Source organism: Mauremys reevesii, linkage group 7 (genome assembly GCF_016161935.1).
Source record: "Mauremys reevesii isolate NIE-2019 linkage group 7, ASM1616193v1, whole genome shotgun sequence".
Taxonomy (NCBI): domain Eukaryota; kingdom Metazoa; phylum Chordata; order Testudines; family Geoemydidae; genus Mauremys; species Mauremys reevesii.
Window position 1 is genome coordinate 85,906,482 of NC_052629.1, and position 1,041,034 is coordinate 86,947,515.

Here is a 1,041,034-nt window from a genome sequence, read left to right on the forward strand (position 1 = left end):
TTTATCTGCAAAGAAACCGCACGGGACTTCAGAAACAACAGCCGCTAAAGATCACCGAAACATAACTTTTTCTTTTCCTTCAGAAAGGATTGGTAATGCACTCCAAGAAGATTCAGCAGGGGTTTCCCTGTAATAGACTCCAAACAGTTAGAGAGAATGGTGATTTGATAAAATGAAAGATGTAGTTCTCTAAGTTTTACATCCTTTAACTGGTTTTGACTTTTCTGTGTCTTTAATGTGAGATTATAACTATTTTAATAGTGGTTGTTACAATGGGAGTGAGCCAGCAGTGACCTAACACAAAGCCCCAAACCACAGTAAACTAGTTCAGGGGCAGTGGAACCAGGAGGCTGTGGTTGTGCAACAGGGCTTTTAGCTACCTGTGTAGATGTACCTATAATGGCTCGCTCAGGATTTTACAAAAAGTGGATGGCAAAATTGGGAATAGAACCCAGGAGTCCCAATGCCCATGCCCCACTTCCTTAACCACAGATAATATTTTTTCCCCAGTGCATGGAATATTCTCACACTAACGAGTTAGATCTCTACCAACTTTTAGTTTCATAATTAAGTGAACTTTAATAATAAAATAATAATAATAATAATATAATATTCATTAAATATTTATACCATCTAACAAAAAGGAGGAAGACAGCTCAAAAGCTTGTTACTTAAGCAATTAGCTACATCGAAGGCATGTTACTTTGCCTCAATAATACATCCAAGTGCACTATTAGGCACAAGGCCTAAAGCAGAGTGCCAACAATAGTCTCACCAGCTATAATATAGTTTCAGAAAAATCAACCTGAAGCAATTCTCAGAAACCTATTTCCTAATTCAGCCTTTATAGGATTTTTTGTGTAACTGTAAAGGATCTGGGAATTGTTAATAGTTCTACCAAAGACTGAAAATTAACACTCCAGTAGGTTACCTAGTCATTTTAGTGTGTAATTTTATGAATAAATTCAATGAATTTTGAGTAAAAGGATTCAAGTGCACAAATTAAATATATTAAAATCATAATTTCATTTTCACTTCCATAATAAGGATTGGTATTAGGGGCCTGACTCTGATCTCATTTACAGTGGTGTAACTCCACTGCCTTTAACAGATTTACATTGGCATAGGTGAAATCATACATCAAGTCCTATGTATATTGGGTCAATTGATTTGCTTTGAAATGCTCTGCAGCAAAATTCGCTGGCAAACACCCTTACCTTTCATGATACATCAGTGCTGCAATCTGCAAGAAACACACCATTTGTTTGTTAACATCACATGAAGCTTTGTCAGCTTTAGAATGTACTGTTGTCACATTTTTAAGTCACAGACAAAGGGCAAAATGTCACAGTATCATTTAACCCTCCTGGAATAAAATTTAATTGACAGAATATTAGCAGGGAAAACCCTGTAGGGGTTTAGCTGTATCAGTATTAGGAATAGAATGGTTTTTTTAAAAAAAAATGTTTCCTTACTTAACACAAGAGTAATTAAATCCCTTTGTAAGATCTAAGGTGGAAAAACTCTTGGGTTTTACAGAGGCATTGGGTAATATGTTCCTAATGGGTTAGCAAAAAACTTGGTTTGTATTTTTGTAAGAAGATGCTTGCTTGTTTGCTTGCTTAATCATATCTTAAGGAGTAATTTATATTTTTCCTCATGGGTTATTTAAAGTCTCTCAGATTGAGGGCCTTCTTTCTGTTCTGCATCCTCTATATATATCAGATACTACTGCAGGCATTTCAATTGGGAGCTAAATGTAGAGCCCCCTTCACTGAATTACAGAGCAAGGAGTTTAAAAGTTACATTAAAAACCTGAAGTAGCTGCTGTGTTATCTTCAGACCAAAATGTAAAATCCTCTCCTGCTTGGTCTTCCTAGTAAGATATTATTATTAATAATGTTTAACTACTAAATATATGCCTCTGATAAGGGGAAGAGAAAGAAAGAGAAAAGCTTCACTTTGACAACTTTTTCATTTTGCTTGGTGTTCCAATATCATGGCTGAGTGCAGTTTAAATAATGAGATAGGGTAGAGTAGAAGCTTTATTGTAGATTTATGTATGCTTGTTTAAAGGTCACTTTGTTTAAGCACTAGGTAAGCACTACTGTAAAAAAGCTTTTGAGAAAGAGCAAAGAATGGTAAACAGGATAAAAAGCTTGTTTTGCAACTATGTATGTAATATAAAAATTGGGCTTTGTCAAAGTAACTGAATAATAGCAACTTTTATTACATTGCATACACTATTCATTGGTATTCATTAAATACTTAGGGACCATTAAGATTGCACAGTTAAGCACACAAGTCAAGAAATTACAAAATTAAAGTTACATATCCAGTCGTAAATCTGCTCTTTTGTGGATGCTTATAATTGTTTCATGTAGCACATGCCACGCTCCTAACAATGGAGGTGGTAAAGTTTTTATATTGGGCCTTTCTTGAACCAGCATGCACATTTAGGTCATTTTTAAGCTTGCAGCTAATTAGCTATGCATGCTTGTACAGAAGAGTCTTCTTTGCCTAAATACAAATTTAGGGCCTAGTGCAATGCATGCTGAAGTCAATGGGAGCCCTTCTATTCCATAGTGAAAACATCCTCCCCGGGGGGAAGATTAAAAATGGTATTACATATGCGCAAAAGGCAACAAATGGATCAAAACTACAACATCCAAATCAAGCTCCACCAGAACACATCATCTCTCCTCAGTGAGGGCTATTTCCCTACCAAATGTAAGTTTTCTGTTGGTGCTATATAGTGGCTTAAAAATACCTTGTGATTTTTTTCCAACAGGGAGAGTATTAATTTCACAAGCTGTCTAAACCGGGTTTTCTTAAACTTACAAAAGCATTTTCCTTTGGGCAGAGACTAATCCTGAAAGGTGAATATTTTTGTAAACTAATGTGACTGCAAACAGGTAATTAGAACTGAAACGCTTATGCAACCTTAACCTAATGGTCATTCCTGTCCTAACACATATTAATCAAGTTTATTTTACAAAGTTCTCATAGATTAATTTACCCTTCACTTATAATGTTAAGCTCATTAATGAAGAACCAGAAACATTTTTTGTTGTGACATTTAGATGGAAGCTGGTTGAATTAGTATAATGCCATACCCAACTGTAAAATTTAAGTTAGAGACTTTGTTATCCACAAAGAACTTTTGAATGGAACAATAATCTATTTGCTTCAGCTCCTTGATGGATTACCTTTAGATGTAAAGACACAATGCCCATATGATCTCTACCAGCACAGCATGGAGCAGAGTCACATAAACTTTCATATTACTGCCAATATTTCTTCCAGAAAATACTCTATCACTGGTGAGGAGTATGCAGTGAGCACCTACTCCACCCTGGAGTAGACTACTATGAATGACTACACAGATGCAGGATTCTAAAGTGAAACATAAGAGGCATATGTCTTTCTCCATATATGTACTGATTTGGGTGAAGACTCACAGATGAGATACACTATTAGAAATGTAACTCTGGCATGCAAGTTTACTTGACTGTGCGTGGATTTTTCAAGTGCTTAGGAGATGAAGTAGATATTTTCCTGAAGGGCTGGCTATTACAGATTGCATGGTTACTGGAAGAGCCATTAAAACAGCTCTTGGTGATGTAGCTGGTGGTGATCCTTTCTACAAAGCAACATACACTAAATCTCTCTAATCAGTGGATGTCAGTGGAAAAAAGGAGCCTAAACACCACTGAGAATCTGGGCCAGTTTCTTTTAACTGTTTGTGATGGTGTGGATAGAGCCTCTCCAGGGAATGGCAGAGGAAGGGTTAACACTCATACTCTCTCTGGGTTGGAACAGGACAGCTGTATGTATGGGCAGCTGTAGTGAATTAAGTAATTTCTCATTACCCTGGAAGTGGTCTGAGTAGTAGGGTACTTTGAAACAAACTCTTCTGGGGCACAGAGAGAAAGAAAGAGGAGGAAAATAGTACTTAGAAAAGTTCCTGCCAGTAACAGATTGTTTTTATTTATCCAGAGCCCTTTTTTTTTGTTTTGTTTTGTTATTAAAAGGCTTTATGGAAGCCTGTTTGAGTCTTGACTGTGAGAAGTTTGTTGTAACCAGACTCTGAGAAGTATAATCTTGCTGGTCCCTTTTACATTTGACTGCATCTCCCTGCCTTGTTGTATTCTTAATACTCTACTTACTTTTATTTATTTTAAGTCACAGACAAGCTGTTACACTTATCTCTTTCTAGATAGCCTAGGATCTGTGCATAATGTAAGAAGTGACAGAACTTTGTAGATCTCACAGAAGTGTTGCTTATGGTACAAGCATTCCCATATTAGCTATTTATGTATTTTTTATTTTCAGTATAACTGAACTGTCTTTTAAAAAGAAAAAGTTAGTTTCTCTCAGACTGCTTAGAACTGTAGAGGACATGCACCTGCACTTTCCTTTAATGCTTGAGCATGCTCAAGGAGGAATTCATGAAAGCTGTCCTCAGGGAGGAGCTGCTGTGGAAGGGACACCTGTTGCTGTCATCACTGTAACAAGAAAAACTCTGTTTCAGAGCGGAGTAACATCTTTTCCATATGCAACAGGTAAATTTTCCCTTTTCTACTGGTTTTGTGAAAATGTTGATTGGGTATTTTTACTGGTTTACGCTATGCCGGTGTATGGACTGGAAGTTAATACAGATGTGGCAGAAGAGCTTAGAGGGGAGAATAAAAGATGGAAAAACGACCACTAATTTTTTTTTTAAACTTGGGGGATAGGACAACTAGTAAATGTTTTATCCTTTTTTGCAAGGGAGAATCACTGGAGAGATAAGTTAGGGGAATGTGTGCAAGAGGATTGGATTTCTATTCCTATCTTTCCTGATTACTTTGTAATTCTCTGTATTTTACAGCCTTAGGCCCCAGTCCGAGAAAGACTTGTGCTTGTGTTCATGTGTCTTCAGTGTGTGGACTGTGCAGGGCTGGGACTAGGCATGGGTGAGGAGGGTGGTTGCTCAGGGTACCAACCAGCTTCTAGGGGGTGTCGCATGACTCTCCTACCTGGCATTGTTTGTGTTTGAGGGATTTTTTGGCAGTGTGTGCTGAAAATGTTCTCCATCCTGGGCACTAAAAAATGGCAAAACACGGACACAGAAGACTGCGTATTCTATGATTGAAACGTGGTTGTACATTTGGTGAGTTCACGTAATTAATGGTAAGGAAAGAAGTGCAGACACTGGGTAACAGCAATACTGACATTGCCATAAACAAAATCAGTGAGAAGACAATGTGCAGAATGTAGAAGAGAAAAGGTGAGAACTGGCTTGAGTAAATCTATCCCTCCCCAGCAATAGATTTCCTTTATGTTTAAGGTGCAGTGACAATAAATATACCAGTAGCTGCCACTGAGGGTGCATATTCTTTTCAGTAGAACAAATAGGGGCATTGGTTGACCTTGTTTTTTGAACATGGAGATATTCATCCTGTTTATGCACCAGTCTCCAGTGTGTGTGTCTGCATTCTAAAAGACACACACGTTACCTGTGGAAGTGTCTTGGAATTGCCTACTTTTGAGCAAATGGGAGAAATCACTGGTCAGCTCCTGTGAATATGAATGAGCTTTAGCTCCTTTTTTGTTTCATGCTTGCAGAGAGTGTTTGAAAACGCAGGCTGGCTAAACCTGGATTTCTAAGATCAAAGAAGCAAAGCCAAAAATGAGCATTGGTGCAGATGCGCCTTCTGCTGCATTGAAGAATGAATGAAATATATATAAATAAAGGTATCCACTGATAGTTGTCAGGTTGTTTGGTCTCTTTAGTAGAAGGTGCACTAGTGGAGAACCAAATCCTAGGCAATTAGCATGGAGTAATTGATGAAGGGAGATGTACTTGGTGGAAGATGATTTGCACTGTCCATTAGTTTTCTGTTTCTAAATTTCTGAATGTTTGAGGTTGTTAAACTAGCTCCTAGACACTGCCAGTGGCATTAAAGTGAGCATCTGAAGTTATTCTACTTTATAGTTTATCAAAGCTAGTATGTAAGAAAAAATTAGAAATAAGTACAGTGTTTGCTTTTAATACTAAGTTGAAACTAAGTTGCAAAATCATTCCATAATAGTCAGTGCACATGGAACAATTATTTTGATTTGGTGTGTTACCAGGAGGGATAGCTCAGTGGTTTGAGCATTGGCCTGCTAAACCCAGGGTTGTGAGTTCAATCCTTGAGGGGGGCCATTTGGGGATTTAGTTGGGGATTTGGTCTTGCTTTGAGCAGGGGGTTGGACTAGATGACCTCCTAAGGGAAGGCCCTTCCAACCCTGATAATCTATGACAGAGAACAGGTGTAAACTTTGGACTGAGACTCAGACTTTGATCGCTGCCTTCCTGTAAGTTGAGGGTAATGTGTAAACTGTCTTTTGTTTCATTTTTAATTTTTAATGGGGGCCCTTTGGCCATCATCATTTGGACAATATTTAAAATTATTGTTGCCAGTTCAAAAATAATCATTGGCTGCAGTCCTGCAATAAAACGCATAGGCTGTCCCCATTGACTTTATTGGGCAAACACAGAGATACGCTCATGTGCAGTTCACAGCTGTATCGGCCTTTCTCAACAAGGGTGAAGGATATGAATTTTAGTGCTGCCTTGTTACCTTGTGTCTGACTTTTCTAAATGTGCACTTAGATTTCTTGCCATGTTAGCAATATTTTGGAAGGCACCTTTTTTGTTTCTATAACCACATATAGGCCTGACTGATAGAAGTGCTGGTGCACACATATTAAGGGATGTACCCTATATGAGTGTTCAGAACCTTAGCTGCTAGTAGATGGCAGAGTAGCAAGTGAATGCTCCTGGGTGCCAGGGAAGAAACTATATGATTCTGCTACACTCATCATGTGACAGGGACAGAGAAGGCCCTCCCTCAATATCCCCACTGTGGTTCTCCTCCTTCAGCAAGAGGTAGCAATGGTAGTAGAGGCAGAAAAGTGGTTTGCTGCAAGTGGCCTGTAGGGTTGGAAAAGAGCTACCGGGTTTCTAGCTAGCATTAGTCTGCCAGAAATGGGAGAGTGTTGGAGTCCCCCTGCGGTATAACCAAGGGTGGTAAGAGCCAAGGTGGCTGGCTGGCTGGCTCCAGCACACTCTCAGACATAGCTGGGGGTGACTTGCATGCTGGAGGCTGTTTGTGAGCAGTCCATGGTGGAGGCTACAACAGCAATGCATTGTAAAGGGCACCCCTGATTAGAGGGCAGGGGTGACACAACTACTCATAGTCTGGATTGTACCCTAGTATGTCACGGGCACCTCACTGAGTGGCCAGTGTTTTTCTTCAAAAGAGTTTTTCTCCTGTTTGAGTGGCCAGCTTTTTAGTTTATCAAATTATCCAGCAACTCCCATTATTTTCAATGGGAACTTGGCTGCTTGGCCCTTTTGAAAATCTGAGCTCTTGACTTAGGTCCCTGAGTGAGTGCTGACCACTTCTGAAAATCTGGCCCCAATTATGGGTACAGAGCACATGTGAAAATCTGCCCTATATCTATAGTTTTGTTTCAGAATTTGCTTATGTCTTCCTGTGGAGGCATCTATGATTTTTGATGATTTTTTTTAACTTCTGTATTGTGTAACATATACAGCAACTACGTGACTTCAGTGAAGTAGTTCACATAACTCGAAACAGTGAGCAGCTGTATGAATCATTGCCAGCTTTGTCTTTAGCCGCTGCACTGAACTTTTTGATGTATTCCCCTGGTAGGCTAGCAGTGTTACAGGTACCTTTCTCCTAAATGCATGTCAAGTAAAGCCAGCCTACTCATTGTTTTACAGTCTGTATTACTGGAACAGTGTGCTATGCCCTTGATCAATTCCAGCTGGCCAGGAAATGCTTCACATGGATAAAATGCAGTAGTATTCAAATGGAACCATTTCACGCTCTATTCATCTATCTTGTCTCATATGCTAATTTGGGGTCAAAACACCTCTTGTCTATCGTCGTCTTGTGTTCAAGTTGATTAAATAATTTGAAGTGCAATATGTAGTTATGATAGATGCAAAATGATGTAGAGATGGATTTCTGGTCAATAGAGATTTATCTGTAGTACTTTCTTCATTATCCTTTGCAAAATACACAGGTGTTCACACCATATATCAGAACATGGTCAGTGAGAAACAGGAGAAAATCCCAAAGGCAACATCTATTTCCTTCATGGTATTCATTTACAATATGGGGCGTGACTCTTAATCCATTGTAACGAATGGGATTCTTTCCCATTTGACTTCAGTGGGCTTTGGATCAGGCTCTGAAAGCTTACGCTTAGCTAGTCCTCTCTCCCTTTAAGTAAATAACATGACCAAGGGACTGTGAAGATGAAGACCAAGACTTTAAAAAATGACTAGTGATTTTGGGTACCCAAATTGAGACTCATTAAAGGGTCCTCATTTCAGAAACTGCTGAGTTGTCTGTTTTCTGAAAATCGTAATGTCTCTCATGCTGCCCCTCAAAATCACTAGTCACTTTTGAAAGTCTTCATCTTTTGGGGCTAATCCTGGGGTCCTTATAATGACATTTCCACTAAAATAATTTAGAGTCTTGCTTGAGTAAGGACAGCAGAAATGAACCCCATCGTTTAAAAACTCCTTTAAAAAGGAGAGAGGGGTAACCATGTTACTCTGTATCCACAAAAACAACGAGGAGTCTGGTGACACCTTAAAGACTAATAGATGCATTTGGGCATAAACTTTCATGGGTAAAAAACCCCACTTCTTCAGATGCATGGAGTCTCCATGCATCTGAAGAAGTGGGTTTTTACTTAGTCTTTAAGGTGTCCCCGGACTCCTCATTGTTTTTCCTTCTTTTTAAAAAGGAGAAACTACCCAAATGCTTCACTTAAAAACCAAAGCTTAAAATTATTCAAAATAGCTTGCAATAAAAAGGAAAGTATCCACCACTAAGGTAGATACGGTGAAAGAATGGAATGTGCACGTGGCAGAGGAAAAATTTGGAGTAAAATAATTGGAACAGACACCTGAGCAGCCTCAATTTTGTACTGCTTCTGAGAATAAGGAGGAGTGATTAAATGCAGAGCTTCATAACTAGAAAACATTAAACTCCAATGGAAAACCCTTTCAATTGCCCTGGACAACTTTGAATTACTTAGATGCATATTTATGTGCTGCGTTTACTTTTTCTGAAGAGAAATTGTGGTTTGTATGTTTTGGGTGTCCAATGAATGACTTGGTGTATGGTATGTTGCATTCTGTGTCACATCAGCCATTATTCTCTTTGACTTTATAAAGTTTCACTATTGTTTTCTGATAAATGAACTATTAGTCCTTAGTAAGAAAGTAAACCAAGACTACACATCAAGTACCAATAAAGATATGAAGATTAAGGGGACCACAGGCAACCTGGACCCTGGTTGGAATGTAACAGGCTCAGCACATTGACTCAGTTAGCCACTCCTGGACTTTGGGTTTACTCTCCTGACTCTGTATCTATTATTTTCTTCTGGTCTGTCTGTGGAAGCAAAGTTCACCAAGCTCATGCTTCTCTGTGATCACTTTGAGCCTGCAAAACTGGTCATAGGTAAGTTCTATAAATGTATACGTTTCTCAGAGCTGGATAAATGTTAGAGAGAATCGGGGGACGGGGTGTAGAAAAGAGGTTGGCGGAGCAATATAGGGAAATTGGCAAGCTATAGAAGACAGCAGGAACCTTAGGTTTACCTCTCAAGAGCATCTTAGGACACTCCTGTGGAGTTGGCGATACCATCTGGTTCAGGTTAAGTTTCCGCAATGGGCTTGGTCAGACTCAGGAAAAGGAAGATCCAGCTGTGTCACGGTGAATCCTTATATCTTAGTGGGTGGTAATCGTGGTGCTAAGGTGAGGAAAGATATGTACCCTGAATCAAAATAAGTGTGTTTGGTTTTTTTGTGTGTTTTTTTTTTTTTAAGTCTCATCCTATGAGAAAATCTGGTCTGTTGCTTTAACAATTTTGTAGCTGTACTGCAAGCCTTGAAAGCTCCTAGTCGTCTATTTTACTTCAAACAAAGTCATTTCTCTGATTGTTTTTTCTGTTTCCTTTCACAAAGGTGAGAAGCCACCATATTAGTGTACGGAGTGTGCCACTTTTTGAAAGTGTCTGAGAAGAGCTACATATGTGTAGAACTATTTTGTGATTCAGAGCTCCATTAAGATAGAAGTATCACAAGTCAGAATTGTGGTGCTTATATATTTACATTTCTATTTTAAGGGAGTGTTTTATTTTCTGTGGGGTAAATTAGGAATGGTTACACCTAGATAGGCTCACTGACTTCATTCAGAGCTGCGAAGGAGCAACTGAGGGCATAATTTTGGCTGTGAATAATTTACCACTTGTGCTTGTAATTTGGATAGCTTTAATCTGATTTTTTTTTGTCAAGCTTTATAAGATTAGTGGTGACCTACTTACCACAATACACCTTTACTTCACTTTTCAGATAGTTTTGAAAAGAGGAAGCAAGAATAGTATAGCTTCTATACCTTTTGATGTTGCATGTTTAAAACATGCACCATAACTCCTAACACATCTCTTTATCCCAAAATATTTAAAACATAGGGTTTTTGGTTTTTTTTTTTCCGAACGAGCTTAATTTTCTACTGGGGGAAAAAAGCAGAATCATTCTGAGTAATAGTTCCTGACTGAGAGAAGTAAAAACAGAACAATCTGTTTGGAAGCTCTAGGAAATTATATAGCATTACACTCAGTGGTCTCTTCAGTTTTGCTCATAGCCAGTTGCCAGCAGTGAATACAGTAATGGAACAGAAGAAAAAAAATGTGTGATGGTCATATGTACTCCAAAAGAGGCTTAAAATTTAGTGATAGGAAAGCTTCAAAAGATTCAGATATTTATTTCATATCATCAAAGTCTAATGTTTTGATAGTCCACAACGAGAAACTTCTTTGGTCTTGGTGGGAAATCTCCTAAGAACAGACTTTCTTGTGAGATTTCAAGTGGTAACCGGTACTTAGAAGAAATTTTACTTACATTCTGAATATGATAGTTTTAGGTTGGGTTTGCTTCTGTTTTAGACAATGAGTTTCCCTTGCAATAATTTGATGATAGGATATTGTTAAACTGTGTGCTACATCCTACCTGCATTTTAAAAAAGAGATGCAAAGCATAACACTTAGGAAAACTGAAGTATTGCTAGTGACAGGTTGACTTAGTACAATGCTTAGATATGACTCATAACTTTAGTTGTTTCCGAGTTTCTGGCAGTCTGTGAAGGCAACTGCTGTTTGAATTGCTCTCAGTTGTAAAATGTCGATGCTGTTGATCTTTTACTGTATGAAATCATACCTGATCAAATCTTCAGTTGTGTAATTCTCTAGTGGAAGCTGAAAAAGAGGATATAGTGGTACTTTTATACATGGCTACTGATTTTTTTTTTAAGCTCAAGTAGTAGGAGCTTACCATTTTGGCAAAAGAGGGTTTACAGGTATTATTCCATCTGATGCACACTGGACGTTTTAACTGATGGTTATCTATGAAGAGTCCCCTAAAAATCTTTCATAGGGAAACCATCAGTAATAATTAGGCTATTGGCATTTATCCTGACACCCTTCACATGGGGGAGACTAATATCAATAGACAGTGTGCTTGTGCTACCTGCTATCAACTAGATCTACTTTTGGTATTATCTAGTCAGTAGCATGTTGGAAATCTGGCACATTTCTGCCTTTGCAAAATATCTGGTTTAACTGGAGAAAAAAGCTCTAATGTTTTGCCAAGATGCCTGGCTAACTTTTTTTCCAAGCTGAACGAAATATTAGTTAAGACTTGGAATATCTCCCAGCCTTGTTAGTCTGGAGTATGCTTGCTGTTCTGTAAAGACAAATGTTTGACATCTGTTAAAGTTTTAATAAACTTAGTTTGAGATATTGTCCTGTCATCGTTATTGTTTTGTATAATAAATCATCCACATTTTATATGCGGCAGAGACACTATAAAATGTATGCTGTAGTGTAGTGGAGCTTTAGTCATCATGAATCTGGGCTGGCTGACTTGTGTGGTGAAGCCACAAAGTTACGTTGGTCATCTCAAATGTGTGCCGTCAGCATCTTTACATGACATCTTCCCATATCCTGGATATGACACATTTTACAGACCGAATACCTGCGGACCATTTGGGAAGTAAAAAGTACTATTGACATTTATTTTTTATATACCTCTGCTATGTAGAGCAATTCCCATCAGTCTTGGCATTGACTTAATTAGGAACAATGAGGCCCTGTAATAACTTGACCCCAACTGTACGAGATTTAGAAAAACAGAGAACTACAACTAATACAGTTTAGATTCTACTTAGATTACCTATTTACTTTAATTATTTCTACATAGAAGAACATTGTATTGTTAAGGTCTGATACCTCAGGACCTTCTAGAGCAAAAGGTACACGCTGCATATCCTGTTGGGAACCCGGATAATTGGCTCCTCTTTTCAGCATATAAAGCTCTAATTTCTAGTCCTGATGGGACTTGAGAGATCTGATTTTATGTTGTTCAAATCTTTGCTCTGCTTGATTCATTGTTTTATCTCCAGATCGTTCCAAATCAAGCAAAGCATGGGCATGAACATGGAGAACCTGAAGCATTGTCATACCTCACCCCACCCATCCCTGCAATACCCCAGACTCAGGGGCGGCTCTAGAAACCAGCGCGCCAAGCAGGCGCTTGGGGCGGCCGTTTCCCGGGGGGGCGGCATTTGGCTCCGGTGGAGCTCCCGCCGGCATGCCTGCGGCAGCTCCACCGGAGCCCGGGACGAGCGGACCTGCCGCAGGCATGACTGCGGCGGGTCCCGTCTTCCCGCGGCTCCGGTTGAGCTCCCGCAGGCCGGCCGGCGGCCGGTCCGCTCGTCCCGGGCTCCGGTGGACCTGCCGCACGCATGCTGGCGGGAGCTCAACCGGAGCCGCGGGAAGACGGGACCCGCCGTGGGACCGGGGAAGGGCGGCGCAGCGCTCCCCGCTGCTTGGGGCAGCCTGATTTCTAGAGCCGCCCCTGCCCAGACTCAATTGTCCTGATAAAAGTTGTGTGGAAACTAATACACCTCTGCAATCCATTTCAGCTCTGACGAAACAGCACAGAAAAATGTTCTGACTGGCTCTATTAACCATTCCTGCTTTCCTCCCTAAATATGATCCCCTTCTGGTTTATTGATGACATGGCATAGGGAAGTTTGTACTTGCTGCATTTGCTTTCCTTTTTTCTAGATAAAGACTACATGAAAGATATTCTTTAATTTCAAGTGCTTTAATTACTAGGCAATAAGTGTGTGTGTGGGTGTGTGTATATACACACGCACACACACAAGCCCCCCCCCCCCCCGATAGTTATTAACAAATGTTAATTTCTGTAAGGTTCAGTATGACACATCTACCATTATCTTCAGCTGATGTACGCATTGTATAAGTATTTGTGCAAGAAGATCTAAAGTCTACTGCACCCATATGTGCACATCTCTCCATAGGTGGATTTTAGATCTTTATAATCAAATATATACCGTTTCAGCAAAGAGGAGGATAAATATAAGTGATATTGAAACTACATATATAAAGCTTACTTCATTTCTGTAACTTCCTCAAATATTTGTTCAGACTTATCAAATCATCATAAAAATGATGCTGATTTAACACTGTTTGCCTGTGCTTAAGATAGTGGCACCCTTGTCCTTAAGGCATTTCATTAATTCTAGAATGATTATATCAGAAAAGCAGGGTCACCACTGAAATATGCCCTAGTTACCTATGAATAATGCAATTAATCACTTATTGTACTTGTACAAAGTTAGGTTTTGTGTCTGGGAGTTGTATCTTGTGTATAAGCTGTTTTAGTATTTGCAAGTTGCTTTTATTTTTGTGTGCTATGCATTTCTGGATTACTAAATTTGTCTGAGACAAACTGAAATGAGTTCAGAGAATATCCTAGGGAAAACAATTACAGATACTAATCTTTGAAGCAAGGGAACTCAGTGAGTTGGGCAGATCCCTTGATGAGCATGTTAAGGTCTCAGCAGACTAGTATTCCAAATTGCCAAATATGCCAGCAGTGTGAAAACTGCATATAAGTAGACAATTGACTTTTTTAAACTTTAACCTTGGAACACCTCACGGTCTTTGCCCTCATTTGGTAAAGTGGATACTACCCTTTTTTTTTTTTAAATTGATCATTTGTATTTTGCATTGCAAATTTTTAGTTCTTTGGAGAAATTGGACTACTAAAATAGCACTTTGCAAATCTCTCTTCAGATTATGACCTTTAATAGTAAAATCATACATTTCATATTTTGGCAACATCTTTTATCAGGAAGGATCCCAAAATTCTTTATAAATTAGAGATGCACAGGCAAACCTTAACTCACTACTTAAGTGCAGCCACTTCCTGGGGCAGAAGGCATCAGTTGATGAATGGTGCCCAGTAGTACTATATACAGTCTGTTTATGGTTCATAAGTGCAGAAACCTGTATTCAGTGGGTGAATTTAGGCAGACAGAAGACAGTTCACTCAGTCTGGAATTTGGCCAGGACATAATGCTATTTTGTGTGCTTATCCAGTACCCTTTTGGCTGCCATGGGATTCTCAACCCTAATTCGCATAGGTTGAGCACACAGCAGTGGATGACTTCTTTCTCTTTGCAGAAATGAATTTCTTTGAGGGTTGGAATTCTTTTGGATTTCACTGCTTAATATATCATACAAATGTGAGGATCTAGTCTTGCAGATCATGCAAGTCAGTCCCACGGAAATCATGGGCCCTGGAACAATCTATATATCTCATTGATGTCATAAATGTCAAAGGAAAATCAGTACTGGGACGTCTATGGCTCTGGTTACCTGTCTTAAAATTTTTGATTGCATATGGTGAATGCAGTTAAGCAGCTTACAAAATGAAGGTGGTGGCAGTGGACAGAAAATGGGGGAAAAAATTGGAGCAGTTAATCAAAGTACCAGTTTCATTTTTTCCTGCATTTTTCAGGTTAGGAAGATGTTAACAAATCCTATTAAACTTGGAGTTTAAAAGGAAACTCATCATATCTTTTATAAACAGGCTTATGTCTAACAGGGTAGTGATGGCTGGATGAGCAGGGTACCAGTGTGGTGACTTAAATGTGTTTTAATAAAATGTATTATCCGGCCGTGTCAGAAAGCATTAACTGAATGAACAAAGTGATTCCATTTATTCATAACATAAAAAGCTTTGGTAGGAAATTTCTTTTTTTAAAAGTTTCGATTTTTCTGTATATTTAGTGAGAATGGACAGCCTGCTCCATCAGTTTAAGTACACGCTGTGCTGTTTTTCACGTACTATATAGCTGTGCATCTCCGAGTTCCATGTTCAGTATATGCATATAGCATGCTGCTGCTCCTCCCCTCCCTTCATTTTTTCTAAGCCAGCTAGATTGTTCTCCCTTTTTCTTCATTCCAAATCCATATTTAATATTCTATTAGAGATTGGTCTGGCACAATTTGCTGGGTTTGTGTACCATCTCTATTAGGATTGCCAACTCAAGCATTCAAAAATTGTAAATTAGACTCCCCCAAAATAATGAGGTTGGCTTAAAATGAGATTTTTAAGAAAGATACTTGTTTTTTATTCTTTTTATTTATATTCTGTTTAAGCCTTTAAGATTCATGTTTTCAAGTGTTACTCCACAAGCATGAGGGCTAGACATTTTTTATAAATGAAGGCTGAGATTCGTATATAGTCACATGACTTGAGCATCTGGGGTATTAAGAAAAGCATAAAATGTCTTGAAACTTGTGATAAAATTGCAGGAATACTTGAAAACTATATATTTTAGTGCTTCTCCAGGTCAGCGACATCTGAGACGATGTTGTTTCTGCTCTCAACTCCAGGAAAATGTGAGAATTTGCTAATTTCAAAGACTGTAAATGAGAGAGAGATTTTGGCAAAGACCGAAGAAAGAGAGATTCTTATTTAGCTGAATTTACTCAGCCAAAAAAGTTTTGGATTTTGTCGCATCATATTTTTTCCAAACTAGTTTGGTCATCATTAGTGGGAAGCAAATTTAATGTGGTCTGAGCAAAGTCCAAAATCATAAGCATCGGAATAGCATACTTTCACTTTAGAAAGCTTAATAACATTAAATAGGAATTTTGATTTTTCACCTTAAATAACTTTGACTTCAGAATCTGTATTTAAGCTAAACTTGATGGGCCTGTTTTTTTAAACTATCAGATAATAACCTCTAACAATAGAAGAAGAGTAAAATCAGTAAAACCAAGCCAGAGATTAGGTTTTAGTGCATGCAGGCAATTACCAGGTAACTCAGCCAACAGGATCACTGTATGTTACCAGTCTCTGGGATTGTTATTTTTTATGCCTTTATTTTATTATCCTATCACCAAAATAGCTACATTCATTGGATTGTTTCCTGGAGGTAGGGGTGGGTGTGTGCATGCATGTGTGCATATGCACATAGATCTCCCCATTTCTGCCCAGAAAGAGGGTCCTCTCCATGTACTGATCAGAAATCTGAGCAGGGGGCGGGAACAGCTATTTACCATGTTGTCTTGGCCTGAGTTGCCTTGAACAGTTAATGAGTCACCACAGGGAGACCCAGGAAAAGGCACTGTTGTTCCAGCAGAAGCTGTGTTGTCAGGAGAGACTGGGCCAGCACAACCAGATTTGTCCCTGCTCCTGGTTCCATTAAAAAAGGTGGCTTCCTCCTCTCTGGTGCTCTGAGATCTGGGTAGTTTTGAGAGGTTGCATCTGCTTCTGCTTCTTCACAAGAGTGGGTGGTGTAGGGAAGAATTTGCAAGGGGAATCTTGCAGGTTTTTTCTTTGCATCTTAGCCTCTTCTTTTATGTTTCCTGTGAAAGAAGACTGTTTGGTCTTTGATATTAAGAGAGAGCTTGTAACCTGTTTGACTTCAAGTACTTGGTGTCATAGTCCTCCAATTTCTTCTAAGAAACGGTGCTTGGGTGGCCTGGTGATAGACACCTTGAAAATACAGACAGAAATTCTGGATAGCATTCATCCAAAAGGTTTCCCCTTAAAAAAACAAAAACAAGAGGCTAGCTAAATCATCTGGCAACCATACAAAATTCTGACTGACATCTCATCAATATTTTTTATTGATAAACTGTCTAATCTGCTGCCATGTAATCATGTATATAATTAAAGGAATTCGTTTTAATGCACTTCTATATATGCCAAGAACATAATTTATGTATCACATTATTTTAGCAAATAAGTGGAAAATATAACTGATCCCTGCTTATGAGTCAGTATGCATTAATTAACAGACTGATTACAACATACCTTGCATAAAAAGCCAGCTGACTAGCTTACTGATGAATCTGTTACAGGATGCTTCTCTCTATGTAGTCATTCAAAATACATTAGCATGAAGACATGCTAGATCTTTGCAAGTCGTCATCATCGCTCCTTGGCATTCTTTAATCCCTACATTCCAAAGCTGTCATTTTAAAAAAAAAATGGAAGTGAGAGAGGAAAATTTAGGGTTGAACAAACAGCAAATGTTCAGATGTTGAGATAAGCAGTTAGAATTACAGAGCCTTATCTAACCTACTGAATCTTCCTGCAGTTGCAAAATTGAGACTGTCTTATTGAAAACATTAAATAATACCAGATGCAGGACTGACCCCGTGGGACCCCAATAGATATGCCCTCCCAGTAAGACAGCAAGCCATTGATAACTCCTCTTTTGAGTACAGTCTTTCAACCAATTTTGCACCTACCTTACAGTAATTTCATCTAGACCACATTTTCCTAGTTTGCTTATGAGAATGCCATGTGGGCCTGTGTCAAAATCCTTATTAAAATCAATATGTGTGACATCTACTGCTTCTTCGCATCAACTAGGCCAGTAACCCTGTCAAAGAAGGAAATTAGCTTGGTTTGGCATGATTTGTTCTTGACAAATCCATATAGACTATTCCTTATAATCCGATTATACTATAGGGTTTTAAAAATTGTTTAATTTGTTCCGATATCTTTCTAGATATCAAAGTTAGGTTGATTGATCTATAATTCCTAGATCCTCTTTGTTCCCCCTTTTAAAGATAGGTTCTATGTTTGCCCTACTCCAGTCCTCCTGGACCTCACTTGTTGTCAGAGTTCTCGAAGGCTGAAGCACCCACAGGGAAAAAATGGTGGGTGCAGAGCACCCACTGGCAGCCCCTCCATCAGTGCCTTCCCCTCCCTCCCTCCCCATGCCTCCCGCCCGCTACGATCAGCTGTTTTGCGGCATGCGGGAAATGATGGGGGGGAGAAGCGAGGACACGGTGTGCTCAGGGGAGGGGTGGAACTGGATGGGAAGAGGCAGGGTGGGGCAGGAAGGGGTGGAGCGGGGGTGGGAAGGGGTGCAGCAAGGCCTGGCGCGGAGCCGGGGTCAAGCACCCCCTGGCACTTTGAAAAGTTGGTGCCTGTGGTTGCTAATGGTTCTGAGATTTCTTCAGCTAGTTCCTTAAGTACCCTAAGAGGTATTTCATCTGTGAACTTGAGTACAGCTAATTTACCTAAATATTTGGTAACATGTTTTTTTTCTGCATTTGGCTTTTATTCCTTCCCTCTTGTTGTTAATGTGAACTGAGAATACCTGGCCACCATTAACGTTTTTAGTGAAGACATGCAAAATAGACATTCTACAGCTTAGCCTTTTTGACGTAATAAGCTCTCCTTCCCTAGTAAGTAGAGGATGTACATTTGCTTTGTCTTTCTCTTGCTCCTGATGCATTTAAAGAACCTCTTCTTACTGAACAGCAGCATTATGTATTGCAGTATGTTAAACATAAACTCTGCATTTAGAATAAGTTTTATACACATCTTGTTTTGTGTGGGGTGGATATCCATTTTGGCAAACCAATTTATGAACCTGTTGAAATAATTTAATTCTTCATGTAATCTTCCCTCCTAAATATTTATTTTATTATATGCTATAATATGCCTTATGCACTTTGAATGGTCCCTTGAAATGTGTTAATTTATGCTAAACAATCTTGTATTTAGGTGTGACACAAAACACATTTCCCAGTCCTGAAGAAGAGCTCTGTGTAAACTCAAAAGTTGCTCTATCACCAACAGAAGTTGGTCTAATAAAAGATATTCCCTTGCCCACTTTGTCTCTAATATTATCCCTTACTTTGTTTTTCTTCATCTGTAATAAACCAATTTATTTAATGATTTTTTTAAATGTTCACACTTATAATGAAAAACGCTTACAAATGCCTATACCAAGCCTATCAAAAATGTTCTCAATTATCCTCTTGCTCCTTTTAGTTGGGCGTCTTCTTACCTGGGCACACTTGAACATCACTGTGGCAGAGCATTTTAATAGGAAAAGATACTTGTCATCTGTCATGCTCTGTTTGAGTTATAGTTGTAATATAAAGTTTTCCTTAAATATTTGTTGAAGTCACTCTGAGAGAAGAAAATGGTGGTTGAAGCTGTTTATTCAGTTACATGTGATATCTCTATGTATAACTCTTTGAAACTGAAGTCAATTCAGATCTTGCCATAAATCTTTTTTTAAAATATACAATATTTTGGTTTTAAGTATAAACTTAAATATTTCCTCAACCAAAACATTTTACAGAACACGTGGAAAAGTATAGGCAGGGATATTCCAAGCTAAGGGATTCCTAAGGGAATTGGGTGTCCAATTTCCATTGATGGCTTTGCAAATTGCAACCATAGCATGTATTGAGTATATCAATAAGGTAAAATAGAAAGGGATAGAGTCCGAGGAGAATTGCGCTTGTCGTTATCCAGTAAAACACAGTTCTATTTGACAATAAATTGTACACAAATGAGTGTATGTGTGCAAACATACCCCAGATGTGGTAGAAAGGGACTCAGACCTTTAGTTACAGCATATTAGTCATTTCTGGTGGCCTGCACAAATTTTAGAGGTCACCAGAAACCAAAATAAACACCATCCTCTAATAATCAGGAATAATATAATTTTAATATTAAAAGCCTAAGAATTTTAGTAAATGTGAGGACCATGATGGGCTGTCCCAACACAGTATGTTTTGCCTTTCTAAAAAAAGTTTGAATACCTTATCATGGATCTGAACTGTTGTGTTCATTACATTTATAGTTTGTTGGGGTAACTTGTATTTTATACTCTGTTGGCTTGATTGCTTTGTTGTTTAGCTTATTCCCTGGTGCCATTTTCTGCTGTCACGCAGAAGGTTTAGAGGGATTGCTCTTGCGTAGCCCATAATGCATATCCTATGTGTATATTAGTATGCTTCGGGTGGGTTTCCTAAATGCCTGCTGCAATACAGTCTGTCTCATTTGCAGCCATGAAAGCCCATGGACATGTCACTCCCCCCACCAAACTGTTCATATTCTTTTTTTGGCACATAATTGATAACAGGTTTTGACTTAGTGTGAAGAGACATGTGGTGTGAATGTGTCCATGCTGTCACAGTGGAAGCACTCCTTATATTAGATAGATGGCACTAGGAAGCAGCATGCAAATTGCCCATCTAAATCCCTTTTTAGTTTTCATTTAGCCCAAGAAAAACTGACCTACCACACTGTTAACTGGCAGAATGCCAATTTAACACACAGGCATAAGTATAGGTAGCCAAGAAACCTTGTGCATGCATCAAAAGTTGAGGACTCGATTCCCAGCTTAGAATGTTTGAAGCAGCACTTTTTCAGCCCTGGATTTTCATTTTTAGGATTAAGAAAATGTGCTGTTTAGATGAAAAAGGGACTTGTTCTACAAATCCTAAACTAGCTTCTGAGAGTGCATAAGGGTGAGTCTCTGCTCTTTTGAATTAGCCCCTTGTGCTGTGTTTGGTATGCATCTTCCAATAGGGTAGGAATATTATGTAAGATAGTTGAACTGGTGGTCCACTGGAGGAAGAAACATTTATGTTGAATACAGCCTTAAAGATTTATGGAACCAGGTTGTAGTAGTTGTTGTTATCCTGAGAACTCTTTTTTACCAGATAATATTCTAGAGCTAAAGATATGCTTTTATAAAAGGAATTGCTAATAAATAACTCCTGATATTTGTGTTTGTATGGGAGCATTTTATGAAATGCTGGTAAAAATGAACAAAGAAGGAGTTTGTTTATGGACTGGATTATTTTTATATTCTTTTAAATAGTTGGAGTTGTGCTACAAATCTGGATCCAGTCAGTACAGTTGTTTGCAATTAAGTAAAGTATTTATAAAACACTAATACAATGTACATGCCAAAATTTGGTGGTGATGAAGATCGTGGCTGGCTTTCAAACTACCCATTGTTCTTGACACCAGAAATAATTTCAGAAAGATAGTGATTAGAACTTTTAGAATGCAAATAATCTCTAATAAAGATCAGACACTACTTTGAATTCTGTGATTTTAATTCCAGCAATCAAATGAAATCATGCATGTCTGTTTCACTTTTTAATGATTCCTTCCAGTATTGTAAAAGATGGTCCTTGCATGAGACAGATAATACAGAGACAATGTTTTAAGTCACTAACCCTGCTAATAACACTTCTTTATAAACCTGTGCAGAGATGCCTGGTTTTGGTTTATAAAGGTGTCAACATATTGAAATAATCTGCATTTGTTATACAATATGGATACTTTAAAATTCCATAACAGTTAACTTGCATTAAACATAAAACAGTGTATTGAATAAAGTGCTTACATAAACAAGTGTGTGTTTGACTGATATATGCTGTATGTGTGACCTAGGCAACAAATGCGTTGGGGTATCTTCAATGAAGAGAATAAGTGTACAAAATAATGGAATTGGTTTCCTAAAATTTGATACAATTCAGGAAATCAATAATCTTATTTGTCAGATATTTTCCAAACAAATGTGAACAAACCAAATTTAACTTTGTGTCCCATTGTTTATAAAGTTGATAGGGAATTTGCTGTAAGGACAGAGTTGTTACAGATGGATTAATTAACAGTCTGACTCATGATGAAGTTGATGCAGCATTTTAAAAAAAGTAAATTACAGCTTGTGATTGAACAGAGACACTCTTGCAGTCTGAATCAGTTATGAATACTGAGAAATTACTAAATGGATTTCTGACAATTTGATTAGCAGCACATGGAGTGAAGAGGCTTTATTAGAATTACCAATGAGCCTCGGAGGGAAGTGAGTTCAGAACTTGCATGATCAGGCCTCCAGACAGCTTATTTTTACCATTGTTTTCCTAATGTTATAATTTAACCTGTAAAGGAAGTTGTATCTGGTGGTTTATATCTTCACTACTAGTTTATTGTAACTACCCTGCCCTCTCCCCCACAAGTTTGTTTAATTTTCGGGTAATGCTACAGTTTGCAGTAGAAAGACAATGAAATAGTTAATCATTCCTTTGTCTCCACCATTTTGCTCATTGATACTCATAGCAATGCTTCTGCAAACAGTGAATAGCAGAAACTCAGCAAATTATGTATTTTTAAAAAACGTTGTAATACACAACTGCTTCAGGCATCTTCCTTTCAATGTCAGAACTCTAGTTCCCTTGTAACATCATCTGTTTGACAAGTATCCAGTTGCACCTACAGCACTCTTTAATCAATAAATATAGTAGTTATTTGACTTTACACTCTATTATATACTCCTTTACCTTGACCTTATTGGGAGGCAGAAAATGTGTCTGGTGCCTAATCATCTGGCAGTAGTGGTGGTGGTTCATACTGGGGGGTGGGGGTGGGTGAGAAGGGGTAGAATTATGATGGTAGAATAGGCATATGCTAACTCTTCATTTTTTCATAGGGTACTAATTTTCCCCAAGCTTCACCAGTTGGAAGGTTTGAATTACTGCTGTTTAGAACTAACTATGTAAGATGACCTTAGTTTCAAAATAGAGACCCTTTTGTGGCAAAAAATATTTTAAGGAACCCTTGGGAAAGGTAAAAGTGCATTTATCAAAGAGCTTTCAAGTGTTCACATTCTGGCTCCTTTTTTTTATCTGCTCTGGCTGCATTAGAAAGATTCATCTGGGCAGTGGAACAGATCAAAGAGATACTGAGCTCTGTATCTTCTTCTGTGTCCCTTGCTTCTTTCTACTGTATGGTTCTGGCAGCCACAGATGGAAGAGATGGAAGTATTGCTCTGTATTGTCTTCCTGTCTCTTCACATCCTCTGCTCATCCAGAGTAGGCATTTTGCACAGAAGGTGGTTAGTTGATTTGTAGCAGAGAAGGGTATGTCTACACCGCAATTAGATACCTGCGGCTGGCTTATGCCAGCTGACTCGGGCTTGAGGGGCTTGGGCTAAGGGGCTTTTTTAATTGCAGTGTAGGCATCTGGGCACGGGCTGGAGCCTGGACTCTGGGGCCCTGCAAGGTTGGAGGATCCTAAAGCTTGGGTTGTTGAGCCCAAACATCTACACTGCAATTAAACAGCCCCTTAGCTTGAACCCTGGGAGCCTGAATCAGCTAGGATGGGCTAGTCACGACTTTTATTTGCAGTGTGAACATACTCTAAAGGCGCCAACTAAGGATCAGAGCTGCGTTGAGTTAAACTTAGTACGCACATGTAATAAAGAAATAGTTACTGGCCCAAAGAGCTTAGCAATCTAAGACAAACTAGACTGGATCATCAACCTACTGGACTTCATATTGTACTGTTATCACCTGGCAACTTATGACAAACTTTGGCTTTGAACAGTTATCAGTGTGCACGCTCTGTAATTACTTCTTGTATCATCATAACAAGGCATCTGGAACAAATGTTTTGTAGTTTAAAAACAGGAATGTTGTCATTGATTAAATGAAAAACCAGGACATTTCAAATGTCCTAAAACTAGTTCTCAAGATACCATATAAACAAGTCAGGACTGTCCAGTAGGACTAGGAGTGCGGTTTCTATACACTTAATGATGATTCTTATTCTAAACAACGTGAAGTAACAGTTTTATGATTTACTATCATTCCAAAAGTTACCAATACAACTTACTTCCATATATACAGAGCACTAGTGATAGAAGGTAACTTCTAGGGCAGGAAGTAGTAGCTACCCACTGATCTTCAACATCTAAGTAGAGCAGCAGAACTTATATTTTTATTCTCTCATCTCTGCTTATCTTTGTTAAATAAAATGTCAAAACAAACCCACCAAATTAGTCACAATAGCAACAATACTTCCCAAACTAAACCATGGGCCCCCATTACGATGTCCAACTCCTCTGTTTTTTTCTCGGCCATTGCAAGCAACTGAATGATTGCACCAATAGTTCAAACTCAAGTTTCAGGTGAGTCATCCTATGTCTGAAAACAGGCTGACCAATGACTCTGCCATAGGTAATCTAAAACTGTTGCATTAACAACTGCCAGGGTCTCAAAGAAAACAAGTGGTTAATGTCTGTCCTTCTTTAGATGCACTAGTGTCTGAAAGAGTCCTAAAGCCAATTGTATGTATGTCTGCCCAGGCTACAGTGGAACTTGCAGTTTTGAGGCCAACAGATTCTGAAATACAGATTTTAAAGGAGCAGAATAATAAAGTCTTCCATAGTCTCCTCTGATACAGTGCAGTCTTCCTGGAGGCAGCCTTTATCTACTATGTGCTTCCCTGGTAGGTTATCTCTGACATACAATTTACCATGAAATACCCTCCACTGTATATTGAAGGGAACTCTGTTCTTTCAAAGGTACAACAATGCCCCACTGAGACAGTCTTCTGGACAATTCAGTACTGGGAAATGGCATTCTGAAAAATATTTCTGAAGGACCCTGTGATATAGCACAGTCCTAAACTCTGAGCCACCATGCTCTAACCCTCCTGATCCAGGGCTTGAGTATAATATAACCAGTGCAGTGCTTGCAACCCTTTTTGTCCTTAAGAACAAGATGAGAAGCCTGGAATTTGATCCTGGATCTCATCCTTGTCTCTAATGATGCCTAAACACTAAGGTTATAGGCATATGTTTTCCTTCTTGAAAGTTTAATAGTGGTTGGGGCATTTCAGACAGACTATGGTGTCATGTTCACCATTTCCCCCTCCCCCCGCAAGCATTTCTCAGCAGTGCCAGCTCCTATTTTGGGATATATCTCCTCTAAGACACAACTGTTCTTCAGAACAACCCCCTTGACTGATCTAATAGAACAAGGAAACTTGGCATTCACAGCTTTTCCAGTTTGTCACCTGATGAGAGATGACAGTAGATGTACCATAGCCACTGAGAGGCTGTGCAGGCTGTCTTTTTGACGTATTGAGCTAACAGAGAGGCATTCAATTTTATTTTGGAATAATATAATTACTAGTACTGAAATCCTGGTTTATCAGAAGGATGAGATGGAGTTCAAATTGCAGATAAACTATAACAATCTTTATGTAAAATATTTAAAAGAGCATTAAAGGTTTATACCCTTATAAAATATAAATAATAAAACCATCTCAAAAGTACGGTTCCTCTCTTTCTGGCCATCAGCCTCCAAGCATCAGTGTTGGTTGTGTTGCCTAATGCATTCCCTGGCCTCCAGCTGTCATAACTTCACCACCAGCTTGAATGGCAGAATGCATCGTTTCTGTGGGATTGCTACTTTTTGAAGTGGCTGGCAGCTCTGAGGCTGAATACAATGCAGGCTAGACAGTCTGCTTCAGAGACCTTTTGTTTTGCTCTGCTACTCACCTGGTGTCAAGTTTGTTCCATTCAGTGAGCAATAGTTGGGTCCAAACTTGGGTCTCTCACAGGACCATTCAAAGTACAGTAATTCAGCTACCAGCTTGAATTACTTGCTAGCCTATTCTAGTAAAGCTGTTTCTCCACCCATCATGTGTAAAATTTGCGGATGATAGTGCAACTTGTACAAGAATGGTGTCACAGTTACATGGTAGGACTGCACCTTAAGTCCCTTTCAAGTTACTCTTGGTGGAATTCTGCACTTAAAAATTCTGCACATAAAATTTGAAAATTCTGCGTATTTTTTTGTCAAAATAACATCATACCAGTTTCAATAACTTTGGTAATTTATTTCAAAATACGTGTCAACAAGTATGTCTGTAACAAAAAAGATTCAGGAAATGTTTTTTGACAAATAGATTCCTGACGAGGCCTATTAATACAAAACTTTTGGTCATAATTCATTTAAACTACAATATAGAAACCTATTTCTTGCACCCCTCAGAAGCCATGCAAAGGCTTAGAGGAGTTGGGTAACAGACAAGTTGAGGGAGAGAGAAGTAATTTCTGGGGAGAAGCCTGGGAGTGAACCTGCAGGGTTGTTGGGTGTAGGTGGGAGAAGTATGGAACAGGTGGTGGTGGTGGGGTGTTTTTTTTTTTTTGGGTGGGTGGGTGTGGAGGGATTGTTAGGGAGTTGGGGAATCTCCCTCATGCAGACCCTGGCTGACCGCAGCCTCTCTCATTCAGTCAGGCTGAGGCACATCTGCCTTTGTCTCCATGTGTCTCTACACCTCCATTCAGCCAAGCATATCTGCCCGTGTTCCCATGTAGCCCTGCACCCCCACTCCCATTCAGCCACTGGCTCAATGTTGTGACCCTCCCTTGCAGCCCTGTGCACCTTGCCCTATCTGTCGTGTCTCTTCCCCTCCCCCAACATATCCCATGCTGCCTCACCTGTCCCTGTGGGCAGGGCACTGTGAAGAAGGTAGCCTCTATTCCCTTCCTCTTTGGCTGCTTTGGCCCATGAGCCAGCTGCTCTCTCTTCCTGCACATCGGCCCTGGTGGGTGAAAGGTGTAATTGCAGCTTTCCTTTGCCTCCCTATCAGAATCAATTGTGTGTAGAAATCTGCGGGGGACATGAATTATGCACTTGTGCAGTGGTGCAGAATTCCCCCAAGAATATCAAGTTCACCCTCTTAGGTGACAGGCCTGGCTTCCTGTACCTCACTATGGATGGAAACAGGTGACATGACCATTCTGGGACAGGGTCTCTGGGTGTCAGCCCTTCTGTGTCCCCAGGGTCTTAATTAGACAGATCCAATTTTACTTGGCACTTTGCAAGCCTTTTCATTCTGGGGACCTGTGATCAGTGAGTTGTTTTTGAGCTGCTTTAAGTCATCTTCAAAGCCAAGTATTATTTAGTCCTTCTCCCAAGGAGCAAAAAAAGGTAGAACAATAAAAGAACTTTGTGCTGGATTCTGACATGCATCTTAATCTTTCCTTGCCAGTTTTTGGTAAATTGTTGTCAGCCCAGATAACCCTCATCTGTGGCTGGGAGGGAACAGACTGTCCTGCTCCTGTCTCTTTGTATTCCCTAGCCAGTGTGACTGTGACAGTGTGACTGATCACTCACTCAACTTTCACCTTTTCTAGGCTTGGGGGCCCCCTAGTGTTGCCTTTGATCTCTATATTCTCAACTTTGGCAAAACATCTCTGTTCCCAGGAGCGGCCTCTTCATGACTATCAATTTGGCTATTGTGTTTGTTAGGATGTTATTTATCTAGGCCATTGTTTTACCTTTCCTGCTTCATTCCCCTAGCAACCCCTCTTGATTTAATTCCGTAACCAGTAACCTTTCACAATAAACACTCAGAGGCATCCACCATATTCATACAAGTAATACAGGTATTTCCCAGTTTGTCTCAAGGGACAAATTCTAACCTTGGATGAAGTGACTATTTTCCATTAGCTAACTTAGGCCTCATGTCACTAAAGGTAGAAACTGGCTCACAGTGTGTCTCTTTCCTTGCAAAGTAAGCTTCTAATTGTTCTGACTGATCTCTCTCCTTGCTTCACCTCCTTCTGCTCCCTGTCCCACTTTGGCAACCTTTGATAATGAAAACGTTACATTTGATTCCAAATCTGCAGGATTTTACAAAAAGAACTTTCAACAAATTCGATTTGTTTTATTTAAAAAAAAAATTGGCTTTACTTATTATATAGCATCAAGAGTGTGCTAAGCAATTGACAGATAATATGAAGAGAAGGTCATATAATCGTCTCGAGAGAGTGACTGACTAGAATATCTTTATATGCTGAAAAATGGTAATTTCTTCTACTGTCTGGTATTTAAGGTCTGGCTAAGAGCTGATATCAAATTTTGACTGAACGTTCATGTTTAGCATGAAGGTTGAAAAATGTAGTCAGCATATTTTGATAATGATTCTTTTGTGAACTTCAGGCATGTTCATACTTGGACTAAAAGTTATGTAACTAGAACACAATAATGGGAAATCCTGGCTATTGGATGCCGGATTGTGCATATTGAGTAGTGGAAAATACTACAAGTGGAAAGAACTCTGTCTAGGTGTTGGAATAACACTGTTGCTTGAAGCACACAACTAGAACATTTTAAACAGTTATTAAAGAATATTACCAGCTCTTATCACTGAAGTCATGCAGATAAATCAGTGATTCTGGCACAGCATATGTGAATGAGGTATTGTTACTAAAAATACACCTACTTAGTGACATTAATAAAATGCAGTTGGTTAGTGGACAGAAGCATACAATTCTAGCAGTGGGAAGTGTTTTCTGAGATGCGATGCAAAAATATATCAATGTCTAACTGCAGTATTAACAGAAAGTTAATGATGTTTACTTAAAAGAGAGCATTTTCAAGCAAAGATTGTTAATACATAATATTTTAATGGCTTACTTTTTATTTTAGTTTAACATTCACAAATGTGGGAAAATACAGGCAGCATCCTAGTTACTGCCAGGCAGTCAAAATATTATGTTAGTTTAGTTGTGATCAGGGTTAGTGTGATGTGGTACAGTGGAAGAATATGCACAATGTAGTAGATATAGGAAAGCACTAATATATAATTTCAGCATGTGCAGAAATTACATGTTTCTGTTGGAACAAAATCACACTAAAGCTGGAGTAACCAACCCTGGAGGGTGCCTTGGATTAGTTCATGTGGCACACAACCCTCTTAGTGTCCCCTACATCATCCTGTCTCTCCCTGCAGACATTACAAAGGGGTGTCACAACATGCCAATGATGCCTGGTCACAGTACCTGCCCTTTTGGATCCATTGGCGGCTGGTGTAAATTATAAGCACTTGTGTCTGCCTTTACACTTTGGAACCAGCCTGCTGCCCAGACCGCTCAAGGTAAGCGGCAGAGAGGTGAATGCACAAGGCATGTGTACCTCTTCCCCTCCTAAACTGTTCTGGGCACTCCTTGGCCAAAGCTGAGCATCAGAGCGCAGGTGAAATAGGGGTATAGTATCAATGTCAGCCATCCTTTTAACTTAATCAGCTTTTCTTGTCTTCATGCTCCATTCAAAAATCTTCTCTCTCCTCCTGAAAGTAGGCAATTTGTATGCTGAAGCATCTGTCTACAGAATCTCCGCTTCATATTGCATGGCTCTGCCAGATTTTTAGGATCATGAATAGGTGGGGATTCAAACCAACAACTTTAGAGTTCAGTCTTCAATTCTTATATCAAACTTTGATTCAGGGAGATGTAAATCCCTTCCCTAATAAAAAACATTCTTAAAATCAATATCCTTTGTTCTCCATAGCAAGCTATTAGATCACCATTAGCTACATAATTATTCATGTTTTCTGCCAAATGGTGTTAGGCATTTACAGGCATTCTGAACTTCTGTTTCAATAAAGGTTTAAACAATTTAAGGGAACAACTGAAGCTTGAAGATTGTGATAGAAAAACTAGTTTCATAGAAAATTTGCTATCATGAGTGATTAGGTTTCTCAGATCAGTCCCTTTTATAGGGAATTTTATAGCAATATGTAATAATTCTAACAATTGTAATTTTCCAAAACACTAGAAATAGCAGATTGCAGCCTGAAGACTTACTGAACTGTTAGTCTTGGCTAAGCCTTTGAACCAAAGTAACATGTTTTAAAACTAACACTGATTATTTTGTGAGGTATAGCATTACAAGCATGGGCTGCGGTCTCATCAGATCTCTCAATTTTTAGTGGTATTGATTCTGAATAGAATCAAAGCAATTAGACGAAACTGTGTGTAGGTATTTATCCGGTCCTCATCACTAGTATTTGAGCACCTGTCCAGCATTTTTTGGACATATACTAGGTTTGTCAATTTAATTGCAGTTAACTCAAGAGATTAACTCAAAAATTAATCACTATTTAAAAATTAATCATGATTAATTGTAGTTTTAATCACACGGTTAAACAATAGAATAACAATTGAAATTTATTAAATCTTTTTGGATGTTTTTCTACATTTTCAAAAATATTTATTTCAATTACAACACAGAATTCAAAGTGTACAGGGCTCACTTTATATTTCATTACAAATATTTGCATTTTAAAAATGATAAAAGAAATAGTATTTTTCAATTCACCTCATACAAGTTCTCAGTTGAATCTCTTTATCGTGAAAGTGCCATTTACAAAGGTAGATTAAAAAAAAAAATTATTTTTGGCTACCGAACCCAAGCAAAATAATGTAAAACTTCAGAGCCTACAGCTCCACTCAGTCTTACTACTTGTTCAGCCAATCGCTAACACAAACAAGTTTGTTTACATTTACAGGAGATAATGCTTCCTTCTTATTTATGTTACCTGAAAGTGAGCACAGGCATTCACATGGCACAGTGGTAGCTGGCATTGCAAAGTATTTATGTGCCAGATATGCTAAACATTTGTATGCCCCTTCACGCTTTGGCCACCATTCCAGAAGACATGTTTCTATGCTGATGATGCTTGCTCAAAAAATAATGAGTTAATTAAATTTGTGACTTAACTCCTTGGGGGAGAATTGTGTGTCTCCTGCTCTGTTTTACCTGCATTCTGCTATATGTTTCATTTTATAGCAGTCTCGGAAGATGACCCAGCACGTGTTGTTCGTTTTAAGAACACTTTCACTGCAGATTTGACAAAATGGGAAGAAGGTACCAATGTGAAATTTCTAAAGATAGCTACAGCACTCGACCTGAGGTTTAAGAATCTGAAGTGCCTTCCAAAATCTGAGAGGGACGAGGTGTGGAGCATGCTTTCAGAAGTCTTAAAGAGCAACACTCTCTGATGTGGAAACTACAGAACCCGAACCACCAAAAATGAAAATCAACCTTCTGCTGGTGGCATCTGACTCAGATGATGAAAAAAAACATGCGTCAGTCCCACTGCTTTGGATTGTTATCAAGCAGAACCCATCATCAGCATGGATGCATGTTCTCTGGAATGGTGGTTGAAGCATGAAGGGACATTTGAATCTTTAGCGCATGTGGCACGTAAATATCTTGCCACACTGGCTACAACAGTGCCATGTGAATGCCTGTTTTCACTTTCAGGTGACATTCGAAACAAGAAGTGGGCAGCAAATGTAAACAAACATGTTTGTCTGAGCAATTGGCTGATCAAGAAGTAAGACTGAGTGGACTTGTTAACTCTAAAGTTTTACAATTTTATTTTTGAATTCAGTTATTTTTTGTACATAATTCTACATTTGTAAGTTCAACTTTCATGATAAAGAGATTGCCCTACAGTATGTGTATGAGGTGAATTGAAAAATACTATTTCTTTTGTTTTTTAAAGTGCAAATAGTTGTAATAAAAATAAATACAAAGTGAGCACTGTACACTTTGTATTCTGTGTTGTAATTGAAATCAATATATTTGAAAACGTAGAAAACATCAAAAATATTTAAATAATATTCTATTGTTTAACAGTGATATTAATTGCAATTAATTTTTTAATTGCTTGGCAACCCTAATTTATACACACAACCAGTGGCAGATTAGCCACTGAGCCAATGGGGCCCCTACCACAGGGCCCTGGAGAAATGAGCACCTCAACATCCCAACCTGGCTCCCTGGCAGGAGTGGCCAGGCAGGGATGAGGGGGTGGAGCAAGCCCCCTGTGCCCTGACCCCATTTCCCTGGAAGCACCACCAGGGGGCGGACTGCAGGGGGGAGGGGAGGGGAAGGGTACCCCACTTGCTCTGGCCCAGGGCCCCACAAATCCATAATCCACCTCTGCTTGATAAAGCATCCTTGTAAGATATGGGGGAGTATTTTACAGATCGAGAACTGACACGAAGATTAAGTGGTTTACACAAATCTGTGATAGCAAATACACCCATGTGTCCCTATCCTGTGGCTTGACCACAAGACAATCCTTCCTCTCTTAGATAAGGACAAGAACTTTATTTTCACATGCTGTAAAGTGGTAATCACAACTGTGGTTTTATACAATATAATCATGAGTCCATTTCCCTGAAGACTGAAGATTTTTCACTGTAGTATATTTTCTAGGATTTTGTCCAGTCACGTTTTAAGTCAAATATGATGATGGTTCCATTATTGCTTTTGGGAGTTCATTCCACAGAATAATACCTCTCAGTGTTTGAGAAGTTTTGATATTCAGTCAATTTTTCCTAGTTTCCTCCATCCATCACACTAAATTCCTTTCCTTCCTTGGTGTTAAGACCCTTCACATATTTGTAGGCCAATGTCATATCTGTGAGTTACTAATTGCTTAGCCATGGTATACATTTAAATTGTTAATCCTTCCTTGTAAATCAGTTCTCCCAGCACCATTATTGGTTTTGGTCTTCTCTGGATCTATCTGTAACTTGCCTATTTGTCTGTAATGTGTTGCCTAGAATAGAATGCAGTATTCCAGGTATTGGTTGCATTGCAATTATGTGGAGAATAATTGTCCTATCTCTGCTACTCTGAAACCTGTCCTATCTCTGGGCTGCATATAAATTACAAAGTTGCATAGCTCTTCCCTCCCCTCCCGCCCCCAGCCATACTTACATCCCTCTGGGACGGGAAACTTCTAAGGGATAGACAGGAGGTGGTGTTGAAGATTCAATGTTGGCATCTTTACTACTTAGTCATTGGTGAAACTATGCCCCAATGAGGCATTAGAAACTTGGAAAGCCTGTACTGCTGGAAATGCCATCTTTTGGATGGGATGTAAAAGAGATCCTGACCACTTGTGGTAATTAGATCCTATGCATTTTCAGGAAGCATGATAGCCTTGGTCTTGTAACCAAATCCTAATTTGGCTAATTACATACTGCCCTCCTAAATTAACCCTGATGTTTAAATTGGATATGTTGTTAGTTTTTAATTCCTGGGCTAAACAGATGCACAGGGTTCAAACAGTGAATAGTAAATAGTAGATTACACCCAAGAAGGGTTTGCATTTTGGTTGTGAATAAAGTAATTAATCAATTTTGTAAACCTGCTTTATATTTCTAAAGTGCTTTGGGAATGTAGGAGAGAAGTTGGTATTGAAGTTATTTTATTCATTATGCCAAGATTTCTGAGATTGTCAGATGGCTGTCATTGATATGTAGCAATGCATAAACTTGTACCAAAATATTCAGAATGGCTAATGTTTAGATTTTACGTTTAATAAGACCGTTTATGCCACTCAAATGTTATCTTGACAAATATTAATTTGAATTTTGTCCTCATTTATTTAAAATACTTAATCACTTCCAATAGGTGTTGAAATAGATACTACACATTTTGCGAATCCAAAGTGTCAAATCCTGAAACTGTTTATCTTCGTGATTTCTCTTGATAGCAATTGCTAGAAGAGCTCTTTTCTTCATCTTCTCCAAAAGCCATTGTGATCTATTACTCTGAATAATGTGCATATTTATTTTTGTCCTTTTTGATTCAATATATTTGTTTCTGAGCAAAACTGAGTGTCTGCTTATTTCTAGGCTCATTTTAATGCTTTTAGCTCTGCACTTTACCAGAGAACAATTATGAATTGCAACATATTATTGACAACATGGACCCACATTTCTAAATGTTTTGATTTTGGCAATTGTTATAACTACATAGTTTTTCATGCTACAGTTATACTGAAATTAGTGTTTTTTTCAGACTCACTTTCAGGTGTGTAGAGTAGGAAAATAATAATAAAAACATGCTTATTTCTAGTAGTTATGGAATAGAACAAATGAGAACAAATAAAGCTGGGCATTCTTAAATGGCTGGGCTGGATTTCCTTGGGTCTTAAATTCAATTTGCTCAGTCAATAATTTGCATCTCCAAAGATTAAGACTCGTTCAATTTTTTTTCCATTTAGTGCCTGCACGCTGTTGCATGAGACTGAAATCAGGCATATTCAAGGTAAGTCTTTCATTTCCTCTGTTTTAGTTATTTGTGATACAATCGTATGTGTGTGTTCTAGTTTGTGAGTGTATCATTTGAAACCACCCAGGAAACGTACTGGGAAAATGCTTTTCCAGATTAATCCACCCAATTAAAGCCATGTTTCTAGTTTAGTACAGTAAAACCTGAGAGTCTCTGGATTAAGTTTAGAAGTGTGAGCAACAAGGGTGATCTCGTGGTGGGAGTCTGCTGTAGACCACCAGACCAGGGGTGTGAGGTGGACGGGGCTTTCTTCCGGCAACTAACAGAAGTTACTAGATCACAGGCCCTGGTTCTCATGGGAGACTTCAATCACCCTGATATCTGCGGGGAGAGCAATACAGTGGTGCACAGACAATCCAGGAAGTTTTTGGAAAGTGTAGGGGACAATTTCCTGGTGCAAGTACTGGAGGAACCAACTAGGGGCAGAACTCTTCTAGACCTGCTGCTCACAAACAGGGAAGAACTAATAGGAGAAGCAAAAGTGGATGGGAACCTGGGAGGCAGTGACCATGAGATGGTTGAGTTCAGGATCCTGACACAAGGAAGAAAGGAGAGCAGCAGGATACAGACCCTGGACTTCAGAAAAGCAGACTTTGACTCCCTTAGGGAACTGATGGGCAGGATCCCCTGGGAGAATAACATGAGGGGGAATGGAGTCCAGGAGAGCTGGCTGTATTTTAAAGAATCCTTATTGAGGTTGCAGGAACAAACCATCTCGATGTGTAGAAAGAATAGTAAATATGGCAGGCGACTAGCTTGGCTTAACAGTGAAATCCTTGTTGATCCTAAACACAAAAAAGAAGCTTACAAGAAGTGGAACATTGGACAAATGACCAGGGAGGAGTATTACAAATATTGCTCAGGCATGCAGGAGTGAAATCAGGAAGGCCAAATCAAACTTGAAGTTGCAGCTAGCAAGAGAAGTTAAGAGTAATAAGAAGGGTTTCTTCAGGTATGTTAGCAACAAGAAGGTGGTCAAGGAAAGTGTGGGCTCCTTACTGAATGAGCCCACCTAGTGACAGAGGATGTGAAAAAAGCTAATGTACTCAATGCTTTTTTTTGCCTCTGTCTTCATGGACAAGGTCAGCTCCCAGACTACTGCACTGGGCAGCACAGCATGGGGAAGAGGTGAGCAGCCCTCTGGAGAAAGAAGTGGTTCAGGACTATTTAGAAAAGCTGGATGAGCACAAGTCCATGGGGCCGGATGCACTGCATCTGAGGGTGCTAAAGGAGTTGGCGAATGTGATTGCAGAGCCATTGGCCATTATCTTTGAAAACTCATGGTGATCAGGGGAGATCCCGGATGACTGGGAAAAGGCTAACATAGTGCCCATCTTTAAAAAAGGGAAGAAGGAGGGTGCGGGGATGAGCCTCACCTCAGTCCCTGGAAAAATCATAGAGCAGGTCCTCAAGGAATCAATTCTGAAGCATATAGAGGAGAGGAAAGTGTTCAAGAACAGTCAACATGGATTCACCAAGAGCAAGTCATGCCTGACTAACCTAATTGCCTTCTATGATGAGATAACTTGCTCTGTGGATGAGGGGAAAGCAGTGGATGTGTTATTCCTTGACTTTAGCAAAGCTTTTGATAGGTCTCCCACAGTATTCTTGCTGGCAAGTTGAAGTAGTATGGGCTGGATGAATGGGCTATAAGGTGGATAGAAAATATTGGAAAGAGTCCTGCAGAGGGCAACAGAAATGATTAGGGGGCTGGAGCACATGATTTATGAGGAGAGGGTGAGGGAACTGGGATTGTTTAGTCTGAAGAAGAGAAGACTGAGAGGGGGATTGGATAGCTGCTTTCAACTACCTGAAAGGGGGTTCCAAAGAGGACTGTTCTCAGTGATAGCAGATGACAGAACAAGGAGTAATGGTCTCAAGTTGCAGTGGGGGAAGTTTAGGGTGGATATTAGGAAAAACTTTTTCACTAGGAGGGTGGTGAAGCACTGGAATGAGTTACATAGGAAGGTGATGGAATCTCCTTCCTTAGAGGTTTTTAAAGTCAGGCTTGACAAAGGCCTGGCTGGGATGATTTAGTTGGGGATTGGTCCTTCTTTGAGCAGGGGGTTGGACTAGATGACCTCCTGAGGTCCCTTCCAACCCTGATATTCTATAATTCTGTGAAAACCACTACAATGTCCACTGTAGCATTACTTTTTGAATATCCTACTCAGAATGCATATCTGTTTGATACTGAGGTCAGAGGTGTTTTTACCTTTGGTCTCATTATTTTAATTTAATGTTTTTTATGAAATGTGTTGGATTACCAGCTCTGTAGACTGAAGCCTTTTTATTTAGGCAGCAAGCTTATGGGCAGTGACATGCATGCACTTACTTGTTGGGACAAGTACCATCTCTTTTTTTGGTTTTGTCCCCCCCCAACTCCCAGTGCCTATCAGAATAGGACCCTCACCCATGACTGGGGCCCCCACATGTGGTTACTTGTATTATCCATTAACAACAACAACAAAAGCACTGCAAGTTGCCCCACCAGTGTGTTTCTACCTTGTGCAGGGACCATCTATAGAAGTGAAGTGATACTGTAGGTCAGTCTCCATGGCTGTTGAGTCCTTGGATCTTCTGATCAGAAAACCAACAAGGTGTTTACTAAAGTAGAGTCTTGTCTAATAGAAATACTCAGAGACCACCAACTCATTTCTTACAGGCAACAACAACAAAATTAAACTGTAACTACTTTCTTTCATCATCAACCTGGGCTTCAGTGACAGTGAAAGGTTTTGTATCTTGGAAGGAATCCCTGTGGCTGATTGTAATATACTGACATAATGTTTATGCTGAATGGTTTCCAGGGTACGTCCTGTACATATATGCAAATTGTATATGATGGGTAAAGGCACTTACTTGTAAATCCACAGCTGTGGATTTCTCCCCTACTGTCTCTTACTTTCTATTATGAATAGATTAAATCCTTGCATTGTTCATGCAGGTTGGTTTCTCTCTCTCTTTTTTTTTTTTTTTTTAATCCCCTTTGTGATGAGTTCACTCTTGTCAGCCAAGGATAGTGACACAAGCTATGTTAGTCAAAGACCTCTATCTCTTAGGCTCAGGGTCAGTAAACAGCTTTCCCTGGCTGATGGGATTAGAGTTGTCAGGGAAGAATTTAAGTTTTTAGGACCATGATCTTTTAATCTTCTTTGGTTCACTTAAATTAACTCAGCCATTGAAAATCCAAGCCCTCATTAGGCTGTCTAGGTAATCAATGGGCATGTTCACTGAAGTTCCTTGATGTCATTTCCCAGTGCCACTTACTATTATTAAAGATAGTAGAAAGTTTCACGGGCAAACCAAATTTCTCAGTTTCCCAGGTTTGTCTTTTGTATTTTTTTTCTAATTCTAGAAATGGCAGTCCCGTTTCAGATTATCTGTGAGCTGTTCCATTGTCTGAACAACCTGTATTCAGATGATGTTGGGAGAGGGTGGAAGGGACTCTCTTTCTTCTAAAATTCTGGCAAGATGCACCTGGCTATTGGAAGGTGCATGAGCAATTTTGTAGTATTCTATAATAGATCTAATTTATCTGTGAGCCCAAGAAACACAATAAATGGATCTGTTCGTAATTTCAATTTTAAAATACTGAACATCCCCACCAAATATGACTAATGGTACTGTTCATTTCAGACTCTTTCCCAGCTGCTATCCAATGCAAGCTTTATAGATTTTATTTTAAAAGGAGTCACTGGAATAGCAGAGCCATAGAATTTTTGTCATCAACTGCTAAAGCTTGTCTGGATCAGGCCTCAAGCATGAAATTCCTTACTTGAAATAGTTTTGCACAGGACAGAATAAAATAGTAGCAATCGCCAAGTTTTCTTCACTTTATTAATACAGATTATTATTATGGGTTGAGGCAAGTGAGCTGATTGTACTGCTGCCAGCCTTATTCATGGTTTTCCTTTATGTGTCATTATATCAGGGTTGGAATACAAAACCAAATAAACTAGATTATTACTCACTCCGAAACTCAAGGGCTAATTCATTTATGCTGCCAATTTGTCTGCAGTGGGTTTGAAAGGGAGAAAAATTATAATTAAAACAATAAATATTAGGAAAAAATACTTTATTGCTCAAAGGCATTTCCAGTCTTGAGAACTGGATTTCTGCACAGTCAGATCACAGTGACTATAACTACTTGCTTCACATTTCATTTAATAAAATAAGAAAGATGACCCAATATCTAAGGCTTAGACCAGTTGAGCTACTGGTATTAAACAGTAGCACCTTTTAGTTGATTTCCTCCCCCCCCACCCCCCATCCCCGCCTTGTATCTGTCACAGTGCAATTTTTGTGTGTTCTACATTTACAGCACACTGCAACTTATTAGTGGATCCACAAACCTGAATGGGTTGTTACATCAAGTATAAGTCATTGGTGAATAAAAACCTATACCTGTAAATATATGGATATTTTTTCATATCTTTTAAAATACGTCCAATATGTCCTTTTAAAAAATAAATAACTTAATCTGTTGACATGGCTCTAAAGAATGAGAATATTAACTGCATTTTGAAATTCTAATTTATTTTCAGATATTCATTGTTCTGCAAGCTGAGCACAGCATCATTACTCACTTTTTGAAGTATGACTTATCTGATTAATGTGGTTTGGAGATTGCTATTATTTTGTGTCATTTGTCTCCTTTTTATCTTGTGTAATGCAATTTTCAATAAGAGATACCCTTGAAGAGTTGACTGCAATGTATGTTACTGAGTTAGAGATGCAATAAAACATAAGAGAGTTGAAAAGTGATACATTAGGTCTATCTACTGATATGATCCTGGGGATCATTATTGTCCTCATGACTTGCCTCTACACTAGAAATGCTTCATATGGCCCGATGTATTTTTATAATTAACTTTTTCTGAGGTATGTATGTGAATAAGCATTATATAGTTGTCTAGAAACAGGGGTTTTTATGCAGGTCCAATGAAGGCAGTTGACAGCATATAAAATCAGACACATAGGATAACTAATATGATGTACCTTGAGTTTTCAAATTCTCTTCTTTGTATCATATTCTTCAAAGGAACACAACTGTATGAGATCCATGTTTCTGCTTATAAGAGGCATTTCACAAACTCTCTCCACTCATGGTGGAAAAAACGAAAATGGAAGAGAGAGGTTGTGATCTCTCATTGAGGAACCAGGAGAAAGAGAATGGGGAAGATAAAAGAAATGTATCTGAGAGAAGTTGATTTGTCCTTAAGCAGACTCATCACCCAACAAAACAGACATTTGTGTGTAGAGCTGACTGAACTTTTTCATTTTTTTAAATGAAAAATGGCCTTTAAAAACCATTAATAGAATTTTTAAAAAGTCCAATATTTCAGTGACACCTCCCCCAACCCCTGAAATCAAAAGTTTTGGCTCTTGCTTCCTTCTTCTTTTCCCCTCTTACATTTCTCCTTTTCCACCCCACACCCCATTTTTGTGGAAAAAATGTGACACATTCTTCATCTAGCTCTATTTGTTTGAATACAGTGCCAGAAGCTGTGCATGGACTGTCCCTATAAATGGCATCATTATAATTTAGACTTCAGCAAGATGAAAAATCTTTTACGGATATCAAAACAAATTAAACTGGGAAGCTAGTGGGATACTTCTCCACAGATTTTTTTTGTGGGGGTAAAATTTCAGAACCTTTCCAAATAGTGATCTGTTTAGAGGAGAACAGGTGGATCTGGGCACTCCAAGCTGGCACCCCTCTTCTCCTATCAGGAACTGATGATTCACCCACCAGAAGAAAGTCTGGGGGCCCAAGAAACCTCATATTCAGGCACCAGTCCCTAACTGGTTTCACTTCAGATTTTCATGTTCTCATTTTACCAGCCAAAGAGGAAAATCTGAGAGAGCAGGGCTTCTCCCATTCCAGGAACAGGCAGCTTGTCCTTTGATTTTACAGCAGCAGAGGAGTTGAGCTTTCTCTTGGTTTAACTTCTGCAACCCACAACAAAACAAGGTAAAATTTTGATACATAGTTAATCACTCTCTTTTCTGGACCGCACAATAGAAAGTATAATTGACATAAGTGTTTGTTTACTTTCCTCCCTAAAAAAACCTCCATAGTGGCACATGACCTTGAAAATATACCTTAGCTCAGTGTAAAACTTGCATGTTTCAGGGTTACCCAGGGTCACATCAAAACTAATAGCAAAGTCTGCAGACCAGCAAAATTTAAATGTCCAGACTCTTCACACAGATTCTGGCGATGACTTGTTTCTTTTCCCACATATAATATGCATGTATTTGTTTGTTTGTTTTTGGAAGACTTACCAAATTCTCAGCTGGTGTTCACTGGCATAGTTCCATTGATTTTAATGGAGTAAGGCAGTTTATAGCAGCTGAGGATTTGGCCTGGTATTCATAGAAAATCTTTAAATCTAAAAAAAGGAACACCAAGTTTCTAAACTAGTGGCTCCTACTTACACCCAACAAAAATTAACCCTTCCCATTGCTATTCAAAAACTATTGTCTGATATGCCGTCTTATTATTGTATAAGGTCTTTGAAGAGAAACTGTTTGGTGATGAGCAGGTAACAGGAATTAAAGTAGAAATATAGAAAGTTTAATTGATCTTCACTGAGTCAATATTGGAGTGTATTCAGAATTTGTTTAGGACAAAACAAGGCTCTTGAAAGTGTTTTCTTTAATAATAATAATGACATAATAAAAGTTCATGTGGCTTGATTTTGGCTCCAAGATGACTGTCAACCACAATACAATGTTGCTGGTGTTAATATTTTGTAAAGACATTTGAATGCATGACAGAGGCAAAGACTCTGTTACTGGAGCTAGTGAAAGAAAAAGTCAACGAGCATAACAGAACATGAAATATTCAAACAGATTTTGATATAATTTCCAGTATTTTGTTATCCTATATTGCTGCAACAAATGAATGAGTTATTGGCCCATTGCAGAATTACTATACATTTTCATTGCAAAAATGGCTACCTGTAAAAGTATTATGTAAAATATACTGGACCATATGGTCCCGCGCCCCTCGCCTTGGCTAACAGAGTGCAGAGGGGACCTTAAAATCCCAAACAGTGTAGAATGAGGGTGAGGGAGATAAACAGATGGAGATCAGTGTATCCCAACAGCATAAATGTCATTTTCTCCTGTGGTTTCTACATACAGTGCAACTACACTCCACACAACTGAGAGGTACGGGCAGGCAGTGTCAAGGGAAGAGCTGTTCCATGCATCATGTTCCCTGTGATCTTCTGTTACATGGGAAATTGTATGGCTACATTCAGTTTAAAGACAGATTAACCTCTTTGTAAAAACAAAAGTATTTGGTTGTGTTCTGCTTTTTTAAAAGACTTGAGAGAACTCTACCTTGTGCTTCAGCAAGAAGGGGATTATAATAATAATCCGTATTTAATTAGACCCAAGATCCCAGTTAAATATTCATGAGATAGTCACTGTCTGCAAATGTTCTTGAGAAGTAAGTTGTGTGAATATGAACAAAGGAAGATTGTGAATACTGTGAAAATGAATTCCATTTCTATTCAAATGAATGTTCATAAATACATATTCAGTATTATTCACCTGGACCCTTAGCCTGTAAATGATCAGGGTGGGGGCAAGTGGGGCAATTTGCCCCAGGCCCCGGGCACTGCAGGGGCCCCCATGAGAGTTTTTCGGGGGCCCTGGAGCAGGGTCCTTCACTCGCTCCAGGGGCCCCAGAAAACTCTTGTGGGGCCTGGGCCCGCCGAGCTTCTTCCGCTCCGGGTCTTCGACTTACCGCTGAAGCGGGGGCCCCCCACTGCCAAAGACCCCAGGCCCCCTGAATCCTCTGGGTGGCCCTGTAAATGATTGCCAAATGGCCCAAGTGTCACATTTTTTGGCTTCCTACATGATAGACCTTGTCCACAGTGAGTCTATAATGTGTCAGAAGCCAAATCCCAGTGTGGCTGCACTGAGGTAAGCAGCTAGTACAGGCAGGCAGAACTGTCAGAATGCAGGATTTGCATCAGTGTTGTATAACTTTTCTTGAAACTAGGGTTGACTGCTTGGTACATGTCTTATAGCATATTTGCCTGTCTTCTCTAGAAGTTTGCGTCAACACAGCTATACTGATGGCTGTGAATAGGGCAAGTTCCAGAATACACAAGGCCTATTGGTGTATCTTTTCTGGTCTCCTATTCAATTTTTTTTCCTTGCTGAACTATGACACTGACTGATTTAACGCCCATAAAATCTTTGGTTATTGTTACTATTCGGGGCTGAGGATAAAACTGTCTTTTCAATGTACTGCTCTGTACTGTATACACAGTGGACTGGCTGAACATGCAGTGTAATTCAAACAATAACTTGACATTTATCAGTGTAAGTATTTAATAGGGAGCTGTTCAGAAATGTCCTATTAAGGTGTCATCACAATTAGTCATCGGGATGTTACAAAAATGACAGTTAAGTAGTTTATTGTTTACTGGCAGTAAAGAAGCTTATTTGGCTAAAACTGCTAAGACCCACCTTAGCTGAACAATAGGACTGTTCTGCAATTGGCTACCTTGCCATAAAATATGAAGATGGGTTTTAGTTATGAATAAAATACATATTTTTACCATGACAGTGTTTTATCAAACTGTAAAAAGCTTTCTAAACTTTGCATTCTGTAAGTAAGACTAACTGTGTGCACTGGATAACTCAAATTCAGATGTGATGGGTTTCTTGGATTTTATTGTATAGTGGTTTTTAGTTAGGACTAGATTTGGTAGTCTGCACCCGCCCAGAATAAGGGCAGCACGTTGTTGTGCTGACCCTTGAGCTGACTGGAGGGAAACAGTCTCTCTCCACTGCTACAAGGCACAAATAGACTATGCTGGGTCTACACTCAGCACAACATATGCTCCCTGATGTGCTGTTGTAGTTCTGTTGCCAGGCTCTCTGTGTTGGTGTTTGTGGGTGCTAGGGCTCCCAACCCCTTACAGGTACTGTGGAGTCTGCTGCCCATTTAGTGCTGAAAGTGATGCACAGGAGTATTGTGCTATTCTGCAGTGCAGGCCACAATCTGGCCCTTGGTATAAGGAAGCCACACAGGCACCAAAAAGGCAATCTGCCCAGTTAGCAAAAGGAATGTATCACTTCTGTTTGTATAGAGAGATTCTGCAATGATATAATCTGTTAAAACCTTCTCAGGCTCAAGGCCAGAGTTCTTACTTGTGACTAAGCTTCTCTTGACTGACTTAATTTTTTTCAAATAATGAAGATCTGTATGATGATAAATATTTGTTTATATATTTAAGAAAAACAGAAATTCTTCTGATTTTGCCATCAAGTTAACTTGCCTTTAACTTGTCTGTAGCAACTAGCAATGATTTTCTTAGTTATACGCAAAGTTCTCACCACTGAAGGAAAATCAGACTCTTGGTGTCATGATCACAGGTCTTGAACCCAGGTTCGCAGGAGTGGCCATGCTCCAACTCTCCAGCTGGCAGCCTGCTCATGCTTGCTTGCTTGCTTGGGACCCATGAAGCCCAGTGCCAGTTTGAGGCTCCACCCCTGAGGTCCTATTGGCAGACTCTTAGAGTAGCTGATTGTCCCACTGTCCCCACTTAAGCCAGATGTAGGAACAGGAAGCTGTCTGAACAACTGGGCTGCATCCTGGCATCTTGAGCTGGTATGACTCCCAGCATCTGATTTGTGGTTCTGATCTCCATTTTGTCTCCTGTGTCAGACTACCACTGGTATCTTGACCCAGGTGACTCCTGATTCTGGTCTTGTGACTGTGGGCTCTGGCTCTGTTTACTAGGTGTGTCCACCCACAACTCAGCTGAGATGTTTGGTTTCATAAAGTGAAGCTGGTTTGGCTTTCAGCTAGAAACTTCTGCCTTTCACCTGAGAAAGAGAGGATTCTTACTGTAAAATTGTGCTTTGTAGGCAACAAACTGCTTTTCCTCCTGTGCTAGAGTGGCATGTCACTATAAACGTCCAAACTTGCCAGCTAGGGTGACCAGATGTTAAGGGGAAAATATTGGGACCACCACAGGGGGAGCGTTTGATTTTTTTTTTTACACTCACCCTCTGGGATTTCGGCGGCAATTCGGCAGAGAGCCTTTTAGTCGCGGACAGTCTTCGGCGGTATTTCAGCGGCGGGTGCTTCAGCAGCAGGTTTATTACCTGCCGCCGAAATACTGCTGAAGACTGTCCGCGACTGAAGGACTTTATGCCGAATTGCTGCCGAAGACCAGGAAAAAAAATATCGGGACAAATGGCGTCCTGACCGTAATCTGGTCGGGACGCGGGACATTTTGATCGGGACATCTGGTCACCCTATTGCCAGCTATTGGTTATAAGACCAAATTACCATGATGTTGATTGTGGAATAGCTGCTGTATTGCTGAACATTGCCTATGAAGATCATGCACATCTATTGCTTGGTTATTGTTGTCAGTTTTGAGATAATTGCGCCTCCGACTCCTCCGTCATCTGCTGCCGGGATGGCCCCTTAGGTCTCAGGCTTCCAGCTGTCACCTCTCTACAGGAAGGTCCCTCTCCCTCCAGACTGGGGATTTAGGTTTCCACTTTCCAAGAAAATCACTGTGATTATCCCAGCAGGTCTGATCTTACCTCAGCAGCTGCAGCTTTGCCCTCTTTCTCCAGGGATAATGGCTGTGGATTTACCAGTGACTAAGCAGCCTGCACAAACCAAAGTACGTTTATTTCAGGAGAAAGAGCATTACAGCAAAAATGTTATAAAACAATGAAAGGTCTAAATGCATATTAAGCTTACCAGAAGTCCACCCATCTTCCACTTGGATGTCTGGTCACTTGTCAATGTCCTCCTTAACACTTCCAGCAGAGTTGGCCGTTTTGGTAAAAGCTTCATGTCAGTTTGCAGATGAAGAACCCCCTTATTTGATTTAAGCTGAGTCTTTATACTAAAAGCCAGTCTTTATCCCCTTGGCCACTGGTTCCAATTACTTGGTCTGACCTTGTATATGCAAAAATTCCAGGTGAGTGGTCCTTTTTTGGAATTGTTTATCTGTTCCAGAATTTGCAGTAATCATCTCCCACAGATTATAGCTCCCTGGGGGAAGTTTGATAAACTTTCCCTTTGGAGTTAGAATACAATTTCTGGCTCACAAAGATGGAGATAGCATTTATAAAGTTGTTAGAATGGTCTGATATGCCTGTGTTCATCATATCCACACCTTGTGTCCCTGAAAAATTGACTCTCCCTGTTTTCAGGAGCATCTCTGTCAGTCTTACAAAAAACATGAATTGTCCCAATTTTCATAATCATTGCAGATTCTGGTACTGCAAGATGCACCCCTCTACCCCCAGCCAAATGGGCTGGTGACGCTGACATATGACATATGGCTATGCATACCCATACTTCAGGGCCAGCCCTCTCAACAAGTCTGTCATGTGATGCCATCCTGTCCTACCTCCTCTCAAGACCTCTCACTGAACCCTTTGTGCTCTCATTTCCCCCTACCCTATAACCTTCTACAGTTAGGCTATGAGAAGGACATGAGTAACTGAGCTGAGGAGGCAGGGTGCAGGGAACAGTTTGTAAAGTGGGGGTGCTGGGAGCCATTGAACCAAACTGTGAACCCTGTGTATGATGGGAATCACTTCAAGCCAGGAGGTGCAGCAACCCCCTGAATATTCCTACATGAGCAGGGAGGGTTGAGAGCGGGCACTTTTTCTCCTCCCATTCTGCAAAAATCCTGTTGTGTAAAGTTACTTGACTGTTCTCTAAATCTCCTGCATGCCCAGACTGTGCAAACAGGTGTGTTCTGCTTTGACAATCTGATCCCATTACCTAACTAATAATAGAAATACTTACATTTAAAGTGGTTTCCCTTCTGCTGCTGCTGCTATATTAGAATGCTATCTGAGGTTTCTGCCTGTGAAATGAAAGCTTACTTTTTTGCACCATCGTTTTTTTTTAAATGACTTTCTGTGCTTGTCTATACTTGCACACATTGGATGTTCTGCTACTGTTTGAGTGTATCCAAGTACAATTCCAGATCACTGGTTGCATTAAGTACAACCATTTACTTCTTGACTGTTAAAATATTGAGGGGAATGGGTTAGTGCAGAAGCAGATTTGACAGACTCAAATGTGAGCAATGAGATAATGACTGCTTCAGCAACACTGTAGAAGTGACTGAAAGCCTATCTGGTATTGCATGTTTTTAAATATTTAAGTACATTATTTGATGAGAAAATACGGGTATTTCATATGGTATACTTTGATCTTGATGTTTGTTCGTTACTCATGCAGTAAGTCAGTACTCCAGTGATTTAAATGCTGGGGTCTATCCATTTGCTGTGCATTATGCTACATTTCTTTAGGATCCATGGAAAAGCATCTAGACATTGATCAATGGGCACTATATCTGAGAATTACCATTCATGAAGCTTTAGTTAAAACTGACATCACTTAATTATTAATCCTGTTTCTTAGCTGTTATGCAATTTTGGCCAGAAAAAAACACTCGGGAGTGAAACCTGGAACAAAAGTTCAGTTTTTGTGGAAGAAAATATTTTTTCACAAAATTCTGATGGTATTTTCATGTTAGTGATTTAAAAAAACCCCTTTATACATTTCAAATTTGTTTTAGTGAGTATGGAACTTTCATACAACTTAAGAATTAAGAGCAGAAATGTTGGCGATTGGTTATTCCATAATGTGTGTGGACTGGCATTGATGTATTTATTTTAAAAGACAAAGAGCAAGTTCAGAGACAAATCTAAGCTGGTGTAATTTACAGCTGCTTCTACACTTATCACTACCTACTCATATGTATCTTACACTGCCTTACACAGTTCCACAGAATTTGACCCACTGAGTCGAAGGTGAAACTTAGATTGAGGGACCTAATGAGTGGATATACTAATAAGAAAAGCAACTATTAGGAGTCTTTAAGTAGGTGTAAACTAAAGAAGAATTTCCCACCCTCCACACACATTTTATTTTCTGTCCTTGTTTAACATCACTGTCTAGATGAATGATAGTTTTTGTTCTAAAGGCACTCTTAAAAACATTTTGACTAACAAGATGCCTGACTCTGTACACAGGCAGCTGATTCATCTTTGCTTCTATCTTTTGTGAAGACCCTAGCCTTATGTTAGAAATTATTTAGATGTGATTTGTGGCTACCCTACTTACACATCAGTCCAAGGTCGAGGAATGATGAATGAGTTGTGGAGCCAAGAGTCACATCCGGAGAGCTAAGGTATAGGGCTTGACAGTGACATTTTGCTTTGGATCATTAGACTCTCATTACTTTGCTGCTCCTTTATCAGTTTATGGAATGTAAGCCAAGGTATATAAATACATAAACGAATGAGAAATATAGGGGATATCTTTATAACAGGAATAATTGATTTATGTTAATATATGTTCTAAAATAAGCTATTTATTCTACCTTTAAAGTGCTATTGTGCGTCTTCTCCATATACTAAGTAAAAAGCAGGACTTCAAATTAGAGTAATTTGAGTTATTCTAATACACAGTAGATTTTTGCTTTCAGTGAAAAATCCTTGTGTAATTTAGTGTGCATTATTTTCTCAGGATAGTGTATAAAGGTACCTTAATTACAGTAATTAACTTTGCATTTGGAATAGCAGGTACTAACCACTCAATGTGGGATCATATTTAAACCTCTGTTATTTGTCTTTGATGAAATGTCAGTGCAGGTAAAGCTGTTCTCAGGCAACTTCAGCTGAGTTGTACTTTTTTGTATGGAAACCTTCAGTTATGGGGAGAGAAGAAAACTCCTTTTGCTCTTTTTACAGTTGACATTTTTTTAAAGAGCTGTCACTTTTCTGTAATTCAGCATACACTGTGACCTATGAGTGACTAGCTTCTCTAGAAAGTCATCGTATCATGCACATTGGAACATGAACTTCATAGCGTTTAAATGAACATATATTTTCTTTTCTTTCAATATGCACTACAGTTCAAAGTGACTTAAAGAAGCACACACTCCACTGAAAAACTGTGCTGTGTAAGTCACCTAGGCTCAGGTTTTTAAAGGTATTTAGGTGACTAACTCCCAGTGATTTCAATGGGAGTTAGGTGCCTAAATACCTTAAAAAAAATCTGGGCTTTGAACTCTTAAGAAAATGTCACCCAATTTTAGCCTAATAATAAACAAGCCTTACAATTTTTCACATACCATTAAGAATTCCAATGGTAGCATTTAATGTATTAGATTCCCCCATCCATTTTTAATAACCCAGTTTTCTCCCCACTCCCCCACACACTAGTTTTCTACCACATGCAGCGACTATAGACAATGTTGTATAGAAGTTTGCCTTTCTCCTGCCTGTGCTGTACTTTGCTCTGTGGAAAGAGGACTTCAGTCACCAAAGCTGAAAGTGCGATACCTATAAAAACACTAAATCACTTAATAAAATTCTCGGTAACATTAACTTTCAAATACATTGGTCATTCACTGAGACTAAGACCTTATCAAGCATAACAGCCATTCATACACAGATATAGGAACCAACTTTTCATTTCCCATGAATAATCTGGTGCAGAGCTTTTTAAAAGGTTGAGATTTAGGAACTCTATAGGTCCTATAAGGTACAGTGTAAAACACTTTCTGAAATACCTGGACTCCATTTTAACCCTTTGCACCCTCAGATTTTTTTAAGTAGTTTGAAATAAACTTTTACTTGAAATGATCTCAGCACATAAATAAAAGTCAGTATCTCTGCTCTGTGATGAGCCTTCTCCATCTTGACTACAGGCCCTTTCTAGCCCTGACCTTGTGGTAAGTAGTATGAAAAATCCTGAGGCAGATTTCCAAAACCAGGAGGTTGGCATAAAAAGCATGAGGTTTTCAAAAAGCAAGTATCTTCATGTTTTTGTGTCCCATCTTCTGACTTGAGGACTCCTCCTAGAACTGAGGCTCTTCAAAGTTAACTCATACAGGGGCTAACAAACATTTGTAAGGTGAGAACAAGTTTTAAACCTGTTGGGCTGGATTCTGACTGGCGCCCTACAGGTGAACGGCTCCACAGAGCCTTAGCATTGTCCTGAGGTATCAAATCCCCTCTAAGTACTTCTTAAAAATCTTGCAGAATGAGACTTGCTTTCTGGAAACACGTGTTTACTAAATCACAGTCTGATCTTTTTGGAGGAGAGTCTTCTAGTCTCTTGATACACAGACATCGTGTTTCAGCCTGAAGCATATTGCAGAAGATTCCACACTGTTCATAAAGGGATAGAGTCTGTTCTCCAAACTACAAACACTAAAAATGCAACAGTAAACAAATATTAACACAACAGCCAACTTCACCGCTAAAATACAATGTTTTGCAATGTAAAATCATTCAAACAATTTTGCAAGGGTCCTTATATTAAAAAAAAATCATTAACAGTCTTCGAATCCACAGCAACAACTTCAATTTCAGCTGCAAGGTTGAGGGGGAAGTGTATGCAGTTATCTGCTGTGTAAACTAGCTTAGCCAGGGAGACAAAACTTAGTTTAAAGGTGGATTACAAAAGTATTTGTGGCACAGCAGTAGAGCTCTGGATATCAGGATTCTTGGTTTCTTTTCCTGGCTCTGGGGACAGATAGCACTGCCAAATGTAACAATACTCCTGTCTCGGTCATCTTAACTGGGGCCTTCTGGATGTAAAAGCATAAGCCACTACAACTAGAATCAAAGAACTAGATCTCTCAGCATGGAAGTAGCAGTAGAGTTGTGAACTTCTGTATGTGATCTAGCCACTAAAGCGTGACAGCCATACTCTGGTTGGTAGGGGTTTGAGAAACACCTCAGGTGCAGGCATGTTCCTTCTGAAAGATTGTGTGGCAAAGTGGATGAGACCTAGTTCTGTTATAGTAGAACCATTTGTTCTACTCCTAACTCTGCCCGGAGTGACATCATGCAAGCTCTTGGTTGTCTCAGCTATAAAATGAGTGAGTAATAGTTACGCCTGTAAGATAATGAGGAGAGGACTGGGCTCATAATAGTGGAGTGGAAGAGCTGGGACTAGGACTCGTGTGGTCTCGGTTCCAGTTTAGTGCCTCTTCCCTCGGGATACAGGCAGGGCTGGTTCCAGGTCGCAGTGCAGCAAGCTGGTGTTTGGGTGGCCCTTGGAAGGGGGCAGAACGTCCGGGTCTTTGGAGGCAATTTGGCAGCGGGTCCCTCAGTCCCTCTCGGAGGGAAGGATTGGCTGCCGAATTGCTGCTGAAGAATGAAGCGGTGCGGTAGAGCAGCTGCTGAAGTGCCGCCGATCGCGGCTTTTATTTATTTATATTTATCCCCCCCATCCCCTCCTCCCCCTGGCTGCTTGGGGCGGCAAAAAAGCTGGAGCCGGCCCTGGATACAGGGCATTGTGTGAGGTTGTAGCTCCTGTTTTGCATCCCCTAGATTGTGACACAACTGCAGCTTTTGAGATCTTGACAAGATTAGCTACAGCAGGGGCTGGACTCACAATACTTGGAATAAATTTGTGGGAGGGAGCAACACAGGAGTAGAGTATCTCAGGTCCATACACAATATGGAATACATTCTGAATCAGGATGCAACCTACTACACAAGGCTGGCGGTAGCTGCTAGGATTTCAGCATGAAAATGTGAGATCAAAAGTATCCAGCTAATAACTTGTTTGTGCTCTTTAACATCTGTACGTAAGTGTGGCTAGATCAGGGAGTCACCATAAGCCCTGAGTTGTGCTGTCCTAGGAGTAGACCAAGGCCAAAGCTTCGTCCCAGCTACCCATTGCTCCAGAGAGGGGAAGTAGGCTGTAGGAGTGTACAATGGTACAGCTAAGTAAGCTCCTCTCATCTCTTGATCAGCTGTGCTGGCTAGTGCACTGAGAGGATGGACCCCAGGCTCTTCCTGCTGCTTGCAAAACTATGCAGGCTGGGAGTAGCAGCCCTCCAGCCACAGCTATCCCTCTACTCCGATGCACAGACTGGTGATGCAGGTAGCCCAGGCAGGGGTTTGAGTATGTCTTATATCCTTGTGCTTATACCCCTGTGATTGTGAGCTGCCTCACAATCAATCCCCTAATAAAATAGAGACCATTTCCAGGATCAGAATTTGGGGAGTTAGATAGTTCTATCTTCAAGGTATGGTCTAGATTTCACGATCAATGTTAAGAAGGGACTTCCCTGAATACTAAATGTTGGAGACCACAGTGTGTGTAATAGTGATCTCCTCCTGTTCTGCTTTCTTAGTGATTTAGGGTACAGTAAATTTGGTATTTACATTCATTGTTTCAACAATTTGCAGGATTAAAAATCATGAAAACAAGTCTATCACATAGGAAAAATATTACTGGGGTGCCATAGACTGATTTCTCTCTCTACATCTATATACTAATAATAAATATTTATGTTGCACTTTTCATTGGTAGGTCTCAAAGTATTTTACAGTGGTAGTTAAATAGCTTCATTTTACTGGTGGGAAAGCTGAGGCACAGAGAAATGTCTTACCCAATGTCCTGCCCCTAGCCCTGAGCCAGCACCAGCCACTGCAAAAGTCATGGAGGTCATAGAACCCATGACCTCCATGACAGACTTGCAGCCTTACGTATAGCATGTGTTGTTGTGTTCACAATGCTTAGTCAAGGTAGTTGTTTTAGTCAGATGCTTTCCAACTATGATGTATATTATTTTCTTTGAGAATGCAGATGTTGATAAGAGCAGTGTTCTGTAACATCCACAATAGCAGAATAAAGTCAATTTTTCTATAATGGTGTGAAGTTTATAACGCAGATACCTCTATTTCAAACTTGATGATAAACCTCCTGAATAAGTGTCTTTGAGTAAGAGCTTTTTAACATTTGTTTAAACTAATCTTGAAGATAATTAATATTTTCAGTACAATACTTTTTTTCCTCAAATTTGGTTTTTAGTGTAACACAGCCACTTTGAACTCCATAGATTTCACCATCTGCTTCTCTACTTACACTCCATTAAATATTTGACATCTGTTTAATCACAAATTTTTACAATCATGGAGAATTTTAGTTCAGACTCAGTATCATAGTATTCTAACATGCCAGCTAAAAAATCTGAAAAGAACTAGAGGGAACTTCTGGGGGTGGAGGAGGAGAAGTTGGTGCTTGGTGCTGGTCTTAAAGCTGGAACTTTTGTCTTATAGAATTATCGAAATGAACATTTAAATAGTTGGCTGCAGCTTCAAAGCTTGTTGCAATGGAGAGGGGCTGGAAAGAAGCTCAACACCTATCTAAATTTGACCTCCAGTAACTCTGCTTTTAATTTCTGTGAACAGTTAGTAGTGCTCTGGAGTTTCAAACTCTACAGGTCAGCCTACGAAAATTTGAATGCACAACTTCATTCCTGCTAGCTGTCATCTTCATGCTTGCTTTCATTCCACGCCTACTACTCGAGACTCATCCCCAAAATGAGTCCATCTGCCCCTTCAAATTCTCCCCCTGTACCCACTTATGTCATGAGACTTGCAAGAAATTGACCAAGTAATAAGGAGCAGTTGTGAATAGTTTATGAATATATTTGTAAAGTTGATTGTATGTTTTAGCTTCGGCTTCCTTTCCACTTCAAATGTTGTATGCCTTCTAGGATTGCAAATACTTAGGCTTCGTTGTCTTCCTTTTATGTGGACAATACCTAGCAACATGAGTGCTACTGTAATACAGTAAATACTACTAATAGACCCTTTAAAATTTTTTTGAGTAGGTTGTTCAGTCCACACCCAGACATCTGCAATTCAATTCCATAAGTACAACATACATTCTTTCAAAGCAAACATACTGTACTGGTCAAAGATAAATTGGAAGTTTGCATCACTGCTGCCGTCATTGAGAGATTATGAATATCTGTAAAATGCCAGAAAATACATGCCATTCTAAAACTGGAATACCTGGGGAAATAATGTTTCAAGGGCAAAATTCAGCCTTGGATAGGTATCCATGTCTCATTGATTTAAATGAGATATGTTTGCATGCATCAGCGAACTGATGTTGGCCTTAGGTTAGTAGTGCCCAGTGAATATATTTGATACTATCCTCATTACAATTTAGTTGGATTTGTTAATATGGAAATTCCATTATACCTAGGGCCCTACCAAATTCATATCCATGAAAAATGCATCACAGACCATGAAATCTGGTCTTTTGTGTTTTTTTACCCTATACTATACAGACTTCACAGAGTAGACCAGAGTTTTGCATATTCGGGGTCCTGACCCAAAAGGGAGTTGCAGGGGGTCACAAGGTTATTTTAGGGGGTCATGGTATTGCCACCATTATGTCTGTACTGCCTTCAGAGCTGGGCAGCTGGAGATCACTGGCTGCTGACTAATGGCCCATCTCTGCAGGCAGCAGCGCAGAAGTAAGGGTGGCAATACCGTACCATGCCATCCTTCTGCACTGCTGCTGGCAGTGGCTCTGCCTACAGAGCTGGGCTCCTGGCCAGCAGCCACTGCTCTCCAGCTGCCCAGCTCTGAAGGCAGTGCCACTGCCAGCAGCAGAGCAGAAGTAAGGGTAGCAGTACTGCAACCCGCCCCCCAATAACCTTGTGACCACTCCACAACTCCTTTTTGAGTCAGGACCTCTATAATTACAACACAGTAAAATTTCAGATTTAAATAGCTGAAATAATGAAATTTATTATTTTTAAAATCCTCTGTGAAATTACCAAATTCCTGGTCCATTTTGGTCAGAGCCCTATTTATATCACAAGACAGTATTCATGAAAATTTAGCATACAGGCTTGTAAAATTCAGAATTCAATGTTTGTCTCTGGTAAGCTGGGAAAGTAATGCTAGCTTTCCAATTTAGCAATCGGAAGCCTTTCAGTTAGAAGCTGAACGTTTCTAATTAGAGACAGGTGAAATGGTTCAGATGGAATTAAAACAGGCTTGGAACTCAAACCAAACCTGAACCTCTCTGAAGGTTTAAGAAAATAGAGTTCCCACCTACTAGCTCATTCTAGAGTCTAGGATTTGGGACATGCAAACAGATGTATGTACAGTTAACGAGGCTAATTGAAAACAATCTGATACAAAGATTTAACAGAAGTAATTTTTTCATGCTGTGATACATCTTGACTGAAGGTGTTGTCTTCAATATGTACTTCGTACTGTAAAATAGTCATACAGCCTTAACATTTCTCCTTTTCAAGGAAGGATTTGCTCTCTTAGTTTGAAAGAGGACACCGTTGGCTTGGCTATTGAGACATTACATTGCTACTTCAAAGTATAGCTTAAGAGGCTTTGAGCTTCCACAGACTAGAAACAACCTAAGTGGCTTTTCTCTCCTGAATGCTTCCATGTAGTGTTCTAACAAGATTTGTAGAACTGCTTCTCCATTAAACTCTTTTGTTAGTTGAATCCATTCCTGCTACCATGGCAATAGTAGCATGTACAAGCATAAAGAAACATTGTTTAATGAATGTCTGTGGAATTAACTCCTTTTAATAAATTGCAAGATAAAATTAGGAGGACAATTAAGGTACATGTCCAAAAGGACTGCAGCCTCATACCAGGCTAATTTTTGAAATCAACACCTTATTTTCTTAATCCTTAATGTTAGAGACTGTAAAGGCATTGTTTTCTTTGGACACCATAAAATTTTCCCTCCAACACACAAACTCCATCAAGGAGGACATACCCAGATTTTGGTTTGATACACTTTGGTTCCATATGGTATGAAGAAGAATCCTAGCTGCTTTTCCTAAAACAAAATTGTCTTGAATTTTTTGACCAATATATTATTATTATGTTTAACATACGGTGCACTGAAATATTTTCCAGAATACTTGAGACATTTTGTCTTCACATAATGGTTTATGGTATGAGGAGATATTAAACCTTTTAATTGGACTATAAGTGCTAATCAGCCAGTTGAAAGCTATGCTGTTATTAATAAGTGATTTTGGGGGGGGGTGGGTGGGAGTCAGGACAGAAAATAGTACATCTTTGACAGTACTTTTTTATCCTGTGCAACACAAATTTGCACTTTAAGTTAGTGCTGTGTTAATATTCTGATCTGATACATTTTATGGAGATAGTTATTAGCACATATGTCACATCAGAGATTTCAAAGAAGCTCCAACCAGTGCTTTTAAAAAAAAAAAAACATTCTGTTGGTATTGAGGATTGGCATATGGATGGACTTTGCCTTTTACTAAGATTTGCTGCATGAAGCTAATTGATATTATTGGTAATTCTAAACTGAATTGAAATCAACTGAGATGAAGCTCATTTATTGCTTTTCAACTGAACCCTAAGGACAATATATAGAATCTTATTTCCTTTAATGATAAATGGACATAGAACTTTCATATTTTATTTTTCTGTGTTATAACTCCTCATGCATCTACCATTTCTATTTAGATAACGTTCCCCAAAATTATTCCTGGGACTGGAAAGTCAAGTTTTTAGGTATACAATTGTTTGATTTAAAATAACATCAATTTGAATCAAATTGTAAGCACAGGTCTACAACGCTTCTGGTATTTTTCCTTGAAGACTCACTTTATCCATTAAAAAATGGGTAGGCTGTTTAAGTTTTGTTCATAAATAGAAATTTGATAAGGTACATTTGGAAGAAGAATATGCTGATGAAACCAGTGTTTTTCTTTAATACTTGGTTTATTTAGAAATTGCTCAAGAATGTGTACTTTTTCTGGCCTTCTTTTATAAATAATGCTCAAGAATGAACAGATTAAAAACAAATGAGAAATGTAGTTTTTATTTACTTTTTAATAGGAACTTGCAGCTGTAGTATTTTTTTTTCCAGGACATTATTCAGGTCATTTATAGTAAACTGCAATGCTGTACAAGTTAAATGCCCAAATTATTTCCAGGTGAGAAGGCTTTTATAGAAAGTAGTTGAACTAAAACAGAACATACAATTTATTTGCCTTGCTGCTGTATCACAGCAGACAAAATTAAACTGTCATCTTCTTTTCTGATAACTAAATCAATATACTAAACAAAACAGCACATAGCTTAGGTATGGCTATGAACAATGTTTGCTATCATTTCCAAAAATCTGCCTTGAAAAAATTGCAGTGATTTTGTTTGTAATTACTTTCATGTGGGAGTTAGCAGAAGTGGGAGGGGAAAAAACACAAACCTTGAATGTTAAGGGTTCCTGCATAAAGCAACAGGTTTAACCTCTGTTCATAGTAGAGCTAGCTAGAAAACGATTTTTCCATCCATGAAAAAACTTGATATTTCAATTAAAAGTTCAGCCTGAATAGGGATGAAAAGCCAAATATTTAAATCTTTTTTTTTTCATTTAATGACTAAAAAAGGTGTGGGAGGGGGCAATTGAAGCATTTTTATTTTTATGTGAAGTTAAGTATATTTTGAAACAAAAAATTGAAACATCTCATTTTTGAAAATGTTGGAAACGGACTTTTTGACATTTTTTTATTTTTCCCCCTTTTTTTTCTAAACAGAATTTTGTCAAAGGTGATATGGTTTCATGAAAAAAATTGTTTCATCGTGTCATTTTCCAATGGAAAACTGTTCTCATTAAAATTTTTGGATAAGCTTTAGCTGAGCGTTTAATATTTGCATATCATATCAGGCTACAATTAATGCTGTGTGGGGGAAGAGATCTTGAAACTATCCCTACCACTGTATACCTTGCACTGACATTTAGAACAAAACTTTGTTAAGCTGAAGCATGACAGATAAACACACAGTGAAATTTACTGGGCACAGCTTCACTAATTCAGCTCAGATTTTTATTTGATGAGGAGCCATAGGAATAACATTTGATAATGTCCTGCTATTTCTTTCCAGCTCAAACGAGCAGGATGATACTGAAGTGCTTCAACATGGGCAGGATTGCCCGGCACAGCAGTATGTTTCCTAGAGCTGCATTTGCAGCATCACATAAACAATCATTCATAGTCAGCTGTATACTGTTGTCAGTGCCACAGGGAGAGAACTACTGTTGTGCAGAACCACAGGAGGAATTGCTTGTACAGAAAGCTTTTTCCTTCTTATGTGCTGGAGGCACCCCCCCCGCACTCTCGTGATATTCCAGAATAGTGAAACTTATACCTGCTGTAAGGAAAATTACTGCAGGAAGAATTACAGTTAAAATGCAGCTAGATAAAAACAGCAATTTTAATGTTTGGGAGAGATGCTGAATTGGAACTGAATGAGACTCAAGTTCTCTAGCTATCCACAGAGGTACAGCACACAAGCAATGTATGTTTCTCCATGCTCACCTACAGAGATACCCTTGCTGAAGTGAGGGGCTAGTTTAATCACTGTGCTTCGTTAAGTCTTTAGATTCTATGCCAAAACGACTAACAAAGGCGTTGGTTGTGGTGGGGATCTTTTGGTTTAATTAAAAGGCTTTGTGTGTCTAATTCAGAAATCATCACCAACTTAGACTCATGGCTCAGATGTGAAACACTCCTAGTCACAAGCCATCGAGTGCCCCATAAAGGATGATGATTAAAAAAAAAAAGACGACAAACCAGCATGCTCTTTTTAAAGTGTAAATCAAGACTCCTTTTGAATACATTAGAGACAGCTGCTAAACAAGCAGTAGAAAGAACCATCAGTGGATATAATTTTAGTGTTGTTTTTTTTAAGACTCTAACAAGAGGTTCTGAAGGAAACATAGTAACCACGGGATAAAAGGTTAGTCTGTCATGAATTAAAATGTAATTAGGAGATAGAAAGCAATGAGGGGAAATAAGTGGCTTTTACTTAATGTCAGAATAATAGTAGCAAGGTGCCCAGGGATCAGAACTATAGTTGTGGTGATTTCTTTGAATCATTCAAGTAAGAGATGGAGAAAAACTCTAAGGGTGTCCAGTGCACCCCCCTGACAATACAGGATCCCCTCCCCCCAAAAAACAAACAAACAAACAAACAAACAAAAAAACCAAAACACCCAAAGATCTTCAATTTTTAGTTTGTGTTTCAAATGATGACATTTCCTCCATTTCTCTTGGGACCCTATTCCACAGCCTACTGCATATTACTCAAAGGAAGTTTGCTTTAATTACTGCTTTCTTAACTTAATCTATGCTCCTACTGCTAATTTGCTTTGTACCACCTTAAAGCATCCTCTCCATATGTAGAGTTTATGCCTTTTGTTGCCATGTCTTACCACCATCAATCTTATTTTTTTAATCCACTTTCTCTAAATCTTTCCACACTTATGGGTTTTGAATTAGCTGTAACTTCTCAAGAAATGGTTTGTTTCACAGTGGAGTGCTCATGGAAGCTGTATGTTCATTGCAATGCATTGGTCAAAACAGAGGAAGGTACTGGGTTGTATGAAAGTGGAGACCAAACACTACGTCTTTTTCTGATAACAACGGGCTCTGCTTTATACAGCATATAATCACATTTCATTTTTAGATTGGAATTTTGGTGGTAATTTCATTTGTTTCATAGGGCAAAGTAAAATATAGTTTCATCATCTGCATACATATTGGCTTTACATTGTTACCAATACTAAAAATTGCCACCGGTCTGAACAGACATGACTCAAATAGGAAATATTTTCAAGTCTAGTATAACTTTTTCACTAGACTAGTACACCAATAACATACACACTTTTCAGAGTGGTAGCCGTGTTAGTCTGTATTCGCAAAATCAACAAGGGGTCCTTGTGGCACCTTAGAGACTAACAAATTTATTTGGGCATAAGCTTTCGTGGGCTAGAACCCACTTCATCAGATGCATGAAGTGACAAATAAAGGAGCAGGTATAAATACATGAAAGGATGGGGGCTGCTTTACCAAGTGTGAGGTCAGTCATTTTGTTAAGTGTGAATTTTGGCTGTATCTCTTTCAAAAGATAAAGTTGGTTAATTTCAGCATTTTCTGCACCCAGTCTCAGACAAAACCAGAAATCCCCAAATACCAAGGGAAGTAGTTGTTGTGGAACTCCTGATCTGACCCAAACCAAGAATTCCAGAAGTCTGGATAAACACTGGAAATGCTCCTGAACCTTCAGGTTGTGTCTGACCCATTTTCTTTTTCCCCTTAAACCCAATGTTCTAATTAGAGCCACATGTTGAAAGCTGAATTCTCTTCATTACATTAGCTTCCTTTACAGCCTCTCAGTTCAGTGCCACAGTGTTTTTCGTAACCCCCTTAGAAAAAAATGTCAAGAATGGAACTAATCTCTTTATTCTTTTACCACCTCTGTACAATGAGTTCAGCTGTGGGCATCCGCATTGGATGGTTTGTTTTGTTTATACCCCTGTAATTGATGCTCTTGGCTTTATCCCCAATTTCTGCTCACTATTGGATTGCTGCTTATAGGTAGATGTGCATCTACTTGTGTAGTGGGCCACATTTGGCTCACCATACATGGTTTAGTAAAGGCATTGTTCCGTGAAATGACTCAAGCAATGCTTCATGCTCAAGGACAGACTACAATTTTTTGAGTGTTAAGCAACTTGGAAAACAATGTCGTGAGTAAGAAAGTAGAGAAGCAGAATTAATTAGCCTTTAATCTTTGGCTACTACATATAGTCTAATAAGCAAATTGGGGCGGTGGTAGTTTTTCCTTTACAGTCCTGACCCACTTTCTTACGGAAATAAGGAAATCTAATAGATGTTTTCAAAAAACAGTTTACCTCTAATTTTCCATTTTTTAACTAGCAATATTACATGCCATCATTCCTCTGATGTATCTAAATGTAATTTGGTCTCTCAGCCTGCATTTGGTAGTGGGGAAAAAACCTGGGGGAAACAGGGGAGTCAGTAGAATGAAGAAGATGCGAAGGTAATAATGAGACTGAATTAAAGAAAATGATAGAGGAAAAGAGAAATGGAAGGAGAGATTTCATTACTCCAAGGGGTGAGGCTAATTTATTCATTGATTGCTCTCACTGAAAGGATGCCTGTATGTGTGTGTGTGTGTATATAGTGGGGAGAATTTTTGGGCTGACTGTTGCCCGAGGTAGAGAAGGAAGCACATAGTAAGATTTTTCCACTCCAATTTGAGTTCTGGACATTGGAAACCTCAAGGAACTTCATTGCTGTTTTTAAAGCTGAGTGATAAGTATAGTTTTAAAAATATATTTTAAAATACTAAGTGTAACTTTTTTGGCTAATTAATAGAATACACTTAGCATGTACAGAAAAGAATGGGAATTGTTTTATTTTTTTCTATAAGTAGTAACTTCTTGGGATTATAATGTCAGATTCCTTGATAATACATAAGTGCCTTCACTCCTACACAAACCTTCACAGGAATGTAAATTTATGAGTCATGTTAAAAGTACAAAAGGAATGGGAGTTGGAAAGATTTTCCCTTTCTGCAGCAGAAATTATTATTTGATTTGAAAGTTCTAAAACTTTAAAATAATTGTGAACATTGGAATTAAAGTTGTTATTGAAGTACTGCAATAATTATAGTAAACAATATGAGTAAGCCACTCCGTTATTTCTAAATTTAGTGTATGGAGAGAAACTAAAACAATTTTATTTTCTTTAGGGAGAATAATTTTAATTATAAGTAATTATATTAAATTGCTGTACTAGTATCTGTAATCCAAATTATAAAAAATCTTTTTCTAATTACAGTCTACTTTAAATTAGAGTAAGTATTTATTTCAGTTAAACCCTATGCACTTCTATTTTATAGATAAAGTTCAGAGATGGGTCATGAGAAAGATTAGAGGCATGGAAAAACTTCCATATGAAGAAAGATTGAAAAGATTAGGACTGTTTACTTTAGAAGTGGTTTAGCTGCATCCTAAAGTTGCATATAATAAAATATGATATAGAGAAGGTAGATTGTATCCTTCAGGTCATCATTTCTCATAAGAAGGAGCAATGGGGTCATTCAGTATTACTGAAAGAAAGCAAAGCATACCCCCCAAAATTAGTTTGTGGAACTCACTGCTATAAGGCATCATTGAAGCCAAGATTTGAGTAGGATTAAAAAAAAGGATTAGGTATGTCTCTGAATGAGAATGACCAATGTTACAAAAGTAACTATTTAACAATTTTGGAAGGGATATAAAACTCCTAGCTTCGGGGCATAAGTGAACTTTAGATTATAAGAACGGCCATACCGGGTCGGACCAAAGGTCCATCTAGCCCATTATCCTGTCTACCGACAGTGGCCAATGCCAGGTGCCCCAGAGGGAGTGAACCTAACAGGCAATGATCAAGTGATCTCTCTCCTGCCATCCATCTCCATCCACTGACAGACAGAGGCTAGGGGCACCATTCCTTACCCATCCTGGCTAATAGCCATTTATGGACTTAACCACCATGAATTTATCCAGTTCTCTTTTAAATGCTGTTATAGTCCTAGCCTTCACAACCTCCTTAGGCAAGGAGTTCCACAAGTTGACTGTGCACTGCATGAAGAACTTCCTTGTATTTGTTTTCAACCTACTGCTTATTAATTTCATTTGGTGACCCCTAGTTCTTGTATTATGGGAATAAGTAAATAACTTTTCCTTATCCACTTTCTCCACATCTCTCATGATTTTATATACCTCTATCATATCCCCCCTTAGTCTTCTCTTTTCCAAGCTGAAGAGTCCTAGCCTCTTTAATGTCTCCTCATATTGGACCCGTTCTAAACTCCTAATCATTTTAGTTGCCCTTTTCTGGGGGTTAGAAGGAACCTTGGCGGTGAATTACCTTATGTGACTGCATTCTGCAGCATTTCTTCCTCCAAAGCAGCTAGTACTAGCCACTGTTGGAGACAGGATACTGGACTGGAAGGACCACTGATGAGATCCATTCCTAATGTTTATCTGTAACAATCTCTATGGCAGAGGTAGGCAACCTATGGCACGCATGCCAAAGGTGGCATGCAAGCTGATTTTTAGTGGCACTCACACTGCCCAGGTCCTGGCCACCGGTCTGAGGGCCTCTGCATTTTAATTTAATTTTAAATGAAGCTTCTTAAACATCTTAAAAACCTTATTTACTTTGCATACAACAATAGTTAAGTTATATATTATAGACTTATAGAAAGAGACCTTCTAAAAACATTAAAATGTATTACTGGCATGCAAAACCTTAAAGTAGAGTGAATAAATGAAGACTCGGCACACCACTTCTGAAAGGTTGCCGACCCCTGGCCTATAGTATGGTAGTATCTTGGTGCTATTATATATTTGACCTGTCATTTAAAAGAATGCACATGGGTAAAAAGAAATGCTCATAAATTTATAGACAGCTCAAAAAAGATTATAAAAACCTAGATACAATTCTATCAATAACATTCAACATTTGATTTTATTTTCTTACACTAACATTTTAACATTGTCCTGGCAGAAACACTTGGTAGAAAAGATGGGCTGAGACTGTGTGTTGCCCTACAGCTCCTGCTTTTAAATTCCTTTTGAATCAATCCCATGCACATGTACCTTTCACACACTAATAAAAAATGGCACAAACAGCATGGTAGTTGGAATTCTGTCTTGGAATCGGCAAGCTGTGGTGGAATGGATTATCCAAAGGAGGTGCAAACAGATGGGTACAAACAAAGTTTCAAATGACAGAAGGCTCCTGCCTTCCAATAGCAATTGGAGGTATAAAGTGGGAATGGGTTAATTGTAGCGAGTCAAAGGTGGTGTGAAAGTCCAACAGGTCTGAAGAAGATATAACTGTCACTCTACTGGGGTGCAGGAGAGGTGGATAACGAATCCAGTAATGCTCTCTGCTTTGAAGTACATCCCCATTTCCTTATAAATGGGGATTAACAGATTGAGGAAGTGTCTGAAAGGAAAAAAATCAGTTGTTTCTTTCACTTTTCTGGTGGCATACAGTAATGTGGTTTACAACTAATTAGTGGTGCCCTGATCCTGCAATGCATTGCACGTAGGCAATCTTCTCTGCCCTTGTGGACACCAATGAAGTCCATGTGGATGCAGCATGCTGTCAATTTGCAATGCATTGCAGGTTCAGGTACTAACTGCTTTCCTATAAGTACTAACTTGACAAATAGGGGCCAATCTATCCCATTTTTACACAGCCCCAATATACAATACACATTTCTGCTAACTTTGTTAAATACATAGGTTATTCAATTACAGGAGAGTTAGTCATTAAAGCAGGCACTAATCCTTGGTCACTTTATGACTAAAAATTGACCGAGAGCTTTGCTTTGAGAAGCTTTGCCAATTTGTATGTGTATTTAAAATGAATATAGTTCTTGAAAGTTGCGTTTCATGTTATGATAATCAAATACAGTAAAAGCTTTGCTATCTGGCATGTTGGGGTAGTGGGGGGTGCCGGTAAGTCAAAAATTCCAGTTAACTAAGAGGGAGGGAGTTTGGGTGCAGGAGGGGGCTTGGGGCAGGTGTTTGGGGTGTGGGAGGGGTTTTGGGGTGCCAGATCCAGGTGGCGCTCACCTCGGGCGGCTCCCCACAAGCAGCAACATGTCCCTGCCACTCCTAGGCGGAGATGTTCTCTTTCACTGAAAGGAGAGTCTGGGAAATTTGTTTGCCTTTGTGTGGATTTCATGGTCTCTCTGGACATGGCAAAACCATCTCTGAACAGAAATGTTTCATCACAGGAGCTCATAAATATGTTTCTGGATGGGAAATTGTTTTTTGCCTTTTGGAATTTGTCAGATTGCATGGAGTACCAGAAATGTACAAATTAATTAACCAATCTATACCATGTTGTCCCTCATCCCAATTGCACAAGTTGAACTTTGTTAAAGCTTGTCTTCATTGTCAAGTTAACTCAGGCCCTTACTCAGGTGTTCCTCTCTACCCCCCCCCCCCCCAATCCAGATCCTGTCCACACATACAACCCTCTCTCACAAATATAGCTTAGATGCTTTACATTCAAGCTGGCTGGTTTATCTCAGGGTGTAGGCTAAAGCCAGAGTGCTGCTTATGCTAAAGCTGATAACCTGCCCACTTTGCGGTGTGGACACAGGCTAAACCACTTGAGTGCTGATAGTCCTCATCGTTGTCGTCTTTCCCTTTTCCTAGCTAGCTGAGGACAGTTCACCAGATCAGGTTTTTTGAGGCTTGCCAGTCCAATGCTCCCCCCTTTTCCATCCATCCTTCCATATGCAGTCTAGCCACCATTTTTTTGGTTGTCTTTTTTGTTCTTTGACTGCAAACTCTAGTCCCTTCATCCATCCTTTGTCCATGCCCATACCATCTCAGCCTCCTCTCTTGCAGCTTCTGTCTGATACCAATCTGACTCCTGATGATGTTCTGCATGTGGTCCAGGAATGTCACCCCTCTCACTTCCCTCAACATCTCATTTCAATGGCTTCAGGTCCTTTCAAGTGCCGCTCTGTCTCTGATCCATACAGAAGAGCTGGTCTTACAATGATTTTGTATAGTTGTTCCTTATGTAGCTTGGGCATTTGTTTATCATAAAGCAACCCCATTTTTATTGTGAACCAGTCTTCCCCTGCACTAAGCAGCCTTGACTGTTGATTTCTCTATTTGCTGCTAACCAGCCCTCAAAGTACTTAAATGAAGAAACTTGATTTAGGTGCTGGCTCTCAATATTGCTATTTATTTGGCTTGGTTATGTGTGAGTCACCTACATGACTCAATCTTTTCTTTAGTCATTTTGAGGCCATAGTTTTAGTTCCCTGTTCCAGGCATCAATCATCTGGACCAAATTTTCCTCACTGTCAGCCATTAGCACAAAATAGTCTGCATAAATCAACTTTGTACCACCTTCCATTTTGATTTGTTTTCTTATGAAGTCTATCACAATTATGAATAGTAATGGACTAAGTGCCGATCCTTGATAGACTCCAACCTTCATCTTGAAACCCTCTGTTACACAGAAGGCTGCTGCACGCTGGTCATGGAACTATCATACCAACCCATCATCATCATCAGGGCAAAGTCCACCAGTACCCCAGAGGATTAGAGCAGATTTACCAGTACCCACCTAAGTACATTCTTGATTTTTTCCGAAGGAAAAGCCCATCTGTGCTTGACATTTCCCCAACTTTTTTCCACTTGCTGTCCAGGGATGAATGTACAATCTGTTGTCCCTTTTCCTTTTCTAAAACCAAATTGATCCTTTTCCTAAAATGGGCTCCCCCGTTAGAATATAGATGGTGTATGGGTACCTTCTTTGCATTTTGTCAAATCTACTGTGAAAGTGTTCCTAAAATGAACAACATGTGCTGGGTCATCATCTGAGATTGCTATAGTATGAAATATATGGCAGAATGCAGGTAAAACAGCAGGAGACATACAATTCTCCCTCGAGGAGTTCAGTCACAAATTTAATTAATACATTTTTTTTAAACTAGCGTCATCAGCATGGAAGCATCTCCTCTGGAATGATGGCCGAAGCATGAAGGGGCATATGAATGTTTAGCATGTAAATACCGTGCAATGCCGGCCACAAAAGTGCTATGTGAATGCCTGTTCTCACTTTCAGGTGACATAAATAAGAAACTGGCAGCATTATCTCCCATAAATGTAAACAAACTTGTTTGTCTTAGCGATTGGCTGAACAAGAAGTAGGAATGAGTGGATTTGTAGGCTCTGGAGTTTTACATTGTTTGTTTTTGAGTGCAGTTATGTAACAAAGAAATCTACATTTGTAAGTTGCACTTTCACAATAAAGAGATTGCACTATAGTTCTTGTATGAGGTGAATTAAAAAATAACCATTCATCATTTTTAAAGTGCAAATATTTATAATAAATAATGTATGCTTTGATTTCAATTGCAACACAGAATACAACATATATGAAAATGTAGAAAAACATCCAAAATAATTAATACATGTCAATTGGTATTCTATTGTTTAACAGCGCAATTAAAACTGGGATTAATCATGGCCCAGTCATATCTGCTAGGTTCTGCAGACTCTGCTAAATCTCTTCCTGAGGGCAATTGTGTGTGTAGGGGGTATACTGATCACCCTCATTCCTTAACTTATACAGTGTACTCCCATTTATCAAAAACCTTATTATTTGAATCCCTTCCTTGTCTCCATCCCGAAAACAATTGCTTGGATGCAACCCCCCCAGTTAGCCACCCTGCCCAGCTGCCAACAGGTAACCTCCCAGTTAAATCCCTGGCCTCCATGCCCAGCTGCTGGCATGCACTTTCCCTCCTCCTGCATCCCTTGCTACTTCCCTGCACCGCTGCCGTGGAATTGCTCTTCACCTCTGGCCCTAGTTGATGCAACACTACAGTACCCAGCTCCCTCTTCAGTGTGGTCTCTATATTACCCTAGGTGGTTTGCAGGAGCCTGCATGTGAGTGTGTGTGCTCTGAGAAGGTGCAGCAGGAGCCTGGGTGCCAGGGAGTCTGCTGCCTTGCTGTTACTGTGCATACATAGTTAGAACGGTGAAATCTATACCCAGTCCAGCTCTTTTTGGCTGCAGGGGTAAGAGCTTCGGGGGAGGGGTTTGAAAAAGAGGCTGCTCTTTGATTATCCAAGCTCCTGATTATCTGAACAAAATCGGTGTTCCCCGTGGTCTTTGGATAAACAGGAGTATATTGTATTCAGACAGCCATTAAATGGGCATTCACCTGATATTCCTCCAATGCCTTCCTGCAATTCCCACAATTTACAGGGAAAGAGTCATAGAGCAGCTCTTCGTATTGTAGAGCTAAGAACCTTAGGATGTGTCTCCAGATTTCCTAGTGCCTCATATGAATGAGCTTGAGTTTAGCCTCAGTGTAGATGGAGTTGAGTGGATACATTCGAGTTTTGCAGTGTGGTGGCTCATACTTGAGTTAAGCCAACCAGCTGCTTATGCCTGAGGACTGATCACCCACACTAATTTCACAGTGAAGACATAGACCTTAGAATGTGTCTACAGAGCTGCTGGGAGGTGTAGTTCCCAGCTTAAGTAGACATTCACGTGTTAGATCTGGCTTGAGCTAGCATTTAAAAATAGCAGTGAGGCTGTGGCAGCATGGGCTTAGCTGCTTGAGTATGTACTGGAGGGTTGGATGGGATTGTACTCTTGTAGCTAGCCACACTGCTATTTTCAGGCGCTAGCACAAGTATGTTCACCTGAGCTGGGAATTACATTTCCCATCTGTGGTATAGATATATTGTTAGGGTGTAGAGTGGGAAGTCTCACAATAGAGGAGGTTTCCCCCTATACCCCTTTATTATGGAGACGGCAAACAGAGTACTTACCTTTTTAAAAGGGGAATGAAGAGTACTCGGGACTTAGACCAATCAGCTGAACTTCAATACCTGGAAAAATACGGGAACAAACTGTTAAACAATCAGTTTGTAACCACCTAAAGGATGATAGGTTTATAAGGAATAGTCAGTATGGATTTGTCAAGAACAAAGCATGTCAAACCAACCTAATTTCCTCATTTGACAGAGTTACTGGCCTGGTGGGTGGGAAAAAGCTATAGATATAATATATTTTGATTTTAGTAAGGCATTTGACACAGCCCCACGTGGTATTGTCATAAACAAGCTAGGGAACTGTGGTCTAGATTAAATTACTATAAAGTGGGTGCAAATCTGGTGAAAGACCATATTCAGAGTAGTTATCAATGTTTTGCTGTCAGACTGGGGAGGGGGATGTATCTAGTGGGGTCCAGTCCTGAGTCCAGTAAATGACTTGGATAATGAAGTGGAAAGTGTGCTTATAAAATTTGGGGATGAGACCAAGCTTGGGGTGGTTGAAAGCATTTTGGAGGACAGGTTTAGAATTCAAAATGACCTTGATAAACCTGAGAACTTGGCCTGAAATCAATAAGGTGAAATTCAGTAAAGGAAAGTGACAAGTACAGTACTTAGGAAGGAAAAAATCAAATGTGCCACTACAAAATGAAGAATAATGGGCTAGGTGGTAGTACTGCTGAAAAGAATCTGGAAGTTTTGTAGCAGATGCCAAACTGAATTTGAGTCAACAATGTGATGCAGTTGTGGAAAAGGGAATATCATTCTGCGGTGTATTAGTGTTGTATGTAAGACCTGGGAGGTGATTGTCCCACTCTACTCCACAGTGGAGAGGCCTCATCTGGAACATGCTTTAATGGAGATGTGGACAAACTGGGGAGAGCCCAGAGCAAATCAACAAAAATAATTTTAGAAAACCTGACTTCTCAGGACAGTTTTTTTAAAAAAGGGGCATGTTTAGGCTTGAGAAAAGACTGAGAGGGACCTGATAAGTCTTCACTCTGTTAAGGGCTGTTATAAAGAGGCCAGGGATCAATTGGTCTCTATGTCCACTGAAGGTAGGACAAGAAGTAATGGGCTTAATCTGCAACAAGGGAAATTTGGGTTAGATATTAGGAAAAGCTTTCTAACTATAAGGATAGTTAAGCACTGGCTTCCAGGCAAGGTTGTGGAATCCCTATTGTTGGAAGTTTTTAAGATTGTTGATGAACACCTGTCAGGGATGGTCTAGTTATACTTGGCCCTGCCTCAGCGCAGGGCCCTAGACTAGATGACTTCTTCAGGTCTCTTCAAACCCTATATTTCTATGATTTTATTATTTCTAGGGGTTCAGCTTCATGCCATCCTTTAAATATAAAAATATAAGTGCTCATGTTCTCAGATTTTCAAGGTCATATCTCCACAGACAATTATTGGAAACTTTCTGAGGAAAAAAGCTAAATGCTAAATGAAATATCAGCCTCTTGGATGATGATCATGGGAGACTTTGAAGGGAGCCTTTACCTACTTACTCTGAATTCCCACTCTACCTGCTCCATATAGACTCTTGGATTCCAAGGACAGAAGGGACCATTGTGGTCATCTAGTCTGCAATTCTCTATAATACAGGCCATAGATCTTCCCCAAAATAATTCCTTTTGAACTAGAGCATATCTTCTTTTAAAATCAAGATTGGATTTTTTTTAAAAGATATCAAGAGATGGAGAACCCACCTTTATAACCCTTGATAAATTGTTCCAATGGTTAATTTCCCTCACTGTTAGAATAGATTCTGACTGGAAAAAAGGTATACATCTAACTTCAAATTCCAGCTGTTGGAGCTCGTTATACCTTTGTCTTCTAGACAAATATTTGTTTCCTGTGAAAGTACTTATAGACCTTGCTAGTCATCCTTCAACCTTCTCTTTGTTAAGCTAAATATATGGACTCAAGGAGCTCAATCCCTATAAAGCATGTATGCATTTTCATTTAGCTATATTAGAATACACCTTGCTTGTGCCAGCTTTTCAAGTGCTCTTTATCAGTGACCTGTCTTGATTATTTACCACTGCCCCACTTTTTGTCATCTGCAAACATTACCACTGATGATTTCATGTTCTATTCTAGGTCCTTGATAAGAATGTTAAATAGTATAGGGCCAAGATCTGATCCCTTCAGGACCACACTAGGAACACACCTGCTTTATAATTACCATCTGTTTACAATTACACTTGGAGACCTATCGGTTAGCCAGCCAGTTTTTAATCTATCTATTTTGTACCGTGCTAATTTTGTATTTTAATTTTTCATCAAAACATGCCACGTCTAAATATATTACATCAGCAATACTAAATTTATCTAGCAAACATATAATATAAAAACAAATCAAGTTAGACGAGATCTATTTTCCATAAACCCATGTTGATTGGCATTAATTACATCACCCTCCTTTAATTCTTCGAGTCCTGTATTAGCTGCTCCATTATCTTGGCCAGGATTGATGTCAGGCTGACAGGCCGATAATTACCCAGGTCATCCCATTTACCATTTTCCCAATCCATTCATCCTAAATGTATTAACCCCAAATTTCAGGCTTCCTTCTTCATCAGAAGCCCACTCCAGCTGTTTATATCAACACTGAACAAATTATTATATATATACTTATTTCTGTTATAATGGCTCCCCGAACCCCCACTTGGGATTGGAACACCACATTGTATCAAAAGGCCTTTTAAGTATCTAATTTTTTTCAGTTTTATTATGGACAGTCACTCAGTAGTTGCTCTATAGTTCAGGTTGCATTTTGATCCCGTTTGTAACTCAAGAAATTCTCATGCTAAATAAATTGAAGTCTTTAAAGCGTTTTGGATGTGGGATCCTTGTAAAAATGGTTAAATTTCTAAAGTTTTGTGTCCTTATAAACATTGAAATCACATTACAACACAAAACTTGTAATATACATAGAATAATATTGATTTGTACAATAAGTCATTCTTGCCCTTGAAAACAACATAAATATTTTACTATTATTCCATAATGATACAATTCCTATCCTTAAAACAAAGACAGAGAAAGCATCCCGACAGGTATTCACTGACAGAGCCCATCTGTGAAATCTCTGTCTGAGGAGGGTTTTACTTCTGTATCCTTTTTCAGGGCAGTTGTGGGAGCAGGAAAAATATTCTCAGAATTGATAGAAACAAAGAATGGATTTCAGCACAAAGAATATTTGCAGTGAATTGTCACCATCCTCCCCTCTTTTTACACTGTCACTCCTTTCCCTAGGCAAAATCAAGTGTATGGTCTCATGACTAGATTTAAAATCATTAGATTTTTAAAATACATTTTGGGTTCTTTTTTAGTTGCCTTTTGGTATTTGAGTCCTTAAGTATTCACATTTTGAACTGGCTCTGCAGCCATGAGGCCTAGAAGCTTAGGGGTTTTTTTATTAGTTGAAAGTTGAGACTTTTCATATGATCACCTGATTCCAGTAGATAAAGCTTAAAAAACAAAAAAACATCCCCTCCCCCACCCAAAATCTTGACTCAATAAAATCATGAGTCAACAACTCTGCATTCTTAAAAGCAGTTTGATACTTCACTCATTGGACCTAGTTCATGCAGTACATCTAAACTTAGTGTCAGTATATGCTGAACTTTCAAAAACCATTGGATTACATCTTTGAGAGAGTGTGGACTGACCTCAATTTTCAGATAGGAAGACTTGTGCCTGGAAGGGAGAAGCAGACCCAATTCAGCTATGAAATGCACCTAGACTCTGACTCAAGAAAGCATTTATATAGTATTTTAAGCATATGCTTAACTGCTTTCCTGAACTGAGGCAATAAGACTCCATATGCTGAAAGTAACTCGCATATAGTTGGGTACATAACATCTTCTACAATTTAGTCTTCAGTGCATGAAGACTTGCATGCAGAGTTCTTAAATAAAATAGGTAAATGGTGCTCTACATACATCTTTCCTTGCCTGTCAATACTTCTCCAGCTGATACCAAGGTATGAGCTCACTTGAGACAACAAAAGGTGCTGATGAACTTTTATGTTTTTTCCCTGTGCACCATCAAAAAAAAAAACCAAAAACCTGGACTAACACTGCTGTAATATAGTCCTGATGAGAGGGATGACAGCTTGGAATCCATTTTTATTTTGACTTATTACTTTATATCACACAGTAATACCAGCCATAAGGACTTATATTTCTTATGTGAATGTTAACACACTGTAGTGTGATATAATATATAACTGGCTATTTTTTAGACCATAGTGAATACTGTTTCATTTTGTTTTTACTGTGGCATGTTAAATATTCAGTGTAAGCACATTATAGTCTAATTCAATATGAAAATCTGCTAGCAGTTTTACACAAATTATTGCTTTTTTTAGGCAGACTGTCTCCAGGGGCTGGAAGTTATTGTCTTTTTACATACTGTGGCAGATAGAGAGGAATTCTGAACTGAGAGAGCTGCTGCTATCTTCTGATATAATCACCAGCCAACCCATAAATAAAAGATTATATTTACTAGCTGAAAAGATGAAATGAAATTAGCTACTGTTATGTTTATTATATCATTGGATAAACATATCCACTGCAGTAAAGATTCTTTGAAGTTTCTAATTTAAATAAGTAAAAGCCAGGTATGTCATTTTGAGATGGTACAATCTACATTATGAAGCTAGGTTTCTATTAAAGTGTCAGGAGTTGCCGCTGTTTTGGAAGTTTTTATACAACATTTTATAAAATCTTTTTTATAGTATGCTGCAATAGGTACATAACTTAGAATGGGCGGAATCGTTCTGGATGAAACAGTCATAGTTAAGAACAGGTTTTCCTTTAATGGATCCTGTTGTTAGTAAGTTTTTGTTGGAAATATAGGGAGAAAAAGTTTTTTTTCTCTTATTTTCTTTTAGAAGTGAAACAGGATGACCAGTTCTATTTGTTTGCTCGTTAGGATGTGTGACAGTCCTAGGCCAGTGGGGTACAAGAGTCTGGTAGAGGGAAAATATACTGGTCACTGGATGAGTAGTTTTCTGTTCCCTGAGTGACCAGAGCAGGGGCTGCACTAGAGTAATCAGGAACCTGCTAGAACCAATTAAGGCAGCCAGGCTGATTAGAACACCTGCAGCCAATCAAGGCAGGCTAATCAGGGCACCTGGGTTTAAAAAGGAGTTCACTCCAGTCATGGAGGTGGGGAGCCAGAGGAGAGGAAGTGCATGTGAGGAGCTGGGAGCAAGAGGTGCAAGGAGCTGAGAGAGAGAGGGAGGGTGTGCTGCTGGAGGACTAAGGAGTACAGGCGTTATCAGACACCAGGAGGAAGGTCCTGTGGTGAGGATAAAGAAGGTGTTTGGAGGAGGCCATGAGGAAGTACCCCAGGGAGTTGTAGCTGTCATGCAGCTGTTACAGGAGGCACTATAGACAGCTGCAATCCACAGGGCCCTGGGCTGGAACCCGGAGTAGAGAGCGGGCCCGGGTTCCCCCCAAACCTCCCAACTCCTGATCAGACACAGGAGAAGTTGACCCAGACTGTGGGGAAGATCACTGAGGTGAGCAAATCTGCCAAATAAGTGCAGGACCTACCAAGGTAGAGGAGGAACTTTGTCACAACTGATGTCAGGGATTTGATGTGTACAGCGCGGCGGAAGAAGGAGGGTGATTTAAAAAAAAAAAAGGGGGTTATTTTTTTTTCACCACAATGGATGACTTAGTGCGGGCATTGATACAAGCTATGGCGTCCCAGCAAGAGGCTACCCGTGTCCAGGCAGCTGCCCAACAGGAGGCAGTGCAGCTGCAGCAAGAGACTAATCGGCTGCTGATGGATCAGGCTTCTCAAGACCGAGCTATGTTGCGGGAACTGGTAAACCAGGTAAAGACCCTTACAGAGCTTAACCGCGGCCATAATGGGATGCGGATCATACGGGCCAGCCATTGGCTTCAGAAAATGACGCGGGAGGATGATGTAGAGGCATACTTTCTGGCCTTTGAGAGGACAGCCCTACAGGAGGCCTGGCCTCGAGATCCTTTCCCCATTCCTGTGTGGGGAGGCCCGGAAGGCCTACTATGATCTGCCTGAAGAGGCTGCAGCAGACTACCCCCAGCTGAAAGCAGAGATCCTGGCCAGATCTAGGGTAACAACTGCAGTGCGAGCCCAGCAGTATCACGAGTGGAGGTACCAGGAAAACAAAACCCCACGGTCCCAATTGTATGACCTCATCCATCTCGCACGAAAGTAGTTGCGAATGGAATCCCGGAGTCCGGAAGAGATACTAGAGGTTCTGGTCATCGACCGATACATGAGGGGGCTACCGCCAGAACGAACCCTCCACCTATGATGAGGTTGTCGCACTGGTAGAGAGGCGAAGAACAGCGAGGGAGCTGACCCGACCAGTTAAGGAAGAGACACCCCAGGTTAAACTAGCAGCACCAAGCCCTAGAGCTCGGGTGACTGGGCAACCAGGAGTTCAAAGGTGGAAAAAGAGAGGGGTTAAAGGCCCACCAGAAGCCACAAAGAGTCGGAGCACTGAGGGAGAAGAGGATCGTGATGTTAGACTGCCCAAACCAAGAGACCGGGGAATGCCTAAGGCCCCATACAGATGTTATGCCTGCGGGGAGTGGGGACATATAGCTGCACAGTGTCCCAATGCTGAGGAGCCTATGCAGTGTAACCTGGGGAACTGGGCAGACCCATGTTCCCTAATCCACCTTGTGGGGGTCTCACTAACCCCACATATGTACACCATACCAGTAAAGCTAAATGGGGTAGAGACCACAGCACTGGTTGATTCGGGGAGTGCTATCACGCTTGTCTCGGGGAAGCTCGTCAAGTGTAGTCAACTGCTACAGGCTAAGCGTACAGGGATAACATGCATCCATGGGACAGTTGGTTATTACCCCACTATCCCAGTAAAAATCGAGATTCAGGGGAACACTACTGAGGTAGCAGCAGGTGTAGTCCCTAAACTCCCATACCCAGAGCTCATAGGGAGGGACTTCCCAGGGTTTGGAGATTTACTCCCAGTAGGAGGATTGGAGAAAGAGGGGAACCCTGAAGTTAGTGAGGCATCCACAGTAGACTGACAACCCCCAGTCTTCTCTGAAATATCCCCAGATTTATTTTCCATTCCCAGACAGGGTAGAAAGTCGAAAAGGGAAAGGAGGGCAACTAAGGCCTTGGGAACCCGCATACTGAATCAAAGCCAGAGGGTCGCTCTTGTAGGTACGCAGACCCGAGCAGCTGAAAAGGAGGCCACCCAGGAGGGAGACGCACCCGAGTCTGACCCCCACCCTAACGCTTCTGAACCAGTAGAGGCAACAGAGACTGGGCCCCTAGATCTTGGGCAGATTAGCCCCAGAAGAGGAAATTTTGGACGGGACCAGGCTGAAGACCCAAGATATGACAACATTAGAAAGGAAGTGATTGAAATAGATGGGGTCCCCGTGGAAGGGAAAACCCAGGGACCAGGACCCTACTTCATAATGAAGAAGAATCTCTTATACCGGGTTGCACCAGTACAGGGCCAGGAGGTACAGCAGATCATAGTACCTCAAAAACACCAGAACGCTGTATTAAGTCTTGCTAATAGTCATCTTTTTGGGGGGCACTTGGGGGTAGAGAAGACCTTGGCACGAGTCCTACGACGGTTCTTCTGGCCCGGAGTACATGAAGAAGTGCGGAGGTACTGTGCGTCCTGCCCCGAGTGTCAACTGCACAGTCCCCGTCCCCACTTAAGGGCACCTTTAGTACCCCCTCCCATCATAGAGATCCCCTTTGAGCGAATAGCCATGGACCTAGTGGGACCCCTGGAGAAGACGGTTCGGGGCCACCAATATATACTTGTTGTTTTGGACTATGCTACTCGCTACCCAGAAGCCGTCCCCCTGCGGAACACAGTCTCTAAAACGATAGCCAAAGAGCTGGTGGGGATATTTGCCCGAGTGGGGCTACCAAAGGAGATATTAACAGACCAAGGAACCCCATTTAAGTCAAAGCTAATGAAGGACCTCTGTACGCTGCTCCATATACATACCCTGAGAACTTCAGTCTACCATCCACAGACTGATGGGTTGGTAGAAAGGTTTAACTGAACCCTCAAGGCTATGATAAGGAAGGTGGTAAGTCGGGACGGGAAGGATTGGGACATCCTACTGCCCTACCTTATGTTCGCTATCCGGGAGGTACCTCAGGCCTCAACTGGGTTTTCCCCCTTTGAGTTATTATACGAGCATCATCCCCATGGCATACTAGATATCGCCAAAGAGATTTGGGAAGAGGAACCCAATGAGGGGAGAAATATAATAGAATATGTAATACAGATGCGAGACCGGATAGCCCGGGTCACCCCTATTGTACAGGAACATTTGGAAAAGGCCCAGGAGGACCAGAGAACCCATTATAATCGCCAGGCAAAAGTCCGACAGTTCCAACCAGGGGATTGAGTGATGGTGTTGGTACCCACAGCAGATAGCAAGCTTCTGGCCCAATGGCAGGGGCCCTATGAGGTGGTTGAACCCATGGGGGAAGTAACCTACAAGGTGCGGCAGCCAGGACACCGAAAACAAGAACAGATTTATCACATCAACCTTCTGAAACCCTGGCATGCACAAGAGACATGCATAACTGTCCAAAAAGACCTAACCCAGGAAAACACGCCTTCCAAACAGGTGAGAGTGTCTGCCGATTTAACACCAGACCAGAAGAATGAGGTGTCTGAGATGATCTTCTGGAACCAAGATGTGTTCTCGACAAAACTGGGTCGAACAACCAAGACATATCACCACATCGTCACGAACCCTGGGGCCAGAATAACAATGAGGCCCTATCGAGTGCCAGTGGCCAAAAGGGAGGAAATAAAAGCAGAAGTAAAAAAAATGCTGGAATTGGGGATCATTGAAGAATCCCACAGTCAGTGGTCCAACCCAATCGTGCTGGTGCCCAAACCTGATGGCACCACAAGGTTTTGCAACGACTTCTGGCGACTAAACGAAGTATCTCAGTTTGACGTGTACCCCATACCTCGCACAGATGAGCTAGTGGACCGTCTGGGTAATGCCCGATACTTGACTACCCTAGACTTGACAAAGGGGTACTGGCAGATTCCCCTTGCGGAAGACGCAAAGGAAAAGACTGCGTTCTCTACACAAGAGGGCCTTTTTCAATATACTGTCCTCCCTTTTGGACTACATGGGGCCCCAGCTACTTTCCAGCGCCTCATGGACAAGCTATTACGCCCGCATAACAATTATGCTGCTGCCTACTTGGATGATGTGGTCATTCATACCCCAGACTGGGAAACCCACCTAGAGAAGGTGGAGGCAGTCCTTGATACCTTCAGGCGAGCTGGCCTTACAGCAAACCCTGCCAAGTGCGCTGTAGGGTTTACAGAGGCCAAATATCTTGGCTACATTGTGGGAAAAGGTCTGGTAAAACCCCAAGTGAACAAGTTGGAGGCCATCCAAAATTGGCCCCGACCACGTCGCAAGAAACAAGTCTGGGCATTCCTAGGTGTAGTGGGGTATTACCGACGATTTATCCCCGACTTTGCCACAAGGGCAAGCCTCCTGACAGACCTAGTGAAAGCCCATGGACCTGATATGGTGAGATGGTCTGACATAGCAGAGGAAGCATTCACAGACCTAAGGATGCCCTCTGCAGTAACCCTGTACTGATAGCCCCTGATTTCACCAAGGAATTTATCCTGCAGACAGATGCTTCGGAAGTAGGGTTGGGGGCCGTTCTATCACAGATGGTCGAGGAGGAAGAACACCCAATTCTCTATCTCAGTAGGCAACTCCTTCCGAGGGAACAAAAATATGCAGTGGTGGAGAGAGAGTGCCTCGCTGTAAAATGGGCCATGGAAGCATTGCGCTACTACTTGCTCGGGCGCAGATTTGTCCTCGTGACCGACCATGCCCCTCTTCAATGGATGCAGCAGAACAAGGAGAAGAACATAAAGGTGACCAGGTGGTTCTTATCCCTCCAACCTTTTCAGTTCCTTGTGCAACACAGAGCAGGGAGCCGTCACGGTAATGCCGATGGCTTGTCACATGTGCACTGTCTGGCATACCAAGCTGCCCAACCCCTTGGTGTTGAGCAGGGGGGAGGGATATGTGACAGACCCAGGCCAGTGGGGTACAGGAGTCTGGTAGAGGGAAAATATACTGGTCACTGGATGAGTAGTTTTCTGTTCCCTGAGTGACCAGAGCAGGGGCTGCACTAGAGTAATCAGGAACCTGCTAGAACCAATTAAGGCAGCCAGGCTGATTAGAACACCTGCAGCCAATCAAGGCAGGCTAATCAGGGCACCTGGGTTTAAAAAGGAGTTCACTCCAGTCAGGGAGGGGGGAGCCAGAGGAGAGGAAGTGCATGTGAGGAGCTGGGAGCAAGAGGTGCAAGGAGCTGAGAGAGAGAGGGAGGGTGTGCTGCTGGAGGACTAAAGAGTACAGGCGTTATCAGACACCAGGAGGAAGGTCCTGTGGTGAGGATAAAGAAGGTGTTTGGAGGAGGCCCTGGGGAAGTAGCCCAGGGAGTTGTAGCTGTCATGCAGCTGTTACAGGAGGCACTATAGACAGCTGCAATCCACAGGGCTCTGGGCTGGAACCCGGAGTAGAGGGCGGGCCCGGGTTCCCCCTAAACCTCCCCAACTCCTGATCAGACACAGGAGAAGTTGACCCAGACTGTGGGGAAGATCACTGAGGTGAGCAAATCTGCCAAATAAGTGCAGGACCGACCATGGTAGAGGAGGAACTTTGTCACAGATGCCAAATGGAGCTAGAATATTCATGATATGACAACTTTTTTTTTTTTAAATGCTGTGAGCAGTGTACTTATTACTTTAAGGCTATGTCTACACTAGCATGCTTGTCGGTCGGGGAAGGACGTGAAAAAACACCCCTGACTGATGTAAATTACACTGACAGATGTGTTGGTGTGGCTAGCGCTATATCGCTCTGCTGCCGACACAGCTACTGTCGCTCGTTGGGGGTGGTTTAATTATGCTGACATTGAACTGTCTCCTGGCAGCATAAAGCAGCTATCAAGGGGACACAAATGGAATAAGTTTATCATTTTATGTCACAAAAAATCAGAAGTATAGTGTAACAGAGTAGTATAGTATACTACTCTGAAACCAGAAGTATAGTGTAACTTGCTCAACTAGGTGTGTAGTTGTATATTTAGTACTATGGCCCATGAGCCTGGACACAGAGGTTCAAACACACAAAAACACTCATTGTTACAAGGTGTGATTGATAATGTAAACTGACTTTTAAAAAGAGAGGTTTTAGGTGATGGTACATCTTTACTAACATCTACTCCTGGACTGACTTGTGGAGGATAGTTATAATTTAAAATACAAAAAATAAGATTATTAAATGAATAATTATAAACATCAGTAAAACAGAAGATAAGTGTTTACTACACTTCACTTCTCAACCCTTTATTTTCTCTTATTTTTCCACTTTGAAAAATATTATGTGGGAAATATGAGAGAAATAGTTTTAAATATTTAATTTTAAATAAAATCTATAAATAAAGCAATATCATACTGGTATTAATATAAACAATAATGCAAACAAGTATTCATATAAAACGAAATGTGTTTTACTGAACCAAGTGTTTGTAGATAGTCTGCCTTTGAGCCTCATGCCTCCAGTGTACCTCAGGTGCAATTTTATGTTCCAAAGAAAACATACTGTTCCATCCTATTGCAAAATTAAATTCTCATTTTTGTTACTTAATATTAAGTGTTACTGACATGTCTGACTCACTCAATCTTAGCAGAAAAATGTATTGCATGGCATCTGCTGTCTAATTTTTTGCACCACAGATTCATTTTAAAATAGAAATTGAACATTTCTAGGGGAGACGTAGACTTTCCATTTTACACCTTTAAGGGTTACAGCCAAAAGACACAATTTGAAAACTGATAATTATATTTATTATTGTATTTATACTCTGCCCCTTCCATTTTGCAAATTAAATCCATATTGTGTATGAAACGTCCAAGTGAAAATGAACAGCCAGAGAGATGTATGTTACATGTACCCACACTTTCCATTGCATTTGGTGCATATAACTTATGGATAATGAGACCTTCTGTATTCATTTGTATAGTATGAGGTTTTTCAGTTAAGAAAAGGATGGCTAACCAGCTATGCAAATCAGAATGTCAGAGGGTTTATTTACTGCAATTTAGTACTCAGTTAAATTATATGTATATTGTTAGGGTTTTAAAAGAGCACTGTAGTATCAGGGATGGCAGTCTAATTTAGTAATTTTTTGTTCTCTGTTTTTGGATAAAATTCACTTAAGTTTGATATGAAGTCTTCATATCATTGGGGTATAGCATGCTGATAATTTAAGTTAGTCTCACCATCTGTTCCCTACCTTGATTTGTTTGACATTGCATTTTCATTCAATCACAAGGGAAACATGATCTCATATCACACACCCTTTGTTTGGATCAAGTAAAAATACTTCAGGCTTTTTCATTTCTAAGTATTAAATATTGATGTAACTCTTACTATCAGACCATAGCTGGAAATTTGATCAGTTGAAGGTGTCAGTTCTGCATTCTAAGTAGCTCAGTGTTAGTATGAAATTAACGTATTTCAGAAGATTGAAAATCTATATCTACTTAGTCCATTGATTCTGAATATAACTTCTCCAAAAGTTTTAATTGCTGACCGCAGGTTAATTTGTTTTTGTTTTTTGCAGTACACCCAGGAAATAAAAAGGAGACACTTCAGTTTCCACTCTAAGCTGTTTGTCCTTCAATTCTGACTTTATGTATAGAGATTATGTATGTAATCTACACTAACATGCGTCGATCTGGACCAGGTCTCATGAGAGAAAGGGGCACATGGGCTGAAGAAGCTTTTTATTTGCATCGGTCACTTCCTGTGTTTTAGCTACATGCAGATTCCCAATCTCCTTCATGTACAGTGGCAGCCGGCAGCGGCACTTTTCTGGTAGGGGAACCTGGATGGGTGTAAGATTTTAATCTAGCCAGTGCTAGGAAAATTTCTAGTATTAGCAAAATTTGTTTCTTAAACACGGGCAGCTGTATGTATTTTGCCCCCCAAGCACAGCAGTCAGGTGGCTTTTGGCGGCACACCTGCAGGCGGTCCGCTAGTAATGCAGATTCAGCAGCATGCCTGCGGGAGGTCCACCGGTCCCACAGCACTGCCAAATTACCACCGAAACCGTGGGACCAGTGGACCTCCTGCAGGCATGCTGCTGAAGGCAGCCTGACAGCCGCCCTCACAGCAACCGGCACGTCACCCCCAGCGGCTTACCCCACCCCAGGCACACGCTTGCTGTGCTGGTGCCTAGAGCTGCCCCTGTTCTTAAATTATGATATAATTTGCATTGCATATGTCCCTAGGTGCCAGGCCCTCTTGAGCTAGGCATTGTACAAACATAACAAAGAAAGAGTCTCTGCCTTGAAGTGCTTATACTGTATCACTTTGCATCTGTCTGCTTAAGGGCAGCCTGGGGACCTTGCTGTAACTGCCTGAATTCCTCCCAGCACCCTCTTACCCAAAGTCTGCTTCATGGAGTGGATTCTGAATGGTCTGTATCTGAGAGAGTGGCTTTTCTGATACAAAATGTGCTCTTAAATTGTCTCAGATTCAGGGAGGTCAATCTTGGAAATTCTTTTTAGGTGCTAAAATAGATTAGTACCGATTTAACTATTTTGGTTTTAAAAAAAAAGTACACCCCTAATCAAAACAGCACAATAATGGTGTGTAGACCACTCCTTACTCACTAAGACATGGTTTTGTATCTGCAATTATTGTAGCCACCATGATGTGCTGTAATAACATAATGTGCCCTTTCTTTGCCATACTCAGTGGTTCACTCCAAGAGAAAAAAAATCCAATTCAGATTCCAATCTGCAAAGTTTATCCAAAGGTCCCCATCCTTAATCAGTGATTGATAGATTCTAAGTCTGGTTGGGACCATTGTAATCAAGTCTGACCTCTATAACATAGATCATAGAACTGGCTCAGTATAATTTCTAGTACAATTAGAGCATATCTTTTAAAGAAACCTGCAATCTTGATTTAAAAAAAATGCCAGTGGTGGTGATTTACCACAATCCTTGGCAAATTGTTCCAATGATTAACTACCCTCACTGTTAAAAATGTACATTATATATCCAGTCTGAATTTCTCTGGTTTAAACTTCCAACCATTGGAGCATATTATACCTTTGTCAGCTAGATTATAAAACTAGGAACTGATAGACTGGATCAAGTCACCCCTTTATCTTTTTTGTAAGGTTAAAGAGGTTGAGTGTCTTGAGTCAGTCACTATAAAACAGGTTTTTTAGTCCTTCCATCTTTCTCCTGGCTTTCCTCTGAACCCTCTGCAATTTATCAACATCTTTCTTGAATTGTGGACACAAGAACTAGAGTATTCTAATAGTGGTTGCACCAGTGCCAAAGAAAGAGGCAATATAACCTCCCTACTGCTACTTGAGTTTCCTCTGTTTATGTAGGAGGCCTATGAAACTTCTTAATTTTCTTTGAGATTACTGCTTTGTTGCACCCTTAGAATCAGTAGCTCAAAGACCTCGGTGTTGGTATCACCCATCAGACAAGATTTATCTAGCAGCAGTGCTGTTTCTTACATGTGTGGACCTGTTCATATCATGGAGCAACAAGAAAATCCAGGCCTGCATCTTTGGACATTGATAGTTGTATGGACATCCATTTGTTTCCTCTACTGGTACTGGGCCCCAAATGTCAGCCACAGAACCGGTGTTCTAAATTATTGCCAGTGGGTGAACTATGAAATACTCTTCCATCTTTCTGGAATACCAAAAATGTTAGCCATACATATGGTGGTTAGCGCCTCTTCTTGTAAATGACAGCTCCTGTTTATGAACACCCCCCCCCCAATTAAAGAGGCAAGATCTGGCCATTTCCTCTCATTTTACACTTGTAATCCTGTTTGTCTGGTAAGGCTGATAATGTACGGGTTCTCACAAATTAGTTTGAGAAGACTTTAGAGGAATGATGGCACATGCTCTTTAGAACACCTCTGTAATAATCCTATTGTATCTGATGATAACAGGATTAGGCAGCACCACGGAGGTGCTGGAAGAAGAACTCAATGGAAGAAGAACTGAATGCATTTAATCTCAGCAGAAGATGGGAACCTGGCACATGTCTATATGGTTATTAGCCTTTGCTATGTGTATAAGGCTTGCCTCCCACTCAGAGTTTTTCTTCTTATGTCATGTTTAAATTTATATTGTAGTCAGTGGGCAGGGACCTTGTGTTATGTCTTGTAAAGTGGCTAGCACACTTTTGGGTGCTATGAATAATTCACAAGTTTGGCAGCTTACCTAAAGTTTCCTTGTTACTGTGATACTTTTGGGGTTCACTCAGGCATATGTGCTGACTCCGTTGGTGCCCCAGGGCTGGAGCACCCATGGGGAAAAATAGTGGGTATGTGACATTGCACCCCATAAAACTTTATAGAAATATGCTTATGAGTGTAAATATGACATAACTGGAATATGTTTTATGCTAGATATGCCGTGTAACACATTTCTGAAAAGGTTATGGTGTACTGAATATATTCATCCGATTTGTATGCATGTATCATTTTTATATCTGAAGTTATGAGCGTTGGCTCTATGCTTGTATTTAAAGTGTTTGCTGTAGGAAGCACATAAGGCAGATTTGGTCAACGTAGTGTGATGGGGTTATTCAAGTAATTGAGAGTACTTAACTAACAATGGACTTTGGGAGATGCCAGTCCACATCTAAGCTTTCCTGGGAACTTCAAACTAACATGTAAACAATGACATCAGCCTGCAAAAAGCTGAATCATTCATGGACATGTGACTTGCCCAGGTGACTGCAAAACTCCATCTTGTTGAGGGGATTTTACACAGGAGAAGAGAGGGGTTTCCACCCACATGAGTGACTATATAAGCCCCTGGAAATCCCTCCATTTTGTCTTCAGCTGGCTCAGAAGATAGCCTCTCCACCCCAAAAGAACTGCCTGAAAGAAACTGGAACAAAGGACAGTAACTACAGGGGTGTGAATGATTGCTGGACCCAGACTAGGAAGGAGTTAGTCTGTGAAAGAAGCTCATTGGAACATTTCTGAGGGTGAGATTTACCTGCATTTAGTTTCCTAGTGTATTAGGCTTAGACTTGCATATTTTTATTTTATTTACTTTGTTCTGTCTGTTATTTCTTGGAACCACTTATAGTTAATAAAATCATAATTTGCTTATTAATTAACCCAGAGCAAGTAATTAATTCCTGGGGGAGCAAACAGCTGTGCATAGCTCTCTATCAGTGTTATAGAGGGTGAACAATTTGAGTTTACCCTGTATAAAGCTTATACAGGGTAAAACAGATTTATTTGGAGTTTGGACCCCATTGGGAGCTGAGTATCTGAGTGTTACGCCTGCAGCTTGTAGGGGACATGGTTCAGACTTGGATCTGTGTTTGCAGCAGGCAAGCATATCTGGCTCAAGCAGGCAGGGTACTGAAGTCTCAAGCTGCCAGGGAAAATGAACTCAGAGGTAGTCCCAGCACATCAAGTGGCAGTCCCAAAGGGGTCTCTGTGACCCAACCTGTCACAGGGTGATTAGCACCCACTGGCAGCCGGCACCTCCCATCTGCTGGCGGCTCTGCCGATCAACTCCTTCCCCTCCCTCCCAGCACCTCGTGCATGCCACGATCAGCTGTTTCACAGTGTGCAGGCGGTGCTGGTGGGGAGGAGTGAGGACAAGGCTTGCTCAGAGGAGGGGGTGGAAGTGGATGGGAAGGGGGGGGCTGGGGTGGAGCAGGGGGTTGTGCACCCCCCGGGGCCTGGAGGAAGCTGATGCCTGTGTACTCAGACCAGTAAGGGATTGTGTCACTGCTTGCCCTGTAACCTTGGGTGCTTCGGTGCTGTGCAGCTTTTGCTTAGACTCCTGACACTAGCAGCCCGTTCACAGTAAAGTGGTCTCACCCCGACTTCCACCAGCCAGATTATTCCTTGCAGGGTAACACCAACAGCATTTCAGTTCCAAGTCTCCCCTTCAGTGTCTGGTCCCTCTTGCTGGACCCTCACAGAAGTTATCAAGTTTGCTGCCTCCAAAGAGGCAGAGCACGTACCAGCCTGTTATTTTGGCTGAGGATTTTACCCGTCAGTTTGATACACAGTGCTGAGATGGATTTGTAATAAAACCAGTAAGTTTTTATTAACAAAGAATAGATTGAAGAGATAATAAGAATAGAAGACACAGGTATGGGTACAAATAAAACAAAACATAATTGTTAGTCACTAGAAATCAATTTCAGTAAGTTACAATTTTTGTCGAAGCAGTTTTCTCTCCTATAGTCAGATTCCAGCTACTTTTGCCTCCTGGGTTAAAAGGATCTACTTTTCATGAAGTCATAGGGTGTTGCCCCATTTGTCTTCTAGATCATGGCTACCCCAGAGTCTTTCAGCCGTTCCTTGTATCCTCAAAATTTGTCTTTGAAAACAATGTCAGGAAACCCCCCTTGGGGCTCATCTTTGTGTCTACTTGGGAACTGACATTATGCTAATTTTTGCAGTCCCCTGTGATTTTTACAAAGCAAATGATCTTCCTGGAATCCACAATGCAAATGAATAGCCCATTGTTCTTGGCCACAGCTAGCTTGATTTTCAATTGAGCCCAAGAAGTGTTGGCCAGGCTCTTTTGTCTGGGGGAAAAAAAACACACCCTGTTTTTCATCTTTGGTCTGCTTGGACTCCAAAACATAATATCAGAGCGTATCCATAATTCCACATACAGCATCACTGCATACATTTCACAGTGACGTTAATGACCAACGTGGTGCTAGTTTTCTAATGATACATTACAAGACACCTTTTAATTAAATATGACAGCAGTGTGTGAGGTATTTTGAGCTGGTCAGGCCTGCTAAATTTCCCTGTTCCATACCAGGGAGCCCCTTGGTATCTGGCACTGGGGTCATTTTAGGATCACAGTTACCAACTTTATACTGAAATCCAAGTGGATACATATGTGACTGCATTAATGTTCTCAGCATTTTTACTGCAATAGTTTTCTGAACACTTTTGGGTTTAATTACATTGTATATTTATGTATATTTTAACTTATTCTCAAAATTTAAACTACAGTATACTACAGGTTTCAGCCCTATTTAGTGTGCATCACAGTGCCAAACTTGCTGCTGCATAATCATATACAATTTTGCCATTGAAGTAGCTCTGAGCTAGCAAAATCCTGATCACCATGAGAAGAAACTAATCCATATAGGAATTCAGGCTTAAGGATAAATCTAAATCTTTTTTGTTCTAAGACACACACACATTTCTTAACTTAAAGGAACATGAGCCACCTGTTTTTAACTGAACTCTCTCTGCTTTATTACTCTCATTGTTGATGTTAGCTCTAGGATTGGCAGACAGTGGGGTAAATCACTAGGAGGGAGCAAGTACAGCAAATAGTCTGGGACTGATTCTGGCTGTGTATTGTCTGAGCATGCCAAATTACCTGGCAGTAGCAATCGGGAGATGGTGAGAGAAGCTGTCCACCCAATGATTCTACCTCATTGGGAAAGTAACAGACACATCATGGTACACAGAGGAGATGAACCTCTGTCCCTAATTCACAATATGTATTTAATAGCCAAGGAAGATGAGAGAAATTAGTATTTTTTCCCCTCAGCTTTAGGAAAAAAATTCACCCAGCCAGATGAAGCTACTTTCTTCAATGGACAATGAGTACGACCCATCAGACACCACTCTACTTGATGGTCTGACTAGTTTATGAAGTGCGGTATCTAAGATGAGCCTTTGAAAAACAAATTTAGAATGTTATTTCCACAATTGTCCATCTTATAGAGGAAGCAGAGACTCTAAATAGATTCCAGGGGTACTAACACATAATTAGTAATTCAACAAATGTTCCACCAGCTTTAAAATGATCATTCAGACAGGGACTATCAAGTCAGCCACCTACAACCACCTCCACCACCTTATTTCCACCCCTTTATTGTTCTGGGAAGCATACCCTCAGTTATCTCCAAAACCCCTATCATACAGATGTCTTTAAGGAGATCTGTTGTTGCTAGCGGGATTTTAGTCCGTCCATCTCAGCGGAGAAAAGCACTGTACAATCTTGAAAGAAAGGTTCAAAATGTCAAAGAGTTTTTGGAACCTGTGCTCCACTCTTGATCTCTGTCAAGGCATAATAGTGGTGTCATATTCTGGTAAATTGTGTTGCCATTAGGCTGTGGTCAGTGAACACTAGGGGAGAGACTGAAGGAGCAAGCAGGAAATGAGTTAGTGGTGGTTTTTAGTCTAGCAGCACTTAAGATATCTTCAGTAACTGATATCACTGAGGATGGTAACGGATGTGGCTTGTACTGTACCTATAGATGCATATTCATATGCAGTCAGCTTGATTTAGCCAAGATCTTTACATAGCACCCGTGGAAGTTTTCCCTATATCTAGCAGGAAGAGAATGCATGAGGAGCTGTGCAAGTTAGAAATAATAGAAATTATCAATGGGAAAAGATCATCGAAGTCCATAATCTGCCCAATGAAGAATGTTCTTGAGTATATATATTTTTTTCTAATGTATTTTCAAATTTCCCAAAGGATGGACCGTTCACTATTTTTTCTTGGGACACTTTTCTATGGTCATAGAAATTTCAGTGATAATTTTTTTTCTTGATACTCTGCTTAAATTATCTGTCTTTGTATCTTCAGTGGCCCATCTATTAGGAAGTCCTCAAAACTTCATTGCATGTTTTAAGTAACTGAAGACAACTGGTTTGGAAATCAGGAGTAACCACCATGGGTCTGAGATAGGGTGGGGCCTTGATAAGGGTGTGCCAGTTCTTGGGGTACCCAGGACCATGAGTCCCCTTGCCCATGGTGGCTGGGTGTTAACTTTTTAATACCACCAGTCTATTAGCCACTCATATGCTCTCCTCCAGCGTATGCCAGCCCTCCTTTCACCTCTCTTCCCCTTCTGTTTCTCCCCAACCCCCATATCGTCTTTTGTTTAGCTTATGGAAAGAGTATAGATAGGTTAAGGAAACCAATTCTATTCTTGTAATTCAATTTTCTCTGTTTTTAATAAATCTAGTTTAGGATGACTGTTGTGTATGGGTAATTTAATGTCCCCCAAAGAAAGAGCATGTTGCAGTCTCTGAGGAGAGGTGCTGTGAAGGGTAATTAGTTTCTGGAGCCTAGAAACCTGAAATACACTCAGTCTTTGTCAAGGGGCATGAACAGAGATGCCTGCTCCCAGTGAGTTGTGATGCTATCTGGCTATAGGAGGAAGAACACAAGGGGAAAAGATGAGACTAAGAAGAATGTGAGAGTTGGTGATGGTGTCAGTGACAGTAACCTTCTAATTATTTGTACGTTTCACCCACTGTAAGGGTATGTCTACACTGCAATTGGAGGTGTGATTGCAGCAGGAGTAGACATATCTGATCTAATAGCAGTGAAGCTGTGGCAGCACAGGCTTCAGCTCAGGCTTTCTGCTTGAGTAAGTACCCAGGGTCCTAGGTGAGCATGTGCTGTCTGTGTTGAAACTGCTATAGATACCTATGCTAGCTAATCAAAGCTAGCACAGGTAAGTCTATGTATGTACAATCACACCTCAGACTGCAGTGTAAACATATGCTTTGTGGCATGGTTGACGTATATCCATATTTAACTATTCCAATTTTTCCTCAAGAATCAGTCCCTCCAGCTTCCTCAACAATTTGTTGCTCGTCTCTGGACAACCTTTAACTTGTCAATGTCTTTTCAGTGAGGTACTGCTCAGAAAAAGAATACAGTATTCTAGGTCCTGTAGCACCAGGGCCATACACAAGGACTATTACCTCTCTCCTATAACATGATACTTCTGTACAGGTATGTAGCCCCAAAATGCACTGACCTCTTTCTGTTCTGTTGAAAACCTAGATGACATTTGGTCAGTCACTCCTAACTTTCTTTCACCATTGCTGCTATCCAATTTTCTTTATCCTCTTGAATATTTTCTTCCGATATTATAGTAGTTTGCATTATCAAAGTTGAATTTTAATTTGTGTCCATGTTTCTGTTCTCCCTAGTTCCCTTTTTTATTTCTGTCCTCTCTGTAACTGGCAACACTTCCCAATTAAGTAGTATCTACTTATTTCATTATGCTCTCTACTCTTATAGATTAATGAGTTAATGCAACAGATCTTTGTAACAAGCCACTAGACACCCTGGCATAAAAATGTGGACTCTTATTTCCCATTACTCTTTGATTACAGATCTTGAGTCATTTTTTAGCCCATGAATGCTTGTAACAAATCTAATTTAAATTAATTTTCAATTTGATTCCATGACCCCATTAAATTGCTTTTTTAAATCCAAATATTATTTTACCTGTTAATTTTGTAATTTTACTTAAAGCAAATAAGTATGTCTTGCCAGGCATATTCTTTATAATCCCTGAATGCCACACATGATTCAATTGTCTTTTTAGAAGTTTAATGTGTATTTCCTTCTCTGTATTTGTTCTATTGTTTTAGTAGGGACTGCATGGAAAATGCCTGCGTCCCTTTTCTTTGCATTTTTGAAAGTCAATTCTACTTTTTTGATGGATCCAGTATTTAGGTTCTCATTTCTCCATAGATTTGTGAAATTACTTGTAATAATATCTTGTTTATTAGCTATTCTTTAGAATGTAGAAGACCTCAACTGTCTGACTTCTTAAATTGAAAGACCAGGTGGGTGAGGTAATATCTTTTATTGGACCAACTTCTGTTGGTGAGAGGGAAAAGGTTCCATTTTACACAGAGCTCTTCTTCAGGTCAGCAGTTTTACATGAACTTCCAAACTTCCTCATTGTCCTCCCCCCCCCTTTTTTAAAGGATAGTTAGTGAATATGGAAGTTTACTTAAAGCTGATTTCTGTGCTTAATGCCCCTCAGCATAGTTAGTGGGGAGAGTCAACTGTAATTAACTCAACTTTCATTCTATGTAGCATTCACCTTTAAGCAATGATAAACTATTACAGTAATCTCAAGGAATCCTTGGTCATTTCATAAATACCTTTTTTTTTCAGTAGCCTACATACATTGTATTGTACTTACAACTTGCAAAATACACCAGGACTTTAGCTTATACACTGACACTGCAATATAACATGCAGAGTGCTGTACTTGAAATGTTAAACTGAGGTCCCTTTTGCTCATCTGTGGTGGCTGAAATTAAAGATCCTAGGGATCTTGAAAAAAGGGGACCGGGAAGGAGAGTAGAGTGATAACCGCAATGTCCTGGTCAATATTCCTGTGCCCCCATAAATAAAATAGATTCTGCTATCCAAAAGAGTGAGAGAGCTATTGTTGAGTGCATGATGACTGCCCATTTTGTGTACGTAGTCAGTACCTAATGAATTGCCTTGTAAATTATTTAGGGCAACCTGAGTATGAAAGGTGAAATACAAAATTCTAATCTGAAGTGGGTAATGGGTTTCTGAAACTTCTTTCAAAGGGGTTTCATGAAAATCCACAGGACACTTCTTGCTTCTTGCTTCTTGTTGATTTCATGGGAGTTAGGCAAGAAAACACTTTTTTGAAAATCCCACTAGGCACCTATCTGCATCTTTAGGAAGGCCCAATACCTTTAAAAATCTGGCCTTTGAAAACCTAAGTCTTATTGAAAGCCAGTGGAGCATAGACTCCTAAGTCAGTTTTGAAAATGGGATTTAGTATCCTAAACCACTTGGCTGCTTTTGAAAATTTTGTGCATAATCTGTACCGAGGGGGAGAATTGTGTGTGCAGGGGAGTATTTTGTTTTGGTGGTTTTGGAGTTTTATTTAAAATAAAATAAGTAGACACTGCTGTGTATTTATATTAAAGAAAGTAAGACTCATAGACTTTAAGGTCAGAAGGGACGATTATGATCATCTAGTCTGACCTCCTGCACAAAGCAGACCACAGAATTTTACCCATCCACTTCAATAACTCAGACATAGGTTAGGGGTTTGTTATAGAAGTCTTCAAATTGTGGTTTGAAGACCTCAAGCTGCAGAGAATCCTCCAGCAAGTGACCCATGCCCCATGCTGCAGAGGAAGGCGAAAAACCTCCAGGGCCCCTGCCAATCTGCCCCGGAGGAAAATTCCTTCCCGACCCCAAATATGGCGATCAGTTAAACCCTGAGCATGTGGGCAAGACTCACCCGTCAGCACCCAGGAAAGAATTCTCTGCAGTAACTCAGATCCCATCCCATCTAACATCCCATCACAGACCAAAATTAATTGCCAAAATTAGGCTATCCCATCATACCATCCCTTCCATAAACTTATCAAGCTTAGTCTTAAAGACAGATATGTCTTTTGCCCCCACTACTCCCCTTGGAAGGCTGTTCCAGAACTTCACTCCTCTAATGGTTAGAAACCTTTGTCTAATTTCAAGTCTAAACTTCCTAGTGTCCAGTTTATACCCATTTGTTCTTGTGTCCACATCGGTACTAAGCTTAAATAATTCCTCTCCCTCCCTAATATTAATCCCTCTGATATATTTATAAAGAGCAAGCATATCCCCCCTCAACCTTCTTTTGGTTAGGCTAAACAAGCCAAGCTCTTTGAGTCTCCTTTCATAAGACAGGTTTTCCATTCCTCGGATCATCCTAGTAGCCCGTCTCTGAACCTGTTCCAGTTTGAATTCATCCTTCTTAAACATGGGAGACCAGAACTGCACACAGGATTCCAGATGAGGTCTCACCAGTGCCTTATATAACGGTACTAACACCTCCTTATCTTTGCTGGAAATACCTTGCCTGATGCATCCTAAAACTGCATTAGCTTTTTTAACGGCCATATCACACCGGCTCATAGTCATCCTGTGATCAACCAATACTCCGAGGTCCTTCTCCTCCTCTGTTACTTCCAACTGATGTGTTCCCAATTTATAACTAAAATTCTTCTTATTAATCCCTAAATGCATGACCTTGCACTTTTCACTATTGAATTTCATCCTATTACTATTACTCCAGTTTACAAGGTCATCCAGATCTTCCTGTATGATATCCCGGTCCTTCTCTGTGTTAGCAATACCTCCCAGCTTTGTGTCATCTGCAAACTTTATTAGCACATTCCCGCTTTTTGTGCCAAGGTCAGTAATAAAAAGGTTAAATAAGATTGGTCCCAAAACTGATCCCTGAGGAACTCCACTAGTAACCTCCTTCCAGCCTGACAGTTCACCCTTCAGTACGACCCGTTATGGTCTCCCCTTTAACCAGTTCCTTATCGACCTTTCAATTTTCATATTGATCCCTATCTTTTCCAATTTAACTAATAATTCCCCATGTGGAACCGTGTCAAATGCCTTACTGAAATCGAGGTAAATTAGATCTACTGCATTTCCTTTGTCTAAATAATCTGTTACCTTCTCAAAGAAGGAGATCAGGTTGGTTTGGCACGATCTACCTTTTGTAAAACCATGTTGTAATTTGTCCCAATTACCATTGACCTCAATGTCCTTAACTACTTTCTCCTTCAAAAATTTTTCCAAGACCTTACATACTACAGATGTCAAAGGTTGGAGAAGTGCTCCTTACATTGGAGACCAGGCAAAATGAGGCCCTGTGCTCATTTGTGGGCCTTTAAACACTACCTTAAATAATAAAGAATAATGATTAGACATTGAAAAGCTATTTTAGGACAGTTTTGGAGGTGTTTTATGTTTTCTACTTTTCATTTGATTTCTCACTCTCGAGTCCTACTGTAGGATCATGATAACCAAGGCATCTTGTAGCAGGATACAAGAAATAGTCTCATTAAAAATCCCCAAATAACACCTTGAAACATTTGCTAAAATATTGTTATCTCTAAAAGGTAGCATGTACAGAATACATGCTGGGGTTAGGTGTGGGTTCTTACTGCCTCATATTTGTTGTGATTTTCATAAATCACTTGTAGCTTCATCACCATTGTAGTTTCAAGCTAATGCCAAAATGAAGTTTAAACTACTTCACACTTGATTACGTTTATATAAAATATATAGTTAGTAAAACATGGTTTCCTATATACAGATAAAACTGATGCACTGTTATCAGCCTAGACTTGTGTTATCTATCACTGTATAATAGTAGAAGCTAATAACAAAAATCACCAGTGACACTTTTCTTATTGAGCTGAGAAATCCAACAATTGGAATAGGCGTTGACTGTTAAGGCAGAAAATGTATTAAGGCTTTTTCTTTCCCCCCAAATAATGCTTGGATGTTAATAAGACAAAGTACTGATGGAGAATACTGTTTGTTGGCAAGATGCATTATGTTGCCTAAAGCAATCATAAGCTTTACTCATAAAAAGACTCCATCTAATTATGTTAGGGAGAGCCAGGCATGAGAATTAGTCCATAGGCTGGCCCAAAGTAATCTCTGTATCCATAACCTTCAGCAGTAATTAGTTTGCTTTTCCTTAAACCATTGTGAATGACTTTCTTATTTTGTAACTTCTTTTGAGCTATAAGGTTCTAGATTATAAGGAGTACAGGGTTTAAAAAAAAACCCATTCTCAGCTCCATGTTTCCCCCCCATTCATTTCAGGATCCCATTTATAATTGCGGTTGTTTTTCAAAGCATCCCAAGGACTAGTACTAGCCTTAACACACACATCCTTAACAGTATGGTTTAATACACTGGGCTTGCCTCTCCATCTGCTCACACAATTTCTTTTTTGGCCACATTTAGTGCTAGACCTTTTGCTTCTGTATTTTCTGCCATCTGGAACAGCCGCCCTCAACCTCTCACAGGCACTATCCCATTTCAAATGTCAGCTGGAATTTTTTTCTCCTCTGCCTTACTGCTCTTTAATTTTTCTTTTGGTTTTCCATTTATTATTTAACATGGTGACTGTATTGTTTAATTGTGTTGGACTATAGTTTATGAAAAATAAGTGTAGAATATAGAACCCTGTTGCAATGATCAGCATAGATAGCATCTGCACCAGTAGATGGCACTATATCTTTCCAATAGTGTTAAGTTGTTCTCTTGAAAGATACAACTTTGTATCTGATTGGCAGAGTTTAGTGAGAAGTTAAGTTTAGCCTATTGTGCTGGAGATGTCACTTGCAGTGTCTCATTAAATCCCATGATAGCTAAAGCGAGTGTTCTTTGCCCTCTCCACCCTACTATCATAATCCAGATCAGTTTGTCTATTGCTGATATGTCATCTCTCCTCTGATGCTTCTCTAGCATAATGTATGACCGTTATAGTTTGATTCAATCGGAGTGCAAAGCTAAGACTTGTAAAATGTCTTTAAAAACAAATGACACAGCTTTTTTAAAAAAGAATCCCAGATATATTACTTGAAAAAAATCTCATGAATTGTAAATTAATGATTTTGGAGGCCTGACTCATGATGTTTGAATGCTAGGGGTTGGCAATACTGGTAGCAATGAGTCTAGCTAAGAAAAGCGCAGGCAATGAAACATGTAAGCTTTCTCCACACAACTCTGCCAGTGCAACTCAGCCCTGACCTGCAACTCCTTTACTATGTCAGTCTTGAGTCAGCTATGAGCCCAGATTATCTGGGGTCCTAGATTGCAGAGTTGTCTCCTCTGAATCAAGAAAAAGTGTTTTTACTTGGTAACTTGTGTTTTTGAACCATTTATGTCCCTTAGTCCTTACAGCAAGTTTTCATCTTCCTGGAGGATCGGAAGTAGCAGAGCTCTGTCACTTAGCATTTGTGATCATCTGTCTCACTGAATTCTCTTCTTTTCAGTGGGGCTGTGGGCCTTCTCACATAATTATCGCACTCTTATTTCTTTGGGCTGAAGTCAAATCCTTCTTTTCAGTTGGAAGGAGACTAATAGGAACCATTTTTAGGCTGGGGCAAATGTCGTTCTATTTATGTAAAGGTTTTATACTGTACCATGAGTTTTCCATGTAAAATCAATAGCAATAGTGAAGTCCCTAGCAGATTTCATGAAGTCTTTGGCACTTCTCCCTTTTCCGGGTCAAAACTTTGCTTGGGGTTAGTAGGGGTGTGTCACTGCCAATGCAGGAACTTTCCTCAAAGAGGAAGGTTCTGAAATGTTCCTTAAGATGGACAGACTTTGGATTCACTTGATTTTTCTCTGGAAGATTGTTCCATAGCCAGACTCCCTTGACAGAGAATGCTTTGTCTCTAGCTCCCACATGTTTCAGGCTGGGCTTTGGGAGTTGCATAGTTCCAAAGAAGCACAACTGTTGCAGGGGTTCACAGACTGAAATTTGATCTTTGATGTAGCTGGGGGACAAGCCATTAATTGCTTTGAAAATGAGGATAAAGGCCTTAAAATGGCATTGAACGCTGAATGGAATCCAGGGGAGAGACTTCACTTGTGTTCACAGAGCCTGAGACATGGAGAAAGCAGACAGCCACATTCTGTACCAAATAGAGCAGTGGTCCCCAAGCTTTTCGTCTGGCGGGTGCCAGATGAAGGACCGTGGCGGCGGTCGAGCATCCACCGAAATGCCGCCGAAATTCAGCAGCATTTTGGCGGTGATGCCTCTGGATGATGTCGCTTGTCGGTGGCAAGCGGCGTCATCCAGAGGTGTCGCTGCTGACATGCTGCTGAATTTCGGCGGTGACACCTCTGGATGACGCCGCTTGTCGGTGGCAAGCGGCATCATCCAGAGGCATCGCTGCCGAAATGCCGCTGGCAGCATTTCGGTGGATGCTCGACCGCCGGCCAGGACACGGGAGCATTTAGATGCCTCTGCAGGCACCATGGCGCCCATGGGCACCGCATTGGGGACCCCTGAAATAGAGCGTGTGTATCATCTTTGCATTCTGCTTATGATACAGTGAATTACAGTAATCCAGCCTGGACGTGACACATGCTTTGACAACTATGGCTAGGTCCTCATCTGGGAGAAAGGGACAAAGTTTCTGAAGAAGCTGGAGGTGAAAGAAGGTATTGTAAAAAAAACAACAACAGAACCTGGTGTTATCAAGGAGTCAAACAGGACCCAGATGACTCTCACCACTTTGACTTGGCTTCTTATAATCTAGGTGGCAGTCATTACGGAACAGTGGAAAACAAGGGAGGGAAAAGAAACTTTGAATCCCCATATTCAGTTGGTAGTGGGCAGGGACCCCCATGAAGCAGAATCCTGCCTGCTGAATCAAAGATAGCACTTGCCTCTGTTAGGAAATTGAAAAATCATATAACTTTCCAGTGCTTGCTACAGTAACTGCTCTGGAGGCACAGTATGTGGGCCAGAGGCCTGCAGAAGCTGGGTTGCTCCTATGGCTCAATAGGTGACTTGACCACATGACAGCCTTTCCTTCTGACCTGCAGTGATAGCAGAGGGTGGAGTGCACCTTGCCTCACACTGGTTTGAGTGGATGTCTGGCGGGCCAGACTTGTCAACGGTGAAACTTGTTCAGAAAGGACGTATTTTCCCTCTTAGTAGAAGGCTTGGTTGTCTGTTTTTATTTCCCCTTCTGATGCAGAGACAGGAGGGGCATTTTCTCCCTTGATGTACCATTTAGACTTCTTCTCTTTGTCCTGCAGTGACTCAGAAGCTGTAGTTTTAATTCTAGGTGCTAATTAAGGGAAGAGTAAATATTTTGGCAAGTAATTCATTCACTATTAGTTCTATATAAATTCTACAAAGTTCTGTAAAGCTCTGGAAGTCTGGAACTGCTCTTTGCTGATTCAGAGGCAGAAAGAACTTAACTAATTTTCTCAGAGATAGGGCTAAATGCATTGCCTGTGAGTGACAGATCTAGTTCTGCCTCCCTGTTCTCCTTGGGGATGGAAACCCATTGTAAAGATTACTGGATATAATTTGCTTGAGACTCCCAAACATTTACCTGTGACCAAAACAATATTCAAATCCAGTTCTCCAGTGATGTGTAAGGCTGTTAGCCACCTGCCCTTAATGATTTACCATACATATTTTCACTGTAATGGTACCTTTGGACAATAGTCTCTGAAGGAAAGATCCTCAAATTGTCTCATGCAGAGCCAACAGCAACGGTTAGGAACAAGCGACAGAATAAGAAAGCTGACCTGAAACTTTGAGAGCTGAAGCTTTTCAGGGCAAGTCTTTTAAAATATTCCATGCACTACATTTATCCATATACATGTAATATAGTGTCCAGAAAGTAAGACTTCAGAGGATACAGCACAACAAGAAGCCTTTGGAATACATCACACTTGGATTAGCTTGCTAACTTACTTTGCGAAAAGAACTGACTTTAATTGACTTAACTCAGTCTTAAGGTGCTGCTCAGGCCTGTTAAAACACTGACCCTTTCAGGTGTATTAGTATAATAAAGATGCTTCCTAATACCTGGGCAAAAATTCAAATCAATCAGGGCATCTTACTGAAAGTGTCTTTTTCAATAATGTTGATTTTAAATTGGGAGCAAGTTAGTTGTTTTGAACTGTATCTACTTGTTCATATATGAGAGGAGAGAAGCATCACTAACTTAGTCAGTTACCCTTTCAAGTGTAGGAGTAGCAGGGAGTTACATCTGTAACTTCCAAAACAAGGAAGGAAAAATGTAAAAGTAGTGACATACAGTATTACAAACATTGGAGATCAGGAAAATACTTTTTTTCTTTTCAGAAAATGCAGGTGAAATAATTAAATGTTATCTACTGCCACAATGCAGCCATCTCAGGAGAAATGTAGTAAGTAATAATACTTTTCCAGATTTGGGTCCCAATCCCGCAAAGACTTGTGCTTAAATTTTGTACATGATGAAATGTCCTGTTGCTACAATGGGACTAGTCGCAGGGTGTAAAAGTAAGGATGTGCATAAATCTTTGCAAGATTGTGACCTTAGTGTTTTTGCTCCCCCCCCTTCCTGCATTTTGGCTTTTTTGGTAACTCAGAAACATTAACACAAGAAATACCTCAGTCTAAACTTCCTCTTTTAACATGGCTGTCATCTAGGGTTTTCCTCACGGATTTCCTCTGTGCTAGCTGTGTGTATGAAGCCTGTATATATCTGTTTCTTTCCTTCCAACTTTCATATGTCATTTGTATTCTGACTGTCTCTTTGCATGTGATTGTACAGCACCTAGGACAATGAGCCCCAAATCCTGGGGCTTACAGGCATTGGGGTAGTATGAATATTTAGTAGTATTGTTTACATTTTTTGATTTCTTTAGTCAGTGGAGAGCTACCATATACATTTGTTCAAGTGGCATACTTGTATTACTGTTACCGAAGAAGCTGCTTTTGTGCTATTTTCAGGCATTCATTTGAATAAGTTTATATTATCCTCTTAAAACTTCTAAAAGAATGTATGGCAGAACTCTCTTTAACAAAGAAAGCAGGTTACAATTCAGAATGGAAATGGAATAATGTGGTCTCTGAGTATAAGGCTGTAATTACATTTAAGGATTCTGCTGATGTTGTATGAATCACTAGAGCATTGCTCCAGTAGTTGATAAATGATCGGGCTCTTTGTTCTGTGTACATCAGTCCAGAGGGACCATTGTTGTGGAGCGTCTTCTGAAGAACTTTGTTTTAATCTCTGCTGGCTTCAACTCTTACTTTTGGGAAAGTTAGAATGTTCATTTGGACAATTTCCCAATTTTTATTATTGTAAACCACTCGTGTTATCTGAGCTTGGTTGTTTTTTGGTTTTGTTTTGTTTCTATTTTTACAGTTCAGAGTGAATGCTAACAGGTTTTGAGTACTATCCATTATCTCTCAACATCAAAGTGCCTTATCTTTACTGTGTAAAGTTCCTCTCAATAGTAGATCCATTCAGCCAGGATCAAGGGCTCAGAGTGCTCTTTTAGGGTATGTCAAAGCTCAGTTTATCATTTTAGAAAGACTTTAACCCTATTGGGTAGTCTCACTTGGATGATTGCTGAAGCTGTAACGTAGAGCGTTGCTACTTTCTGAATTACAGCAGAGCTTGTCTACATGAGAAGTTAGTGTGGAAAAAGCTAGAGCAGGGGTCAGCAACCTTTCAGAAGTGGTGTGCTGAGTCTTCATTTATTCACTCTAATTTAAGGTTTTGCGTGCCAGTCATACATTTTAACGTTTTTAGAAGGTCTCTTCCTATAAGTCTATAATATATAACTAAACTATTGTTGTATACAAAGTAAATAAGGTTTTAATAATATTTAAGAAGCTTCATTTAAAATTCAGTTAAAATGCAGAATCCTCCGGACCGGTTGCCAGGACCCGGGCAGTGTGAGTGCCACTGAAAATCAGCTTGCGTGCCGCCTCCGGCACATGTACCATAGGTTGCCAACCCCTGAGCTAGAGCGTGATTTTCAATCATAATACTATTTTTCACGAACACCCCGTATGCTAAAATGCCTTTATGCAGTTTAGTCCACTTGAAAGTAGCTGAAGCTAAACCACAAAAACCTTATTTATACTACACAAGGAAACCGTTGCAACACTGATTTCATTTCCTGAAATTACATCCCACTGGCTCAACTAATGCTTGTAAAATGCTTAGGATGGGTCTTGTTTAATGATACAGTATTGTACGTGTACTGCAAGGCATTTCATTGAGTGTACATAGGGCCATGTGATGAAAATTACTATAAGGGGTATGCAAAATTGGTTAAAGACCATACTCAGAGTAGTTATCAATAGATTACTGTCAAACTGACAGGGTGTATCTAGTGGGGTTCTGCAGGGGTCAGTCCTGGGTCCAGTAATATTCAGTATTTTTGTGAATAACTTGGATAATGGAGAGTAGGCTTATAACATTTGCAGATGACACCAAGCTGCATGGGGTGCAAGCATTTTGGAGGACAGGATTAGAAATCAAAACCACCTTGACAAATTGGAGAATTGGTCTGAAATCAACAAGATGAAATTCAATAAAGACAAGTGTGAAGTACTTCACTTAATAAGGAAAAATCAAATACACAGCTACAAAATGGGGGAATAAGTGGCTAGGTGGTGGTAGTACTTGAAAGTATCTGAGGGTAAAGTGGATCACAAATTGAATGAGTCACTGATTTGATGCAGTTGCAAAAAAGGTTAATGTTCAGGGGTGTATTAACAGGAGTGTTGTATGTAAGGGTACGTCTTCACTACCCGCTGTATTGGCGGGTAGCAATCGATTTCTCAGGGATCGATATATCGCGTGTTATCTAGATGCGATATATCGATCCCCGAATGAGCTCCTGTCGACTCCGGAACTCCACCAACCCGAACGGCGGTAGTGGAGTCGACATGGGGAGCCGCGGACATCGATCCCGCGCCGTGAGGACGGTAGGTAATTTGATCTAAGATACTTCAACTTCAGCTACGTTATTCACGTAGCTGAAGTTGCGTATCTTAGTCGATTTCCCCCCGTAGTGTAGACCAGCCCTAAGTGTAACTGTGCCTCAGTGGTCACAACTGAGGTTGTCCAGTTCAGGATTAACTGCTGAGAAATAGGGCAGATACACCCCAAAACTGGTGGCTATTCTTCCATAAGATATACCAAACCAGCAACAAAAGTAAACTTCTGTTTCACCACACTGGTTAATAAGAAGTCATAAAAGCCGTTTCCTTGGGCATTCCAGTTCTTATGTCCCCACCAAAAACACTGGATTTAGAGATGGGTGGTTCTTTACAACCAGTCTTATCAAATAAAAGGTTCTTTTGATCCCAAAGGACCCAGCCACACACCCAGGTCAATATATAACTTAGTGCTTACCCAAAAATCACGCTGGTGCCAATCCTCTAGTATCTAAAATCTAAATGTTTATTCATAAAAAAAATAAGGTGAGAGTTAAAATTGGTTAAAGGAATCAAATACATACAATAATTGCAAAGTTCTTGATTCAGACTTGTAGCAATGATGGAATAAACTGCTGGCTTAAGTCACATCTCTGGCTGCTTCCAAATAGAAGGCACTCAGTCCATTGGTTAGAGTGCTTCTATTAGTAAAAATTCATATTCCAGAGGCTGCAGCAGGATAAAGGCAAAATGGAGGTGTTTCCAGGGCCTATTATAGCTTCTGCCATGTGGAAGGAATCCCATTGTTCTTACTGTGGAAAATTACAGCAACAAGATGGAGTTTGGAGTCGCATTGGCAAGTCACATGTCCATGCATTTCGCCTAGTCACAGCAGGAAATTTCGTTGTGTTTTCCATGGTCCATTGTCAGTTAAATGTTCTTTCGATGGGCTACTCAATTTGAATAGTCCTTCCAAGATGTGCTGGCTAGCTACCTCGTGGGTGTTACCCCAGGAGCAAACATGAAATCCAGGTATAGAGCCAATACTTATAACCTCAAATATAAAAATGATACATGCATACAGATAGCATAATCAGAACCAGCAAATCATAACCTTTCCATAGATACCTCACTCGACAATCTTTGTACAATATTCGCTACAAATATATAATAGTGGTTGCAACAATGATCTATATCGTCATATTTTAATCAGATAACATCACACTAAGATATGGGAGGTAACAGTGCTGCTCTACCTGTCACTGGTGAAGCCTCAGTTGGAGTAGTGTCCAGTTGTGGGTGCCACACTTGAGGAAAAATGGGGACAGATTGGAGAGTCCAGAGGAGAGCAACAAGAATGATCGGTTTAGAAAACAGCAAGTATCAGAAGGGTAGCTGTGTTAGTCTGTATCTACAAAACCAGTGATGGCAGTTTAAAGACTAACAGATTTATTTGGGCATAAGCTTTCATGGATTAAAAACCCCACGTCTTCAGATGCATGGAGTAAAAATTACAGATACGGGCATAAATATATATTGGCACGCCCAAATAAATCTGTTAGTCTTTAAGGTGCAACCAGACTCCTTGTTTTTTCAAAAACAGCAAGAGGAGCAGGGAAGAGGCTAATGGCTCTGTACACACTTGATGTCATTAGATTGTGACTTAGCTAGTTTGCTTTTTGTTGTGACTGCCACATGCCCCTTTTCCTCACAGTCCCTCTGCTGCCATCCTTACTCTCCTGGACCCCCATGCTCCTTTCCATTCTGCCCTCCCCTTCCCCTTCCCCTCCTCTCAGCACCTCCTCCTCTTGTTTTTTCCTCCCACTCCCTTGCTCCTGTTTTAACTCTTCCCCTTTTACCTTTCTCCTTCACCCCATAATTTATTGACAAGAAACACCACAAACATGACACAAAACCAGAAGGAAATCAAGCCGCTGCCTTGATTGGTCTGCTTGTATATCCATTTCTCCTACCTTCGGTCTTCAGGGACCATTTCTTACTTTGCATATGCAATGCATATGCAATGGAACACAATGGAGTTCTGATCATGAGTAATCTCTCTAGATTCAACAGGAATGTAAATAAATAAATGTTGTGGCATGCTGTCCTTTCATTTAATGGACAATTTCTGGCTGAATTCTCACTTCTGAAGGCTGTTTCTTCTGTGTTTAGACTGTTACATTTGATAGGAGTTTATACAAACTAAGTTTTCAGCAGGTTTGGAATATCTGGTTCTCTTATAGCCTTGGTTTAGAATCCTTCTGAAAGGTTTGCTTAGCCTGTTTTAGTACTGATTTGCTTATTTGACTGATTGAAATATTGTGTACACTTTTTAAAATCCTAGCACTGAGTGTACTATTGGCCAGCCATTTGTTTGTGTTTACTCTGAACTGCAGATGTTTTTATGCTCCTTTTTTTACCCAAAAATCACACACATTTCATTTGTTTTAGATACATAGATTATTCTCATTCTCTGTATAAAAAGTTTCATCTTTGGTTTTGTAATATATGGGCTATTATTAATTCCCTCTTATTTTAAGGACTGCCAAACTGAGACTACAGCCTAAAGTTTGTTTTTATTTTTTTTTCAGATTGAAACTTTTTATTTACCATTAGCTGGACTGAGATCACATGCTGCTAAAATGTTTTAGGCAACCAACAACTGTTGTTTGTGCACAGTAATTTATTTTAGAGCACAGTTGTTAGTTGCATACCTCCTCCCCACCCTTGTATAAGGCAAAGCCATTAGCCTATGGTACAAATGAATAGGCTTAGACATCACATTTTTAAAAAGCCATTATTGAACAGTGGGACTGCAACAGCAAGTTTGAAAAATCCTGACTGTTTTGTTTAATCTCTTGGATCTCATGCTCTTGAGCCTTAATGGATTTTTCCAAATCCTCCTCCTCCCTCCTCTCCTTCTAGGACTTAAAAATAAAATGTCCCATTCTTTGTTTGCCAAGATCCTGCCATGAGGTGTTTTAATTGGCAGAGTTTTATTATGAAGTGTTTTTAACAGGAGGAGATCAGCCTATCGGAAGTGATGTTCATGGTCCTGGCTCTTGATAATGATTCTTTAAGCATTCCTTTTCCTGAAATAAATCAGGGTACCTACACCCTGCTACAGTTTCAAGTAACTGCACCTGTATCTCCCCAGCCTCTCTGCTGTGGTCCTCTCGAGACTTGCCAGCCAGACTACTGTCATCACCTGTCTCTGGTAGGGACTCTTGTACCACTCCTTTCTGACCCAGTGGTTTTAAGGCTGCACAGCTCCCTGCCTTAACCCCGTGACATTCCTAGTAAGCCAGTCTGCCTAAGGGCCAGCATATGTGCTTTGCTTTCTCTTCGAGGGCTATGCAGAATGTATTGCCAGAAGTTACAGGTAATCACACAGCTCTTTCTAAGCAAGCACATTTATTAAGGTAAAAGCATCACACAGAGAAAACAACATGCTAAAGCTTTCCAGAGGAGGCAATAGGAGGCCAAAGTCTTTCCAGCCCTTCTGCAAGGTTTGAGGGCCTCCTTGAAGAGAAGGCCCTGTCTGTACACTGGATCAGAAGGAAGGCCCTGATTAAGTTTAAATCTAGCCTGCCTATATCAAGAGCCCTTTCTTTCTTTTAGTCTCTGGAATATCCAGTTTAAACAGTATATTCAAGCCTCCCCAGAAGGTGGTTCCTCTCAGATGGTGTTTACAACCTAAATGATTCACCTTAATTTCACCTCACTGGTTGTCGTTCCTGGAGGAGCTGTGATAACCCTCCCCACTGGAACTGAATACAATCTCCGGCCCACAATGATGGATGGACTTAAGATATTGTGTGGCACTGCAATACCTGCCATGACCACCATGTTTCTTTCCTTACTGGGTAAGCATCTTAGTAAGAATTAATGTACATTAGTTGTTCTTTTTGTTTGGTTACAAACCTCTAATTTCTCATTTTTCTTAGTCTGGCACCACTTCAGAGTGAACTGCAGATGGATAAAGTACTTTCTTTTCAAAGCCTTTAAAAGTAAATATTCAGCTGGTTGACTTCAGTTAGTTCTCGGGGGAAAAAAGTATACTTTCTATTTTTACTCCTCGGTTTGTATGCTAGTTCAGCAGTTAGCGGAGAAAGCTAATGTTCTTCTCCTGTAAGTCCTACAATGACCTTTTAGTGACTACTATTAATACTCTTTGAATATTGTTCCTTCTTGCTTATAAGTTTGTATTAACAGCATAGAAGGAAGTAGTCATAGTAGTAAGGAAACTATTGAGTTGTTAAGGGGACATGGTTTGTTATCAAGTACTGAATGGTTGCTAGACCCTTCCATTTATTTTTTAATCCATGGTGGAAAATACTTGTTGACCTAATTTTATAAACTGATTGTAGAGTTGTAAAGTTTTGGTTTGAGATTTGTTAACTCAGATTCATGGGATATGAATTTTCTCCAAATATCTAAAGATTAGTAAATTTAGATGGTCTATTATTAGTCAAAAGATGAAAGAAATATGTGCTGATATGGTAATTACATTTTAATGGTTTCTGTAACACTTTATCAAATGGAATTTAAATAAGCTTTCTTATTTTCAACATCCCCCCTCATCTTGTTGACTGTACAGTCTTAAGTCTCTTGGTCACTGGCTTGAATCCAAACCACGTAGTACAGGTTTGGTTGATGCACAAGCTTGCTCCATAACACAAGCTGGCTGGCGGAATGGTGTAGCTTAAATTAAATGAATTTGTGGTCTCAATCCAATTTCTAGCAAAATTGTCTCTCTTATTGGCATTCTTGGTGGAGATACCCAGGATTGAATGTGTCTCATGAAACAAAACTGGGTCTTAATCAGAGGTGGTTATTGATGATCATAACACCATTTGCTTAATAGTGAGAGTGAAATTCCAGTATTGATTATTATTTATACTTCATGTTTAATACAGAATTAATTTTGATTACCTTATGCTTACCTACACTTTTTCAAGAGGTAATCATTTAGTTTTTTTGAAACCATTGTGCAGTGTGGCAGTCTGCTGTTGAGCAAGTGCCATGCTGCACTGAAATCTAAAACTTTGTAAAACATACCTATAATTTTTTTCCTGTGTAACATTTCTGCAAATGGACCATCCACTGCAGGCTGGAGAACTTGCTGCTTTATGCAACTTGCATCACGCAACAAACTTCTCCTAACAAAAGAGCTCTATTACCTAAGAGACTGGGTAACCCAACTAACCCCATGGTGATCACTTCATTACATGGCATATGTAGAATAATGTGGTTCAACTGGACTCATTCAGGATGACCTGTGTAACTTGTTCATATCTTTTCTAATCAGGAAAATAAAAACCTTTATTCATCATCAATATTTGTTCTCTCTTTCCATATATATTTATATGCAATAGTGAAGCACTTTGGGGTCCCCCTTAGGGGAAACACATTGAATTCCTATGAGACTTGAGTAGTTATTAAGCGCAGCTTTTTTATCCTACTTTTTGCTTGAATTGGGAGACATTAAGCAACATTAAAATGCATCTGTCTGTGCACTGTGATGGGGTGTGCACCCCACAGAAGGCCTGAACAGATTAAAAAGGACCAATTGTCCTTATAGGCTGCACCTGGAAGAGATCCAGGGATGAGTAAGGTTTAATTGATGATGAAACCCAGCTGGGGCAGGCTTAGCTTGTATAAAGGCAGGAAGTTGAGATCAAGAGGGAGTTGCAAGTCTGCTTTGACATTTAAAAAAAAAGAAAGAAAAAGGAAGAAAAGGGGGGGTTATAAGTAGGTCTGCAGTCACTCCCTAGAGAGAAAAAGGGAGTAAGCTGGGGACAAGGAGGCATTCTAGGGGGAAAGTAAGACCTGGGATCATGCCCTGGACTACAGAGTCCGGGAGCAGAGGAGACAGGGGCTGGTAAACCCAGAGGTGGGACAGGAAATGAAATGAGGTAGGAAGGAGCTTAGGGAAACAGTAACAGTGTCTGAGGTTGAGTAGACTAGGGCTGCAAGGCATAGGGTCTCTGGGCTGTAACTCAGAGTTGTGGGCAGGCCCAGGTTCCCCCTACCAGGCACCCGGAAAGTGGCACTGGACCTGGACTTGGAGTGGAAGAATGTCTGACATGGTTTGAGGACAGCTTGTCCAGTGGGCAGGGCCGGCTGCAGCGTTTTTGCCGCCCCAAGCGGCAGAGGAAAAAGAAAGTCGCAATCGGTGGCACTTCAGCGACAGCTCCTCAGCTCTACTGCACCGCTTCATTCTTTGGTGGCAATTCGGCAGTCGGTCCTTCCCTCCGAGAGGGACTGAGGGACCCGCTGCTGAAGAGTCATACGTGCTGCCCCTTACCGTTGGCTGCCCCAAGCACTTGCTTCCTGCGCTGGTGCCTGGAGCTGGCCCTGCCAGTGGGACTGTGACAAATTGGAAAGAGACAACTAACTAGTGACCTGAATGGAAGGTCAAGTCACAAAGAAGGAGCACCCTGAATCTCAAACAGAGAGTCTATGGTGTGAGCAACCAATAGAAAGGGGTACCAGGCTGGAGGAGAGTTGATCCCCAGTACCAGAGGTGCCCCCACTGGTAAGTGTACCCCATTACAGGCACACAGGCTCCTATGATCATAGATTTTGAGAAATGACTTTTGTGTCCTGGACTGTAATGAGTAGGAGCAGATTGTGATATATTTTAAAGGTATTTCCGTAATTCTGACTAGTCTGTGTTAGAATGTTCTTTCCTCAAACCAAATATCTTTACTATGATGGCCATCTTTGACTAATATGAAAAGCTAGCATCTCTTTGGCATGTAAAAATATGCAATGCTGTTAAGATTGCATTATGCTTTGTAAATTATAAAATCTTCACTGGAGTCAGAGGAAGCAGAAGGAAATAACAAAAATGAGGGGGGGTTGTGTGTTAAGTGCGGTCCAGCATTTAATTGTTTGATGTGCATGATCTCTCTCTGCTGTCATCTAAAGTGATTTTTGCATTCAATTTAACTAACATAATCATAAGTAACAGACTACATGAAATATGATAGAGAATCATAAGCAAGCAGATTATATGGTGTATAATAGAGAAGTGTTAAACATTTTCATTTTAAGGACACTGAATGTCATATATGAGAGTGATTTTTTTTTATCATCTTCATTTTGCAATTGTGCCACCTGGTGGTGTACTCTAGCAATAAAAGCTTGATAATCTTGAAATAATGTTGAAAAATAATGTTTTGCTTGGTAGGAGAGATTAACAATAGAATTCTGCATTGGATGATGATTAGATGCCTGCTTCTAGGAGTATGCAGTGTTGTAGCAGTGTCGGTCTCAGGATATTAGAGAAAAACGGTGGGTGATGTATCTTTTATTGGACCAACTTCTTTTGGTGAGAAAAGCGAGCTTTGTTGCTACACAGATCTCTTCCTCAGGTCTGGGAAAGATACTTGGTGTCACCAGGAACATTCTGAGTACCTTTCCCAGGCCTAAGAAAGTGATCGGTGTATCTGCAAAGCTTGTTCTACGAGTGTGATTTCAGTGTGTTCTGCTCCAATTCCAGCAGTAGGTATTTTTGTAATTCTAAAAGCAAAGCAGCAGTCAAAAGCTGCTAGCAAAAAAAATAGAGAGCTCTGAGAGTTTGGGAAAACTTGGCTGGTGTGCAAACTCCTAAAAAATTTTTTTCTGAGCTTTATAAAAAAAAATTATCAAATCTGGGGCATGGCTAGATTTCCTTTAAAAAATATAAAATAAAATAAAAAAAATAAAGCCATAATATATTTGAGTTCTACTTAGGTTGGAGTTCTGAATCAGACTTCTACTTCATTGTGTCTAGAGATAACATTTGTGTTAAAGGGATATTAGGCTAATGCCTTCCTTTTCCATAAATACTGTAGACCCTGCCTTTCTCTCTGTTCCCCTCGGTCTCATAAAAATGAGAGAAGCTAATGTTTAGAAAGGTAATATGGTCTTTATAAAGAAGATTTGATCTTCAAAACCTTAATCCTCAGATAAACTTGAGAGATAGGTAAGTACATATTATCCCCATGTTACAAATTGCCAAATTACAATGTTAAACTGGAGTTTAGGGTGAATACGTAAGTATGACTTATGGGTAAGGACATTAGACAATTGCAATATCCCCATAGCAAGCATTACTAACCTAGCAAATTCAGAGCTAAAGCTCAAGTTAAGAGATCCAGACATATTGAGGCATGTTTAAAAATTGTAAAGAGTTAAAAAAAGAATGACCAGAATTATTTGAGATCTGTGAAAGCTGCTTTACAGTTAGACTTAAGTAGCTCAATCTATTTGGTCTATCCAGGAGACGGGTAAGAGGTGATTTAATCATGGTCTACAAGTACCTGGAGGGGAAGAAGATTTCTGATAGCAGAGGTATGTTTCTGTGTACTAACACAAAGACATAACAAGATCCAATGGCTTGAATCTGACACTAGACAAATTCAAATTTAACAGTGAGGGCAACTAAACATTGCAACAATTTCCCAAGTGATGTGCTGGATTATTTCTCACTCAATATCTTTGAATTATGATTGGATGTCTTTCTGAAGGCTATCCTCTAGCTCATCCAGAAGTGATAGGCTTGATGCAGAAAGCACCGGCTGAAATTCTTTGGCCTGTACTGTGTAGAAATTACTTCTAGCCTCAAAATCTGAGTAGTTTGTTAGCTTTTTTTTTTATGGTCTGATGCTCAAACTGTAATGCATGTGCATGCAGAATGTTCACGTTTAGGAGGATCATGATCCCCTGCAGAAATGCCACCTTATGATGTCAACAAGTCTTCCTCCCAAGTTTCTGTTATGGAGCATCAAAATGTTATGGCAGTTATGGTTTATGACAGTCGTCACATCAAATCAAGACATCCCAATTGCTCAGGTCTGAGCTTCTGTGTTATGTGCAGCGAAGCCCACAAGAATTCTCTGCCCAAGTCTGAGGCGGTGATCTTCAGTTCTAGCAAGCTGCACACGTCTGTCAGGGCTTGTCTACACTTATAGCGCTGCAGCTGCTGTAGCACTTAGTGAAGACACTATCTACACTGACGGGAGAGCCTCTTCTGTTGGCGTAGGTATTCCGCCTGTCTGAGAGGCAATAGCTATTTAGACGGGAGAAGCCTTGTGTTGTTACAGCGCTGTCTATGCTGGGGGCTAGTTTGGTAAGACTATGTCACTCAGGGGTGTGGATTTTCCACACCTGAGTGATATAATTACATCAGTATAAGTTGGCAGTGTAGACCAGGGGTGAGAGAACTTTTTGGCCCGAGGGCCACGTCTGGGAATGGAAATTGTATGGCGGTCCATGAATGCTCATGGTTTCCGGCCAATGGGAGCTGTGGGGGCGGTGCTTGGGGCAGGAGCAGCGTGTGGAGCCCCCTGGCTGCCCCTACACGTAGGAGCCAGAGGGGGACATGCCGCTCCTTCTGGGACCTGGAGGGCCAGATTAAAACATCGGAAGGACTGGATGTGGGCCCCCGGTCCATAGTTTGCCCACCCCTGGTGTAGACTAAGCCTCAGCCACCCAGAGGATTCAGGGGGCCTGGGGTCTTCGGCGGCAGGTCCCTCTTCAGTGGTAATTTGGCGGTGGGGGGTCCTTCAGCCCCGGAGCAGAAGGACCCCCCCCGCCACCGAATTGCTGCTGAAGACCCGGAGCGGAAGAAGCTCCAGGGGCCCCGACAAACTCTCGTGGGGGCCCCGGCAGGGCCCGGGGCAAATTGCCCCACTTGCCCCCCCCGCCCCGAGCAGCCCTGCAGCCACCTCAGTAGGTGCAACCTGTGGTTCCTTATGGCAATGGGGCAGCACCTTTCTGCAGCTCCCTTTCAGTCTCCAGTGGGATCTAAGCAGCAAGTACAGAAGTTAACATGATTCCATGCACCATGACCATTGCGGTCTGCTTTGCTTGCTCTTTATCTTCTCTTTCCCACCCATTCCCTGGTTTCAGAGCCCATACCTCTTGTATTGCTAGCCTTCCTTCCTCAACTTCACAGTTAATATTCTGTATTTGTCCTGTGAGTACTGAATATGAATAATGTTGCATAGCTTCACAGTGTGGACCTGCTTCATGGTTTGAATTGTTAAAGGTATACACTTGTATTTTTCAATTAAAAAAAACCCAAAACAACAAATTGCAGTCACATTGGCCCCAAAAGAAATGTTTGTAGACGACGCATACTGTTTGTTAAAATATGATCGGTCTGGTGATATTAAGGCTGCAGTGTTCTAAGCCACTGGTATGAATCTTTATGGCCACAGGATTAGAAACTTTTCAGCCACATAACTAAATAATATGTAACAGTTTATGGCACTGGATATTTATTCTCAGCTCTACAGGAGTATCCAACAAATGGAAGTTTTTGTTTGCTTGCCCTATTACTTTGCTTAATCTTTTAGGGTTCGTCATCACTAATGTTGTTTCCTTCCCCTCCCCTCATTTCTCTCTTTCTTTACAGTTTTGAAGCCAAGATTGATTAACTAGACTAGAAAGAAGCAGCTGGTGGTGTGATTTGCATCCTTGTTTATGAAGCATTCATTCATTTTTATAAGGAGAAGCCAATACTGTGAGTTTTTGTTTGATGTTCACAATTTCAGTGTGGGATACTATAATGCTTTAACCAAAATCCCTGGGGAGTCCAATTAATCATGGTAAATCAAATCTTGATTGACAGTTTAGTGAAATCAGTCAAGCAAATGAGAGGTTTATTCTCTTTACCACGCTACAAATCAGCACATCCCTCCATTTAATAACACCACAGTGGTCCATGGTATTTAAGGAGAAACTTGCTGGTTCTAGAGAATTAATCTTCTTTCTTTTTATATTTTAAAAGGTAGACACAAAAAAGGAAGATTGAAAAGGAATTCTAAAACCAGTGTTGTTGTTGGGTTATAGAAAATATGAGATTAGCAACTATGGCAGATAGACTCCATTGGTAATTAATTACATAATGACCAATGCTGAAGAATTCAGGGTAGGAAATGTAAAGTGAAGTGAATGCATGAAGATATTGCAATACTACTAAATGTTACCTGCACAAATAACCAGTAGACCTCTAGCTTCCTGCCATTTTGTATTTCACCATCAGGATTTTAGACCATTTTCATTGCTTTCTCATGTGTGTCATCTAGTGGTTGGACAATGGTGCTATAGGTGCTCTTCTATCTTGAAGAAGTATTTCTTCAGACAGTGCACAGTCAACTTGTGGAACTCTTTGCCAGAGGATGTTGTGAAGGCCAAGACTATAACAGAGTTCAAAAAAGAACTAGATAAATTCATGGAGGATAGGTCCATCAGTGGCTATTAGCCAGGATGGACAGGGATGGTGTCCCTAGCCTCTGTTTGCCAGAAGCTGGGAATGTGCGATGGGGTAGATGAGTGGTGGTGATTACCTGTTCTGTTCATTCCCTCTGGGGCACCTGGCATTGGCTGCTGTTAAAAAACGGGATACTGGGCTAGATGGACCTTTGGTCTGACCCAGTATGGCTGTTCTTGTGTCCTTATGAGGCTCTCTTTTTGGGGTACATAAAGAGTCCAACAATAACTAGTTTTACTGCCCAGCAAGGGGCTTCAGCTTTTTCCCAGCCAAAGTCTGAGAGGTGAGACTTTCTGGGATATGGGGTCTTCCTAATCTTGAGTCCCTGATAGACTTTTTGCCTCCAGCCCCATTGGGGGTCGGTAGGGGAACTCAGCCCACCATCTCCAACAGGTTCTGATTCAGAGTCCAAAGGTAGGTGGCTGAGCCCTGCGCCTTGTTGTCCGATGTGGCTGGAAGGAAGTAATGCAGTGAGGCAGTCTTCCCAGGCAAACAGGTAAAGCAAAGACATGTCAACAAAATAAAACCAAAGGAGTCTCCGACCTTGCCAATGTTCAGAGTCCTTTTTCCTCAGCAGGTCAGGTTAGACCATCAATAGTCAGGGGCCCCAGCAGCTATAGGTCTGCTCACTTCCCTGGGCTGCCTCCAACAAGTGTGCTACTCAGTCTGTTCCTCTTTAACCACCCCTCCAGCTTGTGCGCACATTGCAGGTGTGAGGCCAATGCTGTTTGGGCCCAGAGCAGCTCCTTAACTCTTTCTTCAGTGTGGGGTTAGTACACCCCCATCACAATGTATTGCAACAGCATTAACTGGGCTGTTTTTAATGTGCCCTTGTTAGGTTTTTGTGTTTTATTATATATCTTTAACAGCATGGATAATAGTACATAAGATGAAAAAAATTAAGAAAAATATCAAATAGAAAATATTACATCCATGCAATGTGACCACATTAATGTTACTATGAATGCCTTAACTTTTGTCGTCTCTGTTTTTTTTTTTAAACTATGGAACCTTAAACATACATATAAACCTGGTAGCACTAAACCTTTGGTCCAGGGTAATCTTTTTCTGTTCCTAAAGTTGTCCATTATGAATTATTATGCAAAAGTAAACTTAGTGGTCACCATCAAAAAAAACCACACTTGATAATTTTGCCTTAGATAAATAGGTAAGTATACACAGTATTTTCACTATTACCTACATTTCTCTATAATAACTAAAGAGAATACCTAGAACATGCAAATACCAATTTAAAGTAATGTAGTTAGTATATGAAAAACTAATGGTAAACAGTATATTGTCAAACATATATTTTGTGTAATATGGGTATTCACCATTTAATATCGTTTACTTTCAATAGGAGGTACCACTGTGAATGTTTCCAGATGGATTCAAAATTATTTGTTGATGAATTTCTGGTCTTGCTGCTTTTCACAGATTCATGTAAAAGTTCATTTTAATCTAAACTTTACATATCTTAATCATTGTCTCTATTTTTATCAGTTTAAAACATGAGAAAAAATGTGGTCATGAAGAGCATGCTAGTAACTTTATTATTATTTAATAAGTGCAGTGTTTTAAACATTAGTACTAATTGACATAATCTCTCTTTCACAGCAGTAGTCTATCAGTATTGCTTTAATGAAGGGTTTTAATGGGTACTATAAAGGGTAAGGAGCAAAAATTGCCAGTTCACAATAATATTTAAGGAGTCAGCCATTTAAATGCCTGTCCATAGGAGATTAAAAGACTTAAATAAGAAATACTGTTACAACTGAAAGAGTTCTTTTTGTAATTCAGTTATGAAAATGGAGCCATAATTTTTAAAATAATTCAGCTCGTTCAACATTTTTTAAAAGGAACATGGATGAGTTTGAAATGTTATCACATAAACAAAGTTTTGTGTGTTTCTCATGATAATACACAATATTGAGGCTCTCGTTTTTAGGGAAGTTCATTAAGATGTAGTGGGCTAATGCTCCAACTACATCTGGATTCTATAGACTTCCACTCCGTGTCTCTCTCTCTTTCTCCCATATCTGGCTGCAGAACTGAAACTTGCATTTATATCAAGGTTACTTCTTCCTAATCAAGGTCACTGAGGGTAATGTACTGTAATTGTTATTCTTTTCCAAAGTGCCTCATCTATGAAATTCAAGGAATTTCACTTTGTCACTCTTCTTGCTCTTTGTGTAAGCCGCTAAGGGAGAGATGAGGAGACGCTTGGACTGGAGTCTCCCCTTTGTAGAATCTAGATTGCAGTGTCTAATTACACAAGCCTCTTGCTAAAAAGCTGTAACTCAGTCCAGAGAAACCAGAGGGACAACTCATTGGTATTGGGAAGCATTTGAAGAAATGGGTGGAGGTTGTATCTGCATAAACAACTGAGTGTTCACCTGCCTTTGACTGGACTGTTTTTTGGACTCAAGTCCTGGTGGACCCATTGGTGCTCTGAGCGCCTTCCGTTGTGTGCAGCTTTCAAAGAGGCAGTAGCCATTTTCCTCTAATTTGGATTTTGCAACAATCTTCCATGTCTTTTTCACCTCCAGGTCAAATTGCACTCTACATGGGGCCACTGAAGTTCACCTGAAAGCTCAGGCTGGTGCAGGATGCCTGCAGCTAATGCTGATTGCCCTTGACTCTGGAAGTTAATGCTTTATTTTTAGCTTTCACATATTTTCTTAGTTATTTTCTCTTGACACACAATGTATTGATGATACCCATTACAGTAGCACTTTGGGGCCCCAACCATGATCAGGAACCCGTTGTGCTAGGTGCTGTACATACATCTAGTAAGGCCAGATCTACACTAGGGGTGCTTATACTGTCCAGTACACTATTTTAGTAAAGCAGTCTTAGTGTGGATATAGCCTATACCAGGAAAACTGTCCTCCTTGTCAACATAGTTTATTCCAGCCGACGCAAGCAAAACAAGCTACATCAGCATAAATGTAGTTTTGCAAGTATAATTGTGTCTACAGTAGAGGCCTTTGCAGCACGATTATGTCAACTACAAATCATACCCTTGACATGCCTATGGTGACAGAAGTTTGTAGTGTAGACCTGGCTTAAGAGACAGCCCCTGCCTACTCTTCATCTACTTGTTTTGTGTTATCTTTTGTTGTTTTAAATTTCTGTGATGATTGGCACTCTAAAATATTTAAAAATGGACTCTCTCCAATGTTTGGCAGGGAAGAGGCAGATGTGCTAGCCAGCCAATTTTCATAGGTCAGGTGCAAATATGGGAACAATTATTCAGATGAGATATGGACAATGTAGCTGCCTCTGTGCATGCAGTTATTTGATTTGCCATCCTGGTGCTTGCATATGCAAATTAGGAATCCAAATGTACACACCTGCATTTTGAACAGCTGCATCTGAAAATCAGGTGTGTGGGTTTTCTCCTACTTCACTGATATCAAAGGTAACTTTTATTTTCAAATCATATAAAAATAATTATTTAAATAATCTTTCAAATCAGTTTTATTTGTAGCAGGTCAAGAGGTTTTTTAATACTATCCTATTGTTAGGTTTAAAGAGACGATAATGGTAGGTGTGATGATGTGTAATATTAGAGCGAGGTATTACTTGTTTAATCAGTAAATCTTAAATCACTTTAAAAAAGAGCTCAATATTGTTGTCCCCATTTTACAGATGGGAGGGGAGAGACTGAGGCATAGAGTGGCAAATGGAGTTGCCCAAGGTTACCTAGCCCACCACTGACAGAGTTGGTAATAGAACTCAAGTTTCCTGGGTCCAGTTCAATGCTCTATCCGCTATGTCACATAATGTGATGATTCTTTTTGGCTATATAACACAATGCTATTCACTGTAATGTTTCCTTAAAAATTGCTGTGTGATATTCTGGCTGTCTACATATTGCTTTTTAGACATGGTCTCTTTAGACAGGTTCTTCCATGCATTTAGTTATACCTCACCAATATGCTACCCTTCGAAGGGTAGCATATGAAACTGATGTGGTCTGTGACTAATTTTAAAAGGGCCTATTCCCCCCTGGTTCTGTCTGGTGCTGTGGTATAGGTTGGTATTCTTTTACTACCTAATAGATTTTAAAAATGACAAAAGTACATTCTTTTTTTTGAGAGCTGAAGATGGGGCAAGTTCCTGGGTTCCTTTTATAATAGATCAAAAGAGTGTTAATGTATCCCCTGCTGTATTTCTTACACAAATATATGTACAATATTTAGAATTACCCTTGTTCAGTCTGCTGTTCATGTCCCTCAACGCTGATTTTTTTGTGTGTGAATCAAGCGTGAAATTAATATATAAACTGATTATTTTCCAAAAAGTTACAAGATTTTGCCATGATGTTTTAATGTCTTTTCTCTGCCTTCTTAGCAGTCTTGTTTATTATTTAACATATACTAGCCATTGAAAATGACATTGAGATTATCATAAAGACAGATGTTTGTGTTTTGTTTTTTCCTTGTCAGACTATATAAGCATACTGTTTTTCCTCTGACTGGGGTGCCTGGGCTCAACATGGTACCTTGATGGTGCTCACAAGTGGAGCAAGGTTCAGAAGGTCTAGTAATTAGATGAGACACCAATGAAAATCCTGATTATGGTAGAAAGTGAGGCTGGTGATTGAGTGACTGGTGTTATTGTCTCTAACATACTAGATATTCAGTGATCACTGTTCTGATGAATGAGTTGTGAAACTTGGATCCTGGGACTTTAGGGTTGTTAAAGATTCTATAGGGTTTTTAATAGAACAGGGTGCAAGTTAAACTTTTCTTTTTTAAATCCATTTTAATAACTTATTACCAGTTTTAATTATTTTGAGTCTCTTCTCTCCTTTTATTAGATTTGCTGTAAAATGCTCTGATTATATGGAGATAATTGCAATTGTCATATAATGTCTTGTAACATTGTGCTTTTGAGCGAGGGGCGGTGACTTGAATTTTCGTTCCCTCCTTATGTTTGTATCTGAAGTACCATGGTTGTTACTAAAGAAAGCTGTTTGAAAATGACAAGAGGGGCAGTTACCCAAGTTGGAATTTGGCCCAAGATACAGAGATTAATTACAGTGGGACAGATGTCAAGAGGCTCTTACACAGGAACTCAGGGAGCACAAGATGTTTTTTCTCACCCCTCTCCCCACATAACCACGCAAGTTTCTCTCACAGTAGTAGTTGCTTCTGGGGGTGCAAGGCCTATTGACCTTTACTCCCCTGGGGAGCAAGACCTCAGAAAAATGGCTAGAATTCTGCCCCACCATCCCCTTTTGCACTGGCCCTCTGCCACACCAGGGCAGAGCAGTCTGGTGGTATACACACAGACCTGAGGTGGAATCTTGGTAGCGCTCCTCCTGTCATGTTTGTCTGTACGCAGCCCCCTCCGTAGAATTGTACTCTAAATACCACAATCTAGCTCTCTGTTTTCCTTTCCTAAGCTGGTCCCCTAGTGAGTATTCTGCACTACTTTCTCTTTAAACTGTAGAGTTTGCACTATTGATTGCTTGCTGTGTTCTACCTCCATGGGTGAAGGTGCTTCAGTGGTAAGCAAAGCGATGCTCAGCTTTGTACATCATGCAGCCAGTTACTTAAGCTCAAAGTGTTTTGGAGTTTTATTTGAATGGAAAGTGTTTATAAAAATGCAAATCTATGATTCTTGTTCATTTAATTTTCATGATAGAGTTCTAGTGACTTTTCTGAGCAACTTTTTTTTGGTGCTTCCACTTCTTTGGCTTAATCCTTAATCTTCATGTTAATTTCCCCTTCTTTCTCTAAAACCACCAACCATTTGTTATCCACACCTTCATTTCCTCCTACGGTAAAGTGTATTTTCTTGCCATTAGTTTGCTTTTCTTTTTCTCCTCAGTTGGCAGGTTGTTCCATATCAGATTAGTCTCCTGTATCTTGGCCTGCAGGACCCAGTTCAGCAGATATATCTGAAAGTGCCAGAGCTACTTATCCTAGCTGAGCACTATTTCCAAGGAGCGTCTCTGTGTGCAACTCAGCATGGCTTTGTTTAAATTGCACAGCACTGGTACCACGGTGTGATATCTTGAATCTCAGCTCACTAGGGCCTGGTTTAAATTGGGTCAGGCTTAAATGAAAGCTGGCTTTTTACTCTAGAATTTCTGGGCAGGTGTCAACAAAACCTACAGCATCCCAGATATTTCTAGGGGGAGCTGCTATCATTCCCAAGAGGCAACCTTCTTCAAACTGAAAGTCAATAGGGGATCTTTACTCATTTAAGACCTTAAAGAAATCTGTGGAGTCTGCTACTGACTTTACAAAATCTGAAAATCAGGCTTGCTGCTCTTCATGAAGGGGACTTTTCCATCTCTAGATAAAGGAAACTCTTATAAAAAAGATAGCTATCCAGTGCCTCATCTGGAGCAGAAAATACAGGAGCTGGTATAAATACTAATGGTGTCCAGTTTGCAAATTAATTCCAATTCTGCAGTTTCACATTGGAGTCTGTTTTTTGAATTTTTTTGTGGGTCATTACAAAACCTAAACCTAATTTCTCCCCTACTGTTACTCACACCTTCTTGTCAACTGTTTGAAATGGTTATTTTTCCTCCCATGGTATTCTGCTGTTAATTGAATTGTCTTGTTAGACTGACCTCACACTTGGTAAGGCAACTCCCATCTTTTCATATATTTATACCTGCTCCTGTATTTTCCACTCCATGCATCTGATGAAGTGGGTTCTAGCCCACGAAAGCTTATGCCCAAATAAATGTGTTAGTCTCTAAGGTACCACAAGGACTCGTCGTTGTTTTTGCTGATACAGACTAACATGGCTACCACTCTGAAACCTGTCATCTCTAGTAGATAGATTCTTCTCTTCACTGCCATTATCTAGAAAATTGATTAAAAGCACAGGAATATAAGACAGAGTGAAAGGAAAAACGGTGTGTGTGTGAGGTTTTTACATTGCAGTGAATTTTCGACATCATTAAGTGCATTGACTTTTAAAAAGTGAAGGAGGAAAAGAAGAAATATAGTTTTGTTCCTCTGTAATGATTTCTAGCCAAGCAACTGGCACAAGCTATGTACTGAAGATGAAGTGGTAGACTACATAGAACTGCTGATGTCTGGCACACAGGTACTTCATCTGGGATTTGCCACAGAGCCAGCCAGAAAACTGTTTGTTGGGAAGAGTTGCCTAAAAGTGTTAAATGGAAAAAGAAAAAAGGAGAGTATTCCACATACTCTGAATTAATGTACTTATTTTTGCTCTCTCTGGTCAGACCTATTCTCTGAGGTTAAATTAGAATGGTAGATGCATAATATGATAGGAAATAATTCCAAGTTGTTCTTTTAAACTGGTGGCAATAAACAAGATTTTCCTGCTTATAAAACCACATTCACCAGCAGCACTGGACATGTACATTAAGTATGAATTGGATGGCGGGCAAGTGAATGAAAACAGAAATAGGAAACTATAGCTCACAATTAATGCAAATCATCTTCCTTCTCCAGTTTACCAGCTTCTCTGATTTTATACACATTCCCCTTTATCTGCCTGACCATCATTCTTCACGTGTTCATTCCAGTTTTCTTATCTTGTGTGCCTGCCCACCTCCAGAGATGGGTGTGACTCGACTTGTTCTCTGTCAGTGGGGAATTCTTTACACTGCCACCATCCCTCTGGCCTCTGGGAAATAGCATTCTGTCATGCTGGAGACGTGTGATTCACCACTGTAAATACTTCTGCTGTCAATCCAGCTTGAGATATTGTACTGAAATGGAAATGAAATCTGTGCCCAGTGGGCCCAGACATAACTTCCAACAGCAAAACTATATTTCTTCTTGCTTCTCCTACGTTCTGTTAAGACTACATAAATTTCGACCTGTCAATGCACTTTATGATGTTATAAGGTGAAAATAAAACATACACTCTGATGTGACCAAAGTGAATGAGATTATAGCTGGTGGTAAATCTTGGGCAGATCTCTACATATGCAATCCCCCAAATCCTCAAAACATCCATCCCGAAAACTAACAAATGCAAATATAGGGACTGATCCAAAGGCCACTAAAGTCAGTGCAAAGATTCCTGTTGACTTCAGTGGGCTTTGGGTTAGGCACATAGAGTTTAAAATGTAGAGGGAGGAAGTGTTTTGTAGTGGAACTAAATGTCAGGATTTGGGGGTTTTCTTCTAACTTTTGCAAATCTTTCTTTTTCCATTTACAAATAACACAAATAGACTTTATCCCAGAACCAGCATTGCATGTAATTTACCTAGCCAAGGTTGAGTTTAGGTTTTTGTGTTTAGTGTGATTATACGTACCACAGCAGTGCCAAAGGACAACAACACACTTGCTGTGTAAATATATTGCCAAATGGTTTGTAGGCATTACGATACCAGGTGGGTTTGGGGGAGGACATAGTATTGCGTTTGTGGGTTGTTACAGGGAACCACTTCTATTGACATGGAGAAAGCATAATGGTGCTTGACCAAAAGTTTGACAAGTGGACAGTCCAGGGCAGCATAATTGGTAAAGCAGAGGCAGGAGGCTTCATCCCTGTATTAGAGATAATTGATGGAGTAGAAAGAGACCATGAAGAATGAAAACAATGAAAGGAGAAGGGTGGTGTAATCCAAGTGATGAGCCAGAAGATAATTTTTGGAGCAATGTTTTGATTACACTTAAGGGATGTGACTTTTTTTTTTTTTTTTTTGCTAAACAGGAGAAGATTGCAGTAGTTAGGACATGAGAATCTAAGGCCGCTATTAGGGTAAGAGAACTTTAACTCTGCCACACTTAGTTTTTCAAGAGTTTCGTGTTTCTATTTGCCACTTTTTAAATTTTTCAAAGTTGAAAAAGTTATGGGAAAAAATGACAGACCAACAAAAGGAAACATTTCAAAAAGAAAAAATGAAAGAAAGCACCACTGAACATACAGTAATTAATTTGATAGCAATTAGTGGTAAAAGAAAGAGGGAGAAAAACCCACACCCCAGAGTTCTGAACATTCAAAAAAAATAGTAATTTTTTTTAAAAAATCATTCCATGTTTGAAACCTGCATAATAGAAACAATTTTGAAAATTTCAAAAAAGTTGGAAAAAGTTTCAATTTTTTAGCAGTTTTAACATGTATTGACTTTTCAGATATCCAACATAAGGTATAAATAAAATGAGAGATTCCTTATTGAGCCACAGAGAAAGTAAATGGAGTGTTGTGCAATAAGCGCTTTTTATTCTAAGACTCAGCTGTAACCTTATGGAGAAAGTTAGCAAGTCCAAAAGTCTGTGATGCATAAGACCAATTCCAGTTGCTCACTAGCACCACTAGTGGGAAATATGATACCCTTCTTTTCAGAAAGACTCCAGCTATTTTACCCTTAAGCCTAATTTAATTCCTCTGATGTTGTTCCTGTGACTTTTGATTATTGTGGTGTTAAGCTTTGTTTTTCCTAAACTTTTGAACCAACAAGGTTTCCATTATTATCTCCACCCAGATTTGAATAAAAAGTTAGTTGGCAATATAAAATAATCAAGCAAGGAGATGGATATACAAAATTTATCCATCATTTAAATTGTCCTTGCCTCAGACACCTCCATTAGTGTGTTTATAGATTTTTATCAGTATCTCATTTTTGAACTTCTTGCGTTGACAGTCTCTGGAGTCTATAAGCAGTTGTTGGCTCCTCTGGAGTAATTGGTTCATAGTAAGGCATGTTATTTTAATCATACACATGTCCTCTCTAACTATGACTTTTGCATAATATGGATAGAAAAGTGTTGGTCTGTAGCGATCCCATCTAGCTTTTTAAAAGGAAACCCACAAGTCATTCATTAGCAGGAGCCTGACATTTGGATTTATTTGTAAAGAGCACCGTTTAAAAAATATTCTAAACATCCATGAGGGGAAAAAAAAGAAAGGAGGATAATAGTGCTGTGTGATGCTAGGCTACCTATGGAATGAAGGAAATTTCATTGTTTATATCAAGGCTGACTCTTTGTTTTAAGCCACAGATGTTTGCCATTCAGGAAGATAAAAATGATCATACTTAGCACCCAAAAAAAAAAGAGAGAAAGAAAGAAAGAAAGAAAAAAAAGCACAAGGGCAAGAAGTCAGATCCCCAATTACCCACATATGTGAAACATGAAACAGAAGTAACTGTTCTTGTGCTGATGTTTCTGTATTTGTTTGGCCAAACAACAACAACAAAAGGATAATTTCCCAATACAACTTTATTTTGGGGACAAAGGTGGGGAGGGCTGTTCTCGGTGGAGGTGGAGGGGAGAATATGTTACCAAAGAAGCATGCACAGAATAGCATTTTTTCCATGAAGCCTGGCTTTACGGTCTGGCTGTTACCTTTTTCTGTATCAGTAGGTAATGTTAGTATGTACTCTTGTGCCATGCCATTATTTTTTTTCTTATTATTGGTTTGCAATTACTACTAGCTTATTATGGAGTGTGCAGAATTGACCATCATTGGGAGAAAATATGCCCTTATGTTTTTAGCTATTATTTTTTCCCCACTAAAGATATAGAAATACAACACACACTCTGTATTTGGCTTCAAATGATCAAAATATGGAATTGACCATGTGCTGAATGAGCGCGTTATAACTTTTATGAAATCCTTAAAGATGAATAGGCCTCATGAAACATGTATTATATTCTGTTTGGTAGCTCAGAGGTGCCTGAGCATTAATTCAAATTTCCCAATGCAGGAGGAAGTGATGTATAAAAATACCCAGTTGAATCAGAGGATTTTTGTGTCTTTCATTCAAACAGTGGAGTAATACAATTCTGCAGCCTCTGTTCAATCTTTCTATCATCCCATTATTTTCTTCATGGACCTCAGCCTTTATTCAGGCAAAACTCTTGGTGAAGTGAATGGGGATTTTTCTTAGTTTAGAACTGCAAAATTTGGCCATAAATTAACATAGTAAGGAATGTTCACTATGTTGTATTTTGGAGAAAAGTTGTTGGGTCCAAGGCTAATACACAAATGTGCTCACAAGAAGCATCTATAGCATTTTCCCTTGTTTTAGTTCCTTCCAGCCTTTCTCTTCCTGTCCCAATCATGTTTATGACATTTCCTTAACTATACAATCTGCTTGAAGTATTCTCGGTGACCTGTTTTCTTAGACTGTGTGGTCATCAAGCCTGTTTGTTAAAGTAGCTTGTGGAGGCTCATCTTAAATTAGATTGCACACCCTTTGGGGTGGGGACCACATTGTACAGAGCCGAGCACAATAGGACTACAGTCCTGATTGTCATCTTAAAACTCTACCGCAATGCAAATAACAATAGAAGTATTTCCCATCATTAATAAAATCTCCGTATTCTGATTGCTTCTTTCCCTGGTCATAACATCCTTGTTCATGAAAACAAGGAAATGCTCCTAAAGCAAATATTTAATGTTTTGTAAACTGACTTACAGTGATCCCTGCACCTTTGCAGTGACCTATACCACTTATTAAGATTAAAGCATAAATTGGAGGGGCTGGGAGTTGGAAAATCTATAAACTTATTTCTGAAATCTACACATCATTACAACACATCTGTGAAGGGTCACTTGGCCACAATATGAAGGGTTGGTGGGTTTTTTTGTTTTTTTTTTACTCTTGAAAAGGACTTTTTGCATTTTATCACTCTGCAACGTATCTTTAGAATCAAAGGTGCTATATTAGAAAGAAATGGCATCCAGAGGGACAAGGTGAAGAAGAAGTACATAGTTTTTTGTGTGTGTGTGTGTGCATGTATGTGTGAATGAATAACTCAAACAACCAAAGTCTAGTACATTCTTTTCACTCCCCATGTCTACAATACCTCTCAATTTCTCAGTGAGATGTTATGCAGGAGGTTCCTTAGTGAAAAGAGATTTTTCATGGTATAGTTTTCAAAGGTTTCATCTGAGACAAGTAATTTCTTAAAGTAAACGATATTTAACAGTCTACTTATTTACTTGCCCACAGAAAGTGAAGAATAGCATGAGGTCACACATCACCTCCATATTGGTGCACATAACAAAATTCATTCCACATGTGCATGGGAAAAATTAGAGGGAACACTGGTCTTCAGCCTCCTCCATTGGTGAAGGACACATCTTTCTAAGTTTGCTATATCTTTGTTCCCTTCTTTTCTATCTAGTAATGGATGCCAAAGATGGCCTCTGTCTTTGCTTATCTTTCAAAGTTCAGTGACTTTGTTTCAACAGGCAGGGTGACCTCATGCTATTCTTCACTTCCTGTGGGCTTCCCTCCCCCTGTATGTAAACAAGGCTTTCATTGTTTTGATCCCACCATGCTTAATGTACATAGGAGACAGATAAATAGCTACCTTCTTTCCTGTCTAGTAGGGAACCTGTTTCTCCCTGTTTGGTCATAGATTTTAAAGCATAATATCATTAAGTATCCAGATAGTGTTAATACAGACATTTCACAATGATATTAATCGGGGTGTCATTAGCTTTCAGAAAAAAACCTCTGTATAATTTTATAATACAATAATCAGTTGATTCAATTTCTCGTCACTTGAGGTTCAGCCTCCCTGTCTTTATAGACCAGTAAACTTGTTCAATGTTTTCTTTGAAAAGTAAAACCTAGACCAAGCTTCTCTCTCCTGCTGGGTGTAGATGCTATACTGTAACCTCCCCTGAATATGTAAAAATGGACCTTCATTGTCTTTGCCTGAAAACTGGGCTGGTCAGAGAATCAAATACACATTCCTTTCTTTAAGGCAGTCTGTGCTTATGCATTGATTGCCAGACACACTTAATACAATTCTAGTGCACATCCGTAACTTATTGTACTCACCCTGTGCGTTCATTGTGCAAGAATATTAATGATTGGTAAGTTGTTAATTTTCTAATGATATCTTACATGAGGCCTGTTAGATACAGGCTATAACCATAATGAGATGGGGTATGCTGACTTGGTCAGGCCACCTGAAACTCATTACCTGAGACCAGTGAGCTGTTTGCCTTGTGGCACTAATGACCACTATGCAGTTAGATTTCAAACAATATATTACATGCCATTTTTTAAATATTGTTACACCAGTTTGTGAGGTGTAATGAGTATGTCAGGCCTGATGAGTTGCTGACATAGTAATGGACCACAAATGGGCCTCTGTTTCGTCCCTTCAATTTTTTTTTTTAAATTACCTCTGTAATAGACTGCCCCATTCTTTCCTGGACAAGCATAGTAAACTCAACATAAGATTACAAGCAACTATAGCATTGTTATAACCATATGAACATTTTCTGTTTAAAACTTTCTAATACATTTGGATGAAAAGGAATAACTTCAATTCTGTATAGCATCCTGTCTTCCTTCCCTTGCACACACATTTCTGTACCTGTCTCTGCACTGCAACAAGGGCTTACGCCACAAATACTGAAAAGAGGCTTTTAAATTATGCAGAAGTAGGAAATTATTGACATGAGACCCTTACAAGCCTGAAAGTTTGATTCACAAAAATATAACAAGGTTTAAATACTTGCTTATCTGTACATTTCTGGTTTAGAAATTTCGCTGGGGATGTCATCGGAACTGATTTCCATGTAATATTTTCTTTTAGCATTTGGTTGTTTGAGAGAATCTGTCAAGATATCTTCCAGTTGGATAGTAATAACTTGACAGTACAGAAATTAAGTCGTATAGAGGAGCACAATCAGAGACACAACTTGGGTTTAATTTTGATTTCTGGGTGAAATTCTTGTTGTATCCAATTAATTTACCTGTTCCTTATAAGAACCCAATTTACTTGAGTTGCGGGAGGAGAGAACCAAACCTCCTCCTCTCCTCCCTCCCTGAACATCCCACACTGGATTTTTATAGGGTGATTTGTTCTTGCACAATTGAGTGCATGACTCATAAAAATGTGAATGGTTAAAAAAAATGGATTTTAAGCTTATTCATCCATTCATAAGTGAGGAATTTGAGAGTATGGTGACTTCACTCACATTGTTTGGGAATATATAGTTTGTATGTATTGTTTTTATATGTTGCCTTTGTGATTCATGCTTGCTTGATTTAATCTGATATGATAAATTACCCTTTGGCTTCTCATCTGTTCAGGCCCAGTTGAATTTATAAAACCAGGTGATCATTTCCCATCTTGTCTCTTCTTCATGTGACAAACAGTACACTAATACAGTGACAACTTCTTATAAGTTCAAGATCTGGATAAAGAATGGATGCAACTGTCTTGAAGATATTATCAAAAATACTCTTTGAATAGTAAACTAGTTGAGATAAAGGGAAAAGTGTAAACCCAACAAGTCACATTTTTATTAGAGGGACCTGCATTACAAATTGGGTTTTATTAGTCCTTATCTGGGATTTACTAGGTGGAAATTTACTGTACTACATCTCATACATAAGATGAATTTTAAATAAATAGACACAGATTACAAGAGGAGAGGAGACAATTCAGCTAGTGTTGCCTTGTTGGTTTTTTAGGTAGGTTGTGGAACAACCCATATGGCCTTGGAAATAACCATACACTCAAGTTGGAGAGATGGATTTGGGGAGAGGAATTTTGATTTGGAAAAAAAAAATCATGTCAGTATTTCAGTTGGCCCTGATATAGACCTGGCAGTTATTTTCAAGTATGGTCTGTCAGCTTGTCAGGGTTATATTCAGCTTGGATCTGCAAAGTGCTTTGCTGGTATAGATGTAGTGTTATGGTTGAAGTGAAGCAGTGTCTGTAGAGCATGTTGCCTATGTATTATTTGACATTCGGAACATCTTTATGGACAGAAAAAAAATCCTTGGTTTCTGTCAAAAGGTGCATCTTTTACAACTGAGACTGTAAAAACACTTCATATTAATAGTAAAATGCTCTGGGGCTTTTGGTAAACATGCAAAAATAGATAGAATAGAGTAAATTCCTTTTTGTTTTTGACTTAGTACAGCTCCTTAGGATTCACACTGTACAGGTGAGCTGAGCTCAGGGAGTACAGACTGGGCCTTTGTTTTTGTTTGTTTGCTTTCGGGTAGAAGGGACGGGGTGGCATGAGTTACTCCATGTGAAGGTGGGAGTGTGTAGCAACTCCAAGGTGAAATGGAATGTGGTTCCTTTTAGGGATTGGGTGATATTCCCATCTGGAGAGGTCCTAACTGTGGTTTTCATTTTGCTGTAGTGCTCATAAATTGTTTTGTTTACTGTTACATAATTGTTTATATGTAAATAAAGCTACTGCCACCTTCTTTCCCTCTGTTATGATGGTGCTAGTTTAACTCTGTGGTACAAGGAGGAGGAATGTGCGGGGAGCAAGGGCATGTTCATATCATGATTAATTTTTAGTTTTTCAGTACGTTTGCTATTTGCCATGTTTAGTTTAATTTTCTCTTGCTGTATGGAATGTATTTCCATTTTATTAGTTAAATTAGCTGAAGATTTTAGTTATTAGATCTTGAGAACTGAAGAGTAGTGCAAGTGCATTACTTTGTATCAGTTACTACATATATAGAAAATATAATGTACTGTTTTCTTCCTGTGAATGTATGTAGAGTAGGATCACTTTATAGTGGGACTCTGCTTATAAAGAAGTAGAGTATAAGTTATGAATTACTTCAGTGCACTTTCACTCCTCCTATAGTCAAGTTTAATTTCACTGTAAATGAGTGGTTGTATGTCAGTTTATTGGAATGTAGCCATTATCACCCACTGGGTATGTGTCAGATGTTGCTTTCTGAAGGAGATTAACACCTCCCCCTCCTCCTCCTCTCCTCTAGCAGAGCTGAATAGAGGGGAGTACTCAGGAACTGTCAGAACCATGTGGAATGAAGGACAAGGAGGAGTAACGCCCCTGGTTTTGACCCAACTGCTTCCAGAATGGAATTAAGATAGAGGGCTTGATTCTCTCTCTCTCTCTCCATTTTTACACTGATGTAACTCTGACATCAGTGGATTTAGTCCAGTGTGTGAGATCAGCATTGGGCCAGAAGTCTTTGAGTTATTCCACTGACGCAGCCTGTCAAAGACCAAGTGTCTGGACAGGCTTATAAAGAAAATAGGTTCCGGTCAGGGAGGAGGGAAATGGAATTTGAGTTTTCCACATACCGGTAATAGGGAAAGGAACCAAAACCGTAGCAATGGTTACAATGAATAATAACATAAGGATCTAAGCCCAAAATAATGGGGCTCTGCGCTAGACAGCTCTGAACCATAAATAGCTCCTTTTCTCATAAGGATTTCAGTTTTTTTAGCCAGTTTTCTGTGCCTCCAGTTCCCATTTGCTAACCTGCTGCACCTGTGCCTCCAACAAGGTTTGGCTAATCTGTATCTGCCAGTAATTTATAGCCTGGCAACCACCGCCATTCACTTGTACACCTGAGTACAGATTTGTATATTTGTCCCTTTCCCCAGCCTTCTAGAAAGGGCAGAAAGAGAACAATGCAGCAATTAACAGAGAGAAGAAAGAAAACAAAAGAACAATTAACTACCTTTCACACTTTATATCACTTTTGTTCACACACTCCTGCTGTTCCAAACAGGAAAGAGAACTGAAACTCAAAGGAAAAAACAAAATAAGTTCCTGCAGCCTCCTTCAGAGACAGATCACCCAATCACACAGCCCGCACATGCAAGCAGGTGGGAGTAACTGCAGAAGTTTAGGCAAAGGAGATCATATTCCTGTTCTGTGGAGAAAAGAAGGGATTCGTTTTCCCAGGTAAAACCTGTCCTGTCGTGATTAAATTCTGTTTATAGTGGAATATTTTTAGCAGGGGAGAAAAATGTCTGAGCAAAGCACTAGGAAATAAAACTTGTAAGAAGTTTTGTACTGTCGCCGTAGAGAAGAGGGATGGTTTTCCTAACAAATCTGAGGGCCAGAAACTTTTTGAATTAAAATTAACTTCTCCAGAATCATATGATAGCACTAGCAAGGTGCATTTCAGTTCAGCCTGGCTGACTTTCAGTTCAAGATGTGCCAGTAGTTATGTTGCATTTATTTTTCTGACAGGAACGAGTGTTTTAGAGGGATTGAGGATGATGTCACTATTATTTATTGCATACTTAAAAATGTACCAAGTACCATACATTCGGATGAAGGAAAAACCCTTCCAAGCCTAGAGTTCCTTTTCCAAAGAGCTTGCAATCTAAAATTATAGAAAAGATGCAAAGAGTAGTAGCGGATAACAATGGGGTGGTGTGTATTAAGGGAGGGGAGGATAAGAGCTACAAATATACAACCATGTACATAAACATTATGTTCACACTGAGACTCCACTGGATGCTGCTATATGTATGTAAGCGCGGGCACACTATCTGAATAGACCAAAAGGATATATACATTCTGAAGGATTTTAAAGAAGCGTAATCAGTTAATACTAGAGCTCAGCAATTAATTGATTTTTTTTTTAACTTTGGTAACCATAATAAAATATCCCGGGGGAGGAGGGGAGGTGCTTAGTTTCAAACTAACTGTTTTTGTGTGAGTTTTTCTTATTTCACTGAAATGGAAAAAAAAATTCATTTGGGTTGAGTGAAATGATTTGAACATTGTTTTGTAATGAGATTTTGAAATGAAACAGTTTTGAAGCACAATATTAAAATGATTTGTTTTGAAATGTTGAAATGAACAGTTTTGGCTTTGAATTTATTTTCCTTATTTTTTATTTGGCCTGAGTTGACTAATAGTTTTGGTTGCCCCAAAACTGCATTTTTCAGCAAGTTTACTATTTTCAACAGAAAATTTTTGCCCAGTTCTAATTAATATTGATGAATGGGACTGGAAGTGAAACTGAGGTGAAAGGGTAAATTTGGTTCAAGGAACAGAAACATGGAGGAGAGGAAGCTGTGAGGATGGAAAGCAGGAAGGATATATGATAGGAGGAGAGAAGATGGCATGGTAAGGCAGAACAGATGGGAGAAGTTAACCGAGGCCACATCCACAGGGCAATGAAAAATCTGCAGTACCGAGTCTCTTAGTCCGGGTCAGCTGCCTCAGGCTCTGGGGCTAAAAACTTTAGGATAGACATTCGGGTTCAGGCTAGAGCCCTGACTCTGAAACCCAGATAGGGGTGAGTGTCTCTGAGTCTGGCCTTTTAGATGCTCTTTCCTGTCTGGGTTTCAGAGCCTGAGCCCAAATGTCTACACTGCAATTTTGTAGGTCTGAGCCCGACTTAGCTAACCTGGGCCAGCTGGAGCTGGGCCTTCAGTCCTGTATTGCACTGTTGACATGCCCAGAGAGTTCTGGGTCCACCATCAAGGGGGAAGGGATAGCTCAGTGGTTTGAGCATTGGCCTGCTAAACCCAGGGTTGTGAGTTCAATCCTTGAGGGGGCCATTTAGGGGTCTGGGACAAAAATCTGTCTGGGCACTGGTCCTGCTTTGAGCAGGTGGTTGGACTAGATGACCTTCTGAGGTCCCTTCCAACCCTGATATTCTGTGATCCCATAAAGACTTGTACTTTTGTTTAACTGTACACTCTGTGTGAGTAAAATTCAGTGGGAATAATCTGTGTGCATCATTAAGCATGTGCAGGATTGGGACCCAAATTCTCTTGTGGTGAAGTGAGTCATGCTAATGAAGAAAAGCAGAAACAACAATCAGCAATGTTAGAGCTTCTAGCGGGGAGTGTTTGGGGTGCATGATGCAACTAGATTTGAGTGAGGGGTGTGGCAGCAGGCAGCTCCACTGCATTTCCTTCTATCAGTTGTGGCTGAAAGTCATTACTATTAATTGGTTGTCCAGTGGGCCGGACAATGGGTTTGTCAGTTTTGTTCACACAATCTACATAAATAAACAAACAAAGCATCAGAGATAGTACCAACAGGCACCCTCATGGGTAGTCTCAGTGAGACCATTGACAGAATGAGCATAGAGAATTACCAGAGAATGAGCGACTTTTTATCACAGAGACCATTCCCTCCAGATCAAGTTTGAGGCATGTTGACATGGGCAGCATGAAGAAGCTTGCAGTACTTTTGTCCATACTTTGTCTGTTCTATATGTAAAGGAGTTGGGGTTCTGAGGCTTGTCAGCCTTTCACTTTTCACAAACATTCATAATTCACCGAACAAAGAAAACCTGTGTAAATGAGTAGTTCTGTGAATGTAATTGAAAATTTCATAGTGATTATCATCATGTATGTTAAATGTCCCTTTGATCTGTGGTGTGTTTTTTTAATAATGTAACTGTAACCTGTGCCAGCTTGGTGTGGTGCTCTGTCCCCCTCTAGTGGCACCAAGCCCAGCTTGAGATTGAGGAGTTTGCTACAGCTTTTAGCTCCTGCAGTAGAGGCTCATACACTAAGCTTCAGAGGTCCCAGGTTTGATCCCGCTCGCTGATGACTGGGATCTGTCGGCATTACATAATCACTTTTCAGGTTTTTAACTTGGTTGTTTAAAGAACTTTATAATGATTGTTACATCAGTTCCTATGACAGAGCATTATACAAGCTTATCAAACTTCATTTTATTATTGCCCACAGTGCTTTTCTTTACAACAACACTTGAGTTTGTTGGCCTTCTGGAAGGGAACTGAATTTGGCTTACTGAGTCTCAGGTTAGCACTCTTGCCACAGAGCCATCTTTCCACATAGAAGCCCCACCCGGGCTGGGGCCTGATTGTATTACAGGCATGGTACAAACGAATGACAATCCATGCTTCAATCTAAACAATAAGACACCAAAGGTTTTAAAAAAATTTAATAGCAAAAACACTTAGTTTTAAGTTGCTCCCATCAAAGAATGTTGAGGTTCAGATGTGGAAGCGCTGTTCCGTTTCAGACTAGTTTTATAAGTGTCCACCCCTCTCCCCCAAGACTACTGCATACTTTCATAGGTAGTGAGACTTCTGTTTCAAAACCATGAAAAAGCCTTTAAGTGGGATCAACTCCTGCTGCTTTTCCTGAGATCGGAAGCTAACGTTGGGATGCAAGGAAATCCTCTTGCCTTGACATCTTTTTTCCCCTCTTGCTGCCAAAATTATCTTGTCCTTGTCCTATATTTCTTAAAAAATCAATTATCTTAATTGTGTTGAAAATGTATTTTGTTATCAGGGAGAACTAGCAAGTGTTTACCGTATGGATTAGGTTGGATACCTTTGGCCATCTGAGAGGAAGGATGGTTAAACCACTGGACTAGGACTAAGCACATCTAGGCTCATTTCCTGGCTATCTCATAGACTTTGTTTAACTTTGGACAAGTCACTGCCTTGCCTCATGCCTCAGTTTCCCCATTTGTAAAATGGAGAAAACACCCATAATAAAATAATGTGAGTATAGTATTTTTCAACGATGGAAATAATGTGCCTCTCTCAGGCCTCAACACTATACAAATTTGTCAAATGTAGATGTATTTGTGGCTTATTACTGCATAGGGATTGCTACATTTAACGATTGCATAAGGTTTTAATCTCACCTGTAATGATGACATTTTCATATCTGTCTGACACCCTGCTGGTATGAGAGGGTATAGCTTCTGAAGGAGGAGCGTCTTTAAAGAAGACAGCACAGTAAAGCAGAGAAGATCACAGTGCTAGTATAAATCGAACAGGCTTGAAGGCTATTTTTGGTTTGTTTTGTTTTTTAAATAGCCATTGAGTACTTTAAATCTCTGAGTCAAAATATCTGGGGAATATAGGATGAAATGTTAATGGAAGCTGCAGCCAAGATGGAGAGAAACATAACACAGATAGCTATTGTGAAGCTATTCAGAATTTCAAATCAACCATGCTGACAAATGTCTGAATTTGAATGTTTTGGAAAAAACAAAAATAGAAATTATGTGGACCATAAATATTACTTGAGCCTTGTCTTTTTACTTGCTCTTAATCAGTGGGTGCTACTAAAAACATATTCACCAAGGGCAAGTCATGCCTGACCAATCTAATTGCCTTCTATGATGAGAACTGGCTCTGCAGATATGGGGAAAGCAATGGATGTTGTATATCTTTACTTTAGCACAGCTTTAGATATGGTCTCCCACAACATTCTTGCTGGCAAGTTAAAAAAATATGTATTGGATTGATAGAAAGCTGACTAGATCATTGGGCTCAACAGGTAGTGATCAATGGCTCGATGTCTAGTTGGCAGCTGGTATCAAGCAGAGTGCCCAGTCCTGGGGCCGATTTTTTTCAACATCTTCTTTAATGATTTGGATGTTGGGATGGATTTCACCCTCGGCAAGTTCGCAGATGACATTAAGTTGGGGGGAGAGATAGATACACTGGAGGGTAGGGATAGGGTCCAGAGTGATCTAGACAAATTGGCAGATTGGGCCAAAAGAAATCTGATGTGTTTCAACAAGGACAAGTGCAGAGTCCTGCACTTAGAACAGAAGAATCTTGTGCACTGATACAAGCTGGGGACTGACTGGCTAAGTGGCAGTTCTGCAGAAGAAGACCTGGGGATTACAGTGGATGAGAAGCTGGATATGAGTCAACAGTGTGGCCTTGTTGCCAAGAAGGCTAACGGTATATTGGGCTGCATTAGTAGGAGCATTGCCAGCAGATCGAGGGAAGTGATTATCTATTTGGCACTAGTGAGTCCACATCTGGAGTATTGTGTCCAGTTTTGAGACCCCTACTACAGAAAGGATGTGGACAAATTGGAGAGAACCCAGCTGAGGGCAACAAAAATGATCACGGGACTGGGGCTTATGACTTAGGAGCAAAGGCTGAGGGAACTGGGCTTATTTAGTCTGCAAAAGAGAAGAGTGAGGGGGGATTTGATAGCAGCCTTCAACTACCTGAAGGGGGGTTCCAAAGAGGTTGGAGCTTGGCTGTTTTCAGTGGTGGCAGTTGACAGAACAAGAAGCAATGGTCTCAAGTTGCAGTGGGGGAGGCCTAGGTTGGATATTAGGAAACACTATTCCACTAGGAGAGTGGTGAAGCACTGGAATAGGTTACCTAGGGAGGTGGTGGAATCTCCATCCTTAGAGGTTTTTAAGGCCCGGCTTGACAAAGCCCTGGCTGGGATGATTTAGGTGTGGATTGTCCTGTTTTGAGCAGGGAGTTGGACTAGATGACCTCCTGAGGTCTCTTCCAACCCTAATCTTCTATGATTCTATGATCATGAACAAGTTTATATAAATATAGGGCCCAATCCTGGAAGATGTTTTAATACCCTTGCAAGGTGCTGAGGGCATGTACTCAGTGGCAGTTGATGGCATCTTGTACTATCAAGCCTGTGGCCTGCTTTTCTCTGTATAAACTGACATTGGATCCATCTTGTGTTAAATTCATTCTAGAATAATCCTGACCATTAACTAATAGAAGACAATAATTCTGATTTCACTATAAGGTGAAGCTAAACAATCATGCTTGTTGTATTAGGTTGGAATTCCTGACAGACATTTATCAGAAGCATCAATGCATTGACATTTTACCATCTTGAAGTCTGAAACGTCTAAAAAGAAAAAAGCCAAAACAGAGCTAATTAAATGTATCACTTAATCTTTGTAGAATCTTATTAATTGAGCTTGTTGCTAATTTGATACCCTTTGTACATCCGTTGCCATGCCTTTCATATTAGCTCCTTGTTGTGTAATGGTGAGGGGAAGAGTACTGTATATATCATTAATCAGTTTAACAGAATTACATAGAACTGTGCTGTTAACATGTAAACACTTCACTGCCAGATTATAGGCTCATGTACTTGGGGTTTATGTCCTCATTAAAATTGAATAATAGAATACTTTTCTTTTGGACCAATATTGCAAACACTTAATCACATGTACCATTACTCACATGATTTAGTCCCATAGAGATCAATGAAACTGCTCACATTGCCAAAGTTAATCACGTGCTTAAGTGCTTTCCTGGAACAGAACGTTTATTCAGAAAAAAGCCAGATTTTGTTATGGCAAAGAATATTTTTTCTGGTGTGCAAAGCATTGATTTCAGAATGGCTCTGTTTTGTTTGAGTTAATTATTTCTCTTAGCTCCCCAAAACAAATAACGTGGGACTGAGACCTCTCTAAATTGATAGTGGGGAAATCATTTTCTTCCCAGTATCAGTCTTGAGTTGTCCTCCTTTATGTTCTTCCACTTGACTCCTTAAATACCATGTACCAGGAGGCTTGTAGGTAGCCTCCCAGATTGTCCTCCACAGACTGCAAGCATCTTTTCATAGCTCTTTTGCTAAGAAGTGAAGAGGTGGGTGCAGGCTGGCCTAGCTCCTAGCACAGAGCAGAACGAAAGGGTAATATAATGAACTGTAAGCAGAATAGCTTGTACTTTGTGTAGCTGCCATTCTTACTGCGTCCTTCTACTAGCTATGTGATGACCACCGTTTTCCCCCAAAAGTCTCTTCTGAACAAACTGTAGATCCTCTATGTGCTTTCACATAGAACAGTTGCTGTCCCATGGCACTTGACTGCCTGTGAAAACAAGTGTAAATTAATTATTGATTGAAGATGACTGATTATAGTAGTAGTATAGTCAATTTATTTAGCAAGAGTGTTCATTTTACGATTTTAAAATACAGTGTAAAAGATTTATGCATATATTACTCTAACCCTTCTGCCCATCTGAGTTGACAGCAACAAGGGCCGGGTTCAGTATCTAGGGGTTCCATTTCAATAACGCAATGCAAAACTGGCTTGAGCCCCCACCTAGTGACCTGGGACAATTACATACCACCCCCCGGGCACCCCTAAGAGGCAATACTTCGCCTCTCGCAAGCACGGAGTCTGAGTCTAGCAAAATCCTTTTAATAAAGGAGGGAAACAATGCAGCATCACGTTGGGAAAACACTACAAACAGGATTCATAACACAAACCATGAGCGAACCATGGCAGTATCCTTTTCCCCTCAGGGTCTTAAGTCCAACAACCCAAAAGATTACCCAAAAGTCCAACACCCCAAAAGTCTCTGTCCCTGGTCAGTGCAGCTCCAGAGTTCAAAAGTTTATCTGCAGAGTTTTGCCCCCCCACCCAGCCTGGGTGGAAATGGGGGGGGGGAAGGGGCGCGTGGGGTGTTAAGAAGCACCTTACATGGGCCGAGTGCTCCGCCTCTCTGTGGGGTTCTGCTGCAGCCTTCACCACGAGTGGCTTCACTCCACCAGCTGTCCCATGAGCCACTCCAGCCATCCCACAAACTGCTCCGCTTTGCCCCACGCCACTCCAACCATCTCACAAACTGCTCTGCTCCGCTTCATTCTACTCGTCGACCCACGGGCCGCTCCAACTGTCCCACAAACTGTTCCACTCTGCCAGCCGCTTAGCACTATATCTTCAGGCTCCCCCACTGGTTAACACAGCACTCAGCAATCTCAGCTCTTAGTAATTTTTATTTCTTTAGTGATTTCAGCTTGTAGTAGGGGAGCCCCAGTCCTAGTGCATCATTGGCCCAAAGTGAATTTCAGCACAGCAGCCTGTAACTAGACTATTAATGGAATCAAAATTAGCTCTGCTATTCAACAGTGGAGAGAGGAGTAGGTGCAATTGGTGTTTCAGGCCCTCAGAAGGGGTCCATACCATCAGGTACAAATACCTGTTCCCAGCCCCTCTCAATTCACTGGGTTTTGGAACCCATGTCCCTTGTCTAGCGAGTGCTACTTAGTTGATGGTGAGTCCCTCTGTCATAAAACAGTTCCACTGGCCTTGATTCACGTAATCAGGGTAACAACACTTTATTCTTCCTGCCCCAATAACAGAGAAACAGAGAAAGTGACCATTTGGACAGCTGTGGGCTCATGCTAGGCGGGGTGGGTGTGCCTATACAAACAAGATCAGCCCCTGAAGTTATTTTCCACACTCACCACAATTCACCACCAGATGTCAGGGTAGAGCTCATCCTGACTGCTTACATCACAGTCTGATGCTTACTGCAAATAGTTTATGATTTAGCGCCCGCTGGTTGTTTTACTGTAGAGTCAAGGCTGAAACCCTATGTAGAATAATACCTGGACAAAGGATTAGACCAAAGAAAGTGCTAAACGGCACAAATGCAAAACTGGCAAGGGTATACTTTTTTCTGCTTGTGAATAGCACACCCCATGTGTTTGTGAAACACCTTTTCATAAGGTACTTGAGGCTTACTCAAATTTCTCATTAAAATTGTTAAACTATGTTTTTGTAATTTTTTTTTAAAGTGGAATGAACTTATTCTGATACCCAATGAAGTAGTGGACATTATTTGAACTTCAGGGCAACAAAATGGCAGAGGAAATTGAATAATTATAAATGCAAAGTAATGCACATTGGAAAACATAGTCCCAACTATACATACAAAATGATGGGGTCTAAATTAGCTTTTACAACTCAAGAAAGAGATCTTGGAGTCATTGTGGATAGTTCTCTAAAAACATCCACTCAATGTGTAGTGGCAGTCAAAAAACCTAACAGACTGTTGGGTATCATCAGGAAAGGGATAAATAATAAGACAGAAAATATCATGCCTCTATATAAATCCATGGTACGCTCACATCTTAAATACTGTGTGCAGATGTGGTCGCCCAATCTCCAAAAAGACAAATTGAAGTTGGAAAAGTCACAGAAAAGGGCAAAAAAAATAAGGGGTATGGAACAGCTTCCAAATGAGATATTAATAAGACTGAGACTTTTTAGCTTGGAAAAGAGATGACTGAGGGGGGCATATGATAGAGGCCTATAAAATCGTGATTGGTGAGGAGAAAGTAAATGAACTGTTTACTCTTTTTCATAATAGAAGAACTAGGGGTCACCAAATGAAATTAATAGGCAGCAGGTTTAAAACAAAAGGAAGTATTTCTTCACACAACACACAGTTAACCTGTGGAACTCTTTGCCAGAAGAAGTTGGGAAGGCCAAGACTATAACAGGTTGAAAAAGGACTAGATAAGTTCATGGAGGATAGGTCCATCAATGGCTATTAGCCAGGATGGTCAGGGATATAACCCCATGCTCTGAGTGTCCTTAGGCTCTTATTGCCAGAAGAAGGGACTGGATGACTGGGGGTGGATCACTTGATTGCCTGTTCTGTTCGTTCCCTCTGAAGCATCTGGCATTGGCCACTGTTGGAAAACAGGATATTGGACTAGATCAGCAGTTCTCAATCCACGGCCCAGTTAGCACACAGCTACGGCCCAGCTCAGCTGTGATCTAAAGGCCATGGGCTGGTCCACTGGCTGCCTCCTGGCCCTGCATGGTGGGCTCAGGGTCCAGGCTCAGGGCTGCTGTCCACCCCTCACAGCACCACTGGCAGGGTCGGGTCTGGGGTCCTGCTGCTTCCCCCCACACCCACTGGCTCCATGCAGTGGAAGGGTGTGTGTCCGGCCTGTTGGCTGTCTCCCAGTCCCACACAGCCAGAGGGTTGGGGTCCCGGCTGCACCCGGCCCCGTGCAGCAGCAGGGTCAGGGTCCCAGCTGACCCCTGCCCCACGAGCAGGATCCGGGATCCCCGCACACCGGGGGTCGGGGTCCCTGCTGCCTGTCCTGCACACAGGTATCTGCTCCTGACCCCACTCTGTGGAGGGGTCTCTGGGCGGAGGGCGCTGGGGATAGGGGTTTGTGTGTGGGGAGGGGGTTAAGTGGGGGGCACTGTGGTTCTCAACCTGTGGCCCAGGTAACACTTTGTGGGCTGCATATGCAGCCTACGATGATAAACAGGTTGAGGACCACTGGACTAGATGGACCAATGGTCTGACCTAGTATGGCCATTCTTATGTTCTGATGTTGAAAATAAAAATAATTGAATATAACTCAACTGAGAAAAATAAGGAAGAAACACGAAGCAGTAAGTTGTATTGTGCACTGTATTGTGGGGTTCTTTCCTGCAGAATTGCCTGCCAAAACTAATTTAAAGAACAAAAATCTAGTTAGTCACAAATAGTTATTTCTACTTTCTGTGAATGAGTGACTGTTTTCTATGTGCCTAATCCAGCTTCCATTGAAGTCAGTGGAAAGATTCCAATGGACTTTATTGGGAGTATGATTGGCCCCTATAACTTTACATACAGAATAGGCAGTCCTGACTCTAACATATACAAGGGAAGCTTCTTGCCTTTCCATTGTTAGCATGAGCATTTCCCAATTTTCTCATTATCCTTCTGGCCAAGAGGATGGGGCTTTATGTTGAGCCAGTCAGTTCTACTTCTTTGCTAGTCAAATGGTCCTGCTGATTCAGGGGGACACTGTTTATTTCCAGGGTGATAGGAATTCCTTAGGCCAATTACAGATGGTAATAAATGATTTGTTAAAAATATAGACTGAATTCTATTTGTATGACTAACAGTTATCAGGAGTGAATCACAGCTCTGGTTTGTATCATGGTTTTGTGAAATTTTGTGTGTGGTGTGGTTGGGGTTTTTTGTCTGTAAACACACAATTGTTTTCCTCCTTTTAAATCAAATGAAATTGCCATTAGGAGTCGAAAGTGGTGGCATTTTTGCTGCTGAGTGTACAAAATGAAAGACTGATTAGATATCTTTAAAATTGTCAAAGGGGTTGCTCTCTAGCAATTTAGAGCTTTCTAGTAGACTGGATCAATGAAGTCAGCTAAAACATGACAACCAAATAAATTAGTAAAGTAATGCAAACATTTCAGGTGGCACTCTGGACAGAAGTTGGGTACAGAAAATATTGTACATGATCATTTAATCAGGAAGCATCCAGGTTCTCTTAGATTTTTCATAAAATTGTTGGGGAAAATTAAACTTTAATTAACCTTCAGTCTTTTAGAACATTTTTTAATTATTATCTGTCACAGATTGAAATGTCACTAGAGGAGGTTTTGGAATTAATTGATAAACTCAACATTAACAAGTCACTGGGACCAGATGGCATTCACCCAAGAGTTCTGAAAGAACTCAAATGTGAAGTTGCAGAACTATTAACTAAGGTTTGTAACCTGTCCTTTAAATCGGCTTCGGTACCCAATGACTGGAAGTTAGCTAATGTAACGCCAATATTTAAAAAGGGCTCTAGGGGTGATCCCGGCAGTTACAGACCGGTAAGTCTAACATCGGTACCGGGCAAATTAGTTGAAACAATAGTAAAGAATAAAATTCAGACACATAGAAAAACATAAACTCTTAAGCAATAGTCAACATGGTTTCTGTAAAGGGAAATCGTGTCTTACTAATCTATTAGAGTTCTTTGAAGGGGTCAACAAACATGTGGACAAGGGGGATCCAGTGGACATAGTGTACTTAGATTTCCAGAAAGCCTTTGACAAGGTCCCTCACCAAAGGCTCTTACGTAAATTAAGCTGTCATGGGATAAAAGGGAAGGTCCTTTCATGGATTGAGAACTGGTTAAAGGACAGGGAACAAAGGGTAGGAATTAATGGTAAATTCTCAGAATGGAGAGGGGTAACTAGTGGTGTTCCCCAAGGGTCAGTCCTCGGACCAATCCTATTCAATTTATTCATAAATGATCTGGAGAAAGGGGTAAACAGTGAGGTGGCAAAGTTGATGATGATGATACTAAACTACTCAAGATAGACCAAAGCAACTTGTGAAGAACTTCAAAAAGATCTCACAAAACTAAGTGATTGGGCAACAAAATGGCAAATGAAATTTAATGTGGATAAATGTAAAGTAATGCACGTTGGAAAAAATAACCCCAACTATACATACAACATGATGGGGGCTAATTTAGCTACAACAACTCAGGAAAAAGATCTTGGAGTCATCATGGATAGTTCTCTGAAGATGTCCATGCAGTGTGCAGAGGCGGTCAAAAAAGCAAACAGGATGTTAGGAATCATTAAAAAGGGGATAGAGAATAAGACTGAGAATATATTATTGCCCTTATATAAATCCATGGTACGCCCACATCTCGAATACTGTGTACAGATGTGGTCTCCTCACCTCAAAAAAGATATTCTAGCACTAGAAAAGGTTCAGAAAAGGGCAACTAAAATGATTAGGGGTTTAGAGAGGGTCCCATATGAGGAACGATTAAAGAGGCTAGGACTCTTCAGCTTGGAAAAGAGAAGACTAAGGGGGGACATGATAGAGTTATATAAAATCACGAGTGATGTTGAGAAAGTGGATAAGGAAAAGTTATTTACTTATTCCCATAATACAAGAACTAGGGGTCACCAAATGAAATTAATAGGCATCAGGTTTAAAACAAATAAAAGGAAGTTCTTCTTCACGCAGCACACAGTCAACTTGTGGAACTCCTTACCTGAGGAGGTTGTGAAGGCTAGGACTATAACAATGTTTAAAAGGGGACTGGATAAATTCATGGTGGCTAAGTCCATAAATGGCTATTAGCCAGGATGGGTAAGAATGGTGTCCCTAGCCTCTGTTCGTCAGAGGATGGAGATGGATGGCAGGAGAGAGATCACTTGATCATTGCCTGTTAGGTTCACTCCCTCTGGGGCACCTGGCATTGGCCACTGTCGGTAGACAGATACTGGGCTAGATGGACCTTTGGTCTGACCCGGTACGGCCTTTCTTATGTTCTTATTAATGAGGAATTGCTGTATATATTTTTAGAATATTAGAGTTGTGTGTTAGATGTTTCTGTAGTCAGTTGGATGATTGTAAGTCAGAACTAAGGTACATTGCCACAACTATTAGTGGAAGTGTGCATATATTTGTTTGCGTTCTCTCAAAACCGTTCTAGGTTCTTAGTGATTGAACCAGTAATAACTATTGAGAAATCTAATTTTCCTCTTCAAGTTGAAGTCAGAAGTATTAAATGAAGTTAGTATGGACTGTCTGTGTTTTAACTCTGCGTAGAGAATTCAAATATCTTCATTGAATGGAACTGAGCACATATTGGAGGATGTCAAATTTTATTCTTATCCTCAAGGTCAGCTAACATCTTTGAATGCAGAAAATCATTTTCTGCAAATTTGGGCCTCAGTCATAACACTTAGGCAGGGGTACAAATTTAAGCGCACAGGTAGTCACACTGAAATTTGTATGCATAAGTGTTTGCAGGATTGGGGCTTGAATTACCTCCTTTTCCTTTGAGCTTTTGGGAAAAAAGCCCACAGTTTTAGAAGCTACACATCTGCAGTATTTTCTAGCCTTGTGACAGTCAATTTATAACAATCTGATTGTATGCAAAATGTGAATAATTGCAAAGATAGCCCCGTTGTAAAAAAACTCACAAATTTTATTATTGAAGTTCTTATAAACCAGTGTTGTGGTAAAATAAATCATCACATACCTCTAGCAAAGATGAGGCATCCTACCAGAATATATTTTTAAGAAATGATGCTGTTGAAATTAGAATTTGAATAGCTGCTGCATACTTAAAATGGCTGCCAGCATGATATATTACCCTCTTCCATGTATGGTATTTTGTTCATTTTTAGTATTCTTATGGGACTTTAATATTATTCTATTTATATACAGATCAGTTATTCATCGTATCCCCAGGATTCTCCTCATCTAGATTTTTTTTAATTGACAGTGTTAGTAGTTTATTCCCTTAATGTCAGATCCACCAGGTGCTGAACCTTTTCAGCTCCATTAGCTGCAATGGAAGGTGAGACTACTCAGCAGCTTGCTATATCAGCCCCTTAATAGACAGTGCATGCTACACACTGCAACAGTTTAATAAGGAGATCGAAGAGTAATGTTTTTGTTTGCTAGCTCTGCAATTGCTTTACAATTCTCTTCCTAGTTTGCTATTGTAAATTAGTCTTTCCTCTCTAGGCTTTTCTATGAGACATCGGTATTTATTCACTTCCACTTTCTTAGGGTTTTTTGACAATTTTTTATGTGGTGTGGAGTCTCAGGTGTTAGAGCCCAGAGTGTTCTTTGCCTACGCAGTTGGCAAGGACACATGCCAGAAGAGAATTGTGGTAATATGTGCCAATCTAAGAGTAAGCAGGGACTGTGGGGATATAATCATGATGATTTATAGTTTTATTGCTGAACATCAAGTCATTCAAGAGATTTAATCACCGCACAAACCTTGATGCCAGAACATTTATTGGTATTAGCGCTGAAAAAGAGGGTGAGTACTGTAGGTGCTATGACAAGCTCTGCACCCCCTTGTAGCAATCGCACTTTTATCAGATTCTGAAGAGAAAGCAAGCACTCCCCCACCCCTCTGGGATGCTCCAAAATTGGATTTTCCTGTGTGGTAATGCAGTGAGTTGCCAGATGTCTCTCAATTAGATGTGTCAGAATTGTTTTTAGAGCAAAATCGTATTTTCTGAGATATTGTCATGCTTAACTCACAATTCTTGGTGCTCAAAAGCAGCGCTGTAAAACTTCTACTGTTTTTTTGCCCCATTACAAACATATTCTCAGCATGTGAATCTGGGTATTGTTGGGCCATGGGCAAGAGCTACAAATCTGTATCTGAGAAATACATAATTAAAATTTAACCAGTGACTGTCACATATTCAGTGTGTGTGTGGTCAGTGGTGGGTTAAGCCTTCATGTGATCTAGATTCTTTCCAGTCAAAGGCCCCACCCCACAACAAGCCAACATTCTCCTGGCTCCTTGCTGATGCAAACTTGTGCTTTTCCATTAGTCTCTAAGCATCTCTGGTGGCAAGGGCTCCACTGTGTACACTTGGATCCAAACTTTGATGTCTATGAATCCTACCTTAATCTGTCCTTCGCTACACTCAGGCACGGTGTTGTCACTCATTTGGGTTTATTAATGCAGAATGATTCTCCAGTATATGTTCCTAGGATAGTGTATAGCAGGGGTCGGCAACCTTTCAGAAGTGGTGTGCCGAGTCTTCATTTATTCACTTTAATTTAAGGTTTTGCATGCCGGTAATACATTTTAACGTTTTTTAGAAGGTCTCTCTCTATAAGTCTCTATATTATATAACTAAAACTAAACTACTGTTGTATGTAAAGTAAACAAGGTTTTCAAAATGTTTAAGAAGCTTCATTTAAAATTCAATTAAAATGCTGATCTTATGCTGCCGGCCTGCTCAGCCCGCTGCTGGCCTGGGGTTCCATTCACCTAGGCCAGCAGCAGGCTGAGCGGGGCCGGTGGCCGGGACCTCAGCTGGCAAGGGGCCGGCAGCCAGAACGGCAGCGGACTGAGCGGGGCTAGGGGCCGGGACCCCAGCTGGCAAGGGGCTGGCAGCCAGAACGGCAGCGGACTGAGCGGGGCTGGGGGCCGGGACCCCAGCTGGCAAGGGGCCGGCAGCCAGAACGGCAGCGGGCTGAGCGGGGCCGGCGGCCAGGACCCCAGCTGGCAAGGGGCCGGCAGCCAGAACGGCAGCGGACTGCTGGCCCCGCTCAGCCCGCTGCTAGTCTGGGGTCCCGGCCCTGCCCACATAGAGTGGGTACCTACCTTCTCCCTGGTTCTGGCCCATTTTCTTCCTCTCTCTCTCTCTCTGCACTGAGCTGAGGGTGGGGGTGCACTGAGCACAGGGCTGGGGGTGAAAGAGCAGGCTGGGGGTTGGTGTGCAGGGTCTGGCCAGGAGCTAGAATGAGAGAGGGGGGGTCAGGGTTGGGCCAGGAGGTTTGGGTGTGGAGTGCTTACCTGGGCAGCTCCCATTTCATGCAAGGGGTGGAGGTGGGAATGTGGGGTGTGTATGCAGGAGCTCCTGTTTGGTGCTCAGGGTGGGGATGTGGGGGGTGCAAGAATCAGGGCATGGGGTGTTGGGGGGCTAGGTATGTGTGGGGAGTGCAGGAGTCAGGGTAGAGGGCTGGGGGGTGGGCTGGGATCAGGGGATGCTCCCAGCCCCCTGTCCTGAGCGGCTCATGGCAGGGGAATGGAGGGATATGACCTGAGTCCACCCCCCTTCCCCAAGGCCCTGCTCCTGCTTCTTCGCCGCCTCCTTCCCGGTCTGAGCAGCGAGGGCGCTGGGGCTCCTCTTCTCCCCTCCCTCGCAAGGGCCGTTGGTGGCAGGGAGGGAGAGGAGGCGGGGCACGACACAGCATCCTGGGGGAAGAGGCGGGGGAGGGGGAAGCTTGGCTGCTGGCAGAGCCTGCCCTACAGCAGCCGTCAGCAGAACCAAGCTTGCTTCTGCCCCCTGCCCCCGCCAGAGAGAGCGGGAGGCAGGTGGCGGAGAAGAGCGGGCTGGGCCGGGCAGGATTTTTAATTGCATGCTGCTGCCTGCTGGGGTCCTGTCCGTTGGCCCTGCTCAGCCCGCTGCCACGGTTTAGCAGCGGGCTGAGTGGGACCAGCAGCGTGCCTTTAAAAATCGGCTCGTGTGCCATCTTTGGCATGCGTGACATAGGTTGCCGATCCCTGGTGTATAGGGTTTCTAAGAAAACATTGAAAGGATGCAGCATTTTTGTGGTGAGAGGCATGGTGCAGTTTGGGTGTTTGTCACACTTGAAAAGCAAGCATGTGAGGTATCTCAGGGCTTGTCTACATATGGAGTAACTCTGGAATTGTTCAAGAATAACTCAGTGTGTGGACGCTATTAGGAATCAGAGTTCCTTTTTCAAAATAGCTTAATCCACTTTACAAGAACAATATTTTCAGAGAAGAGAGGGCAGTAAACACACAGCAAAAGACACACAGAAAAGTTAAAATGGAAGACACATGAAAGAAATGGATTATTCCCAAGCATATTCAGTATATATCTAGGTGTCACATCTCCAAACTGGTCTCATCCTTGGAGGATTCTTCATAAAAGCTCTTTAGGTCAGGGGTGCTGGAACAATTTGTATAGTGTGGGTGCTGACAGCCATTGAACCTAACTATAAACCCTGTTTATGATGGAAACCACTTCAAGCCACCCGTAGTTCCAACACCTGTTTTTTAGGTCTTTATTTGTTGGTTAAGGCTTCTTCTAAGTGTTAAACTACAATATCTTTCTGAGCCTCAAGTGATGGAGAGGATTGCATCTTTAATTAAAAAGAGTGTCAGGTTAGTGGTGTTTCAAAATATCCAGGTGTACCCTAGGCCATTCAGATTACGAGGAACTAAATTTCAGTCATTGAAATTAGATTTTGTTAAATTAAGTGCTGAAGTTGCTGATTGTTATATGGCCAAAGTGGGAGTAGATTTGGGTAGTAGATTCACCTATTAGGATGATGCTTATTTGTATGGTCATCCCACCCTTTGAATTGTTACCCTTTATTGAATTAGGGTTAATACCTTTGTGGTACATTGTATTAAAAATGCACTTGTGTATGAGTAGATGTGGCACTATGTACCCTATTTAGTTGGAGGAGGGATGCTAATGAACTTGCTCCATTAGCAACCTTTGTAGCCATCCCTCTTGGAGAGAAACACCTACACTAGTTCAAAATGCATTCTCCAGATTTGGGGTGGTCTTCCTGATCCAGGACCTCTGGTCCACGGAGGGTCCCAATCCTTAGGGAAAGATTGGAAGGACTTGGCCAACTGAGGTCTCATAAGACTGGGCCTCATAACTCATTTTTCTGAGCTAAAGCTGGGAGGAACTTGTAGCTACAAGGAAACCCTGAGGATAGGGCATTGAAAGACTTTTCCTGTCAAAGCCCACTTTGGAGTTGGGATGAACTCTGGTAAATGTATTAGTATGTACAGGTTCTTTTATTGTTTTTAATGTGCTTTCTAATGCTCTTAATCTTAAGAATAAAGTACACTTGTGTAGAAAGAGCGGTGTGGTAACTTATACCTGGAGCAATCACTCCATTATCAGTCTCTGACAAGAAAGCAAGCAGGTCCATTTAGGCAGACTGTCTTTGCTGGGAAGTACACAGGGAAGACAGGGAACTGTGCAGTCTGACCCTATCCTGCTCAGAAGGGAGTGAAATGTAGGTCTTCACTCAAGAGAGGCAATGTGAGGGGAGGTGGAAGCTGAGAGTGAGTGCCCTTGCTGGGACACCAAAGGGAAATACAGGCACAGTGCTCTGAACTGTGACAGTATGTTCCTCCCACCCTGTCTTCTGGCCTCTCATTGGCAGAGATAAGCAGTTAACCAGGTTCACTGTGAATTTGCTTGGAGGTTCAGGCTCATTATGAACTCCAATTCCTCCTGTCATAGGCCCTGCTTTCCTTATCCTTTACTGTGTTCAAATGGGTCCGGGGGCCTGTCTCCTCTTCCATCCTTCTCAGACAAAGTGGCCCTGCATGTTCATAGAGAGGAGAATGCAGGGATCGGCTGCTTTCTCCGTGATCGCTAACAGTGTTCTGTGGAGACAGGCAGGGGGACGAAAGTGCCTGCATGTGCATACTGCAACACAAGCTGGAAAAGCAAGGCTGTAATTAGTCACTGCAGGGAGCAAAGAATTTGAGAATTGTACGGGTAGTTGGAGTTTGTGTTGGATATGGCAGGGGATGGGATGGGGATCAGGAGTGTTGTGGGAGAGGGATGAAATTACCTTTTGCTAGCAGTTCTGGAAAGAGGAATTGGGGTTTGTGCCAGGAGTGAGGAGTCAGTTCAATCTCTTACCGGGTTGTGACTAGAAGGTTAGGGAGGAATCAAGATTTGGGTGTGAAGGGATCTGGTGGCATGGGATAAGGAGTTGAGGCATTACGTGCCAGGTAGGATTGGCTTGGAGACACTCAAAGTTAGGGACTCCAGGAGGTAAACTGGCAAGAAATTGGGCTCAACTTCTGTTGTTCATGGGTTAGGAGGGTAAGTAATTATTAGTGGTAGTGGGATAGCAAAATAAATGCAATACATATAATAGAGCTGTAATTTAAACACACAGTCAATACACAGATTTAACTGCAACATTCACATTCCTGCAACATAACTGCAACATAATTAATATTAATTAACTTAACAATCACATCTCCAAAAAGCAGTTCAGCTTTCTCAAACACTGTTCCTTGAAAGGAAAGGGTAGTGTCCCATACAGTAATACTTCAAGCTTTGCACGTTGAAAGTGCTGTACAAATGTTACCCTCTTGATTTACTTAGCACTCCTATAATGTAACCTGGTCAGTACTATTCCGTTTTATAGATGGGAAAATGGAGGCACAGAGAGAGTGATTTACCCAGTGCCAAACAATCCATTCAGGCAGAGTCAGAATTAGAATTCAGGAGTTCCTGGGTCCTTGTTCCATGCCTCATCCATTAATTCTCATTGCTCTCTATTATAGTAACATGCTTGTGCAGGTTTGAAATACAAGCTGTTTCTATTAGCAGAAATATTACTATCAAATGTTGCACAACTGGAGAAATATTCCTTTTGAAAACAGATTTTGCTCTTGTTTTTAAAGTTTAGCAAATCAACCTAATAAATGAGGTTTAAAAATATGAAAGGCTGCCAGTTTGCTATTCTGCTTTAAGTGGCTGGACTGAGATTGGAAAAATATCAGGCGTCTGCTGTTGACTTCTGATGTTACTCCTTTTCTCACATAGCCTCATAGAAAATCATGTCTTAGTCCCAAGGTTCTGCAAGAGGTATTAAAATCATGCTCCAACATTTCTTATCTTAAATTGTTGTTCTCAAAGGGGTCCTAAATGAGAGTTGCTCGTGACGTCAACCTCCAGCACGCATGGAATAAAATTGTTCAAAGAAAGTAGACACAGGCCATGTTACACTAGGAACGCTTTATCAGAGTAGGCATACTGATATACTATATTGGCCAAGTGCTCCTAAGTTTGGATGTAGCTTATACTGGCAAAGCGGTGCTTTTAGTGGTATGGCTTATTTCTCTGTCTCTCCTCCCATCTCCCTCAACCCAAGTGAAACAAACTTTATGGCAAAAGCTCGGTTTTGCTAGAATAACTGCATCTATACTAGAGGCTTTTGCTGGCCCAGGTATGTTGGTCAGGGATCATATGTCTTCACACTCCTGACCAACAGTGCTATGCCAGAGGAAGTCTTGTTTTCTGGGTTCTCCAGTACCTGGATATGCTGGGTGCTTATTTTCAAAATAGTCAGTTGAAGTTTGACTCACCAGGGCTATGTCTATACTACGATCTTGGCTGGCATAGCAATGTTGATCAGGGGTGTCATCCCTGATTGTCAGAGCTGAGGCAGAAGAAACTCCTAAGGTAGACAGTTACACTGGCAAAAGTGTGCTTTTACTGATTTTTGTGTGTGTGTGTGTGTGTGTGTGGTCGGGGGGGGGGAATAGACAAAATTGCAACTCTGCCACTATAAGCTGTGTCCTCACTAGAAGTTCGATATCAGTATAGCTATATCTATAAAGCACCACTAGGGTAGTCATGACATGATTTTTGTCAGTGGTATTTTCTAGTTCAACAGCCCAATCCCACCATCCTTTTTATCTTTGCTTCCCCGAGCGTTCACGTGTCTATTTTAGCCAGTCGGCTTTTTGTAAGGTTAATTTAAAAGAATTTCCTTCCGCTTCATTCTCAAATGAGAAGTCTCTTTTCTGCTATTCTATGTAGGATAGCATTCAGGATTTCAACCATCTCATAGACAGATCTCCCTGTTCAGTGAGAATAAGGCAGAGGACAATAAGATTTGATGGTCTCTCTGATGGGTGACCAGTCTTACAGTAATTTAAACACTTAAATTTAGGCTTTCAAAAAATCCGTTCACTAACCATTTTTCATACAGAGACTCAAGTGGAGAAAGTTTCCAGAATATAGGAAAAGATGATGATACAATTTCTATAAGAAACTTCGCCCCTCAGTCCTATGACAAAGTGTTGCCTAAATACTGACGTTTAATTTGTAAAATAATACATTTGATTTCTAGGTAGTACATCAATACAACATATTTGTAAATAATGCCTCAATTCCCAAAGCCTGGACCTTGAAACATTTATTTCCATACAGTATGCACAAGCAGGGCTTGGCCTTTAAAATATTAATTGTGTTCTCATTTGCTACTGGTGTGGGACAGAAGTATCTGGATTCCATTGGTATAAATTGTTGCAGCACCCCTGCTTATATGTGCAGGTGCTGAGAGCCATTGAACCAAACTGTAAACCCTATATATAATGGAAACCACTTCAAGCCAGGGGTGCTCCCACATCCCCAGTGCCCCTAGTTCCAGCATCTATGAATACAGGACATTTTCAACACCTTAACTGGAATTTTAATCACAAAAGGTAGTACAAATAATGTTCTGTCTGGATATTTTTCTAGGTAACTACCATTTTAATACTTCTACATGCAGTGTGGTTTTAAGTGGTTGATCACATATATATAAAAGGATCATTAATTTCATTTTTCGCTTCAAAGAATTCAGTTGTTAAGTTGTTGCTGGTTGGTAGTAGTACTATGCAATGTGGATGCGGTATATTCTTGGGAACAAACATACGCTATTTTGGGCTGTAAATGTTAGACGCAAAAGTAATACCGATGGGTGTCTTTGTAAACCGCATGATGCTCCCCAAGTACTATAGTATCTGCACGATATGCATACCAGGTACAGTACTCCCTGTGCTAGGCAGTTTTGCAAGGAGTCTATCAGGAGGTTTGACTAGTGTAATAATGTACTAAGTCTTTCAGCAAGTAAAACTTCATTCTTCTTTGAGGATTCAGATTACTGCCTGGTGCAGATTTTGTAGTAGTGCTGGCTTTTTGCAGCAGCTTTGTTTTGTTTGATGAAAGGATCTGTGGCATCTCTGAAGATTTTGTACTTATGAACCCCAAAGAAAGTTAAACATAACTACACCAAACTATAGTGCACTCCCAATTGCAGTGCAGGGCGCAGTCTCTGAATCTAGCCGCTCCATTCTTATTCCAGGAGGCACATCTTGTGGGATTTCTGCTCAGTAATGTTAGCTGGCCCTTGTTGCCCAGGTGACAGCAAGATGACTCATAGCATTACGATGAAGGTAATACCAACACTGGCGGTAACATGCACACAGCACTGGGAGATAGGCCCCTAACTGATGAGACTAGCAACAAGGTTAATAGCTTGATCATCACGTTACCTGGTACAGCACTTTTGAGGCCCTATATTAAACGAGCATTGGGAATACTTATGTGCAAACTTGTTTTCCCGGAATGGTTCTTCAGTAATTCATTTACGTCATACAAAAATAGCTAGGATATTTCCTTCTTTAATATTTACTTATTTTTCTTCCTTCCTTCTTTTCCCCTGTTTAATCTGTACAACAAAAAGGATAAAAGCATTTTCTAAATGTTTGACTGAATGATTTCTTTATAGTTATGGTACATCAATGACACAGAATCTTTGGAATAAATATGCAAGTCGGCAACAGCTAGATGCTTTGAATAAGGGCTTAAATTTTGTTAGCGCTTTCTTTTCATTATCCCCCCCCCCAAAACAAACAAACAAAACCCTAAACCCAAAAACCCACCGAGAACAAATACTTTGCTGTTAAATCTTCCTTGTTTATTATCTTTTGGCTTTAGTTATATCATCAGTCGTCTAGGTTTTAAAAATAGATTTAGAACTTGTATTCAGATACATGGAAAAATTTGGCTTCTAATAACTGAAAATGTCCAGTATACAGAACTGGCACTCTAGCAGAGCGGCAGAGAGCACCAGCAGTTACAATTCTTAAACCTAAGTGGAACACATCTTAAACTGTAACATTTCCCCCCCTGTGGCTGCTTTGTTTAGTTTGATTTAAAATGTGAAACTGGGTTCAGAGTTCCTTAAAGACACAGTTAGAAACACACACTTGCTCAGTAAAACAGTGTGCAGAACTGTGTTGAATGCAACTCAATGTCACTGCATAGGATGTCATGACATGCTTGTATTGCTTGAAGCTTTCCAGTCATAATGGCAGCTTCATTTTAGAAAAATCTGTATTAGTTCCAATCCCATTTTAACTTTCACCTTTTTTTCCATTGATCAACAAAGATTAAAATTTTCTGATCAGTAATCTTAGCAGTTTTTTTTTAAATAGCTTCCATTTTGGTGCAGTGCAGACTTTTGGTTTAACTGACTGAATTGATATTCTGAGCAGCAAGTAAGCAAGGATGACAGAGCATCAGTACAGCTACTCCTATTAGTGCTCAGGGAGGTATGCTTAGTTGTAATTGCCCGCTCTTGTCTAAGAGGCAGCGCAGTCACGAATCACTGCTGTCCTTAGGATACTCTACAAAAGCTTTCAACTTTGAGGCATAATGTTTTATACATGCTTTAAGAAGCAGATGCATTTTCTCTGTATTTAGTCAGTTTCTCTATAGAATGTGTTGTTTCACATGCAGAATCTGAGCTTGTAGTTTGTAAAATACAGTGACTAGGACAATGTGAATATTTTGTATGTTTAAAAGACATTTGTAAATACGCTTACACCGTATATATGCTTTGGGGCAAATGTTGACAGTAATTAACTGTGCTATTATATGCAAAATTTAATGTTTTGAAAGGACAGGTGGCTCTCCTTTTGCCCTGTAGCAGTTGGATTATTTTTTTTTTCACAATAGGTGCTTTAAATTCTTATTGTACAGCTACGGCGTGGTATGTCCTCTAGTTTATACCCCCACATCTCCAGCCCAATACATTCATGTGTTAATTCCAGATATGAAGTTGTAACTTTCTAAAAATACTACATAGAAAGTAACTGCCTCAAAATAATATGCAATAATTCCTCAAAGTGAAAAGTTAACATTTTAGATGTTAGTTTGAAGAAAACTGTGCCCTTCCCTCTCCCTCCCCCCAAAAGGATGGCTCTCTCCAATAACAAAAACCTGATATTTTTAGCATGAAGCATTAAAAGGGTTCCTATGTCCTAATCGGTAAAAAATGCTGAACATTACTACCATATGTCTATTTGGTTTTATAATATATGCTAATGAGATCAATTTAAATTAAATTTAGTGCTGGCTATGTGCTTGTACTGTATTGGCTGTTAAATTTGTGTAAGAGCATAATACTGTGAAATAAAGACAAATATTGTACTAATACTGCAGACTGAGAAGCACAAAATATTTTTTCTGGAATAATAGGAATATACAGTATATATTTGTGTTGTGCTATTTTTGTTTTTTTTTACCTTTGCTTGCAAACATATTTATTATTGGCAAAATATAATTCTAGGTAACATAATTTGAAATACAGAAATTTTAATTCTGTTGACGATTGAATTTGTCACTAAATTAAAAAAAATAAATTGGAAAGCACTTGGCATTATAACCTGAAATTCAGAAAATAGCTCTGCAGCCTGTGTCTGATCACTGTAAAGATGAAGTGAATTTGTTGCTTTCCCTCACCTCCTCTAGTCCCCTCCATACAGAATCTTTTCCCCCTCCTTCTTCTCAAATGATAGTGATAGAACTTGACAGTCCTTGTCCTTGAAGGTTTCTCCCGTTTCGGAGTAAGTGGCATATTCCTGGTAGTTTGCCATCTTCCGTTTTTGTCATTATCCCAAGGGAAGTATTAAAACCACAAACAACAACATGGTGGTTCAGTCCATTTTCCTTACAGAGCAACATTTTCTTCCCTTACTGTAGCTGCTGTTCGCCTTCCTTCTTCAGCAATCTTAAACCGCAGGCAATAAATGTACCCTGTGCTTGCACTCTGCTAGCAAGATGCTCTGACAGAAATATCAGCTCTCTCCCCCACCTGCTTGGTCAGGAATGGTACAGTCTGCAGAGGGACTCCTGTAATGTAGCTCAGCTTATCAATCCCTTACAGATGCCGAACAGTGATTACTCCGCTGTGTAATTGAAATCATTTTGGATTTGTGATGATATCTTAGCCAAGTAAGTAGCGACATCCACAGCATGAAAATAAAAAGTAAGAGCGTTCCCCTGTCTGTTCTGTGCTTGTTTATTTGTCAATTCTTTTTTTTCTTGGAGGCAGAAGCTGATGAGAAAATGGTATGGAGACTTGGTTTGAGTGGTGCATTAGATTTTAGTTCATGTCCTATGAATCTCTGGAAAGGTAATTCAACTTCTATAGAATATTATATAAGAAAAACCAGAAACTGCTTGGCAGAAATAATCTAATGAGATTTTGGAGGTTGAAAATAGAGTATAGATTTTTTTTCTTTTTTTTAAAAGTCAAAGTGGTAAAGGTTTTGCTTAAACCAGTTATTTAATGATGAGAAAACATGTGGATGCTTTTATCATTATTGGTATTCAAATGTTAGTGATTTTTTTAAACAGAGTTCAAAGAATACATTCTAAAACATAAGAAGTACAGAGAGACTTTTTGGCTGATGATAATTTGGCCATAATATGTATGACCTTATGCTAGACAAAGGTGTATATATATTTTTATTTTAAAAGACTCAAATCTGAAATGAGTTTATTTTTCACAGTTTATCATAAATTTTCAAGGTGCGCTTTTGAAAGTAGAGAAATGTTGACATAAACATCATAGCTTCTTTACATTATGATGGATTAGAGTATACTGCTACATATAAAGGTAGTGAATTTCATGGTAATTTTTAGAGTATGGCATAGTGTTTCCCCAAAAAAGCCGTTCTGTGGCATATGATGTAATAGCTATTATTCTATAAACAGATCAGATTTTTAAAGAAAAAATTTAAAAAATCCTTAATGAATACTGCATGGAAAAGCTTTATACATATCATAAGGATAATGCTTTAACAAAAAAAACGTAAGATTACTGGAGTCTTTGTCCATTATGTAAGGGGAGATTCTGCCTGTTTGATCTCTGGTTGTGGAACTGACAGTTCATCTGTCTCACTTGGACTAGGCAGCAGTCAATCTGTTCTCCAGCCTTTGATTTTGTGACTTTAAGTTGTCCTATACAAGCTTAGCCAGTTGCTTTCAAAATGCACATTGCTACCTTTGACTAATGAGATGATTACTTTAGGCGGTCTTGGAAGCGTTGAACTGTCAGAAGCAGATGCTTAGCGCAGTATTTTCTTTACCTTCTGGAAGGTAAGTTATGAAGTTGCTAAAAAGGATTGTTCTTTCATAATGAAACTATTCATTTCACCATGCACACTTACACAAGAAGGACTGTGTATTTATCCTGACTTATGATTGTTCAACCTTTTGATTACATCCCTTTACTGATTATATTAAAGGATAAAGAAGGCATTATAATGATTAGGCTGTTTGTAAGATAGCAGATGTGCTCAGTGTGGGAAAATAGTACCTTCACTTCTAGAATATTTGGTTAATAGTGGATATATGAAGTAGGAGATTGATGAATGGTGCTTTAAAATAACGTTTTTTCTTTTTTACTTGGAAAGAGAGCTAACAGATCTGCTTCATAATACCTTATATTGCAAGATGTGTTTGACTAGAATTTAATTTTGTGAAAGGTTATTTGCATGACTAGCTCTCTTATCTTGCTCACGAGAACTGCTTGACTCAGGTATCTAGCAGGTCTTTGATCACATACAGCTTTTACTTCATGTTCTTTTCATTTTGGTGGAAATTGCTACCTGTGAAGAAAGTGTTCCATATTTTCACTGGAGTGCTGGTAAAACAAATAGGTTTGCAAAGTACGCATGCAAATATGGGTTCTGGAAAAGTTGTACATTGTAATGCTGCATGACTTATTTTTTTCCCCTAAATTCCTATAGAGAATTGATTTTGGCCCAGCACATCAGAGTTAAATATACTTACATTTCCACTGGAAAGGTCAATTTTTTTCCTATTGCACATGGACAGTGGCTGATATCTCCCATATTTTATGCACATATTAAAGGGGTTTATGGGTGCGTATTGATAGAGCTTTTGAGGACAGTTTCAAATTTTCATTAATTACAGGTTAGGGAAAACATGGTAATATTGAGCTGGACATCATATGGTTAAGTGCTTTCATAGTGACTTTTGTAAGTGCACTTCTCTTCGAATTTCTCACCATGTATCTTGGAAACAGTCTCAGAGAGTTAATTTTATTTCTCCCCCCATCCCACGTTTAAAATATTCTGCACACCTTTTCAGATGCTGTAGAATTTTGACTGATTTTTATGCTCCTGTATTTTGGTTTCTGAAAGTGTGATGACATGTTCTGCTGTTTATTTTTGAATAATTAGTAAAAGAAGTTTGTTAATATTTTATTCAGATCTCACTTTAAATTAATAATTCCAAATGCCTGTAGTTGCACTTTCTGTATGTGAAAGTGCACATGTGAATCATTTCAAATTCCACAAAAAATTATTAAAAAGACATGACCTTGTAACTACATTCCCTACTTCTTTTATGTATTTAAATTGCACCTGACTTCCTTAATACATTCAAATACATTTACCTAAGTGTAGCTTACAGCAATGCTTTGAGAGTGGATGACAGCTGATTTACCCTACAAGGGGACCTTGTACTGAAGTGTATCAACTCTGCCTTTAATATATTGCTATATCCAATAAGTTTTAAAGCAAATATTTTCATCATTTAAATTACTAGGTTTTGAATTAATTTAAAAAAGCGTCAATTGAATAAAAGAAAAATGAGTGAAATAATTATTTTTAAAACATCTCATTTTAGCTTGATTTGGTTAATTCATAGTTCAGAGTTTGGTGGTAAACTTAATGACAGAATCCTTTGTGCTTTCAATAGGATTCTTTTTTCCTTAAGCCAAAAAGGTAGCAATAAATCTACTTTGAATGGAGGCTTCATCATGGTCTGGCTGCTAATCAAGAAACAGAAATCTGTCTGTCTGATTAGTATACCTGTGCTGCCTTTGCAGCACCTCCTTGCCAGGCATTGTGCTAGCAATTAGCAAATCTTACTTTAGACTCCATTTGCTAAAGCCTTAAAATGTACAGCAGTTGCACTCTATACTGTAAATGGGATGCAGAGGTGTATACTGTGAGATTGTCTGTGTGTGTGTCTTGCTCATAGATAAAGTATTGCTCAACATAGCCATTTGAAATATTATGTTAGGCTCTGTTTTACTTATTTTACATTATTCTTACTTAAAAGTTATCTATTATACCTACTCATATATACATTTCACGTTGTATTTTTATACATATAGTAATAATTATGAACAATGGGTATTTTACTGTTATTTTTGTTATGTAAAGCAAGGTGGTGCAAAACATGCATAAGTACATATAATTTCTAATTTTGTTGTCTGGAAAATTAGACTGGTAACAGTCACATGGATGTAAGGGGGAAGTTCTTCAGCAATAGTCATATTTCAGTTTTTATATTAGGTTTTTTAAAATTAATAATAGATGAAAAAGAAATGGGGTATATAGTTGCAAAGATAGTCAATGAACAGCAGCAATATATCGTTTAAAATAGAAACAGAAGGCTAGTTACAAAAGTGTACCATCAGAAAAGATAAAATAAACTTCAGTATGAAACAGTGGGTCAATGAGCTAAGAACCCTAATTTATATGGCTTGGCCACCTGGGTATCCAAGACAGCATGATTGAGGAATGGTAGCCAAATTGCAAAATACTGTTCTGTTTTATCACACTTCAGGTAAGTAAGCTTCTCTCTAACCAGTATGTACCCTACTTCAAAGTGCCTATTACCCAGAAAAGGAGCAGAAGCATTGTACCATTGGGCTGCAACAGCAATCCTGGAAGCAGTCATGAGAAAGCAGGTTAAAGGATCAACTGGAGCGATTGTAATTTAACACTGGGAGCTAAGAATTTTCTCCATTTCATAGATGGGGACACTGAGGTATCCTTCATTTCTCTGTGTATGTCTACACTGAAAATGTTAGTGGCACAGCTGAAGCTGTGCTGCTCTAGTGCTTCAGTGTGGATTCTTCCTATGCCACTGGGAGTGGTTCTTCCATTAGCGTAGGTAATCCACCTCCCCGAGAGATGGTAGCTAGGTCAATGGAAGAATGCTTTCTACACCGGGGGTTAGGTTGGCATAGCTACATCACTTAGGGGTATGGATTTTTCACACCCCTGAGAGACGTAGCTGTGCTGATGTAAGTTTCCAATGTAGAACAGTCCTAAGTGACCTGCCCAAAGTATCACAGACACTCAGTGGCAATGTCAGGATTAGAACTCCCAGTTGTGTGCTCAATCTACTAGAGCATGTTACCTCTAATACCTCTCACTAGTAGTATCAATGAATTAAGACCAGTTACAATAGTTTTTGGAATATTGGCTGCTAAAATATATAGCAGTAGCAGATGTAAATCCACTTGGGGCCAAATGTTTATTTAGGCAAAACTCTCTTTGATTTCAGTCCTTGATTACAGACTGAGTTTAGACTATAGGACTTAGTCCACAGCAACCAACTTGCACCAAAATGATTCATCACATTTTCTTGTGTTTCTAAAGTGAAAAATCTATTCATTACCCTGGATGTGTGTTCCACTAATAGTGCACTCTTATTGTGCCCCACGGTGCAATTCAATTCCCAGCTTTGGGCTTAGGTTGGAATAAGCTTCAGGGCCACAATGCATCACAATGCTAAATGACTTCTGCTACTCCTGAGTTGACAAACCCATTAATATTCCCCAACTAAAGTTAGAAGCTGACGCAACAGCCATGTTGTTGGTGACAGCACTCAGTTATCTTGTTTAAAATAGTATTTAAAAACAACTATTCCCGCTTACTGAATATTCTAGGTGAAGACTAAATTCCTCCACATATCACCTTGGTACCACTGATCTACAGTGGGAGAAAAATTCATTGCTGATCTCCACATCTGAGGTCAAGCACAATCCATAGCATGCTGGGAAGCCTATAAGTAAAACAACCACATTATTATGTAGGTGTTCTCATTGCGCATATGCTAAGAAGAGAAGGAGACACTACGTGCCTCACATGGCATTGACCAGGATTCCTTACTGCATTTGGTCTGCTAATTGGATCATTAGCTTCCCTGGGCTGGGTACTGACAGAGTGCGACATAAACAGTGATCCATTCTTCCCCTCATACTGACTGGGAGTACCAATGTTCCCACCACCTGCCAACACAGCTAATACCTTCTGTGCAAAGGAGAAATGAGCCAATCTGAAAGCTGATTGCTTCAAACCCTCTTCCCAGTTGGCAGAGATTTAGGTCTCATAATCACCTTAATTCCTGCTCTCTTCCTCCTCCAGGGCCTGTGAAAGCTGGTTGAATGCAGGTATCCATATTTGTGATAGCCAAAGTTTTAGATACATCCACAGACCTTCAGTAAAAAAAAAAAAAGTTGCATTGTTCAGACATACAGAATCTGTTTGTTTTGGCATGTGTAGTACTTGGTGTATGGAGTTCATCTTACAGGATGGATGAATAGATTGTAATGGGTGTACTCAGTGATATAACCTTAGATGCTCATGTTAGTGTAATAATATGCTACCAACATCCTGTCATCTTTGCTGTTTAGAAACGTACCCTTCCTATACTGTACATAATTAGAAAATAATGGTGTTTCCAGTAAGCTATTCCAACTTGCTGGGGAAGAATGCAGTCCAAAAACGTCAGGAGAAAACATTGATTTGTAGCATTTGTAAGTCAGCTTTGGAAGAAATTGCTGTCCTGACTGAAGAGAGGCATTTAATTTTACACTGCGTGTTTACTACATTTCTTTTCGCTGCTTGAATTATAATGAATGATTCTGCACATTGTTCTAAAAATATCCCTATTGATGTTTGATGCTAAGGGACCAATAGCATACAGTTGCAATGAGACGATGATTCCATGTTGGCACTCATAATGAAATGGAATTGCCACTTTATTTTTCTCTAATGCTTAAAGGGACATTAGTTTATGAACAGCTCACAAGATACAGCCTATGAAATGCCGAAGAGAACTGTGTGCAGTTTCTTGCACTGTATGCAGAGTTGTTAGCCCTTGGTTAAGATTCTGGTTCTGACTTCATTCCAGAAAAACCAAATAGTGCATGTGCATTGTGCTATTACTAGTTGCTTCTGTAATACTGTAATGGTGAATTATTATTATGCAGACAGCTGCAGGTTGAGATGGTTGTGCTAAATCAGCATTATTTAATAAAAGCAGTGAGAATGCCAAGAGGATAAGATGCTGGAGCAGGAGAATTACAGAAATAAAAATTCAGCGTAGGCATCCCTTCCACACACACTTGCAGGACAGTGGCCAGCTGGGTTGGGTTTGCTGGGAGTTTTCCTGAATTGATACTGGAAGTTCCCTATCCTTAACTTTACTATATAAAATGAAAATAAATTAGGAGTCCTCTTGTTGCCTTTTAAAAACATATTGAAAATATTTAATCCAAAACACAATTACATGATATCAGAAAAGATGGTAGGAAAATGGGAAATAATTCAAATTATTTTTTCCAACAGTCTTTTGAAGCATGAGGTCTTGACATCTAATCCTCTTTTACTGTCCCTCATGGGTTAGGAGGGTATTATTACAGCTATTGCTAGAAATAAGAATTTTAAGGATAGGGTGAAGCATATTTGGTTTTATTTATTGTTTGGATGGGATGTAAAGAATGCAAATAAAATAAAATGTCACCCTTTCATGATGTGTAATTTCTCTTTAAGAACATTTTATTTCCTTCTTAGCTTTCATTTAGAGAAAGTGAAAGTTAAATATAAGAGGATAAATTCAACTTTTTCCATTTCTGGTCTTAATCTGAGTCATAGAAAAATAGAAGATTAGGGTTAGAAGAGACCTCAGGAAGTCATGTAGTCCAACCCCCTGCTCAAAGCAGAACAAACCCCAACTAAATCATCCCAGCCAGGGCTTTGTCAACCCAGGCCTTAAAAACCTATAAGGATGGAGATTCCACCATCTCCCTAGGTAACCCATTCCAGTGCTTCACCACTCTCCGAGTGGAATGTTTCCTAATATCCAACCTAGACCTCCCCCACTGCAACTTGAAACCATTGCTCCTTGTTCTGTCACCTGCCACCACTGAGAACAGTGTAGCTCTGTCCTCTTTGAACCTCCCACTTCAGATAATTGAAGGCTGCTATCGAATCCCCCCTCACTCTTCTCTTCTGCAGACTAAATTAGCCCAGTTCCCTCAGCCTTTCCTCCTAAGTCATGTGCTCCAGCCTTATAATTATTTTCATTGCCTTCCGCTGGACTGTCTCCAATTTGTCCACATCCTTTATGTAGTGGGGGGCCTCAGACTGAACACTGTACTCCAGATGTGGCCTCACCAGTGCCGAATAGAGGGGAATAATCACCCCTACTAATGCAGCTCAATACCATTAGCCTTCTTGGCAACAGGGACACACAGTTGACTCATATCCAGCTTCTCATCCACTGTAATCTCCAGGTCATTTTCTGTGAAACTGCTGCTTAACCAGTCAGTCCTCAGTCTGTAGCAGTGCATGGGCTTCTTCTGTCCTAAGTGCAGGACTCTTCAGTTATCCTTGTTGAACCTCATCAGATTTCTTTTAGCCCAATCCTCTGATTTGTCTAGGTCACTCTGGACCCAATCCCTACCCTCCAGCATATCTACCTCTCCCCCCAATTTAGTATCTTCTGCGAACTTGCTGAGGCTGCAATCCATCCCATCATCCAGATCATTAATGAAGATGTTGAACAAAACCAGCCCCAGGACAGACCTCTGGGGCACCCCCACTTGATACCGGCTGCCAACTAGACATGGAGCCATTGATCATTCCCCATTGAGCCCGACAATCTAGCCAGCTTTCTATCCACTTTATAGTGCATTCGTCCAATCCATACTCTTTTAAATTGCTGGCAAGAATACTGTGGGAGACTGTATCAAAAGCTGTGCTAAAGTCAAGATATATCATGTCCATCACTTTCTCATATCCACAGAGTCAGTTACTCATCATAGAAGGCAATCAGGTTGGTTAGGCATGACTTGCCCTTGGTGAATCCATGTTGACTGTTCCTGATCACCTTCCTCTCCTCCAAGTGCTTCAAAATGTATTAGTTGATTACCTGTTCCATGATTTTTCCAGGGACTGAGGTGTGGCTGACTGGTCTGTAGTTCCCTGGATTCTCCTTCTTCCCTTTTAATTTTTTTTATTTTTTTAAAGATGGGCACTATATTTGCCTTTTTCCAATTGTCTGGGACCTCCCCCCATCGCCACGAGTTTTCAAAGATAATGGCCAATGGCTCTGCAATCACATCAGCCAAGTCCCTCAGCACCCTCAGATGCATTAGTTCCAGACCAATGCACTTGTGCATGTCCAGCTTTTCTAAATAGTTCTTAAACCTGTTCTTTCACCACTGAGGGCTGCTCACCTCTTCCCCATACTGTGCTGCCCAGTGCAGCAGTCTGGGAGCTGACCTTGTCTGAAGACGGAGGCCAAAAAAGCATTGAGTACTTCAGCTTTTTCCACATCATCAGGTCAGCAGTATGCTTTCAGAATCTTAGTTGTCAGACCCTGGAAGGAGAGGATATCTAATACAAACTTAAAAAAAAATTAGCCAAAAAGGCTATCAATGAACTAATAAATAAATTTACCCAGAAATATAGCTCTATTTTCTCCTCTGGTAGGAGAGTTTGTGGTACTTTGAGTTTAAGGTGGGAGAAAATAGCATGCCTGCAAGGTTCTGAGAGTCTGCTCTGCAGTATAGAAACAGCTCCGTGGGAACCAAATGGGCTCAGCACTTTGTAGGAGGAATTAGGATCCATGAAGGTCAAGTCATAAATCATGAAGCCTGTGGGTCAAATAGAAAGTATTGCACTGTAAAATACAGCCCACAACCATCGCTTCCTTTAGTACCAAGGTACAGCCCACAAGCAACGATAGTGGCATTAGGATCAAGATTTATAATGTTCATAGACTGTACCACTGTGCTAAACATTTTATGCTAATCAGGGCATTTCCAGGCCCTTGGTTGAACAAACTTTTTGGCATTGCTGAACTAAGGGTAAGAGGAGGAAAAGGTCACTGGCAATGTGATAAATAAAGGAAGGAGAAGAAATGAATCAGTTGTGGGGAGGGGAATATCCTATAATGAGCTTGGGCCAAAAGGCAAGAGACAATAGAAATGGCTGCAAAACCATCTGTTACCATTCAAGCTACCTGTGAAAGCTAAAGCTGTTTCCTCATTTTTCATGGTACTCCTTTCATTGTTTTGGTCACCATGCACTAAAACCCAAAGAGCAATAGCAGCCATAGACATCCTGGACAGGTGAAGGCACTCATACTCTTCTTCTGTTCAAATTTCTGTTTAGTTTCTTTAATATTCAGCATTTGAAATGTTTGTTTATACACACCACAGACACAAGAGAACTGGCAGTTTAATATAAAATACTCGTTTTACTTTACTGTGTAGCTTAGCTCCAGTCAAAGTTACTCTTTCAATGGTTCATGTGTAAACAATAACAAACTCCCTGTCACACACGCCATATCCACTCCCTTCCTCGCTGGTTTTTTTTGAGCTTCATAACTAGCTCGCTAGAAACCTTAATGTCAGCTGCCAGATGATTTTTCTTTTTAGGTTAATCACACACTGAGGAGGGTTAGCAACACCTTTTCCTGTTCTGCTTGCTGCAGTGGCTTCCCTGTCAATATAGAATCCATTTCAAGGTCTCTGCCCTTATATTCAAAAGTCTACATAGGTTTGAGTGAGCTCTGAGATATCTCTTCTCTCCCTGTGACCATGACCTTCCATGACAGTTATGTTCCAATTGAACAATGGAACAGGGCCGCCCAGAGGATTCCGGGGGCCCGGGGTCTTCGGCGGTGGGGGGCCCTTCCGGGACCCGCCGCCGAAGTGCCCCGAAGACCCGCGGCGGGAGCCCCCCGCCGCCGAATTACCGCCGAAGTGGGACCCGCTGCCGAAGTGCAGCCCGGTCTTCGGTGGTAATTCGGCGGCGCGGGGGGTGTGTCCCCGCCCCGGGTCTTCGGGGCACTTCGGCGGCGGGTCCCGGAACGGAAGGGCCCCCTGCCGTCGAAGACCGGGCTGCGCTTCGGTGGCGGGTCCCGCTTCCCCCCAGCCCCAGCCTCTTACCCCCGGCTCCCTCCTTACCCGGAGTCTCAGCGCCTCGCCCGACAGCTGCAGCGTGTCCCCGGCGGGGCCTGAGCCCCGTCCCGCTCAGAGCCGCGTGGTGAGGGGGCGGGGCTGTGAGCTCCGGGCCGAGCGGAGGGAGGGGAGTTCAGCCCGGAGCTCGCAGCCCCGCCCCCTCCCCACGCAGCTCTGAGCGGGGCGGGGCTCAGGGGCTCCTCCGGAGACACGCCGCTTGATGCGCTGAGGCTCCAGGAGAGGGGCGGAGGCGGGAGCCTCCGCTGTTCTCTTGGGGGCTCCTGCGGAGCCCGGGGCCCGGGGCAAATTGCCCCCTTTACCCCTCCTCTGGGCAGCCCTGCAATGGAAAGGAGGAGGCTTGTGAGTACAAGAGATAGCTCCTAAGAAGTCTATGGAACTCATGTCTGCAAGATATAAGAATGAGCATGAAATTGGGGGGACAGACACATATCACATCACAACCTCTGTACATTAATTGAGCCACTTCTTTTCAAGTCTGAGAAGGAAGGAAGGAAGATGGAGTGTGTGCTATTGTGGTTTTTAAGTATTTGGGAGGCACGCCAGTAGTAAGGTGTTGAATACTACTACTGTGACTGAAAATTGCTGTCAAGCACAGCTCTGCTTAACATAAAAGAATCATCCTTGACAGCCATTTTCAAACAGAGTTTGTTACTCCCAAATAGGATTTAAGATTGCCAAAGAATTTGTGTGTTTTGGGTTCATAACAGTTTTTTTTAATGTAGCAAAGATTGCACATAGCTATTTCAAAATTCATACAATTCCTTACAACTTATTTAGGTGCTATGAAATACAGGAATAGTCATGCAACATCTTACTCTTATAACATTTCTTTTTAATCTTATTAAATTAGCACCATTAACAGTGCATGTAAAATTATATTTATATTCAAAAACATATTTAAACTCCTGCTACTTAGTGTTTTGATTGCCATATCTATAGCCTAATACACTTAACTTTTTCCATTACTTGAATTCAGACTTTGCTGTTTGGTGTAATTAATAATACAGTAGAACATTGCTAATTCACACTAATGACTTGGAGATATGAATTACTGAATTTTTGTGGATTAAAAAGGAGGAAAATAAATAGAATTAATGATTGAGATACACAGTAGTTTGTTCATTTAGGAAAGGTAGCTTAGTTTTAATTATTTAAGATATAACTCTTTAGAAAACTAGTAAGTGTTCTATAGCATACATCCATATTCATAAAGGCAATGAAGCCTTAGTAATATGGGGCCTTACTACAGCTCTTTGATCCCAATTATGCAAGGTACTCATACATGCCTAATTTTGAAGTGTTTAAATTTTGGCATGTGCTTAAGTACCTTGCTGAATTAGGGCCTCTATTAAATATTTGCAGAAAAATAGGCACGATTTTTCTGTGTAAGTTACTGAAGTGCACGTTGAAGAGATTCAACTGTACTATGTACTTGCATAGTACCTTTAAACTGAGGATTTATTATAAATATAGTGAACAAATATATTGAAGCCTGACAACAATCCTATTTTACTAGTGGTAATATACCTATTTTGTGGATGATTAAACTGAGGTATTTATCTGACAAGTCAATTCCTCTGTGCTACAGAAGAGGTTTGTGGTAGATTTAGGGGTAGAACCCCACAGACTTGCCTTTCAAGCCCCAATTCTTGACCTTCGACAGTTTTTCCAGGATATTATGCACATTGTGATATTCATCCATATTTTAAATAAAACCACAAAACCCCCTCCCCAAGCTATAAATAAGTCCATATAATTTTGTCAGATTGTTAGGTGTAAATAATTGCAATACAGAACATAATTGCGTTAATATAGTCCCCAAAATAATCAGTGCAATTATAATGCCTTGTTCCCTTCTTTAGCTTTTATTTCAACAGTAATGGAAATGACATTAATGATGAAGTCTAGGGTTTTTAGTGGGGCAAACCGCTTCTGTTATAATTTAAAAAGGCAAAGCCATTACTTTAAAAATGTTAAATATTAAGGAAAATGTGACCACTAAGTGTTGTTTCCTAATTTATTAGAGAGACAAGCTGAGTGAGGCAATATCTTTTATTGGACTTCCGTTGGTGATAGAGACAAGCTCGTCTACAGGTCTGGGAAATATACTCAGGGGGTATGTCTACACTACGGGATTATTCCGATTTTACAGAAATCTATTTTTGGAAACAGATTGTATAAAGTCAAGTGCATGCTGCCACACTAAGCACATTTATTCGGCGGTGTGCATCCATGTACCAAGGCTAGTGTCAACTTCCAGAGCGTTGCACTGTGGGTAGCTATCCCATAGTTTCTGCAGTCTCCCCCGCCCATTGGAATTCTGGGTTGTGATCCCAATGCCTGATGGGGCAAAAAACATTGTCGCGGGTGGTTATGGGTAAATGTCGTCAGTCAATCCTCCCTCTGTGAAAGCAACTGCAGACAATCATTTCTTGCCCTTTTCCCTGGATTGCCCCGGCAGACGCCATCGCACGGCAACCATGGAGCCCGTTCAGCCTTTTTTCACTGTCACCGTATGTCTACTGGATGCTGCTGACAGACGCAGTACTGCAGCGCTACACAGCAGCATCCCCTTGCCTTTGCAAGTTAGCAAAGACGGTTACCAGCCCTACTGTACCATCTGCTGCTTTGCAAGTTGGCAATGATGGTTACCAGTCACACTGTACCGTCTGCTGCTGTCATGGGTGCTCCTGGCTGGCCTCGGTGAGGTCGGTTGGGGGCGCCTGGACAAAAATGGGAATGACTCCCCAGGTCATTCTCTTCTTTAAGTTTTGTCTAATGGAGAGTCAGTCCTGCCTAGAATATCAGGCAAGCCTACTGAAGAACCAGAGAGGCAAACGGCTGCTCCGGGTCAGAGCCCCAGACATCCTGCAGAAATGATGAGCTGCGTGCCATTCTAGGGGGTGCCCCTGCAACAACCCCACCCGTTGCTTCCCTTCTCCCCCACCCCTCCTGGGCTACCATGGCAGTTATCCCCCCATTTGTGTGATGAAGTAATAAAGAATGCATGAATAAGAAACAACACTGACTTTATTGCCTCTGCAAGCAGAGATCAAAGCGGGGAGGGGAGGGCAGTTGGCTTACAGCGAAGCAGAGTGAACCACCATTCTGCACTTGCTCAGCCTATAGCTGAAAATGGGAATCTGTGACAAGCACTAGGATAGAAGCACAGGCAGGACTTAATCTCCATTTGTGTGTGGGCCTTTGGTTGACACTGGTAAAATACAAAATGTCCCAGGATATGTATGTTGGGGGACAGTTCTAAACGGCAGCTTAATTTTTTTTATTTGCAGCAAAATGTAGAGGTCTAAGTATCTGACTGTAAGCTCTGGTAGCAAGGAGTAGGCTGGAGTAGGTGCGACCATGTGGTGCTGCTGACTGGGAGAGCAGCCTGAAGCAGAAGCCTCCAGTTGCCATGATATTCCAGGCAGGACTGAATCTCCATTAGACAAAACTTAAAGAAGAGAATGACCTGGAGTCATTCCCATTTTTGCCAGGTGCCCCCGGACGACCTCACCGAGGCCAGCCAGGAGCACCCACGGGACGATGATGATGGATATCAGTCCTACTGTACCATCTGCCGTCCGCAAGGCAAGTCAAGTCAAGGGGATGCTGTTGTGTAGCGCCGCAGCACTGCGTCTGCCAGCAGCATCCAGTAGACATACGTGACATTGAAAAAAGGTGAGAAACTATTTTTTTCCCTTTGCTTTCATGGGGGGTGGGAGGGCTTACGACATATACCCTGAACCACCTGCGACAACGTTTTTGACCCTTCAGGCTTTGGGAGCTCAGCCCAGAATTCAAATGGTTTTTGGAGAGTGTGGGAACTGTGGGATAGCTACAGTCATCAGTCGCCCCTCCTTCCGTGCGTGTCCATTTGATTCTTTGGTTTTCTGGTACACTTGTCTCAGCTCCTTAAGTTTCAGTACTGTGTTGAGTCCCTGTTTTGACCTCTGTCCATCATGACCTTGGAGACTTTTTCAAATGTTTTGGCATTTCGTCTATTAGAACGGAGTTCTGATAGAACAGATTCATCTCCCCATACAGAGGCTCAGATTCAGTATCTCCTGTATGGTCCATTTCTGGGACTGCATGGTCACCTGTGCTGATCAGCTCTCCACGCTGGGCAAACAGGAAATAAAATGCAAAAGTTCACGGGGCTTTTCCTGTCTACCTGGCCAGTGCATCCGAGTTCAGATTGCTGTCCAGAGTGGTCACAATGGTGCACTGTGGGATAGCTCCCTGAGGCCAATACTGTTGAATTGTGGCCACACTAACCCTAATTCGAAATGTCAATGTCAATTTCAGCGCTACTCGCCTTGTCGGGGAGGAGTACAGAAATCAATTTTAAGAGCCCTTTATAGCGAAGTAAAGGGCTTCGTTGTGTGGACGGGTGCAGGGTTAGTTCGATTTAACGCTGCTACATTTGAGATAAACTCATATTGTAGACCAGGCCAGCGTTACAGCTAAATACAAGGTGGAACAGATTGTTTAGCATAAGTAGTTAACACACATTTCAAGGGGCCATTCAAGGTCAAGTGGCCCATTTACACCTCTTTAGTCATGAGAGTGGAAGAGAAATGCTGGGAGAGGAAGTTAGTGAGTTACAGAGTGTGGTAGTAACCCATAAATCCAGTGTCTCTATTCAGCCCATGATTTTTAGTGTCTAGTAAAGTTATGAATTTCCTTTGAGGATGAGAACTGAGAGATCAGATATGGAGTGATAGCCTTGTGAAAATGTTCACTCACACGTGATCATTTTTCTGTCTAAACTCATTTGAGAGCATAGTGATTGTCTGGTTTCACCCACATATTTGTTGGGACATTTCGTGCACTGGATGACGGACACCACATGTTGTGATAGACGTGTAGGACCCAGGGATCTTGAAAGGTGTATTGTGGGAAGTGTTGATCATTGTAACAGTGGAGATAGAGCTACAGGTTTTGCATTCGTTGTTCTGGCAGAGTCTGGTGCAGCTTTGAGTTGGTGTGTCCTGGTTACTGTTGGGAGCTTGCTTCTGATGATGAGCTTGGAGAGGTTGGGGGGTTGTTTAATGGCCAGAAGATGGGGTTCAGAAAAGATTATTTTTCAGGAAGGGGTCCCCATCAAGTATGGGTTGTAATGGTTTGATACCCCATTTGGGTTCCAGTGTGGAGTGAGAGGTGACAAAGGGTGTGCAGTCATAGGGGGGTTTATTTCTGTATTGAAGCAGGTTTCCTCAGTGGATATGGGTGGCCCGTTCCATGATGCGATCTACTTCTCTGGTGGAGTGTCATTGTTTTGTGAAGGTGGTTTTAAGTGTGTTAAAGTGTATATATCCCAGACTTTCTCCTCATTGCATATTTTGTGGTATCTGAGTGCTTGGCTGTAGATAACACATTTCTTGGTGTGTTTGGGGTGGTTACTGGATCTGTGAAGGTAGGTGTGGTGATCCATGGGTTTCTTGTGTATAGTTGTCTGTAGGGTTCCACAGTTGAAGCTGATTGTGGTACCTAGGAAGTTGATGCTAGTGTGGGAATGTTATGGAGAGAGTTCAATGGATGTGTGGTGGTTGTTGAAGTTGTGGTGGAAATCTGAGGGAGTTTAGATCATACGTCCAGGGGATGAAAATAAAATTGATGCATCTGAGGTAGATCGTTGGTTTTGTGGTGCACTTGTCCAGAAATTCATCTTCAAGTTACCCATGAAGATGTTGACATATTGAGGAGATATCCTAATATGTATGGCTGTTCCTGTGGTTGGGGCTAAGTGTTTCTTGTTGAAAGTAAAAATTGTTATGGGTGAGGGTGAAATGGATGAGTTTGGCGATGTCTGGAGTGAATATCTTGGTGGTGTCCATTATCTTGTAAACATTTGTGGCAGGCAATGATGCTATCATTGTAAGGGATGTTGGTGTATAAGGAAGTGACCATTTCCCAATTTGTTGTCATTTCCCAAAGTTACACGGGATTTAATCGTGGTAAAGTGAGATCAGATGATAGTTAGAAACCTGCAGTAGTGTTGTTTCCATTCTCTTTGTGCAAGGTGGACACAAACAGAATTCTTTTTCAAGTGTTACTGCAGATAGATGAACACTGCCAAAGGAAAGTAGGAACCTTGGACAGTGCTGTGGCATCAGCAACCTGTGTAGCTGAAGTCTGAAGAATGTGAGAGCTTGAAGCTAAGTTGCACGACCCATGCTATTCCACAAGAGGAGAAAGATGTCCCTAGTTCAAATGTGTTTTTTTTTTCCAGAAATGGGAGCTCTGGGAGGGGACCCTAGTCTGAGAAATGGGAGTCATAGGCCAACCATAGAATGTGATCTGGTAGCTACTGAGCATGTGCAATTCCCATTTAAGTCAATAGGAGTTAGTTGCCAGTGCTCAGCAGTGCTTGAATCAGGTGTACAGTCTGCATGTCTGTATTCACTGGCATGAAGAAAGGCTTTTTTGGAAAGAAAGGAGAGTTGCTGCGATTGGTGGGATGGATGCCATTGCCTTTGTTCTTTTTTCAAGATTCCTTTGGATTTGTTAGTAATGATAAGACAGGTGATACTGGAGATAATTTCATTCGTATAAGATGAGAACAGTTCAAGGGCTAGATGAAATGCATTTCTCAAAGGAAACCCTTTCATAGTCATGCATCTTAGACTAGAGTGTCACTAGTACTTGTCAGTGAAGGAGGCATTGTCAATAGGAGTATGCTGTTTAATGAGAGAACAATGGAAAGGTGGCAGAGGCATTTATGTATATTTTGAAAAATAAACCTGTTTGCTGGCATTAGGGGAAAATACTAGTACAGATTTATAGTAATAATCTTAACAGAAAGTTTATGATGCAGAAAATTTGGTGTTAAGTGTTTGACATTTTCTTGGCATTATATCTATCCTTAGAAAAGAAATATAAATGCTGAATTGAATGTGAATGTTCATACTTCACCTTCTGGCTTTTCTGCTCTGGACTGTAACAGAGCTCCAGGCACTGAACTCCTGGTAGGCAAAGTCAGAAAGACTTGAATTCCTATCTATAGGTAGAGCCCTACCAAATACATGGTCATGAAAAAGTGTCACGGACCATGAAATCTTGTCTTTTGTGTGCTTTTGCCCTATACTATACAGATTTCATGGGGGAGGCCAGCATTTCTAAAATTGGGAGTCTTGACCCAAAAGGGATTTTCAGGGAGGTCACAAGGTTATTTTAGAGGGTTACAGTATTGCCACCCTTACTTCTGCGCTGCCTGAAGAGCTGGGCAGTTTGAGAGGGGTGGCTGTTAACTGGGTGCCCAGATCTGAAGGCAGAGCCCCGCCAGCATCAGCACAGAAGTAAGGGTGGCAATACCATACAGCGGCTCTGTCTACAGAGCTGGGCTCGTGGCCAGCAGCCGCCACTCCCCAGCTCTGAAGGCAGTGCTACCATCACCCGCAGCAGTGCAGAAGTAAGGGTAGGAATAACGCACACCCTCCCCCCCTTACAATAACCTTGAGACCACTCCCCAACTCCTTTTTGCATCAGGACCCCTACAATTACAACATTGTGACGTTTCAGATTTAAATAGCTGACATCATGACATTAACAGTTTTTAAAATCCTATGACCATGAAATTAACCAAAATGGACTGTGAATTTGGTAGGGCCCTATGTATAGGGGAATTACCAGAATTGGCCTTTAATCTGGGGAAACGATGTAATAAAATAGGTACCATCTCCTATTTAATATTTGCCATTTTCCACTTGTATTTAGCTTAAGTTCATGTACTTACATTTTCTAAATCCACAGTTTAATATTGAGGAATATCTGGTGAACAGTAATATACATACTGAAAATCAAAAGCCCCTTGTCTCTGATTATATTAGCCATTGTTCATATTAAAATTGGCTGGATAGTATTCAATAAGCAAATATTCATTGACTTTAGTCAAAAAAATTGTAAATGTGTTTTTTTTCCAGTAGTCAACCACCGCCATAGTTGGCCAGCCTATGTAGCAAATGTAATATTTATTGCATTATGGTAATATTAAACTTTAGTTAGTTCAGTGAGGACTAATTTTGATATTTGACCAGATTTAGTTCAAAATGTTATGTTTCAGTTTTCCTCAAATCAGTCTTATGCAGTGCTAGGACTAAAGCAATGTTCTGGCTAGAGCATTATGACCCTCCTGTATAATTCACGAGACATACACGATCTTTGTTAAAAATCTTAACTTTAAGTTCTTGTATAATTTACAATAATGAGTCACACAAGGTACTGTGGTTGGATTCAACTCCAAAATATCTCCATTCTATTAAAGTTATTTCTAATAAAAAGCACAATAGTCTGGTCTCATGCTGGCAGCATGTTGTGCTGCTAATGTGCTGCAAAGAATATGTATAACTCTCTGTCTCTGTTGGCATGAGCTAGTGTGGCTCGTCTTCTAGTTAACTAGCAGAGCACCCACGGGGGAGTGCTTGGGCGCAGCTATTAGTCCCATCTCTGTTCTCTGTAAACTAACTGATACATTAGCATGCATGTTTTTGTTTTTTAAAGTGAGGCTTGCATGGTGGCCTTTACTGGGATATGTTTATGTGAAAAACTAAAAGACAGGTAATTCTAGGAGTCCTTTTGGGACTGCAAGAGATTGGGTACTGGTGGGAATGTGCTTAAAAAAATATCCTGTGACGACTTCTGATCCAGTGACTACAGAAACCCCTCCAGCTCCAGTGGATCTTCACAGGGAGAAATATTTAATTGTAGCCCTTAGGAGGATCTCTGATTTGCCTGTTTGCTCTCCAGAGAAAATGTTTCAAAAGTTGTCAAAAAAGATGCTAGAGAAAAAAATGTGAGAGTTGAAATACTCCAGGATAGAAGTAGATTCATAGTAACTAACTGCCAGACTTCATTAGGAACCCCTGCCAAATCCACCCCTCTTTGTATCCCTCCCTAAAATGGGGAATGGGAGGTAGTCGCTGGAAAGGTCTAATAGGAAACTGTTTGATTTTTAAAAAAACACTTAATATACCTTCTAGATTGTTTGTTTTATATGGTACATATAAGGCGGATTGGCAGATCAGTTAATGATGTCTTCCATGGTGATGAGGATCATGATTGAAAATGTATTTAGAACTTAAAATATATATCTGTATTAATTACCCACTGTTCACCATTAATTAATACATTTTTTGGAAGACTGTTCATATCTGTTTAAAGGGTTTGGGTCTTCCACTGGAGGACATTGATTTTTAGGACCATTATCTAGTTCTTAGCCATATCTTTTTTTTTGCAACTGATAGATAAATATGCTAGCCATTTATGTCGAGACCAGTCAAAACATTTTCCATATTTTATATAGAGACTTCACACTTCAACGTTTGGATGAAGACATGGACTTTGCACCAAATGCTAAAAAATAAACCACTTTTCAGTTACCTTTCAGGCACATCTCTGGCCTAAAAGAGGAAGGACGAGGTTTTTGCTTAAAGTGCAGAACAGGGTTATATTTCACACCGTTTTTCTCGAATGCGTTGCCTATTTTCTGTCTGTATCATCTGGAAATAATGGATTCAGTTGATATCCTGGCTTCCACTAGTGCTACCTAGGTTACATGGTCCCAGTAGAGGGAAGTCCACTTGGAGTGAGGAGGCAATGTGCTTGCACACAAACTTTGGTCCAACAGGAGGCCTAATTTATCACATCTCCTTGGCAGTCTGTGCTGGCCAGAATTTAATGATACTTCCGCTTGATGGAGTGCCCCCTAGCGAGGGGAGGGGGTAGTTCTGTTGTAAACTCTCCTTCGGGGGTAAATTCTCCATGAATTCAGGAATGAGAAGGGTACGAATGGCAGTTCCTGGTGCCCCTGGGCTCGAGGAGTCAAGCCCGGGACTACTCCATCTTGCCGGGCTGTTGTGAGGCTTAATTCATTAAACTATGTAAAGTGCTTTGAAGATTTCAAATGGAAGGTGCTATATACATGCAAAGTATTATTAGAGTCTCTACCAGGCAGTCTTTGAGATGTATAATATACATTCTGTAGTATAGCAAGTATGCTCTAGGCATGGGTGTGAAATGCAGTGTTTAAAGGGAATTTGAACAGATGGTTCTAATGTAAAACAAAGTAGAGATGCCAGCAGTAGATGATGTAGAGGAAGCTGTTAGGAATCAGAAATGCCAGTTTTTAGAGCATTGACATGGGGCACATACTAGGTTGAGAGAGTTCTACCTGCTGGAAAAAGTAGAGTTGATGTTTTAGGATTTATCTGGGCTTGTCTCACGCTAGATGGTTTGGCTTAATCCTGAACTAGTGAGATGCTGACTGAGGGGCTCCTCAGCCTACTCTTTCCTTTAGTGCAATTAGTGAACACTTTTTATCTATGACAATCAAAAGTGTACCCAGGGTAAGAGATTTAGGTCCATGGTAGGCCGGATAATCTTCCTAGATTGAAACAGATTCTAGGTTCTGAATGCCATTTCCAATAAATCCAAACATTTTCTTTGCACTAGTTTTGGATGCTGCCTTTCCGTCAAGTGAAGAATCATAATCTTCACGTCCATGTTTGAAATAGGCATTAAATTCATGATTGGACAAATCCTAGTTTACATTCATTTTTACATTAATAAATTCATTTTTAGTATTTTTTGGGCAAAATATGGAGTAGCCACTGTGCTTGTGATGCGAAAGATCTCTAGCGTTAGAAAAACACACACACAAATCATAATGGAACCCTTAGTCTGTTAACTCTCCAAATGAGACATGAATTTCATATAAAATCAGGATTCCGGTTGTTTTTAAATATGCAGCCAAAGTGCATATAATGTGTCATTCATTTGTCTGTTATGCGTAATACTATTGTGATGTAAAAGGCTCGTGCATATTTTTTAATGCTTTGAAATGCAGCTAGTGTTCTTCCACTTTTATCCTTTCACTTGAACATTCAGCAATAGTGCTTGCCTGCACAGGTGCATACTTTCAAAGCACCATTCTCATTTGTCTTTATCACTCGGTCCATGAAACACAGAGGCTGTTTGCAGGTTACAGTTAGCACTTTTGGTCCCTATTGGCTTCACACTGAGAACATAGTCTGCTATGAGAGCAGCAGATTAATCTTTTTTTATTTCTCAATGACCTTGAATTCATTTAAGCTTTGTGGAAAGCTGGTTTTCTCAGGTAAACCAGGCAAACTCAATTATGGATGAGAGTAGCTCAGTAAAATGTATCCTCCCAATTGTATAATAGTGTTTCCTTAAAAGTTCCCTTTCCTTTCCATTTTTTGTGGAAATTTTGGGCTAGGAGTTTACTTGTCACCAGTTGTAAAAAGGAGTAAATGTTAGAAAATGTGATATATTTTTAATATAGTGGCAGGTGGAGGAGTTACTTAGGAAAACCATCCTTGCAATGTCCCTCACTGGCCAGTAGAGGATAGAGGGTTGGAATGACCCAGAACATCTATTCAAGAATAAATGGATGTTGCACGGAGTTAAACAAGTTTCTATTGAAATTCTTGCCCAAGTAGAAAAAGAAGCTGAGAGGATTTCTGGTTAATGCAGGCTATAGTTTGTCAGCATATGCACAAGACATGAGGCAATTTTAATTTGTAAAATAAATAAATTAACATGTATTAACTACATTTCATGTCATGATAGCCAAGGCCTGATTATTTTTCCTAATTTATTTCCTCCAAATTCCTGCAGCAGATTATTAGTGCTTGTTGATGTGTTACATTAGCATCTCTCCCTCCGTCCCTTGGCCTAGGTATCTGTGCTCCAACACACTAATTGGGAATAATGTGTGTTGTCGCTAAATGTACTTTAGCTCAATTTGTGTAAATTGGGACTCGCTGTTCCAAGGTGAACTCCACAGGCCCATGAAATGAGGATTACAATGCAGTTTATGAATACAGAAATGTCAGACCAGCTAAGTTCGGTGCAACTGGAAATTTTATAATGCCTGCCACTGGTTGGTGGTGGGGGGGGAAAGGGGGAAACACTGAATTCAGAATACCGTTTGGCCTAAGGAAGGTGCATTGGGATGGGAGCTAGTAGACAGTGGGTTTTCTTCCATGGATAGGTGTTAATATTTTTGAGTAGTTCACCACTCTTTTATAGACCAAGGCCTTATTTTCCTGCCTTAGGACTTCTGTGGTAAGCACGGTTCCATTATTTTATAAATAGAGTAACTGAGATTTTACCCAAGTTTATTTCAGGCAGAGCAGGGAATAGAATCCAAGTCTTTGATTTGACAGACACGAGGCTCCTCCACTGAAGCATGTTGCCTTTCAGATTGACTGTGTGAAATGTATGTGCTGTTATGCTTTCTGTATTCCTCAACCAACACACTGCTCCCAGAGCTAGCAGAAGAACCCAGGAATCCTGATACCTAACATTCCACTTCTGTTTCACAAATAGTTGTGTAATCTCTGTGTCCTCCTGTAGATGTTACTGAGGTAAGTGGATCTCAAGGTCCTGAATTCAAACCCTCTGAATGACCCACGAAAGAAAAAAGTGGGTGATCATGTAATTAAAGTCATTATCGCAGAGCATACACACACAAGGAGCCAGCTATAAGCTTTCATGGGCAACCTTAATTCTGGCACTTCCTGACTTTTGAGTACTTGACATTGCAACCTTAATATTCTTGTAACATAATTTTGTGTACATAATGCAACATATCTATGGCATCCCCTCTCGAATGAGCTACACAGGCCATCAGTTTAAATTCTGCCCACCTCAGTGGGAATTAAAAGGTGTTCCGATGTAATAAATGTTGGCCCCTCTATGAGATTAATTTGGTGAGTTTCAGCTACTGCTCCCACATCATAAATTGAGCACCATGATATGCACTAAGTGGCAGACTGAGCAGAGGCCAAGTTTTGCATGGACAATGGAGAGTGAACTACCTTTGTTGTTGCTAGAGGAAGACTCCTCCTCCTCTCCAGATCAGGGTTGAGGCACGTTGGCAGGGAAATGTGTCTGTACATGTAAAACAAATGACACTAACCAAAATAAAATGGAAATGGTACAGTAAATCTAGACAATGAAGCTCTGCAACTCATTTTAAGCAGAATTTAATTTGAAACCATGCTGTATTAAATTACATTCTTTGTTTAAAATTTTGCACTTTGTCCCTTCCCCTGCCAAATATAATTTTCTCTGGCAACAGAATGGATATAGCCAAGAGGCTTCCAAGATTGGCTTTAATGCTACCCTTTCAATAAATTTTTCAGGATTACAAAGGGGAGCAGTTCAGGCACAGTGTACTAAGTTTTAGACCTGAAACTGGGTTCTGAATAGGTGCTGAGGGCTACCAGTGCATGGAAGATTGGCGAGTAAACTTGCAACTTATTTAGCATTTAACATTTAATATACTTGCATAAACAGATGTCAGTATGTTCTTCAAAATAGCCATGTGATTGCTTTTTCTGCAGTGGGGGAGAAGTCTTTCATCAAAACTTTTATACAAGCTGTCTAAGAAACAGAATAAACATCATAATAAAATAAGAGAGTGAGTCATAAAATTAGTCAGAATAATGTAAATATACCTAGAAAAGAGTCCTACTTTGAAAAGAATGATTTGGTTTGAATTTCATTTATCTGGACAAAAACATTTTAAAAATCATTGCCCTTTTTTTCCCTCTGGTTTCTATCTATGTCCTCCCACACTGTGACAGCTGCTGCTCAGCATTTTTCTTCTTCTTCGTATCCTTATGAGCAATGTTTTTGACAATTCATGTCGGGCTTCAGTTGAAAACAGTTGGTGCTCATGTATATCATTATAGTTTACAAGGGATGAAAACAGTAATGCAACTGATTTGTACTGGAGCTCTGACCATCTTACGTATTTCTCACAAATTTAGTCTTGTGTATGCAGCATAACCCATGTTACTCAGTACAGGAATAAGGTTACTTAGGCAAACATTTTGTTCATGAACACACCTCCCAATTTCAGCATCCTGCCCTTATAGTATAGGTAGATATGTGTAAAGTTAAGAATAACACATTACTAGGAAATGGTAAAATCTCATTTCTTTATCAAGGGGTTTGTTTCCTATGTGCTACATTTGAAGTCTAACATATAGCATGCTACTGTGCTTTTCTTTTTAAAGCAGGAGAAATCTTATAAAGATTGAAAGCTCTTTGGGAATACATCTTTTCTTTTTTCTTTCTTTTTTTTTTTTTTTAATTTTGCACTGCCTATCACAATGGGGGTGGGATCCTGGTCTCTGATTTGGGCCTCTAGGTTTTATCCTTATAAAAATAGTAATAAAAACAAGTGTCTTCTGGTAAATGTCATTGGTAAAACCACCATTCAGCAAGGTCCACATATATTGACATAAATACTATATATTTCATATATAACAATACCCTATATTGTATGATTTTATCAGTATGTATCTCTGAGATGAGACATTCCAACTGATGTTAGTGGTACCCAGGATAAAATGAGTTTTTTCTTTAATTGCAGAATTAGTATTACTGATGCAAGTTTTGTGTCTGAAATAATTGATTTTATAACATGCTTGCAGCAGGTGACTGGGATGTTTTATTGCACACTGCCAAACACTAAATAAGCAAAATTGGACAACATTTGTGAATACTGGGAGTGCTTAAAAGCACTGACAGTAGAGAATTAAAACGGAGTGGTCTGACTTCCGTCAGTATCTACTTGATTTCATTCATCTGCAACAGTTTAAGAAATAATTGGTCATGCAAGATTTGCGCTTTGCTAATATTTTATCTTAATATCCACTGTTCATATATACTATACATATGCTTGTAAGACATTTTCCCAATCTTACTCCTTTGTACAATTTGGGATAACTTAACAAATAAGCATGCTGACTATAAAAGGAAGGTTTAGGCTGTATGGAAGTGCTTTATCTGGACAGATTAAAAGTATGTCTAGGCTGGTGTTGACAGTGTCCTACATATCCAATGAAGAATGATCTTGAAGGAAAAAGGAAGGTTAAGTCTGTGTGTGTTGTAAGGGAAATTTCTACAATCTCAAAATAATAGCTTCAAAAAATGAAAGATTATGTATTTAAATTGGCAAGTTACTTTACATTGAATACAGTCACTCTCTGTTTTCAATACAGACAATGCCACTTTTTTTGCCTGTACTTTTATATCTGTCATTGGCAGTTTGACTCTCCAATTGGTATACAGGTGCCATTAGAAGCCTTTGAATTGTCTTGCTGGCAAGACATTGTAATGCTGCGTTATTTGTACATTAACCTATTAAGAGAGACGTGTAAAATTACTGAAGGTAAATCAAATTACTTCACTTTTACCTATGTTTAGCAAGAAGCTGTGAGTCATGGCTGGTACTTCTTTTTGTTAACCTTGTTTGAGACAGCAGTTCATTCTAAACTCTGAAATGACAAATTAGCACTCAAATATTGGTGCAACTGGTAAGTGTTTTTGTAGCCAAAAGTAGAAGAGTCAAGACAAATAGCATTGCATGGAGCAGGCTTTCATTTTGAAGGAACTTAGTGGAATATGCCTGATAGTAGGCTGCACATGGAAAAGACGGGTTTAACTGTGGTAAGATTTAATTAATTAGTCTGATGTTTATTATGTCCTCTAAGATTTCTGCTCAATGTGTTAACTAATAAAATGATTTTCCACACAGTCGAGCTTGTACCCACATTGGGAGGAGAGGGGGGAAGATAGCATGTAAATATATAGGGTAAATTTTCAGCATGGATGATATGGGCACCATCTGCATGTAGAAATTATCCAGCTAAATCAGTTCTGCTGAAAATGTTTCCTCATATGGTTACAAAGCCTGATTTAACTCTCTTTTCTTGTATGCTTGTAGAAATTGTTTTGAATGAGCTTTCTTTGGAAAAAGGTAGGGCCATGAATTAACCAGTTTGGAAAGACTAATCTTTATCACCCAGAGGTAGCTGCATGCATCTCAGTGGTCACTGAAATTATGCTTATATTTAGTAGTTAGCACAACACTTGGATATGAAATTGCTATGTCAGTGTGAGGCGGTGGTATTAACAGAGTTTGCTTTATGCTTGGTATTCAGTGTAGAGTAAAAGAATGAAACTACATGGAAGTGTAACTTCCTGAATATTGAAAGATTTTATTTTGATGGTGGAATGTGTAGCTGAGAAGTGAACTCTCAAGCAGTGAATTTTGCTAATAAGGGAGCCCACAAGAAGTAATGTGTATTTTCAATAGATACATAAACATAATAATTCAGAATTTCTGAAAATGTCCTGATTGTGATTAAAGTCAAGATTTACATATTCTTTAGGTCTACTAATCCAGACTGCTTAGTTGAAAATCCTCCTACATGAGTGATCTACAGTGAACACTAGATATAATAATGATGGACCAATTTTTGGTACCAAAGATCAATTTGCCCCATTCTCTGCCATCTCTTCCCAAGTCTTTGGTAGACTGCAAAGTGCAGCAGCAGCAGCATCATGCTCCTACTCTACAGTAGCTAACTTCAGGCTTCTGTAAAAATTTCACAAGGTAAGAAATACTGTACTTATTTATTGGAATTTTACTGAAGCTTCCTATAGTAGTGGTGCCTGTACTGGCACAAGGTCCTATTTCTTGGAACCAGAGTGCAATTCAATCTCTTTGACAACTCATTGGTCTGAGGAAAGTTTCCGCCAGCTAGAGAAAAACACTTCGATGCAAACCAGATGGTGGGTATTAGATTGTCTCCCACTGTGAGTGTTTCTGATGCCTTGGAGGGTGAGGTCATTTTACTCTAGTCATAATTTTTACTGGGTTTGGAGGTTGCAATTTCCCAGGTCCTCACAAAGGCCTACAGTCAGTCTTACTTCTGTAAAGCTATCATTGGCCAAATTTCAGTGGCACATTTTGGGGAGGGAGTCCTCATAGGTATATCATCATAGACCTAAAAAAGTTGAAATAATGTCATTTACTCAAATGGTTCAAAGTGGATTCCATGGGTCTGATCCTCAGCTGGTATAAATTGGTGTAGTTCCAGTAATTTCAGCTGTGACTAGTGATCCTGACATTCCATTGGATGCCAGATGCATTCTTAATGGATGATCTCTTCATCTTGGTCCAAAGGGGGATTATATGTTCTCCCTGTCAGTCACAGGTACATATATACTAGATGACTCTCAAAATCCAGAAACATAAGACCGGAGGCGCACACTTTTAACCAGAGCTTGGATTCAGAGAGTTTGGATCACAAACCTGCTCAAGTTGTCAATGGCAAAACTTGGCACAAATCTCTGATCTCTTGTTTCCAGGACCATCTTATCCTGACGGGTTGCTTTGTGAGTGGGTGTGGTCCCGAAAAACAAGTTATTAAAGTCTAAAAGAGCAAATATTTGCAATGGACAAACTGGATTAAAAAAAACAACCTTCTCTTCCCCTGCTTTTGCTTATTTCAGAAGAATCTTCAATACCTTTTGAAGGTTTTTAAAATATTTAGTTAACTATTTTCCATTATTTTTGCATATACCTGCATGTCTCCATACTAGTTGGGGTCAGAATTAGGAGTAGTTACATACTACGTGGGATTATGTTTCTGCTTTCGGTGGACTATTTCTGGACTTTAGCAAAGCTTTTGATACAGTCTCCCACAGTATTCTTGCCAGCAAGTTAAAGAAGTCTGGGCTGGATGAATGGACGGTAAGGTGGATAGAAAACTGGCTAGATGGTCGGGCTCAACAGGTAGTGATCAATGGTTCCATGTCTAGTTGGCAGCCGGTATCAAGTGGAGTGCCCCAAGGGTCGGTGCTGGGGCCGGTTTTGTTCAATATCTTCATTAATGATCTGGAGGATGGTGTGGACTGCACCCTTAGCAAGTTTGCAGATGACACTAAACTGGGAGGAGTGGTTGATACACTGGAGGGTAGGGTTAGGATACAGAGGGACCTAGACAAATTAGAGGATTGGGCCAAAAGAAATATGATGAGGTTCAACAAGGACAAGTGCAGAGTCCTGCATTTAGGATGGAAGAATCCCATGCACTGCTATAGACTAGGGACCGAATGGCTGGGCAGCAGTTCTGCAGAAAGGGACCTAGGGGTTACAGTGGACGAAGAGCTGAATATGAGTCAACAGTGTGCCCTTGTTGCCAAGAAGGCTAATGGCATTTTGGGTTGTATAAGTAGGGGCATTTCCAGCAGATCGAGGGATGTGATCATTCCCCTCTATTCAGCACTGGTGAGGCCTCATTTGGAGTACTGTGTCCAGTTTTGGGCCCCACACTACAGGAAGGATGTGGATAAATTGGAGAGAGTCCAGCGGAGGGCAACAAAAATGATTAGGGGGCTGGAGCACATGACTTACGAGGAGAGGCTGAGGGAACTGAGATGGTTTAGCCTGCAGAAGAGAAGAATGAGGGGGGATTTGATAGCTGCTTTCAACTACCTGAAAGGGGGTTCCAAAGAGGATGGATCTAGACTGTTCTCAGTGGTAGAAGATGACAGAACAAGGAGTATGGTCTCAAGTTGCAGAGGAGGAGGTTTAGGTTGGACATTAGGAAAAACTTTTTCACTAGTAGGGTGGTGAAGCACTGGAATGGGTTACCTAGGGAGGTGGTGGAATCTCCTTCCTTAGAGGTATTTAAGGTCAGGCTTGACAAAGCCCTGGCTGGGATGATTTAGTTGGGTTTGGTCCTGCTTTGAGCAGGGGGTTGGACTAGATGACCTCCTGAGGTCCCTTCCAACCCTGAGATTCTATGATTCTATGACTGAAAAGTCTCTTGAGATGTAGCCAGATTCAGATGTCTTGAAATTTGCCATTTTCTAGAAACTACTTCTGCCTGTATTGCCAGTTAGGCAGAAATTCTCCTTAGTGTAGTTGAGGGGTTTTAGTCACATGAGTCTGCAGGTGATGTGCTACTTTTCTTCAGTAAGCCTATTCAAACAAGATTGCCTGTTGATTTCAGTGCTTAGCATTCACAGTAGTGTAATAAGAACAAGATCAGATGGGTGACCACCTGTTAGTTATTGATTTCCTCCAAGTTGCCACCCTATTGTTTCCCTATTAGTTTTAGTGTTCCCTCTCGGAGTCTGTCTGAAAGGCTTTATCTCCTAACTAACAAGATGCTTCCTCCCACCCCAACCCCCCAGCTGTCTGGCTGCCCTCCTTGCCAAAGAGGGGAATCCCAAGAGATTCCTATTCGTACTTTTTTGCCCCACATTTTCTAATAATGGTGATGAAAATGATACCAGTACTTTGCACTTCTGTAAGAATCTCCAAGTGCATCACAAACATTTAATTAATGAACTACAATGGAAAGTAAGTTTTTTATTATACACACTCCACAGATACAGAAAGCTGACACACACAGCAGTTACGTGATTTCACCATGGTCACACACCAGTCAGCGGCAGAGAATGGAATAGAACTCAGCAACCTGACTCTCAGTTCTGTTCTCTAACCATTTGCCCACATGTTCTATGACTAGGAGTGTACTTGGCACTCTATATAGATTGTAAATGGTCTGTTCAAAATATAGCACAGGTAAGGACTATAGGGTTAAGTTTAAATTCTCTGAGAATTCTACTAAGCCTAGTGATATGGTTTAGAGGCAGCATTACTGATCTTTCTATTGAAGAGACATGGACCTCTTCACGAGCCCTTTGGTAGGAGATTTTTGCAAGGACTTGCCTTCTTTTACTAGGCGCTATAGGCAGGATACTTTCACCTCTACACATGAAGTGATTGCTGCATTTCAGAACTGCATCCCTCCCCCAAAAGTAACCCTTTTTCTCTTTGTAAGAGACTTATAGTCTGATCCCTTCAGCCCAAATTTCTTAACCTATAAACATTGTACTGCATCTGCAGCAGTGTGAAGTTATATAAATCCAGAATGTCCTTCCCTGATTAGATCTGTGGTATGACCCTATGTATTTTGTTTGATTTGGGGATTGAATTTCATATTCTAGTTTCAGAGATCATTTTACAAAGTTAGTTTATGATGTTTTTATTGTTAGGATCTTCTTTGTCTCTGAATGATATAGAAATCTCATCTGGGGACAGAGGTGTGAGACTGCGGGAGAAAAAGATTCTTGGCACTAAAAGTTGTGTCAGTTCTTTTGTGCTACAGCCTGTCATGTAGGTAACAAGAGCTGCAGCTTGGGTTGGTGTATCTGAGGAGCAGATACACGATTCACAGGTAAAACCTGTACACTCTTATTGTAAAAAGGGACTAGCTACTTTTCATCATGCATCACAGTAGTTTCTCTACTGTACCTATTAGAGGATATTGTAAATAATCAAAATATTGAGTGGAAAATACAAGCATGAAATCTGTTATTTGCTTGTTCTTTCCTTAGGTCTTCCTCTTCATTTTGGAAACTATTCCTTGAAGTCATGGGTTCCATGATTGTAACTTTTATAGATGCCTGCTTTCCATTTCTTCATAAAATGGTAACTCAATGCCTACCCCACCAAGAGGACAAGTGTACCAGATATATTATTTGGCATACCTTTTCTTGTTTAAGTTGTTACCCACATCCAAGCAGTTACTAAAGAGAAATGAGGAGACTCAAAACTTTAAGGTCACAAAAATTGAATGAAAAGATGTTTTATATTTTATATTTCTTCCTAAAAGGATTGTGCCCTTGTACTTGAAAAACAGAGTATCTATATCTTCACATATTTGTTTGAATATGCACATGGGTATGCACAGTTTAACTCTGAGAGGGGAATGAACTGAAATTGTATTGAAAATGTGAATCAAACTCAAAGGGGATATGATGAATTTTGGAATATGGGTTTCAAGTTTTTATGTACTCAGTGCATAAATCTTGTGTGGAGTACTACGCTGTTTGCATATATTAGAGGAGTTTAGTATAATTTAACTGGTTAAGCAGTCTATTGTAAACAGATTACAGCTGTTTTTCTGGTAACTTATTCTGAAACAGGAAGTAAAGAAATAGTGAGCTAGTGTGTCACAAGTCTGGTACAAACCTGAAAATTTCCATGGAGTGCTAAAGTCAAGAATAAGGCTCAGGTTACATGTGCAATAATTTAGTGGATTTCTACAATGAGAATTGAAAACACTGAACTAGTTATTTCTGCTTAAATAAGATTGGGGTACATATGCTTTCAGTTTGGAAAGTATGTTTTCAGCATGAAAGATTAGCTAGACTTGGCAGTTTCTCTTTGAGATTGACAGTGATATTATAATGATCTTAATTGGCTCATTCCTGGCCAACGCCCCCATGAGGTCAGCCGCTGGGTCCAAGAGAATGTCAGGTAGGCAGACTCCCTGAAATCCTCTAGGGATGTGTCCCCAGATGACATACATTCTCAGCAACTAGCCGGATCTCCATGACTGACCTGAATGGTTATCCTGGACCAACAGCTGAGGCCACTAACAGCTAGGAAGAATGCAAAGGTTGTTACCTAGCAACTGGTTAGACATCCCCATCATTCCCCATAGATGAGGCCCTTGTGTGGAAATACTGATAAGATAACTGAGCAGAGAGGTGGGGCAGAAGGGTATCCTAAGCAGGATATGTTTTCCTCATCGAAGACCCAAGACAGGCAACCAGGCCATTTGATCCTTACACTATACCGATAGGCTGCAATATAAATGTCTGTAGCTAGTGTTACAATTGTTGATCTTTCTCTTGTTTCTCTCTGCATCTTTTTCTTCCACAGCCCCAGTGAAGTTTGCTTTTTCTGCTGTGTGTATGTGGGTGGGGTGGCTTCTTTTTGGATGGGAAAGCCACCAGCTGCTTGAAATCCCTCCAGTGATTGCCACAGAGCTCATTGCTCACCTGGCACATTTAAAGGTGTTCATAAAGGGTTGTGTCACCGCAATGCTCAGAGCAGTCCAGCAAGGAGACATTTTATGCAAGTATAGCAAACCAAGTAGATTAAGTAAATGTAACACGGTTCCTTGTACCTAATTCACAACTTTGTCTTTCTTAAAACAGGCAGAGCACGAGAGACAGAAAAAAGAAAAGCCATTGTTAATCTTTCACATTGTTTCCACCTTTACTACTCTGTGAAAGATTTTTTTTTAATCTATTTGATAGCTCTGGGGTAGTCTCATGCCTAGGGCCCTACCAAATTCACGGTCCATTTTGGTAAATTTCATGGTCATAGGATTTTAAAAATAGCAAGTTTCATGATTTCAGCTATTTAAATCTGAAATTTCATGGTGTTGTAATTGTAGGAGTCCTGACACAAAAAAGGAGTTGTGGGGTGGTCGCAAGGTTATTGTAGGGAGAGGTTTGCAGTACTTCTACTCTTACTTCTGCCGCATGTGGTGGTGCTGCCTTCAGAGCTGGGCAGCTGGAGAGCAGCTTCTGCTCCCCAAGAACTCAGCTTTGTAGGCAGAGCTGCTGCCATCAGCAGTGCAGAAGTAAGGATGGCATGGTATGGTGTTTCTATCCTTACTTCTGCTCTGCTGCCTGCAGAGCTTGGCCCTCAGTCAGCAGCTGCCACTCTCTGGCCGCCCAGCTCTGAAGACAGCAGTGCAGAAGTAAAGGGTGCCATGGTATGGTATTGCTGCCCTTACTTCTGTGCTGCTGCTGGTGGGGCTCTACGTTCAGATCTGGGCACCCGGCCAACAGCCACTGCTCTCCAGCCACCCGGCTCTGAAGACAGTGCAGAAGTAAGGGTGGCAATACCGCAACCCCCCTAAAATAACCTTGTGACCCTCCTGCAAATCCCTTTTGGGTCAGGACCTCCAATTTGAGCAATGCTGGCCTCCCCCATGAAATCTGTATAGTATAGGGTAAAAGCACACAAAAGACCAGATTTCATGGTCCGTGACACTTTTTCATGACCATGTGTTTGGTAGGGCTCTACCTATAGATAGACTTGGATTCCTATCAGGAATTCAGTGCCTGGAGCTCTGTTACAGTCCAGAGCAGAAAAGCCAGAAGGTGAAGTATGAATATTCACATTCAATTCAGCATTTATATTTCTTTTCTGAGGATAGATATAATGCCAAGAAAATGTCAAACACAACACCAAATTTTCTGCATCATAAACTTTTTGTTAAGAATTACTATAAATCTGTACTAGTATTTTCCCCTAATGCTGGCCAACAGGTTTATTTTTCAAAACATACACAAATGCCTCTGCCACATTTCCATTGTTCTCTCAATGAACAGCATACTCCTATTGACAATGCCTCCTTCACTGACAAGTATTGGGCCTGGTCTACACTACGCGTTTAAACTGATTTTAGCAGCGTTAAACCAATTTAACGCTGCACCCATCCACACAATGAGGCCCTTTATATCGATATAAAGGGCTCTTTAAACCGGTTTCTGTACTCCTCCCCGACGAGAGGAGTAGCGCTGAAATCGGTATTACCATATCAGATTAGGGTTAGCGTGGCTGCAAATCGACGGTATTGGCCTCCGGGCGGTATCCCACAGTGCACCATTGTGACTGCTCTGGACAGCAATCTGAACTCGGACACACTGGCCAGGTAGACAGGAAAAGCCCTGCGAACTTTTGAATTTCATTTCCTGTTTGCCCAGCGTGGAGCTCTGATCAGCACGGGTGGCGATGCAGTCCCAAATCCAAAAAGAGCTCCAGCATGGACCGTACGGGAGATACTGGATCTGATTGCTGTATGGGGAGGCAAATCTGTTCTATCACAGCTCCGTTACAGAAGACGAAATGCCAAAGCATTTGAAAAAATCTCCAGACAGAGGCCACAGCAGGGACTCAGCACAGTGCTGCGTGAGAAGCGTAACAGAAAGCCAAAGAATCAAATGGACGCTCATGGAGGGAGGGAGAGGGTACTGAGGACTCCAGCTATCCCACAGTCCCCGCAGTCTCCGAAAAGCATTTGCATTCTTGGCTGAGCTCCCAGTGCCTGTAGGGTCAAACACATTGTCCGGGGTGGTTCAGGGTATAGCTTGTCAATTTACCCCCCCTCCCCCCCCGTGAAAGAAAAGGGAAAAAAATCATTTCTTGACTTTTTTCAATGTCACCCTATGTCTACTGAATGCTTCTGGTAGACGCGATGCTGCGGCAGTGAACAGCAGCATCCTCTCCCCTCCCCTCCCCGGTGGCAGATGGTACAATATGACTGCTATCCATCATCATCATCAGCCCGTGAGTGCTCCTGGCTGGCCTCAGGTGAGGTCGGCCGGGGGCGCCTGAGTAAAAATAGGAATGACTCCCGGTCATTCCCAGTAGATGGTACAGAATGGCTGGTAACAGTCGTCTTCATAGCAACTGGGGGGCTGAGCTCCATCAGCCCCCCCCTTCATGTCTAAAGAAAAGATTCTTTACTGCCTGGACTATCATAGCAGCGGGATGCTGGGCTCCTCTCCCCCCACCCTTTAATGTCCTGTCTGGACTATCATAGCAGCTGGAGGCTGCCTCCCCCTCATTTTATCTCACTAACAAGTCAGTGTTTCTTATTCCTGCATTCTTTATTACTTCATCACACAAATGGGGGGACATTGCAACGGTAGCCCAGGAGGGTTGGGGGAGCAGGGAAGCAACGGGTGGGGTTGTTGCAGGGGCACCCCCTAGAATGGCATGTAGCTCATCATTTCTGCGGGATCTGACACGGAGCGGCTGTGCTCTCTGGTACACTGGTTCTCTAGCACACTTGCCTCATATTCTAGGCAGGACTGACTCTATTTTTAGATACAACATAAAGGAGGGAATGACCCGGGGAGTCATTCCCTTTTTTATCTTTCCGCCCCCAGCCAACCTCAGCCAGGAGCACCCATGACAGCAGCAGACAGTACAGAACGACTGATAACCGTCAGAGGATGGAGATGGATGGAAGGAGAGAGATCCCTTGATCATTGCCTGTTAGGTTCACTCCCTCTGGGGCACCTGGCATTGGCCACTGTCAGTAGACAGATACTGGGCTAGATGGACCTTTGGTCTGACCCGGTAAGGCCGTTCTTATGTTCTAACCGTCATCTCATCACCAATTTACAATGGCATGGTAGACGGTACAATATGACTGGTAACCGTCTCTGCTATCTTGCAAAGGCAAATGAATGCTGCTCTGCAGCAGTGCAGTACCACCTCTGTCAGCGGCATCCAGTACACATACGGTGACAGTGACAAAAGGCAAAACAGGCTCCATGGTTGCCATGCTTTGGCGTCTGCCAGGGCAATCCAGGGAAAAAGGGCGCAAAATAATTGTCTGCCGTTGCTTTCATGGAGGAAGGAATGAGTGACGACGTTTACCCAGAATCACCCGTGACACTGTTTTTGCACCATCATGCATTGGGGTCTCAACCTAGAATTCCAATGGGCGGGGGAGACTGCGGGAACTATGGGATAGCTACGGGATAGCTACCCACAGTGCAACGCTCCAGAAATCGACGCTAGCCTCGGACCATGGACGCAAACCACCGAATTAATGTGCTTAGTGTGGCCGTGTGCACTTGACTTTATACAATCTGTTTTACAAAACCGGTTTATGTAAAATTGGAATAATCCCGTAGTGTAGATATACCTCTACTAGTGACACTCTAGTCCAAGATGCATGACTATGAAAGGGTTTCCTTTGAGAAATGCATTTCATCTAGCCCTTGAACTGTTCTCATCTTATACAAATGAAATGATCTCCTGTATCACCTGTCTTATCATTACTAACAAATCCAAAGGAATCTTGAAAAAAGAACAAAGGCAATGACACCCATCCCACTAATCACAGCAACTCTCCTTTCTTTCCAAAAAAGTCTTTCCTCATGCCAGTGAATACAGACATGCAGATTGTAAACCTAATTCAAGCACTGCTGAGCACTGGCATATACAGACTCCTTTATTGTTTCATAGTTTTCCATACATTAGTAGTGTTACACTACAGTGCAGAATAATGTTTCTCTCTCCTATTGCTTGCCTGGAAAAGTTTACAGTTGTCTATTACAGAAGGTGTTAACCAGAGGGCCATCAGTGCAAGAGAGTGGAAGAGAGAACAAGGGATGTCTTTATCTCTCAGTGTCCGTATTCCGTACCACCACGCCCTCTGTGTGCAGGGGAAGCATGTTCTGTCGAGCTGCTACATCCGCAACTTGAGCGTGTGGAGGGAGGAGGTGAGTGTGGGCAGTTCCCTAGTGCACTTGGCAGTGTAGTTACACTGGTGTGCTAGGGAGAGTATGCAGTGACAGGTATACACCTGGTTAATTTACTCCTTCCCTGAAGCAGCAAGGAGACTGGAAGGGTGATTTGTGTCTGCCTCCCTCCCACATTGCTCTAGGGGCAATGGAAGAACACAGTGCCCCTTCCTAGACTGCAAACTCAGAGTCTACGTCATAGTTTGTAGAGACTGTTTGTCACACTGTCTGGAGTGATTCACAACCATGAATTCCAACCTCAGTGCAGACTGTCAAAAGCAGGGCAGACACCCCAAAATGGTTGTATGTTCTATAATTACATTTCACCAATCCAGTAACAAGCGGGAACTCCTGAAGCACTATAGCCATCTTACTGTGGAGTCATGGACAGCCCTCTGGGGCATGCCAGTTTATCTTGCCACCCAGGCAAGCTGGACATAGTAATAGTTGGTTGCCATACACCAAAGATCACAAAAGATTCAGGTTGCTTCCCAAGAGACCAGTGTCTTACCCCAGGTCAATCTGTACCTCTGATCTTACACCAAAGACAAGGCTTCTAGCCAGTCCTATAGTAAACTAACTGAAGATTTATTATTTAGGAGAAAGAAAGGAGAGACTTATTGGCAGGTTAAAGCAGGGAAACATATATATACACACAAATGAGTTACGGGCTATGGTTTTCAAAAGTGACAGAGTTGTAGTTACCTGTCAGTACTGTAATGTCTTGTAGGACTAACCCAGGTTGACCCTGGGGATCTCTGTTTTTGTTTCGCAGCTCCAACCCTTTGAATCAAAACTGAAAAAGAGATAAAATGTCCTTCACTTCCTTCTTCCAGAATTCCAGCTGATGGGATGAGCCCTTTTGCATGTAGCCTTTTCCTGAGTATGAAGGGTCAATGTACTATGATGTCCAACAATTACCCATTTAGTTTTGATAGCCACCCTACTGAGCAGGAGACAATCCCTTTTGACAGTTTCAGGGCTAACATTTTTTACTGCTATAAAGCAGAAACTTAAATATTATTGTATGAAGTATGATAAAGTTATATAAGTGAGATTAATGCATGCAGCAATTTACAAGCATTTCATAAAGTCTAAACAACTTGTTATAAGTTCAATACCCATCTTAACCATACTAACACACACATATGAGTCAACAGTGTGATGCTGTTGCAAAAAAAGCAAACGTGATTCTGGGATGCATTAACAGGTGTGTGGTGAACAAGACACGAGAAGTCATTCTTCCGCTCTACTCTGCGCTGGTCAGGCCTCAGCTGGAGTATTGTGTCCAGTTCTGGGCACCGCATTTCAAGAAAGATGTGGAGAAATTGGAGAGGGTCCAGAGAAGAGCAACAAGAATGATTAAAGGTCTAGAGAACATGACCTATGAAGGAAGGCTGAAAGAATTGGGTTTGTTTAGTTTGGAAAAGAGAAGACTGAGAGGGGACATGATAGCAGTTTTCAGGTATCTAAAAGGGTGTCATCAGGAGGTGGGAGAAAACTTGTTCATCTTAGCCTCTAAAGATAGAACAAGAAGGAATGGGCTTAAACTGCAGCAAGGGAGGTTTAGGTTGGATATTAGGAAAAAGTTCCTAACTGTCAGGGTGGTTAAATACTGGAATAAATTGCCTAGGGAGGTTGTGGAATCTCCATCTCTGGAGATATTTAAGAGTAGGTTAGATAAATGTCTATCAGGGATGGTCTAGACAGTATTTGGTCCTGCTATGAGGGCAGGGGACTGGACTCAATGACCTCTCAAGGTCCCTTCCAGTCCTATAGTCTACGAATCTATGAATAAGTGAGCTGGACTGGTTTCTAGCAATGAATTTGTCAGAGCTTGGCTGAGGCCTAAAGCCTTGGCAAGAGTCAGCACCTGGTTTGCTAGCATCACACCGTTATTAAGCAAGTCAGTTTAAAAGGTTGGAGTGAAGGAACTTCAGACGTTTCAACTGTGCATGTCTTTAGAACAGCCTTGAAAAGATTGCCAATGGTCCATGATGTCAGCAAGCACCTTAGCTGTTTTCCATGTAAATAGCCTACAATAAAAGCAATATTTTTAATTCAGATACTATATAATTTCCAGTGAGCATAATATCATCCATAATGCAGCTATAAACCAACAGTTAATATAAGATGGTGGGCCAAAAAAAATGAGTTGCAGTGTTTAATAATAATTGTGACTGTGATGGAATATTTGAGATAGTTGCCAAAAGTTTGCACTGCAGTGTGCATGTAATAAGAGAGGTACAAGTGGAAGAAGAGCTGATCTTGATTTTTTTTAAATAACCTTGGTTTTGATAGTTCATGCTAGTTTTGATTTCTTTCTAAAATTATTTTTATCTTCCTAAAAATTGCAATTTTAATGACCCAAAGATCATTTTTAATGGTGAAGTAACACTTCAGCCTCCTTATCTATTGTCTCTCTGACGAGACTTCAACAGAAGTGCCAGTGGTGACAGCAATTTTTTTAAGCAAAGTGGATACCAGTCCAATCCTGCACAGTGAATTTGGCACATAACAAGACTGCAGTCTAGTGTATTAGACATGATTGAGACTGGTGAGGCCTGATTTCCACAGGCCTCCATTGAGACCTCTTGAGTTAATTAAGTCCCAATTTAGCACAAGGCAAAGGGCAGGTCTACACTAAGGGCGGGGGTCGAACTAGGGTACGCAAGTTCAGCTACGTGAATAGCGTAGCTGAATTCGAAGTACCCTAGTTCGAACTACTCACCCGTCCAGACGCCGCGGAATCGAAGTCCGCGGCTCCAAGGTCGACTCCGCCACCGCCGTTTGCAGTGGTGGAGTACCGGAGTCGACCGCGGCGCTTCCGGAGTTCGAACTATCGCGTCCAGATTAGACGCGATAGTTCGAACTCCGAGAAGTCGAACTCACCGCGTCGACCCGGCTGGTAAGTGTAGACTAGCCCAAAGGTGATTGCAAGATTGGGACCTAAGTAGGGAAAAATTCTGTATCCTATCACTAACATCTCAGACTTCCAAGTGATTTATTTGGTGTCACAACCTACCTGTATTTAAATAATCAGTTTGCACATATACTTCAATATGCTTGCAAAATAGTAGCTGACTTTCGTTTCAAGAAGTAAAATTAAAGACAGAATATACCCTTTTCACTACTGAGATGTTACAGTCTATGGAGAAAAATACAAAGCAACATCTTTTAGAACTGTGAAGGGAATTCTTTCCGGAAGCTATTACAGGAAAAGACATGTCAAGTATCCCTTTGGTCAATTGATACAGGCCTGTGAGAGTTCTCCTGCCTTTCATCGAATGTTGAATTTCTAGTTCCAAGGTGAGACTCTCATGAGGAATAGACTCTCGTAGCCAACACAGAGGTCTCCTCTCATTGTTCCCCATGCTATGCATAAGATTAGGGATAAGAAATGTTCACACAATGCTTCAGTGTTTGTCAAATCTTTCCTTATGTAAATCATTATTTTCATTCAGTGCTTATAACTAAATTACAGATATACTGTAAATGCTATGCTAAATTGTTCTTGGTAACAATACTATAGATACTACCTTATAGTGTTACTGTCCATTATATACAGTGTAGGCTAAGTTTATCACTTCCACTTTATATGCTCTTAAATTATAAGTAATTCTACAAATCATTACCACACATGTGCCAAAAATACAATATTCATTATAATAGTGAGCATAAGCACTTTGGAGAAACGTTACCCTTTATTTTTCAGATTGTTGTATCAATGGTCTTAAATTTTTTTATTGGGATTGAATTTTTGAAAAATTGTAATGCTATTTTTTGATATTTAGTCCCATATTCTTTTTCTGTTCATAAATTTTATTAAGAAGGGATAACACAACAATGAGGCAAATACAGAAGAAATTTTTAAGTCGGAATGGAAAACCAGGAGCAGAATAATATTCATGGAGTTTTTTAGGTCAGTTAATATAAAATGGCTGGATTAAAATCTGATCCAAAACTCAATAGGAAACTGTAGAAAGAGATAATGCAGTGGAAATTAATGTAATGAAAAGGAAATTAACTCAGGCATTCAGAGCACATTCACTGAAATATAATTGTATAATATGCACATACCTGGACTCTGGTTGGCAGCCATCAGCAAACTAAAGTGCAGGGATTTCCACAATCACAGCACGTTTACTATACCAGTAATCACACTGAGGGTGCAAGTTTCTGTACATACCTATTTAAATCTAAACAGTGAAAAAAATTTTTTTACTGGTCCTGTAAGAAGTAGAGAAACTACATTATATGACTGATACTCGTTTAAATAATACTAGGAGCAATGTGATCCCATCCTGCAAAAATGTCCTATTCCTTCAGAATGGTGAGAGGCCTCAATTTCCATTGATGCAAACTGGGTTGAGGGTTCTTTGCTCCTTGCAGGATTAGGCCAGTGGTGAGCAGTTAGGGTGTGTATTGATTGAAGACTGTATCTCTAACACTCAGTCCCACTAGTGCAATGGTTCTCATCCAGGGGTACGTGTACCCCTGGGGGTACTCAGAGGTCTTCTAGGCATACATCAGCTCATCTAGCTATTTGCCTAGTTTTACAACAGGCTATATAAAGCACTAGCGAAGTCAGTGCAAACTAAAATTGCATACAGACAATGACTTGTTTATACTGCTCGACATACTATACTGAAATGTAAGTACAATATTTATATTCAAATTGATGTATTTTATAATTATGTGGCAAAAATGATAAAGTAAGCACGAGTGTGCTCAATAAAGTGCTAGTGTCCTGCGATATTTCTGTATTTTTATGTCTGATTTTGTAAGCAACTAGTTTTTAAATGAGGTGAAACTTGGTGGTACGTAAGACAAATCAGACTCTTGAAAGGGGTATGGTAGTCTGGAAAGGTTGAGAACCACTGCACTAGTGGGAGTCAGGTGCATGTATTGATGGCAGAAGAGACCCCCTCCCTCCCTCCCTTTAGGTCATAGTGGTTGAATCACTTTTTTTGGTTCTGGAAGAATTAAGTCCTCCGAACAGTGACTCTTGACAACACACAAACTCAGTTCTTGTGGTCTGGGGTTTTGACACTTGAAGATTACTAACATATTTAAATTTGTATCTGGATGACTGGAGAATATTTTTCACTTAAATTTTTTTTAATAAATATGTATAATATGTAAAACAAACCCTGCCTCAATATATTTTATACCCAAGAGACTGCATCATTTGAATTAGGCTTTTATTTCTGTAGGGTAAATAGTGTGCATTTCTTTATTCTCCATGAGTGTATTTCTTTAAAAACAAAAAAACCCAAAAAAACCTAAGTTATTTCTTTCATTATTTTGTGCTGTTAAAAGTAAGCCAGTGCTTTAAAAATGTATCCCTTGACAGACTGAAAAATAAGGTCACAGTTATTATTTGACAAATAGGTAGCTTAGAAGGTGGTATTGTTATATCTTTGTGTTTTCCTGTCTGTTGCATCCACCTATTGGATTGACAGCCCCAAAGCTGACATTTAACCACAATATGAGCAGTGGCAATGCAGGCTTCTGCCAGCCTTGTTATCCTTCCACTGTGCCTCATACCTGAACTGGAATAATGGTGTGGGAGGCTAATCTGGTCTCCATGGTTTATCCAGCATATGGCCTCTCTGCTGAGGCAGCAAAAAAGGGTTCCTATTTTGATGATAGTTTGTTATATGAGTACAACCATGGGAATTATGCCAGCTTATTTTGAAGAGGTAACTGAAAAGCCAGAAGATGGTAAGGACCTTCGTAGGGTCATTACCCATCTTAGTTATAGCTGTATTGGCAACTTCTTGATAAATATGTAATATGCTCAGATCAGCAGCTGTTCTGACATTACTGCAAGGTAAACAAGGGTTGGACTTTGTAGCCAATTAAATGCTGCAAATATTTTTATTAGAATGGCTGCATCTCTCAAATTGGCTACAATACATACTCAGCCACTAGTTCAAAATGCTGAGATGTTTTTGTAATCACTTGAAAAAACCTCCTCTGAAAATTATTCGTTTAAAAAATTCCTTTGCTGCTTGTTTTATTTATTAGAGACTGACATTTGCTGTGATCTTCCGCAAATAGAAACCATCAGGATATTTTCTTGTATTGGGTCAGGCATTGTGCTTTGTGGCAAAAAATGTGAAGATGACAACAGATAAAATATACTTTACTGGATTCATTTAGCTGAAACCTAGATGCACAGGACCAATGACTATAAGAACATAAGAATGGCCATACTGGGTCAGACCAAAGGTCCATCCAGCCCAGTATCCTGTCTACCAACAGTGGCCAATGCCAGGTGCCCCAGAGGGAGTGAACCTAACAGGTAATGATCAAGTGATCTCTCTCCTGCTGTCCATCACCACCCTCTGACAAACAGAGGCTAGGGACACAATTCCTTACCCGTCCTGGCTAATTAGCTGATTAGCAAGCACCCTAAAGGCTACAGTTGATTGTAAAGAGCATTTTAAGGCTGTCAGAGTATTGGGGTTGGGTTCCTTCCATTAGCCTCTTAAATCTCATGAGGGAAACCAAAAGTTTTACTACTTCTCTGCCTCTAAGAAGTCTTATAAGGCTGGATGTGACAGGGCTGAGCGCATGCCCTGATGAGCCTCCAAGCTCTGTTGGAATGGGGTTGGAAGGTTTCCAAATTACCTTCCCAAATGTCCCTGTGTTCTTATGCATTTACCCTGGATGAGCCCTTCTGTTTTGGTTTCTTGTAAACTACTGTTAGCATGTAACTTTAGGGCTTTATAATGGCTGGGATTTGTTTGTAAGGATTTTTGCACTTAAATTGTTTATGTGAACTTGTAACCCTTTGAGTCAAGTTTATAAAATGGGACTGACGGTTCTTCTTTCTGTCCCATCTTAAAACAGACTAGCTGCTTTTTTTTTTTAAATTATCAAACTATTTTCATGTTTTGGTCAAAGGTTTGGGACAATTCTCTTTTCTTAGCTCATTCATCTCTAGATTATATTTGTCATTGCGATTATAGAAAAAACATGATGGGGAGTGAATTCTCCTAGTAACAACTGTGAGAACAGCATGGATGGAGCCAAAATTACATGACTGGGGTATTGAATTCCTGGATTCTCAGCTTAAAGGTGATCTAACAAAACAGCATATAATTAAGTATTAATTTTGCAAAGATTGAAAGGGATTTTGCAAACTATGTTTCCATTATTCTGTCTACCTAAATAAAGGAAAAGAAAAATGACTTAAATAAGGCTGCATGGCTCTTATAAAAATAATTTACAGAGCTTTAGATTTTAATATAGAAATGCTTTTAATTTTGGAACAAAATTCATTTCCTCCACCCCCCACTAGCAGAAAATCTATTCTGTTGTTATGGGGGAATCTTTCTCATGTGTAGATATATTTGTGTGAATTTAGACCAATAAAGTTGCTTGAGAGGATGTTTTGTTTTAATACTAACTAGTTCTTGTGTAAACATCAGATACACTTAAGAATAATAATAAAAAAAAATTTCAGGTTGGAGATCTCAGAAAAGATACGTTTCCTACCTAGTTTTTTTTCTTCTTAATGTTCATGTTTGAAAATGTTTACAGGTATATCATTTATTAAAATGTAACAAAGATATCCATGGATCATTTGTTTCAACTTTATGGGCCAGATGTTTGGCTGGTATGTCACAGATGATCTAGTCAAGCTTCACCTGCTGGATTCTCATCAGAGTCCTTTGAAGGGATCCCAATGCTGGATCCCTTGTGTTCTTTCCTTGGTGGGTCTGGAAGAGTTCAGGTGCTTTGGATCTTGGGGCACTTAAGTGCTTTAGGTGCGGACCTTGAGTTTGGAACCTCTCTTGGGAGTGGACACTCCCTTGATCAGTTTGCCCAGGCCTGGAAAATAATACAATTTTCTCAAACTTCCCCAGCAGCTCTTGTACATTCTCCAAATTCTCACCAACGGAGCAAACCTTTAATCCCTTAAAGGTCCCTTGGGATACCCAGAATCTTCTGTCTGCAGCTCATGAGTTCTATTCTAAACCATAGTGCTTTCCCTACCCCACTTAGCCTTCTCTGATCTTGGCTGATTTGCAATGGCACAGACTCCCCTGCTATGAAAGCATGCCCATCTCTTTCTCTCTCCTGCTCAAAACTTTCTCTGTGGCTCCTGTGAATCTTACCTGACTCATCTAAAAACTGAGGTTTTAGAGTTTAATGAGAATACCTTGGATTCCTAGTTCTATGTTTGAGTGTTTTCCAGTCTCCAAACATCATCCCCCTGCAGAGAGGTGGGAGAAAACTGATTCTCCTAGCTTCAGCTAACATGTTCTCCCAAGGTGCTTCCATCTGAATAGGCAGCCATTACATTCTAATGACCCACAATTCTATCTGGTATGGGGGGGGGGAGGAGGGGTGTTATGATGCAGCTTTTAGAAGCAAATGGTGGATTCCACATACACTGGCACAGTCCATGATTCACTTTTCATAATAACTTCATGCCATCAATCTGTACAGACAGATTCCCCAAATCATCACATGTATAAAATCACATATCTATTGAAATCACTGTAGCTAGGCTGTCAAGTATCAGAGGGGTAGCCGTGTTAGTCTGGTTCTGTAGAAGCAGCAAAGAATCCTGTGGCACCTTATAGACTAACAGACGTTTTGCAGCATGAGCTTTCGTGGGTGAATACCCACTTCTTCGGATGCAAGCAGTGGAAATTTCCAGGGGCAGGTGTGTATATAAGCAAGCAAGAAGCAAGCTAGAGATAATGAGGTTAGATCAATGGAACAGGGCCTCATCCTCCCTGATTGATCTAACCTCATTATTTCTAGCTTGCTTCTTGCTTGCTTATATATACACCTGCCCCTGGAAATTTCCACTGCTTGCATCCGAAGAAGTGGGTATTCACCCACGAAAGCTCATGCTGCAAAACATCTGTTAGTCTATAAGGTGCCACAGGATTCTTTGTAGCTAGGCTGTTTTACATCACCATAGAATCTAGCCCTGTGAGAACAAATGTTGCTTAGTTTCTGTATGCTGTTAATTTTAAAGCCTATTTTACAGTAAAATATATTGGATCAAAATCCTTAGTGGTGTAAATGGCACAGCTATAGAGAAAATTTGACCCATTATCTTTCTGATGTATGATCTATTCATAATACTGGCAAATGCTTGATTTCAAGGAAATCTATTGTAGTGGTACTCACTCTGTTATGAGCCTGTACTTTACTGATGGGATATAACCAGTGATGAGCTGCCAAAATATTAACAACAGATTCCCTCCTCCTCACCCCACGAGGGGGTCATGGCCGCACCCCCCCCCCGGGACTCCTGCCCCATCCAACCCCCCATGTTCTTTGACGCCCCCTCGGGGACAACTGACCCATCCACCCCCCTTCCCTGACCCCTGACTACCCCCTGCCGCCCCATCCAACCCCTCCTCTCATTCCTGATTGCTCCCCGGACCCCTGCCCCATCGAACCACCCCTTCTCCCTGTCCCTTGACGGCCCCTGGAATCCCTGCCCCTGGAGCCGTGGGGGCCGGGACCAGCACCGGCACTGCAACCACCGGGCCGGGCCCAGCACCGGCGCCGTGGGGGCTGGGACTGGCTGGGCTGGAGTCGCGGGGGCTGGGACCAGCACCGGAGCCGCGGGGTCGAAGCTGGGAGCGCTCGGCGGGGGCCGGGACAGGACAGGGCTTGGGGCGCATGGCCGGGACCAGGAGCCAGGCTGGAAGGAGCCATGGGCACTCGGCTGGGGCTGGGACTAGGCTGGGGGCGCTCGGCCAGGAGGTGCCAGGCTGGAGGGAACTGCTCTCTGGGACCAGAAGCTGTGCTGGAGGGAGCTGCTGAGCCAGCCGCACCTCCCCTCCCGCCCCCCCCCCCCCGTGCCCCAGCTTACCTGCCTGCCGCTGCTTGTTCAGGGTTTGCGTGTGCAAATATGTATTCTCCCAAGAACTCAGCCCTTGAAGCTTTGGAATGAGGAGGGGGGGCTTTGTCTTTGCTGATCACTTGTTACATGAGGACAGATCCAACACCCAAATGGGATAAAGAAGGAACTCTGAGATTCATGGGGGTGCTGGTTCTGAGGTAACAATTGTTAGGAACTTTTGACCACAGAGACAGAGCTCATGTTTAGAGTCTGTTGTTTTTTAAAATGTTTTCTCGGTAATGCTTTTACCTTAAGATTAAATGTACTTGCTTAGAAAGAATTGTGTGGTAACTTAAAACCCTGAGCGATTACACTGCTCTTAGCTTTCAAAGAGAAAGCAAAGCAGAGGCACTGGTCTGTTTAGGCAGTCTACTTTGCTGGGAAATTCAATGTAGGCAGGAAGCTGTGCAGCCTGGACCCCCACCCCCCCAATAAGCAGGGAGAAAGATACAAGTGTCCAGCCAATAGAGGTGATAGCTGGAGATCTGGAAGCCTAAGAATTGGTGCCCTTGCCCTGAACTATGACATATATAGTACCTTTCTTCACTGGAATTATTCATTCAGCATGAGTTTAAGGTATTAGAATATGGCACTGAGATGATGGGTTAACATGATTTTTTAAAATATTCCTCCCAAGCATATTTAACAAAGCCATTATAGGGTTCACATTCAAATAACAAGGTCACCTGTGTTTAGTAAAATGACCCATGCAGACAGTTAAAATGTAGACACAGAACGTAATAGTTGTCTTGCTGTTATGAGTTACTTCTGATGGGCTGTAAGCTGACACCTTAATGAAATATTACTGACGAGTAACTATGTAGATATCTAAAAACTGTGCTGCAGTATTATGTTTTAAATAATGCTGCAATAGCACCAAAAAACCTCTGGGGTTAAACATTTAAGGTTGGATTTCCTCTTAATGTATTTGTGCAGATTTTGCAACACACAGTTCAACAGAGGAGTAGGGTACAATGGGTTCTCTTTTTACTAGGTGCAGAGCTTGTAGGTAATCCTAACGCCAGTATGGTGTGGTGACATCCTAGTAACTCTTACTTTTCATAGTGCATGCGCTTGCACTCTCTCTCTCTGCAATATCAATGCTCAGGTTACTGGGAAATGGGTATAAGGGCTGGTCTCCACTACAGAGAGATTGCTGCTGCAATCGATGCAGCAGGGATTGATTTAGTGAGTTAGGGAAGCTCCACTAAATGGATGGGAGAGCACTCTCCAGTCGACCCTGGTACTCCAGCTCTCCAAGTAGAATAAGGGAAGTTGACGGGAGAGCATCTCCTGTTGACTCAGCGCTGTGAAGACACCGGGGTAAGTTGACCTAAGCTATGTCGACATCAGCTACGTTATTCATGAAGCTCGAATAGCGTAACTTAGGTCAACTTACCCCCATAGTGAAGACAAGCCTTAAGTAAAAAGGTCCCAGATGATGTGAAATTAAAGATCTCCTGTAAAGGTCACTTCTGAAACTCTGTAACAGATGCATTCATGCACAATTAAGTAGGTTTCAGAAAAACCTTTGAAGTATTGAAGACTCCTAGTGCATACTTAAAGAAAAACAATGACCAAATTTCTATTAAATATTTTAAATGAGGTGCTTTTCTTAAAGATGAAATTAAATTATTAAACTGTCTTTTCAAATACTATATTTATTAGAACACAGTTAAAGTTCTATTTTATCTCCATCTGCCCCCAAGTTCTTTATTTCTCTGGCTCCACCTCTGTGGTTTTTATTTGTTTTTGAAGCCGGGGTTTAATTTCTTCTGCTCCAGCCATTCTTTGATTGTTCCTATTTTATTCCCTCATTGTAGTTTTCAACATGCTTCTGAGATGTCACACAGAGAAAGTTCAAGAACAAAAGAATCTTTTGTTTGAGAACCAGCTTTGTTTGGGGGTAGGAGGCCATCCCTCATTATAGGTCAAGAATAATTGACTGTTATCCTCTGCTCCTGATGCTTATTCCTCACCTGAAATCATGGTCTTCATAGACAATTATTTTGTGTGTGTGAGTGAGAGAGAGAGAGAGAGATGAATACTTGTGATTTTAACACAAACTGTTTGATTGCAGATAGAATACTGTTGAGTATCTAATTATCTGGGCCAGGAAATTAAACTATTCCAAGAAACCTTCTATATAGGTATCTAAGGAAGATGATGGTTATAATCTTACAGGACAGTAATGATCCAATGGTGCTGAGCGACACACAAATATCAGAACAGTGCCAAATAATGTGCTGGCTCTTCAAAGGTAACAAATTTGAAATAAGAACAGGAGTACTTGTGGCATCTTAGAGACCAACACATTTATTTGAGCATAAGCTTTTGTGGGCTACAGCCCACTTCATCGGATGCATGCAGTGGAAAAGACAGACAGACAGACACACACACAACATGAAACAATGGGTGTTACCATACACACTCTAATGAGAGTGATCAGTTAAGTTGAGTTATTACCAGCAGGAGAGAAATAAACAGCAGCACTGCTCTGGGTACCCACATGGCCCCACAGTATGCCAACATTTTTATGTCTGACTTAGAACAACGCTTCCTCAGCTCTCTAGCCATCACCTTAAGCCCCCAATTAAAACCTCTCCAACCTATCCTGAAGGACGATCCATCACTCTCTCAGATCTTGGGAGACAGGCCAGTCCTTGCTTACAGACAGCCCCCCAACCTGAAGCAGATACTCACCAGCAACCACAGACCGCACAACAAAAACACTAACCCAGAAACCTATCCTTGCAACAAGGCCCATTGCCAACTCTTTCCGCATATCTATTCAGGGGACACCATCATAGGACCTAATCACATCAGCCACACTATCAGAGGCTTGTTCACCTGCACATCTACCAATGTGATATATGCCGTCATGTGCCAGCAATGTCCCTCTGCCATGTACATTGGCCAAACCGTACAGTCTCTACGTAAAAGAATAAATGGACACAAATCAGACGTCAAGAATTATAACATTAAAAAACCAGTCGGAGAATGCTTCAATCTCCCTGGTCACTCAATTACAGACCTAAAAGTTGCAATATTACAACAAACAAACTTCAAAAGCAGACTCCAATGAGAGACTGATGAATTGGAATTAATTTGCAAAATGGACACCATTAAATTAGGCTTGAAAAAAGACTGGGAGTGGATGGGTCATTACACAAAGTAAAACTATTTCCCCATGTTTATTTTCCCCCAAACACATACTGTTCCTCACAACTTCTAATCAACTGCTGCAAATGGACCATTCTGATTACCACTACAAAAAGTTTTTTTCTCTCCTGCTGGTAATAGCTCACCTTAACTGATCACTCTTGTTAGAGTGTGTATGGTAACACCCATTGTTTCATGTTCTCTGTGTCTATCTATCTATCTATCTATCTATCTATCTATCTATCTATCTATCTATCTATCTTCCTACTGTGTTTTCCACTGCATGCATCCGATGAAGTGGGCTGTAGCCCACGAAAGCTTATGCTCAAATAAATGTGTTAGTCTCTAAGGTGCCACAAGTACTCCTGTTCTTGTTGTGGATACAGACTAACACGGCTGCTACTCTGAAATTTGAAATAGATTCACAAAGTATGTGAAACAGAAAGACAAATACTTTCTTAACTCTAGGATTACTTGTTGTGGTTTTTTTTTAAAGCTTCAAATTTGTTAAATATTTCAAATTTATTTCAAATGTTTTTCTTTAAAGGAGACTCATCTGAAGAAAAAAAAGCATTTTGGGGGTCCTCCATGATACCAAGCACCAAAAAGGTCAAGAATCATCATTGCTACTACTGCTCCCTTTTAATTTTAAATACTAACTTTTTAGACCCCCAATTCAAGAAAGCATCTTGATTCAGTACAGCACTTTAATTGCATGGTTGTACGTAAGCATGTGCTTAAATGCTTTTCTCAGAGACTTAACCCCCCCCTTTTAAAATAATGGAGTAAACAATATTTTAGCTTTGAGTAAACATGAGATTGAGCTGGATTTGCGTTCAAGTGAAATTTGGCTTTTGCTTACCTCTTTCCTGGAGTAGCTTTTGATATTTTTCTCCCAAGTACTCATTGTTCATATGTACAGGACACAGTTGCATTTTGGCTGACTCTGTGCTTAGTGTACTAAGTACTTTTGAAGGTCACAGTGACATTTGGACTTTGAATAACTACGTAATATATTTATGGGTTACTTTAAGTCTTTTTCTAAGTTCCGTAGCATACTGTACAATCATGTACAGCTCCTTGCAAAGTGAAAATGAGCTGTTGTCTTTTTTGGAAAAATGACTGGCTGATACTGCACCATGCAAGTCAATGGGAGCTTTTCCATTGACTTTAGTGGGTGCTAGATCTGTTCTAAGAAAGGCTCTTAAGGGGCTCAATTCCCCAAGGTACTGAGCACTTGATTCCAGTTGATCAAAGCAGGAGCTTACCTTTAAGCTTGTGAGTTATCCATTGGGCTGTGAGTTCTCTGCATCTAAGTACATTTCAAAATACACTCCTGGTTTTTAAATGATTTTATATGTCCCATTTTGATTGCTTGAGACCAGTAAGAGATGAAATAAGCAATATCACTTTCATGTGCTTCCTTTAAAAATGGTTTTAAGTGTATGCTAAATTTTGTCATCACTCAAAAGCCTATACATGTTAGTTTAGGTAATCTGAATTTAAAGATACATGTGTATGAAAAGCAGAGCAATGAATACAGAAAAAATGTTCTTGCATAACTTTGTAGCTTAAACAAAATCCATCACCACTGGATGGACACTTTCCTTATCTTCTAGAAAGTAAATCCACTTGAGATGACTTTTATAACTTGAGTGCATGTTTAATGCACCAAACCCAAAGTATTGGCAATATTACTACTAATGGGAAAATATTGTGTATAATTTTATATATTTATTTTTCTTGTGCATCTTTATAATCTCCCTGTTGTTAAAATATCCTGAATTTGGTGTTTTTTGGGTTTAGTGCCATATTTTGTATTTATATTATTTTCAGAAGTGTAGGCATTTTTTAAGTCTACATATAAAATTGTAAACATTTATATTTAATAATTGAATGAAACTACCCATAACAATGTTGTCAGTTTTTAAACCCACAAAACTCAGAGCTTTGGACTCCATCTAGAATTCATATATACCTTTAAAGAATCTTAATGTGAAGTATGAATAATTGCTCTAAAATGTTAAAGGCTCAGAAATGTAAACTTATGCTGAGAGGAACCATTAACTTAGTTTATATGATGTATTCAGATACAATCTTAACCATAGTTGCTGGAACTACGGGTGCTGGGGGTGCTACCGCACCCCCGTCTTTAAGTATGCTAGTAATTACTCAAATACATGGTTTCTGCCTTAAGAAACCCCACTATAAAAGTTGTTCCAGCATCACTTACACTAACTGCTTATAGGCACAGCTATAACATTGAATGGATCTGTTGGAGAAAGTGTTAAACTGTACAGATGAGTGCTGTAATATAATGGAATTCAATGGTTCATTTCACTGATAGCTGCTGTTTTGTACAGTGACAGTGATAAACATTGAATGCATCCATTAAAGCATCATAACTTTTGTTAGGATAATTTCAGGATAATTAAAAATGCATCAATAAAAGCTTTTTTCTTTGCTACTTTATAATCCCTTTTTTTCCTGTTAAATTTTTTTCATTTTAAAGTGATGTTGAAAAATGTTTATCTGTGGAAAATTATTTTTTGAAAGCTTAATATTTTAATGTTAAAACAGTATTATCCAATCACACTATTACTGAATCCACTCTTGGCTTCTTAGGTAGCTGTACTTTTCAGTTTGATATTTATGACCTATAAAGCTAATGCATCCTAATGTAAGGAAAAACAACAGAGCCAAACAATGGAAGTTGTGAAGGAAAGTATAGCCAATAAAAGTAATATATAATATCTCTGGTCAGAAGGCATGGCTAATTTTATGCATGGATTAATTATACCAAAATACTTTGTTCATGGTATACAATGATTGCTGTGAAAGATATGTTGGAATGTGATCAAACAACTGTTTATTAATATTAGCTATAAAGAGCTGGGAAGAAATATCAGTGCTAAACTCAACAGGCAAGGTATTAAACACTGATCCAGTGGAAGCATAGAATTAGGAAGCATAGAAACTGTTTAATCTCCAAATATTCTTCCATCATAACCCCCTATAACTGATGAACCTCTTTGGGCATATGTATTTGATAAACATAGAGTGTAAGAAAAACTGAATCAGGAGAGCACTTAAGCATGACTTCAGTAGAATTTAGGAGCATGCTTAAGGTCTTGATTTTTCTTAGATTTACATGCATGCTTAACTATATGCCCAGTGAGTAATCCCACTGATTTCTGTCTATGTGACCATATAGCCAGAAGTATCCACGAAGTGTGGAGGCTACTTTCACTAGAATACACTAAGGGGTAAGAAACACAGGAACTGCCATAACAAATGCAAACAGTGGTCTGCATTGTTTGCTGCCCTGTCCCCAGAAGTAGTAAGAACTGGATGCTACAAATGAAGGTGTAAAATACCCAGAATGGAACATTGTGGAATTGTTATTCATTGAAAAGGTTTATTTTAAAAACAAACCAATGAACATCTCTCTTCCACCAAACTCCCTCACCCCAATCTCTCCATGTTGCCCCATTCCAAGTGTGTGTTACATTCAAGAAAGTCCTCTTTCTCTGTGAACAGCTGCCTCACTCGCTTTTGTTCTTCAGGGCAGCAGTGTACTTAAAAAAAAAATCCACAGGGGGTGGAGAAAAAGCACTCCCTTTACAAGTAAGCAAGGTGCGCCTCTTCCCCACACACATTCACAGCATTCAGGAGTTACAGACTAAGGTAAGTTCATCTTACTATGGCTATTTATGCAATCTAACTGTAATGTCTGTGTCTCACATACTTTTATAATTTCTCTCTCACTTCAGGAATACAAAGTGTTCTTCTGAGAATTTCAGGTACATGCAACTAATGCTTTAATGGTAACTAAGTATTGCTGTCCACCAGGGCAACTATATATGCAGGCTAAAGAACATTCCATGTCCATGTGGGTTACACCAGTAGTGCATATAATGGACAAGAACTTCAATGACTATAAACACTGAGCCAGAGGTGAGGGTCTGTAACAGTGAGAAGGTCCATTGTCTGTTCGCAGAGCTAGCAGTGCAGATGGGGGTTGCTATGAAAATGTTTTTAAGTGTCCTATATTATACATATTTTTAAAAGTGCAAATTTTAAATACTTTATTCTGCAATGACAATCAGTTAATTTAAAAGAAAAACTGAACTCACATTGCAGCAGAATTTATTTGCTAGTGATATTTTGTGATTTTTTTTGTATTAGAATATTACTTTTAATATACATTGTGATGTAACATGCATTACACCCTGATGAAAATGGAAATTGATTTAGCTGAATTTCATGGACAAAAATAACAGATTCACAGAGTTTAAAGACCAGAAGTGACCACCAGATTATCTAGTCTGACCTCCTGTATCTCACAGGCCACGAAACAACACCCAGCCACCCCCAGTCTAACCTCAACAACCAGAATTAGACCAAAAGTATTACAACCCTCAGGAGACTAAACAATATGTGCTACAGAAAGAAAACAGGAGGGACTAAGATGTGCCAGTGCCTGAGGCCCCTACAATGGCAGGGAATTGATTAAGTGAGATATACGCTATGATCCAAAAATTGTTGGAGGGGAAATTTGGAAGGGGGGTAGGAAATAGTAAGACAGCCTTATGAAACTTTAGGAAATAATAATTGTGTTTTGTGCAGATTTATACTGACAGTTCAAAATTATGCTTTTCAGAACTTCCTCACAAAAGTGCTTTGTGTTTCAAAGCAAAAGCTAAAGTTCCTTTAAGTGAGTGCTTTTGAAATGCATTCAGTGCCAAATTCTACCCTGGCGGGACTCCATAGGCTCCAGTGCTGTGAGATTTCCTTATTTTACTCTGGATCATAGAGGTTATGAATTTCAATTATTTATCTTGAAACTAGAGGTGGTAAACCACAAAAGTCAGAAGTTCATTTTTGAAGGCTATAATCATGCCTCCTGAATGAACCAAACCACTTGAATCAGTAAAATTGGACTGGATACATCATGAGACCAGGCTCTCTCCTGGTATGTGTCATGACTTCTGCTCCTTGTTGGATTACATCCTTCTGGATTAAATTCAGTAGCACTTTACAAGATTTTAGTATTTTCTATTTCATGTGGCCAGATTTCAATTATATCTGAATTCCAAATATATCCATGCTGTGTTTTTAATGGAGATATGAACAGATAGCTAGACTAATGAAATATATAGCTATGGGTTTGCAGATGCATATCTGAAATGTATATCAGTTCTGCTTTAAATCAGAAAATTTGGGGCTGGGGGGAAGGTTTAGGGGGTCTCAGATTGAGAGGAGAGGACATGTCAGTCTCCCATGCATGTTGGAAATGCATTTGAAAATGAAGCATTTTCTAGTATGGATCAGGAATTCCAACCCAGTAAGAGAGACACAAGTTCCCCTTTAGCAATATGGAATTCTGTCTGAAAAGACAAAATTGATAAAGCATATTTTTGTGCTGCAACTGATATGATATAATAAGATGTCTTCAGATACTCCAATATTAGTTCACTATTACCACCGATAGTTCAAGGAGAAAGGATTACAGGGCTGTGACTAATTACCCTCCTTCCTTAGGGTCACCAGATGTCCTAGTTTATACAGCATTGCGTATCTCCGAGGGTTTTATTGAAAATGGAGCTTTGTTCTAGTTTCAGTAAAATCTCATGGCATCTGGTTACCCCAGCACTGCCTGATGACAATGAAAGAGCTGTCTGAGCACTGTAGCACCTCCTCTGTGGTATTACCAGGCAGTTGCTCTCTTCATTGCTTTGGATTCCTCTTTGCTTATTAGCAAAGAGGTGTGAAATCTGGAGCTGCCATAACAATGATAGCCCCACTTTGGAGGAGGACCTTTAGTCCTTTTGCAGCAGGGACAGTGATCTTTATATACTCATGGAAAGGGAACAAAGGGGAAATGAAATTTGTTTTATTAGTTTAGAAATGCATTCAGCTTACTCCTTCTGTGATTTTCACATAACCACAAAGCCCAGATTCAACGAAGAGACTGAGAATGAGGAGCCATCCATGCAAAAAAGAGATTTCAGGTTAACTGTCACACTTAACAACTTGGGCAGACAGCCCAAGGCATAAAGCTTCCACTTAAATGAGAAATATGGGCAGGCAGTGCTGAGGTTTACAAAATAACTCTCCTAGGGGCACAAGCTGGTGTAAATGGAAGGAGAAGCAGCTGAGTGAGCTGTCTCTACTCAGAGAGCTGTTCAAAATGGAGTGCCCTTGGCAGGAGGAGAGTGGTCTTAGAAAGCTCTCAGATTTGTCCCACTACATGTGTTTTACTCCACTGACAGCTGAAAACATTTCACATACGTATTTTCTAATAAGAAAATCCTTTAAATGTCCAGCTGGATCATCTCAGTGGCTGTACACTATTACAGCCGAAGGCAATCGCTACTTTCTGGAGTATTTGGGCAAAGATTCTTAATCCGAGAAAGAAGCATAGAATTATGGCTCACATTTTCAGTGCACTCAGTTTCATGCTAAGCAGGTACATAGCTAAGGGTTTTCTGTAACACTGATCACTGTTGTATCTAAGAGCTGCCCAGATAAATTACAGCTTTATTACTAGGTCCATACTGGACTTAATAGAGGACCCTTCCCATGCACGAGGAAGCTCCATGAGGCTTCCAGTGTGGGTTTTATTTTACCTTCAATCAGAGCCTTCCAACTGTGGTGGGAAGGCTTTATCAAAAGTGGGGTACTGCAGTGTGTTCTGCAAGCAGTCAGGCTTTGGGTTGTTCTAATATCCTCTAATGGCTCATTTCACAGCTCACCCCCCTCAACTAGGATGGCTTAGAGTGAAATCCTGTCCTTGCTGGAATTCACTGACAAAACATCTGTTGACTTCAATAGAGCCAAAATTTCACCCTCTCTCTCCAACTCTAATGGTCGTAGTTTTCTCAGCTGCAATGGCCCAGAGGAGTGCCGTTACTTTGGCTGGTGATGTGCTTACTGATGTTGCTGTATCTTCATCCATGGATTACTCTGAAAATTTGGGACCAAGGCATTGAATTGGCATAAGAAATATATCAATAGGCAGTGGAGCTTTTTATGTACAAGGTAAGATGCTCACAGCAGTCTATCCTGCTGAAGCCTTCTGCAAAACTGGAGGCTCTGCTTTACTTTCACCTAGAGCTTGAGACACAGAGAGTTACAACACTATAGTCTGGAGGTTTTCTAAATATTTTGAACATTGATCTGGCTGTTCTATAGCATATCTAGAAATATAGTATCAGGTTTTTCTTTTTAGGAAATCAAGGAGATATTTTAATGCAAAAAGAAAAGTTTTATATATACAAATCGCACACAGAGTGACAGATTTACATAAATAAGCAACACAACATGCAAGAAAAGGATGAGTAAAGCACAAACTCTCTGTAAGCTGTGAGGCATTAAGTAAGCATTAATATCAGATACAAATTACAGAAAATAGAGTCAACACTGTAGGTTGGGCATACAATTACTTCACTAATTTCCAGATACACTAATCAAAATTGTGAGCCTGATTCTGAGGTCCAGCTGAGCTCTGTAAGATTCATGACTCAGCTGGGACTGCGGGGAGGTTAGGGAGATGTCACATTTGCTTTCCCTGAGGCATCTGGAGGCTGGTCCAACCAGAAGAAGAGCTCTGTGTAAGCTCAAAAACTTTTCTTTTATGAACTCACCCATCTTGTCGTTCTGCGTTTGGATTTTTACAGTGTCTCTTGGAGATACATTGCATGCATTATAGTGACTATATTGTAGATAACCTGTTTTTAGGGAAAAAGTACTTAATGTGATTAATAATATGAATTTTTGCTGTTGACCTTATCAGTGTTAGTGTGGGTTTCAAGAAATGTAATTTCTTGTACAACAGCTTATTTAATACTAGGCCCTCGTAAATGACAGAGCTAAGAGTTCATGCATCTGCCATGTCAATTTCTTTTCTTTATTGGAAAGGTTTCACATACGCCCACAAATTGTGATTAGAATAGCTATACGAAATTCTCTTGTAATTAAGGAAACTAGTGTAAACCACCCCCGCCCAAAAAATGAAGTATGAATATGCTGTCAGTGCCATGTTTACTAACTGGAGATGTAAAATCCCAAAAGAATGAAAAATCTTCCATAGAAAAGATACATTGCTATTATCAAGACAAATGTCAGCTCTTAACAGTGGTGTTGACAATTAGTGATTTTATAATTAAAGGCCAAGATTTAACCTAAGGTGAAGGAATTAAATCACTTACAGCATCTGAGGCTATGTGTAATGATAAAAGCATCTATGGAATAATTTGTAAGCAACTGAATGCTGTGAAAATCAAATGAAAAATGTTTGCTTTTTCTTTATTAGCTAAGTGGCATACGTTTTCAATGTTAATGCATCATGTGGATTAAGTCTTACTGCTACATTATTGCTAGTGGGATTTGTGCATATGGCAAGGTCCATAGGCATCATCAAAGACAATTTATTTCCATATGACATAGAAAATTATTCAGTTATCTCATTTTTGAAACTTCACTTGGGCAACTTCAAAGGTCTTGTTATCAGCCACAATTGGCTTTACGTCAGCTAATACAGTACTTCACGTCACTAAGTGCTGGGCATGTTCAGACAAATAGGTCATGTTCATCTTGTACAAATACTTGGACAGTATATACTGTCCATGGCAAGTGCTAATATTCGTCACAAGCATCTGAAAAGTACAAGATTATTACTGCCATGGAGAGTGGTTGTTGGTGACTTAAGCCATAGCAGTGGAAATCCAAACCAAACAACAGTACCAATAGCTGTTCTCTTCTCTGAGCCCCTGGACTTGTATCAGACTTTCTCCAGTCCCTCGCCCTGGATCACGGGCACTTTGTAGATTCTTTCTCTCTGGCTATATGGGAGGGAAGGGGGCATCTGCCAATCTTTATTCAGACTCTCCCATAGCCCCTGCCCTTGGAGTCCCTTGGAGGTGTAGAGAAGTTGTTGCTTTCCTTTTACATGAGCTCCAGCTCTGGAACTCTAAATAATGAAGAGGCCTCCTCAATGAAGAGACTTCTCCAACCCATCCTTGCTTCATTCCCCCTCTCCCACTGAAGGTACCTTCCTCTTGTCCTTCTCAGTGCATATTCCACAAAACCCTTACTAGCTGGCACCCAGCTCCCTGTTGCTGCTCTCTTGCTTCCTCCACTTTTAGGGAGAAACCTGAAGCTCTTGTCCTTTCTCAGTCTCCTCTTGCAGTAGAGGGGTCTATAGTCGACTCCTTTCTTGACTGTCTTCAGCAGAGACACCTGCCATAGGTCTTACTCCCTCCCCTGTTCTGTCTCACAGTGAGGAAAGGGAGGTTAGTTATATGCGTGCCCTCTTTCCCAGCATGCTTTCCCCTCTAGCTTATAGTTCTCATGTTCTTTTGGGAACTAGGGTAACAGGTATATGCTGGGCCTGGAACCTGTCTTAAAGGACCAGCATACCCTGTCACATACCTGTCCTCCCCTCCCCACCATAGGTTTTACATGCCAATACAAGTTTTAGTGTTACCCTTGGTGCACTGAGACTGTGAGAGACAGAATGTAACAGCACCTTTTTGAGGTCTAAATTAACACCCTGTCCCTTACAGAGGTGATAAAACATGGCATGTTGGACTCTAGTATAAGCCCTGCTGCCTGCCTGCGTGTTGGTTGTTTTTTTAAATATTTTAACAAAAGAAAATTCCAGTGATATTGCACTCCATATGCTTTATGAAAATATGCTTATGAATGTGAATATAATGTAACTGGAATATACTTTATGCAAAAGGTCTCTTCTAAGGTATCATTACAAAGCTTATAATCTACCGAGTGTGTTCATCCTATTTGTATGCATGTATCATTCTTGTATCTGAAGCTAGAAATATGAAATATAACTCCAAGGTCCTATTTTAATTATGCAAAGTGTGGGCCATTAATGGTGGTTTAGAATCTTGATAAACGAGGAGTCCAGTGGCACCTTAAAGACTAACAGATTTATTTGGGCATAAGCTTTCGTGGGTAAAAAACCCACTTCTTCAGATGCATGGACTCAGAGAGACAAAAGCTTCCCGTCTTGTGCCAAAGCTATAAAAGGGGGTGGAGCAGGACAAAGAGCCGGCCAGTTATGAGAGAACCCTGGCTTAACACCTAAGATGTCTGTTGGAACTAACAAGGACTGTACCAGGGGATAGGATTGGGCCCAGACTAGGAAGGAGTCTAATCTCTGAAAGAAGCTTATTAGAACATCTCTGAGGGTGAGAGATTACCTGTAATCAGTTTCTTAATGTATTAGGCTTAGACTTGGGTGTTTTTGCTTTATCTTACTTGATAACTTACTTTGTTCTCTCTGTTATTACTTGGAACCATTTAAATCCTACTTTTTATACTTAATAAAATTACTTTTTTTATTAATATACCCAGAGTAAGTGATTAATACCTGGGGGAGCAAACAGCTGTGCATATCTCTCTATCAGTGTTATAAAGGGAGGACAATTTATGAGTTTACTCTGTAAAAGTTTTATACAGAGTAAAATGGATTTATTTGGGGTTTGGATCCCATTGGGAGTTGAGTGTCTGGGTGCTGGAGTCAGGTAACCTGCAGAGCTGTTTTCACTTAAAGCCTGCAGCTTTGGGGACGTGGCCCAGACCCTGGGTCTGTGTTGCAGCAGGCTGGCATGTCTGGCTCAATAAGGCAGGGTTCCGGAAGTCCCAAGCTGGCAAGGAAAATGGTCTCAGAGGTAACTTCGGCACATCAGGTGACAGTCCCAAAGGGGTCTCTGAGACAGAACCCATCACCATGCTTCAATGTACTGATTTTCTTCATTATTATTGTAGATTTGCTGAAGTACTAATGGCTTGTTTTATTTATTTTTTTTGGCTGTCCTACGTGACCACCTCTCACTCCCTAATGAAAAATCACATCTCTTCCCCTGTTAGGATCAGTTCAGTTCACTTCAGTCTCTAGAGAATAGTAGGCTTATTGCCTCCACATCACTGAATGCTGCTTGTTTGTATGTATCTGTTTTTAGCATCTAATATAACTTGATTGCCCAATCTATATCCATATGATGAAGGCTCAAAAACACTGAGGCAAGCTTACATTGGTAACCGAGCTGCAGCTGGGTAAAATTTCCTACTTTTCTGTTCACAGGTCATTGGAATATTTTTTGATGTAATGTTTTGACTCTGATCTTGAGAACACTTGTGCATACCCATGCACTTACTTTTAAGCACACAAGTAGTTCGATTGTAGAAATGGTTTCATATTATTAAAATTAAGCATGTGGACAAGTGTAGATGGTAGCTTCCTTTTTAAACTGCCTGAAACATCTTTATGTTAGCAATGTAAATTCTCAAGGAATTTTCTTGTGTTGTATCTATCTAGTGTTAAGAAATACATCATGTACATTATTTTAGAATTCAAGTATTGCACTATTTTTTTGCACATTGTAAAAATGTAAAAGAGCTGAAATCAGTTCTATGCATTATTTTTAGAACTATACCATCTGTTGAAAGTAGTGTGATTTTATACCATTTTGTGGCATTAGAAAATATTAGTTTTAGAAAAACTGTCTTGATAGTTACAGTGAATAGGTATTACAGCTGTAATATGAACAAATCTTGCTTTAGTGGTATTCAAGTCACTTAAAAAATATATTTGATTGAAGTAAGACCACTTTTAAAGGACTGTTTCTTACATAGTAACAGCAATTCTACATTTATAAGATGGCCTAGTAATATCTTGAATCTAGTTAATCCTCATTTGCAACATCTGACCTTGAAGTTCACTTATGTTCTGAAAACTGATTCTAAAGCTGTCATTGAAATGACTCCCAAATTTGTGTTTCATTGGTTTCCTTATCCAATTTGCTTTGTTACAAGTAAAGGAGCTTTTTTTCTAATGATCAGTGGTGCAAACTTGCCCTTTACTCTGAAAGTCAAGTTGTGTTCTCCCTGGATTATGGAAAGTCCTGGTCCCATTTACAGTTCTGATTTCAATAAAATTGTACACGGGAAACAGGACTCAGTTTTGGCCCTGCAGTTGGAATTTAAATATTTTGTTGATATCTGATCCAAAATATGATGATTCAGCTCTTCAGTACCTGAGTTGGCTAAAGCCTGCAAGCCATTTGGGACTTCAGAAGCTGCCAGTAGTTAAGAAGCATTTAAATGGTGGGCCATACTGAAGAATGGTGGGCACAACCCTTTAATAAGGGAGTTGGGGAGTGGGCACCATCCACACTGTACTCTTCAGATTATCCTTCAAGCAACCTGTACCTGGATTAAGCGTTAGCTATCTTTATATGTATGTAAATGACGATCCTAACTGGTGCATTGCATTTCTCTGGAACAGTGTGGGCAATTGCCCATGTGGGATTGGGGAGTGTGGTGGGGTGTACCTGGCCTTTGTGGCTCCCTACAGGAGGCTCGGCAGTCTTACTACATCACACCCCAGAAAGCTGTGAAGTGACAGGAAAGGAGCAGCAAAATTGGTTTCTCCAGGCCTTCCTAGAGAGGCCTCATGTAGGCAGCCTAGCAGGCTCAGGTGTAAAAGGAGCTGCAAGGCCTTATCAGGTCAGATCCTGTCTGGAAACAGAAGGGCAAACAGGATGCTGCTGATTGGATAAAGAAGCTTGAGGTATAGCCAAAGGTTGTTTCTGGCTGTTTTTTGCTTAGTTGGGTTTGCAGCGAGAGAGGGGACCTAAGGACCTTAACCCTGAGATAGAGGTGAAGGTAAGAGGAGTCAGGAAGGAAGAGGCCTGGGGAAGAAGCAAGAACAAATTGAAATTGAGCAGTACATAGCTGCTGATTATAGGGTCCCTTGTTGCATCCTGGAGTAGTGAGTGGGCCTGCATTCTCCTACCAGCTACAGGTAAAGTGACATAAACCTCAAGAACAGAACAGGGCTTATTTGAGAGCCAGAACCCAGAGCCAAACACTCTAATGTTCGGTTATTGGACTCTTGACTAGCCTGGAAGGGGTTCATTTGGACTTTGTGACTTGGCTAGAGGGCCAGGCTCTGAAGACTCACCATGATTGGCTGTCAGCCTGTAGGGGTCACCTGAGGCAAGAAAAGGACTCGTATACAACTCTCAACTGCTAGGGAGGCGCTTAAGATGCCCCCTATTACAGGGAGAAGAGGACATTTTCCTAAAGGCGTCAGGTACTGCTGTAACTGAGAGTTTACAGGGATAAGGTAGTTTTCATCACCATAGGATGCTTCACAGGAACACTTCATTGGAGGTAGAATGTTAGGATTTGGGTACCTAACTCCCTTGGGTTCATTTGAAAATCCCAGGCTAAATGAGTAACATTGGTAATGCTAATAAAATTAATGGAAGTTTTATATTCTCAAATCTCAAAGAATATTACTAAATGAATGCGTTATAGAATTGTAATTACAGGGTTGAACAATCAGTTGTAACACAATTTAGTCGCGGTCTAGAACATCAAACAGGAATTGTCATCCACTCCAATTAAATTAAAATCCAATCAGTTTTCAAAAAGTGAAAAATAGTCTTCAGAACTTACATCTGTCTTCAAACTCTGTGGTTTCAGAATCTAATTTTTCAGGTTTGTATTGTTTTGAAAGATTTTTCTTTCCCTTGCTGCTTTGCGGAAAGGCCGCATGAACAAGAGAGGAAACTAGGCAGGGGAAGACAATGAAAGTGACAAAGTGCTGTCAAAAGTACAAAGTTCAGAAAAATAAAAAAGATTTATCTAATCTCTTCTGTTTAAAGCATATCGTAGGAGTTACTTTGTAACAATGGCAGATTAAAAAAAAACTTCATTCAGTTGGTTTTCATTTAATAGAGAGAGTGGTAGGTGGAAAATGTTTTACCATCATCTTGGATCTATTTCCATGTTATCCATGTTCTTGCTGTTATGTTTTACCAGGAGCTCTTAATTTGATGTTGTTAAAACATCCTGCTTGGAAGTTTTGCCTTCCATTAGATGAAAGATACAGTGGAATTAGTGAGGGATGTGCAATATACAGTAAAATATATGCCCTGCATTCTGGCTTTGAATGCATCATGTCTAAAAAAAAGTACCACAGAAAGGAGGTCAATTACCCATAGTAATATGCTTATGCTATTTATTAACAAAAAAGTTGCCTCTTTAAAAACAAAAACAAAACAAAAAAACCTCTTGGTGTCCAGTATCGGTCACAGAGACAATTAAAACTAGCTGCTAACTGCTAGTCCCCCCTACCCAACTAAAGTCAGTCACCACAATCTCTCTCAAATTCTGTGTCCTCACACCAGCATCAGCCCTCCTTCTCTAAAAGCCTTAGTTCACGTTTACTCGACAGGGACTACAGTGGCATCATGTTGCACCATAGCTACATCAGCAGAATCCTTAGCCTACTGTGACAAAGGGTATTTTCCATTGCTGTAGAAACATCACCTCCTCAAGTGATGGTAAGTAGGTCAACTAAAGTATTCTTCTATTGACCTAGCTGTGTCTATATCTGAGGTTAGGCTGGCATTGAGATGGTGCTCAGGGATGTCGGGTTTTTACACTTCTGAGCACTGTAGCTATGTCAAGCTAAATTTTAAGGGTAAATGCAATAGGTAATCTATGTCTGCTGACCTTCAGTGCACTCTGAGAGCCTGTTTCACACTGGGGATAGGGTGAGAGTAGGTTCCAAAACTGAGATCTATCACTACTTCAGCTTTCTTAAATCCAGAGGGGAAGAGCTCAAGTGTCACCACTGATTATAGCAGCAGCAATATGGAATGGTGAGGGAGGTGTTCCTTCAAGTTGCAAGGTCCTGGCTATATAATACGTAGCTGTTAAGCAGGCTGTTGTCACAGTGAAGTATAAAAGATTTGTCTTACATTAACATTAATTGTCAAACTAGCCTCTTTTTCAGTATCTGTGTTCATTTTGAGAATATTGCATTTGCAACTAACTTTCTATAGCATGGTACTTTTATACAAGGGTATCAATATTGCACCTCTTATCACCTTTATAGCGTTTGCAAGCATATGTTATGCTTCCCTTTTTCAATCTGAGGAGCTAGTGATAGTTTGGGGCACTGGGAAGGTTCTAATTGAAGTAGAAATGGATGGAGTCTGATATTGTCTCTGTGCTCTTGTTTATTTACAAGGAATATACTTCTCCAAAGGCAGAAGGAACCAAGAACAAAAAGAGAGGTTTCTTAACTTACAGTCCCAAGCCTCTTTAGCCAAAACCAAGCCCAAAACTCTCTCTAGCTTTTCCCCAGATCACACTGTGCTTAGAGGCTTGGCTTTCTTTCTTATTTTGCCTTTGTTCTGTGTTCTGCCTTCCCTCACATATGCACATTATGGGGAGGGATAGCTCAGTGGTTTGAGCATTGGCCTGCTAAACCCAGGGTTGTGAGTTCAATGCTTGAGGGGGCCACTTAAGGATCTGGGGCAAAAATTGGTCCTGCTAGTGAAGGCAGGGGGCTGGACTCAATGACCTTTCAAGGTCCCTTCCAGTTCTAGGAGATTGGTGTATCTCCAATTATTACCACATTTACCCAAAACAATACTTAGTTGAACCCTCTACCCACATGGTGCTAATTTCCAGACAGACTCCACTAGGCTGTATTTTAGGTGTGGACCATTAACTGTGTCTTATAACTTGTTAACTGAAGGGCATAATCACATATCCAATTTAACAAAGTTTCACCCTGCTCATAAATTACATAATGGATCTTTTGTAAAATATTAATAAATCAAATAGTCTTTAGTCTTGATCTGATTTGATTTTGAGCCTAATGCTGTGCATCACTTTTAATTTCAATGTATTTTATTAGATTAAACAATCACATTCTTTATTAAGTATAAACATCAGTTACATACTCTTGCTAAACAACTGATTCTTTAGTAGCTGATTGGATGGGATCCAAGTCTGATTCTATAAGAGGAAATGAACATCTATGTATAAGTATTCGTGTTAGAAGCCAATGCAAATTCTGCTAGTATATTAAAATTTGTTACCAGAAACTATATTGGATTCCAAGATAGCTCACAGTTTGACAGAGGCATGATGTCAGCTCACTGCTACTGTATGTACGTCAGGCATAAACTGTGACAGAGGTTAGAGTTAACTCAGTTATTTAAATTTAGGAGTTTAGTTAATGCAAAATAGCCAGTTACTGTTATTGCAAAATGGCCAGTCTCCCTTGGCTAAGCTTGTTCTGTTTGTTTAGTGAAAGGTTGCCTTTGACGGAGAACTTAAAACAATAAGAGGCTGGGTAACCCTGGTCCACTGGATAAACTGAAATGTTTGTTTTACCTAGTCAGGCAGTAAGCCCTTTGTTTTATGCTCTGTTATGTCCAAATCATCTGCTGAATAAGATCTCACTCTGACACAAGGTTAATTAACGGACTCTAGCTTTACTGTGGCTGTCAACAGCATGGCTTCTCTGGTAGTTCCCCAGGAGGTGTTCCTTCCAAATAGTTTTCCAACAGGAAACAGTATGTGCCTGAAAGCGTCTGCTAGCACTTTCATATTGTTACATCCATTCTCTTCTAAAGAAAACTAACACCTAACAGTAACCAATAACATAATTGAAAATATCCCTTCCAAATGCTGACTGTTGTTGCAGTTATTGCATTCACCACCTTATCTGTTTGTCTGGCTGTACACCTGTACAACTTGGAAATCCATCACATGAAATCCTTCAGATGAGCAGGTCTTTTAATGATCCACCCTCCTATAGAACAGTGAGGTTCACTGGTGCCTCTTCCTCCCCTTGGGTGAACCACAGTCTCTAGGCTTGGTGCTGCTGGAGTCTCTATCAAAACACTCTTCCTCCTGTCTTTCCTCTGGTATGCCCCTCATATTGTTTGTTTCTAATGACCCCAGCTCAGGTTTTTCCTGCTGTAGAACCCCAAAGTCTGAGTTACCCATACTGTCCTTAGAGATTTCTTTTTTTTTTCCCCTGAGGTGCCTATGGTTTCTTCTCACTGTCTGTCCCTTTGGTTTCCTGATTGCACACTGTAGATTTGTGCCAGAACTTATCTTGTTTGTCTATGGTTGTATATGCATTTTATCATCTGGCTCCAGATCTTGTACATCTCTTGTAGAACTGTTGAAATAAAAAGCCTTTTTGTTTTGTTTTGTTTCTCTGTAATTCACCAAGGAAAGCTCCCGAATACTCAGGCTATAACAATCTTCTTTTTGTCGGCAACGGTCTCTTCATTTTTGACTCATCAATCTTTGGGCAGGAATAGAATATAGGCCTTGTATTTAGGAATATTCCAATGATCTAGTACTGCTATGTATGGGTTGGCATCTGCAGTTTTCATTTTTTTCCCAACAGTTTCTTAGCAGTTTTAACTGCTGATTCCACTTTGCCGTTGCTTTGAGGATATCCAGGTGATGACGTTATGGGATCAAAATCCCAGTCCTTAGTGAACTTCTGGAACTCTCCTGAAACTGTGGTATGTTGTTGGAACACACAGTATCCAAGATCCTGTACCATTCAAAGTGTGGCTTTAACTTCCGTATGACTGTTCTGAATTTTGTGCCTGGTAAACAGTCATCCCCCAGAATTGGAAAATAGTTTGCAATGATCATGTATCCCTTGTCTGCAAATGTAAACAAATGCATACCCACCTTTGCCTCTGCTCTTTCTGTAACTTAGTCTTGCCACAGGGTCTCTCTTGGTTGATGGGCTTCCCAGGATCTGCTAACATCACACTTTTCCATGAATGTTTGTAATTGCTGGTTCATTCCTGGCCAGTATATAGGCTCTTTGCTTGCCTTAAATTACCTCCAGTTCCCAGATGTGATGAATGGACTTTGTGCATAATTTCATTCCTAAAAGCTGCTGGAATAACCACTGTTTTCTCCTAGCATTCCACATAATGACATTGGGGTCACATGGCTCATCTCTTTTCTGAAAGAATGGTGTTATCTTCTTCGGTACTTGGTCTTTTGTAGCTTGGCATCCTTGTAGGATCACGAGTTTCAGTGTCTACAGCATTCTATCTTGCTCTTTATTTCTCTGTATCTTTCTCTGCCTTTCTTCTGAGATAGGTAAGTACTGTACCATATTTATTGTCTCCACCTCGGCCTCTACAGATTCCTCCTTGTTGGGTTCTGGGAGGTGCGCATGGCTCAAGGTGTCTGCCAATACAAAGTCTCTTCCTGGGCAATACGTGAGCTGTACATCGTACCTCTGGAGTTGCATCATCATCCACTGTAAGTGCATTGGAGCTCTGAATAATGGCTTTATCAAATGCCTTTGAGGGGTTTATGCTCAGAATGTATATCCACAGTGTGATCATAAGTGGATTGGTGAAATTTTTCCATTCCAAAGTGTATTGCTAAACTCTTTTTCAATTTGAGCATAGCCCTTCTTTATCACAGGCAAAGTTTGGTTTTTTAACTCAACATGTCCCCATTTCAGTGTAGTAGCCCCTACACTCACCTCTCTGATACATCCCACTGCAGCATTAGGGTTCAATTTCAGATTATTTTCTCGGCAAAAAAATGTAGTAATTTGTAGTTGTGTTCTCACTGTGCTTGTTCTGGATTATCACCCTCTCCCACTATCATCATATTGTCTGGATTCATGTCAAGCCTTCAGTGCTTTGGTCATTCTGCTCTGAAATCTCTCTGGTGCTGGACTGATTCCCATTGGCATCCTTGGCTATCAGTATCTCCCAGATGGAGTTGTGAAGGTTGTCAAGTAACTGGATTCTTTATCTGGTTTGATGTGTCAGAATCCATTTTTTACATTATGTAGTGTAAAAAGTCTTGCTTTAGACCAGAGGTTCTCAAATTTCATTGCACTGTGACCCCCCCCCTCTGACAACAAAAATTAGTACGTGATCCCAGGGTGGGGGGCCAAAGCCTGAGCCTGCCCGAGTCCCACCACCCTGGTTATGGGCGGGGGGCGGGGGGGAAATAGTCCAGAGCTTCAGCCCAAGACAGGGGGCCTGTAACCTGAGCCCCAATGCCCATGGCTGAGGCTCTTGAGCTTCAGCTCTGGGTGGTGGGACTCGGGCTTCAGCCCCAGGCCCCAGCAAGTCTAAGTCAGCCCTGGCTCACTTTGGGGTCCCAACCCACATTTGAGAACTGCTGCTTTAGACAGATCTTGTAATAAGTTCTCAATTGTATGTAGAGGGAAATGGTTCAGTTTCAAGACTTTGTTTAAAGGCTTTGGGTTTGTGCATATTCTCAGTTTTCTGGATGCCTTTTTTTTGCCACCATAAAACTGTTTATTCAGTGTGTGCTCTTCTCTATGGGCTATATAACTCCACATTTCTGTAAGCTATGCAGTTTGCTTTTTAGTGGCCATAGTAATGCAATGGGTACTTTTCTTTTTAGATATTTAACTGTCTTCACATTGGTGTCAGTCTTTATTTTTAAACACTATTTTAGCCATCAGTTTCCCTGAAATACATCTCTATACTTCCTCTGTATCATCTCCTGGTCCTAGATAATACCATCAAACATATATTTAGTCACCCCACTATCCAGTTTCTTTATGTTCTGAAAATGTGGTTTTATCAGGTTCATGGTTTGGATGGTCCTACTGCCCAGAAGTGGTACAGTGCTGTCTCATCATCTGTGATTGGAAAATCCAGTCTGTATTTCTTATGCGTTTCTTTGATTTTACATTTCCCCATGGGCTATAATGCCTGATAGGGATAATGTTACAACTTTTGCCCAGATTTAATTGAAATTGTATCAATTTCTTTCCAAGTAACATGTCTGCTTGCAACAGTTTCTGACGCTTAATAGGGTTGTCTTGCAGTTTGTTTACTAGCTGTTCGTTCACTCACATAATGTCCTCATACTCACTGTTGTGCTTTTGACTTACTGTGTGTACCTTAGATTTGTTTTTCTTCTCTCTGGACAAACCCTTGACTGCAAAATGATTTAAATCTGTCACATTTTTTGCCCATAAGTCGGACACGTTTCTTTTTGTCTCACATGGTTGTTTTTTTCTCTTCTTTTCACACAGTACTTCCATGTGTTTGTACTGTTATCTGCTAATGTTGTATCTGAGTTTACTTTCTCTTTATTATGTAGTGTGTGGTAGTTTCTGCTGTCTGCCCTTTTCAGGGTTATAATCCCTTCTTTTTGGGTAGCTCTGCAACCCTGTGTATCTCCAAACTTTTTTCCAGAGTTAAGTCATCTTCCCTCCGCAACTTCTCTTGTACTTGAGTCTAATATCCCACACACTATCTGGTCTCCAGTATTTCCAAATCTGCAGCCGTGTGCTAGCATTTTAAAATCGGAGGTGTACTCATCTATACCCTCCCTAGCTACTCGATCCCAAATAAAGAAATTACAAGTTTCCATTGTTTCATTTTTCTTGGTGTTACAGTGAGTATCTGAACAGCCCATTATTGTTTCTGATGTGTGATGAGCTAAGGGAATTTCCACAGACAGTCTCACTTATTTATCCCCCCCCCTTCTACAATCAGCTAACGAAATAGTTCTGTTTTCACAGTATCCTCTTTATTTTCCATAGCAATATCCACATATTAAATTCCTCTTTTCCAGCCCTTCCATGCTTGAGCTAAATTCTTAGTTTACAGATTTAACATTCCTGGAAGCTTCAGCCCCTTCATTTTCTGTTATCAGCCTTGTATTCACATAGTATACTCACAGAAGTATTCTGATATCTGCAGTGCAGCTGTGAATGGTCTCTCCTGCTGTCTAGGACTCAATTATCACTGCCACCATGTTTTATGCTCTGTGTCTGGATCATCTGCCACATAAGATCTCATTCTGACACAAGGTTAATTAACAAACTCCAGCTTTATTGCAGTTGTCTACAATAGGCTTCCTCTGATGGTTCCCCAGGAAGTGTGCCTTCATAACAGTTCCTCCCAAGAAAATAGTATGCTGCCTGAAATTGTCTTGAATGCTTTTGTATTTTTACACCCTTAGCTAGGATTAGCCAATGGGTAAATTCAGGACTAGCATCTCTTGTTTACAGGGATGGCAGGTTGAGTCAATGAGCAAAGGCAAGTATACATTAGGAAAGACAATAGGAAGATGTTGGGATTGATTTATGAAGAAATATTAAAGGAACTATGTATAGCTTGCATAAGAAACCACTATGGATGAGACATGTATATGAGTGTTAACACTAGTGATGGGGGAAGGACCATTTAGGATGGTATCAGAGAATATCAGTAGATAGAGTATAGCTAGATGACTTACAGGATTACTTCCTAAAAGGAAGAGGTGTCAGGATGATCTTGCTTACAGTGGACTCTATGAGGATCTTTAATAATCCCCCTGGGGGAGCAGTAGAAGCCCATCACTTTTGAAAATTGTATCCTAAGCGCTTAGCATTGACTTAATGCTGTTTCCATTGAAGCAGAGGTGAAAGTAAGCCGGTATGGAGGACCGATAAGAAAAGGTGCAGTAGCGTACCAGCAAGAAAATGGAGCATTCTCTCCCTCTCTGACTCCTCCTCCTGGCTCCAGCAATATTGAGAGTCTGGGGGCCCGGCTCCACCAATATTTGGGGCTGGGTCTCCCCCCTGGCTCCACTGGCTGCCCCCCCGTGTCTCCCCTGAGTGTGCCCTGGCCCCCCTTTGCTGTCCTCGTGCACCTCTCTGGGTCCCGGACCATGTCTCTCCCCTGAAGCTCCATGCTGCCTGCATGCATTAAGAGCCACCGCAGGGTCCTAGTGCCCCCCCACTATTGCCAGGGCAGGCTGCCCTTCCCTATTAGACCCTTTCATTTTCTGGTGGGACCAGTACAGCCGCTCCCCCACCCGCAGTCACTGCTCTTTTCCCATGCTGGGCAAGGGGCAGCCCCATCCCCCACCTCCAGTGAGGCTACAGTGAGGGGCAGCAGCAGGGGAAGAGGCGCACATGTGATGGCAGCCCCCCCCCCCGGCATGGCACCCGCCACAAGGAAGTTGAGGGGGATTCCTGGACCTGAGAGGGGCCATAGGAGCACGTGCAGTGACAGTGGGGGAGTGTGAGTGTGCTGCTGGGGGGGAGAAGGGAATGCCTACCCCAGAGCTCGCTGCTGCCGGCAGGGAGAGGGCTGGGGAGAGTCCTCCTCTCTGGCTCCAGTCCCAGGGCAGCCTGTCTGTACTCCAAACTCATCCCCAGCCCTGCCCCACCCCAGAGCCCATACCCCCAGCCAGAGCCCTCATCCCCTCCACACCCCAACCCTCTGTCCTAGCTCTGAGCCTCTCCAACACCCCAAAACCCTCATCTCCAGCCCCAGCCAGAGCCCTCATCCCCATGCACCCTAACCCTCTGCCTCAGCCCTGAGTCCCCTCCCACACTCCAGACCCCAAATCCACCCCCAGCCTCACCCCACAGCCCTCATCCCTGCACCCCCGCCCTCTGCCCCTTCTTATCCCCAAACTCCCTCCCAGAACCTGCACCCCCTCCCTCCGCACCCCCTCCCATCCCCAAACTCCGTCCCAGAGCCTGCACCCTGCACCCCTCCTGCACCCCAGTCCCCTGCCCCAGCACAGAGCCTGCACCTCAGACCTCCTCCCCCACCCAAACTCTCTCCCAGAGCCTTGGGCAGGTGCGGGGTGGAGTTTAAGGGGGGCAGAGTTTAGGCAGGGGCAGGTTGTGGGCACCATTACAATTTCTACAAACCTGCCACCCCTGCCGGCAAGAGCTGGTGCGCCATACCAGGGTGGCAATTTAAAGGGCAGAGCCCTGGGGTAGCGGCGGCGGGGCTCGGGTGGCAATTTAAAGGGCCCAGGGCTCCTGCCACCGCTACTGCCCCGGGCCCTTTAAATCGCTGCTGGAGCCCCACTGTTGCTACTCCAGGACTCCACGGACAATTTAAAGGGCCTTGGACGGTAGAGGCAGTGGGAGCCCCGGGCCCTTTAAATAGTCCCTGGAGCCTGCCAGAGCCCTGGGTAGCTCCCTCTACCACCCCGGGCCCTTTAAATAGTCACTGGAGCCCTGCCGCTGCTTCCCCAGGGCTCCAGCAGCAGGGATCTGGATATGATTTAAAGGGCCCTGGAGGGTAGTGGCAGCCGGAGCCCTGGGTCCTGCTGCTGGAGCCCCAGGTCTCCGTCGGCAATTTAAAGGGCCCGGGGCTCCGCTGCAGTAGCAGCAGCTAGAGCCCCAGGCCCTTTAAATTGCCCCCAAACCCCAGGGCTCACAGCCACCTCTGCAGCTGGGAGCTCAGGGGGTGATTTAAAGGACTTGGGGCTCCTAGCTGCTGCTACCACAGTCCTAGCCCCGGGCCCTTTAAATCCTGATGTAAAGGGCCTGGGAATTTGAAGGCCCCGCCTCTTCCGGTGGAGGCCACGCCCCTCCTCAGGACTCTGGAGTATGGGCAAGTCCTTTAAGTTACTTTCACCCCTGCATTGAAGTAAATGGTAAAATTCCCACTGATGTGAATGAGAGTAGAGGTAGGCAAATGCTAGGCAATTTCTAGAATGGAGAAATTACTAGAAAATGGACTTTCGGGAACAATTCTGTAAGGTTACCTAATACTTCTTTTCTGCCTCTGTTTTCTGTGATTCCCTTGTGCTCTGTCTGGAACCTACTTCTAAGCCAAATGCAGCTTAAATCACCATGCTCAAGCGAATTAGTGCTGTCTGTTGGTGAGAAGCAATCACTATATAGCACTCCTATCTAGAACACAGCATTTCTGCCTCCAGCCATTTTGCATGCAGCCATTGTTAGACAGTGTGAAATATTTCAATAGGCCTTTTTCAACCATTTAAGCTATGCTATTTGAATTAATGCCCCTTTATAAAACATTCACCAACAACTTTACGTGTATTATGAATTGAGATGATTCAGTAAGGAACATTTTTAGTATTGAAATTGAAAATTTGCCATTTTGTTAGCAAAAAGAAAAGTGCATTGAAATGTGTCACATGAAGATGAGAAGTGGAAATTAATTCAGCAGCAATATTTCTTTACTGTGACATCAATAACAAGAGTGCTGAAAACTGTACATATATAATTCCTTCCACCTGCTAATGCATGTCCTTTTGCTTTTGTGAACATTTGTCTTTTAAAATCCATGTTAGTAAAAAACAAACTTATCTTTTGTGGGAATCAATTTATTTCCCAATTCTACAACTCCCATAGACTTCAAAAGCAATTGAAGTACACTCAGTACCTTGCTAGATCAAGCTCTATTTGCTCCTCCTTTTACCTGTACTTGAATGGCAGAAAGATATCTAGGTCACACATAATTTAAAGCACAGAAAAGTGGATTGTTTAAGGGTTTGGGGCTTCATTCTGGTCCAGTGCATGTGAAATGTCTTATGGACTGGAAATATTTATCTTCTAATAATGTCAGTGTGAAAAATATCACAGACAAGAAGCAATGACAAACCAATCTGCCTTGCTTATTTAATTAATTTAACATCTTGTCTTGATTCATGTTTCTTCCTTTAAACTGGTAAGCCATTCAGAAGAGCAAAGGCCCTTGTCTCTGAGTCCTGTGGCTTCTATGTATTTCAAATTTGGTTGCCTCTTTATACCAGTTTAACTGGGGGATGTTTTAATCACAGGAGGATAAATGTTTTGCTATTACAGCATGAATTCTGGTCTGCTCTGAACTGGGCAATTGATTATATTAATCTGACTGTTACCAATTTAAGCATAACACTATATCTTGAATGACAGTAGGGGTAAACAAATTCAGCAAATAAGCTGTCCTCCCAGTGTGTTCTCAAGTGACAGATCAGGTCAACTGGAGAAACAGATAAACAGGCACATACATACAGATTTTCTTGTGTCATTGCCTTTTGACTGTGATGTATGCAGACAGCCAGTGAGAAGAATGCTAGAAGATTTTTCAGCCTTTTTATTATGTAGGTAAAGTGGACATGTTTTGGGGGTGAGAGAGCACAGTGGAGAATTCATGCACAGGGGATGGTCTTTTTTTCCCTCCTGTGAAAGAGATGGGTCAATCTAGATGTACATACTACATATACAATATTGTTTGTATTCCTGTAATGCCTAGAGATTCCAGTTGAGACTGGGGCCCCAATGTGCTATGTACAGAACAGACACATAATAAGAGACAACCCCTTTTCTATTCTATAAAGACAAAGAAAGGGAAAATTGTGGTCTTTTCTCCATTTTACAAATGGGGAATGAGGGCAGAGAGAAAATGTTACTTGCCTATGGACACAGGGAAGCCTGTGGCAGAACTGAGATTTGAACTCAGCTCTCTTGAGTCTCAGTCTAGTGCTTTAACCCCCTCACGTACATGTGTGCTGAGCTTAACAGAAGTGCACTTTTTATAAGCTTAAATAGGTAAGAAAATAAATTTTATACAGCGACAGTGCGGACAGAGAAAGAAAAACAGTAATTTGAGTGGGTCTGATGCAGTCTTAGGGGTAAAGTTTTCAAAAGCACTTGAATGGCTTAGGAGACTAGATCCCATTTTCAAAAGGGGCTTAAGCTCCTAAATCCCATTGTCTTTCAATAAGATTTAGGCTCGTAAGTGCCTATGTCACTGTTTAAAAATGGGACTTAGATGCTTTTGAAAATTTTACCCTAGAACTGGGAAACTTCAGGTCCTATTAGAAATCACAGAAAATCCAAGTCCTTTTAAAGGAAACATTTTAAACAAAATGTTTTCAGTTAATTCACAGGTGATTTAATTAATACTTAAATGAACCACACTTTATTTTAAAATAATTTTAAGATGAAAAGAACTTAATAGCTAAGAGTTCATTTCCCAGTCAATGGCATTATTGCGGCATGAGAAATTACTGGAATTTCAAAAGCTGCCAGGGTTACCTGAACTTCTAATGAGCTCAGACAAATAGAGCATTGTCGAAAAATTCAACCTGCTAAAAGTAGAACTAGGATTTTCAGAGGTGACTGAGGGAGTTAGGCATCCAAATACCATTGAAATTCAGTGGCATTTGGGAGCCAAACTCACTGTCCATTAAAATTTGTTCATTTAATCACTTAAGCTAAAATCTTACAAAAATAAGTTGTGTTGGGCTGAATTTTTTCACTTTATTTTTGTGAAATGGGTTTAGAGGTTTGTCATGGTTGCAGGAATGGTGGCTGGATGGAATAGGAATATGGTTGCTGATTTTTGGTTTATACTTTCTACCTTTTTTTTTTAATCTTAGTGCATTAAGTGATTAAATAGAGATTCTTTTGATAAACACGGGCTGATTTTGGTGAGCTTTTGTGAGTGGGCTGTTCTGTGGTTTTGGGTGTAATAAGCCAGACCTAGATGGTTTTGCTGTGGTGTGGAATCTGGCAAATTGGTAGTAGCTGTTTCTCCTACTTGTTTGTTGGATGGTGCTAGAAAGAATTGTTCTTCTGGTACAATGAATTAGGTTAGTTTTGGCAGAACTCTTGCAATCAGAATTATACATCTATTTAATGTGTTTCACCCAGTTGGATGGATTCTACCAAACAAAACATGACTTGATCCTGAACAACTTATACCTGGAGCAGTAAAGGTGTACATATTGTACAACATTGGTACTAACCTCATAGGTCTTGCCTATACTAGGATTAAAAAAAAAACCCTAAAATGTTAGCTAACAAGTTTTGACCAGCCCTCCCCCCACCTTTTATCCTAGTCTTGATATATTCATAGATAACCATGACCATCACTGGCAGTGCTGGCTAGTGAGTCATGTTGTTCCCATCACTCATGATTTTGCAAGTATCTAATGTCTCATTCTTGGCTTTAAACTTCTTTCAAAGATAAATAAATTCCCACACTGGAAAATATGTATTTAACTAGTTTGTGATGTTGTATGAACTTTGGACTGAAAAGAAGTTTCCTTGTACACAGAGCCTGAAATCAGAAATTTCTAGTTTCCATTTTTTTATGCTGAGTGCTCTACTGTGTGTGTGTGGGGTGGGGGGTGGGGGTGAGGGGTGGAGACCATAGATACAAAATAGTAATATTTAAAAAGTGTAAAATGAGTTACAGGAGAATAAGTCACTTAACATGGAAACTATTATACAAGACAAACAACATAATGGGAAAGAAATGTATTGGAAAATGTTCTGTTTGTAACCCTTGTGTATAATTAATCAGGTTTTTCTATGAACATGTGTTTGTTAGAGCTGTCTGGAGACCAACAATTCCATTTCACAAAGACTTTTGGGGTTTTGAAATTTGTTTTGTTAGAACAAAAAACAAACTTTTGTTTCATGAAAACTTCTGAAGTTCATCAAAACATCTATTTTTGGATCAGAAAGGTCAGGTTTTCAATCTGGGTGTGTCTCTCTCTCCCCCCGTGGGAATTGACCAGAGTGTCCACCTTGGACCTGAGAAACCTTTCCATTGAAAATTTAATTGAAATGGATATATCTACATGAAACATTTCTGGCTTGACAAAATGGCATTGTCTGACCAAAAGAAAGTTTAATAAAAAGTATTGCAACCAGCTTTAGTGTTAAAGTCTTTATGCTTTCTGGTATTCTTTTGAATGGATGATGACTTCTTTAATTGTTAGAAGTTAGAGTATTTGTTTGCTATCAGAATATACCAGTGATTACAGGAGTGCAAGCATTGTGAACCTGAGGGCACCTCTAGCTTAATGACAAAGGTCCCAGTGCTGGAACACGTGCTTAACTTTAAGCATGTGAGTTTATTGCACCCAGTAGAATTGGCTTAAATATCTGAGCCTTTGCAGAATGAGGGCCTAACTGTGGAAAAGTATGGGTAATTCCACAATAACGTAACTGCAGAGAGAGAGGTTTTATTTTGTCAGTGGAGTTAAAATGTGTCTCTCCCTCCCCCTCCCCCCGCCCATCTGTTGGAATCCTTTTCCAGTCAAAAAATTTGAGTTGGTGTCAGCTTCAAAAGCTTAGGTTTGTAGCAAACATTTGATGAGCATTAGTAATGGGTGCACTTCAAAAGTTTAGTTTGGATGAGCATAAAAAATTCAGATGCTTATCCAAATCATTTTGATCTAGAAATGAGGATAGAATTCTTGTGGAAACTGACTGATTTTTTTTTTCAGTAGTAGTGGTATTTCCCTCCCCAGGAAAATACAGAATCCAACAAAACAATGTAAATATGCTATTTTGCATCCTCAACAATTATTGTTGATAGGACAAATTAAAACAAGAAACACTTTTGTGGCGGGATGTCTCACGCTTCTTTTTTCTGAAATAACCTTTCTACTGGTGGTCATTTTTTTTTAATTGAGATGGAAACTCACGGTTTTCTGATTTTACTTAATAGTAATTACTAATAGGAGACAACCCAGAACATTTTGTGTGTTCACATCTATAAAATAAAATGTTGACTACTTTTTATTCTTTCAGTATCTCCATATCATATGTGCTCATTTTACTTAAAAATAATTTTATTTAATTAATTTTTAAACTGGCAGCTCTGCAAACTGTACCTGGCATCTGAAAGTAAAGTGGTGGTATTTCTGACTCATTCATTATTCACAGAATTGATTAGTTAAATCCACTTTGTAGAGTTATTTTATGGAGGCGCTTTTCGTCAATAGAACTCAAAACAGCTTTCAGTAACATGTAGGAGCCTTCTTTTTGTGTCTATTTTTGCCATGCTTCAGCTTCCTTTGCAGCTGAGAGTGACATTGGATCCTTTGAAACTCATGTTCTGAAACTACCTGCGGTTTTTGTAATTGCTAAAGCTGCTAGAGACAGTGTTGTTTCTCCAGATAGGAATTGTTTTTTTTTAAAGTGTTAAGATTCAGTTTAAAAAAAATCAGAAAAATAAAATAGTGAGGAAACATAAAGTTTATTCTGTTTTCTTCTCTACTAATTGGGATAGATGTTAGATATAAGGAAATGGTTATGCGAGAATGTTGTGGAATGTCTTTAACTCTACTGCTGTGCATATATACATATATTTTTAATCTAGTTAAGTCCATATCTCCCCCACTACAAAATGTTCAGCCAAACATCAATTGGTTTTAGACTAAACATTAGGTTTCAGTAAATATTTTTCCTTGTTTTCTTTCTGATCTTCTCTTCTGTCCCATTCCCCTCCTTCTGAGTTTAGGCTAGGGTGACCAGATGTCCCGATTTTATAGGGACAGCCCCGATATTTAGCGCTTTGTCTTATATAGGCTCCTATTACCCTCCACCCCATCCCGATTTTTCACACTTGCTGTCTGGTCACCCTAGTCCAGGCTCTCTTTATTTTACAAGCAGGATAGCTTGTCAGCCATTTTGTCAAATCTTGTATAGTTGCTTGGACAAGAATATATATAAGAAATCCGTTTCTATTTTTACCAGCTGCTCTCTCTCCTGTATGTTGAAGACATATGCCTGGGCCATGAAATTATAAATTTAGGTTTATGAAAGATGCATCTATCTAGTGCTCTATGTGCATTCATAGTTTAAAAATATGTACTTGACCAAATGCAAACTGGCCCAATGTTAACACCACATTGAAGCCACAAATCAAATATTTTCATCCTCACATTACCTGCCACTTTGCAGAAAGCATAGATAAATAAGTGACTACACACCCAGAAGGTCAGCACACTTGGGCTCTGTTGCACCAAAATGGGAGGCCAATTCTAAAATGGAAGGTCCTACACTAAGGAAAACCCTCTGCCAGCCCCATAACAAATATAGCTAGGGAGTTTCAGCTCAGATGTCCCAGCTGACCTCAGATACCTTGGTAAGGCACGAGGAGAGAGGTGGTCTCTAAAATAAACAGGTTTCTAGTTGAAAAGAGATTTGTAGATCAACACCTTAAATTGCAACCAGAAATTAAAGGAAAACCAGTGCAATCTATGGAACAAAGGTGTATGCTCTTTGCAAGAAGCATGCTAAATTCAGCAAGTGTCTATTCTGCAATAGCTGAAACTTCTGCATGATCTTACGGTTTATCCTTAATTAGAGCACATAACAGCAATCCCATCTTTAGGTAAGATAGGCAAGGTCCACATCAAAAAGGAAAGGTAGTGATCATCTTATCAATTATGGAAGAAGAAAAAGCTGTTTTCTCCACTGCTACTCGAAGATCTAGAAGCAGCCAAGGATCCAGTTTGACCCCAGTTTCCATACTCAAATTTAAAAAGGTGGGCAAACCAGCCCAATCAGTAGGGCAGAATTACCTTCACCATCTCCTTTGGTTGTTGAATCTGGTATTACAGAAGCTTTTTTTTATTGAGGGATGCACTTCACTACCCATCTAACTGTCATAGCACGGTGTATGAAGGTCCAGAGGATATTAACTATTGAGATTCAGTAGGTATTTGCCTAATACAATACATACTATTATGCAATCAAAAACTAGGAAATTGGATTTCTGAGGCACTTATTTTATTCAGATACTTATAGGTGGGTTTTGATCCATGTGTCTACATAGTAAGCCTCTTTGACCTATTTTACCAAAATTAACTAGGAAAATATAGTCCCATGAATTTTTTGTTTTATAACAGTATGAGATCATGTATACCTTGTGCCCTTGAATTGACATGGTGCATACCAGTAATGCTGCCTCTCTTCTCTACCTCTGTAATCTCCACTTTCTAGTCTTGCTACTCCACATTCAGGTCCTTTCAATGCTACCTATAGATGGCTGCCTTGAACCCATCCTGCATCAGGACTAGAATCACTGGACAAGGGGAGATAAATCCAGCCTGCTGGTTGTAGTAAACAACCTCTGGCTTAGGTGTCTTTCTGCAAATTTCAGGGCTGTCCTAATCTTGTGCTAATTCATTGCTAGTCATGTTATAGAACAACTTTCTTTGAAGTGGGCCCATAGCCCTGGGGTGCTCATGGTAAGTACTGCAGCCATGAGACTTGTAACAATGCCACTATTGATTAGTGCTAGAACCAGAGACCAGCTGCATTTGGCTCTTTCTGAACTACTCGTGCTGTGACTCCCTCTCCTGCCCTTTGTCCAAGGGAGTTGTAGCCGTGTGACCTGTATTTCACATGTGCAGAGGGGTCATGGCACTCCCAACCATTCCTCATGGTTCAGCGCTGACATCCTCCTCCTTCCTCTTCCCCACAAACTCTCCTTTCATGGTGCAGGCCCACTCTCAGTGATAGGACATCAAAACTAGATTCCACTCCTAATTGCAAGGCGGTACAGAAACAATAGTAACTACAACTGAATTATGATCCAGAACTACCTAGCTACTTTATAAGGCTTCACTCTAGCAGAGTACTTCAGCATGTGCACAGTTTTCAGCACATGAGTAGTCCCATTGAACTTACTGAGACTACTCATGTACTGAAAATAGAGCACATGCTTTGTTGGATTGGGGGCTAAGTGTGCTACTACCGATTTAAACCATTAATTACATCAGTGTCCATTGATGAACTGGAAGAGGGTTGTTGAGATACCTTAGAGAGACTGCAGGACAGTTCAGAATAAAGAACAGAGTACTTGTGGCACCTTAGAGACTAACAAATTTATTTTAGCATAAGCTTTTGTGAGAAATCCAAAGAAGTGAGCTGTAGCTCACGAAAGCTTATGCTGAAATAAATTTGTTAGTCTCTAAGGTGCCACAAGTACTCCTGTTCTTTTTGCAGATACAGACTAACACGGATGCTACTCTGAAACCTGTCATTATGTTAGTTCAGAATAGTTTTTCTTCACAGTTTATCTTGTATTTCAGTGTGCCCCTGTTCTTGTTATGGCAGTATTGCTGGATGCTGATAAAGATAATATTCTGAGGAGTCTCAGGCATTGAATCTCCATTTCTTACCTGCTAGTTACTTATATTTGTGTCTGGGCTTTTTAAATCAAACATTTTACAATATTGTAATTCCAAAAGGAACAGATTTATTTTTAACCTAGCAAGGGCTATAAATACAAAAGAAAATTACAAACTCATGGTTTGAAGAAATCCCAACTGAACTAAACAAGGGAGAAGATATTAAATACAACTGCCAAGCATGGCTTTTAAATAAATCACAGTGTTAACATCTGAGTAATGATGGTGATGATCTGCTTGTCTGTTTAAAAGGGTTAGCCTCTGTTTGCAGTGAAATTTATCACGTGACCCAATTGGTGATGCATAGTTATTACTTTATCCTGTTTTATTGTATACATTTTTTGTCTAATTGTGTGATTTTAAGATGCTGTGCTGCAAGGTTCCACAGAGCTGAAATCACTTTTTATCCACCAATTGATCTGTGCTGCTGTTTTATCAGCTTATTTTTTTGAGCCTCCAGCTAGGATAATGTGCTTGAGGGAAAATTATACCCTACATCAGTGGGTTTGTTAGAGCACGTTGTACATTATTGGTAATTTGAATGCACCCGGATAAAAATAGAAAGGTTAAGTAGTTTTCCAAGTGTTGCTGATGTGAAACAGAAAAACGAGTGGTGTCTGAAACATACCAGTTTTGAAGGGGGAAAATTTTATTTTTGCATCCTGTTGTCCATGTTTTCTTTCAAGGATGGGACTTGCATATTAGCATGGATTATCATTTGCCTCTGGAATTCTCCCCCCATGCTTCCCCAATCCCTTTCCCTTTCTTCTGACACATTTTTAGGATTAATGAAGCTTTTCTAGATGTCAGCTTTGGTATATGTATGTATAGACAGAAAGTGTTTTTCCCTGAGGCAGGTGGTGGTGTTTCCTGTCAATTAGAATGAATTGCAATAAAATGGTGATCTGCTGTAATGTGGTGGTCCTCTAGATCTTTGTCCTTCGATTTTTCTTCCAGTAGTGTTTAAAAAAATCTGATTTTGCTCATATGTTTTCAGTAGACAGGAAGAATATAATTTCTGTGGTTGGTGCATTTACACTGTGCATGTGTATTATATTGTAAATCTATATTATTTCCACCTCTTTCCAAAACACCTTAAGGCTATGTAAGATGGAACAATTGGTGCAGAGCAGATTCTAGTGTTGTGAAAGTATCTAGCAAAAATATATAGTAGATTTAAAAAAAATCAATCTTCTATGAATGTCCTATTTAAAATCACTACTGAACATTTTTTGTCTTTCACAACTGAAGCCCATTGAAGATTAAAGCCTCCTCATCTGTAATTTTCTTGTCAGTGATCTTGACTGATGGTATCACATAACCAGTTGCCTGTTTTTTCTCCCTAATCCTTTCATGATGATTTACATGATGCTTATGTACCTCACTTGTAGCTCTGATTCTATCATTCCAGTAGAAAGTTCACAGGGACAAATGCGTGTTCAGAGCTTTGGGTCTCTTCATAGATTAAATGTACTTCAGAAATGTGTACCACGTCTTATTCTAACATTGTATTGGATAGTCCCTTAAATGCTAAAAGCTTTTCTATCAGAGTATAGAGAAAAAAAATCATGACTGTTTTTAATGGCTGGTGGTTAAAATAAGCAGATTGATGGTGTGACCTTTAAAATTGGAGGAGGGCTGCAGCCAAACCCTGGGCTCAGATCAAATCCTGCAGTTCTAACTTCTTCCAGTTACCAGCCAAATCAATGCACACCGAGGTGTGGGAAAGTTCACTGTCAGATCTGGAATTCAAAGCTGCAGAAGTTTGGGCCCACCACCATTTTAAAATATGAGCTGATACAACAGATTATAGGAATTTACCTCACAAGAGAACCTTAGAAAATCTGGTATTTTAATATTATCCTTTCTTTATTTGTAAAGTTTATCAAGTACAACTATGTGCTAGTTTTTTAATGTTAAAATAGCCTTTGTTTTTGAAAGAGAGTGTAGCTTTGTTTACTGTAAGTTTGCCTGCTTTGTCTTGTTTATTAATAAAATAAAGATACATTTAATTTATTGTCCTCTGATTACCTTATCATTCAGCATGGCTTTCTGAAGTTTGTGCTTAAGTTTAGTTCCATGCTTAAGTCTCATTGACAAAATGAGGCCAAAGCAGGTGCTAAACTATATTTGCATCTAATTCTTGTAAGGCCCTTTGATAAAACACATGGGAAATATCCTGAAATTACTGAGCAAAAATTGTTCACTCATTTTTGTTACACTTGTTGCTTTTTCTTTTCATCAGCGTCCTTGTATTATAAGGCAGAATATGCAAGTGCCTGTGGTTAGCACCCAATGCAGAACGTACACACACTTGGTGATAGGCCTGTTTTAAAGATAAATAATAATAAATATATCCCAGAAGTTTGGGTGGGTAACTTAGTCAGGGGTCCAGTTATTATTTATCATTCCAACTAAACCAATAGTTAGTATTGGTCTATTTCTATCACCAGACACTTGGAACAAATAAATAATGTGGAGAGAATAATATAGCAGCATTACTTAGCATCAGTAACGAATTTTCCCCAATTGCAGTACAAGTTTGGAGGTAACGGGGAGTGTAATATCTGAAATGCTCAGATATTAAAAGGGAGGAAGAAACATTCCTTAGAAAGCAGTAAGGTAAAGAAACAGGTATGGGTGATAGGGAACAGTAAATTAAAGATGAGCTTGCAATGTGATATGCTGGCACAAAAGGGTGGATGGGAGAATTTGGGCTGCTTACTTACAGCATCACATCATAGAAAATTATATATAGTACTAATAAGTCCTCACTTATAGTATAATACTGCTTCTAATTTTGGGCAATTCAATATTGGATGAAGCTGAAAAAAGGCAACTAAAGTAACTCAGTTATGGAAAGAAAGATCTCGCGCTCTCTCTCTGGAGAGCGAGAGAGAAAATATGATAAATAGAGGATGTTAACATCTATGATCTTTGTAGAGAATGGACAGCAGGAAGGAAGAGGCTTGACAAGGTTCATCTGAAGGAGTATATAACTAGGAGTAACAGGATGATATTAAGAAAAAAACAATGAAGAATGAGTATCTGATACTTTTGTCAGTAGTTTTGATGTTTACAAAATGTATTATATTAATATGAAATAATGGAAGGCCGTTGCTTCAGTCATGTAAAATTGGACCAGACAGTTGTGAACTGACAGGTGGATGGGCTAGACATAAATTACACAGGATGGGCCCAGTCCAGTTTACTGGGGAAAAGTTTGGATTTCCTCAGCTTTCAGTCTCTCTGCTTAGGTTAGTATCCTGCCATTCTCCCCAATACACAAGTCATGGCAATTTTAAAATTCTGAATATAAAAGAATGGTTCATCAGAATCAGATCATAATTCCCCTTGGCTCAGTCCCTTCCACTTTGCTTTCCAGCCCCAAAGCAAAGTTTCTTCTCTTTCATCCAACATAGAAAATGGTCTCAAATTCACTGATGCTTTTTATGTAAACTTAAAAATAAATGGAATGTCTTTAACCCTTTTGGTTTCACATAATGACAAAAGTATAACCAGTATAATAACCCTAAACTAGTGACATTTAAGTTACACTAAAAGCCTCTTTAGTGGTATTAACATATTGAAATATCTGCAAATATAAGTGTAGGAAGTGCAGATGCACATGGAAAGAGAAAAGTTATCCAAATTATTTCAAAACTTAAACACTTGGTTTGGATTCTGGGCAAAATTTGGCAATTTCTTATTAGATCATAACTAATGGATCATTATTTCATAACAAGATATATTTTTATAATTCTCATTTTAAAAAAATAAAAAATAGATGCCCTTAACCAAGGTTTCAATATCTGAAAAAAGGAAGGTAAAATGAGGCAAAGCTCTGCACTTAATTATCAGGAAAAAATGTTCATTTTTACTAAGTTATTAAAACTTGAGTTATGTTTAAAATATGAAGAGTAAATAGCAACTTTAACAGTCTTTCTGTAATAAAAACATTAGTAAGACACAAAAATTACATTAAGAAACAAGTTTAGTGGTGGTGAACTAACTGATGAACAGTGACTGAACAGAAGTTCAAACAATATTTAGAGTGTATTGGATAAAGGAAGACTGTGTCATATTTAATAACTCTGTCAAGTTGAAGACCCTTCTTGTTGCAAGTAACTAGATAAACCCTTCACTTTAAGAGGCTTTGAGGATTTGCTCGATTAAAACTAGATACAATCAGCTGTCAGGAACACAGAGTGTAAAATGTGCTGTACAACAGCACCTTGCCAAAATCCTCTGAAATAGCACACTTTAGGGTGATGGTTTCTTTATCACAAAGGTCACATGATGACTAAAATTTCAGTCTTGTGGGTTATAAATACACTGCAGTTTGAATCAGATCAGAAGAACCTAGTGAAATCTGACCAATGAAATGAAGATGCCAAATAATTTCCTCTGAAATGCTGAATTCATTAGGGTAATAGACATTTTATATTTTAATAACTTCTAACAAGGTGAAGGAAAATAACAAGGCATTAACCTGTTTTGTTTAGGTTTTTGCATGTAGTCAGGGCCAGCTCCAGCTTTTTTGCCGCCCCAAGCGGCGAAGCGAAAAAAAAAAAGAGATAAAGCCGATTGGCAGCACTTCGGTGGCAGCTGAGTCGCGCCGCTTCATTCTTCTGTGGCACTTCGGTGGCAGGTCCTTTGCTCCCTCTCTTCCTCTTCGGTGGCACTTTGGCAGCAGCTCAAAGAGGAAGAGAGGGACTGAGGGACACGCCGACGAATTGCCGTAGGCGACCCGGACGTGCTGCCCCTTTCCACTGGCCGCCCCTTCCTTCGCTGGTGTCTGGAGCCGGCCCTGCATGTAGTAAATCTAAACTTTCCATTGATATTGTTTTTGAATCATTGTCGTCCAAATTAATCCTGTAATGGACTGCAACATATTAAACTTTTTATTAGAAAACAGCAAATAAAAATGTTAAATATCATACTTGTTACTACAAGTACCTTTAATTATATGGTTCCTGTAACTTCAGGTAATTGATGAAAATAATAATATAACTTGACGCTGCCCCATTACAGTCAGGGAATTGTGTCATCGATCTCAGTGGGTGAAAAATCCACTAGAGGAAATATGTTCCTTAAATCCTTTTACATACTGGACATTTGGTCTTACTGATTTGCAGGTATAATTTTATATTTAATTTGGTAATGAATTAAATTATAAAATGGTGTTGGTGGTTAGGGTTTTTTGGTGCTGTAGAAATCTGTATGAAATCTGTTGAAACCAACTGGCAAACAACAAATCTGCAAAACATGTCCAGCACTACAATCAGAGGGATGAAGATTTTACAATGCCTTGTTTTATAGCCTTATCTTTCCTGATGCCACCCTATATGTAAAAATCTGAGATTTTGCCCCTTGAATTGTGTGACCAGGAGGGCTATTTTCACCCAAACTGGCACAGGGATGTGCAAATTACATTGTGTGTTCCAGCTAATCCCACACTTCTCTAGTGTTTCATCCTGAAGGAACTCAGTTGGAGTTTTCACTCTGATCCTCTCTCATGGCCCTTGCTTGGTTGAGGAGGGGCATGGGGAAGGGAGAATTAGTTTTAGTTTGTATCTGTGGTTCCAAAAAGCCACTCCTACAGATACTACTGATGGGGATACACTGACTCAGTGTGTCTCTTGACCACATCACCTTCTTAGCCAAGACTGCCCCCTGTGGGTCTCCCAGTGAAGGGTAGGTATGAAGGCTTTTGGGTGCCATTACCTCCAAAACTGCTGAAGTTTGTGCCAGTGAGCCCTGTACCTGGGTTTATTCAGGGATCTGGCTTTTGAGCTTAGCGTTATATTTTGTATAGAAACCATTTTTAGTGATTTTTTAAATTATTATTTTCATCCATTTATCTCTTATTTAATGAGTCTGGGAAGCTAACACCCTTTCTGCTGCACAGTATTATATAGACACACACTTCAAAAATGAGCTCTTATTGAGACATCTGCATTATATTGGTATTTGTGATATAGCTACAAACAATATGAATTATAAAAGGCTATATGGTGTGGAATTGGTCATTTTTCAGTGCATTACAGTTCTTTGATGGGTTGTAAAGTACAACTCCAAAAAGTATGGATCTGTGGAGGTGGTTACTGAATAAGAAAAATCCAGTTAATGCTATGTAATGCAGGTTTTTAGTCTCTGGAGAAGCTGATAGAAAATTGCCTCATTTATCGATGAAGGTCAAACAATTTGAGATAAGTTCTTGGTAGTAGTAAAGTGGTTACAAGAAATGAGAGAGGGAAAAGCAGCTTTCTAGAATGTATGGCCTCTTCAGATCCTACTAGGGAAAATGCTTTTGTATAAAAACAGTTTTTTTTTCCCTTTTGTTAAATCTTTCTTAAATATGTTTGGCTTTATACTGATTTAACACACATAAATTACCACCCAATACTGCAGTCACTTATAACAGTCACTGGAGTCAATGGAAACTGACTCCTGTCATATAACAAAGCTTCTAATGTTTTTTTAATTCTGACCAATGTCAGGTGACTGGCAACAGGAAAGAAAATTCAGTCTCTTACTAGTAATCTTGCATGTCTCACCTTTACAAACCTTATGTACATTGATTGAAATCCTGGCCCAATTGAAGTCAAAGATTTCACCTGTCTAGCCTAATCTGATCCTGTTGAAGTCAGTGAAAATGCTCCATTTATTTTAGTCTTTAATCATGTTAGTGCTTCAATTAACTTCACTGGGACCTCTCATGAAAGTAAGGGTTGCAGGATTAGACCTTGTATCCTATTTGGTTCAAAAGGGTACGTAGTGTAATCAGCTACTACAGATAATTTCATTTCCTAAATTATTAGTTCTCCCCAACTGTATTGTTACAGAAAGGGGAAGAGTCTCTGTTTATCTGTGACAGTTTTATTTTTGTGTGTATAATATTCATTCTAGCTAAGGAGGATGAGTACATCGGTTAATAGTCCCTAGGAAATTGTTTAGTAGGACTTATTAACTAAGGAAAATTTTCTTTGGGATCATAGTTCTAGTAAACAGCAATATCTGCCTGTAGAATAAAAGAAAAATGATTAACAAAACATGGGTAGAGGAGTATAACTGGTCCAAAAAATACCTATCAAAGACTGACAGAGTTTTATTTGTTAGGTAAGCAGCTTTATATTACTGAGCACACACACTGATTCATGGTGAATGGAACAGAGGAATTGTCACTTTGGGAATTACAACAATATTTGTCTGGTTGTCTGGGATTAATAGTATACTATTTCCCCCCTCTTACTTCTTGGATTTTTTTATTGTTGTTTTGAAGAACCTTTACTTAATGTTTTTTTAAGCAGTGATACTTATCAAACTTTACCACATCATACTATCAGAAGAAATGTAATATTTCCATGTTACTCTATGACTACACTAGAGAGCTTACAAGTGACACAGCTGTACCAATCAGCTGTGCTGCTGTAGGATCTCTCATATAGCCCCTCTATGCCTACAGGAGAGAGCTCTCCCATTGGCATAATTAAACCACCACAACAAGCAGCAGTAGCTATGTGGAAGAAGAAGCTCGTCCACTAATGGTGCTGTCCACACCGGTGCTTCTGTTGGTGAAACTTATGTTGCTTGGGGTGTGTGTGTGTGTAATATTCACACCCTAGCGACATAAGTTTTGCCGATTTAAGTGGTAGTGTAGACATAAGAATACCAGAATAAGATATAGATATATGTATACACACAGAATAAGAAATAGTTTCAGCATCTCAGATATAAAGGTATGTGAAGTTTTTTGCACTAGATTTTTGTTCGTAAAGCTTGCCACGAACTGTGTATTCAGTATGGATGAATTATTTACCAGTTTGTTTATGAATTTCAATTTGCAATAAATTATGTAGAACTGCCATTATGAAGAAATATTTTCCAGAGTATATGTAGCTGCAAAGACCTGTTTCTCTTTTGTGATCCACCCTTGGGTCCTCAGACAGGTATCAAACAGGAATATGCATTTGTGAACATGAAAAAGTAGTTCCATTCAACTAGTCTTATTCCTTAGTTTCCTGTGCATGTAGTTTGCTCCTGATAATTATGTTTCAAAGCCAATATCCTCTTAAGATGAGAGAGTGTTCTTGTACTTCTCAGAGTATTTTGTTAGTTCGGCTGGCTGTGGATTCTGTCAGACAACACATCCATCATTCTGAACTATCAAGGTTATATTCACCAGTAGAAGAACTGGGGCCGCCTTTTTTTTTTTTTTTTTTTTTTAGATGAAAGCTTAGATCTTATAGTGAATACAGCCAAATCTTTGATAAATCCCTAGTTCCGGGATTGATCAAGCTGTTCTTGCTTGCCCCAAACCTTCACTGAGTACAAGGATTTCATGATCCTTGTTCAGTGAAATGGCAAACCCAGGGCTGATTTACCACTATGTTACACTAGTTTAATTTCAGTGGAACTCCACTAAAATCAGGCTACCAAAATTCTTGGCAATGATATCTACATAGACATCATTCTAATCCATTATCAAAACATTTACAAGCTTCCAGGGATGATATTTTCCTGATTAGGAAATAGAAGGATAGTTTTCCCAGCAGGCCCGCAGTTAGTTCATCCAAATCATTTCTTATTTAATTGGTATGTTTTGCCTTCAAACAATTGGAAGCTGAAAAATATTTGACTGGGGTGCTGCAGGAATGAATGGCTGTTCCAAGGTAAAGCCTTTCCAAATAAGAAAAAAATCAGTGCATTAGAATTTTTAAAAAAATCATTTTTCAGTGCATTCACATAGCAAAAATCTATGTTACCTTTGAAAAACAAACAATCCAAGAGTTACATTGCCTTATGCAAAATGAAGGTATTTTCTTACATTTCTTTTATGAGTAAAATAATGATTATTTGCACTTAAATGTAAATTTTGTTAGTGGATATTGACAGTAGGAATGAAAAGTCTTTTTGCTACCTGTATCAAATCAATCTGCTACATTATATTGATTTGATACAACCAATGTTTTCAACCAGTGTGACTGCTTTTAATCTGCATTTTAAAAAATTTTGTTTTACATTTTTTAGAGATTATTCAATAAGAAAATCTCAAATGGACAAAAAGCAGTTGTCTTAGACTAGAGAGAGAATGTAACTTATAAAGGTGTGGCATTCATTTTTTAGTATAGATGTATCGGCTCTGATGAGCGTTTCTCTTCCTGTCTGCAGCACATGCTTTGCCTACCAAGTGCAGAGTAGTGCCTACAGGCCCTAACCCAAGCCTGGTCTACACTACGCGTTTAAACCGGTTTTAGGAGCATTAAACCGATTTAACGCCACACCCGTCCACACTAAGAGGCCCTTTATATCGGTATAAAGGGCTCTTTAAACCGGTTTCTGTACTCCTCCCTAATAAGAGGAGTAGCGCTAATATTGGTATTACCATATCGGATTAGGGTTAGTGTGGCCGCAGATCGACGGTATTGGCCTCCGGGCGGTATCCCACAGTGCACCACTGACCGCTCTGGACAGCAATCTGAACTCGGATGCAGTGGCCAGGTAGACAGGAAAAGCCCCGCAAACTTTTTAATATTTCCTGTTTGCCCAGCGTGGAGCTCTGATCAGCACGTGTGGCGATGCAGTTAAAAGTCAAAATAAAGAAAGAGCTCCCGCATGGACCATGCGGACGTGATCGCTGTAAGGGCAGGCAAATCTGTTCTATCAGCGCTCCGTTACAGAAGATGAATTAAAAAACATTTTTAAAAAATCTCCAGACAGACGCCATAGCAGGGACTCAGCGCACTGCTGCGTGACAAGCGTAACGGAAAGCCAAGGAATCAAATGGACGCTCATGGACTGGAGGACTCAAGCTATCCCACAGTTTGAAAAGCATTTGCATTCTTGGCTGAGCTCCAAATGCTTCTAGGGTCAAACACAGTGTCCGCGGTGGGTCAGGGCATAGCTCGGCAATTTACGCATCCCCCCACCCACCCCCAGAAGTGAAAGGGAAAACAATCCTCTCTTGACTCTTTTACGTCACCCTATCATTACTGAATGCTGCAGATAGACGCGATGCTGCAGCACTGAACACCAACATCCTTGCTCCCCCCCCGCCATGGGTGGCTGATGGTGCAAAATGACTGGTACCCGTCCTCATCATCAGCCTATTGGCACATGGGGCAGTGCAAAAGGGCTGGTAACCATGCTGACTAGCATCCGTCAGGTCGATCAAGGGCGCCTGGCCCTAATTTTTCCTGGTAGATGGTGCAGTATGGCTGATAACCATCGTTGTCATAGCAACAGGGGGCTGAGCTCTGTCAGCCCCCACCCTTCATGTGTAAAAAAAAGATTCAATTGCCCCTGGACTAGCAGAGGGATGCTGGGCTCCTCTCCTCCACACTCCTTACTGTCCTGTCTGGACTATCATAGCAGCTGGAGGCTGCCTTCCACTCATTTCTCACTAACAAGTCAGTGTGTCTTATTCCTGCATTCTTTATTACTTCATCACACAAGTGGGGGGACAATGCTACAGTAGCCCAAGAAGGCTGGGGGAAGAACGGAATCAACAGGTGGGGTTGTTGCAGGAGCACCCCCTGTGAATAGCATACAGATCATAATTTCTGCAGGATCTGACACAGAGCAGCTGTGCTCTCTGATACAGTGGTTCTCTAGTACACTTGTCCATATTCTAGGCAGGACTGATTCTATTTTTAGATACCAAAAAGGAGGGATTGACTCTGGGAGTCATTCCCAATTTTGGCTTTTGTGCCCCTGGCTAAGAGCAGCCAGGGGCACTTATGACAGCAGCAAATGGTGCAAAACGACTGGTAGCCATGATCATCTTTTTACCAATTTATGGATTGGTAGATGGTGCAGTATGGCTGGTAACCATCTCTGCTGTCATGCAAAAGCAAAAGCATGCTGCTGTGTAGCGCTGCTGAATCGCCTCTGTCAGCGGCATCTAGTACACATACGGTGACAGTCACAAAAGGCAAAACAGGCTCCATGATTGCCATGCTATGGCATCTGCCAGGGCAATCCAGGGAAAAAGGCACGAAATGCTTGTCTGCCGTTGCTTTCCCAGAGGAAGGAGTGACTGACGACATTTACCCAGAACCACCTGCAACAATGATTTTTGCCGCATCAGGCACTGGGATCTCAACCCGGAAATTCCAAGGGGCGGGGCAGGCTGCGGGAACTATGGGATAGCTACGGAATAGCTACCCACAGTGCAACGCTCCAGAAGTCGATGCTAGCCTCGGACCGTGGACGCACACCACCGATTTAATGTGTTTAGTGTGGCCGCGCGCACTCGATTTTATACAATCTGTTTTACAAAACCGGTTTATGCAAATTCGGAATAGTCCCGTAGTGTAGACGTACCCCCAGATAAGGGTTCCATTGTGCTCTATGTGGCACAGACACACACAGGCATCAGGCTCCCTGGCTGGACTACATTTCCCACAATGCAGTCATGTGATTCCTTGAGACACCACTGAGAGTAGTAAGTTGAGTCCGCATTGCGTTGTTGGAGATGATGTCCTGCAGGGAACCCAGCCCATAGTAGACAACAGGGGCCCAAATTACAACTCCCAAAAGGCAAAGGCAATATTGTTTACTCTTGACCTGACATGAAAAGTATCATTTTAGGACAATTCAACAAAACAAAAACATTTCAAGCAAAAATGGCAGAACAGAATGTTTTGACATTGCTGAATAAATTGTTTTTTCAGAATTTTGTTTTATGAAAAAAAATCAGATTTTCATCCTGTTTCAGGATGAAACCAAGATGGAAATAATGGAATTTCCTGTGGCATAGAAATTCTGAATTTTGCTCAGCTCTCATGAAGAGTTCCATTTTGAACCAACAAATCTTGGAGCTGCACTGGTCCTGGGAGTCATGCCACGTACCGATCTCATGTTTTAGGTTTCTCAGCTTTTGATAAAGAAGTATTAATCTCTCAGTAAGGATGAGGTGGCCCATCTATCAGTCACATTCAACTGGTATACGCTTGGCAAAGTTCCTAGAATTTTCATAAGATATTCAAGGATGAAATGAAGCCTTCATATCTTGTTCCACAGGATTAGAGATAATAATGTTAATCATGCTTTGTGCTTTTTATATTTTACCATCTGCCTTTGAAAAACACGAGGGATGTTATTTCCTTGGTGAATCCCAAAGATCACATGAACTTTGAAATACTTTTTGCTTGAGCACTAATGGACGTACACCTCTCAATTTAGTGGTTTACTGATTAATATTTAATTGAAAGTAAAATAAAAAATTAAACAGGCAGATGATTCAATCGTATGCAAAGGAACAACATCCCTGGCTAATGTTGGCTGACAAATGACCAAAGTGGCATTTCTAAGAGTAGGAAGAAATATTAATACATAGTGATGGTGCTATGATTAAAAAAAAGTGTGTTTGCTTGACAGTAGTATTCCTGTGAACATCCCACAGAGAAAAATCCTCTGTCAGACACATTTGACATCCAGCCTTAATACCCTTTGCATTACTAATGAAAACAGTAGGTGGTCTTCATCAAAGGGAACTAATAATTGATTTCCTTGCAGTTTCATGAACCACTTTTAAGGACTTTGTCAGAAAGAAAGAAAAACAAACAAAAAATAGCAACACGCTCTCTGCTATGTAAATGCTCCAAGTTCTTTACATTATGGCTGGTGCTGTGATACCCTGTGGTCAAATCCTTTAGACACATACATTCTATAAATAGCATTTCTGTGCCTGTCTGCAAGTAGCAATCTGTCTTTTTAATTATTCTTTTTCATTACTGAACCCAAATTGGTTCATGTCAATGTCTTTGGCTGATATTTCAGCTCAAACACTAACATGCTTTCTGGTGAGATTTCCTGGCTTTCATCCTTTCATAGATGAAGCCATAAATGGCCAGATCCTAAGATGTGCTGATGTCTGCTGTTTCCAGGCAGTGGGAGTTTTGGGGTTCATTGCTTTTTGGAATCAGGCATGTTGTGCAGGGATGCACAACTTTTCCTCTATATTTTACAAACTTTTTAGAATCAAACCCAAACAGTGTTTTGAGTTAGTTCCGATTTTATCCAAATCTGGCTACCAGTCCCTCAGAAAAAAATCTGTTAGATACACAGAGAGGTATTTTTGAACTTGCTATGTTTTGAGGTATCTGTATTTAAATTGATACTGCAATCACTGTTTTGCATTCAACCATAGCAGCCTGTGTGTGAGAGAAAGTAGAATACCTCCTGCCTTCTGAAGATCCAGTTATTACATTTTGAAGGTCTTTTTTTATTCCTTCCAATTTCTCTTTACCTTTGTATTTATTGTGCAACATATACCAGTTTCCCCATCAAATTTCTGTGCCCTGCAAGGGGCAAAAGAATACACGAAATGCTGTGTCGCAGAATTATCACCACCAGGAATTTCACAACGAGCATGGGGTGGGGAAGAACTACTCTCATCTAACATTTGACTGATACCTGGATTCTGTGCTGTGGTAATAAAATTCTGATGCTCTGATATTTTGTGGAATTCAAAGGAATGACATACTTTTTGCTGGAGGTCCATATTGCATGTTTTAGCTGGTGTGTTAAGCAGCCTCAAAACAGATAATTTAATTGTGAGCAATTAGGAAATATTAAACACTGAAAACATTATCCCCTTGAAATCAGTGGTAACACACCCATTTCAGTGGGCCCAGCAGCAATATTAGCTGTATGTGGGAATGGAATTAAGGTTGTCGTGACAATGTCAAGATGGGTTAAAAACATTTGGTTCATTCTTCTTCTCTTTGCATAAACTCTGCTGTAACAATCTTTTTCTTTGTGACTGGCACGCTGCTTAAAAAAAAAATCCACTCTGACAGTCAGAGGTCCATCATTCATTAGTCTGATACCATACTCAAACCTTTTCTCTCATGTGAGAAATATTCAGGGGTCTATAGATCAGGCAGTGAACAGGCACTATCCCACTTCAGGCAAAAAAGAAACCTTTAATCTCTGTTAAAACTCTGTGACAAAGTATAATAGCTCGTCTCAACAGCATTTCAACCAAGTTCATTAGACTATGTATAAGGAGAGCAGATTTTAAAGGCTGGCTTAGAAAGTAATCAGTTGGTCTCCCAGATGGTCCAAATGTGACTCTTCAGGAGTCTGCATGTTAAAAACCCTGTATCCGTTCAGCCTTTTCTTTATTTAAATGCTTTGTAGCTCTCAGGCCAAAGCTATCAAATGTGTTGGTGAGTCAGCAGTTAGTGCTGAAGGAAAGCAAACTGAAACCTTCCCATTCCTATGAGAGACAGTGCTCATTGTTTAGCCTGAAGCTCGCAGGTGCTTTATCTCCTTTCCTGTGTGTGTTTATTTTCCTAGCTGACAAAGCTGCAATGCTTAATTTATTTAAATGTATTCTGGATTGGCAATGAAAATGTTCCTATTCTTTCTCCTCCCTCCCCCATTTTACTTTTCTTGCACTGAAAAATGGTTTATGTAATAGATGAAGGCATAAGTAATAGTATTCAATTAATTTTTATTACTTTGTAGTCCTTCATGGGTTTTTTGTTCTTGTCAGATGAAAGATTGATATAGCAGTATGAACCAGAGCACATACCAGAGGCACATCTAGACTGTTGGACTAATGGCTTACTTATTAATATTCATGAGCCATCTCATTTAGCAGGCGCTCTTGGGACTTGATTAAAGTAAGGAACACTGCTATTGCTGCTGTAGCTGGAAAGAGCCTTATGTATGACACAGCTAGCAGTATCAGTCTTTGGTGTCAGCTGTGACTAACTGCAGCAACGTGCAGACTCTTGTATCTAGCTTTTTTAAATCAAGGACTACATTTGGGAGAATGAAGTTCAAAGGCTCTTTCTGAAGGTTTTAGGTTCACTCTTCTAACATGTGCTTTGTGTTTTGATCCCAAAGGTCCGGAGGAAGAGATGACCATGTAGATACTACAGCCTGAGTGCAGCATAATGGGAAATGGTGAATGGAATGGAGCTGGTCTGCAGCCTTGAAAGCAGCCATCCTGCGGACTATTACCTGGTCAGGGACACCTCAGTCATCAGAGGCATTCTCCACTGACTTCACTGAACACCCACTGGATTCTTCTTAATCCCTTAGGTTGGAATTTGAGTCCCCCGCTTTGCAATTTTGAAGCAATTTTAAAATTCCATCTAGTATACAGAGTGGAGCAATACAATCAGCAACAATGGGTGACATGACAAACAGCGATTTCTATACCAAGAACCAAAGAAACGAGGCCAACCATGCAGGAGAGTTTGGGTGCTCACTGGAGGAGCTGCGCTCCCTCATGGAACTCAGAGGAACAGAAGCAGTAGTGAAAATTAAGGAGACATATGGGGACACAGAGGGCCTCTGCAGGCATTTAAAGACATCACCAACAGAAGGTAAATGCGTTTCCCTTTCTTCATTTGAGTTGGGTTGTGCAGGGTGGTGAGATTCATATAAAGGACCTCCACCTAAAGTAAATGGTGGAGGGGATAATCTTGCCTCCCTTCTGAACTAGGATTCATACAAAAATGACAGTATACCACTACAAAGGAAAAACACCTCTGAAAAGGGATATGAAGAAAGACCTAGACAACCTGCTTGTAAAATATGGCTTCTTGTTAAAGCGTGTGTGTGTGTGTGTGTGTGTGTGTGTGTAAAAATAGGGCTGCATATTCAAGTTGTGAATGTGCTAATTACATTTTAAATAGCAGACAAATAACTAAATGAGAAATTCAGCTCCAATTTTATAGCAAAAGGAAATTGCATTCTGAGGATGCTCTAACTTGTATATGTTTTTTTTGGAAGTAAAAGGAGAATTACTTTGAAGGAATTGTTATGCTATATGGTTATCTAGTGGTATGAAGAGAACTTTTAGGTTATGGATATTAAATTGGTCAATAGAGCAATATACAGTATATATTTTCTTATAACTAACCTTGACTTCTGGTAATACCATAGATAATTTTGCTTAGGTTACTATTTGAATATGAGTATTTGCTTTTTCTATTGGTAATTACAACAGTGGGCCTTCCTCCATTTAATAAGCTGAGTCATAATTCAATAGTCTATTCTCGTAAATTGCTCATAGCATTTAACACTAACTGTATTTTCATATCTAAAAGAGACAAGAACACATTAGGTTAATAACACTGTCTTTGAATCTATAATATTCATTGTCTTTGTCTTCTCTTGTAATGCCACCAAGACCCACTCATTCATTTTAACGTTTTCCCCCCTTTTTCGGAGAGGTAGAACTGTTAGTTTAATGTTTGATTCTTTTTTTTTTAAATAACCTTTTAAAATTAGTCATTTAGACATATGAATAAGGAACTAATTACTGAAATTCCTGAAGTATTAGTTTAGTGATAAGCCTGTCAGTTTATTATAATATCATGTAATGTGATATTATAAGCTTACATAAGGAAAAGAGTCCTCAGAAAATAAATGTGTGTTTGTCTTAAATACATTCTTCATAGCCCTACACATACTGCCTTTCGGTTACCTATTATCAGAATTGGTCAAGTGTTGGCACTATGATAAAGATTTAGTCTGCTTAGTAATGATTTACTAGGCAAAACTACCAAAAAATGAGCAATAAGTTCTAGGAGTACCAGAACCTTCACATATCATGATGTACTGTAGGAGAAACAATGAAGCATGAATATTGTGGAGAAGATCTTGGTGTCAGTATGTGCTAATATACAAATATGGCAATACCTCTGAGATACATAACTCAGTACACCCATTAAATATTTGTGGAACTTTATAGACCAGATCCGCAGCTTGAGTAAGTCAGCAGAACATCATGGACTTCAAGGGAGCTTTGTCAATTTAACCAGATGAAAGCCTAGCCTAATGCGTACTTCGATGGAATTGTTAATTGCTTTTCCTGCACAGTCTGAAACTCAAAAGAAACATTATTCCTTATACTCAGACAGACTGCATGGATCCAAGTAATTTGGTATGCTGACTCCACTATTAATCTGTATGTGATACTTCATATAAAATAACTTTTCCCAAGCCCTCAACTTTGATCTTTATTTTTAAACTCATGGCTTGGAAACATGTCTTTTTAGGTGGGAATGCTACTGACTGATTGTATACTATATTGAAATATTTATTTAATACATGCAGAGAGGGCTTTGTATACTGGGAATCTATCTAGTTGGAGATAAAAGTCAAACTTCAAAGGGATAGTGATAGGTCAAACTTTAAATATATTTTTAAAAATAGAGCCTCATCCATTCTACTAAAACTTACTTGTATTCCTCTTCAGTGTCATTTGCATTCAACACTATTAATATGACATTCTATAGGATCTTCCTTTGCTATGGAATGAAGGAAACAATCAAAATGGAGTTTGTTCATATAGACATGAGTTTCACATGCATACACCTCTAATAGTAATAGGATTGAGAGCCCAGAATATTGCCAAGATGGTTGTATACATTTTCAGAGGGTAAAATCACCCCATCCCATGGAGTTTTCTTTCTTGCAATGAGTAACAAGTTACATCCTTGGATGCCACGGATCCCTTGAGGGCCATCTGTATTGAAGCAGCCCAAAGATTCAGCCAACCTACCTTCAGTGACACCATGCTGCATGAGCTTCCTCTACCAGTAGCCCCCTTCCCCTCCAGCCCCAAAATCCCCAAAGGACATTTTCACATTGCCTAAAGCTACAGATTCCCTGCAGGGCTTGTGAGGGAGGACACAGTATGCATGACCCCAGGCCACTTCCTCTCCATTAAAAGATCCATGAACTTTGGTTGGTGAGGATCCCGTGCATGGCTATGTGAGAGCTGTGGTGGTTACTCTCCATGCACAGATCTATGGAGCAAGTACCACCTCAATATTGCACCACTGAATTTATTTTCATGGCATATTGAGTAAGTGTAAGAGCTGGCAGAAAATTGTCATCTGAAAGCTGACACTTGACATTTCACCATATTAAAATGTATCTTACCTGAGTCCATTTGCCTGCATGATATCATATTAGGAAGGTTATAAGGTGTAGTTAGTGAATAATTTTGTCTGCTACACCTTTCCCATATTGATATTTGATTTAGTGCCTACACACTGCTAGGAAGAGCCACTTAAACTCAAAGTGGCTGTTTGAGGCTTGGTTTAAAGCCTTTGAAACGATGGCACCTAAGTTAGACAATGCAAATAAAACTCAACCCTTGTTGATACTGTTGTACATACCCTTTCTTGTGCTTTTTGAATTCTGATTATTAAATATCTAACCTCATCTATTAATGCTAAAATAGAGTTTGACAGAGCATACTGATAAATATAGTAAGGTTTGCCAAGTGAGCATATAATATATTTTGTCAGTTACATGTCTTCTTTAGACTCTTCTTTACGTTTTCATTGATCTTGTGTTTCCTAACTGTAGATGTGTTTGGTCCTTGTTCTCATTGTTCTTAAGGAATTTCTTGCAATAAAGTATGGTTTTGTTGTATTGGAAAGCTACTATTTAGGCTTTTTTGAAAAGCCTATGAAAACACTTTCTGTGGGGAAAATACAAATATGTCCCTGCTTGAGCTCAAATTAATTTTCATTAAAATATTTTAAATAGATTTTCATAACATGGTGTTTCAAAAATCAAGGAGCACCCAGCTATCTATCAGTGTACAAGACAACATTTGAACCAGTTGAACAGCTCTGTGTTGATAGTTGTATAACTTTCCATGGAATTTGAGTCTGTGAGGCCACCTCAAGCGTAATGATACCTTACGCAGGAGGAAAGACTGCTGTTACCATGTGCTGAGTTAGCTGGAAGAATATCAAATGCATTCCTTCTAGAAATTAATATGTAAATGCATTTAATTTATCATTTTAGGTAGTGTGCGCTAATATATGTTATGCAAGACATTTTTCTTCAGAGAACAGCAAAACTGTCCATTCCTTTTAAATAGTAATTACTATATTAATTATTTAAGTGAGAAATCATGTGAGACAGTTTTTCAGAGGTAAGATCCTGAAATGTAAAAGCAAATGTGTCTTTAATACTGATGCGTGTTACCTTGTTCACTTCTACATCCATCTAGAGAAGCAGCTGTTGCCTTGGTAATATCTGTGCTGTCATGTCTGAAGCAGCACCTCCAAGAGATGTTACATTTTAGTGATGGTGTTACAGCACCAGAGAATAAGCTTGTCGGGTGCTGTAAAGTAATTATCTGATGTATCAGTCTTTTAGAAATGGGGCTGGTGCAAACTGAACCCATTTAAGACCCAGACTTTAAAGACTGAGTCAATGGCACCTGGATTTTAATTCCCTCTGGATTTAATAATCAAAACTAAAATCACCCCATTTTCTAGCAGCGTCTCTTCTGTAAAAAGACTATGATAAACAAAGAATCAATGTGCATTTTAACCATATATTCATTTTCAGAAGCCAGCTTTCATGTTATGGTAACTATCCTCTTGCTAAGGTATAATGTAATGTTTATCTTGCACCTCCCTCCCCACTGTTTTTGTTTTCAAATGGGTCGTTGTTATACAGCAGATATAAATTGACAGTGGCTGCTGAACAAGTGTGGGTTCATTTCATTATTAGTTATGACAATCCAGTAAAGCCTTACATAATGTTATTAAAATATTCAAACAGAGTCACTAAGGAGCAAAAACCAACAGCGTAACAAAACGGGCCAATTATTTGGTGCCACAAAAGAGAGAGACCAACAAACAAAGCTAGCAAAGCCAGACCAGAGACTTACAGTATATAACCAGTGGAGACACTCCGGCCTGTTTCTGTTAAACTATGGTCACATGAGTTTTCCATCAGTTCTAAATCCTTTCAAAGGTTCTCTGAATGATTAGATGTTAGTACAGTAACGTAAGTTAAAGTATTTAAATAAAAATTATTTTAATGCAGAAGTTTAGTATTGAACCAGACTGATTTACGAAAATTTAAAAACTTCAAACTGAGAAATAAGTGGAAGCTAGACATTTGTACAGCAATTGAAATTGCCACAGAATGGGAAGGAATGCTCCTAGGAACACATTGATGCAAAATTTAGAAAAATATAAGGCAACAGTGGAAGAGAAGGAGATAACTGTAACAAGGTTAGCATAAAAAACCAGAAGATGGATTATACAACAGAAAGAGTCATGAACACAGTGAAGTATTTCAATGAACGCTGTATGTACCGTTCTGGTTTTTAGTGTCAGGGAAACAAATGTTGGCTGCTAAAAATTTTTTGTGGTGAAAGCTGACACACCACAAATGGTGACAAAAAAAGAGCAAATGGAAGATTATGAAAGGGAATAAATTAGTAATTCATAGGCTGAGTTTTAATTGTGCCTGTTTTTTGTTTGAATTTGCTGAAAGTTTGACAGTTTCTATGCAGGATTATAGGTTTTTTTAACATCAAGATTAATGTAAAAGTCTACTGGATACTTAAATTTTTGAGGACCATTTTACACAGCTGTTCTAGATTAATTTTAAGTACTGGGGTGACTTTCTGCAAATTGTGTGATATTTTAATTAAAATACTTGCTCCAGAACCCAAGAGTAGCATCTCAAAGACAGTGAAAGATATGCCCAAGCATGTTTTCCTTACGAATTGCTGTATTAATTAACTCATTCCTTTCCTTTGTGTTTTTAGAAAAACATTTTTATTTCATGTCTATTTGCCAACACACATGCAGGATTCAGACTTGATGTTCATATCCAACCCCTGATTTGTGTATGTACATACATGTATCTAAAAGAAAAGCAGGGTTTTAAACAATGAAATCCAGTTTCTTTTGCTGCCAAAGCCCTTCCCGGCTAGCATAGTTAGGTAAAGTCAGATCCTTCATGTGTCCTAGCCTTTTGACATACTAAACTTTTATTTTCTGGGACAAGTAGAGAAAGAAACTAACTTTTAAATACGTTTAACTTTGTTCACATTATCATATGCAGTATGTAGGAACTTTTTGTGCCTAAATAGAGCATATATTGCCTTCAGATTTTTCTGTGACTACTTTAATAGATAAATTGATTGATTGCCCCCCGCCTTCACCTCCAGTTATAACAAACCATCTTCTAACAGTCTCTTTAGGCCCCTACTTCTACCCCACCTAAGAAAGAAGTTGTACTTTGCATCATGTCCAGAAGGTTTTAAAAGTCTGAGCTCTAGTGTAGCAAGTGGGGGAAAGCACGTTCCCAAGTCAACTGGACCTCACGGAGGATGTCCTGCCAGCAGCGCTTCTAAACAGAGGGAACTCCAATTTGAGCATTTCTGCTCATCAGAACTGAAGTATCCTATGCCCATTTACTGCTCCTGCTTTTCCTTGTTCAGATGCCACACAGACCCAAGGGTGGGATTCACTGGGGCACATAGGCATTTAACTACCACTGGAGATGACTAACTGCAACATTTAGGCCCTGTTTGCATTCACAGAACCCCTGCTCATCTGCCATCTAATGTTGTAAGTGCCTAAAGTTCCTGAATTCCTAAGTTTCCTCTGTTAAAGTCCCCTAGGTGCCTAACTTTTGGCAGCTGAGCATGTGCACTGAGTCCTGAAACTGCCCAACAGTTTGGCACCTAAGTCACTCCTAAGCCCCAGTGAGATTCACAAACTAGGAGTCCCCCCCCCATGCTGCTTTTGGGGCCCAATTTGATAGGTGTGCTCAGAGCACATCTAAATCAACACAACACCATGATTATAATCTTTAGCTTAGTGGTTGGAGCATTCTTCCAGTATGTGCGAGACCAGGGTTCAGTTCCTCCCTCTGCCTGCTTCGTGGTGCAGGGAGTTGAACTTGGGTATCCCATCTCCCCAGACAGTGCCCAAACCACAGGGCAATAGGATTTTTGGGGCGGGGCAGGAGTGTCACTCAGTCTCTCCTGTTGAAACTGTTCCATGGTGTAAAATAGTTAAATATTCATTGGGCCAGACAGAGGGTTAGAATGACTTTATAGAGCTCTCACCTAGGAGGTGGGAGACTGAGGTTCCAGTCTTCCTGTGCCAATGAATGTTTAATTATCTATACACAGTGGAACAGCTGAGTGTTGGGTGCCGAAGCCCCCTTTGTGAAAACTACCACAAGTCTGTTGGAATTGTCTGGACATTTAGCAGTTATCCAAAACTAAATTAAGTTCCTTTGAAAATCCCTAACATCCTTCAGTGTGAAAATGGAGCTGAATTCATTGGGAACAAAGGGGCCAATGCTCTCCTATGTAGGTTACTGCTGCCTACAGACTATTTATGTCAGAGGGTTGAAAGTTTGACCCCAAAACCCACAGGTGCTGGAGGCAAGAGCCATCTGGTTGGGTGCCCTGTTTTTTTTTTCTGCAGCTGGACTTTTCCCAGCCACCTTTTGAACTCATGGCAATATAGGCCTGATCTCTGCTGATGGATTCTCCTGCCGGGTTCTACCCTGCAAAAGTTGAACCCCTGTAAGATGATAATGACCCAGGCAGCATTAATTTGTGCTAGGTTTCCCTATGGGATTGTGGGTGGAAACGATGCAGTGTATAGCATCCATTTTTCCAGCCCTGCTACCTCTAGAAGGAGGCAAGAGAAAAGGGTAGAGGGGTATACAGTGGAGTTGCCACTTATCCTGCTGTATCTTCCTAGCCTAGATCATTGGATTGTGCTTCCCTTCCATTCATCACACTGGAAAGGAGAAATCGGACTATTACTGTTCATCTGGCTCTTCCCACATGCATTCTGTGGAGAAACTCTGGATCCGACCCAAGGTGATATTGGGAAAGAAGTCAGAGTAGACATGACACTTGCATGACATCTGATAACAGTTAAAGAAATGCTCAGGAAGAAGACTATGCATAGGGAACTTGCATAGTGCATGCAGTTTAGAATACACAGATGGCACCCCTGGGATAGGAATATACAGCATTTGTGTGAGTAGTGCTCACAGTTGGTAATAATACATGTAGGAATTTGATGCTGCTCAGAATCCCAATGAGTCTGTGGGGCAAATTATACCCCGATATACATGCTTTCAACTTCCACTGACCATTAGCACTTGCTTAAATTTATGAATGGGGCTGAGTGGAACCTATGACATTTCCCTCAAGGACACTCCCTGCTTAGGGTATTGGCACCGTTAGTACCATCTGTAGGAGCTTTACAGTAACTGCGACTGCTTCACTGGAGATGTAAAACCCGTGTTTAAACACTCAGCACATCTCGAGTGTATTTTGTGAAATTAAAACTTCTCAAGCTGTGCAATACTTGCCACTTGCCCCAGTGACCCTTTCCTCAGGCAGTGTTAACACCTCTAGTGGGACAGAACATTTAAAAATTGCAGTATGAGAAATGTTACACCTAACACACACAAATAACAGCAGAAGAAAATTAACTTCTATAAAGCCCATGTAAACCATTTCAATATTGTTTCCAGAAGCTAAATCCATCTCTTAGCTCAGGATCAGCAGCAATCTGATACAAAAAGGCTGGCTTTTCCAGGAGTTCAAAGAATATAAGTACACCTTCACACAGAAATAGGGAACACAGCAGGAAACCAACAGGACATAGTTACGATTCATTGTTTACACTTGTCTCTACTTCCTAAACAGCCCAGTCTTAACTGATAATGATGTGTTGTCTAGGATGAGTCTCATGGGGTTGCTTTTATGTGTAATGTCTCAGGCCAGTCTGTCAGTACATAGTATCTTATTTCAGTCTCACATATTCTTGGGAGGCTAATGACTGGCAATTTTCTTGAGCTAGACTAGGGAGATTGCATCATATTGCAAAGGAGCTGATATATTGTGTGTATCCCACTGTTCTTAGCAAGCACCAGAACAGAGCCCTCCCAACTGGACATAAAAAAATTCTGAGAAACCCTCATGCCTGCTATTTTCTCACCCACTGTTTATTCTCCGATCAATCCCTTCTGGATTTCAGCATGGCATTTTCTTTGGTCAGACCTTTGGCTTTGGTATCTGAGAAGTTCAAAATTAGAGGCCACTCCACTGGTCACGATTTGTTGTGAGTCCAGTCACTCAAATGTATATTCTGTCCCAGAGCCCACTGCCTCATGGGACAGCAAATTTGATTAATAACTGAAATCAGTATCCCTCAACCTCATAGCCTGTTGAAGCTCTTGTATGTGTTAATGTTTGGAGGATGGATATCTGCTGATGCATTTTGGATAACCAACAGGGATTTGAACAAGAAAGTGTATTTCAACATTGAATTTCTATCCTTTGGCATTATTTAAAAGTGGGGTCACAAATATTCAACTGCAGCAGGCTGAATTAGTATTTGAAAATTCCCATAATGTGGAATTTAATTACAGATTGAACTGAAATCTATATACTCATTGTAAATACCTCACGATGCCAGTTAACTGAAGGTCTATGCTAGCAATCTAGTTCCTAATTTGGAGTTAGGAAGTGAGAGGGTATTTTTGGCTTCTGTCTCTAGCTCCAAGTACAAGCTTGTTTTCTCTCCCTGTTCCTCCAAAAAAGGCATCACAGTGATAAATTTAAAATTTGAGTTGTGTATAAAGTTGGCGAGATTAGCATTTGTAAAATTGTATTTGACATCCAGTGTTCTTTTGTTGATGTGATAAGTGGATTTCTCTGAGTCATGCAGCATGAATACATTTATGACCCATGTAAATTAGCTATTGTTCCCCGTATAAATGATTTTTTTACTTAAGTATTAAAGCATTGGATATTATAGGAACTGAGTTATCATGCTCCACTATTGCATCCAAAGCAGCAAAATTTCTACCAGTGAGGAATTAGTACCTATCCACAACACATTTCAAATTGTGACCACATTATTATGATTAATCATGTTTATTATGGTAGTTCCTAAGGACCAGCCAGCAGTGGGGCCTGATTGTGGTAGGTACTGTACAGAGAGCAATAGACAGTGCCTACTCTGAAGAGCTACTGTCTAAACAGACAAGACAGACACAAGGTAAGGGAAAGAGGAGGACATACAAGCAGGCTGAACAATGTGGTGGTGACAAACGCTGTGTTAGTTCTGTTCTTTTTGGTGGTGTGTGGAGAGGGGCCTGGATGTAGTTGGGAGGAGATCAGCTAGATGGAAAGAAAAGGGAAGGCAAGACGTAAAGGGGATGGGGCAGGGGAGGAGTGGGTACAAGGGGCAGGTGTGGAATGAAGCTGAGATGTTGAGGGTGGGGGAGGGTTGGAGCAAACATCCAGTCAGCACAGGGCAGAGTAAGTCCAGTCAAAACTAGATAGTTCTCTCCATGTCCGGAGGTCCTTGCTTTGGCAGCTTCTGCTCCTACTGGATACAAAGTTGCTGGTTACTCACTGTTATCCTCCAATGCCACATGGTGGAGGGGGAAGGGAAGGTGCCACCCAGGTTGTAGTTTGCTCAGAATAGGGGGGTGTCTTCCCTGCACAGCTTTGGGTTCAGGGGGTAAATCCAGGCCATGCACTCTTGTCTAGATGAGAGATTAGCACCTGGAATGTTCTAGGTTCATAGGGTAGGATTTATCCAACGGTCTTCCATTGACCCTCCTACGTCATTGGTCCATTGACCCTCCTACATCATTGGTCTACAATACCGATCATATATTGACAAAATGAGATCTGCATTTCTAATGATTTGGCAGGGTATCTGAATGCATTCTTGTCAGTTGTAGGTATTTTCTTTATCTTGATATGCTTGTATTATTTAGCTAGCAGAACGAAAATGTTCTTTCAGGTTACCCAAACATGCGCATCTCAGCTGAATGGCTTTTTTTTTTCAAAGTGATAAGATTTGATTGCTCATTTTGTGTCTGTTTTCAGCATGTCATGCCATTTGCTGACTGACTTTGGCTTTACTCACTTTGTTGTAGGAAACTAAACAAATAGTGCAAGGTGCACTTTCTCCACGGGGCTTTTAAAGTAAATATAAGCCAGCTCACCTGCTAGCTTGACATTTGAAATTATCTACTAAAAGGTTCTGTTTAGAATTGGGTATTACTTTAAATGAAATTTGGGTAAAGGAGAAAACTAGCAAGTGTCTCCTTGCTTGTTACATGAGACAATGTCAGAAGTTCTTTGAGGCTAGTGTTAATTTATTCATGTAATTATTCAGGCTGGTTTTTCCCACTCACTGATTATCTTACCTGCTCCTGGTCTGTCTTATGCATGGGCAGTGTGCTCTGAACTGAAGATGATATTAGGAAAACTGAATCACGGTTTCTTTTAGAGCAAATTATCTATGTTAGCTACTGCTTCTGTGCTTAAAAAATAAGGTAATTTCAAGCAACTTTAATTGGACATGTATGGTAGGTAGCATGAATGTGAGACAATATTTCAAAAATGTTTCTAAAGATTGTATTTGTTGTATTAATTGTTGAGCTTTGGCAGTGAGCTCAGCACTGTAATAAATGCCATAGTTCATCACTGCCCTGTTTTTTCACAGAAAGAATGCTGGTGGTATCTGATGACTTTCTCTTGTTTTATGCCTGTCTACTTTGATGAATCCATGTACGTTAAATATATGCAGACAATGCTGATTCTAGACCCATCAAATTCTCTGCTACTTTTCATCTTGTGTAGACTTGTAGATTTGTGATGATTATTAGGTAGATGTAGAATTTTACACCCATTTTGCACAGGTCTAAATGACTACTCAAGCTGTAAATCAGTAGATAATCAGGCCCAGCAAACTATGGTGGTGGTCTCCTTATGGTTTTTAGCTTACTGGTTAGGGGTTAAATTCCCCCATCTGATATGGAGCATGGATTTGAACTTGTTCTCACATATTGCAGGAGAGTACTCTAGTGACCAGGCTATGGGATATTCTGGTGAGGGTCTCTCTTAATCTGGCCTGCGGAATCTGTTCCACTTTGTATAAATAATTAATAATTAGAACAGGGACTTGAACTTGGGTCCCCCTTTCCCGAAGTGAGTGCCCTAATCATCGGTTTGATAGTATCATTCTCGTTTTATCTTTGGAGAAATGACTCTTCCTTGTCATTATAAATGGCTATGAATATATATAAATAATAAACCATAAATCCGGTGTCTTTATAAGACCATGATTTTTAGCATCTAGCAAAGTTATGAATTTAAACTCCCCGGCTCGTCTTCCGAAAGTGTTCTGCAGGTTTCCTTTGAAGATGAAGACTGATAGATCAGATATGAAGTGACTGCTTTGTTAAAAGTGTTCACCCACAGGTATTGCGGTGTTTTGTCTTTTATAATTTTCCTGTGTGAGTTCATTCAAGGGCATAGTGATTGTCTGGTTTCACCCACATAGTTGTTGTTGGGGCATTTAGTGCACACTGAAAATCATGGACTTAACAAGGAAACTGGAATGTATTACAGCAATATGTAACCCAGTAACCCCCATTTTTGTCCTATGACTGCAGGGGTTTTAATGGGCCACTTGACCTTGAATGGTCCTTTAGAAGACATAGTAACTGCTTATGCTAAACTATCTGTTCCATTTTGTATTTAGCCGCAAAGCTTGGACCTGGGGAAGAGCTCTGTGTAGCTCAAAAGCTTGTGTCTCTCACCAACAGCAGTTGGTCCACCAGAAGATCTGTTTGTAAGTACAGACCTAGAGAGGTGAGGCCAGGCAATTTCTATTTTACTACATCTTCGAGGGATGCTCTGCCTTCAGGGTTTCCACAAAGCCTCAAGCAGCTTCCCAGTGGCAGAACCCACGGGGAGTGAGGGAGGTAGAGCTTTCTCTAGTGCAACTCCCCACTGATAGGTGCAGCTTTACCTGTGGTATAAAATCTAGCCTATCTTGTGTAAGAGCTTATCTGTTTTCACTGATGCCATTGAAACAATCTGAAATAGTTTGTTAAACAGAAATTGCTAAGCTATCAGTGTGACTGAGGAAAAAAAAAAGAACCTCTCTCCAGAAACCCGTTGCCTTGTCCTTGCCTCAGGGCCAGCAAAATGGTATAGATTCTCCCATCCTTATTAGCAGCTCTAACTCAGAGGCCCATCCAAACTGTGGCTACATTAGCTGCATTGTGTGTCTCTGTTGTATCATAGGAATAGCTGGTTAGTTACAGCTGCTGCTGCTGCTGCTTCTCTAATAATAGAATTTTTAAATTTACCAGCTCTTACTTCCACTTCTCTCGTATGAAACTCTCTTAAAAAGTGCAGAGGCTTTTTTCCCCCCTATCGGTTGGGAGTCTGAGTCATTGGCTGTAGGTGCTGCTGTTACAAATCATAAGGTCCTGAGACCCAGAGGCAGTGCCACTCCTATGATTGTGCCTTTTGCACTGTAGTCTGATTCCTCCCTCTCCTAACCTCAGACAGGGCCACCCAGAGGATTCAGGGGGCCTGGGGCAAAGTGGGGCAGCTGCAGCACTTGTACTCACCTGGTGGCGGTCCGGGTCTTCGGCGGCAGGGGACCCTTCAGTCGTTCCACGTCTTCGGCAGCATTGAAGGCCCCCCCCGCTGCCGAAATGCCACTGAAGACCCGGACCGCTGCCGGGCCAGGGCTCACAGGGCCCCTGTGGGGCCCAGAGCTTGGGGCAAATTGCCGCACTTGCCCCCTCCTCTGGGCAGCCCTGACCTCAGAAGGTACAGTCTTTGCTAATCTCAGTGCAGTTAGGTGTAGTTCCTGTGCACAGCCAGCAAGAGAGGAGGAACACAAGAGCGCTAACCGAACTGAGCTAGCAGTATGAGAGCTGCCTCAATTCTTCACCCATCTAGTATGTGAGTGAACCCCAAATGCTGAGTAGAGGAGGAAAACAGGGCTATGTCCATTCCCTCACTGGAGAGCTGTCAAGCAACCAGGAAAGGGGGAGAAGAGCCTTCTCATCTCTTGCCACATTGCATCAGTGTCCAGCCTGCCTGCCTGCATCAAACTTCTTGGCTTGGACTCTCTCATATGAGAAATTGTCTCTCCAGCTACTAAAGACCAAACACCACTGGTCTGTGTTCTATGTGGCATTAATGTAGTGGAGACAGTTGTATGTCCACAATGTTGTAGATTGGAAAATTAAAGCTTAAATATCATATTTTGTTCTTAAGATTTAGGATGGACTCCCTTCTAGGCAATTCAGTTAGTTCTGCAGTTTAATCAAGTTTTTTTAAAATGTACTCTGTTTTTCTCCTAATTTAGAATCATTTCCACAAGTTAGCATTTGGGGTGGCAGATGGAGTGTCATGAATTTGCCTGTGGTTGCCCCATTTACTTCTTATCCAGTGCATAAGTTCTGAAATTTAAAGGAATGATGATGACTTTTAGAGCTGTTGTTTTATAATTGTATTGCACTCTGAAGTACTATTGCTGCAATGCTAGCTGCTAAAGAAACTGAAAGCAGCTGCAATGTATTCTGCTTTGTCAGGAGACTCACCACTGTGGCAGATCTCAGCATGGATGGTGAATGTTACCCATATTTGGCAACCTTCATCCTGTGATATTATACCCCTAACGAGGATAGCTTGAACACTGATCATCTGACTGATTTTCAGTGTACAAGAATATATTGCAGCAAATGAGGTTTTAACTTCTTGACTTTTAGCCATTGACACTTTTCTTTGCCTAACCAAAAATCACTTCTACTGGCAGGTGACTTATTTAGAAAGGTAAAAAGTAAAACTAGCACTGAAGAGGGGAAAGGTTTATTTGCCTTTTTTGCAAACCCAGAGAAGTCAGAATTCTTAACTTCCACTCTGAGACATTTCATGAGTAATTCCAATTACGGCATGTTTATATGTATTCCTTAACAACACAACAACAACAAAAAAGTCAAGCCACAAATATGGGATAAGGTTAGAAAATTATTCACGTGCTGAGGTGTGCTTACTGTGGGTGACCTGCTCTTTTTGTACACACCTTGTATGGTGACAATGAAGAACAGAGTCCTTTGTTCTATTGTTTTCTTAACCCAGTGAGTTTGAGCAGTTGCGTTCATCAGGTTCAAGGACGTTTTGACACAATTGACCTTTTCTCTTATTTCATCATGTACATGAACGTGACTAAGGAACAGTGTGCCTAGCTCTTGAGTTCCAAGCAAATAACTTTCAGGTTTAAGTTAAAAACGCATTGAAGGACAGCCAGAAGACAAGGTGCTAGTGGATTCTAGTTTTATCAGTACATCAAGTGGTCTAAATTTCTCCAAGAGCTTCAAAATAGAATTTAATCTGAATTCTACATTATGATTACCAGATTGATTTTGGAGAGGGATTAAGGAATCATCTGGTGTTTTGTTTCTACAATGAGGTTTTCCTAGATAAATGACAAATTAACTGGAATGCAAAACTTAATGCTAATGGGCTTCAAACCAAACTAACTAATGGGCTTCAAACAGAACATTTTATTTCCTTTAAGAAGGATATGTACGAAAAACCTACTTTTCTAATAAAATTAGGTTTACTGGGAAAAGGAACCACCACTAACATTTTAGTTCATTTTAACAATCTTAAAAATGTTATATAATGTCTGTTATACCTGAGGTCCTTAAAATTAGTGATCTTTAGGGTTCAAAGATATTAGTGCTTTATACATTTGTATGCAACTATTGTTATGGTCGCTGCAGATCCCCTTTGTTAGAGTCCACCTGTGTTGAGCTGTACTAACGGTTCTCGGTATTGTCTGTATTTTGTATGTTGTACCTATTCTAGATTTGTTGTATTGTTTGTTTTTAACTATGCATAAATCTGACTCAAAATATAAAACCATATACATCATTAAGGGAACTTCTCACAGATACTCCAAGCTGCATGTGAGGTCTGAGTCTCATTATGTTGCCTTCAACCTCAGGTATGTAAACCTTCAGCCTCAGGTACAAATGGATTACTTTTCTAGCTGGGGTTAATACCAAAAAGGTTTAATGCCATCCCAGCTCTCTTGAACCCCCTGAGGGCTATGAAACTGGGTTGAAAATCTCAGTCTGGATAGCAAGAATGGGATAAATTTCAAGTTGTTTATCTTGATCCATAAAGCCCTATGTATTTTAAGACCTGGGTATATTAGAAGCTACTCTCTTGTGTTGACCCAGCAGAAATCAGTTGCACTGGTCTCACTAACCATCCTCAGATTGAATTCGTCCCTATTTTACTGACCTTCAGAACAGACTGCAAGACTTGTCTATGTACTTTGTGGTGGCTTTCATGGGTTGAATTTCATTTGGTGTTGGCTATTAGTCAGTCACTGATATTTTAAAGGGATGTACCAAGAGGGGTGGTCAACAAATAAAAATGAATTTAAGCAACGTTTAGTATTTAGCAGTAAGAAAAAAATAAGTACAGGAAGAGTAAATTGTTCTTGTCTCCATGATCTTTAAATATGTCTCAATGTTACAGCTCCTTTACATTATCCATTATATCCCCTTTGCTGCTAGGCATATTTGTATCAGTTTTTGTGTGGACATAAATATACCAAAACATGAGTTAAGAACCCAGACCACAAACTATGGAAGTGAAATGTCATCCATGCCCTCAATGAAAGACTATTTTATCATTCATATAACATATTATACCCGAAGAGAAATACATAGTGTAACATTCAAGTTTTAGTGGGGTAACTATAATGACTTTGATATCTGTAGAGAGATCAGCTGGTTTTCTTTGAATGTTCTAGTCGCGCTTTTTTTAACCGTCACTGTGTAGCTGGAGTGGCCTTACCTTTGTAATATCAGATTGCAGAAGTCAATAAACTCAATTGTCTTATCCTCTTTTAAATGACCTACCTTAATGGAGTACAAAGAGTGAACATAATTCTTTAACTCACATGTATGCTCATATGTTTGCTATTAAATGCTGCATAAAAGCCAAGAGTAAGGTGGTATTAAAGCTCAAAGAAGATGAATGTTTAACAGCCATCTTAGGAGAGTGAAAGATTTAGCCTGGATTCCTTTATATATATATATATATATATATATATAATGTGTGTGTGTGTGTGTGTAGTGAAATGTCAGCAACTGTCTGAAATAATTAAAAACTGTTTTAGCACTAGCAACACACAAAGGCTCCTAAGGCCAAATCAGACTGCCCCCTTTCCCCCGCAACCATAGATGTTGTTTTAAATTCCCAATGTTAATCCTGTGTAACAATGATAGCAATGTGTGGCATGGGTTGCCGTGAGATGCTGGCAGTGCTTTCTACTATCCCAGTTCTCCCAAGGTACTGCTTCTGATACTAATGTTGATGCAACTAGCAGCTTAAAATCATTGGAGAGAAATCTATTTCCGCTTGCTGCACAGTGGTACCAACAATAATTTATTGTGGGCCTCAACCTTCCTGCAGTCTCTTGTTCTGCTGTTTTCTTCTTTGAATCCTCTGCTTTGCAGCTGCTACAAGGGACATCTCACCTTGCTGTGTGGGCACATTTAGTTGTTCCTTCAGGGATGATGCCAGCACTGCTCTCTTAGGCTTAGTGTACTGGACAAGAGTGATGTCTGGCAGCCTTCCCTGGAGAATAAATCAAGCAGTTTCACAAGGCCTCTTACAGTGGCAGCACAAATTGTTGCTAAATGGGAGATTTAAAATACACGGCCTGAACCTAGAACCCAACTCTGAATCCTAGGTTTCCTATGTGATGGATCATTGTGTTGTCACCATTTGATGAAACTGGCTTATTCATTACTTTTATCTCCAGCAACTTAACTAACATTCATCTGATCAGTCTCAGGCAGTTTATAATTTTGAATTTAAGGCACTCAGACAATACTTTCTTATATGAGCAGAATATTTTCCCATGAATAGATATTCAGATAGATATTAATACGTGTCACTGTGTCTCGCCTCTGCCAACTCTTTTGGAAGGGGCAGTCTTAATTTCTCTAAGGAGAATTCTCTGCAAGTTGCCCTTTATTTTGGTCATTTTCAGTTTTGAACAATTTTGTTTATGAAGATGTTCTCTGTGTCTTCAAATTCAATTTATTTTGTTTGAACTGATTGCAGGGTTTAGCTATCAAAGGTATCCTGTGTGAGTTTGTCACTTGGTTACATAAATCCTTAGCCAATGTTTCTTGTTGAATACAAATTTAAAAAAAATGCCTTTCAGTTTTTCTGCTGTAGCAGAAATTGGAACATGAACCTTTGGAATTTTGCTTCCTAAGCGGCTCCGACAATACCACAGTTGTGTGTACAAATTTATTTGTATGTACAGATGCTGGGTGAGATCTTTATCTCCACTCCAGCTCTTTACACCAGGTAAGAGGTCCATGTCAGCATAAAGGAGCCCTTTATCTGGCTGGATGAGGATTTCTCTAGTGCAGCAGCTCTGGAAGACTACTCCCTCCTGGGCCCCATTGTAGGGGACTTGCTTGTGATGGGGCTGCAGCAGACTGCACTGCAGATATTCCACGTAGCACTGCAACTCATAGGGCAGTTTGTGGAGGCTGCCATAACGAAGACATTCTCCCAGGTTCTAAGTTCCTGGAAAAGTTAAGGATCAGAAAAATGCAAAATTGCTTTAAGGCCACTATGGTTCCTGGTCCCCTTAGGCTTCAAGTTCTGTGCTGCCCCTCTTCGAGTGTTATATTGTGTTTAAAAAAATAATAATAATTTTCTACTAAATTTCCCCCCCAAAAGTTGTGTCATGCCACTTTATCTCCAGATTACATGGATATAGGAAATTTAAAATAATTGTTTTTGCTGCATGGTGCACTTCAGGATAGGATATTGCTGCACCCAAACTTCTTGCTAGTTACAGGTGTTCTCTTGAGAGGTGAGTTAAATTTTCACTATTGATCAGTGCTGTGGAAATTTGTCTGCATCTGAGGAGTAGGGGGAGTGCTACAATTTAATGTAGTGCTGTGAGAGGACTGTTCAAGTGCGTTATGAATAACAAGTATAATGTGTTTTCTCACCTATCTGTAATTCCTTGTGGATATTTGATCATAGCTTCTAAAACACCACACAATTTGGCATAGTGCTGATAAATTTTTTGTATTGATCAGCTGATAGTTAGTAAAAGATATTTCACATTTAGTATTAACAGTTGCCCAATAAATATACTTCAATAGCCAATTATTTAGATGTGATTCTATAACAACGTGGTATAGGGTTAAAATTTCAATGCAAAAATTCAGATAGATTAGGCATGTTTTTTTATAATGCAGAGTTTTTCTGCATCCTACAATGTATGCCTGATTAGGGGCAAAGCAATGTATTCATTTACAACATCTATGAAATGGGATTTTTCACTGGCATATTCTTGTGTCTGAGATATGAAACTGAAAAGGAGCTATAAGCTATTTTCCCTTTCCTGAGCACTTGATGTAGTTGTGAAAACATTTCCTGCTTTTATTGTTTTGGGTATTTGAACATTTCTATTCCAGATGCAGAATTCAGCACACTGCTTTTGCTCCCTGATTTTCCTGCATCTTGGCTTATTCCTACACTCAATCCAAAATAGTCAATGCTAACTTCCAAGGCCTTATCCTCCCACAATTCCCTATTCAGATCCCTTCATTGGCTTCCGTCATCTTTTGAATCAGCTTCATGCATCTTGCCATCAGCTATGTCTACTCAACTGCAGCTGCCTGGATGTCTGTCCTTTCTTCCTACTCCACATCTTTTCTCTGCTCCCTGCAGGTCTTCCTAACATCTCTCCTCCTCTGTGGGGCTCCATGCTGGCCTTAGGTTTGGAGCATGGTTCCCGTTGTACTGAATCACCACCTCTTTTCATTCAAAGGTCACCTTAAAAAGACATGTCTGTACATCGCTATCACTGAAGGTTTTTAATAACGGGTTAGACAAACACCAGTCAGGGATGGTCTACGTACCCTTGTCAGCCCTACGTTTGTGGGATTCTATAATTACTCTGGGACAGGTTTTTATTTGGTCAACTCACATTGAGTTGGATGTGTTTTGAGTTGTCTTAGTTCTGCCCCAAATCTCTCTCTCTGTCTTCCTTGATATAACCGTATTGCCATGCAGACTGATGGCACTGAATTTAACAGTATTTGCACAGCTGGTTGATTATGATTTCATTAAATACAAAATCCTGGGATCAGATTAAATCTTGATGATTAAAGATAAATACTCCAGCATCACTATGGGTAGGTTTACACTTACCTTCCCCGTCGACGCGGTGAGTTCGACTTCACGGAGTTCGAACTATCGCGTCTGATCTAGACGCGATAGTTCGAACTCCGGTAGTGCCGCGGTTGACTCTGGTACTCCACCACTGCAAACGGTGGTGGTGGAGTCGACGGGGGAGCCGCGGAGTTCGACCCCGCCGCGTCTGGATGGGTGAGTAGGTCGAACTAGGGTACTTCGAATTCAGCTATGTTATTCACGTAGCTGAATTTGCGTACCCTAGTTCGACCCCCCTTCTTAGTGTGGACCAGCCCTATGAGTAAAGCTTACATTAGACACTAAACAAAAACAATGTAATTAATCCATTCATCTAGACTGTCTCCTATCTCTGTTTGTTGCCAATTTCCAATTGATACTATTAAAAGGCTAGCATTTATTTTCCAACTTTTGCCTTTGTAGCTTACTAAAGGACTTTATATATAGCATTTACAATAAAACATCAGCTTTTAGCAAAAGTTTTCACACTGTTACGTGAGATCATTATGTAGTTTCTTTAAGTATAAGGAATAGACTCTGGATTCATGAATCTTTGAAAGACAATACTAAGTCCACCTGGTCTGGTAACTACCACCACTGACCTACTGGTTTGCCCTTATCCTATGCATGTCTGTTGTTGTGCACGTTATTAGCCATCTGTTCAAAACCTTTTCTATTGTTCTCACCTATACCCCCAAAAGTCATTTACCTTTCAGTGTCAGTGATTCCTACTCAAGACTTCAGAGAAGGGGATAGGGCAAGGTTTTCAAATGATATCGCTGTCTTCCTTTGAGAGGGAGAGAGGTTCCGTCATTTTAAAAAGTGTGTGATCCAGGGGCTTAGGGTGTAGGATTAGGGGGTCAAACTCTGCTATTATTCTCAGCTCTGCCAATAGCTCATTGTGTGACCTTAGACTCACCCAGTCTGGAAAAATGTGATTAGTGCTCATCTAGCTTTGTAAAACACTTTGAGGTCTATGGATGAGTCTATATGAGTGACTTAGTAGCGTCTATGATGCAGATAGGTATATTACTCCTGTGTTAAACCACCTTCTTAATATTTTACCAAAGGGGTTGTGTGCGTGTCTGCCAAAAGCTAAGAACTAGCTAGTTGTTATGGTTATTGTGAGATGTTTGTACAGTAAATGATTTTAGAATTATGTAACACGTGAGAGATTGGATTTCAAAACTGTTGAAGTAAAACTTGTCACCTGAGATGAGAAGGGCCTCAGAGCTATCTCAATCAACACTGAGAACAATGGACATCCATGGAGACAGCCTATGTTTATTGTCTGAACTAGATGCAGGCTGGAGACTGTTACAAAAGACAAATGAACTCCAGGAGAGCTGTTGGAGGGGGGAGGGGGCAGGGCCTGGGAAAAGAGACAATAGCCTGTGACTATATAAGAGCAGGAAAAAATAGCCCAAATGATTATCCATTACAGGATGAGACTCTGTGTCAGTGAGGTGTGAGAGTTTCATGAAACGTGGATCCCAGCTTTCTGGACTATATTAGCACTGTAAGAAATAACCTTTGGATGAGAAATAACTTATTAGACAGGAAAGCAACTTGTTAATAAGTATGGGCTACAGATTGTGTCTTGTATTTTTCTTTTACCTGTAACCATATGTTTCCAAATCATTTACTTGCTTTTCTTTGAATCTTTATCTCAAGCTCTGTTAAATAACTTCAGTCTGGATTTACTGTAAACCAAATGTGCCTTGAGCCATGGTGAAACCAGTGGTCTGGGGTGCACTGCTTCCATGTAGGATCAGTGTACATTTATGTCACAGAGATTCATTGTTCAACTAACGTTATGGATTCTACATTAATAGACTTTGTTAAAAGAAAATATAGATTACTGAGTAAAGAAAACATGAAGGTGGATAAATGTGGAGCAGGTAGCATAATGAAGTAGTGTAGTCATCATTTTTATTTTAAAACTTACCATACTTCTCACTAGCTGAAGTCTGTCTTCTCCCATTTTAGCCATTAGGAAACATGATTAAGTCTTCTCTAGATGAATCTCTTTTTTTAAGAGCTACACACAATAAATATCTGGAATAGCAATTTGTAGAAAGAGAATTCACTGAACCAGAAGTCACTACAGCAGAAGCAAGTTACACCAAAATGGAGTGTGTGGGGCCATCATACAACCACCTTTTGCCGTGTTCTTTACACAGTAATATTTACACTGAGAAACTCAGTACTCCCATTACAATATGTGCTCCAAGACAAAATAATGGACCTCCTGTATATTATCTCAAAAAAGTTTACAAGGGTAGAATTGCAACCAAAAGAGAGGTTGATTTTAAGAAAGGTGAGCTTAATAACTCCTATCCATAGTACTAGGAACAGACTGAAAAACTTTATGTATATCAGGGGTCGGCAACCTTTCAGAAGAGGTGTGCCGAGTCTTCATTTAGTCACTCTGGTTTAAGGTTTTGCGTACCAGAAATACTTTTTAACGTTTTTAGACAGTCTCTTTCTATAAGTCTATAATATATAACTAAACTATTGTTGTATATAAAGTAAATATGGTTTTTTAAAATGTTTAAGAAGCTTCATTTAAAATTAAATTAAAATGCAGAGCCCCCGGGACTGGTGGCCAGGACCTGGGCAGTGTGAGTGCCACTGAAAATCAGCTCAGGTGCCGCTTTTGGCATGTATGCCATAGGTTGTCTACCCTTGATGTATATATACCCAGAAACTGCAATAAGAACATTTTATATGGACATCTGTTATCAGGATGCAGTGAGAAGAATATAACAAGTGCTGGAATGTCTGTAGTCAGTGAATTAAAAAACAAACGCAATATGAATCCTGTGTGAAATTTTATGGCCTATATTATGCAGGAGGTTGTTTTAGTCTTAAAATCTATGAATCTATTATGGTCAGCATAAAGTGATCTCAGCTATTTTTCTCCAAAGGCAAACACTTTATATTTTATTTAATATTTCAGCAACTAACTAAGGTGACTTGGCCAGCAGAGTTAATTAATGAACATGTCCCAGTCCTTTGAGAGGCAAATGCCTGACATTATATTTAATATTAAGCCAGTATGTGTAAGTAAGGTGAGCTGGCAAGCAAAGTTAATTAATATATTCATTCAGTTTATCAAAGGTTACAGCCTTACTATACAGCTCATACTGAGCTGGGAATGTTTACCAGGAGAAGACAGCAGCAACTTTAGCTGTTGGCAAATAATAATAATAGTAGTAATGATGATGATGATGATGACCAGCTTCTATTTTGCTGAAGAGGAAAGGGACTCAGCTACATAAAGGTTCAAGTTGATAGCTCATCTTGCAGTACAATGAATTTAGTTCCTCCGTAGAAGGAACTTGCATTAGCTTGATGTTAAGAGAAAATTGTATCACCACAGGGAATGCTGTACATTCACAACTACTGACACAGCTTTTGGTGATGAGCCCGACAGCAACTAACAGTACAAGTTTATAAGACAAAGCATGAATCCCTTTAAATGTTTGATTTGAAATGGGTAGTAGCATTGATAACTTCTTATGTATTGTAGTAACTGCTTCTTCCCCACCAAGCCTTTATCTGTGGAGTTTCTCATGGGAGGAGATGATCTAGACCCATATTTTTAGATCTAGTGGTTGTTGCCATTAAAAAGGCCAGCTGTTACTACACAATAGTACCTGAGATAGCAAATAGTCTATTGACATCCCTTTTTGGTAAGTAGGTAATTTCTCTTCAACTATGCAATCAAAATTTGTCACCCAAGTGTCTACACATATTCCTTCTTCCACATAATCTATTCTTTTTTGGAGGAGGGTGTGAAGAAGCATCATGCCAGAGAAATGCGTATTCTGAGGTTTGGCCCTTGCATAGAATGGAATTGGCTTTTTGAAGTCATAAATGCCACCCTGACATCATTTGGAGTGTTGACACCTTTATTTATTTTAATCATAAGAAAAAAGAATCGTAATGCCCCATTTGCCTTTTTAAAGTATGAAACCTTTGCTAGGCCAACAGAGTCTCTGGGTGAACTTTCTGGAACTCTGCAATGCTCCATTCAAAGGCATGAGTCTCACTAGTGTGTGGTGAAATGGCTTTTGCTCAATTTCCGATGATTTCAGTCTGGAGGAGATCTTCTAAGTCTAATTGTGTTTTTGACCAATAAGACTGCTTTTGTGAGATTTATTCACTGGCATTTTATGGTTTGTGTTCCACATGTATTAAAATACATGTACAATTTTACATTAATTTCATCTCAAGTGTAAAATGTACACGAGTTAAATTTTTTACTTCACCCAATGAAACGTTAACTTTCAAATTCTTCAGATACTTGTGATAAATCGAATAATTTTAGAAACTTTACCATAATATATTTGTTGGCTCAGCAAATTAGTACTTATATAATTTTGATCAAAGCTACTAAGATTTTTCTGTGTTTGATCTTCTGACAGTAAACATCAGAGTCTTTACTGGCTGCAATAATAGTCTTGAAAATAAAATTATCGGATCACTTAATAACCGTGGAAGTTATTGAGGGCCAAAATTGGTAACAGAATTGAAGAGAAACTCTTTGAAGTCAGATAAACAGTGAAATCTTCTCAAAAGAAAATAGACTACTTCACACTCTTCAGCTGACTGAAAACCTGGAAATAGCCCACAATGGTTGATTTCATAGCTGGCCCAGTGATAAGGACGAAAGCCAATTTTGAGTAACTAAAATGTTGCACTGGGATGAGAAACATGAGCCAGTCCTCTTGAAGGACATGGGATATTCAGGAATGCATATCAGCAAGTTATTGGTCCTGAAATGAGCATAATAGGTAGGAACATCAGGTTTTAGGGAGAGAAAGGTCTTTGAAAATGAGGGCATGACAGCAAAGGAAGATCTAGTTTTAAAAGCATACCATGACCTTATGTTTAGATATAGGAAGTTATATTATTTTTGTTATCTCAGGAAGTACTTTCCTAGTACGATGTCAGAGGGTTATTTGTTAAAACCAAAGATCATGTACTGCACATATATCCAGCTGCTGTGGGACTCTGAATGGGGGGAATGCCTCTAACACCAGTAGTTCCCAAACTTGTTCTGCCGCTTGTTCAGGGAAAGGCCCTGGCGGGCCGGGCTGGTTTGTGTACCTGCCATGTCCGGCCGATTGCGGCTCCCAGTGGCCACGGTTCGCTGCTCCAGGCCAATGGGAGCTGCTGGAAGCGGCGCCGGCCGAGGGACATACTGGCCACCGCTTCCAGCAGCTCCCATTGACCTGGAGCAGCGAACTGCGGCCACTGGGAGCCATGATCGGCCGAACCTGCGGATGTGGCAGGTACACAAACCAACCCGGCCTGCCAGGGGCTTTCCCCGCACAAGTGGCGGAACAAGTTTGGGAACCAGTGCTCTAACACAGTCCAAATATATATTTAATGCAATAGTCATGTTGGTCCTGTTGTATGGTGTGACATTTGCCACTAAATTGAAACACTATTCCATGACTTAACTCTAAATATCTTTTTTTATTCAGCTCCCCAGTAGGTGAAATATTTTAGTGCAGCTGTAGTTCTCTCCTTTTCACCCAGAGGATAGAGTGTCTACCCCTGAGATGAACTAATTGCTGTTAACAAGGTGCTGAATGCCTTGTAGTCCCATTGAAGTTGCTAGCAGTTGAAGGCACTCATTACTTTGCAGGATTGGACCCCGAGGAAATACAAAAATATGTTCAACTTCACACAGCTTAACATGTTTTTCCTTTAAGCTTGCTATAAATTTGCACATTTTGTGTTCACCTGAACAGTGTAAGATTTCAGAAAAGCTTTTAAAAGATTACATATTTAGCTCCATTTAGTGCAGTTGTGTTCCATAGTCATATTGGCTTTTAGCTATATTTACCTGACTTTAGGCCCTTGAGTAATGTGCCAGGTAGTTGCATTTTTAAGAAACCTGTGTTGTGGCATGTCCAATCACAGGGATGTTTAATTTAGGCCCACAATTCAGCAGAACACTGAAACACATGTTATAAGTCTCATAGACTTTAGTGCAATCCAAACATTGCATTTTTATGGTGAAGAGGAATTCAGTATCGGTGTTAGGATTTAGATTGTATTTCACAGATGATTCCTGTTCCACTGATGGGTCAAACCAATTCTGGATCTGAACATCCCTGAACTTTCGAGCTGTGCATTTTCCAAATCCTGAATAATGCTGCTCCTCTAACTGGCTTTAATGGATCAGAGCTGGGCATAGTTGGGATGTTCTGCCTCACTTGTATCCCTTACTGTTGGAAGATGAATTGATTGAGAATAGAACCTGCATCTCCTGTGTGTTATAAGCATAGCAGGTTGGCCATCACAATGAGCCAAATGGGCTCCTTTCAGGGTAAGACCCACAGAGAGGGGAAGAAAGTTCCACAAGGATCCTCTTCCCCGAACCCCACTGTTCCATCTTTGTCCAGAGATGTCTCCTTACAGTACAAGTCTGACCTACAAAGGAGACCTGGATATACCCTTTCTGAAGTTCCAGAGCGGGAACTGGTGGCAAACCAGTGCCAGAGGGGTGAGATACATGTGGGGAGGGGAATCTTCTGCATGCAATACAGAGGGTTTGACTTGGCTCAGTAGTTATAATATCCACGGCCAGAAAGGAATCAGTATTGTCCATGAGCTGACTGACACCAAGAGTTTCAAACTGCAGGTATTCTGAATATGTTTACATTTAACATAAGCAATCAACTGAAAGGTAAATAAATGAGACTGAGTCTGAAGCTGAAGTGGCTTGGGAGAGATCCCATGAGAAGGGGTGACCAGTGCTTAATTGATAACTTTTCTATACTACGTTGTACCTTAATTGTTAACATCTGAGACTATTTTATTATATTCACACTTCTATCGATCATAAAATACAAGTTAGTTCTACTTAGCCTATACTGTGTAATTGACACTTGCAGAAATGGAAGGGGCTTAGGCAGTCTAGTAGCAGTCACAGCTGGGCTGGGGTCTGCACATAAGGGACGATAGTCACTGAGCAGGAGTTGGAAGAATCACAAGAGCCTGGTTCAGTAGGCAAGGGCCAGAGTCAGGCCATGGTTGGGGACCAGAGGTAGTACCAGGCTGGAATCAGGCGGCAAGAATCAGGGTCAGAATCAGGCTGGAGTCAGAGACCAGAGATCGTACCAGGTCAGAGAAAGGAAACAAGGTGAATTCTGGAGTCGCAGCAGGCCAAAGTCTGTGTGGTTGCCCAGACAACTTTGTGGGGCAACTCCTGGGGTTAAGTAGGGGCCCTTGCCCAATCAGAGAGCCTCAGGGTACTGTTACTCTGGCTCCCTTGGGTGGTACTTTCTGTGGCGCCTACTCTCCAGTCTCCACAGTCTTCCCTGGCTGTGGCTATTCCTGGCCTCCCATTGGCACTGTGGGAACATCAGCCATCCCAGGCTCTGCACACTCAGGTTTTAGTCCACAGACTCTTACCGTATGGGCTCATACTGCCTTTTTTACCCCTCAGAGCAACACTTAACTGTGAAATCACCAAAATACTCAAACTGGTAGGGGAGCAAGACTCCATTTACCATCTGAACTGTCCAGCAGTAATTGAGTGTATTGCAGCTGAAGGGAAGTTATGAAGGGGGAAAAATCACATTATGTATTTGCATGATATGATTGCATGGTATATAGTACAGGTTCCTAAGATACTGCTATCTTTAATTTGTGATACAATTGGGAGTGGAGAAGAGATCCAGTATAATTGCTATCTGGGTTGGGAAAAGTAGGTTGTAGCTTCAAGCACCACAGGCAGTAATTCAACTATGACCAAACTCAGGTAACATGATGATTAGGGATTACTGTTAACATGCTGTTTTGTAATCAGGCCCATAATTCTGTATTGGAATTTGTGTTTTTATTTGTATGTCTGTATGTTCTAAGAATAATTTTAGCTTCTGATGTATTCCAAATACGAACTGAGTTGCAGCATTGTTTGAAGTTCTGAATAATTAATCATATTAAAGGAAATCTAGTATTTGAGAAATTTTATATTTAAATATACAACTTTCAACTCTTTATTGTACAGGCTCTTGAACAGTAGTGCTTCTGTATGTTATAACATAGGCCATTTCTTTCCACTCTCATGTAAGAATTTGATAAATCTTTTTTTATTGTCAGCTCAAATTTGCAGTCAACTGAAATTCTGAATGATAAATTATAGATGAGTGTACCTGAGGGGTCTGAGATGACTGCTATCAGATCTGTGCAATGCTAGACTTTGAAAGGGATGCCTGAAGAAAAGGAAGTCTTTAATAATTAACTAGTTTGTGTAGAAGATGGAGAGGTAGCCTTGGCTTACATACTGTAACTATTTTTCCTTCATGGCAAAAAAAGTGTAGTGAGCGGCAATTTCAGCTCTCATACACCAGAGGAGGCTGCACTGCTCTTCTCTGAAAACATAAATACCTCAGAAGCAGGAAGCCTGACAGACAATCAGTGGGGCTACTGGACGATTGAGGTTCTAAAGGAGCACTCAAGGAAGATAGGGCTGTTGCAGAGAAACTAAATTAATCATTTGCATTTGTCTTCATTGCAGAGGATCTGAGGGAGATTCCCACACTTGAGCCATTCTTTTTAGGTGACAAATCTGAGGAACTGGCCCAGATATATACTGGTAAAATTAAACAACAATAAGTCACCCCAGGACTAGAGAGTATTCACTCAAGAGTTCTGAAAGAACTCAAACATGAAATTGCAGAATTACTAACTGTGGTATGTAACCTATCACTCTATATCAAATGACTGCAGGATTGCTTATGTAATGCCAATTTTTTTAAAAAAGCTCCAGAGGCCGTCCTGGCAATTACAGGGCAGTAAGCCAAACATCAGTCCCGGGCAAATTGGATAAAATTATAGTAAAGAACGGAATTACCGGACACACAGAGGAACATAATATGTTGAAGAGTCGACATGTCTTTTGTAAAGGGAAATCATGCCTCACCAATCTTAGAATTCTTTGAAGGTATCAACAGGCATGTGGACAAGGGTGATCCTGTACATATAGTGTACTTGGACTTTCAGAAAGCCTTTGACAAGGTTTTTGACAGAGGCTGTTAAGCAAACTAAGCAGTCATTGGATAAAAGAGAAGGTCCTTTCATGGACCAATAACTTAAGAGATAGGAAACAAAGAGTAAGAATAAAAGATCAGTTTTCACAGAGGAGGGAGGTAAACAGTGGGATCCTCAAAAGATCTGTACTGGGACCAGTGCAGTTCAACATATTCATAAGTGATCTGGAAAAAGGAAAAGGAGTAAACAGTGAGGTGGCAAAATGTGCAGACACAAAACTGCTCAATATCACTAAGTCCAAAGCTGACTGCAAACAGTTGCAAAGGGATCTCACAAAACTGGGTGACTGGGCAACAAAATGGCAGATGAAATGCAATATTGATAAGTGCAAAGTAATGCACGTTTGAAAATAATTCTGGCTATACATACAAAATGATGGGGTCTAAAGAAAGAGATCTTTGAGTCATCATGGAAAGTTCTCTGGAAACATCCACTCAATGTTCAGGAAAGGGATAGGTAATAAAATAGAAAATATCACAATGCCACTGTATAAATCCATGGTATGCCCACAACTTGAATACTGTGTGCAGTTCTGATCACCCCATCTCAAAAAAGATACATTAGAATTGGAAAAAGTCCAGAGAAGGGGGGAAAATTATTGGTGATATGGAACAGCTTCTGTAAGAGGAGAGATTAAAAAAACTGGGATTGTTTGACTTAGAAAAGAGACAACTACGAGGGGATATGATAGAGATGTATAAAAGCATGAATGGTTTGGAGAAAGCAAAGAAGGAAGTGTTGTTTACCCCTTCACATCACACAAGGACCTGTGGTCACCTAATGAAATTAATAAGCAGCAGGTTTAAAGCAAACACAAGGAAGTACTTCTTCACACAATGCATAGTCAACATGTGGAACTTGTTGCTAGGGGATGTTATGAAGGCCAAAAGTATTAACTGGGTTAAAAAAATAATTAGATATGTTCATGGAGGGGATAGGTCCACCAATGGCTACTAGCCAAGATGGTCTGACCCAGTATGACTATTCTTATGTTCTTATAACTGGATTTGTCCTATGCATTTGTTATCTGAGTGCAGGCTGCTCTTTGTATTACAGCTTTCTGCCACTCAGAAGCTGGAAACAGTTCATGCAAGTTAACGGGTTAGTGTACAGGAATAAATTAGAAATTTCTTTAGAACCAAGATTTCTGGTCTTGCCAGGCAATATCAGCAAATCTGGTCCTTTACCCCAACTAGTAATTTTAAATCAACAGATATTATTTGGTTATCAACACTGTTTTTATGCAATGGTTGAATTACATTAAACATGACTGGGACTCCAGAGAACTGGCTTCTGTTCCTTTCTCTGCCACTGTCTTTCTGGGTGACCTTGGTCAACTCACTTCTCTTTGTGCCTCAGTTTCTCCATCTGTAAAATAGGGATCCCCTTTGTAAAGTTTTTTGAGATCTGCTGATGAAAATTGCTATATAAGAGCTAAGTGTTATTCTAAGACACATTGTTCAATGTTATATTCAAGAGTTAAATAGAAATTGCTGTTTTATAATTTGAATTGTGTAATGCAGTTGGAATCTCATATTAGCAAATGATCTGAGTTTTGTAATTTACTCTGTATGATTTATAGCAGCAAGGTGAACAGTCAAATATTGTGAATGTTGAATAACTATGACCAAAGGAGCGACTAGTGATTTCGGGCTCCTTAGTTTTTAGGTGTCCAACTTCACAACTTAAGGAGGCCTGACAAAGGCAAAGTGCTCAGCAATTTCTGAAAGTCAGGCCCTTTTGAAGAATCAAACTGGACACCAAAAATTTACATATTCCAGAAAACCGCCACTGCTCACTTTGAAAAAAACTATGCTTAGTTGTTGAGATGGTTCAGTCATACAGGAAAAAACCCAAACCTTTAACTCAGGTTTAGAGCAGTTTACCTTTCTGCATTAAAATAAGAAAGCTACTATTCTCTTAGATACATGAAACAAATATTGCCCTCAAAAGCAAGATGTTCACACACACCTCTTCACATTGTCCGGTAGTGATTGGTCAGCTGTAATTTTTCATCTTTCTGCAAAGCGCTTACTTGGTCAGGTGCTTTTAACACTGCTTGCAGCAGTGTGGCAAGTAAGCAGCAAATGTCAGTCCTTGTACATTTTGGAGTATCACATGCATTAGCAATCATTTTAGGTAAAGACAGAGCAGTAGTTCTACAGAAAACCTTGCTTTCAGGATGTAGTCCATGAGCATATAAAGCTTTTATCAAAATGAGCACTTTTATTTCAATGCCATATTGTAGAGGGTGAGTTGATAGAATTAAAACTGGAGGTATTAAAGACCAAATAGGTATTTTCATAGTAATGAGATATTCAGTATTTAAAATGTTTAGTAGGATTATCACAAAGAAAAAATATGAACTGAACAGATTTTTTTTTTTAAGGAAAAACGTTTAGTGAAAAATACTTGAGTAAAATATCTCTATGAATAAAGACAAGGAGGATATACTCTGGCATTCGAGTAAATGTATGGAATTCTTGTAGTAATCAGAATTGTTACAGTGTAATTGTTTTATGAATTGTCATCTTAATACTATTACCTCAGTTACAGTAGGTGAAGGAAAGATCTTTACGTTTCACACAACCCAGAGTCAGCATTCTGACAAACAACTTATGAGGTGAAACTGCCCTTCAAGTTTTCACAATGGATTTTGCTCATCAGTTTTTAATTCTACAGTTACATGCAATGCACAGTTCTTACATATCACATTCTAGAGAGTGCTGTTACCAGTTCCCATAATAGAATGCAATTCAGGATATTTTAAAGATCTCTTTTTGCTGAGTCCTACCCAATTCCTGCTTAGTTGTAGATATGGGATGTAAGAAAATGCCAGTGAACTGCTATAAAGTTGAAAATGCATTAAGGCTCTGAAGTAGTTTGAGTAATACATTGACTGTTGCTTGTGATTTGAACACTTGATAGTAAAAAGTTATTCCTTCACATCATTTACTGATAACAGCAAAATGCATTTTGAACTAATCAGCTTGGGTAAAAACTAATTTTTAACACTTTGCTTAAAATTCTTACTGAAAAGTATCAGAGGGGTAGCCGTGTTAGTCTGGATCTGTAAAAGCAGCAAAGAGTCCTGTGGTGCCTTATAGATGCTGCTTTTACTGAATTAAGTTAGCCTTTTTTATGGTGAGAATGCAATACTGTTTTTTTTTCAAATTTCAGAGCTTTATCAGTTTCTTAGGATAGTGAAGATTAGATCATGTATTTTTCAAAATTTGTTTCAAAACCCCATAAACTCTCACCATTGGGTTGATCTATAATTTGAATTCAAAGCTATGAACAAAGCTATGAAATCCTGATTACTAAAAATTTTTTCCTTTTAAGAGGTAAAATTGTGACACATGCCAGCTGTACATAAGAACGGCCATACTGGGTGAGACCAAAGATCCATCTAGCCCAGTATCCTGTCTACCCACAGTAGCCAATACCAGGTGTCCCAGAGGGAATGAACAGAACAGATAATCATCAAGCGATCCATCCCCTGTTGCCCATTAACAGCTTCTGGCAAACAGAGCGAAGGACACCATCCGTACCCATCCTGCTAATAGCCACTGATGGACCTATGCTCCATGAATTTATATAGTTCTTTTTTGAACCCTGTTATAGTCTTGGCCTTCACAACATCCTCTGGCAAGGAGTTCCACAGGTTGACTGTGCGTTGTGTGAAGAAATACTTCCTTTTGTTTGTTTTAAACCTTCTGTCTATTAATTTCATTTGGTGACCCCTAGTTCTTGTGTTATGAGGAGTAAATAACACTTATTTACTTTCTGCACACCAATCATGATTTTATAGACCTCTATTGTATCCCCCCCTTAGCCATTTCTTTTCCAAGCTGAAAAGTCCCAGTTTTATTAATCTCTCCTCATACGGAAGCTGTTCCATATCCCTAATAATTTTTGTTGCCCTTTTCTGAACCTTTTCCAATTCCAATACATCTTTTTTGAGATGGGGCGATCACATCTGCACGCAGTATTCAAGAAGTGGGCATGCCATAGATTTATAGAGATGCATTATGATATTTTCTGTCTTATCTGTCCCTTTCTTAATGTGGGAGTAGAGTACAATCAAGGTTCTGCCACCTCCTGGCTGGGGAAAGGCCCAGATCATGGATACAGGTCTGGTGCAGAGCACATCTTCTACTCTTTTGGCCCTTCTCCAGCAGGGAGGTGGAAGAGCCTTGATTGCGCTCTACTCCCACAGCTCATTGGCCAGAGTAGCTAAGCAAGTGAAAGAAGTAAGCAAAACCCTTTCAAGGTCTACACTAGCTTCTTTCCATCCTGGGGAAAGAAGGGAGCAGGGAAGGAACTATGCCGAAAGGCATAACCTAGCTTGATGTAATAAATTAATAATTAATGGAAAGAAAGTTTCATTACTCAGATGAAATTTTTATACAGTCTTCTGTAGTTTTGCTACTACACCGTATAGAGATCAGCACATGAACCCCCTGATATATAGAATGTAGATATTCCAAAGCAGATCACCCTGTACTGTATGTACTAGTTGAATGTGTTCAGTAGTTTCAGTGACAGAGTTAATCTCATCATACCCCTAGCTGCCACGTAATTAGGACAGGCCTTGGCAATTGAGCAGATTTCTTTGACTGAAAGGAGTTGCTGTCTATAAAAGATAGTGGTTATTTTCAAGATCTCTGGGAAAACATTTGTATACGTATTCTAACACCGGTTTCCCGGATTTTGGAAAAGATTAAAATTGCTGACAGTTTAATACAGGTATGTCTGCCTGGAAATGACAAAAGGTAAAGGCAATCATGCTTTGTTCCAACTCTAGCTCATCATAGCGAAGATGGTCATTGCCTTAGAATGAGGGAAGTCTCGAAGTCCAGTTTAGAGGTACCACTATACCTGAGTACCGAAATAGCTAAAGGGTTTGCCTGTGATTGCACATACTTCTGATCTATACTGGCACTCATCTTCTTATTAAATCACCTACCTTAAGAGATGTAGTGTTGTCTGAAGTTTTGTAGGTGCGCATAAACTAGAATACCAAAATATAGTCTTTTGAAAAGCAGTGTTATATCACATAAACATATTGAAATTATTTCTAAGAATGTCTGTGTGATGTTATTGACATGAACTGTGACCATATAGATCATTGTTGCAACCAGGGTCCTATGGTTGTACCAGGTCTTGTACAAAGGAGGTCAAGTGGGGTGTCTATGGAAAGATTGTAGTTTGCTGGTTATGATTATGCTGTCTGTATGTGTGTATCGTTTTTGTATTTGAAGTTATGAATATTGGCTATGTACTAGTATCTCAATGTGTTTGATTATAAGTAGTCTCAGTGAAGCATTTGGTCAGTTTCTTGAGAAAAGACTATTCTCAGTAAGTGAATCAATGGGCTTGGTCACACTTGCACTTTATAGCGCAATAAAGCCTCCCAGAGCGCTCTACCTTACTCCCCGTACACACTGGCAAGGCACGGAGAGTGCTCTGACTCCCTGGCTAGAGCGGTCTTGGTACTCCACCTTCCCTAGAGGATTAACAGCTGTTGCATATTGGGTGAATCGCTGCAGCTCCATTGTAAACGAGGAGTAACGTTATTACTCACTGACTGACCTCCGGAAGCATCCCATAATCCTCTTAAGTGAGGTGGTCTCTCTTGTCTTTGTTGTGAACTCTGGAGGCGGAAGTGCCCTTTCAAAGCTCCAGTTCCGAGACAGGCTGCTTATCTGGTCTGAGAAAAAAAACCAAACAGCTACTGTTTGCCTTTGAGTGAGTGAGATAGAGGCAGGGGGGCTCCATTTGGAGTGGGGGCTGCTCGAGGAAAAAAAACAGCTACTGTTTGCTTTGAGCGAGAGAGAGAGAGGTGAGGGAGGGAGGCGGGGGTCTGAACTTATAAGATAGAGTGCTGACACACTCTCAGCACCCCAAAACCCCACTCTATCTCCCCCCACACTCCCTGTCACACTCCATCCCATCCCCCTTTTGAAAAGCACATTGCAGCCTCTTGAATGCTGGGATAGCTGCCCATAATGCACTGCTCCCAATGCAGCTGCAAGTGCTACAAATGTGGCGACGCCAGTGCACTTTCAGCTCTCAGTGTGGACAGACTGGATCACTTTCCCTAGTGCGCTCTACGAAGGCTGGTTTAACTTAAAGCACTCTACAGCTGCAAGTGTAGCCATACCCTCTGTAAGAAACACTTAACTGACAATGGATTTTGGGAGACACCAATCCACATCTGAGCTTTCCCGGGAATGTTCAAACTAACATGTAAACAATGGTGTCAGCTTGCAAAAAGCTGAATTATTCATGGACATGTGACTTGCCCAGGTGTCTACAAACTGTTTCTTGTTGCTGTGATTTTGCACAGGAGAACAAAGAGGTTTCCGCCCACAAGAGAGAGAATATAAAAGACCCTGGAAACCCCTCCATTTTGTTTTCAGCTGGCTCAAGAGATAGCCTCACCACCTCAAATTGATGCCTGAAAGAAACTGGAACAAAAGACAGTAACTACGGGGGTGTGAGTGATTGCTTGGCCCAGGCCATAAACTACAATGTTGTTTTAAAAGGATTGGGCCCAGACAAGGAAGGAGTTTAAAGCTGTTAAAGAAGTTTATTGGGACATCTCTGAGGGTGATATTTCATCTGTAATCAGTTTCGTAATGTATTAGGCTTAGACTTGCGTGTTTTGCTTTATTTTTCTTGGTAACTTACTTTGTTCTGTCATTACTTAGAACCATTTAATAAAATCGCCTTTTGCTTATTAATTAACCCAGAGTGAGTAATTAATACCTAGGGAGCAAACAGCTGTGCATAGCTCTCGATCAGTGTTATAGAGGGCGGACAATTTGAATTTACCCTGAATAAGCTTCATACAGATTAAAATGGATTTATTTGGGTTTTAGACCCCATTGGGAACTGGGTATCTGGGTGCTGGAGACTGGAGCACTTCTTAAGCTGTTTTCAGTTAAGTCTGCAGCTTTGGGGGACATGGTTCAGACCCTGGGTCTCTGTTGGAGCAGACTGGCATGTGTGGCTTGACAAGGCAGGTTTCTGGAGGCCCAAACTGGCAGAGAATACGGGCTCAGAGGCATTCTCAGCACATCAGGTGACAGTCTCAAGGGCGTCTCTGTGACCAAACCCATCAGTCTGTTCTGTTTCATCTGACTTTTTTCAAACTTCGTGTTCTGTCTTCTGTTTTCATTTCCAGAATGGAAAGCTCACTATTTCAAGTGTCATGAAAATTCACTAAACAGGGAAATACATTCAATCACACTTGCTTTTGGACAGCCCTTAGCATCTGTTCTACTTATGTTAATGATCAATATGAAATAGAGTGCAGTAGCTCTTAATTGATTGGAAATTATTTGACATAGAAAGAATGCTGATCCTTTACTGTACCAATCAGTTATGGAAAATGTTTTGTCACACCCTAATACAACACATTTTTATAGCTCTATAGGTGTGCTTAGAATTTCTATCCACATTTAGTATTTTAACACACTGTTTGTCTCAGGTACATTTAATGTTAATTGCCAGGTTGTTCTGTCAGCCTCAAACTTAGCAGAAGCAGATTTTGAGCTTAGTTTTACTTTATTTAGATCTTTTGACTTAACATATTAAAAATGAAATAATTGTCCATCACTTAAATAGTCTCAAGTTGTCCATCTTTGTAGTAGGTTGCCATTGAAAAGTTTGTTTAGCATTCTGGCATTGGAGATACTGGCTCAACAGCGTCTCCTAATATGTAGTATGCAGAACTGGAAAATATACATCTTTTGTGAAGGTGGGGCAAGCTTCTCTGTATATGTTTGTGGTGGGTTACTCGCTGTGGAGTTGGATAAAACAACTGTTAGGGAAACCAAGCAAAAAAGGTAACACAATGGCCTATATCCAGAGCATCCTAACCAGGGGTGAAAGTAACTTAAAGGACTTACTGGTACTCCAGAGTCCTGTGGAGGGGGAGGGGCCTCAACCAGAAGAGGCGTGGCCTCTATCAGAAGAGGTGGGGCCTTTAAATCCTGGGGCTTTTAAATCAGGATTTAAAGGGCTCGGGGATTTGGCTGAAGCTAGGAGCCGGGCCCTTTAAATCACCCCCGGAGCTACCAACTGCAGAGGCGGCTGGGAGCCCTCGGGTTTGGGCAGGGGCGAAAGTAATTTACATTTCTTACCCATATGGTCCAATCGCAAGCAACCCACCTCTCCTATGTACTTCATGGATCCCTCCCATTGCAAGACATAGATAGAGAAAATAAAGCTACTATTACTACTACCAGTACTGTCTGTAATAAAACTTTACTATTGGAATAAGCCTGAAAAAGTGAAAACTCATTGTCACATATTTCTCCGTCTCTTCCCTCCTCCTCCAGCCAGGCTGCCGACACTAGGCTCCGTGCTTTCTCCCTTCCTGGCACTCAGCAGCTGCAGGGGCTTCCCTTTAGCTTGCAGCAGGGAGCAGGGAGACTGGCTGAGGGAGGGAGAAGCCTGCCTCCTGCACAAGAAGAGTTTAAACTCAGCTGTTCCCTGCTCAGTTCAGTAACATTTCAAAGAGGATCTGCAAGCAATGTGGACATCACAACCATGACCCTCTGCTGGGGAGGGAATGGGATAGATTTGAACTTGGAAATGGTTCCTGATTTTGATTGCGTTTTTTGTGCATAGGAGATCACCTCATCCCGGGGGCAGAAAAGAACTGCCCCTGCCATGGTCTCACACACCCTCCCCCCGAACAACAACTGGAAATGAAATTAACAAGGATGCCAGAAACGGCTCCTAACCTGGGGGCTGAACTGCGCAGGGAACAGCTGAGTTTAAACTGTTCTTATGCAGGCAGCAGCAGCAGGCATCTCAGCCAGTCTCCCTACTGCAAGCTAGAGCCTAGAGGAGAACCCCTGCTGAGGGTGGTGGTGGGGGTGAGGAGGAATGCAGAGCCTTGTCTGCAGCCTGGCTGAAGGAGGGGGGGAGGGAGGAGACAGAAACCAATGTGACAGTGAGTTTTCCCCTTCCACCTGCTTTTATTAGCTCTGGATTTAAGCTGTGCAGCCAAATGCTTGTATTTGTTGTGAATATTAGTATTGGAGAGAGATCCCCTCATCTCCGGGGGCAGACAAGGGCTGCCCCTGCCATGGTCAAATACATCCCCCCAGCTACTGTGAGTGAAATTAACAAGGATGCCAGAAACCACTCCTAACCCCGGGGGGCTGAACCGCTCAGGGAACAGCTGAGTTTAAACTACTCTTATGCAGGGGGGAGGCTTCTCCCTCTCTCAGGCAGTCTCTTTTTCTTACCGGTCCTCCATACCGGCCCGTACTGGCTTACTTTCACCTCTGATCCTAACACACACTCAAACACAACAGCCACTCTTGAGGCTGTGAAGAGGCAACTCCTTAGCCCCAAGCCTGGTTATGTAGCTGTTTTGCTGGGGTGAAAGCCTGCAGATCAAAATGCACAGATCATTTAATAGATTTTCCCCTGCAGAAAGAAGAAAAGTCAGCTGTTGCAGGTTGACAGACTGACTTTGAGTGAGGGTCTGCAGCAAGCAGGTTATAATTTGCTCCCCAAGAGAAAAGGGGGTGCATCAAGGCTAAGTTTTGTCTAGTAAGGAGAAATGCCAAGTGTAGCAGCATGCGTATTGATCTGTTTTTTTAAATTCATTTCTGAGTGCTTTTGGCAAATAAATCCTACTTTGCTTTGAAGAAGGTGCTTTTGTGTCTCTGCAAACGCTTACTGTTCACAGGTTCATGAAGGAAAACTCTTGCAGGTACTGTTAGGTTTCACAGTTGGTTACCAGGAGGTATAACCCAGAGACCCAGTCAGAGTGTGGTCATATTATGAGTCTCACCCCAAAGAAAAGTGGAGGTGAGGGCATATAACTCAAAAGGGGTGCAAGGGGGACACTCGGGGGACACTCGGGGGGGTAATCTTCCCAAAGACTGTGACATGTATCATCTGCTATGGTATGATGAAAACTTGGTAAATGTAGACTTGTCAAAGGCAACTGTATTTTAATATTTTAAGCCGTTACTAGTTAATTACTAATTAAAATATATTTACCCTCAAGCCTTCCAGTGTTCCACTTTTGTACCCAAGATTGAAAGTACATAGACTTCTGAATGAACATTGCATGCAAAATTATTCATATTTCTTAGTCTGTTGCCTACTCTCCGCTAACTGGGGCCAGAAGCTCCTTGCGAATGGAGGTGTGTGTGTGTGTGGGGGGGGAAACAATAGGAGTGGGAGTGAGGGGATGTACCAAGCTAGGCGAAGGAAGGGGGAGGTGTGGATGCTGTAGCCAGCTCCAGGTTGATAAGGAGGGTCCCAGGGATTCCTACTTGCTCCTGGGCCTGTTCCAGCACACCTGGATCCTGCTCCCTGGCCTGAGGCCGGGGACTGCAGCAGTCGCATTCCCTCTCTCCCCTGGTTCTACTGCCCCTGTTCCCCTATAACAATTAGCATTTTATAGCTCTTTGTAATGATTGTATGAACCAAAGTTACCCATAGTGTTTTATACGAGGGGAGTCATCATGCAGTAACCCTTATCAGCAGAAGCAGGTTTCTATTGCACTTGGAGCCAGGGAGCCAATTTAGCAACACTTATCTGTACAGTTCTCTGCAACGTGTTAAGTAAATTGTTTATCATTACTTAAAAAGTGTCCAATAGCATTTCTTGTGTTATAATAGGAAACTGGGAACAGCTATAATGCTTTTCATCTGTTAGAAGCAGTGTACAAACGTGACTTCATGTAATACCTCTGAGAGGTGGGTAGAAGTGATAGCCCCATTTTATGAAAAGGGAAACAGACAAAGGTAAAGGGGCTTTAAGACCACACAGTGATCTAGAGACAGAGCTAGGAACAAAATTGGCAAACCTGATCTTATTCTTCCAAATTAAAATGCCTAATGTTGCTTCCCACCTGCAGAACTCCATTACTATGACCATTTTCCATTCAGGCCTACAGTTGCCAGCCCTCCAGGGTTGTCCTGGAGTCTCCAGGAATTGAAGTTTAATCTTTAATTAAAGATTGTCTTGTGATGAAATCTCCAGGAATATGTCCAAGCAAAACTGGAAGCCCTATTCAGGCCCCTGCTCCATTCTCTGGGACCACTGCTCAAGTCACAAATGGAGCAAATTGATGAACAAGGTTCCCTAGGATTTGAGCTCTGTTTTGAGGACAGGTGTATCAGCATAGGGCTGGAGAGAATGCTTAGGTCAGGTGCTGTGGCTAAGCAGTTATGGGCAAATTGTGCCCCTAGTACTTATAATTGCATATACACATAGTATGGGACCAGAAGGCCCTGTTTCCACATGCTTTCTGCATGGCAACTTCAGAACTCCATGATCATTAGGAAAGTTTGAATTTTGTTTACTCCAGGACTGATCTCTTCTTTAATGTAGTCATATGGCCCCCATTGCAATACTATGTGAGCAGAGCACCTCACAATCTGTCATGTATTTATCCTCCCAATAACCATGTGAATTAGGAAAGGGCTATTTCCCCCCTTTATATATGGGGAACATAGGTACAAAGAGGCTAAGTGACAAGACCAAGCTCACACAGGAAGTCTGTCATGGAGCAGGAAATTGAACTGGGTCTCCCAAGTCCTAGGCTTCTGCTCTAAACAATGAACCATTCCTCCTTTTTTGTCTACCCCCACACTTTTTCCCCGCAGAGGCCCCCACAAGAGCTTTTCGGGGCCCCTGGAGCAGGGTCCTTCACTTGCTCCAGGGGCCCCGGAAAACTCTTGCAGGGCCCAGGCTCCCGGAGCTTCTTCTGCTCCGGATCTTCGGCAGCAATTTAGCGGCGGGGGGTCCTTCCGCTCCGGGACCCGCTGCCGAAGTGCCCCGAAGACCCGCGGTGGGGGATCCTTCCATCTCGGGACCCGCTGCCGAAGTGCCAGGTCTTCGGTGGCAATTTGGTGGCTGGGGGCCCCCCACTGCCGAAGACCCAATGCCCCCTGAATCCTCTGCGCGGCCCTGTTCTCACTTGAATATTTTTATTTTCTATCTAATTTGGCTTATGCAGCAGTTGATTTAAAGAATTTAATGTGATGTCCTGTAATACTTGAAATTTTCATATTAGATAATTGCAATTAAAACCAAACCATAGAACATTATATGATATGACAATCTTGCGTAGAAGTTCTACTGATTATATTAGATTGCTTTAAATTGTGCGGTTATGCCTTATTATAGGGATTGCCAGTACTGACTTCTCCAGTTGAATTTGTAGGGAGCATTAGAGTTCTCATTCTCCCCAATTTTGCATTGTTCACTAATTCTGAGAATTTCTAGTTTAGAGTTGAATTTTTCAGTGTCTTGAAACTATTTTAAAAATGTTGAGACAGTGATGTGCCATCACTTGTGGTTTTGTTTTGTTACAATAGAAACACTAACCCTATTCTGAAGACCATTTTGATCAGAAGACAAGAATTTAAAAGATGAACTTTTTAAAGGTCCCTTCTTGAATTGTTCTGTTTTTGTGAAATTTGAAGTATGGTTATTGGACGTTCCAAAATGCCTTTTTTAAGTTTGGAAGGCTTAGATTTTTGTTGGTAAACATTGATTTCACCATACACACACCAATCGATGAAAAATATTTCCATTGATGATGACTGAAATTTATAGATAGGGAACATAAGAAAAATGCTGCTTCAGAACTCATTACAGTTTGATTTAAGGATATTTACTTTGCATATTTTGACGTGATGATGACAATTTGTGTTTTATTGGTTATAAAGCTTTAATTTTTTGAATCTACATGTCTGCTGTTATTAATAATTAATGTTCCCTCCATTGTCTCGCCACCCCCAATAATTTTCCACAACTGTGAAAATTTAAATAAAAATTGAAAAAAAATCTTAAAAATAAACAATGATATCCTCTATTGAAATTATAACAAAAATAATAAGTGAAGTCTGCCAAGCCTGCAAATAATGCAAGTACATTTTGAGCATTCATAGGACCTTCCTGGTGCGTGCACATGTATTACAATGGTTGGGTGCCTCATTCTCTGTTGTCTTGATATCATTGACTTCAATGGAGTCAATCAGAAAGAATTCAGCAAAGGGTTTGTACGAGTACAGAGGGGCCAGTTAAATGCGTCTGACCGTTTCTGCATATAATCATGGTGTGTGAATGTGTAAGCAATTCTACAGATTTGTTTCCAAAGGCTGACTAGACCCTCTGATCTAATGAGCCGGGGACTATTTCAGAAGCCACAACAGACAGTGTTGAAGAATACACTGCAATCTTAAAATTTCATGAACTAAGATAATCTTCTCAGATACCTTTGTACAATCTTGGAGTAATTCTCTTAGCGTTAATGCAATAATGCAAGATTTACTTTGGTTTAATTCTGAGTAGACTGTGCCCCTTAAAATGTCAATACTCAATAATGTTCCTAAATTAAGGGTTTGTATAGCAATATTACCTTGGCCTTAGCCCACATAAATAATACCTATGTTGTCTTAAAAATATATGTGAAAATGCCAGCTTTTATATTGCTGAATCTATAACAGCTGGGCAGTGAGACCTAGCTTGTGTAGCTGTTAGACTTTGTCTCTAACTTCTGTGGACATTTTTTGTTTTAACTGGGCAAACTTAACATTCTTTTCCCTTTCCATAATTCTTATGCTCTGAAAGGGAGATGATGTTTGTAATAGCAAATTTAAAAAATAAGGTCCTTTAACAGCAAATGGTTCATCAACAAAAGAGCACTCTCTTGGCACTATGTTATGTAAACTACAGAAGCAGCAGCATTCTCCTTTTTCACAGCAGAACCATTTTTGAGGGGTTGTAGGATAACAGTTGCTATAAGTATCTTGGGAAAGTGCCATTTGAATTAAAAGGTTATTTATTGGGTAGTCTAGCAATCTGATACTATCACAGGATACCACTTATGTATGTTTATACTGTAAAATGTGGAAGTGCTACTCTCTGTTTATATGCTTTATTAAAGATTATGAAAAGATTACAACTTTAGGGTGAAATGGTAGGTTGGATAGAAATGTCTCTGTTTCTGAGACATTGTGAGTGAGCTAATGCAATTCCATAAGATAAAATTGGCAATAGGAAGGTTTTGAATTTGTACTCCTTCACAGAAAAGCATCTTTTTGGGAAGATTGTGTACTTGATACTCATGTCCTGTTACAAGTTATTACAGTAAATGCAAGTACTTTCAAGTGTATTTGTACTCAAGGAGATATGCCATTTACTGCACAGGAATAGTATGTGGGATACTTTTATATCGATAATGTTACTAGTGTTAATATTTATCATTTTTCCAAGGCCCATTTGGCAAAGCACTTAAGTGTGTGCATAAAATTAAGCAGGGGAGTAATCCCATCCTTATTCAATGTATGCTAAAGCATGTATTTTGTGTTCTGAGAAAGTACTTGGGTATCTGCTTAACTTAAAGCACATGCATAGCATATATTTAAAGCCAAGAATATGCTGAGATAGATAGGATTATTCACATTTTGAAGTGCTATGCTGAACTGGGGCCCAAATAAACAGGAGGGCTGCAGGTTCTTTTTGCATGTTCTGGTGAGTGGTCTGGCCATCTTGGAAGAAAGACAGGAGGCAATGAATGCGGTTTAGTTAGGCCACACCTTTATTTACTTAAACTGTCTGAGAGTACCTGGCTTGTACAGTGCAAGTTTCCTTAAATCTTTCCTCATCATCCACAACCTGGTCCCAGCCATCTTGATGGGATTTCACCCCTTTCCCTTCTAAGAGTGTTGGGGTGTCTAGAAACGGCGAGTGATTGACTCCCCATTTTCCCAGACAGGGGAGCCACAAAGCCTCATTCCTTGGCTCCCTTAAGGGATGCTTTTCTTTACAACCTTTTCCAATCCATTTTATTTGATAACCATAACCATTCCATAACCAGCATCAGGTGAAAGAGGGCCTCCCATCCCTCCTCCCTGCTTTGTCAAGTGGAAGGGCAGCGCCAGCCCTCACCCCAGCCAGCTCCAATCATTTCTTGTTCCTCCCGACTCCATAGAGGTAAACTTCCCCCTTCCTCCACCTCTGTTACCAGTTGCAAGAGTAACCCTTAAAGGGGCAACATCCCCTTTTCTTCCAGTCAGTTGGAAAAAGACGCCCCTCAAAAATGTGCATTAAGCACATTTTACATTATTTCTATATGAATATTTTACTTAGAGTTGCAAAACTGCTTCAGTTTTCAGACATTCAACAAAAACCTTCTTGCTCTGAGACCTGAGGGCAAAATGCAAAAGGCCAGACTATGTTCTCTGTCTCATATTGCATTGTAACATTGCATCAGGTGGTTGAGCTTTTTGCAGTGATGCTAAAATACCAGTTATATAAAGCACCCAAACCCTATTGTCTGTATTGCTAAAATACATGTACCTGTAGAGCCAGTGATGGAATAACCTCAAAGATTCTGTGTTTATTATCTTAGATAAGCATCCATGGGTACATCTGCACTGTGATTAAAAAATCTGCAGCCCTGAGTCTCAGAGCGGGACTATAAAATTACAGTGTTGATGTTTGGGCTTGGCGGGCTCTGAGAACCTCCCTCCTGACAGGGTCTCACTGCAATTGTATAGCCCCACAGCATGAACCCCATGAACTCGAGGCAGCTAACCCAGCCCAGCTGTGGGTCTTTTAACACAGTGAAGACAGACCCTCAAAGTTCAACTGCTTAAGCAGATCCATGGAGAAGCTCCTCCAAGAGACTCAAACTCCCTCCCTTTTTCTAGTGGGGAATCCAGTGACCTTCCACACCTAATACAATGGAGAGTGGTTAGTAGATTCACACCCACTTATAAAATCTTTATGGTGGTTGGTAGACCTGCTCCTGTAGTGTTCTCATGGGAAATAATTTATTCAAGACACTATGCAACAAAGAAGCCTTCATTGGGAAAGGTTAATTCTTTAGCTATGTATGCAGTCATTTGCTAGCCAACTCTTTTCTTTAGCACTGATCAGGTTGTTAGAAAATTTTGGCTGTAGTAAAGTAATAGATTTTCACTTCAGAGTTTGACTAGAAACAAGTCCCTGATCTTCACTTCCACCTAACCTCGGTGTTGAAGTTAGACTTCAGGAAGCATTTTGTCATATGTCTGAAATCACATTTCATAGAGAATAATTATTTCATCCATAGCATCAAGGGCTTTTAAAAGTAATACTTCAGTACTGGGTGGAGTGGTAACTGGTGCAAGGTGTAATGGATACCTTAAAATGGAACAGAAGAGTAGAGATGTGAAAGGGTAAGGGGGAGCCTGAAACAGGTAATAGGTGAAAGAAGGATTTAGTGAATTGGTTGTTGCCGCTTTTAATGGAGCTGCATCTCCCGATGGGTTGGTTTAATCGAGGCTGTCTGAAATGCTCACTCTGTGCCTCACCACATTTTTCATCTCATCAAGACCAGTCTCCTGATGAAGCAAGATTCTATATTTGCTGCTTTGTTGCTTACTTCCAGGCACATTTGATAGTTGTGTGTCTGACATCTTGGAGCCAGGCAGGAAGAGATATAACACTGGACGTTGTGGTTACTGTCTATAGCAGTGGCTCTCAACCTTCCCAAACTACTGTACCCCCAAGTTTCACCCCAATTAAAAACTTACAGAATCAGACATAAAAATACAGAAGTGTCACAGCACACTATTACTGAACAAGTGCTGACTTTCTGATTTTTACCATATAATTATAAAATAAATCAATTGGAATATAAATATTTTACTGACATTTCAGTCTATAGTATACAGAGCAGTACAAAGTTATTGTCTATGAAATTTGTTTGTACTAAATTCGCTAGTGCTTTTTATGTAGCCTGTTGTAAAACTAGGCAACTATCTGATGAGTTGATTATACCCCCGGAAGACCTTTGTGTACCCACAGGGGTACGCATACCCCTGATTGAGAACCACTGGTCTACAGTATAGCCACAGTAAGCAGAAATGGTTATGAAGGGATTCCAACATATACCCAGTCTTCATCTAATAAGAATTTCTTCTTTGTACTTTAGAAGGCTGTTTGTATTTCATACACTCTAACAAAGTATCAAAACAAAGGGCATCCTATTCAAGTTATTGTAAACTTGAGTATTGTCTTTAGTGGAAACCTCAGATATCCTACTCTTACTTTACACCAACACTGATGCTATAGTGCCGCTTTGTTGCAAGCACAATTTTGTGCATATAACCACAGTCAACAATTGGAAATTCTAAGAGCATTTATATAGATTCTGTTAGTCACTTGCTTTTTTGAAGATTTGCAGTGAAGGGCTTTTACTACTACTTTGAAATGTCACATTAAATAAGGAGGCCATCTTTTTATCCTCATTCTTGGAAGAAAGAGCATTCAGTAATTTTGGTACCTATCAAATCTCAGGCCTTGGGCTTTAAACAGCATTTAATAACATATTATGCATTCTACTTCCATGCAGTGTTTCATATATTTGTCACTTATGTCTGTCTAGTGACTTTATTTGCCTTATGAAAGGTGCCAATGTACACTGAAATCATCATAAGTACTATGTGTACTTGAATAGGCAGAACAAATGTCTGGCACTAGACAGCAGTGCTTATTGTGTCAAGTCTTTGAGATGTCATTTGTTTTTAACTACTTCTAATTAATGTCATTCAAACCTAGTAAATTAACTCCAAGGCATGTACCAGTTATTGCAGAGAATGTGCCTGTACATTGTCATTTTGTGCAGTCAAGTGGTGTTTATAAACCAGAATAGCTGCAGCTGGGTGGTAAGCTCCAGCATCGACATCCCCAGTGTTTTGAGTATGGAGTATTTTTTGCGATCATATTTAGCTCTGGCTACTCCTGCTTTACTTATGAGTCACCATTCCTGCAATTCCTTGTAATCCAATTACTGGGTCTTGGCTACTTCTGCCTAACAACAACAGATTACCGGCCCACCCCAGGCAGTGCTGCTTCCTCACCATCAGCCATATCCACAATAGCAATGAATGAGAGAAGCATTACAGTACTGGTCTGGGGAGAAGGAGTACCAAATGGTGGTGGTAGTGGTAGCTGCAGTAGGATAGGCCTTAAAGGCAGAGTTCTGTGTGGATTTTGCCATCAAATCTGAAGGGGAAGAACAGGAAAAGAAGTGGGTAAAGGGAAAGCCTATAAGAATTGAGATCCTGTAGGAGAGTGACAGGGAAAAAGCAAAACATTTACTGGAGAAACAAAGCAAGGATAGAGAGTTAATACCTTACAACAGCAGAAGAAAAAGATGGCAGTGGAATAATTTCAGTTAGACAGAAGAGAACTAAAACACACTAAAAACATAGTGGGGAAGAAAAGAGATGAAAGCTACAGTAAATGTTAGATCAGGGGTCGACAACCTTTCTGAAGTTGTGTGCCAAGTCTTCATTTATTCACTCTAATGTAAGGTTTCGTGTGCCGGTAATACATTTTAACATTTTTAGAAGGTCTTTCTATAAGTCTATAATATATAACTAAACTATTGTTGTATGCAAAGTAAATAAGGCTTTTAAGATGTTTAAGAAGCTTAATTTAAAATTAAATTAAAATGCAGAGCCCCCCGGACCAGTGGCCAGGACCCCGGCAGCGTGAGTGCACTGAAAATCAGCCTGCGTGCCGCAGGTTGCCTACCCCTGAGTTAGATGAAAAGGATGCTGTTAGACTTAAACATTAAGCTTTTAAAAGACTTATAAACATACAGGAGAAAAGAGACCAGAAACTAGCAGTCATGTTATGATTTAGTTTTCTAGCTGTTTGATCTCTGTGGTGGTCTCATGCTCAACTGAGTTTAGGGCAGTTTAAGTGGCCATAAAGCCTCAGAGAATGAAATAGCCTATCTCGAGGATACACTGTTCTCCCACTATCTACAATTTGCTGAGAAGTTGCAACCTGTCCCACCCAGCACCAAGCAAATAACCCCTTCCTACAATTCTAATAGGTGTAAAGGGACATATCGTCAAATAAGAGGTTTCTAAGCACCCTCTCTCGTCCCCTCAGTCTGCCCCTGGTGGCCTGGTTTGTAGGGTGGTGGCTGATTAACGACAGTATCAAACTGGAGAAGAATTGCAAAGTATCATGGGGATTAGAGCAGTGGTTGCTAAGGAAGATGAGCAGCTGGTCTAGAGACAAGGAATAAAACCTTGTTTGATGCAGATCCATTTTTACATCAAAACTGTCAAGTGAGTGCTGAAGATATGAGCCCAAAACTGAGCTTGGAAGCCTGAAATTAGGCACCTTGTGCTGTATTTGGGCACTTGAGAGAACTGTGTTCTCCCCCCACTGAGCACCCAACAACTCCCATTGATTTTATCAGGAGATGCAGGTGCTCAGCTCCTGCACAAATCAGACCACTCACATATTTAACTTTTGATTCACACGCTCAACATTTTAAGCCATGAAATGCTCATTGACAAATAGCAGAAGGGTGTCACTACCTCAGTCCAAGTTCCAGCAATGTCTTAGTGAAGCCATAATTTTGCTATTGCTTTTTCTTTAGATGTAATTTGTAAACGTAATCAAACAGCAAAACCGTTTATGCAAATGGCATACAAATAGTAAGGCTGACTCCTTAATGATACTTCCCCCACCCTGCAAAATTGCCTTTTATTTAATTAAGACTCTCCAGGAGGCTGATGCTTTTCTCTGGCTGAGACAACAGCTGTACTGCAGTGATGAATTCCAGAAAGAACTAAACATATCTGTGACTGCTGTGAATCTTGGCAGAACAATGGAAAAGATCCTCTTGGTATTGCTAAGAAAACAGCCTTATTGCTTTTATAGCAATTTACTTAGTGATCACCATACTACTTTGCAGAGAGGTTTCGGTTTTAAAACCAGTAATTTTGGATATTTCCCTAATGTAATTTAACTTGCTGTTTTTCATAGAGGTATTTAAAGCCATTCTCGGAGGCTACATTTACCAAAGATGGCCTCAGGAATAAGCCTACTCAGGAGGAGGAAGTTAAAACTGCACATCCTCGCAGCTGTGGCCTAAGCCAGGGGAATGAGACCCTCTGTTCCTGCTTTCTGTAATGTTGCCTGCTAAATAGGATTGCAGTGGAGACAGTTTTCCCTTTTCCCCGATGTGCAGTGTGTCATGATGATTCCTCATTTATTCTTTACACTGAGAACATAAACACATTCATTCTGGGTCAGCCAGACCACTGGTACATCTAGCTCAGTATCCTGTCTCAGACAGCAGCTGGTGCCAAATGCTTCAAAGGGAATGAACTGAACAAAGCAATTTTGAGCAATCTATCCACTGTCGTCCAGTCCCAGCTTCTGGCAGTTGGAGGATTAGGGACACCCAGAGCATGGGGGTTTCATCCCTGACCATCTTGGCTAGTATCCATTGATGGATCTGTCCTCAATGAACTTATTTCGTTCTTTTTTGAACCTTCACAATATGCTCTGATAATGAGTTCTACTGGCTGATTGTGTGCTCTGTGAAAATGTACTTCCTTTTGGTGGTTTTCAACCTGTTGCCTATTAATTTCACCAGCTAAATCCTGGTTCTTGTATTATGTGAAGGGGGTAAATAACACTTCCCTATTCACTTTTTCCATACCATTCATGATTTTATAGACCTCTATTGTATCCAGGGCCGGCTTTAGGCCGATTCCCCTGAATCGGGCGCCAAGCCTAAGAGGGCCCCGCCCTAAGGAAGAGTGCCTAACTTAGGCACCTTTTTAATTTTTACTCACCCAGCGGTACTCCAGGTCTTCGGCGGCACTTCAGTGGCGGGTCCTTCACTCGCTCCGGGTCTTCAGCGGCATTTCGGCGGCGGGTCCTTCAGTGCCATGGAAGACCCAGAGCGAAGACCTGGAGTGCCGCTGGGTGAGTCATCCCTGCTGGGGCCCCGTCTAAACTATTTGAATCGGGTCCCGCACTTCCTAAAGCCGGCCCTGATTGTATCCCCTCTTAGTTGTCTCTTTTTAAAGCTGAACAGTCCCAGTCTTTTTAATCTCTCCTTTTATGGAAGCTATTACATACCCCTAATCATTTTTGTTGCTCATCTGTGTACCTCTACCACTTCTGATATATCTTTTTTTGAGATGGGGTGACCAGAGCTACATGCAATATTCAAGTTGTGGGCGTACCATGAATTTATATAGTGGTATTATATTTTCTATTTTATTACCTGTCCTTTTACTAACCGTTCCTAACATTGTTCGCTTTTTTTGACTGCCACTGCATATTGAGCAGATGTTTTCAGAAAACTATCTACAATGATTCCAAGATCTTCTTGAATTTTAACAGCTAATTTAAACTGGATAAGTTTATGGAGGGGATGGTATGATAGGATAACGGGTTTAGTCAATAGGTCAATAACGTGCCACACTGGTAATTAGTACAAAGGGTCAATGTTGGGATATTGTTAGCCTTTTCCAGAGGGTCTGGCTGGAGAGTCTTGCCCACATGCTCGGGGTTCAGCTGATCACCATATTTGGGGTCGGGAAGGAATTTTCCTCCAGGGTAGATTGGCAGTGGCCCTGGAGGTTTTTCGCCTTCCTCCGAAGCATGGGGCAGGGGTCGCTTGCTGGTGGATTATCTGCTTCTTGAAGTCTTTAAATCATGATTTGGAGCATTCAACAGCAGAGTCAAGGGAGAAAATTAGTTCAGGAGTGGGTGGATCGGCTTATGTGGCCTGCATCTTGCAGGAGGTCAGACTAGATGATCATAATGGTCCCTTCTGATCTTGAATTCTATGATTCTATGATTCTGTGATTTTGTATGTATAATTGGAGTTATGTTTTCCTATGTTCATTAATTTGCACTTATCACCGCTGAATTTCATTTGTCATTTTGTTCAGTCAGCCAGTCTATTGAGATCCCTTTGTAACTCTCCGCAGTCTGCTTTGGACTTAACTATCTTGCGTAATTTTATATTGTTTGCAAATTTTGCTTCCACACTGTTCACCCTATTTTCCAGGTTGCTCTAATCCCATAAAACTAAAATACTGTAAAAGGAAGAATCATACAGTGATGAGCTGAAACCATAATGGGTAGTGGTGGCAATAAATGTAAACATATGATAACAGCTGTCTTCCATGGTAAGGCAAGAACTCTCCAGGACTGGGTTATCATGACAGTGACCCTTCAAAAATTTCCATGGTTAGGTATGGGTAAGAACTCAAAGGCCATATCTTTAGCTGGTATAAATTCATTGACTTCAATTTATACCAGCTGAGGATCTGGCTTCAGATGTTTTGAGGATTATCTAAAGCATATTCCAATTTATAGCTAGCAGTCCTCAACTATTAGCAAATAAGTGCTCTTCTGGTCATGCCTGAAAATATACTTCTGTGCAGATTATTTGTGGGAACATGAGGGCACTGGAAAATAAAAGGCAAATTCAAAGTGGATAAAGTCCCCTCTTTGATAGGCAAGGTATAATAATTGTGTGGAACACACTGCTGGTGAATGTAGTGATAGTTTTTAAAAACATCAATGACATCTGGGCTCACAGAACCAAGGCAGATAGTAAAGCTTAGAAAAGGGTTAGACATGCATAGTGGACCTCATAACTCAATACGTACCAGCGTTAACCACACCCTTATAGTTCTCATTACAGCATGCTGTTATTAACCCCGTCTTGGCTTTAGTGAAAGGGAGCTATGTATCACTATCAGCACAGTGAAGAGTGAAAAGAACAGGGAAACATCTTTATTATTTGTTTTTGATGGGTTACTTGCTATGGAGTTAGATCCGACCATGTTGTTAGACCAAGCAGGAAAGGTAAACAATGGCCTAGATAAAGAGCATCCCAGCACAGGTTAACTGCTGTGAAGTGGCAACTTTGTAGCCCATTCCTGGTGACATAGCTGAGAACCTAGAGCTCAAACAAAACTTATCTGTTAAAAGGTCTGCCTTACAGAGAAGCAGGGAAGACTTATCAGCTGCTTCAGGCTGACACAGACCCATATTTACCAAGGGGCTTGAGCGGAACCACCAAGTGTAAGAAAAACAGTATGCATATAGGTCTCTTAGTTGTTTTAAATCTATTTCCCTAATGCTGTGCACCCTTTGGGTAAATAAATCATACGGTTTTTGAAGCTGCTTTTGTGGCCACAAACTTTTGAAGGGACACTTGTTCATGCATCAAGCCCATTGGGTTTGCCATCATAGGCATAGTTTCACTTCTTTATTTATTGGGGCAGATCCAGTCAGGCCAATGGGGCCACACACACACACGTGTGTGTGGGGCAAATTCTACACTTGCCCGAGGCTTGTGGTTTGGGGTTTGCCCCTCCCAAACTGTATCCATGTCTGCCAGGTATCACGATTGGTCACCAGGATCCCATTGAGAATGTAGGTGAATTGTGGATCCAACCCCAAAGAGGAGTGGAGGCATGGGCCTGCCACTTGACCAGGGTACTTTTGGGGGCTAGAAAGGAATCTCATAACGAACGGCATTCTCAGGGCCATGACAGAGGTCCCTTCAAATAAAGTTACTACCTTAACTTCAGTAAATATTAAGGAATTGAAGAGGGGCTGGGCAGATCCTCATCTGCAGCAATGGAGTACTTAATGCTGTCACGGGGACACACAAACTTGTGTTCCTCCTACTCTTGGGGTTGCTTTGTGCTGGTCTGGACTCTCAGTATATTGGAGGAGTTTGAAAATTGCTCCCTATATATGAGATGGTGGGGAAAAGATTTGGATAGACAAATTACTCCAGAGGAATGGGCTCTGATCTGGAAAAGAGGATCAGCAGCCTCAGTCTGTAGCATGATGAAAGAAAAGGTCTTTAAGAAGTTGTTTCAATGGTGCCTCACGCCTGTCAGGTTAAAAGATATACAGAGAAAAATTGAAAGGGATAAATGGTAGAGAAATTGTGGTGAAAGAGGAGAGCTTATGCATGTATGGTGGACATGCCCAGCCATTCAATAGTATTGGGATGCAATTCATAACCAAATGTTACAAATTTATTAGTGAATGATATTTTGGTAATCCTCCTGGAAATAGTTACAGTCAAATACATGAAGAATTAATAGCTAATTTGCAGTAGCTGCTAGACTAATAACAACCTGCCATTGGAAAAAGAAAAAATGTCCAGACGTGGAGGAATGGCTCAAAAAAACACAGGAGGCTCTCAGAAAAATTAACGGATCAATTACCTAGCAAAGCAGTCAAAAGTCAAACAGATACTTAGATATTTGGCTACTACTTATACACTACTCAAAGTACATTCATCTATAAAAAACCCAGCACCCCTGTCCAATTTTTTGTAGTATTAACATCTGATAGACCCACATTGTTTGATAAATATGAGAGAGTTAGCAATTTCACTCAATTTAATAAAACTACCAGAGCAACATGTCCTGGATGGTGTAGAGAGACTCACTCTTTAATATGATAACATCCTGTTAAATAGAGTGATTTGATTATAATATTACTGCATAACACTTCTCTAAATAAACAAAATCCGCACTGTGGTATTGATTGTTTTGTTTCTGATATTTACATGGCAACAATTTGTAAACCTACTTTAACTTCCTAAAGAAATAAATAGTTTAAAAAAGCAGCTGGGGATTACTATGACACACGGATTTCAAGCCAAGCCATGCCACGCCACACCTGCAAGCTGGACAAATCCCAAACGGAATTTCAGTTTTAATCCCTTTGCTGCCTCACTTTTTCACAAGAGATCAGGCACTGCAGTGTTACTCCTAATATTCAGTTGAAAGCAAGTTTTGATTTTATAAAAATTGTCAAATTGACAACTTTCAGTAAACACTGGAAACTACTGTATCTTGGAGGAAGCAATATGCTATGCTTTTATGTTCTTACCTGACACTTCATAGTATATGAATTGCTTTGCTGTACCTTACTATTGAGTATTACATGAAAGGATTTTTGGTAGCTTCTAGAACAAGCCATTTAAATTCCTAAACCCTGTTCTTTATATTCTCTTCTCCAGAAGTCGGTACTCCATATAAACAGGCCATATAATTATGAACCTCAAATGTGATTTGTTTTTCAAGTATAATCTGTCGACAGCAAAAACACTTCTGTGCATAATAGGGCATGCAAGTTAAACTAATGTGCTGGGGGAAGTCATCTATGGGATTAGAATGTAGGCTGTTTTTTCCCAGGTGAAAATAAATCTACACACTCAAGTTATACTTAATGAGAAAAAATCACCCTGGCATGATTCCATTGAAGTGAGTTATTCCATCCAAAAATTTGGCCCAGTAAGTCCATGCACACTTGCCTGACTTGTATTCAAAGAGATTAACTGAATAGCATCTTATGTATACACAGAATAATTAACGAATGGTCTTTTCAGGTGTCTTTCATTAATTTGGAATGTTTTCCACTTATATACCACATACCTGTTCTGTGATAAGTGCAAAGCTGACTGTGTAGTTGTACTCTGTCTTTAATTTCTAGGAGTCAAAATACTTGGGGGGAAATGTCATGCAGTTTTTGTTAAGGGACTCACTTTGAGCCTAATTTTTAAAGAAACCCCCAACATTCTAGAATGATTTTGTCCCACAAACTATTATTCAGTCACGTGTTTTTGCATTTTAATAGTACTGTACATATGTGATCAGCTGATAACTGTTGGAATGCTTTCTGAATTTTATTACAACTTCAAAACGATAACTTATTTATAGAGACATCCTTTAGATCTGCAGTCACACTGAATTTTTTAAAGGGAGAGTATGTGTCAGAAACTAAATAATTAAGATCCATGCCTCCTCAGCATTTTATTTCAGATTTTAAATATTACATAAGAAATGTTCCCAATGAAAATCAAGACTTTAAAGTGAGACAGACTCAGCCAGAAAAATCACTACATTGTAAAATGAAACGTATACATCTTGAATCCTACAAATAGTTCAAAAAGTTACAAAATAGTGTATCATTTGAAAGTCGTTAAATGCTGGCCAAATTTTTTGTTCTCTCTTTGTATATTTTAGCTTGTGATAGGGTACTATGATTTTGACTATTAAATAGCCTCTAGAAAACACAAGACCTACATGTTTTCAGCCTCCAAGTCAATTTTAAACGAACATTGGTGCTGTTATACCAAAGACAGGTTAGGTTTTTTGAAGCAACCTAGGATGTGACTTGACACAATTAGTTTACTATATGTAAAACCTGGAGTCCCTATGCATCTGTGGTAGTGGAGACTGCTCCTTTAAAATCTGAACTTCCTAGATGGAGAGTCTGGGGGGGGGGGGGAGAGGGGCATTGTGAAGCTTGTGTTATGCACAGCCAGTCAGAACCAGACACAGAATAAAGGAGATTTATTTCAAACACCTTAAGCACTGAGTGATCACTGAACACTACATGGTACCAGGAGTAAAAAGGAATTAGGATGATACCCTGAGTGGAAGAATGGAGCAGTAAAAAGCCCCCACCACAGCTGAAGCTTTCTGAAAATGTGGAAAACAATTGGAGAAAGTTTAAACAGTGATCTGCAAGCAATGGGTGCCAACAAAAAAGAAGAGAGTGAGAAGGTAGCCTTGTTTCTGACAATAGCTGATTCTGAAGCACTTTGTGTTTAACTTTTTTTCAGCTGATTCAGGCAGAGGAAGCTAACTGTGAAACTGTGTTACAGAAATGTGAGGTGTACTGCACTGCATGCAGAAAAGAAACTTCCAAGAAATGTTTTTAAACAGAAAGTACAAAAAGATGAAACCATGGACGATTTGGTGACTGATCTAAGGCTGAATTCTGAAATTCTGTGGGGCTGAGTCCTCGATAAGAGACCAGATCATGATTGGGATTTAGAACAAAAAACATAGAATACCGTAAGACCCAGAGTTAACCCTTGAAAAAGCAATTAGAATTTGACAAGCAAAGGAAGTCACCCAGTCCAGAATGAAGATTATGGAGAATGGACAGTGCTCTGACACTGTAGAATCGATAGAGAATCTAAGTATCAGAGGGGTAGTTGTGTTAGTCTGTATCCACAAAAACAACGAGGACTCCGGTGGGCATAAGCTTTCGTGGGTAAACCCCCGCCCTCTTCAGATGCACCCAAAATAGAAAATCCAAAATACCACAAGAAAAGAGACCAAAGGCAGAAAGTTATGCTAGAAAGTTGGAGTCCAGCAAAAATAGCACAGGGCGCTGTGCATGCTGTGGCAACCAACACAAGCCAAGTCAATGCCCAGCACATGGGAAAAGATGCAAGAATTGTATTATCACTTTGCAAGGACCACAGAGTGTGTACAGCATGCACAAAGAAGGTGGTGACAGCACCGCTACCTGAGATGAAAAAAACCTGTCCAACATCAGATGAAATGTGGATTGTGATTACCAGACCTATTGCTCAGAACTAGACACTGTAGAAAGTAATTGAGGCTATTAGCACAGGGGAGCTAGGATGGCATATTCCCAGCCCCTATTACTCATTTAAGGGGAAGCTCTCGGAAGTAGATGGGATTCTGTTAAAAGGTTTCAGCATGGTAATTCCTAAGGTACTATAGAAAAAAAAATACGTTGAAGGTCATTCAGGGATTGAAAAATATAAGAGAAGGACCAGAGATGTTTTCTACTGGCCTGAAATGAAAAGCAATGTTGAGGAAACTGTTAAACATCGTTGCTTAGGCCAGATACACAGATCAAATCAAGCAAAAGAGTCTATGTTGGTGGCATGGGAGGAACTGGCTCCCAAAGCAAAGTAGGCATAGGTTTGTTTATGCTGTCTGGAAAAAAATAATATACACCTCTACCCCAATAACACTGTCCTCGGGAGGCAAAAAATCTTACCGCGTTATAGGTGAAACCACGTTATATCGAACTTGCTTTGATCTGCCAGAGCGTGCAGCCCCGCCCCCCCAGAGCACTGCTTTACTGCTTTATATCCGAATTCATGTTATATTGGGGTAGAGATGTATTTGTTCTAGACTATTATTCTCATTTTCCTGAGAGCCTTACTAGAAAGACACAACAGTTAAGCAAAGGATTATGCATATCAAATCTATTTTTGCTAGATATGGTATATCTGACATGGTAATGTCTGACAATAGGTCGAGTTTAGTGGGCATGAGTTTAAGCAGTTTGCAGCAAAGTAAGTGTCCCTATCATCCCCAGTCCATGAATTGGTAGAAAACTGTCAAAATAATAAAGCACCTAGTGAAAGGCTGTGGAGTCTGACCCTGATCCATATTTAGCACTGTTGAATTATATAACTGCATCAGTGAAACATGGGTAGTCACCAGCTGACATCTTAGTCAACAGAAAACCAATAAGAAGAATACCTGCACTGTTAGAAACTAATGTCAGAGTCGGTGGGGACCTGCAGGTGTATTGAGACAAGGCCAATCAAAACATTCAGTATGTTTTGGGGTCCTATGAAAATGACATGCTCTCACCATGATGGAAAACAACGGTTGCAAACTAAAGTGGTGTCACTAGACGTTGTCCCAGGATCATCTGAGATGGCCACATACTATATAGGAATAAGCGATACTTTCTCCAAATCCCAGAAGAAAGGAAGATAAGAGGCACTTAGTTTGCTATTTTGCACAAAAGGGTCTCAAACAGGCAACAACCAAAGGAAGTTGAGATAATGGAGCCTCAGGACATGAAACAACAAGAGCAAGTGGACAGGCTACTCCTGGATAGGGTGACCAGATAGCAAGTGTGAAAAATCGGGATGGGGGAGGGGGGTAATAGGAGCCTATATAAGAAAAAGCCCCAAATATCGGGACTGTCCCTATAAAATCGGGACATCTGGTCACCCTATCCAGGAGTAGTATTTTCTACACACCACGGCTGCTGGCAAGAGATAGCACATCCACTTGTTCTGGTTATTTATCTCATTCATTTTCCAGGGCACTCCTCCAGGTCCAAGTGAGAGTGCAGGGAACCTCAAAGATTAATTGTACATGGTGAGTAAGTTTAGTTATTAGGTTTGTAATTTGTAATTGTGTATATTTTATTAATGTGGTGGGTGTTTTTGTTAAGTTTTGGCTTGGAAGGGAAGATGTGGTATTGAGGACTGTGCCTTTAAAGGCTTAACTTCCCAGAGTCCTGTGAAGCTCTTTTATTTATGCATGGTCAGGTGCAACCCAATACAGAATAAAGAAGCTCTCTTGCAAACACCTTAAGCACTGAGGGTTCACTAACCACCACAATATCCTTGCATTGCCAACATGCTGAACCTGAAGGCTTGCCAGATGAGATGTAGCCATTAACTTCCTTCTGTTGCATTCCACTGCCTTCCACTGGCTGGAATTAGAAGTGTGCAATTGTGTGTTAGGTCCTATACTGCAAAAAACAAATGTAGATTCTTTTGCATTAATGGTAGCAGGACCATCCATGTTCTATCCCTGCTGCTTCCACAAAGTTCTTAGCAGCCGTGGTGTGTAGAAAATACTCTGAGAACTTAGATGATCCCAAGTGTATTAAAACACATTGGTCAGAGTTTAAATAGCTGTTCTATAACTTGTACAGTATTGAATGCTGTTTGTGATCTAACACCCAGAGAGAAGGGAGATAATATGGGTTTGCCTGCTGTCATGATCATTGTGTTTCCTTCTGAACAGAAGATTTTTTTTTTGTTTAATAAAGCAGCTACAGACACCAACACAAAAGCTTTCAAACAGCTCAAGTTCTAGCTTTGTCTTTATTTACCAAGGGCAACAATACTTGGCAGTTTAGTCAATTGTTGATGGTCTCCAGCACCCAAAGCCCTCTTCCCTATTTCGCGCACAACCCCCTTGCTTCTGTTGGCCCATGGTACAGCTGACAATGTAGAGTCAAGAAGGGGGTAAGGAGACTTGTAGAGGAGTAAGGGATGGGACTGAGTATGAGGAAAATGAGGCTTGAACTCTGGGAGAAGCTCCTCTTTGCCCTCCCTCTTCACAGGCCAACCCACCCTTCTTTCCTGTTGTGCAGAGCGTAAATTCTCCTGTGCTTCTCCCTAATGTCTGACACCCATTGTCACACCCCTCTCCCCAGGAGCTTATCCCAGGACCCCCACTACCCTCACATTCAGCCTATAAATATTTATAAGCGAGCTGAGTGAGCATTTACTTGCCTTTTTAGTGCTCGTGTTGATGGTATATGTGCTTCAGCATCCTTAAGTGTACCGTCACGCCCCCATGAACACACCTTTTGTTTGAGGGGAACAGAAACACATGTACTGTGAAAAAGCATATTCAGGACATTTGGGAACTTCCCTCTAGCATTAAAAGATGTGTGGCCTCTGAGATGGTTTGCCATAGACTTAGTTCACGTGGCAGTTATAAGAGCTATTAAATGTTGTAGACAAGTTTTAAGTATCTTGTTATTGACAAGGCATCTCCCATTAGTTATATGAAGTGGAGGAAATAAGTGGTGGTTGGCAATGCCCCAAGATTAGTGCTGGACAGATCCTAGAGAGGCTGCTGCAGTTGCTTAAGGTTTGGAGGTCTGACGAATTGGAATTGCATCATCATTCTTAACTCTTGTCATTCATAGGCCAACATACATTTTTTTAAAATGCCCCTCATGTCTCCTCTATTTTGGAGAAGGTGACCTGAGATGTAGGGCAGATCAACATGATAAAAGGAAGTTTTCCTTTAGTGAGACCCAAATCCTGAGTCTGGCCCAATTAACTTTGCAGGAGTAGAGGGGTTTAATCCAGGCTCTTCTAACCCAAAGGGTGGTAGAGAAACTGGGTCTGCTGCCTCTTTCTAGGTTTGGAGCCGCCTTTATGGTACTGAGGAGGGTGGGGAAGACCCAGAGGCTTAAGGTAACGTCCTCCTGCCACATTTGCTCCCCCTAAAGCCCCTTCATGCCAGGATCCTGCTCAGAGCTGTGCTCCAGGGTGCATAAAGTGCACTCCCTGCACAAGCTCCTGGGATCACTCCAGGGAGATAATCAGAAAACTGACAAATTTTAACCAGAAATGAAAACACAAATTTGTGAATTTCATTTCCATTTCTCAACCAGCTGTAGTATCCACATTCCACTGTGCAAAGCTGAACTGTACAGAGGAGAGGGTGGGATTTGAGCTATAGCGTCGGTATACGCTTCTGAGCCAGGCCACATTGCTGTACCTCATGAAAGACATGGTCAGTGCATTTATGTTGCTACAGCACCTAGGGAATGTGATCATGCACACTTTTCTGTGAATGGCTAGTTCAGAGAGTAAGGACTGTTTGGAGGTACTCTTGTTGTTCTGTAGTTGTATAGGATCTTGATTTTAGTGAAGAATCGAAAGGTCACATGTGAAAATGCTATAGAACTAAAGATTTGGATATAAGGGAAGCAGTTCTAGCTGATAATTTTATATTTACTTTTTCAAATTTGAAAAATGACTCTTTTGTATTATACACAGTTTAGATAACTTTATACGTTACACTAACATTTATCTCAAGTTTGCCCATGTATGCGCTGAAGTGTGCAAAAGTAAAAGCCATTGAATTAGTTTGATTTACATATTAACCTCTGAGCAGAGATTAAACACTAGAATGTTACCCCAGTGGAATGTTTCAAAAGAGAGTTATAGAAGGTGAAATAGTTTAGAAGTGAATGACTAGCCATCCTCACTGTGGAGTAAGTGCAACATATTATGGCATTATACTGCTAATGTTATTGCCACTGGAGGCTCTTGAGCTAGAGCATTACCACTTTCAGCTCGCAGGGCTGTTTTTTTGAGGGCTCCTCAACTCTGGAATTTGCCATTTAGTCTGCTCAGGGCTGGTTCTAATAATCTTTCAGACGTGCTACAATATTGCTCTTCTCTCAAGTTCTTGGAGAAGAGGCAGGGTCGAGATTACTGAAATGCCTGTTCTGGTGATTTTATTCTTCTTCTGCTGGTGGCTGTTCGTGATCATTTCAGATTTTGACATTGTGGAATTTATGTTGGGTAAAGGTTTCAGCAGTGTCCCATGGTGGTGAGCACACAAGGAATCTCTTTCTCCCGGGCTGCTCACATAAGAACCAGACAACATTACACTTCTCTCCACTTCCTTCGCACCAATGGAGAATAGACTATCCCCTGGGGCGGGGTAGCTCTACACTGCCCCCAACAGGGCAGTATGTGTGAGGCACATGACCCCCTAATGATTATAACTCAAAGCAGGTGGATTTCCTTTATCCTACAGTTCTTAAAAGGATAGTGGTAGAATATAAGGATACATGGCCCCTTTTATTGTCATCATCTTCTTCTTCAACACTTAGCCATACAGTCAGCATTTGTGATCATTTGCCATTTGGTCCATTCCTGTGTGACCAGAAGGGCTTGATGGCTCAAGAGCCCAACACTGGAACAGACTTGATGAACCAGTATAATAGGGGGTCTGAACTCTGGGCTCCCTCCACCCCTTGGTTGGTGAAATTTTATGCCAGATGTCACAAGCCGCATGAAGAATGGCATTCGCTGGAACATCTTGTGGCATTCTTGCAACATTGTTGGAAAAGCATAAGGTGCTGTCTGTGGACAATGGCCCCAGTAGTCTCTAGACTGGAGCAACCATAAACATCTGTGTTACAGATTAGGTCATTTCACTTTATGCCCAATATACGATGTTCGGATTTTGTGTGGGAAAAGCCTCCAGTCTGAGCAGCGTAGTGTCCATGTTTCACAGCCATACAACAGTACGGGGAGGATACAGCTCAAATAGATCCTGAACTTGACAGCTGTCTTCTACTCGTTAATAATTAATACTCTCTATGCTGGGTCTTATTACTCACACGCTTGTAGTGAATTTCTTTTCCTCCCTCCTTCCTATTTCTTCACATCTGTCACCTTTCTTCCCCCCCCCCCCGACCCCTTGGCTCCCATCCCACCCCATTTTCTCTCAGCAATCCACTCTGTTTATAGTTATATTTGTTTCTTTTTTTTAATCTGTGTCTAGTGCACATCGGGGCCAATCTGGCAGTCATATCTTGTCATATTTCCTCTGAAATATTAAGTTTCAGGACTTCATTAGGACTTGCACCCATGGATCAGCTGCAGAATTGGGCCTCTGTCTTGTCTCTCAAGGGATAAAAACACATCTATAGCTCTTAAGCCAAATACATGTTAATGTCATCTTGATTTAAGCTTGCACAAAAATATCCCTTTCTTTCCAAATCCTCTTCATTGGCATGAACACCAAATGACCCAATGCCAAATGCTTGGCTGTTAGAGTTCTCATTTTCACACACCACATACTTAGTGGAACTTTTCCACTGATTTATTTAAAAGCAGTAAAATGAGCTGGATCATATTGTTTTATCTACTGGAAGATTGTAAATGATTATGTATTAGTGATTGCTTTATGGTTACACCTGCTGAGCTCTGGCTTCAGTTTTAATAACTATTAGATTTTAGGTTTCAGAGTAGCAGCCGTGTTAGTCTGTATCCACAAAAAAAACAGGAGTACTTGTGGCACCTTAAAGACTAACAAATTTATTTTAGCATGAGCTTTCGTGAGCTGCAGCTCACGAAAGCTCATGCTAAAATAAATTTGTTAGTCTTTAAGGTGCCACAAGTACTCCTGTTTTTATTAGATTTTAATGTTCTTCTCAGTGTAACCCTTCTTCCAGGTGAAGCCAGCAGCAACAAAGGCTGGGTTCAGTATCTAGGGGTTCCTTTTCAACACTACAATACAAAACCAGCTTGAGCCCCCACCCAGTGACCTGGGACAATTACACATCACCCTGGACACCTCTAAGAGGCAATACTTCCTCTCTCACAAGCACAGAGTCTGAGTGTGGCAAAACTTTTAATAAAAGGAGGGAATTAACTCAGCATAATTTGGGAAAACACCGCAACTAGGACTCATAAACACAAACCATGAGCAAAAGACCCACCCCAAGTAAATTGGGTAGTGTCCTTTTCCCCTCAGGTTCTTAAGTCCAGCAACCCAAAAGTCTCTTTAACGTGCCCGTCCCTTCTCCATACCCCACTCACAGTTGCTGTCCTTGGCCAGTGCAGCCCCAGAGTTCATAGGTTCATCCACAGAGTTCACCTCCCACCTTGTGTGGAAGACTGGGGGGTGGGGGAGGGAGAAGTGGGAAGGAGGTACCTTACACGCTGCACTATTCGGGCACTTGCTCGTTGCCCCAACAGCCAGTTGCCACTCCTCTGCAGGGCTCTGCTCTGGCTCTCTCCACCAGCCTCCCCGCTAGCTGCTTGCCGCGCCTCTCTGCCAGCCACCCTGATACCCGCTTGCCACGCCTCTCCAGCAACTGCCCACTCACCAAGATGTCTTCAGCCCCTTCCCCATATTTAACACAGCTCTCAGTGATTTCAACTGTTAGTGGGGGAGCCTCACTGCTGGTGCACAATGGACAGTCTCTTGCAATAGAGAGACTCTCTCAAAGTAGGTCTAATACTTAGACCTAGGTATCAGTTATTTCAGCTCTACAGCATGTAACAAGACTCTCAATTTGAATCTAAATTAGCTCTTTTATTATACCATGGAGAGAAGAAGGGTCAAATGGTGTCTAGGACCCTTAAACAGGACCCACACGACCAGATACAAGTACCTGTATCCAGCATCTCTCCACTCATAGAGTTTGGAACCCATGTCCCCCGCCTAGCGAGTGCTATTCAGTTGAGGGTGAGTCCCTCCATTGGGGTTTGCCAGGTACAGTTCTGCTGCTCTCGGTTCACACAACAAGGATAGCAGCCTTGTATTATTCCTGCCCCAATAACAAGGAGACTGGGGATCCAACACCAGCCAAAAGTGATCGTTTGGGCAAGCAGTCCCATCATGCTCAGCACCTAGGTAAGGTGGCTGTGTCCATGCAAACGAGATCAACTTCTGAAGTCTTTTTCCACAGCTCACCACTAGATGTCGGGGAGAGCTCATCCAGACTCTGCTTACACTAGCTTTGTTCTAAGAAGGTCTTAGGAAATAAGATTTAGCCCAACCCAATAGTGTGTGAAAGTTCCTATCTTCTGTTGAATGTGGTTTTTCTTAATTGCAAAAATGCTCCTTAATATTTGGAGAAAAAATATTTCTTACTGTTTAGTTTGTGTCATTTACACTAAACTTTAAGTTTGGAAGTCCTTTTAATCAACTCATTCAGATGATGGACACTTCTAATTCTTATGAACCAATCAGTAGGGCTTGTTTTCATTACTTCTTAAGTACATGCCTTCATATGGAGTAATGTGAATGTCACACTACTAGTCTGGATAGTCCTAGTAATTTCCTTGTCAAACAAATTTGTCAGACCACAATATTGAAAACCTATTTATAAGAACTATAAAATTAAGTTTAGATATTGAAAATGGGAAATACTTTCCTAAGTAGAATGTATTGCTATGCATTTTCAAAATCAGTTTAGATATTGAAAACTATTTGCTAACTTGTAGATGCATCTTGCTTTTTCCTTGGTTGTCTTTATAGTTTCTCTTGACATGAACTTAAGAGATAATTAAAATAATCATGCCTACACTCTCAAGGCACCTATACCTCAAGGCACATCAGTTATTTTATTACTAGTTGCTTCTGGTACTTGGACACTCAGAATATATTAATAAGGCTTTTTCAGTCACTAAGTATGCAGATGATCTCATTTAGTTACTTAAATCAGATCCTGAGTTCCTATTAAACTGAAATAATCTGAATTTCTATGTATTATTTATAGTGATTAGGGTTTACACCAACTCCCAGAAGATTAATTCTTCTTCCTTATATTATACAAAAATCTGTATGAAGCCTTTTTCCAGTTAGCTGATCCGCTGATCCCTTGTCTACATGCAAGTTGTTTCCTCAACTCTTTTCAAGATTCAAAAGTCTGCCACTATTTGTTTTTAAACGTTTATATAAAGATAATGCTTTTTATACTTGTCATGCCTAGTGGTCTCATATTTTTCCAGATCAGAAATGGATGAAAGAATACAAAACTCAAGACCTTAAATGCAACATTTTAACTGCATATGATCTTAGAAATAACAGGAAGGTAGATGATATCTAATATTTTGAGAATTACAAAAACATTTACAAGTCTATCCTTTCAACAAACTAGCAATAGCAAAAGTGCTAAATTGAATCCAGCAACTCCATGAAAAGGGTATCTTACTCAATCTCAATTTTGCGTTACATGGTAGAAATTGAAACTTAAAACCCAATAAATTTCTTTTTCTTATTATTTACTAGCTCCCAATTAAGAATCCATTAGATTTGAGAGAGACAACGTAGGTGAGGTAATACATTTTATTAGACCACTTTCTGTTGGTGGAAGGGACAAGATTTCAAGCTTCACAAAGCTCTGCTGAGGTCTGGAGAAAGTAACCAGAGTTTGTCAGCTAAATACAAGATGGGACAGATTTAAGCATAAGAGTTTCGCACATGCTATGGGAGACCATTACAATAAGAAGGCAAATAAGGGTTAGCAGGCAGTAGGATGTGTTACAAATTATTGTAATGAGCCATAAAATCAGTGTCCCTGTTAAATCCTTGGGTTTTAGTGTCCAGCAGAATTATGAAGATAAGTTATGAATTATGAAGTTGTCTTTTGAGGGCATTTCCTTTCAGGCTGAGGACTGAGAGGTCCGATGTGGTGTTACCGTTATGTGAAAAGGGTTTGCCAGAGGGTGATATGGTTTCTGTCTTTTTTTATAATTTTCTATGTGTGAATTCATTCAAGAGCCTGGTGGTTGTCTGGTTTCACCCTCATAGTTGTTGTTGGGGCATTTAATGCACTGGATGGGGTACACCATATACTTTGATAGGTGTGTGTGTAGGACCCATGGATCTTGAAAGGTGTTTTGTGGGGGGTACTGATCATCAGAGCAGTGGAGATGTCTTGACAGATTTTGTCTCTGTTCTGGTATTAGATCTGATTTCTTTGAAGGAGGGGCACAGCTAACAAGAAAGCAATTATACACTCATAAAAGAACTTGGGCTTCCTTCAGCATAAGCCATATGAATCATTCCATTCTTTGGAGGCTAAAGCCTCCATGAGTTTTTTCTATGATATTAAGACATGAATACTGTTTGGATATAGTGGTTTAGAAACATGAAGTGTATGGTTTTTTTTGATTATGGGTCCTAACCAAAACTCTGGCTCAGGAACCATATCCAGTGTTCACATATATAATTGATACCTATCTCATGTCTCACTGACTTGTATACATTATATATGTTTGGAGTAAAGGTGAGTAAAATATGAATAAATGTGCTTGCTGATTTATGTTATGACATTTGTTATATAGGCTATATATAGTGCAAAATGTTTTAGTCCCTCTTGTTTTGCAGGGCTAAAACTCATGGACAATTATGAAAATTCAAGCTTTTGAAACGTATAGGCAAATAAGGTTGCAAGGGAGTATTCAATAGCTAGTATCATGCATAACATTGCAATTGTCAAAGCAAAAAAGCTTACAGGATAAGCTATCCAAACAAAGAAGACCGAAACCTTTAACTCTCAATGGAGTTTGGCCTTAAAACTTCATCCACTGCATAGTTGTGCTTCTGAATCAAACATGGACATTTGGCAAGTTCTAGCTTCTCATCTGCCTTTTAGATTAGTGATCATTGTGCAACTAGTGCCCTCTTTGTGGGAGCAAGTTCTTGTTAATTTTAAGCAGTTGTATGTAGAGAGTCTGAAAAAGTAGACTAATACATACCTTTGTTTAGATGTGAGCACTTCAAATTAAGAAGGATAGCACCTTATTGTTAATATTTTTATTTGCATTTCCATAGTGCCTACAGGCCCAAAGCATGGTTCAGGTCCCCACTAAGCTTGGCAACGTACAGGCAATCATCATTTACTCATCATTCATTGAGCATAACAGCAGGAGAGGATATTTGTGTGGAGAAGCTTACGTGATGTGGTGGTTGGTAATCACCCAGAGGCAAGGTGCTTGACAGACATCTGCTTCATTCAGTGTCGCAATTCCAACTGCCTCTGAGTTATACAACATGGGCCTCTGCATTAGACAACCTGAGTCTCTCAAAGGTATACTTTCCCACAGGTGATACAGTTCAGATCACTGGTTGTAAATGAGAGTTTTATACCTGCTCACTGAGAAGCAAATCCCCCTACAAATGTGTTAGGTTTACAGGAAATCAAACACGTCATCTTTCTGTGAACTTTTTCTCCCATAGATCAGACTTAGCATATCTGATAACAATGTTCAAATTAGAAGCTCTGGACAAAATATTACTCTGAAACCATGTCCTTGTGTATTGCCAAATCATTAAGAGCCACAAAAGATTCAATATGCACAAATATCCAAACAATGATTGTAAACAGTGGTGTGATGTGTCAGGAGCAAGGCAGCCCACCAACAGTTTTACTGTTGCCCTGCACTCAATCTGTTGCTTTTGACAGATGCATTAACAAGGGTAGTGGCCAGTTGATTCAAATCTTTCCAGTTATGTATTTTCTCCCCCTTAAAGTGACTGCTTATAAAAGCAAAGCTTGATCTCCTTCTTCTTTCTTACAGATAAATGTAATTGTGAGTTAAGAACTCATTTTGAAGGCAGGCAAATTAAATTGCTGATAACATTTCTGAAGCAGCATGAACCAGAATTTGATTGCTCAGTTTTCTTTTCTGTTGCCCTAGGATTCTTGAAGTTGTCTTTAGCACACACAGAGTTCTGTGCATGATTAATTCCATGTCACTCAGCTCAATTTTCTGACAGTAAAATGAATGCTGCAGCAGGGTGAGTCATTGGTGTAGAGAGCCATCTCAAGGACAAGCCAAGGGTACTAACGACAATAGCCTGATGAATTTTAAGATTCAGGGCAGCTTATGGAACTGTTCAGCAGTCTTCAGCCCCGAGGTGTTCAACTTTAGGAAGTTGTAGCTTCAGTACTGAAGCCAGACTCTTTTAAAATCAACTGAAGTCAGTTTTGTTTAATCTTTGGTAAACTATTTTATTTAAATTTTGCAGTCCACTTCTATGACATTATACAGAGCAATGTTATCTAAAGCAATCCTTGCTTTACCAACAGAATCAGTGCAACTATAGCAAATTCAAAGCATGCACAACAAAGAAAGAGAGAAAATGTGATGAAACTATAGCACATAAAAACTACTTTAGGATATTTAACAAGGAGAAATAATTACTAAGTAACAAAATACAATATATTTTTAAGTCTGACTCTGAGTGTTACTAAATAAATTGTCTCCGTCTAGTCACCCTATGCACAGCATCCTCCGCGTTGCATGTTAGGAGGAATAATTGCTGGATAGCAGACATCAGAGTCCTGATCCTCCTCCTGCTGACTGCAATGGAAGCAGGAAGGTACCCTAACTGAAGTTTTCATAACACACAAAAAAAATCTCTGGGAACTCTGCACAGGAACCTTAGATACAATTTGGTACAAATCAATAATAGAAAGATGCTACCTAGGGGAAAAATGTGCAAAAAGTTCCCAAGATGAATTTCGCATCATTAATATAGTAAGCATACAGCCTTCTCTAAGGGATTGAGGGTCTAATCCTGCAAACACTACTAATCATAGTGCATGTTACTGCAAGTACTGTGCTTAGTATTAAGATTGCAGTATAAGGCTCTTTTTCAAAACCAATGTTTTGGTTCTTTATGTGGGTTTGTCTCAGAAAACATTTTAAAACAAATATTTAGTGTAGAACATTATGTAGTCAAAACATCTTTATATCTTGAAGTAATTGGTGTAATGAGCGTGGATATTGTTATACTAATTAAAAGGTGAAGAGGCCCTCGCCTCAGGAACGGGAAAGAAAGAATAGAGGAAAAAACAGAATACTCACCGGCTGGATGAGGAGATGACACAGCAAACCATGACAAAATGCTGCTGTGACACCAGAACCCGTTAATGCCTGCTGGGTTACATTCTGGTTCACCAACAAATGTCATGTGAGGTCTTAAATGAAAGTCAGGGTGTCACTAGTCATGAATATTGTTGTGAAATGTATGTACAGATACTATGCAAGGAGTTATGTGTATGAGAGTCACCAGCAGAGGTGAAGAAACAGGTTTTCTGTTAGACAAGAGCTGCATTTTCACTTAATTCTGTGTCAGATGTACATTAAGCATTGCAAACTAACACAATGGGTGCCTATTTACATACGAAGTTATCAGAGATGTGAAGTCAACAGGGAAGCAACACAGAGGAAAAACAAACCATGGCTGCTCATACTGTCTCTGAGTACAGACAATGAACTTTGGGGAATATAAGTAGAAGGCAAGAAGACATTCCCTTACTCTGCATCTGGGAAATAAATGGGCAGTGCATTTACATTCATGAAAACAGGATCTCAGCCACCCTTGGTTGAAATGCTGCAGAGGACTTTGAGGATGAGATAAACTTCTTTAGACAGGAAGTCAACCTGCTGGTAAGGTTAGTCTCTAGAAAGCATGCTGTGATTTTGCTTTATTATACTATCTCTTGAATATTTGATTATAATTTTTGTTTTTTGTTTTCACTATAAATACATTGAAATACTGTGATATTAAGCAAGATGCTGATCTCGAGTTGAATTATACTAGCTGATGTGTACACTGTTCCTTTGGGGACAGCAGACCTGGTATTTCTGTGAATATTCAATGAATAAGGGCTGTAAGCTACAGGGAAATGCTTCAAAGGGACTCAAGGACTGACATGCAACTGTTGTTACTTTGCCTTGCAGGTTAACATGCAGCAGAGAGTGCTTGAATGGCAAACAGGCTGGTGGTGTCAGGGAGCTGGCACCCAGTTAAGTACAAGCAAAACTCCCTCACACTGGTGGCAAGGGGCAATAAGGTGTCTCTCAGTCCTGGGTACCCCAACAACCATCATAGCAGCTCCTTGATCAGGCCTCGGTTTCAGTACCATTAAGGGATAGGTTGGTGATACACTACTTGTAAGGAACTGGCAATATTCCGCAAAGCATCTTGTTTCAGTTACAAAGACACAGATTCCCAACTGCCGAGGTCTAGTTTTGACAGTGCTGGATGATAACCAGCCATCCCATAATCCTCAGAGAAGTTGCTATTCTATCTGTTTTCCAGCAGGACCTCTCCTTCTGATTGTCTATTTCCTACTGTTATGCACCTCTTTAATGCCAACCTTTTGTAGAACCTTCTCCTAGCATGCCTTTCAGGGACGGGTTCTCTACATTTGGAAGAGTCAAGCACCTGCAGCCTTAAAGAGTCTGATTTGCGGCTGGTTGCTATCACACCTCTTTTTTGCTGGTTAGTGTTTTTAGTTTCACTTGTGTTATTCTGAGGTGGTAGTAGATGTTTTACTAAGTGTTATAGTCAATACAACATTGTGATACGTAACAGTTTTGTATGCCTATTATATTTGTTGGGCTATAATTAGAACTGGATGAAACATTTCACCAAAATGAAATTATGGCAAAATATGTTGTTTCATCTAAACTGAAACATTTTGTGGAGAAGTATCTGTTTCCATGACATTTAGGTTGGGAAAGTTTTTTTCAGTCTGGGGAGAGGGCAGAGGGAGGGAGGGAGACTATAGCCTGGTGGTTAGGGTACTACCCTGGGATATAGAAGATCCAGGACTAAGTCCCTGCTCTGCCTGATTTGGAGTGATCTATGATGGAAAAACTCTGATCTGAAACGGGGAGAGCAGGGACTTCACCCTGGGTCTTCCACATCTCAGCCCAGCACTCTAATCACCAAGCTATAGTGTGTGACTGGTGCACACATCCCCTCCCCCCCTTGCACAATTGCATTTTCACAAAAAATTTCCAAGGGTTTTTGTTTTCATACCAATGTGGAATGAAAACAAATTTCAAAATCTCAAAAGTTGGTGCGAACCAGAAATGTCATTCTCTAGTCAGCTCTAGATATAATGACGCTAATTGTTTTGCTCTTCTTAAATTTTTGTCAGCATATTTGTTATAATCTTTCTATAGGCTTCCATACTTAACCATAAAAATTCACTCTGGACTCGCTCTGTTCTGTAAGGTGTCAAACCATTAGTAACTTTTAAGATAACCTTTTCATATTGTCACTTTGGCTGTTAATGTTACATAAAGGTAAATGAATATTTTAAGTGGAGCCCGGAGCTGGAGCGCACAGCATCTCCGGAGCAGTGGAGCTGCAGCTTTTTGCCTGGAGCTGGAGCGGAGCTGGAGCACAGCTTCAAAGCCCTGATTTTAACCATTTTGTGTCGCCTTTTGTATTCTTATAAATTGAAATGTCTTAATTGTTTTTAACTGAAGTTTAACATGCTATTAGTCTGCCATGTAAAACAGCAATTTGGGGTATTTTCAGGATGCTATGTTTAGCTAGGGAATATATATACACACACAAACACACACACACTTTTTTTTTCTATTTACAATTACATTAGAATTTTTATTATGTATCCATAATGTGGAAAGCTCAGATGGACTGAATCAGTAACATGCAACTTTTAAGAGACTAAGTCAATAACCTGTGTTCTTCAATTCACTAATGTAATATAGAGAAGTTAAACTACATTATATCAAAGTGTGGTGCTTTAACATGGATTAACACAAGAAGAATTTTAAGATAGCATTAGCATTCTGCTGTGTACCCTTGTTTCCAGTCTAGATGTCTAGGTCTTAAATATTTATTTAGCTGAGCCCGAGTATATTTAAAAAGACAATAAAGTGGAGGAAAACCAAGCTTATTGACAAATTAAGAACTTATGTTTATATTACAATAAAAGGTGAAGCAAATGAGCAGGCTGGATGTGTTGAGAATCTTTATTAGGATACAGAGTCTTTCATCTTAGGTCACTATTCAGATCCAGTCTGACTCAATATGGTTTCTGTTTAATGGCAAATCAGATGGTGGTTGCTGTCCAGTGTTTAAGTACCCACATGCAGGGGAAAAAATGGAGAGTAAACATAATTGGTATCCTTCTTGGAAGTATTATTCAGACATTGAGGACTGAATAAAGTTGTAATAACCTCTCTCTTGTACCAAGTGGTTCTTATAGGTCAGGGTTAGCAGGTCAGTGCAAAGGGCACTTCAATTGCCTATCTGCAGGGCTGCTGTGTGAATAAAAGGTTTATCAGCCTGTGACTTTCATATGCATTAAACTTAATTGAAAATAAAGGCTGTGGCCCAAAAAGAGCCCAGGGAGTTAAGAGTCTTCCTAGGCTGTGTGTGTGTGCCTTCTGTTTTCATAATGGCATGAACTGAATTTTCTGGCTTTTCCTTTTTCTCTCTCAACCTTAATACTACATCAAAGAACAGCCGTATTAAGTCTTATTTAATATTCAGTATTATAGTTTCATGCAATTCTTTTTCATTTTTTGTTGCTAACAGGTTTTCACCAATCAGATGAATATAGTATTTTTCTTTCACATACTTTGTCATTTGAAGTCTTACATCTTGTGTATCATTTTCTTATGAGAAGCAAAATAAAATACCATCTTAAAAGTGGTACACATGCAACACAATAAGAATGCATGGGCATAATTAGGCTCTGATCCTACAAAGATTTACAAACATGCTTTATTTTATTCTTGTGAGCAATCCCCTTGAAGTCAGTACAGCTACTTGTGCGCAAAGTTAAGTAAGCATGTGCCTTAATCCTTTGCAGAATTGCAGACTTAGAGGATCTTAGGAGAAATCCTCAAAGTTAGTATTGGGGTACAAGGAGAAAGTTAGGAGGGGGTAATGGGCAAGAGACTGAGAGAAAGGAAAGAGAGGAGGAGAGCTCCCTCTGGATGGTAAAACTGACACGATCTTTGGTACAGAGGAGAAGATGGGATGGGTGAAAAATGGTTTAAAGAGGTGGTTGAAGATCCTCAGTGAGAGTTGTAGACATAGCAGTCAATTAGCAGTCAATAAACTGTTTAGGAAGGAAGATAGCAGAATTGAAAGAATAGAAAAATCTTCTTTAGAATGTCTTGAATATATTAGCATGCCCATTCTGTTCATCTCTGGCTATCACTTATGTAACATGCAGGCAACAAATACATGTTCTGCAGAAGTGTGTTTCGAAGGACTACTTTATCTATAGCAGTGTCCTGTGTCGCTCAGTATGCTGAAAGAGAGCATGGTTTTGCTATTTAATGGCAATCTTAATGTCCTATTACTTATTATTAATAATTTTATTTAACATATAACTTTCTATAAATGTTTCAGTAGTGTAAATGTCCTTGTTTGCCTCCTCTTCAGTGCTGATATAGCAGTGTCATGCCTACAGAACTGCATTAATGAAATATTTTTGCCCTGCAGTGACACTTCTCTAGGCCTCTTTCTTAATAAATAATGGTGGAGGAGGGTAGGCAGCTGGGCATTGGATACTAAAGAAAATGCTGCATTGGTGGTACACTTGATAAAACATTTCTAAGTTAAATTTCTGTAGTTGCTAGAAGTGCCTTTCCAGTTTCCACTGAACATTTTTATTAATATGTAAATATTTTTGCAATCAGCAGAGCTTTTTTCAAGTAAAGTGTGTTAAAATGTGTTCCATAAACTTCTAAATCTGAACTACAATAGAAGTACTGTGCCCTTTATTGTGTGATGTTTCAATAGCCACTGAATGTTATTTGTAAAAACTTTCTAGTTTAGGACCTGTGCAGTAGCCTTTGAGCTATTAGGCTCATGCATAAAACTTTGGACACCATGATTCAAGTTTGAATTGATTTTTTTCTATATATTTTGGATGAGGCAGGAACCACATTGGGCGAATAATCTGGTATATAAAGGAATTATACATATACAAAAAAAAGTTTATTAAATTGTAGCTTATTAAATTGTAATTTAATAACTTGTAGTTTATTAAAAATGACCAGGCACTTGTGATAGGCCACACAGAGAATGCCACACTCAGGGCAGACTGCAAGAAATCGGGCAGACAATCCCCCCAAGATCGTGGTTTATTCTATAATTAGATTAACCAAACCAATTGTCTAAAGAGCTTCTGCAGTACCACATTGGCTAACCAGAAACCAAACACAGTCCCCTTTAGGCATTCCAGGACTTGGCTCCCATCCAGACAAACAGGTCTAATATAATGAATGGTTATTGAAAACATAGTTCACCATATGTGAGGTTCTTACTAATCCCAGAGGATCAGACATTTACCCTCAGCTCAATGTATATTTCAAATCTTACCCAAATATCATGCTGGGAAGAGAGTTTCTTAGGTTTGCATACTATTTCAACAATTAGCACAGTGTTTCACATACATATTAATGTCCTTTGCCATCAAACATGATTTAGAGTTATATAGTGTGTTAGTCTGGGATCTTCTGTCTTCCGCCCTGCTTTTACATTCAGGTTTGGTTAGAGAGTAGCTAATGCTAACTGAACTGTACTTGTCTAAGTCTATTACCTTCATTCCATTTATCAGTTTGTCACTTTCCAGATTGGAGGAGAATAAATTTCAAATTACTGTGTCATTCAGGAGATAGTGTCCCATCAATATGAAGGTCAATGCATAGAAAAAACTGCCTGAGCAAGCCATATTTTAGTCACTCATGCTGATAAACATACACCAAAGAGTAAATTTCGATAGTTCCAACTAATTGTGCATGGAATGTAGTTGACTAATAAATATTGGTTATCAAAATATACAGCCCTATATCACAGAATAATAAAAAAGAACCTCTGAACACTTACATTTTTGCCATTTTCATTATGCTCAAATAAATGTTAGTCTCTAAGGTGCCACAAGTACTCCTATTATTTTTTAAAGTTACTTTTTCTTCCCACTTCTTCATGTTTCTTTTCTATTTTTCTTGTTTTTGTTCTCCTCTTCCTTCCCTTACACGAGTTTATCATTTCCTGCTTGGCAGTGTTCACTCTTGTTAAAACTATGCTACTCCCCTATTGCATAATGGTCTGCTTCAGCTGCAGCTGTCCACCTTGAATACAATGAGCTGACGCAGTGGGATATAATACACATTGTGGGGGAAAGACCCCAATATTGACCCAAAAATTACGCTAATAAAATTATTATAACTTAGTTTTTAAGTCATTACACACTTATGTGCAAATATTAACTTTAGGAAATATTAAGGTATAGCTACAAGAACAGTCTAGACAGGATGCTTGGAAATATACCAACATATATATTTGTTCATATATTCCAAGTTCAGAAGGGACCACTGCAATCTTCTAGTCTGACCTCTTGCATAACACAGGCCATGGAACTTCCCCAAAATAATATCTAGAGTAGATCTTTTAGAAAACCATCCAATCTTGATTTAAAAGTTGTCCATGATACAGAGTCCCCTTTGACCCCAGGTAAATTGTTTCAATGATTAATTACTGTCACCATTAAAAATTTACACCTTATTTTCAGTCTGAAGCTGTTTAGCTAGTTATGTTACAAAATGTTAAAGCTAATAAAAAAAATTTCCAAAAGGTTTCTGCTTCTATCTCCCAAGAGAACGGTATTCCAACCAGTTATGTACCCACCTTATAGTAGCTCCATCTAGGTTGTATTTCCCTAGTTTGTTCATGAGAGGGTCATGCGAGACAATATCAAAAGCCTTACTAAAGTCAAGAATATACCAGATCTACCTCTTCTCCTCCTGACCACCAGTCTTGTTACCCTGTTGAAGAAGGTATAGTAGGTGAATAATCGAGCAACAATTTTCATGGCTACCAATGAAATAGTGCCTAAAACAAAAAGTAATGGAGAGTTGGAAGTCCTTTGTGGACATTATATAGCCATTCTTAATATTATTGTCAGACCTTAGGTACCACATTAGAAATGTTTAGATTGTTGTAGACCAGTGGTCCCCAAATTTTTCATTCGCACACTGTCCCCCACCCGGGGTGGGGGGTGAGTGGGGCAGGAAGAAGGGGGGGAGCCATGGTGTGGGGGTGACTCGGACAGGGGAGGGGGAACTGTGCTCAGGGGTTGGGAGGTTAGTGGGGCTGAGCGGGGGAGGGGGAGTCACGCACGGGACAGGATGGGGGAGCCGCTGGTACCTCTCGCCAGAGCCGTCCCCGAGTGCTCCTCCGGGCTCCAGCAGCAGTTGCTGCTCTTCCCACTCCCCTGTGGTGGAGGGCCAGGGCCAGTTACTGCCGGTAACTGGACTTTTAGTGACCAGGTGGCTGGGACTGGGGCCAGGGCCGGTGCAGAACTCGGGGCAGAGTGGGGCTGGGTGGTGCTCCCTCCACACTCCCAAGAGGCTGGCCCAGGCTTGCCGCAATCCCCCCCAGACATTCTTCTGCACCCCCATATGTGGTCATACTCCACAGTTTGGGGACCTCTGTTGTAGATCCTGAAGTCTGTTTTTATACATTTTGCAGTATATCCTTTAAGTCTGTTCAGTAAGTGATTAATTAATGGGCTCTAAGTATACTCAAGTAGCTGGCATGAATAATATGAAAGTACACAACTTTACTGTACTGGGAAAATTATTAAACCTTAAATTGATTAAATAAGTTCTAATTTGACAGCTGGCTTTATGCAAAAGCCTAAAAAAACTTTCAAAAATGTAAAGTGATTAATATACAGAGGTGTTATTTTGAAAGTTTAAATAACCATAACATGTTTTTGGTCTTTTTAGTTATTTGCTGCCATTGCTTAAAGAAGCTTTCTGTTGTGACACTTCAAAAATGAACAAGATGTATTCATGTAGTGAATTAATTTTTGCTAATCAGTGATCCCAAACCCATAGAAAACAATGGAAGGACCTCAACAAGCTTTGGATCAGGTCCTGTAATGTTAAAATTAAAGTTTGGAGGAGAAATAAGAATATAATGAGCAGAAAAAACATTTAAGCCACCTTTGACACGTTCTATTCAGCTACTGTAGTTAGGTTGAAAGTAGGGTGAAGTGATAGTACACAGTATAGTACACAACTATTATGGGGTACTGTGATTTTGGATTCTTTCTAAAGGTGCTTACTGCCCATTTTGAATTAATAGGTTGCTATGCAATAGAACAGTAAAATGGATGAAGAGTCTGAGGCACTGTAACTAATGATTATTTTATTGGAAATAGGTTACTTGTGCTGGGACATTTGGAGTAAATTGACAATGTGAACTTAATATCTGAGGCCACCTTCTCTTTTTTGGCTTTTTAGTGTGCTAAAATGGGAACTGTCCATTGGGATATCGGTCCTTATTAAGTTATATTGTATTGTGGCATATGGATAAACTAACACTCTATTCCACAAAAGGTTCAGTAATTGCTCAGTCCAGCATTTTAAGTGTACTAGTCATGTAAAAACAGGCTATCTATTTTCACATTATGATGAGATACCAAGTCTTAGTGCTGACCCTGAGCAAATATCATACTTGCACGAAACTGAATGCTACCAAGAGGAACAAAGTTAGATTCATTCTTGTGGCAGCCCACCATTAGTGCCTTCACCCCCATGAAACAGGCTGTGGTTGCTGCAATCTGATCCCGTTAGTCCTAAGCAGCTGTGTTGGACCCCAAGAGGAACCCACTACCAGGAAACTGGATGCTGGTGAAGAGACTGGACTGCCATGCTTACGTTCTGTTTTTCTTCACCTAAAACCCAATATTATGTAAAAATAAATAAAAAAATGGAGCAATTGGGGAGCACTCTGAGGCTGTAAGCCCTTTGAGATAGGGATCGTGTCACTGTATTTTTTTGTAGAGTGCTCAGCATAATGGTGCTGACCCTGCCCCAATACAATTGCTGCACTGCCTGTGTCACCACAGCTCCCCCTAACTCTGGGCTTTCACACAGCTCTCAGTTTTAGGCAAGCAGATTAGGACTGCGGTGCAAGTACTAGGAGCTGGCATCATGGTCACACCATGATAATAAATATTACCTTTAAAAATATGAATGTAATTAAAAGAGTGGTGCTGGATTTCCGTGCCAAGCCTACTTCTTGCTTTTCTTGTAGCTGACTTGAGGCAATCCTTCTGCCTCTTCAGCAATAGTCGCCAATAGCCTTTTTTGTTTGTAATCACTAAAATGGCTGAAAAACACCTTGTAACAACTTTCCCTGCTGCCTCCCCTCTGCCAGAGACTTTTACTGACACACGTAGCTACATACTGCAGTATGGACACAGCAGGCTTTTCGCTGCATTTTGGAACTACCTATATGCTACACTAGGGGTAGGCAACCTATGGCATGCGTGCCGAAGGCGGCACGCAAGCTGATTTTCAGTGGCACTCACACTGCCCGGGCCCTGGCCGCTGGTCCGGGGGGGCTCTACATTTTAATTTAATTTTAAAGGAAGTTTCTTAAACATTTTTAAAACCTTATTTACTTTACATACAACAATAGTTTAGTTATATATTACAGACTTATAGAAAGAAACCTTCTAAAAATGTTAAGGTGTATTACTGGCACACGAAACCTTAAATTAGAGTGAATAAATGAAGACTCGGCACACCACTTCTGAAAGGTTGCCGACCCCTGTGCTACACACTGCCACCAGTGGTGTGTAGCGTAGATATAGTCTAAAGATGATGGTGGTTGGAGCTGGTGTACCTGGAGTGGCTGAGGGTTAGGCTGCTGAGTGGGTTGTGGGGCTGATGGTTTGAGGGGTGAAGCTTCTCCCTCCTTTCATCTTCCCATGTCTGCACAACACTCAGCTTTTGGGCAAGGTCAGCTACTACTATTAGGGGATGTGAAGCTGGTTCTACTGCCCCTTGCAGTGCCTCTTTGCTGCCCCAGAAACAAGTCCAGTATGGAGGAACTGCTCTGACTGGTGGGAGCTGATGGGACAGGAGCACAGTAGTAGGAGAACTGCACCTTCTCTCTTATGCTTGGGTTTCTGCGGGGTCTAAGAGAGTCTATTTTGCTGCCCTTAGGCAGTAGGATGCAACCTAATGGGAACCCAACTTTCAGTTCACTTCTTGGTCATCTCCCAACTGGTTTAGCAATGTTGCTCTGTGCAATGCCAGTTTGCCACTGGTCGAGTTGCTAGTGTACTGTCATCTCCCTTGCCAATGGCTCAATTGTTGTGGCATCTTTTAAATCTGGTCACACATTTATATGCGTTGAGTAATTTCCCAAATCCACAACAGCTGAAAATGTACCAAGGTGAGTGATCTGCCTCTTGCGAGGATGCACATTTAAGTGCATTATGGGTACAGTTGCTGTGGAGATAAGCTGCTGTTATTCAGAGGAATGCTGATGAAACAGCTGCAAATAGCAACAAAATTAAAAAGTGTTGCCAAAGTAGCAACACTTAGAGGTAGCACCTCAGAAAAATCCTCCTAGTAGGTCAAAATTCTCTAAAAAGAAAGGAGAGAAAATAAACATCATATGGAAACAGACTAAACAGGAAGGATGGTTATTTTGATTGGTATATAGTGGTCACACAGACACTTGCTCCTTGCCTTGGGAAAGTAAACAACGTTACTACCTCCATATTTATTTTGATTTAAATAGTAACAAAGATATGCCTATACAGGGGTTTAGGTGCCCTAACTGTACAATAGGGAAGACAGCATGGTCTAGTGGATAGAGCACTGGCCTGGGACTCAGGAGAACAGCGTTCTATTCCTGGGCTGGCCATTGGTCTGCTAGGGGACTCTGGGCAAGTTGATTCCCCTCAGTGCTTCAATTTCCCCTTCATAAAATGAGAATAATGAAACTGTCCTCCAATATAAAGTGCATTTAGATCGCTTTTTTCATCACAAGATCTCAAAGTTAGGTAATATTGGTAATGATACCCCAGCAGCATTTAAAACAATTATTCACAAAGGAATTCAGCTAGCCACCTACCAAAATGCTTCCTCCATCCTTACATTGTTCTGAGAAGCAAACCCTCAGCCATCTCCTAAAATCCTATCAAACATATGTTAGAAGTAGTCCCTAGGAAGTGCTTTTATTACATATAGGTAATACTGCAGAAACCTTCTGTGTCTTTTAAATGGCAGACTTACCAATGCCTGTAATAACTAACAGATCAATGGTTGCTGTGATAAATTGCAACAGTGTTAATAGAAAAATGTTCTTACCACACCTTACAACTGGCATGTATCCTCTGTGGGGAATGTGCACTTGTTCTGGGTTCTGTTTTCTGAAAAGGTTCAGGGGGTTGTGTTGCGTCTAAGCCTGCAGATCTATGTTCTATATCAACCAGCTTAATTAAGCAAAAAATACGCCAACAGGCAGATCCTTTCAGTAAATCATCATATATTACTTTAAAAAATAAAATGTTTCTGCAAATTTTTTGTCCTGGCTGAAACTTAGGATATTTTAAATCCTCAGACTCCCCGTGACAATCTGCAGCCTCGGGTTTAGATTAGGAGGTGGCCAGTCTATCTCAAAGCAAAAATACTTCCCCCTCTCCTATGACTAAACTTTCTGCCTTCTGTCTGGGGATAGATCTCCTCACAAGCTCTTTCTCACTGAAGTCTTTATCCGCCAGTAGAGTCAGCCATCTGGAAAAGTGTTTCATTTCTTTTGTCATGTGAAGTCTTCCTGAAGTGATCTTGATTGTCATCCTTAATGGAAAAGTCCCATGGAATTGAATAGAAAATTATCAGTTTTGTGTAAGGTATTTTTAGACCATCCCATAAAATTCTCTAGCAGTGACATAGTTCTGTTGAATGCTGGTATTTTTATTAGTGAGTTGGTATCTGACATAGAGAAACCCAGTTGGAGGTAACCTCATCTTCCAGATAAGTTTGTGGTGACTGATGCTGGTAGAACTGTGCTTGGAACATGAGTCAGTGGGAGAGAGCTTCTTAGGAGAAGTCCAGTTCTTGTGCCCATCCGTCTTACAGAAGACACTAAAGGGGGATAGTGTCCTGAAATGTACAGCTGTGAGAGAAGTTCTATAAGAAGCCAGGTTACATTGAGGCAACTCATGTACATGTTGAGAAGTGAGGACTATGTTTTCTTTTCTTTATAGCTTTTGAAGTCCTTTTTATGTATTTAATATTAGATTGCACATTGTCTTATATGGGATGAATGTTGTTCTAGTATGGTGTTACTGTTCCTAATTTTTTGTATGTTTTCCCTAATTTCTTAGTCTTTGTAAATGTATATAAATAAACAAATCTCTTAATTTCCTCTTACCTTTGAGATGTATTACATTTAGACTACAACCCTGCAAACATGCACATGCTTTAAGTTAAGCAAGTATGTAAGTGTTTGCAGAAATGGGGCTTGGTATAAAAAAAAATTGTGGCACTAAGAAAGTGAGTAACTTAGTGGTAGGTGAATTAAAATATTTAGTATGCCATTTTTTTTTATTTGTTAACACAGCAATGAATTCTGGCATTGTATTTTATCAACTTTAAACAGAAGCTATTTCTTTATCACTATTACAAAAACAATTAAGAGGCGGTGAGTAAACGAATCCAGCAATTGCACTATTCATTGATCATCTAGTTGTTAACGGGTCTTTTAAAATCCAGTTACAGGAGTTTTAAGTGAACTGGCAAATTATCCCCACAATCAATTCAGAATGTTTTGCTTACCAAGTAGTCAAGAAGAACTGGGATTTTACTTATTCATAGATTTGAGTCTATTGAATTTAAACAGTCATATATCCTGTTAACTGGTTGAGGACATTTCATTGACCCACTGACCTTTCCTTTCTTAGGCGACCGGTAACTGATAATAGTGTGTGTGTGTCACAATTTAAAGGTTCTAGCATGCAGCAGGGTTCAGGGCAGGTAATCAAGAGACACAGGAGTTTTGATTTCTAGAGCCACATTTGATGTCACATTTTATGAAACTATGTAATAGCAGGTGGAGACTGTTCTAAAAGAGAGCTACACATGAAGAAACTCTGGATTGTACTGATATATTATATCAATTTAAAGAACAGAGATATTTGCAAATTAATCCTTTGATATGATCTTTTTAGAGCTCTTGTGATGATATCAACACCCAATAATTATGTCAGGAATCATTTTTAGTGTAACCTTATAAAATTATTTTCCCTCTCCATTTGAAATCTGCTCTATCTTCTGGATTTACAAGGAGACATAGGCACTCTTGAGCATCACAAGTACCAGAAATTTCATGCTAACTCTCCTGGTGGCTATGATGTGTCCTCTGGCATCTTCTGGTATCTATAGTATCCCAGAATGATGAATATGGTCATCATTAGCAAACCTGTAAAAACAGATTTCATGGCAGGATGAGAGTAGTTTGAAAGAATTTTTGGAAAGTAAATTAAAACAGATTTCTGTGCTCAATCTCCTGTGCATATCCCCAGTTAGCTGAGACATTCCAGTCATGTTTCTGAGCTTGCCTACAATTCCATTTTCTCTTTACACTTCACTTTTAACTAGAGATGGACCCAAAATTAGGACATAGAATCTAAACCACTCAGAAACATGAGGAAGATCCGATCTAGGTCCAGATTTCAACTTCACAGCTCAGGTTTATTTTTTGTGATGGACCAGTTCAGAACTTCAAATCCCAACACTCTTGTGAAGTAGGTTGGGTTTGGATCTGAAGTTTAGGAACTTGAATTTGAATGAAAGCTTCACAACTGACCAACTTTTGCTTTTAAGGTCACAAAGTTTAATAGTGTGACTTTCCAGTTTTTAATTATTATGTATTATAATATATTCTGACATTAAGGCCCCAATCCAGCAAATTCTTAAGCATATGCTCAATTCTAAGTATGTGAGTAGTCCCACTGAAATGATTGGAACTGCTCAAGTGCTTGGACTTAAGCATGTTTAAATACTCTGCCCGAAAAAAAAGAAATAAAATATGTTACAAGTGTAGTTCCCCTGAAACTGTATCCTCCCCATCACTCCTGTCCCCTGATGCCTCCCTCAGCACCCCCAGGCCCCAATACTTTCCCATTCTCATTGCCCCAAACTCCCTTCTGCAGCCTCACACGCATCCCACGCAAGCTCTACTATTGAGCCTGATGGCAGCTGCGTCTCGCTTCCCTGTTCCGGGCACCACCTAGCAAGAGTCAGTAGAAAGGCACAGTGTCAGTGCCTTTCCCAGGCACATCCCCCTCAGCTACACTCAGCCTGACTCCCATTCTGGCAGAAATTGGGGAGGCGGGGGGGACAGGAGGATTGGGACCTCACGTACCCCCCCACTCATTGCCTATGTTTAGATCATAATGTTTTACTCAAAAAACTACAAGTGACATGAGGTCATTCAGGAATACAGTGAAGTCACTGCAATGAGAAGGAATATGTAAATCTAAGTTGAAAGCACTTTATTTTTGCCATAGGGAATTGACATATGGGTATATTTTTAAAATTACTAATAGGAGAAACCCCACCACAACAAAGCCAGTTGCACAAACATTCATCAACAAAATAAAAATAAATTCAGATTTCTGATTAATTTCATCATCTCCACTTTCTTCTTTGCTAATCTAATAAAAGCAAACAAATGTTCTTATTCTTCCAAACAAAGGAATTTGGGACTGGCTATAGGAAATTTAAATCTAAACAGGGAAATGTTACTTTAAACCTCATGAATTTAAGATAAAACATTTGAAATATATGCTTTTAATTTTTATGGGTGGTCTCTGCCTACAAAAGCTATTTTCCTCACTTGGGTATACACATGTACAGCACACATGCAAATATCCAGCTTGTGCATACACGTGCAGTAGAATGCACACACAAATTAGGCTCACTGTTTCTGCTTGAAAGTTATGCCTGAAATGTTGGACCTGTTGAAATACTTGTTGTCCTTTACTGGATGGCCATTATGAAGGTTATAAGTAGAGCTTGTCAAAAATTTCACTTTTAGAAAATTTACAAAAATGCAACAATTTTTTTCACAAATATTTTCATTATTTTTGACCTGCTCTAGATATATAAGACCAGAGGCAACTGATATATTCCTTCAGCTTCTTAGAGAGACAATGGCAAATTCTGTACTGACTGATATCCCTTGCAACCCCTTTAAAGTCAATGGTTATGCAAGAGGTGATAGGAGAGAACAGTGGAGGTGAAGGTGCTTGTTGAAGCATGTTGCATTGAAGTCATGCCTGTTTGAAGTCAGTGTGTGTGTAAGGGATATAAATCCATGTAGAACTTGCCCCCTAATATATATGGACCCTTGGTGTAGCCTGTGTAACAGCTTTTGTTGATGCCCATGAGGACTTGACAATGTATATATTTCAGCTGTCAGGATCACTGCATTGCCCCTGCAGTTCCCTTCCTTGAGAGATGCAGAGAATGCTGTGCACCTGTGTACATTATATTTGTGTTAAGTTATTTTGAGAGTTACTAATTTTTTTCTCATTTTTCCCTAATCTTTATAAAAAAAAAAAGGGAAGAGTAAAATAGCTTGTTTTGTTATGCAATCTTGAAATCTGAAAATAATGCACATAGAACTATTTATAATACACAGGAGAAAATCTTTTAAGATTAAAATAATGAAAATGAATTTGGAGGATATGTTTTTGATCTGCATAGTTTGTTTTCTTAGGTGCTTTCAGAACTTCTATAAACTCATATTTATGCTCTGTTAGATTCTTTCCCAAGGGTTATTGAATTATCTCTTTCCTGTTATCCATTACAATTTGAACTTATTTTTGAAGTGTCATCTTTATGCTGCTATATTCTCAGTAATTCTCAGTAAATTACCTTGCCTGAGACAAATAATTTTCATGATGATTCTGGTTCAAATATTTTTTAAAATCCTGCATTTAATGAGAATAGCATGCAGTTAGACAAATTGAATTTTTATATGAGGTGAAAGCTAATATTTTTTAGCAGCCCCCTTTTATTTAAAATCTTTAAAAAAGGCACCGAGGCAAGTTGAAAATATGTTGAAGGGAGGGGGTTGTTCCTTTGGTGATACAGTACATAGAATCATAGAATATCACGGTTGGAAGGGACATCGGGAGGTCATCTAGTCCAACCTCCTGCTCAAAGCAGGACCAACCCCAACTAAATCATCCCAGCCAGGGATTTGTCAAGCCTGACCTTAAAAACCTCTAAGGAAGGAGATTCCACCACCACCCTAGGCAACCCATTCCAGGGCTTCACCACCCTCCTAGTGAAAAAGTTTTTCCTAATATCCAACCTAAACCTCCTCCACTGCAACTTGAGACCATTACTCCTTGTTCTGTCAGGGGACTCAGACTCGGGGGATCAAAAATGTCAAATTAAAGAGCTTTATGAGCACATAAAATGGTGAAATATGCTGGAGCAAAATTATCTAAAATTGAAATTCTATTGAAAATTGTTTGATTGCTGCCATCTCCAGAGGTTCTGGCATACAGAGTTACCGGTTAACTCAGGTGAAGAGGCTCTGACAAGCTATTCAGTTTCTTGTGATTTAATTCCCAAAAGCTCACACCAGAGGTGGGTCTTTGGGAATTAAGAGTTTTATACTTTGAACAGTGTTTCCAGGTACTTTTAGTTATTGATCCAGTGGAGAGGGCACAAACTGGACTAGTCAGGAGATTGCAGTTCTATTCACAACTCTGCCACTGACTCGCTGTGTTGCCTTGGACAATTCTCTTATCTTTGCTGTGCATCCGTTTCTGCATTATTGCTTCACTTTTCCATATGCAGTCCCTCTCTGCCTTTAAAAATCTATGCACAACAAGCAGGGAATAAAACCCTATATTGAACTCAATCTGTGTTTCAGTCTTTTTATGGGCTTAAAAAAGGAAGACCTCAAATCTTAAGGCTATCAATAAAATATACCTGAAATCCACAAACCAAACCACCCTACTATGTTTCCTTCCTAAATGTGGCAGCCTCTGGCAATTGTCTTCCTCTCTAGGTAAATCTTACCACAGTCAGCAGGTAAGCTACTGAGAGCAATGGATACTTTCCGTACACCTTTTCTTATTAGTTCTGCTAGCATTCTTAACTCTGCTTGATTTTCAACCTGTCAGATGCAGAAGTGCTGGAGTTACTTAGAGGTCCCTAGGCAGCAATCTGCAAGGTAGGTACACATTGCTTTTGGCCACATGATACTAGTGATGAGATGATAGGCTCATTGTTGAGGCTGACTGTGCAAGGAATTGCTACTGAGATTTTATACCTTCTTTCAGTTTATTGCCTGTCTGGTTATGGTTCAGGGCAGTGGATTAATTCTGGACTAACAGCCCTGTATCTTACTTTATTTATCTTTTTTTATTAAGAACCTGAAGACAGTCTGTCAGGAGACAGAAGATGGGGATAATTGTTAAATGTTTACTGTGGCAGTGTGTAAATGTGTTTCAGGGGGGAGAGGACATGGAGTTTGCCAGCAGTTTCATTAAAATCTACCTTTGACATGGGAAATTGCTTTATAGGATTCTGGAAGAATAGCAGTTATAGCAGAGTGTATATATTTACCATACATTTCTAGTTCTATTTATGACTGTTTATTCCCAGCCATTTCCTGGAATCATTAAGAAAATGATACCTTGGAGTCTATTTGTTCTGTGCTATTACACTGTTCAGATGTTAGCTGCTTTTACGGCATGATCCTACAGAATAGCCAGAGATGGCTATCCCGAGCTGCAGTCAGGGAGAGCTGATTTGATTTATTTATAAAGGCCAAGGAAAACACTATCAGATGGTTTGGCTCCATCAAGTTATAACTAACCATTGTACCAGTGTGGGTTCTCTCATCTTCCCCGTCCACTTTGTTCATATGGTCACACTTCTTAAATTTCGTTTTGAATTAGAAGTAAGCTCTTTGGGGCAGGACACCTGTCTTTGTGTGTGTGTGTGTGTGTGTGTGTGTACAGAGCACCTAGTATAATGGGGGCTCGGTCCTGATTGGAGATTTTGCACAGTACCTGGCAAAATTCTTTAAATCTTAATGCTTTCACCTGGGGGGAGGGAGGGAAGAAGCCAATGGCAATTTGCTATTTATTAGCAATTCAGGCACTCTAAGAAACCACTCTAGGAAAGCCTGTCCCTTTTTTGAGGAGGATTGCTGAGAACATGTGTGCAGCTGCTCCTGCTGCACCAGGAATACTCATGTGGCTGTTGGTCTGGTTTTAGGCCTAGGTGCTGTATGGAAATTTCACTAGTTTTGTTGGTTCATCATCTCCTGATGACAAACAAAAACCCACACTGATTCTTTTAAATCTGTTGCCTTGGATACTGTCTGATACAATCAGCATGGTTGAGTGATTTTCCTAATATGTCACAGGTGGGTTATGGGTGGGGGTTAGCTGCTAGTGGCTCAATCCAGATTGTTGTTAATTTGTATTGTGGATAGTGGACCAGGACCCCATTCTGCTAGGTGCTGCACAAACACAGACAAAAAGACCATCCCCTCCCCCCCAAAAGTTTACAGTCTAAGCTGAGAGATGGTGATTACAGTATGTGGGAAGGATCTGGGGAAATGGCTGAGATATCAGTATTCTCTTCCTTTTCATGGTAATATGTCTGCTATTATGTAGACTTGCTGCCTATTCTCATGTTGGACCCACAACTGTTTCTGGATGTTTAGGTAGCAGCAATTTTCTGAGTGCTTTTCCCCATCTTTGCTTGGTAAGAAGGTTGTGCCTTTTGGATGTAGATGTCACTATAATCTCCCATGCCTTTGTTGCTTTCAGATTGGATCACTGCAATACATGCACACATAGTACCGCTCTGAAATTGGGACAAAGGTTTTCTCCTGTTTTGTTAAATGAAATTCACATTTATAGAGAAGTCCTTCTCTCAGAATCAAGTGATGTATATAGCAAAAGTATAATACTAGTATCCCTTTTTTGGTCTGCTGTACTAACTGATAGCAATGATTTACCTAAGATGGCTGATTGTATCTGCTCAGTACATTTTTACTTTATTAAAAAAAAATAATAGGGTGACTAGATGTGGGAATGTAATGTTTTGGGGTTCAGCCATGGCATTAAGGGGTTCAGTCAACATCTGCCTTGTAACCCTGGGTGTCAGTTTTGTTCTGACCCCAACAGCTTGCCAGCAGTTCATTAGTTCATGCTGAATAAAAGCACCATGAGGTCTGGAAGATAAAGCTCCATGCTGGTCCCCTCGCCCCCCGCTGGTGGTTGCTACTATGCAAATTATTTCTTGTTGCTGCAACCTCCTATACAAATAAATAGCCCATTGAATTTGGGCCAGATCTGGTTTGAAGCATTGGCCTCCTTCCTTTGTCTGGAGAAAACCTGTTGATCAGCTCCCCCTGACATGCCTGGATTAAACAGCTCCTAGTCACAGACTTGAAAGCATAATATTAGTGAGTACCTGTAATTCTACATACGGCATTGTTATGTATATTTTACAATGATATTATTTTGCATATTTTGTACAAAAATTGTTGCAGTAATGAGTGGGGTGTGAATACAGGGGTGTCTAGAGTCATAAGGAGAAACATAAGAAACAACTGTATTGGAGTAACAGTTCTTCCTGGTACTAATAGAACTACCATGTGGTTTCTTGAAGGGCAAGTGTGGTCTAGTTGATTGAATATGGGCTAGAATCTAAGGAGATTCTAACAGTGGCATGCTGTCTAGGTATGCAAAGCATGCATTGCATGCCCCAGAATTCCAACTGGTGGCCTGTGGACTGGATCTACCCCATGGTAAGATTTTGTTTGGCCCCCAAATGTGCGTGGAGGATGCCATTTTGTAGAATGTATGTGCAAGGTCACACTCCATTTAGGATGCCATTTGATGGAATGTCACTAAAATGGCTGGACCACTTAAGGTATTCAAGTTTAGAATTGAATCACTGCAGCCTTACTAAAAATATCACGGTATGCCACCGATTCCTAATTCTGCCACTTACCTTGGGCAAGGCATTTAACCTCTCGCTGTTTTGTAAAATGGGGCTAATAATGTGAATAATAATGCTTATGTAGCTTTGAAAGGGTACTAGGAGCTCCTGATGGAAAATCACTGTAAATACGCACATTATTATTACATATCTGTATTTCTAACATTGACATTAGTTATATTCATAGTCTAGGAAAACAAACCCCAAATTACATAATCTTTGCTCTTTTTAAGATATGAAAAATCTTTTTTATTTGCTGATGCACTTATCCTTACATGCTGAGCCACTTTACTATATTCAGTCCTTTTTCCACTTTCCATTTTTTAATAATATGCTTAATTATCATGGAAACACAATGCTTAATTGTTAACAAAATATGCTTTAAAATATTCCTTTGTGGAAGCTGATTGAATAATGACTATGAAAATTTTACTTATCTCACCAGGATTAAAATGAAGCTGTCATTTCATAATATCCCAGAACCCTTATTTTCTAAAATACTTTTTGCAGCAAGTGGAAGAGAAAACTAACATCTGTAAGTTAACTGAAACTCCCTGTCAGACAATACTGAGAGGTTGATTGTTCTAAGATATAGTTTAACATTTAGACAAAAGATGAGGAGCAAGACTCGCTTAAACCCTACAATATTTCTAGGTTTTTGTTTTGTTTGAAAGCACAGAGTTGGGGCCAAACCCTCCTTGCCTTACACACAAGTAGTCCGTTTGAAATCAGTGACTCTAATGTGAGTAAGGAGAGGAGGATTTGGTCATTCACGTGTTTCCTTTTTTCCTTCTTTTTTCCGTTTGACTAGTTATGCTGGTGAAGGAAAGAGGATAGAAACAGAGGAACAGAAATAATTTTAAGCAATTCAGTAATTTCAGTTTTTTTAAAAAAGTGGTGGATTTAGATATACTTTAAAGGGAAGTCTTTGGGAGAGTTTAAAAAAAATCAGTGCTGACAGAGTTAGTGCTCCAGTTGTAATGTGTAAGTGGAAACCATTTATGCAAAGATATATAGTGGTTGTTATTACTGATACTCTTGAAGTTTTGTGGCCTCCTATGATGTGATAGTTGTCACTGTGCTGCACACAGCTGCAAAACTTCAGAGATGAAGCTGTTACGGAACAAAAGCCTAAGCCCCTACCACAAGTTGTGAAGAGGCAGCATGGTCTAGTGGATAGAAGGGCACTGGACTGGGAGTCAGGAGAGCTGAGTTCTATTTCTGCTTCTCCCAGTAGTCTGCTGTGACACATTGTGCAATTCACTTTGCTGTGCCACTTGTGTTGATTATTTAGATTGTAGGCCTTTGGGGCTGAAACCATCTCTTATGCGTCTGTACAGTGCCTAGCACAATGGGGCTCTGACCCAGTAGAGAGGCAACAGCAGTGTAAAGACTATAAGAATGCACTAATGAGTTCCTTGCAACAGATTTATAGGCTGTAGTGGCTTTTTACAAGAGTTTATAGAAAAAATATAAATAAACTAGAGTAATGAAAACTGGTAATGAACCTTACTGAACTATATAATTTGATTGCACATGTATTAAAAGGAAATGATTATTCAATACTGTAGTTACAGTCTAGCCTGCTGAAACCAACAGACTCTATTTTCAAAGATTTTCAAACTGATAAGCGTTAATAGAAGACAATCTATTTTATATGGCTTAGATAAATGCTTGCTAATGTCTCCAAGAACAAAACTTAAAATAACAAATTGGGTAAGAGTGAGAAGCCATTTTTAAATTTCCTCTACATTACTAAAAGCTTTCTTGTTGTGCAGTCTCCCAGGAAATCTCTTTTGTAATAAAACTCATATTGATTTTGCAACTCTGAAATCAAAATAACTATCCTTTGCTTCTAACACTGATAGAAAATATAGATAGATGAATTCTAATATTCAGTAGTTTTGCTTGATTCACTAATGCTTCGCTGGTGAAAGTATTTGGCTTGTAGGTGGAATTATCCAAGTGAGAACTGCAGGATGATATGATCCTGGTTTAGCCAGCAATGGGAGATGCATTTGCATTGTCTATCAGGCCTTCAGTGTCTAGGCACATATCTTCTGTATTCTAACTGATATTTCATCCTGCAAGAGTAAAACAGTCCAGTGCAGCACATATTTCGTTAGCATACGTGCTATTAAAGCATGTGCTTACTAAGCTCTCTGTCTTCCCACATCATGATTTGACCTATTAGATTAGAAGTGTAAGTGACCTTAAAGGTATTCAAGCTTTATTACTCAAAAGCCATAGTATCCTAGCAGTCATATTTCATTGCATTTTTCTATTGGTATGTGCCTGACTACATTATAGCACTGTGGATAAGTGTCATCATGTACCATCTGCTTTCATGGTTCCATCTGACCAAGGATCTCATCATATCATGGTGTAACAACTTCGCGTCTGCTCATTTCTACTCTTGGCTGTGGATTTAACACTTACACAGGTTTGAGAAACTAAAGCTGATAGCTCTTACCTCTTCACTTTAAATAGTTCTGCTCTCTCTCTCTTCTGTATGATATATATATCTGGCAAGATGGTGTGCTTTTGTGATTAGATGTATATCATCCTGTTTGAGATTAGGTAGAGCTAGCAGTATACTATGGTTACACAAGAGATGCATGCCGAGTGAGATGTGTTTCACAAAAGATATTTAGGATCCCTACTGTAAACAAATATTTAACAGAATTTGTACGTCTGGTAGGTCTAGGCCCAAAGACAATACTTTTAAAGAACTTGTTTGTTAGTAAGAGAGTTTATATGTAAATTTAATGCTTGTTTAAAAAAATTGACAGTGCAATGTTGCCATCTAATAGATACTTTTCAGCAGATTACAGTTCTATCTCCGGGACACCAATAGCTGGAAGGACACTACAACAGAAGATACATTACGTTCTTGAAATATTGGTACTTTTTAGATTTTGAAGCATCAGTTGGAAACAATTCTTAAGCCTTTGACCTTTTGTAATATGGTACACTGATGTAACATCACTAGAGCCAAAAGCTCACCTATTTCCTGGGAAGGTGAGTTCATTTGCTTCCTGAATAGGGTGACCAGATAGCAAATGTAAAAAAATCGGGATGGGGGTAGAGGGTAATAGGTGCCTATATAAGAAAAAGCCCCCAAAATTGGAACTGTCCCTATAAAATCGAGACATCTGGTCACCCTATTCCTAAATTAGAATTAAATCAAGCAGATTAGTATTTCTAAAGCAAGGGCACTATTTAACTCTTTAGAATGCTGAGAAATCATGCAAGATCTGTGGAATTCTATAAACCTGTTCAAATTATACCACAGGTTTATGGCTTGTGGCAGTAGAGGAGAAAAATAACTCATGTTGCATCTGAAACTAATGGAGGCCTGGTGAAATAAAGGCCAAAGAAGATGAAATTATTACAGGAATTTTGTTTTTAGTTTGTGAATTTTCTACCTAAGGACATTTTTAGAAGCGTGTGCTGTTGGTGATTTTAAGGCTCAAATGAGAGTTATTTAAGGATGAAATAAGAAGAATAAAATGCAGGTGTACCTCTCAGAAGAATCTTCTTCTTTTATCCTAAAATTCCTCCTTTTAAAGTTGCCTATTGGGAGCCAGATCCTCACCTGGTATAAATTGTTATGAGTCATGACAATTTGTATCAGTTGAGCATCTGCAGATTTCTATTTAATAATGTGGTTTTATAAAGGCTTTTTTGTAAACAACTAACAAAACAATCTAACACACGGGACTTGGTGATGATGGGGGACTTTAACTACCCAGACAGCTGTTTGGAAAATATCACAGCAGGGCACAGATTATCCACCAAGTTCTTGAAATGTATTGGAGACAATTTTTTTATTTCAGAAGGTGGAGAAAGCCGCTAGGGGAGAGGCTGTTCCAGATTTGATTTTGACAAATAGGAAGGAGCTGGCTGAAAATTTGAAAGTGAAAGGCAGCTTATGTGAAAGTGATCATGAAATGAAAGAGTTCATGATTCTAAGGAATTGCAGGAGGGAAAACAGCAGAATAAAGACAATGGATTTCAAGAAGGCAGACTTTAGCAAACTCAGGGAGTTGGCAGGTAAGATCCCATGGGAAGCAAATGTAAGGGGAAAAATGTTCAAGAGACTTGGCAGTTTTTCAGAGACATTATTAAGGGAAGAAAAGCAAACTATCCCACTATGTAGGAAAAGATAGAAAGTATGGCAAGAGACCACCTGGCTTAACCAGGAGATCTTCAATGATCCGAAATGCAAAAAAGAGTCCTACAAAAAGTGGAAACTAGGTCAAAGTACAAAGGATGAATATAAACAAATAACATAGGTATGTAGGGACAAAATTAGAAAGGCCAAGGCACAAAACGAGATTAAACTAGCTAGAGACATAAAGGGTAACAAGAAAACATTCTACAAATACATTAAAAGCAAGAGGAAGACCAAGGGCAAGATAGGCCCATTACTCATGGGGGGCTGTAGCAGGGTGGACCCCTGCTCCTGGTCTGAAGGGGTTTAAAAGTGGCTTGGCAGGGCTTGAGAGCTGCTGCTCTCAAAGCTGGGCTGATTGGGGAAGTAGCCACAGCTGGGCCACACCCCAATCAGGCCACAGCTGGCCCCTATAAAAGGCTGTGAGCCAGGAGCCCAGACAGTCTCTCTCTGCCTGAAGAGGGAGAAAGGCCTGGCTGCAGGGAACCGAGACAAAGTACCTGAGGGTGAAGCAGGGCTGGGGAAAGGCAGAGGATCTATTGGGTTTCCAGGAAATGGGGCGGGCGAGCCCGCCCCATGCTAACAGAACCCCCCCCAGCCTAAGGGGAGGTGCCACAGAGCCTCAGAAACCCACTAATTGCGGGGGACAACTAATAAAAGAACAGGGACAGGAGTGTGGTCAAAGGGTCATAAGAAGGGAGCCTGACGGTGACACCGAGCAGAGAACCCCGGACAGCGCCCACTGCTCCTCGAAGGTGTCAAGGGAGCCAGCGGACATCGAGCTGGGGAGCTCCAGTCTGGAAAGCCCCAGGCTGCGGCCTAGCAGAGGGCTAACAGGTACTGGGCGGGTTGCAAGGTGCAGCCCAGGGGTAGGCCAAGGCAGCAGGTCCAAACCCTCCTTGCCAATGATGAACAGGCTGATACTGCAGTCTGCCCCAGGACGTGGGGCTAGAGAATGACTGGCAGTAGCCAATACTGAGGCAAAGTGGGGATAGTAGGGTGGGGGTTCCCCTGGGAGGGGGAGACCCAGTTAATAGGGCACCGGGGTCCAGGGAGGGACACGGGGCCAGGGAACAGGCGGATCACTGGCCTGCAGAGGGTGCTCCGTGCTGGAAACCGAGCTAATTCCCCGGAGTCACCAGCAGGAGGCGCCGCAGGGGTGAGTCCGACACGTTACAGAGGCAAAGGGAGAACAATAACAAAATTTGGAAATGGTAGTGGTGCTAAATCATCTTTTTGTTTCAATTTTCACCAAAAAGTTTTGTAATGACTGGACCTCTAACTTCATGAATGCCAGTGAAAATGAGGTAGGATCGGAGGCTAAAATAGGAAAAGAAGTTAAAAACTACTTAGAGAAGTTAGATGTCTTCAAGGCACCAAGGCCTGATGAATACTCAAGGAACCGACTGAGGAGATATCTGAGCCATTAGCAATTATCTTTGAAAGTTCATAGAAGATGGGAGAGATTCCAGAGGACTGGAAAAGGGAAAATATAATGCCAATCTATAAAAAGGGGAATAAGAACAACCCAGGGAATTACAGACCAGTCAGCTAAAATTCAGTACCTGGAAAGATAATTATGCAAATCAATTACGCAAATCAATTTGCAGACACTTAAGGTGATAATTAACAGTCCGCATAGGTTTGTCAAGAACAAATCATGTCAAACCAACCTAATATTTTTCTTTGACATGGTAACAAGCCTTGTGGATAAGGGGAAGCAGTAGATGTGGTATATCTTTACTTTAGTATGACTTTTGATACTGTTTCACATGACCTTCTCATAAACAAACTAGAGAAATAGAGTCTACATGGAGCTACTATAAGGTGTGCATAATAGGAGTGTTGTAAGCAAGACACGAGAAGTAAATTCTTCCTCTCTACTTCGTGCTGATTAGGCCTCAGCTGGAGTATTGTGTTCAGTTCTGGGTGCCACATTTCAGGAAAGATGTGGACAAATTGAAGAAAGTCCAGAGAAGAGCAACAAAAATGATTAAAGGTCTAGAAAATATGATCCATGAGGGAAGATTGAAAAAATTGGGTTTGTTTAGTCCGGAAAAGAGAAGACTGAGGGAGGACAGAGAAGTTTTCTAGTATGTAAAAGGTTGTTTCAAAGAGGAGGGAGAAAAATTGTTCTCTTTAACCTCTGAGGATAGGACAAGAAGCAATGGGCTTAAGCTGCAGCAAGGGCCATTTAGGTTGGACATTAGGAAAAAACTTCCTAACTGTCAAGGTGGCTAAGCACTGGAATAAATTGCTCAGGGGGCTTGTGGAATCTGCATCACTGGACATTTTTAAGAGCAGGTTAAATAAACACCTGTCAGGGATGGTCTAGATTAGTGGTTCTCAACCAAGAGTCCAGAGTCACCAAGGGGTCCACGAGCAGGTTCCAGGGGATCTGCCAAAATAAATCAGAGATCAGGGCCAGCATTAGACTCTCCAGACCCAGGACAGAAAGCCAAAGCCTGATCCCTGCCACCCAGAGGTGAAGCCAAAGCCCAAGAAACTTAGTTTTGTGGAGCCCGGGCAATTGCCCTGCTTGCTACCCCCTAACACCACCCTGGCTTTTAATCTACTGGATATGCAGAAAAACAGTTGTCATGGCATATGTGGGCTGTTTAATTTTTATAGCATGTTGGGGGGGCCTCAGAAAGAAAAAGTTTGAGAACCCCTAGTCTAGATAATACTTAGTCCTGCCTTGAGTGCAGGGGACTAGACTAGAAGACCTCTAGAGGGCCTTTCCAGTCCTACAATTGTATGTTTTTCTTCTGATCTGTCTATACGTTTATAACACACCCATCACCATAGTAGGCAGTCACCAGTATCATTGGGCTTTTAAAGTCTTTCCTGGACTATGCCTTCCATTTAAAACAATTCCTAAGATGATACTGTAAAAAATGTGCAATTCTCACAATTTTTCTGTCTTCATTCCCCTTTAATGGAAAAATGAGCTACTGTAATTAGGAGTAAAGTCAAAAATAGCAATTGCCCTTAATTAAAAATACCAACAGTAGCTCATTGAGGATTCTGTATTATTCTATATCCTTCATCGTAAACAGCTGTGAAACATGCTATGTTTACTGATTGCTGGTCTGATAAGTCATTTTGTTTTTTACTCTTACTGGCTTTTTATTATTAGCAATGATCTGGTTTTGCTACTTATACCAAAATAGAAATCATCCTCTGTTTGTAATGCTTCAACTGGTTGCTGTGGAGATGATGTTATCACAAACAAATTGTTCCATGAGACATTCGTGGCTATTTAACTGATGGATTTTTTTTTCCAGTATGCGGTAATTGTGCAATATGCTTAAGGAACAGGCAAAATGATTAATAATTAGATCTTCTGGTTCCTTTCCTGCCCCTCCCACCACCCAAAAAGCAATAGATATGTAGAAATGTATTACTTTATTGAATCACCTGATTTTCATACAGAAGGCAGAAAGTATAGTCAACAATTTAATGTTTTCCAGGCAATCACTTAATTTCCTTTCCCCCTCACTATTTCAAATCAATTAAAAACAACTTTGTAGAGACTAAAAGCTTTTGAAAATATTGTCATGCCAGAGAATCATATTGTGATAATTTGTCACAATATTTCCTAACCATAACTGTGCGGTTTTTAAATGTGTCTAAAGAATCTCCTTTCTGAAACACATTGATCAAGAAAAAAATAACTTATTGATAAAAAAGTTTTATTTTTTAAAAAATGGTTTAATGCAAAAATTATCTTGCATATTTTATGCTTTATAAAAGCAAGTGAACATGTGTAAAAAAATAATCACAGTACAGAATATAATATTAAATGCCCTCCTCTTATGCCAATAACATATAGATATGAAGTTTATTAAACATGACATCTCATTTAATTTATTTCTTTTGCAGAATCCTTTGTGTACCCCTTGTACACAAGGGGTGGGCAAACTTTTTGGCCTGAGGGCCACATCTGGGAATAGAAATTGTATGGCGGGCCATGAATGCTCAAATTGGGGTTGGGGTGCAGGCTCTGGGGTGAGACCAGAAATGGGAGCTCAGTGTGCAGGAGGGGGCTCCGGTCTGGGATCGAGGGGTTTGGAGAGCAGGAGGGGGATCAGGGCTGGGGCAGGATTTTGGGGTGCAGGAGGGTGGCTCAGGGGTGCAGGCTCTGGACGACGCATAACCTCAAGTGCTCCTGGAAACAGCGGCATGTCTCTTTTTTTCCAGCTCTATGTGGAGGCGCAGCCAGGCAGCTCTGTATGCTGCCCCATCTGCAGGCACTGCCCCTGCAGCTTCCATTGGCCGCAGGTCCTAGCCAATAGGAGCTCCGGGGGAAGTGCTTGAGGCAGGGGCAGTGTGCAGAGTGGAGCCCCTGGCTGCCCCTCTGCGTAGGAGCTGGGGATGGGCATGCCACGACTTGCGGGAGCTGTGTGGAGCAGCCCCCGACCCTGCTGGAGCACCGGAGCGAGATAAGCCTCAGATCTTGCTTCCCAGCGGGAGCTCGAAGGCCGGATTAAAAAAGCTGGCAGGCTGGATCTGGTCCGCGGGCTGTAGTTTGCCCACCCCTGTTGTACGCTGCAGGTTGTAGGGCTGCTAACAGCAGGTCAGGCTCCTGTGCCAAGGGTTGCCAGGTGTCCACTTTTCAAACGAACACCTTGTCAAAAAGGGACCCTACCCAGCCTGGTGAAAATGAGTGAGTGAATGAGGGTGGGGGAAAGCAAGCGACAGAGGACTGTGTCCTTGGCAAAGAGATACGCCAGAGATCTGCCTTCTGTAAGAACCTTTAATGTGCTGCCAGGTATGGCTGAGGTTATCTTAAATAAGGCACAGTATAACCTCGGAGTTACAAACTCCTTGGGAACGGAGGTTGTTCCTACCTCTAACATGTTCATAACTCTGAACAAAATGTTATGGTGGTTCTTATAAAAGTTTACAGCTGAACATTGACTTAATACAGCTTTGAAACATTACTATGCAGAAGAAAAATGCTGCTTTTAACCATCTTAATTTAAATGAAACAAGCACAGAAAGTTTCCTTACCTTGTCAAATCATTTTTTTAGACTTTCCCTTTATTTTTTTAGTAATTTACGCTTAACACAGTGCTGTATTTGCTTTATTTTTGTCTCTGCTGCTGCCTGATTGGGTACTTCCGGTTTCAAATGAGGTGTGTGGTTCACTGGTCAGTTCTTAACTCTGGTGTTTCTAACTTCTGACTGGTGTTCTACTGTATGTTATACACAATGCCACCTAGTGGCAGTAGAGTATAATACAGTTAGCATTCCATCACAACCTTCAGTCCCCTTTTCCTATCTTCCTTCATTGCTATGCTTGTTTGTTTTGCCTTACGGACCTGGATGCAGTAATAGCTCTTTGGAATATTGCCCTATGCCTTAGACCAAGGGGTTCTAATACTTCTTCATAAACTTCTCTCTGAATATAGTAACAATTTGTTTTCTTTGTCTCTGAGAACGGAGTGTAGTAATTACTCTAAGACCATGCATCTTTAAGAAAGCAAGATTCATTTAAAAGCAATCAAAAATAATTCTAGGTTCCAGCTGGCTATCAGTTAAGTTTGACAAGATAGACATTTGAAGATAAAGTTGAGTGAAGTAAAAAGAGCTGCCTGTTGTCAGCCCTGGTCTGGTTCTTAGCCTTGCTGTGTCTGAGATCCAGCCCACCAGTGTCTCTGAGATACGGCTGCCTTTCCTCTCAGGGGCCAGTCCCAGTGTCTGGATCCCCTTTACTTTGAAGGCTCTTCACTTATATACTCCAGGTACTTATGATGTGTTTGTTTGCCAACCTGCTCATTAAAATATGAGCTAGGCAGGTATCTTTGGTATGAGAATCTTGACAATAATGTTCACACAAGTGTATTATCCTGGGAAGTGATGACTTCACTGTTTCTGTGCCAATATAATTGACACTGGATACTATCTTTAATGGAAAGGCTTAATTTGCTAGAGCTGTAGTTACTTTCTGTAGTATTTAAAACTTTCATTTTATCCTGTTGAATGTATAATTGTTTACCTTCTCCACTCAGTTTTTTTTCTATCCTGCTGTAACTGGTCAAGTTAAGCTTGTAAATACTCCTTATTGTGGACAAAATTATTATTTTATCAGACACTACTACCATCCCCTTTCCCAATCCAGGGTGACTGTTCCTCATTGAGGATCCCTTTAAAGTCTGTCTATCTTAGAGTTTTGTACTACCATCACCATAATATCTGAGAGCTCTCCACATAAAATCAGTAGCAACAGCAAGGTCTCTAGTGGACTTCATTGAGTCTCTGACACTTCTCTCTTCATGGGGTTAGAATTCTGCTTTGGGTAGGTTTTTTTTGCGGGGGGGGGGCAGGGTGTGTGGAGATGTGAAGTACTTGGGAATAAGAGGTGTTTGAATTGTGTCACTTATAGTGGAAGGGTTTCCTCAAAGAGGAAGGTTGTGCAACATTCCCTAAAGATGGCCAAACTTTGGATTCACCTGATCTCCTCTGGAAGATTGTTCCATAGCCAGACCCCTCGACAGAAGATGCTTTGTCCTCTGCTCTTATGTGCCTCTTCTTGGGCTTTGGGATCTGCATTGTCTCAAAGGAGCATAGCTGTCATTGTGGTCCATAGATTGATGTTTGGTCTCTGATGTAGCAGGGGCTTGATCCATTAATTGTTTTGAAAATTAGAACCAACGCCTTAAACTGGCATCAGAAACAGCCCAGGAGCTGGTGGACAGACTCGCACATTGTGTGATGTGGTCACTGGGGTCTGAGCCATGGAGAAGGCAGGCAACTGCAGTCTGTACCAGTTGGAGCTTGTGTATTTTTTTCACATTCAGCTTCAGATACCATAAACTACAGTAATCCATCATAGAAGTGACAAATGCATGGATCACTGGGGCCAGGTTCTCATCCAGGAGGAAGGGACAAAGTTTCCTAGTAAGCTTGAGGTGAAAGATGACATTTTTAAAAACTGATGTTACCTGGTCATCTGAGCTTACTGAGGGGTCCAGCCAGGTCCGGGGGCTTTGCAACACTTTGTTGAATGGAGGCTATATGCATTTGATAGAAGGTGGAGACATCTTTCCCAGCTCTTCCAAGTATTTTCCCTTTCCAACCAGCATTACTTTGGTCTTGCTTGAATTTGGCTTGTTCCAGCTTCTCTTCATCCCAGAGATAATTTAGACATTCTGCCATTTTAATAGTGGCCATGGCTGCTTCAGTTGAGAATGAAATATTTAGTTGAGAGTAATCAGCATACTGTGGGCAGCTAAGTCCATGGTGTCTGACTATCTCTTCCAATTGTCTCATGTCAATATTGTAGAGATGCAGAAATAAAAGACCCTATGGGCTAGGGCTTTGGAGAGGGGGAGCAGTTACCCATTGCTATTCTGAGTTCTGCTGAAGAGCAATGATTGGAACCACTGTATTGCTGAGGCCTCTACTATAGGTTGGTTAGTAATACGCTGTGGTCCACTCTGTCAGTCTAATTAGACCTTCGCTGTCCTGGCTTAGTGTTAAACCTGAATAAAGTTGTTTGTATATTTATCTTGGTGATTGCATTAAAGGGTGGCAGTTGAATTTAAATTCCAACGTATTGATAAATCCAATTGATATCACATATAATTTCTTGACAGACTGTATCAAATCCATCAGAGTATACAATGCAGTATGCTTTTGAGAGCAGTATCTGGGATTTATGGGAAAGCATTTCATTTCTAAGATTTGCAAGCATTTGGGGGAAAATAATGGTTTTTGTATTAAAAATTCTAGCAACATTCAGTTCCGATAAAATTTCCCACTGTGCGTATAAAAGTCCCTGGTACATATTGTCCAACATTCCTGTATGACAAGTTAAAAGGTACATAATTAAATTCTAGGTAAAAGGCCACATATAAGGAAGGAAATTTGTAAACCTTCCTTTTGGGAAAAGCTAGGATAGTAATATTACTTCCTATACATACATCATCTAGTGGCACTGTGACTCTCCTTTCAGTAAAGAAGGGCTGAACACAGCTAACCCAAATGCTCAGTACATGGCCAGAACTGTTCCTGAGAATGTTCCTCCAGAAGCTTAGCATACTGCTTCTCTCCTGTGGGGCTGTGCAGTGAGAACCTGAGCTCAGCACCAAGATTTGTACCTCTTGGTAGCTGTCCCAGAGTTGCCATTAGATGTCCCAGCCTTGCCCAATATATTTTGATGGCACTCTACAATCTACCTTTTCCAAAATTGTTCACTTTGCAAACTATTGTATATATTAGATCTCATAAAAAGTAAACATACTATTTTGGGGTACTATATAATTAATAACTGACAATAAGGGATTTCATTTAAATAATGTGTCCTTAAAAGTCTCTGTAAACATGTTTTAGGCTTCTGCTCAGAATACAGGCACAAAAGAATTATTTTGCTAAACAAAAAGTTTAAAAGTGGCAGATAGGGGATAAAGCTTGCGAGTCTACTTTGAAAATGCAGTTTATTTGAATACTAATGTATTTGGGCATTTGTTTTCTTTCCACGGTACTTGAATCAATTGTTTTTTATTTGTTCACAGGATTACCTGGCACTGCTGCGGATCTAGAAAAAAGAAAGCTTATTTTTGGGAAAAACTTTATACCTCCAAAGAAGCCAAAAACTTTCTTACAGCTAGTTTGGGAAGCACTACAGGATGTGACTCTTATAATCTTGGAAATTGCAGCCATCATATCTCTGGGGCTCTCATTTTATCAGCCGCCTGGAGAAGGGAATGAAGGTAAAAACACTTTATAATAGTTATCTGTAAATTTCACTGGTGATGAGTTAAATGTTTTTTGTTTGTTTTCCTATGGTACTAACATGAGGGTCAGCATTTTTGTTTTCTTCTAACTCCTAGGACTGTTACTTAATATCTGAGACCTAACATTTTTCTAAGGATACACAAACTTGCATTTTTCTTGCAGAGCTGTAAGAAGTTGCTGAATCCCAAGACGTGTATTAAAATATTTAAAGAAAAATCCTAACTTTCTTATGAAGCTTCTTTGAAAATGTCTTTTAAATTCTCTGTCATGGCTATTTGAGCTCAGCTTTTGGTTATGCATTTACTCATCTTGGAAGGTCATTTGCCAAATGATACAGAAGGAGCATGTAATCAGTTTGTGCCAGTTATGTCTTGTCTTATCCAGCATAGATCCATAGGGGCAGATCCTCAGCTAGTGAATGGAGCTATGACAATTTACACTAGCTGAGGATCTCACCCATTAATTACTCACTCACTGCCTTTCTATAATTCTAATTTTTAAAAATATTTTGGCCATTAAGCTCCCAATAAGCCTAATTCAAAGAGAAAAGAGAGGGAGTAGGTCATGATCCCATGCTTTACCTACAGGTCTTGTACTGCAATGTCCTACTGTGGTAGTGGTAGAAAGTTTTAAATTGTTTGTGTGTCTGGAGAATTCTCTCTAATTCACATACATAGAAGAGTGGGTCCTCTCCACATTTCCAAACTATCATGCCAGGCAAATGATGCAGGTTTTTTTTTTCACTTCTCTTATAGACCAGTGGAGCTGCATGAGACACGCTGTGCAAAATTATGTAACGATCTGGCAAATGTAGAAAGAACGTCTTCCTCTAAATATAGTCTAGAAATGCTTTTTCATTCGTTTCACTGTCCTTTAAGGAATGTAGCCAATGACCTACCTTTCTTTTCCATTCACATGCATGTACATATGCATAATATATACAGTGTACTAACACTGTGTACATATTGTTATCATTAATTATTGCTTTATATATAACTAGATATCCTTGTTGCATGCTAATGGCCTGCTCTTACTGGAATCTTTGGCAGTTTTGCCAGTGACTTTAATGGGAGCACAATTTGGGTCCTAGGTGAGAGAAAAGTTGGATACATTTCTTTTCCAACTGAAACAAATCTTAAAGGGTTTTTTGCATTTTTAATACTATTGTCATATAGTTTGACATTGTGATGTTGCTTGTAAGAAGGATATATAAAACTAGGATTTGATCCTCCAAACTCTTTACTCGCACAAGCAGACTTTATTTGCTTGAGTAAGGATTTGCAGACTAGGCTCCCATTTTTATTCATAATTTATTAAGAAAAATATCTTTGAAAATATACGTATATGATTGGTTTTTTTGGTTGTGTGCTACCAAGCTATGAATTTTGCTTTGATATTATATTTAAAATGTTCCTTTTCCCATGGGAATCAGTTACGCAACTGAGATACAGAAGACATGCCGGAAAACTCAGCAGCACAGCATGGGAAAATGGGTTCATGTTTTACCATAACAATATTTCATTTAAATGTTCTTTAACATGTTTCCCTTCCCTAGGTTTTTAGTAACATTTTGTTAGGAGGATTTGGCTACTTTTACATGGGGAAAATGTATCATGTTAGTAAAAGTGTATTAATCTGACCATTAAGGTACATTGTAAGGCTCCCCCTTTTTCTTCAGACAGTTAAAAATGAGGGGAAATTTTTTTTTGGGTGGGATATCTCAAATTACTGGACTTCTATAGAGTCATATAAATTAACAACTAATGTGTTAAACATGATTTTTCTCTTATTGTGGACAAGGGCAGCCATATTTAAAAACATGTTAGCTGGATTTTTAAAGCATAATGTCTCTGTCTATATTAGGTGTTGAGTAAAAAGAACCTCAGGTTTTTTAAAAAATGTATTTTTATAACCTAGTTAAGGCCCTTCATTTCTAGCTTTTTTTTTTCCCAAAGATTTTATCAATGTTTATTTCAAAAACTAAAGAACGGGTGAAAATCAGTGCAAAAAATTAACTTCACAGTTTGCAGGGTAATATCAGGGTTATTACTGGGAGCAGGAGGACAGAAGAAAAAAAGTCAAAAGAGAAAAGTAAGAGTTTATTGTTTATGAAACTGTTATTTTTCATCTCCATTACAAAAATAAAAAATAAAACTTCTTTTTAAAACAGTTACGTTCAGAAATGCAGTCAGATGCAAGGATGGCTTGCTGTTATATGAAAGAGACCAAGGCGCATAGGCAAGGAATAGTACTTTAACAGAACCCCCATCCACAAATCATCTGTCCTGTCACAGAGATGGGCCACATGGGCTGGGAGCCAGGAGAGAGCAGATCCAAGTCACTGAGGCAGAGACCTGCCCTCAGCAGGGGAACCTTCCTCCCTGCAACTCAGCTCCATTCCCCAGAGCTGCTGGCAGATTGGAGTGACCATTCCCACAGGGCTAGCTCCAGGCACCAGCATCCTAAGCAAGTGCTTGGGGTGGCAATCTGCAAGGAGCGGCAGTCCGTGTGTTTTTGCCCCCAAGCAGCGTGCCGAATTGCCTCCGTGGACGGTGGGGGCAGTCCTTGTGCCATTAGGGTGGCACCCGCGTTTCCGTGGCTGCAGCAATTCGGCGGCAGCTTCTATGTTCAGCTGTCAGCGGCGGCACAGCTTCTGTCTTCCGGCTGAAGACAGAAGCTGCCTCCGAATTGCCGCTGCCGTGGAAACGCTAATGGCACACAGACTGCCCCCACAGCAATTTGGAGTGCTGCTTGGGGCGGCAAAAACAGTAGAGCCGGCCCTGCATCCCAGCCAAGGCACAGGAAAGGGTTCTGACTGGCAAGTGAGGCAGACGGGGGGCTTCTCTCCAGGCAGTGACACATTCCCAGGCCCATCATTGTGCCATCGTTCTTATTTGTGGAGTTTTTAGAAGTTTCCTTTACCTGTCTTCTGTCAATTGCCTGCGCTCATTTTCCTGAGATTTCCTGGGCAATGCTTTCCAAAGATCAATGGGTGTAATAAGGATTTTATAATCAATGACTAGGATAATGGATGAGACTCCCCCGAACAGAAAAAGGATAAAAGTTTTACTCCTCTACTGAACCTTCCCAGTAACTTAATGTAGTAATTGAAATGGGCATTGTCTGAAAGCAATAGGAACTACAAGAGCTGAGTGAGGAACAGAATTTCTGTCCAGTGGTAAATCCTATTTCAATGTTCTTTTTTTTGTTCTGCGCTGAGGCAAAAAAAGTGAAATATTTAAATTTTTCACAGGATGAAAAATTGCAAAAAAATTTGGTTTGGAAATGGGAGTAGTAGTTTGGGTGCCTGATGCCTCCATTGTTCCCTATGGACTGGGCTCCCTGGCCAGACTTCATCTCCCATAATGAACCTGTAAGCATATGTCTCCCATGATGCACCACACTGCCTGGTCAGTGTTGCATCATGGAAGTTGTAGACCAGCCAGGGATCATGGCCAATAGGAGAGAATGGAGGCATTAGACAGCTCCCATAATGCACCACCACAGGAAAATTCAGTTTTAATGTTGAATTGACACAAAACAAAATGTTCTGGGTCAGTTTAACAAATTGTAATATTCCTGTTTGGATCTAAACAATATACTTTTCCTTTTAATGTTTCCTGATGGAAAATTGAAAAACTTCAGAAAAATTGAAATTTTCCACAGGAAACTGCTGATTTTTAATGGAAACTCCATTCTCAGTCAAAATATTTCTACCAGAAAACACCCAACCAGCTCTCGTGCCTGTGCTGTAACTGGCATTAATGCTCCTTGCCTCTCCTGTTGAATTTGTAATAGAACATGTCACTATATGTAAAGTTACGAGTACAATGGTAGTTTTAGAAAGTGTTTGTCATGTTATGGTTCCCATGGAATTAGGGAGCATGGGGAGTCGTAGAGAACAGCCATAAGTACAACTGTCTGCTCAAGGCAGTAATTCAAAAACCAAAGGGCTAACAATGGTCTTTTATTAGGGGTGAGTGAATGAGTTGGGCTGAAATTCAGACAGGTCTGAAACTCCATGCAATTCCTCAGTGGTACTGGAGTACAACATTTTGTATAGGTCTGAGTCCGTTTGTGTAAGTGAAATCCTGCTCTCTCCAAGCTTTGATGCTAGGTCTGCAGGGGCATAACAGCTGTGGCAGACACTTGGCTGGGCTTCAGTGAGCATGAAGTACAGTATAATACAGTGGAAGTACAATGGATACCTGGACCTCTCTGTACATGTTATAGGTACTAATATAAAGAGAAGGATTTTTAGAACAATAGAAAATGAATGATGCATCATTCCTTCCAGACATTTCAGAGTTCTATTAGGGAAGTGTCTTTTCATGGCTGACATATAGGTTTCTTTAATTCAGAAGTCAGTGGTTTTATTTTCTCCTTTGCAGGCCAGCTAGTTTATGGGAAGGGTCTTTGCTCTGGGTTTTCTACCACTAGAGCACATTTCAGCAATTTAAGAGGTGGCAGATAAAGGAGAATAGAGGCATCGAGGGAAAAATCAGCAATGGCACACAGTCTGATAAAAATCCAGGGACTACACTGAGGTTTTTATTCACTGCTCTGCGTTTTGCATGTGCAACGGAATGAAGTTCACACACTGCTCTGAGCAGTGTCTACAGTCACACTAGATTTGGTCCAAATATATACCCACTTCTGGGGGTTTTAGCTATATTGGTGACTCAAACAAGCTTTCACATCAATCTTGTCTGATCTTGGGGTCCCATGAACAATTATTTCTGTCCTAGTCCCCAGTTCGCTCTGCCTAAAGAGTCACTTCTACTTCCCTCATATCCAGGATGGAGTTAAAAAGGTGACCCTGCCATAAAGAATCAGCAAGAAACGGCCAGCATTACCCAGCATGGCTTCAACACATGCTAATAATGTTCTACCCCAGAGAAATCTCTGGGAGGCTCATTTCCCTGACTACTCAGCATGTATGCAGGCTGCTCTCTCCTTTATGTTTGGAAGGAAATAGCCTTGCATCCTCCGGCTTCCTCCCCCACAGGGAGGAATCATGCCTAGGCTTTACAGAGGGAGCCATACACTTCCATTCATTCCCCTAAATCCAGAGGCTGTGACAAGGGAGTGTGGGAGAAGAGGGGAACAGAAGGCTCTCCACTATGCACCTACACAAATGCGACGGACAATCTGGCCATGGATTGTATAATTTTTCCCATCTTTAGTTACCCCCATTTTCCCCTTCCCCCCAAAACCACCAACAACAAAAATCTTAATCTAACAGCTGCTGCTTTATTTGTTATATATTTTCTTTAGTACTTGCAGATCGCAGGCTTTTGACGTCTCTCATTTCTCCAGTACCAAATTCTTATTGATCTTTTTCTTATAGTTATTGCTAAGACTACAAACTTAAATTGTGTTTCCAAGAAGTAAACTCTCAGTAGACTCTGTTCTCTCTGATGGTTTGTCTGAGTTTTCATTTCTCAGATGAAATCAACTTATCCTTAAGTTGTGTAAATGCTTAATGGGGAAGCCTTGAACTAGATTCTCATGTAAGCGAACACGTCTGCCTTGAAGAAACACATACTTGTGATTTAGGCAACCACTTAAACATCAGTACCATGCAGTCAGACATTGGGGGGGAAAAAGCTCATTAAAACCGAATACTGTATTAGAATGTATGCAGTATCTGCCAACATTAATACATTATTATATATTTGTATTACCTTAGCACCTCGGAGCCCTTGTTGTCAACCAGGACCCCTTTATCAATAAAGACCTCATATGTGTCATCCTTAAACAAGTTAAATTAGTTCCCAGTGGATAAAGAGTTAATGAGAGTTGTTGAAGGGGAAAAAAAGTGAAGGCAGTAATTAATGAGCCATTTCTTTAGCCTGTGATTAAATAACATCAAATAAATAAACCAGCTGGGAATTCTGAGAATCCCCTAAGGAATTTCAGTTCATGTAGTTGGAATCGATGCACGAAGTGTTTAAGTGAATTAAGATTGAAATTACAGTAGTCGAATTTATAGAGCATTACCTTCTCTTCACATAGGCAATCAACATACAGGGTTTTCCCATAGTGTGTAGCATTTTAATTTTGCTAAAAGGATCGCATAGCTGTCAAAACATGAGGGAACTTTAAATCACTTGAATTAAAAGAGGCTAGTCACATGCTTGAAATTAAACACGTGTTTAAGTGTTTGCTGAATTGAGGTTAGAGTACTCAGAACCTTGTGGGATCAAACTCATATTCTAGGATTAGAGAACCAAAGTTTCAGAGACTGATGCAAACTACTTAGTGGTTTCCATCCATTAAAACAAATTTCTGATGTTTATTAATATAAGAATAAAAAAGTACGGATAATTGAGCACTGGAACTTACCAAGGGAGCTTGTCACATCCCCGTTGCTGGAGGTGGCTAAGAACAGGTTAGACAAACATCTGTCAGGAATAGTCTAGGTATACTTAATCCTGCCTCATGTGGGGGCATGGACTAAATGACTTATTGAGGTCCCATTTCTATGATTCTGTAATGATCGATTAGTGTATGAACGACTCAAATATGGAGTAAATAAGATTGGTACACTGAAGAAATTAACCTTCAAATCTGTCTTTCATATAAAACTCTAATCTGTTCTTCTTTTCAATCTTCTATTTCTGATTTGAAAATATTGACTGCATAAAAATAACTTTATACTCTTTATTTTATAAGGCCAATATTAATGTTGTTCCTAAATACCACCTAAATCATACATATATTCATATCATACTCTTTGGCCAAACCTCCCAGTACCGATGCCAACTTCAGGACCCATTTTACTGATTCCACAGCATACAAATCCTCTATAGACTATGTAGATACTGAAGGAACTCTACATCTATGTTAAGTTAACGTGCAAGTTATAATTTTTTTTGTGCACTGAAAATCAATAGATGCTTCAAGTATCAGAGGGGTAGCCATGTTAGTCTGGATCTGTAAAAGCAGCAAAGAGTCCTGTGGCACCTTATAGACTAACAGACATATTGGAGCATGAGCTTTCGTGGGTGAATACCCACTTCGTCGGATGCATGTCAAGTATCTTATCCACTAAATGGTGACTGCATAGAGTAAAATTAGAGGCCTTCCCATAATCTAAGAAATTATTTCTTGGGTTCATGGAAAATATGAAGTGTTGCTAAATTAAACATAGAGAATTGCCTTAAGTGGTTAGAATTTTAGCCTTAGAGATGTGTCTTATGAGTGACATCAGTGAAAATTAAAATTCAGCAACCCTGCTCAATGACTTTCTTATGAAAATTATTTCAGAATTTTGCCTCATATCAAGGAATCTCACAGTAACTAACAAAATTCTTCAAATGACTTAATTTCAGTAACCTTCTTGTCTCAAAACAGAATGAGGGGAAACAGCTGAAATGCCCTATGACTCCACATTACCTCTGCAAACTTCTCACCCAACAATACTTTGAACAACTCTGGTAAAGTGATACCTTTCTACCTTCCTTTAAATCCATTATTTACAGGTTGGAATCCCTGAATTTAATGTCTGGAGCTTCCATCCAGTGACACAGTGTTTCTCCAAAATATAAGATTAGTACCTTGGAAATGAATTCCAGATTAACTGGATCTTATTCCTTAATTATGACAGATTGGTTTTTTGCCATCTTTTCCAGCCAAGTCTCAAATGACTGAATCTTTGGGATGAAAGTCTAATTTCTCATACATTATTTTACAAGTTGATAGAGGGTGTTTGACATAAAGGGCCTTCCTCTTCAGATGCTAAACAAACCTAAAACAGTGAAAAGGCAGGCCATATATTAGAAGGGGAGTAAAGGCAATATAGCTTTAGAAGCTGAGTCCTCATCATCTCTGCTAATAAATAAATACATTGATCCAGCTGCCATTGTTGTCACAATTTTTGACAATTAATGCTTCTTTGGAGCCACACTATCAAAGGAGAAAAAAATAATTGGGGAAGCTGAGATAACAGAAAAGCAGCAATAAAAAAATATTATCAAAGAATTAATCTCAAAGCCATCAAAACAGAATTTTCCAAGAATAAAGCTGTGGATGCTCAAATAATCTTACAACTCTTCAATAAAACAAATCTTTCTAGAATCTCAAATTTTAAATGAAGGATTTCAAACCTTCTGTCAGTACGAGTGATTAAGCAGTCAGTAGCCTAGAAATATAATGGAAATGGAAATATTTGTCCTGAGAAGAAAAAAAACCCCAAAGCCCTTGTACTGGTGGAGTCCCTCAGTTTAGCTTCCCTCCTCCATCGGCTGGGTCTGGCTGAAGCAGGATGTGGTTCTTATTGTCTGGCTATGCCGAAAGAATGACAGGAGACATTAGATATGGGTTGAATTAGGCCGCAACTTTATTATTAGATGTCTGGGACTGACCCGGCGGATAAAATTTGCAGTGCACGTGAAACCCCCACTATTAACCGGGGGAAGGGGGGAGTGCTTTTACCAGTCTCTCCCCCCGCACACACCTTTCCATTCATGTCCTCGAGCAGATTCACTGCCTGGAACCTCCAATTCCAGCCAATTCTGGGGAGGGGTGAGGGGTTGAGTGCTTTTACCAGCCCCTCCCCCCCGTTTCCGTTTATGACCATCCAGCAGATCCACTGCCGGGAACCTCCAATTCCGGGGAGGGGCACTTCCACCAGCTCCCTCCCCTTTTTTATCCAGGTCTCTCCAGCAATTCCCTTCATAGGAGGGGTTAAGATGGACTTTAATGATGTGGGGTTGGCTCCCTGCCATACCAATTAATGGAGTCCCTAACTGCCCCCAGCTTGCTCATTTACGAAGCACCTCTCCTTAATTCCTATTCCAAGTCATTTATCTGTTCTTTTGTGCCTTAATTTATGGAGTACCTGCACTGAACATTCACCACAAGGAGGTTCCGTGCATTAGCTTGGCTGCCTCCACCCCACACCCAGCTGGGTTCCCAGACATCTCCCAATGCCCTTTTTTATATCAGTCAAAAATATGGCAGCACCTGAGTCTGACAGGTGCACCCCATCCTTCCGAAATAACTCCGATGCCCCATAGAATATGCAAGGATGTGAAATTATTGTGCCTCCCAAGGGCAACAAGAATTTGGCCACTTTTCTGTTCACATACTTCCTGGTTTTGTCCACCCTAGCGAGGTTCATGGCTCCCTGCCAGACCCTGCACTGAAGCATGTTTGACTTGACTATGTTAACGCCTGGAAAACATTCCCAGGATCTGCTTCAGGTCCCTCCTAGTTCAAAGCATTAACTCCACCCCATTAAGCATCCCCAGATCACTTTCTCCCAGGTGTATCACCGGTATAGACGGTGGCCGCTGACGCACCTGCACAGCATACAACAGCGGTATCAGTTGATCCCATAACATGCCCCTCCGTGCGTGCCAACTGAGTAATGCTTCGCCACCGAATCCCAGCTGGGAGCCCTCAGACAACCTGGATATGTGCCTATGCACCCAAAACAACTCTGTGCCCACAGATCCACACCCTTGTGTGTATAGCTAGCTGTCCCGTATCTGAAATGAGAACACAACCGATTAATGTTGATTTTCCATGTGCGGTCTTACATACGTTCGGTATGCATTAGACTGCCAGCGCCAGATTGCCTGAAAACCCTCTGCTTCCATACCTATCTGTGCTGCTGCTGTAGCCACTCCTATTCTGAATGAGTGGGAACCAAATTTGTGAGCTGGCAATACCAACCTCATTAGCCCCTATCTCAACATGGTAATCAATTGATATGCCGTGAGGGGACTCCTGTCTCCGTGTACAAAGAGGGGGCCTTCTCCCTTTCACTGTATTGTCATGGAGACCCTTAACGACCGAACGGGGCATACCCCAGGCTCACCACCCTCCCATAGGGTAACGAATGCACCCTGGCCAACTTGATCAGTCTTTGACCTTTGCAAGTGTCATATCACAGCATGCTTGTGTGAACTTATATCACAAAATTGCAAAGCCCTTCCTGTAGAATGCCTGATGGACCCATGCACTAGCTTACCGGCCCTGAAAGCACCAAAAAATGCTGTCAAGAATGCTGCCCTGAATAGGGACACCTCCTGTGCGTTATGACACCAAGGATGTGAAGGAGGTTCTTGAGCGTGAAAACCCTGATGGGATGACAGGAATCCTCCCTGGGTCCACCACTACATGACCTTCGAACTAAGAAACCCCTGCAAGAATCTGAGTAGCCATTTAGCCCACTGACAAATGTAATGGCCGAAAGGCGATTTGAAATTGTGGCAGACACCAGTTGATGGGTTGCCAATGACAGCATATACCATAGCACCCGTTCCTCTGTAATGGGCCACATTGCCGACTGGCCTTCCTGCTCCTGAGTGGGATATCCTGGATCTGCATGACCTGTTCTGCTTTGTACAGCCTGTAGTTTACAACTGCAAACAAAAAAAATGAACAAAATGTTGGATCAGATCACTCAAAATGTTTCATGTTTATTTCAACTTTTTTGACATTTGTAAATTAACAACTTAAATTTTTTAATGAAAAGTCACTTTGCCCCTAAAAAACAGAACTTTTTCCACTTGGACTCCCCCCCCCCCCCCACATGTTTTAAAAACAAACAAAAAAAACCCAAGTAAATTGTCTAAATCAACCCTTCTCTGAAAACAGTTTCAGTTTTGACGAATCTGCATTCTCTGACAAAAAAAAAAAGTTTAATCAAAAAGTCCTGACCACCTCTATGCATAAGCCTTCAAATGATAAGACTGGTCCATAGCAAGCCAGGGACAAGAGGGAAGGGGACCTGGGAGGCTATAGTAAGACAGTAAAGAGATGAGGTTCAGAGGTCCTCCCAGACATATTTTGAGAGATCAGCTGCAATTTCATGCATTTTAGAATATTTTAAAATATTTCAGAACTAACATTTTGTGCCCAATAAACTACATGTCCATCTGGAATTTGCCTGGAATTCTGCAGTAGGGAAGCCTGCAGGGGGCAAGCTAGATTCTTTTATGATATCAATAGATGAGCACCAAAACCCAGCAAATGTTCCTGTGCATCTCCCATCAGATGCACATGGAAACTTTGTGCATATAAAATAATCAAAAAGCTAGGAACACTAAACAAGAACCCAATCCAGAAACACAACCCAATCCAGAAACAAAACAGCATATTTTTTCATTTGTTTTATAGCTAGAACTGCAAATCTCCTTTCCATCCCAGTGCCCCTTCACAGCACCTTCATACTGAAGAATGTCTAGATTATTTTTTTTTAAAAGTACATATAGCATTCATAATGGTTTAGACACCTAATTCAAAAAGAAAAACTTAACTTGCCATCTAGCTTGTGTATATTTAGCTCTCTTCACTTCTCTTCCAGTTTAATTTTCCTTTCCTTTCTTTTCTACTCTATTGTTGTTATCTCCCTCACTTAGCTCCAACCTTCATTGTCCCCTTCTCATCCACCCATCTTGAATCTCTCTCTCTACCACATTTGGAGATCTTTCACAAACCTCTCTCACTCCACATCCATGCTGGGGTGCTTCTCCCAGTTTACTACTCTGGGTCTGACAACTTTCTTATTTCCCTCTTTCCTATGGGCCTTTTCCTATCTCCCTGATATGTCCTTTGGCCCTTCTTGACCTAAGTCTGCTCTTTTTTTCTTTCTTCCTTTCTTAGCCCTGAGGTCCTCTGCCCCCGGTCCACCTATCTGTCTCGTCCCTCCTCCCCATTCCCTGCTAAGGGACTTTCCAGGCTCCCAACTTGGGCTGCATTTTTCAGTTACCCCCCTTGGGATGCCTCCTTGTTGAGTTTCCATTCCCACTTCTTAGGATTTCGTCTTCTTCCACAGTTCCACTTCTCCTTCAGCACCACTGCACTGTCACTAATTTATTAGTCACTCAAAGAGGAATGTGTTGAGAAAGATGGGGATGAGTTATCACTCAGCTACAAACTCAGCTCTTGAACTGCACCGTTAATTACTTTTTAAAATCCCACCCTTTCCTATAAAGTTATAATAGGCGAAAAACTGCGTTAGTAAAAGATTAGTACATTATACTTTAATCTCTCGGACCAGAATGCAAATCAGGCTGAAACCAGAGTTAATTAGAATCATTGCCTAAAAAAAGACTGAGTTTGTAATGTACAATTGTGGTCTCCACACAATCTTATATTCATTTTTTAAAAAACTAAGAACAGATGGACACTTACTGAAATAGAATGAACGGTGTATTCCAAGGGGCCAGTAGGTCAATATCTAGCATTTTTCCTTTTTATCACATTCAATCTAATTGCAATGGAATGAAATAGTAAATCATGCACATGTATATGCATTTCTCCTCTTTATAAGGATTCTCTAGTGAGGACTCCTGTCCTCCATTTCACTGGATAATCCTTTTTTTAAAAGCTCAAGTGTACCCATATGGATTGAAAGTTGAATGTTGTTGCATTCTTTTCTCAAGGACCTAATAGAATGTCTAATTTTAAACATGTATGTACATTCTTTTAGTTTTAGACATTTTGTCTCAAAGGTCTTTTCTTACTGTTATTGGTTTCTCCATAGAAGAAGTGACAAAGTCTCATCTTCAGAATTATGTCACTCAGAAAAAACAAAACAAAAAAAACCTCCTGTTTTTTTAGGCACGTGGGGTTTTCTGCTCTCTATGATGGAACCCTTATAATTTGTTATTCTGATCTGGAAACACTAATATATATGAATTATCTGTGTATGGAGGCTTTGTTTTCTACATTGTACACTTGAAATTCATAGGTAATACTGTACAACACAGCACCTATTTTTGAAACAACTTGATGGCAAAAACATTTCAAATTGAAAAATCTGACCACCCTGCAATCAACTAGACGTGAAGGCAGGATCTGAAAAGCAAACGACACTCTTAAACAAATCCTCGAAGTTATTTATTTATTTATTGTATTTAACAAAAGAAATGTATTGGGCTGCTGTCACTAAGAACCACATCCTGCTTCAGCCAGTCCCAGCCTATGGAGGAGGGAAGCTAAACTGAGGGACTCGGAGCAGGCTAGGCAGCAAGCAGAGGCTCCATACATGGCTTGCTGCAGGGCCACGTGCAGTCAGATGGTGAGTGGGGATGGGCGGGGGGAACTCCTTCCCCATTTCAGGACATAAGAAACAGGCAGGAATTGGACACGGTGGCAGAGGGGAGCGGGCACAGATCCCCTGCTCCATAGAACCCCCACATGGAAGCAGTCCAAATGATCAGCTGGGGAGAGCAGCTCCTTCCCTATTTCAGGCCATAGAAACAGGGAGGAATTGGGCTATGGTGGCAGGGGGACAGCAGGCACTGGTTCCTTGCTCCATAGAAACCCCCATGTGTTCAGCTTGGAGATCTGTTTAGAAAAAACAACAAAAAAAAGCAATTCCCTGCCACAACTGGAAGGTAGCAGGGAGAGGGAGGGGACATAAATAGTGTTCAACTCTGTCCACATATCTATTCAGGGGACACCATCATAGGACCTAATCACATCAGCCACACTATCAGGGGCTCATTCACCTGCACATCTACCAATGTGATATATGCCATCATGTGCCAGCAATGCCCCTTTGTCATGTACATTGGCCAAACCGGACAGTCTCTACGCAAAAGAATAAATGGACACAAATCAGACATCAAGAATTATGACATTCAAAAACCAGTTGGAGAACACTTCAACCTCCCTGGTCACTCAATTACAGACCTAAAAGACGCAATTCTTCAACAAAAATACTTCAAAAAACAGACTCCAATGAGAAACTGCAGAACTGGAATTAATCTGCAAACTGGACACCATTAAATTAGGCTTGAATTAAAGACTGGGAGTGGATGGGTCATTACACAAAGAAAAAACTATTTCCCCATGCTAATTTTTCCCCTACTGTTACTCACATCATCTTGTCAATTGTTTGAAATGGGCCATCCTGATTATCACTACAAAAGTTTTTTTTCTCCTGCTGATAATAGCCCACCTTAATTGATTAGTCTAATTAGAGTTGGTATGGCAATACCCATTTTTTCATGTTCTCTGTGTATAGGGTGACCAGATGTCCTGATTTTATAGGAACAGTCCCAATTTTGGGGTCTTTTTCTTATATAGACTCCTATTACCCCCCACCCTTTGTCCTGATTTTTCACATTTGCTGTCTGGTCACCCTATCTGTGTATATATATCTTCCTACTGTATTTTCCACTGCATGCATCCAATGAAGTGTGTTTTAGCCCACGAAAGCTTATGTCCAAATACGTTTGTTAGTCTCTAAGGTGCCACAAGTACTCCTGTTCTTTTTGCCGATACAGACTAACACAGCTATCATTCCGAAACCTGTCTGTCAGCAGTCTGTCTGTCTGCAACATTAACACAAGTGTTGGAATGGAAGGAAATTGGCAGGCGGTGGTGAATTCTAAGAACTGTAACTTGCTTTTTGTTATACTGAAACTGCATTCCAAGTCTTCCTGCATTTGTGACCCTCAGAAAGGACTTGAAACAAGAAGCAAATGCTTGTATCTTTGTTTTTATCCTGGAGGAAAATTCTAGGCCAAATTCATCCCCAGTAGAATTTCACTGAAATCACTTACACCAGTGATTAATTTGGTCTGTTGCCATTATTTTCTAAAGCTGATAAGGAGACGTCAATCTAAGGAACTGACTCAAGTACATGTAGTCTAGCAACATCTCATGGTGAAGAGCTTTGAAGGTGCAAGATACAATGAAATCAAAACAAAACAGGAGCCCAGTTTAAACTCCTAGCTTCCCGGTCACTGTTTGATTTGCTGCAGCAGGAAGGGGAGGCGCAATGGCTTAATTATTCTGGTTTGCAATATATTGTAAACTATCTTAACCAGTAACTATTTGGTCAGTTGAATATTTTCTAGCATCTGTGGGCAGCCAAAGAAACATGTTCTATTAAAATTAGTGATGTATAATAAAACAATTGCTTAAGAAATCAGTCAGCAAATCACAAATGCTGTGCTTTGATTATTTTAATAGCTTTGTTGAAATGAACATCAGTTCCGCCTGTGGAGAGTGAGGAGACTACCTTTTACAGAATTGTTTTGCACCGCTTTGGCAGTTTCTCTTTTATATACAACTTCCCTGTAAAATAATCTTTGTTAAAATATCTTGTTTTAAAGGGAAACATTAAAAAAAGTAATATATTTGGAAACAAGCACACTTTGTGTGTCAAAAAAAGCCACAGTGTGATACAACAACATGGGCATCTATTAGAGACAACTAATGTCACCCTGTAAACCTTGCTTAATGATTTTGTTCTAAAAGCAGAGAGGGAGAGAATAGGGCTTTGTTTACAAGGATTTACTGAGCAAAGTCCCTGCGATACAGACTCTAAGGATCTGATTGTGTTGATGAGGTATTTGGTCTGAACTAACTATGTATTAGTTTTTAATGTTTTAATGAAGTTCTCACTTAGGAATGGCTCCTGTCAGGATCAAAGTGGCTTGATGCTAGTAGCTGCTTGTGTTTAAATTGGTTAGTTTCTCTGTCTGTTCTTTGAATCATTCCCCCGTGATATCCAACTGCTAACACTAGCTACTCAGAGAAATCCCAGATCCTCTGCCCCCAAAGGTGCAGTGTACTCCAGTTTTACCTTCAACCACTATTTTGGAAAACAAATAGGTTTATTTAAGAGAGAGTACATATTTAACTAGAAGCAAGAGAGAGTCAGGGTTGCTGGATCAATTTCTATAGTAGGAGTGCTGAGAGCCATTGAACCAAACTGTAAACTCTGTATATAATAGAAACCACTTCAAGTAAAGGGTTGCGACAGCATCCCTAGTTCCAGCACTTATGGGGATAGTGGTGGAAACATGGCTACAATACAACACAAAATCATAAAAACTTTCCTATCTAATAAATTAGCCCCCCCCCCCAAAGTTTTGTTCGTTGTAGAGCTGGCAGGTTTCACAAGAACCAGGATCCAGATTTTCATGAATCCCTTCCACTCCACAAAGGGTTCACTCAGTGAATAGATACATAGTGCTTTTCCTTCTCCTGTGTTACACTGAAACAAGCCTTTTTATCTTTAAGTGGTTTCCATTGTTTTCCATTTCCTCTGATGGGTTTCCATTGAGAATCTTGTTACTGAGCAAGTCTGAACAATTGAGACTTACATTGCATGACCAGTTAAATGAGGCAAGATGACAACCTTCTCCTGCCTAAAAAGGCCATTACCAAGACACATTACCCCTGGTGACTTATTTCTACTCCACATCCATAAAGCATACTTTCAATGTAGATACATGATTCCTTAGCTATTACCTGTACATACATCTCACAATGATTATGAATTTTGAGAAGTCACAAGTTTTCAGTAGATAGCTCACATGTTATGGATAAATATCCTGTAAGACATACATTTGGTGAAATGAGTTTGTCAGGTCTGAGGTGAGAATTGTTTGCAAAGAATAGGAGACCCTTTTTCAAGGGCCTATGTCACAATTTCCATGAGCTCTGTGCTTCCTGGTTCTCACTGGGACCAGGAGTGGAAGTGATCCTGTGATATTGGTCTTGAGGCATTTACCACCTTGCTGTAAATAGGAAGTACTGGAAATCTCACAAAAGATGCTGATGAAATTCTGACCCTACTGAAGTCAATGGCAAAACTCCCATTAATTACAACTGGGATAGGATTTCACCTGCTGTTCTTGTGTGATCTGCAGTTTGGTGTTGCAGACTTGAGAGATTCCAGTAAGTATCCAAAATCTTGGCTGCTTTCCAAACCCAATTTTTTTAAACATGTTGACATTCATACATCACTGAGCTAGATTTATGTTTTTAGGAGCAGCAGAGGGTTACTTAATCTGTCTAGAATTGCATACATTATACATACCATGCTCTGAACTTCAATCTCTCTCTCCTTTGTAGGAAGTGCTCCAGGGCTCAGTGCCTAAGATAACATTTGTTACTCCTCTTGAAAGAGAATACAGAGATTATTTTAATCAGTGACTCTGCAAACCTCTGAGGTTTGTTTATCAGGGTATGTCTTCACTACGAAATTCGGTCGATTTAATAAGTCAATTTTTTAGAAATTGTTTTGATACTGTCGTTTGTGTGTGTCCCCAGTAAGCGCATTAAGTCGGCGGTTTGCATCCACAGTACTGAGGCTAGCATCGACTTTCGGAGCAGTGCACTGTGGTAGCTATCCCACAGTTCCTGCAGTCTCCGCCGCCCATTGGAATTCTGGGTTGAGCTCCCAATGGGGCAAAAACATTGTTGCGGGTGGTTCTAGGTATATGTCGTCAGCCTCTCCCCCCCCACCCATGAAAGCAATGGCAAAAAATGGTTTCTCACCTTTTTTCCTGGGTTACCTGTGCAGACGACATACCACGGCAAGCCTGGAGCCCACTCAGCTCACTGTCACCATACTCTCCTGGGTGCTGCTGACAGATTCGGTACTGCAGTGCTACACAGCAGCAGCTCCTTGCCTTTGCAAGTTGGCAAAGACAGTTAGCAGTCATACTGTACCGTCTGCTGCTGTCTCCTGGTTGCTCCTGGCCAGCCTCGGTGAGGTCGGTCGGGGGCACGTGGGCAGACATGGGTGCTCATGGCTGGCCTCGGTGAGGTCGGTCGGGGGCGCCTGGACAAAAATGGGAATGACTCCCCAGGTCATTCTCTTCTTTATGTTTTGTCTAATGGAGATTCAGTCCTGCCTAGAATATCAGACAAGCCTACTAAAGAACCAGAGAAGCAAATGGCCGGTCCAGGTCAGAGCCCCAGACATCCTGCAGAAATGATGAGCTGCATGCCATTCTAGGGGGTGCCCCTACAACTACCCCACCCGTTGCTTCCCTCCTCCCCCACTCCTCCCGGGCTACCATGGCAGTTATCCCCCGATGTGTGTGATGAATTAATAAAGAGTGCATGAATTTGAAACAACACTGACTTTATTGCCTCTGCAAGCAGAAATCAAAGGGGGGAGGGGAGGGCGGTTAGCTTACAGGGAAGAAGAGTGAACCACCATTCTGCACTTGCTCAGCCTATAGTGGGACTGCTCCTTACTACTGTCCAGGCTTCATGAGCCATGGCAGCAAGGGGGTAGGCTGGGGAAGGTGCGACTGCGTGATGCTGCCAACTGGGAGAGCAGCCTGAGGCAAAAGCCTCCTGCTGGTGTGATCTTCCAGGCAGGACTGAATCTCCATTACACAAAACTTAAAGAAGAGAATGACCTGAAGTCATTCCCATTTTTGTCCAGGTGCCCCCGACGGACCTCACTGAGGCCAGCCAGGAGCACCCATGGGATGACGACGGCGGCTACCAGTCATACTGCACTGTCTGCCATCCACAAAGCAAGGGGATGCTGCTATGTAGCACTGCAGTACCGCGTCTGCCAGCAGCACTCAGGAGACATAGGGTGACAGTGAAAAAAGGTGAGAAATGATTTTTTGCTGTTGCTTTCACGGGGGGGCTGATGACATGTACCCAGAACCACCCGCGACAATGTTTTAGACCCTTCAGCTCAACTCATAATTCAAATGGTTGGCAGAAACTGCGGGAACTGTGGGATAGCTACTGTCGTCAGTCACCCCTCCCTCACTGAGAGCAATGGCTGAGAATCGTTTCGCGCCTTTTTTTCTGCGCAGATGCCATAGCACGGCAAGCATGGAGCCCGCTCAGATCGCCGCAGCAGTTATGAGCACTGTAAACAGCACGCACGTTATCCTGCATTTCCCTAGTTTGTTCACGAGAAGGTTATGCAAGACAGTATCAAAAGCTTTACTAAAGTAAAGATATACCACATCTACCGCATCCCCCCCATCCACAAGGTTTGTTACCTTGTCAAGGAAAGCTATCAGTTTGGTTTGATACAATTTGTTCTTGACAAATCCATGCCTACTGTTACTTCTCACCTTATTATCTCCTAGATTTTTGTAAATTGATTGCTTAATTATTTGTTCCATTATCTCTCCAGGTACTTGTCTGTAATTCCCCAGGTTTTCCTTATTTCCCCTTTTTATAGATGGGCACTATATTTGCCCTTTTTTAGTCTTCTGGAATCTCCCCTGTCTTCCATGACTTTTCAAAGATAATCGCTAATGGCTCAGATATCTGATCCGGTCATTAGGCCTTGACAAAGTTTTTTGTCTAATGCCACCTGAAGACAGATCCAGGTGCACTATGAAGGACATAGTATAAAATCTCAGATTCTTTTGATAAGAAAAAAGCATCTCTCATTGCTGAAGTGAAGTTTACTGACTCTGGTTAGTAGGACAATAATATTTCCTGAATCTGACTCCAGTCTTAACATGCTCTTTAGAGCAGGTTGTTCTATGTTTGTACACTGCCTGGCAGAAATGGATCCTGGAACATGACTGGCACTCCCAGGTGCTATGGTAATACAAATAATAATAATGATTTTTTTACTTTTAATATCTTCAGTCTTCTTGTAACTGTTCTATGCAGTCTCTCTTGCTTTTGGTCATTTTTCAACTTTGTGAATGCATAAATTAAGTTCTCGCAACTATCTGTAGAAATTTTGGTCTGTCAGATTGACAGGAAACAGTAGTTTTTCTATTATCAATGTCTTTAATTTTGTTAAATTTATCATGTTAGTATTTAGATAATTCTAGATGTGTTTATGAAAATAAAACCTCAGCTTTTCCTTTTTTTAAATAGTACATGTTGCTGAACTAAAAACATTTTTGAGTATAAATCAATAAAAAGTCTGACTATCTCTTACACTAAAAGGGAATCCTTATCCTCAGAAGAATATTGTTTTGCATTTACCACTCTTTCCTTTTATGTAAAGTACAATTTAAAAATAGCCTCTAGCACATCCACTCATGATTTTTTACTTACTATTAGCTCATCGATGCTGTTCTCCTTGGCAAAAATCCTGTTGTATAAATGAATTAATGAGCATTTTCCTTGAGTAAAGATTGTGAATTCAGGTCTTAAGTTTTGGAATAGTTGCTTTTCTTAGTTGGCCTTTGTTTAGTTGCTTTTGATGTTATCCCTTTTTCATATGTTAAATTCAGTTTATTTGGGGTCACTGGCCACTAGGTTTCTTACTGTGTTTTGCACATGGTGGTATCATGTCTGATAGGGAAGCATCCACAGGTTTTGCAGTTTGGTTCAGATATTTAGACTTAATTGGGATAGAAATTCCATAGTGACTAACAAGTGCCTTTCTCATGAGGTTTCCAGTCCTTCCTGGCTTCTTCCAGTTTGGAAATAACATGCCAAGGTGCTGAGTATCCACAATACTCGTTGAATTCAATGGGCATTCTACATATCTCTGGATTTGACTCTCTGAAAATAGCTGTTCTCACAGCATTTTGGTATTTTGATTTCTGGTCCTTTCTGGAATGAAGTACAGAAGAATTGAAGTGGTTTTATAAAAAGCTAAATTGTTTTTTTTTTTAATCTCGAAAAGAAAATATTCTGAATTAAGTTGTCCCAATCATTCAGCAAATATAAAATGCTCTTCCCTTTTACTTTATTTTCTATTTTTGTTAAAATGATCCACCATGAGATTACAAAAAAACCCACACATGCTTAGCTTTGCTGAATATTTCCCCCCCACCAAAAAGGCCTAGCTAATTGAGGTACCTGCGAGCACCCAGTCTTGTTGTGACCATCCAACTCATTTCACTGAGCAGTGCTTCATTCAGATCTTCCCCTTGATCATGCATTTACTATTCTCGTGCTTAAAAACTTGCCAGTTGTCTTTAAAAAAAAAAAAAAAACCCTAAATAACCTTACCTCAGCAATTGCAGTATTCCCTAGGTATTCTTTATAACAAGTATAGAGCTGTATATAGAACACTGAAAATGCAGAGTTGAATTTGTTTATTTAGGAAAAGTTGGCAAGTTTCTAAGGTTGACAACTTTTAATACAGACACTGACTTTACAATATCCTTTGTATTTTATTCATAATGTCTTGTGTGCACTGGCATCATGATGACAATTTCTGTTGCTTATTGTATATGTTCATATATAAACGGCATCCCCTCTGTTTCTATTTTTTCATTCATAGGCAACTGGTATCCGTTTATATTAGCATTCCAGTTATGTGATTCATACCCCAGGAGGTCTCTGAGATCATACTTTCTGACAGTATAATTAATTTAATATGATACATATAACATAATATATCATTCTGTTCAGCTGTTTTATGGTCCAGAATTTTGCCAGCATAGCCATGTTGGTTAGGAATGTGAAGAAAATCAAACCCATAAATGATGTAGCTATGCAGGCAAAAGCCTAATACAGACATTCGGGCTGGCCAGAAAACAAGAATTCAGTTTAATGAAAAATTTGAGTTTTTTGGTGTAAGAACATAGGAATGGCCATGATGGGTAAGACCAATGGTCCATCTAGCCCGTTATCTTGTCTTCTGACAGTAGCCAGTGCTAGATGCTTCAAAGGGAATGAACAGAACAGGGCAATTATTGAGTGATCATCCCCCGTTGTCCAGGCCCAGCTTCTAGCAGTCAGAGGTTTAAGGACTCCCAGGTCATGGTGTTGCATCCCTGCCCATATTGGATAATAGCCATTGATGGACCTATTCTCCAGGAACTTATCTAATTATTTTTAACCCAGTTATACTTTTGGCATTAACAACATCCCTTAGCAATGAGTTGCCCAGGTAAACTGCGTGTTGTGTGACAAACTACTTCCTTGTGTTTGTTTTAAATATGCTGCCTGTTAATTTCATTGGGTGACCCATAGCTCTTGTGTTATGTGAAGGGGATAAATAACACCTCCCTATTGACTTTTTCTACAGCTTTCATGATGTTACAGACCTCTATCTTATACCCCCTTTGTTGTCTCTCTTCTAAACTGAACAGTCTGTCTTTTAATCTCTCCTTAGATGGAAGCTGTTCCATACCCCTAATCATTGTTTTGCCCTTTTCTGCACTTCCATTTCTGATTTTTTTTTTTTTTTGAGATGGAGCAACCAGAACTGCAGGCAGTATTCTAGGTGTGGCTGTACCATTGATTTATATAATGGCATTAGGATATTTTCTGACTTTTTATCTATCCCTTCCCCAATAGTTCCTGACCACTGCACATTGAGCAGATGTTTTCAGAGACTGTCTTCGCTGACTCCAAGAGTCTTTTCTAATTTAGACTCCATCTTTTGTATACACAGTTGGGATTATGTTTTCCAATGTGCATTACTTTGCACTTATCAACATTGGGTTTCATCTGTTGTTCTGTTGCCCAGCCACCCAGTTTTTTGAGATCTCTTTGCATCAGCTTTGGACTTAATTGGACTGAGTAATTTATTATCATCTGCAAATTTTGCCACCTTACTCTTAACCCTTTTTTCCAGATCATTTATGAATACATTGAACAGCACTGATCCTAGCACAAACCCTTGCGGGACTCTGCTATTCACCTCTTTCCATTGTAAAAACTGACAACTTATTCTACCCTTTGTTTCCTATCTTTTAAAAATGTACTAATCCATGAGAGAACCTTCCCTCTTATCTCATGACTTCTTATTTTGCTTAAGAGACTGTGGCGTGAGACCTTGTTAAGGTTTTTTTTACATTTTTGTTCATTCCACACTGGAACAAAACTGAGACATTTTGAGATATCTCATGAAAAAGCCTGAGATTCTCACTCACCTGGGACTTGGGAGACCTAGGTTCAAGTCCTGATTCCATGTGGCATAGCTATACCAGAAAACCCTTTCTAATGTAGACAAGGCTCTCCTGTACTCATCATTTCCACTGTGCTGTATGTCATCAAATCTGAACATGAACCTTGCCTTCTTGACTGTCAATTTTCATTTCTTGTGTAACTAACTTAGATAATTCAATGCTTACTGAGTTAAAAGCCATCTGATTATTTCACTGAGGTATTTTGACTAACTCAACATTTGTATTTGTATATGTAACTTGTACACTAGGTAATTATGTAAATCTGTTTATGGCTGTTTATAATTGCAGAATGAATAATGTATGAAAATATTTATATTGCAAACTTTGACTGGGCTGCATAGCAAGCATATGATTTACTGCGAACATAAGTGAAATTAATTGCTTTTATTTTAAAAATAAGTTTTTATGCACATTTACAGTATAGTAGATTTACAGTATGTTATCCTGGTTTTTGCTATATTTTTTTCTGAAATGTTCATCAATGGTCTACTCCTTGATGATGCAAGGCTTCAGGAGAATTGTATACAACACAGTCATTTTCTAAAGTTGCCAGATAGTCTACTTTGAGTCTCACCTTACCTTTTTTCCCCCCTACCTGGACATAATGTCTCTGTGAGTTATCATCTTTTTAACATAATAGCATCTGTCAGGCTTTGCTCATCCAATATTCTGCTTTCTTGTAAACTGATTTTTGTATTGCAATTTTCCACAATCTGGAACTATCATATATGATTTGCTTCTCCTGTAAGAAATAAACAAGAAGCAAAAGCAGAAAAATAAGCTCCCACCAAAGACAACCAGGAACATATTTTAAATAGTCAAGGGAGTATTACTTTTCCTGATTGATCTGTGGTGCCATGAGACCAAATTCCTTACAAGTCTTTACAGAAAATGTTGCTGTTTGCATCGTCTGCTGCAACTTTTCTACTGAGTGAAGGATGGTAGACAACTGGATGTATCATTGTTAAAATACAGTTGGGATGAGAGAGAAGTTGAAAATAGCTGAGAGCTCTGTAGTTTTCTGAGAAGGAATGGCTTGATTCCCATTCTGCTTTACTAATTGAAATACATTTTTTCTATATTTGTTCATAAACATAAGATATGTTCAGGGAAAATGGTCACTACAGGATGTCAATAATATTGGTGAGTTATCACCACTGCGATGGATGCAGCGGTGTTGATTTAGCAGGTCTGTGTCCCTGCCAGCAGGTAGGGGATCTTGGGGGACAATTACCACACGGGTGGGGTGCAAAATAAACTTTATTAAGAAAATGCAAAAACAGGGAAAATTCAATAGTGAGGGGTGTGGGGTTTGTTAAGGTAGACAATTGGGGAGGGGTTTCTTTTGGTGAACAGTATAGGGGGGTTTAATAGTGGGGTACAATACAGTTGGTAAACAATTAACACTGAGGTATAAATGTAACAGGTAGCTAACAATTTCTATGTAGAAAGGTGTGTCACAGCAGCATATAACCAACTAACAGTTATGGAAAAATATGTTAAATAAACAATTTTAGGTAAAAATGTGTCACAGTGGTGTAAATATAGAATGTGAGGTGTATCAGAGAGGAAAAAGTAACCAATGGGGTTTTATGCAAGATTGGGATGGGGGAAGAGGAGCACGTGATGGAGCAGAGGGAGATTTAAACTTAGAGAGACACAGAGAACAAACAGACTGTAAGGAGTCAGAGGAACACAAAGAAGCTGGGGGGGGGGGTTGCAGTGGAAAGACAGACTTAACCACAATTATGCAAAACACAGCAAAATCTTATCTATGATCTAACTTAACCAAGACTACACAAATTAGCAAGTAACAAAACACAATGCAACAATTCTCTAAGCCTAATTTACAGAGTATAATGCTAAACCTAACTTAACCTAATGAGTGCACCTTATACTAGGGGTGGTTCTCCAAGGGTGTGGCTGCAGCAGTGGAGCAACTGCAAGTGGGCTGCCCAGGATAGAATCCAGGGAGGCACAGGTTTATTTCTAGCAGCAAAGGAGCTGCAGAACCAGAAACAGATTACAGATGCAGACCAAGGAGTTAACTTGGGTCTGTCTGTTGGGGAAAGAAAAGCCAGCAGCTAGAACAGGGAGGGTCTGCAAGAGAGAGTTCTTACCAATCCCCAGGACAACAGCAGAGGCAGGCACAGCAGCAGCATCAGAGGACACAGAGAGGACTCAATTTGCTCACAATAATCAGGAGATCTCCGGGCAAAATTCGTTGTTCGTGGGAGGGGAGTTTAAAAACGGGGGTACGCTCAAAAACAAACGAGAGCGGGGAGAGGGCCTCCCAAAGAGCCCTAGCTGATCAGACCAGGTGGCAAAGCAAGGACCTTCTCCGAGGTCTGCTTAGAAAATGTCTGGTTATATAGGCAGACTTAGGCAGTTTCCCGCCAGTAACTTTGATTGGTTCCCCTTCTTAGAGGGGAGGAGAGAAAGCAGGGAAAAGTCTTCAGGTGTGCACAGACTTGTCCGGGCTAGTCCTAAGTCACAGGCATGACTTACATGCTCAGCTATGTGGCCATATAAGGTCTTGCATTCTTGGGCAGCGCCCCCTACACCGAGCCCAGGTCTGAACAAAGGAGGCAGGGGCCCACCCCCACCTGAGCAGAGCAATGGCTCCGGTTAGTCTGCAAAGGCCATTCCACTGAGCAGGGCCAGGCTATGACTCTTGCTAGCCCCATGGCCGGGAGGGGCGGCCACACAGAGAGGAAAACAAAAAAGGAATGCAGCAGGGAGGCAGCTGTAACAGACAGTCTGGTGAAGACAAGCTAAGTCTATGGCAGAACACTGTCCCATTGATGTCTGTATTTCACCTTCCTGAGAGGTGGAAGGTAAGGCAGCAGGAGAGTGTCTCCCTTCAACACATACAGTGTAGATACCCACTGTAAGTCTACCTAAGTTACGTTGACTTCAGTTATGTAAATCAACTTCTGGCTTCTGGCTCAACCAGACATAGAAAACCTGGAGTTCTGATTAGAGTTTCCCAATCAGCCTTTTTGAAACCATCATTGTTGGTGACACCACAGGAAAATGGGGTGAACACAATCATTGGAAAAATAGAGAATATAAATATATCCATTTCATCCTAAAAAAATTATCATGAAATAGTAAGAGTCTAATCCTTCTCTTAATGACTTTAGCGGGGGCAAAAACCCAGCATTTCAGCAGTGTCTTTTTAGAAAAGAAGTTTTCCTGAAAGCAGCAGTCTGTGAATCTTACTGAAAATGTTATGAGGACTTCTAGAGCTGAGTGAATAAGTTTCAATAAATGTATTAGGTGAATTTCAACTCTTCCTCTGTTCACAAAATGTTTGTGATCTGATGATTAAATATCAGATTAGTTATTTGGAACTTTTTTTTCAATTTTATTTCTTGATCTGAATATTTAATATTTGAACTTTGAAAATGACTCTGGTTAGTTATGTTACATTTCAGTGCTTTTTCTTTTGCTTCACTGGGTACCCTATATAACTAATCAAACAGTAAGTACTGAGAATTTCCAATATTATGTTGAAATAAGCATACAAATATCACTTTTGGTGAATATTCAAGCTTTAAATTTATGTTGTGTATTTGTGTTAGTAAATCTCTAGTGTTTGAATGGTTACAGAAACAACTGTGTGTCTCAAACCCAACACAATGAATTTCAGTCTGGTTACTACTTTAATGCAAATAACTAGAAAGTGTTTTTCACGTTTGAATGAATCATCATGGAATATGAGAAGAGGTTTTCACCTCTAGTAATTTCTGTGACATCTCTGCAAATATGTGAATATGTAGGCACTGGTCATTGGCATTGAGAACCTTCTGTCATTCTGTAAAAGCAACAAAGAATCCTGTGGCACCTTATAGACTAACAGACGTTTTGCAGCATGAGCTTTCGTGGGTGAATACCCACTTCTTCGGATGCAAGTCTTGCATCCGAAGAAGTGGGTATTCACCCACGAAAGCTCATGCTGCAAAACGTCTGTTAGTCTATAAGGTGCCACAGGATTCTTTGTTGCTTTTACAGATCCAGACTAACACGGCTACCCCTCTGATACTTCTGTCATTCTGTCTTGTTCTGTGTCCTCAACAAATATCAAATATCAGTCTGACAGGGTATCTCAGCAATCTTCCCGATCAGATGTATTGCAAATTTAGTCAAATCTTTGTAACGGACTGCTCAGTCTTGTGGTCAATAACAGGGTCAATGTGTGAATTGTTTTCAGCCTATACGCCTGCTCTCATTTCACTTGTCTTGGCCAAGTTGTCAAGCTGTTTATGATTGCATATGTTTATGATTGCATCATAAGATTTTGCCTTCATCTGTGATCAAACTATTAGTGAGGTGACTCTTTTTTTATCGCTGCAGCTTTGACTGGCCATTGCCCATCTGACCATAATCTTACCAAGTCTTTGTGGGGTTTTTTTTAATTGTGGAAGAGGTTTTACTCCTTTAATGTAATATTTTGTCTGATTGTATTTTCCCTGTGTTTTCCTCACTATCACAGATTCCTTAGTCATCCTTTCTTTTTGTTCACTATGTGGTAATTGAATACTTGCATGTCATCTGTTGTAGAGGACTTCAGCAGGCGATTCCCCACATTGCAGCGGTGTAGCTCTATAGCTGAGTAGTGCTAAATGTGGATCTTCTCTTTCAACCACTGCTTTTTTGATCAAGTTCTTTTCTGTATGTACTTTGCATTCAGGTAATCCATTGTCTTGGATACCTGGGACTAGGTGTGTCTCATGATGAAAGCCAGACATTTTAGCAAAATCCAGTAATTCTCTAGTCCTGAACTATGGTCCGTTTCCCGTTATTACTGTTCTTGGAAATCCATGACATGCTAATACAGATTTAATGTGCCTTACAACTGTTGGAGTTGTGGTGTCTTCAAATGTGAAAACTTCTGGGGAATTGGTAAAGTAGTCACTGTATCACCAGATGCTCGTGTCTTTCCATGCAGAACATGTCAACTCCAACTTCATCCCATGGAATTCTGAGTTTTTCGTACAGTATCATTGGTTCTTTCTGCAGGGAGTATCTGTACATCTGACATGTTCCACATCTGCTCACCATGTCTTTGGTGTCACTATTTATCTGTGGTCAGCATACAACTTCCCTGGCTCTCCTTTTTGATTTGGTCATTCCCATATGCCTTTCATTTATTTGTACTAATATTTTTCTTCCCAGTGTCCTCTTCAAGAGCTGACCTGAGCTCACTGAGAGCTTGTTTGTATAGTGGGAATATGTAGGTGGGAAGCATTTATTTCTCCCTCCTGCTGGCAGCATTTCATGTTTCTTTCTCCAATTCATCCCATATGCCTGGAGATATAGCAGGTGTCTTTTTTTTTTTTCATTTTTACATGTATGTTTACTGCTTATTCCAGGTTATCTGGCTGTGTTCTGACAGATGGCGCATATGCTATTGTGAGTGTCTTCCATTACCAAAGTAGTATCAAGGTTGGATCTCCAGGATCACATCAGACTTCTGTATTTTCAAAAGTAATCACTGTTTGCTTGGTGGTGCTACTCAATGTCCCTTTTTGTGTATTGCAGTTAGTGGTTTGTGATCAGTTTCTGCTGTGAAGCTATGACCATAGAGAAAGTCATGCAATCTTGTAATCCATATGCCAGACAAAGTGTCTCTTTTTCAATTTATGGGCACATCATCTCTGTGGCAGTCATAATCTAGATGTATATGAGACTGGCAACCCATCAGTTCTATGACATTGTAATAGTACTATTCCCATTGCTCATTTTGAAGAATCTTGTGGGGGGAATATGATGCAGGGGCGTAGCTATGAGTGGGCCTTGGCCCACCCACTTAGCATCCCGGCCCATCCCTGCAGTCCAGGTTCTGCTCTGGCCCCAGCACTAGCCCTTCCCAGACCTGGAGGATGCCACACACTGGGTACACGTACCCCCAGCCTGACAGCAGCAGAGTGCCTGACGAACATGCCATAGCAGCAGGAGGGCAGCTGGCCTCCCCGGCAGCGCCGATCATCAAAAAGTGTAGGCCTGCCACCTTGGAGAGCTGGGCCTGGCATGAGGTGGTGTAACAGGGATGGGTGCCAGGAGCCATGCATGCTGGAGAGCTGTCTCTCCTCTCGGAGCTGGGTGCATGCATGGAATATTGGAGGGGCCCCTGGCCAGAGCCTCCATTACCCCCCCTCATGCCAGCTGGACTGGAGGGGGTGAGCAGAGGTGGGCCACCCGATCTCTCCTGCCCCACCTCCCTCTGTCATTGCCTGCCCATCCGAAGTTGGGATCCATCCAAATGTCCCATGCTAGCTTCGGCACTGATATGATGTCTTTCAATTAGCCAAAAAATTGCAGCACTGGAGTTCATGTCAGACTGGGCTATAAATCTTTGAACTCTCTTTCATACTCTGGAACCCATGCTCATTCAGTGATCTTGTGGTAGAGATGCGTTAGGTGAGTCGTGCAAGCTGTATAGTTAGGTATGAATTTACTGATATAATTCAGCATGACTAGCAGCCTTTGATTTCCCCATTTATCTCAAGTCTTGGCATGTTCGGCATTACTTGAATTTTTGATTCCTTAGGAAAGAGTCCCTTGGAGGTTCAGTGGCAGTGGTGCCCCAAATTACTGTCACCAGTGTATGCTTTCACACCTGCTAGACCCTCTAACATCTGGTTTATTGTATGGTGACGTTGATTTATAAGCCAGGGTTTTTTTAAGGCCTATAGCGGGTTTATGAGCCACACTTCCCCTTAATGCCTTGGGAGTCCTGTTAAGAAGAGAAAAATGCTAGCCTGTTACCAATTATTGGCTCAAGAATCGTTAATTAAGGAATAAGTATTTTGGTATTGGCCTAACAAACAAGAACAGATGCTTAGGATAGCAAGATTTGCTATGTTAAGATGGTACATAACAGATGTTATGGGTAAAAATAAGATTTCTGTCGTAGAAACAGAGGATGTAAGTGAAGGTGAAACTGTATGCAGCCCTATAATTGTACCAAGCTGTAAGCTAACCTTAGAACCAAATGAGAGAACCATGCAAGCTGTTAGACTAAAAACAGGGTTCTCAAGAAAATTGGTATGCATATGCTTTTCTGTTATGCATTTACTAATAATACTTAAAATAAAAATGGTCAAGCTGGCTGCTTTGAGGTCTCTTTAATTAGCAAGCCAAATGGTGTGTTTAAAGAGCAGATTTGGAGCTCTCGGTGTCCAACGGGATATGCCAAAATCCAGCTAGTGCATCAATTTTGCTGAAGAATTTGGCTTCTGCCATCTTGGACAATAGTTCACTTCCTGTGAACTTTATGTTTTCGTTCAGCTCGTTAGGGTCCATACACAACCATAGCCCCTTTTCTTCCCCCCCCCCACCCTCTTCTACAGTTACGAAGTAGCGAACCCAATATGTTTGTTTTTCTGTTTTCTGGATGATACCATTAAGTGTAAAGTTTTGCAACTATTCTTCTAGGCTCTTTCTTAAGACTTGTGGAACTTTTCATGTAGCATGTATCACAGTTTCTGTGTCTTCTCATAACCTTGCCTTTTATATTACTGGGAGGCACCCATTTCCTATTAATACATCTTCATAGGATGCTATTAATACTTGTTCTGTGTTCTTTCTCACTCTCTCTTTGTTATATGCCCTCTAATGAGACCAGGCCCCTCAAACATGTGTAGGTCCAAGACTGGTTGCTTGCCTCTGTGTACCACCACCAGCTCTTGTTTTATCATTTTCCCTTTGTATTTAAGTGTCAGTGTGCACTCTCCCAAAACTGGGACTGTTCCTCCATTATAATTTTTCAGACACTTCTGAGTCTTCAACTTTTATGTGCTCCTTACATCTCTCTCTTTCAATTTCTGTTATTACATTTTCTTGTGCCCAGTGTTCATCTTGTATGGCACATATGTGCCATTTGTGCACATGGTAATTAGCCAGTCTTCACTGTGCTTCTGAACAGATCTTCCTCTTCACTTGAGGAATCCCTTTCTGCACTTAGTACATACCCTTTTTGGCGTTGGCTGCATATTTTACCATAATGGTTTGCTTATTACAATTTCTACATATTTGTCTGAATGCTGGGAGTTTCCTGTTCTCATGCTGGTTGCCACACTGCTGGCAGGGTTTCCTTCTTTCTGTGTTTCTGTCCTTGGCCAATCTAATTTCTGTGAGCCTTTCCCTTGCTGCTTTAGCTATGAAACTCGGTCATGGGCCCTGTGTCTTTGTCCATGCTTTTTGTTTGTGTTTCTGCATATTCTGCTGCTTGGCATATACATATTGGCCTCTCTAGTATCAGATCCTCCTCCTTTAGTAATGTTCACAAACTTTTGTATTGTTAGACTCCAGGACAATCTGTTTTTTAATGAGTCCTTTAATATTCCATATTCACAGGACAGACTTTTCAGTTTTAAATCTGTGACAAATTCTTCGGTTGTTTCCCCTTCGTTCTGCGTTCTTATCCTGAACATATATCTCTCATCAGGAACATTTTTTTCTAGTGACACAATGATCCTCAAACATTTTCTTTATTTTTGCAAAGCTTTCCTTTCTTTCCCCAATTACCATCTGCACGTAACGCATTATATACATCTAGAGCTTCTGTACCTGTCACTGTTAAGAACAGAGAAATCTTTTGCTCATCTTCCAGTTTATTTGCCCGTGAGGCTTTCATACAGCTCAATTTGCTGTTTGAAACTGTTTCAGGCATATTCAGTATTTCCCTTGAGTCTCATGGCTGATGGGGGAGTTATGTGCAGTTGTACATTGTAAGCTGGGCGGCCTGGCTACCGCCGCCGGCGGCGAGGGTGAGGTCCCCTGTCCCTGGCTGGCTGGGGTCCGCGGCGCGCCCCTCAGGCAGGGGAGCGCCGGCAGGAGTCTATAGCGCACCCCTCTAGCAGGGGAACGCTGGCAGGAGTTCTCAGCGCGCCCCTCAGGCAGGGGAGCGCCGGCAGGAGTCTCTAGCGGACCCCTCTCGCAGGGGAACGCTGGCAGGAGTTCGCAGCGCGCCCCTCAGGCAGGGGAGCGCCGGCAGGAGTCTATAGCAGACCCCTCTAGCAGGGGGACGCTGGCAGGAGTTTGCAGCGCGCCCCTCAGGCAGGGGAGCGCCGGCAGGAGTCTATAGCGGACCCCTCTAGCAGGGGAACGCTGGCAGGAGTTCACAGCGCGCCCCTCAGGCAGGGGAGCGCCGGCAGGAGTCTATAGCGGACCCCTCTAGCAGGGGAACGCTGGCAGGAGTTCGCAGCACGCCCCTCAGGCAGGGGAGCGCCGGCAGGAGTCTATAGCGTACCCCTCTCGCAGGGGGACGCTGGCAGGAGTTGGCAGCGCGCCCCTCAGGCAGGGGAGCGCCGGCAGGAGTCTATAGCGTACCCCTCTAGCAGGGGAACGCTGGCAGGGGTTCGGCTACACGCACCTCAGGTTCGGCCGGATAGACCGCGGCTGGCAGCTCCAGCTCTTCCACCAGGTCCTGTTCCTCCTGTCCCTTGGAGCATTCGGCACCAGGCAGTCCCGGGGAGTCCCGTCCGTCCTCTCGCTTGGGCTCCCCCTGGTCCCGCGCCTCACCGGGGTTGGCAGCCAGGTCGGAAGGGAGCAGCGTGGCGTCTGCGTCCGCCTCCCTCCGTTGTGCTGCCCCGACTGAGCAAAGGGCCCCGCCCTTTGTACCTCCCGTTCCGCCCCTCCCATCGCTGGGGTCGGAACAAACTTGGCCTGAGCCCGCCCCCTCCGGTTGAGAGCGCGGCGGTTTCCCCTCAGGCTCGGAGGGAAGCCACCCTGGCTCCCTACACACATGCTCTGTAGCAGCCATTGTAATGTACTCTTTCCACTGGGTCTTCCGGCATGCTCCAGCTCCCGGCACCCTATAGTATCTTACTGGTGAGCAGGTGGTTGGTCAAGATAAACCCTTTACTGTGAACAAGAGCTATGTCCAGAAGTAAGGTAACAAACTTACTACTGCTCTGTGTAGCTGCAGCCTGCAACTGCCCTGTCCTTGGCGCCTTTGTTTCTGTCCCCAGCAGGAAGTGTCCTAGGAAACCAAAGACGGAATCTACAGTGTGCAGAAGGTGTGGCATCTCCACTTCATGGAGGACTTACTCTATAGCACAGGTGGTACTATTCCTTATGAGTCACTTCATAGGAAAGGACATCATAATACGTTGAAATTTCTTTTTTAAATATACACTGTATTACAATATTTCTTGCCACGTAAGAGATCCTGTTAATGAATAGAAGTTTTTTTCCCTATCATTATCATAAGTCCTTGGTTAATGTACTTTTCTTTTCTTCTCAAATGTCCATGTTTGTGTCACACAAGGAGGTAATTTTGGTCGTAATCCTAATATCAGATGCGAAGCCTATCGATGAATAAAAAGAAATCTATGGATACTCAATTTGTTTTAACTGCTTTCATTAATTTTGGGTGGAGTCTTAGTTTTCAAGTTTCATATTCGAGGAGCTTTGGAAATATGACTTTTTAGAGAGAACGATTTAATACATGTTTTAAAGTATGGGAGCTCTTATCTCTCTGATGACGCATAATGCTTGATTGATCCAAAAATTACTTCTGGAGGTGTTATGAGATTTTCCTGGGGGACTTAAACTCCACAAGGTGTTCTGAAATGTAAAAATAGACATGTGTAGGTGGCACAGTTGCTTATATGCTGTAGATGGGGGATCAGTTATGAATACAGATGTTCTCAAATTCTTTAATATAAAGCTTTCTTTGATTTGAAAATTACCATGCCTCAGCTTGAAATTAGGTGAGTCCTAATTATAATTGTTATCCTAATCAAAACAGCTTTTAAAAAACCCTCTGATATCTCATGGAAAACTTTTCAAATATTCTGTTTAGGCAGCATGCTGCTAATATGTCATATTCTGTATTTCTTGTAGTTTAATATCCCTAGAAACATCTGCATTTAATGTGCTATCTGCAACTCTGATGTCATTTCCTGTTATAGCTAGAATTAAAGCTGTAACAATTCACATACTTCTATGTGACAGTTTTGCCATTTCTCCCTGTAGGTTCTTGCCAAGTTCAAAGAGAGGCTCCACAAGAGCCACCGATTTTTCTTCTCCTGTTAGTGACACTGAGGTTTCTTGCCTGCTTCCCTCCTCAAACCCTTTCATCTTCTCCTATAACCAGATCCCCTTCCTCGTTTACATCTATCTCTCCTCTTCTCCTTCCCCACTACAGTACAAGCATGTTCTGGACTTTTCTATTGCTCAGTTATACTTTCCCTTTTGGTTAGCACCCATCACCATTCTCCTTTCTTCTCTTCACCTCCTGAAGTCTTAGAATGTACTGTTTACAGTCATTGCTATGAGTCCCTCTCTGTCACCTCTCTTCTGAATCTTCTCTTCTTTCAATTGTATTTTTTTCCCTCTGCTGAAACTGCACTCATCATTTTTAATGATTGTTTTGGACAATCTCAGGCCATCCTCATTACCTTTGACCCCCTGCTATTTTTCAGAAGTACCATCCTGCTTGACATCTTGACAAGTCCTCCTCTGGCTTTCTTGGACACGGTCTTATGGTTCTTTTGCATCCCTGATCACTCCTTTAGTATGTCTCTTGACAGGCCCTCTCCTTCTCCTACCTTTCATTCCCCCCACAGATCTCTCTGGTAGGCCCACTCTGTTTTCTTTCTCCTCCCTATTTCTGGGTGACTTCATCCATATATGGGGCTTCAACTACCATCTCTGTGCTGAAAACTGGGACATCTAAATGATTCAAAGAGTCCTGTGGCAACTTATAGACTAACAGATGTATTGGAGCATAAGCTTTTGTGGGTGAATACCCACTATGTCAGACACATGTGGTGGAAATTTCCAGAGACAAGTATAAATCTGCAGGCCAGAATCAGTCTGGAGATAATGAGGTCAGTTCAATTAGGGAGGATGAGGCCCTCTTCTAGCAGTTGAGGTGTGAATGGCTAGCCAACTACAAAAGCAGTTTCTCCTCCCTTGGTTTTCACACCTCAGCTGCTAGCAGAGGGCCTAATCCTCCTTGACTGAACTGACCTTGTTATCTCCAGACTGATTCTGGCCTGCAGATTTTTACCTGCCTCTGAAAATTTCCACCACATGCGTCTGACGAAGTGGGTATTCACCCACAAAAGCTTATGCTCCAATACATCTGTTAGTCTATAAGGTGCCACAGGACTCTTTGTTGCTTTTTACAGATTCACACTAACACGGCTACCTCTCTGATATCTAAATGATTGACTTGTGTCTCTCCATCCAATCTTATGTCACAGCCTGAGTGTATAGTTTCTAGTTGTTAAGGGAGAGCCTTTTTTGGGTTGATCTAAACATTTAGAGATTCCAAGGCCAGAAGGGACCATTGTGATCATCTAGTCTGCCAGTAGCAAAAATCCCCAATGGCTGGAGATGGGACACTCTGAGTTACTACAGAGATTCTTTCCCAGGTGTCTGGCTGGTGGATCTTGCCCACATTTTCAGGATCTAACTGATCACCATATTTGGGATTGGGAATAAATTTTCTCTCAGATCAGAATGGCAGAGACTCTGGGGGGGTTTCACCTCCCTCTGCAGTACGAGTCACTTGTGGGTTTAAACTAGTATAAATAGTGACTTTCCTGTAACTGGAAATCATTAAATCATGATTTTAGGATGTCAGTAACTTAGCCAGAAGTTAGGGGTCTGTTACAGGAGTGTGTGGGTGAAAGCCAGACTAGATGATCACAATGGTCCCACATTAGATCTTGATTTCAAAATCGTCAGTGATGGTGAATCCACTGCAACCCTGGCTAAATTGTTCCAATGATCAGTTCCTCTCAGAAAGGGTGACCAGACAGCAAATGTGAAAAAAATGAGACAGGGGTTAGGGGGTAATAGGAGCCTATATAAGGAAAAAAAACCCTAAATATCGGGACTGTCTCTATAAAAACATATGCCTTTTTCCCATCTGAATTTCAACTACTAGCCATTGGAGAGAGGTATACCTTTCTCTGCTAGACTGAAGAGCCAATTATTAAATACTAGTGCCCCATGTATGATCAAGTCACACCTTAATCTTTTTCTTAAACTACATAGATATAAGGTGTAGTTTTATACATATAAGGTGTAGTTTTCATCCTGTAATCTTTCTCGTGATTTGTCTCTGAACCTTCTCCAATTTATCAATGTCCTTCTTGAATTGTGGGCACTGGAACAGTTTTCTTTTTGTAACTCGTATTTTCTTATTATAACCTGTATTCATATTTACAAATCTTAAGTGTAATATTTTTCTTTTTAAAAATACTTGTAAAAAGAAAAACACTACATTTTGGAAGTTAACTTTTCTACCGAATAGGACATATGCTAAATATTGTGAATTAAATTGATAGTTTACACTTTATTATTATAATAATCTGTTTATTTGAGTGTGTAGCCTAGTGGCTGGCAGAAATAGTCACTGTGCATGCTAGGGAAAAATGGTTTAGTGAATTCTAAAATCATGTATGTTATCTCAAAGATGTTTATTTCTCCCCAGCATAAACTCTGCAGGAAAAAAACCCATAAAAGGTGAATGACATTTTTACGGACTACAAATCCATTTAGTTCAGACTTCTGCTTACTTTTCTGAACACATCACACTCAAAATGCAGTCATCCCTTCATCTCTTGGCAGAAGAGGCACTATAATCTTTGGCAGAATTTTCTGTTTTGATTATGCAATTTGATGTAATTTAAGTTAATATCTGCTTCATTCTGACATAGTGTAATCTCAAAGAATGCTATTTGAGGAGGATAAAAGAAGCCGCTAGACTGATAGATTTATGTGACATTAAATACTTTAATATGTCATCTTGTGCTGCAACTCTCCCTAGAATAAGATACTACCTACCTTAGGTCATCTAATAGCTGATTTTCTCCATGACAATCTGCAAAACCAAGTGCTATTTTTCATTAACTCTTACACTGATGGTTACAATCCCCAGGTAACTAACTATCTTCAGGTACTGTAAAACTTGCTGGAAAATGTTTAGAGTAATGGCAAAGGGAAAAACAAAAGGGAAGATTTGATTTTTCTTTTACCAAATATGTGCATAAGAATTCTGCAAACATAGAAGCTTGGAGACTTGAATATCAACTTCCTCTAATGTGCCTTTTTTAAAGCAGGAACACAGTATAATTTCACTTAATACCCTCATCAAGATAGGTAATCCCCTGCAGGGCAGGTGAGATTTTCAATGCCGCTGTCTGCAAATCCCAACATCTATACATGCCCTGTGAAATGCCTACTTTTACCTAATGTTCATAATTCTATTTAAGTTGCCCAAATGTCAGTTATTGCTATAATTAGAGTAATGTGAGATTGAGTTAATTCATATCACAGGAATTTATCCAACCTCTTTATCCAGTTTCACTTCAAATGGATTTGTAAACAGATCATGAAAACTAATGAAAGTCCATTGAGTAGCAGCTAATTTGAGGTGAAATCATGTCATTTCAGGTTCAACCTGGTTTTACATACATAGTGAAACACCAAACCATCAAAGTTCCATGTGATTTTGGGTTTCAAAACAGATATTTGTCACAGCTCTAGCAATGCTGTTTGTTACTAGCAGCTCATGTTATTGTCATCTATTGGGCAAATGGGTCGGGCAGAAATCTGAGGCAATCTGGACCAATTGAAGAGAGTCTACTAGACCCATCACTGGAATATAGAAAAGGAGGAAAGAAGCTGGTCTTTGTAGCCAACATAGTCTGAATCCAAATTTTGCTGGTGTCATCAGCCCCTAGTTTGTTCCCTAATCAAGTACAATAGATATCCTTGATCTCCAAGTCCCAGATGTCTGGGATATATGTCTTCCATATGTATTTCTTAAACTAAGAAATAAAATAAGGAAAGATGTTAGTGTGTGTTTTAAGGAGCTTCATAAAACACCTAGCTCATCTTAGTTGTAATTTTTGACAAAATAACATCAAACTCAAAACTCAGGCAATTTCAATCAGCTAGACCGAATATATGTGGATAGATTTAAATGCAGTTGGTTAAGTACAGTTGTCATAAACAGTTAGTTAAGGGTTAAGGTTTGTTTTTACCTGTAAAGGGTTAACAAGCAGTACCTGTGAACACCTGACCAGAGGACCAATCAGGGTCAAGATAATTTAAAATCCCTGTGGAGGGAAGTTTTTTTTTCCTGTATCCTTTGTGTTAGAGTCTCTCTCTTGGGAGTTAAGGGAGTCCAGACATCTTAATCAAGTCCTCCCAGGTTTCTGCAATAAATTCTTCTATTCAAGCTAGTGAGTATTAGCAAGGAACTAGTATTCTTATACTTTTATTTCTGTATTTGCAATTCTGTGTTTTGCTATAGAATTTCTTTAAATCTGTACTGTTATTGCTTTTACTGAGAAAGAAAGAAGGGGGGGATTCTCTCCAGAGATTGATAAGTTTAGACCCTGTGTATTGTTCCATCTTGGTATCACAGAGACAGTTACTTTCTTTTAATTCTTTAATAAATCTTTTCTGTTAAGGACTTGGTTGATCTTTCCTTGGGTGAATTCTCAGGGAAAGGGGAGGAGGGAGGAGGACGGCATCCCTCTGTAGTTGGATCCCGGTATCTCTCCTAGGAAAAGGGAGGGGGGAGGAAGCAGGGGGGAATGGTTTATTTCTCTTAGGTGTAAGAACTCCATGGATTTGGGGCTCTTGGGATCCCCAAGGATTTTGTGGAAGGACTGTGTCCCAATACACGTACATTATTGGGTGGTGGCAGCTTTTACAAGATCTAAACTAGGATTTTAGTTTAGAGGAGTCCATGCAGGTCCCCATTTTGGAACCCAACAGCTCTATGTGGGGGTGAGACCTATGACAACAGTATTTTGATTTCAATTATTTTTATATTTAAAAATATTTTCATTTAGATAATATTTATGCCTTGTAACAGAATAAATTCAGTGGAGTATAATGGAAAACCAAAGCAAAATAACCATATATATTTTAACCATAAGAGAGAGAGAGGGAATCACAACTATTCATTGGCATTTTATCAGACCTGGATGAGATCAGGACTCTTTTCCTAATGTTATTGGCTTGCACATATATATGTTTGATGAGCTGAGGTAGGAATTTTAAATAATGGGTCGTTAACAAAGAGAAAAAAACAAAACTCTATTCCCATGGGTGCTATAAAAGAACAGTAGATACAACTGAAAGCTGCTTTACCCCAATACCATTGGAGAAAAGATCTCTGTTTCCCCAATGTTACAGTAATCAAAGCATAGGAGTTTTCTGCCAGCTCCTCTATTTTTTTATACTCCAGTAACATCTTGAGGCCCAATTGAGATTATGGCCACATTGCGATAGGCACGGTACAAACAGTAATAATCTCACTCCAAAGAGTTTACAATCTAAACAGACAAGATGAAGGCTTTACAGATGGAGAACCAAGGTATAGAGGGAGAAATTGACTTGCTCAAGGTCTGTGACAGAGCTGAGAACTGAGCCTGTATCTCCTGAGTTCCAGTCCAATGCCTTAACCACAAGAGCAAACTTCCTATTGAAGGTACATGCACGTTCTGACAACAGTGCAGGAGTTAAAAGTAGAATTTTCAGGCTGAAGACATGTTCCATGCTTTTTGCCTGTATCTTAATCTCTGCTGATGCCAACAGTGAAGCCCTGGGCTTACTTTACACACTACTGTATTTAAAACAAAGAAATAAAAGCAAAACACTCCCCTCAGATCAAGATGCAGTTATCTTATTTTGAGCTCTACTGTATGCTTCAGCAGCTCTGTGCTTGTTTTATTGCCACCAGCTCAATGGAACAACTTTGCATGTTAAGCTCAGTGCTCACTGGGATATTGCTTCCATTATTTCAATGATGGTGTTGAAGGATTTAGCAGAGTAAAATTGTGAGCTTTGAAGAGCTTGACAGAATTCTTCTATACAGTCAACTACAGCCCTATTTTTTGAATGAAGGCATGCAATTTTTGCAGGAAAAGTGTGTTATAGTCAAACTTCCCCAACCTCTGATTTCCTAAATGAAACACGACTCTTAAAGTGTTCATCAGAATGCAAGTTTATCTTTGCTTTCCATTGATTTCACTTAGAAACAATCATTTATAACCTAGTAGAATGCTTTTTCCTAAGTTGCTTATCTGCAAAGGTTCACAGTTGAAATTAATTACACCATTCACAAGTTTACAAGAGTTAAAGCTGTGCAGAGCTCAGCACTTTCACTTTCAGGTTTGTGTGAACATGTTTTTCTTCAGCTTTGATCCATGTAGCTTGCCACCTGCTGAGTTTTTGCTCAGTTTGATTTCAGTGAATTAAAAATAAAAGTGAAGGTCAGTTGAAATGTCCATATTTCCACCTGGTTTGTAGCTAAACCATGAATCATCCCAGGTTCACTCAGAAAACTTCTGATATTGAGAGAGCTTTCTATGAACCTACTCTGAGTTCTGAGCTTCCAAGAAAATCAGGCTGGTTTCACCATTTTTGTTTAAAACATTTGCACAATTCTCATATGCAGTATTAGGATGAATAGCATTCTTTATTTGTGCATAGTCTAAGGCATCTGAACCCAATCCTCAACTCTTCTGTGTCTTAATAATAACATTTTAGGTGTATTTCATTTACATGGAAGTTGACTGTTAGACCATCAGTATGGCTATACTGAGTAAGACCAATGGTCCATCTATCCCAGTATCCTGTCTTCTGACAGTGGCCAATGACAGATGCTTCAAAGGGAGTGAACAGAACAGGGCACTTTATTGAGCGATCCATCCCCAGTTGTCCAGTCCCAGCTTCTGGCAGTCAGAGGTTTATGGACTCCCAGAACATGGAGTTGCTTTCCTGATCATCTTGGCTAATAGGTCTATCAATGGCTATCTTCCATGAATGTATTGAATTCTTTTTTGAACCCAGTTATAATTTTGCCCTTCACATTCGTCCCCTGGCAATGATTTCCACAGATTGAGATCCCTTTGTAACTCTTTGCAGTCAGCTTTGGATTTAACTATCTTGAGTAACTTTGTATCATCTGCAAGTTTTGCTACCTCACTGCTTACTCCTTTTTCCAGATCATTTATGACTATGTTGAAAAGTACTGGTACTAGTACAGATCCCTGGGGAACCTGCTATTTACCTCTCTCCACTATGTAAACTGACTGTTTATTCCTATCTTTTGTTTCCTATATTTTTACCAGTTATTGATCCATGAGAGGACCTTCCCTCTTATCCCATGATTGCTTAGTTTGCTTACCAGCCTTGGTGATGGACCTTATCAGAAGCTCTCTGAAAATCCAAGTACCATGACCACTGAATCACCCTTGTCCACAAATACTTTGCATCAGTTTCAAATACTTTGCCTTAGTCTTTAATGAGGCTAATGAGGAGCTTAGGGATAATGGTAGGATGACAAATGGGAATGAGGCTATGGAGGTAGATATTACCACATCTGAAGTAGAAGCCAAACTCGAGCAGCTTAATGGGATTAAATCGGGGGGCCCAGATAATCTTCATCCAAGAATATTAAAGGAACTGGCACATGAAATTGCAAGCCCGTTAGCAAGAATTTTTAATAAATCTGTAAACTCAGGGGTTGTACTATATGACTGGAGAATTGATAACATAGTTCCTATTTTTAAGAAAGGAAAAAAAAAAGTTATCTGGGTAACTATAGGCCTGTTAGTTTGACATCTGTAGTATGCAAGGTCTTGGAAAAAATTTTGAAGGAGAAAGTAGTTAAGGACATTGAGGTAAATGGTAATGGGACAAAATACAACATGGTTTTACAAAAGGTAGATCGTGCCAACCCAACCTGATCTCCTTCTTTGCAGGGCCGGTGCAACCATTTAGGTGACCTAGGCGGTCACCTAGGGCACTGGGATTTGGGGGGTGCCATTTTCTTTGGCAGCAACCGTGGTGGCCGGATCTTCGGCTGCCCCAGCCACCACCGGCATTTAGGTGGAGGGACCTGGGGCAGGGGAGTGCAGGGAGTGGAAGCCTGGGAGGCAGGAGAAGTGAAGCAGTTCACCCCTGCCCCGCCTCCTCCTCGAGCACGCCATGGCCGCTTCACTTCTCTCACCTCCCAGGCTTGCGGTGCCAATCAGCTTAGGCGCTGCAAGCCTGAAGTTAGGTTTACTGGCATGTAATTTCCAGGGTCGCCTCTGGAGTTTTTTTAAAATATCAGTGTCACATTAACTACTTTCCAGTCATCTGGTACAGAAACTGATTTAAATGATAGGTTACATATCACAGTTATTAGTTGTGCAGTTTCATATTTGAGTTCCTTCAGAACTCTTGGGTGAATACCATCTGATCCTGGTGACTTGTTACTGTTTAATGTATCTATTTTTTTCCAAAAGCTCCCCTGTTGTTGCCTCAGGCTGGGATAGTTCCTCAGATACGTCACTTAAAAAGAATGGCTCAGGTGTGGGAATCACCTTCACAGTCTCTGCAGTGAAGATGGATGCAAAGGATTCATTTAGCTTATTCACAATGGCCTTGTCTTCCTTGAGTGCTCCTTTAGCACCTTGATCATCCAGGGGCCCCACTGATTGTTTGGCAGGCATCCTGCTTCTGAATACTTAAAATGTTTTTGCTGTTTATTTTTGTGTCTGTTGCTAGTTCTCTTCCATTTTTTTTTTCGGCCTGCACTTTTACACTTGTCTTGCCAGAGTTTATGTTCCTTTCTATTTTTCTGAACAGGATTTTACTTCTAATTTGTAAACAATGTATTTTTGTTTCTAACCACCTCTTTTACTTAATTGTTTTAGTTATGGGTGTGTATTTTGGTACTCTTATTGTTTCGTTTTTATTTGGGGTATACTTTTAGTTTGAGCCTCTATTATGGTGTTTTTTAAAAGTTTTGATGAAGTTTGGAGGCATTTCACTCTGACCATTTCTTTTAATTTCCATTTAAATAGCCTTCTCATTTTGTTATTTTGTTCTAATATGATCTAAAAGTAGGTATGATATTGTTCATGTTTTGAGAATTGACTGATTTCTGTGTTAACCTACAAAAAGAAACTTCAGTGCTTAAATAACTGAATGTTTGGATCTTTGTGTCTTTGCCAGGAAGTTGAAGTTTTTCTTTACTACTTTCACAGATAAAATGTTTGGCTGAAGTAATTGCAATAATTTTGTTCTTTAAGCCGGTCAATGCATAGTAAGTTAATAGCAGGGTATAATACACCAAGTAACTGTCACTCTACTTCACCAACTTATATCAGAAACAATGATTAAATCTGTTAGTCATTTGAAATAATAGTAGCAACAAAGCCCTCAGTTGTAGTGAGCGGCTATTTTATTCATCTAAAAATCATTTATTGTATTATGCTCTTGGAAGAGAAGAATCCAGAGATGCTACATATGGTGAAGGATGTAGCATATTTGTAACCTGAGCTTCAAGCACTTTCCTTTTGTAGCTATGTTCATGTACACGTTCAGGTCAAAAGCTGATGACTTTGTCTCTTTATTGTAGGCATTATACAGTGTTAGTCTAGCAGGAAATACTTGGAGGCAAATTCTGAGTGCTTGTTGCTCAGAAGCCCAAACTATTCAAGGCAAAGTTGGCCTGCCAGAGAGGCAATAATAATAATTAATAAAATTCCAAAGGAGGTATGTGAAACTGCCTGAGAGCTGAGCTGTCCCCTTCACACTGCACATCATCTCTGTGTGTGATTCTTGTACATTAACTTGGGAGCCCGTGGCCACTTTCACAATCATTTGATTCTTTGTGGTTTCTGACGTAGCACAGGTTCATGGGTGTACTTTGGATCCTAATTTGAGTTGGGATTGATGATTTAGAGGGTATTAAATATGGCAATTGTCTTAGATCATGACCTGTTTCAGACTAAAATCAGATAAAAGAGCTCTGTTGTCATCTTGGAGTCAACTCGTTCTCCCACCCTATTCCTTCATTTTTTTGCTGGGGCATGGTGCAGAAACACTGCTCTAATCTCATTGATCAGGATTCTTCTCCTAATGATGGGCATAGGTAATTTGTTGATTCTGAGAAATTTTCTCTCTTTCCATAGTGTTTGATGCTGTTGACCATGAGATTGTGGACTTAGAAAAGATTAGGAATAGCTATATCATAGCTGAATGGCTTAATTCAGCCCTCTCAGATAGATCTCAGGAGGTAATTTTGGTTAGGTGCCCTCACAAGGTCTCCTTTGTTCTGTTTCTTCAGTGATTTATTCTGACACACCTCTTCGTCAATCGGTATGTGAGACCAGTGTGGGAGATAGTAAGGTAGTGTAATATGAACAGTATATTCATGACACTCAACTATGCATCATGTCCTCACTAAATCTAGTTGGTAGATGATTCTTGTCTTGTACTTGGCCAAGATGAGATGACACTGAGTTGGGGGAAAACTCAGTCCTCGCAAGGTGGAGGTGAAGCTGGTAGATTGGAAGAGCCAACTAAAACAATGTAGCACCATAAATCATCTAAAATCACTCAAACATCTAGTAGTCCATTTATGTAGTAAATTATTTTGCATCTTGAGCAAATTTCACCTGTTTTTTTACTACATTAGCTACCAATATGTTTCTATATATAATTAAAGGGATTAATTTTGATCTGTAAAGCCATAAATGGTGGTTTTCTTAGCTGTTTCAAAAATGACCTCTCACGTAATAGCTCAACATTGAGAATGGGAACCTAATGCGATCTGCTAAGTTGAACTCTGGGAATTGTCACAGGAAGGCTCTCTGTTTTGGGATTTGCTTTACTGATTGGTCAGACAGGGTCAGAATTTGACCTTCAGGGCATATTGGTAAGGCATCCATTTATTCAGACGTCTTCTGTATTCAGCTGGTATAAAGTTGAGTCTTTTGGTGGTCCGGTGGGTCTCCCTCCCCACACACACATTAATTTTTGTCAAATGTTACCATTTATATGTAGCCACAGTTCCTTAGCTGGACAAAAAGTCAATGTCACTATGGGAATTGTTTCCAGCTGTTGATCCACCATTTAATTTTTAAATTTAAATAATTGAAATTGTAAATTCACCCAGAGATTGTGATGGGTGCACATTTTATAAACCCATCAAATTAAAAGACTGGCCATTTATCCCTGTTGGGAGTAGTACAGCCCATAGTTATTCCAATGCATGGCCACCAGAGTAGGGACAAACTGGTTCCAGGCCTACCTCATTTTAAGGCAGCTAGTATAATTAATTGTTTGGGTGAGGGGAGCTAGGACTTCTGTCACCTCCTCTATCACTGGTTTGAGGAGGCTCCTTTGCCAAGGTCAGACTCCTGCAGATGAAAAAAGGCTCCGTGTCCTTGACCTCCAATTTTATTAGATATCAGAATAATCTGCAGGCCATGTGGCTGTCTGATTTTTGGAAGCCACCTCCTATTTGATGTGGCCCCTTATGAAGCAGAATGATATGTGAGAGAAATTAGCCCCCTTTTCTGAATACAGTCTGGGAAAATTATTCAAATCAGTTGTATGGGAGGATTAATTAGCAAAAAATTATAAAGTACTTTGGGATTTCCTTAGAATAAAGATGTGCAAAGAGGAGTGTCTAGTGTTCATATTATTTATTATAAATATTTATTATATATTCACTATTCTATTAAAGCAACAAAATGTTTCCTTGTAAGGAAGTTACTTATAATATCTGTTAATCTGGAGAGATCATTTTAGTGTTATGCTTTAGTTTTCTTGTATCTAATTTTTTTCAAGGAGCCTAACTATATTTTTGATTACTATATTAAAATATTCATAGTAAGAACAAATTTGTCTAATAAAAAGGCCAGCTGAGGTAAAAAGATTTTGAATGTACACCTATCAGGTGAATTAGCTCACCTAAGAGTGCAAAGATATATTAAATATTGTTTTATACAGTTATCTTGGAGGATATACAATTTCGGTACTTTAGCTGCTAAAACTGAATAAACAAAAAGTTGTCAAGTTATATATTCAGTTCTTTAGTTTTTCAATCAGACATACATATTGTTTCTAACTTTGTCTTTTGTAACTATTTTAACATTTTAGTGCTTGTGGCAGGGATGTAAATGTGTTTAAAATGTAAGTTTGATGCAGTAGTGTCCACGCTTTTAATGTTTTAAACAAATTACTATTAGTTAATTTTTAACAAATCCTTGTGAAACGAAGTATTTTATCATAGTAAATATCTCCTCGGTCTCCAATTTTCATAACTGGGATTTCGTAAAAACGTGAAGTAAGTGCAGAGTGTCAAATTATCATATATACTCGTTCATAAGCCGAATTTTTTTAGTTAAAAAGGGAAGCACCAGAGAGAGGATCGGCTTATGAACGGGTATAGAGAGGGAGAGGTGGGACACAGTCCTTCCCCCCAACAGAGGGACCAAGGAGAGGCAGCACAGCCAGCCGAGCCAGAAGGGAAGAGAGGGGCCAGAGTTTCTCAGCTTCTGGCCACGCTGCTCTCCCCACAGCCTCCGAAGCAGCTGCAGCTCCGGGGCTGGCAGGCTGCAGCCATGCCGCTCAGCCCCGCACCCCAGAGCAGGCTGCGGCCACGCCACCTGGGCGCCGGAGCATGCTGTGGCCACGCTGCCTGGCCCAGCCCGCTGGAACAAGCTGCGGCCATGCCGCCCGGCCATGCTGCTCAGCCTGCTGGAGCAGCTGCAGCCAGGTCAGAGACATCCTGCCCTGGCCCTCCCCAGATAAGGTGGGAAAGGATGGGATGGGGAGTGTGTGGGGGTCCCAGGCTAGGGGTGGGGTCATGTGGAGTTACTCCCCTGACCCCCAGCTTCTCCCCCTCAAAAGAAATTCCCCACCTGTTGCTGTCCCGGCCCGTCAGGGTAAGCAGCTGGCGCACCGGGACACTTTGTTTACTTAGGTTTACCTCTTTGCCTGCAGACGCTCGAGGTAAACAAACCATCTTGGCCCACCAGCGGCTTATCCTGATGGCCCAGGAGCCAAAGTTTGCTGACCCCTAAATTATAGGGTCAGCTTATGAATGGGTTATAAAATTATTCCATTTTTACTTATCCATCTTGGAGGCGTTGGCTTATAAACGAACTGGGTTATGATGAGTATATACGGTATATATGGATTTCACTGTTTTTCTGATATTTACTTTATTTTTTTCTTAATTTCATTTCATTGCTCCCGGTTCATCTTATTACTCACAGTTGTATTCCTTGTTGACACTCTGAATAAATCCTCTCCATCTCTGGGAATATTGATCCACATATTGTTTTTGGTTTTGATGCTACTTTTCTCCCATCTATTTAATTCTTGTTTACCCAAGATGTACATGTTCATGAAGAAATAATAAAACAGCTAAAGATTCTGATCAACATTCCTCCTATTTTACCTCATTGTTTCCCCCTGAATTTCTGCTTCTGTATTCTCAGAGCTTGGATGTTCTACCACATCTACTTTCAGTACTTCAGCTAGTATTTTAAACAGAGTATATTTCCACTGATTCTTTGCTGTGTTTTAATTCTTTGTTTTGTAATCTGATAAAATCAGTCTAAACTTTGCTTTGGCTAAACAGCTCTTTTTTATGGCTATTTCTGCCTTTGTTTTTCCAGGTTGTGCTACTGTATCAGGAGGAGCTGAAGATGAAGGTGAGGCAGAAGCTGGCTGGATTGAAGGTGCCGCTATTCTACTCTCTGTTGTTTGTGTTGTACTCGTCACTGCCTTTAATGACTGGAGCAAGGAGAAGCAATTTCGTGGGCTTCAAAGTCGTATTGAGCAGGAACAGAAATTTACTGTGGTCCGAGGTGCACAAGTTATTCAAATCCCAGTGGCAGAGATAGTAGTTGGTGACATTGCACAGGTTAAATATGGTAAGTTTCCTAAGATATATTTTCACAACTACTTATCTGGTCTTCAGTAACTTTGCGAAAGACTGATGTTTCAATCAACAATACAATGGGGTGAAAGTTAGTTTTGGGACTGACTGCTCTAGAAATGACATAAAAGACAAAAATGATTCACTGTTGAAATTGCCAGTGGTAAAGGTGAATGCTGTTAGGTAAAAAAAAGAGCATGACCTGACATGTGGGCTTGTCATTTTGTGGCCTAATTCTAGTGGTGCTAATGAAAGCTCGTTAAAGTGAAACCTGTGAGAAAACAGAAGTATGAGAGCAGGACTGAAAAGAAGTGTGGACACAATCTTCAAACTTCAATGCCTTCCAGTTAGGCATCTAACTAAAACTGGCTCAACTTTCAGAAATGCTGAGCACCTGCAACTTCTATTAACTTAAATAGGAGCTGGAAGTGCTCAGAACTTCTGAAAATTAAGCTTCTGATATTCAGAATGTTTAGTTTAATTTTTCCCACCACAAAAGCAGATCCTTTTTGGTGCTATCTTGCCATTCTACTCATGCACAGGGAGCTATCAGACTCCCATCCCAGCAAGTTATTTGATGAGCTACTTTGCATGTTTGCAGATAAATTTCATAACATCGTGTGGTCAACACACCACAGTGGTGGGAGCAGGACTTGGAGCAGCAGAACGTGTAGGTTCTCAATTGTGAGAGGGTGTCTGGGATGCTGGATAGTTAGGTGGATGCTGGGGGATGCCTGGAGAGTGGTAGAGGGTGTGTGCTTTAGGTGGGGAGGGTGTATGGGGGAGTTTTCTCAGGGCAAGGTGCAGGAGCCAGAGGCTAATAGTAGGCCCTTTACTGTTTGCCTCTGATGTCTCCAGTTGTTGTTGCTAATGCTGCTGCTGATTAGAGCCGCACAGAAAAAGGTAATTATGTTCTATGGAGGATTTCAGTATTTCTATATTGGATTCTTTCTGGTGAGAAACAACCTCCTCCCTCCCCCAATGTTGAGATTCTCTGCAAAGGAGAATGGAACCCTGGTGCAGTCCACCATGGGGGCTGCCCGGGGGCTGCAGATGCTGGAAGCCTGGGCTCTGCCAAGTGGCCTGGGGGAGAGCTTGCTGGAAACCATCTTGGCACACAAGGTTCTGTGCACTGTGGTGAAATGAGACTCTCTCTGCGCAACGTTCTGATTTCACCCAATTCACAGATTTCAGTGAAATGATGTTTTGTCTGAACTTTTCTCATGAGCTCTAACACTGATCCTGCCAACTGCTTCTTCCTCTCTTGGATGCTGCAGAGGAAGTAGCGAGAGGGGAGTCTGTGAGTGGTTGCTTGGTTGCCTGCAAAAGAGGCTCTGCATGTAGGCAGAGCAGCTGCAGGACCATGTCTGCAACCCAGAAAATGAGGATCTAGTTAGGCTGTGGGAATTCATGATAGATCTATCAGGTGCTTGAGTGTCACATGAAGGGCACAAAACTTGGCAGCCCTGTCAACCAGTGCTCCATAGTGAGAAATCCCATAAGCCCTGTCAGTGCTCAGCAAGGGGAACTCACCATCTCCCTTTGATCTTCTAGCAGCCAAAGAGGCTACCTGCTACTTCCCTCTGGGATGGGAAATGTCACATTCTAAAAAAGTGTTTAAAAAAAAGTTAAACTTGTCTTTGGTGGGATTTGAAGGTGCAACATATGCCATGTTAGGAGTTCTCTTCTTGTTGACATAGCATTGGCTTAAAATCTTGGCCTTCCCCTCCACAGACTCCCTATCTATAGGGTTTTGGAGGATCAGGAATATAGAGGCTGACATGAACTGTTGTAATGTATAGTCTTCCATCAGTTGTTTAGTTCAGTGGTTCTCAAACAGGGATACACAGAGGTCTTCCGGGGATACAACTCCTTATCTAGATATTTGCCTAGTTTTACAACAGACTACATAAAAAGTACTAGCAAAGTCAGTACAAACTAAAATTTCATACAGACCATGACTTCTTTATACTGCTCTGTATACTACATGCTGAAATGTAAGTACATTACTTATATTCCAATTGATTTATTTTCTAATTATATGGTAACAATGAGAAAGCCAGCAATTTTTCAGTACTAGTGTGCTATGACACTTTTGCATTTTTATGTCTGATTTTGTAAGCAAGTAGTTTTTAAGTGAGGTGAAACTTTGTGGGCATGCAAGACAGATTGGACACTTGAAAAGGGTACAATAGTCTGGAAAGGTTGAGAGCTATTGGTTTAGTTAAATGGTTATATTAATTGTTGTTGAGTTGTAGTAATGTTTTATAAGATTAATCACGTTATAGAACCTTCCCCCCACACACCTACCTTATTAAGCCTCTCTGGTTTCCTTTTATCTTGGTCTTAACTAATAGGTGATCTCCTGCCCTCTGATGGGATTTTCATTCAAGGAAATGACCTTAAAATTGATGAAAGTTCTTTAACTGGAGAGTCGGATCAAGTCCGCAAATCTGTTGACAAGGACCCTATGCTGCTATCGGGTGAGTCTGTTTTTTATTCTTTCTGAATTAGTAGTTTATGCACATGGAACTTTTGATGCTCCTTTTTCCCCCTCAGATGTGGTTAGGTTTTGAAAAGTTGTCAGTGACTTTAGAAATACTATTTATCTGTTGTAGGTTGACTTAGGCACAAACCTTGGAGAGTTTTGTCTATTAGAAATCTAGGAATTTATTTTAAAATAGACTCTTAATTTTTTATTCATGGAAAGAATCCCTTCTAGATGTTACTTGCAGATAGTATCTTTATGTTGGGATTCATTAAACAGGTAGGTGATTCTACAAGGTGCTTTTCCTCACTAAACCAGGGCCCCACCATGAACTTAACAGACAACCCCGGCATCCTGATAAATTTCTTATCAAATAATTACATTCAAGCCATCTAAATTCCACTTGAAGGTTCCACTGATTGCAGAATTATTCACTGTGTAACCAGGATGAATTTGGGGTGCAATTTCCAGTTGTCACAAATAACTGGCTATGAATTTCAGAGGCTACGAAAAATGTATTTTAATAGATGAGATTGGTGAGTCACATACATAAGGACATTAAAACCCAAATTAGCGCAAAATGAATAAAGTTCCCCCAAAGATAGAAACATAAAGCATAAAAGTGTCTAGGATTGTCATACTCTCAGACTTTCAGAGACTATGGAAAATACCGGGAGCCAGTGGGGTATATCGTAAGTGGAATGTGCCACTTCAGCTTACACCATCCTGTCAAGCCTGAAATTCCCAAGTAGGATCTGGTAACCACCTTCTTTATATATGTTTTCTCCATTCTACCTACACATGTCTGGGACCATATTTGATGAGGTTTCTGGCCCCTTCCTATGAATGGTATTCTGGAGCAATTTATTTGGTCATTTAACTTCTGAGGCTGGAATAGGTCATTTTTTTTGCTGTTTCTATTAAAAAATCCTGATATTTGGCCAAGTTATAAGCCTTTGAAAATTCTGTTTCTACATTCATAGTAGAGATTTGTTAGAGTTTGTCACCTAAATGCTCCCAAGATACCATATGCTGTGAGTATGCTTCAGACCAACACTACAAGGAACGAATGGGAGTTTCCCTGCAATTGCTGCCGCAGGCCGTTATGGCACCAGACACAAGACCGAAGTGCTGGGGAGACTCTCTGTCTCTGTCTCTCTCTCTCAAGCTCTCAAAATACACTTTTGACAGGCTCTCAGACAGTGTATAGGACTTGTTAGGTCTAAGCATCTGGCACTGGCCATTACTAGAGGTAAGATGCCAAACTAGATTTATCAGTGGTCTGGTTTAGTATGGCAAATCCTATATCACAGAGCAGAGATTAAATGTGAAATTGATGTATGGATAAAATATTTCACTTGGAGCTGTGTTCTAATGTGTAAACTGGAAGACATTCTTATTTAGTGTCTTCTTTGTGATACTAACCATCATTTTGGTGAATAGCAGTTTCATGTTTAATCCATAGCCATCTGTTTGCTGTATTCTATATTTAATTTTTCAATTTTTGCAAAAAATCCTTTTTTCTATTAATAGCGGATATGATTTATGAAATTGTAAGTACAGCCATTGATAAGCTGCCATGAGCTAGAATGTGACCATTTTTCTGTAGTAGATCTAATACTTATGAGTTAATTTCACAAGCTTCTATCATGAAACATCATGAGCTTTTATAATTTGAAACAGCCACTGTTATAATATTCTTGATGGCAGTTGATATTCAGTACACACACGCCGACCCATACATGAATTTTATGAGAGCTATTTGGATGTGTATAGCTATCAGTTGGTAACTGAAAGAAAACATGGGAAATGTTAGCAGATGTCTTGTCCTGAAAAGATAGCAGAGGAAAAAAATAGCAGTCAAATTAGGGGAAGAACATACGATGTCCCCACTCCTGCTGCCAAAACCCCCAAACATCTGCCTACTTAAAGAGAGAAGCTTGGCTTTATAGTTTTATGACACAATTACACAAAGTTTAAGCACTTTTAAAGTTCTCTTTATTGTGTAATTACAAAGATGGTGAAGAATTAATGTGATATTTTAATGAGTGCTGTGTGAGCTTTCATAACGTTCATTAATTGACTGAGTAATTTATAGTGACACTATTCTAGACGAGTTCTGAATTCTTAGGTGCTCTCTGATTTGGTGCCTCATACTGCAGGGCCTCAGCATCTCTTGGGAAGGGCTAAGCATTCTCTAATCCCAGCGATGTTGATAAGTGTAGAGGGATTATCAGCACCATGCATGAACCAATTGAATTTTGATGGGAATAAAAATTATAGCCATATCCCTTCCATAGTTACGGTACATTAAACACGGTAAATTATTGTGGGTGCAAAGTACATACTCAAAGCACAGAGGAATGGATGGGGTGCAATAAAGGACGCCGCTAGCCCCATACATGATGGGCTGAGAACCGTTGTACTTAAGATGTAACTTGTTTTATACACATTTTGACTAATTATTGTGGAGGGGGAACCAAAATCTTTACTTGGGTTTTAAAATTTAGTCTCTGGTCGATGGCCAAACCATGTTAGCCTGGACCAATGTTTTAAACAAATTTGTGTAGCAAATGTACTATAAACATCTTAGATTTTCCTCTTCTTTTTACATATGAAATACATAGGCAGACTATGCTGGGAGCGTCAAGTTAAATGTTTTCAATGATAACAACCCTTCAGCTCTAGGACTAAAAATTAGGATAAACCAAAGCTCATCTGGACTGCAGTCTGACATTGTCTTCTCCTGAATCATCCACTGAAGATGAAAAACATTTCTTCTGTCTTGTCATCACAAAGAACAGCTATAAAACATTATAATTGAAGTCCACAAACTCATTTCAATGCCATTGTCAGTCTAAATCTGTTGAAAGACTGAAGCAGGAAGTAGGTTGATATTGAATTCACCCTTCTGGCACCTGAAATGGTGTTTTTAATAATCATTCAGAGTTTCAATGACATAATTAAGCTGTGTCTCACTGCTGATATCCTTTTTAATCACCAACACAGTCATTTGCTCTACTTGAGAAACAGTTCTTATCATACAAGTGCTGACTAAAACAGATGGTTCATTTCCATCTGTATTAACACATTTAGAACCACCTTGAAAAATAAAGAGTTCACATTTCCATAAGACGTCCAAAACCAAAATAAGCAATTTCTCTTTTCTAGTTGTATTGTACTGACATTAAATACATTTTTTTTTAAAATTGAGGATGTTAAAATAGATTTATGGGAACATGTAATAGGCATATCAATGTCATTGTCTCAGCTAGAGTGCCAGGATGTAGTACATTAACTAATTCATACCTAGCTTCTTTTGTTATACAGGCTGAGGGGGCCTGTTTGGCATAATTAAGATGTTACTTTCCAAGAACCATGCAGATCTCTGCTCTCTGATTGAGTTCCAGTTGTATAAAGGTACCAGTCAACATGAGTAAGATTGGCAGAATCTGGCCCTTTATGAACAGATGCTTCCTCCTTTCAGTATTGATTAATCTGGATGAGACCTTTTCTTATCAATGCTGGCATTGTATATACTTATTAATTTCACTCTGATTTAGCATTAATTAATGCCACCTGAAAAGTATCAGGATAAAATATTATAATATAATGTGTTAATAAGACAAGATAGAGGCAGGTAGTAGATGGAGCAGTATGTAGAGAAGTTAATATGTTTTGGGGGAAAAGAAAAGATAGCTTACAAAGATCCAGAATTGTAGTACTTCAAGTTCATAAAAACCTGTTAAATTATGTAACACTTATGAATGTTGTGTGTACTGTTTGTATATGCCCCGTCTAAGGTAATTAGAAATGGTAATTGGTCCTGGGGGAGCTCTGATTAGCAGTGCCTTTTTTAGTGACCTAATTTTTAGTCTATAACTTTAAGGCATGGCTATTCTGAGAGCCCTAGAGGTTTGAGAGCAATTGCCCCAAACTGTCCTCTGGGAACTCTCCAGGAGATGAAAACAAAGCCACTAAAGGGCAGTCCTTTGTTTTGTTTCTACAAGGGTTCACATGCAAGTCAGTGGTATCAAAAACACCTGATAAACAATATCAGCATGTTACTAGAGAACTGAAGAAACCAGACAGCTTGGGAAGTTGTCTCACCACAACTTTCACAATCTTAAATGGAAGATTAGAAACTGGATGATGATTGGGTTGGGGTGGGGTTTTGTTTTGTTTTTTGTTTTTTTAAGCAGTGACCATATCATAGTTCCCTTAACAGAAGTGAGCAACCTACCTTCTGAAGGAAAACCTTGACAGTCTCAACCAGAAATGGATCCAGTACTTCCCCACTTGCCTTCACCACTCAGGGGAACATGGATCCATAGGGCAGGTTGTGGTACAAAGTATCTTTGGAACCCAAGTGAGCAAAGCTGGCCTAAACTCAAGGAAAAATAGTCTGCATATATAAAATCAGATGCTTCAGCTTGCATCTGCTCATTTAATCTGCAAAGTGACATGAAATTTCTTTGCACTGGGGGAGAGAGACTTGCATCAGCTAAGAGATGAAGACAGTTTAGTTTAACCAAACTGTCCACTACTCACAGAGGAAATCCATGGATTGAAGCTGATGCATTGTTTAATTCTTGTCTTAGTCAAGAAAGCTGCTTTTTTGAATACATTCATAAATACAGAACTTTTGAATGAGACTAACCTCACTGTTATACTCATCAGTGTTCTGAGGTATTGTGTGATAGGTAATTGTTAATTTTCTGTACATCTCCTAAGACAGTGTTACTGATTTTGTCCCAGTGTTTGTGAATTTAGTTACAAATATGGGACAGTTTCATAGAAGAGCAGAATTAAGCTCATTCTAATTTTATATAAATAATGATTGAATTGGAAAAGACACAATGTTATTCTACCTGAACTTAATTTAGTGTCTCCCTGTACATTTATATCAAGGCAAAGCAAGGATCCAAAACCAAAGAGAAGTCAGTTTATTGAAGAGCAAATAAAACAAATTTTTTGGCCATGGTGCTTTGTTAGTTTCTGAAAACAAAAAATGAAGCTGGATTAAGGAATCAGGTCACTAACTGCCTGGAGAAAAACAGCTCAGATTTTGTCTCGATTCCCTGCCAGTAAATATTCCAGTCTGGGCTTCTTGCAAAGCAGAAACCTTCAGAGCAAAGCATCCAACCTTAAAAGCTCCAAATGATTTTGGTTATTCTACAATTATAATGACTTTGATGGAAAGTTATCTTTCTTTTCTAGAGGGATTTTTGATAGATGTTTCAATTTATTGATAACATCAACTCTATCTCAGCAGTTTCAGGGAAGGGGCTAAAATAGTTGCCTGGATTTGCAAATAGAGAATATGTATCCAGCACAGTTTTGGCATTAGTTACTTTGAGCCCTGAAAGTGAGATGTTACTTTTCACTTGCTTCTTCATGCCCGTTTTTCCATATTTAACCAGTTTCATTCTCTGATATTTGGATTTCTGGACACTCTTTGGTCCACTAACTTTTAGGTACACGATTGTCCAGAAAATGTCTGTGGTAGCATAATAGTTTCTGCCTAACTTCCTAGTCCATATATGTTTCATTAATTTTCCCCTCACTAAAATATTTTCTTTTCTGTGCTGAAAATCTAACCCTTTATTAGCAGCTTCAAAAATATGAGTTTTTCTGAACTATGTAAGTATCATGAAAGTTCTGGTGTCCACAGTAGGAAAAAATGAATTTTATTCACATTGGAAAGAAGTCTTATGAATGAAAGAAATAAACACATTCATTTCACATGAACCTGACATGCAAGATTTAAGATTTAAGATTCAGTGCACAGATTAGGAGGAAACATGAATTCTTTCCATAATTCCAAGTACATAATTATAGCTAATAAAGATTTAGAGTCTGATTCTTCACTCAAACTGGTTTATATTAGTCATAACTTAAATGATGCCAGTGGAGTTACAAGTGTAAAGTGAAAGAAGAATCAGTTCTTTTGACTGTCTGTAGATATTTAAGAGCTCTTCAAAAGTTTCTAGTTAGAGTCAGCTTACTGAACTACTTTTACCCATTGCCCACGCAGAAATATCCCTTTAAGCTTTAAATTCACTTTTAAATATAGTCTCCAGACTTACTAGAATTACATGAAGGGTGAGTCTAAAAGTTTTGGTGGGGCTCAGTTCAGATTGGTAACTAGAAGTCTGGATATGATGTATGACCTTCTTAAGTCTATGGGACTGAGCTTGAAATCTTGTGAGCGTGGCTTTTTTTCTGACTGAGACAGTGATCCATAAAGAATAACCTTTCTTTTGATATTTTAAGGATATATTTATGTTCCAGTACAGAACAAATACACACACATACTATACATAAAATACAGATTAAAAGCTTCAGAAAAGATTCTGTTTTGCATGAAGTTTTAGGTTTTCTTGTTTAACGAAACCTGTAGTTTAACTGAACCCCTGTAATGAATTCTCTAAGTATTTTCTATTCCTTCTAACTTGAACTTCACATTTCTTCAGTTCTGATTCTGCAAGCTTAGTGCAGGTGTGTCTAGAAATGATATATGAAGTTACTGAATTGAGCTTTAGTAGATTGGCATCCAAGGTAATGCAGAAGCACAGTAGCGCAATGACATTCCATGCATTCATCACTATCGTTTACATACTGAGGGGTAATGAGATTGTTGGTACAGTTGGCTGGAGAACAACAGTTCTGTTTTGTGGCTTCTCTTGAGATTCCAGCATTTGTTTTTGTTCTACATTGAAATGAAAACAAAACCTTTAGCAAAACCGAATTGTGTCAGAACTTCTCCTTTCAGATCAAAATTGTTAGACAGTCCTAAATCAAAAATCTATCTGTGGAAGTGACCTGAGGGTATGCCCCGGATTTCAGAAACCTTCTCAGCAATAACTTCATTCAAATCAATATGTTTCCACACAACATTTCAGTTTTAATGTTTCGCCAAAAATGTTCCAACCAGCTCTAATTATTAGCACTAATTCAGTCCTGATGAATTGGAAGTAATCCTTTCTATTTCTATTTCTAATAGCCCTCTTCCAAAGACTGCCAAAGACTAATGCTTCACAGTCTTGGGTAAAACCAAGACTAATTTACTGTGTTACCATAGGGAAACTACACACTGAATCACTTTGATGTCAGCCAATAATTCTCTGACAAAAAGGTTAGCTCAGTAAAGGCTTTAATGTATAGTATGTGTGTGTCTGGTTTATTCAAGTTGCTCCAGTAAACTTCTAAAAGGACCTCATGGATTCATACAATAGATTATCTATTAATCTAAACACATTCTTTAGATCTAAACACAGAGTTTCTTTTCTTGACATCATGATGTTAGTTCTAGGTGTACCCCAGGACTTTTAAGTGACTGTGATGGGGTGGACTAGGCCCTGAGTCCCTTGATGGCAGCTTTGTGGCCCTGCCAAACCCCGCCCCAGAAAAAGGCAGCAGAGAGATCCTCCAAGCTGCCTAGAGAGGCTGAGTGGGAAGCAGCCAATCAGGGCCCAGTAGGCTAGTATAAGAGCTGCACAGACAGAGCAGTTCCTTGCTAGAGCTGGAGGAGAGTGGATGGTGCTCTGGGCTGGCTGCTGGGACTTCAACAGGACAAAGCTCTGAGGTAAGGGTGAAGAATGTGCTCGAGCCATGAGGAGGTGGCCCGGGGAATTGTAGCAGCAGCACAGTTTATTTAAAGGGACATGGCGGACGGATGCTATCTTATAGGGTCCCTGGGCTGGGACCTGGAGTAGAGGCGGGCCTGGGTCCCCCCAACCTCCCATTAGTTACTGGGGGAGTGGCCTGGACATTGAGGCACCCCAGAAGGGGGAACTAAACTCTTTTAGTGGCCCAGCTGAAGAGCTGGGGCAGAAAGGCCCTGAGAGGGCCAAGACATTGCCTCCAGGGAAGGAGCCCTGGGGCACCGCTGTGTTCTGGAGCAGGGCCAAACTGAGAGAGGCCCCTGTTGGACTTGTACCCTGAAAGGGGTTTGCTTTGCTTTTATCTCACAGGCAGGCTATGTATGACTTGGCCGGAGGGCTAAGTCAGTGAAGACCCACCACAAAAACAGCTAGAGAGAGAGAGTGCAGGCACATACACTTGGCTAGGGGGCGCTTGCAAGAGGTGAGTGCAGCTCTGTTACAGTGACCCATTAGGGAAAGGCATCACTAGCCAGCAGGAAAAGAGAAGAGCAATTGTAATCAAGAATGGGATGGGAGAGAGTGGGGGGCCACCAGAGGCTGGTGAAGGGGTAACACTAATCAGTTAAGAGCATTTCAGTGACTGACATGAAATGAACGGCTTTTGTTCACACGCTGTCTGAAAGTCAATCTCCTTTGACAGTGTGGAATTAAGAACATTCAAGCAGTGATTCTATTTTAGTTGAAGGGACTGGGCTTTGATCAGTAGGCTTTTTTTTGTTTTTATCAACTTGAATGTTCTTTATTGTGTTTGCTCTTGTGAGCTTTTTTGATCAGATATAGTCTCATCTTTTTTCTGTCTTCTGTTTACCTCGTTTCAAGAGATAATTTTAGCTTCTAACTATTTTAACTATATTTATTCTTTGACACCGTCCAGTTGTTTAAAAGATCATATACAGCATTTCCTGGAAATATAGCTTCATTGCATTGGTTTGCTCATCTATTTGATAAACATTTTGGTTTCTATATACTGTTGAAGCATCTTCTATACCATATGTAAATTTACTTTCTTTTTACTGGTTTACTGAATTATTGGATACACAGGGTAGCTCCAGAATTCTGATCCCTCTGAAAACTCTTGTTTTCATATCCATACATGAGATGGATGTATATGGAAATTGGAAGAAAGCTGCACTGCTCCTGTTCCTTTCTGCCTCACTTAGCTGTTGATATCTAGTGCCCATTTTTGAAGCGACTCTCTTGAACTTTGCATTAGAATGACATTGAAAAATAGTGTCTGCACATTATATTGGAAATGGTAGTTGCCATAGATTTATGATACACTGTGTGTAATTGGCAGCAGGGGGAGGAACCAATATTAATGTGTGCAGAAAACTTCCACTTTGAAGTTAATACCTGTGCTAACTGGTAGGATAGGTTAAATGCAATAGTATTGATAGAACTGGTAGTTGGAATGTTTTTTAAGAACTTTCATACTTTCAGTACAGTACAATGCCTTCTTATTTGCTGTATTTTTTGACCACACATTTGTCTGCTGACAGATCCCAGTTCCTGAGGCAGTTCACCTCAAGGAGGAACCCATGCCCACCATTAGAAGCAATTTCTTTTGAAATACTTGTGTGGAGAACTGGGAATTTTTTGATTTATTATGAAACAATGTGTGATTCAGTTTCCCCCTTGCATTCTATTGTTTCCTACCTGGGTGAATGGGATTAACCTCTTTGTCTTCCAGTGGGGAGATATGCCAGATGTATGACCTTGGAAGCATGGAAAATGTCAGACAATTGCATCAAAATATACAAGTTGTTATAAGCACATAGAATATTCATGGACTTTTGCATCAATAAGTGTAATATGCAAAAATGCAAAAATATGGCTTGCTGGGTGGGTTTTGTGTGAAATCTGGAATGACACGGGGGTGAGTAATGCAAAGTCCCAGTACCAGCGGTGCAGATACCTAGCTTTTGAAGCTTTCCCCTGAGGAAAGGGGCATTGATTAGTTTTATTTGTTTCAGAACTGGGCAAAAAAGGGTCAGCTTGAACTGATTCAGAGTCCCTCACATGACCCCCCAAATGGGCATGAGTGTTTAACCAAGAGGGAAAGCTCCACATGGAAATTGGGTGACACCTAGCAAGCTTAGCATGCATGTAGACTGTTTATTGTTTTATAATATATTTTCTCTATAGTGCTTTTGTCCTGAATACATGTACTGTGCTTTGTGAAAGCTGGCTGATCACTGGCAAATGCTGTCAGAGGCCTCTGAGAGAACAGACCTGTAGGTGCCTGACTAAAGTCAGACCTGCTGGGATAAGCACAAGACAGTAACCCTAAAATTCTGGTCCAGAGGGAGAGGAAGGTGGGTTCCAGCCCATGGACAATTAGAGGCTTGAGACTTAAAAGGACACCCTGGAGAAGATGAGGGAGGGAACAGAGGTGCAGTTACCTTTGCTTGGATGCCCTTCTTTGCATGTCATATGACCAAACAGGATGTATAAGTGTGTCTAAAAATGCTGGTGGAAAAAAATCACATTAAGGCTACCATATATACCAACATGATATCCAGGAAAGGGCATAGTGATCCTGCTTTATTTCTGAGCTACTCCTGCATAGCTTGTAGATAGTTTGAGCCTTTCTTCATCACCCCAAAGTGGGTCAGGTCTGCCCAGATAATCTCACACTTCCTTTAAACTTGTACAAGAGTGTTTTCTTGGTGCAACTTTTACAGGTATAAGGAAAAACTATGCACTGGGATCTGCAAAGTAAGCTGAGGCCAATACTGGCAAAAACAGCAATTTTTTTTCTTGGCTCATTTAGCATTCAGTTAGATTCTGAGCCCAGCAGTAGTGATAAAGACACCGCTTACTGAAGCCAATTTTGAATGCTTCACTTGTAAGAAATGTTAATCTGTGTTGAGTCAGAGGTTATCCATCTGTTCATATTTTTATGTCCATTTCATTTTCACCCATCATCTCAAAGGATGAGGCTCAACAGCTCAGTTGTCAGTGATTTGATTTTTTTTGCTCTATCCCTCTGACACATCTCTAGGTTGATGATTTTCCCTCCCAAATTCTGTCGGCTTCAGTGTCATTAGTTCACCCTCACTTTAAACATTCAGCTAATTTTGTGCAACTGCCCATTTTCACTGGAGAAAACTGGAGCTGGATTCCTCCTTTCCCCCTAACTGAGTGTGAGAGAAGAGATCACCCTTAGCTGGGACCCTATCCTTTTCATGGGGTGAAGCTAAAGCAGTGCACAGAGACACTGAAGGAGAGGAAGTCTGCTTATCTCTTTAAATTTTACCCCTTGAGCTTGGAGACAGGGCAGCCCCCTCCCCACAACTCCTCTGTTGTGAACATAATAACTATTGGACCCCAGGCTTGTAGTGGGATTGGAAAGAAAATAGGGGTCTCATTCTGTGGGAGCGCCATCCCCAGAGTCATAGGGAAGAATATGCAATGTTGCCTGGAAGCCTCATCCATTGGGAGGGGAAAATTCTCTTGGGAAAGGGGACAGGAGGAAGACAGGGACCACATTCCTGTGCAAAAGCAGAAGGGAGACCCCTCTGCCTCCCAGCATCTGGGTTTCAGAAGCAGAGAGAGATCCACAAGATCTTCTCTCCAGCAGAGGCCCAGGCTGTCTTCTTCCATGCCTGTCTCACCTAGTATTCTACTCATGTCCCAGCTCACCCCATGAACAGTACCTAGCACATTGCAAGCACCACCGGGATACAAATAAATACAGTATTATATTCTTCTGGGAAAGAACTGGGTTCAGAATTGTGTTCGTTGTGGAAGTGAAAAGGGAAAAAGGGAAGATGGAAAACTGGATTGAGAGCACATTTTCCAAGAGGGAAAAGGCCACTGAACTTTGCTTCCTCTCCTGTTGTCTCAGGTGGAGGAGGGAGGAGAGCTCGCTAGCTTTCTTAAAGGGGAGGATCAGAAGTCTGAATTTGATGTGGAAGTTGAGAGGAATTCAGTGGAGAGATCTGAAATAGGGAAATGCCACAGTCCCAGTGGTGGGCCAGGAAGAGGATTGTAGTTGCATAGCTTTGAATGGGCTGAGGGAAGCAACGTTTGTTTAGAGGATGTTGGCAAACAATCAAGATAGGGACAAGACTTTAGCCATAGAGGCAAAGAGGAAAGGTCAGATTTGAGATGTGGAAAAACTGAGCGCCTGAGATTTGGAGGCAGCTTGACTATTTGGGAAGAAGAAGACAGGAGTGAAATCATACTGAGATTCCAAGACTGGGTGAAAAGAAGTAGGATGATGGTGTCTACAGCAGTGGAGAAGGGATGAGAGGCAAAATGCAGAGGCGCTCTGTATTTGTGAAGTTGAGATGGGATAGCGATGGCACAGCCAGGCAAAAGATCAGAGAGGCAAGATAGGACAATCACAGAGAAGGTCATGATAGAGAAAGAGATTTGTGAGTCGTTGACAGAGTTGTGACTTTGTGAGAGCAGATGAAGTTACTCAGGGATAATGCGCAGAGAGATTGTGTAGCAGGGCCTCCCGGGGGGGGGAGTGGGGCCCCCACGAGAGTTTTTTGGGGCCCCTGGAGCGGGGTCCTTCACTCGCTCTGGGGGCCCTGGAAACCTCTCGCGGGGCCCGGCCCCCCGGAGCCTCTTCCGCTCTGGGTCTTCGGTGGCAATTCAGCGGCAGGGGGTCCTTCTGCTCCGGGACCCGCCACCGAAGTGCCAGGTCTTGAATCCTCTGGGTGGCTTTGTTGTGTAGAGAGCAGGAGGACCTTAGACAGAGCCTGAGGGATGCTAACAAAAAGAGGGGAGGAGAGACAACTACCAAAGGAGATGCTGGAGGTTTAGGGGGGAAATCAGGGTTGTATGGGAGTCCGGGGGACGAAGAGAATGAATGACAGAAAATGTGGAAAATGTGCTCTCAATCCAGTTTTCTATCTTCCCTTTTCTCTTCTAACCTCCATAGTGAACATAGTTCTGAACCAGCTTCACTGTGAGTACTCTGTTCTGCAGCTGTCAACAACTATTTTCAAAAATACTTGTGGGTAACTTGGCTTGGTTCTGCAATTCAGACAGGGTCTCGTTAAAGGTAGTCAAGATTCAACACATTTGACCACTGGTGTTATTGACCAAGTACCAATGAGTGCCTTGTTGTTCCAGCTCCAAACATACCAAAGGATGGATTTCAGAGACTAGAATACCAATTAGAATGTGGCTGAGAGCAACCTAAAAGAGAGCAAAATATCCTGGAGGGAATCAAATTGTACTGAAGACAAACATCATTTCCAAATAGGAACAATCTTCAGTGCACTAAGAAATTCTTTTTTTTTAACATGTCTGTCTATCAATGCATTTTAATTGGTATTGTGTCTGCTGGAACAGTCTTAGGGTTCTGATGAGATATTTATGCTCAAATCAGCCTCAGCAAGCTGTTGACAGAACTTCCCACTATGCTGTGTTTGCCAAACCAATCAAAGGGACATTGGTGGCACAAATTAATTCTAGTGATTGCAAAACAACGCATTATGGTATGGAGACAATATAGCACCTCTAGTTATCACAGCACTGTCACCTAATAACTTGTAACACCACTGGTATCAACTTCTAAAATCTCGGCCTACTTTTGTCCCAGATATCCACTTCAATGTTTTTTTTCTACTTTCCGAGTTCTGTTCATTATCTAGTGCCTAAGGATTTATGTGCTGTCACTCCACTGGCATTCTTTTATGTTTCTATTTTCATTTTATCAACGTGGGAGAGAAAAATGTGGCTGCTGGTGGTGGGTGTCTATGAGGATTGTAAATTGGTGGGAGAAAACAAAGGAGTGGAAAACAAGTTCGGGGCCTACTGGGGTTTAAATAGAGACTATGTAAGAAGATGCTTAGCAGCTTGTTTGTAATAATAATAATAATAAAAAAAACTAGTGAAGGGAGGAGGGTGAAGTGCCAGGTTGTAAATGAGAATATTATCTTAACCTATAAAAGCATTGCTATCAGCTGCAGGTTTGCTACTTTAACAAGTCTAGGAGTGTTACTTAGTGTTCTGCAGAAAGTAGCTTCTTTATTCCTGGCCATGAATCTGGATGAAGGGAGAAATTATTAATCTCTTTGTCACGGTTTTATCTGATGGACAGAATTATGTTCTCAAGAAAATGTGTGGCAACAGATTAATTTTGTTTTGACCTGGGTTGACGTATCAGACGTTTTCTCAGTTTTCAAAAGAAGTAATCAAAATGATCCGTGACTCGGGGCTCAGTTCAAAAATTTGGTGAAAAACAGAGGAAGAATATTTCCATGGCTGTTTGAGCTTGGCAGCTGTGAAAACCAAGCAGGATTCCCTGTGGCAAAATGAAAAATATTCCCCCTCTCATGCATGGAATCTGGGAATCTGCCGAGCTCAATTGGGTCATATTGCAATTGGTCAGCAGCCACCTCTGTGGGGGGCTCCATGGAGCCTACTTAGGAGCTTTCCTAGTGGTATTCTACTGTGGTTATAGGCACTTCTCTGCTTAATAGAAAATCTTGCACTAGGGAGTTCTCAGAACTATAGATCAGGCATCAATGGAAGTTCCTTTTGTTTTTAGATATGGAGCAGTGTTAATGATGTGGCATTGGGGACTGTGCCTTTAAGGACTGGGCTTCCCAGACAGAGTCTGGAAGGAGCACTGTGAATGAAGCTCTTGTTATACACAGCCAGTTCAAACCAGAACCACAACAAAGGAGAAATCTTGCTAACTCCTTAAGCTCTGAGCGATCCCTGAGCACCACATGGTATCCAGAGTGAAAAGGAACTAAGCAGATACCCTGAGTGGAAGAATGGAGCAGTAAAAAGCCTCCACCAGTGCTGAAACACTCTGGAAATGTGGAAGACAATTGTCAGGCCATGCCAGCAGAAAGACAGGAGTCAATAGATGTGGTGTAATTAGGCTTCAACTTTATTCCCTTTAAATAACTGGGATTATCTAGCAATTGCATAGTGCAGGTCATCATCATTCCTTAATCATTTCTAAATTATCCCCAACCTGATCCCAGTCATCTCGTTGCTGGGATCCCACCACCTTCCCCTTGTATGAGGTAAAGGGGGCTATAGAAGGAGGAGGGTTGGCTCCCTTCTGTATCAGACTCAGAACCCCAAACCCCACTTCCTGAGCTCCTTTAGGGGATGATTTCTTTCAAATCTTTTCCCAATCCATTTTATCCAATCAGTGTATCCCTTCCAAAACTGTTACCCGCATTGGATATCTGCCCTCAAATTTAATTGTTGTGCCAACATAACCAACCCACTACCCCACCCCACTGGGTCCCCAACTGGCTGTGGGGAAGGTGAAAAAACTCCACCCAGCCTCCGTAATCTAGTGGTGAGGGAAAATTTCCTTCCCAGCCTCCAATGAAAAGGGCAACTGGTAGGATGCACATAGCAGATTGTGAGGGGACCTAGTTATTTTTCAGATCTATGCGTGTGTCGGGGGCTGGGGTGCTGCCACTGTAATCCAGGAGAAAAAGGACTTCTCCAGAACTGCATGGGATATAAATAACTACCTCCTTCTGATCAGCAGGAAGGGCAGTGACCTCCTTCTCCTTCACGCCCCCAGACTTGGCCCAGCTGCTTCCTGTATACGTTGCCCCCCTCCCATCTATCTGCCTGTACTGGGGGGAGCCCTTAAAGAGGCAATACTCCTGTTCTTCCAACCAGCTGGACAAGGACCCAAAACATCAAGCTGCATTGGGCACATTGGAGAAGATTTAAACAATATTTTACTCTGTATCTGCAAGCAATGCATGCCAGCAGAAAGGCAGAGTCAGAAGGTAGCCTTGTTACTGTCAGTAGCTGGTTCGGAAGCACTTGGGTTTAACAGTTTTCAGTTCATTCAGGCAGAGGAGGCTAACTGTGAAAATGAATTATAGAAATGTGAGGTGTACTGCACTGCATGCAAAAAAGAAACATATAAGAAATTATTTTAAAGAGAAAATACACAAAGAAGGTGAAACCATAGAAGAGCTTGTGACTGATCTAAATTTAAGAGCTCATCTTTGCAATTTTGTGAGGCTGAGTTCCTGATAAGAGACCAGATCACAATTGGGATCTGGAACAAAAAACTCAGAGAGACTACTGTAAGACCAAGAATTAACCCTTCACAAAGCAATTAGAATTTTACAAGCAAAGGAAATCACCCAGTCCAGAATTAAACTTATAGAGGGTGGACAGTTCTTTGATGCTGTAGACATGATAAAGAATCCAGAATGCTACCAGAAAAGAGACTTGAGACAGAGAGGCATGCATAACTCAGTCGGAGTCCAGCAAAAACAGCATATGCAGGCGCGCAAGCCAAGTGGATGCCTAACATGTGAAAAAGATGCAAGAGTTGCAATGGATTATGTCACTTTGCAAGTTTGCAAACACCAAGAGGGCATTCACAGTGTGGACAAGGACAATGACATAACCGCTAGCTCAGATAAATTTTTCACAGGAGCAATGGACAGTGTTGCAGCAGGAGATGCTTGGACTATCAACCAGAAACCAAAGGGGACATTTATTAATTTCATGTTCGTCTGTTGAACAAGTTTGGGCAGCATCCCAGCCTTCCTCTGGCTGGACAGCCAAAACTTTAATCTGCCATTGCACAGTGCCAGTTGCCTGATGCATGTCTACTAGACAGTTTTCACTCATTTGTGCCCCAGCTCCTGGCAAGTCTAGTACCTCAGATCCTTGAGATCTTTCCTCTGAGATTAGCTCAAAGTGGTAGCTCCCTCCCTCCCCCCCAACTCCCTGGTTCGGGTTTGCTAACTTCACATCCATGGTGAGCACATGCAAGCGCTTTGGAGGACAGGATTAGAATTCAAAACAACCTTGACAAATTAGAGAATTGGTCTGATTTCTGCAAGATGAAATTCAATAAAGATAAGTGCAAAGTGCTTCACTTACGGATGAAAAATCAAGTCAGAGCTACAAAATGGGGGGAAACTGGTTGTGTGGTATTACTTCTGAAAATGGTCTGGAGGTTATGGTGAATCACAAACTGAATGTGAATCAACAATGTGATTCAGGTGCAAAAAAGTCTAATATCATTCTGGGGTGTATTAAGAGGAGTAAGACGTAGGAGGTAATTGTCCCACTCTACTGGAGTACTGTGTCCATTCTTGGCACTACACTTTAGGAAAGCTGTGGACAAATTGGTGAGTGTCCAGAGGAGAACAAAAATGATAAAAAAATTTAGAAAACCTGACCTATGAGAGAAAGTTAATAAACCTGGGTATATTTAGTTCTGAGAAAGATGACTGAGGGGAGGGGGACCTGATAACAAATGTACAGTATGTTAAGGGCAATTATAAAGAGTGATCAATTGTTCTCCATGATCACTGAAGGTAGGACAAGAAGTAACAAAGCGAGAGATTTAGGTTAGATATTAGGCAAGATGTTCTAACTATGAGGGTAGTTTAGTGGGTGAGGTAATAGATATGTGGATGAGGTAATATCCTTATTACTTCACCCACATTTTCTCTCTAATATCCTGGGACCAACACAGCTATAGCACTACACACTAAACTGACAATGATATACAAAACATCTAGGGTAGTGACCCTCCAACCTTTTTCGCATCTGTTTTCTAAATATTTCAGCATTCATAAAAGAAAAGCTAAAAAAGTACAGGCAACAACCTACACTTTAGCTTTCACTATTTAGGTTATGAACAGATAGTGGGTAAATCAGTATCAGCTTTGTCTGGTCTTTAAACCCTTTATCCAGTCATTATCTGACTATTAAAGACTTTAGATAAGGGCTTCATCACTAAATTAAGTGACAGCATTGTCAAAGTTTTGGCACTGTACTTTGCACATTTGCTCTTATCTTTTGTTGACTGACCAACATTTTTTCATATTATTTTTATTAAATTGCCTTAGAAGTACAATATTGCACACGCTTGTTCTTTTCTTAAAAAGCATTTATGGAGTGTCCAATATAAAACTGTCTAGCGTAAACATTGTTTCAAATTCTGTTTTTAAAATACTTGACCCTTCCTCCTCTCCCCACCTCCCCAAATTAGGGAAGTGGGCTACTTGTAACTCTTTCCAGAAAGTTCTACCCTATTTGTGCATTTTCTTCCTTTTCAAAATGATTAGCATCCCCCCTCCTCTACTGTATATCTAGAAATGTTCCTAAGGAGCTTACAGTTGCATATAATACTGAGTTAATTTCTAGTAAAGATTCTCAGACTATGGTCTCTGGTGCCCAGTCCTCTGGTTTGTCACAGGGTGCTCTCTCTCTCTTTGATTTCCAGTAAATTGAATTCAAATGCAGCAAAAACTGCATTAAATATATCCCCAATATTACTTTTCCACTTAAACAATTCTTGTAGTTGTCACTATACGAATATTACATAATCAAAAAAGGGAAAGGAAAGTGGTCTGTGTAATTGCACACAGGGAGGGATGGAAGTTCTTGAGACAGCTTCTCAAGATGTGACTTACCTTGTGAAAAAGTTAGAACCTTTGATTTAGGGCTTGTCTGCGTGGTGCTTTGGCTAACTGGCCCTTGTGGGCCCTGCTGGCATGCATTAAAAAATTCCCTAGTGTGCATTAAAGTAGTACTGTTTGAAATGAGACTACAGTGCTGCACAGTAGGAATTTTTTAGTGCATGCCTGCGCATCCACATGGGCCACCTTAATGTGCACCCTGCTGGTGCAGACTGACGAACCATGAAGACAGGCATGATAGATCTGTGTGCTGTAGATCCCTCATTTGATATGTCTACCTGGGCCAAGTGTTTGGCTATAAGTACTGAAAACAGGCCATCTCTAGACAATAAAACACAGAAGATTTTTTCAAAAGGGATTTGATTCCATAGTTAGCATTATCAGTTAAATGTTAACTAAATAGATTATCCCTTTCGGGAAAAACTCTCTTGTTATCAGTTTAATTTGTTCTAACCATAGCAAAAAAATCCTTTTCAAACTGAATCATCTTCATATGGGTGGAGACTTCTTGTCCTCTGAAAAACATTATCCTTCAGTTAGTATTCCCATGAAAATATGTCTGAGTCTTGACTTCTTTAGTGTTGGGAACATGGGGATATCTCAATAAGTAGTTCATTTTCTTTTATTCCCATGAATCATAATTTGTTAAACACAATTAGCTGTGCAACATTTCCAACTTTTTTTCACTATATTTAAAGGTGTGTGATCAACTTCAAAATCATACTTATCTGAAAATATTTTATGCAGTGGTTGGGCTTGTTTCACTGGCATGTGACATGACTGGAGTCACTCTGGATTTAAACTAGTGTAACTGAGGTCAGAATCTGGCCCACTGTCTACTCTGGTAGTAGTCTTTAAAAAATACATTCAGGAAGTATTTGTATGAAGTATTAGCAAAATTTTTAATTTCTCTTTTATCCTGTCATTTCAGGTACCCATGTCATGGAAGGCTCTGGGCGAATGCTCGTGACTGCTGTGGGAGTGAATTCTCAGACAGGCATCATCTTTACTCTATTAGGGGCTGGTGGAGAAGAGGAGGAAAAGAAAGATAAGAAAGGTAACCCCCTCATAGCACATCTCGGTGCTCTCAAATTATTCTTGTAGGCCCTTTATTCGTAAAGCACCAAAAGTATCTAAAGTATTGTCTTCATGTATATTTTTTGTCATTACATATATGAGGGAATACAGCAAGAGATATATATTGCTAATATGTAAGCCATGATTAAAAGTGTTTTTGATTTTAAGTTGCAGACTGTAGTGTGTGATTAAATGAATGGGAAAATAAGGGTAGGTATTCCAATCACAACATTTTACTTTTGCGTATAAATCTATACTCACCTAAATTTTGTCCATTTACATCTACATTAACCCTTGCATGGTGACAGGTTTCAGAGTGGTAGTTGTGTTAGTCTGTATCAGCAAAAAGAACGAGGAGTACTTGTGGCACCTTAGAGACTAACAAATTTATCTGGGCACAAGCTTTCGTGGGCTAAAACCCACTTCATCGTCTGCGTGCAGTGGAAAATACAGTAGGAAGGTACCATGGGTTTTAGCCCACGAAAGCTCGTGCCCAAATACATTTGTTAGTCTCTAAGGTGCCACAAGTACTCCTCATTCTACCTACATTAATATTAGTCTTCAGAAGTCTGACATAGAAACAACACCCTTATTTAAGTTTGAAAAATGAAATGAGGAAAAATTGTGCCTTTTTGATGATGTAAATGGTGAGTGCCTGTCTTTGTAGTTCTTGTTATAGACTAACTTAAGTACACTTTATTCATAGACACCTTTTTACTTTCTAAGATTGACAGGTCAGGTTTGGAATACTGGAAGAAAACTAGTCTAAGTGACAGCAAGTGTTGAATGAGGGTTACGATTTAACTTCAAGTGTCAGGCAGTCAAATCAAGAAGTCTCTTTAGATCTTGACCTTATTGTAGGATAAAGTCAGAAGAATTTACTAAGCTTATGGGCTCCACAGTAAGCAGAAAATTGGTTTAATGTCTTTTTGGTCCAGGTTTACGTACACACAGTCGTCAGTATAATCTGTTCATGTCTGGTTGCTGCATTTCTGGCCTGCGTGTAAAAGGGCTTTTTTTTTTTTAGTTATCCTCCTCAAGCATTCAGTTGTGTTTAAGGGTTAAGAAACATAAAATGTGAGATTTTCTAAAAATTCATACCTTGTCAGTAATAAAAAATCAATTATAACTTCACCTAATGGTTTTAGTTGAACTACATGTTCCTTTGGGTTATCATTTATCTTTCTCCTGCATTGCATATTTTTATATTTGAGGCTGCAGACACAAAGAGTAGACTTAGCTGGTTTTCGGGGCCTGAAATTCCCCATTTACTAACTTCTGCCCCTATTTTTATGAAGAGTAGCAGAATGGACTGTTGGGAAGGCTTAAGTAATTGCGCTCAACTGCACATTTCTACAAGAAAACCTATTCTTTGTACCACATAACCTCCCAAGAGAGGTACACAATAACCACTACTTATAATAAAAGCTAAGAGCATTAAAGAGAAAACATTTGCAGTTTCCTAAGGTAGACTATTTTATGCCATTATGTTTTTTACCACCTTTTTAGGGCCCAATCCTGTTCTCATTGAAAACAGGGGGAGCAAAATCAGGCCTTTAACAGTAACAACAGTCTCTGTTTTGACAGTCTGTATTGGCAGGGTGAGAGGGATGTTAAAACTTCAATATTTGTTTAGAGCTAACGTAGCTTGTCTGCAATGCGTGTCTGCTTTGGACCAGGGAGAACCTCCTCTGAATACCTTCTTGCTTGGTGTCTGTATATTGGTGTATATCCCAAGCTCTATTGTTTGTAGTCTTTTAAGAAAAAAAGAAACAAATCTGCCATTGCAGATTAATAGAACAAGCGGTGATTCTAAAGAAACACTGAAGGGTAGGGCTTTTCAGATCAATTCACAAGAATTTAACGTAACACATATTAACTCTAATTGGAACCACACAGCTACAACACCAACCAAATGCTTTCAAAATTCAGGCTCTTCTCCTGTAAGCACCATTGTGTGGGTGCAGGAGTCTGCCTGCATGGAGCTACGTGTATGGTTCAGGGCCTTATTCCCCCAAAATATGTGTTCCCTTTATATAAACCTGCAGTCTTCTGAAATCCTACCAATTGTGTTTACATGTCAGTTTTCTCTAGATGTGGGTTTTTATTCTTCATTAACATTTTGTAAAAATCATCATGCAGGTATGAAAAAAGAGGATGGACATCAGCTTCCAGGTAGAGTAAGAAATCTACCAGATCAGTTAGAAGGATGAGGCTTTTTAGCTGCTGCCATCTGACAGATTGTGGTGCAAATCAGGGCTGAAAAAATCAGGGTTGGAAAAATTATCCTTGAATATTCTGTTCAAATTCAAAAGTTGATTTCAATTGACTTCATTTGAGACCCTTCCATGCTTATTTTCAGCAAACGTTTGAGTGCTCAAGCATTACCAGTGTTGCAAATCATAATTTTAGGCTTGGATGCTCAATTATTCCTGAAAAGTAAATTATTGTATATTGAATTTTTAAATGTGCAATTTAATTGCTGTGCTGATTAATGTAAGTATCCAAGTTCAGAGAAAATAAATGTAAGTAATCAATTATGAATTATGAGTATTGTAATCAAATATGCAATTTGAAATTTGCATGTATGTACTACACGGTGAATTTCAAATTCTGTATTTTATTGTGTTCATTTTGCACTAGGTCCATCCGCAACACCACTTATTCACATAAAGTTGAATAACTAACCTGCATGAAATTATCAATTGTGGGCCAAGCATCAGTCACTAAAGAATTTCATTTGTTTCAAAAAGGAGTAAATATGAAAGTTGTGAACAATTAGCCAACAGAAAGCAAAGCAAAATTCATTGAATCAGTTATTCATTATGAATTGTTCTCTCAACTCTAGTGCAAATGAGCATTAACAATAATAAACAAAACCTTTAGGGAACTTTTCCTCCTCCTGTTATGAAAGAACCTCTTGTCTGTCCAGTACTCCTAAAATAAGATTGCTGAAATCTAAACTGGGATTTTGTTTTCTATTATATTCATTTTTTATCATAGATGAAATTGAAAAATGCAGGGACCAAATTTGGCAAGTTGCTGTATTTTGTATTTCCCAAAATATCTATATTTACTATTGAAAAATGTAATCAATTGGAAATCAGTGAAGCATATTAAATGGGTTATCGTAGCATATATTTTGGACCTATGTATAGTGTGCACTAGTTCAGTGGTTCTCAAACTTTTTTTTTCATGGAGCACTTGAAAATTGCTGAGGGTCTCAGCAAACCATTTAATGATCTTTCCAAATGCTGTTTGTACCATTGGCTAAGTATTGTAAAGCGCTTTAGAAAAAAGCTCTATGTAAAAAAAACCTTAATAATTAATGTTTTTTGTTCTACAAATAAAAGCACACAACTCATATTTTAATATCAGTCTTACCTGAGGGATGTGCCCTCTCTGTCCCCCACCACAGCAGCCCCTGAGCTGGGGCTGGGAAGGAAGGGGGTCTCTCCCCCACCACAGCAGCCCCTGAGCTGGGGCTGGGAAGGAGGACCGTCTCTCCCCGGCAGCCACAGCCCTGGAGCTGGGGAAAGTCTCCTCTTTCTCTGGCTGCCACAGCCCTGCACATCCCTAATTCCCCCCACCTCCTCTTCTCACCCCACTGCCCTCTCCCATCTACCCCCTATTCCCCCAGGGCCATCACCTCACTTTACACTTGTGTCTTCTCCAGAGTCCAGGCACCTAATTAGTTGGAGCCCCACCTGCACAGCTCCACTAATTAGGTGGGTTACCCTTCATTTTCTGTGTGTGGCTGCCCAGGCATTCACCTTAGAGGAAACTATCGGCGGACCACCTGAATGGAGCTCGTGGACCACTGGTGGTCCATGGACCACAGTTTGAGAACCTCTGTACTAGTTGTCTTAGTAGCAATATATTGTACATTTTGAAAAATACTGACAGGTTTTATAAATGCATTTATTCAAGCCAAATTATATTTTAGCCTATTTAAAGTCAACTTTATCTGCATAAAGGAGCAGAGGTATAGTAATACATAGTACTGTGTATAGATAGTTCTCACCAACTCTGTTAACTTTGTTAAATGTGTCTTTCATATTTCTTCTTTTTTTAAATATTCCATGTATGAGGTTTTTTTTATTTCTGACTTTGGTAACATCTTCGTAATGACATTCATTTTTAGACATTATGTTGTTTAATTTAAAACAAATCTTTTTTGGAGAAAACAAAGTCACACTAGTCCATAAATGTTATTGTTTGTATCATGTAAATTTGTTCATATTATTATTTATTATTCTTTTTTATCCATTATTACTCAGTAGATTCTTCCCATCCCTCCTCCCACCCTCCTTCAGCTACAGATGGTGCAGCAGGTGCAAATGCCACTGATAATGCAAATGCCAGCTTAGTCAATGGTACGTCAAGAACACCTAGCTTGTTTTATTTGATGGATTTCTCTCCTGACTATATAAGCTTTCCTCTTCCTCTTATGAACTGCACAGATGTTGTACGTGCATGTGATTACCCTGTGAGAGCTCCTACTCCATATACTGTACAGTAGCTTATAAGAGATGCCACAACAATATTGTGTCTCACTAGCAATTTACATCTTTTCTTTATGCTGAACTAAGAATGGGAGAGGAACAAGTAGGAATTTTGATATTTCTTTTACCATTAATTAAAAATGGTGATTAAGTATACTTTTCAAGTATGTCCTGTTTCCATAGCTTTTATAAGAAGTTGCCTTTTCTTAAAATTTTCAATGTCAAACTCCTCTTTATATGCTTTTTAACACAGATTTGAAACTGAGCACTATTATAAATTTATTTTACATTCTACTGTTCCAAGTGGCACTCTCATAAGCATTCATAGTATCAATGTAGCTTTTGGAAATAGTACTGGGGTCAGGAATCTGACTCAAATGCAACATGTAGCACTTCGGTGGCATCTTTTAACTAAGCACTATTCATAGCATCCTTTTGACAGAGGTTATGATTGAAAAGAGGAACACTCTTATGCCAGTTTGTGCCCTTCAGCATAAATTGTTTAAAGGGCTGCATTTGTGTACTATAAAATACTATTACATTAGTTTTTACTTTAACCTAGTACAGCTTCTTGACCCCATTTCTTAGCATGCAAATACTTTAGTAATACCTGTTCTGGTAGTCTAATTACAGTATTAAATGGATTGGATAGATACTAGTTTAGGCTTTTGGAATTGCTTTTATTTTTGATTATCATTTACATTGTTCAATCTTAATCACTTTTTGTGCAGTAGAATCTGTTACTTTAACTTTGCACTACTTTACAGCACCAATAACATGGTGGAATGTAAATACTATTTCTCATAATTATTCATCATATTTGTAATGTAAGTAGATTCTGTATCTTGCAGAAGTCATTGAAATGTGCATATTAAGGTAAGCTGGAGATCTGACATAACAATAAACACTGCTGTTTCAACAGGATGGTATTTTCTGCAAAGCAATGGCATGGGAAATCCTCTGCACATTTTTTAAATAATTGTATTAAAATTAATAAAAATGTAGCAATCTTCAGACCCTTAAGATCATTTCCATTGTGTGTGTGTGTGTGTGTGTGTGTGTATATATATATATATATATATATACACACACACACACACACATATACACACATATACACACACACTCCTGTTGGAAAAGTGGAACCCCCAAGCCATGTTTTTCCATTGGTTGACAAATACCTTAGAGACAGAGAACCCTTAAGTTAATGACCATTTCATTCTCCCCGCTCCAATGTGTTTTACTGCTATAATAAATGTACTTGCTGTACATTTCATATAAGGCAAACATATGTATACAATAAAGCCTTGATAGATGTTCTCCTTCAGTACCCTGAGGGACCAATACTACATTAAGGGCTCAGTTCTTCAAGATGCTGAGCACTCTGGCCCTGATAAAGTTAAGCAGCTGCTTAAGTGCTTTGCTGGATCAGAGCCAGAATTTGTACAACATGATGCGCAATTGAGCACTATGTGATTCCAGCTTAGTTTCTCTGTATTGAACCCAAGGCCGGCTTCAGGCACCAGCACAGGAAGCAGTTGCTTGGGGTAGCCAACAGAAAGGGGCGGCACGTCCGGGTCTTTGGCGGCAATTCAGCAGCGGGTCCCTTGGTCCCTCTCGGAGGGAAGGACCTACCGCCGAATTTTTGCCGAAGCATGAAGTGGTGCAGTAGAGCTGCCGCCGAAGTGCCACCAATCGTGGCTTTATTTTTTTCTTTTATATTTTTTTTCTTTTTTCTTTGCTGCTTGGGGCAGAAAAAAAGCTGGAGCCGTCCCTGACTGAACCCTTGTCATTTTCATTCAGCCGATAAAGGCCTGCTGTGTTTGGCCTTATTCATTTCATCTCGATAATGTGATGGAGTTTACAGTAATATTAAGTCAATATTTCAAATCAGGAGTGTACTAAATTCTTTTTCCCGGAAATGGTAGTCACTGTCCATGCTCATATCAGAATTTTGGTTCCCAGAATCTCTCACACCTGTAAATACAATTCTGTATGATGCTCAAGGTAAAAAGGCAGATTCCATGCACTTGATTGTATTCTGTGAATTGTTTTCCCATCTTCTTTTGTGATGCTCTCAGCTTAATTTCTCATGAACTTTGATCCATATGGATGAGAACCCCCCACCCCCAATTCAGCATGCCTGGCAGCATGTGATCTGAAGAGAAGCAAGACTGCAGAAGTAGTGCTGTGTGCCCCAGGTTAGGACTAGGGTGTTTTGGGTGAGGCTGGCTGGGGTAATTTCCAAGGTTTTGGCTCCTGTCTGCACTATGACTATTCCTTTTTCAAGACAGCAGTGATGATGATTCATTTTTCAAGAGTAGTTACCATGGACCACTTTTTTGGGGGAAAATTAAGAGAAAATGAAGTTTTAAAGCAAGAAAGTTAAACACGACAAGACCTTAGTTAGGACTGGATAATCAGCATATGTATATAAGAGCAGTTTCAAGAAACATGAATATATATCTAATGTACTCTCAGTAGTGAATATTTGATTGTTTAACAAATATAGTGGAACACTCTTACAGGAAGTGCTCTTGCACAGTAGCTGTAAATCAACAAATTACAAAAAGCAGGCTGTGGCATACCAATAATTCAGTTGTCAATGTAAATTCAAAACAAAAATATGTTTTTTCCTTGGTTGGATTTGTAGTGACATACTTGGATAATGGTTGCCATAGCATGCTTTTTCTAACTGTATAGCACGTTAAGAAACTATGTCTATAAATTCCAACCATTTTTCTACTTTTCAGTGGTTAGCATCTGAACCTGAATAATTGTTTGCTATTTGTTTTTATGGATCATGCATTTATTTTTTTAATACAGAACAGTGTAGATAGACAGATGGACTTTTTATTAAAAGGTTTTAAATATGAAATTTTAGTATCTTGTTTTTGCCAATCTATATTAAAAGAGGGGGCAACACAAACAAGCAAAAAACCCTTACATGAAAGTTGCGCAGAAAGTAATTCATTAGGACAGTTTTCATTATATATTTTAGAATGCATTTTGGAATGTCAAAGTATTTGTTATGAAGTCTTGAGGAGCAACAATGACTGCAAACCTTAGGAAACTTGTTTGTCCCAGCTAATTAAAATTAGATCATCAGTCACCAACAGAGCTAAATAAGACTACTAGCTTCCCAGTGATCCTACCTGGGATCTTGCTTCAGACCAGTGGGTTGATGGGGAAAGTGGGGGAGCTACTTATAGGGACCTTGTCAAGCCTCCTAGCTGTGGAGCAAAAGAGCCCACTAAATGTATGTGGAAAGGAGGAGACACAATCAGTTTTCTAAGGCTCAGAAATGGGGCTGCTGGGCAACAATAGCTCTTAAGGTCTGCAGGAGGAGAGAAATGACCTTGATTCTGCTGTTTCTTTGTTTCCATTTTCCACTAATCTAATTCTCCTTTCTCCTGTTGACCCTCCTAACTTTACCTCACACGGCTTTCCTTCTTCCTTCATCCTCTTGTCTCCCACTCTAGAAGCATTCTCCGTGCCCTCCCCATTGCCTGTGCCAGCTAAATGTTGATCCATGCCTTCTCCACACATGCACTCCTTCTCATCCCCAAACACACTACAGACCTCTTGCGGCTCTCCTAAGAGCCACGGGAATCTCTGGAAGTCCAGAGGAAGGAGAACCGGAGCAAGCAAAGCAAGGAGGAATCTTTTCTTCCTCCTCATTCAAATAGATGAACCCAATTAACTTAATTTTTATTGCTCTCCCACTCTCTGTTCTCAAGTCATGATCTGGCAAATGCACGTTACAAGCATTTTCTAACTGAGGGATCCACTTAAAGTTTACATCTCCAGCTGTTAGTTGACAGTAGAGCTGGATGTAGAAAATTAATTCCATTTTGCAGAGGATTTTGATATTTTGAAATTTGTTTTCATTCTGATTTGGAATGAAAACCACATGTTTTGAAATTCTCCATGGTGTGAGCTGCCCCAGAGCTGCATATCCTGCAAGTTCTGGAACCTAGGCTGCAGGAGACTTTCAAGCTTGGAAGCTAGGATTCAGGCAGGCGAGAACGCAGGCAGGCTGCCATGAAGCTGGACAGACAAGCTGTCAGGAAACCAGTGCAACAATTTGGGATGTAATTCAGACCAGTGAGAGGTTGTGTCACTGATTGTCCTGTGACCCTGAGTTCCTTGGAATGCTCTGCTGCTCTAGCTCACTGTCTGTATGCTCCCAGCCAGCATACAGTCATGCACTGAGTATCTGTGTGTTCAGCTGCATAGCATTTACAGATGTGTTATCGTCTTGTGTAGTTGAAGCTAAATTGCTCAGAACCCCAATTATCTTTGGAAGTATATTATCCTATTGGGAAGTACATGACTGTAAATGAGAGTTACTCCACAGCTCAGTACTCAGAATAAAGGTTAGAATATATAGTAAGCCAGCTGCAGCACCCAGAATAAGTGAACATGGTTCCAGTTTTCCCAATTGCAGTTAACTTGTCCGTTCTTTTTAACATTTATTAAAATTCCGTTGCTAGAATCAGTCTAGCACTTCTATGATGATACAGGGTCGTTACTGCATTTCTTATGTTGAAACTGTGGGATGCATTTTCCCTTGATGAACATGCATAGTTTTCTTTAGCATTGATCAGAATTACACGTGGCCAGCAGAAGGAGTAAACACAGATATCTGTCATTTTCCAACATAACACAATGAGTTTTGTACTTGGACAGTTACTTGGAAAGATTTGCAGGAAATGCAGTTAGGAATGACTGGTAGCCTTTTTGTAATTTGGGAGTCACTGTATTCTGTTTGCCTAACATAAGGTTATCTTATTCTTAATTCAGGATTTCCTTGCTTTTGAGGGGCTCAGATCAGAGACTTAATGTTATTTTCATCTTATATTTTCATACTTAAATATCACACTTGTTTGAAGGAGGCACATCGTCAGGTAAAACATTGTTTAACCTACTGTTAACTATGACAATCCCATGACGTGTATGTGTTTACCACTGGGATTCCTATTAAATAAGTTGTAATTCCTTAATATATTGGATTTACAGAGTTGTAGGGAAGTTGAATTAGACAGTGGTAGCAGAAAAGAATTCTGAAAAGGTTGCTGTTCATTATAGTGATACTGGAGATACTCTGTTGCTATTAGTTTCAATTTTGCTAACGCACTGCATCGGAGACTAGGCGACAGGAAAGAGGTACTCGTAATTCTATTTAAGCACTTTTCCCATCATAATTTTGACTACATATTGACTTGCTGTATGTCTCTGATCTTGTTTACTTGTAGCATTAGATTGGCTTGGGGATGAGGAAATAATTCATTTCCAGTGCAAAATGATAGTTTGAAAAATCATTATGCTGTACCATACATTTCCTGGGACTATTCCAACAGAGGAGAATGTAATTAGAATAGATTCTGCTAAAAAGTTTTAAAACAGCAATTGCCACCTAGTATTGAGTTTCCAGGTCACTCTTATGGATTCCTGTAATTATTTGTGATGATTTATGTACCCTAATGCCAGCAGTACTATTAAGTTATCTTGCAGCACTGGCCTAAATTAGATTTGAATGAAGTAACCATTTTTAAAGGGAACAAGAAGCTTGACTGTGACCATGCCCTGATCGTGTTGTAAAGGACAAAAATCTTAATAAAGGTGAAGGCAACACAATATAATGGACATCAAAAATAATACTACAAAACACAGAAAGACAGTGTTACTAACCCCTGCAGCCCACCCACATGTTCACAAAGCAAGCAATTAATGGGGCTGTCACAAGCCTCTAATGTGCACAACACATCATGTGGGCAATGATGCTTCTCTCCAAACTTTTCAACCAGATTGGAAAAGGGACAGGAATTGTAATTAACTGAACTGACTTCCACTGCCCTCAGAGCCCCTACCACTGTTCCCTTCCACCTTGTTTCCAGGAAGATATTTGTGCAAAAATAGACCCAATAAAAAAGTCATGACCTTTTTTTTTAATACTCCATTCCTTATCCCCCCTATAGTTCTAAAGAATTCACATAGATGGGCCTGTCGTCCAGATCCTAGCACAAAATGAAAGAGGATTCCCTCTCAATTCCAAGGCCTATATTTCCCAAATCCTTGCATTCTGCTAATTTGTAGTACAGTGCAGGGCTCACCTCTGGATTCCAGAGGCTTTTTGGAACAGCAAAAACCCAAAAGCCTTTACCCTCACTATTCTCCTATTGTACCCTCTTTATATTAATCTTTCAGATATTTCTTTAGTGTAAATTCAATTGTGATCTAACTTATTGATGTGTGGGAAAACACACAGAAAGACAGAACCGAAGTGTGAAGTTACTGGAGAGGTTAGGGCAGTCAGTGATGCACACAAGGAGGAGAAATTCGGTACCGATAAACACCACCAAGAACAGGAAACAAACAGCACAGAATCATATTGTATATCAATAATGAGGTGAAATGTAACGAAATAACTAGCAATGCAATGGATAATACGGAGTCTGTTTGGGCAATGGTCACATTGGGGAAGAAAACTACTAGAGCCTCCCCTGGGATAGTGATTGGGGTGTGCTATAAACCGCCAGGATCTAGCCTGGATATGGATAGAGAGCTCTTTAATGTTTTTAAGGAGGTAAATACTAATAGGAACTGTTTGATCATGGGGGACTTTAACTTCCCGGATATAGATTGGGAAACAAATGCTAGTAATAATAATAGGGCTCAGCTTTTCCTAGACGTGATAGCTGATGAATTCCTTCATCAAGTAGTTGCTGAACCGACGAGGGGGGATGCCATTTTAGATCTGATTTTGGTGAGTAACGAGGACCTTGTTGAGGAAATAGTTGTAGGGGACAACCTTGGCTCGAGTGATCATGAGCTAATTCGTTTCAAAATAAATGGAAGGATAATCAAAATTGCATCTGAGACTAAGGTATACAATTTCAAAAGGGCTAACTTTACTAAATTAAGGCGACTAGTTAGGGAAGTGGGTTGGACTAACATATTTAGGGATCTAAAGGCAGATGACGCCTGGGGTTACTTCAGGTTGAAGTTGCAGGAGTTGTCAGAGGCATGTATCCCGAGAAAGGGAAAACGGCTCGTAGGTAGCAATTTTAGACCGAGCTGGATGAGCAAGCGTCTTAGAGGGGTGATTAAGAAAAATCAGAAAGCGTACAAGGAGTGGAAAATGGGAGGGACCAGCAAAGAAACCTACCTTATTGAGGTCAGAGGGTGTAGGGAAGCAGTGAGAAAGGCAAAGAGCCGGGTGGAGATGGACCTAGCGAAGGGGATTAAAACCAATAGCAAAAGGTTTTTTAGCCATATAAATAGGAAGAAAACCAAGAAGGAAGAAGTGGGACCGCTTAAAAGTTTAAACGGAGTGGAGATTAGGGATAATCTTGGAATGGCACAATATCTGAACGAATATTTTGCCTCGGTCTTTAATGACGCTAATGAAGGGCTAAGGAATAGTGATAGAGGGACTGATGGGAATGAAGATATGGGGGTAGACATTACGGTATCTGAGGTAGAAGCCAAACTTGAACAGCTAAACGGAAGTAAATCGCGGGGCCCGGATAATCTACATCCTAGAATATTAAGGGAATTGGCGAGTGAAATTGCAAGCCCGTTAGCGATGATTTTTAATAAATCTCTAAACTCGGGGGTTGTACCATTTGACTGGAGATTAGCTAATATAGTTCCTATATTCAAGAAGGGGGAAAAAAAGTGACCCGGGTAACTACAGGCCTGTTAGTTTAACATCTGTAGTATGCAAAGTCATGGAAAAATTTTTAAAGGAGAGAGTGGTTACGGAGCATGAGGCCAATGGCAACTGGGACAAATTACAGCATGGATTTACGAAAGGTAGATCGTGCCAGACCAACCTGATCTCCTTCTTTGAGAAAGTAACAGATTTTTTAGACAAGGGAAATGCGGTGGATCTAATATATCTTGATTTCAGTAAGGCATTTGATACGGTACCGCATGAGGAATTACTGGTTAAATTGGAAAAGATGGGGATCAAAATGAAAATCCAGAGGTGGATAAGGAGCTGGTTAAAGGGGAGACTTCAGAGGGTCGTATTTAAGGGGGAACTGTCGGGTTGGAGGGGGGTTACCAGTGGAGTTCCTCAAGGTTCGGTTTTGGGTCCGATTTTATTCAATCTATTTATCGCTGACCTGGGAACCAAGAGTAGGAGTGGGCTGATAAAGTTTGCGGATGACACCAAGTTGGGAGGTATTGCAAATTCGGAAAAGGATCGGGATATCCTCCAGGGAGATTTGGATGACCTTGTAAACTGGAGTATTAGTAACAGGATGAAATTCAATAGTGAGAAGTGTAAGGTTATGCATTTAATGATGACTAACAAGAACTTTAGTTATAAGCTGGGGACGCACCAGTTGGAAGTAACGGAGGAGGAGAAGGACCTAGGAGTCCTGGTTCATAGTCATCCTACGATCAGTAGGCAATGTGATGTGGCCGTTAAAAAAGCTAATGCAGTCTTGGGATGCATTAGGCGAGGTATTTCTAGTAGGGATAAGGAGGTGCTAGTCCCGTTATATAAGGCGTTGGTAAGACCTCATTTGGAGTATTGTGTGCAGTTTTGGTCTCCCATGTTTAAGAAGGATGAATTCAAACTGGAACGGGTACAAAGAAGGGCCACTAGAATGATCCGAGGAATGGAAAGCCTGTCATATGAAAGGAGACTTGAGGAGCTCGGTTTGTTTTCCTTAACCAAAAGAAGGATAAGAGGAGATATGATTGCACTCTTTAAATATATCAGAGGGATAAATACCAGGGAAGGAGAGGAATTATTTCAGCTCAGTGCTAATGTGGACACGAGGACAAACGGATATAAATTGTCAGTCAGGAAATTTAGGCTTGAAATTAGACAAAGGTTTCTAACCCTCAGAGGAGTGCAATTCTGGAACAGCCTTCCGAAGGAAACAGTGGGGGCAAAGGATCTCCATGACTTTAAGATTAAGCTAGATAAGTTTATGGAGGAGATAGTATGATAGGATAACGGGCTTAGTCAATAGGTCAATTAAGTGCCACACTGGTAATTAGTACAATGGGTCAATGATAGGATATTGTTAGCCTTTTTCCAGAGGGTATGGCTGGAGAGTCTTGCCCGCATGCTCGGGGTTCAGCTGACCGCCATATTTGGGGTCAGGAAGGAATTTTCCTCCAGGGTAGATTGGCAGTGGCCCTGGAAGTTTTTCGCCTTCCTCCGAAGCATGGGGCAGGGGTCGCTTGCTTAAGGAGTGGATGGATCGGCTTATGTGGCCTGCATCTTGCAGGAGGTCAGACTAGATGATCATAATGGTCCCTTCTGATCTTGAATTCTATGATTCTATATTGCAAAACAATCTCAACAATTACAGTAAAGTAACTTTATTTTAATTCTTTCTTCTTGCTAGTGCTGGTTACATGAACTATCATGTGTGAAGGAAAGGGGTAGAATCAGCACTGAGGTTGGAAGGGAACATTATCTACCTGAGTCTTAAGAAGTGATTTGCAATATGAATACATTTGGAGAGTCAGAGCCTTAGGGCACCTTTTGATATAGATTTGCCATTTAACCATTGGGTTTGTGTGTATGTTACTAGATAAAATTGTAGTATTAGGATATCCTTGACAGTCTTTCTTGCTACATGCATATATCAGCCATTGTTTTGCAGAGATATGTATTTTGTGGGGCAATCTTCAAATTTCTCTCTCACTCACAGTAATATGCTGACCCTGTTTCTGACCTAGGAAGATTGGTTGTGCCTCATTGGGAACCTTTGAGTGTTAGCAGTGTTACTAAGAGCCAAGAAATGTGCTCTCTTTGAAAAACTGAGCAATGATGCTCCTGTTAGTGGACAGCAAGGGATCTAGTCATGAATTGTAATACCCTGGGAAATGACGTAGCTACACCTTGAGGCATGATCAGACTTTTTTATTGTATTCGTAATAGATTGATTCATATATTATTATCCCCTGCATCTCTTTTCATTAGATCAGTTAGTTAAATGAGCCTTGAGTACCTTAATTAGTTGAAAAAGTAACTGAAGATAAAGTTATTAAATACCTAGATTATTATGATGTGGTTAGAGGCAAGCCCAACATCACTAACTGTGCCTCTCCAGTCTATTAGAATTCTGAAGGAGTCAGCAGAATAGTGGAAAGGGAAGAACTAGTAGGCATAGTTTATCTTTTGATAAAATTCCTCACAAGAAGGAGTTAAGGGAACTAAGCAGTCACAGCAAGGAAGAAGAGCAAAGTTTTCTCATGAAATTAGCAGTTTTCAAAATGGAAGATTGGTAGTGGACACTCCAGGAATCTGTTCTTAGGATATATTTTGGTTGATATGCTAGCAATCTTGAAAAGAGGGTAAAACTTGTGTATGAAACAACATGTCTAGTTAGTCAGGAGTAAGTCTTGGTCAGTACTTCAAAGAGCCTAGTAAAACATGATGACAGATTAAATCCAGTATTGATGCATGCAAACTAATGCACAATGGAATGAAAAATTGGAGCCCAGTTGAATGTATTCATCAAATACACTATTCAAGAAATACTGCCATTAATCAATTGATTTTGGTATTTGATATACTCCCTTCTCTCACACATCGGTATGTCCTAAATTAACTGTAGTTAATCAAGAAAAAGGCTCATATGCAATCATTGACCATCTCAGTGAAAACATCAACTTGATGTTAAATAATGTTCAAAAAATCCAACAGTATGTTAGGTTGTATTAAGAAAGTGATAGAGAATAATACTGGAAAAGCCATAATGTGAATCAATGAACTCACCTAGAATATGGTGATCAGCTCTATTCACCTCATCTTAAAAAGGATTTAGTAGAAGTTGGAGGAGTACAGAGAGAGGCAATGAAAATTATTAGTGGCATTAAAAACTTTCATGTGAGGAGACTTGAAGAGGATTAATTTAGAGTGTGAATAGAAGATAAATGAATAAATACAAAATATTATATAAAATAATGAATGTTAAAGAGAAGGTCAATCAGATACTTTGATTTACTCTTTTGTAATGCCAAGAGTGCAAAAGTCAAACAGTGTAATTCACAGGCAACACATCAGAGATAAAAAGCAACTTTTTAAATACAATGCATATTAAAGCTCTGGAACTCACTGCCACATGATAATTTAGAGACAAATAACTTAGTGTAATTCAAAAAAGGATTAGTCATTTATTCTACATAAATAGTAAGCATCTTATACAGGCCCTTTCATAAACAGAGTGTCAGACTAGATGAACCGTGGGTTTGATCCAATGTGGCAATTCCTATATTCCTACTTATGCAATAGGTATAGTGTGTAATAGAGAAACAAGGTGGGTGAGGTAACATCTTTTGTTGGACCAACTTCTGTTGGTGAGAGAGACACAAGCTTTTGAGTTTACGCAGACTTCTTCTATCCTCTCTATTGTCCTGGGACCAGCACAGCTACATCAACATTTCATACAACAATAGTCTATATATAGTTGAATTAAGTACTTTGATGTACCCAGAAAAGCAACATATTTTGGTGCTAGTCACTTATACTGCTTTTGAAAGCCTTAATGCTCTTTTGGCATGAGGAAATGTTAACTGTGCTCTTAGAAGTCCTTCAATAATGTTTTACCTTTCAAAAAGAAATAGACTGTATCTGCCATAAATTAAGACTTTGACTCCAAAGAAAGCTTTTCCTCAGGTCAGAAATCAATATCTCCAGGGATATTTGGTGTCTTTTGCCCTGTATATTAAAAGCCAGTCTAGTAGTAAACTTTTCTTAGACAGCCAGATGCTACATTCAAGAATGTACTACTGTAATTTTTAGATTATACAAAAATGTTTGAGCAGCTTTATACAGATAAAAATAAATTGACTTTTTTAAAATTTTCAAAGTCGATTAAAGCATGTCTAATCAAAAGCATTGGTCTTTTGAACATAAATATTCCTTTTAAATATATTCAATTCACATTGTTTCAATTGTGGGAATAAAGATTGTTGTATCATTAAAAAGAATTGCTAAAGAAAATGGAACATATGTACATTTCGATGATCTTACAAATTGTTGTGCTTTCAGAATTAATAATAATTACTGCATTTTAAAAATATTTCTTGCTACTGGCAAAAAGAAAAAGGTGTTTGTGGTATAGAACTGGTAACATAGACTTGAATGATCCCTTGCAAAATATTGATGTCTACTAATGTGAATAGTCTATGATTTGGAATAATTGCTTTGTTTTAACACAATATTGATGCAAGGATTGCTGACCTGAGAGAGAGGGATTACATTGTAAATCCAAAATGTAGGTGTACTCGGCTATACTTCAATGGGCCTTCTGAGTCCTAAGAACATTAAAGCATAGCAGTGTTCTTTCTCTTTCAATAATTCTGTATTTTAATCTCTCTCTAAATTTCTCAGAAAACATAGTTTGTTAGTGCAGAGTTCTGATGCAGGAGCTGTGTTGACTTTTCTGTTCTTTGAGGTTTATTTAAACAGAAGCCAGTATTTATTGACCTCTAAATCACTGAAAATACCAACAAGATAGGAATAGATGGATTAAAATAGTAATCCTCTACAGTCTATTTCTTAGCCATCCAATTATGTTACTATAATAAGCATATGTTCCAGTAGTACCTAGAGTTAGTTGTTAAACTAGTTGAAGCATAATTTCTGCTTCTTTGATGTCCACCCATGTGTTGACTTCTGCTGTAATATAACATCTAAGGAGAAAGAATGAATTGCTATTTTTTTTTCCAAACTCACTGTCTAGTTAATATGAAGAACGGGCCAAAAGTGCCATGAAAATGTATTAACTACTCCGCTTCCGTAGTGGAATTTTTATATTAAGCATTGTGAACACCCAGCAGCTAACAAAAGATGAGAGAATGTATTTCATCATGTGGGTATAACATTTATAGACTCAAATGTTAATCTTTTCCATATGAGAAATGGTCATATCATTGTAGAAGATGTACAAGGCCTCCCATTTCCAAGACTTGTATGCAACTTGAAACTGGCCAGTTATGATTTAGTCAGTTCGCATTCACAGTTACAGAGGGTAAAACATGTGCTGGCTGAGTAATATCACCTTTCCAAGATATGTAATTCCAATATGTCAATTTTAAGATCAAGGCTGGTGTTAAAAATGTTAACATAATTTGCTTCTATCAAAATTAAATCATAGAATTAATTTTAGCATTCATTTGTAAAACCATATACTAAATCATAACTGGATGAAACTGTAGTTTGAGAATACTACTCGAGTTTTAGCTCATACTGAATGTTTTATTATATTTTTTCCCAAGTTAGTTCATTTTTCCAAAATATATGCACCACTGTTTTTACTTCAATAAGGAAACAAGACTGGCATTATTTTAGCTGTTAGAACATTGGACTTGGCTGCAGTTCTTTGAGTTTTTCCAACTAAGTTTTTTCATGCATCTAAATAAAAACATGATGATAATGCCTGTTGATCATAAATGTGTATATGAAACACATTCATTATTTTCGTCTGCCCTTTTTATTTAAATTCCATTGTGGTGTTCTGTCAGTGTGATGACTGTTTATTGTCTGTTCTTTGTTGTCTGTTACAATTCTTCATCATATAGGCAAAATGCAGGATGGGAATATGGAGAACAGCCAGAATAAAGGTAATCTTCTTTCATATTAAGCAGGTTGTGGATTGTTATGGTTAGCATGTAGTTAGATTCCGTTTGGCAAATAAAATAATTTGAGGATATATGTGGGAAATATCTTATTTGTTTGAACATACAATGTGATGGCAAAATGTGTGTGGGGGAAATGAATAGTAGACACTTTGTGAACCTAGGTCAGGAAAATATTGGAAATGCAAGAAAAAATAAATTGTAGTTTATAGACTTTTCATGTATCAGAATTTAAACAGATTAACAAAATTGGTGTTTCAAATACACCATTTATATAGAAGATGTGTGTGTTACAAAGCTTGTTCTGAATTCATTTTTTTCATTGTGCAAGTTACAAAACCAGACATACTATTTTTTGCTAATGAATTTCTAAATCCTATTTTTACCTAAGTCTTGTCTGCTTTGTCTGGCTAATGACATTGTATAAACATATTTTTCTTTTCAGGGAGAAGGTAAATAACACTACATGTAGCAATAGCAAAAGTGAATCTTAACGCAAATTGATCTGGATCATAATATAAAAACAGAAATACATGGGTATTGTTGAATAATAAGAAAATTAGAGTGTTAGCTGTTTCTAATATACTGTATATTCTTAGGAAGAAATTAATGTAAATATATTTCTTCCTCTTTGGAAAAGTTTTAATTGCTTTTTCATGATACCAAAGAGATCATTAACTATGTTTACTTCAGAACCTGCCAAGTAAACAAAATAAGTACTGTAAGATGTATTTTTTTCTCTCTGATAATTATTTAAATACACTCCTGCAGAGTGTGAGATGGAATAGCAACTAGTGAGATTAACTCAGTCTGTCATGCTAGATGACTACTAAATAGAAGGACAGTTCATGAATAATGACTTAAAGCCAGGGAGAGCCTTTCAATCTCCTAGTCAAATTAATATGGTTTCATACAAATGATGATGTATGTCAAATCATAGCAGAATGACTTTGTCTCATTTCATTCCATTTCATAAAATCTATTCTATCTACCACACTGACCACACACAGGAAGATGGTTACCCTTAAAAAAATGACAGGTTTGCCTTACACACTATTGTTGCCTTAGATATTAGGTAAGGTTTCTTTACTCCCTGCAGTACTCGCTATACTTCCTATCCAATCCCAGTACCATAGAAGTCCATCTCTCCTGAAAGAAGGGAATGGTTTTATTCCTTTAAATTTTATTCATAAGGATTTTGGGGGTGCATGACTTCACAGATACTCTTTAATTATGCCAGAAGTCAGCAGGGTGATGTTGAAAGTTTTCAGACTCTGGGATTATCTAAAAAGTATTGCAGTTCTGAGGTAATATTCTTACTTGTAAAACAATTGGCATGTCTATAAGGGTCGCGCTCGTGCACACACACTTATTAATAGTAAGAAGGTATTGAATGCTATAAATGTACATGGCACTATAAAGTCACGTTATATGTCCCAAAGAATTTACAGTCTCAGACCTTGATCTTGCAAATGAGCAGACCTCTGTGCAGATGAGCAAAGCCTCTTATGGACATCTGGATGCAGGATCAGGGGACTGCGTATATTCATAATTAATCATCCATGTTACTACCAGTACATATGTGGGACTATTACAAGTTGAATTTAGTATGAATAAACAACTGAAGAGATTTTTTTCTTTAAATAAAAGCGTAGAAATTATGTTGGGTAAAAGTTCTAGAGTAATGGTTTTCTTCTGCATTGTTAGCCAAGCAGCAGGATGGTGCTGCTGCCATGGAGATGCAGCCACTGAAGAGTGCAGAAGGAGGAGAGGGAGATGAAAAAGAAAAGAAGAAGTCCAGCATGCACAAGAAAGAGAAATCTGTCCTCCAGGGAAAGCTGACCAAACTAGCTGTCCAGATAGGCAAAGCAGGTATGAACGGGTAACTAACTAGATAACAGCATGCTATGGTGAGGACCACATCATAGGATTTCAAAGCAAATTATTGTGAAAAGAGAGAGTTTTATTAAAAATATGAAGAAAGTAATTATCACAGTACTCTAGAATTGTATACCAAAGATCATTTTTGTGCTTTGGAAACTGAGAAACTAGAAGCTCTAAGCAACTTGGCTTGTGAATATTTGAATCAAAGTGAACTGCAGTTTCTCCTAGCCAGTATTCCCAAGTGCAGTAATTACAAGATATTTAATTTCCTGTCCCCTCAGGACTCCTGAGAATGTGCATTCAAAATCTATAATATCGTCTCAGGCTTGGAACTAGATCCTCTTCTCCCTCTACAGATTTTGGTGTAATTTCGTTCCCACTTCTCCTCCATCCCCCACAGTAGCTTTTTACCAAATCTGACAGTTTTATTCCATTCCTTCAAAAACAAAAAAAGTGTGTGTGATGAAAAATAAATCTGCTGATGATAGTGTACTTAAAAACAGCCCTAGTTTGGGTTTCAGCTGCATCAATGGTCTATCAGTGGTTCACTCAATTTTTTTCCACAAATGCCAGTGTAACCCCACCACCTTCTGGGTGTGTTGTTCTGTCCCATCTTGTGGCACCGAGACCACTTAGAGAGAGAGAGAGAGAAAGAGATTAATGAGTCTATTCTATAGCCTTAGCCTTTTAGCTCATCCAGTAGAGGATCATGCACTAAGCTCCAGAGGTCCCAGGTTCGATCCCACCTGCTGATGACCGGGGTCTGTCAGTGTTACACCAGCTTCTTTGCTCTATCTTGATATAGTCAAACTTTATATTGCTACTCTCCGATGTGTATTTCTAGTAAAGGTTCATTTATTGCAGGAGTTCCCAAACTTGGTTCGTGGCTTGTTCAGGGTAAGCCCATTGCGGGCCACAAGATGCTTTGTTTACCTGAGCGTCTGCAAGTATGGCCGCTCGCAGCTCCCAGTGGCTACGGTTAGGCATTCCTGGCCAACGGGAGCTGTGGGAAGTGGCGCAGGCCGATTGCCGCTTCCCGCAGCTCTCATTGGCTGGGAATGGTGAACCGCGGCCACTGGGAGCTGCAAGTGGCCGTACCTGTGGATGCTCAGGTAAACAAAGCATCTTGTGGCCCGCCAGGGACTTACCCTGAACAAGCCACGAACCAAGTTTGGGAGCTCCTGATTTATTGGAATAGGTCATGTGATATAAAGCAGTTCAGTCGCATCATATTTCATTTCCTAGAGTGGTTGAGCCTGCCCCATATGATCAGGAGTCTGATTCTTGTCAGTTTGGCATAGTAGGAGCAATTTTGACTTGATTTCTTATACATAGAAGGCAGATGCTTTTTAGTTTCTCTGATTCAAATTTGAGAACGCTTTACAATGAAACTATGAAGGCTGTAGTTATTTGGCCATAGCTGAATAAATCTTTCAAACACAGAGACTCCAGAGGATCATTGAGGCTGTCTTGGCATTTAGATTTCAAATGATGGTAATGATACATTTGGAAATATGGCCCATTTTTAAATAAATGTTATGGTTATAAAGGAAAACAACCACTTCACCAAGCTAACAAAAGGGAAGCAAACAGGCTGAGGGACAAGATTTTCTAGAAGGCCCAGGGTTATTGGGTTTACAGTAAAACTTGGATACAGTATTCCTTCTGGCTAATATTAATATTAGTAATATTAACTATTAATTGTCTCAAATGGTTTTCTTCATACATAGGGAGACAAGGTGAGTGAGGTAATATCTTTAATTTGACCAGCTTCTGTTGGTGAGAGAGACAAGAAGCAAGTCTACCCTTAAAATGTTGCATCAGCGGAGCTGCAGCACTTTAATGAAGATGTTCTAAGCTGGCAAGAGAGAGCCCTCCCATCAATGTAGTTAATCCGCCTCCCTGAGAGGCAGTAGCTACGTAGTGCTGGCTATATGGGTTGTTGTGCCAGTATAACAACATCGCTCCAGGGTGTGGGTTTTTCACACCCCTGAGCGACGTAATTATACCAATATAGGTCTGTAGTGTAGAGCAGTCTGAGCTTTCAAGCCACACAGAGTTTTTCTTCAGGCCACTCTATCTTGAATGATCTCTTAGAATATGTGCTAACTACTTATGCCAAACAATCTGTTCCACCTTGCATTAGCTGTGATGCTCCGAGTATCTTTTCCCAGTCCTGAAGAAGAGCTCCGTGTGGCTTGAAAGCTTCTCTCTGTCACCAACAGAAATAAATAAAATTAATATAAAATAAATACAATAAATAAATAATAAAAATATTACCTCACCCACCTTGTCTCTCTAATATCGTCGGACTGACATGAGTATAGCTACACTGCATTCTTCATATGTGTCAGTTAAGAGGTCCAAATGTCACGATAAAAATTCAAATAGAAAAATTCTCCAGTTGCCTCTTTCCACTGATGGAAATGGGAACTGTTGATGAAATTGCACCCACTCCAGTGGAGGGACAAAAAAAAGTTTCTCTCATCACAACCATAGCCAGATATCCTGTGCCTAATTCTGAATTTTCAAAAACATAAGAAGCACTTGCTCCAAATAAAATTGCTGACTAGAAGTCTGTGGCTTGGCCCACCTTTTTTCAGTGCTGGGGCAAGAAGAAGGGAGCATAAAGTATTCTTGATATTGTGCCTTAGTTAGAAGAATATTCTATTGCTTTAAAATATTTTATTTGTTTTTAAACCTGTTTATTAAGTCATTAAACAATTTATTGACATGTATTAAAATAACTGAAGTATTAAAATATTTGCCATGTTATTAAACACATCAACCTGATACAAGTTAGAATAATGTATGCTGCTTGGTTTCTTTGGCATGTCATGTAGTCCTGATTAGTGAACAAAAAATGCAATTTACCATCCTTCCTAAATCTAAGGTTAACATGTTCATATGACACCAATTATAGTTGCCCTGGTTTCAGAACAGTAACAGATTATGAACTAACTGTGAATACATTTACCTTTTAAATATTGTAACAATTCCAAATGACCAGACTGCTTCCTAGTTCTTGCACATTTGAAATAGTGACTAATGTATGGCCAATAAATCTGAATGATAGGGTGAATGCAGCTTTTTGGTGGTAAGATTTCCTACTGCTTATGAAATGTCATGTTTCTGCAGAGTGCTGTGCATCACAGTCAAATGCTTAACATTTGGGAACAAAAGAACACTTTGAGAACATTGCTGTTTATTTTATTATTTTTTATAAACTATGTAAATACTTTTCCTTATCGCCAAATGCCCTTTTACCTTTACAATCTTGCCCAGCCACTGGTTCAACAGACTGATTTCTAACACAGTTCGTAGAAAAATAAAGACAACAGTCCCTTTCCTCAAGATCTATTAAGATGTGCTTTTATTAAAAAAGAGAAGCATATGGAGGTGGTGTATAAATACCTGAGAGGTAATTGCACAGAACAGGCGAAGGTTAATTCTGTTGTGGCAGGATAGATTTGGGTGGTATTAGATAGGATAATGTCCTGCAATTGAAAAAGGAAGACTTAGTTTAGACAACAGGAAATCTTTTATTAAATTAAGCAGATGGTACAGTTTTCCAAGGGTGATCAATAAGACACTGATGCTAGAGGTGTTTAAAAATAAATGTGATAACACACAGGAGTAGTATAGAGTTCAGAAGAATGCAACAAATAACCCCAAAGCTTCTTTTAAGACTTAATCTATGGACTACAGATTCCTGATCTTACATTTCTATGGTTCACAATAATTTAATATTGATAATATTCTCCCACCCCCCGTGGCCTAAGAGCATAGGTTCAAATCACATTAGATAAAAGTGTGGGGTTCAAACTGCAAATGCTTTGATTTGTTACTATTTCTCCCTGTAGTTAAAAATTACTTTTTGTGTTTTCAGGTTTGGTGATGTCTGCCATTACTGTAATAATTTTGGTACTGTACTTCGCTGTTGACACTTTTGTTGTCAACAAGAAGCAGTGGTTGCCCGAGTGCACTCCTGTTTATGTTCAATATTTTGTCAAGTTCTTCATCATTGGTGTTACTGTGCTCGTGGTTGCTGTTCCTGAAGGACTTCCACTTGCTGTCACTATTTCTCTGGCTTATTCTGTTAAGGTAAGCAGCACTTTAAGCAGTGGTGGAAAAAAAGAGCTCTTTTGACCAACTCTCAGTATGTTTTAGTTTGGTAGTTGACTCGCTGTTTAATTTTTATGTGGCTGGTAGAAAGCTGGATCACACATCAGTATAATCAAAATGTGCACTCTGATAGAAGCTGCTTTAAACATATTGAAGGTACTTCAAAGTAAAAAATTCCAATAAAATAAATTTATTGACGTTTCTGTAAATGTGCATTGCAGAAAAATATACTAAACAAATACTAAAGACATTTACTTATTGAAGACAGTCTCTCTGAAATTCACTGTGAACATTTATTAATGGGAGAAGCACAGTCTTTTTGTATATAATATCTGCTTATCTTCCTATTCCCTGCTGCATCAATATAGGTTTTGGGAAGGATTTGATTTCTTCAGAAACTCTCTACATTGAGACTTGAAGTTTCCACATGTGTTTTGAGGGTGTATTATTAAATGCTGTTATAGTTGCCCATAGCTAATGTAAATGATTCCATTAGGAAATTTAAGGGAATTAAAACTGGGATTATGGTTTTTGGAGTTGTAGATTATTCCCCTACCAAAGTCTGTATTCTCAGATTACTTTAGAAATCTAATCTACTAACAACACATTGTGTTTCTATAAAACTTTCATCTGAGAATCTCAAAGCACTTTACAAAGGTAGACAATTCTGTTATCTCCATTTTACACAAGGAGAAACTGAGACACGGAGAACATGAAGTGATTTGCACATAGTCACACAGCAACAAAGTTGGAAATAGAACCCAGGTGTCCAAACAGCCCTGTATGCTAACCATTAAACATTGCAATCACCTTCTGAATCAGTTGCATAAATACATACTCACACATAGGGCCAGATTGTGATACACTATTGTTTGCATTTGGGAATACCTTGCTCCATGAATAGATTTACTGATTTCAGTGGGACTTCACTTTGGATTACTCATACTCTGAGTAAGAGTATGACCGATTGGCCCAAGGGTAAAGATCACAACCATACTCTGGAATATTCACAGTAGCAAATTTTTGTAAAGTTCATTGCCCCGGTGATAATATTGCATTTTATGATGCAAGAGCATATAGTTTTACCTTGCAAATCTAATAATACTGGGATTTGAAATACTATAAAAGAGTCTAAATCAGATGAATAAAGAGAGTTTACCAAAACAGATTATTTTTATAGTACTGCAGTTCAGTTCAAGTTTAAAATAAAGCAATATTCATTGATTTACAGGTAGATAGCTTTGGGTTCATCTGACGCTTGCTGTTGTCATTTAGCTTCTATTTACACTCTTTTGTATTTGCAAATTTTGATCTGGCAGAAAGTTTATTTTTAAACAGTTAATTATTAATTGTTAAATCTCTACCATTAGGGTGCTTGGCTGAAGGAAAACAAAAATCTGTCTAGAAGTTTGGGAGAAACATATAAAATTACACGAGTACTTAGTATTTCTTACAGTGATCACTGTTTGAAAATGGCCTGTTATCTTAGCTAATGTTCTGTAAAGCTAAATAATGTTATATTAGTATTCAAGTAATTCCTTAGAATGGTTACACTGCAAATCCAGTCATCAAAAGCAAAATTGGCAAGCATTTTAAGGGGTGACTACTATATGCTCTCTACACTGGGACGTGTGGTAAACAAGCGTGACTACACTCTAATAGTCACATCTAACTATATGCATTGTTACTATGATGAGAGATTTTAAAAATCTGTCATAGCAAATTTTTGAGGACTTCTTACTTTGCTTTCCATCAGAAAATGATGAAGGATAACAATCTGGTCCGCCACTTAGATGCTTGTGAGACTATGGGTAATGCTACGGCCATCTGCTCTGACAAAACAGGGACACTTACAACCAACAGGATGACAGTAGTACAAGCCTACTTTGGTGATGTCCACTACAAAGAGATCCCTGACCCAGATTCTATACCAAGCAAAACCCTCGATTTGTTGGTTAATGCAATTGCCATCAACAGTGCTTATACTACAAAAATTCTGGTAAGTAGACTTATTGCGGTCAATCAAGTGAAACGTGGCAGAAGAAGCTGCATAGGTTTTGAAGCATTGTTAATACTTTAATAACCTTCCATTGATCATGAAATATTAAATAGGTCCCCAAAATGAGAGTAGAAGGGATGAAAATACACATATTTTATTTGTTTCTTCAAGAATGGAAATGTTACCATATAGTCTTTATCGGTCATTGTTCTATAACTTAGAAAAAAATACAGTTGATTATTAGAAGGATGAGTACTGCCATGCCTGGTCCCAGAAACAAGGGCCACATTATATGTTGAAACCCCTGCTATTGTTGAATCACTGTGTGATTCAGGGTCCAAGCTGTACACTTGTAACTTTGCTTGCACAAATAGTTTTCAATGGCTTCAGTAAGACTACTTGTGTTTAAAATTACTCATGTGCACAAGACTTTGCAGGGTTAGGACCTTAATTCTTGAAATACGAAGAATTAGATTGGTGGGATTAATGGATATTCATTCCAAATTCAGTGGAGGATGAATTTAACTCACGGTGTAAAGGAGGACACTCTGGAAAGAGCAAATTTCTAAAGGGGCTGTAGATTCCACTATGTGGGAGGATTAAGAGGCTACAAAATTCTAATTTCTGCTGCCCCAATTTATTTATCATTTGAAAGGGAAAATAATGCTTTTTTAGCCCAATCTTAGTACTATATCCTGAAACTTTTTTATAGAGTAGACTGAAGCTTTTTTAGGCTTTTTGTTTTGTCTATTTGCATTGAACTGCCTGGAGTGGCCAAACTACACATTAATATGATTTTAAAAGCTGTCAGCCAAAATACAGTCAGAGATAGTATATTTGCAGAAACGTGAGAGAGTATACGTCCAATTTCTGGTGAGCTATTAAATCCAAATCAAGGGGTTTTTTTTGTTTAAGAATTTGTTAACAAAATGCTCTCTCTTGTAATTCCTGGCATGATTTTTAGGAGTGATGATATGTAGGCATTAGTTCGTAATAACCATTTATAGGAAGAGGAGTTTGTCGAGAAGCCTGACAGAAATCTCAATGGTTGCCAAGTATGTTTATAGTGAACATGATTTTTGCAGCAAAGGTCTGTCTTTCTGTTACTTCTTTTTAGAGTCTTTGAGCAGTGGGAGTATTACATTCTGCTACTCTGAGCTGTATTTTTAGATGACTTGACTAATTCGAACCTTCCGTTCTCAACAGGCTTAGTGTAAATGTAAGTCCAGCTGTGTCACAGCTCAGAGCAGGAATTTCAATGCAGTGGCTTTCTTAAAACTAAAAATAAACAGACATGGCTAAGCTGAGAGATCTAACTCAACTTTTTCCTAACCCTGGGCCAAATCTGGAGAGGAGCTGAGTCTTGATAACAATAGAGGGAGATACTGAGAGCATCTCACAGTTTGGGCCTTTGTTTTATCTTTACAGGGATCTCACCATCTTAGTGTTTCATCTCTCTTGTACATGGCATATGATTATTATTATTTTCTAGGAATGGGAGTGTCTTGTCCTGTCTTTGTTCTGTGATTTGATCACTGGAGATTGACATGATAGATATTTCTGGTTGTTTTGAGAGGTTGTTTTAGTGCTTGCATGCTAAAGATTTCAGAACCCAGGGAGAGGCTGATATGCTGAGCTAAAATATATTTCAGTGCCTTAGCATCCCATTAGCTTGTGGTGTGTGTGGTTGGCTTTTTCATTATTTGTATACTGTGGCAGTGCCTAGATTCAGGCCCTTATTGTGCAAGGCACTATACAGACAAGAGGAACAAAGACAGTCCCTGACCCAAAGACCTGTCAAACCAGGATGATGACAAGATGCAACAGATAAATATACAGACAAACTGGGATGGGGGACAAAAGGTAACTGTAAGAAGTAAAGATGCATTTTGAATAAATTGCTTGAGAGGTCCTACTAGTCCAGGAGTTCTCAAACTGGGGGCTGGGACCCCTCAGGGGGTCACGAGGTTATTACATGGGGGGTCGCAAGCTGTCAGCCTCCACCCCAAACCCCGCTTTGCCTCCAGCATTTATAATGGTGTTAAATATATAAAAAGTGTTTTTAATTTATAAGGGGGGGGGTCACACTCAGAGGCTTGCTGTGTGAAAGGGGTCACCAGCAAAAAAAGTTTGAGAGCCACTGTACTAGTCAGAAGTGACTGCCAGACAATAGAGGTTTGTGGGCATCATTGTACAGGTAGGCTTTCAGGGAGGACTGAAGATAATTTCATTGGGAAGCTCTTCCTATAGATGAGCGGCAGTGTGGAAGAGGTGTGCAGAGGTGCTTGTGGGAAATGTGAGTAAGTTGGCAATTGAATTAGGTGTTACTGATAGAGTGAAAGCAGTGTCAACCTCATATCATTTGAGTTTTAGTTTTGGATGCACTTTTGTTCATTTTAAATTACTGAGGTTATAATGTGTTAAAGAAGCATCTCTATCCAAATTCTGTGCCAGTTCCGTTCCACAGCATCTTAATACTGGAAATAACATTTGTGTGCGAGTACTGCGTAATAGGACAGCAAAATGTTCTTCAAAGCGATATACTAATGATCCTGGACCAACTGAATGAATGTTTCCCTTTTCTCTTGGAGTGACATCCTAGTTGATGAAAATTAATTTCCTATCAAGTGTAATTCAATAATCACATTTTAGTCTCAATATGATTTTGTATTCCTGGCCAAGTTTTGACCTCATAGCTCTTGGTTAAAGTGGATCATGTGTGTACATTGAAAAAGGTAAATCACTATGCATGATCATTTCAGTTCATTTTAGCTTTGGGTAGAACACAAACTCTACTTCTCTGTAAAAGTGATAAATGGGTGAAATCCTAGGGAAATCCTTAATTGTTCTCTCCACTGTCGGATTTATATAGAGCCAATATTTAGATTTATCTGTTTAATGTTATTCGTGATTATCTGGTTTATATTTGTGTTATGAGCCCAACAATTATAATATAGACTTCAATGGAAATCACAACTGTATTATAAGCAGTTGCCTTCATTTTTTGATTATATTTATGACATGTTTAAGGGAAGGTGTGTTAAAGATCTCAGCTCTGATAAAGAAAATTTAACACATGAGGTCTTTGTTCCACAGCACTCATTCTATTTAGATCATAAATAGGTCTGGTATAAAATACATAAAGAAGTTAGTTTTCAGGACTGCTAGTTCAGAATGCATACTTACCCACAATTTCATTAAAATAGGCTCTAAGAATGTGTGACTATCAGCTGACACCCAAAGGGCCTATGCGTTATGTCACAAAGATGGAAGTTTGCTTGTTCTGCAAATTGCATTTTGTGTGAACTTACATTGAGTGATCATATATTGGACCATAAAATTAGTCAAGACACACTGCTGAATGAGTAATGATGAGTTCCTCCTCACATCATCTTTTGCTTAAAGGGCAATAGAGCCATTGATAAAAATACAAAAAGAAAACTGTGTCACTGCTTGGGATAAAATATTTTCTCTTCCCTGAGAGATTTAAGACAAATTATTCCACTAGAGTTACAATACCATTAAATCTAGCCCTTTATAATATTTTTAAGAACAAGATATGGGATGAACTAAATTGACATTCAGTTTACTTCAGATCAACAGATTACTGTTGTTTTCAAGCTTTTCTCCATTAAGTCTTTTTCCAGAATAAATGTGAGACAACTTTGAGAGACGTTTTCCCAGAGAGATTACAGATCATACACTTTTGCTTGTAAATTGTAGAGGGGATTTAGTTTAATAATTCTATTAATCTGAAAGCAAAATCTGTGTTTTGGGAATATTCTGATTGCACTTTGAATAGCTGTACTTCTAACTGACATACCATGGAGTTCATGTGTCTAAGCTAGGAGCCACAACTTTTCTTGAATCACATACTGACATGCAAGATTGATTTCAACCAAAAAGGTATTCATTCTCCTCTTAGAACCACACTGGATATGTTGATGGTAAATATCTCCTTTACTTTATGGTGTAACAGGCCTCTGTTAAATGGAGACCCCGATAAGCTCTCAAGTTAGTAGTATTCAGCTCAGGTCAAACTACACCAACCAAATCCTTCTTTATTATGCCTTCACAATGGATGCCTCAGTTTGTACTGCATAAGTCCCATCCATTGGAGTCAGTAGAGCTCCACCATTTCACACTAGCTGACATATATTGAAGTCAGATGGTACAATTTTGAGGGCAGAAAATGTCATTTACTAGGTCCAATAGAGCTGTGCTGTTTGTTTCCAACTAACAACTTATAGATGTTATATTTCTAAGGGAAAGGGCAAAACTTTTGTTTCCCTCTCTAACACACCAAAGCACATGTACTTTTGTCACAATATGATTTGAAATGCTCTGGAATAATTAAATTTTAGTTCAATAATTCATGTAAATATTTGTAATAGGTAGGAATTTCTAATTAGTTACAGAAAAAGGTACAATTGAAACATAGATCCAATACAGAATTTAAAGAATTTGTACAAGTTTATTGGAGCAGCAGTACAAATTAAAAACGTAGTTCCTTTTCATTATATCATCTATCTAATAGTGTAACATTGCTTATTGTTGTTGCTGTAGTTTATTTTTTGTTATGCTCCAATGGCATGCTTTGCATTGTACAAGATAATATGAAGATAGGTCTTCTCCCAAAGGGCTTATATAAAAGATAAGATCTTCTGGGTGAGAGATGAAGGTGTAACTTAGATTTTTTTTATTGTTCTAATGAAAAACCTTATTAAAATACATATGTATATGTGGAGAGACTTAAAAATTGCCCTGAGAAACTAAATTTTAATTTTCTAGATATTGAAAGGAATTCTAGAGATTTCAGCCTAGTGGTTTGCTTGTAAAAATAAATACTGGAATAGAAAAGGGAATGTTGTTCCATCAGAAAGTGCACCTACATTTAGTGAAAACTCTAGTTCAGAATACCTGAATGGACACTCTTCATGCTTTACACACACACACACACACACACACACACACACACACACACACACACACACACACACACACACACACAGAGCCTCTGGGCTGAGAACTAGCATAAGGAATTGCATCTCAGAAAGTGATTACTTGGGAAAGGTGTAAATAATTGAAAATAAGCCTTTTGCAATTAATTAGCTGCATTACAGGAATAAATAAAACTGCATGTGGATGTTGAGAACATAAAATTGGAATCCAAGTGATCTTTTTATTTGTGAGGAAAATATTTGCATAGAAAAATAGCTATCTTTAGGGGAATATGGTGGTTTTTCTGTCAAAAGTAAATTTATGTGAGACACAAGTACACAAAACATGCTTCTCTTTTATAGACTGTTTTTACTTTGAAGGTCATTGAATCAAGTACTGAAAAACTTTTTAAAAATCAGATAAGAGCAGATACGTTGAGATTAGCATAGCCATTCCATGTAAAGGACCTAACCAGTGGCTTCTGAGTAGCAACTTACTGTCATTCACATAATTTTTCATTCCAAGATGCACTTCTATATTTTCTGTACAAGTTACATTATTAGTTTTAATCACTGTGCAGGTGACAAACTAGGAGGTTTGGTGTTGAATGCTCACCTTGTGTTGGAGGTTCAAGCTCTTTAGAAGGAATATAAACTTGCTGACATGATGTTCCCATCCGAAAGATTACCAACTCCAAACCACTTCCATCCTTTCTTAACTGGAAACCCCACCTGTCATGAGAACAATAAAACACATACCTACTGCTTGTGAACAGTACACTTGGATGCATGATTAAACCAGCAAGGAAAGCTTCCCATTAGTTACTCAGTGTTTACTACCCCCTGTATATCTTGTCCCACAGCCTCTCCTGCTCTGCATACAATGGCTACTGCAGGTACCTAGGCCTGTGAATGTTCTTGCTGTGCCTCTCTGCCAGCTGCCCTGCTGGCCGCTTGCTGCGCCTCTCCACCAGTTGTCCTGCTTGCTGCGGCTCTCCAGCAGCTGTCCATCTGGCCACTTGCCAAGGTGTCTTCAGCCCCCCCGCCCCCAAACACAGCTCTCAATGATTTCAGCCGTTAATGGGGGAGCCTCACTGCTGGTGCACGCTGTACCAAAGTAGATCTAATATGTAGACCTAGGTATCAGTGGTTTTAGCTCTGCAGCGTGTAACAAGATTCTCAATTGAATCTAAATTAGCTCTTTTATTATACCATAGAGAGAGGAAGAGTGAAATGGGGTCTAGGATCCTTAAAGAGGGCCCACACCACCAGACACAAGTACCTGTCCCAACCCTCTTTCACATCATTGGGCTTTGGAACCCATGTTCCTTGCCTAGCAGTGCTGTTCAATTGAGGGCGAGTCCCTCCATTGGGGTATGCCAGGAACAGTTTTGCTGCCCTTGGTTCACACAGCAAGGATAAAAACCCTTTATTACTCCTTCCCCAATAACAAGGAGACTGGGGATCCAACACTAGCCACAAGTAATCATTTGGGCAAGCAATACCATCATGCTGAGCACCTAGGCGGGGGGGTATGCATGCAAACAAGATCAGCTTCTGAAGTCTTTTTCCACAGCTCACCACTAGATGTCAGAGGAGAGCTAATTCAGACCCTGCTTATGCATGTATACCTTGATAGAAGCTTTAAAACAGATATGAAGTTATATGTAGGAATATTCTATTTTTTTTAAAGGTGAACAGTTCATTTATATTGGTCAGTTAATTGAAAAGTTTCAAACTGACAATCATTAAGCTTTGCACAAATAGTTTTTAAAATATTTCCTCACATTTAGTTTAAAAGTTATCAGTGGGTGGAAAGAGGTGTGTACAATGGAAATGCCATCTTTATCCGGCTGTAGTTTATGCAACTGTGGTGACTGACAGAATCTACCTTCTCCTTCATTAAAAAATGAAGTGGGGTTGTATTAGAAATTGAATAAGAGCAGGAAGAGTTAAGGGTTTAAGAAGGATTGTTCTTCCCACTGAGTAAAATGGGTTAGGGTGATTAACAGGTCAAACCATTTCTCATACAAAGCTCAAACCATAGATCAGCTTATACCATGTCTATCAACAGAAAACAACTGGAGTTAATATTTACTGAAACAACAGCACATTACTTTAGAAAGATCCTATATTTTATTGTAACTGCCTGCCAGGGGTAATCATGTTAAAAGGAACCCAGCTATATAATCTGTGTGGAGTACTGTCCTTTAATCAAAGGAAAGCCAGAAGAAAATAGCTTTTTATTCTACCAAAGAAATTTCTAGTTATTTCATTACCTGAAATTGGGAGGTTGGTTTTTTGCTCAATTTTTGTCTTTTAAAAAACAAACACACACACACACACACACACACACACACACACACACACACACACACACACATATCAAGCCATTTCTTCCAAAGTTAATATGTAGCTGAAGGTGCCTTCTTTCTCAAATATACATGAAGGCTCAGGCCACATCTTATTTTTTCAAGACAAGTTCACCCATCACTGCTAACAATGTTCTGAGAGGGATAAATAAATAAATAAAAAGTGGGCCAGAAATGGTAAAGAATGAAGAAAGGTTGAGGAAAACTTTCATATATTAACCCAAATTGACATCCAAGTAAATGACATGGCCTAAATTCTATTTTATTCTTTCCATAGTTTCCTACTTAAAAATTAAGCTGAAAAAATTGCTAGCAATCTCATTGGTTGACTTGTGGGGAAGTCTGTGAGACCAAGAAGTCACCTGGCAGGCAGATGATTAAGTTGTCAGCCAACTGACTTCCCTGTATGTAAGCAGGTTCTCTTTAGGGAGGAGACTTCAATGGGAGGAACGGTCAATATGTCAGCAGCATCTACCCACTCTTATGAAAAGTGTCATAAGATCTTTATCCACACATAGCAGGGAAGGCTTTACTTCTTAGACCCTCCTCTTAAAGGATAAATTGTATTGTTCTCTGGTTGCAGCAGGAGTATGAAGTTACACTTTTTAGGATTTGGGCTTATGGCTCCAAGGTGTGTGTGTAGGTAGTTTGGATCCACTGCTTATACCATGAAACCTTATCTCCCCAGCTCTGCTCTTTGATTTCTATTTTAGGAATAGATTGTATTTTACAAATGCTCTGCAATGTGAAGTTTTGTTTTCTTATGTTCTTATATTACCTCTTTTATTCATTCCCTCTGAAGCACCTGGCATTGGCCACTGTTGGAAGACAGGATACTGGACTAGAGGGACCTTTGGTCTGACCCAGTTTGGCCATTCATTTCTTTCTTGTGTTTTCTTAAATTCTTACCTGTCTTGAATTACATGCAGACTGTGCTGACTAATTAAATAGGGACAAATGAACCTGTTCCTTTAAAATCTTATTTTAAAATAAAATTATATTTTAAAAAAGCAGTGAGACCGATTGAATTTGGTATAGAACCACTGATACCCAGATGCACTACTGCACTTATTCCAAAAGTGCTAAAATGATGGATTGTTGTTTCTAAACCTACTAGCCATTAAAACCATAACTTAATTTGAATTTGAAATATCATTTGCTTTATTTCCAACATCTGTAGAATGTATTTATTGGAGTGCAACGTAATACAGAAAATAAAAATAATGGACACTGAAAATAAAATATGCAAATTCCTTTGGAAAAACATAGTAAATACTTGGTTCAAGTTGCTTCAGAAATGTTTTAAATTCTCTTTATAAAAGAGAATACACCGCTAACTCGATATAATGCCACCTGATATAACACGAATTTGGAAATAACACAGTAAAACAGTGCTCTGGGGGTCGGGGCTGCGCAGTCCGGTGGATCAAAGCAAATTCAGTATAACAGTTTCACCTATAATGCGGTAAGATTTTTTGGCTCCCAAGGACAGTGTTATATAGAGGTAGAGGTGTAACTTGTTCAAGTTTCTCTTCTGTTATAGTATAGTATTTACATAGGAGTCAATGATGGAAAGGTGTAGACTGAACATAAGACTCTGAATGAAAAATTCTGAGTTCTAATCCTGTCTTGTCTCAAGCATGTTCTTGCTTTATAGGCAGGTCACTTAACCTCTCAGCCTCAACTTTTCCATCTGTAAAAAAATGAAAAAAATACTTTCTTGTTCATAGAAGTGTTGTAAAGATTACTTAGTGTAAGTACATTGTAGATGGAGCATGCTGTGCAGTACTTGATATTATTTTGTATATGTTCATTGTAAGCAATGCACTCACCACAAAACACTGAAATAAAATAGCTTTTTCATAAAAGCTTTTTTGTAAAATGAATGTCAGTCTTTTCACAGAATAATTTAGGCTGGATGAAAATGACCTATTATGGCATATGGTGCTTTATACATAATAAATATTAATATTAAGAATGGGTCATTTAGTCAGTTGCCTTTGCTTCTAGAAGTGATAATTAGCAGAACATCATAAACTTCATGCATGGTTTGCCATTGCAGTTTTATATAATAAGGGAAATAAATATAGCTACTAATTCTCATTAAACCAGACTGAATTACTAATTGAAAGAAGCTGGTTAAAAAAGATTGTGATAAAGTCATTTGCATCATTGAGTAAAACATGACTCCTTGTTATTTCAATTCATATTTATTTTGTGCTTGGAAAAGGTGCTTGACTGACACTGTTGTAAAATGAAGCTCTCAGTTACTTACTGAATTCCAACAGCTTTAGCAACAATAATGGCTGTGAAATCTTCTACACAGTATCCAACCGTTCTGCCTTTACATTACACAGTTCAGTAGTTCCAGATTCCAATCATTCTTAAACCACCACCAGGTGCTACCACTGAGGGTCCATGGCTGTGAAACATGTGAAAGCTTTTCAATTACTGTAACTGCTATTTCAGCCATAGTGGATTCCACAGGATGACACACACGCACTGAAATATTGTTTGTTTTTATTTTTGCTTGAGTTAAACTTAATAGAATAAATGAGCTTTTATTTGCTATACTCCAGTGGATATTTTTCTTACTACTTTTATGTGATTTTTTTTAAAATCTGTGTGCCCACATCATTTCCTTTCAACATGAATTTACAGCTCTCTAAATAATTCTCTATTTGTTGATACAAGGTGGGTGAAGTAATATCTTTTGAACCAATCTCCTTTGGTGAAGGAGACAAGCTTTTGCACTTTGTTGGTTAAGCAGAGCTCCACTCTGTTTCCATCCATTTTTAATTGATGCTGAAATAGCAGCGTGTGTGTGTGTGCGTGTATTTGTGCCAGTCTTCTCTCTGCACAGAAGTGCTGATTGTCATGTGTACGTTCTCTCCAATTGCATTCTTGCAAGGTGATGATTATAGATAACTAATGTTTGTCCTTGACATACAGGAAAAAAGAAAAGACACAAGCAATGTGGTTTAACTAGGAACTATCCAGCAATAAATTGTACAGTGCAAATCATCTTTCCCTCTCTGATCTGCCTTCAGCCTTCCACACCTGGTCCCAGCCTGATGCTGGAACCCTTTGTGCCTCCACTTGTATGAGACTTAAGGAGCTGAGGAAAGAGGGCGGTCTCTTTGCTCTGTCAGACATTAGAAGCCTCAACCTCAACCCCCAGCTTCTTTAGGGGATGCCTTCCTCTAAATCCACTTCCAAACCCAGTTTATCAGGAAACTGGACTTCACTGAATGATAACCTGTACTGGCTATGCCAGACTGCCAATATCCTGGACAATCTTTACAGAATTAAAATAAACTTTATTGAACTAAGTTAAATCTTACTGAATTAGGGTTAGTGCTTTTGGGGAACATAGTACTAAAAGTGCAGTTATGTATGTGTTGTTGAGGCATTGTATGTACCTTCTGTAGTAAGGGGGGGATGTTAATCAACTTCCTGTTATCAGCCTTAACACCCCCGGGGGAGATATGCATATACTAGTTCACATTGGGTTCTCCAGAGACCAACAGACACAGAAAAGATTTTGGATAAAAGCCTGGGTTTTAAACTGACTCAGGGCCTTCCTCCAGATCCACCAAATGGACAGACTCCTGATCTACAGACGACCCAAATCTTTAGTGGAGTATTGGAAGGACTTGGCCTACTGAGGCATCATAAAACTGTGAGCTTGTGCTGAGCAGAAATTCTGCTCAACTTGTAACTACAAAGAAACCTCTAGAGTGGAGTGATGTCCGGTAGGCATGTGTGTAGGTTCTTTTATTGTTTTTGTGTTTTCTCTGCAGTGCATGCACCTGAAGAATAAAGTAGGCTTGAGTAGAAAGAGCTATGTGGTAACTTATGTCTGTCGCCATCATTCTGATGAGAAAGCAAGCAGGTCTGTTTAGGCAGTCATCTTTGTTGGGAAAGGCAGAGAACTATGCAGCCTGGATGTATCCTGGTAAGAAGGGAGTGAGATATGGGTTTCCGCCCGAGAGAGATAACAGCTAGAAGCCTGAGAGGGAAAATAATGATGCAGTTGCCCTGGTCTGTTACATTGGACACCTGCTAAATTGCAACAACTTGAACCTTGCCTGTGGACATCCCACCAGGTCCTTGAGCTGCTGTCAGGAAGGCAAACCCTCCCCCACCCTTGTCCTGGCCCATCTTGTAATGAGGGAAAAATTCCTCCCCAGACCCAAAAAAGGCAACTGGCACAATGCTCACAGCAGATGCCCCAAACCCCAGTCCTACAAGTGAGAGCTGTTGATCTGGGTGTTCAGTGGCACCTCGCTACAGGGAAAGGACTTGTGTGCCCTCCTCTTGGGCAAATGAAAGTCAGCAGAGTGCAGCTTGAGCCCCTTTGGACAATCAATCCACTTAGTCAATGCCACATCCCCCTCAAACTCATGAGGAAGCTGGGTCTCGGGGAAGGGGGAAGAAGTGGGACTCTTAAAAGGGCAACAATCCTTTTCCATCTGCCCTGCCAGTCCAGACAATGACTCTCTGTCTTTAAGGCTACCAGAGTGCATTTTTAATATTTTTCTTTGGACTAGTCTGAACTAGTAAGAACTCTTTCCTTCCTGATGGCTTTATTTCTTCGTTTCATGCTTAGCAGTCCCAGTTTACAAATTTACAGCTGACTGTAGTTTATATCTTATTTTCACTGCTTTTGAAGATTCATCTGAGCCCTGTGATACTGCAAGGCCTTCATATGCAAGGGGATGAGATCGCTACAATTTGAATAATGCTTAATTTTGTATTGCATTCAGCTCCAAACCTTAACATACAGTGATTACTATTAATGTATAATTCATAACTTAGACTTATCTGCAAATGTGGGAACTTCAATAAATCAATAATGTATATAAGTTTGAATGCATCTTCTGTTTCCTATGCACAAAAACATTACAATTAAAGAACCAAGGAGAAATGAGAGCATATTTAAAGACGAGCCTGAAACATGTGCCATATCAGGTTGCCTTGGCTGCCACTTTTCTGAGATTTAAGAACTGCCTGTTCTCTGAAAGAAGGCTTTACATGGAGTTTAGGTCAGTTAGGGAAAGCAGACTCTTTCAGCTACTATACGTGATCCAATAAACTATTCTACAAGTTGTACTTTAGGATTACCTTTATCAGCAGATATGTTCAATACGTGCTGGAAATACTAGGTGCACAGGGAATGAATTACAGGATAAGTCTGAATTTTGGATTTCCTGGCTTTAACTGATTTGTGATTTCCATAACATTATCTTAACATGGTTTAGCTTTTATATTATCACTTTAGACAACGTGTGTGAACGGGATATGAAGGATGAATCACAACTGTTTAGGAAACTTTAGCTTGAAAACTCCATAGCTTTTAATGTCTATTATTTATTGATTTGTTCAATGGTACAATCCCTTGGATTACACTTGGCAACCTTAACTATATCTAACTAAGCTTTTGTTTTGGAACATGTATTATGTATGATGCTTTTTTGAGCCAAAAGAGATTTGTTGTATATTTTTTATATACAGAAATATTGGTACGATATATAATTTATTACATAATATTATTAATCCTTTCTGGTGCCCAAAGCCTTGCTGTGGTATTTTGATAGTATACTCAACTTTGCCAAAACTGGCACACTGTTTTGGTTGAAGTAATTGATCGGCAGGGTAGCTTAAACTCAGTACAGTATATGAGAAAATTACCATTAAACAGATTATCTCAATGGGAAAGGTTTTTTTATTTTTCCATGAGTGGGTGTAAACTGCTGAGTTCAGGCATATCTATTTTTAGTATGGACTTTCTCGTTGTTCCCTGTGTGGTTCAGAGAGATGATCATTTCAGATGTGAGAATTTAATACCAGTTTTACACAAAGAACTACAGTGGCTTTACAATCAAACAGGATTAAACAAAAAACCTTATTAAAAGACAGAACACTGCTGCAGATCCACTCCAGAATACTGCATGATGAATTAGGACATTAATTCTGTTAAATATAAATGTTGTTTTAGGAACTTTGTTTTCTGTTGTTTACGCACTACTCTGTGTGTTATTTTCCTGACTAATGATGAATAAACTAGCAGACAAAACTAATTTTTGTACCTTAAATAAGGTACATGAGAGAAGTCTAGCTATGCCCCCAAATTCCATCTTTCTGTGAAAGGATGTCAGTGCTGAGTCTTCTTAAATTGCCTTATTGCTTACATTGTAATAGCCTGTGGAAACTCTTTCCTTAATTCATTCCTCCACAGATATATATTTAGCATGTACACTTTAGGGACTCTGACTTTCTTGAGGGTTTTACTTTTGCTTTTCAACAAGGTCCTAGCCACCCATTTCTTCTTTCACTGGCTTCCCTCCCCTAATTATCTCCTCCTCACCATGCCATCTCCAGATGCTTCCTTGTTCCATGGCTATCTTTAGGTACGATGTACACCCATACTGGAGTGGGGAACAACATTGTTGCACTCACAACATTTTGGTACCCTTCCAAATGAAAGAGAATATTAGATATTTTTTATTTGAAAGAATTGCTTTCCCCCTCTGCACTCTCTCAGAGGGCTGCAACTGTTAGAGTTGCAATGTGCTTTGCTTATAAGGTAAGGAAATGTAGGCAAATCGGGTTCTACTTGGAGAGTGCTGCTGCATAGCCACAGAGTTACACCTGTCTACCATCTGAATTATGTCTGAGAAGCATATAGTTGTGTGCTTATGAATTCACCCCCTCCTGCCGGTGACGTACCTGTCTTCACCTTGTACATGGGAGATAAAAGAAAGTTTTGAGACCTACTACAACTCAGTACAGAGCACTATACCTGGTGCTCAGCCTTACTTGGACATTGGGTATGTCTTCCACTCACACTTGTGCACACTGCTGTTCACAGTGCAAAGACTTACAGGCTGAACACTTCACTGACTGCAAACCAGGGTGCTGTTTTTAAACAACACAAGACTTCTTTTTTTTTCTTAATGGAAATGTTTTGATATTTCCCAAACTATTTTTTTTGGGTGCAGAATTTCCTTTCCATGAGATATTTCTTACTTTCTAATGTATGGGTTCTGGTACCACTGGTGTGCAAGCATGATATCATCACCCTGCTCTTTATAAGAGAGCACACCCCTCCCCTCAACTGCCTCATTTCCCTTGTCATAGAGTGAACAGAACTCATCTTCATGCCTTCTGGACTAGATCTTCTCATAGCCAAGCTTAAGACCTTATTGTAATTAGTAAATTGAGTAGTATGGGATAATCTAGTGTAAATAGCTCATCCCTTGTCCCAGTAGCCCTTGCCCCCATACTTGGGGTTATGTCAGGCCCTGAGCAATGTAATGGCTTCAAGAGAGCTGCCTCTTGCATGACTATCATACCAGATGCTGCTAACTCGTATTCAGTGCCTTCTGTGTTACAGGGAGGCCCACTCAGTAACCTGATATACTCTTTGCCATGCCTCATTCCTCATCCCAGAAGGGAGATGTTTGAGGCTACAGGCCCCTATGGCTTCTCAGTGCCTCCAGCCTGATAGCTTGACAGGTGTGACAATGGTGTAGAGACCAAGGTCCTCTTACACAGGACTCAAGGCACAATTTACCAGTGTCTGTCACCACCACGTCCGTGCCTCCCCTTGCCCAGCTAGTCCCAGATCCCCCCCATACCCTGCCTCCTCATCTGATCTCTCTCCCCTTGCCTACTTTTCCTGCCCAGTCAGTTCACAGTCCTCAGTTTCCCTCCAACCTACTGGCTCCCAGTCTCCTACTTCATTTAACTTGCTGGCTCCAAATTCCAGTCATCTTCCCCAACCAGACCCAGTCCCCTATCCCAGTCTTTCTCCTTGCTCCCAGTGAATCTCCCCTCACTCCAACTAATAGTTCCTGTTTCCCTCTCCTTCCCCTTCAGACTCCGTCTCCCCCATCCCCTGAGTCCTTGTCCCAATCTACTCCATGCCCCACAGGTTCAGTTATTTTCCCTCTGTATCTGAATCGGTCAGTTTTCTCCTCCATACTGCCTGGATCCATCAGGGTAGTCCCTGAAAGCACAGGAGAGACAGTCTCCCTATTCTCAGTTCAGGTGCTCAAACCTGGCATGCAGCAGCAGCCCAGAGCTGCAGTTTCAGGGCAGAAACATGCCCAATGTAGATGGAATATTCAGGGAATGTAGCTGCTGAATTTAAAAAGGTTCTACTGAACATTTGCAAACTGATTTTTTCCCCAAAGGCATATAACTTCGTCAAATTTGGGTGGATTTTCACTAGGGTGGCCAGATGTCCTGTATTTAAGCCCTCCTGCAGGTGTCCTGACTTTTTCTTAACAACGGGCAAATTGTCCTATATTTACTGTCTCCCCCATCAATACTGTTGTGTACTGCTGCTGGCCGGATCCCTGCTCGCCAGCCGCCTGCCCACCAGCCGTGAGTAGGGGGTGTCCAGTGGCCAACAGTGGGTGTGTAAGGCTGGTGATGGGGCTGGCTGCTCCCCCTGCTGGTCTGTTAGCACAACCCCTGCTGCTTGCCGGCTCTTGACCAGCAGGGCCCCACTCCCCATCCTGTTTCCGGCTGGCACTGCCTGCGAGCTGCGGTGGCTGGTAAGTGTGGCAGGCACCAGGTGGCAGCTGGTTACGTGTCACCTCTGCTGCCCACCCACTGGCCTTTGCGTGCTTCCCCTCTCTCTGTCCTCTCCCTGCTTTGCCCCTTGGCCTCCACCCCCGCACAGCCCCGCTGTTCCTCCAGCTCCCCACCAGCAGGGTGCATCCCGCTCCCAGCACTGTGCAGAGAACCAGCCCCTGGTCGGAGTGCTGAGCTTACCAACAGCCTGGCCAGCAGGCTCCTTCCTTCCCCCAGTGCCTCTAACTGGCCGGTGCCCCGGAAAGCCAAAGACCCCCCCGGGGTGCTGGCCAAGAGGAGCCAAGCCCTGCATGTGTCAAAGCCCTGCACAGTGCTGGCATGGGGAAGCCTTTCCGTCCCTCATCTAAGCTCTGCAGTGGCGGGGATGGGGGTGGGGGAAGCAATTTCCACCCCGTTCAGGCCCCAAACCTACAGGCTCCACAGCAGGCCCCTTGGTAGGGGCTTTGCACCTTCTTCTCCCCCCCGCCCAACGTCCACCCTGGATCCTGCCCCCAGAGAGCACAGGACTGCTCCATCCCCTAGACACCCTCCCCTGCTGAGCCACCTCTCTGGCCTGGTTAGCTGAAACCCCTGCAGTCAGGTTCCCTGGGCCCTAGTGCACAATGCATCCTTAGGGCTTAACCCTTTCCTGCCTGTGCTGTAGCCACGGGACAGGAGGCGACTGGATTACGTCAGTGGCCAGCAGAAGCCTGAAGGTGTTAGCTGCCTTTTGACAGAGTGCAGGCAGGAAGGGACAAGCTGCTTTCAGCCACTTCGAGAGCAGTGGAGGAACTGGGGGGGAAGGTGAAGAGCTGAGCTCTGCAAAGACACAGGCCAGGTGTCCCCTGCCCCCATTTCTGGAAGCAGCTTCCCTCCTGCACAGTGCTGAAAGGCTGCTGCTGGCCACCTTCTGGTGTGAACCCTGGCAGAAATCTGGAGAGTGGGGACATATGACCTTGCATGCCCCCCACGTGTTGCCTCAGGAAGACCAGGTACCAGGAGAGGCGGGTCCATCCCGGTGGCCCAGCCAGGCATGGAGGGCAGAGAATGCCAGGCAGGAAGAGTCAGGTCAGTCAATCATCCCTGCTGTGTGAGACAGGTGAACGGGAGTGTGTGTGTGTGTGTGTGTGTGTGTATATGTGTGTCACTCCTCCCCGTGTGTGTGTGTGGGGTAGGAGTGTGTGTGTTACCCCTCCCTGTGTGAACCCTAAAGCCTTAAAGATAAGGTAAATAAAAAGAATCCGACTAAGCAGTATTTCTTTGTAACAGGCTCAGTCAATTGATTTTAATTTGAACATTTGTCTGATTGATTGCCATTGAACTCGCTTGAATATGAGTAATATTACCAAGAGTCGTGTATTCGGCATAGGGAAATATGGTCACCCTAATTTTCACTGGCACAGCAAAAGACACATCCCTGACCCAAAGGCCACCCCACTGCTAAATTTCAAGTTCCATCTTCAAAGCATAGGGGCATTATAACTTTTCAAACAAAAGGTTGTCAGAAATGGGCAAAGTAATGTATTTTTCGCTAACCTTGTTCTTAGAGATGGCTGTTTTGGCTGAAATTTTCTAGAAGAATTCAGGCGGAGGCAGGCACCCAGTGTGGAAAATTACAACCTAAATGGTTAAAGTTTACCAAAGTTACAAGCCACTGAAAAAAGCATCTTATGATAGGGAGTGTCAGGCAACCTTAATAATATGCACACAGACTGTGTTAATAGTTGGTCACTCAGCCTATAATATGCACACAGACTGTGATAATATGCACACAGACTGTGATAATAGTTGGTCACTCAGAATATTTGTGGAGTGAGTTGAATCATCTCAGCTGCTTGGAAGTGTGAACCAGTGTTGGCTAATGCACAGGTCTTGCTGTGCAGCCTGTTGTTCAGGCTTCTAAACCATCAGTAATCATTTTAAAGTGTCCTGGTGCTTTTGTGCATTTCTTATGCTATCTTTCTGATGCTGTGCTGCACCATTTCTGATGGGCGCATTACATGTTACATGTTGGTGGCACTGCACATCTTTCTTCACTGCCTGCAGGAGGATTGCATGGCATAGTTCAGTAGTATGTTGGTAGGGATGCTCTGTTAAGCTGTGGGAAGCAGACATCTTTGGAAAAGGCGGGAGGCAAGAGGTTTCTTGTAGAATCTTCCTTATGAAAGTGGCATGTTGCCCAGACTTGCAGCCAATCCTATGCCTTTTTAGTTCTGAGTGAACATTCAAACAGTGTAACATAGTGATGCAGTGCTTGGCTGGCAGAGGCATGGGGCCACTATAGTCCCCAGTCATCCCAAGCAAGGGCATTATGGCTCTCAATATCTTGAAGTGAGAGTGGGGCCACCCACCCAGATGGATTTCAGGAAGTGAGTTCATAGGGTCTGTGTAGCAAGTCTCTCATACTCTGGTAATCATACCAAAAAAAAAAAACCCAAGTAAACATTAATATAAGCATCTGTTTAGTTTAACGTGTTCAGTGTTTGAGTCCCTGAGTTTGATTCAAGTGAAATTTAAAAAATCCACATCAAAATAACCAAACAAAAAGCAATAAAACAAATAATTTAAACTTACCACATTCTAAGTGGCATCACATGTAGTTTTAAAACAAGTTATTTTGTAGAATAAATTGTGCACAGTACGTATTGAAATACCTATTGTGAATACTTTTATAACTGTTTAGAAATGCTTGCCTTTTCATAAACCCTTTCCTTATTCTGCTCATCAGTAATATTGAGAGAGAAGATTTATGATTCAGACTGAATGATTTTCAGCTATAATCAGTAGCTTAACTCAAGTGATAAAATTTACTTTGATGTTCCATGTGGCTAGATTTGCTTTGCATGTACTAAATTTAGTTCCATAAACTGTACGGGTTGTCTGTAATTGAGCTGCAACCAGAAAGGCGATAAGCATTGTTTGACTTTGCTTGAGTAAAATCTTTCCAATAACTTAATGTTCCTATTTCAGATATACTTCCAAGCCAAAAATAGAAATTTTTAAACACTGACTAGATTTGCAAAGACAGAAACTCAGTGTAATGGGCAAGTCAACCTTTATTTTTTTTTTTTTGCTCTTTCCTTAATGTGTTAGGCCTTGGAGTTTTGATGTGAACGTGTAAAGGGCATAGGTTTGTAAATAATAAACCCCTTTTAAGTGATGACTGCAGTGCTTGTACAATAAGACCATTGTCATAATTCCCTAGGGCACATTTTACTAGTAGCAGTGTTCTTGTTCATTTCATTAGACCAGTTGAGATGGGTGACATATATCTATAAGATTCATCAAGTTCTCTCTCCCCCTCTCACACTTTGGGGGGACACTGGAAAGAAGGCACTGAGGAGATAACACAAATTAAAATAAAGCTTGATGTATTAGGCTAATATGTGGTGTTCCGGCAGGGATGGCTCTAGGAATTTCGCCGCCCCAAGCACGGCGGCACGCCACGGGGGGTGCTCTGGCGGTCGCCGGTCCCGCGGCTCCTGTGGACCTCCCGCAGACGTGCCTGCGGAGGGTCCGCTGGTCCCGCGGCTCAGGTGGAGCATCCGCAGGCACGCCTGCGGGAGGTCCACCAGAGCCGCCTGCCGCCCTTCCGGTGACAGGCAGAGTGCCCCCCGCGGCATGCCGCCCCAAGCACGCGCTTGGCGCACTGGAGTCTGGAGCCGGCCCTGTGTTCCGGCATAACCCAGAATTTCAAGTTAGACCCAAAACTTAGACTCGATAAAACCAATGTAATATTGCAGACATGAAGGAGCCAACTGAGTGAAGAAACAGCACTTAATAACAGTGTAGGCCTCTAGCTGATACTTAATTTTTAAATGTTCTGTGCCATCTTGAAATGTGAAGTATCAATAAACATAGCATAATGCATTACAATATGGCAAGAAATGACATGTTACAAAGTGCCGTTATCACTAATGGTGGTACATCATACACTCCCAAGGAAAAGCATGTTTATTAAGTAGTTTTGGGGTGAATGCTTATCAAACCTATTCTATTTCAGTCAGCTCCTTGTTTTCATTTTCGCTCTCTAGGAACTGCAATTCTGTACTCAAGTCAGACAAGTTTGTTTTTGCAGGCGGAGTTTCCCACTAGTGAGGAATCTTTTATGAAATGCCTAAGGAAAACCAAATGTTTATTAAAAGCCCCCAAATGAGGCACCAAAATCCATATTTAGGGTGTGATAGTGCCAATACGAGACTCCTCTACGTTGAGGCAGTAAGTCCTGGTTTGGTGGCAATAATAGCGGTGGATGTGTGACATAATGGGCATCCTATCTCAGGATTTTCATGGATTATCTTGAACTTGACCAAAATCAATTGGGACACTCATTGTCCAGCCACACTGGAAGACAGACAGGAAGCACTGGATGTACTATAATTAGGCTGCAAATTTATTCATCTAAACTACCTGGGAATACCTGGCAATAAATTGTATACTGCAGGTCATTTCCACCTATTTGGGAAGCTGCCAGCAGCCCTCCCCTTTCTAACCCGGTCCCAGCCAGTTGCTCTTTAAATCCATTTTATCCAATAACCACATCCCTTCTGTAATGAGTACCTGCACTGGGAATCTGCCACATGTTTTTATTTCCTAAGATGCTATTAACTTATTAACCTAACCTCCCAGCCCACTCCATGACCCACTGTCAGAAAGAGGAAAAAAACACCCCACCTTGGCCAATCTGGTGGTGAAAGAAAATGCCCACAGCAGATCATGAAAAAAGAGGTTCTACTCCAATACCATGAATGGGAATATGGGTGTTACCAGCTCAATCCCAGTGAGAGAGGGCTTCATCAGCACTGCCTGGGATATAAATACCCCTCCCCGCCCAGTCACCTGGAAGGACAGTTTCCACACACTCACACTCGGTCCAGCCATTTCCTGTTCCTCCTTACCCCCATCCAGGAAAAACTTCCCCTCTGCCATCAGTCGCAGATTGAGACATTTTAGAGGTAACAGAGCCTTTTCTCCTGGCCATCTGGACAAAGCACCCACTGCATATCTTTGTGGTGAGCACTGTTCATCTGAGAAGGAGAATTCGCTCTTGTTAAATGTGCCAGAATGTCAACGTTCAAATACTGTTGCCACAGAGAACTGGCTAGTTCAAACAGTGGGACTGAAAAAGAGCTACCACCCAATAGGACATTCCCAACATAAACATTACCTAATCAGGTGATTTGAGGAGATAGTTAAAGTGACAATGGGTTGAAAGCAAACTCACTTGGAGAAAGGAGGGGGTGTCCTGTTTTGGCCTTCGTGAAATTTCAAGAGACAGATGACAAAAGTATGTATCAATTTTTTTGTGAAAAAAAATTCTTGTCAAATTAACAGAATTATCTGATTTTTCAGTAACTTCATTGAGTTTTTTAGTGACTAAATATAAGCAAATACAAGACTAAATGTACTACAGGTTATATATGATTTTCTGATATGAATAATTGTAACCGAAGAAATGGATTCATGGTTAGCAATAATAGTCTCCTACCAACAAATCTAAAATATAGACATATGGCATATTGCAGATCCTAGTATTGACTAAATGTTGTTATTCAAACCTTACTTCAAAGGTGATATCCTGGATCATTTCCAGCCCAGAAAGAATATTTCAGTTTCTATTGACTGGGGCTGGATTTGAGCTAGTTACCTAGAGGTAAAAAGCTCTGTATCCCGTTACCGCTCTGCTAAGATACCAAATCCATCAGACAGAGGCTTTTATTAAGTTCAGACTCAAGTTTAGAGCTGGCTGGAACATTTTCTGTTTTGTCAGAGCCAAAGTGTTTTGTGGAGATACACTGATTTTGATTGTTTTCTTCTGAAAGAGTGTTTTTTAAAGAGAGAAAGAGAGCGCGCGAGAGACTCACACTTTATAGCCTAGTGGTAAGGGCAGTGGCCTGTGGGATGCCCAGGGTCATGTCCCTACTGTGTCTGATTCAGAATAATCTATGATAAAAAACTCTGTTCTGAATCAGGCAGTGCAGGGACTTGAATCTGGGTCTCCCGTATCCCTGGCCATTTGCTGTAAGCACTCGGGCTGATGCATGCCTCCCTCCCCGCTTCTCAAATCAAAGGGCTCAAGTTTCAGTCTGGAAACAGACATTTTGACACAGTTCCATTTTCATGGATACATTCAAAGCTTATGTTTTCCTTCGAATGCATAATGAAACCAGTTTTTTGAAACCTCAAAAGTTGTTGCAAAATCTAATTATCATCCTCTGGACCATCCCACTCAGAATTTCTTTCTGTGCCTGCTAGACAAGTGAAGCCAGTCTCCAAGCAACACGTAGCAAAAACTCAGTTTAACAGATCTAAAACAAAGCAACAAGTGTTTGTCTAATATCTCTCTTGCTATAGAGGTGCTGGTCACAACTCCACAGTTAAGGTTGTGTTCCATTTTCCACTTGAATCAGGGGTTCAACATCTTTGTTAGTATGAAGAATGCAGCGCATCTTCCCCAAACTTACAAAATAAATTTTCAGAGAATTTACAAGGCAAAATGTTAATTTTGAGTTAAAGAAAAAAGTTAAAAATGGATTCCTTTCAGAAATTTAGCATCTATCAGCCTTTTCCTGTCTCGTGTTCTTAATAATGGAGTAATGTCCTCCTGAATCTTTCCATTTAGATAACATGAATTGACTTCAACAGGAACATGTCAAACAGCTCTTTTTAACTTTTAAATGAAGCCATTGTGACATCAGAGTTAACTCAATCAATCACCACCATTCTTCTATAGCTAATTTGCATCCAACAAATCCATTGGTTGTAATGGGTGAGTGATATGAAGGAAGAGACTGGACACAAGTGTCCAGAGTTTTCATTGGTAGAGTACTTAGCCCAACTCTTGCCTGGCCTTAGTATTTGTGCTTGAAAGTCTCCCCATGGCACTGCTGTCTCAGTGAGGTGGCAGCATAGAGGGAACAGTTAAAATGCAGACATTGGAACTCAGAGACTGGGCTCCTCAATTGCAGTCTCACCAACACAGCTCTCTAAACCACTAAATCCATTTGCAAACCAGGCCCAGATACCTTGGCCGCTTTGTGCTATTCCAGGGATGGAAAGAAGCTGGAAACACCTTAACTGGCCAGTGTGCTCTGGGTGTTTTGCACTGCATTGGTGTACTGTTGAATCTGTTCGTATCCATTATTATTTTGTAATTAAGATTGCTGTAACATATCTTCAAATCCTTAGAAATATTGCAAGGTAACATTCTCTTTGGGACTCTTGTTTAGTGTTCATATATGAAACTTTTAATATTTTTTTAAAAACATTGTTAAGGCAAATCACAATAAAACTTTAACATACTACATAGTACATTCCTAATTACTCATTCAGGATAAGGTTAATATTCAGAGAATCTGACTAAAGATTACGGCTTGCTGACTGGAGAAGCCGCCTCTGAGTACTTCTAAATACCTGTCCTCTTTTGGGTGCTTCTCTTGTGTACGTACTTGGTGTGAAAGCTTTTCCATTACAGGGATGGTCCATATATTACCATACCACAATTCTACAGGAAGGATAGTCAAATTTTTTGAATAATGGGTAATACAAAGTCCAGCTGCTAACAATAACAAAGAAATGTGAGAAAAGACCATCCAAAACAAACAAACAAACAAACAAAAGACATTCAAATAGATTTAAGTTTGAGAGTTAGTATCAGTAAGAAACATGTTAGTGTATAGAAGTGCATGGTTAAAGCACCCAAACTACCATAACTGCCTTGTATTGGAACCATGCAGGAGAAAATATGGAGAAAAATACCTGATATGTCTTTAAAAATCAGTTTAGTTTAATCTAATCTAGAACCAAAACCCACTAAAATACATTAATCATAATCACATAATCACTCCAGGGCAGAATTTAGGTTGTTTGGGTGCTTCAACCATGTGTTTTCATACCTTCACGTGATTTCCTTTAAGTTAAAAGTAAACTCTGAATTTCCTGTGTTTGTTATGTTTGGTTTGGGGATAAATAGAAACATCTCAGTAATATTGTTTTAGCTTTAAGATACAGATGCATTCAACCTTAATTCAGTTTTAACATCTTTTTGTTTTGGAATATATAATATTAATTATCAACTAGAATAAGTTCGGATTAGAACAGTAAAAACTTGCAGGGGTGATAGGAGTAGCCTAGAAGGCACTATTAAAGAAGTTGTCTGAGGGGAGAGTGCAGCTAACTGACAGGTATAATCACCAAAGTTGAAGCGGAACTTGTGTCTTCGTTGCAGCATTAGGGCGAAATTAAGAGAGAAAACTGTGTTTGAATATTTCTCTGAAAGTGAATATCAGTTTGGAGAATAGTCTCCTAAGGGAAGTGGAATCTTTCGCCTTTAATTTTTAAAACTAGACTGACCAAAACATTAGAAAACTTCATAGTTGGAGGATCATGAGGTCTTTCCCATCTCTGACTTCTTTGATTCTGTGATACAGAATTTAAGAGGGGATTTAGAACTGAATTGCAAGACTGTATAGCTCTTAAATCTTTGTCCTTTATCTCAATAAAGAATTAGCAAAATGTAAATTTAAAAATATATTCTCAATGATTTGGCTAATAAGACAGGAACCTAACTGGAAGCTTTCAAAGTGAATATTTATCCCTCTTACTAATGTAATAGGACAGGGTAAGAATCTGTGCTTCTATAGCAAATCCAATTCATGCAATTATACATTAATTAGTTTGAGCCAATTCATTTTGATAGATGTGTTAACTGTGTTGCCTAGTGTATGGCAAATAAGGCATTCTCAAATGTTTGAGCGGTAAATATCTGCAAAGCTACCTCATTATCCTCCTTCAAACTCTCCTTTTCTGTGATGCCTATAAAAACGTCATGATGATTACACTGCTGCTGAGCTGAGACCACTACCTATCGTGCTGACCAATAGTGTTGTCTTGTTTCCTTGTACTACTCCCTTGTCTGTCTGTATCCGTGTGTTGTCTCTTGCTTTATTCTTTGGGTATGTCTGTAATCAGAGGGGTGACTGCAGCACACGTAGATATATGTGAGCAAGCTTTGGTCCAGCTAGCTGAAATAACAAGAGAAATGAAGCGGCGGTAGCATGGGGTAGCCACCTGAGTACATATCCAGTGTCCCGAGAAGGCTTTTACACCCTGTTCTGCCCCCCTCACACACCCCGCCATGCTGCTGCAGCTTCATTGCCATTGTTCTTTGCCCTATCTTGATCAAAGCTAGTGTGGCTGTGTCTACATGTGCTGCAGTCACACCTCTGATTGCACATACTCTACAGTATAGACTGTAAGCTCTTTGGGGAGGGTACCAGCCTTTTGTTCTGTTTGTACAGTGCCTAGTGCAGCAGGGTCCTAGTCCATGACTAGGGCTCCTAGGTATTATGATAATATAAATACTACAAATATTATTGTTTTCTTATAGCATTTTGCAGTGACTCTAGTAATCCCTCTTAAACTGGCAGTTTTCATAGTAACAGAGGTCAACAGTTTTGCATGCCATAGCTCTCAGTAACATGCACTGACTAATGCATATTTTTTAATCATTAAGGAAGGACTATGACACTCAGACACAGTGTACCTATTGAATATGTGGGTTATGGCCAGTCTTTGATTTTTAGAACAAATGCATGTCTGGTAGCTTCAAGGTTAATACTTTCAAAATGGAATATATAATCATTCCTTCATCTAATGTGGAATTCACATCTCTGCAGAGGGCCAACACAAGATGTGTGGACCACTTGGATCCCTTGCATAATATAAGCATAATATGATTACTTTAAGTGGTGTTTAAACCTTGTTCTGGTCCTCTAAACAAGAGTTAATTTCACCTTCAGAATGAATTTACTAGATGTGGAAAATCTGTAAGATATTCCTAATAGATGTCTAGAAGAAATGTATACTACTATCATCATTTAGATTCTAAAGTAGTAGGCATGTAAAAACACCTCCATTGTAAATGTCAATCCAGCAATAAAAAAAAACATTCTCAACTCCTAGGGTTTATTTAAAATATTGCCATAAAATAGATTGCTATTCAGGCCAACTACTACTGCTGTGTAAGATTACTATTGGACCACTCAGATGAAGTGTTTCTTAAACAGGAGTTAATTATAGATTAGATGAGGAAATTCATAAAAGGCTGTCCTTGTATAAAAAGTAATCAGCATAAATAACCAAATCAGTCAACTGTAAATAAATGTCATGATCTCAGAAAATCCTGCAATGGATGCATTTAAATGCCTGGTATGCGAGAGAGGGTGGTGCCTGCTGCTTACATCCATCCATGTCCATCTTTCTTTCACCTGCATGTCATGATGACTGTCCTTATTTTACAGCTATTTAATGTCACCTTCATTTGTAGCAATAATTTCCCATCCTTAATCCTTGCTTTTTAAGTAGTCAGACATTTTTGTTGCTGTACAGATTTTGAGTTTAAACAGTTTCTGTCTCCTATAAGGGATATGTTTATGTGCTGAGCTGTAAGAACTCAAACCTGCTATATGGAAAATCATCATTGAGCTCCCTACTGATAACCTCCTTAGATTCATGTCCAGAGTAGATTCTGGTTATGAAATTTAGCTTTTCTGGTTGAGTTGCTCTATATATTGTCCACAGTTTATTCAGAAGCCCCTTAAAGTAACATCTAAACAACCTGCAAGTCTGCTGTCCCAATGGAGCTGATGAAGTGGGTTCTAGCCCACGAAAGGTTATGCCCAAATAAATGTTAGTCTCTAACGTGCCACAAGGACTCCTCGTTTTTTTTGCTGATACAGACTAACACAGCTACCACTGAAACCCATAACCTCTCCATTTATCTTCCTAGTTGTGGAGTTGGTTGAAATAGGAAATAGCTCTAGTTGCTGGGCTATTTATTCTTTGCATCCATAAATATAGTGTTAAAAAAAGGCATGCTCATATAAACACTGCACATAGTTTTTATGTCTGCATTTTGCATATATGAGAAAATTTATTGGGACAATGTGTGTGGTGTTTTGTGTTAATCAGATACCTTATTTCAAATCTGTACTATTTGTGCTTTGGGGAAATTCTCACCAGAATAATGACATACCAGTCTTTTATCTTAATAGGAAAAGAGGGGAAACAGTTTTCAGTGCTGCTGTAGAGTTTCTGACCGTATAATTAAATTACTGAAAGCCATCACACATAAACTGGTCTTTAAAACTAAACTGATGATTTAGTCATTTGCTGTTAAAATTAAAGGTGGTGCATTTATTAAAAATTGAACAGTGCAGCAGGCAAGGAGTAGAGCTCCACCAGCTCTTCAGTCTGTTCTTTATGCATGATTTCATCATCTTTCATAACCATTATTCTTCTGGGATTTTTGGATAGTTCTGATTTCCATATCATTTTCTCTCTTGTTGCTATTATGTGGGTTGAAATAAGTATGAGGCCATGTTCACTGAGCCACATCACTGCTGCTCTCTCGACTTTACCATGCTGACAGGAAATGTCACACTGCTTCATTATATAACTACAACTGGCCATTTTTGTATGATGATTGCACTTCCATTTTTGATGAGACAATGGATGCTGAATTATGTACATTTTTAGATATGGTCAATCCATATAATCTCTCTCTCTCTCAAATCATGGTAGTGAAATTACAAAACACCGTGAGATTGCATTTAAATTTAGCAACACTATTACATAATTTGCAGAAATGTTTTCAGAGGATTAAAAAATATTAATGATCTAATATGAAGTAGCAAGCCTGACTTTAAATAGAAATCTAACTGAAGTGATTGATTTAACTGTGTCAGTTGCAAGTCTGCCTAAATAAATACATTTGCTTGAGCTGTTGTTAATGTTTTGCATCTTATTTTATTCTACCAACTGTTGTAATTTGAACATTAGAGAAGGTGATGCTGTTATCAGGTGGACAATAAAGTTGAGCTTATTTGATATTTAAACAGTTATGAAATAAATCAACATCTCTACCCTAAATTCCATGGGCTGCTAATTACTTTTGTTGGCAAAATATAAAATACAGTATAGACAAAGTTGTTTACGCCTTTAAACTTTGAGCCCCCAATTTCAATTTAACATGCAGTCCAAAATAACGTGAGATTGCTTGTATATGTTCAATATGGAATAGGCAGTGGGCTGTACAATAGAATCTTCAATGAAAGGACAGCCCATCACAGTTCATTAACATTTCTGAAGGGTGGTATTGGTGAGCCTGTTTTTAGATTGCTTAGAACTTAAATAGTTGACAATGTTGACCTTTAAATATGCATCATTCAGTGTCAGATTTAATACCTTTATGGCGGGAAATGATGTAGTTCACATTTCTGACAGCTATTATTTGAGGCTATCTGCAAACTTAGGCAGACATCACTGCATTGATTATATTTACTTCACATTTTCAAGGCTATCCCCAAACTCAAAATATCTGGAGATTTACTATTTTAAATTTAATCTGAGATTGTGCAGTATACGATGGGAGCAACCTACCGGGGTTTCCAACCAGCACAACTTGGCTCATTTCAAGCCCTAGTTTGAATGCTGTATATGTAGATCATTGGCATCACCAGACTGTTGTTGCATGATACTAATACTTCCCCCCAAAAGAGAAATAAGACTTCTCAAAGCGAAAGTTAAATTACAGTACGTCAAAAATGTGGGCAATAATCATTTGTTCAACATGCAATGTGATATTAAAAGAAAACGCTTCTCTTTGTAATATCTTCTTTTCAGCCTCTGACCTTTAAAACAATGTTGATTAATTAAAAAAAAAGTTTTGTTTATTTTTAACTTATGTAATTTGGCAGGTGCAAACAAACACTATTGCTCCAGGGACTTCCCATGATGTAATTAGAACTACATAGGCAAGAACTTTTGATTTAGGTTTGGGTTCAGATTAAGCCCATTGCAGCTCCCCTTCAGTGAGCTGGCACTGATTGCTCTAAATGATCACACAGATACAGTGTGTCAGAACTATTTATAACAAGGAAAATAGGAACACATCTTACATGGTAATAGATCTGTATGCTTATCAATTGGAATGTTTCTAACCAATTAGTGTGTGATATTCAGGATTCAGTTCATGGTCTCATGTTTTCTGTGCTGAGTTAGAACAGTGGTGATCGGTACCCAAAAGATGGCTTTTAGGACTTCAGTTTAACTGAATTTCCACAACAAGTTTTTTATGTTATGGTGGTAAGATTATTTCAGTTTAGATGGTTAATCAATAATCTTGTGAGAATTGTAAACTCTTATTTCTGAGGTATAAAGCAACACCTTTATTAAGAGTGAGTATTAACTGTATTTTGACTGATTACCCTTTTTGCTGTGAGTACAAAACCCAGTGGCAGTTTGTTTATCCTTTATTAAACTGTGCAATGCCACAAACTCCTGAAAGACCAGGGACATCGCCGTTAAAAGTTAAATCAATGAAGTTACTTTAGATCTACACCCAGGGTAACTGAGATCCAATTCTGTCCCAAGAAGTAGAGAATACTGATGCTCATTCCTCAAACAAGCCATTGCAGAATAGGCAGGCCATTCATTTGGTTTTAAGCTGGATATTCCTCTTGTCCCCTGTCTGGTATTGATATAAAACCAGATGAGGTTTTCTCCAGTATCATGCATGAATAAGGCTAAATGTCTGTAACTGAGGTCAGTGAGGGTGTGTGGGAAGGGGGCTCAGGGCTGGGGCAGGGACGTGGGGTGTGGGGCAGTGCTTACCTGGGGGAGGGGAGGCTCTCTGGCTCTCACTGGCATGTCCCTGCAGCTCCTAGGCAGATTGGCCAGGAGGCTCCACGCGCTGCCCACACCCACAGGCACTGCCCACAACACTCCCATTGGCTGCGGCATGTGGTGGGGGCAGCACACGGAGCCCACCTGGCTGCCCCTCCACCTTGGAGCTGCAGGAACATGCCAGTTGCAGCCAGGTAGTGAGCCTGCCAGCCCCACCAACTTCCCTCCCCCAGCACCAGCAGAGGTCCCCAGCCATGCACCATCACTCACCCCCCGCCAGCGTCAGCAGGGGTCCCAAGCTGTGCAGCCCCTTGGCCCAAGTGTTAGTTAGGGGTACATAGCAAAAGTCATGGACTGGTCACGGGCCATGAATTTTTGTTTACTGCCTGTGACTGGTCCATGACTTTTGCAAAAAATACCCGTGACTAAAATGTAGCCTTATGCATGAAGGATGCCATTGGTGCATCTGTCCTCCATGTGTTGTTACCTGACAGACTGCGCATGAGAGGTCACACTGGGGGATGGGGCAGGGACAAGCAAGAGGTTGGCTTTATTTTCTGTAATGGTACCTTGTTTTTCTTTGTGTTTTTACCTAAAAAGAGAGACCTGAAATTTTTCAAGGATGCTGATCAAATATGTGCACTTTGCTTACCTAGGGCTGTTCTGGACTTTTGGGTAAATAGGTACCTGAGCATTTTAATTTGCCTTGTCTTTATTGCAACTTCCACAAAATGAAAAATGTGCATTACATAATTACATATCTGATAAACTGTGGCTCCTTATTAAGTTAATAATAAAATTAAGCTATAAAATTTTGGCCTTTAGAGAGTTATGCATTAGTAGAATTTGAGTCCTTTCCCCCTATTTTCCACCCTGGCTGAAATGTCTTGTAAATAAGGTTTTAGAAAGGAAATGCTAATTCTTCTGTCAGCTTTACTTTACTGAAATAAACCTGCACACCAGAGTATTTCTCTAAGACAAGTTGATCGCTTTGATTTTAAAGCTAGTTTGTGACTATTTTATCTTTTTTTAGATGACTTCCATTGCAGAGAATTTTAAAACACTAAACTAAATTATGCAGCAAGATGGAATATCTCCAGATTTGGCAATGCTATAGATTCATTCAGTTGTCTGAAATTGCTCTCCTTCTGTACAATATTGGGAATGAAAAAATAACACATCATCTGAACAGTCTTATTTCTCCCAAGTTATCTTTAAATTCGGTGCATTTAGATTTAAATAAAAAAATAAACCCTGCATATCCTGGCCCTATTTCCTTGGCTCAGTACACAAAATGTAGAATTTAAATTATTCTGTAATTTAAAATGAAAGGATTTAAAAAATAAAATATTTCTCTTCTGTTTGTCTTCCTGTTTTTTTCCATCACAAGTAGAGCTAACAGAAGCATTCATTATAGATAGAATATGCTGGCAAAACTAGTTTATTGGAAGCAATAATAAAAAGGGGATACATTCCTAACCAGTATTATTTGAACTGAGTAGCTCAATCAGCTGTACATAAAAGCATTTGGTGACCCAATTGAAGACTTTGCAACATGCATGAACTCATAGAAATGTAAACTGAAAAGGCTTATGTCACCCTGCCCATACTGCTACCAGTATAGGATTGGACTAGGCAAGCCATGAAAACTGAAGTTTAATAAGTACTATAGTGAATCTGGAAGCTTTTGTAACTCCCCAGTCTAACTAAAAGATGGAAGCATTTTTAAGTCACCTTTAGAGAGTTTCATTTTTAGCTTTAACCCTTCCTTAGTAGCGCATCTACTCAATCAGTTATTTAGCCTCTGCCTACTTCCGTATGTATACAAAATTGCCACTGATGATATTCTCATTATTCAGTACATACAATGATTGTATTTCCATCAACAGATTAATATATGATACTTTCAGGTGCTGGAAGCTGGTTAATGATCTCAGTGGGAGGTAGTATCTTTTGTAATGCTATATAGCACTGGTCCTTCAATAAGTGCTATATAGAAATTGTTAAAATTATAAGATAAAAAAGTATTGTCTTGTGTGTTGATAAGGCACTATTGATAGCACTAATTACGAAATTTAAAGTGGTCTGATGTGATTAAAGATGATTTGCTTTGCAGAATACGTAGCAGATCATTTCTGTGAAGCTCTTAGAATAGGGATGCACAATATGTATCCTAACCCTATCCTGTGTCAATGCTAGCTTTAGAAAAAAGCCTTTTTATGCAGCTGTACTTTGACCTACAAACATTTGGGGGGGGGTTAAGGTGAAAAATACTGTTTTTAATTGATCAGTACATTTTACAAGTGAATATCTAAATCTGGAGTATTAATATTAACAAAATTACATAAAGGCTTAAATGAACTAACTGAAGGTATTATAGTACATATGGAATAACAAAGGTTACAAGAATTAGATAGACAGACAGACATATTAGGTCACCTCACCCATCTCCATTCCAGTGCAAGATTTTACCAAGCAAGATATAAGCAAACATTCTTGTTAGTAGCCAAAATAGCTTGTAATGTGTTCTAGAGGTTGAGCATCCAAAAGAATGGATTTCTATGCACAAATCATAATTAAAAGACTTTTTAGTATCTTTCATACAATGCGAAAGATCAACAGAGTATTTCCAGTTAATTATTCATGGATAGTTCCTTTGTTCCTTTTAATTTTGCTCTGAGTATTATAAACTGCAGATTTAAGCAGGAAATAAACTTACAGAGGGCACAGTTTGAAGTTATAACATCCAGCAGCTTCTGGTATGAACTGTAGAGAGCAATCTGCAAGGAGGCTAGTTTGGCATACAGATTTTGTGGTGAAACAGTATAGGAAAGGAAGTGCTACTGCCAACTCTCACCACCATATGCTTGTTTTAATATAGTATGCAGAGAGTGTGGAGACAGCAGCTGCTAAAGGGGAAAGTGGACACTTGGTAGCAGATTTTAAAATCTTTCTGCATAGTTCATTGTCTGGCTATACCGAATGAAGGACAGGAGACGCTGGATGTGGTTTAATTAGGCCGCAGCTTTATTATTAAATGTGGGGGCATACCCAGCAGATAAGTGTACAGTGCAGGTACATCCATGATCATTTCAATATCTACCTGGAGTGCTTCTGTCAGCCCCTCTCCCTTTCTATTCTGGTCCCCACCCAACCTGCTGCTGGGGCCTTACTATCTCCACCCCCCTTGAATGAAGATTAAGGTGGCCTATAAAGGAGGGGGAGTGTTGGCTTCCTGCCATGCCAGTCATAGGAACCCCCTGTTTCCGCTGCTTTAACAAACACCTCCTTTAAATCCTTTACCAAACCATTTATCTGATCTCTGTATCCCTTCCTTACAGAGTACCGGCACTGGACATCCACCTCACTCTTACATAATGAGTTGAGACATCATGGTCTAACTCTCATACCATGCTCACTTTATCTAAGGCTCCACCGAATTTGGTGTGGGGAAGGCGAATCCCCCTACCCCCCCACACCTTTGGCCAATCTGGCAGTGAGAGATAAATTATTTCCCAGCTGCCAGAGAAAGGAGTGGCTAGCACAGTGCCCACAGCAGATCCTGACCAAACCTAGTATTTCACCTCTTTCAAGGGTGGGTGCAGCTCCCCTTGGTCCTTAAAGAAGTATACCCCTTCCCCCAAAAACTCAAACCATGGCCCCTCCGCTTAAGGAGCGGTCATTTTCATGCTACCAGTAATATTTTTCTTGTTTACCTATTTACATTCAAAACAAGCTGTTAACTAAAATCAAACCGTATCCCAGCTAAGAAATGTACTTTAAAGGGGAGTGAGAATTGGGAGGAGCGGGTGATGAATGAATCAAAACTTAATATAGACACTACACTCATTTATAGATGTTATAAAATGCAAATAGATGTTTGTTTTCTCAGTATCCATTTGCTAGCTGTTCATGGCACCAAAAACATGCACATGGTTGAAAAACAACCACGGTGTATGTAATCACCGGTTTCTAATGTTTGGTCACCAACGGCCCTATACGGCTCACATTGATGTCAGTGTTGAGACTCCCACTGGCTTCAGTGCAGGAGCAAGATCAAGCCACAAACGAGGAATGACCGTGGCAACAGAGTAAGAATCAGTCTGCCTTGATGTCTCTTGATGGAGAATAAAGCTGATTACCATGCTGGTTTGAGATACCAGTGGTCTCTATCTCTTTCCAAGCACTGTATGGCCAGAATGTTAAATCTACCAACTTTTATTTATTAAAACTCTGTATTTTAAAAAATGAAGCAATTTTGTTTATGCTTTGCTTTTTTCCCTCTCCATTGTAAAATCCTCTTGGATGCTCAAAAATAATATTTCTTGTTTGACCAGTTGCAGTGTTTTCCAGCTAATGTATTCTCTTTTTCCTACCTGCCCTTCTAACTCTGGTTCATATTATTTGCATTAACAATAGTGTCAGCGCAGCTGAGGATGTGTTGTTGATTAACTCGTAGGCCTAGATCTGTCTATATGCATAATATGAGCAAAAATATTTGCAGGATCATGCATAAGCATTAACTGTTGAGTTTTCTTACTAGCAGATTTTTAAAAGTGATTTTTAGAATCTATAGGGGATTTTCAACAACATTATAATGATTTTACAAAAGGACAAATTGTGGGACTCTGATATTGTGCTTGACAATGTGTTATCATTTTATGTTGATGCTGAATAAGGTAAAGGAAACAGTAAGATTAAGTGAATTATGAGGCTTGCAGTCAACAGAAGCAATGCTGTTTTGCTCAGTTAGAAATTTTATGTTTATTTTTGAAAAAAAGAAATATCTTTGGGACAGAGATTTTTAGCCTAACATTTTTTTACTTGGCCATAAATGCATTTCTTCCTACTGCACATATATAAATACTCTTGGAGAAAGTTTTTCTGTAAAGGTCACTTATCTATTAGTCTGCTTTAGTCCTAGTCTAGTCTAACTTTATCTATTTGTCCTTGTCTTGCAAATCAATCATTACTGTGTTAGGTGATTCTCTGGGATAATTACATTAAAAAAATAATGGCTACTCCAAGTGATTCCACTTGTATCATTACTGGATACAGGATTTCAAATCTAAAGTGGGGTGGTTGATCTGAGATTTCAATTTCATCATTCACCATGATGCTCTTCAGCATACAGCTGTTTCCAAACAACGGTGGTATCAGAAATCGATAAAAAAAGTTAAGTTTGGACATATTTCTGAATGTAGCAAAGCACTTATGCAGACTTTTGATTCAGTAAAGCACTTAAGCAAACCATTAAATCCCATTGAAGACAATGACTTAAATTATTTGCTGAATCAGGGCCTAAGTGTAAGTTTATTTCAAATATTGCAAAACATTGCAAATCAAAATTGTGAAAGGATTTTCCCCACTTCTAGTCCCTATGGATTGAATGCACCAACTTCAGTGATTTCATTGGAGTTTTGTCTGCTTATGCGAAAGCTGAATTTGACTTGATAGCTTTGCTGAGTGCAAGATGATTGAAGACCTCAGTAATCTTCAGCTAATAAACTTGACCACTAAAGTCTTTTGGAGCATTATTAATGACAGAACTATTGGGTTTTTTTAGCTTTATTACAGCTGATACTCCATATTGTTTCTAATGTTTTCTTTTATTTTGTACTTTTTTCTTTACATTAGCAAGGGAGGATTAATATTTTCTAATATTTTTTTTCTAAGGGTAGTACCATTAAGAATGGCTAGAGTTGCTGGGTTAGTATAATTGTCATAACTTAACCCCCTTTTTTCCATATAAAGCATTTACAGTCTGAAGTAGCAGACTGAAATACTGTAGTAACTCATAGATATTTAGAAGTACTTAACTATTGATACAGACATTATGTTCATGGATCACTGGAAATACCATTGGTTATTTATTCTTCTGATTAGATGTAGATTTATTTTAAAAACAAATGAGGTTCAAAATTTTAGTGAATGAATGTTACCTTAAAACATCCACCACACCATGAAAAACTGCAAAGCAACATGATTCAGAGCAATACAAAGGGAAAAAAAAGTGTTGTTCTGTTTGTGAACATATATTGACTCTGAGGAAAATGCATTTATTTTTAATAACACATATCATAACCATCATAAAATCTTGAATGGCCAGAGGGTAAAAAGGTGGAAGAGAATTACACTGGTTATTTAAACGAAAAAGTTGTTCCATTATCAAATAGATTATTTTCAGTCTGTTATAATTCTATAAAATTTCCACTGGCTCTTTAAAATTGGATGAGCTATGACTTTACTGTAAAGGTTTTAGATCTTAACTAGTAGCCTCGGGCCTCATTATTTATTGGGCTTGAAAAGTACAGTATACTGTCAAAGGTGACAAAGCGAGGGGCTGAAATCTGATGCCTTCTTCCCTTCAGCCACCAGAAAAGGAAGGTGGCCTGCCTCGTCAGGTTGGCAACAAGACAGAATGTGGCCTATTGGGGTTTGTCCTGCAACTGAAGCAGGATTACCAGCCTGTTCGGAATCTAATCCCTGAGGAGAAACTCTACAAAGTATACACGTTTAACTCCGTGAGAAAGTCAATGAGCACTGTTGTGAAAATGCCAGATGGCAGTTTCCGAATGTACAGCAAAGGTGCTTCTGAAATTGTTCTGAAGAAGTAAGTGTACTGTGTCTCTTTGCCTTATTTATTGTGACTTGGAGTGATCCCACAGCACTAAAACATATGGAGATTTTGCCATGGACTTCAGTGAGAATAGGATCAAGCCCTTCTTGTCTTGGTCTGAAGTTTGAAACTAAATAATAGTTCCAAGTAATAGGTACTAACCTTATTGCAGGCATATAACATACATTTTAATGTGATTATTCTTTTATCCTTTTTTAAAGTAATCAGTAGTCTGGATGGACAATGTCGATGGTCATCTTTCCTGTCTTCTATTAGCTGCCAAGGAATACTGCAGTTGGCATTTCTCTGCTCTCTCGTCTCCGCCCTCCCCATTAGATTGTAAACAGATGCACTTTTGAAATGTGTTTTTATCATGTAGGGATATAAATCCAAATGTCCTCTTGTTAGCTAACATGAACACATACCACACATTTGGATTAGCGAGATATTTTTTCAATTTGTTTGTAACTTCTTCACTAATTATGGACCTAATGGAAATTATATAGTCTAACTGAAATGTCAGATATCTGCCCAACAATTGTTAAAATCATAGGTACATTCTCTTACCCAGCATTAGAATAATGAATCTGTTGATTTTGTTTGTGGAGTGCACTAGAAATTAAAACTAAACAAAAAAAAAGTGTGGTATTGGATGAAATGATCAGGTATAATGGAAACCAGTAACCAAACAAATGCAATTCACATCCTTTTCTTACAGGTGTTCTAGAATCATTAATGCAGCAGGTGAGATTCGTGTCTTCAGACCACGTGACCGGGATGAGATGGTGAAGAAAGTGATTGAACCCATGGCCTGTGATGGACTGAGAACTATTTGCATTGCATACCGGGACTTCAGCAGCAACCCAGAACCAGACTGGGACAGTGAAAATGACATTTTAACTGACCTGACCTGCATTTGTGTAGTTGGTATTGAAGATCCAGTAAGGCCTGAGGTATGTTACACTTACAAGTTAAAGTGCCTACTATCTGATACTTAAGTGTCAATTAAAAGAACTGTATTGAAGTTGTTTATTTTTGTTTAATTTTCTAATTAGCACTGTCAAATTGGATGACACAAAAACTTAGGTGCAAACCCTATAACTGAAAAAAGGCCTTGATTGTTCAGTTGGCATTATTTAATTATAGCAAAAATAGGGTTATATGAACTATTGCGAGAAAAAGGTGGCAAGATTTTAATTTTGTCTCAGTGGATACTTTAGAGGAAGTCAGATCAGAAAAGTTCCCCTTGTGAACTGTCACCTAGAAAATAAGGGAGAAACTTTGTGTTAGCTAATGTGTGAGGGTCCAATATTGAAATTGTACAAGGAACAGAGATGGGTTCCCTTTGAGAAAATAAGTTGCAGGCATAAGTATGAATTGATATTTGCTTTCAACATAAAATAAATCTACTCTGGAGGAAGTTCTGTTTTCTGTAACAATAATAACACTGATGTGCCTTTGTTACTTTGGCACATCAGTGACTGTACTACAGTTGCAAATGCTGGGTTGCCAGATGGCAAGGGTTTTTTAATATTATGTTTGGATGAAGACAACATTTGTCAAGTGTCTTTGCCAGGGAGAGGTTAGCAACTGAAGGGTTAAAAATCCAAACCTAAAATTCACAGATGTCATTCTGCCACCATATGTAAAAAGTTGGTTAGAATCTTCACTCCTGTTGAAATCAATATTAGTGTTGCATGTGTGAAATGTCTGCAGAATCATACTTTGTCTTTGGCTGATTTTAGCCTTTATTTGAAAGCTTAAAAAGAAAATAATTTTTTATATAAAAATAATAGAACACCGTAAGAAATAGAGGCACTCTGATGTCATGATAATGAGAATAGTGTTCACTCCCTTTATGATTACAATGTAGGGGATAGGTTAGGGGATCATTGGTTTGTATCTGATATGTCTATATAGTGCTTGATTATTAATCATTAAAACAAATGCAGGGAGGATTATTCCCTTTTTACAGTTGAGGAAACAGTATAACACAGAGGATAAAGCCAAGGTAAATTAGAAATGGTAGGAGTAGAAATAAGGAATTCCTAGCTCCAAGTCACATGCTCAGTCCATTAGATCACACTACTTTTGTGGTATAGAACTAATAACTATAATTCACGTTAGGACTTGAGCATCCTTTACAAAGAGAGTGGGATTTTGTATGAAGGCTGTGGCAGTCTGGTGGCAATGTCTCTCCTTCCTGCCCTTACATCCCATTTAATTTGCACGATAGATATTTTTAGTAGGTTTCATAATCATTCTGTTTGAATCCTCTTTGCCTGGATATCAGGTTGGCCGCAACGTTGTACATGTTAGGAAATACTGTGTTGTGTTTTTTTTAATATAACATTAACTGTACACATTAGGCTGCTCTGAAGGACTATGTGTGAGTCTTATGTTTCCCTGAATGCTATATAAAGCCAGTATTTTTTATTTCTGACTATAGTAAAGCTGTAGAAAAACCCACCTGTGTGATAAATTCCCTATTTCTGCAGTCATGTGATAAACTACTCACTCATGTGATAAAGAACATTTATTTTATCTATCACCACCTGAACTCTGGCCACTAATCCTTCTGTCCCCAAACCACACCTGAGATTCCAACTTAAAACAACTTTGATTTTAAAACTAAAACAAAACCTTCCTGTTGTGTCATAAAATGTGGATTAGGTAGAAGCAAGGAGTCAAAATGGCCTTTTGTGACAGTTTAATGGGTTTTATTGGGTTTTATTTGGGATGACCTCCATGACTCACTTATAGTTAATGCAGGAATCCTGAAAGTCAGACATTTAAAACCTCTATACCATGGCTACTAACATGTGTATTCTATTTATAATCTTGGGTTCTAATCACTTTAAAAGCTTATGAATCCCTGAGGGGGGAAAATAACAAAAAAAAAACAGCTTATTTATGGAGTGCAAATAATGAAAATTATTCATATGCCCTACTTCAGATAATGGGATTCTGTGTTCTGGAAGATCAGCTTTTGCTTAGCTGAAATGTTAAATCCTGATATAGTTGTTGCATTGGGATTAGAACTTGCATTTGTAGGTGCATTGATTCACCTTGCTTCTTGTATATGCAGTATCCTCTGTGCTTCAATTCAACTGAAAAGTTTGTTTTTATATTATACAGATGTTTCTTAGTGGCTTTAAGCACAGGTTTATTTCCATGAAGAATATGCATGATTTCACTTCTTTTGTTATAATTCTGTATATTCTGTTATTTTTACAAATGTAAAAAAATTGTAAAAATTGCAGTCTCTCTAGGAGTCCCAGCTTTCCCCTCACTACCTGCTTCAGTTTGTCTGCAGCTAGACCAGTTTGTAAACTCTTAACTTATATTGAGTCTATCAGCCCCTAAACCTCATGGCTTACGATCTCCTTGTTTTCAAAGGCAGCTTGGCATGGGGCTGTTGTCCTTCTGCTATCCCAGGCCTTGCTGCCTCCTCTTTCCTGTCTTGTCTCCCTCCTTTATAGCTGGGCTTGTTTTCTTTATTGGTCACAGCTGTGGGTGCATGTCTCCATGATTGGCACTCCTGGCAGCTGCTCAGAGGTGTGATCAGCCTTCCTCTCCCTTCGGCCTGTGCTCAGCCTGGGGTTTGTAAATCCCATTACCACACCCCAAAAGATTCTGGCGGCACATCTGCCTGTGGGTGTGTAGTCCTCATCTTCCCTAGTAGTCCCGGCAGAATGGAATCCAAAGTGACTAAATTTCTTAAGAGAAATCTTTGTTACACTGAAACACAGTTCTTCCTTTTTCTTCTAAAAATAACTTGGCAAAATAAGCTGCCTCTCCTGGAGTTAATAACCATAAATTCTATGTCAGACACTGTCCTATAGGTGTTACTTCTAATATGAATCATTTATAAAATCAAAATATATAGGTTGGATCCTCAACTGGCATGAATTGGCATAATTCTATTTAAGTCAACGGAGCTATGCCAGTTTATACCTGCTAACTATCTGGTGCTATTTTCGAATGACTCACTGAAAGGTCTCTGATGTAAATAAAGGGGGAGCTTTGCCAGTCCTCAAATTCATTTGCCTCATCCCTTCTTCCACATAGCGTAAATATTTTCCATTTTATTTAAATATTCTTTCAAGGTGTTTTGTCCCTCTTTTGTAGGCATGCTGACTTCATGGTAATTTCATCAGACACCTTTATGGCCAAAGGTGATAAAATTGCTTTCTTTTTAATACTTTGTAACCAACCTGGAACTTATTCTGTCCATTGTTTTCTGTGCCCTCTCATATTAAGGGGTTTGGATGTTGCAAAGAGACTGCAGTTTACCTATGTCTAACTAATATTTTGTTAACTTATCTTTCTTGCTCAGAGCCAGACAAAAACAAAGGCAGTTCCCTGTCCAACTGTGTGAACTAAATGTGAATTCAGTGTTTGTGTGTTGCTTTCTTTTCGTATTTCTGCAAGCACTGAAGTAGTATCAAACAACTCTGGCTTTGATGCATTGTTTATTGATGTTCCCTTGGGGTACTCGTTTATTATAAGATACGAATGGGTACACTTGTTATGATGATGATGCAGGACCTGATTACTGAAAATAGCCCGTAAAGAAACAGCAGGTAATTTTCAAAGGGATATATTACATATTTTTTCCATTCCATTATAGGTTTGGCAGCTTTTAGATGAAATGCAGTGCAGTCAGCATTAGACTTATAGTGTCGGTCACAAAATTGCTTATTCATTTTATAATGAATTGGAGTTGTTTCTGATTTTAATTACTGTGGCTCAGCACCTATAACAAGCTAAAACTTTACTTTTTAAAAAAATATTGCTCATTATCCTTATTAATGCTGACTTTGGAAACCATAATTTCATTGTTTAGTGGTATATTTAGATGGCACTGTAATGCAGAGCTCATTTCACCAACTTAAAAATTATTTACATTTCCTAAAATATCTCCCCTGTACCCTTTTGCTAAGAGAATTGTGCTCCCCCAGATGGTGTTTGTTGAAAATCTTTCTGTGCCTGCTCCAGAAAATTACTATGACCACTTTTTATTTAACAGAGGGTGGAGGTTAATTCCCTTTATGCAATTAAAAGATAGGGATAAAAATAGTGTAAAGTAGTCTATGTACTGCTTGATCTTCTGAATTCAATGGCTAAAAAGATTTTCTTGAATGTTAATAAAATAGCCTATTCAACAGATAATTATTTTTTTGGCCATTTGTCTTCACCAAAACCATTTTGTTTTTCAGAGAATGTACTGAGCTCTTGGATTGTCATTCTCCACTGGTCCCCAAAATTTCATAGGATTTTGGTTTTAAAGGTTTTGTTTTGGCCCATTTCTATAAATCCAATAAAATAATATAGCCTTTGTGATAGGCTCTGGGGTGATTACACTTAAATTATAAATAGGAGACAACAATGTATATTTTCATAAATGAATTTTTAAATATTACAGTGGTTCTGTGCATGAGTGTTACTCATTAGCAAAGTGCCCATAATGTGCATATTACAAATGGATTTTAATTGGGTTTTTTCCTTTAGAATGGGAAACTCTGGGCAATTCTGTTTACAACTGAATTGCAAAAAAAAGAATGGTTACCTTGCAGTACTGGTGGCTCCTCAAGTTGTTCTGTCCAGGTGGATCCCACTCTTGGTGTGCATGTGCCCCATGCACACAGGGTTGGAATCTTTTAATCAGCAGTGTCCATTGACGCATATGCTCGGCAGAGCCTCGAAGGCATAACAGTGGTCCCCTAAAAATGGTCCCAGCTGCCACTCAGAATATTGAATAAAAATATTCTGTTGCAGTAGGGAAGGAGGGCAGATTGTGAATAAGGCTGGTTGCATTTTTTTAATTAAATGTTTGGGGTTTTTGGGGTCAGAAAATGCCAATTTATCAAAACCAGAACTTTTAGTGGGAATGGTTCTGTTTCAATGAATTTCCTGTTGAAATTTTTTTTGAAAAACAGTTTTGAAATTGACATTGAACAGTTCAATTTTTTCGTTCAAAATGACTTTTCAGTTTGAAATTTAAGTTAACATATAATAAAAATAGAGAGGTTTAAAATAAAAAAAATTCAAAATTATTGAAATGTAATGTTTTGAATTGACCGAATACAAATATTTTTACGGATTTTTCAGTTTATGAACATTTCAAGATTTTTGACTTTTCAGAATTCTGATTTTATCACTCCCAAGAAGAAATAAATCTTGAGAAAAAGGAGCTGATGTTGCCTCTTCTTTCCTGTTTATTAAATACATTGCTTACATTGCTGTGGTATGTCTGTTATGACCTGAATGTTTTTTCCTTATAAGAGAGGTAGGAACAATTTGCACATCAGACTTATCGCTCTAAGTTCCAAAACATTTATCTTTAAATGGGAGTCTGAAGGGGGACACAGTCTGAGAGTCTGAAAATGATCCAGATGTGCTTCCTAGAGGCATCTATTATCTGTGTCTTGCTAAAGGATGGGGAAATGAAAGGTATGCAGTGACAAGCATTTTGTGCATCATTCCACCAGTGAAGAGGTGATAGGACTTGTTCAGGATCTGTTACCTGCAAATATAGCCACGTCTGAAAGGGTCTGAGGTAAAGTTTGGCATATGGTATTCTGAAAATACATGATGCCATGGGTCCCAGTAACATGAGACAGACTTAGGTGAGATGATTTTCCCAAAATTGAACAAATGTCGAGGTAAGGGTAAACATGAACACACTGTCTCCTTAAATGGGCAGCTAAAAAAAGGGAGAAAAAAGGGATAGAGAATAAGATGGAGAATATCTTATTGCCCTTATATAAATCCATGGTACGCCCACATCTTGAATACTGCATAGAGATGTGGTCTCCTCATCTCAAAAAAGATATACTGGCATTAGAAAACGTTCAGAAAAGGGCAACTAAAATGATTAGGGGTTAGGAAAGGGTCCCATATGAGGAGAGATTAAAGAGGGTAGGACTTTGCAGTTATGGCCTCTGGTTTATCAGGTAAATGGAAGAGAGAAGAACAGCACAAATGTGTCCCTTTGCAAAATCAAACACTGACAAATAAGAGAGCACGACACTGTATGATTTCTAGAGCTGATATAGGGCAATTTGTTCAGCAGAGTGATGTAAGCTTCATTATGATTGCATCATCCATGACTTCTAGGAATAACATGATGCAATTCATATAATGTATGATGCAATACCAGCTTCAGATTGCATCATTCATTTTTTTGCCTAAAAAGCAAGTACTGTCCAAACCCAGTCATAGATTTATTCACAGATTCAGGCAAAGATGTATTTTAGTCATTTCTGGTTTAAATTGAGATCCCTTTCCTTTATAACTCACTTATCCTCCGCTATTCCCAAGTCAAGGGTCGTATATACTGACCCAATAGCATAACTTGAAAACTAGAGCCAATCAACAATTTTAAGCATCATTTTCGTTCTCAGTGACCCAGAATTAGTAAAGTTTGACTACATTTATTTCAGAAGCATTTTGACTGTAGAGCAGTGTTATTAGTGTGTTTTTGTGAGAAGACTGTTTCTGCTCTCCTATCTCATGGGGAATTATGAGCCTGAAGTAAAAAATGAATGGTGATGCTAACAATAAGGAAGTCAACTCTGATGTCTATTTAACAGATCAAAGAAAATGAAGTCAGAAAAACATTTTATTTCCAAACAATTATTTAACTAATTAACTGAATTCCTCACAATTAAATGTTGAAATGTGTCGTAACATTTTCCATATGTTCATTTCAAAGCATTCAGTAAAATTTACGTCCTTTCAAAATTTCACCAAGCATTTGCCAAAAAAGCATTTGCCATTTTTTCCAATCCATTTTTAATGTTAATATGGTACTAACAATGGAGTAATGAGTCATTTAAAAATTTTATTCAAATTACTAAAAACAATCAGAAGTCCATAACTAGTTGTAAAACAAGTTGCCAATATGTCTTGGAACAGAGAGTATTTCAGGAAAACAAAACTGCAAAAAACATGTTCTTCTGGGATAGCTCCTTAGGAAGGAAATAGCTGACTTTTAGCTAAAGGGTAATTAGGTGACAGAATTTGCCATTACAGCCCCAAATTCCCATATTTGTTGTTTCTAGCAGGGACTCCATTAATTTAGCAGAACAAAACTGACAGTATCATGTAGAAATGTCACAGCCTGTCAAGAAGAGCTCTATGTAAGCTTGAAAGCTTGTCTGTCTCACCAACAGAAGTTGGTCCAATAAAAGATATTACCTCACCCACCTTGTCACTGCACCTTAAAGCATTTTAGAGGACCATCCTGTGGGAGGAAAAGACAGAAGAGTGAAGAATATTACTGTAAATGTACCTTTTAATTAGCTTAATATTGGTGGAAGTCATGATTTATCCTGCAAGAAATGGCAAGTCGTGGAGCTGTGATAAAAATAATGAAAAGTCATAACTCTGGCAACTTGTTCAGGTATTTGTTTTAAAATTAAATGACATTTTAGAGGGAAAGCCTCATTTCCTCTTTTCCTAAGATCAGAGCTGGCTCCAGCTTTTTTGCCGCCCCAAGCAGCGAAGTGGGGGGAAAAAAAAAAAGAGATAAAGCCACGGTCGGCAGCACTTTGGCGGCAGCTCTGCCGTGCTGCTTCATTCTTCAGCAGCAATTCGGCGGCGGGTCTTTTGCTCTGAGAGGGACTGAGGGACCCGCTGCCGACTTGCTGCCGAAGACCCGGATGTGCCGCCCCTTTCCATTGGCCGCCCCAACCACCTGCTTCCTTTGCTGGTGCCTGGAGCTGGCCCTGCCTAAGATGCTCCTGGGAGTTAGCACAGGTGGAAAAATAGCCTCTACTACTTTCACAGACCTAACCTTATGGATTGCTACAGTTTATTCATATGCAGCAGTGGCGTTCAACCTCTGCAGTGCCGAAGGTGTCCCATTGGCACATTTCTTGGAGGATTTGAAAGCTGTGCCTATTATAAATATATACATCTCTATCAGGTTTATTTTTAAAAAAGCCCACAGCTGATGTAAAAAGTCTACTTGTGGTTGCATTACCCTCAATAATAAATAGAAATTGTTTGGATGAATTCAGCAGCAATAAAATCTAGCTATTGATCAGCTTTGTCTTTCTCTCTTGCCTGAGAGCTACTAGGCAGGGACCTGGTTCTGAGTGTTGTATACTCCTATATGTAGGTTCACCCACTCGAAAATTCTCTTATTTACCCATACTGGTTAATTCTCACACACTTCTATATCTTCACCCCAAGCTATGCCATACATCTTTTATGTATTGTTGGGTTAGGTTTTGTACTTGATGTTACATTTTGAAATATTCACGAAGGCAAGCAACTAAAACAGTGTCTTGTACCTGTAGAGAGCTGTCTCTGAATTTTGAGAGAACCTCCCTGAGCCATGGTTAATGAATTTTATTCACACGCCAATTTCTCACCCAACTCTTACCAACTTTTGCATCATATCTCAGTTTGGCCCATTGTTTGTCAACAGATTCATATAGAGATTGCTGCATCAGGCTACTTTAAGCTTACATCCAGAAAGCTTTCTGTACATTCATAGATGCTAGAAGCTTGATTTTTTGCAAATGTAAGCTTAGGTTCTGTGGAAACAAGTTGGAGATGTGTCTGTTTCTACTGCCCACTCAGTCTGTCAATGTAGTCTCTTACCTACACAAATAAAAAAAACTATGAGCAGTATTTTAAGTCTAGTTACTCTACACAGAGTTAAACTAGATACCGCCTACCAGCTGTCCAAAAATAAGAATTGAGAAAATAGCATTATATCTTTTCTTAGATATTATTTTGATGTGCACATGAAACTAGGTTCTGCCTCCATGAACTTACTTAATAGAACTGGCATTTCAAATAGAAGCCTTCATTTTCTCTTCTTCACACTGGGACTATCATTTTCCTCCTTTGTGCCCCATATTCTACTTCTGGCTTTCAAACTGTCATCTCAATCTCTCACATCCAGTAAGTGAGGGAGTCACGTTGTTCAAAACTGCTGCTAAGGTCATTTTAAATTTACAAGCAGGACATCTGCAGAATAACAAAACCTGGCAACTCAGTCAATCACTTGGGAGCCACCTACGCAAGTTGCAGATTGCTTATGAGCTTAATTGGTGCTATTTTCCAATGCTACCGTATCTTTAGGTTGACCAAAAGAGGTTTCCAGCCCAGACTCAAAGGGGGAGGTGGGAATGCTACTTGTAGGTCATAGATACATAGGTCATAGGCAGATAAACTTCATTCTTTTTTTCTTGCCTGTTAATGGTATTACATGATTTGTACTGACTGAGAGCCGTTCCGTAAACAGCAGATATTCCTGACATATCCTAAAGGTGGGTTGGTTTACTTAGGGCCCGTGAAAAGCTCCGATTCATTACGCTTATAGCCCAGCTTTTATTTTAGTGTTCTGCATTTTGGCTCACCTAGTTATGGCCTCTGGTTTATCAGGTAAATGGAAGAGAGAAGAACAGCACAAATGACCACATGAGCTGTCACACCCACCAAGTGAGCATCTGTCTGAATTCCTTTAGAAGCATTAGGCTTATTTCTAATTCTACCATGTTAGTGAATGTTGTTACTTTTTTGGAAGGGAAAAATGTCTCTGTAATGATGTAAATGTCAAAGTGCCCCATACTTGTTGCTATACAGGAAGGTGAAAACCCTTGCAATGCACGTAACCAATTGTGCAATGTTGAATGTGATGGAAAAATTCCTTCCCAGCCCCTTTTGTTATCGGTTTATGTCCTGAAGCATGAGATTGGATTATCCTCTTAGTTTACATTGACTTCTAGGGTGTTCTTATTTCTACAGTAAAGTTAGAGCATAGGAAATAGCATTGGATTTTCAATGATAAATAGTAATGCAGGTAGAAAATGAATGCCCTGCATACTAATCAGTAGATATCAGAAAATGGATATGTATTCAAACTCAATGATGTTAGTGCACTATATCTTGACTAAAATGATCTGTGCTGATAACACAAAAAATGCTTTAAATGCAAACTGAATTTTTTTTAACTCACAATCTTCAACCTATCATTTTCTGTTGTATTTCTTTCACTAGAAAATCAGTGGGATTATATAGATATGCTTGTCAATATTGCTCATTAAAGCCAGATAATTTTAGTCGCAACAGAATGTCATTATCAGCAGCTCAGCATGACAGTTGTTTACAAATAAGCAGTCATCAGTGTTTATGATAATTTATTCTAATATAGGTTATATGTTATACCATATGGATTGGAGGAGTTAGAGAACATGGATGCAGTGTCTAACATAGCATAACAATCAGGAAGTCCAGGCCATTCATAGTTATTTTAGGCAACTACGTGACCTTCAAAATGTTTGTAGGTGCAGTTTTGATCAGCACCCAAAAATTCAGATGCACATCAAAGTTGTGCTCATCTTTTGGGATTTCCCTTTGCAGCTACCAAACCTATCTTCCTCTCTACCCAGATGAGCCTCGCTTTGTTTAGCATGAGGCATCTCTTCACTGTTTTGTATCTGCCTGTTGTATCTGCTTGTGGGGTGGGGGAGTTCAGTTGCCGATTGCTGTCTTATAGGTCTCCATATTCAGGTGGACTCCAGGGTCCTCCATTCCCTTCTCTGTCTTAAGGGAATCATGGGAATTAGTAAGGAAGGAAAAGCTCTGTTGAAGGCACTTCCTTTTGTGATAGTCATAACATATACTGTTTAAGTATCAGCAGAACGTTCTTTTAAGTACTGTGAATTCATTTATCAGAACTTATTTTACCCTGGAGAAAATTTTCACATCCTTAAATAAGGATGATAGCAGGACAGTACAGGACACAGAGGAAACATTATAAATACTTTTTTTTCTGATGCTCTGCTCAACAAATTGCTGTTCTGTTTGTCTCACGGGCCCAATTGTACCTTGAATGGCTTCTTAGTTACACATACTATATTGTAGGAGAAAGCAATATGATATAAAACACAGCATGGCCAAAATGTGTATTCCTCGTCTTCTTTTAACTTTTGAAATACAATATCATATAGTGAGCTATGGAGAATTTATGTGAAATCTCCTCTTTCTTTTCTGTGTTTATACAGCATATAGCACAGTGTCGTCCTGGTCCATGATTAAGTCTTGTAAGCACGATAGTAATACAATTAATAAATAATAATTAGACAGAGTGCTTTAATAATATTGAAATAAACCATGATGAGCTAATGAATGCCATTTGCCAGAAACTTGGTTCACCATTTTGCATATTCCTCAATTATTAACATGATATGCTACAGCGTACCTATTTAATTATAATATCCTGAAAGCTTATCAGGTGGTGTAATAAGCTTTTCTTCCTACATCGGCAGTATTATCTATGTGGGTGCATATGCCAGTTTGAGTTCCAAATGACTCTTGATGCCTTTAGAGAATCTCATTGAAATGAACATTTAGATCAGAAAGAAGATAATTTTGGGATGTGCAGGAAAAGCTTATGCTGTGTCTTTTTTCATATTTTATTGTAACAAGGCATCATGGGGTGTGCACTGTTGTCCAGAAGTTGGGTATTTTGACTGTGCTGTGAAACAGGAAGCAAAATACATATTCTATTGGCCGCTTGAGAGATTTGATTCTGAGATAAGCCTGTGTGTCCTGGAATGACATACCATCATTATAAACCGCATCTGCATTATTATTAGGGCTGTCAAACGATTAAAAAAATTAATTATGCGATTAATCACACTGTTAAACAATAATAGAATGCCATTTATTTAAATATTTTTGGATGTTTTCTACATTTTCAAATATATTAATTTCAGTTAGCACACATGATACTAAGTGTACAGTGCTCACATTATATTTATTTTTTATTACAAATATTTGCATTGTAAAAAACAAAAGAAACTATCTTTCAATTCACCTAATACAAGTACTGTAGTGCAATCTCTTTATCATTAAAGTGTAACTTACAAATGTATATTTTTTTGTTACAGCACTGCACTCAGAAACAAAACAATGTAAAACTTTAGAACCTACAAGTCCACTCAGTCCTACTTCTGCCAATCGCTCAGACAAACAAGTTTGGTTACGGTTTGCAGGAGACAATGCTGCCCACGTCTTGTTTACAATGGCTGCTCTCTGAAAGTGAGAGCAGGCATTCGTATGGCACTGCTAGAGTTGGCATTGCAAGATATTTACGTGCTAGATGCACTAAAGATTCATATGTCCCTTCATGCTTCAACCACCATTCCAGAAGACATGCATCCATGCTGATGACAGGTTCTGCTCAATAACAATCTAAAGCAAAGCAGACCGACGTGTTCATTTTCATCATCTGAGTCAGATGCCACCAGCAGAAGGTTAAATTTCTTTTTTGGTGGTTCAGGTTCTGTAGTTTCCACATTCGAGTGTTGCTCCTTTTCAGATGTCTGAAAGCATGCTCCACACCTCATCCCTCTCAGATTTTGGAAGGCACTTCAGATTCTTAAACCTTGGGTCGAGTGCTGTATCTATCCTTAGAAATCTCACATTGGTACCTTCTTTGTGTTTTGTCAAATCTGCAGTGAAAGTGTTCTTAAAACGATCCACATGTGCTGGGTCATCATCTGAGATTGCCATAACATGAAATATATGGCAGAATGTGGGTAAAACAGAACAGGAGACATACTATTCTCCCCCAAGGAGTTCAATCACAAATTTAATTAATGCATTATTTTTTTAATGAGCATCATCAGCACGGAAGCATGTCCTCTAGAATGGTGGCCAAAGGATGAAGGGACATATGAATGTTTGGCATATCTGGCACGTACATACCTTGCAACGCTGGCTACAAAAGTGCCATGCAAATGCCTATTCTCACTTTCAGGTGACATTGTAAATAAGAAGCAGGCATCAGTATCTCCTGTAAATGTAAACAAAATTGTTTGTCTTAGCAACTGTCTGAACAAGAAGTAGGACTGAGTGGACTCGTAGGCGCTAAAGTTTTACATTGTTTTGTTTTTGAGTGCAGTTATATAACACAAAAAAAATCTACGTGTGTAAATTACACTTTCATGGTAGAGATTGCACTACAGTACTTGTATGAGGTGAATTGAAAAATACTATTTCTTTTGTTGATAATTTTTACAGTGCAAATATTTGTAATAAAAATAATAATATAAAGTGAGCACTGTACACTTAGTATTCTGTGTTGTAATAGAAATCAATATATTTGAAAATGTAGAAAAACATCCAAAAATATTTAATAAATGTCAATTGTTTAACAATGGGATTAATTGAGATTAATTTTTTAAATGCAGTTAATTTTTTTGAGTTAATCATGTGAGTTAACTCGATTAATGACAGCCCTAATTATTATAAAAAAGGAAGGAAAACCTTGATGAATACATTTTTAAAAAATTAATAACTGCATTTAAAGTTAGTATCTGGGCAGATTTATAGTTGCATAGTTGATTTTAGTCAATGAGATAACTGGACTTGCAAATGTCACATATATATATATTTCCAGTTTGAATAGTTGGGGGTCCTAATATACTATTTAAAACTCTTTTTCTTCAGAAATAACTTTAAATATCTATAAATCCGTTTCTGTTAGGGCTAGAAGAAACAATTCTGATCACCTATTCTGACTACCTACATAACACAAGCCATAGCATTTCACCCAGTAATTCCAGTTCCAAGCCCAGTAATGTGGGGTTGAACAAGACCATTATCTTTAGAAAGACATCCAATCTTCATTTAAAGACTTCAGTGTACCGCATTCTTGGCTAAGCTATTCCAATGATCAGTGACAGAGACCCTTGCTGTTAAAACATTTACCCCTTATTTCCAGTCTGAATATTTCTAGCTTCGACTTCCAACCATTAGATCTTGTTATGCCTTTGTCTGGTAGATTAAAGAGCCCTGAAGTATTCGATGAACTCTCCCTGTGCAGGTACTTATAGACTATGATCATATCACATGTTACTTTTCTCTTTGATTACCTTCTCAGAGAGAAGGTTAATTGTTATGAATAGAGCCATGGACTGGTTTCGAGTCCAAAGAAAGTATTATAATCTGCTGGGAAAGCCACTTTTATGTATATCAAGGAGAGAAAGATATCATTTAGATCTTTCACACTTTTACATATTCTTAAAAAATGTCCTCGGTTGAAAGTTTCTACCATCCGAAATAGTTTCATTATGGTTGTAAAAGTTACAAAAATTCTACATTGAAAACATAATTTTTTTATGATGCAGTGTGCTAGATTTGATAAAATGTGTAACAATCTTGTCGAAATTACAAATTTAGTGTTGAATATTCATCAAATAATTGTGTTTTTAAAACAATTTCTGAAAATATGTATAATACAATTTAATATGAGTTACATTTCCACTTTAATTTCTGAATTACTTCATTTTATCTGGGCTGACCAACTGAGTTTAAACATGGATACAGAAAATATGTATTCCCTTCAGAAAGAATGACATGCTTCTCACTTACTAATATTAGCAATCAACCTTTGTCCCCCACGTTCACCAAAACCACTGCAATGTACAAAAATGCTTATTACAATAAATTATATTTAACAAAATGGCCCTCAATGGCCCATGTCCTTGATATACATAAAAGTGGCTCTCCCAGCAGATTCTAATACTTTCTTTGGACTCAAAACCAGTCCATGGCTTTAATGATCTTTATAGCAGGCAGTGAATTCAGGGGTTTTAAGCTTAGACTGTGTCTGAATGCAAAGTCTCAGAATTTGGATGTGGTAAGACAGTTGGGGCCAATCCTGTGAGGCGCTGGCTGGTCACTATCTGCAAAGTGCTGAGTGCCCTCTGCTCCCATTAATGTCAACCACAGTGGAAGGTACTCAGTACCTCTTGGGATTTGGCCCCTAATACACTTTTTCTCAAAGGCTCGCTCCCTTTCTAGAGCCATACATTTTTTATAATACTTCACTCTAGGACCTGAATGCATCTGATGGTTCTTGATAGTGGGGTCATCAGTTACAATCATTTGGTGTACATCCTCTCACACATAGGCTTCATCACTCCACTGTCCTCAATGACTTTGATAGGGCTTTGAATTCACGAGGTGAATGCTTATTTTGACATTTCTAACCATCTTGCTTAGCCAAGATCTGTAGAATAAAGAAGCATGACTATGAACTTGAAATGAGTTTTCCTGTGATACTACATTATTCACCTACCCCACACGGGTATGTGACTTATTTGTAAAGGACTTTGGGATCCTCTGGGGGAAAAGGAACTATATTAGTCCATACTATTTTTATCATTCACTGAGTGGTATAGAGTTGGTGTGTGCACACTCATGAAAAACTGTCCCTGCTGTAATGAGCCCCGAATATACTCAGACAATCAAATCAGGATTTTCCTAAAAAGACAACTCTCCACCTCTTGACCAGCTTAAAGGGTAACGTTGAGGGATTCAGAGCCATTGTTTTTTCTAATACTTTGTGATAATTCTCCTTCTGCTTTTAAGGGTCTTGAAGGAAAAAAATCTGGATGTGCTTACTCAGATTGCTCTGAAGTGTTTTTGTTTTGAGTTTCACTGGCTTGCATCTACATTAATGGGGCAGACGCTGGATGGTGAACTTTAAGAACAACATGCTTGCTTTGAGAGTAGCTCTTTAGGCCTGGGCTGTGTTTTCTTCTGGTTTTTACAGCACTAACTTCAGGGTTATGACTTAATGAATAATTATAATCCTTGTAGAAATAAGTTATTCAGACCAACCTATATCCACTACCCATTACAGCAGACTATGCAAACTTTGTGGGAACATTCATTATTTTCAGTAGGTCTACAGCAAACAGCATTTTTTTAAGATACCACTATCCTAACTATCTTATCTTTAAAGGTCATACTTAATGGTCCTGCAAAGACAGTACAGGACATGATAGGCCAGGGAATTAAAACTACGGTGTTGGTGTTTTAAATGAATATCTCTAACCTGTTAATCTCCATTCTCTCTAGCTGTAAAAGGGTGCTAATTTATGTTATTTATCCACTATTTAAAATAATTCCAAAAAACAAACTAAAAATCCTGTTGCATATTTTTACTATATCTCTACAACATATTGATTTTTACCTAATTACCTAATACTGAACCTTTTTTTTAATGACCTCCCAAATGACAATCAAAGAACAATCATTTATTGTGCTAGAAATGCACATTACTCTAATGCAGGGGTGGGCAAACGTTTTGGCCTGAGGACCTCATCTGGGTATGGAAATTGTATTGCAGGCCATGAATGCTCACAAAATTGGAGGTTGGAGTGCGGGAGGGGGTGAGGGCTCCGGCTGGGGGGGTGGGCTCTGGAGTGGGGCCAGAAATGAGGAGTTCAGGATGTGGGAGGGGGGCTCTGGGCTGGGGCAGGGTGTTGGGATGCAGGGGGGGGGTGAGGGCTTCGGCTGGGGGTGCAGGCTCTGGGGTAAGGCTGGAGATGGGGGGTTGGGGTGCAGGAAGGTATTCCAGGCTGGGACTAAGGGATTCATAGGGTGGGAGGAGGATCAGGGCTGGGGCAGGGGATTGGGACGTGGGAGGGGGCCAGGGGGCACTTACCTCAACTAGCTCCCAGAAGCAGCGGCATGTCCTCCCTCCAGTTCCTACACAGAGGCGCAGCCAGGCAGCTCAGCGCGCTGCCCCATCCTCAGGCACTGCCCCTGCAGCTCCCATTGGCCGTGGGTCCAGTGGGAGCTGCAGGGACGGTGCTTAGGTTGGGGCCAGTGTGCGGAGCCACTGGCTGCCCTTATACATAGGAGCCGGAGGGGGGACATGCCGCTGCTTCCGGGAGCCATATGTAGCCATGGCACACACGGAACAGGGCAAGCCCCAGATTCTGCTCCCTGGCGGGAATTCCAGGGCCAGATTAAAACATCTGAAGGGCCAGATGTGGCCCCAGGGCCATAGTTTGCCCATCTGTGCTCTAATGCATTGCCAGGAAGGTTTGGATGTATTTAGTGCCTTTACATTTTTGTAGAATTTCCCTTACTTTTAATTAATAAATTGAATAATAAATAATATATGGGAGCACACTGTGCACAGCTGGAATAATGAAGTTGCATTTCTGCATATGTTTTTGATTCTGAATATCATTTTGGTAGTAGAGCATCACAACTGGGTATTTATAGCAAATTTATTAATATTTAGGCAGCTTCTCTGTGCTCTTCTTCAGCATTTCCTGAAGCCCTGTCAATTTATTTTCCACTAGAAGCAAGAGACTGATCAAAAGTAATAGAACATTTGTGCTGTTTAATATCTGAAAACTGCTGTTACCTAATTAAAATGTTTGTGTCCTAAGTACTGAAAGTCTTTTGCAACATGTGTCATGGACTTTAGAAAAGAAGCATCTCTTTATTAAATAAAAATAGCTGCTAAGATGAAGAAATGTACAATGAAAAAAAGTCAGCTTTCATTTCATTTCCAGGGAATCTTGTTTTATCTCAATGTACTTTGTTTTGGCTGTCTTTATGGGCCAAATCATGGTCTTGCAGCTCCCCTTGCTGTGGAGAAATTTAATGCTGTGTGAACTGGCATAAGGCGCTCTCGATGTATCTTCCACTCTGGGAGAGCCATTAAGCCCCGCCTCCTCAGGATGCAGAGGGTGCAGGCCCCGACTTTAAGGATGATGGAGAGGCCATAAACATGCACGGAGCCTTCTAAATGCATGCAGGAGGGGCTGACCTCCTCAGCTGACTGACATGCAGCCGAATGGAAACTCAAAGTCCACATGGAGCAATAGTACTGGCAGAAAACTCAAAATAGAGTTGTCAGAAGGAAGATGTTGCATCAAAAATCTAATCTGGGGGAGGGAGAGTAGGGCACAATTCTATACTCCTCTCTCCTAATGCCCCAAGACTAGAGGTAGGGGTCTTTAGTAGTAAGTGGGCTCCGTCCCCTTTGTTGAGCTCCACTTCTCCCCGTGATGCCTCCCCCTAATATGTTTGCTTCTGAAATAGCATGACATCCTCAGGATCTATCAGGCTGGTGCAGAGTCATCATAGGCAGAAGGAATTGGCAAGTCAGCTTCTCTATTCCTGCATATCCTAGCCAGTATTTAGCTGTATGTCATTTCACCATTACAGAAACCATTGTTCCAAAAGTATATTTAATGACATTTAAACACTTTTTAAGCCCTTGCATAAAATTCCAGCTATTTTGACATCATAAATAGAGGATGTGTGGCTGACGGGGTTCTGTGCATACCCCTGTGTTTATTCTGAGTACACAGTGGGCCTTCAACACTGAAGGAAAAATATAAATGCCAGATATTCAATGCAAACTTATTTTTGCACAGCAGAGGGGATTGACTGGAGAAAGCCTGGACACAAGGAGAACCACACTGCTATGCACCACTTAGGGCTTGTCTACACTACAGGACTATTTCGAATCTACTTAAGTCGAATTTGTGGATTCGACCTTAATAAATTGTGTGTCCATACTATACATACATACACAAATTGAACTTTTCACAGGGCCACAGGGCAGCTTTTCTTTCGGTGCGGTGCACTGTAAGAACCCACAGTTCCACCGCACGCCCGCCCATTTGCCATTTGTTTGAATTCCCTGCATGCATGGGGGGAAAAATGTGTCATCCCATTGATCCTCTCCCCGCCCCTGTCTTCTTCCTTGGAGCGCGCGGAAAATCTCTGTTCGCTACTTTCTGGGTGGCCGAGGCGTGGCAGCAGCACTGCACTGCAGCTGCGGAGCCCGCCTGCCATGGTCACCATTGTCAACTCACTCCTCTCACCTCCATCATCCACAGACAGATCTTGAGACAGAAGAGAGTGCGAGAAGGGAGGAGGCTCCTGAGGGCGAGAGAGTGGCGCAGACCTCAGAAAGACAGGTAGCAGCATGGTACGGGAGGTGGGTGGTGGTGGGGGGTCAAGTCAAGTTCATGGTGTGGACCCAGGCTGGGAGCAGGAGAGTGGAACACAGACTGGTGGGTGCTGCAGGTGGTGGGCGAGGGTCTGTGCTGTGCAGGATGCGTAAGGAACACACAGGATGGACTGTTGACTTGCTGTCTGTGCCTCTGCTGCCCTGCCCCCTGACACGGCGCGACTGCCCTGTGACTGAGCAGAAGCAGGCAGCCCTCTAGCGAAACTTAGCACGCCAGACAGCTGGACCACAGCAGCGAACCACCATGGCGTGGGCGTAGCCTACCACTTTGGCGTGTGTGGGGAATGCTGTGACGCAATGTCATCAAAGTGCTTGAAAAACTGCTCTCAATCTGCTCAAAGGACTGTCGGAAATGATCAGGCCATCATAGGGCGGAGGCCGGGATGGGGGGACCAAACGGCGGGGATCCCCAGGACTCACATCCACATCCTGGCACCAGCCCAGGCCAGCCAGGGCAGCGGCACCTTCATACTTTTTGCTTTTCTTTGTGGGGTGGCTGGACCAACATCATAGGGGTGTTTACCAACAACACACACGCGGGCCGGCGGGCAAGGTCTGGCGCTGCGTGTGTCTCTGTTTAGGTCTGTAGGCAGCCGCCTACGCACGGAGCTCTAAAGGACGTGCAAATGCCTGCAGGATGTGCAGATGCCTGGGATGATCTCGGGACCCGGCCCTTGGACGGCTCCCTGGCCCCTATGCAGCGCTCTGGAAGCCAGGACACCGGCTGAGCAAACTCGAAAAACTCAAGTGCAGTGGCACTGGTGGTGGTGGTTCGGATCAAGGAAGGAGATGGCGGACCACTGGACTCGCCTCGACATCAGCTAAAAGATCTCTGAAAAGCTTATGGCCAATTGCTGTGCTTGCTGCTGTGAGCCACAAGCTTCCACTGAGACTTTTTACCTTTTTGGAGGTTTTTAGAGCTTTGAAAGCCCTCCCCAGGGCTGCTGCGATGCTTTGAGATCCAGATGAGATCAGTTAGACATCCAGAGGCAGAGAAGCGGGAATTGTGGCAGGTTTTTGAGAGCAGAGCAGGGTAAGTTTTTGAAGAGAGCCTGATCATTCGTGAGAGTTTTTTAACCATTTAAGAGTTTTTTCCCAATTAGGAATTTTTTTAAAAATTAATTTAATGTTTAATTATTAAAAATAAATCTTTTTTTATTTTTGCATTTGTATTTCGTTGAGTTTTTTGGAAGATGGGTATGCGCTGAGGTGTGGGAGTGGGGGGGGGGTGGTGGGGTTGGGCAGGAAGTGGGGGTGGATAGGGAGGGGACCATGTGCTGTGGGTGGGTGAGGGTGGGAAGGGGTGGAGGGAAGGGGGAGGGGATGAGGTGGGGAGGGGATGTTTTGGGGAGGGGGGGGAGGATCTGGGATGGGGTCCAAAAGCATGTGCATGGCCCCTGCAGCTGCCTCTACAAGCAAGCCCCTACCAGGGGATATCATACACTTTACAACCTGCACAGCATACACACCAGCTAAGAAGACATGTGCACACCACCTGCTGTCTCCTGTCTGGTAGTGTGTGCCCTCTGCAGTTGCCCTGCAGTTGACCCTGCAGGCATGTCCTGCAACAGGCAAACGTGACAGAAACACAGAGTCTTCCAGAAACTAGAAAATAAGAAACACAAAAAAAACAGAAACAACAATGTACACCAGTTTGCACTTTTAGGGTTTGAATACACATGGAAAATTTAAAGTTGATGACAGAAAGATTGAAAGCATATGTACATACTGAACTTGTAGTTGTTTGAAACTGCAGTCACAGGCGCGCTGCAGGACAGGTCTCAGTTCCACGGCCCCACGGCCCCTGCAGCTGGAGGGGGGGGGCCTCCTGACAGCGGGAGACTGCGTTGCCTGCACTCCCAGAGGCGCGCTTCTCTTGCTCCGCGGTGCAGCACCGCCTCTTGCGCTCCTTGCTCCCTCCTGCGTCATCGTCCCTGCCCTGGTTGCGGCTCCCTCTTCCTTGCTCCCACTGCTGCTGCCTCTCCAGGCTCTTCGTGGCTGCTCTGCTAGCCCTGCTCTGCCCTCTCTCCTCCCTCTTCTCTGCTCGCTCGCTCCTGCTGGCCTCGGCTTCTGGAACATGCCATCTGCTGTCTCCGGGGTTTCTTGCCTCTGCCCTGTGTGGCCATGAGGGGCTGGGCGGGAAGGAGGCGGGGCAGTCGGGGAAGGAAAAAACTGTGAATGATGAACAAGAGTCTGGATGTGAAGAAGTAACATACATGTTTGAGTACAGTAATACTCAGAACTAGTGTTTCCTTGAACACATAGTAGTTTGCTCACAGTAAACTGAGTCTAAGAGACAGTCATTAAGAAGACGATCTCCTCATTAGGTTGCACCTGAGCAGCAGTCATTGGCAAGCGATTGCAGCAGCTGCATCTGGCTTGCACAAAGTCTGAGCTGCCTGCTTACTGCTTAGCCTCCTGCTGGTTACTGCTTAAGGCAATGCATAGCAGTTCAATCACTGCTTGCAAGCAGGCTCGCCAGCAATCTCCAGCTAAAGGCAATGTGTTGCACAGAAATTGCAAGCCCTGGCGCTGCCTAATTAGGTCGTGCTGTCATTAACCCTACACCAAATTGTAAACCAATATTAACACTAGTACAATTACACTATGCTTAATTGCAGACCGAGATACTTAAACCCAGAACATGAGGCGGAGCACAGACTCTGAGACCGAGATGCATGGACGCAACCAGGACCAGACACAGACCAGGACCATATGCAGCAATGCTACTAGTTTCCACTATCACAGATGCATGATGGCGTGGAAGGCTCTGAGCCTACAAGCTCCACTCTCCTCTCTTTCTCCAACCTTCCCTGAGAGTCTCATTGAGGAGGCTTTTACCTTCTAATATATCACCTTAACCTCAAATGTCGCTTTTTAACTTGTTTCTATCCCCCATTTTTATATAGTTTTATATATATTTTAATATATATTATAGATTAATATTTTTTATGTTTTATATTTATTATATTTAGATATTTATTAACCTTCTTGTCATATAATTTAATATAATTTATATATTACATTTATATTTTTTATTTTTTTTTTTTTTCTTTATCTATTCTATAATTATAAATATATTGTTTTATAAAATAGAATGTTTATACCTGTGTTTCCCCCTGATCTGATCCTTCCGGGATCGAGGCCTGTTTAACGGATGGGGATGTTGATATGGGGATCTTGTGAGGGTGAGGGAGGGATCCTGGGGAAGCTGGTTGTCTGAAGTCCCTTGGGGTGCCCTTCCTCATCTTCCTGGTGGGTTCGAGAAGTGGGTTCGCGGTCCCCCTCAGAGTCCACGTCTCCCACACTCATCGGCCCCTCCTTAGCCACTGGCACTGGGCACTGGAAGGAGCCACGCAGGTCTAGGGATGTGGCACAGTGGCACGTGTAGGCCCTACACTAGCTGCTCCGCTTTTTGCCTTTTGCGGTCTTTTTTCACTTCTTGGGTTAGGTCCTTCACTTGAGGCGGCTTGTCTTTTTTGCCCGGCTGTCACTTTGTTCTTCATGCTTTAGCGCCCTTCACCACCAGGCTTGCTCCTTTCATGTTGGATTCCAGCCTCTCTGCTGAGAGGCTCCTTGGACCACTCGCAGCAGGTGACCCACAGACTCCTCAGGGCCTCTGGACTCCTGGCTGTTGACTCTGCATCCATCCAGGCTGCCATGCAGCTCAGCAGGTGCTGGTCGCCGATTCCTCTTTGCTGTGTGCTTGCCCAGGAAAGTGGCTGGAGCCCCATGCGAAAAATAATGAACAAATTTTCAGATGTCATTTGCTGTGAAATTCAAGAGAGCAAGAGTCATTTCCTGTGTCCAGAGCGCAAACCTGGGGGTGCACTGTGATAGCCCCAGGCTGTGGTGGCGGACCCTAGCGCTGACCAAGCGGGCAACCCAGCGCCTAGCATGTGACCAGCTGCCACTGCAAGCTAGAAGTAATTACAATGCAGCCCTCCCCTAATTTGGAGGCTTCCGAACTAACAGGCTTCCGACCCTGGGTGTGAATTAAGCCTTAGTCTATGCAGGAGAGGAGCCTTGATCCCAACCATACACAGGGATTTTCAGATGTGAGACTCCCTGTTTTGCAGCATCAGGATTCCCCTCCACAAGATAACGGGTGGGTGGGGAACTTTGTGGCCCTCAGATCAAAGTCAGTCAATCCTATCACTTCATGTGGTGGTTGGTTGCCAAGTATGATTAGACACAGAAGCAACGTATTTTTGCATACCAGCCTTAAAGTTAGTGTGGTGATAGACTCAAACATGTATGCATGAAACAAATTATAAAACTCCTATTTGGTGGTGCATGGTTTTTTTTTTTTCGATTTGGATACTTCAGATTAAAAAATGAAGCTAGGAGGCAGGCTCCTCTATGGGCAGGACTTAAGCGGGAGGATTTGGCTACTTCATGTGAAACTGCAGCCTTACTTCCGAGTTTCTTGGTTTTCTACTTTGTTTTAACTCAAATGGTCTGAAAAAAAATAGCAATCTCTGAAACCATTGATATGTACTTGCAATTTTAATTCAATGTAGCCAAGATTTGTTGGGGCAGAATATATGTGATAACATTGTCACTCCTTTAAAGAATGGATACATTATTGTAAATAATTTTAGAAAAATAACTGCAATGTCTTTAGTTCATCCTTATAACTCAATACATTTCTATTAAAATTGTCTGTTTACCAATGTGTCATATCTGAGGAGAACACAGAAGGAAAAAAGAAGGAAGGAATGGTGTTCTTGTTGGATCAAATGGAGCATTCCATGCTGAAACCTGTAGTCTCAGCAGGCTGCACCTCCACACTAAGGCTTAAGTCAGTTGCAAACTACTCCTTTGTAGTAAAAACTAGGGGTAGCTTATGGGGTTTTGGGCAAGTTGTGAGAGTAACCTTCCGATGGGCAGTTTAGATAGCCCTGATCTTTGCCATGGTTTTGTTGGTTTTTTAATAAATCCTCTTTTTATCTCTAGGAATTGCTCACTTTAAAAAATATGGCAATTAAAAAAGCCGTAGCAGCTTATGTATATTGTACTCTGTTTATAGGTCCCAGAAGCCATAAGAAAGTGCCAGCGAGCTGGAATTACAGTTCGCATGGTCACTGGGGACAACATCAATACAGCTCGTGCCATCGCAATAAAGTGTGGAATTATTCATCCAGGAGAAGACTTTCTTTGCATAGAGGGAAAGGAGTTTAACAGGAGGATCCGAAACGAGAAGGGAGAGGTAATTCATGAATTGAATATAAAGTAACTTTTCCCGACGTTATGTTTCATAAACTATAGTGAAGGATGGAGGAACACACTGTATTTCTTTTCTATTGTGATGTCCCTCACTTCAATAGACAATGACCAACCCAGCAGCCTGACTGGAGGGATGGTTCCACTTCCAACACTGTTCCTTTGTTATTTCAATTGCCTCTGATAAACTAGCATGTTACATTTAACTTCTCTGAGAGTTATCTAATCAGTGACACTGTTACATTAGTGCTAACCCAATTCAGCTCTTTTCTGAACCATGATATCGGACTGTTTCAAAAAGTACAAATTCAGAAAAGTTCTTTAACCCTCCCCCCTCAACTAACAAACCAAAAACGCCCCAAAAAAACCCAACAGCAGGGCTCTCAGAGCTCACTAGCAACTGGCAGCCATACAGAGTCAGCCTCTAAATGCTGTTTTTACTGGAGCTCTGACTTCTTGCATCGAGTCTCATTTAAAATGTGGCTCCATTCTCAGATAAGACTACATAAGTGGTTACACCCAAGCAAACCGACTGAGACAACATGAGGGCAGAACTGTCAGACAATAAGGTTTGCTAGTTGGACACTGAGGGCACAATCTGGCCTGCAGAACCTTTTCTCTTGGTGATGATGTGTGAGATGAAGAACTCATCTGGATTTCCAGATCCCAGCTAGAGTTGGCAAGGCAAGAAAACAGAAACATCTTTCTACTTGTAGACTGAGCACACTCGATCTGGGAGCCCTTGAGACCCTGCAGATATAGAACTCCACCTTGCTACTTTTAGAGTGACATTCTGGAATGGAGTGATTCCGTAAGGCCACTTCTGTCCCTACAGTGAATCCTACCTACTTCAGCCAGCAATCGAGGCAATTCAGTAAGACACTGTGGGGAATTCAGTGTCTCATGGCCCTACCTACCCTACCAGTAGTGCTGGCTGTTACCGTCATTTGGCCATCATTTTGGAGAGCGATGGTTCCAGATTACCAGTATAGGGGCTGATTCTCCTTTCCTACCAGTGTTGAGTGTGAAAGGTGAAAACATTTCTAGGCAGGAAAACATAGCTCCAGATTTGCTTACGACAGGCTGATGATTGAATTATTATTTTCAGATTGAGCAAGAACGTATTGACAAGATCTGGCCAAAACTACGAGTACTTGCTCGCTCATCTCCCACAGACAAACACACTTTGGTGAAAGGTGAGTGCAAATAATCCATATGTGTGTGAGTATGTATAATAGCCATGGTTGTCTAATGGCGTCACCTACTGTACTTGTTTTTTATATTACAATCCAGACACACAGCAATGTACTGTTGGTAGGGCAGAGTGGAGGGAGGAAGAGGAGAAGCAGGAGCTAGCTGTGTTATTTCTCATGTCACAATTGTTTCACTCATCAGAGAATTAGGCCAGGTCTGTGCTAGAAACTTTTGCTAATAGATCAAGTGTTGGTCAGGGATGTGATTGTTTAACAACATTTCTCTACTAGCAAAAACCCTAATATTGACGCAGTTATGCAGGTACAATAAAATGTTTTTGTGGAGATAGTATTAAAGGGGTAGCCGTGTTAATCTATGTCCACAAAAACTGAATTGGCCTTCAGCATTGGTTCTCCACTTGTAAGGTAAATCCCTTCTCTTCATGTGCCAATATGTATGCATGTATCTGTAATTTTCACTCCATGCATCTGAAGAAGTGGGTTTTTTACCTACAAAAGCTTATGCCCAAATAAATCTGTTAGTCTTTAAGGTGCCACCGGACTCCTTGTTGTTCTTGTGGAGATAGCTTATTTTGTTTGAGAAACAGAGGGAAATATGGGGGAGGTGAGGAGAAACATGTGAGAGAGGAGAGAAGGGAAGGGAGGGGAGAGGAAACAAAAAAAATGGGGAGTTTTTTGTTTGTCTTCTTTTATAATACAGTTGTGTTGTCTAATGATTGGAGCACTGCGCTGTGAGGTAGTGTTCTTTTTCCAGCTCTGCCACTGATGACTTCTGTGACCTAGGGGAAGTCACTTAAACTTCCCTTTATGTCATCAATAAGATGAATCAAATAATACAGTAACTTAAGGATAATCATTCTATCAAATGCTGTGTGGACAATTTAGGGTTGATGAAGAGGACAAGGGAATTTACTGAAAGGCCACCTGTACAAGTTTTGCCATTTCTTTCGGTGACTGAGTTTGCAGGTTCACTGCAGAATTCATAGGAAAAGCACTTGCTTTCTAATGCGGTTGTCAGCAAAGTTTCAGCATGTATTTAACACATGCAGGTTAAAGAGGTTTCATTTTAAACCAGCTTTTGTTTACTTCATAGACAGGTGTTTTGAATATGAAAACAGATACAATGCATCCTCCATATTCCCCGTGAATTAGTGTTCCTATGACGTGATCGCCCATGCCTGGGCGTACCCATACTCTTTTACTGCCCATCTCCTTACCCCTCCTCTTCTCTAGAGTGACAGACGTGGTTTCCCAGGCAGTCATGTCTGTTGTCTTTGTAGGCTACCTGAAAAGTCTAACTGGAAATAACAAAGGAAGTTTCTCTCTCAGGAGTAGTGGAAATACAAATGTGATTCATTGACTTCTTGTTAGTGCTTGCCCGTCAATATTTTCATTGTGGCTTTTCAGTTAGATTAGAATGTGGCACTGACTGGGAGTGGAAGAGCACGTATGCAGGTCAGAGGTACTTAATAAGAAGTAGGAAGAAGTAACCGTTATGAATGAGAGAGGAGCTATAGATTTTTGATATTTGTATGCAGCTGTCCATAAAGTAAACAAAAAACGAGTTGATTAAAAATAACCCACAATTTAAAATACATGTATTCAAACTTACCTAAAACCAGCAATACAAGGGTAAGAGCTCTTCTTGCTCATTAGGAGAGTGGTTTTTAAACTTTTTAAGCTGAGCCCCCTCTTTAAGTAACAATTTTTGGTTGTGCCCCCCACAACCCAGACAAAAATACACATACAGAAGTATGCTTGATAGCCTGCTCATAAACCTAACAGAGACCTAACACAACTTGAATTACATTACCTATACCTTTACGTTTCAAATACCCAATACTTATCAATGGCACAGCCAAGGCTTCCTCAGCAGTGGGCTGCTTCTACCTTGCATCCAGGCTGCACTGCTAGGGCAGAGCCAATACCTGCTCCTCCCCCCTCGGATTTCTAGGGTGGAGGAAGGCATGTTTAACAGGCTCTAGGGGCGGGAGCCAGCACCAGGCAGGGTGGCTTGCTGAGGTGAGTGAGGGTGTGGAGATGGTGCTCCCTCACCTGGGCCCCACTGTGTGGCTGACACAAGCCACCTGGTGTTGCTGCTCACCCCCCCCCAACTTTCCTGACCCCCAAGAGGGGAGGGGTGTCCCACAGTTTGAAAACCTGTGCATTAGGAAGAGAGTCTTTTCATTATGGTGACTCCATTCACATGACTAAGTTCTGCCACATTTGCTGTTACATGCAAGGATACATGTTTTAAAAAGCAGATTCCATTTTGGCATAAAACTGATGTAATTCCCTGATCCTCACTGGCTGTCTGCAGGTTCCAGGTGTATATTTAGGAGTTGGTTTTGACCTATAAAGTGCACTCCCCACCCCACTGCCACAGCTGCAGTCAGCGGAGGCATTCAAGATGGAATCTCTTTCATGGAAAAGAGAGATGCTGTTTGCAGGGTGTTGTCCATGGAGGCCCCTCCACTGTGGAGCCAGTGCCTTCCGTGGTCTGAAAACTGAATCTGTTGGTCTTGAGGGCATATTCCAAGACCTATGTCTACAATCAGGCTGTTGGGATAAAGGGCTGTGATACAGGCTGGTGCATGAGCTATGGGGTGTTAGTGGTTGCTCTGATTTAATCTTTGTTAAAGTATTTTCAGATTCTGGGTGAGAAATAGCTGCTGACTCCATCCTTTTATACTGTATATTGAACTGATGACACAGGAACTTAGAGTGGAATTTTGAAAAGCATCGAAATGACTTTGAGGAGCATACATCCCCATTGTAAATGAACTAGGTCACTTGAGTGCTTTTGAAAATGATGCTCACCCTCCCTCCAGCCTCAGTATGTTGGGTAAAGGAGCCAGAATGTGATGTAAATGGTCTCTTAAAGCCCTGGTTCTGGCTAGAAGAGAATTCCCCCGACACAGAAACTGAATTGATAGCCATAGACTGTCTTCTGAAGACCCTTCCCTGATCCCCTTCTCATCAGGGCATAGGGAATGTGTCGGGGGTGGCAATGCAGCATGATGGGTACTCTGGGCTTCACCGCTGCTTCTCAGAAGATGAATACACGCAGCTGTAGCTTAGCTTTTCAGGACTAAATTATGGCAGGTGCTGTTTAGGCCCCCAGAACAGCCCATGCAAAGGCAGCTTAAAGACCTCACAAGTTCTGTGCTGCACTTCTAAGATGCAAGACAGAATCTTATCCTAGAGCCTAATATAGGTGCATGGCTCTAAATTCTAATGGAAGTGTGTATTGGGAGTGTCATAAAATCAAGTAAATAAATTGTTGGAGACTGCCTGTGTGAGTGAATCACGCAGGATTTTCCCCTAAGAGGAAAATCAACAGAGTTGAAGAGTAGTAAGCAACAAAATATTAACAAGATTTACTGGATGTGCAGTGTGAGATTTTGAAAGAGAATTCTATTGCAGAATACCTTATATAACTGGTATTGTTGGTAACATTTTAGAGATGATGATGATGAGGTCAAATGAAAAAACAGTTATATTATCCAATGCAGTTTAAGAGCAGCTCTACATTGCTGTGAAATGTTTTTGGTTTATAACACTTTAAGGGCCCTTAAAAGTGACAGGAAATTATTTAAATGTTCACTAGTTCTGGTCCTCTTGCTCTGAAGTACGTGTTTCTCAGTCACTTGGGGGATAGAGCGAGTTTTCTCTTTGATACATTATGTTCGCTCTAGGGCTAAAAACACACATCACAAAACAAACTTTCATATTTAATTTTTAATGACATACAGCTGCCAGAGGGAGGGAGCACTGTTTTATTTTACTGCCACAATCCTGCCCAGCAAAAACCATTTGTATGTAGCATAAGACACTTTTATTATACATTTTTGTTCTTTTGTAATATTGAGACTCAGAAAGGCATCATTCATCGTTCAAGTTGGGAAGACACTGCATCGTTATATGTGTAAGGCTGCTCCAAGGCACTAGAGTTTTCAGCTTCCAAAATAGGTTTGAGAAGATTTTTTTCTTGGACATGAAGATAAGATTTCTTTCACTCTAGAAATGAATCCTCTGTGTGTGTGTGTGTATTTTATAATATGTTTTCTTCATATAACATGTAGCAGCTCCTTGGTGCCTTGAGCTTACCCTTTAAGGCCTCAGTCTTGAAACTGAATGTCCCCAAACGGGTGTCTGCTCCAGCCCTATTGAAATCAGTGGGTTCTGCATGGGGTCAGGTGTCTGCATCTTCTGATCTGATTGCAGAATAAGGGTCTGCAGTCATATTCTTTTCTGTTCCATTCTAATAGTATGTATTTTATTTATTTTGGAGCACCAGCCACTTAAATATCACAGTTCTGTCTGAAAATGTACCCACTGTTGTTACAAGTTACACCCCCCCCAACACCTGCCCCAAGGGCCTAATTCTGCCCACACTTAAACACTTAACTTTATGCATGTGAATAGTCCATGGGACGACTCACATTAGGACATTTGCAGGATCCATGTCCTAAAACAAAACTGAAAGAAACTAGAGGAAAAATTATTTTCTATATTTTTGTCAGTATACTTCTGGATTTGAAAGTACTCTTGTAAATAATCAGTTTCACTGTTCTCTCTATAGTCAGTCAGTTTCTCCTATTACATCTGAGAGTCATTCACATAGCAGCAGAGTAGAAAAAAATGTAATGTGATTGTAAAACCACAATAATTGGCAGTGGGCCTTGTGGGAAAAAGGGTTTTAACTGTGACTAATTTTAACTATTTTGAAATGAATTTATTTCAAGTTTCCTTTTAAGTAAAAGCTCTAAATTATTATTTTATTAACCAAGAGGCTAAAGTTTAAAAGTTAGGAAATGTATCTAAATTTTAAAGGTTAACATGAGCTGAGCAAATATTTTTAGAAGATATATTTAATACAATTGTTTGTATTAAATTTGTAAAATATAAGAAATATGTATTGGGTGATCCATCATACTGGACCTAAACATAAGTGTGCTTTGAATCTTCATATTTCCAGCATTCCTTGTCTCTCATTGTTTTCAGTTTATTGGCAGACATGGAAAGGGACAACTACATCCCAATCTGTTCTGTTCTTTTAAAACAAACAGTATCTTACAGATAACTCTAAGGGTGGCATTGCTAATGAGATGCGTTAAAATAACGTGGCATTTATGCTGCAATGAAGTGAAACCTGAGGCTCCACTTGTCGATGCCTTTGATCTAAGCAGTAGGTGGAAAGGGGTTTACTTGTAGATGGAATGGAAGACGTACTTGCTGACTAATAATCTCTGTAATATGATCCAGAGGGGATTTGATCTAACAGCTCCTTGAAGTCACGGAGACATGTGAGTTGATACATTTCATTTTAAGTTGTATATGAGATCTTGTTGTCCTGTATTGGAGTAGTAGATGCTTATGGCTACATACAGATCATGTTGAGGGGTTCAGATCAGAGATATGTAAGAGGAGATAGTTTGGGAAACCACATGACTCTTGGAGTTCTTCCATATCTTGTGGAGCTGTGTGTTAAAACTCTCTATGTAAGCATCTGACTGGACTAAAGCTGTTTGCCATAAACTGTTTTTCTGACTTTAAAAGTTAGCGTTTAAAATCAAAATACATTCTTATAGCAACTGGGAACCAATGGAGTTGTAATGAAGTGCCCAGTCTCTGAATCAGGTCCCATCCCTATCGATATTCTTCACTGATCACTGTAGCAGCCCCTATAAACACAGTACCATAAATAAGGTTTGCAAACAGTGGCCTTTGCTCATCACCTTTTCTTGGTGCGAGCCTGCTTTTGTCCCTATGTTCTTTATACATATATATTTATTATTAATTCTTTTTCTTCAATTATTAAGGGAGTCTTTTGCTAACCACTCGATTTTGATCTTGTACTGAAAATGGCTCATGCTGGTCTCCTGTTATAGGCCATTTCACAATCACTGACTCTCCACCAAAGATCCCTGACTGCCAGCTCTTGTGAGCCTCACCCTCAACTGCATTGTCTTAGATGAGTGCAGCTGTCCAGACAGGTTATGGATGGAGAACTGGTCCCTGCCCAATGGGAGCTTTAAGCTGTAGACCAGAACCTTGATTGGCTCTATTAGTGAATGATGACCCAGTGAAGGGTTCTGAGCACTGGTCTGAAGTGCTGTGGGTGTTTGGGAAATGGTCTACTGTGTGCTTTGGAAGCTGGAGTCTCCACCTTCAGTGCCAGGTAGAGTGAATGTTAATGGTTTAATAGGGAAATTGACAAGCAAAGGGATAACTGTGGTAGGTACTGGTCCAAAAGGAAGTGTTAGTTTCTCAGTATTTTTCACCACTGTTGCTATCAGTAACTAGGATTAGCTCTGTAAGTCCCCCATATTTGGTGCTAACTTGTCGAATGGTAGGCAGATGCCCTTGATGAAGGTAGAAATCAGTGTCCTGCCAGGCTACTCACAGTATTTCCATTTTCCTACCAAATCACTTTAGTCTTACCTGGGTTAAGCCTGATCTAGCTGTTTTTCATCCAGGACAATTAAACCAGTCATGCCCCCTACAATTCCAACATGTGTTGCTAAGGGCCTTTCTCTTTAATTTATATAGCTTCTGCTTCCCTCCCCTTTGGGAAACACAGGTGTAAGATCTTCATATTATGACAGTTATCTTTTTTCACAGATTCATAGATTCCAGAGCCAGAAGGGACCATTGTGATCATCTAGTCTAACCTCTTATATAACACAGGCCATTGAACTTCCCCAAAATAATTCCTAGAGCATATCCTTTAGAAAAAAAACATCCAATCTTGATTTTAAAAATTGCCAGTGATGGGGAATACACCATGAGCTTTGATAAATTATTCCAATAGTTAATTACTGCCAATGTTAAAAATGTATCTTATTTCCAGTGTGAATTTGTCTAACTTCAAGTTCCTTGTGTTATACCTTTCTTTGTTAGATTGAAGAGCCCATTTTCAAATATTTGTTCCCCATGTAGGTACTTACAGACTGTGATCAAGTCACCTCTTAATCTTCTCTTTGTTAAACTTGCTAAATTTTGTTCCTTGAATCTGTCACTCTAAGGCATCTTTTCTAACCCTTTAATCATCCTTGTGGCTCTTCTCTGAACCCTCTCCAGTTTTTCAACATCCTTCTTGAATTGTGGACACCAGCACTAGAAACAGTTTTCTAACAGAGGCCACGGCAGTGCCAAATACAGAAGTAAAATAACCTCTCTATTACTTGAGAATCCTCTATTCATGCAACCAAGGATCGCATTAGCCCATTTGTCCAGAGCATGACACTGGAAGTTCATGTTACATGCTTTGATGGGCAGTGACACAGTTAATAATGTTTATATGTTTATATGTAAAATACCATTATATGCATTTGACTTAGCTCTCATTGAAATGTACTGGACATTTCACATCCCAGTTCTTGTTTCAGGCTCTCTGCAAACTCAGGTATAATCCTCTTCATGTCTTGAATATTTAATTACAATAATTAGAAACTTATTTTTTTAAATGAAAGAACAGCAACTGAGAGAGGAGTTCAGCCCTCCCTTACCTGTCAGCCCCCAGCTAGTCCTTTATGGACATGCCCTGCATTTTGAGAAACATTACACTAGAGTAGGAGAAAAGAAACATAATCAACTATAAAAAAACCTAATGAAACTTTGTATTTATTAATTTATGGTAGCATCCATGATGGGTCAGTCACCTTCCATCACATTAAGATGACAGAAGTGACAACAGAGACCAGGGAAATGGGAACAAATAATAGGGATTACTTATGCAAGCCAACTAGAAGCACTGCAGGAGAATGGCAGAAGTGGGTCTCTCAGGGGGATTTAAACTGACTCATCTAGTTTCATCATCCAAGCTGGTTTAAGTGGAAAAGTTAAAGTAAAAACCAGTTAAAATAAAAGCTAGTTTTAATAATCTGGGAAGTTAATACAAATAAAGACTTTGCATCTCATTCTTCTTACATTTAAATTGGTGATAAAACTCCCATTCTTCAATGGGAGGAGGGGAAAACACTAGTTTTGAAATACAGTCTATGGATGTTGGATAAAATTGTCAAAAGTGCTTCCATCTCATTGAAAATCAATAGACTCAATGCCTCGGTGTGTGTTTTTTGAAAAGGGGAGTTAGGCTCCTAAGTCACTCAGATGCTTCTGTAAGTGTTACCCTTTATCTAGACAGTGCCCTCCTTCATTTGGTCATTTAGGGGAATGGTTATCTTTGTATAGTTATGCGCCAGGCTATTATACCTCCTTTAGGTTCATTCAGTATCTGATCTAGCACAATATGCCTCAGTGTGAAGCAATTCCTATCTTCAGTCTGTAATAAAACATTGTCTTAAATGATATCTCAATGATTAATAACAATAATAAGCCTTATTAGTGAATTAGTATCATCTTTAATATTAAAGATGATACTAGCATATTCATAGAGTCATAGACTTCAAGGTCAGAAGGGACCATCATGATCGTCTAATCTGACCTCGTGCACAACGCAGGCCACAGAATCTCACCCACCTCCTCCTGTAATAAACCCCTAACCTAGTCTGAGTTACTAAAGTCCTCAAATCATGGTTTAAAGACTTCAAGGTGCAGAGAATCCTCTAGCAAGTGACCCATGCTCCAGGCTGCAGAGAAAAGCGATAAACCCCCAGGGCTTCTGCCAATCTGCCCTGGAGGAAAATTCCTTCCCAACCCCAAATATGGCGATCAGCTAAATCCTGACTCACCAGCCAGACACCTATGAAAGAATTATCTGTAGTAACTCAGATCCCACCCCATCAACCATCCCATCACAGGCCATTGGGCATATTTATTGCTAATAATGATCGATTAATTGCCAAAATTAAGCTATCCCATCATACCATCCCCTCCATAAATTTATCAAGCTTAGTCTTGAAGCCAGATATGTCTTTTGCCCCCACTGCTCCCCTTGGAAGGCTGTTCCACAACTTCACTCCTCTGATGGTTAGAAACCTTCGTCTAATTTCAAGTCTAAATTTCCTGATGGCCAGTTTATATCCATATGTTCTTGTGTCCACATTGGTACTGAGCTTAAATAATTCTTCTCCCTCCCTGGTATTTATCCCTCTGATATATTTATAGAGAGCAATCATATCTCCCCTCAGCCTTCTTTTGATTAGGCTAAACAAGCCAAGCTCTTTGAGTCTTCTTTAATAAGACAGATTTTCAATTCCTCCAATCATCCTAGTAGCCCTTCTCTGTACCTGTTCCAGTTTGAATTCATCCTTCTTAATCATGGGAGACCAAAACTGCACACAGTATTCCAGATGAGGTCTCACTAGTGCCTTGTATAAGGGTACTAACTCCTTATCTCTACTGGAAATACCTCACCTGATGCATCCCAAGACTGCATTAGCTTTTTTCATGGCCATATCACATTGGCGGCTCATAGTCATCCCGTGATCAACCAATACTCCGAAGTCGTCGTCCTCCTCTGTTACTTCCAACTGATGAGTCCTCAGCTTATAACAAAAATTCTTGTAATTAATCCCTAAATGAATGACCTTGGACTTTTCACTATTAAATTTCATCCTATGACTATTACTCTGGTTTACAAGGTCATCCAGATCTTCCTGTATGATATTCCGGTCCTTCTCTGTATTGGCAATACCTCCCAGCTTTGTGTCATCCGCAAACTTTATTAGCACACTCCTACTTTTTGTGCCAAGGTCAGTAATAAAAAGATTAAATAAGATTGGTCCCAAAACCGATCCCTGAGGAACTCCACTAGTAACCTCCCTCCAGCCTGACAATTCACCTTTCAGTAGGACCCATTGTAGTCTCCCCTTTAACCAATTCCTTATCCACCCTTCAATTTTCATATCCCCGTCTTTTCCAATTTAACTAATAATTCCCCATGTGGAACCATATCAAATGCCTTATTGAAATCGAAGTAAATTAGATCCACTGCATTTCCTTTGTCTAAAAAAATCTGTTACCTTCTCAAAGAAGGAGATCAGGTTGGTTTGGCATGATCTACCTTTTGTAAAACCATATTGTATTTTGTCCCTATGACCATTGACCTCAATGTCCTTAACTACTTTCTCCTTCAAAATGTTTTCCAAGACCTTGCATACTACAGATGTCAAACTAACAGGCCTGTAGTTACCTGGATAACTTTTATCCCCTTTCTTAAAAATAGGAACTATGTTACCACTTCTCCAGTCATACGGTCCAACCCCTGAGTTTACAGATTCATTAAAAACTTCTTGCTAATGGGCTTGCAATTTCATGTGCCAGTTCCTTTAATAATCTTGGATGAAAATTATCTGGGCCCCCTGATTTAGTCCCATTAAGCTGTTTGAGTTTGGCTTCTACTTCAGATGTGATAATATCTACCTCCATATCCTCATTCCCATTTGTGATCCTGCCATTATCCCTAAGCTCCTCATTAGCCTCATTAAAGACTGAGGTAAAGTATTTGTTTAGATATTGGGTCATGCCTAGATTATCCTTAACCTCCACTCCATCCTCAGTGTTTAGCGGTCACACTTCTTTCTTTGTTTTCCTCTTATTTATATGGCTATTGAACCTTTTACAGTTGGTTTTAATTCCCTTTGCAAGGTCCAACTCTACATGGCTTTTGGCCTTTCTCACTTTTTCCCTACATTTTCTGACCTCAATAAGGTAGCTTTCCTTGCTGATCACCTCCCTGAGATGCTTGCTCATCCAGCTTGGTCTACAACTCCGGCCTCTGAATTTTTTCCCCTTTCTTGGGATGCAGGCTTCTGATAGTTTCTGCAACTTTGACTTGAAGTAATTCCAGGCCTCCTCCACCTTTAGATCCACAAGTTCTTCAGTCCAATCCACTTCCCTAACTAATTTCCTTAATTTTTTTAAGTTAGCCCTTCTGAAATAAAAAACCCTAGTCACAGTTCTATTTTTGTTTATCCTTCCATTTAGTTTGAACTGAATTAGCTCATGATCGCTCGAACCAAGATTGTCCCCTACAACCATTTCTTCTATGAGGTCTTCACTACTCACAAAAACCAAATCTAAAATGGCATCTCCTCTTGTTGGTTCAGCAACTACTATTATTATTACTAGCACATGTCCTCCAGTCTATATCTGAGAAGTTAGTCTCCCATGATCAAACAATTCCCATTAGTATTTACTTCATTAATAACATTAAAGAGGTCTCTATCCATATCTAAATCAGATCACCGTAGTCTATAGCACACCCCAAGCGCTATCCCAGGGGAGGCTCTAAGTTTTCTTCCCCCATGTGATTTTTTGCCCAGACAGACTCTGTCTTATCTATTCCATCACATCTTATTTCTTTATAGTCTTCCTCATCATTGATATACAATGCTACTTCATCACCTTTGCCTTAATTTCTGTCTTTCAAAAACAGCACATACCCTTCAATATCTGTACTCCAGTCATGACTACTATTCCACCTTATTTCTGTTATCCTTATAATATCTGGTTTCACTTCCTGCACCAGTAACTCTAGTTTCTCCATTTTGTTACCTAAGCTCCTCACATTGGTGTACAAATATCTTAATTTTTGCTGTTTGGCTTCGCTCACATTCTTTACCTGATTAGGCACTGACATTCTACTGCCAGTGTCACAAATTAGACTAGTATCTACACTACCCTTCCTCCTTATGTCCATTCTCCTACCCATGGCTGTATCCATTCTTACTTCGTTTTCTTCCCTCACAATGTTAAAATCTGGTGTGGAGATTACCTGGACATCTCCCAACCATCTCCCTCAGATTCCTAGTTTAAAGCTCTCTTAATCAGTTGTGCCAGCCTCCATCCTAGAAGTCTATTTCCCTCCCTACTCAGGTGAAGTCCATCCTGAGAGAACAGTCCTCTGTCCATGAATGCCTCCCAGTGGCCATACATCCCAAAGCCCTCCTTATAGCACCACTGCCTGAGCCATCTGTTGATCATCATAATCTTGTCACACCTTTGTTGCCCTTCTCTAGAAACGCAGAATCCCACTGAAGATCACCTGAGCCTCGATTTCCTTAAGCATCTTCCCCAGCCTGGCACAGTCTCCCTTGATACGTTCCAGTGAGAATCTAGCCGTATCATTTGTTCCCACATGAAGGACAATCAGTGGATTCTTTCCTGCTCCTGTGAGGATCCTCTTCAGCCTCAGGTCCACATTCTGTATTTTAGGACCCGGCACACAGCACACCCTTCTGTTCTCTGGATCAGCTCTGGTTACAGGCCTGTCTATTCATCTCAGTAAGGAGTCCCCAGTCGTGTAGACCTGCCTTTTCCTGGTGATGGTGCGATTCTCTGGTCTATCCCCTGTTCCCTCTGGCTGCAAGTCCTCTCGATTCCTATTCTCCCTTGCAATCCTCTGCAACCCATCCTGTATCCTCATGGGGCTCATATTTGGTGTTATCATCTCCATTGATTCTTCCCCTCTTACTATAGAACTAGATGCTCTTCTCTTCTTCCTTGCCCTCCCACCTTCAGTGACCACCTGCTGTGCCACTTCTTCATTTTCCAACTCCACAAACCTGTTCCTGAGCTCTCTTTCTCCTTCACTAGCCTGTCTTTTCCTCTGCCTGGTTCTCTTAGTCACATGCTTCCACTGTCCACTTTCCTCACCCAGCAGTCTCCCCTCAGAGTTCTTTAGTCCTGTTTCCATCTGCAAGTCTGAGCTTTTCCCTTCAACCTCCTCATGTCTTTGCTCCATCATATACTCGAACCCCCTTCTAAACTCAACCAGAGTTTCCACCTGCATCTTCAATCCTCAGATCTTTTCTTCCGTCAGCTCTATCAGGCGGCACTTAATGCAGACAAAACTCTTTTCAGGTACCCCCTCCAGGATCATGTACATGCTGCAGCTTCCACATCCAGTCATCTTCATTGTGTCTTCCACTGCTTGGGTCACTACCACTGCTGCCTCTGTATCTGTCATAGCCTTCCCACCTAAGTCCTGTTAGTCTGGGAAACATAAACCAAACCAAAACACTACCACCCACAGCAAAACAAACCCCCCACGAGCACCACAACACTGCCAGAACACCACACTCTCCCTTCAGTAGCCTGTGTGTTCCTCTGCCTGGTTATCCTAGTCTTCCCCTCCAAACTCCCCTCTAACAGAACTCCCACTCAAACTCCCCTGTTTACAGCTCTGTTTGCTGGCTCTGTTGCTGCCGCCGCTGTCTGTGATTAATAGCAATAATAAGCCTTATTAGTGAATTAGTATCACCTTTAATACTAAAGATATAGCATATTGTTCTGTATTACAGAAAGATCTTGATGTTCAATATAACAAAATTTGAAAAGTTTGCTTTATATACAATAAACATAGCATACACACGTGGTTCAATAACTTGTAATTATTAGATCCTATAATCTAAGAGATTTAACTCTGTGACTTTGCTTAAATAGCAATGCAGGCCTTAATTATAGGATTTTTTTTCAGCATGTGTATCAAAGGCAATAAACAAAACTAATCATATACTCCAAATTAAATTTGGAAATGAAACTTAGTGTAATGATGATCTTATGACTAAAGTATAGTGTTTCTTGTGTGACCTCGGGCAAGTAATTTAATACAACTCCCTCAGTCTCCTCATCTCTAGAGTGTGGAAAATACTTTCCTATTTCATCAGGGTGAGATGAGACTGAATTCATTCATGTTATAAAACATTTTAAGGTCCTTGGAAGGAAGTAACTAGAGAAATACGAACCATTATTATTGCTTGTACTTCTAGTATACTAAAATGTATTACTTCAGAATTTTTTATTTAGTTGATATGCTTTATTCGTCACTTCAGTACTTGGCAGAGCTGAATATGTCTCAGGAAAATCCTAATGTAGCTCCAGAAAATAGCAGTCGTCACTGCTGTTTTGGGCTGTAGGCTAAACTTCCCTGGAGACATCCCAAAAAACCAGATGTGCCAATGAAGGCTTGGATTTAGGAAAGCACGTATGTCTGTCTTAAGTTGTTGCTTAAGTCTGTCCTCATTCAGCAAGGCACTTAAACACATACTCAAGTCCCATTACAGTTAATGGGGCCTCAGTGGATTATATTGGGAAATAAGATTTCAATTAGTAGAAATCTTCATTTTTCACAAGGAAGCACATAATGGGGTGATGCTGTTTCTATTGAAACTTAAGAGAGTTTTGCCAATGACTTTATTGAGTGCCGGATTGGTCCCCGTATGATCCTCTGTAATGATGGCAGGAGTCACTTACATGGCTTACTACGTCGTTTTCCCTGGGAACTAAATCTGTATTCTCCGTGGGGGCCCATGATACGTCAGCCAGATATTTCGCTTCAGAATGGAGCCTCTTATTCTGAAGGTGAATATTCTATGTATTGTCGATATATTTTGCAGGTATTATTGACAGCACGCAGGTGGAGCAGAGGCAGGTTGTTGCAGTGACTGGTGATGGAACCAATGATGGACCGGCACTTAAAAAAGCTGATGTTGGCTTTGCAATGGTATGACCCTGAACATAGTCACTTGTCACTTTATTTGCATCACAGATTTGCTTAAAGGGAGTTTTTCTGTTTATATAACACATGGAGTGAAATGGTTCAGTGATTGTTCATTTAGTGAAGCAAGAAGCACGTGGAGAAGTTTCCGTTTTCTGGAAATGGCTGTAATCAGTACATCACAGGTTTTAATGCAGTTTCAGAATCCACTATTACACATTGTGATAAACAGAGGAGTTTTGCTTGGTTGATTTTTGCAAGAATCTTATCAAAATAAATATTGAAAATATGCAGAATGTTGATGCCAGAAGAGGAAAGTGCATTCAGTGTTCTGCTTGATAGCAAGGTGGAACAGGAAGAACACTCTCCAATTTAATAGTACATTATTTTGACTTGGTAAAAATCCACCCCCAAATACAACTTACTAGTCCCCCAACATTTTGTGGCACTACTGCAACAGCATCTGAAAACATAAGAAATTGAATTGACAGCATAATAGATGCTGAATTCAATTTGAGCTGTGCAATTCCAATTTGTACTGGCAATTCTATATATGCATATTTAAAAAAAAAATCAGAACTCCAGCGACACATGGATGTTCACTCCCTTATTCTGCATCAGTTGCTATCACAAAATACTCAAATAGCTCATCACGAGGCATTCCCTTGCTCTGTATTGGCACACACCTCCAAACCTATTGTCCAACACATCCAAGACATAGCATGTACTCACCAAATGCTATTATTTCATTCTGTGGTCAAAGCATAACTGTGCAGTGGGAAGGGATGTCCAAAGATCTATTTTCTAACTACTGCTTTTTCTTTCCCATATTCATTTTTATCATAATTTTCTGCAATTTTTTTCCAGGGCATTGCAGGTACTGATGTTGCAAAGGAAGCCTCAGATATTATCTTGACGGATGATAATTTCAGTAGCATTGTGAAGGCTGTAATGTGGGGCCGTAACGTCTATGATAGCATCTCCAAGTTCCTACAGTTCCAACTTACTGTTAACGTTGTGGCTGTGATTGTGGCTTTCACTGGGGCATGTATTACACAGGTAAGCTGAGTCGCAGAGATGACATGAAGCAGGGATACTGGACTGCCTGATAATCAAAAGAGCCAAATACCCAATTTCAACAGATTCCTTCAAATGGTCACCATTGTATTCTTGATTCCTACAGTATTGTTAGCAAGCATTTTTATCTGGGTCATAAGTTTGGGAATCATTAGTTACATGTCAGAGTTACATCTGGAATCATGCATTGTATCAGTCATACAGATATTCCCAGAAGTATTACTTTTGTTTGGACTGTGATTACTGGTACATTCATATGGCAGCACTGTCATTTAGAAGTAATCCAGACAGGGAAACTTTCAACTAAAAATGAAGAAAACATTTTGGTGCTTTGTGTTTTCTGATTCAGATAACTAAAACCAAAAAACATCATACACAGAAATATCTTTCTGACTAATTTTTTCCCCAGAACAATCCATTCTAATTGCTAATATCACTATCCTCATTTACATCTTATTGTAGCAACCTTGTTGAACCTTATCCATTGTGAGAAATGGAGCAAAAATCAACAGCTTGTGCTACTCAGCAATAGGGTGACCAGACAACAAGTGTGAAAAATCGGGATGGGGATGGGGGTTAAGAGGTGCCTATATAAGACAAAACCCCAAATATTGGGACTGTCCCTATGACATCGGGACATCTGGTCACCCTATTCAGCAAAGTACTTGTCACTTGCTCAGATACCCTGCCTAACTTTTCTACTCACCCTTTAAAAGGACCAAGACATCTGATGCGTTTTAAATGCTTGTTTTCTGTGCCTCTCCTCCTCCTCCTCACAGCAGAGATCTACATATTCATAGGCGTGTTAATGGCTGTGTTTGGAAGATCTCTAAGCATAAATCAGGTTTCAAAGCCTGGGCTCCAGCTCAGGTGGGAACAGTCAGTTGACCCTGCTGCAGGTTCTGGTTTTTTTGCCATGTAGATGTACCCTAAGATGCAGCCCTAGCCACAACTAACATGCAAGGCTACTTATGTACCTATCTCACCAAACACACAAAAAAGGCCAAAACAAAGTGAACGCCGCTTCACTTCAACATCACCGCTTTTTCATAAGCATACCTCCTTTTGATTATCTCATTTTGTTCAGCAAGGGGCAGGGGAGTGTGTATAACTAGTGGAGCATGCGGCTTTTCTTCCTCCAATACTAAAAAGCAAAGGACATCCCTAAAATAACAATGCTCAAGAGCGGTATATACTGGAGAGGGGTGCTGTTACAAACGCCTAAGCTCGATAGAAGAAATGCACACCTATGAGAACGATGCAGCTCCCCTTACTGTCCATTACACAAATGTACATATCTGTCACTACAGGTAAATTCCATCTCTGACACACACACCTATGAGCAAAACAATGAATAAGTCATTAGCTACACTTCAGGAGTACGCTTACATTGCAGTCATGGAATCGTTATGTGAAACTTGAGACCTGGTCTCTCCATTAAGCCGAGAGGTTAAGCGCCTTTCTTCTGAATTCTCGGGTCTCAGTTGTACTTGGCAAGGTGTGGAAAGGTCTCAAATAGTCCCCACTGGCCCTGGTGAGCACCTTCACAGGGACTGGACACAACTGTGTTCATTTAACTCCTCTGGGCACAAGGACTGTGTGATCATAGGGCCATTCACCAGAAGAAGCAGGAATGGGTTTACAGAAGCCAGTGGAAATTACCTTAGCCAGGTGAAATACCTGTTGTATCCTGTCAAAGGGAAGCAAAGTAGCAACAGTCTCCTTGCTCTGCTGCTAAATGCTGGTGCACCTCCGTATTAATCCCTACTTTGGCTATGCCTAATAGGCACAATTGACCCTATGGACAGGTGGGAGGAAGGGAAATATTGTGGATGGGGAAGAGGCAGAGGCAGAGATTAGGTGACGGCCTTTTCTCTTCAGGAATATTTCATAGTATTTGAGAGAGTATTTAGCATTAAGGGATAATGTCTGGTAACTAAAGAGAAGAGGAAAATACAAACATTATCGAAAACAAATGATTATAACATCATGTTGCTGATGCTGTGGCTGAAGCTGAGGTGGCCATTTCCTTTTAAATCCCTGTTTTCAGTCATTCGGACATTACTTCCCCTCTTTCCCCAAAACAGTTCATGTAGGATTAAATTTCTCATATTTGGTCTCCAGCAATTTTCAATTACTTTGTGAGCTTGAAAGAATTTGTAACCCATTTCTTAAATAATATTGTTCCTTTTTGTGCTTGGATAATTCAAACATAATTGTGTGGGTAGTTAATTTGTTGTGTTTGAAAATAGGTTTTTTTCAAATAAACAAATTACTAATGTTTGAAAATTTTGCACAGAGCATGCTCCTTGATTATTATTATTTTTTCCCTACCAGTCCAAGGACTCTGTTCAACTTCCATTGAAGACATTGGGAGTGTTTTCATTGGCTTTCAACAGGAATTGAACCACACCCTAAAAGTACATAATGATGAACAGTTTTGCCCAAATGATCTGTAACTAAAATCTTCCCGGCTCCTTCCTACTCATTCCCCACAGTTATATGCTTTTGAATGTGCAACCATTCTGTTAAAAATTAACTCATCTCCCAAGGTTAATACATTTTTATCAAAATAAATCTATATGAAATTGTTTAGTTCTAAAATAAAATAGCAAACCCCAAGAGAGAGAAATTAAAAAAAAATAAATTAGAAATTGTTGCAAATATACTGCAGTTGATTTGAGATGTGGCCATGTTTACACTTAACTTCCTGATTCCTGACAATCTCAAGAAGCTTTTATTTCCATCTCATGCAACAAGGAACTTGCCTGAAGAAGCTACATTATGTTGACTTTCAGACTCAAAGTTTCTATTCTGTGAAAGAGCATTATGTGTGTTTGCCTTTTATAACTGAAATATTACCAAAAATTGTGTTAGGGAACATACTGTACCCTCTGGTTGTTATAAAAATAGCTCTGATACAAAATGCATGACTGTATTGAAAAATCTTGAGTACAGTAGCCAAGCTGCACATTTATACCTAGTCTTAAACATTTACACTAGTCTTAAAATATTAATTTGACTGAAATATTTAAATTCTTATTAACAAATAAAGATAACTCAAAGCCATTGTTTCCAAAACACAAGCATAGCTTTCAGGGACCTTGACAAGGGCTTGCCTATACAGCAAACATTTCCTACACATTTTACTCTGTTTTTCCACAGATATTTTGTCCCTGCTGTACATACAGAATATAATTGTATTCTTAGGTTAAATTCTCTGTATCCCACTGGTTCTGGTAATTAAAGCCCAAACCCCATCCCAAGGGTGGCAGGCAGGGCTAATTGGATGGGGATAGCTGTCTTGAGGCCTCTGGTCCATATAGGGCATGCCACTCTATTACACCTCCCTTTTCAAGTTTGTTTATTCCTTGCCTCATTCACTGTGCACTGTCTAGCCTGCGCTTTAAGTGTGGTTGACATCTGGACACACCGTGGCTAATTTACCACACACCATCCTTTCTGCACAGTGAGCATCCAGATCTACTTTGTTAAACCAAAGTAAATTAAGACTAAAGCTACTGATTTCAGTAAATTAATGAGGTCCAGACTCATAGGTCCTCATCTCATTCTCCGGACACCAAGTGTAGAGGCCTCGGCTCAAACAGTGTACAGCTTTCTCAGTGAGCAAGAGATTCTTGTGAAGCCCTGCCTAAAACATTGTGAACTGTTGTGCATTGAATGAGACAGGACTCCATGCTCTCATTTATCCCATGGAATTCCATACATCCCTTCCAAGACCCAAAATTTCATGCAACTTACTTACCTAGGCAAACACAGTGGCAAGAAAACACTGGGACGTTATTTTTAATTATTAAAAAAATCTGTTCATGCACAAAATAAATCTTTAAATACACATAGCTCAGGCAAATCAAAACAGAATTTTACTGGAGCAACGGACGGCAAATGTCCAAGCTAAGGTGTATCTCTGTGCCAAATTCTAGTTCTACCTCAAATATTTGAGGCTTTGTAGTTGTTTGTAAAAGGTCACTTTTTTTAAAAAAAGGCAAAGTATATTTTAAACACTCCATACTCAAAAATTGATGACTTTTTCTTGGATTTTAAAACAGAATTCATATTTCAGCAGTGACTAGACCTTGAAAGTCTTAGCTGAAAATGCTAAACATTTGGCAAAAATTAAAAGTACTTGGAAAAAGCATTTTAGCTGTCACTATACACTTCAACTCCTGTATAATGAGGATGAAAGATACTTCAGAAATTTAGAAGGTATTATTTTGCATGTTACTTAGTGTTGATACACTCTAGCATTCTAAACAGCAGCATTTGACAAATCCTAACAATTTAGGAGTCTTCTGTGCTTTTGGTTAATAATACTGCACAGTAAATAGAATTAGACTGTACTGATCACTTGAAGGTTGGAAGTAAATATCAAGAAGTGTGCAAGTAAAATGTAACGGACTGGGCAGCTTCTGTTAAACTTGTATCTAATGGGACTAGCAGCAAAAATGTTTGTACCTAGAGAATGTTTCAAAAGTTTTGCAGAATAGCCACTGTCCCATTAAAGAGGCTTATGTAGGCAAGCGTTTGCGTGTGCTGAGAGCCAAATGGGAGTTAAAAGGTAAGGATAAAAACACCTTTCTATCCCCTTACAGCTTGTCATCTTAACTCAAAAATAATAAGCTCTAAGATTTGAGAGGCTGTATGTGTCACAATAGATTTGTGGTTTATTGCCAGCCTCTTGTGATTTGTACTTTAAGTGTTTCCCAAGATAAAGTATAAAATCACTGGATAGGAGGGACTTTTACCTTTAGGCAAATAGTAACCTTTTCCAAGGTCAAAAGGAAAAGAAATTGACAAGTAAGTGGTTATCTCAGGTGGCTCGCAATGTGAACATCTTTCCTCCCAACAGTCATTGGAGGCTACATGATGATGTATTATTTTGAACTTCACCTATGAGATCAAAGGATTCTTTGGCCATTTAGTCAGTGGCCAGAGACTGCCAAAAGAACATGAAGCTTGAATGCCACTCACCTGTTCTTGTGCTGCATAGAGTCAGAGCAAGACTGAAAACATAATGGAAGACTAAACTCCATGTCTGATAGACATTTTCTTTAGTTTCCACTAACTAATCAGAAACTAGGTAGAGTTGCAGTGGAGATTTCATGACCCTGGCTGCTCAGACTAATGTGCGTTAATCTTTGGGCTTGGGCTTAGAACAAGGTTTTACACTTGATTGAGCTGTGCAGCACTGCAGATAACTGGTAATTATTAGAGGCAGGGTGATTGGCACAGTGAAGTGGTGAGAACGTGCTGCTGCCCGAGCTGATGACTTCTGGTTACACTTGTGTGAAGATGGGTCAAAGAGAGAGACCTCCTGTAACATTATTCATAGGAATATCTGAGGCCTTGGCTATTGCCCACATGACTGTTTATTACGAATAATGTACAGATGTGGGGATGAACACTTGAGGCAGCAATTCCAGCTTCTAAAGTTATCTCCAAACAGAAAATGCTTGTGCAGCACTCTTGTTAACCATACAAAATGTGAAAATAGGCTGAGGCAAATTCTTCAGTAAAAACCTGATTGTGTTTCCCCCTTTCTATGTATATTAGGTACCTCAGCACTACGAGTCTTTAAGCCACGATGGTGGGCCATCCACGTTGGTAAAACCACAAAATCTGGGACCTAGTTAATCCTGTTTATCCTTTGTTTAACTTTTCCCCCCATCCCTACAAATACAGGCACGTCCTATTGCTGGAGCTGCATATCAGATGGCTGAACTGATTTCTCCTCCTGATAAGCCCAGTTAATGCTGCCCATGGCCAGGAAGTCAAGAATCTTGACTAATCTTGGCTAATCCTTCTCTGCTCCCTAGCATGCCCAGCTTGTGCCAAAGCAGTAAATTGCCTCCCCCACCTCTCCCCCCTGCCCCAAGTAGGCCAAACCTGAACATTGTTTTTTTTAAATATAGTCTACAACAAAAGATTTTTTTAAATGCAAGTTTGTTTATTTGCAGGAAAATGAATGTATTGTGTCCCTAGTGAGATCAAGACTGTAATTTCAAGACACCACAGAGACCAAACGTTTACAGTTTGTCTCCAAGTGCTGTCCTTAACAGCGATTGGTCCTTGGTATTGAAACTGATATAAAAGCTTGAGAAGGCTTCATTAAAAATAAACATTTATATCTCTCAAGAAAAGTGCAGCCTTCAAACAAGTGTTTTTAATGGTATTTATTTTGGTCTGTAAATTATTCTGACACTCCTTTGCCTCACCTATGCATTATAGTAGAAAATATATGGCGCATAACAATACTGTGACCCCCCCCCTTATAAATTCAAAAACACATTTTAAAATATTTAACACTATTATAAATGCTGGAGATGAAGTGGGTTTTGGGGATGGAGGCTGACAGCTCTCGACCCCCCATGTAATAACCTTCCGACCCCCTGAGGGGTCCCGGACCCTAGTTTGAGAACCCCTGTGTAAGTTATCCCTGTTATGTGATAAAACGTCAGAGTGTTATCTCATGTTATTTTTTAGAATTCTCTTACCCATCCCTGATACGAATAAAGTACCTCTCTCTCTCTGAGTCTGAAAATAGATTTCACTAATGTTATCTATTTCAGATTCACACTAAAGGCACAGGAACTAGAATTATTCATGTGTGTTACAAGAAAAAAAATCTATCTCTTTCTTCCTTGCTATGGCTCTTAGAAGCAAACACAATTACATGTCATTACAATTGGTCCAGTGAGGTACAGTTACTGAGAACAGATCATTAGCCAAACTGCAATTTAATATATATTTCTCTTTGTCATTTACTTTTCACCTGAGAGCAGCATTAGGTTTTTTGTTTGTTTGTTTGTAATGTGATCTAAAGCCCTATATGGTGTGACTTTAGGCTGTCTCCATTTTGGATTAAATGAGCAAATAGCTCCTTCTAGTGGTTGCTAATCTAGTTTGGAAAATAAATACCTAATCCTACCAAAATCTATTAATGCTTTGGTAGTAATGCTGATGTTTGGGTGTCCTGTGAATATTTTTGGATGAAGAGCATGAACATTCTGCTTCATAGTTCCTAATGACTCTTCCTGTGATTTAGTAGTTGAATCAGTTTTCTCATTCCCTACTTGCTTTTAATAGGATGTTGAGTACATTCACTTCACATCTGAGCTGTATAACATTGTTTATTTCTGTGTTTAAAAATAAAATAAACTATAAAATTTGAATTTATCAAAAACCCACATTGTATTGTTCCAAGATTTTGATCAATTTCAGGCAACACAATGCGTGTACTACAGCAAATTGTAGACATAACTTAGATATAAATTCACATTAAACTCGATATTTTAAATTGTTTTAATATAGTTATTTCTGTCCCCACCCAGGAATACATATTTTTGATAGTCTTTAATATTTAGTCACCCAAACCTGACTTCTAGAAAATTTAAAAACAATCCATGGGGTAAAGTGCTATGGTACATTGTATAATCAAATTATTCAGATGGGATTAATGTGATGCTAAATAAGGTGTCTGGATGCAAATGCTGCTGGCTGAAACGATTGGCGATGAATCTGATTGTTCGTCTTTGCTCAGCTCCATACCCTTTCTACTGTTACTGCCTTGCAATAGCACAATAAGACATTGAGTGTGAAGGGAAGAAATGGTGGAGACAGTGATCATTTTAGCAAACCAAGACAAAGAAACACATTATATTTTATTTTGTCTCCGAAGGACTCTCCACTGAAAGCTGTGCAGATGCTGTGGGTCAATCTAATTATGGACACCTTTGCTTCTCTTGCTCTGGCCACTGAACCCCCTACAGAGTCTCTACTGCTAAGGAGACCATATGGCAGAAACAAGCCTCTTATATCACGTACCATGATGAAGAACATTCTGGGCCATGCTGTCTACCAGCTAACTCTCATTTTTACGCTTCTCTTCGTTGGTAAGATAAACAAAACATATTTTTGTTCACTTTAGGTCTCTGCTGTAGCTTGCTGGCTTCATTCACAAGTGGCTTGATCTCTAGCTATGTGCCCCAAAATGTACTGCATATTCCAAAGTGCCAAACATTTGCATTAAGCTTTACTCAGGGCTCACCTGAGACATGCCCCAGGTGTTGAGCCATGAAGTGGGACCAAAAGAGATAAGGGGAGATGGAACAGCCCCAACTGGAGGGTGATGGGATGTCAGGGATCATTCTGAAACCTTTCATAGCTTCTTGGTAAAAATGTGGGATTTGCTTAGTCTAGCTTTTTGGAATATTAAGAAAAGTGTAGATTCAAGGCATTGGCAAAGGTTTAGGTCAGTATGGGTGTTAACCAAACTGGTCAGTCTGTTTCTAAGCTCAAATTTCAAGGCTTGTCCTCTTCACTAGGAAACTTAATATTTTATTTCTGTTTAATCTGAAATGTACAGATTCAAGTTATGCTGGTACAAAAAGCCACTTCAATTTGGGAACTAACAATATTGTTCAGTATTCTTCCATGATAAATGCTATCATCTGGATAATCTAGACAAACAAGCTAGTAATTAGAATCTATTTAGATCAGACAATAGACTCCATTCTGGGATTTAACACCTGTGACTGTTGGAAGGAAAAAAATTGGCTAATTTATTATTTCAGCCCTCTACCCATGGTCTTACACTAATTCAGGTTTTACTGATGATGAATGCTTTTCTTCTATAATGGGGTCTTTAGGGACATGAGATATAGGGAAGAAAAAGACCGTTTCTCATTGCAAGGAATAACCCAGGAAGAACAATAGCCACTCTTGTTTTATGTCAATTAGTGCATTTGCTCAAGAGGCTGATGATAGTAATTAGCACTTGGGGCTCATGTACTGTGTTCATGACAATATGTCATAAGAACGGCCATACTGGGTCAGACTGGTGGTCCGTCTAGCCCGGTATCCTGTCTTCCAACAGTGGCCAATGCCAGATGCTTCAAAGGGAAAGAACAGAACAGAGCAATTGAGTGATCCATTCCCTGTCATCCACTCCCAGCATCTGACAGTTAGAGACTTAGGGACACCTAGAGCATGAGGTTGTATCTCTGACTTTCTTAGCTAATAGCCATTGATCGACCTATCCTCCATGAACTTATCTAATTTTTAACTGACGTTAAATTGGCATTTGTTGATGGCCTGAAGTATGTGTCTTACAGGCTATGTAATATACTCCCTAGTAAGTTGTTATGAATGTACATTCATGTCTGTACAAGCCTTAGGAGGGCCAGGCTCCTCCCTGCAGCTATGAGCCTATTTTGGATGCTAGGGGGGCTGACAAGCCTGTCAAAGCAAAAAAGGGGCCTATAATGAGCCTGATACGTTTCTGAGGTTGGGGTGGGAAGGGGAAATGTTTGCAGGAGGATTCTGGTGCCCCCTAGAAAGCCTAATAAGCTTGTCAGCCTATGACTATCTAAACTATGCACATGAGCCTTCATAATAGGTGCATCTGAAAGTCAAACATCCTATACGTTTTGTGGGAGTTATAGGTGGCCCTCCAGTGAGCCTCCCAAGGCTGAGAGAAAGACCCCTTTTCAAGGCCTGCAGGAGAGAAGAACCTTTGCCCCCCACACATAGTGAGCCTCAAGAGGCTCCCCAGACCCCTTCACATTTCTGAGGAGGCGTACAGCCCACCCCATTTCCTGACAGCCTTAGGAAATGCAGCAGCAGTCTCCTTGGGGAGCTTCAGGAGGCTCAGCTATATCCTACATGGTAAAAAGAAAATGTGCTTCTTGTCTTTCCAATAAGCTTCCTAGCAATCAGGTTAGCAATTTGGTAAAGGTAAGATAAAGGGATAGATACTTTTTTTTAGTGAAATCTTAGGAATCATTTGATGTGCTATACTAAGTTTCCCAAGGCCAGTAAATCCACAGTTCCAGATTCATAAGCTAACTGTTTAAACTGGACTCTGATCAATGATCTTCTGTACAAGAGTTCAGCAAATCAAATTCATTCTCTCTCTCCTCCTCCTTTCCCATTGCTGCTATAAGTTGGCAATAAATATGTTACACATGTGTTTGAACGCTGATTGCCTCTATTTTTAGAGTGTCATAAATCTAGAAGCCATTGTCCTGTTCAGTTAAACTGCTGCACAGCAAATTGTATCTTGGTTCCAGGCCTGACCTACCAAATTTTAAACTGGTATGTTTCTAATGGCCTTGGGAGAAGAGTGGGCAATGGAATCTTGGGTGCAACCTTATCTACTTCTATTCCATAGTAGCAGCAGATCCTGATTTTGGAATGAAGTAATGCAGTGAAATGGAATTTTTGAAGATTAAATTATGGATAATCATGTCAAGGAAAAAATTCAATCAGATTTAAGCATAAATCCATTTGCCTTTCATAATGGGCTTCATTATTTGGTTTGAAGTCTTTAGTAATGATTATCCATATCCATGTAATCTTTGTTTAAAAGTCTCAGCTCTATCTTCAGCATCACACCCGTAGTAAAGTTATAATGCTACATTTATGTTATCACAACTTTTTTATGTCAAAAGACAATAGGCCAAAGTCTTCCTTTGGATGCATGCGCACAATTCCCATTGATTTTCACTGGAGCTGCTCAAACATCAAAGGCAAAGTTCAGTTCTCTGATGACTCTACTGACTGAATATGACCTTATGGCAGTTCTCTCAGATCTATAACTGTTTGTGAGGTGGAAGCCTCTCATTCAAACAGTAACACCACCGGGAGCCCGGAAAAATATTGTCCAAGTGAACGATGTTTGGTATAAACAAATGTTTATTAAAGTTTGCTGCAGAGCAAAATTTCCCCTTTACATTTATTTTCTCTCTGTTCTTTACTCATACAGATTAATGTTCTACCCTTATTCTAAAGGTCTCTCTTTATATATAGGTATACGTGTGTTAAGAATTCTGATATGTATACGTATAGTGAATAAGTGGCCCTGTGCGTAGATGTATTTCCAAGTGTTATGTAACCTCTACAATTACTGTTCATACTGTACAAAATGTAGCCTTTTTTAATATTGACAATCAATTCTCAGTTATCTAAATAATAGTATGATCTCCTATTAGGTGCTTACAAAGTAGATTAACAGACAAATGGTGGTGGTGTTAGCTGCTGTTCTTTTTAGTTAATATCCTTGACTACTTGTCAAGAATAATGCATATTAGGAAGTAATATGCAGAGACTGTTGAAGGATGGTTGCTGCTAATTATTTTAGAAATGGCAAATGCAGTGTCAACAAGTCTGCAGCTCTGAATAAATGAGATGAAAGAAATGACTCTTTAGAGTTGTTCCTACATGGTGGGAGAAAAAACCCTACCAAAAATCATTTGAGCTGGTACATTGAGTCACTGGATTATAGTCAACATTATGAAGCTTCACAGTGAGAATTCTGTATTTCTTTGCTCACTGAGTTGGGAACTATGCCTGCAGTGTAGTAATTGTGGAAGCAATGCTGCTAAAAAATAACAAAAACAAAATAACACAAGACTGAGGAGGCAGCCCATGAGAGGGAATGGGAATACAACACAATGTCGAGGCTGAATTGTTGATAACAGAAACAAATGTTTTTTATTCTTTTTTGCATTAAGGTGAAAAAATGTTTAAGATTGACAGTGGTCGGAATGCACCACTCCACTCTCCTCCTTCTGAGCACTACACCATTATCTTCAATACCTTCGTCATGATGCAGCTATTCAATGAAATCAACGCACGCAAAATCCACGGCGAGAGGAATGTTTTTGATGGCATTTTTAGAAACCCTATATTTTGCACTATTGTACTGGGTACATTTGCTGTACAGGTAATCATTCATGCAAGAAATAGCAACTATTCATCAGAAACTTACAATTTTTCTGTCTTTGTTCTTTGGAAAATCAAATGTTTTTCTGGCCAATCCAAATGCTTATTCATCCTGTATTAGACCTATTCATCCTGTATCATCCTGTCAGACCTAAATCAGACCTATTCTGCTTTAATCAAAATAATGCTTCTATCAGTAATGGTAATTTAGAACACTTAATATTTACAAAACTAGCAAAAGCACGCTAGACAGAGTATAGTATGTTGCTTTGTCACAAGAGCACATATGGTTAAGATTTATAAGAAGTATGGTTAATTACAATGAATAGCTGATTTGTTGAAACAAGAAGTCTCATTATTTTCCATGGAGATTATTAATAACATTATCATTAACCAAGGATAGCAAATAACTTTTTACACTTATTTACTACTGTTGTCCATAGTAGGGATGAACAAGTTGGTTTGTTGTTAATGGGTGCAAGCATTGACCCACTTCCTTCATGTCCGCTGAGATCCAGAGGTCCACGAGATATCCCTAGAGTATTCTTCACTAATAGCCCAGCATAAAATAGATTTGGCTATCTCCGCAGAAAACTTCTCTTTCCCCTGGTGTCATTCTTTTAGTCCCACATCAGCCATTCCGCTGTACAGTCCTAGGCCAAACATCACCTGGTAAGCCCTTTGTGGGGAATGCTGCAGCTCCACAAAGTCACTAAGGGCCTGCTATTTAAAGATATTTAGGCACCTAATCCCCTGTATTCCCGGAGATCTCCCTAACCCCTGGGCTGTGAAGTATTTTAGGTCTCTCTCAATCTCTCCAGTTGAAACATTTCCACTTTTATAAAAATAATTGAATATGCAATGGGCCAGAGAGTGATTCTATAGCCTGGTAATGTTTAGGACCTTCACCTGGCAGAGGGGAGACCTGGCTTCAAGTCTCTGCTCCACATCAGTTAGAGGAGGGAATTGAATCCAAGTCTCCCACATCTTGGGTGAATGCTCTTATGGATTATTTTGCTCTTGTGCAAAAGGGGGCAGCAGCACCACACCAGCTGTGTTTTGGGCAGGCCTCTGTTTGGGCCTGGCAGGTGAGGTAGGTGGGAGAAAGCCTGGGTTGTGAATCCCACTGGGACATAGCCACATGTGAGGAGTTGTGCATCAGGACTAGGCTTGCCCATCAGGAGACATGTAGGTACCACGGGGACTTCTCCAGGGAACACTGAGTTGCCTGGAACTTTAGGCAGCGGCTGAGCAGGAGTTTTGAAGATCTAATTTTGGATGAAGAGAACTAAAGTGGGGGTTTAGGCACCTAAATCCCATTGTGCATCGAGCCCTCAGTGTGTGTTACTGAAAATGAGACTTAGCCTCCTAAGTCACTTAGGCCTTGCAACACTGAGTGGAGCAACACTAAATACCCTTACAAATACTCTTACAAATCTGGGCCTACTTGGGTTTAATTCACAACCAAATCTAAAGTCCTTACCATGGAAGGGACTTGAAGATTTTTTTCCATTCCCAGGTGTTTCCATACCTGGCTTTTGGCTGAGAGAAGAGGGGAGTTGCTATTCATAGACCTGAGTTCATGTGCTGGATTCTGTCTACTCCTCCCAATCCTCTCTAGCCACCAACAAAAACTCTTCCAAAATAAATACAAACCTTAGTCTCTGTACACAAACAAGAGCCTACTTCTGCTCACTGTATCCACATGCAACTGCCACTGAGGCCAGTGGGAGCTGTGTATTTGAGAAAAATGAAGGATCAGAGCATAGTCAATCTGACTTCTGCTTGCTTTTCTGTGTCTCTCTTTCTGCCAGGTAATCTTTCCTTAGGTAATATCAGGTTATTCCTTCAACCAATTTCTCCACTTTTGCAAGGGGAAGGGGGGTTATATGAGCTTAATTTGGGGGTGGGGGGTGAGGGAGGTTATAACTTTGCATAATGAAGCCTACTAAAGCTGCTCTGAATTATATTTACTTGTTCTTAATTGGCTGGCTGTAGCTAGCCCAGCTGTATGAGTTTCATTTTTTGCTATAATCTCCAGGAGCTCAGCCTGTCTTTGTGGATGGATGTGGTATGGGTATGACAGAACCAGTCCCTAGTCTGATCTATGTTTCATGGGTGATTTATCCAATAAAAAAAATGTGTGTAGGTCCTTGTGTATTTGCTATATTTGCTGGGTACAGCAGAACTGCATCTGGTATTTCAATCCGTGCAATAGTCCTAAAAATATAACATCAGGGTGACCAAATTTTGAAAGTGAAAAATGAGGAATCCAGCTATGGTGGGATAGAAGTCACAGGGAGTGGTTTGCTGGGAATCAGGATGGTATTGTGCTGGGAAACAGCTATTTTATACATAGGTCCAAGGGAGACGAGGAGAAGAAAGGACATTGGCCCATACTGTAGTGTCATTGGCATTACTATACTAGTACATGTATTTATCTGTGACACTGACTGCTGCCCAGTTTTGACTCATTGTTTTTAGTGTGCTCCCCATGTCTGTCCCTCCTATTGTCTCATTTTATACTTAAGAAAGTAAGTTCTCTGAGGTGTAGGGACCGTCTTTATTTATAGATTTTTATGGTACCTAGCACTGACTATTATACACTGACTTAAAAACAAGCAAAGCTGTTCGTAAGGTAGCATGTTAATGAAAATTAAGATTTTTTTTTCTAAATCAGTCAGAATGAACCTGGTCAGCACATTTCCATCTCATTACATCAAATGCCATTTAGATAATGGTTTATTCTGTTTCATTCACATGGCACAATTGAAATCTTGTTATGGTGAGACGTTTGCCACAAGATCAACCTCTCCTGCAAGTCAACATTTCTTTTTCATAAATGACCTCGTTTTACCTTTGAATACATACAGTATTATGCAAGAATCCTTAATCCAGTCCAGTGTTACCACTTTATTCCATTGGTACTGTGTTTTAGATTTCATTTCCATCAATCATTCACAGATTACTATTGAATGTGTTCATGTACAGCTGCCCTAGCCTCAGACCATATCACTTATCACTAGGATGCTGTTAAAAAGACAGTCTGAGTGTAAAGATATTGAAAAAAAAATGCTAGAATTAACATTACATGATCTAGAACTTGATCAGTCATTTGATACAACATGTGAATGTCAAGTTGCATTTGATTAGAGGCGTTTGTGCGATAACGAATATGGTTTTAGGTTAGTTTGACTATAGATAAATGAATATATTCAGGACTGAGCTGTAACTGATTGGGATTTAATCTGAACCATAGCAGCAATGGATTAAAATGTTGACACTGGAGAAAGGTCTCTTCCACTATATAAATTCCAAACTAAAATAATACTTTTCCCTGGGTGTCTAATTCAGGATATGTCAGTTTATGGGCACCCTATTTAAAATAGCCTGAGTCTGATTTTCCAGAGGTCCTAAACTCCTGCCATCTGAAGCCTCCGTTGACCACAACAGGGATTAGGTGCTCGGCACTTCTGAAATTGAGTCCCAAAGTGTTTTGAATGGAGGCTACTTTTGCTGACTTGGACCTAGTGACACACAAGATGTCAAGTAGCAGAATGTAGGTCTCCCTACTTCAGCCCCATACGAAAATCTGCTAAACAACAAATGCCTATAGTGTGCTTAAATGTGCCACCCAGCAATGTACTTGCTGAATCAAAGTGAGATGTAAACAAGTGTACCGAAAGAGAGAGCAAAAGCTCATGTAAATGTGGGGAAAATATATTTTCAGAAGAGAGATAAAGTGTTTCTTCCTCCCTCCCATTTTTCCTCTGCAGATAGTAATTGTGCAGTTTGGTGGGAAACCTTTCAGCTGCTCTCCTCTGCAGCTTGACCAGTGGATGTGGTGTGTATTTATTGGACTAGGAGAACTTGTCTGGGGTCAGGTAAGTGTCATGTAGCAATGTATAGTTTTCTACTCATTTATTATGTTTTCACAAACTGATGGAAGGTCTGGTTTTGCGAACACTTTGTCATAAAGTAATTTGATTCATAAGAAGGTGTGTAGGATTGCCACTCAACCATCTCTCACTTTATCATATTTGGCATTACACTGGAAATAAATGACCCTTTTAAAAATACAGGGTTTTTCAGTAAGGTGCCACTATGGTTCTTTTTAACTTTTTGTTAATTTTCAGACTTTTTCTCCAACAGTGTGCAGTGATACAATGACTAAATACTTCCTGAGAGGATTTGTTTGTGAAAGACGCTAGATCTATAGCCCTTAGAACTGTAGTCCTCTAGTCACAGGAAAAGTGTAGTAAGGGCAGTTGTAATATAAGCTTCCCTGCATTGTCTTCAACTAATGTCACTTAAGTATGTTCCAAAATGACAAGCACTAGGAGGTGGGTGAATAGTTCAGTGCACATGCTTATTCTCTGGGCTGAGATTGCTAGCAATGCTGCAATTAATGCCAATTACTCTTGGTGACATGGATTCTTCTCTATTCTGAATCAGACTAAGATCCACCAGCTCACTTAGTGTAGCCCACTGCTAACCTTGATCCCGTACTTGCCATCTCATCCCTTCAGCTTGCTGAGGAAGAAAAGTGGCAGCTGAATGATGCTGGCTTTCTGCAGTGCATTCAGAATAGCTGATAATTCATGATGCATTTTAATCCAGGTGCCAGCAATAAGGTCTGCTACAACCTTTGGTGCCAAGAGTTAATAGAATTATATGCAGATGAGTGCATCAAACATCTGCAACAATCTAGAAGTAAAAGAATAAATTAATTCTATGATTAGCTGTCTGGAAGTGATGGCATAGATATCACTTGAATAGGTATTGTCTGGAGATGAGGGTGCAGCATACAACCACCAATCTAAGTAATTTGTAGATAGTGTTTGAAGGGAGAAGCAAGGGTATTTTCCTTCTAAAAATATTTTGTAAATATCAGCCAGTTGGTTTAATCTGATGCATTCCAAAGCTTGCACCCTCCCAAACAAACAAAAGTCCCCCACAGTATCTTACTGTCTCTGGAATAAAAATAAATCATAGGCAGGGGTGGCTTATCATTATCCAGAGAAGGGCATGAGTTCCAGCAGAGAGAGGAAAATTGCCCCTGCAATTAGTTAATTAATTGTGACACCCATTAAAGTGATTCTGGCTGAACTGTCTTTATGGACACGGAGCTTCTGGGTTGGATGACTATCGTATTCTGAAAAAAATTAAACAAGACACCTTGGGCAGTGGGGCCACAAGTATTTTTGAAGAAAAGAACTCAATCTGGTGTCAGCAGATGCCTCCTGGCAGTCATAGCTGGGTGCCATCGTTACTTGATCTTGCTGATGAAATTACCCCCAGGAGGCACCGAATCACAGTTGTTGGGAAAATCTGAATGTCAGTTGAATGGCAATTAGTAAGAAATGGCTTGTCCACAGCAGCTTGGAAAATCTTCATTTTGGGGAAAAAGTGGTGGTGATTATGCCATTTATTAAACCACTTGGTTCTGATTTGTGGTTTAAAACATTTAAAAGAGGGCAGTGGGTTGCTTCTGGATTTTGTTCTGTGTGCACTCTTCTAAATATTACAACATAACCCTTTGAAGATTAACAGTTGTCTGATTTACACTCAAAGGTGAGAATGGTTGCAGAGGTCACGGTAAATGGTTAGGCACTTTATTAAACTTGTAGAGTTAAAAGTTCAATATAAAACTGTACTGATTTTGGCCTACTGATCTGTTCACTTAGCAGACTACCAGCTTATTGTGTCAGATGTGTGGAGGGAAAACAAAGAAAGCAAGGGCTGAGGTACAACAGTGCTCAACATTTGGGCAACCAGTAAACAGACTATTACAAACAAAATGAATGCATCGTTTATTTAGTAGATACCAAGCCCTTTTGACCTGTGGCAAGGCTTCTCCTCTCTCCCTGCAACCTTTTAATAGGAAGCTTTTTGTCTTCCCCACTTCCCCTAGAGAAGTCCTTTCTCACCTGCCCTGTTTAATTCAGGTTCAGCATAGAACATGTGTTTCGCTTTGCTTCACCCCAGTCTTCAGGAACTTTTCTCCCCCAGTCATCCACCACACCCAGTCAGGATTTTTGGTTTGGGAATTTAGACCAAGTGATTGATTTTGGGTGCTTCAGTTCTTGGGAGCCCAACTTAAGACACTTTGAAAGGGCCTTACTTTCAAAAGGTGAGTGCTCTGCATTTTCTGAATGTTTGGCCCCTTTAAGGTGTCTCAAGTTGGGCTCCCAAAATCACTAGTTACTTTTGAAAATCTTGGCTCTAACTGTTAAATTAATAGTTTCCTGGGAAATGGTATTTGTGAATCCAGCTCTAGTGGCCTGGACCTGACACTGCTATGAGCTGGCTCGGTGGGGATCTGCCAAAGTGAAAAATAAAACAAAGCTTGGGCAGAGTGTGTCATCCCTCCTGAAAGCATTCATTATCTCTGTTCCATATCCATCAAGCTCTCCCTACCACTGCCACACCCAAACCTGCAGGGGGGACCCCCACAAACATTTTGTTCCATTCCCCACCTATCTTCCTACAGCTCTTTGCCTTTACCTTGTCCCATTTCTCGAGTCCCCAGACCTCTGGCAATTTCCTTCCTTTAAAGATCGGTTTTACACATCCAGTTGTGTGGCTTTGGTACTTCCGTTTTCAGATCCTATTCAGCCAGGCATACACTGTGGCTTGATGTATCCTTGGCAGCAATGCATGCCACAATACCCAGAAACTGAGTCTGGAGTCCCAGGATCCAGCAGCAAAGAAGAACTGGACCCTGCAACATATCTCTGGGGAGGTCATGGTCACAAACTTGAGATGCCCTTCAGCATCCAGTCAGCAACCTTCTCAGCTGCCAAAGCTTCCCACAGCACAGGCATCTCATCTTTAGACTAAATTTTGGCATCTGCAAAGGATTGTCCTAGTTATGATTTTTTTCCCTTCTCAGGCAGGCCCGGTTTTTCATGCATCTCAACCTCTAGGACTTAATCACCTCCTATTGAAACAGAAACAGAGCACGAACACTGAAACACTTTCATTCTAAATGGGTTTGACATTTAATGCTGTAGGATGACTTATTTTCAATATTTAGCTTTTCAGGTGACATGCTTGGCTTAAATACTCATGCATCCATATTTCAATTCAGTCTGAAAGCAGAAATCAAAATAAAGAGAAGATTACTGTCCAAGAAAGCTTGGCCAGAGACAGGGTAATTCTCAGCAATACATGTTTAAAACAATGTTGTTAAAATGTTGTATAACTACACTATCTGAAAACCTTTAAATTTATCGGCATAGCCTGAAAACCCTCCAGGTGCCACTTCTGCAGCAGAATGAAGCGGGGGCGTCAGTAAAAATGACATAATGGGTTAGTCTAAATGGGAAATAGAGACCAACTAGAAGTTCCAGTGACCATAGCAGTGGGTAGTTAGGTGCAACATCTGTGACCGCCATTCGCTGTTTTTAGACAGCAAGCTGATATGAAATCATGGATGGGGTTTTTGAAGTGTTAAAGCTATATAATAGTACCATAGTCATTCAGTCATTAAGTGCCTGATTTCTAGAAAATGTTATCCTTGCCACCTTGCTCTGTGAAGCCTCAGATCTTACTAGATAACCAGGGTAAGTTGGATGTCACCCTCTAGAAACAGGTGCTGCAAGGAAGCGTGGATGGGGAATTGTGCTAGTCACACCTTTCTCGGGGGGTGCTGGGAAGGAATTTTTCCCTCACTGCTAGATTGGTCAAGGTGAATTGGTTTTTTTTCTCCTTCTCCACAGCAGGTTCTGGGGGGCTTAGTTGGGACAAAGATGAAATGTGAATTAGGCTATGATGTCACAACTCATTATGTACATGTGGGGTCAGTGTCCCGTGCAGGTACTCCATAGGGAGGGGATACAGTGAGCAGATAAAATGGATTGATTGGTAAAGGATTTAAAGGAGGTATTCTTTAAAGGAGCTGAAACAGAGGGGTTGGGGCTTCTATGACTGGTACTGCAAGGAGCCAAATGCCCTCCTTCCCACCCTCATTCAAGGGGGTAGGAAGAGGTGGTGAGGTCACAGCAGCAGGTTGGCTGGGGACCAGGATGGGTAAGGGGGAGGGCTGATGGAAGATTCCCCAGTAGATATTGAAATGATTATAGAATCACTTGCACTGTACTTATCTCCCAGACATTTAAGAATAAAGTTGCAGACTAATTAAACCACATCCAATGTGTCCTTTCCTTTTCCAACATAGCTGGACGATGATCTTTGTTCTCTGCCCATAGTTTGCATATCAATAAACATGTAAAGTGCCCTGGGCTGAAAGGAGTTGTATAAATATAAAGCACTATTATAAACATGTTTATCCTGGCATTCAGGGGCGGCTCTACAAATTTGGAGCAATCATGGCATGACTGCGGAGGGTCCGCTGATCGCGGCTCAGCTGGACCTACCAGCCTGCCGCCCCTGGGAAAGGGCGTGCTTGCCCGCTGGGCTCTAGAGCCGCCCCTGCTGGCATTCCTGGAGGATTACAAGTCTTACTGAAAAATCTTGTATTTTTCATTGCAATGAGTAGATTATGATAATATCACTGATGAATATGGCTTACATTTTCAGCACCCTTTTGTTATGTGACTTTTCAGGTCATTGCAACCATCCCAACAAGTAGGCTAAAGTTTTTAAAGGAAGCAGGGCGGCTCACTGAAAAAGAGGAAGTACCTGAAGAAGACCTGAATGAAGATGTTGAAGAAATTGACCATGCAGAGAGAGAACTTCGACGTGGACAAATTCTCTGGTTCAGAGGGCTCAACAGAATCCAAACTCAGGTATGTTAAAAGGACAGATGTAGAATCTCTGGAAAACTATATACTGGATTTTCCATTCAGAAAAGATAATGCCACAGAGTAGAGCCATATAAAGAATGTGTGAGATGGAAAGGAAGGTACCCCAGTAACTACTCTTCCATTTCCTAATCAACAATTCATAAAATAGTAAATCAGAGAAACTCAAGATGGTTTAGTTGCAAAACAGTAACATACGAATAACATTAGAGACCTAAGAATGGTTTTCCTTGAAGACTGAGAGCTGATACGAATTTTCTATTTCACAGGTACAGCAACTGACAAAGAAAGTAAAATATTCCTATTTTAGAATGTTAACTGTTATATTAGTGAGCAAAAATGTTATGCACATTCTTTTTTAAAAAATAGTCTGTTGGAAAATGTAGGCTTTTCACTGATTCAGATTTATGTTTGTGGCCTCTACTTCTGTAATAATAGAACAACTTAAATTGATTGTGGCATTGGTAAAGTACAAGGTTTGATTCTGTTAAAAAATAAATCCCCTTTCTGTTCAGCAAAAACCTTAAAATCTTTTTTTGCAGCAGAACATTCAGACATGTATTTTTAGCTGAATTGGAATGTACAGCTTTGCCTGTCACTCACGAAAAATGTGATCCTGTATTTATTTTAAGTAACAAGAAGTTAAAACATCCATCAAAAAGTTGAGATGTGTTTATTTACTGTTATTTATGAACTTTAATATATCATTTACATATTTTAGAAATGTTTCACTAAATATGCAGAAGTATACATGGACATTACTTCTGTGCATAGAGGAAATTAAGTTTACATGTATACTGACATCCTAAATATGCAAAGTAGACCAATTTACTAAATAACATGGCCACAAGCAAATAACATTTGTTTTAAGGCAGAATCCATATTTTTTTCTTAGCAACATACATGGCCATTTTCATTGCAACAAAATAACATGTTGACTTAGTCTCAACAACAACAGAGAGCAGCTTTGAAAAGACAAGTATGTGATCCCCATTGTATCAGATTGGTCAGTTTATACAGGGCTGTAAAGGAAAATATGCAAATAATTAAGAACACTTTTTTCTAGTTTAAAGGGTTTTAAATGGAATTTTCATCTGAGATGCTTTTGTTGAGCTTTTTGAAATGTAGATATTTGCTTTATGTTAAGACAGTGCTTTCCCCTTTTTCCGTTTTAAACGTTAACAAACTTTTTTCTGAAGAAAGATAAATGGTTATATTTTTAGGAAGAAGGGAATTAGTAGGTGCAAGGAGTAATGTCTGGTGCATCAGGTCTCTGCAGTAACACTATTGTGTTGCTGTTGTGGGAAAACAGAAAAATAAAGGTGGCAATTGCTGCTACAGAGATTAAAGATCAGGTTAAATCCCAAAGCTCCCAAGGTAAGTAATTAAATGCAGATCCCCAGCCTTGGGATTCTGGGTCCAGAGTACCTTGACCCAGGAGCACTCCTCAAGAGAGAAAATCCAAACTGTTACAAGGATCCTCCAGATAAGAGTGACAGACGTGTGCCCAGGTGAGATCTATAGATTGCAAGAGTTATTCTCTAAACGTGCATTATTTTCTTTCTGGTGGCTGTAGGAGGAGTGTTGTCTGTTGGCATTTCTGTCAGGATGTCTTTCTGGTTGTGGTGAGTTTAAACAACAACAAAAAGCGAATTATACCCTTTCAGTTCTCCTTCTAGTTTGAGAGGTATCTTGTAGTTCTATATATCTTTGCCTTCATAATCCATGGATAAATTATTCTTCTTGTTCCCTATTTAAAACAAAATAAACATTAATTGTGTTTTCTTGCTAACCCCCATCTACTTAGTATCTTTTCTACTCTTAGTTGTAGAACTATCTTTGGTAGGATATATTGTTTCCTTTCCTACCAGTAGGTTTTTGTGATTTTTTTTCCTCCTCCTTATTTTGTTTATTCAGTGACTCTGATTTTACATTTATTTGATATCTGTGGAATGATATTGGAGAAAGGAAATGGGCCAACACATTAAAAAAAGGGCTCAAAATGCAATCACAAGATGTCCCTTGGAGAGTTTCTCATTTCACTATGCAGGTCAAATTAGTGCAAGACCCATTGTTGGCCTCTGTTACCTTGAATTTGGTGCATTTTGATGCACCAAGTTTTTATGCTCCATCCAAATGAATTCATACACTTGTACTGCATTTCCCAGGAAGCCATCTAAAGAAGAGTTGATGGAAGAAGATGAGGATGTCTCTAGCATCCTTGTGGAGCTGGAGGATTTGCAGGAATCCTCCGATGTCTAATGCACTTCTGGAGATGCAGAAGAAGAAGGTAGAACATCTACTCCTTTTATATATAAAGAGGATGGCAATGAGATTGGGAATGGATGTAGAATCTTTCACCACTAGAATGCTGGTTCAAATCTGGATCAGGCTACTTTCCACCATCTGACACTTGTTCTGTGTTCAATGTGAAATAATTTTTTGGTTATTTTCTGTCCAGTCATTACTGGACAGGTAATCACATCACATGCACAAACAAAGCTTTATAAGTCCCAAGAAGGTTCACAATGAATCCATTTTTTTTTTCCAGATAACTGGCAGACATCTTAGTTGCATCGCTCCAAAGAATATTCATCCAAACTCATGTCAGAGACATCAGTGCTAAGATATTTCTTTCTCTGAAAATAAAGCATTCAAACCTGGGCAAAAGGGAAACAATTTTATTGTTGCTTCCTCATACCGAAAAGTCAGGGGCATCTCTAGTACATACTTGCAAAGATCTCCAATAATTTGTTTTAAAAGAAAGGAAGAATCTAAGTTAAGGAGTCTGACTATGTGCACTTGACCTTGTCTTCACTACTTATATTCACTAAGCTTTTTTAGCCTTTGTATTGGAATACTTATCTGTGAATGAATATATTCTAATGGAGTAGTTGGATCATAAAATGAATACCATATAAGCTCTCATAAGTGACCCTCTGTAGCTACATAAGATTTCATAAAAAGTAGTATTACAAACTTCCATAAAAACAGTTTTTTTCACCTATATCTATAATTCAGCAATATTTTTTGCAGTGTCTTTTACAACTCATGTGAATGCAGGAAATCTTAATTTTGACGAACTGATGGAGTTAAGACAGGATTGATCAGACAGCAGCAGCAGCCTTAGTGACCTTCTAAAAGCTAAAATAGTTTGTTTTCAGACAAATTGCAGGGTAGAAAATCCAGGTCAAGTCAGACAAAAAATATAATTAAAACATAATTTATGAGAAAGTTCTTCTGTAGTTCTCTCACACTAAAGGATGGACAAAAATTGTGGATTCTGAGGTTTTCCAAACCTCTACAACTGTTTTTCAGGTTCCCAAAGCTGGGAATCTGTACCATTTTTTTCCCCTGTCTCATAAGTCAAGTCAATGTTTAATTTTTCTAGGGGTGATACGGTAATACTTCCTACCAAACAAGGGCATTTTGAGAATAAATGTCAACCAAGTGTAAAATGCTCATATGATATGGTGATTGCCACATGAAAGCTTATAAATAAATAAATAAAAAACCTAAAAAAAATCCACATTTTTCTAATTAGAAGGGAGCCTGTGCTATACAGTAAGGATAGAAGAGTTCAACCCACCCCTGAAAAAGCTTGTTTTGGAACAAGTAGATGCCATTACAGATCTGAATAAGGGATGTATACAGCAATTTTCATTAGACTTATTCTCTTACTTTCTGGGTTTTTTTCAGTTTCTCCTAGGGCCAATGCAAATCCAGTAGCATGAAAGTCAAACTTTCCAAGTGTTTTTGAAATTTACCAAAATAAGTTTGCCCATCTCATCTTATGTCCATTCCATCGGAGCATTTTATACCAAACATAAACTAGAAATTCAAAAATTTACAAGGTCCTAACTTGAGTAGAACCTACAGGATTATTCTTATTCAAGGCAGAATAAAGCCTTTAGATTACCTAGCTGACTTTTTTTTTTATTTTGACATTTGGACAGTCTATGTCTCTAGGACCGATGTACAATATAAATACTGTCCTTGTTATTTCTTTAGCTCTCTGGAAGGCTATGGAGAATTCTTTTGTGTAAGAGATATGGTAGCGAGGCTCAGAGAAATTATCTTAAAGTAACTACATAAAGGCCAAAATGTTCTTTTATTATGCAAAATTCCATAAGCACTGATTGGCAGAGAGATGAAGCTACCTGTTACCCATTACCATTCATGACAGCATCCCAGCTTAAATTCCCATGCTGAAAAGGTACTCCATTGTAAATATAAGAACACAAAAGCTTGGTTTATCAGTCCTGTGAGGACTGTTCCAGAGTGGAAGTCTTTCAACCTGCTTTTTGAATATTTTTATTAATTGTGTGAAGCTCACAAAGACAACTCCTGTGAATTCGGTTTTAAAAAGAGAACACCAAATGGATACAAAATAAGACAATGCAAAAGTGATGTTACTTATACTTACCTTTCTCTTTTTTAGCAGTTTCATTTGCTCTAACAATGTCGAGTATTTTGCATCTTGATGGAAACGTACTCACTTTTTTAACAGTAACTCTCCATTCTTGGCTGTTTCCTCTTTTTGCCATAGGCATCCTGGACCAAATTCCTCCCTGTTTTGCATTTCATGTAGTCCTTATTGACTTCAGGCAGGACATGACCACATATGTCAGCCTTTGGAATTCTGCAGGGATAGTCATCTGTTAGATGTTCCTGTCTGTAGATTCCACAAAAAGAGATCTGTATTTAGTTACTTTCCTTAGGAGAAAGAGCAAATTACATACCTGTAATTCTTGTTCTCTGGAAACAATATTAAATACAGATCTGCCCTCATCTTTCCACCTGTCTTTATACTGGAGATCTTCATTTCGGCTTATTATGTAGGCTCATTGCAGGCATGTTTAAAGAAACTGGCCTCTGAAGGTTTAGAATTTACCATCAATATCTTCCCCAATGGCATACACTTGGTGCTGTCAGTAGGGAGCCTTAAAAACCTTTTGAATTGTCTCTTTTGGAGAGTGCTCCATGACCTTGGGTCACAACATGGAAAGCCAGGATCTGTATTTAATTCTGCCTTTGGAGAATGAACATTTCAGGTAAGTAATTCAGTGTTCCTTAATGTGTGATTAATGTTGTTTTGAGCCATAGATTGCTTTTCAAATGCCAATATGTACTGTAGCTAATGACTCACCCACAGCCCTTCTCCACTTACTGGTTCACCTGATGCCCTATTCTATAACTTTGCTATTTGTATCAGGCTTACAATCCAGAATCTGCCTGCAGAAGAAAATATGCACAGCAAAATGCCTTGATTTGTGTTTGCTTAATACAGAGTTTTTAAGAGTTAATAGAAAGTTTATACATTTTAATTCCATGCCAACACCTGGCTAGCTCTATCACACAGATTCATATGGGAAAACAATGGGTCAGTGACCTTATCAACTGTTTGTTATTTGCATATGGAAATGCATACTGTGCTGCACTTATAACACAATGATATTCCATCAAAAACCTTTATTTCTCTGTATTACATAAGATCTGTATGTTTATATATGGAATGTCCCTCTCAAAACCACTTGTAAAACGTGACACTAGAAACCATAAACAAACAACTATCTCCCTAAGCGAGCTGAAGAGGATGAAGCTATTTCTAAAACTGGTATTGTAGACTAACCATACCATTTTAATACTTCTGACTCTGAAAAACAACGAGGACTTGCATCTAGATTCATAGCAGATATCTAATCAGTAAAGATGCACTGTCTGATTACCAGGAAAAGACTTGCTGTTTAGTTTTGGATGTACTGTTTTGAAGTTCTATCCTCACTCTTTAAATGATGAGGAATCTGAAACGTATTGTAGCTGAGGAGGCATGGTTATATTCATTGGTGTGATAATGTCAGGGCTTTCTTTACAATTTTAGTTCCACTTTTATGACGTGTTTTCAAATGGTGACATTACTACTAGCAACTTATATTACTGAGCTAGAATAACGGTGTCCTTCATTGTGTGGTCTACTTAGGCCAGGCAAGAAATCAGGATTCCAGTGTCAATGATATTTTTTGTTCTTTGGGTTTGAAAATAATACAATAGTTTTTTTGTTTATAATTGTTTAAAACTGTTTTTTACAATGGTATTATTGATTTATCTAAATTATGGAGTTTTCTCTGGACAGGAAGAAGAACATCAGAATGAGTTAATTTTGGTTACAATGATCTTGTAGATATTTTATCAGCAAATAGCAAAAAGAAAATGCTGCATGTTAAAATGAGATTTAAAACAATGATACTTTTTTCTGAAAACTGGTTGACAAAACACATGTCAATGTGTGGGGGGGACCAGCTGTCATGACTCTAGCTTTAGGAGTCCCCAGAAATTGGAGACTCAGGAATATAAAACTAGGGTTTGAAGTAGTGATGGGATGAATTCTCTTGTTATGTATACCAATACTACCCCATTGCATTGTGGTTATACTGGTGTAACTGAAAGAAGAATTTGGTGCATTATTCCTAAAAGGGCTTTGTCTCTAATATTCATCCTTCATTATCATCAGCTGTCAGAGGGAGATTAGACCCTCTAAACTCAGAGCTCACTCTTTTGTAGGTTAAACTAATTAGGAAGTTCCTTGCTGCAAACTTCTCTATATTAATGACACAAATGCTTGCAAAGTACAAGACTGTATTTGTCACCAGATTTCACATCTAAAAGCAGTTGTATTCTAATATAAAACATGAGGGAAAAGGAAAATTTGACTGTATAAAATGTTAAACATTTCATCAGCTTGTCCTCTGAGGCCAACAATAAGAGTATTCATAAAGCATGCAATGTGTAATATTGACAGGCAGTTTTGCAGCTCATATGGGAACATGTCTATATTTCCCTGTAATTTAAAATTCAACATTGCAATATGAAACACAAGTAACTAGTAGTTCAAAAGTAGCTTAACTTTATTTTCTGAGTAATTCCTATCTGCTCTGCACCGAAAATAAAAACATTCTGCTTCAGAGAATTATTCTCTAATCAGCAATTACAAAATACAATCATTCTTGATCATTGGGCCTAATTTATATGATCCTTCATTAATAATAATACAATTCAGAATAAATATCAAAGCATCTTGTAATTATATTGAGCTATTATGTTAGCAACCTTGAAATTTCTAAATTGAAAAAGCAAATCCAATTGTTCTGAATAGTTTTTAATATTTCTTTATTACTAGAGAGTTGTGTGACTGAATTTTGTTTCCCCTCTGGAAGAAAATCTAGATGGCAGTAATCAAGCAATATTTATTCTCAGTAGAAAAGATGGAGATTATTAGGATAGAATAGTAGGACTGGAAGGGACCTTGAGAGGTCATCTAGTCCAGTTTCCTTCATTCAAGGCAGGACTAAGTGTTATTGACCAATGTCATCTGAGTGTGTCAGCTGGTGTGTACATATATGTAGGATGGTTTAAATTTCAAAAATTATGGTCCAAATCCTGTGTTAGTGTAAACTGGTGCAGCTTTCCTGACCTCCATGGAACTGCTTCAATTTACCCCAGGAAAGAATTTGGCCATATTTATTTCCACTTGTTAAAGGGAACACTCATGACTTTGATTCGTTCAACTGAAGTAAAACTGCATGCATGGTTGAGTATTTTTTTTTAATTATTATTCCTGTCAGTTGTGCAACTGTGTCCATTCCTTAAGCAACTTGTCTCATTCTTTCCTCCGTTGCAGATCGAAGTAGTCAATACTTTCAAGAGTGGCACTTCCTTTCAGGGGGCTCTAAGGAGACAGTCCTCCGTCACAAGCCAGAACCAGGATGTAACCAATATTTCTAGCCCTAGTCACGTATCGTTATCCAATGCTCTTTCCTCTCCTACCAGCACATCTGCTGCTGCGGCTGGGCGTGAGTGTGTATTCTTAATGCATCAGATCTACAGAGATGCCAACTCACCTAGTCATTCAGGACTTATCTATATTGCCCTTTTCCCACTTATCAACTTATGCAAAACAAAGCAAAAACCCACACACAACTCCACCACTAATACACCTTTATAGCTGAATTACTTTGTATACTGTAGATACACTTCTTTGACCTTTTTATTACAGATCCTTATTCAGATCAGTAGGATACCAGTTTCTGGTCACCCACTATGCAGTAAACAGATTTCTCTAACAGTGATTTTTTTCTCTAACATATTTCTTCATCATGTTTGATGTATTTAATTGTATTACAAAAGATTTCCTTAAAATCACTCTGTTGTTGCCTCATGTTAACAAAAATGATTACAGCTCTTTTGCTTAAATAGAAAGTATGTTAAGCTACATTTTATATTGTAGCAAGCATTAAAAAGAATATTTAAATATTTAGGGAATGATTCTACTGTCAGCAATCCACGTGCACATCAATGCTTATTTTACAAATTAATTCAGTGATGTTCTCAGTCCATTTCTTAGTGAAGAGCAGCTTTCCACATGAACCAAACCCCACCCTTACAAGCTGGCTCTGTCACTCTGTTTTTTTGTTATATTTACAACCACATGCAATAGGCACCCATCAGTAGTCTGGTTGCCCTTACAGTGCTTAAAATTAGTCTCATCCTGCCTTAAAGCTCCATACCTGCAGTATTCTGAATAGAAAATAAACCTCCAAAGAAATATTTTAAAAAACTCCCTTTGTCAGTCTTCTTCCTGAATGCCTGAGAGAAAAGTTGGGCCTAGCAGCATGTCTGACTATTTAATAAATCTATTGATCTGGCAGATCAAAGAGGGAAGTAAATTCCAAAACCATGAGCCCCCACAGGAAAAAAACAACAAAAAAAACCTTCCCCCTTATTTATAGAAGGGTTCAAACTTGAGTGCCTCTGGTGATCTCATCTGTAGTAATATAGGAGTAATGCAGTCTTAGGTAAGCATTTAAAGCTTTGAAAGGTCAAAACTAGCAACTTAATTTCACCCAGAAGCTCAGGTAACCCATGAAGATTCCAGAGCAAGCTTGTATGTGCTCTCAATAAATAGGCAGCCACATTCTACACCAGCTTCAATTTCTGAGTGCTCTCAAGACATACAGTGGATTAGTTGCCTAATCTTGAAGTGACAGGGGCATGGAGAAGTGCAGTAAGATCTGTGTCCAAAAGGAATAGTTGCCTCACAACACACAGCTAAAAAGAGGTGTTGCTGGCTGAGACTGCTACCCTCCCATGCAGTAGCTGATTTCAGGGTAAACTACCTCCTGCATTTCAAATTTGTGTCACAAATGGCAGCACCCTTACTTGGGTGCAGATGTAGTTTTGTCAATTTCTGCACTTGCTTCCCCCAGCCCAATGTCTCATCTTCATTGAGCTTTAGCCCGCTAGCTCTATTCAAAATGATGCTCATCTGTTCCACTGCATCAGCAGTAGAGATGGAGACATAGAGCTGAATATTGCCAACACACTGAAGGTGCCTCATCCAGGGTTTTAGTTACTAACCTCCCTAACCAACGCGTATCTATGTTGAACAGGATGGGGAACAGAATACAAGAACCATCTCATCTGATGAACAATTTCCCGGGATATCCCTCTAGGTCCTTTCAGGCAAATAGAAGAAGAGCCACTATAAAGCTATCCTGCTGTGGGTCACAAATGTTTCAACAGCACCTTATAGTCAGTGGTCTCAAACAATCGATCCAATAAAATCAGCATTGGAAATTCATCCTCATCCCTCCTCTTGGCAATCTCAGCAGAGAGACTAAAGGTTGAATGGCAGGGAGTCTAAATTCTCATACACCCCATTTGCACCTACAGATGGGTCTCATCAGGACATGCTTGAGGCACCTTGCCAGGGCAGCATGGAGAAGCTTAGATTGTCATTGTCTGAATTGTACCTGTTCTGTGGATAAATAGAGTATGTTGGTCTCCAGGGCCATGAAGCTAGCTTTGTATTCATTTGAAAAAATAACACAGAGTGGCTGATATTTCAAGGTAACTATGGATGTGCACCTGCAAGTCAGAGAGCAACTAGATTCTGGTCTATAGATACTAGTTTATGTAGACTGCTAAGGCTTTATTTCCGAATTAGGGTATCTGTTTACATTAGTTTTTTTAAATAATATTTTAGTCATAGTAGATGGTGCTGCTTGCGAAGCACTCTGGTTAGGTATTGGTTATGAAAAGCCTTATATGTGTAGGATCATTAGCTAGTTTCAGCAACTGAATAAAACTATTTTTGCTTCATGAAACCAGATCACTTTTTGATGCAAATTTGCAGTTGTGATGCTCCTGTCCCCCCTTGCAGAAGCCCTCTCCAATTCAGGCTCAATGAAATTAAATTAAAAAAAGGCATAACAAATCAAAGAGAATAAAAGCAATGTTCAGCAGGAAGGTGTATTTCCCACAGCACATATCCTACGTTTTGCTTGCTTTTCCTTGTAAGCCCCCAATCTCTTGGTTCTTAGTGTGATGTTCCAGGACTGCCCTCCATCACACTGACTACCTAGGGTAAATTAAAAGATAAATAATTTCTTCCTTTGGTTGGATAAATGGTACCTTAGTCTCTGAGAAGTAACATATTTTAACCATCTAAGACACTGGAATGTTTAAGGGTGTTCTGTAGATATAGCTTTATAAATGGCATAACTGTGTCTGAGAGAGGCTCAATACCCAGTACTTACTTTTTGTATTGAGAGTATCTTGTTTATTTTTAAATGAACTTCCAATTTTTTTAATTTCTGGGAATCTCTTTGAGAATGTTTTCTGTGACATTCAGTAAGGATTACACATGTTAAGTTCCCTGGGAGTGTAAAAAACACCTGTTTAATATAAATGTATTGAAGTTGTAGCAGTGGGCTGACCATTCATCCATTAATGCAGCTCAATTTCTCATGGCTTTTAGGTCTATATTTTAAAACGTCACTGGTGATTTTGGGTGGCCAACATAAGATGCCTTAAAGCACTCGCTGGAAATCAGAGCCTTTATAGATGTCACTTTGGGGTCTCCAAAATTTAGAAATCTAAAAACTTTGAAAATTTAAGCATGATGATATAGGTTTTATCAGGGACCATATGGCAGATCTAATACTAAGCACTTATACAGTGCTTTACTCATTAAAGCTCTCAACAACTACTTGTTAATCCTCACCACACAACTGTAGGATTAGTAGCATCCCTAGTTTCCAAATAGTGGCCAGCCAATATATTAGACTACATAGACGGGAGGGGAAATTATTTATCCAATTTTATATATGCATGGCTTGAAGTCTGTAATGTAAGAGCCATTCAGAATTGACTGTGCCTATTAAAAATGCCCAAATGGTGATGGAAATGATTCCACATACAGTGCATGCTATTAGTGATGCTCTAATACATAGAGAGCTTTTTCTCTGTTAGCACTTAGCTAGGTATTATTTCACTGATGACATATAATTACTTATATTACCTCAGATCAAACAGATATTGCCACACCCAGAGTACTTTGTGAGATGCATTTCCAAGTCAAAGCCTGTGGGTTTTCAACCTCTCCTAGATGTGGGAACATAAGAATATTTCAGTTGTTATAAAGTACTTTCATTAAAAGTAATCTTATAGGAAAAATACTTTATTTTGGTTCTCAAGATGTCAAATTATGCTGATACTCTTTTGTTATCACAGTGTTTTAGTATTAATTGAGAGAAGGCCCATAGTACCAGTGTCTTACCTCTCTTGATCTTAGCTTGAGACAATAATATAGCTTGGGTACATACGCCAACCAACCTGAATCTAAAGTGGAGATAAAGACTTTTCGTTTATATAACAGTACAAAAACAAACACACACACCCCCCCCAAAAAACCTGTAAACAGCTATTTAAATGCATCACAATGTTTACATATTTGAAATTGCAAATAGGAAAGAAATGTACAAGCCAAGGTTCTATATGCAGCATTAACTTGGCCATGTTCCAAGCTTTATATGCATTTTTATAGTTTAAATTATATACTATGAATAGTAATATATGACATTCTATCAATTGGAAATCTAGTCAATTTTAAGAAGTTACATTAAGTTTAGGTACCACCCTTTCCTTCCCAATTTGGGTGGTTTTACTGTAACACTTTTCAATTTTCTTACTCCCTGTTACTTTGGGAAAACAGAAGAGTGAATTGAGTAAAGCCCTGAGGCAGCAAAGCACTTTACATACATGTGATTGATTGAAGACAGTGACCACACATGAAGTGGTGGGGGCTGTTGTCTGGCTGGTTGGAAAAGGTGTGTCCCTTTAAGGGCAAGAGGGTGACTTTCTCCTGCAGCTGCAGACCACATCAGTGCGGGGACGCTGGCCCATTCCTCTCCACCCCCACCCCTGGTGACCAGAAGAGAGAAGGGGCCATATAGATCCAAGTCAGTGCTGGAAAAAAACCCTTTTACCTGGACCAGGCAGAGCAGGGAATAATTGTAGAGGGAAAGAGTGTATCTAACTGTACGCAAATTAATCAAGCTGTTTTTTTCTCATCTCTTTCAATTATAGTACTTGTATATTACTCATATCATTAGTAGATAAATCTTCTGACAGAAGTGTGTTTTCTAAGCTGACAGTTTCGCTTTAAGACATAATTAACACACACCCAACCCAGCCCAACCTAAAAAAAAACCTAGAAAATAAAAACGTGTATATAAGGCAGGTGATACATAAAGTTGCTGTCTGAGTGGAGACAGGTTTTCTGTTCATGATGACTGTAGGTAACAACATTTTCTTTAATGAAAGTTTAGAACTTCCAAAATACTTTAAAAGGCAGCAAAATTGCTGAAAAACCCTATGCTCAAGCGATCTGCAGAAGGTTCTGTGTTTGCAGGAGGTTGTGGTTTTGTTTTTGTTTGGAAGTTTTGGATAATTTTCTGTGTAGATTTCACTGAAATATTTTCACTATTTCTAATGTAAATTATGCTAGCAGCAGCCTCATCTGAAGCCAGGTATACTGTAGGAGCACTTTGCTGGTGGAGCTATACCTGTATACTCTATCGACGTAGTGTTCCCATTGTGGACACAGCTTAGACTGGCAAAACTGTGCTTTGATGGCATCACTTATTTCAGACCCAGCCAAGCAAAATAAGCTATTCTAGCAAAACTACAGTTTTGCCAATATAAATGCATCTATATTAGGGGGTTTTGCCAGCATAGCTATGCTGGTCAGAGATTATAGCTCTTCACGCTCTGGACTGACATAGCTGTGATGGCAAAACTTTGGAGTGTACAACTGGCCTTTATCAACTATAAAGGTCAGTCAGGGAAAATCCACAATGAGATCACGAACCAGAACCATTTAGCTTCTGATTACAATCTTAAAAGGTGGCCACTGAGTGTGCTTATAAGTGATTGAAGATACACTTCTATCTTTGGAGTTTTTTACATTTTCAAAAAGAAAATTAATGGCCAATAGCCTTCAATTTAAGACCAAGTACATGCCAAGTTTCAACCTTCAGCTGTTCTTTGTGGCAGTCCTATTCAAAAGTGGGGTTAAATTTCTTTATTCTGATGGGGGAGAGAGGGAAATTGTCATTTTCCCATAATTCCAAGATGGCTGAGATTGTGATCAGATTTGTCAGAAAAAATTATCTACAGGCATATACACCATGCACGCACCATTTTTGATCCAAAAGGTGAATGTTCTAGAGAGTTATGAGTATATGCAAACTATATTAGGGGTTATAATGGAAGCTTATCTATAGTGAACTCTAAAATAAATTTTAATTCATTTTAAAAAAATGTCATCCAGCATTTGGTGCTAAAAATAGTCTCCTTTCTCTGACACAAAATTAATTTTAGTTTACAGTAGCCATTTTTCATCTGTAGTATAAAGAATGGCTCCTGTACCAGTTGTGTAATCTGGCCTTCTGTTCTGTTTAGAGTGATTATTTAACATTTTCCAGCTTTGTTCTTACCTGTTCCTTGCACGTAGAGCTTTCTATAATTACACACACTGTGCAGACAGAGAAGTGTGCACGTGGGTGCATTTTATATCTAATATAAAATATTCTAAAAATAGATAGAACTACAGTATGTTTCCATAGGGAGATGTTCCCCATCAAGACCCTCTAACTTTAAATTAAATGTCAAAGCAGAGATTAGCCATCAGTATCAAATCATATTCAGATAATGGACCAAGTCCTGCTCGTTTAACTCACAAGTTCAATGAGATTGCCAGCCTTAGACAAGTAGTCCCTTTGATTTCTACAAGGCTAATTATATAAAGGCTATTTAGATGAGTAAAGCAAACATGATTTATAGAATAAGCAGAATTAGATTTTAAAATGAATTAAAATCTCAAAGCTTGTCTGTAAATGTTGCAGAATTCTAGAATCCACCCTGTGTAAGGTATTTCTCGTGACTTTACTGACTTTACATGCATTCTTCTTACCTTTGAAAAACTAGTTGTTAGAAAAGATGATACCAGGTTTGATCTCAGTTGCACTGCTGTAAGATGAGGGGGTACTCTACTGACTCCAACAAAGTTACTGCAGATTTACATGTGTTTACCTGAGATCAAAAGCTGGCCCTCTGTGGTTCCCCTATGGTGAAACTATTTAGGTTGAAAAACTAAATATACAGCCAAATCCTGCTCAACTTATCTAGATACAGTAGTTCCACTGAAGTCAACATCAGTAGGTTTGGGCCCATAATGTAGAAAGTTTCTTAAAATGGTAAATTACTAATATATAAACTAGGGCTGTCAATTAAATCACAGTTAATGCATGCAATTAATGCAAAACAAATTAACTAGATAAAAGCAGCAAAGAGTCCTGGGGCACCTTATAAACTAACAGACGTATTGTAGCATGAGCTTTCATGCATGAATACCCACTTCGTTGGATGCATGTCTAGATAACTAGATAAAAATAGTCATGATTAATTGAGTTTAAACAGTAATAAAATATCAATTTAAATGTATAATGATACACATATATTCATACAAGTCCTCTCGGTCCTACTTCTTGTTCAGCCAATTACTAATGCAAACAAGTTTGTTTATATTTACAGAAGATAATGCTGCCTGCTTCTTATTTACAATGTCACCTGAAAACAGGTGTTGCAAGGTATTTACGTGCCAGATGTGCTAAACATTCGTATGCCCCTTCATGCTTTGACTTGTGGGCCCTAAAGTTTTACATTGTTTTGGTTTTGAATGCAGTTATATAAAAAAAAATCTATATTTTAGGTTGCACTTTCTTGATAGAGATTGCACTACTTGTATGAGGTGAATTGAAAAATACTATTTTATTTTCTTTTTTACAGTGCTAATATCTGTAATAAAAATATGAAGTGAGCACTGTATACTTTGTATTCTATATTGTAATTGAAATCAATATATTTGAAAATCTAGAAAAAATCCACAAATATTTATAATAAATTTCAATTGGTATTTTATTATTGTTTAACAATGTGATTAAAACTGTGATTAATTGCAACTATTTTTAATTTCATGATTAATTGTGATTATTTTTTTGGTCATTTGACAGCTGTAATATAAACCCTGTTTGTATCTTCTACAAAAGTTTCAAAATGTTAGGATTGTGTTGACAAGTGTATGATATGTTAAAGATGAGATGCTGTAGAAAGTAGATACCCTGGGCATGGTTCAGGTCTCACACCACTAACGTCAGTAGAGTAACATCAATGTGATCAGAATCAGGCCCTCTCTGTGTTTATATAATAGTACACCCATTGTTCTGGTCTCATCTTTCTGCTACACATGTGACTTCTAAGAGCTCTAACTGAAGTTACTGTATGTGCATGCAGAAAGAGGGTGACGGACCCCATAGGCTTTGTATTAATTTGATTCTTTAAAAAGTAAAAAAATACATAAAAATTGCCACCTAAATATTACTGCATTTTCATGTAGCTTCTAATTTTCACAATCTCAACAGCTTGCAATACAGAACATCTTATTCAGAGCATTTACAAGGTGACTTCAGCGCATACATCATCCCCGTTTATGGACTTTTTGATTTTGCTCACCTAAAAATGCAAGAAACCACAAGAGAACACGTACAAAAGGTCCCATACATGATTCATGTTCAGTTTCAAAGCTTCACACTAGCTACAGTACTTCACCAAACACCATCACTGTAACTTTTGCACAAACAGATTCTTGACATTGGCAGGTACACCCAAGAGTTGGCATCTCTTTGCAAAATTGACCTCTTGTTTACATTTTTATACTAATCACCTTACTGACCTTTTAGTAGAATTGAATTTATTTGCTTTTGCAGTATCCTACTCTCTACTGTCTGAATATTAAATGTGTTTGTTTTCCCAGAGGGCTAGCGATCACTGGACAAAAGGGTTCAGCAGGAGAGAGTGAAATAAAAAGAGGTTGTGAGTCTTTAACCTTGAGCCTGAAATGAATGTGAACCAAACTCAAGATACTTGGCTTATCTGAAGCTGGGTAAACATTCGAGTATAAGCCCATGCGCTACCAACCGTACTGTACCTGTTGATCTTAAAACAGGTCCTATGTATTTCACCTTTATACTGTTGTACGCAGGGGTGATATTTCCACTATTTAATCTTTTTCTTCTTCTGAGGAAAAAATCTGAAGTATTTAAAAATTGTATTCCTTTTATTTTTCTTGCCTGATGCAGTATTTTAAGTCTAACTTTCAGGGTGGGACGAAACTGAAGAGCTTTTTTTCATTACAGCTACAGAGAAGAAAGAAGTGGAAACTTATAGCTATGTCAAAATGTCAAGAAGTGTTGTCCCCACAGTCTTCTGTTAAAAGCAGTTCATTTTTTCTGTTGTCTCCATTACTGTGAGAGAAGAGGGCTGTATCTCATTGTTTGTCTTCCCTTGGCATTGTCGGCATCATAAAAAAAAATCATGACATGAATTCTATGTACCAATTCATAACATACCAAGATATCCACAGCAGATGTCACCAGCTTTCACACATTGCACAATGAAAGCAAGCTTGTATAGAGCTCTGTAGTGTAATGCTAAACTTCAAAGAATAAAATGTTATAGAATTATGGATGACAATATTTACACATGGGCTCTGATTCAGCAAAGCACTTAAACATGTGCCAATCTTTAAGCATTACTCTGGACTACTCAAATTTTTAAAGTTAAGCACATGCTTAAGAGCTTTGTTGAATTGGGACCATATTATTGTAAACAAAACATTTTAATTAGCTTAGTGATAGTTTAAATGGAAGTGCAATTAAAATGGTGCCTATGAACTCAGCAGACCCACCCCCTGTGTGTATTCAGATTTGTTTTCAATGACTTCGATATTAAAAATATTTTTTCTCTTGCTAGCACCAGAATCAGTATAGCTCTGGGATAATTAGCTGGGTTCTGTTGTGCATCACATATACTAACAGGTTTTTAAATTACATTTCTACTGCAGAATATTTTACTGGTTATGAGGCACATACCAGAAAGAACAAATGTTGCTTTTCAGATCCCAGGCTGAATCTGCAGGGCTGCAGTCAGAAAAAAAAATTCTATTTCTAAACTGAGTAAAAGTAATCCTGTAAATGAGAAGTCATTGGGAGATACATACAGAACCACACGATGCCAAGTCACTTTCAGAAGAGAACAATGTTTTTAAAATGTGTATATTATTGGTACATGTGGAATGTTTATCAGAAAATTATTTTGTATTTGAGCCTCAACACCTCTTTGATGGGTTTCATTCAAATATCTGAGTTACAAAAATATGCCAAGACCCGAGTTCAGTGTTTTGTGTTTCTTCTGCTGCTGTTGACCATGTTACTATCTGAAGTTGAGCAGGGAACTGCATTCCAGAAATATTGTGGGTGTTAGATCAATCATAGCTGGGTTAGCACTGAACTTTGAACTTGGGTCTTGACAGGCAGTTAAACAGGTGGTGATTTTCAAATACTAAATTTAATCCTACAGTTCTCACACTCAGGTAAAACACCCATTGAAATCAAAGTCTTGGTATGGAATGCAGATTGGACACATTCTGTTTCACAGATTCCAAGGCGAGAAGGGACCATTATGAACATCCAGTCTGACCTCATGTATAACAAGCCATAGAACTTCCTCAAATAGTTCCTAGAGCATATCCAATCCTGATTTTTAAAACTGAACTGAAGAGCCCGTTATTACATATTTTTTCTCATATACATACCTACAGACTGTAATCAAGTCACCCCTTAACCTTCTCTTTGTTAAACTAAATAGATTGAACTTTGTGAGTCTATCACTATAAACCATGTTTTCTAATCCTTTAATCGTTCTTGTAGCTCTTCTCTGAACCCTCTTCAATTTAAAACTGCTCAGTAATTTTGTCTACACACACAGTATTCTGTTTGGGCCAATCCTGCAGTACTTACTTAGGCAGAACTCCCACTGACCATAGCAGGAGTTTTGCCTAGTGAAAGACTTTAATATGAGTTCGGTAGTTTGAAAATCTGTTCCTTCTTTGCTAACCTGTAAAGACTTGAGTACAGATTACCATGACTGCAATAAAGCCTCTGCCTGAGTAAAGGTTGCCAGGTCAATTCAAGCATAATCTTGGATTACTTTTGTTTACATAAAAATTTAATTCACATTTTAAAAAATCTACCTGACAGACTAGAAGTTAAATCTACTAGATCAGAATGAACTATGTTCAAGAAAACGAAAATGAATTTTTCACACCAATAGATAAGGTGGGAAAGCTGTCATAATTAAATGATAAAAAGATTATTTTGTATTCAGCTGGAAAATATGAAATAAATGATAAACGGCATTTTTGAAAATAAATACTACCTTATGAACTCAGTGTCCAGTAGGCATGCTTAAAAATTTCTCAATTTAAGATTTTTACCAGACTCCCATTTTATAGTTCACCATAAGAAATATGTTGTTAATTATTGTTAGTCTGTGGTGGTTTTGCATTCAGCTTTGCACTTTAGAAAAGAGCAGAAGGGCTGAGATAATTTAGGGAACTAGCATACCAGCTTTTCTGCTCTGGAAATGTAGTTCAAATCCTATCTTAAGTTATCAGTGCAAATGTGTTTCTTAGCCTAGTCGCCATTTGTGCACATTATAAATCCATCATGTACCATGGCACAATTCAAGTGGATTCTGCTTAAAAAAAGCCAATGTCTCTAGTATCAGGGACTATGCAGGTCAAATTCTAGGTATTGTATGTTGGCAGATATAATGAGGTTGTAATATCCTACATAGAGACCAAGTTAGCCACACTTCCTCCTGAAGATCTGCTTTTCTCCTGAACCCTGACAGCCTCTTGGAGGGCTGGCTCTTCCTGCACCCCAGAACTGCTCAGGCTCTTCTGTGCTACTCTGACAGTCTATTTCCCTCCCTCCCTCCCTTCTAAAACACATAGTCATGGTAAGGAGACGATCACATTAACATTCTATTTTGTGCTTGTTTCCGTGCTGTTACCATGTGTATTTGGCTAAGCAGGGAGTGATGTGTGGACTGACTGAGGGCTATCTACTTGCAGGTGTCCATCACCCCATGCTATTGATAAGAGTTTAGATATGTGATACATGATCATTTGGGAGGGCATAAGTAAGGAAAAAAGATAGGAGAAAGCAAATCCAAATCAGCCTCTAAATCTGTCCAATCTTTCTCCAGTACTGCCACACATTCATAAGCTACTGGTTGGAGCTTTGAAACTCAGACAGGTTCTCCGGTGGTTGATAGTATAAGAACCTAGATAGATACTGCCAGCTAAACCACACCAGCATGTTGATTGAACCATTCCACAGTTAGAAGAGAAACTCTAAAGTTTATCTATAACTACTTTGTAGGCCAGACACTAATTGGGTAATCAAACATAGGGCAGTAATATGCATGTGTATCACCCAGTACATTTCAAACTTGTGTGGAGAAGCTTTCACAATGCCTGCTCACACCTTTTCTGCCTGTGCCATTGGTGTCTCACTCTAATAAACACGAAAAATTCGCTCATAAATTAAGGAATGAGTGAAAAAATAGAACTCATACTTAGTCATAAAACATTGCCAACAGTTCATATTTTTGCCATTTTGTTTTTTCCTTTGACTTTTCCTCTCAAAAAAGTTATGTTTTCTCACTAATAGCACGTAGTGCAATCCTTCACTTCTTTTCTAATCCGATGGATTGGTCAACAGGCTATAGCTAGCGTCCTCCTCTTCCCCACCCCAAACACAGACCACTGACTGCCCCATCTCAGCAATGCTCTCTCCTTTTGCTCCTATCAGTTCCTACTGGCAGCACTGCTACTGCGAAAGCCTAGTTGCTGATGTCAGTAGCTTTCTTTCACCTGTCTTCTTACTGATAGGAGGCTAAAAATAATAGTCATTTTAGCATAATAAGCTGACATAATTTAAGGACTGCAGACATGGCATAAAATGTACAGCTTTCAGAATTTAACCTTATGAAGGGTATTTGCAACTGAGACACAGAAAAAGAAAGAACTTGCTGTTCTATGCAACCCAACAATCAATACATTATTTTATAGAAGGTCTTTGTATATTAATAAAAAATTAAACGGCTTAAACAGTGGGTCTATACTCGAGTGTTTACTTCACATATGCATGAAGGAAAAATAAAAGTTGGATCAACAATTCTATGTTCACATTATCCAGGCTTCCAAGTGTAGTTGTTGTGTGCCAGTTATCTGTGTTCATGTGGTAACTGTGACTTCCCCTTCTGTGGTGGCATGGTTTTGCCTAGTATTTTGTCTGCTTGGCTTTTTGTGCTCCTGGCTGCCTTCATTTCGATTTTGCTTTGAAAACATTTTTTTTTCTGTTTGTACATTTGGCTCCTCTTTGTGTGTGTGTGTGTCTCATACGTACCTATCCGACTGTGTCTGTGTTTTGTGCTTTCCCGTTTGTGAAGTGTGATATGTTACATGTTGGTTTTTTACTATACAAATGAGACTTTTTTTAAAAAAAAAAAAGCCTTTCTACTTACTCACTGCAAAACTATCAACATGCATGGTTCTACATTTGCATTAAAATTAACATGGCTTGTCTTTTACTAGGGATGTACCACATGAGTGGATGTTCGCTTTCTTTAACCAGTGCTTCCCATCAGTTCTTTGATGGCTTTAAACTCAATTTGTTTTAATATTGCAGTTCATACAGACACTCTCTAAATGCACAAAACTGAGCCACTCGTTTATGCATATAACATCCAGAGACTATGGACTTCAGCTGCCTGCACTGCCCTAACCATATGCTACATTTTTCAAAAAGTATTCTCTAGCACTGTTCTCTAAAGGTTGTTACCTCTGACATCTCTTTCCTCTTTTTCCCCTCAGATCCGCGTCGTGAAGGCATTCCGTAGCTCTCTCTATGAAGGGTTAGAAAAACCAGAATCTAGAACCTCCATTCACAACTTTATGACTCATCCTGAATTTAGGATAGAAGATTCCCAACCTCACATCCCACTCATTGATGACACAGACCTAGAAGAAGACCCTGCTCTCAAGCAAAACTCTAGCCCACCGTCTTCGCTGAACAAGAACAACAGTGCTATCGACAGTGGAATAAATCTTACAACTGACACAAGTAAATCAGCTACCTCTTCTAGTCCAGGAAGCCCAATACATAGCCTGGAGACATCACTTTAGCTGAAAGTTCACTGCAAAAAATATATATAAATAAAAACAACAACAGAAGTATATATATATATAGATATATAAAAAACTGTGCTGGCTGAGAAGCTGTTTGAACTCTTATTCACTTTGTGACAAGTGAATGAATTGCTGATCACAGTGGTTTTGGGGAAAGAATGAATGGCTGATTTACATACCCCTTTTTGCTCCCTTGCAGAAAAACAAAAAGAACCCTCCTGCATGAATGTACTGTGCACTTCCAGCTCCCACCCCGCTCTCTCTCACGCGCACTGTCTCTCTCTCTCTTTTTTTAAGCAGTAAATGCAGAGGACTTTTTTCTGAGGCTATTTATCCAATTCACTGGTCTGTGAGTTTTTTGAAATGCTTGTGTGGCATGGATTCAGTTGTATAGATTAATTTAAATAACGTTTTTGAAGTTGCAAAGCTTAACTTGCACAGTAGATTTGCACCAGTTGGACAGAGAAACTTAATAAACATTTATGAGATTATATATAGAGATACATACATATAAATATATACATAATTAATGATATACATATATGTATATATCTATCTATATATTTAGTTATATATAAAGTTTCTTTGTTGGCATGTTGCCTTGTTTCTGCTCAAATTGCTCTGACTATTAACTTATTTATGTCCTAAAAAAAAAGAATGTAATTTGTTTACAAACCTGTAGATAATATCCTTAACTATTTGTAGGGTTAAGAAAGCACTTCCTGCCGAAGTAGTATAAAAATTGCTCAGCTCTTTGAAAACTTCTGTAATATTGCACCTTGGATGTTTTATTACAACCGTGTTCTGATTTTGCCTGCCTTTTTTTTGGGGGGGGGTGTTAAATAATGTAGATACTGCTAGCAAATAACAAAAGAAGCCAAAATATAACACATTGGATGTAGCATTGTTATCCTATGTACAGGGCAGTGAACAGGCTTCCTTTGTTTCAAATACAAAGTTGAAATGATCAGGTTTTCTTCCCTTTTTTTTTCTTTCTTTTTTTTTTTTAAATAAATTGCTTGAACTTGTTTTGGTGCAACACTCAATGATGGAGGCCATTTCGTTGTTTCAGTGTATTGCAATGGCTTCTTCAAAGTATTTTTTTTAAAAAGTTGTTATATGAAACTCAGTTTAGTTTATGAATAACAATTCAAAGATAAGTTATATTTGGCTTTGTGTATGGAGATCAAACTAGTGTTGAAATATTGTGATATATTGTGTTGATTCTTTTCAGTTAGTAATTTAGACATTCATTTCCTTATTAATTACAAGAATATGGGCTGTTGGCATTTTGGATAGAAAATCACTATGGTTTGTTGCTTTGACTTTTTAAAAGGAAAAGATAATCATTTTCTGCACTATCTAGATCTGAATGAAATTTTATGAAGTGTATATTGAAATGTGCTTTGTGTGTTTTTTTTTTAATCAAGCTTGTCTTCCTGTAGTCACAAAATATACTGTACCTAATTAACAATGTTGTTTTACCTATGTATTGAGCTTTCTACAAGGGAAGCCGTTTTGAAAACCTGCAGTATCATGGATGAGAAATATTTTTCAAGATGGTAACAGCCCTGGTAACTTAAATTTATGAGCTTATATAATCGCTATGTCAACCACTTGAATGCTAAGCACTTTGTGGGTCACAGATTTTTCATAAATAATTTTGTATTTAATACAAAGTTTGCGTCAAGACTTTTCAGCAAGCATATGATCTTTTCCATAATCTTGTACAGTGCAAAAGACATTTTGAATAACATGATCAATTATGCCAGAAAAACACTTTCAAACTAGCTTGAAAAATTGATTTGTTGTATTGTGTGTTGTTTTAAAGTTGGCTAAGAAAGCGGTGCATCTCTGCAGTCACAAGAACTATTCCAAGCCAGAGAACTCTCCAAACAATATTAGACTCATGGCCAAACTGCAGATTGAAATGAATAAAAGAGTTTTCAGGGTGCATCAGGACTATTCAGCCAGGTAAAACTCTAATCAGCTTGAATTGCCAGCTTCCGGACTTTTGTGCAGAAGCTTGAATGTTTTTTGGCTCAGACTCATAGCTCACTGTCTGATTCTTTTCACTGAACAGCAGATCTTTCAAGGCTTACAGAACTGTTTTCAACAGATACCGTTACCCGTTTCTTAACAGTAAAAGCTGGCATGAAAACATCATTGAATTTAACTAATTCTTAGTAGCAAAGTGATTGAAACTTAGTCAGCATTGTTCCTTGGATTGTAAATACAGGGACTGACCTTTGTATAACATGTATTGGGTTTCTATGGCCTATTTGGGATACCATGTTCAGAAAAAAAAGTTATCCATTCTATTTATAGGGAAGAGCCTCTGTCATTGCATTGGACTTGAGCAGCTACAAAATCTGTCAGTACTGGAACATAATTTTCAATAACTTAACAATGATGATTTGCCTTTTATTTTCAAGACGTCTTTTTCATCAGATTCTTTTTTTTTCATTTGATTTAATTTTCCTCTAGTAGAACCCATTCAGAATACCAATAGGGTACCATTTGCAGACTTGAAAAACTGTTTAAAAATAAATGAACACAGCATTCTGTGTGTGTATATATAGTAAAAACATATATAAACTGAGATGCATAGAAAACTTGGGCTTCTGTGAGCAGAGACTGTGCTTTATGTATATGATAAATGATAGACTTTTTTTTAAAAAAAAAAGTAGAATAGTTATGACCTTTCAACTACAAGTCATGCATCACAATTCCTTTCTTTTATTGCTTGACCTCTCTGTGATGGGAACAATGGATCAAAAACCCAAAATGATCAGTTTGTTAAACTCACTGCAATATATAAATGCTTGCTCTCTACATACTGTACTTAGCAGCATGAGATTTGTGGAAAACAATACAGTGGTACATTTGGCAATCCGTCCCATTAGGGGTTATTACTATATATTAATTCATCTGTTTTTATGAATTTTTTATCTAGACAATAATTGTAAATAAAGAACTTACTGTCTCTGTTCATTTAATACTATGCAAAAGGTTATGCTTTCTATTGTTTATTCTTATTCCTACAGTGTGATGCTGGAATGTTTGTGGTTTAAAAAACAAAACAAAACAAAAAAAAGACAAAAGTAAGTAAAATATGTGATGTAAATTATTTTATAGTTTGAAACAAAATGATAAAGTTTTATTCTTGCTGCTTACTGTCTAATAGATATCTCCTGGCAGGAGCGCAAGTGGAAAATTAAATAAAAATAAATTCACAAAGCAGCATGAACGATAATGGTCTGAACTTAACATCCTTCTTTATTTTCACTTTAAATCAATAAAACATAACTTGAACCCAATGGGCATATTTTAATGCAAGGGGGGTGGATGTTTGCACGCGTGCATGCTTTTTTTTTTTTTTTTGAGTACTGGTATGAAAATGATGGTGAAAGCCTCACATCATACAGCGCTTGCAATGACACTCGTAGGTCTGCACCACACATCCTGACAAGCCAGCCCAGAGCACCATTGTTCCTAACAAACTATAGTGCTAGCAGTCAGTGACAGAGATTGCAATTCCTAACTGAGGTTTTTGCAATCTGGTTCCACTACTTTGTCCATGTAGTGGTGGCTTGGGGTGCTGGGGATCACAGGTAAGAGGTGGCTATTATTTTGATTATGTGTTTGTTGGTAGTGATGAAGCCCCTGCATGGGAGGCTTGTGTAGTTTAACATTAGCCCTGCATTGAGTGTACATTTTAATACAAATTAGGTACATTTTCCTACCACTTTTTGCACTCTTGGTGGTGGTTTTAGTACATCTGTCTTGATATTGTTTCTTCATTCCTCTTCACCTCCATATTGGCCCCAAGAATCATATGCTTTTTCTACTCCATTGGGTTCAATCTAAAGTCTGAATCCTGCCCTTTGGAAGAAAGGCCCTCAAGCTTTTGGGATATGCTCATTCTGGGAGTAAGAGCCAGCCCTGAATTTATGGGGTGGGGTGGGGGTAGGGGAGTTCCAACTAATGAGTGCTACTGCCGTAGCATAAGTTGCTTTGTAACAAAGCTCTATGGCAGTTGTTTTCCCTGTTAGCAATACAGTATTGAAATTAGCATGGCAGACATACAGCATAGAACAGTGCTTACTTTGTAATGAAAGAGGTGTGGGGGCTCAAGCAACCAAAGGTGCTGGGGCTATGAACTGCCATGCCTAGACGTGCTGAGGCTCAGCCCTGGCACAAATTAAGCACTGGCATAGAAGCTTTCTCTGCATCTGCTAATGTTCTGCATGTTTTCCTACTCCGTGAGCTTCACCAGCTTTGATACCAGATTTGTCATTAAATATAATACTTGAGTTTGTCATTCAAATTGGACACAGGAAGATACCTGGCACTGAGGTACAGATTCATGCAGGTTAACCTCTCATCCCATTGGAAGTTCAAGTGTCAAACTTCCCTAGATATAGGAAGCTCCAGGTAAGTAACTGTCCTGTAGCCACACTTTTTAAAAAGCAGTGTACAGTACTAGTGATAGGTTTCTTTCCCCCCCTTTCCCTAGAGCTCAGGTTCTTATGAGCTGATAAATATACTAGGAAAAGACAAGCTACCTCTGGCAAGTTTGTCAATAGTTGTAAAACAGAAGTAAGTACTGAAAATGGAGAGGGGGAAAGGGGGAACATAATGAATAAAGCTCTGAAAATTTTACAGAACACCTGAAAATAATGGTGTGTTTTCTTTTACCATAAGTTACATATTTATCACTAGGCAAGAGGTTTGTTGGATTCACTAAGCTTTGGTTTGATTTGGGGAAAAATCTTTGGTGTGACCCTGTGTTAAGAACTTACAGTACCCTGGATGAAGATTTCCCCCACACCCCCTTCTGTCACTGTTAGCAGCCCCCTGTCCTGCAAACACTTAAGCAATTAATATAATTTTATTTAAATAGGCAGCTCCATTGAGTTCAATAGATTAATCATGTGTGCAAAAGTATGGATGTGCTTAAGTTTTTGCAAGATCAGGGCTTAAGATCATTCAAAGAATTCCTCAATATGTTTTGAAGAGTAGTGCATGTTTTAACATTCCGCTGCCTTGGGGGATATACATTATCAGTTGCAGATTTTCAAGAGTGTGTTGTGAAATATATTTTAACTGTGTGTGTGTGTAATCAAGAGTGCGGCTCATTGTTTTACCAATTCCCTATCCTTTGCAAATGGACTATTGAATGACAGAAGAGGAACTGCAATAATAAGGCTCAGATAATGTTCATTATAAACAAATATTTGTATTTTGAAATATGGAATGCAATAGTAATGACACTGACTAAGGGCAGGTCTACACTAAGGGCGGGGGTCGAACTAGGGTACGCAAGTTCAGCTACGTGAATAGCGTAGCTGAATTTGAAGTACCCTAGTTCGAACTACTCACCCGTCCAGACGCCGCGGAATCGAAGTCCGCAGCTCCAAGGTCGACTCCGCCACCGCCTTTTGCAGTGGTGGAGTACCGGAGTCGACCGCGGCGCTTCTGGAGTTCGAACTATCGCGTCCAGATTAGACGCGATAGTTCGAACTCAGAGAAGTCGAACTCACCGCGTCGACCCGGCTGGTAAGTGTAGACTAGCCCTAAGTGACCACTGATAAATCCTGCAATTGGCCATGTAAGAAACAGGCTGTTATAGTTTCTCATTATTTTAATGTCAGACGTCAGTCCCAGATTCTAGGAAATGCCTTAAACCCCCATTACAGTTTCTGAAGTGTGCGACTGTATTTTACCTTTTCCTGATTGCCACATTTTTTCATAAGCCTTATTATTTTTATAATCAGTGTAATATTCAAAACTGATCTATAAAGATTGAAACACCACTCAAAATTGACAGTGCTGTTAATGCCTCCTGGGAAACTGAGAAAAGTATTTTAGTTTCAAACAAACCTGCCTGTTTTGCATTTTTGTAGTATAGATTATATACTATGAATAGTTATATATGACATGCTATCAATTGGAAATCTAGTCAATTTTAAGAAGTTACATTAAGTTCAGGTACCACCCTTTCCTTGCCAATTTGGGTGGTTTTACAGTAACACTTTTCTTACTCCCTGTTACTTTGGGAAAACGGAAGAGTGAATTGAATAAAGCCCTGAGGCAGAAAAGCACTTTAAATACATGTGATTGACTGAAGACTGTGACCGCACATGAAGTGGTGAGGGCTGTTGTCTGGCTGGTTGGAAAATGTGTGTCCCTTTAAGGGCAAGAGGGTGACTATTACTCCCCAGTGTACCCCATATGTCAGGAGTAGTAGAGGGCAACTGATAGAGAAGCTGGCTTTACCCGTTTTGAATTCCCTCACACCAGAGGAATACTCTGCTGCTTTCCACCCTCTAAGTGCAGAAGCAGAGAAGGTGAATCTATCCAAGTATTTTGACAATAATTCTCATCCAAGCTGCTGAAAAAATATATCCCTTTACAGAGGAAATGCAAATGTGCCTCTCTCTCTTTTGAAGAGAAGGCTTTGAAAAAATTGTGTCCTGTTTTCTCTCTTAGGCTAGTCTATCCATTTTTATAATGGGCACTTTCTAGAAAAGGGCTTCTTTGGCTTTCATTATTAGCAGGCTGAAATAAGACTCAACAAAGCAGGGAATAAAATTGGCAATGCTGTCTCAAAGCACCTTTTTGAAAAGCACCTACGTGATTTATAAGATCAATTCTCATTGAAAGCCAGTGGGTATTAGGCACTTCAAAAATTTCTACCTATAAGCTGTAAACACATGCTTGGTTCTGAAAAAATGTATTGAGGAAAATTACTCTTTCAAAATGAAAACTCCCTAAGTAATTTAATTATTGACAGGCTAGTAGCTTTCTTGGAGAACTCATGCATTCCCAGAACAACTTCAGTTCCTCTAAGCCACTACATCTAGCTGTCATCCTGCTCTTGTAGCTCTCCTTATGTTTCCCCTGACTGCAGTCAACAGGCTTGAAACACTTTTTGGTTGCCCTACCTTTGTTTTAAAATCTACTCTGGGATATTGTTCCTATTTCCACTTCCTCCACGGTCTGACTTTATGTTGTTAGGGTGGAATTTCCAAAAGCATCCACATGACAGGAGCACAAGTCCCATGGGAAGTCATCGAGGTGCTTTTGAAAATCCTACTCCTCATCTTTGGAATATCTGATTGTGAGTATGTGCTAATGTAACCACCGACAATTAGAACAATTTGGAATAGGGAATGAAAGAGAAATCCTGGCTAAGTCTTTGATAAATGTACATCGTTAAACCTGAGATCTTAATAACAGAATATTGATTAAGGAAGGTGTAAACCTTGCATGGCCTAAAGCATGCTCCCTTGGTCTCTTATTATTCTTTCAAATTCTGCACAGTAAATGTCTCTCATGGCTCTGTTCCACTCTGTGTAAGTTGACAGCACCAGTTTTATATATCTTCCATATTCAGGTGTGATGTTCCATATGAATAAGATTGCTTTGTAAAAGCACAATTGTATATCTCAGGTTACCACTCTTTTAAGTTAATTAACTCTATTTCTTAATAAGCATCTTTTCAGCATTGGCTGCTGCTGAGCAGAGCTGGGCAAACTATTTGTTCAGAATAATATTTATGAGTTTTAGCTGATTGTTTGGTTAATGAATGATCTGGGAAACAATCCTGAAGGTAGTAAATCCGATTGTAAATGACAGTTTCAATCCTATGGTGTCCTTCAGGAAATATTTATTTTGACTGTTGATTGTGTATGTTGGGTGATCGCCATCATCACCTAGTATGGCTCCTGATATTGTTTAAACAATAATTGAAAAGAATAATACACATTGGCACTAAACTCTGTAAGCCTTTTTATGGTTCACAAATGCACTCTGGTTGTCTTAATACCCTCAAATAATATTACTCCGGGAATCATACATAACTTAACAGTGCTTGTATTCATGAACATATTTGTGTCTAGTTTTTGTTTACAGTTTACAGGTCTGCTTCTGACCTGATTTGACAAAGATTGTAAGTACCTCTTTAGACACACTGCAAAATTCCCCATCCCACCAATGAAAGAGGGAGTTGGGGGAGAGTCTGGATTAACATCAGGCACTATTTAAAACCAAGGAAAATATAAATTATAGATCACATGATTTTAGAGTCCTTCTGCATTTTTTTTTGCTCCAGTCTGCAATACTATGCAAGTTCTAAGCATTCATTTATTATGAAGAATTAAGGTTGCAACCAAAGTTGCATTACGTGAGGAATATTCAGCTTTGCAGGCCTCTACACAGACCATGTCCTGGAGGCGCTTGGACCAAAATTTGCCAACTTTGGGTACCTAAATAAAAGTGACCTTTATCAGCAGAGGCGTTGAGCACCTAAAACACCAATTAACTTCATTTGGAGACACAGTGCTCCTCATCACAGAATATTAGTTCACTTTTGTTTAGAGAGCTAAATATGAATTTATATGCCAATTTTTGGCACTCGTGTTTTAAAATGTTGACTCTAATTTATGCTCTTAATAAATGGAGAGATCAATAGTCTCTCTGTGGTTAAGAAGTCAGTAGTGTTCCATTGTAATCCTATATAGTGAAAATCCAGATAAATTTAACCCGGTTCACTTGCTCACTAGTTTACATCATGCATAGGCTAGGTTCTTAGAGAGAAAATAGTAAATCACGAATTAACAATGTTCCCAAAGAATGGGTGAATACCTGTCCGTGAAGCATATAAAGGAAGAAATGCCATTTTTCAATTAACTGCTCGTAAGTATGCACATGTGTATACACACACGCTTCATGGAGCAGGCTGAAGCTGGTGCAGAAATTTAAATAACATTTGCTTATGCTGCTTGAAGGATAATGTGTATATATTTCACTTGACAAAATAAGCAGGAAGAATACACTACTTTGCATGAGAAATCATGGGAGTAGGCACTGGAGTCAGGGGAAGGCAGGGACTCTGCAGAGATATTAACCTCAAAGGCAACGTGAACCAGGACAAGGATGGAAAGGACCATCTCTACCTCCAAATCAGCCTTCCCTAAGTTAACTCCTTTCTGCTCCCCAGTCACCCCTTGCCTCTCCTGTGGCATTACTGCCCCTCCATATTACTTAGCATTCCTGCAGACTTTCTGTGTGTGTGCAGGAGCAACTGTATAATTCAGGAGATTCACAAGAATAATGCCCCACACATGTTCTAGAGAGTATACAAAGCCTGGAAGCTTCAGAGGGTCCCTCGCTATTTTCTTCTTGCCTGGTTCCCACTATGGTGGGAAGCAGTAAAAGTTCTGCTAATTCCTAAGCTTCCTCTCTCCAGTTATATCTCCTAGGCAGTTGGCTCCCACGGTCTTCTTACTATTTATGCTCAGCTGATTCCCAGCAAAGACTGCAGGAGTTACTGTGAACCTGAGGCTTGCAGAACTAGTTCCCTAATTCTTTAAAGTACGCTTCATAAAGTATGTACATATTGAAAAGCAAAGGTGATAAAAAAGAACATTGCAAGACAGCTCGAAGGGTTTGAGTAACTACCTAACACCTCTCTCGGAGGGCTCTCTGAAAACAAAGAAAGTAGCCTTTTAAGAGTGATACCCTCTATTCCAGCCAACATCTGTAGTCAAGTCAATAAAACCTCATGGCCAACAACATTAAAGTCTACAGACAGATCTTAAAAAATCATCACGGACAACTGACTTTTGCTTATTATTGAGACATCATCAACAAACAAGCCCAGTGCAGTCTCTGCTACATCCACACCTGAAACTAGAGGGATCAAGGAAACTGGAGAACTCTAGGTCCCTCTCACAATAACCTCACTGGTGCTAGCAGCACTGGAGTGACGTTGCTAGAAAGACTAGAGACAGGCTGATGATTAATTACCAAGAGATGGAGCAAATAATTTACTGCTGCTTATTTGGGGGACCCTGGCAATCTTTCCATCTCAAAGGATGCCTGAATCATCTCCACCAATAAAAGGAACCAACACCTCCATGCTATGTTTTAATATAAGCCATGAATAGGAGTTCAAGTCTAGCTCATATGTAACACCCTAAAAATCCCCCAGCATCTCTAAAATTTCAGTGAGGAAAAATCTCCCAAACACTAGCATTTGAACCCTACAGAGACAGATCCCCATGACGATGGTCTCCTCTGAATCTCAGCCACAAAATTTGTCATAATGAGAAATATTTAATCCTGTTGCCAGAAAATGGCAGCCCAGTCACCAGGTTGTCTTCCACCCAGAACAGTTCTAATGAATAAGACCTGGCAGATGCTATCTCACAGGGCAGAAGAAAAAAAGTGCTACTATTCTCTCCATTACAGCCACAACATGGGATTACGTATATCCAATTGCTGCAACCGGTTGGCGTCAGAATGAGAGGAAAGTGTCCAGCATATATAGCCCTTTCACTTGATACATACCAAGGTGATCTGACAGGATGATGCTTAGAGAGGGGCTGTTTAGGAGAGATTGTATCTGTGACAGACTGGGCAACCGCGTGCTCTATCTTTGGGAATTTTTGTATTAAATTTAGGAATGGTTTATGTATGACTGCATTCTTCTCTATTTGAGAGAGTATTACAGCTTTTCCAGGAGCTAAAAGGGTGTTGATTGTCCCTGGGAGTGTGATATCTGTCACAGTACCAAGATACTTCTAGTGTTATGGATAAATCCCAAAATATTACACAGATTTCGTTCAGGTTTCGTTCTATACCTGTAAGGCATAGATGCTTCTTGAAAATGTATATTCTAGTAATATCCTGAAACAGGTGCTTGTGAGGTTTTTTTACATACATTCCCAGTTATGAGTTGCTGAGAAATATTGCATAAATAGCTCTTTCATAATGTATACAGCCCTGCATACTTTAATTCCTAAGCCTGACTGAAGCCAGACAATAAAAACAAAAATGCCTAACCATTCTCACAAGTTTATTTCAAGAGATAAGGGATGGTCTGGGTTGGCTTTTATCTTATTGCCTAAACCCAATAGCAATTGTTTCCAAAGCCAATTAGAATTCACTAAAAGACAAAGCCAACAGGGAAACGTGTTCAAAAGCTAAGTTCTCTGGGCTGATCCCCACCCTACCTTACAGCATGTGCAGCTTCGCTGCAGCCAGGAGGCTCACACGGTGTTTAAATAAGGGCAGAACTTGGCCTCCTGTTGTTTGTTTAAAGGACTCTCTCTCAGCTGAATTCTGCCATAAACCTTAAAGGCCTGGAGCATCCTCATTTGTTTGTCACAAGATTGGAGCTTTTACTGTGACCACCAGGGGAAGAGCTGTTGAAGAGCTAAGCAACCTCTGTCAGAAATCTACAATGGGCTAATCAGTTGTAGGTTTAAAAAATTGTTAACTAAAGGTTATGAGGAACACACAAAGCACAAACCATCTTCAGAGAAGAATAAACAGGTGAAAACAACATACTGCAAATATAAAGATAGTTGAATTGGACTCATCTCTTGCCAACCACTCCACCACTGTTTAGTTCCGCACACCCTTGCATGGCCAGGTATGGTTCAAGCCCAGAAGTGGAAATGTTGACCTACAGAGATAAGAGTAGGGTGACCAGACAGCAAGTGAGAAAAATGGGGATGGGGGGGGGGTTATAGGAGCCTATAGAAGAACAAGATCCAAAAATCAGGACTGTACCTATAAAATTGGGACATCTGGTCACCCTAGATGAGAGAAGCTATTTTCATGGTATTTCCAGTTCCATTGGAAGCATGAGGAAATAGATATAAATGCCTATTATGCAGACCTCTTAAAGGTTTGGATAATTTGGGAGGTGACTGGTCTTTCAAAGCCCCAACCTACACTCTATTTTTGTTGGTGCATGTGTTCCCATTCAGCTAAATACCCGATTTGTAGGTGCAATGAAAACTGGGGCCAATGACTGCTTTTTAAGAGGGGGGGCAGTATGGTAGGTGAAGTCAACAATGGCCTATATTGCACCCACACTGCCTCTTTTTGACGTACACTTCAGTATGTCCCTTTTGCAATACACCTCCTTGTTTCACCAACTCCTGTTCATTGGCAGTGACAGCTTTGAAAAACTTTCTCCTCAGTTTCCAGCTTTCTGGGTCAGTATTCTGCAGCAAAACTGCACTGAGGAAATGCTAACTACTTTTAGTCTTTGATCCAAGAGTCACCATTTTTACAATCATCTGCAATGAGAGCTACATTTGCAGCCTATTAGCCCAGATACATATAAAATTATCTGTCCTTCTGAATCTGATATCATTTGTTCTCATTATTCCTCACATTTGCTCCAATTCTGTATTATCTATACACTTGGAAATTACACTTGAAGACCATTATCCAAGTTATTTCTATAAATAATGAACAAATGATCTGGCTCCCAACCTGCTCCAATTTGTACCAGAATCTTCTCTAGGATGAAATAATTCACATTTATTAACAAATTTATTTGGGCATAAGATTTCGTGGGCTAAAGCCCACTTTTTAGCCCATGAAAGCTTATGCCCAAATAAATTTGTTAGTCTCTGAGGTGCCACAAGTACTCCTTGTTCGTTTTGCTGATACAGATTAACACAGCTACCACCCTGAAACCTGTTGCATTTATTGTAACTCTTGTTTCCTGTTTCAGTTGATAACCAAGATGAAGATAGTTTTATTATTCCATAACTTGTCTTCGGGTCCAAATTGACCCCCTGCTGTAATTCCATTGACTTCAAGAGAGTCAACCCAGGGATGAATTTGTCCCTGAGGCCTACTCTCTTTTCACAGATTTCTGTCTTCACTGACACTGCTGCCTTTTGCACTTCAGGTAATTTAAATTTCCTAACAACTGGCTGGTAAGGCTTTGGAAGAGTTCTTGCACACCTTCCTCATATTGACCCTAATGCACAAGCAGCAGTCACGTTGAAAGTAGAATTTTGCAAGCATTTGAGTGTATAACTGACCACTTTGAATCTCTGAGACACAAAACATTTTGCTCCTCTGCAAAAGTACACTATTCAGAGTGGAGCTAACAGCCTCTGCTGTGGTGTTTGTCAGCCAATATGCAGTCCCTCTCAATTACAATACAGCATGATGGTGTGCAATATCTTTTGTGAAAACTCTATGCTGGAACACACAGAGGTGTACTACCTCCGAAAGAAATGAGTGCTCTGTTGAGGCTTTGGTGGACAACTGAACCAGCAACTCAAGATTTTGGACAAACAATATTTGCAGCATTGTGACCAGGGACGGCTCCAGGCCTCAGCACGCCAAGCGCGTGCTTGGGGTGGCAAGCCGCGGGGGGCGCTCTGCCGGCGCCGCGAGGGCGGCAGGCAGGCTGCCCTCGGCGGCTTGCCTGCGGAGGGTCCGCCGGTCCCGCGGCTTCGGAGGACCTCCCACAGGCAAGCTGCCAAAGGCAGCCTGCCTGCCGTGCTTGGGGCGGCAAAATTCCTAGAGCCGCCCCTGATTGTGACACACAAGCTATCATGTGAAGGCGCTGGAATAAATGGACTTCTCAAAGCAGCTTAAAGTAATGAACTGGCAAAGTACAAACACTGCTCCTTTCTTGAACTCTGTCTCTTATGCAGACCCTCTGAGTTATAAATTGTGTTTAACTTCTACTATTTAATAGCTCTCTTCCAAATTGTGTATATTATGAATAAATGTTGACAGGGATAAAGCTTCCTGAAGCCATGGCCACTTTATTTCTTCTATGAGCACATCACTGGGCTCCAAACTTTTCTGAATTTTAAGAACTTGTTGACAATGTTATCAACTGAAAGGGACTGTGTTTTACGGTCTGTGTGCAGTGCCTGCAGTAACAGGGCCCTGGTGTTATACTAATAAGAATGATTTGAAATGAGATGAAGGCTGGGCACTGGACAGGGACACAGCCTCACCGGGTGACCTTGAACAAGTCATCTGCTCTCTTAGTGACTCAGTTTCATGTGACAATATTCTCTACTTCAACTCAGATGCATGTTGTGCAAATGAATTCATTAGTGTTTCTGAGATATTCAAGTACTACAGCAAGCAATTGGGTCATATAAGTATATAGGAAGGCTTTTTTTTTCCAAAATGGCAGAAGATGTAGATGAGAAAGCTCTCTCAGGACCAGGACCTGATTGTGTGGATGGACAAAGAGGAGATTGGTTGTTAGACCAAGGGAGAGAAACAAGGTTCATGAAGTAAGGTGGAGCCCCACATTGGGTCTGTGAATTCTCAGTATATTGGTTAATAAGTGTTTGTGGTTATTCTGCAAAGGCTGGCCCAAGAGCTTTTACATTCGGTATCAAAGCAGGCAGAGCTCAGGAAGACTGACAGGAAGCTTTCTCCTGTAGCTCTTGTCAGGTGTTCTTGGCCAGCAGAAGCATGAGATCTTGGTGCAGTGGGGTAATAACCAAATCTGCATGTGGAGGTGGAAGGCTGCAGAGCATATAACACTGTGGTACTTAGCATATAGGGAGATGATACTGCAGCTTCTTAGACCTCATTTATACTTGTAGCAGTGTGTAGGATATGTGTAGCTACATGCTGTAATGAAAGGCAGGTTGCATCCACATTCATTGCAATATTTACACGTGGCATTGAAAGGCATTGGTGGGGGAGGCAGCAGAGAAAATCCCCAGCAGTGAGGAGCCTTTCCCCACTGCCTCCTCCCTGCCGGAGTCTTTCATTGCAGTGGGGAAAGGCTCTGGCAGTGGGGAAACAGTGGGGCACCTCTCTGCTAAAAATAGCAGCGTACACCTACACGCAATGCTGGGGCATGTAGCGACCCATGTAAAGTACGTACCCCTAGGGTTCAGGCATGTCATGCACTTTACTTGCCTAAGCAGTGCCTCACCATCTACACTGCTATTTATTCCCATGCTATCTGGGTGTGCAGTAAATGTACATTACATACTGCCATACGTATAGATGTACCTTTGGAAGAGATGGAATGTGACACACTGGTGGCACGTTATTTTCCCAGTTGATGTAGAATCACATGATCTTGCCAGTTAACATATTATGTAATATAAGCTATGAAGACATTCATGTAGGTCAATCTTCTAGCCTGCATCAGCCAAAAACTGAATATTTCACAGTAGCTAAGGAGAAAGGACTTCTTAGAAATACAGCTTTAAATTACTACCAGCTGGCATCAGAAGACTTATGGAAATGCAGGAACATTACTGCCCCAAGTATGGCCTCAGGGAAACAATATTTTCCTGGTGCAGTTTCCAGTGCTGCATTATAAATTATTGTTTATACTACCATAGCACCTAGGAGCCCTAGCCCTGGACCCCATTGTGCTAGGTGCTGTAAGCATGGCGGGGAGGGATAGCTCAGTGGTTTGAGCATTGGCCTGCTAAACCCAGGATTGAGAGTTCAATCCTTGAGGGGGCCATTTGGGGAACTGGGGTAAAAATCTGGGGATTGGTCCTGCTTTGAGCAGGGGGTTGGACTAGATGACCTCCTGAAGTCCCTTCCAACCCTAAGATTCTATGATATTGCTGTAAGGCTAAGATGCTGGACAGGTTGTATTCCCACCCCACCCCCAATGTGCTAGGCACTCTACAAATATACAGCGAATCATAGAAATGTATGGAAAGAAGGGACCTCAGGAGGTCACCTACTATCCACACCCCCCCATGAGAAGGCAGATTAAGTAATTCTATGACAGTCTCTGCCTCAAAGACCTTACAATCTACAAGTCAAAATATCATAAGTAAATGAGATCCTTTGGAGGTTGGAAATTTGATCTAGTTAAAATAATTATCCATCTTGCCTGTTAGTAATATAGTTAGATTGTAGTATAAAGAAAATAACTCTTGAATTTCCATCACGTTCTAATTTGATGATCTCAAAGTACATTGGAAACATTAATGAATTAAATATAAATCCCTGCTCAGTAGTGAAGCATTTTCTCCCATTTTATAGAAGGAGAATGTAAAATACAGGGGATTTATGGGAGTGGACTATTCTCTTACTACAGCTGAGTAATATCTTGCTCTGTGAATACTCCAATTAACTCCAATGGGAATAATTTATAGCGTAAGATATTAACATGATCAACTGAATCAGAATCTAGCCCCAAGTGGCTTACCTACTGTCACACTCCAAGATAAGGAATTTTTAACAGTGAGGGTAATTAATCATCAGACCAATCTACCTAAGGACATGGTAGATTCACTGTCATTGGCAGTCTTTACGTCAAGACTGGATACTTTCCTAAAAGATATACTCTAGTTCATCAAGAAGAAATGGGCTTAAAGCAGGAACTGCTGTGTTATCTGGAGGTCAGACTAGATCATAATGGTCCCTCTGATCTTAAAAACTACAAATCTATGGAAATCAGAGCTGGGAGCAGAAGCAAGATCCTCCTGACTTTCAGTACTGTGGTTTGCTCATTACCCAATAAAGAGGACATCCATTTCCTCCAAGCTGCATTTGATAACTGTGGAGACTTACAAACAATATTCCATTTAGTTTTCTGTTTTATGAAAATGAGCTTTCCGCCCACACAATAGCTATATCTTTGTTTGGTTTTGACAGCTAAGCCTAGTAAATCTGCCCATATTAGTGACAGAAAGTACTGTAGATATGCTGTTGTAGCTTCATGACTGCAAAGGGAGGTTTTGCAGAAATTCCATTTACAAAGTGGATCTATTTGTCCTTCTGGAGTACTGCTACCATACTTCGCCCCAGAGCATCAGCTCACATTTATTTCTTCTGTTGAGTATCTTTTTTTGGCAGGAGCTATGCCAACCCATTCTTCAGACTGTAATATTCAAAGTGACAGGAAGTATGTCACTCATGTTCTGTTAATTACTTCTTGTGGCATTTAAAACTAACATAACACTATAGTCTGAGTTTCCTGAAATTAATTGCCGTAATGAGATTAATATGTTTTGGCAGTGGTTACGAGAAATACAATACCAGGCACCGGGGTATTTGTCAAACACTCACATCAAATAAGCTATTTATGGTCACAGTACACAGGTATCAAGTATCAGAGGGGTAGCCGTGTTAGTCTGGATCTGTAAAAGCAGCAAAGAGTCCTGTGGCACCTTATAGACTAACATCCGACAAAGTGGGTATTCACCCATGAAAGCTCATGCTCCAATACGTCTGTTAGTCTATAAGGTGCCACAGAACTCTTTGCTGCTAGTACACAGGTATGTTCCTTTTAATATAAAATTATAAAGTGAATAGAAAAGCTGTGCTCCAACCCAGAAGCTGTTGTGGTCGCTATTACTCCAGGAGCTTCTGACATCGTGAGAAGCCCTCAGAGTTTTGGGGTTGATTACTGACATCTTCCTCAGTGTAGGAGAAGCCACTATCTGCAATGGCAATTAAAAGGGTGAAACTGATATGATGCTCTAATATAATTGGCTCGTCGTTTGTATATTGTAGTCCTAATCCTCTGGCACTGTGTGCTTCTGGGAGGATGAGTATTCTCCTTGCTAGTGATGGTCCACATTACATAAAAGACCTCTCACCGAACCAGGAGGTCCTTCATAAAACTTGAAAACAGATAATCAAAATGGTTCAAGCTAAATTGTCTGTTATGAATAACAATAGATGGCAAGACTGTAAAATATGTATGGTTGTAACTCACTCCTGAGGCTCTACAGCAGAGGTGGGCAAACTATGGCCCGTGGGCCACATCCGGCCCATGGGACCCTCCTGCCTGGCCCCTGAGCTCCTGGCCTGGGAGGCTAGCTCCCGGCCCTGCCCCCACAGCCTCAGCTCACTCAGCCGCTGGCGCAATGTTCTGGGTGGCGGGGCTGTGAGCTTCTGGGGCAGCACAGCTGCAGAGCCCAACCTGATCTGGTGCTCTGTGCTGCGCGGTGGCGACAGCATGGCTGGCTCCAGCCAAGTGGTGCAGCTGTAGTGCCGCCGGCCACCGGTGCTCCAGGCAGCATGGTAAGAGGGCAGGGAGCGGGGGGTTGGGATAGAGGGCAGGGGACTTCGGGGGGGATGGGCAGGGTTGTGGATAGGGGTTGGGGCAGTCAGAGAGCAGGGAACAAGGGGGGTCCTGGGGGGGCAGTCAGGAATGAGAGGGGTTGGAGGGGGTGGTGGGGGGAGTCAGGGGCAGGGGTTCCAGGGTCAGAGAAGGGGTGGTTGGATGGGGCAGGGGTTCCGGGGGCACTCAGGAATGAGGGGGGGGGATGGGGTGGCGGGGGGCAGTCGGAGTCAGGGGTTATGGGGGCAGGGAGAAGAGATGGTTGGATGGGGCAAGGGTCCGGAGGGTGCAGTCAGGAATGAGAGGGGGGGGTTGGATGGACCAGTGGGGGACTGTCAGGGGACAGGGAGCGGGGTGGGTGGGGGGTGGATGGGGAAGGGATCCCGGGGGGCCTGTCAGGGAAGAGGGGGGTTGGATGGGGCAGGAGTCCCGGGGGGGCAAACGGGGTGGGGTCCAGGCCACGACCCCCTCCCCCTTACTGGCCCTCCATACAATTTCCGAAACCCAATGCAGCCCTGTCACGGAGTCCCCAGGTGATGCTCTGGAACTGCTCCCCACAAAGCCAGTCAGGACTTTGGGGAGCCTCCTCTCCCTTGGAGCAGACTGTCTTCAGGGCAAGAAGCTCACATGGCTTCACTTTCCTGGGTCTGACCTTGGAGCATTCAGCATATGCCTCTCCATGCGCTTCCCACAGTGAGTCCGCCCAGGCGGGGTCCTGGGGAAACCAGAGGGTCCTGCACTCCAACTTCACAGTCAGACGTGACTCTTAGCCAGCCGGTAAAACAGAGATTTATTAGATGACAGGTACACGGTGTAAAACAGAGCTTGTAGGTACAGAGAACGGGACCCCTCAGCCTGGTCCATTCTGGGGCCCAGCAAGCCAGACAATCCTGTCTGCCCTCATTTCCCATCCCCAGCCAGCTCCAAACTTAAACCCCCTCCAGCCCCTCCTTTCTGGCCTTTGTCTCTTTCCCAGGCCAGCAGGTCACCTGATCTCTTTGTTCACCTTTAGCCATCCCCTTGCAGCGGGGAAGGGCCCCAGACATTTGTTGCCAGGAGACAGTGTCAGCCATTTATGCATGCTGGAGTCTTAAGAAATGCATGGGGAAACTGAGGCACCCACACAATATTCAGAGGAAACATTAAGAACAGTCCCACTTCGTCACAGGCCCTCAGGCCAAAACGTTTGCCTGCCCCTGCTCTACAGCCTATGTAAGCAAAAGAGAACAGCAGACATCAGCAAAAACCTTCAAGCAAATTACAGTTGTTCTCTCTGCCTATTCCTGGGCAGATGATAAAACTTTCGGGCTTTTCCACACCTTTTGCAGTATTTATTTGTGGGGAATATGTAATGCATGACTGTTACAGAAAATCCCCTCTGCAGACTGACTTCAGTGTATTTATACAGAATAAAATAAGGGCATCTGTTCTAGGTGTAACAAATGTAATATACCGACTCCATTATAAGAGGACTGCAAGGATTGACTTTGGAGCTCCCAGCCAGCAAAACAGACAAAACACTATTTGAAACAGCACTTCCTCTCCCACCATTTAATCACCCTCACAATTTAAATGCTGAGTGGAAAAATTCTGAGCTTTGAAGCATGCACCAAAGTAATCAGATTCAGGCTATTTCAGAGCACTGGGTAGTGAGTTGGTCTAAGAGCAAGATATACTGGGATTTCTGGTGGTGTCTCTATTTTCAGATACAATTTTATAGGCGCACAGGAGAATTCTGACAATTCTAGACTACTCTGAACTAAAGTATTTCCAGTAGTTGCTACTAATCACTCATAAGGAACTGAGACAAGCTCTGAACTGAGTTCTTCACTCAGTGTGTTTTATTAGTTAATTGGCTCTGGAAACTGCATGGGGCTTCTAAGGTAATATGCTGGCGAGTCAGTGGGTTGGTTTTAAAGATATCAAAACTTTAAAGCACTCCAGCCCAGACACCACTTTACTCCTAGTTCTACTGGAAAACCCGGGACTGATAATAGTCTCTGAACTACTCAGTTTGTTTTCATTTCAGACCTATCAGTGGAAGAGAACTACTGGTGGATCATGGATAAAATTGCAAAATGTAACTGCATAGAGCACAGAACGGGTATCCTTGAGCATATGGTTTGCTCACTAAATGAAAAAAATGTCAATAATTGAACTGAAGTCATACGCTAGGATGAAAAGGCACATATAGTTTATGGCTACCTAAACAGAAGTAGAAGGACTGATCAATGCAGAGCCATTAAAATAAACTTGATAACTAGAGAATAAGCTTCAACAAAGAAAAAAATCAGAATGTTGAGATTTCTTAGTGCTAGGAACTGTTGAGAGAACACTACAAATGACCTTAGGCATGGTCAGTGCAGAGCCTTCCAAGAGACATCATCTGTAAATGCAGAGCCAGAGGCTAGGCTGGACTCCCTGCAACTGTGGGCTAGGAGCAGCTGATGCTTCTTGGTCCCCTTTTAAGCCACTTGTCAGACAGGGAAAAGGCAAGATGGATCAGGAGTGTTCCCACTGGAGGGTCATGGTATGAGGTAAGGCAGTGGGAAATAAATGATCCCAGCTGCCAGTGGTGTACCTGGAAGGAGGAAGTGGCCATGTGATGTGTTGCCCTCCTAAGAGGGTGGCATGACTCCCAAGATTCCCACTGCACCAAGAGAAGGGCGTGGGGCTGTGTGTCTGGGCTCCAGGGGTAAGAGAGATGTGGCAGCAGAGGGGAAAAAGAGTAGCTGGAAGAGGCAACCCTGATCTCTGGGCTAGAAGAGTGGGCCCTGAGGGCTTTGTCAAAGGCAAAAAGCAGGGAACAGTAAGAGGCTCAGCCAGGGATTCTGTATGTTGGTGGCGGGGGGTAGGAGGGACTGCTGCTGGGTTACTCTTTAATCAGATTGCTTTGCTAATAAGGAACCTGTCCTCTTCCCCTTTGTTTCTTGGGCATGATCACTGGACTCCTTGAGGAGAAGGATCCTCAGCAACTGCCAGCAGGAGCCAGGTATAACTGTCCCAGTGTCTGCCTCTGGGATTCTTTTTAGGCATCTTTTGGAAGTCAGATACACTGAACCCCTCTCCAGGAAATCCACAGAGTAAGGTGACTAATAGCTCAAAGGCTGTTGGTAACTCCCCTCAAAGACAGCCATTGGGGATTCCAGTCCTAGAAGAGTTTCTCTATAGTTTTGGGAGCTTTTCTTCTCCTCAATCTCCCATCTCAGCCAGTGAGGTTACTGATCTCTCCATCTTCTCGAGATAGCACCAACTGAGCGTAGTGAGCTTGCAAGCACTGTATATGCAGGTGATGACATTTTTAATAAGGGTCAGTGTACTGTGTCCATCTGCTGGCCGGGAGGAACCATACCCAAACATTTGGAACAGCGCAGAGCTGTGGTTGTCAGTTCTATCACCCTTCCTCCCTTTCTTTATGGCAAGACGGGAGAGGAGGTTGGTTGTAAAATGGGGTGACAGTATGTAATACATTGGGAACAACTGACACAAAGAATCAAAAAGAGAGAGCGAGAGAGCACTTAATTTGTATTATATTTCAAATGTAAGTAAAGGCATGCATGCCTTTGGAAGAGTTTGACAGAACTGACAGAAGAATGGATTCATTAAGGTATTTCCCATGAGAATGGGACCTAATTTTAGAATGGATTTGATTTTTTTTTAATTTCTTTTTTGGAAGTTGGAGAGAAAAGATTGAAGAAATTTTTTGGAAAATTTTCTCACCTTTCCCAGCCAGCTCTATTTCTGTCTTAGCAGCATTCTGAGCTGACGGTAAAGTAATAAAAAGAAGGCACTTCCAACTGAATTCCAAACAACATATCTGGCAATATGGTTGTGTGGCTGGAGCATTAACTGTTGCTATTTTTTGATTCTGCATCTCAACAGATACTATGGTCTTGCTTATTGAATTAAAGTTTGATCCACAGCCAGCATTCAAGAAAATATTAATACTTCCTGGAAACTGAGTTTCAAGCTTGCAGTTTAATAACTAAAGGAGCTAGGCTCTATAGTTTAAACAATGTAATGGTGCAATGACAATGGAACTGTGACGCTATAAAGTTAGATTGCATTGTCATTGCCTTTTAAGGTCCATTATTTTTTTTTTGGTGAATGGGTGACCACGATCTCTTCATGTTTATGTTGATAAAAGAAAACCCAGAGTAGCAGTACTCTTGAAATGAGTCCTTCCCCTAGAATTCTTCAAGTATATCCAGATTTCATTTAAAATGTACTTAAAGACCACTACCCTGGACAAGTGAGCAGTTATCAGTTGTGTCTCAGGATTCCCTAAATGCTACCTCCATTTCAAGTATTTTATTCACTACATCAAAGTTCCCTGGTCGTGGGTATGTTACCTAAAATAGTGTTTGACCATCGCTTTTGCTCTAGGAGAGAAAAAAGTTAATTTGGTTCCTAAAAGAATAAGAAAAGCCAGATCAATGTTGGACATCATATAAGCAAGAAGGAATAAAGGACCAAAGAGGAATTAGGTGTCAACTCCTATTGACTTTTAGTACCAATTAGGCACCTAAACCCATTTGTGTCTTTGCAAATCTTCCCCTAAATGACTACGCTGGGTGAGAAGGATTCAAAATAGATACTGTGACAGGGTCAGGCCAGATGGCTACGGAGAGTGATAGAAAGCAGATATATTAGCTCCAGGGTAAGTAGGTTCCCCTTTCACTGGGTAAGGTAACAGGGAAGGTTCCAGAACAATCAAAAGCTGCTAGAATCAATTAAGGCAGGCTAATCAGGGCACCTGGGTTTAAAAAAGAGATCACTTCAGTTTGTGGTGCGCGTGTGAGGAGCTGGGAGCAAGAGGCGCAAGGAGCTGAGAGTGAGAGGGTGTGCTGCTAAAGGACTGAGGAGTGCAAGCGTTATCAGACACCAAGAGAAAGGTCCTGTGGTGAGGATAAAGAAGGTGTTTGGAGGAGGCCCTGGGGAAGTAGCCCAGGGAGTTGTAGCTGTCATGCAGCTGTTACAGGAGGCCCTATAGACTGCTGCAATCCACAGGGCCCTGGGCTGGAACCCGGAGTAGAGGGCAGCCCGGGTTCCCCCCGAACCTCCCAACTCCTGATCAGACACAGGAGGAGTTGACCCAGACTGTGGGTTCCACCAGAGGGGAAGATCACTGAGGCGACCAAATCCGCCAATAAGCGCAGGACCCACCAAGGTCGAGGAGGAACTTTGTCACAATACATATTACATGAACACTATTGGTGTCACTAAAAAGGGAAAAACAACTATTGTTAGAGGGCTAACATAATGAACAATACACAGATTTTTTAGTCTGGATGAGTTATTTGAGACTAAGAAAAGCAAAAAAACCAAATGGAGAACCAATGCCTCTGAGACTGAGGAGATAACTTGTTACGCTGTAGCAGCCATCTTTAACTCACTAACAGTACTGGCTCCAAGCAGCATTTTCAAGGTACAGTTTGTAAAGAGATATGAATCCTAACATTTCTTTGTTTTGCTATATCATTTTTTAAAAATGTGGGGGTAGGGGCATGTACCAGCAGTAGGGTGACCAGCTGTCCTGATTTTATAGGGACAGTCCCAATATTTGAGGCTTTGTCTTTTATGGGTGCCTATTACTCCCCACCCCCCGTCCCGATTTTTCACATTTGCTCTCTGGTCACCCTAACCAGCAGGGAGAATGTATTAGTTTTACACAGCCACAAGGGGGATAGGTGTCTTCCATTAACCAAATTTGTTCTTAAAGCATAAGCAGCAGTATTCAAAACTGTGTAGACAACCAAAGGAAGAGTTGCTGGAGCTATTAGCAATTCTCTCCTTTCTAGAAGCAGAAGTCAGTAGCAGAAAAGGCACAGTATGTTCTCCTTTAGCCCTGCACTCTTATCTTTTGGAATAAATCATTATTATTAAGACAGAACACACAAGTTGTAGCTTAACTGAATAAGCAGAAAGACATCAGAAAGTTCTTCTCTGCTTAGTCAGTGAGGTTTGTGCCATGAGCAGAGCTGCAACTAATAATGATAAGAGCAATTCACCTAGAAAAACAAGGCAGTTCAAACAGATCATCTTAGAGGTCAGCTAAGCTAATTGGCACATTAGGCATACAGAATGACATTCAGCCTTATGCTGGGGGCCAGTCCAAAGCTGACTATTTACAAACTATTCAAGTTCTCAGAAACAAGAAACCCTTAAGGAAAACAAACTAGGTGATGGAATTGAGATGCAGCGACTGAGGATACTGAAGCAATCCAGGTTGAAGAATGTTTTAAAAATCATGGCAGATGGCATTCTTTGACCTCAGAATGAAGGCTAATATCAATCTGTTGGAGGTTATAGTTCCTAAGTTTAATGCTTAGAGTTTTGAATTTTATCTACCCACTTGACATCCAAAACTGTACAAACATAACTGAAACATTATAAATCCAATCCAAGCGCACAGTACTTCAGCCCATTTGTTTAAGCTTTCTTAACAGAATAAAAATGAATTTCACTCCCCAAGTGCAGTTTTGGTTTTCTTCTGATTGCCACTTTATTGGCTGCTAAAATGAATCATGGTCCAGTAGGTAAAATATCTTCTCATAGTACGTACTGAGAGCTGGCAGATTTTCAGGCTACTCTGCATCTGTTTGGATCAGAGAAGGGAGATTCACAGTAATTGTTAGAAATAAATGTTTTTATTTCTATCCTTGCATTTAAGATTGTTCTGTTCCTTCACAGATTTTATTAACTTCTGAGGTTTTTTTTTCTTTTTGGCAGCTTTGAATATTAAAAATTTAGCTTAAATTCCAATTTAAGGGATTTTTGTGTTATGAAACCATGCCAACTACCAAAGTAGACAATGACGTACATTTCAACACTTTTCATGATTCTTGTATTATAGCCAGCTAAAATATGGTTGCAGAGAAAGTGTAATAGTACTGAACAATTTATTTTTACGTCTCTAGGAATAGTAGTTATCTGTCCTTAAGGCAAAAGGCATGAATTTGTTCATCTTGAGGATTTTAAAAAAAATCAAATAAATACGCTAGTTTCTTCCTTAATTACATTGGAAGTGAAATATTAGCATCGTTAGTATCCTGTGGGTAACATGATAGGTTCATGTGCGCTATGGGGTGTGATTTCTAAAGCACTGCACACTGCTGGATCTACATGGACCAATTAATATGCAGCATGTTAGTGTGCTTTAGAAATCACTCCCGTGTAGTCCACATTACCCCACTATGTAGAGCAGCCCTTAGTTTCTCACACCCTACTTTAGGATTAATTTTAATGTCTATCTTGTTATATTTTAGCATTCAATGTCATGCACGTGAATTCACAATATATCTAATACATCCTCTGGACCTGCCAACCTTGTGAGAAGGGTCATGGTACATAATGACTAATCAAAGTCCTTCTCTTATTTCACTTGGCAATGGGGACGGGCCATTGGCAGCAGAGCAGTCCACAGACATATGGAGGGGGAAGATGTAGGACCAGGGAAAGCTGGTGGGTGGTGGAGGAATAACAAAGAAGAGGGGGTCAAGGGAGAGCTGCTCAATTGCTCCTCAGTGCATAAAGGCTCCAATATTGCAAACTGGATCCATGTGAGTGGAAACTATTGCCAATGTGAAGCCCCAGTAGCAGGAGCAGAGCCTATGTCAGCATAAAATCATTGCAGCCATGCTTTCAGCGCTAGTACCCTGCTAGAGTATTTCCAGGTAGCTGAATAAACATTTGCTCAAAAATTATAGAGCCATTCCTGATCATTTAAAACAGGCTGGAATTCTGCATCGACAGACAATCACTTCACATTATTTTATTACAACCTTTTTAACCATGGATCAAAATCATTCTTTAGTATTTCATGTCACTGTTTATTTTAAACTTTATTTTTAGCTGTCATAGTGGTAACCATGTTAGTCTGTATCAGCAAAAAGAATGAGGAATACTTGTGGCACCTTAGAGACTAACAAATGTATTTGGGCATAAGCTTCCATGGGCTACAGCCCACTTCATCGGATGCATGCAGTGGAAAATACAAGTACTCATCAGTCTTCTGATTTTTAGCTGTATTATTCTGCTGAGGGGTTGGCTGAAAACTCATTGAAACTGAGCGTAACAGCTGCTCTTCATTCAGGATAAATGTAAATGCTCCTTTTGAGGGAGTAAGGTAGCTGAAACAATACTGCCCAAACCACAGGCCACATATGAGGCCAATCAGGAGTCTGAACCATGTGGGAGGAGGGGCTTTCAGGTATGTGAATACAAATACAGGGGGCAGGGTATTATTTGAGGGAGCTGTGCATGAGAGAGAGAAGCAGCAGAAGGACCACAGAAGCAGACAAAGAAGGCAAGAGAAAGCGCCAAAGAAGAACTGGTAGCATAACTTTGAGGAAAAAGCTAAGAGAGTGCATTTAAGAAAAGTGTTGGCTGGAAAGAGGCTTGAAACTTTCTCCTATTTGACTCCCACAGTGTTTGGAGAAACAGGACTTTATGTACATTATTTGTACATGTATATAAACAGGCATGCATCAGAGACATACCTTCATCATCAATTTCTCCTCCTATTGGAAACAACCTGCAAGACCCTGAATCAAGTCAAAAGGGGAGCACTGATGCCAACTGTAGCATTCCATTTCCTAGGAGAGCTGTTGAGCCAGTATTCTTGTTGAACCAAACTGGAACAATTTACAAATGGCTGAAAGGAGTTAGAATAAAATCTAAATCAAGAGGTGGAGACCTCAGAAAAGGAATTCAAATATCATCTGAAGGTGTCCCAGAAAGGCCCGAGAAATGCCTGCAGGTGAAGATGAAATCTTTGTTGGGGAAGCAACTACAAAGTGTCTGGACAGACCGAGAAGCCCAGGTGCAACATGTCCAGTCTGGAAGGGCAAGACGTATTGATGAGATGGCCAACAACCTAGTGCCATGTTCCAGAAGGTTTTCCACAATATAGGGTAGGCCAGGAAAGCTTTGGTGAACTTGGATCTTGCTAACAGAAATGAGCTATTGAAAGGTCTTAAAATACTGAGAAATCATGCTGTGAAGGAAATCAAAGGGACAAAAACCAAAGTGGAAGTCTGCTGTCTGGATGAGATATTGAGCCAGCCAGAGGACGTGTGGTAAGACCAGACATTTGCTCCATCTGTAACTCTGAGGGCAGATTATTCCAGCTCAAATAATGCAAACAACCCCACTCTTTGTGAAGGAAATCTCTCTGCAAGGCTTATTTGACTCAGATGAATGGCTGGGAAGATGAACAGGACTGGAGTTTCTAGCACCCAACTTGAGTGGGCCTAGCTGTGATAGTGCTGCAGACGGCCATATTCAGACCTGGTACAAGCCCTTGACATGCAGTTTAGAGCTAGCCATCAATCTGAGCTGGCCACTGCCTAACTAGAAGGAGAGGGAAAGAGACTCAAACTGAAGTGGTAGAGGGCCCGCAAAGACTTGTGTTCCTGGCATATCCAGATACCAGTGAGGACTTCCAGGATAAACTGGCAATGGACTGCTTTATTGATGCTCAGCTGGACTTGGATTTACAAACCAAGATTACCAAAAGGAGGCCAAAGACACTCCAAGAGGCTGTGCACTTTGACCTGGAACTTAAATCTATCCTTGTCACTTTTCACCAGAGGAGGAAGCAGCCATTAGTGAAGAAGATGGAAGTACATTTGTGTCTAATGCATGTGATGGAAAAGAGGATTCTAATCTGGTTCACAACATTTTAGAATGAATAAGAAAAGTGCTAAATTCAGTTAATAAAACAAGATAAATTGTCTGTAATGCAAAAATTAAGGGAGGCAGTTCTTTTAAATGCTGGTACCATGAAAAAAAACTGGCCATAAAAAGGACTTATCAATAAAAAGAGGACAGGACAGAGCGTCACAAGTGTCTAATGAAAGTTCGTCACCCAGTTTGGGAAATAGAGGGATGCCAAGCTGAAGGGGCAAAGTTTGGAGGATCAGCCTCACTGGTTTTGTTTAGATTTGGGCAATTAAGCAACAGTAACGGGAGTTTGGCTATTGAGTGAGTGATAAGATCTATGAAATGCATAGGAATAATGGACAGTAGCTCAAACACAAGATATTAGACCAGACATGCCAAAAATGCTAGGGAATAGGGGATCCAAAATTGAACCACCTAATTGGTCTCAAATACAGACAGTGACCGCAGAACATATCTGCTCCAAAATTGGGTTTGAAAATTGGACCTGTGGAATTCAAGCATGAAGTCTGGATTGCTGAAATAGTGGAAAGCTAATAGGTTTGGATTTCATTATTGCTTATAACTGTGTGATAAATTACAGGAATGCTGTCCTACAAATTCAGTCTGTGGAAATTCACTTTAAAAATGTGGCCCATGTGAAACACATGGTTTGTATGCAAACAGTTTGCAGTGGACAAGTTATTCTGCCTCCAGGGGCAGAAATTGTAACAGCTATATGGTATGGTAGCTTTTCAGCAAAGAAAAGATAAGAAGTTGTTGAAACCTGCTTTGAGATCCAGGATCTCAAGGGAATTTTAGCTGCGAAAGTCCTTGTGGATTTGAAGCAGGAACTGTGGTGTGGTGTTGTTTTCCCCCCGAAATGTAGGACAGAGCAAATAGTAAAAAAAAGGCATCATGGTTCAAAAATATGAACCAGTGGATCTAGTTAAATACTGGTACAGAAAAAAAACTTCAAGGGGTTAAAGCAGTGAAGGTGAATTCCCAGAGTTTCTATAGGACATGTTCTGGCACAGTGCTGTAAATTTAAGTGATCAACAGGAGAATGGTTTAAGCGACTTTCTGGTTAGGAATCAGCAGTTGTTCTCCTAATCCAACAAAGTATAGTTTGTACTGCACTGGCCCAGCACAAGCTTGATACTAAAGGAAACTGGCCCATTAAACAGCCACCTCACCTTTTACTTGTAGCAAAGAGGGAAGAGGCATTACTGGCCATTGTGGAAACGTATCAGGAAGGCATAATTGAGCCTTCAGTGAGGCCTCACCCGTAGTCCTGGTTAAGAAACATGATATCAATACCAGAATCTGGGTGGACTACAGAAAACTAAATGAAGTCAAAAGGATTATTATCCATTATCATGCTTGATTCTGTACGGAGGTTCAAACTGGTTTACTACACTTCGTCTTGAAAGTGGGTATCAGCAAGTGGAAGTGGACCCAAGGGACAAGGAAAAGACTGCTTTCCCTGCAGAACAAGGCATGCAATTTCAAGTGATGGCTTTCAGCCTCTGCAATGCACCTGTCACATTTTGAGAGGCTAATGGAGAGGGTATTGCATGGCTTCCCACTCTTCGCCTGTGTGTTATACCTAGATAATGTCTTGGTACATACTAAAACTCGTGGACAGGAACCGATGCATTCACAAATGGTCTGTGATAAACTTAAGGCTGCCAATCTGAAAATTGAACCCAGAGAAATTAGTTGTTTATAAAGAGGTAATTTACCTTGGACACACAATAAGTGAGGGTGGAATTTTCAAAGACAAAAAGAAAATTGAGACTTTGAAGAACTGCCAAGGTACTCTCAGATGTGCAGCATTTTGTAGTGGTCTGCTCCTATTACAGATGGTTTATTTGTGGGTTTGCAACTACTGCAAAACCATTGTATAGGTTGGATGAGAAACAAACCATTTCAGTGGTCAGCAGAGTGTGATGTAGCAAGACTCATGACTGCTCCTGTCTTAGCCTGTGTTTCAAAACACCTTTATGTTAGAGACAGATTCTAACACGTATGGTTTGGTGGCAGTATTGATATGAACATAAAGGTCTTGAGATGGTAGTTTATTACAGCAAAAGTCTATGTTCTTTGGAGAGAGATCATTACACCTCACTTGAAATACTTCTGGTGGTGGTTAAATCTATAGAATGTTGTCACCTCTATTTGTTTGGGGGAGAGTTTGTGGTCAGGACAGACCTTTCATTCCTGCAATGGCTCTTTAGATTCAGAAATCCTGAGGAGCAACTTGCCAGGTGGTTGGAAAAACTGCAGTGCTATTTCATGATTTCTCAGAGGCTGGGCACAGGCGTGGTAAAGTTTATAGTAATGCTTGTTGAGAGGCTAACTGTAAACTTGCACTAAGCAGGACAGCAAGGAACTGGTTGCTGAAGGGAATGAGTGCGCTCAGGAAAAGCTGGCTGTCTCCTCTCTTCCCACAACTCGCAGCAGTGCAAATGTTCCTGGTTTATCCCAATGAATGTGGGATGGCACGAATGGAGTCCAGAGCAGCTAAAAGCTTGCCAAAGAGAGGATCCTCATATCAGAATAGTGTGTGATTGGAATATCATTTGGCAAATGCAGCCACCTTTAGTATGTAGCATCGTCACTGAATATCAGAGTAAAAGCTTTCTGCTTACAGTTGGAAGACTTGGAATTTAAGGACGAAATATTGTATAGACGTTGTGGAAAAACCAGCGAGTGATGAGGTGATGGGTACAGGTATCAGCTGGTTATACCTCATACATTGAAAAAAGGAAGTTCTGAGTTACATCATAATCTTAAAACTGCTGGACATTTTGGAGTTGCAAAAACCTTAGCCAAGATAAGGGAGAATTTCTATGGGGTAAAATGCAGGCAGGATGTAGAAAACTGATGCAGGAAATGTGATGTTTGTATTGCAAAACAGGATCCCCGTAAAACAGGGAAAGCCCCTAGGCAGCAGTATCTCTGCAGGCATAAATGGACCACATTGCTGCTTAATATGCTTGGGCCTTTACCTGAGATGGAGTTTAGCAATGAATATTTGTTGGTAGCTAAAAACTACCTTAAGAAATGGCCTGAAGTTCACCCAAAATAGAATTAAGAGACTGTGACAATAGCAAAGGTTCTAGTGAATGAATTCTTCACCAGATCAGAAGTCTCATGTGAGATTAGACACCTTGATACATGTATAACTGATTCCCAATCCTAGGAGAAAGAACGGTCTGATCCCTAAGCTGGATAAACCTTGATAGGAACCATATACAATATTGACTTGAATAAATGAAGTGGTGTACAGAATACAGTTGTGTCCCAGGACTGAACCCAGAGTTATCCATAAGGAGCAGCTGAAAAGGTACTGGGGGACAGGGTTGCAGCATGGCTGTCCCAAGAACCTGAGGATTTAGCTGTAGAAAATTGAGGCTGGAAGGTCTGTGACAGAGAAGAGTTCTTTATTAGAACAAAATGGGCAGGGTCTGTGGCAGCCAGCAGATTTTGCAGAATCGATATGTACTCTCCAGGGACTCATTGAAAGAGGCCCTTCTTGGGTGGCTGAAAGGAAATAAGGCAGGGAGAGAAGAACTTCAAGGAGATTTTGATGGAAATAAAACCAATGTGAAAATGTCCTGACAGAAAAACACTATGTAAATAGTTAAGGCTTATATCATTTGTGATTGTAAATTATTTTTCATTCTCTTTGGAATGGGTCATAGAGGGTGTCACCATTCTAGACTATATTGAGATGATGGGTGGAGTTGAGGTGTGTGTGGTGGGGAGGGGTGTTCACACAGTGCTGAATGCAAATGCAGAGAACTAGGTATTGTTTGAGGGAGGGATAGTGAGTAGGTATGTGTGTGTGACACACACACACACACACACACACACACACACACACACACACACAGGGGGCGGAGGAGGGGCAGAAACACTAGAGAAGCAGACAGAGAAGACAGCAAGGAAGCCCCAGAGAAATATGCACAGATGACCTTTAGGAAAAAGCTGAGAGTTTTGGGGGAGAGTGCTGGCTAGAAAAATGCTTGGAACTGTGAATAAAGAAACTGTGTCCTGCTGAATTATTCCTCCTGTGTTTAGGGAAGCAGGACATTATGTCTGTTCCTTGTAAACAAACAAGAAATTGCATCAGAGAAATACTTAACTCGTTCCTCAATATCTCCTCCTAACAGAACCAATCCACAAAACTCTGAACTTTACTAACCATTCAGGTTAAAAGGGATAACAACATTAACTTTCTCAATCTGATCACATCTTTCACATGTATATTTTTTCCCCTATGCACTAACATTGAAGGAAATTGCATGAAGGTTTAAGATAGGAAGCAAAGATGAGGCAAGCTTATTACTTTATAGTTTTTATTCTTAAAGCTTGATGTGCTATACCATTTTTTAAATTTTAGAAACAAAGGGGTTAGATCTAGCAGCTTCATAATAAAAAAAATCATGAGATAAATGCAGCTGATATTTCAGTGCTTGGATTAGCCACATAGTGTCACCCTAGACCATCAAAAAGTCTAATGAAAGGTATCTAGTCTAATCTTTGAATAGTTGTATTAAAAATACTGTTGGAAGAGGATTTCCTACTTCCTAATCAAGTAATGAGCTCCATCAAGGAAGCTGTTTCATACTACGTCAAGCACAGGGAGCCAGGATGCAGTCCTCATTCAAATTCTCATCGGAGCAGTCTGATTTAGAATGTGTGCCATATCTAAGTCTCAGTCTAATCACTTTCAGCATTATGGAATTTTATTGGTTCATTTCTGTTCCTCTTAGAGAACTTGGGTCCTACATTTGCATTTTTGAGCTGCTGACACTGACATGTTATATTAACTTCAGAGCATTTTTTGACATCTGGCTTCGTGTGCAGATTTTGCAAATTTCTGAAAGATACGTTTGAGTTTTGAAGGCATGTACAGTACATTTCTTCAGCAGCAGCTGCTGCAGCAGATACTATTTTTAGTGAACACAAATGTACCTTAAAGATAGCCCAGGCCAGAAGATGAAATGTGCCTCCCCTTTCACTTCGACTCTTTGAGGGTGTTCTGAGAAGAAAGGTAGCGCATTCCCAAGTTTAAACCTCTGTTTTGCTTTTTAGGTTAGATCCCATAATGGAAGGGGTCTATTTTCCAGATCTTTGATTATAACTCAGCTTCCTTAGAAACTTTGATTATAACTCACCTTCCTTTGCGTTCTTTGGTGTAGCGCAAAGAACTACTTTGCCAAATCGATTTTTTTCTGAACGCACCCATTTTTTAATTAAAACACCAGCTAAATAACTGCCTAGCTGTTTCACTGTGGCACTAACTGCAACCCTGCTTCTATTTAAGTTGTTCATGCCCATATATGGCCAACATAATAATTGGAGATGCAAATGGGAGAACTGGCAGAGGTTACAGCAGCACCCCTAACTGGAGGGGATAGATCTGCCTTTCATTTCAAAGGTTCTCATTGTGAGTGGCTTCCCATCTGTGCCTGGTGACCCAGATCAGAGGCTGCCATGACTGCTGCCTGGCAATGAGGCTGTGTCTTTTTTTTTTTCCTTTCAGAATCACACCTCATCACACTTAGCCCTGGCTTGGCCATCTCACAATTCAATATTATAGTATCTCCTACATTTGGAAATGACAGGAAGTGTAGTATTCAGTGGCCCAACTCTACACATAGAGAGCACATTATGCTTGTGGTTTGGTGGCTATCAGTTAAATAATATGCAAAATATCAAGTGTTGTCTTTGACCATCTCTCCCTGCCTGTCCCACTGCTACAGTTGCAATCATTTGAAGCACTCAGACTAGCACAAGGAAGACACGCAGTAAATTTGAAATCCAGACTTTGGCCAATAAGGACATTTGGCCATTCACAGTAATGAACGTAGAATGTTCTTAGAGATGAGAAGGGTCTAGAACAGAGAGTCGTCTAGTCCGTTTTTCTGCCAAAGCAGGATTGTTTCCTATTGTACATTTACAAGTAAGCGTTCTCGTCTAGTATTTAAATTGTCCCAAGTGGCAGGGGTTACACTGCTTCCCTTGGGAAATTTTTTCCACAGCATAATTCATCTTTGTTTCCTTAAGTTCTGCCTTCAATTCTCCTCTCTTAATTTCATCCTATTTTTCCTCTGTATATCCCCTTGTGCAAATCTTTTTCACCTCTGCTGAAAACATATCCCTAAATAACTTTTCACAGAAGACATTACTGGTGCCAAGACAACCTCACAAATTTTCTTTCAAATAATTCCTCATTCTTTTCATACCTTACTATTAAGCGTGATGAGAATCTTGTTTAACTTTTCCCCCTATTGACACATCATAAAGGAATGCACAGAACTGGCACAAACCCTTTGGGTCCAGGTCTCTCTCTCTCTCTGTTACATGGCTGTAAATCTGTTCCATGCAGTGGAGTACTGCACACGTATAGCAGAGCTCAGAATATAGCAAGTTATACTCACATTTTAGCAGTATGATACATTTATTAAATCACCAGGTGCCACCCAGCAGGAAAATCTGTCTGTATAATAGTTGGAAAATATTCATTATTTAAAGGATTACTAGGGTTTATTCCCCTAGAGCATTTATTTTATTTAGCACTGTAACAAAAAATGTTTGGTTCCCCCCCCTGAGATTGCTTTAATGTTTGATCCCAGTTTTACCTAGGAAGGTTGTAATTTTCTTTCTAACCCAATACTAGCTGATTTTATTATTGGCTTTCTGTGTAGAATAGTAGTAGCTGAGTTAATCACTAGTTCATACCAAAGTAGTTTATTCCTAGTTACTCTATTATCCATGTTTTCCTTGTTTACTGGATGGTTGATAAATCACTGGCATTGGGATTTGATTTTTGTGTTAGTGACATTTATATGTCTCTCACAATATGTTATTAGATCAGAGACTTTATTTAAAGGTAAAAGAAAATGCTTTTCAGTGTGTATTAACTCGTAACAAATACAATTTAAATCAAGATATCATAGAATCACAGGACTGGAAGGGACCTCGAGAGGTCTTCCCTATCCAGTCCCCTGCACTCATGGCAGACTAAGTATTTTCTAGACCATCCCTGACAGGTGTTTGTTTAACCTGCTCTTAAACATCTCCAATGACAGAGATTCCACAACCTCCCTAGGCAATTTATTCCAGTGCTTAACCTTGCTGCAATTTAAGCCCATTTCTTCTTGTCCTATCCTCAGAGGTTAAAAAGAACAATTTTTCTTCCTCCTCCTGTAATAACCTTTTATGTACTTGAAAACTGTTATCATGTCTCCCTCTCAGTCTTCTCTTCTCTAGACTAAACAAATCCATTTTTTTCAATCTAGACTTTTAATCATTTTTGTTACTTTTCTCTGGACTGGCTCCAATTTGTCCACATCTTTCCTGAAATGTGGTGCTCAGAACTGGACATAATACTCCAGCTGAGGCCTCATCAGTGCAGAATAGAGCAGAATTACTTCTTGTGTCTTGCTTACAACACACCTGCTAAAACATCCCAGAATGATGTTTGCTTTTTTTGAAATAGTGTTACACTGTTGACTCATATTTAGCTTGTGATCCACTGACCCCCAGGTCCCTTTCCGCAGGACTCCTTCATAGGCAGTCATTTCCCATTTTTTATGTGTGGAGTACTTTGCATTTTTCCTTATTGAATTTAATCCTATTTACATCAGACCATTTCTCCAGTTTGTCCAGATCATTTTGAATTTTAATCCTATTTTCCAAAGCACTTGCAACCCCTCCCAGCTTGATATCGTCTGCAAACATTATAAGTGTACTCTTTATGCCATTATCTAAATCATTGATGAATATATAGAACAGAACCAGAGCCAGAACTGATCCCTGAAGGACCCCACTTGATATGCCCTTTCCTGCTTGACTATGAACCAATGATAACTACTCTCTGGAAATGGTTTTCAAACCAGTTATGCACCCACCTTCTAGCACAGGGGTAGGCAACCTATGGCACGCATGCGAAGGCAGCACGCAAGCTGATTTTCAGTGGCACTCTCACTGCCCAGGTCCTGGCCACCAGTCTGGGGGGCTCTGCATTTTAATTTAATTTTAAATGAAGCTTCTTAAACATTTTAAAAACCTTATTTACTTAACTAAACTATTGTTGCATGCAATTTATTATAAGACTTCTAGAAAGAGACCTTCTAAAAACATTAAAATGTATTACTGGCACGCAAAACGTTAAATTAGAGTGAATAAATGAAGACTCGGCACACCACTTCTGAAAGGTTGCCGACCTCTGTTCTAGCGGCTCCATCTAGATTGCATTTCCCTAGCTTTTTTTATGAGGTCATGTGAGACAGTATCAAAAGCTTTACTAAAGTCAAGATGTACAACATCTACCTCTTCCTCCAATCCACAAGGCTTGTTACTCTGTAAAGAAAGATATTAGGTTGGTTTGACATGATTTGTTCTTGACAAATCCATGCTGACTGTTACTGATCACCTTATTATCTTCTAGGTGTCTTCAAACTGATTGCTTAATTATTTGCCCCAGTATCTTTCTGGGTACTGAAGTTAAGATGACTGGTCTGTAATTCCCTGGGTTGTTCTTATTCCCCTTTTTATAGACGGGCACTACATTTGCCCTTTTCCAGTCCTCTGGAATCTCTCCCACCTTCCATGGGACTTTTCAAAGATAATCGTTAATGACTTGGATATCTCCTCAGTCAGCTCCTTGAATATTCTAGGATGTATTTCATCAGGCCCTGGTGATTTGAAGACATCTAACTTATCTAAGTAATTTTTAACTCGTTCTTTCCCTATTTTAGCCTCTGATCCTACCTCATTTTCACTGGAATTCATCAACTGTACAGCACTCAGGAAAACAAGCTAACAGGAATCTATAAAATCTGTGCTTAATTATATTTCCTTGAGCTCTAAATACTTATCCAAAGTCAAGTACATTTTTCTTAGTCTTGCCTTTATCCACCTGCTAGTTCAATTTTCTCTCAAGCACCTCTGTGCTTTCGCCCATGAAGCACCCCTGGCTTGGGAAACACTTCCCTGTAAAGTCGAAGCTTTAGCCCCCAAATCTCCCCTTAAAACTCACCTCTGCCAGGATACCTGTAAAACTCTGCCAGGGGCTGGTATGCTGAGACTGTCACTTTTTAATACTATTCATGATTACTTTTCTGTGTAACTCATTTCCCAGAATGCTCCTATCTTCATTCCATATTTGTTACATCCATCTCTTGTATCTTATCATCGGCCTGATCCAATGCCCAACTGAAATTAACCAAAGGGTTCCCATTGATTTCAATGGACATTGGATTGAACACCTTGTGTATATATGGTAAGCTCTCTGGGGCAATGCCTAGCCCTGTGGAGCTCTGATCCCTGTTCAGAGCCTCTGGGCATGCTCACCAGCATAATAATTAGAAAGTTGTTTGGCATTCATGTTGTTTACTATTGGGTTTATAATGAATTAGCGCTATAGCAATACAGTAGAGTCTGCTTATTACCGCTCCCTTGGTTGCCAGGAAAACGTGCTATTATCTGGCAGGTGCTAATAAGTGGAAGACAGCTTTGTGAGGCAGCAGCCCGGTAAGGAGGTGCTGGGAAGAGCCTTCTCTGGCTTCAGTGCTGGAGCCCGGCTTGTGGGTAGGGCAGCAGCAGGGAGGGTGGATGCAGCCAGGAGGCTGGGGCTTTCCATGAGGAGCAGGGGCACTGGGGTCTTGTGGGGTTACACCATACTTCTCCCTGCACTTTCTGGGGGTTGGGGTTCAGCATGTCCCCAGATTTCCTTTCCTGCATGCAGTCTCCATAAGCAAGATGCAACCTGGAGAGCACAGGGAGAGAGATCATGCAGCTCCAACATCCAGGCTGCAGTCCCCTTCTCCACAATTGCCCTGCCAATAGCCTCCCTTCACAGACCACTTCCCAGACCACAATCCCTTACCTCCGCAGGCTGGTTTGTGGTTTGAAGGAAGCACTGAGACAGGCTAGTCACTACCTGCAGGCAGGTTTGCAGAGCTGCAGCCAGAGAAGGCACGTCCCAGTGCTTCCTTCCCTGGCTGCAGCCCTGCAAACCTGCCTGGACGTGGGGACTTTCTTCCAAAAAAGTTCCAAATAAGCAGTATGTCATTGCCAATACCCAACTTCTATTAACATTAACGTCAGTGGGACGGGTTTGGTTCCTGGCAAAATGTTGCTATTAACGGGAAGTTAACAACACCTGGTTTGCTATTAAGTGGAATCTACTGTACTAAAATATTGGCTCTAAATTAATTCCCATAATATTTGCAGATTTTAAATAATCAGCAAAATAATATACAGTGATTATTTGCAGCAACAGACCAGAGGCAGTGCTAAGCCAGAGAGCCTGGCCAAGACTGTGAAAATGATTTAGCACAAAGTATGGCCAGCCTCTCATGTTACAATAAAATTTCGACAGAAAAACAAGCTAGCCAGCTGTTAAGATACTGTCTCCTCAATGGGAAAGGATATCAGGTGACAAGACATGCCTTCAAAGGCCAGCAAATTTTAGTCACACATTTGTCTATTGCAACATACTTGCTTTTAAGAGACACTTGCTCCTGTTTATTTGATAGAGAGGTATCCCCTCCAGTTTCATTAACATTAGGAACAAGATCTCACAATGGGCCACACTGCTGCCAGCTGGTGCAGTAGGGCTAAAGCAGGGACACAATGATGGTGCATTATCACCTGATAATGCCACTGCTGCATGGCATCTTTAGTGACTAAAATTGCATAATCTCATTTTCAAGTCTTAAGACACTGAATGTAGACACCAAGCTTTCTTGTCTCACTTTCTCTCCCACTAACTGATGCATTTCATTAAGTGAGGGCTCATCCTTGTTTTGAAAAGTTGAGGCTCAAAATCATCAGGAAATTATGACCAGCATCATTGACAATAGGTTGTCATTGTGATGCTTCATGGTGAGCTACTTAAGTTCTTCTTCTCTGCCAGGCCAGCATTACTGCATGAACAACCTTTCTGAAGCCATGCCTAAACTGCACACCACTGATGGTGACAGATAGGGTATGTGTAGCTATTCACTGCAGTGAAAAGCAGGCTGTATACACACTGCTGTGTGTAGCTACATGCAGCAGTGAAAGGCTCTGGCAGTGGGGTTAGGCAGCGGGGAAAAGTTCTGGCAGGGGGCTGTAAGAACCTTTCCCTGCTGCTGGAATCTTTCCCTGTCATATGGAGCTGCAGGAGTCTTTCCCTGTGATGGGGAAAGACTCCAGCAGTGGGACACTACACTGCTAAAAATAGCAGTAGATGGGGGAGACACTGCTTAGATCTGTAGAGAGCCATGTTGGGTACATACCCACAGGGGTTAGGCATGTCTTTACTTGCCTAAGTAGTGCCTCACCACCTACACTGCTATTTATACCTGTGCTGTGGGGGTGAGCAGCATATATATTCTGCATGCTACCACAAGTTGCATGTACTGTGAACATACCCTAAGTCTTTTCAGCACATATTCTTCCAGCCCTGGCCAAAGCTAAGAAGTGTTGAGGTGTTCAAAAGTGAAAAATAATTGAAAAAGTTTGGTTAACAATTTTTTACAAACTTCAGCACAGGCTAGGTTCATGTTTTGGGAAAGTTAAATCTTTGGAGGAAGACTTATTTTTATCTGCACTGATTGAGATAAACCTGTGACTCAGTTTTCTGGTGCAAATACTCATGATGATGAATTTGAAATCTGCTTTCTGGAAATATTTTTGATAGATAGAAAATCCTCTGTTTTGTTAAGTGAGATCATTTGCTTGCACATTCAAGTGATGTGAATAGAAAGTATAAACACAAAGTGCAAATACAGTTAAAGTAAGTTAGGCTGAAAATTCAGATGTATAATTATGAATTCTTTTAAATTTTTGCCAACTTATTTTTAGCTATACCATTTTTCCCCTTTGAATAATTCTTAATACTAGTGATTGTATTTAGAATTTCAGATTTTTCCCCCATTCAGCACTGGAGTTTTTTTCTAAGTAGATAAATAGCCTAGTTGGAATAACAAATAGTCATTTTCTCATCTTTCTACCACAAATTGCCTCTGTTCCATCTTGAACATATAATTCACACCGTTCTATAAAATGGTGTGTGAAAAGCAGAGAACCCTAAATGCCTAAATCAGAGGCAGAAAAGTAATCTGCCATTGAAGCTGCTGCAATTTCCTTTGAAACAAAAACAGCAACTTTTCAACATATCCCAAAACTTTGACTCTTTGATTCTGCACAGCAGATATCAGAAATGCAAATTAATTCACTTTGATGCAGTTGAATTACATTGTATCTGATGGTGAACCAAACAGGGAAAGTGTGTAATAAGAAAAAGTATAAGGATGATGCAGGCTGAAATTTGCTGCTGTTTGAGACACGCTAAGCTTTTTCCTAGACGTAGGATATTTTTGGAGGATCTAAGTTTGCCTTCTATTTTTTTATATATCTACACACCCAACACACTTGCGGTATGGCACACAGATAGCAGCCGTCCCCAATGTATCTAAGCTCAGTCTAAAAGTAAAGAGAGCGAATACATGATGGTTTTTGAGGTTTCCAACATATTTCCCCTTACATCTAGGTGCATTACATGCTTCAGTATGCTAATTTGTCATAAGGATGCTATTTAGTTAACTGGCACACCATTTAGTATATACCTTTAAAAACTTCTAGTGGATGTTTTCAAGACCTAGTGGGACTTGCTGTGGCTTATTTAAACCACCACTGAATAACAGTTCTGTAATGTTCTACTCTGAAAGCTATGCTTGAGGAGCAAGAGGGAATTTGCTGTAGTGGTGTTTCACAGAAGTTACAGATCCAATGCTCAGAACTCTGAGATATCTATGACTGCTTGGATTTACTTACCAGCTCCTAGGGTTTTTAACTGTAAAAATTCCTTTTCCTATCTTATGCCACTGTTCAGGGCAATTGCACCTGTATCACCTGCCCCACCCTGGTCCCTTGAGAGCACCCTTTCTAGGCGCCTAGCTCCTCAGTCATCACCTCTCTTGGGCAGAGACCCACATCTCTCCCACTCCTGACTGGGGTCATTCCAGGCTGCCTACAGTATGATACTCCCAGCAAGCCAGACTGACTAAACAGGCCAGTGTCTATGCTTTGCTTTCTCCCCAGAGGCTATGAACAGCTGTAATTGCCACCAGTTATAAATTACTACACAGCTTTTTCTAAGCAAGCACATTTATGCTTAAGGTGAAAGCAGTACATAACACATATTAAAAACAAACAAAAAAGAACCTACACACATGCTAATAAGCTTACCAGAGATCATCCCACAACTTCAACAAGGGCTCTGGTAGATGTCAGTCCTTCAAATGGGTTTTTTGTGTGGTTACAAGTGTGTAACAGCCTGAGCGCAGAACTAGCATGCCCATGAATGGGTTAGGCCATATCTACACTACCCATTATTTTGACAAAACTTATGTTGCTCGGGGGTGTGAAAAAACACACCCCTGAGCAACACAAGTTTCACCGTCATAAGCACTCATTTGCACAGCTCTCTGCTGGCAGGAAATGCTCTCCTGCCGACATAGCTACCCCCACTTGTTTAGATGGTTTTATTATGACGATGGGAGAACTCTCTCCTGTCAGCATAGAGAGTCTACATGAGTGATCTTACAGCAGTGCAGCTGCATTGGTAAAGCTGTGCTGGCATAAGCTTGCTAGTGTAGACATGACCTTAATCATTCCTTTATACAGCTTGGGCCTTTGAGTTTGAGACTCTCAGAATAGGTAATTAGCAGACAATGGGCATCTCCTGAGGGCATAGCTTCAAAAAATTGGGTTTTTGCATAACCAGAGGTGGTGAATTTGTGTTCACCTCCCCCTAGAAATTCCCAGAGTAAACCACTTGACACTGTCCATTGTTGTCTGGTACATTGTTCAATACAGTCCTTTGAAATTCATAACACTTCCTGCGGTTCAATCACATCTCCCCGTAGAGAGATTACATACAATCTTGGCCCACAACAATACATAACCTTTGTAATTAATACAATGGACTCTAAAGATACTTAAACTTAATTCAGTGATGTTTTTCAAGGATATTGCAGGAAATTGATGCATCTGTCACACTATCCTCCTCCCCTTGCCATCAGTTCCACACCTCTCTATTGTGCTCTTCTCCCTCTTCTCTAATCCCCAATCTTTCTCCCCACTCAAGTGTGAATAGCTGGCTCATTCCCACATGCTGCTTTCAGAGCACAGAGTTGCTACACTTCCTGGCTTTATTCCATCCTGTTCTGCCCTTGGCTGCTTTTAACCCCTTCCTTCAGTGCTGCTACCTTCCTAAGGGATAGGAAAGGGCTGCAATTACCAGGAATGAACTGATAAAACCTGAGGAATTCCTGGCCAAATCGGGACTGTTGGCAACTGTGATTAGGTGGGCAGAGCCTGTGAGGCAAGCTCCCTGGAAAGGACTGGCTCCACCCAATAGTTCTGTTCTGGCTCCTTATACCCCCAGCCATAGAAGTTTCCATCAGAGTGCCCTCAATGTGCCTCACCCTCCACACACACTTCCACCCCCAACCCCAACCCCAACCCACCCAAACCTTTGATCTGGCCAGTTGTGGAGGGTTTAAACTCCTCAGGATTGGCCAGTGTCCTGAGGTTTAAGGCCCTGATTCAGCAAAGTACTGAGGCACATACTTAAAACAAGCACTCAAGTCCCATTGATTTCAATGGAATTACACCAGGGATTCGTTTGTTTTCCTAGGTGTCCTGTCTGTTACTTCTTTCTCCTGAAAGAAACGGCTATGTCTTGATTCTACACTACTGAAGACCTGATCCTGTGAGGTGCTGAGCCACCATCTCCAATGTGCTCAGCACCGCACAAGATTGGGACTTAACCCACTGGTACCATGACTCTTCAAATACTCAAGGCTGCGGATGACATAGTGACTAAAAATTGCTGGGGCCCAATGACGTACACCCAGCATCTCAGGTTAAGGCCTAGTTATCAGAATACTAGGTGACTATGCTATCGTTTAAAATAACTATCTGGAGAGATTTCAGGATGTGCTACAGTTAAAAAATGAACAATTTCAGTATAGTTTGTTTCTGAGTTTGTATCTGTCACTGCTTGTTTGGGCCAAGTTATTTTACAATCTACATAAATCACATGTTCTACTGTGATTTTCACAGCCATCAGCCCCCTAACAATCATATTGGGTAGTTTGTTTTTTCTCTTTGACTTAAAATAAACCCTAGCTTAAATTTATTTGTCATTCCTTTATAGTGTAATTACTGTACACAAACAAAATGGGGAACAACCTGTGACAGCAAAATTTATCAACAGAATCCTGAACACAAAATGTAAGTGGGCTTGAAATCTATTTTCCTAAGTAACTGCAATTGCTAAAATGGAACCTGCTTGTTTAAATGTTCAGTTACCTTCTTGTTTGTTTTTAAACTGAATCGCTAGCCAGCAGCTTTCCAAGAAATCTTGCAATGATACACACATTACAAGTGTGAATAACGGCTAAGTAGGAAATCAGGGAAAGCCTCTGCAGCAATTCGCTTTGTAAGCTGGATATTACTTGTGGACACCACTGATCTGTGAAGAGACCAACAAAGTATCTCCCTTGTGTGTGGAGCGCCAGACCCACTGCATGGTGTCCAGCATGTGGTTATATTTAAAAATATAAGAAGTGGCAAAACTAGAGGGATCTGAGGGATTCTACCCTCATCTGGAAATCCCTGCTGAGGGTCTAAGGAGCTTGGTGAGGTTCTTCTGCTTCGTTCCATCATAGGGAAATGGTGGGATCTGTAATGAAATACAAAGGTGTGAAGCAACTGGGATTCCAGCCAGCAAACCCTGTTGATTCTTGTGGTCTGTGCCTCCACATGTGCCTTGAGGTCTGCTGCTTTTCCCTGGGAACACACTTCTACTGGGCCCGTGTGCCAGGGACTATCCAGGTGGCACCTGCCCTGAGGATCCCATCTCAGAGGGTGCTTAGCAGGAAGTTAATGGAGGCTTCTGGCTGTATTAATACACTAGGTCTATTTGTGGTAGGTACTTGGGGGCAAAAGGTATGCACTCCCTCTACCTTCCCAAGCGCCTGCCCCCTACCCACTAGGAGCCATCAGGATCGAGGATGGGCCTATTCTGTGGGAGATGATGGAACAAAAGGAGGGTAAGAGGACCCTCGCAGAGATGTGCTCATCAGCATAAGTAAGGTTTGCACTGTTGGGCTCTATGTTTTGCCACTGTTGTTATGTGCATAATGATCGTTACTTTGCACTTAATATACCCTGTCTGGAGAAGGCATAAATGTGTTTAGCTTAATGTATCTTGTCACCTTATCTGTCATATACAGAGAAAAACTCCATATCTTCAGAACCCTTATCGGTGTCCCAAAATAGGATTCAAACTGCCTTGAAGGAAATGGGTTGAGAAGTATTTGCGGTGGGGGGGGAATCATCCAAACAGTCACAAATTCAGTCTCCTTAAAAAGCCAGAGTAGTTAAATGTAATGAAAAGGGAAACAAATTTGTTGTCTACCATAGTTATTTAATGGAAGATAAGTTACTAGCAGTAATAAGAAATTGTTTTTTTTTACATTTGCAAGGGACATTCCAAAAGGTTTGCCTTGCTGCACAGATCAGATTCAAATGGTATAAAGGAATGACATTTCATGGTCCTGTTATTTTTATGACCACATAGGTTAAGCTGTGGTTGAGTTTTAAATATTTTACATATTTCCCTCAATATGAGAGATTTGTAATGTAAATGTATGCAACTGCCATCAATATTCTAATGAGCTCAGGTTATTTGTTCATCACTTTCCTCTTTTAAATTTAAAATAAAATATTAACAGTTGATGGGACCGGTAGAGTCTTTTGTGATTTGATAAATATTTTTAGGACTTATTATTGTAAATTTAAATTGCCTGACATTTTCCCCATGGTGGTTCTTCAATTATAGAGCAGTACAAATTGCACTGAGAAACTATTATTTTTTACATTTGTCCTGCTATGTTATAATGTGTGTAGATCACACTGGTTTTGCTGGTCTTTGTTAGTACTCGATCCTGCATTCCTTATGCAGCCAAAATTCTTATTTAAATGCCAGCATTCTGGTTAGAGGGTTTCAGGTAGCTGTTTTCTCCCTGACAGTACAAAGACAACACCATACTGTTTCATATTTGCCAATTTCAATAGCTTGGATCACTATTCTTTCTTTGATGTCACACTGTTATTCAGCAGCCAGTCTTCATGGTCACTAATTCCCTGTATACAGTGCCATTTCTGAAGAGCATATGCCTCTTCCAGCTTCTTCCCTTCACTGCTCTCCATGCCTTAGCACCCTTATTGCTAAACAGACAAAGGCAGTATATGTAGGCCTGGATATGCCAGCACTATTGACATGAATGGCCTTGACTACACACAGAAATGCCTGTTCTGATACAACTTCCCATATCTGTGCAAAATAACATGTGACATCAGCCAGGGCCTCTCTCCTCATCATCACAGTCACAAGGTTCTCCATCACCACAGCCAGAGCATGCCTCCAGCTCCTGGGTCATATGTTGACATGCATGTTTGTGGTTCGCTATGCCAACCTCCAGCTCTAGTTGGCTTTGGTATTCTCCCAGTCCAGAGACAGGATGGACAATGTCCTCACCATGCCCAAAGCGGGGATCGCCTCTCTGCGATGGTGGTCCTCCCTGGGGAACATGCTCCAAGGGGTCCCGATCAGGAGCTGACCCCCGTCCATGGAGCTGATGTCCAGTGCGTTGGACCTGGGGTAGGGAGCCTATATGGGGAACGTTCAGACCCAAGTTCCGTGGTCTGTGCAGGACCTTGCTCTGCATATAAATGTCAAGGAGCTCAGGGTGGTCCATCTGGCATGTATGGCCTGCTGCTCACACCTGGAAGGCAGAGTGGTCAGGGTTCTCATGGAAAACACGGTCTCGATGTTCTAAATCAACAGGTAAGGCGGGGCCCGTTCCTCAGCCCTCTGCCAGGGAGCCTTCAGACTGTGTGACTTCTGTATAGCCCACAATATTTGCCTGGAAGCCCACCACTTACCAGGCACCCGGAATTCTCAGGCAGATCGCCTGAGCCGAAACTTCTCCTCTCAGCTCGAGTGGTCACTACACCCAGAGGTGGTGCATTGGATTTTCCAAATGTGGGGCACTCCCCAGGTGGACCTGTTTGTGACACAGCAGAACCGCTGGTGTCCCCGCTTCTCCTCCAGTGGCGGGTTGGGTGTGGGTGCCATCTCTGATGCCTTTCTTCTGTCCTGGTCGGGCTAGCTTTTCTATGCATTTCCCCCAATCCCGCTGATTAGCAAGGTCTTAGAAAAGATAAAAACGGACAGGGCCCGGGTCCGCCTGATTGCCCCGCCATGGCCCAGGCAACATTGGTACGGGACTCTCATTAGCCTGGCAGTTGCCTCGCCATGGCCATTGCCATCCCGCCTGGACCTGCTATCCCAGGACCAGGGCTGCCTCCTCCACCCCAGCCTAGTGGCACTCCACTTCACATCATGGCTGCTCAATGGTTAGGCCAGGAGGAGAGGACTTGCTCGGAAGTGGTTCAGCGCATCCTCCTGGAAAGCAGACAGCCCTCCACACTTTGGGCCCACCTGGGTCTTGGTTTTCCCAGTGGGCAGCTGATCAGGGCATTTCGCCTGTGGCTGCTCTGATTCAGCTCATTTTAGATTACCTCCTTCACCTTAGAGCCCAAGGCCTAGCACCCTCCTCCATCAAGGTGCACTTCGCAGCCATATCGGCCTTCCACCCTCCCATGCAGGGCCACGTGGTCCTCTCCCATGCCATGACTGGCCGATTCCTTAAGGGTTGGATCGTCTCTTCCCATATGTTAGCCCCCAAGTCCTGCAGTGGGACTTGAACTTGGTGCTGACATGGTTCACGGGTCCCACATTAAAACCACTAGCTACATGCTCCTGGTCACACCTCTTTTGGAAGGTAGCCTTCCTGGCGGAGATCACATACACTAAATGAGTCTCAGAACTCTGGGCCCTGACCTCTGAACCCCTGTACACAGCGTTCCATAAGGATAAGGTCCAGCTCCAACCACATCCTTCATTCCTCCCCAAGGTGGTCTCCGCCTACCATATGGGTCAGACATTTTCCTTCTGGTGCTCTGCCCCAATCCCCACCCATCTAGTGAGGAGCACTGCCACCACATGCTGGATGTGAGATGGGCTATGGCTTTTTACCTGGAATGTACAAAACTGTTCAGGAAGTCCTTGCAGCTGTTCATCGCCTTGGCCAAATGCATGAGAGGCCAGCCGATCTCCACTCAGTGGCTCTCCAGCTGGATCACCTCGTGTATTTGTACCTGTTACGACCTGGCAGGAGTCCCCCGGCTGTCAATTGTGAGGGCACACTTGACTAAGGCGCAAGCCTCATTGTCTGCCTTTCTGGCCCATGTCCCCATCCAGGACATTTGTAGGGCTGCCAGATGGTCTTCAGTTCACCTCACATTATGCAATCATCTCCCAAACCAGAGAGGACGCCGGGTTCAGCAGGGCTGTACTCTGCCCTGAGTGTCTGTGAACTCCTACCCACCTCCAACAGATATAGCTCGGAATCACCTATTGTGGAATGCACATGAGCAATCACTAGAAGAAGAAAAGACAGTTACCTTTTCCGTAACTGGTGTTCTTCAGGATGTGTTGCTTATGTCTATTCCACATCCCACCCTCCTTCCCCTCTGTCGGAGTTGTCTGGCGAGAACGAACTGAGGGAGAGGGGAGCACACAGTGCCCCTTATACCACGGCGTAGCAGCGCTACTCCAGGTGTCGCTAGGGGCGCTCCCATACAGGTACTGCTAGTGGAAAAACTTCTGGTACTGGTGCACGTGGCGAGCACGCACACCTATTGTGGAATGGACATGAGCAACACATCTCAAAGAACACCATTACAGAAAAGGTAACTGTCTTTTGTTCTTACACTTAGTGAATCTCATCCGCTTCAAGTCTCCAGATCTTTCTACTGGGTGTGCTAGGTCCTGCTCTGAAGCTATTTTCGCAATCTGTAATACCCTCTCTGCACGTGATGCCCTTTCTATTTCAGGGCTAAGTAGCTAAGAAAGGAAATATGACCCCTTCCCAGGAACATCAACCAGAATTCGGACTGCAATAAATGTTGGGGTAAGTAAACAAAAGTCTGGGGATGTTCTTTGGAAGTTTAAGTTATCCAAGCTCTTCTAAACAAGCAAAGTCTAAGTTTGTCTTTATTTAAGACAAACCTGTACATAGATTTCAAAGTCTCTTTTTGGACAAGACAGAGTCAGAAAAATAATTGGCTTTGCAAAATGAATACATAGAGCATCTCAGCCTACAAGTTTAAGTGCCGCTCTTAAATGCCTCTTTGTGGTACAATCAAGGAATCTTAAGATGTTCTGAAGATAATTTTACCATATCTCCACTTAAGGTAGAAGAAAAATTGTATCACATGCCTTTCAGTACAAATAAACTTCACTCAATGTGCCCACAAACTTTAACCATCTGCACAGCAGTAAGGTGATCACTAATATCCATGAAAGGAAAAGACTAAGGCACAGATTGAGCATAGCACATAAAGTTTATATACTTACATCCATCTTTACTTAAAGATAACAATGCATTTAAGTTTAACAATATGTTTAAATCCCACTGAAGTCAGAAAAGGGACTTAAGCATATTAAACACCTACTTAACGAGCTGGATTTATGCTCATGTTGACATGCTTTGCCGAAATGGGGCTTAATGCAGCAAACTTAGCGCCGGAGGTAAAATCAGGGCTATAGAGAATAAGTGTGAATTACTAGGACTAGTACAGTAAGAACTCAAATACCACAGAGAGAGACACAGTATAAGAACTTGGACAGAATAGTAAGGATCTGATACACTTCTATTGTTACTCTCATTTTATGCCAGTGTAACTCCACTGAAATTCAAGGAATTATACTGGTTTAAAACTGGAACAATGCACTGGTGAATCAAGTCTCCACAGAACTCTTGAAAGTTTCCAAATGTTTTATAAAGGGAGATGTCACTGAATAATAATAGCAAGCCTACCTTCAGTGGGTTTTCTTCCTGTGCATTTTCCCCTGCTCTGACTTTTTGTTGTATATTTGTCCTGAAAAAGAATCAGAGACATTGGGAGATAAAGGAGCCAAAAAAAGAGAGAACATGGGTTGAATGATAAACTGTTACTGAAATATTCAGGTATCTATGGCTGTTTTGTATTCATGTGTTCAAGCTCTTTTCCAGCCTGAGACTTGTGCTTCTGAATATCTGTTTATCTAATTAAGCTCACAAGACTAGAGCTGAATTCAAAATACCTTTTTTTTATGCAGGTTTGTTCACAAGGGAGCATTTCTCAAGCTTGCTCAGCACCAATCTGGATGTGATTTGTTTTCCCACTTTGGAAATGCTTGGCTGATTCAGTCCTAAGGAATTAAAGCTCCAAAGGCTGACATACTAAAACATAAGGCCAAAAGCATGTTGCACGAGAGCAGTTAAAAACTGAAAGGATGGAAAGAACCTGGCAAAATCTAAGATTGGATGCATCCTAGAATGTTGAACCAACAGCCGAGATGCTAGTGATAACATTTCACAAACCCCAGAAATCTGGTAAGATGCCCGAGGGAGCAGAAGAAGGGGAGGGATATTCTGATTCTTCAGGAAGAGAGTCCTGCTAATTATACATTACTTATCCTGTCTATAACCAATGTAAATCACACATGACCAGATTTTCTGGCCTTAACGTGGATACTGGGGGGTATTTGGGAGCACACAGCACCAGGGACCCTTCCCCTGCAGAATGGATACATCATTGACAGACTCTGTGCTGTCTTCTCTGCAGGAACTGCTCCCTGCTAACACCCATTTGGGTGCAAACCACCCTTTCCCTAGCGTCTGGAAAAGAAAATCTGTCTCTCTTCTTCCTCCGCTGCTTTACTTCTGCTAATATCCCTCCAAAAGAAATTGTAATTACTTGTGAGGTTACAGGATCCATCTGCAGATCAGTGTCCAAAAGTTAAAGTAGTAAATGATCTGCAGGTCAAGCTGCAATGAAATACTGTTTTTGTACTCAGCTCAACGTGTAGCAGCAGGCAGAAAAAGCTAACAGAATGTTAGGAACCATTAGGAAAGGGATAGATAATAAGGCAGTAAATATCAAAATGCCACTATAAAAATCCATGGTACATCCATGCAGGGGCGGCTCTAGGGATTTTGCCACCCCAAGCACAGCAGGCAGGCTGCCTCCGGCGGTTTGCCTGCAGAGGGTCTGCTGGTCCCGCGGCTTTGGCGGACCTCCGAAGCCGCGGGACCAGCGGACCCTCTGCAGGCACGCCTGCGGGAGGTCCACCGAAGCCGCGGTACCAGCGGACCCTCCGCAGGCAAGCCGCTGGAGGCAGCCTGCTTGCTGCCCTCGCGGCGCCGGCAGAGCGCCCCCCGCGACTTGCCGCTCCAAGCACGCGCTTGGCGTGCTGGGGCTTGGAGCCGCCCCTGCATCCATGCCTTGAATAGTGTGTGTAATTCTTGTCACCCCATCTCAAAAAAGATATATGAAAGTTGGAAAAGGTACAGCAAAGGGCAACAAATATGATGAGGGGTATGGAACAGCTTTCATATGAGGACAGATTCAAAGGACTGTTCAGCTTAGAAAAGAGACAACTGAGGGGGGTTATGATAGAGGTCTAAATAACCATGAATGATGTAGAGAAAGTGAGTAAGGAATTGTATTTTCCCCTTCACATTGCACAAGAACTAGGGGTCACCCAATGAAATTAATAGGCAGCAGATTTAAAACAAACAAAAGGAAATACCTCTTTGCACAGTGCACTGTCACCCTGTGGAATTCATTGCCAGGGGATGTTGTGAAGGCCAAAAGTATAACTAGGTTAAAAAAAGAATGAGATAAATTCATGGGGAATAGGCCCATTAATGGCTATTAGCCAAGATGGTTAGAGATGCAACTTCATGCTCTGGGTGACCCTAAACCTTTGACTTCCAGAAGGTGGGACTGGTTCACAGGGAATGGATCACTTTATAATTTGCTCTGTTCTGTTCATTCTGAAGCATCTGGCACCAGCCACTGTCAGAAGACAGAACACTGGGCTAGATGGATCATTGTTCTGACCCAAAGAGGTCTTTCTTATGATTTATGCAACCAGACCTGAGATACAAAATCTGGTGAAACTGAGATAGCCAAAAGAATAAATGTTTATAACACCAGCAACTTTTTGGTAATACATTATTAAAGTTGGGCACATTTTCAAACTTTAATTATGGAAGTGCTGTAAATCAGTATGGAACACATAATATAGTGTAGGCCCAAAATAGTCTGCTACTGTCACTAAACAGTAATATATTGTAATTTTAAATAGAACCTGGTTTACTGCTGAAAAATGGCTGTTTGATAGTTTGATGGGATTTTAATCAATTCAAGACGATTGATCTTAATCTTTGGAATATATTTTGTTTGCTTTACATAAAGCAGTGAGCAATCTAAAGTATTAGTTACTTTGTTGAGTCTTTTGAAGCATAAAGTTCCCCATGCAGTTGTAGCTGTATTGAAGCTTAAAATCTTTATACCTTTTTGTACTTCTTTGAAGTAAACATAACATAAAGCAGCACATGTGAAACATAAGAGAAGTGTTGTGTAGTAGAATTTGTAACAACATAGTACAAATCTCATTGATTTAAAACAGAGATTGGTTCAGTAGAAAATCCTGTTCAGAATTAACCGTCAAGAACCAGGGACTCAATATGTACAGCAAGAAAAACACCAGAACTGTGGGTTAGTGATGAACAACATACGTGCTTTTGCGTTCTGTCTCCTTGTGTTTTGCATTTGAGAGGAAGTAAGCTGCTAGACTCAATCTAAAACTTGGAAAAGATTTTCCATCAGACCCATACTAAATAGAAAGGCAAATGTAGCCATAGATACCACTAATCAGAGGCTGTAACCCGACTGACTGTGCTGAGGGTGAATTTTCCATCAAGTCTGTAATGTTCAAGGTCAAGACAAACACAACCACCAAAAGGACAATTCCTAGGAATGGGAAGTTTAAGTCCCAGTGATTTTTCAAATTTAGAAATGCTATGCATTGTTTTTTAAAAGTATAGAAATGTATGGGAATATGATTCCTAAATATCACTCTCAGACTGATGTAGAAGTAAAAACTCTGGATTCAAATCTCTGTTTTTTTCCATCTCAAGCTCTCTTTCCTTTTCTCAAAAGGGTTTTCACTGAATGCTGAAGACAGGAAAGAGGATTCTGAAGAATGAATCCATCCAAGTGTTTTGTAATGATTGATAAAAAGAAATCAAAAGAGAGTTCACAGAGAAAATTCAGTTAGTATTTGTTTCTTCGTATCCTTGGTGGTGCTATTTTATCTTCAATGGACAGACTTCTTTCCAGAAGCATGTTGTTAACTGCTCTAATTAATGCTTAGATTATTTAAAGTTTTAGTTGCAGTAAGTTATTGCAAAAAACAAATGATAAGCACTTTGAAAATCTGGCCACTTGTGTACACTTGTGTTTGTTTTCTTGAATAATTTAGCTTATTTAGCACATCTAGATTAGATGTATTAATTAACATCTATGGTGTAGGACCTTGTCTGCTGAGCAATTTTGAAAATCCAGCCATGGGTGTTGCAATGGAAGCTGCTGGGTGCTGAATGCTTTTGAAACTTTGGTCTTTATTTAAAGTACCTAAATAGTAGCTGAGCTGTTTTGAAAAGTTAGTCTTGACTGTGCATGCTAAGTGTGACCAAGAGCAATTTCCTGGACAAATCTTATTGAATAAAGTTAAACTTTATTGAATTAGATTTAATACCTTTGGGTCCATTGTATTAAAATGCAATTGTTTGTGTTATTGTATGTAGCTTTTCTAGGAGACTGACTAATGTACACCTTGGGGGAATGATAGGAACTACCAAGACTTGTTTGGGACAATACATGTAAAGTGGGTTTCCTAAGACATACTTGGAAAGCTTTTACAAGCTACACCTGGGGAGAGAAACCCATTGTCTACTGATTACTTGCTATTGGAAACTTCAGATCAAAGACCTAAAACTGTATAATGGAGGGAATAAACTTCTCATGAGGGTTCTAGTTCTGTGCTGAGGCTGTTATGAACTTGTGACCATAGGAGAGACCCCCTCTGAGGGGTTTGCAGGACTCTACCTGTCAGAGCCCAGGTGAGATTTTGGGTGATCTCTGGGAAGGTTGTGAGCAAGTGCATAGGTTCTCTCATATTGTTTTTAAAATGTTTTCTCTGATACTTTTATCCTAAGAATAAAATTGCATAGAAAGTGCTGTGTGGTATCTTAATTGTGGGCAGTTATACAGTTGTTAGGACTTTGAAGAGAAAGCAAACAGGTCTGCTTAGGCAGTCTGTCTTTTGCTGGGAACAGCGTAATAAAGGCATAATGGTTCAGCCTGGAGATACTCAACTCAGAAGGGGGAGGAGGGGGAATGCATGTCTTCTCCACCCAAGAGAGGCAACAGCATGGGGTGCTGGAAGCCTGACAGCTAGTGCCTTGCTGGACTACTGTGAGGAAATACAAGTGTAGTTGCCCTGGATAGTGACACTTTTTTTAAAATCAGACCTACAATGGCTTCTGAAAGTCTTCCTAATAGGATGGGGTGCCAGAGAACTCTGTACATTTGCCAAGTGAGCTGTGTCTTTTTTTCAGCCCTTTTTACTTTTGACAGTGAGCTTACAGACAAACTATACTTTCCTGCAAGCTGTATTTTTCTTTTGCATCTTAAAATGTGATTTTCGACCATGTCGATTTTAGCGCATGTGCTAGTTGGTTCATCCTTGTCTTCTCCTATCCTCTTGAGTGTGCTCTTCATACAGTCTTGCTTAGCAACCCTTCCTTTCAGCCATTCCTGAAGCCCCAGATCTAGAGGGATGAATGTCACTGATAAACCCTTCTTTAGTGTGTACAGGGATGTACCTGAAACTTTGAGATTATGGTTCCTCATCAGATCATATCCTCAAAGAAAAGAGAGCTCAGATTCCACTCTTAGAATGAATGATTGAGAGAAAAGACCCACAGTCAAAAGGCAGACTTTCTTTTAAAATTAGTAGACTCAAAGGCTGAGATGGCCAGGCCAGGAAGGCAGAATTTGTTTTACAAAGACAGATGAAGAGTATTTTTAAAATTGGAGATAAGCCCAGGATGCTGTTGGCATTTGCAGTTGAATGTGATCTACAAATACACACAGTATAGCTTGTAAAAAATGGAAATTAACTCTAGGATTTTTTTCTGCTGCACATTAACTTGTTTAAGTATGATACCAGTCAGTTCTCTTCTGATTAAACCTTGTATTTTTTTATTGTTTTTTTTTTGTCTGAAAGTGACCTTCTTGTCTAGATGGAAGGCTAATTCTAACATTTAAATACAACAGATACAGAATAGGTGTCAAAAATTTAGGCCCTGAACTGAATGGATTCTCTTAATTTTGAGAAATTGACACTCATTTTGATCCAGATTGTTGCTATAAGTAATTCAAACTAGTATAATCCCTACTGCTATGAAAAATGTTACCCACAATAGCCACCAAAAGGCAAGGGAACAATAGTCAAATCCTCAGCTGGTGTAAATTCACTGATAGAGCTATGACAATTAACACCAACTGACGATTTAGACAAGTACATTTAATGCACATGGATTTTAAGGTTGTAATAGAATGCTAAATTGTATTATGCAGTTCAGCCATTAAGTGGCACTGTGTGTAATATACAGTACCTTATTTAAACGAACCTCAGCCATACTTGGCAGAGCATTAAAGGAGCTCATGATGAACACATCTGGTGTGTATGAGCAAGATCTCTAGCCAGTCCAGATCTGGTATAGGAACATGACAAAGCGTGTAGCTAAGTTACTCTCTAATAGAGTACACTGATACATTCTGCCATACAGTACACTGATACATTCTGATCACCGTAGGGTTTGTCTACACAAGGGAAAAGCCTGCAGTAGTTGATATGTACTAAGTCCCCCTGTGGACGCTCCTAGAGTGCCTTTGTGCTCATTAGCTTATTGCACTTTGGAAGTGTATTAAGCTAAACCATGTGAGGGCACTCAGCTCACAAGAAGTGTGTCCACACGGAGAGTTAGTACAGAATAGCTAGTATGTTTTAAATTCACACCCTAGCTCTCTGCACAATAACTCCGTGTAGACAAGACATAGTTTGGTTTAGGAGAGCCAATCTATAGCTAATTTTCTAAAATTATTGTACTGGGACTTAGTGGAGTAGCTGTTTGAGTCCCCTCTCATGGCCAGGTGTCACTTTACAGTCACCCAGCCCCTGTTTGCCCCCTCTTGCAGGTCCCATAAGAACTCATTCAGTTCCAAGATAGGTCAAACAATACCCTCCCGATGGTCCAATTTATTGAGTCCTCGGGTACACAAGTTCAGGGTCTCTTTCCTGGAAGTCCAAATAAGAAAGTCTTTCAAATAGAACACAAACTCAGAGTCTTCATCCCAGTTTCAGCTGGGTACAGTCCCTCCTTTCTGAGGGTTGGTCATTCTTTCTGCTTCCCAGCATCTCCTGCCTGGAGTTTGCCCTTCTCCTCAGGCTCTCTCAGCTGGTGCCTGGGCCCTAATGGGGCCTTCTTACTACTCCCTGCAGTGTCTACAGACATAGTTGCAGTCTCCTGGGCTTTTTATACTGGAATCACTTGATTCCCTCCGTTGGGGCTTGTTCTGTAATCAGGGTTATTTTAGTCCCAGGCTCTCCCCTGTTACATGGGATATTACAACTGAGTCCAATCTCTTCACAATAATTTTATACCCACATAACTCCAGTCTTTTCTCCTGATTTACACCCATGAAAGTGAGACCAGAATCAGGCTCATAGTCTCATTTTCATTGTACCCAGATTTAGAGGGCTCAATCTATTTCCCACTGAAGTCAACAGGACTTTCTAGATGGTTCCAGAGTCTCCACGCTGTCCCAATTTCTGCAACTTTGATGAAAACAAGATGGTTTAAACCTAACCCAGATTAAGTGGAGGTGAAGCAGATTGGCTGGGAGAAGTACTGTGAGGAATGGGTAGAATCTATAACTGCTCCTTCAGCTGAGGGTGTTTGCCCACCTACTGTCTAAGCAATTTGCAGCCTCAAGGTCTTAGACTCATCAATGCTCCTAGATTCCCAAACTGCATTAGCTTCCAGATATGCCTTTTTTTCCATCTGGTGTTGGCCAGGAGATTACATCCTTTCCAATCAGATGTGGCCCTCACCACCATCATCCTCACTTTTGTTGCCTCTGTGCTGGGAAACTACAACACAGTCCACATACATAGGATAACCTTGCAGACCCGTCAGAAGCTTCAGCTAGTATACCTATTGTCTGCACTCAGCAATGGCTGCCATTCAACTTCTGGTTACATCCAAATACTGCTTACTGTCTGCAGGGTACTAATAGAATGTGCCTGTCAGATCACAAGCACTGTGTGCATTCGTTAGGAATACTTCTGCTCTCAGGGCACAAAGAGGTGCTCATGGAGTTGCTGACACTGTTTCTGGGCAGAGAACCACTCACCACTGGCATTTGTTCCCATCAGAAATTTCTCCAAGCCCAAACATGGTTATACTCAGAATAAATTGCAATATACATCCTCACTCTTTGCTAAATGTGTATGCTGCCATCCGTGGCAGTTAGTTTTCTGGGTATTCTCCATCTCTGCCCTGTCACTGTGCTGGAGTGGAGTGGAGTGTGTTTGCTAGTTATATTTACTTGTTGTTAATTGAACCCTATTTAAAATCATATCACAGTGATGGCCATACTGTAAATGCTTGCAATAAAGCAAATTAGAGATTACCTAAAATGTGTGGTCTGATCAGATACAGAAAGGAGATTTGATCAAGTATGAAGGTTTCAGTTTAATGTTCTGTGGCAGCCTTCTCCACTTCAGCTGTTGCCTTCTATTGGAGTCCCTTTGCTGAGGTATGCTTTAACTATGAAATGAGGCTTTATTAGTAATGCTCAAAGAAAAAGAATTGACAGGTTGACAAACAAATACGTTTAAAATAGTGTAGCCCCTGCAGTAACTGAGCAAAGAACTTACCACAACTCCATCAGAATCTATGGTAGAGTACTTAGAAAGCTTGAGGGCTTACAATGCAAAAACTGCATTCTGATCTTGACTCCAGGGCTGAAGACCTAGTTGTCAATTAGGTCAGGGAAGTGAAGTGGGAGCCCTCTCCAATTATCACTGTACTCAACTATCTTCTTTAGCCTCTATAAACCCCAGCCTCCAGAATTCCCCACCAATGTGAATATAAACATGGTCTCTTCCAATTCTGCCCTCCTTTCCACCCTGTCCAAGTTAACCCCTGCCTTCTAAACATCACCCTACTGCTGCTCCGGGCCCTCCTCCTAAGAGTAATTCCTTATTATATTGTGCTTAATATCTGGGGGTAGGTGGGGTGACAAGGTGTTCTAGCCACATTTGCCATAGGCAGTGGCTAATCAGAGAAGAGGGATTTGCATAGTCACTCTATGGTTATTGAACAATAAATCAGTCGTCATGCAAATAATCCCTTTGCTAAAGTGTAGGGAATTAAGATAAAGGCATAATTCAGGCACAGTAGCTGTGCAGCATCCTTGTTCTCTAGCAGCCTGAGACCATTTCATTTCAATATAATTCAGTGACTCTCTTTGAACAATGTTCTCATTAAATATCTTGTAACTGCTGTACCAAAAAGCTTAGATTTGTAATATCTTGGACTGTGCTCATGATGAGCTAAAAATGAGCTATTGGTAAACATGAATCAGTATATAGTCACAAATGAAAATGATAGGTTTGTGGACATTTTTACAATGATCATAATCAAAACCCTGGCTTAAATATGGGACATTGTGTACTCCGCATCATAACTGTTGCCTTGGAAACAAGCACATGATGCAAAATGCTAGTGGAGCATGCCCAGTGAGTGAATAAGTAAGGTCCATTTTTCTTCCTTTGTTTTGAAATCTCTTTTAGGTTTCCTGTTGTAGCCACAACTGAGACAAATGCTTTATCTGTGTCATATGTAAAAGCATGGTACAGGAGACTGGTCATGTTGGGTATTGGGCCTGCTAAAACCTAGATAAATAAAGAACAAAACAATTTGCACTCTGTTTCTGTGGGAAAGTTCAGCCTCCCAGCACAGACACTTCTAAAAATCTCAGTAAGGTAATTTCTTCTGTTTAGGGGGGGAAATTAGCCAAACTACAAATCACAACAGCAAGTTCTCATCTATCGAAATAGTCAAACAAGATGTTTTGGTCTTTTGAAGCCTCTTGTGCGTTGCTTTTTTTCTCTTGCTGGTAAGTATCAGTGTCCTGATTGTTTTCTCTCCTCTAGTTAAAATAGACGAACACTTGAAGGATAATCCACAGAAAAAGATAATTGCATTGCTCAATTTTGCTTTTTTGTAGTATGGTTTAAAACATGAAAAGAAATGACTGGTTAAGATACAAAAGAATTCTTCTGCTGATCACTATGCTGCAGCTCTGCTGGTTGGCATTTGCATGCAACAGTGTGTCTAGAATGCATGATGAGTCCTTCACAGACTCCCACAGCCTGGTGGAGTTTAAAGCTGAATATATTCAAGGCCATACCCAATCTGATCTCCCTAAAGAATAAGACCTCTGTTGGAGCTGACTTGAATCATGCTGGTTTCTCTCTGCTAAATTGTGGTAGAGATAATTGACAGTCCTTTAAAAATAGCCAAAGCTGGAGCTGATTTTATATATAAATAAAGAGATTGATTCTGAAGTTACATTGCGATAGGGTCTTTAAGGACAATGTTTGCTAATCTTCAATTTTTAATTGTTCTAATGAGATTACTATATCTATAATTCTTATTGGGACGGACTGGATGTGGGAATGACATGGGAAACTAAGAAAGTAGTCTTTAAAAAAGGAATCTGTTTCACTTAAGAAGTCTCCCTTTTCTGGCATGGTTTGCTTTTTGTTATTTTGCTCTTCCTTAGAGCTTAGGCACATGCTTTCCAACTACTCACAGTGTGCACAGCTTTATAAATCATCTAGGAGTCAGAATGAAAATAACTAGAGAGAACTCTTTGTGCCTTTTTTCCTATCCCTGTTAGCCAGCCCATGGAGGCTTTCACATGCAAAAGCCGTTAAAAGCACACCGACAAAGAGGTAAATAGAATTGTGTAATATCTGCAAAAGGAGAAGCTGCCCTAAGAAAAGTGTTACAAGAAGATTATGGGAGTCTGTGCTGTGACAACACATCAGATGTCCATCAATTCACTTACTTCACAAGGGTCTCTGTTTTATGACAGACGCCACAGTTACTGCTATTCTTTACAGTACATCATGTTCAAGTAAATAGTGTGTATTAGTGATTACCATGAGCTGCTAACATAAGTAGCATTCATTTCCTACATCGTCTCTTTTGAGATGGCTTTGGTGGTGTCATACCCTCAAGTCCCACACTGCTGGAGTGGCCAGATGGGCGGAGTAGCTTGGCTGTTTGCTTGGAAAGTGCCTGAGACATCTCCACTTTCCATGTAGTGATGGACAGGGGAAGATGGTTACATATTATCAATGGTGCCCTCCCCTCCAGGCTCCTAGCTGAAATACTGGCAGTCATTTTGAATTCATTATTTCTCTTGGGATGTTGGTCTATATAAACATGTATGAAGGGTCACGGTCCAGCTTAAGTAGCAGTGGTGTATCTTCTGCCACAAAGGAAGAGCTGCTAAAAGTCTCCATTACACCTGTCCATTCATTTAGGGCAAGACTGTTCTATTAAGGTACAGCTAAGCCACCCAGAAAATGAACCAGGAAAACTTTGTGCTGCAGGGAGACCCAGGCCCTCCTGATGCTCCCCAGCACATAGACCATATGCTCTCTGCCACTTCTTGAGTATGCAGTCTCTTTTGCAGCTGGCCACCTCCATAGGTAGGCGCATGAGGGAACAGGAGGGGCCAGGCTTTCTCCCTGTCTTTGCCTCTTTTGGTGTGGTAGTCTCTGTGCTCAGGCATTGATCCCTGCACAGGAGGCACAGGAGAGGAGATTCCATGTGCCCTTCTTCCCCTGTGATCAAGGCCTGGACTTGAGGCTGTCCTTTAGGAGTCACTTCTTTAAATTCAAACCATGTAGGAAGGCCATGGGTCTCAGGCTCACTGCACTTTCCAAGGCAAATACAGTTTCCTCTGTTTTCATCTCCTGAATTGAAGTTTTCATTGTCCTGTAAGGCTATGTTGTTTCCACCATAATAACCTGTAGTCCTTTTTAGGGGAACTTTTTACAGATTACCAATAGCTTTTACAGATTATCAATCTAGTGCTAGTTTTTGATCTGATTCCTCCCCTGAGGATGCTGAACTTTGTTATACTGTGATGACTGCTAGTAAGTGGGTTCAACTAGATCTACTTCTTGAAATCCCTCTTGTGTGCTACTAAGGATGGAGTCAGGAATAGCCTCTCCTCTTGCTTGCTCCAGAGCTAGCTGTTCCAAGGAAGACACATTTAGACACACAGCCTCTCTAAGCCTTCCCACATTGTGACACCTGACCAGTTTATATGTAGGTAGCTGAGCCAATAACCATTGGACTTAGTGGTTGCCTTTTTGATCTCCCTGAATACTACTTTATCTTATGACTCAGTATTTGTCTCTATATGTATTCTACTGTAGGGCTCTCTCCACTCAGAAATTTAACACATTAGTTTGGATGGAACCTTGTAGGAGCGATGCTACTTCCCATGTCTTTAAGTCCTAATATGACCTTCCAGGTGTTACAGTATCCCAAATGGACAATGTACCCCATGGCTTTTAATACTGACACGGGAACATGATTGTTTTTGTGCTTATATCTGTGGTTGAATATGTGATTCTGATTTTATTTGATTGAGCTGTAGTGTAGTCAGCAACCCCTTCCAGGATTTAGACAGACCCTGGCTCTGAATCAACATTGCCTTACACCCTGTGTAGTCAATTACATCACTAAGTGGGTGTAACTTGCTACCCAATTGGAACTCTCTGCTCTCGCAGATGGTAGCATTTTACACTCTGTTTGCATAGGTGTCAGCGACTCCCCAAGCCCCCTTGTGTGGTAACGTCAGGCAGCAGGTCCTGTGCTTAATTAGCCACGGAGCTAGCAAGAATCATGATACAGTTGACTTGTTTACATCCCCCTTGATCTTCACCACAGCTATGTCCTGGTTCACCATCCCTATTTTCCTTCCCTGTATCATACCTAGTTCTTCAGACAGACACAAGGCTGCTTGGGGTGGGGCAAGTGGGGCAATTTGCCCCAGGCCCGGGCCCTGCAGGGGCCCCCACAAGAATATAGAATTCTATAGTATTGCAACTTTTTTTATGGAAGGGGCCCCCAAAATTGCTTTGCCCCAGGCCCCCTGAATCCTCTGGATGGCCCTGGACAGACAAGGGTGTATGTGTGTAGGTGAGGTAATATCTTTTATTGGACCAACTTCTATTGGTGAAAGAGGCAAACTTCTGAGCTGCACAGTTTTGTCACGGTTATAAACAGAGAGCCAAGCCCTGCAAGAGTGGGAAAATAGAACAATAGAGATTGGACATAAGGTGCTGAATGAGCCATAAAGAATAGCAATTATCCAAATATAATTAAGCCTGCTAATTCTGAGTGGAACCCAGGGCCATCTGGTATACTGTAGATCACGGCAGAAACTCCAACAGGTGAATGTATGCTGGGGGAGGAGGCTGCAGCAGCGAAAAGCCATCATAACTCTTCTACCCCACGTGTGCCTGCCAGATGGGTCAGCTGTGCCTCTAAGGTGGCAGACAACATGCTGAGAAGAGGAGTAGTCAACGCAAGTAGGGGGATGTGGAGTGGGATTTTCAGACTCATTTAAGGGACTTAGAAGCACACGTCCCATTGGCTTTCAATGTGAATTGTGCTCCCAAGTTACTTAAGTGCTTTTCAAAATCCCACCCATGATGATTCAGAACATTTGCTGGCAGAGCTCCTATGGAGCCAACAGGCCTCTGCTGGCCAAATCCCAGGGAGAATGCATGCAGCAGCACCAGGGTAAATCCCCCAATGGAGAGCAGTTTAGAGGGAATCTAGCCCTATGTCTATTAATCACAAGTAAGAGGGAACAGTCTTAAGGTCACTCTGAAAGCTGGATTTCTTATGTGGGAATAGAAAGCTCTCCCACTACACTCCAGAATCAGCAAAAGAGCTTTGAGAACAGGATTAGCTTGGACCAAAGGTGCTCTTTAAATTCTGGTTGCCACTTCATCTGCAGCAGGTTGTTCTTGCCAGCGCAAGTGAAAAAATTTGAAAATGTAATGTTCAAATGCAGCGAACAACTCCCTGCCTGCCATGCATGAATTAAATATTGCAAGAAGGCAAAGTTAACTAAGAGTTTTAACTACGTTCTTCACTGGGAAGAAAATCATAGAATGCAGTGCTTAGAGGCCTAATCTAAAAGTCCTCCAGGCTCTTGGCATAAGCACAAGGTAAATGTGAATGGGAGGCAGCTTTAGAATGAGAGAATTTCCATTTTTCCCCTTCCCCACTCCTCCTTGGGTCATCTGTCTGGAGGGGAAATTGCTTGGTTCAAATGTCAGTACAATAACTTCCACCAGTATAAATAAGACCTTTTTATTTCGTCTTCTCTGTGCAATTCTACACTGGTTATGTAATACTCACACTGTATTGACACATGCTGCCTGAAATAATTAGTTTGCATTATAATAGTTTCTGTTCTAGTCAATAATTAAAAGCACTGAATCCTAAAAGCATGTGCACATATCCCCATATTTTTACTAAAAAGTTTCTTCTACTCCTGGATCAAGAAACTTCAGGAAAAAAGTTGTAAACAAATCGATTATTAAGAAAAAATAAACCTGATGTTCAAGATTTTCAAAAGTGACTAATGATTTTGGGGGCCTAAGTTTTTTGAGTACATCTTAAAAGAACCCGCTTCTCAGAAAATGCTGAGCATCTGACAAATAGGCCCCTTTTAACACCTCAAACTGGGCACCCAAAAATCACTAGTCACTTTTGAGAAATGTATGTTAGCATGTCATAGGCATAGAACATTTTAAAGGTAGTAAATTTTAATTCAAGGCTAACATTTCAAAGGACACAATCACCTGAGGATTGAATTCAAAATTAAGGTTCCATAAACAACAGCATCTGTAACTCTAAATCCCTTCTCACCAGGTTGTGGGACTGTGAAAACTCAGGGATAGAGGCATATTTATTTATTTAACTTCTAGAGCATCTGCAGCATTAAACCCTTTAATTAGAAACAACCCCCTCCACCCAAAACAAAACCCTACACTAAACATTTGCTCTAATGCCAAACAAAACAACTTACTCTTGCCTTATTCTCTGGGAGATGTTAGGGTCAGGTTCCAAGAAGCTGTCAGGTGGATTAAATTCCAAAGATGGGGCCCTCAAGTGGAAGGACCCTTCTACTGGATATGGAGTGTTAACAGGTAAGTCTTTATTGAAAAGCTTTTCCCAGCCAATCTTAACAGCTGCTAAGGGTTACATGGCAAGAAGCAGCCTTTCAGATTATTCAGGTCTCAGTGTATTCGGCATTTATAAAAATTATTACCAGCATCTTGAAATCCCAATGGAAATAGATAGGCATACAGGGCAAACCTGAGTGCACATGCTGTGTTCATGCTGGCATGCACTGCTTTATTAAGGAGGGAGGCAGTGGCAGAGTTCAGAGTTAACTCTAATTAGAGCACATGGCAGTAATCAAACCTGAAATTAACCAAGATGGATATGATTGTGCAGTATTCACGCCCGAAAGGAATGGCTGCCCTCTGAAAGATATCATGTGATCTGGGAATCCAGGAGCATTGCTAAATCCAATAGGAATCTGAGACTGCAAGTCATTTTAAGAAAAATTGAGTATGAAAATTCCATAGATGGTGCAGACATGATGTCTGCTCACTCCCCAGTAGTCCCCCCTGCCAACAGTTATGTCATTCTTATCCATGGTAAGATGCAGCCATGCACATTCACTCAGATCCTTTGAGAGTAATGAGGCTAGAATCTGTGTTTGGTAAACAGGAGATGGAGAACTGTGCTGAGCTGGCCAAGACCTGGAATTTCATTTGGAAAGTCCCACCAAAATTGTTTCAGAAACACCTACACTTTCTCTGTCTCTGTGTTCGCAGTATTTTAGGGACAGATCTCCCCTACATTCTGAAAATCCGGTATGACAGCCTTTGTGTGACTGCATGACATCATGTGTTTTGTGAACTGGGTAATGCTGCCTCAGGTAATGGGATCCACCACAATACAATCTGGGGTGAAATGTGCAAGACAACAGTACATTATAAACTGATTTACTGCAGGCTAACAGGAAACCTTTCCATGGAAAAGCTCTGGTAGCACTCTGAAGTGTGATGGCATTTTGCAAAGTATGAGAATTTGCACCACTAAAACCTCAGAATACTAAAGAGTGTCTACATTGTTTGATACAGTGGTGCAAGACTCCACATGCTTCTGCAGACGACACTGCTGCTAGTATTGAATTTGCATGGGGCAGTAATTAGAGATGGGTGAATGTCACAATGAATGGAAACTCAATTTAAGAAGCTTCCATATGTTTGGATGCTAAAATTTTATCTAAAGCTACCAGAAATTATAGGTAGCTCCTTCCCTAATCTTTGCTCAATCCACCTGCTGTCTTCTTCACTTGAGGAGGAATGGTCTGCTACACTCTTCCAGCCTTGTTTACATACCCTGCTGGGAAGTTGAGCCTGATGATCTCATTTTGTTAAAGTTTAAAAGGCACAATGTGCATACCATGCGATGGTAAAAGGCAAAAGCATGTGAGAGACCATCCTGTGAGATTAGCATTTGTTGCAAGAGGAGTGTGATCTCTTGAGGCAGTTTGGAAAGCTTTAGGAAAGGCTTTTTTCCTCTAATTTGCAATGCATTCTGGAGCATAATTTGTCTCAAAGCTTAAAGAAATGTTTAAGTATAAAAGAGAGATCAACAGGCTCATTGTAGTGGTTATTGTTGGGTCCCTCAGGATAGGAGCAAACTTGGATGGGAAAGAAGAGGGCATCATTGTTCTGTTCCTTAGTGAATATTAGAAGTTGAACTACCCACCTACTCTGCAAGATTTGTCCTCAAATGGTGCCGAGTAGCTGAATGAGTGTGGTGTTTGAAGGGTGAATGAAATTGCGGATCACTTTTTATTTTCTGCGTGTTGGTTCTCGATCTAAGGAATATTCCCCATATGTTAAATTAACATACTGTACCTTTCCTCGCACTTAAAAAACAAATGAAAACAAAACCCATCTTTCCCTGTTTAAGGGCTTATCTTCTACTGGTAAGTATTTACTAGAGGAACTATGACGTTTCAGGCAATATGATGTTTCTTAATATAGACTTGCCTTCACACCCATATTCCTTATTTATCTGTTGATTAGTTGGGCACAGGTCATTAATATCTTATTCAGGTATAACAAAAATCACAAATCAAGGATTAGAAGTTAGGGAAATTTATGAAAAGATGCAACACGATGGAACAGGAGGAATATAAACGTGTATGTCACCTTTTGTGGGCTCACATTCCATTCTTCTAACATATTTTTGCCACGCAATCCATTACATTTCAAGTATGTTGAACTGACGTCTCCCCTAATTTAGCTTTAGAACTCTCCACTCCACTTACTTTCTAACAACCTGTTCTACTTCAGGCATTCTGAACCAAATACCTTGTGTACTTAGTGACATCAAGCAGGCATGCTATGCAAAGCTGATGTTACTTAGCCCTGGTCTACACTATGAGTTTAGGTTGAATTTAGCAGCCTTAGACCAATTTAACCCTGCACCCATCCACACGACTAAGCCATTTTTGTCTACTTAAAGGGCACTTAAAATCGATTTCTGTACTCCTCCCCGATGAGGGGATTAGCGCTGAAATTGACATCGCCGGGTCAAATTTGGGGTAGTGTGGACACAATTCAACAGTATTGGCTTCAGGGAGCTATCCCAGAGTGCTCCATTGTGACCGCTCTGGACAGTACTTTCAACTCAAATGCACTGGCCAGGTACACAGGTACACAGAAAAAGCCCCAGGAACTTTTGAATTTCATTTCCTGTTTGCTCAGTGTGGCAAACTGATCAGCACAGATGACCATGCAGATCTCATCAGCAGAGGTGTACCAGAATCGCAAAAGAGCTCCTGCATGGACCAAACGGAGGTACTGGATCTGATCGCTGTGTGGGGAGATGAATCTGTGCTATCCAAACTCCGTTCCAAACACGTAATGCCAAAATATTTGAAAAAATCTCCAAGGGCATGAAGGACAGAGGATATAACAGGCACCTGCAGCAGTGCCTCATGAAACTTAAGGAGATGAGGCAAGCCTATCAAAAAAACAAAGAGGCAAACTGCCGCTCCAGGTCAGACCCCCAGATATGCCACTTCTATGATGAGTGGCATGCAATTCTAGGGGGTGCCCCCACCACTACCCCACCCCTGTTCATGGACTCCTGCAAGGGGGGAGTCTCACGCAACAGGGATGAGGATTTTGGGGATGAGGATGATAGCGCACAGCAAGCAAGTGGTGAAACTGTTCTCCCTGACAGCCAGGAACTGTTTATCACCCTGGAGCCAATATCCTCCCAACCCTCCCAAGTCGGGCTCCCAGACCTTGAATGCAGAGAAGGGACCTCTGGTGAGTGTACCTTTGTAATATAATACATGGTTTAAAAGCAAGCATGTTTAATCCTTAATTTGCCCTAAAGACTTAAAGAAGCCAAAAGACTGTGGCTTACCATGGTCGCCTGCAAGCTGAATTCTGTTGCCCAGCCCTGCATGTGTGATCTCTCTCACCAAATTGGCAGGACCTCAATATAAGAGGCAAAAGGTGACTTTTTACTCTAAGATGTGTCTTTTTAAATACTATTCTCCCTTTTTTTTCCCTACAGCAGCTGCAAATGTTTCAACGCTCCCCCTATCATCTCCGTCCCAGAGGCTAGCGCAGATAAGAAGGTGAAGAAAATGCACTTGCGATGAAATGTTTTCTGAGCTCATGCACTGAAAGAGCTCGGCAAAATGCATGGAGGCAGACAATGTCAGAGTCCAGGAAAGCACAAAACAAATGTGAGGACAGATGGCTGGAGCAAGAGGAGAGGTGGTGGCAGCGTGATGAGGCAGGAAGCAATGCTGAGGCTACTGCAGGATCAAACTGATATGCTCCGGCATATAGTTGAGCTGCAGAAAAGGCAGCAGGAGCACAGACTGCTGCTTCAGCCCGTGTAACCGACCGCCCTCCTCCCCAAGTTCCATAGCCTCCTAACCCAGATGCCCAAGAACGTGGGGAGGGGGGCTCCGGGCACCCAACCACTCCACCCCAGAGGATTGCCCAAGCAACAGAAGGCTGGCATTCAATAAGTTTTGAAGTGCAGTGTGGCCCTGTCCTTCCCTCCTACCCTCCTTCCTCCACCCCACCCGGTGCTTCCCTCCTCTTCCACCCCTCCCGGGCTACCTTGGCAGTTATCCCCCTATTTTTGTGATGTATTAATAAAGAATGCATGAATGTGAAGCAACAATGACTTTATTGCCTCTGCAAGCTGTGATTGAAGGGGGGAGGGGAGGGCGGTTGGCTTACAGGGAAGTAGAGTGAATGAAGGGGGTGGGTTTTTATCAAGGAGAAACAAACAGAACTTTCACACAGTAGTCTGGCCACTCATTAAACTGGTTTTTAAAGCTTCTCTGATACCCAGCGTTCCCTGCTGTGCTCTTCTAACTGCCCTGGTGTCTGGCTGCACGTAATCAGTTGCCAGGTGATTTGCCTCAACCTCCCACCCTGCCATAAACGTCTCTCCCTTACTCTCACAGAGATTGTGGAGCGCATAGCAAGCAGTAATAACTATAGGAATATTGATTTTGCTGAGGTCTAACTGAGTCAGTAAACTGTGCCAGCGTCCTTTTAAATGTTCAAATGCACATTCTACCACCATTCTGCACTTGCTTAGCCTATAGTTGAACAGCTCCTGACTACTGTCCAGGGTGCCTGTGTATGGCTTCATGAGCCATGGCATTAAGGGGTAGGCTGGGTCCCCAAGAATAACTATAGGCATTTCAACATCCCCAGTGGTTATTTTCTGGTCTGGAAAATAAGTCCCTTGCTGCAGCCATTCATACAGACCAGAGTTCCTGAAGATGCGAGCATCATGTACCTTTCCCGGCCATTCCACGTTGATGTTGGTGAAATGTCCCTTGTGATCCACCCTTGCAGCACCATTGAAAAGTACCCCTTTCAGTTTATGTACTGGCTGTCTTGGTGCTCCAGTCCCAAGATAGGGATATGCATTCCGTCTATCGCCCCACCACAGTTAGGGAATCCCATTGCAGCAAAGCCATCCAATATGGCCTGTGCATTTCCCAGAGTCACTACCCTTGATAGCAGCAGCTCAGTGATTGCGTTGGCTACTTGAATCACAACAGCCCCCACAGTAGATTTGTCCACTCCAAATTGATTCCCAACTGACCCATAGCTGTCTGGCGTTGCAAGCTTCCAGAGGGCTATTGCCACTCACTTGTGAACTGTGAGGGCTGCTCTCATCTTGGTATTCTTGCGCTTCAGGGCAGGGGAAAGCAAATCACAAAGTTCCATGAAAGTGCCCTTACACATGCGAAAGTTTTGCAGCCACTGGGATTCATCCCAGACCTGCAACATTATGCGATCCCACCAGTCTGTGCTTGTTTCCCGTGCCCAGAATCGGCATTCGACAGCATGAACCTGTCCCATTACCATCATGATGTCCACATTGCCAGGGCCTGTGCTTTGAGAGAAGTCTATGTCCATATCCTCATCACTCTCGTCACTGCGCTGCCGTCACCTCCTTGCCTGCTTTTGCAGGTTCTGGTTCTGTATATACTGCAGGATAATGCGTGAGGTGTTTACAACAGTCACGGTGATCTGAGCGGGCTCCATGCTTGTTGTGGTAGGATGTCTGCAGGAGAGCAGAGTTGCAGCGAAAGTGGTGGATGATGGAATAGATATTTATAGAGAGATGCCATGAGAATAGATATTTATAGAGACTGATGAGAGGACCTGCGAGGTGGATTCATGTGAGCAGGAGAACAGAGTTGCAGCAGAAGCGGGAGCCCATGACAGCCAATATGGGGAAATTTGCTATCGATCAAGACAGGAGAGCAGAGTGGCAGCTGAAGCAGTGGTTGGCATGACAGTTTTTCCAACTTATTGCTCTGTCTGCGGCCACAGCAGGAGAGCAGAGTGGCAGCGGAAGTGGTCGTTCGATGACAACAGTCAGCAGTCTTCTGCACTATCTGCTGAAAGCAATATGGTGCCCGCATGGAAAAAAGGCACAAAACGATTGTCTGCCAATGCTTTCACGGAGGGAGGGGCGACTGATGACATGTACCCAAAACCACCCACAACAATGTTTTTGCCCCATCAGGCATTGCACGCTCAACCCAGAATTACAATGGGTGGCGGAGACTGCGAGAACTGTGGGATAGCTACCCACAGTGCAACGCTCTGGAAGTCGATGCTAGCCACGGTACTGTGGACGCACTCCGCCAACTTAATGCACTTAAGGGGGACACACACAATCGACTGTATAAAATCACTTCCTAAAAATTGACTTCTATAAATGCGACCTAATTTCATAGTGTAGACATATCCTTAGTGACTTTTACCAGGTTTAAGAAGTCATACATAGCGACATTGCATATTGCCTTCTACTGTAATTTCCTATTTGTCTCGTGTGTGTGTGGTGAGGGGAGGAGGGGGAATGGAAAAAATTGCCTTTAACTTTTCCCTATCTAGTTTCACTCCTCAGAAATTTTTCATGCTTCAAAAAACTACTCTGGTTTATGTACAAACATTATTCTGCTTTCATTTGTATTGCACTAGCATTTATAGGCCAAATCCTTTACTAATCTAAATCCTGTTAAATCCCCGTGTAAGGAATGGGATTGCATGGGATGCAAGTTTTTACAGAATTTTCCCCAAAGTAACATTCCAGGACCAAATTTTACAGAGAGCTTCCATTTTTGTGTGCACCAATAGAGAGCTTTGCAAACACAAGTTCTGTGTGCCAGAGAGACAGTGGATAAAAAATTACTCTTACATGTGTGTTCCACTGTAAGGAACATAAAAACATTGATTAAATGTCAATCACACACACACACAGATATATATATATATAAATTCTATAATATAGAAAAGTTTCTTACTGAATAGAATTACTTATACACTGGATTTGATAATGGAAAATACAGTTTCCACAAAAAACAGTGTTTTCTGTGGGACAGAAGACTTTATTGAAATGTTTTGATTTTCCATTGAGAACAACAAAGCCAATATTTTGTTGTGGGTCAGCTTAACCCAAATCAAAACATTTTCTTTTGTCAAACGGAGTAGAAATGTTTCATTTTGGGTCAGCACAACATGATTCTGTGCTCCCTAAAGCTGCAGTGGCTTCATGGACGCTGTAGTTTGGGTGCTTTGTGCCCCATTTTCCTCTCTAGGTCAGGCTCCCTAGTTGTGCTATATCTCCCATAATGCACCCTTTGGCTGAAGCACAGTGCATCATGGGAGATGTAACCAGTCCAGGTTCTGCTGATTTGTGCATTTCAACATATTACTGGAAAATGGCAGCTTTGTTAAGACTTTTTTTTAAAAGTAGAAACTGTCCATTATTTTTAAAGAACATCACAAAGATTCCAGGAGGAGGGTTTGTAGTTCAACAGAGGGGGGTTTTGACATATGAGAACTTAAGTTGTGTGTTATAGGTTTTGTGTAAAAGGACTGTGAAAGTTGGTGAGAAACACCATGCAAAATTCCAGAAAAACGTATATCGACTTTTTTCCATTAATACTTCTTAAAGGTCAAAAATGAACAGATCATTAAAAAAATACTCTCACTTTTAGTTTTCTTAAATCAAGTCATTATTTCATTTCTAGAAGGTCTTGCTAAAAATGAAATATTGGCTCAGTCTTAAATATGAAGCCCTTATCGGTGCCTGCATAATACAATAGGCGTGGCTAATTTTGCAGTTGATTTTCCACGGTTTTAATTCTTAACTAATTTGCTGCATGGGTCATTACAATGTTGTATTATACCACTATTGCCACATATAATTATATAGAACATATTTTCAGGTTGGAATTGTCATCAGCAATGAAAATTTTAAACTGCATATATCTCAAGGTTGTGACCTTCAATACATCAACATTAAATAAAGCCAAGAAAAATTAAGCATTGTCTAAAGTAAGCAGCAATAGGATTTGACTAATGGAGGAGTCATAACCTTCTGCCTATGGCTGGTAGAATGTTCTACAATTAATTTAAGTCTTAAACAATCCTACCCAGCAGCCAGTCACAGAAAATAAGTTTCCCAATTCAATGAAGAACCAGTGTCAAGCTTTTTCAAACAATGAGATAATTCCTCTCCATTAGCAGATCCAGAAAGTTAATAGAAAGATACATTTGCTACACTAGAATGAGACTTTTTCTCCCCTTTTCCCCAAAAGAACAGATTTTGCATCAGGTAAAAATATTGTGAAACTGAAATTATACTATCCTGATTCAATAGTCCTAAAACTACATGCATTGATCATATTAACTGTGTTGTAGCAATAAAATACACCCTAAATGTCTTCTATTTGGTTGAAAGAATTTAAGGAAATTCATTGGTGTTAAAAATACAAACTTTCCCAGGTTTCCATTTCGGGGCATGTTTCTAGGGCTAACCAGTGGTTAATTATGTTGTCCATGGGGTTTTGTGTGATCTTAGGAAAAGCCAGATGTAAGTAGGGTCTGAATGAACTCTTCCCTGACAGCTAGCTGGGAGGGGGGGGGGAGACTTTGGGTGTGTTTATGTAAATACAGTTTGCTCCTGCTCTGCTTACCTATTCAGCAGATAGAGCGGTGTCAAAGTGATCAACTTTGGCTGGTGTTGAGTTACAAATCACCTTAGTACTGAATGTAGGGGTAGTGAAATATGGTTACCAATGTTGTAATTACTGTAGGAATACAGGAAAGCAGGACTGTGCTTAACTTGTCCAAAATAAGGGGTCACCCTCAGCCTGGGGCGGCTCTAGAAATTCCGCCGCCCAAAGCAGGCACGGCGCGGCGCGCCACTCGTGCCGTCCTTCCCCGGTCCCGTGGCCGGGGCAGAAGTGCCTGTGGACGGTCCCGTGGTCCCGTGGCTCCGGTGGAGCATCCGCAGGCATGCCTGCGGGAGCTCCGTCCAAGCCGCGGGACCAGCGCACCCGCCGCAGTCATGCCTGCGGGAGCTCAAGCGGAGCCGCGGGAAGAGGGGACCTTCCGCAGTCATGCCTGTGGCAGGTCCGCTCCTCCCGGGGCCATGGTGGACCTCCCGCAGGCATAACTGCGGAAGGTCCACTGGAGCCAAATGCCACCCTACCAGGACAATGCCGCCCCACGCGCCTGCTTGGCGCGCTGGGGTCTGGAGCCGGCCCTGCCCTCAGCTGAAAGAACCTCGTTAAGACAGGGGCTTGAATGCCAGAGCCCTGTGGAAGTAAGAGGGGTGGGGATAGATGTCCTAACCAGGAGGCTGCAGACCTTCACCAAGGGTCTTCCCTAGATTGGTTTAACCTGTTCTTTCCCAGTGTTCAAAGAATAGAGCTAAACAGGCTTCATTAGGAGCCTCTTTGTTATTTTAATTGCTCAATCAAAGCTGAAACAACTTGAGACAGGGCTGTGTTGCTGCCCAGCCTGCTAAGAGCTGAAAATTACTAAGGGTATGGCTACACTTACAGTTTGCAGCGCTGGTAGTTTGCAGCACTGGTCATCCAGCTGTGTAGGAGCAGCGCTGGTGTGTGGCCACACTCACAGCTACCAGCGCTGGTGTGTGGCCACATTTGCAGCATTTGCAGCGCTGTTGGGAGTGCTGCATTATGGGCAGCTATCCCAGCATTCAAGTGCACCAACGTGCTTTTCAAAAGAGGGGGGTGGAGGGTGGTGTACTGTGACAGGGAGCGGGGAAGATAGAGAGTGGATTTTTGGAGCCAACACTGTGTGTTAGCTTCCTGGATTGGAAAAATCACAAAATGTTCATGAGCCCTTAGTCTTAACTCTAATTGCAAACAGCCTGCCTCCAACACGGACTGCCCCCTGTTTCACTCACTCCCTGTGGTGTACTGTGACAGGGAGCGGGGAAGAGAGAGATTGGAAAAATCACAAAATGTTTGCGAACCCTAACAGCCTGCATCCAACACTGTTTCCCCTGCCTCTCATTTGATCGTTCACAGCCAGGTACAGATAGCTCCTGTTTGCTGTGATCAGTATTTGTTTTTATAGATAAGCAGTTCAAACGGAGCTCGATCGGCTCCGTTCTGTTTCATTCACTCTGCCTGCCTGCCTCTCATTTGATTGTTTACAGCCAGGTACAGAACGGAGCTCCGATCGGAGCTCATTCACAACAAAACAAAGAGAGGCTGCATAACAAAACAAAGAGAGTAATTTATAAAAGCATTCTGGGATACACCTTATTCCCTGGAGGCCAATCACAGCGCTGGTGTGTGGCCACACTTGATGACCAGCGCTGCAGCACCAGCGCTGGAATCCTTATTCCCCATGCTGAGTGAGGTGTACGGCCAGCGCTGCAGCCAGGGAGTTGCAGCGCTGGAAGTGCCCTGCAGGTGTGGCCACTTACTAATTGCAGCGCTGGTGGAGGCTTTCCAGCGCTGCAAATCGCCAGTGTAGCCATAGCCTAAGAAACTGATGTGCAGACGTCACAGTAGAGAGGCAGGTGGTAGTAGAAGGTGACTGATAGCTGGCTGGTGATCAAGTGGCTGGTGAGGTGGAGAGGCCTGGCAAGCGGTCAGTAGGAAAGCTGGCAGAGACGTATGGCCAGCGACCAGCAGGGTTGCTGGCGGAAAGGTGCAGTGAGTGGCCTGCAGGGGGCTGGTGGAGAAGGCCAGAGCAGAGCCCTGCAGAGAAGGGAGGTGAGCGAGTGCTCAAACAGCGAAGTGTGTAAGGAGCCTCTTTATCTCCCCTTCCCACCCACCATGGGAGACGAACTCTGCAGATGCGCCTCTGAACTCTGGGTCTGCACTGATGAAGGACAGCAACTGTCAGTGGGGTGCAGAGAAGGGTCAGGCATGTGAAAGGGATTTTGGGGTTGCTTGACTTAAGAACCTGAATGGAAAAAGACACTGCCCAACTTACTTAGGGATGGGTCTTTTGCACGTGGTTTATGTCTATAAACCCTGTTTGCAGTGTTTTCTCAAATTAACATGGAGTTACTTCCATCCTTTTATTAAAATGTTTCTTTTCTATACTCAAACTCTGTGCTTGCAAGTGGGAAAGTATTGCCTCTAGAGACACCCAGGGATGGTGTGTTATTTTCCCAGGTTACTGGGTGGGGGCTCGAGCCAGTTCTGAATTTTATTGCTGGAGAGGAACCCCTAGATATTGAACCCGGCTCTGTTGCTGCTGGCTCCACCTGGCAAAGGGGTTACACATATATAGGAGTGAAGATAAAATCTACATGGTCACTGTAATCAATGATAATCTTTCCCAGACCATATCTTCTCTTTCCTCCACCGCTGGCAGATTTGGCTCTAGCCAAGAGCCCAGACCCTTCATGAATCAGTTGATACCATCTTAAATAGATTAGGGCAGTCCCCCTTCACATCACCCCAGGATCAAACTTTCACCACAGTAACAATGTCAGGGGAATGGGAGTCTAAAAGACCTTCCCAACCTAGGTCTTTCACAAGATATTGGCAAAACACTCCTGCAAGTACCAGGCTGGTTCGTTCTTTCATCTTAACTTCCTTTATATATATATATATATATATATATATATATATACACACACACAAGTAATCTTTTGTAATAAAAAAGACTTTGAAAAGGCAGAGATTTAAAACACCTCCCATGGGATTTGACTGACTTCTTAAAGTATGAAGATACTCCATTATGGAGATAGAGTTAGGAAGCCATTTTGAAGGTTTGAGGGCTTTCAAATCATTCCTGTTCAAAGGAGCAAGAATTTAGAACCACAAAGCATGCTCCCTGTGCAGGAGAATAGAATGATGACAGAGTAGAGAGTACACTTATAAAATTTGTAAACAACACCAATATGGGAAAAGTTGCTAGCACTTTGGAGGAGAGGATTAGAATGCAAAATGGCCTCAGGAAATAGGTCTGAAATCAACAAAATGAAATTCAATAAAGAAATGTGCAAAGTACTACATGAAGGAAGGAAGGAAAAATAAAATGCACAAATACAAAATGAGGACAAGCTGACCAGGCAGCAATACTGTTGAAATGGATCTGGGGGTTATAGTGGGTCACAAATTGAACATGAGCTAACACTGTGATGCAGTTGCGAAAAAGGTAAACACCGTCATGGGGTGTGTGCCTCACAAAGACACTGAAAAGGGTTAATGTAGGCCTGAGATGCCAATTAATCCATCTGGCTGTACATGGAGGATAGCCCAGGACTAATTAAGGATGAAGTCCACCTGGGGAAGGAACTGAAGACTATAAAGAAGGGAAGTGTGGAACAGAAGAGGGTTGCAGGGAAGAACTAGAGAGACTGGGAGAGTCAAGGAGGAATGTCGGGGGATCCTTCCTTAAGTAGAGAAGTCTGGCAAGAGGCCAGGAGAGACTCAGAGCACCGCCTTGCAGGGGGTGCAGCAAGCTTTGGCGGTGAGTCATGACAAAAGGGTGGGATTGGGACTTCCAGGGAGAAAGCTCCAGGAGACATTCTATTGAAAAACTAAGTAAGGGAAATGTAAGAGGGAATACGGTCAAGCGCAAAGAAGGCAGAAGTTGGTATTTTTGGTTTGCAGGTTTCTTGGGGGACTCCTGCAAAGATGAGTGAACTTAGAGGGACTGTAGGAGAGGCCACCTGACCTGCTACCTTAGGAAGAGGTCCAGGGAGGCAGCAGCAGAGAGTCTGATGTTTCCACTTGTGAGCATCCACTTCCCTTGCCCTTGACCTTTGCAGCAGGGGCTGTCTTTCTCTGTGGGATGTGCCCTTTTAGGTGCTACCATTATCTAAATGATTTCTCATGATTTTGATATGAAAAATTACATTTCTGGGTTGCAAAATGGCATGAAAACAAGGATGATAGATTTCCAGTGAAGTGTCACAAAAATGTGACTTTGCACATTTCTAGTTACCACAAGGAAGCAGAGGATTCTCCATCACTTGCAATCATTAATCAAAATTGGATTTCTTTCTGAACAATGTACTGTAGCTCAACCACAAGATGCTAGGCTTGATGCAGGAATTACTAGGTGAAAGTCCTGAATGGTCATAATCATTCCTTTTGTCTATAAGCATAAGAGCTGCCATACTGGATCAGACCAATGGTCCATCTTGACTAGTATCCTGTCTCTGACAGTGGCCCATACCAGAGCTTCAGGGGGAGTGTATAGAACAGGGGAATTACAGCATGATTCACCCCTCTTTCACTTCAGGCTTCTGAAAGTCAGAGGTTTGGGGTTCTTCCAAGCATGGGGTTGCATCCCTGACCATCTTGGCCAATTACCAATGATGGACCTATCTTTCATAAACATATCTAGTTTTATTGAACCCAGTTATAGTCTTGACCATGACTCCATCCGGTGGCAATGTGTTCCACAAGTTAGTCATACATTGTGTGAAAAAGTACTTCCTCTCATTTGTAATAAACCTGCTGCCTATTAGTTTGATCAGGTGACCCATGGTTTTTGTATTGTGTGAAAGGGGGTAAATACCATTTCTGTATTCACTTTTTCCACACCATTCATGATTTTATAGACTTCTATCATATCCCCTTTAGTGATTTCTTTTTCTAAGCTGAACAGCCCTAATATTTTTAGTCTCTCCTCGCATGGAAGCCATTCCATACCCTTGATCATCTTTGTTGATGTTCTCTGAATCTTTTCCAGATATACTACATACTTTTTGAGATGAGGTGACCAGAACTGGATTAGTATTCAAGGTGTGGGCACACCATGGATTTATACAGTGGCATTATATTTTCTGTCTTTTTTTATATACCTTTTTTAATTGTTCCTAACAAAATCTATTTTATAATATCTTGCAATGTAAATTCACAATTCAAATTACAGCCCTAGAAGACGCATCTCTCTTAATCCTGGTAAAATTTCCAGATATAACTGCTGAAATAAACACAGTTACATTCCAGGACATGTCTGGGATTGTTCCTTACGCTTGATTGAGGTATACAGCTATTTGTCTTGGTAAGGTATTATGCTGTAATAATATTGTGTTCTGTGAAGTTAGTGTAGTTAAATTTTTAATTAATATAAAATAGTCTGTATATCTGAGTCATTACTGATACATAAAAACAGATCACAATTGTTTATCTGGTGGTATTTTCGTCACTAGTAAATGGACCTCTTAAAATCCAGATTGAAATAATTTAAACATAATATACAATTTATCTGTGCCATTTGGCAGCTTGTGCTGCAGAGCAGGTGCTGCAACGTAATCAGTAACTCTTTGAAGAGCTCGTCTCTGATGTTTCCTTAATTTTTCCCAGTACAATATGCCAGCAGAAACTGAATTTTTATTTATAACTGTAGAGCAATAAAAACCCCAAAACAAATGCTGATTTATAAACATAACCAGCCATTTTATTGGATTTAACAGACATATGGCTTGCATTGCTAGCTTGGATTATATTCATCTCACATTTGTCATTTTTAAATTCAATTTTTAGCTAAACAGAAAAATTGAACACAGCTTTAAGTATGAAACAGCTAATGGTGTCTCCCAGTGACTGCTTGAAATGCAAACAGCTTTTCTTTCCTTCCTAAAAATTGTGCTACTGAATACACCAGATGCTCTAGAAAAACACCTTATGCCCATGAATTTCACTGATATCCAGGGCTATGGTGTACCACCTACTAGATGAGCACAAAACAATGGTGCCTTCTGGACTTAAAATCTTTGAATAGGGCACAACGCTGAGTTAGGAGTCGTATGGAAGTGCCATGGCCTTGTGGCAAGTTTCAGAGGCAACATTGCTGGGGGAGGCACAGTGTCTCCTGGAAGCATGACTGCTGCCCCCCATCCCTAAACCCACACAATTGAACTACATCTAATTTAGAGATATTAAAATGAGCTAATGCTGATATGGCAGCAGATCTAGGGATTACTGGGACTGAAAAGAATTGGGCCAGCTAACGGATCAGTTCTTAGTATATTAGCTGTCAAATAATTCATGGAAGAATGGCCCAGTTGATACCATGGCCATGGGTGATACTGGAATGGTTTCCTGATAAACAGCTGCCATAGTCCTTAAAAGTTAAGCTATGTCTGTACAGTTTGATAAAGAACTTAAAGGGGCAGTCGGGAAAAGATAAGTAATGAGTGTCCATAAAGCTGAAGATGTAGAAAGTTTACACACCATAAATACACCTTCATGGCTATTAGTTTCTTGTTACTTTTGGAGCACTTGGGGCTATTGGCAGAACTGTATTACAGGGTTTTTGTTTGTTTGTTTGTTTTGTTTTTTTAAGGAAAAATGTAACTTTATAAGAACATAAGAGTGGTCATACTGGGTCAGACCAAAGGTCCATCTTCCAACAGTAGCCAATGCCAGGTTCCCCAGAGGGAATGAACAGAACAGGTAATCATCAAGTGATCCATCCCCTGTCGCCCATTTCAAGCTTCTGACAAACAGAGGCTAGGGACACTATTCCTGCCCACCTTGGCTAATAGTCATTGATGGACCTACCCGCCATGAATTTTATCTAGTTATTTTTTGAACCCTGTTATAGACTTGGCCTTCACAACATCCTCTGGCAAGGAGTTCCACAGGTTGACTGTGCATTCTGTGAAAAAAAAATTCCTTTTGTTCGTTTCAAACCTGCTGCCTATTAATTTCATTTGGTGGCCCCTAGTACTTGTGTTATGAGAGGGAGTAAATAACACTTCCTAATTTACTTTCTTCACACCACTCATGATTTTATAGACCTCAATCATATCCCCGCTTAGTCATCTCTTTTCCAAGCTGAACAGTCCTAGTCCTATTAATCTCTCTTCATACGGTAGCCATTCCATACCCCTAAAAAATTTTGTTGCCCTTTTCTGAACCTTTTCCAATTCCAACATATCTTTTCTGAGATGGGGCGACCACATCTGCACGCAGTATTCAAGATGTGGGCGTACCATGGATTTATATAGAGGCAATGTGATGTTTTCTGTCTTATCATCTATCCTTTTCTTAATGTTTCCCATCATTCTGATCACTTTTTTGGCTGCCTCTGCACATTGAGTGGATGTTTTCAGAGAACTATCCACAGTGACTCCAAGATCTCTTTCTTGAGTGGTAACAGCTAATTTAGACCCCATTATTTTGTACGCATAGTTGGGATTATGTTTTCCAATGTGCATTACTTTGCATTTATCAATATTGAATTTCATCTGCCATTTTGTTGCCTGGTCACCCAGTTTTGAGAGATCCTTTTGTAGCTCTTCACAGTCTGTCTGGGACTTAATTATCTTTAGCAGTTTTGTATCATATGCAAATTTTGCCACTTCACTGTTTTACCCTCTTTCCCAGATCATTTATGAGTCCAGTACAGACCCCTGGGGGACACCACTATTTACCTCTCTCCATTCTGAAAACTGACCATTTATTCCTACCCGTTGTTTCCTATCTTTTAACCAGATACCAATCCATGAGAGAACCTTCCCTCTTATCCCATGACTGTTTACTTTGCTTAAGAGCCTTGGGTGAGGTACCTTGTCAAAGGCTTTCTGAAAATCTAAATACACTATATCCACTGGATACCCCTTGTTCACAGGCTTGTTGACCCCCTCAAAGAATCTGTAATACAGCTAGCCAAAGACTCAAAAAGTAATAGCAATTTTTTTTTAAGTACATCAGAAGCAGGAAGCCTTTTTGCCTCTTACTGCTTCTTTTACTTTGTTGTTTAGCCATGGTGGCTCTTTTTTGGTTCTCTTACTATGTTTTTTAATTTGGGGTATACATTGTTGAGCCTCTATTATGGTGTCTTTAAAAAGTTTCCATGCAGCTTGCAGGGATTTTACTTTTGGTGCTGTACCATTTAATTTCTGTTTAATTAACCTTCTCATTTTTGTGTAGTTCCCCTTCCTGAAATTAAATGCTACAGTGTTGGGCATGAATTAACATGTGTATAATTGGAGATAAAACTGTCATCGTCTTTGCTTTGGAAACAGTTAATAGATTATTGGAGACTCAGAATGAACAAATTTTACCATAAAAATACTGGAATAATAAAGTAAGAAGGAAAGGCAGCAGTGAGTTCCCACATCAGTGGTATCTTCCACATTAAACACTGAAAATTAGCGGTATCTCCATCTCCTACAACATACCTCCGGGAGACCAGCTAATGTTCATGGGCCAGATCTCAGCTCCCATCTGAGCACCAATATAAGAGGTCAGATTTACAATGCTCATCGGCACTTTTTTTTTTGAAAATCTAGCCATAGGCATATCAATGGGAGCTGCTGGGAAAATCTGGTGCCTACATAGGAACTGAGAGGTTAGTGCTGGACAGAGAAGTTTATGTCATCAGTGTGGAGATGATAATGGAAGTTCATGGAGTAGATGAGATTGTCTAGATACAGGTGGAAAGTGAAAATGACAAAGGGCCAAGGACAGAGCCCTGGGGGTGCCCCTCAGTCTCTCGCGATTTACTCCTAGTGGCGGCACAATTAAACACACAGTAGATTTCTAATTCATGTTTCCCTGGCTCCATGAACTTCAAAATGTTTAATTCCCCTCCCCCACACCATCAGCTTGATGATTGGGGTACATAACATGAAACCTTAATCTCCCAGGGTTTGGCAAGGAGGCCTAACCAATGGTCTGATAAGCAAGTAAACACAATGAAGTTCTGTGTTTCAAATTCTGATTAGTTTCAAAGATATCAAATACGGGCATGTAAGCAAATAGGGAAGTCTTGTTACTGGCAAATTATAAGGTGATAGCAGTGAGAGAACAGCTTTCTTAAACAATGCCTGTGCTACTGAAGTAAATGGCTGACTTAAAAGAATTAAGGAACACATAAGAAGCTTGTTTTGTTTAGTTTGTTTGGACTGAACCTCTAAGGCCTGGTCTACACTAAGTGGGGGGGGGGGGTCGAACTAGGGTACGCAAGTTCAGCTACGCGAATAGCGTAGCTGAACTTGAAGTACCCTAGTTCGACTTACTTACCCGTCCAGACGCGGCGGGGTCGAATTCCGCGGCTCCAAGGTCGACTCCGCCACCGCCATTCGCGGTGCTGGAGTTCCGGAGTCGACCGGAGCGCGCGGGGAGTTCGAACTATCGCGTCTTGATTAGACGCAATAGTTCGAACTCGGAGAAGTCGAACTCACCGTGTCGACCCGCGCGGTGAGTATGGACCTGCCCTAAGATACTAGTCTCTGATTCCCTGCTGGTTAATGTACATTTATAAATATCACCTTAAACTACTATCAGGACTGTTATGTTCATTTGTTAGAATGTGAGTGTCTTAACCGGAAAAAAATAATTGGATGGATCCATTTTTTTTAAAGAACTTAGTCCTGAATTGCTCCCACTTTTACATCCTCAGGTGGTATTTGGCACATATAAACATATATTTGCGTATGGCATTTTTAACTGAAAGGCCTATTTCCATATTTCTTCTGAATTGCAACAAATTGGAAATGATTTAATAAATAATTAGGCTCTTACCGCATAACTTTGCCTACAAAATCAGAATTCTTGTCCCTGCCTTCCAGGCTCTTTGTAACCCTGTCCCTGCCTACAAATCTGCTGTTTCTTATCACTCTCTGCAACATGCCAGTCTCGTCACTCTTTTCTTCTCCCACTCTCATCTGTGTCTTTTTTTCCCCATGTCACTCCTTATCTCTAGGGCAATCTCCACAATATCTCACTGTGCAAGCATGCCAGCCTCTATTAAATGCCCATCTGAGAATCCTACTGACACCAAAGCTCATCAAAGTAGCACTGTCAATGAACAATTACATGTATCAAATTATTCCCATGCTCCAGGGATGGGATTTTCAAAAAGTGCTGAGCTTTGGCTTAACTCTGCTCCTGTTAACTCCATGGGAGTTTGCTCCCATTGAGGTCAATGATTAAACTTAGGCCAATTCTGAGTGTTTTTGAAAACGCTACCTTAGCTGTCCAGTGCTTTCTGTGTCAGTCTTAGACTGCAAGCTTCCTCTGGCATAGACTGTCCATTTGTGATTTGTACAACACCAAGCTACATTGGTTAGGCAGATCGTGAGCTGTGACTTGTGTTTGCTCAAGTCTGTTCATTTTGTTTCCTACCCTTCCTCATCATGTATACTAGACTCTCTGGAGCAGAGACCTGGGGTTTCTAGATGTTACCTTAATATATACAAATAACAACAGCTGCCAGGCATAATGAGGAATAATGAATTTTGTTTATGACAAGAAGGGTGTTTCCCATCTCTGCCTCTCTTTTGTGTCAGCATCCACCAGTCTTACTTTATCAGTGGGAGGAGTGAGCCTGTTTCCTAGCTGTACAAAGTAAGTAGAAACCCTTTTATCCGACCCTCCATTATCCAGTTCTCCCTAGTAACCAAACAACCAGTGCACACAGGTCTAGAAGCAGGTGATCTCTGCTGTGGCTGCTAGATGGCTCTACAGCCTTGCACTTTTCCATTCTCCAGATTATCTAAATTTTTGATTATCTGATCTGGCTCCAGTCCCAGGTGGATCAGATAAACAGGGTTCTGCTGTAGTGGAATTCAACATTGCAGTATAGATAGGTAGAGAAGTAAATCATCTTCCACTGAGCTTCAAAATGTGAGTTCATGGTACTGGGCTCACAGGCAGAAAGTGGGCAGTCTGGTGGGCATAGGGTCCCTGGGAATGAGGATGGGGTCAAAATGTGGCATTCACAGGTCCGCAAGCAATGAGTGCTCAGCATAGATCCAGTGCATCAGGAAGTCAATGAGGATGCTGAGCCAGTAGCCGTGACTGGCTATTGCAGTTCCCAAGGCCAACGTTGGATAGCCATTGGCCAGAGACCAAGTTACTGGTCCTCTCCAGCTGCACGGGCACCAAAGGGAAGGCAGCAAAGGCAGGAATCATGTGAGGGCCTGGATCCCCCCAGGACCTGACCTGACCAGCCACAGGGACCATGCGCCCAAAATGGCTCCTACTTGGTGCAAGCATCCAAGCTCTGGCACCAGGGAACAGAGAGGAAGGCGTCATCAAGCGCTTCTGCAGAGCGCTGAGCCAGCCATGATAGGGACACCTAACAGGAAATGAATAGCTGTGGTAGACCAGAAAGAGAACCCAAGTCCAATTTTCCCAGCCCTGCTGCCCAGGGATGAGCAGTGATTTATTAATACAGAAGGCGGGACTAAACTGAAAGGGGTGGGGCCAGAGCACAACATTTTAAGTGACTGGTGGCAAGAGTATTTAATGCAGCAGGCATCAATCAGGCAAAAGGCCGCCTGTGAGAGTGGCTGGAGTGCATCCAGCACAGATTTTTATTTCTGAAATGCTAGAGCATAGCCATTGTGGAACCTCCCCTGGTGCATATCCATGCCTTGCCAGGGAGGCCCATAGTTTGAGAACCTTTGATCTAGAATATCTAATGTATCCACTGCAAGGTTTTAATTATGGTTCTACTAAGTACTGATACCAGACACAGGGCGCTGAGAGTTCTCCAAGTAAATTGCAGCTCTTTATTTATGATGTACTGTGGCATTTGAATTTCTGGCAGGATTTCTGTGTGATCTTAATGACTCCTAGCTCCTCTAGCAACCTGAAGGACTTTTTTTTCCCCAAAAAAGGACCTGGCCAATTCCTCTCCCTTGTTGAAGTGTATTGTTTTAGACACTTAGTCCATTCAACCTCTCTCAGAAACCTCTTTCCAGAGAGATTTTTGCTCATTCTTAATTCAGCTAGAGAATGGTTTCTATTAATACCGCACTGTGTGAAAACTTCTACAAATACAGTTTGGGGAAAAGTTAGAATAAATGCATTCTTAGCAGAATGTTTTTAAATGGCTCCAGAATGGATTTGATAAGAATTCATATGTAGTCCTTAGGATCACAGGCTCTTCATCATGTTCTTGAAATATTTATTTCACATAGCCTTTGCTTGTGTACTTCTATGTTAATTTTTTTAAAATATCAGTATATCCAGACAGCTCGAGAACAATTTATTAATGGGATTAAGGCATTGAGATATAGATGTATACAGAGGGTCAAACATTGTAATAAATTAAAGATAATTAAGTTAGAGTAAGTTTGAAATTCCATCTTGGCCTTCCACATTATTTTCTTTCAAAGCTGAAAGTAGGTTCTTGATTTCAACTGAGATGAGATTACTTCTTTCTTTTGGATATTTAACATTAAACATACTAGACTATTTCTGCATAGAAGGCTGTTCTATACTGTGCTTCCCAGAAGAGTTGCTAAGGAACCAAATTCTGGCTGGAGTCTGCATCCAGGAGCATGCTAGAAAAAGTGATCCTTTTTTCCTGTCCAGATTCTAGCCTCCCCAAAATGGGAACAATTTGTACCACAGGGTGGTAAGGCAAGTGAGATTATGGGTAGCTAGTACTTGGTTATGGTGCAGTGTTAATGTTCACCCATAGTAGAGAAACAATGAAGAATACCAGCATTTGGACCTAAAAGAAGGGGGAAAACTTATTTTTAAAGCTCCAAAACAGACAAGTCATTGCTTTAAATCATAGTTAGGCCATCTGCAGACCCACTTTGTCAAAATTCTAACACTGGTTTGTAATAACGATATCCATTTCCTAATGAAAATGTTTTACCTTTGCTTTCCAGACAGTCTTTAATTGCTGTTACTATAACTGTTGTTATACTCTCAATAGCGTAACTTTAAACTCCCACCTGTGTTCTGTGGGATGAAGAGAAGCCATATTTCAGAGGGAGATCAAGGAAATATTTTAGATGCCTCAACCAGAATTCCCAACCACCATTGAATGTTCGCCTGGGACTCTTTTGAAAAATTGATTCTCCATTCCAAAGTTTGATTTATGCATTAAATCAGCGACTCATTTCATGAATAAGTCTAGACTTTGTAAAAATATTAATAAGGCATCTAGAAAAACATAATTCACACAATTATATCTGTCTTATGTGGGCTTGTCAGACAACAGTGACTGAATCCCTATGCAACATTATCAACGTGGCAAACAGTACACTAAGCTCTTTTGCAGCTGCTCTTGATTACTGTTGAAAAGCATTTGACTGAGTAGAGTGGTGTTATTTACACGGTTCCAATAATACTACTTAATTATCCTTGAGATTTTAGTCAAAATCAAAATATTGTAGTTTTGCACTTAGGAGGCCCCTGAAGTTTTTCACTTGTGTGCTGCTGGTGTTCTTGTTTAGTTTTTTGTTTTTAATTGCAGAACAAAGTTTTTTCAAGGTTCTATTTAAACATCTCAGACTCTGGTTTGCAAAAACAGTTCATCCATCAAAATATACACTGCACATTTCTGTTGTATTCTGTTCCCTTAAAAACATCTCCTAAAATAATAAACTATTTAGGAGCCAATTACTGTGCTTCTACATTTTCTATTAATTAATCCAAATCTGTATGGCAATTGTTAATTTTATCCTTGAGTCTAAAATAAGAGTCAATAACAGTGATCACCATACCTCAGATAATATATTTAGCATGATAGTAATTCACTTCCCTAATAGCCTGTACATTCACTATCCACACTCATTGGAAAATTCATTTGAAACAATAAAACTGAAGAAATTACAATAGGAAAACTTGTATTTCTTAACATCTAGTCAGAGTTAATTTTCCTTATCATTTGTCCTTTACATTCAAAGGATTTGATAACTACAGAAACCACATTCTCCTTTCATGGCTGCATACAGCTAACTTCCCCAAACCTTCTGTCTGTTCATCTGTCTATGACAATACATAATAACTTTGATAGGTGAATATTGTAATGATATATCCCTTTAAGTATACCATAGTATTGTAGAGCTGCTTTAAGAGTATGGAGTAGGCTGCTGGGAGCTTTGTTTGTTTGTTTATTTAAAAGCAGTGCTTGTATCTGAATTTGCTTCCATAAGACATCAAATATTGCTGAAAAGTTATCCATGAAAATTCATCTATGCAAAAACTGTAAACTTACTGTGTTTTTGCAACCCTTTTTATTCATTTCCCGATTTTGTGTTAGCAGTTTATGTGGCTTCAGTGCTATCCAGGCTAATAAATCTAAAATCTGTATAATGTATTTACTTGTAACAAGTATGGAAGACAAACCTATATAGACAAAAGAGATCCCAACTATCTAGATAAGCTTAAACCACTTAAATTTTCTTTTATTCCTACATAGGGCTTTCTGGTCACATGCTAAACTGAGCAAAGCAAGTCTCATCTGGACCATAGGACCATATATTATGAACATACTCTGGATAAAAATTACTGTCAATCACAGTTAACTCATGCAATTAACTCAATCACAGTTCATTCATACAAGTACTGTGGTGCAATCTCTTTGTTGTGAAAGTGCAACTTAAAAATGTAGATTTTTTTTTGTTACATAACTGCACTCAAAAATAAAACAATGAAAAACTTTAGAGCCTACAAGTCCACTCAGTCCTACATCTTGTTCAGCCAATTGCTAAAACAAAGAAGTTTGTTTACATTTATGGGAGATAATTCTGCCCGCTTCTTATTTACAATGTCACCTAAATGTGGAACAAGCATTCGCATGGAACTTTTGTAGCCAATGTTATGTGGTATTTACGTGACAGATATGCTAAACATTCATATGCCCCTTCATGCTTTGGCCACCATTCCAGAGGACATGCTTCCATTCATTTAAAAAAAGCGTTAAATAAATTTGTGACTGAACTCCTTGGGGGAGAATTGCATGTCTCCTGCTCTGTATTTTACCCGCATTCTGCCCTATATTTCATGTTATAACAGTCTTGGATTATGACCCAGCACATGTTCATTTTAAGAACACTTTCACTGCAGATTTGACAAAACACAAAGAAGGTATCAATGTGAGATTCTAAAGATAGCTACAGCACTAGACCCAAGGTTTAAGAATCTGGAGTGCCTTCCAAAATCTGAGAGGGACGAGATGTGGAGCATGCTTTCAGAAATCTTAAAAGAGCAACACTCCAATGTGGAAACTACAGAAAAAAAGAAAATAAATCTTCTGGTGGCATCTGACTCAGATGATGAAAATGAACATATGTTCATCCATCCACACTACTTTGGATCATTATTAAGCAAAACCCATCATCAGCATGGACGCATCTTCTCTGAAATTGTGGTCAAAGCATAAAGGGACATTTGAATCTTCAGCACATCTGTAACATAAATATCTATGCATCCGAAGAAGTGAGCTTTAGCTCACGAAAGCTCATGCTACAATAAATTTGTTAGTCTTGATACAGACTAACACGGCTGCTACTCTGAAACCTATAAATATCTTGCAATGCCGGCTACAACAGTGTCATGCGAACGCCTGTTCTCACTTTCAGGTGATGTAAACAAGAAGCAGGCAGCAGTATCTCCCGCAAATGTAAACAAACTTGTTTGTCTTAGCGATTGACAGAACAAGAAATAGGACTGAGTGGACTTGTAGGCTCTAAAGTTTTACATTGTTTTATATTTGAGTGGATTTTTTTTGTACATAATTCTACATTTGTAAGTTCAACTTTCATGATGCAAATATTTGTAATAAAAATAAATATAAATGAGCACTATAGCCTTTGCATTCTGTGTTTTAATTGAAATAAATATATTTGAAAATATGGAAAACATCAAAAATATCTAAGTAAATGGTATTATATTATTGTTTAATAGTACGATTAATCATGATTAATTTTTAATTGCTTGAGAGCCCTACTACATTTATCAAAAAAACTACTTGAAATTTCTTGAGTCATGTGACAGGGTGCTAAGCAGAAAACTGCTTAGCCAACACTTTGTCACTCCAGCTCCAATTAAGGGAGGTGAATTGGAGCTGGGTAGACCACCTGGCCCTGACTGGGGAAGCTTGAACAGCTGCTGCCTTATCAGGCTAAGGCTGGATAAGAGCCCCAGGGGAAGGAAGCCGGGTGGGAGCTGGAAAGAGGAAAGCTGCAGTAGAGGAAAGGCAGTGAGGGGAAGCAAAGAGAGATAACTTGCCCCCCTCTCTCCTGTTGGTGGACTGCAAGAAGGGGACTACTTGTGTGGTGGAAAAATGGTGGGAGCACAGCCTGTAAATAAAAGCACCAGGTGGGTACTGCACCAAAAGGTCTCTGTGTGACTTTCTCAGTCCAGTGGGAGCAGGAGCTGGGAGCAGGAGCTGGGAAAGCCCTGCAGGGATGCTGCTACAGTCTTAATCTAGAATTACAGAAACTTGAATTATTAGGGTTACCAAACAAAGACTGGAGCATCAATAGCCACTAGTTATGTTATTAATAATACTCTTTAAATTACATGTCTTAACCAAAAGGAGAATAATAGACTATCAAACTACTTAATCTCTGTATTAAATAATTCAGAGTAATTTGGGGAAAAAAAGTTGAGGAACTTGTGTGTACAGAATATTTAATGATACATGGATCATTAAGTAAGTAAATTATTTCAACAAATCTCATATTTCTCTTTAAAAAATATCACTCCTGCCTCCTAAATAAAGATACAATGAATTTCATGGATTTCTCACTTAAGAAATTTGAAAGATAAACAATTGTGCTTCACCCATAAGTATTTTTAAATGGGTTGGTTATTTTTCCTTGTATTTTGAGGAGTTGATGAGTCATTGTATATTTAATATATTCTACAGGGAGTGAATAACATTATCTGAGCTTATTAAAAAAAAAAAGCCCCACAAAGCCACATTATATCAATCATTCATTCCATCACATACTGCAGGCTGCAACAGCCTCAGCATTTTGTACAGCTTCTGCTATCTCTGAAATGAAAGCTGTATGTAGAAAAACAAATTATCCTATCTGATGGAAGAATTTCAATACCTGAATTAATTTCTAATGACAATGTCATTCAATTTTTTGGCGGAGGAAAGGGTGCATTATACAATACAGCACTGATTTATTTCAAACTCAGTTATCTGTAATTCCACATTGTTGTAACAGGGTCATGTCCCCACAGCTGTTATACCAAAATTTTACTTAGATATACAAACTCATTCAGTGTTTCCCACTGGCATTCAGGTTGCATTGTTGCTAGTTTTAGTGCTATTTGTTTTCATTTTGTTTTACAGGCAATTTCTACCTCTAGAACTGAGCTTGGTTTTAGGTGACAACAAAATTTGGGGTTGGATATATGGCTGTTTCAGATTAGGGGAAGTAGTCGCAGGACTGGGCGGGGGGGAAATCCTCATCCTCGTCCTTGTAAAAATCTGTTAAACTGTTACAGAAATACAAGCCCCAAAGTGCACAATCCTGCAGTAGAGTGTTGTGAGCTGACAATTTTAAAAGTTGAGGTTAAATCCTGGTTAAGACTTACAATGGTGAAGCACCTTTCTGTTTGAACCCTGACCTCCACTGAACCCGGTGGCACAAGTGTGATACCAGGGATTTGTGCACTCCCACACCTGCCTACTCTTGCATGGAAACCTAACCTGGTGCGAGCCTTGGGTTCTGGACATGCATAAGGCAGGCACACATACTTCTGAAGACTTGAGCCATGCTTTAGACAGAGCTGAAATGCAAGCAGATGAGATTCAAGTAAGAACGAATGAGACAACATGAAAGTTGTAAAATGTCTTGGTTTTATCTAAATTAAAATCTCATCTCTTATTCTCTCATAGTAATTTATTTTGTTGTCTATCTTAGTTTCTGCAGATAATCTTGCTTCTGCAGAGTCAGTTTAACCAAACTCTGAATTCCTCTGCCTTCAGTCAATAACTCTTGGCCTTTGATTATTTCTCCACGAAAGTTGTTCTGCCCCAACCTATTATTTTATATCAGACTTGATTTATTCTTTCTGGTTCATTGGTGCCCACAGGAACCAGTCAAGATCAGGACCCTGTTTTGAGAGGCACTGTACAAACACATAGTAAGAGAGAGACCTTGCCTCAAAGAGCATACAGTCTAAATGGTCAAGATGGACAATGGAGAGAAACACAGGTACGGAGAAGCAAAGTGATATCCGGCCAGTGGCAAAACCTGGATCAGACTCCCGATCTCCTGAGGCCCAGTCCAATGCCCTGTCTACTGGACCTAGCTGCCTCTCACATTGCTGATTTCCCACTACAACGTTTTTCTTCTTTCTCAGGTCTCATTCTTTGTAGTATTACAGCCTCTATACTTCCAATCCATCAGGCATTGCAGGAAGTCAAAAAAGAGTAGAACACTTCATTTCTGGCATATCTTTACATTCATTGTCTTGCCATGTTTATAATTTTCCAAATGTTTTCCCATTGTGTACCCATCTTTGCCTTCTTTGTGCAGCTGTTTTTGTGATGTCAGCAGCTTGCATGCTTAAGTGGGGTGTTTACTGCAGTTATTCCTTGGTTAAAAATAAATAAACCATAGACTCATTCTCTTGCATAGAGCAAATGGAAGGAAACAACAGTGGCCAACTCTTGCTCAAGTGGAGTGACAGGTCTTGTCTAACTAGATTAGTTAAATCAGAGCAACGTCCTGGTATGGAGATTCATTTTGGTTTAAAAGCACCTTATATTAACTTAGCTTGAATCAGTTCGGAATCAACTTAAGCTATATTGATATAAGGCTTCTCACCAGCCTTAACTTAACTTAGTTAAATTGGTACAATTTGTTCATGTAGACAAAGAATCCCCTTCTTCTCATCCCTGCTTGAGATCCATGGAATCGACAGGGACGTGGGGTAGGCAGAGAATGGGACCGGAAAGCAGAATGGAGTGCTGGGAATCCATAGAGATCCTGGCCCTCAAGCCCCTGGAGCTGGTCAGCTGCATGGAAAATACTCTCCTCCCAGGGCAGGCAGGAAGTTCTGGGAGGCATGGTGCCTTGCTGAGGCAAAATGCTTCCCAACTCCCACTGAGGTGGTGTCACATTCACACCACCTCTTAAAAGGGGCTGTGCTGTAAAGGCACAATCTAGTCCTAAAGATTGCTGTAAAAGTCTGCCTTGTGGAGATGCCACAGTCCTGACACATTACTACAGCTCTCTCTCTCTTTAGCTTTAGGGTATGCGTTGTCCATTCCATTTTCTCTTCCAGAAGACGTTTCATGCTGAAACTGGTCTATAATTTTCTAACTGCCTCAAATACCAGCTGCAAGTCTATTTTTCTCCAAAGCAGCAAGACTGATTTTTCCTCTGTATCCCTTCCCCACAGAATAATCCTTTCTTCTAAGCTTTTAAGGTTATGTCCAGCCATGCAAGAAAAACTAATACTGACAATTCCAGGCAATGTGGGAAAACATATAGGTGCATTCTACTATTACAGTATCTGCAGTTTAGAAAGCTGGCGTGCAATCATAAGACTTAAACTTACAGTGCATTGAGGGCAGCAACTGCTCCCATCTACAGTCTGAGCTACAGCTTGATAACAAGACTGAAATAGAAAGAGCTCTTTATGAATTTTCATAGGAAAAATATACTCCACTTTAACTCCAACCTTCCTCTACTAAAACCGACTATCAGGATCCTTAGAGCACTGTTGTGAGCAAACTCTTCTCTAATGTCCCAGCCAGCGAATGCCACTTCTTGCAGAGTTTGCTCTATGTATAGGATGGCTCGTTAAACAAAACTATAACAAAAGCTCAGGAGAGCCTCTAAGCTCCCAAGGAGATCAGTCCTACAAATTGCCTTTGCTTTTGAGAGCTCAGTTCCACAGCAAGACTGAAAGAAAAATCAGAGAAAAGGATTAGGAACCATTACTATGTTTGATTCCCCTAGAGCAGGGACTGCACTTTATACATTATGTAGAAGGAAGAGATATAGTAGAAACAACTGTTAATGGTCATAGACTGATAGTTTTCAAAGGATAACTGCACATGAGCTTTCCAGGGGACCGCTTGTGGCAGGCTTCTGGGTGGGTACATATGGCCACAATTGTGGTCTTTGAACTACCCTAATCACAAGGCTGCTCAGGGTCCCTGCCCCAGTGGAAGCAAGGCAGACTACAGAGGGGTGGTCACACAGTATCCTTCCTAAAGAGCTCCCAACATAGGTCTGCACCTTAAACCTACTTAGGGTCATTATGTGGGTACTTGCACCACCTATAGTACTAAAGTGCTGTAGTGACAATTACAGAATGCTTACCTGTCCCTAACTACTGTATATTATAGACACACATTCACATGCAGAAAGCTTTATTTACTTTTAAATGGGCAAGACCCTTTGCATGTCTTATGTAGGAAGGGCTGAATTCTCTCCAGGGTTTTAACTGGAAACTTGCATACAGAGTTGTGTGAATTATTGTGGATGGAAAAAGAAAAAGCACTCCACAACACAAACACTCAACATTTTTTCCCTACTGAATTTTTTTCTCAGATGAATGAGCGAGACGGCACATGCTAGAAACAGGCACATTATCAGCACTTCCACCTTTGACTTGAATACCTCTGTGTTTGACTGCAACACATTATATGACATGACTTTCCTGAGCAAGGTAGCCAAATGCAAATTGTCACACCTGTGCAGTGTGGAATAGCCTACTGCTACTAACAGGCTCCTCTCTATGGCCTACAACAGATCTGAACTTGATAAGAATGTAAGAGTTCAAAGATCAGCACAAACTTTACCGTAAGGTAAGAACTATAGAAAAGCCAAAGTAAAACCTGTGTCCACCCTTCAATTTAGGGATGAGAATTAGGAACTGAAGATTCTAAACCAAAATTTTGATCCGAATTTCATAGCTGACCCCATCATAATATGAAACGAGCTGAACCAAAACTCTTGACCTTGGTGTAATTCATAATCTGGATATGAATTTTGCAGCTCCAGACTGTTTCTAGAGACAGTACACATTTTAAATGATTTATTTCTTAACTGCATAGAGCCGTTATATAATCTATGTTTTCCCCCGCCCCTCCCCCCCCCACACAGCAAAACTTTGTAATTTCTTTCATCCCCATGACCTGAAGCGCAACAAGGGAACCATTGTATCATGTTACAACAAGAGCTGGGCGAACTTGGCAGTGGGTTTTAGCAGGTGTTGTTCTTGGCTGGTTCACAGGGATTTCATACTTTCTTTAAGTTTGGGGATTTGTTCAAATTTGCTATGGTATAGGACAACCGTGTGAAATCGATGGGTTTTGTCAAGCCCTGTTCAAAGCTGAAGAGCAGCCATTCTTTTATATCTTAAGATGGTGTTACAGTTCAGCAAGGGAGGAAATGGTGTTTGAAGACTGAAGTGAAGACCTTTTCAAATCATATTTACCTGTTCATTTTTTTTTAAAGCATGAGAAGCTGACAATCTGCCAGGGAGAAAGATGCTTTAGCAGGTTTCCCAGATTAACAGAGAGAGGATGGAGTTTTTTCATAGCTTTAATTTGTCAGCAAAATATTGGCTAGTTCTGTAGGCAACTGAGCATGAAGTCCATCACTAGTCTGGCCCTCTGGTTGTTAGGTCTGGCCATACTTGCATGAGGTAGGATGAAAACGGAGCGGGGAGTAGAACAGGAACATGAAACTGTGTGGAAAAGATAGGAGGAGAAATGAAAGGGTGCAAGTAATTTCATTTCACATCATAGGCCTGGGTCTCAGATGGCTTGTAGTGATGTAACTCAGGAATAGCTCAATTAAACTGGTGTGACAGAAGAATTGTACCACCTCTAAGTTAAAAATTCATTCTTTTCCTGAAGCTTTAAAATTCCATCTGTCTTTCAGGAAGCAACAAACTCAATGTTACACAATAGAATTCACCCTGAAGGGCATGCAGTATTTCCAAGCTCCAGGACCCCAGTGAAATATGTAGACTATAAAATAAAAATACAAAAGGAATTATAAATAAGGACTTAATTCTGATCTTTTTTCAGACACACAAATCAGTTAAAAACACTACTGAACAAGCAAAGTATGATTTGACATCTTAAAGGACTCATTTTTAAAATGGAGTTTACCTGTTTTTCTAAAAGATATTCTCTAGAAACTTTTTGTGAAGAAATTCTATGGCCTGTTAAAACAGGAGGTCAAACTAGATTATCACAATGGTCCCTTCTGGCCTTGAAATCTTTCAATCTACGAAAACATTCAAGTAATGTGCTAAAAACTCATAAGATTAAACATAATTTGTCTTCCCATAGCACCTAAGACCCCCAGTTATGGACAAGGGCCACATTATGCTAAGCGCTGTACAAACACAGAGCAAACAGATGGTCTCCTGCCCCAAAAAGACTACAGTCGATGTGTGGCAGATGTGATTCAAGCTTCCAAAGTCTTCTATCAATCAAAGACAAGAAACAACAGATGGATACAGACAGAAAGACAAGGGAGCATGAGAAGAGAATGAGACAATACTAGTCAGCATGATAGGCAGTGGTCTCAGCACACCAACTGCCTAAGTGTTGTCAGGATTTATTTATTTTTATTTGTTTTTTGGCATTGTGGCAAAGAGTTTTAAGGAGGAATTTGGAAGTGGATAAAGAGGTAGGCTTTGCAGATGTTGAGGCACTCCTCCCCAGTGTGAGGTGCAGCTTCAGTGTAGTTCTTTCTCTTATTAATGAAGATGCATGAGTTTGTGGCAATTGTTCACTCTAGAAATTTCTGTTCCATGACTCAAAATCTGTGGTGACTTTAATTCTTTTGTTTTATTCCTAGTATTGCTGACTTACCTTTTCTGTTAGTATCCTAGCAACCATGTCTGATTTTCCTTTCTCCTGTACTATAAAGGCTAGGTAGGGATGCTGGGAGAGACTGGCTTAAGAGATGAAACAAACTGACAGAGGAGCATTTCTTAAAGAGGCAAATTTCCTTTAACTGCATTTTGGCAATTCCTGACAGGGGCAGTATGGGCGGGGAAGGTAAGGATGACTCGTGGAATAATAACTTACATATTTGGATGGCTATGAACTATTTGAATAAGGGGAAAGGCTTCACAAATTAATATCTCAGAATTAGAAAGCATTGCATATTATTTATCAGGGAAAGATTCTTTGACAAGCCATGTATTGAAGTATTTGGCAAGATTGAAAATGTACAAGAAATTAAAGGTGAGCCAATAGAGTTCACTCACCTTTGCAAAGATATTTGTAAACAAAAGCTGGTACTATAAAGCCTTGATTACTCTTGGTGTTGATTGTCTGTCTTTGTGGTTCCAATAAGCCTTATATCAATAATCCAGCATTTAGAGGCCTTACATATACACACACACACAGTTCTATTTGCAAGTCTCATTTCCAGCTGTGCAGACACTAGGTGCTGTCAGACTAAGTTTGACTTCACCTCATAGGCTGTCACCATGACTTCTAGCCTGAAGCAAAACACACAGCAGAGTTACTAAAATTGCCTCAGTCTATCTGAATTAGGAGTGTTTGCTTCTGACCTCCTGCAAGTCTCTTATACAAAAGCAGCATAATGAGATGCAGGACATTTTTAGCCATTTACAATATCTTAACTAAGCACTTAAACCAAAACTAAATAGACTTAGATACACAGTGAAAAACAAATGTGTCTTGGTGCTTATACAGGCACACTCCTAATTCGAGCTTCTGCCTAAGAAAAAAGCTGCAGGATCAGACTCATGCAATAGCATAGCCAGTTCTAGGGCAATCTGATGTTAGGTGCTAAATTAAATTTTTCATACAATCATCACGGTGAGCTTTTAATAGGGATATCTACCTAACTGGACTGTATGACTGAGAACAGCTTTCCTGCAGTGTTCCTAATAGGCTTTCAAATCTCATTTTACTGGGACATCTCCAAAACTCTGAACTGCAAAATGGGAATGGCTGGAAGCTGACTTTTTACTCTCTCTATGTGCAAATGAGGTAGAATTAAAGTGCCAGTTAAGTTTTTGAAGGTCTTGAAGTGACAGGTTGTACAATTTCTCTTTAATTAGCATTTTACAAATTCTATGTTTTAATTGAAACTAAAAGTCTGAATACATTTCTATTGGGCAATTCATCCCTGAGACTAGAGGTAACACCAACCATCTGACCACTTGAGTCTTACTACAGCCCTCAAAGTAAAAATCATCTATTACACAAAGTAAGGGGGAAAATGCATCATATATCAATAAGTTACTTAAGAAGCTATCTAAACACACTAACCTATGCTGAATATTGCTAATTTACTGCTATTGTGTCAAATCCTGGTGTCTATAATTCAAGAAGGATATTGATATATTAGGGTAAGATCAGCGAAGCAGGAGTTCAGAGGGGTTCTCAACCTTCATTGCACCGTGTCCTCCTTCTGATGATAAAAATTACTACAGGACCCTGGGGAGGGGGCGGGGACTAAAGACTGAGCCTGCCCAAGCCCTGCCACCCCCTGTGGGGGGAGGGGCAAAGCCCAAGCCCAAGGGCCTCAACCCCAGACAGGGGGCCTGTAACCTGAGCCCTGCTGCCCAGGGCTGAAGCCAGGCCTGGCAACCTCATTAAAATGGGGTCGTGACCCACACTGGGGGTCCTGACCCACAGTTTGAGAACCTCCGTATTAAAGGATGAAACACTATGCCTTTTAGTGATATACTCATGGAGCTCAGTCTACTTAACAAAGAGAAGGCAAAGAGGTGACTCAATTACAGTTTATAAGTATAAATATTTGATAATGAGCTCTTCAATATAGTAGAGAATGGTATAATATAATCCAATAGCTGGAAAATAAGGCATATATTTTTAATATTTGAGAGTAATTAGCCACTGGAACAATTTACCAAGGGTCGTAGTGGATTTTTTGCATCACTGGGCCATTTTAAAATCAAGATTGGATGTTTTTCTCAAAGATATGCTCCGGGAATTACTTTGGGGTAGTTCTGTGGCCTGTGTTATAGAGGAGGACAAACTAGAAGATCACAATGATCCCTAATGGCCTTGGAATGTATGAATCTGTCTGAAAAATAAAGCCAGCATATAGGCAAATTAGCCACCAGAGGGAGCCTTCATTGCTTGTGCATGCTACAGCAATTTGTATATTGGCTAAAAAGTGAATTAACTGCTTCACTGCTACTTCAGAAACTAGATGTATTCAGCAGAAGTCCATCTCCCATGTGGCTTTGATGCTAACTGGATTTCAGCACAGAAATGCATACAACTATTCCAGCAGCACCTGGATTATATTTAGCAAAGACTTCAAACAAAGTGTATTCCTTAATTCATAATCATTATAAATACGTTCTTACTATGGTCTACTTTTTCCAGTGAAAAGGTTTCTTAATGTTTTATAGCAAGTGACATCATATTTTATAGATAAAAACCAACTGTGGCAAGAAGTTAATCATTCTTGCATGCAAGGAAAAAATAGATCTTGTTTTAATCAAAGGGGTGCTGCAAAACAATTTTAACTCTCAGGCCTCTTATCTCATATTATTTAATCAAGTAGCCCACAATTTGTCTGATTTGCAGCTAAGGAAATTTACAACCATTCAGTTACATACTAAAAGAATCCCTGACTTTATGTAAATTGAGTACTACAGAATTCAAATAATTGTGTGTCCCTCAGTTCAGTCTGTGGACCTGAAATCAAATCCATGACCGAGGGACACTCCCAGCATACACATGCCCTGGAAAACAGCTTGATAATCCACAGGATTTCCCTCAAATCTAGGGATATCAGAAGAATTTACAGGTCACTCCCCAGGTAGAACAATGATATTCTACCCATGAGACTACAGGTACCTTAACCCAGCAAGCTCAAAGTCTGAATGGTCACTCTCCCCACTCCCAAGTACTTTTTGCTCTCACCTAAACAGGCATGTTGTAGCCCATGAATGCTAATGAAAAGAGCTAGATTTTACCATATGTGTTCTTTATTCAACACAAAAACCTGTGCAGAAAAGGTGCCATAGCAGGAATTTTCCTATAGTGGTGCTGCACAAATGTTTTGCAGTTAGAAGTATTACAGTAATTCTGCAGTTAGAAGTATTACAATAACTACAAAACTTCTTCATTGTGAGGCTAGAGGCACTGATTCAGCAAAGCACTTCAGCACATTTAACTTTAACCACACGAGCAATCCCATTAAAGTCAGTGAGCAAGTTTGTACAGAAGCACACAAGTAATGTAGGGTCAGTGCTTGATTTTGTCATAACAACATGCCATGCTGCATATTCAATTTAGTCCTGTGAAGTGGATTATAATTAGGCTTGGAAGGATTTGAGTTTTTATTGGTAAATCTTGATTTCACCACACACACACACACACACACACACACACACACACACACACACACACACACACACACACACACACCAATGAAAAATATTTCCACGGATAATCAAAATGTAGAGACAGGCAAAGAAAGAAAAATGCTGCTAGGGAACTTATCAGAGTTTGATTTAAGGATATTTACTTAGTGTATTTGATTGTGTATTGATATTACCTGTTGTAGTTATTTAAAAAATAAAAATTGAATTGTGTCTAGCCTAATGGTTGAAGTTTTACTTGTAAGTATATGGCTTTAGGTCATCGTGCACCCACTGAATTCAGTAAGAACAAGATCGGGCCCCTTATTCATATGTATAGTAATAGGAGCATACAGGGGTCCATTTTTTACATCTGATTGTTTTTTCAATAAGGCCTTTGATGTGCAGCTCTCAGGGCCGTAGCAACAAAGAACGTGGCCCCCTCCGAACATATGTCCGGGGCCCCTTACAATGCAGAAACTGGAATGCGGTATTTATTTTATACAATATACAGGGTTCATATTATATATACATAGGCCTACAGTGTACATGTATTCCATATTTACGCAAAGCGCTTCTTTCGAGCCTTGTTCTCCGCAAATTGGTTAATCAATGTATCATAGTCCAGAGATCTGGCAATCTTGTTTTCGATTGAGATAACTGCAAGCACAGAAAGCCTGTCATCTGTCATGGTTGAGCTCAGGATATTCTTGATCAGTTTCATCCTGCTGAAGCTCCTTTCAGCACTGGCGACAGTAACTGGTGTGGTCAGAAGAATTCTGATGCAAATGCAAAGATTCGAATATATCTCCTGAAGGCTGTTCTTGTATATGTACGTTAAAAAATTGTTTGCCGTGACAAGTCCTCTCTCTTTCTCGATGACATAAATAAAACGATTCAATTCCATTATGAGTTCGTTGGCATCAATGTCTCCCATTTTTCTTTCAAAATTTTTGCTGTGATTCTCCAGTTCATTTTCTCTGTGACACTGCTTCAGGCTGTTAGCGTTGTACAGAAATCCAAACAACTTATACCACTCCACGAGTTGGTCAAATCGCGACGAAACAGAAGATATGGCCTGATCAGTGAGAAAGTATATCGTACCACGTGTACACAGTCAGAACAAAAGGCCACGTAGTACCATGGTCTAAAAGCGCACCGGCTTCTGTTGCTGTATTGCCATCTTTCTTTTCGAGCGCATATTTTCGCAAAGATGACAAAGCATTGCACAATTCTTCAAGGTGATAATGCAATGGCTTCACAGCATCAATTCTCAACTCCCAACGAGTGTCCGATAACCCTTTAACAGATATTGGCATATGTTCTTGAAGTATATCCCAAAGTGAAGGTGACGAAGAAAAGATAACGTATATTCTGTTAATCAGACCGAAAAAGTCAACGGCATATTTCGATGACTTTGCCGCATCTGAGATCACAAGATTCCAAGTGTGAGCTCCACATGGTACATACAAGGCACGGTCATTTATTTCTAGCATGCGGGCTTGAACTCCTTTATTCTTTTCTCTCATATTTGCGCTGTTATCATAAGCTTTGCCTCTCATGTCAGCAATGTCTATTCCTAAGTTGTTTGCCTTTTCAAGAAACGCTTCCAATAAGCCCTCCCGCCATATGTATCATGACAAAGAAAACCAAAAAAAACGCCATGAATATTGACACCATTCACACCATTGCATTCAAAGCAAAACAACACAGACATCTGTTCTTCATGTGACATGTCGGGAGTACAGTCCAAAATAACTGAATAATATTTTGCTTTTTTAAGCTGCTCTATGTTGGCCTCTTGAATGTTACTGGCAACAAGTTGAATCAGCTCATTTTGGATCTGTGGACTGAGGTACTGAACATGTGTCTCTGCCTTCTTAATCCTCTGTAAAAGTTCGCTGAGGACAGTATCATACTTTGCAAGCAATTCAAACAGTCCCAAAAAGTTGCCATTCGAAGGATCGCCGAGCTTTTCATTACTTCCTCGAAATACCAAGTTTCTTTCGGACAAGAAAATAACGACATCAACCATGCGTTTGACAACATTTCTCCAGAAATCTCTTTCTTTCAGAAAAGCCTGCAATTCGAGTTGGACAATAGATATACGGTTTACTATGCCTGACCGAAGGTCAAACCATTTCACCATACAGTCTTGATGACCTTTGCCTGTTTCATGCTGCTGAAGTCTTTTTGACAGTGCTTTCCAAGCAGATGTTCCACGACGCAGTGGTATGTTGCCAGTGCCAAATAATTTACAACAAAAACAAAAAATGGCATCTTTCTGAACTGAGTACATTAACCATGAACGTCTTATTTTCTCGCCATTTGCCATGGTTCGATAGAAATGAGTACTTGTGAACCTCCGTCTTTCCTCGTTAAATGGAAATTCGTAACTTTCATTCTGCTGCGGTGCGCCACGTGCAACAATGTCACACACTTGCCTGTCCGATATTATAGATGGCCAATCTCCTGGATCATCAATCAGTGGTTCAGATTGAGATACTTCTTTCCTGGCAGCAGCTGGAATATCTGTCACAGTTTGTTTGGTAGAACAACTGGCTTCACCTTCGACCTCACTTGAAGCACTTCTGGATACTTCTGGATATGATTCGTCGCTGCTAGTGCTGTCCATTTCATGTGCCTGTACCTGTACGTTGGATTGCAGCGCAAAATACGTTGACAACTTTGGAATTTTCTCAAGTTCCTTCTCGGCATCTTTTGCTGCCTTTCGTTTACTAGCTCCGCTCTTATACATTCTCTTAGACATCACAAAGCACGCTTCTACTACAACTAAATTAATAACATTTATCTGCCGACCACCATTATGAACGCAAATACACATTCTTTGAATGGGTCCAACTAAAATTCAAAACTGACCGACAGACAACTGATGTAGCCAATAGCATTATGATGTATCATAATGACTTCACGGTTTTGTCAGTAAAACTGACATGGATTGTGCAATAGCGTCAATAAATGTCACGTACCTAGTTATACCTTACATTTTTTTTGCCACTTTTAGGGGCCCCATTCCTTGCGGGGCCCCCTCCGGTCAGAGGGTACGGAGGGCGCTCGCTATGCCTCTGGCAGCTCTATTGCTCAAGGAGCCATTTGCAGGTTGAAGGAAAGCTCTACCAGCAGAACCAGCATCTACCAATTGAAATACCATAATAAAAAATGTTCAGCTCATAAATCACTGTCTGGTGCAAACTGCCTGTGAAAGAGCAAGCACAGATGCCACAGAACCTGCATACACAGCCCAAGTAAGTACCATGCGGGCAGAGGTGAAAGTAAGCCGGTACGGGCCGGTATGGAGGACCGGTAAGAAAAGGAGACTGGTTGGTGGGGAGAGAAGCCTGCCCCCTGCATAAGAATAGTTTAAACTCAGCTGTTCCTTGAGTGGCTCAGCCCTCCGGGTTAGGAGTGGTTTCTGGCATCCTTGTTAATTTCACTCACAGTAGCTGTGGGGAGTGGGGAGGGTGTGTTTGACCATGGCAGGGGCAGTCCTTGTCTGCCACCGGGGATGAGGGGATCTTTCTCCAATACTAATATACACAACAAATACAAGCATTTGGCTGCACAGCTTAAATCCAGAGCTAATAAAAGCAGGTGGAAGGGGAAAACTCACTGTCACATTGGTTTCTTGTCTCCTCCCTCCCCCTCCTCCAGACAGGCTGCAGACAAGGCTCTGCATTCCTCCTCATCCCCACCACCACCCTCAGCAGGGGTTCTCCTCTAGGCTCTAGCTTGCAGTAGGGAGACTGGCTGAGATGCCTGCTGCTGCTGCCTGCATAAGAAGAGTTTAAACTCAGCTGTTCCCTTTCTGGCATCCTTGTTAATTTCACTCCCAGTTGTTGTTGTTGGGCGGGGATGGTGTGTGTGACCGTGGCAGGGGCAGTTCTTTTCTGCCCCCGGGATGAGGGGATCTCCTATACACAAAAAACACAATCAAAATCAGGAACCATTTTCAAGTTCAAATGTATCCCATTCCCTCCCCAGCAGAGGATCATGGTTGTGATGTCCAAACTGCTTGCAGATCCTCTTTGAAATGTTACTGAACTGCACAGGGAACAGCTGAGTTTAAACTGTTCTTATGCAGGAGGCAGGCTTCTCCCTCCCTCAGCCAGTCTCCCTGCTCCCTTCTGCAAGCTAGAGGGAAGCCCCTGCAGCTGCCAGGCAGGGAGAAAGCATGGAGCCTAGTGTCCGCAGCCTGGCTGGAGGAGGAGGGAAGACACAGAGAAAAATGTGACAGTGAGTTTTCACTTTTTCAGGCTTATTCCAATAGTAAAGTTTTATTACAGACAGTACTAGTAGTAGTAATAGTAGCTTTATTTTCTCTATCTATGTCTTGCAATGGGAGGGATCCATCAAGTACGTAGGAGAGGTGGGTTGCTTGCAATTGGACCATATGGGTAAGAAATGTAAATTATTTTCACCCCTGCCCAAACCCCAGGGCTCCCAGCTGCCTCTGCAGCTGGTAGCTCCGGGGGTGATTTAAAGGGCCTGGCTCCTAGCTTCAGCTGAATCCCCGAGGCCTTTAAATCCTGATTTAAAAGCCCTGGGATTTAAAGGCCCCACATCTTCCGATAGAGGCCACGCCTCTTCTGATTGAGGCCCCTCCCCCTCCATGGGACTCTGGAGTACCAGCAAGTCCTTTAAGTTACTTTCACCCCTGCATGCGGGCACCATTTTCAAAGGTGTTTCTAGCTTGTCTCCAGACATTTGCCAAGATATTCTGTCTAGGTTTTTACGCCACAGGCCTTACTATAATACCCTTTGAATAGCTAACTAGCCAGCTTCCAAATATAGGGCAGATTGTGTCTGGCCCTTGGATGGGTGCACAAATATGGTGGCAGGGGGTCAAGAGGCTGTGTAGGAGCCACCCCCAATTTCAGGTGTTCCTTAGTGTTCCCAGCTCCCTGCTGGCACTCACATGGGTGCAAGTCACCCAACAGGGGTGAAGAGGATGCCCATCACCAGAGTCAAGTGGCTGTGGAAGGTAGTGTACACACTGCATCTGTCACAGCATCCCTGCTCCCCAGGAACTCCAATAGGGATTATACTTTCTGGAGCAGAGCAGCTCTGCAGCAGAGCCAGTACGGGCCTGTTCCCTTACAGTAGGGTGACCAGAGGTCCCGATTTTAGGGTCTTATTCTTGTATAGGCTCCTATTACCTCCCAACCCCCGTCCCGATTTTTCACATTTGCTGTCTGGTCACCCTACCTTAGAGGCCAGTCTAGTATGAGTAAGAAACATAGGCTTCCTGAATCATAGCACTTTAGGGAAATGCTACTTGATACAAAGTTAAATTTAATATAATCAGGGTTTCTGATATGGTTAGCAGATTCAGCTATCTTACAAATCACACCCGTCGGTAGAAAAGTTACCTCTTTCTGATGGCATGAGCCTTCCTCTCACACAACTCAAGGTTTCTGTGCCTCCGAGGACTTGGGCTGGGACTCTCTGCAGATATCTGTAACTTAAATGAAAAGAAACTCCTTATCAGCTGTGGGTAATGCCAGGAACACACTTCCAAGTCAGAGAGTGAAATGCTGTGGGGCAGCCTAGACTAGAGAATGAAAGGCTCCAGCAGCTGCCCCGTAACAGTGCCTCAGTGACTTTCCTAATCCACTGGACACAAGGAAAAGCTGACCACGAAAAGCAAGACCATTTTCCTCTTTTTAAACACATTCAGATATAAATAAGTGTAGCTTTTAGCAACAGGTCATAAGCTTCCGAACAAATCTTAGTTAGTTTTAACAAACACGATAAAAAAGAGGAATGGGTCCGGTTCCCTCCCCCACCCCCGCTCTCCCCAACACTTGGTTCGAAATCAGTTCCACTAAGACCAAACCTGTTTGGGCTGTACATTATGAGCAGTAGTTGCCCACAAGTGTGAATTAAGCAGCAGTTAAATTACCAAGCTGGGGGTGGAAGTGCTGTCCCCCATAAATTCTGTTTGAGTTCTGCCTTCAGTTTGCTGGTCCAGGTGGTGAGCCCTGCCAGTAAACTGCACATAAGGAACCTCCTGCAGCTCCTGCTGTCCATGCAGCTCTTCGGTAAAGTGTAATGTTTTTACTTTATTATTTTTATTTTGTGATCAGCTCCTTCTTTTTTTCACCAAAATAACCCCCCAAAAATCCCAGCTCATGGACCTCAGGGAGCCCAAATTTCTTCCCATTAAACAGTATGTTACTGAACTTTTCCCCATAAACTACTATTTTCTTCTAACCTCTCCATTTGCTTTGCCAGCTCTGTTCCCTGTGCAAACTCCTTGTTGCCTCTCCCCAGCAGTACCTGTGGTAAGTGACTCCCTGCCCTTAACGAGCTGCCAGGGGCAGCTGCAAACACCAGTGGAACAGTCTAGGCTGTAACCCCTCCTGGAACTATTTGAAAACCCTGTCAAAGCAGAGCTCAGACATGGTTCTTGCTGAGCTGTTTCTAACATGGTGTGAGCAGCCAGGTATCAGTCTGTCAGAATACTATTCAAAAACTGCCTGTTCAAAAATAACATGGTGTTTAACCATGTCCTGTTTGTCCAATCCACTCCATGTGAGAAAACTGCAAGGGCCAAATTCATCCCTAGCATAGCACTGTCGAGGAGTGAGTGCCTTATCTATGAAATTCAATATAGCACATATTCTCACATGCTTGCCATTCTAATTGAGTAAGCCCTCTTACTATTTGTATTTTTGTACTAGTGTCTGAAGAACACAAGTTCCTTTCATTTTGCAAAAGGGTAAGTCACTTAGTCTTGTACAAGGACTGAATTACTACAGTCACATGACATCCTACAGTCATTCTTTCAGTGCAGTGCCACATGTTTGAGTTACATGAACAAAAAATTGGAGAGACTATATGAAATGATGATGAAGAAACCATGTGCTCAGCTAACATTATGGTGCAGCATTTTCCACACAGTGAGCTTGCAATTTGTCTGTTTTAAGAGTGCTGCAGTGATGCCTTTTGCAAACTCATTGTTAGTCTACACACATTTCAGTCTTGGCCAACAATAGGAAATTAGTGCTGCTTTGTATGTAGTCGACTTAATATTTAACAGGGTTATCGTAATTCTAAGAAATGCAGTATCTTCATTTAAAGTCTGGCTTCATTTGATTTGGGTCCATATTTTAAGCTACTAAATGAGGGAAATATATGGTGGTATGTGTCTTTTCATTTTGTTGCTGCGATGATAGCCATAGGATTATTTGGGACATGGGGATAATTCGTCCTTTTGGTAGAGGGTGATGAACAAGTTCATATGAATACACAATCTCCAGTTAGACTATCATTTGAAATTTGCAAATAAACTATGTGCAATTATGCAAAACACAGAGAAGAAGGGATGATGCATCATGACCGGTACTTATTGCTGAACAAAGGCTTCTGTCCATGTTTTTGAAACATCTTCAGGATTTGTTTATAATTATTATATAATTCATCAAAACTAAACAAAGTTGCTGATTTGACTAGATTCATATTAGGTCATCCCTGGATGAAGTTGTACATCTGAATGCATCAGAGCTGGCACATTTGTGCAAATGCTAAACTGAGGCAGTGGTGGGGGGGAGGTAGTGGAAGGGAGTGCAATTATGGGCAATTCATGCTACTGAGCTATAAATGATAAAATCAGCCTCTGGATAAAATCAGTCCAGAATGTTTCCACCCACTACACTAGTGGGATCAGCAAGTTCTTTCATTTTCAGAGAAATGTTTCCCCTGCCCCACCCCACAAACAACTTCAGTTCACTGCTAACTATGATGCATGGGCTTTCTCAGAATGATCACTGGAATTCATCTGCTGTCACTAGTGATGACCATCAAGGAAAGGCGGAATCCTTTTGAGTTAAGAACAGTGTATTATTATTAGAATAAGGACATGCCCTTTATTCTGCTTACAGTTAGCTTTTAGATTCTAAAATAGTTTAGCAACTAGACATAGCAGGCAGTGCCCCTGCCATGTCATTTAACCTTTCTGTCTTCGTTTCCCCATCTGTCAAAGGGGGATAATAATTACAACACCCATGCAAGGCAGCTAAACATTAGTTAGTTAATGTTTGTATAGTCCTATCTAAGTGTTAAAAATTCACCAGAAGCACCCAACACCCACTAGTAGAAAGGAATCTTGTGGTAAAATTGTTCCTTGTAAAGCTTTTTAAAGTGCTGACAACTGTGCCTGTTACCCCAGCATGACCCACTGGCCTTTCTGCTGAAGGTGAGCCAAAGAAGTCCTCCTGGGCTTGTGCTCATATCACGTGCGCGCGCGCGCACACACACACACAGAGTTTATATATAAGGTGAGTCAGCTAAATTTGGTGGGTACCCAGAAAACTCCCCTCGCTGCCCCTTCTCAAAATCCTCCTGTAGACTTATGAGATCACAAAAGTGTGATGGTGTCATCCAGGCCATAGCTTGACTTCATCATGCCTGTGCAATTTACCTTACATTGTTGATCACTTCATCTGTAGTTAATCACTCCCTGGCGGCGAGAGGTGGAGCTGAGCTAAGCAGGGAAGATTTGGTATAAAAAGCCTCTTGCTAGATGAATTTGAGAGCCAAGAACAGAGGCATCTAATGGGAGTTTCAGGGGGAGAAGCTTCAGCTTCAGACCTGTGGTTGGAGGTGACAGGACTTCATTTAAAATTAAATTAAAATGCAGAACTACCCGGACCAGTGGCCAGGACCCGGGCACTGTGAGTGCCACTGAAAATCAGCTGGCGTGCCACATTGGGCATGCATGCCATAGGTTGCCTATCCCTGCAGTAAGCCCTTGGGCCTTTGATCAGTGCCTTGATAAAGGCTGCGAGGCTCCAGACCTTGGACCTTTGACCAGCTCAGTTGTTTGAAGTCTCTGATTGGTTAATTGCTCCCTGGTGGTGAGGAGTGCAGCTGAGCTAAGCAGGGAAGACTAGGTATAAAAAGCTTCTTGCTAGGTGAACTTGAGAGCCAAGAACAGAGGTAGCTATCAGAGAAGTGTCAGAGGCCTGTCGTATGAAAGGAGACTTGAGGAGCTCGGTTTGTTTTCCTTAACCAAAAGAAGGATAAGAGGAGATATGATTGCACTCTTTAAATATATCAGAGGGATAAATACCAGGGAAGGAGAGGAATTATTTCAGCTCAGTGCTAATGTGGACACGAGGACAAACGGATATAAATTGTCAGTCAGGAAATTCAGGCTTGAAATTAGACGAAGGTTTCTAACCATCAGGGGAGTGCAATACTGGAACAGCCTACCGAGGGAAACAGTGGGGGCGAAGGACCTCCATGACTTTAAGATTAAGCTAGATAAGTTTATGGAGGAGATGGTATGATAGGATAACGGGCTTAGTCAATAGGTCAATTAAGTGCCACACTGAAGTAAATAGTACAATGGGTCAATGATATGATATAACCTTTTTCAAGAGGGTATGGCTGGAGAGTCTTGCCCGCATGCTCGGGGTTCAGCTGACCGCCATATTTGGGGTCGGGAAGGAATTTTCCTCCAGGGAAGATTGGCAGTGGCCCTGGAGGTTTTTCGCCTTCCTCCGAAGCATGGGGCAGGGGTCGCTTGCTAAAGAAGTGGGTGGAGCGGCTTATGTGGCCTGCATCTTGCAGGAGGTCAGACTAGATGATCATAATGGTCCCTTCTGATCTTGAATTCTATGATTCTATGAAGTTTGGAACAGGAGTGAGAGAGGCTTTCCTTTCAGGGTCAGTACTACGTGTGATTTCAAGATGGCCAGCAATGACACTGTGATAGTGATCTGCAATCAGGGCTGGTGCAAGGATATTTTGCGCCCTAGGCGAAACTTACACCTTGCGCCACCCTCCAACACCCATCCCCCCCGGAGCATTGCTTATTATAAACTTTCAAAAATGAATACTGCATAATGTGGCATTGTTCATTAGAATTAATACAGATTCAGCTTGAAAATGTATTAATTTAATTATTTAGTCTACATATTTAATGAAAATAAATGAATAACTTGACAGGGTGCGGGGCTGGCTGGCTTCGGGCACGGGGGTGCGGCAGGGGCTGGCTGGAGACGGGGTGTGGGGCTGGCTGAAGGCAGGGCAGGGGGTGCAGCAGGGAGTGGCTGGAGAAGGGGTGTGGGGCTGGCTGCAGACAGGACAGGGGGTGTGGGGCTGGCTTTGGGCAGGGGGTGTGGCAAGGATTGGCTGGAGACGGGAGTGTGGGGCTGGCTGGCTTCAGGCGGGGGTGTGGCAGGGGTTGGCTGGAGACAGTGGGTGTGGGGCTGGCTGCGGGCAGGGCAGCAGGTGTAGGGCTGGCTGGAGACAAGGGGTTTGGGGCTGGATGGAGGCAGGGCAAGGAGTGCAGCAGGGGCTGGCTGCAGGCAGGGCCGTCCCTAGATATTCTGGGGCCCTATGCAGCCCCCCCCCATGGGGGATGGTGGTGCCCCAGGTCTCTGTGGGGGCGCAGGAGAAGGGGGCCCCAGGCCTCCTCGGGGGGGTGGCGGGGCTGGCTTGGAGGGCAGGGGGAAACACTCCCCAGCACTCCCCGGCGGCGCAGCTGGGGCCGGGTCTCTGCACTTCCCCCCGCCAGTGAGTGCAGTCCCGGCCCTGTTGCAGAGCTCAAGAGAGTGGGGGCAGGGTGGGGCTGAGCAGGGGCGGGGGCCCTGGAGAAGAGCCAGAGCAACAGGGAGCAGCGCAGTGCCCCCAGTGGCCGGAGAAGGAATGACATCACTTCCCGGCCAGCCGGAGCTAATCAAAGCTGTAGCTCCCCCTCTCACAGCAGTGGGAAGAGGGTTACAGGTTTAGGTGGCGCCGGATGAGCATCCCAGACATTTTGGGTACTGCTTTTTGGCGCCCTCAAATGTGGCGCCCTAGGTGGCCGCCTAGTTTGCCTAGTGGTTGCACTGGCCCTGACTGTAATGGATGTGCTATATTCTCTTTCCTGCTTGAAGACAGAAGGGATTTCATGTGCACGAGGTGCAAGGTGGTGGCTATGCTGGAGGAGATTATTCTTGGATTAGAGGGGCAAATTGAGATGTTACTAAGAATCAGGGAAACTGAGGAGTTTCTGGACAACCTGATTTGGCAAACACCAGTACCCCAGGGTCAGGGAAGAATAGAGCTTGCCACAAAGGAATTGGTGAGAGAGGGAGTCAGAAAGGAGGACTGGCAGTTTGTAACCACCAAACGCAAGAGGTCATGATGGCATTCTACAAAACTAAAGACATAAGAAAATAGGAAGACTGTAGCCACCAGAGAGAAGACAAGCAAAAGGAATTCCATACAGCTAGTAGTTTCAAATGGAATCCAGGTCCTCACCATGCAAAATCCATAAGATACCTCTCAAGATCCAGCAAATCCAAGGGAATGGAGACATGTATAGGATGTGTGTGGGTGGCAGCTTGGCCCAATCTGTAAGAAAATCAAGCTTACTGAGAGAGAGTTCTCCAGCCATTCAAGGAAAACACACAATCCTTGTTGGAGATTCAACACTTAGAAGAAGAGAAAGAACATTCTGCAGGGGACGGTTTGATAACAGGACAATGTTTTTCCTTCCTAGAGCCAAGACATGGGCTGTCATTCTAAGACTGGATAGGCTTTTGAAAACAATGGGCAAGGATCCATTGGTGATGGTTCATATCAGCACTAATGACACTGTCATGGGCTATCTCGCAGATAGTAGATGTCTTCAAGGAACTTGGCAGCATGCTGAAGAAGAATGTCCAAGCAACCTTCTCTAAGATCCTTCCTGTCCCACGAGCAAAGGAAGATAGAAAGCAGAAGATTCTGGAAGTGAATTGCTGGTTAGGTAAGTGGCGAAGGGCAGAGGTCTTTGGTTTTATGGAGCATTGATCCATCTTCCATGGGGACAGGGGGGCTGTATAGTTTGGATGGTGTCCACCTCAGTAGAAGGGGGACCAATCTCCTTGGGGACAGGCTGGCTAGAGTAGCTAGGAGGATGTTAAACGCTAGTAGCAAAAGAGGATGGTAAAAAGAGGGAAGATATGAGCACTCAGCCCAAAATCAAGATGCTGAGAACAAAATTAATCCAGCAACAAAAGGACATAAAGAGAAGAAATTCTTGAACTGCCTGTACATTAATGGTAGCCTGGGTAAAAAACAAAAGGAATTAGAATTGCTCATAAATGAAAATTTGATCTAGTTGCTGTTATTGAAACCTGGTGGGATTAGTCGCACAATTGGGATTTAAAATCAATGTTTTTAACCTATTTAGGAAGTATCGAGTGGGCAAAAGGGGAGGGGGAGTAGCACTTTCTCAAAAATAGTATTACCTGTTTCCAAATGACTGATAACTCAGAAGAAAATGATCTGGAATGCTTCTGGATCAATGTTGTAACAGATAAAGTACAACACGGAGTACTAGTTGATGCCTGCTACTGACCACCAAATCACATTAGGGAACAGGATGACCAATTCCTTACACACCTGTCTATAATATGCGGGGGGGGGGAACTGTGTGATCATGGGGGACTTCAATTTGAGTGAATGCTGGAGGTCCCATGCTGCCAGTACTAAAACGTAATTGCAATTTCTGAACATTACATATGACAATTTCCTAATTAAAAAAATGCTGCAGCCAACAGGGGGGAATGCTCTACTAGACCTTATCCTAACAGATAAAGAGGAACTAATCACAGAACTAAAAGTTAATGGTAGCTTAAGTGTGAGTGATCATGACTTGATCACCCTTATAATGTGCAAGCAGAATAAAATCCAGTCCAGTAATATATATACAGGGTGCTTTAATAGGGCCATTTAAAAAAAAAAGCGGAAAACAATTTTATGAGCTGAATCAGCTGGGAGGAAGAATTTAATCAGAAAGATGTGAATGTAATTGGGAATCATTTAAGAACACTTTACTAGATGCCCCCAAAAGCCACAATCCCACAAATGAACATGAAGGCTGAGCTGTTTTTTTGTTTGTTTGTTTGTTTTTAAAAACCAGCCTGCTTCAGAGGGAAAGTGAAGGCAGTTGTTAATAATGATGATTATTAATAATCAAAACATAACAAATGGAAGTTGATAGTAATAAATATAAAACAGAAGTTAAGAATTGTAGAAAATTGATAAAGGAAGCCAAGGGACACAAGGAGAACTATATGTCCAACGGAGTTAAGGACTATAAGAAGGAAGTATTTAGAATATGTTAGGAACAAAAAGAAGGCTGCCAATGACATTGGTCCCTTATTAGATGGGAAAGGTAGAATTAGCAATAATAAATGCAGACAAGGCAAAAGGGTTCAATAAATACTTCTGTTCTGTACATGGGGGAAAACAGATGTTATAGTCTCATAATATGGTGATAAAACTCTTTGCATTCCACAAGTCACTGGAGGATGTTAAACAGAAGCTATTAAAGTCAGACATTTTAAAATCAGCAGATCTAGATAACTAGTATCCAAGAATTTTAAAATATCTGGCTGGACAGTGAGGAGCTCACTGGACAATTAATGTTGATTTTCAATAAGTCTTGGAGAACTGGGGAAGTTCCAGAAGACTGGAAAAAAGCTAATGTTGTGCAAATTTTTAAAATGGTAAATAGGAGGACTGGGTAATTATACTCCTGTCAGCCTGACATTGATTCCGAGGAAGATAAGGTAGCGGCTGATAAGGGACTCAATTAATAAAGAACTAAAGGAGGTTAATGTAAATAATGTAAATCAACATGGGTTTATGGAAAACAGATCCTGTCAAATTAACTTTATTATAATTATTATATTATATTATATTATATTTTATATTATATTATATAAAAAATAACAATTATGAGTCAAATCAACTGGGAGGAAGAACTTAATCAGAAAAATCTGAATGATAATTGGGAAACATTTTATATGTATCTAATAAGATTACAAGTTTGGTTGATAACGGTGGTAATAGTGTTGACACTGCATATTTAAACTTCTGTAAGGCATTTGGCTTGGTATGCCATGACATTTTTATTAAAAAATTAGAATGATATATAATTAATGTGGCACACATTAAATGGATTAAAATCTGTTTAACTGATAGGTCTCAAAATGTAATTGTAAATGGAGAATTGTCATCAAACAGGACTGTTTTCAATGGGGTCCTGCAGGGATCAGTTCTATGCAATCTGCTATTTAACATATTTATCAATGACCTGGAAGAAAACATAAGATCATCCCTGATAGTTTGCAGATGACCCAAAAACTGGGGGAGTGATAAATAAAGAAGAGCATGGGTCACTGATTCAGAGCGATCTAGGTCACTTCGTGAAGTGGGTGCAAGGAAATAGTGTGCGGTTTAATATGGCTGTTACACAATGCTAGCTGCAGCATCCTGGTCACTTAGCTAATTGCATAACTGAAGATTACAGGCTTAATTGGAGGCATATATCCTGTTAGGGTGAGATTGTTGACCTTGGGGACAATGATCGGGCTAATGAGGTAATTAGCTCAATAAGGGAAGATATATATATTTGTCAGGAACAAGAATTAAGCAGGGAGCTCAGAGAGTCAGCTGGAGTGGTAGAGGAAGTTGGGTGAAAAGCTCCTCCTGTCACATGCCTATACCCTATGTTCGACGCTGCTGGCATCTAAAGATTAAAGATACACCTGGTGAAAGGAAACTGACTGTGTGGATATTGTGAGTGAGACACTACCACAATGGGACAGGCAGCACGGCACAATGAGTAGTGGAGAGAGCACCCTGTGACAATGGCTGAATGTATGCATCTGGGAACGAATAATGTGGCTATTCATAGGGGTGGCCTCTATCCTGGGAATCAATGATGCTGAAAAAGATTTGGAGAGGGAGATGGATGATCAGCTGAATATGAGCTCCCAGTGTGATGCTCTGGCCAAAAGACCTAATATGATCCTGGGATGCATGAAGAGGGGTCTCTTGTGTAGGAATAGAGAGGTTATTTTACTGCTGTATTTGGCACTTGTGCATCTGCTGCTGGAATACTGTGTCCAGTTCTGGTATTCACAATTCAAGAAAGATGTTGCTAAATTGAACAGGGTTAAAAGGAGGGCCACAAGAATGATTAAAGGATTAGAAAATATGCCTTATAGTGATAGACTCAAGGAGCTCAATCAACTTAACAAAGAGAAGGTTAAGAGGTAACTTGATAATAGTCTGTAAGTAACTTCATGGGGAACAAATATTTAATAATGGGCTCTTCAATCTAGCAGAGAAAGGTATAACACAATCCAATGGCTGGAAGCTGAAGCTTAACAAATTCAAACTGAAAATAAGGCATAATTTTTAGCAGAGTAATTACCTATTGGAACAGTTTATCAAGGGTCATGATGGACTCTCCATCACTGACAACATTTTGATCAAGATTGGATGGTGTTTCCAAAAGATCTGCTCTAGGAGTTATTTGGAGGGAATTTTCAGTGTGTGGTGTACAGGTCAGACTAGTCGATCACAGTGGTCCCTTCTGGCCTTAGAATGTATGAACCTGTCCTCACCCACTAATCCAGCATCCCAAACCTCTCAGTGACTTTGGAGAGAGACAAGGTTTTCAGTCTTTAAAGCAACCAGCCTCAAAAATGTTTCCTTCTGTCCCCAAAACAGGGACTTTCTCCTTAATCATGTAACCCTACTCCTTCTCCCCTTACAACCAGTGATATAGTGAGAAAAAAGAAGTGGGTAAACTAATTTTAACTAAACTGCATATTCCCCAAATGAGATGTGGGTAAATTCAGTTTAGTGGTGTTTACCCTTGACTACACTGCTACTTGCAACCCACATACACACCTGTTTGTTCCTATACTGCAAGCTCACATATACCCCATCTGGCTCTGCAGCGTGCACACTCACATATCCTTCTGACTCTGCTTTCTAGTGCAGCCGCAATGCCTGCTCCCAGGAAGGGTACTTCCTAGCTCAGATAACTAAGAGCTGTGCTTCCAGTTCCTAGGCGCACTGAGAACAGGAAGAGGATGCAGCATACACTACCGGTGCGGTGAAGGAAGAGCAGCGGCATAGCAACCCATGCTGCCAGGAGTTGGAGTAGATGCCATTTTGTGTTTTAAAAACAAACAAAGCACTTTTTTTCTAGATCTTTGGTGCATAGCACATAGAGTGGCACAATAACATATAGCATGATAGCGATTTTGTGATGTTTGAAGGGTGCTACTGTAGAAATGCTAAAAAAAAAGTCCTGTTGTGTCCTCGTTACTTGCTTTAAGGATAAAGCTTTTCCTGCTAGCAAAACCTATTCTTGTCTTGCAATGCGTGAAACTTTCCAAGAAAATGACAGCAAAATGAACAAACAATTTTGGCAAAATGTGTGAACACATGAAAAAGTGAGCAAAATTTCAAATGTGTTAGCAAAACTGGCAACAATTTTTTTTTTCTCTGAACAAATGGTTAGCTTGCACAGGTTTGGAAGCCACTGGTATTCTGTTGTAGTTCCCATGTCATAGCCCAAAGTATCAGAGGGGTAGCCGTGTTAGTCTGGATCTGTAAAAGCAACAAAGAATCCTGTGGCACCTTATAGACTAACAGACGTTTTGCAGCATGAGCTTTCGTGGGTGAATACCCACTTCTGCTCTAGCTCATATTTCTGGTTTTCTGGTGCTGATGGTAAAGTACCCAAGATGAGCAATAGACCTCTTTTCTTTCACTGGAGCCATCCCAGCAGAGAGAGCACTTTTGAGGAATGTTCTAGGTTTTTGTATCCGTGAAACTCTGTGAAGGTATCAATAGTATCTGTAGCTAAATAGTACAAACCAGAAAGGAGCAAGTTTCTTGTGTTCAGAACATGTAAGTGTTTTTCCTTTCTTTTTTTGTCAAGACCTCTAAAACTGGGGGAAGAAAAGAGTTTTTTTCATTCAGGCCCAGATTCAAGTCAAGAGTTTCCAGGGTCAAACTAGAAGCTACAGGTAAAATCTTCTATCACTGGAATATCTTAAAGCCACATGCCCAGGTCGAAGACAGAATATATAAGGAGGGGTTAGCATTTCTCTCAATCACCCAGATGTGTTGAATCAGTCTGCTGATCTGTAATTCCTGGTACACTAGTTTCCTTCTTTCCCAGTGGTCTCTCTGTATTAGAGTTCATTACATCCCCCACCACAGCTTTCTGCTAATACCACAGTTGAGCATCCTGGGTGAGATTTTCAAATGCAACCAGTCTTGGCCTAAATCTGTGCCCACTGAAATTTATGGTCAAACTCCCATTGACTTTCTATGGGAATAGAGTTAGGCCAACACTGAATGCTTCTGACAATCTCACCCCATGTGCTCTATATCTTCCTGTCTGCGGTCTTGTTGTCTGTTGTAGCTATTAGTCTTGTCCCTTCATGCTTTTCTTCTTTGCCCCAATCTTAAAAAGGGAGGGGGGAAAAAGGACTTCCCCTTTCCAGATCCCCAGATCAACTCTGACAATGTCAAAGTTGTATCTCCTAATGAAGCACTGTTATTTTATTTGAGGTCTACAAGGAAAACTAGTGTCTTATAAAATCTCAAATGGAAAATATGAGGCCTATGCTAACATTTTCACCCAGCAACACAGTTTTAGATATAATTACATAGTGATGTTAAATTATAAATACATTATTTTAAGTCTCCCCTGAAGTGTAACAGCTTTGTCATAGATATAAATATTATTCTATTAGACATGCTAAGAGTCACTACCTTTATAAACTATTCATCATCCCAGATATATAAGCTGTAACTGGTTTAATATACCTCAGATATGTCCTTATTTGAGTAACTTGTTTTGATGTTAGTCCTAATCAATCACTTATTGTATCCAGTTTTGTTTTTAAAAACATATTTAATAAATTCTAATTTCTTTCCTTTTTTAAAAAATAGAAAATACTTGGTCCACACATTGCTGTATTTTCAAAAGTTTAAAAGAATAACATTACTGTGCATGGCATCATGCTGTACAAAAGCAAATTTTGGCAAAACAGAAAGACTATTACCAAAGTAAACAAATAACATAACATAACTCAGCTGTGAACACAAATAACCTGACTGTGATGCATGTGGAAGAATACACCCCTGGAATTCAATTTCAGCTAGATCAAAGGATTTTTTGTGATAGAGAAATAATCACTCGTCATAAAGCCCTATGGAGACTAGAACTCACTGCCGTGAGGGCCTGGGGACAAGCATGCATATAAACTGATCAAGTTATCAAAATATGCATCCACCTAGTACACAACAACACGAGATTATCACAGCCTAAGTGTGGATTTGGATAGGAAACATTGCCCAAGTCCTGTTCGATACAGAACATTAGCACTGTACCTGTCCCACAATATGCACTGTAGAACAAAATCCCTCCATTCCCCTGATTTTGGTGGAAGAAGGAAGTTAACTCTTTTATAAAAGATCCAAATAAATAATTTGATTATACACTAACTCTCAACCATAATATTGGCTTTAATATTTGGTGGTTGATGTATACACAAACCTGTTCTGATGATAGCAGCAGGAGTGCTCCTTTCTAACCCTTGCCGCTTCTCCCAGGACTGTAAAGGCCAGGGGCTTAGTCTGTGGGGCTTAGCTGTCTCTGAGGTTTTTTCAGAGCCCTGTAAATCCCTCATTCCTTTGCTCTTCCTCAGCCCTTTGCGCAGAGCAGTGACCCTCACTTTGTTAAAGGGGGGGCTGTACCGGGAGTCACTCGCTGCAGGCAGGAGTCATCATGAGAGTATGACACAAGGTTTCCACCTCCTCCCCAATTGGCTGACATGATTTTTCTGTTGTGCTGTTGGCCTTGGTTTAGGAACAAGGGCCCAAGCTCAGAGCCACTTGGCTCCGCTGCCAGGTTGTGCCCGAAAGCCACACTGGCACCAGGGCCTCAGTGCCAAGCTGCTAGGCTCCACCTACCCCAACCCATATTTCCATTTTTCCTCTTCCTCATGCCCCTTGGCATCTTTTCCATATCCCCATAGCAACAAGCTTGCTTCCTGCCCCCAACTTGTGCACTCACTGCCTCTTGGCTCCCACAGTTCTACTTCATGATGTGCCAGGGGATTGGGGGAGGGGGCTGAGTGAGTGGACCTATAGAGGGTGGGGGCAAGGGTAGGAGGGAATAAGTGAGGTAGGAGGGAATTATGGGGCTAAGAGTTGTGTGGGAAGGCTGAGGTAAGTGTCGCAGAAGGCTGATAAGAGAAACGAATTAAAAAAGAAACCCCCGTCACCTAACAGAGAACCAAAATGTTCAAATACCTGTCATGTGCCAAGGGTTATTATCCAGTGATTCCTGTGGTTACTGTACATACTGTCTCCTTTAAGGGAGAGGGTTAAATCAAATGCAAATAAAACATAACTAAAAATAACAAATGCAAACTGTAAAAGCCCTGCCCTTCAAACAAACATTACAAGGAAGAGTGATATTTCAGAATGATGCTTTTCATACAGTTCATTGAGCGTTACTTTTGCTATTTTTGACCTAGCAATTTTCTGGTTAAAGACTAAATCTGTTCTGGCTATTTTTCCTTCTGACTGTGAAAGAGGTTTTCTGTCTAAGGATAAAATAGATCCACCTAATTTACCTGTTAACAAGAAAATTGTCAGATTTAAAAAAAAAAAAGTCTGATTTCTACCCTCTTGATATCTGAGCTCATAAAAACCTTACTTTTGTGAATAGTATTAAATGTTCCAAAAAAGATTTATGCTCCAATAAAATACAAACAAAAATGTGTCAAGGATATATATCAGAACACTCCCTTCTATTTAGCTGGCTAATAATTACCCAAGGATGAATGTTTGGTGACTGACAGGGCCGAAATATATTTTACAGAACCTTTGAAAAGCATTTATTTTTCCTGATCAGCCTGGTGAATACACTAGACAATTACATTCTCTGGGGTATCTTTAATGAGAAATCATTAATGTTGTTAGCTTGATAAGGGTGCATGGTTGGATGCGTGAACAGACAGAAGCAAAGAAGATTCCATTGAATTCTTCCTGGTAAAATCTCATGAGTAATTTATAGGGTAAATAGCAGGCCAGAAACTAAAAATGCTACATATTTATTTTCAGTAACATATTAAGACTGTGGGGGAGGAGGGAGGAAAGTAAGTGGGAGAGTTACAGTGGCAATGATAAGAATGTTCAACTCTCAAGGTGTGTATTGGAATGTTTAGGTGGAAAAACTGACTGGTGGGCTGTTCGTACAACTGGTACTGGCTGGGTTTCTTTAGCTCATTGTGCGTATCCTTCAAAAAGGATGAGAACAATATTTGACTTGAAACTGTCCGCCTTGTTTCCATATCCCTACACTGATATGCTTCAACATACTCTTCTGCTCCTCAAAAATCATGTGGGAGAATCTGTGTTCTAGTCAAGCTCTGTGTGGTGCAGGATCTGAGAGTTTAAGATTAGTTTTAAGCCACTTTTGCATGTCGTATACTTTGTGCAGTACACGGCATTAAAGTAACTGGTTACCCTCTGTTGCAAAAGTCCCCTAGGGGCAACTCAAAATAGCCAGGGTACAGCCATGCCCTGGTTCCATCACCCCACTTTCCTGAGACATTTCTTTCGGGAACTGTGATGGGGTGGGGTGGCATGAAGCCATCCAGTTGGCGCTACACCATCCAAGGAAATCCTCTTATGTTGCAGCTATTACTGAAGTCTGGTTCTGCTTGCTGGAGGCCCCTCTATACTAGTGGCATTGGAATAAATTTTATACTAGGAGTGCTGAAAGTCATTGAACCATACTGTAAATCCTGTATATGATAGAAACCACTTCAAGCCAGGGAGTACTGCTGCACCCCCAACCCCCTAGTTCCAGCACCCTTGCTCTACACCACAAGTGCAAAACAAATTTTCTACGAAAGTAGAATTCAGCCCTTAGGTCCCTTCACTGCTGGTTAGAGTTGGGTCAAATTGCCAAGTCTATATCCAAACTTTCTCCCACTGTTTGAGTGTCTTGGGTTCTGGAGTGGGCCCATCCCTACATTGCATTTGGAATTAAAAATAATTATTCACTGTTGAAAAGTGCTGTATTTTCAGTGGCGAACACATATGCACAATTTACTTGCCACATACAGACCAGGTAATCCCCATCAGACTAATAATTCAGCCTCCCCTCAAAGACAAGTTGTATATTACAAATTTCCTGCTTATAGAATCATAGAAGATTAGGGTTTGAAGAGACCTCAGGCGGCCATCTAGTCCAACCCTCTGCTCAAAGCAGGACCAACACCTACTAGATTATCTCAGCCAGTGCTATGTTAAGACAGGCCTTAAAAACCTCTTAGGATGGAGATTCCACCACCTCCCTCTGTAACCCATTCCAGTGCTTCACCACCCTCCTAGTGAAATAGTGTTTCCTAATATCCAACCTAGGCCTCCCACACGGCAACTTGAGACCATTGCTCCTTATTCTGTCATCTGCCACCACTGAGAACAGCTGAGCTCCATCCTCTTTGGAACCCCCCCATTCAAGTAGTTGAAGGCTGCTATCAAATCTCCCCTTACTCTTCTCTTCTGCAGACTAAACAAGCCCAGTTCCCTCAGCATCTCCTCTTAAGTCATGTGCCCCAGCACCCTGATCAGTTTTTTTGCTCTCTGCTGGATTCTCTCCAATTTGTCCACATCCTTTCTGCAGTGGGGGGCCCAAAACTGGATGCAATACTCCAGGTGTGGCCTCACCAGTTCCAAATAAAGGGGAATAATCACTTCCCTTGATCTGCTGGCAATGCTCCTATTAATGCAGCCCAATATGCCATTAGTCTTCTTGGCAACAAGGGCACGCTGCTGACTCATATACAGCTTCTCATCCACTGTAATCCCCAGACCCTTTTCTGCAGAACTGCTGCTTAGCCAGTTGGTCCCCAGCCTGTAGCGGTGCATGGGATTCTTTCTTCCTAAGTGCAGGACTCTGCATTTGTCCTTGTTGAACCTTCTCAGATTTCTTTTGGCCCAATCTCCAATTTGTCTAGGTCACTCTGGACACTATCCCTACCCTCCAGTGTATCTACCTCTCCCCTCAGCTTAGTGTCATCTGCAAACCTGCTGAGGGTGCAATCCATCCCTTCATACAGATCATTAATAAAGATGTTGAACAAAACAGGCCCCAGAACCGACCCCTGCGGTACTCTGCTTGATACCGGCTGCCAACTAGACATCAAGGCGTTGATTACTACCTGTCGAGCTTCCCTCAAAATAGTTTCCTTGAGGACCTGCTCCATGATTTTTTCAGGAACTGAGGTGAGGCTGACTGGTCTGTAGTTTCCCAAGTTCACCCTTTTTCCTTTTTAAAAGATGGATATTATATTTGTCTATTTCAATTGAACTGTCTCTGGCATATGGTCAACCATGTAATTTTGGATCTGATTATGCCAAAATAAAGTCGTTTTGATTTGTTTTCCCATTCACAAATGTAGTGACATTATTTGAAAAGTAAAGTGATGCATAACATTTTATTTGCATGCATATATATATATATATATGTAATGAATCTGATCTCTCTTCCCAGACATGAGGAGAATATAGAAATGTATAGTGGTTGCCATTAAAAATTCTCATTTGCTATTAATCACTGCATAATGGATCAGAGATTCCAATAGGGTTTTTTGTTTGTTTGTCTTTTCTTATATTCAGAATAGGTAACATCTATGGTGACTGTATTGTAGCAGTTGGACTTTTTAAAAATGATTTTAAGTCATTTTGAAGTCAATGGGTCTATTCACATGCTTAAAACTAAGCACATATATTGGTCCTTGCAGGACTGGGACTGAAATTAGCTGTACCATAGAAAGAGACAATATACATGCAAAGGAGGGACAGAGCCTGCACAAAACAAGGCCCCATAGGTACTTGTTTTTTCCAGTGTGTGACAAGGAGCTATGAAAAGCCCCCAGAAAACAAACCAAACATGCAATATGGGTAAAAAAAATATTTCCACTTATCTTTCTTTATATTGTAAAACTTGTATTAGGTATGAAAAAGGGCTGGAACGTGAAGTTTTGAGCATCAAGTGGTAGAACCCTGGGGCTCTTACACTCTGGTTAATGAATCCATAGGTATGTTGTTGCTTTTTTAAAACTTCTGAGCACAAGCAGAATAATTACTGTTTTTCCAGTAACATTTAGTGACTTGTAAAATATGGTAAACACAGAAGCAACCTGTCAACTTGGTTATACAGCAGGATTATCCATGTTTGAGCAAAGGATACTGTCTGTACTGTAACTCAGCAGACAAAGCCCGTTTGAACAATGGTGTACCTACCAGTAGAGTGTTTGGGAATGTTAATGACTTTTGGTCAGTTTAATTGCTTGTATCTTACAGCTCCTGCCAGTTATGCAACAGTATATTGGTTTCTATTTTTGTAACCAATTTCCACTGACAAGCTGATGTAGCAACACCTTAGGTGGTCCAGCATTTTTGTTCAATTTGCATTGATACTTCTATCTTCCTAGCGAGTAGGAAAGGTCAAACAGTTAATGAACTTATTTTAGGGAATATCCAATCCTATTCTAACCAGATACTTGGCTCTCACAACATTAGGTTGCTGAGCCAGAGGCCCATTTTGTTGCCATTGTTTTCCTGCTGAGAAACCCATTTTCCATAATAAAGCAAGCATTCATGTGTAGAAGGGGAGAAAAAGATTTCAGTATAAAAAGGCCTATCACAAGAACATAGTTAAATACCACCATGTGGCTAGTCATTTCTACTACAGTTACCAGCATTCCGTTCTAGCTCTTAGTATTCTAGCAGACAATTTTAAAGGAAAACAAGAAGGATATGACCAGTTTTTGCAGCTGCTAAGGAACAACTACATTTAACATATAATTGCTGCAAATAAAATTTTTCCAGATAAATGGACTTTTCCAGGAACATCAGCCTGGGACATCTTGAATGGGGGGAACTGATTAAAAAAAAAAGTATAAGGGCTATGGAATTTTAAACATCCAATCACAGAGCAAAATCCTTCTTCAAAAGAGAGAGCATCTTTAAAACTGCTTTAAAATTAAATCAAAGTAAGGGAGGGTTGTTCCTTCCCACCCCCACTGGCCTATGAGTGAGAGAGGGCAGCTAGGTTTTCCTCCTTTATTGAAGAGTAGCTACAGAGCCACAGAAGCAAGGAAAGCAGTATTTGCCCTTAAATCTCCATATGTAGAAAGTAAACAGCACAAGGTGCTTGTACCAGGGAAATCTTTCTCATGTCAGCCCCAAACTTCCATTGTCTTGAAACAACAAAAGCTCTGGGGACAGAAGAGATTTCTTCCTTCGCTTTTCAAAATAAAATGAAGGCAAAGCAAACAGCACAATTAGTAAAATGGAATGACTCTGTGGACATATACCGTTTTATGCCATACTTTTAATATGGCAAATGACTTGCCTTGGTATGATGCAACGAGTGTCAGCAAGTGCTGAAGCTGTGAGAAACTTGGGGCCTTCACTTCCCAGGGGTTTGTGTAAAAGTTGTGGACCAAATCCTCGGGATTCTTTTCAGCTGCTTTGTATCACGCTGCTGGAGAACTTTGGTCAAAAACATTACCTAGTCTAATCCAACAGAGGTGGCATTCATGGAAGGGACATGTGCGCTGCACGTCTTCTCTGTAACACAGGAAGGGGGCATGGTTTGAAAGGCTAACCACTATGCCAATCCTAGGCTCTTTCTGTGCACAGTTTGGACACAACTAATAAGTGTAGCTTAGAGTAGCCCCCATATTGTTGTGAGTTTAAGTGCATTGAGTGACTAGGCATTTCAAAACTTGGTCACCCTACCAATGGCAATTTTTGCTGATGGTGTAGTGGGGAGAAAAACTGCCTTAAATGCCCTCCCTATGTTATATTCACAGCATAGAAACAGAGAAATTCGATAAAAAGCATAAAATATTGTTTCTGGAAAGTTGCAATGTAAAGCAACATTATTTTTAAAATCCAGAACCTTAGTACACAAGAATCAAAAAACAGAGTGAGAGAAAGCAAACTGCTCTGCACCCTGACTGTGCTCTCTAACTCACCCCAACTTGCTCAAGGCTGGATCTTTGCCTACTGACTGCTGCTAGCCAGACCCAACTTGTAGCTTTCCTACAGAGACTTTAGCCTGCAAATAGGACCAGAAAAACTCCCAAAAACTTTGTGTTAGCTTAAAATTTTAACATGAATTTTCAATACACAACAACTCAGAGAAGAGTAGACTACCTCTAAACATTCATTGATAAAGGTTACTCATTTGTGAATAAGAATTGTTGACAATTATTTTAACAAACAAACAAAACCTGCTTTGAAGCTCTTCAAGGGACTCAAGTGGCCCCATGAGGAGGTTTTTGGCCTAACATGGTAGAAGATCTACACCATATCCCTTATTACTCTGGCTTCAGTTTTGTGTTCCATCTTTGCTTTGCCTATGCTTGGGTTGTGGTGGTCTGTGCACAGCTGTGCACATTTGCTGCATGAGGCTCCAGCATTCTGTAGGACTGCTGAAATCAGGGCCAGCTAATGATAATATTTATGAAAATTTATAATGAGCAAGTTAGTGACTTACTAGGCCTAATATTAGTAACATTGGGTGGGATTTTCAAAACTGCCTTGAGGGTTTTAGATGCTCAGTTACCATTTATTGAAATGGCTTTGAACATCTTGCCCAATGATTTTTGAGATGCAGTGAGAGCTGATCTTTTTTTTTTTCAGTTCTCAATGGGTATGTCTACACTGCAATTAAAAACCCAGGACTGGCCTGTGCCATCTGACTCAGGCTACAGGTCTTGAGCTAAGGGGCTGTTTAATTGCAGTGTAGATGCTTTGTCTCAGGCTGCAGCCCAGGTTCTAGGATCCTGCAAGGCGGGAGGATCCCAGAGCTTGGGCTGCAGCCTGAATGTCTACACTGCAATTAAACAATCTCTTAGCCTGAGCCCCACAAGCCCAAGTTGGTGGCACAGGCCAGCCACGAGTGTCTAATTGCAGTGTAGACATATCCACTGAGGGCTGTGACTTTGACAAGTCAGTGATCAGCTTCCACTTGCCCAGCATTATGCAGTGCAGCAAGCACCCTGACTGTGCTGACAGCTGGTTTGTGGTCCATCTAGATGTTTGGTGTCATCGCAACCTGCTTGCTAGAAGAGTTTTTAGCTGAGCTGGGCAAATGTAAAGAGTTTGCACAGCTTTGGCTACATGCAATGGGCAGGGTTGGTCATATACCCCAGAGTGGATCATTGGAAGACATGCTAATGAATTTCAGATTCAGCCCAAGTGGGGAATGAAGGCACTGATTTCCCACTGGCAAGATACTTTCTGTTTCTCACTGGTGAACTGGAGAGTTCGGCTCTGTAGTTGTTTTCAGCTCCCTGAGTCTCACTTTGATGTTTTTGGGGGTGTGAAAACATCCATAGAATTGAAGCGTAAGCTAGTGAGTTTCACCTGGTTTTGACAAAGAATATTAATCAGACCAATTCCCTTGAAAGGAAGTCCTCAGCAAATCTTGTCAGAGTTTAGCGTTTGTAATGAAACCAGGCAAGTGTGAATTGGTTTCCGATTTCAAAAATTTCCAAAATTTCCAACATTTTGCTCAGGTCTATGAATCATCCCTTACAGCAATTAGCCATGGTACTTACATGTTTACTACATAAATTAACATGGGGATTACTTTTGATGCAGCCTGGACTTTCCATCAGTTCTTTAAAATGCATATGTAGAAATAATGAGATGTCTTGTTGAGAGCCTTTGATTGTACTGCTACTTACACCAGTATAAAACAGGATTAACTCAACTGAAGTCAAAGATGAAAAACTGGTTTAAATGGGGGGCTCATTATAATCAGAGAAAAGTTCAAGCTGCAAAACTCAGATCTAGATCCAGACCATATCACAAAAGAACCCTCCCCATCCTCACAGTGATTAGAGGTTTTCATATCTGTGAATTTGATTTGGCCAATTATCAAGAAAGGGGGCTGATTTCAAAAGTGGCTGATCCCGACTTGAGTTTGGCTTGTTCAGGGGCATTCAGACCTAGGGAGTTTGTTATTGGCTGGTGCACAACAGGAGCATGGCCCTTCCTCTGGCATGTGGGGAGCATGCTCACTTGTTGGTGTGAAGAGCTTTGCTAGTGTTCTTTTAATGCAATATACGATCTGCAAAGCAGATTTCAAAGTATTTTATAACCTTGACAGTCTAATATTTAGCAAGCTACCTAACATGAAAAATGTCAAATAGCATGAATCTGTAAGTTGTTGTCATGCTAGAATTTGCAAAGTAAAGTGCAAAGATCCTCAGATGTTCTGAATCTCAGCAGTCTGGAGGTTAAACTGAAATGCAGTGAACATGGTAAAATACTTTAAACAAGTTTGATTTAACATTGCATTAGAAATATACACTCAGTATAAAATGAAGTATTTTATCAGCACAGTATATATTACAATCTCCATAATAGTCCAGAAAGTATTTTAACTTACTTAAATCAATATGTTGAAAATATATATTTCCTTTACCTTTGTCTGTAAGGCATAATTATCTGAAAATAAAGTGTTGCATCCATTGGGAGGCCTCAGGCGGTATGAATTGAAATGGATAAATGGAGTTTTTGGTGGGGTGAGCTAGTCTGAGAGACCGATGCTAGTTATAGTCATTATTTATTATTATTACTTATTTTATGACAGCACACATGATGTACTAGGGGATTTCCCCATATTCCTGAAAGGGGATAGAATGTTCCCTGAGGAGCCAACTCTCTATGGAGACAGAGGTCAGGGGAAGGGGAAGGGGAAAAATAAATGGGAGGCGGGGAAGTTGTTAGAACCAGTCAATTTTTTCCCCTAGAAACTTTGACTTGTCATTGAAAACTGAAGAATTTTAATTTTTCATGTAAAAACAAACAACAAAAACCAAATCAATTTTGGGTTTTCAATCTTCCAACAAATAATAATGACAACAAAAATCAAGGAAAGCAGACAATTTCAATGGCATTTTTCATTTTGTCAAAAACTCAATTTTCCCCACCAAAAAAAAGTTTTGATGGTATTTTTTTGACCAGCCCTAGTTTTTATACACGGTCCACGTGGCATGGCAGAATCAGGACTTTAAGTCATTGATCTTGTGTCTGTTTTGTTCACATGTTGTTAAGCCATTGAACACAACCTTCACTGTCCACTGAGTTGTTACTTTGGTTTATTTAATGGGGGAGTAGAAGAAGCCCAAGAATTTTTGTTCCCTTTTTGTTTAGGTCCCATTTGAACTCAGAATGGCGCTTTATTTTAAAGGTCTATTAAAATCCAGACCTGGCTGAAAAAAATGGGTCAGAAGTTTCATGGAAGTTTAGTCCCTTTCTTTATTGATTTTTTTTCATTACTTTTATTTATTTTAAATACCAACTCTGTAGCTGGTTAAAAAAATAGGATTTATTTCTTGCAAAACTTTTTTGACCTATTTTTTCAATCTGAAATTTCAAATTTCAATTTATTTTGTAAAAGCAGCAAAAAGTCCTGTGGCACCTTATAGACTAACAGAAGTTTTGGAGCATGAACTTTCGTGGGTGAATACCCACTTTGTCGGATGCAATTTATTTTGATCAGCTGACATTAAAACAAAGCTTAAACATGGCCGCTGCTGTGCTGCTTTCACAACAGATTAGGTCAGCTAGAATGGCTGGAACCAAACACGTTCAAACACTGTTCTTTCCTAAGCCCTGGCATAGCATCATGTTTTCTTCAGACATCCCCCAAGGTGACTGCACCATCTTAGGAAAATATTCCCCTGGACTAGAGCCTGTTAGGGCACTATGTTTAAATGTATATTGATTCTGAGTGCGGGCAAGCTTTAGTTTCCATTTGTCACAACTCAGCCAACTTAACTTCATTCCTATGTCATTACCTGCCAAAATGGCAACATCTCTTGGCTTTTTTTAAAACAATGAATTGTTGATTAATTTTAATTTGATTTTCAGTGAACTTTCTGTGAAATTGCTTAAAGGATGTTTGAGTAATATGACAAAACTACTGGTTAAGTTTCTATTAAGCTTTTGAAAGTGAAGCTCAAATGTCTGTCTCTGTTGTTGATGAGATGAATCAGTTGGAGGGCTAGATGAATCTTTTAATGGTAGGCCAAGATTTTAAAACATGACTATTCATTTTGGTTGCCCAACTTGGCATACCTTGAAGGAGCATGATTTCCAGAGATCAAGTGCACAGTGATTTCTGAAATTAAGATTTTTTCTCCCAAATACTAGTCATTTTTTAAAATCTCAGTTGTTGTGAATATATGCATCCAAAAATTTGGATGTTTAGTTGAGGCTTTTCAAAATTTCTCTAAACCTCTTTGTTCTAGACACTGGAAAGAAAATGTCAGATGACGATTTATAGCAATGATCTGATACTCTTAAAGGCAATTTGCAGAAAGAATGAAGATATTCTTGAAGGTAGGAAAAAGGTGGGAAATAATAGGGGATATCTGAACACAGAATGTGAAAGAGGGTGGGATGGTATGATTGAGAGTCCGTGTGTGTCTTAGGGACTTCAGGTCACTGATCTAGCTTCCAACACCACTCTTTAAAAAAAAAATTAAATGCTCATTGTGCCCAGTAATTGACACATGTAAGTGGTTATGGTGGGCATCTGTTGTTCTAAGCTTTCGGATTGTGTGAATTAGAAAGGATAGAGGGTTTAGAGAGCCAAGGTAGACGTCAGCAGTGATTTCAGTTCATTTTGAAGGGATGACTGGGCACAAAGCAATGTCTGATTTCACTCGTAAGATTTGTAGTTTTTTAAAGGTATTTTACCTTGCTCAGAGCAATGTATGGGCACATTTTAAACCAATCAGAATAAATACATTTTAAGTAAGTAATTAATAAGCATTGTCCACTCTTCCCAAACTGGCTAAATGTAAACCCTCTCCATACATTGGGGGCACTGCCATATTGGGACTGTGTAGGGAGGAATGGGTCTCGGTGATTGACGGAATGTGATGCTGGAAAAGGTAGCAATCCTGTGTGGATTTTCACGTGTATAATGGGGTTGACTTTCACATCCATTATCTTAGGTGGGTGCTCCCCCTGCACTCTGAAGTGGGACTTGGGAAATGCCATACGTATGGAGCCTTTTGGAAATGGCTTCCGAAAGAGATGTGTTGTTATGGAGACTGAGGAAGCAAGGGAATGATGGGTAGACATTGGGCATGTGCATGAATGCCCTTGCCATCCATGGATGTACTGAGATGCATGAGCTTTCTTTGTGGAGTTCAGGAGAAACATAGGTATTGGAGGTAGCATCTTCTGCAGGGGGTGATCTCTCCTGCAGCCACACAGAAGATAAAAATTCTACAAATTGCAACACACAAAGATTTCTGGCCCATCTGAAGGTTTTCCCTTGGAAGAAATGACTGGCCTTCAGGTTGCCTAATTATAGCTGAATCTGAGCATCCAATGGAATTGGAAGACAGGGATTTGGGGAGAAGAATAGCATGTTTTCTATGCCTGTCTGTCTTCATTCCTCCCTAGAGCATTGTGTATTTGGCCTGATTCATAATGCAAATTTTGGCTTTGTCTGAATCAATCTAGGACTGGCCACTGCCAGAGTCATAATGCTGGAGTTGATGGCCCAGTAGTCTGATCCACTATGGCAAATCCTGTGTTCCAATGCACTCTAATAAAGGCATAAGCCTACAGAGAAACAAATGTAAAAGACCAAATTGATTCATGCCTGGATGCTTTAATGTGTTAACTGGAAGGTGTGGCCTCTTGCCCTTCAGTGATAGATGGATGGATGTGTGATTTGGACATTATGGCTTAACTTCAGTTGAAAAATGTTGCCTAGCTTTATGTGAAAGAGAGTTCCCAATTGATGGCACTGTTGAGACTTCATCTATTGTCTAGTCCAAAATGCAAATATATTCCATGGATCTGGAAATCTAGGAATTAATTTTGCGTCCTATTTTAGAAAAAAAAATTATGAGACTTTGTCTGGAGCCTGGCTAAGTGAGATTCCAGATGGGAGATGTACTAAAATATAAATTTAATAATGCAAATTTTATCAGGTGATTCAGGTTTGGGGAGGGAAGGTGATGGAGGAGAATTAAAACATAAATAGTGATGAGTTAACCACAAAATGTTTGAGTTTTGAGACAAGACCAAAGTTCATAATTGGGGTATTCACTTCCCAGCACAGCTCCCAAAAGTCCTCTGAAACATGCATGTCAACACTTTTTAAGTAGCTGTGAGTTGGAAAACATTATTAAATACTAATGGTCTTCCTCTTTTGTTCCAAAATTTCCATATCTAAGTCACCAGAGTTCTCCATCTGCCTCTATCTTCAGCTCCATACCTTTGCTGTGTGGAAGAATATTTGAAGCATTTTGACATTCTGTAGAATGCACATTTATATCTGGTAAGCTACAGGACTATTACATATTTCAGTCTTCCAATTAGAACCTTTGTTACCAAAAGGGAAACAGAACAGGCATTTCGTTTATAAGATATGGCAAGAATCCTCTATTCCTATTTCACATTTCTAGTAAAATGTATGATAATTACAAGATGGTACATGGCTCTGGACTACATGTATATTCTTTGACTGTACAGATACAAATTCTGGTGCATAACAATCTCAGGTAACTTCATGTCTTTTGGGATTGCTTGTTCTTAATCAAGTACTGAACACGCATCTGATTTCCTATAACAAATATAATAGGCTTTGAGATTTCCCCATAACCCACTGACTTGCATTATCTGAGACATTTCAGAATGTGATGGCACCAAAGTGAATAGAGCACTTGCAGGTTGTGCTTCTATAATTTAAAAAATGAAAATATAAGGAATTGCCTTCTGGCTGATTTAATTAAACATGGATTACTGTGGATATCAATAAGATGAGCAAGTGAATCAGGACCAAGCTTTGGATGCAGACTGCCCTGGGGCCCTTTCAAAATATCTACTTGTGGCCTTAGGATACATCTTGCAGTAAATGATGCAAGGTGGGAAACAACTGATTTTAAGATTGTGGCACAATACAGAAGTGTGAGAAGCTAGTTGTAGAACAGGGGGGTGGGAAATAACATTATCAAGGCATCTTCTTGTTCGATCCTTTTCTATTTTGTGTTTTTTTTGTTTTTTTTTGTTTGTTTTTTTAAACTCTCCTCTCTGCTCCAATCACACACATCTATTATCCTGCTGAGGAAGAGCATGTCAAGTTATTTAGCTGTTTTAAGGTTAATGTGTCATTTCGGTACATTAAAGAATAGAATCTGTCTAAGCAAATAACAGAAATTCAATGTACCTTAATCCAAGGTACTGTGGGTTTTTTTTCTGTTCCAAGGAGTATGTATAACATGTAATAGATCTCGGGGTTTTATGGCCATTTTGATAACGCCAAGGGTAGGGATTATACAAATATTAGGCAAGTCTTTTGCTGAGTTAGGCTTCACTAACATGATACAGCAGCCTGAATGACTCTTTTGTGTATCTGTTACACTTTTTTATACTAAATCAACAGAACTGGTATCAAAATAATTTTCTGTGAGTGTGTGACTTTTAGGAGAATATAAAAGCGATCATGACTAAAGAGCATTTTATGCCAAGCCATGGCACACATTAGAGTTTTGATGATTTTTTCCCACTCAGTTACCAAAGATACCAAGGCTGGACATCCAAGGTTTTATTATTTTATACTTTTTGTTTGAAAGTCAAAAACAATAACTCAGAGAAATATGTAGCAATGGGACAACTTGTTTTACCAAACTTAGAATCCATACAGAGATCCTGGATTTCTGACTGAGGGCAGAAGTTGGAACTCTAGAGGTACAAGTGTCCTCTATCTCTTGCAGAATGGGAGTGAGGAGGTCCTGGGGTGGTGGTGGTCATTTATTATTTGATTTCCTTGGTAGTCCCAGAAGCAGAAGGAGAACTAACTTTCGAACAAGAATCCTTTTCTCCATAGTAAAAGCTTCCACACTATTAAATACACATTTGGCCAGATTTTCAGCAAATATAAGCCACTTTACAACAGGTGAGGAAATGGTTCCTACTTTAACAATTAAATGGGCATTGTAAAATAATGTTTTAAATTAAGGAGAAAATATTTAATGAAACTTGAAAAAATCTTGTGTACCCCAAAACTTTAAAAAAAAAAGAAAAATGCTGGAGGTTTCTACACACAGATGTCCCTATCTCTTGAAATAGATACTTTATTTTTTACCTTGAATGTTTGAGCCTTGTCTCTCATATGAATGTAAAATAGATTAAAAATACAGAATATGTGATTTAAACCCACATGAACTGAGAATAAAATAATGTAGTAGATGTTGGAGATAAAATTGCTTCTTGACAGCTTCTGCTCTGAAGTAGTATACAGATTTGAAGCCATTCACTACAGTACTCCATGTTTCACATAAGTTTCTGAATGCAGCTCAGAAACTTTCTTTAGTCCCTTCATTCTAATGCAATCCAAACACTTCCTGAGCAAGCCATTAGGCAGCAGCCAAATTTTGTTTCAATCAAATGGACACGTAGATGGGTTGTTTTTGTGTCTAGCCAGTGTCCTGATTGGTAAACAGAAAAGGAGACTTAGAACGTCAGGATTCAGTTAGCAAAGTAGCAGTGAAGCAAAGGATTAAGAAATAATGTGTATAAAGAGCTACGTACACACAAGAGCTATGTGAACAGCACAGAACCATGGAGAAGCCAACCCAGAGGGGCCAACGGGTGTCTTGCCTTAAGGCTGTCACAGCAGTCCCACTGAGTTCAGCCCTTGCAACACAATCACAGACTCACATTACAGGTCAGTGTTACAAACCCTGTGTGACTGCCAGTCTGTGGTAAAATTGTGCTGAGGAGCCACTTTTGTTGCAATTCAAAAACAAAACTGTTTAACAACATGGAGGCAGACTGGCCTCGTTTGCTTGACCTTGCATGGGAGTTCCACAGGGCGATTGTATGTTGTGTGTGATACACCCTATTACTCTTTTGTGCTGGCTACGCAGAACATGTGGGTTGGAGAGCAGCATCTGTGGGCTACTACATCCCCTCCTATTCCTCTCCCTGCCATATACACAAAAGTACTTAATTCACAGAGTATAGGTCCAACACAATGGTCAGGGATGCAACCCCATACTCTGGGTCTCCCTAAACCTCTGACTGCCAGAAGCTGAGACTGGATGACAGGGGATGCATCGCTCAACAATCGCCCTGTTCGGTTCATTCCCTCTGAAGCACCTGGCACTGACCCCTGGAGGAAAACCAGATACTGGGCTAGGTGGACAATTAGTCCAACCCAGTATGGTTATTCTTATATCCTTATATACACTGCAGCCGGAGATGTAATTTCCAGCTTGGGTAGACGAACACGTGCTAGCTTTGCTCAAGCTAGCATGCTAAAAATAGCATTGTAGCTATGGCTATACTAGCGGTGGCTCACGCTAGCCACAAGACTACAATGTCGACCTAGACCTCAGGTACATACGCGGGCAGCTAGCCTGAGCCACTGCCTGTGCCCCTGTGGCCACACTGCCATTTTCAGCACACTGGCTCAATCAAAGCTTGTGCATGTGCATCTACCCGAGCTGGAAACTATATTGCCAGCTGCAGTGTAGATGTACTCGAAGGGGTGGGAGTGGGTGGACCCTTGGCTCTGACAGTCCAATGTGCTGGCTAGGCTCACTGTATAGACCTGGTGCAGGATATTTCCCACAAAGAGGAGGGGAATAATGCCCTTTTCCTTACTGAAGGCTCCTGACAAAGCCTGATTGAGCCCTTAAGCCAGGGCTAATCAGTAAGTGGACTGTGGGCCAAATTCAGACTGCCAGATGCCTTTGAACAGACCATGAAATCTTTTTATTTACTTATTATTATCATGTTTATTATTATTTTGTATTATTTTCTCTAGAGTCTCGATCGTGTCTATATCTTGACCAAGGAATTTGGACCTTGACAAAAGAATAATTGATTTACCCCTGCCTTAAGCTCTTAATAACATGTATGAGGTTTAAAAATATAAATATATTTATAATTACAAATGCATTTAAATCAAAATATCTGAAACGAGTTACACCTACTTATTAGTATTGTTACCCCTTTTCAACCTGAGCAACTGTTCAAAGCCCTGGGGATGTTCCAGTTGAAAGTAGAAATTGAGGGAATCTGGTATTTGATTTGATGCCATCTTCTTCATTTACAAGGAATGTACCACCAAGTCTGGTGTCTCTGAAAAACAAAAACAGCAGTTTCTTTGCTTACAGCCCCCAATCCTCTTTAGCCAGCAACAGACCCAAAATCTCTCTCATTACCTTTTTCCAGGGTGACACTGTCACACCCCAATGGCCCCCTCCCTCAGGGAGTCCACTGGGAAGGCAGATCAGCATTGTATGTGGCTAATGCTGTTGCAAGCATTGCAAAGCATTTTGGGGAGGGTCAAAGGTGTGTGAGTGGGGTATGGAAGATTCCTTTGCAGGTGTACGAGAGGCCAAGAGAGTGGGGGGGGGGGGAGAAAAAAGCAGAGAACGGGTTAACTCGGCACTTTAGCTAGTTCTATGTGAAGATAAGATGCTGGCCCCGGCCCAAAGTCATGGGCTCAACAAGAAATCTACTGACGACAAATCTACTGCTGCCCAGTTGTGAGAAGAGGAGAACTAAGTGGAGCAAAGCTGCAAAGATAGCAGCAAAAACAGAGCGAATGAAGCGGCAAGAGTGAAGGCCAACAGAAGGGAAAACAAATTCTCCAGAGCCAGTTTGTTTTGGGCAGCCGAGAAGGCCACAGCAAACCGATTGGGACTGGTACAAAGAGCACCAGGCAGAGAGGGCCCTGGACGACGACACCCCCAAAAAGGAACCCAGGTCTTAAAAACCCTCCTGAGAGCTGAAGCAATTAGGAGACTACAGCGGATTTCCCGGACGACCTGGGCCCAGGACAAGAACTCCCGTCCACCCCTCCCCCTCTTCTTCTTATGTTACACCCAGGGCTGGCCAGTCTTGGGTAGTGTGTGTGTGTGAGTATGAAAGTGGGTTAGGGCTTGGGGTTCTAATGCTTTTTTTATTCCCCTGAGTGATGTGGGAGTGTTCCCAGCACTCTCTGCTGTATTTTATTATTTTATTAATAAAGCTTTAACATTTAAACACTTGGTCTGTTATGTCATCTCCTTCCCAAATGATCCTGCGGCATCAGCCTGATCACCTGATGCTCCAAGCAGATTGATAACAAAAATCTGTCACGACACTGCTTACATGCTCCTGCTTGGCTTTTTTGCTTCTCCTTCTCTTTCCATTCTTGTCTGTCCTCAGTTTTGCCTTCCCCCACGCACCTACCAAAACTATACATTCAGCCTGGGTGCATTCATGCACACTTTTTGTCTTAGGTAGGGGTTTAGGTTCACAATTATGTTGATTGAAGGGTAAATTCACACCCATCATTCTCAGTGTGGGATTTAACTCAACCCATAACAAGGTTTCACTTAGCGCGTAACAGTATCAGCCTAGGACCTGATCCCACAAACATCTATGCACAGGAATAACTTACTGTGGTGAGAGGTCCCATTGAAACACACTATTAAAATAAAACCAAAGGATAATAAAACAGTGCTGCTTCTAGAGAGAACAGCAGTTAAAACGATCCTCTTTGGGTTAAACCTAGTTCCTCTGATTTTACATATGGTCCTTGGCTTTCAGCAATATAGAACATATTTTTAAACATGCCTAAGTTAAGAATGCCTTATTGTGGTGTTGAAGCGGGTAGAACTTGTAAGCTTAGCAAGCTGACAGAATCTTACAGGCCTCTTTGAAGAAGCAAAGTATATAAGGTCTCTTGAGAATATGTGTTAGAGATAGCAGGCCTGGAGACATGAAGAACTTAAAATACCATTGGATGTAAGAAATTACATGAAAACAGTAGCTACATATTTCTTGTACTTTATTTTTTAAAACAGGAACCTTAAATATAAAAACCTAGTATTGTGTAATATTGAGATTCAGGAATCTTGTATCTATTCTTCACATTGACAGTATATATTTTTTTCCATTCTTGCTTCCCTTGTAAAATGGAAACCTTAATATATTGTTCTCGTAGCTAATAGATGCTTTACATGCAATGTGCATTAGTTAAGTTGTCACATTTTTGGCACAACTTAAATTTTTGTTTTGTACTGACATTTGAGTACTTGTTTTCTTCACCTTAATGCTGCATTAATGCTAATTTATTTGCATTTTTTTGCTTTGGAAAATTGAGATAAGTCATTTACATTCGCAGCATTCGTTATATCTACCACAAATAACTAGATTTTTAAAAAATAAGGCATTGCAGCACTGTTAATTTCTAACTTAGGCATAGGTTCCAACATCGGTTGAATAAAATTTCTTTTCTCATTTTCAATTGTGCTACTCTTTACATCCAGTGTAGATTTGAGGTTGATATGACTGGATATGTTAACTTTTGGGGTTTTTTTCTAACTGATGCATATTTTATGTCCTGCTGTTCAGTGACATTTAGAGAATGTAAGAGAAAAGAAGACCTTGAACAGACCTGGGGCATAATGGCAGCATTCTTTTATGAATACCTGGAGACCCAGAGTTTAGAATCCTCTTGGCCTTCTATACACTGGGGTTAGTAACACTTAAGACTTTTGACACTATACTGCAAATTTTTTGAGTGGTGAGAGAGACATTCAGGCTGTGACATCTTTGATGCTTGGTTCTATGAACAGACCCGATTAATGCACACGAGTGAAATTCTCTCCTCTGCAGAGGGTCGCCACCTGGCTTATTCTTCACTTAAGTCCTCAAAATATGGCCCTCTACAGGGTTTGAATTTCACCCCCAGTGAAATGACAGTCAACTTCCCAAGGCTAATCTGGGTGTGGCTTTGACACAATACATGCTCACAAGCATGTGACTCGGGTCCCCAAGGTACTTCCATCCTGGGCTAATGGAACCTTAGCACACAGAGGTAATTTCACTTTGGATGGAAAGATAAACACAGTGATGGATATGGAGCCACAGTAGTGTCTCCATAATTAAAGTTGTAAGACAGTTTCCTTTCTCCGTCCGATCTTGAAGCCCCCTCCAACTTTGTTATAGTTCACTTTGGCCTGAAATTGTGCACACTTGGTTTGCCAGAAGAGATTAATCTGGGGAATATATGAGTTTAATCAATGACCTTCCTCCTCCTGCTTTAATCATGGACTCAGTCTATATTGGACTGCATCCCATGTACAAGTTAGAGTGGCCTTAAAACTGCTCTAACTTGACCCTGCTTTCAATGGCTATAGTTAAGCTTCTGGCCACTATAGCCTATTAAAATATGCAAAGCTGCAGTCTGTGCCTAACACAACAGAACTTTTAAGTTTCAAAGTCACCATTACAGAGTTTAGAAGTTATAAAGATCTAAAACTCTGGATTGACTGTGAAAGTGGCTATAAATACTGTAGTAGTCACTGTGAAGTTTCTAAGCCCCATATCAGTTAACGCCAGACTTTCCAGGCTTCTAAACTCTGAAATATCTTCTGTGCAGCTACTAAACTTTGGAATAAGTGCTAATGAGTTCAGAATCTCCAGATTAATCATTCTAGAGCCAATCTTAGTATTTCACAGTATGAATAACAGGTTTGGCTTAAGAACCTGAAGTGAAGTCCTTGCCAGTGATTTCAATGGGGCCAGGATTTCTATGATGATAGCCAGGCAGGTGCTCAGCAGGGATTGTTGAAATCATTAATATTCATTGTTTATTTAGACCTTAAAAAATCCCTTGAGATTGTGCACACAGCTAGTCTATGTGACTCACGGAATTCCATCACTGCTATCCTTGTCTTCCTTCTCTTCTCTCTCCATCTTATGTTACATCTGCTTTTTGTGTTTTAACCTACACTGTGAGCTCTCCAGCGAAAGGATTGATTTTTAATATGTCTTTGTGCATTGCCCAGTGCAATGGTGTCCTCTGATTGGCACGTCCTGGCAGTACTGTAATCAACATGATTAAATAATTATACCACTGATAAATCAGTGGGAACAGCAGGTGCTCAGCACCTCTGCAAATCAGGCAGAGAAAGAGAAATAAGGAGGACCTTCTTCTTCCTCCAAAGGAAACCCTTTGCTGATGAGGAGAAAACACTTCAGGTAAAATTTTCAAAGTGATTAAGTAACTTGAGGGAATGTTTTTTTCAAAGGCACAAATGTCAGTGAGGCACCTAATGCTCCTTGAAAGTCAAAAGGAGCTAGTCGCTTAATTGCCATTTGTACCTTTGAAAAATTCGCCCTTAGGCACTTAAGTGCCTAAGCAACATAGGCTCCTAAACCCCACTGAAAACTTTACCCTTATGGTCCAAATCTGCAAACCCTCCACTTATAGATATTTATTGAAGTCATCAGGAGCATCAGGAGAGGTCTGTGTGCTGAGAAGCTTCAGGACTGGCCCCAAAATGATGCACTGGGTGAAAACTGCAAGTACAAAACTATACTGGCTCCTTTAATATGCTAAATAAATAGATAAATTCTGGCTGTCACCTCAGGTCAATTAAATTCTTCCTCTCAATGGGTCTTTTCCCCTCCTTTAAACATAATTTACGTTTAACATCTGTAATTGGTGATGACACTGACTTTACAGTGTAAAATACTACAGACACTAAACTTACATTAATAAATCCTGATGCTGATTAATAACATTTTACTTATAATTGTACCACTGCTTTTCTTCGAATTCATTTATATAGATATTGCTACACTATAAATACCTCTTCATTGCCTCTTCATTGGGATAAGTAACAAGTATGGCATCTGGTAATGAATCCTATTGATGCCAGGGTTCATCTTCGCTTCATGACTTTGCTAGCTTAAACATAGTTCTCATCAGAGTTCAGGAGTAGCTCTTCTAGCTATAAAACATTCACAGAAAGTAATATGCCAAGCTGAAATTAGAACTTCCAAAGGAGTCTTTTAAAAATTGATACCCAGCACATTGTACCTGCCATAGATCATCAGAATGACAATTCTTAAACCCAGTTAAACCATCTTCCTTCCTTCCAAGTCAATGGGCTAAATCCATCCCTGGTATAGGTTCATCTGAAGCCAATGGAATTACACCAGGGATGAATATTAGACAACATGCACAAATTGAGCCCTGGGGCATTTGCCATTATCTATCCCTTGGGTGACGTTCCTAACCTTGCACCTTTTATATATTATTTACTTCAGAAGTCTACCTATTCTCTGACTTGCCTTTTCTCAATGTCTCTCTAGATTTATTTATCTTTAACTTTCCTCTCAATGTTGATTTCTCTTGCAAAAAAACCCCAAAAAACAAAAAAACACATTGGCCCATCACGGAAATGACTTTATTTTAGCATCACAGACAATTTCCAGGGATGATTTGATCTCTATAATTCTAAAAGTGTTAGGTCCAGATTTTTAAGGCACTGCTGTGCTCAGCGTATTTAGGCATTGCTGTGCTCAGCATTGCAATGCCTAAGGCTCATTTTCAAAAGGGATTTAGGCACTTAGGAGCCTAAATCCCATTGACATCAGGAATAATTCCAGCTTTGCTATGCATAGGGCCTTTTCTACTGGTATACTGGACATATTCTACAATGTTCTCAATAATAGTCATGTGCTTTATGACAATTTAGAGTTCAAACCATTAACAGGAGTTTCAGAGAGGTTTTCTTTTTCCCCATAAGATTTTGCCAGCAAATTTGTTTGCTGTGACTCGTGTTCCTCTGTCCTGACAATCAAGTAGACACCATCCATTGTTGGAAAACGAGGACAGCAAATTGGGCAAGTATGTCTTCTCTTATCACAAGATTCTTTGCTGCTTTTATAGATCCAAACTAACACAGCTACTCCTCTGATACTTCTCTTATCTTCTCGCCACACTCATCAGTAGTTGGTTTTTGAAATTCGTGCCAGCAAAGTAGGCAGCTGTACCTGCTGCTTTTTGTTCTGCTAGCATCTCAGAGCTTTATAAACTGAAGGATAATCTGTGCTGTTTGCTACAATGTACTTTAGTTATTGATTTTCCTTTTTAGCTTTAATTGGATATGGGGAAAAATAGCTGTCCAGCCAAAAGCAAATTACACATGGCTCTGGTGTTCTTATTCGTGATGCACTTTAGAAATGTATCTTCTTCTTTCAGCTCTCCAACTGATCTCATCAGAGTCAAAGTTAGAAAGTGGCAACTACTGCCTCCGTCTATGGTAATTTAGTGCCTCCCTCCCATACACATCACGTGCTGCTACATATTAAAAGTGTTTGAAATATGATATCAAGTATCAGGGTAGCCGTATTAGTCTGTATCCACAAAAACCACAGGGAGTCCAGTGGCACCTTAAAGACAAACAGATTTATTTGGGCATAAGCTTTCATGGTTAAAAAACCTCACTTCTTCAGCTGCATGGAGTGAAAGTTACAGATGCGGGCATTATATAATGATTCATGAAGAGAAGGGAGTACTTCACAAATGAAGAACCAGTGTTGACAGGGCCAATTCAATCAGGGTGGATGTAGTCCACTCCCAATAATAGATAAGGAGGTGTAAATTCCAGGAGAGGCAAAGCTGCTTCTGTAATGAGCCAGCCGCTCCCAGTCCCTATTCAAGCCCAAATTAATGGTGTTAAATTTGCAAACGAATTTTAGTATCAGAGGGGCAGCCGTGTTAGTCTGGATCTGTAAAAAGCAACAAAGAGTCCCGTGGCACCTTATAGAAAGTTTATGCCCAGATAAATCTGTTTGTCTTTAAGGTGCCACTGGACTCCTTGTTGTTTTTGAAATATGGTAGACATAAAGAAGTTCACACCCTAAGCTGTACACACAATTATATTTTTTAGCGAGGAGGACATATTGTAATATTCCAGCATGCTCCATTTTTTATCACTCAAATCACAGTGATGTTGCTATTGTAGGGCATAGCAGGATGAACCATTACTGCAGAATAATGTAGTAGTTTTGTTCTGTTTTCTTAAAAATTCAACTCACGTTTTTCAAGTCTATTAACTAAAGCACTTGTTATTCCTTGCATCGCTGAATATAAATTTACAGGTATTGAAGCAGTGCTGAGTCAACTGTTAAGAAAATGTTTTAATAAAGGGAGTTTGTGATCCAGTACTAAATTAACTTTAAAAATCTAAATGTGGAGAATATAGTTAAATTTAGTCAACACAACTACAAAAAAATCCCACCCCTCTTCCATACTTTTCACTAGCAGTATACAGGAGTGAAATATGGCAGAAGCATCCCCACTATCACATTCCCTGCTCTGCTGGAATCTTATTGAAGGCAATTAATTCTTAATTAGCAATGCTCCAAGAGACAACAGAAGAAAGGCCTATTTGTAGACTTGTTCTGAGCTGTCATCTGTAATGTATATAAAGGAGCTGATGCAGTAGCAGAGTGTCTGTTTAGACACATCAGGCCTGCTTGCATTCTGTAGGAATTTAGCATTCATCACTGTAATAAATACCAGCAGTATCCTAGAGTGATAAAAAACCAATCCCATTAAAGGTGGACTAGGTATTTCTGAATATACTAGCACTACAGTGCCACACCTTCTCTTCCAACCACTGCCACTTCAGCATCAAATGCTTCTTCTCCAGCATGGCCAAAACTGAAGAATTTACACCAAGAATGGTTTGACTTTAAACTCAAGGATTGCATAAACAGAGTGCTTAACAAACATTTAGAGGGAAAAATTACTGCCACAGACTGCAGAACTAGTGCCTTTACTGTGTGTGTGGGGGGCGGGGGGTGGAATTTATATGTATGTATGTATCAGAAATGCTAGTTGAGGAGTTTATCACATGTTCATAGATTACTGAAAGAAAACGATGGTTTCCGTGTAGTGCTTAAATAGAACAGCCTCTATGGTAGAAACTTTCTCTAAATGTCTTTTGTTTTTTTGAGTGGAAGTATGCCAGGATGCATCCTGTCTCCTGAGTATCAACTACATTGTATGCATAATGAGGAGGCAGAATGGTCTAGACTCAGGTAGGTGGGTTCTTTTCCCAGCACTGCCACCAAGCTGCTCTATGATGTCAGGTACTTCTCTGTGCTTCTGTTTGTCCTCACAACCTTTCTTTATTTAGACTGTAAGTGTTTGGGAGCAGAGGGACTGTCCCTTAGGATGTATTTGTATAGTTCCTAGGGCAGTGGTTGAGGGAATTCATATTCAAGACTCAGGCATGATCCTTTGTGTCTGGGCGGGGAGTGCTGGATAGGAACTTAGCTCCTGGGGTAGAAGGAGGGAGATCCTCACATTGTTGTGTAGCACCGTTCTGGTGATCTTTGGTGTGGTGATCTTTAGTGATGAAGACAGTTATGTCCAGCTCTTTTTCACTGGACTTGGTCAGTTGTTCAGACTTGATGCATTTTAAGATTTGCTGTCTGAAAATTGTATCCTGCTGGACATTACACCTTTGATCCCAAATCATATAGAAAGTAATACAATACTGGGGTGATATATTAGTGCCTGTAGTGAGGCGGCCTGGCTCCCAGCTGCCCCAGAGAGGGACGAGCCTCTCCGGATGCCAAAGTGGGCGGAGCCACTGGAGTCTGCGCCCGCCCCCCAGAGGTCAAGGTGCAGGACAGGAAGTATAAAAGCCCAACCTCAGGGCTCAGAAGCTACCTGGCTGCCGGAGAGGCTGGAAGCTGATGCCCTAGCTCCTGCTGGGGAGACTCCTGCTGCCCGTGACTGCCCCGAGGACTGGCCATACCCGTTGAGGCCGGACGCTGACCAGATGCCAGAGAAGCCAGTAAGCCTACCGGTGAGAAGTGACCCAGAGGAGCTGCCCAGCTTACCGCTCGCCGAGTACCCCGAGGAGCCCATGGTCCTTGATGCCGCGGAAGATGCTGACCAGACACAGGTCCTGCTAGAGGGGGAGGTCGGAAGTAGCCCGGGGGCAGCTGACTCTAGTCTGGCTGTGGCACACCCAGAGTTGATGTCAGTGTGTTGCGGCCAGGATCCCCACTGACACAGCAGCAGGTCGCCTGCCGCTGTCAGGACCCTGGGCTGGGACGCAGTGGAGTGGGCGGGCCTGCGTCCCCCCCGCCACCCCACTCACGGGCGGCAGTCTCCCCCTCACCCCGACGCTCAGGACCAGGAGCCTGGGTTTTGTTTTTGAACAGTTTGTTTGCTGCCCCGCCCTGACCAAGGGCCTGGGCTTATCATTGAACTCTGTGCTCAGCCCCTGCCTGAGGGCCTGAGCCCTGAACTGTTTGTTTGCTGCCCACCCTGACCCAGGGCCTGGGCTTGTTATTGAACTCTGTGCTCAGCCCCTGCCTGAGGGCCTGAGCTCCCGACTGAGCACTTGCCACCTGCCCTTATCCAGGGCCGGGCCAGTCACTGAACTATTTGCTCAGCCCCTGCCTGAGGGCCTGAGCCCTTGACTGTTTCCTGCCCCACCAGGCTAATGCCCCGACTCACCAGACTTGTGTAGTGAGGCGGCCTTGCTCCCAGCCGCCCCAGACAGGGGCGACCCCAACAGCAGGGGCGGCTCCAGGCCCCAGCATGCCAAGCACGTGCTTGGGGCGGCAAGCTGCGGGGGGCGCTCTGCCGGCGCCGCAAGGGCGGCAGACAGGCTGCCTTCGGCGGCTTGCCTGCGGAGGGTCTGCTGGTCTGCGGCTTCGGTGGACCTCCCGCAAGCAAATCGCCGGAGGCAGCCTGCCTGCCAAGCTTAGGGCAGCAAAATCCCTAGAGCCGCCCCTGCCCAACAGCACACGCCTACAGTGCCATTTTAATTAGGAGGCAGTTAACTGGTTGCTATCACCCAGTGGATCAAGAACTGGAATAGGAGACAGAAAAACCGGGTTCTGTTCCAAGTTTTGCCATTCACTTACTGTGTGACCTTGAACGTGTCACTTAATCCCCCCGTGTCTTGGTTTATCCAGCTAGAAAAATGAGGATGATAATTACCCATCTTGGTAAACCCCTTTAAGATATATGCATAATCAATACTATATCAGGGCTAGAAATTACTGTTAGATACAGCATAGTATATTAAGACTAGTTATACATTTTTTAAATATTTGAAATGACATTTGAATTTTCTAAATTTTAGGAAAAACTGATTTAAAGTTCAGTGATGCTCAGAAAAATGTGTGTGTGTGTGTGTGTGTGACTACTTCTATGTTTACTTTCTTTCAATATCATTAAGTAGCTCAGGTTCCAAACCAGAAGATGATTTTTTTTAAACTGCCAGTATTACAAACTGAAGGACATAAATCCACACCATGTAGAGGCCAAGCATAGGAGTTTATCACACACAGCGCTGGCAGAGTGTCACCTTGCTTATTAGGCTCAGAGACACTGCCAATCAATTGATTACAATAGAATATATAGATTTTCCATGGGCAGGGGAAAGTGACGGGGTAGGCAGTTCCACACGCCGGGATAGGTTTTGCAGCAAGATAAGATAGGGTGACCAGACGTCCCGATTTTATTGGGACTGTCCCGATATTTGCTTGTTTGTCCCGCGTCCCGACCAATGTTAGGTCGGGACACTGGACAAACAAGCAAAGGCTCCGGAGCCCAGAAGGGCTCACGCCCTCCCCCGCCCTGACTCTGCCCCCTCCTTCCCCCATTGGCTCCCTCCCCAAATCCCCGCCTCTTGCCAAGCATGCCATGCCCAGGAGACGCAGGGGAGTGCGGGGCCGGGGTGAGTGTGAGTCTGGCCTGGCCCCGAGCAGGCAGGACTCGGTACCTGAAGGGAGAGTAGGGGGGCGGCCCGCGGGGCCAGGCGGCGGCTGTTCTCCCCACCTGGGCAGCAGGACTCGGGAGCAGCCGCTGCTGCAGCTCCCACTGCCGCGGGGGGAGGAAGCGGCCAAGCACGTGGCGCTCAGCGGCTGCGGCTTTGGCGCCCGGGCCAGAACCCCCCGAGCCCGGGCCTGCTGCAGGGACCCAGCAGCGCGCACGCTGCGCCCAGCCCCTGGCCAGTCGTGTCTGGGCTGGCGGGCTGGCTGCCCGGCTGGTGCAATCCCGCAGCGGAGGCATCGGCATCCCAGCCCCATTCGTTCTCCTGCGGGACCCAAGCGGGATGGGGGGGCTGGGGCCTGCTGCCCCCACTCCGGGGCCACCTGCGGGATTGCACCAGCTGGGCAGCCAGCCCAGACGCGACTGGCCAGGGGCTGGGTGCGCGCTGGGTCCCCGCAGCAGGCCCGGGCTCGGGGGGTTAATGGGTGCTAGAGCCGCAGCCGCCAAGCTTGGCCAGCGGCCGCTTCCTCCCCCCGCGGCAGTGGGAGCTGCAGCAGCGGCTGCTCCCAAGTCCCGCTGCCCAGGTGGGGAGAACAACTGCCGCCTGGCCCTGCAGGCCGCCCCCTACTCTCCCTCCAGGTACCGCGCCCGAGTCCTGCCTGCTTGGGGCCAGGCCAGACTCACACTCACCCCAGCCCCGTGCTCCCCTGAGTCTCCCGGGCCTCCCTCCAGCGCTTGCGGAGGGAGGAGGAATCGGGGGTGGGGGATTTTTTTTTTTTTTTTGCTCTGCTGCCATTTTTTCCCCGCTGTCCCTGTCCCCCCCCCCCCACCATGTCCCGATATTTGACCTGGGTGATCTGGTCAGCCTAAGATAAGATAGCACATTAGCCAATGGTTAAAAGGTTACATAATGTCTCCGCCCATGGTCTCAAGTTAGCAAGTTAACATTTAATTAATACTTTGATAAAATGTTATTAGTATAAAATATATATGTTGAATTCTGATTTGGGGACCATAGGAATGGAGCAACTCCTTTGATTGTCCAACAGGTACATTCCTAGGGGTTAAAGCAAAGAAACAGTGAAAGTATATGACAATTAAGATTGTCCCCTTTATGTCTTAAGGCAGGCATTGGTCCCTGGGAAGAGAGGTGGAAGGATGCCATATCTTATACTGACATGTGCCAACTTTTCATAAACTCAAGGTTGGATCGGTGGGAAGAACGTTCCCTACAGAAGAGACTGACACAATAGGAACAGGGATCCTTTGTTCAGTTTGCAACTCTGAATAAGACACAATTATTTAGTTCTTAGATCCAACACCTGGCAATTTGCTGACCAGGCCTATTTTAGCAAAACAAGATTATCTGTTTACCCCAACTTTCTCTTAGCTAATCACTATTTGCTAGGCCTCTGGTCTCTTGACCAAACTCAGAACTTTGAGTCTGAGAAAGAGCTGGCACAATCCATATACCAGGTTGTTATATAAAATGCACATGGATTTTAACCCTTCAGTCCCTCCTCTTGACCCTAGGGTTCCCTAACCCGCCAGGTCAAATATACCAATTTTAATGTACCCAGCCTACTGCTGAGTCGCTGATAAAGCACCAGTACCATCAAGAATGTCAGGATAGACACTCCCCACATAATTCGACAAAACAGCACCCAGATCGATCCCCAGGGGACCTTGTCACCTGAAATGGCATCGCTCATAATCATCACTTTAACCTCCACTGCCTGGTTCCTTGCCTTCGAGAACTTCACATCGGCCTGGTCCACGGTTTCCCCTATCGGAGTGTACCTCAGATGGCCTTCCCAATATGCCTCTGGGCCTCGGCCAGCAACTCCTCGATCTTCGCCTGCAGGGCCTGTAGACCTTCCTCTAGATACTTACTGCTGGAGTGCCATTCCAGATCCCATGTTAGGTTACCCATCATTGGCGGAGTACAGTGGAGCCGCGTCCCGTGAACAGTCAGGGTTGACCTTCGAGGGACCGTCATGCACACGGATGGATGTCTCGAGGGGCAGGGCTTTCCATTTAGCTCAATGGAGTAGTTCTGGGCAGTCACACACCAGTAGGTACCGTTCATCTGGACCAGCTCCGGGTGCACCAGTTTCTCAGTAATGGCCACTTTGAACCTAGACAGATTCGTTAGAACATTATATGGGCATGTACACAGAATTTTCTGCACCAAACCATCCTGCAAGGGTATCTAGTAATCCCCTCTTCTGTCTAGTTAAGTGCTCACCAATTTGGTTTGTTAGGCTAGTAATGTTTCTATTCATTCGAGGCCTGATCTTTGCACATTGTCTGTTTACTTCCTCTAAAGGAATACGCACCTCGACCCTGTAGTGAGGCCCAGTAGTGCTGGCCCTATCATTATTAATCCTGGTTTTGGAACAGGGATTTGTTCAGGGCATGACACACAGTCGGGTGGTTCCACTCTGTCTCTGATAACCCGGTTAATTGTTACCAGTCGTGGACATTCTAATTTGGGCCATCGTTTAACAAATGTATGCCATGCCTTTGGGGTTACCTCCATCCATGCTTTAAGTGGTAAGCCCCATCCTGATGCAGCAGGCCCAACCTCAACTGGTACCATGTCAGTATAATTGGCACATAATCTTTCATGAGTGTTTGGTTTCTTTCCCACAAAATCCCACACAAATTCCAGTATCGAGGTCTGTGTGTTTCCTCCCAAACCATTGTGGCAATATGCCATGTAATTGTGTTTAAATGAGGGATAGCCCAAGACTTTGTAGTCCACTTCACACATGGCACACTACTTGCGTTCTTCCTCATGCACCACAGGGACGGCGGGAGCCACAGCAGAAGCCTCCCCACAATCGTTCTGGTTGTCCTGGTCACCCTTCAGTTCTTTCTCTTTCACCTCTTATTGTTTACCTGTGGAGACACCTGTGGAGACATCTGTGGAAATATTGTTAGTATTGACAGATGCTGATTTAAACAATTTTAACTGATTTTGGTGACGCCAAAACGTTCCCAATTTTCCCCCAATCTTTTCACATGTATTAGTAGTCAGAAGGACCCTCATAGGGCCTTGCCATCTTGGCATTAAAATTCCTTTAACTTTTGGGTAAATGGGACATATTACCAAATCCCCAACTTTAAATGCAGGTTTGTCCAGACTGCTATTATGATTTAGCTGGGTTTGGTTTTTCTTCACTTGGTTGTATGAATCCTTCAACTCTCTGTCCAATGCCTTGATGTAGTTCTGCAGCCTGTCTGCAAAACCCCCCAACCCCCCCTCCGACCCCCTCCCCTCCCCCCGCAGGGAGGATCACAGTGCTAGGCATTCTCATTGCTTTGCCTGTCATTAGCTCAAAGGGTGTCAGTTGAGTCAGCCTATTTGGGCTGCCTCTGATTCGATACAATACAGCAGGAAGCATACGAGTGCATCCTTCTCCTGTATCCAGTACTGCTTTTGTTAAGGCTGTTTTCATTGTTCTGTTCATTTTTTCCACCATTCCCGAGCTTTCAGGGTGGTATGGTATATGGAATCTTTGCTTTAGTCCTAGTGCCTTACATGCTTCCTTCATTACTCTCCCTGTAAAGTGAGTTCCTTGGTCAGAGTCTATTGACAGTGGCAAACCCCATCAGGGTATTATTTCTTCTGCTAGGATTCGAGCTACTATTGTAGCAGTACAGTTCTTGGTTGGGAATGCCTCTACCCATCAGGTAAAAGTGTCAAAATGTAGGTGTACTCTCTGCTTTGTGGCAAATGTAGGTGTACTCTCTGCTTTGTGTATTCTCTGCTTTGTTCCAGTAAAATCAATTTGCAAATTTTGCCATGGTCCCTCTGGTCGTGGTTGGTGATTCAGAGGCACCTTTTTCCTTCTACCCACATTCACTTGTGCACATGTCACACATCTTTTGAGAACTTGCAAAGCATCTTTTTTTCATGGCTGGCCACCACCAGTATTCCAGGGTGGCCCTCATTTGTCTCCACCCCAGATGAGCTGGAGAGTGGATGGCATGGAGCAGTAGAGCCCGTATGCACTCCAGGGCTACCAGCTCCTCCCCACCTGGCCCATACCAGAGGTGATTTTTATACACACAGCCTTATTCTTCCAATTTACTTGCCTCTTCTGGGCTTATGGTTGCATACAGATTTTTTAAATTCCCTTCCTCTTCTGGCACTCTAGCCGCACAAACCTTAATAGGACTTGTTTATGCAATTTCTTTGGCACGTTTATCTGCCCAATAATTTCCTTTTTGTTCCTCACTTGAGATCTTATTGTGTGCTTTTATTTTTACTACTGCTAGTTTTGATGGTAGCTTGGCAGCTTCTGTTAGTCTTTGAACTGTTTTTACATTATTAATTGGCTTGCCAGTTGTTGTTATAAAACACCTGTGTGACCACACGTTCATGTAGTCATGCACTACTCCAAATGCATATCTGCTGTCTGTATATACAGTGAGCTTCTTGCCTTCCCCTACTCTCAAAGCTTCTGTGAGAGCTGTTAGCTCCGCTTCTTGGGCTGACTTTGATCCTTCCATCTGACCTGACTCTATCACTGTCCCATTACTGAGTACCACTGCCCATCCGGTGTGTGGCACTCCATTTTCATACTTGCTTGATTCATCTACATACAAAACTATATCTGGATTCTCTAATGGCTCTTCTTTAATTCTTTTCAACACTTCCTTTTCTCTATCTATAAGACATTCGTGTACCTCTCCCTCTATGTTCAGACATTCGGCTACATTTATTTCCTTATCTCTTACTATGGAGAAGTTAGGTTTTGCAAGCACAATGTTGATTCCCAGTGACTCCTGCGGGCATCTGTTACAGATCTTAGTCGCCCAGAGTTGAGGAGATCAATAAGTGTATGGGGTGTATGGAGCACTAATTTCCCTGTGAGAGTGTATGATTCACACGCTTTTACAGCCCACGTAGCACAATCTAGAGCGTAGGGTAATCCCTGGGATACATGGGGTCTTATTGTAGATAGGTATGCTACGGGATGCTGTCTGTCTCCATGAAGCTGGGTTAGCACAGCTGAGTACTGGGTCCCGCTGCGGCTGCAGTAATGGTGGAACAGCTTTTCCATATCAGGTAAGCCCAGGATGGGGGCAGAGGCTAAAGCCTGTTTTATTTTTATAAATGGCTCTTCTTGCTCTGTGCCGCATATTACTAACTCATTTGCAGGCTTTCCCCCTCTAGTGAGGTTTTGAATTGGTTCCACCATCTCTGAGTACTCTGGTATATAGGTTCTACAGAAATTAAGGAGTCCCAGGACCTTCTGGACTTCCTTAACTATCCATGGTTTCTTTAACTCTCTAATCTCCTGCTTTTTGTCTATTGTGAGTGCCTTTTCTCCCTGTGATATATTATGCCCTAGGTATAAAACTTGCTGCTGTTGCAATTGAGCTTTCTTAGGGCTTAATTTAAATCCTGCCTCACAAAGATGCATGAACAGTCTGTTTAGGGTTTTTAAATGGTCCTTTTCATTTGAACTGACAATTAGCAAATCATTTACATACTGCAGTATTACAGTATCCCCTTCCAAAGGCACTTGTGCTATTACTTCTGCCATTACCCTGTGGAAGATGGAGGGAGAATTATGGAACCCCTGAGGTACTCGGGTCCAAGTGTACTGCTGGTCTCCTACTGTAAATGCAAATTTCTCCTGACTCTCTTTTGCAAGGGGAATACTCCAAAATCCATTAGCTACATCCAGGACTGAAAATAGTGAGTGTCCTGGTGTTAGCAAATTCAGAATAGTGGCAGGGCTTGCCACAATAGGATGTGCCTTTGGAGTCACCCAGTTACGGTGGGTATAATCTATAGTTAACTTCCAGGTCCCATCTGGCTTCCTGACGGGCCGAATTGGGGAGTTAGTTGTGGAGGTGGTTTTTCTAATCACCCCTCTAGATTCCAAATTAGTGACTATATCTTTAACTGCCTCCAAGGCTTCCAGTTTAATTGGGTACTGCCTGTGGGCTTTGTGAGTTGGTTCTTCTACAGATATAGGCTTCATGTTTACTAGCCCACAATCTTGTTTATCTGTTGCCCACACTTCAGGGTGAAGGGAACACAGGGTTTCTACTGGACTTCCCCCCGACTCTGGTATTATTACTTTATTACTGGCAATCATGGCTATATTTTGAGATGATCTTTCCTGTTTGGACCCTTCGGCCCATTCAATGCAGCTAGCTCTGGGGTTGATTACTCCCCTGAGCTCCTTTTACAACTACTGCACGTTTTGATTTTATTTTTATTTTTACAGTCACGTGCCAGATGTCCAGGCTTATTGCAAGTGAAGCAGGTAGGGATTCTGACTGCATTAACCACTACAATTTCCTTGGAGGGTGTGGTTGCTGCTACCTTTCTTTTTTTTTTGTTTTGTTTTTGTTTTCTACTTCTATGGCCCATTTCATTACTGCTGAGTATGTCTCTCCCACTGAGATGCCTAATGCCAGGACTGCTTGGTGATCTGCAGACAGCCCTTCCTTTAGGATTTGAAGGAATACATCATGGTCTCAGGATGTTATATTTTCCAGACCTGAATAAGCTTGGAATGCATTCCATTTCTTTTCAGCATAGGACATAGCAGACTCCCCCTTCTGCTGAACCACAGACTGCAGAGCCCCCCAGTTAGTGGTCTGGGCTCCTCGAACAATTCCTGAATTCTGGTACAGTGTCTGCGTCTGGGTTTGGGATTCCTGCTGGTTCTTCAGCCTGATCCCCTCCCGCTGGGTTGGGGTTATGATCTTCAGCGCAGCGCCCTGTCTTCCATTTATTATCTAGGTTCTCCCACACATCCCTGGGGCACTTGCACTTGACCAGGATGTGAACATCCTTCCTATGGAGGCCATGTATTTTAGTCAGGCCATCCAGCTTGTCCCAGAACTCAGTATTCTTGTTATCATGCTTGAGTTCGGGTAAATCAGACAGTAGTGCCTGTTTTTCCTGGAGGGGTGAAGGGACCGTAGATTTCAGTTGTTCTGTTCTAAGTCCCCTTACTGGTTCACCCTCCGCATTAACATTTCTGAACCTCCTTAGCTGTGTTTTGATTGGAGCCATATGCTGTACTTGCTCCCCTGAGGCAATTAATCCTTTATTATCTCTGTGGGTGCTCAAATTTGGCCTGTCATGCGAAGAAATGTATGGAGGGGGTTCTGATTCCTCTCCTTTGCTTTGTGCTGTTGAGTTTTACTACAGATAGTTAATCGGTGGAGCAGTTGGCTGGCAAATGCCAGAAGTGTGCTCTCCTCCTCCCAGTCTGGAGGTGTGTCCCAGGCATGGTGATTCTTTTTCTCTGGGATCTTTTCCAATTTCCAGTTACATATTTTAGAGCACAGGCTCTTATCTTTCAGAGCCTGTTTTTGAGATCTTAAAGTTGCAGTTTCTTTCTCGTTTATGTTAAGAATATCCAATATAACTATTACTGCTTTGTCTGTTTTGTCACTTTTCTGATGATTCCACCAAGTAACCAGATCTGCCTCTAGTCCGGCTGCAGAGTAGTTTGCTTTTCTAGCTGCTGCCTGCCGAGTTTTGACATGTTTATATTCCAAGTATTCTCGAGGACTGATTATTGCCTCTCCCTTTGATGCCATGGGTTTTTAGTCACCCTGGTTGCTGACCTTGAGGGGAAATTACGTCTTCCCCCCCCTAAATACCTGTCAGCCTTTTATGAAGAGTTACTTTTCCCCCTTTTTTATGCTATGGTCTCAACTCTCCACAGCCTTAAGTTTTATGACGACGTCTCCGCCCTCTTTTTTTTTTTTTTACCGTGCAGTCTTAAGTTACACACACTTGCCAGCCTTATTGTTTGGAGACTTTGTGCTATTCGAAAGCATGTACATCACATGCCTGGGGGGGAGGGCACTCCCCTAGGACTTGCAATGTTACGTGCAATGAGGAAATGGACCACCAGTTTGCACTGCCGACCGCTTGCGTACCCAGCCAATCCTGGGCTTAACTCACGGCCAATCGTTTGCTGGTGGTTTATCCAAGTCCTCCGTAACACACTCCTTAGTTGTTTAAACAGTACATGACCCTTTTGCACAAGTCTTCCCTGCCAAGTGTTACCCTTATTCAACCCCTCTACTTGGACTACATGTGTCTAAGGTCCTTCACACAAATTAAAAAGGAAACAAGATGTGTCTGAAAGGGGATGAGAGACTTCTATCCCTGGCCTAATGAGGTGGTAAAGTAAACATACTCACCTCTTTTTGGATTTCAGTCTCAGATCCTCAATCGGCTCACAAACTTGTATCCCAGACGAGCCCCCAAACTGAAGGACATAAATCCACACTATGTAGAGGCCAAGCATAGGAGTTTATTACACACAGCGCTGGCAGAGTGTCACGTTGCTTATTAGGCTCAGAGACACTGCCAGTCAATTGATTACAATAGAATATATAGATTTTCCATGGGCGGGGGAAAGTGACAGGGTAGGCAGTTCCACATGCCGGGATAGGTTTTGCAGCAAGACAAGATAGCACATTAGCCAATGGTTAAAAGGTTACATAATGTCTCCACCCATGGTCTCAAGTTAGCAAGTTAACATTTAATTAATACTTTGATAAAATGTTATTAGTATAAAATATATATGTTGAATTCTGATTTGGGGACCATAGGAATGGAGCAACTCCTTTGATTGTCCAACAGGTACATTCCTAGGGGTTAAAGCAAAGAAACAGTGAAAGTATATGACAATTAAGATTGTCTCCTTTATGTCTTAAGGCAGGCATTGGTCTCTGGGAAGAGAGGTAGAAGGATGCCATATCTTCTACTGACATGTGCCAACTTTTCATAAACTCGTTCCCTACAGAAGAGATTGACACAATAGGAACAGGGATCCTTTGTTCAATTTGCAACTCTGAATAAGACACAATTATTTAGTTCTTAGATCCAACACCTGGTAATTTGCTGACCAGGCCTATTTTAGCAAAACAAGATTATCTGTTTACCCCAACTTTCTCTTAGCTAATCACTATTTGCTAGGCCTCTGGTCTCTTGACCAAACTCAGAACTTTGAGTCTGAGAACGAGCTGGCACAATCCATAAACCAGGTTGTTATATAAAATGCACATGGATTTTAACCCTTCACAAACTCAGCTTGAGTTCTGAAAATCAGCACAAAGCCTGAGTAAATGGGCTTTGCATAGAGGAAGAGCCTTCCCCTCCACACTAAGAAGAAGGGCACTGGGAACTTCAGCGATGAGCTGTGATCCATGGGTTACTGTAGATGCTGAAGCCCACCATGCTCACTCCCTCCATTTGGGGTCAGTGGTTCCTCTGCAATGGGTTGGTCCACTCACCATGCTCTAACTCTTTCCCCACATAGATCCCAACCCCAAGGTGCACCACGAATCTCTTCTGTTTCCCTGCTCCCTCCTATGCAGTAGGAAAGAGACATTGCTGTAGGATTTGGGACCTTCCATTCCTGCCCAGAGCAGCCACTGCATTCTGGCCTTCACTCTTTTGCCTTCTTGCAGCATCAGCAGTACTAAAAATTCTTAGATCTGCAGCTGGCTGAGAATATGTGCAGAGGATTTGAACTGCAGCTTTCCTCAAAGATTTATCCTTTTCCCCAGGTTGTCCAGCTGTCACATGAGACCTTGTAGCAAACGTGGGCTCAGCACATTGGCACTACATAACTCTCTATCTCTGGCTGCATGGACACTGAAAGTTCAGCCTTTGCTCTGGAGGAAAGTTTGAACAATATTGCCAGCTGGGTGCATGGCAGCTACTTTACCCTGAGCTAAGCCTGAGGAAATGGAAATCTTGCTGCTGGGTAAAGCTCTTTGACATGAGGATGCTCTCTCTTCCTTTGTTTCATCACGTATGGAAGGGACTCATTAACCAATACAAAGTCAGAAGAGGTCTCCAGACACCACACTCAAGCTAACCCTTCCTATGCAAAGACCCCTAGGTTGGACATGGTTCAATAGTGTTTCTTTTTCCGGTTGAACCAGGCTGCACTTGTATTTGGCACATCAAAACCTCACAGCAGCAACATTTCCCCCATGTGAGCACAGGGCTGGATTGTTGTAATTCCCTCACAGCTGGACTTCTCCACCGCTGGCAGCTTCTGCAGCCCATGTGCCCAACCAGCTTGAACTACATTTTCCACAGGAGGCCTACTATGTATTCTTGGCTGCCTATTGAGTTTTGAGTTGCCCTGTTGATTTTTGAATGGTATAGGCCCTGGCTATGCGTGAGACCTCTTTCTTAAACTTGGCCTCATGCATATCTGACTCATAGACTTTAAGGTCAGAAGGGACCATTATGATCATCTAGTCCGACCTCCTGCACAATGCAGGCCACAGAATCTCACCCACCCACTCCTGTAACAAACCCCTAACCTATGTCTGAGTTATTGAAGTCCTCAAATCATGGTTTAAAGACCTCAAGGTGCAGAGAATCCTCCAGCAAGTGACCCTTGCCACACACTGCAGAGGAAGGCGAAAAACCTCCAGGGCCTCTGCCAATCTTCCCTGGAGGAAAATTCTTCCTGACCCCAAATATGGCAATCAGCTAAACCCTGAGCATGTGGGCAAGACTCACCAGCCAGCACCCAGGAAAGAATTCTCTGTAGTAACTCAGATCCCACCCCATCTAACATTACATCACAGACCACTGCTAATAATCAAAGATTAATTGCCAAAATTAGGCTATCCCATCATACCATCCCCTCCATAAACTTATCAAGCTTAGTCTTGAAGCCAGATATGTTTTGCCCCCACTACTCCCCTTGGAAGGCTGTTCCAGACCTTCACTCCTCTAATGGTTAGAAACCTTCGTCTAATTTCAAGTCTAAACTTCCTAGTGTCCAGTTTATATCCATTTGTTCTTGTGTCCACATTGGTACTAAACTTAAATAATTCCTCTCCCTCCCTGATATTTATCCCTCTGATATATTTATAAAGAGCAATCATATCCCCCCTCAACCTTCTTTTGGTTAGGCTAAACAAGTCAAGCAGACTCATTGCTGAAGGCTCCCATCACTGCATCTCATCCTATGTGAGTAGGTGGTAGGCCTTTGCTGTGGGGGGAGGAGGGGAGAGGCTAGAGGATCAACCCTATTTCCCCTCAAATCCATCTTTTTCTGTTCCTTTAAAAAACATTTTAAAATATTGTTATACCAAGAGTGCTTTCTACTTTTGATCACTATTACTTACTTGGATAGCTATTTCCTTCCCTCCCAACATCGCATTGCCTTTTGCCCTTTAGCACCCTATCAGTCGGGACACCCATGACTACTGGAATTTTTTGTGTTGATCTTTTAGAGGGCTGTCTTTTAGGTAAACGTGTTTCAGTGCTTTTCAGATTGTTTTACTGTGATGTACAGGGTCTCAAGACCTACAGGAGGGAGGCTGGCAATGCTTTATAAACAGCATTGTTCTTGCTTCTTCTTTCTTGTTCTAGCTGTTGTTCCTGGCTCTGAAGTGCTAACAGAAGTAAAAACATGCCTTTGGTAGCCAAGTCAGCAGATATGGCTCTCTGACCTGAAAAGGGCCCAGTTCCGCTTAGGATAAGTGGCTGCTGCTCCCATGAAAGTTCTGTGGCAGCCGTGCTACTAAAGCACCCTCAGCTGACCTCTGGCCCCTACACCTAGAATCCATGTTAAGATGTACAAATAAGTGACAGTGACAGTCACATTAACACCACCCTATACTGAAAACCTACTGACTGATATGCCTACCTGCATGCCTCCAGCTTCCATCCTGGACACACCACACCATCCATCGTCTACAGCCAAGCACAGAGGTACAACTGCATTTGCTCCAACTCCTCAGACAGAGACCAACACCTACAAGATCTTCACCAAGCATTCTCAAAACTATGATACCCGCACGAGGAAATAAGGAAACAAATCAACAGAGCCAGACATGTACCCAGAAGCCTCCTGCTGCAAGACAAGCCCAAGAAAGAAACCAACAGAACTCCACTGGCCATCACCTACAGTCCTCAGCTTAAACCTCTCCAACGCATCATCAGTGATCTACAACCCATCTTGGACAACGATCCCTCACTTTCGCAGACCTTGGGAGGCATGAGGCAGTCCTCGCCCACAGACAACCCGACAACCTTACGCATATTGTCACCATCAACCATACACTGCACCATAGCAACTCTAACTCAGGAACCAATTCATGCAACAAACCTCAATGCCAACTCTGTCCACATATGTACACCAGTAACACCATCACAGGACCTAACCAGAACAGCTACAAAATCACCGGTTCATTCACCTGCATGTCCACCAATGTTATATATGCCATCATGTGCCAGCAATGCCCCTCTGCTATGTACATCGGCCAAACTGGACAGTCTCTACGTAAAAGGATAAATGGACGCAAGTCAGATATTAGGAATGGCAATATACTAAAACCTATAGGAGAACACTTCAGCCTTCCTGGCCACACAATAGTAGATTTTAAGGTAGCCATCCTACAGCAAAAAAACTTCAGGACCAGACTTCAAAGAGAAACTGTTGAGCTTCAGTTCATTTGCAAATTTGACACCATCAGCTCAGGATTAAACAAAGACTGTGAATGGCTAGCTAACTACAAAAGCAGTTTCTCCTCCCTTGGTGTTCACACCTCAACTGCTAGAAGAGGGTCTCATCCTCTCTAACTGAACTAACCTCATTATCTCCAGACTGATTCTTGCCTGCATATTTATACCTGCCTCTGGAAATTTCCATTACATGCATCTGACGAAGTTGGTATTCACCCACGAAAGCTTATGCTCCAATACATCTGTTAGTCTATAAGGTGCCACAGGACTCTTTGTTGCTTTTTACATGTTAAGGTGGGTTCCAAATCATGAAAGGACAATGTACTGCATGCTCTGTTTGGTCTCGGGTGTGTGTCTTCCCCTCCCCACACTAGGGTTGTCAACATTGTGTTTCAAAAATAGGGGTCTCTTTTCTTAGCACCCTAAGGGGGAGAAGTACGCTGTACCCATGGGAGACAGGGTGGGGGGAACTAACCATGTGGCAGTTGAGGAAACCTTCCTCCCCCTGCAGCAGCCAGGCAGTCTGGGCCACTGGGACCCAGCTCCGGAAGTAAACAGGGAAGCACTGAAGGGCCACGGTTGGGAGAGGAATGTAAAGATGCACCTGTGAGTATTGGTCACATGTTGAACAGCGCCCCCTGCTGACTCCAGCCCTTGAGGGAGGCCCTGTCTGCTTTCCCTATGCAGGCTCTGTCCGGCAGGACAAGTGGACGAGGCTGCGGGCCCTGGAACTGCGCTGAAGGGCCAAGGTCAGGAGAGGGCTGCTCTGCCTGGCACAGGGATCAGTTCTCCCAGGGTGTAGCCTCCACACTCTGCCAATGTCCCCAGCAGAAGAGCATAACCACTAGTTGGAGGCTGGTGCATCTGAAGCAGTGGGGAAGCGAGGAGCCAAGACCACCTGCACAGAGCCCTGTCTGCTTCCCCTGCTGGACAGAGCCCCCTCCTGATACCAGCCTTTCAGTGTGGCCCCAGCAGGTCTTTGTGCCCCCTGACAACCTGATTGTGCCCCCCCTTAGGAGCCTGCAGTGTAAGTACATTGGTTCAGTAAATCAAGGGACTGATTCTGCATTACTACACCATCTAGTTTTACAAACTTTCTATTATTGGAAGATGAGGTAATATGTTGAAATACAAGATGAAAGGCATATCCTGCTGATTTAGTACAGGACAGGCAATTTTCTATTTATATAAGGGATGTCCCTTGTAATATGGTAACCCTACCCCACACCCTCCCCCAGTCTGCAGAGCAGGAGTCTCATGAAGAACACTGGACAGGGCTCTCATCTTTGTAAGGAAGCAAAGGGAAGTATAAAGGACCTTGTGTGGGTTTTTTTAATGGTTTATTAACATTGCCTAAGTGAACTAAAATAAAAACAGTTATTTCAACATGTTAGTATTTTTAAAATTGGAAAAATGTGCCTGCTTTGTAGTACAGGATGTTGCTGAGTTCCCATACACAGGAATCAGGCCTAACTCTGGGAAGAGGGGGTGCTATGGAGGCAACACAGGCTCCTTTTGCGGGCTGAGGAGTCAGGTTGACATGCTAATAATGGAGTTGCATTTAGTCCTGCTCAGATGACGTGATGGTGAAAATGAGGCAGGGCCTTGAGGGTGGAGAGTGTGAGGTAGAAGGAAAAGGGGGATATTTTAGGCTGTAGGAGCCCACAGGAAAACAACAAAAGATGAAATAGAGATTTTCCTGGCTTTCTAGAACTCTAGATTCAGTGTGTCTGCCATTGTGATGAATGGGTTAGAGATGGAAAAGATACCTATGTATAACAATAGCTGTTAAGCCTCTGGAAATAGAGCTTTGACAATCAATTGGTGCTTAATTTAAAATGGCTGTTATCCACTGCAATGAATAAATGCTCTTATTTTCCATTGTGCCAAACTGCTTGGACACAAGTCAGACAGGTTATTGCTGTTTGTCTTAAATACAATCTGTGATGGTCTTGCCAAAGAAGCTCAATCAAATTGTAGCACACGCTCTGAAATTGCCTAAGACTTTTGATCCCACGTAATTTGTCAGATAGTATCATTAATAAAATTCCTCTTCTGCTTTTCCTTACCACTGAGTAGCCATTTACACACTAAAAGCCTGATTCTGCAAGGTCTTTGCACTGGGTCTATGGACTATTTTACTTACACCAAGTCTAAAATGAATCTTTTAGAATTGTCTAGGGTTTTTTTTTTGTTTTGTTTTGTTTTCAGTTATATAGTGATAATGGGAGCCAGTAGGGTTGCACTGGTGTAACAGAGAGCACAATTTGTCCCAAATAGGCCGAGTCCCTTCAATTCTAAAATTGTATGACTGACCACTAATCTGTCTCTGGAGACAGCAGCGCTGACACATGAAAACCTCTCCAGACTGAAATGCTGCTTACCTGGGACTATTCATAATGAGAATACTCCTTTGCACAGGGAGATATTATCTCATTTCATAGATCCTGCCTAGCAGAAGTAAAAAATGTTTACAGGTAGGAGTGTGTACAGTGCAGGGCAAGGTATCTACCCTCTTTCCTAGGAGCACAGTATGGTGCAGTGTGCTAGCAATGGAGGCATGAAATAAGCTGTGTTGCCTCCCTCCCGCAAAAAAAAAAAAAAAAAAGGCTACAAAAATGTGTGTATCCATGGTGTACAAGGGAAGCAAAATGTAAATCTGCCTTGGGCAATTTTAAAATGTGCCTTCTCCCACATGTAGGGGCAGTGCACTGAGGTGAGAGAGATTGACTCACGGTTCATATGAAGTGCATGTTGTCCAGGGTGGGGAGCAGGTGACAGCATTGTCTATCATGCACCACAGGAAGAACAGTGAGTTCCAGCTGTCACAGGACAGTCTATGTGTTGTGTGCTCTGATCCAGGACAGTGCTGTATGTTTTAACTCCATGGCAAGACTCTGTGTGAATGCTGTGTTCTCTGTGGCTCTTTCCCAGCATGCTTGGGGTATGTTATACTCTCATATATATTGTGTTAAAAATGTATGGCATGTGGGACTCTGCACTGCCCTTGTCTGGGTAGGGGAAACATCTGTTCTCCACTCCCACCACTGTCTCTGCATACAGGCTTTGGCGTGGTTTCTTTGATGGTGGTAGGATGGAATTGGAACTCCTGTTTTAATGCATCATTTTTAACAATGGCCTTAAGTGAATCCACTGGCCCTTTTCCCTGTGGAGAGAAGGTTGGAAGTAACAACAGCTGTGAAGGCTGCTGCCGCCTTGATGCTCAGCTAGCAGCCTTGTAGCAGAGAGAGGGCAGGAGGAATTCTCCTCCCCCGGTTTCCCCCAAGGTACAGCCAGACTATTCGGGGAGTGTGATGGGCCCAGGATCTGCCACTGCATGAAAAATGCAGTTTTAATCTTTTTAGTGTAGATGATCATCTTGATACAAGCAAGCAAGATTGTAAGATAAATCAAACCTTGACCACCAGTCTCCTGTCTTATGGTACAGCTTTGTTGCAAGATTTGCTGTCATTGACTTGGTGAGTTCAGCTGTGATTGCATGCCATGTGCAAAGCTCCTGATGGACTTGGGCATGAATTCATGATGAGAAGAGTGAGCTGTAATTCTGGGTCAGTAGAGGAAGTGAGCTGAAACTTACATTCCAGAGAGAGTTTTTTCCCTCACTCAGATATAGGCCTGGTCTACACTAGGACTTTAATTCGAATTTATCAGCGTTAATTCGAACTAACCGCTCAACCGTCCACACCAGGAAGCCATTTAATTCGAACTAGAGGGCTCTTTGGTTTCGTTTGGGTCTCCACCCCGGCGGTGGAGTGCGCTATTCGCACTTGCTAGCTCCTCTCAGGGGCTGGGTGGCTGTAAATGAACTTAGCAGCTCGGCAGCTCGAGCTACAGCACACCACTCTGATGACTGACGCTCAGTCCGAGCTTGAGCTGGGCTCTGGCCAGCCACAAATGACCCCGCCCGAATTTGATTTTTTTTTTCCTGTTGTTTGGAATCTGTCTTGCGTTTTGGTTGCACATCGGAGGCGAGGCAGCGCCTGCTGCAACGCATGCAGAGCTCAGAGCAGAGTCAGGGGCAGATCAGAGAGAGGAAAGAGGTCCCGAGTGACCGAGAAGTCAAGATCAGATCTGATGTCGGGCGTGTGGGGCGGTCTGTGCAGCGAGTCTCGCAACAAGCGGCGAAAACGCGCGTTGAAAGGTTCTCGAAGAGATGAAGACAAAGAAGATACAGCCAGGATGCGGAAAGCCGAAGATGCAGAAGGGACCGACAAGAAGGTCAAAAAAAAAAGAAGCGAGAGGGCGCGCTAAGCACGGGCCCATGCCCACGCTCGAGGCACTGCCAGCCATAGGCATGCTGCTCTGCCGCAGTGCCTGCACCCCACCAGCGGGACGTGTGACACGAGAGGAGCCTCCCTCCAATAGTGTCCCTGACCCCTGTTGCCCTATGGGGAGATGAGGAGGGGAGGGGCGCGAGGCGACCGAAGGGCATCCGAACCTCCCTCGCGGCTCCCCCTCTTAGATCTCTCATCCACCCCACCCACCGCCGCCCTACCAATCCCCGCAGACTCAGAATCAGGGAAAGGAGAAAAGGATCACAGTAAGTGCAACATTTTATTTTAACACATTTTTTTTAAAACAATATTTAATAAAAAAATTAAATATTATTAAAAAATTCTATATATTAAACTATAATATATTAAATTATATGAAGAGAAGGTTTACAAAAAATTTTAAAAAAATTTAAAAAATTTAAATAAAAAAAATAAAAATCAAAGATTAAGTTTTCAAAAAAGGGCAGAGTTAAACAATCAGTTTAAAAATGTGGGAAGCTTTACATTGCAAATACAGAACTGTGCTTGTACTACAGCATTCACCAGGGAAAGCAGTTAACTCCCAATTTGAACCCTGAAAATGGTAGGGGACTGAATGTCTCAGGAATGACCTCACCACTGTGAGGTCACCAGCTCAAATCTTAACCACTTCAGTCGTGAGCAAACACTCACAGCATCTCAGTCTTCCTGTTGCCTTCAGTGGGAACTAGTTCAGGCCCCTTATGCTGATTAACCTTAGTCCAGTTCTTAGTGAAAAGCTGTCCACCATGGGCGGCAGGTATTGTAGGCTGGGGGAGTCAGTGCCACCCCAAACAGCCTAGTGTGGCCCTGCCCATGCTCTGCCCCCAAGCCAGGCCCCCTCCTTCAGTTCCCAGTGGTCTTCCTTGTCCCAGTCTGGCTGGGGCTGGCCGGCCTGCCTCCCACTGGGACTTGGGGTGTCTGATGTTGGGGCTGTGCTGTCTGCCCGGTGCTCGGACCTCCCAGCACTCCAGGGCTGGGGCCTTGTCCCCTAGCTGCCCGGTGCTGGGGCTAGGGGCCATGGTAGGGGTGTTCTGAGCTCCTGGGAGGTACAGGGGGCAGAAGAGGAGGGAGAGAGGGGGTAGAGGAGGGGAGGGGCCTCGGGCACAAGGGAGGGCTCGGGACTAGCCTCCTCCAATGGCTGGGTCACTGGCCACCCATACTGTCCATGCCACAGTTGACCCTAACTGAAACAGTGCCAACAGGGAGTCCAACACCTGACTGGAGACTACACTGCCTTTATATCCCTGAAGGTGGCCCCTCCAGGTTAGGCACATTGGCATGGCAGTGTGGAGGAGCTTGCAGTGCAGCTCTCCATGCAGCGTCTGTTCTATGCATAAATAGAAGACTTTTTGTTCCCTTATGCTGTAAATCTGGTATCTTTCATGGGCATTGAATTCAGCAATCCCTGGAGTGTGATGGACAGGAGGGAGGCGTATACAGGCTAAAGGCAGAAGGGAATAGAACTTACGGGCCATCATGAGTGAACAGGGGACCGCAAACAAGGGAGTTTGAGAGGGGGAGAAGGAGATCCCTCTGACGAATGAGCAAGGTGCGAGTACTAATCTTGAGGTGATTCAGTTTGTTTGGCTGTTTGTTTTTTCTTTCTCTTTCAGGTTATTTCAGTTGCAGAGTCAGTTGGGATTGTGTGTCTGGGGACTGTTTGAGCCTTTGTTTCCTGGATCATCTTTGATCAGCCTCAATCAGCCTTATGCTCACCCTCCCCCTGTGTGATTAATGAGGGGGTAGGGCAGACCTAGGGGAGATGGCCTTAAAAGCCAGAGGCAAAGCGACCAAGGGGAGCTAGTGAAGTGGGGACCACAAATCGGGGAGTTTGAGAGGGAGTTTGTGTGAGGGAGTCATAATATAATCGCTATGGTTTCGAAGGGCCGCATTGCCAGTGCCAACGCTGCTTCTGTCTCCTCCACCTACACCTGTATCTAGACAGACAACCTAAGCATGGATGCCTCTACCCAGATCCTGGTGTGGATTTGCAGAGACTGTGGCCTACATTTCCCACTCACAGAAAGCCAGGCTGGGGGATCATCCAGTGTGAAAGGTGCCTGCTGGTGGAATCTCTCAGGAAGCAGGTGGGAGAGCTATAGGAGGAGGTGGCTAGGCTGAGGAGCATCCGTGCCCACAAGGAATTCATTGATAGTATTCATATGGAGACGTCCAAAGCTGAGGAAGCTATCCAGCTACAGAGGACTGCTGTCATGCCACCGGGGGAGGAGGATATGGCTCTCTCACAGGGAGGACACTGGCTGCTGGTTATTTCTGGCAGCAGGCAGTGCTCCACCCCTACTCTCAACCCATGCACCAGGGTGATGGAAAACCGATATGCTGCCCTGGCAACAAGCAATGAGGAATCATCCCCAAAGGTGGAGGAGGAGAAGCCATGTATCCCCAAAGCTGGGAGGATCACAACCACCACTCCCAGGAGGGAACGTAGGGTAGTGGTTGTTGGTGACTCTCTTCAGAGGGTGACGGAGACACCCATCTATTGCCCTGACATGGCATCCCAGGAGGTCGGATGCCTGTCAGGGGCCTGTATCTGAGATGTTATGGAGGGATTGTCAAAGATCATCCAGCCCTCTCACTACTACCCCATGCTACTCATCCATGTGGGCACTAATGATACTGCGAGGTGTGACCCTCAGCAGATCAGAAGTGACTACAGGGCTCTGGGAGTAAGGGTGAAGGAGCTGGGAGTGCAGGTGGTGTTCTCTTCGATCCTTCTGGTCAAGGGTAGGGGTCCAGGCAGAGACAGATGCATCCTGGAGATGAATGCCTGGCTGTGAGGATGGTGTTGCTGGGAGGGCATCAGCTTCCTTGACCACAGGATGCTGTTCCAGGAGAAGGACTGCTAAGCAGATGGGGTCCACCTATTGAGGAAGGGAAGAGCATATTTAGATACAGACTGGCTAATGTAGTGAGGAGGGCTTTAAACTAGGTTTGAAGGGGGCAGGTGACCAAAGCACACAGGTAAGTCAAAAACATGGAGATCTTGGAGAAGGGTTGGATTTGCGCAGAGCATTGGCTATTATAGCAGGGATAAGGGAGAGACAAGAAGAACGGGGAGGTGGGGGGAATGTCTACACTCCAGGATTATTCCGATTTTACAGAAACCGGTATTTGGAAACAAATTATATAAAGTCGAGTGCATGCGGCCACACTAAGCACATTAATTCGGCGGTGTGCGTCCATGTACCGAGGCTAGTGTTGATTTCCGGAGCGTTGCATTGCGGGTAGCTATCCCATAGCTATCCCATAGTTCCTGCAGTCTCCCCCGCCCATTGGAATTCTGGGTTGAGATCCCAATGCATGACGGGGCAAAAACAGTGTCGCGGGTGATTCTGGGTAAATGTTGTCAGTCAATCCTCCCTCCGTGAAAGTAATGGCAGACAATCATTTCATGCCCTTTTCCCTGGATTGCCCTGGCAGACACCATAGCATGGCAACCATGGAGCCCATTTAGCCTTTTTTCACTCACACCGTATGTGTACTGGATGCTGCTGACAGACGCAGTACTGCAGTGCTACACAGCAGCATTCACGTGCCTTTGCAAGGTAGCAGAGACGGTTACCAGCCCTATTGCACCATCTGCTGCTTTGGAAATTGGCAATGATGGTTACCAGTCCTATTGTACCATCTGCTGTTGTCATGGGTGCTCCTGGCTGGCCTCGCTGAGGTCGGCCGGGGGCGCATGGACAAAAATGGGAATGACTCCCCAGGTCATTCCCTTCTTTATGTTTTGTCTAAAAGTAGAGTCAGTCCTGCTTAGAATATGGGGCAAGCCTACTAAAGAACGAGAGAGGACAGCCGCTCCGGGTCAGAGCCCCAGACATCCCACAGAAATGATGAGCTGCATGCCATCCTAGGGGGTGCCCCTACAACAACCCCACCCGTTGCTTCCCTCCTCCCCCACCCCTCCTGGGCTACCGTGGCAGTTATCCCCCCATTTGTGTGATGAAGTAATAAAGAATGCATGAATAAGAAACACTGACTTTATTGAGATAAAATGAGGGGGAGGCAGCCTCCAGCTGCTATGATATTCCAGGCAGGACTGAATCTCCATTAGTCATTAAAGGGTGGGGGGAGAGGAGCGCAGCCTCCAGCTGCTATGATATTCTAGGCAGGACTGAATCTCCAGGAGACAAAGCTTAAAGAAGGGAATGACCAGGAGTCATTCCCATTTTTGCCCAGGTGCCCCTGGCTGACCTCACCGAGGCCAGCCAGGAGCACTCACGGGATGATGACGACGGTTATCAGTCCTATTGCACCGTCTGCCATCAGGGAGAAGAGAGGAGGGGATGCTGATGTTTAGCGCTGCAGCACCCCGTCTACCAGCAGCATCCAGTAGACATACGGTGACATTGAAAAAAGGCGAGAAACAATTTTTTTCCCTTTTCTTTCATGGGGACGGGAGGGGGGAAATTGACGACATATACCCTGAACCACCCGTGACAATGTTTTTGACCCTTCAGGCATTGGGAGCTCAACCAAGAATGCAAATGGTTTTTGGAGACTGCGGTAACTGTGTGATAGCTCGAGTCCTCAGTCCCCACTCCCTCCCTCCATGAGCGTCCATTTGATTCTTTGGCTTTCCATTACGCTTGTCACGCAGCACTGTGCTGAGTCCCTGCTGTGGCCTCTGTCTATCATAACCTTGGAGATTTTTTCAAATGCTTTGGCATTTCGTCTTCTGGAACGGAGCTCTGATAGAACAGATTTGTCTCCCCATACAGCGATCAGATCCAGTATCTCCCGTACGGTCCATGCTGGAGGTCTTTTTGGATTCTGGGACTGCATGGTCACCTGTGCTGATCGGTGCTCCACGCTGGGCAAACAGGAAATGAAATTCAAAAGTTTGCGGGGCTTTTCCTGTCTACCTGGCCAGTGCATCCGAGTTCAGATTGCTGTCCGGAGCGGTCACAATGATATACTGTGGGATAGTGCCCGGAGGCCAATACCATCAAATTGCGGCCACATTAACCCTAATCTAACATGGCAATACCGATTTCAGCGCTACTCCCCTCGTTGGGGAGGATTACAGATACCGGTATTAAGAGCCCTTTATATTGATATAAAGGGTTTTGTTGTGTGGACGGGTGCAGGGTTAATTCAGTTTAACACTGCTAAATTCAGTATAAACGTGTAGTGTAGACCAGGCCTTAGATGTCTGTATACTAATGCAAGAAGTATGGGGAATAAGCAGGAAGAACTTGAAATGCTAGTAAATAAACACAACTATAATAGTTGGCATCATAGAGACTTGGTGAGAAAATATGCATGACTGGAATATTGGTATAGAAGGGTACAGCTTGCTCAGGAAGGATAGGCAGGAAAAAAAGGGAGGAGTATGTAGGGACAAAATTAGAAAGGCCAGGCACAAAACGAGATCAAACTACCTAGAGACATAAAGGGTAACAAAAAATATTCTACAAATACATTAGAAGCAAGAGGAAGACCAGGGGCAGGATAGGCCCGTTACTCAGTAATGGGGGGAAAAACAATAACAGAAAATGTGGAAATGGCAGAGGTGCTTAATGACTTCTTCAGTTTTCACCAAGAAGGTTGGTGGTGATAGGATGGATGTCTAACATAGTGAAAAAGAGGTAGGCTCAGAAGCTAAAATAGGGAAAGAACAACTTAAAAATTACTTAAATAAGTTAGATATCTTCAAGTCACTAGGGCCTGATAAAATGTGTCCTAGAATACTTAAGGAGCTGACTGAGGAGATATCAGAACCATTAGTGATTGAAAAGTCATGGAAGACGGGAAAGATTCCAGAAGATTATAGTGCCAATCTATAAAAAAGGAAATAAGGACAACCGGGGAATTATAGACCAGTCAGCTTAACTTCTGTACCCGGAAAGATAATGGAACAAATAAGTAAGCAATCAATTTGCAAACTTCTAGAAGATAATAAGGTGATAAGTAACAGTCAGCATGGATTTATCAAGAACAAATCATGTCAAACCAACCTGATAGCTTTATCTGACAGGGTAACAAGCCTTGTGGATGGGGGGAAGAGGTAGACATGGTATATCTTGACTTTAGTAAAGCTTTGGATAGTGTCCCACATGACCTTCTCATAAACAAACTAGGGAAATGCAACCTAGAAGGAGCTACTATAAGGTGGATGCATAACTGGTTGGAAAACTGCTTCCCAGAGACTAGTTATCAGAGGCTCACAGTCATGCTGGAAGTGCATAATGAGTGGGGTCCGCTTTTGTTCATATCTTCATCAGTGATTTAGATAATGGCATAGAGAGTACACTTACAAAGTTTGCAGACATTACCAAGCTGGGAGGGTAGGATTATAATTCAAAATGATCTGGAGAAACTGGAGAAATGGTCTGAAGTAAATAGGATGAAATTCAATAAGGACAAATGCAAAGTACTCCACTTAGGAAGGAACAATCAGTTGCACATATACAAAATGGGAAATGACTGCCTAGGAAGGAGTACTGTGGAAAGCGATCTGGGGGTCATAGTGGATCACAAGCTTAAATATGAGTCAACAGTGTAATGCTGTTGCAAAAAACCTGAACATCATTCTGGGATGTATTAGTAGGAGTGTTGTAAGCAAGACACGAGAAGTAATTCTGCCACTCTACTTCACACTGATTAGGCCTCAACTGGAGTATTGTGTCCAGTTCTACATTTCAGGAACAATGTGGACAAATTGGAGAAAGTCCAGAGAAGAGCAACAAAAATGATTAAAGGTCTAGAAAACATGACCTATAAGGGAAGATTGAAAAAATTGGGTTTATTTAGTCTGGAAAAGAGAAGACTGGGAGGGGACATAACAGTTTTCAAGTATATAAAAGATTCTTACAAGGAAGAGGGAGAAAAATTGTTGTTCTTAACCTCTAAGGATAGGACAAGAAATAATGGCCTTAAATTGCAGCAAGATTGGACATTAGGAAAAACTTCCTAACTGTTAGATTGGTTAAGCACTGGAATAAATTGCCTAAGGAGGTTGAGGAATCTCCATCATTGGAGATTTTTAAGAGCGGGTTAGACAGACACCTGTCTGTCAGGGATGGTCTAGATAATACTTAGTCCTGCCATGAGTGCAGAGGACTGGACTAGATGATCCCTTGAGGTCCCTCCAGTCCCATGATTCTATGATTCTTTGTTAGGTTTGGATATTAATAAAAGGTGCATTAAGAAAGATCAGAGACAGGGGTGGGACCGTTGCCCCGAGTTGGAGCGCAGGTTAGCAGTGATGGAAGCTGTGCCCATGAGGAATGAGTTGGGAGGTGAGATTTTGAGAAGGAACAGGACCAGCATCTGCCACCCAAGCAGATGGAGGCTGTGCCAGGCCTAAGGGGTGGCAGGAATGGTGTGTGTGTGTGTGGGGGGGGGATCAGAAAGAGATGCGGGCAGCACTGGATACCAGCTGCCCAGAGACAGAAAGATTCTAAAGAGCAGAGGATGCCTGCTAACTGTGGGGGATCCCACTGGGTAGGATGGGGGCCTAACTAGCCCTGGTGCTCCCTTCACCTTAGTAGTAATTGATTATTAATAAACAGCAGCTGCTGCAAGGGTTGGGGTTCTGAGCCCTTCCAGAACTGGGTTTGGCTGGGGGCTCCAGCTCTTCCCACTGCTGCCAGCAACACCCCGGTTCTCCCCTGACAAGCACAGCTGGAAGCTGGTGCAGTTACCCCCCCGCCCTTCTCCCCTCTCCCGGGCTGCTCCTTGGGGCGGGGTGCAGGCTGCCTGCCTTGCCTGGAGAGCTCGCCCCCTCCCCGACACACACCACTGGAAAGGGGAGAGGGGCTGATGGTCAGTGGCAGGGGGCGGGGTAGCGAGCGGGCTGGGGATGCTCCAGATGCGATGCAGGGCGGAGGAGGCGGTGGGCAGACGGCGCTGGGTGGAGGGGGGAGGCGGGTGTTATACCATCGCTCCGGGAAAGGCTGAGCAGTTGCAAATTCGCCGCCGCCGCGTGGGTAGCAGGGAGCGTCCCATCCCCTGCAGCCGGGGAGCCGGGCAGCAGCTGACAGAGAGCGGATAAGGCGCCCCTGTCTGTCCTCCTCCTTGCACCCTCCGTCCCCTACCTGCGCCGCCGCCCAGCGTCTGCAGCTTCTCGGCTCCAGTGCAACAGGGCGGATAGTGGCAGCCCACGGGGATCCGCTCAGAAACCAGCCGAGATCCAGCGACCCTGCCCCTCTCTCATCAGCACAGGCAGAGCCCTGGGTGAGTAGTGGGGGCGCCTGCTCTTCCGGGGAGCCCAGGAGCCTTTCATCCCCTTCCCCCTCGTATCTGTGTTGAGCTGGAAGGTGTATGAGGCTGCAGGTCAGATGTGCTTGGGCTGATCTCTGTGATGGCTGAGAGGTTTGCAGAGCTTGGATCCTAGCAAGGGGAGGGATTGCTGAAAGGTGGCCATTTGGGAGTCTTTAATTCTCCTTACTGCACCTAAATGATCCCACACCACCCACCTTTTTTGGGGTGGGGGGTAACTTGTTTGATCTAGCAAAATTGGCATTTCCTTCACTTTTAGCACCTTGTAGCAAATCCCTGTATGTTATAGGACATGCAGAGCCAAAGATCAGATGAGGGATTTGTGAGTAGTCGTTTGTTGTTGTGTGAAAGTGATTTAAAAATCCATACTTCTTTCTTATCCTTTTCCCCCCAGGCTGGACAGAGTCATGACCGCTGAAAAGACTATTCCCATAATTAATGGCAAGCCAGAAGATGCTTTGGACCCTGAAGCCTCAAGTACCAACCTGGTCCACAGCAACGATAAGAAAGTGCACGAAAGAGGCCACTGGAACAATAAGGTTGAATTTGTGCTTTCTGTGGCAGGGGAGATTATTGGGTTGGGAAATGTGTGGAGATTCCCATATCTTTGCTACAAGAATGGAGGAGGTAAGATGGCATCACATATAGATTCACAGCTCACCATAAACACATGGTAAATAAACAGTAAACAAATGCTTTGCGGTGACTTCTTGCATTGGTTGTAAAAAAATGGGTGTTTATAAGAGGACTTCAGGGCTCACACTGCTATAGAAGCATTAAGCATTGTGTGGCTGTGTAAAATTATGGAACATTTTACTTATTTTTTTTGCAAAATGTTTTGCACTTTCCTTTTGCAAGTTTTTTGCATCTGAGAAATTTCATGTTTTTGTGAAGACAGTAATGCACTTACAAAATCTTGTGAAATTAAGTGGAAACCACATTGTACAAAAATGGTTTATGTGACTCAAAACTATTTTCACCCATATGGTCCCATTTTAGTACAAACATCTCATGAAAAAGAGACTAGTTCACTTTTAAAATGGGACTATATACTGTATGTTTTTGTGCATGTAAACATATACACATGCTTATGCTCTCAAATATAAACAAAACGAGAACAAAAAAACAATCCTATTAGGAACAGCCACAATAAATAATTGTGCATTTTCCAAAACAAGGTACTTTGCAAAGTACAAATGGTTTTCTTTATACTGGTTTAATGGCTACATGGCTATCAAGGACTAAAATTTTAGGAGGATTGTTTTCTTATCATACCTGCATCATTGGTTTGTTCTCTGTTAAATCAGAGTCCCTTTAAATAAATTGCACCCAACTTTGTTTGCTTATTTTCTCCCCAGACAGGGTAGAAAAGGAGGTTGAATTTGTTAGTTGCAGAAAGGATACTAGTCACTTTATTAAATATTAGACATAACATTAGATACATGAAGTTGTGGAACACAATAAAAGAATGTAACTTATGGGAGAAAAGCACAAGTTAAGGTTATGCAACAACATAGCATATTTTAGGTCTTATTTATAGCTTGTATGAAACACATAGGATATAATACAGTTATGAATAAACACTACATCTATGGTATAGCTACCAGTGGAAAAATGATTAATCAAAATAAAAAGTAGTTTAGGAATATGGTCAGCTGGATACAGACACTCTTCCAATTCAGGCCTAAAACAGTAGTAAAAGCAGATAGCTTAGGAAGAAAGCAATGTGCTTGGTAGCTGAGATGTACACATGCATAAAAAGACCTATTCATCAGTAGGTTTTCTCTGCCAACAATGCCAAATTTATCTCCATTGTCGCTCCACTGAGTAACACCAGGGATAATCCTGACCCATTTTTGTTTAGTACAGTTCTAAAAACTACTGTGCAGTAGTAGGTGTGTTTGCTTTGTAATTTGGCTTTAGTTCCTTTTATTCCTGCACTTTGGCAAAAATGAGATAAAAAAGAACTCAGCTATTCTTAAGATGGTGCATGTTGATTTCTAGTAGTGCTTTTATTATATAAAGATAACAATCTGGACATGAAATGCAGAACATATTTGATGCTAATTTGTAAGAATTGTCCCAAGGGTTTTTCTGAGAAGGTAGAAGAAAACTTTGAGAAATAACATTTTGAACACACCCTTATTCCTGTGGTACCCTTTACATATTTGTTAGTTACACGGGAAACATTATCTAAAGTTGTATCTACATATTCTAGCCAGTCAAAATGTGAAATTGCCATTTGCACCAATGTTAGCTTCACTTTGAAAATACTTCAGTCATGTTTGCTGTGTAATTAGATGGCAACACATTTAAAATAAATAACAAACTCCAGCATCCTAAAGACAGAATGTAATGAAAAAAATTGACAAAATCCTGGCACCATTGATGCAAATGGCAATATTTTGTTACCTTCAGTGTGGCTTTGTGGATTTCACCCAATCTGCTCTCAGCTCTTTGTGCACCACTGAGCATAGGTGCAATGCTGTAACTGAGATCAAAATTTGGCTTGTTTTATACATAGAGTTTCTGCATATATGTGTAAAATTCAGATCAGGATTTGTGAAAGAGCAGTTTTAAGTATCTCAGTTTGTTTATGAGCATAGGAATGTGGCTTATTGGTGATAGTTGATTGTCCAGTTAGATAAATTGCCTTTTATAATTTTAGATCAGTTATTGTTTAGTTGGCTGACTGATTTTTTATGTGGAGAGTAGAAAGCGTGGTTCTCCTCTCAGTTACACTGGTGTAAATCTGTTGAAGTCAGTGGAGTCAGATCAGCATAAAACTGGTGTAAGTGAGAGGAGAATCAGTCTCAGAGAGTCAGATCTCACACTCCTGACTTAAACAGGTACTTATGCTAAAGTCATCAGGACTATGCATTTGAGTACGCCAAGCAGGATTTGACCTAGACCAGCAATTCTCACACCGTGGAGGTTTTACTGGAGGGATCTGCAGAATTAAGTATTTGGAGAAACCATACATTAGAGAGGTTGGGAGAGTGAGTGGTCCCTGAAGAGACATCTCTTTAGTTATGGGTCTGCAGACTGAAGTTGCAGGTGCACATGATGCCATGCTATACTTCTGAAAAGCAGGAATACTTTGTTTTATCTCCTGTTCTAGATCCAAGGGAGCGAAACATAATTCAACATTGCAATTTCCTCTGCTTTTTTTTTTAATGATTAAAACACAGAATCCCTGGTTATTTATACAACTAAAAAGTTGTCCTGAAACAAAGTTCAGAAACATTTGGTTGGCCCTGAAGATTCAGAAAGTAAACTCATATTATTGGAGATACAGTCTAAAAAGGCCAGTCAGTAAAGATACTTACATTTTCAGAGACCTGGTTGGGGGAGATGCCATTGCTACTAAAGCTCTGCAGTGTGTAGGAGAGGTGGAGTAGCATGTGCTGTGGGTGGCAATATTTTAAAATACATACTGAAGAAAAAAAGGGAATGTGACTGTGAATTTAACTTTGGCACTTTGAAATGGACCTTGTATTGGTTTAATTATTTCATTTAGTCTTAAATGAAGCTCCAATTAAAGTATGCCAGGGTTGTATGTTCAGGAACCACAGGCAATACATTGAGACCTGGATTCTGCCAGCCTAACTCATGGTGAGTAGTGCCTTATTCTGCCAGTAGCCCTCCAGAAGTCAATGGAACTTTTCACAAGCACTACACCATGTGAGTAAAAGTGGCAGAAAACTAGGTCCTTTATGAGTATTAGTTCACCTGGTTTGAGTATGAATCATCTGATCCATCACTGTGTTTATTAGCCATCTTTGGTATCCCTTCCTCCTCCAGATGTATTTCCTTCTTCCCTTGCTTGGCTCTAAACCTGCAGTCTTTGTGTGCTATAACTCACCTCTGGACTCATTAGCAGAGTAGTGTGCTGGATGGAGCTCTTTTTCTGTGTCTTCTCTTCTCACTTGTTCTCTTTGCAGTGAAAAGGCTTCATCTTGTTTTTCTCCATGGGGATTGGACCAAATGCAATCGAGATGAGAATTTGATCTAACACAGTTACCCTTTCCCATCTCTGTTAATGTATAACCCATTCTGATAATATTTATCACTCTGTTTTTGCATGTGTTCAATGTAAATATTTTACAATATGATTAAATATTAATGGAGTGTTTGTTTCCAAAGTTTAAATTACAGCGATGTACTATTTCCGCTATATCTTAGTCCAGGGCTCGGCAACCTTTCAGAAGTGGTGTGCCGAGTCTTCATTTATTCAGTCTAATTTAAGGTTTTGTGTGCCGGTAATACATTTTAATGTTTTTAGAAGGTGTCTTTCTATAAGTCTATAATATATAACTAAACTATTTTTGTATGTAAAGTAAATAAAGTTTTAAAAATGTTTAAGAAGCTTCATTTAAAATTAAATTAAAATGCAGAGCCCCACGGACCGGTGGCCAGGACCCGGGCAGTGTGAGTGCCACTGAAAATCAGCTTGTGTGCCGCCTTTGGCACATGTGCTATAGGTTGTCTACCCCTGCCTTAGTCAATAAAGGAAAGAATGGTATTTGCTACTGTGCAATTCTTTGGCACTAGACTGCACTTATTAAATACAAAATATATAATATATCTTTCCTGTGGGAAGCTCAGAAAGAGCACGGATGCTTTGTTATTTTCCTAGGGTGTGAAGTTAAAAATTTTAATTTCTGGTGTATATCTTCTTCTGATCAAAAGCTAAATCCTGTAAATAGTCTCATTGGTTCTCTGTCTCTCTATATGATCCTCACCATCATAATACCCAGTACCTCTCAATTCGTAATGGATTTTATCTTCACCCCTGTGAGGCAGGGAAGTATTAGTCCCATTTTACAGATGGAGAACTGAGGCACAAGGTGGATAAGTGACTTGCCCATGATCATACAAGAAGTATGAGGGTAAACTGGAAAGTAGATGCAGGTGTCTTGTCCTCTAGACAATACTGTAGGAGTAAAGTGAATAGACCGACCCATAGAAATTAATTTTCAGAATTTAAGACCTGACTCTTTCTCCCATGAGTTGTGCTTCCTCCATTGGCTTCAGTGGTACTACCTAAAGGAGTAACGGTTTGTAGGATCCTTCCTTTGTTAAGGAAAGCACATTTTTCACTTTTCTTTCAAGGATCCTTGTTTTCTCTAACCAGCTCCCCATTGATGTTTGCTTGTAGGTGCTTTCCTCATTCCATATGTGATTTTCTTTATTTGCTGTGGAATACCAGTATTTTTCCTGGAGACCGCCCTGGGACAGTTTACTAGTGAAGGAGGTATTACATGTTGGAGAAAAGTTTGCCCGCTGTTTGAAGGTAACAACCAGTTCTTTGTTCTATTTTTTTAAATGCATTATACGTGTGAGCAAAAATAATGTTAAGCAAAATGCAGAAAAAAATATGGTCTTGGTTTGAAAAGCAAACGGTTTCTGTAATTAGTTTCTTTTCTGTATTTTTTTCCTCCAGGTATTGGATATGCTACCCAAGTTATTGAAGCACATTTAAATATTTATTACATCATCATTTTAGCATGGGCTATCTTCTATCTATTTAATTGCTTTACCACAGAGCTCCCTTGGGCCACTTGTGGCCATGAATGGAATACAGGTATGTCCCCAGCAAACTTAATAACTATAGAAATACTTAAAAGTAATTGATTGGTAAATTAAACTGTAGGGGCCAATTTTTTTGCTGGTAGAAATTGGCTTAGTTCCATTGAAATCAATGGAAATGTGAAAAATCACATCAGCAGAGAATTTGGCCCACAATATTTACCAACATTTACTGAAGGGTCTTGGTGTAGAACCTTGCTCATGCTTTTGTGGTGTGTTGTTTTTGTTTGTTTTTTTCTTGGCATTGTATAGACATTTGTTCTTGTCAAATATAATGATACTGTACAGGATCAGAAGTCCTAGGCTTTTCTTAATTCTGAAAGATGCTATGGGCTAAATCCTGGGATCGCCACTCAGGACCATATCATACTTTCACTTTTTTACACTCAGGGAGTTCAGCTTAAAAACTGATGGCACAATATGGCTCTCGGTTTTTCATCAGTCCTTATTCAGACAAACCCCCGGTGAAACCAGTGTGTGTCTTGCCTGCTTAAATGCTGAGGGAAAAATTGAGTAAGGATCTTTGTATCTGAACTTTTTATTCAGAGATCTATAACTTTGTTGTATTGTATTTTTCTGACTGTACCTGGGCCCACTCCTGCAAACCCTTAGCTGCACAAATAGGACTATTTGTTTGACTGACTGGTTGTGTGAGTGAGGGTTTGCAGAATAGGGCCTTGTATTTGGAAGGTTTGTCCTAACATGGATATTCCTTTATCAATCTGAATGTTTAAGTTTCACTTGAAAGGAAGATCATAATGGTTTGTTGAACTGAATGCCCACTAATACTTTCATCCTCTAGTACTGTGTATTGGTTGTCGTTTTCATGCCATCGATTGCCCTCCCCCCCACCTTTCACTCCTTATATTACTGTTTGCCCTCACCCTATCCTCATACCCTACTGTGGCTTTATGGCTTTGACTCACTTCCATTGGGCCCAATCCTGCATTCCATGCACACCTAAAACACTCTCTGAAGTCCATTTGGATGTGTTAAGAATCCAGGATTGGGCCTGATGGGGGTGGTAGGCTTCAGTGTCCTTTTTCACCTCCACGCAGTGAGACCTAGCCAGTACTGATCATTGTTCGAATAGTATGTGTCAGCTCAATAATGCTGAGCTGCTTTGATCTTGTCATCTATTTCCCCTTAACAGCACACCAGAGAGTAATTTTCTCACTTGCCATATTACGACCAGTGGACACATGTTGCTGGCAGAAAGTGACTCCAGAGCCAACTGTTGGCATTAGGAATTGAACCTTAGTTAGCCAGTTGGCATGGGCTGTATGTTTTAACTCCCTAGCAATCACACCAGTTCAAAGCTTCTTTCTTCTGCCTCAAACACTGTATTGGCTCTTGCAATTGTAGCGTCTCATTCAAAAAGTACTGTAGGTGAATGTAACATGCTGTGCAGGAATATCTTCCTGGGATGAGTCGATGTGACTCGACGATCAAAGTACACTGTTACAGAACTGACAATTCCATACTATTTTCAAATGCATGGAAAGCCTTTGTTTGCTTAGGGTCAGTTCAATTAGACTGGTGGCATTACACGATGAACATACTCTAAGCAGACAAGTGTATTGCAGGTATCATAGCAAACTTTTTTTTTGTTCTTTTATAGAAAACTGTGTGGAATTTCAGAAACTTAATATGAGCAACTGCAGTCAACTCTCTTTACAAAATGCCACATCTCCAGTCATGGAATTCTGGGAGTAAGTGTACATAAACTTTCCTTTCAATTCAAGTGTGATTACCCTCAAGTATTTTTGACCATGCACTGCTAAGTCTGACTTCTGAAGCCATAAGTGCTGGTGCTGGGGGTGTGGCAGCATCCCCTGGTTTGAAGTGGTTTCCATTATGTACAGGGTTTACAGTTTGATTCAATGTCTCTCAGCACCCCACAATACAAATTGTTCCAGCACGCCTGCCTGCAGCCCTTAGCAATGTGAAAAACTCAACTGGAAACTGTTCTCACATATAGCAAGAAAGTCAGAGTAAGAGTTTAACCTGTTATAGGATAATGGAAAGGAGACGTTCTGTTCTGTGAATAACATTTTCTGTTTCCTGTGGAGACATTCTTTTGACATAGGGCTCAATCCTGCGCCTCTACAGTGCATGGAAGTTTTGCCACTGACTTTAGAGAGAGTAGTATCAAATCAATATTTGCTAGAAGATGGGAGAGAGAGCAGGTGATTTAAAATATTTGTTATCTAGTTCTTCAGCGCATCTTTTTCTTGTAAGAGATGCCCAGTTTACATTATTTGAGATAACTGCTACGAGCTTTTCATAAAGGCAAAGTTGCAATAATCTGTTAATATACATCATACATTACTTGTTCAGGGTCTGGTTAACATTCTAAGAACCTGGCTAGAGATTCTGTCTTGCCAGCTAGGTAGCCCTCCTCCTCTGAGTATGCTAGGGAGGATGATTGAATTTCTAAATATCTATCCTCTTTTTGGTGCTTCTCGTGCGTAGGTACTTGGTGTAAAAGCTTTCTCATTACCAGGGCACTCCCTGTTTTACTATAACATAATTTCATGGGATGAATCCTTACATTTTTCCAGTAATGTTCAGTACAGAATCTAGCTGATAACAATAAAAAATAAAGTAATGTGTGGCTCTATTTAAAATGCAGGTACTTTACAGGAGCATTAAGTAAGCAGGTCAGGGAATCTCTAGGAAGCTGGCATGACAATTGGTATTTTAGTTATTGTCTTTCATTATTTTATAATGAAGAGTCTTACGATTATTTACTCATCCCTACTAATAACAGAAATGGTTGGCTGTCTTGTATCTCCATGATTTTGATTTACTAGTTAATGTAGTGATAGTGAATATCTATTGACCAACTGAAGGCTTTTTTTAGTGATTTTTTTTATTTTTTGTATTAAAATTGATTATTTTTCAGTAATGATTAATTTTACAAAGTGTATATATAACTGTACATTTGTTCTGTGGAAGATACAGTGTACATTAGGACTTGCAAAGATTGAGAGCATTGTTTTTAAAACAATGTCACTATTTAACATTACTAAGTATTTTAATGGCATGTTCTAATCACAGTAATCTTCAGACCGGACCTTATTCTGAAGCTGTTCCATGTATGGAGTCTTAATCACAGCACTGAGACATGGGAAATACCTATTAGGCCATGTATTAGGACCAGCTCCCAAGGGAGAGCTCTGCATTGACATAATTTACTTGCATGTCAGCATGTACCATTGTCTTTAGCGTGGGCTCAATTAGCCACACCATGGTGAATTATCTGAGCTTTCCATGGCAGGGGCTATTGTCTAAGTGTGTGGTATTTGTTTAGAGGTTCTTGTCAATTGCTGTATATGAGTACTGCACTTGAAGTACCACAGTCACATCAGTACATACACCTGCCCCCTACTTATTGTCAAGGCAGGTGGAATGTGAAAATGAGAAGTGTTGCAGGCTGAGAGAGGAGGCTTGGAGCATACATACAGGAGGATGGTACATACAGAAGGCTAGTCAGTGGTTGGTTAGGGGAAATAATACCAGCCAAGATGTGAAAGGATGGTTCATCTGATGATCACCCTGACCAGGGATACAGAGGCCATCCTTCAAAACTATCCTTTGATAATTAGATCTCCTTGCCACAGTGCTTGAGTATTTCTCCATGCTCACAAGAGTTTATTTAAGAAAAGATGAGTAGTCTTTTCTACTAGAATCTCACTAATCCACCTATTTTATACCTTATGTCAAAATACAGCCGCCTCCCCACTTCTCAGTTTTGTGTTTGGGGGTTACTTGCTGTGTGCTGAGCTTGTGTTTGTCAGTCTGTTTGTTTGTTTGGTTGTTTGAGGGACCGTGTGCTCTGGCTGGCAGTTGGAGGCAGGTTTGAAAGCTCGAAGCCTCTGGTAATTGGCTGAGCCTTAATCAGTGGGCAGGGCATTCACTCAGGCCAGGGCTTTATAAAGCCGCGCACAAGTGACCAGGGGCTGCTAACATGGAGTTTCGCAAGGGAGTTTAGAAGGGGAGTGGGAAGGGAGTGGGAATCCCTCGCCAGCCCTAACCCCTTCCCTGTGGTCCCCCTAAAACCTATAAACCAAACCACATTTCAAAACTCCCTTCTGTAAACCACCCTCCCATTAACTAGGAGACAATGCAGGCAGAAGCCCAGCAGCAGAGTGGGGGCTATCCAGTTTATTGCACTGAGTGTAGCATGTATGATTACCTGCCCTGTGGGCGGGTGGCGTATGTGTGCAGTCGGTGCAAGGAGCTCCTGGCCCTCAGAGACCATGTACGGACTTTGGAGGCCAGGGTGGCAGAACTGGAGGAGCTAAGAGAGGCAGAGAGGTATGTTGATGAGGCTTTCCGGGACACTGTAGAATTGTCCCACCTCTGCTCAGACAGCCCCTGTGCTGTTGAGGAGGAAGAACGGCCCAGGGAAGTAGAGCAGTCAATGGGAGCAGAGGGAAACCTTCCCGTAGTTGGGACCCTCCTTCCAGATGGTGCTGGGGTCGCCTCTCGCACTGAGGTTGCCTCTCCGGGGGAGGGAACTCCAGTTTCTAGGAAAAGGCAGGTGTTAGTAATGGGAGATTCGATTATTAGAAACTTAGATAGCTGGGTCTGTGATGACCGGGAGAACCGTATAGTGACTTGCCTGCCTGGTGCGAAGGTTGCGGATCTCTCGAGGCATCTAGACAGACTTACGTGTAGTGCTGGGGAGGAGCCGGTGGTCCTGGTACATGTAGGTACCAATGACATAGGGAAGGGTAGGAGAAATGTCCTGGAAGCCAAATTTAGGCTGCTAGGGAAGAGACTGAAATCCAGGACCTCTATGGTGGCATTCTCAGAAATGCTCCCAGTTCCACGTGCAGGGCCAGGTAGGCAGGCAGAGCTTCAGAGTCTCAATGCGTGGATGAGATGATGGTGTAGAGAGAAGGGGTTCACGTTCATTAGGAACTGGGGAAACTTCTGGGATGGGAGGAGCCTATACAGGAGAGATGGGCTCCACCTAAACCAAAGTGGAACCAGACTGCTGGCACTAAACATTAAAAAGGTTGTAGAGCAGTTTTTAAACTAGGAGATGGGGGAAAGCCGACTGCTGCAGAGGAGCGTGTGGATCGGACACAGACTTTTCTTAGGGGAGAGTCTGATGATAGAGAATCTCCAGGTTATAGTCAGGAGCAGAGGACTGAAGAGTATAATGTAAGGGCCGGATCAGATGATAAACAGTCACATAAAAAAGAATCTGGCACATCAGAAAAAGGCAGGCTAATAAACAAGAACAAGTTTTTAAAGTGCTTGTACACAAATGCCAGAAGTCTAAATAATAAGATGGGTGAACTAGAGTGCCTTGTGATAAAGGAGGATATTGATATAATAGGCATCACAGAAACCTGGTGGACTGAGAGCAATCAATGGGACACAATCATTCCGGGGTACAAAATATATCGGAAGGACAGAACAGGTTGTGCAGGGGGAGGAGTGGCACTACATGTGAAAGAAAGTGTAGATTCAAATGAAGTAAAAATCTTAAGCGAATCCACATGTTCCATAGAATCTCTATGGATTGAAATTTCATGCTCTAGTAAAAATATAACATTAGGGATCTATTATCGACCACCTGACCAGGACAGTAATAGTGATGATGAAATGCTAAGGGAAATTAGAGAGGCTATCAAAATTAAGAACCCGATAATAGTAGGGGATTTCAATTATCCCCATATTGACTGGGAACATTTCACTTCAGGACAATATGCAGAGATAAAATTTCTCGATACTTTAAATGACTGCTTCCTGGAGCAGCTGGTACGGGAACCCACAAGGGGAGAGGCAACTCTAGATTTAATCCTGAGTGGAGTGCAGGAGCTGGTCCAAGAGGTAACTATAGCAGGACCGCTTGGAAATAGTGACCATAATACAATAGCATTCAACATCCCTGTGGTGGGAAGAACACCTCAACTGCCCAACACTGTGGCATTTAATTTCAAAAGGGGGAACTATACAAAAATGATGGGGTTAGTTAGACAAAAGTTAAAAGGTACAGTGACTAAAGTGAAATCCCTGCAAGTTGCATGGGCCCTTTTTAAAGACACCATAATAGAGGCCCAACTTCAATGTATACCCCAAATTAAGAAAAACAGTAAAAGAACTAAAAAAGAGCCACCGTGGCTTAACAACCATGTAAAAGAAGCTGTGAGAGATAAAAAGACTTCCTTTAAAAAGTGGAAGTCAAATCCTAGTGAGGCAAATAGAAAGGAGCACAATCACTGCCAACTTAAGTGCAAGAGTGTAATAAGGAAAGCCAAAGAGGAGTTTGAAGAACGGCTAGCCAAAAACTCTAAAGGTAATAACAAAATGTTTTTAAGTACATAAGAAGCAGGAAGCCTGCTAAACAACCAGTGGGGCCCCTTGACAACCAAAATACAAAAGGAGCGCTTAAAGATGATAAAGTCATTGCGGAGAAACTAAATGGATTCTTTGCTTCAGTCTTCACGGGAGGATGTTAGGGAGATTCCCAAACCTGAGCTGGCTTTTGTAGGTGACAAATCTGAGGAACTGTCACAGATTGAAGTGTCACTAGAGGAGGTTTTGGAATTAATTGATAAACTCAACATTAACAAGTCACCGGGACCAGATGGCATTCACCCAAGAGTTCTGAAAGAACTCAAATGTGAAGTTGCGGAACTATTAACTAAGATTTGTAACCTGTCCTTTAAATTGGCTTTGGTACCCAATGACTGGAAGTTAGCTAATGTAACACCAATATTTAAAAAGGGCTCTGGGGTGATCCCGGCAATTACAGACCGGTAAGTCTAACGTCGGTACCGGGCAAATTAGTTGAAACAATAGTTAAGAATAAAATTGTCAGACACATAGAAAAACATAAACTGTTGAGCAATAGTCAACATGGTTTCTGTAAAGGGAAATCGTGTCTTACTAATCAATTAGAGTTCTTTGAAGGGGTCAACAAACATGTGGACAAGGGGGATCTGGTGGACATAGTGTACTTAGATTTCCAGAAAGCCTTTGACAAGGTCCCTCACCAAAGGCTCTTACGTAAATTAAGCTGTCATGGGATAAAAGGGAAGGTCCTTTCATGGATTGAGAACTGGTTAAAGGACAGGGAACAAAGGGTAGGAATTAATGGTAAATTCTCAGAATGGAGAGGGGTAACTAGTGGTGTTCCCCAAGGGTCAGTCCTAGGACCAATCCTATTCAATTTATTCATAAATGATCTGGAGAAAGGGGTAAACAGTGAGGTGGCAAAGTTTGCAGATGATACTAAACTGCTCAAGATAGTTAAGACCAAAGCAGATTGTGAAGAACTTCAAAAAGATCTCACAAAACTAAGTGATTGGGCAACAAAAAGGCAAATGAAATTTAATGTGGATAAATGTAAAGTAATGCACATTGGAAAAAATAACCCCAACTATACATACAACATGATGGGGGCTAATTTAGCTACAACGAGTCAGGAAAAAGATCTTGGAGTCATCGTGGATAGTTCTCTGAAGATGTCCACGCAGTGTGCAGAGGTGGTCAAAAAAGCAAACAGGATGTTAGGAATCATTAAAAAGGGGGTAGAGAATAAGACTGAGAATATATTATTGCCCTTATATAAATCCATGGTACGCCCACATCTCGAATACTGTGTACAGATGTGGTCTCCTCACCTCAAAAAAGATATTCTAGCACTAGAAAAGGTTCAGAAAAGGGCAACTAAAATGATTAGGGGTTTGGAGAGGGTCCCATACGAGGAAAGATTAAAGAGGCCAGGGCTCTTCAGCTTGGAAAAGAGAAGACTAAGGGGGGATATGATAGAGGTATATAAAATCATGAGTGATGTTGAGAAAGTGGATAAGGAAAAGTTATTTACTTATTCCCATAATACAAGAACTAGGGGTCACCAAATGAAATTAATAGGCAGCAGGTTTAAAACAAATAAAAGGAAGTTCTTCACGCAGCGCACAATCAACTTGTGGAACTCCTTACCTGAGGAGGTTGTGAAGGCTAGGACTATAACAATGTTTAAAAGGGGACTGGATAAATTCATGGTGGCTAAGTCCATAAATGGCTATTAGCTAGGATGGGTAAGAATGGTGTCCCTAGTCTCTGTTCGTCAGAGGATGGAGATGGATGGCAGGAGAGAGATCACTTGATCATTGCCTGTTAGGTTCACTCCCTCTGGGGCACCTGGCATTGGCCACTGTCGGTAGACAGATACTGGGCTAGATGGACCTTTGGTCTGACCCGGTACGGCCATTCTTATGTTCTCAGGAAAGATTTTGTAGTAGCGTAGTGGGGAGAAGTCTTGGCTTCATTATTTTTACAAACAGCATTATGGTACATTTACTAGTAGTGTAGGATAATTAAAAGTAAACTGTTGTACAGTTATCATAGTAAATGAATAAAGTATGATTTGTGATGCATTAGCCTTGTTTTTCCATTGTGCTTATTTGCTTGCTCATTAATTTCAAAGTTCAGCAATGCACAATGGGTCACTCAATTATCAATGCAAATTGGCAGGTTTCGTTGTATCAGTATAAAAGGCCCTAAACCAGATTTGTGGCTTCTATAGTTTCAGAATTTAGCAGACATGATCAGGAATTGAGTAAAAAATAAACCAACCAACAAATTTTGGAATATATTTGTTTAAAAAAACCCGAAGAATTGTGGTTATTGTCTAATGGCTGGACTGAGTGATTAGATTTAGAATGACCAGATGATTACAGTTCCATTATGTGCTTTGTGTCTCAGGCATTTAATTACATGGATATAGAATGACCTAGTGATCTACATATTCAAAACCGCAGTGCAGTTTGCAAAGAGAATAGTTAATAAGTACTAAATCCATTACAAATCTAGTGAACTTGTACAGATAGGTGACTTGTGACTCATACCAGAAATGTAATTGAATGTAACCAGAGGTCTTGTTTACACAGTACTGATTTGCTTTGTAAATATTAGACTATTTTGTACTTGTAAAAGGAGTTGTCTAGATTGCTCAGGGGGGTGTAGTCCTGCTCTGAACAGCTACAGCAGGGATAAATCACTGGCTTTTTGTTCTGTGTTTGCACAACACCTAGCACAGTGAAGTCCTGGTCCATGTCAGCAGCACCTAGTTGCAGTTGCAATACAAATAATAAATATACTTTGGCTCATCCAAATGCTTCATTGTGCTCTGGAGAAGCCACCTCTTGGAATGTGGGTTGTTCAGTCTATAATCATCCAGTCCTGATATAGACTGTCAACAAGGGTGTCAAATAATATTCACAATGATGCTGCTTTCTTGCTGTGTGCATTTCCAACTCATGCACAGTAGCTATCAGATGGAAACTTAGGTCCATACTGACTCAGGCTGGATTCAAAGTAGAACTTTAGAAGATAGAGATTCCTTATCCAGATACCATCTCCTAAACAATCCAATCCTCTCTTTTTAAATAACTAATAAGATTCAAGACCTTTTTCAGTAAGAAGATAATAAGCAGGTTTTCTGTGTGTCCCCCCCACTTTGGTGTTTGATCCTGTGCCCATTCAAGTCAATGGGAAAACTCCCATTAACTTTAATGGTGCAGGATCAAGCTTTATGTCAAGCTGTGTTCAGCACATGTGATTTTCCAAGAGAAGGAATTAGGGTGTTACGCATTTGCGGAGCAGCATGCAACGGGAAGTAGACAAATGTATAGATGTGGGAGAGAAGGAAAACAGAGATAAGTACAATTTTCAACTCATAGGCAGATGCTCCAATGGTCATCCTTAAGAAACCTATCCTTTGATAAGTAGATCTCCTTACCACACTGTTTTTGTTGTTCTCTATACTAACAAGGATTTATGTAAGAAAAAAATTATCTGGCTTGAAATGTTATGGTTATAGAGATTCACATTTTCATAATACTGTATATTTCTCAAGTTACTGTTACGGGTCTAAGATACTTAAGCTAAAAATATTTAAGCTAATATTTATAAAGGGTACATGAGTTGCTATATATTGAAGAGCAGAACATAGCTGCATCAAAATCAGCGGATGTTAGTAACAGAGGCTCAAGTTGGACTTGGCTTTGAATAGGTGTAACAAATATACAAGAATCCTAGGGAGTATTTGGGCTTTGGATCATTGGGAGTGCTGGGGAAGGCTTTGCAAAGAAGCACCCTTACTTTAAAGTCACTTAAGTTTTTCATGCCATCCATATCAGAAGCTTGGATCTTTGTTAGATAGCATAGGGCTTTGAGGCTGGAAATGGATAGGAATCTTCAGTGGGTTTGAGAATGGCAAATACGGCCTTGGCCATCTCCTGCTTCAGAGCCCAGGAGTAACTCCATCCAACCGTATTGGTGATAGAGGGAACTATCCTGCAGCGGAATGGGAAGGAAACATTCCAGTAGCAGCTCTGACTCACACAGTGATGGAGTTAACCTCTCCCAGCGTTGAGCACAAACCCTGTGTCTGCCTACCATTCTGTCAGGTACAGACTCTCTACCCCTGATAGTGAAGGTGGTGGCAGCGGTGGGGGAGATCGGCTTTGTGTAACTCATTATAGCACCCTGTTCCCCTCTGGTGATGGGAGGGACACAAAGAGAGGTTAATGAGCCTGCTGCAGGCATGGCTGGTAGAGAGAGGTCTCTTTGCTCAGGCAGTAGAGGCTTTTGCTTTTAGAACCACAGGTCTCAGGTTCAGTCCCTGCTGGTGATGATCCACGCTGTGATGTGGCATTAGACTTCAAAGGACTGTGCAAGTTTACATCTTGACTTGTGAGCCAGTAACTGATTGCTGCTTACCTATGTTCACATAGCCAAAAGGGTGTGATTCTGCTGGAGAAGTAGCAGGCCAAGCAGTGGAGAAATGATTCTGAATCTGGGAGCTCTGATCTTTTGCCCCTTTTCTGCTAGGCCAAGGGTGACCATCCCTGGTATTGATTTTGAGATTTCACCTGCATTTATAGCCTTCTCACTGTAACTTTGACCAAGGAGGTCAGAGCTGCATCACTGGGAGAGTCTAGGAGCTTGAGGAGGGCTTTATATTCTCACCATTTTGAAGTACCTTGTGAACCATGGCCTTGGTAATGCTGCAATATGTTTTACACATCATCAGAATGGGCATTGACTGAGTCCAAATTCAGGGACTTGATCCCCATTAAACTCCAGCATTGGGCTGTGAAAGATGACAGGCAGAAGTCTGAAAGCCTAACTCCTTGTTTGGTGTTGGTGGCCAGTGTTCAGAGCAAGTTTACTTTGAAGCATAGGTGTTTCTTTCAAAGGGTTAGGTATCCCAGTCAAGGTGCTCCAGAGAGAACTTGTTGTCACTACCTCAGAGATGTAAGAAATGTGGGGTTTCTGGCATTCGCTCTTCATCCAGTTGGATGCTTATGCTGGTAAAGGTTCAGGCAATGATAGAGGTGGGGGTCACTTCAGCCATGTTAGGAACAGGGGTGGCTCTAGACATTTTGCCGCCCCAAGCACGGCAGAATGCTGCGGGGGGCGCTCTGCTGGTCGCCGGTTCCGCGGCTTTGGTGGTGCCTGCGGGAGGTCCACCACAGCCGTGGGACCAGCGGACCCTCCGCAGGCATGCCGCCGAAGGCTCCCTGCCTGCCGCCCTCCCGGCGACTGGCAGAGCGCCCCCCGCAGCATGCCGCCCCAAGCATGCGCTTGGCGTGCTGGGGCCTGGAGCCGCCCCGGTTAGGAAAGGCCCACGGGAGACACTGGGTCAGCCTGGGAGGATGGAGAAGGTGAGATTCAGAAATGGAGAGGGGATTCAGTTTGCTTGCTCAATCCCAGCAAGCCAGGAAATCTTCTGGCAACCATATGGGAGAGTCAAGGGAGCCTGCTTTCCACTGCTCCTGTCTGTTATCATGGTCTGGAACTAGAGCTTCAAAGGCCCTGGGAAGAGAGCTGTGCAGACAAGTCCCATGGTACTGAGGTTGATTCCACCTCAATAGTTTCCTTTTTTGGCTGAGTAACAACCCAGACCTGAGCCAAAGAAGGCCTGGTTGTTAGCCTGTCATTCTCTGGAGGAGGTGGCACATCCTCAGCATTTGCAAGTCAAGCCTAGTGAGAAAAAAAACTTTTTTGTCAAAGGGAAAGAAAAGGAGCTGCTCTTGGTAAAAGGGGAAAAAAACAAAAAAAACCTCCTCACAAAGTCAAAAAAAGGCTTTTCCTGTTTCTTTCAGGGTGCAAATAGTGGCGGGAGTTGCATTGTTACTAATCCCCACAATCCTATGAAAAGTCATTAGCAAGTTTGGGCCTGATCCTGAGGTGCTGAGTACCCATGGGCATTCAGCACCTCTGAGGACTAGGCCTTTGTGCATGTCTTGGAGGAGTACATTATGCTGTGCCAGACTCACTGGTTTCTGTCCAGTTCACAGGAGGCCGTGTGAAAACAGTCTTTTGTTTTGATTTACATGAGCTCTTCATCTGGTTTTGCCTTGAAACCAAAAGCTCGGCCTGGTTTCGTTTGAGAGCAATAAACAGGGGGTAGGTTTCCTCAAAAGGTTAAGCCAGCTTCTCAGTGATGGTGGGCTGAGTTTTGAATTGTAATGAGACCTTAAATCAGGCAGGTGAATTTCCCATGTGTTAGGGTTTAGCTGTATTTATGATAACTGTAGCGATGTGGCGACTCAGTGGCATGGCGTCTCCTGCTGGTCATCTAAGGAATTAGCCCTCTAGCCTAAGGAGCACTCTCTGCAGGCCAGTGTCTCTCCCTATCACTGGCCCCCGTGTCCCTCCCGGACCCCAGTGCCCCTTTACGTTGGGTGCTGCCCCCTGGCAGTACCCCCACTCTCTGGGTCTTCCCACCCAGGGAAACCCCCAACCCTCTATCCCAACCTTGCCTCAGTGGCTACTGCCAGTCACCATCTAGCCCTCGTTCACTGGGGCAGACTGCAGTCTGTAAAGGCCACTCATCAATGGCAAGGGGCGGGGGGGGGTAGACCTGCTGCCTTTGCCTACCCTGGGCTGCATCTCTGCAACCCCAGTACCTTTTCCAGCTTTTAGCAAGGCCTGCAGCCTGGGGGTTTTCCAGGACAGAGCTCCCCGAGCTCCCCAGCTCCTCTGGCCTTTCCCCAGCCCTGCTCCACTCTAGGCACCCTGCTGTGCTCCCAAGCATCCAGGCCCATCTCTATCAACAGCTAGAGAGGGACTGTTTGAATTCCTGGCTCACAGCCTTTTATAGGGCCAGCTGTGCTGACTGGCCTCACCTATGGCTGCTTCCCCAATCAGCCTTGCTTCTTGCTCCCTGGGACAGCCCTTTCCCAGGGCTGTTTTAACCCCATTTAAAGAACATTGTTAAGGTTGTAAAATCAATCACTCAGAAGTTAGGAAATGGCAGAATTAAGGTTCCTCATGCACCCTTAATGGGGGTGTGTATGCAGTATGATAGACTTTAATACCGTGATCATATACTATTTTTCCCAAGGAGCTCTGCCTCATTCAATGCACAGAATGGGCAGTGCTCAAATAATGAGCAACTATTCAACATTTTGTTTTATCCTCATAGTTCAATATGCGGCCCCAATCTTATTTACTGCATTCAAACCCTGCTTCTGAAGGCAGAATTATTATTTTTGTTCTGGGCTTTTCTATAGCACTCATCCCTAATAGTATCTGAGTCTTTTGCAAATACTAATGAATTTATCTTCCCAACATCCCTGTGAGATGAATGGGTGTTATTATCCCCATGTCACAAATGGGGAACAGAGGCACCAAGAGATTACAGTCAGAAGTATTTCACTGATTTTGGGTGCCCAATCTGTTTCTTCTGAGTACTCAGCATTATTTAGCACTTTATGTGTTCAGAGCCCAGCTCCCATTCACTACAGGTGCAGCTGAAAGCGCTCAGTACTCCTGCAAAGCAGACCCCAAGGTTTCAAGTTGGCACCCAGAAAATAAGAAACACACAATTAGTGGCCATGTGTGAAAAGCTGGGTTTACGTGACTTGCCTAGTATCACACAGGAACACTCGGGCAGAGGCAGGGGTAGAATTCAGTTTCCCAGGACAGCATTCAGTTGTCTTGATCATAACGCCATCATGTCTTTTGCTGAAATCCCCCTCCCCATTCACTTCACACCTTCCAACTCCTGCCCCAAATGGAGCAGGCAGTCCAATGCTTCCCTTCACTATATAGGCTGTGTTCATTCCCAGAGAAGGACGATCCTGTGCACTGGAAGAGGCAGGGTTCTGTGGAATAACTAGTATAGGATCACGTAATGTACAACAGTAACATAAAGCATATGCACAAGGGGACTGAATTAAGGTTTCACAGGCAATCTTAATTCTGACATTTCCTAACTTTTGGGTACTTGACTTTGCAACCTTGATGTTCTTTTAATATAGTGGTTTTATATGTAATTTCCTAGGTTTTTTAAAAAAAGCAAACTGAAAAAGCAGAAATTCCATCATGTGGCAGCATGTTGACTCCAACATGGTTCATCAGGAGGGGTGCAACCTTTAGATCCACCACAAGACCTCTGCCCCTTGAGCTAATGGAGTAACTGATAGTGGATTGACTTCTTTATGTGGACCAGCACTAGACGGGGATGGGACACTTTGCCAGTGGGTTTCACAGAGATTTGCTGACAGCAGAGGTGTGGTGAGATTCAGCACTCTTGGCTTCCATTTCAGGCTCTGGTGGGGAGTGTGATGTAGTGGACACGGAGTCTTCTATCCATTACCCTCAAGCTTAATCCCTTTTGCTCCATCCCATCCAACTTGTCCCAATCCTTTCTCTTACCCATCCCTGGCTCCTCATGCCAGTCCCATTCTCCTGGCTTACCCGGTTCCAGTCTCCACTCCTCAGGCATCTCATCCCAGTCTGCTTGCCCAGTTAGTCCTAGTTTCCTCCTCAGGGTTCCCTATCCAAGTTCCAGTCTCTCTCTCACCACTACTCCTAGTCTCCTTGTCTAGCCAGTCCCAGTGCTTTTCTCTTTGCTCCTCATCTGATTTGCCTCTCCCTTCCTCTCTGGTCTTTCCCTCAGGTCATTCATTCTACCCCTCTCCCTTCCCCCCTTACTGGCTCTATGTCCCAGGCTCCTATTCAGTCTTAGTCTTCCTCCTATCCCTGCCCCTGCTCTGTGTGCCAGGATCCCACTTCCCTGGTTCCTTGTTGCAGTCTCTTTGCCCAGCCAATCCCAGTTCTCCCCCCAACCCCACACATACCCTGGCTCCTTATCAGCTCTCTCTCCTCCTCCTCCTATCTCTGTTTCCTACCCACACTGTTTCGTAGTCCCAGTCACTTTGTCTAGCCAGTCCCAGCCTCCTCTTCACTACACCCACCATCTGCCCATCTCCTTGCCCAGCCAGAGTTGCAGCCTCTGCTACCCTGACTCCCAAGTCCCCAACTCACAGTCCCTCTCTCCCTCCCCTCAAGTTCCAGTCTCACCAGGCTTCCTGTTCCAATCCATTCCTTGCCCTCCCTCAGTAACATGTAGGAGCTGCGACAGGATGGAGCATGCTCAGTGAAGATAGAATCTTCAGCAATTTTTAGCTATTAAACTCTAAGAAGTCTCTATTGAGCATGTGTGAACTTCAGTTTTTCAACATCTTATAATTTGCCTAAATTGGAGTGGATTTTCACAAAGATGGCAAAAGGCACATTTCTGACACACTGTTTTGACTGAAACCTCCCGGAAAATCTTAGCCTCAGTCAGACAGTGAGAAAATTCAGTCCAAATGGTTAAGGTCTGGCGAAGGTATAAGCAACTGAAAACAGGGTCTTATAATGGGAAGTTATGTGCAACCTAAATAATAGATGGTGTTACAAGACCTGCCAATAATACATAGAAATGCCATTTCCAGGTACTGTTAGCATCTTGAACTCTTAGCTAGAACAGAGCAATCTATTGATAGTTAATAAATCAGCAAATTTAGCTCCTTTTTCTGATTGTGAATGATTCACAGACTTTGAGTTGTACTCCTTTCTTATTTATTCAAAACTATGTCACAAATACTTCATGCAATAATATTTCAGTCCAGATGTAGTTCAAAAAATATTCACTTTGACTATTCATTATTTGTAAGGCTAAGATTTTGTCCTGGGTATTTTTAGTAAAAGTCATGGACCGGATGTGGGCAAAAACAATAAATCACAGAATCCTTAATTATTTGTAAGGATTGGAATTCACAGTGCCTGGGTGGTTGCCATGATGAAGTATGGGGAAAGTTGTGCCTTTGATCTTGGCAAAAAATGTAAGTTTTAGATAAAAAAGTTAAGTCACGTGATGCCATATTTTAATAGAATTGTTATATTTTCATTTGCAAGCATGGTAAAGTGTTTGTGATCATATATCAGGTTTCAGAGTAGCAGCCGTGTTAATCTGTATCCGCAAAAAAAACAGGAGCACTTGTGGCACCTTAAAGACTAACTAATTTATTTTAGCATGAGCTTTCGTGAGCTTCTTCCGAAGAAGTGAGCTGCAGCTCACGAAAGCTCATGCTAAAATAAATTTGTTAGTCTTTAAGGTGCCACAAGTACTCCTGTTTTTTTTGTGATCATATAATTACTCAGTAATCATACAAACACATGTAGAGAGAGCAGAACAACAAAATAGTGATAAAACTGAGAATTTTAGAAACAACTGGCTAATGTTTTTTGTTTTGGTAAAGTATGATGGGCACACCTAAATTTATATGGCTTTCCACCTATCTCTCTATAGTATTCTTGGGTGCCAGTTCTTGCTGTGAACTGAAAGTACTAAGACTGTATATATCTCCCGTCTTCTCTAAACAGATATTTAGACATCCTGACAAAAGGAATGTTCTTCAGAAGCAATTTGTGTGCACACAGGAAATTTTAAAGCAATCCTTGAAAGATCTGGGAATCACAAACCTTACCTTAACCCTTGCCACAACAAGATTTGGCTGGTCAATAGCTCAGTCAGGGATTGACCCAAATCACAGTTAAGGCAATGGGAGTGTTTCCATTGACATCAGTGGGCATTAGATCAGTTCCATGTAGGATTAGTATTATTTATATTACAGTAATGCCTAGAGACCTCAACTGAGATAGGGTCCCATTCTGCTTGATGCTGCACAAACACATATGAAGAGATAATCCCTACCCTTGTTATGCATCCTAATCATGTTCTTTCTAACACCTGCATCTAACCAAAACACTAAAGCTTCTAAAATTGCTGAGTTTTTCTGCACTTTGTTTCTGAGAACCTAAGAACTGTATGTATTCTGCAAGGTGTGCTGCTTTGATTAAGTGCTGTCTAAAGCAAACAATTCCCCTGTTAGTAGATCACACTGAGGCTGTCTTAGTTATTTAAGAAAAGAATGGGCCATTATCTTTTTCAAAGGACAAGTTGAAAAGTAATATTTAATAATTTGTGCTAGATTGTTGCCCTCCTGTAAATGGTTTTTCTCCTTTGGTCTCCCATGCAAGTAAGTAGTAGCACAGTACAAGTGACATGAATTACTGTAGAATGGGTTTTAAAGATCTTTGGAATGCCTTAAACATGTGGGTGGCATTGTACGTCATAAAATTTGATACTTACAATTACACAGAAATGTGTCGGGGCATTTACTAGAGTTTTGCTCAGTCTCTTGAAGTTAACAGACTCAGGAATGACACAATCAGGTAGGAGTGACTAGCAGTGTCCCCACTTAACTTTACAATCAGCATTAGGCACCACAGTCACATTCAAAACATACCTGTTGTCAAGGCTGAATCCCTACTCTGGCACTTTGAGTGCAGAAGGTGAGGGCCCACAAGGATTTTAAAAATTAATACTGACCACTACAGGCTTGTATAACACTCCCAAGGTTACAGCTTTTCTCTAATCTTGGCTTGATAAACGCTGCCGCCGCCCAAATGCAAAAAAACCCCAAAACCCTTGGACCCAGGAAGGAGCACTTGGGAATTCCTCCCTGTGGGGTACCCTCAAGCCCTTTCACTTCCCCCTCCGGGGAAGATCTGAGAAAGAAAACAAAGGAAATTAGCTGTTGCTACCAGCTAATCAAACAACATGTACAAACCTCTTAGTACACCAAAAATTCAATCCTGTTCTTAAAAAAAAGGTAAATTTTATTAAAAACAAAAAAGAAAGAAAATACATCTGGAACTTAGGCTTTTGCTAGCTTTTAAAAGAGCTATTCCAAAAATTAAGCAGCCAAAATAGCTTTCTTGGGGGTTCAGCAAACAAAAGCATCTGGGGTTAGCACAGAGGAGTCCATAGCCATAAAAAATAAACAGAAATAACTCTAATCACATCTTTATAAACATTCCTGATCTACTTACACATTCGGGAGTTCCAGATAAGTAGTTCTAGGTATGATCTGATGATTTATGACCATACCTGGCTTAAAGCTGCTTACACCATTGCTGCTCTGTCTCTCTCCGCTCTCCAGAGAACAATCACAGACACAAAGGGAAAGCTTCTTTCCCAATTTTAAAAAGTTCTAGCTTTCCTATTGGCTCTTTTGGTCAGGTGCCTTTTTTTTTTAACCTGGGGGACTTTATTAACCCTTTACAGGTAAAGCAAGCAGAGAACAGCCATCAAGAGGGACTTTATAGCTAACTGGCTGGCTGGGTGTCCATAAAAAGGAGCTACTCTCCCCCCTTCATTTATCACACCTGTCCTTAGCATAATTTGTTTCATTGCATAAAATAAAAAGTCCTATGTCATTAAATAATCTTGATATCTGCCTTGTGGCTTTTGAAAAAGTGCAGGCAAAGACAAGAGTCACAATTCATAGAATCATAGAATCTCAGGGTTGGAAGGGACCTCAGGATGTCAGCTAGTCCAGCTCCGTGCTCAAAGCAGGACCAAACCCAACTAAATCATCCCAGCCAGGGCTTTGTCAAGCCTGACCTTAAAAACCTCTAAGGAAGGAGATTCCACTACCTCCCTAGGTAACCCATTCCAGTTCTTCACCACCCTACTAGTGAAAAAGTGTTTCCTAATATCCAACCTAAACCTCCCCCTCTGCAACTTGAGACCATTACTCCTTGTTCTGTCCTCTTCTACCACTGAGAATAATCTAGATCCATCCTCTTTGGAACCCCCTTTCAGGTAGTTGAAAGCAGCTATCAAATCCCCCCTCATTCTTCTCTTCTGCAGACTAAACAATCCCAGTTCCCTCAGCCTCTCCTCATAAGTCATGTGCTCCAGCCCCCTAATCATTTTTGTTGCCCTCCGCTGGACTCTCTCCAATTTATCCACATCCTTCTTGTAGTGTGGGGCCCAAAACTGGACACAGTACTCCAAATGAGGCCTCACCAGTGCTGAGTAGAGGGGAATGATCACATCCCTTGATCTGCTGGAAATGCCCCTACTTATACAACCCAAAATGCCATTAGCCTTCTTGGCAACAAGGGCACACTGTTGACTCATATTCAGCTTTTCGTCCACCGTAATCCCTAGGTCCTTTTCTGCAGAACTGCTGCCCAGCCATTCGGTCCCTAGTCTGTAGCAGTGCATGGGATTCTTCCGTCCTAAGTGCAGGACTCTGCACTTGTCCTTGTTGAACCTCATCATATTTCTTTTGGCCCAATCCTCTAATTTGTCTAGGTCCCTCTGTATCCTATCCCTACCCTCCAGCGTATCAACCACTCCTCCCAGTTTAGTGTCATCTGCAAACTTGCTAAGGGTGCAGTCCACACCATCCTCCAGATCGTTAATGAAGATATTGAACAAAACCGGCCCCAGCACCGACCCTTGGGGCACTCCACTTGATACCGGCTGCCAACTAGACATGGAACCATTGATCACTACCCGTTGAGCCCGACCATCTAGCCAGTTTTCTATCCACCTTACCGTCCATTCATCTAGCCCAGACTTCTTTAACTTGCTGGCAAGAATACTGTGGGAGACTGTATCAAAAGCTTTGCTAAAATCCAGAAATAGTACATCCACTGCTTTCCCCTCATCCACAGAGCCGGTTAACTCATCATAGAAGGCAATTAGGTTAGTCAGGCATGACTTGCCCTTGGTGAATCCATGCTGACTGTTCCTGATCACTTTCCCCTCCTTTAAGTGGTTCAGGATTGATTCCTTGAGGACCTGTTCCATGATTTTTCCAGGGACTGAGGTGAGACTGACTGGCCTGTAGTTCCCTGGATCTTCCTTCTTCCCTTTTTTAAAGATGGGCACTACATTAGCTTTTTTCCAGTCATCTGGGACCTCCCCCGATCGCCATGATTTTTCAAAGATAATGGCCAATGGCTCTGCAATCTCATCGGCCAACTCCTTTAGCACCCTCGGATGCAGCGCATCCGGCCCCATGGACTTGTGCTCGTCCAGCTTTCCTAAATAGCCCCGAACTACTTCTTTCTCCACAGAGAGCTGGTCACCTCCTCCCCATACCATGCTGCAGAGTGATTGAGCTGTAGTGATGAGGCTGATATTTTTATAAAGAGTATTTCCCAAGTATAACTTCTGTGCTGGTTGATCCAGGAAATTAATTGGAATAATTGCCAGGATATCATTCTCAGTCAGTTTGAGCAGCTCAGCATGAGGTTCCTGCTGTGCAGAAGATGTAACCAACAAATGCTGAACAGTCCTTTCTTTTTTGGCAACAGTTCTGTAACATTTTGAAAGCTTGATCCACCTTGATTTATGTGTTGTATTGCCAGATATTTGTAACAACCAGCTTTCCTGGTGTAATCTTCAGGAATATTGCAAGTAGGGCAGAAGAGTTTCTACCACCTCATTCCTGGACAGCTCTCTGTGCTGCACTGTTGTCACCTCTGAAGTTCCACTACATGGGGAAAATGGTGCATGTACCCTTCAATGCAGAATGAAATAAAAAAGTTTTTACATTTTTAAATTTTAACAAGCTGTCTTAAATATTTCAGTGGGGTGAGAGCAAGTGCCATTTGATTTGGAAACAGGGTGGTAATATTAATTTACAGCACTCACACTTAGGTTTTAGCCCTATGTCTTATCAGTTATAAAAACAGATTAATATGTGGAGAGAAAACCCCTTTGGAGATACCTAATGGACCAACATAAACAACAAACCATAACATGAATTCTAATTATCCTCTTGCTTACACCTATTTTATTGGTGTGTCTCCATTGATTTAACTGATTTACATCAGTATAAGTGTAAGCAAAATCAGGCCCATTTCTCTCCCCCACATCTTCTGCCAACAATCTCAGGCCCTTTCTCTTTTTCCTTTATGCCGCTTTTCCTGGTGAGGGTTGTGGTGGCAACATGGAGAGTAGAGAGGACCAGACCTTTCTCTTTCTTCCACAGCAGGTTCCATCTCCTCCTGGGGGATTCCCCAGCATTCCCAGGCCAGCCGGGAGATATAATCCCTCCAGCGTGTGCTGGGTCAGCCTCAGGGCCTCTGCCCAGTGGGATGTGCCTGGTAGAGTTCCAATGGAAGCCTCTCAGGGGGCGTCCTTATTAGGTGCCAAAACCACCTCAACTGGCTCCTCTTGATCTGGAGGAGTAACGGCTCTACTCCTAGGCTTTCCATATAGCCGAGCTCCTCACCGTATCTCGGAGAGTAAGCCCAGCCACCCTGCGGAGAAACCTCATTTTGGCTGCTTGTACCTGCGATCTCATCCTTTCAGTCATTATCCAGTTCACAACCATAGGTGAGGATGGGATGTAGAATGACCTATAAACAGAAAGCTTCATCTGAGAACTCAGCTCCCACTTCACCACCACAGATCAGTACAGTGCCTGAATCGCTGCCACACCAATCTGCCAGTTCACCTCACGCTCCTGCTTGCCATCACTCATGAACAAGACCCCTAGATACTTGAACTCGTCCACAATAATATGAGCTGTATGTTTTTAGATTTCACCCTAGTTCAATGTTGTACCCAGTTTACAAATGGCAATACTGAGGCAGAAGGGTTGAATGATGTTTGTATGATGCTCAGTGGTGTTGTAAAAGGTGAGCAAAGTGCTACAGAAGTATGATCTTTTATTAAAGCCAGAAGTGGGGACAAAACTCGGGACTTCCTAGATCCCAGCTCTATGGTTAATCTACTAGACTAGGGATAACATTTCTGGTTTTCTTTTTTCTCCTCTTGCCTGTCAGCTTTTCTTCATCCCTGCCTCTAAAGTGTCCTGCATGGTGTGGGACATCCCACATCTGGCCCCAGGTTTTACAGTTGTCCAGAGGTCTCTCATTGCCTTGGCAAAATCCCACTTTGGCACCTGGACACAATCACTGTTGGCAGCAGTGTTGGATACCTTCTTCTCCCCTGATGCATGCAGCAGTGTCTCTACTCTGCTTCCTTCTGGGGCAATGTGCAGCTGAGAAAGTGCATGGAGGCTGTTGAGGACTAGGCCGGGCTGCAGCAGTGGGGAGGTCTGTTGGGGGAGGGGAGATGAGGTCTCTGACACAAAACACAACAATGAGCATTACAGTAAATGGAATTTTTATTTTATTGTAAATAGAGAGTTTCTACATAAAGTACACAGAATCATTGTTTAGTTTCATTAAAATAAATTCCAGGCTATTTACATGGTTGCACATAAATGGTTTTAATAAAACAGTGTGTGCAATAAAAAATTTGATGTCCCTCTCTGTGCCCCTCATTTCAATTACTGTCCCTCATTGCCGCTTACTTTGAGGGTCACTGGCCCCTCCTTTCAGAGTCCAGGGGTTGAGAAGTATGCGAGTGCCCCTGTGCTAAAGTTTGACCAATCACCTTCTATTTGTAATTGGTTTGTTTTACTCTTTCTTTGGCCTGGTCTACACTAGGACTTTAATTCGAATTTATCAGCGTTAATTCGAACTAACCGCTCAACCGTCCACACCAGGAAGCCATTTAATTCGAACTAGAGGGCTCTTTAGTTCGAATTTGGTACTCCACCCCGGCAGGTGGAGTAACGCTAAATTCGCACTTGCTAGCTCGAATTAGGCTTGGTGTGGATGCTAATCGAACTTAGCAGCTCCGGGAGCTATCCCACAGTGCACCACTCTGTTGACGCTCTGGACAGCAGTCCGAGCTTGGATTCTCTGGCCAGCCACACAGGAAATGACCCGCGAAAATTTGAATTCATTTTCCTGTCTGGGCGGTTTGAATCTGACGTTCTGGTTGCACATCGGGGCGAGCTCCGCAGCACCTGCAACGATGCAGAGCTCTCCAGCAGAGGAGTCCGGGCAATCCCAGAATAGAAAGAGGTCCCCAGCATGGAGTGACCGGGAAGTCCAGGATCTGATCGCTGTGTGGGGCGAGGAGTCTGTGCTCTCGGAGCTGCGCTCCAACAAGCGGAACGCGAAGACGTTCGAGAAGGTTTCTAAAGCCATGAAAGACAAAGGATACAGCCGGGATGCGATGCAGTGCCGCGTGAAAGTGAAGGACCTAAGACAAGGGTATCAAAAAGTCAGAGCGGCAAACGGACGCTCCGGAGCCCAGCCCCAGACATGCCGCTTCTACGAGGCACTGCATGCCATTCTAGGTGGCTCTGCCACCAGTGCCCCACCAGTGACGGTGGACTCCAAGGACGGAATAGTGTACCGGGACAGTTCCTCTCCTGTTCGCCGATGGGGAAGATGAGGAAGGGTCTTTAGAGGACGGCGCAGGCGACATCGAACCCACTCCCGCTTTCCCTGACAGCCAGGATCTCTTCATCACCCTCACAGAGATCCCCTACCAACCGTCCCCGCCCGTTAACCAGGACTCGGAATCAGGGGAAGGATCAGGCGGTAAGTGCAACACACGTATAAACATTTATTTTTTATAACATTGTTATAGAAAAATAGAAACAGTATTTACAAAATTCTAAATATTAAACTATAATATATATTAAATTATATGAAGAGAAGGTCCACACAAATGGACTTAAAAAATTCTAAATATTTACAATTTAAAACATTCTAAATATTAAACTATAATATATATTAAACTATATAAAGAGAAGGTCCACACAAATGGGGATAGAAAAATAGTCCTCTAGCGACATTTCTACGAAGGTGTCATTCAGTTCCTCGCAAAGCCTCCGCATGAGGTTCGTCGGAAGAGGTCGCTTGTTGGGCGCTCCGTGGAAGCAGACTCTTCCACGCCAGGACATCCGAATATAGAGTGGAACCATCGCCTCTACTAGCATTGCTGCATATGGTCCTGGTCTGTGCAGTGCGCCCCGTAACATGCGGTCTTTCTGGGCACGAGTGACCCGCCTCAGGGTGATCTCGGTCTGCAAATACTGCATCTAAGTAGGGCAATTAGTGTAGTGTTACTATTGTTAATGGTTTACAATTAGGTTGCATAACAATGACCTCGCCTAACAGCCACGCGAGAGGCCACAGAGAACAAGCATGCATTGATCGTTCCCGTGCGCTGGCGGGAGGGGCTGCAAAAGGCTTATCCTTTCTGCTTTGCACATTGCCTTTAGCAGGAGAGCACAGCTAACCAGTAACTGATAAGCAGTATGTACTGTAAGGCTTACCAGGACTTTGTGCAAGAGGGATGCAGCTATCTTTCCTCGCTTGTGCGCTCTCCAGTGCAATGGCGCCGCCAATGAGAGCGTAGTCCGAAATCTCGGACTAGTTCTGAGATCTCCTGAGACTTGGTTCCCTCTTTGGTCTTGTTCACTGAAACTGACTAGACTGTGTTTACTGTTGGCAAACATGTATGTGTTCAAGGAAATCACCTACTTTTTCACATCACACAGCTTCGGCTCCTTCCCGGACTGCCCGCCATCCTCACGCAGAGGCTGGCTCGGATTAGACGCCGAAAGAAAAAGACAAGGGACGACATGTTCCAGGAACTGATGGCCAGCTCCAGAGCGGAGGCGGCAGAGCAGAGACAGTCGAGGAGAGCCTGTGTCAGCAGCATCGCACACACCTGGAACGGGAGGATAGGTGGCGGCAGGAAGACCAGCAGGCGACTCAAACGCTGCTTGGTCTAATGAGGAGCAAACGGAGACGCCCGGCGCCTTGTAGATGTTCTGCAAGACCGCAGTCAGGAGGAGAGCCCCCTGCAGTGCATCTGCAACCGCCCTCCAACGCCAAGAAGTCCTGTCCCCCCCTCACCCAAAGTGACAAGACGGAGGGGCGGTAGGGGCCGTGAGAACTGTCCCTGCACCGCAGCACACCGATAATGTTAGAGACAACTGTCGCGCTGTAAATTTGTACAAGCTCTTTCTTTACAGCATCAACCAGTCCCAACTCCAAGTTAAAACCACCAACTGTGTATTACATTATTAAAAGCGGTTTGGTGTTACTGACTGTTTCCGTCACGTTTCTGGTGTCAGAAGACTTTCTGTTGTTCTGTGGGGGGGGGGGGAATTGTAATGTCACTGCATAGCCCACAGTGCCATGCTACAGACTTGGCTGCAGGGTCAACTGCAGGGCACACACAGACTGCAGTCACTAGGCACCAGGGACAGTCTGTGTGGTGTATGCTGCCCCGGGTCTTTCCTTGATGTGTATGCTTGTGCAGGGTCCTGGTGCCTGACATCCCCGAATGTAAAGGCAGGCTTCCCTTCACATGCATTTGGACCGTAGTCACGATCCTCCCCGGTGCCCCGAGCCCCAAAAATAGACCTCATCCAGGGGCAGATACTCACCCTTCCCCACACCCCTCACCCTTCCAACGCCCAAACCCACAGCCGTCATGGTAACCCCTATCCAAGGACGGCACCCTCGCCTTCCTGCAAACCCACCCATCAGTGCACACCTTAACCAGCACAGAATGCTTCCATGTTTCAACGAATAAACAGAAATGCAAAGTCAACGAAAGATTTATTATTAATTACTAAAACATGTCCTTAGTTTTAAAACGTCCTTGGGAAGTGGGGAAAACTTGGTTTATGATCAGGCTCTCTTAAAATCAAGTGGACAGTCACAGGTTACCCTGCTCTGCGAGGAAACTCGCTTTCAAAGCCTCCTGATGCATATCGCTTCCCGCTGGGATATTCTCTCAGCACGGGTGTCTGGCTGATCGTAAACAGCAGCCAGGCGATTTGCCTCAACCTCCCAAGCGGCCAAAAGGTCTCGCCCTTGCTCTCACAGAGATTGTGGAGCACACAGCAAGCAGCAATAACTACGGGATATTCTTTCGCTGATGTCCGAGCGAGTCAGTAAGGTCCGCCATCTCCCTTGAGACGTCCGAAGCACACTCCACCACCATTCTGCACTTGCTCAGCCGGTAGTTGAAGAGTTCCTTTTCAGTGTCCAAGGCGCCTGTATAGGGCTTCATGAGCCAGGGCATTAGCGGGTAGGCCGGGTCCCCGAGGATCACTGTAGGCATCTGCACATCCCCAACCGTTATTTTGTGGTCCGGGAAGAAAGTGCCTGCCTGGAGGCGTCTAAACAGACCAGAGTTCCTGAACACACGCGCGTCATGAACCTTGCCCGCCCACCCGACGTTGATGTTGGTAAAACGTCCCCTATGGTCCACCACAGCTTGCAGCACCATTGAAAAGTAGCCCTTTCGGTTAATGTACTCGCTGGCCTGGTGGGCTGGTGCCAGGATAGGGATGTGAGTCCCATCTATAGCCCCACCGCAGTTTGGGAATCCCATCGCGCGAAGCCATCTATGATGGCCTGGACATTTCCGACAGTCACTACCTTTGAGAGCAGTTGCTCAACGATTGCGTGGGCTACTTGAATGACAGCAATCCCCACGGTAGATTTGCCCACGCCAAAGTGGTTCGCTACTGACCGGTAGCTGTCTGGCATGGCAAGTTTCCAGAGGGCTATGGCCACTCGCTTCTGCACAGTCAGGGCTGCTCGCATCCTTGTGTCCTGGCGCTTCAGGGCAGGGGACAGCAAGTCACACAGTTCAAGGAAAGTGCCCTTACGCATCCTGAAGTTTCGCAGCCACTCTGTGTCATCCCAGACCTGCAGCACTATGCGGTCCCACCAGTCTGTGCTTGTTTCCCGGGCCCAGAATCGCTGTTCCACACCATGAACTTGACCCATTGCCACCATGATCTCCACTGCCCGGCGTACCCTGCTTTGTGAGAGGTCTGCGCCACTCTCCTCACCGTGCTGCCGGAGCCTCCTCGCCCGGTTTCTCAGCATCTGACTGTGGAAGAGGTGGACGATAATGTGCGAGGAGTTGACAATGGCCATAAGTGCAGCGATGATCGCAGCGGGCTCCATGCTCGCAGTGCTGTGGCGTCCACGCTGTAACCGACCAGAGAAGGGCGCGAACAGATTTCCCGCCGGCGCTTTCAAGGAAGACAGGGAGGGCGGGATTGACGGTTCAATGACGACACATTTTTCCCCCCAGCATGCATTGGGGGGAAATCCCACAATTCAAATGGGCAGCGGGGAGTGCGGGAACTGTGGGATAGGTTCCCACAGTGCACCGCTTCCAAAGTCGAAGCTGGCCCTGTGAATGTGGACTAAGAAGTTCGAATTTGTGTATTTAGTATGGATACACAAATTCGACTTATTAAGGTTGAATCCACAAATTCGACTTAAGTAGATTCGAAATAGTCCTGTAGTGTAGACAAGCCCTTTGTTAGAACTCCTTTGAGTACAGGCAGGACATGCTGGTATGATGAATGTGAAGAGAGAGAGATTCTTGGCCAATCACAGCACACTTTTCACATCCGTGTGCTATGCTGGTGAAAGATAAAAAGCTGTCATTAATGTGTGGTTATTGTAGGAGGCTGCAGCACATTGCTTGGTGGCTCCCCGGGGAGGTATTGTTTTAGAAAGTTACAGACTGTCATTTGCCTAGTTCAGAGGTTTTTGCTCTAGCCTTTGTTCCCCACTATGTGGAATCATTCCTGAGCAGAGGGACACCTGGGGTGACATTGTGTAGATTCCCTCAGAGGCACAGCACAAAATTTGCAGCCTGGCAGAGAGAGGGGCCAGGTTGCTTTAAGCCACCTTTGTGCTCTCCCAGTTCTGCACTGCTCCAGAGTGGCTGCTCCTGGGATAAATTAGGTCACCTAGAGAAAAGGAGAAGAGGAGGGGATTTAAGCACTGAGAGATTCCTTCAGAGAGGGACATGGGGAGGCAGAGGAACTGCTATCAAAAATGCTGAGGGAGCCATAGAAGACACTAGGAGAGAACCAAGAGTCCACAGGATGCCAATGAATGGGAAAAAAGTCATATGCTGCAGAGAAATGAAGGAAGATGAGGCTTGGAGACTTGGCTAGGAAGAAGTTACTATGACCTTGTGAGTACAGATTAAAGAAGATGGAAAACAGTCTGGATGGATGAGGAGCAAAACAGTGGCAGCTAATGCTTCAATCATATCTATATGCACCCATGTATATTTCCACTAGCTTTTCCTTTGGTTCTCTGTGTTGCTCCCAGTCTTTTTTCCTGGCCGCTCCCTTTGTCTCCTTCATGCCCGTGCTGCACTTGAAGCAGCTCTCTAAATCCTGTGCACAGATATCTTCCTGCTTCTTTTGCAAAGCCTTCTCCAGATGTATTTCTTTGAGTAACTTTCAGCACTGATCTCCAAGCCTGTCGTGTCTCCTCCCCGTTTTGTCTGGACTGCTGGTGTATCTGTATATCTTATCTGTCTGTATAAACTTTCAGGCTCCTCTGGGCAGATTTGAATTTTGTTTTTCTGATCCTTCCCTAAGCTCAAGGAGGGTTTGAGAATAGAGACTAGCTCTAGCCCGACTCCAATACACGCTGTTAAAGCAAGTCTAATGAACTCCTGTAGAATGGCATCCAAGTAAATAAAGTGCTGATTGTAATGAGACTTAGACTTGCAGAAGAACACTTGGCATTTCAGCAAGTGCCATGAATCTTCGATAAAATGCATTGAAGTGAAGGTTAATCTTATCCTTAAGGTTTAAATGCTGTAAAATGAAAAATAAAAACAGCCACATGCTGAGCTCCGTCATAACAGGGCTGCAGAGGGAAAGAAAGATGTGCTGACTAATAGCAAGGTCAGTCTGGTTTGGAGTATTTCATTCTATTCAACTGACATGGATAAGTCACAGAAAATATGCATTGGGGTAAATTTTTCAGAGCTGTACACAATGCTGTAGCCATGTGACTGCCTCCCATTAACACCACCCCTGGGGATTGTACGGCTCATGCTCTCTCTACCACTTTGGAAAGAAATGTACAGCTAAGTGGCTTTCCAAAAGAGAATTCATACATTTTGGATGGAATTTTATTTGCAGCTCCTAATCCATTTCTAATAAGTACCATACGTTGGCTCATTTAGTAGTCATGGAGTACAGGTCTGTCGCATCTTACACTAGGGTTATGTTCCGCAGTCAGCGCGTAAAGCGAAAATCGCGTATAGTCAAAATTACATTGCGTGTAATGGTGGGCGGAATCGCCCGCACTACAGGTACAGTACTAAAATTGTTATTTTTCTCTTTTTTTGTGTTTTGTTTTTGTTTTTGCTGACCACATAAAGCTGAAATCACACATGTTAAATGCGCGTAAGATGCGACAGACCTGTATTGACCTTTGGCAGGTACCACTGATAACTGGCATAGTCTATTTGGGAGTACTCTTGTAAGCCTTTGAATGTGTAGATTTCCTAGTGGAACTCTGAAGAAGTAAAAGAGAATGAGTGTTCTAGAGGATGCATGTACATTCCATGGATTTCAGATCTTTTACCCTGTCCATTTTCAAAAGAACCAAAGTGCTATCTACTCAATTTCCATTGACTATCAGTGGGAGTTTGGCACATACCCTTCTTAGGTACTTTTGAAAACCTGTTATTCATACCAAGAATGCATATTTGGGACCTGATTCTTCTGCCCTTGAATCCAGTGGAAGCTTGCCATGGACTTTCATCAGCACATGAGTAAGCTGTTGGTGGTGTCCACATTTCTCCTGCAGATGGGTTATTTCAGTGCTTGCTGAGCACTTGCTGCAATATCATGATGTTAAATTATGTTTGCATTTCATTGCCCATTTTACTTTATTCCATTTCTACTTTAGTATTATTACTACAAGATTAGTGTTAGAAGATTAGAGAAGGAACTTCTGAGAGGATTCTATTCCTTTTCGGTTATTCTCATTGTCAAACATAGAAAATAAATCCCCACTTTCTGGCTGATAGCAGAATCAGTATGCTTATTCATCTCTTATGTGATTTTCATGCCACTAGTTTTGTGCATGGAGTTTTTCAGACTGATACACCCAGAAAAAGTCTCTGCAGCAAAGAGTTCACACTCTGCATCTCTACTCCTGCAAAGGAAGTAGAGGGCGAATCTGAGACTGAAGCCAGTGGGACTCCATGTAGACATATCCCTGAAGAATCGGATATGTACAGATAAAGAAGAGGGCAATGCATGAGGCATTTGAATTGTTAAGGGTTGGCAGACATCTAGTTTCATTAGGATATATATTTGTTTGCATTATTTTAAATTTTTAGTTTGCTATAGAATAATGTAACCCACTCTCCAAGGATTAGAGTAGTAAGCATTTTCCTATTTAAAAATACATCTGTAAATTTCACATAGAGGAAAAAAGTTCCATCCCCCTTTTACCAAAGTCCTGTGCCATGTAGCTCCCCGCAAAAGTGGATTTATCTTATTCTGTAGCCAAATAGTCATTAAATCCAAACAGAAGAGCACTTGGAGAGAGTGACCCATGATTTGCTTTATTGAACACATTAACAGCTACTCTTTTGTATATATTACATGTAGGGCACAGAATCAGAAAAAAAATATCTTTTGACTTGTCTTCTCTTAAAAAAGAAAACCATCTCACAGATTCTATATAAGAGATATATCAGGTTTGTAATAATCACTACCTCTGGTGCCTAGTATTGTATTATACCATCTATTTTCCTTAAGAAGTAGTTATGAGACCTGACGTAAAAAAAATGTCCTAAGAGTAAAGAAGTTACAGAAAGTGACATGAATGCAATTATAAACTGGGAAATACAGACAGCTGCGATAATAATAAGGTCATATTAGTTTCACTAAGAAGGATGCATTTTTATTTACCCTGTGCTGGGAAGTAACCACTTCATTGCTGTTGAATATATCAGACATATAGTGCAAAATGCACATCCAATACTCTTCCTTATACCTAGTATGTCACCTTCAAAGGGTTGGGGCCTGATTCTCAGTTATGCTAAGGCCACATTATGCCACTCAGACACACTAAAAGGGATGTAGAGTGGGTGGAAATTTACAACCACATTATAGTCCTTGTAAGGCCCCTTTACACCTCACAAGCAGCATAAAGGAGCGTAGTAGTGTGAATCAAGCCCCTAAAGTTGGCATTTCAAAGGATGTTACTGCATCTGATCAGTGTAGAGGCTAAAGCAGTAACCAGCAGAAAAAGTGTTTAGTTCTTATTAACCAAGATACTCAAGTTCCTTTTTATTTTTAAAAAAGTTAATTAATTTGGTGCTCACAATTAATAACAAATAACATTGGATTGAACTATGAATAACACTGGCAGACTTGGTGAAAATTTCTTTTCACATCTCTGCCAAAGCATCTCAGTCTTGACCTGCAGCCTCCTTTGCTTTTTCATCCTTTGAGCACAGACAGTGATAGCCACACTGAATTATTCCACTCGGCAAACCAGATCTCCATGTCTTGTCAAACTGAACTGTGAGCAGGATCTCCCAGGGAGTGGCAGTGTTAGGAAGGAGCCTGTGAGACATTTTTCTGCACCTCTCACTGTGGAGCTGTCTAGGGGGGCAAATTGACCTGCATCAATTAGAGCAGCCTGAAGGCTGCTCAGTTGCACTAGCTACAACAGTCTTCTAGGGACTGCTCTGCTAGCCAAGGATTTTTAGAATGCATTGTGATCTGGCACCATCCCCTTTGGCCCACATCAGACCCCTCTCCACCTCTGATATGACCCTGTTCCCAAGTGGAGGCTACACTGACTTTACATCACAATTCTCTCTACATCAGGGTAATCCCCAGCTGCCCTTTTAGGGCAGCTCTCCATCCCCTTTGCCGTATTTTGGCACAAAGAGGATAAAGCCTGGGCATTGGATTTATGTTTTATTTTTATTAGACAACCCACTCATTTTAACTTGTGTGTTAATATCTCCAAGCACTGTGGTGGAAATTTGGTCCTATGGTTTTGAAACAATGGGAGGAAGGTAATATTTTTGGCAGCTAAACCATGTAACAGGAAAAGCATACATTGTGTACTTCTGATATTAGAGCCAATGAATGCAAGAGTTAGACCAAGATTCATAACCGAAGCAAGAAATCCAGGTCATCAGACCAGCTGGGATCTCTATAATAGTAGCAGTTAATTTCTGGTGGTGCCGAGTTCACTGACATTAAGCAACCCCTGGCAGGAGGCTTACAGAGGAAGTTCTGGCAAACGATCCAATCTGTGGTCCAGCAACAAGCTGAAGGGAGGCATGGCAATTTAGCTAGATATCTGTGCTGTTCTCATCGGTGCGGTACCAGAGTACCTTACAACATTATACAAATCTATGTTAATGAACTACAAAGACCTAATTTTTTTCTTGTCTCACCCTATTCAGGGGCCAGAAGGAAAAACATCACTTCCTTCTTAGAATCATCTATTCTTATTCCTCTCCCCACTCCTAATTAGGTCTATGATGATCTTATGAGCTCGTTTAGAGCAGCCTAATATGCTAGACTGAAGAGAATACTGGTAATTATAAACCACTACAAAGCTGTGTACATTGCAGACTAGGCCAAGCCAATTGAGAGGTAACCAATCACTGGTACATTTTCAGAAGTTATCTCTGAGTAAAATATAACTTGAAAAACTGTCCTCTTCCTTGATTCACCGAGTTTTACATGAGTAGAGGTGAACTGTGTTAGTTATAATCTACCATCCTTATTTATGTTGAGTAGCACCTTAACATATGAGTAGTCCCTTTGTGACCATCCACACAGTAAAGCACTAACTCATTGTGAGTGAGAATGGCAGAATCCTATCAGTTTTGAACTAAATTGCTATTTTGAATATAGTAGAGGCTAGCAATGGCTCCCAGTGGTACAGGTTCCAGTAGATGCAGTGATCTGGACCATTACTGTTGAAGGTATATTATTTTTGTAACAGCATTTGCATGCCTTGGCCAGATTCTTCATTGACCTGCACCTTTTGCAGTGCAAAGTGAGTGTAAATTGCTCCCATTTCCTGTTATTAGTATTTGACATCCACTTTACATACATGTGGACTGGCTCATGTGACTGTCCAAGGTGCCAGGCAATGGAGAATCTGACCCCTAATCTTAAGTATTTTTTAACATCCTGATTAATACCTAGAGCATGTGCCATTTCCCATTTTAAAAGATACAAATCCTGGAATCTGCCAATTCATCCATAGTGAAATTCCTCTTCTCCCTGCCTGTGTTTCTTACAGACTATTCTGAACTGTTTTATTCAATTGTAGTTATCTGACTCAAGCAATAGAACTTCCACAGCTTCCCTTGGGATCTCACTCATTACGTTTTCTAACAGACCTGATGGTTAGGAAGATTATTTTGGGTACACATCCTCCAGTTTCCTCTTGCTCATTTTCATTCTGTTACTCATAGCAATAAGCTTTTGGGTCATCCTAGACTGTTCCCATCTCTCCCTGTGGTTTACACCCTTCAGATACACAGCGAGTTACATTTCCCTGGTAGTTTCCCTTTGGCTTGGAAGAGAGGCTGCTGTTACTTGCTGCTCCGGTGCAGAGAAGCTCCAGTGTTCTTTAGGAGAACACGTTGTTCTGATAGGACCAGCCGAGCAGCACCAGAGCCTGAGAGATTCCCTGATGCTGCTTCCAGTCAGAAAAATAACTGCCCCCAAAAGCTAATGGAAGTGCAAACAGAGATTGTTCACATTGGTGGTGCAACTGGGAGTAGGGGAGGGGCAACGTCAAGTGGGCCTCTGTTTCTTTTTGTGAGAAGGTCGGAAAGTGCAAATGCTGGGGCAATATTTTAACAATGTATGTTATTTATAAACCTGGTCTGTGCTTGTGGAGGAGGCTGAGCCCTTTTCTGTCAATAACCTGGCACAAGCACCCTGTGTGAGATAAGCGTGTGCTTGAGTGCTGTGTAATGCGATGAATGTCACTTTAGTCGCTGGTATGTGACTGGCAAATGTTTGTTGGACTCAGTGTGTTTGGAGTTCCTGGAACCATCCAGGTCTCTTTATGACTGGTTTAGCATTGGGCCTTCCAGCCAAGGAGAAGTCTTGCTAACTAATTAGAAAGCTGAATGAGAAATTAAAGCCATTTGTGTGACATCTGAAGTTAGGGACTTGACAGATTAAAATTTTGTAGATGGCAAGGAGAAATATGGACACATGGACCAGAAGTACATTTTTACATGCTGTACTCAAAGTAATATGAGATGTGCTATAAATAAACAATAACAAAGTACCTAGGCTCTGGAGAGAGAGAGAGGCGAGAGATGGAATTAGCAAAGTGTATATCATTAGGGATAAAATCCTGTATGGGCACAGAGGGACTGATATTGTGCTGCTGAATGCAGGGCAGGCTACACAAGGTGCTGAGCATTGTTGGTGGAGAGTAACATCCAATGCCACTGTGGCTCCCTGCATGCTGCTGCTTCTCAGTAAGATTAGGGACAAGGCAGACAAAGGCTGGGACCACTCTTGCTCCAAGGCCTTTTCACAGGGTGACTGGCCTTTTAAGGGGAAAAGGGGCCATCCCCACTGTGCTGTAATTAGCTACTTCCCAGCCTGCGGGGGTCTAATGGGGTCATGTGTTAAGCCTGTTGAACAGTTGGGGCTCATAAAAAAGGGCTGCAAGAACTCAGTGAGGGAGAAGCAGCAAAGAATCCTGTGGCACCTTATAGACTAACAGACGTTTTGCAGCATGAGCTTTCGTGGGTGCATACCCACTTCTTCGGATGCAAGTAGTGGAAATTTCCAGGGGCAGGTGTATATATAAGCAAGCAAGAAGCAAGCTAGAGATAATGAGGTTAGATCAATCAAGGAGGATGAGGCCCTGTTCCAGCAGCTGAGGTGTGAAAACCAAGGGAGGAGAAACTGGTTCTGTAATTGGCAAGCCATTCACAGTCTTTGTTTAGTCCTGAGCTGATGGTGTTAAATTTGCAGATGAACTGGAGCTCAGCAGTTTCTCTTTGAAGTCTGGTCCTAAAGTTTTTTTGCTGTAGGATGGCCACCTTAAGATCTGCTATTGTGTGGCCAGGGAGGTTGAAGTGTTCTCCTACAGGTTTTTGTATATTGCCATTCCTAATGTCTGATTTGTGTCCATTTATCCTTTTCCTTAGAGACTGTCCAGTTTGGCCGATGTACATAGCAGAGGGGCATTGCTGGCGTATGATGGCATATATTACATTGGTGGACGTGCAGGTGAATGAACCGGTGATGGTGTGGCTGATCTGGTTAGGTCCTGTGATGGTGTTGCTGGTGTAGATATGTGGGCAGAGTTGGCATCGAGGTTTGTTGCGTGGGTTGGTTCCTGAGCTAGAGTTACTATGGTGCGGTGTGCAGTTGCTGGTGAGAATATGCTTCAGGTTGGCAGGTTGTCTGTGGGCGAGGACTGGCCTGCCATCCAAGGCCTGTGAAAGTGTGGGATCATTGTCCAGGATGGGTTGTAGATCCCTGATGATGCGTTGGAGGGGTTTGAGCTGGGGACTGTATGTGATGGCCAGTGGAGTCCTGTTGGTTTCTTTCCTGGGTTTGTCTTGCAGTAGGAGGCTTCTGGGTACACATCTGGCTCTGTTGATCTGTTTCCTTATTTCCTCGTGTGGGTACTGTAATCTTGAGAATGCTTGGTGGAGATTTTCTAGGTGTTGGTCTCTGTCTGCAGGGTTAGAGCAGATACGGTTGTACCTCAGTGCTTGGCTGTAGACAATGGATCTTGTAGTGTGCCCGGGATTGAAGCTGGAGGCATGAAGGTAGGCATAGCGGTCAGTAGGTTTTCGGTATAGGGTGGTGTTAATGTGACCACCACTTATTTGCACCGTGGTGTCTAGGAAGTGGACCTCCCGTGTAGATAGGTCCAGGCTGAGGTTGATGGAGGGGTGGAAGCTGTTGAAATCATGGTGGAATTTTTCCAGAGTCTCCTTCCCATGGGTCCAGATGATGAAGATGTCATCAATGTAGCGTAGGTAGAGAAGGGGCGTGAGTGGACAGGAGCTGAGGAAGCGTTGTTTCAGGTCGGCCATAAAAATATTGGCATATTGTGGGGCCATGCGGGTGCCCATAGCGGTGCCACTGATCTGGAGATATATATTGTCATTAAATTTGAAATAGTTGTGTGTGAGGATAAAGGCACAGAGCTCAGCAACCAGTTGTGCTGTGGCATCATCAGGGATACTGTTCCTGACAGCTTGTATTCCATCAGTGTGTGGGATGTTTGTGTAGAGAGCCTCTACATCCATGGTGGCTAGGATGGTGTTTTCTGGAAGGTCACCAATGCATTGTAGTTTCCTCAGGAAATCAGTGGTGTCACGGAGATAGCTGGGAGTGCTGGTAACATAGGGTCTGAGTAGAGAGTCCACATATCCAGACAGTCCTTCAGTGAGAGTTCCAATGCCAGAGATGATGGGGCGTCCAGGATTTCTGGGTTTGTGGATCTTGGGTAGTAGATAGAATAACCCTGGTCGGGGTTCTAAGGGTATGTTGATTTGTTCCGGTGTTAGTGTAGGGAGTGTCCTGAGTAGATGGTGCAGTTTCTTAGTGTATTCCTCAGTGGGATCTGAGGGAAGTAGCCTGTAAAATTTGGTATTGGAGAGTTGTCTGGCAGCCCCCTTTTGGTAGTCAGACCTGTTCATGATGACAACAGCACCTCCTTTATCAGCCTTTTTGATTATAATGTCAGGATGGTTTCTGAGGCTGTGGATGGCATTGCGTTCTGCACGACTTAGGTTGTGAGGCAAGCGATGTTGTTTTTCCACAATTTCTGCCTGTGCACGTCGGCGGAAGCATTCAATGTATAGGTCCAGACTGTCATTTCGACCCTCAGGAGGAGACCATGTGGAGTTCTTCTTCTTGTGCTGTTGGTGGGAGGGTAACTGTGTATCAGTGCGCTGTTCAGTGGTGTCCTGGAAGTATTCTTTGAGTCGGAGACGGCGAAAGTAGGCTTCCAGATCGCAGCAGAACTGTATCATGTTGGTCGGGGTGGCAGGGCAGAAAGAGAGTCCCCGAGATAGGACAGACTGTTCTTCTGGGCTGAGTGTGCGGCTGGATAGATTGATGATATTGCTGGGTGGGTTAGGGGTATCACAGTTGTGGCCCCATGTGGCAGGTAGGAGTTTAGACAGCTTGCAGTCCTTTTTCCTTTTTAGAGAGGTGAAGTGAATAATGTAGATCTCCTGTCTTATTTTAGTGAAGTCCGTTTGTATGGAAGTTTGATTATTGATGACAGTCTCCAGGTTGGAGAGCTCTTTTTTGATGTTTTCCTGTTTGCTGTATAGGATGCTGATCAGGTGGTTCCTCAGTTTCTTAGATAGAGTACGGCATAATCTCTCACTGTGGTCTGTGTAGTATGTAGATAGCAGTGGATTTTTTACCTTTAGTCCATTAGGTATGATGTCCATCCGTTTACATTTGGAAAGGAAGATGATATCCGTCTGTATTTGTGCAAGTTTCTTCATGAGGTTGATGGATTTCCACTCCATACAGCTAAATGCAGTGTCTTGCATGGTGTCAAGTATCAGAGGGGTAGCCATGTTAGTCTGGTTCTGTAGAAGCAGCAAAGAATCCTGTGGCACCTTATAGACTAACAGACGTTTTGCAGCATGAGCTTTCGTGGGTGAATACCCACTTCGTCGGATGCAAGTAGTGGAAATTTCCAGGGGCAGGTGTATATATAAGCAAGCAAGAAGCAAGCTAGAGATAATGAGGTTAGATCAATCAAGGAGGATGAGGCCCTGTTCCAGCAGCTGAGGTGTGAAAACCAAGGGAGGAGAAACTGGTTCTGTAACTGGCAAGCCATTCACAGTCTTTGTTTAGTCCTGAGCTGATGGTGTTAAATTTGCAGATGAACTGGAGCTCAGCAGTTTCTCTTTGAAGTCTGGTTCTAAAGTGAGGGAGAGTAGCTACAGGAAGCAGGTTGGAATTCTGTGGGTGGCCCTGAGGTAGGGCAGGAAGATTCCTGGGAGAAGCTGCTAAAATCCCTTGGGAGGGAGGCAGTGGCAACCTGCTATGAAACAGGGCCTGCAGAAGGAAAGCCCTGTGAAGCAGTGCTTAGATAAAAGAGCAAGGGAGAATTCTGCAGGGCCTGGGGGTTGGGGCCAAGAGCAGGGACTTTAGCAAATGGTAAGACTGCGAGAGGGGCTCCTGGGAGCCAGTGCTCAGTAACAGAGCAGGGCAGGAGTTTAAGATGACCCAGAAAGGGCCAAGAACTGAGCACCGAAGGAACTACAGATTAACGCCAGAAGGGCAGAAGAACCTTTTGTTTGGTTGGACTTTTGTTAGTGACTTGGCTCGAGGGCCAACCCCCATCATCAACACCGAGCCATGAGGAGAAGGTCAAGGGGATGGGTAGATTTTCTTTAACCTTGACTCCCACAGCAGTGAGCTGGGCTGGGCGCTGGAGACCTTGGCTGTGAATGAATATAAAATTCTTCCTGTGTTCCTGGCTGAAGAGAGGCAGATAAGTAAGTGACCCCAAGAAGCCTCTTGTCCCAATTACTTGTAAAGGAAAAGCATCTTGTAAACTGTTCTAAAGCAGTGAGCAGACACTAAGGGGTTTTTCCAAATAGATTGAATCTGTTTCTCAGCTTTTCCAAACCACGAAATAATGCAATAAGTGGCCTGGGACATTCCTTTCCACGATATGTTGGCAGCAGTTACATCTCCTGCTATTCAAGTTACATCTCCTGCACATTGGAAAGCTTTACTGAAGAATCTCTTTCCCAGGAAAATGCAGTGTTCCTGAGAAATATAGTGTCCCGAAGAAGTGTACTCCTGGAAGCTGAAGTAAACACATTATCCATCTTTCAAAATCACAGTGCTCAAGTTGGGATGAAGAGGTTATTTTTCAGCTGTGAGAAGCGGAGGTTAGCACATAATCACCTATCCTCCCCTCTCTGCCAGTTCCAGCACTGGAACATTCTTTTTTCTCTTTGTGATTTTCTTTGCTGATTTACTAAATGTAAGGTAGATTAGCCCCCCCACCCCAGCCCCCAAAAAACCAAAAACCAAACAAAAAAAACCCAACACGCTAAAGACATTTTCAGTAATTGTATAAATGCCTGCCCTCCTCCAAGCATTTTATCTTCCTGAGCTTTGCTATTGCACAGGTGTGAAAGCATGATAACTGAAAAGGTGGAAGAACAGAGATAACCAGTAGTCACAGGGAGTTCATAGAAGTTAGCGATGGGAGAGAGATCCTGAGCTATCTATATTCCTTTCCCAACACAAGAATGGTCCCTCTTGGACATTTTCCTGTGCTTGAAACATGTTCCTATCCTCCCTCTCCCACCCTACCCCTCATCACTTGTTTCTCCCACACATTACATCTTGACAAGCTAATAATATAAGCTCTTGGGGGCAGCCACAGTCTTTTACTAGACGCCTATACAGTGCTTAGCACAATGTTGCTAGGACCAAATGGAGCCTTTCTGTGCTACTGTAATTCAGATGATGTTAATTTGCCCAGCCTAGCTTTAAATATGCCAGTGTCATGTCAGACAACATTCCTATTGTTATGTTAACCTGCAGCATAAGGAATTTCACCATTTATTCTAATAATCATTCTAAATTTACCTTGTTTTCATTTGATCCCATATCCATCATGTGCCTGGTCAATTCCTCTCCTTGCTTGGGGTTTACACCTTGCACACACTAAGAAGAAAGTCAAGTCTTCCCTCTTTATTGTAAGTTAGCCAAGTTATACACATATAACTAGAGGTGGGCAAAAAACTAACCCCACACTTCACATTTCTGGATTTGTGTGTTTGGGTGCAAATCGCAGGATCTGAGTCCACCTTGATTATTTTGATTCTGGGTCAAATTCCAGTCAGGAGAGGCCTATTGAATTTACCAATTACAGCCAAAATCTCCTGAGTAGCACTCCTAAGCCTTCACCATCATTGAATTCGAAACCCACATCTATCTCTGATTTGGGTTCAATCCGCAACACCAAAACCTAATCTAATCCTAACCCAAATCCAAAGAAACCCTCCTTGGCACATCTTCAGTTCATCTGATATTTCCTTTAATGTGCAAAATGTCCCAAGTCCCCTAGTTTCTTTCCCAGGCCCTTGATGGTTTGAGCTATTGAGATGTCCTATATATGAAAATTATTTCCAAATCCCAATCAATTTCTATTTTGGAGGGGGGAACTATTGCATGAAATGTAATTAATAATTTCACTTTTCCTTCGATTATTGCAAGCCAAATCTATTTTACACAATGCATTAAACTCTGGTGGCAGAATACTCAGAATATTTCAAGGGTTCTCTCCTTAAAAATGGCTTGTTACCACCATAGTTCTTAACAACAAATTATCCTTTGGTTTCCAGTGTTTTGGGGCTTTTTCCACCTAGTTTTTTTTAATTTACAGTTGAATATTATTTTCTTGAATAGAACATTAATTAACCTCCCTGAACCCAACCTCCCCCATGCCTCCCATCCACAAAAAGCCTAGGAGAATATATAGGCATTGCAACGTTATGTTAAGGTCAACACATGTGGGGTCTGTCAGACAAATGAAGGAAGTGGATTCTAGGGGGTAGGATTCAAGGCACTTCACTAGAAACATCTGTTACCATACTATCCCCTTTTAAACTTGACAGATGTTTGATAATGTGACGTACACAAAGAGAGAAGTGGTCTTTGAAGTAACTAGGATCCAAACTGTTTAGTGCTTAGATGGTCAAAGCAAACACCTTGAATTGCACCTGGACTCTCTGGATAGTGCTGTGGAGCATAGATTTAAGATGTTCCCTTTGAGAAAGTTTGCATGCACAGAGGAAGGCAAAGGCTTATTGTCTTGGGATAAATCATTGTTGTTTTGGCTAAAATAAATGAGTAAGTGAAGAGAGCCTTTTCTCAGAAGCTCTCACAGTTACCTATTTGGAGAAGTGAGCATGATTAAATTATCATTCAGGGCACTTTAAGTTTCATCATATAATGAAAAGGAAGACCAATGTAATGATATAACATTGGTACATCATATAATGGAAAGAAAGGCTAAACCTTCAACTGGTGTCAGTCCTTGTGCTGCCAACAGATAGTGTCAACAGCAACAATGGAAAAAGCTCAGGCACAAGGAAATGCTATCGAATCATAACCTAACTCAACAGCCAACTCAACTGAATAAGGATTAGTCTCATTGGGAAATGATACCCAGTCTCTCTTCCTTACCCTTTGTCTAAGAAAGTTCTTAAGTGCAGTAAGCTCCGGTATACCTCTACCCCAATATAACACGGTTGTGGGGAGCAAAAAATCCCTACCGCATTATAGGTGAAACACCGTTATATCGGGGTAGCGGTGGCAGGGCTGCAGCGGTGATTTAAAGAGCCCAGGGCTCCCTGCAGCAGTCGGAGCCCCGGGCCCTTTAAATCGCTGGCAAGCCCCACTGCCGCAGCCCTGGGGCAGCAGCGGCAGGGCTCCAGCGGTGATTTAAAGGGCCTGGGGCTCCGCAGCAGCCGGAGCCCTGGGCCCTTTAAAGCACTGCCCGAGCCCTGCTGCTACCGCGCTATATGTGAACCCATGTTATATTGGGTCGCGTTATAATGGGGTAGAGGTGTAATTCAAATGATTCAAAATGCATGCAGCAAAACAGCCAGATATCTATCATGTCCGTCAAGGAGTAATACTCCAGCTTGCCCCACAGCTCAGCTTTCTCACATGCCGCAGAATCATTAGTTACTTCCAAGCTGCAGAAAATGAGCCTGTGTTCCTTCTCCCTCCCTAAGTCCCCCCTGTAGGCTCCAGATCTTATTGTATAGATAGCTTGCCAGCCCACTTGTTCAGAAAAAAGCAATAGTTTCCACCCTGGCTTTTCAATATGGTCTCATAATAGCTTAAAAACCAAATTGTACAGGTCTCTCACCTATAGCTTAATCAGTCTCTCCGTACAGTACCATGGGGTTTGCCATATGTAGATCTCTTGGATTTTATTGATGCCCTCTGCTCAGGGGTGAATTTCATGCACTGTGATCAAGTGGTACTCCCAACCTGCTCCAGCCACAGTTTGTGCAGACTACACAAGATCACTCTCACCCTCTTCCTGTGAACACCATCCCAAGCCTTCTCCGCAAGCTTGGCTATTCTTATGGTTCCTCCTGTAGAACCTCTCTGTCTCAGACCCGAGATCCTCCAGTCTGGAGAGCTCCACCTGTTCCCAGCATTTCCTCTTATATTCAGGATGGTGTTAACAAGCCACATCTGCCACACTGAATGAGGCGGAAAACAGTTGAGCTCTGTCGTGTTATTACTGGTAGCTCACAATCCGAGGTCCTTTCTGCTTGCTCTGAAATACAGAATGGGATTTCCAGATGGCACAGTGTTAGCTTACCTTTGCTCCCATTGGAGTGAGTGGTAAAACTCCCATTGACTTTACTGAGAGCGGAGTTAGGCCAGTGCTGAGTACCCTTGAAAATCCATCCCTAAGGATCCTGTGGTAGTGCTTTTTGTAAGGTCAGGATTCCCCCCCGCACACACACACCCTGGTGTCTTTGGTTGAATGTTTTCTCTGTAATTATGTTGTGCCAGTGAGCTGCTGCCCTCCACTGCATGAGTGTCTGCTTTTCAGTGGTTCTATGTGCATGTAGCTTTGGGGTCTTTTAGGATGGATACATGCTAAGGCAGAGGTGGACAAACTATGGCCCGTGAGCCACATCCAGCTTGCGGGACCCTCCTCCCTAGCCCCTGAGCTCCTGGCCCAGAAGGCTTGCCCCCGGCCCCCGCAGCCTCAGCTCACTGCGCTGCCAGCGCAATGCTCTGGGTGGCGGGGCGGCGAGCTCCTGGGGCTGTGCAGCTGTACAGCTGTGTCCTGACCTGGTGCTCTGTGCTGTGCAGTGCATGGCTGGGTCCAGTCAGGTGGTATGGCTGCAGCGCCGCCAGCCATCGGTGCTCCAAGCAGCACAGGTTGGGGTGCAGGGAGGGGGGAATGGGGAGCAGAGTGGGTTGGATAGAGGGCAGGGGAGTTTGGGGTGGTGGCCAGGGGGTGGGGTTGTGGATAGGGGTTGGAGCAGTCAAAGGGCGGGGAACAGGGTTTGAATGGGGCAGGGGTTCTGGGTGTGGCAGTCAGGAAGGAGGGGGGTGGAGGGGGTGGTGGGGGCAGTCAGGGGCGGGGTTCTGGGGGCAGTCAGGGGACAGAGAGAAGGGGTGTTTGGATGGGGCAGAGGTCCCAGGGGGGCAGTCAGGAATGAGAGGAGGGGTTGGATGGGGTGGCGCAGGGCAGTCAGGGGCGGGGGTTCCAGGGGTGGTGGTGTCAGGGGACAGGGAGCAGGCGGAGTGGATGGGGCATGGGTCCCGGGGTGGGGCATAAGGGAACAGGGGGGGTTGGATGTGCCAGGAGTCTGGGAGGGGCTGTCAGGGGGCCAGAAGTGGGGGGGAGTGGATGGGGGGTGGGCATGCCATGACCCCCTCCCCTAACCGACCCGCCATACAATTTCCAAAACCTGATGCGGCCCTCAGGCCAAAAAGTTTGTCCACCCCTGTGCTAAGGGAATGTTTATTAGTTTTAGGGCTATTATTATGCAATCACCCAAGGTACCTTGCAGCCAGGCAAAGCTTTCAGTAGGTTACATAATTAAAAGCACAATTAAATCTTAATGTAATCCATGACCATGTGACATGAACTCAAATTATAACTGTCAGCTTTGTGGTTTGCAATGTCTTACACTGAGAGACAGAGCTTCAGCTAGGATCAAGTAGGGCAGCTCCACAGAAGTCAACTGATCAGTGATGTTTTACACCAGCTGAGAATTGGGCTCTGAGCATTGTGTACCAGTTGTTTGCACTGTGCTTGTGTGCCAAAATTTCTTGCTGCTCCATTATAGCACAATGCATTGAAACAGACTATCTTGATTTACTGTGTGTTACTGCACCGACAACTTTAAAATGAATAACACTGTATCAGTATATCCTCCACTGTTGTAGTTTCTATCTTTGGCTACAAGGTTTTGCATGCTTGGATCAAATCCAGGCTCTCTCTAGCTGTGTTTGTACCTTGTAATTTGTTGGTTGGTTTATTTTTTACTCAATTCCTGATCATGTCTGCTAAATTCTGAAACTATAGAAGCCACAAATCTGGTTTAGGGCCTTTTATACTGATACAACGAAACCTGCCAATTTAGATAGCATTGATACTTCTGTGGGTGATTCTACCCTTATTGTGTTCCAGGTCCCTGCTTATAAAACCTCTGAGTCAGTCTTCAATTAATGAGCAAGCAAATTACTCCACAGACACAATGGAAGAACTTAGGTACTTAAATGCATCACAAATCATACTTTATTCATTTACTATGAGGCTAACTGTACAACAGTTTACTTTTAATTATCCTACACTACTAGTAAATGTACCATAATGCTGTTTGTAAAAATAATGAAGCCAAGACTTCTCCCCACTACGCTACTACAAAATCTTTCCTGAGAACATAAGAATGGCCGTACCGGGTCAGACCAAAGGTCCATCTAGCCCAGTATCTGTCTACCGACAGTGGCCAATGCCAGGTGCCCCAGAGGGAGTGAACCTAACAGGCAATGATCAAGTGATCTCTCTCCTGCCATCCATCTCCATCCTCTGACGAACAGAGACTAGGGACACCATTCTTACCCATCCTAGCTAATAGCCATTTATGGACTTAGCCACCATGAATTTATCCAGTCCCCTTTTAAACATTGTTATAGTCCTAGCCTTCACAACCTCCTCAGGTAAGGAGTTCCACAAGTTGACTGTGCGCTGCGTGAAGAACTTCCTTTTATTTGTTTTAAACCTGCTGCCTATTAATTTCATTTGGTGACCCCTAGTTCTTGTATTATGGGAATAAGTAAATAACTTTTCCTTATCCACTTTCTCAACATCACTCATGATTTTATATACCTCTATCATATCCCCCCTTAGTCTTCTCTTTTCCAAGCTGAAGAGCCCTGGCCTCTTTAATCTTTCCTCGTATGGGACCCTCTCCAAACCCCTAATCATTTTAGTTGCCCTTTTCTGAACCTTTTCTAGTGCTAGAATATCTTTTTTGAGGTGAGGAGACCACATCTGTACACAGTATTCGAGATGTGGGCGTACCATGGATTTATATAAGGGCAATAATATATTCTCAGTCTTATTCTCTACCCCCTTTTTAATGATTCCTAACATCCTGTTTGCTTTTTTGACCACCTCTGCACACTGCGTGGACATCTTCAGAGAACTATCCACGATGACTCCAAGATCTTTTTCCTGACTCGTTGTAGCTAAATTAGCCCCCATCATGTTGTATGTATAGTAGGGGTTATTTTTTCCAATGTGCATTACTTTACATTTATCCACATTAAATTTCATTTGCCTTTTTGTTGCCCAATCACTTAGTTTGTTGCCCAATCATTTGCCTTTTTGTTGCCCAATCACTTAGTGAGATCTTTTTGAAGTTCTTCACAATCTGCTTTGGTCTTAACTATCTTGAGCAGTTTAGTATCATCTGCAAACTTTGCCACCTCACTGTTTACCCCTTTCTCCAGATCATTTATGAATAAATTGAATAGGATTGGTCCTAGGACTGACCCTTGGGGAACACCACTAGTTACCCCTCTCCATTCTGAGAATTTACCATTAATTCCTACCCTTTGTTCCCTGTCCTTTAACCAGTTCTCAATCCATGAAAGGACCTTCCCTTTTATCCCATGACAGCTTAATTTATGTAAGAGCCTTTGGTGAGCGACCTTGCATCCCACTCTTGCATGGAGCAAAGTGTACTTAAAGTGCCTAGTGAATCTCCTCTGTTTAAGCGGAACCTTTCCTGGCACAGAGCTAGCTCAGTCAACCTACTCCACTCTCTCCTGTTGCAGCCTCACCTCTCCACTCAAATAAGAAGGCAAGCAGCATGTTGGGGAGGAGGGACGAGTGAAGGGGATATCTCAGAGGAGACAAGTTGATGTGGCAGAGTTAGATCCCATTATGTCCGATTCTTTGCTGGCTGCATAAGGTCCCAGAGGATTTAACTCACACTGGGGTCAGAAACTTGGGGCAGGCTGCAGGGACCTTCTTTTTGTTCTTTGTCAGAGTGTTTAACACAATGGGGTCCTGGTCCACGACAGGGGCTCCTAGGTGCTATGTTAATACAGATGATAAATAATAATAATAATTAATAAAGGAACTGTGATCAGTTCTCTGACAGCCCCCAGTTCGCTGCACAAGCTCTGTTTAGATGCAGTGGAGAATCAAGCCAACCTGGTTACTTTGGCAGGTTACTTGGGGACATAAAATACTTTCTCTTTTTTAATGATGTAAACTGCGAAATAGAAGAATATGAGCAGATCTAGCCAAAGGTGGCAGCTAGACTGAACTGAAGTTTTACAAGGACAGTTTTCAGTCCTGAATGCTTCCTTCTTTCAAAATCTGTGCTCTGCTGCCATTATTTAAGCCAGAGTCTCAGCAGGAGAGCTAAGGAGCTGGAACTAAGGGAAGCTGTGTTGTGCCTGGCGAGATAATCACGGCTAGACCTTGTGCGAGGCTTTCTCTGTCTTTCTCCCATGTATTCTTTGCATACATTGTACTTTGTGGTTTAATTATATGTTCTGTGCTTGTTGCTCGTGGCTTCCTAAGGGAAAAAAATCTTTGTTTTGTTTAAACAAAGAATAGACAAAACAAAGATTTTGATGTAACTGGAAAAGCTTTGAATACTCATTTAGATGCTAGTAACTCAAATTGATTGGCACCATGTGTCTTTTTAAAATGGGAGCAGCATGGCTAATCACACTGGTGCCATAAATATTCTCTGTACTCTTCTTTGCAAATGCCTGATAGTGATTAAGTGATTTTTAGATGCCTCAGTTTTGGGGGGCTCAAATTGAGATGCCTTACAGGGACGCAATACTCAGAAAGTGCTGAATACCTACCCTCTGAAAACAACCCCTTTAAAGTGTGTCAGGTTGAGGACCCAAAAATCGCTACTTTTGAAAATCCTTCCCTCAGTGCAGCAGTCATTTCACCAGCGGTGATGCTAGGCATAAGCGGAGCAAGCAATTTCTTAGGGCCCCAAGCAGCTGAAGTGGCTCCCAATTAATATCTCCCCCCAAAATACTGTTCATCTGATTTAATGTGGACTTGTTAACAAGTGTATTAGTATGTCTTGGGTTGGTATATCTTTTGGTTTGTGGAAACAATGCAATTAGTATTTTTAGGGAGTGGGTAAGGGATATGGGAAAATTCCTGCTTAGTGCCCCCAAGGGACTAACACTGCCTCTGCATTTCATGACCAGGGATTTTGTGTGCAATAAAAAATCACCTTCTAGCATGTGGACATTTGGCCATGGAAATACAGAATAGGTATCATTAATTTTAAAATATGCTAAAAAAAAGCTTCAGAGCTAAAGAGCAATTTAATTTTGAGGAATTGCTTTGATTTGTTGCTCAAATTGATACATTTGAGATCTGGATTTTCTGTTTTGAGAAAAACACAAAAAAATCCCCCAAAAGTTGCAGGATTAAACTCACCCAATAAGGCCAAATTCAACTCCAGGGGTTCCAGTGGTGGCTTTCTCCAACATCAGTTTTGAAATTGTTCCACAGGGCTCCAGCTGACCACAATGAGCGTGGACACATGCAACCACAGAAAGATCAATCCCAGGCATTTGAGTCCTTTCACATTTATTTTTCAATAAAATTTGAAAAAGTTGTAAGAAATGTTGGGATCAGTCAGCTTGTAAATGCCTTTTGTTACATGTTTGTACAGTGCCTAACAGAGTTGGGGCCTGGTCTATGACTGTCCCTAGGTTCTCCCACAATACAAATGATACATAAGGATAATTGAGATAGATGTGGAGGAAGAGTCATTGCAGTAGCATGATGACACAGATGATTCTTTGTTTCGTCCAAGGCTGGTCCAAGCAGTGAATTCCAGTCATAACCAGAATGTTGTGGGTGATGTACAACTATGTGTCATAACACACCATTGCTCAAAGAACAAACTCATCTCCCATGTTATTCAGTGTATACTACAGAGTAGGCTCCTTGACTAGATCATTTTTAAACGCATGGCAGACCAGTGTCAGCGTGCTGTGTAGCTCTTGCCTTGGGGCATTGCAAATTCAGTGTCTGCTCTGGAGGAATGTTTGATTGATATTACCAGCTGGATGTGTCAGCTACTTCCTCCTCAACCCTGGGAAAGCAGCAGTATAGCTGGAGCGATAGGGATTGTTGATATGAGGGGGCTCTGGGTGAAGGCAATGGGCAAAGTTAAGAATGTTTAGTATCACTATGGTCTGTCCCATCTCCAGGAAAAGGAATATGTCAAATATACTTTGGAGGCTTCCCCCTTCATTTGCACAACTTTTTTGGGTCTCACTCTTATATATCATGTGAAACCCCACAACAGCAACAGACGTCTCTCTGATCATGAGGCTACATTCCCTTTTAGTATGATTTTCTGCATGTTTATTCATAGTGTGAAGTATGTCAGAATACAGCAGATGTTTGATCATTTCTTGGGATGTGATCATGCTATACCCATCTTCCACTTGGCTACCTGTAAAATGATGCACTGATTTTTAAGGTCACACTCCTGGCGTGTGTGTGTGTGTGTGTTTGTTTTTATTTATTTATTTATTTATTCTAAGAGGAGGATTAGGAGACAAGGCTGGAAGTCAGACTTAACCTAATGCAGCATGCACCACAGCTGTCCTTGTCCATTTGATAACTGGATACTTTAAACTGGCCTTTAATCGGAACGTAGACCTTGCTCTACAGGCATGGAGCACTGGCCTCATTTTCAGTTCCAGAGTGCTGATAAATTCAAAACCTTTCCTCTGTTCTTGCTCTTTGACTTCATCCTTCTCTCTTTGACTGAAACACATCCTTCATCAAGTACTGCTTCTTTTGAGAGAGAAAGAGAGAGATGGTAGTGATCCCTATTTTGGTAGCCTAACATTCAGGGGTGAAAGTGGGCCGCCAGGATAGGCAAAAGGGACAACAATGCAGTGCTTTAATGTCATTGCCACTTTTGCCCCTTCCCCCTGCCCCCCCGGGATACCAACAGGGCTCCCGGCTGCCACCGCCGCTATTGTGGCAGAGGCCAGAACCCTGGACCCTTTTAAATCACTGCCAGAGCCCCAGGTGGCAGAGGCCAGGAAGCACGGATGGGCTGGCAGGGGGAAGTTGACCCCCCCCCCAACCCCACCCCTTCCACCCGAGGCCCCACCCCTTCCGTCCCGTACCAGTAAGAATTTAATATTACTTTCACCCCTGCTAATACTTCCCATTATGAAAGATTCTTGCAACTTTTTATGAACATCTCCTTTGTTTTCAGCAGGACTTTGACATTCAGCAGGAAGAAAGCCCCAGCAAAGTTACTTTTCTTTGACCCATAAGACTCCATCCAGGCTTAGCTGAATTAAAAAATGGTTAAAAATTACCATTTCCCTTCTCTCTCTTGGGTTTCTCAGGAAAATTTTGTTAGTGCACCAAAATAAATAAATAGGAGCATTCTAAGAAGCCAGGTCCACGCCACCATCAAAGCAGCAGCAGCAGTAATAACAGTATAACACTGAACTTGGAACACGTGCAAGCTGCAGAAACAGCTGTTGCAACAGTTTGAGGGATGGAATGGGTGAGAGCTTAGACAGGCTTTTGTCTTCCCAACCAGAGCCCGTGACCCAGTGCATGGCTCCAACATCTTGTCTCCCACTTCTGAGGGTGGGGGTGGGAAGGGGGGAGCAATCACCATCTGGATGCAGTGCATGGCATGAGTGGGCCATTTCTCTAGGATAACAGCTTTCTCCTGCTGACAGCTAATGTACTTAGTCCTTCAGCTAAAATTGTAGTAGTCTGTGCAATGGTGGTCAATGGTCAGGGTGCAAACCCTGCTGATGATGCATGATGCAGAGGTAGTTAGTTGTACAAAAAGTCTTTTTTTTTTTTACTTTTTTCCTTTAAAAATAGGAAATTATATTTAAAATACAACTATGTTAAACATTATTTATTTGTCTGTGCAACCTTAATTCAGTCTGCTTGTTCATATGTATTATGATACAGACCTTAATTACATGATCACAGGTTTCCCTCCTCCAAGACCTCTGCCTCACTCAGTACTGTGTTGGATGCACCAGGGAGCAGAATGGTGGTTTTCAATGTAGATTTTTTTAAAAAAGCAATAAAGTTATATAATGTAAAATATTTGGCTTTAGGGAAGCATATCCAATGTTATCTGAGTGCACATATGTAACCCATGCCGGCTTCGTGTGGTGCTCTGTCCCCCTCTAGTGGCACCTTGCCCAGCTAGCAACTGCTCCAGCCTTAGCTAAGAGCCATGTGACTTTTAGCTCATGCACTAGAGACTCATACACTAAGCTTCAGAGGTCCCAGCTTCAATCTCAACTGCCGACAACCAGGACCTATTAGCATTACACGTAGACTGACAGTAATAAAAAATTAATAATGATACATTGAAGCTAGTGTCTTTAACCACAGGAAATGAGAGTACTTATGAACTTTAAATTAATTAATCTTCACAGTGCCACTGAGAGGTAGGTTAGTGCTGTGTCTCTAAGATTGCAGATGACATTAAATGCAGATCCCCAAGGAAGCTTTGTTCAATAAAATGCATAGAAGTTTTAAGGCAGGAGATGAAAGGTATGCATAGAAGGAAAAATGAATTAGTTCATTCTTTCTTACTTGGCAGATTTAATCTGAATAAGGATTGATCTCCCTGGGCCTGATACTCTTGTATCACTCCAGTTTTACATCACATATGCCTAGCTGCAGAACCCCATGTTGTTTCTGTGAGACTCGATGGAAGCTTAATAAAAGGGTGAAAAGGGACCTAAGTGGTTGAGAGTAATTATTCTGCAGTCTGCAGTTGGGCACATGGCTAATTACTTGCTAGAAACAGTTTAGAGTTCACTAAGCACTTTGGTATCTATGGATATGTAATTAATACAAAATGCCATTTTAAATCAACCTCAGCTGCTTACTTTAGACACTGACAGAGTCAGCCTTCACTGCTCTGGTAAATTCAGCTTTCTTTAGAAATGTCTTTTAATTTCCCATAGACAATCTCTTAATTTTAAAAGGAGATGAAATCCCTTAAAGGGATTCATGAAATGGATCAGTTGTGCAGAAAGAAATTCTTGTTCCGACTTGTAAGCTCTTTATTCAATGTATCACAGAGTGTTTTGTTTTATTTACAGGCGGGGGGGGTGGGGGGAGGCTGGTGAACAGAGAATTGACATTATTTGTGATTCCATTATTGTTTCATACTAAAAATCAAAGCACATAAAAGTGGAAGCTGCATGCCCAAGACAAGAAAATAATTCTAAAGTTGGGGAGCTTGGTCCTGTGGCTAAAGTACTGCACTGAGATTCAGGAGACTTGGATTCAATTTGTGGCTGTGCCACAGATTTCCTGTCTGAACTTGGGCAAGCCACTAGCTTTCTTTCAGTTCCCCATCTACAAATGTGGAAAACTATACTGCCTTTCTCCCACCCTTTGTCTGAAATGACTATTTAGATTGGAAGCTGTTCTGGGCAGAAACTCTCTATTGCTATGTTTGTACAGTGCCTGACACAATGGGGCTTAGTCTCAGTTGGGGCCAGTTGGTGCTACTGTAATACATACAGTAATCACAGCAATGAGAGGTAGGAATCACATTGCACTTACTGTTTCTAAGCCCTTCTTTCTCAGCATGGTGCATTCTCAGTAGGCAGTTGCTAGTTCTGTGTCAAATTAAAACAGCCTTCCTTTTACCCAAATGCTGTTGTCGGAGAAAAACTCAGTTCTCACTTTTTGTTTGGGTGCAGCAGAGTCAGATACTTTATTCTGTTTAGCAGCTACAGCAGGGAGAGAGTGCACTAGGACATAGGGTCTCCCCTTCCTAGACAGGTCTCTCAACAGGTAAACAATTACAGTAAGCATTTATACTTTTGTTACAGACAATAATAAGCAACAGCTGCATTTTGTTTATACATAGGTCATCCTGATAGCTTGTTTTTCTCACTAAAGAGACTCCAGTCTACATATTTTGCTATCAGTGCAAGGTCACAACAACTTCTCACACAGTTTTTTCCACTCGCCTCAGACAATCCTCGCTTCTACAAATCTCGCGTTATTAGGGTTACAGCTAGCCTGACTCTTGCTAACAGAGACTGACATGCATTAAGATCCCCTACAAATCCCTGTCAGTTCTTTCTGTACTTCCACACTATAATTATTTTGTTCATAATTTTGCTAATAATCTAGCATTTCACTATCACAATTTTTTGTAGACGCAGGGTGTTAGCCATATCCGATGGAATTGAACATATTGGGAATCTCCGCTGGGATCTGGCATTGTGTCTCCTCGCTGCTTGGACTATCTGCTACTTTTGCATTTGGAAAGGAACAAAGTCAACTGGAAAGGTAAGACTGAAAATGCTCTGTGTCCTCTGAGGCACTACAGGACTTGCAGTCTCAGAATACATGTGAAAACTAAGGGTAGTTAGCTTGGAGAGGAGGAAAGTGAGAAGACTTTCCTACTCTGAAAAGGAAACCTGTAAATGTGTGGGGCTTGATTCTCTTACCCTGCGCTGTGTGATGTCATTTACACCTGTGCAAAGTGGGTGTAAAATGCTATCAAATCAGAACAGTAGTGTCACAGGGTAGCTGGCCCTATAAGGAGAGAGGGATCTCAGTCTACCTGTGACAAATATAACTCACCTTCCCAGGTGAGGCAAATGAAAGTCATGTGACCATTGAGTCAGGTGACCCAATCAGGCCTGTAGTAGATAAGGAAGAGACCTGGAGAGAAAAGATGCTGTAGATGGTTGCTGGCAGATGTAAACATTGCAGAGAGTGAGACGGCTCCTGCAGATCCCTGAATCAGCAAGGTGAAGACACCAGTGGGGAAGGATGCCTGTGGAGAAGGCAAAGAAGGCCAAACTCCAGGCTCAGAAGTGCTGGGAGAATAGGAAGATGAATATCAGGGTGGAGGGGCTATGCCCATCATGAGACTGGGGTGAAAGACTTTGTTTTTCAGTTTATTTTATGTTACTAGCTCAAACCCCCAAAAGGGAGGTGTTATTGGATACATGCCTTTGTGGAAATTACTGAGGAGTGTGAGTGAAAGGGAAATGTAGGCGGGGCACCACAGAACCACCCCAGGCCATGCTGGGGCACTCAGGAGGCGGCCGACCCCGTTTCAGGGAGCATTTTACATCCACCCTGCACTCTACACAAGGTGCAGGCAATGGAGAATCAGGTCCCTTGCATTTTGCCAGTTCTATTTTGGGTGAGAAAGTACAAGTTATGTTTTCTCCTGAACATTGTATTCCATATCAGACTATATAGGTCTTTGCTGCATTAAATTCACAGATGAGACCAATGCCAAATTCTGAACCTCAGTTGCAAGGCTTGGGTGAATTTTAATAGGGGGATGGACACATAGCATCCAAGATGTGAATTTGGTCTTAAATTGGAAGGTGTTGCAAGCATCAGTGATGACAGGGAAATAAAACAAAGACACCTAAAGAATTTAGAAACATAGGCAGCGTATAACAAAATTGAATTCATCTGGAAAAGTGAAAACTGACACCTCTGGAAATAACAATCCCCAAGACAGATATCAAGTGGGAAGAAGAAATGTTGAAAGCAGTCATACTGGAAAAGACCGAAGGGTGATGATGGGTAACCAATTAGATGAGAACTTGTGATACCATATTGTGCCTTAAAAGCCAGAACAAGCCTCTGCTAAATATGCAACAGAGGCATCGCTTCACAGACTAGGGAAGCCATCTGGTGCTGGTGAGATTGCACATGGAATAATGCATAGAGTACTTCAGTATCAGAAAGATATTGAGGAACGGGAGAGGATTCATAGAAAGAAGACAAAACTATTAAGGGTCTGGAAGGCCTGGCTTTAGAGGGAAGATGAAAAGAACTGAACTAAAAGTGTGGAGAGGTGGTGGTGGGGATTGGAGGGAGTGGGGGGGTGAGAGGGCGGAGGGAGGAATGAAGCAATAAATGTCCACCTGTATTTGAAGCATGTACACCAAGAGATACAGGAATGGTTTAGGGGGCACAATGAATGGGGTGCAATTGAGCAAAAGTGAGTTTAAGTTGATTGTCAAGAAAAATGTCCAGTTAATCAGTTCTATTGGATTGCAGAGTAATCACCCTGTAGGGAGGTGGTGAAAGCTCTATTAGTGGAGAGTTACTTTGTATGACTATGCAAAACGCTTTTGATTATACTATAGGGAACAGGCATGGACTGGCAGGCAGAAGGCTTGGGTGACCTCAAACAGCAGGTCTTTTACATCTCTGCTTTCTATTATTTTTCCTATACGTACCAGGGCATGTTCCTTTAGCTTCCTCTATTTCTTCAGAAATGGATCTCCGACTTAAACTATGAAAATGTTTAGTCTAACTGATAGACAAGAAAGCTGTTTTAATACCGTGGCACATACCAGAGTGCAGTTACAAAGGAAGAAGAAACTCTAATATGTAGAAGGAAGGAATTGTTGTATTTAGGTGACATTTTGATAAGTGTGTTCAGCGTGAGGGTGGCTGCAGGAGAGACATTTTGATGACAGTCTGATGGAACGTAATTTCTTTTCTATTCAGTTGAAATGTTTTGGTGACCAGTTAACTGAGCAAATAGCCAGCCGTTACGAAGATATTCAGAGGTGCGGGGTGTGTGTGAAGGGAATTGAGCATCCAAATCCCCTAGCTGGCTTTAGAAATCTTAGCCTGAAACCAAAAAAAGTTGAAGCTGGTATTCTCTAGGAATTAGGAGGAATTTGGACACCCCGCCCCCCCCCACTACAGAAAGGATGTGGACAAATTGGAGAAAATCCAGCAGAGGGCAATGAAAATGATCAGGGGGCTGGGGCACATGACTTACGAGGAGAGGCTGAGGGAACTGGGCTTGTTTAGTTGGGGATTGGTCCTGCTTTGAGCAGGGGATTGGATTAGATGACCTCCTGAGGTCCCTTCCAACCCTGATAGTCTATGATTCTGTGTTTAGCCTGCAGAAGAGAAGAGTGAGGGGGGATTTGATAGCAGTCTTCAATTACCTGAAGGGGGGGTCCAAAGAGGATGGAGCTTGGCTGTTCTCAGTGGTGGCAGATGACAGAACAAGGAGCAATGGTCTCAAGTTGCAGTGGGGGAGATCTAGGTTGGATATTAGGAAACATTATTTCACTAGGAGGGTGGTGAAGCACTGGAATAGGTTACCGAAGGAGGTGGTGGAATCTCCATCCTTAGAGGTGTTTAAGGCCTGGCTTGACAAAGCCCTGGCTGGGATGATTTAGTTGGTGTTGGTCCTGCTTTGAGCAGGGGGTTGGACTAGATGACCTCCTCAGGTCTCTTCTAACCCTGATATTCTATGATTATATGAAAAGGCTCATTAGAGACTCACAGCACTTTGGTCATGTACAGCATTTTTGTGCTCAAAGAGTAAACAAACAGCTAGGTAGCTGCATATGTATATATATTCAATAATGTAATTAATAATATCAAAAGTCCAGCTCTTGCCTTATGGCAAAACAGTGTCTTTTGTTGCTCTGTTATGATAACAATGGACTGTGTTTTAGGGACTCTTTCCATTTATGCAGCAACAGGTTAGGACTATAATTTCCTCAGGAGTGCTAGGTTTGGGGGCATCTACTGTCTGGCTAATACATCGCTGCCACAGGCAGGTACGTTCTGGTGGCTTTAGGGTGGGTTCAGATCCTCTGTTCCCGAGCGCATTTGCTGTAGTTTGTGGTGCTCGCAGCTACCTGTGAAATGGGCAGTAAGGTACTGTAGGAGACTGCCCACGTAGGAGCCTGTGCTGGCAGAATGTCTGTGGGATGCAGCTCACAGCCAGCACTGCCCCTTTCCCTCCACCGCTGCTGCTCTTACTCGTAATGGAAGTATTTCACCTTATGAGTTCAGATTATCATATCTTAGTTCTGATTAATAATTAGGATCTTTACCAGAGACTCTTTTCCAGTGTCTTCTCTAGGCCAGTGATGCATTTTTGCTCTGTAAGAGGAACTTCCCTTTCTGGGGTGGTTGAAAGATTTCAGCCCTGTGAGAATTGTTCTTTCTTCTGACAGAGGGCTGTGGGAATGCGTATCTTCTCGCTGCCTCCACTGACTCGTTGGCTGAGTTGGTATACCACAATGATGTGTTGCTGTAGGCACTTCATGATAATGCTGTAGATTAGGGATGACAGAGTGGTTTCTGGGTATGTTGCAGTTTTTATACCTATTGTAATGACATTTTAAGTTTCTTTCAAAGATCTTCCATTTTTAGTCATTGATGTCGGCTTGCACATAAATTATGCTCATTTTTATCCAACTGTGCTGGGAAAATTTAGGACACTTCCAAGTTCTGTCACTAATAAGTCATCTCTAAAGCAAAACAAGACTTTTATTTTTTTTAAAAGTACGTCTTAGGTATAGTTTCAGAATGTACAATTCTTTCATACTACCACTCCCTGCCCCCAAGTAGAACACCAGTCGCTTCCCTACCACCATATTTACTAAATATTAGATAACGACATTATGGGCCTGAGTCTCAGCTGGGGTAGATCAGTGGAGCTTCTCTGTCAGCAGAGCTGGGTGGGAACTGGAATTGCCATTCTGCAGTAAAATGCCAACATTTTTTGGGGAAAAAAGATCATTCTGAATTAGAACAAAATAATGCTGAAATTTCAAAATTTCCCATAAGATGAAAATTCCCCCAAAAATCCGTTTGGGACCATTGAAACATTTTGATTCATTTTGATGTTTATATTATATTAATATATTATATCTAATACTTATGAATTAGATCTGGTTGGAACATTTTTTATAAAATATGCTGCTTCATCAAAGTTGAAATATCTCAGGGAGATGTATCAGTTTCAACAAAGTTTTCAAGAGGAGGATTTTTGAGGTTCAGGATGGACTCTCTGGTTGTGGAGAGAAAGGGAGAAGGACTGAGACGGTGAAAACCTACCTTTTGGATTAAAAAAAATCATATTTTTACATAATTCTGTTTCATAAAAATGTTCAAAAGGTTTTACTTGTGTTTCATATGGAACAAAAACAAATTCTGAAACCTTGAAATTTGTCACAAAAAGGAACTGTCATCCTCTGGACAGCTGTAATATAAAGATATTAAAATATTTATGTTAATATTACATTATAAAAGTCAAAATGATAAAGTTGAAATGAAACATTTGCAACATTCTTGAAACTAAACATCTTGACTTTTTCCCATTCAAAATTTAATTAAAATAGCAACATTCCTACAAAACATTTCTATTTTGATGAAACTACAGTTTTAATGGGAAAACTGTTGAAAACTTTTCAACCAGCTATGATTGACATCAACGGAGCTATGTCTCTTTACCCTCACTGAGGATCTGGCTCATCGATAATTTACCTTTAGATCAGCTTGCTGTTATTTGACTACTTGCTTACATACTTTACAGACTAATGCACTGAATAGAGCAAGACCAAAAGGAACTAAAGGTGACAATATAACGAGACATAGAAACATAGGAATTGCCACACTGGGTCAGATCTGACATCTAGCTAGTCCAGTAATCTGTATTCAACAGCGTCCACCACCAGAAGAAAGAACCTGCAGTAGGCAAATGTGGGGTAATCTGCCTTTCAAATTAGGTCTTGCTCTGGTCTCTAAGGAATTTATAGGGATAACAATAATATCCAGAATTATTGTCATTAATGACAACAAACATTTTGGAAAAAATACTACAGCAATCTCAAAGTTAGAGATTGCTGTAGTATTTTTTCCAAAATGTTTGTTGTCATTAATGACAATAATTCTGGATATTCTTGTTATCCCTATAAATTCCTTTTTGAATCTTGATAAGTTCTTGGCCTCAATGGCTTCTTGTGGAGGTGAGTTCCACAGTCTAGTTACATGTTATGAGAAAAAATACCCACTTTAATCAGTTTTGAGTTTCCCACCTTTTAATTTAATTGGATGTTCCTTGCTCTTGTATTATGAGGCAAGGAGATCTGAAGCTTCCAGTCTATCTTCTCTACAGCATTCAATATTTTATGTACTTTTATCGTGTCTCTTTTATTTGTCTCCTTTCTGGTCCTAACTATCCTAAATAAGTTTGTCATCTGCAAATTTTGCTCTGTAGAGACATGTGAGAGAACCATGTTTCTCACTTGAGTCCTAACTTAATCTCTTAGGGCTGGTCTACACTATGCAGTTACATTGGTATAGATATATCTCACAGAGGTGTGAAAAATCCATGCTTCTGAGAGACCTAACTATACTGACCTAACCCCTGGTATAGACAGCACTAGGTTGATGACAGAATTCTTCTGTCAGCCTAGCTTTTGACTCTCAGGGAGATGGATTATGTACAGTGACCAGAGAGCCCCTCCCACTGATGTAAGTAGTGTCTACACTGAAGCACTACAGCTGTGTTGCTGTAGCATTTTAAGTATAGACATACCCTTTGTGAAAGCAAGGCTTTGTCCTTTCTGCTTTAGGCAAGGAGTTGATTGTTAGAATAGTGCTTCCTATCCCTAACACATAGGATTCTGTGAATGCAGCTGGAGAAACTTCAGGGAACCTTACCATTAATAAGACACATTAGTAATAATATATTGCATTGCTAGGGTGTTGACTCATCATACAGCATCTCTGAGATACACTCACTTGGGGTGGGAGGGGTGGGATAAGCAATAGCCATGGGGAGGGATAGTTCAGTGGTTTGAGCATTGGCCTGCTAAAGCCAGGGTTGTGAGCTCAATCCTTGAGGGGGCCACTTAGGGATCTGGGACAAAATTAGTACTTGGTCCTGCTAGTGAAGGCAGGGGGCTGGACTTGATGACCTTTCAAGGTCCCTTCCAGTTCTAGGAGATTGGTATATCTCCAATTATTACCTTTTAGTGTTCAGCCTGCTGCATAACCACGTGGGAAATGAGAAGATTTGGGCAAAGATATTTGGACATACCCATCGTCTTCTAAAACATGCCACCGTTTTTAATGCCCTATAAAGAGCCCCTCTTCTCTATGCTATATGTGAACTTTTAATAAGAAAGGGCAGAAGCAGTGCTGCAAAAATGAATCTGTGGTTCCAGGGATTATTGGTGTCTCAAGCCTGAACCATAGAGCTCTGAGATACCCCTCCAGCTTTGCATTCTTATGTATAATACCCTGTCCTAATATTTGAAAAGCAATAATAGACCGGGAGGAAAAGGATTATTTAAAAGTGAATCTAGTACAACATGGAGCAGTAGGCTTGGATAAAAGGACTCTGTTTAGATGGTGAGGATTAGACACAATTTAGCTATTCAAGTAATTAATGCAATAAGCATCCCTCAGTCACATGCAAGATCAGTTTATGGAATCTTGTAGAATCTTTCCTGCTTGCAGCAAGGAGCCAAGATAGATGAGCCGTTTGATCTCTAGCAACTAGTCCTTGCAATAGTTCTGATGAAACCTGATGGCCTGATCCAAAGTCTATTGAAGGCTCCCATTGATATTAATGGCCTTCAGATCAGGCAGTACTAGAGCTACTTATCCCAGAAGACAAGGCTTTGATCATGGAGGATCTTTGTTGCAGATATTAATACTGTATCAATTTGCTTGTTATCGGGTTGGCTAATGGCTCAGTTTTTGCTTTTGGTTTATGATTGATCATTTTAATTACTGGACTCACCAATGAAAAGGCAATAAACCATGTCATCAGATAAATACTAAATTGCTAAAAGCAAACAACCAATACGCCCCTGCCCTCCACAGAGCAGTAAATAAATTCATTAAAATCTAGTATTCGTTCCAATTTGCTCTCTTGATGTGCTTCATAGAGCAAATTGGGATATGATTGACACAGTCCATTATGATATGTGTTAATGGTGCTTGTCTGGAGAAATCTTGATGGTGGGTGGAAAACTGCTTTTGGGCAGAGAAACCTTTTTTAATGAGTTTTAAAAGAACAAAAACATATCATCTGTCTGCAAAATTATGGGTTGTACTTTTGCCACGTATGATTTAGCAAAGAGTCAAAATTTTCCAGTGTTAAGTGTTAAATTAAAAATGTATTATCGTGTAACACTGAGATCAGAGGGTGAGTTAATGCTCTCAATGCACAATACTCACATAACCACCGGGATTATGACTCATGAGTTTGGATGAATGGAATGATTCAGATCAAATAAGATACCACCTCTCCCATTCCTTTGCCCAAAACTTGAATCAAACCCAAATGGAAAACTATCCTCCTTTGGTTCTCAGTTCCCCTACACCTCTATGTTCTGACCAGGACTGGAACTGGCAAAGTGCAGTACTTTGTGAAAACCTCTTAGGGAATTTCAGGGACCAGCTGGAAGATACAGAAATCTCCCAAAAGAGCTTGTTCCTATGAGTTCATCAGCCCTGTTTTATATATTGGAGTGGTTTGAATAACCATCTTAACATTTAGCTGCTTTTCCAGACTGAACTTAAGCTGAGGACCTTTTGAGGTTCTCTCACCGCTTGTTTTGAGTTCCCTGATATTAAACACTACCTTAATCAATGCAGTGGTGCGATCATCCACCATAACAAATAGAAGAAAGAGGCAGTAGATTACAAAAATTGTGCGGGGGGGGGGGGGGCTGACTCTGAGGGACTAAAGACAGGGCAGGGAAAATCAGCTGTTCACCAGGCAGCAAATGTCTACAAGAAAAACCTTCATCATCAACATTGGTGAAACATAATGCTTCCTGTGAGATTCCTATGTTACTGTATACAATTGATGCACTCAGGTACTTAGTGATGGGAGCCAGATAACAGCTAAGTAGATAAGATCTTCACATTACCATGGAACGTGTGAGTGGATTGATTAAGAAAGTCCCATGAGTCAAAACATGGAATAATAGACTAGATCATTATTACACAAATATCTTCTCATTAAATATGTATGACACTTTTTCCTAATTATCATTAGTTACTTTCCTATTTTGTATTGCAGTTCTAAAAAGGATCCTGCTTGGTTAACATAATTGTTTGCAACTCATTTTAATAAGATCCCTTAGAGGGTTACTCTGCAGTGCACTTACCACACAAAAACTTAAGGACAGGAGAACTGCTGAATTGTTTATTTTTGACCTTTATTAGCCATTTTTGTATTCTACTTCCTACCATGGCATTATTGAAAAAGGTATAGAAACCTTAACAGGGCAAAAGACTTCCTTGTCCCTAAAGGAACTATGTTACAATTTTACCTACATTAAGAAAATTGGTTATTGGGTTGCATAGGTGTAAGTAAGGGCAGAATTTGGCATTTTTTCCTTAAAGTGCAGACTTTTCCTACTGTTTTCTATATGCATAAATATCTAAACCTGTGGCATTCAGCTCAGTTCTCCTGGAGCAGCTCCTCAGATTAAATGGCTGTGACTGGAGCTTGTCATGTTCTACCTGACTGGGTTTGGCAAACTTGGTTTGAGTCAATAAAACTTCCCAATGGCACCTGGTTTGGGGGGGTTGTCACAACATGAAGCTCAGATAAGGGTAAAGATTCACAAATCCCTTAAGTGGGCTTGTTTGAATTAATGGTTTCAGGTCAGACTTGGTGAAATTCACACTTTCTAGCAGCCAGATTACTGCACTTTTATTCAGGCTGAATAATACCTTACTCCTCAAGAAGTCCCACTGATCAGTATGATCTGGTCCTAGCTAGATTTTCAGTCCAGGGTAACAGACCCAACAGACCTAGATAGTTAAGATCCATACTTGATGAGCATCTGAGCTTTCGAGTGCTTATCCCAATAAGTTAAATGCCAAACCTTTAAAGCTCACTAGGAAAATGAAGTTGAAACTCCACTAGATCTGGTTAAAGTTTTATTTTCTTGTCAGGGGAAATCCATGAATTTAGACGAGCAGTTTCTGTCAACTTTCAAAGGCAATATTTAAGCTGTCAAACTCAGCACTGGCTGAGTATAAAGCCGTCCTTAGCTACAGAAGTCAACAAATTCCTTCCAGTCCTCTCCCCTTCCTCACTCACAAGCACAGCTGGGTAGTGTGAGGTGATTTATGGGCGTCTTTCTGTTCCTCCTGTCAAATTATTTGATTATCCATGTTGGACGAGTAGAACAGAGGACACAGTGCTAGAGAAAGAAAAATCATTTTCTTTTGTCTCTCCTTTTGCTTTACTTTTTCAAAGAAGTGACATTGTTTTCAGAGGCAAATGTGACATTTTTCATTTCTTGTACTAGGCATTCAGCACTGGAGGATCTGAAAGCTTAGCTTTCACATAGTTTCCACCTGCTATTCCCTAGGGCTCAGATCTTGAAATGGGTCTCCCTGGACAGAATCTAGCTCTGTATTAGTGTTCTTTTAAGGAACAGCCCTCATGCAGCTTCCCACCACACATGGGAGAACGCCCACTATTACATCCCTTTATGTTGTCCAGCATACTCCCTATTTGCATTCTGATCTCATTCTATGTGCCAGTTAGGGCCATAGCTCCATCGTGTCAGCACCTTGTCTAGGGTGCTATGCTTGGAGTGGGCTGTGCAAGGAAAGGAAGGTGCCTTTGTACCTTCTCCCCAACTGTATGTATACCTGTATAAGGCCATGATCTGGCCCCTAATTTACTGCAGGGGACTGAATCCTCTTAAATTGGGCACAGGGCTATGTTGGTCCCATTAGAAAGGTTGGCAGCAGACTGCGGTGACTTTACTCTGCCCCATATTTTAGTGTCTTTGAAATTGTTGACTATGATATCCTACTGTGCAGAAAGGCTTTTGTTTTGAGACTACAGTGACCCAGTTCTGATCTCACATTAGCTTTACATTGCTCTGACTCCATTGACTTCAGTGGAGTGACTGCTGATTTATAATTGTGTATGAGAGACCAGAATACAGCCAAAGCAAGAAGAAAATTGAAAAGTTGATACAAATTTGCTAGGGATTGGAGCATAGTATTTAACTAACCTCTGTGCACTGCCTTCCGCTGAGTCTAATATCCACTAGGCTCTCCCTGAAGACTCCTAGCAACATATCTCGTGTGTGCCAAAACATAAAGTTCAGAAATAGCTCTCCATACCTTTTGCCTGTTAGTCAGCTGCCCTCCCATCAGAAGGAGTTAAGCTCTGCTTGCCAGCAGTTAAGTCCCACACAGAAAATTTATTTTTCAATAGCAGACTATATAAAGACTCTAATGGATTCAATGAGGCAGAAAGAAAGTAAAAGGACAGAAGAAGAAAATAAAAGAAAAAGATGTGTGGAAAAAAAAAAGAACTGGGGCCCATTGTAAGGGCCCAGGAAAAGGAACTAGGCAGCAATGATTATATCTCCTGAAGTGTCTTTTGTTTCAGCCTGAAGTAGTAGCAAAGAATAGCCCTTCATGGTGAGGCTTTAGCACTCAGTCCAAGATTGATCTCTGTATTCAAAGGAGGAAAGTAGAACGTTCATGAGATGCATGCAGAATTTCTGCTTTCCAACCTCCTCTGTGTGAAGTTTTAAAACAGCTACTGAGATTTTCTTTTCCCCCTCCCCTGTGCAGCTTTGAGCATTTAAGGACATCTCTAAGCTGTTAGCTAAGGAGGTCTGTATGCAGTGCTGGCAAGCATTTTTCACAAATTGTGATTGGTGTTTGTGGACAGCTTTAGATTGTAATATTAAATCAAAATAATGCAATATCTGTTTCATTTGTTTGCCATTAGCTTTCAGTAGCAGAGGTCCACCTTTACTAGGAACTGTGGCTTAGAGTATGTTGACACTTCAGAGACTATGCCAGCATAGCTACTTCTCTGTAATTATGCCAGCTTGGTCCTGAAGTGTAGATGCAGCCTACACAGATGGAAGAGGTTTTTTTATTGGTGTAGGAATACAGTAGCTATGTGGATGGAATAATTCATTTTTCTACTAATGTAGCTACATATACACGGGGGATTAGGTCAGCATAGCTGTGTCAGTCAGCAGTGTGGTTTTTCCACAGCCCCGACCCAAGGAACCTATGTCAACCTAACCTTTAAGTGTGGACCAAGCCTAAGGCTATGGCTACACTAGAGAGCTTACAGTGGCACAGCTGCACTGATGTAGCTGCGCCACTGTATGCTATCTACTGGAACTGCTCTAAGCCAACAAGAGAGAGCTCTCCCGTCGGCTTAATTAATCCAGCCTCTGTGAGCAGTGGTAGCTTCTACCACCGACATAGTGCTGTCCATACTGGCACTTAAGTCAGCATAAGTTATGTCACTTGGGAGTGGCTAATTCACATCCCTGAGCGACATAACTTATACCGACATAAGCTGTAGTGTGTACATAGTCTTGTATTAGATAAGAGCCTGCTCCAAGTTAATTGAAGTAAGTGGGAGTGTATCATGCCCTAAATGTGACAGGAGGATAGCTTGAGGTCCAGGGCCATGTAAGAAGGCTGGAGGAAAGGTGTAATTCAACGTACCAAGCCAAAGCATGAAATAGAAACAACCCAACTGTTAAAACAAAATGAAAAGTGTTTTCTGAAAATATTAAGAGGTAGACAAATGTAGTGAAATAAAATCAGATGTCTGTCTCAAGGAAAAGCATATTGTTTTAGTAAAGGTACTGTAAATGGACTTGTGCCTGGACCGGACGTTCTATAAAACTTTCAGACACTTTAACATTTGTTTAAAAAATAAACATCAAGCCAGCAAACAAGATTTTAGTGTCTGAATCACCTCAGTCCATTTCTTCCTCATATTATTGCTTTGTAGTTATCACGTTCCTCCCCAATCAACCACTCCACACCTCTCCCCCACAATTAAACAAACACAAGCAAACAGAAAACCAAACAGAAAAATGTCAGAAAGAAGATGGGAGCCAAGCAATAAAACAAGAAAATAGGTCTCTGAGGGGACATGTGAGATCTGTACGTAGTATGGCATTTCAGGTGCTAAAGCATTGTTGTTGGTAGTTATTTTGGGGGGCTTGGCGGGTGAAGTACAACTTGTATTTCTGCTGGGTAACTCTCTGTTAGGTTCTATGAAGCCAGTATTGTTAAAATGAAGATTGCAGAGTTAGGCCAATAGCCAGCCCTCATTCTGCATGTGCAGCACCTGGTATAAATTGGCAGAACTCCATTTGCTGAAGATGTGGACCATTATTACAGGGATTTCTCTGATATCCATTCTCATAGTATCTGAGTTCATGGATTAGAAATACATCAAAGTTCCCTGGTGGGAACGATGCTCAATTCCTTTAGTCCTACAGGCCAAAGTGGAAGTACTCTTTTTGCAAAGTACTGGATTTCTTTGTATTGGTTATTTTGTCTACAATGTTGCTCTTATAGATTCATAGATTCTAGGACTGGAAGGGACCTCGAGAGGTCATCGAGTCCAGTCCCCTGCCCTCATGGCAGGACCAAATACTGTCTAGACCATCCCAGATAGACATTTATCTAACCTACTCTTAAATATCTCCAGAGATGGAGATTCCACAACTTCCCTAGGCAATTTATTCCAGTGTTTAACCACCCTGACAGTTAGGAACTTTTTCCTAATGTCCAACCTAAACCTCCCTTGTTGCAGTTTAAGCCCATTGCTTCTTGTTCTATCCTTAGAGGCTAAGGTGAACAAGTTTTCTCCCTCCTCCTTATGAAACCCTTTTAGATACCTGAAAACTGCTATCATTTCCCCCTCAGTCTTCTCTTTTCCAAACTAAACAAACCCAATTCTTTCAGCCTTCCTTCATAGGTCATGTTCTCAAGGCCTTTAATCATTCTTGTTGCTCTTCTCTGGACGCTCTCCAATTTCTCCACATCTTTCTTGAAATGCGGTGCCCAGAACTGGACACAATACTCCAGTTGAGGCCTAACCAGCGCAGAGTAGAGTGGAAGAATGACTTCTCGTGTCTTGCTCACAACACACCTGTTAATGCATCCCAGAATCATGTTTGCTTTTTTTGCAACAGCATCACACTGTTGACTCATATTTAGCTTATGGTCCACTATAACCCCTAGATCCCTTTCTGCCTTATTCCTTCCTAGACAGTCTCATCCCATTCTGTATGTGTGAAACTGATTGTTCCTTCCCAAGTGGAGCACTTTTCATTTGTCTTTATTAAACTTCATCCTGTTTACCTGAGACCATTTCTCCACTTTGTCCACATCATTTTGAATTATGACCCTATCCTCCAAAGCAGTTGCAATCCTTTCCAGTTTGGTATCATCTGCAAACTTAATAAGCGTACTTTCTATGCCAATATCTGAGTCGTTGATGAAGATATTGAACAGAGCTAGTCCCAAAACAGACCCCTGCGGAACCCCACTTGTTATACCTTTCCAGCAGGATTTGGAACCATTAATAAATACCCTCTGGGTACGGTTATCCAGCCAGTTATGCACCCACCTTATAGTAGCCCCATCTAAGTTATATTTGCCTTGTTTATTGATAAGAATATCATGTGAGACCATATCAAATGCCTTACTAAAGTCTAGGTATACCACATCCACCGCTTCTCCCTTATCCACAAGACTCGTTATCCTATCAAAGAAAGCTATCAGATTGGTTTGACATGATTTGTGTGACATGGTTTTTGAGATTTACAAACCTTAATTCTGTATATCTCATTGAAGTCAGCTACAATAGATGCAATACAAAACCAGTGTAAAGAGCTGCAAAAGCATAATGATATACCTTTCTACCTGAGCGACAAAGACAGCTTCAGTGCTGGAGCTTCCATTGCTACATTGGGTACTCTAAATATCTGGCACTCCCAGAGTGATGTGGTGGCATTTCCAAGGGAACTGAGGCACAAAGAGATTAAGTAAATTGCTCAAGGGTGAACAGAAAATCTTTGGCAGAGCTGAGAGCTGAAACCAGATTGAATTCTAGCCCAATGCCTTAGCCACAATGTCTTCCTTTCCCTCATATTTACTCTGCATCTTACTAGCCTTTCACTCAGATTGGAAGTTAGGTAACCAGGGCATGAGTGGTTTAGCAGTTGGGAACAGCTGCTGTGCTAGTGGAGGTACTTTTCAGGCAGTCCATTGTTATAATAAAGGTGTGAGCCACAAGAATACTATGGTTAATGTAATAGGTGCAGGGAGTTGAAATGCAAAGGAAAGATGGAGACAGAGTATGTTTGTTTATATTTTAAGTGGTGAAGCTATTGAAGATACACTTTTAATTGCAACAATTTTACAGTAAATACATCTCACAACATCTCACAACAGTGAACAGGTGATAAGGACCTGTATTCCTAAGAGGAAGAAACAAGACCAATTTTATTTCCTCTCTTGGATATGCCTTTTCTTTAAATAATAAAAGATAGATTGTATATTATGATGTAAAAGCATGACTCATCTCAACACACAACCCCATTTCATGATCACAGAAGATGCAAAGAGGGAGTAGATTTATGAGATACTGCAGTGATGTCTGTGTTATCTACGGAGGGTGACATTAAAATATTACCCTTTACCAACACTCACTGCACAGCAGCTTCTGAGATATTTCCTATTCTAAAGTATTAAGAAACACTGTGGTATCTCCCAGAACAGTGGTGATGGCTGATGAGTGCTGAAACTTTAACACTGACCACTGGATGTCAGTCTGATTGCTTAGAAGATTGATGGACTACATCGAGAGAGGCTGAACATGGGATTGTGGCTGATGCAGAATTGCAAAGAAAATTCCCTTTAAATGTTGATGGTTCAGGCTTTTAATATTTGTAGTTAGACCAAAAATATGAAAATGATATACTGGGACAAAAACATATTTATATGCTCTACTAAATAAGTACCACTCTAATTCAAAAATAAACTGGCTATGTCCTATACTGTAGCCAAGACCCGCTTGGCATAGAAGTGGGGTGAAGGGGAAGACTGTCAGGAAACTGATTGTGGCTTACTGGCTCCACCTTAGTTTAAGCCCCTGAATAGGTTAGCATAGCCTGGGGCTTAAACTAACCTGTGCCAGTTGGCAGTGGTCCCCCAGAGACCCTCCACCTTTTGGGAATAGCTGGAGAACAACAGCTCTGGTTGTGATACCCTCCACAAACATCCCCATGCTGGGGGTGGAGGGAAGTGCTCTATGCCGCCTGAGGAGATGCAAGCAGTTCTCTTTAATGCTGCCTGATCAAAGGAAAAGGAGTGCGTGAGAGAATCCGTTCAGGCGTGTTAAACCCCCTTCCAGCTAGGACAGCCAGGGCAGAGCTCTGCCTTCAGGGGAGTTCAGTGAGGGCTGCATGTGCACATCCAGTGGTAAAATTGGCCTCTAGAAAGCAAACTCACATGGTGCCTAATTCCTCCCTCATACTCACCTGTGTAACTCCAGTGAAGACTGAAAATTTACTCGGTGATATTGAGGGATGGGTTTGGCCCATTGTAAATTCTAGCTGAAAGTCAAACTAGTGGCGATAACCTGGGGTTGTTCTTTACCAGCCCAGTCCAGAACCACAACCCCTGTTAAAAGCTGTCTAGGCTAGATACTGGTCTCTCTGCATAGGTGTAACTGAGCTCAGCATCTGGAAATCCTGGAAGCTTTTGCCTAGCAACAGCTTTGGTTTAGAAGAGCTTGTACTTTTTAAAGACCCTTAAAGACCATTTAAAAAATAACAGTCAGCTGATTTATTAGTCCCAATTGATATTTAAAATTCATCCCTTAGATTTCAAGTTGACTTTTACTTGATTAAGTAGCAGCATTTGATTTTGAGGTATTTGGGGCTGTGGTGATTTCCCGCTTGATGGGGGTTCTTCATATTTAAACATTTCAGCTTTGCTTGAATTACTGAGCTTTTCCAAGATAGCAGATGAAACTTGCTGTTGTTGCGTCTCTGTTCGTACCCATCCTCCTCTTCCTTGCCCATAACTACAGTAGTTGGCATTTCCTCCTCTTTGTATAGTAGATTTTACGAAATGCAATAAATTAGCATTCTTCTTTCAGAGTATTTGCATCTTTAGGACACCTATGAATAGCATTTTACGTGCCACTCTACAGTAAAACTTCCACGCTCTCATTTATGGGGGAGATCATTTTTAATTTAAGTGACCAGCTCTTCCAGGTTAAAACCCCTGTGGGTGCCAGGGCTACTAATGAGCTTACAGTGGTGTGATTTATTTTTTATTTACACTGATAGATCTGTACCTGCTTGCCGAGGTGTGATGGCTCCTCTTGCTAGAGGCCATATCCACCTTCCCATTTTGAAATTAGAAACATTACACCACAGATGTTCTTTTGCACCACAGGTTTTGTATTAAGAGCACATGCCATTTGCGAGAGCACAGTAGTTTAACAAATTAGTAATTCCCTCTGGGGCAGATGAGTGTTTGCAATCAGCTGCACGCATGCCTTTTGTATTCACTGGCTCTCTTTGACTACAGTGGTTCCTGAGGTAGGTGTACACTAAATGCCACTTTTTCAAAAGATCATTTTCAGGACTGGGGAGGTGGGAGCACTTCATTGATTCCTGCTGGCATGTATGTGGAGATGGAAATTGCACCCTGTGCAGTACTGAAGACTTGTGTTGCGGGGAAGCTCAGAGCTGGTGTATGGTCTGATGTCCTCCCCAGAGATTCTGACAGATTTATGTCACTGTTGGGGCTTCATTGAAGCAGAGGAGGTTGCCTGGGGCACGCTCTGGGTTAGCACATATCCCTTAATTCCTCAGCCAGGAACCCTTCTGGCTATTTTGGTGCTGTGCTGGCATGATCCTAGGTGAACCATGAGTTCTGGGGACCTTGCACTGTTTTGACTTTCCCCACCCCATCCTGGGCAGAAAAGGTCTTCAGTTAGGGCCTGCGCCAGCAGAACCCAATGAAGACCTGTAAGTCAATAAAGGCTGGAGCCCTTATGCTAATAATATACAAGGTATATGCAGGGTCAATGACAATGGTTGGGTAAGGGATGAAGAGCAACATATTTTGTTCCTGAGTTACCTCCCAAAATATTTATTGTCTAGGGGATAATCTGCCAATTCTCCTCTGTGAGTATGTACGGCCTGGTAGGAATCCGAAGCAGTGTGATACCACTGTACGGGTGAGACAGTATACCAGATCCAGCACTGGGAGGTCCGAAGTCTTTCAGAGCAGGCTCCATCCATATGACTACATGGGTGTTTGGGTGATATGGCTAGTAGGTCTGTTACTGTGTAGATCCACTGGCTAACCCCTGTGTAAAATTGGGGAACAAGTTCCCCAGGAGTTAGTGCTGGCCTATGACATTGACCTCTAGGTAGAGCAGTTTTGTGTAGTTACCTGTCTCCTGTGGAACCTACTCCACTTATAGTCAGCAGCCTCACTTAGGTGGCTGTTTTAATTAGAATTGAGCCCACAGAAGAGCCCTGGATCTGCTTTCCAGTTACTCTGAGTTTGACAGAGATCTATTTCTTTATTGAACCCAAATTGTAACATGACCTATGAACACCCCAGAACTAGAGGAACGTTTGAAACTACAATAGATTCAGATCTGAGCTTCAAGGCTTCAGTTGAGCTGCATTTTTCAGCCCCGCTTTTTTAGACCTGCATGCTCAAAATTGCATGTGCAAAATGCATGAGTGCAATCTGAGTGCACATTTGTTGTGGTTGTTCATTTATTATGGTAATTGTGCATGCAACTGGCCAGTTAGATATATAATTGGCTCGTTACCTGCACAATTATCACAATTGTCACAGTTGTGCGTGTGATTAATTGTTCATGTAGTTTATACCGATGCATTTGTCTCTCATTTTGCCAACATTTCTGTTTTCTTATGTCATGGATTTTTTTTAATGTTACCATGACATAATAGCAAAAACGTGTATAGCTTTTCTTCCTTCTGAATATGGAAAATCCATATTAGAACATTTATTATATTGGATATTATCAAGGTCTGAATAATGCATGAAATGATTCTCATTAGAAGCTCATCATCTCCTTTCAACTTTTTTCTTTATTAGGAGGAAATGCTATGATTAGAAGGTGAGGCAAACACTGCAAAAAATAAATAGATCAGATATGTTTGTTCAAGTTTGTCAGGGAAATCTCTCTAATCATGTGTGTGTCCTTTTTTATGTTTGCTTTCTATTGTAGTGAACAAGTTTGATGTCAGGAATCTTTGCCAAAACAGTGAATTTTAAGCAACTATTGAAGAATATACATACAAAATTAAGTCTGAATGTGTAAATGCAAGTTTTTGCTATGGACAATTGATTCTTCCAGTTAAGAATACACTATGTGATCTATGTGGTCAATCAAAACCGACCACCATAGCTTGAATATCAAATACTTACAGTTTCACTTCTTTTAGAAAGACATTTAATCTTGATTTTAACAGCCTGTGGGCAGTCTACAGACAAACCAGTAGGCAGAAATTATTTGGGAAATAATTTATAGTAACGTGCATTAGGGGAAATTGTATGCTGTTTTTAGAAAAATCATTAATACAAAAAAGGTTAATTAGTCAAATACGTAGTTCACTACATGTTGTTGACTGGGTTCTAGCTCCAGTGCCTAGTTACTGTCCTCCCCTAGTGCTTTTTCATACAATTCCAGTTTTAACCTAGGATCTGCAGCCGAGATTGTGCTGGCAGACTCCCAGTGCCCACAAGATTTTTGGTGCAGGATCAGAGTCTCATTCATCATCAAGAGTGTCCCTAGCCTTTTTGTAGTCTAGGATGGACCCCCAACCCCAATCAGCCAAGCAAAACAAATGAGCGCCCACCTGAGCAGCACAGTGACATGATACCCCCTGGAAGTTAATGCCCTGGGTGACTGCCACTCTTGCCCTCTCCCAGAATCAGCCCTAGTTAGCAGCACTGAACCAAATCTCCCTCCGTGGTTTCCCTGTCCACCTCCTGTAACTTCTGAGAGACACTGTGGCCTCCCAGCCAATACTCCATGCATAGTGCAGTGTTAGAATCTGTGCATCTTTCTCTGATGATGTCATCGCACATGTAGAAAGTTTTTGCTTTCTCTGAACACTGCACAGTTAACAAGTTTCTCATGTAATTTCAGTGAATGTCCTTTGCTGGCCTTTATTTTCTAGCTCACCATATTGAGCTCATAGTGAATTTTCCCCATCTCTGATGCATACTCTTCCTCTCTCCGAGCCCATTACCGTCACTTTTCTTACCTCTTTGGTATTTGTACTGTTTTCTACTCCAGGAGAAACTGTTTGCAATCATGTATGACTCATCAGAGTTTAAGAAGAAAAAAAATCTATATTTGTAAGCAGTCTGGTTAAGAATGGTTCACAACACAATTCTGGAGCAGATTGCTCTCTGTGGATAAACATACCAGGATAAAAGCAGACGATAGTGAATAAAACTGCAACACAGAGAGCGCAAATAGTGAGGTTAGACGTTTGGCTGGTTCTCTCCATTTTTGGGTCTCATTTCCCAATAAGCAAAAAAAACCAAAACTCTTTCAAATGTCATTCAAAACTGGCAGTTTTGCTGCACGCATTGATATTGGAAAGGGAAACCCTTGTACAATGTCACAGAATGGTATGATTATCTGCAACAGTAAGTGGTTTGGAAGGGAGTTTGATTTTATAAAATAAATAAGTGGGAGGTGGGCAGGATGGTGCAAGAGTTGATAATGGGATCTGGACCTTTCTCTTGTAGGTTCTTAGTCTAAATCTAGGCCAGACTGGTAGTGCCTTAGGGCTTGTCCACGTGGGGAAATTGACCAGCTGAATTGGAATTAATTTGCAAACTAGACACCATTAAATTAGGCTTAAATAAAGACTGGGAGTGGATGGGTCATTACACAAAGTAGAACTATTCCCCCTACTGTTACTCACACCTTCTTTTCAGTTGTTGGAAATGGGCCATCCTGATTATTACTACAACATTTTTTTTCTCCTGCTGACAATAGCCCACCTTAACTGATTACTCTCGTTATAGTTGGTATGGCAACACCCATTTTTTCATGTTCTCTGTGTGTATATATATATATTCCTACTGTATTTTCCACTGCATATATCCAATGAAGTGGGTTTTAGCCCACGAAAGCTTATGCTTAATTAAATTTGTTAGTCTCTAAGGTGCCACAAGTACTCCTCATTCTTTATACCCCTAGAGTTATGCTGGTATAACTCCTTGTATGGACTCTCTATTCTGGAATAAAAGTGACTATTTTTGTGCAATATAAGATATGCAAAAATAAATAAATAAAAATCACTTTCATTCTGGAATAGTATGTCCACACAGGGACTTATACTGGGTATAATTCTAGGGGTATAATTGTACCACTGTAGTTCTGCTGTTCCATTTCCCTGTGTAGACAAGTGCTGAAGGTCATCACCAGTTGCCGACTGTTCAGTAGTCGGTGAGAAATACGTTAGTAGTGTCAATAAGAGGAGAGGTGTCTACACTACACCACAAAGAGCACTAACTATCCCTTTTTGGCATTCTCAGGAGAGGTGAAGGATGCAGTAGACAGAGCGACTGAACCACTACCGTAAAGTTGCATTTCTCAAAAGCAGGGTTCAGGCCTATTAATGGGGGTGCTTGCCCTGACAATGAGATGTAGGCACCTAAATCAGTTAGGTATTGCAATGCTCTGGGCAGCAACGCCTAAATAGGTTTAAAAATCTGGACCTAAGTGAACTTGAACACTTTCATTTTGTAAAAAACCTTGTATTACAGTATAAATAAAACACAGAATGCAGTTCAGACAATCTCATTTCCCATGATCTAGCATATTGTTTTGTGTTCTGTACCACCCAACCTGTGGTGATGGCCAGTAAGTATTTACACAGGAAGCAATTGGAACCATCTGAAGTTGTAATGTCATTGACATCATAGCAACGTAATCGTATTATCTTGTGGTGACAGGAGGTAATGAAACTCACCAGTGTATGAAAAAATTCTTCCTTCCCCACCAAAGGGCAGTTCAGCTGTGGTCACAGCAAGAGCGAAGCAAAGGATTAAAGTTCACTGCAGCCAGTTCCCTATTTAAGATTCATCCTGATAAAAGTTGCTGTGATGTAGCCTGTGAACATCAAGCTGACATGTTCTGTTGTAGCTGCGGCCCGAGCAGTCTATTTTTAACTTTTCTGGCTGTGTGGCTAAATTCATTGTGCTAAGTGCTTCTTTCTCTCTCTCAACAGGTTAATGATGTAATCTATGTTTCCTCCTGAGGTTAGTTTTACCTATTGCCATCTCTCACAAGTTGAGCCTGCTGCATCACAATCTGTGTGTGGTGGTTGTTGGTCTGGCCATCCCAAAGACTAGCTTTTCACTTAGGGTAAAAATTTCAGAGTAGCTGAGGACCAGATTTTCAAAGGCATTTAGGCACTCAAAGAGGCAGATAAGTTCCTTGTGGGATTTTCAAAAGCTCATACATGCCTAAAAGGCATTGAGTTCAATGGATGTGCTTTTGAAAATTCCAGTAGGCACCTACATACCTTTAAAATGTGGCCCTGTGCATCTAACTACCATTTAAGTCTTTAGCTGCCTAAATACTTTTGAAAATCTAGCCCTACGCGATTTAGGAGCCCAAGACCCATTTTCAAATGAGGTTTAGTCACTTAAGAGCCTAAGGGCTTGTCTACATGGCATGAATTGCAGCGCATGCCCCATGTGGACGCTACTGGTGCAACAAGGTAGCTAGTCCAGAGTTAAAAGTCCAGTAGTGCCCACACAGGCAGGGCCAGATTTCCAATTAGGCCCAGTAGGCATGTGCCTAGGGGTGCCTAAAATTTAAAAGTGGGTTAAAAGTTTCATTTTTTACAGAAAACATGAAGGTCAGCTGTGGGCGGGGGAGTGCTGAAAGTGCTTTGCCTAGGTGTGCAGCCTGTAAATCCAACCCTACACACAGGGGAGTTACAGAGCACAGTTCACACACTCACACCCCGTAGTCTGAACTGAAGAGCTGTGTAGACACAGCCTGAGTCCCATTGACTTTCTATGGAAATTAGGTGCTCAACCTGCATAAGAGCTTTTAAAAATCCCAGTAGGTACCTAACTGCATCTTTGGGTACCTCAATACCTTTGTCAATCTGGCCCTTTGTCAGATTGTAATAAAATAACTTGGTGCTGACACGGGTGTGTCAGAAACTTTTATTTTGTTCCCAAGTGCTCAGACACCAGCCTGGCTCCGACTTCGCTGAGAGCTGGAAAAAGCATTCCGGGCATTGGCATGCTAATTAATACACGAAGCAATTAAAGTCAATTAAAACAGGGTTCAATGTAATTAGAAACAGTTGTGTTCACATTTATATTCAGAGAGGCTTGATGTGTTGAAAGAAAAGAAAACAATTTCAGGCAAACTTTTAATGCCTACAGATGTGGTGATAATAACAGCACTTTGATTTCTAAAGCCCCCTTCACTTCCCTGGGTGCTGTACAGCATGATAAACACAAACATAATGAGAATTCCAAAACAGGAACCCCGAGGGATCCAGGGGCTCAGCAGGCCTGGAGATGCAAGCTGATAACCTGATGACAGTTTATAATGGAACTAAGTTTGGGGGGGTTCCTGTCCCAGCCCCCATTTCAGCACATCACAAATCCAGCATCTTTCACTGGCCATTTCAGCTCAAGAAGATCATGGAACTCCAGCAGCTCTGTCGCTTTATGAGTGCCGAAGTCGCCTTTGTTTTTATTTTAATAGCAATGCCAACTGGCCCAAAGGGCTGCCACAGCCTGTAAACACACCAGATCCTTCCCACCTGTCCACAGGCCTCTATCTTATCAGCCTATCCTCTTACCTGTGGATTGGATTCATAGGCATATGGTAGAAATGATGCGCTATGGTACCTCTTTCCTTGCAAGGCAGTGGTAGAGGGAGGAGAGACATCAGAGAGCCCTCCCTCCCTCCCTTAATGCTGCTGCACAGGTACCAGCCATAGTTTGGCTCTTACAGACTGAAAATCGAGGAGCTGGGGGTGAGGTTTCCAATACCTTCAGCAATGCCAGAGGCCCCAGTGGGGCATTTCTGGGCAGGGCAAGGCAATTCTCTGGGGTTTTACTCTCCATGCCAGAATGGCTGTATGGAGGAGTGACAACTGCACTGCTGTTATGCAGAGGTATCCTTGGCTGATCTTTTCTTCTCTCCTCCATTGCCTGTGGAAGTGTGAATTTCTAAGGTTCTTCCTCCTCCTCCTTGCAGCTCAGGCTTATAGGAGCTGTAATTGCACCCTCGGTAGAAAACTGTGTGTATAGCGAAGTTTGCCTAGTGCACCCTGGAAAGAATATCTCTGTGTCTGAAAGGGCAGTCTGCATGCTGATGTAAAATGACATGGTGCAATGGCAGGCTGCATGAGATGACAGATTGTGAAGTAATATGACATAATGAAGCAGGTTCCAAGAAAATGTTACTCTTTCAATTCAGGTACGGTGACCCCAGCGTCAGCCATTTGACCTGATTAATTGGTATTAACAGCAGCCACCATTAATTTTAGGGGAGGGGAGGGAAGAGATTGCAATGCACAGAGACTGAAATTGCAGAAATGAATGAACAAAAAAGCACAGAAACCTTGTTGGGATAGATCCTGTAGCCTCTCCATTCATTGAGCTGTCACTGAAGCCAGGAGAGAACTGCAGGATCAGTCTCTTTCACTGCATTTCATCCTTATTTCCTTTTTTTATTGGTCAGCCTCATTATGAAAAACTAGCTGTATGGAATTTTGTCCCTTTGAAGCACTGGGTTAGTGAGCGTTGAATCACTTGGTCCTGGGAGATGGCTTCTCCATCAATAGTGAACAGTAACCGTACATAGCACATGAACAAGGCTTTCCATTTTTATTGAATCCTTAATTAATCCACGCAGTCCTCTGAAAGGCCGGGGGGTATTAGCGTCATCTCCATTTTACAGAGAGGAAACTGAGGCAGAAGACATGGCCTACATTTTCAAACAGGATTAGTGATTTTAAGTAACTCCGTTTTTGGGTGCCCAATCTGAGACACAAAGAAGCGGACTGATTTTTAGGGGTTGGATGCTCAGCACTTTCTGAAAACTAGGCCCATTCTGTCTCAGTGTGAGCACCCTGAGACTGAAGCAACAAAATCACTAGTCGCGTCTCAAAATTTATGCCTAAGTGATTTACTGCCACAGAGTGAGTTAGTGTCAATGCTGGGATTAGAACTCAGGATTCCCTGTCTCCTAGTCCTTTGATCAGACCTTGGGCCATGCCGGTTTGAGAGGAATTTATTACGCTGATATCCTGATTAAACAATTAAAGAGCTATCGTTGGCCCAGATCATCCCCTCCTACAGAGGGAATCATCCCCTCTTGGAGAACCCACCCCCAAATTCCCACTGAAAAGTCTGCAGTTCTCTCTCTCAAACCTGATAGATCATAGGCAAGCCTCAGGAGGCCTAGACTATTCAAGCAGAGGCCCTGTTCCTCCACGCAGACTCTGGCCCTCGTTGCCTTCTCCCATCTGGCAGTGTGGCTCTGTTGGACACCCTGCATCCATCACCCGCAAGACCTCTAAGGGTGACTCCATGGAGAAGATAATACAGCTATCCATGGGACTAGAGACAGGCAACATGTGTGCCCAATGTTGCTCTACCCATTCCTTCTCTTTGGCTTGCTCAGCCTCCATCCTGTGTCTCAGTGCAGACCCTGGAGCCATAGAGACGAGTCTAAAGGAAAATGGATGAGAGGGCAGAAAGATGGCCTCAGCTGGAGGACTGTGTCCAGTTCTGGGGGCCAGACTTTAGGAAAGAGGTGGATAAATTGGAGATAGTCCAAAAGACAGCAACAAAAAATAATAAAAGGTTTAGATAATCTGACCTACGAGGAAAAGTTTTTTAAAAAAACTGTGCCTGTTTAGTCCTGTCTTGAGAAAGAAGAAGACCGACGTGAGGACCTGATAACAGTCTTCAAATATGTTAAGGGCTGTTATAAAAAGGACAGGGATCCCTTGTTCTCCATGTCCGCTGAAGGTGAGATAAGAAGTAATGGGCTTAATCGGCAGCAAGGGAGATTTAGGTTAGATATTAGGAAAAACTTTCCAACTAAAGGTAGTTAAGCTCTGGGACAGGCTTCCCAGTAAGGTTGTGGAATCTCCGGTCATTGGAGGTTTTTAAAAACAGATTGGACAAACACCTGTCAGAGATGATCTAGGTTTACTTGGTCCTGCTTCAGCTCAGGGGGCTGGAATCGATGACTTCTCAAGGTCCCTTCCAGACATATATGTCTACATTTCTATGATGGTGCTGCAGCTGCCCCATGCACATCACAGAGAATGATGCTGATCTCGTCTCATTGTATAGCTTACTGCATCGCCTTAGAGATCAGGACTGGAGGTATTTCTGTGTCCTGGCAGCTTTATTTATAAACTCGTTCTTAACTTTACCTTTTGTAGGAGGATTACACAGAATTCTTCAAATCTCAAAGCAAAAGCTTGGCATGATATTGTGTTATAAAACGTGTGTTGAGGTACAAATATACATAGTACTTTACAGACACAAGATACTTTCCATGCCCAGAGATCTTATCATCTAAATGGAATAAAACCAAAATACAAGTTTTGTTTGTAACTTGGCCAGAGGGCGAGCCACATCTCTCGCACAGACCTGTGAGTGGAGAGCTGAGGAGATGCACCTTTGGGAAGGAAACTGAGGCAGAGAATGCCTGGAGAGCCCCAGTTGGCCTGGGGAGGGAGGGTTGCTATGGGGCAGGCACATTCCTATCACAGTGGGTTTGTTTGAAGAAGTGGGTTTTAGAGACTTGATAGTTCACAGGAAAATTTTATGCCCGTTTTACCTATTAATCAACTACTTGTATGGTGTGTGATTTCTAATAATCTGTGTTCAGTAACTGATTGCAAAAAACCCAGACTGTATAAGACTCTTGAATGGAGAGGTGTGTGTGGGGGGGAAATCCACATTTTCTTCCCTTCATTATACTTTCTATTGTTCTGACTTTTCCAAACACATTCAATACCAGTAATAAGAGTACCATTGTTCCCAATATACGTTGCTGCATAGTTAATATGTAATACAGCACATTCTTTTCTGGCAAGTCAATTAATTTCTCTACTGTACCATATCTGGTTTAACTGGTTTAACTGGTATGCAGTAACTTACTTGGAGAGAATGTCCCAATATGTTTGTGATTAGAGTTGGGTGACATTTTTTGACCATTTTTTTCCTTCAAAAAAGGCAGATTCAGCAACAGTTTGCAAATTCCCCAAAATATTTCAGTAAAACAAACAAAAACAGTGTAAAAAAAAGTATAAAAAATTGAAATGTTTCATTTCAATAATGTCAATGCAAAAATTGACTTTCTGTTTCAAAATGTCATTTAATAGTATTTTTAATAATCAATAGTTTTAAAATGGTCAAAATTGAAACAAAACATTTTGTTTCACCTGAAATAATTTTTTCAACTCTTTGATTTCCTCAAAATTTAAAAAAACAAAAATAAACAAAAAAATTCTGTTTGACTCCAAATGAATTTTTTTCTACCCTCCCCTTCCTCCTTGAATTGCCAGTGAACTGAAAAATCCGTTATTCACCCAGCTCTATTTGTGATTAAGTGTTTGCCCATTTTCCTACCAGGCCTAAATTATTTAAGAATGAATATGCTTGGGGATGAAATTCATCCCTCTGCAGAAGACCAGCATGGATATTAGGTCTCAAAGTAGCATTCAGTGGGTGCATAAGTTGTGTGTGTATTTATATCTGGATTACTACCAGAGAAACAACACCATCTTCTTGTTGTTTTTGTTGGGGAAAAAAACATTTTCTGATGTTTTACTTCTTCTTGCTAGGTGGTATATGTAACAGCTACATTCCCATATGTCATGCTACTGATTCTTCTGGTTCGAGGAGTAACATTACCAGGGGCTTCTGAAGGAATAAAATTCTACTTGTATCCTGACCTATCCCGATTGTCTGACCCACAGGTAGGACCAAATAACTAATGTTCAAAACTTGCTCTGTGTTCATTGTATCTCTGAGGTGGAAATCTTTGGTGCTTCCAATTTTTCATTACATTCAAAGTTGGAATACACAAAAATGTAGCAGATTGTATATAGATGTGTTTCAATTTGAAATTCCTTAAAGGCATTTAAAAATAATCATTCATAGTAGTTGTAGTATACTGTAGTTGTGTGGGGGGTGGGGGAGGGGTTGTTTATGTATATTTTAGAGACACCTTAGCATGTCACAGTTGGATTTTCAAAAGTGTTCAGCACTGGCCTAATTCTGCCTCCATTGAAATCAATGGGAGTTTACCATTGATTTCAGTGGGAGCAGAGTTTGACAAAGACTGAGCATTGTTGACATTGTGCACCCTTAGAGTGTATTCCAAATAATAAATCTCCGTGGAATGGTTCAGATAATCTGCTTCTCCTTTTTTTTTTAAAGGGTTGACATATTTGGTATCTTTGCAAATAAAACAGCACAGAAGAATGAAAAAATCTCTAAACATTTTAAAGCAGCAATAAATTCTTAAAAAAAGAGAATGTGCCTTTTTAGTCACTTCTGTAGAAGAGATCATCATATAAATGCTGGGTTAAACTGAGACCTTGATGACAGATTAGTGGAACATAAAAATTATGAATGTCATTTGCCTGGTATCTAAGAGAGAAAATGACACAGCTCTGCATAGCTGACAGGTTTCAGACAGCACTTCACTTACCAGGGTTGACAGCATAATAAACATTAGACTATGTTACTCCTGGAGGCGGTTATGACATTAGATGGACCCAAAGATGTAATGGAGTTGAAAAAGAGGTTTGGGACTATTTGTCAACATTCATTTTTTGAAGTACTCCCCTCTGTCCGGTGAACTGTAAAACATTTTCAGCAAAAGTATGTTTTGACATGACAACACAATGAGCCTTCAAGTTACTTCCCTATAGCTTCTGAAGCTATTGAATCATGTAAAGATCATCCTAATGAAATAGTATGGCTAGGTAATAACTAACAACTGGAAGGGGACAGTCACATTTAAAGACATTTGGAAAAATAGATCAAGTTGCTGATTTTGAACTTCTTGTTACTGAAATGTAGATACTTGTTGCTATAATAAACACAGGTGATTGGAACGTGAAGGGAGAGCAATGGAAATAAAATCTGACACCCCTAGTTGTCTGATGAAGTAGGGTGGACTAACTGTGAAAACTATTAGGATTCCATGAAGTTCTGGTCTCCCTGTTCTTTGAGTTGGTCTCCGCCACGTATAATAGACCCATATACTGCAATGACTTTAGTAAGCTTGCTCAATTGAAAGTCAGTTCACAAATCGGACTGTCAAATGTTTATCTGAGAACTTGAAAAGTTTGCTTTGTCCAGCTTTGATTAGGATTGTTCTGCCTTCCTGCATATTTTTGACAACTGATGTTACTCAGAGAGTCTTAATAATGAGTGCACATTTTGCATTCTTCTCCTGCAATACATCACAATGACTTTCCCCCAGTGTCAAATTCCTAAGGGAGCCAGAGTTACCAACCTCCAGGGCTGTACAAATCTAATGAGGAGGGGGGCAGGCATGCTGCTTAAACATTGCTGCTTTTGTTTTCCAAGGGGTGCATGGGAGGCCTGTTAACAGGATTTGTGCATGTACGTGGATTTCTCACATGCCACTGTGAACACACATCCCCCATCCCTTGTTTATTCATGGAAAAAATTAATAGAAAAAGGGTATGCAAGCTCATTTAACCCAGGGCAGCTGTAGCTTGTTTGTCAGTTTACAAGGGGTTTTTACATGCCTATTTGCTATACCATTTCCATTTGTAAAGAAATTCACTGTTGCCATGGTGATTGCCGGGCACACATCATGTTATGGTTCTTAGGCAGCCTTTGAAACACAGGGAACCTTCTTAAAAGACACGTGTGGCCCAGTAGTCTGCCTCCCACTCTGCTGTTGTATCTAGGCTAAGTTTAGAATGTCTTGAGAGGGGAGTATTCAGTGTTACACTTTCACAGGTGAACTTTCCCCCCATTGCAAAGTGATTGCAATCAATTTGTATCTATGCTTCATCCTGCATTATTTAAAAAATGCAGCCCCCACCCCTCCTCATAGATTAGGAGAAAAGGGTGAAGTTGAGACTGAGATCTAATGAGAAATATGGCAGGATGGTGGAGTGGAGTGGAAGTTTTTGACAACATAGTTTTTTGATGAAACATGCAATTTTGTCAAAGCCAGAACATTTCCCAGAGAAATTTTGACTGGGATGGGGAAGGTTTCTGGGGTCCTCATTGAATTCTCTGGCCACTTTCCAAGAAAGGGACCCAAAGGGAAAGCCCAACTTTCAAGCCAAAACCAGATGTTTTGTCATAATTCCATTTCACAAAAGCATTTGACAGGTTTTGTTTCCTTTCTAATGCGGAATAAAAACAGAAACCTTGAAAGTTGTCATGGGATGGAATTATTGTCCTCCGGTCAGTTCTAGGATGGAGTGTTTAAAATGGAATTTGGAGTGTCATCTGGTTTGGAAGTGCTGCTTTGTTGCCGTCTTTTTAGTAGTTAGAGAATAGGAGAGATGCTGACACTATGTGTATTAATGTAAATGTATAAATATTGAATGTTTGCAACATATGAAATTCTTGCATTGTGAAACTAAGTGCCATAAACTAGATAATTATGGAATCTTTTCCAAAGGAGCAAGAGGAAATGGATGGGACTAAACTTCACATTCATGCTTCCAGTTTTTGTCTTTACTCTTGTTTATTTGGATTTACTTCACAATTTCCAAGTATAATTCATGTGTGCTCGTAAAGGTTGTTTTCCTCTTCAGCTGGAGGTCTGTTTAAATACCGTTCCAGGGAGACTACTGTGTTTCTGTGTTAGGAGAACAGTATTTGAACCACAGTGCCAAGTATGTTTACTGTGGATTAAATAAATTAAGTTTCTCTTCAAGGCACAGTTTAGTTTGAAGTTCTTGCATCTTTTGTCTTTGTGTGATTTGCATTCCATGGTTTGTTATAGCTTTCTAAGCGGCTATTCATCTGTCTTTTCAGTTCCTCTGAGCTTTCAAGTGCTGAGTTCTCTACCTCATTTTTATATTCTATCTTTTCAGTATGGCTGGGTCCTCATGCTCTGAAAATGCCAGCTTTTGTTCCTTCTATCTGTAAAGCTTATACCAACCACTTTTACATTGTCATAGCAGAGTGCCAACTCTGCTTTAGTTAAGGTTCAGATGCACTTTCGGTTTAAAGGATGACTCTAAATGTTCTAAATACTTATTTGGATTGTCCTGAAATTTCCTCATTCCAATTTGCCTCATCAAGGTACTGGGTATTGTTTGTGGGCCCAATTTGAGGTCATTTGAGCAAGGAGTTCCTGGGATACTGTCCCCTGAAAAGAATCCAGCATTTTATCATATCGGTTTTTCTGTGTGCACACCTGGGACTCAAACTCTGGCTCTGATTGTCCCCCAACTGATCTCAGTCACTCTACATTGACCTCATTAATTTCTTGGATGAGAGAGCAGAGGGTATGCTTGTAAAATTTGCAGAGGACATGAAGCTGGCAGGAGTTGCAAGCGCTTTGGAGGATAGGATTAGAATTCAGAATGATCTTGATCAATTGAAGAATTGGTCTAAAAGATGAAATTCAGTAAAGACAAGCACAAAATGTGGATTAATCAACTAGCATTGATTAACTAGAGGGAAGATGAAAAATTAGAATAATGTAATTGTGTTTCCTGAACAATGGACCTGAGTGTGCTTATAGGCAAGGCATTCCTGATAAGGCATTCCTAGAGTGAGGGGTTCAGAACTTTTTAAGATTCTTATAACTTATTTGGTACAGAGTTAGGGAATATGTGGGGATGGCAGCAGTGAGGGGCCAGGTGGGAGGTAGGTGGGAGCAGTGCCAGGAGCAGGGCTGGCTCCAGCTTTTTTGCCGCCCCAAGCAGCAAAAAAAAAAAAAAAAAGCCACGACCGGTGGCACTTCAGTGGCAGCTCTACCGTGCTGCTTCATTCTTGGGTGGCAATTTGATGGCCAGTCCTTCCCTCCGAGAGGGACTGAGGAACCTGCCGCCAAATTGCTGCCGAAGACCCAGACGTGCCGCCCCTTTCCGTTGGCCGCCCCAAGCACCTGCTTACCGTGCTGGTGCCTGGAGCTGGCCCTGGCTAGGACTATGGGGGTTATGAGAGTGCAGAGAGGGGAGGGAGGATTAGGGGGTGGAGAAGTGGGAGAAATGGAAGAAGAGGTTTGCCACTGTGGCAAGGGGAGATTACGGGAAGGGAGGAGGGGTGAGATACTGGGCAGGGGAATATGGGGTGAATGGCTGGCTGAGTTGGGGAACACAAGGGCCTGTCAGCCCCACATTATCCCCTCCCACATTTGTGCTGGGATATTGGAGGGTCTGATGAGCCCTTCTCCCTGATCCCTGAATGTGTGCCAAGATCTTGGGGGCCCTGCTTCTCTTGGAGCGGCTGTCTGAGCCCCTCTATCCCCCATGTGAGCCGGGATCTTGCAGGAAGGGGCTGACCCTTGGAGGAGAGTAGTCTAAGTCCCTCTTCCTGGTCCTGTGTGATCTGGAGAGTCCTGCCAATCTGGATGGGGAGCTGAGAACAGGCATGCTCGGCGCATACACCAAGAACACTGTGCTGAGGAGCTGAGAATGGGCATGTCTGACGTATATCACAGGGCACTGGGAAGGGAAGGATGAGAACATCCACTGAGATGAATGAAGCAGGTCACACCTTTCAGAGGTATTGCTTCAGGCAGCATTCATTTCCATGGGGTGTTCTCATTTAGCTGAGAACATCTCATTGAAACAAATGAATGGACCACTTTACATCTCTCTGAGGCCTGGTCTGTGCTAGGAAATTAGGAGGGTCCATTCCCATTTTACAGATGGGAAACTGGGGCAAGAAGGGCTAAGTGACTTGCCCAAGGTCACACAGGAAGTCAGTCATGGAGCAGGGAATTGAACCCAGATCGCCCAAGTCCCAGGCACTAACCACTGAGCCATCCTTCCTCTCATGCCACCTCCCACATCTGTCTCCCACTTCACAAAATGTCCTCACTGTCTCCATGCTAATCCCTGCACTGTTCCTGCATCCTCTACCCCACTCCTCCACCTGCAGGTCTCATGCTGATCCCTGCCTCTTTGTGCAGAGGATGGTTGGGGAGGGAGAAGCAGGCTGTGCTGCACAGACAGAGAGATGATGAAGGGGCAGGATAACGTGCAGCCAGTGCATTTTGTAGCTAGCTGAATTGTTGCCAAGGAACCAGAGGCAGAAGAGTGGGAGAGTTGGGCTGTGGAAAATGGGGATGCTGAGAATTTTTTTTTTAAATAGCAAGGAAATTAAGGGCTCAGAAACGTAATTAACACAGAGTAAAGGTTGCCCAGTGGTGGCTAGTGGTCTTCCAGGATGTAGAGTGGCTAAAGGTGCTGAAAACCAGGAATGACATGTTAAGGTACAAGCCACCCCCACATTGCAACCTTAACTCTGTCCTCTTTGAACAATCCCCAGTATGTCAGTTATACACACACTAGCATTCTACCTTTACAGATGCCTTCTGAGACATTGCCTTCACTAAGTCCTGGAGACCACTGTCCTGTATGCCACCTGACGGCTGACAATCCCCATGGTGAGAGAACACTTATCTACACCTCTGTGGAGATGCCCTATAAAACTCAGTGCTGAAATGACACACACTTGATCCCCCAAGGTACAAATGCATCTTGCCTCGTATTATGGTCTCTGCTCTGCCAAGCTGATCCATCTAATCCCTCCACCATTCAGTCAGGGGCGGCTCTAGGTTTTTTGCTGCCCCAAGGAAAAAAATGCCTCTGGGAGCGCAACTGCCGAAGCAAAACCACTACCACCAACAAAAAAAAAACCTCCGGGAGCACAACTGCCGAAGTGTCCAGAATGCCGCCCCTGAAATTATGCCGCCCCAAGCACGTGTTTGGTTTGCTGGTGCCTAGAGCCAGCCCTGCATTCAGTACAGCTGCACCTAACACAGTGAGCGCAGCTGGAATGCATGCAGATAAATGATGGAATTCAAATCTGTGGTGCACGACTCAAGCAACAGCACATACCGTCTGAACTTCCTCCTGTCTACTTATTATGGCATTCCCTCCCCCTTACTAAACCATTCCCAGTGGCTATTGCTGGGTTGCATTGTGGGGCGGGTGGCATGTAGCTTAACTCTGTATTTCCTGGTTTTTGAAGGTGTAAGTTTAGCCACTCTCCACATCCCAGAAGGCCACTAGCCACCACAGGGCAATGTTAACTCTGCATTAATGGAATTTATGGGCATTTCATTATCAGTTGTACCTGGCTTTGTTGTCCAGTTGCTCAGGTGTTTCTTTAGAAAGAGAGAAGTGACTATAAACAGCAGAGCTTGTAACAGATCCAAAATATGGGTTCTCTGTCCCATAGAATAGTGCTGGGGCTTGATCTAAATGGCTGTAGTAAGGGTGTGGGAGAGGAGGTCTCTATCTCCGGTTTCAAATAGCTTCAGCTTCAGATTAAATAAACACCTGTACGACGAATTTTGAGTGCCAGTGCGAAGGGCTGCAGTGAAAGCCCTGAGTGTGTCAGTTCTCTATTAACAGCCTACGTAGCAGGAGTACAAACTGCTTCACACTCTCCTGCTAATGTGTCTGAGACCTGGTCTACACTAGAAAATTAGGTTGGTTTAACTACTGTGGTCAAGGGTATGAAAAATCCACACCCTGAGCAGTGTAGTTAGGTCAGCCTAAATCCCCATGTAGATAGTGCTAGGTAGCTGCTGCCTCTCAGGGAGGTGGATTACCTTTGCCGATGGTAGGACCCCCTCCTATCAGTGCAGTTAGTGTCTACGCTGAAGCACTACAGTAATGCAGCTGTGCCACTATAGCGTTTTACCTGTAGACAAGCCCTTAACTCTTGTGTTGGAGGGGTTGCTTTTAGGAAAGAAGAGGGTAGTTTGGTCTGTGTTATTGATTAGGTCCGAAAATACTCTGCTGAATCTGCCAGAAAAGGTGACAACTGTGATAGAGGCTATAGACACAGACGCTGGGAACTGAACTGAGACCACCAGCTCATTCCACCAGCAGTCAGACAACTTTGGTTACTGCTTCTAGTAGTGGCAACCCGGGCCAAAATTTTTGCAGTCCATTACAGATCCCAAGAGCCATTACATTTGGACAGCGATCACTGACAATAATGATAGGCTGAATGCCTTAATAGGCACAAAATGATACTCTTCCCATTAATTTTTCTTTCAGTTATATAGTAAGATGTGCCTCGTGGGCAGGGAATATGTAATTAAATGAAAGTGTAGGTCCTGCTATATTGAACAAGAATTGGTACTTCAGTGAAACCTTTGTTTTGAGAAGCAGTAGATCAGAGTCTAAAACTTTTTTTAAAACTCTGTATCTCCTATATATAAAGGCATCAGTAACAAAATGTGTATTGGTGACCATCCATATGTGTTCTGATTCTATATCTGTTATGGACAAGAATTTCAAGGAGGAGTTCTAGCTGAAGAAGAAGAGGGTGTAGGGTACAGGCCAACATGATACTGAGCACTCTGGCCCTTATGCACTTAACTTTAAGCATAAGAGTAGTCTCCGTGAAGTCTGAAGCTCAACACCCACCCTCTGAGAATCAGGGCTCTTTACATAATCTCAGTTTGGCCACTGAAAATCACTAGCCACTTTTGAAAAATTAGGCCATGGAAGGCGTTAGTGTCAGTGTTGGGATTAGAACTCATGATTACCTGGCTCCATTTGGTCCTTTATTTTATGACACACATCTTACACTAGCACTAAAGCGGATGATTCCTAAAATAAGAGAGGCAGAGAAAAACAAATACCACTTGTTTACTGTACGCTTGTATGTTAATTACTGGCTGTACACCTGCTGTTTTATTCATTCTAATTGCTATTATTATTTTTAATGAAAATATTCATTATAGAAATTAGCTGAGAACAGTATCTTTAGGGAGGAATATGTCAGCATATCTAGAGTCACATAACCGTCTCTGAACAATAAATGTGTCCTACAATGCTGAACAAATTTAATTACCCCTTGATTTGGGAGTGTATCGTGCATTACTATACTTGTCCATGAGGAGGGAATGTGGTTTGTAACCTCCCTCGCATTTAAATACATGTAAATGTCATGCATATGAAAATAAATGAATGGCAGGGCAAAGTATTTAGGACGAGGACAGGTGTCAGCTTAGATACATCTACAGCACCTGAACTGTCTCAGTGCAGCTAGAATGAGTTTTAAAATTCATCTGATGCTTCTTGAGTGGTGGGAAGTTATAGATCTTGCAATAAAACAGAGAATGAACGGCCATCAGCTCAGTCTCATATTTGATAGGAGGGGGCCATGTGGTGAGGACAAGGGGGCTAATAGGTCCCAATGCCCCCAGTTGACTTCCACTGGTATTTCTCTCTGCCCCACTGCTGCTGTGCTCCATAGACCTTCTGAAGAGCGGAGCATCAGAGCGGCAGAATGAACAAGGAAGACATAGGAATGCAAAGCAGACTGGTAAAACTGATGGATGGTACCACAACAGTGAAAAGCAAGTGGATTATTTGTTGTAAAGTGTCTGGGAGCCTAGTGGTGGGGCTGACCCAGAAGGACTGTACTTGGCAATATCAGAAGGTGAGATTGACAGAAAAGTCCAGAGTATGGAGGGAGGCAGTGACAGGAAGGAAAGAGAAGGAGAAATTCACTTAGTCCGGAAATTTAAAAAAAAAAATCACAATAAATATTTGGGTGGGTTGGAGGGAATGTGTAAAAATATATTCCCAAGTTAAAAATATTATTCACAACATGTGTGTATGTATATGTAAGTGAATACAGCAGAACCTGAGAGTTATGAACCCCAGGAATGGAGGTTGTTTGTAACTCTGAACAGAACGTTATGGTGGTTCTTTCAAAAGTTTACAACTAACATTCACTGAATGCAGCATTCAAACTTTATGTTGCAGAAGAAAAATGGTGCTTTTAATCGTCTTAATTGAAATGAAACATTCACAGAAGCAGTTTCCTTATCTTGTCAAATCTTTTTTAAACTTTCCCCTTATATTTTTAGTAGTAGTTTATGTTTAACACAGTAATGTACTATACAGTATTTGGTATCTGCTGCCTGATTGCATACTTCTGGTTCCAAATGAGGTGTGTGGTTGACTGGTCAGTTTGTAATTCTGTTTTCATAACTCTGAGGTTCTACTGTATATATCCACATGTGTACACATATATTTATATGGGCACACACAAACATGTGGTATATAAAATGTAACCACCAAGATATGAGTTCACAGCAATTAACTAATACCAAAGTAACCATAACATGCACGTGCACACAAAACCTGCAACCAGATGTGTGATGTAGTACAAAGATAACTCATGATCTCATGTTTGCCCCATTTGTCGCCCATGTTCCTACTGTTCAGAGCTGGGACCATGTCTTTATTTAGCTATACGTTCTGGTGCTCAGTGAACAGTCATAAATAAGAATAATACCTTACTCTTCAGGTAAATCATGTATTGTACAAACTGAGAGGATAGTTTAGTATTTATCTACCTTCCTTTAGCTGTTAACTTCCAGATTTTTAAATGCTTCCACATTTTTAGGTATAATATCTACAGCAATAACACCATTCTTGATATTTATCTCTAGCAGTGGAAAAAATACCTGATGAGATTCAAGGCTCAGCATTGGAAGCAAGCAACTATTACAATTGCATTGCCATCTTGAGGCTGAATGTGAGATATGTTTTAATGAAAGAAGCAAATAACAGAATTCTCCTCTAGCTTTAAAGGTGGGAGTAAATGAATGATGTTACATTTTAATATGTATTTCCAGTTGACTATAGGAATGGCTCTGTTTGGTTTTAGCAAGAAACAGTGTAAGAAAGGTAACATTTTATATAATGTTTACCAGAAAGAAAAAGAGTCTCTATTTGTATGGCAACTGTTTGGATTCATGGGCAGTAGACTGTAAAACTGCATTTGTATATATTTACCCATGCTGATGCTTTTCATGATGGCACCTCTATGCCTACAAATTTCCTGTCTCTGAGGCCTCACCATATGCCGCTGGGGTTAGCAATGCGGCATGAGTGGATCCTAACTTGACAAGTGAAGGACAATTGATTGGAATGTATTCTCAACCCCCTCCTTGCCTACAAAGAGAAAGTACTGATGGGAAGGACTCAAAATCCTCTGTGCTTTAAAATTAAGTTTTTAAAGGGAAGATCCTCTCCAAAATATCCAGTTGCTGCAGTGCTTAATCATCTAGGATATTAAAAGAGAGAAACTTGCACAATAAAGAAGAAATTGATCAATCTTTTACTGAACACATCCTTTGAAGTGGTAAGAAAAGATCCTTAGTTCTGAAGAAAAGGGTGGACATAACTCCTTGGAATCATAGTTTGAAAAGAGGTCACCCACCTGAAAATGTATGAGCCTTTTAACACTGCCAGAGTCAGCTACACCTTTGCTGATTTACTGCATTGATGCTGATTGCATAAGTTTATGCAGCCAATTTTTCAAAGACTTAAATGGAAAAAAGTAGTGAAGAGAAGAGAACAATATTCTGCTCTCAGTTATACTCCTGCAGCTGTATTGGATCAGATTTCCCACTAAATATGTATGTTTTGCTTACAGTAAAACCTCCGAGTTACCAACACATTGGGATTGGAGGTTGTTCATAACTCTGAAATGTTCGTAACTCTGAACCAAACATTACGGTTGTTCTTTCAAAAGCTCACAACTGACATTAACTAAATACAGCTTCGAATTTTCACTATGCGGAAGAAAAATGCTGATTTAAACAGTCTTAATTTAAATGAACATAAGAACATAACATAAGAACATAAGAACGGCCATACTGGGTCAGACCAAAGGTCCATCTATCTTAGTATCCTGTCTACTGACAGTGGCCAATGCCAGGTGCCCCAGAGGGAGTGAACCTAACAGGTAATGATCAAGTGATCTCTCTCCTGCCATCCATCTCCACCCTCTGACAAACAGAGGCTAGGGACACCATTCCTTACCCATCCTGGCTAATAGCCATTAATGGACTTAACCTCCATGAATTTATCCAGTTCTCTTTTAAATGCTGTTATAGTCCTAGCCTTCACAACCTTCTCAGGTAAAGAGTTCCACAAGTTGACTGTGTGCTGTGTGAAGAAGAACTTCCTTTTATTTATTTTAAACCTGCTGCTTATTAATTTCATTTGGTGACCCCTAGTTCTTGTATTAGACCCCTAGTTCTTGTATTAAACAAGCACAGAAAGTTTTCTTATCTTGTCAAATCTTTTTTTAAAACTTTCCCTTTATTTTTTTAGTAGTCAACACAGTACTGTACCATAGTTGCTGTTTCTTTTTTCTTTTGTCTCTGCTGCTGCCTGATTGTGAACTTCCAGTTCCTGATGAGGTGTGTGGTTGACCGATCAGTTTGTAACTCTGGTGTTCATAACTCTGAGGTTCTACTCTATTTGACCAATTTCTTGTATTTCCTGTATTCTTTGCCTCACTGGGAGTGGTCACAGGCTGACACTGGCTCTTTAAGAGGGAAGAGACTAGTGGACCTATGACTGGTCAGTTGACTCCCAGTTGGGCTTAAGAGATGGCACCTTGGCCACAGAGAGGAGGTGACTGGGTGAGTCAAAGCCTGTGAGAAGCAAGAGATGGGTAGGTGAAAGCTGCCTGATACCTGGAGAGTCAGTGCCTGGGAGGACTTGGAGAGAGGCAGGAAAGCAGCAAGGAAGAGCTGGCAGGAGTTGCTGGGGAGAGAGCTGAGTTTGGAAGGAGAGCAATAACTGCACACCACCCGAGAGGTGCTTGGAGGAAAGCTGTTGGTCAGAGCTGACCAAAGCTGGGGACCCCTGACAAGTGGGAATTTCAGGCAGGGGCCCCTTGGAAAAAAGGATGGTCTGGCTTTGGCAGGTCAAGCTGCCTAGAAGCAAGAGGGTTATTGTGGAGGGCGAATCCCCCTCAGCAGGGGTAGAATTCCCAGGCAGGGACCTAGAGGAGTGAAAGTGGTAGGGGAGGAGCCCTTAGGCCAAAGACTTCAGTAAAGGGCTGTAAGAAGACTGGTCACTGTCAGGCAGGGAGTCCTAGAGAGTGAGGCCCTGGATCAGGAGCCAAAGGACCTGACAACACAGTGCTGCTGTTGGCTCCAGGATGGGTGAGCTGGGGGTGATGTCCTTGGAGATGGGAATGGGAAAAATCTATTGTACCTTTAGATGTTTACTGTGGCTTTGTCAAGAATGGATTTAGTCTCAGGGTTTGGGGGAAATTACTGGACTGGTGTAGATGAACAAATTATGCCCGGAGGCAGGCTTTGTGTCAAACACTGAGAGATGGTTCCTTTCCTGGGCCAGCAGAAGGGGAATGCGGCAGGTACATCTGTTGAATTGCATGCTGGCTCAGGAGGAGAGCATCCTAGGGCAGGGCTGCTCTGGCAGCATGTTTTACATCCAAGTAAATGTTGAGACATGGTAAATTCTAGGAGGGAGAATAGAAATGTTGGAAACTTGTGCAAGGACACAAGCGGTTAAGAGATTTAGAGGGGCCTCCGCTAAATCTCCAAATTTGCCCATGAAAATGCTTATATTTGTCCAAACAAACAACACTTGTTCGTGAGAGACAAGGTGAGTGAAGTAATATCTTTTATTGGAGTAAGTTCTGTTGGTGAAAGAGAGAAAGCTTTTGAGCTTCCAATAAAAACTATTACCTTACCCACTCTGTCTCTCTAACATCCTGGGACCATCACAACTTCAACACCCGTGCAAAACAATATTGCTTCATGTTAACCTGTAAACTAAATCTCTTCCCCCGCCCCCCATTTGTGTGTAGAAAAAAAATGCTGATGCACGTGTATAGGCTGCTCAATACTACTTTACATGGAACTGCTCATTTAAAAATCCAAATTACGAAAGAATTGATGTTATTGAACCAAATTCTGTTCTCAGTCATACATATGCCACTCCACTGATGTCAGACTTTTACTATGAGATAAGAACTGACCAGTCTGTTATGAAGTTTATGGTGCGGTTTGTCCTACACTACATTTGTGCATAATCTGGGTAATGCAAAACCATTCATTCTCCTGTGTTTTATCCCTAGTATTACAAATTAGTTGTACTTTAAATTACACAACAGAACAAACTATGATGTGAGTGCTACAGAACTTTCATGCTCAAAGGACAGGCCATAGAACAAATAGACCTGGGGCAGATTGTTCCCAGCTGCCCTAAGGAAGAAGCCCCCACAGCAGGCCTGTGAGCAGATTTATGGTCCCTCCAATACCCAGTTAGTGCTGAAGTAGAATTCTTTTGCAAATTAAATACCCTTGTGTTTTAATGTACATGTTTATTACAGTTTAGAATTGGTATATGATACTAATTATTACATCCAACTGTAAAGAATTTTTAAGTATATTTGAGAGTTTATGGGATAAAGGCACTCTATAAAGCTAACTCATTATTACTGTTGTATACATTTGCATGAATGACTGACATTGATTTTTCTTCCAATGTACAAATCTGATTTTTCTTCATGCAAAACATAATGTAATGAACCATAGCCTCATTCACACAAAGTGTAGATCCCACAGTTGAAAGTAAGGATTGAACCCTAAAGCTGCAGCAACAAAACCACAGGCATCTATTATTTGAGCTAACGAGAAGCTTCAACAGTTGGAGGTAGTAATAGGCTGTGTAGTCAATGGGACCAGCCACTAGAGGGAGACATGAAACCTGAATTATGTCATTATTTTGCAGTAACAGTGAGAGATTTTTCAAAATGATTGCAATGGTTGCACCTGAAAAAAATGAGAGATAAGCAAAAAATGCCATTTTGTGCATAGCACTGTCAGGGAGATATAAAGAATTGCTGTCACTGTCAAGAGTCCAGCTTTTCAGTTTCTCTGAAAATAGAAACTCTCTTGGACCTGGATTTATCAAGGGAAAAGCTGCAGATAAAATGAAACTTACTTCCAAAACCAGTCAGAGTGGATACAAAGTAATGTCAGGTGAGGTGAGGAAGTTAAAAAAGTTGGAAACTCTTGAGCACATTGAGAATAAGGGGAGTAAGAACAGGGGATGCAGCCTGTCAGCCAGCATATAGGTGTTAAAGAACAAACGAGAAACACAGGAGATGAATAGGTACTTACAAATTTGATGATAGTTTTTTTGTTAATGCTTCAGGAAATGCCACAGAAAGGAATGAAAAGATTACTGTGCTAGATGAATGGTTCATGGTGTGCAGAAAATCTGAGCTTTACTTGTGAAGGACAAAAGGTTATATCATTCACTTCTCTAGAGCTGGGTGGGAAATAGTTTTCAATGTTTTTTCCTGTCCCAAATTTGGATGAAAAATTAAAATCTCAAAAAAAAAACCCAGCCCCCCCCCAAACAAACAAACCTCCTTGAACCAATAATAATTATAATAAAAATATTTTATTTGGAGAATTTAGGAATGAATATTTTGTTTGGATTTCAACCCTTAAAATGTTTAAACTTTTGATAGCATAAATTAAAAATTATACTTTTTATTTTATAAATTAAAATTTCAAAACAAAAAGTAACTTCAAACTGGAATGCAAAAGGCTTCATTTCTGAAAATGTCAAAATGAGACTTTTAGACAATTTCAAAACTATTTTTCAAATCAGAGCTATTTTAAAATCTGCCCCTTTTCCACAAACAGTTTCAGCGGTGACAAATCTGCATATTCTGACAAAAACACGTTTCATCAGAAAATTCCTGACCAGATCTAACCAAGTAACATAACGAGAATTTAAATATACATACTATGGTTGCTGCGTTCCACTGGTGGAACAACTTCTCTGCAGTTGCATACTTTGCTGCCGCCCTCTTTGCTAATGGGAACATAGAAGCAGGGGTGCATGCAGAATGCTGTTACTTTCCTACCCACATATCTAGATAGATAGATAAATATAAATATTCATGCACATATGTGTGTTTTGATTGTAAAGGATGGCTGAAAAAGAGAGAGAGAGAGAGAGAGGGAAAGGCAAATGGGGAGCAGGATATGGGGAGTGTTAGGTCACTGGCAGTCAACCCTTGTGTGAGTGTGAAAACAGGCTGCCCCTTCCATCACCAAATATAGCAGCAATTGTCAGTCATCATCCAGATCTGAGCATCCAGATCTGAGAGAGCAAATTGGAAGGGAAAAGACACATTTCTATACTTGCAATTGAGCATGTTTCAATGCTAGTTATCTTGAATACTTGAATACTTACTTTAAATCGCTGGCCATTTATCTGATAATGTAGTTTCATTATTCTGGATTCTCTTGTGTAAATAATTGAAGCAGACTGGCTTGCCAACTATATTTCTTGCTTATAAACCATGAGCCCATGATATACTAAGCAATGAGTGCAAAAAATGCACTGATGATTACCACTAAAGCTGAGTGAAATGATCATTATGGGCCAAATTCAGATACCCTTATTGAGTGGTTCTCTAATCAGCAGTGAGTCCCACTGAAGTACGTGGAACTACTTGTGGAGGAAGATGCTGCTCCGTGTAAATGAGGGTATCTGAAAGTAGCCTATCTGATACTAAGAATCCATGTGAAATTTGCAAGAGATCATCCCCTTTCACATAGCAAGCCTCTGAGTGCGACCCTCTTATAAATTAAAAGCACATTTTTATATATTTATCACCATTATAAATGCTGGAGGAAAAGCAGGGTTTGGAGTGGAGGCTGACAGCCCCCATGTAATAACCTCAGAACTCCCTGAGGGGTCCTGGCCTCCAGTTTGAGAACCCCTGATCTAAATGTGAATGAACCATTCCAAGGAACCTGACCTGAGTTCAGAGGGAAACTGACCTGATTGATTATTTATTTTTATATTGAAACCATGTGAAACCCATATTGCCACACTGTTATGAAGCAAAATTAGCCTTGGGACCAAGGAGCAGCAGCTTAATCTGTAAGAATTGGCAGAATCGAGTCCCTGATGATTTGACTGGGCTTTGCCTTTATATTTCTCTGCCAAGTTAAACTTGGAATTTCAGATACAAAATTGGAGAATGTATCTGTGACTGTCAGGGCCGGCTCCAGGCACCAGCAAAGGAAGCAGGTGCTTGGGGCGGCCAATGGAAAGGGGTGGCACATCCGGGTCTTCGGCGGCGGGTCCCTCAGTCCCTCTGGAGTGAAGGACCCATCACCGAATTGCCGCCGAAGAATGAAGTGGTGCGGTGGAGCTGCCACCGAAGTGCCGCCGATCATGGCTTTTTCTTTTTTTTCCCCGGCTTCGCCACTTGGGGTGGCAAAAAAGCTGGAGTCAGCCCTGGTGACCGCCACTCTCTTGGCTGACATACCAGGGATTGAGCTGGGGCCACTCAGAGCTAAAACCACGAGCCATGGCTGTGGGCTGTAACAACTCATATATTCCATGGATTGGCATGGAGGGGGACCTGTAACACACTCGCCATTGCATTACACATCAACACAAAAGGAAATGTTGGCCCCAATCCAGTGAATTCATACAAGATTCACACCACTCTGTTTGGCACCAAGAAATCCAGGTGATGCAATACAATTGCCAATCGCTTAATTTTCATTCTAGTGCTTTTTTATCATCTCCTCTGCATGGAGCTGTTTGAATTTCCTGCCAGCTTTGTTGCATCAGTGGAGGGTTTTTTCAGGGCTGGTGCAACCACTAGGCAAACTAGGCGGTCGCCTATGGCGCCAAGTGGTTGGGGGGCACCCAGGGCTGTCCTTAGGCACAGGCAGCTGGGTGGGACACCAGAAAATTTGGGGCACCACTGGGTCTTTAGTGTCCACCCTCCTTCTTTTCCTATCCCTGTTCTGACCCTTCTTGCAGGCTCTGAGGGCTTGGCTACACTGGAGAGTTGCAGCGCTGGTGGTGGGTTTACAGTGCTGCAACTTACTCACCGTCCACACTTGCAAGGCACATACAGCGCTGCATCTCCCTGGCTGCAGCACTGGCTGTACTCCTGCTCGGCCTCGGGTATAACTATTGCAGCGCTGGTGATGCAGCACTGCTCCGCCAGTGTGGCCAACAAAAGCGCTGTTATTGGCCTCCAGAGGTATTTGGAGGTATCCCAGAATGCCTGTTCAGCCACTCTGCTCATCAGTTCGAACTCTACTGCCCTGGCCTCAGGTGACCCGCCCTTTAAATGCCCTGGGAATTTTAAAAATCCCCTTCCTGTTTGCTCAGCCAGGTGTGGAGTGCAATCAGTGAATCTTTCCAGGTGACCATGCCTCCACGCGCCAAACGAGCCCCAGCATGGAGCAATGGCGAGTTGCTGGACCTCATCAGTGTTTGTGGGGAGGAAGCTGTGCAGTACCAGCTGCGCTTCAGCCGTAGGAATTACGATACCTTTGGCCAGGTATCAAAGGCAATGCTGGAAAGGGGCCATGACCGGGACACGGTGCAGTGCAGGGTTAAAGTGAAGGAGCTGCGGAGTGCCTACTGCAAAGCCCGCAAGGGAAACCGCCGCTCCGGCGCTGCCCCCACGACCTGATGTTTTTACAAGGAGCTGGACGCGATACTTGGGGGTGACCCCACTGCCAATCCGACGACCACGATGGACACTTCAGAGCGGGGGAAGGAGCAGGGGAAGGGGAAGGGGGGAGGAAACCGAGAGTGAGGGTACTGGGGTGGGGGGAGACACCCCAGAGTCCCTGGAGGCATGCAGCCAGGAGCTCTTCTCAAGCCAGGAGGAAGGTAGCCAGTTGCAGCAGCCAATACTTGGTGAAGGACAAGCAGAGGAGCGGGTTACCGGTAAGCGGCTTTTATTTTCAGGATGGAAATGTTTCGGGAGAGGAGGGGGGGTTAGGGCTGCATGCATGCATGCCTAGATGTGGAAGAGCCCATTGATGTGGTCTATCAATTCGCGGTAATCGGCCTCGGTAATCTCTTCAAAAGTTTCAGCCAGAGTGTGGGCAATGCGCTTGTGCAAGTTTATAGGGAGAGCCACTGTGGTCCTTGTCCCAGTCAGGCTAACGCGTCCGCGCCACTGTGCCGCGAGGGGTGGGGGGACCATTGCTGCACACAGGCAAGCTGCATAGGGGCCAGGGCGGAATCCGCATTGCTGTAGAAGACCCTCCCGCTCTTCCCAGCTGACCTGCAGTAGCGAGATATCTTCCAGGATTAACTCCTGTGGAAAATGTTGGGAGACTGTTCAGTGCAGATGCTCCCCATAGCTGTTTGCTGTCCCCAATGCACAGAAACCCCTGCACAGCCCTGAAGCAATCAGTCCCCCTTACTCACCATTTCATGGCTCCTGTGGGTTATGTGCGCTCTGTTTGGTATGGGAAAAGTATGCTAAAGTGAAGACTGTAAACTCCTTCACTGTGTGGGAATAACTGTCTGGATGAGATTATAAACAATGCTGCCTCTGTTAACTGTTGCCATTTTTGCCTTTCGAAAAGTGTCCTTGACTACTGGACTGCCCGTATCATCGACTGCTCAGAGGCTACAAAACCTCAGGAAGAAGCCACGAAAAAGCAAAGAAGACATGCTGAAAGCAGTTATGGATCAGTCTGCCAGAAAGAGTAAAAAAGTGCAGGACTGGAGGAAAAAAGTGCAGGACTGGAGGGAAAGGGAAAGCAGGATCTGCCAGAGAAACGCAGCGGCTAAGAAGAAAAGCACAAAGCAGCTGATAAGCATCCTGGCGCGCCAAGCGGACTCTATCCAGTCACTCGTAGCCATGCAGGCAGAGCACTACCATGCCGGCCCCCCCATCCCAAAGCTCTTTCCCTTGTGCCCCAATGTCAGCTCCAAACCCCCTTCCCCAGCATCCAGGTTCTTACCACCACCAGTTGCCCCCAACACCTGTACATTCACCAACCAGCCCTGAGAACTATGACCCTTACCCTCTGCACTCAACCCCCATCACAATGCAGTATAGGCATCCTGAAGTGCAGCACTCATTGCACAGCACTCCAGACAGGACATATTCAAACCTGTGACTGTACAGTCCACCACCCCACCCCCCTGCCCTTTTAGGTTCCCAAAATGTTGTGTGTCTGTCAAGAAAGTTATTTTCTTTTCAATAAATGAATTCTTGGCTTTGAAAACAGTCTTTATTATTGCAGAAATTGAAAGATACCGTAGCCCAAGAAAGAAACAGGCACTGCAAATCATTTTAGGAAAAACAGATTCCTACTAACATTGTAACCACTGCACTTCACTCCCGTGCAAGGCAACAAACATTACTGTTGGCTTTCAGCCTCAAATTCCTCCCTCAAGGCATCCCGAATCCTTGTAGCCCTTTGCTGGGCCTCTCTAGTAGCCCTGCTCTCTGGCTGTGCAAATTCAGCCTCCAGGCGTTGAACCTCGGAGGTCCATGCCTGACTGAATGTTTCACCCTTCCCTTCACAAATGTTATGGAGGGTACAGCACGTGGATATAACCGCAGGGACGCTGCTTTCCCCCAAGTCTAGCGTCCCATACAGAGATCGTAAGCGCCCTTTTAAACGGCCAAAAGCACACTCCACAGTCATTCGGCACCGGCTCAGCCTGTAGTTGAACCAGTCCTTGCTCCTGTCAGGCTTCCCTGTATATGGTTTCATGAGCCAAGGCAGTAACGGGTAAGTGGGGTCTCCAAGGATCACAATGGGCATTTCGACATCCCCTACTGTGATCTTCTGGTCTGGGAAAAAAGTCCCGGCCTGCATCTTCCTGAACAGGCCACTGTTCCGAAAGATGCGTGCATCATGCACCTTTCCAGGCCAGCCTGTGTAAATGTCAATGAAATGCCCACGGTGATCCACAAGCGCCTGGAGAACCATAGAGAAATACCCCTTCCGATTAACGTACTCGGATGCTAGGTGGGGTGGTGCCAGAATAGGAATAGGAAACCCATTTGTGCAAAGCCATCCACAATGTCCTGCACGTTCCCCAGAGTCACGGTTCTTCTTAACAGGATGCAATTAATGGCCCTGCAAACTTGCATCAACACAATTCCAATGGTCAACTTTCCCACTCCAAACTGGTTCCCGACTGACCGGTAGCTGTCTGGAGTTGCCAGTTTCCAGATTGCAATAGCCACCCGCTTCTCCACTGGCAGGGCAGCTCTCAATCTCGTGTCCTTGCGCCGCAGGGTTGGGGCGAGCTCAGCACACAGTCCCATGAAACTGGCTTTTCTCATCCGAAAGTTCTGCAGCCACTGCTCGTCATCCCAGACTTCCATGACGATGTGAGCCCACCACTCAGTGCTTGTTTCCCGAGCCCAAAAGCGTTCCACGGTGCTGAGCATTTCCGTGAATGCCACAAGCAATTTAGTGTCATACGCATCAGGCAACTCGATATCGTCGTCGGACTCCTCACTGTCGCTTTGGAGCTGAAGGAATAGCTCAACTGCCAAACGTGATGTGCTGGCGAGACTCATCAGCATATTCCTCAGCAGCTCGAGCTCCATTTCCCACAGAAATCGCGCTGCACAGAAACCGTTGGGAGAGTCAAAATGGCGCCAAACGTGGACAGAAAAACAGTGACTGCTGGGATATGAAGCGATGCATCACGGGGCGTTGGGACAGGAAGCGGAATGACCCGCACCCTTCCATCGCCTTCCCACAACCCACGGTGCCAAAATGGGATGAGGTGCTCTGTGGGATAGCTGCCCATAATGCACCACTCCCAATAGCGCTGCAAATGCTGCAAATGTGGCCACACTGCAGCGCTGGTAGCTGTCAGTGTGGCCACACTCCAGCGCTTTCCCTACACAGCTGTACGAAGACAGCTGTAACTCCCAGCGCTGCACATCTGCAAGTGTAGCCAAGCCCAGAGTCTTCCTGGGAAGGGGATCTAGTAGTTAAAAGAGAAAAAGCCTCCAGCCTGCCAGACCTATTAGCACAACACTGAAACTGTTAAAGAGCCATTCAAGGGGTAATGAAGCCATTTAACAGGCATTTGCCAACCCCCAGGTATCTACTGTCAGTTTCTGAATGTACTGACAAAACCAGTTGTGCATCACTGCCATATTTACTCAGAACATGTTACTCTACAGGATCTTAGTTTAAAATTTGCTTTAAAAATATTTGATTAGTGAGTTGGTGAAGATTATAAAATCACATCTCTATAAAAATCCTTGCATAGATTTTTAGATGCACAATCTCCTTTAGCCTTAAATCCTTGGATCTTCAGACATATGTTTTTTTAAATAAATTCTTCAACAGACAAACCCATATCTAAAATGCACATTTTAATTACTATAGTAAAAAAATTTACTTCCAAAGTCTTCCTGTCCTTTCTGTCCATCCATATCTCCCTTCACCCCACTCTCCTCTCCCCAATTGAAGAGAGTCCTTACAGGGACAACAGCCCTTTGCTTCCAAATAGCTGGACAAAGAGTTTACCTTTCTTTACTTCTGATTGTCTGATGAACTAATTTTAAGAGAACCCTCCAGCAAAATCAATACCTTAGTAAGATATAAAATCTTTTGTTATGCCTAAAATCTTTAGAAACATATTTTTTAAAGTTGGTGAAATTTCATAAACATGTGTATTGTTATGGAGATCACACTAGGGTGACCAGATAGCAAGTGTGAAAAATCGGGACAGGAGGTGGGGGGTAATTGGTACCTATATAAGAAAAAGCCCCAAATATCAGGACTGTCCCTGTAAAATCAGGACATCTGGTCACCCTAGATCACACACAGTAAATTAGGGTTCCCTTTTTCTAAAAGCAATGAACATTGTTATGAACACACTAAACCTCTGTGACTGATTAATTTAAAATAATGTCTGTTTCAGTGAGTTAAATATGTAGGAATCTGGAATGATTACTTTATGAAGGCGTAAGTACATTTAAAATATAAAATCAGCTTAGAAATACTGATTAAGAAAATGTAGAACAGAGAAGAGCTGCATCATGTATTCCATAATATTTAATGTTGTATTCAGCAAGACAGCTGACTCGCCCTTACTACAAAGTTTTTGCAAATAAATGTCTGACAAACTTCCGGGCATATCAAAAAACCTGTGACTGACATTTTTTATTCTCAAGTTTAGTGCTTTTGATTAGGTACCTTCTGCATGTCGATTCTGCATGAGGGAGAGGGTACAGGGGTCTCTGCAGGGAACTGTGACTCTCCGTCACCGTGAGGTGGGCCGGGCGTCTTGTTATTCTTTCTGCCTTATCCCTCTGCCCCCCACCCCGCCGGGCTGCAAGCTCAGGCTGCCGTCGGGCACAGGGGCACCAGTTTAATAATACTGCATTGGGCTCCATAAATCCTAAGGACGGCCCTGGGGGCGCCAAAAAGCGGTGCCCTTACTCGGCAGGGAGGAGACGCCTTCCAGAGGCACCGGAGAGCCAGAACGTCAGCTTGTGGGGGCAGCGAGCCCCAGCCATGGAGGAGCCGGCGCGGCGCAGGGGGGCAGGAGCCCTGCAAAGGTGGCGGCGCCACTAGCGGGGAGCAGCCGTGCCCACGCCCCGCCCCTTCTGCCCAGGCTGCAGTCTGGCTCCCCCCCATGAGGGGCAGCGGCGGCACCTACCCGCATGCATCTGCTGCAGGAGCCCCCGGGTGGGGGGGGGCGCTGGGCTGCAGCCTGGGCAGGAAAGGTGGGGGGCGCTGCTGCCCCCCTGTACCGTGCCATCTCCTCTATGGCTGGGGCTCACCGCCACTGCAAGTGGGTCGCTCTGGCTCTCCGGTGCCTACATAAGGCAGCTCCTCCCTGCCGAGCTGCTGCAGCGGCCCAAGCCCAGCAAAGCCAGTGAGTGGACTCGGGGCGGGGGCTGCCAGGATGAAGAGGGCTCACGGGGGGGCTGTGCACCCTCCAGGCGAGTTCAGGGGGTGAAGAGGTGGGAACCTGGTCTGGGGAGCAGCCCCTGGGCACAGCTGGCCTCTGGGGTCTATAAAGGCTCATTGGGATTTGCCCCTCAATGAACCAATGTGTGTGGGGGTGGGAGGGGGCGCAAGGTGGAAATTTTGCCTAGGGCGCAAAATATCCTTGCACCAGCCCTGGGTTTTTTGTTTCACAGTTCAGGATAAAAAGTGAGATTACACTGTGCACAGAGCAGACTTTTACTGAGCATTGAGTGGCCTGTTTCCTAAAGTTTGCCTCTCTGGTAAAGTGTTACTATTTTTCTAAAACCAGCTCATGTTTTTAAAATACTGTAAATCCCTTTGTGTTAAATGCTAGAGTTGGGGTAGGTAACCTATGGCACGTGTGCCGAAGGCGGCACATGAGCTGATTTTCAGTGGCACTCACACTGCCTGGGTCCTGCCCACCGATCCGATGGGCTCTGCATTTTAATTTAATTTTAAATGACGCTTCTTAAACATTTTAAAAGCCTTATTTACTTTACATACAACAATAGTTTAGTTATATATTATAGACTTATAGAAAGAGACCTTCTAAAAACGTTAAAATGTATTACTGACACGTGAAACCTTAAATTAGAGTGAATAAATGAAGACTCGGCACACCACTTCTGAAAGGTTGCCGACCCCTGTACTAGAGTGTCATCCTGAGAAATGCTCGCAGAGCTAGATTGAGAGGGGAGCTGCATGCCTGCATTTGAGTGCAGGGATGAGGAAGTGTGGGGCTTTGTGAACCTGCTTATTTCCACAGCCCCTGCCTCCCGTTGGGTGGTTAGGGCATGGATGGGAATGGGTGGAGTCTTGGCTCCGCCCCACAATGTGTCAAAAAGGTCAGCTGAGTCAGCATGCTGGGGGTAGTAATTTACTTCTGCCATACACCTGCAGTGCATTACACACAACACCTCTTGGAGCAAGGAAGGAGAAGTAGAAGAGAGGTAATATGATTTTTTTTAATAGTCGACTGGGAATTACAAGCTAAAATGATCTCTGCTATATTTTGATCTTTACCACAGTCTCAGTACTATATAAATAAACATAGGCAAAATTAGCCAATATTTATTTTCCTGAATGTTTTGAGGTGCCCAGCACATCCCTTCGCAATGCTTATAGACCACTAATAATAATAATGCTGATTCTTTGCATTTACCTAGCTCAACTCACCTGTAGATCTTAACCATACTTATCTGCCTGTGTAAATCATCCATTTTGCAGACGAGGGAACCAAGTCACAGAGAAGTCAAGGTGACTTGCCCAAGGTCATCGAGTTAGTGGAAAAGCCATGAATAGAAGCCAGGTCATCTGACTCTTAGCCTGTTGCTTGATCCATTAGACCCCAGCTGCACTGATCCAATAATCAGTCCAATAACGATTATTTTTAAGTACTTTTTCACAGCATACTCTGTCATTGACTATTGTTTTAAATAACAGTAGCAGGCAGCACTGACTCTTGAAAGGGGCGTGATGTACTAACCGGTGAAGTAATCAGGGAAAGATTAATTTAAAAGAGTTATGCATACAGACGTTTAGATGCTAATTTGAACCTCTCCAAACTATCTAGCTACCCCTTGAGTCTGCAAATGGGGGCAGAAAATCTTGCAAGATACTTCCTGATTCCAGTTCGGAAAAGAGTACGACAGCAGCCCTGGGCTGAGTATTTTGATACTTCCAGTTATGTTCAGAACCAGTTGTGAAGAGACATGTGAACATTAAAAATGGTATACTTTGTACTCCACCATAATGCCTTAGTATGTGTTTGGAGTGAAGATTTGGGTCAGGTATTACCTCATTTCAACCTGTTCACTCATCCCAAGTAGTAATGCACGAATGCCTTTTTTCTTTTGGCACTATGACTGTCCCTTGAGTAAACTAATACAAAAACTGTAAATCAACATTCTTAGACCCAAGGGCTGGTTAGACAAAGTGCAGTGGCCTAACAGGGAGGAAGGGACAAATTAGGCTAGCTAGAAAGAAGAAATTCTTAGTAGTTGTAGCAACTGAATAGCAGAATAGATTTACAAGATAGCAAGATAGAGATACCATTGCTCTAGCTGTTTAATGGAAGTGATGCCATGGGTAGGCTGAAAGTCTCAAGTGGCCTCTATTTTTGACCCTTCTATCACTGTTTTAGATTGTAACTTGCACTATAGGCCCACGCAGCGATGCAAAGAGGAACAAGACCCTTGTGTGGACGGCTCAGATCTTGGGTTCAGGCATGTAGGAGTAAGTAGGTAGGGCAGGAGGTGAACAGGGAGTGAGAGGAGAGGGACATAGAATGAGCAGAGCCTTGGCTATACCAGTGCAGCTAAGACCGTACCTGATCACTAATGAACACTGTCCTCTAAAACTAAGTTATGAGCCAGGAATCTGGGATGTTGTCACAACAAAACCAGAGCAATGGCTGGTCCAATCTGTCGCAGCTCTTGAATGTAATTTTTTTAAGAATCATGTATTCTGGGTTATCTGGAATTATGCTCAGTCACAGCAAGTGATTGAGAATCTGCCTGACAGTTCCCAGATTACTTGGTGAGAAGCTATAAATTCTAACACTGAAATCCAGTTCCAGAAAAGGCTCACCTGATACAACTGATAGCAGCATCAATTCCCAGGATGTCTCTCATAAATAAATGCATTTTAAAAAGTCATAAAGCAAATGAGTTTTATAGCTGTAGGGGAAGCTTGTCTCTTCACTGTAATATATTAGCTTTTGAGAATTTAATTTGGAAAACAAATATTGTATCTAGGGTTTGTTTTAAATTCTCATCTATAATATCCTAAGAACCATAGGGCACATGGCCATAAGTTGCATCAACCCAGAAAAAGCCGTGGGAGGCACTGTGCCTCAGAGACACTGCTTACTTGTCCCCTGGCACTGTCGATGGTATAAGGCAACAGCAAATTACTAGACCCTCTTCAGTGCAAGGGGAGCAAGTGAGCAGTGCCTCCCTCGGCTTTTTCTGAGATGGTGGGTCAGTTCCATGCTAGCCTCTTTGCATCACTCTGGTAGCACAAAACCAGTTGTAAAAATGGTGCGTTCTCAGGCTATACTAATTTACCCCATGGATTGGACTCACCCCAGAAGACAGAGGTACTCAGTTTGCAGAGGGGCTAATAGAATTCAAGTCTCAGACTCCACAGCATCCTTGTAGAGTTCTCCAAAAAGGGGGCTTTCAGTGTCAGTTTTTCCTAGAAAGCCCAACCTTGCTGCTCCAGAATCCCAGGTGCCCTCCTGCTCACAACTGGAAGTGAAATAACAATCCAAACACCAATTTATGATTTGAAGCTTAGCAGATCAGACTAGAGGAGAGGGAGGGATAAAAACTACACAAGTACCTATACAAGTACCTACACAAGTACAAGTACCTGGAAAGCATAATTCAATGAATACAGCAATCACCCATTCACTAATTCATTGGGAAGAGCAAGGAGGATCAGGGAGTTGGTTGGAAGGTGAGGGGTGGAAAGATCTGAAGAAGCCATGGTGGTTGCAGACCTGTGGACAAGAGATAGCTTCCCAAAGAAACTAGGGCATGGTGATGCTCAGCATCACCACACCTAACTTTCAGGCACCTAGAAGATCCCTGGGAGTCACAAAGCCTGAGTTCAGCACCTCAGCTCCCTATACAATGAGTGGGGAGAGTTAGGAGCCTTAGAATGGGATTCACAAAAGCCAGCAAGCTAGGAGGCTCCCTGCCTAAACTAGACAGTGGGAGGTGCCAAGGCAAGGGGTGTGTCCTAAACTCAGCCCCTAAATCGAGGCTGCAGGGAGGCTCCTCCCATGGCTTGGGATTCTCAGCCGCAACCCTCTCTTGGTGGTAGGCACCTACCATTTTTGCAGGAGGGGGAGGAGCTCCATAACTTTTAGCCTAGTGGTTAGGGTACTCACTGGGATGTGGGAGATACCCAATTCAAATCTCCCCTCCGAGAGGAAGAAAGTATTTGAACAGGGATCTGTCACTTCTCAGGGCTAGTCTACACTTACCAGCCGGGTCGACGCGGTGAGTTCGACTTCTCGGAGTTTGAACTATCGCGTCTAATGTGGACGCGATAGTTCGAACTCCGGAAGCGCCGCGGTCGACTCCGGTACTCCACCACTGCAAACGGCGGTGGCGGAGTCGACCTTGGAGCCGCGGACTTCGATTCCGCAACGTCTGGACGGGTGAGTAGTTCGAACTAGGGTACTTCGAATTCAGCTACACTATTCACGTGGCTGAATTTGCGTACCCTAGTTCGACCCCGCTTCTTAGTGTGGACCAGCCCTCAGATGCATGTGCTAGACACTCGTCTATAGGATGTTCTGATGTCAGGGCTCTCTGTTTTTCCTGTTGAAGTTGTTCCACTCCGAATAAATAATTAAATTCATTGGAGCAGGGAGACTGGATCCTGGGTCTCCCATTTCTCTGGTGAGTGCTCTAACTACCAGGCGACAGAGTCATGCTTGCTCACTGGCCTTTATGAAGACACCTCAATATTGATGAAAAAGTATATTAATACAATTATTATGACTTATTTTTATAAGTACGTGATAGCCAGGCTGCATGGAAATTCAACAATTTAGCTAGTTAGGTTACAAAATATTAAAACTAATCAAAGATGTACCCAGGAGGTTTCTGCTCCTTGCCAAGGACAAGCAAACATCAAGAAGACAAACCATGTAAAACATTCATGTTTTAGGTTGAGGTCTAATTGTAAAAAGGAAAGTAGGGTATGTTATCAGAGCCATAAATGTAGGTTGTCAAGTGGCCATACCAACCCCCTTTTTTAAAAGGAAAATCTCTGCTTGTGTTTTTGAAACTCCAAGAAGAATGTATAGTTGGAAATGTTTTAAAATTTTGTTGATTTCTTCAGTGTTGAAACTACAAACACCTTTGTGAAATGCATACTTGCAAATATGTTAGCTAAATGCAAATATACTAATATAACTTAAAAAATCATTTCTATGTGGATGGTAAAATGCTTTATCTACCAACATGGACTCTAATTACCTTGCTAATCTAATTATTAATATATGAAGCCATTTAAGTATATAATATTTATATTAATGAGGAATTAATTACTGGCAGTGCACAAGCAAACCCTCGCCCAATTCAGCAAGACAAGAAAAATTGTTGTTCCAAATATTGTCATGTCAACAACTTAAGCTACAAGACTTTCTAAAAGTTATTTAATTTTAAAGAACTGTCTTGCGAACTATATATATATATATATACACCCTATATAACTACTTATATATATAATAAAGAACAGGAGTGCTTGGTCTTTTTGAAAACAGAATTTCATTTCCTGTTAAACTCCAATACAAGTGAAAGAATATTTCCAAGAATAGACTGAAGAAGAAGAAAAAAACTTTCAAAGATAGTTTTAACTCTATCTAATTCAGCTTTCCTGCCACAAGAAGAACAAAGGTGATGAAAGAAATGTTGCTTATTCATTAATAAACTACATATTCATGAGATGAAGAGGCTCCTAAGGATGACCCATGAAGGCATGGAGTCAATGAGAGTGACTGCAACTAACTTGAATCTAAACAAGCCTGAGAGAGGTATATTTTCCTATAATTTCATGAAAACAGGAATGAAAAGTGTAGAAAAGATTCTGAAGTGAGTACTACACACACACACACACACACATATTCCCTGCTACTCTACTTTGACAGCAAGCACTCCACAATGCATCCATTCCACATCTACAAGCAAGCTGCCATAGACAGATAAGAAAAACAGGAAGAAACTAACCTAAGCAAAACGTTCCCAAAATTCCAACATGGATTGGTGAGAGAAAGTTAACTAAATTGCTGACAAGGGATTAGATCTACACGTTGGTAATGGTTTTATTGGGATATAAAAATGCTGTTGTAACTTAAATTACTAGCCATTTCTCCTGTTCATCATCAAATGGGTTAGACCATGTATTCCTGGTGAGGAGACTAGGACTAAACATTGGTAAATAGAGAAATAGCATGATTTAATTAGATTTAAGATTCTAAATACTCATAATTGGTCTGTTTTAAGAAAGCTCCTTAAATAGCTTCTTTTAGTAACTAATTTAAATATTTTCTTCAATTTCATAGGGTTTAGTTACGATTGTTTACTTTGCCTAATTATAAACAGTTTAGGTTATTAATAACTAGACAGGCTTCACTTGCCCTTAAATTATTTTGCCCATACATAAACAGTTTTGAATATCCAATAAAATGCTAACACTGAATTCACAATAATTTTGGGAAATAATCTCCTCTGATCTTAACTTAGTAAGTGAAAAGTGTCCCCTCCTCCCCCAAGGCATTTCATTCTCCAGGGTGTAATCCACAGAGAGACATACAGAAGAGATTATAATGGAAGTCACCAGTTTATCACTTGCACTCTGTCATTTTTGCTGTTTTTTTATTTATTTTTTTCTTTCTTTAATAATAAAATAGCCAGGATTAATAGTGTGATTACTTAGAACATAGGAATGGCCAGACTGGGTCAGACCAAAGGTCCATCTAGCCCAGTATTCTGTCTTCTGACAGTGGCCAATGCCAGGTGCTTCAGAGGAAATGAACATAACTGGTAATCACCAAGTGATCCATTCTCTGTTGCCCATTCCCAGTTTCTACAAACAGAGGCTAGGGAGACCATCCCTACCCATCCTGGCTAATAGCCACTGATGGACCTATCCTTCATGAATTTATCTAGTTTTTCTTTGAACCCTGTTATAGTCTTGGTCTTCAAAACATACTCCGACAAAGAGTTCCACAGGTTGAATGTGCGTTATGTGAAGAAATACTTCTTTTTGTTTGTTTTAAACCTGCTGCCTATTAATTTCATGTGGTGACCCCTAGTTATTGTATTATAAGGAATAAATAACTTTCTCCACACCTGTCATAATTTCATAGACCTCTATCATATCCCCCCTTCGTCATCTGTTTTCCAAGTTGAAAAGTCCCAGTCTTTTTAATCTCTCCTCATATGAAAGCCATTCCATACCCTTAATCATTTTTGTTTTGCCCTTTTTTGAATCTTTCCCAATTCCAATATATCTTTTTTGATATGGGGCAACCACATCTGCACACAGTATTCAAGATGTGGGCGTACCATGGGTATATATAGAGGCAATATGATATTTTCTGTCTTATCTATCCCCTTCTTAATGATTCCTAGCATTCTGTTCACTTTTTTGACTTCTGCTGCACATTCAGTTGATGTTTTCAGAGAACTATCCACAATGACTCCAAGATCTCTTTTTTGAGTGGTAACAGCTAATTTAGACCCCATCATTTTATATGTGTAGTTGGGATTATGTTTTTGAATATGCATTACTTTCATTTATCAATACTGAATTTCATCTGCCATTTTGTTGCCCAATCACATTCATTATTATTATCATTCATTATTTATCCACAGTGTAACAGCTTCAAAATTGGACCGGGGGAAGGGTGGGGATGAGAGCATAAGCAAGCATAAGAATGACTCTGTAACCTGATGGCTAGAGCACTCATGTGGGAGACCCAGGATCCAGTCCCCCTGCTGTAATGAATTTTGTTTATTATTTATACAGAGTGGAACATCTTCAACAGGAGAGACTAAGGTAGCCCCCCCACACACATCAGAATACACCATAGCCCAGTTGTTATGACACTCGCCTGTTCAAATGCCTTTTCTCCCTCAGGTGGAGGGAAGAATTGAATCAGGGGTCTCCCACATCCCAGGTGAGTACCCTAACCACTGGGCTAAAAGTTTTGAGGGAGCTCCTCCACCCCCTCTTGACCGCCTCCTCCCAGCCATTTTGTGTAAACTTATCTGTAGTGACCCAATCCAGAAGGCATGTGTGACAAAGTGGGACTGTTCTTAATGTTTCCTCTGAATAATGTGTGGGTGCCTCGATTTCCCCTATGCATTTCTTAAGTCTCTAGGTGGTGGGATAAAGGCCAGTGTGTATAAATCACTAGCACTCTGTCTCCTGGCAACAAATGATCAGGGCCCTTCCCCCCTGCAAGGGAATAGCTAAAGGTGAACAAAGAGAACAGGTGACCTCCTGGCCCAGAAAAGAGACAAAGGCCAGAAAGGAGGGGCTGGAGGGGGTTTCAGTTTGGAGCTGGCTGGGGATGGGAAATGAGGGCAGATGGGGTTGTCTGGCTCGCTGGGCCCCAGAATAGACCGGGCTGAGGGGTTCCGTTCTCTGTACCTACAAGCTCTGTTTTAGACCGTGTTCCTGTCATCTAATAAACCTCTGTTTTACTGGCTGGCTAAGAGTCACATCTGACAGTGAAGTTGGGGTGCAGGACCCTCTGGCTTCCCCAGGACCCTGCCTGGGCAGACTTGCTGTGGGAAGCGCACGGAGAGGCATATGCTGAATGCTCCAAGGTCAGATCCAGGAAGGTGAAGCCTTGTGAGCTTCTTGCCCTGAAGACAGTCTGCTCCAAGGGAGAGGAGGCTCCCCAAAGTCCTGCCTGGCTTTGTGGGGAGCAGTTCCAGAGCATCGCCCAGGGACTCCGTGACAGCATGGTCTGAGCCTGCTTGCCAGATCAGGCCCCACAGGCAAGTTAGGTGGAGGAATGCCTATCTTTCCCTGATTTATACATAGCTTTGGGGCTTAGGCATCTGGACATGTCTGGAAATAACTGTACAGTTCTGAGATGTGCTCTGATGAGCTAAGAGCAGGCTGTAGCTGAACAGAGTAAAGGGGTATAGTGTACAGTTGTCTAATTAATAGATCTGCTATGTGTATATGCTTGTAGCAGGGTGGACCCCTGCTCTGGCCCTGAAGGGGTTAAAAACTCCCCTGTGAAGGGGCAAAGGCTCGAGAAAGCAGCTTAAAAGCTGGGCTGATTGGGGAAGTGGCTGCAGCTGGGCCACACCCCAATCAGGCCACAGCTGGCCCCTATAAAAGGCTATGAGCCAGGAGCCCAGTCAGTCTCTCTCTGCTTCAGAGAGAGAAGGGCCTGGCTGCATGGGCTGTAGGCAAGGTACCTAGGGTGAAGCAGGGCTGGGGACAGGCTGAGGAGCTGGGGAACTCCGGCCTGGAAAGCCCCAGGCTGCGGCCTAGCAAAGGGCCAACAGGTACTGGGGGTTGCAGAGGGCAGCCCAGGGGTAGGCCAAGGCAGCAGGTCCAAACCCCTTTGCCTGTGATGAGTAGCCCCCAGAGTATGGGGCTAGACAAATACTGGCAGTAGCCATATACTGAGGCAAGGTGGGAATAGAGGGTGGGGGTTCCCCAAGGAGGGGAGAGCCAGAGAGAAAGGGGTTACTGCCAGGGGCAGCACCCCATGTGAAAGGGCACCGGCTCCAGGGAGGGACATGGGGGGCCTGAAGACAGGCGGATCACCAGCCTGCAGAGGGTGCTCCAGTGCTGGACAGAGCTAATTCCCGGAGTCACCAGCAGGAGGCACTGCGGGGGTGAGTCCGACCCGTCTACAATGCTCCACAACCTGAAAAAGCAACAAAGAGTCCTGTGGCACCTTATAGACTAACAGATGTATTGGAGCATGAGCTTTTGTGGGTGAATACCCACTTCGTCGGATGCACCCACGAAAGCTCATGCTCCAATACGTCTGTTAGTCTATAAGGTGCCACAGGACTCTTTGCTGCTTTTACAGATCCAAATTAACACGGCTACCCCTCTGATACTTCATAACCTGCAACTATTCATTATTGACTGATCTACTAGCCGTGTTGGTGTTCCCAGGCTATAGTGCAAAGCAGCTTTAAGGGATTCTTACATGTACTTCCCAGACTTGATGATTCATTTTAAAGCATTGTGTCTAAGAAAGACAAGTAAGATGCAACCTATTCTGCTAATTTGTACATGGGAAGTACAAATGCAGTGTTGTTTAAACTCATTTTGTGTGTGCTTTGTATAGTGAAGAGGCATCCACGGAGGTTTGGACTAGGGATGCTTAAACTATGCAGAAGAGGCTTTATTTGCCTTTCATTTCTTGTCTTCTCCTTGATTGTAATCCCAATGGTTCCTTTCAACTCACTGATGCTTCTTGTATCACTGACTTGTTCTGTTAGATTAGCTCCTATATTTGTAATGCATGGGAAAAAACGGACTGAACTCTTTGACCATCATCAGCAAAGTCAAGTGTATAAATCACAAAAATCAGAGTACCAGGCACTAATTCCTGTAGTACCTTGCAAGTTGTGTTAGCCAATTCCAAAACAGGCCATTCACAAATAGACTTGACTTTATTTTCTCAGTTTTCAAAAGATCCCAATGTCATACATTTCCCTGGCTCAAAAGCTCCAAGGTTTTAAAATCTCAGATGTGGAACTTTAATATTTGCTGAAAATCCACTGTATCTTCTAACTCTTTTCCCAATAGTCTAGTAAGTTTCTAAGGAGTTATATGTAAATTTCCTTTTCTGATACTAGAGTGCAGTGTATGAAATGCCCTTAAATCAAGCATCAGGAAGAAGAAAATTCTTAGGAATTATGGCCCCAGTTCAGCAAAGCACTTAATTAAATCCATTCCTGTTCAGCAAAGCACATGACTATGTGCTTAACTCTAAGCATGTGCTTAAATTGCATTGAATTTGATGGAATTTAAGGGAATTGCTCATATGCTTAACTTTAAACACATGCTTAAGTGCTTTGCTGGTATGCAGTCTAGATGACAAGACAAAAGTCTTCTAACAGCAGCAATCCCTGATTCTATGATGAAGAACCAAATATACACTTAACTATCCTATGTGTTGTTTGCAGTGTTGTTGTAGCTGTGTTGGTCCCAGGATATGTGAGAGACAGGGAGGATGAGACAATATCTTTTACTGGACCATTGTTTGCTGGTGGGCGAAACAAGCTTTTGAGCTTCATTGAGCCCTTCTTCAGGTCTGGAAAAGGTAGCCAGAGTGTCACAGCTAAATTCAAAGGAAGACAGATTGTAAAGCACAAAGGGTTAACACGTGCTACAAGAAACCACTTAAAATGAAAGGGGAGGGAGCAATTTCACCCACCCTGTCAATGAGAATATGATTATTTTAGCTGCTAAATGTGAGTCACCCATCTTTTGTCCCTGGTGACATCTCATAAACTAACCCTGTTTGTTTTCTGCTGTTCTATGTATTGTGGATAATACAAAAGGTCAATAAAAAGCTGCAATGGGGGAAGGCAACTGGAAGGGATGTTCCCTTCTTTCTGCACAGCCATCTCACTCCACTGTGCACATGTCCATGCAGCTGATGGACACCAGATGGTGAGGAACCAGGGAACAGCTGCTCAGAGTGCATGCTCCCTGAGAGAACTTTTCTAGACTGTGTAGAAAAACTGGCTCCAAACCGAAGGGGGAAAGGCAAGATGGTAATCAGAAGGAGGTGATTGGAAAGACTGGTGTTTTGCAATGTGCGAGGATTAGAAATGAATCTGATATGCCATGGAGAAGCCAGGAATCCTAGTTTGTTAACTTATTTCATTAGTTAATTATATCGTTCATCTATCCAACATAAAGTTGTAATGTATATTATAGCTAAAATTATAGCTATGATTTTAAAGCCTTTTTATATATGTAGGCAGAGTGCTAAATTGATTCCATTACCATGTCCTAATGTAAATTTGCCTCCATGATTTTTGTTGTATTAACTCAGTTATGTTAAATGGGAAATCTCAGTTAATATATTTATCAATTGAAAATAGGATTTTTTTGTAAAATAATTAAATGCTGTTTCTGGAGAATAATGTTATAAGGATTATTAGTTCTCTGGGAGAAATACCGTATCTTTATGTATTTGTACAGCACCTGGCCCATTTTCTAATGGGGCTTCTGAAGTGTAGTATAAATATTAAATGATGAAAAGAAGAATAATAAGCAGCGTAATAGGAAAAGTATATGGCCACAATCTGCAAGGACTTTACATATGTTTAACTTTAGGCACCCAAGTTGTCCAGGTGACTATAGGACTTATTGGTACTGCTCATGTGCTTGAAGTTAAACATGTGTTTAAGTGTTTTCTGGCTTGGAGGCAGAGTGCTCGGTACAGCAGACCCTCACTAGAACACACGTCTTTATAGCGCGAATTTGGTTATAGCATGGGACCGCACGTGGATCCCAAATTTAATTACCTTCATTGGAATCCTGGGTAACGCGGTCCCCGCGTTAACGCAGGACCACACATGGATCCAAAACACCACACTCTAGTGGGGGTCCGGTGTACTGTGCAGGACCAATCTTTCAAACATTAAGCACATAGGGGTAGTCCCAATTGAAATCAGTAGGGTTACTCACATGCTTAACGCGAAGCATGTGCTTATGTACTTTGCTGAATACAGATGTGATTATTCACATGCTTAAGTGCTTTGCTGAATGAAGGGCCTTATGTAATTTTTTATAATGTAATAATGTTTATCTATGTGGACTTCCATTTTGGAGTATTAACATGTGATAGCAATGCCTATATAGCAATGTAACTTAGCATTTGTTTTTCACAAGGTTTCCGTGTTGTGTTTATATTTTGAGATTACTCTTTAAAGATGAGTATTTATTTTGGGTCTGATTTAAGGTGGTTGTATTATAACTGATAAGTATTATGTTTGGGTTTATTATGTGGTCAGTGTAAAAATTTATAATTTCCTTAACTATCAGCTTCCTTGCTTCTGTAATTGTGATATGTAAATAAGTTACTTGTCCTTAACTTGTTTCATAAACCAGTCTTGGTTTTTGGAATTTCTAATTTTGTTTGTTTGCTTGTTTGTTTTACATCTTTCATATTTTCTTTTGACACTGGGCCAGATCCTCAGCTGGTGTAAATCCAATAACTTTAGTGGAACTATATCAGTTTACACCAGCTAAGGTATGACAGTTTTTAACTTTGAATCAAAAGGATGGATAGGTAAACATTTTATTAAACAGGAGTGAGAGGCATTGGCCAAGCTTATGAAGGGTCCTCAAAGTCATGCCCCATTCAATGCACACCTGATAAGATGCACATGTTCATTCCATAGCTAAATTAGCTGGCATATGCAAAGCCTACCTTCACTCAGGTACCAACAAGTCATAGCAAAATAAGTGCATTACTACACCCAAAACTGGAACACAGATTTCTGGGTTTTACAGCCAAGGCCAAACAAGTAAAACTCAGCAGGGCAGCCCACGTCCTTCCCTCCCAGCTGACCGGAGCGGCGCAGAGCCCTCCCAGCAGGCAGTGCAGTGGTCAGAGCCACGTGGCGAGCGCCCCGCTGAAGCCCTGGCCGCCTCTCGTCTCACTCTCCCCACACTTCCACTCCCTCTCCCTCCCCTCCGCTAACTGGGGCACGTCTGCAGCGCAGAGAGTCCCCCTGCACCCTGGCTCTGGGCGTGCCGCGGGTTTTTTTCCCCCTGCTTTGCCACTCTGGCTGCGCTGGTTCCCCCCCCCCCTGCTTTGCTGCTCTGGCAGTGCCACAGGTTGTTTTTTTTTTTTTTTTCCCTGCTTTGCCACTCTGCCCCGACCCCCAAAAGCCAGAGCCGGCCCTGGCTTTGCAATACTTATTTTAGCAAAGACACTTTAAAGTATTTTCATTTCAAATACTACTCGCTGAATTTAATCCAAATATACAGAAAATCGAGTTGCCAATGAGACTTAGCTCTGAACATGTGAAAGTCTGAGAACTGAGAAGTACAGAAGGTAGCAGAACCAACCTTGCAATGGTTGCAACTTTAAATAGGGAGAGACCACCATCTCTCCATAATAAACCACATACACTTCTGGAGCCAGGCTAAGAACCTTGGTCCCACAGCTCCAGAAACACAGGCCTCTTGCACTGTATATAAAGGATGAAATATAGACTGGTCCTTTTGTTCTCTCTAAGCTGAAATAGTCACTTATGGGAAATACACTTCTGTGCAATGGGTCAGCTCAAGGCCTAAGTACCACTTATACCCTCCAGATAGAGCATATGTAAAATTCAAGGTGTGCTCCTACTGAAATCAAGGAGGCAGGATTGGGTCCAGAACTATCGACAAACGTATTACTTATTTTCTTCAAATACAGCTGATGCAGGAGTTTTCAAGGAGATTGAACTGAAATGAAAGAGCTGAATTCTACAGTAAACTCAAGTGGTTTCAGAATTTTTGAACTGCGGCTGCCGATGGCCTAATTCCAGCAGCTGGGCCCGAACCCAACTGTGAGGTGCCCACCCCTGCTAGTAAACCGGTATCGTCTAAAAGAGGAAAACTATTCATTACTTCTGGGGGAGTCAGCACTCTAGGCTTCTGCTTAATTTGCCTTTGGGCTTTTATGCCTTTGGCAATTACTGGAGAATGGCTGAGCTGTTAGTTAGAAAACCAGAAGACCATGGTCTGATAACTACCATTCTTTCCACTTTCCATGCATAGTCAATAGAGACCAACACTAGCTTACTTATAATCACTTGCTAAGAAGACGGTAGTCATTGGAAAGGAAGGCTGTGTGACTAGAAACTGAAGCCATAGGTAAACATCACCAAGAAAAGGGAGTGGTTTCTATTCTCCAGTAGACTGTACTCCCCAAAATAGCTGCAGGTAGGTGGGTAATCTCATGTGCCCTAATCTGAGAGAATGTGAATCAAGTGTTTAACCCAAAAATAATCATCTCAGGCTGGTCTAGTTATTCCCTCATCAGTATTCTACGTAGTTTCTGACTGTAGGAAAAACAACAAACATGAAATGATTGAAGAGAGCCCTTTCTAAGAGAGCTGTTTCGTCCCCTGTCCATCATTTCTCATTGTCTGTGTGTCTGTCAACTTCTCCCTTTACTACTCCCCCAAATAAGACATGGTTTGTGGGTGAATGAATTTAGACACAAAAATGGTGCATGTATCAGCGAAGGCAGTAGTGAGCTCTCTGTTTTAGGAACATCAAACTATTGCACATGCAGAGAGAGAATATGACCATGTGTCCTTTGACACAAGTTCTCCACCTAGTGGCAATATTCTTCCCTCAGAAGTCAACAGGTTTTCTCTGTATGCATCCAAAGGCACACTTCTGATCCTAGATATGCTTGGATTAGATTTATTATACCTATTCTCTCAGGCCTGAAAGTCTGAGTTACAAACAGGCTGTCTAGGCCAGATTCTGGTGTCAGTTACAGTGATGTAAATATGGAGTTAACTGACTTCAGTAGAGTTTTTCTCCAGATTTACACCAAGGTAGGTGAGATCAGAATCTGGCCTTCTATCTCTTTCCATTACAGGGTGTTACGTTTGGTAGGATTATGCCAGTACACGTGCTACTGTTAAAAGTGTCACACCTCCTGCCAGTTCATTACATCTTGGAATATTTTAGGTTAGGAAGAAGATTTTGTACTGGATTCTGAAATGAGCCAGGAGATTGGCAGAGGCCCTGGAGGTTTTTCACCTTCCTCTGCAGCATGGGGCATGGGTCACTTGCTGGAGGATTCTCTTTACCTTGAGGTCTTCAAACCACAATTTGAGGACTTCAATAACTCAGACATAGGTTAGGGGTTTGTTACAGGAGTGGGTGGGTGAGATTCTGTGGCCTGCACTGTGCAGGAGGTCAGACTAGATTATCATAATGGTCCCTTCTGACCTTAAAGTCTATGAGTCTATATAGTAAATTTGTGTTTGCATGTGCATGGCCTGCTCTGATTTTCACTCACTGCGTGGAATTGCAATTTGGAAAATACACCTACCAAAGATAGAATGATATTCCTTCTTAGATGTGATGCCAAGATTCATCTGACGTGCTCTAATTCCAAAATGATTGATTCTCTGGGGAATTACTGATGTATTTTACTTTGCATAGGGATGTAGTCCAGCACATAATTTACCAAGTGCTACATTAATTTGTATATTTCCCCTTTCAAATATTTTTTGCACACCAATCTGAGCCCTGGATTGCCCAAAGTCCAGCTGTCCTCAATGCTGAGTCATATTGCAATGAAGATCCTAGCCCAGAAAGAATTCCAATGCTGACTTTGCTACAACTCGCTAGAAAGCTGTAAAAAGCCGAGAAGCTCCTCATTAAATACCTCTCTGTTTCAGGAAGCAGACATTCTCTGGTGGGGAAAAGGGGAAAATGCAAGCAAGCTTCTTAACTATATTCTCCTTTCAAAAATTCTAACCCTGTCAAAACTACTCAGGTGAGATCCTAGCCCCATTAAAGGCAATGGCAAAATTTCCATTGACTCCAAGGGGCCAGAATTTTGTCCTGACTGTAGCTCATCAGTTAATAGCCCCAAGCGTGGCAGTAAAAGGATGGTAGTGCTTTTAGCAATTCCTGTAAAATGCTGCATTACTTAAAACAAAACTTAATGATATTTTAAAAGCTCACTGATAGGGATAGCACACCCATCTTTCAAAGGGCCTGATCCAAAACTCATTGAAATCAATGGGAGCCTTTCCATTGACTTAAATGGGCTTTGGATCCGGCTCTGAATTGTTTCCTTTGTCCTCCTTAATCTTTTAGCTATGATTTCTTTAAAAGAGGTATTACATCTTTAGGGCTTATCCTGCAACACTTACTCCCAGGAAGCCTTCCTCGCACAAGGAGTCCCATTGACTAATGTTAGTGTTGACTTCAGTGGAACTAGTCACATGATTTATGTTAGGGCTTCAGGGTTGTGCCCTTAATTGGCGCGGGAGGCACACAGAAGAGCTTTCACATTGTAACTGATATAGTACATTAAGGATTTTGGAGGTGACTTGGGTAGAATTTTCAAAGTGGCCTAAGTGAGTTAGGAACCATTGTCCTCTTTTCAAAGTGATTTAGGCACTAAGGCCCAGGTTTTTAAAGATCTGTAGGTGTTGCTCCACTCACTATTGCAATACCTAACACTCATTTTCAAAAGTGACTTAGGCACATAGGAATTCATTGACTTTCAGTGAGTCTTAGGCTTAAGTCACTTAAAAATGAGAGTTAGGTGTTGCCTCCTTAGTCAGGTAGGTGTTGCGATACTGAGTGGAGCAACACATCAAGACCTTTGCAAATCTGGGCCTTAGGACATAGGTCCTATTGAAAGCCAAAGGGACTTAAAAACATAAGCGCCAAACTCGCTTTTAAAAATGGGGCTTGGCTCCTAAGTCATTTAGGAGGGTCTGAAAATTTTACCCTAAATTTTAGGCAATTATGTGGTTACAAACAACTAACCAAAAAGGTTAATATAGTGTGCAGCATTTCTAATGAACCTAAGAGCTTATCATCTGAACATTACAAATGGAACAGGTCTTCTTAGTATCTACCATGTTGCTGCCCTGATAATTCACATCTGACTCAATACAAATAGTTTAGTTTGGATATTGTCTTTGGGTATATCTACACTGTGATAAAAGACCCACAACCCAGCCACAGCTGGCCTGGGTTTGCTGACTTGGGCTCACCGGGCTTGGGCTGCAGGGCTATAAAATTGCAATGTAGACGTTCGGTCGTGGGGTGGAGCCAAGGCTCTGAGATCCTCCCCCTCGCAGATTTTTTATTCCAGCATAGACATGCCCTTCCTGGTCAAGTGTACACAATTTTAGGTTTCCATTGTTGGGTGAAACAAGGAGCAAAGTCTTAATTTTCCATTAATATAATTTTCAGAGAGGAGCAAATAATATGTCGTTCAAAATTATTTGCCAGAAAGTAACACACTACTGTGTGTTAATTTTTGCTGGAAACATATGCGTATGATATTGGTAGTTACCTGATTCAGAAAGTGTGATTCTTAGAAATAGGTTTCCAGTGCAAGTACTTCTGTAATGCTCTAGTAACATCAGTAAGAACCATATGTCTTCCTACATTTTGTTTTAGTCAAAGTTTCTATGTTATGTTGTCATTCATGATTGGTGCTTGCCTAACTGAAGAAATTTATAAAAACCATTTTTGTGGAAAACTGTATGCAGTCTGTGCACAGGACTGTATTAAAAATTAGTGAACTATAAATCAGACCTTTGTGCTATTGTATCTCTGCTTTATTGCTCTTTTTGAATTCTGGAGATTTTAGGCATCCTAAAGATGAAAACTTCCTAAAACAGGAATGTTTAAGTGTTTGGGTTAATAAGCAAGTTTTTTATGTAAAAGGTCTACTTAATTTCTGGGACTAATGATTTTTATTTTTTTCACGTGAATTATAATGCATGAGTTATATACTTGCATTTTTTAAATGATTTGCAGCCATGGCTGGGTGTGCTCCTTTATATATTTCCACAATCCCCTATAACAGCAAGGATATTGATGAAGAACCTTCAAGAAAAGGCACCAGTCATAATGGCCAAGGAGGCCAGGCTTCTTTAGCATAATCAAAATGCCACTGGGATGTCCCTATCAGCAAAGAAGGATCTGCTTCATCAGTATTACATCACAACTGGCATCTGTGTATTTAATCATGTGGCCTTTGAAAGGGACAAGCTGAGGAAGGGAAGATACTCTAACGCTGAGATTTCCACCACATTGGCCTGAAAGAAACCGTCTAGCATATAAAATAAAACAGGCTAGGTTTGCATGTTGTTGCGTACGACAGGCTGTACAACTAATTTTGGTTAGGAGTCACCGTACCCTAGTGTTCAGTCAGGGTAGTACATTCGAGACACTGAGCGTAAAGATACTGAAACTCCAGTGATTGGTCACAGGCCGCACAGTATACACAGGAACTGAGGAATATCTTGCATATAAAAAGTACATTTCCAGCTCAATAAATGCAAACCTTGAAGTTGTCCAGCATAGCCAAGATAAGAAATTACCCATCCTGGAAACTATACCTTATTTCTCAGCTGTTTGAGGTTCTCAACTCTTTACCATTTTAATTTAAATGGTCTTTGTTCATCTGCTGGCCTGTTTCCTCAGCTCTGGAATGATTCATGCCTCACCCAGAGTCTTTTCAAGCCTTTCCTTCAGAGCACAGTTTATTCTTCAAACATAAAACAGTTCAACATAAATTCCACATGAAAACCCAGTCTTTTTCCTGACCTGGGATAGTCTGCCAGGGCCCAAAGACCTTTCCCCTTGCATTTCTCCCCCTGCTCCAGAGCTGGCCTCAGGAGCCAACCTTCCTCCTGCAACTCTCCTTTCCACTCACTGTTTTTTTGTAATTACTTAATCAGTCTCAGCTTTGAGGTAGGCCCAGCCTCACTGATCAGCTAACTCCCATTAAAGGGCCAGCCCTCCTATGACATACTTCCTGATAACTGTCTCCTCCACAAGAAAAACATTGGAGCTATGGGCCTTTTCTCTAGAAGAGGAATGCTACACAACAAATCCATATTAAGAACGGGTCCTGCATTTCTTTCTAAAACAAATACCTGTTGTTCACAGGAAGTTGTTACCCTCTCTCTGCCCAAACGTCAATAATCCAAAAGTTAAAGATCAGCATAAAGGCAACATCTGAAGGGCACTGAAGACACTCCTCAGATGGAGAGGAGGAAGAGGAAAGGTCAGCTGCAATCTTTGGAGTGTTTTCACATCATGTGCAGAGCCAAGAGAATTCAATATCTGCCAACAGTACATGTCTGAAGTGTTACATCATTAAATTGTACAGGGCAACCCCCCTCCCCCATGCATAATGGCATTGGGGCACACTTCCACAGAGGTACACCAACATCACAGGCAGGATGGGTGGGTGCTCTAGAAGAGGAATCCAGCAGCTTGGCTGTAATGCTGTAAGATGAACAATTGTTAATCAGCTGAAAGTGCTCAGGCAGAGGAAGTCAAAGGAGGGCTGACCTGGAGCTCTGTTGCTATCTGTCCAACAGCTCTGCTCTGAAGATGATTGGTGGAAAAGCCTACGATGCAGCTGGCTTTCAATTTCATGCACCCGTCAGTCTCCTTAACATTTGCCAGCCCAAATAGTGCATTTACTGAAATAAACCAAATAAGCAAACAATAGAAAGCCGCTACTGAATAAGTAAGGGCTTTGTCTTTCTTACAGTATTTCTTTAAGGTTTCTTCAGGCAGCTAGAAAATGTCCCATGAAGATCAGTTGCCTGTCAAAGTGGATAGGCTGAATAGTTGCCATAAATGGATGTAGAGCTAAACTAGTCTCATTCTTATCCCGGAGGAATGAATCAGATTGTTTCTGGTGATCTGAACTGAACAAAGCTATAAAGTTTTGGATGATGCATTGAAAGGAACTGATTCTCAGTAAAGGCCAGATACTGCGCAAGGGTTTGGGACCAATGATATATCCCCCTGTCATCACCACACTCTTTTCTAACAGCATTCCTCATTTACTGAAAGTCTAGAATGTTTCTTTCCAAAGAGAAGAAATGGATTTTTGTTTCACTTCATTGTGATACCCTTCTAAGTTCTGCTACAGCCACTCAATGACTCTTGCATTTTCAGTTCATTTAACATAAGAGTGTAAATATTTTAATAAGAGTAAATCGTGTGTCTTAAAGGTTCCCCCAGAGACCATACGATCAGTCATGGCTCCTATCTAATGAGCTCATGTGCCAGAAAAAGCAAAATCAAACAATGCAGGGTCAGATCCAGCCCTGATTTTAAAATATATATTTACTGGGAAAATCTGCATCCACATTGCATATGAGGAAACTTACCTCCACATGCATTCTAGGCAATTATATGTCCATAACTGTGTATAACGATGAAGCCTTTTATTGAGATCAGTTTACCATTGCTGAGAAGGGTGTTTACCCTGGGAGATGTTTGGAAACGTAAAATGGCAAGGACGTTGAAAAGCTAGTGTATTGATCTGAGGTATGTCCACAGTTTAAGCTGGGGTTTGATTCTTCACTTGCGTAGACGTACTTGTGCTAACTCTGTGAGGTAGCAGGCTAAAATAGTAGGGTAGCTGGGGTAGCATGGGCTAGCCTTTCGTAGTGTGTGCTGATGAGGTTCAGGTGGGTTTGTACTTGGCATGGCTAGCCCATGGTGCCACTCATTGCTGCTCATGCTATCCTGGCTACACTACTGTTTTAGGGCACTAGCTGTATGAGAGCTAGCATGAGTGTGTCCATGCAAGCCGGGAATCTCACCCCTAGCTCCAACATTGACATAGTCATGGAATCAGTTCGTAGATAATTTAAGTTCTGGTGGATGGGCAGCCAAAGGTCAAGAATTTGGTTCTGTTAGGATAAGCACCCAATAGTTTGTGACACCCTTCCACTATATCTTGGCTTCCTCCATGGGGATTCCACACTACAACACCAAGAAGTCACTTTAGGAATAAAGGGGCTGCCATACTGGATCAACCAATGACCCATCTACTCCAGAGTTCTGTGTCCGACACTGGTCAGAACCAGTTGTTTCAGGGGATGGTGCAAGAAACCCCTGATCTATGGAATAACCTAGTCAGAGCATGGCCCCTGAGAGCGTATATTCCTTATTGTTGGTGGAGGGAGGAATCTCAGTGTGCATTTCCCCTGTCAGAAACAGAAGGGCCTAGCACATATGGTTGTTTCTGTATTAAACCCGCTGGTAGTAAACTGGCATTGCCTACACAGGTGGAGCTATAATCACACAGTGCACCGTGTGCTATGTTGTTTGGATTGGGCAGCAATTGCAGCGCAACAGAGAAGTGCCAGGCTCTACAACAGGAGTTGGTGAATGGACCTTGGGATGGATCCCCAAACCTCTGGGCTTTTCAATGTCCCAGTAGGTGGGAGATTGGGGGTAGATAAATGAACTTCCCTACAGCTCTAAAAATGTTTGAATTTTGTATGCTTCAAAGCATGGGTGAAAGTTAATTCAGAATAATCTAACTTAAATAGCCAATTCGCCCGTCACTAACTTTAAGAAATTACACAGATGAAGGGAGGGGTTTTTTTTTAGTGGTGTTGAGTTCTGCAGGAGTTGTGCAGTTGAGTAACTGGATGAATGTGGGGGTAGTCCTGTGTGGGGCTAGCAGTACAAGAAACTGGCAACAGCATGGTCCGTTGCAAAATACCTACTTATCTGCAGGACTGTGTAGCCTTTTATTTTATTTAAAGTGAATTTTGTAATGTGGTATTACACCCCGTGGATTTGGCTTTGGCTGCTACAGTTTCAAGTTTAACAGAATGAAAGTCACCTCTTCTACTTGCTTTAGATTCAGAGTCTCTAGGAACATACACAGACCAAGGGTAGTGACCACACATACATTCACAAGTACAAAGTGTAGTCTATTTTACAAGTTTTATTAAAGTTACAATTAAAGTTATGATTACCCAAGCATATAGACATTCTATAAAGACCTATGCACAAGTTGTAAATACAGTTATACTCACATCCTTAACAATAGTGTTAGGGTCTGATGAGTCTCTCATGGATTGAACATCAGTATAGGGATGGTTCCTGCCAGAGTTTCCCATACAGAGCTCAATTTTCCCGCTTTGGCCACCTTCTTTTTATAATGTGATTCTGTCTATACCTACATTCTGCGCATGTCCATAAAAGTGTCAACCCTCTTTTTGCCTTCTTGGTCTGATGTCCCCTAGAAACTTAAGGGACCCTGATTTCTATAGGTTGTGTAGGCTCTCTTTATTTTCATTAGCATTGATGCACAGCCTATATCATGTGGTTAAGGCACATGTTAGAAACAGATGTGCCTTTACAGCATTTTTATGATTTAAAATTAATCTTCTGGCTAATTTTTTGCAATATTACCCCTTGGTACCTCTTTTCCCATAATCTTAGGGCATCGGGTATTTGTCTGTCGCTAACTTAGGTCAGCATTTCTTAGCTCCAAGGCCTAAAATAGCTAAGCTAAAATCTTGCAGGTCTCACCCTACAGGCCTTGCATTTCAACCCTGCTTAGATACCTAATACATGATTATTCCTTCTCCATACTGATCATACTTATACTTCTATAATCAGGGCTGTCCCTAGGGAGGTGCGGGGCTTGTGGCGAATCCATCACTTCTAAGACCGACCTGTCACTTCCGGGACCAACCGCAACAACCAATTGCACTGGCCCGCAGGGCTCTCCAAAGCGCGGGGCCCAGAGCTGTCGCCCCAATTCGCTGTACCCAAGGGATGGCTCTGTCTGTAATCCTACAACTTAACTCTATTTAGCATACAATGATTACATATAACATAACATATTACTTAATCATAACCTCACAATAAATGAACAATAAACTAAAATAATTGGCTACAACTAGAGGATGCCCTAAATTAAACCTTCAGATCATTGGAGGATCTTTTAACTGGGGATGCCAGTTCTGCAAACTTTAATCTTGTGCTCAGGGTCTGTTTGATCTGATTTTAGAATTCAAAGCCTAGAGGTTTTCTGCCGGCTCCTGTTGTGTCCTGATGAGATAACTAGAAGTGGAGGATGCCAACCAGCAGGCCCATAATCAAATAAAACCTGCAATTTCAAAGTCTGCAGAGCCAGCGCTCTTGAGATCAGTGTGTCCACTCTTGGTTTACAACCCCTTAAACAGCCACACTATCAGTCCAAAATGAAATCTCTCTAACCCTAGTGATCCCAATGAGTATCATGACAAGAAAGGTGATTTTAGATTATATTTTTTTAATGAAGCTGTCCCGTAAACCCTTGTGCAGCCTATTTTTACAGGCTGACCAGTAGGATAGCATTTTGATGGGGGCAGCTATGGAATTATGCCAAAGCCCACTAATACTTGACCTGGGTAGTTCCAATAGAAATCTCGATACATTTCATGATGGGTGGTAATTTCTCCAGGTGCCCCGGGCCTTGGTCAGGAGAGGCAGTCAGAGTAAATGAAAGAGTCCTTCCTGTTAGTTCCAGAAATAACTTTGGTGTTCTGAGCTCCAGCAGCTGACTTTCAACTCTGGTTGGCACCACAAAAACATACTACCACGATGACTTCTATACCAAAAAAAGAGTCTGCTCCATTTAAGGGGAGATACTTTGCCACCAATCATGCCTAGGCAAATTAGCATTTAAATATGTGTAAAGTAATCTGAACTATAGTGTTGGCCTCTGAAGGCAGCAATGAATAAACAAAACCTTGAGTATTTAGGTCTTTCTCCCCCTCAGCTCCCCTTTCTCAGAATGAATATACTGTATTCATCAGCGTCTGCAAGTAACATTAGCAGAAGGTAGGAGAGTGACTGCCTAGCAACCCACAGAAATCCCAAAGAGAGGTGGAAAGGAAGTGATTTTCATGTAATTATTCACTTGTACAAAAGCTGTTGTCAGGTAGACACTAGAAACATAGCTGTTTTATTATTCTCCTAACCTACTTTTAATCTTTTGACAATCGCTCCCATTAAAGAGGGAGAAAAGAAAGAGCTTAATTCAGCCATTTTATGCCTGGCCATTTAAGTTCTGTTTTGCTCTCTAATGAAGGCTCTGCTTACAGAAGCTGTGTTGTTAAAAACCTCTGGGTAGTAAACTTAGGAAGTAAACTCAGTCCTGTATCCAAAACTCAGCACTTTTCCTGCCGTTTATCCACAATACACAGTTCATATTTTGTCTTGTTTTATTTTCCAATTTAATGAGTCCTCCTGGCAAGTTAAAAGGGTAACAAGACAATATATGTGTTTAAAAAGCCATGAATTGTTTTGATGGGGGGATTGAATGAGTTTATTTATGTTTGGAAACATGGTTGGTGGAAACACATTTGGATCTGATAATTTCATTACTCTGTTTGAAGTTGATGAGCCAAACTTCGCCCTGAGCTACTCCTTCACAATTCCATTGATTTGACTGCGATTGCATGGCTGCTACTAAGGGCCCAGTGTTAATTCCATCCCCAGCTTCTGGGTGAAGCTTAAAGTGTTACTTTCCACCTATAAAGTCATTTGGGTCCTTGCTAAACTCTCTTGCATGGTGCTGAAGTGCCCTGAGCTGATAGACCTGCAGAGGGGGGTTCGTGGTGGCAGGACAGTTTCCGTGAAGGGCCTTTGATTTACACCACATGCACCACACTTCCACCATAGGCCCAACAGAACCTTGATTTGATGACCTTGGAGCACATTGCAAGGCCTGGTTCCCAGGCTTGCCTTAAAGTGGTCCGTTCAATGGGGCATGAGTGGATCGAAGCAGAAGATTTTTGTTGTTGTAGTAGGCTGGGGGTTTACTTGTGCAGTGGTGTTTTATTATGAAGTATGTGTAAGTTCCTAGAATTTTGGATAGGAGCCTTTAATTAAAGTACCATTGTACTCTGAAAAGCGATATGAAAAATTGATATGAAAAATTGCATCATGAGCTCATTTTGTCTTCCAATGTCTTCCAAATAAAATCTACTTAGTTTACTGGTAGAAAGATTGGGGTAGGAGGGTCTCCCCATAGCTGCCACCCTGGAAACTCATCCTGGAATCTGAAAGTCGGCCTTTGATCTTTCTAGCTCATGTCTAACCAACAGTAAAGATTCTGCTATCGCAACAATTGTGTCAATGAGGCATTAACCTGAAAAGGATAAAGCTTGCTCCTCTGTAGCTGTGTTTTTTCTTCAGAAATACTCAACAAACTTATGTACTCAGGAAATAAGCAGCAATTACTCAGAATACGCATAGGGAGTGCCTCTGCTGAGAAATAAGGCCCTACTTTTAAATAGTTATTTTTGAGAGCAGAACAGTGCTTTCAGTTAAAATGAATTTTAATTCAATGTGGTTGCATAGGTACGGCTGAGGGCAGAATTTCAAATAATTTCAGTGGATTGCTTGGCTGTAACTGAAGGTAGAATGTCAGTTGATTTCACTGGAGATATCCCAGGTACAAAGAAGAAGAATGAAGAAGAAATAAAAACTGGTTTCGTTTTCATGTTCAGACTGGCAAATAGGATTTCAGTTGATAGCAGCACTGTATTTTCATGAGACCTATGCAAATAAAATCCCAAAGTACCTGAAACTCAGCTTGGATCAGGTCTGAAGATGGAAATGTGGCCAGGTTAATTTTTTAATTACTTCCACTTTTTCTCTGGTCATGAGCACCAGGACTCTGCTTTTGAAAGCATGAGACTGTTGGGTGAAATGTGAGCTAGTGCAGCAAGTGTCTGTATAAACATCCAACACACACCATGGTAATGGTGGAGTTTACAACCAGCAATTCCAATACACTTCAATCTGGCCCTAGAACACCCCTCCACTTCTGATCCTGCGTGTCCCTTGAGAAGAGACTGCTAATTATGCCATGTTTTGCCAATCTGTGGGGGGTAGCTTTGTAATTTGGACAAATATTCTCCATGAATGAGCCCATCAAAATTGCTTGAATTTGAATTAAATCTGCATTAGCATGCTTGACTGTGCACTAACGATTATTTTATATTTTATCAATCTGCCTTCCATCATGATGATGAAAATGTAGACAAAATCTCAGTCTATAAAGGTGGTGATAAAGGATATAAAGATAATAAGGGGAAATTTTTAAAAAGGCTCTGAGAAAGATCAGCATATCTGCTTGTTACCTTACATTGTGCATTACAGTCTTTTGTTGCTAGCGTGCTTGTTAATTTTCTTGAACCTGTTGGGCTAAACAAGAATACTGCCATTTATCTTCAGGCTTTCACTTCTTGTGTTCTAACTCTGAGACTTGGAAAAGCTGGTCTTATAAACAAACCAGCCAGGATGGCGTTTGTCTAGTGGAGGTCAACCCATGGTACTAGAGTGCAAAAAAGCCGACTGTTGGAAGCTAATTATATAATATGGCAGGGAAAAAAGAGCATGAAAGAAGAGTAGTAAGAAACAATTATGTTGGTGAATTACTCAGAGATCCAGCCACCACTGGGTGATATAGACATACCTGAACTAGCTTTAGCCTCGCTCACTTGGGTACCAGAGCAGTGAAGCCACAGCAGCGCGGGCTTCAACACAAGCTAACTGCCTGAGTAAGTACCTAGAGTTCCAGGTGCTCCACTGCTCAGTATCCATTCTAGCTAGATTAAAGCTAGCTCAGGTGTGTCCACACAAGCTGCAATCCCACCCAGTGATTGCAGAGCTGACGTACCCACAGTATGTGTATATTTATGCATGTATGAATATGTGTAAAATAAACCTTGAAACTTAGCCCAAAAACATCACAGTAATTTCTCCTTCTCTGTCAGACTCTTCGCTGAATTACAGGTGTTCAGACTGCCTGAGCACCAGGTGTTTTTCTGCAGAGTTACAACAGCAAGGTCACCTTGGTTTTCAGCTTCAGTTCCCATTTTGTCAAACATACTACCTGGTAAATGGCAGTGAAAGCAGCAGCAGGCTTTGGCTGCATCCCCAATGGATAGCGTAGAATATACCCAAACTGGCTTCAATTAAAGGATGGGAAGAGCGGTTTCCCAAAGATATAGGAAACCGCAGAAAGTTCATCATGTGTTTCCCAAACACATATTTCAGGACTTCTAAAGAAGAGACTAGTATCTATGCAAATCCACTGAGGACTCTATTCTGACTGAGGGCAGAAGGGTACTGGGGTTGTTTGCAGGCTCCCATGCCCACGGCCCGTCTCAGACTGACTCAGAATACTGGGTGGAGGTAGTGAGGCGGGGAGGGAAACGCGTCTAGGGCAGTATCTCAACATCGTTTTGAACAGGTGCAATATACACTTCCTACTACTTTGGTTCCACTCCTCTGATTGGAGAAGGAGGTCCCATCTCCCTCCTGCCCCCTTTGAGGTGACTGTGACACTCTTTTCAAAAGGCTTGTGGGCTCTTTGCTTCCACCTGGTGGGTATTAGCCACGTCCAAAACCTAAATTGCCATAAAGACGTGCAAGTTAGTTAATCTGAGGTTCCAGCTTCTACTGACAGCATTTTGGGCCTTGGCTTTCACTCGCCACGTTTTCTCTCTCCACTTCCATAATGCTGTCTCTGTGCTCTCTGGGCCCTTGTATTTGTTTTGGGATTTTTTTGGGAGCAGGATAGTTTGTTTTCTCCCCTAAAAGCACAGGGGCAGGACTATGTAATTCTCTTTCTCCTCCTCCTTCCTTTTCCATCATCCATGATTCTGTCTTTTTGTCTCAGGTACGTTATCCTCCTTCCCTGTACCAAATCCTTTTTCCTACCTATCAGACCTTTATCTGCCATTTAGATCACATTATTGCTGCCTCCTGTGCTCGCTATTTAACCGCACTACCTCTCCTTTGTTTATATCACATACAATACTTTTGAAACCGATGTGGTTTAGCAAGGTTACAATAGATCCTGACAACACCAGTGAATTAAACCACTGCCCCCATGCTTATTACTGCGAAGCACTCAGCTTTGAGAAGATGACTTAATAATTCTAGAGCTTGAAATCTCACACAGTTCTACAATCGAAAGGAATTTTTCACATCTTTCCAATCTCTCCCCATGTTGTATGAGTTAGCGAAGCATGAAAGCTAAGGTGTATGGAACTGAAACTGGCTGTGCTCCAGCAGAACTGTAACACTCCTTTTACAATACGTCATTTCATTCAGGTGCTCTTACTATTCCAGTAATCTGTGGCTGCTTTGTTCCTTCACCTTGAACTTTTCTTTCTCATACTCTGACAGTAAAGACTTTTTTTTATTATTCAGAATTTTTAGTCAAAGGAAAAGTGCTCTTTAAAATGTAAATAATACAAAGACTCATCAGAATAACGTATCATTTATATTAAAAAAACCTATAAAAAGATTACTCATTCTCTGATAAGAAGATGGATAATAAATGACTTTTAGCATTTGGAACATTATGTTGTATAGAGCCAGTTCTGTGTTTAACTAGAAATGGTTGTGAGTTCTTCCATATTCAAAGACTAAGTACCTTATTATGGAGTCATTGTTAATGGCTCCATAGTTACGGATGCTTTGAGCATTGCATTTTAAGTGAGTTTTCAGTCCCTTTGTTAAGGATGAAAAAAATGTGCTTCTTTCTCAAATATGTATTTTTGGGTACATATTTAGGCTCTGATCCTGCAAACATTCATGTTGTGCTTAATGTTAAGAAAGGGAGCAATACTAATGACTTCAATAGGACACATGCAAGACCAGGGCCGTACATTTTTATAGTTCCTTATAGCTCAGGCTGTCATCTTTATAATATGGGAAAGATCAAGTAAGACAAACAAAGCGACCTTGAAAATATAGAAATGTTGTTTTATGGTAAAATAGTTACAGTATTTTGACTGTGTTCTAATAATGTATGAAATAAAGACAATTCATGGATGTTAAAGTGCCGCTCCCATGTCAGCTCGTACTCTGCAAATTATCATGCTGCTCTAATGTAATTTGAAATGTAATGATGATTTTTCTTTGTATCAGGTGGAAGGTGCTAAACTTTCTAACTATACTTTGCAAAGTGAGAAAATCCAAAAGAAAAAAGGACCACTTTTGGAAATTCAATCCTCCTAATATTTTTTTCAGATCCTTCTCCTGCACAATGCAGAAACTCAAAACGTTCCAATCTCCATGTTGTGGCCCTGATTCTGTAAGTTACTTAAGCACATATGTAACTTTAAGCACATGAAATCAATGAGATTACTCAAGTATCTAAAGTTACAAACATGCTTAAATACCTTGCTGAGTCAGGGCCTAAGACATGCTCCTTACATCAGCTTTATATGGTAGACTAGTTAGAACATTCAAGAAGTAAAAAATAAACTACTTAGGCCCATTATTTGTCTTAACTGTTTCTACTGATATCACGGAAGTCAAACCATAGGTTGATAGTTAAAATCTTCCACAGAACATTTAGAACTTTAGAAGACAACACTTTGATGTCTAAAACTTTGAAGAAGTGAGAGACCGGAAAGTCTCTTCTCTTGTGGAGGTCAGAAGAGAGGGGACTGTTTTCTACTACTGCTCCCTTGCAGTTTTCTGAAATCATGGAGGAGAGAGGAAATTTTGCTCTGATGTGGGGAAAGGGCTCACAACTCTTCCAAATTCAAAAACAGTAAGAAAGAGGAGATTAAAACTTTTCAAGGCCCTCCCACGCTCCAACAGAGCTCAGCTATTTAATACCGTTTCATTTTAAATCCCCTGCTTTGTGTGCGTGTGTGTGCACGTGCGCATGCACGTACATGCGTGTGCGCATGTGTGTAGAAATAAGAAATTTCCACACAAAAAGTTGTGTTAACTTTTCGTTAAGGTCACTCCAGTGATTAATATAACCCTTATGTAAACTGTAACACAAACATTACAATAAAAAAAATCAAACAAACCCTAAGGATTAATAAGAAGGAAAGGCCTATGTAAGGTAATTAAATCAATAATTCATTACCCTTGAAGTCTGTACATTTGGTCAAAAACATGTAAACATTCTTCTTGCACATTTCATAAACAACCTTCACTCTGACCCACACACATGTATGTTAAGTTTTGTAAGTACACGACTAATTATATGTTACAGTATCACTGAGCATGCTCTCTCTGTGCTGTGAATGATGGTAAAGTGAAAGCAACAGCTTCAGCAAGTGCAGTTTTGTATGTACGCTGCCTTCCGAACTTGTAAACTCTCAGTATTTACACAATACATATATGCAAAACTCAACACAGCCATGACCAGCACCTCCATTATATGCCATGGAACTTCTACACTTGAAGGTATCTTCCACTCTGTAAAGTGTTACCCCTAATTCGACTCTCCACTACACAGACAACTTAACTCAAGTTAAGTGGTTCTTTAAGCTTGAGCTAGCTAGCCCATTGGAGGGTAGGGGGTGATGGGATATTGAAGCTCCAACGATGCTGATGTTCCAGCTAGCAACTTAGTGGAGAAGCAAGAGCTTGAGTTAGCACAACTCAGCAGCATCTAAGCCAATCACTCTGTGTATCTTCAGTGTTGTTTTGAAGTGTGGTCCCTTTCACTTGAGGCCAGTAATTTAACTGTACTAACATGAGCTAATTGTTGCAGTGAAGACAAGCCTTTGCATACAATTTCAGCTTATGACCCTACCTCTCCAGACTCCAGTGAAAAGGACCACACTTCAAAACAACACTGAATATACACAGAGTGATTTATTTAGCTGCTGCTGAGTTGTGGTAACTCGAGCACTTGCTTCTCCACTAAGGCCTGGTCTACACTAGGAGTTTGTCGAATTTAGCAGCGTTAATTCGAATTAACCCTGCACCCGTCCACACAACGAAGCTATTTAGTTCGACATAGAGGTCTCTTTAGTTCGATTTCTGTACTCCTCCCCGACGAGGGGAGTAGCGCTAAATTTGACATGACCATGTCGAATTAGGCTAGGTGTGGATGGAATTTGATGCTAATAGCTCCGGGAGCTATCCCACAGTGCACCACTCTGTTGACGCTCTGATGCTCGGATGCTCTGACCAGCCACACAGGAAAAGCCCCGGGAAAATTTGAATTCCTTTTCCTGTCTGGCCAGTTTGAATCTCATTTCCTGTTTGGACATCGTGGCGAGCTCAGCAGCACTGGCAGCGATGCAGAGCTCTCCAGCAGAGGAGTCCATGCAATCTCAGAATAGAAAGAGGGCCCCAGCATGGACTGACCGGGAAGTCTTGGATCTGATCGCTGTGTGGGGCGATGAGTCTGTGCTTTCGGAGCTGCGCTCCAAAAAATGGAATGCAAAGACCTACGAGAAGGTCTCCAAAGCCATGGCAGACAGAGGATACAGCAGGGATACAACGCAGTGCCGCATGAAAATCAAGGACCTGAGACAAGGCTACCAAAAAATCAAAGCGGCAAACGGATGCTCCGGATCCCAGCCCCAGACATGCCGCTTCTACGAGGCACTGCATGCCATTCTCGGTGGGTCTGCCACCACTGCCCCACCAGTGTGCGTGGACTCTGACGATGGGATAGTGTTGACGGCTGGTTCCTCGGTGATGTTCGCGGACGGGGAAGATGAGGAAGGAGATGAGGACAAGACAGTCAACAGCGCTTACAACGCTGATTTCCCCGACAGCCAGGATCTCTTCATCACCCTCACGGAGATCCCCTACCAACCCTCCCTGGCCGTTAACCCGGACCCTGAATCAGGGCAAGGATCAGTCGGTAAGTGCTTTAAACATGTAAACATTTATTTTTAATGGAACAGGAATCTGAACTATGTGAAAAGAAGGTCAATATATATAGGGATAGAACAGAAATCCTCTTGGGAGATCTCCACGAAGCTGTCCTGGAGGTAATCGAAAAGCCTACGCATGAGGTTCCTGGGGAGAGCTGCCTTATCGGGTGCTCCGTGGTAGGACACTTTTCCGTGCCAGGCTATCATCAGGTACTCTGGGAGCATTGCCTCCACGAGAATGGCAGCATAGGCCCCTGGTTTGTGCTGGCTTTCACGCAGCATGCGCTCTCTATCGCTGTCAGTGATCCTCCTCAGGGTGATCTCGCTCGGTGACTCCTGCATTGAATTAGGGTAGTTAGGTTAGTATTGGGAATGCTTCACTCTTCCTTTGCATAACAATAAGCCTCGGTTTAGAGCCACATGGTGGAGGCTGCAGAGGGGCAGCATACAGGGATCTTTCCCGGGGACAGCCGCGAGGGGGTGGAACAGGGGCAGAGTTCATGCTTTCCGGATTGCCTGCAGCAGGAGGGCACTGCTATACATTAAGTTTTAAGCAGCCAAAAGTCTACGGCTTACCATGCCTGCCTGCTCCACGGATTCTGCTGTCCTGCCCCGCTTGTCTGATCTCCAGTGCAAGTCCCCAGGCAATGAATGTGAAGGCCGAAAATTCGAACCTGTCCTGAGTGCGCATGAGATAGGTGCTGTGCATGGTCTTGTTCACAGAGACAGACTGGACTATGTTCATTGTTTGCAAAAATGTATCTTTGTAAGGAATTCACTCCCTTTTTCCCATCACACAGCTGCGACTGTCTCCCGACCTGCCCCAGCATCCCCCTCACAGAGGCTGGCACAGATTAGGCGGCGAAAGAAAAGGACACGGGACGAGATGTTCGCTGAACTTATGGGCTGCTCCCGAGCCGAGGCGGCCCAGCAGAGCCAGTGGAGGGAGAACCTCTCTCAGTACCAGCGCTCACACAGCGAACGGGAGGACAGGTGGAATCAAGAGGACCAGCAGGCGACTCAAACGCTGCTTGGACTAATGAGGGAGCAAACGGACACGCTCCGGTGCCTTGTGGATGTTCTGCAGGACCGCAGGCAGGAGGACAGAGCCCCCCTGCAGTGTATCTGCAACCGCCCTCCCCCGCCACAAAGTCCTATACCCCCCTCACCCAAAGTAACAAGAAGGAGGAGCTCCAGGGGCCGTGAAAACTGTCACTCCACCCCTGCAGAGTGCTCAATTATCCAAAAGCTCTCATTTCCTAAATTTTGAGAAGTCCTTCCCTTCCTGACTCACCCAAGCCCCAATCCCAGTTTCATCCCCTAACTGTCTAGTTCAGGGGTGGGCAAACTTTTTGGGCCGAGGGCCACATCTGGGTGGGGAAATTGTATGCAGGGCCGGGGCGGGGGTTGGGGTGCAAGAGGGAGTATGGGATGTGGGAGGGGGTGTGGTGTGCAGGAAGGGGCTCAGGGCAAGGGATTGGGGCAGAGGAGGGGTGCAGGGCATATGAGGGAGCTCGGAAGGGGGTTGGCGTGCAGGAGGGGTGCCAAGTGCGAGAGGGGGCTCAGGGCAGGGGGTAGGGGTGCAGGAGGGGTGGGAGGTGCAGGCAGAGGGCTTAGGACAGGGAGTTGGGGGGCAGGGTGCAGGAGGGGTTCGGGCTCCGGCCCGTGCCACTTACCTAAAGCGGCTCTGGGGTGGCAGCGGTGCGAACCGGGGCCAGGGCAGGCTCCCTGCACGCCTGCCCTGGCCCCACGCTGCGCCGTTCCAGAAAGCGCTGTGGCCCCTGGGGGAAGGGGGGTGGAGGGCTCCACATGTGTTGCCCTTGCCGCGCCTCCAGGTACCTCCTCCAGAGCTCCCATTGGCCATGGTTCCCCGTTCCCAACCAATAGGAGCTGCGGGAGGCAGTGCCTGGCGGCAAGGGCAACACATGGAGCCCTCTGCCCCCCCGCCCCTGGGGGGCTGCAGAGAAGTGGGGCCGGCCGCTTCTGAGACTGGTGTGGGGCCTGCAGCACCACGGGGGACAGCACCATGGGCCGGATCCAAAGCCCTGAGGGGCCGGATCCGGCCCGTGGGCCGTGGTTTGCCCACCCCTGGTCTAGCTGATTATTAAAAATACTTTGCTGTTAATTACTGTTTCTGTCATGTTCTTGTACAGAAGACTGTGTTTGAAGGGGGGGGGAAGGGGGTTGGTAATTGCATAGGACAGTCACCTTTACCAGGGTACAGACACGGGGGCAGGATCAGTAGCAGGTCACACACACAGTGCAGTCAGTAGGCACCCTGGTCGGTCTGGGAGGTGGTTTTCATGTTCTGTGTGGGTGGGGAGTACGTGACTTTGTGGCGGGGGAGGGCGATTACAGATCTTATGCAGCGGTCCTTGTCCTGGACCACAGAGCCACGCAGCAGGGGAATCTGTAACCGTCCTCCCCCACCACAAGGTCACATAGCCCCCGCACACAGAGTCCCAAAAAGGAGGAATGGCAGGCTCCATTGAAACAACCAGTCCGGCACTGCAGACCGCTCTAGGAGCAGGAGCCTGTCATTCCTTAAGTTTAGAAGCGGTCTTTACATCACTACACACCCTACCCAGTACAGTCTGCGTCCCAGTTTCAACCCTTTAACGCGAAGTCATTAATAGAGAAAACGTTGTTAATTAACAATGTTCCATATATTTTATTTTTAAACGTGTGTTGGAAGGGGGGAAACGGGGTGAACGGGGTATGTAACTGCAGAGGACAGTCAACAGTAACTGGGTAAAGAAACAGGGGCAGGTTCAGCTTCTCTGTAAAGAAACAGAACAGTCACAGGTCACGCTGCTCGCTGAGGAACCTAGCTTTCAAAGCCTCCTGGATGCACAGCGCTTCCCACTGGGCTCCTCAAATCGCACGGCTGTCTGGCTGAGCGTAATCAGCAGCCAGGCGATTTGCCTCAACCTCCCATCCCGCCATAAAGGTCTCCCCCTTGCTCTCACAGAGATTGTGGAGCACATAGCAAGCTGCAATAACAATGGGGATATTGGTTTCGCTGAGATCCGAGCGAGTCAGTAAGCTCCCTCCATCTCCCCTTGAGACGCCCGAAAGCACACTCCACCACCATTCTGCACTTGCTCAGCCGGTAGTTGAAGAGCTCCTTGTCACTGTCCAGGGCGCCTGTATAGGGCTTCATCAGCCAGGGCATTAGTGGGTAGGCTGGGTCCCCGAGGCTCACTATAGGCATCTGCACATCCCCAACAGTTATTTTGTGTTCTGGGAAGAAACTACCTTCCTGCAGGCGTCTAAACAGACCATAGTTCCTGAAAACACGCGCGTCATGAACCTTGCCCGGCCACCCAACGTTGATGTTGGTAAAGCGTCCCCTATGGTCCACCAGTGCTTGCAGCACCATTGAAAAGTAGCCCTTTTTGTTAATATACTGGCTGGCCTGGTGGTCCGGTCCCAGGATAGGGATGTGAGTTCCATCTATAGCCCCACTGCAGTTTGGGAATCCCATCACGGCGAAGCCATCTATGACGACCTGGATGTTTCCCAGGGTCACTACCTTTGAGAGCAGTAGCTCAACGATTGCGTGGGCTACTTGCATCACAGCAACCCCCACGGTAGATTTGCCCACGCCAAAGTGGTTCGCTACTGACCGGTAGCTATCTGGCGTTGCAAATTTCCAGAGGGCTGTGGCCACTCGCTTCTGCACAGTCAGGGCTGCTCGCATCCGGGTGTCTTTGCGCTTCAGGGCAGGGGACAGCAACTCACACAGTTCAAGGAAAGTTCCCTTACGCATCCTAAAGTTTCGCAGCCACTGTGATTCATCCCAAACCTGCAGCACTATGCGGTCCCACCAGTCCGTGCTTGTTTCCCGGGCCCAGAATCGCCGTTCCAGAGCATGAACATGACCCATTGTCACCATGATGTCCACAGCGCGGGGTCCCGTGCTTTGTGAGAGGTCTGTGCCACTCTCACACTTCATGTCCTCACCACGCTGCCGGAGCCTCCTCGCCCGATTTCTCAGCATCTGACTGTGGAAGAGGTGGACGATAAGGTGCGAGGAGTTGAAAATGGCCATCAGTGCAGCGATGATCGCAGTGGGCTCCATGCTCGCAGTGCTGTGGCGTCCGCGCTGTCACTGACCAGAAAAGTGTGCGAACAGATTTCCCGCCGGTGCTTTCAGGGAGGGAGGGCGGGAGTGACGGTTGAATGACGACAGTTACCCAAAACCACCCTCGACACATTTCTTTCCCCCAGCAGGCACTGGGGGCTCGCCCCAGAATTCGAATGGGCAGCGAGGACTGCGGGAACTGTGGGATAGCTGCCCACAGTGCAGCGCTTCCAATGTCGACGCTTGCCCCGTTAGTGTGGACTCACAAAGTCGAATTACTGTCCTTAGTGTGGATACACACGTTCGACTTTGTAAGGTCGATTCCACAAATTCGAGTTAAGTTAAATCGAACTACTCTGGTAGTGTAGACATCCCCTAAGTTGCTAGCTGGAGCATCAGCATCATTGGAGCTTCAATATCCTCTCGTCTCGTACCCTCCAATGGGCTAGCTAGCTCAAGCTTAAAGAACCACTTAACCTGAGCTAAAGATTTGTCTGTGTAGTGGAGAGTCGAATTAGGGGTAACACTCGAGTTATAACTAGAGTTAACTCTGCCAAAATTTAAAGAGTAAATAGGATGACCTGGGTAATTATAGGCCTGTCAGGCTGACATTGATCCTGGGTGAGATAATGGAGTGGCTGATGGGGGACTTGATTAAGAAAGAATTAAAGGAGGTTAATATAATTGACTATCAGAGTGGGTTTGTAGAAAATAGATGCTGTCAAATTAAACTGAATATCTTTTTTTGATGAGATTACAAGTTTGGTTGATAAAAGGTAATAGTGTCAGTGAAATATACGTAGACTTCTGGGAGATATTTGACTAGGTACTGCACGCTTTGATTAGAAAAATAGAATGATATAAAATTAACATGGCACACGTTAAGTGGATTAAAAGCTGGCTAACTGATAGGTCTCAAAACATAATTGTAAACAGGGAATCATCAAAAGGGAGTGTTTCTAGGGGAGTCCCGCAAGGATTGATTCTTGGCCCTATGCTATTTAACATTTATATTAAGGACTTGGAAGAAAATCATCACTGATAAAGATTGCAGATGAAATACCAGGCTGCCAAAAACTGGGGAGAGTGATAAGCTGGGTGCAAGCAGACAATATGCATTTTAATATGGCTAGATGTAAATGTATACATCTATAAACAAAGAATGTGTAGGCCATACTAGCACAGTGTAGGTCTCTATTCTGGGAAGCAGTAAAAGATTTGGGGGTTGCGGTGGATAATCAGCTGAGCATGACTTTCCTGTGCAGTGCTGTGGCCAAAGAGGGTAATGCAATCTTTGGATGCATAAACAGGAGAGTGTCTTGAGTAAGAGTAAAGAGGTTATTTGACATCTTTATTTGGCACAGGTGCAACTGTTGCTGGAGTACTGTGTCTAGTTCTGGTGTCCACAATCACAGAGCATGCCTCATAGTGACCGACCTAAGGAGCTCAATCTATTTAGTTTAACAAAGAGAAAGTTAAGAGGTGACTTGATTACAGTCTGTAAGTACCTACATGTAGAATGAGTATTTAATATTGGGCTCTTCAGTCTAGCAGAGAAAGGTAGAACATGATCAATGACTAGAAGTTGAAGCTAGACAAATTCAGACTGAAAATATTTTTTAACAGTGAGCGTAATTAACTATTGGAATAATTTATGAAGGGTCATAGTGGATTTTCCATCACTGATAATTTTAAAATCAAAAGTGGATGTTTTTCTAAAAGATCTGTTCTAGAAATTAGTTTTGGGGAGTTCTGTGGCCTATGTTATTCAAGAGACTAGACTAGATTACCACAGTGATCCCCTTCTGGCCTTAGAATCTATGAATCTGTTATGTGCTGTGAAGACACAACCCCAAGAGTTCTGGAGAAGACTGAGAAGAGGCTCAAAGGCCACCAAGAATGGCAGAGCCATGGAAGAAGCCAAGAGAGCTGTTGGAATGTTGTGAAGAGCTAGTATTACACAAGGGAGCAACCAGTGGGCTGGTGAGGTATCAGAGATGAGGAGAAGGAGATTTGAGTCAGTTGATAAAGTGAATGGGAAAATCTGAGGAATATTTTTATCTTAGAGTATTGAGAAACATTTCAGAAATTACCAAGAAGCTTCTGAGAGATTTGGGGAAGTTTCAGTGAAGTTCAGAAAAGCAATTTGGGAATAAAGGGACAATCCAGATGTGCTTGGGTGATATTGAAGACACTAACAGGACTACCGGAATGGATTAGGCTACAGCTAACGAAAGCCATGGGCCTTTATTAGCCATGTTTCATGCTTGCCATCAGATTGTTAATATTTTCTTACAGTTATCACACCGTGATCTCTGAGATGCTGCAGTATTTGCTATTCTCAATGAAGGGAAAAATACTGGGTTACAATTACATGGTAACTGTAGGTAAATGTTGACTTTGTAATGACTGCTACTATTCGTGGCATGTGATACAGCTGTTGAATGGTTAATGGTATAAAGTGCAGGATGTTGGAATTTGTTCATGCATTGAATAGTTTTTTAGGGTCTTCATTATTTATTTACATTATTATACATTGTTTTCACATTACTGTAGGTGCTACAATACATTCTTCGAAGTACTGATATTACCAGTACACCTCTACCTCGATATAACGCTCTCCTTGGGAGCCAAAAAATCTTACCGCGTTATAGGTGAAACCGTGTTATATTGAACTTGCTTTGATCCACCGGAGTGCACAGCCCCACCCCTCCGGAGCACTGCTTTACCGCGTTATATCCAAATTCGTGTTATATTGGGTGGCGTTATATCGAGGAAGTGGTGTATTTAGAATAAAGCATGTTTCCTGAGGGTTAAGAATGCAGTGAGGGTATCTGTTATCCAGCTGATAAAACCAATTGAGCAGATTTTTTAATAACAGACTTGTATCCAATTACATGCTAATTGTTAAGAAATCTTCATCAGTTCCTTCTAGACAAGGCCTTGTGTGTTCTATGATTTTGTTACTGCCGAATCTCACACCGAATCCATCCCTTGCATCACTTGTATGTAAAATAATAAAGGTTTTTAACTTTACAGTTACAGAGATAACCTTAAAATGTGACCCAAGTGTGAACTGATGTGGTGTTGCCTTCCTGAGTCTGCTCTGGGAGTGCCCATTCATTTCAAAGGCTGTTGGCTCTAAAACCTAGTTATGGCAATTTTCAGTGCTGACATTGTTAAATCTTTCACTGTTGGTCTGAGCCTTAGCCCACAACTCCAGCCTACCTATCTCATATTCCTAGGTGTCAGAAGCCCTGGGTTCATTACTAAGCCTCCCATTTCCCCATCGGCTAGGTCTACAATGCAGTTATGCATTTTCAGTGCCCTATGCTGCAGCACATTGAACATAGCAGACTTATGCACAGCATAAATTAAATTAAATTTAATCTCAAATTGTATAAGTGAAGGGAAACTGCATTGATTATGTTATTCAATTTAATATTTAAGTAAATAAAAAGCTCATTTAAAAAAAAATTACCTGGAGCCACTATAGAATTTGCAATTTTACACTGGAGATCTGCAACAGCCAAGGGGCTTTACCGTAGAATTCAGGTCAATCTTTCCGCAGAGTTCACAAAGCCCATTTAAAGTGTTCCCCAATATTTTGATGTTGACTCAATGTTAGCTGTCACTGTCTATATTGTGCCATTTTAGAAACAGGGCTGAAGCTGCTATAAAGGAAATCCACCACCATTTTAGGGCTAGGCCTTGACTTGTGGCATGTCGTCTCTCAGAGCTGTGTATTCTAACCAAGCCTGGAGCCCTAACTTTATCTCAAGAGGGATGTTCTCCCTATTCCACTTCCCAAGCAGCTCTGTGGTCCTGACATCATATTACATGCATATTTGTCCTTCTTCCACATCAGGGCTGGCCTTCCTCAGGAACAGTCAGGCTGCTGTGGTGTTGATGCGAGCCCTCAGGAAGGGTTAATATGCATTGAGTGTTGTGTAATGCTGGGCCTGCATTTGGCCCTTTACTGAGCAATATTGTGCAACAACTAAAACAGGGGGAAATGGTAATGGTCAGATTCTACATCTACTGATCCAGCTTCCTGGGTTTTGTTTAGACTTAAGAAAATCGTTCTCTTTCAGTTGACCTATGTTACTTTCAGCTTTCTGGAAGCTTCCGATCTCATTAAACAGCCTGTCTGTCAAAAGGCTTTCCCTGTGCAGTTTTTTCCCTACCAAGTGGTGAAACGTTGAAATGTAATCAGCTGTATCTTATTCAGCATGACAGCAATGAAACCATTTAAACCACTGATGCAAATCAAATGTGACCCTAATGCCGTTCCTAAACAAACACTTCCAACTTCCAGCAACTCCAGAAACCAAAGCCTCCCGCAGTCACATGTTAAATAAATATGTCCCTTGTATGTTTATGTATTTCTTTGCCTTTGATTACTATGCAGAGGCAGTGCTAGCCCATTGGGAGCCCTAAGCAGGAATATTTTTGTCATCCTCCTTCACACAATACATACTAATAATTAATAGGGGGCCCCTGTGAGCTACTCGGGGCCCTAAGGAATTGCTTAGTCTGCTTATACCTAGCGCTGGCTCTGTTATTGTGATTGGCTTGGTCCATACATGAAATCTTTGAGTGTAATTTGAATCCCTTCTTGCCTCGAACTTACAGCCCCCAAAACATAACAGTCAACATTATATTATCTTGGCTTTAACTCTGCAAAACACTTCAATTGTTGTGATTAAAAGTTCTCACGGAAGTCATATAAAACACTTACTCCCAAGTGTGCAGCGTACTTCATTGGGTTGGACACAGGAGCCCAGATCTGCTGGTGTGGCTCCCTTGTGTAGCTCTGCTGGCAAATTCTAGACCAGGGGTCGGCAACCTTTCAGAAGTGGTGTGCCGAGTCTTCATTTATTCACTGTAATTTAAGGCATCACGTGCCAGTAATACATTGTAACATTTTTAGAAGGTCTCTTTCTATAAGTCTGCAATATATAACTAAACTATTGTTGTATGTAAAATAAATAAGGTTTTTAAAATGTTTACAAAGCTTCATTTAAAATTAAATTAAAATGCAGAGGGCCCCAGACCGGTGGCCAGGACCCAGGCAATGTGAGTGCCACTGAAAATCAGCTTGTGTGCCGCCTTTGGCACCTGTGCCATAGGTTGTCTACCCCTGTTCTAGACTTATAGCTGGCCACAGGAGGATCCCCTGCTGACAGAGAACCAGAATAACAGGGCCCGCAGTGCTCCACCACAACTGTGACAAATGACCAGGACTCCCCTAACTGCCACTGATCTCTGGCTGCCATTTCAGCCTCTGGGGGCCATTTGAAGACTGCATCATTTATGACAGCCCGCCCAGCATGTATGTACAGTCCAGAATAGGGAAAATGTATAGGCCACCTTTAACTCCCCTCAAGAATTGTGCTGTGCTAAGGAACTGGCCCAGGGTAGGTAGGCTTTCATTTGTAGGTCACCAGAGCAAATCCAGATCATATTGGTAGTGATTAAACAATACTGCCCCACAAGGGCTACAGTTTTAACCCTGTATATGTAACGTCTTCTCTCACCATCCAGTGATGGTAATGTTGTTTGCTGATTTCCAAGTCCTAACAATTATTCCTTTGGCAAGCTTGCTTACCTTGAATATGAACAATTCCTGCATCTAATTACTATCTGGAATACTCAGAGTATCCCCAAGGGGAAAAGGTTGTGCTCAGCAAGATCTGACCATAAATATAAGTTGAATTGGCTGCTTACTTTGTCCTTACAGAGAAACATGAAGGGAAAACCCCTCCATCCACAATCCACATTTCTGACTAGTCTGATTATTGCATGTGTTGAGCCTGAGCATTCTGTCCCATGGAATGGGTAGCTGTCACTGGGGAGTTAGGGGATAGTGATGTAAAGAAAAAGATGAATGAAGGATTGAAAGTTACATAAACAACAAGTAAAAATCATTTCAAGAATCAGTTAAGGCTAAATATTCTCACCTGTCTACATCATTTACAAAAGCCAAGCACTCAGAAGCAAGGAAATGGATAGTTCAGAACATGATAAATCTTACACTGCCCACATAATAAAGAAATTACTCTTATCAGATATTAAGTAATGTATATATCTACAACCAAAGAAGTTCATATACAACCAAAGCTTGTATGTATGAATACATAATTTTTATGATTTTTGTTTAAAAAAAAGATTTTGGGTTGTGTTTATATTTTGAGATTATTGGTGAAAGAATAGTCATCACTTTGGAGCAGAGTTAAGATTGTTGTCTTGTGATTAAATGGCAATGACTTGCTTGAGTAACATTATTCTTGAGAGGCCAAGTGGCAAATGAGTTATCTCTAATCAGTGCCACACTTTTAATAGAAATGATTTTTAAAATCTAATAATGATAGTTAATTATTATTATTATTTATTTCTTATATAGCACTTTTCATTCATCCATCAATCTCAAGCAAATCTCATTATCCCCAAATGGTGAAACTGAGGCATAGAATTGCCTAAGTCACATGATTTGCCAAGGTTACATAGCAAGCAGGTGACAGATTCAGGAATAAACCCAGCTCTCCGAACTCTTGCCCTATCCAATGGATCATGCACAGCCTCCTGTGTTTCGAAAGTGCTCCAATTTCTCAGTTGCCAGGCTAGCCATTTAAAACTCCTTAGATTGTGAGCCCTTTGGGGCAGGGACTGTCTGTCTGTTTGTTCTCTGATTATACAGCGCCTAGAAAAGTGGGGTCCTAATCCATAACTGGGGTTTCCAGGTGCAGCTTCAATACAAATTACACATAATAATTATTTGCCTGCTTTTTCCTCTGAATCATTGTTCAATGTGCATGAATCTGTGAATGATATTGTGCATTTTGGGTATGTATTTTATTAATCTTGAATGATTTTTTTAAAAAAGTTCCTAGCTATCCCATAGGGAGGAGGCCAGGGGACAGACCCTCAGTTGATATAAGTTGTCAAACCTCCGTTGACTTCAATGAAGCAAGGAGGATTTGCACTTGCTGAGGATCTGCCACTAGGGTGACCAGATGTCCCAATTTTATAGGAACAGTCCTGATATTCGGGGCTTTTTCTTATATAGGCGCCTGTTACCCCCCACCGCCTGTCCCAATTTTTCACACTTTCTATCTGGTCATTCTATCTGCCACACAAAGCCAAAGTATCCTCTTACTTACAAAGTTGAACACTTGTGAAGTCCATTTGACTTCAGTTGAGTTATTCCTGATTTGCACCAGTGAGTATCAAAAGGAGAATCAAGTCCATGTTTTTTCTAATTTAAATAAAGTTTGCCAGATATTTACAGTTACCTTGTGTAGTTACCTGTGAGAAAATAAACACACTGAAAGCACAAACAACGATGGTTCCTTCTTTCCCTTTGATAACGCCTTTGGTTTCTGCCTGCAGGTCTGGGTGGATGCTGGCACGCAGATATTTTTCTCTTATGCCATCTGCTTGGGATGCTTGACAGCCCTGGGGAGTTACAACAACTACAATAACAACTGCTACAGGTAACACATTTGTTTTTAACGTAGGCCTCAATCCTGCAAACACCTATGCACTTAGCTTCATTTGTATGTGTAGCCCAACTAGCGTCAGTGGCAATGTTCTCATGAATACAGTTAAGCACATGCACGAATGTTTGTTGAATCAAGGCCTTATTTCATTAAGAATAGTTGGGAGAGGGGGCAGGTGTCTGTTTTTCAAGTCATGTGCATGGAGGTCTGAATTGTGTAACTCTTATGGACACCAGTGAGCATCTCACCGCCTCAGTCATCCCTTAAAGGTATTGGAACACGTACCCTTATCGGTCTAATTCTATTTTAAAGCATTGTGAAAGTCATACTGAAATATTTTAGACATATAGCCGCTTTAAAAAAAATCCTGTTAAAATAAGTTAGCTTGGCTTACTCTTTGGATGCTGTTCTCCTTGAAGTTGTACTTGATATTAGGTAAAGCACAATAAAAGGGCCTAATATATCACTGGTATCCTTTATTGAAATCAGTGGGAGTTTTGCTAATAACTTCAATGGGGCTTAAGCACATGCTTAAGTGATTTCCTGAATCAGTGCCAAGACAGCATGTCAGCACATGGTTAACTTAAAGCATGTACTTAAGTTCCATTTAAAGCTATTCTTTTAGGTTACACCATACGCTAGCAGAACACATTAAAATGAATGACTCTCTCATTAGTACACAATACTTTGTTACTTCTTTGTTACTACTACTCAGAGAAAAAGGGCAGGCACCTAAGCTTCTCTCTATGGGGCTGATCCTACACCCATGGCCAGCTCCAGGCACCAGCGATAGAAGCAGATGCCTGGGGCGGCCAATAGAAAGAGGTGGCACTTCGGCGGCAGCTCAAGCGCCTCGTTTTAATCTTCGGCGGAAATTGGACAGTAAGTCCTTCACCCCGTCTCTTCCTCTTTGGCGGCAGCTCAATTGTTTTTTGGTTTTTTTTCCCCTTCGCCGCTTGGTGCGGCAAAAAAGCTGGAGCCGGCCCTGCCTAAACCCCAGTGAAATCAATGGAATTTTGCACAGGCTCAAGTCCCATGTGGATCAGGGCTTTAATATTATTGCATGATACACACAAACTGGTGCAACTAATAAGAAAAATGACTGACCTAAAAAAGAAGCCCCCAAGTGAACCTATATTCAGGAATATGTGTGAATTAGTCTGTAAACTGAGAAAATGGACAACAGATTACAAATACTTGAAAGTTATTGTGAAGTTCTTCAAATTAATTATGCAATTGACACTGTTTAACCAGCTCTAGCCTCTCTCTCTCACACACACACCCACCACCAGGGGTGTGTGCAGGAATAAACATTTGACCACTTTTGGAGGGACACATTCTGTGCACACACCTACAAACACACACACCCCTGCACCAGGGCTAGAGGAGCTCAATCTCCCTGCTGCGGTCCCAAGCTGGAGGAGCTCTGTGGTCCTACTGATTTTTGGGGGGGGGAAAGGGGCTGCCCCTGCTTGCCCTCCCTTGTGCATGCCCCTGCACACCACCTATCACATCTTCAGTGGGCCACAGGGGTGCTGGAACTAGGGGTGCTGGGGGTGTGGCAGGGCTCCCTGGCTTGAAGTATTAAAAACAACCACATACATGATTTCCCTCACATATGGGGTTTACAGTTTTGTTCAGTGGCTTCCAGCACCCAAATTGTTCCAATGCCCCTGGTGGGACAGTCACTTTTCAAACACAGATCAAGACACATGTCATATTTCTGAACTCAGCTCTTTACACTGTTTCCCCAATCATGAATTAATTATTCATGTGTAATTAGACAGTTAATTCATGGAACAGCACTAAAGTGGTTTTCTCAGTGCACCAAACCACAATATTACAGAGAAAGAATGTAACAATATCTTACCTTCATATATTAGTATCTAAAATGCAGTCTCATTGGCTTCTCCTAACATAAACTCTTACCTTTTCCCCTTTGGTTTATATACCTAGAGCAATTAAAAGAAAAATCCCCTAATTCAATAATTTGTATTTATATAGTAAACAGGGGGCCATTGCTTTTGTTTTGGGTGGCTAATTTGTAACTTTACATATCTAAACCCAGTCAGGTTTCTGGATCAGTCCCAGAACTGATCTGGGACTAGTCTGTGTATTATTCAACACCTTTTACTATAAGGCATTACATTAAAATATAAATGTACTATTGCTGAAGAGATATGCAGAGTGAGAACTTAAGGGCCTTTTTAATACTACTAAAGACAACTAATGGTGATACGATGCAAAAGCAACATAATTATCATCAACAACAAAATCCTGAAGGATTTGAATCCTAAATTACAGTGCATGAACAAGCCTTGCAGGAAAGTACTGGAGGCAGTGCTAGAAACTGCATGCTGTGCCCGCTCAGTCCTGCCATGCCTTTCGATGAAAGAAAAGCTGCCCTGCACCACCACCAATATAAGAGAGTGGGAGAGAAAAGATCATTAGAGAAATGTGGATGCTTAGGCAATAAAAGACAGACCAGCTTTTGTACAAATTGAATGTCTGCTAAATTACCCAAAAGAGACTAAGGTAAACTGCCTTGCAAACATGTGAGATTGCTCTGAGCTCATAGGCAACAAAGGTTGTTATCCACTCTGGGCCAGACCCTTAGCTGGTATAAATTGGTGTAGTTCCATTGAAGGCTTGGAATTACATTAATTTGCATCTGCTGAGGGTCTGGCAAGGTACCTTCAAAATCAACATAATGTCCCCACTGGAAAATTGTGGGTAATGAAGTAGTGTGGAGTAATGCTTTGCCCAAACAAACTACAGCTTTTTCTTCTTCATTCTCCTGCGGCATCTTTTATAAAAACGACTTCAGTCACAGCCCCAACGTCTGCAGTAGCACTCCCTGTAGTTTTGTAATCCAGTACTGTACAGAGATCGATACAGGCTAAGAGGATAGATAAAGGCTCACTCTGAGGGCAGCAAGGCCTCCAGCATGCTAGGTGCTCCCCAACATGTCTCTGAAATAGTGGAATTTGATGATAGTAGGGTAAGGAGATTGAAACCACACTGGAGGCTCCTTGGCCCTCTGGACTCTTTGTTTACATAGGCTAATTATGACTCTTCAAGAAAAATCACAAAATGTTAATACTCATGAACAACCACAGCACATTACTTATGGCGTCTGGACCAGTGTACAGTCCTCCATGGAGGTAGGTTCTTCCTGTGGTAGTCAATGGATGACTTAAAAGGGGTAATGGCTTGAAGATTAAAGTTAAATTCTTCCCTGGCTGAAAGACAGATCCATTCCAAAGGCTAGAGTGGGGAAAACAGTATAGAAAGCCATTTGCTTAAGAAGTAGAGGCCATGGCTGCTTATACACCTTACACTGTGTGACTTCAAGTTCAATTGGTTCTGATTCAGGAAAAAGTATGAACGTGGACAGTTACATGTGATTTCTTTTGTGGTGATAAAACAGAAATGAACACCTATGATGGAGTAAAAAAAACCTGCATATCACATCACTGTCTGGTGGATTTGACTTAGCTTTTAATCAGTGCAATTCAAAAGCACAGACCGCTATCACCTGAGCTAAAGAAGAACATAAAGTAAAGAGCCTATGACATGTCTTTAAGCTATACTTATTCTATCCAGTAGAGGGCACTGGCACAAGTATACTCTAGCCAACATATTACAATATCAAACCACTGATTTCCTCCATGCCAATATCCAGGGTGCCAAGACCAGGAACAACATGTGCTGACAGATTTTTGTTTTAATACATTTTATTGTAGGATTCTCTCTTTTCTGAGGGAGAGTTGCAGTGTAAAATAATGAAATGAGAGATAAGAGACACCCAGTTGAAAAGCTATATAATTTTAAATGGCATCTTCTTTACTGGAAACAAGACAGAAAAATCTGTAGGTATACCAGCAAAAGAAATCAATTCACTGGCATTGTGAAAGGCAGTTGCCAATGAGGAAAAACCACAGATTCTTCAAATCCATCCTTAAAACTCTTCTGTGCTGGTCAGTGGGTAGGCCGCTGTTGTGCTGAGACCGCTGCCTAACCTGATGACCAATATGGTTTCCTTACATTCCCACATCTGTCTGTCTGTTTCCAGCTGTTGTCTTTTGCCTCATACTTAGATTGTGAGCTCTTTTGTTCTGTGTTTGTACAGCGCCTAGCACAGCAGGGTCCTGATCCACAACTGTGGCTCCTAGGCACTATGGTAATACCAATAATTATTAATAATTCTCTTCTAGCCAGTATGGCTGGTGTCCTACCACTCACCAGTCAATCCCAATACCTCACGGAGACACTGCTTCTGACCAAGAGCAGTCTGTGGACCCGAAGAGAGCTGCCATTGGCCAATGGATTGTGCAGCATCACTTCGGGTGGAGCAGGGGGATACAGCCAGCATCCTCCTGCTTCCGTCTACATTTTGGTGCCTGCTGGAAGTGCAAAGATTCACATCACAATGATGGCAATATCCAAGCCAAATATAAAGCGAGAGAATAAGGGTTTTGCCACATTAAACAAATCCACAGTTTTAAATAGGGGCGAGGGGCACAGCAGCTCCTTGCGAATGGGGGTGGAGGGATAGGAGGGAGAGTGAGAGGAGGCACTGAGACTCAGTGGGGGAAGGAGGCAGCCAACTCCAGGCTGGGAGGAGGGTCCTGTGGGTTCCTACCTGCTTCCAGGCCTGTTCCAGCCCCTCCAGATCCTGCTCCCTGCTTCCCAGCCCCCGCAGTGGCTGCTCAAGCTCCACTCTCATCCCCCCTGCTCCAAGTATATGCAAGTTTACGTGAAGGAAGAGCTCCCACAGTATTTCCATTGTGGAGGGGCTAGCCTCCCCTGCCATCCCAATTCTGCTGCCCTGATTTTAAAATCGTAGTGCAATTATAGCAAAATACGTTCTACCTATGCTGTAATGCAGGGATCGGCAACCTTTGGCATGCAGTCCGTCAGGGAAATCCGCTGGCGGGCTGGGACAATTTGTTTACCTGCAGCATCCGCAGGTTCAGCGGATCACAGCTCCCACTGGCCGCGGTTTGCTGTTCTAGGCCATATGGGGGCTGCAGGAAGCGGCGTCGGCTGAGGGATGTGCTGGCCACCGCTTCCTGCAGCCCCCATTGGCCTGGAACAGCAAGCCATGGTAAGTGGGAGCTGCGATCGGCCGAACTTGCGGACACTGCAGGTAAACAAACCGTCCCAGTCCACCAGCGGATTTCCCTGAGGGGCCGCGTGCCAAAGATTGCTGATCCCTGCTGTAATATCTGAGCACCTCACAATCTTTAATGGATTCATTCTTACAATAGCCTATCAGGTAGGAAAGTACTGCCATCCCTGATTTCCAAATGGACAACTGAGGAATAGAGATGCTAAGTGGTTTGTCCATGCTCATATTAGAGGGCTATGTCAGAGCAGGGAGTTGAGCCCCAGTCTCCTGAGTCCTAGGTTAGCAACCTAACCTCCTTCAGCTCTGAGAGTCTGCATCACTTTTCGTTAGCCTCATTCATGGTTACTGGCTTCCATACTTACATAAATCCATTCTTGGTACTTCTTTAGAATTTACAAGCTGAGTACAAACTACAGAATGCTTAGCTTCCAGAAACAGGTCCCCAGAGTGGGAGCTTTGTTTTAACTAAGCCTGATTACCCATCCTCAAGTCCTCTTGCCTCTTTGTGCTGGCAGAGCAAAGCATTTTATTGAACTCTTCAGCAGAAGAGAATAATTCCCATAATGCCCTTGCATTGCAAAATTTTTTGTCTTGAGGAAATGCTCATAATTCAGCACAGTTTGAACTTCTACACTTCGCTTTAGATTTAACTGCATAGTAAGGTTTCTAGAGGCAGAGTACTCCATCATTTCTAATATACACCATTTTCCCTCAGTTTATTGCCTCATTGTCGTTTAGAGTGGGCTATTGATTGATTGAACACTCACAGAAGTTAAACGGAGATCAAAGTAATGTGAAAGGTCACTAGGGTAGTGGCAAAGAAGAATATTTGTGACAAGAAAAGGGCTAAAGTGTGAAATGGCCCTTGGTATGATTTGGAAATGCAGCATAGAACTGCTACATCATTACGGATCCATTGAATTTACAACCAGGAATGTGTATGATCAATGCCTACCTGTACCAATCAGGGGTATTTTTCTGTTCCTATATATTTTTAGTATGAAACACGTGATTCATAAAGATAATCTCTGGAGGTCAGAGAGAAAGAAGCCAATGGGAGGAAGAGCCCATATCTCACAATCTAACTGTAATTTGTCTACCTTGTGGAAACTGGATAACCACCGCCATTTGCCTTTTGAATAAGAAATGGAGTTTTATAATCCCAACAAATTTGGTATTATAGTTTATACGAGTAAAATGACTGATGGCCTGATCATCCATTAACTTATAAAGGAGTTAATCAGGAGTAACCTCAGTGTGTAAATGAGGGGAGAATCAGGCTCCTACACTGTGATTTCATATTAGGGTCTTGAATGTCTAGTAGGCATCTGAAGAAGTAAGGTTTTTTACCCACGAAAACTATGCCCAAATAAATCTGTTAGTCTTTAAGGTGCCACCACACTCCTTGTTGTTTTAGTAGGCTAAGTTATCCCAATCAGTTCTCACCTTCTCATGGGCAGGCTGCACTTTAACCACCCCTGACCCTGGCCATGAGAAAGGGAAAATGGTCCAATTCCCAATACACCTGCTATTTACCTGCAGAGGTGGCCCATAATTTTGCACAGTGTCCCTAGCAACTAGCTTCTAGGAGAAATGCCTTCCAATTAAGGATGCAGGTTTCTTATGTCGAGAAAAAATCATGGTAGCATAATTTTCTTGTTTATCTGTGATGATTTTTGTGTCTGTGACTCACCCCACAGTGATGGCTCCTGTGGCTCCTGTCCTGTGGGGCTGGGTCCAGCTTTCTGCTTCAGACGTTGTGGCCAGGTGTGTAGGGTCGCAGTGCCATTCATGACGGAGGTGTGGTGGGACCCAAAGTGAGGGCTTGCAAGTTCCCTCACAACCCCGGGGCCCAGCCCCAGGAGCCACCGCTGCCCAGGTTGAGTGTGGGGAAGGTTTGCTCTCCACTCCCCACCTCCATCTCCTCTCCCCACCAGGCTGGGATTAGGGTTACTATGCATGGTTGGTGCCCCCTCAATTGTTATGGGATTTTTTAAAATAAAAAATCATGGTGTGTGACATTTACTAAATTTACTAAACCTGTGACTTTTACTAAATTTACCACAACTGCACCATGATTTTTTATTTAAAAAAGTGTCGTGATAAATCTGCAGCCCTGTTTATGATTGTGTGGCCTCATCCACCGAGCCCCTTTGTACTGGATTAAGCTGCCCTGTGGCATGACACATTTTACATTGGTACATCATGTCTAAATTAGAGGTTACCACTAATGCACCTACACTGGTGTAACCCTCTTGCATTCCCCAAAATGTGTAGACAAGCCCTGTGTTCCTTAGCATGCTATTGCTGGGAAACCACTGGGTGCGTGGTGTTACTGTCATGACAAGGTAGCATTTTACACGCACTTTGCACAGGGCGAAATGACTGCACAGTAGCAATGGGGAGATTATGAAGTGGCACTGACCAGTTTCAAATAGTCCCTGCCTGTTGACAAGTGGAAGGATGGTGAGTGGCATCTGTGCTCCTCAAAGGCAAGGAGATGAGTGGAGATAATGGGGATCTCTCGGGACTCCATGTAGGATTCAGTGGACCTCTTCAGACAAGGGCCAAGAGAATGCTTAGCTGCACTCTCCATCCTGCAATGTGTGGAGTAGCTGATAGGTGCATGCATTGAATTATTCAGATGATTTAAAACACTCTCATTTGGGAAAACTTGAAGCTTTCATACATAGTTGAAGGTTTCTTTTAATTTAAAATCACTTTGGATTTCAGTGGAGCACTGATGCCTTCCAGGCAAAGACATGGAAAAAAAATTGAAGGAAGAATTAGTTAAACTTGCTTCCAGTGTTTCATGTGTATGCTTGTTTTAAAATTTGTTGGCCGCATAAATACTAATTCCAGGCCAAAAACAAAACAGTCATGGAGCTGGATTCAAATTTTAAATTTCTATTGATTTCTTCGGAGGAAAAGGAGGAAGGAATTAAAGAGGATGCTGGAGTTCTCAAAACTCATTCGCATGAGGCTGAAAATTCAAATGTAAGGTTACACAGAGGCAGGAGCACTTACTGGGTCCCCGATGAACAAAGGGTTAACCTAATTCATGGTTGCCCTGCTACTACTCTGTGACAGCTATGCTGGTCTGCAGCAGCCCAAAAACAGCCTCATGGGGATGACCCCAGTACAGAGGTCTCTGACAAGGTGCAGAGCCAGCCCTGTCCCCTGCCCTTCAAGAACCCCTGGTACAGAGGATGTACCAGGACATGGCGGGAGCAGGTGGAGAAAGAGGACATGGGGGTATAGCTTGGGCAGTCTTGTGCCTTAAGCTATTCCCCAGCTGCCACAAGGGAATTGGAAAAAGAGGGACTGACCTAACTAGTGCTGGGAGCTGGAAGCTCCAGGACTGGGTGTAGGGACTGGGGCTTGGGTGGTGATGCCTAATGGTTAGAGTCAGGAGCCTGGAACCAGAGGGTCAGAGCCGAAAACAGAGTCAGGTGCCAAGCCAAAGGTCAGAGCTGGAGTCAGCATCAGGGATAGGGCATAGGACCTGGAGTAAAGCAGGAACCGGGAACACACCAGGGTCTGGGATAAGGAGGACAGGAAACAAGAACAGGCTGTGAGGCAGAGCTCAGGAGTCAGACAAGTAGGCAGGGTCCATAGTAGCAGCCAGCCAGTGATTCCTCTAGTTGCTCAGACAACTTCCTGTACCTCTTTCTGGTTTATGTAGAGCTTTCCAGCCAACTGGGTGCAGATTTCCAGCTTTGTGGTCTCCTCCTCCAGTCATTCAGATGAGTAGCTGTGTGGTGGCTGTGGTCTGAGCACTATCTGGTGACCTGTGGGCCCAAGTTTGAGACCTATGATCCCTAACGTGCCCTCTGGGCACTAGTAAGCCAGGTTCTCTAGCCAGGTGGTTTTTGTAGGAGGCATTTACCAGATCAGGAGTGTGGATATTCTCCATCAGTTCCCAGGAGCACTCTCCAGGACTGTAGCCCTTCCAAACATAAGAACGGCAATACTGGCTCAGATCAAAGGTCCATCTAGCCCAGTATCCTGTTTTCCAACAGTGGCCAATGCCAGATGCTTCAGAGGGAATGAACAAAAGAGGGCAATCAAGTGGTCCATCCCCTGTTGTCCACTCCCAGCTTCTGGCAGTCAGAGGCTAAGGACACCCACAGCATGGGGTTGCATCCTTGACCATCTTGCCTAATAGCCAGTGATGGACCTATCCTCCATGAACTTATCTATTTGTTTTTGAGTCCCATTATAGTTTTTGCCTGGCAATGAGTTCCACAGGTTGACTGCATTGTTTGAAGAAGTACTTCCTTTTTTTTTGTTTTAAACTTGCTGCCTATTAATTTCATTGGGTGACCCGTGGTTCTTATATTATCTGAAGAAGTAAATAACACTTCCTTCCTTACTTTTTTCACACCATTCATGATTTTACAGACCTCTATCATATACCCCCTTAGTTGTCTCTTTTCCAAGCTGAAAAGTCCCAATGTTTTTAATCTCTTCTAATCTGAAGGCTGTTCCATACCTTTTGAAACTATAGTAAAGAACAGAATTATCAGGCACATAGATTAACATGATTTGGGAAATCATCCTTCACCAATCTATTATAATTTTTGAGGGGGTCAACAAACACGTGAACAAGGGGATATAGTGTAATTGGACTCAGAAAGCCGTTGATAAGGTCTCTCACCAAAGGCTCTTAAACAAAGTAAGCAGTCATGGGATAAGAGGGACGGTCCTCTCATGCATCAGTAACTGGTTAAAAGGAAGGAAACAAAGAGTAAGAATAAATGGTCAGTTTTCAGAATGGAGAGAGGTAAATAATGGTGTCCCCAAAGGATCTGCACTGAGACCAGTGCTGTTCAACATATTCACAAATGATCTGGAAAAAGGGGTAAACATTGAGCTGGGGAAATTTGCACACGATACAAAATTACTCAAGATAGTTAAGTCCAAAACAGACTGCTAAGTGTTACAAAGGGATCTCACAAAACCGGGTGACAGGGCAACAAAACGGCAGATGAAATTCAATGTTGATAAATGCAAAGTAATGCACATTGGAAAACATAATCCCAACTATGCATATAAAATGATGGGGTCTAAATTAGCTGTTACCATTCAAGAAAGAGATCTTGGAGTCATTGTGGATAGTTCTCTGAAAATATCCACTCAACGTGCAATGGCAGTCAAAAAAGCAAAGAGAATGTTGGGAATAATTAAGAAAGGGATAAATAATAAAACAAAAAATACCATATTGGCCCTATATAAATCCATGGTACGCCCACATCTTGAATACTGTGCGCAGATGTGGTCGCCCCATTTCAAAAAAGATATATTGGAATTGGAAAAGGTTCAGAAAAGGACAACAAAAATGATTAGGGGTATGGAATGGCTGCCATATGAGGAGAGATTAATAATACTGGGACTTTTCCGCTTGGAAAAGAAACGACGAAGGGGGGATATGACAAGTTTATAAAATCATGACTGATGTGGAGAAAGTAAACAAGGAAGTGTAATTTACTCCTCATAACACAAGAAGTAGGGGTCACCACATGAAATTAATCCACAGCAGGTTTAAAACGAACAAAAAGAAGTATTTTTTCACACAACACACAGTCAACCTGTGGAACTTCTTGCCAGAGGATGTTGTGAAGGCCAAGACTATAAGGGTTAAAAAAGAACTAGATAAGTTCATGGAGGATAGAGCCATCAATCCATCAATGGCTATTAGCCAGGATGGACTGGGATGGTGTCCCTAGCCTCTGTTTGCCAGAAGCTGGGAATGGGCGACAGGGGATGGATCACTTGATGATTACCTGTTCTGTTAATTCCCTCTGAAGCACCTCATATTGGCCACTGTCGGAAGATGAGGATAGTGGGCTAGATGGACCTTTGGTCTAACCCAGGATGGTCGTTCTTATGTATCAGTGCAGTGAGAGAATGGTTCCTGAATGTGGGGCTTCAGGAGTGATATGTAGAAAACTAGATGTGTTCAGTGAGAATGGGGCAAGTCTAGTTGAAAGGTGACGGGGTTAATTTGTTGGCAAACATAGTAGGGGCTAAGAAACTGGTAGTCAATTTACAAGGTGGCCTGTTCTTGTGTAGGTTTTTCATCAAGAGCCAGACCCTCCTGTTGTTGGAAATACACATACTGTGTGTAGCTCTTCTGAGCATCCTCCAGGTGAACTTTTAGGTCATCTTGGTTTTGACGTCTCTGTTTTATCCAGTCCAATGCTGCTGCCTGGTGAGCAGGGATCTCTAGGGGCGCCAGGCTGGGCTGGTGGACCTGCGGGCGCATGACGGCGGGCGGGGCTGGGGCGGGCGGCGACGGCAGACATGCCTGCGCAGGCGGCTGGGGAGGTCGGGCGCCGGCTCGCTGCTCGCGCGGCCGGCACGCGGCTGGGGCGCAGCTCGCCGGACTCGGACGACCGCGCGCGGTCCGCCGCCAGCCAGAGCCGCGCGCTCCCGCCGCGCGCGCGGCGCGGTGGCCGCAGCTCGCCGTGTGCAGGAGGTCCGGCTGGTCCGGGGCTCTCCGCGGAGGAGGGGCCAGCAGAGCCGAGCCGGGGGAGCGGAGACCAGCCGACGGAGCGGGGCGGAGGAGGAAGCGGAAGCTGCCTGGAGCCTGGCAGCCTAACGAAGTGGTTGTGAGTAGCTCTGGGTAGAACTGAGGGTGGAACCCGTAGGTTTTTTTTTAAAAAAGGGCTTTGCCCCTTAGTCACATGTTCTGTGTTATTGTGCACAAACTCTGCATGAGATAGCAGCAAAGATCAATTATTCTGGTGGAAGTTTATGTAACATTAAATATAATGCTCCAGGAATAGGTTGGTTCTCTCTGTTTGACCATTTGTTTGAGGGTGTTAGACGGAGAAGAGGCAGGAACAGATACCCACAATCCGAAGAATTTCTCACCAGAAACAGGATAAATTGTGTACTGGGGCTGGAGGCAATGCGCTCTGGGTGGCCATGGAGGCAGACCAATTGGTCCACCCAGAGCAAGGCGGAGGGTAGGCCAATGCAGGGGATGAAGTGTGCCATTTTTGTGAAGTGGTCCACTACTGTCAGAATGGTTGTGAACCCACTGGACTTGGGTAGTTCTTCTACTAAATCTAAGGCAATGACTGTCCAGGGACCAGGTGGAGTCTTAAGGGGTTGCAGGAGTCCAAGGGGTTTATTGTGTGGCACCTTGGAGCAGCCACACACGTCGCTAGAAGCCACATAAGCCTGCACTGTGGCCCACATGAAACGCCACCAGAAGACATGAGAGATGAGGTGCTGAGTTTTAAAGTGGCCAAAATGTCCTGCCGGGGGTAGTCATGACATACTCTAGGCTGTAGTCCTTGGAGGCCGGGGGGGACATATATACACCTGGTTACTCCATCTTAGCTGTCATGGGATTCCTTACTTGTGGCTTCCTGCTTGATGGAGGGATCTCGTGGGCCAAGGCTGATTGCATGAGGGTGAGCAGATCTTGGCAGGGAGCCACCTGCACCCAGAAAGTTAAGAGGCTTGAAGATGCAGGAGGTTTCTGGGGTTTGAGTCCTTTAGGTCAGTGTAATATTTACGCTGGGTTGCTCCAGTTGTACTTCAGTATAACGCCATTGATTTCAGTGCAGTTACAGTGGTACAAAACTTGAGCAATGTAACAGTGAATCAGAACCAATACATCTGCGGTGTTTGGATAGTGCTCCTGTGGAGTTGAACTTCATGTCTCTGTCATCCACCCATCACCTCTGTCCATGTCACATACGCTACTTAATATCTCAGCTCATTCCTCAGAGTTTTGCATATCCGGATATGGCAGCATGTGTTTATGTTAAGTGACAATGTGATAAGACTTACATTTGCAACTCTAATACAGGGAATTCTTCAGAATGACTGTTTGTTTCCCAAATGTGGTCAAATATGCCTGTGACGCTCAATAAAAGGTGGTCATGTACTATGATGATAGGCTTGGTAGAAAAGCATAGATACATTAAATCTAAACACAAACCCACAAATCTCATCTTTATTTCTTCCATCTGCCACCAAAGGCTCTACACTGAGCTGCCTTTTACCTCCAGGTGAGAGAGCCTAGATTGGGCTCTCTCCAGAGTGATCAACTCAGTGTCTGAGTAAACTGAAAATAATTGCTTGTGAAGTGCCCCTTCAGTCTGCACACTTCCAAGCATGCACAGAACACAGTGCTCCCACCCTGGGGACAGAAGCAGAGAGAAACTGCTTTTTGGTGCATTCCTTCTTTGCTTTCTTTGAAAAGTATCAAACAGTTCCAGTGATCATTACTGATTTTTCTGAGTCAGTAACTGGGGGCATAATGCCACCATTCACAATGTCTGACAGGATGGCATTCTATAAACACAGGCGTGTATACCATAGTAAATATAAATGAATAACAAGGTAGAATTCAAGTGATTTTCAGAAACAATTTGAAAAAAGTCTACTCAGCCTGATGTTGGATTGGTGTTAGAGAGGCCAGACGTGAAAGGCAGTGTTGCCCAGTGGAGATAGACTCAGATGGGGGGCCAGGGCAGCGGGGTTCTATTCCTAGCTCTGACAGACTTACAGTGTGATGTTAGACAAGCCACCCCCCTGCTTCTGTTTTCCCATATCTAAAATGAGGATGCTAGTATTTATTCACTTTTGAACCATGCTTTGAGATTTATGGCTAATATGCGATACCTAAGCACTTAGTGTTAACTATTGCTGTAATTAAACGCAAGATAGTCTATGAAACCGACATCAGGAAATTTGGAGAGATTATCAAAGTAACCATAAACTTGAAGACTGAGCAGTGAGGTCTGACAGTAGGATAAAAATCTTTGAGGAAAAGGAAAGAACAATTTTAGAGAGATTGGCAAATAAGTTTTGATACATTTGCATATTTGTTGTATATGATGAAATAAACTCCAGGGCTTGGAGAACATATACTAATTATCTCCATGGTTTCAGGAAGACCCCATGAAACTGTGAGAAAGATGTGTGGCATGTTACTTAATTATGCAGAGGTGAAACCTTTTAGACATTTATCTGGGTCATCTGTGCCTGTAGAAGGCCTGTTTCTGAGAGCCCTATAATGTTGAGAAAATCAGGCTAAGGCAGAGGTCTGGCAGAGATTCTGGCTTGCCGTGTGTGCATCGATCTTTGAGCATCCTAATTCACTTTCAATCATAAATCTTAGGCTAGTAGATTCTCAACCACATAGCTGTTTCTCGCAGCAAATGGCTCTTAAGAGAGTGGATGTCATATCCGCCTTAGCACTCATCAAGGCTAAAGTGCTATCTGAAAATAGGGTGAACAAGGGTTCTCAGCTGAGCTTTGAGCAAATATAACATGACTTCACAAAGGATTCTCTCTCTTTTAAACGTGGTTTACTATTGTGACATTTCACATGTTAATGAAATATTTCCCCACACCACCCCATTAACAGACCTCAACTCTGATAAGGAGGGATCATACGTAGGGCATGAGAGAACAGATCATTCTCCAAGCTCAATCCATCTCTAGACTTTTCTGATGCTACCAAGAAGGGTTTCAGTGGTGATTTTTGTGATGAGGACATCTAAGAAATAGATTTGATTCTGAAAGAGACTGGAGGCCAGATTCTCAGCAGGTGTAAATTGGCATAGTTCTACTGCTGATCCACTGAGGGCCTGGCCACGATTAATTATTTGCTTTATATACTGAAATATTGACTAATGTCATGTCTACAGCGTTGAAGATCTCACGGCACATTTTGTAAGACTAAGGCTTTGCTCCAGAATCCTTTGCTATATTTCTCATTAGGCATTTATGCCTCTGTCATTTTCATCCCGGTATGGCTTCTTTTTGGTGGCAAGTGACTGCTGTACATATATCATTTATAAAGGGCTTTGGGATCCTCTGGAATAAAACACATTCTATAAATATTACAGCCAATGAAGTAAATTGTCATCCAAACCTTTTGAGGTGTCCATTTCTTCCACATCTTTTTACGGTTTTACTGAAAAACAAAGAAACAAAAAAAATGGGGTAGCAACCCCAAAAAAGACTTCATATTTAACCAGCTACAATTACAGCAAGAGATGGAAGCCATCATCCTGCTGAGTAAATTTATCAGTGTGACTATTCTTGGGCATAAGTTAATTCACATGCATAAGTATTTGCAGGAATAGAACTTAATGATGCGTCTCTGGAGTTTTGGGTTATGTTTGTTTCACTGTGAAGTCTGGTTAAAAAAACAAAACAAAACAAAAAACAGCCACTGAAGATAAAACAAAGGTTTTTTGGCTTATTTTTCAGGGACTGCATTATGCTCTGCTGCTTGAACAGTGGCACGAGCTTTGTTGCTGGTTTTGCCATCTTTTCAGTCCTTGGTTTCATGGCTTATGAACAAGGGGTGCCCATAGCAGAAGTTGCAGAATCAGGTAAGTTTCATAAGAAGATGTCATGAGGGTATAAATTTGCATGATTGTTAGTGTTCATAAAGTTTGTCTGGGTACTCTCTTGCTCTCCAGCAATTAGATAGGTTGACATTGATCCAGGCTGCATTGTGTACAGTTTAGAAAGATGCTGTTATCTAATAGCTGTGCTACTAATTAGAATGACTGTTTGTAAAATGTGCACTGGTATCAATGTAATACTTTTGTGGTCACATATCGATGTGTGAATAACATTAAAATTATCATAGAAAGCAGCAGAATCCAAGAAGTCAAGAGGCCAAATCCTGGCTACATTGTGCCACGAAGCTGCTATAATTGGGCAGCCAAGTGTTCCTTTGTCATGGGGAATTTCCAGTGCATTATCTCCACAACCCGCTCTGGCCTCTCATCCTGTCTACTTTTGTCCCACTCCAGCTGAGCTATAGAGATGAGATAATTCTCCACAAACTTTCCATGTAATAAATCATTCAGATTTCTTGTAAATTAGATGGACCAAAATACACTGAACTCTTTGCTTCTTTTGATAAAAGAGCAACAAGCCAGATCCTCAACTGGTGCAAATCTTTGTAAGTCCACTGAAATCCTGCTGAGCCAATTGATCGATACCATGAATTTCTCATAAACAAACTAGAGAAATGTGGTGTAGATGAAATTACTATATGGTGAGTGCACAACTGCTTGAAAGACTATATTCAAAGAGTAGTTATCAGGGTGGGGGTGCGGGGACATATCTAGTGGGGTCCCACCTGGGTCTGTTCTGGGTTTGGTACTATCCAATATTTTCATGAATGACTTGGATAATGGAATGGAGAGAATGCTTAAAATTTTTGAGGATGACCCAAGCTGGGAGGGGTTGCAAGCACTTTGAAGGACAGGATTAGAATTCAAAACCACCTTCACAAACTGGAGAATTGGTCTGAAATCAACAAGATGAAATTCAATAAAGACAAGTGCAAAGTACTACTCTTAGGAAGAAAAAAATAAAATACACCACTACAAAATTGGGATTAACTGGTAAGGCAATGGTACTGCTGCAAAGGATCTGTGGGTTACAAATCAGGTATGAATCAACAGTGTGGTGCAGTTGCTAAAAAGGCGAATATCATTCTGGGGCACATTAACAGGAGTGATATATGTAAGCCACAGGAGGTAATTCTACTCTACTCAGCACTGGTGAGGCCTCAACTGGATCACTGTGTTTGGTTTGGGCACCACACTTCAGGAAAGATGTGGACAAATTGGAGAGAGTCCAGAGGAGAGGGGAAAAAAATGATAAAAAGTTTAGGAAACTTGACCTATAAAGAAAGGTTAAAAAAATGGACATGTTTAGTCTTGAGTAAAGATGACTGAGTTGGGACGTAATAACTGTCTTCAAATATGTTAAGAGCTGTTATAAAGAGGATGGGGATCAATTGTTCTCCAAGCCCACTGAAGATAGGACAAGCAGTAATGGTCTTAATCATAGCGAAAGAGATTGAGGTTAGATATTAAGAACAAATTTCTAACTATAAGATAGTTAAGCACTGGAACAGGCTTCCAAAGGAGGCTGGATAATCCCTGTCTTTGGAGGTTGTTAAGAACAGGTTAGATAAACATCTGTCAGGGATGATCTAGTATACTTGGTTCTGCTTCAGCATGACGGGATGGACTAGATGATCCCTCGAGGTCCCTTCCAGCCCCTACATTTCTGTGATTCTATGATTTATACCTGCTGAGGATCTGGCTCTACATTTCTAACAGTTGATTGTATCTCTTAATGCTATCAATGATCATCCATCAGGAAATATGCAGTTAAAGGATTTGGTTGATGCCTATACCATCCCGAAAAGAGCGTCTTTGTTTACCATGCTGAGCCCATGAGATAGTCAAGATTACTGGATGAGTCTCTCTCTCTCTAAGTATTGTTGCTTGGGCTTAACTTGTAGGAGGAATCCCAACTAAGACTGGCAGTGTAGTAGTTCTTGTTCTAGGTCTGGAAAGGCATGGACTTCCTAAGGATCACTTAGCACCTAGTCAGAACAATGTGAATGTTGGGTCTCCCCAGGAGGAGAAATGGTCTAATGATGGATTGTTCAGAAGGAGAAATGGACTGAAAATGAATTGAAGGAACTGAATCAAGTATAACAAGAAATCTGTATAGCTAGTAACATTTACTGATATTGCTATGGCAAATATATGTTATTTTTTCCCTAGGATGACTGGCTTAGAATGACTAAACTAGATAGTGCAAGGCTAACAGAATAGAAATGCCACTGGAAATTACAGGGGCTTGTAAAATACCATATGAAGTGAAATAGCTGTAATGTGCTCATGGTCTGATTATAGCAGAACTATTTCTGCTATCATTGCAGGAATGCATAAGTGGTGCACTAGATTAGTGTCTGTGGTTTAATGGGGCAAGAGACTGCAATAGCGGGAGGGTGAGGGCAAGAGATAGATTGAGCAGTAGGCAAATGTCGAGATTTTGGTGAAGAAACAACATGAGGGAGAGAGCAGGTAGACATTTAGCTAGGCTGGAGAAGGGATCATTGCTGTTCAAGCCTGTTCTACAAAAAAGATGTCTGTATATAGGTACATAGTTACTTAATACATAATGTGCCAGCAGATGGCACTCAAGACTACACAGCAGTGTTCATAGGTTTTGTGGGACCAGTAGAAGTTGTACTTGCTGTGTGCTGCAAATGGCTTCCGACATGCAGTTCTTAACACTTGCTGCAGTGCCACTTGGTACAGTTTCAGACAAATTGTTCTTTTAATGCTGAGCGGGGTTATTACAGAATCGCTATGGTCAAATGGTGACCCTGGCTGTTCGCCTGCACAGGGGAGCCAGAGGGTGCAAGGAACAGATCTGTCTCCATAGAACCACAACCCCCTCACCCCCGCGCTGCACATGTGGGCAGGGAGTGGGGGAGCCTTCATTCTGCCCCTGCAATGAGCCACCTGGCACAGCTGAGCTGACATTTCAAAGGAAGTAATCTGTGCCCGGTATCAGGCTGGTGCAGAGTACTTCCCCCCACATCCAACAAATGCTAAAGCATTTATAGTAGTGCATTTTTCATTGAGGTCTAGCATGCTCTCTCTTTTATTTAGCGCTTCACATCTGATTTATCACACAAGAATGTTAAAGTATAAGCAATTGCATTTCTTTGCTTCCTTTTCAGGGCCGGGACTTGCATTCATTGCCTACCCAAAAGCTGTCACCATGATGCCTCTTTCTCCGCTATGGGCAGCTTTGTTTTTCATGATGCTAATATTCCTTGGATTAGATAGTCAGGTATGAATCAAACATCACTTAAAAGAAATGTTGGGTCAGATTCTCAGCATATGTATAGCGGCATAAAGTCAAGGGAGCTATGCCACTTTGTACCTGATGAGGATCTGGCCCTGTTTAAAGCCTCTATTTTAAGTTTCTTATTTGATGATAAAAAAAAGCAAATCTGTATATTGCAGATTCCTTTATTATTAATTGTAAGCAGTGATTCATCTGAGTTTTGCTTTTAATATTAATGTCAGTATAGTATGCAACTTCATCAACATTCAATTAGAATTGACAATACTGTTCAAGTCCACTCATTGTAAAACAACGACAGCGCAATGGTATGTGTTTCTTTTCAAACCAACATGCAAGCAATTTTGATCACTGAAAAGAGGATACTGAAAATGAAAGTGCTTATGCTGTACCTTCATAGTGCAAGATATGATGGCAAGAAAGATGTAATTAGGTAATGCAGCAAAGTGACAGCGCTATAGCCATTGCCCAAGTCTATGTAATTATAGAAAAATTGCACAAGAGTTGCTTCACCAGACATATTATATAGTAATGAGTGTCTCATAGTATCTAAGTAATCTGTATGTGTGTTTCAGAAAATAAGTATGATTGTATGCTGTACAGTAAAACTATGTGGTGTTTTGTATTGCACTTCAGATCATTAAAATTAATGTTTTATAAGGTCTACATGTTTCCAAGATGCAACTTGATGTAGCAAAATGCAAAAGGGGCTGGAAATTACGAACTCCCGAGTTCTGCTCTCAGCTATTTCAGTGACACATTGTCTGGCCTGTGCTGGGACACCTAACCACTCTGCTTCATTTTATTTCATCTGTAAAAATGGTGAGAAACACACTTACCTACCTCCGCAGGCTATTGAAGATAAATAGCTTTACACTTTGAAGATTACAGTGCTGCTTATTATTCTTTTAAGTGACAGTTCCACAGTGTGCAATTCCTCATGCACACCCATCTCAACTTCGGGGCACCATTTAAGTCCCATTTAAGCACATATTTTAAAGACTTAAATATTGTGCTGGGTCTGTGCCCCACAATGAATTTCACTCTCAGATTATGATAGTTTTACTTTTTGGAATTTGGCTTTGGCCTCAAAATCCATAGGTTTGGACTTTTTGACTCTGAAAATTTGTTCTTCACTTTAAACAGTATCCTCAAGGATTTTTCAGTCTATCTCTTTGATGAGAATATAGGAGGGAACTTGAAGAGTTTTTTAGCAAATCCAATTCCCCAGAGTAGAAGAGATTTGTATCTTATTTGGATTTTTTGTTATTTGTTTCAGTTTGTGTGTGTTGAAAGCCTTGTGACAGCTGTGGTGGATATGTACCCAAAGATTTTCCGAAGAGGATACAGAAGGGAACTGTTGATTCTTGCTCTTTCGATTGTGTCATACTTTGTTGGCCTAATAATGTTAACAGAGGTAAGATGCCCTTTGTTTCATTTCAAAGGTACAGCCAAGGAAACAAGTTGGCTATTTTAAATCATGACATACTCCAGGCGTGAGCTTTACAATAATGTTGATCAAATGAGTACAAACCACTTAAGAGACTTTTCTTAACTTTTGTTCAAATCTTTAATTGCACCCTGAGCTCAGCAAATATTGTAATTAGGGATAGCCATTGGAAGGCCATCTATTCTACACCTCCCATCCATCCACAGGGATTGTTGTTTCTCCCCAATCACTCTGGGCTGAACCAATCAGATGTGAGGATATTTGAAACTGGCAGCCAGGAAAAGCCAGCCACCTTCTTAGGAATAAGAGCAGTGGTATATATAACTGAGAAAAACTAAAAAGGAAATTGGTGGTAGCTTTAATTGTCACATCAGAGCGTTAGTTGGACTGAATGCATCAAGTGAATGAAGGCCTGATCCAACAAAGCACTTAAGCACGTGCTTTATTTAAGCACATGAATAGTCCCTTGTAAGTTAGTGGGACTACTCACATCCTTAAAGTTCAGTATATGCCTCAGTACTTTGTTGGACTGTGACCAGGGTATGCAGCTATAAGCGCCTGTTCATTCGGTGCCCCGCTGATCAGAATTCCCATGTGCTGCGAATTGGTTTTGCATTTTGAAGTTCTGCTAAAGGAACCTGTTGACATTAAAAATATCTTCAAGGCATCATTCGAATCCAATACGGAGCGTATAGTAAATGTGTTCTTGCTTGTCACGGCTATTACTTTAGTGAATATAGATGATCTAGATCTCCTCTCTGGCTGGTCAAGATAACAGCAATAAATAAATCTTGGGAAAAGTGAAAGGATTTGGGGTTTTTAAAAACCTACTTTGATTCACAGTGTCTGACAGTGAGTTATTTTACACAGTCAGTCTCACCGTCTTTTAACTCATACACTGTCAGGCCGAACATTCCTCTCCTCCCTCCTCCCTAATCCTCCTCTTCCTTCCCCAAAGCGGGAGTTCCACCTGAGTACATATTTGCATTGCTGACCCATGCTGGAGTCTGTGCCACTAGGTCTTCACCGCTGTTACACACCACTCGCAGAAATAGAACGACGCAATGACCCCGACCCAGAGATGAGATGCAGTTGCATGGCTGTGGCTAGGGGCTGAGCCCTTTTCTTGCTCTTGACTCTCCTGCAAGGAGGTGTGGTGGTCATGAGGGTGAGCTGCATGCAGCCTTTATACATATACGAACCTCTGATTTGCATGTAGCTCTGGATTGTGCAAAGATATATTTGTCCGCTCTGTATATTATTTCAGTGTTCTCATGGCCAAACCAAAGCACAGAAACAATAACCATGTGTTCTTCAGATGGTGCCCACTCCAAAGCCCACTGAAGTCAATGGGAACTTTCCCATTGACTTCAGTGGGCTTTGGATCAGGTTCAAGGTTATCATCACTTCCATCCCTAAAGGATGTTGGTTGGCACCACTCTTTGTGTGTGCATTTGTTTCGATTTATCTAGTCTGTTTAATCTGGCTATCTAGGCATTTCTAATGCATCCATTAATATTGCTAATTCAGACTGAAGGCATTCCAAGAAGTAAAGTTACGTTTGAACTGGGATAAAGTGGATGATGAGCTTGATTTGCTCCCTGGGTATGTCTACACTGCAGTCAAAGGTGTGATTGTAGCTCAGGTAGGCATATGCATGTGAGCTTTACTCTAGCTAGCATGGCAAACAACAACAGTAAAGACATGGCGACATAGGCTTCAGCGTGGCTGTCTGGAGTACTGGGTACATACTTGTGTTGCCGACCCATGCCACAGTCTGTGCCACCAGGTCTTCGCTGCTATTTTTAGCTCTGCTAGCTAGATGAAAGCTAGCACGGGTAAAGCTAGTTGTAATCACACCTCCAATTACAGTGTAGACATACCCCATAGTTCTTCAGCAGGTCACCAGCTAGTAAATCTGTTGCTGTGGTTGCTGTCTAATGTACTCAAAGCAGGTGTATAAATAAGAACTCCTACTAACTACCAGGAAAGTTCATGATGCTCAGTAAACCAAGGAAAAATTACTATTTGCCCCGTATCTGACTAGAAATGGTTATCTTAATCCGATTCCTCTGGCAAACTTTCAACCGATCATAATGCTTTACTGTAAAACCATTATTTGATCACTTCTGTTACAATGTGGCCTATCTTATCTGTATTGTAACTAATTATAAATACAGCAAAAATACTGAGTACACTATTACTGTACCAGGCAGCCAATAAAGTACAAATCAATAGCTACCCAAGAGCAGTTATGCATATGCAGTAGAGGTTGGGTTAATGTATTATGTGATGTAGAATGTTGCAAGCGTCAGGAGAGAGGCCATCAATCACAATTTCTTAGCCTTTCAGTTTCTTTGGAAGTATAACAAAATGAGAGTGCTTTAGAAGTTGGCTATTATCTAGAGATAATGATGAGTTTGTTAGGAAACAGATATCCAGAGTTTGTGCCACAGGATGTCAACACTTGAAGAACATACTGAATTAAGTTACTGCTATTAGGTTAATTAATGGTTCCATGTGTCAGGGAGTTTTTAGCGTAATATAGCTGGGGAAAATGATTCTTTTACATTTGTTTTATTATTCTCTAATACAAAGTCCTTGTAGTGACTGGTTAAGGATTATTTTTGCTGTTGTTTAAATGCCTCTGTTCAAGTGTACACTGTTTGGTGAAGTCACCCCGCATTCTGATATCAGCTGACACGTTAGCTCGGAAGGCTTGTACTTTTGAGCTCTAGTCCACCTTGCCTTTTTTGATCCTTGACTTGAGTGACTCCATGAAGTTATTCTTTAACGTCCAGAAGGTACCTTCAGCAAAAGCTGAAGGTAACCAAATAAATTCACAGCACAGAATAAATCTTTTGTGCTTGGAGAGAATCCAGTCTGTAAAGTGAGTCTGCTCATTCTTTGTTCTCAGTGCGCTAAAGCCCATGATGCTACTGCTGATTATCACTGCTGTTTCTCATTTCTTTTGGCACTAAATAACTTCCAGACAATGTATTAATTTTCAGAGGACTGTTTAGTTCCTTATTTCCACTTCCTCCCTATAAACATGCATATGGTGTGTGTTGTAATTGAAAGGTGGATGATGGCTCACAGAGAACATAGCCATCCAGAATACCTTCAGGGACCCTCAAGAAGCACACTGAGCCATGGTTCTCAAGCTTCCTTCTTCAGGTGACTTGCCCAGGCTCATAGGAAGTCTGTACTAGAGCCAGGCATTGAACCCACATCACCTGAGCTTCAAGGCAGTGACTTAAACATGCACCCATTCTTCCCTTATGGCACCTGCTCCCCCATTGCAACTGTCCCCCCTTCTTCTATGGCCAGTTCTAAGCCCAATTTCATTTCTTCCTCACACGTACTAGCCCCAGATATTCTCTCCTAGGTCCTGGAGTCAGGAAGCACCCAACCAGATTGTCTGATTTGTTAGAGGTGCAGGCCTGGTCAGCTGCTTGCGGCTGTCATGTAGGACCTCTCTAGTGTGCCAGGTTAAGCAATCCATCTCTCACTGGCTCCCCCTCTCGTGGCTGGAGAGAGATGGCAGCATTTTCACACATCTCTTGGGTGCATGCTGGCTTGTAGGAATCTCTGCTGCACCGGGGAAGAAGCAGAACGAGCAGATAGGCAGCTGCAAACTTGTGGTTGCTGTCTGGAAGTTTGGCTGCACTGTGCAGTGAGGAGCACCATGTGGTGCTGTTGTGCTGCATTCTCAGGCAGAGCCTGATACTGAAGCAGTCTCTCAAGCATCCCATCCAGCTAATCTTTCACCCCTGTGCAGAGAGCAGGCACAAAGTCCAAGCACCTTTTAAATGTGTGATTTGGGAATTAATGTTAAAGTCATTGTCCAAGAGTGAATTTTACTCTCAGTTTCTATATGCTGGGGTATTTGGAGCAGAGCAGCCCTCCAGATAGCCTTGGGAGCTAACCCACCAAAAAAAATGCCCAATTTGCTGTGGTCATTGCTGGCCTGATTTCATTGATGAAGGTTATCTTTGTTACTTATGAGCAGGGAATTTTGGAATATTCCCTTCCATCCCGCCTCACATACACACACAAATCCCAGATATGGCCGTAATAGATGAGGTATCTATTACCCAGACAGAAATCTGAGCTAATCTGCACAGGGAGAAAATAGAAATGAAGTTCTCCAACGTCTGTGGAATTTAGAAAGCATGTTTTCCTTTTGTTTTCTGTTGTCTATTTTATTTGACCCAACATATCCTTTAAAGACAGATATTTTTAAAGATTAAAAATAGATTTCTTTCAAAATCTATATCAGCTGATTCATGAATGTCTGCACAGTGCTTTGCACATGTGAATTGCCACATAAATGGTTAGTAGCTTTATTATTACTGCTAAATGGAATGACCTATTCTGGTACAGATCTTTTTTAAGCTACAAAATCCTGCCATACCCTGTAGCAGTCCCACAAACCATTCTACAGGAGTCCACGCTTTTTATCTGATGCTATTGCAAACACTAGGTGCTACCTGAATTTTAAGAACAGGATTAAATGTCTTGATTATATGAATATAGGAATATATAGGATTATATATGTATATGTAAATGTCTTGATTATATGAATTATAGAAATATTAACTTGCAGTGTTTATATGCTATGGGCTGTCCATTTAAATGACTAGAACATCAGAACATGACAATTAGGTCCATGTGACTGGACAAGCACATTAATGAATTTTTCTGTACATAATCTACAGTAAAACTGTTAATATTGTAGGCATATAAGAAGTCATTATTACGCTGCAAAGCCAAGGATGAATAGGGACACCAACTTCCCTTATTGCTATTGTTTCAGTTTTGCTGGCTACAGACCCAAGACAGAATTGCATAAGGCTCTACTCTCAGTGATATTATTATAGCCAGAAAAGCCACATATATCACATGAAGTGAAATGTGAGCTTCTGGAGACATTCAGGAAAGTGGTCCTTTTTCCAAATCCATGGATTTCCTGCATCTACATATCTACTGTATAATCTACCTTCAGTATATCCAATGATCCCATTGCCTACCTATCTAGGCTGCCGTGGCATTCTGCATCTCAGGATGCTTTTCTCAGTAGCAGAGAATCTAAAATATGAGGTGCAGCAAGACATTTTCAAAGGCACAATGGATAGTTAGGCATTCAAATCCCCTTGAAAGTCAATGGGAATTGGATGCCTAACTCCATCATACACTTAAACCCCAACCCATGGATGCTGGAATTTAAATGACACCCTCTCCTTATTCTCTTTCCTTGTGGCAATTGAACTGTTCTTAATCATCTTCCAACCACAGAGGCTCCTCATTTTTTCTTGAAAGCTGTCTCTTGAATTTCACAGTGAAGTGCCAGCAGGTGCATCTGGTCAGAGGACTGACTGCCTCTCTAACTCTGCTGTGTCCAACCTCCTCTTGAAGAAGTAAGAGGTTTCTCTAAGCTTTTTCCCTCTCTCTAGACAGAAGCCTTTTCCACTGTGATGTTTACTTTTCTCCTTCTCTTTGGTGCCCCTGTGGTAGGAACAGAATCCCTGACAACAGCAGTCTACAGGAAAACCTGTATTTGAGGAGAAAACCCAGCAGAGTAACAGGTCCAGCTAAGATCTTAGTGACTTCTGCACATGATCCCACTGTGCAATAATTCACTGCTTCCACTCTATAGCTATGGGCAGACAAGCCTTACACTGTGTGGGGTGGAAATTCAGCAGCAGAAACTGGCCATGCAGAATCTCCTGGCCCAACTGTCCCTGACTACTTGGTGCTCCAGGTCAAGATGAAGCATGGCAGCTAGGGACCCTGGACCATTTTGTCCAGTTGCAGCAATGTGGCAGCAAGCTTTAAGCTGTTCTGGAGTGGAAATTCAGCAGTAATATCTAGCATTTTGGAAACACAAGCCAGGGATCTTTGGCTGTTTTTTTCCTGCTTTGTCTGGAATGAAAAATAGCATCCAAGAAGCTGGCAAGTCAGAGGGGCAGGAAAGACTCAGAGAGGGACCTCTATCCTCACCTCCTACTTCAGACTGCCACAGAAACCAGATGTCTTTTTTTTTTTGCCCCTGTTAGTCCAGGAAGGGCCATAGCCAATCCTTGTTGTGCTCAGTATTTTGTGCCCCTGCCCCCTCAATGGGCCTGTCAGCTCTCCATTCTCTGAGGGCAGCTCTGGCTCCTACATATTCTGACACCAAAGCAACAGTTTGAAAACAAGCAAACAAAACTGCTCAGATGGCTAAGCTTCCCTGTCTTTGGTACCAGTTCCTATGAACTCAGGCCAGCCTGAGGGCACTGATCCTGTTCTCTGAGCTCCCTCCAATATGTGTTTATGCAGCATGGCAAGCCTGCCATTTTCCCACTCTCTTACCACTGGATTTCATCAGTGAGTCACAAGAGCAGACTAAAATAACTAGAACCTGCAGGAAGACGTGTGATTAAGATATTCTCCTTCCAGTTTCCCTTCATGAGCACCAGACTGGCCTAACCTGTCATTCTCATAGAGCCTGGTGGCAACTTTCACCCTAGCAACATTGCAGGAAGTATCTAGCTGCTCGCACCATGGACCTGCCAGTGCCAATGGACAATCAAAATGGCAGTGATCCTGCACCAAACTGTCAGCATGAAAGAAAGGCAGGAGGGAGGGATAGCTCAGTGGTTTGAGCATTGGCCTACTAAACCCAAGATTATGAGTTCAATTCTTAAGGGGGCCACATAGGGATCTGGGGCAAAATCAGTACTTGGTCCTGCTAGTAAATGCAGGGGGCTAGACTCAATGACCTTTCAGGGTCCCTTTCAGTTCTATGAGATAGGTGTGTGTCTCCATATATTAAGGAGAGGGGACATAGCTGTGAAACTTCTTCAACAAGATTTTAAAGCCTACAAATTATTATTGCCTGAGTAAGGAGCTTCAGGCCTGAATGCTTATGCCTAGTATTGCTCTTCCCTCCTCCCTATCACCCCTGACATCTATAAACATATGTTTTTTTCAACAAAAAGGCACTACCCTGTCTCTTCAAGGGGCAGGTCAGAGACTGGGGCAGCAGCAAAAGTTTTAGTTGAAGAAGTAGCAGAATCTTTATGACTGTGAGGCTGGGTAGCCCAGGAGATCGAAGGTTGCACTACCGTTTCTGAAGTGGTTAATCCAAGTCTTTGGTGCCATGACCAAAAAAGAAAGACAGAGAACGGGAAGAACTACTTGAGTTTTTACCATTGTCCCCTTAGAACAGAGTTTCCTGCCAAAGTTTTCAAGCCTTCCAAATGAAAATAAAAAATCCTTAGCAGACAGTTGAGTGCTCAGAACTATCTGGAAATTTCCAAATTCTTCATCTTCCTCCATCCTGTCACCCCTTCTTCCTCGGGACCAGCAAGCAAGCAGTAAAGGATTGACCATATGCAAGCCCATTTCTGCATAGGGTCCAGGCCTTACTGATAAAGAGATTTCATCATTCTACAGGGAAGCTGGTCACAATATGCCAATTTGCTTCTGCCACCAATGCTACCTTCACTTCTCAATATTGTGGACCAGTTACCAATTCCAGAGAAATGCCCTTTGTAGTTTTTTCCTGTTCCTTGCTTTCTTATGAGTCTGATGGTATCTCTGATGGCCAGTCTGTGACAAGAAAGTCATAAATGACTTGTTGATAGCCCACTCATATGAGATATTATCTGCATATACTAATCAAACCTTCCAACTGCTTGACTCCCTTGTCTTCATCATCTGTTTACAGAGAGGAAATCCTTAGTACTTCCTCAGGATCTGGCCAGATACTCGACATATTATCTTGATGTATTAGTGGATTTTCTAGAATCAGTGCACCCCTGAGGGAGCTCAGATAGACCCCATTCAATTCTAGTCAAATGGTTGTCTGAGGAAGCTCATCACTACAACTTACTAGAGTTGTAAGCAGTTAAGAAGGTGATTCTCTATCTATTCTTTAAGATTCCCTCTAGATTTGGCTGCCAGTCACATGAAAAGCAATGATTGGACTTCCGTGGTATACTGACAGCTCCATGCTACAAGAAGAAAGTACAAGTTAAAACTCCTAAATAAAGCAAGTGAAATTCACTTGCTTCTGGAGAGGGAAGTTTTGTGGATTATTCATTGTTTATATTGGAAATATACAGTAGTGCCCACTGCCTCTGGGGTGCTTTCCAAGCCCTCATCAAGGACAGTCTCTGCTGCAAGGAACTCACAACATAGGGCATTTGAGATGCTACATTCTCAAGCAGTTAGGAGAAATGTAGTGACCCAGGCACCCATAGTTTATCGAACGCCTAATGATGTCAGTTCAGCGTCATTGGATCTCCTAGTCCTTGAGAAATATCCATGCCAGGATCCTCTCAAACTGCTGACCTACAGCACCTGAGACTCTTTGCAAGGTACCTGAGCGGTTTTGCCTTGTAGAGGATGAATAATCAACAGAACTTGTGGACTTACTGCTCAAATCTAGAAACTGTCCACAAATCTGGGTGTTTCAGAGGATTCTGAGAATGTGGTCCTAAAGGTGTTCTTGAAAGATCAGGAAACCCATTTTGTCTGACAACTAGGGATGTGTTGGAGTTTCTTTTAACTGAGCTTTTGAGTGGGTCTTGAATTCAAGCTTCCTGAAGGTCCAACTCCTTATAGAATATTCTTTCAACATCTAGCCCTTCTTTATAACACTCTCACATTTCCCAATTCCTTAAAGCTGTGTCTCTGCAGAGATATGGTCAGAACACTAGTAGAATGATTTGATGCATCAGGTAATCTCTGATACTGCTTTTTTAAATATATAGAGTCGTCTTCCCCATACTTTGTCAATGTGTTTTCCTTTAGTAAGTACTGTGACACTGGCAGAGTTGGTGCCAGCTCATGCCAAGGCCCTGAGGACTCAAGTGAACAGTGGCCAATATATAGCTGGAAATTATTCTGGCTCATCTATGTGTTAACATTGTTAAAATAGATGTTAAGTTTTTAAGAATGTGTTTAGTGATTAGATTTTATGAAACACTTGTAGGATGCTGCATATATTGATCTCACTCATAATATCTATACCCCATGTTATAAGGCAGGGGTAGGCAACCTATGGCATGAGTGCCGAAGGCGGCACGCGAGCTGATTTTCAGTGGCACTCACATTGCCCAGGTCCTGGCCACCGGTCTGGGGGGCTCTGCATTTTAATTTAATTTTAAATGAAGCTTCCTAAGCATTTAAAAAACCTTATTTACTTTACATACAACAATAGTTTAGTTATATATTAAAGACTTATAGAAAGAGACCTTCTAAAAATGTTAAAATGTATTACTGGCACGCAAAACCTTAAATTAGAGTGAATAAATGATGATTTGGCACACCACTTCTGAAAGGTAGCCGACCCCGTTATAAGGTTATATTAAGGGTAGGACTACTCTTAAACTGGTGCAGGTGCACTGCTATAGCACATCAGTGAAGATGCTACTAGGCTGACAGGAGAGCTTTTCGCATCAGCATAGTATATCCACCTCTGTGAGAGGCATTAGCTGTGTTGATGGGGGAAGCCCGCCCGTTGACGTAGCACTGTCTACACTGAGGGTTAGGTCACTATAACTGCGTCACTCAGAGGTGTAGATTTTACACACCTGTGAGTGACGTAGTTCTGCCGGTGGAAGTTTGTAGACATGGCCTTAGTGTTTGCCTTGTAAACCTCTAACAGTGTAATTCGCCAAACAGGAAAGAAGTATTAACTCACATAAAACACTTAAGGTGTTAGGCCCTTCCCACAATAAGGCCTACTGAAACCAAATGAGCCATTGTGAAACATCGAAGAGCAAAGATTTTGTTGATTGCCCCCACACTCCCCAGCACCCATGAAGAGGAGACGTGCATATGGACTCATTCCATCAGCTTGTACTCTAAGGGAAGGGAATAAAAGTCACCTACAAGGAGAAACTATAGCTCTATGCTGCTTGGACTTTGGGAGGGCAAGATTTCTAAGCATAAGCAAGGGATCCCCAGCAGCTGAGTCTGGGTCAGTGGCGGCTCTAGACATTTCACCGCCCCAAGCATGGCAGCATGCCGCAGGAGGCGCTCTGCTGGTTGCCGGCCCTGCGGCTCCGGTGGACCTCCCGCAGGCGTGCCTGCGGAGGGTCCGCTGGTCCCACCAGGCGACCGGCAGAGCGCCCCCCGCGGCATACCACCCCAAGCACGCGCTTGGCATGCTGGGGCCTGGAGCCGCCCCTGGCCTGGGTTAGTCCTAAAGGACATATGGAGCTTGCATATTACAGCAGCTTCTATCACCTTTTGAAACCTAAGATGGCAATTCATTTATATGTGTATGTTTACCTGCTTTAACCTTGTAATTAACTCTTATTTCCTTTTCTTGGTTAATAAATCTTTAGTTAATTTATTATAGGATCAGCTACAAGCATTCTCTTTGGTATATGATCTAGGGTGCAATTGACCTGGGCAAGTGACCAGTCCTTTGGCCCTGAGAGTAACCTGTGTGGTGTTGTGATATTTGGTGTAAGGGACCATCTATCACAAAGGCAAACTTGCCTAAGTGGCAAGATAGACCAGAGTACCCAAGGGGACTGTCTGTGACTCCATGTTAAGGCTGTTACAGTGCTTTAGGAGTTCACACTTGTTACTTGGTTGGTGAAATCTAAGTAGAGAACTCACAACCAATTTGGGTTTGTGCCCTGCTTCTTAACAGACTTCCCTGAGCCTGGTACTCACGCTCCTGAGCCACTCCGGGCAGCTTGACAATTACATTGGCCAAAAGAGTTTTAGGGGCCTTCTACATCTGGAATCCTTATGTGCAATTTATTTCCTAAATGAGGTGACTCTTGGGCTTGCAGTAGAATTTTCTGTCCTCTCAAAATTTTCACTTGAACCAATTTGTTTATTTGCCTTCCACATATTCTAAGCCCTGCCACAACCAGGAGAATCAGTTGCACATGTTTTGTTTTTGAGGCACTGAAATTCTATTTATGAAAAACTATGGGATCCTGCTTTGCTGTAAGTCTTCATTTCCGTTTGTTGTGTAATAAATTAATAAAATGATAGATGAAGTATCCTGTGTGGAGATGGCTGAACTTTTCTAATGCGTATTAATTAAAATGTGTAGCTTGTCTTCTCATCTTGTGCAATGGGCTGGGGAATCAGAGAGACAATAAAGTTCTCTGAACGACTTCACTGACTGGCAGTAAGTTATAAGGTAACAAGTAGAGCTGAGGGGACAGAAGCCAAAGTAAAAAAAATCTGTTTGTTTCAAACAAATTGATTTTTAATTTTTGTTTTTGAAAGTGAAACTCTCCCCCCTCCACCTAAAAAAAAAATCATTTTGAATGGACAGAAACTTTATGATAGATTCAATGCAATTTTCTTTCTGAGTTTTTTGTTTCAGTTTGGTCATTTTGGGGTGTCTTTCCTGAGTGTGTGATTTAATTTAATTGGAAAATTTTCAAAATGGAATGCTGTTTCAAAACAAAAAGTAAAAACAAAACATTTGAAACTGGCCAAAATGAAATGTTTCCACTAGGGCTGTCAATTAATCACAGTTATCTCACGCGATTAACTCAAAAAAATTAATCGTGATTTTAAAAAATTATTTATGATTAATCTGTTTTAATCACACTGTTTAATAAATTTCAGTTGGCATTCCATTGTTTAATATTTTGGATGTTTTTCTACATTTTCAAATATATTGAATTCAGTTACAACACAGAATACAAAGTGTACAGTGCTCACTTTATATTATTATTTTATTACAAATATTTGCCCTATAAAAATGATAAAACAAAAGCAATAGTATTTTTCAATTCATCTCATACAAGTACTGTAGTGCAATCTCTTTATTATCAAAGCACAATTTACAAATGTAGATTTTTTTTGTTACACGACTGCTCTCAAAAACAAAACAATGTAAAACTTTAGAACAGGGGTCGGCAACCTTTCAGACTTGGTATGCCGAGTCTTCATTTATTCGCTTAATTTAAGGTTTTGCATGCCAGTAATACATTTTAACGTTTTTTAGAAGGCCTCTTTCTATAAGTCTATAATATATAACTAAACTATTGTTGTATGTAAGGTAAATAAGGTTTTTAAAATGTTTAAGAAGCTTCATTTAAAATTAAATTCAAATGCAGAGCCCCCCGGACCTGTGGCCAGGACCTGGGCAGTGTGAGTGCCACTGAAAATCAGCTCAAGTGCCGCCTTTAGCACGCATGCCATAGGTTGCCTACCCCTGCTTTAGAACCTACAAGTCCACCTAGTTCTACTTCTTGTTCAGCCAATCACTCTGACAAACAAGTTTGTTTACATTTATGGGAGATAATGCTGCTCACTTCTTATTTACAATGTCACCTGAAAGTGAGAATAGGCATTCACATGGCACTTTTGTAACTGTCATTGCAAGGTATTTACGTGCCAGATGTTCTAAACATTCGTATGCCCCTGTATGCTTTCGTCACAATTCCAGAGGACCTGCTTCCATGCTAATGACGCTCATTAAATAAATAACGTGTTAATTACATTTGTGACTGAACTCCTTGGGGGAGAATAGTATGTCTCCTGCTCTGTTTTAACAATATTCTGCCGTATATTCCATGTTATAGCAGTCTCGGATGATGACCCAGCACAGGTTTGTTTTAAGAACACTTTCACTGCAGATGTGACAAAACGCAAAGAAGATACCAATGTGAAATTTCTAGAGTTTTGCCAGTAAAATTGCATTTACAGCTTCTGCCAGCACAGCTATGTCGAACGGGGTTCACACCTCTGCATACTCCTGGTGGCGCAGCTATGTTGGTCAGAAGTCTGTAGTGGAGATGCTGCCTAACTTAGAGCAGTCCTGGAGATGCTACAACATTTGATTGTACTCAACCCAAGGTTTAAGAATCTGAAGTGCCATCCAAAATCTGAGAGGGACGAGGTGTGGAGCATGCTTTCAGAAGTCTTAAAAGAGCAACACTTCAATATGGAAACTACAGAACCCAAACCACTAAAAAGGAAAATTAACCTTCTGCTGGTTGCATCTGACTCAGATTATGAAAGTGAACATGCGTCAGTCTGCATTGCTTTGGATTGTTATTGAGCAGAACCTGTCATCAGCATGGACGCATGTTCTCTAGAATGGTGGCTGAAGCGTGAAGGGACGTATGAATCTTTAACACATCTGACATGTAAATATCTTGTGACATTGGCTACAACAGTGCCATGTGAACACCTGTTCCCACTTTCAGGTGACATTGTAAACAAGAAGCGGGCAGCATTATCTCCTGCAAATGAAAATAAACTTATTTGTCTGAGTGACTGACTGAACAAGAAGTAGGACTGAGTGGACTTGTAGGCTGTACATTTTTACATTGTTTTATTTTTGAATGAAGTTTTTTTGTACATAATTCTACATTTCTAAGTTCAACTTTCACAATAAAGAGATTGCATTACAGTACTTGCATGAGGTGAATTGAAAATACTATTTCTTTCTGTTTTTATAGCACAAATATGTGTAATCAAAAATAAATATAAAGTGAGCACTATGCACTGTGTTCTGTGTTGTAATTGAAATCAATATATTTGAAAATGTAGAAAACCTCCAAAAATATTTAAATAAATGGTATTTTATTATTGTTTAAGACTTCAGTTAATCGCACGATTCATAGATTAATAGATTTTAGGGCTGGAAGGGACCTCGAAAGGTCATCAAGTCCAGTCCCCTGCCCTCATGGCAGGACCAAATACTGTCATGATTAATTTTTTTAATCGCTTGACAGCCCTAGTTTCCACTTAGTTGAATTCAACCCGAATTCACTAATAGTTTTGGAGCCTCAAAAATGTATTTTTCAGGAAAAGTACTATTTGCCAAAAAATATTCTCCCAGCAATGGTAGAGAGAGGGGGTTACAAAAAACAAAAGAGCCTTTGTTCTGGGAGGATGAGGAGGAATAGCTTAGTTGTAAAGAATCATGGAGCACAAGGTGACCACTTCAGAGAAGGAAAAATTACAGGCAGGCTAGTGAATTTTACTACTTTGTGCCATGTTAGCTTGGCACAGTTGTCCTGCATACTTCAGCTAATCAGGGAGGACCACTTAAAGGGATGTTATGCAAGGCTTGCATGCAGTGCTTAATTTGTAATGAAAGAGGTGCTGGGGCTCAAGCAATTAGGTGCCGGGGCTCAAGCAATTCTTTTATATTCATAACTGATGCAGCAAGTGCAGAGGTGCCGGGGCTATGAACTGCCAAGCATAGAGGTGCCAGGGTTCAGTCCTGGCACAAATTAAGCATTGCTTGTATGCCGCCAAAGCCTAGAAAAAAGTGACTTCCTTTGACTTATGCTTTGTAGATGCCAAATGAAGTTTTTGCTGAAATAGAACCCTGTTTGCCCTTGATCATGCACTATTTCTGGAATGTGCACATTATTTAGGGAGCTCTATTTTAAAACCATTAGAAAAGCAGCTTTTTATTTGAAATGGAAAGAAATTAAAGAAAAGCCTACCAGTAAGTTGTTAATTAATTGATCTTTGTTACATGATAAAGACTTAGATGAGCAAAGCATCTAAAAGACCTTGAGCTACATGCAAACCTTCTGTAAGTGGGCGCACCTGACTATGAGACCATGTTCCATAGGAGTTACTGTTCTGCGAGTTTTCTCAGGATTTAGCTAATGCTTTTTACATAGTAGTGTAACAGACATTTGAAGAAATCTGCATATTTATGTGCAGGGCTTTGGAGAATTTTCAGTCATTTAAATCTTGGTGCTGTAACAGTGAAGTTGCAAATAGGATGGAATGGGAAGAACATTTCAGAAAAGGATCAAATGTCATGCTCTGTTATCCTAAGTTCACCTAGAACACAACATTAATTCTGATGGGCCTTGTTCCCACCTCCCTCCCGCCCCTAAGACATTTACTATCTTAACGCAAATGTGCAGTATTTAACAGGCTAAGGGAGTAGGAGAAAAGAGCCTTCACAATAACAAATCACTGACAAATTATCATCCCTCATTACTGAACGAGAATGACTGTGCAATTAAAATCATATTTGTGCTTTGAAATATTCCCATCAGACCTCCACAGTCTATTTTGGTTTCCCTTTTCTGTCTTTTGTGTTTAAGGGTGGAATGTACGTTTTCCAGCTGTTTGACTCCTATGCAGCCAGTGGAATGTGCCTTCTTTTTGTGGCTATATTTGAATGCATCTGCATAGGCTGGATTTACGGTGAGTTACTGAAGACTGCTACATTATTGTGTGTTTATGGAAGTCATACACTTATGGCCTTAGTTTTAGGACCAGATTTAAAGTGGCACAGGGCCCTTGTCACACCATGACAGGGGCCTCCATGGCTCTGCCCTTGTATTATGGCTCCGCCTCTCACTAGGAGTGGCAGTGACAGGAGGGGACCTCTCCCCTCCAAAGAGGCAGGCGCAGGGCCAGGGCTTTCTTTCCCTCTGGGGTTCCAGGAGTGGTAGCAGGGGTTCCTCTCACTCCCTGGCCAGAGAGGCAGAAGTGTCAATAGCAGGGGCCCAGCTCTCGTTTCTGGCTACCTGCAGACTCAGGCAGACATAGATGCCTTGGTTACACGCAAGCCACCTTTTTAAGCTTCTCTTTGTGGCAACAAGGGCTAGAAACTTACTTTTATAAAATGAAAGCTGAGATTCTGATGTCACATGTCCTCAGAACCAGGGGCCTTAGGCATGAGGCTGCAGCCTCTATGCCTTAAATGGCCCTGCTCAGACTGATATTGACCAGAAGCCATTAGGATTTGGCAGCTGGTTGGTCCCTATTTTCCATTGGGCAGACGCATATCCCCAGCACTGCCTTTCCTTTCCAGTCTTGCTTGGTGTCCCTGTATTCAGGAAGCACAGTGAATGTATTGTATGTCCACTCCGGGAAGGGCCTCATCACAGACATGTCCCGTCTAACTCTTCTCATTTCCAAGTTAAATAATCCTAGTCTTTGCAATCGATTTCTCACAGAAACATTCTATATTCACTTGTGGTTTGTTTGGGGTTTTTTTTTGGGCAGGCAGCAATCGCTTTTATGATAACATCGAAGATATGATCGGGTACAGGCCATTGTCGTTAATTAAATGGTGTTGGAACGTCCTAACTCCTGGTATTTGTGCTGTAAGTATTAATTGGAATAAATTGGTCAGGAATGCATAGGTTTTCTGCAGATTTTTTTCCCAGATGTTTAAGTTTTATGAATTACAGAAATAGAGAAGTAATCATCATGGCATTTGGCATACATTTTAATTGAAGAAGCTTACAGTAGATTTGGTAAGAATCAATGTTAACTTCATTTTTCCCTCTGCACATAATTCTAATGCTTCCCATAACAGGAAAAAACAAACTCCTTAGTTGGACATCTGAGATTTGTGCACACAAATACGAGCTTTTGCACATGCAAAAGATTTCACATGCAAAACTGCAGGTGCAAATGTAGAGATTGGCTCAAGACCAATGATGTTGTCCTTATTTTCTGATAGTGATAGATTTGAAACTATCTTGCTCATTTCTCCTATCACACCTAGATTACCAGACCCAAAACTTAATCTCTGCTGTGCAGTTATGCTTTGCCATCAAAGTGCAAGTTTTATTGTCAAGTGAAAATTAAATAGGATTTAAACTTGAAAGGTGGCTCGCTTCTGTGGCAGGAACTGAGATGTGAATTATTTGAGATGGACATAAAAAAGGATATTGGTCTGTGTCTCTCTCTCTGACTTCAAAGCTTACACTACTTCAGATTCCTGGGGGAGAGTAGACTGCCTGTGCAGTAATTTTATTTTTTTCCCTAGACAGTGTGGCTTCAAACATAGGTAATGTATTTCTCACTTTATTTCAGGGAATCTTCATCTTTTTCCTGGTGAAATATAAGCCTTTGAAATACAACAATGTTTATACGTACCCAGACTGGGGCTATGGGATAGGCTGGATGATGGCCCTCTCATCCATGGTTTGTATTCCTTTGTGGATCTGCATTAAGTTGTGGAAGACAGAGGGAACCATTCTAGAGGTGAGACATATTTTTGGAATGACATTCAGTTATGCAGAAGTTGGTAAAGGAGCATGACCCCTTCTCTTCTGATGACTAAGCACAGCTCAGACCAAAAAAGAGCATTTTTCTTCGTGCTATGGTCCACAGATCCGTCACAATGGTCTGTCCACCTATTTGCAGGCTGGGGCAGAAACATATTTGGTGGTCACTGGCTCCAAGGTTATGCTCCATCCCATGAAGTTCCTTCCAGTTTTCTCTCCCTCCACAGCGGCTGGTGGCTCACTGAGCCCTCCCTGCTGCAGAGCTTGTCTAAGGGAAATCCCAAACCTTATTTCATGCTTTTATACTAACAATTCAGCTCAATACTGTGTCTGAGGGCTGCATTTGGTTTCAGTGAGATGGTCATGTCAGCTCTGCCTGCCCCTCTGAGGTGTTTGCAGTGTTTGGTGCTCTTGCAGGCTGTATCTCCCTTCATGCCCCCAGAGGGTAGAATGGTGGGATAGGCATTTCCTGCCACATCTAAAAGACTGGGAAAGTATAAGGCTGCCATCCCCAGCAGCTAGTGCAGTCACCATGCTGTAATTATTGGGCTGCTCTGGATCACCAGGCCCTAATGTTGAGATTATTGTTCCCAGCCTGTGTTGAAGGTTGCCTCCTTGGTTGTTCACCAAGACAGGCACAACCTCAGTCCCCTCCTTTTGGCATGAAAACTCTCTGGAGGCATCAGACCAACAATGAGAAATAAACAACAAATATGAATGGTCTTTGGACACTCTAAGTGCCCCCACCTGCTTTCCCAAGCTGTGCTAACGTGGGCAGCCAGTACTGTAGGCATGATCCCTTGCAACCTAAAAATTATATGCTTTATGGCTTCTCCCTTGAAAGGAGGGAAAAGCGGGATTCAGGCCTGTTTCATTCACGTATGTGGGGCTTTGTTCCTTGGGATCAGACTCCCAGCTATTTTAGTGACACAGTAAGAAACTTTATAGAAAGTTGAGGCTATTCAGCATCATCAGAAAAGTCGGCTTACACTCCTGACTCTTGCCTGAGACTATAGAAAGGAATATACAGGTTGTATGGCAAGATGAAGCAGTCCATGAACTCCAACAGGACAAAATACCTCGTTGTAAGTGGTAGCTAGAACAAGCACAGGGTCAGCAGCTGGCTTCTGTTTCCTCAGGTCAGCATGTCTCCTAACCAGCTGTGTCTGGAGTTACTCCCAATTGATGCCTGGCTATCTCAGGCTGAGAGCAAAAGGGTTACTTATAGCTTTGATCAAATAAAGACCTGGTCCTGAGGGGTTATCCTATGGAGCTGTGCAGGAATTTCAGGAACCACTTTGCCCCAGTCCCAGTCTCAGCAACTCATGGACAGGAGACACCATGAATGAAGTCATCCATCATCTACTTCAGAACAGAACATTGCAACCTATTTCCAATCCTATTTCTAGCCTCAGAGAATCAGAGACAATCATAGAAGGACCCTGTCTAAAACATCTAAATAACTTCAAAGCATTTCCATTTACCATCCTTAGACAATTCATATGTTTTGCTGGTGGATGGCAGCCTTTTTCTTTTCTTAACTTTGATTGTTACTGTTTGATCTTACCTGTGCTCCCAGGGTATCTCCCCAGGAACTTGGTAGCAATAATATTGACTTTAGGGACGAAGGAAATTCACATATCACTTCCCAGACAATGTTTATGATCAGGGTTCTGTACAGCTAAAATGCTAAAGCAAACCCCCAGACTGATACAGTTCCTGGAGTACCTTGGATTCAGGACAGACAGACACATGTTGCCACGGAAGGCAGTCATAGGCCTGGGCAAGAGATGACTATCTTCATGTACAAGGTCTCATCTCAGAAGAATGCTATCAGAAGGTGAAGATAGGCATAATTGAAAACAACAACTGGTGTTACAGAAACAAAAATCCAATTCTTGAAGCTATTGGGAATTCTGTTCTCATACATAAGCATTCTTCAGCATTTTATGGTTCATATGATATCTATACAGTAAATCTGAGTGTCAACTTGCTATCTGACTCCATCTCATCTGTTGGCAAATATACAGCTGTATATTCGCCTATCCCACAAATGGTGAATGCAGAGAATCAGATTTTTACTTTTTTTAAGGGATCTTCCCAATTCAGTTTTGGGAATGGGTACTAGGAAGAAGGAGCACAGCATCCACCAGCTAGAAGGCAATGACTAATTGAGGTCTGAAAGCACTGCTCTGTCCAGGGGTAACAGGCCTATTCTGCTCATGACAGTCAACATAAATGGGAAAACCATAATCAGTTCTGCGCCAGAGAGAAACTCTCCTATTTGTGTGGAGCAAAGTTTCTTATCTCTGTGTGCACTGCCCATCAAGGGGGAGATTAACACCAAAATTTATATGGCAGAAGTCAGATTAATAGAGTGACTGCTACACCCAGAAACATATGACTCTTTGTAAGTCAGTTTGGTGGGCTGGTATTTGACCTCTCTGCATCTGGAACAGCAAATGGAGTGTCCTGCAGCCTCTCTGTGTCAGGACCCAAGATGTGGGGTGACATTTGCAAAGCTGGGCAAGGTCCCTGCTATATGTCTTCACACCTTTTGGATGTTTCTATCTCACAGAGAAGGTGTACTTTTGCAAAACCCAGTGCTCTTTCCTGGATCAGACAGCTTTACAATGAATACACCGCTACCTCGATATAACACCACCCGATATAACACAAATTTGGATATAACGCGGTAAAGCAGTGCTCGGGGGGGGGGGGGGCGGGCTGCACGCTCCGGTGGATCAAAGTAAGTTCAATATAACACGGTTTCACCTATAACGCAGTAAGATTTTTTTGGCTCCCAAGGACAGCGTTATATCGAGGTAGAGGTGTACTTGGATAAAGGAATTATTGCTGATGTGCACCCCGAAGAGAAGGCAACAAATAGAACTGATTCTAATGGCTGGAGCAAAGTCCATAGGGCTTTATTGTGGGTCTATAAGAGCATCCAAGCAAAAGGGTGAAGTCTCTGTGGAATAATGTTCTCAGTATGTTCAAGTAAAGGTAGCTCTGTACCAGTCCTGCATTACATGCTTCCTTAAGGCATCAGCCTTATTCTAACCCTGCAAGATCATAGAGCACGATCATGGAACCCCATTCTACTCCTTACAGCACTGTCCAGATTTTACCGAGCAGAAGGTGGTGTTATATTTCTTATCCATTAGAGTAGGCCTCCAATAGCTACTCTTTTTATTTGAAGTTGGGAGCTGTCACTAACAAGACTGACCCAGCATTGTTCTTTAATTCAGACAGGTAGTCTTGGTAACTGTTGTAGCATTCATTTTCTAAGTGAATTCAAGAAAGATTCCTTCTTTGGTTAAGCATCAAATTCCAGTCCTTAAGAGCACGGACAATCTCAGGGCAAAGAAGTTGTGTCTCCCGTACTGAGATCTATTAGATGGTCATCAGTTCACTGAATTCTGTGTATTGGTCATCCAATCTTAGCCAATGTCATTTCCTTTTTTTGGGGGGGGGGTGGGAAAGATGTCTTCCCCACAGCTTAGTGCTTAGGGGAAGATGGAGGAGAGTTATATATAATCCATCTCGTCTGAGATGCCTATATTTATAGAATAATCCTGCTTCCCTCCCTGGAGCCATACTGAATGAAATCAAATTGTAATGGGGACCTTAGCATGCAAAATAGCAACATTTATCCATGCCAACCTGAAAAATATCCTTTCTTTGAGTAATAAAATCCACTGATCTGGCACACCCTGGAAACAAATGGATCATCCAGAAAAGAGATGGAAATTGACATATCATTAGGTGCAATTTATCATGCTTTGCATTAGGAGAAATTATTGTGCTTTTCCTCAAAGCATATTTAGCACTATCAGTAATTCAGTAAAGAGATTGGAATTCTCTTGGCTGTGGAAGCTATCTCACCTGGAGGCAACTTCAGGAGATAGGACATTTCTCTGCTGCCAATGAGTGACAGGTCTGACTCTGTCCCAAAGCTGCAAGCAGGCTGCAGGACCATTGTAACCAATCTGTGGAATTTATTTCTTAAATAAAGGATATTTTTAGGTCAGCACAGATACAATTTGCAACTGTAGCTTCAGTTCTATATTCAGACCCCCTATGAAAGGCTCTTGCATATCTGATTTAATACTTTTCTCACTGCATCTTCCTGGATTCCATCAAATTCACCTGCATAAATGGAGCCTTAGTCTTTGTGCTCACCTCTGCAGAGGAATGAATATTGCCCTGCATCTATTGTGAAACTAAGCTTTTGGTCAAGCATATGAGGGTTTGCTTTCATGTTCAAGCCCTTGGATTGGAATGCTGTGGAAGAGAGTGGTGTGATGTGCAGCTTGTTACACCAATTAAGTGGCTCACACAGGGTTCCAGTGAAATGAAATGGGCCTGCAGAGAAGAGATTTTCCATAAATATTCCTGCTATGAGGAGATGATGATGATGATGATTCTGGCTGCATGTGTGTATGTTTCTGATTGAGAGAGAGAGATAATATCTTCCATTTTCTCCAATGTTTCAGAAATTCAGGAAGCTGGTCATACCTAGCCCAGATCTGAAGATGAGAGGAAAGCTTGGAGCAGGGGCATATGCTGCTACAGTAAATGATTGTGATGCCAAACTGAAAGGTGATGGCAACATTTCAGCCATCACAGAAAAGGAGACACATTTCTGAAAGAACTATCTTTTTTTGTCTGTTACTTTTTGTATAAATAAATAAATAAATAAATAAAATACTTCACTTAATTATAGAGGCTGCTTGTTTTGCACAAAATTTATTAACCAGTTAATTTTAAAGTGAACATTGTATAGTTGTTTACAATGATTTTTTAATTATTATTATTATTATTATTATTATAAGTAACGATTATATAAAAGAAAAAAGAACTAGCATAGTACTGTATGTTAGTGATGACTTGTAATATGGTGATTTTAGTAAATGTTTTATAGACGTTAGAAGGACCTGTATAATGTGCTGTAAAACTTTTCTACTTGGATTTTTTGGAAAGCATGGTGTTGTATAAATATATCTGTTCTAATCTGTAAGCATTTCAGACCATTTCAGCTACTAATGTATGTCTATAAAGGGGGTCACAATGTCCTTTTGTTTATATTGGAGGGAGTTTGGGGGGACTAGTAACTCAGCTGCATCGTCTTTCTATCTGAATGTGGGATTGAGCCAAAGCCCACTGAAGTCAATGGGAGTCTTTCCCATTATCTTCAAAGGGGCTTGGATCATGCAGTTTTTGAATCAAACTCTGCACCTGAACCAGGCAGTCCTTTTGTCCGAGTCAGGACTGCAGGCTCCAGCCTTGTACTTGACAAAGCACTACTCGCATGGTGAGTACTCTTTCTGGAGCCTAAAGGAAATACCGCCTCATCAGTGTCTTCCCCCATGCCGGAACTTCTCACCACAGCCAGGTATCGAAATGTGGTGGAATGAATCCCCCTTTGAATGACTATTTTCCTGGAGACATCTAGAGGCTATTTTTTAAGAACTCTGAAGTGTGTTGTTGTGAAGTGAGTGGTGTCTGATCTCACCTGTGCTGCTCCCTGGAACATCTGAAGCTATTCCATGTTATTTGTGGCTAGCTAAAATTCCCTGCATTGTGTTGTACTTCTCCCATTCCCTGAGTTGAAATGTGTTTGTCTTTGCTTGTAAAACAGAAAGGGAGTCCCTAGGACAGCTTCTTTAGCTGGAGAGGATCTGAGAAAAATGAATCTCTCTAAAAACTCATTTTAGAGAGATTCCCCCCCTCAGATGAAATCCAGAAATAAATTATGCCCATCTAGAGCACTTCTATGGCTCTCTTAATCTTCAAAGCACTTTTGAAACAGTACTGAACACAACTGGAGCAGTTGGCTCCTTACTTGCACAACAGCCCTGTGAGGTAAGTTATATAGGACATGTTTTGCAGATGGGGCAATTGAGACAAGGGATGTGACTTGCCCAAAACTACAAAGAGAGTAGGAACTGGGTTTTGAAATGATGATTGGGTCACAGGGGTTCCCAATTAATAGTCAAACCACTAGACTATCTTGTGCTCTCTCCCTCTGTCAATATTGCAAACCCCACTACTAGACAATTTCTTTTCCCTCTCTCCTCAGGCTGACAGGATACATCTGACACAGTGGCTGGGTGGGAAACTGGTGAGTTTACTGTCTCACATAGGCTTGCCTCACCAGCTAATGTGCAAGCAACAGAATAACAGAATATTGGAGCAATATCACAGCACCCCCTGCTCAGACAGGTTGAAATTCACCCATACTCAGAAGCCCAGCACAGGGAACTATTAGGAAAAGTTTAACTGGGACTAGAGCGGTACAGAGGCTTCATGTGGGCTGACTGCACAAGGGTGGATTTCATCCGTAGTTTCTACTATATCTTAACATTACACAGAGATGTATAATATAGATTTGACAATTTAATGTGATCTTAAGATAATTTGCATAGCTCCTGTAAGATATTCAGTAGAATCATATATCCTCAAATCAGATTATGTAATCTATATAATTTAATGGTCTTTTGGGGGGAGAGGGAACTGAAGAGAAGACTATTCTTGTATCAGCCTAAAACTAATCCAATTTTTTTTTGTGGGACTGGTGACTTTGGATGCCTTCATTTTTGGGTGCTCAACTAGAGACATCTTAAAGGGGCCTGATTTTCAGAGAGTGCTGAGCATGTACCTTGTGAAAATCGGCTTTCTTTAAGGAGCTCCAGCTGGGCAAACAAAAATTGAGGTGGCCAAAATCACTAGTTACTTTTAAAAGCCTTGGCTGGGATATTTACTGAAGAGAAATGTCATCAAAATTAAAATTGCAGCTAGAGCTAGTTGTAGAAAATATTGAGATGCAAGTCCATCCTACCGCTTGATGTTGGAAATGTATCCACCCCAGAGTTCAGAAATCAGTGCCTCTTTGCAGTACTAGCAGGTCATGCAAAATACATTCTGTCCAGCATCCTTCTCTGGTCCTCATTCTTGTTCCCCCACTGAAAGGGCCAGACAACTAGCTCATCAAAAACAACTAGCAATCTGTGGATCACCTTGCCTAGAAAGGCATTCTGTATCTAGTCTCTCCAAATTATCCTGTCTAGTCTCTATTCATTTCCTAATGAGTGGTGAAGCGTCTAGAAACCCAAGTCCGCTGCTTTGTTAGGGCCTGACTCTGCAAACTCTTAATTGTGTAAAGAGTCCTTACTCTCATGAGACCCATTAACTTCAATGGAGCTACTAATGGAAGTCAAGATTACTCCTGTGAGTTTGCAAGAGTAACCATTTAAATGTGCCAATTTGTAAGATAGCCACCACACCAACTGTCCATCCCATGGAAATGAGATGATAATTCCAGGTAATTCAGGGTAGCCATTTAAATCAAACCACATTTCACCACTGTTGACAAAGTGAGCCATGCATTTTAGCTTGTTTATCCACTTTGGATTGTCATACTCGTCCAAATATCTCTACAGGTACTATGGAACATGCTTCCTACTCTGCTGCTATGAACCATTTCACCAATAGCTTTATACACATACATATGGTTCGGCATGGTCTAAAGCATTATACAGAGTTACTAATGTGATGTGCTTATAAATGTGTGCTTGTAATACCTGACCCATTTAACACTTTACTGATTTGTTTTTTACGATGTATGAGGTTGGGGTTTTTTTGTTTGGTTTGTTTTTTTGGAGGGGTGGGGGGCAAATTTCCTACTAGTATTTGTGAACTTTTTTAAAAACAAAATATGAAGGGAAAAAAACAATTATGTCATTGTGATTCCTTTTTTTTGATATGCAGTAGAAACAATATTTCCCTTTTCTGAGTATTTGCAGTATTATGGAGGAAAAAAACAAAACAAAATCCAGAAATCGAACAACCACCAAGGTTTATGTACTGTTTTACACACACACAAAATTGATTTGGTATTCGAAGGGCACAAGGTTTTGTCTCCTTACTCATTTTTTAAAATTAAAGGAAATGGGTAAAACCGTATCTGGTGTCCTTGGTTTATATCAATGTCTCTCACTAAGTATTTATATGGCCCTCATAATCACAGTCACTGATATATTTTATCCTCACAACACCCCATCAGGTATCTCTGTTTTACAGATGGGGAGCTGAGACACAAGATTGGTTGACTGACTTGCCCAAACTCACCCAGAAAGTCTGTGGCTGAGTCCAGGTCTCCTGAGTCCCAGTCTTGTGCCCCATCCACTCAATCCTCCTTTCTACTCCAAATATAACTGCCTCTATCCTGAGATTTTTTCCTGTGTCACTGTCCCACATGCCTATTGAGATGATAATTTAGCACAAGCTGATAATTTTGCATGTCAGGCTGATTAAAAGTTCTGATAGATAAGCTGTTCCCCATCCTCAGAGGTTGATATGCTCTGTGCACCTATACTCTGCCATGGGCAAATGAATGGGCAAAGAAGGGGGGAGGGGTAGCTCAGTAGAAGCAGGGAGGGATAGCTCAGTGGTTTGAGCATTGGCCTGCTAAACCCAGGGTTATGAGTTCAATTCTTGAGGGGGCCATCTGGGGCAAAATCAGTACTTGGTCCTGCTAGTGAAGGCAGGGGACTGGACTCAATGACCTTCAAGATCCCTTCCAGTTCTATGACATAGGTATATCTTTATATGTCGAAAGAGTGGGAAGGTTGGGTTGGTTAATGACCCACATGGTCAGAGGATTACCCGACCCTTATAGTTGTGTTCAGTTAAGCCAAAAAGGTCTGACTGGACCAGAAATTCCATAGGGACATCTTTTTTGGTGGCTTATGGACACTTACAATTCCAGGCCTAGCTGGAAAATGGAAACATAGAGCTGCATGAAAACACAGAGAAAACAATGTTGGTTATAGTTCTTTGAACCCTTAAAAAGAGTTGGTTTGGACTCATTTTGAGGGATGGATTCTGAGCCAGCTGTTGGCCTTCCTAATACTGTGGTCTGCACTGATGTGTAGGAGCTAGCAATAGAAATGCTTTTGTTTACAAAGAAAAGTCAGTCTCTAGCCCGTTTCCTCATGACGTTGAAAACGTAAACCAGTCTAAACTATTTACCACAGCTAAAAGGACAAAACAGCAGGGCTCCACACTTGAAGCAAGAGGATGGGTGATGTACCTAAAGATGTCTTGCCCCAACACCCTTTTTATGTCAGTTTCCCAAATTGTTTTATCTTATTACCCTGCGGACTGTGACCATTCCTTGACTTCTCTTAAAACTCCTACAACAAACTCACTGCTCTGAAATGTGGCCTGCCGTTGCCACTTCCTTGCTAGGTGGTAATCCTGGGTGGGTACTAAGTACAGCCATTGCTTCTTGGTCTTCCATTCTTCTTTTCTGCATCTCTACCCTCTTTTCTTAGTGGACACCACTGTTGCCATGATGGTTGTCCAGTCCATGGAAAAGAAGGACTTGAGCTTGTTTGCCATCACCTATTAGCAGAAACTAAAATCTCATACATTTTCCTCATAGAAGGAACAAAAATCTGGTTTAAAAGCCAGGGACATGTTCTAGCCAATAATTGTTCCTCATGATATTATCATACTAAGTATGCCTTCTCCTACATAGAGACTAAACTGAATGACTGCATGTCAGAGGACCTATACTTGTAATGGCTAATTATGAGTCTCCTTCTGCCCAAGGGGACAGGGAGCTGTGCCTTTTTGACTAAGAGGATCATTGTTGCTCTTGTGGAGTGAGTGTGCAGCATAGTGGAACCAGCAGGTTGTAGGAGTGGGTTTGTTACAGTATAACAGGGCCTGCCTTCCTCTAAGAGTTGCCGATGGATATTAAGTTAGTCAATGTAGTTAACCATCTATCCATCTGTTCCTAGGCTCTTACTCACTATGGAGTTGTGCTGCATGTTTGGCAGCTTTTTCTAAATGTTATTGTAAATCATAACCTTTTAGTGAAAAGCCCTGGTTAATCCATCGTTATTTTAATAAAAACACCCACTGTTCTCTTATCCTGTGCATGGATGATTCACTCTTCCCTTCTCTCCCAAAGGGTGAACAGTCTGCAAAAAAGGCAGAGTTAGCGGCATGCCATGCTCAAAAGAGCAGGCTATACATATTCACACAGACAACCCCAGGGGCAGTTCCAGCTTCAGTTCATGCCATTTGTGTGGAATATAGCTCTGCTCTGATCACTAACCACCATCATTAAGCATGGCATCCACTGAATCATACACAGGTACATGTGCAAAGCCAGACCTAGAAGAAGGCAAGACAATGCTAACATTCGATTTTATTGTCTCGCCTAATTTTGCACATGTGCCTCCATGTGATTCAGTGGTTGCCATGCTTAATGACGGTGGTTAGTGATCAGAGCAGAACTATATTCCATCTAAATGGCCCTGTATTAGTTGTACTATCTAAAGTCTTCTCCATTTGGAAAACATTGTATCCTGCTGCTTATTCTAATGTGGCAGGAGTCAATGTAGTTGCTTCAGCATAAGCGCTGTCAGTAGGAACAAATTCAGTTGTGGGATTAGTGGGTCAGTCTGTTGCTGCAGAGCATCACAAGGAGCTCCTGCATTTTTTGTGTGTGTGCCTTATAGAAATATAGTGGTTCTTTTTAATAGAGGCTCAATCTGCTTAAATATAGTCCCAAAATTAGGTTTGAAAAAAGAAACATCTGAGCATCAACAGAAATCTGCCCATGAATTCTCTTTTAATTTTAGTTTGTTTTCCTGTGGAATCAGTTTTGTTACTTGGATTTAAATAGCCCCTTGCAGAATTTGCAAACATTGCAGCATTGAGCTAATGCATTAAAACCTGGAAGGGGAAACAGACCAGTGATGATAATGGAAGTAGACTGGTCTGTTTTCATTGTCTCAGCAGAGAGAAATACAGAAAGGAATGAATGGCATTGAACTGGGTTTTAAAAAAATCTTTCCATTTTAGTAACCCAAGGCATATTTGCCAAGCCTCCCTGTCTGAGCCCCAGGATTCTGGTCTGGGTCCCATGGAGATCCTAACTTGTCTTGAGGCAGTGTTCTTCCTGCATCTCCTCCCAGCTTTTAGGGGCTGCTGCTCCTGTGGCTGCCTCTCTTCTTCCTCCCCTTGCTGCATCTTGCTGCTCTTCCTGTGGATGTTGCTCTGCTCACTGCATCATCCCTGCTTCTGCAGCAGGTGAAGACAGCCACCAGCTGCCTGAATGGATTCGTCAGACCTAATGCACAGCAGCCACTGTCCTGTTTGGAGAAGGGGAAGGAAAGAGAGGAGGCACTGATTGGAGAGAGGATGCCAAGGGAGGTAAGGTCAGGGAAGGGGAAGATCCCACAGAAGAATGGAAAAAAGAAGTTGGGATCCTTGGGAAGGCAGAGTGGGAGAGAGAGGGAAAAAAGAAGAGAGAGATGCACCATGAAAATGTTGGAGGAGGAACAGGCCTGCTACAAGTTGCTGGAGGAGTAAATGGGCCAACCAACCCCTGGGCTTCTCTCTCCCCACCAAGGAAACAACATATAAGGGTAGTGAGGACCTGCTGGGGAAGAGAGGGTCCCCATTCAGATCCAAATGCTGAATTCTCTGGTGTCTCCCATTCTTAGGTTTAATCTATGCCTCCCTGTGATAGGGTGGACTAAGCCCAATCAGAGCGCCGGGAGAGCCATATAAAAGGAGCTGCAGAACAAAGCAGCAGTTAGTTGATGCTTGGAGCTGGAGAAGGAAGGACTATGTGCTGGCTGAAAGAATAGCAGGACCAAAGACAGTTTTCTGGCAGGGACTGGGGGAGCACTGAGGGAGCTCCTGGCTAGCTGCAGGGACTGAGTAGGTACTGAGCCCAGGGCAGGTTGCAGGAAGATAGTTTTTCCAGCAAGGAAGCCCTGGTGATATGGCCCCATACCAGGGTCAGGACTACTTAAAGACTGAGCCCAGGGAGGCCTATAGAGATAGGCCCTGGTGGACTATATACCCTGGAAGGGGTCTGTTGTTGTTCACATGTGGACAGAGGACTGAATTGCTGGAAAAAAAAAACCTGAGAACCACTGAAAGGGATCACCAGAACTGAAAGAACACAAACACTCCCAACCAGAAGGGCGTTTACGAGAGGTGGGTGCCGACCCCATTACACTCCCTCAGTATTTTTGCATTGTGTATGTTGTTTGCCCTGCAGATGTCCGCATGTACCAATGGAACATCTCAGTACACTAAATGGGGTAGAGAATGCAGGGGTTAGTGCTGGTCTGGTTCAGTGAGTGGGGGGAAGGGCAATAGCTAAGAACAGCCTGAAAATGGCATTAGGCCCTGATCCTGCAAAGACTTACACATAGGATAAATGGTCAGGAAATGAGTAGTCTGATTAGGTTCAGTAAGACTAGTCATAGGTTTTTAAAAGTTAAGCATGCGAGTAAGCCTTTGCCACATTTGCCTGCTTTAGTTTGAAGGGCCCAGCAATTAAGACAGTCATGTCAAACAACCTAGAATTCAGCGTAATGCCAGTGCTTTCAATAAAGAGACAAGGTGGGTGAGGTAACATCTTTTATTGGACCAACTTCTGTTGGTGAGAGAGACAAGCTTACACAGATCTCCTCTTCAGTGCTTTCAACAGTCAGACTTGCTTGTGAAGTTGTCCCTGGAATTTAGTGTTTAAAAATTGGCAGGTACAGCATACGATCTAGAGTGGTGTTATTAACCAAGAAAGTATTTTGTAAACTAGTATTTTTTTTTGTAAAGTTACATGTACCTTTAATTGCTTCACAAGGGAGTGATGAATGTTAAGAAAATGAGACATCCTGATTCCTGCACTGTGGAAAAAATTTTGTCTTTCACACAATGCAGTGTAAAATCTCAAACACTAGTCTATTTAGTGGAATGGTTTTGAAGCCCCAGAGGGTTAGTAAGGGCTGCAGATTGACTGGGTATATGAGAGCCAAATGCTAAAATAGATTGTATTGTATTGGAAATTATTGATCCTAGTCAGCAAAAAATGCAAGGTCTCAGGAAGTAACAATTGTGAAACTACACATTGGAGCAAGAATGTAATCTAGCTGGGAGCAAATGTATTAAGCAACACCTCATAACTGGCAGCCAGATAAAAGCAACTGTGATTTTACATTTCATTTTTAGCAAACAATCAGACTAACCAAACCAGGAGTTCCCTAAGCACTGCAATGCATGTTTCTTGCAATACCTTCCATTATCCCATTTAAAACAGCTGTTGACAAAAAACTAATTTATTCCTCAATCTCATGTCACCGGTTAAGTCTGTTGAGGGTCCTGTGGCTTAAAAACTGGGCTCTCCCCACTTTGTGTTTTATAGAGGAGAGATGGGGAATGAATTCAGTTGCCGTGCACTCAATGAACATCGTCTCCCTGCCCACCCCAGTCTCCCCACCACCAGTAAAGTGCAGGGGCTCACCCTGAAGGGTTTTGTTTTGTTTTTTGTTTGGTGAGTGGGGAGGGAAGTTGTGATGGCAGTAACTGTGTTGGCAGCTGCTACCATTTCACCTGCAGCTGTTTCCTGTGTCTCAATCCCTGTTTTGAGGGACCCAACCCAAGACAAATCTGTCTAGGTGAAATGGCAACTGTTGTTACCAAGGCAACTGCATCATCTATCACCACAACTCCCTTCCGTGCCCCCACTCCACCCCTAAAGAACTCTGAGGGCTCTCAGTCCTTCAAAATGGCTCCTCCCACTCTCTGCTGTAGGTGGCACCTCAAGGGTTAACCAGGGTGTTAGAACAATTTTTACAGTTGAACCAAACCGTAAGCCTTGTATATAATGAACCCCCTTAAAACCAGGAGGTGCTGCAGCTCCCTTAGTTGCAGCACACATGGAGTTTACCATGACAACAGCCTGTCCTAATGGAGCAGATGTCTCTTGGGAATGTGCAGGAGATGAGCATGTGCAGTCTGGGAAGCGTTCTCAGGCCCAGCAGAGAGGTCAATGGCTCAGTCAGCTATTAGATGTGATTAAGAGCCCAGACCCCTTCTTTGCTAGTTCTTATGACCACCATGGAGTCAGGCTGACCAACACAGAGACCAGCTTTGCAGCCAGGTCAATAAGAAGTGAGTGGGTACAGTTGTCACCTCTGTAGGACCCCTCATAGCGAAGAGGGAACTGCTGCTCCCTTGGGCCTTCTTCCTGCTATCTCCAGGCAAACCCTGTACATGTCAGAGACTCTTCCACTTCCTTCTCCCACCTTCTCTTCTATCTTTTGGGAAGTGTTTTTTGTATCATTTGTAAGAAAACTAATATAGCTCATGACAGAAGAGAAATGTGACACACTGTTGCAGGCAGGTGTGGAATGGGGAGCACCAGTGGTTACCTGTTCTCATGTGAGCAGACACTGAAATTTCCTCCAGAACGATATCCTTTCAGCACCATTTCTGCGAGAAACCATGATACTTGATGGTTGGTTAAACTCAGTCTAAACCTGACATCCCTATGCAACTGCATAGAGCCATTCTCCACACCTGCTTCTTAAAGGGGTCAATCTGGAGTCAAATCCATCACCAATTATTCCTAGTACTTACAAGTGTCTGCCGGGCCAGATTTCCAATTAGGCACAGTATGCACATGCCTTGGGGCACCGGTGTTCTACAGATGCCTAAACATTAAAAGTTTACTGGTCCCGGCAGGGGGCAGGGCTGGCCGAGGGGGAGACGATGGACGGCAGACACAGTGACCTTGGAGTGAGGCCAGTGAGTGAGGCCAGGGAGCTTGTGGGGGGCTTTGGGCAGTCAAAGGGTGGGTGATGTGTGTTGGGGTATTGGGCAGTGAGGTGTCTAGATGGGGCACTGGGCAGTTTTGGTGGTGGGACTGTGCAGCAGGGCATCTAAAAGTGGCAGGGGCCCCTCACAGCTCCCGGCTGCTGCAGGCCACTGGGGGCTCCCAGAGCTCTGAGTTGCTGTGGGCAGCAGGGGTACCTCACAACTCCCAGCCCCCTTGGCCAGTGGGGGGGATCTGAGCCGCTATGGGTGGTGGGGCCCCCCACAGCTCAGTGGCAGGGGGCCCCTGGAGCTCTGAGCACCTCTGGGGAGTGGTGGGGAGTTTGGAGCCGGGGTCCCCCCAGCTGCCCAGCCACTGGGGGGTACTTAGGGGTGTGCAAGGTGTAAATCCGCCCTGTGTGCCCAACGTGTGGTATATTAGCGTGAGCCGTATTGTCAAAAGGCATGTTTTCCATATCATGAGGTGGCAGCACAGGCCAGCAGAAAATCATTTGCTCTACCGCTGAACAAATGACTCAGGGATGAAGGGAGAGCAAGCAGCCTTTCTCATATTTCAAGCTGCATGCTTGAGTTACCTTCAGATTTTCTTCTTGACAGCACGTGGTATAAAGAAATCCATCATTGTTCACCAGCAACTCATTGAGGCATCAGGATCAGATTGGCATGGCCTTGCTAAAGAGGCATTTTCAGCATGAACAGTGTGACACACTCATATAAAATCACTCTTGTAAATTTACAAAAAAAAGTAAAAATAGTAAGGACAGAGACGATGAACATGCACAAAGGACATGTTCTTGAAGGCCCTTCAGAGCAGCTGAGCTTCTGTGGAAAACACTTCTGACTCTTTTATTTTAAGCTGATGCTTTAATTTCCTCCAGATAGAGAATTTTAGCAGTATTTCTGTGGAGCAGAACACTGGTACTTTCTCCATGAGATAGAAGAGACAAATAAAGAGTGTAGCTTCTTTGCAAAGAAACTGCTACATTCTGCAGTTAAACAGAACATCAAACCCGGGGTCTTAGTTAAAAGGAAAAAATAAATAAAATGCAATATTTTTTCCAAACAGAAAAACTCCTATTATCTTCACATTCCATCCTGCTCTCTATGACAGTGGAGAAGATGTGTATCAGACTGTAGCTAATACCCATCTTAGTTATGGAGCAGTAGTTCTCATAATTAATTTTTGAAGCCACAATCATATCACATTCAAGAGTGTTTAACATATCAATAAAGAGGCATTTGTAAATATTAGTGACGTGATCAGCATTGCCTGGAAAACACCTGTGCTTACAATTGTGGAGGGATGTCTGATATTTCTCACCTGTTCTAAAACTCAGGCTTCATAGCATGCAGCTTCAGAAAAAAATGTTGCCAAAAATGCTAATGTTTGTGTGTGCTCAAACAAAGAATGGTGACAAATGTCAAACGGCTCAAGCCTTCATAAGGACTATATGAGATGTTCCCCCTCCCACCAACCCCAACTAAGTCAAAATTGAACATGTGCTAAATGTTGCAACATAATTAACTCTAGCACCCAGAAACTCTATACTTCATAGGGAATATAAAATAACATAGGTCCATCATATATATGTGGTTTTATCCAAAATGATCCCTAAGCACTTTATAAATGAAAACACCAATGCTGTAATTGGATCCACACCTGTGGACCCTGTATGTATGTCAAGTCCCATGAACACCAGTGGAACTCCATGCAGGTGGACTCTCATTGCAGGATCATATGCATACACCTGGTAGGAAAGTAGAGTTGAACTAGGAGCCTTCACTGCACCAGCCAAGAGCAGGGGGAGTTGTAGGGAACACTCCCTCAAGCAAGGGAGAGGGGGAGCTCCCTGCTTAGCAGAGGAGGGGGAGCTATGCTCTGCCACTGTATTCCCCCTTACTGTAACCCCTTCATAAAGCATCAATGAAATGCAACTAAATACTTTTTTAATGTGGTGACTAATTGCACATACACGGCACCAATATTGACCTTACCATAGCTATATGGCTCACATGAACTGAAAGCTAAAATGTTCCTACAGATGTTACCCGATGGAATACAGCGATTTACAGAAAGTCAGAGACAGAGATGTTAGGGAGCTCAGAGAAAAGTGTTACGGTCTGCTAGGTCAAACTTGTAACGTTCCAAAGACTGACCCAGTGGATCAGTTTAGCTCCAAAAGCACCATTATAGGTGAAGTGGATGTTATGTAACTCATGTTGCTGACTCTTGTGTTTTATCAGGATGGCTGGGGTATGTATGAATTGTTTAGGGTCAAGCATGGGGCTATGGCTGGGCTGGTGTAATGGGTTGAAACTAAGCAATTTTTTTTTTAATCCTTAAATGTCAGCAACTTTCCAACAAAATTGGACTGTGATATAGCCTCCCAAGGGAAATGGTGGAAGGTCCATCACATTGGCCATTTACAATTGGGTTGGACAATGCACTAGGAAATATACTGTAAGCAAAAGTCCTGTATTGGGGCTTAATCCAAATCCTATTGAAGTCAATGGAATGTCTTCCAATATAATAGGCATTGGATCAGGTCTTTGGTGCCCTATTCTGTTCTCTTTCATCACTAATTTGTATAAGCCACATTGTGAGGTCATTCCTCTGAGTAAGTAATGATTAAAAACAGAGTAAGGCCCTCAGAGTTTGCCGTGGGAATTCTGTGGTTGATTAGATAAGCACATTTCCCAAGTAGTGCACTACATTGTAGAATAAATATCAACACTGCATTGCATCACTTACATTCATCAATTTTTGATGGAAACCACACACACAGTCTCGTAATGTTTCCAAGTTTAATCTTGGAACAGGGCCCTGAAAATCTTTTAACTAATCTGAATTGTTTTGTCACCTCTGAGTAAGCTATTTTGTCTTTGTGAGCTGTAAAGAAATATGTATTCCTTACAAATTTCACATGGAATGGTAATTACAGTGCAGCTCTGAATAAACAGCCTGATTTGCAATCATAAAGAGGCCCTCCTTTCATTACTGCTTATAAACAACTGTACAAGGTGGAAACTATTTAAAGCTCCAAATCTAGCCTGTATTTCTCTTGACAAGGTTGCACATTGACTCCGACATGCAGATTGACAACTTCCTGGCATTTTGGAATGTTCCAACTGCAGTAAATATGTGGTCCTATTTATTTTAGAACCCCATTCCCACAGCAGCCACTGACTCACACAAGAAAGAGCTGAGAGCAATATTTGGCATTTGTTTCCTGTGCATTGCAATTTTCCTGGTTCATTAACCTTCTTTATGTAGATGTAAGTTCTGACTCTGACATGGGTTATTTTGGGGCCTTGTCAAAACTAGATTTGTCTAAATCCAGGCAGTGTTTCTTTTTGAAAATGTATGATATTGCTAAAACTTTTTTTTCTTTAAAGCAAATCTTGCATTTTTTTTCAGTAATTATATTTGTATTGGAAATTCATATCCCAGAATTCATTAGCTGGACTTGTGGAAGAATAAAAGGTGACAAAGCAGATGTTTGTGAAGCATCAAATGTAAGACATTGCGCCATATCTATTTTCCCAGGTGCAGAATGGAAGGAAAATGCATCATCACAGAGTGAGGGAAATTGAACATCAGGTCAGCTGTCACTTGTAAATAGATTGTGTTGATTATTATTATATATACTGACATTGGACACGCATAGTCCTGTACAATAAGCAGAATGTGCTACAGAAGACTGAAATCAGAGCCCTGAAGTAAGAATGTATGTGTATATATCTGACATGAACATATAATACAAGCCAATCCTATAACATACCATCAGCATATATAATACAAACTGTACTATACAATAGCAAAAAATCCCAACCCAGCCTTGTGGTAAAGCCACTGGACTGGGATTCAGGAGATGTGAGTTCAGTTCCCAACCCTACTACAGACTCTCTGTAAGATCTTGTGTGATAGGGTGCTCGGATGGCTGGGCCTGGCAGCCTAGTGGTTGGCACACTTGACTTCCAGCCTCTTGCTTCCCTGGCAGAGGTGTCTCAGTCATTAAGGAGGTGTAGTAGGGGGAGCTAGGCCCTCCTTCTCTACTGCCCTGGCCTGCTTCCTACCTGTTTCTTCAGTTTGGGGCATGGTGCATAGAGCCCAAACACTCTATAGTGGCTCAGCTCAAGGAGTGCCCCCTTGTGGACCTTTTGCGATATCCTGCTGCAGCCTCAGGTCCCTCTGGCCGGGACAAACATAAAAGTGGAGGGGCCTAACCCCACAATTTCTCTGTAGTTCAAACAGTTTCCCCACTGCTGAGTGCTCCTCAGTAAGGGATGCAGTACTTCTTTCTCAGTGACTGTCCCGGCTGTCAGGCTCCTAGTGATGCTCCCCTCATGCTGGGAGGCAGATAGCTCCTGTCTCTTCACCAGTCAGACCTGAACTGAGCCAGACTTCCTCCTTTTCTTCCCCCTCCAGGGCTGGTATTGGCTGCAGGTATGGGGGTGCAGGGCTAGCTGGCCCATAGGCTCCCTTGAACCCTTTTCATGCTGGTGTGAGGTTTCTCAGCCCGACTGCATCTTGGTCAACTGACTCGGTCTCTTTGTGCCTCAGTTCTCCATCTGTAAAATGGGGATAATAACCTTCCTTAAGTGTTTAGATTCTATGATTGTGGGTGCAATATAATAACCCAAATAGAGCTAGTAAATAGATGTTCACTATTCACGAATGTTTCACAAGCAGGTTTTTGGCTGCACTCCTGCATAGTTGGACTCCTGCATATAGCTGAGTCACAATGACTTCAGTGGAACTTAGGGTTGCCAGTTCTCTGGTGTTCGAGTGGAATGCCCAGTCGAAAAGGGACCCTGGCAGCCAGGTTGACTGGGGCCGCTAAAAGTCTGGTTGGTGGCGCAGCAGGGCTAAGGCAGGCTTCCTGGCTCCATGTGGCTCCATAAGCTGCCGGCATGTCCGTCTCCTAGGCTCAGGGGTGGCCACGGGGGCTCTGTGTGCTGCCCCCACCCGAGGCCAATAATAGCTGCAGGGGTGGTGCCTGGCCCCTCCACCTAGGAGCTGGATGTGCTGGCCACTTCTGGGAGCCACATGGAGCCAGGGCAGGCAGAGAGTCTTCCTTAGCCCCACTGTGTCGTGGATCGTCTGCTGCCTGGGGTAAGCATCGCCTGGCCGGAGCCCACACTCTAACCCCCTGCCCCAGGTCGGAACCCCACCCCACACCCTAACTCCCTCCCAGAGCCTGCACCTGCACCTCCTCCTGCACCCCAACCCCTGCCCCAGGCCGGAGCCCCCTCCTGCACCCCAAACTCCTCATCCCTGGCCCCACCCCAGAGCCCGCACCCCCAGCCGGAGCCTGCACACCAACCCTCTGCCCCAGCCCTGAGCCCCCTCCCACACTCCAAACCCCTTAGCCCCAACCCAGAGCCCTCTCCTGCACCCCAAACCCTTTATCCCTGGCCCCACCCCAGAGCCAACACCCACCACCAAAGCCCCCACCCTCTCCGATACCCCAACTCCCTGCCCCAGCCCTGAGCCCCCTCCAGCACCCAAACTCCGTCCCGGAGTCTTTCAAAAAGCCAGTGTAATTGCTTTAATACATTTACATGCACTGTGACTGCATGTGCAAATCAAATATTTACATGAGCCAAACCGAATTTGCAGATGCTAGCATGGCAACTGTGTGTGCAGCTTAGGCACACAAATGAGCGGGTATAGATGAGTGCACATCACTTTGAACATTAGCCCCAAGGTGTTTAACCCTTTTCCCAATCCATCTCCCCACTGTGAAGGTCAAGAGGAGAGTGTTCCAGGAGTTAACACACTGACTCCTGTCCACTTTCAAAGGTTTTAGGTCTGCAGAGACTAGCTGTATCACACTCCTCAGAACCTCCACTAGTTTGGCCTCCATTTTTCTGGGAGCAGGCACGGGAGAAAAAGCCCAGCAGCACAATGAGAAAAACAACTTTATGCATCTGCTTGAGGAAAGCAACCGAGAAGGCGAGACTGATTTTCTTCCATGTTTGCGACTCTTGTATAGGCTTAGTGAAAGTGGGTGGAGAATGAGATGGAGCAGTGAAACGAGCAGCATCAAGGCCTGGATCCTGAATTCTTTGAACACACTAAATACCAATCCCAGTCATAGTGAATTTGTGTGCTTAAATACTGCAGGCTGCTAACGGGTCCTGTCCTTGGGCTCATGCAACATGAATTAACTGTAGAGAACAAGTGGAAAATCTCTAATCCAATTGCTTTATCAGAATCTGATTGCTCTCTCCTCGCACACATGCTCACTTTGAAGGTTCAGGCCCAAGCTCAGTCTTTCTGTTCCCCTAGTTTGATGTTGAAAAGTTGATGTGCACTTTTTTGCTGTTCAGCGCTTAGTGCAGGCAGCTTCACTGATGCACACTAGATCTGCCTCAGGCTCACCTAATACGCACATACTCCCCCCTCTAAAAGAAATCACATTAAGCATTAGATCCTCACTGACCTCCTTCTCAATATACCATACAGTCAAGAGATCAATTAGTTCTTTGGTATGGTAGACTGAATCTCCAGATGACACCATGGTGTCATTTGATTTGTTTAATCTGAGATTATATCATGACCCTAAAACATTCTCCTAGACTCTCTGGAGCTAGTTCTAAATCCCCATAACCAAGGACTCATTCTGTGACCTGAGGCTCTTCAGTCATATGGACCTGCCCCTCTCCTCCACACCCCCCACCTCCCATGAGCAGGCTGCTTTTTACCCAACGGGAAGCCTCACTCAGATAGCTAATCCCACAGATGTGTAAGGCCCCTGGAGCTCAGGCCAGGAACTGGCAGGGCTGGCCTTACCATGAGGCGAACTGAAGAGGCTGTCTCAGGTGCCAGACTGGGGAGGGGTGGGGGCACCACTAGAAAATTGTGTCTGCTGCTGGTGCATATGTGTTCTCTCTGCTCTAGCTGCACAGAGATGGTGGAGTGCTGTGCTGGAGGAATGAGGGCACAAGAGACATAACAGGAGAAAAGGTGAGAGGGAATAACAGAAAGCAGCAGGAGCTGCAGGGAGAGAGAGGAAGAGGAGCCTCTTATGTACCTCTCTAGCACCCCCAGGAGCCTGAACTGATTAACACCAGCTTCTCAGGGAGCTTCCTGTTCCTGCTGCTTCCTGGAACCCACTTGAGGAGAACAGGCAGTCAACTGAAGTAGTAGGAGCCAGTTAGGCCCATAAGACGCTGATATCTTCCCTCACTCAGGCCCTGCTACCAGCCTGCTTATTTGTCCCCTTCAACTGAGTGTTGAGAGCCACTATAGCTGGCACAGAACAGCAGTCATGAGTGAAAGAAGAAAACGCCCCTCTGGGGCAGCATTCAGAAAAAGAAAGAGGCAAAGGAAGCTTTTCTATCTAAGCAGGAAGGAGGTCTCCTGAGATACCTGAGATATCTTCACACCTCAGCTGCTAGAAGAGGGCCTCATCCTCCCTGATTGAACTAACCTCGTTATCTCTAGCCTGCTTCTTGCTTGCATATATATACCTGCCCCTGGAGATTTCCACTACCTGCATCCGACGAAGTGGGTATTCACCCACGAAAGCTCATGCTCCAAAATGTCTGTTAGTCTGTAAGGTGCCACAGGACTCTTTGCTGCTTTTACAGATCCAGACTAACATGGCTACCCTTCTGACACCTGAGATACATAGACACATAGACTTTCAGCCCCAGTGAGGATGTGAGTGGTGAGAAGATGCCTGATCTTCCAGTTAATCAGAGTGCAGGTGACCTGGCAGCTACTACATCCATATCTCCATCTCAAATGGATGTAACTATGCACATTCCTGAAGAAAAGTATAGATCGGAAGAGTGTGGTGGAGGTGCAAGAAACAGCTGCTGCTGAGTTTAGTACCTTAAGTCTAGATGATCCAGTTCCTTAAAGTCTAGATGATCCATACACTTGAGCAGTAACCTGAGGGACTTCCTTGTACTGCATGGGCCACAGCAAGTGAAAAACTTCATGTTCCCCAAAGACAATGAAAATAGAAGTTTTCATCCAATACATTACTGGCATGAAATCCCCAATGGTGAAAAAGTGGAGAGGCCATGGCTTATGAACTCAACAAACAGTTCTTGTCACAGCATTATCCTCCATAATGGCAACTATGGCATCACACCAAATTGGGAAGACAGATGATGCCATAGTTGCCATTATGGAGGATAATGCTGTGACAAGAACTGTTTGTGGGAGAACAGTAGCAGAGGGAAATGGAATCACCAGAAAAATACATAACTTCAAATTTCTGTGTGGCTTAGTGTTGTGGCATGACATACTGTTTGAAATAAATGTTGTAAGCAAGAGACTCCAAGGTATTAACCTTGATATATCTGGAGCAATGGAACAACTGGACAAAGCAAAATCATACCTACAGTCTTACCGGTCAGATGAGGGATTTCAAAACGTTCTGAAGAGTGCACAGAAGTTGGCAGAGGAACTTCACACTGAAGCTATTTTCCCACCCTTTCAAGAATACAACAGTCACCAAAGAAGAAGACATTTTGATTACGAGGCATGGGATAATCCCATAAGAGACCCCAAGCAACAATTAAAAGTTGAATTCTTTACCAGGTGCTAGATTGTGCAATACAGTCAGTTAAAGAACATTTCATGCAGCTCAAGGAACACAGCAGTATATTTGGGATGTTTGTATGATATTCCAAAACTCCTCACTATACCTGAAGAAGACCTACACCAGCAATGCAGGGCACTAAAGACAGTGTTGAGACATGATGACATGTGCGATATCGGTGCGAGTGATTTAGGTGGTAAACCGAAAGCCCTTTCAAGATACATTTCAGCAGGATCAGCTCCAAAGGCTGTTCTGGAATATATGTGCACAAATAAGATGACCACCCTCTTTCCAAATGCTTTTGTTGCTCTGAGCATACTTCTAAACACTTCCTGTAACAGTTGCCAGTGGAGAACGCAGCTTCTCCAAGCTGAAGTTAATAAAAACACATCTACGCTCCACAATGACACAGGAGAGGCTGGTCAGCCTTGCAACCATCTCAATAGAGCATCAGCTGGCCCAGACTGTGGACCTTCAGGAAGCAGTTCAAATCTTTGCAACCAAGAAGGCACGGAAAGCACCACTTTGATTATTCAAACAGATAAAAATGCCAGTGTTTACTATGCAGACAAGAAAAGTTACATTTGCTGTTCAGGCGTTTGTAAGTTAAGTGTTACTTAAAATTTTTGAACAAGGCATTTTAAGTTGTTAGTTCTCCTTTATTGGGGTAGGTAGCAGAGCAGTACCATGAGAGGAGTAGAACAGGAAGAAGGCAGAATTGAGACCTTTCAAAGCTTTGGCCCAAGCGAGGGAGCATGGGGGCGTCATTTGACCTCTTCGCCTCAGGTGCCAAAATGTTGTGGGCCAGCCCTGGGAACTGGCTTTGAAGTTTTAGGGAGGCTGAAGCTTCTTGTGTATTTTAACACACTCTTAAGGTAAAAAAGTAGCTTTGAAGGTTGTGCAGTTGATAACACATGAAGTGGGGCAACTGGATTATCTCTACAAATTGAAAACTCACACTTCTGTAAAGTGGTGTTGCTCCGTTGGCCCCAGTGCAATGATGCCAATTTACACCAGCTGAGGATTTGGACAAGTAGGAACAGATGATATTGTTTGTTAAGGAAAATAGCATTCCAAATAAATTACATGTGCTAGATGGCTCATAGCCCTTTACCTGGCCCCCGAACCCCAATTCATCATTATGAATGCCACTATCCAGTTAGGTAATGTCCTCTAGTATATATGCCAATTCCAGGAATATAGCAACAAATCTATGTGCTAAAGGAATTCAGGCCTTGTGATAGGGTGACTTCCCCACACTTGCCCTGAAGGGGTTATGGTGGGCCAGAGGGACCAATTAACCAATTAGGCTGCAAACCAGGGAAGTAAGGCTAAGAGGAAAGCCTTAACTAGGGGAAGCTCACCTGGGCAAGAATAGGTGGGGTTTCTGTAAAGCCAGGGAGCTGATAGTTGAAAGGGGCTGCAGGGAAGTAGTTTGTAGTAACTCCCTGGGTGAAGGGAGGTATGTTTGGGGCTATAGAGGAAAGTAGTCTCTTGTTACTCCCTGAGAGGAGGGGTGTTTTGGGGCTGACAAACCCAGAAAAGGGGGAAGCCAGCAGATAAGGAAAGACAGTAAGATCCAAGAGAGCACAGACCTTGGTTGCTGGTTAGAAGGTTTCTGAGCTAGAATCCAGATTGGAGGGCAAGCCTGGGTTCTCCTACTAGCTACCGAGGGAATGGCTCTACAGGGGGATAGCTCAGTGGTTTGAGCATTAGCCTGATAAACCCAGGGTTGTGAGTTCAATCCTTGAGGGGGCTGCTTAGGGATCTGGGGCAAAATCAGTACTTGGTCCTGCTAGTGAAGGCAGGGGCTGGACTCAATGACCTTTCAGGGTCCCTTCCAGTTCTATGAGATGGGATAGGCAGTGAATGAGAAGATTGTTGGTAAAGAAAGACTTTGAATCCCTGGGAAGGGAGAAACACACATAGTGACCTGGTTGCAGGGCCAAGTTATGAAGAGCAAGCACCCTGATTTGGAGAGACAGCCACATGTGTAGCAAGCAGCAGAAGTGGGATTCAGACCTGGAAAGAGCTGATGTACCACCTGTGGTGACTGATCCTGTACAGTAATGTGAGCTATGACTGTTATTCTAATGGATTGTCTAAGTATGTGCTGATATAAAATGGGGAGTGATCTGTCAAACTTCCATCAACATCACAAAACTTAAGTAAGGAGGCTGAATTTCTAAGGAGGCTTATACATTGCATCTCTGTAGTTGAGATGGATGGGTTCCACCTCATTCCAACAACAGGTGGTTGGAAGCTTCAGGCTTGTCTAGTCATGAACATTAAACTGGAATGAAGTAGGGTATGAATCTAAAGCAGCATAACTAATTCTGTAACTCCAAGTGTGGATGCTCTGATTCTGGGATAAGGGTGCCTTAATCTGAATTAGGTTATTACATGGAATAAGGCACTCTTCTTCCAGAATAACTATTTCTGATTAATTCCATAACTCACCTCTGTAGACAGGCCCTTAGAACAGAGAAATGAATTCCAGTAACTATAATTTCTATGCAAGACTTTAAGACTATTTTCCAGAAGTTCAAGAGGAGCAGCCCTCAGTTATATTTGTGTATTACTGCACATAGGATGAGTTATAAGTGAATCCTTATCTCTTTACATGTCCAGTCTCTTTACATGTCCAGTATTTCTCAAACCTCTCAGTGGATATAACAGTATAACTCAGAGAAAAGACAGAGCCTATTCTTTCATACGAGTGACAGTGTATTTGGGTACCTGCATTTTCATTTGGACACATCTTGTATTTGTCTTTAAAGCTAGTTATTATGCATTCACATTTCTCTTCATGTCTCTCTGAACTCTAGCAAAATGACATTCCAATAATCCAAACACATTTAGGATTGCTGGAAAGAATATTTTATGGGCAGTTCGCTGCTAATCTGTTATACCTTCAGCATTACCATCCACAGTCAATATCCACCAGGGCTTTGTTGTTGTTGTTGTTTACAATGTGTCAGATTCCCAGTTTCAAGGGACATGAGCCTTTTATGTCAATTGCCTCATCTATGAAGCATTTCTCTAGATCATCTTTGGAGCCTCCAGGGTAAGCTCTTGTGTTGTGCCTTTCAGAGGCCACAGAGGGAGGGAAAGGTGGTTTTAAGCCAACTTTGTGCCCTTATGACTTTGGGTGGTTCTAGAGGCCAAGGTGATCCCTGCAGTAACTTAGGCAGCCTTTCTCCAGGTGCCTATGAGCAGTAGCTCTGGCTGAAATTCCTGCAATTCTTTGTGGCCTCACCTCTTCCTATCTCTGACATGCCTTCCCCACCCCAGCCCTGCCCTGACACATCCCCTGCAATAAGGTCTCTATGATATGGGAATTGTTGGTGGGGAAGGTACAGGATAACCTACCCTCACTGGGTCTGACTTATCACCGTCACACCAAATTACATTGCTGTGAACTGAAATAATGTGATAGGGACTCAGGCCCAAGATTACTGAAGTCTTCACTGAACTTACTGTAGGCAGTACAGTGGTAACATTCATTCTTGCAAACTTCTATGGGAGACATTCAATTCTCCCCCTAAATCATTTGCCATTCAGTTGGAATTGCATTAGGGTGGATTTTGTCCTAAAGTCTATTAAGAATTAATTTGTTTAATAATCAGCTACATGGAAGCAAGTTTCTAGGCCTGATCTACACTAGAAAATTAAATCAGGTTAATCCACAATTGTGAGCGGTCTAGTTAAGTTGACCTAACCCCCAGTGTAGACAAAACTAGGTCAGTGGAAGAATTCTTCTGTCAACCTAGCTACTGTCTCTCCGGGAGGTGGATTACCTCCACTGACAGGAAAATCCCATAGGAAGCACTACCGTGGTTTAGTTGTTCTACACTTGGAATGCTCCAGGAGACATTCCCTTTCTCAAGACCATGAAGGTTTCAAAAAGATCCCAAAGTATAACAGAATGATAGTTTGGGACACTGACGTAAAAGTGGTTGGCCTATGTTAATAACTTCTGGAGCAGCTCTGAGCTGATTGCCACCCACAAATCAGAAATATAGCTTTCATGTCTCACCAAATTCTTAAATTTATGCATTTTGGAAGACAAATACAGAAACATGGCTATTGAAGCCATCAGGCCAACATTTGCATACTTGGGTGCATAAAGTTGGGCACCAAAATCCGTATCTTTTTTCAGAGGTTTTAAGCATCTACAAATCCATGTGACTAAATGGTAGCTCTGAGCATTCAGCAACTCTGAAAATCAGGCCATTTATTTAAGGCCCTAAGTATGGATTTAAGTATATAACTTCAGGCTCCCAGTTCTGAACATTTTAGTTTGTTGCTTTTCCTTCTGATCTCAAGCTATGTTGCTAAGGGATCTTGCAAAGCATTTTTTGAAAGCTTGAAGTATAAAAAGTGTTTGAACTTTATCTGCTATATCTTGAGGGATCCCACAAGCAGGATCCATTTAAGCAGCCACTGGATGTCACTATAATGAAGCTCAAAGTATATTGGAAGTACAATATGTTACTCTAGTTTATTGTCGTGAAAGTGTCTCCAGCACATTAGGCTTAGTATTCCTCAGTGCCAGGAGGACTAAATCATGCCAGAGTTGCATATGCTCTCAAAGCACCAGATATTCCTTTAGGAAACATATGGCTGCTGTTTCTTGTGTCTTTGGTGTCTCCATTGTTATTGGTAGGGCCCTACAAAATTAACAGCCATGAAAAATGTGTCATGGACTGTGAAATCTGGTCACACACCCCCGCCCCAATGAAATCTGGTCTTTTGAGTGCTTTTACCCTATACTATACAGATTTCACAGGGCAGACCAGCATTTCTCAAATTGGGGGGGTCCTGAGTTTCAGGGGGGTCACAAGGTTATTGCCACCCTTACTTCTGTGCTGCCTTCAGAGTTGGACAGCTGAAGAGCAGCAGCTGCTGACTGAGGGCCCAGAGCTGGGCAGCAGCTCAGAAGTAAGGGTGGCAATACCGTACCATGCCATCCTTCTGCACTGCTGCTGACAGCAGCTCTGCCTACAGAGTTGAGCTCCTGGCCAGCAGCCGTGGCTATCCAGCTGCCTAACTCTGAAGGCGGTGTCAACACCAGCAAGGGCGGCAAGTTATATGGGCTCCAGCAATATTCAGGGCCCGGGGGTCCAGCTCCACCAATGTTTGGGACTGGATCTCTTCCCCCGGCCCTGCCTGCTACCCTCATGCGCCTCCCCCGAGCGCCCCTGCCTGCACCTTGGGCAGCAGGTGGCTGCCCGGGCAGCTCCATTCTGCTGTCTCCTGGCATCAACTGCTGCCGCAGGGTCCTAGCACCCCCAACCACTAGTGCCAAGCCAGGCTGACTCACACTGACCCTGACCCTATCCTTCTGCCTCAGATAGATGGACCCTTTCCTTTTCTGGCAGGACCCTCCACCAGCACAGGGGGGGGCACAGTCACTGCTCCTGCCCCACACTGGAGGAGAGGGGGCTACCTGGACCTGAGAGGGGCCCAAGGAGCATGTGCAGTGACAGTGGTGTGAGGTCAGTGTGCTGCTGGGAGGAGGGGGGCGGGCCTCCCCTGGAGCTCAGTACTGTCGGCAGGGAGAGGCCTGGGGGCGGAGTCCTCTCTGGCCCCAGCCCCAGGGCAGCCTGCCTGCACCTCAAACTCCTCATCCCCAGCCCTGCCCCCACCTCAGAGCCCACACTCCCCTCTGCCCCAGCCCTGAGCCCTCTCCTGCACCATGAACCCCTCATCACTGGCCCCACCCCACAGCCCTCACCCCTGCACCTCAACCCTCTTCCTGAGCCCCTCTTAGACCCCAAATCCGTCATCACCAGCCCCACTCCAGAGCCCTCACATTTTTACACTATTTTAAAAAATATATATCAGGTGGGGGTGGGACTTGGACCTGTTCTGGGCACCACCAAAAATTATACGAACCTGTTGGTATACTGTTTGTGTATGGTGTGTGAATCCATCTAAAGCTGGATTCTCAAAGGAGCCTACAGGGAGTTAGGTACCCAAATCACATTGACATTCAGTGATTCATAAAATGGGGTCTTTAGTATCTTTGCATGGCATCTGAACTCCTGGCAACCAGAAGGTGCATCCCTCTTGTAGCCAATGTTAAGTAGCCTAACTGTATAGGAGTATGAGAAACTGAGGTTGCTAGTGTGAGAAAGTTAGAGATAAGTGAGACACCATAAGATGGGGAAAACTGAAGTTAACTAGGACCTGGACTATGCCATAAGATACCCTATGATTTGATTATAATTGGCTTTCACAGGGCTTTTAATGAGTGTTTAAGAATTATAAATGTTTTATTAAAATGTTATCTATATTGATAGTATGGGAAGGACATGGGTGAAGATGTTAATTTAAATGTGTAATATAAAGAGCCAATAAGGAGGTGGAAGAAATATAATAACTCCTATTATAAAAGGAGTAGTTCTGCTAAACTGCAGGAGAGTTCCAATTAACATCAAAAGGGTACTGTTAGGTTCCAGGATTATAAGGCATATTTCACTCCATCAGTGGACCGGTCACCTGTTATCTGTTTCATCTTTGAGTGTCAGGGTGATTGTAGTGTTGTGTAAATGGTAATTGCATGCCTGTTTGTGTAAATGATCATCTTCCTTTTGAATAAAGTTTGGTTTATCATTCAAAGTGTTGCTAGTCGTCCTCTACTAAATACATTTTTTTTCTGTAACTGACCTAGGGGCTTGAACCTAAAAACTAAATTGGGTTTTACTGCACCCTTATCTTTAATAATTTTTATTAATTGGGAATATTTCAGTATGAAAGCAACTCTAGGTAACAACCAAGTCACAAAAATTGTCTTGATGCATTCCTAACACATCTTCAGACACCTTGGAAGCATTGCCCTCTAGAGAGGTACAAGACCTGTTACTCTGGATGTTAACAGTGGGCACAGAACTGATATCTATCATGGAACTAAATTCAGAGATACCTTTGTCATAGGTAAGGCTATGTTTCTGTCATGGGTCTTTTTAGTAAACATTACAGGCAGGTCATGGGTAAAAATTCATAGAAGCCCTGAGATTTGTCCTTGACTTTTATTAGAAATACTGCGGGGAGGGGGGTGGGCTGCTGGGGCTTGCAGCTGCTCCAGCCCTGCCACTGCTTGCAGCAGGGTCTGACTGCTGCTGCTCCAGCCTCAGAGGGACTGACCCAACCCCAGCTGTTCCGGCCCTGCCCCAAAAGAAGTCACGGAGGTCCAGGAAAGTCACAGAATCCGTGACCGAATTGTAGCCCTAGTCACAAGGGCTCTATTATCAGAAGTGTCACATTGCTGTTAATAGGGGAATTCTCTCTAAACAACATAGTCTATCATTTTCTGGGGTGGTGGAAGTGCTCTGAGCCACAAGGCCAGAGTAATCTGGCCCTAAACTCCACATCACTGGAGGATTCCCTTCTAATGGAGAGCATATCTAGGATTTTTTTACCCCATTCCTCTGTCCTTTTCCCAGCGGATGTAAATAGAGGAAAGGGGACATGCCTGGGATATCCCCATGAAACACTTCCCTAGAGCAGTCCCCAGATTACTCTAACATGGTGCACACAATGGCAGCAGCAAGTTCAGGGGAATGCAAAAGTGAGCTTTAAGCACTCTTCACAAATCAATCCCTGATCAATGCTTGGCGTAGCTCGGTTGCACTCTAGGAACTGACCCATCCTGCCTCAAACTTTTCTGAGCCCATCGGTGTCCTTCCAGGGATGCCAGTACTTAGATGAGTGTTAATGGGAAATATAATTATCTGGCTGTTGTATTTCCCGTTATGCCAAAAACAACTTCAGGGCTTGTAGTCTCATTACTAAACGTGAAACAGAGACCCTGGGCAGCCCACATATGACAGACAAAATACTCTGAATTCATGCAAGCCCTATAACATACCAGGCTAGTAGGTATTCTTCATGCTGGGGTATCTCTTTATTTCAGTTTTATTCTCAATAGTGAACTTTGCTGCTGGTGGAACAATCCCAGACTGATCACCCAAAAGGCTGCAATGTTCTGATTATTCACTGAGCAGGCACAGCATGATGCAACAGTGTCCAGTGGGAACTTATTTCACCCAGGCAGCTGAACAGCCATCAGAAGACAATTTTTGGTAATTACTGACTTGCAATTGAACCAGTGATCGAGAGGAAAGGCTCTGGAGCCCATTACCAAGCTCATCTCAGTAAAATCAATGAGCGTTCTCTCAGTGGCATATAAATAGATGGGCTCCTTGATAAATGTCAAAGAAGGCTGCTCAATTTCCACCAAATCACTCCATTCATTTAAGTGGATGCTTTCAGGTATCTCTCTCTATTTATTTTCCATCTTAGCAGTGTCTATTCGCCTAACATCACTTGTACAGGGGAGAGATTTCCTCTATCTCTGCAGCAGAATCCAAGTCCCCCCCTCCCACACACTGAATGGGAAAGGATGCTGTTACTGGAGGAAGGCTTGTGGCAAAAGGAGCATCTTGCAATTTGTTCTGAATATGTTCAGGTTGGGGCTCAGTCTGAATTTCCATACCTGGGATTCCATCAACCCAACCCGGGTCCATAGGAGCCTTCTTCTGGGTGGCCACAGCCACAATGATCCTATGAGGAGTAGCCATCTTGGTGGTCACCGAGGGTAAGGTAGTGTCTTAAGCTATGGCTACACTGGCGATTTGCAGCGCTGGAAAGCCTCCACCAGCGCTGCAATTAGTCAGTGGCCACACCTGCAGGGCACTTCCAGCGTTGCAACTCCCTGGCTGCAGCGCTGGCCGTACACCTCACTCAGCATGGGGAATAAGGATTCCAGCGCTGGTGCTGCAGCGCTGGTCATCAAGTGTGGCCACACACCAGCACTGTGATTGGCCTCCAGGGAATAAGGTGTATCCCAGAATGCTTTTATAAATTACTCTCTTTGTTTTGTTATGCAGCCTCTCTTTGTTTTGTTGTGAATGAGCTCCGATCGGAGCTCCGTTCTGTACCTGGCTGTAAACAATCAAATGAGAGGCAGGCAGGCAGAGTGAATGAAACAGAACGGAGCCGATCGGAGCTCCGTTTGAACTGCTTATCTATAAAAACAAACACTGATCACAGCAAACAGGAGCTATCTGTACCTGGCTGTGAACGATCAAATGAGAGGCAGGGGAAACAGTGTTGGATGCAGGCTGTTAGGGTTTGCAAACATTTTGTGATTTTTCCAATCTCTCTCTTCCCCGCTCCCTGTCACAGTACACCACAGGGAGTGAGTGAAACAGGGGGGAGTCCGTGTTGGAGGCAGGCTGTTTGCAATTAGAGTTAAGACTAAGGGCTCATGAACATTTTGTGATTTTTCCAATCCAGGAAGCTAACACACAGTGTTGGCTCCAAAAATCCACTCTCTATCTTCCCCGCTCCCTGTCACAGTACACCACCCTCCACCCCCCTCTTTTGAAAAGCACGTTGGTGCACTTGAATGCTGGGATAGCTGCCCATAATGCAGCACTCCCAACAGCGCTGCAAATGCTCCAAATGTGGCCACACACCAGCGCTGGTAGCTGTGAGTGTGGCCACACACCAGCGCTGCTCCTACACAGCTGGATGACCAGCGCTGCAAACCGTAAGTGTAGCCATACCCTATGATGGCAAGGTCTGTGCCCATTCCTGGCTGGGTAGATTAGGGTTAGAGTTTTGAATTGGGTCTGGAGATGAATGAGGAGAGAGTGGAATGCACTGAGCAATGCATGACAAGCTCATGATGGCCTTTGTAAATTGAGGGCGGCGGTTGGGTGGTCTGAATTATGTTTTCCTTCAGGCTCGGGGAGAGTGATTGAATCTGGAGGGGCTGAAAGCATGGGTTGCAATGGGAAGCTCCTCACCTGAGAGGAACAGCTGCAATCTCCTGTCAAGCCCTGGTGCACCTAACCCAAGGCTTGGTATTGCCTAGATTGATGATGGTGACAGTGTGTTAGGAAGCTCCTTGAAGTGCTTTCCTTTCCCTACTGTCACCACTCCCACCTTTCTAGGTGAAGGTTATGTCAGCTGCTCTTCATCCATCTGCTTTCTTCTCACAGGCATAGGCACTCAACACCTTCATACAGTCATCAGCGCAGAGACTTGCTATCTCAATTCATCCCCAACAACCTCCAATCATAAAAAGTACCTACAGACTCTGGCTTTCATACGATGGCCCTGTGTTCTGGGAATGTCCTCCTTCCAAGCTCTTGAAATGTGCCATTATTTTGTTTAATCACATTTGTGTTTTGTTTATAACTACAAAATGTTTGAGACCTATTGCTGCACTGAGTAGAATTTGTTTTGTGTTTATCAGGAGCAAACAATCCAGTGGAATGAGTGATCAGTGTATGCAATGAGCAGTTATTGGAGCTGTTCTTTTGGTTAGATTGAATGTCAATGCCACTTTCTGTGTTTTATAAACTCCTTCAAATGCTAAGTTGGGGCAAAAAGTTCTCATCTCTGGAAAATAAGCACTTGTTGCTGCTGAGTCAGAAATTGAGTCCAAGTTGAGGCAGCATTGACACCAGCAGGCATTTTTTAAGAAGTGCATTTGTCACTTGTTTCAGTATGTTGCAAGTGCCCTGAGTGTGTTGGCTTGTTTTACTGCTATATTCACAAAGGGTGACAATTCCTTTTTTGCATATGTTTAATAGGAAACAAATGTGACTTTGTCTGCTAAGCTCACTTACAAGAACTTTAGCTTTCATTAAATCTAAATAGTGCCATAGTTTGATTAAACTATAAAAAGTTCTCCTGTTAATTTCTTACATGAAGTTGGTCTATTTCAAGAGCATTTTGATTACTCTCTTGATTAGACGCTTGATTGTATTGGCTGATCAGTAGATTTAACTGCATTATTGTAAACTACATGTGGGCTGGAAACTGCTGATCAAGAAGGATGAATTAATAAGCAGCCTCCATTTATATTCAGTCATATTAATACCTGCTTAATACCTTTTTATCTACTACTTTAGCCGTCTCTCTGATGGGGGTTCATTTGTACACAGTATTACAGCATATTGGCCATGCAAATACTTAAAGCTAGTTTGAGGGGTTCTGACACAACACTGTGGGAAGCCCAGCTGTCCCAGGAGAAGCACTGGAGTAGTTGTGCCTCAGGCAGGCACAACCTCTTCAGGGCAGCTCTGTGCACAAGGTGAGCTCCACCCGTTAGGTTGGCAGACTGCTGGTCCTCCCTCCGAGTCCACCAGCCCTACTCTCACTGGATGGAGCTAAGAGAAGGAAAGGACAAAGCCCCATCTCCTCCCTGCCCCCTTTTTAGAGTAGGAGCAAACAGTCCCTGCGCTCCTCGGTGGTGTTGTGAGTGGCCTTTGCACAATCATTCTGGGTGGGAGATGTCTTACCTGCTCCTCTTCTGTGCAGGTATGCAGGAGCTGCTCTCAACCTGGGCCTTGGATTGCAAGCTCTTTGGGACTGTGTTTAGACAGTGTTTAGCAGAATGCAACCTCTAGACATGATGGTAATCTCAATATTTCATTATAAAATGTGTGGTTTGGCCACAGTCTTTTCCATGGGACCATCCACAAAGGATTTTTTTCATCAATGAAATGTGAGTTATAGATGGAAACTTGTTCTATACCTGCTGCTCCCAGTTCCCTAGGCAGGGTCACTGGAGAGCAAAAAAGCATTGTACCTGTAGAACAGCAGTGTCTCTGGTGTTCCTATTTGTTTGCAGGATCTCCTTCCCTGCTCCTTTTCATTTCTCAGGGGTGACCTCACTCCTGTCCAGAGGGCCTATGTAGAGGGTTTAGTGATGCAAGGGCGTAATGCTGCTGCTCCTGATGTACACCAATTGAGTTCCAGGAGATGGTCAGGTGCAGACCTGCTGATATCAGAAGGCCCCTCCCCTAGCCTAAGGGGAGGAACTATCGAACTCAGGGATCAAGCAATTCTGGGGGACAACTAATGAAAACTGGGACAGGAGTGAGGGTTACAGGTTCAAAATCAGTGATCCAGTAAGGGACACCGAGTAGTGAACCTTGGACAGCACCCAGAGCTCCACAAAGGTATCTGGGGAGCCAGTGGACATGGCCCTGAGGATTCCACACTCACTAAACAAACTAAAGTCCCACAAAGCCAAGGCCAATAGCCATTGCAGTGCCATTCAATATGGACTAACTTATAGCTGGTAACAGTACTGAGCACCTGACTGCCTCAGAACTCTTCTCAAACATTAACTAGCTAACTCTTCTGGAGGTGGGCAGAGTCAGTCTTTGTTACCCCATCCTAAATATGGGGGAAATGGAGGCACAAAGGGGTTAAGAGACTTGCCCAAGAGTGGGGATAAGTACCTGGGAGCTCCAGGCCCATGATCATACCACCATACAACACTTCCACTCAGAAGTGCTGCCTGTGTTGTCCGTATGATTCCAGCCCAGACAATGTCTGGACAGCTGTGGAGAAGGTTGCAGTGACTTAGTGGTTGGGGAGGGGCAGTAAGACTGGTGGCTGATACTCAAGCACCAAGCTCAATGAATGGAGGAGATTCTTTAGTATTAATACTAGCTGATGTATACATTTTGATTCTTGTCTTCCACAAAATAATTGCATCTTATTTAGACTCTTCCTAAAAGATACAACAACCCCCCACCCGACCAATCTGACCCAAGGCCAGGGGGATATCTGCTGACAGATATGGATAGCTGTTTATCCTGTTTGACTGTTAGTCGAGCCCGTTCTTTTCATCCATCTACATCAGATGTAAGTAAAACAATTTCCTCTTTACTGTTCTCTTTCCTATGACTCTGTAGTTCTTTCTGCTCTTCCATTCTCCACCAATCATGATAAATGCTGATGAGACTGAGCCTGGGAAACTCCAACTCATGATTCTGGGGCACTATGTCTGGGTTCCACACATGCAGGAGTATATACCAAGCAGATGAGTTTATTTGCTGATTTACAGTGATGGACATGCTCATTATATTCTCAAGCCCATTCTGGCCACACGTTTCACTACCTGCCCATCTCTGTGTTGAGTAACTATTCAAATGCAAAACCCACACACATCCCTTTTGAAGGAATATTTAAAGGTAAATTTGGGTGATGAGCAGTTAAGGAAAGCTCTTCATTATTACATGCTTGTGTTATAAATGTATTCCTGTGATTTCATGACAAATCTGCCTGCTTAATCTATCAATGCTCCTAAAGCACAAGGGGAAAATAGTGTTTCATATGCATCCTTTCATATTTGCAACATGTTGTGACACGTTTGCAACAAACCCCCTCTCCTAATTCAGGTGACACTTGTCTGGTTTTGTTAGACTCAAACCTCAGCCCAGCTTTGTCAAAAGGTTAATGAGAACCTGAGCCCAGTTTATGTGAACTTGGGCTGATGTGTATCTGTTGTATGTATTTGTACTCTGGTAGCACCCAGGGACCAGGACCCCATTGTGCAAAGTGTTGTACAAACACAGACCAAAAAGATGGTCCCTGCCCCCCAAAAAGCAACATCTGCCTTGAATGGTGTGAAACGTGCATTCCACGGGGTTTGGAGGAGAAGCTGGCTGGCTTTCCAACTGAGTGTCCTATGGAATTTGTTTGGGATGTGTGGTGTATGAATCCATAAGGTTGAAAAGGAGGGAGGAGCCTTCCCTACATGAACGTCTAGGTAGAGAAACTGTATTTTTGTATTCTTTAAAAACTGTCCCATGCGCTAGTGAGCAGTTTGTGGTGTGACTTAGACAGAACTGGCACACTCGAGCTTTTATCGTGTGTGAGTTTGTACTATGGGGGAAAAAATCCACAGGTTATGTGATGGGGTGTACAAACCCCACATTGGCCGGCAAAGGTTAACTCAGACGCGCCCTGTTACACCTGCATTCGCTGTGGGGGTTGTTAAAATAGGAAGAGGCCACCCAGGGAGGAGATCTGACCTTTGCTCCCTGAAGAAGGGGCCAGCCCAGAGCCTCTCCCAAGACTGCTGAGTGCTAAACCTCTCTGGGGAAAGGTAGGTCTGGCACAGGACTACTGTCTGGTTTTTAACATGGGACCATTTCTTTGCTTTGCTGCAGAAGACTATTGGGGCTTTCTATGCTATCTGACTGTGATTTGAGGGGCCTAGTGAGACTGTTGTGGGTAACCCCTGCCCAACGGAGTAGGGAGCTGCCTCAATAAACCCTAAGGACTCTTGCACCCTACTGAAGTCTGCCCTGTGATTTGTCTTGGTCCCTGAGGCTGAATTCTGGCCACTTAGCCTGGGTGTGTTGAAGGAGAAAGGACACAGGCCCCTCCCACAGTGCACCCAGGCAGGAGGCAGCCACAATTTGGTTTCCAGTGTTCTGGGAGAGGCTGCTCATTGCTGTCTGCAGCATCCCTTGTTCACTGGGCCATATGTGGGTGGAGTGGAAGAGGGCCACTTCCCCTCCTCTTGCACGTGGCCCATGGCAGCACAGCATCACTGAGGGAAGTCCAGCCTGGATCTGTAGAAGAGATGTAACCACCACTGCTCCTCAGCTTGGTGCCTCTAGTTCCCCTGAGACATGACATCTGCTGAGGAGATGGTCTTGTAGTATATTTGGGTTCTGTCTCTTTAAAATTAGTCAGGTGTAATCACTAGAGGGCCTCTCAGCATAAGAGCTGTCTCAGACCAGTGGTACAGGCATATGCCTGGTCAGCATGCTAAGAATCTGTAGGATTGTCTTGTAACTTATGAAGAGAGTTCTGCTTTATATCCCTGCTCTGATTCTGGTTCCTGATTTACAGACGCTGCAGCTTGCTCATGGGAAAGATACGCCTGCCTATGCTAGAAAGCATAACAGCTCTCCTTCCCCACATCCCAGAATAACTCTGGCTCCCTGAGTCAAAAAGAAGTTCATGTTGTTTCTGAGAAATGACTGGAACTATCATAAGAGCTCCATTCCCCCTCCCTTCCCCCAGTACTCTGAGTTTGGCCAAAGCTGAACTACCACAATCTCTTATTGTAATTGGCTATTTCCATTTCTAGGTCAAACCCGGAAGTGAAGAGGTCCATAGAATTTAAATACTCCATATTCGCCGCCTCCTCCCCCGCACCCCAGTGAAAGTTAACCAAATCTTTATGAAACTGCAGGTTTCTGGGTCAGTTGAGTTTGAGAAAGTGAAAGTCTAGGCTAGTTTTACGGGAACTGGTTTGCTTATCTCTAATTGCTCACTCACTTTGCTATGGCACAATTGGAAATGCTATGGGACACAGCTTATTCAGCTTGAGGTAATGCAGCATGAAGTCTAAACTGCAGACTATGCGAATCTGGGGACTGAATGCCTGCTGGCAGATCAGAGAGTAGGGTTTGTTTTTTCTCCCCTTATATTTTCAGTCACTGTATTCTTGTTACAGGACACATTCCATAGAACTCTTCAGCAGCAAGAGGTTTTCAGGCACAGATACCTCACGGAATGCACTGCCCAGTGCATTCCCATTGTTTCTGGAAGACACTTTGTATTGGTTACGTTTCAAATGAGGCCTGCTCTCAGCTAAGAAATCAAATTGGATAAGGCTTTTTTCACATTGAACTTTTTGTGACACTTTGAATAACCTGTCACTCACGGAAGTGAAGTCTCTATCTTTAGCCTATTTCTGCTTTAGCTTGCCTAATCGAAACATTACCTGTCAGGGAAAGCACTCAGTTAAAGATATCTGGCAGCAGAGGTACAGCATTTAGACCCCTCCTTATAGTTTGAAGCATTAAAAGCTAGGTCTGCAGATACAGGCCTTCATTAAAGGCAATGAAGTGATTTACACCAGCTGAGGATCTGGCCCTTAAACGCCTCCTTGTCATTTTTTTAACATCTTCCTTCAACTAGTGCAGTTGGTGAAGATGGATGTGGTACCATGATGTGCTGGGCCATGGGCATCCTTGGTGGGATACTGTTGTGATGCCTTACATGGGAAGATAAGCATGAGAACCCTTGCAAAGTGAAAGTGAAGGTCTGATTGGGGATCAGATTCCCAGAGGGTCATGGCTGTAGAGAGCACTGACTAGACACTAGCTGACATTCAACTCAGTGCAGAAGGTCTATATGGGACCAATTCATCACTTCAGCCTTGATGCCTTTGATGGTGCATAGGCCTCTTGCTGAGACTCTGGGGTTGGGTGGGGATTTTATCCTTTACACACAAATGGATGACTTCAGCCATCGTGTGCCAAGCTGGCTCCTTTCACCAGTGCCAAATTTGCCTGGGTGTGGATGGGAACAGGACACTTGAGAGACTAGTAATATAATATAGTTATCTCACAGGCATTTTTTGGAGTGCATCAACCCAATTCCATCTTCATATGCATGACAGTAGATAAACTGTGGTGATGGTCCCATGTCCATAATACAGCAATCCAAACATAATTTCTATATCCCTGTAGCGGGGTGGTCGCCTGCTCCTGCCCTGAGGGGTTTAAAACAGGAGAGGGTCATGGCTGTGGGGAAGCAGGCACAGCTGCGGCCACGCCCCAAACAAACCTCAGCTAGCCCTTATAAAAGGGCTGTGAGCCAGAGGCTAAGAGAGAGTCTCCTCTAGCTGTGGAGGGAGATGGGCCTGGCTACTGAGGAGCGTACCAGGGTACCTGAGGGGGAGCAGGGCTGGGAAAAGGTGAGAGGAGCTGGGGAGCTCCTGCTTGGCAACTCCCTAGGCTGCCAACCTTGTGCAAGGCCAAATAGGTACTGGGGAGAACTTTATCAAATAATGTTGCTGTCACTGTGCTTTTTCATTCCTTTTGCTCCCACCCCCATACTAGAGATGGCTGTATTTCACTGTTGGGTGAAATGGTCCCTATGCCTGAGAGGTAGTGTAGGTGAGTGGTTCAAGTACTGGAATGGCACTTGAGAGACCTGGGTTCTGTTCTGTTCTTGGGTACTGTTGGGCAAGTCAATTTCCCCTCTAGGCTTTAGTTTCTCCATGTATAAAATGGGGATAATGATACTTACCATCTTTTTAAAGTGCTTAGAGATCTAGTGATAAGAGCTTGGTGGTGGTGGTGATGGTTCTTTGATGACCTCATGTAATTAGGAGCTTGGTTTCCCTCATCCAGAAGATGGCATCTCGCAGTGCCCTATGACATTGGTTCTAACTCAAATGGAAGAGCTCCACCTTCTGCATCACCTCAGCATTAATGTGGCATATTTTGCAACACTGCCTCTTAGCTGCATTTCTGCTCACAGGCTTACAGCAATGCTCATCACAGTCCAATGCTGGTACAAGTTTGCGAGGTCACGGAGCTGCTGATCCGACCATATGCTGTGCCTGTGTTTCTCCAGCAATGAGGCTTCAGTGAAAGTCAACACCAGAGACAAAAGCTGTATTTTCTGTCTTTGCTGTTCTGTGTCTCTTATTTTGCCCTCTAGGAAACAGGTCAGACTGACAGCAAGAGCAATAAGTAGGACTCAGCCCATCTCAACCAGCCTTTTCTCTTGTTCCCCCCAAAAGACAGTTATTACTAGCTAAGACTGTCAAATAGGGATTTTCTTTCTAAAACCTCTCCAGCTAGAGGGAAAAGGGATGTTTTTAAAATAAGTCTTGATACTTTTCAAATGTTTTAACTGTTTTTCCTTTTGTGTATTTACTAATGTTTGCCATGGTACTAAGCAGGCTGAGGCTTCAGTATGCCAAACACTGAACCTTGTTTAACACTATTTAATGTCGACACCTTTTGACTTTCTTGTCCCATATATTCCATTGAAATAATACAATGGGTCCCCTCTATCTGTTTACTGAGATGCCACAGCCCTGCTCAGTGGGATGGTATGAGGTATAGTGTGTTGTATCAACAGTGAGCTATTTGGTCCTCATCAGCACCATTTTTAGTGCCCCCCCTTGTAGTTTTTCTTAGGTTCATAGAGAAGTCTAGCTGGGACCATTATGTTCAGCTGGTCTGGCCTCCTGCATAACACACACTGTAGATTTCACCTAGTTTCCTACATCAAACTCAGTAACTTGTGTTTGGACTAGAGCATATATTTGAAAAAACATCCTGGCTTGATTTAGAGGCTCCAAATGACAATGAATTTGCCACACCCTTTGCTAAGCCGTGCTAATAATTAATTACCCTCACTGTTAAAATTTTGCATTTTCTATTCTTGAGTTAAAGTATAATTTAGTTGTATTATACTTTAAGGGACATTCACAGCATCTCCAAGTCCTTTTCAAATAGATGATTTCTTTGCCATTTGAAGTACAGATTCTCAAATCAATAAGACTTCAAATTGCAATTAGCTTCAGAAGATTAAATGACCTACCTCATGATAAGTCTTGGAGAAAGCTACCATTGCTCATTTTCAACCACAACAATTATTTTCATTTAATCAATACATCCCTGCTGTAATTTAAGATTCTACAGTGAACCATTTTGCACATTAATAATACTCTCGCTACCACTGCAATAGTCAAGCCATCAACCAACATGCCAAATTTATGTTCTTCGTATGGAGAAGAGAAGCAAAAATCCTGATTTGATATTTGAAAGAGAGCCATTCATTTAATTGCTACATCAACCTTAATTAGAAATCATTAACTGTTAATAATGTGTTTAAAGGACTCAAAGCATTACTCTTGGTGAACTATCATCCATCCAGTTCATTTACATGTGAGACAAGCTTTCAGGATTTGTGAGAGGATTCAAGGTGACAGCATAAAAGCAAAGAAATCCATTTTCTAATCCTATATTTCCTTCCCCCTCCCTCCCCACCTACGTTACTGCTGGCTCTGCCATCAAGCAGATTCCATTTTCCAGAGGAGAAGAGTGATAGCTAAAATAGCAGGGTTGCCAAGAAATCCTTTCAAAAGGATGGTTGCACTTTATTTATTCTATATGTTTTATGCACACTCTGCAAAGTTTTTAACCACCTGCTTCACAGGGTGTCCTGCGGCCTTCTCTCCTTTAACCCCATCCTATCAATAACCTGTGGACCAAATCCTAATCCACAAATGACATGAACATTATTACAGGAATGCCTAGAAGCCCATTATGCCAGGTCTTCTACATGCTCTTAATAAGAAACAATCCTCGTCCCAGACCACACTGCCTCCTGAAGTGAAAAGGGGTTTTCCTGTGGGAGAAATAAGAGATGGAAGGGGAACTGAATCCTGACCTCCCTCTGGTAAATAATTTACAAGTGTGGACCTAAACTCTCTTAAGGCTTGTAAATTCTAGTCTGAATTCTGTAGTATGTAACATGAAAATCAAGGTAGCTGTAAATGCCAAGCAGAGTGGGTTTGACTAGAACAATGTGATTGTTAATGGAAAGAACGTTTCCAAACCAGTTGGTAGATGCCAATAGGCTAGCTGGTCACTGACAACCTTCCAGATGCTTTATGGCTAAGAAGGAGCATGGTCAGTCCTAATGATCATGGCAAAAATTTCCCCTTGCCGACACCAGGGCTGCCCAGAGGATTCAGGGGGTATCTGAGGTAGAAGCCAAACATAATCTTCATCCTAGAATATTATAATCTTTAATAAATCTCTAAATTCGGGATTGTACCATCTGACTGGAGATTAGCTAATGTAGTTCCTATATTCCAGGCCTGTTAGTTTAACATCTGTAGTATGCAAAGTCATGGAACCAACCTGATCTCCTTCTTTGAGAAAGTAACAGACGATCTAATATATCTGGATTTCAGTGCAGTTCCTCAGGGCAGAGGATCGGGATATTCTCAGGAGATTTGGATGACCTTGTAAACTGGAGTATTAGTAACAGGATGAAATTCAATAGTGAGAAGTGTAAGGTTATGCATTTAGGGATGACTAACAAGAACTTTAGTTATAAGCTGGAGGAGAAGGACCTAGGAGTCCTGGTTGATCGTAGGATGACTATGAGTAGGCATGTGATGTGGGCTTAAAAAAAAAATGCGGTCTTGGGATGCATTAGAGACCTCATTTGGAGTATTGTGTGCAGTTTTGGTCTCCATGTTTAAGAAGGATGAATTCAAACTAGAAGGGCCACTAGAATGATCCGAGGAATGGAAGGCCTGTAAAGAAGGATAAGAGGAGATATGATTGCACTCTTTAAATATATCAGAGGGATAAATACCAGGAAGGGAGAGGAATTATTTCAGCTCAGTGCTATGTGGACACACGGACACAAACGATATAAATTGTCAGTCAGGAAATTCAGACTTGGCCTGCATCTTGCAGGAGGTCAGACTAGATGATCATAATGGTCCCTTCTGATCTTGAATTCTATGATTCTATGAAAGCAATTTTGGGGTCCCCTTCCATAAAAAAGTTGCAATACTATAGAATACTATATTCTTGGGGGGGGCCTGGGGCAAATTGCCCCTCTTGTCCTATCCCTCCCCCTCCCCCCCGGGCAGCCCTGGCCAACACCACTCCTCTTGTGTTGGTTATACAGGAGTGTTGGGGTGCGCACAAAAAAAGAGAGAACTCTATGTGCTACTGGAGTTGGGTACATATTGCCCATGCTGGCAGCCCTCCTTGTTAATTTCAATTTTTATGGATGTCCCTACAAATGCTCTTTATCTTGGTGCTGCAGCAGCTTTCAGCAAACAGCCCTTAACCCCCCCTTCCCTCTTTGCTATAGACAGAACCTTAGAAACTCAAAGGTGACATACTGGAATCAGAAGAAGAGACTGGAATTGGGTGTGGATCATATAAGGAAAGCTCCTCAGCTGGTATAAATTGCCATAGTTGTGCTGAAGTCAAACACTGAGCTAAAGAAAGAAGCTTTGCTGCTAGCTTGCTTCCTTCTGGAGTGGTGTCAAGGACCATGACTGTAGTGCCTAATAGGTTTTGTTTTTGTTTTTTAAAACGTTAACAGCTTATTTTAAAAACTGGGATGTTCCTTTTCCCACCACACATTTCCAATGCTTGTTTCATTAGTTTTGTTTTCCTAAGGCAATTAAATGGAAAGCTTTAGAGATGTTTTATACTTTCCTGATTCTCCCCAGATGGATGATACTGGAAAAATGATAAACAATTTGAAACAAGCAGTCATGTTTAGAAAAGAAATAATTTCTGAATTTTCTTGGCTATGAAGTAAACAAATGTGTGCATGCTCCTGCTGGTATTGTCAATACTGTAAGAGTATTGCTAGGCAGGTATTGTCATAAATGATGATATTGAACTCTTAGAAAATGGTTTGTTTGATGGAAAGCCTTTTGTCAAAATAACTTGCTTGTTTACTAAAGAACTTGAATCACTTACAAAGTCAACAGCACTAAATCTCAGCTTTGTATTGGTCAAAATAGTTTACCAATGTTTTTATGGAGAGTTGCGTCTCAAAAACATGGCATTTAAACATGCCAAACAAAATTATGCATTTTTAGTTCTAGGCAAAATATTTATCATGACAATTGGAATGTGAGAGAAAAAATAAAGTTACTTATTAGCAACTGTAACAAGAAAAGAAAATGATGCCACTAATGTCTATAGTGGCTCTCACCATGGAAAGAGAGCCACAATTATCAAAATCAAAACAAAAATTATATATGCATCTTGAAACAACAGAAACTAAGAACCAAACAGGTCAGTTAAACTTGTAATTAAATAAATGAAACTTGCATCCTGCCCCGAGGGCCACTGCTGGGCATGGACTGTGATGGATTTCGTGAGGGGCGATTCCAAAGGCCGGTGCCCTAGCTGAAGGAACCCATTGGTCAGCAAGAGTTCAAATTAACAAGAGACACTACTTAAGTTGGGTTGAGAATCAGGGATACAGAGTGAGATACAGTCCCTGAAAACCAGGTTCAACATCAGCTGTGTGCTAGATACTTGCGTATAAATAATACATAGCCATATTCAGGGCTTTCAAGATCATCTAGAACTGAACAAGGGCCCAGTGTAGATATGGTGTCTATAAGGAATGTAAAAACAATGCCAACCTGTACAGCTGTTCTAATTGTCTGTACATTTTAAAACTATAATCTTTCATATTTTTTTCTTAGATTCCATGAAGACTTAAAGATGGTGCACTCGATTCAAATGGCCATGTATACTTATAACAGGGGAACTGCTTCACATAAAATGATACTGAAGTCAGCATACCAAACCAATAATGATTTTGGGCAGAGGCAGGCAGGAGCAGGGTTCTGTACCTATGACTGGGGCTACACATACACTCTGTCTTCCAGTTACACTTTCATTGCTGTTAGCTCTGGTGGGAACTGAAGATTAGGTAGGTTTCTATGCTGCCATAAACTGCAGCAGTTTTGCATTATTGTCCAACAGCTGGTGTAAATTGAAGTCCTGCTGACTTACATGAGCTGATAAACTGCAGTATTGTACTAGCTTAGTGATGCTTTCTGCCATAGTCTCCTAGGCATTTGTGTTTAACTCTTTTGCTTCAATTTTTTTCTCTCCTTCTGTAAAATGGCCAGTCAGGACTCTCTACTGCCAAGACCAACTGAAGTGGGCATCAGAGCTATATGGGGCTGTTTTAAGGGCAAGCTTATCTCTTATCTCTAGCTTTTGGGGGGGGGGGAATAGAGCAAGTTGAAGATAACTGTATGTGTACATGGAGAAAGATCAGCTGAGTGCTTTGGGGCTTCATGTGGGCACCAAGGGCCAGACCCTCAGCTGGTGCAAACTAGCTTAGTTCCATTGAATGGATCAGCTGTTCAGCCTCACTGAACTTGTGCTCAGTGCCACTGAGGAAAGCCGGTAAGATCTAAGCCATCTTTCTGGCCTGGTCTTGGGCAGCTGAGAGCTGAAAAGGCCCCAGCCTCATTTAGAACAGACTGGGGGGGTGGATGAGGATCAGGGGGTGGGGACTGTGACAGAATTGTCACAGCTGGCTCTTTGCTATTCAGGGATTTACCCCCTAAAAGCACTCATAGGGTGGCTGTTACAGAGCAAAGCAGCATTAGTTTGGGCCAAGAAGCTGGTCCAATGGTGCTTTGTTTTAGCCTAGCTGGGATCTGGCCTAGAGAGATGGTCAAATAACCTGGAGGTTGCAGTTAGTTGCAATCCGCATCAGCTATTGGAGTTGTATGTGATATGCATGCCCTACCTTCAATTCTAAGCAAATGCTGAGCATTGGGATGTTTTATTCCTGGGAATGTGAACTCTCGTCTTCTGCCCTCATAGAGCCTGTGAGTCCATGACTGGGCTGCACGAAGAGAATGGCGAGCACAGCGTATGTTCCTGGATTGACTCTCCGGTTGCTAAGGAATGGCTGTTCAGAGCCCAAGTGGTTGGAAGCAGTTTGATTGTCTGGATGAAGGAAATTACTGACCTGTGCACACTATACTTAGACCTGTCTTCTATAGAGCTTGCTAAAGTAGAGCAGCAGACAGTCCTCTCCACAATAATAACTTGCCTGCACTGTATCTACAGTATCATTGCATATTATTTAAGCAGGTTGAAATAAAACAACCAAACCTGCCTTTTTAGCAGCTTGCAAACCTAGCTATGGTGCTTACTGAGGAGGCTGTTTTCAGCCAGGGGGCTGGGCATTACATCCACCATTAACCACAGTGGCAGCTGTGCATGCAACTCTTTAGGACAAGCTTCATGCAGAAGAGATGCATGAGGCTGCTTAGGATGCCATGTTCAGGGAGGCACAGGGCATGGGCTCTTCAAAGTTGGCTGGCTGGCATTTTTCCATAGAGCTCTGTGTTTGAGGACCTAGAATGTGTGAGTAGTTCTTGTCAAGCTGGACTTCCCTTCACATACTGAGGGGCTGGTTAATTAAGGCACACAGTCTAAGCTGCCCAGTGCTCTCAAAATTTGGCAAGGGTTTTGGTTTACCTAGGGATAAACTTGTTTGTTTCTGGTAAATCTCCCTGGTCATAGAGATCCAGGAACCATCATTCTTCAATGATGTCCCCTTTCCATAGTTGTCTCCTTTGACTTAGGCTGAACCTAAAAGAATTACAACAACTACCGGTCTAAATATCTTTGGCCCGAGCAAATGGGAAAGACCTTCTGTTTACCACCATATAGAATGATGGATGTGGGGTGTTGACTTTCCTTGTATGGCTTCTGCAGTCTTCACCCTCCTCCTTTGAAAAGCAGTTGTTACATTTAGAATCTGATCTAATGCCCACTGAAGTCCATGGAAGTCCTTCAGTTGAATCCTAAAGGCATTGGATCAGCTTCTTAAGATCTTCCATGTCCCCAAAGAATGATGGCAGGACTTGATCCATAGATTACACAAGTAATCTTTGCAAACAAGAAAGCTTTAACTCAAAACTGTTTGCAATGGTTTTGTAGCTGTGTTGGCCCCAGGATATTAGAGAGATCTGAAGAAGAGCTGGGTGTAGTTTGACAGATTGTCTCTTTCACCAACAGAAGTTGGTCCAAGACAAGGGATTACCTCACCCACCCTGTTTCTCAACTCAAAATTAGTATTCCTGAGGTTACTTCAGAGGACAGCCACTTTGCTGGAAAGCAACATCATTTGCAACCCAAACAGAAAGCATTAAATAAGATTGTCAGAGTAGCTGGCCCTCCGAAGGGGTTAGAAGCTCCGCTAGGAAGCTACTCCCAGTGGGGTCTCCCTATCTCCAGGAGCCTCTATTCTTTAGGAACAGTCCCCCCAACACAGAGAGCTCCTAGGGAGAAAGCTTCTCAGTGGGAGGTGGTGAGGTAAACCAAGGAAGAGTGTTCCTAGGTGGGAAAGGCTCTGAAAGGGAAGAGATTAGGAAAACCAACTTCCAATGGACAGACTTTACTAGGCAGCAGCAGAAGCTGTAAATCAAAAGAATTATATGCTGTTTCGAGGAAAGGTTGTCATGGTTCGATCTCTGTGGTGACCTTGCCCTAAAGGGAGAGACCCTAAGAGGCCTGACTCCAGAAGAGGGCTCTAGATCAAGAGGACCTCATTGGTAAGGGACCTGGGCATAATTACAGTGTTGCATAATGCCACCAGGGGGTGTTCCTGGGGGTGAGGGCCTCCATTACAATGATGGAAAAACCCTTTCTTTCTTGCTTTAACAACTCGGATTTCACAGGATATGAAATTGTTTGGAATACAGTACTGGATATTTCTTAAAAGAAATAAGGATGATTTTTAATCTTAGTCCTTAGACTGAGAATTTTGTGTTTTGTCCTATAGTACAACCCTGGCATTTTTTGCATTGAAATGTGTGTATAATTGCTGAACACTAAAGGGGATATTACTCAGTTTGCTCTGAAATGTAGCATTCTTGAGATACATCATCCTCTTGTGTTTGCTAAATGGGGATGTGCCCTGATCAAATGCATTTGGTGACTTTTTACTTATATACATGTTTCCATATACGGTTCTCTACTTCTACTTTTCATTGTAAGCCACATTTAAGTGTTGAGCTATTTATTTCCATATGCCCTTGTTTAGGGTACCACTTCTGTAAAGCACTCAAGCATATGCTTACCTGTGCATCCCTGTTCAGCAAAGCATTTATGCACACATTTAAGTTCTGTTGAAGTCAGATACATGTGCTTTGATGAATTAGAGCCAGAGCTAGGGAAAGTAAAAAGCAAATACAGAAACTGGAAGAGGGGATTCACAGGGCTGAGTTTAAGGGAGAGCAAGTTGGGACATCTTACATCTTCTTCTAGTCCAGCATGTAAGCTACACCAGTACATGCTTCCTTAGATTCCTAGGGCCTGATCTACAGCCCCTGGAAGTCAGTGACATGAAGGGAAGTCCTTCCAGCACGCTAAAATCTATCTCAAGCCCAAAGGCACTATGTGACCCAGACCCACGTAAATGTTGTACCCCCTTCCATATGGAGCCCACTGCTGTTTTCTACACAGCAGTGAATGGGTCGCAGAAAGTATTTTCAAAATAAAATCAAGGGGGGTAGAGGGAACCTCTTGAAAATCAACACCTTTGATTGTATCCTATTATATCTACAAGATGCCCCCCCACACTTAGCATCCTACAAATGAGACTGTGGGAAGTTGGGATTGCTCAGTGCTTGGAGAGGATTCTACAGAATAGGAGCAACGTAGAAAAAGCTTCCATTGACTCTGCCTTGCATTGGTTACAAATAATCTATACTTGCCTTTGTCATGGAGAATCTTTTTTCCTTCCCCTTCAGAAAGAGGAAAAATTGATGTTTAGTTGTATCCTTTGTTTGGCAGCTAAACAGGAGCAGTTCTTGCCATTGTTCTGAATCTACACAGAAACCTGCTCACTCAGACATCAGGCATGTAAGTGTACGAAACCTGCAAGCTATAATTTGATTGAATTTATTGCTCCGAGGAGACACTTCAGCCCATTCACTCACATACAAATTGTTCCCCTCCTCTCCCTAGCACCTGACAATACTGATGAAATTTCTCAGGATCTTGTGTATTAAAAGGGGGGAAAGCCACACAATATGGTTTGAATAGGTCTTTTGTGAGTATACCAGCAATACAATTATTGGCTAGTAATAAAAATTCAGTCTCATGTTGGACATGCTGTGACTGGAGTAGCTTTTGTAACTCATTTTGTACTGGGCAGTAAGGACTAGATCATCCTTCATGAAGCTTAACACAGTGGCCCCAATCCAGTGAAGTACTTAAGCACGTGTTTAATTTAAATCAATGTGACATTTATTTATTACAATGCAAAATGCAGAGATCCTTTCCCGATGTGTATTTTTTTTTAAACTCAGGCTAAACTCCCAGTGATTTCCATAATAAATTGTATTTATTGTTGATTACATTATTTTCAAGAAACATCACTGAAATTCTAAATTATCGCCAGCTCCAAACTGCACACTTGCCTTTCCTCACCTCCCCCACAATGAAATGCACCAAAAGATGTGCACTTCTGTGTACCTTGTGTGCACCCAGCACCAAGCAGTTAGAGATGCACATAGTCAGCTTTGCACCCTCAGTTCAACAGCAGAAGCAAAATGCCTGGTTTGGATTAGTGAGGAATGGCCACACCTCCAGGCCAGCCATAGATAATGTTAGGCACTGCAAACCACTTCTACTTGTGGGCAGTGATGGATACAATTAGGGTGACCAGATGTCCCAGTTTTATAGGGACAGTCCTGATTTTTGGGTCTTTTTCTTATATAGGCTCCTATTAACCCCCCACCCCCGTCCTGATTTTTCACACTTGCTGTCTGGTCACCCTAGATACAATAGAATCCTGCTGCTGCTGCTAACCATTTTGCTGCAAGGCTGGCACTGAGGCCAAATTTGCAAGTGCTCAGCACTCACCATTGCGGCCAGCCTTTCAAAAGTGTTCAGAACCCAGCAGTTCCCACTGTAATACTACTTTCTGCATACTGATTTTTGGTGCCTGCAATCTGAAAATCTGGCCCATACAGCACATGTAAGAAGATCATAGATACAATTAGATAATGTGGCCTAATATATTCAAATTTCCTATTCTTTCATGTGGACACAGAACCAATGAGACAGACAGGATATGGGCCAGGCAGAACACTGCCTCAGCTGCTCCAAGTTGAGATCTCTTTGCCCCCACAACTCCAGAAGGTGTCTCCAACACGCTTTGTCTCTCTAAGGTCATATCTCCGCCATCAAGGTGAGCTTTTTCTAAATTGCCTTTATTCAATGTATCCCAGAAATCCTTAATTTCCAAAAATGTGTCGATGTCTTACTTTTAGTTTGTGTGGTTTATTCCAAGGATAGGTAAGGTGTAGTTTTAGGAGCTTGCACTGTTCCATCCCAGCCAGCAAGTAAACATGCCCTGTATGACATATACACTTTTTACTCCAGGGTGTAGAAATTTGAGGATCTCTTCCACAAATGCCTCTGATGTCATGTCTTGTTGTGCTGGGATCACAATGCCTGGCTTTTTGTGCTACTTTGCCAAAACTCCCTGAGAAGGGATTCAGCGTGCAAAGCAATGTTTTCAGAATCCATTTTCAAGTTAAATGCTTGGGAAATAAATTGAAAATCTTTTTTAAAAGAATCTTCCTAAAATATTTAAGTGTCTCAAGTAGTAATAAAATTACTCTATTTTTGAAAATCCTTCATCGAGCGTTTCCTCCTAAGAGCCTGTGTTTGTAAAGCTAAGTATCATGCCCAGGTGTGGTAGTGCCCCTTTCTTCCAACAGGAGCCCCTTTAATGTCGATGTGTAGTCAGTAGTCTCAAAATAGAAGCACAAGCATCACACTAGCAGGAGAAAATGGGATAGATTCTATATAATTTCCATATCCAGCTCCCATGGAATAATGCTTTGTCCCTGTCCACTATCTGGGTTAATTGTTATAGAATACTTTGCCTCCATTGGCGTTTTCCCTTTTCTAATACAGAAGAGACATATATGGAGCTGGGCAAATGTTCAAAATGACTGTAATTACTATTTTTTATGGCAGAAGTGTTTTCTGTGTTACCAGGCATTAAAATATTAAAGTTTGGGTTTGCATGAACTTGGTTTTCCCATTGTTGAAACTCATCGGAAATATCTAAGGGCTGGGTTTTCATTAGTGTGTGAGTATATGTTCCTACAGGGTTCACTAGAACCAGAAGTATTAGAAAATACCCTGTAACTTCCCTCAGGTGACCTATTCCAGTCAAAATCCAGGTTGATTGAACAGTAGATTCAGAGTGTTTGCAGACATCCAAATAAGCCCAACATGCTCATAGAATCAATGTGCAGTTCACAGATGCAAAACATTTCTAATGAACCCAAACCACTGCAAGTTTAAAATCTACACACCTCAGACCTGAACTAAGACCCATTTTGATTATTTGAGGTTCCTTTGCACAGTTCTACCTCTTACAATTCATGGCATATAGCTGAAGTCGTCAATACCCTGATCTTTCATTGTTGGACTATTTGCTCGCATACATCTGATTAAAAATGAATAATAATTTAAAGCAGAGGAAATAGGAAGAAGTGCTTTGCAGAAAAAGTGGACTAATGTGTGATAGAGATTAAATAACATTCTTGCCATGCTGACTTGAATAAGAAGGTTAAAGAAGGACCTGAGCTTCTAACCTTGAATCTGAATTTAAACTTCTCCAGAATAGAGATGTGTTGGGAGCCAGACAACTGGTTTGGTCCTACCACTAGAGAAAGCAGGGGAACAAGTGTATAATATAGTGGACACTATTTACACTTGAGTTATCTTGCAATCACACCATACTAACAAATTATAGGTGCAGTTAAATGGGTGATTATGGGATTTTGCATTAGCGATATTTATCAAAAAGTACAGCACAGGAATGTTGGATCTGCTCTACCAGATCAGTTGTCCATCTAGTTTCAAGTCTTTGACAGTGGCCAGAATTAGATGCTTCATAGTAAGGTGCAAGAAGCCCCATAGTGGACAATTATTATTACTGAGTAATTGTAGTAGAACGTATTAATTATGAAATAAAAGGAATAATACTAAATAATTCATTCATCCACTTAAATGTCTGGTTATATGAACTAGTAGTAATTATAGGTATCAAAGTATAACCACAGTCTGATTACACCACACTGCAATTAGTTATAGATGCTGTATTATAAAGTAGTGTAATCACTGCATTATAAAGCATAATCAAAAGTAGTAGTATGATCTGTGAATAGAATATTTGTAAATTGAAAATGGGGTGTTTCATACAGTTAGAATCCCAAGAGACTTTTGTTGGTGTCTCCTCCTTGTGTATATAACTTAAAACCACATTTAGCACTTTGTATTCTGAGGATAAGCCCTCGATTGGAACAGTAGGTGTCATAAGTGAGGTTTGTTCCCAGAAATGCATATCTTCACAGAAACGTCTTACATTTTTCCTGGCTGAATACATTGCATAGAAATACTAATGAAAAGGGGGGATTTCCTCTTGGGGCATATGAGTGGAATGTTGTCCTTGTATCAGCTCAGACTCTGAAGCTATATCTACAGTACAGCCGGGAGCATGCCTCCCAGATAGAGTAGACAGATGTGCCCATTCTATAACAGCCACACTGCTATTTTTAGCAAGCTAGTGGGAGCAGAGCTAGTGCATGTCTATCTATCCAGGCTGGGAGGCATGCCCTGAGAGGTGAAGTGATGCTCCCAAGGTTGTATAGCATGTTTGGAGGTAGAGATGGGAACATAACCCAGATCTCCTGTGCCTAATCCAGTGCCCTATTCCCTACACTCTCACAACATCAGACAAATATAGACTATATGACTTTGGAAGGCAGTGGAGAATCAGGCCTTGTATGTAGGAAGTAGATAGTTTAAAGGCTGAATTTTCCCTGGCTAGTCCCTCTCAATCCACTTTAAACACAAATAAATTACTGTCTGCACTAGTACTATTAGTGCCTCACATTCATGAGTAACAAACTGAATGAGATGTGTTAGGAAAAAAATAAGATCTAGATTTGGAAGTTTAAGAGTATTCAGCCAGAAATTAATTGTTCTTGTACCACATCAAATGTTTGCAGTGCAGCAAGTGCATTAACAGCTGGGCTCACATGCAATGCCTTCAGGGTAATAAAGAGACTGAACATTCATTGTAGCACTTGGAAACCAGCTGATCACCCTGCAGCCACACTGGCAAGATCATGACAATGAAAAGCAGAAAATTACACACAGCAGTCCCCATGCGGACTGGCTTCAATAGGAGCTTTGTAGGCACAGGGACTGCAGGATTGGGCCCTTAATGTGATTATTTTAGTCTTCATTTTAAGAGCATGAAAGAGGGATGGAATCTCAAAGGAGCCTTTTCCTCATCTCCAAAGTCTGTGTGTCTCTAAATTATGTACATTTAAATTCCAAATATATTCAGTACATTTAAAAAAACCAACCCTTTTCATGCTAGAAAACAATTCACCTCCCATATATAATATATATAAAATCAAGCATACATTTCAGTCTCCACTGTAATTATAATCAACGCCTTCTTCTAAGGAGATAAAAAGGGAAAGTGGGAAGCAGGAAAAGGAAAATGTTAGCCTTTTCATTAGGCTTTTATGTATTTAAAGAATGTACATTTTTAACCAGTTGCAAATGTATTTAATACTACATAAACTCTAAGGATCCTTTTGGGGATAAACAGTGTGAAAGCTGTCATTTTGGAACAATCATCTATTTTCTGTTTATTGGAAGTTTGCTTTTTTCAGTGTTTTGTGCATGGATGGAAATATTTGTTCAAAGTGATAATTGTCCACCAGCTTACTTTGGAATTGAGCTCTTTTTTGTGACACATGCAGCACGGATAACTAATTCGCTTGTGGTAAGGGTTGAGTGCCCAGTGGGTGCCTACTTTAGGTAAGGAGTATATAGGCTTTTCTAGGAGCAGTGTGTAGCCAAGAAGAATACAAAGTCTGCTTGATAATGGAAAGGGAAATCAGTTTGGGTAATTATTGCTTGCCCTGATTTGTTCAGGGCTGAAAATAAAGGTTACAGTGGACTGGATGAGGAGATTGCAAATAGGCTGTAAAATCTTATACTTTTAATGTTCAGGATTAAATCCCAGGTTGTAGTCACTGAAAGTTACTCACATCAGATGGCAATTTTGTTCCTATGTGAAATCAGTTGGTCTCATCTCAGTTTCCAACTGCTTACATCATCGCCACAAATGACCTTTGGGTCAGGTCCTTGGGACTGGCTATTTGGCTCCCAGTTCAGCTCAGGGTGGGATAGGTGCTTTAAATCATATTGATCTGGTCTTCGGGGCTTCTCTAAATTCTGCTCTCTGAGCGGGGGATTTCTGGCAGCTGAAGATTGCCAGAGCACATCAGGAAACTCCTGCCATGACACCTTTTTCCCAGTCATATCTGCAGGACCGGCTCCTGGGGTTTTGCCGCCCCAAGCAGCCCCCCCAAAAAAAGCCGCAATCGCGATCTGCGGCAATTCAGCGGGAGGTCCTTCACTCCCAGCAGGAGTGAGGGACCCTCTGCCGAATTGCCGCCGAATACCTGAAAGTGCCGCCCCACTCCGGAGTGGCCGCCCCAAGCACCTGCTTGATAAGCTGGTGCCTGGAGCCGGCCCTGCATATCTACTAGGTTGGGGCAGTCAGGAAGGGGCAACGTAGAAGTCACTGTACCAGACCCATCCTGCTCATGCTGCCAGCTTCAAGGCTGCTTTGTGCTGCCAGAGTAGCACAAGGTAACTTTAACACGGTTCAGAATTTGGCCCTCTGTGTTGACATTCTGTCACTGCCAGACCTCTTCTTGGGCCATGTCTACACTTGGGGAAAGATTGTATTACCATGGTGGAGCTGCACCCAGTGTGAACCAGGAGGTCTGAAAAATGCCACGTAAGGGAAGGCTGCATTTTGACAGAGACAAACAGAAAAAGAAATAGAGGCTAGTGATGCTGGGCTATCAAAATGGGCCTCCCACTGATATGAACACTCCCTCTGGGAAGCTGAAGCAGTGCTCACTGAGGGAATGTATTCCAACACATCATTGCACACGTAGGCTTGTTTGGAACAATTCACCTTTCAAGACATCACTTACAAGTGTATAGTACTAATGAGCAGTGTGTTTCTCTAGCACCTCATTGGCAAACAGACAAAAACCCAAACCAACCTCCCATCTCTGCCCCCAAACTGTCTTTTGATTGATTGCTGCTATTTAGAGAAGCCACATTTGGAGTCAGTTGGCCCTTCAGAAACCAATTTTGATTTCATTCAAATTCAAGACCATGACTGAGTAGTGAGACAGCACAGACTGTAACTGAGGGAGCTGCAGGACCAGCCAGTGTTGCTGCTATGCTGCTGCCCACAATTAACCTGAATGAAAAATCTCCCAGTGAGGTACAGTTTCTAAATGAAGTCTCCTGTACAGTGGAATCTGCTTGGATGTACCTTGATATTGCCACCCACATCTCCAAAGCTGGAAAGACATCTTGCCTCAGTGCTTAAACCAGGATGTGTACAAGTGTCAGATAATGAGGAGGGAGAGGAATAGGAATAGATAGCCAGAGAGTTATGTCCCACTGAATAGTTCTTCTTACTGTTAGCACCAGAGGCTGAGAGAGACACTGGAAGTGGATAAGGAAAAGAATAAGAGTGACTGGGGGGAAGGAGGCGGAAAGCAGGTCAATTTTAAAAAGTAGAGCTGGGTGAAATTTTTCAGCCAAATAGTTTAGTCACTGAAAAATGCAATTTCTGGTCCACCAAAACTATTCATGTTGAATTCATCAAATGGTTTTGGTCAAAAAGATATTTTGATTCAACATTTTCTAATGGAGATGTAACAACTTTTTGTTCCAAAATGATGTTTAATTTTGGGATTTTGATAGATTATTTTAAAAAACAAAAACAACAAGAGTAAAACATCTGAGAACAAAATGAAATGGGGGAAAAATACCAAAAAAAAACCCCACAATTTTGTTTTAGGTCAGATGAAATGCTTCTTTTGGCTTGAAATGAAATTCTTGTGGCTTTTGTTTTGGCTAGAAAAAAACAACAACAACAAATCTTTGACTTGAAACAAATTTTTTTTACAGATCTTTGTTTCGTTTTGTTTAGCCACCAAACCAATTAATTGCTCATCTGTAACAAAAAGGCACCTTTGGCTGAAATGCTATTCTTGTCTGTCTTTTCTCCTGCTTTGAGTTTGCCATGTGAACAGCTATAAGTGTAAATTTGAAGAGGCTTCTGATCTTTGTCTCAGCGTATAGTGGTTATTTACCATTCCTAAGGTTTATATCCACCCAGCGCATGAAAGCAATTCTCATGCCTAAGAACCTGCCTCTGCAGGGCGTAAGGCCCCATTGCCTCATGGGATTTAGGTGCTGAGGGGACCCTCCGGGTGCAGATCTCACGCTTTGCATGTGAAGGGCAGAGGGGGAAATCAACCGTCTCTGGGAGCACCATCTGCCTCTGCGCCTGCTCTGAACCTCTTGGGGGGGTTGGCCAGGGGCAAGAAGGAGATAAGGTAATAGGGGAAGTGCAATGCACATTTACTGGCCCCATGCCCCACAGGGAGTGTGCGAGGGACTTAATGCAGTGAGAGATTCCACCCCTCCCCCCGCATTGTGGAATACTTCCCTTCCCTGATCATTTCATTGGAGCTTGGGAGGCAGTTGCCAGTAGGAGTCATGTTGCCTGACAGCTGGAGTAGGAGCAGTGGGCTCCTGAGCCAAATGTGATTCTGTGAAATCTTCGTGGGTCTGTGGGCTCAGAGCCCCCATTCGGGGAATGTTTAATACCTGTCCCTCTAATGCTTTTGAGAAAACATGGTAAAAACTTCCCCTCACCAATCTTTTTCTCCCCTCTTCTCCCCCTATGACAGAGAGAGAGAACATGCACCAGGCCTTCCAGCCTGATACAAAGGTGGCTGAAGGAGCTCTGATACCCTTCAGCAGGGTCTCCTAATTCCCTTTGTATCTGTAGAAGGAAGCAGCCTGGACAGAATAGTGTGGATGAGTGTGGAAGGGAATTAACACTCACATTTGCTTAGAGGTCTTGGCTGGGACACCTAGCAAGGCGGGGAGGAAGTCTCACTACTCTGGTCCTGGGTCAACAGGGCAAAAGGACTACCGAACACTGAGGGCGAGAACATAGTGAGGGTGCATCCTGCTCAGACAAGCAAAGTCCTATGGGGAAGTACCTGACCATCGGATTTGTGGTGTTGGATTTCATTAACCATTGGAAAGAGGATTGACTTTATGGTGTGGCTGGAGGGGTAAGTTGATAGAAAGCATGAGAATCAACACATGGAAGAGCAGGAGGCCGAAAGGCCAGAAGGTGGTGGATGTCAGAAACTGGGACATGGGTGGTCATGCCTCCTAGTTGGAGCCCAGATGCCGAAGACAAGGGTCAGAGCTGAACTCGGGAATCAGAGCTGAGGGCAGGACAAGAGGCAGTGGGTTCAAACTACAGAGTAGCAGAGCTTAGATTAAATCTGAGGAAAAACTTCCTAACTGTAAGAACAGTAGGACAATAGAACAGACAGCCTAGGGAAGTTGTGGAAGCTCCTTCACTGGAAGTTTTCAAAAGGAGGCTGGATAGCCATCTGCATTAGATGGCTTAGACACAACAAATCCTGCATCTTGGCTGGGGTTATACTAGGTATGGTTCTATGATTCTGTGGTTAGCTGGAAGGGGCAGGCTGGGCACAAGCAGGCACACGAGCTATTGCAGCCATAGGCAAATATTTTGAGCAGCCAGTGAGCTCCTGGTGTGCTTAAGAGCCAGCCTGTTGTCTTGGTCAGCTAGTCAGGTGGGCTGTTCTGTCAGGCTGTCTAGCTGTGCTCATTAGGCTGTCAGGAAACTGAGCAGGTGCAGCTGCAAGGCCTTATTCCTAAAAGAGGGTCATCAGAAGGAAGCATGAGTGAACCAGGCTAGGGAAGCTGAGGCAGTGGCAGAATCTGACCCTGGGTGAGGTAAGACCCAGCACACACTGTGCAAGGAGGCTGGTTGGTTCCAGTCTGACTTCTGGCACCCTTGTTCCCTATTTTTCTGAAGGGGTTGTGTTTCCTGATTCATGGCTTCCTTTGTAGAGCCTGTAGTTCAGAAAACCTGCCAGGCTGCATGTGAGAAACCTGTTCTCACTTGAACCACTCAGCAAAGGTTTCATGTGTTTTGGTGAGGATGCAGCTCCCTCACATTTCTTCATTCCCTAAATGGAACCAGAGCACCCTATAGGATGGATCTCTGCCAATTACATATTGGAAAGTCATGTTGGATGATAGGTGACACTTCATGGGCCTGATCCAAAGCCCATTGAAGGGCTAAACCAAAATGACTACTGAGTTTAATGTATGCAGTGTTGTTGTAGCCATGTTAGTCCCAGGATATTAGCGAGACAAGGTGAGTGAGGTAATATATTGTATTGGACCAACTTCTGTTGATGAGAGAGATAAGCTTTCATGCTTACATAGAACTCTTCTGCAGGTCTGGGGAGCTTGAAAGCTTCTTTCTCATCAACAGAAGGCGGTCCGATAAAAGATACTACCTCACCTATCTTCTCTCTCTGAATTTAATGTCAAACAGGCTTTGGCTCTGGATGGAAGTCATGTTATTGTCTTAGGATCCAATCCTGCAAGGTGCTGAGCTCCTCCAAGAAACTGGTGACCGACCTCAGCTCCCCTTGATTTCAATGGGAGTTGAATTCACTTGGTATGTTGCAAGATTGGGTACTTAGCTAGCATCCTGACAGGGATCTATGACATCAGTGCAGACAGTTTAACTGTCAATCAAATCCAGCTTCCAATCAAATTCCAGTGCATTTTCTTTGGGGGTGTTAACAAAGAACTTGATAGAAGCCACTGACAGCAGTGTTGTCATGCTAGCAGTGGATGGGGCTGCAAAGCTCTCAAGTGATCCCAAAATAAGCATCAGTTTTGACAAGCAGTAATTCCTAGAACCTTTACTACCTCTCCCTCTGCCTTGAGGGCACCCCTGAAGGCCTCTTTCTCCCAGTGGCAAGTACGAGCCTTTGAAAGATGTCCAGTTATGAAAACCTAGTAATATGCAGCCATGAGCCACTGCATGGCAAACACAGGAGTTCTAAAATGTGCTGTGAACAGGGCCGGCTCCAGACCCCAGCGCGCCAAGCACGCGCTTGGGGTGGCATTTTGCCGGCAGGGCGGCAGGCGGCTCCGGCGGACCTTCCGCAGTCATGCCTGCGGGAGGTCCACCGGAGCCGCGGGACCAGTGGACCTCCCGCAGGCATGACTGCGGAGGGTGCGCTGGTCCCGTGGCTCCGATGGACCTCCCACAGGCGTGCCTGCGGATGCTCCACCGGAGCCGCAGGACCAGCGCGCCCTCCACAGGCACGTCTGCAAGAGGTCCCCCGGAGCCGCGGGACCGGCGACCGGCAGCACGCCCCCTGTGGCGCGCCGCCCTGCTTGGGGCGGCCAAATTCCTAGAGCTGACCCTGGCTGTGAAGTGCTGATGGCATTTCTTTGACTGCTTCACAAAGCCTCATCCTCAGCATAGCTTCTTCCTGAGTGGGCATCTTCCCTTTATAGGCTGAAAGGTGAACAGTCCTGTCTTATCTTCAGCAAAATGGTCTGGTGTCCTACAGACAGTACTGGTTTATCTGCTTGTCTGGTGACTACTCACCCAGCATAATGACTGAGAAGTAATCTACTAAAAAGCCTTTAAAAAGACACTGGAATCCTATACGTAGGGAGGAGAATTGTCTGATCTTTTCAGGTTGTACTGTAATAGATCACTAAGGGCTTATCTACATAGAGAGTTATTACAGAATAGCTATTCCTGGTTAACTCTCTCTGACTAACTTTGAGTGGATTTTCATATTCAGAGTGCTTTATTCTGAACTAGCTTAATCCACACAAAAGGCACTTTTATTCCAGAATAAGTGTGTCAGCACAAGGAGTTACTCAGGAATAGCTATTCTGCTTTAAACTGACGTCCTACCTGAATCCAAATTAACTTCCCTGCATAGACAAGCCCTTTGACCATGCCTCAGGTCAAAATGTCAATCTCATCAAGACTCTCTTCACTGGAAAAAAAAAGGTGTGTGTTTGTTTTTTCCATAAAGATAATTATCTTGATGTAAAATCCTAGTGGAGACAAGGTACAGGTAGATTTTACCTGGGGTAGGGAGTCAAGGTCAATGTTTTGCCCTCCTCCTCAGGTTTCCCTTGATGTGGCTAGTCAAGGGGAAAACTACTTGTGCCTTGCTTCTGTTAGGATTTTACATCATTGGGTGTTTTGATGTAAAAACACACCTCTTTTCATAGTGAAGACATAGCCTAAGACAATGCTGAGCTTGCAGTGATGAACTGGAGTCTCAACCCACATCCCAGTACTCAGTGCGGACACTAATTCATCATCCTCACAAATGCCTCATTGTATTGTTTTTATCATTAGTATTCCACAGAGATGGAAATTGGTTTGTACTAAATTCTGTTTAATATGCAAGGTTGCTCAAAACAATGAATTGCAGCTTTTCCAGGGGAATGTTGGCTATGATTACTGGGTTTTTTACCTAGCAGAACTGGCTAAAACATGCAACAAAAAAGATGCAAAGATGTGATCAACATTTTGTTGGCACTTTTTGTTGAAATTCCAAATGTTAACATTTTTCATTAACTTTTCAATAATAGAAAAATTGTGACTAGCTCTGTCTTCTATTTTCCCCCAAAGTTCGCAGCATTGTTAGCTCCCAGCAGAAACTAGCAGAAGTGAAGTTAGTTTCTCATCTCAGTGATACCTCCAGCTGAGCAGCAATTTCCTCATGAAGGCACTGTGTGTGTGCCAGTGAATCTGGGGTAAGATCCTGACTAGAATACAGTGGAACTTGAATACACAGCTTTCTAGGCCAGAAACAATGATGTGCATTCTTAAAGGATAAAGACTCTTTCTGTCCCCTCCTCTAGTTTAGATTTGAGCTAAATCCTTTTGTTTGATTTTTCTGTATCTGAACGTGCGTTCACTGTTTCACATGCCCATTGTAACGCTGCTGACAGTATGCCATATTACTGACAATGCAATTGCAATTGACTTCAGTGAGCAGTTCTTCCTCCATCGACGGGCCTTATTGTTCACTGCTTGATCATTTTAGTTCTTTGCAGTCTGAAAGTCAGGATTTAAAAATAAATCAATAATAATTAACCCTGTTCTGCTGAAATAGTAGATGTAGGACATAGGTCTGATACTATATAGTGGGATTGGCTTTCTAGAAAGCAGGAGAGATTATATTTAATTGTTCCCTTGTCTGTGATCTTGGAAGCTACACTCAGTAATGGCTTCATTGTTAGCAGTGACTCTTATCTGGATTTAGGAGGAGCAATAACATCACTGAGAGTGATTATTTTGAGGCGTCTGGTTATTTTCATGGGCCCATCACTAGACATTGTTCCTGAGAGCTCTGACAAAATAGTTATACATTTTGAAAAGGAGTGACTTTTATACCAGCAAAGCAGTAATTAAAGCATACAGTAAAAAAGTATGCTTGGGAGGGTGTCCTTTATTGTTAAGAACAAGCATTCTGAGGCTCCAAAATATAATAGCTAGAATCAGGAGCAAGATCATCCCAGTAGGCTTAGTGCTGTTGCTAGGCAACCCTTCACACTAGCTTTAAGATGTTTGTGCTGTGACATGACTGGCAAAGACATTGTAGCTACTGCCTCTTTTTTTCAAAAAGATGGCTCAAGCAAAGTTTTTTGTTTTTTTTTTGATGATGATGACATGTAATACAGCAGCTAAAGAAAAGGGCTCATGGTACAGGTAAAATAATTCTTTGACCATAGGCCTAGCTCTCCTCTCTCCCTACTCCCTTAACTTCTGATTTACACTGACAGAAGGGAGGTTGGAATCAGGGCTCCCTGCTTGCTTTCTTTAAGTATTTCCCATGAGGAAAACAGGAAAATTGCTGATCGCATAGGTCAGTAACACATGGTAGATACCCAGGTAAATGTTATAAATGATACCTTGCTGCTTTTGGTCCAGCATCTTAACATGTAGTTGTAATTGGTGCAACATGGTTATAACTCAGTGAAAAGCATGTTTTCAGAGTAGCTTCTTCAGGAATTCATTGTGACACTGTTACCTCTGAGGTACACAAACAGAGGCTGTAGGAATTGTGTGCTGTGGCTAGTTGTGTGGTTGCTTCGTGAGATTATTCAATGCAAATATACCCTGTTTGGTTACAGTGCAATGTAGGTTTGGCTGTAGCTATTTGTCCTCAGTTCATATATATTTTAAACAGTGTAGTGGTTGAAATCCAGAAATCCTCAAACAGAACATGAAATGGGTGGAAGTGTTAGTTTGACAAGCTAGAAGATTGTTTATTTATCCACTGAACCATCTTTCCAAGGGCTGCTGTGGTCCAAACTTCCCTGTCCCTCCACCCTGAGTTGAGTGCCCACCTCTAGGGGGAGAGGCACGGAAACAGAATTCTATTTGAGCCTTGGTGTCTTTAATGAAACTGCCAACATGATGCCTGTTTTATTTCTAGTCTTTAGTTGTAGACACCTGTCTGCTATTAATTGAACTGTATGAATCCATTTCACTTGGAAGATCATTAATTTGAGAACTTTCAGTCACTGTCAACCTATCACAGAATCCTAGAATATCAGGGTTGGAAGGGACCTCGGAAGGGACCTCAGAAAGTCATCCAACCCCCTGCTCACACCTGGACCAATCCCCAACTAAATCATCCCAGCCAGGGCTTTGTCAAGCCTAACCTTAAAAATCTCTAAAGAAGGAGATTCCACCACTTCCCTAGGTAACCCATTCCAGTGCGTCACCACCCTCCTAGTGAAAAAGTTTTTTCCTAATATCCAACCTAAACCTCCCCCACTGCAACTTGAGAACATTACTCCTCGTTCTGTCATCTGGTACTACTGATAACAGTCTAGATCCATCCTCTTTGGAACATCCTTTCAGATAGTTGAAAGCAGCTATCAAATCCCCCCTCTTTTTTTCTCTTCTGCAGACTAAATAATCCCAGTTCCCTCAGCCTCTCCTCATAAATCATGTGCTCCAGTCCCCTAATAATTTGTGTTGCCCTCCGCTGGACTTTTTCCAAATATTCCACATCCTTCTTGTAGTGTGGGGCCCAAAAGTGGACACAGTATTCCAGATTAGGCCTTACCAATTCCGAATAGAGGGAGATGATCACGTGCCTCGATCTGCTGGCAGTGCTCCTACTTATACAGCCCAAAATGTCGTTAGCCTTCTTGGCAACAAGGGCACACTGTTGACTGATATCCAGCTTCTCGTCCACTGTAACCCCTAGGTCCTTTTCTGCAGAACTGCTGCCTAGCCACTCGGTCCCTAGTCTGTAGCAGTGCATGGGATTCTTCCGTCCTAAGTGCAGGACTCTGCACTTGTCCTTGTTGAACCTCATCATATTTCTTTTGGCCCAATCCTCTAATTTGTCTAGGTCCCTCTGTAGCCTATCCCTACCCTTCAGCGTATCTACCACTCCTCCCAGTTTCATGTAATCTGCAAACTTGCTCAGAGTGCAGTCCCACCATCCTCCAAATCATTAATGAAGATATTGAACAAAACTGGCCCCAGGACTGACCCCTTGGGGCACTCTGCTTGATACCAGCTGCCAGCTAGACATGGAGCCATTGATCACTGCCCACTGAGCCTCATGATCTATCCAGCTTTCTATCCACCTTATAGTCCATTCATTCAGCCCATACTTCTTCAATTTGCTGGCAAGAATACTGTGGGAGACCTATCAAAAGCTTTGCTAAAGTCAAGGAATAACACGTCCATTGCTTTCCCCTCATCCACAGACCCAGTTATCTCATCATAGAAGGCAATTAGGTTAGTCGGGCATGACTTGTCCTTGGTGAATCCATGCTGACTGCTCCCAGTCACTTTCGTCTCCTCAAATACTTCAAAATGGATTCCTTGAGGACCTGCTCCGTAATTTTTCCAGGCACTGAGGTGATGCTGACTGGCCTGTAGTTTCCAGGATCCTCCTCCTTCCCTTTTTTAAAGATGGGCACTATATTAGCCTTTTTTCAGTCATCTGGGACTTCCCCCGATCGCCATGAGTTTTCATAGATAATGGCCAATGGCTCTGCAATCACATCTGCCAACTCCTTTAGCACCCTCGGATGCAATGCTCCTCCAGCTTTTCTAAATAGTCCTGAACCACTTCTTTCTCCACAGAGGACTGGTCACCTCTTCCCCATACTGTGCTGCCCAGTGCAGTAGTCTGGGAGCTGACCTTGTTTGTGAGGACAGAGGCAAAAAAAGCACTGAGTACATTAGCTTTTTCCACATCCACAACCTATCCTTGACTTGAGCCATTCTCTAACACAGAGATTCTCAAACTGTGGTCCGCGAACTCCATTCAGGTGGTCAGCAGATAGTTCCCTCTAAGGTGCATACCTGGGCGGCCTCACGTGAGAATGAAGGGCTACTCCACCTAATTAGTGGAGCCATGCAGGCATGGCTCCACTAATTAGGTGCCTGGACCCTGGAGAAGACGCACATGTGAGGGGGGAATAAGGGGTAGGTGGGAGGGGACAGTGGGGTGAGAAGAGGGGATGAGGGGAATTTGAGATGTGCAGGGCTGCAGCAGCCAGAGAAAGAGATGACTTTCCCCAGCTCCAGGGCTGCCAGGGAGAGACCCCCCCACACTCCTTCCCAGCCTCAGCTCAGGAGCTGCTGCGGTCTGGGAGAGAGGGAGAGACCCCCAATCCTTCCCAACCCCAGCTCAGGGGCTGATACAGTGGAGGGGGGATGTCACATCCATTGCATTAAAAAGGTAAGACTACTGATATTAAGAGTTGTGTGCTTTTATTTGTAGAACAAAAAAATATTAATTACGGTTTTTTATATATCAGAGGGGTAGCCGTGTTAGTCTGGATCTGTAAAAGCAGCAAATAATCCTGTGGCACCTTATAGACTAACAGACGTTTTGGAGCATGAGCTTTCGTGGGTATCCGACGAAGTGGGTATTCACCCATGAAAGCTCATGCTCCAAAACGTCTGTTAGTCTATAAGGTGCCACAGGATTCTTTGCTGTTTTTTATATAGCGCTTTATCCAAAGCGCTTTACAATAGTTATCTAACAGTACAAACAATATTTGGAAAGATCATTAAGTGTCTGCTGAGACCCTCAGCAATTTTCAAGTGGTCTGTGGAGAAAAAAAAAGTTTGAGAACCACTGAACTAACAGGTTTGAAGAATCTTGTTGCCTTTTATGAAGACCTGGAGCCATCCAGTCCCTAATAACTTTAAATAAATCTTTAAAACCTTTTCCTTCTAAAAATATAAAGAAGCAGCTTTAGTTTACATGACCAGGAAACTCCTTTAGCTGAATAGGTCCTTCCAGGGCCACTGAAGAGAGGGTTCAAATCAACTGTATCCATTGGTGGCACCTATCTGGTGCATACATGGTAAAACTAGTTGTGGGTAGATGAATTCCCTGGGGCTGATTCTCCTCCCACATAGTGTACTCCCATTGACTTCAACAGAGCTATTTTTGATTTACACCCCTGAAAGTAAGAGGAGAATCCTGCCTGCTATGTCTTGAAATGCAGTAGCTCATTTATGCTGATCTAGCAGCAGTTCTGCACATCCCCACTTCAAACTAGAGTCTTTTATGTACAAGATGGGAATGTTGCTAGGTAGCAAGAGATATTGTTCTTTTCTGACCTTCATCTTTTCTCACTCAATTGTATTGCACAAGATAAAATCCTTCAGCAGCACACAGAGGCCCAGATATGCTTCTGGGCAATCCCCTTGCATGGCTATATTAGTAGCAGCGTAGTGATGCTGCTTTTGACAGTTTTGCCCTCTAGGTTTTTTGTCTGCAGACTATATTTATACACCCTTGCCTGGGAGCCATGAGAAGCATTTGCAAAATAGAATTCTTCTTGACTTCCTCATAAAGCACAATAATTAGCAAAGGACTGAAGTAAATAATCTGCAGTACTGTCTGCATCTCATGTGGACCATCATAGGAAGAGTAATGTAGGCAATGGCTTGAATCTCTAAATATTTATCTAATTTAACACTGTATTGCAGTACATTTCTAATGTGCAACTTTGCATTATGTCATTAGGGCTGTATTGTACAGAGTCATCATGGGACACTGCATGCCCTGCCATATGACATAATGTAAAATTACATGATGAATGCTAAAGACAGTATTGCCATACCTAAAGGTTCAATGGCAAATGCCTTTTTAAAAGCTGACCTTCTATCTGTTCTGTATGTCAGCATTTTGAATGAGCTGTGGTGGAGGGAAAGTCTGAATGATATAAAAAACAGACATAGGCAACATAGTGTATATGCAGAGCGTATATGCAGCCTTAGGTGAAATAGAGTGGGACAGTTCCTGAAATCTTTAAGTTCTTAGGTCTGTAGTGTAGACTTGGCCTATATTGGTATAACTACATTGCTTAGGGGTGTGGACGTAGTTACACTGACCTAACCCCCTGTGTAGACAGCATTATGACAGCGGGAGAGCTTCTCCTGCCAACACATCTATTGCCTCTCGGGGAGGTGGATTAACTACGCCAACAGGAGAAGCTGTCCCCTTGGGGTAGGAGAGCCTTCACTAAAGCGGTCCTACATTTGTTCCAATGTACTTAGAGACGGGTTGCAGCCATGAGCAGGGACAGACTGGCCAGCTGGGTCAGAAGTTTAGGTACTGTACTAGAATCATACCACATATAGCTCTCACCTACTATCTTCTCACCATCAGGGCAAAACCTGCTCTGCCTGGTCATCTTCTCCCAATGCAACAGACATCCTACCCTGCTCTGCACTCTCATGCATCCGCTCTAGTGCAGGCAGATTCTGATGTGCACCTTCATTCACCCTTCGAAACTTCAGTCTGGGAAGAGCCTCCTCCAGGAATGAGTCACCATCTTCTACCCCTGGTGCAATCATTCAGCATCAATAAACTATTCACCAATGCTTCCAAAATCCCAGCATGCCTACATCCCCTAGATTTCTCAAATAGCCACATTATAATGTCATCCCATCCAAAGAATCCTGGACTCTGGGGAAATCCTTACTGAATGCAGAAAAGTCTTGAGAAGGTAAGGAAGTAGTGTGGCTGCTTTTGGGTATGAAGAGTGAAATATGCTGAGATGACTGGATAAACTCAGTCTTGGACCAGCGAGGGAAGAAAGGAGGAGGGGCAGCTGAGGAGAGAAGCTTAATTTAATAATAAAGGGATCTATTCTGAATCTTAGAGTTGAGGGCTGAAGTTCAATCCATCTTATTCACCAGTGGCAAAATGACTGTAAACTCTGTAGTATGAACTGTAATAAGTTTGCAATTGCATGGTAAATCCTCAGGCCAACTCCTGAGATATTTATTCACTATTTAATCAGTATCTACTCACGAAAATCCCAAAGAAGGTCAATTTTGAATTCAGAGGGAGTTTTCTGAGTAAGGACTTCTGAATTTAGCCATCAGTAACTCTACTGTAATAGATGTATGACCAATGGATAACTTGGTATCAAGTTCCAAAACAATTCTCCTGCCTTGTATATTTGTAAGTTGCAGGACTTCTTGATCTCCAGATGTTTCCTTTAGACTGAATAGCAATAGGACAAATGCAGTTATGTGGTACAGCACTTACATTTCAGATACATGGCCCACAATTACTGTACCCTAGGTTATTTATTCCCTGTGAACTACAGGCATGCCCACTCTCTCCAATACCATGCTAATCTCTGCTTTTTACTAATGACCAGAAGTGGTTCATCAGTGCAAATCTGCTGTGATTTCCTTCCCTCTGTGTTTTTTTTCCCATTACCCCTTGCGGGTGAGTGGGTGATACAGTAATGCAATCCACTCTGCATTAGAATTCTGACTGGAAAACTTAAGAGAAAAGGTTAATACAAAACCAACAGTGTGGATAGTAAAGAAGATTAGAGGTGACATGTTGGCCATGAGCTCTGCTTTGGGCTTTGGAAAAAAATAGAACAAGGTTAGTTCTAACCTTGAAATTAACCTTTTTCTATTTTTTTTTCCTGAAGCCTGAAGAAGGCCTAACGGCTGAGATGTCACCTCATATTTTTTGGTGTGTATTTCAAACTTATACTTTGATCCCATTTTTATTTTTTAAGTCCTTAGAGTTATCAAATCAAGAGTGGCCACTGTGCTGAGTAGTCTTTCACTGGGCCAGATGAGAGATTAAAGCACTTGCTTTGGTTTTTAAAGTATTAGTTCTATGTCTCATATCAATTGAACACAGTGGAATGGTCTAGTTTTTACCAAGATTATCTTTTTCAGGGCCCCTTGTGTGTGTGTCCCTATTTATTCCTTTTAATTTAAAGTACTCTGATTCCAATTGTTCAGCTTTTGGCATGGCATCCTCATATAGTCAGCTGCAGCAATGAATATTTGGAACTTTTGCAATCTTCCTAAATATTAATAGTCTATTGAACTTTGATGCCATTGACACTTGTAATCAAGTAGACCACTTGAGAATTTGCACATCCGAGCATTTAGCTGATGATCTAATTTTCTGGATGAATTTTGTGCTGTGATTTCAAAGATGTTTCTTTTCTTCCAGTAATTATTTCTTACTAAATAAATGCCCTTGGGATTTTAAGGGCATTAGGATCATCATTTTAGCTGAACATATTTTGAATTTTTTAGGGATCTCATACTATATAATACTTTCCATATGGAAGTTATGGGTCTGATTCTGAATGCACTTAAGCCAGTGGGTTTAAACTCTAGCTTGAAATGTCTGGATCAGATAGATGCTGTTAAAGTCTCAGTTGGATAAATCATTGTGGCTCCATGGAAGTCTGGGACAATAATGATTTACAGCGGCTGGAGATCTGGCCCTATGCGTATGTCTGTCACAATGATAGAGAATGACATGAGCTGGGCCAGATCCTCAGTGTACATAAACTGGCATCACACCACTGAAATTGTAGAAGCACATGTTTTCTGGGGCTTGGCTTCTTACCCCTGCATCATTTACACCAGTTCAAAATGTGTGTGAAAAGCAATGGCGGAGCAATAGCAATCCATGCTGAATATGTGCTGGCGCAAATTACTGCACATGGTGAAGGACAATGCTGAATCGGGCACTTTATTTCTGATATACATGGAGCATGGTAGGGGAGGATATGGCTTATACACCTCTACCAGTGATTCACACGAACCCTTCTGATAGTGTGTCTCTGGTTTATTCACCTAACTTTATGTTTACTTGGAGAATTAGGGCAAGTCTGGTCAATATTTCTGAATGAAGACATGCTAATATCAAGACTAGGCTACACTGTGTCTTGTTACCACAAATCAACACTGGGACAACTAGTGGGACAACATGGGCGAGATAAGATCTTTTATTGGACCAACTTCTGTTGATGAGATAGACCAACTTTTGCGCTACATGGAGCTCTTCAGCTCTGGCAAAGGTACTCCAAGTTTCACGGGAAAATGCAAGGTGGAACAGATTGTTTAGCATAAGTAGTTAGCACACATTCTAAGGGACTATTCAAGGTTGAGTGGCTCATTACTACCTCTGCAGTCATATGACAAAAAAGGTGGGGAGGAGGCAAGTGGTTTACAGGTTGTTGTAATAAGCTATAAATCCAGTAATTCTGTTCAGTCCATGACTTTTAGTGTCTAGCAGAGTTATGAATTTAAGCTCCCAGTCTCATGTTTTGAAAGTGTTGTGCAGGTTTCCTTTGAAGATGAGGACTTAGAGTGATCACTTTGTGAAAAGTGTTCACCCACAGATGATAGGGTGTTTTTTTTTTCTTTTGTCATTGCTGTGTGAGTTCATTTGAGAAAGTAGTGATTGTCTGGTTTCACCCACATAGTTGTTGTTGGAGCATTTAGTGCACTGGATGAGGTACACCACATGTTGTGATACGCATGTGTAGGATCCATGGATCTTGAAAGGTGTGTTGTGGTGGAGTGTTGATCACTGTAGCAGTGGAGATATGTCTGCAGATTTAACATCTGTTGTACTAGCAGAGTCTGGTGCTGCTTTTGAGTAGGTATGTCCTGGTCTGTGGGGAGTTTGCTTCTGATGATGAGGTTGGGGAGTTGTTTGAAGGCCAGAAGAGGGGTTTCAGGAAAGATTTCTCTCAGGATGGGGTCTCCATTGAGTACAGATTGTAGTCTTTCCTGAATCGAAACAAAAAAAGTAAAAATCACCGAAACAAAAAAAGTAAAAAAAAATTGTATTTGGGTCCAAGGTAATGTCTGGAATATCATTTGACCAAACTGCCTTAACTCTGGCATTTCCTTACTTTTCAGGGCTTCACTTTGCTACCTTAATAATGATTAGGGCTCTGTGTCTATCATAGAGGTCGTGGAAGTCATGGATTCTGCGGCTTTCCACAACCTCCATGACTTCTGCAGCAGCCAGTATGGCTGACCTCAGGGCCACCCAAGCAGCTGGCTTGGGGACCAGCTGCTCAGGTGGCCCCATGGACAGCCACACTGGTTGCTGCTCAGGTGGGCCTGCATGGCTGGCCATAGGGACCACCCGAGCAGCGGTTCCTGGGGTGGCCGCATCAGTTCCAAGGCCCCTGGCAGCTGGTACCGCTAGTCCCACTCCACGCCCCCCATAGTCCCCCTGGGGCATGCACCCAGCAGCAGCGCCCTCCCACCCACCCCTCGCCAAGATTTAGTCAAGGGTATTCATAGTAAAAGTCATGGACAGGTCACGGGCCATTAATTTTTGTTTATTTCCTGTGACCAGTCCATGACTTGTACTAAAAATACCCCTAACTAAATCATGGCCTTAATGATGATGTGTTAACATCAGGTTTTTAATGGGTATAGAAGAGAGATGTAGAGGGGCCTAGCAGATGGGACAGTGGACTGTGAGTCAGAAGACATGGGTTCTGTTCCCACTTCTCAGCTGTATGACCTGTGGCAAGAGGTTTTACCTTTCTGTGCCTCCACTTCCCCCGCCACATTTTATCTGACTTGTTTGTTGGATTGTAAGATCTCTGAGGCAAGGACTGTTAACTGCTGTCTTTGTACACTGCCTAGTGCATCAGGGCTCAAATTTTGCTTGGGGACTTTTAGGTGCTACCAGTATACAAAATATTGATGTAATTTAAACTGAGATACAGAATTGTAATGTGTGAAACACAGGAAAAAACCAACTGTGTGACTTGAGTAGAAACAGAATATAAAAGGGAGCTGCCAAAAATAAAATAAACAAGTAAATCTAACATAGGTTGACTAGGGGAGGTGGAAGATAAAATGAAATTGATTGAGGACTACAGATGTATATGTGAGCTCAGTGGGAAAACTAACTCCACAACACTGTATGGTAGAGGCTGAAACCAAATTGCTAGAATTAATAGATGTCTTGATGGGAAGGTTATTGAAACTGCTGCTCTGGAATATGTTTGATTAAAGATGGTTGAGTTTGCTGCTAAGGAAGGATAATGAAGCTGAAGACTGGGAGCTGGAACAAAGTCAGCTTAAAAAGAAATGTAAAATGAGTCACGTGGTTGAAAAGGAGTTGGCTTTTGAAAGTACATCATTTGAGGCTAATAAGGACGTGCATTTATGGACTCCCTAGCAACACTTGACCCATAGGTTTCCAATTTTTGTTGCACTCTACTGGGTTTAACAACTTAAAATGTTAGGTCCATGGGAATCTGGCCTAAGAATGTATGGACCCTATTCCTGAGTCTGCTCCAGTGGTGCAAAGCAACTGGAAACTTAGGTCTGGCACCCTCAGGATTCTACCCACATAGGGGGAATATATGGCTGGTATAGAGCTGTTGTAGCTCCATGCCACCTAATCTCCTGCACCCGTTGGCATATTGGTTTGCTGGAGTGCCACTGGACCCTGGCTATCACTGAGTGCTGGAACAGCTCTTTGGGGCTGTAATGGGATGCCTGCCCACACACGGTGAAAGAGGTGAATTAACTCACCTGATTGCACCTCGGAGAGTTGGCCAGGCCTAATTCAAGATGAAACCCAGCTAAGAGAGACTGGGGGTTTGGAGCAGAGGGGCTGTAGGGAGAAACTCTGCTGTTATTCTCCTGATAGTAAGGGATGAATGGAGCTGTAGGGAACAGGAAGGCTCTTGCTGGGTGAGGAGAACCCCCAGGAAAGTTTTAATAGGAAGAAGCCCATGGAAGTGGTAGCAAGGAGACAAGCAGAGTGAACCTTAATTGCCTGTCCTAGGACTAGAACTCAGTGTAGATAGCAGCCCTGGGACCCCCCTACCAGCCCCTGGTAGGGTGGCATGAAGCCCCAGCAGGGTTACATCGATTTAACGTTGCTAAATTCAACCTAAACTCATAGTGTAAATCAGGGCTTAGTCTGAATGCATGGGGAGCAGGAGATAGAGGAGACAATGTCCAAATCTTGCAGCTTCTTCCTCCCAGGGCTGAAAGTAACTGAGGACACTTACCGGTATACGGGGGGCGGGGTTGGCTCTGGCCCCTGGAAGGGGCAGGGCCTCAGGTGGAAGGGGCGGGGCTGGGGTCAGCATCTCCCAGCCAGCCCTTGGCCCACGCCGCCTGGGGCTCCTGTGTTGATTTAAAGGGCCCGGAGCTCCAGACGTTGCTGCTGCGGTAGTGACAGTGGTGTCTGGCGCCCTGGGCACTTTAAAAATTGCTGGCCCCAGGGCAGATACTCCCTTTGCCACGCCAACGAGGGGACACAGCAACATTAAAGCTCTGCTGCGGCAAAGGACCATCCTTAAAGTGCTGCCATGGCAGCACTTTAATGTCTCTGCTCCTTTTGCCTCCCCTGGCGGTGGCTCTGCTGGTACGGACCCTACCGGCAGGGCTGCCGACAGGGGGAAGGGGCAGCAATGTTAAAGCACTGCTGTGGCAGCGCTTTAAGCATAGTCCTTTGCTATGGCAGCGCTTTGAGGATCCTTAAATCACTGCCACAGCAAAGGACCATCCTTAAAGCACTGCCGTGGCAGCGCTTTAACGTTGCTGCCCCTTCCCCCTTTGTTGGTGGCCCTGCCGGTATGGACCCTACTTGCAGGGCCCCTGACAGGGAAGGCAAAAGGGGCAGGGATATTAAAATGCTGCCACTGAAGCGCTTTAATGTGGGCTGGGTGTGGGCAGGTGTGGGTTCTTACCGGTACAGAGTACCGGCCCGTACCGGCTCACTTTCACCCCTGCTTCCTCCACAGTTTATGCAAAATCTGACCCTTCCGTTCTTTCCCAACAGTGCAAACGCTGGTCCATGCTATACTCATCTGCCATGTCAATTACCACCATCACCAGTAGGGTCCCATATAAAAGCATGGCCAGTAGGATTATAATCCATGCCCATTGCTCAGAGCACACCCTTTTTGTGCCTCTCTATTGCTCACTGTTTCCCCTGCATCCAGTTTAAAACTATTGGGTCAAATTCTCCATTCAGGCCAAGCTACACATAGTGCAGAAATGGTCCTGCAAAGCCCCTGGCATAAACTGGAGCAGCTCTAATTTATACTCAGCTGTCTACAGCCCTGTGGGGCCATTGCAGCAGCCCACAGTTGAAGGAGCACAAGGAAACTCAGGTCATGTGTGTCCTCAGGGAGTGGAGAGGGAGTGGAGAATGGCATAGAACTGGCTATGCCTGTTCATCACCATCCAGGGAAGCTTCTATGTTGGGTATTCACCAGTGGGCAGCTTTGCCTTTACAAACACTTTGTACCACCAGGGTGGCATAAATGAGCTTTAAACCAATGAGAATCAGGTCTCTTAGAACCCTACGTAGCTCTGCTCTGGCCTGTAATTTATCATTTACGTGAACAATCCCCTACCCTCTTCATTCTGCCAAAGCTGCCAGCATTGACACCCCTGCATTCCCTTCTTCCATGCCTGTCCTTAAGCCAAATCCCGCCCACGGGAGTAAGAGTAGGAGACGAATTGGGGGAGCAGAGGCAGGCTGGCACCCGCAGCTTTAGTGGAGTGGAAGGGTTGGCCTTTTTAGCACACTCATACAGCCAAGAGTATCGTCTTTGTGAGTGCGCTGCTGCCTCTGTACTTCAGGAACCCAGAGTGAGACCAGGGATATGGAGCTTAAACCACAACTCCCTTTATTAGATACAGAGCATGACCCAGATCCACAACAATATTTACGCTGTCCCTCTGAACCTGCAGGCCCTGAGTGTGCCTGCATCACGTGAGACACCCCTTAACACTGGGAGGCCCTCTGAACCTGCAGGCCCTGAGTGTGCCTGCATCACGTGAGACACCCCTTAACACTGGGAGGCCCTCTGAACCTGCAGGCCCTGAGTGTGCCTGCGTCACGTGAGACACCCCTTAACACTGGGAGGCCCTCTGAACCTGCAGGCCCTGAGTGTGCCTGCGTCATGTGAGACAACCCTTAACACTGGGAGGCCCTCTGGTGATTTGTGCATGACTAATTTTACAGAGACAGTACCACAGCATACTACAGGAAAAGGCCAGAGAGCTGGGATGGGTGGGCCCTTGAATGCAAGGACAAAGCAATTAAACTCCAAGGTGGTGGAGAATGGGTTTGCTACTGATAGCATGATGCACCGCCCTGCCTCCCTTAGGGCATCCCCATCCCTCCTACATTGCTCTGTCCTGGCTTTCCACAGATTTCCTGATTCCTCACTACAGAGGCACTGGTGACAAAGCATCAGCTCATAAACATTAACAAATGCCAGAGCTCAGAATCATCTTTATACTTAGTGGGCAGAATGCACACGAATTGCACACATCACCAGCTCATGCTCTTGTGGCACTAAAGCCACCTGCCAGTTGGAGGGCTTTGAAAGCAGGAGGGGTAATTTACCATAAATAAACCCTTCTCTGCAGCTACAGGATCATTTGGCTTGCTAAGCATTAGCATCTATTAGCAGTTACTTGCTCCAGCTGCTCCACCATTTCCTGCCTTTCAATGTAATAGCCTCTATTTAACATGTTTCAGGAAGGTGTGATCATCTCCTCTCCAGCATCTGATGCCGTCCCCCCCATTTCATGCTCCAGTTTGTTTTCTAAATCTGGCTCTGACACAAGGAGCCACTTCCTTCTTGTGATGATGGATCCCTGATGATGATTATATTTTAAAAAGCAATTCAAGGTAACTAATCAGAGTAATGATGCCAGCATCTGTGACTTCTAATGAAGTTAGAAACTGTCAAACTCATTGTCTTAAATAATAAAAAACCCTTCATTGTAGCTCATTATCATAATCAGTGCATAATGGACCCAATAGTCTTTACCACTTTGATAGAGATTAATATGAATTCATTTTTCTACATTGTCAAGGTGGTGGTACTTGTAATTTGTACAATGACTGCAGTTGCATCTCTGAAGCCCTTGCCCCGATTTGCTACTTTGAAGAGCTGCAGAGTACAGCATATTCTGGTAATGCAGAAGGTATCTCTGTACATTCCAAAAGCACCAAGGAGTATCATGAAAGGGTCATGGAAAAGCTCCATGTACCTTCAGCATGCTTACTTCACGTGCTGTGTTCTGTAGTGATCTAAATCTGGCCGAGACACACATGAAAAGGCTAGCAAGTAAAGAGTTAATTATTTAGCATAATTACTGCTTCCCCTGGTGTGTGCGGGAGGTGGGTAGGGTTCAAAGCAAGTGAAGTGAACAAACTGCAAATTCTGAGATTTGCAAGAAGGGGCAGGTGGAAATGTAACAAGTGAAAATTGAAGGCTAATTATCTTCAGGCAGCACTGGTCAGGAGCAGGTGTGAGGAGTTACCTGGGGGCAGACAGATCCCTCAACTCTGTCATACTGGCCTATGACTGCATCTCATGCATGTGTGTAAGATATGGTAAACTTAAATGACCTTTGAGTTGCTTATTAATATTTGAAAATCTTAGCCTGAATGTGATTGGGGGGTGCCTAGCTTACAATGGCCTGATGTTCAAAGTTGAGCCCTCATCCTCTGAAAATCAGCCTAATTTAAGGGGTCCTAGCTGAGGAATGCAAAATTGCAGATTGCTTTGGAAAATCTTGGCTACAGCATCTAGGTGTAAAGAGGTTTATGTGGCTAGGAGAGAGCATGCTCAGAACTGTACACTTGGAGCTGGGATATTGCTGTAGCTGAGGTATATGCTGAGAGAGCTACACCCATGTAAATGAAACCAGCAGGCCTGAGCCTCCTGTGTGGCATGAGCTTGTGAAAGTGACCTAATTTGGGGTGGTAATCCTTTAGTTGGCCTCAAAGCAGTGAGTTCTGAACCTTAATGCATCAGCCCAGCCAGTGGTTGGAATCCTAGAACGCAGTACTCTATCAGCAATGCAAACTTCAATGGCTTTCCATTTTTATTTCCTACATACATGTCGTCCTCTTCCAGCATGGTGCACTGAGCGAGGAGGAAACATCAGGGGCTTCGCCATACTTCAGTCTGCATCCATTTAAAGTCCTGAGTGAGTCAATTCACATTTGGGCTACTCTGTTAACTTGAAAATCTCCTTATTTCTTAGCCCGAAGAGGTGGGGCACTAGCAATACTAAGCTGGTCCGAAATCACAATAGTCATTTCCACCCTAACCAAAAAAAAAATTAAAAAAAAAAAATTGGCTTCAATTTCCAGTGAAAAATTTTGGCCTTTCATCAAACTGCCAAATGTTGCTTCCCCCCTCCCACCCCCTAGCTGAAAATGCGTTTGGCAGAATATCAGTGTTTTTGGCCATAATCTTTTGGTTTTCAGATGACAAATCTAAATAATTTTTGATGGAAAACAAACTTTTCACAAGTGTTCAACAGAATACTGGAGTTTCAACTAAATGAAGTCTGGTACAAATTGGTGAGTCCTCACTGCATCTGCTAGTGAAGAGTTGAGGGGGGGGGACTCTGAGTTCGCACTGAACCAGAAAGTAGGGGTGAGAGTGGGGAACTGTTCATCTGCTTTTAGCAGTCCAAAGGGAACTGTTCTCCCCTTTGCACCCCCTTTACTTTAGCCCCTGCCCAAGAGGGATGGTCTAGTGGATAGCATTCAACTCTTGGCTCAGCCTTTCTGTGCTGACCTTTTGGACTCCTCTCAAGCCCTGGGGTAGGGGAATTTGCCAGGAATGGGGCCTGGGATTGTTGGGAGCAAGTGCTGTGGAAATCTTGTGCAGTGTGGCTGCTCATCAGACCCCATGTCTAAGTTATACCAGAGGCCACTCCAGCCCCTAGAGCAGTGCAGGATCAGAAGGGTGCAACTCCCCATCTACCTTCACTGTGCTCTGGACTGCTTCTCTCAGAAAGTCAGCATGGAATCCTGCCCCAAGTGCTTGGAGAGAAAAGTCCTCTTCCAATTAGAAAGCTAAATACTTTTCCCACATTGCCTTGTGTACAATGAATCTTCATTAAATCCTCAATGATTCAGTTTCAAGTGTAAATAAACCCTCCGAAGTTGGAGATACATACAAAAATGCTCTGAAGAAGTTCCTCCTGCTGCTGGAGTATCACGCTGGGAGCATTTTATGCTGTTCCCAGATCATCTTATTATTTGTGTAAATATTTGCTCCGAAGGTAGAGAACAAAGTTCTGGGAGATTGTAAAAACATGATTCCAAATCCTGTTTAGTTCTTACAAAATGTCTATTCTTACAAAACATTATTTGTTTTCCTCCATGGGATAACTTTTTTCCAAAAGGAAAAGAATCCCATGGAGGAAAGTAATCTGTGATTTTCAATCTCGGATTCTGGATCTAAGACTAAAGCACTTTTATAAACATCCAGGGGCCCACAAATTTGTATTTAGTACTTTGTGTTATGGGGGTATGAAGAGGCCAGTTGTGCTGTGTGCTGTCCATATACATAGAAAGAAAGTTTCCCCACCCTCCCCCCAAGAACTTGCATCTAAAAATACAAGATAAGTAAAAACACCGACAGGAGTATTATCCCCATTAAATGAAGGCACTTGGCCAAGGTCAGACAGGGAGTCTTTGGCAGAGCTGGAAACTGAACCCAGACCTCCTGAATCCCAGTCTAATGCCTTAATGGCCAAAATATGTATTTGCATGGGTATATTCTTTAGTAGATCAGGTGTATTTTATAATGCAAATCGGGAGGATCTCCACTTCTGAGAGTGCGCAGATTATTGTAATCCAGTGTGCAGAATGCTGGAAAGAGGGTCTTCACTTGAAGCAGAAGTCCTCATAAACATAAATATCTTGTGAAAATAGGATTACAAACTTTTGTTTCATTTAGATTGAATTTCCTTTTGAAATTAAAAAAAATGTGCATCTCTAATTCAATTGATTACTTATGTGCTGTGAAAAATTAGATTGTCTCAGGTGGTGCATCTAGCCAAAGGGGACCAGAATTGCCAACCACAAGCATTTAAAAATCATGACTAAGGCCCCCCTAAAAACATGTGAATGTCTTAAAAATAAGACCCCTCATTAAACCCCTCAAATTAGTATTTCACTTCTGAAGGTGGAATCTTTAAGGTTCATATTTTCCTCTTTGCAACCACATGCTTCCGGGAGCTGAGGTTTTATGAAACACCAAATGTCAGCACACTCTTGATTAAAAGAGCTGGTGAGAGGTGGGGACTTATCCCAAAGATGAATGCTGTAGTGATGATCTTTGCCTGGCTGTCTCATTTTCACTCCTTATGTGATTCTCTTTCCTTTGCTCCCAAGACTGGGGGAAATGCACCACTGGTGTATGTGGGTGCCATTTTGAGTTCAGAGGAATTGCTTCTACTTTCACCAGTGGTGAATTTGACCCAATGTGTCTTTGGACTAGATTTGGCTCTCCCTGGAGCCTAAGGAAAACCATCCATGGACTTCAGTGAGTGAGGATGGGGGCAGGGAGGTTGACTGGGTTCCAAGTGAATGTTCTTGTCTCTTCCCCAAGGTCCTTGTGGCTTCTATACCTCTTTGCTTGCTGTATGTATACTCCTCTATCTCAATCGCTGCTCTCAGCAGTTTGAGGCCCTTCATGGGGGGATCTGGTAGATGAACTAGATAATCTCATAGGACTTTTCCATCACTAACATCTGTGATTGTCTTCCTCTCTGGTTCTTATAGGAACTCCCTAATTATAGCACTACTGTTCCAATGAAGGCTGTTTAAGAAAACTGACATCTTCCAAACTTGCTGAATGGCTTTAATAATTAGACAATGGGGTTTTCTTTCTTTTCTTCCTGCTGACTCTTGCTTGTGAGTCTGCTTGGAATAAGCCAGATAACAATGTTCCCCCTCTTACAGGCCTTTGAATAAATGACACGATATTAGAGAAACATTTAAAATTGTGTAAATGGAACAAATGACCTTGCATTCATTTCATCCTCCCACCAATCCCAAAGCACTTTACCTTGCATTCTCGCATTCACAGCTTCAGCTCCCTCAGTGGCGAAAGGCAGCAGGGCCCAGATCCACAAAGGTATTGAGGTTCCTAACTCCCCTCAAAATCAATGAGAGTTAAGAACCTAAATACCTTTTTGGTCTGGGCCCAAGCATTTAGTTGCACTGACCTCGCCAAAGGAAGGTTAGCTTTGCTGAGATGGCAGCTATATGCTCTCTACAGTGGCTTACAAATTTATAAACAATATGATCCTGTCAAATAAAATACGTACCATGGTACATTATGCATATATGCCCTATGTGTTAACTTCCACCCTGATACCCATTTACGAGCTGTCAAGGCTGAATCCCCACTCTGGCACCTCGAGTGCAGGAAATGGGGGCCCGCAAGGATTTTAAAAATTAATACTTGCCACTCCAGGCTTGTATAACACTCCCAAGGTTACAGCTTCTCTTTGGCCTTGGCTTGGTAAATGCTGCCATCACCCAAATGCAAAAGATCCCCCAAACCCTTTGAACCCAGGAAGGAGCACTTCGGAATTCCTCCCTGTGGTACCCTCAAGCCCTTTCACTCCGCCTCAGGGGAAGAGCTGAGAAAGAAAACAAAGGAAATTGGCTGTGGCTATCAGCTATTCAAACAACATGCACAGACCTCTTAGGACACCAAAAATCCAATCCTGTTCTTAAAGGTAAATTTTGTTAAAAACAAAAAGGGAAAAAATACATCTGGAACTTAGGCTTTTTGCTAGATCTTAAAAGAAACAATTTCAAAAATTAAGAACCCAAAATAGCTTTCTTAGGGATTCAGCTTAAAGGTTACAAGCAAACAAAAGGATCTGGGGTTAGCACAGAGGAGATCCACAAGCCAAAATAAACAGAAGTAAATCTGATCGCATCTAGCTAAACATCCCTAATTTACTTACATATTTGGGGGGTTTCAAATAAGTAATTCTAGGTATGATCTGATGAATTTTCATACCTGATTCAAACCTTACACAGCATTCCTACTCCATGTCTCCTCCTCTGGAGAACAACAGAACAAAGGGAAAGTTTCTTTCCCATTTTAAAAAGTTTTAGCCTTCCCATTGGCTCCTTGGTCAGGTGCTCACTCCTTTTCTTTTACCTGTGGGCTTGTTAACCCTTTACAGGTAAAGCAAGCAGAGAACAGCTACCAAGAGGGTGTCTGGCTGGGTGTCCATCGAAGGGAATTATCCCCCCACTTTATTTATCACACGAGCCTTGGTGTCTTGGCCAAATTACAACCATGGGCTATGGTGCTGCATCAAAATTTACTCACATGGACACCCTAAACCTATGGAGTGTCATGGAAGTCAAAGAACTCCATGTGGAATCAGGTCTGATGCAAAATTTGGTCCTTTGTGCTGTTATACAAAACTAATTATTCAAGAACATCAGAGTATAGCAGGGCCATTGTATAGGAATGTGTAGATCTATAAACTGCTCTAAATAGCACTTGCAATATTATCACCTAGGACATCTGTAAACTACCAAGTTGTCACTTCCACAGTGCATGAAACAGAGCAATGGAAAGATCCATAAAGTGATAGTGAGTCTCTTTAAGAGCATATGACTTGTCATGACATAGGAACGATTATACTGGATCAGACCAATGGTCCATCTAGCCCAGGGTTTTTTTCTGATAGTGGCCAGTGCCAGATGCTTCAGAGGGAATGAACAGAACAGGACAATTTCAAGTGATCCATCCCCTGTTGTCCTGTCCCAGCATCTGGCAGTTGGAGGTTTAGGGACACCTGAAGCATGGGGTTGCATCCCTGGCCATCTTGGTTAACAGCCATTGATGGACCTACCTTCTGTTAACTTATCTAATTAATTTATAATTTTGGCCTTCAGTTTTACAGATTTAGCCACAAACTTCCTGTGTGTAGTCCTTTTTTCGAGTTCTTCAGTTCATTTGCTTTCCATTTACCAATGTTCTCATAATCTTTGCAATTTCTTTCTGCAATTAATTTCTGAAAAAGACAAAAGGAAGGAAAGAAACACATGGAGCAGGTGTGTTGCAAGTCAGGGCTGAAGTGTATTGACAGGGCTGCTTGAAGAGTATCTGCTCCAGGCCCTGCTGTCCTTCTCTCACACTTTTAAAGAGAGAAATTTTAGAGTATTTAAACTTGAAATGTGGGTGCTGTACAGAAAATGTCCCAAGTGTATGGAACAAGCGATCCCTTCTGCTGTGTGCTCATAGCAAACCTCTCAACTTGGCCTAGGGAGAAGGAAGGTGGCCGTAGTATCCTCACCATCGTTCAGCTGTCTGTCTTCCCTTTACAGCAGTTATGGATAGGGGTCTCTGCATTGCACAAGGGGCAGAGAGGCTCAGCTCCTGGAAGCAGTGTTATGATTAATTTGTAGTAATTATTATTATGGTAGCATCTACAGGCCTATGCTGAGGTCATGCCTACACTAGGAGTGCTTTACCAGTATAGGAAAATCAGTATTCAATACCAGCAAAGTGCTTGTTGTGTGGAGGTAGTGTATATTAGCAACCTGTGCTTTTACTGGTATAGCTTATTCCACTACCTCTGAACAAAGCAAGTTAGGTGGGTAAAAGTGAAGGTTTGCTGATATGACTGTGTTTACACTAGGGCATACCTCTTCACACCCTTGACTGTCCTAGCTATGCTGGCATGGACACGGTCTGAGACTGGGGGATCCTATTGTGCCAGGTGCTGTATAAACACCTAGCTGAGAGACTCTCTGCCCTGAAGAGTTTACAATAAGTGACTCAAGGAGTGGGAAGGACAATGGAGATTCAGTGACTTTAAGTCACACAGCAGGTTAATGGTTGAGCTGCGAATGGAATCCAAGGCCGAGCCCCAGAACTTCCTGTAGGAGGGGGAGACACTCAGAGGTGGGTCTGATCTCCTCCCCACCCACCCCGAGAGCAGTGGTGCAGGGGAAGGACAAGTCCTGTCCCTCCCCAGCCTGGCTGGCACTAGTAGCTTGGAGCCCCCCGACTGGGGCTCTCCCAGCAGCATGGGAGAGAGCAGATTTCGTGATGAAGGGCTTATTTCATTGAATCATTGTCCGTGCCACATTTTTCATAGCCATGAAACTGGTAGGGCCCTAGATGTAACTGGTGGGAGAGCTTCTTAAAAGATCAGGTAAACATTCAGTTGTTCCTTAAACAGTTCTCCCAACCCTACAACACAGTTTAGTGTCATTTTGTTATCATGGCTGCCAGCAATCAAATTCCTTCATTCTTACAAATTAGATATTGGGCCTTAATGAAAGTCACACATGGTCTTAGTTTTTCACATAGTAAATGAAACTCTATGCCAGAAGAAATTTAGCCTCAGAAGAATAGGTTCACATGGCCAACAGTGGTGATCAGAATCCTGCTGCTGCTGGTCAAGAATGAGGAAAGAGACACATCTGTGTCTATGGCCCTGATCCTACTGTCAGTAAAGTCAATGGTTAAACTCCATGAACTTCATTGGGTATGGTCCTGATGGGAAACTGGCACAAAGAAAACCCTGCATGCTATTTTTATAGCTGGCTGGCCATCAAGATAGATTAGCAAATGTATGCAAAGTGTGCTAACTGATATCAGTTCATTGTCCTAAGAGTTTGTAATTCATGGGAAATGCAGAAAACTTTGTACTCTAAATGGGATGCATTGTTAACAGAAGATGAACAATCTTCTGAATTCAGCAAATTGGTGGTGGTCTGCAGTGCATATTTTATATGTAAGAGTCTGTTGTGCTAGATCAGTGGTCCCCAACGTGGTGCTCGCGGGCGCCATGGCACCCGCCGGGGCATTTATGTGTGCCCGCTAGTGCCCAGCAGGGGAGAGAAGCTGCGGCCCTGCTCCTGCCGGGGACAGAGAACTCAGGCTGCGAGCGTGGTGTTCTCTGTTCCCAGCAGGCGCGGGGCCCGCCTAGTGCCCAGCAGGGGAGACAAGCCGCGGCCCCGCGCTTGATAGGGACAGAGAACTCCAGGGCTGCAGGCTGTGGGCGCCAGTGTTCTCGGTCCCTGGCAGGTGTGGGGCTGCGGCTTAAGCCGGAGAGAAGCCACGGCCCCGCGCCTGCCAGGGATAGAGAACTCCGGGGCTGGAGGCGCCGGTGTTCTGTCCTCGCAGCTTCTCTCTTCTCTCTGGATTCATATGTTATATTAAATATGATGTTTTTCAATAAGCCTTGAAAAACTGTTGGCGTCCGCCACACTCTTCTGAAAACATGAATGTGCTACTGGCCACAAAAAGGTTGGGGACCACCGTGCTAGATTATGCTAAGATTGGCCTGGATGAAAATGAAGCAGGTCCTTTCACAGTCCAAGGGCTAATTATCTACATGATGTTAGAACTAGTACTTTACCACTGGCAATTCAACACCTAAAATTTGCATTAATAGATTTGCAGGGAGTAATTTTGTGTGCTTATATGAAAGATTTTATCAACTTAATATAATTTTGCATTTTGAAGTAAAGAGGCCGTACAGAGCAATTGACATCACCAATATTTATTCTCTGTTGTGCATATTAAGGATTGTACCATATATGCTAATAGGAGCTGCTCTTTCTCTTCCTCCCTCCCTTTTCTAGAGTAGGCACTTGGTAACAGAATGATGAATAGGTCTCATTTCAATTCCCTGAGTCCCAGGAAACTGCAGAAGTGTACTCACCAGGTTGTCAAATTGTTCTGCTTTCTCTTCAAGTACTGTTATTTTCTGAAACACTTTTTTTTAATAAGGCAAATTATAAATCTGGAAAATAAAATTACTATGCCTACATTTTTTAATTGATCTTAGTGCTCATGGAAGATGCCAGGATAACCTCTCTAGAATCTAAATTTCTCTGTGGGTCAGATCCTCCTGTGATGTAAACAGGCATACTTCCAACAGAGTTATGCAAATTTATACCAGTTGAGGCTCTGCCCTGTATATACAGAAGACCAGTACAGCACAGGTAGAAGTAGCACAGATTTCTCTGCACTGCCCAGCCGCATATGATGTATCCCTTACTTAAGACTCACATTTGTTCTCCTCCATAGTCCATGTGACCTTTCTGCTGAAACTGCTAATGGAGTTCCCAGGGTGGCTGATATTTGAGATATAGATAGATACCTGTCTGCTGGGAACTAAATAAAAAATTAGGCTTGAATAAAGACTGGGAGCGGATGGGCCATTATACAAAATAAAACTATTTCCCCATCCTTATCTCTCCCCCACCCCCTACAGTTCTTCACATCTTCTTGTCAATTGCTGGAAATGCGGCCACTTTCATCACCACTACAAACAGTTCTTTTTCTCTCCTGCTAATAATAGCTCATCTTAACTGATCACTCTCCTTATAGTGTGTATGGTAACTCCCATTGTTTCATGTTCCCTGTGTGTATATATCTATCTTCCTACTGTATTTTCCACTGCATGCATCCGATGAAGTGGGCTGTAGCCCATGAAAGCTTATGCTCAAATAAATTTGTTAGTCTCTAAGGTGCCATAAGTACTCCTGTTATTTTTGCGGATACAGACTAACACCGCTGCTACTCTAAAATCAAAAACAGTAACTCATTTCATCTATGACATTGAAGGCTGATTCCATGAAAACCTTTCGGTCCCTCTGCCTCCATGTGCTTTCACACGTGTATATGGTGACAGAGCTGGTCTTAGCTCCTGATTTGTGTCCCCCACCTGATCTGAGGAGTGTGACAGCTTAGTGAATTGATTGTCAGTCATCATTACCTCACTCCTGCTACCTAACTGGTCTCTTCCCCATGTATTGCCTAAGCGTATGCCCATTAGATCTCCTCTTACTCAATAGCTTCTTAGACTTTGAGGTTGGAGGGATTGTCATAATCTAGTGTGTCCTGCATATTACATGCTACAGAAAACCTCACCCACCCACTCCTGTAATAGACCTCCAACCTCTGCCTCAGTTAATGAAGTCCTCAAATCATGGATTAAAGACTTCAAGGTATTTGACTGTCACTTTAAGTATTACCCCGTCTAATCATCACATCCAGTTGTTTTGTTCCTAATTAATTGCCTACTGTATTTGTTGTTGCCTTATTGTTCTGCTTGTCATTCATTCACTGTCTTGCTAATCACTAATCTGTATCCTATTTAGGGTCTCTTACCTACGCTCCTATCCCACCCCCTCTATCTTCTCTTCTCTGTTACTCACTCTTACCTTCTTTCCACTTCACATATACATGTCCACTTGCTCCTCCTTGCCATGTCATCACCCTCACCTGGGTCCTCAAAGGTATTTTAGATGCCTAACTTGCATTGATTTCAATGGGAGTTAGGAGCCTCAATACCTTTGAATCTAGCTGCCTAATTACCTTTGAGCTGAGGCCATCATCAGTTCTGGCCCACCATGACTTCCAATGCACAGTATCTTCCCCCCCCTCCCCCCATCAACCTCTCACTCTGCTCCTCAACCAACCTACCCTTGACTCTACCTGCTGCATAAACCACTACCCCATCTGCCTTCTCCTCTTTGTCTCTAAACCAATCAAGACTTCCTTGTTTTAAGCTGTCCCAGTAAGTTGAGAACAAGGGCTCAGTGTTAATGGCAGGGAGACCTCAAACCAATAAATGTAAATGTTCTGCCACATAATGTGCAATCAGCCTGAAGACCCTGCCATGGGAGGTGGTAGGAGTCAAACTCTGGAGCTGGCTTTTAAAAAGCATCGGGTAACTTTATGAGCAATGCTAATACTTGTATTTACCTGGTACATGCTGAAGTAGGGGTAGTCAAGCCTCCTGCTTTAGGGCATTGGCTGATTGGTGCAGAGTTCAGGAAGGAATGTATAGCATCTAACATGATGCATTATGGGGAATGCTTTCCTCTGAAGTGTCAGGAATAGGCCAATGTTAGAGGCAGGATACTGGACTTGATAGTCTAATGGTCTGATCCAGCATGGCAAATCTTGCATTTCTTTGTTTCTAATTGCTGCCTTTGATGTGTTACCTTCCAAAAGGCCTTTTACATTTCCCTGCATATTACTGTCACAGTGAACCACTGGCTTTTAGTTATCAGAGACCCACTTTAAAAGGCTTCTAATTGCTAGGCTAGTCCATGGAATAGTCATTTAAAACCCTCTTCCCAATGTTCATTCTGTGGCCCATCTTCTTGGTTTTAAATTTTATGCTTTGTATCCTCAGTTGCAAAATAGAGACTTCTCTTTGCTTAGATACAATTAACAAGGCTGTATAGCTTAACCCTCCTTTTCTTTTGCCTTAGTAATTAATTTTTTTGCTATTGGTCATAGAACAGTAGTAAAACATTGCTCTACAAAGATTCTGCTATTTTATACCTGTTCAATTCAGAAACAGCCTTATAAAAATAAATTACTAAAGCATTTGGAATTGTCTGATAATGAAATTAAACCCTTTCAACCACGAAGGCCTTCAGGTCCCAAACTTTAAGTTTTATTATTAGGGCAGCTAAGCTAGACATATGAGGCATTGTCTCTACTAAGATAACAACCCGCATGACTACAAACGAAACCAAACTCCACAAGAGCTGTGTCTGTAAAATTCCTCAATAGAAAGCATTCTATAAATATCCCTCAAATACCACTAAGCTATCATCTCTGACCACCTTCATAGAATAGTTTATAGAACTCATTTCCTAAAGAGTTTGGATTTGAGTTGAGGAAGTCACAGCCCTTTGTAAGCATTATCCAGCATGTGCAGATTACCCATTTGTAATGTCTGACGATTTAAAGGGGAAAGGTGGATATATTCCACTGTATATTCATTCTGAAAAACACCGTATTTTCAAATGAGCCACTTTAAACACAATGAGACCATATATTTATTCCCCTTGATATCAAAGGATAAAGTATCTGTTTGCATTAATATTTGAGTGCTGTTTGTATTCTGGCTTGTTTGTTTTTTTGTTTCCTTGATCACCTGTATTTTGTTTGAACTGAAATGATCAGTATGCAGGTTCAGAGCTCTGCAAATGTGGAGTTCATTGCACGATCAGGGCCTGCAGCCATATGACCACACCTTTTTGTGTAAATATTGTGCTTGTAAGTGCTCTGCCAGTGTCTCTAGACAGTGGTTCTCAACCTTTCCAGACTACTGTACCTCTTTCAGGAGTCTTTTAGTCTTGTGCACCACAAGTTTCACCTCATTTAAAAACTACTTGCTTACCAAATCAGACATAAAAATACAATCATGTCATAGCGCACTATTACTGAAAAAAATTGCTGACGTTCTAATTTTTACTATATAATTATAAAATAAATCTGTTGGAGTATAAATATTGTACTTGCATTTCAGTGTATAGTGCATATAGAGAAATAATAAACAAGTCATTGTCTGTATCAAATTTTAGTTTGTAGTGACATGGCTAGTGCTTTTTATGTAGCCTGTTGTAAACCTAAGCAAATATCTAGCTGAGTTAATGTACCCACTGAACGACCTCTACCTACCCCCAGTGGTATGTGTACCCCTGGTTGAGAACCACTGCTCTAGAGTCTAGACCACACTTTGCCATTTTTCTGAGGCTATTTACGCAACCTTTTGCCTCACTGAACGGTGCAGGGCACTGCAGGGATGATTATGAAAACTTCACTTTGGACTGAAAGTTGGCTGATATTTGATATACATTGCACAGAACTTTAGTCTACTTTATCAACAGTATAATTTGGTGACTCAAATTATACATACCAATTTACCATGAAATGCTGTATTAGTAATTCTAAACTACTGTGTAGTTGTATAATTTTCAACGTAATTAGGACTGCAGAATATTACTTGATATAGAACTAAACTCACTAAATACTAAGCGCCAGATTCTGATGTTGCTAACACACAGGTGTAATTGCAGACAAATGCAATTGAAGTCAGTTACCCCATATTTGTACTACTGTAAATGAGATCAAAATCTGGTCCAAGTAAACCATTTTGGATTAAATGCACAGCAGCTAGGATATTCCCCAAGAACAAAACCAAACATTATAAGCCTGTTCCTATGAGATATGCAGACCAAAGAGCGCCAGGAAAGTTTGGAGATGCTTTTAACAAACTTTGGGGGTCATTATTTATAATACCTTTTCGAGTATCACACATTGATAGGGGTTCTAGGAATTAGTAATTAGTGCAGTATATTTTTAAATATACATGGAAGTTTTACTGCTGTTCAGAGATGAAGCAAAAGTATCTAGTCACAAGGAATTTTGGTTCTTAAAGGTGTTCTTTACTACTAAAGTTAAAGAAAATATGATGCATAAGCATTTTGACTTCATACAGTCTTAGTAGCTCTTCCAAAACAGATATCTCAATCTCCTAAAAGTAGCAGTAGTCATTTTCTTCTGCCTGGTAGAGAATTTAGCCTGTTTGGTTTGGTGACAAGCTGCTGTAGATATCAAGTGACTAGCTCTTTGCAGTATCTCACCAGTTGATTAACATGCATGGCTATGAAACAAACAGCATTTGGAACAAAGTTGGTTTTTATGGCTACATAGTATTAGTCCTGGAAATTTACATTTTGGTATTTCTCCAATTCATTTTTATCCAGCTCTGGAAGGGCTTTTTGTGCCCAAGTAAAGGCAGTAATTTCTTCATCCCAATGATGGTTTGGGATGTTGCACATATGCCCTCAATATGGCTTTCACTACAAATGTGGCATGCCCACTTATCTCATGGCTCTGCATTTTTCCTTGCTGTTTTAACCTTTTGTGCATCAGTATAGGTTATGATGGCGGACTTCTCATCTTAACTGCTTCATAAATAATTTCTATCAACAAGGATCACCAGTGATCCTGTATAACTTAGAGGACATTTGCATTTTCTTTTTCTTTAAAATGTTGCATTGCAAGGCTAAAAGCGGGACAAAGAGCTAAACTAAACACAATGCAACAAATCAACACGTACATCATATGATGCTATTGAACTACAATTTTTATGAAAAGAGCTTTCATCAAGGTGACCTTTCTGGTGAGCAAGATTAAGAAAACAAAAACATACAAAGTTCTTTTCCTCTTACACTTTAATTTAAATGAATGTAAAAGAAAATTTCTATTGTAATTTATCAACTGGAAAAATCTTCTATTTCATTTGGCCTTAAAGGCTCCTGGCCCAATCTTTTTTTTTTTTTTTATTAAAGTAAAATTACCATATGACTGAAGCCAGCTGAGAATAGCAAGTGTATGCTCTTGTATTAATTTTCAGTACTCTATCTGTGCTTTTGATTATAAAAAGTGAAAAATACAATTGCCAGTCCTATGGAATTAATAGGATGCATAACGGGCCTGGACAGTTTACAAGTGACATCATAGAGGTTTGCAAAGAAAAATCACAGGTACTGCACAGAGGGCTTTGAAGATGAAAAATATCCCCCTGCCTTCTAGGGCATACTTATAATTGTCTAACGTTTGTCACAATGTATTACACGCAGTCTTCACCTTACGTGGCCTGCCTGTACTTCAGCCCTGACCTCGCAAAGCACTCAACTCCAATGGGGCTATGTGCATGCTTAAAGTTATACACAAGCTTTGCTGGATTGGGATCTGGGGTCTTAGTTTCTAAGAGGCTGCTTTACTTATTGCAATGTAGCAAAAAGGGGCAGAATAAAATTCCCACTGTCACTGTAGGAAGTGCTGAGCAGCTGCGACTACTTTTCCCTTAGGGATTTTCTGACACAAATCCCTCCTGCCCTGATATTATGTTGTTCTGATTTCAGATTTAATCAGCAGGATCCATTTCCCCCGAACACACATGAACTGTAGTTGAAACATTCTTGAAGCAGGAAGAGCTTATTTGATTAAGAAAGTTCCATGCTATGATATTAACTCTGTTCATTCTCCTGTTGTTTGGCTTTAAAGTTCTGTCAGTATAAACAACCTGTATATTATTAAAGGGAAACCGTTCCATTACACTTTGTATCTTTAACTTAGCACTTTAAACTTTGTCCGCTGCCCCATGCTTAGTGTATCACACAAACCTCAATAAACAAAGTTTACAGTTAAAACAAACAGGATGGGACAGAAATAAGAACATCTGCTCATCCTCAGTCTAACACCAAACCAGGTCCAAAAGGAGTTGGCGGATGTGATTGCAGAGCCATTAGCCATTATCTTTGAAAACTCATGGTGACTGGGGGAGGTCCCAAATGACTGGAAAAAGGCTAATGTAGTGCCCATCTTTAAAAAAGGGAAGAAGGAGGATCCAGAGAACTACAAGCCAGTCAGCCTCACCTCAGTCCCTGGAAAAATCATGGAGCACATCCTCAAAGAATCAATTCTGAAGCACTTAGAGGAGAGGAACATAAAAAAGGCTGTACCGGGTCAGACCAAAGGTCCATCTAGCCCAGTATCTGTCTACCGACAGTGGCCAATGCCAGGTGCCCCAGAGGGAGTGAACCTAACAGGCAATGATCAAGTGATCTCTCTCCTGCCATCCATCTACATCCTCTGACGAACAGAGACTAGGGACACCATTCTTACCCATCCTAGCTAATAGCCATTTATGGACTTAGCCACCATGAATTTATCCAGCCCCCTTTTAAACATTGTTATAGTCCTAGCCTTCACAACCTCCTCAGGTAAGGAGTTCCACAAGTTGACTGTGCGCTGCGTGAAGAACTTCCTTTTATTTGTTTTAAACCTGCTGCCTATTAAGAGGAAAGTGATCAGGAGCAGTCAGCATGGATTCACCAAGGGCAAGTCATGCCTGACTAACCTAATTGCCTTCTATGAGGAGATAACTGGGTCTGTGGATGAGGGGAAAGCAGTGGATGTTATTCCTTGACTTTAGAAAAGCTTTTGATACGGTCTCCCACAGTATTCTTGCCGACAAGTTAAAGACGTATGGGCTGGATGAATGGACTATAAATTGGATAGAAAGCTGGCTAGATCATCAGGCTCAACGGGTAGTGATCAATGGCTCCATGTCTAGTTGGCAGCCGGTATCAAGCAGAGTACCCCAAAGGTCAGTCCTGGTGCCAGTTTTGTTCAATATCTTCATTTAATGATCTGGATGATGGCATGGACTGCACTCTCATCAAGTTTGCAGATGACACTAAACTGGGAGGAGTGGTAGATAGGATACAGAGGGACCTAGACAAATTAGAGGATTGGGCCAAAAGAAATATGATGAGCTTCAAGAAGGACAAGTGCAGAGTCCTGCACTTAGGACGGAAGAATCCCATGCACTGCTACAGACTAGGGACCGAATGGCTAGGCAGCAGTTCTGCAGAAAAGGACCTAGGGGTTACAGTGGATGAGAAACTGGATATGAGTCAACAGTGTGCTCTTGTTGCCAAGAAGGCTAATGGCATTTTGGGCTGTATAGGTAGGGACATTGCCAGCAGATTGAGGGATGTGATCATTCCCCTCTGGTCGACATTGGTGAGGCCTCAGCTGGAGTACTATGTCCAGTTTTGGGACCCATACTACAAGAAGGATGTGGAAAAATTGGAAAAAGTCCAGCGGAGGGCAACAAAAATGATTAGGGGGCTGGAGCACATGACTTATGAAGAGAGGCTGAGAGAACTGGGATTGTTTAAGCTGCAGAAGAGAAGAATGAGGGGGGGATTTGATAGCTGCTTTCAACGATCAAAAAGGGGGTTCCAAAGAGGATGGATCTAGACTGTTCTCAATGGTAGCAGATGACAGAACAAGGAGTGGTGGCTTAGTTTGGATATTAGGAAAAACTTTTTCACTAGGAGGGTGGTGAAGCACTGGAATGAGTTAACTAGGGAAGTGGTGGAATCTCATTCCTTAGAGGTTTTTAAGGTCAGGCTTGACAAAGCCCTGGCTGGAATGATTTAGTTGGGGATTGGTCCTGCTTTGAGCAGAGGGTTGGACTAGATACCTCCTGAGGTCCCTTCCAACCCTGAGATTCTATGATTTAAATGCTGCCAGGAAGAAGGAAATACTGTTAACCCTGTCAAAAATTAAAGTTTGAAATAGCGAGTATAAAGGGACTGTTACTGAAGCTCTTGACACTACTGTTGCCTGCAGTTTGAGTCCCAGCCATCCCCAGGAAGGCTGTTGCACTAAGGTGATGAATTACCCCAGCTTGAATGAAGTTCCAGTGTGAAGATTTCATTGATAAACTGGATTTCCACTTTCCAGGAGCCACATGGCAACCTGTTGACCATTCAAAACAAGACAAGCAACAGTAACAATTGCCCTCTCTAATGTTCTATGAGATCTTCAGAATGCTAAATCACCTGTGACTTATGTACTAGTCCGATGTAACAGTGTAGCCCAGGCTGTATGTACAATATGGGCCTGATTCATTATGGAGGTGCAAAGCAACACAGTGACTTACACTGGTGCAAGGTGAGTGCAATACATTGCTGTCGCAGAAGGTTAATGTTTGACACCTACTCTTCGTAGTAGTAGGGGCAAGTGCACAAGAGCTGTAGGAGGATTCCTCCCCGCAGCTTTAGCTTCACACGTCAGCATAGCAACCTTTCATTCTCTATCAACTGCACAGGATGAGAGAGATTTAGGGCTGGTTTGACCACGTATTTAGGTGCCTAAAGATGCAGCTAGGAGCCTGGTAGGAATTTCAAAAGCACCCAGGTGCCAGTCTCCCTAAATCTCATTGAACTCCCATGGGAGTTAGGCACCTAGGCACTTGGGAAAATCCCACTAGACTCTTATTTACAAGAACCCAATGCCAGCAAATATGGAGTTTACAGCCACCCAAACCCCACTGTAGATTAGCACATATACACCTGAATATAATGCAGGTAGCCTAGGGCCCAGGCTAGAGGTAAGGTAGACAAGCCATCACAAAAGCTGGAAATACAAGCAAGAAGGAAGCTGCTGTGCTAGATCACCAGTCAGTTACCATTCATTTTAAAGTTAAAAGAGGACTAGCCAGAATTCCCTTACATTAGGATGCACATACCCATCAGTGACAGTCTTACATGGTTTGGAGACTTGTGTGTTTAAGAAACTGCCTTTATGCCATTAGGAGCTGCAGTTATTCAAGAGATGTGGCAGCAGTGGTGCATTCTGCTTAATTAATTAGCTTGATCACAGTACCACCCCTCTTTGCTAGCTCTTTCTCCAGAACATTTGAGCTCACAGTGTCTGAGCATAAGCTTTTGTGGGCTATAGCCCACTTCATCGGATGCATAGAATGGAACATATAGTGAGGAGATATAGATACAAATACAGAGAACATGAAAGGCCAGCACAACATTAGGCTGCATTTGCAGCGGCAACATAATGTAGGAGAGGAAAATTATAGTCCATCTTTCCATGGACTTGCCTTCTGCACCTAGTTCTGGGCCATTTGTTACCCCCCTCAAAAAATCCAATCAAAAACACAGCACAGTTGTTCTTCGTGAGCTCTAAAAGTAAGTCACTGGCTATACATCTGAATGCCTAATGATGTGGAAGGGAAACTTTGCAAGGAATAAGTGTATCTATCACCATGCAACAGCACTTATATTCAGCTTTAAAAAAATGCATACTCCCTTTTGTAGGTCCCACTGAACCTATAGCTGCTGTGTTCATCACCAAGAAGATCTATTACCAAGTCAATGGTGGTGACAGGTGACTGATGTAATAGCTTCTCTTTCTCCATTGGATAATTGTGCAGCTTTGTCCCTGTCCTGTGCTTTACAAGCTACCTGACTGTAATTGTGTGAAGAAAGAATGAGACAGCAGGCAGGGTATTGATTACAATACCTGTATAATCTGGGGCTACATTAGCTGCTCCTGAGGATCCTGAAGCAGATGTGGGAGCCAAATGGTCTTCCCTGCCACCACTTAAAGCAGGACTTGGCAGTGTGTTGGAATTTCAGTCTCCTTAAGGTAGGGTGACCAGATGTCCCATTTTATAGGCACAGTCTCGATTTTTGGGGTCTTTTTCTTATATAGGTTCCTATTACCCCCCCACTCCCTGTCCCGATTTTTCACAGGTGCTGTCTGGTGACCCTAGCTGAAAGTATAATAGCTATGTAGAACCATGTGATTCAGGCTGTGACTGAGCCTACCCAAATGGGGTCACCCTGAGTGTTGGATGCCTGACAAAGTACTAGGTGTACTGCAGGATCAGAGGCAATTGTTTCTAACTCGAGGCCCAATGGGCTCCTGTTAGTCAGTATCTGTGTGTGGAGTGAAACTGGCAAAGTTCACTCAGCTCCTTCGCTTTCTTTTTCAAAGTATTTGTCCAAGTTTGTTTGAACATTATGGATATTTTGGTTGAACTATGTACTGAAGCATGTTATATAGCGATTAAAATTCAGACTTCCCTCTTTAAAGCTAGAAAAGTATTAAATTAAATTTTCATCATCCTTGATGGAGTTTAATTTCTTTAGTCTATCAATGTTTTCCAGGCAAGCCAAGTGTCACATTGAGGCAGGATTTACATATTCATGAAATAATTTGTATTCAGGAGAATCGTTGAATGTATTCAGGGGATATTTCCCCCTTATTAATGTGTGTAGCTCATGAGACTATTCAGGTAACCTGCAAAACTGAATCCCACAGTGTTATTGCAAAATGCTATTTGTTAGCCAAAACCAGAACCAGGGGCAGCTCTAGGCATTTTGCCGCTCCAAGCACGACATGCAGGCTGCCTTCGGTGGCTTGCCTGCGGAAGGTCCGCTGGTCCCATGGCTTTGGCGGACCTCCTGCAGGCGTGCCTGCGGGAGGTCCTCCGAAGCCGCGGAGCCTGCGGACCCTCCACAGGCGTGCCTGTAGGAGGTCCTCCGAAGCCGCGGGACCAGCGGACCCTCTGCAGGCAAGCCACCAAAGGCAGCCTGCCTGCCACCCTTGCGGCGCCGGCAGAGCACCCCCCGCGGCTTGCCGCCCCAAGCACGCACTTGGCATGCTGGGGCCTGGAGCCGCCCCTGACCAGAACTACATGAGTACCTGATATTGATCTCACTGTGACACTTCTGAGTGAAATACCAGCATGGCAGAAGTTAATAGTATTTAGCTGCATGGGAATGTTGTCTGTTTTTCTTCTACTTTCTATGTGGGTTGAATGGTTACTTTCCACTAGTAGTGGGGATTGATGGTGTCTCTGATATATGCCAGTCTCCTCAATTCATACATCAATATATACCAGTCACTCCCATCCATTATATAGAGTGGTTTGTGCTAGACTTCCATTGTTTTCAGTTAATTTGTCAGTTACTACATTTTTTAATAAAAATGTGTTTTATGTATCAATTGAAAAGGTTTCAGGAAATAGTCCCTCTTCCTCTTTAATAGTGAACCGAGTGTTTAGGGGAAGTCCTGGAATGACAGCCCAGCATGCTGAAGTCCTGGCATTTATCCACTGAACTCGCATGGCACAGTAGAAATAAATAACAATATTAGGTTAAAGCTCCTCACTTGGAATTGACTCTGCATTGACTTGTCCCTGCATCCAGGCACAGCCCCGGTGAACTCAGTGGGGCTCCATGTGGGGCACAGGAGTCTGCCCACGCAGAGCAAACTGCAGGACCTGGGCCTCAGTCAAGGGGGAAACTCCCATTGGCTTCAGTGACAGTTTTGTCTAAGACAGGGCTTCAGGATTGGGTCTAATTTAGTCCAAGAAATGCAACAAGATCTTGGGACGTACCCCACCCAGCATGCCTCAACTTGAGCCATGTATTAAGGAGTAGCTCATCTGCATGCCCCCTCAGGCCTCTCTGTCTCTGGCTTTTCTACACAGACTGCCAGCCAGGGTGCCAGTTCATAAATCCAGCAGTGAAGTGGACATCTGTCTGCTTGGCACAGGACTGCTATCACCACTTTCACTTCACACAGGTCGCTGACCAGCCATCACTAGTTAGCTGAGTCTGTCTAGGGAATAAGTGATTTTTGCAGGGCTTAGTTAACAGCTGCTAATAAAAGTTTTGTTGCGGGCAAGCAATTAACCCCAGAAAAGGCAGCTCCAGAGCTAGCTGGCAGTTTGATTTGTTAAGTTGCATGTGGGTGGTTGGGATGGGGGTGGGAGTAATCTGTCTTCTAGGTTTGCTTGTGTTTTTCTTTTTCAAATTGATTGTCATCTGCATAATTTCACAGGGGAGGGAAGCCCGCACAGTCCTCTTGTTCTTTACATCTGGCCCTGCAAGCAAGCTGAGTTTCAAGCCTACACTAGCTGGTCTCCTCTGTGCAATAAAACCTGCAACACTGGCACCTGGTTCACACACCTACACTGTTTGTTGCTTTCCTCCTCCTCCTCTTCCCCCTGTACGTTTTCACCCACCCAGGAGTCAGCCTCTGTAAGGCACTACCTCCACTAAACAGGTGCAAATCTCTCTCTCTCTCTCTTGGACTTGGGAGGACAGAATTTAACAAACCACTTGCAAAGCAGCAGCAATTCCAACTGTGGTGCTAACCAGTGTGCCTGAATGCCTCTGTAACATGTGCACTGTGTTTGATTTAACATCATGATCAGTAGCTAAAGAACTGCTAACACGCTGCCCTGGGGTGCATCCCTTAGATGGGTGCAAATAGAAATGATTTTACATTTCCAACACCAGTCCTGTTGGTTACTGGGTTTGACTTTTGTGGATGTTTCCTCAGCTACATCCTATATCTACTGAGTAACTTGAAAGCAAAAATCCATAAAGCCACGGTATGATTTAATGTGGATCTTTCCTAACTGCAATGGGCTCAATTGTGAGCCCTGACAGGGAAGCTAAGGGTTGTCAGATTCTCCTTCCTTGCCTGAACAGCTTACCCTCATTGCCAGAGCCTGCATAGGAGGGGAAAACAGCTGCTGCTCTGAGGGACAGGGTTGGGGTAGGGAGTAAGCACATTTTCTGTTCTGCCTCCCTCCCAATTCCCTTTCCCTACCCCCAAAATGTGCCAGCTCACCCCCTAGAGCTAGCACGCTGATCAGGGAAGTGAACAGGCTGACCCAGTTCACTACTCCTCTGAAGCAAGGGAGCAACACTTCTCCTGGCGCAGCCCAGATATGCACTGCCCTTTCCTCAGGCTGGATTGTTGGAGATACGACAGACAATGTGGTCTAGTGGGTTAGGCACAGTGCTGGGAGCCTGAAACTAATCTCACCTCCGATGATCACTTCCTTGATTGCTTGAGCTGGGCAAATGACTGAAGTTCTTCAAGATGCAGTCCACCCATCTATTAGATGGGAGATACTATTACTCAGGTTGGAGTTATGGAGATTGTTTATACAACACTTACACACCATGAGCCAGATTCTCATTTACACTGAAGGCCACTCTACACCACTCTGGCAGCATACAGGAGCCTTAAAGTGGGGAATATGTTTACACCCATTGGCCAGACCACACAGTTTAAGTAGTGAGTGTAAGTATTTAATTCTTAAATAAGCAACTGTTTGAAGAAGAACCAGTCCAAGAACACATTACAGTCAATAAATGACTGTGTAGATGTATATTCATAAATAAACCTCAAAAGTCTAGAAATGAACTGCTAAAGACAGTGGTTACTTCCCTCATGCCATGCAGTCCTCCTTCACTTATTACTGCCCATCAGAGGTGGTGCTAGCCCACTGGGAACCCCCACACACAACACATACAAAAAAGCGAATAGGGGTTCCCCCTTGAGCTGCTCGGCGCCTTAAGCAATTGCTTAATCTGCTTATGCCTAGCGCTAGCTCTGCCACCCATCCATGCTTGATTCCTAAAGGTATCTAACTTGTGCATTAGGGAGTTACATATCTCCCTACTACTTGAACCCACACTTTACCCTGGGTGCAAAAACTTGGGTAGAATTATTGGTAGATATGAAATTATGCCCAGAAGACATGAAGCTGCCTCAGAAAAATCTGAGTCCTAAACTTTTAACCACCAGATAAAAACACTGAAGGAAAGTTTGGTTTTTCTCTTCCCCAACCCAAGATAATTTCTTGAATTTAATGTAAACAAATTCATTTTACCTACAAAATAGCAAATATATAAAGTTTTATTGGGAGGCGGAGTATTAAGTTGTTGCCATAGAAATGGATTCTGTTAAAGTCTAATCTGCTGGTATTGAAGTCTGGTTCTCTGTGTCAGGTTAACTAGAGAATTTGCTGACCCAAAGCAACCTTACAGTAATTCAGTATTCATGAGAACTATTAATCTGCCCTCCTCTAATTAGCAGTTTACTGGGTCTGAAAACTATTAAATAATATAGTGTGTTCTGTTTCCTCCCATCAGTGCTCCTAATGAAGAGTAAGAGGAATTTTAGTGTTGATATCTCTTTAATTATGTTGCAGAATGGATTTCTCTGAGGGTGCTAGGGGAGATTCCTAATGACTCCAGAGAAATCAAACTTGAGAGCAACACGGTATCATCATATAACACATACAATCAAACAACAAATATCATTGCTATGGCATTAGTAGAGGGCACAATCTCTGTGCGAAACAGAAGTGTGTATGTGACCATATCACAAAGAATCTGAAAAACTAGTGTACTGCTATTTCATGTCCATGGTCCAGAGACTGCACTGTTTTAAAGGGTCACTCTAGAAATAGAATGAGCTGGCTATTTGCTCTTTTTAATGTTGGTAAAGAAAACTACTATATGGATCTAAGGTAGATCAAGAAAAAGGCCTTTGTTTTCCTGGTGAATTGTACTACCCTCCCTTAAACTGCTCCTCAATTGCGGGCCTGTTTCTGTGGTGTGGGTTTTTTGTTTTTGTTTTTAATTTCAGGGGCCTGATTCTCCTCTCACTGATTTTGTTGTAAATCAGGAGTATTTACAATGAAGTTAATGGAGTAAATTGTAGACGCAAGAAGAGATTCAGGGCATGGGTGTGCAGCTGTGTGGGAGTTGGAGGTGTGCAGGTTTTGCTCAAAATATCAATACAGTTATTGTGACTGCACAAATCAGGCAGTTGTGCAAGCATACAACTAAAATCAGCTATGTGCCGCAGCAATGACTCTATTTGCATGTGCAATCACAATTATGCATGCAAATTAGGTACCCATCTTGCACATACACTTGCATGCCTAATTTTTTAAAGAAGCCCATTTTTCTTAGTTGATTCAAGATGTAGTTTGCAGTTTTTTTTTCATGTCAAACCATGTTCTCGACTCTTCTAATGTGATTGACAGAAAATGCCCCCTGCTTTCAAAAGCAGGTTAACATTAGAAGGAAAATGACAACAAAAGGCCTCTTAAGAGAGCTCTTCATTTGGTTTTCTTCCAAGCCACAACAGCTGCAGTGGGTGATTAGCTTCATGTGGTGTCAGTTGCATTTTTATCCAGCGGGATCATGTTGTGTTTGTTTTCTTTTTTCAGACATTTGTCCTTGTTGCTAGTACAGCTGTGTGCACCATTCAGACCAATATATTACAGAACAGTTACCATGGCTGAGAGAGGTTAGCTGGCCAGGATAAGGTAATATCTGTGTCCGTCGCCGCCTTTGTGTTCTCTTGGACAAGTAGCTGTATTCCTAATTTAAAGCATAGAAATCTCCAGGTTTCTTCTCTCTTCAAGTGATACCTGCTTGGAAATCACTCTGTCAGCAAGTGCAAATAGCAAGTTAAGCATGCACTATGGTCTAAGTGAGGGAGTGGGAGAACACAAGAAATTCTTTTCACTGCTACACACTTGAAACCTCACTGCAGTCAGTGTGATTGTGCATATGAGTGTACTTTGATCCAGTGGCTAATTTAGATTTCCACATGGCAATGGTACCATTACAGCTCCAAGGAAAATAATAATTGGAACCATTTCCCCTTTTACTATCAGTACTGGCTTAATAGGACCTTTAGTCCCAGCTTGTGTTTGGTCCAGATCTCAGAGAGTCATGGTGATTGACTCAAATCTTAGCAAGGATTCATCTTTTGTCATTATCTATAAAAGAGCCCATGGAGGCAGTGTAGTTCAGTGCATACGGCAGTAAGACTAGGCATCAGAAGACTTGGGTCTGTTCCTGGCTCAGCCACTGACTTGCTGTGGGATATTGGGGAGACCACCCTCACTTGCTTTTGCCTCAGTTTCCCCATCTCTAAAATGATAGCCCTTGCCATCTTTGTTAATGTGTTTTGAGCTCTTTGGAGGAAACAAACTATATTAATATTAAACATTCATGTTACTGGACCTAAATCCATCCTATTCCTCTTTAGCCACAGAGCACTCACAGCACCACTGTCAGCCTCCCACAGTGTGCCTAGAGAGTGTCTATGGGTGAGATGGTGGCTCATCTTTTATACACATCCACCTTTCCCTTGAAACTACCAATAGGAGGCAGTTTTGCTGGGGAAGGTAAGATGACATAGGTGAGATGTAAATATCTGACTGGGTAGCTGCATGTATCATTCCCCAGTTTCCATGCACTGTCATGGAAACTGTTAAATTGTACACAAACTAACCTGGCAATCAAGCCCCTTGCTCTTTAATAGAGTGACCATTTGCCAATTTAATCAGGTGACTTCTCACTATCAGAGCCTTAATGGAGTTCCAGAGCACTACTTTAAAAAGTGCTATCCAAGTTTTATAACACTCGGATTTATCTTCCTAGCCCATTCCTTCCTTTGTACCTTATGCGCTGTAATCCATGGCTGTGTTCACATTGCTGACTTCCTCCTCTGTGAGCTACCAAATTCAGTCACTGCTGAAGAGAGAGAGCATTTAGGACTCTCCCATTCCCATGGTGAGCATGTATTGAAAACCTGGCTATTCAAGGAGGCCTTCAGCAGAGAGCAATAACATTTAGTTTGACTTCTGTTTGGATTATACAGGTCCACATCCATCCTGTTTTATCCCCAGAACCCTGCAACTCTCTGCTTTGGTTATGTGCACCCACTCGCCAATTAACAGCCCATTACCCTGCACACCTGCAGAGGCTTTAGCCTCAGAACAAACCCTCTGATAACCATAGTAGTAATAATTGATACGTACATATCCCCATTCATCCAGAGGTCTGCTGAGAACCATTCAGAACAGAGTAAGGCTTACACCATCCAGTTGAAATAGCAGGAGGAGACTTTGCAAGGTAGGATGTAATTATTCAGGTTGGAAGTTGGGTAGGACACTGGGGTGAACACTCCATCTTTGCAAAAAAAGAAAAATGTCACCACTGGATTTTTGAATAACTCCTCTTCTGCACCTACAGTACTAGTTCTCCTTCTGAGTATGCAAATTCCAGTCACATTTGGAGTTTCCTGTGGTTGTTTTCCAATAACATGGGATTGGATTTGTTAGATGCCCTGCTGTTTAACTTAAATACACACACATGCCCCTAGACCTCCCACCTCTCCCAAGCATTCTCAGCTGCCATCTGTGCAATCCTGGATCTAAGGACAAGGGAGCACAGCATTACAAGCATGTGGTAAAGAAAAGCAAGAATTACACTTCATAGGTTCTAAAATCATAGCTTTCCTGTGGGTGGGCAAGAAAATATCCACTTACCCCTCACGAAGCATACTTGGTGCTGACTCTAGTGATTTTCAGAAGTTACCATATTTGCTGTTTTATGTGGTAACTCCATTTTACTAAGCGATCAGAGTGTACATGGTCCTTACATGAGTGGACAGGAGGAAGCAGCAGAAGGAGCGTGCCTCTCAATCCTTGTACAGCTTACATACGGGGCAGGCACAATTGCAGTTCCTGTGCACAAGGCAGCACAGAGGCTGCTCCTTTCTTACTATCCTTGCAGCTGGTAGTGCCACCTACAGGGTGGTGTGAGTAGGTGTAACTTTGCTCAACCCCTCTCGGCACCCCCGTGTGGAGCAGCCCAGGTACAGCAGGAATTAAGTTGTGTACCAGAATTAAGGGTGTACCAATGGGTATGCTCCCCCTGTGCGACAGGCAGGACTCCTGCAGCAGTTCCTCACAGCACCCAGTGCAGGGCTGTGCCTGAGTGGCATCACTGTTGAACTGGGGTATGCACCTGGAGGTATGCTTTAATGCATGTGAAGTTGATGCATGTTGTTAATATTTCATGCTATTACACTTGTGTATCTACTTAATGCTCAGCTCTTTTGCTTTGCACTTTGCCTTATGCTATGTGTATAATAGTAAACTCAACCTGGCCCTACTTTTACTGCTAGGTGATGGCCCTCCAGTTGAGACTTGGTTTCTTGTGGGTGGCCTTATTACCACTATTTTCCCTGCTGAAAGGAGTTTATATCAATCAGTCCCAAACATTAACCTTGCTAATGTCTCCCTCCTTATTGTTCTATGTTTGTACAGCATCTAGCACAATGGGGTGCAATCCATGCTTTGGTCTTTTGGACCACTACCAAAATACAAGTAATTATAATCATCATTGTGACAGGTTGCCCCACTTAGGATGTCACCTGATGTGCTGAGATATAACTGACAGGCTCAGTGGTGCCAGCCTGGGCACCCTCATTACCTGTCTTGCTGAGCCAAGCTATTAAGCCTCCTCCAGCACACACAGGCAGGGCCACACCCAACTGCAGAATAAAACAGACACTGAGATCAGTTCAGGGAAGGCTCAGCTTAAGGGACTTGCCTCAGCACACGGGTGTCCACCTCCCTTGGAGTGCAGACCCAAAGATATATTATGAAATCCACCTCCTCCCTCAGTGTGGAGAAAGGTATGCACAGCCTCTTACCCATCCCCAGTTATGAATTGTACACGTGGGGTTATGTTCTAAACAAGAAATGTTTATTAACTACAAAAGGTGAATTTTAAGTGAATATGTGATAAAAGACAGAACAAAGCAAATAAAACAAAATACACAAGCTAAGCTCAATATAGCTAAGAAACAGGTTCCAAAATATAATTTCTTACCCTAAATGTTATTTTAGGCAGGCTGCAAAGTTTCTGTGCTTTAGAGTTTCAGTTATATTTCTTTTCAGACTGGACCCCTGTCTCAGTCTGGACTTCCCCCTTGCCATCTCTTCAGGTGTCTTTTTCATTGTTTCTTCTTGGGCAGACAGCCCATGGAGAGGAGGAGTCCTGTTTTCCTTCCTCCCCACCCTTAATTAAATAGGATTCCTGCCTTATGTAAATCTTTTGTTTCCCAAATTTAACCCCCCCTTCTCTTTCAGTGGAAAGTTACAAGAAGTCCCAGATAATGTTTAGTATCAAGTGACAAGACCACCTGACCTAGTAGTGTCACGGTTATATTACTGGATGCCTCCCAGAGGGAGAGAGATTAGTATCTTCATAGTCTTGTTGTTCCTTCTTGATGGCCCATCAAATCTGATGGCCTGTCGTGTGGTGGGTGTTTTCCAAATACACACCCAGTTGTAATTGTTACATAGTCCATATTCCTAACTTTAGATACAGAAATGATACATGCATACAAATTGGATAATCACATTCAGTAAATTATAACCTTTCCAATGATACCTTACAAGACCCATCTTGCATAAAGTATATCTGTTATGTCATATCCATATTATAAGCATATTTCCATAAAGAATATGGATCGTAACATCACAATCATCATTACAGAAATCACCTATGTACTTAGACCTCTCCTCCATGCCATGTCTTCCACAAGCATGTGTTCAGTACTTCCTATGGCTCCAGAGGAAACATGAGCCCCATTCTCAGAGCAGATGCAATCCCAGTAGCACCACCACCAGCAGTACTACAGGAAAAGAATTTGCACTTGGATCCATTCTTTAGAAGTTGACCGTCTGAAAAGTTTAACCTATTGATACACATCTGGATTATGGGGACAAATTCTATTCCACTGAAGTCAATGGGAATACTTGATTAGGAACTGGATTGGGCCCATACTGTGTAAAAATATTCATCTCTCTCTTAAGGGTGTACAGACAGTGCTTAATTTGTGATGAAAGAGGTACCAGGGCCAAAGCAATTTTTTTTTACTTTCATATTTGACGCCCCAAGCCCAGAGATGCCGAGGCAATGAACTACCAAGCCTAGAGGTGCTGGGGCACAGCCCTGGCAAGCCTTGGCACACATGGAGCACTGACTTTGGTTAAAAGTAGTTTATCCATAGATAATGCCAGGCAGTTAGTAAGTGATATTGTGAATTAGAGTTGCTGGAAGTTACATCATTTCCATTAAAAGGAGTATGTAACTTTTGAGAATCACAGCTGAATCTAGGTAATTCATGGAACTATCTAGGATCTTCTGATGACCCTTTATCTGATGAGTGTCAGCTGTGCAATACATCTTAGTAATATCACTGGCCACACTTCCATTTTATTGAAACCATAGCTCTGCCATGGTGTGTGGCAAATTCAATATTTGGCCCAGATCTAAAATACATTTGGGATTCTCAGATGTTGCCTTTTTGATAGCAGACCTATTCAAGCTCTCTACTGTGACTGGGAACCTCTGTAGGACAGTATATCTCATGGAGGCAAGAAGCTCTAGATATGTTGCCGATTGTCTTACCACAACAAGCAATGGTTACTCACAGAACATCTCTTCTGTACTAAATCAGTACAGGACTTTTTGGAGCCTCTCTAGACTAACTGGCTCCATGGGAGTCGCATGTAGTGGTGGAATCAGACATCAGTTGACATGTTTGAAATAGACTTGAGAGGATTGCTGTAGAGAGTCACCCTTGGGATGACTTAAGAGGCATTGCCCATCTCTCACATCTATGCAAAGGGACATTGCTTGCACTGTAAGAGCTAACAGAACTTCTTCGAGTGCTGTCCCTGTGGGTGCTCCACTCTAGGTGACGGTGCGTCCCGGCGCTGTCGATCGGAGATTTTCGGTAGCAGTGCCTGGTTGGGGCGCACGCACCCAGATGGTATCTCCCGTCTAGTTGGAATCTTCCTGAGTGCATGTGCCCCACACCCTCCTCAGTTCCTTCTCAACCATCCTTAGTTAAAAAAAAATCACTTCAGACTTGTCTCCCACTGAGACACTCTCCCCTGCCATTTCTAATTTACAATGCCAGGGGCTTCAGGATTCAAGAGGTGTGTTTTCTGTCAGGACTCCATACCAAGGTTGGATGGGCACTCACATTGTGTGAAGTGCCTCGAGGAAGCCTACATCCCCGCAAAGTGCCTCCACTGTATGAGCCTCGAGTCAAGGGCTCGGCACGACAGGGACCTGTGGCTTAAAATGCTTCTCATGGAAAAATCCCCGCAGCCGCTTTCAGAGATGGGGAAAGTTAAACCCACTCCCACATCCTCCCCAGCCAGATCTGAACCGGTGGGGAGCATTGCTTCACCCTCCCTGGAGCGGAGACAAGAAGCAGAGCAGTCTCATAGGAGAGACTTTAACAAGGGTAAGGGGTCTCCTGCGAGATTTCTACCCTCTGTGCTGACAGTGCCAAAGGTAGGTGCCTCAGCCCCGGTTCACGTCTCAACTACGGCTCCCACAGACCATAGAGGCGGAAATTCAACCTCCCGGACACAGAAGGATTCCGTGGCACCAAGCGCCTCAGCGCTAAAAATAGCCTCGAAGCCGGCTGCGCGCTCTGCCCCGGTGCCGACAAGGACGTTGCCACCGCAAGCCGCAGGGCTAGAAACAGCCGCCGAAGCCAGGTGCGCGCTCTGCCCCAGTGCCGACATGGACGTCGGCACCGCAAGCCTCAGGGCTAAAAATAGCCACAAATCCGGCTGTGCGCTCTGCCCCGGTGCCGACAAAGCCGTCGGCACCGCAAGCCTCAGGGCGGAAGGAAAAAAAAAGCCGCGGTGCCAACTGCGCGCTCTGCCCCGGTGCCGGGAAGAACGTCAGCACCGAGCCTTCCTTCCGCCCCCGCACCAGCAGCAGACCCCCTGCAGGGCACCTCCAACCAACCCACTGCACCGCTCACACTTTCACTTTCACTTCTTAACATGACACAGCACAGTTCCACCACCTGAACTGGCTACCTTCACTGAGAGTGAACCTGATCTACAACGGCAAGCAGAGTTCTCCGCACCTCCCTCTCCTCCCCCACTGGAGCCTTTTCCACCTCAGGCTAAGGTCTGCAGCCACCAGCCTCAGTTTCCCTACTTCGCTCCCTATAAATGAGGCACTCTTGGAACCAGCTGACGCTCTCTGGCAAACTCCAGCTTCTTTATTACCAACCTGCAGAAAAGCCAAACGTAGATACTATGTTCCTGCTAAGGACGCTGACTTCCTATTTTCTCACAAGTGAACTCTTTCATTATTGATGCAGTCACACAAAGAACGAAACAGCCACAATATCGGTCCACCCCGCAAGACAAGGACCTTAAACGCCTTGACGTCTTGTCACAAGGTTTACACATCCTCCACTCTACAATTCTGGATTGCAAACTACCTTGCACTCCTTGCCAGGCATGACTTTGATAACTACAATAAACTTTTGAATTCTCCTCTTACATTCCAGAGGACAGGAGAGCGGACTTTAAATCAATTCTGAGCGAGTGCCAATTGATTTCCAGAACAGCCCTACAAGCCTCTTTAGACACGGCAGACACAGCAGCCCGTACAACTGCACCGGCTGTGGTTATGCGCAGATCTTCATGGCTTTCTGCATCTGGCATCCCTAAAGACCTGCAGAACAAAGTGGAGGACCTCCCCTTTGATAAAGATAAACTGTTTTCTTAAAAAACAAAACAAACAAACAAAAAAAACCCCTGATGAACTGCTTCATCCAATAAAAGATTCTAGAGCGACACTGCACACCTTGGGCATTCACCCATCTCTTCCCAGGGGTCAACGATACCAACCCTACCAAAGACCACATACACAACAATATTATCGGCCTCAACCCAAACCTTACCACATAAATAGGAATCGTGCTAGACCCCCTAAGTGCAGACAAAATCAAGCTCAAGCAACCACTTCCCATCCATCTGGGAATAAACAACAATTTTAAAAGGTTGGTCCAGGGTCTGTGCGACCACTCCTTGATTCCACAGCCTACTTGCCCATTTCGCCACCGCCTCCAGAGTTTCCAACATGCCTGTCAGCAAATTATACAGGACCGCTGAGTCCTCAAGATAGTTCAGTCCGGTTACTCTAGCCCATTCATATCCTATCCCCCTCCCCTTCCCTGTCCCTCTTCAGGGACCCCTCTCATGAGCACTTGCTTCGCGCAGAAGTGGCTCACCTTCTACAGCTAGGCACAGTGGAGCCTGTGCCGATGCAACATCCAGGGAAAGATTTCTACTCCCATTACTTCCTGACCCAGAACAAGACTGGGGGCTGGAGGCATATACTAGACTTACGCCAACTGAACAAATTTGCGAGGATACAAAAATTCAAAATGGTCACACTGGGCACATTCATTCCTGCACTGGATCAAGGGGACTGGTTTACAGCCCTTGACCTACAGTACGTCTATTTTCATATATCAATTCATCCAGCTCACAGACGCTTTCTACGCTTCACAATCGGTCATGACCATTTCCAATACAGATTTCTTCCTTTCGGCCTCTCCACAGCGCCGAGAGTCTTTTCCAAAACTCTAGCTGTGGTCGTGGCTCACCTCCACAAACACGGGGTCACGCTGTTCCCCTACCTGGACGATTGCCTCATCAAGGGCAACTCCTATGGCGAGACACTCCAAGCTACCTTTTCACTATCGCCTTCTTTCACAGCCTAGGCCTCCAAATAAATGCCCAAAAATCCACCCTGACACCTACACAACAGATTGAGTTCATCGGAGCTCATCTCAACTCAATCCAGAGCAGAGCCTTGCTCCCATATCACAGATTCCTCGCTATCACGCAGCTCAAACGCACGCTCTCTATTCATCCAAGGACACAGGCAAGACTCTGCCTACAGCTCCTTGGTCATATGGCAGCCACCACCTTCATAGTCCAGTACGCCAGGCTGCACATGAGATGTCTTCAGGGCTGGCTCAATTCCAATTTCAAACCCAACAGACACACCTTAGGGATGCTGTTAACTCCTCCTCCCAATGTTCTAGCTTCCCTACAGTGGTAGACAAGACCAAAGAACCTCTACACTAAGGTTTCCTTCCAGAAATGATCCCCAGCACTCATGCTCGCCACGGACGCTTCCCTAATTAGTTGCGGAGCACATTTAGGGGGACACAGGGCACAAGTCCAGTCTGCATCAGAGACGCACCTACACATAAATCTCTTATTGCTCAGAGCAGTGAGGAGAGCATGCCTTCATTTTCTTCCCCTCATAAAGAACAAATACCTGTGAGTCTTAACAGACAACATAGCATGTATGTACTACATCAATAGACAAGGGGGAGCACGCTCACATTCCCTTTGCATGGAAGCCATCCGACTATGGAATTGGTGTATATAACGTCAAATACAGATCACCGCTTCCTACCTACCAGACTGCCACAACACTACTGCCGATGCACTTGGCAGGCACTTCTCAACAGAACATGAATGGGAACTGCACCCCACAATACTTCAACAGCTCTTCTCCCTCTGGGACATCCCATCAGTAGACCTCTTTGCCACAACCCAGAACCGAAAATGTCCCCAGTTTTGCTCCAGAGTGGGACTTGGAACTGCATCCCCAGGAGACGCATTCCTCATCCCGTGGAACAACTCTCTCCTGTACGCCTTCCTCTGCTACACAGGGTTCTTCAGAAGATTGTAGACCACAAGGACCGGGTCATACTTATTGTCCCGGCTTGGCTGAGACAGACGTGGTATCCCTACCTACTCTGCATGTCCTCCCGTCACCTACGGGCTCTCCCCAACAGGCCAGATCTCCTTTTCCAGAACAATAGACTGGCTCTTTACCCTGAGCTCCTCAAGCTCCACCTCACAGTGTGGTTCCTTCATGGTTCCAAACCCATGAACTAGCCTGTTCTGAGCAAGTCAGATATGTCTTCCGGCACAGTAGGAAAGACTCCACTCATAAAACCTACCTGCAGAAGTGGATGCGTTTCACCCTCTGGTGCTCACGTAATCACTTAGCGCCCAATACGGTGACCCTCCCTATCATTCTAGACTACCTCTTGGAACTAAAACAAGACGGACATTCGCTCAGCTCCATCAAAGTGCACCTGGTAGCACTTACCACCTTCCATGACCTCTTAGCAGGTTATTCACTCTTTATTCACCCAACCATAAAACAATTTCTCACAGGCCTGCAAAACCTCTACCCTGAAATTCACCCAATGGCTGCTTCATGGAATCTTAACCTCGTTCTACACGCTCTCATGAAACCTCCATTCGAGCCCTTGGCTACCTCCTCTCATCTCCATATGTCCATGAAGGTGGCTTTCTTAGTTGCCATAACATCGGCAAGGAGACTAGGTGAAATGAGTACCCTGATGGCCCACTCTCCCTACACAATCTTCTCCAAAGACAAAGTCACTTTGAGACCACATCCTAAATTTCTTCCTAAAGTGGTATCTACCTTCCACCTCAACCAACCTATATACTTACCTACTTTCTATCCCGAACCTCACAAGGCTCCACAAGAGGCAACCCTGCATACTCTCGACATCAGGTGAGCAATTGCCTTTTATTTAGACAGGACTAAACCATTTCGCAAGTCTCCACAACTCTTCGTTTCCATTACTGAAAAAATCAAAGGGTATGGCTATCTCTAAACAACGTCTGTCCAAGTGGATCTCAGACTGCATCAGATCCTGTTACCGTGCAAAGAATCTTCAACCGCCCGACGACATTAAAACTCATTCCACTAGAGCCATGTCGGCATCCATTGCCGCCTTACACAACAGTCCCATTTCTGATATCTGCAAAGCGGCTACATGGTCATCTGAACACACGTTTGCAAAACACTATGCTCTAACGCAAGACACCACAGCAGACACAATAGCAGATCATACAGTACTATCTTCAGTACTCCCTGCCGTATCTCCAAAGTCCCACCAACCGTAGTGGGTACTGCTACACATTCACCTAGAGTGGAGCACCCACAGGGACAGCACTCGAAGAAGAAGAGAAAGTTACTCACCTTGCAGTAACTGAGGTTCTTCGAGATGTGGGTCCCTGTGGGTGCTCCACTCCCTGCCCTCCTCCCCTCTACTTTGGAGTACTGAGATGACTCTCCACGGTAGAGAAGGAACTGAGGAGGGTGTGGGGCGCACGCACTCAGGAAGATTCCAACTAGACGGGAGATACCATCTGGGTGCGCGCGCCCCAACCAGGCACTGCTACCAAAAATCTCCGATCGACAGCGCTGGGACACACCATCACCTAGAGTGGAGCACCCACAGGGACACACATCTCGAAGAACCTCAGTTACTGCAAGGTGAGTAACTTTCTCTTGCTTCCAAAGCTTGCTGGTTCTCTGGCTGCCCTGCTCTAAACAGTGCTGGCTTGCTCCCAGCACTTCCTATCTTGGATCCATAATGGCCTAGTTTCTACTCCCTTATTCCGATCTCCCCTGCAATGCCCTACTTCAGGAGACCAAAGCAGTCACAAAATGTCAGGAGCTCTTAAAGGAACAAACCTTTTAATGAAACAATCAGACTGGCTCAGTGGGACTGTAGCTTTCAGGAATTATGAGGGAGAAGTCATCCTCCTACATCTTTTCCAAAATACAAACAATAACAATGAATATTTTGAGTAGAGATGTTAGTATGACCACAGGATACATAAGCTAACCAAGGTATAGTATCTCAAGCATGATGGATAACTTTCTACCACACAGGGTAGAATATTTGTCTCCTGGCCTAGCTTGCTACTGCTTGATACTTTGGTTGGCGTATAGAAGTTACTGTCTCTTATGAGTCAGATGTCTCTTTGTCTCCCACTCTTTCCTGGGCAGATGCTGGAGAAGAAGAGTTTTGAACTCACATGATTTCTAAATACTTTCATTCTAATTCTCACAATTTACAATTATGGAATGATTCTTTTTTTTTCAGCCAAAGATGTCAAAGCATCTTACATACGTTAAAGTCCCTCTGGTGAAGCAGTAGACTATACATTTTACAAATGGGTAAATGGAGGCAGTGAAGTTCATGTAGAAAGCCACCTGTGGGGATGGGAATTTTACTCCTGAGTCCTAGGTCCCTGCTCTGCGTCCTGTCTCCAAGAATAACACTTTCAGTCCTCAGCAGAGCACACACAAAAATGGTTGTGGAGATGGAGAGAGGAAACCTAGCACTTTATGTGTTTTTGGTTTGGTTTTAAGAGGGGGCTGGTACTTAAAATATTATTGTATTGAAGAGCACAAATAATGGGCAGATCCTATGAAACATACTGGTGAGGAGCAGAAGCACCAGACATCAAACAGAGCATCCTCACCACTAAAAAGCACAGTAGTATTTCCCTGCTGCCTCTTCCCCGCCCCCATCCCTCCCATATTTAGCAGCCCAGTGTCACTGGAAATCCCAGTCCAACTTTTCGGTGGCACTGTATTAGATACAATAAACCCTGCAAAAATGCATGTTTTGGCTATAAACTAGAACTTACATTTACAGGCTGAGTTGTATTCATCAACAGAGGCTGCCTAGAGCACCAGAATTGCCCTTTGCTTCCCCTCCCAATTAAAACCAAAGTCTAGTTCTTCTAATATCCCTGTGTGCTTTTACTCTTCCGCTTGGTTGCCCATTAGTGGTCACTGTCACTCTGCCAGTCGCATTTCATCTCATCCTAGTGCCACTGGCCCTTTTGGTCTAGGATTTAGTCTCTCACCACTTTGAAGAAGAAAATGTGAGAGCTCTGTGTATGAGCAATGCTGCCTCTAACTCTGTGCTGTAGTGACAGTGGGCTGCATTCTGCATGGTGCTGCTGAGTATTTTTAATCCCCTCTTGAATCCAGGGCCAGTTAGGGACATTCAACAACTTAAAGTAAGTGTAGAATCAAGTGCATTTTTGGTGCCACTATACATGTGTGTGTACACACGCACGCATGCACACGTTCTGACTGCCAGAATTTCCTTCATAAACAAGGGTTTGTAACTCAGCCATGAAAATTAGATTAAAAACCCTCAGTCAATGTTCCACTTGGTGGGGAGGGACAGCTCAGTGGTTTGAGCATTGGCCTGCTAAACCCAGCATTGTGAGTTCAATCTTTGAGGGGGCCACTTAGGGATCTGGGGCAAAATCAGTACTTGGTCCTGCTAGTGAAGGCAGGGGGCTGGACTTGATGATCTTTCAAGGTCCCTTCCAGGTCTATGAGGTAGGTATTTCTCCATATATTCTTGCAAAATTAGATCCCAATCTGATTTGTAACTTTTTAATTACTAAAACTATCTCTGATCTAGTTTTAAAGTTGGTTTGAATATACTAATACTTTACATTTCCACCCCACCTTTTATCTGAGACACTCAATGTGCATTCATTACAAATGTTAGCTTGGGGTATTAAGGCATCCAGCTGTGCAATAGATGTTACTATGACATCTATACATGACACTTCACCCTCTGCTGAAATGCATCCAGCTCCATAGCAGCAGATGGTTTTCAGTGCACAGAAACACTGCTTGATAGTTTGGGACAAGATGTGCAGAAGAATATTATATTGCACTGAAACTTCAGGGGGAAGCTAGGTGGGCCCATGCAATGGGATCAGGATTTCAGTCACTACTAATAAAGGTCCTGACCCTGCAATGGACTCCACATGGATGGACCCCTGCACCAGCACAGAGTCTTTTAGAAGATGAGGGGTCTGTGTGGGTGCCATGTGTCCATTCACATGAAGCCCATTGCAGCACTGTGACCTTATGCTGGCATTTGGGCTAGGACAGTCAGTTTGGAACCTGCACTTACTAAAAGTTCCCAGGGATCTTTGCAGACAGCAGGTAGTCAGAACGTTGATTCTATGTGTAACTCAAAAACTGGATGAATTATGGAACAAACATTTAAAACAAAAACAAAGAAGGGGATGTAAAAGCAGCAAAGAATCCTGTAGCACCTTATAGACTAACGCGTTTTGGAGCATGAGCTTTCGTGGGTGAATACCCACTTGCATCCGACGAAGTGGATATTCACCCACAAAAGCTCATGCTCCAAAACATCTGTTAGTCTATAAGGTGCCACAGGATTCTTTGCTGCTTTTACAGATCCAGACTAACACGGTTACCCCTCTGATAAAAGAAGGGGATGTTATTCTCCACTGTGGATTCCTGTCTCCCTACCCCAGACACACACAGGCTGAACAAGAGTACATCTAGGACAGCAGTTTCTAGGATGAAATGAAGAGTAACTGCTTATAGTAGCACAGGGCTTTAGAGACATACAGTGACTTGAGCTAAATGTATACATAGTCCCTTTGTGCAAACATTTCAATATGGCATCCCACATTGGGAGGGTGGGGGCACAATGGTCAGACCATATAGCCTTGTGCATGGGGAGCCCAAAACCTTTATTTTACTTGGGCACCCTGTTTCTGTCTTGCCTCTAAATAATGGGAAATGTGGAGATGTAGGCAAGAAATGACTATACATCCCTACCCCATACAAACCTCTGGGTAGAGCACAGGTAATAGTAAGAAAATAATAGCCATAAGAAAGTAGGAATTTTTCTCTCTCTCCAGTAATTTACAGTGTTTTTTTGTCCAACAATACAGTGTATCCAGAGAAGATTGGTAGTCATGCCTAGAGCTTTTAGGGCCTGCCTCATTCCTGCTGCTGGAAGCAGTGATAGTCCATTCCAGCTCAGTGCTAATTTAAACCCTCTAACTACCATCATAGTGGTGGGAAGGGTAGCTCCTGGCTAGATTGTGTGTGTGTGTGTGTGTGTGTGTGTGTGTGTGTGTGTGTGTGTGTGAGTTTCACAGAACTTGCCAACATCCACATTCTAAATAGTGTGTGCACACAACCTTTAACTGGGTATGATGTTGGAAACAATGAAGCAAGTAACTCAGTGAATCCACAGATAAGTCAGAAATGCAGACATTGTTTAAAGGTGTGTGTGTGATAACTCTCCAATAAAAAATGGCTGCCGGTAACAGCTGACGTATCTGTGTCCCAAAGGTTGTTCTAATGTCAGATGAGTGCTCTCATTTTTTCTCGACCCTTGCACTAGACTTAACATTTTGACATATGATAGCATCTTCAAAGTGGCATGTAGGTTCTTGATTTGCAAATGGGTGAAGAAGTCTGTGAGTACCAGCAGGGTCTGCAGAGAGGGATATACATGATAGAGGATCACTTTTGTCTTAAGGATTAAGAATTTGCTTAGCATCATTGTGGTAGTGCTCTACAGTGCTACAGAATAAACATAGCCTTGCTCCAGAAAATTTACGTAAAAGACACACACAAGACAGGATTAGGGCTGGTTTTTCATATACTTTTTTTCTTGGCAGAAAGCTGGGCTTTTGGCAAAATGAAAATGATAGAAAATGCCTGCTTTGCTTGAAAAAAGTCAATTTTTGTCAGAAAACTGAATTTTGACAGAAAATTGAAAATGTTTTGTTTTTCAGCTGAAAAATTTAACATTTTTCACTGTATGTTTCAACCAAAATGAAAAATGTTTCAAGATGTTTTCTTCTGTGGAAGAAATGCATGTTTTCCAACCAGCTGCAGATAGGATATACAGGAAAATCCAGAATGGCAAAAGCTTTGGGTTTTCCCCCAACCTTTGTTTCTTATAATTCTCCCCCATAATTTGTACCCAGTTGCCTTCTTATCGATATCACATAAGAAACAGGCCTTTAGCAGAGATTTGACATGATGAAATGGGATAGGGTATTTTCATGCATAGGACATTTGCAGAGAGGATCTGAAGGGGGGTATGGAATACATGGACCAAAAAATATGGGGATGGGTATAGGGCTTGTCCAGAGGTTAAAGCAGGAGAAGGGGTAGGTTTCATACCACACCAGCCAAGGCTTTTACCAGAGAAGGGGGAACCTGTTTTCTCTTCTCTTTTTTACCCCTCCATTCCTGTCTACTTTAACTCCTGGGTCTACAGATGGCATGGGGTGGAACAGTGAGTCTGTAGGGCATGTAGAACAAATGTGTGGGTGTGTCGAAGGTCTGGAACTAGAAGTATATGTGGAGAGGAGATAGAGGTCCATATGTCTGCAGCGCAGTGATATGCAGGATGGACAGGTGAACATAGTCCATGAAACTCCAGATATAAGTCAATGCGTATGAAACAAATTGTTTTGTTTCACTCAATCTACGTTTCACTGCTTCTTGGGTACATGCAGTAGGATTTCTGACAAGTTGTAGTGAGTTACAAATACAGAAAGGGAAGCTTTCTGTGAAAGATTAAAACCAAATCCAGGGAAAGTTTAGGGCAGTGTCCCATCCCTCTGACTTCTTATCTCATTTCTCATTCTCCAGAATTAAGCATAAAAAAGAATAAAACAGGTTTCAATGGCAGTTAGGCACCTAGGAATTTGTGACAATCCCACCAGATACCTAAATACCTTTTTAAAATCACGTACAAATTTGGCATTAAATGTGGATGAAATAAGCATGTTAAGACGTATAGGGCCAATTTTTTGTCTTTCATGATAGTAGATCAGACAAAATCTTATTCATATCCTAGAGGATAAAGCCACTCCTGGTGGATATTTTGTTTTAGTTTTTTTGGGGGGGAGGGAGGAAATGGAGGGGGAGGGCAGATAATTGGTGTTAGTCTTGTTTATTTAAGTTAGCTTGAAATTGTTTCACTTTTGGTAACTCTCCTTATATTAAAATTACTGGGAAGATAAATATGCAGATGGCTGGTCCTGTAGTGAAGAGGGGAGGGAAATATGAAAAGAACCAAAAAGCAAAGCTAATGTGACTTAAAAGATATAGCGGGGCATTAAAGATGTTTGGGTGCCTTAATATGACATTTTCATACCCTAACATGTTTGGATTTATTTCAATTTTTACTTTAACTCTGTCTAGATTAGGTTTAATATGCTTGATTTTTGGATAATTATCACAGCTCTGTAATGTGTTTAACTCTCTATTGCAGATATGTACTCTCTACCTTACTGCTATTATAGCATAGTGTTTAACTGGGAATTAAAGAGGAATCCAGGGAGATTACCTTTAGACTTGGTGAATTTAAACCACTTAAAATAAAGGTCAGGTTTTTTTTGTCAATGAAAACAAATTATTTTAATAAAAAGGTTCCACCAATAATACACCCTGTGATTGGATGGGTTGGTAGGAGACTGGGGTCACTACAGCTCCAGCCTGTAGGTCAAAAACATGTTGTAAGTGTTTGATGTCCTTATCTCAGAGAGAGGAAGAGGATTCAAAATTTTTAAATCAGATTCCAACTGGGAGTCCAGCAATGCCACTTCAGAATTCTCAAATATCAGCTTCTGTCTAGCTTGGAATTTTTTTTTTCATGTGTGGCAATTTGTCTGTTTTGATATTTCCCAAGAGTTTAATTTAATATACTGTAATAGACTTTCCTCCTTCCCCCTGACACCAAGCTGGTATTAACTTTCAGTGTGGAGAATTCTTTTGATAATTTATTAGTAAGAGCCCTTTTTAAAAAAAAACATTTTTGAAGATTTCCTCTAAAACTGATATTAAGGAATGTTGTCCCCCCCCCTCCAGTCACTTAAAATAATCAAGTTGTATTTCTGCTGGTGAGGTGGAGAAGCAGAAGAAAGGGGAAGAGTATCCTAGGGAAAGGAGAAGTACGGGGGGGGGGGGGAATGGAGGAGAGTTGAATTGAGGAGGAGGCCTATATTGGAAATTAATTATAAAATGACTTATCATGGTAATTTGAGAAGTTTTCTAGAAAAAGGACCAGCATGCCTCAGCAAGCAAAATTTCCCAGGGTACTGAATGGCATTTGACAGTTATAACAGTGCTTGTCTGGACATCTTACACGCACTTCTTACTGGAATATGTTTTTTAAGCCATAAAACACATATGCTAAAGAAAGTATCCAGACCTGAACTCCTAACTGGAATGCTTCCAATGCAAACAAGGAGCTCTAAATGGTGAAGACTAATTCATCAACTCAGCAAATGGGAAAACTGGCTTTCACTAAATGCCTCATTGACCTGAACCATATTAGGCTGCTAACACTACTGAAAATCACAAGTAATAGTGAGTGACACTAAAGGGAACACAAAGTAGCGTATTCACCTATTATTCACTCTTTATAAATACACCGTATTTGAACCACTCTGGGGGGAAAGGATGCAGAAAGGAGATACAGTAGCTTGGGGAATCTCCAACAGGAACATACAAAGAAATAAGCAGATACAGACAGAGCCATAGATTCTCCTCTACTGAAAGGAACAAAGACCAAGTCAGATTTCACAAAGGAATTCAATTATTCTATAAATGTAACTTTATTGGAGAAATTAAAAGCCATAGTCTATCCCAGTTTGGCTCCATCTACATTGTGCTGTCGCGTTGTGCTAGAATTAGGCCCAGATTCAGGATGGTACTTAAGCATGTGCTTAAGCACTGTGCTGAATAGAGATGCTTTCCTGAATCAGGGCCTTAAACAGAGGACTTTAAGTGCCCTTGTTGAGCTTTGTTTTAGCAACATAGGGTGCTAGCTATTCCCAGCATAGCTTTAAACCACTGCACACTGCTGAATGCCACTTCTTTTGCATCTCTTTGCCACTACTCTAAAGAACCATTTGCAAGCCAAATGATGTGACAGCTCGCAAATGGGGTGTGCTGTTGGCATACTATCCAGTTGAACTATGTTTAAAGTAAGTTCTCTTTGATAAGAGTGAAGTCTTTTTTTGTTTTGTCTTGTACATCAGAGTTTTCCTGCAAGTGGATGATCTGAATCATTAGGCTAAGACCATTCCCTTACTTAGATTTACAGTTCAAGATTCTTCTCCCATCTTTTGAGGCTCTCTCTTCTTTTGGAAGAATATGTCACACAGGAAATTAAACAGGCTCTCTTTTGACTTTTATTTTTTAACTATTTTTTCACCTCGGTGTATTTACCTCTTCTGGGAAAACCCAATTCTAAATAGCATTTCTTTCCTTAGACACTTCTGTCTCAGTGTGTGCAGATTTAGACAAGTAAGTTGCATTATTGTTAATGGAAGGTTTGCTAATGGAAGGTTTACCCTATCATGTCCTTCCTCATCAAGCTGCAATTTGTTCTGTCATTTTGAGTTTTCCTTTTCATAAACGCTTTGCTTTGCCATTTAGCATTCCACATAGTTGCCTGCTGCTGCCAAAGCTTGGTAGCCATAGTTAAATTGAATCTGTTACTATATATGCTTGTAGTTAGCCATGCTGCAGGTTTGCATACAGATTTCTACTATCTTCTTCTTACACAGTATGCTGTTTACGTTAGCACACAAAAATGCTGCCTTTTCAAGCAGCTATCATTCTTTCTAATATGCAGTCTCCTCCTTTTTTCCACTCTTCCTTTCAAGTATCACAATGTTTGCCTTCCAGCTGATTTCCTTTGAGTGGGTAGAACCTTTGTATTCTTCACAATTTCAGCCACTGTTCTTAAAGGAAATCAAACACTCACATGATATTAAATGTTTGCAGCTAGTTTATCTACGGTGTTCTGGTGTCTGTACATCCCATCGCTCTTTTTCAGTACTGCCTTTAATCAATGACTGCAAGCGTTGTCTCCCAGCCTATATTTGTTGGATAACCACTTGCTTTGTGGTGTGTGGAATAAACACTAGTCATCAATAGAGATCCACAACATATACACATAGATTACATTACATCTCCTCTGTTCAGCTTCCAGTGTTTGAAGTACCGGTAACTTGATGGTGCCCTTTTTCTAATCTAGTTGTTAAGGGCTTGATCCAGTGCCCATTGATTTGCATAGAATTCCGTAAGCTTTGTATCAACCCGTAGTGCTTGTAAAACTTGTCCTGTGAGAGGCATGGTATCTAGACCCATCCCAAAGCTTCAGAGCTGCTTGTACCTGCCACCAAGGGACTGGTATGTCAGCCATGGATTGCCAGGGGGCAGTTTGCTCTGTTGTCTACAATCCCTTCCTTCCGTGATATGCCCCCTGTGCTTGGGTGGAGTAAGGAGGGCATTTGTGTACAGTCAACTACGCTGGCTGTGCACCAGCCTAGAGCTCCCTAATGTGGAAAAATCCTAAAGTGCCAGATTAGGGAGGCTTTGTGGCTTCTTTGCACTTCATGAGCCATGCAGAGAAGCTGGAGTGGTTGGCCAGACACTAGTCCAATAATCCCAGAGCATTATTGAGTTTTGTTGTATACTTCAACTGACCTAACTTTCCTATCCATTGTGGTGCCCTGTGATTGAAAATGCCTGAGGAACAGAGGTCATTGGGCATTTCAGTAGAAGTGTGCCCCTGTGTAACCTCAGTATCTCAGTTCTCAACAGCAGCATAAATACCAAACAATCATAAGGTGAAATCATTTGCACCCCTGGAAAGGTGCGCAAGGAAGCTCTTTCTACATTTCTTCATTTGTGTTTGAGTGTGTGTGTGTAAGTAAATTCCAGGCTACCTTGGAAACTGATGGTTAATGACTGTGAAATTGTGACTAACAAAAGGAAGTTCATCAGAACATACTGAACAAAAATAAAAGGCAAATAGATAAACAGAAACAACATCTGTATCTAATTACCCTATGCAAGCAAGAAGTAAGAGGAGGGCTATGGAAAACAATGCACAAGAACAAAAGCTCGATAGGCCATGCGTGGCTTCTCAGCCCCTTGCCCTAGAAACAGTGATTTGATCTCAACATTCCAGAATCTGCTGCTAGTTTAAGTAAATGAGGGAAGAACGTAGGTTAGTCCCCTTGGAACATGTCTTCAGCTGCTGACAGAAAATGCAAAATTTATGTCCACAGATTAGTCCAACAAAAATACAGTTTGAATGGAAATAAGACTATTTCAATGGAAATATATCAGTCACCATTTAAAAGAACAACAAAACACGCACCCTTGAATCTATAGAATCTTTATGTCCTGGAGGATCTCAAAGTATTTTATTCATGTAAGCGTACAATATGTGCTCTTCTCCACTAACTCAAGTAGTTACCATGCACAAGTTAGGAAATGTGGAAGAGGGGGAAGAGAGGGACTTCATGGCATTTGTTTTCAATTACATCTTAAGGCCTATTGTTTAACCAGTATTTAATCTGTGTAATATGCATCGTGTTGATTTTTGTATCATTCTAGTTTCTTAATCAAAATGTCCAGTGGTACCAAGTTAAATATCTTACAGAAGTCTTCGTATATTAAATAATAGTACCTTTATCAGCCAAAAAATTAGTTTGACAAGATCTG

The 1,041,034-nt window shown here is 41.5% G+C and overlaps 2 protein-coding genes and 4 long non-coding RNA genes across 15 annotated transcripts; 4 read left to right on the forward strand and 2 right to left on the reverse strand.

Annotated features, from left to right (window-relative positions):
• Positions 1-3,934: 3,934 nt before the first annotated feature.
• ATP2B2 (ATPase plasma membrane Ca2+ transporting 2) lies at positions 3,935-567,008 on the forward strand. Of its 6 annotated transcripts, XM_039480787.1 has the most exons (26): positions 3,935-4,565; positions 33,908-33,951; positions 109,608-109,715; positions 247,328-247,812; positions 348,494-348,691; positions 395,758-396,015; positions 398,378-398,503; positions 417,510-417,635; positions 421,936-422,031; positions 435,724-435,765; positions 437,488-437,652; positions 441,554-441,768; positions 443,546-443,788; positions 479,744-479,985; positions 480,710-480,944; positions 504,849-505,028; positions 506,151-506,238; positions 520,566-520,672; positions 521,534-521,725; positions 529,443-529,656; positions 533,278-533,489; positions 537,265-537,372; positions 542,059-542,241; positions 549,935-550,106; positions 558,470-558,525; positions 563,438-563,524. In XM_039480787.1, exons 4-25 carry the CDS (start codon positions 247,614-247,616, stop codon positions 558,475-558,477), a joined length of 3,609 nt encoding a protein of 1,202 aa, XP_039336721.1. In that variant the 5' UTR covers positions 3,935-4,565; positions 33,908-33,951; positions 109,608-109,715; positions 247,328-247,613; the 3' UTR covers positions 558,478-558,525; positions 563,438-563,524. The 6 variants fall into 6 exon arrangements, with proteins under 6 accessions (XP_039336721.1, XP_039336722.1, XP_039336720.1 ...); XM_039480788.1 differs by lacking the exons at positions 549,935-550,106; positions 558,470-558,525 and adding an exon at positions 419,798-419,830 and having other exon boundaries at positions 563,438-567,008; XM_039480786.1 differs by lacking the exon at positions 558,470-558,525 and having other exon boundaries at positions 563,438-563,603.
• Positions 16,933-17,740, reverse strand: LOC120368585. Its single transcript, XR_005582659.1, has 3 exons — positions 17,719-17,740; positions 17,279-17,435; positions 16,933-16,957 (listed from the first exon to the last, which is right to left on the reverse strand). It is a non-coding gene; the product is annotated as an uncharacterized LOC120368585 (long non-coding RNA).
• On the reverse strand, positions 264,601-271,160 carry LOC120368584. The gene is made up of 3 exons (XR_005582658.1): positions 271,010-271,160; positions 269,296-269,405; positions 264,601-264,734 (listed from the first exon to the last, which is right to left on the reverse strand). It is a non-coding gene; the product is annotated as an uncharacterized LOC120368584 (long non-coding RNA).
• Positions 567,009-704,887: 137,879 nt separating the features above from the next.
• SLC6A11 (solute carrier family 6 member 11) lies at positions 704,888-925,264 on the forward strand. 5 transcript variants are annotated; one of them, XM_039481696.1, is made up of 15 exons: positions 704,888-705,037; positions 732,422-732,654; positions 737,189-737,323; positions 737,474-737,614; positions 739,241-739,331; positions 789,744-789,876; positions 817,086-817,220; positions 883,250-883,353; positions 898,739-898,863; positions 902,040-902,152; positions 903,447-903,584; positions 918,677-918,779; positions 919,587-919,687; positions 920,406-920,576; positions 925,099-925,264. In XM_039481696.1, exons 2-15 carry the CDS (start codon positions 732,435-732,437, stop codon positions 925,249-925,251), a joined length of 1,863 nt encoding a protein of 620 aa, XP_039337630.1. In that variant the 5' UTR covers positions 704,888-705,037; positions 732,422-732,434; the 3' UTR covers positions 925,252-925,264. The 5 variants fall into 5 exon arrangements, with proteins under 5 accessions (XP_039337630.1, XP_039337632.1, XP_039337631.1 ...); XM_039481698.1 differs by lacking the exon at positions 704,888-705,037 and adding an exon at positions 720,451-720,488; XM_039481697.1 differs by lacking the exon at positions 704,888-705,037 and adding an exon at positions 720,713-720,749.
• A 31,120-nt stretch (positions 925,265-956,384) lies between these two features.
• Positions 956,385-996,258, forward strand: LOC120368911. The gene is made up of 5 exons (XR_005582839.1): positions 956,385-956,496; positions 969,789-969,857; positions 971,053-971,190; positions 995,855-996,007; positions 996,196-996,258. It is a non-coding gene; the product is annotated as an uncharacterized LOC120368911 (long non-coding RNA).
• Positions 996,259-996,570: 312 nt separating this feature from the next.
• Positions 996,571-1,017,342, forward strand: LOC120368912. The gene is made up of 3 exons (XR_005582840.1): positions 996,571-996,704; positions 997,245-997,317; positions 1,017,165-1,017,342. It is a non-coding gene; the product is annotated as an uncharacterized LOC120368912 (long non-coding RNA).
• Positions 1,017,343-1,041,034: the final 23,692 nt, after the last annotated feature.

What these genes read in the sequence shown, in the direction of transcription:
- ATP2B2 (XM_039480788.1), top strand. Translation starts at nt 247,614, where the DNA reads ATGGGTGACATGACAAACAGCGATTTCTATACCAAGAACCAAAGAAAC. An exon ending in CTCTGGCTTATTCTGTTAAG is followed by an intron (nt 441,769 to 443,545) that starts GTAAGCAGCACT and finishes GCTTTCCATCAG; the next exon opens with AAAATGATGAAGGATAACAA. An exon ending in TGGGTACATTTGCTGTACAG is followed by an intron (nt 533,490 to 537,264) that starts GTAATCATTCAT and finishes TTTCCTCTGCAG; the next exon opens with ATAGTAATTGTGCAGTTTGG.
- SLC6A11 (XM_039481696.1), top strand. Translation starts at nt 732,435, where the DNA reads ATGACCGCTGAAAAGACTATTCCCATAATTAATGGCAAGCCAGAAGAT. An exon ending in TTGCTACAAGAATGGAGGAG is followed by an intron (nt 732,655 to 737,188) that starts GTAAGATGGCAT and finishes GTTTGCTTGTAG; the next exon opens with GTGCTTTCCTCATTCCATAT. An exon ending in CAGAGGGAACCATTCTAGAG is followed by an intron (nt 920,577 to 925,098) that starts GTGAGACATATT and finishes CCAATGTTTCAG; the next exon opens with AAATTCAGGAAGCTGGTCAT.